At 42.8% G+C, this 933,565-nt stretch overlaps 1 protein-coding gene and 1 non-coding gene across 12 annotated transcripts; one reads left to right on the top strand and one right to left on the bottom strand.

Moving 5' to 3' along the window:
* Positions 1-56,932: 56,932 nt before the first annotated feature.
* LOC137347681 (disabled homolog 2-interacting protein-like) lies at positions 56,933-917,829 on the top strand. 11 transcript variants are annotated; one of them, XM_068012387.1, is made up of 18 exons: positions 56,935-57,216; positions 207,575-207,696; positions 229,761-229,887; positions 617,186-617,289; positions 679,545-679,663; positions 808,811-808,964; positions 822,647-822,745; positions 830,390-830,944; positions 864,867-865,011; positions 872,337-872,481; positions 875,687-875,923; positions 878,274-878,475; positions 881,396-881,577; positions 887,241-888,117; positions 903,722-903,877; positions 907,290-907,492; positions 909,540-909,627; positions 914,062-917,829. In XM_068012387.1, the coding sequence occupies exons 1-18, from the start codon at positions 57,141-57,143 to the stop codon at positions 914,227-914,229; spliced, it is 3,759 nt and encodes a 1,252-aa protein (XP_067868488.1). In that variant the 5' UTR covers positions 56,935-57,140; the 3' UTR covers positions 914,230-917,829. The 11 variants fall into 11 exon arrangements, 10 of the variants coding, with proteins under 10 accessions (XP_067868495.1, XP_067868496.1, XP_067868497.1 ...); XR_010968997.1 differs by lacking the exons at positions 909,540-909,627; positions 914,062-917,829 and adding an exon at positions 895,675-895,702 and having other exon boundaries at positions 56,933-57,216; positions 907,290-907,377; XM_068012389.1 differs by lacking the exon at positions 903,722-903,877 and having other exon boundaries at positions 56,936-57,216.
* trnal-uag (transfer RNA leucine (anticodon UAG)) lies at positions 391,302-391,384 on the bottom strand. Its single transcript has one exon. It is a non-coding gene; the product is annotated as a tRNA-Leu (tRNA).
* Positions 917,830-933,565: the final 15,736 nt, after the last annotated feature.

A 933,565-nucleotide genomic window follows, 5' to 3' on the forward strand; every position in this document is an offset into this window, starting at 1 on the left:
GTGTGAGAAGCAGAGTTAACGTTTCAGAATTAACAATTAACGTTCCAGAGTTAACGTTATATCAGAACTGTTCTGATGAAAGGTCACTGACCTGAAACATTAACTCTGCTTCTCTCTCTACAGATGCTGTCAGACCTGCTGAGTATTTCCAGCATTTCCTATTTTTATTTTAGATTTCCAGCATCTGCAGTATTTTGCTTTTATTTCCTTGAAGTTGATAAGCTCAGACAGTAACCTAGCTGGTAAAGTATGCCTTGTAATTTCCAGTGATATGTTCGTAATAAAATCCAGTCCCTTCACAATACTTGGGAGAGTAGGCAGTAATTCAGGAACAACGACATTTAAATAGCGCCTTTATTACAGTAAAATGTGTCAGGGCATTTCATAGTGTTGGGAGGAAAATGGATGTCGAGCCAGTAATGGAGATATTTTCACGAAATAACCTAACAAAGTGGGAATGCAATGCACAGAAAAGAATTATCCAGCTACTTGAGTGAATTAACATTGAATTGAGGAGTAAACTGTATTGTAAGTAAAGGTACAAGGTTCCATTTACAGATGTTCACTGTTCATACCTGTGGTATGTTTCTTACCAGTCTTAATATTAGCACTATTATGTTAGTTGGTAATGTGATGTCCTTGAGACTTGAATAAGGTTTAGCCAAGTTTAGTAAAAGATGTGAGGCAGAGATTGAGGCAGAAGCAGCAGCTGTTGAACATATTGGAGTCTTTATTCTGTTTTAGTTTCACTTCCCTTGCTAGCATGTTTGTTCTACAGCAGTTCCAAGTGTACACAAAAGACAATGCAATTGCAATTGACTAAAGAGAGACGTAGCATGTTTCAATGGTTTGTTTCTAAAAGTATTAACAATAAACTTAAACATAAGTAGTTCATCTCGTAACATAGTCACTTAAGTATGGTGGGCGTTTTCTCTCATGAGTAGGATATCGTCTGGCATCCAATGTAGTCTCATTTGACTCATGTTCTTCATCTGCGGTGTCGATGTCAGAATTGGATTCAATGCTTGCGGGTGCTGTTTTCAGTGCTTTGAAGAACAATGCATTTCTCGTGATGATTTGTAAACCACGCTTAGCAATGATCATTGATCCTTTTGTGTTGGTCACAACAAATGGTTGGATGTCATAAGGGTTGTTTGTTTTCCAACTTGACCATCATGTTTCACAAGTACTTTAACTCCTCGCTTAAGGGGCATCACTTTAAATTTCATGTTTCACTCTGCATGTACTTTCATTCAATCCTTCTGTTCTCCATTGAATTTGCATACATGTCGATCATTAGCTCCGCAGGGTAGCTCAGATAGATGTGCACATTGGATGTGCAAAGATGAGTGTAGCTAGAGATTTTCCAGTCGTAGAGTGAGGAGTTGCTCTGTAATTACAAAGAAAGTGATATAGTTCATGCTTCCATGATTTGTTCTCTGCTGTAGCTGTATGTATCACTTCTTTCAAAGTTTGCCTAAATCTCTTGACTTCTGCATTAGCTCTTGGCCAATAGGGTATGATTTTCCAATGAGTAAACCCTAGGTAGTTTGTGAATTGACTGAACTCATCGCTATTGAATGGGGGTCCATCGACACTTCTTACCGTTTGAGGGATTCCAAATGAAGCGAAGATCTGGTCAAGCTTTGGGATGACTGCTTTCGTTGAAGTTGACATAACTAATTCCACGAATAGGAATCTGCTGTAATCGTCATTGACAACAAGCAGGTTTTCACCTGTGGGCAAATCTGCAAAGTCATCGCTGACTTCAATCCATGGTCCTGGAGGTAGTTTGGACATCTTGAGAGGATCATGAAGGTTTGACATTGTGGTTGCTTGACATGACAAACACTGATTGATTTTGTGTTCTACCATGCAGTCAATTCCTGGGAACTATACCTTTTTCCCGAAGGAGTTGTTTGGTTTTGACTATTTCCTGATGTCCTTCATATGCTATATCGGCAACACATTCCCTCAATGAGTGTGGAATGACCAAACAGTTGTTGCGTGATACGAGATTTGATGTGGTTGTAATGGTGACCTAATTTCGAACATTGTGAAGACATTGTAGTGCGTGAGCAATTTCGTTTGTAGATGCGTTCTTGATCACATCTTTCGTGTTTCACAATTCTATATCATTCATACATAGTTGCAAAGCTTCATCTTGTTTTGTTGCTGCTTTGATGTTGGCTAGTTTTAGCAACTTTGGCATCGCATTTATACTTAAGTAGTTGAGATGTTGTTCAGCAACTTTTTTCTCACAACAAGTAGGACCAACTGTTGGCAGCAGATGTCGCAAAATGTAGTCCACTGGGTTTGGCTTGCCTGGCTGATACTCAACATGGAACTCATACTCTTGTAGTTTAAGTATCCAATGTTCTTTTCAAGTGAGTGGTTTGCTATGTGGATTGTTGAACAAGCTCACTAGTGGTCTATGATCAATTACTTTAAACTCACTTCCATATAGTAGAGATGAAACTGTAAGATACCCCATGTGATTGAGAGTGCTTCTCTCTCTGTTTGTGAATAACATTGCTCTACAGACGTTAGTGATCTGCTTGCCATTGCAAAGATTGATGTGTTACCTGTTTTATCTTTCTGCGTAAGAACTGCACCTAAGCCAACCAGGCTTGCATCTACAACTAGCTGGGTGGTTTTCTCAGGGTCAAAATAAGCATTTGTGCAACTTGCTGACAAATGTCGTTTGATCTGGTGTACCAGCTGTTTATGTGACTTAGTCCATTCCCAATTGGTGGTCTTTTTTGTCAGATCGCGTAGGGGGGCAGATAGCGTAGCGAGGTCAGGAATGAAGCAACTGCAGTACGTGACAGGTCCTAGAAGATGCCAGACTTCTTGCATTTTGGTAGAAACTGTAGCATTTGCAATGACTTCAACTTTCCATGAATCTGGTGATAGTCCTTCCCCACTGAACACATGACATGATAAAGGGGAGTTGGTGGACGTAGTAAACTTGGATTTTCAGAAGGCTTTTGATAAAGTCCCCCACAGGAGGTTAGTTAGCAAAATTAAAGCACATAGGATAGGAGGTAATATACTGGCATGGATTAAGAATTGGTTAACAGGCAGAAAAGGGAGAGTAGGAATAAATGGGTCATTCTCGCATTGGCAGGCTGTGACTAGTGGGTTATAGCAAGGATCAGTACTTGGGCCCCAGCTGTTCACAATATATATCAATGATTTGGATGTGGGGACCAAATGAATATTTCCAAGTTCGCAGATGACACAAAACTAGGAGGGAATGTGTGTTGTGAGGAAGGTGCAAAGTGGCTTCAAGGGGATTTGGACAGACTTGGTGAGTGGGCAAGAATGTGGCAGATGGAATATAATGTGGAAAAATATGAGGTTATCCATTTTGGTAGGAGGAATAGAGGTGCAGAGTATTTCTTAAATAGTAAGGGATTAGAAAGTGTAAATGTACAAAGGGACCTGGGTGTCCTTATCAATAAGTCACTGAAAGATAACATGCAGGTGCAGCAAGCAATTAAGAAGGCTAATGGTATGTTAGCCTTTATCGCAAGATGATTTGAGTACAGGAGTAGCGAAGTCTTGCTTCAATTGTATAGAACCTTGGTTAGACAGCACCTGGAGTATTGTGTGCAGTTTTGGTCCCCTTACCTTAGGAAGGATATTATTGCCATCGAGTGAGTACAGCGAAGGTTCACCAGGCTTGTTCCTGTGATGGCAGGACTGTCCTATGAAGAGAGATTGGGGAAACCGGGCCTGTATTCTCCAGAGTTTCGAAGAATGAGAAGTGAGGTCATTGAAACCTACAAAATACTTAAAGGGATAGACAGGGTAGATGCAGGCAAGATGTTTCCCCAGGTTGGGGAGTCTAGAACCAGAAGTCACAATTTCAAAATAAGGGGGAAGCCACTTAGGACAGAGATGAGGAGAAATTTCTTTACTCAGAGGGTTGCAAATCTTTGGAATTCTCTACCCCAGAGGGCTGTGGAAGCTCAGTCATTGAGTATGTTTAAAGCAGAGTTTGACAGATTTCTAAATACCAATGACATAAAGGGATATAGGGATAGTGTGGGAAAAAGGCATTGAAGTGGATAATCAACCATGATTGTATTGAATGGCGGAGCAGGCTCGATGGGCTGAATGGCCTACTCCTGCTTCTATGACTGAAGAATTCAATTCTGCTTTCATTGAACAAGTACTTGTCTATTTTCAAGGTGATGTTACATTCACAGAGATGTTGTAAGCATGCATGGAGGCATGTCTCGAGTTCCTTTTCGGTGCAACCACAGATGAGATTGTCATCACTGATGCTTTCAAGTCCTTGAAGTGAAGACTGAATCAAGTGCTGAAATACCTCAGTTGCTGAGCTGACCCCAAAGTTGAGCCTCTTGTATCGAAAAAGACCACTGATTATAGAATACAGTAAGATATCTCAATTGATCTGCAAGCTCGATTTGATGGTAGCCTGCATTGAGGTCAAGTTTAGTGAAGTGTTTAGCACCATTCACTTTCTCTGTGATGTCATCGATTGTCAGTGTCAAGTGTCTTTCTCGTTGTATGGCTTGGTTTGGAGATTCCATATCAACATAGTTTCTAATCTGGTTCTCGCTCTTGGGTTTTTTGACGACCTGTATGGGTGACACCCAAGGGGGAGGCTCATCCCCAACTTTCTCAATCATGTCAAGGTCAAGCAGGCATTGAAATTCCTTCTCTGTCTGTTTCCTGACATGAAATGGTATTCATCGTCATTAATGTGCAACTGGAGGCACATTAAGGTCAACATGCAGCTTGCATGTAACAGCTTTCAGCTTTCTGATACCAGTGAAATGATCAGCGTGCAGTTTGAGAATGTTTTTGTTATGCAAAGGAATCGCATATGTGACTGCAATCATGTGCGGATCTGTTGCTATGTGGAAACTGATAAGCCTGTCACATTCTCCAGAATACAGCTTTCGTTTAGTGCCTTTGAATGAGACTGGTGTTTCCAAAGTTGAGGATTTTCAGCGGTTTGACACTGAAAATTTTTGTATTCCCTGCTTTGCAGAGAATGGGGCAATCCTGAAGTTTGTTGAATGTTTTGTCTCCCATGACATTGACAGATGCTCCTGTGTCTATCAGAACAGCCAATGGTCACAGTCACACGTGGCTGTTTGCTGTGTCAGAAAGAGAACAAATGTTTGTTCAAGGTCATCCACCTCTATGTTAGCTACAGTTTCTCGCCTTGTTGCTGTGGTATGCATGCGTGACACCTTTCTGTTGCTATTGGTCTTAGTAGTTGATTTTGCTGATGAGCGACAGACACGAGAAAAGTGGTTGGGTTTTCCACAGGTTTTACATTTTACCAGTCACAGGACACTTTGTTCAGTTTGGGTAAGCACCACTACAGTGGAAACATTCTTCAGATAAGTCACAACTCTGTTTGTGAGCTGGCTGTTGTTGCTTTGCAGGTGGTTTCCTGGCACATGAGTGATGAACAGTGTTCACAGGAGTTGAACTTGGAGTGTGGTAGTTACCATTTGCAGCCTCAACTTCAGTAGCTGTGGACTCTGAGAGCAATAGTGATCTTTCTAACACCAACAGTTCAGACAGCTTTCTGTCTTTCTCGAGTGCTTTTCAGCATAGTTGACTGCAGAGATTATTTGTGTTTTGATTTCTCGTTCAACATCACCGAAGTCATATTTGGTTGCTAGTTGCCGCAATCATATGCAATATTGGCCAATTGTTTTGTTTGCCTCTTGCTTAGTGTTTTCCTTATGGTGTTTTCCTTGGGCATGAAGTAGGTCATCAGTGCATTTTTTGCTGAGTTGTAATAATTTTGCTCAGGCATAAGTGTCTGAAAGATATCTTCTAATTTTTTACTTCCATAGTGTAGAAGTTAGGCCTTTTTCCTTATGTTGTCTGTGGTTGCAAAACCTACCATTGTGCCATTGAAATGTCGTAGCCACTTTTGCCAACGTGGAGTACAGATTATGGCTCTGAATGCACATCAAAATGTGGTAGATTGGGCATAGACAACGCTATCTTGATTAGCAATGCTGTGATCAAGGATCCAGGATCGCATTCCTTTCAGAGGCAACTTCTCTGCAATGATCCGAGATTAATTTTTTTTTCATTCGATGGTTATTTTGGAGAGATCAGTGTGTGAGTATACACTGTACAAGCCTCCTGTGTGTCACTCTAACACAGTCTGCAACTTAAAATGCTGTCTGTAAAAGTAGACAAAAACTTCTAAAATTTTCATACTCGAAAGCAATGTTTCCTGCTTTTAACCATTTGTTTTCTATCTACCGTATTGCCATTGTGATGTCTCTCGAGACTGGAGTGAGGTTTAGCTGAGTGAAAGGTAGAAGGCACAGACAGACACAGCATGGTACTGAACACAAAAGCTTCTTCTTTATTCCGTTTTAGTTTCACTTTCCCTTTGCTAGTGTGTATGTTCTACAGCAGCTCCAAGTGTTCACAAAGCATAATGCAATTGCAATTTCAAAACACTACAACACTACAGGTAGCATCGTTGTTTCTGAATCAGAAGATTATGGGGGTGAAAGTGATCTTGGCTGGAAGGACCAAATGAACAATAGCGAATCAGCTGCCCGTTTTAACCCTCCCAATTTTTCTTTTCCATTGGATCGCCCAAAACCAGTTTCTCCCTTTGTAGGTTCAAATCCCAAGTACTTATGCTCATAATCTGAACTGTTGGTGGTGGAAATGGATACAATAGTAGCCTTCAAAAAGGAATTGGACAAATACTTGAAGGAGAAAAATATTGCAAGGATACGGGGAAAGAGCTGGGGAGTGGGACTAACTGGATTGCTCTTTGAAAAAGCTGACGCAGACTTGATGAACCAATGGCCTCCTTCCGTGCTGTACTATTCAATTAATCTATGATTCTATGATACACTAGTTCAGTACAGTAGTGCTACTTTGTCAGAGGTGTTTTTCTTTTGCTGAAAAGTTAAATTGAGTCCCTTTCTAACTGTTGCAGCAGTTCAGATGGAAGTTAAAGATTCTATGGAAAGTGGTACTCCTAGTGTTCTGTCCAATATTCCTCCCTCAGCCAACACCATCTAAAACTAATTAAATCACTGAAGAATGTAGCATAGTGCTATAAAAGTACAAGTTTTATTTATTACTCTACACTCAACTGGTAGGTAAAACGAAGACAGAACATTGACTTGCAGTTTTGAGCTCTGTATGTTTGCAAATGGAAATTTCAGTAACTTCCCTAAAAATGTTCTGTTTGTTTGTAGCCTACTAAAATGTTTTGGATATAGTAGTGCAGTTACATGACCAAGTTCTGTGCAAATGTTAATATTTACGTATGATATTTACATGGCCATTTAATTCTTGCATTTACAAATAGTTTCAACTCCTCATAAAACATTGAAACATTTTAAAGTAAACCAAGTTGGAAAATTTAATGATTTCAGAATAATTTGGGATATAGAGAAATAAACACTTGTACAGTTTTGGCTGTATGCAATGTTTAATTAAAACTGATCAGAATTCAGCAGAGTGGGGGTGGTGGAACGAGGAGGTAAACCTTGATTCACACTTAGTGGATCTTAGAACATCTTAGAAATTCCAATTAAAGACATATTTGCTGTCTGCATGGGAATGTACAAGAAGGATACAGTCATGAGGTGACTAAAACTCTGCTCAGTTCTTCAAACATATTTCTTCAGCTAGTCCCTATGCTGCAGTCAAAGTGAGTAAAAGAAAAATTGTGGGTGAGCAATAGGTTGTGATGGCTACCAGAATGCAGAAATGGCTAGAACACAAAGCCACTCCCATCACAGGCCCAGTTTTAACATTCCTTGTTTTTCAAAGGAAAATGGAGCCAGAAAATCTATTAAATTAGTGGTCAGGGCAGCAAATTGGACTTTGTCTTTGATTCTGTTCTGATCCAGGTTAATCCATTTCATAGTTGAGAAATTCATTATGTTTAGTGTTCTAGTTAGCTATTTGATTCAATAGAATTAACATGCAAATCCAATGGTCCTTTGCCACATTAAGTGTCGTAAAAGTGGTTATGTTGTATAGGGCAATTAGTAGCACGAATGTGACCTGAATTAGGACACTTCAAGTTAATTCTTGAATATTCACAGTTTTTCCCATTTGTATTAATCCAATTTGATTAGTCTTGCGACAAGCCACAGCAATGATGCTTTCCACCCACGTATGGTCTGTTTTCCTTTCCAACTTTTTAAAGGTGATTATTCATCTAAGATATGCTTCTCCAATAAAAACCTCTCTTTCAGCCTGTTCCTATATGTATATATATGGGCATGGGCAAGTTGCTAATTAATACCCACCACCTTGATACAATTAACACCCAATTGATATACAATTAACATAACTGCAAGGATGCAATCCCGTAACAGTGAAATAGAGCTCAGCTGAGAAGCAAAAGAAGGGATTGTGTCTTCAAGAGTGTTGAGAATAATTTTCCTATTAAATTGATTGTACTGCTGAAGTATTTTCTGAAATAAAATAAGTAGCACCACATGAATTCTCATGATTACCTTGATTATTAGTGCATGCTGGAACTGAATTGTCCTAAACATATTGGTATTAAGTGCTCTGATACTTACGAAATCCCTATTAGTCAGATGATTAGCTTCTGCAGTGGAAAAAAAAAAGTTATTCTTATTACAGAAACAACCTAGGTATAACAACATTTAAGCAAAAAAGATTTCAGGACTAAAATACTCCATTTTTGTGACAAAAGCATTGGAACAGAGCTCATTAAAATGCACTGCATGAAGAAAATCCAGATTTAAATGCCAGCGAAATCCAAATTCAAACGTGGATTCTCATTCTCTGAATTAAAGATTTAGCATTATGTCGCTAGAGGTTTTCATGGTCTCTCCTGTCATGAAAACGTTTTAATCTGTATAACAAATGTGGGGTGTATATATGAATTTATTATCTTCTTGCACCTGTTATAAGGCTGAATGCTGTTTTCTTCTATTTATTTTTATTTTATTTATTTAGATATACAGCACTGAAATAGGCCCTTCGGCCCACCGAGTCTGTGCCGACCATTAACCACCCATTTATACTAATCCTACACTAATCCCATATTCCTACCACATCCTCACCTGTCTCTATATTCCCCTACCACCTACCTATACTAGTGACAATTTATAATGGCCAATTCACCTATCAACCTGCAAGTCTTTTGGCTGTGGGAGGAAACCGGAGCACCTGGAGGAAACCCACGCAGACACTGGGAGAACTTGCAAACTCCACACAGGCAGTACCCAGAATTGAACCCAGGTCGCTGGAGCTGTGAGGCTGCGGTGCTAACCGCTGCGCCACTGTGCCGCCCACATGTTTATGTTATTTGTTGTATTTCATTATGGGTCAAAGTGGCTGCATCATTTTGTTTTGGAAATGTAATTGACACATTGAGTGTTAAGTTGCATTGAAAATTTTGAGGTGATATATTGTGTTTTTTGGCAGCATTGTTTATGCTACTCTGAAGTGATGTAAGGCATAGTGCTCAACACAAATGAGCATTGTTTCATTGAATTACTTGATTACAGTGTTGAATAAATGTTGGAGGAACCATCACAATTGTATTTCATGAAACGAGCCATCTCAGGATCAACAAACATGAAATAGTTTTATAAACTGCTTTAATGTAACCAGGTTAGTCAAATTCACAGAATCATTGAATTTTATGGCACAGAAACAGACAATTTGGCCCATCACTGGCGTTTTCTCCATCAAAATCACCTAGTCGAATCCCGTTACAACAGGAAAATACTGCAGATGCTGGAAATCTCAAATAAAACCAGAAAATGTTAGAAATACTCAGCAGATCAGGCAGCATCTGTGGAGATCGAAACAAAAAGATCATCTACCTGAAATGTTAACTTTGTTTTGCTCTCCACTGCGTCATCTGCTGAATATTCCAGCATTTTCTGTTTTTATATTAGGCTAATCCCATTCTCCTCTTGGATTCCCATAATATTTAATATTCCTCCTTTTTAAACAACTATATAATTCCCTTTAAAACAAATTTATGGCCTCTGCTTTAACAATGGTGTGTGACCGAGAATTTCAACTTCTAAGCATCCTTTTGTGGAAAGAATGTTTTTCTATTATTAGTTTCAAAATGTATTGCTTCACATTTTTCTACATTGATCTACATCTGTCTATCTTACGCGCACATCTGTTTCATAATGAAGTTTAGATTCAAAAAGCAAATCCTTTCTAACTAGTGAGAGACGGTAGAGGAGAGCTTGGAATGTTAGAGCCTCACACAATTACATGCAATAAACAAAGTTCACCACTGCTCTCAACTTCGAAGTCTGGCATTTTTAAACTCCAACAGAGCAGTCATCTGAGGTTAATGTTTATACCTCTCCTCAAATAATTTAGCTGGTTAAGTGAATGAGTAGCTCAGCAATTATAGACAAGAAAGGTCTTACCTTCAATCTGCAGTTTGTGCCAAATTATCTTATCTCAGCTGGGCTAATGGTGTGGTTGCCACAATTGGCCTAATGTACCTGGGTTGAGAAGATGATTCTTGGTTGTGCTTCAGTGATCTTTTGCTCCTAGCTGGAAGTGCATGCGTGTGAACATTGGGTAAAGATAGGATCAAACTCATCTATAATGTGCCCATAGTATAATAACCTGCTGAAATTCTCTGTCTAGGCTTGAATATGCAGAATGGACTTTTGGGTGAGATATTGCAACTAATGGAACCATAGTCCAGGAAGGAGGCAACACCTTCTAGAGGAAGGTGGGGAGAAAAATATGGATTATTAAAAAGTTGTTTTGTGTATTCTTGTATGTGTGAACTCTGGTGGTCTTGGTGTAGGATTGGTACAAATAGAAGCATCACACTGTGCCTATGTCAATACCTTCTTGAATTGTCTTTATAGCTGATTTGCCAATTTACTTGAACCATTTTCCTACCTTGCCATTAGCTCTGAGACTGGATCCTCCTCAAACTGGCAAATAAAGTTCTAACCAATTCTTACAATAACGTGGACCAATGCCCCATGTTTCCAATTTTTCCACATTTACCAATGTCAAGCAAATTGCTTTTCACTTTGGCATATGCATTCTGTTTGTCAGCAGCACTTTTGTCAGATGTTGAATCGCAATGTATTTACACATCACCTTTAACATCATTGCAAAACTTTTCAATGACACAAAGGATGTGTGAGCAGGGTCAATGGAAATCAGATTTATCTGCCAGACGCAACTGCCTAACCCCAGCACCTAGTGTTTCCGACCCAGACTGTGGATGAGTTTGAAGTAATTTTAAAGGTTTGAACACCTCAGCTGTTTTGAGCAGTATGTGTCCTGATTTCTTGATGATACCACCAAAGGAATTCCCATGAGCTTGTATTAGGTTTTGGAGGTGCCTTTGTGAATGGGACACCCAAACCTCACTGACCTTGAGAACAGTTCGCACTGAGTTGGATCAATGGAATTTAAATGGGTTGTTATTTTGTCGCAGTCTCCAGTAAACACATCTTTATTCTTTACATTTTCAGCAGCAATTGTTTTCAATTTGGTGCTAATTAAATTGGTCATTAACATGCCTGTTACCCTTTCTGCTTTAGTCATCGTTGTTTTAACTTGTAGTCTATTTGTGAGTTCATAGAACTCCTAGTATCATCACCTCATTCCATGACAATATGAAAGGCACAATCCAACATGGTGGCTCCTCCTCAGAGCCCTTTCCTATCCTGAGTGGCGTGAAACAGGGCTGTGTTCTCGCACCCACACTTTTTGGGATTTTCTTCTCCCTGCTGCTTTCACATGCGTTCAAGTCCTCTGAAGAAGGAATTTTCCTCCACACAAGATCAGGGGGCAGGTTGTTCAACCTTGCCCGTCTAAGAGCGAAGTCCAAAGTACGGAAAGTCCTCATCAGGAAACTCCTCTTTGCTGCTTTAACATCTCACACTGAAGAGTGCCTGCAGAGTCTCATCGACAGGTTTGCGGCTGCCTGCAATGAATTTGGCCTAACCATCAGCCTCAAGAAAACAAACATCATGGGGCAGGATGTCAGAAATGCTCCATCCATCAATATTGGCGACCACGCTCTGGAAGTGGTTCAAGAGTTCACCTACCTAGGCTCAACTATCACCAGTAACCTGTCTCTAGATGCAGAAATCAACAAGCGCATGGGAAAGGCTTCCACTGCTATGTCCAGACTGGCCAAGAGAGTGTGGGAAAATGGCGCACTGACACGGAACACAAAAGTCCGAGTGGATCAGGCCTGTGTCCTCAGTACCTTGCTCTATGGCAGCGAGGCCTGGACAACGTATGTCAGCCAAGAGCGACGTCTCAATTCATTCCATCTTCGCTGCCTCCGGAGAATACTTGGCACAGGTGGCAGGACCGTATCTCCAACACAGAAGTCCTCGAGGCGGCCAACATCCCCAGCTTGTACACACTACTGAGTCAGCGGCGCTTGAGATGGCTTGGCCATGTGAGCCGCATGGAAGATGGCAGGATCCCCAAAGACACATTGTACAGCGAGCTCGCCACTAGTATCAGACCCACCGGCCGTCCATGTCTCCGCTATAAAGACGTCTGCAAACGCGACATGAAATCCTGTGACATTGATCACAAGTCGTGGGAGTCAGTTGCCAGCGTTCGCCAGAGCTGGCGGGCAGCCATAAAGATGGGGCTAAAATGTGGCGAGTCGAAGAGACTTAGTAGTTGGCAGGAAAAAAGACAGAGGCGCAAGGGGAGAGCCAACTGTGCAACAGCCCCGACAAACAAATTTCTCTGCAGCACCTGTGGAAAAGCCTGTCACTCTAGAATTGGCCTTTATAGCCACTCCAGGCGCTGCTTCACAAACCACTGACCACCTCCAGGCGCGTATCCATTGTCTCTCGAGATAAGGAGGCCCAAAAGAAAAAGAAGAACTCCTAGTTGATCAATTCACATTAAAATCTCATATACCATTTATATGTCTTAAGGGTGCTTAATTTTGTTTACTTTTTTTAATGTATATATATATAATATATATATATATATATATATATAATATATATATAATATATATATATAATATATATACAGTAGTTGGATATATGTGTAAAAATAGTCTCTGGGTGGCAGTATGAAACCATCAGATTGGTTTTTGATTTCATAGAAATAATCTAGACTGGGCTAGTTTTTCTCTTTGTGGTAAGCGCTTGAACCCTCTGGATGGGTAAAGTGGTTTATTTATGCATATTTATATTTAAATGTGTATGTATAAATATTTATTTTTTGAGAGAGGCAGAAGGGGAGAAACAAGATTTGTCATTGATCCCTAAATAACTTCTATCTCTTGTAGATTTTTGTGGTCACTTTTTCCATTTTACTTTCTAGGTTTTATTAAAGGGCAATCAAACTTGTGAGTGAGAGCAATTTTTGCTGCAGCTAATTTTGCACAACCTGACCTCATGGGCTGAATTTTGCCAGCCTCTTGATGTCGGGCTCATGGCGGGGGGGGCCCGTAAAATACTTGTGGAAGCGGCCCAACACGACCCCCGATGCCAAGAAGGCCCCGCCGCATTTTACCGGCAGCGGCGAGGCCTCAGTGCGGCCCTGGCCTTCATTTAAATATTAAAATTAATTAAGATAAGATGCAAATCAACTTACCTTGTCCTGGCAGCAGTTCCATGCCAATTTTATGGCCGCCAGACACAACTCGCGCGCCTTCGGAACTCTGTGTGGAGTTCCGAGGCGAGACACTAGTGGGGAGGGGGGAGGACTGAAATTATCAGGGCGGCGGGGGTGGGGAAAACCTTTCTTATTGGCTGTGGGGAAGGGCAAAAGTGACGAGGTTCGGGGGTAGGTTCGGGGTGGCAATAAATTTATTGTTTGTCATATTGGCCTATAAAACAACCATTGGAGGGGTTGGGGAAGGGCCTCCAGCTTTTGATTTAAAAAAAAACTTATCAATCATTTCTCTTTAAAAATTCAAATTGTTGCTAAAGGCTTGAAGCCCTTTAAAAAAGGAGCCGGCGCCGCTGGACGTCATTGTCAGGGACGGAGCAGCTGCCCCTCTCCGTCATCAGGGGCGGCCACTCTGCCCCCCTCATAGAGCACTGAAACAGGCCCTTCGCCCACCGAGTCTGTGCCAACCATCAACCACCCATTTATACTAATCCTACATTAATCCCATATTCCCTACCACATCCCCACAATTCTCCTACCACCTACCTACACTAGGGGCAATTTACAATGGCCAATTTACCTGTCAACCTGCAAGTCTTTGGCTGTGGGAGGAAACTAGAGCACCCGACAGAAACCCACACGGTCACAGGGAGAACTTGCAAACTCCACACAGGCAGGACCCAGAACTGAACCCAGGTCGCTGGAGCTGTGAGGCTGCGGTGCTAACCACTGCACCACTGTGTCACCCTGAAGTGCAGCGCTCTAATAAAATTCAGCCATATTAGTGGGGGAGGGGGGTGGGTGGTGACAAGAAGGTGGCAAATATATGCTAGAAAAGCCTGTTTCACTTGCTGCGGGATGAAGGAGCACAGTTTACATTTAGTTGTGTTAGAATCTAGCACACAGGTCAGTTATGACACAATGGCAGAGTGGGACTTTGACCTGCACACACGTGATTCCGCTGTCATCTCAGTGCATTTTCCGGTGGGGGATTTTAATATGTGAAAATACCGTTCCTGACTGTCTCTCCACTACTGGGAGGGAGAGAAATTTTGACAGGCTGCAGCAGTTAAAGGGCTACTGCAGGTGAAATGGTGAGATGCACAGAAGGGGATAGATATAGGGAGAGAGAGTTAGAGCTGCACTTGAACATTGAAAAACCAATGGCAATAAGGGAAGAGCTATCTGGCAGAGGGAGTCTGCAGTGGGCAGGTTGCCATTGTATGCACAGCGGATACTGGATACTGGAAGCAGGTCTATCAATGACATTGGCTTTACTGAGAGGAATGCCACCTCAGTTCTCGAGAAATCTATTGTTACATTCTCAGCCACAAACCATAGAATCTCCTGATACCAAACCGCTGGAAACACTCAACAGCTCAGGTAGCATCTGTGCAGAAAGGTAAAAGGTTAGCGTTTCATGTCTATGATCCATTGTCAGAATTAGAACATGTTACAGATGAACAGCAAGGGTAAAGAGGCTGGGGGGAGAAATTACCACTTATTCAAGAAAAGAAAAAAATTGATCTGTAAAGTGATTAGTTGGGACTCTGGCTATCACTCTTGTATGGTGATTAATATTTGCAACTGTTCTCCCTTAGAGAGGATATTCGAGCTATTACAAATTAGCTAAATGGGTGTTTGAGAATAAAGCAAGGGATTATGAAGGGAGTTATTGTATTATGCAAATGTAGAGCACCTTCATTTTGGAAGAAGTTGATGATATCCTTCCAGACAGCGGGGTCTGAGCCTACCATCCTTCTCTCCTGGACTTCTTCATTGTGAACAGATGATTGATTTCAAACACCTTCTTTACCCCATGTTCCTGGAAGACTCAAACCTTCTTTCCCCCATTTTACTTGCCAGACTTCCGTGCAATTTTCTGTGCGGTGGTTCATTTAAATAGCCGGGCGGGCGGCCCCCCCCCCTCACTGCACCCCCCCCCATCCCCGATCACCTGGAGGTGGTGGGCTGTTCGTCCCTGGCAATGGAATCAGCTGCCTGCGCACAGGTGCTGACACCATTTTTAAAGGGCTGTCGGCCCTACCAGGAAATTTAAATATTTAAAGGTGAAGTGAATAACAATAAATAAATACATTTCTTTTGCCCCTCTCCCACCCCACACAACAATTAAATTAATTATTTGCCCTTTCCTCCCCAAAACACTTACCTTTACCATCCAAAACACTTACCTTTACCATCTGACCTTCCTCCCTCAAAGGGCACAATTTTACAACTCCAACCCTTCCCACCATCCCCGACACCCAAGACATTAATTTGACCCCATTTGCTCCCCCCACCCCACCGCACTGATAAACTTACCTCCTCCCCTGTCCCCACCACCGTGGCGCTTCATTTCCCTGAACGGGGATCCAAAGGCACGGGAATGCTGGCCGCCAGGCCAACGATTGCAGCGGGACATCAGGCGGCAATGTGAGTTTCATTAATTAATACATTTTAATTAATTTAAATATTCAAATTAGGGTCCTGTTGCTGAGCAGCAGGATGGCCACCACGAGGCCTGGCCACAGCTAGTAATATCAGACCGGGCCCTCCCGGCGTCGGGGTGCGTGGCGGCCCTCTCCTGGAGGCATCCTCAGGACCCCGACCCTCCCCCTCCCCCCTCAATGCCATGGAACCCAATGCCTGGGGGAGAACAAAATTCAGCCCCACATCTACACCACCCAAAAACAGGAAAATCTTTGCCTCTGTGTCCAAAATGGGAAAATGTTGCATTTTGCAACAATGGCATCCCTTAACTTAGAGTCATAGAGTTATACAGCACAGAAACAGGCCCTTCGACCCATCGTGTCTGTGCCAGCCATCAAGCACCAACCTCTTCCAATCCCATTTTCTAGCACTTGGCCCATAGCCTTGTGTGCTATGGTGTTTCAAGTGCTCATCTAAATACTTCTTAAATGTTGTGAGGGTTCCTGCTCTACCACCTCTTCAGGCAGCGCGTTCCAGATTCCAACCACCCTCTGGGTGAAAATTTTTTTCCTTAACTCCCCTCTAAACCTCCTGCACCTTACCTTAAATCCATGCCCCCGGTTATTGAACCCTCCACTAAGGGATAAAGTTTCTTCCTATCTAACCTATCAATGCCCCTCATAGTTTTGTATACCTCAGTCAGGTCCCCCCTCAGCCTTCTCTGCTCTGAGGAAAACAACCCTAGCCTTTTCAGTCTCTATTCATAGCTGAAATGCTCCAGCCCAGGAAACATCCTGGTGAATCTCCTCTGCACACTCTCCAGTGCAATCACATCCTTCCTATAATGTGGTGCCCAGAACTGTACACAGTACTCCAGCTGTGGCCTAGCTAGCGTTTTAGACTGCTCCATCATCTTATATTCTGTGTGTCGGCTAATAAAGGCAAGTATCCCATATGCCTTCCTAACCACCTTATCTACCTGTGCTGCTGCCTTCAGTGATCTATGGACAAGTACACCAAGGTCCTTCTGACCCTCTATACTTCCTAGGGTACTACCATCCATTGTATATTCCCTTGCCTTGTTAGTCCTCCCAAAATGCATCACCTCACACTTCTCAGGATTAAATTCCATTTGCCACAGCTCTGCCCATCTTACCAGCCCATCTATATCGTCCTGTAATCTAAAGCTTTCCTCCTCACCATTTACGACACCACCAATTTTCGTGTCATCTGCGAACTTGCTGATCATACCTCCTATATTCACATCTAAATCGTTAATGTACACTCCAAACAGCAAGGGTCCCAGCACCAATCCCTGTGGTGCACCACTGGTCACAGGCTTCCACTCGCAAAAACAACCCTTGGGCATTACCCTCTGCCTCCTGCCACTAAGCCAATTTTGGATCCAATTTGCCAAATTGCCCTGGATCCCATGGGTCTTACCTTCTTAACCAATCTCCCATATGGGACCTTATCAAAAGCCTTACTGAAGTCCATGTAGACTACATCAACTGCTTTACCCTCATCTACACATCTCGTCACCGCCTCAAAAAATTCAATCAAGTTAGTTAGACAAAATCTTCCCCTGACAAAGCCATGCTGACTATCCCTGATAAATCCCTACCTCTCCAAGTGGAGATTAATCCTATCCCTCAGAATTTTTTCCAATGTTAGACTCACCAGCCTGTAATTACCTGGTTTATCCCTGCTACCCTTCTTAAATGATGGTACCACATTCACTGTCCTCCAATCCTCTGGTAGCTCTCCTGCAGCCAGAGAGGATTTGAAAATTTGTGTCAGAGCTCCTGCAATCTCCTCCCTTGCCTCACATAACAGCCTGTGATACATCTCATCTGGGCCTGGGGATTTATCCACTTTTAAGCCTGCTAAAACAGCTAATACTTCCTCCCTTTCAATGCTAATTTGTTCAAGTATATCACAATCCCCCTCCCTGATCTCTATACCTACATCGTCCTTCTCCATAGTGAACACAGATGAAAAGTAATCATTTAAAACCTCATCTATGTCCTCCGCCTCCACACACATATTGCCACTTTGGCCCCTAATGGGCCCCACTCTTTCCCTGCTTATCCTCTTGCCCTTAACATACTTATAAAACGCTTTAGGATTTTCCTTTATCTTGCCCACCAGTGTTTTTTCATGTCCCCTCTTCGCTCTCCTAATTACTTTTTTAAGTACTCCCCTACACTTTCTATACTCCTCTAATGCCGCCACTGTTTTCAGTGCTCTGAATCTGCCATAAGCCTCCTTTTTTCCCTTATCCAATCCTCTATATCCCTTGACATCCAGGGTTCCCTGGACTTGTTGGTCCTACCCTTCACCTTAATGGGTACATGTTGGCTCTGAACTCTCACTATTTCCTCTTTGAATGACTCCCACTGATCTGATGTCGACTTTCCTACAAGTAGCTGCTCCCAGTCCACTTTGGCCAGATTCTGTTTTATCATCTTAAAATCGGCCTTCCCCCCAATTCAGTATCTTTATTTCCAGTCCATCTTTGTCCTTTTCCATAACTGCCTTAAATCTTAGAGTTATGGTCACTATCCCCTAAATGTTCCCCCACTGACACCTCTACCACTTGTCCAGCTTCATTCCCTAGGATTAGGTCCAGTACTGCCCCTTCTCTTGTAGGACTATCTACGTGCTGGCTCAAAAAGCTCTCCTGTATGCATTTTAAGAATTCCGCTCCCTTTAAGCCTTTTGCACTAGTTGATATTGGGGAAGTTGAAATCCCCTACTATTATTACCCTATTATTTTTACACCTCTCTGAGATTTGCCTACATATCTGCTCCTCTATCTCTCCCTGACCGTTTGGCAGCCTGTAGTACACTCCCAGCCAAGTGATTGCCCCCTTTTTGTTTTTAATTTCTACCCATATGGCTTCATTTGAGGAACCTTCTAAGATATCATCCCTCCTTACTGCAGTAATTGACTTCTTGATCAACAGTGCAATGCCACCTCCTCTTTTACCCCCTCCCCTGTCACGCCTGAAGATTCTATACTCTGGAATATTGAGCTGCCAGTCCTTCCCCTCCCTCAACCATGTCTCTGACAGCAATAATATCATAATGCCATGTGTTAATCAATGCCCTCAATTCATCTGCCTTACTAGTAAGACTCCTTGCATTAAAATAGATGCAATCCAGCCTTTCATTTTTCACTTGTACCTTAACAGGTCTATATTTGCTCTGCCTTCCAGACTGACTCATTTTCTCTTCTGTATTTGAATGTGCATCACCCCGTACTGTAACTCCACTCTGTATCCCATCCCCCTGCCAAATTAGTTTAAACCACCAACCCTCCGCTCCCCCAACAGCACTAGCAAACCTCCCAGCAAGGATGTTGGCCCCATTCTGGTTCAGGTGCAACCCATCCAACTGGTACAGGTCCCACCTTTGCCGGAAAGAGACCCAGTGATCCAGGAAACTAAAGCCCTCCCTCCTGCATCATCTCCTCAGCCACGTATTCATCTGCTCTATCCTCCTATTCCTATACTCACTAGCATGTAGCACCTTGATGGACATTCAAAAAAAAATCCTAACCCACCACCCCCGCTGCTTCCCTTGGCAAACTCATAACAGTAGAATAAACAATTCCTCTGCTCCTCCCCCACCCCCTATCCCATCACCCCCCCCCCCCCCACCCAGACCCCAATCCTCTGCGCGTCCCCCGCCCCCACCAATTCCTGGAAATGTTGTTTTTGTATTCTCTGAGCCTTGGCTTCTGCACAATATTTGAATAACATTTGAAAATGTATATCAAATGAGTAAATAATTTGTTGGGGTCGGCAGACAAAACACAGCTAGACTTGAATAAAAGCAAAATACTGCGGATGCTGGAAATCTGAAATAAAAACAAGAAGCTAGACTTGATCTTTGTTAGGGAAATGTGCCCAATTTCCACATTACATCTGATAGCATCTTGCTATAAATAAGTGATTTCAATCTTGAGGGAGTTTAATTAGCTCAGTTTTAGAATGTAAAATGCACGCTCTACAAAAATATTAGACATTTCAGCTAATGAACCTTAAAGAGTTGGCAGCAGATGGAGAAGAAAATCAACATCTGGAGTCACAGTGCATTATTAAATTCTCCAGGTTCAAAAATTCATAGTAGCTAGAATATCAGAAAAGTCGGGCTTAAAATTAACTGTATTATTTGTGAGCTCCTTCACTGTCTGATTACCATGAGATAAAATGTCAGTTATACCATTATTTTGCTAATGTTATGCTAGGCCCCACCTGCCAAGAACAAGACACACTAATTTTGTCATGAACATTGATTTTAAACTGTTACTGGAGTGAAGAAGACTTGTTACACAGATAAGCCGTGGCCGGAAAAGACATTTGCATATTAACAGACAGTGTTTGGAAGGACAAAGCAGCCATTCCCTGACACATTCAACCCACAATGGACTTTTGATCACCAGACGTTGAAGGTGGGGGAGCTCGCATTCCAGGTTGACTGCTAAGATGGCTGAATACACAGACGACTAACCTGCTGGGCAACTTGAGTTTTTTTGAATTTGTACAAACAATTTGGGCAGAAAGTCTGTTTGCTCCTGGACTGAGAAGATCTCTCCTGTCTGCTCCCATCTCTTTCTCACAAGCCTCTGAATCCACTGAAGACACATGTACCCTTAAGAGAGCAAAATCTCCTACAGCGAACAAGGTTTAATAATAATACTGGGCCCCAACGAAAAGCAAGATCTACCTACAATCAAGGATTCAACAGCGAGCTCGAAGAACCGTAACAACAACATTTCAGATATTGCCTCACACTTTTCCACTTTATTTCTTCGGTTTTCTTTCTGTCTCTATTTGCATGTGTGTATCGTGTGTGCATGCTAGCGTGAGCGCGTCATGTATCCATAGGCATTAACCGAATTAGAGTTGAAGTTCAAATTGAAATAAATTTCAACCTCTTTAAACCTAAGAAAACCTGTTTGTGCTGGTTTCTTTGCCTTATAATTGGAACGTGGTGAACAAGGATTCACCAAGGGGGAAGCTTAAAAACACAGTGATTTAAAAATTAAACCCTGTTACGGTAAGACCAGGTGAAGACTGTGAGGACCCCTGGACACCTTTCTCACCTGGTCGTTACAGAAATTTGGGTGCTAGTATCCGGAATTGACCCATAGATAATAGAGAGAAATTGGAAGTGGGAAGCCAAATTGTTCCCAAGCAAAAAAAAAAGCAAGATTTCAATACAGGTTTTCTTGTGGTTGTGTGTGCTTGAATACTAACATGTCTGCATCTCAAGCTGGTAGCTCTCCATGCCAGGATGAAGTAACTTGGGATATGTTAAAAGCACTATCTTTGGAGGAGTTGAGGAAAATGGCTGAGCAGTGTGGGATCACTAAGTGGCAAGGCTATGACATCAGAACTACTAAGACTAGTAGCCAAACATTTTTCCCTTGAATCTGAAGAAGCAGAAATAGGGTTAGAAGCAGACTCCGACAGGGTATTGTTAGCAAAGATACAATTGGAACAGTGGAAATTTGAATTTGAGGAGAGGGAGAGAGAAAGAATATTCCCAACAGAATGCGAGGGTTGAAGCAGCTTGAGTTAACTAGGGTTTGACAGAGTAACCCCAGTGAAAGCAGCGAAAATGGAAGAGCATAATTCAGGGCTGGGTACAAAATTGTTAAAAGTAGCTCAACTAATTCCAACATTCAATGAGGAGGATGTAGAGGTATTTTTTGTGTCCTTTGAGAAACTGGCAAGGCAGTTAAAATGGCCAGCTGAAACCCGGCCTCTTTTATTACAAAGCAAGCTAACTAAAAAAGCCCATGAGGTTTATTCCCTGTTGCCAGATGAGAGTTCATCAAGTTATAAACTGAGCAAAAATGCTATCCTCGGGGCATATGAATCAATATCTGAAGCCTATTGTCAAAAGTTTAGAACCCTCAAGAAGCAAGCCAATCAAATTTATCTGAAGTTTGAAAGAAGTAAGCAGGTGGCTTTTAACCAGTGGCTGAGGGCTCATAAAGTACAGCTCAGCCATGAGAATCTCAGAGAAGTAATTCTGTTAGAGGTGAAGGCTGAGAGGGACCCCTAGACACCTTTCTCATCTGGTCGTAACACTAAATTTTGTATCTATTTTTTGCAAGTTATTTATAATAAGCTATTGAGTAAGTGAAAATAAAAATATAGGCATTGATTTTAACTGAGGGTGGGGTGAAGTTAAAATCTAGCCCATAACGTTTTCCATTGATACTTTATTTCTACTGTGGGGCATGAGTGTCCCCTGAGGAATCTCACTTAGGTTCAGAGCTGTACTCTAGACGTAACAGGAATGAGTGACTCAACACCAAATAATGTGTAAAAACAGTAATTGAGTAATTATTAAGTAATTGTTAAACAATTATTAATGATAAAAAAGGAAAGAAAGATAACTTTATTAAAAAAGGAAAAGACAATAAAACTTATCACACACTGCTATGACCCCAAATTAGTCTGTTCACAACAGCTCCCTAAAATGGTAACGTTCCCCCTTGGTACACCAAGTCTCTGGAAAACTTTGCATGGGGGTGGACTCTCCGGTTACTTAATCTGTCAACGTCCCTTCCTCTGTAGTCTTCAGTGGTTAACTAGTCCACTCCAGCTGCAGCCCCGAATGTTGGATGCTGTGCCCCTTTAAGTCCAATTTCTGGCTCCATTCCAGCTTTACAAGGTTTCCATCCAGACTTTCTCAAAGCAAAGGTCTGACAAATTCAAATTCTTCTCACAGGCACTATAAGGCCAGTCTGTTGGCACATCCTTTGATGGTGTCTCTCACCTGTCATCAATTAGGTTATACTGTCCATCAATTAAACTCCATCTTCTGATACCCCACCATAGTGGATCACCCCATGGGCAAGGTTATCCGTTATCCTGGCTTGTAGTTCAATGGTCAAATATTGTAAGAACTGATTTCTGTTTAAACAAGGAGAAAGCAACTGTTATTTTCTAGAAGAGAAAAACAGTAGTTTAGACAAAACAACAGCTGTGCATGGCCTGGCCTGACCAGCATGAAAACAAAAGGAAGAAGTTCTTCGAAAATACAAGTTCACAATTATTAACATACTATTGATTACATAATTGATTAATTACTTAACTCTGAGCACAATCACACCAAGTTTTAGATCAATGTCTACAAAGTAAGCTTTAAAAATTCAGTACAGGTTTAATAGTTTTTTAAATCAAAAGCAAGGCAGAAGTAAAAAGAGAAAACTTACAAAAAGTAGTGGCTGCAGATCTCAGGCCTACACTACAGGGAAAATTTCATGCAGTTTATAATTTATAAAATAAGCATAACTGATGACAAAGCTCATTGAGCCTCACAGATTATTCATGCTGTGGCAAAGACTGGTAGGATATATTTGTTATAGTTTGGGCTTTCTCTAAGACTTCTGTGTTTGCAACAAAAAGGCAATTACCAAAACCAGGCCAAGTCTTATAGGATCTTGAAACCATGTTGTTATACATGCTGTGTGTGAGTTTGTGAGCCCAGGTTTAACAATTAATCCCTAATTACTGCATATTCAATGGAGATCATGTGAGATTCCCACCACATCCTCCTGTCCGTTTTGAAAGGTAGAAAATACCATGCTGACTCTACAGTGCTTACACCTGAATTTATTTTGTTAGCTTTACCTACAGGTTTACTAAATATACAGAAGACAAATGATACAGCAGGACAGCAAATTCGCACAATACTTTGAGAATAAAAGTAGAATACCTCCAAAGTGCTAAAATATCCTTTTTGGAATGTATTTCTTGGAGAGTCTAGTAAGCAAATTGATTTTTGGGTGAAACAAATTTTTCTCTTGGTAGATTTTCTGTGTATGATATCATTCATGGGTGATAAAAACCTTGGTTCATCTGCAGATTTTGAATCTCCTGTTAGAACTAAAGACTTTTGAAGATATCCCCAGTATTTATCCAATCCAAAGGCCTCAGGAGTTCTACATGTCAATTACACATGATTAGTGACAAATTAGGGGGATTATTGCATAGAAAGTTAATGAGCAGGTGCTTGTATCACTTGGGTTCCAAGTATCCATGAATGCCCTGACCATGTACAATTCAATTTACGCCTACAACCAAACCCCTGTAGCAAGATTTGTTTTCAGATCAATCAACAGGACAACTCATCTCCTGATTTTCATTTCAAAGTGTTATAAGGAAAGATAGCTCCCATTTTAAATGACATTTCAAAACTCTATGAAATAGAATACTGAAATTTTCCTATTTTAACATTTTTTTTTTGGTTTATGTCGTTGCTTCCCCGAATGGTGAATTTTCAAGCTTTTATATTCTGTCAAGGGAACACTTTGGTCCCCACCTCCCAAGAGATGAAGAAAAATTTACGCCCATTAACCTAGGTCATTTTTTTCACATGTCTTAATGCCAGCCAAAAATCATTTTGCCAAAAGCCTTCAGCAGGTCACCTGCTGGTCTCTCAAAGGAGAATAGTCATGACCAGAAGTTATGTACAAAGTTAGTTGTGATGGTGCTGGTACGGACAAGATAACTTCAAAAAGAAATTCTATTAATGTGTGTGATATTTTGCCAGTGGTGGGTTTGCATAATTAAATGTCTGTTGTGATGTATTTAATGCAAATTGAAAAATCTTAGTGGTTGTTTTCATTAACTATTTCCTTTAGTTACAAAATGATGACAGTTCTGAGTTCTAATTTTTCTACAAAAAACTAATCATTAAGGGAATTCTAGTGTGATAAAAGATGATCAAATCAGGGCTTTTTGGGCACATGTGATATTCATGTTTATCAAGATAGTGTATGCAAATACAAGGAATGATGGTGAACAAGGACTTAAAAATGGAGGGAAAAAAACCTTAAAAATATATTTTGCTAAAAGAGCCACAGTCCAATTAATTGAGTTGTGTGATGGAACATATGCAATTATTACTTTGCTAACCATTTTTAGTTGACCCATTGAAAGTTTGAATGTAACTTTGCCCTGTGAGATGTGGCTACACCACTTTTATACTTCTGGCTTAATGAAGATCACATTCAGCACTGCTACTGTTAAAACAATAGGAAATGCATTGTGACAGATATAAATTAGGTTTCCTCTAACCTTTCTCATGCCTGCTATGCTCCATAGTATTAAGATTATCGAAGGAATAACTTGATAAACTATATGTGTTACAACCTCAGTTGAGACCGTTAACTTTAAAACAAGAGATATGAACTCCCCAGATCGATTTAAATAATTACACAAGATTTCACATTTTAACACTTATACTACAACTAAACTAAAAATCAACATTAACTAAACAGTACTTAGTAGGTAGATAATACACTAAATCTGCAGCACCTGTGGAAGAGCCTGTCACTCCAGAATTGGCCTTTATAGCCACTCCAGGCGCTGCTTCACAAACCACTGACCACCTCCAGGCGCGTATCCATTGTCTCTCGAGATAAGGAGGCCCAAAAGAAAAAAAAAGAAAGAAAGAATACACTAAATTACAGAGAAAGGTGTTGCCCCTTAACTTATTAAAATACTTGAAAACCACACACCACATTTTATATGTTACACAGTGTTCTCATCGAATTGTTATCTTTGTGGTTAAAAATCCCAAACTCCTCCTCTAGTCTTTCTCAAAACCAATGTCCTCTTCGCTCACTTCTTCCAAGCACATTCGACCTAGACTTCATTAATAAGGCAGTCTTTGGTGATCCTGTTGGTCTTTTCTCCTCTGCAAACCTCAGCTTTCAAATCAGATTCAAATCTTAGCAGCTTTTCACTGTATCAATGCTCTGAGAGCAGTTGTTTTCTCTCTCTTTCTTCTGAGGTCGCCCCTGGTAGTCTTTGTGTATTCCTTTCTTCCGGAAAGCCTGTTGAATTTAGTCAGAACAGAAGTCAATAGTGATTTACAATGTTCAGAGTCCATAAGTCTGGCCATAACAAAACCACCAGGGCCTTCCTTTGTTTCCAGGTATTAGCAACTGCAACAGAAATTTGCATTTTTAGAGCTCCTGGCTCCCTGTTTATAATCTGAGAGTCAGGGATAGTAAAATCCATTGTGCTTCAGGTGTTACAAGCTTGAATTCTGCTTTCAAAAGGGTCAATAATATGGGTTCCTTGTTTTCATGGTAACCCAGATCCCTGGCTTGTCTTTGGGCAGACCTGGTGTAAGGTCTCCTCTAAATCCTTCTTACACTGCATTAAAGATCACAGTTTTTAAAGCATAATCATACTACAAAGTCCAGCGTTCATTGCATATGTAACATGCAGATTTTGCTCTGTCTAAAGTTGAATTATTTTACTGAACTTTGAAGCTTCATGATGAGAAGATGGTAAATCATTTTCTTTTAAGTCTACAAACTGAGTTACATGATTTCCTGTTCGGATTTGTATGCAATTTTCTTGGTAACGATTGGCTTTTTGCCATCTCTATATAATTGTTATATTTCTTCAAAACTATAATCCATAAAAAGAAAGACTTACATTTATATAGCACTTTAGATGACCACTAGACATCTGAAAGTGCTTTGCAGCTAATGAAATACTCTGGAACTGTAGTCACTGTTATAATGTAGGAAACACAGCAGCCAATTTGCACACAGCAAACTCCCACAAACAGCAAAATGATAATAACCAGATAATCTGAGTTTGTGATGTTGATTGAGGGATACATATTGGCCAGGACACTGGAGAGAACTCCCCTGCTCTTCTTCAAAATAGTGCCATGAGGTATTTTACGTCCACCCGAATAGGCAGATGGGCCCTCAGTTTAACATCTCTTCCAAGAAAGGGAACCCTCGACAGTGCAGTACTCCCTCAGTACTGCACTGGGCTGTTAGTCTTGATCTTTGTGCTCAAACCCTGGAGTGGGACTTGAACCCAAAGGTGAGAGTGCTATCAACAGAGCCATGGCTGACACAATGAACAGTTAAAGATAGATAAATGAGGTGAGATAGCATTGGGTGAGGACTACCTAGTGTTGCAATATTTATTGTTTAGTGTGCAATATATAAAGCCACATGATTGAAAGCAAATCATAGGCCTGTCACTGGATCTGAGTTACTTATGGTCCATTACATGCACACATTACTTTTTAAATCCAGGGAAAAATCTGTAATTTAATCTCCCTCTTTATTGTTTGTGTCACTGTAAACAACAATTTCTATTAAATGTAATTAAAATCTTTCCAGTACTGCATCTACAGCAGTACAGTTTTGATGATGCATGATATTATATACAGTACTCATTTTTATAAAGATGTTTGCTACAGCTGTCTTTTCAATTGCTATTTATATATCAGCATTATATATCTGCACTACTGCAGCATTTTAAGGAGATTGCTACCAAACTCAATGCCATTAATTATTGTACCCACTGGTAACCAAGAGCTGTAATTGTACATGGTGCAACACAACAAATGTCTTGTGTCTAAAATGGAAAATGAAAAAAATAATTCAATATGGCAGTGTGAGAAACAGATAGGAAGGAAGGAAGGAAGGAGGGAGGGAAAGTGAACAGGGGTAGAATGGATGGAGGATAAGGGTGAAGTGAGTGACAGTGGAAGAAGAATATTAGCTAGTACAAAGGAGAAGAGGTAGGTGTAATACTGGGAGTGAGGAGGTGGTCAGAAGAAGATTTGATAATGGGAAGGTGAAGGGGTAAGAAATGCTTCAGGACTGAGGGCAGCATGGAGGAAGGATTAGTGATTGAGGGAGAGGACAGGATGGGAGCCACTGAAAGGTATATTTTCTTGCAACACCCCACTTCAAATTCATCCTACGACTATTGGTAGATTTTTACCCCATCATCCCACCATACTCCCCCATCACCTCCAACAGAAAGGGAAGGAGAAAAAATAGAGAAATTTGAGGATAGAGAGAAAGCAGAAAATAAGTTAGAATGATAGAAACCGAGGAGGAGATAGAGAAACAGAGGAGGAGGTAGAGGAAAACAGTCACATGAAGACAGCTGAGACCTTTTCTCAGTCTTAACTGTTGGAGTTTGACGAGTATGCATATGTTATTTAAATTTTTATGACTGCACATTTTTCTTGTGCACAAATCTTACTTTTGTTGTCACAATGTTTGGGTAATGCTATTTATGCCAACATTATGTAAGCATTGATAATGGGAAAAGCTGTAAAAAGTATGTCAATACTCTCTATAACAGGTAAACTATCCTGCCTGTTATACTAGTTGACCATCTTTCACCCTTGTTGATGGGACGGCGCAAGTCACCAAGATCTCCATGCCATTTTGTTTTACAGAATAATGGCGGTAAGTTCTTTTGAAAGATAATTATGGGGCCAGAGGTGCCTGAATTGGGACGACCCCTGCCTCACCCTGAATTGACAAGTGCTTGCTCATTCCATGTATATGAGACTTGATTATTTAAAATAGCTTGAGTATCTAGTCAAGTGCATCAGTGGGTGGCACAATTCTCTGCTCACTGAAGTTGGCTGAAAATTAAAATTAGTTCTGGTATGTCTATTTATATTTTTACTGTTTCTCTGAAGGTTGCAAAGTGCTTAAGTTTTTTAATTTTACCTCACTATCTTTTGTCCTAGCCTCTGTCTTTGCTTCCATGCTTCACCCTCCTATACCTGGCCGTAGCCTCGCAATCCTCTTCCACAACAGGCCCGTCCCCATTAACGTACCATCACTGAGTTGGCAAGTGGCTGGATTTGATGTGACCCCTTTCATCACACAGAGTGAGGCAGGTGCCTACCTAATGGCAGCAATTGACAGTCCAAGCCAGTCTGATGGTCCAGACCTCATTACCACATTAATTCAGAGCAGTTCACTAAACTAGGCAGGAATTATGCTTGTTCCAAGGAACTAAACCTGTTCAAGTTAAGAGAGGCAATCCAGGGGAATGACAATGAGGAGATTGGCATTGGGAGAGGTTGATTTTTGTGGGGACAGAATACGTCATAAAGATTGCTTTAAAAAAATGCCCATTTTAGAATAGTCTCTAGTGATCCCTTGAAAATTATATGTTTCTCCCATTAGTACTTGAAAATTGCATTGGGAGCTCATTGACATCGTAGGACCCCAATTTAGATGCTATACTGTGGCTCCTTGGCTTTGGCACATATCTGAAGGCCCCAATTAAAATGGCATTGGGTACAACAGTAATTGGAATGGTGCAGTAAGTTCTGAAAACAGGGACAAATATTGGAGCTTGTTCCAATGTTACAGCTTGGAGTATATGGGTGTCAACCTTGGCCTGAGGTAGCACTTCCACCTCCTGAGTCAGAAGATCATGAGTTCAAACTTCACTCCAGAGACTTGAGCACTTAATCTAGGCTAACGCTTCAGTGCAGTACTGAGGGAGTGCTGTACCTTTGAAGGTGCTGCCTTTCAGATGAGATATTAAAACTGTCTTTCTCAGGTGGATGTAAAATATCCCAAGGCACTACTTTCAGAAGAGCAGGGGAGTTCTCCCGATGTCCTGGCTATCATTTATCCCTTAATCAACGTCACTAAAACAGATTATATAGTTATTTATCTCATTGTTGTTTGTGGGATGCTGCTGTGTGAAAATTGAAAAACTCTTCTCCGCTTTGAGTGCATTAGGATATTTTGAGCCTGTGACAAAGCACAAGGCACTTCCATTCACTGAGTAGTAGAGAATGAAAGTCTCCAGGTGGACCTAAAAAGTAACTGGAAGTAGAGAATAGCAATAAAAATGCTTGCCAAAAATTATATTGAGTTGCAAGTTTAGATGATCATGTTTAGAGTAATGTACCATGTTATATTTGTTGTTAAATTACTTAATCAGAATTGTAGTTAATTTCAATACATTTTTTCTTGATGTGTACATCTAGGTTTCCTGAATCTACCGCCCGCCAACCACTGCCCAGCTCCCCAATATATGGATCCAAAGGCCTCTGTGCAGTACCTCAGCCAAGAACTGATCAAGCTCATCCAAATAAGTTGAGCAAATCCAACTGACAGCTATAGCTAGCCCCAGGGCTTCAACACAGGTCCTTCAGCTGGGATTCAGATCTTTAGCTGCTTGAGTTACTGGGCCATGTCATGATTGTTTGTTCATTAATCATTTTTTCAATTCTTTTGAAATAATTATTGAAGGTATTTTTCATAGCATCTTGATTATTTTGTGACAACAATCAAAATCTATTTCCAAGAGCAACATTTGTCATAATTATGCCAAATGATTTTCAGAATAAGGTTTTCAGTACAAGCTGGAATGACTCATTATGATGTGAAAACACTTCCAAAACCTAGCCTTAGGTCAGCAATCTGTCCGCCTGTTTCAATTATTTTTCTTTAGTTCTGTAAAACCCCAAATGCTTTCTAAGAGAATCAAGAGAAAAGTATGCCAGAGGGAAACTGAAGGAAAGAAATGCTCCACCCATATATTAGACATTGTGATATCCCACCGAAAACTAATAACCCTCATTAGGTATAGCTGTCAGGTTCTACTCTGTCATCAAGACTAAAACCTGTTACTATAGCAATGTGAATCAAATAACCTTACTGTGGCTGTTCTGGTCTGCTGTTCAAAGTCTAGACTCTGATTTTTATAGCACTACAATCTTCTGTCCCCATGGTTGCACTGTAAGACTGCCTCTTGAAGTTTATTTTTCCCTGCAAGAAATATCGATCTATTTGAATTCTATTTCGTATCAAGAGAAAAATAAATGATTTGTCAAACTGGATCCACTCTTCTGAACTGAAAATGTTCTGACATGAAAGGAACCTTCTTCAGGTGTGAAATATATAGATCCTGGATGGTTGTGAGTGAATTATAATGCAGTAATATAATTGGATGGGTCATAAGCCTGAGCAGTTTGTGTCTTGTCTTAGCCCTGAGATGGATTATTATCTTTATCCTTTGAATGCCCTCTAATCGAGTAATGAACATGTTGTTTCTTGCAATTTGCTGAAGATAGTTTTTTTCATATTTCTCACACGTCTAATGCATCTTTCTCCTTTGACTTTACTTGCAGTCCTTCATCTATTGATGTTTTTAAATGCATTGGGGTAGATTTTCAACTTGTGACCTAGGCATAAAACTGACATTGTAGACACCCACCCATTATGGAAACTGCTGGATTTTCAGTTCTGTTGATGTCAATGTAACCATTGTTCCTCCAAATCTCTTCCCTTTCTTCCTGCCAAGCTCCCATATCATTGCCCTGAATGCCTTCCCTGCATCATCAGTGTGTTTACAATCAAGATTCATCACGCAGTCTATGACTATCTCTTTTTACAGACTATTAAGACTGTGGAACAGCTTCAGTCTTTCTTTCATTCTACCCAACTTTGCATCTGCTGAAGGTGGATTCTTGATTTACCTTATCTTCCCTCTTTGCATCGGGGGCCTTTTGTTCAGCAGTGTTGTTTTTTTTTAAAGGGGTCAATGTGATACTGATGAGTTATTTCCACAAGATTGTGTTTGGGTTGTTGAGAATAGTTGTTCAATAGTGACATTCCTTGTGTGCAAGAAAATAGCATCAAATTGTGACCTGATTAACGTATTTACCCAATTACCATCAAAGATCATGAAGTATCTATACAGAATTTTCCCTCAGAATGTTGAATGGGTAGGATAGGGTTGATTGTACATGGTGAGTGGATGGGCCAGATGGCTTTTTCATTTTATACTATTGTGTCAGCTGTGGCTTAGTTGGTAGAATTCTTGCCTCTGAGTCAGAAAATTGTGTGTTCATGTGTCATTCCAGACACTTGAGCACAAAAATCTAGGCTGAGACTCCAGTGTAGCACTGTTGGAGATGCTGTCTTTTGGATGAGATGTTAAACTGAGGCTCCATCTGCTCGCTCAGGTGAACGTAAAAGATCGTTTTGGCGTTATTTTGGAAGAAGAGCAGGGGAGCTATCACTGGTCTTCTGAACAATTCCTCAATCAACATCACTAAAACAGATTATCTGGTCATTATCACATTGCTGATTGTGGGAGCTTGCTGTGCACAAATTGGCAGCCGTGGTTCCTACATTACAACAGTGACTACACTTCAAAAGTACTTCGTTGGCTGTCAATATGCTTTGAGGTCATGAAAGGCGCTGTAGAAATTCAAGTCTTTTTTCCCTTTTTTTCCACTAAGGATGCTACAAAAGTCTATATTAATGATAAATTTACATACATTTCAATTTGTCTTTAAGAAATAAAGAATTAAAAATCGAACTAATTAGTTTTCATTCAGCCACCATTAGATAATTACATTTGTTTACTTTCAAGTTACCCTTGAGTAACAACTAATTTGTTTTTGAAATCAAGACTACATTTCCTAATGAATTCTTAATGGTCGAATACTGCATGATCATTTCACTTCAGGAAATGTCAGTCTTTGTTACTAACAACTGGTTATTTTCATTCTTGTATGTTCAGGATAAAACACTTCTGGGACACCTGCAAACTAAAACCCAAGTTGACCCTTTTATTTCAAACCTTGTTATGTATGACAATTGTTAGGATATAAGGAAAGAAAATAAGTCATAAAATGCCACTCATTAATAATAATCTACAAAATTTTTAAATGGCATCAAATGTGATTTAAAGCTACTTTTTCTCTACAATGAGTGAGAGGATCGACCTTTGACTTTACAATGGGCTGTGGTAAAAGAATTGGCGATTATTTGTGGAAAAATTATATTGTCTCCCCTTGCTTGTGTTTTTTTATATAACAGTTTTGAACAGTTTCTGTTTCTTAATCAGCTAATGCAGTGTGATCTTAAACTATTCTTCCAAAATATTGCACTGAAAGTTCATCAAACTGTATGTAGGTCAGCTGATTTTAGTATTAATCCATTCCTTCACCTATTTTCAAATTTGTTATCTATATCTCTACACTTTTCCAGTTAGATTTTTAAAATATGTAACGTATCTTGCAATATTTTAGCAAATTTAATGGAATGGAATTTTAGGGAGAACACAACTTTTTTAACATTAAAAATTTGTATTATTTAAATTTGGATGCACTGCAGAGTGTGTTTTATGTTTAATGAAAACAATTGCAAGTGCATACTGAATGATAGATTGCTTATCAAAAAATTCTCCCTCTTAGATGTCTGGTTGTTTCATTTATTATTTTCTTCTCTTTGGGTAATTGGTTCTTCCACCCAATTTGTGTTGTGTGCAACAAATGCTTTCCTGCTGCAGGGAAAGTTTTCCCTCATTTAATTGGTGTGTGTGTGCATGTGTGTTGATAAATAAATTGCAAATGAAATGCAGTGGGAAAATTATGTTGTCAAATACTTTCCTTTTTAAAGATTTACTGCTAATACCATACGTGTAATTTAGTTAATAGATCTCACCTGGAATCTACTTACTAGTGTTCAATTGTGACAATCAAGGCAAAATTACCTCTGTTGCAACTTGAATCAGTCTATTAGCAAAAAATCAAATCAAAAAGGAATGCCAAATTACCTGGGAGAGAACAAATGTAAGAAGCTGTAGCAATCTTGAAAATGCAAAGTTTAATCTTTGATGAGTAAAATCTCAGTAATTTATAAATTTTGTGAAACTTAGTCTTCATTTAGCTTTTTTAAACTAAGTATTCCCTCGGTACAAAAAAACTGCAGGCAATACTGAGCCATGAGGAATCTTCAGATTATCACCCAGAATGCACCAGATGAAGTCAAATAAATGGCAGCCTCCAGGGTGTTGGGTTATAAACTGGATTTCTCTACTACACACCACTGTGTAGTTCACAACACTTAATAGAGAATATTATTTGTGTGTCAGCTGTTGAAGCATCAAATAATATAATATTGAGTCCAGTTCTAACTTTTCTCCATGGATTTGCAACAAAACAAAGCTCCCTGACACAATATTGGGATGTCAGTTTGAGGTATGGATCCTAGGCTTACAAATGATGCTTAATCCCCATTCATAGACCATCAGCTATAAATCTCAACCAACTGGCACTTTGTGAGCAATCTAATAAATACTTCCGTTGCCATATACCTAACTCTATAAAGTCTCTATCCATTACAAAACACATAAAATGCTTTTCAATGAAGTAAAGCTTTGCAAAATATGCAACATTTACTCCTAAATGATGTTTCATATATATTAGTGGAGTGGAGTCCCGCAGGAGTCTGTGCTGGGGTCTCAACTTTTTACTATTTATATCAATGATTTAGATGAGGGGAGTGATGGCTTGGCAACTAAGTTTGTAGATGACATAAAGATAGGTAGGAAAATATGTTGTGAAGAGGACATAAGAAGGTAGCAGACTGATATAGATAGGTTGAGTGAGTGGTCAAAAATCTGGCAGATGGAGTATAATGTGGGAAAATGTGAAGTTGTTCACTTTGGCAAGAAGAATAAAAAGGCAGAGTATTACTTAAACAGAGAACGACTGCAGAATTCCAGGGTGCAGAGGGATCTAGGTGATCTAGTGCATGAGTCGCAAAAAGTTAGAATGCAGGTACAGCAAGTCATAAAGAAGGCTAATGGAATGCTATCCTTTATTACGAGAGGAATTGAAAATAAAAGTAAGGATATGATGCTTCAGTTATACGGGGCATTGGCAAGACCACATCTCGAATACTGTGTGCAGTTTTGGTCTCCTTATTTAAGGAGGGATGTAAATACGTTGGAGGCGGTTCAGAGGAGGTTTACTAGATTGATACCTCACTGGAGAGGATGCAGAGGAGATTGACCAGGATGTTGCCTGGACTGGAGCATTTCAGCTATGAAGAGAGACTGGATAGGCTAGGGTTGTTTTCCTTAGAGCAGAGATGGCCAAGGAGGGACCTGATTAGGTGTACAAAATTATGAGGGCCGAGATAGGAAGAAACGTTTTCCCTTAGCGGAGGTGTCAATAACCAGGGGGCATAGATTTAAGGTAAGGGGCAGGAGGTTTAGAGGGGATTTGAGGAAAAATGTTTTCACCCAGAGGGTGGTTGGAATCTGGAACACACTGCCTGAAGGGGTGGTAGAGGCAGGAAACCTCTCAACATTTAAGACGTATTTAGATGAGCACTTGAAACGCCATAGCATACAAGGCTATTGGCCAAGTGCTGGAAAATGAGATTAGAATAGATAGGCTTGATGGCTGGCGTGGACACGGTGGGCCGAAGGGCCTGTTTCTGTGCTGTAAAACTCTATGACTCAATTAAAGGATTCAGATGGAAATTGTATCACCTGCTGACTTAGCAGAGAATGATGGGCTAAGGGTGTATGGGAAATAGCTAGATCTGATCTTATTGGCTGGATGGCCTTTTCTTGTATTGTACACAGTTACCTTCTTGTGATTCACTGCACCGGATTTTCAAACCCAGCTGAAAGCGGGAACAGCTGTGAGCATGATTGGAACATCGCATTCTTGGAGGTCGCGCCAGGTCCCACCGCCTCTGGAGCATGATGTTATTTTCAAAGTGCCGCTGGCAGAGGTGGGGGAACAGGTTGGGCGCACGCTTCCAATTTAGTTCCTGTTGAGATCATTAAAGAGCTCATTAACAGGTTTGTCATTCACAGGGAACAATTTTTAAAGGCTGGGTATGGGGAAAATGTCATGTGGGGGGGGGGGAAATGTCATGTGGGGGGGGGAAATGTCATGTGGGGGGGGAGGAATGTCATGTGGGGGGGGAATGTCATGTGGGGGGGGGAAATGTCATGTGGGGGGGGAATGTCATATGTGGGGGGGGAGAAATGTCATGTGGGGGGGGGAGAAATGTCATGTGGGGGGGGAATGTCATGTGGGGGGGATGAAAATGTCATGTGGGGGGGGGGAGGAAAATGTCATGTGGGGGGGGGAATGTCATGATAGGGTTGTGAAGACGTGAGCAGTGTGGAAGGCCATAAGGACCATGCGGGTTGTGGGAAGGGCATTAAATTAATTCCAAGGCAACAGACAAAGCTCAGCTGCTTTTGATGTGTATCAGTGTGGATATTGCTGCAGCTGGAAGAGTTTAATGTCCCAGTGGAGAGTGGCAGGAAACCGGATAGGGAAAAGTGGGGTTCTGCCTGGGGATATGTTCCCATGCCCACGCATGCCTTCCGAGTTCCCTGGTGACTCATTTGTATAGGCAACGGGAAGCCTAGTGATGGCTGCCGCTTGCCTTTAAAGATCACATTCAGTTCCCCATTCCCACCTCCAGAATGCTTCTGGCGACTGGAACTGGGTACCGGACTTGCTTCCAAGCCAATAACTTAGTTTGCATTTAAAAAGAGCTCTTTCTCAGCATTGCTGTTACAGCATGCTGTCGGGACCCGGAAATGCTCCAGTTGTCAGGGTCCCAAACCAAAAATGAGAATCCGGCCCACAGTCTCTAACTTATCTGTTCTTGAAATCTGTTGCAAGATATAATCTGAAGATACTGCTGACCCTGAGGGAAGACTTAATTTGATTCTTTCTTTTCTTCCTGTCCTTTCTTCATACTGGCTAATGTTAGTTGACTCACTGCCTACCTTTCTCCTACAATAAGTAAAACTGAGCATCTGCAGAACGTGGTGTGATGTGGTGAGACTTAATTAGTTCTCAAGATATGGGTGATGCTGGCAAGGCTGTATTTATTGTCCATCCTTAGTTGCCCTCAGATGGTGGTGGTAAGCCTCCTGCTTCGACCACTGGAGTATTTGTGGTGATGCTGCTCTCAGCAGCATTCCCTGGGGACAAGGATTCAAATCCCCTCATGGTACTTGGTAAAATTTAAATTTAATTAATAGAAATCTGCAATTGAAAGCTTGTTTCAGTAATGGTGCCATGGAACTATCATTGATTGTTGTAAAAGAAAACATCTGGTTCACTAATGTCCTTTAGGGAAGGAAGGGCAACAAATGCTGGCTTTGCCAGTGACGCCCACATCCCATTAAAACATTTTTTTTAAAAGTTGTTGTGGCTGAGCCCGTTTCTGGGTAATTTTGACCCTCAAGGAGTTACTATTGAAGGTCTCAAGAATGCTATCATTGAAGGTCAGCTGGAGGTGTCTGGAGATTGTCATTGTCTGGCACTTATGTGACACAAATGTTACTTGACACTTTTCAGCCCCGAGCCTGGATGTTTTCTAGGTCCTACTGTAAGCTGACATGGGCTGCTTCATTATTGGAAGAGTTGTGAAATGGAGGAGCTGTGCATAGACCTGAACATTGAACTTGACAATGATAATCCCCGCCCTGCTCCTGATCTTTTGATGGCAGAACACTGAGGAAGAAGCTGAAGATAGTTGGGCCGAGGAAGCTACTCTGAGGAACTCCTGCAGTGACGTTCTGGGTTGCAATGAAAGATGCCTTCAACAACGACAACCACCTCCCTTTGTGTTCGGTATGACTTCAGCCCCTGGAGGCTTTCCCTCTTAACCCACAAATGATTTCTGTTTTGGTGAAGCTCCCTGGTACCATAATTGTTCAAATGTTTTGTAGAAACATGTTCTGAAACAAAGAGATGCTTTGTGGAAGGAAATAACTACAAAATATAGATTAAATTACAAATTCACATTAACAAAAATCCCTACACATGCTGTATAAACAGAATGAATCACAGATAATGATGAAATACTAGTTTGTCTTCTCATGAGTGAGATTATTAGCTCTACTGTTGTTCCCTGCTGTGTATCCTTTATATAGCTGTGACCTTGACTGTCACCTGTGCATCTGTTTGTAGTTTAATTCATGATTTCATCTGTAAATGTTTTTATTTTACTTTATTCAAAGACTGATTCATTTTTTCAAAAAACTGTAGAAACTGAACTTGAAAGGAGAATTGAACATTAAGTTAAATCTAAAACATATTTATAAGGAAATTGTGGTTCATTATCTTAATGCAGCAGGAATACATGTATATTTTATAATGCTACAGGCAAAGAGTACCTTGAAATTAATTGGAGGCTATGTTTCAAAGAAGTTGTAATACCCTTGACAAGTGAATTAAAAAGCTCCAAAAATAAAAATTTCACTTAAAGGGGATTTAGGAGATAGATAATGAACTGAGAGCTTTCAGCCAAAATAAAATCACCAGGGATATCTTATTGGCAGAGGAAGCCTGTGAATATTCATGAAATTGATCTGTAATAGTATGATTTCTCCATAATCACCATTAAGTCTTATTCTGAGAGAATGGCATGTCAATGTGCTTCTTGTGTTCATCCTCCCAGGTGTTACTCGTTCCGGTGCTAGGGGAATTTATTTTATCCTTTATTTTATTGTTCGAAGAGAGCAGAAGACATTTTGTTTTAACCATCTGCTCCTTTAACACTCTGTAGATGGAGCTATTGTGCGGCATAATCATAATTCAATTAACCAGCTCAGACAAAGGCTGTACTGCAGTGAAAACAGGAGAGTAAAATGTAATGGTTACAATTTAATTTAAATCTAAAAAGTCATTATTTACAAGTGGATTTTGGAATTGTCTTGCATAGTTCCTTTTTGCATCGTGAAACTTTGTAATGTGCTTTACAGAGGGCGCAGTGACACCAAAAGGACATAGGTAAGATGTTTGTGAAAGTGACTGAAAGCGCAGACAAATAAAGAAAAGGTTGCATTTATGTCGCACCTTTCATGACCACGGGATGTCGCAAAGCACTTTACAAAACGGAACCCCTTTTTGGATAGACTATGAAGGTAGTGAGAGTACAGCAAGGAAAAGAGAATTCCATTGTGTAGGAGCCGGGTGGGGTTGGGGGAAAACCCACAGAACTGCAGAGTAACAGTGTGTGCTGGGATGCAGGGCTAGAGAAGGTTGCCAAACAGGGTAGAGTGAGGCCATGGAAAGACTTAAGGGTGATGATTTTAAAATCGATACATGGGAAGGTAGGGTATAGCAGCATATCGGTAAGGAAAACAATGGACCGATATTTGTCTTCCCCTACCCTGCCATCAGTTCATGCTGGCACACTTTGGGAAATTGAAAGTATCGCAAAATTGGAAATTCCTACTTATAATGTAGGACAGCATCTTAATGAAGTAGAAAAGCAGCTATAAATGAAGATGAGTGAAGGCATCTGAGAGCAATGCTGACTTTCATCTGCAAATGTGGACAATAAAAGGGTAATTTTGTTATATTCTGCTTGCGTGTAGAGCTTTACTTTTGACGAGTTTTAACCTCCGCCCCTTTCAGCAGGACCCCTCTGTTTAAGAATCACAGAATATTCCCCAGTCCTATATCCCTGTTTTTGACCTGTGTTTCCACCTGGCAAAAATCCAAACAAGGAGCACATTTTTGCAAAGTGACCCTTTATTCTGATTCTCCACATAAAATACAGACAGTTGCCATGTATATAATACTACACCCAGCACTTAAAATGTCCAGTCACTGAAGTACATTGCTAAATTCGTAACAGTAGAAGCCAACAGATGTCCTGCGGGCAGTGGTATATGTTAAAGCTACTGAAAGGCTAATTTAGGACTGATGCCAAGAACTTGTTCATGCAAAGAATGATAGGAACTTGGAAAAGCTTTGGAATCATTTAACAAAAATGTTGGCTGGATGGAGATGCTGTAATGGAGAACTGTAGACTTTTTTTAGATGAATGAGCTAAGATGGCTGTACTAAGTGTTTGCATGGTAACTTAACTATCACAATAAATACAGCACTATTTTAATTGTTTTATTTAGCTTGGTAAGAGAAGATACTTAAATCCTTATAATTTATTGTATGGTAACACCAGCTGTCCAAAATTGACAAAAGTTATAAATGTAATAAACAAGATTGAGACAAGTCATGTTTTATAGAACAGGAGCTGATCTCCTAATGGTTCAAGTGCTTGGGAGGGGGCTAGGGATTAAATAGTCCCCGTCAATGGCGTCAGCTGCCTGTGTGCAGGTGCTGATGCCATTTTTAAAGGGCTTTGAGCCCTACCATTACATTTAAATATTTAAAGCGCAAGGAAATAAAAATGAAGACATTTCTTCTGTCCCTCTCCCACCCCCAATAACAATTAAATTACTTGCCCTCTCCCCTGCAAAACACTTATCTTGTCCACCTGACCTTTACCTGTCCCCCACCCCAAAATGCATAAACTTTAACCTCAAACCTTCCTACCATCCCCTACACCAATGATGTTATTTGGACCCCGTTCCCTCCTCCTCCCCACCCCCACCGCACTGAGAAACTTACCTCATCCCCCCCTCCCCACAAGTGTTCTGCCTCATTTCCCCGGACAGGCATCCGAAGGCGCGGGAGTGCCGGCCACCAGGCCGAAGATAGGAGCAGAAACCCAGGCGGGACGTAAGTATAATTAATGCATTTATTTATATTTATTTGAATATGCAAGTAAAGGGGTCCCGTTGCCGAGCGGTGGTGTGGGGGGGTGGGCACCATGAAGCCTTGTTACCACCAGCAATATCGGGCCGGGCCCTCCCAGCATTGGGTGCTTGGCGGCCATTTCCTGGAGGCATTTTCCCCCAACCCCCCCACCATGAACCTAGACATCGTGGGGTCTGTAAAATTCAGCCCATTGTGTTGATTTTTAAACACCTTTGATGAGAGATGTGTCAAATATTAAACATGTTACTCTTCACTATTTGAATTCTGTTGCAGTAATGAGATGCTGAATAGACATTAGAAACTTATAATCTTCAACATAGCAAAGCTTGCAAGAACTGCAGTCCATTTTTGTCCAATGATATACCCAGTATTCAAAAGGTAGTTCATGCAAGACTTAAAAAGGTCCTTTTAGTGGCTCCATTGATGCACTGGATTTCTTCTTGGCAGGGATTCAAGTCACTATGAAGGTTAGTTTAACCAATGTGAAGGTTGGTTTGCAATCCGCTCACACTATTATATCAACTGCCTGAGGCATTGCAATATAATCTGTGCAGTATCCTTGTTTTGCTGACATACAGGTTGGCACAGATTCAGCTCTGACTGGTTTGGCTGACAATTGAGACAGCTTGCTGTGTGCACTCCAAGAAAGATTAACAGACATTCAGGATGTCATCTGCAGTAGCCTGACCCAAGTTGATGACTGGCTGCTCTACAAAATCTATTTACACTCATGGTGGTATGTAAATGATGTGAGAATCCCAGTTTACAGCTCTAAAAGTAGTTTTTAATATGGTTTGAAAATTTTGCTTCTGCATGCTGGAAGCACATATCATAAAATTGTGCAACCTGAGCCCATGATTTTCCTCCATTGAAATTAATGTGAAGCGCTTTGAGACACCTGAGGTCATGAAAGGTGCTATATAAATGCAAGTTCCTTCTTTAAAGTGTTATTTTCCAAGTCAGAAATATACTCTTTTTTGCATATGGCAGTTTGAAAGGGAACACTAAATGTTGACATTCAAGGTCGTCATCCATTCCAGGGCCTGGTTAATAAATAATTAATACAAGCTATTGATTTGGGGAAGGATCTTACTCAAGTTATTTATTTGGGGAGGGATCTTAGAGAGCAATGGCTCACAAGATACTCCTTAGTTTGGAGCCTCTCCACATTTGCACATTGGGCTATCCTTTATCTTCTGTTTATCTAACAGGGGTTGCTGTGCCTGTATGAAGCTCTAAGGCAGTTTGCAGGAACACATATTTTATGTGGCACGGTGAAGCCGGGTGGTTGATCCAGGGGTCTATGATCAGAATCCCAAGCATTCGATACAATCTGCCACATTGGTGTGGTAGTTTACATTGACGTACTGCATGGAATGGAACAGATGCTCCCATTATGCAATATACAAGTTTTCTTTAAAATTCTAATTACCATTAAGATTTTTTCAGAGACTGTTTTAATGTGCAATAATTCTTCTGGAGTATCTATATTTAAAAACTCCTCTTAGCAACTGAGGTTTCAAAATACTTCTAAACAAAAATAGCATCTGGCGAGGAAGAAAAATTGGAAAGATTATGCAGATAGGGTTAGGTGAAGTAGGGTTGGAGGAGACTCATGTGGAGCATATACACCAGTTGGGCTAATAGCTTGTTGTTGAGCTGTTAATTCTGTGCATTCTTCCACAACTTGCCTTTAGGTGAGAGTTTTGGTTGCTAACTAGAAGGGGCTCTTGGACTTGATGCATGTCAGGAGCTTAGAGAGCTTCATTAATGGTCAGGTATCAGGTTACTAGGACCCAGTTGTGTTCTTTGATTATTGCTTCTCTCCTGAGAGGTAGTTTCAAGATATGTGTGAGGTCAGGGAGACAGACTGTCCGTGTTGGTTTCAGCACTGCTGTGATGATTCTCATAATGGTTTGCATTTGTATGTCAACAAGACTTGGGGAGGAAGGTGGCACCCTCTACCTTCTGTAAAGCACTAAGCATTACTAATGCCATCAACAAGGTGACCCAACACCGATGACAGCCTTCTGCTCTTGAAAGCAACACACAATGAAATAAATCAGTAAATCTGTAGTAAATGTAACTCTTTAAAGAGCCACTTAAAAATCATTACTGTAGCAAGTGGGTGGATCAACCTTTGATTGCAAAGCAATTCAAACAATCCTTGGAACTGCTGTTAAAATGCATCCGTTTATCAACAAACTAAGGTTATAGGAAATTATACTAATTTACACATGATACTTACATTTTGTTTTGCGCTGCTATTAATAACATGTATAATCGTAATATTACAATGTTAGTAGTGACAGATAAATCAGTTTTCTTTATTGGAAGCCATAGCTGAACTAAATTGTTTGTCTCTATAACACAATTAGCTCCAGCCATAAATTCATACCAACTTATGATGCATTTCCTCTGTCCATTCTGGAACAGATTCAGATGTGGCTCTGGTGAATTGTGTCAACCTTGCTAATCTTCTCGAAAAGCATATTATTTTAACATGGGGAAAAGAACCCTGCACATCATGCACATTTTGTGAAGAAGTGATATTGGAGAGTTTTGAATTGAAACATAAGATGTGAAAGGAATGGTCTCAATGTAGTTTCAATCATTTTCCTCCTGCCTGGTAACTGCTCAGGCTGCCAGCTTGTTTTTATCAGTTAGTGGCTTAGATATTCTAATAAGTCTGATGTCTAAAATAAGATTGAGTGCCCATGGAATCCAAAAAGTTCCAGCACCAAACCTGTGATGAAAGCATACATTAATCATATGAAATTGTGTCTGATATCCTCTTCTGGTTGTGTGCAGTGACTGACAATCCCAAAAATCAAATGTTCTGCTGTAAATAGCACATAATATAAACAAATAAAAGGAAGAAAATATAGAATTTGGTGCCTTGCAGCCCCTTTTTGATTTCAGCATATTTTCCCCTAATTTTTGAATGGGATTTTCTATAGAAGACTAATAAAAGTGCATTTACCAGCAACCCTTACAAACTCCTCAACCATGCAAAAAGCACAATTTCTAATGTATCATTGAAATTTAAACACAAAAGACATTTATTGTACCAGTGCCACTTGTTACGACTGGGTGAGGAAGGGGTCTCAGGCTCCCCTCTTGCCCCTTTCCTGGTTTGGCTGCATCTGGGGTTATTTTTTAAAACACAGTGATTTTAGCTTACTCCCTCAGTGAGCCCTGGCTTACTGCTCTCTAATTGTAATTGCAAATGAACCAATCGGACAGGTTTTCTTGAGTTTAAACAAGAAAGATGTAAGGTTATTAGCCTTATCACTCTAACCCGGTTACAGTTACTAAAATACGCAATGCAACCATGTTCACATGCACACGAGAAGCACACACAAATAGATACAGAGGAGGAGGAAGAATTAGTGGGGGAGGGGGGGTGATTGAAGTAGAATTTGTAATAAATGGAATACAGGTACTGTCTTTTGTCCTTGATGTAATGTCCTTGATTGAAGTGAAAGTCTTGGAGTCCTCATTGGGGTCCGGTGCACAATTTCACACTTGCTTCTCTGGTACCAGAAGGCCGAAGAGGGGCTTTGTCTGTGGTCTTGAAGCATTCGCTGTCACCGGGGGTTTGTTGGGACTTCGTGGAGAGAGACAGACAGAGCGAGAAATCTTCTCCTTGGTGTTTAAATTGCAGTCTATCCTTTCTGTGAGGCACAATTCAAAAAGCCCCAGTCTTGCCAGCAGGTAGGTCATGTGACCATCTCTGTTTGAAACAGCAGTTTCTTAGAAGGTTATTGGATTTCAAAGCTTTCCTTACACACTCGGTGGGGGATGGAGTTCTGGCTCTTACAACCGTCAAAGGATGTTGATCATCACTATTGTCCAGACCAATCTTGTTAATTGAATCAAGGAGCACCCCCATTGTGTCTCCATTCATGTCTCTCAGAATGCAAATGTGCAACCATGTTTTCAGCTGCTTAGATCTGCTTTTTTAAAACAAGTTATTTGCAATGTCCAGTAAAAAGTTTCAAGTAGTGTCCCAGATGACAAAATGAATATGTTTCCATTTGGTAGGTGAGATTTCCGTCACACGTTGTTAGAACCACATTCTGATTTCTTGTCTCTTTCTCAATATTCTTTAGAAATGTAAGTGGAAATGCCAGATAAATCAGAAATAATTCTTAATTTTCAGCAGATACATCAACAGGGCTAATGAGAAACACTGGTAAGAGTTCAGATTAAAGTCATAGAGTCATTTATGGCACAGAAGGAGGCCATAAGGCCCATCAAGTCTATGCCAGCTCTCCACACAACTGTGCAGTCAGTCCCACTCCCTGGCTCAATCCCTGGAAGTCTATTTCTCTCAGGTGGTCATCCAACTTCCTCTTGAAGTCGTTGATCGTCTCCACTTCCACCACCCTTGTGGCAGCAAGTTCCAAGTCATTCACTGTGTAGAAAATGTGCTTCCTCATATTCCCCCTGCATCTTTTGCCCAAAACTTTCAATTGTGTCCCCTAGTCCAAGTATTTGTTAATGGGAACAGTTTTTCCTTGTCTAACTTATCTAAGCCTGTCATAATCTTGTATGCTTCTATTAAATCTCCCGTCAATCTCCTTTTGCTCTAAGGAGAACGAATGCTGCTTTTCCAACCTAACCTTGTAACTAAAGTCCTCCATCCCTGGAAACATTCTGGTAAATCTCCTGTGCACCCTCTCAAGGACCCTCACATCCTTCCTGAAGTGTGGTGACCAGAGCTGGATGCAATACTCCAGATGGGGCTTAAACAGAGCTGTATAAAGGTTCAGCATAACTTCCCTGCTTTTGTAATCAATGCCTCTATTTATGAAGTCCAAGACCTCATATGCTTTACTAACTACTCTCTCAATATGTACTTTCAAAGATCTATACACATGCACCCCTTTAGGACTAGAATTTGTCTGCAAACAAAGATGTCCTAGAATATATAACAAACAATCTTTTGGGTGACAGTAACAATGTTGATTGAGATTGAAGTGTAATAGGCTGCTCAGCATGTCTAGATATTCCAAAGGTACTGCACATGTGTTTTACTCTGTTTAAGGAAATAAAGAAATGCGATTGAGTTCTAATTCCAATTCTGAATCATTGACTGTTTTAGCTGGACCTTTTATAAAAAAAAACTAATTGGAAGAAGTTGGGCTGATAAATGGCAAGTAACATTTGCACCACACAAATGACTAGCAATGACCATCTCCAAAAAAAAGAGAATTCAACCACTCCACTTGACAGTCAATGGCATTACCATTGCTGAATCCCTGATCATCAACATCCTGGGGCTCATCATTTTCCAGAAACTTAACTGAACCAGCCACATAAATATTGTGGCTACAAGAGCAGGTCAGAAGCTGGGAATTCTGCAGCGGTGGTGCCAGAGGACTGGAGAAATACAAATGTTATACCTTTGTTCAAAAAAGTGTGTCAGGATGAGCCAGCAACTACAGGGCAATCCATTTAATCTCAGTGGTGGGAAAGCTTTTAGAAACGATAATTGGGGACAAGTTTAACAGTCACTTGGACAAAAGTGGATTAATTAAAGAACAGATTTGTTAAAGGCAAATTGTGTTTAATAAACTTGATTAAGTTATTTTTGAAGTAACAGAGAGGGTTGATGAGGGTAATGTGGTTGATATGGTGTACATGGACTTCAAAAATACAATTAATAAAATGCCACATAACAGGCGGTCAGCAAAGTTAAAACCCATGCACTAAAAGGCACAATGGCAGCATGGATACAAAGTTAACTGAGTGACAGAAAACAGAGAGTAGTGGTGAATGGTTGCTGTTTAGGACTGGAAGAAGATATATTGTGGGGTTCCCCAGGGGTTGACCACTGCTTTACTTGATGTAAATGACTTAAACTTTGGTGTAGAGGGCACAATTTCAAAATTTGCGGATGACACAAAACTTGGAAGTATTGTGAACTGTGAATTGTAAACTTCAAGAGGACTTAGACAGGCTGGTGGAATGGACAGACAAGTGGCGGATGAAATTTAATGGCGGAAAGTATGAAATGATTCATTTTGCAGGGCTATGGGTAAAAGGTGGGGCGATGGGTCTAGGTGAGTTGCTCTTCCAGAAAACCAGCATGGACACGGTGGGCTGAATGGTCTCTTTCTGTGCTGTAACCATTCTATGATTGTAGTGGTTCAAGAAGGTGGCTCACCACTTTCTTAAGAGCAATTAGGAGTGAGCAATAAATGTTGGCCTTGTCAGTGAAGGCCACATCCATGAACGAATAAAAGACTTTGAGTTTAAAATTATAGGAGCCATACGCAATGTAAAAGTTGGGCTTAAGTGTCAATATCATATTTTTTATATTATATTTATTCAGGTTTTAAACTACATTAACTTTTGCATGAGTCATTTTTTATATAATTGCAATTCTGATTGCTGATTAATACTAGAAACTCATTTTTGTTGCTTTCATAGAATTACTGTTATAATTTAATGAATAGTTTGCTGTAATATTCCCATGGGCTACTCTTAACAAATTTCAATGAAAAAAATTGGAAGGCAAATCTGTTATTTAATAATTCTAAAATCTGTTGGTAATAAAGTGTGCAATTTTTAATTATAACTTCATTATTCCACTTGGATTAACCCCAGTGCTTGTAACCAAAGATCACATTGTAGATTTTTGTGTGACCACTTCCATCAGCAGGAGGTGAGTGCAGCCAGCTTGCCCCGTGTCCCCTGGAAGTGGTCGGAGGCCCAAACCATATTCACAATCAAGTCTCATGTAAATATAAACAAGTGCTGGTTGGCAGCTCGCTAATTGGAAAGATTGGGTAATCTGGCAATCCCTCCGCAAAGCCAAGCTGGTCACAGAAATAAAAGGCAATCCTGGGGAGGGCCTGCTTTTGGGGTCAATTTTTGCATTAATGCTCTTCCTGGCCATAAGCCTTTTGGAGCAGCCTGCAACAGTCACTAAGAAGCTGTTGGTTTGGCAGCTTAATGCCATGTACCAATGGATGGAATGTGTGCAGTGCATGTTCTGCCCATTGGCACTTGAAAATTGCATTGGGGTCGTATTGACATAATAGAACTTCTCCATTTTGGATAGTTTCAGATGCCTGCCTGTTTCTGGTGAGAACCTGAGGCTTCCTGTTATGACCAGGTGAGAAAAAGGTCCACGGTTCCCTTTCAGACTTCACCTGTTCTTAACGTAACAGGGTTTAATTTTAAACACATCGTGTTTTTAGCTCCCCCTTGGTGATTCCTTGTTTACCGCTTTCCAATTATAAGGCAAAGAAGCCAGCACAAGCAGGCTTTCTTAGGTTTACAGAAGAAAAGTTGAAATTTATTAAACTTAAACTCTAATTTAGTTAACACCTTCGGATACACGATGTGCCCCACGTTAGCATGCACACATGCAAATAGAGACAGAAAAGAGCAGAAGAAAAATAAAGTGGAAAAGCGTGAGGCAATATCTGAAGAGTTGTTGTTTTGGTTCTTCAAGCTCACTGTAGAGTCCTTGATTGTAGGTAGATCTTGCTTTTCGTTGGGGCCCAGTATTCTTCTTAAACCTTGTTCACTGTCGGAGACTTTTCTCTCTTGGGGTTCATGTGTCTTCAGTAGATTCAGAGGCTTGTGAGAAAGAGATGGGAGCAGACAGGAGACAGATCTCCTCAGTCCAGGAGCAAACAGACATTCTGCCTTCAAACTCTTTGTGACCAGTTCAGAAGGAAACCCTGGAACAGCCAAGTAGTCATGTGACCAGCTGGTCTAACCAGTCCTGTCCCTTGTGGATTATATCCTCCTTAGCAGGCCCTGGAATGCGCTTCCTCATCTTCGATGTCTGTTAGTATGTAAGTGTTTTTTTCCAGCAACAGCTGATCTGTTTAACAAGTCATTTCCTTGCTCCAACAACAGTTAAAAATCAATGTTCATGACAAAATTGATGTGCCTCATTCTTGGCAGGTGGGGGCCAAGCATGACACTCCCATTTTAGGAGTATCTAATAAAATGGCAATGAAATCGCTGGAATGGCAGTGGAATGGTTCATTAAATGTGGCACTGAAATTTTCATCGCACTGCCACCTTCTTCCTGACTGAAGGTGAAGGTGGAAATCAGCCCCCATATCACTGAAGTCACTTTACTACAATGATCGATACAAGCTCATATGTACATGGAAACATTGAAATTCACATATAGGGCTGAATTTTACCAGCCCCTCGACACCGCGGGTTGCAGCGGGGGGGGTTGGTAAAATTCTGCAGGGAGAGGCCCGCCTCGACCTTGGTGAGGTCCCCTTGCCGCTTGGCCATGGCACCCCAATTACCATATTCAAAACAGTGCTTATCTCAGCAGATTATGCAGCCTGCTGCGCCTTGGTGCACACTTCCGGATTTTATGTTGAATGGGCGGCCGTCATGTGCCGTCCCGTTCCTGAACAGAGGCAGAAGTTTTCGCTACCGAAGGTAAGTTCAGATATTCAGGGGTCTCACTCTACATACTGGAAGGGAGGAGGGAGGGGTGGATATTCAGGGGTCTCACTCTGCAGACGTGTAGGGGGCCATTGCGATTCCGCCCTCCATAATGGTTGGCAGCTCTGTGTCATTCGCTGCCTCTGTCATTGAAGGAGCAATGGCACTCGAGTCACCCCGTATGTGGGAAGTGCGCCAGAGATGGTAAGCATGTGAAGCTTATATGTCTTGCTTCTGCCATCCTCGACTTTTGGTGTGGTCCTTTAAATGCAAAAGTCACTCCACTGTGTAACTGCTCTAACCTCTGGCTACAAGGTTTGTCTTGCACATGTTTGAAAACCAACGCAGGACTGGTGAGGAAATCTGTGTTGTCATGGTTTTTCAACTATTACACATCGATACATGTTCACGAACACTTTGCTTCTGCAGCAGCTGATCATAGTTAGTGGTGTAATATTTCTAGTTGGCAATGCAGCTAGAATATGAATATATTTTCCTGTTTTCTTACAAAGCCCGTTGCAGTTACATGTCTTTTCACATAACAGTTAGCAGAGAAATTAATACAGATTCCAAATGCATATTAGTCTGTGTCTTTTCACAGTCAGATGATTAGAAGCCCGTAGTATGTAAATATTCTTCATTTATGGTTTTATTTTTGTTGTGCATTTGCCTTTTATGGTACATTTAAGTCTCAAGTCCTGGAATATGCAAAATTAAGATTATTCACCCAGCAGTGCGGCACACCTACAAGAAGGAATGTTACACTTGAGTGGAAGAAGAGGATCACAACTTCACAGGACACTGGGACACAGCAGGGTAAGTATGTGGAAGCAAAGTGGGAAGTGCTGGGGAAACTCATCAGGTCAGGCAGCAGCTGTGGAGAGAGAAGCAGAGTTAACTTTCAGGTCTGTGAACTTGGTCAAGTTAACTCTGCTTCTCTCTCCACAGATGCTGCCTGACCTGATGAGTTTCTCCAGAACCTTCTGCTTTGCTGCCAGATTGACAGCAGCCCCACTCTTCAGCAGTCAGGTAAGTATTTCTTTGACCGCTTTAAATAGGCCCCCAGCACCCGCTACACAGCTGACAAAAGGTTCCTCACTGCACCGGATGTCCCGCCTCTCCTCACGTAATATGGGGCAGTAGGTACGGCTCGTCGCAGTGATGCTAATGAGCCCCCATGCATAATATCGTGGGGGCACAGCGGCGGCCGCTGAATGTGGGCACGCCGCTGCGTTCAAAGAGCGCTGCTGCAGAGTGTGGCGCCAAAATAAAATTCAGGCCATAAGGTTTTCAGCTTAAAAGTTGCCACCCAAGTTGATAGGGTTGTTAAGAAGGCGTATGGTGTGTTGGCTTTCATTAACAGGGGGATTGAGCTTAAGAGCCGCGAGGTTATGCTGCAGCTCTATAAGGCCCTGGTTCGACCACACTTGGAATATTGTGTTCAGTTCTGGTCGCCTCATTATAGGAAGGATGTGGAAGCTTTAGAGAGGGTGCAGAGGAGATTTACCAGGATGCCGCCTGGACTGGAGGGCATGTCCTACAAAGAAAGATTGAGGGAGCTAGGGCTTTTCTCATTGGAGCGAAGAAGGATGAGAGGTGACTTGATAGAGGTGTACAAGATGATGAGAGGCATAGATAGAGTGGATAGCCAGAGACTTTTTCCCAGGGAGCATAATTTTAAAGTGATTGGAGAAAGGTTTTGGGGAGATGTCAGAGGTAGGTTCTTTACACAGAGAGTGATGGGTGCGTGGAATGCGCTGCCAGTGGTGGTAGTAGAAGCAGATACATTAGGGACATTTAAGCGACTCTTGGATAGGTACATGGATGATAGTAGAATGAAGGGTATGTAGGTAGTTTGATCTTAGAGTAGGTTAAAGGTTCGGCACAACATCGTGGGTCGAAGGGCCTGTACTGTGCTGTACTGTTCTATGTTCTAAAACTTGAAATTCTAATACTTAACCATTGTGATGTGTTTGTATTTTCAGTAGAATTAATTTACAATGTAAATATTAACAGTAATTATTTAAATTGAACATGGATGAATTTAATTATCAACTTTAGTTCTAGATAATTGATCTCAAAATGTACTACGTAGCATAAGCAATATTGTTTTGATGACATAATTTTGACCTTATGACTAAGCATTCATTTTCCTTGCACCTTATTTGTGAAGTGTTCTGGGACATTACATCAATAGTACTAAATAAATGCAATTCGTGTTTTATGACTTAAGAGAGCACCAAATGTGTTTAGTGATTGAACAGTCTTGAGTTACTAATTTCATCCAGGCTGATGTAGGGAGGCGCTGAGTGGAAGCTAATGGTCTTCCCACCATAGTTTATGAAAATCAGTGACATTCTTGAGCACTAGTGCACTACTAACTCAGAGCAACATTAGCAGAGCCTGCAAGCAGATCATCTGCCTCTTTTCCCTTTGTCACAGCCTGCACGTGGTCTGGGAAACCAGGGAACTAGAGAGATAATAAAAGGATTGCATGCCATCTAAGTGAAGGAAATAAAAAAAAACTATTTTTTTCCCTGAAGCATGTGCAAATGGCATCCTGAATGATTGAAAAGCTGGAGTAAGTACTAAAGCCATCAGTGTGGTGATGGAGCTGAATCATTCTCAGTAGTTAGTTGGTCATTAACCCAGCATGATTTACAAATTTACCATTTCATTGTACATGCTAATTCACTTCCTGCATATTGTCTGAGTCACCTGACTGACCCAGTCAGTTCCTCCAATTAGGTCTTCAGTAATTGTTATTTAAACAAATAGTCAGAAAATCACCAATATTTTTGTTAACTTTGTTAGAAAAAAAGAAATACGTACATAAAATATAGTATAATATGCTGGATGTTGGATAATCCATTGGGTTGACAGCACTCTCGCCTCTGAGTCACAAGGTTCTGGGTTCAAGTGTTGGATGTAAAATTTTTACTTTTATGTTCGGAGCCTTGCTCTGGACTAGTATGGATGGGACACACTCAGATCAGATACAATTTGTTTTCACTAAGCATTGGAGTGATTATTGTAAATAGCATTTCTTGGAAAAGTAACACTTACAATACCCCGAATCTCTGAGTTACCCTTGTGTGGGAGAGGACTTCATTAGCCAGTCACTCTGTGTCATCCTGTCTCTCTGCATCTTCGAGTGATTGACCAAATTACTTCTACCCAACTGCCGTACCTGGGCTGTGCAATCTCCTCCTTTTGAGCTGATTTCTGGCTTTGTTGGAACCTCTGGCATCAATCTTCTTCTTCTTTGGCCTCTTTGTCTCGAGAGACAATGGGTAAGCGCCTGGAGGTGGTCAGTGGTTTGTGAAGCAGCGCCTGGAGTGGCTATAAAGGCCAATTCTAGAGTGACAGACTCTTCCACAGGTGCTGCAGATAAAATTGGTTGTCGGGGCTGTTACACAGTTGGCTCTCCCCTTGCGCTTCTGTTTTTTTTCCTGCCAACTGCTAAGTCTCTTCGACTTGCCACGCTTTAGCAGTATATGCTGATAAGTTATGTAAGATCAGTCGAAAAAGTAGTTTTTCACACATTCAAATCAATCATGTCCATATCTACAGATGCTTCTTGTTAGATTTGGTAGTGTGACCCATATCACAGTTTAATTGAGTTCTATCTTCCATTTATCCTGACCTCGTAGTAGCTGCCCCACATGCAGGGTTACTCATCAATTCAGTTACAACATGACCACAAACATTACATGACAATGATTAGTTTAGCAATCCCATCTACTTGAAACAAGCAGGAACTATGGTTTCTTAAGATTGCAAACATGACCATGATAGTTTAATGATCCCATTTATTTAGAACAAACAGGATGCAGCTTATTTATTCATCAACGGCCACATTTGAAAAAAAAACGCTAACCATCGTCCACAAAGACATGTCAATTTTGAAAGCTTGTTAAACCACTATAGCAGTCTGCCTCTTTTGTGACCTTGCTGTCTCCCCTCTACAAATCATAGAATCATATATGAAGAAGAAACACACTTATACAATTATAAAACTTAAGCAGAAATTAGGCAACAAAGGTTGGGAAGAATGGGTAGTGAGCATTTTGGCTTACACAAGTCCCACTCCAGGGCTTGAACACAAAAATCAACACTGCACTCCAATGCAGTATTGAGGGAGTGCTGCACTGTCGGAGATGTCCTTTCAGATGAGCTGTTAAACCAAGGCCCCATCTGTTCAGGTGGAACCCTGTATTTGCAACAAACACCTGGACAGCACAACATTTTTGAGAGGTAGGGCTGCAATTCAAGTTTAATAATATTTTAATTATATTAAATATCCCTACATCTGTTAATAATGAATAACTCTAGGACAGTTCCACTAATGTAGAATAATAGACAGCAGACAGTGAGTTACAAGGAAATAATTGAATACAGTGAGTCTGTCAAAACAGTTGGAGCAAACCTTCAGTTTGTGTATATCAGCAGAAACCCTTGAGATTTAGTTCCTCGCTTAAAATCTCTGCCAGCAATTTGTCATAAAGAATAACACATATAGTTTCATTAAAATAATCAAAATAGTGTATTTCTTCAAACTAATTTATTTTTATGTCATCAATTTATAAATGGCATTGGTATGCAAGGAGCAAATGACAGCTACTAGGTAGTCTCCATTCATTTTTACATTTTAAAACAATAATAAAGTTACATTTTATACCTTGTACATGTTACGACCAGGTGAGAGAGGTCTAGGGGGTTCCCTCTCAGCCTTTGCCTGGTTTAACCGCAACAGGGTTTAATCTTTAAAAAATGGTGATTTAGCTCCCCCTTAGTGAATCCTTGTTCATCGCTTTCCAATTGTAAGGCAAAGAAGCCAATTCAGACATTTTTTCTTAGATTTTAAACAAGAAAAGTAGAAGTTTATTAATCTTAAACTCTAAACCGGTTACCGACTACGAATATGCAACGTGACCACACTAGCAATGCATATGCGATAAACACACGCAGATAGAGACAGAAAAGTAGAAAAGAATAAAGGGGAAAAGTCTGAGGCAATGGATAGGCTTCTGTTTTACTGTCCTTTGAGTTTGCTGTGAAGTCTTTGGTTGCTGGTCAGACTTGCAATTCATTGGGTCCCGGTGCACGCTTCAACTAGTTTCGAGGTTGGAGTCTTTTCTCTCTTGAGGTTTATGTGTCTTCCGTGGGTCCGGTGGCTTGGGAGAAAGTGAGAGAGAGAGAGAGAGAGGCTTTCTTGCTCCAGCTTCAGTTTCAACAGTCCTCTCCCTTTCTCTGTGGCACAATTCAAAACCCCCCAGGTTGCCCAGTAGGTTAGTCATGTGACTAGCTGGTTTGACCACTTCAGTTTGTGGAATCTGCCATCTTAGAAGTCATCCTGGAATGTGCTTCCTTGCATCGTCAATGTTTGGTGATCAAAATCCATATGGATTAATTGGAGCAGGGAATAGTCCTTTGGCTTCATAAGCAGTGTCTCTTAGTATGCAAATATTTTTCCAGCCAAATGTCTGGTGATTTTTTTAACAAGTCCTTTCTTCACTCCAGCAACAGTTTAAAATAAATGCTCATATGACAAAATTAATATGCCTCATTCATGGCTGGTTCTGCATAACATATACATATAGAATGCACAGACACACATTGAATAGCTTATAACTATTTTAAAGCTAGCAGAGACCCGCAAAACATTTGTGGTCAAATAGCCGACTTAACCAATTCTATCATCCTCATCCACCCCTCCAATGCCATCCCCATTCCATGCCATTCCATCCCTCACATGCCACCCCACTGCTGCAATCCCCTTCCTCCAACTCCTCCCATGCCATTTCCATAACATGCTTCTTCATCCTTCCCATGCCATCCGACACATGCAAAACATTGGCGGTCAAATTAGTATACTTAACCAATTCCAACCCTCCGATGCCATCCCTCCCATGCCATCTCCTCTGATGCCATCCCCATCCCATGCTATTCCATCCTTCCCATGGCATCCCCTCCCGCCCATGCCATTCCCATTCCAAAGCTAAAATTAGCTGTATTATCACTATAATGCTTGCATTTGTGGTGCTTTTGAATTATTAGACAGACATCACTTTGGATACTGTACTTTTTAAACACAAATGACATGCAGTATATGTCATCAGAAACTCTCTCCCCAAAAACCTGTTCAAGCTAGGTCAATTGAAAATTTTAAAACTGTGATAGATGATAGATTTTTGTCAGGGATATGGAACCAAAGCAGGTAAATGGAGTTAAGATACAGATTAGCCACGATCTAACTGTCTATCGGAATAGACTTGAGGGACTGAAAGGCTGACTCCTGTTCCTATGTTCTTGAGTGCCTTTTTTCAGCAGCCAGATTATAAACTGTGGACTGAATTTGGCATGCTATGTGCTGAGAGATAAATACATTGCCACTGCATTTCATGATGCTGACTTGGTTTCCGAATCTATTCTCCTGACATGGTCTTTGTTGCCAGACAAATCCAAGAAAAATCTCGAACAGCACCAGGAGCTCTTCATTGCATTCATCGATCTGACCAAAGCATTTGACTCAGTAAATTGTGAGGCTCTGTGGATTGTGCTCCAAAGATTTCCATGCCAAGATCACAATCCTGCAATTGCTCCATGATGATATGACTACAACTATCTTGAGTCGGAGATCTGGAACAGATGCCTCCAAAATCTGGCGTCAGGCAAGGCTGTCTGATAGTCCCCATACTATTTATAATCTACCTGACAGTGGCTATTCAAAGATCAACTGCCCTCTGGTGTGAGTATTAAATACCGCTATTATATATTGTTAGACTATCTCTAAAGTGCTAGGAACTAATTAGCTAGGAACTAATTGTAATATGTAAGTGTTCCGATGGGGGGGGGGGGGGCACATTCATGGCTGCACTAGAGAGTCATGTGATGTGTAACAGGCCACCAGCCTGAGGTAGTCCTATATCAGAGAACATGGTGGCTGAATGATTAAACAAAGAGCTCAAGCCTTTCCAAGTTTAAAGAGTGATTATTTCTAACTTATGGAAACCAGAAAACAATCAGGAGACATAATAACCGCCTAGATGGAAAACTCCTTAACCTCAGTCGCCTCCATGCCAAAACTAAACTGACCACCATAGACATGCATGATCTAGTTTGTGGATGACTGCAGTGTCATGCCCACTCTGCATCAGATTTGTAAGCCACTCTTGATCGCTTCAATTCTGCATACAAGCGACTCGGCCTGTCCTTGAATGTTGCCAAAAGAAAACTCATATATCGACCCACACCTGGTCAGCCAAATATTCAACCTCCCATATATTTTGAAGGAGAGACTCTGGAATATTGTTGAGCACTTCCCCTAACTTGGCAGCCACCTCTCTCAAAAGGCCGCCATTGATGAGGCGATCCAACACTGGATCTCCAACCGGAGCGCCAACACAGCCTTCTGCAAACTATGGCAGTGAGTGTTTGACACCATGGACCTCCGCAAGTCAACAAAAATCCTAGTGTACAGAGCAGTTGTCATCACCACACTCCTGTACTGCAAAATTTGTTTTTTTCATTTACAGGTTTCTAAATTAAAGCGTATTACCCCTGTAGTAGTACTGCAATGAGAATTTGCATATCATTTCATCAGTGTATCAGGTTTCAGAAACACAAACAGAACATGTCTGGCAGCATCTGTGGAGAGAGGAGTAGAGTTAACGTTTCTGGTCAATGATCTCTCATCCTGATATATTGATGTAGATTTTAACTCACTCAAAACCAATTCACTGACACAGAATTAAAATTGGGCGGTTAACTCAGCATTGATGCTGCCTGATCTGCTGAGTATTTCCAGCATTTTCTGTTCTCATTTCAGATTTCCAGCATCCACTCCAGCTTATGCTTCAGAAACACAACTGGGGGTGCAGGATTCCTGGAAAATATTAAAATGTCAAATGAACCTGCATACAATCCGGCAAACCAGAAGTTGCAAACAGTTCCTCTCCTCCTTGTCACATCGGATCCACCCCTCCCCATCCCTCGCAACCACAGATTGGTTGTTCAGCTTCTCCCTCTGAAACACAACCCACTTTGCCGCATTTCTGTATGGTGGACATTGCTATCAATCAAGCTATGATTGGGTAAGGAGCTGCCGATCAAATCCAGCTCTGCTTGTGAATGGGTAATCTCACTGTCAATCATTCCCCGTCCGCCATTCAGGTTGCGTGGGCAAGGCGGGAGGAGTGTCCCCATTTTGAAGCACGAAGCCAGATGATTTAATTCGAAATGAATAAAAAGCGCGGACTTTGGCAGATGTTAGGAATCGTTTAAAAGTTGGTTTATTTTACCTTGGGGGGGGAAAAAATATAAATTTGGACAAAAAGGCGGTGGTGTTTGGGTGTGGAGCGTGAGGACCGTTAGTCGAAGCGGTGGCGATGTGAGGAGCTAGAGGCGGCGGCTCGGTTGTCTGTCACAGGGCTGAGAGCGACTCGATGGAGGCGATAATAGACGTGGACTCGCTCCTCTACTTTGCGGCCAGTTTGTACCAGGGTTGGCTCCGAGTGTACGGTGAGTTTGTCAGAAAACGAGGAGGATCGAGGATTATTAACACCTGCACTTTCCAGCCGTGAGAATTTTCACAACCGCAAAGTTTCTGCCCACCCAGGAGCTGAAAAAGTGCAGGTGACGGTGCAGTTGCTTCCATTAGTCCTACCCTCACCTCAAAATCGATTAAAACCAAAAAAAAAAAGTTGTGATGCCTCAATGTTGGCGGCTTGGCGATTAGTTTTTGTATATTACGAAATAAAATTGAACGGCGACGTGGATTTGTGCAGCATCGTCCGGAGAACCGGCACCGAACCCTGTTGTAATTTGATTTAAGGTATAGTTTTATTTTGGGGAAGATGTGACATGACTTTCGATCCTGGTATAATATCTCGAAGTGAGTGACTTGTTCCCCACCCGAGCGTGTGAGCTCGTTGGCGCGAGAAGAAGGCACGTGCGGGGCACGCGCAAGGTGTTGATCCGGTGGGAAAGGGCTTGTACAAAAGGTGTGAAACAGGGTGAGGGTGTGAATGTGAATGGTACGCGCAGGATGGAGGTGTGTGAGAAACAGGGTAATATGTGAATAGTACGCATAGGATAAAGGTGTGTGCAAAATGTGTGTGAAACTGTGGAATGTGAATGATACGCGTAGGATAGAGGTGTGTGCAAAATGTGTGTGAAACGGGGTAGAATGTGAATAGTATGCATAGGATAGAGGTGTGCAAAATGTGTGTGAAACAGGGTAGAATGTGAATGGTACGCGTAGGATAGAGGTATGTGCAAAATGTGCGTGATAGAGGGAAGAATGTGAATGGTACGCGTAGGATGGAGGTGTGTGCAAAATGTGTGTGAAACAGGGTAGAATGTGAATAGTACGCGTAGGATAGAGGTGTGTGCAAAATGTGTGTGAAACGGGGTAGAATGTGAATGGTACGCGTAGGATAGAGGTATGTGCGTGATAGAGGGAAGAATGTGAATGGTACGCGTAGGATGGAGGTGTGTGCAAAATGTGTGTGAAACAGGGTAGAATGTGAATGATAGGTGTAGGATGGAGGTGTATGCAAAATGTGTTTGTAACAAGGTAGGATGAGAATGGTATGTGTAGATGTGTACATGCTGGATGTGGCACATGCAAGTACTGACATGGTGGTAAGATGTAAATGGCGCCTGCATGTTGTAAAATAAAACAGGATAAGGTGCATGTGAGTGGGAAAACAAAGTGATGAGAGGGTGCAGCACCTGAAGTTAGCCATGAGCCAAGGTGTGAACACAGTTGGAGATCAGTTAGGGAAGGTGCAATTGTCGATACTGGGTGAAGAACCTGTTGGTACAGATGAAGAATAAGTATAGGTTTCAGGCAGCTTGTTAAGTTATGGAAAATGCGAACAGCATGTGTAGGTGGTGCAAGTGAGTTGTGGGTGTGCTGTTCAACATGCATTCTGGATATAAAGGCATGCATAGACTTTAAAGGACATGTGGACCTGCAGAAAGAGTTTAGTGAGCTAGTTAAGAAATTAGCAAGCAGGACCTCAAAAGTAATAATCTTCAGATTACTCCCAGTACCACGGACAAGTGAGTATAGAATTAGGAGGATAGTGCAGATGAATACGTGGCTGAAAAGATGATGCAGGAGGGACAGCTTTGGATTCCTGGAGAAGGTGGGACCTGTGCAGGCTGGACAGGTTGCACCTGAATAGAGCGGGGACAAATTTCCTTGCGGGGTGATGTGCTGGTGCTATTGGGGAGGGTTTAAACTAACTAACTTGGCAGGGATATGGGAAGTAGGAGATAATACAAGAGAAGAACACCAAGGCACACAGAGAATTGGAAGAGACAGATAGCACTAGAGGAGGAAATAGCAAAGTATTAGGTGGGGTGAGAGTGTTAAATAATACTAGAGAAGGGAGTAGTTTCATATTCGATGGGAGTGGACTGAGAAAGGCAATGGGGAATGCAAAGACAGGATTATAATGCATATGTATAAACACACAAAGTCTGGTGAATAAGGTTGGTGAGCTACAAGCACAGCTAGCAGTATCAGAATGTGATGTAGTGGCAATAATGGAAACGTGGCTTAAAAATGACGAGGACTGGGATATAAATATACAAGGATATAAAGTGTTCAGAAAAGATAGAGAACGAGAAAAGGGTGGTGGGGTGGCAGTCCTGATTAGGGAAGACATTGCATTGCTGGAAAGGGAGGAGGTGCTTGAAGAGGCAAGGAGTGAGCGAGATAGAGGAGCAAATCTGCAGGGAAATCACAGATGTGTAAGAACATGCGGTGATATTGGGGGACTTTAATTACCCAAATATCGATTGGGATCATTTGGAGTGGAGGGGGAGGAATTTCTGACGTGTTCGGGCGAACTTCCTTGATCAGTATGTTCTCAACCCAACTAGAAAAGAGGCATTTCTGGATCTGGTCCTGGGAAATGAGGTGAACAAAGTGGACCAAGTGTCTGTGGGGAGTGCTTGGTTAAGAGTGATCATCGTATCATAGGTTTTAGACTAGTAATGCAGAAAAGCAAGGAACAAAATAAGGTAGAATGTCGAGATTGGAAGAGGGCTAATTTCAACAAGATGAGAAGGGATCTAACCAGGGTAGAATGGAACCAAAGACTGTCAGGAAGAGCTGTATTGGAACGATGGGTTAGTTTTAAGGAAGAGATGCTTCCGGTACAGGCGAGGAACATTCTAACAAGGGTGAAAAGTAGGGGAACCAAGAACAAGGCTGCTTAGTTGGTGAGGGAGATAGAGATGATGCAACAAAAAAGAGGGTGTATGATCCATGTCAGGTGAACTCATTAAGTGAGAACAAGGCCATATACAATAATTTGAGAGGGGAGGTGAAGGGGAAAATAAGACTGGCAAAGAGAGAATATGAAAATAGAATGGCAGTCAACAATGATCTTCCACCATCATGTAAATAGTAAGCAAGTAGTAAGAGGAGGAGTGGGGCCTATTAGGGACAGAGAGTGTAATAAGCTTAGTGGTGCAGGGCAAGCCTAATATACCTTTTGAGTACGTTGTATCAGTGTTCACTAAGGAAATGGAGGCTGACAAAATATTGGTGGAAGCAAAGAGAGTAGAGGCAATGGACAGGGTAAAAATTGAGAGGGGGAGGTACTGAAAAGGCTGGCTATGTTTAGGGTACATAGGTCATGTGGTATGGATGGCATGCATCCCAAGTTGCTAAATGAAGTGGGGATGGAGATGGAGAAGGGCTTGCACTAATCTTCTGTGGATACAGGGGAGGTGCCAGAGGATTGTTGAGTGGCAAATGTGATGTCCTTACTCAAGAAAGGATGTAAGGGCAGTCCTAGCAACTACAGGCTATTTAGTTCAACATCAGTGGTGGGTAAGGTTTTAGAAACAATAATCAGGGAAAGTATCAACGGACACTTGCGGTTCAAGTAATTAAGGATAGCCAACATGGATTTGTAAAAGGCAGATCGTGCTTGACTAATCTAATTGAATTTTTTGATGAAGTAACAGAGAAGGTTGATGACGGGAATGTAGTGGATGTTGTTTATATGAATTTTAAGAAAGCATTTGATAAGGTACCACATAAAAGCCTGGTTACCAAAATTGAGGCTCGTGGAATAGGAGAGTCAGTGTTGAATTGGATACAAAATTGGCTTAAGGATAGAAAACAGCGAGTCGTAGTAAATAGTTGCTTTTCAGACTGGAGGATGGTAGACAGTGGTGTCTCCCAAGGTTCCGTGATAGATCCACTGATTTATTGCTATGTATAAATGACTTGGATCTTGAAATACAGAGTAGAATCTCAAAATTTGCTGATGACACCAAGCTTGGAGGTGCGGCAACAGTAAGGATGATATGAACCATCTGCAACAGGGCATAGATAGGCTGGCAGAATGGGCAGAGAGGTGGCAGATGGAATTAAATACTGACACGTGTGAGGTGATGCATTTTGGCAGAACAATAGGGAGAGGCAATATCTACTTAATGGCACAGTTCTACAGAATGTACAGGAACAATGGGACCTGGGGGTGGATGTACCTAGATCTTTGAAGGTGGCAGGACATATTGAGAGAGTGGTTAGTAAAGCATATGGGATCTTGGGCTTCATAAATACAGGCATTGGTTACAAAAGCAGGGAAGTTATGCTGAACCTTTGTACAACTCTGTTTAAACCCCATCTGGAGTATTGCATCCAGTTCTGGTCACCACACTTAAGGAAGGATTTGAGGATCCTTGAGAGGGTGCAGAAGAGATTTACCAGAATGGTTCCAGGAATGGAGGACTTTAGTTACAAGGTTAGGTTGGAAAAGCTGGGTTTGTTCTCAGAACAAAGGATATTGAGGGGAGATTTAATAGAAGCATACAAGATTGTGACAGGCTTAGATAGGTTAGACGAGGAAAAACTGTTCCCATTAACATATAGTACTCGGACTAGGGGACACAGATTGAAAGTTTTAGGCAAAAGGTGCAGGGGGAATATGAGGAAGCATTTTTTATTGCAGCGGGTGGTAATGACTTGGATGTGGTGGAAGTGGAGGTGATCAGTGACTTGAAGAGGATGTTGGATGACCACCTGAGAGCAATAGACTTCCAGGGATTGAGCTGGGGAGTGGGACTGACTACATAAGCTCTGTGGAGAGCATGGACTCAATGGGTTGAATGGCTTCCTTCTGTACCGCAAATGATTCTATGACTCTATGCATACTAACATGGTGCAGACAGGGTATGGAGAACACTTACAGTTGGGGGAAGAGTCAAATGTAAGCAGTATTGCTTTGTTTTGGAAACCTGTTTTTTTTTTTCTGGACCCTGTTTTGGGTATGATAAATAGCTGATTGCAAAAGATTTTGCACTTGTAGCTAAGGAACATAGACAATCCATATATGTCAATGTTGAATTAGTTTTAGACAGCATATTTCATGTTTGCTAGTCATCAACTACGTCAGCTTCTGTTAGAACATTGGGAAGTTTGGTCAACTGGATAAAGTACTAAAATCAATCAATAGCAGACTAATTGCATGATACCCACTGACGATCTGTTTAGTATAAAATGAAGTCTTGGTAAGGTTCTTGTCATTTTAGTGCTTTAGTAGGTACTCCGTTCTATCTTGTTATACGCAATGTTCTTAATCAGTTGTATATCCTCCCATTCAAGTTTTCTGTTTGCCAATGTTCTCTTTGGTCCTGAAGGTGTTGACCAATTGATGTGTCAAGACTCGTTGTGCAGGCTGTGTCTGAGGAGGGTGGGGGTAACTGCAGCAAAGCTTAATTCTGTTTTCATTCAATGTCCATATTTTAGATAAGATGCTCAAGGAGATCATGAGATACTCTTATATTATGACCTAGATAGAGAAGTCTTCAGAGATATTCATCATGGCTTGGAGAAAAAGGTTGGGTCTTACTAATTTGATCAAAATTTTTGAAGAAGTCGCTAGCTTAGTGGATGAGGTTAGCCCGGTCGATGTCGTCTACGTGGATTTTCAGAAAGCTTTTGTTGAGGTACCTCACAATAGATTGCTGTACAAGATAGTTTAAGTGGGAAGCTGTCACAGGGAACTGAGACTTCATGCTGATAGGCATAGAGTTACGATCAATGACTGTGGATCTGCTTAGAAACCGGTTTCCAGTGGTGTCCCACAGGAATCAGTGTTGGGGCCTTTGCTTTTTACTATCTTTATTAATCCCCTCGGTATCGAGGGAATGATCTGCAGGTCTGTGGGTGATGCAAAGATCTGTGCAAGCGTTAGGATTGTGCAGGAGAATAAACAAATACAAGCAGATCTTGATGTGTTGGAGGAATAGACCCATGTTTGGCAAATAGTATTTAACTTCGACAAGTGCAATATTATGCATGTGGGCAGGATCAATGCTCCATATATAAAAACTGTACAGGGAGCAGAACTGAAACCTGTAATATTACCCCATTTCCAAATTCCAAAATTGCCTAATGTCCCACTTCCAACACTTCATGGCTCTGGTTACCAGACAGGTTTAGGTGAGAGGGAGGAAGGAATGAAATAAAGAAAGAGTTGCATTTATATAGTGCCATTAACAATCTCAGGGCATCCTAAAGTGCTTTACAGCCTATGAAGTACTTTTTAAGTGCAGTCACTGATGAAACTTAGGTAAGATTGTTCATAACTATCGAAAGATTGCATGACCAATTCTGTGACTGTATAACTGAAGCAGATAGGATACAATTCTACAGGACTATAAAATATAAAATAAAACATGTTATTTTGTCCATGGTTAGGGCTCATTTAGAATGCTGTGTCCAGTTTGGAGCCCCTCAACATCCTGGTGGCTAATAATCAAGGCTTTGGAAATGGTTCAGTGGTGGGCGACAAGATTGATTCCCAGTTTAAAACACCTTAGCTATCCAGATAGGCTGGATAACTTTTTATGGGTTTATAGTCTTCAGTGAAGCAAAGACTCGGGGAATTTGATCGAGGTCAGTAAAATAATTAAGGGACTAAATTATATTCACATTGACAAACTATTTCTGTTAGTTTGGGGAGGACCAGGGGTGATGTTTACAAGTTACTAAAGAGTATAACTATGTGTATGTTAAGTGGTTCTTTTCCCAGAGAAGAGCAGACCAATGGAAGAAGTCGTCAGCTTGTACAGTGAGCACTGATTCACTGTATGCCTTCAATGGAGAGCTGGACCAGTTCCTAGCGCGGGTGGAGGTTGCATAATGCAGACGGTAGGTGCCAAGTAATATAACTCATAGTTAATGTGGTCTCTTGGAATAGTTTTGGTTGCCTGAGAGGGGTGTTGAGGACTTTTCAGATTTTTCTTGCAGGAGATTGTATGGGTGCTGTTGGGTAGGGAGTGTCTGAATTGTGATGCATAAGGCACCATGATTGTATGTAGGGGTAGATGGATTCTGTCTTTTCCTGTCTGATAGTTTTGTGTGTGTGTATCGCTTAATAGTGACCAGAAATGAGAATCCGAGCTGATTTTTCTTCACTAGCCGAAGGACCTTCTCCTGTTACGATCACGTGAGGAGGGGTGGAAGGGCTCCCCTCTTTACTATCTCAATGGATTTACTTAATTGAGTGTGTAACTTGTTTACGCACTGTGATCATAAAAGGAGACAATCAGACAGGTTTTCTCCAGTTTAACAGTGAAAGAGGTTAACTTTTCTGTACTTAAATCGATCTTAATAAAATACACTCCAGCTTTCTCAAGCACATGCACACGCATGCATACTAAATAGGTTACAGAGTGGAGAAGGATATATTGGTTTAGAATCCAGAGAAATAAGAGGTATACAGTCTGTGGAGGTGGGTAATTCGGCTGTCTTCAGGCTGAATTCGGTGGTCCTGAGGCTTCTGGTTTGAAAAGGTGGACACTGATTCAGTGGTTCTCCGGGAGACAGCAAATTAACTGAATTCCTTCGGTCTCTGTGTTCTTTCCAGAAAGTCCTCTACTGTGTAGCTGAAGGAGGTTTCTGTGAGTTCTTTCCAGAAAGTTCCCATCCCACAATAACTCCCCCATCAAGCTTAAATAAGTCAGCTCAGTCAGCAGAAAGAGTTCGAAGCTTGCAAGGTTTGAGTGGTTCGTCACCACCAGTTTAACATTCAGGTTTCCAGCCGGTGGATTTAAAAAATCATCCTTCGATCTAGCACATTTTCATGACAATCCCAATTACTACTCTGGGTGGAATCAGCTAAACATATGGACCGGGATCAAACCTGGGTCCTTTCTGGTCTTTATGGCTCAGCCTGTCGCTGTCTAAACTGGCTCAGCCAAAGCATAATTATGGTGCGTTGATTTAATTTTGCAAATCTGTATGTAGCCTAACTGGAAATAGAATCATTATTACATTTCCCTTTCCTTCTATTTTACAGACACTTGATAAATTTTGCAGTGTTGTGCAAAATGCAGAATTCAGTGTGGACCAGAATGAGCAGTTCTTTGTAATAATCAGAATTTAACCATTGTCATTATTCCAATGTTGATTGCTTCCAATGCTACACTTAAATTAGGCAACTAGAGATGGGCAGTAAATGTTGGTTTTGCTAGCAATGTTCTTATCCTGAGAATGGATATTTAAAAACAAAATGTTGATATTAAGTACTGTAATTATGAACTGATGGTTGAAATGGAGTGTCGTGATTATTTATTTGTAAATGCTACCTGGGACTCTGGCTTTATAACAATGTTGAAAAGTCATTCATATCACAAGGTAACTGCTTGTATAGCTTTCTCAATAGAATGAAATGAAACTTTTCACATTGCAGTAGCAGTTCCATCATTCTGAGTGTAACTGTGTGTGGTCAGTAGTTTTCATAACAGCAGCTCACAGAATTGTCACAGTGCAGAAGGAAGACATTTGGCCCATCGTGTCTGCATTGGCTCTCCGAAAGAGCAGTTCCCTCAGTTCCATTCCCTGGCCTTCTCCCCCATAATCCTGCACATTCTTCCTTTTCATATAACTGTCTAATTCCCTTTTGAATGCTTCAATTGAACCTGCCTCCACGATGTTCTCAGGCAGCGCATTCCAGACCTTAACCACTCGCAGCATGAAAAGGTTTTTTCTTATGTCACTTTTGCTTCTCTTACCAAACACTTCAAATCTGTGCCCTCTCGTTCTCGATCCTTTCACAAGTGGGAACAGTTTCTCTCTATCTACTGTATCCAGACCCCTCATGATTTTGGCTACCTCTATCAAATTACCTCTCCGCCTTCTCTTCTGCAAGGAAAACAGTCCTAACTTCTCCACTCTATCTTCATAACTGAAATTTCTCATCCCTGGAACCATTCTTGTGAAACTTTTCTATACTCTCTCCAATGCCCTCATGTCTTTCCTAAAGTGCGGCGCCCAGAACTGGACACAATACTCCAGCTGAGGCCGAACTAGTGTCTTATACAAGTTTGACATAACTTCCTTGCTCTTGTATTCTATGCCCCTATTAATAAAGCCCAGGACACTGTATGTTTTATTGACTGCTCTCTCAACCTGTCCTGCCACTTTCAATGACTTAGGCTCATATATACCCAGGTCCCTCTGTTCCTGCACCCACTTTAGAATTGTACCCTTTTATTCTATATTGTCTCTCCATGTTGTTCCTACCAAAATGAATCACTTCCCATTTTTCTGCATTGAACTTCATCTGCCACCTGTCTGCCCATTCCACCAACTTGTTTGTGTCCTTTTGAAGTTCTGCACTGTCCTCCTCACAGTTCACAATGCTTTCAAGTTTCATATCATCTGCAAACTCCGAAATTGTACCCTGTACACCAAGGTCTAGGTCATTAATATATATTAGGAAAAGCAAGGGTCCCAACACTGATCCCTGGGGAACTCTACTTCAAACCTTCCTCCAGCCCGAAAAACATCCATTAACCACCATTCTTTGTTTTCTGTCACTCAGCCAATTTCGTATCCATGTTGCTACTGTCCCGTTTATTCCAATAGCTACAAGTTTGTCACAAGTCTGTTGTGTAGCACTGTATCAAATGTCTTCTGGAAGTCCATGTACACCATATCAACAGCATTGCCCTCATCAACCCTCTCTGTTATCTCCTCAAAAAAACTCCAGCAAGTTAGTAAAACATGATTTTCCCTTAAGAAATCCATGCTGGCTTTCCTTAATTAACTCGCATTTGTCCATGTGACTATTGATTTTTGTCCTGAATTATTTTTTCTAGAAGTTTTCCCACTACCGAAGTTAAACTGACTGGCCTGTAATTGCTGGGCTTATCTTTACACCCTTTTTTGAATAAGGGTGTAACGTTTGCAATTCTCCAATCCTCTGGCACCACCTCCGAGTCTAAGGAAGACTGAAAAATGATGGCCAGTGCCTCTGCAATTTCCACCCTCACTTGCCTCCGCATCCTTGGATGCATCTTATCTGGTCCTGGTGCTTTATCCACTTTAAGTACAGACAGCCTATCTAATACTTCCTCTTTATCAATTTTAAACCCCTCTAGTGTCTGACTTACCTGCTCTTTCAACATTGCCTGGGTTGCATCTTCTTCCTTGGTAAAGACAGATGCAAAGTGTTCATTTAATACCTCAGCTATGCCCTCTGCCTCCATGTGTAAATCCCCTTTCTGGTCCATAATCAGCCCCACACTTCCTTTTACCGCCCTTTTACTATCTATATGCCTCTAGAAAACTTTGGGATTTCCTTTAATGCTAGCTGCCAGTCTCTTTTCATGCTCTGTCTTTGCTTCTGTTATTTGCTTTTTCACTTCCCCTCTGACCCTTTTATATTCAGCCAGGTTCTCAATAATATTTTCTAGCTGGCATCTGTCATCAGCATACTTTTTCTTCTTCGTCTTAATCTCTACCTCTTTTGTCATCCAGGGAGCTCTGGATTTGTTTGCCCTACTTGTTTCCTTCGAGGTAACATAACTTGACTGTGCCCGAACTATCTCTTCCCTGAAGGTAGCCCATTGTTCGTCTACTGGTTTTCCTGCCAGCTTTTGATTCCAATTTATTCACCCCAGCTCCATTCTTACCCCATTGAAGTTGGCCTTCCCCCAGTTAATTATTCTTACCCTGGATTGCTCTTTGTCCTTTTCCATAGTCAGCCTAAACCTTATGATACAACGATCTCTATCCCCTAAATGCTCTCCTACTGATACTTGATTAACTTGTCACACCTCATTCCGAAGAACCAGGTCTAGCAGTGCCTCCTTTCTCGTTGGACTAGCAACATACTGTTGTAGAAAATTGTCCTTAACATACTCTAGGAAATCTTGCCCCTCACTGCTCTTTACCCTACTATTATCCCAGCCTATGTTTGATAATTAAAGTCCCCCATTATAACTACCCTATAATTTTTGCACCTCTCTGTAATTTCCTTGCAAATTTGTTCCTCCACGTCCTTCCCACTAGTTGGTGGCCTATGGACAACACCAAGCAATGTAACCACACCTTTTTTGTTCCTTAGCTCTGGCCAAATTTATTCTGATCTTGATCCCTCTGGGACATCCTTTTTCTCCAGCACTGCAATGCTCTCCTTAATCAATACTGCCATCCCTCCACCGTTTTTCCCTTTCCTATCTTTCCTGAACACCTTGTATCCAGGAATATTTAACACCCAGTCCTGCCCTTCTTTGAGCCAGGTCTGTGCTACAGCCACAACATCATAATTCCATATGACAATCTGCGCCTGTACCTCACCAGTCTTATTAACCACACTCTGTGCATTCACATACACACACATAAACCCTGATTCAGACTTTATTACTTTCTCCCTTACTCTGACCCCACCTAATAACTTTCTGTTCCCTACCCCGGTGCTATCTATCTCCCAGTATTATGTGCACCTTGGTATTCCTCTCTGATACTTGCTCCTGGTTCTCACACCCCTGACAAGTTACCCGTTTTGCTTTCCTCTAATCTGAGCTCCCTGTCCGGTTCCCAGCCCCCTGATGATTTAGTTTAAACCCTCCCCAACAGCACTTGCAAATCTTCCTGTGAGGATATTCGTCCCAGTTCTGCTAAGATGCAACCCATCCATCTTATACAGATCCCACTTGCCCAGAACTGGACCCAATGTCTAAGAAATCTGATGCCCACCCTCCTACACCAGTTCTCCAGCCACATGTTCAATCGCTCAATTCTCCTATTCCTTTGCTCACTTGCGTGTGGGACTGGGAGTAATCCTGAGATTACTGCTTTTGAGGTCCTACTTTTTAATCTCCTTCCTAGCTCCCTAAAATCTGCTTTCGGGACCTCATCCCCCTTCTTACCTATGTCAACCATGCCGATGATAGAGGACTTGCTAAGGATAATATTTCAGCCACTGCTTCTCTGCTAGTTCAGATTTGTGGGTAAAGACTTACAGAAGACAGATTTATGAATACATAGATCAAGAGTGTAGTATGCAAAATATTTTTATTTTTAATTTGCAGATCTTTTGGTGTCCATTTATAAAGCTTTTTCAGGGAAGGATGTTGAACTGGGATTGAATTGTTGCAGACTATGGAGGGAATTTTAACTTGGTGCTGTGCTGGCAGTGGTGCACAGGGAACCTGAAACAGCATGTTTGTCAGTGGCTTTTTAATGCAGTCGCTGCATTGGCATCTGACTTCTGAGTTTCTGGACCAGTTAGCGCAATGAGGCGTGATGACGACTTGAATTGAGTCTAGTTGAATAGCTGAACTATTTATAGGGGCACCATGAAAATGACAATTGAATTGCCCAGGCGTTTGAACAGGGGAATCCACTGTTGCAGTTTCCTCCTAACGTGCAAGACTACACCTTGTTTAACAGATGTCTCCCTGGAGCTTATGCTGTGGTCTGCAAGGGTCTGCAGGAAGATTCTCTTCCCAGGAAGGATGAAAGTTGCTTCAGAGAATAAGAAGGCAGGAGGTTAGCAGAAGGAATGTAGTGCCACGCTCCTGAATACAGTGCCAGAAGAGGTTTAATGACCTAGTCCCCTTCATTCTTCCTTCCTAAGCCTATTCCAGCACATCAATGCACATTAAGCTTGCCTTGTATGTGCACCCATCCCTTTCTGTCTGCACCTCCTCCTATCCCCATCTGACCTTCCATCATTGACACTCAGCCTTATCTTTAATCTATCCCACACTGACCTTCAACAAATATTGTCCATCCATCCACTCAATACATTCCAATATTCTCAGTCATAGGTCTCTTTACCTCCTTGCAGGAGAAGACAGCACAGAACACCAGGGCAAGGCAGAGATCCAGAGGTGACCCTCCAGCTGTCTCCATCCTGACAGCTGCAGAGGAGTAGGTGCTGGAGATAAGCCAAGTCTTCCCTGGCCTTTGGATATGGAGAGATGGGAGCCTTCTGCCTATCTGCTGATAAAATTAAATATCACACAGCCACATGGCATACAGCATGCACTCATGTTAACTTGATGTCAGCAGCCAGTGAAATTTAATGATGTGCACAATGCTGACTGAATACCTTCTTACCTTGGCAGTTCTAATTCATGTCTTTCAACTCCCACATGCTTGCGCAGGAGGAGAAGGAAGACTCCTTGGAAGAAGATACTTGCTCTGAGGAGGCACCATCACAGGACTTGTGGACTGTGCACCAGCTCAGATAGAAAACTCAGCTATTTGGGTTTTCACATATATCTCACACATCATAAGTGAGCAAGAGCAGGTGATGGAGATGGGGACAGCAGTGGAGAGTTCCTGTCTGAGGACGCAGGGTGTTCCAAGCTCTGCTGTTGACGGAGAATAATTCTGGTGTAGCAGCAAAAAAATGAGATGTTGGCAGGCTTTGCACTCACACTGTGCACGCTTGGAGAGGAATTGGAGTCTGTTTCCACTACGAGTGCCATGACATTGCAGTGCTGTCTATGTCTATGGAAAGTGGCTTCCTGCATGGAGTGTCAAATTAGTGCATACTGGTCCTCATTAATGGCTTGCATGTTCTGAATGTCACCTTAAATAGAACTGATGGGAACCTAGCTTTGGCTTTTGAGCACTCCCCCCACCCCCTCCCCCGCACGTATGTGCTAACCAGTTTATTGTTAGCAAGGAAATGCATGTGGGCCATGAGAAGGAAGGTGGAGAAGAGGACATTGAAATGGGGACTGTGCTCAAAGTGCTTTCACTTTTCACCCAGTATCCCATATGCTGCCTCCTGTTCCAATGGTTGAGTCTATTCCTGTACAGCTGCAGGTGGGGCAGTCTTCGGAGGGGTCTCATGGGATCTAAAACCAGAAGATGTTGACCAAGAGTATCTCGGCAGTCAGAGCAGGGATATGAGCAGCCTTCCTCCACCTCTGCTGAAGCCACAAGAGGTTGTACCATGCAGGAGAAAAAGGAGGTAAAGATTTGCAGTTGTACATGGGTGTTTAATACTACTGGATGGATTTTCACTGCGGCGGCGGGAAACAGAAGTTGGGACCATTTCCGGGTTTCAAACTGGCTCCCGGGTGGGTAAATGGAAATGGGCCCTGAGTTTCACAGAGGCGACCATTTAATGGATATGGAGACGAGTTTGGTGGCCATGCAGGGCGGGAATGGAGGCGAGCCAACTCTAGTGTGGGCCCAATTTAAACTCACTAAGGCAGCCATTACTGTGGCTGCTATTTCACTGCTGTGACTGGATGGTGAAGAAACACAGAAAACTGCATTTCCATGATGTCTCATGATTGCTGGAGGCCTAGAAGCGGGGCAAGGCAGCCCTCATTTTTCAGATGTGGACCTGAAGGTGATGCTGGAGGTCCTCTTCCCGGAGGGTGACCGGAGGAGGCCACCCACGCAGACCAAGCAGGCATGGATGGACATCACTGCCATTGTCAGCGGCAGAGTGTGGTGAGAAGAGCCTGGATCCAGTGCAGGAAAAGGTTCAACGATCTGATATGTTCTGGTGAGATGAGTGCTAACCCCAACCCTCAAACCCTCAGGATAGGCCTCTGGGTATTCCCTGTTTAGGAGAGACACCGTCTGAGGGCACATGCCACTCCTGAACATGGGAGGAGTGTATGCACAGACCAATTATTGACCCCTCAATATGGCTCTGAGCCATAGTGCTGCTGAGGACCTGCCAGCACTGAAACATGCACCTTCCAATGAATTGGCACAGCTCCCATGAGCCATAGAAGACAGCAGTGCCTCATCACACTCTCTTTTGTCCTTGCAGGAGAAATGGGCACATAGTGCCTAAGAGAGGGTCCAAGCAGTTGGAAGGGTACCCTACCTGCAGATCATTGCACCAATGGAGGATAGAGTGATGGAAATAGCCAGGATCTTAGACCACGAGGAAGTTGGCCATGGTGAAATGGGCACTCATGGAGATGGTGATTACAGAGGACAGTGTGCTCATTGAGGGGTTGCATTGCTTTCCACCCCGTCTGATGGCATGCCAAATACTGAGTTGCATTGGGAAACCTCAGCACTGTAGAGGCTTCTCTGTCCACAGCTATCACTTATGATCTCTTGTGTTTCCCACAGGTGCAGACGTCCGGCAAGGATATCTCGCTCTCGCCCTTTCTTTTTTTCTCCCCCCACACCACTGGGCCAAAGATGATCAGCAAAGATCTGAAGAAGCACTGTCTCACCTTTAAAAGCACACTGTCCACCAGCACAGAGACACTCACCTCGGTGGGCCCTCGCATATATTTAAGGTGGCATTGGGTGAGGAGCATGGCACAAGTGTACAGGAGGAGGTGCCAGTGGCAGAGGCTGCTGTGGTCCATTCCCCTCTGAGGAGGGAGAACAGACACAGCTCTACTCAGTTGGGCATAGATGCAGACCCTCAGGAGTCACTGGAAAGAGGCTGTACCTAGACCATATCCGATGTGTTGGCACTTGTCGGAGTTCCCTGAGGCTGTGTGGGGTCATGGGCAGAGAATGGAGGAGTCCATCCAGTTCATGTGTGCAACAATGGCTTAGGGTTATGAGTGCATGAGCACCTCCATGGAGAGAATGGCCCTCATGGAGAGCCATATGCAGCAGCACTTTGCAGGAACTGTGCATTGACATACTTAGGATGCATGCCACACTCCGTTGCCTGTACCATTGAGTGGCGCTGATGGTGCAGAGATGTTTGGAAGGGATACGAGTTGTGTCCCAGATGGTGCTCTCCTCCATCCATCTGGAGGAATGTCAGCCAAGGGCTGAGGATATCTCCCCTCACGGGGCGCCTTTATCAACATCTGCCTCCTTGGTTACTCTGACAGTGGGAGCATCTGTGCAGCAGGGCCAAGAATTGGAGGCTGCCCCTGCAATAATGCAGGTGCAGCAGCCTGTAGAGATGCTCCTGCTGGTACCTCCATAACGAGGATGGCTGCCACGTGCATCTTGGCCGCAAGCCTAGACAAGTGAGCAGGCTGCCACCACCTCTTCTGAGGCTGCAAGGGGAGCACTGTGTAGAAGTGGCTGAGGGCAGAGGCCACTGCATTGCAAGGAGCACTGAGTGGGTCACTGGGGTGTCCTCTTGCTGTAATTGAGCACTGTTTTCGTTTCTGAGCATATGTAAATAATGACACTTGAAGCACACGTGTGAGACTTTTATTGATGGTGGGACAAGAAAAGAGGTATGAAGTGGTGAAGGAGATCAAGGCTTTCTCAACGATGATGGCAACACCTCTGGGCAAATGTGCATCCTTCATTGGCAGTAAGAGTTTACATGTTCCAGGCTGTGTCTTCAATGGAACTGTTAGCTCAGGCACCTCAGTGTGTTCCTAACCATGCCCTTCATCCTAGGTCAAAGGGGCTCAGTTGAAATCTTCCTGAATCAGATGATCCCTGACATCTGTGGCATCTTGACGAGAACTTCGAGCCCTGCCCCGTGTCAGGCTGCCTCCCTGTGTAGCTGGAGAACCTTGGTGTTCTTCATCTTCCCCCTTCCTCTTCCTCCTCCTCCCATGTTTTGTGCCTCTTCTTTCTCCAATGAGCTATCTCCTTCCCGGCCCTCACCATTCTCAAGGACCGCACCTCTCTGGAGGGCCATGCTATGAAGACTGCAGCAGACCATCACAATAAGCGAGAAGCTTGCAGGAGTGTATTGCAGGGTGCCACCCTACTGGTTCAGGGTGTCTGTGACAGGGATGTTTTATTGATTGTAGGACTAGTTTGTGTTGAGGAATGAGATGATCAAGTGGGTTCTGAATGTGGCGCCCAGATGGGTGCATTGCTTCAATTTAACTATATCATTCCAGCATTAGGCCATTCCAGGCAGCAGTGTGTGCCACTGCTGTTGCCCTTGTCGCATCACATTCCTGTTCCTCATGTTGCAGCTCCTCCTCTGAAGAGTTACTCTGCTCAGCACCTTCTTCCCCCTGCAGCTCCAATCCTGACTGCAGCACACCACTATCATTTTTTGAGATCCAGGTTGGTGCATACTAAAGGGTCTTTCCAGGCACTTAAAGCACATCTTCAGCATCTTGATTGCTTGCTCAACGACAGTTCTTGGTGGCCGTGTGTTTTGATTGTATCTCTCCTGTGCTCCATTGTCTGGGGTCCTACCCACCAGCTCCCAAACCCTCCCCAATGGATGGAGCATTAAGTCGCAGCTAATGACTGCATACACAATCTATAGATTCTTGCAGTATATGGCTATTATGACTAATGATGGTTATGCTCCAAGGTCAGTGCTGGAAGGAATATTTGGAATGTTCTAAGTACAATTCTTTTGGCTGGACTGAGGCTGAGGGGAATGAGGTGGGAATGCTCTGTAGTATGCTCAACAAAATGTATGCTGTATGATTGTTGGAAAATACTATAGCATCAGTATGAATCTTCTGAAAGAATGTACACTTTAACAATAAAGGATGTTGCAGTACAAGAGCCTGTTCATGTAGCTGTTGGTGCCAGTTCTTAGTGATGCATGAGCTGTGGTCAATACCCCTTGGAATCCTTGATATTATTGGCTGATGTAAAAATAGAAATCTTAGAAAACTTCTTAGCTGTGGAATATTTGTTGCATATTATCAGATTAGGACTTGCAGTGTCAAATGGTAACGAATATATAGATTTGTAGTGAACAGACTATTTTTGTGCTATCTGTTGAGCAACCTCATAACCTTTGCTGAAACTGTTACTCATGCATTGATTGAAATTCATGACTTCGTTATCTCACTTCATTTCAAGTATAGTTCCTATCTTATCTTGTTAAAGACTTCTAGCCATTCTATTGCAATGATCTGTGCTTGACTGAACTCCCCTCTCTTTTTCCTGTGTTTCTTCCAACACCGCCACTGAGCTGAAATTAAGACTCTGAATAACTTCATACTCATAATTTCATAACCTTAAAACTAAGGATATCCTTACCATTATTTGTTTTTACTTCCTCCTGCAGTGTTCATTATTTATAACTATAGATTTGTCTCATTTCTTGATTTATCATGTCTTCTTTTATACTTAACAATCTTGACGGTATCCTCTACTATTGGGCTTGGTCCTTTCGCCTTTTTCGGCGATGTATTAATTTGTTTTTTAGCTTACATTTATTAATAGAAGCTGTGCTGTTTAACTAATATAGTCACGAACACTTAAAAAAAAAAAACCTCAAGGGTATAAATGCAGGAGGCTTTTGCATATGCACAAAGTAAGCAGCATGAACCCAGCTCGACCGAGTACTGCTTCAACAGAGTACTTAACTTTGGAAATTTAGTGAGTGAGGGAACTCAGTGCAGTGAGGGAGGAGGTGCTGTTCTGGTCTTTTACAAGACAGAGCAATCGGAGTGAGGAGTGGCAGACCGTGAGACCTGGTAAGTGTTTCTAGGTAATAGTCTAGAAAGTAAAGGCATGGCAGGGAACCTCAGCCTTGTGAAATGCACATCCTGTGCCATGTGGGAAACTCTGGATGCTTCATGTGGCCTGGATGACCATATATGCTAGAAGTGTCACCAGCAAGAGCAGCTTGAGCTCTGGGTTTCGGAGCTGGAACATTGACTGGAGTCGCTATGGGGTACCCACAAGGCTGAGAGCTTTGTAGATAGCACATTTCTGGAGCTGGTCAGCCTGCAGCTTAAAAATGTGCAGGCAGAGGGGGAATGGGTGACTGCCAGAAGGACAAGGAGGACCAGGCAGGCAGGGCAGGAACCCCATGAGTGCATCTTGCTCTCCAGCCGGTATTCAGTTCGGGATACTGGTGAGAGTGATGGTTCCTCTGGGGAGGGCAGGCACAGCCAAGTCCAGCTGCATGGGAGTGGGGGAGGATGAAGAGTGGAAGATCAATCATGGTAGGGATTTTGATAGTGAGGGGAACAGACAGGCGCTCTGTGGCTGCAGTTGTGACTCCAGGCTGGTATGTTGTCTCCCTGGTGCCAGGATCAAGGATGTTAGAGTGGCTGCAGGACATTCTGAGGGTGGAGGGTGAACAGCCAGAGATCATGGTTCATATTGGCAACGATGACAAAGGCAGAAAGAGGAGTGAGGGCCTGAAAGCAGAGTTTAGGGAGCCAGGAGAGAGATTTGGACTTCAAAGGTAGTAATCTCTGGATTGCTCCCAGTGCCATGCGCTACTGAGTACAGAAATAGGAAGATACAGCTGATGAATACATGGCTGGAGAGCTGGTGCAGGACCGAGGGCTTGAGATTCTTGAGGCATCGGGACCACTTCTGGGGGAGATGAGACCTGTACAAGCTGGACGGGTTGCACCTCAACAGAGCCTGGGATCAATATCTTCACAGGGGTTTTTGTTTGTGCTGTTGGGAGTGTTTAAACTCGGCAGGGGGATGGGAACCTGAGAGTAAATTCAGAAGGGAGAGAAGAAAAGTTGGAAATGGAAGGCAGAAAATTAGTGAGCATGTTTAGAAGGCAGAGGAAACAAAGTCTGGAAAATAGACAACAGGGGAGTTTGACAGTGCTAAATGGTATATACTTGAAAGTAGAAGTCTAGGGAATAGAAACATAGAAAAATAGGAGCAGGAGTAGGCCATTCGGCCCTTCGAGCCTGATCCGCCATTCAGTACGATCATGGCTGATCATCCAAACTCAGTACCCTGTTCCCGTTTTCTCCCCATATCCCTTGATCCCTTTAGCCCTAAGAACTATATCTAACTCTTGAATATATTTAATGATTTGGCCTCAACTGCTTTCCATGGTAGAGAATTCCACAGATTCACTACTCTCTGGGTGAAGAAATCTCTCCTCATCTTGGTCCTAAATGGCTTACCCCTCATCCTTAGACTGTGACCCCAGGTCGTGGACTCCTCTGTCATTGGGAACATCCTTCCTGCATCTAGTCTGTCCAGTCCTGTTAGAATTTTGTAGGTTTCTATGAGATCCCCTCTCATTCTTCTAAGCTCTAGTGAATACAAGCCTAATCGACCCAATCTCGCTTCATACGTCAGTCCTGCCATCCCAGGAATCAGTCTGGTGAAGCTCCACTGCACTCCCTCCATAGCAAGAACATCCTTCCTCAGATAAGCAGACCAAAACTGCGCACAGTACTCAGTGTGGTCTCACCAAGGCCTTGCATAATTGCAGCACGACATCCCTGCTTCTGTACTCGAATCCTCTCGCTATGAAGGCCGACATACCATTTGCCTTCTTAACTGCCTGCTGCACCTGTATGCTTACTTTCAGCAACTGGTGCACAAGGGCACCCAAGTCTCGCTGCACTTCCCCCTTTCCCAATCTATCGCCATTCAGATAATCTGCCTTCCTAAAACAGATGAGCTGAGAGCACAGATTGACATGTGGGAGTATGGTATTATAGCAATTACTGAGACATGGCTGAAAGAAGGGCAGGAATGGCAGCTCAACATTCCTGATTACAGGGTTTTCAGATGAGATGGGGGGAGAAAGGTGGGGGGTTACAATATTGATTGAAGAAACAGTTACAGCTGTGAGGAGGGATGATATGGTAGAAGAATCATCAAATATGGGTTGAACTGAAGAACAAAAAAGGAGCAATCACACTACTGGGAGTGTACTATAGGCCCCCAAACAATCACAGGAAGATAGAAGAGCAAATATGTAGGCAGATCTCGGGAGTGCAAAAACAATAGGGCAGTAATGGAGGGGGATTTCAACTACCCTAATAACTGGGATTAAATTAGTGTGAAAGACACAGGGGGAGCAGAATTCTTAAAATGCATTCAGGAGAACATTTTTAGCCAGTACGTAGCAAGCCCAACAAGAGAGGGGTAGTTCTTTACTTAGTTCTAGGGAATGAAACTGGGCAGATAGAAGAGATATCAGTTGGGGAGCACTTTTGTGGAAGTGATCATAATTCAGTTAGATTTAGGATAGTTATAGAAAAGGACAAATATAGACCAGGAATAAAAGTTTCTCAATTGGGGGAAAAGCTAATTTTACTAAGCTGAGATATGATTTAGCTAAGTGGATTGGAAGCAGCTACTTGAAGGTAAATCAGTGCCTGATCAGTGGGAGGCATTCAAGGAAGAGATAGCTAGGGTTCAGAGTAAACATGTTCCCTTAAGAAAAAGGGAGGGACTAACACATCCGGAGCCCCAGATGCTAAGGAGCTTAAAGGAAAGCATAAACAAAAAAAAAAACTCATGCCAGGTACCGAGGGCTCAATACTGCAGAAAATCTAGTAGAGTATAAAAAATGTAGGGGTAAAATTAGGAAGGCAAAGAGAGGGCATGAAAAAATATTGGTAAGTAAAATCAAGGGAAACCCAAAGATTTTTTTATAAATACATAAAGAGCAAGAGGATAACTAAAAATATATGGCCTGTTCGGGACCATAAGGGTAAACTGTGTGCGGAGGATGTTGGCATGGTTCTGAATGAATACTTTGCATCTTTATTCACAAATGAAAGGGATAATACAGACATTGCAATCGGGGAGTAGGAGTGTGAAATGTTAGATGAAATAAACATAGAAAGTAAGTTTTAAGGGGTTTGACATTTTTGAAAGTGGACAAATACCCAGGCCTGGATGAAATGTATCCGAGGCTGTTAAGGGAAGCAAGAGAAGAGATAGTGGCGGCTCTGACCATCATTTTCCCATCCTCTCTGGCTACAGGTGCGGTGCCAGAGGACTGGAGGACAACTAATGTTTTACCATTGTTTAAAAAGGGAGAGAAGGATGGACTGATTAATTAAATGCTAGTTAGCCTAACCTCGGTGTTGGGAAAACTGTTGGAAAAATTCTGTGGGGCATGATAAATCTTCATTTAGAAAGCCACAGATTAATCAAAGACAATCAGCATGGATTTGTTAAGGGAAGGTTGTGTCTGACGAGCGGGATTGACCCTGGTTGTTACCACCTCAAAAAAAAAATTGAGGGTAGTGCATTCGACGTGGTCTATATGGATTTTAGCAAGGCTTTTGATAAGGTCCCACATGTCAGACTGGTCACCAAAGTAAGAGCCCATGGGATCCAAGACAAAGTGGCAAGTTGGATCCAAAACTGGCTGAGACAGGAAGAAAAGGGTAATGGTCGATGGGTGTTTTTGTGATTAGCAGGCTGTTTCCATTGGGGTTTTGCAGTGTTCAGTACTAGGTCCCTTGCTTTCTGTTTTCTATATCAATGATTTGGATTTGAATGTAGGGGGTATGAGTAAGAAGTTTGCAGATGATACAAAAATTGGCCATGTGGTTGATAATGAAGAAGACGACTGCAGACTGCAGGAAGATATCAGTGGACTAGGCAGGTAGGTGGAACACTGGAAAATGGAGTTCAAACTGGAGAATTGTGAGGTCATATATTTGGTGAAGGCTAACAAGGCAAGGGAATACACAATAAATGGTAGGGTACTGAAGCGTGTAGAAACAGGGATCTTGGAGTGCATATCCACAGATCCCTGAAGGTGACTGGACATGTAGATAAAGTGGTCAAGAAGGCACATGGGATGCTTGCCTTTATTAGCTGAGGCATAGAATATAAGAGCTGGGAAGTTGTGCTGGAACTGTATAAAACATTAGTTAGGCCACAGCTGGAGTATTGCGTGCAGTTCTGGTCACCACACTACAGGAAAGGTGTGATTGCACTAGAGATGGTGTAGAAGAGATTTATGAGGATGTTGTCTGGACTGGAGAATTTTCATTATGAGGAGAGATTGGATAGGCTAGAGTTGTTTTCTTAGGTCTCTCCTCAGCCCCCTCTGTTCCTAATTGTGTATAAAATTATTCTATCTGGATAGAGCAGATAGGAAGGCCCTATTCCCCCTGGTTGAGGTGTCCATAACCAGTGGGCATAGATTTAGGGTAAGGGGTAGGAGTTTCAGAGGGGATTCGAGGAGAAATATTTTCACCCAGAGGGTGTTGGGGATCTGAAACTCACTGCCTGAGACACAAAAGCTCATAACATTTTAAAAATACTGGGATATGCACTTGAAGTACTGTAACCTACAAGGCTACAGAAAGAGCTGGAAAGTGGGATTAGGCTGGATGGCTACTTGTCAGCTGGCACAGACAAGATGGGATGAATGGCCTCCTTCCGTGCTGTAAATTGCTATGATTTTCTTTGGTAAAGGTATCATTTTTGTTGGAGTTATCAGTGACCTTAGAAGGACCTAATTTCCATCTGGCTAACCTGCTCAAAGAAATTATGTATTATGACTGATCTTCATGTATAAATAAATTCATAATAAGGCTGACAATAAAAGAAAAACGGACATGGAAAATTTAGAGGAAAGTTTTTACATTGGGAATGATAGCAACAATTGCTGTTTAATGCTTGGTATTGTGGATCCTGTGGTATACTGTCTTAATAACTACCTGTAAATGTTAACCATGTATGATAGAAAATCTCTGGAGGAAAAAAAACCCTGTTGGCTTTTATTTATATGAAAACCAGAGCAGATCAGTTGTATATTTCTGTTCCAATTTCAGTGCAGAAATCAAATGGATGTTGTCACAGACACTGAAATGGTTGCTTTAACTTGTAGTAAAGGAATGCATGACAATCTGATACAAAAGCAAAATACTGCAGATGCTGGAAATCTTAAACAAAAACATTTAGGGCGGCACAGTGGCGCAGTGGTTAGCACTACAGCCTCACAGCTCCAGGGACCCGGGTTCGATTCTGGGTACTGCCTGTGTGGAGTTTGCAAGTTCTCCCTGTGTCTGCGTGGGTTTTCTCCGGGTGCTCCGGTTTCCTCCCACAAGCCAAAAGACTTGCAGGTTGGTAGGTAAATTGGCCATTATAAATTGCCCCGAGTATAGGTAGGTGGTAGGGAAATATAGGGACAGGTGGGATGTTTGGTAGGAATATGGGATTAGTGTAGGATTAGTATGAATGGGTGGTTGATGGTCGGCACAGACCCGGTGGGCCGAAGGGCCTGTTTCAGTGCTGTATCTCTAATCTAATCTAATCATGCCTCAATTTTTAAAAATTCTGGACCTTGTTCTCAAATCCCTCCATAGCCTCACCAATGTGTTCCCCCACCCCCAATCTCTAATCTCCTCCAGTCCCACAACTTTCAAATACCTGCACTCCCCTAATTTTGGCTTCTTAAGCAGCCCCAATTTTAATCACTTCCCCATTGGTGGCCGGGCCTTCAGCTGCCAAGGTGCTAAGCTCTGGAATTCCCTCCTTAAACCTCTCCGCCTCTCTTTTCTCCTTCAAGACGCTCCTTAAAACCTACCTCTTAGACCAAGCTTTTGGTCTTCTGCCCTAACATTTCTTTATGTGGCTGAGTGTTGTATTTTGTTTTCTAACTCTCCAGTGAAGCATTTTGGTGCATTTTATTATGTTAAAGGCACAATATAAATACGTTTTTTTGGGTACCATGAGTGCTCTTAAAATGTCAAAATGACGTCAGTGGCATGCATGCACATTTGTGGGGTGAATGGCACTGGATGCCATATTGATGAGGGCATTATTGCATGCATAGGGCTGAATTTTACCAGCCCCTCAATGCCGCGGGTTCCGACTGTGGGGTCGGTAAAATTCAGCAGGGAGAGACCCGCCTCGACCCGCGATGTCATGAAGGGCGTGCCGCATATTACCGGTGGTGAGGGGACCTCATTGCGCACCCCCTGCTGCCTGGCGGCAGGCCCTTCATCTTAATATTCAAATTAACAATAAAAGATGCAAATGAACTTACCTGCAGGCGGCCATCCTACACCGATTTTACAGCTGCTGTTCATACTCTGCATGTCTTTGGAATTCTGTACGGAGTTCCGAGGTGAGAACCTGGTGGGGATGTTGGAGGAATAAAATTTTCAGGGGTGGAGGAGTGGGGAAAACATTTTTCATTGGCTGTAGGGATGGTGGGAAGGGGCTGAAGAGCAAAGAGTGCAAAGTTTGGGGTTTAACTGTTCAGAATGGTGTTTCGGAGGGGGGCGTGGTGGAGAGGGAAATAGATTTATTGTGTGATCATGGGGGGGGCGGACAGGGAGGTTGAAGTGACACTTTTATGAAAGTCTCCAGGGGCTTAAAGCCCTTTAAAAATGGCGCCTGCACAGTGGCGCTGGATGCCGTTGCCAGGGATGCAGCAGCCGCCCCTGATGTCGTAGAGGGGCGGCCTCTTCGCCCCTTCTATTTAAATGACCCCCTGTGCGTGATATCATGGGGGCTCAGGGACGACCCATCTGCACGGAATGCACGCCACCATCCGAGGGCAGCGCCGCAAATTGCGACGTACTTATAAAATTCAGTCCATAGTATGCAGAGCAGGCAGATCATTACATCAATCAGTGTGCAACATTGATTTTGTGTCAGCAGTGCCATTTGGAGCTCAATACTCCCAGCTAATGTCTTCTTTCAACCTCACACAGCCGAACATATTCAGCAGCAAGAAAGACCTTTTTTCCTCCCCGCGCCCCCCCCCCCCCCCCCCACACCCCAACCCCCACCACAAGCACTATTTAAAGGGATTATTGACTACTTGCAGATTAGTTGCTGGTTGATTTTCTGCTACCTGCACAAGTGTTTGCTTTCTATGGCTGTTTAAAGTTTCAGATGTCTGCAGTGAGTGGTGTGGCCAGTGGTGAAAGTGCTTTTGCTAACTTCAAGGCTTCTGCACAAACCAGTTCCTCCTAGACATGGGTGCATTAGCCGACATTCCCCTTACAATACAGCATGACTTGGAGAAGGAACAAAGGCTGCGCAGAGCAGGACAAACTGCTGGAAGATGGAGGAGTAGGGGGGAGAAGGGCTGTCAGCAGGAGGCCATATGGCCAGCAGGGTGTTTAGGGTGCGATTCTCTGACCTGACCCTCAGCAAGGAACAGTGTGTGAGATATCTATACTTCAGCAAGAACATCTTCACTTGAATTCTACCACCTACTACAACTCTGAGCAGGGCAAGGATAGCATCAATATGCCATGGCCACCTTCACAGCCAATGAACTTTTATGTATTTGGAGTTAAGGCCACAATCAGATCAGCCATAATCTTGTTGACTGTATCGGTGCAATTTCCTGCTCCCGCCCTGAACTGGAAAACTTTATCAACTTTGCTTCCAATTTCCATCCTTCTCTCACCTTTACATGGTCCATCTCTGACACTTCCCTTCCCTTCCTCGACTTCTCTGTCTCCATCTCTGGGGATAGGTTGTCTACTAATATCCATTATAAGCCCACCGACTCCCACAGCTACCTGGACTACACTTCTTCACACCCTACCTCCTGTAAGGACTCCATTCCATTCTCCCAGTTTCTGCGTCTCTGACGCATCAGCTCTGATGCCACCTTCCATGACATTGCTTCTGATATGACCTCCTTTTTCCTCAACCGAGGATTCCTCCACCCCCCCCCCCCCCCCCCACTGTTGTTGACAGGGCCCTCAACCATGTCCGGCCCATTTCCTGCACCTCTACCCGTTCCCCTTGTCCTCACTTTCCACCCCATCATCCTCCGCCATTTCCGCCACCTCCAGCGTGATGCCACTACCAAACGCATCTTCCCCTCCCTTCCTCTGTCAGCGTTCCGAAGGGATCGTTCCCTCCGCGACATCCTGGTCCACTCCTCCATTACCCCCACCACCTCGTCCCTGTCCCATGGCACCTTCCCCTGCAATCACAGGAGGTGTAATACCTGCCCATTTACCTCCTCTCTCCTCACTATCCCAGGCCCCAAACACTCCTTTCAGGTGAAGCAGCGATTTACTTGTACTTCTTTCAATGTAGTATACTGTATTCGCTGCTCACAGTGTGTTCTCCTCTACATTGGGGAGACCAAACGCAGACTGGGTGACTGCTTTGTGGAATACCTCCACTGAGTCTGAAAGCATGACCCTGAGCTTCCGGTTGCTTGCCATTTCAACACCCCCGCCCCCCCCCCTGCTCTCATGCTCACATCTCTATCCTGGGCTTGCTGCAGCGTTCCAGTGAACATCAACACAAGCTCGAGGAACAGCATCTCATTTTCCAATTAAGCACACTACAGCTTGCCGGACTGAACATTGAGTTCAATAATTTCAGAGCATGACGGACCCCCCCATTTTACTTTTATTTTTAGTTATTTTTTACATTTTTTACAATTTTTTTTCTTTTGTTCATTTCATTTCATTGTAGTTTGTTCAGTTTGCATACCCACTGTTTTTTTTTCATGTTTGTACTTGCTGCTGCTCAATCTTCAGTTCGTTAACACCCTATCAGTACTAATGCTTTGTCTTTCAACATACCATTAACATATTGTTTGCCTTTGCTCCATGACCTCTTGATCAGCTATGTGGCCTTGTCCAATCTACACCTTCTCCTTTTGTTATCTCTTGCCCCACCCCCAGCTCACTTGCTTATAACCTTTGACATTTCTTATATTTGCTAGTTCCGAAGAAGGGTCACTGACCCGAAACGTTAACTCTGCTTCTCTTTCCACAGATGCTGCCAGACCTGCTGAGTGGTTCCAGCATTTCTTGTTTTTATTTCAGCCATAATCTTGTTGGATGGCAGCGTAAGCTCAAGAGGCCAAATGGCCTACTCCTGCTCCGATTTCATATGTTCTTATGACTCATTTCATGCTGTAGCTAGAGGTATTTGCAGCATGGCTTTGCTTGCGTATGGGAGGTCACTGAAGCCCTCTTAAAAGGGAGTTAATTACAATTCATTCTCTTTTGTCAAAGCAAGTGGAGTGAGCATGTAGCTTCGCTATGATTGCAGGCTTCCCCAAGGTGCAGGGTGCCATTGACCGTTGGCACATCACTTTGCAGGTGCTCTATGTCTACTCTGCCCTATACTGGAACTGAAAAGGACTCCAATCCCTCGATGTCTAGCTGGTGTCCAGGAAATCATGCAGGTCAATGTCTGGTATTCTGGTAACAGTCATTTTGAGCAGTTCACTGTGACAACTGCACTTGAGTCAACAGGGCAAACCAAAGGGTGGCAACTCGGCGACCAGGACTATCCACTGACAACATGGCTGATGACTCCAGTGCGCAACATGCATGCAACAAAAACCATGCTGCCACATGAAATGTGATAGAGCAGACGATTGGTGTGCTGAAACAACACTTCTGCTGCCTGGATAACTCTGGATGAATCCTGCAGGACTCAGCAGAGCAGGTATCAAGATTCATGGTGGTCTGCTGCATGCTGCAGAATCTCGCCACCATGAGGGGTTACCCCTTGCCACCAGTTCTATGTTGAGCAGCTGAAGAGCAGGAGCATAAGAATGTGGAACGGAGGAGCCAATTTAGACAGCTCCTTTCTAACTGGGCTAACCTTTATGAACTCATTCGATTGTGAAAATAGTAACCACAACCCCAATGTCCAATTCACCAACAGTTCCACTCCTTACCATACCTCTGTCACTGATCAGCACAGTGTCTACTTGATGCAATGCAAAAATAAAAGCCACCACAAAATAAAGATTCCAAATCAAACTTACAACTGAAATCATGCCATACAAAAATCAACCAGCCACCCTTGTGTTTTTCCTTTAGTGTCTGTCTTCCCCGTGTCTTGGCCTGTCTTAGTATCCTTTAAAATTCTTACCCCAGTGGCTGCAGCATTGTTGGTGACTTTCAGTGGAGGAGACTGCGGATGGCCTTGGAGGACGACCTTGAACAGCTCTGGCTTAGCAGGTCTAGTTCCGAGATGTGTCATCATTGCATAAGTGGCAGCGTGGACAGCTGACAGGCAACAGCAAGGCACTGGTGGAGTGGGAGGATGACTGTTGACTTCCTGGGATTGGAGAGAGGGTACGTGCTCCCTGGAGCTGCTACCAATCTGCTGAGGCAGCACCTCACCGATCCTATTAATCGATTGGAGGACAGTTTGCTGGACTGCTGTGACACCCTGCAAGCACCTTTGTACACTGTAATACACAGCTGTGATGGCAGCAAGCTGACTTTGCATGAATTCAGTCTGAGCTTCCACAGCGCTTAAACATTTGGAGCAAGCTGGTTGCTGCAGTGGAAGCTGTGGCATTGGCTATCAGATGCTGAACTTTGGCTGGGTTCAGAACTCTGAGAATGGAGTTGGCAACCACTGGAAAGGATGGGCTCCAAGCTCTGCATGAAACCCATACAAAGTTGGTGCTGGACTTCTCCATACGCTTTGACATTGACCACAGGCTTTCTGGCAGGCTTCCCAATGCACCAAGTATTTCATTGTGCATATACATCAGCATTCTTCTGTGGGCTGCACCATTGAAGTGCTCATCTGTGTCCTCTGCAGCAGAAATTGCATGTGACTTCGCCCTCTGGTAGGCTGACACTGGTGCTATCCTTGCCCCCTGCCCTGGCTGGAAGCCACTTGTGCCTGGTGTCTCACCCCATGCAGATTCTTCCTCAATGCTACCCTGTAAATTTATGTACAGTATCAATCTCTGAGCTGGTGGCTGTGAGAGTAAAACCAACTGTCATAACTGTCTTTCTATGCCTCCACAGCCGGGCCAGGTTGCACTTCTTGGGAGAAAGACACATGGGGAAGTTTGTGGTGTGAGGTTGGGGGGTCGGGAATGAAATAGGAGGTACATGCTTATACCATCTGCAGCTTGTAAATCAGAAGAGTGTGGGATGAGGGAGAAGGATGGTATGGGGATACCGTCATCTTCAGTGGTTTCCAGCTCCTGTGTTGTCCATGGTCTCAGCAGTGGGCGTCCCATTTATGGCCAACATGGTCTCCTCCATAGGAGTTAAGACATGCCCGTATGCCTGTCACTCTTTGGTTAGGCTTGTGTCTTACCGTGCCCTGCAAAAGAGAGGGAAGTGTATCTGTGAGTGTTGTGCAATTTGTTTGGGTGATGGCTGTCATAGTTGAACAGTTGGCAGTGTACAAGCTGTGAGATTAGGCTTGCAGCAGTGGTAAGTGTGTGAGTGTGGTGGAGCTTATGAACATCAGTTATGAGTCCTGATTGATCAAGATTGTTGGTAGGTGAGTGAAGGGGCTATGGTAAATTGAGCAGTGTCTGAGGCTAGGAGTGTAGTTGGTAGAATATTGCATTTAGAGATGGTCCTCAGGGCTTGACTCCTATCATTGACCTCTATGGCTATCTGCTCCCACTGCCTTTTGTACATGTGTCTGGAGGGTCTTTTGGGCTGCTGCAAATACATGACCTCTCTACTCCTTTCCACCTTTTACGCCAAGGCCTCTAGTACAGTGTCTGAAACTGCAGGCTCTCTGCTATTTTATGTAATTTTTAATGTTTCCCAGGTCGGGTTCACTTGCTGTATGTCTGCCAGTATCTGCTGTCGCCACAGTGCACCTCCCTTTTAAGAGATGCAGGCTAGCTTTAACTGGTGCTAGCCTCTCGTGATATTTGACCCCTGCTGATGTGTCCAGCCAAGCAACAGCATGGTTAGTGCTGGCTGGACGCTGAAATCATTGAATTGAGCAGGCAGCACAAAGTTGGCTTGCTGCCTGCATTGTAGTCAATAGGTGTGGATTAATTACACAGCGTGATCTTTGCATCCAGTTTTGGGGGCTATGGAATTTAGCCTTTCTATGTTTGAAATTTTTTCATTTATTATACTAACAGGCTTGAACCTATTTAAAATTAACTTCAAAATTGGCTAATGCCTCTTCTAAAATAACAGTTAGGAATTTCTGACAAATAAGACTTTGTATCCATTATCCCAGTGTAATTTCGACGTGCTAGACTTGAAGAGCATTCATCAAATCATTTGAGCTAGGAGCTAATCATTATCTTGCTATGCAAGTGGATTAGGTTTGCTGCAAAAATATTAGTATTAATTTGTTCTTCGGTTCCTAAATTGGGTATGGATGCAATGCTATACTATACTTTGAGGTACCATAAAGTATAATTCATTATTTTGTTCTATAGCATTATAATTTAAAATTACGTGAATAGAATAACTTATATTGGAAGTGACTAAATTAAGAGAGCTGGGAGTTATGAACAAATTGACTGTTCTTTAATGAACCACAATAAAAGCAACATATTTGGTTTCATTAGAAGTATAATTATCTGCATAGTGGGAGTAAGGCAATATGGAAAAATGCTTGACATTTAATGATTTGTGGCTTTGTAGTTAATGATTTATAATGACCACCTTTGGTCAATTGTTTATGGATGTCCCAAATCTTACTACACAATGAAGAAAGACATAACAATTGAGTACACTTAATACATATCACTTCACTCACAAACTGTCAAATGTTGAAGTGAAAAATGATTCCTAATGTCAACACTCAACAGTGATCTTCTAAGTTAATTTTAGTTAAGGTGACCTTTAATTTTCACAAGTCTAGGGAAGGAATAGTTTAAACTATGAACGACTATAACAGTCTGACTTGACTTGAAGAGGCTGTAATTTTTTCAGTACTTTGTTCAATTGTTTTAGTAGATATCCAATCTTGACAGTGACAACAACTTATATAGTGCCTTTAGCTTAATGATTCCCAAGGTGCTTCACAGGAGTGTTATAAAACAAAATTTGACACTAAACCACAATGAAATATATAATCATCATATGATTGAATTTTATATTCAATTTGAGGGAGAGAAGAGTGGGTCGAAGACCAGTATTTTAAACTTAAATAAGGGCAATTATGAGGACGTGAAAGCAGAGCTGGCTAAAGTGAACTGGCAAATCAGGTTAAGGAATAGGTCAGAAGAGATGCAGTGGCAGACATTTAAGGGGATATTTCAGAATATACAGAATAGATGCATTTCAATGAGAAAGAAAAATTCCAAGGGTGGGACCTGCCATCCGTGGTTAACAAACAGTTTAAGATGGTGAATAACTTAAAGAAAAAGCCTATAATTGGGCAAAGATGGGAAGTAGGTCAGAAGATTGGACAGAATATAAAAAACAGCAAAGAAGGGCTAAAAGATTGATAAGGAAGGTAAAATTAGAGTATGAGAGAAAGCTAGCTAGAAATATAAAGACGGATAGTAAGAGTTTCTATAGATATTTTAAAAAGAAGAGTTAACAAAGTGAGCGTTGGTCCTATAAAAAGTGAGTCTGGGGAATTAATAATGGATAATAAGGAGATGGCAGATGAATTGAACAGATATTTTACATCGGTCTTCACTATTGAGGATACAACTAACATCCCAGTATTAGCTGTACGTCAGGAAATAGAAGGGAGGGAGGAACTCAAGAAAACTACAATCACCAGGGAAGTGATACTGAACAAATTGTTGGAGCTGCGGGCTGACAAGTCCCCAGGTCCTGATGAACTTCATCCTAGGGTGTTAAAAGAATTGGCTAGTGAGATAGTTGAGGCGTTGGTTTTGATTTTCCAAAATTCCCTGGATTTGGGGAAGGTTCCTTCAGATTGGAAAATAGCAAATGTAACTCCTTTATTCAAAAAGGGAGAGAGGCCAGTAAGCTTAACATCTGTCTTAGGGAAAATGTTAGAAGCTATTATTAAAGATGTTATAGCAGGGCATTTAGAAAAACTCAAGATTATCGGCAGAGTCAACATGCTTTTGTGAAAGGGAAGTCATGTTTAACGAATTTATTGGAGTTCTTCGAGGAAGTTACATGTGCTGTGGGTAAAGGGGACCCGGTGGATGTATTGTACTTGGATTTCCAGAAGGCACTTGATAAGGTGCCACATCAAAGGTTATTGCAGAAAATAAAAGCTCATGTGGTAGGGGGTAACATGGATGGATAGAAGATTGGCTAGCTAACAGGAAACCGAGTAGGCATAAATGGGTTATTTTCTGGTTGGCAAGATGTAACGAGTGGTGTGCCACAGGGATCTTTGATGGGGCCTCAACTTTTTACAATTTATATGTAAATGACTTAAATGAAGGGACTGAAGATATGGTTGCTAAATTTGCTTTTGACACAGATAGGTAGGGAAGTAACTTGTGAAAAGGACATAAGGAGGCTACAAAGGGATATAGATAGGTTAAGTGAGTGGGCAAAGACCTGGCAAATGGAGTATAATGTGGGACAGTGTGAAATTGTCCACTTTGGCAGGAAGAATAAAAAAGAAGCATATTATCTAAATGGTGAGAGACTGTAGAGCTCTGAAATGCAGAGGGATCTGGGTGTCCTACTGCATGAATCGCAAAAGGTTAGTATGCAGGTACAGCACGTAATTAGGAAAGCGAATAGAATGTTATCACTTATCGCGAGGGGAATTGCATACAAAAGTAGGGAGGTTATGCTTCAGCTATACAGGGCATTGGTGAGACCGCAAGTGGAGTACTGTGTACAGTACTGGTCTCATTTAAGGAAAGATGTAAATGTGTTGGAGGCAGTGCAGAGAAGGTTTACTAGACTAATACCTGGAATGGGTGGGCTGTCTTACGAGGAAAGATTGGACAGGTAGACTTGTATCTGCTGGAATTTAGAAGAGTAAGAGGCAACTTGATTGAAACATAAGATGCTGAGGGGTCTTGACAGGGTGGATGTGGAAAAGATGTTTCCCTTTGTGGGAGAATCTCGAACTAGGGGTCACTGTTTAAAAATAATGGGTTGCCCATTTAAGACAGGGATGAGGAGAAAATTTTTCTGAGGGTTGTGAGTCTTTGGAATTCTCTTCCTCAAAAAGCAGTGGAAGCAGAGTCTTTGAATGTTTTTAAGGCAGAGGTATGTTCTTGATCAGCAAGGGGGTAGAAGGTTATCAGGGGTAGGTGGAAATGTGGAGTGATCAGTTCAGCGATGAACTTATTGAATGGCGGAGCAGGCTCGAAGGGTCGAGTGGTCTACTCCTGCTCCCAATTTGTCTGTTTGTAGGGCCGATGAACAAAAGCTTGGTCAAAGAAGTTAAGCTATAACGAGCTTCTTGGAGGAGGAAAGAGAGAAAGAGAGGTGGAGGGCTTTGGGGAGGGAATTCCAGAGCTTTGGGGCCTTGGCGCCTGAAGGCAGGCCACCAGTGGTGGAGCGATTTAAAAATTGTGGATCCTTGAGAGGCCAGAGGAGCGCAGATATCTCGGAGGATTGTAGGGCTGGAGTGGATTACAGCATTAGAGAGAGGTTAAGCCGTAGAGTGATTTTAAACCAAGGATCAGAATTTTTAAATTGAGGCATTGCTTAACAGGGAGCAGTGTATGTCAGTGAGATTAGGGATGATCGCTGAACGGGACTTAGTGATGGTGTGGGTATTGAGCCAGAAGCTAATCTTGGGTTCAAATATGACACCAAGGTTGCAAACCATCTGGTTCAGCTTCAGACAGTTGCCTGGGAGATGGGTGGAGTCAGTGGCTAGGGAACTGGGTTTGTAGTGGAGACCAAAGACAATGGCTTCAGTCTTCCCAATATTTAATCGGAGGCAATTTCTCCTCTTCCAGTACTTTATACTGTAATAATAGTGTTGGAGAAGCAGTGTGACCATTTTAGAGACAATGGAGGGGTTGAGAGAATTGGTGTTGATGTAGAGCTGGGTGTCATCAGTGTACATGTGGAAATTGATGCTGTGTTTTAGGATGATGTCGCTGATGGGCAGCATGTAGATGAGAAATAGGAGAGGCCCAAGGATAGATGGTTGGGGGACACCAGAGATAATTGTGTGGGAGCAGGTCTGATTACAGAAATTTGTTTAGAATCTAAATTGAAACTTCTCTACAGAGATCCATTTTTGTTTGCATTTGGTTCCTTTTGGCGTTCTGAAGGCTGTTGTGAAGTACAGCCGAGTTATTGATGATGGATACTGAATTTGCTATTTTCCTTATGGATGCCAACTGCTGGCAGCCTGCAGCCAATTTGCTGTGTTCTGAAACTTAGATTCTGCACTCATTTTTTTTTCTGATTTTGGTGAGTCTTAAATAATATTTGAAACTTGATATACTTTTTGAGCTTGTTGCAATGATCTTCCAAGCAGTGTTTAGAATCCATTGTGTTCAAATTAGAAAATCCCATTTTTCCTGGTTAAATAATGTTTTGCAAATTATTTTTTTTATTTGTTCATGGGCCAGCATTTATTGCACGTCCCTACTTGCCCTTGAGAAGGTGGTGGTGAGCTGTTTTCTTGAACCGCTGTAGTCCTTGGGGTGTAGGTACACCAGCCGTGCTGTTGGGAAGGGAGTTCCAGGATTTTGACCCGGCGACAGTGAAGGAACGGTGATCTAGTTCCAAGTTCAGGATGGTGTGTTGCTTGGAAGGGAACTTGCAGGTGGTGATGTTCCATGCATCTGCTGCCCTTGTCCTTCTAGTTGGTAGAGGTTGCAGGATTGTAAGGTGCTGTCTAAGGAGCCTTGGTGAGTTGCTGCAGTGCATTGGTGGCCAAGGGAGTGAATGTTGAAAGTGGTGGATGGGGTGCCAATCAAGCGGGCTGCTTTGTCCTGGATGGTGTCGAGCTTTTTGAGTGTTGGAGCTGCACCCATCCAGACAAGTGGAGAGTATTCCATCACACTCCTGACTTGTGCCTTGTAGATGGTGGACAAGCATTGGGGAGTCAGCAGGTGAGATACTCGCTGCAATATTCCCAGCCTCTGACTTGCTCTTATAGCCACAGTATTTATGTGACTGGTCCAGTTCAGTTTCTGGTCAATGGTAACTCCCAGGATGTCGATAGTGGGGGATCCAGCGACGGTAATGCCATTGAACATCAAAGGGAGATGGTCAGATTTTCTCTCGTTTGAGATGGTCATTGCCTGGCAAATGCTACTTGCCACTTATTAGTCCAAGCCTGGGGAATAAAGGCCCCCTCGACAAATAATATATAAAAGGGACCTGGGATATAAAGGCTTCCATCAAAAAAAAAAGCCTGGATGTTGTCCAGGTCTTTCTGCATCTGGACACTGGCTGCTTCAGTACCTGAGGAGTCGCGAATGGTGCTGAACATTGTGCAATCATCAGCGAACATCCCCACTTCTGACCTTATGATTGAAGGAAGGTCATTGATGAAGCAGCTGAAGATGGTTGGGCCTAGGACACTACGCTGAGGAACTCCTGCAGTGATGTCCTGGGACTGAGATGATTGGGCTCTAATAACCACAAGCCCCACCCTGGGTTTTCCCCCTGATTCCCATTTACTCCAGTTTTGCTAGGGCTCCTTGATGCCATACTCGATCAAGTGCTACCTTGATGTCAAGGGCAGTCACTCTCCCCTCACCTCCTGAGTTCAGCTCTTTTGTCCATGTTTGGACCAAGGCCCTAATGAGGTCAGGAGCTGAGTGGCCCTAGCAGAACCCAAACTGAGTGTCAGTGAGCAGGTTATTGCTGAGCAAGTGCCGCTTGATGGCACTGTCGACAACCCCTTCCATCACTTTGCTGATGATTGAGAGTAGACTGATAGGACGGTAATTGGCTGGGTTGGATTTGTCCTGCTTTTTGTGGATAGACATACTTGGGCAATTTTCCACATTTCCATGTAATTGCTGGTGTTGTAGCTATACTGAAACAGCTTGGCAAGGTCACAGCGTGTTCTGGAGCACAAGTCTTCAGTACTATTGCTGGAATGTTGTCGGGGCCTATAGCCTTTGCGGTATCTAGTGCCTTCAGCCTTTTCTTGATATCAAGTGGAGTGAATTGGATTGGCTGAAGACTGGCATCTGTGATGCTGGGGACCTCAGGAGGAGTCTGAGATGGATCATCCACTCGGCACTTCTGGTTGAAGATGGATGCAAATGTTTCAGCCTTGTCTTTTGCACTGATGTGCTGGGCTCCCCCATCATTGAGGATGGGGCTATTGTGGAGCCTTCTCCTCCAATTAGTTGTTTAATGTTCCACCACCATTCACAACTGGATGTGGCAGGACTGCAGAGCTTAGATCTGATCTGTTGGTTGTGGGATCGCTTAGTCCTGTATCGCATGCTGCTTCCGCTGTTTGGCATGAAAGTAGACCTGTGTTGTAGCTTCACCAGGCTGACAGCTCATTTTTAGGTATGCCTGGTGCTGCTGCTCCTCATTGAACAAGTGTTGAAACCACAAGGCTCCAAACACTTGCACTTGTAACATTGTTGAACCCCTGGCTTGGTGGTAATGGTAGAGTGCCGGGCCATGAGATTACAGATTGTGGTTGAATACAATTCTGCCACTGCTGATGGCCCACAGCCCTTCATGGATGCCCAGTTTTGAGTTGCTAGATCTTGAAACCAAGGCTCCAAACACTTGCACTTGTAATATTGTTGGAAAAAAAACTCTTCAGATCTAAAAGGTCACGAGTACAAAAGTGCTGATGAAATGTGCCCTTCATTGTCCATTAATCATTGTTTGAAGGTATTAAGATATTACCAGGTGCAAAGGAAGATGGTTGTGTTGTTGGAAGTCAATGATCTGAGCTCCAGGACATCACTGCAGGAGTTCCTCAGGGTAGTGTCCTAGGCCCAACCATCTTCAGCTGCTTCATCAATGACCTTCCTTCAATCATAAGGTCAGAAGTGGGGATGTTCGCTGATGATTGCACAATGTTCAGCACCATTCATGACTCAGATGCTGAAGCAGTCTGTGTAGAAATATAGCAAGACTTGGACAATATTCAGGCTTGGGCTGATAAGTGGCAAGTAACATTCGCGCCACACAAGTGCCAGGCAATGACCTTCTCCAACAAGAGAGAATCTAACCATCTCCCCTTGACGTTCAATGGCATTACCATCGCTGAATCCCCCACTATCAACATCCCAGGGGCTACCATTGACTAGAAACTGAACTGGAGTAGCCATATAAATACCGTAGCTACAAGAGCAGGTTAGAGGCTAGAAATCCTGCAGCGAGTAACTCACCGCCTGACTCCCCAAAGCCTGTCCACTATCTACAAGGCACAAGTCAGGAGTGTATTGGAATACTCTCCACTTGCCTGGATGGGTGCAGCTCCAACAACACTCAAGATGCTCAACACCATCCAGGACAAAGCAGCCTGCTTGATTGGCACCCCATCTACAAGCATTCAGTCCCTCCACCACCGATGCACAGTGGCAGCAGTGTGTATCATTTACAAGATGCACTGCAGCAACGCACCAAGGCTCCTTAGACAGCACCTTCCAAAGCGGCGACTTCTACCAACTGGAAGGACAAGGGCAGCAGATGTATGGGAACCACCACCTGCAAGTTCCCCTGCAAGTCACACACCATCCTGACTTGGAACTATATCACCGTTCCTTCACTGTCACTGGGTCAAAATCCTGGAACTCCCTTCCTAACAGCACTGTGGGTCTACCTACCCCACATGGACTGCAGCGGTTCAAGAAAACAGCTCACCACCACCTTCTCGAGGACAATTAGGGATGGACAATAAATGCTGGCCTGGCCAGCAACGCCCACATCCCATGAATGAATAGAAAAATTTACCATGGCAAAATGATATAATCTGAATTAAAGACAGTTGGTAGAGGACAGGCTGTATTAGCACTTTTTCTGCTTGAACAATAAAACTAAGGAAAAGGGGAAACAGTTGCAGAGGATCTCTGATATAATAGTCAATGGACATGTTCTGATTTTTATGCTAGATGTTCTTGGACTCGAGTCCCCCTCTCCCTCCTGAGAGCTGGCCTTGTTTCTCCTACGAACCAGTGTAGCTATACCTGAGAACCACTGCGTCTTTACCTGCACAATATCTAGATAAAGGTTCTCTGATCATTTATACATTTATCACTATAGTCTGGTTTACTGGAATATGTCATGTTCTGCCAAGTAACCTCCTATGGATGGCAGAAGAATATACACTCACACCACAGCTCAGGCTAGAAACCAATCGACAAATTTATGTAACATCTGACAGGTAAGTGAATAATATTCAGTACAAACAACATATTTACAGTAGTTGTACACTTTACTATTGCCTTTGAATTGTCAAAGCAAACAAATGCTTTTATTGAAGTAGTCCTCAAAAAAAAATCTGATCCTTGAAATGTAATCGATCACTTATTTGGCAAAAACCTTTCTTTAGCCCAGTATCTTTAATGGCTTCAGATTGACTATTAATTGGAAGAAAATGATTTTCAAAGATCTTTCAAAATTGTTTGAAGATATTTCAGGAATTTCTCTCATAGCTACATTGGATGTTTTTTCACATAAATGCAGTTGCTACTTACAATAAAGATTAACAGTATTTCTCAGCCTGTCTGTAGTTGACCAAGGTGTTAAGCTTAGGAAATTGAATGGAATAATACTAGAGCAGAAATATACCAGAAAGTTCTTCTTGGGAATAATGCATCTGGTGACCCTGTTCCCATTTTTTTTTTTTAACAGTGCCTAACTTTAACCCCCTGTATACTGTGAACAGCAAGAAAGAATCCGATAAATAATCCATAATGGAGCAAGATGCTCCAGTTTTGTCACAGTCGTGATGACAGGAACACCTAATTTTTTACTGAGTTTAGTTAAACAACCTACTTTTTGAATCTGTTTCATATACCTCGAAGTAGCCAATAATGACGAAAGCATTAATGAGAAATTGCTCAAATATTTTGAACTCCAGCTGTCATTCTGCTTTTTTCCCCCATGTCATTCTAATTTAATAAGGCAAGTACTTGAGGATGGGGGGTGGTGGTGGAGAATCCCTCTTTTTACGAAAAATGGTCGAATACCTGTTTGTCTCTGAAGTGAATGTCTCACTAATGAAATTGCAGTTTCAGAAATTACACATTTCAAAGGTTTGTTTTCTTAATGTTGTTACTAGTTTGTTAACTTTAGAGAGAAAAAATTTTAAGAGTAATTTCACCCTATTTGTCTCTGCTTGGTTCCTAACAGCACAACCAAAAGCAGGAACTTACCATGAATCTGAATTGCAGGTGTGAATCATAACACTTTCCAGATATAAACAATTTATTTCCATGAAGTTATTGTTTGAAGTCATAGAAATCTAAAGAATTTGTTAGAAAACTTAAAGGAATGTGCTAGCTGGAAAATGTTTTTATTTATTTGCTTTTTTTAAGAAAAAAAAATAGCTAAAAATATTGAATTTTCCACAACAGCCATTCATGTTGCTTTTCTACGAGTGCTAATTTACGGGCAATTGTGCATCTTCACAATGGCCAGGATTTTATGGTCAACGGTGGCACTCATCACTGACATTGACTAAATATCCGCACGAACCTACTCTGATTCTGGTGGCGAAAATCGCATTAAAAAGGGCGTTAGAAAGTCACATTTTTGTAGACCTAATTTAGTAAAAAAATTATTTAAAAAAGTTTACGTTTTTAATTTTGATCAGATAATTCATTTTAAGTGTTATTTAAAAAGTCTGAAATCATGCCAAATTGTCTTTATTTTTTAACAAGATTTATCAGTTTTTTAAAAGGCTTCATGTTAAATATTTTAAAAAAATAATCATTTTAACTTTTGAAATGGTGTGGGCCTCCTTATTAGTTATTTGTGAATTGAGAGGAGACCCCTTGCACCTGAAAATACAGGTGTAAAATTTAAAAGTGTAATCAATTAGCCCATATTATCACTGGTTCCTTAATTGATGTTTGAAGTAGCAAATCCTTGGGAATAACATTAGTTGTCCCACCGCAGCCTTTGGATTAGCGCATTGTAATGTGCTCTCTGATGTCCAGTAGTGACAAATGTTGAACGCGTCACTGCTACGGGTGCCACAAAACATTGCCCAGTGAGCTTTGAGCTGTAGGTCCACAGTTATTGAGAGTTGAGTTAAGGATGTTCAATTTATTTCATGTGGAAGGCTTACAGTTGGCAGAGATAATGCCATTAGGCTAGGCTTGTTTCAAATCCAGGTCCTAGAGCTGAAAGACATCATAATGCACTGTGTCAGTCAGTCCTTTTTTTTCCAGCTTACTGCCTTATATTGGTTTTTTGCCACAATCGATTAAAATGAATATTTACTTTAGGTTTATGGTGTGCATTTAAAGTGGCATTGGTTTTCACTGATCCTCCAAAACTGTTTCTGTTCAGTACGCTGGATCATCCTTTCTACTTAGCTACGAATTCTGTCAATATTTTGCTTTGTTGTTTTAGATCACTAGGGCTAGAGGTGTGCAAAGGAAATCTGAAGCGATCCGGAAGTCCGACCCCACCCGACCCGAACCTGACACATGTCGTCGGGGTCAGGTCGGTTGGCAGGCCTTTACATCAGTACATGGGTAAATGCCTGCTACCCGACCTGACCCCGACGGCATGTGTGGGGGTCGGGTCTGGCTTCCAGGTCCAGCATTCGGACTTGGGTCGGGTTTCCTTTTGCACACCTCTAACTAGGTGTCGTGCATAAGGGCACTCAAATTGCACAAGTGTGCTGCTGGATGCTATGGGAAATTTGTTGGCATTGTTCCACCATGATTTATCCATGGGACTACAAGCTTTGATGCCATCCTATTAAGAATGCTAATGCTTTCTTTATATATTTTGTTTTCTTTATATATTTTCTATGCAGATCTAGTTAGGTTACAGTAACTTTCACGAATGATCTCCAAGCTTCAGTCTGCTTTTTGTCCTGATCATTAAGCCGAATCAGATCTAGCACTGAACTCTTCCTGGTTGGACCTGCAATGTACTAATGAAGGAAACCTTCCTGATGCATTAAACACTGGTGAGGTCCCGGAGGACTGGAGAATTGCTAATGTTGTCCCCTTGTTTAAGAAGGGTAGCAGGGATAATCGAGGTAATTATAGACCGGTGAGCCTGACGTCAGTGGTAGGGAAGCTGCTGGAGAAGATACTGAGGGATAGGATCTATTCCCATTTGGAAGAAAATGAGCTTATCAGTGATAGGCAACATGGTTTTGTGCAGGGAAGGTCATGTCTTACCAACTTAATAGAATTCTTTGAGGAAGTGACAAAGTTGATTGATGAGGGAAGGGCTGTAGATGTCATATACATGGACTTCAGTAAGGCGTTTGATAAGGTTCCTCATGGTAGGCTGATGGAGAAAGTGAAGTCGCATGGGGTCCAGGGTGTACTAACTAGATGGATAAAGAACTGGCTGGGCAACAGGAGACAGAGTAGCAGTGGAAGGGAGTTTCTCAAAATGGAGACGTGTGACCAGTGGTGTTCCACAGGGATCCGTGCTGGGACCACTGTTGTTTGTGATATACATAAATGATTTGGAGGAAAGTATAGGTGGTCTGATTAGCAAGTTTGCAGACGACACTAAGATTGGTGGAGTAGCAGATAGTGAAGGGGACTGTCAGAGAATACAGCAGAATATAGATAGATTGGAGAGTTGGGCAGAGAAATGGCAGATGGAGTTCAATCCGGGCAAATGCGAGGTGATGCATTTTGGAAGATCCAATTCAAGAGTGAACTATACAATAAATAGAAAAGTCCTGGGGAAAATTGATGTACAGAGAGATTTGGGTGTTCAGGTCCATTGTTCCCTGAAGGTGGCAACGCAGTTCAATAGAGTGGTCAAGAAGGCATACGGCATGCTTTCCTTCATCGGACGGGGTATTGAGTACAAGAGTTGGCAGGTCATGTTACAGTTGTATAAGACTTTGGTTCGGCCACATTTGGAATACTGCGTGCAGTTCTGGTCGCCACATTACCAAAAGGATGTAGATGCTTTGGAGAGGGTGCAGAGGAGGTTCACCAGGATGTTGCCTGGTATGGAGGGTGCCAGCTATGAAGAGAGGTTGAGTAGATTAGGATTGTTTTCATTAGAAAGATGGAGGTTGAGGGGGCACCTGATTGAGGTGTACAAAATCATGAGATGTATAAACAGGGTGGATAGCAAGAAGCTATTTCCCAGAGTGGGGGATTCAATTACTAGGGGTCACGAGTTCAAAGTGAGAGGGGAAAAGTTTAGGGGGATATGCGTGGAAAGTTCTTTACGCAGAGGGTGGTGGGTGCCTGGAACGCGTTGCCAGCGGAGGTGGTAGATGCGGGCACGATAGCGTCTTTTAAGATGTCTCTAGACAGATACATGAATGGGCAGGAAGCAAAGAGATACAGACCCTTAGAAAATAGGCGACATGTTTAGATAGAGGATCTGGATCGGCGCAGGCTTGGAGGGCCGAAGGGCCTGTTCCTTTGCTGTAATTTTCTTTGCTCTTTGTTCTCGAAGCCCATGCCCCTTTTGACCATAATTTTATATCTTGCCCCAGTCCCCCAGTATTGAGACATTTTACCACTAAGAATAGTGAACAGTGAGGAGGATAGTGAGGGACTTCAAGAGAACATAGACAGTCTGTGGAATGGGCAGACAGGTGGCAAATGAAATTTAGTGCAGAGAAGTGTGAAGTGATGCATTTTGGTCAGAAGAACAAGGAGTGGCAATATAAAATAAAGGATACAATTCTGGATGGGGTGCAGGAACGTAGAGAGCTGGGTTATATGTAAACAAATCATTCAAGGTGGCAGGGTGAGTTGAGAAAGTGGTTAAAAAGGCGTATGGGATCCTGGGCTTCACATAGAGGCATAGAGTACAAAAACGAGGAAGTTATGATGAACCTTTTATAAAACTCTGGTTTGGCCTCAACTGGAGTATTGCATTCTATTCTGGGCACCATGCTTCAGGACTGATCTGAAGGCATTAGAGAGGGTGCGGAAAGGATTTACAAAAATAGTTCCAGAGGTGAGGGACTTTAGTTATGTGGATAGACTGGAGAAGCTGAGGTTGTTCTCCTTTAGAGGAGATTTGACAGAGGTGCTCAAAATCATGTGTGGTATCGACAGAACAGATAGAAATTGCATCTTTAATAAGCCCATTTTTCCTCCTTTTTTCCCTCTGTGTCTTTCCTGACGAAATATTAGCTGGGAATATTTAGTTCCCAGTCTTTTTCTGGATTAAGTCAAGTTTCCTGAAAGGCCACAACATCATGCTTCAATTTAATTAGAGACTTTAGATCTGCAATTTTATTTCTATTGTTTTGTACAATTGCCTTATACTACCATGTTTTTTATTTCACAGTATCATTTTTTTCCCTTAATTTTATTTCCATCAAGCTAATTTCTGTACTATCTGCCCTAAAGTACATGTCTCCAAAACCTTCCAAGCATACTATTTTTAACTGCTCTGCCCTTCCTCTATAATTATTTGTAACAACCTCCCCATAAAATCCATTTCCTCCGGCCTACTAGTTCACAGAATCACAGAATTGTTACAGCACAGAAGGAGGCCATTCAGCCCATCATGTCTGCACTGACTCGCCAAATTAGGAATTCACTTAGTGCCATTCTGCCACCTGCTCCTCGTAACCTTGCACATTTTTCCTTTTCGGATAGATATCTGATTCCCATGTGAATGCCTTGATTGAGCCTGTCTCCACCACGCTGTCTGGCAGTGCATTCCAGATCTTAACCACTCGTTGCGTGAAAAAGTTTTTCCTCATGTCGCCATTGCTTCTTTTGCCAATTGCCTTAAATCGTGCGCTTTCGTTCTTCATCCTTTCACAGTGGGAACAGTTTTTCCCTATCTACTCTGATGAGATGCATCATGATTTTGAATACCTCTATCAAATCTCTTCTCAGGCTTCGCTTCTTCAAGAGCAACAGTCCCAACTTCTCCAGTCTCTCTTCATACCTGAAGATCTTCATCCCCGGAAAAATTCTCGTGAATCTTCTCTGTATTCACTCCAATGCCTTCACATCTTTCCTAAAGTGCAGTGCCCAGAACTGGACACAATACTCCAGTTGAGACCGAATTAGTGTTGTATACAAATTTAACTTAACCTCCTTGCTCTTGTACTCTGTGCCCCTATTAATAAAGCCTAAGATACTGTATGCTATATTCACTGCGCTCTTAACCTGTCCTGCCACCTTCAATAACTTTTGCACAGATACACCCAGGTCCCTCTGCTTATGCACCCCCTTTAGAGTTGTGTCCTTTATTTTAGATTGTCTCTCTGAATCACTTCACACTTGTCCGTTTCGAACTTCATCTGCCAAATGTCCACCTATTCCACCAACTTGTGTATGTCCTTTTGAAGTTCTACACTATCCTCCACACCGTGCACAATGCTTCCTAGTTTTGTATCATCCACAAATGTTAATTCTTTACTACTGTTTGGTTTACTCTGTCTTTAAAGATGTTGATGTTAAACTCCAGAAAGCTTGTTATGGACAGATGATGCTGGAGCCTATCTTTACTCAGTTTCACATTTATTGTACAGAGTAAAAGGATTACAAACATTCCTCACTCAAAAACCTCCACTAGTCTCAGTAAATGTCTGCTTATAAGTGCTCGAGTGTGACCCCAATTAATACCCTCCACCTGCATATAATCAAACAATTGATACACAATTAACAGATTAACCTTCGCCAGCTGCAGGAGAAATGCCACGAACAACAGATGCCCCTCTACGTTGCTTTCATAGATCTCACCAAAGCCTTTGACCTCGTCAGCAGACGTGGTCTCTTCAGACTACGAGCAAAGATCGGATGTCCACCAAAGCTACGAAGTATCATCACCTCATTCCATGACAATATGAAAGACACAATTCAGCTTGGCGGTGCCTCATCAGACCCCTTTCCAATCCTGAGTGGCGTGAAACAGGGCTGTGTAATGCATTTTGGAAGGTCTAATGCAGGTGGGAAGTATACAGTAAATGACAGAACCCTTAGGAGTATTGACAGGCAGAGAGATCTGGGCGTACAGGTCCACCGGTCACTGAAAGTGGCAACGCAGGTGGATAAGGTAGTCAAGAAGGCATACGGCATGCTTGCCTCATCGGTCGGGGCATAGAGTATAAAAATTGGCAAGTTATGCTGCAGCTGTACAGAACTTTAGTTAGGCCACACTTAGAATATTGCGTGCAATTCTGGTCGCCACACTACCAGAAGGACGTGGAGGCTTTGGAGAGGGTACAGAAGAGGTTTACCAGGATGTTGCCTGGTCTGGAGGGCATTAGCTATGAGGAGAGGTTGGATAAACTCAGATTGTTTTCACTGGAACGATGGAGGTGGAGGGGCGACATGATAGAGGTTTACAAAGTTATGAGCGGTATGGACAGAGTGGATAGTCAGAAGCTTTTTCCCAGGGTGGAAGAGTCAGTTACTAGGGGACATAGGTTTAAGGTGAGAGGGGCAAAGTTTAGAGGGGATGTGCGAGGCAAGTTCTTTCCACAGAGGGTGGTGAGTGCCTGGAACTTGCTGCCGGGGGAGGTGGTGGAAGCAGATACGATAGCGACGTTTAAGAGGCATCTTGACAAATACATGAATAGGATGGGAATAGAGGGATACGGTCCCCAGAAGTGCAGAAGGTTTTAGTTTAGGCAGGCATCAAGATCGGTGTAGGCTTGGAGGGCCGAATGGCCTGTTCCTGTGCTGTACTGTTCTTTGTTCTTTATTCTCGCACCTAAACTGTTTGGGATCATCTTCTCACTGTTGCTCTCACATGCATTCGAGTCTTCAGAAGAAGGAATTTTACTCCACACAAGATCAAATGGCAGGTTGTTCAACTTTGCCTGTCTTGGAGTGAAGTCCAAAGTACGGAAAGTCCTCATCAGCGAACTCCTCTTTGCTGACGATGCTGCATTAACATCCCACACAGAAGAGTGTCTGCAGAGATTCATCGACAGGATTGTGGCTGCCTGCAACAAATTTGGCCTAACCATCAGCCTCAAGAAAAACGAGCATCATCCGGACAGGACGTCAGAAATGCTCCATCCATCAATATCGGCGGCTACGCTCTGGAAGTGGTTCAAGAGTTCACCTACCTAGGCCCTACTATCACCAGCAATCTGTGTCTCGATGCAGAAATCAACAAGCGCATGGGAAAGGCGTCCGCTGCTATGTCCAGACTGGCCAAGAGGGTGTGGGAAAATGGCGCACTGACACAGAACACAAAAGTCCGAGTGTTTCAAGCCTGTGTCCTCAGTACCTTGTTCTACGGCAGTGAGGCTTGGACAACGTATGTCAGCCAAGAGCAACATCTCAACTCATTCCATCTTCACTGCCTCCAGAGAATCCTTGGCATCAGGTGGCAGGACCGTATCTCCAATGCAGAAGTCCTCGAGGTGGCCCACATCCCCAGCATATGCACCCTACTGAGCCAGCGGCGCTTGAGATGGCTTGGCCATGTGAGTCGTGTGGAAGATGGCAGGATCCCCTAGGCTGCATTGTACAGCAAGCTCGTCACTGGTATCAGACCCACCAGCCGTCCATGTCTCCGCTTTAAAGACGTCTGCAAACGCAACATGAAGTCCTGTGGCATTGGCCACCAGTCGTGGGAGTCAGTTGCCAGTGATCGCCAGAGCTGGCGGACAGCCATAAAGGATGGGCTAAAATGTGGCGAGTCGAAGAGACTTAGCAGTTGGCAGGAAAAAAGACAGAAGTGCAAGGCGTGAGCCAACTGTGTAACAGCCCCGACAACTAATTTTATCTACAGCACCTGTGGAAGAGTCTGTCACTTTAGAATTGGCCTTTTATAGCCACTCCAGGCTTTGCTCCACAAACCACCGACCACCTCTAGACACTTGCCCATTGTCTCTCGAGAAAAGGGGGCCGAAGAAGAACAGATTAACAGTTGATACTAGTTCAAGTTAGGTGATGTCCATTTCATCCATGCAGCTCACCCCTGCCCCAGAGATCATCTCAATGCCATCGTTATCTGAAATCTTCCCTTCTACACCATCTGTTAGATGACGTATTGATAGAACAAAGAAAATTACAGCACAGGAACAGGCCCTTCGGCCCTCCAAGCCTGTGCCGATCCAGATCCTCTATCTAAACCTGTCGCCTATTTTCTAAGGGTCTGTATCTCTTTGCTTCCTGCCCATTCATGTATCTGTCTAGATACATCTTAAAAGATGCTATCGTGCCCGCGATGTGTCTGATCTGCTTCTCACTATTTGCCTCAGCACTTGTCATTTGTAGTAGTCCTGATTACTGTCGTCAACTTCCTGCTTTTTAATCTAACATCTAACCCATCAGCTATAGCTGATTCTGGGCTGGATTCTACCAGTCCCCCGATTTGGGGGGGGGGGGGGGGTCGTAAAATATCTCTGGGTGAGCGGGTGAGGCCTGTCACGGCCTTCGACGCTGGGAAGTGCCCGCCCCATATTACCGGCGGTGGTCACCAGCACCCCCCCCACTCCCGCGCCCCTTGGTGACGGGGACCTAATTAAAATATGTTAATCAATGTAGCTTCGATGAATAAACACACCTTTTCACGACAGCCATCCCATGCCGATATTCCGGCCAGTTGCCAAATATCCCGCGCTTTTGGATCTCCATTTGGAGATCCAAGGCGGAAGACTGCTGGGGAGGGGGATGGAGTGAAGTTTTCAGGGTTTTGGTGGGTGGAGGGGGTGGTGGTGGGGGACAGGAGAAAACTCTTCCTTTTGTTTGTGTGGATGGTGAGAAGGAGTGGAGGGTCAAAGGAAATAAAGTTCGGGGGGAACATTCAGGATCTGAATAAAAGTTTTTTTTTGGAGGGAGAGGGCAATTTATATATAGATTACTCATTTGGGGGGGGTGGCGGGTTTGGGAGAGGGGATTTAAAGTTGTACTAAAATTTTATTTTTATTTCCCGGAGAATGGGACCTTTAAAATTTAAATCCAACTGAAGGGATTGAAGCTCTTTAAAAATATTGCCTGCGCGGTGGCACGGATGCCGTTGCCAGGGACGGAGTGCCAACCCCTTCTATATCATCGGGGGTGGGCGGTCTGTCCCTTCCGTGTAAATGAGCCATCGCGCACATCTCGTGTGCGCCACGCTGGTTTTGAAGCTTGCTGCCGAGACGGTGCCAAACTATAAAAATTGAGCCCTCTGATTTTTTTGATATTGCGTTATTTTTGTTGGCTTGAGGAGTTTCTGTGCATTCCAAATAATCAGCTTTTTTTCTTTAAAAAAAATTTGCATATGACCTGTCAGAAATATGTCTGGAATAGATTTGCATATAATTAACTGACATAGAATGTAGGATGTGATGGATAGAAAGTGCATACATACATACTGTTTTATATTACTAATGAATCTCTAGTGATTTTGCTTAGTCAGAGTAAATGTTGCTTTATAAAATGATAAGAACACATACCATATAAATAGGAATGTGGATGTGTGTCTGTCAGACTTGCTGGTGGTATTACTGTGCATTCTTCAGATGACTGCTGCAGGAGTACATGCTTCAGATTAAAACCCTTACTTTGACTGTTAATTTAAGAAGTTTGGAGACATTGGGGAACCACTATGTTCTTCGAGATGAGAAGCTGAAACACAGCCATATCAGAAGTAGAAAGCTTAAATTATCCTAACTGTGAGAAACATAGTTTTTAAAAAATGACACCTAGTTTGAAACTATTCAGTTGTTTTAGTTTTTCATTAACTTGCATGTCCATGGTCTGCTGCAACCTTTGAGAAAGTGGAAATTAGGGCAGGTAGGACTAGGCTGAGAGCCAATCACCTGGAAAGAATGATCCAATTAGAAATGGTACAATAACTTTGCCTGTTTGAGTAAAAGTAGTGATTAAGGGTGACTGAGAAACATTACAGAAAGTGTTAAACCAAAGTACTGTAGAATGTGCATAATGACATTTCCTGTAAGCTGTGCTGGCACATCTCCTGTGTTTCTGTTCATGGTGAGCCAGAAGATATGCTATCTATGATTTCTAGCATAGATATATTATGGCCACTGATTTTAAAGTGATTGAATAAGTTTAAGTTGCATTTTTATTGCTTGTATTCTGGGAGTATCAGCAGTATCTAAGGGTTAGAATTGTTTGATTATGTCCAATTTCTCAGAAAATATGTATATCAGTAGCTTGTTTATATATCCATTCAATAATATTTCTTTGGGCTTTTTTTAAGCCAAGAGTAAACAAGGATGGTGGAGAAGGTGATTTAGACAGGCAGGAAGCAATGTAGTAGTACTGGAGACTGGTGGGTTGGGTCCTTGGGTAGTGCTAAGAGGATGATCATGGGTCTGGAAGTACAGGGAGAGGTATTTTAGGAGTCTGGAAATGGAAGCAGTGGGACAGGAATGGCAGAACTACTGTATGAGTGTGCAGGAGTATGCAAGCAGTGAGGATAACTCTTGGATGCAGGAGTGCTGATTGGGGAAGGGGTAAAGACCTGAGAATGGATTTTGGGATCTGGTAGTATTGGAGGGATAGGATCTAGGACTATTGAGGATTCTGGATCTAGCAATGTTTTGGTCGAAGAATCTGGGGAGCAGTACTCAGGGCAACAGTTGGGTGGTGCAGGGTGGATGACAACCAGCATTGATAGTCGGGAGAGACAATAGGAGTTTAAGTTGGGAAAGAGGTCAGATCTGCACAGTAGCATACAAAGCACAGAGATGCAAATCAACAGCTGAGCAAAGCAGACAAGAGTGGAACAAATGGGAGAATGGCACAATTAGGGACAAAAAAGTAGAATTTGAAGTACCAAGTTTAAGCATGATAGCATGAGAAGAAGGTATTACAGGAAGTAAATGTTATGCTTAGAAGGGCATGTAGGATGCAAGACCTTTAATATATGACTGGTGTTGCACATTTGGAGTCCAAACTTATTGTGAAGATCAAGCAAGATGAGAAGATAGTGGATGATTGATTTGCACCAAGAAAGGGGAGAGATAAAAGGGCAGATGAAAGGGCAGAGGGAGCGATGAGGTGGGGAGAGAAGTCAGAAACCGAGGGAGAGAGTAAGGTTGAAGAGGGACTAAGTAGAGGGAGATACATGGGAAATGGAGAGGAACAAGATGTAGTTAAGGGAACAGCGAGGGGGGAGGGAGGGGCCGAAGGGAATGAGAAAGGGAGGAAGAAGGGAAATTTTGATCATTGGGTAGGGGTGGCTGGATTGAGGTTCTGTGTTCATTTGAGGCTTTGTGATATTTTGTCTCCAGTTTTTCTTCATTCTCCTATCGACTTCTCCAAGCTCATCTTGTTAACGGGAGTTTCATAATGGGAGCCTCCTGCTCCCTTGTTCCTATTCCCACTAAACTGCTGACCACACAACTTCCCTTCCAAGTCCTCATGCTGGCTGACATTGTAAATGGTTCCCTCTCCTCCATTTCAGACCTGCTGATATTACCCTTGCCACAAAAACCCACCATTAGTCCCTTTGAACCTTGCAAGCTACTGGACCATCTCCAAACTACCTTTCCTCTCAAAACTCCTTAAACCGTGTTATTGCTTCCTAAATCTGTGTCCATCTTTCCTGTAACACCTTGGTTGAATCTGTTCAATCAGGTTTCCATTGATATGGTCTGGATCAAAACCACAAATAACATCCCGAGATTGTGGTGCATTTCCCCTGTTTGGTTTTTTTTGACTGCTCTGTAGCCTTTGATATGGTTGACTGCATCACCTTTCTCTAGTATCTTTCCTCTGTTGTTCGGTTAGTGGCACTGCCCTAGCTTGGTTCCATTCTTACCTATCCAATCATGGCCAGAGAATCTGCACCACTGGCTTCTGTTCCTGTGCTCATACTGTTACCTCTAGAATTCTCATTAGGTTTTTCCCTTGGCCCCCTCCTAATCTACATACTGCTGCTTAGCAACATCATCTGTTGATATGGGGGCAGCTTCCACTTATACACTGTTCTTGTGACTACTCCACTTTCTCTGTACTGTTAGACTGCCTGCCTGACATCTAGTCTTAGATGAGCCTCAATTTTTTCCTGTTAAATATTGGGATAATCAAAGCCACTGTACCACTTCACCATAAACTCCGTTGCCTTGCTACCAATCCCATCTTGTTCACTGGTCACTGTCTACGGTTGAACCAGACTGTTGTAACCTTGGCATCGTATTTGACACCAAGTTGAGCTTCGTAGTTATAGTAATAGCAGCAGCTACAGTGTATGCGTGAGGAGGTGCAGGTGTTGGTGCCAGAGGATGCGCATGAACATGCTGCCTGGGTGCCTGTATGGGAGCATCAGTTGACTTTGGGAAATGCAGAAATGTGATGAAGTTGGATAGCCCTGTCATGCTTCTGTTACTATTCAGTGGGAAAAGTGATAAAAGTCCTTGGTGCTGCTCAGTAATCAATGCATGTGTGGATAGCAAATCAGTTGATGCTGAAGATGCGAATTTGGAACGAGTTAGAGGCACTACAGTTGAGGGCACAGGTGACCTTGATGGTCACTAAAAATGCCATCCCACGGCAGAGGTTGGCACAGATTCCTTTGCAGCAAATGTTGTGCTCTGCAACTACCTTCATGTTCAACTTGAGTTGTGGAGCTAGTCCCTTTTATTCTTTCATGGGATGTGAGCGTTGCTGGCAAGGCCGGCATTTGTTGCCCATCCCTAACTGTCCTTGAAGATGGTGGTGCGCCACCTTCTCAAACCGCTGTGGTCCATTTGCTGTAGGTACGCCCACAGTGCTGTTAGGAAGGAAGTTGTAGGTTTTTGACCCAGCAACATTGAAGGAACGGCGATATAGTTCCAAGTCAGGATGGTGTGTTCTGTTCTGTGATTGCCAAGTGGCTTATAGGTATTATTGGTAGTTTAATGGCAAATGTAGGTAATCTTGCTCTGGTACCATTTAGCTTTTTGAGCTATCCTTTTTTAGCAACTGATAAACTTTTTGGCTTTTGTTCCCATTTTAAGTGAGTAAGCATAGTGTTGGAAAAACTGGGAAATCGTGGGTTGCTTTTGTGCACGGTAGCTGATCAAGTCCGTAATTCATGATTTTTGACCCTTGCTTGTCCAGTTCCCACTGGTGAAGATGCTTCCACTGGCTGGAATTTCTATCCTATACAGGCACAAATAAAGATGATGGGCTGGATATGAGTAATGTAATGTTAGACCCATTGAGTACTCTATCTATCTATAATTTTTAATTGTGCTGCATTAAGCATTGTTTGTGAAACTGTGGAAACTGCTTGTAGGGTAACAGATGTCTCCTGGCAGTAGCTAATAAGGCAGTAATTCATTCAAGAGATTCGGATGATGCCATAAACCATGTGAAGCGTGAGCAATTTATAAATGTCAGCAGACTTCAAGCTTGATTTATTGCCTTTTGAATTTTTATTACTGTACATTTAGCTGAAAGGTTAGGTTGGAGAAGCTGGTATTGTTCTCCTTGGAGCAAAGAAGGCTAAGGGGAGATCTGAAAGAGGTGTACAAGATTATGACAAGTTTAGGTAAGGTAGTCAAAACAAATCTGTTCTCATTAACCGATGGTACAAGGATTAGGGAACACAGATTTAGGCTATTGGGCAAGAGATACAAGGAGGATGTAAGGAAGAAAATTTTTACATAGCGATGGTAATGATCTGGAACTCGTTGCCTGTGAGGGTGGGGGAAGCGGAGGCAATTAATTTCAAAAGGAAATTGGATAGGCACTTGAGGGAAATAAACTTGCAAGAGAATGGGGATAGAACGGGAAATGTGACTGACTGGATTGGTTTACACAGAGCTGACGAGGACTCAATGGGCTGAATAGCCTTCTGTGTCGTTATACCAATGACATAATGTAGTCTATTTAAACTATTTTAGCAGGTGCTTAGAGTACAGTAGAAATTGTAATGAAGGTGTAAAATGATAAAGGTAATAGCATAGGAGCTAAGGTTTTACACAGATCTGGCACTGTAGTGCAATTTTTTCCCTTTGGTCAAGTGGAAAATACATATATGGCAAAAGCATTTTTTCCTGGGAGATATAGTTAAAAGTTACAGGTAAGTTAATTGTTGTTGTATGATTGCCTTTAAGAATGATGTAACTTCAAGATGCTCATATGCTAATGAGCTAAGTACCAGGACACAGTCATGTGACTTGGAGCCAGAGTCATTCTGCAACTGTCCAACCGTAATGCAGGTTCTGTAAATAGCTCTGTACTGTATAATAGTTCAGCTGTAATAAACCCGTTTGAGATCTTCAACCAACTGGACTCCACGCATCTCATTTATGTTGCATAGACAACATAAAAGAACACATTACAATTGTCTCTACTTCTTACTAGTTAACTTTTCTTCAGTTGACAGGATTATGGTGAACATATGCTCTTGCGTAATCTACCTTAATTCCAATATGCTTAGACAGCACAGTATCGTATCTGGTTATGTGACACCCGGCAGGCATTTACAAGGTAAAGATCATAAGATCATAAGAACTAGGAGCAGGAGTAGGCCGTCCGGCCCCTCGAGCATGCTCCGCCATTCAATAAGATCATGACTGATCTTTTCGTGGACTCAGATCCACTTACCCGCGCTCTCACCGTATCCCTTAATTCCTTTATTGTTCAAAAAGATATCTACCTTAGCTTTAAAAACGTTTACTGAAGAAGCGTCAACTACTTCACTGGGCAAGGAATTCCATAGATTAACAACCCTCTGGGTGAAGAAGTTCCTTCTTAATTCAGTCCTAAATCTGCTCCCTCTAATCTTGAGGCTATGCCCTCTTGTCCTAGCTTCACCTGCCAGTGGAAACATCCTCTCTACTTGTATCTTATCTATTCCCTTCATAATTTTATATGTTTCTATAAGATCCCCCCTCATTCTTCTGAATTCCAATGAATATAATCCCAATCTACTCAGTCTCTCCTCATAAGGCAACCCCCTCAACTCCGGAATCAACGTAGTGAACCTCCTCTGCACCCTCTCCAGTGCCAGTACATCCTTTCTCAAGTAAGGAGACCAAAACTGCACACAGTACTCCAGGTGCGGCCTCACCAGTACCTTATACAGCTGCAACATAACCTCTCTGCTTTTAAACTCAATCCGTTTAGCAATGAAGGACAAAATTCCATTTGCCTTCCTAATTACTTGCTGTACCTGCAGACCAACCTTCTGCGATTCATGCACAAGGGCACCCAGGTCCCTCTGCATAGCAGCATGCTGCAACTTTTTACCATTCAAGTAATAATCCTTTTTACTGTTACTCCTACCGAAATGAGTGACTTCACATTTATTAACATTGTATTCCATCTGCCAGACCTTTGCCCACTCACTCAATGTACCTATGTTCCTCTGCAAAGTTTCACAGTCATCTGCACATTTTGCTCTGCCACTCATCTTAGTGTCATCTGCAAACTTTGACACCCTACACGTGGTCCTCAACTCCAAATCATCTATATAAATTGTAAATAATTGCGGTCCCAACACCGATCCCTGAGGCACACCACTAGTGACTGCCAACCAGAATAGCACTCATTTATCCCCACTCTCTGCTTCCTGTTAATCAACCAATCCTCTATCCATGCTAATACTTTACCCCTAACGCCATGCATCCTTATCTTATGCAGCAGCCTCTTGGGCGGCACCTTGTCGAAGGCCTTTTGGAAATCTAGGTACACCACATCCACTGGGTCCCCATTGTCCACCTTGCTCGTAATGTCATCATAGAATTCCAAAAGATTTGTCAAGCATGACCTGCCCTTCATGAACCCATGCTGCGTCTGCCCAACGGGACAATTTCTATCGAGATGCCCTGCTATTTCTTCCTTGATAATAGACTCAAGCATCTTCCCCACTACAGAGGTTAAGCTATAATTCCCCATCTTTTGTCTACCTCCCTTTTTAAACAGTGGCGTCATATCTGCTGTTTTCCAATCTGCTGGGACTACCCCAGAGTCCAGCGAATTTTGGAAAATTACCGCCAGTGCACCTGCTATTTCTCCCGCCATCTCTTTTAGTACCCTGGGATGCATTCCATCAGGGCCAGGAGACTTATCAATCCTTAACTCCATTAGCTTGCCCAACACTACCTCTTCCGTAATAATGATTGTTTCCAGGTCCTCACCTACGTTCATCTCTTTGTCAATTACTGGCATGTTATTAATGTCCTCCACTGTGAAGACCGATACAAAATACCTGTTCAATGCCTCGGTCATTTCATCATATCCCATAACTAAATTCCCCTTCTCATCCTCGAAAGGACCAACGTTTACTTTAGCCACTCTTTTTCGTTTTATATATTTATAGAAACTTTTGCTATCTGTCTTTATATTCTGTGCTAGTTTTTCTCATGTTCTATCTTACTTTTCTTTATAGCTCTTTTTGTGGCTTTCTGTTGACCTTTTCCCAATCTTCAAGTTTCATGCTGTTTTTGGCCACTTTGTATGCCTTCTCTTTCAATTTGATAGCCTCCCTTATTTCCTTAGACACCCATGGCAGATTACCCCTTTTCTTCCAGTCCTTCCTTTTCACTGGAATATACTTTTGCTGAGCACTTTGAAAAATTGCTTTGAAAGTCCTCCACTGCCCGTCAACTGTCTCACCATAAAATCTTTGTTTCCAGTCTACTTTAGCCAAGTCCTCCCTCATTCTATTGTAGTCCCCCTTGTTCAAGTGCAGGACCCTGGTATTGGATTTTATCTTCACACTCTCCATCTGTATTCTAAATTCAACCATACTGTGATCACTCCTTCCAAGAGGATCCCTATCTATGAGGTCATTAATTATTCCTGTCTCATTACACAGGACTAGATCTAGGATAGCTTGCTCCTTCGTCGGTTCCATTACATATTGTTCAAGAAAACTATCACGGATACACTCAGCGAACTCCTCCTCAAGGCTACCCTGACTGAGCTGGTTCGACCAATCTACATGTAGATTAAAATCCCCCATGATAATTGCCGTACCATTTTTACAGGCATTAGTTATTTCTTTGTTTATTGCCCGCCCCAATGTGATGTTATTATTTGGTGGCCTATAGACTACGCCTATCAATGACTTTTTCTTCTTAGAGTTTCTAATTTCCACCCAAATGGATTCAACCTCATTTTCCATAGAACCTATATCATCTCTCAGCACCGTCCTGATGTCGTCCTTGAATATCAGAGCTACACCACCTCCCTTACCTTCCTGTCTGTCCTTCCGAATAGTCTGGTACCCCTGGATATTTAACTCCCAGTCGTGACCAACCTGTAACTATGTCTCCGTAATGGCTACCAAATCATATTCATTCGCGATGATCTGTGCCGTTAACTCATCAACCTTGTTACGAATGCTACGAGCATTCAGGTAAAGTGCCTTTATGCTAGCTTTCTTACCCTCATGATTTCCAACATCCTTAATAATAACTCCTGAGTTATTCTTCCTTTCTGCTTCTTTCATAGTCTGCCTTGAACTTAAACCCTCCTGCACACATGTTAACCTGCTGCTTACCTTTTTATTTACCATCATATTCCCTGTCGTTTTCCCTTTCCCTTCCCCCCCCCCCGACTCACTAGTTTAAAGTCCTAGAGACCACCCTATTTATCCGTTTCGCTAGAACACTGGTTCCAGATCGGTTCAGGTGGAGACCGTCCCATCGGTACAGATCCCCCCCCGGTTCCAAAACTGATGCCAATGCCGCATGAAATGGAACCCCTCTTTCCCACACCACTCCCTTAGCCACGTGTTTACTTCCCTAATATTCTTATTCCTAAGCCAATTTGCACGTGGCTCGGGCAGTAATCCGGAGATTATGATCCTCGAGGACCTGTTCCTTAATTTCGTTCCTACTGCTTTATAATCCCCAAACAGGTCCTCCATCCTAGCCTTGCCTATGTTGTTAGTCCCAATGTGGACCACAACAACTGGATCCTCCCCCTCCCGCTCCAATGTCCTTTTAAAGGGATTAGTAATAGTTAGTTTGATCCTTTGTCATGTGATTTACTTGACCGAGATTGTTGAGAACATTTGTGGATCATGTTAACTGTCATATTACACTTTAATTCCTTTCCCAAAGATTAAATTGGAATAGTTTTAGCCCTTCAACATTTTCTGATGGAACTTTTCTAATAGTAATAAAGATCAGAGAAACTTCTTAATGTAACAAAGGCAGAATTATCTGAAATAGCCTAAAAATTGCATGTAAAAGATTCAGCATAATGACAAAGAAAATGGTGTATGAAATCTGAATTTGAAGATCTGCTGAAACATAGTTGAATTTTTCTTCAATTTCCCTTAAATACTGTTGCTCTGGTATCATTTGCTGGCAAATGAAGAATAGCCACTGGGGCAAGATAATGGTAGACAGCTACCACTCATACAATGTGATGAATTGTAAAAGTGGATGAATAACGTAAAATGCTTTACCTGTGTTGCCATTCTCAGATGTTGCGCTGCAAATGTCTCTTTAATCCCTGCAGAGACCTGTTCCAGATAAGTCAGTCATTGATGTTTATATTTGTTTTCTCTCCAGTTACCTCCCTCTTGTAAATTAACATAGTTTTTGTTGTGCACATCCTGATTGCAAATTTTAAAAAAATGAAAAAACAGTGGTATGAGCTCGTATCTTCTACAGGATTAGGAAAACTATTTTTTGTTCATAAATTCTGAGAAGATGGAGGTATGCCTTTTTGAACCACTGCTGTCCATGTAGTGATGGGCAGGGAGTCTGTAGTGGTTTGTTAGAACTGAGTGGCTTGGCTTTTTTGGTCACTTCAGAGGGCAGTTAAGAGTCAACAATGTTGGTGTGGACTGAAGTCACAGATAGGCCTAACCAGGTAAGGACAGCAGAATTCCTTCCCTAAAAGACATTATAGTGTCATGCAGGCCCCCACCTGCCAAGAATGAGGCACATAATTTCGCCCCATGGACATTAAACTTAAAATTGTTGCTGGAAAGAAAAGAGGGCCTAACGCAAGGAATTTCCAGGCCCCTGGTCGGAAAGACATTTTTTGTATACTAGCAGACAGCGTTGGAACAAAGGAACCAGTCCCTGCTCCCCCAGTACACAGAAGAAGTGGTCAGACCAGTTTAGTCACATGACTAACTGGCTGTTGGTGTTTTTTGAATTTGAACTTGCCACAGAGAATTTGAACTCAAAGCTGTTTGCTCCTGTACTGAAAAGACACCTCTCCTGTCTGCTCTCATCTCACTCTCTTACCAGCTTCAGAAACCATTGAAGACACATGAACCCCAAGAGAGAAAACTCTGCTACAGTGAACAAGGTTTAAGAAGACCTCTGAGCCCCAACGAAAAGCAAGAATTGCCTACAGGCAAGAACTACCTACAAAAGGACTACAGTGAGCTCGAAGCACAGTAACAAGAAACTCTTCTGATATTGCCTCAAACCTCTCTATTTTTTCTTCTGCTCTTTTCTGTCTCTATTTGCATGTGCGTATTGCATATGCATGCTAGCGTGGGGCGTGGCGTGTATCCATAGGCGTTAACCGGATTAGAGTTTAAGTTTTAATAAATTTCACTTTTCTTTTCTTCGCCTTATAATTGGAAAGCGATGAACAAGGATTCACCAAGGGGGAGCTTTAAACACAATGTGTTTAAAATTAAACCCTGTTACAATAAGACCAGGTGAAGGCTGAGAAAGACCCCTAGACACCTTTTTCACCTGGTCGTATCAATAGTCAATCAGCTGGATTTTTATAGCAATCTGACAGCTCAATGGTCACTTTTGCAGATACCAATTTTTTATTTTCTAAGGTGATTTCAAGCTCTCATACTGCCAAGGTGGATTTGCACTCATGTTCTCTGAATTAGTGGTCTATGCCTCTGGATAACTATTCCAGGAACATAACCACTACACTACTATAATGGGCTGGATTGTAAAATCACCTCCCCTGCCCAGCCGTTGGGAACGTTGGCGGGGGGGTTGGAAGGCAATGAAAACCGGTGTGGCGGAGGCCCAGTGCTGATCTCGGTGCCGTCAAGGCCTTGTGGCTGCCGCGCCCTATTTAAATATGTAAACTAATTTACATACTTGATCGCTGCATCGATCTTCATTCGGGCGGCTGACAGTGCCACGCCTTTGAATCCCCATTCGGGGAAACATGGTGCGACACCTGTGGGGAGGGGGGAGGATGTTTTTTTTTTCTCTGTGCGGTGGGTGGGGGGGTGAGGGGGGTGTGGTAGCTGGGTTAAAACGCTGTAGATTGGGTAGGGGGGGGTGGCAGTGATGGGAAGGGTTAAAGGGCAAAGGTGCCGAACATTGTGGGGGGCAGATCAAATTTTAAATATCTGTATTGCAGGAGGGAAAATGGCAGGAATGTTGTGATTTACCATTGCGAGGTTTGTGGGGGTTGGGGGGTGTGGCGTGTGGGAGAGTGCATGGTACATTTATTTTATTTAGTTTTAGGAAACTTAAACTTACCTGTCCCTTTTAAGTTTTTAAAATGTGCATTGAGGGTTGTAAGCCCGGTGGGCACCGCGGCCATGCAAATGAGCCGCCGTGTTTGAAATCGCGGCGGCTCTGTGATGCGGCGCCTGTGCGTGTGGGCCAAATTTTTTTACATCCACTGCCTGCTTCTGCAGTGGACTCTTAAAATGCAGCCCAATGTCTCTGCAGCCACCTCCAATCTTGTATCTGCTTCCATACCCTTCAGTCTTCTGCTGTTTGAATTTTCAGCAGCTGTGGCCTCTACTCGTTGGAACTACCTCCCTCAACCACTCCGCTTTTCCCTGCATTTTTAAAGACATCTTTTCAATCAAGTTTTTGATCAGCCTTCCTGGTCTTTTTCTCCATGGTTTCTTCTCTGTTTCCAAATTTGGTTCATTGTGATGCACCTTTGCACTTTGTTTTTTACATTCAATGTGCTATTTGGTGCGACATGTAATTGGGGGAAACAAATTGAATGATCATGTAATAATGTGTATTGCAGTTGTAATAGAGTATGCTTCATGTGTTCAAGATTTCCCTGGAACCCAAGAATTTTGTGTACTATGATTGTGCTTCTTTTGATGTACCAAAACTTAGCACAGAATGTAAAATTAAAAAAAAAATGGAATTTGATCCGATGGCCGAACACCAGAGGGCGAGATTTGTTTATCAGAAAAAACAGCAGCATAATTTTCAGCTCCAAGCAACACTGTGTGCCATGTATTGCTATTTATAGGATAATACATTATGGACTATGTTGTTGTCATACAGCACAGTAACCTGGGCTCTGTGATTCTTTGAACTACAATAACAGTTTGTCTAATTTTGATTTTTTTTGCTGGCAGGACAGGATATGTCACGGTAGATGTACAGTCAGGTTTTGGAAATTGGACATGATATGGTTAGAAATGATATTAGAATTAATTTTATTAGCCTATACAAGGTAATACTGTTTTACTCAAAAGTTAATGTTGGAAGGAAGGTTTCCAACATCACACAAACCTAAGAAACTTGAGCAAATGCCACAGATTTCAAAACCTGGAACTGATTGGAGGCAATCTGAACTCTTGTAAAAATGGAGTGCATAGGGTTGTAGCTTGTGCCAGGAAATTCATCATTGTGTATGTGTTACAGGGAGTATCCCAGTCTGGTGGAGTCCCAACAGGAAAGGGGTTAACAATGGTTAGGCAGTAATATCTCTTGAGAAGCATAAAATTCATAATTTGCAGGATGCGGTTTTGATTGTAAAGAAAACTTGGTCATTAGTAAAATGATGGTGTGGGGAGGGGAATAAAGGCTTAAAAATCAAGGTGCATGTAATTATGTTCTAAGTTTTATCAACTGATCAAGATATTGCCATGACTGTTCGACCTTCATTACAGGATTTGGTAGGGGCCTAAATGTTAACTTAAATTTGGCATTTTGATCCAAGGTTATTAAAATCATGATTGATTTAAGAAGAAAAGTGGCCAATAGCCAATACAGGCTGCAACTTTCTCTGGTTTCAGCTAGCTAAAATTAATCCATACAGGCTGATACTCCCTTTCAAATTATGTCAAGAAATTAGTGAAGCCACTATTTTTCATGAAGTATGGCTAACTAAGCCAACACTTGTTTTGCACAACACCTTTCAGGTGTTTTATCAAGTATTTTTGAATCCTTTCCCAGAAACAGTGAATATTTTGAATCTTTGTTATGCTGTTTGGGCTTTTTTCTCACAGTGGGTGGTGGAAGCAAGATAGCAAAGGCCAAGCGAAAGATTTAGGAGGCGAACCGTACTAGATTGCTCACTCATACCTACCAGTGACTTTATGAAACCTGATATTGGGACACAGAACAGGTGCCTGCCTCAGCTTTTAGCTCTACAGTATGTGAAGCATTTAGACATTGGACTTGAAATTCATGGCTGTGACCTGACAGTTATGCCAGAATAGCGCCTGTCAGTACCCTCCAAGTCTGGAGTTTCCTCAGTCATGACAAGGGAACGGCTGGGTGGTCAATATGCTGAGTCAAAAGGAGGCATACTAGTCTTCCACCTCCTTGGTGGCTGAAGTGAAGTCTCAGGGGAGGGGCCATGCTCCCTGACAGTCAAAGCTGACAATAAATAGGCCTCTTTTACAAGGGCTGGGGCTGCTGGGTCTACCAGTGCAGCTGGTCTCTGCCATTTAACCTATTCCCCAGACTATGGTGGGTGCCCAAGATGTACCGATAGTAGTGCGGGTGCTTGCCATAATATGTTAAATAGAGAACGTCCTCTTGGCTGTGCATACTTTGCCAGAGTCAGTAAGTTTAAAAAAAAAATCTTGCTCATGAAACAGAATTAATCTCCAAGACTTTTATTTCCTGTCATGACATTGGCAATTTTAGTCAATATTTAATATAGAAAATGTTAACATTTATAATCTGTATGTAAACAGTAACAATGGCAAAATCCTATCCAAACATGTTAACAGTTCACTGTCACTGTTGATGAAACAATTGAATTACTCAGATGCTTTTTGTGAAAAATAATTGTCATTTTTATTGAAAACTGAAATTTCTAATGTCCAAAATAAATATCATTTGCCTTGAAAAAAGCTTTCAGAATTCAATCTGTTATATTCAAAAGAACTAACCATTGAATTTAATGTCTGCTTTATTTTTATTTCAATCAAAAGCCTTGGGCTTGACTGGTTATTTTATCCTGACAACATTTGGGTAGAGTTTTCACTACATCTGTGCTTTCTGAACATATGCAAGTTGTAGAATTTCCAAGCAAGCAAGCTGTGTATTTTGAACAGTTTGCAGAAAGTTTTGAACAGGCAATCTGAATTAGCATGACCTGACATTCCTACATCCTGTGATAATTTGAAGTTTTATTTGTTTTTTTCCAAAAGATTTTCAAATAAGAGAGATTGAATTCTGAAAGCTTCAAGACAGATATTGATTAGCAATTTCTTTGTAACCCTCAGACAGCAACGACGATCAGCAACACTTGTGATTGTGATGCCCTTTGTTTACAATTGGAAAAGAAAAAAGGGCATTGTATATCCGGAATACATTTTTTTAAAGTTACATGAGAGAAGTTAGTTAAAACATCTTCTGTGGAGAGAGATTGGACAAAGGACATTCCTTTTGGGACATTCTCTAAACAGGTGACCTTCCAGCACTGGGGAAGGAAAATGAGACAGGTGGGCCATGAATGCCATGAAAATCTGTTACCTATATGTCATGTAGACAAAGGCATCCCTCCTTTCCACTAGAGAAGCCATGAAATCTTGGGTGAACATAAAGGTGGCAGAGGTTTGGTAAGAGATCACTGCCCCTTTTTTCTGCATTTTTTTTTTGTCTGGCAATAAATGTTTCCCAGGTGCAAAGCACAGGAAAATCAGCTCTTGTACCACCTTAGAAAGAGCCTGTGCTCCATTTTGAGTTGTCAGTAAATGTTCTTGCCCAGTAGAAATGGAACTGGAAAAACAACTGTCTTGACTTGCTGAACTGCAAGATTATTTTCATTTGGCTGTAGTCACAGCTACTGAGTATTATTAAATTAAATAAATGAAGTTCATTTATTAACTAATAAAATAGTTCAGCCACAATCTGGAACATTTAGCCCTTGAAAAAGTTTCAGCAAATGCTAGTGTTGTTGCAGTAGATTCTGGGTCATTTGAATCACCATGAGAATACTATAACATAAAAATGTCTTGTTCTTGGCCGTTAGCAGCCGACTTGGTCTCTGGTGATACAAATACATATAGAGCGCGATTGCACCACCTCATGTTCTTCATCTGGGAAGAGTGGCACATGCCAGGGGATCTCAGGGACATGTGATTGTGACCATTTTCAAGAAAGGAGACAAATCTGATTGTGGTAATTACAGGGAAGTCTCCCTGCTGTCTGCCAGAGGGAAGATCATTGCAAGGATTCTCCTCAGTCATCTCCTTCCAATGGCCAAAGAATTCCTCCTGGAGTCGTACTGTGGATTTCGCTCACTGAGAGGCACTACAATTATGATCTTCACTGCGTGGCAAATCCAAGAAAAATGTTGGGAGCAGCTTCAATCACTGTACATGGCCTTTTTTGACTTCACAAAAGCCTTTGACTCCATCAATCGTGAGGGTTTATGGCGAGTCCTCCTCAAGTCTGTCTGCCCTTAAATTTGTCACCATGCCTACTACATGCAAACCATAATCCTTACCAATGGTACCACCACTGACCCTATTTCAGTGAAGACTGGCGTCAAACAAGGCTGTGTCATCGCACCAGCTCTCTTCCAATTTCCTCGCTGCAGTTTTGCGCCTCACTTCCAGCAAGCTTCCCACAGAAGTGGAAATAAGAGAAATGATTCAACCTCTGTCGCCTCCACTGCAAAGCAAAGGTCACTGCAGCTTCAGTCATTGAGTTTCAGTATGCGGATGAAGTTTGTGTATGTGCTCACTCAGACTGTGCTCTAAGTCATTGTCGATTCCTTTACTGAAGCAAACGAGAGGAAGGGCCTTACTTTAAGCATCCGGAAAACCAAGGTCCTATTCCAACCCACTCCTGCAGCACATAATCCTCTGTCGATCAGCATTCATAATGAAACCCTAGGAAATGTGGATCATTTTCCATATTGTGGAAGTCTCCTCTCACTGGAAACAAATATACTTGCCGAAATCCATCACTGGCTTCTATGTGCTAGCTCCATTTTTGGTTGACTGAAGAAGAGAGTATTTGAGGACCAGGACCTGAAACCTGTTCCAGGCAGCAATGACCGCTGTGCTACTATATGCTTCGGAGACTCGGACAATCTACAGCAGGCACCTCAAGGCATTGGAGAAATACCACCAATGCTGTTTCTGCCTATCCTTCATATTTGTTGGCAGGATAGGCAGCCTAATGTAAGTATGTTCACCCAAACCAACATCCCGGCATAGAGGTGCTAATTGCCCAAAACCAACTTCGCTGGGCTGACCATGTCACTTGCATGCCTGCAGGGATAGGCACCGACATGTTGCACCATGGACATTTGACAAAATTATTGACTCAGCCGTGGATATGGGGCAGTTAACCTGTATATAATGTGCTTAGCCAATCTAATGCCATCATAACGCAGTGCGATTTAAAACACAGTTCCCCCTTTAAATAAAGTAGTTTAGCGTACAAACATCAATGGAGATCAGCATTAGTTATCTAGCTAGCAAGCAAAATAGTATGCAATGACAATGCAAATTTCTTTTTTTCACAGAATAGAGCTAGCTACATCCTGACATGGAACTATATCACCATTCCTTCACTGTCACTAGGTCAAAAACCCGAAACACACTTCCTAACAGTACTGTGGGTATACCGACACCGCTTGAACTGCAGCAGTTCAAGAAGGTGGTTCACCATCACCTCAAGGGCAATTGGGGATGGGCAACAAATGCTGGCCTTGCCAGTGACACTCGTGTCTCATGAACTAATTTTTAGAAAAGGATGGAAGCAGCAATGGAGCATTCAGGAGGAGGAAATTACAAAAAATAAGATGGGCCAAAATGTTTCCTTCATGTATGAATGGATAAAAAGAGATTCTGCTTGGCTGGTCAGTGGTCTCTAATTCTTGTTTTTTGTTATGGTATTCTTTAGCATGGTATTGTACAGAACTGTAGAGAATTCACTGATGGATTGGTTTTTATAGTCGAGATTCAGCTTTGAAATTTTTCTGGCTAGCATTTTCATCCAGTGCAGCCACTAATATGTTATCATAGAATGATACAGCACAGAAGGAAGCCAATCTAATTAGTCCCACTCCCCTGCTCTTTCCCCATAGCCCTGTATTTTTTTTCATACAAGTACTCATTCAATTCCCTTTTGAATACTATACTATTGAATCTGCTTCCACCACCCTGTGAGGCAGCGCATTCCAGATCACAACAGCTCTCCTGTCTTCTGTGGTTCTTTTGCCAATCACCTTAAATCTTTGTCCTTTGGTTACTGACTGTTCTGCCGCAGAAAGCGGTTTCGCTTTATTTACTCTATCAAAACAATTCATGATTTTGAACACCTATCAAACTCCTCTTAACTTTCTCTGTTTTAAGGAGAACAACCCCAGCTTTTCCAGTTTCTCCACATAACTGAACTCCCTCATCCCTGGTACAATTCTAGTAAATCTCCTCTGTGCTCTCCCTAAAGTTTTGATATTCTTAGTGTGGTGCCCAGAATTGAACAGAGTACTCCAGCTGAGGCCTAACCAGTGTTTTATAAAGGTTTAGCATAACTTGCTTGTTTTGGTACTCTGTGCCTTTATTAATAACGCCAAGAAATCCCATATGCTTTTTTTAAACAGCCTTTGAAACTTGTTTGTCGCCTTCAAATATTTGTGTACTTGCACCCCCCAGGTATCTCTGTTCCTGCATTCACTTTAAAATGGTATCATTTAGTTCATAGTGTCTCTCATTCTTCCCACTAAAATCACTTCACATGTGTTAAATTTCATATGCCATATGTCTGCCCATTTCACCTGTGTCCTCCTAAAGTCTACTGCTGTCATTCACCCGCCCCCAGCATTCTCCTTCTACCTGGACCCCTCTCCCTGGCCACTTAGCCACCCTTGATCTCTTCATTGAAAACTGTCGGCGAGACATTGGTCATCTCAGTTTCTCTGCCCCCCTCACTCACACTAACCTGTCCCCCTCTGAACTTGAGGCACTCCGTTCTCTCAGATATAACCCCCGACATGGTCATCAAACCTGCAGACAAGGGTGGTGCTGTTGTTGTATGGCGTACCGACCTCTACCTTGCAGAAGTTCAACGCCAACTCACAGACACTTCTTCCCACCTCCCTTTGGACCATGACCCCACCACCGAACATCAAGTCACTGACCTAATTTGGAGATCTTCCCCCTACAGCTTCCAACCTCATAGTCCCGCAACCCTGGACAGCCCGCTTCTACCTCCTTCCCAAAATCCACAAACGGGACTGTCCCGGCAGACCCATTGTGTCAGCCTGCTCCTGCCCCACTGAACTTATTTCTTCCTATCTTGACTCTATCTTTTCTCCGCTGGTCCAGTCTCTTCCCACCTACATCCGTGACTCTTCTGAAGCCTTACGTCATTTTGACAATTTCCAGTTTCCTGGTCCCAACCGCCGCCTCTTCACTATGGACGTCCAATCGCTCTACACCTCCATCCCCCACCAGGATGGTTTGAGGGCTCTCCGCTTCTTCCTGGAACAGAGGCCCAACCATTCCCCATTCACCACCACCCTCCTCCGCCTGGCTGAACTTGTTCTCACATTGAACAACTTCTCCTTCATGCACTTCCTTCAAGTAAAAGGTGTTGCTATGGGTACCCGCATGGGTCCTAGTTATGCCTGTCTTTTTGTGGGATATGTCGAGCATTCTTTGTTCCAGTCCTACTCGGGCCCCCTCCCCCAGCTCTTTCTCCGGTACATTGATGACTCTATCGGTGCCGTTTCCTGCTCCCGCCCCGAACTGGAAAACTTTATCAACTTTGCTTCCAATTTCCACCCTTCTTTCACCTTTACATGGTCCATCTCGGACACTTCCCTTCCCTTCCTCGACTTCTCTGTCTCCATCTCTGGGGATAGGTTGTCTACTAATATCCATTATAAGCCTACTGACTCCCACAGCTACCTCGACTACACTTCTTCACACCCTACCTCCTGTAAGGACTCCATTCCATTCTCCCAGTTTCTCCGTCTTCGACGCATCTGCTCTGATGATGTTACCTTCCATGACGGTGCTTCTGGTACGACCTCCTTTTCCCTCAACCGAGGATTCCCCTCCACTGTTCTTGACAGGGCCCTCAACCGTGTCCGGCCCACTTCCTGTACCTCTGCACTTGCTGCTGTTCAATATTCAGTCCATTAATACCTTATCTGTACTAATGCTTTGTCTTTCAACACATCATTAACATATTGTTTGTCTTTGCTCCATGACCTTTTGGCCAGCTATGTGGCCTTGTCCAATCTACACCTCCTTTGTTATCTCTTGCCCCACCCCTACCTCACTTGCTTATAACCAGTGACATGTTTAATATTTGTCAGTTCCGAAGAAGGGTCATTGACCCGAAACGTTAACTCTGCTTCTCTTTCCACAGATGCTGCCAGACCTGCTGAGTGGTTCCAGCATTTCTTGTTTTTATGTCATTATTTACTATATTTCTGAGTTTCATGTCATCTGCAAACTTTGAAATTATGCCTTGTATTTCCAAATCCAGGTCATTAATATGCACTAGTCTATGTAAATTACACTTTTTCAATTTGGAAAACGTCCATCAAAGATGTATAAGATATCAATACCTGAATGGTTAATTTATTGAATTCCGTAAACTTTGTGCAGTACTTCCTTTTATCCACTGGTCTGTTTCCTGATTTCCGGGAATAACCTATTGTCTGTGTTTGTGGCCACAAGCACAGACCTTATGATGTGTTCTCTTAAAGTATGTGTTCTCCGCTTAATTTTTCTTGTAATTTTGTAAGTGTTTTTCTCCACATTAACTGGAATATAGTTAATCAGAAACATGTTCAGTGTTTATGCTGTGGTGGATTTGTCTTCACTTTTGAACTCTGGAGCTTGTAGAGCTGTATGCAGTTGAAAAGCAGTAATGATGGAATGGTTTCGAAGTAAGTACACTCTCCTAATAACACTAGGTATTTTGCATGTTATGGAGTAATGTTACAATGAATTCTGAATAATTAGCATAAAATATAAACAGCACAAAAGCCAAGGAGCAAGGTATTGTGCACTTGGAACCAATAACTGACAGCTTTTTACATGTTGTTCTGCCTGTGCCATGTATCATTTCCAAAGAGGGCAGGCAGGTCACCTAGTTCCAAGACATTGCCAACCTGGCAGATATTCAAGTATGTTTGATTGACTTGGGATAAATTGCCTGCCAACACTCCATCCTTTCCCAGTATCTGCTTGTGCATCCCTGGGCAGCATAGCTGAGATTGTGATTCACTAAGCAAAAAAAATGCAGCTGAAGGATTAGCATTAAAAACACACAATTTACAAAGTACTTTGTTTGAATAATTAAACCTTTTAATAACAGTATGTTTCCCTGAATTTTAGTATTTTTCTTTTCTTGCCTCCAATTTCTCTTGCTGAGGAATGGATCTCCTATAAATTTGTCGATGGATGTGCAAAGTAATCCTGTGACTTTCCATTCTTCTCTGTGAGGCAGCAGTTAACCTCTGCTTGGCAGCTCCTTCAAGTGATGTGATGTGGTTTACCTAAGCAAATTAGAAAACCTGCATCCCCATTACTGCATGTATTTGTGCTCTGGTAGGCAAATTCTCAAAATCATTGCCATTGTCAATGGGTAACTTCATTTCAGCAAAAAAATGACTGTGTTTGGACTGTTTCGTGTTGATTGAGGCAGTTGCTTTATGCAAAATTGATCAGAATGCTTGCTGGTGGTATAACTTAGTGAGTGCTGCAATGGGGTAGAGTAAAAGTTGCTTATGACCTAAATTTGAATTTAAAAATAGGTTGGCAAGGGTCTGTTATCTTATGAGCAAAACTGTCTCTAATACACAATTTTAAAGGATAATCACAGTTTGGAAGTCTGGATGGATGGAAAAATGGAGTATAGCTGATGACCGATGCCCAGTTTGTTATGGCCAACAAAAACAAAAAAGTGCCATGGTAGTTGGTGCTAAACTGCACAAAAATAATTCAGGGTCACCTTGATCAGAAAAAAGAGAAATGTATTTGTTCCGTTGTTGAAATCTCAGTTTAAATAGAAGAATGCAAAAATCATATTTTTAGCTCAGGTCAACTGCTGAACTGTATACTTAATATTATATATAATATATATATTGCTGCTCAACTATATATTTAATTCTGATTGGAAATTAAAAATCTCAAGGTTTAAATGTTCAAGTAAATCTTTAGTTTGGTCGTCTTAGTATTTATGATCAATGCTAGCTACACAAGCTAACGATGCAAACTTTTAAAAATTTGAATTTAGTTTACTTTTGTTTCAGATTTTAAAACTAGGGCGAGTTATTACACACACACACAAGCAAATAATTTGGTACTAATGCCGTAAATTGGTCTTTAAACTGCAGAAATGGTTATGTAAATAAACTAGGATGTTGAAATTCACTGCTCTGCTTAAGTTCCTACAGTCATAGTAAAGTCTTTGGGTAATATTTGACATTTAAACGGCTACTTGAGAGGCATGAAATGATTATCACTGAGTTCCAATTGCCCAGATTTTTGTTGGTAAAAGTGACAAAATCCATAAAACTAACTCACTGAGTGGGAAGCTGAAGTAATCAGCATTCTATTTGTTGCTGATAAAATAAGGAAAAGATGACTAGCTTAACCCCCTGGTTTCTGAAACTGGAAACTATTCCTTTCATAGTCCTATGAGCTATTTTATGTTTCAAGGTTCAATGTTCATTTGCAAGAGTGAGAAAATCTTTTGTAACTAGAGATATATCTTCTAAAACAGAAGGGCGGGATCTGCTCCAGAAGCAGTTTTGCTGTTGGAGGTGGATTGGGTGGAAATTTCTCCTTTGCCCTGACCCCATGATGCCCCAGGAACCTTGACATGAACTTTCTATTTTCTGGGATTGGGGCTTCTGGTGGCATCACTATCACTTTGAATGAGCCTGCCACTGCCACATCAAATGAGCTGGCCACTGCTGAGGAGTGAAATATGGTGATTAGGAGGAAACTGGCATTGGGAGGAAAATTCCTTGCAGTGGCATGTCTTATACCCATTTCCCCTCTGCTGTATTGCCTGACTCTGGTATGTTGTAGGGCAGGATTCTGCAACCTGCTGCTCCAGAGCCGCATGTGGCTCTTTAACATCTCACTTGCAGCTCCCAATCTTTTCCAATTACATATGAACATATGAATTAGGAACAGAAGGAGACCAATGGCCCATCGAGCCTGTTCCGCCATTCAATAAGATCATGGCTGATCTGTTTGTGTTTCGAATTCCACTCTCCTGTTGAACCCCAATGACCTTGCCTAACAAGAGTCTATCTGCCGCCACCTTAAAAGTATTAAATGACCGCGCCTCCACCACTTTCTGAGGCAGAGAGTTCCAAAGTCACACAACCCTCAGAGAAAACATTTCTCCTCATCCATGTCCTAAAAGGGTGACCCCTAATTTTAAAACAGTGCCCCCTAGTTCTGGACTCACCCACAAGAGGAAACATCCTCTCCACATCCACCTTATCTAGACCGTTCAGGATCTTATAAACCTCAATCAAGTCTCCCCTCTCTTCTAAACTCCAATGAAAACAAGCCCAGTCTGTCCAACCTTTCCTCATAAGACAACCCGCTCTTTTTAGGTATTAACCTAGTGAGCCTCCTCTGAATTGCCTCCGACGCATTTACATCCTTCCTTAAATAAGGTGACCAAAACCGCACACAGTATTCAAGATGTGGTCTTGCCAATGCCCCGTATGATTGAAGCATAACGACCTTACTTTTATTTTCAATTCCTGTCTTAATAAAGGATAGCATTCCATTAGTCTTCTTTATTACCTGTTGTACCTGCATACTAACTTTTTCTGACTCCTGCACTAGAACACCTAGATACCTCTGCACTTCGGAATTCTGTAATCGTTCTCTATTTATGTAATAGTCTGCTTTTTTTATTCTTCCTGCCAAAGTGGACAAATTCACATTTTCCCACATTATACTCCATCTGCCAGATTTTTGACCACTCACTCAACCTATCTATATCTGTCTGCAACCTTCTTTTGTCCTCTTCACAGCATACTTACCTACCAATCTTTGTGTCATCTGCAAATTTAGCTACCAAGCCATCGCTCCCCTCATCTAAGTCCAATGATATAAATTGTAAAAAGTTGAGGCCCCAGCATAGACCCCTGCGGGGCTCCACTCGTCACATCCTGCCAGTCAGAAAAGGACCTATTTATGCATACACTCTGTTCCCAGCCAGCCAGCCAATCTTCTATCCATGCTAATGTGTTACCCGCTACACCATGAGCTCCTACTTTGCTCAATAACCTTTTACATGGCACCTTGTTAAAAGCCTTCTGGAAATCCAAGTACTTGGGATATTTGTGGAGCCTTCTCCTCCAGTTAGTAGTTTAATTGTCCACCACCATGACTGGATGTGACAGGACTGCAGAGCAGATCTGATCTATTGGTTGTTGGATTGCTTAGCTCTGTCTGTCACATGCTGCTTCTGCTATTTGGCATGCATATAGTCCTGTGTTGTAGCTTTACCAGGTTGACACCTTTTTGAGTATGCCTGGTGCTGCTCCTGGCATGCCCTCCTGCACTCTTCTTTGAACTAGGGTTGATCCCACAGCTTGATGGTAATGGTAGAGTGAGGCATATGCTGGGCCATGAGGTTACAAATTGTGGTTGAGTACAATTCTTATTTAGCAAACGTGCACAGTGTCTTTTTTGATGAGTTCTAACATTAAAAGAAGTATAAATGGATGGGATCAAGCATTAAGTAAAAGGACTGTCCTTGTACATCAATGATTTTATTTTCAAATCCAGCCAAATTGATGGAATGTAATCTTACATTCTCTGCTTAATGCATTCTATATGAAAAAATCTAAGGCACAAAATTGCAGATAATAAGGTGCAGATTTTTGTCGTCTTGTACACTTATTGGCCGAAGTGGGAATTAAGGAAAAGATTGCTTTGGTAAAGTAGTCAGTACTCCTCTGAAGTTTGGATTCTGGCATTTTGTTGATTTCCTGATTTCTGAAAGGCACAATATGTATAAATTACAAGGTATTTTTTGTGAATGAAATAAATTCAATGCTGCTTTGAAACTTGTGAAGTATTCTATGGGTATTGACCTAAAACAGAAACAAGGATAATCCAAAGTTTATTTTTACTCTTTTTGATTTTTTTTTTATCCTGTGGAAGGAAGCCAGTGAAATTGATTCCCGTAGGTAATGGCACAAGGAGCCAATTTTACTTTAAATTACTATTGTTAAAACTTTAGAACATTCTAGGATAGAACGCATTCCAATTTTGTTCTTCTGGAAGTTACAAACTAAATTTTTCTAGCCTCTTAATGAACTATCAACCTAAGCCTTGGATTGCAATAATACTTACAATTCAGCTTTATATTGTATTTTCAATTCCTCTATTAATTTTCATTTCTGTTCCTTTCTGTTTCTTTGGCTAGGATATGAATGTATATCATAAGTGGATGTTATACTGCCTTTTGTTTACTAGAGTCTGAGATAAGAATATGTGGCATGTCTAGAGGTTTTACAGCATCTTGCACAACATGGTGAAGTGCTAAGTTCATGAAAGAATAAAATAAACTTTCAGGTAGATTTAACTGAAAGTTTATTGTGGACACCTTTATTGGCTTTATGTGGTAAAGGTTGTGAAAGCTTATCCCATCTTTTTATTCATTTTAGATGCAGTTTTTATCTTGTTTAGATTACTTTCTGTTGTCTCTTTGGGGAAGTTTTTAATTTTCACTGCTGGGTGGAAAGCCAGTGGTAGCAAATCAGCTGTTCTTGATGTACGCTGTCCAATTTTTCATTCCATTGGCTACTACCAGTTTTCAGTCCAGTGGTGAAGTTAAGATTTACCTCTATCTCTCTGCAAAGGTTCAATAAAATGGTCTTTTAAACTAAAAATCAGAGTACTGTATATGCAATACAGAAAGTGAAAGAGGCACAGTAAATGATTTGTCAAGTACACCATTCTTCTCCAGTGCCCCTCTACCATCATCCACCTGGGATGGGGCTGCACTTGCCTGGTTTCATTCTTACCTATCTAGTTGTAGCCAGAGAATCGCCGGCAATGACTTTTGTTTCCCCCTCCTGTACATTACTAAGAGCGTCCTCCAAGGATCTGTCCTTGGCCCCCTCCTTATTTCTCATCTACATTCTGCCCCTCACTGAAAACACAGCATTGATTTGCACATGTATGCTGATGACACTCAGCTCTAAATCAACACCACCCCTCTCGATCCCTCCACGAAGTTGTCAAACTGCTTGTCCAACATCCAGTACTGGATGAGCAGAAATTTCTTCCAACTAAATATTGGGAAGTCCGAAACCATTGTCTTTGGTCCTGGCACAAACTCTGCTCCCTAGCCACTGACTCCATTCCTCTCCTGGCAACTGTCTGAGGCTGAACCAGACTGTTCACCATCTTGGTGTCTTATTTGATCCGAGACGAGCATCCGACTAGATATCCACGCCATCACTAAGGCTGCCTATTTCCAACACTGTAACATTGTCTGATTTTCCCTTGACTCAGCTCATCTGCTGCTGAAAAACCCACCCATGCCTTTGTTACCTCTCAACTTGACTATTAGAATGCACTGCTGGCCGACCTCCCATCTCCACCCTCCATAAACTTAAGGTCATCAAAAACTGCTGCCCATGTCCGAACTTGCACTGAGTCAAGTTCATCCGTCATTCCGTGCTTGCTGACCTACATTGGCTCCCAGTTAAGCAACACCTCAGTTTTAAAATTCTCATTGTTGATTTCAGATCATTCCATGGCCTCACACCTCCCTACCTCTGTAACCTCACATAGCACTGCGCTCCTCTGAGATATCTGTGCTTCTCCAATTCTAGCCTCTTGAGCATCCTGAATTTAATCACTGCACCATTGTTGGCTGTGCTTTCAACTGCCAAGGCCCTAAGCTCTAGAATTCCTTCCCTTAACCTCTCAGACTCTCTTCTTGTTTTAAGATGCTCTTTAAAACCTCTCTCTTTGATCAAGCTTTTGATTATCTGCCCTAATATCTCCTTATGTTGCTCGGCATTAAATTTTGTTTGGTCACACTCCTGTGAAGTGCCTTGGAATGCTTTACTATGTTAAAGGTGCTATAAAAATGCAAGTTTTTTGTTTTTTTGTAAATATTATATAATCCATCAATTATTAAACTTGTTTGGAATCAAAAGATGGAAAGAGTGGAGTGAAATATAGGAGGGTGCTTTAAAGTGGTTAGTCTACAGAAATCTGGATCATGCTTTCAGCTAAAATAGAAATGTTTGGACTTTGGTAACCCAATTTACATTTGGGGCAGGATTTTGCCCTTTGGGTCGGGACCCCGATGTCGGGGTCAAACTCCTGTACTGTGTGGGAAGCAGTGATTTTCCCCGAATTGGCCATTAGTGCCCAGAGGGCAGGTTCACCGTCCAGTAGGAGGCCCTCCATCTTGGAAGGCGATGAAGCCTGCAGTGCGAGTAAGAGAGAGAGAGAGAGAGGACACCTCCATTTAAATTTAAAAGTGGAAATGGTAACCAGGCCACCATTGTGAAGGGGAAACCTCTCCACAGGCGGCCTGTGGCTGCAGCTGCCACCGGGCAGGCAGGGAGGGCCTCGAAGCCTGCCTGGAGCGTTCCAGTCGGCCTCTCACAATTGGTCTTTAGCTAGCTTAATTGGCTACCTACCGCTTCCCCTATCGACCCCCATCCTGCCTCCAGGAATATGGCCTGGGGACGGGCTGGTGCCACCGTGCCGGCTGACGGTGGGACTTTTCGCCTTTGCCCTCCTCTGTGCTCACCCCCATATGGGGCTGAAAATCCTGCCCTTGGTATCCCAAAGATAGAGGATAGATTACTCCCTGTGCCATGTGCCAGTGAGGATAGGAATAGGGGGGTAAGGCAAATGAATGCATGGCTGAAGAGCTGGTGTAGGCGGGAGGGCTTCAGCTACTTGGACCATTGGGATCTCTTCTCGTGCAGAAGTGACCTGTACAAGAGAGACGGGTTGCATCTGAACTGGAAGGGGACCAATATCCTTGTGGGGAGGTATGCTAGTACTACGCAGGGGGGTTGAAACTAGTCTGGCGGTGGGGGGGGAACCAAAGTAGTAGTCTCTCTGATGAGATAGTTGAGGCAAATTTTTAGTTTAGAGATACAGCACTGAAACAGGCCCTTCGGCCCACCGAGTCTGTGCCGACCATCAACCACCAATTTATACTAATCCTACACTAATCCCATATTCCTACCACATCCCCACCTGTCCCTATATTTCCCTACCTATACTAGGGGCAATTTATAATGGCCAATTTACCTATCAACCTGCAAGTCTTTGGCATGTGGGAGGAAACCGGAGCACCCGGAGGAAACCCACGCAGACACGGGGAGAACTTGCAAACTCCACACAGGCAGTACCCAGAATTGAACCCGGGTCGCTGGAGCTGTGAGGCTGCGGTGCTAACCACTGCGCCACTGTGCGTAAAGGTTAAAGCAAGCAAGTCCAGTAGGCAGGCCGAGCAGGGGCAGGACAGGGAGTGTGGAAGGTCTGGTATGCTAAACTGCATTTACTTTAATGCAGGTAAGGCAGATGAACTCAGAGCATAGATTGGTACATGGGATTGTGAAATTATATCTTTTACGGAAACGTGGTTGAGGGATGGGCAGGACTGGCAGCTCAGTGTTCCGGGGTACCGATGCTTCCTGTGTAACAGAGGAGGGGGAGTTGCACTATTGATTAGGGAGGTCATAACGGCAATACTGAGAGAGGATATCCCGGGGGGAACGTCCAGTGAGGCCATATGGGTAGAACTTAGAAATAAGAAAGGGTTGATCACTTTGATGGGATTATACTATAGGCCCCCCAATAGTCAGAGGGAATTGGAGGAGCATATATGTAGGGAAATCAGATAGGTGTAGGAATTATAGGGTTGTAATAGTAGGTGATTTTAACTTCCCTAATATTGACTGGGACTGCCTTAGTGCTAAGGCATCAGATGGGGAGGAATTTGTTAAGTGTGTCCAGGATAGTTTTCTGAAGCAGTATGTGAATGGCCCTACTAGAGAAGGGGCTACACTCGACCTCCTCTTAGGAAATGAGACTGGGCACGTGGTTGATGTGTCAGTGGGGGAGCACTTTGGGACCAGTGACCATAACTCTGTTAGCTTCAAGATAGTTATGGAAAAGGATAGGACTGGTCCTCCGGTTGAAGTCCTAAATTGGGGGAAGGCTCATTTCGATGGCATCAAACAGGAACTCTCAAAAGTTGATTGGGAGAGGCTGTTTACAGGTACAGGTCTGGCAAGTGGGAAGCTTTTAAAATTGAGATAGGAAGAGTTCAGGGCTGGCATGTTCCTGTTAGATTGAAGGGCAAGGTTGGCAACTTTAGGGAACCTTGGTTGACAAAGGATATTGAAGGTCTGGTCAGGACAAAGAAGGAGGCATATGTCCGGTATAGGCAGCTGGGATCAAGCGAGTCCCTCGAGGAGTATAGGGGATGTAGGAGTACAATTAAGAAGGAAATTAGGAGGGCGAAAAGGGGCCATGAAATTTTCCTGGCAGATAAGATAAAGGAGAATCCTAAAAGATATGAAGAGTAAAAGGCTAGCTATGGAGAGAGTATGTCCCCTTAAGGATCAGTGTGGTAATCTATGTGTGAAGCCACGGGAAATGGGCGAGGTCTTAAATCAATACTTCTCGTCTGTATTTATCGTGGAGAAGGTCATGGAAGCTAGTGAGTTCAAGGGAGGGAACAGTGATATCCTGGAGTATATCAACATTACAAAAGAGGAGTTGTTGGAGGTTTTGAAGCGCATTAAGGTGGATAAATCCCCAGGGCCTGACCAGGTGTATCCTAGGATGCTATGGGAAGCAAGGGAGGAGATTGCTGGGACCCTGGCAGAGATTTTTGTATCATCGTTAGCCACGGGTGAGGTACCGGGAGACTGGAGGATAGCTGATGTTGTGCCTTTATTTATGAAGGGCAGCAGGGATAAGCCAGGGAACTACAGCCTTACATCAGTGGTGGGAAAGTTATTGGAAGGGATTCTGAAAGACAGGATTTATATGCATTTGGAAAGGCATGGTCTGATTGTGGATAGTCAGCATGGCTTTGTGCATGGGAAATCATGTCTCACGAATTTGATTGAGTTTTTCGAGGAGGTGACCAAGAGGATTGACGGGGGCAGGGCGATGGATGTTGTCTTCATGGACTTTGACAAGGTCTTGCATGGTAGGTTGGTCCGGAAGGTTCGAACACATGGGATCCAGGGTGAGCTAGCCAATTGGTTACAAAATTGGCTTGGTGATGGGAGGCAGAGGGTGGTGGTGGAGGGTTGTTTTTCAGATTGGAGGCCGGTGACCAGTGGTGTGCCGCAGGGATCGGTGCTGGGCCCTCTGTTTGTCATATATATTAATGACTTGGGTGAGAATGTAGTGGGCATGATTAGTAAATTTGCAGTTGGCACCAAAATTGGTGGTATATTGGACAGTGAAGAAGGTTGTCTAAGGTTACAACAGGATATAGATCAACTGGGTAAGTGGGCAAGGGATTGGCAAATGGAATTTAATGCAGACAAGTGTCAAATGATGCATTTTGGGAAGTTAAACCTGGGCAGGACATATACAGTGAATGGCAGGGCCCTGGGGAGTGTTGTTGAGCAGAGAGACCTTGGGGTGCAAGTACATAGTTCCCTGAAAATGGCAACACAGGAAGACAGGGTGGTGAAGAAGACATATGGCATGTTTGTCTTCATCGGACGAGGCATTGAGTACAAGAGTTGGGACGTTACGTTACAATTATACATAATGTTGGTTAGGCTGTACTTGGAGTACTGCGTGCAGTTCTGGTTGCCGCACTACAGGAAAGATGTGATTAAGCTAGAGAGGGTGCAGAAAAGATTCACAAGGATGTTACCTGGTTTGGAGGGCTTGAGTTATAAAGAGAGATTGGGTAGGCTGGGTCTGTTTTCCCTGGAGCAAAGGAGGCTGAGAGGGGACATGATGGAGGTATATAAAATTATGAGAGGCATAGATAGGGTAGATATCCAGAGTCTATTTCCCATGGTGGGGGTGACTAAAACTAGAGGGCATAGATTTAAGGTGAGAGGGAGGAGGTTTAAAGGGGATCAAAGGGGTAAATTTTCCACACCAAGAATAGTGGGTATCTGGAATGAGCTGCCTGAGGAGGTGGTGGAGGCAGGTACAGTAGTGACATTTAAGAGGCATCTGGACAGGTACTTGAATGAGCAAGGCATAGAGGGATATGGAATTAATGCAGGCGGGTGGGATTAGTATAGATAGGCATTATGGTCGGCATGGATGCGGTGGGCCGAAGGGCCTGTTTCTATGCTGTACGACTCTGACTCTATGTAGTACATTTCTACTAGATGGAAGGGAGTACAAGTAATTCACTTTGGTGTGGAATGTTTGGGTCGCTGAACAAAATGTGGGAAGAGTTGAAGGGAAAGAATTGCGTCTGCAAAGCTATATGAAAAAATGCCTGGGGAAAATCAGTGCTTTTTAAAATTCCTTCATGGGTTGTGGGCATTGCTGGCTAGGCCAGCGATTCTTGCCCATCTCTAATTGTCCTTGAGAAGGTGGTGAGCTGCCTTCTTGAACCGCTGCTGTCCACCTGGTGCGGGTACACCCACAGTACTGTTAGGGAGTGAGTTCCAGGGTTTTGATCCAGTGACAGTGAAGGAATGGCGATATAGTTCCATGTCAGGATGGTGTGTGACCTTGGAGGGCAATTTGCAGATGGTGGTGTTCCCAAGCATCTGCTGTCCTTGTCCTTTCAAACACCTTTGGAAGGTGTTGTCAAAGGAGGCATGGTAAATTGCTGCTGCGCATCTTGTATATGGTACACATTGCTGCCACTCTGCGTCGGTGGTGGAGGGAGTGAATGTAGAAGGTGATGAATGGGGTGCTGATCAAGCGGGCTGCTTTGTCCTGGATGGTGTTGAGCTTCCTGGATGTTGTTGGAGCCACACTCATTGAGGTAAGTGGAGAATATTCTATCACACTCCTGACTTGTGCCTTGTGGACAGGCTTCTGGGAGTCGGGAGGTGGGTTACTTGCCATAGAATTCCCAGTCTCTGACCTGATGTTTAAAGAAGAGTCATTGAGGGTGTACAGACAGTTCTACAGGGAGAACTTTATTTTATTATCGAAAAAATTGATAATGTATTGACATAGTGGCATTTTAGATAAATAACTGTGATAAATTGTTTACACTTAACTTCCTCTGAAGATAATTGCCATTTGGAACCCAAGAAGAATAGAATTTTATTAAGGAGTGGAGGAAAGTTTGGTGAGATCAGCTGCTTTCATGTCCTGAATTTGTTAGAAGAATTTGGAGACAGGGATTAGAAATTGGCTAGCCTCAATTTTCAGTTGTGGCTATCTCTTAAAGGGAAACTTCATAAAAGGATTGCTGCAATGGAAATTCTTGGGCAAGTGACCTGTGCCCACATAGGCTGCAGCACACATTGGGGCAGCAGAGCCAGTGCCACTGAGTCTTCAGAATGACAGGGGGATGAAACAGAGACTGTGGAGGGGGCAAACTCTGCACCAATCCCTTTGCTAAATTGGAGCCAGACTCCTCCATGCTCCTTGATTATGACAGGAAGTTGTCCAGCATCTCGGTGTGCATGCCTATTCAGCACTGTCCTGCATGCCACCCCATCGAGGTCCTTATCTGTAGCAGTACTTGGCCGCCACCTCGTCCTCTGGCAAATTAGCCAGATGGAGTTTAATCTGGACAAATGTGAGGTAATGCATTTTGGAAGGTCTAATGCAGGTGGGAGGTATACAGTAAATGGCAGAACCCTTAGGAGTATTGACAGGCAGAGAGATCTGGGCGTATAGGTCCACAGGTCACTGAAAGTGGCAACGCAGGTGGATAAGCTAGTCAAGAAGGCGTACGGCATGCTTGCCTTCATCGGTCGGGGCATAGAGTATAAAAATTGGCAAGTCATGTTGCAGCAGTACAGAACCTTAGTTAGGCCACACTTAGAATATTGTCTGCAATTCTGGTCGCCACACTACCAGAAGGACGTGGAGGCTTTGGAGAGGGTACGGAGGAGGTTTACCAGGATGTTGCCTGGTCTGGAGGGCATTAGCTATGAGGAGAGGTTGGATAAACTCGGATTGTTTTCACTGGAACGATGGAGGTGTAGGGGCGACATGATAGAGGTTTACAAAGTTATGAGCGGCATGGACAGAGTGGATAGTCAGAAGCTTTTTCCCAGGGTGGAAGAGTCAGTTACTAGGGGACATAGGTTTAAGGTGCGAGGGGCAAAGTTTAGAGGGGATGTGCGAGACAAGTTTTTTTTTTTACACAGAGGGTGGTGAGTGCCTGGAACTTGCTGCCAGGGGAGGTGGTGGAAGCAGATGCGATAGTGACGTTTAAGAGACATCTTGACTGATATATGAATAGGATGGGAATAGACGGATATGGGTCCCGGAAGTGCAGAAGGTGTTAGTTTCGGCAGGCATCAAGGTCGGCGCAGGCTTGGAGGGCCAAATGGCCTGTTCCTGTGCTGTACTGTTCTTTGTTCTTTGTTGATCTTTACCCCTGGTCTGACTACATCTCACTCGTGCCTGGTGACTCACCATGTACTAATTCCAATTCTGTACCAGCCTCCAAGTTAAGTGCAGTTCCAGAATCTGAGCTGGTGGCTGAGAGTGTGAGATTAATTGACAGGGCTTCTTCATCAGTGCTGAGCTGTGCTGTTCTCTTTCTTTCTCTTGGGGCTCCTGTGGCTGGGCAGGTCCCAGTTCTTGGATGTCTGAAAGCAGGAACTCTGAAAGGTAAGAGGGGTGTGTTGGGAGTTAAGAGGTCCATGGCCACACCATCAGCTTTTTGCCAATCATGCCAGATAGCAGGATCAGGGTGTGCAGGAGTTGAGAAGGGACGTAAAGCAGGAACATGTTATCTTCAAATGTTCTTACCGCTGTTGCATGCTATGGGGCCCTGTCGCAGCCGGCACCATGATGCAGAGAACCATCTCCTCTGTAGGACTCTGGAGATGCAGGTATGCTTGTCCCATGCCAGTTCTGCTCTTCTCTCTTTATTGTGTGCCACCTTGTCCTGCAAGAGAGAGTGCAGAATGTCAGTGGTTGAATAGCTGGAGGTATTTGGAGGCAGAGAGAGGTGGATGTTAGGCTGGTCGGATTGGTAAGTATGTGAGCTTGAGGTGGAGTATCTGCATATTTGGTGTTAGTTCTGAGTGCCAGGGACTGCTGATGGGTGCGTGATGGGAGTGTGGTGCATTGTGCAGCTTGTGAAGTTGGTGTTGTGATAAGAAGGAAATATCATGTGAAGATGCACTCATTGACCTTGACTGCCCGTGAGAGGTCGTTAGACTTCTTGTGCAACTGCTGCCATTTCCTCTGGTCCAAACTCCAGGAGTTGATCTTCCTGGCCACCTGCACCCACTCTCTTCTGAGGGTGGCCCTTGAAGGTCTCCTTGCTCCCCGCAGAGTCATGGCATCGCTCCTCTTGCCCACCTGTACCACTAATGCTTCTAGTGCCGCATCTGCCACTATGGATCCCTCTGTCTGCCCTGTGCAGTTTCCAAGGATTTCCTTTTCCCTTGCCTTCTGTCACTCGCCCTTGCTTGTGCTCTCACCCACCCCTCCCTCCCTCCCTCTCTGGCTCCCTCTCCCTCTTTCTCTCTCTTCCTCTCAGTGTGTCATGCTGCACCCCCTCCCACCCTTACCCCCCACCCCCCACCTCCCTCAAGCCCAGGTTGCAGAGATGAATTGTAGCAGTACGACTGCTACCCCACCTAGGATCAATGTTGTGATCAGTTCCTATCAGCCATAAGCTTTCTTTATACCAGACCTTAAAAACCCATGAACCTGAGGCTGCAATGTTTGTAGTGTTGCTAGACATTAAATTTGCAGGTCTGATTTATACATTGTTGCATTTTTATATATATCATCTTTAGTGGCAATGTTTGTTTTGACAATGTACTTTACAATCCAAACAAGTTCCAAATATATCAGTTATTCAAATATATAATGGGACGCGTACCCCTTGGGCTACGGGAAATATCTCTTGAGAGTATGCAGAAGAAATTGTCTAATGGGGGGTTTAAGATCCAGTTCAACCAATGAACTATTTTTTCCTCTTTTTTTGTTTACCTCATTTTTTTTTTTATTGTGCGTGTCAAGAAATAAAAAGTTATGATGCTTCCCAGTGGATGTTTGCTCTGCCTGTTGTATTCTCCCCAAATACAAGGGCATGCAGCATGGCGTAGGGATAGGCTGGCTGTTTGTTCTGGGGGAGAGGTCTCTGCACCATCGATCTTTAGTGACCCGCAGCTCACTCTTTGAGTTTCCTAGTGCGGGCCAGCGGTCTACATGGAGGACTTGTCCTCTTCTGAACTACTTGGAGCTGTCAGGATCACCTGAAGCAATGGACCATCTGGGAGGAGGAAACCATCACCCACACTACCTGGCCTTTTGCACAGAGAAGCAAGACAACCCACCGACTGCTGGCACTCTGCTGAGAGTGAGGACCTTCCAGCTGGAGATGGACTTGCAGGGTCTGAAGGAGCAGGATATCAACTGCTCCAGACTGCTGACCATGGGCTCTGGGCCTATGTCTCCAGGCCTTCAAGAACGGAGGAGTGCGTTGTCTGTTCCCATGGGCATTCTGTACACCCCGAGTGGAGTCTGTTTCTTCCTGCCAGGAAACACATGAAGTTGGATGGTTCGTGCTACTATAGGATGTGATGTGGGAGACTTTGAATTTCTTACCTAAATCGGTGAAGTTTGCAGCAGAGTTTTCATACTTTTTATAAAGAAAAAATATAACTCTATTACAGAATCAGAAAATCTACACATCATTTAACATTCCATTAAAGAACTGTATAATTTACATTTTGTGTGCATGATGGTACTAACATTTAAAGGGGTAATATCTTGATGAAAAAAGTTCAATTGACTTGGGTACAAATACAATACAAACCTTAATAGCGCCTTTAATATAAAGAAAAATGTCCCAAGGGACTTCAGAAATCGATGTTGGCAGGGAAAGAAACCATGGAGGGAGAGATTAGTAAGGGATGGTCAAAAAGATGGGTGTTGAGTGTACTTTTAAAGAAACAGAAACTAGTGGACATGAAAAGGAAGTTGGGGAGAGAGCAGTATAAGTGAGATTTCTTCCTTTTGTTTGGGGTCTCACTCCTAACTCTTGTCCCGACAAGAGTTTTGGTCTCCTTACTTAAGAAAGGATGTTGTTGCATTGGAAGCAATTCAGAGAAGGCTTGCTCAACTAATTCCCGGGATGAGAGGCTTATCTTATGAGGAAAGTTTGGACAGGTTGGGTCTATATTCATTGGAGTTTAGAAGGATGACAGGTGATCTTATTGAAACATATAAGATCCTGAGGGGACTTGACAGGATGGATGTTGAAAGGATGTTTCCCCTTGTGAGAGAGACCAAAACTAGGGGGCACAGTTTAAAAATTAGGGGTCTCCCATTTAAGATGGAGATGCGGAGAAACTTGTTCTCTGAGGGTCGTGAGTCTGTGGAACTCTCTTCCCAAGAGAGTGGTGGAGGCAGGATCATTGAATGTTTTAAGGCAGAGGTGGACAGATTCTTGACAAACAAGGGAGTCAAAGGGTATCTGGGGTAGGCAGGAAAGTGGAGTTGAGTCCACAAACAGATCAGCCATGATCTTACAGAATGGTGGAGCAGGCTCGAGGATCTGAATGGCCTACTCCTGCTCTTCGTTTGTATGTATGTCTGTATTACTATAGTAGCAGGATACTTGTTATCGTAATTCAGGAAAACTTTGTTGAAAAATAGTGAGTTATACTTAATAAAATTTAGGCAGTGACTTGACAGCTCTATCGGTTGCACTTTCCAATCGAGTTTTGGTTGCAGTTGATGCGAAGACCCTCTCAGTCTGTCTGCTCTAATGGTTCTTTAGTTCTCCTATCCTGCGCCTGGAAAGATCGCTTGGTGATGGGCCCTCCATCCGCCGTGCCCCTGCCACCCGTTACAATGCTCCATGCCCCCCCCCACACCCGCCACTGGCCTCCTTCCCCACCTTGGGGGCCGATAAAATCCTGGCCCACTATATTTTGTACAATGCTTGAGCATTAAAGGGGTTAAAATATTAAACCTGTATTCTTGTAGTGGTATATGGTTAACTAGTACATCTGAAAAGGGGTACAAAATAAGTATAGGATTGGGAACCGCTGTATTCAGGCATATATGGCAATAGTGTATAATGATACCAAGATGATTCTACAGTAAGTGGCTTCAAGCTTATATTTTTCAGGCTGTTTATTGTATCAAGAAAATGGTAGTTAATTTCCCTGGCCAGCAGCTCCCTTTATTGATCGTATAGTGTAGAGATGTTAAAGGTGTACAACTTGTAATTTTTTTTCGTTTAGCTTGCATGTTAGAATATTGGGTGCTCTTATCATTGACATTTAAAAGGGTTTACTTGGTCTGGTTTACTTTATGGCATGGAGCATATTTAATTCACAGTCAATGATAATCAGGTCAATTCAGCACTGGTGTCATTTTTTTGGGAATATTAATCAACTAACTCAATGGCCATTGATGATTATCAGAATGAGTAAAAGGTATGCAGTTAATCTCCTCCTCTGTCACAATAATAGCTTTCTGGTGACATCTCAAATGCATACTGCGCCCAGTAATACTTGATTAACAGTCATCTATATTTTGAGATGTAATTTAGTACAATTAATTGATGGGGTAAGGTGGATGCATTTTAAGGATGATTGATCTGCATGAGTAACAATGCTGTAAAGAATGATTGTGTGTTCTGAACACAATATGCACATTGCTTCCAATTGGTATTGAACTGATAATGTACCTTTTAAAATATTTTTATCTTCCCTTTTTGTCCTGTGCCTATATTTAAGTCTGATAAAGTTGTAGTATAAATGCATTCTGAGTGTGACCTAGTTGACTTGCCATCTGTGAGAGGGAAAATGGGATTAATGTAGGATTAGTATAAATGGGTGGTTGCTGGTTGGCGTGGACTTGGGCCAAAGGGCCTGTTTCGGTGCTGTATCTCTCTATGCCTCTATGATTCTGTTCCTTTCTACCTTTGCAAGTACTCTGCTGCTTTCTGTTTGATACCCTCCCCCAGCTGCACGTAGAGATGGACAGTGTTTCATTTTTGAAATAAATGCTGAACAAAATGGTGGTGCAGTGGTTAGCACCACAGCCTCACAGCTCCAGCAACCTGGGTTCGGTTCTGGGTACTGCCTGTGCGGAATTTGCAAGTTCTCCCTGTGACCGCGTGGGTTTCCTCTGGGTGCTCTGGTTTCCTCCCACATGCCAAAGGACTTGCGGGTTGATAAGGTAAATTGGCCATTGTAAAAATTGTCCCTAGTGTAGGTAGGTGGTAGGAGAATTGTGGGAAGGTGGAGATGTGAGAGGGAAAAATGGGATTAATGTAGGATTAGTATAAATGGGCGGTTGATGGTCAGCGTGAACTCGATGGGCCAAAGGGCCTGTTTCGGTGCTGTGTCTCTCTATAACTCTAAAATGTATTTTTCTACTTTTTAGTATGGCTGATATTTTCAAAGATAGTTTATTTCTATTGCTTTGTTGTGCCCCCCTGTGGATTTTCATTTATGATAGTATAGTTTATGATACATTTCACAGTTTGGATTGGACATAATTTAAAACAAATATTTTGGCATCAAGTAACAGTTGGGCATCTAGATACCCATAATATGTTTTTTTTAATATTCTAGAAGATCTCCTGTGATCCTGGGTACAGTGATTTATTATGTAGATTTTATTTTTTTTTAAAAAAAGGGTGCTATGCCAAATAGTATTATTAGCATTACTGACTTATTGCATTGGGTGAAGTCCTGGGATGTGGGAGTACTGGAAAAGGAGCCCAGAATCTGACAGTACTGGGTGGGTTCTAGGGGACTAGTAGTATTTTAAGTGAATCCCAGGCTCAGTAAAAACATTGAGGCAGATAAATAGGATCAGTGAGAATTGGGAATCCAGTCTTGGTATTTGTGAGCATTGGAGGAGTGGAGGATCTCAAGATCTGTGGTTTAGAAGGAATCTGAGATAGGGGCGGGGTAGTTCTAATCATTCCAGAGCAGATTCAAGCATTAATGGTTGGTTGAGGGATCTTGAAACACTTGGAGGGATCGATGGCTAACACACTTGTGAAAGGAGAGCCAGGAGAATGGAACCCAAACTGCCTTTGGCTTCTTTTGGACTATCAGGTTCACTGAGTTACCACCCATCATTCGCCTCCTCTGACTGGGTCGTAAATACTTCTTGGATTCTCATGTACCTTCTTCGCCGCCACTGCTTTTCACATTATTAGTGGTTCCTGCCTTCATACTTACTAGCCTTAAAATATCTAAGTTAAATTTTTAACCTGGCGCCTGCGAAGAGTGCTTTTGAAGAAGTTGCGTCCCTGCAGCCTTTGATTTTCTGTCCATTTCAAAAATTAGAGGATGAAAAATCACAGGCTGGGAGTCCACAATTTCCTGATATGCATTCCCAGTGTGCACTGTGTCATGAAGGTGCTTCCATTATTCGTATTTTTTGAGGACTGTGGAAAATACCTGAGGAGATGCAGAACTTGTTTTTTTTGAAAGGGTCACTGTAAGTACACTTAGGACTTTGTTTAAAAACATTTACTGGAAGTCCCATGTCTTAAGCTAAGTAAGCAGCCAGAGCCTGATGGATTATGGAACTGTTTGCATTTAGAGAGGTCACATGTCTGGGTTTATGGCTCAGGACTTTTGCTTTTGGATATTGTTTCGCATTCAGTTGGTGTGTATCCTACTAAGAGAGAAGCCACCCAACTCACCTATGTAGAAAAGTCTTCTGACACTCCAGTGTGATAGCTTAATCCACTGATGCAGTAAAGCTCCCAAAAAACCTGCAAGACTTCCTCTCGACATCTCCTGAATGAACTGCTTCTGAAAAGATCTCCGTGACAACTGCATGTATCTAGTGACACCTGTCTGTGTACCAGGACGCCAGACCGAAAGTCATCTGGAGCATTTCATATCTTATCCTATTTTGCTGCAAGAATTAACAATTATTTGCCCAAAGTATTTTTGTTTTGTAAATTTGATCTCTGCAGAGAAAGCTTCTTTATTTTTTTCTTTAACTGGTGTGTGTATGTGTACGTGTATGTTGAGTTATTTAGAAGGGAATATGTTTCTACTTTCATATTTCAACCTGTGTGTTAATAAGCTTTGCATCTTTACTGAATAGGTCTTGTTTTATAAATTAATAATTTTGTTGTTTATTAAAGAAACCTGGTTGGTGGATTTGTATTCTGAAACGGATAGATAAAAGTAGGTTAAAATATTTTTAAGTACATGTTGGGACTAGAGGGAGACAGTGCACTCCTCCAACCTCGGTCGTAACAACAGGAAGGATGGGAGTAAAAAAATTGTCTCTTATTGCACTATTAATGAGCTTGCCAACTACTGAAGTCCTTTTAAAGTGAGTGGGCAAATGCATGGCAGATGCAGTAAAATGTGGATAAATGTGAGGTCATCCACTTTGGTAGCAAAAACAGGAAGGCAGTTTATTATCTGAGCGGCTATAAACTGAGAGAGGGGCCCATCACGGGATTGGGGATTGGACCCACTCCCCAACCAGGACTGGACACCTTCCAGGGTTGAGATTGAACATCGTCTCCCAAGAGCTCCCACTAACTCAGCTGCAGCCTCCCTTCTGCTTCTGTGGCCTCCTCCAGAGTTAAATTTCACAGCATGCAGGGAACCTGGACTACCAGGTTTCCTGACTGAAACTCCTCCCCACCCCTGCCAACTTATGAAACCTGTCCCTGTCAATATCAGGGCAAAAGAGTCTAAACGAGCAAGTTTAAACAGTAGTAGACTCGCCAACTTTAAGGGCATTTAAGTGGTCATTGGATAGACGTATGGATGAAAATGGAATAGTGTAGGTCAGATGGTTTCACAGGTCGGCGCAACATCGAGGGCCGAAGGGCCTGTACTGCGCTGTAATATTCTAATTCTAATATGCAACGAGACCTGGGTGTTCATGTACACAAGTCGCTGAAGGTAAGCATGCAGGTGCAACAGGCAGTAAAAAAGGCAAATGGTATGTTGGCCTTCATCGCGAGAGGATTCGAGTACAGGAGCAGGGATGTCTTGCTGCAATTATACAGGGCCTTGATGAGGCCGCACCTGGAATATTGTGTGCAGTTTTGGTCTCCTTATCTGAGGAAGGATGTTCTTGCTATAGAGGGAGTGCAGCAAAGGTTTACCAGACTGATTCCTGGGATGGTGGGACTGACATATGAGGAGAGATTGAGTTGGTTAGGATTATATTCGCTGGAGTTCAGAAGAGTGAGGGGGGATCTCATAGAAACCTATAAAATTCTAACAGGACTTGACAGGGTAGATGCAGGAAGAATGTTCCCGATGGTGGGGGAGTCCAGAACCAGGGGTCATAGTCTAAGGATACAGGGTAAACCTTTCAGGACTGAGATGAGGAAAAATTTCTTCACCCAGAGAGTGGTGAGCCTGTGGAATTCGCTACCACAGAAAGCATTTGAGGCCAAAACATTGTATGTTTTCAAGAAAGTGTTAGATATAGCTCTTGGGGCAAAAGGGATCAAAGGCTATGGGGGGAAAGCGGGAACAGATTACTCCGTTGGATGATCAGCCATGATCATAATGAATGATGGAGCAGGCTCAAAGGGCCGAATGGCCTACTCCTGCTCCTATTTTCTATGTTCCTATGTTTCTGAAAGACCTGAGTTTCCATAAAACAAGTAAAAATTATCTCTGATTCAAGCTTGCTTTTTATACTGAACAAGCTTTTATATTAAAAAAAAATCCTTAAACTTCAAACAATTGTTCAGAAGAGATTTCTAACTGAATTTTCTACAAGAGGTTGATATATATAAAAAAATTCTGTTTCCATAAACAATCTTTGTTTTCTTTCTGTCAACCAAAGCAGACTTGCAAGTGCTAATCACAATTAGTCTTGTTTCTCTGAGCAGTTTGTAATGCAAAGAATGCAGGGAAATTCTGCAAACTGCACATGGTCAGAATACATAACTAAGAAAACTGTCCATTTAAAGTCCAGGCTTTCGAGACAGGCAGAGACGTTTAAGTAAACATTTTAATGAAAGTATTACAGGGTGGAAAGAAACCATTGTGGGTAAATTCAATCCTGTTACTTTGAAGTATGTAATTTAAAAAAATTATTTAAAATTTTATTTTGGTAAAAGAAATTTCAGTTACTGAGAAGAACAACATATGTTCTTTTCAAAAGCATTTTGAATTATTTATTTGGTTCACTAACAAACCATGATGGTGAGATGTTTTCATATTTAGATAGGGCTTTGCATTTATAAATAGTTACATTTGTATTTTCAATGTTAATATAAAAAGTGTGACTCAAAATTGTATCACTGAAATTAAGGTTTGTGGATAGGATACAGGTTGTTGCCATGATGGGGTACTCAGGCTTACGTGTCCGCTTAGAAATATGTTGGTCAGATTTTATATGTACTATAAAGCTGGAAAGTAGGAATACACAATTGGAGCATTTCACCGGGGATGATCTGCAGATAGCCACTGGATGCTTCAGGAGTATAGCTATAACAGTGGAAATAAGTGATCGTTGATCTCTGCATTGAGACAGATAGTCCGAATGAGAAAAAGTAAAAGTATCAGACTACAGTGAAACCTGTAAATTAAAGACATTTTATGGACTGGCATCAGCTGTCATTTTTTGCAGGTGTCCTTATTTTGAAAATGATCACTGATGGTATTTTTTTTTAAAGTCACTAGAATGGAGCGCTGTTTATCAAGCATCAATAATGGCAAGCATTCAATCCCAGAGATGAGTGTTCTTTCTGCTACTTTGCTATGTTTCTGTCACTAAACCCGCTGCCTCTGCATGCTGACTGGCATACAATAAACTATGTCCCATGCTTTAAGATATAAAAGGGCTTGAAGGCTGTCTGTAATTAGTGAGATTCTGTGGTTTCAGAGTGCCTCAGGATTATAACTACAAAATTGGAAAGTATGCAAGTTATTAGGGTCACTCAGTAAGTGTTGGTACTTTTGCAGGTGCCCATTTTTTGGGAGAATCCCTCTTATACAAATCTCATGGGAGTTGTAAATAAAGATGTACAATTTTTTAAAAACTTTTTTGGCAAATTAGTGCTAACTTCTTCGAAGGCAACAAATCTTCTAATTTTCAATGAAAGAGTAAGTTTTGTTTGAAGTGGTTGGAGTATTTTCTTCTTTGATCTAATTATGTACTTGAACAGAAACAGGACTGAAGAGAAATATTATGGATTTCTGTAATGCACAAGAATCCTGACATCTGACTTATATGGGTTGTGCTGCCTTCAGGTCATCCTAAAATGTACAGTATTCGCCAAGATAGAATGTAAGTTTTTTTTTGTTTTAGTGCCAGTAACAGAGTAATTTATTTTCTTATCTTAATCCTTAATTTAAAAAAAAAAGTCAAACTACTATGAGAAAATAAAAATATTTTAGCATGGAATCTTGTTCATGTCTGTTCATCCAGAGATGAAAATGCTTTATTTGCACCATTTTGTTAGGCATGAGGAACAATGGCTAGAATTTAAGTGAGTATTTAAACAGTAGATTCACTTTGCAGTCAGGATGCAGTGAGCTGATCCTAGTTGAAAACTTAATTTTAGTAAATATAGATATCAATAAAATTTATGGTGCACCTGTATGTTGTATAATAAATGAAGCAAATTATTTTCATAGAATAGGGTGAAGGGAAAAGTATTAAAGGTTAAGTGGTGGGGGGTAATGTTAAATTTATATAGATTAGCCTCGCTTGGAGTACTATACACAGTTAAGGTCTTTATACTACAAAAAGGATATTGAAGCACTGGAGAAAGTGCTGAAAAGATTTACAAGGATGTTAGCAAGATAGAAATAATGCAATTAACAGGGAAAATTGACAGCCTGGGGCTCTTGTTCTGGAAGAAAAAATACAAAGACGACCTGATTTGAGGCCTTAATATCATGAAGGGGTTTGATAGGGTGTGCCTGTGATAAAAATAAGATAGCTGCTAATAGATCAAATCTAAAGCATTTAGGAGGAATTTCTTTACATAGAGAGTGATGAAAATGTGGAACTTGCTGCCACGTGGAGTGGTTGAAGCAGATACTATTGATGCTGTTAGGGGGTGACTTAATGCTTAGATGAGGGAGAAGAGAATAGGGGGAAAAAGGTGAAAGATGGGGAGCAGTAATTGGAGTGATAGGCGATGTCTGTAGAGTATAAATGCTGGCATAGAACAGTTGGGCCAAGCGACTTGTTTCTGTACTGTAGATTCTGTGTTGTGCTGGAGAATAGAGAAACAAAATTTAAAAATTACTCATTAAAGTGAACTAAGATCCAAACAATGCAACAAAATTGAGAAATCTAGGCTGGATTAATGGTGCTGACTGCTGGTTTAAGGATAAAATAATCTAAACATTACATCTGAATTTAGGAGAGTTGAGAGACCATTGGAATGAAGAATAAGACTATAAAGTGCTATCTGTGTAATTTCAATTTTCCACTTCGTACACATCTGTTTTTTCTTAACTACTTAAATATGTTTTCAGAAAACAGGTTTTATTTTAGATGTTGCATAAATTCACTTCTGGCATTTCTGTATTTGAATGTTACTTAAACATTTGAATGAGCAAGAAGAATTTTCTCATTTATTGCAAAAGCCCTTTCATCACCTCCCCTCTACTCCAAAAACTCTCATCTATATTGCAGACATTTCAAGCAGGCACAGTAAATAAAAAAAGAAATGCTTTATTTTCAGTTGTGGCGACCTGGGTTCAATTCTGGGTACTGCCTGTGTGGAGTTTGCAAGTTCTCCCTGTGTCTGCGTGGGTTTCCTCCCATAGCCCAAAAGACTTGCAGGTTGATAGGTAAGTTGGCCATTATAAATTGCCCCTAGTATAGGTAGGTGGTAGGGGAATATAGGGACAGGTGAGGATGTGGTAGGAATATGGGATTAGTGTAGGATTAGTATAAATGGGTGGTTAATGGTCGGCACAGACTCGGTGGGCCGAAGGGCCTGTTTCAGTGCTGTATCTCTAAATCTAAATCTAAAATCTAAAGGATATGGGCATGTTGACAAGGCCAACATTTATTGCCCTCAAGAAGGTGGTGGTGAGCTGTCTCTTGAACAGCTACAGTCGGTATAGTAAGGTACTGTTAAGTAGGATTTTGACCCGGCGACAATGAAGGAACAGTGATTATATTTCCAGGTCAGCTTGGTGTCTGATTTGGAGGAGAATGTGTATCTGCTGCCCTTGTTCTTCTAGGTGATAAATATTCCGAGTTTGGGAGGTGCTGTTGAAGAATCCTTGGCGAGTTGCTGCAGTGCGTCATGGGGATGGTACACCCTGCAGACACGGTACACTGGTGGTGGATGGAATGAATGTTTAAGGTGGTGGATGGGGTGGCAATCAAGTGGGCTGCTTTGTCTTGGATAGTGTCTAGCTTCTTGAGTGTTATTGGAGCTGCATTCATTCAGATAAGTGGAGAGTAATCAAATCGCATTCTTGACTTGTGCCTTATAGGCTTTGGAGAGTCAGGTGGTGCAATACTCTCCGCAGGATGTGCAGCCACAGACCTGCTCTTGTAGCCGCAGTATTTATGTGGCTGGTCCGTTTAAGCTTCTGGTCAGTGATGCCCCACAGGATGTTGATGGTGGGGGAATTCAATGATGGTAATAACATTGAATGTCAAGGGGAGGTGGTTAGACTTTCTCTTGTTTAGAGATGGTCATTGCCTGGCACTTCCGTGGCGCGAATGGTATTTGCTGCAGATTAGCCCAAGCTTGAATATTGCTGTATGCGAGTACTGACTTGCCTCATTATCGGAGGAGTTGTGGATGTAAGTGAACAATGTATCATCAGTGAACATCCCTACTTCTGACTTTAGTTTGGAGGAAAGGTCATTAATGAAGCAGCTGAAGATAGTTGGGCTTAGGATACTGATGCCTTGGGGCTGAGGTGATTGGCCTCCAGTAACCACAACCATCTTTCTTTTGGCTAGGTATGATTCCAGCCAGTGGTGAGTTTTCCCCCTGATTCCTATTGACTTCAATTTTACTAGTGTTCCTTGATGCCATGCTCAGTCACATGCTGCCTTGATGTCAAGAGCAATCGCTGTCACCTCTGGAACTCAGCTCTTTTGTCCATGTTCAGACCATGGCTGTAATGAGGCTGAATGATTGGCAGAACCAAACTGAGCATTGGTGAACAGGTTATTGATGACTAAATGCCACTTGATAGCACTGTCGTTGAGACCTTCTGTCACTTTACTGATGATTGAGAGTAGGCTGACGGGCTGGTAATTGGTTGGATTGGATCTGTGGACACGAAATACCTGGATAATTTTCCATTTTGTTGGGTAGATGCCAATGTTGCAGCTGTACTGGAATATGCAGGTGTGAATTTTTTTTGTAGCCATCTCTGGATATTGAGGTTACAGGTGAATATGGAAGTTATAAATATACGGGCAAATTATTAGTTTTACATATGGATAGTTGGAAAGCAGTAGGGCTATTAGCATGCGCATTTGCACATAGAAATTGTCAAAATGATACGATATTCCCCAAATTGAAAAAGGAACCACTTGCTCAAAAGTGGACAGTTACAAAGCAGACGTAAATAGTTAAGATAATCAAAACAAACAATATATTCAAATATGGAGCTCCAGCATGGACTCGGTGGGCCGAATGGCCTCCTTTTGTGTCATGAATTACTCTATGACTCTACCCACATGGTTCTCCTGAACTAACATTAATGTTCAGAAGTCCTTTAAGGGTGACATATGTAACCTGTAAGTAATCTAGGACAAGTAACCTTACTTTACAAAGGTGATAATCAAGGCAAATCTGATTCTGCTCCTGAGAGTTCACTGACAGCGGGAATTAGTGAGAGAGGAGCGCAAGAGTTCACTGAGAGCGGGAAACAGAGAGAAAGGTGCGGGGCTAGCTGCCGCCGCCACCAGGCGTTCGGAAGGAAAAATCGAGGTGTGACATCACCGGAAAGTCGATGGGCAATTGGCTGGTGAGTATTTCCTAGTTATCTAAACAAGGAAATAAACTGATGTGTCGTTATTTTTAAGGTAAGGTTTATTACTACTAATGTGTGTTAAGTTTCAGTAGGGTTTTTCAGTTTTAGATAAGGTTTATTAACTTTAGTGATGTTTATTAATTTTAGTGATGTTTATTAATAGTAGTAAGGTTTATTAGTATTGGTAAAGGTTTATTAGCAGTAGCAAGGTTATTAACTAACAGATAAAGGAATAGCAGGGCTGCTCCAACCTCTAGATTGCACATGCTGTGCTATATGGCAACTCCAGGATTCTTTTCGTATCCTGGATAGCCATATGTGCATGAAGTGTTGTCAGTTGCAGCAGCATGAGGTCTGGGTTTTTAAAAAAAATTTGTTCATGGGATGTGGTCATCACTGGCTAGGGCAGCATTTATTGCCCATCCCTAATTGCCCTTGAGAAAGTGGTGGTGAGCCACCTTTTTGAACCGCTGCAGTCCATGTGGGGTAGCTACACCCACAGTGCTGTTAGGAAGGGAGTTCCAGGATTTTGACCCAGCAACAGTGAAGGAACGGCAATACGGTTCCAAATCAGGATGGTGTGTGCCTTGGAGGGGAGCTTGTAGGTGGTGGTGTTCCCATACATCTACTGCCCTTGTCCTTCTAGATGGTAGCAGTCGCGATTTGAAAGGTGCTGTCGAAGGAGCCTTGCTGAGTTGCTGCAGTTCATCTTGTAGATGGTACACATTGCTGCCACTGTGTGGAAGTGAGCAGAAAGGCATGGCCCTATGCTTAATGGGAAATATAGCCAAGTTAGGAATAGTAGCTTTGCTAAGCTTTGATTTTAAGTGGCAGAAACCACAATGAAATAGTTAAAAGTAAAGGCAGAGAGTGTGAGATTGTAAAGACTAGCCGACACTGGTAATTGCAAGGGCATCGGTTCTTTTATGGCCTGATTGTGTGACTCCCTGTGGTTTGAAACAAATGGACTCCTGTGAAACATGCTGTCCATCCCTGTGTGAGTGATGATAAGGAATATAGGGCCCCTCGTATATGATACGACTACTGCTTGGTGTTACTGCAGGCTGCAACTTGATAAAGATAACAGGATCACAGGACTCATGACAATTGTGGGAAGCGAAACCAGAATGTTGTTTCTCATACCTCTGCTTTTGCTAATTATCTTGCTTGTCTGTTTTCTTTTATCTTGCTGATGCAAAACAATATTATGTTAGTAACAAGTATGTATTGAGAATAGAGGGTATTGTTAACCTCAGTAACAAATGTACTCCACGTTATCACCTGGTTGAAATTTAAATTGTACCACACTGATTGGTTAAACAAGGGGATGTAGCATGAATCTTAATGTATAAACAGTAGTATCTGTATCACGAACAACACTTACTCTAGTGGACCAGACAGACTCTGGGTGGAGTCAGTGTCGTTGTATTAGAGTAAGTCAGCCGGCTAAATGCGCAAATAAAGTAATTGATTTTACCTACACATCTGACTCGGTATATTTACTGAACCAGACTGAAGGCAAAAAGAACTTAGATTTACAACTGTGTGTCGGTGGTGAAGGGAGTGAATGTTTGTGGATGGGGTGCCAGTCAAGTGGGCTGCTTTGTTCTGGATGGTGTCAAGCTTCTTGAGTGTTGTTGGAGCTGCAATGATCCAGGTAAGTGGAGAGTATTCCATCACGCACCTGACTTGTGCCTTGTAGATGGTGGACAGGCTTTGGGGAGTCAGGAGATGAGTTACTCGCCGCAGGATTCCTAGCCTCTGACCTACTCTTGTAGCAATGGGCGGCACAGTGGCGCAGTGGTTAGCACCGCAGCCTCACAGCTCCAGCGACCCGGGTTCAATTCTGGGTACTGCCTGTGTGGAGTTTGCAAGTTCTCCCTGTGTCTGCGTGGGTTTTCTCCGGGTGCTCCGGTTTCCTCCCACAAGCCAAAAGACTTGCAGGTTGGTAGGTAAATTGGCCATTATAAATTGCCCCTAGTTATAGGTAGGTGGTAGGGAAATATAGGGACAGGTGGAGATGTGGTAGGAATATGGGATTAGTGTAGGATTAGTATAAAGGGGTGGTTGATGGTCGGCACAGACTCGGTGGGCCGAAGGGCCTGTTTCAGTGCTGTATCTCTTTAAAAAAAAAAATAAATAAAATATGGCTACTGCAGTTCAGTTTCTGGTCAATGGTAACCTCCATGAAGTTGATAGTGGTGGATTCAGCGATTGTAATGCCATTGAATGTCAAGAGCAGATGGTTAGATTCTGTCTTGTTGGAGATGGTCATTGCCCGGCACTTGTGTGGCATGAATGTTACTTGCCACTTATCAGCCCATGCCTGGATATTGTCCAGGTCTTGCTGCATTTCTGCATGGACTGCTTCAGTATCTGATAAGTCGCGAATGGTGCTGAACATTGTGTAATCATCAGCGAACTTCCTCACTTCTGACCTTATGATGGAGAGAAGGTCATTCATGAAGCAGCTGAAGATGTTGGGGCCTAGGCCACCTGAGCAGCAGCTGACGTCACTGCGGTGCATCCGTGAGGTTGAGAGCTTCGTGGGTGGCACGTTTATAATTGTGGTCAGAGAGAGAGGGGTGACCACCAGACAGTCAAGAAGAAACAGGAAGGTAGTGCAGGAGACTCCTGAGTGCATCTCACTCTCCAACAGGTATTCAATTCTGAATACTGAGGAAAGTGATTAGTTCATCTGGGGAGTGCTGCCAAGTAACTCAGCTGTATAGCAGGGCACAAAGAAGACTAGAAGAGCGATAGTGATAGGAGATTTGATAGTCGGGGGAACTGACAGGTGTTTCTGTGGCCGCAGACGTAAATCCAGAATGGTGTGTTGGCTCCATGGTGCCAGGGTCAAGGATATCACTGAGCAGCTGCAGAGCACCCTGAGTAGGGAACAATGAACAGCCAGAAGTCGTGGTTTGCATTGGTACCAATGACATAGGTAGGAAGAGGGTTGTGGTCCTGCAGAAAGAGTTTAGTGAGCTAGGTAAGAAATTAGCAAGCAGGACCCCAAAGTAGTAATCTCCAGATCGCTCCCAGTACCATGCACAAGTGAGTATAGAAATAAGACAGTGCAGGTGAATGCGTGGCTGGAAAGATGATGTGGGAGGGAGGACTTCAGAACTGGTCCCAGTGTCCCAGGAATCTAGAGAAGGTGGGACCTGGATGAGTTGCAACTGAACAGAGCTAGGACAAATTTCTTTGTAGGGCGATTTTGCTAGTGCTATTCAGGAGGGTTTAGACTAATTTGGCAGGGATGTGGGAACTAGGAGGAAATGTCAGAGAAACACTGAGGTGCACAGAATACTGGCAGAGATACATAGCACTAGAGTAGAGAATAGTAAGTTATTAGGTGGGGTCAGAGTAAGGGAGAAAGTAATAAAGTCTAAATCAGGGTTTATGTGCATGTACGTGAATGCACGGAGTGTTGTTAATAAGGTAGGGTGAATGAATCCAGAGCTCCCTGGATGGCAAAAATGGTAGAGATTAAGATAAAGAAGAAAAAGTGTGCTTATGACAGATGCCAGGTAGAGAATACTATTGAGAACCAGGCTGAATATAGAAGCTTCAGAGGGGAAATGGAAAAGCAAAGAGAGAGCATGAACAGAGACTGACAGCTAACAAAAGTGTATCCCAAAGTTTTCTATAGATATATAAATAGTGAAAGGGTGGTAAATGGAAAAGTGGGGCCAATTAAGGACCAACAAGGGGATTTGCGCATGGAGGCAGAGGGCATAGCTGAAGTATTAAATGAATACTTTGCATCTGTCTTTACCAAGGAAGAAGATGCAACCCAGGAAATAGTGAAAGAGGAGGTAAGTCAGACACCAGAAGGGTTTAAAATTGATAAGGAGGAAGTGTTGGGTAGGCTGTCTGTACTTAAAGTGGATAAAGCACCAGGACCAGATGAAATGCGTCCAAAGATACTGAGGGAAGTGAGCTTGGAAATCGTGGAGGCACTGGCCATAATTTTCAGTCTTCTTTAGACTCTGGTGGTGCCAGAAGACTGGAGAATTGCAAACGTTAAACCCTTGTTCAAAAAAGGGTGTAAAGATAAGCCCAGCAACAACATGCCAGTCAGTTTAACTTGGGTGGTGGGGAAACTTCTAGAAAGATTAATACGAGACAAAATTAATCGTCACATGGACAAATGCGGATTAATTAAAGAAAGTCAGCATGGATTCCTGAAGGGAACATCATGTTTAACTAACTTGCTGAGGTTTTTTGAAGAGGTAACAGAGAGCATTGATGAGGGCAATGCAGTTGTTGTGGTATATAAGGATTTCCAAAAGGCGTTTGGTACAGTGCCACACAGCAGATTGTGAGCAAAGTTATAGCTCATGGAATAAACGGGACAGTAGCAACATGGATACAAAATTGGCTGAGTGACAGGAAACAAAGAGTCGTGGCTAATGGATGTTTTTTGGTCTGGAGGAAGGTTTGTAGTGGAGTTCCCCAGATGTCAGTGTTGGGACCCTTGTTTTTCTTTATATATGAGTGACCTAGACCTTGGTGTACAGGGCACAGTTTCAAAGTTTGCGGATGATACGAAACTTAGAAGCATCGTGAACTGTGAGGAGGATAGTGTAAAACTGCAAAAGGACATAGACAGGTTAGTGGAATGGGCGGACAGGTAGCAGATGAAGTTCAATGCCGAGAATTGTGAAGTGATCCATTTTGGTAGGAAGAACATGGAGAGACGATATAAAATAAAGGGTACAATTCTAAACTGGGTGCAGGAGCAGAAGACCTGGGTGTATATGTGCATAAGTCATTAAAGGTTGCAGAACAGGTTGATAGAGTGGTTAGTAACGCATACAGTATCCTGGGCTTTATTAATAGGGACATAGGGTACAAGAGCAAGGAAGTTATGTTGAACTTGTATAAGACACTAGTTCGGCCTCAACTGGAATACTGCGTCCAGTGCTGGGTGCTACACGTTAGGAAGGATGTGAAGGCATTAGAGAGGGTGAAGAAGAGATTCACGAGAATGATTCCAGGGATTAAGAACTTTAGTTATGAAGATAGATTGGAGAAGTTGGGACGGTTTTCCTTGGAGAAGAGAAGGCTGACAAGAGATTTGATAGAGGTATTCAAAATCATGAGGGGTCTGGACAGAGTAGATAGGGAGAAACTGTTCCCACTCGTGAAAGGAGCAAGAATGAGAGGGCTCAGATTTCAAGTAATTGTTAAAAGAACCAAAAGCGACATGAGGAAAAACTTTTTCACACGAGTCATTAAGGTCTGGAATGCACTGCCTAAGAGTGTGGTGGAGGGAGGTTCAATTGAAGCATTCAAAAGGGAATTAGACTGTTGTATGAAAAGTAAGAATGTACAGGGTTATGGGGAGAAGGCGGGGGAGTGGCACTAGGTGAATTGCTCATTCCGAGAGCCAGTGTAGACACGATGGGCCGAATAGCTCCTTCTGTGCTGTAATAATTCTGTGATTTTGTGATTTATGAAATCACCCTGTTCATATTAGTTTGTTTTAAAATAATGAGGTTTTAAAGAAAAGCAAACCATGACTTGACTGCTTCTGTAGTCCAAGCCAGCATACCTCGTGTTTGTACAATTGGTCGATTTGATTTGTGGACTTGCTTTTTACTTTAGAAGCTCTGTGGTGTCCATAAACTCTATAAACTATAGCATTCCCTGGATAGATTTGAACCCTTTTACATGTTATATGGGTTATACTGTACTTTAATTTGAAGAAAGATGACTTTAGTAACCAAAAGCTGAGTCCAAGTGCCTGAATGATTCAACAAGCTGTGCCAATAATTTTGTTACAAACCAAAGATCGATCTCTAGTGTGTAATTAAAAAGTTATGTTATCTGCATTTTGATACTACTCATAAAACTTGAATTGGAAGAAGAAAAACAATTTTCTGTGGGTAATATGAATAGACAGGGCAGTAGGCAGTATTTGGCTGGCTACTGTTTGATGTGCTGTGGGTTTAATCCTTATTTGGTATGCACTGTATATCCTCCATAAATTTAACTATACTAATTAATTTCAAGGATGAGCAATTTACATTTTACTTTGTCAATTTCTCTTCAGAATATAGTGCAGAAGTAAGAGACCAGCTGTGAATAGATTAGCAGTCTTTATAGAGGTATTCCGAGGACTACATGCATTGCTTTGAGGCCTGTATAGCCATATGTGCCAAGTTAACGAGATAGTGGATTGAGTATGAATGCATCTATAGTATACTGTAACACATCTACTTTTGCTTTGTGTGCTAAGAAATCTAAACTCTAGTGTAGCGATAACCAGTTAGAAGCTGAATATATCAGGATGATAGACTAAAGTTTGATGTATACATCAGAACAAAACTGCTTATAATTGGAATAATCATCCAAGGGAAATCTTCTGGGTGAGCAATGTTTGTGCTCAACTACCTTTTGTGAATTTTGGCACAGTGCTAAAGGTAGCTGTGCAGCCTGCTGCTAGTTGTTGCTCCAGTTCCACGGTGAACAGTTGGTTGGCCTATACTTCCAACTGTAACCACTGAGGGGATGTGATATTTGGTAATGTTTTATGTTACGACCGAGGTGGGAGGAGTGTACTGTTAATTCAGTCCCACTTCTCCACAGGACACAACATATATTTAAATTTTCCCACTTACTGAAACAGTCAATCATATACTCTACTTTTCCCCAGAATAAAGCACACCAACAAGGTTACTTTAACAAACAACGAACTTATCAGTTTATGAATAACCAAGTCTTAACCAATAACAAAGCAAACATACATGCGAATTAAAATATTAAAGCCTCTTATTTATACTAGCCCACACACACACACATACATACACAACTGGTTCACCGGGAGAAAAGAAAAAAGGGATTTTTGTTTACAGCTATTACAAAGAAACAAGGAATAAAAAAAACACTTAGACTGAAAAGTAGGTATGGAAGGTGTGCTTTGTTTTGGTGAGGTGTCCCAAAGGCTAATAGGATCTTCCCAGGACAGTTCCTTCCAGGCGATGTTGAAGATCAGTTTGGGTAGGTGTTCAAAAAGATGTAGCTACAGAAGACTTCACATAGGTCTTCCATCAGGTGTGCAGCAATAAAGGTTTCAATTCTCACACATTCGATGGAGAGTTCCTTCAAAGATGCGAGGTTTCTGCAAACATGCAGGATTTCTTCAAATACAGGAGGCAACAGGAAACACACTTGACACAGGATTTTCTTTTTAAGAGAAAGATGGGCTAGCTGGATCTTCTTTTATTCTCCTGGCAGGTCAATAAGCAAACTCCAGCTGCCTGTTTTTAACAGTTCAAAATGGAACTAAAACCTTTCCAGAGGCAAGTCGTGTGACATCTATAAATCCTTGCTTGTCACTTCCTTGCAAATAGCTCTTCAGGTCGAAACACAACCCCCTGTTGGGTTTATTTGCAAACAGGTGTCTTCCAGTAAAACTTGTTTACATTCAGTCCAAACCTTCAGGTAACTTCTTTTAAGAAAAACACCCAAAGTTCAGCTTCTTCCAGATTCCAGCATCCGTGGAATCCTTTTCAGTTTATAAAATATAGATGCTCAAGTTTTAACAAAAATGGAAACCCTCAAACAATTATTAGAGTTACTAAATATTTTAGAGGGTAATGGGGTTTTTTAAAGTACAGTATCATTTCTTTATGGCTGGAGCATGTAATTTCTTTCAAAAATGAGGATGGTGTATTGGCAATTAATTGCACAAGTAGTTTTTAAATATATTGAGGGTGACAATCTTTATTTTTAAAGAAATTCAGAACTGCATCTTTTTCAGGCTAAAAACACTAATTCTTTCCGATCTTTCTTCCCTTGTAACTACAACTCCGACTCTCGCGACCAGTTTCATGGCTCTTCTCTGCACTGCCTCCAGTGTTTGAATGACTCCTTTGATTCTTAAGATGGTGGTGATGGCTCCTGGATCCAAACAATAGTCGAAGAGAACTGAAGAGTATCTATCTCTGCTTGTCCTTGGGTAGCTGCACTCTTAAAAACAAATGTTCTTGACTTTGCTCTGCACAGTTCCAGGAGAGCAGGAACCATTGTATTTAATCATTTCCTTCTATACCTATCCCTAATATTCAGCCTTAATCCCAACCAGATATTTTATCCATCTGTTTTACAAACAGTTCATCAACATTGTTTAAAAGGTTTTTTATAAATTTATTTTGAATGAATTTTTACAAACAATATTAAATTAGAAACTTGAAAGGTTTCACTCCAAGTGTTGAAATCATTTCAATGCATCATATCTTATTTGAAACCATCACGTTAAGTAATACCTCTTTTGATTAAAAAAATATGTATTATGACCATTAATAATTCCTGCAGTTCATAATCTCTAATCTTAACTGGAGTAATATGAAAAAGTGGAATGAACAAAATTTGAAGCAGAAGTTTTTTAACTTCAGTTTGTGTTTTCATATTTCCTTTATTATAGAACAGTTTTTGAGATTTGTTTTATCTAACAAGATTCAAATCAAAACCAAATCCTGATGCTAATTTTTTTTTTTGTTACCAACAGAGTGAAACAGCAGATGATTATGCAGTAAGAGGTTAATTAAAGCAGTTAATTTATTTCATTTTGGCTCACTGAAGCATTCAGATGACACAAACCTTATACGTATTGACAGAGAGAGAATCATCTGAAATTGTAAGAAAGCTGTATGTAGATTTTTATTATGGATATTACCCAGTACATATTGCGTTGCAGTGGAATGGCGTTGGTTTGTGGCTCAGTGAGTTTGAACACAGAATACCATAAGGTCATGAGATGTGTGTTTCTGCCCGATATCCCCCATATAATGAATTTCTAAATTCAGAAGTACAATCATGAACAGAAGCCAGGTATGTGCAGGACTGCTCCCAGAGGAAAAAAATCAATTCTGACCATTCTGCTGTATGTCCTAGTGGTGGAGCAGGGAACCTGCCATTGCTTTAGCCAAATACAGCACATGGAGCTGGTGACATAATAAGAAAAGGGAGTACTATACTGCACAACAGAAACAAAATCTGTTCTAATAAAAATTCCAACCTGCTGGGCAGTTTCCAGAATTTTCTATTTTATTTTGTATTTTATTGTACTTGAATTTTATTTTCTTCCAGTTGTTACCATCTCCTTGTTTGACTGCAACAGGGTTTATTTCTTTTAAACAGTGAATGTGCTCACCAGTTCATTGAGTGGATAACTCTTTATGTGCTATGATCATAAAAGAACCAATCGAACAGGTTTTCTTGAGTTTAAATAAGAAAGAAGTTAGTTTATTGCACCTAAAATCAAAACCCGATCTAGGTAAGAACAATAAACAATGCTTCAACTTTCTCTCTCTCTCTCTCTCTTTCTCTTTCTCTTTCTCTTTCTCTTTCTCTTTCTCTTTTTTTCTCTTTTTTTCTCTTTTTTTCTCTTTTTTTCTCTTTTTTTCTCTTTTTTTCTCTTTTTTTTCTCTTTTTTTTCTCTTTTTCTCTCTCTTCTCTTTTTCTCTCTTTCTCTCTTTCTCTCTTTCTTTCTCTCTTTCTTTCTTTCTTTCTCTCTTTCTCTCTTTCTTTCTCTCTCTCTCTCTTTCTTTCTCTCTTTCTCTCTTTCTCTCTTTCTCTCTTTCTTTCTCTCTCTCTCTCTCTCTCTCTCTCTCTCTCTCTCTCTCTCTCGCACACTCCTTTTCTGGAGCAATTTGTTCAGGTGGCGTTGAGGATTTATCCGGCAGGCTTTTCCAGCGTCTCAGGAGAAATGTGGCGACAGGGAGGTTCAAGCAGGTCTTTCAGGAGGAATGCAGCATCACTTTCTCTATTTCTTACACTTGCTTCTAAGAGCTTCTCAAAGAGATGGAAAAACTATCAGGCTTTTCAAAGAACTGGACTGAAAAGTCAGTTGCGAACCCGCCTCCGCCTGGCCTGGGGATCCCGACTGCATTTTGCGGTCTGAGGCCGGAAGTCCCGCCTAATGGAGCTGCTGACCAGTCAGCGGGCTGGCAGCTCTCAGTCCCAGCAGCGCCACTGGGAACTTTGGCCACAGCTGGGACTGCAACCCAGCTGAAAATGGAAGATGTCGGAGAGTCCCGGAGAATGGGTAAGTTTTTAGGGCCTCGCCGGGGGCATTCGGTCGGGCCCTGGTGAGGCAAGGGTTTTTGACGGAGTGGGGTGGGGGAGGGGGTGTGTTGGGTGTTGTGGGTGGTTGGGGCATTGGGGACAGCCCTCAGTTGGGCACAGGGTGCCTTATCTGGAGGCCCCCCTCCCCCCAGGCCGTTGGAAAGCTGCTTATTTTTAACAGGTGGCTTTTCTCAGGCCTGGGCCACTGGCCAGCCAAGGGTAAAATTCCTGTTGCAGCGGGTGGAGGCCCTTAAGTGGCTGTTAACTGGCCACATCAGGGCCATGATGGCCTGGGTTGGGCAGGCCGTTTTTCGCCGCCACCCTGCGTAAAGTGGCGGTGGAGGCGGGAGTGGGTTGGGAAGGGCCCTCCGAGCCCCCAGGTTCATTTTAAGCCCCCCTGCCACCATCCTACTCTTTGAGGGACGGGGTGCATAAAATTCTGGCCCTAGTTTCATATCACCATTACTGAGACTATCATCGATTGTCTTAAAAACCCATCTGATTCACAAATGTCCTTTAGAGAAGACCTTACCTGGTCTGACCTGCATGTTACTACAGACCCACAACAATGTGGTTGACTACTAACTGCACTCTGAAATGGCCTAGCAAACCACTCCGTTGTCAAGGGCAAATAGGGCAACAAATGCTGGCCTTGCCAGCGAAACCCACATTAAAGAATAAATTACTGCATGTGCACAGTAAATTGTGTATTATTACATAGCAATAGCTCTACACCTATAAAAACTATTCTTGTTAACATCCTATCAAAAAAGAAAATTATGATTTATGTGCAGTTTGAAGCATAATTTATTACTTTATTAATTTTGCCATGATTCGAATATGTCAAATCCTGCTGCAATAGCTTGTCATATTGTCAGTGTTCTCTGTAGTATCTGATGACAATACTGTGAGTTTAAGTAAAATTGAACAATATTTTGTAGTTGAGGGCTTAAGTTTGTTTGTGGATCAGGGTCTAATTGTACTGCAGTATAAATATACAGGAAAATTGTCAAACTAATTGTGCCCTGTATTTTGGCAAGTGGTATAAGGCCATGTCAAGAAGGTAGTTTTATACTGCTTTGATTTTGCAGCAGCTGTATTAGTAGTGCAATTGTTGCAAATTGATTTTTTTTCTGAAAATTCCCAAATGTGTTTTTTGACCATCCTGCCAGCCCTTCTCAGGCATTAAAACCTTGATTTTAACATAACCCTCCAGGCAGAAAAGGGATTGGTTTGGGTGGATTGCCCATTTAACACCCAGCCCTATATTCTCTATTGATTTCAATGGAGAGTGAAATCGGGTGGGATGTAAAACAGGCATCTGACTCAAATCCACCCCTTGCCTACTGGGAAAGTTAGGTTAAAATCATGGCTTTAAAAATTGGCTGGTATTTGGATGTTAGGGTTAATGAAGTTTTATATGTGTGTAAGCTCACATATGCGGGGCTGGGTTTACTTTACCAGAGGGTGATGTGGAGTCAGCAGTATAATAGCACAGCTGGCTCCATATCTTTTCAAGCAACAGTTAGAACATTAAGATGAGAGACTGGTATTACGCAAGTGTAAATTGGCAGAAAGTATAGATGGATCGGTGATGTTTAGCTGAGATAATCACCACCTATTTTTGGGTACAAATCACAACAGTTTTATTTGGGGATTTATAAATCCTATTGTTTTTGTTTCAGGGAGCCTTTTTGTAGAATTATGCTCAGTAAATTAAGAAAGATCACATAAAAGGCTGGTTACAAAAATTGAGGCTCATGCAATAGGAGAGTCAGTGTTGAATTGGATATAAAATTGGCTTAAGGACAGAAAACAGCGAGTCATAGTAAATGGTTACTTTTCAGACTAGAGGATGGGAGACCGTGGTGTCCTCCAAGGTTCCGTGCTGGGACCACTGATTTATTGCTATATATATAAATGACTTGGATCTTGAAATACAAAGTAAAATCTCAAAATTTGTTGTTGACACTAAACTTGGAGCTGCGGCAACGGTAAGGATGATGAACCATCTGCAACAGGACATAGGCTGGCAGAATGGGCAGAGAGGTGGCAGATGGAATTAAATACTGACACGTGTGAGGTGATGCATTTTGGCAGAACAATGGGGAGAGACAATGTATACTTAATGGCACAGTTCTAAAGAATGTACAGGAATAATGGGACCTGGGGGTGCATGTGCATAGATCTTTGAAGTTGGCAGGACATATTGAGAGAGTGGTTAGTAAAGCATATGGGATCTTGGGCTTCATAAATAGAAGCATTGATTACAAAAGCAGGGAAGTTATGCTGACCCTTTATACAGCTCTGTTTAAGCCCCATCTGGAGTGTTGCATCCAGTTCTGGTAACCACACTTCAGGAAAGATGTGAGGATCCTTGAGAGGGTGCTGAGGAGATTTACCACAATGGTTCCGGGGTGGAGGACTTTAGTTACAAGGCAAGGTTAGAAAAGCTGGGTTTGTTCTCCTTAGAACAAAGGATATTGACGGGACATTTAATAGAAGCATACAAGATTATGACAGGCTTAGATAAGTCAAACAAGGAAAAACTGTTCCCATTAACATATAGTACTCAGACTAGGGGACACAGATTGAAAGTTTTGGGCAAAAGGTGCAGGGGGAATATGAGGAAGCACTGTTTTATGCAGCGGGTGGTAATGACTTGGAACTCGCTGTCACAAGGGTTGTGGAAGCGGAGGTGATCAATGACTTTAAGAGGAAGTTGGATGACCACCTGAGAGAAATAGACTTGCAGGAATTGTGCCGGGGAGTGGGACTGACTACATAAGCTCTGTGGAGAGCTGGCATGGACTCAATGGGTTGAATGGCGGCCTCCTGTGCTGCAAATGACTCGATGACTCTATATTGCTCTTGATGTATTCTGATACAAGGATGGTAGTATCTCGATGTATGTTTAATGCATGTTATTTTAAGATTTAGTTATAATTAAATTAGCAGGTTCAACTGGCTGTTTAAAGAATAATTAAAAAGGAGATGTAATTAAATTCTGAACTATTCAGGCATTTTCCTTTGGATCAACTGTATTTAATGGTGCAGAAAAATATATTTTACTTTTGCTAGTCAACAGAAAGTGCTGGAGGAATGATAATCAGGGAAAAAGAACAGTTGTCTTGTTGGCTAAATTGACTTTGCAATCAGTACTTATTTTCAAATCTCAATATTATTTTGTATTAACTGAGTTTTGCTTGATTTTGCCTGGTGCAATAAGGGAGCTATTGCTTGCTGTCACAACTCAAAACAGTATTTCATTTCCTGCAGCGGTGGGCTACATTACATGGTCTGGAATGGGCTCCAACAGAAAACTATAGATTTAGGTTCTTCTACACATAGAACTGGTTTACAGTACGTTTACTAACCCCTGAGGAAAACGCACCATTCTTTTTATGATGCGCTCTAATCATTGTGATTTTCAGGTCTTCCAGAGCATACCAAACATCTTTATAATTTGATAGATATATTGTACAACAGCTTGCTTTAAAACTACTTTGTGCTGAATACATGAAATGTTAGAACTACTTTATAGCTGATATTCAGAATTTTATGCTACTCAGAGAAACTCACCTCTAAGGAGTGTACTGTTAGACAGGTGGTAAGGGGTATGGGTGATTCTCACTGTTCACCTCCCAACTGACCCCAATTGTGTTTTGTTAAAATGATGCTTTAGCCCCTGAGTGTCTTTAAGGTCAAATAAACAGACAAATGACAGGTTTTCCTCAAAGGTTAAAAAAAAAGTTTTTTTTTTAAAAAAACAATTCCTGAAATGATCGCAACCTCACACACACGCATTCATCCACACGTACATAGGAACATAGGAAATAGGAGGAGGAGTAGGCCATTCTGCTACATCATGGCAGATCTTTTACCTCAACACCATTTTATCGCACTATCCCCACATCCCTTGATATCTTTAATATCTAGAAATCTATCAAATTCTGTCTTGAATATACTTAATGACTGAGCCTCCACAGCCCCCATAAGTACAGAATTCTAAAGCTAAACCACCCTCTGAATGAAGAAATTCCTCCTCAATTCAGTCCTAAATGACCTACCTCTTATTCTGAAACTGTGTCCCCTGGTTCTAGCCCCACAGCCAGGTGAAACATCCTTCCTGCATCTACCCTGTAAGAAGTTTGTATGCTTCAGTGAGGTCCCTTCTCATTCATCTAAAATTTAGAGAATATAAGCATAGTCTGTTCAATCTCTCCTCATAGGACAATCCCACCATCCCAGTGATCAGTCTGGTGAACCTTTGTTGCACTCCTTGTATGACAAGTTTATCCTCCCTTAGGGTAAGAGGTAGTTTTAAGTCCCAAGTAAGGTAAATGTTCGTAGTTTACAGAATATTATTGAATCTTCTTGGGAAGAAAAGTCCTCGTTTTAAAAACAAAAGTTGCAGGCCTAATTATTCACTGTCTTGAACTTGGGAAGGTATGATAGAGCTCTAGTGGTTGTAATATAGCCCAAAGCTGGTGGTATGTCATTTGTTAGCTTCACAGATGGTTAGTCTGAAAGTCACTTTGTGATGTCTCTGCTGTGGTGGCAATTCTTAGTCAGCAGGGTTCTTCTCCAAAGGATCATCCTCCGCCATTTCCACCACCACCAAATGCGTCCTCCTTCCCTGTCTGTATTCTGAAGGGATTGTTCCCTCTGCAACACCCTGGTCCACTCCTCCATTACCCCCGACACCTTGTACCCTTCCCACGGCACCTTCCCATGCAATCACAGCAGGTGTAATACCTGCCCTTTTACCTCCTGTCTCCTCACCATCCAAGGTCCCAAACACTCCTTTCAGGTGAAGCAGCGATTTACTTGTACTACTTTCAATTTAGTATATTGTATTCGCTGGAAGGCAGCAGTTACGGGTTATAAGTCCAGCTCAATTGGTGTAGAGATTGGGTGCCACGGGTTGCCTTTGTCGGTGGGAGAGGTCATCGCATCTCACTGGACAGCTACCGCCCGCCTCAGATCGGGCAGCCCCCAGTCAGTAAGGTTCTGTCCCGCCACAGTCCACCTGCTTCAGTGGGTGCTTGGAGCTCAGGGTCATTGCCCGATAAGTGGACTGTAAATAGCCCAACAAAAAAAGGAAAGAAGGTACCAGCCCTTCGTTTTGCAAGCTGGAATGTCAGAACTATGTGTCCTGGCCTGTCGGAAGACCTTACACAAATCAACGATTCTCGGAAGACCGCCATCATTAACAACGAGCTCAGCAGACTCAATGTGGACATTGCAGCACTTCAGGAGACACGCCTCCCTGCGAGCGGATCTCTGAGAGCAAGACTACACCTCCTTCTGGCAGGGTAGGGATCCTGAAGAACCAAGACAGCATGAAGTGGGCTTCGCCATCAGAAACTCTTTGCTCAGCATGATAGAGCCACCCTCAAATGGCTCGGAACGCATACTGTCCATCCGACTGTTCACCGCCTCTGGTCCAGTACACCTACTCAGTATCTATGCTCCAACACTCTGCTCTCCACTTGAAGCTAAAGACCAGTTCTACAAGGAACTCCATAATATCATTAGTAGCATCCCCAATACCGAACACCTGTTCCTGCTGGGGGACTTTAATGCCAGGGTTGGGGCCTACCATGACTCATGGCCCTCCTGCCTTGGGCGCTATGGCATTGGAAGGATGAATGAGAATGGATAGAGACTGCTTGAGTTGTGTACCTATCATAACCTCTGCATCACTAACTCGTTTCACACTAAACCGTGTCACCAGGATTCTTGGAGGCACCCAAGATCACGTCGTTTCACCAGTTGGACCTCATTGTCACAAGGCGAGCCTCTTTAAACAGCATTCAAATCACACGCAGCTTCCACAGTGTGGACTGCGACACCACTCTCTAGTGTGCCGCAAGGTTAGACTCAAACCAAAGAAGCTGCATCACTCCAAGCAGAAGGGCCGCCCGCGCATCAACACTAGCAGAATCTCTCATCCGCAGCTGTTACATAGGTTTCTAAATTCACTTGAAAAAGCCCTTCAAAATACTCCTACAGGGGATGCAGAGACCAAGTGGGCCGACATCAGAGACGCCATTTATGATTCAGCAATGACCACCTATGGCAAACGTGTGAAGCGGAATGTAGACTGGTTTCAATCTCATTTTGAAGAGCTGGAACCTGTCACAGCTGCTACGCGCACTGCACTGCTGAACTACAAGAAAGCCCCCAGCGAGTTAACATCTGTAGCACTTAAAGCAGCCAGAAGCGCTGCACAAAGAACAGCCAGGCACTGTGCAAATGACTACTGGCAACACCTATGCAGTCATATTCAGCTGGCCTGTGACACCGGAAACATCAGAGGAATGTATGATGGCATTAAGAGAGCTTTTGGGCCAACCATCAAGAAGATCGCCCCCCTCAAATCAGGGGACACAATCACTGACCAACGCAAGCAAATGGACCGCTGGGTGGAGCACTACCTAGAACTGTACTCCAGGGAAAATGTTGTCACGGAGACCGCCCTCAATGCAGCCCAGTCTCTGCCAGTCATGGACGAGCTGGACGTACAGCCAACAAAATCAGTACTCAGTGATGCCATTGATTCTCTAGCCAGCGGAAAAGCCCCATGGGAAGGACAGCATTACCCCTGAAATAATCAAGAGTGCCAAGCCTGCTATACTTCCAGCACTCTACGAACTGCTTTTTCTGTGCTGGGATGAGAGAGCAGTACCACAGGACATGCGCGATGCCAATATCATCACCCTCTATAAGAACAAGGGTGACAGCGGTGACTGCACCAACTACCGTGGAATCTCCCTGCTCAGCAGAGTGGGGAAAGTCTTGGCTCAAGTCGCTTTAAACAGGCTCCAGAAGCTGGCTGAGCGCGTCTACCCTGAGGCACAGTGTGGCTTTCGAGCAGAGAGATCCACCATTGACATGCTGTTCTCCCTTCGTCAGATACAGGAGAAATGCTATGAACAACAGATGCCCCTCTATGTTGCTTTCATAGATCTCACCAAAGCCTTTGACCTGGTCAGCAGACGTGGTCTCTTCAGACTACTAGAAAAGATCGGATGTCCACCAAAGCTACTAAGTATCATTACCTCATTCCATGACAATATGAAAGGCACAATTCAGCATAGCGGTGCCTCATCAGACCCCTTTCCCATCCTGAGTTGCGTGAAACAGGGCTGTGTTCTCGCACCTACACTGTTTGGGATCTTCTCTCTGCTGCTCTCCCATGCGTTCAAATCTTGAGAAGAAAGAAATTTTCCTTCACACAAGATCTGGTGGCAGGTTGTTCAACCTTGCCCGTCTAAGAGCGAAGACCAGAGTACGGAAAGTCCTCATCAGGGAACTCCTTTTTGCTGACGATGCTGCATTAACATCCCACACAGAAGAGTGTCTGCAGAGACTCATCGACAGGATTATGGCTGCCTGCAACAAATTTGGCCTAACCATCAGCCTCAAGAAAACGAACATCATGGGATAGGACGTCAGAAATGCTCCATCCATCAATATTGGCGACCACGCTCTGGAAGTGGTTCAAGAGTTCACCTACCTAGGCTCAACTATCACCAGCAACCTGTCTCTCGATGCAGAAATCAACACACGCAAGGGAAAGGCTTCCACTGCGATGTCCAGACTGGCCAAGAGAGTGTGGGAAAATGGCGCACTGACACGGCACACAAAAGTCCGAGTGTATCAAGCCTATGTCCTCCGTACCTTGCTCTACGGCAACGAGGCCTGGACAATGTATGTCAGCCAAGAGCGACGTCTCAATTCATTCCATCTTCGCTGCCGCCGGAGAATCCTTGGCATCAGGTGGCAGGACCGTATCTCCAACACAGAAGTCCTCAAGGCAGCCAACATCCCCAGCATATACACCCTACTGAGCCAGCAGCGCTTGAGATGGCTTGGCCATGTGAGCCGCATGGAAGATGGCAGGATCCCCAAAGACACATTGTACAGCGGACACGCCACTGGTATCAGACCCACCGGCCGTCCTTGTCTCCGCTTTAATGACGTCTGCAAACCCGACATGAAGTCCTGTGACATTGATCACAATTCGTGGGAGTCAGTTGCCAGCAATCGCCTGAGCTGGCGGGCAGCCATAAAGGCGGGGCTGAAGTGTGGCGAGTTGAAGAGACTTAGCAGTTGGCAGGAAAAAAGATAGAAGCGCAAGGGGAGAGCCAACTGTGTAACAGCCCCGGCAACCAATTTTATCTGCAGCACCTGTGGAAGAGTCTGTCACTCTAGAATTGGCCTTTATAGCCACTCCAGGCGCTGCTTCACAAACCATTGACCACCTCCAGGCGCTTACCCATTGTCTCTCGAGACAAGGAGGCCAAAGAAGATTCGCTGCTCACAATGTGGTCTCCTCTGCATTGGGGAGATCGAATGCAGATTGTGTGACCGCTTTGCGGACACCTGCACTCAGTCTGAAAGCATGCTCCTGAGCTTCCAGTTGCTTGCCATTTCAACACCCAATCTCCACCACCCCTTTGCACCCCCACCCCCAGCTCTCATGCTCACATATCTGTCTTTGGCCTGCTGCAGTCTTCTCGTGAACATCATTGTAAGCTTGAGGAACAGCACCTCATCCGATTAGGCACTCTCCAACCTTCCAGATTGAACATTGAGTTCAATAATTTCAGAGCATGACTGGCCCTTATATTTTATTTTGTTTTATCTTTTTTTTACCATGTGCCTGTCTTAAACTGGGTTTTTCATTTTGTGCTTTTGCAAGGGCTGTTCATTATTCTGTCATTAACACTCTCTCTGCGCTAATGTTTTGACTTTCACCACACCATAAGCACACTCCCTTTGCCTTTGCCCCATGACCTCCTTGTCAGTTAATCTCTCCGGCCCTCTGTCCTATCTCACACCGTCCCTTTTGTCCTCCTTCCCCCCCCCCCCCCACCCCCACCACTGCTTTACTTGCAGAAAACCTATTATATTTCTAACCTTTGCCAGTTCTGATGAAAGGTTAACTCTGCTTCTCTTTCCACAGATGCTGCCAGACCTGCTGAGTATTTCCAGAACTTTGTTTTTATTTCAGATTTCCAGCATCTGCAGTATTTTGCTTTTATTTTAGGGTTCTTCTCTTGCCTTGGTGGATCCTTCTGTGACGTTGGCTTGCTTCCCCCCCCTCCACTCCTCCACTCTCTCCAGAGAGCTACCTTTTAATGTAAAAAATCTCTCTCAGTAGCTTCTGTTCGGAGATTTAGTTTAGTTATACAGCACTGAAACAGGCCCTTCGGCCCACCGAGTCTGTGCCGACCATCAACCACCCACTTATACTAATCCTACACTAATCCCATATTCCTACCACATCCCCACCTGTCCCTACATTTCCCTACCACCTACCGATACTAGTAGCAATTTATAATGGCCAATTTACCTACCAACCTGCAAGTCTTTGGCATGTGGGAGGAAACCGGAGCACCCGGAGAAAACCCATGCAGACACAGGGAGAACTTGCAAACTCCACACAGGCAGTACCCAGAATTGAACCCGGGTCGCTGGAGCTGTGAGGCTGCGGTGCTAACCACTGCGCCACTGTGCCGCATGGCCCTTTCCCCTGTTGTGATCATACAATGAGCCAAGAGATGATAACCATGGGCATCGTTTGGTGTTTGAATGGGAATCATTCTCTTATGTTTCTGCTTCACTTTATTCATCTTGCTTTAGCTATGAATCAGACTGTCTCCAGCATCCTCTGTTAATGTCGATCAGAGTCATTAAGATGCAGTAGCTCCTTTCAATTTCAGAGGGGTTCTCCTGAGAGCTCTTTCAGAGGAGGTTAATGAGCCTCTCCCTTGCAGACGAGTTTGTAGATTTCCAGGAGGGATCACATGGCTGTTAATCCATTTTTACTGTGCTATAAGTGTCCATGTTCTTGAGATTTTGTTTAGCAGTTGATTTTTCAAAAAATTCCTAATTCTTCCATTTCATTGTTTATTTTATCATGGCTCCTTCTGTGCATGACAATACCAAGGTTTCAGTTTGAAATCCATTGCTATTGTTTTTCAAGTCGGAAATAATGGATAATTGTTAAGGAGTAAGCTAATCAGGTAGTTTGGATGTTCTATGTTATATGTGCAAAGTCTGAGTCGGTTATAAGTTTTCTGAACTCTGATTAGATATTGCCACTTTGAAATCCTCCCATGGCAGAAATGTTATGTTTGTTTCTAGTTTATATGGTTGTTACTTTATATCAGCAGTGACAGCTATGCCAAAGCATTACATTTCCTTGATACATGACATTGGAAAGATAATGGTCATGAAATTGCAGTTATGTTGATTGAGAAATAAATCTGTAGTTGATTATCAGGCAACATGTTGCACCTGAACCCTCATAATTTCCCTTCTAAATGACTCCCACTGGTCTGATGTAGACTTTCCGATAAGAAGCTGCTCCCAGTTCACTTTGGCGAGATCCTGTTTTAACATATTGAAATCTGCCTTCCCCCAATTCAGTACTCTTACTTCCAGACCCTCTATGTCCTTTTCCTTAACGATCTTAAATCTTCGAGTTATGGTCACTGTCCCGGAAATGATCCCCCACTGCCACTTCTACCACTTGTCTGGTTTCATTCCCTAGGATTAAGTCCAGTACCGCTCCTCCTCTTGTAGGACTCTCTACGTGCTGGCTGAGAAAGCTCTCCTGAATGCACTTGAAGAATTCCACCCCCGTTAAGCTTTTTGCACTAATACTATCTCCTCTAATGTTGGGGAAGTTGAAATCCCCTACTATTATTACCCTATTATTATTGTACCTCTCTGAGATTTGCCTACATATCTGCTCCTCTACCACTGCCATTAACTCTGTTGCCCGTCCTTACTCGCACCAAGTCCTGTTCACCTGTCACCTCTGTGCTTGCTGACCTACATTAGTTCCCAGTCACGCAGTGTCTTGATTTTAAAATATTCATCCTTGTTTTCAAATCCTTCCATGCTCTCGTCTCTCTCGCTCTCACTATTCTCCCCTGGCCCCACCACTCTCCGATATCTGCGCTCATCTACTTCTGGCCTCTTGAGCATCCCCAATTTTAATTGCTTCATCTTGGGGGGGCTGTGTCTAGGTAGTAAGCTCTGGAATTCACTCCCTAAACCTCTTCATCGCTCTACACCTCTCTCTTCCTTTAAGATCCCCCTTAAAAATTACCTGTTTGACCAAGCTTTTGTCCATCTTCCATAATATCACCTTTAAAATGGCTTGGTGTCTTAATTTTTCTTTATAATTCTCCTGTGAAGTGCCTTGGAATGCTTTATTATGTAAAAGGCACTGTATAAATATAAGTTGTTGAGATGCAGAGAAAGGTACTGAAACCTTAAAATCAATGAAATGACATGGGGATCTTGGAGAATTAGGGGCAGAAGATGGATATTCAAGATATGAGATGAGCACAAGCAGGGATATTTTATGCATGAGTGATGCAGGAGAGAAATGAAATCCAAGCAATTATGAAAATTGTGAAAAATGATCAGTACCCCCAAGGGGTAGTTTATTTTTCACAATATAAAGTAAAAGCTTATCCTTTAAAGTGTAAGATGATAATGTACCTGGCAGCCTTGTGTGTATCAGTGGGGAAGGGAGGAAAGTGGCAACTGTCCAAGTCGGAGGTACAATTTGCATTGATAAGGGATAGCTTTTCTAGTTTAGAGTAAATGTTGGGCTGATATTTTGCATTATATGCATGAAGTCAGTCTTTTAATAATACCAATTTGCGTTATAAATCACTTGGGCTGAATTTAATGGAGTCGGTGGGGGTCTTGACACTGGCCCGAAAAGGCGAGGGGCACCTTGCCTTGGCCCTTCAGAGCCCCTCCGGTGCAATTTAATGGCGCTCGGGCACTTAAATGCCCACCTCCGGTGTCCCTGTCCCTTTTAAGGAAGGGGATCCTGCCTCCAAGAGCTGCTGGCCAATCAGAGGGCTGGCAGCTCAGTTTTATGAGCAGCACCACTGGGAGCACTGGCTACTGCCGGTACTACGCCAGGCCTGGGACCAGGCCCATCACTGGAGCCCCAGACCCAAGGTGTGTGTGGCGTGGTCACCGGGGCCAGTCCAGCAGGCCCAGGTGAGGGCGGGGGGTAGTGGTGTTAGTGGAGGGGGTGGCCTTTGCTCCCGGGGCCCTCCGTGGGCCATGGATTGCTCACGGAGGAGGCTCCCACCCAAGCCTTCAGGGAGGTTGCCTTGTTTTACTGGGTGACCTCCCCGCATTGCCACTTTAACGACCTCTGAGCAGGAAGGCCGTCTTCAGCCTTTCCTGCCCCCGACTTTATTGCAGGGTGACGGGACAGCGACAGGCACTCCGCCTCCCACCTTCCGCCGCTAGTCTATTGGCCCCCTCCCCCGCCTGCTTCCTAGCCCATCTACTGGAGGCTCATTAAATTCCACCCGTTGTGTTTTTTTGTAATCAGTTTGTTGAACATGCTTGTATCCTGACTGCCTAGACAGAAACTGCTTGTTCTGAGTTTTTGCATGTGGGGTGTGTTGTGTGCAATGGGGAACGTAATCATCTATCCAAGTTAGGTATCGTATGAAGACATTTTGTGCCACCTGAGTGAGAAGAAATATATGTATAGATTTAAGATCCCATGCATTTTTGTCTGAGGCTATTGAAGCACCATAACTTTTGTTTTAGCTTTGATCTTTATTCACCTGGACACATTGTTAATCCTCGATTATCTACTTGAACGGAAAGCTGAATGGAAAAATGGTTGCAAGTGAGCTGACACTATTGGAGATTCCGAGGTCAGGCAAATTTGTATACGGTGGGTAAGCTCCCGGCAGCAGCAGTGTCATTCATATTGAGCTTGTAGTTATGCAAGAAGGACAGCATTACCCCTGAAAAAATCAAGAGTGCCAAGCCTGCTATACTCTCAGCACTACATGAACTGCTATGCCTGTGCTGGGACGAGGGAGCAGTACCCCAGGACATGCGCGATGCCAACATCATCACCCTCTATAAAAACAAAGGTGACCGCGGTGACTGCAACAACTACCGTGGAATCTCCCTGCTCAGCATAGTGGGGAAAGTCTTTGCTCGAGTCGCTCTGAACAGGCTCCAGAAGCTGGCCGAGCGCGTCTACCCTGAGGCACAGTGTGGCTTTCGTGCAGAGAGATCGACTATTGACATGCTGTTCTCCCTTTGTCAGATACAGGAGAAATGCCGCGAACAACAGATGCCCCTCCCTATACATTGCTTTCATTGATCTCACCAAAGCCTTTGACCTCGTCAGCAGACGTGGTCTCTTCAGACTGCTAGAAAAGATCGGATGTCCACCAAAGCTACTAAGTATCATCACCTCATTCCATGACAATATGAAAGGCACAATTCAACATGGTGGCTCCTCATCAGAGCCCTTTCCTATCCTGAGTGGTGTGAAACAGGGCTGTGTTCTCGCACCCACACTGTTTGGGATTTTCTTCTCCCTGCTGCTTTCACATGCGTTCAAATCCTCTGAAGAAGGAATTTTCCTCCACACAAGATCAGGGGGCAGGTTGTTCAACCTTGCCCGTCTAAGAGCGAAGTCCAAAGTACGGAAAGTCCTCATCAGAGAACTCCTCTTTGCTGACGATGCTGCTTTAACATCTCACACTGAAGAATGCCTGCAGAGTCTCATCGACAGGTTTGCGTCTGCCTGCAATGAATTTGGCCTAACCATCAGCCTCAAGAAAACGAACATCATGGGGCAGGATGTCAGAAATGCTCCATCCATCAATATTGGCGACCACGCTCTGGAAGTGGTTCAAGAGTTCACCTACCTAGGCTCAACTATCACCAGTAACCTGTCTCTAGATGCGGAAATCAACAAGCGCATGGGTAAGGCTTCCACTGCTATGTCCAGACTGGCCAAGAGAGTGTGGGAAAATGGCGCACTGACACGGAACACAAAAGTCCGAGTGTATCAGGCCTGTGTCCTCAGTACCTTGCTCTACGGCAGCGAGGCCTGGACAACGTATGCCAGCCAAGAGCGACGTCTCAATTCATTCCATCTTCGCTGCCTTCGGAGAATACTTGGCATCAGGTGGCAGGACTATATCTCCAACACAGAAGTCCTTGAAGCGGCCAACACCCCCAGCTTATACACACTACTGAGTCAGCGGCGCTTGAGATGGCTTGGCCATGTGAGCCGCATGGAAGATGGCAGGATCCCCAAAGACACATTGTACAGCGAGCTCGCCACTGGTATCAGACCCACCGGCCGTCCATGTCTCCGTTATAAAGACGTCTGCAAACGCGACATGAAATCGTGTGACATTGATCACAAGTCGTGGGAGTCAGTTGCCAGCATTCGCCAGAGCTGGCGGGCAGCCATAAAGACAGGGCTAAATTGTGGCGAGTCGAAGAGACTTAGTAGTTGGCAGGAAAAAAGACAGAGGCGCAAGGGGAGAGCCAACTGTGCAACAGCCCCAACAAACAAATTTCTCTGCAGCACCTGTGGAAGAGCCTGTCACTCCAGAATTGGCCTTTATAGCCACTCCAGGCGCTGCTTCACAAACCACTGACCACCTCCAGGCGCGTATCCATTGTCTCTCGAGATAAGGAGGCCCAAAAGAAGTTATGCAGAAGAAAATTTGTGGGGTGTTGCAGGGTTTAAAGGCCTGTAGCAACTTAAAGAGACAACACATCAAAATCAGAAATTCTTAAAGCTCTTGAAATGATGATACGTGGAAGTTCCACAGAGTGGTTGAGAAGCCTAGATTTGTACCTGAAGCAATGGAAGTGCTTTTAACAGAGGTTAGGCAGAGATGAGGGCTCTTATTTGGAATCCTGCAACAATGTCCAGCAAAAAGAGCAGCTTAGTAGCAATGGTAAAAGACCTGGGCAATCAGTGACAAATCAGCTACCCCAACAGCAACACAGTGCTGCAAAAAGTTTAGCAGTCTTGCCATACCCATCAAAATAAGAGGAACCAGCCACACATTCCAACACTGAACTAAATTAAGCAAGTTTGCATTTTCCAGGGCTGAATTTTGTGGCCTTTTTGAGTCAAAGTTTTAGGAGATGAGATCCCTGTCCCTTTAAAGACCTTGAAGGGATGGGGATCCTGCCTCCGTGAGGACCAGCAGCTCAGCAGTATCGGCAGCGTCATCGGGAACAGTGGCCACTGTCGGTGCTATAGAGGCCTCTGACCCTGGCCCAGTGCTGGAATCCCGGAACAGAGGTAAGTGAAGCGGGGTCACCGATGCCAGTCTGGAAGGCCCTGGCGAGAGTGGGTGGCGGTGGCCGTTCAGTCTGGGGGGAGGGGGGATCACCGGAAGCTGGTGGGGAGGGGGGAGGGGGGAGTTGTTCTGGTGGGGGTCCTCCATGGGCCACATATTGCCCAGGAATGAGGACCACCCCTCCCCACCCCCCGCAGCCAAGTCCAGCCCGCAGGGAGGGTGCCTCATTTTACAAGGTGTCCTCCCTGTGCGGCGGAAGTCCCCCACTCCGCCGCTGGTAAGATTACAGTGGCGGCGGGAAGGGGCCCTTAATTGGAACATTGGCCTACTCCTGCTCCTTTCAGCCCATTGAGCCTGCTCTATTCAATATGATCACGACTGATCATCCACTTCAATGCCTTTTTCACACACTATCCTCATATGCCTTTATATCATTGGTATTTAGAAATCTGTCAATCTCTGCTTTAAACATACTCATTGATTGAGCTTCACAGCCCTTTGGGATAGATAATTCCAAAGATTCACAATCCTCTGAGTAAAGGAATTTCTCCTCCTCTCTGTCCTAAGTGGCTTCCCCCTTATTTTGAAATTATGTCCCCTGGCTCTAGACTCCCCAACCAGGGGAAACATCTTACCTGCATCTACCCTGTCTATCCCTTTAAGTACTTTGTAGGTATCAATGAGATCACCTCTCATTCTTTGAAACTCTAAAGAATACAGGCCCGGTTTCCCCAGTCTGGTGAACCTTCATTGAGCTCCCTCAATGGCAATAATATCCTTCCTAAGGTAAGGGGACCAAAACTGCACACAGTACTCCAGGTGCGGTCTCACCAAGGTTCTCTGCAACTGAAGCAAGACTTCACAACTTCTGTATTCAAATCCTCTTGTGATAAAGGCTAACATACCATTCAGTCTGGGGGGAGGTGGGATCCCCGGAAGGTGGGGAGGGGGGAGTGGGAGTTGTTCTGGTGGGGGTTCTCCGCGGGCCACCTATTACACATGAAGGAGGACCCCCTCACCCAAGTCCAGTCTGCAGTGAGGGTGCCTCCTTTGTGAACAGCTGGGGCTCAAGTGTGGATCCTTGTGGTACCCCACTAGTCACAGCCTGCCAATGCGAGAATGACCCATTTATTCCTACTCTCTGTTTTCTGCCTGTTGACCAATCCTTAATCCATGCCAGTATATTATCTCCTATCCCATGTGCTTTAATTTTGCTAATCAACTTCCTGTGGGAGACTTTATCAAAGTCATCTGAAAATCCAACTATACTACGTCCATCGACTCTCCTTTATCAATTCTGTTAGTAACATCCTCAAAACAAAACTCCAACAGGTTTGTCAAACATAATTTCCCATTCATAAATCCATGTTGACTATGTCCAATCAGCTCATTATTATTCAAGTGTCCAATTATCCCATCCTTTGGAATAGATTCTAACATTTTCTCTGTAAGGCTCACAGGTCTGTAGTTCCCTGTTTTCTCTCTCCCTCCCTTTTTAAATAGTGGGGTGACATTTGCTACATTCCAATCTGCAGGAGCTGTTCCAGAATCTATAGAATTTTGAAAGATGATCACCAATGCATCCACTATCTCCATAGCTACCTCTTTCAACACTCTGGGATGTAGAATATCAGGTCCTGGTGACTTATCACCCTTCAGCCCCATTAATTTCTCTAATGCAACATTCTTATTAATACTAATATTCTTCAATTCCTCATTCTCCCTAGTCCCTTGGATCACTAATTCTGGGATATTTCTTGTATCTTCCTCAGTGAAGACAGACACAAAGTAATAATTTAGCTTCTCTGCCATTTCTCTATTTCCCATTATAAATTCTCTTGACTCTGCCTGTAATGGACTCACATTTGTCAGCCAAACATTTCCTTTTTACGTACCTATAAAAGCTTTTGCAGTCCATTTTTATGTTTTTTACTAGTTTATATTCATATTCTATTCTCCCTACCTTTCAGTTTCTTGGTCCTCCTTTGCTAGATTCTAAAATGGGGCGGCGCAGTGGTTAGCACTGCCGCCTCACAGCTCCAGGGACCCGGGTTCGATTCTGGGTACTGCCTGTGTGGAGTTTGCAAGTTCTCCCTGTGTCTGCGTGGGTTTTCTCCGGGTGCTCCGGTTTCCTCCCACAAGCCAAAAGACTTGCAGGTTGATAGGTAAATTGGCCATTATAAATTGTCACTAGTATAGGTAGGTGGTAGGGAAATATAGGGACAGGTGGGGATGTTTGGTAGGAATATGGGATTAGTGTAGGATTAGTATAAATGGGTGGTTGATGGTCGGCACAGACTCGGTGGGCCGAAGGGCCTGTTTCAGTGCTGTATCTCTAATCTAATCTAATCCTCCCAACCGTCAGGTTTACTACTATTTCTGGCAATTTTATAGACCTTTTCTTTTAATCTTATACAGTCATTAACTTCCTTTGTTATCCTTTACTTTTGGGGTTTTTGTGCCTTGAAGGAATGTATGGTTGCTCTAAACTATGTAATAATTCTTTGAAGACTGTCCATTCTCTATGCACTGTTATACCTTTTAATGTATTTTCCCAATCCACCTCAGCCAGTTTGCCCCTCATGCCATCAAAATTTCTTTTGTTCAAATTTAACACCCTAGCTTCAGATTAAACTACCTCACTTTCAAACATAATGTAAAATTCTATCATATTATGGTCACTCATCCCTAAAGGTTCTTTTACATCAAAATTATTAATTAGCCCTTTCTCAGTACATAATACTGGATCTAAGATAGCCTGTTTTCTAGTCGGTTTCTCAACATACTGTTCTAGAAAACCATCCCTAACACACTTGAGAAACTTGTCCTCCACAGCATTAGTGCTCATTAGGTTTATCCAGTCGATGTGCTGATTGAAGTCACCCATAATTGCTGTATTACCCGTGCTACATGCTTCTTTAATCTCCTGATCAATACCATGCGCCATACTACCACTACTGTTGGGTGGGCTATAAACAACTGCTACCAATGTTTCAGGTCAGTGACCCTTCATCAGAACTGATCAGTTCTGATGAAGGGTCACTGACCTGAAACGTTAACTCGGCTTCTCTCTCCACTGATGCTGCCAGACCTGCTGAGTATTTCCAGCATTTCTTGTTTTTATTTCAGATTTTCAGCATCTAGCTTTTATGCTACCAATGTTTGCTGCCCCTTGCTGTTTCTTGGCTCCACCCAAACAGATTCCACATTTTGTTCTTCCGATCTGAGATCTTCCCTTATTAATGTACTGATCCCATTTCTTATTATCAGCGCAGCGTCACCTCTTTTTTTCCTTTTTTCCTGTCCTTGCTAAATGTCAAATATCCTTGAATATTCAGTTCCCAGTCTTGGTCACCCTGTAGCCACGTTTCCATAATGACAATTCATATCCATTTACTTCTATTTGTGCCTTTAAATCCTCTACCTTGTTGCAAACGCTGCGTGCATTCAGATAGCATGCCCTTAACCTTGTCGTCTTGACATTATTCTGCATTCTAAACCTAGTTGGTGCTTGCCTTTGTTTCGCTTGCTACTTTTCTACCTCCTGTTATCAGCTTTAATTCCTTCCAATTTGAGCTACCCATCAGGTTCCCAGCCCCTGACGAGCTAGTTTAAACCCTCCCCAAAAGCACTGATGAACCTCCCTGTAAGGATATTAGTTCCGGTCCTGTTCAGGTGCAGCCCATCCACCTTGTACAGGTCCCATCTACCCCAGAACTGGTCCCAGTGCCTCAGAAATCTGCTGCCCTCCCTCCTACACCAATTCTCCAGCCATGTGTTCAATTGATCAATCCTTCTATTCCTATGCTCACTAACAAGTGGCACTGGGAATAATCCTGAGATGACTGCTTTTGAGGTCCTGCTTTTTAATTTTCTTCCTAACTCCCTAAAATCTGCTTTCAGGATCTCCTCCCTCTTCCTACCTATGTCATTGGTACCAATGTTGACCATGACCTCTGGCTGTTCACCCTCCCCCAGAAGGATGTCCTGCAGCCACTCCATGACATCCTTGACCGTGGCACCAGGGAGGTAACATACCATCCTGGAGTCATGTTTACTGCCTCAAACACCTGTCTGATCCCCTGACTATTGAATCCCCTATCACTATTGCTCTTCCACTCTTCTCCCTCCTCCCCTCCTGTGCAGCTGAGCCACCAGTGGTGCCATGGACTTTGCTCTGGCTGCGGTCCCCTGATGAGCCATCGCCCTCACCAGTATCCAATATGGAAAACTGATTAGCAAGCAAGATAGACTTGGGACTCCTGCACTGCCTGCCTGGTTCTCTTAGACTGCCTGGCGGTCACCCATTCCCTCTCTGCCTGCATGCTCTTAATTTGTGGTCTGACCACCTCCCTAAATTTGCTATCCACGTAGTCCTCTGCCTCATGGATGCACAACAGTGACTCCAGCCACCGCTTGAGTTCCGAAACCTGGAGCTCAAACTTTTGCAGCCGGTGACACTTCCTGCACATGTGTTCGTCTAGAACACGTGGTGCGACCATGACTTTGCCACATACCGCAAGATGTACATTCCACTAGGCTGAGCCGACCTGCCGTACTGTAACTTTAAAAACTGTCTATTACAAATATAAGCTAGAAACCGAATAACTTAAAAGTTACTAACCAATCAGCTTCTTCCCCATATCGAAGAGAGAAGCAGCTACTAGAGGCTGAATAAAGGTAGAAAAAGAAAGAAAGGAGCCTTTCCCTCACTGAATTCCCTCACGCACTGACTCCCACTTTGTACTCTGTGCACTCAAAATAGCTCTCAGTGCAGACAAATTTATTTTCTCTCTTAATTTATAGTTCTCTTCCTTAGCGAACTCCCTCACTTACCAAACTCCCTTCTTCACACTCTGTGCCCTCTAACAGCACTCAATACAGACTTAAGGGCCTCAATTAGCCTCTGGGTGGGAATGCCTTGGTCAGCCTATCCCGCCTCCAGGAAGATTGGTGGACGATGGGCCCTCCCCGCTGCCTTTCTGCCACTCAGCATGATTTTCCGTGCCCCCTCTCACTCCGCCTCGGGGGGGTCCTGTAATATCTTGACCACAATTACCTCCTCGTGAAGTGCTTCAGTAGCTCAGCATCAATCCCTGTGGTAATGCGGCATGCTTTACATCCACAACTTTCTCCTGCAAGTATTTTCTCAAGCATATTCTTATTTTCACATGTGAAAGCCTCATATAGTATAAAAGTGCTTGGTTTATATACTTTTATTATACTGACATTTGGGCATGACTGTATCTTGTGCTGACTGGACGTCATTCTCACTTTTTGCCGTCTTTCATTTTTCATCAGTAACAATTAGTCAATATCGCATCCATATATGTCTGTCAGGCTCTACCTATCAGTAGTCCTATGTAATTGATATTGAACGGTATACAACAAGCCCTCTGTCAGATTGCAACCATCAGACCTCTGATCTTTTTCATATTGTGAAACGTATGCACTTTTTGCTGGGTCTTCTCATTTGAGACCCTTCCAGGCCTCTGATCTCATGCTGTGCTTGTCATCTCTACTGTATAGTGCTTTACTCTCCTCTGACAGAAAAAAAAATGTTGAGGGTAAAATTGGTAGTCTTTGGTAGTGCAAAATGGGTGATAATGAATTGGCAGCCCGTTTTATGCTGTAACTGATTTTCTTATGCATCTTTACTGTTATTCTTCCAAAGTCTTTACAAAGTATTTCATTGGGGAAGATGCTGAAAATGAAGAGAGTATTATATATTATAACTGTTAAGCTAACTTTTTTCTCTATCCATCTAACAAGAAGTTAAATTGGTTGTGTGAAACAGGTGTGCTATTGCATTTTTCAACCAGACAAGTGTCTTGTAGTGTTTTTCAACCAGAGAAGTGCATCATAATATTGGTTCTTGGATCAAAAAGCCATGAAGTATGAAGGATATATTCATTTTAAATCTCAGCTTTGTGAATTTATTGGAATTGTTTGATTTGCTCGAAGTGCTTGGCTTGCTTGTAATGTGTATTGATTTGTACCTGAAGCACATTGTTTTCACTGAAATTGTATTGATGGGTAATTTTCACAAAGTGAATCATGTATAGTTTACTTTAGATACAAAGCACTTCTTGTGATAGAAACAAAGATATGTAACTAGAATATCTTTTGGGGAATAACATTTAGTGACAGATACTTTACATTGGCTAATTTAAACCCCGATCTTGTCTGTAGGAAGAAGTTCCAATACAGATTTCAAAGAAGTAGAGTTTTAGTGTAACTGTGTATATGCTTCTCACAGTTTACTTATCTGTTCTGTTCAGTCAAAGGACATTTGTCCTCTGCTCAATGCTCTTTAACTGTGCACTAAAGGACTAGATCTTTTCACTTGGTTTCTTACTAAAGTATCCTACCTGAACAGAACATCTCTGTGTCAAAATCTTAACATTCCTGCCTATAGTGCTCACTTCCTGTAGTTTCATATGTGTTTATTGAATGTTACACTTTGTTAATTTGACAGAACAGAGTTTGACTTAGTCACTTTAAATTAGTGGTCCTGCAAATAATAGTGTATGTTATATGGCATAACATCCCTATTATTATAAACCATGAGTAATGCCACAGGAAACCTAGTTTTTTTTTTAATGAACTATTCCAGGCTTTTGTAAAAGTACGAATATATGAATACATTTTTATGTTTGTTCTTTGAAAAGTCATGCCCAGATATTAAAAGTATTGATTAGAATTTAAAAGAATCCAATTCCTATAAATGTTTGTTTTTTGTTGGGTGAAGCATGATGAAACATTCACCAGGTTCTGACTTTCTGGCAATGATGGTATTTAGGTGATGATGCTGCAATTTGTTTACCACTTTATTTCATTTACTTGACTGTAGCAGTTTTTCTATGCCTTCAGAAAAGGAAGCATACAATGATTCATCTTGGGCATTACCTCCACAGATAACAGTGAGCACTCTTCATGCATGCTCCTGGATGCTAAGTGTCACTAGAACCAAAGGGATCATCATAACTAAATCCAACCCTGTCCTCAATTGTAATACGCTTACATGTAATTTCAACAGTTGCTGAATTCCTATGTGGACCACAAACGTTTGCTCCCCGCCCTCGCCCCCATTAGGATCGTGACACTGATCAATGACAGTAGTTGAAATTGCCGCATGTTGAGTTCAAATGTTGAACGACCTTTCTCCTTGGTCAATATCATACCACATGGTTTACACACTGAGCTATCAGAAGGACTTAACTGCAAGCAGTGTTTTTGTGTGATATCAAACTCTAAGCCTAATGAGTTTGTACTATTGCATAATGAAACCCTGCTAACTTAACGTCTCTGGATTGTTATCTTAAACAAATCAATCCTATCAACCCTCTGGTACAATACAAAATGCAATATCACCTAAGATAAATTTAACAGGAATTAAAATATTTTTAGCAGTGATGAAACAGTAATTTTACACTTAGTTCAGTTATCAAGTAAACAATATATTTTGTGGTTCTGTCTCTTTTTTTCTAATGTGTTTGGGTTCTGTAATTTGAGTAATTATAATGAGAAAAAAATACCAGAGGGGCTTGGCTATAATCATTTATGTGGTAGTGCAGGGCATTATGGAATCCACAATGTGTCTCATCATGTCTGGAAAAAATCCAGATGATGTCAAATTAATAATCTCCATTGATTTTGTTTTTCCTACTGCTTTAATTTTGGTCTTTGCAAATTTATAAATATGGAAACACCTCATTGGTTCACCTGAGTGTAAAATGATGCATTTTATTGAGGTTTTATGGGATCAGAAACCTACACAAAATGCTAATGTAAGTGAGACTGTATGAAGCTATGCCTGAGGTATTACTTTTATATAAAAATGTACTTACATTTGTAATTTCTAGTGCAGCATGTTGGCTATCTGCATATCTCTATCTAATTAAAAGTCTTGAATCTAGTGCATGTCATGCCCTTCAATGCATCAAACTTGAAAGTGTCATGCACAAAAATGTCACATGCTGTAAGGCAGAAAATAGTAATTGGCTGCAATGAGGACTTGTTAAGTTACCAATTATTCAGTTGATTAAATTAAAGGTGAACAAATTTAAATGTGTTTTTTTCAGTTGGTAAATACCAATGAACAGCAGAAAATGGAGCAGTTATTTTTTTAAAACAGCTACCAGTTTGGAGTTGTTAGATAACAGGAAGTGACCTCTCAAATCCTGTTTTTAAAATGTATTTGTATTTACTTTTTTGAATTATGGAAAGACTATACAATTATTTGAATTTGGAGTGAAGTTATGAACCTGAACATTTTTTTTAGTACTTTGGTAATTCTGTAGATTTAATCACATTGGTGATTAATTGTAATTGTAGCTGCCACCTCTTGCTAAGTCTCCAGAGGTATAAAGTTATGTTTTGAGAATCTGGTTTTCGCTTCTTCTTTGATTTAGCTGTTAAAATACAACCAATTGTGTTGCATCTATTGAAAAATTAGGTGCAAAATCAGCTACAATAGAATATTTTGAGGACTTAAGCATTTCTTAAAACTGGCCCCCTGCACATTTCCCCCTCTCAAATCATGTTACTCATTCATGTTCAGGATCCTGAGTTTTCAGTGCCAGATTTTATTACCACATTCATATTTGATTAATTGTTGCTGTTCTAATTGTATCAGAATATCAGAGTTAAATACAGATTTATTTGGTAAATGGCCCAGATTTTGCATTCGCAATAGCAGCAAACGTTGAGACGTTCTCTTCTATTGAGAACCAGGAGGGCACCACAACTTTGGTGATTGCAGATGTGCAGAAATCCGGAAGTTGTGATGCACCTCAGTGGGCTCCAGAGGGGAGTATGATGATGGTCCTGCTGGGCTGCTCCTTAAAGCGGCAGGGACCAGTACTCGTGAATTTGAGCTAATCGCCCACAACCTGCACAGATTTTTAGGTGCATTGTGTTAGCTGATAGTGTAAAGTCTGCTGGGGAGTGGATTCTAAGAGGTTTTACTGTATGCCCATCTTATTGCTCATGCTGCCCTTTTGACATCTCTATAGTTTTAGAAGCATTTTTAGTTTGTACTGTTACAACCGAGGCAGGAGGAGTGCACTGCTTTTCTAGTTCCACTTCTCCACAGGTCACCACGTATAGAGTCATAGAGAGATACAGCACCGAAACAGGCCCTTCGGCCTACCGGGTCCGTGCCGACCATCAACCACCCATTTATACTAATCCTACATTAATCCCATTTTTCCCCTCTCACTTCCCCACCTTCCCTCAATTCTCCTACCACTTACCTACACTAGGGGTAATTTTTACAATGGCCAATTTACCTATCAACCCGCAAGTCTTTGGCATGTGGGAGGAAACCGGAGCACCCAGAGGAAACCCACGCATATTTGCATTTTTCCCCAGTTACCGAAACGGTCAATGATAGACTCTATTTTTATCCAAAAAAATAAAATAAACTAACCAGGTTTCTTTAATAACAAAATTATCTGTTTAATATAAAACCAGTCTTAACCAGTAACGAAGCAACACATTAACACACAGATTGAAATATGTAAGATCCCTTTTTACCATTGCCCCTCATACACAAACATACACACACACCGGTTAACCGAAAAAATAGATTTTCTTTTTAGAGCTCTATTAGTAAAAACAAAAACAGGCAAAAAGAATACTTTGGCCAATTACTTGCTAATCCTTGAAGAAAAAAAGATATGGAAAGATGTTGGATCTCCTTTTTTTCAGTTTGGTGTCCCAAATACGCGTAGACGGCTATCACTGGGATCTTCCTAGAGCAGTTCTTTTCAGGTGACGTTGAAGATCAGTTTGGGTAAGCTTTCCAGGAGAAATGCAGCAACAGGGGTTTCAGTCTGTTTCTTATACTTGCTTCTCAAGGCTTCTTAAAGAGATAGAAAAATAGTGCACTCCTCCCACCTAGGTTGTAACAGTACAAATTACTCCACTCTCTTTTTCCCAACAAAAATAATGTTCAAGCCAATTTTAATATTGTGATTAATTTGACAAACCCCGTCAAACAGTTTAATGCAAGATCGGGTTGGCATTTTTAAAAAATGAATGCACTGAGGGTCCCGATTTAAGCAAGGGGGTAGTTTAATGCAACTTCAATGTTGATTCTTTTTTTCTTTGTTTCTTTGTTCCTGCGTTCTGAAGTATTTTGGTATTTCAGATTTGTCTGGGAAATCGGTTATCGATTACCGGTTTACCGATCAGGAGAGAGTCTGTCAGCTCTGGGTGCTCGCAATCTTTGAAGATCGATTATAGACTAGGAACAATCTGCAGATAAATTCCTTCCCCTTTGTTAGAAAATGCATCAAAACCATCTACTGTACTTAATTTGCTGTGGTGCCAAGTTTTGTACCTGCAGGAAGCTATTGATGGTCTGGTCAGATGGATAGAAAAGTGGCAAATGGAATTTAACCTGGAGAAGTCTGAGGTGATGCATTTGGGGAGGTCAAACAAGGCAAAGGAATACACGATTAATGGGAAAGTACTGAGAAGTGTCGAGGAAGTATGGGACCTTGGAGTGAATGTCCACAGATTCATGAAGGTAGCAGGACAGGTTGATGAGGTGGTTAAGCAGGCATATGGAATCCTTTCCTTTATTAGCCGAAATATAGAATATAAGAACAGGGAGATTATGCTGGAAATGTATAACTCATTGGTTAGGCCACAACTTGAGTACTGTGTGCAGTTTTGGTCACCTCATTACAGAAAGATTGTAATTGCACTAGAGAGGGTACAGAGTATATTTACGAGGATGTTGCCAGGACTGGAAAAATGCAGCTATGAGGAAAGATTGGATAGGCTGGGGTTGTTCTCCTTGGAACAGCGAAGGCTGAGGGGAGATCTGATTGAAATGTACAAAATTTTGAGTGGCCTGAATAGAGTGGAGGTGAAGGGCCTATTCACCTTAGCAGAGAGGTCAGTGACAAGGGGGCAAAGATTTAAAGTGATTGGTAGAATAATTAGAAGGGAGATGAGGAAAACCTTTTTCACCCAGAGGGTGGTGGGGGTCTGAAACTCACTCCTGAAAGGGTAGTTGAGACAGAAACCCTCAACTCATTCAAATGGAGTCTGGATATGCACCTCAAGTGCCCTAACCTGCAGGGCTACGGACCAAATGCTGGAAGGTGGGATTAGAATGGGTGAATCATTTTTCGGCTGGCAATGACATGATGGGCCAAGGGGCCTCTTTCTGTGCCTTAAACTTTCTATGATTCTATAACATATAGGGTAGATTTGGAAAACCTTTCTGATAGTTAGGGAATCTAGGACAAGGGAGCTTAGTTATATATATGAAAAAAGCTGCCTTCACGCAAAGGCTGGTGGAAGTTTTCCAAACTGTTCCCCAAATGGAAATTGATGATAGATCAATTGTTAATTGATAGATGGATAGATTTTTGTTAGCCAGAGATATTAAGGGGTATGAGGCAAAGGCAGGTATATGGAGTTAGGTTCCAGATCAGCCATGATCTCATTCAATGGTGGAACAGGCTCGAAGGGATAAATGGCCTACTCCCGTTCCTATGTTCTTATAATTAATACAGATCTATTAATATGTTACATTGGTGTTTTGTAAATGAAATTAAACTGTGACTGCAGGCAACATTAAACACAGCAACTTTTATCAGATACTGTAACTAGAATAAGGTGAACAGCTGATGCTATCTTATTGACCAGGATTTTGCGGTCGCAATAGTGGCGAAAGCTGAGACATTTGTTACTGTTGAGGGTTGGAAGGAAGCTGCAACTGCCAGCAGGGCTGAGTCTGAGTGCAGGGGTTGAAGTAGTGTCCTTGCCCCGGGGTCTCAGTCAGTCTCGGCTCCTGGTCTAACAGCAGCATCAGCTGGTACTTCCGTTCATGTCTGATGGCCTTGCCTTGGCTCTGGATGCTCGGGTCCTGGGCTGATTCTCGTGGCGTTGGGTCTCTCCAAGCCCGATTAGACCAACCTGCTGCTGCCAGGGCTCAAGAGTCCCATCCGGCTGCTTGTCATCTCTCAGATCCCGCAGCTCGATCAGCTCTGCCATAGGGAAAGGGGCGAGAGGTCGGGAGAAGGAGGGAGGGAAAGTTTAAACTCCCTGGGAAAACTGCAAGGGATACTTGGGCTGAAGTTCAGATAAAAGACATGGAAGGTAAAAGAGATTAAAATTAAATGATGCAAAAATCTCACAGGTAAGAAAAAATATAAAATTTTATGTGAAGTCACATAAGCAAAAAAAAAATGTAATTAAGTCGAGCTGGTAAAACTGCAGGCACCAGAGGGGGAAATAAATTGTGAGTCAAGTGAAAAGTTCTGGGCAGTCAAAGTTTGTTAAATATTTAAAAGTATTTGAACGTTCATAAAAGCTTTAAAAAGTGTTTACATATTTAGAATGTGTTTAAAAGTGTTTACATGTATTAAAAATTATTACAAAAGGCTCACCTGCTTTTGACTGACCTCAAGGGATGTGTCTTCAGCTTGTGACATCAATAGGAGGCATGATTTTGGTGGGAATGCGCCAAGCTGCTGGGCCTCGCAGATCCTTTTGCTGTTGGACCATGCTGCAGCAACAAGTTGAAATTCTCATTGCAGCCAACGAACAAGGTAAGTTTCTCAGGGTAGTCAGTTGTGAATGTTGCCGCTTCGCCGCCGACCGCAAAATTAGGGCCATTAAATTGCAGTACAGTTTGATCACATCAAGTTTGTTTCTGAAAATTGTTGACAAAGCTTTCTTTCTGTCAAGGTAGGGATAATATAGATGGCAAGAAATTGGAAATGGATTAAAGGGTGAAGTTAGAATACAACTGAAAAGTCTGTGAAAACTGATTTGCTTTGCACTGATGCTGCAGTTATGGTGCAGATGCAAACTGGGCTTCATGCTTAACGTAAATGACATTACTCTGGATACTTGATTGCAGAAAATTGATTTTGTTGTTGGACAGATAGGGCGGGATTTCCATTCCGGGGTTGGGAATCCAATGTCAGGACCAGTTCCTGGTTCCAACCCCGCATAATTGTTCCTGACATGTCCATCTCAGTTTTTAAAGAGTCAGCCAATTAATGGCCAGGGCGCGGGCTCGCCATTCAATTAAACTTGGCGGGTGACTCCGGAAGCTGGAGGGCCAATGATAGGCCCTCTAGCACAGACACATTGGCAGCTCCATCGGCTGAGGTGGGAGCTGTCGATTTATAATGGAAAGAGGGCACTTCAACATGGAGGTGCCCTCTTAAGAAAAGGTCAGATTTAAAATGGCTACAGTTGCCTGGTCGTGAACATGGAGGCTGCAGCTGTGGCCCGGCAGCTATGACTGGTGCGGACTGGGTTGGGGGGCCCCTTGTAGGACTAATCGTGGCCCCACATGCCCAATCCTGCCATGAGGCTGCCTTGATGCACTGGCAGTGTTTCGGCCTGATGCGCAAAGCCCCATGCCGACTTGAAATCCTGGTCGGTGTGGGAAAGGGGCCTTAATAGGCTCCTTAATTGCCCTCAATTGGCTACCAGCTGTTTGTGGGCGGGTATCCGATTCCAACCCCAACTCGACATCTCTAAAAATGACTCAGGGTCGGGATCGTGGCATCGAGCCAGCACAATGGCCAGCGGTGCAAGATTGTGGGCCCGCCCACCTCTGATCCAGACCCCCACAGCTGACAGAAAATCCTGCCCATAGATTCTGAAATGGATTGAGTTATCAGTACTTTATTTTCTTGAGGAATGAAAATTACAGTTGCAGTTTTGAAAGTTTTTAATTTTTTGACTTGATTTCATTCTTTTCCTTTTAACTTATTAAACAGCCAAGTATCTACTAAATATTATTGTGCTTGATAATCACTTGCAGTTACATTCGATATGATGCCATCTTTATTAATTACTGACTTCTAAGATGGTATAATAATTCAGTGCTTTGAACATGCTTTCCATTGTACTGATACAGAAAATCAATCATGTTCATATTTATGAATTTTTAAAATCAACCAGAACAGTATCTGAGTACTTCATGTAGTGGTCTTAATCTGTTGTACTTGGACAACTCTTACATTTCTGATTTGTGCCATTGTAAAGGTAATTTTTTTTAAATGAATAATCAAACGTTTGTTTGGGGGCACGAAATCTTAATTTGTAGGTTTTGAACTTGTGACTATATCCACAAAAATGTAGAGAGGTACATTCTTGGTTAACATGCTATCCCTGCCACTGTGATGTGAATTTGTTTACCTCAGCTTTGCAAACACTGTTTAAGTATAAGCATCCTTTTGGCTAAGATCAGGTGTAAGTTCAGAGTCCTTCGGGGGTTTTTTGTTTTTGAGGGGATCTCTATGCTGCCTTTGGCATCACACTCCAACACCATTTGAGCTCTCCTGTGATTCGTGAATCTTCATAGTGGCTCAGTTCTAACGCCAACACTGTGAAGTCTCCACGTTCAGCTATGCCTGCAACCAACACTCGAGCTCCAAGGCTAGGGATGCGTAACACCATCAGAAAAACAGTCAAGAAGGTACACTCACCAACCAGGTCGCTTTTGTGAAGCAAATCTTATTTGACTGCTGTACACTTCAAGCCGTAGACATCTTGTGCCTGCAAGATTTTCCCAAGCTGGGGATATTTTGAAGTGGCGTTTAAAAACATCAGGTGATGCCTGAAACTTCTGAAGGCATTCAGGGAGAAAGGAAACCAGGTGCTGCTGTTGATCCTCACTGCTGAGCCTCTGTCCACACTGCCATCACAACAGAATTGCATTGTGACAGTCCATCTGTACAACCCCCATATCCATCTCGTGGCTGTACTCATGTTCCTCGCCAGATATGTTGAAGTGGCTGGGAATAGCACTGAGGTCAAGGATCCTTTCAGGATTGGACCAGCAAGCGGTAGGTCGAGGTGATTTTGAAGGTGGGTGCCAGGGGAACCATCCTCCACCCTCCCTCCGGCTTTGTCATCAGAGGAAGTTGAGGCTACTTAGTATGCCCAGCCCAGCCCAGCCCAGAGTGTGTCACTGGGCACGTGGCTGCCAACTACAGTGCAACCTTTTGCAGAAACTGCAAGCAGGAAGGTCACCAGTTGAAGGACTGCATGGAGAACAAATGTTGTGTGGTGAGGCTGGCCACCTCCTGTAAAGCAATTAGAGAAAACATGACAAGTAGAGCAGCTTTAAAGGAGATTAACATCCCATCCTCCACCAAGGCCCTCAGCGAACAAGAAAAGAGAGGACATGGCGAGTGAAAAAAATGGGAAGGACACTTCAACAAACTGCCAGACAATCACCCCTCAGCCTCACCCAGAGCAGACAGAATCAATGGAAGAGGAGGCAGCAGCTGAACAAGGAGACTGGCAAGTGGTGAAAAGAAAAACCACAAAGAAGAAGACACAAAAGAAGGAAATAGCTGCTATTCAAACGTGGCAAGGAGCAGCTGATGTCCCAAACAGACACCAGCAAATGCTTCTTGTTGGATGAGTAAGAAAGCCGTCACCAACTGAAAAAGCACACAATGTGAAGGAGTTAAAGTGGCAAAGGGCTCCCAGCTCTGAAGCACTGAAGAGCCCAATGCACTCCAGGCCCAGAACGTGGGGAACAATGAAGCACCCAGCACACCCCAGCTCTGGGAATCTGGGAGCAGCAAAGTCCTCGACAAGGAGCAGAGGGGAATGACAGCACCATCTGGGGACAAGCCAAACCTTCCTGGTTACAAGACCCCACCGATGTCACCCAGGTGGAACAATGCTTCCATGGGCGACCAGGACGGTTATCTCAGCCTGGCAACCAGTGCAACAGTTTGCGAATTTTATGGGTGCTGGTCAACTATACACAGTTAAGGTGGGTCTTAAGATTGCTGCTATTAATGTGTAGTGTTAAAGCCGCTACAGTATTTTGACCTGAGGTTACCTTGCCAAGGTCAAAGCTGACCTGTTTCTGAAGGAGTGCAGAATGCACCTGTAGGCAGCGGTTGTAATGGTGGTCTCACGAGCCATTGATCTGACCAGGAGGAAACTATTGCTGTTTCTTCGGCCTGGGTATTCTGCTGCGGGGAGGCAACTTCACCACTGCAGTTGAGGAGGTAATGAGCGGTTGCCGCCTCATAGTAGGCATATTGTACAAAAACGCTGTTCACCAGTTAATCAACACGAAAGACCTGGCTCTAAAAGAACAATCGGCTGGCCATCTTCCTGCAGCTGCTATTCCTGCAGCTCCTATTGCAGCTGCTGCTGGTGTCCAGACTGGTCATTCTAGGCGGTGATTTCAACAGCGTCATCGTGCGGCTGGATGATCCAGCAGGGCTGACAGCAAACTGGACGCTATGTCCAGACACCTGATGCAAGTGGTAAAAGACGCTAAGCTGCACTATGTCTTCAGCAACCTTGCAGACGGAGCACTGTTTAGATGCACACCTGGGCAAGGCCAGATGGGTCTGTCCGTTCCAGGATAGACTTCCTGTTTGTGTCCCAAGCGCTCATGGTCAGACCTACCGATGTCAAGCCCATATTCTTCTCTGACCACTGCCTCCCATTGTCTGACTGTCACCTCCAGGAAGACCAGAGGGTTGACAGGGGGAAGTGGAAGCTGAACGTGGAACTGTTAACTTCAGAAAACATTGAGGAACTCAGAAGGGATTACAAAGGTTGGAGAAGCATGAAACTCCTCCTTGAGTACACAACGCATTGGTGGGAAGCAGCCAAGGCGAATATCAAGAGGTTCTTCATCCTCAAAGGTGTTCAGAAGGCGAGCGAGAGACAGAGGGTAATAATGTCCAGCCTCCAGAAAAGCATGTGGAATCTGCTCTTGCTGCATTCAATGGGGGTTGATGTCAAGGAGGATCTCCAAGAGGTGAAGAGCCAGCACATCTTTCTCTATGTCTCAGAGGCCTCCAAGATCATCTTCCAGTCCAGAGTCCGCTCCGTGGAGCAGGATGACACATGCTCACGTTTCTTCTTCCAAAAGGTACATAGAGAGCTCTGTGATCAGAAGCCTGAAGGAAGAAGATGGCTCGGTAATGTCTTCGCAGCCTGACATACTGGGAACAGTAAATCCTTTTATGCCTATCACAAAGATACGTAGGTACGTAGGAGAGTCTGGACAAACTGCTAACTCTGGACGAGCTAACAAAGGCTGTCGTTCTTCAAAATGAGTAAAACTCCTGGAAGTGATGGTTTATTGGCCGAGTTGTTTCCAACTCTGAGGCTGGATTGCCCAGACCTGCTGGAAGTGTATGACTATGTTTCTGGCCGGCAGCAAATCAGAATCCATGAGGAAAGGCATCATCACCCTCCTCTATAAACAAGGGGAAGAGGGAGGAGATCAGAAATTGGTAGCACATTTAACTGCTTAATGTGGACTACTACAAAATTCTGTCCAAGGTCATCGCCAGTCGGGTCAAGTCTGCTCTGGAGCAGGTGATCCACCTTGATCAGACCTGCACTGTATCTGGCAGGCAGATCTCTGATAGCCTTGTGCAACTCAAGGATACAGTTGCCTACATGCAGGACCAGAAAGTGGATACGTGCCGTGTCAATTTGGACCAGGAGAAGGCTTTTGACAGAATATCGCACACCTACATGATGGACACACTCTCCAAAATGAGGTTTGGGGAGGAAATCCGCAATTGGATCCAGGTGCTCTACACAAATATCAGTAGTGCAGTTTCAATTAATAGGTGGGAATGGGAAAACTTTCCAATCAAACCTTAAAGTCAGGCAAGGCTGTCCTCGCTCCTCTGTCTTGTTTGTCTGTTGGACTCGGCAAAGGGTTTGTTACATCAGGAAGGATGCGGACATAAGAGGGGTGACGATCCCAGGCAGCGGAGGTGCTTGGGTCAAGGTCTCCCTGTACATGGACAATGTCGCCATTTTCTGCTCGGATTCGCTGTCTGTTTGCACACTGAGCATCTGTGACCAGTTTGAACTGGCCTCGGGAGCCAAAGTGGTAAGAGCGAGGCCATGGTCTTGGGAATTAGGCTGACTGATCCTTTTTCCCCTTCCCTGTCGGGTCAGACTACATAACGCTGCTGGGGATATATTATGAAGCTCGCACCAAAAACTGGGAGGAGAGTATAGCCAAGGTCAAACAGAAACTGGGCATGTGGGAGTGACACTCCCTCTCCATTGTGGCTAGGAACCTGGTCATCAGGTGCGAGGTGGTCTCGGTGTCGCTGCACATAGTGCAGGTCTGGCTCATCCCCTGCTACTGTGTCACTGCGGTCACCCAAGCCATCTTCCACCTTATTTGAAGATAAGAAATGGGTCTGCAGGGACATCCTGTACAAATCTCTAGATAAAGTGGGCGGGGCTGGAATGTACCCATTGTTGTCCTTATCCTGATGGCCACCTTTGTGTGCGGCAGCATTAAGCTATGCACATTGGTACGCGAATACTGTCACTACTTGTGGGCGGCGCAGTGGTTAGCACCGCAGCCTCACAGCTCCAGCGACCCGGGTTCGATTCTGGGTACTGCCTGTGTGGAGTTTGCAAGTTCTCCCTGTGTCTGCGTGGGTTTCCTCCGGGTGCTCCGGTTTCCTCCCACAGCCAAAAGACTTGCAGGTTGATAGGTAAATTGGCCATTATAAATTGCCCCTAGTATAGGTAGGTGGGAGGGGAATATAAAGACAGGTGAGGATGTATAGGGACAGGTGAAGATGTGGTAGGAATATGGGATTAGTGTAGGATTAGTATAAATGGGTGGTTAATGGTCGGCACAGACTCGGTGGGCCGAAGGGCCTGTTTCAGTGCTGTATCTCTAAATCTAAATCTACTTGCTGAGATTCTGTCTGTCGCCAGCATTGTGACGGATGGGTCTGGCCATGTTGCTGCAGAATCCTCTATTCAGTTTGACCATGCCATACCACCTGTCCCTTGTGGAGAAGTTTGTGTAGAAAAACACCCTTGACCATAAGTCCATCAGGCAGTGGTCTGCATATAAGGTCCTTGTGGCCCTGCGGGAAAAGGAGATGGTGGATCCTGTCAAATGGTTCCCTGAGCAGTTATTTTGGCAGAATGCCTTATTGCCAGAACTTTCAAACAAGTATGAAGATGTGGCTTGGCTGGTGGTGAGAAGGGCCCTCCCTGTCAGAGTCTTCATGCACACCCGGAGTCTCAGCGCCACGGCACACTAAAGGCCTGCTCAGGTCAGGGGAAAAAACCCGACCTGAACACATCCGCACCTGGCCCGAGTTCCTCCAATTTTTCCTGCGCCTGATCCGACCCAAGCCCGAGCCCGACCCAACCACCAGAATGTTCCCTTTACCTACCTTGCGACTCCGAATCTGCAGGAAGCTGCAGCATGAGTGTGATGACGTCATAGAGATGCTCACTCGCTCACTGCGCAGACTCAGTTTCCCTCCTTGACGTCCTGGACTCCTAGCTCAGCACTTAACAGCAGAGCAAAATGCAATTCTTGCTTTGTGTGTCCGGCCTGGCCTGATCCGACCCAACCCGAGCCCGAAAGCCGGACCCGGAAGAGCGACCTGACCCGAACCCGACACATGTCGTCGTGTCCCATCAGGCTTGGGTCAGGTAGCAGGTCTTTACCGCACACTGTCAAAGAACGAAGAACAGTACAGCACAGGAACAGGCCATTTGGCCCTCCAAGCCTGCGCCGATCTTGATGCCTGCCTAAACTAAAACCTTCTGCACTTCCGGGGACCGTATCCCTCTATTCCCATCCTATTCATGTATTTGTCAAGATGCCTCTTAAACGTCGCTATCGTACCTGCTTCCACCACCTCCCCCGGCAGCAAGTTCCAGGCATTCACCACGCTCTGTGTAAAGAACTTGCCTCACACATCCCCTCTAAACTTTGCCCCTCTCACCTTAAACCTATGTCCCCTAGTAACTGACTCTTCCACCCTGGGGAAAAGCTTCTGATTATCCACTCTGTCCATACCGCTCATAACTTTGTAAACCTCTATCATGTCGCCCTTCCACCTCTGTCGTTCCAGTGAAAACAAACCGAGTTTATCCAACCTCTCCTCATAGCTAATGCCCTCCAGACCAGGCAACATCCTGGTAAACCTCTTCTGTACCCTCTCCAAAGCCTCCACGTCCTTCTGGTAGTGTGGCGACCAGAATTGCATGCAATATTCTAAGTGTGGCCTAACTAAAGTTCTGTACAGCTGCAGCATGACTTGCCAATTTTTATACTCTATGCCCCGACCGATGAAGACAAGCATGCCCTATGCCTTCTTGACTACCTTATCCACCTGCGTTGCCACTTTCAGTGACCTGTGGATCCATACTCCCAGATCTCTCTGCCTGTCAATACTCCTAAGGGTTCTGCCATTTACTGTATACCTCCCACCTGCATTAGACCTTCCAAAATGCATTACCTCACATTTGTCTGGATTAAACTCCATCTGCCATTTCTCCGCCCAAGTCTCCAACCGATCTATATCCTGCTGTATCCTCTGACAATCCTCATCACTATCCGCAACTTCACCCACCTTTGTGTCGTCCGCAAACTTACTAATCAGACCAGCTACATTTTCCTCCAAATCATTTATATATACGACAAACAGCAAAGGTCCCAGCACTGATCCCTGCGGAACACCACTAGTCACATCCCTCCATTCAGAAAAGCACCCTTCCACTGATACCCTCTGTCTTCTATGACAGAGCCAGTTCTGTATCCATCTTGCCAGCTCACCTCTGATCCCGTGTGACTTCACCTTTTGTACCAGTCTGCCATGAGGGACCTTGTCAAAGGCTTTACTGAAGTCCATATAGATAACATCCACTGCCCTTCCTTCATCAATCATCTTCGTCACTTCCTCAAAAAACTCAATCAAATTAGTGAGGCACGACCTCCCTTTCACAAAACCATGCTGCTTCTCGCTAATAAGTTTGTTTGTTTCCAAATGGGAGTAAATCCTGTCCCGAAGAATCCTATCTAATAATTTCCCTACCACTGACGTAAGGCTCACCGGCCTATAATTTCCTGGATTATCCTTGCTACCCTTCTTAAACAAAGGAACAACATTGGCTATTCTCCAGTCCTCTGGGACCTCACCTGTAGCCAATGAGGATGCAAAGATTTCTGTGAAGGCCCCAGCAATTTCTTCCCTTGCCTCCCTCAGTATTCTGGGGTAGATCCCATCAGGCCCCGGGGACTTATCTACCTTAATGCTTTGCAAGACACCCAATACCTCCTCCTTTTCGATAATGACATGACTGAGACTATCTGCACTCCCTTCCCTAGGCTCATCATCCACCAAGTCCTTCTCTTTGGTGAATACTGATGCAAAGTACTCATTTAGTACCTCGCCCATTTCCTCTGGCTCCACACATAGATTCCCATCTCTGTTCTTGAGTGGGCCACCCCTTTCCATAGTTACCCTCTTGCTCTTTTTATACGTATAAAAAAACCGTGGGATTTTCCTTAATCCTGTTTGCCAGTGACTTTTCATGACCCGTTTTAGCCCTCCTGACTCCTTGCTTCAGTTCCTTCCTACTGTCTTTATATTCCTCAAGGGATTCGTCTGTTCCTAGCCTTCCAGCCCTTACGAATGCTTCCTTTTTCTTTTTGACTAGGCTCACAATATCCCGCGTTATCCAAGGTTCCCAAAACTTGCCAAACTCATCCTTCTTCCTCACCGGAACATGCCGGTCCTGGATTCTAATCAACTAACGTTTGAAAGACTCCCACATGTCAGATGTTGATTTACCCTCAAACAGCCGACCCCAATCTAAATTCTTCAGTTCCTGCCTAATATTGTTATAATTAGCCTTCCCCCCCCCCCAATTTAGCACCTTCACCCAAGGACGACTCTTATCCTTATCCACAAGTACCTTAGAACTTATGGAATTATGGTCACTGTTCCTGAAATGCTCCCCTACTGAAACTTCGACCACCTGGCCGAGCTCATTCCCCAATACCAGGTCCAGTACGGCCCCATCCCTAGTTGGACTATATACATATTGTTTCAAGAAGCCCTCCTGGATGCTCCTTACAAATTCTGCCCCATCCAAGCCCCTAGCACTAAGTGAGTCCCAGTCAACACCTATCCGTTAACACCTATTCTGTACTAATGCTTTGTTTTTCAACACACCATTAACATATTGTTTGCCTTTGCTCCATGACCTTTTGGTCAGCTATGTGGCCATGTCCAATTGGCCTTGTCCAACCTTCTCCTCCTTTCTTATCTCTTGCCCCCCCCCCCACCTCACTTGTTTATAACCGGTGACATTTTTAATATTTGTCAGTTCCGAAGAATTGTCACTGACCCGAAACGTTAACTCTGCTTCTCTTTTCACAGATGCTGCCAGACCTGCTGAGTGGTTCCAGCATTTCTTGTTTTTATCCCAGTCAATATAGGGGAAGTTAAAATCACCCACCACTACAACCCTGTTACCTTTACATCTTTCCAAAATCTGTCTACATAGCTGCTCCTCTACCTCCCGCTGGCTGTTGGGAGGCCTGTAGAAAACCCCCAACATCGTGACTGCACCCTTCCTATTCCTGAGCTCCACCCATATTGCCTCGCTGCACGACCCCTCTGAGGTGTCCTCCCGCAGTACAGCTGTGATATTCTCCTTAACAAGTAATGCAACTCCCCCGCCCCTTTTACATCCCCTTCTAGCCCGCCTGAAGCTTCTAAATTCTGGAACATTTAGCTGCAGTTGCAGCAGCTGCAGTGGGGACGAGACCGTCTTTCACTTCCTTTGGAATGTGCATTTGCAAAAAATAGTCTGGAAAGAGATGTAGTGGTTTTTGTCTAGGTTCATCCCGAGCAGCTCCGTAACGCAGGACTCTGCTCTTCGGGCTGTTCCCAGGGTTATCAACTTGGTGAAAGACTCTTTGGTCTGCCCAAAACTTGCTGGTTTTTCAGTGCAAGGAGCTGTCCTCAACTGGGTATTGCAGACTGGCACACCTCAAGGTCCAGGATTACGTGCTGAGGCATGTACTAAAGCTTGGGGCAGCTGCTGCAAAGGCTCAGTGGGGAAAGGCCACAGTCTCAGGCCCTCCTGCCATTGTATATCGAGGGGCTGCAACCTTTGTAAAACCCCTTGGGCTGTATGTGTGACACGAAATGTATATTGTAAATGTAACCTGTAATTGTAAGTGTAGTGAGCACCTCAGAGTGCCACATACTGTATTGAAAGAGATTGAACTGTATTGCATGTTATATAATGTCAAATTTGAGCTGTTATGTAATGTACCTTAACAAATATTATGAATAAAATATATTTTTTGAAAATGAATATTTACATCAAAATCATGCCACTTTTTGCTTAATGTAGAGAATGAATAGAATTAAATTGCTGGTAATTAAAGGGTACGGTTAACAAGTGATTTAATTTTTCCCTTGGTATCGAATAAGCATAGCTGTCAACACTTGCTTGTTACAATGTATAAACAAATTGGCAATTATGATCAGCTCTGGTTGTTTTGTTTCTTAACTGTTGAATGCATTCTTTACAGAATACCAGTAAATAGTACATCCAGTCAGCCAACATGGCCCATTGGGGTCAAGCTAGGATTTGTTTCTCGCCTGACAATTGCTGTAGTTGATAAGAAGATTAGTCTCTGCAGCTGCAGAAGATTTAACAATTTGAATTCTGACTGCTATTAGATCCTGGGTATTGTAAAACAATTGACAGAATGAGGATAGGGGTTTTATGGTCTGTGAAATGAATTTAAGTATTTCTTATTGCCATTTGGACTTTTTTTATTTTACATTTATAAACCATGAGTGAACTAGACAAAAAAGCACTTTAGTAGATTGAATTCTCAAATGTATATTCAATGATGTATGTGTCAAATTAAAGTAGCCTTTTGTGTACATACGGGTGATCAACTTTTTATTTAGGTTTGTATAAAAGTACATTACACCAAAAAAGTCAAAATCCACTACTGAATTATTTCTTAGAATCTTCCATGTTCAATTTTCTGGCTAAAGTCTCTTTTTCTTCCAATTATCCTGCTCTGCTGACTGCGAGGGTTGTTTTACAGTGGCAATAGTATCCACTCTCTAATACCTTTGTCATCCATGGACAGTGAATGTCAGAAGACTATTTTAACTTTGGTGATCATCAAAGCTGAACTTGATCCTGTTCTCGCAGTTGTCTGTCAGAATATGCCATTAGGGGACATGATTTTTTTCTCTGTTATCCTTTGGAATGCACAGGTAAATTATATGTCCCACCATTTCTTCTGGTTAAGGTCAGCTCGCTCTGCTCAGATGAATAATCAAATTTGGGATCTTTCCAGTTCTTTGTGGGTCAGTACCACAATAGATGGCATATGGTGCCATATATATAAACAAGATTTTTGAGAGTTCAACACTAATTATCATCTATGTACCTGGTGATTATACCTATACATTAGTAAACTTTAGGAAATAGTCAAAAGTGTCATCAGTACGCAGTTTAAAATTTTTGTATTTAATATTAACTGATTAACAGTTTTCTTGTCTATTTGAACCAGTTAATGCTGATGATGTCAAAGGTGTTCAATTGTAGGAGTTACAAGGCATTTTAATACATCAGACCAAAATTAAAATCACATGTTGGCAGCCTTCCATCTATGAAATATGATGGACACACAGCAAACAGTCCATTTAGGTGGGTGTCTTCTGTTGGTGCACCTTTGTTGATGGCTGTGTAGGCCAATTCATGAGAGGCAGATTCTGCACAGATTAAAATCAGCACAGTCATTGGGCTGGATTTTACCAAGCTCGCGACGTTGGGCTCTGTGGCGGGGTGGGGGAACCGGTAGATGGTTCCGGCAGAGGTCTGTCACAGAGGCTGACGCTGGAAGGGCCCGGCCTGACCCTCCCAGTGGCGGTGAGGCTCTGTGGCAGCCCCTCTACCACTGGGTGATGGGGTCTGGATTTAAATATTTAAATTACTGACATGCATACATTTAAATCAACTCCCCTTAAATCTTCCGGGCCTGCTGCGATCTTTAGTGTGGTGGCCGGCACTCGTGCACCTTCAGTTCCCCATCTGGGGAAAGCCGGCATGACACTGGTGGGGAGGGGGAGGAGTTAAGATTTTCAGTGCAGGGGTGAGGGAATGGAGTCAAATAAATGTAATGGGTGTAGAGGATGGTGGGAAGGGATGAACTTTAAACTTTGTGCAATCTGTGGGGTGGGGTGGCAGAAGCATCAAGTTTATAAGGTGTTTGGGCGGGGGAAGGACAAATAGTTAATGTAATTGTCATTGGGGGGGTGGAAAGGGGCATTAGAAATTTATTTGATAACTTTTGGTGGGGTGTAGATTTAAAAATGTAAATATACTGGCAGGACTGGCTGTCCTTCAAAAATGGTGCCAGCGCTTGCACACAGGCAGCTGATGCCATTGCTGGGGCGTACAGCCTGCCCTCTGCACAAGATTTGGGGGTGGGTGGGGGGGAGCGGGCTGCCCTGGCTATTTAAATGAGCTGCTGCGCGGGAAATTGCAGTAGCTCTTTGGCGTGTGGCCCGCCATTTTTTGAGCTCGCCACCGCTCTTAAATTTCAGCTTGTTATTTTGTATTTGTGTACATTTATCTCCATCATATTGTTAGGCATGGTAACTCTGAAACAAATCTCCCTCAATATCATGAATTAAAAAAGACAAAAATAAAGTTGATTATAACTCGATACTATTAAAAGACATTGATGTTGCCATCAATACACTGTTTATGCATGTATGCTGGTAGGATTTATATACAATTTACACAAATAAATCAGTTTTAAATTCATGCCAGAATTATTTGCCAATTTTATTCTTCAAATTCCTTTGAACAAATTTTACTATTTTGTATTTACTCAAATTTTTGTCGCAATGATTTTTTTGATTAAATTTTGGCTGTTCATTTCTCAAGAATTACATTATTGAAAGTGCCAATCATGAATCTAGCTAGAATGGGAACCCACAATAGAATATAAACCTCCCTTGTACAAAATTATGTTATCAAGTTTTGTTTTGTAGCAAGTAATATTATGGCAATGTAGGCAATCTAGGTTGTGGGGTTCTAACATACCTACTGCCTGACACTATATGCATTAAAACATCAGGAAAATTAATTTGATAAAAAATAAAGCTGCCAAGGGAATTTTGCATTGTATCAATGGTCAAATATTAATTTTGCACATGCATTGCTATCCTTAGTTCTTTGAAACATTTCATTTAAAAAATGAGGCTGGCTGTATGGCAATAGTCACTTGTGGCTGTTAGGAATCCAGGTCTGGTGTAGATACTTTCTCGAGTTAAATGATGTCATTTGCTCCTGTAGGTGCTTTGAATGTCTTAGTTTTGTGGGAGTTAACTTATACTGCCCTATATCTGCTTGTACAGTAGTTTAACCTGGGGTCTAACCTAAACAAAGTATTCATCTTTTGCATATGTACTGCTTCAATCTCTTCTGAAAGCAGACTGACTAAATGCATGGTAAGACTACAAGGTACGAATCGTCAGTGAGATGAATGTACAGAACAGCCATTAAGATTAGACTTCCTAACTCAATCTGTACAAATTATTTTTGCATAGGAGAATATCAAATCCAGCTCTGCTGTCACCATGCCACAATTGTCATGAATGTCTGTTGTTGCACTTGAGTGTCAGCTGTGGCCCAGGTAGCACTCTTGCCTGAGTCCCACTCCAGAGACTTGAGCACAAAAGTCAAAACTGACACTCCACTGCTGTACTGAAGGAGTACTGCACTGTTGGAGTTGCCATTTTTTTGGATGGAACGTTAATCCAAGGCCTGGTCTGCACTCTCGAATGGATATTAAAAGATTCCATGGCACTGTTTTGAAAAAGAGCAGGGGCGTTATCCCTGGTGTACTGGTCAATATTTTTCAATCAGCGTCACTTAACAAAAATGATTTGATCATCATTATCATTACTGTTTGTGGGAGCTTGCAGTGTGCAAATTGGCTGCTGCATTTCCTACATTATAAGTGACTACACTTCAAAAGTTACTTCATTGGCATAAGGCACATTGGGGTGTCCTGAAGTTTTGAAAGCTGCTATATATTCTTTAGAATAGTGCAAAATAAAGAAAAGTCCATGCTACCCCACAAAGAGGCAGGTCTAATTTGACTGACTGAAACAAGATGACTTCTAAATATCCTTCAGTTTTTCTAATCAATTTGCCTCAATGAAATCCACCGTAGCTGCTTCTTTAACAACATTTTGCAGCCTTTTTGTTTTAAGAAACTTCTGTGCCTGTAGTTTATCTCTTGTTCTTTACAGCCAGAAAAAGAGATCAAAGACTTTCCAATGCAATGGGCTGGATTTTACCAGGCCCACGTTATTACGTTCTGTGACAAGGGGACGGGGTGCCGCAGGATGATTGCGGCAGAGGCCCGCCACAAAGCTTGACTCTGGGAGGGCCTGGCCCGATCCTGCCACTGGCTGTGAGGCTCTGTGGACCCCCTAGCCGCTAGGCAACGGGTCTTCAGTTTCAATATTTAAATTAATGAGATGAATGAATTTAAATGAACTTGCCTTGAATATTCCGGGTCTGCTGCAATCCTCTGTGTGGTGGCTGGCACTGCCGCCAAAGGCCGGCTACCCGACCCGAACCTGACGGTACCCAGTGACACTTGTCGGGTTTGGGTCGGGTTGCATTTCCGGGTCCAGCATTCGGGCTTGGGTCGGGCCAGGTTGGACACGCTCTATCACAGGTAAGTGGCTCCAATGTTAGTTTAATTTTTGGACTGGAAAGGTGGTTTTGTTACGTCGTAGATCAGCGACAAAGTGAAAAATGGAAGGTAAGGTAACTGATGGTCAGATCAGGTCGGTTGGGCGTGGGTTGGGCTCGGGTCGGATGTGGTTCTGTTGGGCTTGGGTCAGGTTCTTTTTTGCAGACCAGATCAAGCCTTTAACTCCCGCACCTTCAATTCCCTGTCTGGGGAAAGCTGACGTGACACTGGGGAGATGGGGAGTTAAGATTTTCAGTGCGGTGAGGTGGCGAAGGGACAGGGTCAATTAAACGTAATGAGTGTAGGGGATGGTGGGAAGGGGTGAACTTTAAAATTTGTGCAGTCTGAGGGGTGGGGGGGGGCAAAGGTCAGATTTAAAAGATGTGTTTTTGGGGGGGCGGGGAAAGGGCAAATACCTAATGTAAATTTTTATTGGAGTGCTGGAAAGGGGTGTTACAATTTTATTTTGTAAATTTTGGGGGGGGGGGTGGTGGTTTCACTTTAAAAATTTAAACTTGCCAGCAGGGTTGGCTGCCCTTTAAAAATGGTGCAGCACCTGCGCACTGGCTGCTGACGCCATTGCCAGTGACGGGGAGGGGGGAGGCAAGCTGCCATTTTTTACGCTCACCGCTGGGAGCGATGGCGGGCTCTTAAAATCCAGCCCAATGGGTGTGAAGTGCTTTTCAATTATCAAGACAGGTTTTACTGCTTGCTTACATTCTATAAGGAAGCAACAACAAAGCTAGCTCATTAGCAACTTAACTATCGCTCAAAAAGGTTGCAAACCCCTTCTTTAACATGTGTGAATGTCTTCTGCTTTTAAACATGTTTTAAGTTCTCCCAATCCCTCCCAAGAAAAATGTTCAGAGGCGTCTGATATATGATGACAGACATGCTCAACAATTGTGGCACATGACAGCAGAACTGGATTTGGATAATAGAGCAGATCTTCATCACTTATCCTATAGGTTATAGTCATGATTTTTAGAGTAGACAACTAAGTGAGAAAAGCACATTCATACTTGTGTGTAAGTTGTGTTCCCACGGAATGAAACTACACCTCATTCTTGTGATTTTATGGTAAGAAAAAGTATATGTTGTGCTTTTGATGAACTTGGTGTGGAAGGTGAAATTACATAAGAGACCCAATAGAGAATGACTTGGCATATGGATTTCAGTGTCACTTTGCTGTTGAAATAGAGGGAAGAGGGGAAATACAACTTTCATTTGCAAATATAAAAACCTCACATTTTTATGAATGTAGCATTGTCCAGGATGGGAAACGATCATTGCAGTCATCTGAGTGGTTGAAACCTTCATTGCCGGCACAAAGAACTGCAACTGTCTTATGTATTTTTGTGTGTCTGCAGACAGTAGAAAAGCATTTGATTGTACCCAGTAGAAATAGCCCCAGATTGCTTAATAGAAGCGATGACTTATAAATTATTGCATGTATTTAGATCAAAAGCAATGCCTTTTTGAATCTGTAACACATCTAATAATTCATTAATTACCAATACACAGAAGAACTTAATAAACTGCATTCCTGGTTGATTGCAATACTACTTCTTAAGAAAGGGCAATTTGATAGTTGTAGTGATTTCTGATTTATGTGGGGGTTGTTAGGCAGCATAGTGCCTGTTACAGACACAATGTGATCTCCTTAGGACCCAAAATATTGGGCAAGAAGAGCGTGCACACTTGGGACCAGAAGAGTGCTGCCTGACATATTTGGCTAAGAACAAATGCGGCATTCTTTACCCACCCTGGAAGCATATTCAAATAAGGGGCCTGACCCCTGCTGCAATATTGGTTTTCCCTGAGGCAGCCAGTATCAGGAAACCAAGCCGAAACATCTCCTATATTTTAGAACAAGGTAAGTACTTACTATCAACATCCTGATTGTCACAACTCACGCACTGACCCCATCCTTTGTCCCTTCTCCACCCCTGATCTTCACCACACTTTCCCCCGACCTACAATGCCTCTACAATCCCCTAGGCCTCAGTTACTCTCTTCCTGGTTCCCAATGTCGTCTCAACATCTGAGGCCCCAACCTCCCTCCTTCCTGATCGCGATCACCCAATCCCCAATATCTCATGCTATGATGAACTCTGTTTCTCTCTCCACAGATGCTGCCTGATCTGCTGTGTATTTTCAGCACTCCCTATTTTTATTCTCAATATCTCCTTCCCTGACCTCTGATATCTCTTGCTTCAAGCCACCTGAGAACTGCAAACCCAACCCCATTACTTACTTGTGAACTGCTGTGCTAGGAGCGACTCAAACTTGCAGCACTTAACTGTCTGGCATCTTCCTGCAGCACTGTCTTCAGTAATGAGGTCTGAGGCCCTACATCTGGGACTCTCTGGACCTCACCATTTGTGCAAATGGTAATTAGCCTGAGTAGGGTTGGGGTGGCTGCCCACAATGGGCACTCCCGAATTTCTCCCCATGTCTTTTTTTTTGGAAAGGAGCAATTTTCATCATCTTTGTTGTGTAACTTTTTACATGCAAAGCTTGACAACATATTCAATTTTATTTTCATATGAATTTTTGGAACAAAATATTCTTATCTCCATTACTCACTCATAAAGTCAAAACAGTTCAATAGATTTAATATTGCAATTCTGTGAAGATGGGATTTCAAGATGGCAGTGAATGACATGTTGGATCACATGCGCATATGCAAAAGAAGTTTCCTTTCTCATCCCAAGCACTGCTTGATCTCCAATTTTTTGCTATCAAGTCAATTCTTGACAGAATACAAGAAAAAGCTTGTGTTTTTTTTTTAGGGATCCCATTTCTCAGCCTTCATCCTATCTGTCGCCTTCTATCTCTGTGTATCTTCCTCTTTCGTGTGTGCTGTCTCTCACTTTCACACAATCTTCCTTGGCTATTTTGTTGATGCAGGTACTGCTATGCTCAGTGCCGCTATGAACTTGCTCTTTATAAACTCCCCACAAAACTCATCACTACTCCAACCTGAATCTGTCTGCAGAATCGTAACATTTTGTCACCTTCCTCAGCTTAAATTCAATTAATCACTGAAACCTGATTTACCTTGTTTTCCCTTTGCAACCTTTACGGTTGCTTTCTCAATAAAATAAATGCTGGTGAGCGGCAGTTGATAATTTATAGACCTGATTATTGTACCCTGTTTTAATTCCTATTAAAATTATAATTTAGGCTAAAATGAAAGCAAATAGGGAACAACTTCATGGCTCCATGGAGAGCCGGCATGGACTCGATGGGTCCAATAGCCTCCTTCTGTGCCGTAAATGACTCTATGACTCTACGAATAACTACTTTTATTTTGAGTTGTCAGGCCAGTTTGCATAGACATGCCCATCTCTTGTAATGTTGAAAATGTACGTACTGTTTTTCAGATGCAAGAGGTCCACTGACACATAGAATATCTTGTGGAAAATCACATTGTGAACGTGCAATATGGAACACCAAATTTTGTGTTGTCACAGATGATCAGTTGCTGATGCTGGATAAAGAGGAGGTATGTGAAAGTTTAATTTTAACAAGACGTATTATGTATATATTGTACACTACAAATAACAATACGTTTGCATTGTTAACTTACCTTGCCATTTGAAATGGGGTCCTTGAGCATTCATTGAGCGAAGATGTTGAGCTATTCAGATCAGGAAGGTCCCAGACTCTATTCTTATTCTGAGGTGAATTAGCTGGTCTTAACTGGAGCATGCTTTGGATACCACTGATTTCTGATCGAAGATTTGGAGATACAAGTCCAACAGACTTCCAGTAACCCCTGTTGAAAGATATATGAATGTGGATGTTGGATGAGGACAACTTCTCACCATAAAGCCCTGTGTAGTTTATTGGAACTGCACACAAACAAAATGGTAAGCCCATTTTATCTTTTTCTTGTCATCACTCCTCTCACAACCTGCACATGCTCAGTACTACACAACACTCCATACCCTGACTGGATTTGAATGAAAACAGTGACTGCAGGTGGGGTGCTGGAGGACCAGTGGTAAAACTGGAACTGCACGTCACTTAGAATCAATATTTTCAGGATAGGAGTAGAGAAAATTGGATGATTAGTACAGAAGGGAGTTTAACATTGCGGCATGCTTACCTATTTTCTAATAAATGTGAAATGAGGCAGAATGTTACATTTACTGCTCCAGAAGTAGAAAAGGTTTATAGTTCAAAAAGGTGAGACCATAATCCTATACAGTGGACCCTATTCCCAGTAAACTGCAGACCACCCAACCTCCCCTCCTGGCTCTCATACTACCTGATACTGCGACCAGGTCTCTTGCTTCGGATGCTGGCCGCCCCCCCATCCCCCACCCCGCCGGCCCCAACCTTCAAATCTGCCATCATCAGTCCCCTCATCAAAACCAAACCTGACCCCTTTGTCCTTGCAACCTACCTGACCATTTCCAACCTCCTTTAGCTCTCATGTCCTTGAATGTGCTGTCACCTCCCAAATGTGTAACAAATTTGCAAGGAAATTTCAGAGGTGCAAAAACTATAGAGTAGTTACAATGGAGAACGTTAATTATCCTAATATAGACTGGGATAATAAAAGTGTAAAGGGCAGGGTGGGAAGAGTTTCTAAAGTCTATTTAGGAGTATTTTCTACATTAGTATGTTTCCAGTCCAGCTAGGAAGGAGGCATTGCAGGATCTGGTTCTGAGGACTGAGGTGTGTAAAATGGATCAAGTGTCAGTCGGGGAACATTTAGGGGACAGTGATCATATCTCATAAGGTTTAAGTTAGCAATGGAAAATGGCAAGGAGCAATCCAGAGTAAAAGTAATTAATCAGGGGAGGATCAATTTCAGTGGGGTGAGAACGGATCTGACACATGTAAATTGGAATCAAAGATTGGCAGGCTAAACTGTAATGGAACAATCTCCTTTAAAGAGGAGATTTATTGGGTACTATTGAGGTTCATTCCCATGACTGGGGAGGATAAGACAAACGAAGCCAGAGCTCCCTGGATGTTGAGAGAGATAGAGAGTAAGATGAAGCAGTAGAAAGGTGCATATGACAGATGTCAGGTTGATAATACAGTTGATAACCAGGCTGAATATAGAAAGTTCAGAGGGGAAGTGAAAAAAGAAATGAGAAGCAAAGAGAGGGTATGAGAAGAGACTGCTGATAAGGGGAAATCCAAAAATCTTCCCTAGGCATATAAGTAGTAAAAGGGTGGTAAAAGGAGGAGTGGGCCAATTACAGACCAAACAGGGGATTTATGCATGGAGGCAGAGGGCATAGCTGAAGTACTAAAAGTACTTTGCATTTGTCTTTACCAAGGAAGAAGATGCTGCCCAAGTCATAGTGAAAGAGGAGGTAGTTGAGACGCTGGATGGGCTAAAAATTGATAGAGGAGGAATTAGAAAAGCTGGCTAAAAGTTGATAAGTCACCACGACTGGATGAGATACATCTGAGGATACTGAGGGAAGGAGGGTAGAAACTATAGAGGCACTGGCTATAATCATCCTTAAATGCAGGGATGGTGCCAGAGGATTGGAGAATTGCAGATGTTACACACTTGTTCAAAAAAGGGTCTAAGGATAAGCCCAGCAACTACAGGCCAGTCCATTTAACCACAGTGATGGGAAAGCTTTTAGAAATGATAATCTGGGACAAAAGTAACAGTTACTTGGACAAATGTGCACTAGTTAAGGGAAAGTCAGCACGGATTTGTTAAGGGCAAATTGTGTTTACATTGATTTGAGTTTTTGGTGAGGTAACAGAGAGGGTTGATGAGGGTGATGTGGTTGATGATGTGTACATGGACTTCCAAAAAGCATTTGATAATGTGTTGCATAACAGACTTGTCAGCAAAGTTGAAGCCCATGGAATGAAAGGGACAGTGGCAGCGTGGATAGGAAGGTGGCTGAGTGTCAGGAAACAGAGTAGTGGGGAGCGATTATTTCTGGGACTGGAGGAAGGTATATCGTCGGGTTCCCCAGGGGTCGGTATCAGGGTCATTGCTTTTCTGGATCTATATTAATGACCTTGACTTGGTTTTACAGAGCACAATTTCAACATTTGCAGATGACACAAAACTTGGAAGTATTGTGAACTGTGAGGAGGATAGTATAGACTTCAAGAGGACGTGGAAAGGCTGGTGGAATGGGTGGACATATGGCAAATGAGATTTAATGCAGAGAAGTGATACATTTTGGTAGGAAGAACAAGGAGAGGCAATATAAAATAAAGGATATAATTTTAAAGGGGGTATATGTGCACAAATCATTGAAGGTGGCAAGGCAGGTTGAGAAAGTGGTTAAAAGCATACGGATCTTGGGTTTTATAGAGGCATAGAGTATAAATGTTATGGTGAACTTTTTATAAAGCACTGGTTCAGCCTCAACTGGAGTATTGTGTCCAATTCTGGATACCACATGTTAGGAAGGATGTGAAAGCTTTTGAGAGGGTGCAAAAAAGATTTACGAGAATGGTTCCAGGGATGAGGGACTTCATTTTCGTGGATAGATTGGAGATGTTCTCCTTGGGCAAGGGAAGGTTGAGAGGAGATTTGATAGAGATGTTGAAAATCATGTGGAGTCTAGACAGAGTAGATAGGTAGAAACCATCCCCATTGGCAGAAGGGACGAGAATCAGAGGATACTGACTTCTGGTGAATGGCAGAAGAACCAATGACAATATGATGGAAAATGTTTTTATGCAGCGAGTGGTTAGGATCTGGAATGCATTGCCAGAGAGTGTGGTGGAGGCAGATTCAATCGTGGCTTTCAAAAGAGAATTGGATAATTACCTGAAGAGAGAAAATTTGCGGGGCTACTGGGGAGTGGGACTAGTTGAGTTACTGTTGCAGAGAATCAGCATGGACACGACGGGTCAAATGGCGGCCTCCTGTACAGTAACCATTCTATGATTCTATAAATTTCTATTCCTTTCTCCCTTGTGTTTATCTAATTTCTCCTTAAATGTTCCTGTTATTTTCCTCAACTTGTACTTGTTGCAGTGAGTTCCACACTCTAATTAATCTCTGGGTAAAGAAGTTTCTCCTGAATTCCCTACGACAGTCTTACAGTTATGGCCCCTAGTTATGCTCTTGGCCCCAAGTGGAAACACCTCTCTATCTACCCTGTCAAACATTTCATAGTCTTTAAGACACCTATAAGCTCATCACTCAGTCTTCCCTTTTCTGGAGAAAAGAGTCCCATCCTGTTCAATCTTTCCTGATGGGTAAAACCTCTCAGTTCTGGTATCTTCCGTGTAAATCCTGTTTGTACTTTCTCCAGTGCCTGTGTTCTTTTTATATTACAGAGGCCAGAACTGTACACAGTTGTATAAGTTTATACGTTGTTTTGACAATCCATGGGGTATATTTTAACTGCAGTCTTGGAACTGTTGGGCAGTGAATTTCTGCTGGTAGGAAATGCAGGTTAGTATGAGGGTTGGGCCCTGTTACTACACCACTGGTGAGCAGCATGCCTTGAATGGGCATCCTGCTGCAGCTTGCTGGCTCTGGGCTGCCGCAGTACTGGGTTGCCTGGATATTGAGCTAGCGAAAGGCAAGTTGATCTGGTGAGGCGGGGTGCCGTGGTGGCAACAGGCCACACTATTCTGCCCACAGCACTCCTCACTTCCTTGCCTCACTAAAATATGTCTTGCTTTTTGGGCCGGCTCTGCTTGACCACCCAGTAAAGCTGGGTGGAGTGTGCACAGTGCACACTCTGCCATTTGTCCCTCAAATTTGCATGTGACTTCCACCTAATTCAGACAGGCAGGATCTGTATGAGAATGAATGAGGTGGTAGCAGAGATTTTAGAGCCAAACTGATCTTTTTGTAATGGGCAGGCAAATTTAAATTCATCCTTTATATCTCTCTTAAAGGTTCCAGAGGATCAACTAGTTTTATATTTTTCTGTAGTCTGTTTTGTCTATATGGTATCCTAAACTACATGACCATTCTTTTGGGAAATAACTCAGCATCTTGGAAAAAAATAAACTTGCAATTAAATTTTAATTTAAAGCCTTTGTGTATATCAGTGTTATGTAGGTATTGCATATATTTCTCATTGGTACTTTGACTTAGGAAGACTTGAACCTTGCTGCACTCAGGTGTAGGTAGCTGACAATCTTAAAGAATAATGAGAACTATAATAATCTGTTTACTCCTATTTTTGTTCATGTCTTATGTTTTTCTTGGTTTATCTTTAATTGCTATAGAACATGTTGAGAAATTTGATGTAAAACTCACTTTCTTACAGATTTCTATCCTCCTAAATATAAGGAAACAACTTTATACAGCTGCATAATTTGCTTTTTGTTTGAAAATCAAGTAGAAATTGTAAACTGGTAGATCAGCAAACACACATATAGATCATAATATATTGTAGCAGCATTTGTTTTCCCTTGTTTCTTTTCTTTTTTTCATTTTGAAATGTTTACAGGACAGTTGTCTCACTGATGGGTTTCATTAAATGAATGCAGAGACAAGATTTTTACCTTAAAGTCAGTCCCATGTGTCATTTAAAAAAAAAAATCCAGATCTCTCATTCACTATGAAATTTATGTTTTTTTCTATTTTGGATCAGAGGATACTGACTTAAGGTAAACATCTTCCATCACATCGCCTTTGGTTCTTTTGCCATTCACCTTAAGTCAGTATCCTCTGATTCTCGACCCTTCTGCCAATGGGAACATTTTCTCCCTATCTATTCTGTCTAGACTCCATGGGCTGCATTTTACCAAGCCCATGGCTTCGGGCTCCATGGCGGGAGGAGTGGGGGTGGGCGAAAGATGGTTGCGACAGAGGCCCGCCATGGAATATATGCTGGGAGGGCCCAGCCCGATCCTCATGGCTGCGAGGCTCCGTGGCGACCTCCCCGCCGCTGGGCGACGGGACCTCAATTTCAATATTTTAATTCATGAGATGAATACATTTAAATGAACTTGCCCACAATCTACTGGCCTGCCGTGATCCTCAGTACAGCGACCGGCATTCATGCGCCTTCAATTCCCCGTCTGGGAAAATCCGGCGTGACGTTGGTGAGGAGAGGGGAGGAGTTCAGATTTCCAGTGCGGGCAAGGGGGAGGGAAATGGGGTCCAATAAACGTATTGGGCTAGATTTTAAGGAGCCCCCCCATGTCGGGATCTGTGGCAGGGGATCTGAAGATAGCTCCGGATGAGGCCCGTCAAGGACATGGATGCCGGCAGGGCCTGACCTGATCCTCCCGACAGCAGCGAGGCACTATGGCAGCCACCCCGCCGTTGGGCGACGGGACCACATCTGCTGCAATCTTTGGCCCGGCGGCCGGCACTTCCACAACTTCAGATCCCTGTCTGGGAAATCAAGGTACAACACTGGTTGGGGGGTGCGTAGGGGGTGGTTTGTAGAGAGAGGTATGTTTATCAGTGCGGCAGTGGTGGGGAGAATGGGGTCAAATTAACGTCATGGATGTCGGGGATGGTGGGAAGGGTTGTAGTTTAACGTTTGTGCGGTTTGGGGGAGGGGGTAACTCAGATGATAACGGTAAGTGTTTTGGGGGAGAAAGGGCAAATAATATAATTGTTATGGGGCAGTGGGAGAGTGGCAACAGAAATGGTTTTTTTTTAATGTAATTAAAACTATCTTTAAATATTTAAATATGTTGGTAGGACTAACAGCCCTTCAAAAATGGCATCAGCGCCTGCGCACAGGCAGCTGATGCCATTGCCGGGGCGGATAGCCCGCCTCCTCAATGTGATTGGTGGGTCGGGGTCGGGGGGACGGCCTGCCCCGGCTATTTGGAATCGCGGCGGCTCTTTGGCGTGCGCGGACCGTCATTTTGAAGTGGCGGTGAGTTTATAAAGTCAGCCCAATGAGTGTAGGGGATGGTGGGAAGGGGTGAACTTGAAACTTTGTGCTGTTTGGAGGTGGGCGGAAGTCAGATTTAAAAGTAAGTGTTTTGGGGGGAATTGGCAAATAGTTAGTGTAATTGTTATTACAATTTTATTTGATAAATTTTGGGTGGGGGGTGGTGATCTTTAAAACTTTAAATATGCCGGCATGGCTGGCTGTCCTTTAAAAATGGTGGCAGTGCCTGTGCACAGGCAGCTGATGTCGTGGCTGGCATCGTACAGCCCGCCCCCTCCATGTGATTGGGGGAGGGGAGGGCCTCCCCGGCTATTTAAATGAGCTGCCGCGTGTGAGAGCAAAGTGGCTCTTCGGTGTGCGGGCCGCCATTTTTTGAGCTCACCGCTGGGAGCAACGGCAGGCTCTTAAAATCCAGCCCTACATGATTTTCATCAAATCTCCTCTCAACCTTCCCTTGTCCGAGGAGACCAGCCTCAGCTTCTCCAATCTATCCATGAAAATGAAGTCCCTCATCCCTGGAACCATTCTCGTAAATCTTTTCTGCCTCCTCTCTAATGCCTTCACTTCACCTTCTTTACTGGTAGTGAGTTGGCATTAATGTCACTCTGTGTAGTTGTTTAGTGATTGTTACTCCTTCATTGCTATGTAATCTGTGATTCAAGGACTGGGGATTTATCAAGTGATGGCCAGTATTTAATTATTCAGTGTTATGAAATATTTGGAGCTGGATTTGGAGATTTCAAGCTTCATTCAGCTGTTGAGGCAATTACTATTCTGGTGAATGCAGGCATACTAGCAGGGACGGAAAAAAATGCTGATGTGACTGCCCTCAGGGAATTGATTAATTAACCCTGGGTAACTGCTCCAAATTGGGCGGCAGGCTCAGTTTTCTTTATAATGATTTAATAATGCTCTCCTTACAATGATACAGTATTACTTCTCAGTAGTGAAAAATATGTGCTTTTAAAATGATTTTCTCACACATTTCCAGTCAAATTTCAGATAAGCAGGAAACTTAAAAGGATACGATCGTTAGAATGTTTTTAGCATACAAAAGCATCAAACCAGGCAACTTCTAGAAATAATATAGCAAATTCTACAGTGCCGTCTGACTATAGGAGGAGAATTTCTGCTACAGGGAAGTTTTCTGTGCAGTTAACTTTGAAACCTGATTGCCATTAGGAACACCAATTATTTTAGCAACTTTCCTCACTCAATTTAAGAGCTATCACTTCTGTTATTTTAAGATCTTTTCCAGATTAATTTAGTCAGCATCCCAGACTGACTGACTGGGACTGATAGCTCACGTCAGCTCAATTCTTTAATCAGAATTTTCAGTTGTGCCTATCTAGGGCAAACAGATAAGATTTGAGGAAGTACATTTTCATCTTTACCAAGATTTGTCATGATCTTTTAGTTGGAATTGGGACTACTTTAATTGTATTCTGAGAGAATGCACAAATGTATTGGAACCCATTGTCAAGTGCTGCATTCTGTGGTTTGCTTTTTATTTGCTCCTTGGAATGTTACTGAAGGGCTGAAATTAAGGTTTTTGTGCTGCATTGCAAACTGCTGTGTAGAAGTGTGCCCTGAAATTTGCACTAGAACTCATTAGAATAATTAGGCATATCTGTTTGTGCCGTTTTGCCTTTCAACAGGGAGCAGCCCAGTGGAGCAAGTATAATTTAGAGTCATAGAGTCATTTGCGGCAGAGGAGGCCATTCAACCCATCGAGTCCCAGCGAGTTCCACGTCATTACCACCTGCTGCGTAAAAAAAGTGCTTCCTCAAATTCCCCCTGCACCTTTTGCCCAAAACTTTCAATCTGTGTCCCCAGTCCGAGTACTATATGTTAATGGGAACAGTTTTTCCTTGTCTAACTTATCTAAGCCTGTCATAATCTTGTATGCTTCTATTAAATCTCCCCTCAGTCCCCTTTGGGGATGTGTGAACTTAAAAGTGAATGCCTGTAAATAGCGACAAATATTTATTTTAATTTTATCGAGCTTCAAAATAAATTTCAGATAAGTGTGTCCCTTGGCCAAGGCTGGAAGAGAAGTGTTAGGCATAAATAAAATGAAAGTAAACCCAATGTCAACTCACAAATCTAATACTGTGAGCAAGAGAATGATTGATACAGCAGTGCCCCCTTGTTTCAGGAATGAATAAATGTACGTGCCACTGCTTAACAAGGGTGTGCTTAATCGGTGAGAGGGGTTGCCAAATTTAGCACCCCTGGGCAATATCTCCAGATGACAGGGCGGCATTATTTATGACTGCAAGTAGTAAGCAGGTTCCTGGGATGAGGAGATTGTCCTATGAGGAGAGATTGAATAAACTAGGCCTATTTGAGTAGACTCTACCCATATTCCCAAGAATTGAGAAGAATGAGGGATGATTTCATTGAAACATATAAGATTCTTAAGGGGCTTTACAGGGTAGATGCTAGGAAGATGATTCCCCTGGCTGGGAAGACTAGAAATAGGGGTCACAGTCTCAGAATAAGAAGTCGACCATTTAGGACTGAGATGAGGAGAAGTTTGTTCACTCAAAGGGTCGTGAATCTTTGGACATCTGTGAATGCTTAGTCATTGAGTATATTCAAGACAGAGGTCGATAGATTTGCGGATATTAAAGGAATCAAGGCATTTGGGGATAATGCGAGAAGGTGGAGTTGAGGTAGAAGATTAACAAAGAACAAAGAACAGTACAGCACAGGAACCGGCCATTCGGCCCTCCAACCCTGCGCCGATTTTAATGCCTGCCTGCATTAGCGATGATAATGGCGGAGCAGGCTCAAAGGGCCAATTGCCCTATTACTCATCCTATCTCTTATGTTCTTTTTACTGTGCATGCTCGCCACAGTACATAAAAGGAGTCTGGCAAAGGAACAATGGCCATGCTATATATCTTGTGAATGGTACAAAGCTTGTTTGCAGTGAAGTGTTGCTTATTCCACATGTACTACCAACTTACATTAAGCCTTAATATAATGTAACAGCTCATTTTTTTTACCTCGTGCATACCCATGTCTTAAGTTGAACTGGAAACTTTGCCACAATCAGATCTTCCAAGGGTTTAACATCTCAAGTCATTTTAAAACCCTATCGTTGCATGATGCCCAGTCACTTGCACCTGGTGGTATGCAGGTGGTATATGTCTGTCATGGTTTAGGTACTCCCTTCAAAATACAACCTCTTGAGATGATTTTTCTCCTGGCTCACCAAGTACAGTTTAGGGGACTAATCTTAACCTGGAAGTGGGCTGTCTCGTTCAATCACCTCTGACATTTCCAAGAAGGTCTGGCAGGATCTGTGGATCATTCTACCTAGCAAAAGTGGTGTAAAAAATTCCCAATATCCTCCTTCTCCAAAAGAAAATTAATTGAGCTCTCAAGATTGACAATTCCACATTTTGAACACAGCAGCTCAGATGCCTGGGACTGAATTAAAATTCCTTTGGGTTCCCGTTATGTCAGGGGAACACCTGTTATGGCCAAGGCGGGAGGAGTGCACTGTTAATTCAGTCCCACTTCTCCACAGGTCACAGCATATCAATAAATTTTCCCACTTACCGTAACAGCCAATTAGATGCTCTATTTGTCCCCAGAATAATGCGCACCAACCAGGTCTCTTTAATCAACAACAAAATTAACCGTTCATTATTGGTTAAGACTTAGCTTTATAATAAAGTAAATCTATATATGAATTGAGATATTGAAGCTCCTATTTTTTCCATAGCTCTCATGCACACGCACATACATCCAAACTGGGGAAAAAAGGGATTTTGATTTACAGCTATTTCATAGGAATAAAAGGAATAAAAAACTTACACTGCCATGGTCTGGAAGGAAGTTCTTCGGTTTGGCGAGGTGTCTCAATGTCGAATAGTTAGATGCCACTTGAAGTTTTTCCAAGCGAAATTGGTGCACAGTCTGTGATGGGTAGGCGTTCAAAGAACTTCAACAGTAGAAGGCTTCACATAGGTCTTCTTTCGGGTTGTAGCAACAGTTGTTAGTTCTCACATTCAATGCAAAAGGCCTTTTTTAAAGATAGAAGATTTCTGCAAATTCAGGTTTTCTTCGAAAATACAGGAGTACCACTTCATACAAGGAGGCTTTTGAAAGTGAGATAGGAAGAGTTTAGGGCCAGCATGTTACTGTTAGATTGAAGGGCAAGGCTGGCAAGTTTAGGGAACCTTGGTTGACGAGGGATATTGAGGGTCTGGTCAGAACAAAGAAGGAGGCATATGTCAGGTATAGGCAGCTGGGATCAAGCGAGTCCCTCGAGGAGTATAAGGGATGTAGGAGTACTCTTAAGAAGGAAATTAGGAGAATGCAAAGGGGCCATGAGATTTCCCTGTCAGATAAGATAAAGGAGAATCCTAAAAGATTCTATAAGTGCATTAGGAGTAAAAGGGTATCTAGGGACAGAGTAGGTTGACTTAAGGATCAGTGTGGTAATCTATGTGTGGAGCCACGGGAAATGGGCGAGGTCTTAAATGAATACTTCTCGTCTGTATTTATCGTGGAGAAGGTCATGGAAGCTAGTGAGTTCAAGGGAGGGAACGGCGATATCCTGGAGCATATCAACATCACAAATGAGGAGGTGTTGGAGGTTTTGAAGCGCATTAAGGTGGATAAATCCCCAGGGCCTGACCAGGTGTATCCTAGGATGCTATGGGAAGCAAGGGGGCCTGGCAGAGATTTTTGTATCATTGTTAGTCACGGGTGAGGTACCGGAAGACTGGAGGATAGCTAATGTTGTGCCTTTATTTAAGAAGGGCAGCAGGGATAAGCCAGGAAACTACAGGCTGGTGAGCCTTACATCAGTGATGGGAAAGTTATTGGAAGGGATTCTGAGAGGCAGGATTTATATGCATTTGGAAAGGCAAGGTCTAATTAGGGATGGTCAGCATGGCTTTATGTGTGGGAAATCATGTCTCACGAATTTGATTGAGTTTTTTGAGGAGGTGACCAAGAGGATTGACGAGGGCAGGGCGATGGACGTTGTCTACATGGACTTTAGCAAGGCCTTTGACAAGGTCCCGCATGGTAGGCTGGTCCGGAAGGTTCGAACACATGGGATCCAAGGGTGAGCTAGCCAATTGGATACAAAATTGGCTCGGTGATAGGAGGCAGAGGGTGGTAGTGGAGGGTTGTTTTTCAGATTGGAGGCCGGTGCCAGTGGTGTGCCGCAGGGATTGCTGCTGGGCCCTCTGTTGTTTGTCATATATATTAATGACTTGGATGAGAATGTAGGGGGCATGATTAGTAAGTTTGCAGATGACACCAAAATTGGTGGTATATTGGACAGTGAAGAAGGTTGTCTAAGGTTACAACAGGATATAGATCAACTGGGAAAGTGGGCAAGGGATTGGTAAATGGAATTTAATGCAGACAGGTGCAAAGTGATGCATTTTGGGAAGTTAAACCAAGGCAGGACATATAAAGTGAATGGCAGGGCGCTGGGGAGTGTTGTTGAGCAGAGAGACCTTGGGGTGCAAGTACATAGTTCCCTGAAAGTGGCAACACAGGTAGACAGGGTGGTGAAGTAGGCGTATGGCATGCTTGCCTTCATCAGCCGAGGCATTGAGTAACAGAGTTGGGAGGTCATGTTACAGTTATACATAACGTTGTTTAGGCTGTACTTGGAGTACTGTGTGCAGTTCTGGTCGCCGCACTGCAGGAAAGATGTGATTAAGCTAGAGAGGGTGCAGAAAAGATTCACAAGGATATTGCCTGGTTTGGAGGGCTTGAGTTATAAAGAGAGGCTGGATAGGCTGGGTTTTCCCTGGAGCAAAGGAGGCCGAGAGGGGACATGACAGGAACAGTAGCAACATTTTAAGAGGCATCTGGACAGGTACTTGAATGAGCAAGGCATAGAGGGATATGGAATTAATGCAGGCAGGTGGGATTAGTATAAATAGGCATTATGGTCAGCATGGATGTGGTGGGCAAGGGCCTGTTTCTATACTGTACGACTTTATGACTCTTGACAAGCTTTTGCTTTTCAAGATCATGGTTTCTTTATAGAGAAGTAATACTTTTCTGTTTTTTCTTCCGATCTCCAGGCAGGTCCAAGTCAAATTCCAATTGCCTGCTTTCGTCCAAACCCACTGGCTTTTAAAGTTCAAAAATGAAACCAAAACCTCCAGAAACAAGTCACATGCCAATTCATAGATTCTCTCTTGTCATACAAAGGGTAGCTCTGAGGTCAATCCCCCTGCGGGTTTCCTTGAAATTACCTGCTTTCTAGTATTTGTTTACTGGTCAAAACAAGGAACCTCTCATTGACCCTGCCTTCCTTCCAAAAGCATCCATAAAGTTCAGCTGTCTCCAGATGTCTCAATGTCCACTGAAATCCTTTTCAGGTTATAAATATATGGAATTGGAGGTTTTAATACAAAAATGGAAATCCTCGTAACACACCAAATTGCATTAATTAATGTAGCTCCTGCCAGAGTCAGGCGACAAGTTTATTCAGCACCAAAACCAACAGTGTTAAAATTGTAGATCAGTGGAAATGGAACGGGAAATGAAGCAGCTCCATTTTTACTGCTCCATGGCCCCTTTCCCGCTTATCAGGAAGGTTTGATCGCCTCTATTAAGCCTGTAATATGTAAACCTCCAAGTTGTTATTTTCTGAATTGCTTATTTGTTAACCTCTGAAGCTAAGTATAATGTTCAAATTTTCTGAATTCTGATCTAAATGTTCAGATTTAGAGTTTGAGCATGCAGTTTGGTCAATGAAAGCTAGATCACCATTGAAGGATTAACCAGGTACGGGGAACCTATTGAAGAGCATTGATTAGCTATTGTGTAATAAGGCACCTTGCAACAAGTACTTGAAATGTTTTGGTCAGCTGTGCTGTGCTTCCCATTTTCCGTTCCAGTGCTATCCATTATAATGCTATTGGGTCTTGTATCCCAGTCTTTATCTTTTCCATTTTATGTTCTAGGAAATTCACTATCCTCTGCAGTTAATTAAAATCTGGATAATGCTTGTATCTTAGGACATTGCAATAATGAATGATACTATATGCTGTGTCTTGCATCTGTGATATAATCTAAAATTTTTACTCCAGCAATTAGATGATTTCATCAATTTGGAAATTGCTCTGATTCTTCTGCTGTGGGAATATCAAAAGTACTTTTCATATTTCACTTGCTGTAGATCAGTACAACAGTTACCAGTATAACCCTAAATGATTTCATTAAATATGTCCTACTTTTTAATGTACATTGCATGTAGACAAATTATACAGTACACTGATCATTATACATTACTATTAAAGGAAAGAACAAAGGTTTTCTTGGATGATCAAAGCGATGAAACAATAAAAGATATGTTACACAATTTAAAACCACCTATAAATTAACATCCATAAACCAGGCAGACAGAAAATATGGGTGGATCTAGCTAGAGGTATATCCTACGGAGGAATTATTAATGGTATACTTGCGTGACTTCTCATTAGGTTATTGGTCTGCTAAGAGTGAAATGTGTAACACATATATTTAAAACAATGAGTTTGTGCACAGATGTGATAGAAGGTACTTCAAGGATTTGTGTGTGTTATAGGCAACCATCAAGTCGGTTGCTGTTTTAAATAAACATCCAGGGATATATGTGGAGGATACAGATGAGGAAGAATATGGTCTCTGCTGACATTATTCTGAAATTGCATTATTTGCTTACAAATACAAATGTGTGTGCCATCATTCCATGAAACAGCAGGTTGTTGCTGCACATTTTTTCACTCGTCTATTATGCAAGTCAAAGGAACGGCATGGTACTCCAATGATGCCTTAATTGGTGAAGACATGGCCAATCTGGAATGAAATACTCAGAGTATGAGGTCCTAAGTTTTATTCCTGACCTAATTCGCAACAGAGGTTCTAACATGGAACTCAAATCTTGGGCTGGAGACATGAAAAATTGTCCAGGGTTCCTGTACCTCATTGCTAGCTCGTGCCCCCTGCTGGAAAGTGTGCTTCTAAATGTAAGCGCTCTCCACTCAGCAGGGATAGGCACCGACATGTTGCACCACAGACATTTGACAAAATTATTGACTCAGCCACGGGCATGGGGGATAAGTAATCTGTATATAAAGTGTTTAGCCAATCTGATGCCATCAAAACACAGTCCGATTTAAAACACATTTCTCCCTATAAGTATAGCTAAGCATGCAAACCTCAATGGAAAGCAGCACAACTGTATTAGTTAGCTAGTAAGCAAAACAGTATGCATTGCCAACACGAATTACTTTTGTTCACAGAATAGAGCAAGCTACACCATGTCATGGGGTGGTACATGGACCTATCGGATGACCTCTGCGGATTCACACTGTCAGGAGTCTAAATTCATCCAATAAACCATGAAACTCGAGGAGAGGATTGTTATTGTGGTTCTTGAAGTGAGGCAGTAGAAAAATCAGCAATAGGAGGACAGACCATTTCTCTCACTGTTGTCACAAGACAAGTTAACCTGTGATGGTCAATGTTTGTGCAACTTCTGCACTTGCTTGTAATATGTGTCTGAAGACAGGGCAGCCAACAAAAGGGCAGTGATCTCCAAATCAGGAGAATTTGATAGGATGGAGCAGATAGTATTTCAGAAGAGTCATGTAAAATAGAAAAGCAGAGTAGGACCAGAAGGGACAGAGAGATTAACAGTAGGTAGCCAAGCCTAGTTTATTCATCTTGATAGGCTGTTAAACTAGGTCCTGGATCCTAATATACAGAAACAACAGAATCTCTCATGGGCAAAATGTCATTTACTCACCAAAGCTAGTGACAAAATTAGATAAGCACAATTACAAATAAAGGGCACCCTTCAGTTCCTTCAATAAAGCAATTCCCTTAATTTCATGTATCTCTTTATCTCAGTCTTTCACTGTTGATTTGATTCAACTCTGGCAAGATAATTATGAACAGAGCTTTTCTGCAAAACTTGAGCTTCTCTTAATGCAGGTACTATTTAGTTTCAAAATGTTTAGTCACTACCTGTAGTATTGTACTCCAGATTAATCAATTTATGTCCAAGTCAAATCTCTCAACCATTAGCAAGGGTGCACTTTTAATGTAATGTAATGCAATGTAATTATGTGCTACAGACAACTTTCAAATGACATTGGCTGCTTAGGTTATCTGCCTTCAAACTGGATAGCAAATGATGCACATTGCAATCTGATCTTTGAAATACTTGTAAAATTTGCCCTTTAATCCAATTCACAGCAAAGAAAAATTAATGACTGTTTCTAACATGGTCATTGAAACATAATAAATTTTTACTATGTCTTCCCCAACAGTTTTTAAAACTGCAAATGTGGCATGGATTTTGTTAAGGAATTGTAGATGGTTCATCATAGATTAAGGTATATTAAAGCTATTTGTTACATTGTATTTACTGACTATTGTATATGGGTCAGCAGCATCTTAGTTATGCCAATATCACTCAGCACCATTACACCGTAGTGTTGTATTCATGAGGAACTTACAGACTTCTTGAGATTCCTTGGATTTTCTTGCCTGTTTTCCCCTCAGTACAAGTTCTGGAACGATATGATTCCAAATGGATAGCAGTGGAATTGCAACATTTATATAGAAGTAAATGTCCAAAAACTTTCAACATGTCACTGAGCTTGTGTCCCAAGTGAAAGTAATGTGTGCCAGAGCATAACCTAGCTGCTAGGTTATTTTAAAACACTAGGTTAAAGGCTTGGAGCAGGAGTGTCCAACCTTTTTGTGTGGGGAGCCGCATTACAATTTTTGTCTTACATGGGGGCTGTTGAGACAGTTTTGTAAAGATAAAGGCATTAAAAATTTGTCTTACTATTAATCAAAACAGCAACAAATGTGCATTTTTGTGAAGAAGCTTTAAATGAGACTGAGTTATTGACTTATTTTCTTGTCACTATGTTGGACACTGGTTTAGTGAGATACCTGGCATTTATTTTGCTTGCACAGGTAGTCATTGTCTGCTTGTACACTTGTTGTAGCGATGCAGAGTATTCTGGATAAATGTCCTTCTGTCAGGAGTGATCTCTCGATCTCTTTCTCTTTCTCTCTGTCTGTGTCTCTCATCCCTCACACTCTCTGCTGCTCCCCCCTCTCTGTGTCATCCCCTGTGTTATATCCTCTCTCTGTTGGTCCGTGCTGTCTCTTGGTAACCCCTCTCCCGCGCTCGCTCTCTCTGTCTCTCTCTCTCTGTCTGTCTCATCCCTCCCATTCTGTGCTGTTCCCCCCTCTCTGTGCTATCCCCTACTCTGTGTCCCCCCAGTGTTATATCCTCTCTCTGTTTGTCTGTGCTCTCTCTCTCTCTCTCTCTCTCTCTCTCTCTCTCTCTCTCTCTCTCTCTCTCTCTCTCTCTCTCTCTCTCTCTCTCTCTCTCTCTCTCTGTCTCTCTCTCTCTCTCTCTCTGTCCCCCTCTCTCTCTCTCTCTCGCTGTCCCCCCCCTCTCTCTCTCTCTCCGTCCTCTCTCTGTCTCTATCTCTCTGTCTTCTCTCTCTCTCTTTGTCCTCTCTCTATCTCTGTCTGTTCTCTCTCTCTCTCTCTCTCTCTTTCCCCCCCTCCCTCTCTCTCTGTGTGAGGTGATGCGTTTTGGCAGAAGGCAATAGGACTAAATGGCACATTTCTAAAGAGTGTGCAGGGACACGGGGTTCATGTGCATAGATCTTTGAAGGTGGCAGGACATATTGAGAGAGTAGTTACCAAAGCAGATGGGAGCTAGGGCTTCATAAATAGAGGTCATAGTCATAGAGAGATACAGCACTGAAACAGGCCCTTCGGCCCACCGAGTCTGTGCCGACCAACAACCACCCATTTATACTAATCCTACATTAATCCCATATTCCCTACCACATCCCCACCATTCTCCTACCACCTACCTACACTCGGGGCAATTTACAATGGCCAATTTACCTATCAACCTGCAAGTCTTTGGCTGTGGGAGGAAACCGGAGCACCCGGCGGAAACCCACCCGGTCACAGAGCGAACTTGCAAACTCCGCACAGGCAGTACGCAGAATCAAACCCAGGTCGCTGGAGCTGTGAGACTGAGGTGCTAACCACTGCGCCACTGTGCCGCCTTGTTGTTGTGCTGCCGGTGTTGAGTACAAAAGCAGGGACGTTCAGCAGAACCTTTATAAAGCTCTGGAGTATGCCACTAGTTCTGGTCATCACACTTTAGGTAGGATGTGAGGGTCCTAGAGGTAGTGCAGAGCAGATTTACCAGAGTAGTTCCAGGGATGGAGGATTTTATCTATAATTAGGTTGGGGAAGCTGGGGTGGTTCTCTTTGGAGCAAAGGAGATTGAGGGATGATGATAGAGGTGTACAAGATTATGACAGGTTAGCTGTTCCCATTAGCTGATGGTATAAAGAATAGGGGACACAGATTGAAGGTTTTGGCCAGTGATGCAAGTGAGGCAGAATCTTTTCATGCAGTGAGTGTTAATGACCTGGAACTTTCTGCTTACAAGGGTGGTGGAAGCAGAGATGATGAATAATTTCAAAAGAAAATTGATCAGTCATTTGAGGGAAATAAACTTGCAGGGCTGCAGAGATAGAGTGGGAGAATGGGACTGATTGGATTGCTCAACAGAGAGCCAGCATGGGCTCGATGTGCCGAATGGCCTACTGTGTTGTAATGACTCAATGGTATTTATCTTGCTATTTGTGGAATCTAGTTGCGTACAATTGGCTGCCATATTTGTCTGCAAAATAATAGTGACTACATTTCAAAAGTATTCAAGTAGCTTTGGAGTTCCTAAAAGGCATTATTATAAATGCACATCTCTCTCTCTCTTAATTTGTGCATATTGGATGCACATATGATTTAAGTTAAGCTGTGATGTGCAGCCTATCGAAGTTCTGTTTTGGCTCACACATGAAGAATGGTTACTTGGATGAGAGTAGCACGTACCCTAAGAGCTAAACGCCCACATAAGTCACTTCATCAGAATAGGAAGAGAGATAACTGGAATTGCAGAAAATTCTCAAATTAAAGCTAGAGCAACAAGGTAAAGGATCGCCCTCTGCTAGATTCTCCCAGAAAAAAAAATTGCCCCACTTTTTAAATCTAAATACTGGGAACTAAGTTTGTGCGTTGTCTTAACTTTAGTTTGAGGCTGTTAAGCACCATTGCAAAAGTAATATGTGTCCTATCTCTGCTTTTGACAGCCATGTAAAAATGATGTTGCAGAGAGAATATTTTATACAACATCTTTATAAATGATGGAGATATATACACCTATGGAGGACGTGTTAGAGTATGTCAGTGAGTGCTGATAATGGAAGAGTTACTGTAATGAGTATTCATGTATTAAAAATAAAGTTTGCTGGTCCTTTAATGGATTTTTCACTGTGAAACATGTTAAAATCCAACTCAATGGCCAAAGATAAAAGAAAATGCTTCTAATGGTTTTCTTCATTTTTTGAACGGTGGCTCAGTCAGTAAGTGAAATGGAAAAGGTTTAATGCAGCTAGATGCTGTCAGCACAAGCATTCTTGGCACTTTTGATCTTACGTAATAGTTTCCATCAGGACAGTGATGTGCTGTCTTCAAAGAGGGCTGCTGCTTCCAGTAAGGGCTTGGGAGCATAGTTCTCTTCTGTCAGTAGGATTTCCCAGCACAGATTTCTATTCTGTAGACAAAAGGTATTTAAACAACTATGAATTATATAAATAAAATTTATATATTTAAACAAAACAGCATGCCAGATAATACATTAATAAAAGTTGGATCCAGAATTGGTGTAAACATATAAAAGTTAGCAATAGAAAAGAAATGTATAACATTAGTTGCACTTCAAAGATGGTCACTGTAAATAGAACATACTGTCTGAAAGGGTAGTTGAGGCAGAAACCCTCAACTCATTCAAAAGAAATCTGGATATGCACCTCATGTACCGTAATCTGCAGGGCTGCTGACTAAATGCTGGAAGGTGGGATTAGAATGGATGGAACGTTTTCCAGCTGACACACGATGGGCCAAGTGGGCTCTTTCTGTGTCGTAAACTTGCTATGATTCTATGATTCTGTGAACCTAAATACATTGCTGCAGTTACCAATTTAATTACTGTACACCTTTAATACAGTCTTTGGGAGTCACATACGCTGTACATAACTCTCCAACTGCCCAGTGATGTATTGAATGACGTATTAAATGATTAAAAGTGGAGCCATGGTACAATATGATCAAAATATTCTAACAGAATCTTTTATAATTTGTGTGTGTGGGGAGTTATTAGTCATTAATACCTTATAAGATGGTGCAGTTTCTGACTATTTTGATTTCAAGCTCTGTGGTTAAGATTAAATCACTGGTATTATTTCCTTAAAAGACCAAGTTGATTCACTTATTTCATTTCATTAGCTGCATTGTTGCTTTGATTTGAAAGACCTGTGTGTGCCATGTAAAGATGTTTGAATGACTAACGCAGAAATGCAAAGCATCCATGCTTTGAGAATGTTGCTTTGTATTTAGTACTATACATCTGTTTACTGTTAATTGGATTGCAGTATTGCTAAGTTGGGATGAGAATCTGTGCATTGAAACAGTGAACTGAAGTAATAGCAGAGAATTCTGAAAATACACAACTAGTCAATCATCATCTTTGGTTTTTAATGTATAGGATGTGCATCTTTCATTAGAACTGAAGACCATTAAATGAAGTGTTTTTGGTACATATGGGGTTAATCGTTTGATTTGAAATTAGACTTTAAAAAGTAGTTGCTTATAGCATGAGAGATCTCAAACAGGCACTGTTTCAGGGTAAATGAAAATTTGAGCAGGAGAGACTGAATTTGCTGTTCAGAAATCAAAGCTACTTGCTCTAAATTCTATGTTGATGGAGGCTAATTAACAGATTGCTTATTTGTATGTTTATCTATGTTGTACTTGCAGTGGTTGCCCATTTTTATGCTTTATTTCACTATTATAAATAGATATTTGAGAATTAATTAAAAAAAAGAGACTTGCTGTCGAAGCTTTTCATCTTGCACTCATCAGGACATATGCAAGAAAGCCAAATTTCAAAGAGAACGACAATTTGTACTGCATGAGAAAAGGGTGCTGATTGGTTGGCAAGTCAACTCTGGTCAAGGCATTGCCATGGAGAATGCACCAGGGAACTACTGTCCCACGTTTTTGTTTAATTCAAAAAAGGCGCAACACCTGGACATGTTCCTTTTGCCTACAAAGGACAGGTCTCTGCGTATGAATAAAATGAATCAAGCCGCACTTGCTTCGCAATAACCCGCTCAGTGACGCTCAGTTTGGGTTCTGCCAGGGCCACTCAGCTCCTGACCTCATTACAGCCTTAGTTCAAACATGGACAAAAGAGCTGAGGTGAGAGTGACTGCCCTTGGCATCAAGGCAGCATTTGACTGAGTATGGCATCAAGGAGCCCTAACCAAACTGGAGTCAATGGAAATTGGAGGAAAACTCTGCTGGTTGGAATCAAGCCTACCACAAAGTAAGATGGTTGTGGTTGTTGGAGGTCAATCATCTTCGCTGCAGGACATCACTGCAGGAGTTCCTCAGGGTAGTGTCCTAGGACCAACCATCTTCAGTTGCTTCATCAATGACCTTCCTTCAATCATAAGGTCAGAAGTGGGGATGTTCGCTGATGATTGCACAATGTTCAGCACCATTAGCGACTTCTCAGATACTGAAGCAGTCCGTGTAGAACTGCAGCAAGATCTGGACAATATCTAGGCTTGGGCTGATAAGTGGTAAGTAACATTCGCGCCACGCAAATGCCAGGCAATAACCATCTCCAACAAGAGAGAATCTAACCATCTCCCCCTGACATTCAACGGAACACTCGAAGCTCAATACCATCCAAGACAGAGCAGCCCACTTGATCGGCACCTCATCCACCAGCTTAAGCATTTGCTCCCTCCACCACCGATGCACAGTGGCAGAAGTGTGCACCATATACAAGATGCACTACAGCAACTCAACATGCGTCCTTCCACAGCACCTTCCAAACCCGTGACCTCTTACACCTAGAAGGACAAGGGCAGCTGACACGTGGGGACACCGCCATCTGCAAGTTCCCCTCCAAGTTGTACGGCATCTTGATTTTGACCTATCGCCGTTCCTTCTCTGTCACTGGGTGAAAATCCTGAAACTCTCTCCCTAACAGTACTGTGGATGTACCTACACCACATCGACTGCAGCGGTTCAAGAAGGCAGCTCACCACCACGTGCTCAAGGGCAGTTAGGGATGGGCAATAAATGCTGACCTAGCCAGCAATGCTCATATCCCAGGAATGAATTTAAAACTAAACTGGAGCTGGGGAAAAAATGAAAACTTCCATGTTTCCCTCTCATTTTAAAGGAGCCAGCATATATTGACATAACTGAACGTAGAGTTAAACCTGTATCAGAAACCACCTATGCCGTAATAATTTTAGAGTTAAACTTTTATATTTCGCCTGCAGATAAAGGAATAATTAAAGACAGCTGTTGTCTGAACATGCTCATGTCTGATATGACACATTGGTTTTGAGCTTCCCTTTAGCTGATGCATCAAATTCAATGACCTTTCTGTAATTAAAATGCATTAGATGTTTGATAGCCTTGACTGCACTAAGTCAGAAAAAGGCCCTGTGGATCCCCATAGTGTTGTAAAAATGTATTGACACAGTTGACTGATGAAGATGATATTCCAATCAAGATGTTTATGGACAGTTATTCTCCTGTGGGTTTGAAGAATCATACAATTTTTTTTCAGATACATCCATTGCTGCTGCAGGAGCGGCGAGCAGAGTCATGTAGGGCAAGGCTACTACGTCGAACTGTTAGTGTTCCTTCTGAAAGCCAGTTTCCTGAATACCAACCAGATATCTCAGTGGAGCATGGTGAGTTGTAGCCATTTTTAATTTGTATCGTACTGAATTTACCTGTTCACAATAGTAGCTGTTCTTCCAATTTAAATTTAATAATGGACCTTTTAGGTAACCTGTACTGATTGTCTTTGTGGAAAAGATATCAAATTCCAATTTCTCTTTCACTGGAATTGTTTGATTTTAAAAAATAGTAGCAATTTGTTAAAAGTTGACTGTATTCTAAGAGGTCAAAATAAATTGGAATAGTAGACTTGTATTAGGGGGTGTGGGGTGGAACCATGGAAATGCTTAAGAATGTCGCTATTTTAACCCAGGCAAGCTTTACATGTCAAGGTTCGAAATTAAATAATATCGGACCACCATCGTATGCAACAGAGCAAAACAGAAACAAATGGTTGTCTGTTGTAAATTGCTGTCAAAGCAACTTTTGGTGCAGTAAAATGATCTTGATTCTTTATTGTGATGAAGTGTTTGCTGAAATCGTGAACAGGTCTTTCTAAATGCAGTTAATAATGAAAATTGATGCCATCACGTTCTGCTCATTTTGAAATGACAGCCAAGTGGATTTTAGTTTCTACTCATTTAGCCTTGAAGAAACTGACAAATAGATGTTTGGTGAAGGGATGGTGTAACTTAAGTGCTTTCTTTGACCTTTTCATATAGTGTGTACAACAAAAAGTCTTTTTCAATTTAAAAAAGATAATGTTGGACCGCTATAGCTTAACTATATTCGTACAGCACAGTGCTTATGACCTTGAACATCATTTTGTTTCTAGCTTATGTACTGCACTTTATATACTTGACTTTTCATGACTATTTGGTGGTATTCAGGTTTTTGGATCAAACATTTTCATCTTTTGCAAGTGTTACGAGCAGCTGAGAAATAGGTCTAGGGTTCCCTTTCAGCCTTCACCTGGTCTTGCTGTAACAGGGTTTTATTTTTAAACTGTGTTTTTAGCTTCCCCTTGGTGAATCCTTGTTCACCACTTTCCAATTATAAGGTAAAGAAACAAGCACAAACGGGCTTTCTTAGGTTTAAAGAAGAAAGGTGAAATTTTATTAAAACTTAACCTTAAACTCTAATTCGGTTGATGCCTATGGATACATGACGCACCCACGTTAGCATGCATATACGAAACACTCATGCAAATAGAGACAGAAAAGAGCAGAAGAAGTAAAGTGGAAAAGTATGAGGTAATATCTGAAGAGTTTTTTTTGTTATGGTTCTTCGAGCTCACTGTATAGTTCTTGATTGTAGGTGGGTCTTGCTTTTTGTTGGGGCCCAATATTCTTCTTAAACCTTGTTCACAGTAGGAGACTTTCCTCTCTCGGAGTTCATGTATCTTCAGTGGGTTTCAGTTCCTTGAGAAAGAGATGGGAACAGACAGGCAGACAGGAGGTCTTCTTCAGTCCAGGAGCATTCTGCTTTCTGCCAGTTCTAACACTGTGCAATTTAAAACTCCCCAAATTGGCCAGCAGGGTAGTCACATGACCGACTGGTATAACCACTTCTGGCTTTGTGTATTGTATTGGAGCAGGGGATAGTTCCTATGTTCCAAGCAGTGTCTGTTAACATGCAAAAATGTCTTTCCAGCCAAAAGGGCCTGGCAACTCCTTGTAACAGGCCTTCTCTTCTTCCCAGCAACAATTTGAAATTTAATGTCCATGTGGCAAAATTAATATGCTTCATTCTTATTTTTTTACCTCATAAATGATTGTTGCTAGTAACAGCTACTATGTTTAAGAGGCCTGTTTGACATTTTATTGTCCATTATTTTAGTGGTGTTATCCAATTTAAAATAACACTGCATTAAAATAGACAAAGATATATCAAATGAACATATTAATGGTTTGTCTAATTCCATTTTTAAGAGTTGTTTGTGTGCTTTGATGCTCAAATACATTGTGCCATGACTGCTAGGATGAAGACTTGCAATTACTAGTCTTCGCATGGTGAATTCCTCACACTTGCACTTTTGGAAATGCTGAGTACAAGAAAAGGCATTCAAGGCTGCCCTTACACACCATCCAGCATTCAGCTAAAAAATTACATTGGCAGAGACCTGGGATCTGGTTCTCCACCTATTCCTCCCTCCCCACCATTTTCCTGCATTCCCACCTGAGTGTGCCGGGTGCCAGCAGCCTTCAATACAATGTTCAAGTGACTACTCCTCACATGCGAACTTAAACTCTGATTATTTTACCAAGGAACATATCATAGTCAAGTTTGACCCTGCCCCTTAGTGTCAAATCATGAGCATCTTTTTCTTCTGTTAGAGGAATTGGTTACGGTGGTTCACATTTATTTTATTCCAAAAAATTGAGAATATAGTAAAGAATCATAGAAATTACAGCACAGGAGGAAGCTATTGAGCCTGTTTTTGCTGGTGCTAGCATTTAAGCTAGAGCAACTGTTTCCAAACTCATTTCCCTGCCTTTTTCCTGGATCTGTTTTATTCCTCCTTTTCCTAATACACATGCAATTTAAGCTAAAATTATGAAATAGCACTTCGGTAAAAAATTTGTCTTCTAATATCTTTGAAATTATTTCTCCTAACATACTCCTTGCTTCTCCTAGTGATCTTCAATCAGTGCCCTTTTTTACCAATCTGCCCGCCAATCAGTGGAGACAATTTTTCACTGGTTATCCTGTCAAACCTGTTAATTCTGAACCCTCCCCACCCCCCCACCCAACCATTCCTGTCTACTGGATTCTCACTTAATCTTCTCTCTTCCTGTGTACTTGCATGAAATGATCTAAAATTAGTGTAGGAACTGTATAAGTAGAGATGGAAGTTTTTTGTTTCATGTCATTGAGCTAATAATCTAAAATTATTGCATCCGGTGCTGACTACTTCATTAAAAAAAAATATTTGTGTCTTAATTGTGTTAAATTATAAATATTTGTTAATTCATCAGCCTTTCATAACCTGCTTGTAGCCTGGGCTGGAATGAATGCATTGAATTAACTTGTTCAAGATGATTGAAATTTTTTTAAGCATGCGTTTAGTGCATTATTACCCTATTCAAGCTTCTCAACTTGGTTCAGTAAATTATTTTTGAGAGCTGGCACTTGCAGTGAGTGCTGGTCAGGAATTCTTAGCCATGAAACCTTGAGGTGGATATTTGTATGCGTTATGCCAGTTTTCCGAGCACAGAACAGGCTCAAAGCATTTTCAGTTAGCAATGGTGTGGTCTGTACCCATGTGTGCAGGTGCTGGTCCCACTACTAAATTTGTAGGGCCCATATTTTAGGTATCCCTGGGAACAACAAAAACTAGTAACCTGCCTGGGGATGTGTGACAGATGTTGGCAGCTCGCCGGTCTAATTTAAGTGACACCTGAGGCTAAATTTTGCTTGGACCTTGGGCCTACCTGTTCTGGTGCAAAGAACAATCCCTGCGCCCAGCTCGTGCCGGTAGGCCAGTGCTATGCAAGTTCAATTTCTATCCTCTTGACTTTCCATCCATTTAAATGAATCGATGAACTATCAGGAGCTGCAGGTCCATGATTTCCTGATCAGGGTTTCGTGCACGTACTGCTCTTTGCTGGGAGGACCTGATCAAGGAATCAGCCCATTGGAATGTAGTGTCTTATTATTCAAGCAATCATGGTGCATTTTGCACCATTAACTTGCTAGAACAACTGAGCTCTACATCTAATTAACTTGTTTTTTGGTGGTATTTGATGAGAACCGAATGTTGGCTAGGACTTCAGGCAAATTCTCTTCTTTGAACCAATACCAAGGGATTTAAAAAATCTACCTGAGCACCTTGGGCCAAACAGCATTCCCTCAGCACTGGACTGGAGTATCAGCCAGGTCTCTGCACTCAATACTTGTCTTGAGCATTGAGCCCACAACCTTTTGACCTAGAGGTGAGAATACTACCAAGCTGAAACTTCACTCTAGTGTGTTAGCTAAAAATAAGTGTTTTTTTAAAAAGCAATGGCTCTAATTTAGTGGTCAGCGGTGAGGTGATGATGCTTGCCGCTGACCTGGAAGAAAGCTTCCCACAAAGATCTAGTGATCTCTGTCTCTTGGATTTCCCCTTTCTGGATATTAATTTGAATCTGGTGCCAATTCAAGGGGATCTCAAGGCGTCCAGCAACAGCGATGTCATCAAGCAGGGTAAGGAGTCACTCATATTGACGTATTCTCAAAAACAATAAACCATTAAGTAACATGCACTGAGGATATGGTAGCATAGTGGTTATGTTACTGGACTAGTAATGCAGAGGCCTGGACTCATGATCCAGAGACATGAGTTTAAACTCCACATTGACAGCTAGGGAATTTAATTTCTGTTTATTAAATGAAGAAAAGTGGAGTTTTATCACATCAGAATTTTATACAGTATGGATTCTCAGCTGGTTTGAATGGTTAATAGCCGTGTTGTTTTCTTTGTCACGTATAACTGCAGCAATCGAATCATAACAGCATAGAAGGAGGCCATTCGGCCCATTGAGCCCATGCCAGCTTTCTGCAGAGCAATCCAAACACTCCCAATCTCTGGCCCAATACTGTAAATTTCTTTCCCTCAAGTGCCCATCCAATTTCCTTTGGAAATCATTCTTCATCTCCACTTCCATCACCCTCAAAGGCAGCGAATTCCAGGTCATTACCACTCACTGTGTAAAAAAAGGTTTTCCTCACCTTCCTCCTGCATCTCTTGCCAGAAGCTTAAATCAGTGTCCCCTAGTCCTTGTGCCATCAGCTAATGGGAATAGCTTTTCTTTGTCTACCCTATCCAAACCTGTCAGAATCTTGTACACCTCTATTAAATCTTCCCTCAATCTCCTTTGCTCCAGGGAAAACAACCCCAACTTCTCCACCCTAACCTTGTAGCTAAAATTCACCATCCCTGGAACCATTTTGGTAAATCTCCTCTGCACTCTCTGAAGGACTCTCACATGCTTCCTAAAGTGTGGTGACCAGAACTGGATGCCGTACTCTAGTTGTGGCCTAATAGCTTTATAAAGATTCAGCATGACCTCCCTGCTTTTGTACTCAATGCTTCTATTTATAAAGCCCTGTAGTTATTCATTGGCTATGAAAAGATTAAAAGGAGTGTGCTCATGAAAATTTTCTGAGCTCAAGTTTGATTTACTTCTTAAGTAAAGTTATAAAGGATAAGTAGCTATCAAAAACTCATGCTTGGGCCTCTCCTGAACTTATGAACAACTTTCCCTATCACAGAGTAGGAACTTTCCTCTATCCTTGACCTTACACCTTCCCCATGCCACTTGGAATAAAATGAAAGTGGCATATCCCCCACTCTACCATTACCATCAAGCCAGGAGACCAACCCTGGTTCAATGAAGAGTGCAGGAGGGCATGCCAGGAGCAGCACCAGGCATACCTCAAAATGAGGTGTCAACCTGGTGAAGCTACAACCCAGGACTACTTGCATGCCAAACTGCGTAAGCAGTATGCGATAGACAGAGCTAAGCCATCCCATAACCAACGGATCAGATCTAAGCTCTGCGGTCCTGCCGCATCCAGCTGTGAATGGTGGTGGACGATTAAACAACTAACTGGAGGAGGTGGCTCCACAAATATCCCCATCCTCAATGATAGGGGAGCCCAGCACATCAGTGCAAAAGATAAGGCTGAAGCATTTGCAACAATCTTCAGCCAGAAGTGCCGAGTTGATGATCTATCTCGGCCTCCTCCTGAAGTCCCCAACATCACAGATGCCAGACTTGAGCCAATTCAATTCACTCTGCGTGATATCAAGAAATGACTGAAGGCACTGGATACTATGGGCCCTGACAATATTCCGGCAATAGTACTGAAGACCTGTGCTCCAGAACTTGCCGCGCCCCTAGCCAAGCTGTTCCAGTACAGCTACAACACTGGCATCGACCCTGCAATGTAGAAAATTGCCCAGATATGTCCTGTACACAAAAAGCAGGACAGGTCCAACCCGGCCAATTACCGCCCCATCAGCCTACTCTCAACCATCAGTAAAGTGATGGAAGGTGTCATCAATAGTGCCATCAAGCGACACTTGCTTAGCAATAAACTGCTCAGTTTGGGTTCCGCCAGGGCCACTCAACTCCTGACCTCATTACAGCCTTGGTTCAAACATGGACAAAAGAGCTGAACTCAAGAAGTGAGGTGAGAGTGACTGCCCTTGACATCAAGGCAGCATTTGACCGAGTATGGCATCAAGGAGCCCTAGCAAAACTGAGGTCAATGAGAATCAGGGGGAAAACCCTCCGCTGGTTGGAGTCATACCTAGCACAAAGGAAGATGGTTGTGGTTGTTGGAGGTCAATCATCTTCGCTGCAGGACATCACTGCAGGAGTTCCTCAGGGTAGTGTCCTAGGCCCAACCATCTTCAGCTGCTTCATCAATGACCTTCCTTCAATCATAAGGTCAGAGGTTGAGATGTTCGCTGATGATTGCACAATGTTCAGCACCATTCGTGACTCCTCAGATACTGAAGCAGTCCGTGTAGAAATGCAGCAAGACCTGGACAATATCCAGGCTTGGGCTGAGAAGTGGCAAGTAACATTCGCGCCACACAAGCGCCAGGCAATGACCATCTCCAATAAGAGAGAATCTAACCATCTCCCCTTGACCCTAATCCCACTAGACTGCTGACCATACAACTTCCTTCCTTGATCCCATGCTAGCGGACGTAAATAGGTTTGATTGAATAACCATTATGGAGATGTGGTTGCAGAGTGACCAAGGTTGGGAACTTAACTATTTTAGGATACTTGACTTTTAGAAGAGTTAGGCAAAGTGGAAAAGGAGGAAGGGTAGCCCTGATAATAAAGGATGGGATAAAAACAATATTGAGAAAGGATCTTGGCTTGGAAAATTAAGATGTGGAACTAGTTTGTATGGAGCTAAGAAATAACAAGGGGCAGAAAGCAATGGTAGGAGTAGATTACAGGCTCCCTAACAGTGGTTGTAGTGACAGGCAGCATATAAATCAGGAAATTAGATGTGCATGTAACAAGGGTAATACAGTGATCATGTGGGACTTTAATTTTCAGATAGACTGGGCTAACCAAATTTGCAGTAATAATGTGAAGGACAAGTTCACCAGAATGCATTCAAGATTGATTTCTAGATCAGTATGCCAAGGAACCAACTAGGGAATAGGCTATTTTAGAGTTAGTATTGTGCAATGCGACAGAGTTAATGAATAACCTTGTAGCAAAAGAGTCTCTAGGGAAGAGTGATAATAGCATAATAGAATTGTATATGGAGTTTGAGAGTGATTTAGTTAAGTCTGAAAGCAGGATCCCAGATTTGAACAAAGCAACTACGTAGGTATATGGGGTGAGTTTGCTAAGGTAGATTGGGACACCAGATTAAAAGATAGGATAGTAAATAAGCAATGGCAAACATTTAAAGTTAATTCATAAATACACAATGAATATATATTACCTCCAGCAGTAAGAACCCCATGGAAAATGGGTCCAAACATGGCTAATGAGAGATGTTAAAGATGGTATTACCTTAAAGGCTTATACTTTTGCCAAAAAGAATGGTAAGCCTGAGGGTTGGGCCAATTTTATTTTTCAGCAAAGGAGGACCAAGAAATTGATAAAGGAAGAGAATAGGAGAGTAAACTAAGGACATAAAAACAGATTAGAAAAAGTCTCTATAGGTATGTAAAAAGGAAGAGATTAGTGAAAGTAAATGTGAGTACTGTAGAGGCAGAGACAGGAGAAACATAGGCTGAATTTTCCTGGCCCATTGGAGGCGGGTTTGTTCGAAATATTGCGTTGGCAAACATCAGGACAGAAGCCCGACGTCTTCACAATGGATCTAGAAGGGCACAGCCGGCATGGTGGGAGGACATTGCGCCTGCAGGCAACGGGCAGGTAATTGAGCTTCTTTAAAAGGCAATTAACTTAAATTTTACAAGGGTTTTTGGATTTTTCCAGACCTGCACATAAACTATGAGGCTTCACAGTCTCGCTCACCACCTCCTGATACTTGGCAAGTGGGAGGTCAGTTCTGGTGAGTATTGGCGATGCTTGGCAGCGAGGGTGGAACAGCACGGGCATTGGTATAGACAAGTGGGACAAAGGAGAAAAGGTACCAGAGTTGCGGGGGCCTACTGCCAGAGTGTTGTATCGACCCTGGCACTCCTCTGGGTGGAAGGAGGCCCTGGATGCTGAGTGAGTCTAGATGGCCTCATTCGCTTGGGTTGCGGTTCCTCCAATGAGGAGGAGCATCAGAGAGGGAGAGAGCTGCAGACAAGGGTAGCTGGGCAGCAGCAACCAGAAGCGCAAAAGGAGCGCCACGCACAGGGGTGGACAAAAGAGAAGGTTATAGAGTGGGCCGCAACCAGCCTTTTGTGTGGACAAGAAGTTACCCAGCAGAGTGTGTCTACAGACCGTGGCTCAGCTGCCTATGGATGTCAGAGCAACAATGATGCCGAAGACGCCACCTCTCCAGGGGAGCGGTCACAGGGCTGTGTGACATGCTGGAGGACAAGCTGAGCCCCATGGGAAGTGGTGACCACCCAATGCCAGTGGCGCTGAATTTCTATGCTTCATGATCATTCCAGGGATCCACTGCAGTTTTTTGTGTGGGATCTCTGTATGTGGTTCATTGCTGCATCAAGGTGGTCACCGATGTCATCTTCAAGAAGGCTGGCCAATACATGTGCTTCTGTACTGATGCAGACAGTCAGGCTGAAAGGGGCAATAGGGTTCCGGGCCATTGCTGGATTCCCCCAGATGCAGGTCATTGACTGCATGCATATGGCCATCAAGGCTCCCACTGACCAGTCTGCAGCCTTCATCAACAGGAAAGGCTTCCATTCACTCAATGTACAACTGATCTGTGATCACGGCAAGCGCTTCCTCCAGGTATGTACACGGTTCCCGGGAAGCAGCCATGAAGCCTACATACTAAGGCAGTCCCAGGTGCCAGACCTTTTTAGACTCCCCCCGTGCACCTTCAAGGATGGATACTGGGTGACCAGGGCTACCCATCCGAAGAAGGGTCACTGACCCGAAACGTTAACTCTGCTTCTCTTTCCACAGATGCTGCCAGACCTGCTGAGTGAATCCAGCATTTCTTGTTTTTGCTACCCATTTAAGACATGGCTACTGACAACTGTGAGGAATGTAAGCGCTGTTGCAGAGGAGGGGTAAAACACATGCCACAACACAACTCGAGTGACCATCGAGCAAGCCATAGGGCTTCTGAAGATGTGACTCAGATGCCTAGACAGATTTGGTGGAGCCCTTTAGCATGCCGTGGCAAGGGTTTTGCGTATCATTATGGTGTGCTGTGCCCTGCACAACCTGTCGCTACAAAGGATGAGAGGAATTGAACAATGAGGATATCCTTGAGCATGATGCTTCCTCCAACGATGAGGGGGAGGAAGATGATCAGGCTGAAGAAGCTGTGGAGCCCCAAGCCCAAGAATGCTTGGGAGTGCTAATATAGGCATGGTTCACATGATCCTTTACTGACATGTGTGCAATACATTAAAGCTTCAGCACTAAGCTGCCACCTCTTGTATTGACCTTACCTTTTACCCGTTCCAGTTAGATAGATTGCTGCGGCATGGGGAGTGCCTCGACCTCCTGTGGTGTGGTCCCACCCATCATGCCAGTCGACGGAGGCAGGCTGCTGGTGAAGTCCAAGCGGCTCCCAAGAAATGCAAGGAGAACTTGATTTGCAACATCAGATATTTAATGGTGGAACAAATATTAGCAAAGCTCCATGGATTCAAAAAAGTAACCCATGAACCCTGATTGCAGCTTGGTGCTCTTGTTAAATCTCTTGTGTGTGCTCCTACGTGGTGCTCCCCTGCGCTTTCAGCTGAGGTGGAGGCAGGCAGCTGATCTCGCAGCTCCGTAGCTTGATATGACCTTGGCCATGGTACTCTGGCTGCCTGAGACCTGGAACCCCGGCACATTGAGGGCCTCCTACACAAGGGCAGGAGTCTCCTCTGTCATTTCTTTGACATATACTGCAGGAAAACTTGAATAAGCAGGGTACCAATGAAAGAAATTATGTGCCCATTCGACAAAAAGGGAAAAAGTCAGCAAAGGACAATTCCTGCTGCATTAAACGCAAATACAGTTTTGGATAATCATTTATTGGTGGTTGTTAGTGATGTTCTTTGCATGATTACATGTTCATTCTGTTACTTTACGTTTTCTGTCATTACATGTGTAACGCCTTGCTTCACCCTCTTTCAATCCTGACTCTCTCTTTCTGCTTATCTTTGGCAGCTGTGTAAGGATCAGTGGAAAATATAAGAAATAGAAAAGTATAACAGTTGTGCACACATAAGTGAAATATGTTTACATGTATCATGGTTGTTAATGTACACTGACTTTGACACATTAAAAAATTAAAATGATTTAATTCCATTTTGGCTGTTTGCCACCTAGATATAAACAGTTCTGAGGAAAGGTTCATACCTGAATGTTCAACAGATGTTTTCTCAACAGATGCTGCCATGACCTGCTGAGTGTCTACAGTGTTTTCTGTTTTTATTGCAAATTTTCAGCATCTGAAATAGCTTGCTTTTTATCTCCAGTGTTATCCTTCTATAATGAAGTTCTATGATGTATTTTCATTTGTCTTTCTTTCAGACTACATTGTGGAATGCACTTATGTTTCACATTTTACCCACATTTTACTCAGTGTTAGCTTAACTAAAACTACAACTTGTCAGTTTGCTTTATAATTACCTACCTTTTTTCACATTAACAAATCTATGTACAAGTTAATCCAGTTATTTTGTTTTAGGTGATGGATGACAGGAGACATTTCTTTGCATCTTTATTAAATCATTCATGTTGCATTTGTTTCCATACAGATCAACCATCTGGATGGTTTTGTCTGTTAATGCTAATGCATTTTGGTGATTGTCAGATTCTTTGCTCTATATATTTCATGAATTGGGGACACTGAATAACAAGATAAATGTACATTTTGAAGGTAATGCATTATTTGGAAGGAAACTTGTTTTAAACTAAATATTCTTGATGTAAAACAGAGCATACTGCAGGTATTTGGAATAACTGGGAAGAAAAATTACTCCCTTTTTGCTTGCTGAGCTCAGTGTTCAGATTTTTCATGGGCTGAATTTTACCGGCAAAGGGCCGAAAGTTTAGTTTAGTTATACAGCACTGAAACAGGCCCTTCGGCCCACCGAGTCTGTGCCGACCATCAACCACCCATTTATACTAATCCTACACTAATTCCATATTCCTACCACATCCCCACCTGTCCCTATATTTCCCTACGACCTACCTATAACTAGGGGCAATTTATAATGGCCAATTTACCTATCAACCTGCAAGTCTTTGGCATGTGGGAGGAAACCGGAGCACTCGGAGAAAACCCACGCAGACACAGGGAGAACTTGCAAACTCCACACAGGCAGCACCCAGAATTGAACCCGGGTCGCTGGAACTGTGAGGCTGCGGTGCTAACCACTGCGCCACTGTGCCGCCCTTTGGTGGGAGGAGTTAGAATAGTGCGATGAAAGGTGTCAGAAGGGAAGCACGACATTTTTACATCGCAACTGGAAATTCTGAAGGGTTGCCGGCATGGCGCTCAAATGTGACGGGAAGGTAATTAAACCTGTTAAAATTGCAGTTAGTTGTCTGTTAAACAGCGATTTTGAATTTTACAAAGAGTGCACGGAGACTATGGGGCTTCCGAGCCTCACCCAAATATAGAGACAGTGGATGAGCAGGAGATCAGCGCTGACTGCAGATGGCAGCTACTGGGAATGCAGGGAGGGTGGAACAGCATGGGTATTGACAGTCAAGAGCAGGGACAAATGTTCCAGCAGAGTGGGGCATACTGCTTGACTGCCATCTCGGAAGTGGCAGTAGTGTGAATAGAGTGGGGGGAGTAAGAGGCCTGGAAACTGAGTGCAGCTATCTGCCGTAGGCCTCATACACACAGGCTTTGAAACCTCCAGTGAGGAGGAGCATCAGAAAGGGAGAGAACTGCAGCTACAGGCAGCAGGTCAGCAGCAACCTGAAGGCCAACAAGAGCTTCAGCCTTGGAGGGGGAACACAGGAGGAGGGCGCGTAACCAGCCTCTTGTATGCAGAAGAGGTTACCTGCTAGAGAGGGTCTACCATCAGAGAATCAGCTTCCTGCAAATGTCGGAGCATCAGTGTCACTGAAAACTGATCCTCTCCAGGGAGACTGTCACAGAGCTGTGTGCCACGATGGAGGACGAGTTGAGACCTATAGGAAGTGGTGGCCGACCAGTGCGTATGACGTTGAAGGTCACCTTGATGCTGAATTTCTACACCTCAGGGTCATTTCCGCGGTCTTCTGGAGTTGCGTGGGATCTCTCAGTCTGCAGCTCATCGCTGCATCAAGTTAATTACCTGTGCCATCTTCAAGAGGGCCAGCCTATACATATCTTTTTGTATCGATCTAAAGACTCAAGCTGAGAGGGCCATAGGGTTTGGGGGCCATCGCTGGATTTCCCCAGGTGCAGGGTGTCATCGACTGCACATATGTGGCAATCCAGCCTTCCATGGACCAGGTAGCAGCCTTCATCGACAGGAAGGGCTTCCACTCGCTCAGTGTACAGCTGGTCTGCAACCACAGCAAATGGTTCCTTCAGATCTGTGTAAGGTTCCCAGGAAGCAGCCACAATGCCTTAATACTAAGGCGGTCCCAGATACCAGACCTTTCAGCTCCCCACTTGTGCTTTCCGGAATGGATACTGGGTGATGATGGCTATTCACTGAAGACATGGATACTGACGGCTGTGAGGAACCCAAGCACTGATGCGGAGGAAATATACAACAGCAGCCATGGGACAATTCGAGTGACTATCAAGCAGGCTATAGGGCTTCTGAAGATGCAAATGAGATGCCTGGATTGATCTCGTGGAGCCCTTCAGTATGCCCCAGCAAGGGTCTTGCACATTGTGGTGGTGTGTTGTGCTCTGCACAACCTGGCACTACAGAGGGGCGAAACTTTGAACAATGAGGATATCGTGGAGTGTGTTGTCTCCTCTGCCAGTGAAGACATGGAGGAAGATGCTGCATGATGAACCCGCCCCAGGGACCACAGGCAAGGCACAATGGGATACACGCAAGGGAGGCTTGCTACAGAAGATCCTTAATGTCAGAGCCATGCAATGCAATAAAGCTACAGCCTTCTGCAGCCCTGTTGCCACTTCCTTTATTGCCCTTACCATTTACCTGTGCACATTAACGCATTGGACTGTGGCATGGGGAATGCATTGACCTTTTGCAGTGTGGTTCTTCCCATCACACCCTTTGAGGGATCCAAGGTATTGCTGAAGGTCCACTGGGCTGCCCGAAATGATGATTCCTCTTGCCCAGGTACAGCTAGGTGCTCTTCTTAAATCACTTAACTGTGCTCCTACGAGATGCTACCCCTGCGTTGTCAGCTGAGATGGAAGCTAACCTTGGCGTCCCATGGCTTTCGATGACCGTGGCGGTTGTCCTCTGGCTGCCTGAGTCCTGGAGGGCCCTGGCATGTTGAGGACTTCCTGCACTAGTGCAGGTGTCACCTCTGTCGTCGCAGCCACTTGAGGCGCTGGTGTTGCCAACAAAGCCTCACAGCTCCAGGGACCCGTGTTCGGTTCTGGGTACTGCCTGTGTGGAGTTTGCAAGTTCTCCCTGTGTCTGCGTGGGTTTTCGCCGGGTGCTCTGGTTTCCTCCCACAGCCAAAGACTTGCAGGTGATAGGTAAATTGGCCATTGTAAATTGCCCCTAGTGTAGGTAGGTGATAGGGAATATGGGATTACTGTAGGGTTAGCATAAATGGGTGGTTGTTGGTCGGCACAGACTGGGTGGGCCGAAGGGCCTGTTTCAGCGCTGTATCTCTAAATAAATAAATTTAAAAAAGGGGCTGAGGAGCCCCAGATGAACCAGGCTGCCACTGCTCTGCCCTTTCCGGGACAGTGTACCTCCCTGCTTACCTAAGGTGGTCAAGGACCTGGCGGTGAGTCCAGGCGACTCGCCCCTCCCCCCCCCCCCCCCCCCCCTCATCCTCCCACTCCCCAACCCTCTTGCCAGCCATTGCTCCACAGAGCATCTTATGTAGCCGCGACGACTGAGGTCGATCCTGCACTTGTGCAAGAGGCCCCCAATATGCCAGCGGCCTCCCAGCCTCCAGCAGCCAGAGGAGAGCTGCTAATGTCATCAAAAGTCATGGGGCAACAAGGTTAGCAGGGCAACATGCATCTCTGGCATCCACTGAATGGCCTGCTGGATATGGCTCTCAGTGAGGGTTGCTAATCTCTCGATGGAGACATGGCAGCGCTCATGGCCTGGATGGACTGTTCCATTGTCCCTGCCAGGGTGCATATAGCCTCTGGAAGCTCTGCCAGATGTTCCTGCATCTCACGCTGCAGCTCCAGCATCTGCTACCTTGCTGACGACGCCAGAGGCACGTCATTAGCCTGAGGCTTGGCATCACTCTGGCCTCCAATAGTCCTCCGTGTATCAGTGGCCTCATCTGTCACAGCCTCAGTCAGCTGCTCGATGTATCTGTGGTGTGCTCACCAGGTTGTGAACCCAAATCTACATGTGAACCGATACCCACCGAAGTGAGTATCTGTGCTGGTGGAGGGTGCAGTGGAATGATGTGATGGTGCACCCTCTGAGGTTCCCTCCTCCTCCCCAGAGGTGGATGGCTCTCCCCCAGTTGCAGCAGCTGTCTGCTCATGTCCTTGACCTGCGTGAGAGAGAAGACTAATTAGAGGGTAATGCACATTCCGTCACTTCTTTCAAATTACTCATACTGTGGAACTCCCTATGACCTGTGCTGGACATAAGAGCACTTTGCCTCATGTTAGCTAGAAACGTTCTGTGTCCATTGAACAGACCACCCACTCTACCCAGGCTCCACTCCCGTCTCACCATCTGCTATGGACCGAGCCGCAAGCTGTCTTCTCCATTGGCGTCAGCATAACCAGACAAGGAACGTAATCATCAGTCTTGACCCTGTTTTTGGCGTTGTGAGCAGTCTTCTCCACAAGCACAGAAATGACCATCGTTAGTCGCCCAACAAAGACATGCACAATGCCTATGCTGGTGACAAGAACACAAGAAGTAGGAGCAGGAGTGGACCATATGGCCTATCGAGTCTGCTGCGCCATTCAATACGATCATGGCTAATCTTAGGCTTCAGCTCCTCTTTTCCTCTTGCTCGTCATATCCCTTGATTCTCTGAGAGACCAAAAAGCTGTCTTTCCCAGGCTTAACTGTATTCAACGATGGAGCATCCACAACCCTCTGGGGTAGAGAATTCCAAAGATTCACCAGCCTTTGAGCGAAGTAATTTCTCCTCATCTCAGTCCTAAATGATCGGCCCGTTATCCTGAGACTGTGCCCCTGTGTTTTAGATACCCCAACCAGCGGAAACAAGTTTTCGTGGTCTACCATATCATCCCCTTCAGAATCTTATATGTTGCAATGAGATCGCCTCTCATTCATCTGGTGGCAGCCTGACTATCCATGATGGTGCCACAGGAATGCCACTTGCATGCAGCCACACCTCTGACTGACTGGTGCCCTTTAATGAAAAGCTGACATGCCAATGATAGGCAATGCTGCTGCCTGGCCATTGCCAGTGTCTGGGTGGGCATGCTCTTTCTACCAATCACACATTTACACCTAATCATTTGTAAAGCAGTAGGGTAAGTATCTTGGTAGAATGCATGAAGTCATATTAACCCACTTGTGGCAATGCAGCCAGGTTCGAGGGACGACCCCGTGGCTACTGACCTCCTCTGCAATCTCGTCCAGACTTGCATCATCTGGCGTACTGGTCTTCTCCTTTCGTCCCTCGGCAAGAGGACCTCCCTCCTTGCCTGAACCGCCTGGAGGAAAACCTGCAGGGAGGCATCAATGAAGAGTGGGGCTACCCTGGATCTCCCTTTAGCCATTTCTTGTGCTGCCTCCTTCTTCAGGGCTTCACTGTGTTGCCTTTGTGGATGGAATTGTCAGTGTGCTGGCAGCCCTTTAAATATGGCACCAGCACTTTTAGCAGCATGGTGTCATACTGCCCGTGCCGTCTGAGTGATCGGCTTCTCCGCCTCCCAGCAGTTAATTGACTGGCTGCCACTGAATTGCATTCTCCAGCATGCTCCCCTGCCAAGCAGCAGCAGCTCCTGCTTCCAGTTCCGGTGGCGGGACTTAGGGCTTTTGGCAAAATTCAGCCCCATGTTTCTTTGAGGTAATTGCTGTCTGTACAATGTTGAACTTAATGATGAGTGGAATGAATGTGCTACTGAGGTAATTTCTGATGGTAATCTCCTGTTGAAATACTGGAACCTGATTTTTTTTTTCTTTTTAAAGAACAGCTTAACAACTGGTTTTAAATGCTATTATTGAACATATTGGCTAAATAAAATCTACAGGAATGAGCACATGTTTTGACACATAATTGATTTTCATGTGTATTTTAATTTTGATTTCATTGAAACTTCATCCTTTATACTTTGGGGCATTTCACCCTCACCAATTATTCATCTCACAATCATCACTCGGTTGTAAATTAGAGAACCAAACCTATTAGTTTTTTAAATCTGTGAGCGATCTTAAAGTTAAATGTCACTGTACGACTTTTTCCCCTTGATATACTGTGCATATATTGGGCAACTTTTCTTACCTCTTAAGCAGGTGCAGTCGTTTCAATTATTGTCAACATAAGGATAAATTCCCTCATGTAGCAATAATGGATATGCAGCTGGATGAGACAGGCGCTCTGGTTTCTTGCAAATGAGTATAATTGCACATACACATGATGTAGCTCATGTACAATGAAACTCCCAAAATTTGGGAGGACATTTATGTATATGCTGGTGCAAATAAGATGGTGTAGGTTGTGCCTTAACTTGTACTGGATCCCTAAGTGTAATGGGCCCCAAGTATATTCACTTGATTAACCCTAAATTTGTGCAGTTTCCATATTATGAACTTTTCTGCTCATAGGTTACAGAGATGGCAACTCACTAATGGTTTTGCATGGAATAATATCGAGTGAAATACAGTCAGTTCCTCTTAATTTGGAATTACTTAATTTGAATTATCTGTTAATTGGAACTGAAATCATGCACAAAAATGCCTCCTGTGCTGTTTTATTAAAATTGCTTAATTTGACCTGCTGCATAATACAAACATTTTTCAGCAAGAATGATTTTGAATTAATTGGAATAGACTTATAAATGGTTTTAAATTATTCAAATATTATAGGGTTTGAATATTGGGCAATATAAACAGAATCAAATTAACATCTTTTACTGTACGGAGTGCTCTATGATGTGGATAGCTGAACATGATCTATTTTTAAAAAAAATTGTTTTGGAGATGTGGGCATCGCTGGCTAGGCCTGCATTTATTGCCCATCCCTAATTGCCCTTGAGGTGGTGAGTTGCCTTCTTGAACTGCTATAGTCCTTGGGGTGTAGCTACACCAACAGTGCTGTTGGGAAGGGAGTTCCAGGATTTTGATCGAGCAACAGTGAAGGAATGGCAATATAATTCAAAATCAGGATGGTGTGTGGCTTGGAGGGGAATTTGCAGGCGGGTAGTGTTCACCTGCATCTGCTGCCCTGATCCTTCTACGTGGTAGAGGTTGCGGGATCTGAAGGTGCTGTCGAAGGAACCTTGGTGAGTTGCTGCCAGTGCATCTTGTAGATAGTACACACTGCTGCCACTGTGCGTCAGTGGTGGAGGGAGTGAATGTTAAAGGTGGTAGTTGGGGTGCCAATTAAGCGGCTGCTTTGTCCTCGATGGTGTTGTGCTTCCTGCGTGTTGTTGCAGCTGCACCCATCCAGGCAGGTGGAGAGTTTTCCATCACACTCCTAACTTGTGCCTTGTAGCTGGTGGAAGGCATTGGGGAGACAGGAGGTGAGTTACTTGCCACAGAATTCCCAGCCTCTGACCTGCTCTTGTAGCCACAATATTTATGTGGTTGATCCAGTTCAGTTTCCAGTCAATGGTGACTGCCAGAATATTGATAATGGGGGATTCAGCGATGGTAATGTCTTTGAACATCAAGGGGAGATGGTTAGATTCCTGCTGTTTGGGATCGTCAGTGCTGGGCACTTGTGTGGCGTGAATGTTTAAAGATATTTGCAAACTATTACATGGACAAACTTTGTGGACTCAATATATGAATATACAATATATTTGGGCAGTGAAAAAGCTCCAATCATTTTATTGTGTAATGGTAGCAAAAAGTATATGCAACTGTTGAAGAACAAGAATTATAGGCATTCATAAACAAGTGGATCGAAATGACACTCGAACTGGTCGCTTTTTATATGGTTCTCAGATATGACTGGATGAAAGTAAAAGTTGACAGTACAATGATCTAAGATGTGATTGGTTGAAATGCTGCAATGTGATTGATGGAAAAGACAGCTGTCTCTGGTTCTGCAGTCAGATCAAGAGACTAACAATATTATAGTACTCCACTATTACACTCAATTGGAAACTTCTAATAAATAACTTGCATTTTAACTGTTTGATGTTGGTTTGAGGCTCGAGCATTGGGAGAATTCCCTTTCAGATAACAGCAATGGATCTTTTACGTTCACCTCAACAATCATGTGACCTCATTTGAAGGTATCATCCAAAGGATATTGCTTCGGACAATGCAGCCGTCCGTCAGTATTACACTTAAGTTTCACGTTCTCTAATCTGTTCAAGGTTTCAAGCGCTGCTTAAAGTCACAACCTGATAAGGATAGGCGGAGCAGGCCCGAAAGAGGAGTTGAGGCCTGGGACAGATCAGCCATGATCTTATTGAATGGCAGGGCAGGCTTGAAGGGCTGAATGGCCTACTCCTGCTCCTATTTCTTATGTTCTTATGTTCTGATTCCCAGACTACCACCCGAACCAAGCTGCACCATTTTTAAAGGCTTAGAGCCCTAAATGACACTTTAAATTTTTAAAGACACAGTGAATTTAAAATTCTTAGCAATAATTTAAAAAAAATTTCCAGCCCCTCTCCCACCCCCACAATAGCATTACATGTCATTCCTGCCCTTCCCTCCCCCCCCGAAATATTTACTTTGAATATATGACCACCTCTTCACCACCGCCCCCCCACAAAGTTCAGAACCTTTTACCTATACCCCGCTCCCATCCCCTGCACTGGTAAATTTACATCTTCCACCTCCCCACATGTGTCGCGCCTCGTTTCCCCAGATGGGGATTTGAAGGCGTGGCAGTGCCAGCTGCCGGAATGACAATCAGAGCGGCACTTGAGAAGGTGACGGGAACTTCATTAACTAAGGTATATAAATTAATTTGAATATCGAAATGACGGGTACGTCGCCGAGTGGTGAGGAGGCCACCATGAGGCCTCGCCTCTGGCATTGAGGTCGGTGGCGGGCCTCATCCGGTGCAATCTTCATGCTCTCACTGTCCCCCCTGCCCCTCCCCCCCCCGCCACAGATCCTGACGCCGAGGCCGCTATAAAATTCAGCCCATTATTTATGAGCTGTACTAGGAATTCAGCTAATGCTTCAGGTTTATCATTGACATTGTCCATTAGATACAAGGTGCTGGATTTTAGTTCCGGGGTCGGGAACCCAACACCTGGAGTAGTTCAGGGTCCCGACCCTGTGCTTCAGTAGCATCGCTCTTGCGACGCGATCTTGGAACGCGTGCCCTAATTGGGCAGATGGTGAGCCTGTCTGGGACCAGTGGCAAAGGCAGGCAGCAGCCATATTGGGGGCTGCCGCTGCCTTACCGTGGAGTGCAGGCAGCTCACGAAAAGGGCCAGGATGGTGACAAGCATGGAAAGTGGCCATGGAGACCAAGTGAAGGTACAGCACTCAACCTGGCGCTAGCTGGCCCCTCAAATTTTATTTCCATTACACTTTCCAATGAAGTTTATTTGGCCATGTGGTGACCCTGACAGCTGTGCACTAACGTGCAGCAGACTGGTCGGGATTGCCAAAATCGTATTGAAAATTGCCTTCCTGAACATCCTGGCACCATAACAAACTCCTTTACAGGCTTAATTGGTCTTAATTGGAGGTGAACGGCTTCCCCTTTCGTTCTGTTCATCTCCCTGCCACCCTGATGTCTGCTTTGCTGTGTTTGCCATTCAAAGCTGTCTAATTATCAAAGCCTACCTTGTCAGTCTCCTGCACTCCCTTCGATTTAAGGTCTGAGGTTATGTGACAAACCTGTCTTCTATCATTGCTGTGGTTTCACACAGATTGTAATTTGTGCCTGTGGTACAAATAGTTCCAGCTAACTAATGAAGCTACTTTTCACATGTACAGAAAATGGCCAAAACAGAATATGTACAAATTGATTGCCACTCAAAGAAAATCAGGCCGTGCTTCACAATCCATTTTGATTGCATAACAATTGCATCATGACATATCATTAGCACTGTTTCAGATTACTTGCATCACTTTACCATTATTCTGCTGAATTATAATAGGGCCCAAGGGGTTAATCCATCATTTTTAATAAGTTGCTTTTGACAGTGAAGTGAATGTGTAGATAATATAGTCATCACAAGTGCTATCACTAGTCTAAGCAACATAAAAATGCATATGCCTCAAAGTTTAATGATTTGTATTGACAAAAAGTCAATATTTACATACTGCTGGTTTTGTGTTTGAGATTTTTGTTCATTAAAAAGAGAATTAATTTTTTTGGTTTTGAACAGGAGCTTATGAGAAACTTGTATATTTATGTTGTAATAAGTTATGTTGGAAAAAAAGATGGATACATTTGGATGGATAAATGGACAATTTTAATATCATTTTGAATATTTCATCTGAATATTCCAGTTTAATTTGAAATATTTTCTCGGCAGCAAACAGCATATCAACTGCATATTAATGCTTAAAATATTTTATTGCCATTTACAATGTGTCAAAGGTAATATTGTTGCCAAGAACTAATTAAAATAATACAAGAAATGCTATTATCATTTTCATAATGTGCCTTTCCTCTATGTTATCAAAATACAGATCAGTGAAGACCCTTGAAAAAATGTCTCAAAAATCGAATAATCGCATGACATTTGACCAATCATGCGAGATTTAAGGCCAATGAAAAGCATGTTGTAATTTGAACTGAAAGGAAATTGGATGAGATATGAAGAACAAGAGGCTAGAAAATGAAAATGGGACAGCATTAGACATTAATAAAAATCAAATTGTCCATTTATTTTTTCTTCCATTTATAAATAAAAAAAATTGTTAATAGACTTGCACTTATATAGTGCATTTCACAATGACCTGACGTCTCAAAGAATGAAGTACTTTTGAAATATAGGGCTGAATTTTACTCAACCCCAAAGAGTGGGATGGTGGCGGGGCGGGTGGTGTAAAATGGAGCGGGAGGCTCTGGGACCCCTTCCCGACCTGCTCCTGCCTCCGGCGGCGGTGAAAAACAGCCCACCTGCCCCAGGCCAATCAAGGCCCTTAAGTGGCCACTTAAGGGCCTTCGCCCGTCTCCACGTGGATTTTATGCATGGCAAGCAGACAGCTCTCGAACATCCTGGGTGGTGGGGGGGGTCCTCATGATCGGGCAAACTGCGCCCGATGGCGGGCCGCACCTGCGACCCCAACAACACCCCCCTTTCCCCCCCAACCGACCACCCCAGCCTTGCTGGGGCACGACCGAACACCCCGCAAGGCAACCAAAACTTACCAGGCTCCCCGGCATCTTTACTTCTAGCTTGGCTGTAGTCCCAGCAGTGGCCACTGCTCCAGGTGGCACTGCTGGATCTAGGAGCTGCGAGCCCGCTGATTGGCCGGCAGCTCCATTAGGCGGGACCTCCTACCTCAAGGGGGTGCAAGCCCCACCTCAGAACAATTGAAGCCCGGGGACCTGCAAAATATGGGTCGGATCCCCAGGTGAGGTGGAAGTGGGTTCGCCACCAACTTTTCAGTCGGTGGCCGGCTTCCGGCCACCTATGGTTAAATCCTGACCATAGTCACTGTTGTAATGTAGGAAAAGCAGCAGCCAATTTGTGCACAGCAAACCCACAGAAACAGCAATGTGATAATGAGCAGATAATCTGTTGATTGAGGGATAAATATTGGCCAGGACACCGGGGATAACTCCTATAACTGCCTTCAATATAGTGCCATGGGATCTTTTATATCCACCTGAGCAGGCAGTTGGGGCCCTGGTTTAACATCTCATTCTAAAGATGGCACCTCAGACAGCGCAGCACTCCCTCAGTACTACACTGGAGTGTTAGCATAGATTTTTGTGCTCAAGCCCTGGAGTGGCAGTTGAACCCAGAACTTCTGTTACGACCATGTGTATAAAGTGTCTAGGGGTCTTTTACTGTCTTCACCTGGTCTTATTGTAACAAGGTTTAATTTTTAAACACACTGTGTTTTGAGCTGCCTCTTGGTGAATCCTTGTTCACCACTTTCCAATTATAAGGCAACAAAATGAGCATAAACAAGCTTTCTTAGGTTTAAAGAAGAAAAGTGAAATTTATTAAACTTAAACTCTAATTCAGTTAATACCAACGGATACACGCTGCGCTCCATGCTAGCATGCATGCCCGATGTGCACATGAAAATAGGGACAGAAAAGAGTAGAAGAAAAATAAAATGGAGAGGTTTGAGGCAATCTCTGAAGGAGGGGTCTTTACTGTGCTTCGAACTCACTGTAGTCCTGTAGGAAGTCATGCTTTTCGTTAGGGCCCAGTATTCTTCTTAAACCTTGTTCACTGCAGGAGACTTTTCTTCTTGGGGTTCATATGTCTTCAATAGTTGAGAGTGAGATGAGAGCAGACAGGAGAGGGGTGTTCTCAGTCCAGGAGCAAACAGCTTTCTGCCTTTCAAACACTCTGTGGCAAGTTTAAAAAAAAAAACAGCCAGTTCGTCTTGTGTCTAAACTGGCCTAACCAGGTCCACTGTGTATTGGAGAAGCGGGTTCTGCGTCCTTTGTTCCAACACTGTCTGCTAGCATGCAAATGTCTTTTCAGTCAGGGGCTTGGCAATTCCTTGTGATAGGCCCTCTATACTTCTCAGCCACAATTTTAAGTTTTAATGTTCATGTGGCGAAATAATGTGTGCCTCAGTCTTGGCAGTGGGGGACTGCATGACACTTATGACTCAGAGGCGAGAGTGCTAACAACTGAGCCACAGCTGACACGCTAGTGCTCAAAGTCAGTTGTATTTCTTTAGTTTAGAGATATGAGATACAGCACTGAAACAGGCCCTTTGGCCCACCGAGTCTGTGCCGACCATCAACCACCCATTTATACTAACCCTACACTAATTCCATATTCCTACCACATCCCCACCTGTCCCTATATTTCCCTACCACCTACCTATACTAGGGGCAATTTATAATGGCCAATTAACCTGTCAACCTGCAAGTCTTTGGCATGTGGGAGGAAACCAGAGCACCCGGAGGAAACCTACGCAGACACAGGGAGAACTTGCAAACTCCACACAGGCAGTACCCAGAATTGAACCCGGGTCGCTGGAGCTGTGAGGCTGCGGTGCTAACCACTGCGCCACTGTGCCGCCCCATTCTGACACAAATTGATGGGCAAAACAGAATATTTTCTGTGAAAATATATTTTTGTACATAAAATTGAATTCAATTAACTATTGAGTTTCTTGTCAAAAAGAGGTTTTACTTCTCGGGATCAATCCTAATTAGTATTGACCTATTTAAATTGATGTATTTTAGACATGTAAATTGAAGATAGCTAATGAATTAGTAAGTCCTAACTCACGGAAATGTTTGTACATCAGTCAGTCAAGAGTGTGTGTGTGTGTACAAATAAATGTATATTATGTATGTGATCCTGTATATTTTTGTGTAGACATACATACGCCTATCTATCAACGGCTGGCTCGGGTATAAAATTACAACCCGACCTGACCACAGCCAACCCGGGCCCGAGTCCATCAATTTTTTTTCATGCCCGACCCAAAAATATCAAACATGTTATTTGTAAAGAAAAAAAAAATCGCATCAAAACGTAGATTAAAAAGAAAACAATACAAAACAAAACCCGACCACAGCCAACCCGACCACAGCCAACCCGAACCCGACCTGACCCGAGCCTGACTGCTGGACACCAAATATAGACCTTACCTGACCTGGCCCGAACCCAACACATTTGGTTGGGTTCGGGTCAGGTAGCCAGGCTTTACTATCTATACATCTATATATGTAGAAAGTAATTCAGTGAAATGATGGTGCAGTGTATGCATTTGTGCGTAGGACTTTTACATCTACACTACAGTGCTACCCTCTTATACGGCCGTTGCATATAAAAGGCAAATGTGTTCACACAAACCTGCCTGCTATAAGGGTTGGGGGCTGTACATGTATATATTTGTATATTTGGTACAGGTACTAAGTGTATGTATATAGTCCTTGTATTGAATCACAAATATTGAATAAAACATACCTAGAGTTCTATTTCCAAATGCTACACATACTTTAGCCACTGGGTGTTGCTGTACATGGGAGGATTGTACAAAAATAATTGATGCGTGACCATAAATGTAAAACATTTATAGAGGCTATGTGAAATCTTCATTTTTTGATTGTTTACTCTTTATCTTTTTTAATTTTCCTTATTTTTCTTATTCTCCTTGACTTCATCTTGCAAATAATTTTTTTCTTAATTCTGTCCACAATTCTTTCTGAATCGTGCTGATTTCTGCTAGATTGTGGTTCCATGGACACTGGCTGCCCCCCAGTACCTTTTCAAACATGAGCCAAACAGCCTATTTGATCAGAAGGGTATTACAGCTGAGCTTGGCACTCAGACGTGATCAGGAGCAGGAATCTGATTTTCCCTTCCCTAACCAAGGGTCACGGAGGCCAGTTATGGTGTGCTTACTGCTGTTTCAACTGAGGTCAGCTATCTCAGCACTGACCAGGAATTAAATGAGATGTTCCAGCTTATATAGTTTAATACTGTACTGGTTCGTTCCTTTTATTCAGTAGACTATTGGGGATTAAATTGTAAGAGCGAATTAATAACAGTCATAAGGAAAACCGCACAAAGCTTCTGGATTTTAAAACATGTAATCAGTAGCTTTCTAATTACATGATAGTGTAAGTATTCTGGATACACAGAGAAAATATAGTTTATTATTTACTTTGATTTCTTGTAAAGGATATTAAATGGCAGCATTAGCACTCCATAAATACCATTTTTTTTTAACCAAGCAAAACTATTATTGTTCGATATTCGAATGTTAAAATAAATATGGTACTATAATGTATAATAGCCTGTACAATGAAACAAAGAGTAATAATTACAACTTGCTTGGATATAAAGGGGCAGAGTTTTCGCTTTGCGCACAATCGGCAATCTGGTGATAAATTGCATTCAAAATTGTGCTATTTTTCAGGACTAATTTTTTGCTTAAGTTTTCACTCAAAACTAATTTGCACATCGCCTAATGTGCAATCTGGTGGCGCTTTAGAATGCAACTTAAAAATATATTCCACAACAAATGGTCCTTGATATATTTGAGTGGTAACTCAGTTTCAGTTACAGTTGAAAATAGGTTTCTCATTTTTAAAAAAACATTTTTTTTATCAAAGTACTTTTAGTTCACCATCTGTGAGTAAACTGATTTTAAATAGCTGAAATGACTTAAAAAACTATACAGAACCAATTATTTTTTGATTAGTATAGAGTAGTCAGTTTCTTAATAATAAATTATGTTTTTTCTGTGTAAAAGCTTTCAAAAGATGCCTATTAGTGTCCTTGTTCCTTTAAAAAAAAAAGGTTGATTTTAAGAGCCTCTTTGAAAGCCCACTGTCATGAAGACCCCTGCCTGCCAAGATGAGGCATATTAATTTTGTCATACGAACATTAATTTTAAACTGTTGCTGGAGTGGAGAGAGAACTTGTTTAAAGAGATCAGCAGTGGCTGGAAAAACATTTGCATACCAAGAGACAGTGGCCGGAATTTTACGCTGCCCCAGCAGGTCGGATGGTGGCGTGGGGGCGGTGTAAAATTGAGTGGCAGGCTCCGGGAGGCCTATCCGTCCCAATTCTGCCTCCGGACAAGTTTACGGAGGTCAGGCGGGGGGTGGGAAACGACCTGCCTGCCCGAGGCCAATCAAGACCCTTAAGTGGCCACTTAAGGGCCCTCACCCACCTCCACGGGTATTTTACCCGTGGCAAGCGGGTGTGCTGGGGACGTGAAAGGCCGCCCAGCGATAGCTGCCGGCCTTCCCGGGTGGGGAGGGGGTGGGGGCATGGCAGTCGGGCACAGGGTGTCTAATTGAGGGCCGCCCCTGCCTCCCAACCCACCCCTGGGATCCAAGACGCCCCCCCTCCCCCCAAACAACCACTCTAGCCTCACCAGGGCACGACTGAACCTCCTGGTGAGGCAACCCAAACTTACCCACTCTCTTGGGTACATGGCGTCGGCTGGGCTGCAGTCCCAACAGTGGCCACCGCTCCCAGTGGCGCTGCTGAGACTGCCGGCTCGCTGATTGGCGGGCAGTTCAATGAGGCGGGACCTCATTGGTGGGTGGAAGTCCCGCCTCGGGCCAGTTAAAACCTGGGGATCCGTAAAATACGGGACGGATCCTGTAAGCTGGGCGCAAGCGGGTTCGTGTCTCTCTCTCTCTCCCTCCTTCTCTCTCTCCCTCCTTCTCTCTCTCTCTCCCTCCTTCTCTCTCTCTCTCTCTCTCTCTCTCTCTCTCTCTCTCTCTCTCTCTCTCTCTCTCTCTCTCTCCTTCTCTCTCTCTCCTTCTCTCTCTCTCCTTCTCTCTCTCTCCTTCTCTCTCTCTCTCTCTCTCCTCTCTCCTCTCTCTCTCCTCTCTCCTTCTCTCCTCTCTCCTTCTCTCTCTCTCCTTCTCTCTCTCTCCTCTCTCTCTCCTTCTCTCTCTCTCCTTCTCTCTCTCTCTCTCCCTCCTTCTCTCCCTCTCTCTCTGTTACTCAAACACAACATATCCCCAGCCCCATGCATAAAAGTGAAACATCATCATTCGTCTAGGTCTGTTGATTTGCTTTATGAACCATTGTTACATCCATAGGAAGCTACATTCCTTTTCTTTGATTACTTCTGGCTCATTTTCCAACAAGATGAAGTGTTGCAGCACAATCATTTGGCTTTTTCTCAGCGTCTACCAAAGCAAGCTTTTAGACATGGTGCAGGCATCCTCTCAGCTAAAGTAACTTCTTTCTATCAGCTTACAAAACATTAGTTTTCTCCATATTTTTTAGTACATCACATTGAAAGTTTCAAATCCGTTTTCAAATTTAATCTCCTAATAGAATGGCAGTAAGAAATCTACATACCACTTTTCTAAACATTAGTAAGGTAAAAGCAAAAACATTACACTTTAATTCAGTGATGAATGTCTAAATATAATGTTAGCCACATTTGCAAGAATTCCTTTATTTCCAAATAAAAGACTAAATCAAGCAGTTATTGCAAGTAGCAACTAACTAGTGCCTGAATGGTGCGAATTGAGAAATCTCAAGAAAGAGTTAAGAATAAAAATCACGACTAATACTCAAGTTTTAAACATTTTACCAAGCTTCTCCAAGTGCTGTAAACCAAGTATAACTACTAATAAATATGCAACAGGGCACAAAAGGGGGCTGCGTCTCCTGAAATAATACCATTCATAGATTTCGGCAAGAATGCACAATGACGTTTAATCAGCTTGTATTGACTAATGGATGCCAGCAAGCTTTCATAACATAACAAGATTGCTCAACTGAAGGGAGTTTATATTGGAATTGAGTGAAGTCTAAGACAAAGTTAACAACATTATATGTTTGCTTAATAGCGTTTCTAATAAAACATAATATTTCTACATAACAATTCTTCAATTGCAAACAATCACTGTTTTCCCATCACTGCTCTCACTTGGTTCCATTCTTATCTATCTAATTGTAAGGGAGTAAACCCTAACAGAAAATCCGGAGCGAAACCCCTATGGCGGTCGTGCATCATCTTTGGCATGTTTCCGTCAGTTCCTGCAGCCATACCGGTGCCAAATGTCGTGCTCTGCACTCCTTTGGACCCCGCTATGAAGGCCGAGAGGTGGGTTTTGGCACTTGGGCCACTCACAACCTCCATTCATTCCGTCCGGGCATGCGCCATGGAGCGGTCACTCCATAGTCGCCTCACAGCGACCAAAACAACATGGAGGGCAGCAGTTACAGGTTATAAGTCCAGCTCAATTGGCGTGGAGATTGGACGCCATGGGTTGCCTTTGTTGGTGGGAGAGGTCATCGCATTTCACTGGACAGCTACCACCCGCCTCAAACCGGGCCGCCCCCAGTCAGAAAGGCTCTGTCCCGTCACAGTCCGCCTGCTTCAATGTGTACTTGGAGCTCAGGGTCATTGCCAGACAAGTGGACTGTAACACCACACTAAACATGGATGATAGTAGAATGAAGGGCAGGTAGGTAGTTTGATCTTGGAGTAGGTTAAAGGTTCGGCACAACATCGTGGGCCGAAGGGCTTGTACTGTGCTGTACTGTTCTATGTTCTAAACAGCACGACAAAAAAAGGGAAGAAGGTACCAGCCCTTCGTTTTGCAAGCTGAAACGTCAGAACTATGTGTCCTGGCCTGTCGGAAGACCTTGCGCAAATCAACGACTCTCAGAAGACCGCCATCATTAACAACGAGCTCAGCAGACTCAATGTGGACATTGCAGCACTTCAGGAAACACGCCTCCCTGCGAGCAGATCTCTAAGAGAGCAACACTACACCTTCTACAGGCTGGGTAGGGATCCTGAAGAACCAAGACAGCATGGAGTGGGCTTCGCCATCAGAAACTCTTTGCTCAGCATGATAGAGCCACCTTCAATGGCTCGGAATGCATACTGTCCATTCGACTGCTCACTGCCTCTGGCCCAGTACAGCTACTCAGCATCTATGCTCTAACACTCTGCTCCCCACCTGAAGTTAAAGACCAGTTCTACGAGGGACTCCATAATATCATTAGTAGCATTCTTAATACCGAACATTTGTTCCTGCTGGGGGACTTTAATGCCAGGGTTCGGGCCGACCATGACTCATGGCCCTCCTGCATTGGGCGCTATGGCATTGGAAGGATGAATGAGAATAGACAGAGACCGCTGGAGTTGTGTACCAATCACAACCTCTGCATCACCAACTCGTTCTTTCATACTAAACCCTGTCACCAGGTTTCATGGAGACCCCCACGATCACGTCGTTGGCACCAGCTGGACCTTATCGTCACAAGGCAAACCTCAATAAACAGTGTCCAAATCACACGCAGCTTCCACAGTGCGGACTGCGACACCGACCACTCCCTGGTGTGCAGCAAAGTTAGACTCAAACCAAAGAAGCTACTTCACTCCAAGCAGAGGGGCCGCACGCGCATCAACGCGAATAGAATTTCTTATCTATAGCTGTTACATAAGTTTCTAAATTCACTTGAAAAAGCCCTTCAAAACACTCCTGCAGGGGATGCAGAGAAGAAGTGGGCCCACATCAGAGACGCCATCTTTGACTCAGCAATGACCACCTTTGGCAAACGTGAGAAGCAGAATGCAGACTGGTTTCAATCTCACTTTGAAGAACTGGAACCTGTCATAGCTGCTACGCGCACTGCACTGTTGAACTACAAGAAAGCCTCCAGCGAGTTAACATCTGTTGCACTTAAAGTAGCCAGAAACGTTGCACAAAGAACAGCCAGGCGCTGTGCAAATGACTACTGTCAACACCTATGCAGTCGTATTTAGCTGGCCTCCGACACCGGAAACATCAGAGGAATGGATGATGGCATTAAGAGAGCTTTTGGGCCAACCATCAAGAAAATCGTCCCCCTCAAGTCTAAATCGGGGGACACAATCACTGACCAACGCAAGCAAATGGACCGCTGGGTGGAGCACTACCGAGAACTGTACTCCAGGGAAAATGTTGTCACTGATTCAGCCCTCATTGCAGCCCAGTCTCAGCCAGTCATGGACGAGCTGGACGAACAGCCAACAAAATCGGAACTCAGTGATGGCATTATTCTCTAGCCAGTGGTAAAGCCCCTGGAAAGGACAGCATTACCTCTGAAATAATCCAGAGTGCCAAGCCTGCTATATTCTCAGCACCCCATGAACTGCTTTGCCTGTGCTGGGATGAGAGAGCAGTACCACAGGACATGCGCGATGCCAATATCATCACCCTCTATAAGAACAAGGGTGACTGCAACAACTACCGTGGAATCTCCCTGCTCAGCATAGTGGGGAAAGTCTTCGCTCGAGTCGTTTTAAGTAGACTCCAGAAGCTGGCTGAGCGTGTCTACCCTAAGGCAGAGTGCGGCTTTCGAGCAGAGAGATCCACCATTGACATGCTGTTCTCCCTTCGCCAGCTAAAAGAGAAATGCTGTGAACAACAGATGCCCCTCTACGTTGCTTTCATAGATCTCACCAAAGCCTTTGACCTCGTCAGCAGACGTGGTCTCTTCAGACTACTGGCAAAGATCGGATGTCCACCAAAGCTACTAAGTATCATCACCTCATTCCATGACAATATGAAAGGCACAATTCAGCATCGGACCCCTTTCCTATCCTGACCGGCATGAAACGGGGCTGTGTTCTCACACCTACACTGTTTGGGATCTTCTTCTCCCTGCTGCTCTCACATGCATTCAAGTCTTCAGAAGAAGGAATTTTCCTCCACACAAGATCAGATGGCATGTCGTTAACCTTGCCCGTCTTAGAGCGAAGACCAAAGTACTGAAAGTCCTCATCAGGGAACTCCTCTTTGCTGACAATGCTGCATTAACATCCCACACAGAAGAGTGTCTGCAGAGATTCATCGATAGGATTGCAGCTGCCTGCAACGATTTTGGCCTAACCATCAGCCTCAAGAAAACGAACTCCATGAGACAGGATGTCAGAAATGCTCCATCCATCAATATCGGCGACCACACTCTGGAAGTGGTTCAAGAGTTCACCTACCTAGGCTCAACTATCATCAGTAACCTGACTCTTGATGCAGAAACCAACAAGCGCATGGGAAAGGCGTCCACTGCTATGTCCAGACTGGCCAAGAGGTTGTGGGAAAATGGCGCACTGACACGAAACACAAAAGTCCGAGTGTTTCAAGCCTATGTCCTCTGTACCTTGTCCTACGGCAGCGAGGCCTGGCCAACGTATGTCAGCCAAGAGCGACTTCTCATTCCATCTTCGTTGCCTCAGGAGAATCCTTGGCATCAGGTGGCAGGACCGTATCTCCAACGCAGAAGTCCTCGAGGCGGCCAACATCCCCAGCTTATGCACCCTACTGAGCCAGCGGCGCTTGAGATGGCTTGGCCATGTGAGCCGCATGGAAGATGGCAGGGTCCCCAAGGACGTATTGTACAGCAAGCTCGTCACTGGTATCAGACTCACCGGCCGTCCATGTCTCAGCTTTAAAGACGTCTGCAAACGCGACATGAAGTCCTGTGACATTGACCACAAGTTGTGGGAGTCAGTTGCCAGTGATCGCCAGAGCTGGCGGACAGCCATAAAGGCGGGGCTAAAGTGTGGCGAGTCGAAGAGACTTAGCAGTTGACAGGAAAAAAGACTGAAGTGCAAGGAGAGAGCCAACTGTGTAACAGCCCCAACAACCAATTTTATCTACAGCACCTGTGGGAGAGTGTGTCACTCCAGAATTGGCCTTTATAGCCACTCCAGGTGCTGCTTCATAAACCACTGACGACCTCTAGGCGCTTACCCATTGTCTCTCGAGACAAGGAGGCCAAAGAAGAGAATCGTAAGCAGAGACGCACTTGCAATGGTTTCTCTCTTATTATTTGTTCCTGGGATGTGGGCGACGCTGGCTAGGCCAACATTTATTGCCCATCCCTAATTGCCCATGGGAAGGTGGTGGTGAGCTGCCTTCTTGAACCGCTGCAGTCTATGTGGGGTAGGTACACCCACAGTGCTGTTAGGAAGGGAGTTCCAGGATTTTGACCAGGTGACAATGAAGGAATGACGATATAGTTTCAAGTCAGGATGATGGATGTTGCAGGTTCCGGGATTTAGATGTTTCAGTAAGAACAGAGAAGATGGTAAAAGAGGGGGGGGGGGGTGTGGCATTGTTAATCAAGGAGAGTATTACGGCGGCAGAAAGGACGTTTGAGGACTCGTCAACTGAGGTAGTATGGGCCGAGGTTAGAAACAGGAGAGGAGAGGTCACCCTGTTGGGAGTTTTCTATAGACCTCCGAATAGTTCCAGAGATGTAGAGGAAAGGATAGCAAAGATGATTCTGGACAGGAGCGAGAGTAACAGGGTAGTTGTTATGGGGGACTTTAACATTCCAGATATTGACTGGAAATACTATAGTTCGAGTACTTTAGATGGGTCAGTTTTTGTCCAGTGTGTGCAGGAGGGTTTTCTGACACAGTATGTAGACAGGCCAACCAGGGGCGATGCCACATTGGATTTGGTACTGGGTAATGAACCCGGCCAGGTGTTAGATTTAGATGTAGGTGAGCACTTTGGTGATAGTGATCACAATTCGGTTAGGTTTACCTTAGCGATGGGCAGGGACAGGTATATACCGCAGGGCAAGAATTATAGCTGGGGGAAAGGAAATTATGATGCAATTAGGCAAGATTTAGGATGCGTAGGATGGGGAAGGAAACTGCAGGGGATGGGCACAATCGAAATGTGGAGCTTATTCAAGGAGCAGCTACTGCGTGTCCTTGATAAGTATGTACCTGTCAGGCAGAGAGGAAGTTGTCGAGTGAGGGAGCCGTGGTTTACTAAAGAAGTTGAAGCGCTTGTCAAGAGGAAGAAGAAGGCTTATGTTAGGATGAGATGTGAAGGCTCAGTTAGGGCGCTTGAGAGTTACAAGCTAGCCAGGAAGGATCTAAAGGGAGAGCTTAGAAGAGCGAGGAGAGGACAGGAGAAGTCATTGGCGGATAGGATCAAGGAAAACCCTAAGGCTTTCTATAGGTATATCAGGAATAAAAGAATGACTAGAGTTAGATTAGGGCCAATCAAGGATAGTAGTGGGAAGTTGTGTGTGGAATCAGAGGAGATAGGGGAAGCGTTAAATGAATATTTTTCGTCAGTATTTACAGTAGAGAAAGAAAATGTTGTCGAGGAGAATACTGAGATACAGACTACTAGGCTAGATGGGATTGAGGTTCACAAGGAGGAGGTGTTAGCAATTTTGGAAAGTGTGAAAATAGATAAGTCCCCTGGGCCAGATGGGATTTATCCTAGGATTCTCTGGGAAGCCAGGGAGGAGATTGCAGAGCCTTTGTCCTTGATCTTTATGTCGTCATTGTCGACAGGAATAGTGCCGGAAGACTGGAGGATAGCAAATGTTGTCCCCTTGTTCAAGAAGGGGAGTAGAGACAGCCCTGGTAATTATAGACCTGTGAGCCTTACTTCGGTTGTGGGTAAAATGTTGGAAAAGGTTATAAGAGATAGGATTTATAATCATCTTGAAAAGAATAAGTTCATTAGCGATAGTCAGCACGGTTTTGTGAAGGGTAGGTCGTGCCTCACAAACCTTATTGAGTTTTTTGAGAAGGTGACCAAACAGGTGGATGAGGGTAAAGCAGTGGATGTGGTGTATATGGATTTCAGTAAGGCGTTTGATAAGGTTCCCCACGGTAGGCTATTGCAGAAAATACGGAAGTATGGGATTGAAGGTGATTTAGTGCTTTGGATCAGAAATTGGCTAGCTGAAAGAAGACAGAGGGTGGTGGTTGATGGCAAATGTTCATCCTGGAGTTTAGTTACTAGTGGTGTACCGCAAGGATCTGTTTTGGGGCCACTGCTGTTTGTCATTTTTATAGATGACCTGGATGAGTGTGTAGAAGGGTGGGTTAGTAAATTTGCGGATGACACGAAGGTCGGTGGAGTTGTGGATAGTGCCGAAGGATGTTGTAGGTTACAGAGGGACATAGATAGGCTGCAGAGCTGGGCTGAGAGATGGCAAATGGAGTTTAATGTGGAAAAGTGTGAGGTGATTCACTTTGGAAGGAGTAACAGGAATGCAGAGTACTGGGCTAATGGGAAGATACTTGGTAGTGTAGATGAGCAGAGAGATCTTGGTGTCCAGGTACATAAATCCCTGAAAGTTGCCACCCAGGTTAATAGGGCTGTTAAGAAGGCATATGGTGTGTTAGCTTTTATTAGTAGGGGGATCGAGTTTCGGAGCCACGAGGTCACGCTGCAGCTGTACAAAACTCTGGTGCGGCCGCACCTGGAGTATTGCGTGCAGTTCTGGTCACCGCATTATAGGAAGGATGTGGAAGCTTTGGAAAGGGTGCAGAGGAGATTTTCTAGGATGTTGCCCGGTATGGAGGGAAGGTCTTACGAGGAAAGGCTGAGGGACTTGAGGTTGTTATCGTTAGAGAGAAGGAGGAGGAGAGGTGACTTAATATAAGATAATCAGAGGGTTAGATAGGGTGGATAGTGAGAGTCTTTTTCCTCGGATGGTGATGGCAAACACGAGGGGACATAGCTTTAAGTTGAGGGGTGATAGATATAGGACAGATGTCAGAGGTAGTTTCTTTACTCAGAGAGTAGTAGGGGCGTGGAACGCCCTGCCTGCAACAGTAGTAGACTTGCCAACTTTAAGGGCATTTAAGTGGTCATTGGATAGACATATGGATGAAAATGGAATAGTGTAGGTCAGATGGTTTCACAGGTCGGCGCAACATCGAGGGCCGAAGGGCCTGTGCTGCGCTGTTATGTTCTATGTGTGGCTTGGAAGGGAACTTGCAGGTGGTGGTGTTCCCATGCATCTGCTGCCCTTGTACTTCTGGATGGTAGAGCTCATGGGTTTGGATGGTGCTCTCTACGGAGCCTTGGTGCGTTGCTGCAGTGCATCTTCTAGATGGTACACACTGCTGCCACTGTGCATCAGTGGTGGAGGGAGTGATTGTTTGTGGATGGGTGCCAATTAAGCGGGTTGCTTTGTCTTGGATGGTGTCGAACTTCTTGAGTGTTGTTGGATCTGCACCCATCCAGGCAAATGGAAAGTATTCCATCACACTCCTGACTTGTGCCTTGTAGATGGTGGACAGGCTTTGGGGAGTCAGGAGGTGAGTTACTTGCTGCGGGTTTCCTAGCCTCTGACCTGCTCTTGTAGCCATGGTATTTATATGGCTATTCCAGTTCAGTTTGTGGTCAATGGTAACCCCCAGGATGTTGATAGTGGGGGATTCAGTGATGGTAATGCCATTGAATGTCATTGGGACATGGTTAGATTATGTCTTGTTGATGTTCATTGCCTGGCACTTATGTAGCGCGAATGTTACTTGCCACTTATCATCCCAAGCCTGGGTATTGTCCAGGTCTTGCTGCATTTTTACACGGACTGCTTCAGTATCTGAGAAGTCGTGAATGGTGCTGAACATTGTGCAATCATCAGCGAATATCCCAACTTCTGACCTTATGATTGAAGGAAGGTCGTTGGTGAAGCAGCTGAAGATGGTTGGGCCTAGGACACTACCCTGAGGAACTCCTGCAGTGATATCCTGGAGCTTAGCTGATTGACCTGCAACAACCACAACCATCTTCCTTTGCACTAGATACGATTCCAACCAGCGGAGAGTTTTCCCCCGATTCCCATTGACCAGTTTTGCTAGCGCTCCTTGATGCCATACTCGGTCAAATGCTGCCTTGATGTCAAGGGCAGTCACTCTCACCTCCCCTCTTGAGTTCAGCTCTTTTGTCCATGTTTGAACCAAGGCTGTAATGATGTCAGGAGCTGAGTGGCCCTGGCGGATCCCAAACTGAGCATCACTGAGCAGGTTATTGCTAGGCAAATGCAGCTTAATAGCACTGTTGAAAATACCTTCCATCACTTTACTGATGATCGAGAATAGACTGATGGGGCGGTAATTGGCTGGTTTGGACTTATCCTGCTTTTTGTGTGCAGGACATACCTGGGCAATTTTCCACATTGCTGAGTAGATGCCAGTGTTGTAGCTGCACTGGAACAGCTTGGCTAGGGGCGCAGCAAGTTCTGGAGCACAGGTCTTCAGTGGTATTGCTGGAATGTTGTCAGGGCCCATAGCCTTTGCAGTATCCGGTGCCTTCAGTGGTTTCATGATATCACGTGGAGTGAATCGAATTGGCTGAAGACTATATCAAATGGCTACAAAGATAGATATTGCCCACCCCCCTGAAGGTGGTGCACTAAATATCAGTGATGTCTGCCTTCCCAGAATGAATTAAAAATATATATATTAAATGTATTAACTATTACACAATACTGAAATATTATATGCACTTTAGACGTTAAAATCTAATTATACAAGATGTACCAGGTCTGATTTTTTCTTTTTGTGGCAACCACTGTTACGACATTACCATTCAAGACAAAGCCCCCAATCAAAATATATGATTCTGATTGCGGTGGGAGCAATGCACTGTCAATTAAGTCCCATCACTCCACAGATTTCCTAAGATATCACTTTAAACTTTCCAAATTCAGGAGAACCATAGCCAAATTGAACCATATATTAACCCCCGAATGAGGCGAACCAAACCAGGTATCTTTAGATCAACAAATTAACTGTTTATTAGAAAAACTAAATTCTTAAGCACTACTGAGATAAAAACATTTTAAAAAATAGGAAAAATTAGAGTCCTTGCAGATTTACGCTTCCCAATGAACAATCCTCTGATTAAAGTCCACTCGCAAATCTTTCAGGGTCCGATTAGGAAAGGAAAACAGTCCGACATCCAAAGCTTCAAACTTCTCTTTCTTCCACCGATGACCACAACAGATCAACAACTTGCAACTGCTTTCAATCGAATCAATCTCGCTTTAAAATTTTGAGGGATGAACAATAGTCACAGTTTAAATTCTTACTTCTGTTTAAATTAACAGAGATCTCTTTTCAGTTCATGCTGGCCCAGATCTGTGTCTGTTCAAACAGTCTTTCTCAACAAAAAGCAAATTTAAAAGTTAATCACAACATTGTATATCGATCCTCAATCTATGAGTGGCTGTATCCAAGACAACCAGGATGCACCTTCTGAAGCTGGCTGGTTATCCCATTCTGTATGGTTGTATCCAACGGCAACCCAAATACACCTTCATGGTAACTCCTGAGGCTTGCTTAAAGTATTACTGATCCTTTGCTGTCTTAAAGACACACCGCATATTCCCCCCCACCCACCAAAAAACAGGATAATGACAACCACAAACAGCTTCTTTAATTGTTATAGTCTTCTTTGCAAGATAAGTTTTCAAAGCTTGGAGTCAACCTACAGGCTAAATTAAGGAAAAATATCAAATCTTATTTTAAGGAACATTGAATCTCTTTGTTAGTAATCTGTATGTTTGTTTGATCCCAAATGATTTAACCTGACACAAAATAGTGAAATGGCATTGCTGTATTTTAGGTTTAATCACCAAATAGTTTTGGAGCTATAGGCCTGGATTTTTCTGCAATAATAATAGCAAGGCTATCTGTGCTCACAATTAACACAAGGTAAATCTGATAGAAACCTCTGGTGTCCACACATGTGCAGTTAAACGTGGAAATCAACCCCAGAGGTCTGGAAGATGTATTGACTTTTAGTCCAAGTGTAACATGTAAATTGGTTAAGCTGCTTTCAGAAAGTACCCAAAATTTGGCCAGACCAAATCCATTATCTCACCAAAGGATCCATTATCTGTTCTGCAAAGGCCCCTCTTTTTTGGACAATGCCATGGAAATCATTGTGGAGGATGTTAGTAGAAGGAAGGAGGCCCATTATCCAGATGATGGACAAAGGGTGTCAAAACAAATGGCATGACAACAGTGTTAAGAGGTATCTGAACAGGTGAATGCATGTAGCATGGTGCCCAAGATGCGGCAGCAATGTCAGAAAAAAAATCAGTGATCTGATCATAGCTGATAAGCCTTCTGTTCATAGGGTTGACTTGGCTGAGATTGCCCATCTTTTCTCACCTAGTGCCTGAGTAGTCAATATTTATCTTATGATTCCTTTCTGTTCCAGTTGTTTTACAACTGAATGGATTCCTTGGTCACCAGAGAGCATTAAGAATTGAGCACTGTAGTCGTGTTTAGGCCTGAAGGGCATTAATGAACCAGTTGGATTTTGTGTCAAAAGGTAGCTTTGATGATCATTTATCTTGGTGGTAAATTGAATTTCACAACTTGCCATGCTGGGATTTGAATTGATGATCTCTGAGTTACAAACTAGTATCATAAATGCAATATCATTGTATCCAGATAGTTCCTTAAGACCTGTTAAAACCATTGCTGTGGGTGAGTGAAACGCTATTTGCTTTTGAATACAAAATCCTGTGAGGTAAACAGCATAAACCATTTTGAGTGAGATGCGCACAATTCATTAAAGGTCACCTCTTCAGCTAAGTTGAAGGTTGGTTGTACTGTTCATCCTTGTTTGGTCCATCTCTGCCTTTTCTTAATTAGCTAATCGGAAGAAGTATCAATACATGAATGCAGATATTCATTTTGGTTTGTGTATAGACATTGTTAAGATGATTATGTTTAAGCTGTTGTATTCCACTATCAAAAGTCATACTTCCCTTTCTGTTGGGTAGAAATGTTTACTGTTCTTGCTGTATATTTTGTTTGTGCATTACTATATTTGCTTTCTAGGGGAAGGAGGAAACCCACTTGCCACAAAAGATGAAGGAGAATATTCAATGTTAATGAAGAACAAAGTAAAAATTGATGCAGCACTTCCCAGCAGATGCATTTTATGTTTATTACATGCTATTAAAAAGGGCATACATTTTACCTTTTTCTTTTGTCTTCCGTTTGACTAAAAATAATTATAGTTAATTGGGGCTTTTCATTAGAACAAAAAAATGTTTGCAGGAGATATGATAGTAATGTTCCAAATTCTGAGAGATTTGAGAAGGTATGTTGGAAAAAAAATAGTTTCACAGGTTTGTTGATAACTAGAGGGCATAAACTTAGATCATCCTAAAGAACAAAGGGAGAGGGCAGAAGGTTGATTTTTTTTTTACGTAGAGGATTGTTTGGATATGAAATATTGTCCTAGAAATGGTGGTGGAAATGGATAAAAAGAAAGTGATTGCTATTTGTAAAAGAAAAACTTTAGAAGGATACAGGGAAAGGACTATAGGAATAGTTGTCAGAGAGTCACCACAAGTATAATGGACCAAATGCACACCTTCTGTGCAGTCAAATGACATGACTATAAGTGTTATTCTCATGAAAATACAGAAATTACATTTAAGCAGCATTATTGCTTCACATGAGTATTATGTAATGTATCATACTTACAAAGTGAGTTACTGGACTCTGGTTCAGTTAACCATGTCACTCGAAATATGGTACTTGTTTTTCAAAAAGATCTCTTGGCTGTGATGTGTATACATGCAAGATCAAAATATGGTAAGTGGAAATTTAGCAGCATACAGTGGCCGAGAAATTGGATTGTGCAGTGTCTGTTTTTCAAGTAGTGTGCAGGGTGAATGTTTTAGGTTCATTGCCTATGCAAATTGGGGTGTAAAACCTATTTCAGGTGCCTTTCTGATATTGTATTGCAAGTGATGTATTGCATATGGGCCATTCATGTTGTGGACAGCAGTCAAATCAGTGGTCTTTAAAGGGACTGCTAGAGGCTGCCAGCAAAAAGCTATGTTAAAAATTATTTACTTGCCTGAATGTAAAGCCAGTAGGAGCAGGAGTGCCCATGTATCTGCTGGCTGATCTTGGTCTTCCTCGCGAATCACTGCCTCTTAGGCACAAATGGCATCGCCAGCATGCTGGTCACTTCTTGATGATGCAAGAAAAACAATTTTAGGTAGTCCTGTTGTCCATGAGTTTTTTTGTAGTGGATTATTGTTGCTGCTTGGTTTGTGCCTGAAGTTGTGTGTGAATCCTGCACTTACTCAAAATTAAAATGCTTTTACACAGTTGACTGGATGTTCCAAGCAAGTCAAACGTCATTCATTAGACTTGCACATACCCATAGACTTTCTATAGGCTTTCGCACAGAAACTTGCTGTCAGCCAAACATCCAAACAGCGCAGCGCCTTCTACAGAGCATCTGGGACCTGTGTGAACAGCGCAAGCAACTGAGTATCTCCTTAACAAATCAGATTGAGGAACCATTAATGAGCATTGCTGAGTCTGAACCAGAAAGTGTAAGTTAAAATAGTGAATTCAATGTCACATCAGGTACAGAAAACAAAATAAAAAGAGGAAAAGAAAGAGAGATTGGTTTAAGAGGGAGCGGTAAAAGAGACAGAAAGGAAAAATACAACATAATGGCTGGAATTTTACGCCACTCCAACGATGGTGGGGGGAGGGGGGGTGGCATAAAATGGAGCGGGAGGCTTTCCTGACCCGCTCTTGCCTCTGCTGTCCTTTACATGGGGGGAGGGGTGGGGGGGAAACGGTCCGCCTGCCCCAGGTCAATCAAGGGCTGTTTAACAGCCACTTAAGGGCCTTTGCTCGCCTCCACACGGATTTTACGTGTGGCAAGCAGGTGTCCTGGAGCCGGGAAAAGCTGCCTGTGAAAACCAGGCAGCTGTGATCGTCCCGAGGTGGGGGAACCTGGATCATTGGGCACAAAGTGCCCGTTGGAGGGTCACCCCCACTACCCCAACCATCCCCAGCACCTAACATGCTCCCCTACCCCCCAACCGACCACCCTTACCTCGCCAGGGCCTGACCAATTACCTCCGGCGAGGCAACCAAAACCTACCTGTCTTCCCGGCTCCCAGGCATCATCTCTTAATGCTGGGCTGCAGTCCCAGCAGTGGCTACCGCTCCTGCTGGTGCTGCTGGGACTAAGAGCTGCCAGCCCGCTGATTGGCCGGCAGCTCAATGAGGCAGGACTTCCTCTCTCAAGCGGATGGAAGTCCTGCCTCGGAACAACTAAAGCCTGGGGATCTGTAAAATATGGAACGGATCCCCAGGCGAGGCAGAAGCGGGTTCGCCACTGGCTTTTACGTCGGAGGCTGGCTCCCGTCTGCCTACCGTAAAATTCCGGACAATGTTTTTTAAACCGCCAACAATAATTAAAAACTGAAGCAATGAAGCTCCACACTTATAAAAGTTAATTTTCAGTGTTAGAGAGGTTGTGTACCAGTAATTATGATTTATTTGCCCTTAAAGGTACTTAGATTGGAATGACTTAACTTTTTGTGGTGAGTTTAATCCATATTTACAATGTCAATAGAGGAACTTCACACCGTTCAATACATTTGAATGGTGAACCAGGCAGTTGCTTATTCTACACAGCTTATGAAGGAGCTGCACATCTTGGACTACAACTTCCGGATTTTCGTCATTATCTGTGCATGTGTGCTTGCTGGAAAGTTCTGTCTGATTTGCATTTAAATAACACTGAGTGTTTTACCACGTCACAGCAAAATATGTCCCAATGTCTTTTGATAAGAAATATCTGTAAAAAAAATAAATTAGTAATTATTCCCAGCTCTGCTAAGAATTCAGACGTTCGTGGTCAAAGCTTCTCATCAGTGTATAAATGCATGATTAAAAACGGTCTGTTATGTTTAGTAATCCCTTTGTGGAATGTGATCAAAGATTTTTAAGTTTTGTGCACTTTTAAGTTTCCCTGCATCAGTTTCCCTCAGAACAGGAAATACGTTTTCTTTTCTGTTCTTTGTTCTTCTTTGCAATGTTATGTTACTGGAGGTCAAATGTTAGCAGCAGGAACTGGAAAATACAACAGATTTATTTTGACAGGAATTTATCGCCAGTAATTAAATACAGTAATTGAAAAACAATTGGGCTATGCTAGATGTTGAAAAACTGAAGACTACATAGCTTTTATCAGATGGATCAAAATAACATTCTTCACTAACAAATTTGGTGGGAATGTCTATCTGATGTATATTAATTTTTTTATACACATTGTATTTTTTTAATGCAGCAGTTGGATCTTAGCAAAATCATCTAGCATGCTATTCTTGTCAGAAATATGTTGCTCCTTGCCAGTGATGCAAAATAAAAGGCTATCATTTTAACTGCTCATTGCAATTAGGTAGCCGAGTAGGAATGCAGGAGCCTCATGAAGTTTGCATATTAGGGTCCTATTATGTTAGTGTGACACTGAAAATATTTTAACGTGGTTCTGTAGGAACCGTAGGAAAGCTGCCATGGTGGTGGCAGGTTGGTAGCTGTCAGGAGGGACAAAGGCTTTCCAACAGGAATGAAAAACTTTCATTTCTGGGGCTTCTGCTATCTTCCCTTTATCAATCTCTACTTTAAAAAATAAGTCCTAGTGTGCACGCCATTAGGACCTGAGTTATTCACCCTAAATTCTGCTAATCTTTTCAGAACCAATTCATTTCCCACAGTTATCTCTATCAGTTGTGCCATATCCTTCTCTAGTACACCACTTTCTCACTTTCATACCATTTATGAAACTGATGCAAAAATTTAAATTTCTGTGCTGTGCTTGTGTCCTGCACAATTAAACTCTCACCTTCATCACTGAATCATTCCACCCTCTGTAAGCATTGTTTTACATTTGTATGCTTATAGAAGCACTTACTGTTTCCATTTGTGTTGCATGATTTTTTTTTTATATTCCCTCTTAGCCCTTCTAGTCTCCCTTTTCATTTTTTTTAGAGATACAGCACTGAAACAGGCCCTTCAGCCCACCGAGTCTGTGCCGACCATTAAACACTCATTTATACTAATCCTACACTAATCCCATATTCCTACCACATCCTCACCTGTCCCTATATTCCCCTACCACCTACCTATACTAGGGGCAATTTATAATGGCCAATTAACCTATCAACCTGCAAGTCTTTGGCATGTGGGAGGAAACCGGAGCACCCGGAGGAAACCCACGCAGACACAGGGAGAACTTGCAAACTCCACACAGGCAGTACCCAGAATTGAACCCGGGTCGCTGGAGCTGTGAGGCTGCGGTGCTAACCACTGCGCCACTGTGCCGCAGTATATTATCTCTCTAATATACTTTATCTCTCTAATATACTTTATAAAATTCTCATGTTTATCTTTAGTTACTTTATTATATGCCTCTTTTTAAAAATTTGTTTACCTTTGATCTCTATTTATTTACAAAACTCTATACTTTAATGCACCCTCTATTTTGCTTCATTGGAATATATTTATTTTGTGATCTATTCATTTCATATCTGATGATTTCCTACTTCCAATTCCTCTGTCAGTTTGCTAACTTTTCATCTTATTTAACTTGGGCTAGATCCATTTTTCTTTCTTAATAAAATTTGCCCTTTTCCAATCCAGCACCCTATCTTTAGTCCCTGCCAGAATAGCAACTTCTATGTTCTAAATAACTGGTGTAAAGAAAAAATGTCATGTGACATCCCACTTCATTCTTTTAGTAATGATTTAGAGGGCCGGATTTTTAAAGCCATTTTGGGGGTGGGAATGGGTGCGGTGCAATTTAAAGATCGTGTTCTCGGAGGTCAGCACTGGGTCCTGCTGCCTTCGGTACACAAAGCCACTTTTAAAGGGATGCCGGGAGGGAGGGAGTGGCAACCTCACACACTTCCAATTAAGTGCCTGTTGAGCTCATCGAGGAGTTCGTTAACAGGCTAATATAATAAAAGCAAAATACTGCAGATGCTGGAAATCTGAAATAAAAACCAAAAATGCTGGAAATACTCAGCAGGTCTGGCAGCATCTGTGGAGAGAGAAGTAGAGTTAACGTTTCAGGTCAGTTCTGATGAAAGGTCATTGAACTGAAACGTTAACTCTGCTATCTCCACAGATGCTGCCAGACCTGCTGAGTATTTCCAGCATTTTTTGTTTTTATTTCATTAACAGGCTTGTCAGCAGCAGTTTACAAGTTTTAAAGGAAGGGAATGTGGAGAATGCCATGTCTGGGTAACAGCAGGGTGGACAAGTCATGAACACTGCAGGGGGCCATGAGAGCTGTGGGAAAGACTGATTAAAATAATGCAGGGGCACAAAATAAAGCTCAGTTGCTCTAAAAGTGCCACTGTGTAGCCATTGCTGGAGCTATAAGTCTTGTTTTTCTGAATGGTGAGTGGCAGGAATGCAGAGAGGGATTTGAGGCTGTGGGCATCACTTGGGCACCTGGGGTTAGCAGGAAAAGGTCTGCTGAATGCACAAAGCTCAGTTGAGGGAGTTCAGATGGGAACACACAGATGGGCGGCACAGTGGCGCAGTGGTTAGCACCGCAGCCTCACAACTCAGTGACCCAGGTTCGGTTCTGGGTATTGCCTGTGTGGAGTTTGCAAGTTCTCCCTGTGCCTGCGTGGGTTTCCGCCGGGTGCTCCGGTTTCCTCCCACAGCCAGCCAAAGACTTGCAGTTGATAGGTAAATTGGCCATTCTAAATTGCCCCTAGTATAGGTAGGTGGTAGGAGAATTGAGGGTAGGTAGGGATGTAAGGGAATATGGGATTAATGTAGGATTAGTATAAATGGGTGGTTGTTGGTTGGCACAGATACGGTGGGCCGAAGGGCCTGTTTCAGTGCTGTATCTCTCTATGATTCTATGAACAGGCTGCTCTAATATTGGATAGAGCAGCCAGGATGCTCTGCAGCAGATGTAACATCTGAGATAGCAGGAGGCCAGAGGTGCATAACAGGGAGCTGCAAGGGGAAGAAGGCACTATGCTAGACACAGGGTCAACCTGCAAATGACAGAGCACCAGTGCTACAGGAGGCTATGTCTATCCATGCAGATGGTCTTGGACCTGTGTGCTCTAATCCACAATGATCTAAGGCCTCCATGGCAGTCCCTTACCTGCAGCCATCAAGGCCACTGTCTCCCTGAATTTCTATGCAACCGGCTCATTCCAGGGATTAGCTGCAGATCTAGGTGTGTATCTCGCAATTGACAGCTCATCATGCCATCAAGCAGGTCATGGATGCCATATTCAGGAGGGTGGGAGACTACATCCACTTTGACCCAGATGGGCCTGTGCAGGCACAGAGGGCTTTGGACTTTGCCGCCATCGATGGATTCCCTCAGGCCCAGAGGGTCATTGATTGCACCCATGTTACCATGAAGGCACCGGCAGACCAGCCAGTCAGATTCCTGAACAGAAAGGACTCCCCCTCATTGACTATCCAGTTGGTCTGTGACCATGGGAAGCAAATCTTGCAGGTCTGCGCCCAGTTCCTGGGCAGCTGTCATGACTCCTTCATCTTGCGAGAGTCTGTGGTGCCGCAGCTCTTCAGGCCCACATTCAGATTCTGTGGGTGGCTGCTGGGGGTTAAGGGTTATCGCCTAAAGAGGCGGCTGCTGACCCCCATTCAAAACCCAGACATGGATGGGGAGAGGCGCCATAATCAGAGCCATCCCCTAAAGTAGACCTGCATTGAACAAACCATTGGCCTCTTGAAGATATGCTTCCATTGCCTTGAGCGGTCGGGTGGTGCCCTCCAGTATGAGCCATATCATGGTCATCTGCTGCACCCTGCAAAACATCACATTGGAAAGAGACCTGGAGATGGATGAGGAGGAGAACCTGGAATGCCACTCCACCTCATAGGAGGACTGGGAGGAGGAAGAGGAAGGGATAGCTCCAGAGGTGGCCGGCACCCAAGCAGCGGAGGAGGCCCAGCCATGCTGTCCCAGACCTTGGGGTGAACTTCATACTGGAATGGCAGCAAGTCCCTCACTAATTCAGCAACGCTTCACTTTATCTCCCAAAGTCCTTGAGGCTGATGACTCCATGACTTACCTTCCAACAGAGCTATTTCATTGCCAGGACCCTTAACTGTGAGGTCGGATTGGCAGCCATGAACATGCTGATGGAGAGTTCCTCCATCCACCATTGTCCAACATGAAAAGACACGGGCACATAACATTCTCAGGGCTCCACGTCCCCACCACCCACCTCATAATGAAACATCTGTCTTCTGAGATGAGACAACAGCAACACATCTATCAGGGTGTGAAATAAAGAAGTTATATTAGGAGGCAAATGAAATTACAGACAGATGTAAATAGACACAGGTGACCCATTAAATGAATTAAACGCCATGGCGCTTTTCTCTCCCTAACACTTCTATGGGGTGCTCCCCTTGTGGCAAAGGATGAGGTGGAGGCAGCCTGCTCCCTACTCTCTTCCACTGGCTGAGATGCCCATGGCTTCCGTACTCATCTTGGAGGTGCCCTTGGGGACTCCTCCACAGGCTGCTGCACCTGCGTCATAGCAGGGGCTGCCACTGACACAGGGCCCTGGCACACCAATAGCTGCTGAGACAGAGGGGGTGAGGGGCCGAAAGATGGGACAGATGCCCCCTGAGAGGTGGTCCCTTTGTCTGCCACTAGGACTGTCTCAGTCCTTTCCTGGCACCCTTAGATGCTGGAAACGGCCACCGATGGGGACGCAGATGGCATCCACTCAGAGCACCTTTGCATCATCAGCGACACTGAGCGGTCAATGCTACAGGCCGTTGCTCCTGCACCCACTCAGAGTGGTGTTGCATTTGGCTCTCCAAGAGGTTGCCCAATCCCTCAATGGAGTTGAATCCCTGAGTCATGACAGAGTACATACACTGCATGGATTCCTCCATTGCATGCCCAAGGTTCCTGAAGGCCTCAGGTAACTCTGACAAACAGGAACTTAACTGCTTCTGGTTCTCCAGGAAGGCCCTCCTTGTCTGTGACACTCGAGGCCTGGAATCTTTGCCCAGCGAAGCATTGCTGTGTCTGTCCTCTGTCTTCCGAGGGAACTGCCCACAGGTAACTTGGTTTCACCCTCCTCCTGCTCACTCATGAGGTTCACCTTTCTACCCTAATCTGTGGCCCAATGGAGGTAAGTGTCTCGCACTGGTGAAAGGTGCTGAGGTATTATGGGACAGTGCAGGTCCATGGACTCCCCCACCCCCAGCTGAGGATGTCTGAACCGATATGGCAGGTACACTTTGGTGCTGCTCTGCAACAGTCCCTGTGGGAGACACAAGGACATGGTGATGAGAACTGGTCCTAATCAACAAGTGCCCAACACTGCCAAACCCTCAGATGGCAGCAGTCTAAGATCCATAGTTTGCATAGGGCAGGAGTATCCTTCATGCCGTTCACCTCAAAGACCCTGTTGCTTATGGCCTCCAGCCTCACCATTCCGCACCGAGTGCCTCGAGGGCACCCTGGCGATCTCCAGTGCTGCCTCCGACACTGCTGTCAGCGTGTGGAGCTGGGCCCGCTCCACCTCCCATTCTGGCAATCACCCGCGTATTATGGGCTTTCTCCTGCTGCAGGATGAGAGGAGATAGATTCATGAGTAGGCAGAGACGTGGGGTGATGTTCCCACCTGAATGTCGCCCCATATGTGAAGGTGGCTGCGTCTCGGTGATGTGACCATTCACTTACTCTGACAATGTGAGGGAGAACTATGAACTTTCTGTGAGGTCAGCTCGTGTGCTTTCTGGTGCTCAGTGGTGCCCAATGAACTGGGTGCTGTTGGCCACTCACCTTAGCAGACCGCAAGAGGTCATTGAACCCTTTTCTGCATTGGACCCAGGTCCTTCTTGTGGGTCCCTGGCTGCTGACCTCCATGGCCACCTCCATCCAGGCTCTCCTGGTCTTGCTGGGCAGCTTTCTCTTTCCTGAGACCATAAAGACCGGCGCTCTCCTTTTTGATACTGCATCAATTAGCACCTCCAGGGAGATATCCGAGAAATGTGCTGCCTGGGGACGCATGCCCAAGTCCAAAGAGGCCCTACAGTTGCTCTGATGCTGCATCACTGAAGGCAACGGCAAGCCCAGTCATGGCTGCCGCTTGCCTTTTGAGTTTGCCCTTAGTGTCCTGTTCCCACCTCCAGTACGCTTCCGGCACCTCCAAATCGGCGCCAGACTCACACCCAGGTCAATTAACTCATTTGCGTGTAAAAATAGCACCGCGGAAATATTCCTCGCAGAGGGTTCCTGATCCCATAATGAAAATTCAGCCCAGATTCTTTAGCCCCAATATTAGTGGGGAGGGAACGAGGCGTGAGATTGTGGGAGGAAGAAATTTGGAAATGCAGCAAGCGCACAGGTCCTGCCGAATTTAATGGGCATTGAAAGGGAGGAGGAATTAGCGGTTTTAGCAGACTTAAAAGTGGATAAATCGCCAGGCTTAGATGAAATGCATCCCAGGCTGTTATGTGAGGCAAGAGAGGAGATTGCAGGGGCTCTGACACAAATTTTCAAATCGTTTCTGGCCACAGGAGAAGTTCCAGAGGATTGGAGGACAGCGAATGTGGTACCATTATTCAAGAAGAGTAGTAGGGATAAACCAGGTAATTACAGACCAGTGAGTCTAACATCAGTAGTAGGGAAACTATTTGAAAAAATTCTGAGGGACAGGAATAATCTCCACTTGGAGAGGTAGTGATTAATCAAAGATAGTCAGCATGGCTTTGAAGGGGGATATCATGTCTAACAAATTTGAGTGAATATTTCGAGGATGTGACTAGATGGGCAGATGAGGATAAAGCAGTTGATGTAGTCTACATAGACTTCAGAAAGGCTTTTGATAAGGTCCCGCATGTGAGATTGGTCAAGAAGATAAGAGCCCATGGGATCCAGGGCAATTTGGCAAATTGGATCCAAAATTGACTTAGTGGCAGGAGGCAGAGGGTGATGGTCAAGGGTTGTTTTTGCGATTGGAAGCCTGCGACCAGTGGTGTACCTCAAGGATCGGTGCTGGGACCCTTGCTGTTTGTAGTGTACATTAATGATTTAGACGTGAATATAGGAGGTATGATCAGTAAGTTCGCAGATGACACGAAAATCGGTGGTGTCGTAAATAGTGAGGAGGAAAGCCTTAGATTACAGGGCGATATAGATGGGCTGGTAAGATGGGCAGAGCAGTAGCAAATGGAATTTAATCCTGAGAAGGGTGAGGTGATGCATTTTGGGAGGGAATATACAATGGATGGTAGGACCCTAGGCAGTACAGAGGGACCTTGGTGTACTTGTCCATATACCACTGAAGGTAGCAGCACAGGTAGATAAGGTGGTTAGGAAGGCATATAATGCCTTTATTAGCTGAGGCATAAGAGCAGGGAGGTTATGATGGAGCTGTATAAAACGCTAGTTAGGCCACAGCTGGAGTACTGTGTACAGTGCTGGTCACCACACTATAGGAAGGATGTAATTGCACTGGAGAGGGTGCAGAAGAGATTGACCAGGATGTTGCCTGGGCTGGAGCATTTCAGTTATGAAGAGAGACTGGATATGCTAGGGTTGTTTTCTTTAGAGCAGAGATGGCCGAGGAGGGACCTGATTGAGGTGTACAAAATTATGAGGGCCGAGATAGGAAGAAACGTTTTCCCTTAGCGGAGGTGTCAGTAACCAGGGGGCATAGATTTAAGGTAAGGGACAGGAGGTTTAGAGGGGATTTGAGGAAAAATGTTTTCACCCAGAGGGTGGTTGGAATCTGGAACACACTGCCTGAAGGGGTGGTAGTGGCAGGAGCCCTCACAACATTTAAGAAGTATTTAGATGAGCACTTGAAACGCCATAGTATACAAGGCTACGGGCCAAGTGCTGGAGAGAGACACAGGGGGCGGGGGAGAGCAAGACACAAAGGGTTGGATTTTATGCAGGAAGCGGGCCTCCCGGTGCCAGGTTGAAAAGACAGGGTCGCTGGGGTGAGTCCGGAAGGCCCCGGTGAGGGGTGGGGGGGGTGGTGTCGGTGGGAGTGTGGGCGTTTGGTCCAGGGAGTGGGGGTTCTGGTTGGGGTCCTCCTTGGGCCACAAACTGCCCATGAAGGAGGGACCCCCCCCAAGCCCTCAGGGAGGGCGACTCGTTTTCCAAGGTGTCCTTTCCACATAGAGGCAACCCCTGTTAATAGTCCACTTAAGGGCCTCAGTTGGCCTCTGGGTGGGAAGGCCATCATTTGTCTATCCTGTCCCTGGGTGAATTGGACCCAGCAATCCTGGCGTTGGGTTCCATGGCTGCCACTCCGATTCTCCTGCACCCCCATCACAAACCCGCTGTTGGGAGGAGAACAAGATCCAGTCCTTGATGTAGCGATATGGAGTACTCTGGATGGATAGATGTCCATCTGTCAGGAGTGATCTTGAGCACTCTCTCGCTCCCCTCCCTCTCCATCCCTTTTACTCCCCTTTCCTTCCCTTCCCTCTCGTTTTCCCCCCCTCTCGTTTTCCCCCCCTCTCGTTTTCCCCCCCTCTCGTTTTCCCCCCCTCTCGTTTTCCCCCCCTCTCGTTTCCCCCCTCTCGTTTCCCCCCCCTCTCGTTCCCCCCTCTCGTTCCCCCCTCTCGTTCCCCCCTCTCGTTCCCCCCTCTCGTTCCCCCCCCTCGTTCCCCCCCCTCGTTCCCCCCCCTCGTTCCCCCCCCCCGTTCCCCCCCCCCGTTCCCCCCCCCCGTTCCCCCCCCCCCGTTCCCCCCCCCGTTCCCCCCCCCCGTTCCCCCCCCCCGTTCCCCCCCCCGTTCCCCCCCCCCTCGTTTCCCCCCCCGTTCCCCCCCTCGTTTCCCCCCCCGTTCCCCCCCTCGTTTCCCCCCCCCTCGTTTCCCCCCCCTCGTTTCCCCCCCCATCGTTTCCCCCCCCCTCGTTTCCCCCCCCCTCGTTTCCCCCCCCCTCGTTTCCCCCCCCCTCGTTTCCCCCCCCCTCGTTTCCCCCCCCCTCGTTTCCCCCCCCCTCGTTTTCCCCCCCCCTCGTTTCCCCCCCCCCTCGTTTCCCCCCCCCTCGTTTCCCCCCCCCCTCGTTTCCCCCCCCCTCGTTTCCCCCCCCCTCGTTTCCCCCCCCCTCGTTTCCCCCCCCCCTCGTTTCCCCCCCCCTCGTTCCCCCCCCCTCGTTTCCCCCCCCCTCGTTTCCCCCCCCCTCGTTTCCCCCCCCCTCGTTTCCCCCCCCTCGTTTCCCCCCCCCTCGTTTCCCCCCCCTCGTTTCCCCCCCTCGTTTCCCCCCCTCGTTTCCCCCCCTCGTTTCCCCCCCCTCATTCCCCCTCCTCTCGCTTCCCCCCTCTCGCTGCCCCCTCTCTCCTTTCCCTCTCTCCTCTCCTTTCCCCCTCCTCTCTTTTCTCCCCTTCTTCCCCCCTCTGTGTCCCCCCTTCCCCCCTCTGTGTCCCCCCCTCTGTGTCCCCCCCTCTGTGTCCCCCCCCCCTCTGTGTCCCCCCCCCCTCTGTGTCCCCCCCCCCTCTGTGTCCCCCCCCCCTCTGTGTCCCCCCCCCCTCTGTGTCCCCCCCCCCTCTGTGTCCCCCCCCCCCTGTGTCCCCCCCCCCTGTGTCCCCCCCCCTGTGTCCCCCCCCCCCGTGTCCCCCCCCCCCGTGTCCCCCCCCCCGTGTCCCCCCCCCCCCGTGTCCCCCCCCCCGTGTCCCCCCCCCCCGTGCCCCCCCCCCCCGTGCCCCCCCCCCCCGTGTCCCCCCCCCCCGTGTCCCCCCCCCCCGTGTCCCCCCCCCCGTGTCCCCCCCCCCGTGTCCCCCCCCCCCTGTGTCCCCCCCCCCTGTGTCCCCCCCCCCTGTGTCCCCCCCCCCTGTGTCCCCCCCCCCCGTGTCCCCCCCCCCCCCGTGTCCCCCCCCCCCCGTGTCCCCCCCCCCCCGTGTCCCCCCCCACTCTGCGTCCCCCCCCACTCTGCGTCCCCCCCCACTCTGCGTCCCCCCCCACTCTGCGTCCCCCCCCACTCTGCGTCCCCCCCCCACTCTGCGTCCCCCCCCCACTCTGCGTCCCCCCCCCACTCTGCGTCCCCCCCCCCACTCTGCGTCCCCCCCCCCACTCTGCGTCCCCCCCCCCACTCTGCGTCCCCCCCCCCACTCTGCGTCCCCCCCCCACTCTGCGTCCCCCCCCCACTCTGCGTCCCCCCCCCCACTCTGCGTCCCCCCCCCACTCTGCGTCCCCCCCCCACTCTGCGTCCCCCCCCCCACTCTGCGTCCCCCCCCCCACTCTGCGTCCCCCCCCCACTCTGCGTCCCCCCCCCACTCTGCGTCCCCCCCCCACTCTGCGTCCCCCCCCACTCTGCGTCCCCCCCCCACTCTGCGTCCCCCCCCCACTCTGCGTCCCCCCCCACTCTGCGTACCCCCCCCACTCTGCGTCCCCCCCCCACTCTGCGTCCCCCCCCCACTCTGCGTCCCCCCCCCACTCTGCGTCCCCCCCCACTCTGCGTTCTCCCCCCCACTCTGCGTTCTCCCCCCCACTCTGCGTTCTCCCCCCCACTCTGCGTCCCCCCCCACTCTGCGTCCCCCCCCACTCTGCGTCCCCCCCCCACTCTGCGTCCCCCCCCCACTCTGCGTCCCCCCCCCACTCTGCGTCCCCCCCCCACTCTGCGTGCCCCCCCCACTCTGCGTCCCCCCCCCACTCTGCGTCCCCCCCCCCACTCTGCGTCCCCCCCCCCACTCTGCGTCCCCCCCATCTCTCTCTCTCTGTCCCCCCCATCTCTCTCTCTGTCCCTTCTCTCTCTCTCTCTCTCTCTCTCTCTCTCTCTCTGTCCCCCCCCTCTCTCTCTCTCTCTCTCTGTCCCCCCCCTCTCTCTCTCTCTCTCTCTCTGTCCCCCCCCTCTCTCTCTCTCTCTCTCTCTCTGTCCCCCCCCCTCTCTCTCTCTCTGTCCCCCCCCCTCTCTCTCTCTCTCTCTCTCTGTCCCCCCCCCTCTCTCTCTCTCTCTCTCTCTCTGTCCCCCCCCTCTCTCTCTCTCTCTCTGTCCCCCTCCCTCTCTCTCTCTCTGTCCCCCCTCTTGGGGTGGCACAGTGGTTTGCACTGCAGCCTCACAGCTCCAGTGACCCGGGTTCGGTTCAGGGTACTGCTTGTGCAGAGTTTGCAAGTTCTCCCTGTGACCGTGTGGGTTTTCTCCGGGTGCTCCGGTTTCCTCCCACAGCCAAACACTTGCAGGTTGATAGGTAAATTGGCCATTGTAAATTGCCCTTAGTGTAGGTAGGTGGTAGGAGAATGGTGGGGATGTGGTAGGGTGGTAATGTAGGATTAGTATAAATGGGTGGTTGTTGGTTGGCACAGACCCAGTGGGCCGAAGGGCCTGTTTCAGTGCTGTATCTCTCTATGACTTTCTGTCCCCCCTCTCTCTCTCTCTTTCTGTTTCCCCCACTGTGTGTGTCTGTGTGTCCCCTACTCTGGCTCCCCTGTCTCTGTGCCGCCTATCTACCACACTCTTTCTCCCTCTGCTTCCCAGGCTGATGTTGGTTTAAAGTGCTGCCTAACTTTTTGTGTGCTACTTCAGCGCTGCTTTGACCTGCGCCTCTGGCTGTCTGCTCTCTACTTCCTTCTCTCCCCTTGGCCTTCCTCTTTCTCTCTCCCCTCCCCTTCCCTCTTTTCCCCCCTCCCCTCTTACCACTTCCCCCCTTGTTCCCCCTTCTCCTTTCCCCACCCTCTTCCCCCTCCCCTTCCAAAGGGGGAAAAAGTATTGAATTTATTGCACTTCTAGCAATGTATGATAATATTTGTGGAGCAGGGACTTATTTTTCATACTGTGTTGTGGCTGGCTTTTGCATTCTTTGCAGTTTGCTATCTGGTTTCTCTAATTTGACTCGTTCTTTAATTGGAATTGTTGCCATCTTTGTGGTACATTTGTATCTCATCCCAATGAAATCTAATTCATATTTTTGTTTTATTGGAGTATTTGCTACGCTTATAAAAGATATATATATATATATATAATCTCACCTTTTGTGCTATGCTCTTGCATAAATCATCATTTACAGTGAGAAAATTAAAAAAAATTACTTTTTCAGTTTTTAGAAAATGTTTCATTAATGCAGATGTCCTTTGTAGTGAGTAGAAATCTCAAAGTTTTTGCTGGCTTAACAAACTGTATTTAACTACTATATACAGAGAAAAATATTTCCAACATGCTGCACTACAATTATACCACATGACTTTTTGAACTGAATTAAAGGGCACACCCTCCCATAAATGTTGTGTTTGCCAGAATAGTAAATAGTTTGAATAAATTTAGATCATGGTTGAAGTGAAAGGTGCAAGAGAAGTCTGATGAGTAAACAAAATATCAGATTTAGACAGCAGTTCTGCTTTAACAATCTAATTTATGGAGGTAAAACTATGAAATATTATTACATCTTTGTTGATTCACAAGTGCAATTTTGTTGGACTGAATTTTGCATCCACTGTATGTTAAGATTGTTGGGCTAAGCTGTACTGGTTTTGTGGCTAATAAAGTGTTTCTCGCTGTCCACTTTTAAGGAAGGCTTCAGGGTGAAGGGAATCAACCTCTTGGATGTTGGTTAGCTATCCATATATTCAAAAAATATTAATTAAAGAAATGCCATCTCTATTTCCAGAGAACATGTGATATTGAGAATAATGTCCCTCTTCCCCTGCAAAAAAAACCCCTGTTTGATGCAGAGGGGTTTTTTTTGCAGGGGAAGAGGGACATTATTCTCAATATCACATGTTCTCTGGAAATAGAGATGGCATTTCTTTAATTAATATTTTTGATGCAGAATCTTAATTTGCAGAATACCATGTCATGACACTGATTTTGCTTCATAAGACTACTTCTCATGAAAAACCAAGTTCCATACCAGTGGTTCAAAATGGGTTCTGGAAACTTTCACAAATGCACAATATATGAAGGTACTTGCTGATGAGTTTTTTCCCTTGCTCCTTCAATTTTCTGCCCTTGGATAACTAAATGTGCCTTCATTCTCTTTTCCCTTGCCCCCTCTCAATTCTTACTTTCTGCTCAGCGTTCACCACTTATAAAGCACTTTGATACATTCCAATATGTGAAGAGCACTATATAAATGCAAGTGGTTGTTATAGACAGTCGCAAAACTAGTCTTCAAAAAAAAATGGTGAATGCTTTCATGTGTCTACAAGTTTAGCAGACTATTAAATAATCTGGCTTGACTAATTTTAACATAACGGGCGGCACAGTGGCGCAGTGGTTAGCACCGCAGCCTCACAGCTCCAGGGACCCGGGTTCAATTCTGGGTACTGCCTGTGCGGAGTTTGCAAGTTCTCCCTGTGACTGCATGGGTTTTCACCGGGTGCTCCGGTTTCCTCCCACCGCCAAAGACTTGCAGGTGATAGGTAAATTGGCCATTGTAAATTGCCCCTAATGTAGGTAGGTGGTAGGAAGTATGGGATTACTGTAGGGTTAGTATAAATGGGTGGTTCTTGGTCGGCACAGACTCGGTGGGCCGATGGGCCTGTTTCAGTGCTGTATCTCTAAATAAAATAAAAATAAAATAACTACTTCATGTACCAAGATTACATCATTGTGGTCACTTCTGAAATTATTTTCAGCAGCAACTTGTTTTTGACTTTAGGAAGTATAATTCACATATGCAGTTTTTTCTCCCTCCTCCTTGTGAAGGCGTATGCAGCCTCACGGTCCTTTAACTGTGTGCCCATTCCTTTATGTAAGCCCCGACAATTGATATTATCAGATCGTATTGGATTGTAAGAGGTATCACTGAGCCTAATCCTAGCTTGGGGATTGAGGCCAATTGTAGGGCTCCACTGATATCAGCAGACTCAGTATAGACCAGGGCACTTTCATCTCTGCTGCTGCAGGCAACTCTTGGTAGACCACTTAAAACACCGTGCCTTCTGCAAGAATGTTAGTTGAGATTACTGCAGGTGATTATTATCTATGATGTTGAGTTGCTATATTATCATATAATAGCTGTTATTGATTTTAAATATTTGTTAGATGCATTTATGTCTGTTTAGAGAAAATTGCCTGAGAATTGGCTACTACCAAAAAAGAAAATACATGGTGCAAAGAGACATCAAAGCAAAGTAGTTTTGCAGTGTATATAGAAGCATTCCTTTTATTTTTAAAAATATGAATCTGATAATATCAATTGTCGTGGCTTACATACAGGGATGGGCACATAGCTGCAGGGCCATATATCCATCTTCATATATAGAAAAAAATCTAAGGATTACTGAAATATTAGAAAACCATTTCTCTGTAATTTACAGAGCACTTGAAAAGGTTAGTATGTGATGGGAAAAAGGTAAAAGAGATTAAGTTGCATATGAAATAGACGAGAGTTGAGAAATCGATTCCCATCTCTATTCTACTTTTTAGACTTGGATACTGTGGAGTAGCCATAAAAGAAAATCATAGTCGATAGTGTAATATGATCAGTTCTTTCTCTCTATATTTTATGTGTCAATCACTGTTTTGGAAATATAACTTGTGTTAACTTATTATCATTATTTCAAGATAAGGTTTCCTGAAAATTTCAATGGAAGGAGTGGCAACAGTACAGAGGAAAGAAGTGATGGCTTTGTACTGAACACCAAAGAAAAACATCTGAATATTGTCTATGACCGATCTGGCTCTGTGATTTTATGTCTTGATCTTTTTGTACTACTTGAGTGCTTTGGTTTCATTCAGCTGATTATAGCTGCATGATCGTTGGTTGAGATTTTCTTCTGCTCTATCGCCCAATTTCAAGTTGTAGAGCAGCAGTTGAGAATAGGAAATCAGATAGGCAGCTCCCATACCTGCCGTCACTTCTAGCAAGTGACATTGCCTATGTGTTTCTAATCGGTAAAGTGATACATGCCCTATTTCCCATCTTCAACACCATAGTAATGGTGGACCGTAGGAACACTTGGGGAGCTGGAGTGAGTTTTAAATTCCAAATGGCAAGCAAAGCCTAATTAAATGCAGGTGCTCGACGCCTATAGCCACTGCCCCCCTCACAGGCAGGCTCCCTGGCAGCGGCAACCCACTGAAAATATGCATGAGGCTGGCCATGGAAAATTCACTGAGGCAGCATTAGGAGCATTATGTGGGCATAAAGCCTGCCTTACCATTGTTCTGGCAGGATTCCCACCAAATCATCACCACTAAAATTGTTAAAATATTGAGAAATATGTTAATAGGCAGAACTAGCACTACTGAACTGATACCTCCTTAGTGTCCTTTAAACAAAAAAGGAAGCGTAGCTTGTTTGAAGCTGCATCTCGTTCTCTGAAACTAAAGTTCATTTCAAAGTTGCTTCTTCAGTCACAAATTTTTCAGCATGTCTAAAACGTAACTGATGTTCATTTCAAACCCCATATGTGCTTTGCAGTGATGTTACAAGTAAGCTTATTGTATTACAAAATACCCAAAGATGATAAACACGCAATTGCTTCAAATTCAATTCAGAGTTTCATTTTTATAATTTCATTTATATATTTCTAAAATATATTAAAATTTTGATTTTAGGTGGAGTAACTTCTTATGAGAATTAACACAATCAAATGTGTATGGGATGCATTCAGTTGAAGTTGATTGTCAGACCTGTTTGTACAAAAAATTAAAAAGTGTGGATGTTCTGCTTGGGGACAGTTATATGTTGATTATCATATATGATCTGTTAGTTTGGATTTTTACCAACTCATTTTCAGAGGCCCATTAATACTAAAAGTTCCTGTTATCTGAATTATATACAAAATGAAAAGCAAGGTTTTTTTTGCTGTGCTTTGCTTGCTTGAAGCCCTTTAGGATACTAATGGAGAATGTATTTATGTGTAGCAATATTCCTTAAGCATGTGCTTATTCTATTAGGTATTCTCCATTTTAAAAGAACGTCCCACTTTTGTCTGAATTAGCTGTTCGTCTGTATGCTATCCCATTGTCAACAGCTTATTCATCTTGTTATGGTGAAAGCAGTAATGTTGTCTGTAAGACGCTAGGCTATTGAATGCAGTCTCTTGAAAAGCCCTTGGTGATTGGCTGTCACGGAGGAATTCAGCTTGTAGAGAATGTGTGAACACCATCTGCTGTAGGGGGTTGCAGCCAGTGTGCAGCTGGCTCTGAAGGCTTTCAGCTGAAGAGACTGCAGCCATTCCTGGTTTAACTTCAGAGTTTCTAAACTTTATCCACTTTTCTCGAGTTTTACCTGTTGAGTACCATTCCTGTTTGCTGTGATCAGTTTATGTGCTGTTACCTGGAATTCTCATCAATGCCCAAGTGAAATTGAAACAGGGAAATTACAAAAGGATGACAACTTGTTACTTTTGGCTTCTGATATGAAGAGGGAAATCCAACATTCTTTTAGGCATCGGTTCAAGCCTAGTTAATCAGCAGTTAAAGGTAGGGTCTTGTTCCAGATAAGTAGCTTTAAATAAAACACGAACAGCTTTCATATTTTGTGAGTATGTGAGAGCAAGTGCTTGCTGCTTCTCCTTGTTTGCTAATTTGTAAAACAGATGTACTGCTTTTCGTACTAACTGATCAGCATGAGGTTCCTTGAGATTCGTTTTTATTTTGCTTCATAAAGTTTGGCTTAATTTCAAATATCTTTTTATTTGCAATCAGTGGAATAATTTTCTTTGTGTTATTGTGTTTCTTTAAGTCCCATGGTGTAATTCTTTTGCAAATCCTGCTCAATTCAAACTAGGAAGTACTGGTTACCGTCTACAACTGCTGCTGCCCTTTCTAAACGTAATCAGGATTAAAGCTATCCTGATTATTTTGTTTTTGTTGTATTGTAGCTTACATGTTGCTTGTCACTCTAAGCACTAAAGTATGTTAAGTTTGTTAGATATATAACTGGTGATGGCATAATTTGCAAGAAGATGAGCAGTCATATTTTTTCTCACCACCCCACTCTCTCCCATCTTCCCTCAGCATCCACAAATGCACATTCAAGAGAGGTTCCTGGACAGCAATCAGGTGCGAGAATCCTGCTGCCTTTTCCCCCACCCCCAACCCTAGCTCATGGTTGCTGAGGCCAATGGAAATGAGCCCTGCTGTCACTCTGGTTAATTCAGCACAGATGAGATTGAACTGGAACCTTCCTAGTTGTATGATTTAGTTGCTTACTGGATAAACTTGCTGAGTTATTAAAGTGTGGGCAATCAGATGTTTGAGGGCTTCACAGTTACGAATATGACTAAGCACCAGTTTTGGTATTTTGTACATACAGAGTAAGCTTTCTAGGTTAGCAAGAGTTTAACTATTTTGAAACAATTATTACCAGGACCTGTGGCAGGTTTAGATATCGACCCAGCTGCAAATGTAAACCTTATTTTGAAAGTATTTCTAATTGTTAAATACAAAAAATATTGGTGACGCACACTGACAACAGAATATATAGTGATTGTAAATTCATTTTGCAATCTTGCTTTTTCATCGTTCTCCATTGATTAGGATGGGAAGACATACTCTGAGGCCTATGCTTGTACCAGTCTACTGGGAGATGTGCAAGAGTGGCCAAGGTTTATAGAACCTCCAGATTTCCCTCCTTTGACTACCCAAATGGCATAGGGACCTGAATGAGAATTGAATGCATAAACCCACATCCTGCCACTCTGTGGTGTTTTAACCTTCTGGCCCTAGAGACTGACTTTTTAATTCTTTTAATTTAATTCTTTTAATTTAATACTTTTTAATTAAAACCTATGCTTATATTCGGTACAGTGCATTTGCCACTTTCATACTTGTAATGATATAAATCAGATCATTTCAAATTTGTTTTCTTATAGTGATTATAATCTTGAGAAGATGTACAGTGGCCAAAATAATGTGTTTTGCATGACTGATCTTATTTGAGTACCTTTATATAAGTACAGGAATATCTTTGCTGAGGGATTGTCTGAAGAAAAACAAGCAATGAGAGGCAATCAAATTAAGATGCATGTAGTTTTAAATTGGTATTCTCAGCATCAAAAGCAATATGAGAATGTGTACATTCAGTTCCGAAGAAGGGTCACTGACCCGAAACGTTAACTCTGCTTCTCTTTCCACAGATGCTGCCAGACCTGCTGAGTGATTCCAGCATTTCTTGTTTTTGTTTGAGAATGTGTACATCTTGATGTATATTAAGTATTGTATAACCTGGTAAAATGTGGCTGGGGGAAAAATATCTACCACATTACCTGCCACCTAATCTTATGTGCAGGTTCAGCATAATAGTCAGCTGTAATATTTTTGATGGGTTGTGTCAGTCCTGTACCTTGGTTCAATCTACTTGTCAGGAAATTAAAAGCGAATTTAAATTGTTTGTTTTGATTCCCCTCCGACTCCCACTTTATCCACTTCCCAATATTTTCCTTTACACACTCAAAGGCTGGGTATTGCACCAGGTATTGGGAGCTATTCAACATCTCACTTATTGTACTTGTGGCTCCAGTGTGTATCAGCAGGCATTTGACTTCATAACCAAGCTCGCTCCTGCCCTCACCCAATTTCCACACACTTGCTCAATTTTTTAATGACTTGGCACATGTTTTATTATTGAAAGAAATAAGAATTAATTAATTGCTACATTTCACTTTCATATTTCATGTTAGTAGTCTGCTCAGTGTTTTGTCTTGCAATCCCCTAATTGAATTATATCTGTTGTGTTATTGTAATTCCTGTCTAGCTCTTCCATTTTCTTAATCACATGGCATTGAGCGATAACCAAAACAGATGCTGTTTGGTTAGGATTGCTCCCACAGATTATTCATCCATTTTACTTTGCTGCTGTTTCCATCTCCTTAGAAGATTTTCCATTCCATCCTTGTTGATAGAATGAAATAACATGGGCTATGGATGACTGTTTGTTTGCTGTCAATGTTATTGCATGATTCTTTTTTATTGGTTCATGGAATATGAGGCAGGTGGCAAAGCCGGCATTTGTTGCCATCCCTAATTGCCCTTGAAAAGGTGGTGGTGAGCCACCTTCTTGAACAGCTGCAGTCCATGTGGTGTAGTTGAGGAGGGAGTTCCAGGATTTTGAACCAGTGACAATGAAGGTACAGTGATGTATTTCCAAGTCAGGATGGTGTGCTGACTTGGAGGGAACTTTGCAGGTGGTGGTGTTCCCTTGTGTTTGCTGCCCTTGTTCTTCTAGGTGGCAGAGCTTGTGGATTTGGTAGGTGCTTTGAAAGGAGCCTTGGTGCGTTGCTGCAGTGCACACTGGTATACACTGTTGCCACTGCACAGGTGATGGAGGGAGTGAATGTTTAAGGTGGACGATGGGGTGCTGAACAAGTGGTCTGCTTTTCCTGGATGGTGTCGAGCTTCTTGAGTGTTGTTGCAGTGATCCAGGCAAGTGGAGAGTATTCCATCTCACTCCTGACTTATGCCTTGTTGTTGGTGGACAGGCTTTAGGGAGTGTCAGGAGGTGAGTTACTCACCACAGGATTCCCAGCCTCCGACCTGCACTTGTAGTCACTGTATTTATATGGCTGGTCCAGTTAACCTTCTGGTCAATGGTAACTCTTCAAGGCGTTGATGGTGGGGGATTCAGCTATGGTAATGCTGTTGAATGCCAAGGCGAGATAGTTAGATTCTCTCTTGTTGGAGATGGTCATTGTCTGGCACTTGTGTGGCACAAATGTTACTTGCCACTTAGCAGCACAAGCCTGAATGTTGTCCAGGTCTTGCTGCATATGGGCACGCACTGCTTTAGTTTCTGAGGAGTCGCAAATGGTACTGAACACTGTGCATTCATCAGCGAACATCTCCACTTCTGACCTTAGGTTGGAGGGAAGATCGTTGATAAAGCAGCTGAAGAAGGTTGGACCTAGGACACTACCCTGAGGAACTCCTGCAGCGATGTCCTGGAGGTGAGATGATTGGTCTCTAACAACCACAACCATCTTCCTTTGTGATAAGTATGAATGCAACCAGTGGAAAGTTTTCCCCCTGATTCCCATTGACTTCAGTTTAGCTAGGGTTCCTTAATGCTGCACCGAGTCAAATGCTGCCTTGATGTCAAAGGTAGTCACTCTGACCTCGCCTCTGAAAATCAACTCTTCTGTCCATGTTTGGACCAAGACCATTGGACTCCTTACCTCAAGGAGTTGAGTGGAACCCAAACTGAGCATTGATGAGCAGGTTATTGCCACTTGATAGCTTTGTCGACGACACCTTTCATTAATTTGCTGGTCGAGAGTAGACTGCTGGGGTGGTAATTGGCCAGCTTGGATTTGTCCTTTTTGTGGATAGGACATACCTGGGCAATTTTTCACATTATTGGGAAGGTGTCTGTGTTGTAGCTGTACTGGAACAGCTTGGCTAGGGGTGTGGCTAGTTCTGGAGCACAAGTCTTCAGTACTACAGCTGGGATGTTGTCAGAGCCTGTAGCTTTTGCTATATACAACGTCTTCAGCCTTTTCTTGCTATCACGTGGAGTGAATTGAATTTCCGCAAGACTGGCAACTGTGGCTCTGAGGACTTCAGGAGGAGGCAGAGTTGGATCATCCACTCGGTGCTTCTGGCTAAAGATGGTTGCAAATGCTTCAACCTTGTCTTTTGCACTGACGTGCTGAGCTCACCCATCATTGAGGATGGGGATGTGTGTGGAGCCACCTCCTCCAGCTAATTGTTTAATTGTCCACCACCATTCATGACAAAATGTGACAGGACTGCAGAGCTTAGATCTGATCCTTTGATTGTGGGATGGCTTAGCTCTGTCAATATCATGCTGCTTCTGCTGTTTAGCATACATGTAGTCCAGTGTTGTAGCTTCACCAGGTCAGAATCTTATTTTGAGGTATGCCTGGTGCTGCACCTGGCTGCACTCCTCATTGAGCTAGGGTTGGTCCCCTGGTTTGATGGTACTGGTAGATTGAGGGATATGCTGGGCTGTGAGGTTACAGATTGTGTTTGAATGCAATTCTGCTGATGCTGCTGGCCCGCAGTGCTTCAGAGATGCCCAGTTTAGAGCTGCTAAATCTGTTGTGAATCTGTCCCATTTAGCACAGTTGTAGTGCCACACAACATGATGAAGGGTGCCCTCAGTGTGAACTTGGGACTTGGTCTCCACAAAGGCCTGTGCGGTGGTCACTCCTACCAATATTGTCAAGGAGAGATGCATCTGTGATAGGTAGATTGGTGAGGACGAGGCCAAATAGGTTTTTCCCTCTTGTTGGTTCTCTTACCACCTGCTACAGGCCCAGTCTGGCAGATATGTCCTTCAGGACTCAGCCAACTGGGTCAGTAGTGGTGCTACCTAGCCACTCTTAGTGATGGACATTGAAGCCCCCACCCAGCATACATTCTGTGTCCTTGCTATCCTCAGTGCTTTTTCCACGTGGTGTTCAACATGGAGGAGCTCTGATTCATCAGCAGAGGAAGGGCAGTGGGTGGTAATCAGCAGGAGATTTTCTTGCCCATGTTCGAACTGATGCCATGAGACTGCATGGAGTCAATATTGAGCACAAGGGTCACTCCCTCCTGACTGTATACCACTGTGCCACACATCTGGTAGGATACAATATACCCAGGTATGGTGATGGAGGAGCCTAGGACATTGGCTGTAAGGTATAATTTCTTGAGTATGACTGTGTCAGGCTGTTGCTTGACTAATCCAAGAGACATCTCTCCCAATTTTGGCCCAAGTTCCTAGATGTTAATGAGGACTTTGCAAGGTTGACTGGGCAGGATATGCCTTTTTCATTTCTGTACCTAGGTGGATGCCAGATGTTCCGTGCGGTTTTATTATTCTTCAACTTTTCTGCAGTGGTTTGATGCAACTGTGGACCTTGCTTTGCCATTTCAGAGGGCAGTTAAGAATCAACCACAAGCTGTGGGTCTGGAGTCACATGTAGGTCAGACCTGGTGAGGATGGCAGATTTCCATTTGTGAAGGACATTAGTGAACTTAGATGGGTTTTTACAACAACTTTGTAGACTAGCTTTTTACTCCAGATTTATGTTTTAATTGAATTTAAATTCTCCCAGCTGCCATGGTGGGATTTGAACTCATGTCTCTGGAGCATTTGTCCAGGCATCTGGATTACTAGTCCAGTAACAGTACCACTATGCTACCATTCCCTTGATTATCGGGAAACAAGATTTAGTAGGTAAGAAAGACTAGTTTGGTCTATTGTTCTGCAAGATGAATAGCACTACTTTCCATGGAACCTTTCCAGCAACTTGGCCAAACTCTGACAATTCTATTCAATTGAAGTAAGAAACGGAGCGGTGGCAAATGGAGTTTAATCCTGAGAAGTGTGAGGTGATGCACGTTGGGAGGTCTAACAAAGCAATGGAATATGCAATGGATGGTAGGACCCTAGGGAGTACAGAGGGTCAGAGGGACCTTGGGGTGCTTGTCCATAGATCACTGAAGGCAGCAGCACGGGCAGATAAGGTGGTGAGGAAGGCTTACGGGATACTTACCTTTATTAGCCAAGGCATAGAATTTAAGAGTCGGGGAATTATGATGGAGCTGTATAAAACACTGGTTAGGCCACAGTTGGAGTACTGTGTACAGTTCTGGTCGCCACACTATAGGAAGGATGTGATTGCTATGGAGAGGGTGCAGAGGAGATTCAACAGGATGTTGCCTGGGCTGGAGCATTTCAGTTATGAAGACCAACTATATAGATTGGGGTTGTTTTCCTTGAAGCGGAGAAGTCTGAGGGGGGAACCTGATTGAGGTATACAAAATTATGAGGGGCATTGATAGGATAGATAGCAAGAAACCTTTTCCCTTAGCGGAGAGGTCAATAACTAGGGGGCATTGATTTAAGGTAATGTGCAGGAGGTTTAGGGGGGATTTGAGGAGGAATTTTTTCACCCAAAGGGTGGTTGGAGTCTGGAACACGCTGCCTGGGGGAGTGGCGGAGGCGGGAACACTCACGACATTCAAGAAATATTTAGATGAGCACTTGAAATGCCATAACATACAAGGCTACGAGCCAAGTGCGGGGAAATGGGATTAGTTAGGACAGGTGCTTGATGGTCGGCGCAGGCTCGTTGGGCTGAAGGGCCTGTTTCTGTGCAGTAAAACTCTATGACTCAGCCTTTGTCAGCATTTGAGCCCAAGCCTCTCATTGATTGCTGACAGTCCAGCTGCATAATCTGAAATAAAAACAAGAAATGCTGGTACCACTCAGCAGGTCTGGCAGCATCTGTGAAAAGAGAAGCAGAGTTGACGTTTCGGGTCAGTGACCCTTCTTTGGAACTGACAAATATTAGAAAAGTCACAGGTTATAAGCAAGTGAGGTGGGGGTGGGGCAAGAGATAACAAAGGAGGTCTAGATTGGACCAGGCCACATAGCTGACCAAAAGGTCACGGAGCAAAGGCAAACAATATTTAATGGTGTGTTGAAAGACAAAGCATTAGTACAGATTAGGTGCTAATATACTGAATATTGAACAGCAGCAAGTGCAAACCTGAAAAAAACAGTGGGTAAGCAAACTGAACAGACTAAGATGAAATGAAATAAATGCAAAAAAAAAATTGTAAAGAATGTAAAAAAAAAAGGAAGAAAATTGACTAAAAATGAAAGCAAAATGGGGGGCTGTCATGCTCTGAAATTATTGAACTCAATGTTCAGTCCGGCAGGCTGCATAATCTGTTGACCATGTGTGGCCTGGCAGCCCACTAATCAGCCTCCCCCAAATTTGAGGAAAGGAAATTCAGACAACTGGCAACCTGGCAGAAATGCAACAACAAACGAGGAAGAGGCTGAGAAGAGAGGCAATGTGATTAAAACAAAATATTAATAGTAGGTATAAATAGAATACTTGATGGTAACAAGTTCAGAACTTCATGAGAAAGGGTGACAATATCAGCTCAGTACTTATTATATTTACAGCACATTGTGATTCATACCCCAAACTCTCCAGGACATCATATAATAGTGTCACATCATTAATTTTCTAAGAATTTAGATATGCATGTAACTAAGAAAATACCAGAAATGTGGAAATGGTTTAATTGTTTCTGTATGTTATCATGATGTGTTTGCACTTATGATTTTATCAGAAATACATCGCATAAAAACGTGTGGTGTACAGGAGAGGTTCGTTATTGTGTGGAAACAGTAAAATCATAGACTTCCTAAATTAAGTGTTTACTATTTGAACATCCAAGCTGTAGTGTCTGTACTGCAATTTAATTTTCATTTTCTTGTATACTTATGGAGTTATATTTGTATTCATTATATTTTATTCAGACAGTATTACACAGCAAACTTTTCATTTCTTTGTATCTTTAAAAAAAAATCCTGTTGGAAGCATTTAATAATAGAAAACAATGGCAGTGATTTACAAACAAATCTCATTGAGAGGCTCAGCTGATATCACAGACTGAGAGAGCAAAATATAAATGTTTATTGCCATTTTGTATGCAAAAAGTGATTAATTTTCCAGGAAGATGGCAGGGATCAACTTCACTTGAAAGAAGGTGTTAGTTATGTTAATATTAGAACTTGTGGAGACCCACAGATTCTTCAGGCAAGAACAACTTGCACACATCTAGCACTTTTAACATAGTGAAACATACAAAAGGGGAATTTGAACACCGAGCTGGAGTTTGGAGGTGATTGAGAGGAGATCAAAACCGAGGATGGAGTTGTGTTTTGAAAAGGCTTTTGAAAGTGAGGGAAAAAAATGTAAGATTATAAGAAGGGGCTTCATGAATATATTGGCTGGGCCACTGATGGTAGAAAAGAGGGGGGATTAGGATTGATTGCACAGAAAACTAGAGTCAGAAGGTTGCACAGTGAGAGCTTGCACATTCTCTAGAAAGATTGAGATGATCATGGATCAAAGAAGATTTTAGAAACAAGGGTGAGGATTTTGAAATGAATGCACTGGAAGATAGGAAGCTGGTGGAGGTCAGTAAGAACAAGACCAATAGATGAGTGATATTAGGTATGGGGTTGGATGTGGTCGCTGAAGTTCTGGATGCTTTTGAGTTCTGTGAGATAGTTTGAGAGTGATGGGAGGATTGTTAGAGAAGTCAAACCTGGAGGTGACAAAGATGCAGATGAGGGTTTCAGTGGCAGTGAAAGTGAGTTAACAACAGAGGACAGTGATATTATGGATATGGAGGTAAGTGCTTTGGGAGGCACAGAATGTGAGGTTTGAAGCTGTCTAGGAATTTGCAGGTCACTAAAGTTTACACTTTTTGGGTTCAGCAAGTGTGTCCAGTAGAAGAAGGGGTCAGTAATATTCCAGTGCAGTGCTGGTGAGGTGGCTAGTTTTTGGGCATTGTGCTGTAGGGATGTGCAATCAGCTGACCTTACACTATAACACAAACTCAGCTCACTAATATATTTTTCTTCACTCATAAAGCACACAAAGGTCAAGTGGCGACAGGGGGATGGAATGATGGGCCAGAGGACAAAGTCTCCAGTGGAGTTTGAACAGAATGGCTTTAAGACTTGTCAGTGTTGATGGGCAGATTGAAAGCGATTACAACATTAGTGATGAGTGGACGGGCGTTCGGCATATTTTGGATGCTGACCTCACATTTGCAGATAAGCTCAGTCTTTAATGGCCAGAGTTCTTAAAAGGCTGCTGTTTGCTCTTAAAACAGTCTTCCTACTGAAGAGGAGTTGAAGTTGTTAGGATAAAAGTCAGATGTGCTTCATTCAGTGAAGCGGCTTTGGAGGTTCTGCAAGGGAGTGTGGTCCTTTTTGGAATTGAGGGCCATCCTCCATTTAATAGCAATGTCAGAGCATCTTGGTTGGAGGTTGTAGTAAGAGTGAGTGCTATTTCACCTGTGAACCAAACCTCAAACAGGCACAGCACAGTCACCTATCTAGATCTGTGGGTTAAAGTCCTGGTCTAGAGACTTGAGCACATAATTTTGGCTGATACTTAAGTACAGTCATTGGAGAGTGCTGCATATTCAAAGGAAACTGGGTGGATGTATAAAAATGTACAATTTGCAGAGGAGTAGGGGAGTTCTTCCCGATGTTCTGGCCAATATTTATCCCTCAACCAACATTACTAAAACAGGTTACCTGATCTTATGCTTCCTTGCTGTTTGTGGGATTTTGCTACGTGCAAATTGGCTGCCATATTTTCTGACCTTGCGTCCTTAATCTGAGGGAAGCCCCGCTGCTGCCAACTTAAGTGCCTAATTGGCATATAATGCAGCAGGTCTTCCCCAGAGGAGGTGACATGGAGCTCTCGCCGGCTCTTCAGCCAGTGGCCTAGACCCCCCGTCCCCCCCCTTGCCTACATAAAATCCCACCAGCCCATGCTTGCAAATTACACAAAATTGGCCAATAATGCTAAATAACATGCTTACATACATAGGGATCGGGATAGGGGAGATCAATGGGCAGAGAGATGGTAAATGGAGTTTAACATATAACTGTGAAGTCAGAAAATTAGGTAAAAGAATATGCATTACATATTATATGGCAATGTGCACTGCATTTTGATAGTAATTAATTGGCTGGAAAGTGCATTGGGGGGTCCCAAGCTCATGAAAGGCACTGTCTTTCCTTATTCCTTTAAATTGGTTCTGGAATTAATAATGCTGTGTCCACTTTCTTAATAAGAAAAAAGCAACTTGAATTTAATTAGCATCTTTTCATGTCCTCAAGACATCCCAAAGTGCTTTACAGCCAATGGTGTAGTGTAAGTGCAAACACAGAAGCCAAATTATGCACAAGATTCCACAATGGCAAATGAATAATGACCAGATAATCTGTCAATCTGCTGGGATACAAGGAAAAGTTTTTGCATTTTTGAATACTGCCATGGAACCTTTTACATCTAGGCAGTTTAGGACTTCAGTTTCGCAACTCGCCTGAAAGATTACTATTAGATTTTCAACTTGTCAGCCATTGAGTTTAAGGAAATTAAAATTGGCAGATTCTATAACACGTGGCAGATCTTCAATGCCAGTTTACACCTGGACTGCAAATTAAAAATCTGCCCCTATATCTCTAACAGTGCAGCATTCCTTCATTAAAGTGTCAGTTTGGATTACGTGCTGAAGTTTATAGTGAGACCCACAAACTTTTGGCTCAGATGAGGGAACAGACACTAGGAATTCATTCAGTTCTCTTTCAAAACCAGCAACAACTTTCTGTCTTGACACCTATGCTGGTAATCTGTTCCACAGTTCTATAACCCTTGTACTAAAAAACAGTTGACTAAAGTTCCTACTTTTTTAACACAACCTTAACTTTAAACTTTGCGATCAGTCCTTGAATGCTTTGCCCAACAGAACGTCCTTGGATTCAAATTCATCATCGATCTCTTGGACTTCTATCATCCAATCCCACTCATCCAAAAAGTTCAAGGAGAGATAATCTTTCCTCATAATTCATCCCTTTCATCCCTCTAATTACAGGAGTAGGTCTCATAGCCATTGTTTGGACTTGCAAAAAATTTATATCCTTGGGAGGCCAAAACTGAACGCAGAACTACAGATGTGATCTCGATTAAACTTCAACATCCACCTATCTTAGACTTATAAGTCACACTCTTATCCATACATTTCAACACTTTATTTGTTTTCTTGAATGCCTGTGAACACCAAACTGATGGTGTTAATGAGGTATCCACCAGAACCCCCAGGTTAACCTGAAATGTTAACTCTGTTCCTCTCTACACAGATCCTGCCAGACCTGCTGAGTATTTCCAGCATTTTCTGTCTTTATCCGCCAGATCTCTTTCCTGCTCTGTTACCTTAAGCACATTGCCATAATAGATGTAATGCATATTCTTTTACCTAATTTTCTGTTATGTGTTAAATGCCATTTACCATCTCTCTGCCCATTGATCTACCCTGTCCAGATCCCTGGCTGAAGAGTCGGCGAGAGCTCCCCATCACCTCCTCTGGGGAAGGCCTGCTGCCAATTAGACACTTTCGTTGGCAGTGGCGGGCCTTCCCTGGGATTAAGGACCCTGGTGACAGAAGTCCAGCCTGCTGAGAGCTGCTGGCCAATCAGAGGCCAGCCCCTCAATTATTGAAGAGCACCACCACAGAGGCAGTGGCTGCTGCTGGTAATACACAATACACCCGCTGGAGGCCTGGGAGCGTCGAGCGATCCAGGCCACAGGTGAATCATGGCAAGAGGGGTTTTGCGGTGTGGGGGAGTCACAGGGGAGGGAGTTGTAGGAGGGTCATCAGGAAGGGCAGGGGATTGGTCCTCAGTCCCCCCCCCCCCGAGGCTGGGTCCCTCGATCAGGCACTGTGCCTTTTAACGAGGGGACCCCCCCCTTCCCCCCCACCATCACGGAGCCGCAAGCACTCTGCATGGGTTTGCTTGGTGTGCCCCCCACATGCTGACAGGCCCGCTCGCTGCTGGGCTAATACCCACTTAAGGGCCTTAATTGGTGGGCGGGGTGGGAAGGCCATCCACGGTCCTTCCCGCTACAGACTTAATTGGGGTGGAGGCAGGAAGGTGGCGGGACTTTGCTTGCAAGTACTTTTTATCTCCCGATTGTATTCACAACATTTTTGTCTATGGTTGCCAATATTAATGGTGCCCCTCATTTAAAACTGGCAGTTTAAATAAGCAATTTGATTTATCTTTCTTTGGAATAAGAAAAATCTCCTTGGGGTACACAATTTTGATAAAATTCATTCAGTTATCAGAGAGTATACAGTTTTGAACAACAAAAGTGTTCGAAGTCATGCATTCACATGGTTTCCAGTAAAGCAAAGTTTATTTGTTATAATTAGTTACAGCAAATGTGCAAAGCTCTGTAACAGTGTGTAGAACTTCTATTTGCAATATAACGATTACAGGGCATTTGTGACTTCTAAAGCTTCTGTTAATTGGACTGTCCATACTGAATGTGTGTTTGGCACACTATTTTTCTATTACATTTTGAAATGGGAACGCCACGGTCAGTTTGAGCACCTCACTACCATTCCAACTAAGAATAACAAATTAGCTAAGACCGAATTTGGATTTTAACTCCTCCTGCCTGGCAGAAATGAGAAGGTGGCAGAGTAAAAATCGCAACACTAGGTTTAATAGGACAGGAGTCTCATTAATGTATTCAAATCTGGTATCTATGATGTCATGACAACCCCAAAACCATTTCAACGTGCTATGGGTGGGATTGGTTTTAAACTGGCAATAAAAAGCAATCAAAAGGGGCACTGCAAGCATTCGGATCATTGGTATCTCATTGCTATAGTGTTTTTTGGATTTCCACAAAAGATTTATTCTGCTTTTCAACAAGCACAGGGCTCAAGATGCATGCCATCCTGGGCACTTCAGTTTAATTGCAGGCAGGGGATGAAGAGGAGCAGCAGCAGCAGCCTTTGCAACCACAAGGAGTGGCAGTCACTCACCATTAAGAAAATATTCCAGTTTGTCTGACTTAAATGCAGAGTGGATGACATCACATTCCGCACATTGATCAGCCATAGTTTTGCCCGCTGAATGGGTAGAAGAGCAGAGGAATCGAACAAATCTTTAAAATCAGTATTGCAGGTCAGCAACACAAGTGTAATTGCTAACCAATCACTGGGATTTATTTCTAGCATTACAGAGTTTAAAAGTAGTGAAGTTATGCTAAACTTGTATAGGAGCCTGCTCACGTAGCACTTGGAGTACTGTGCATTTTTCAGGCCTCCATGCTATATGAAAAAAAAGCACGAGAGAAGTTACAAAAATGATTTACAGGGGTGGTGCCATAACTACGAGAATGCAGCTATTGGGAAAGATGGAATAGGTTGGGGATTTTTCCTTTAGAAAAGGGAAGACATATATAGGAGTCCTGAAAGATGTCTAAAATTATGAATGGGTTTGACAGGGTAGAGGTGGAATGTTTTCATTTGTGAGTGAATCCAAATCTATGGGCCATAAATATAAGATAGTTACGAATAAGTCCAGTAGGGAAATAAGGTGAAAGTTCTTTACTCAGTGTGGTTAGAATGTTGTACTAACTACTATAAGAAGTGGATGAGGCAAGTAGCTTAGATGCTTTCAACAGGAAACTAAGTAAGTACATGAGAAAAAAGGGAATAGAAAGCTATGCTGAAAGGCTGAGATGTGGTAGATGGAATCAGAGGAGACCCGTCTGGAGTATAAACACCAGCATAGACTAGTTTGGCAGAATGGCCTGTTGCTGTAATAAAAACACTCAGCAGGTCTGGCAGCATCTGTTGCGAAAGAAACAGATTTAACGTTTCAGGTCTGTGTGGACATCTGTTGGATTTCCCAGAGGCTGTTCATACTCATGGGTGGATGATGGAGGAGTCCATCTATGCCATGAGTGGTGTCATGTCTCTGGCTTATGATCGCATGACCTCCTCCATTGAGAGAGTGGTGACCCTCATGGAGAGCCACATGCAGAATACCACACAGTGGATGCAGGACATATGCACTGACGTGCATACCATCGCCTCATCCATGAGCTCTGTGGAGTGATTGGTGGACAAGATGGGCCTGAGATGCATGGACCCCTTGCCAGGTGCTCAAACACTCCAGTACAGAGAAGCACAGGTGGGCCTTGAAAGGGTGAATGAGCCGCCATCTAAAGCCCCTAGGGGCTCCTCTGAGGACGCTCGTGGCTTCAGTGGCAGCTCCTCGGCCCCTTTGACGGTGACACCAGTGCTTCATGTTGGCTGCTGCACAGATGTGTTGGGCACCCCCCTGTCACCAGGTGTCAGGGCCCTCAAGGCCTCAGCCACCCCGAGGATGAACGTTACAGTCATCGAATGTACTGGAGCAGAAAGGCAAGCAGCCTGCCTCCACTTCAGCTGCATGTGCCAGGGCAGCACAATGTAGGAGCACCTGAAAGCATTAGCATAAATCCACCTAGTTGCACTTGGGTCCCACCAGGTGATAGTTTATTGCATAATGGCAAAGATTTGGATCAATACGTTAAAGAAAAGGTGATGTTCTGCTTCAGCTAAGGACTTGAGTTCTCATTTCTGCACCATTGGGCTATCACCAGCTGGTGAGCTCTTGAAAAGGCGTTAAGGAGACGTTCTGCACTGCATGAAGGCAGTGGCGAATGTATGCCTTGGCATTATGTCATGACGGGCCAACTGAGATGTAAGGGCATTCAAGGAAAAGGCCAGAAAGGCTGTGTGAGGGAGAGAAGTAAAGCCCTGATATATGCATTTAAGGTGCGCTCAGGAAAAACTTGTCAGTATGAGTAATTTGGATGTCTCGCTGGCACGCATGTTGATGCCTATTGGCTGCCTGGTTGGAGCCCCTTCCGATCTTCCTCAGAGGAGGATGCATGCTCAAGGAGATGCTCATTTTCGAAGACTACTCCCCTCTGGAGTGCCAAGTTGAGCAAAGCACAGCATACCACAACGATACAGAAGACCATCGATGGTGCGTACTGCAGAGCTCTGCCAGATCTATCCAGGCACCGGAAACTCATTTTCAGCAGGCCTATGGCCAACTCAATGGGGCCTACTCAATGGTTGTCTTATAGTTGCGTGGCACCGGTCGCAAATGCCCTCTGCCTCTGTGTTGGGGTGCCGCACAGGTATAAGGAGTTATGTCTCCAGCGTGTAGCCCTTGTCGCACAGTATCCATCCATGGAGTTGTTTGGGTGGCCTGAAAAGCTGAGGCACCTGGGACTGTCTCAGGATGTAAGAGTCATGACAGCTACCCTGGAACCTTGCACACACCTGCAGGATCCGCTGTGCTGTGGTAGCATACTATCCATACGTTCAGCGAGTGGAACCCCTTCCTGTTGATGAAGGCTCCTGGCTGCTCTTGATGACCACATGCGTGTAGTCGATTACCCCTTGCACTTGGGGGAATCCAGCGATAGCTCCGAATCTGACTGCTCTGTCAGCCTGACTGGCCTGATCTGTGTGAATTTGTTTCTATTAACCTGCCCTCTGGTAGAAGGCATCCATTACCAGCTTAATGCAGCGATGGGTCGCTGAGTGGAAGGTTCCACAGATGTCTCCAGAGGATCCCTGGAATGATCCTGAGGTGTAAAAGTTCAGTGTCACCGTGACTGTCACCACCCCAGGCAATGGATGGCCACCACCTCCCAGTGACCTCAAATCCTCCTCCAGCATTGTGCACAGCTTTAACATCACCTGCCTGGACAGCCGCAGTCTTCGCAGACCCTGATGCTGCAACATCGAGATGTAGCATAGCTGGTAGACCCTTCCGGCAGGGTAGTGCCTTCTGTGACCATGAGCCTGCAATCGTGGCCATGTCTGCCCTCCTCTTCCTTATCCCCTTTCACCTTCATGAGCCTGCTACTGCTTTGGGAGTTGTAGCCCTGCTTCCTGTGCCTGCACTTGTCTGTCTTTCTCATCTGCTCTTCAATGGAGGAATCAATATCTGAGTTCACGAGACCCATTGCTAACTGCTGCACTGGTCTGAGAACCTCTTAATCCCCTCGCTCTGCAAGCATGAGGCATGAGTTGTATTTCGTACAGACTCTTCCCATAATCTGCCTCCAATATATGCACCCACTTGGTAGTACCTCCCCCCATGCTTTATTGCCTCTCAGCCTTCCTGATTTGAAACGCTGCTGCTTTCAATGGCTTTCATCTCCAGCCACCACCCACCTGCCGCTGTGCTCTGGCCTCCTTGTGGCTGGAGAGCCTCTGAAGCTTGGTGGATCCCATGTGCCCCCAGTAAAATTTAAAAAGCAAAATAGCAGTCAGTTGGCTTCTCAACAGGCTTAGTTGCATGCCTGCCACTGCTATGCCGCTCTCAACCCTGACTGCCTCTGGAAAAATTGGCCAGTGGTGGGAACACGTTGGGGTTCTGTTCCGACGTGTTCCCACGCCATTTTACTGGCACCCCCACCTATTGCCCCAGCGTCAGTAAAGCTCATTCGAGTCACAGCTTAACACACTGAAATAAAACTCGTCATTGCAGTATGAATCATGTGATACAATAATAATGCAGTATGAACCACAAGTACATTATCACCTTACTTTGAATTATTGGAGTTTGCGGTCCTTTAGAAATGGAATTATTTTGTTTATTGAAGATTTCAGATAAAATGCTAAGAAATGGCCACATTTGTATCTGTTGCAAAAAATAACTTGGGTTGTATTTCAGGATTGAAATCAAATCAGAGTCCACATGACATTGATAACTGCTCAAGTTAATGACATCATGGAGCACTTTCATATGTTAATACTTTGTAATTTTTTTTTAGAGATACAGCACTGAAACAGGCCCTTCGGCCCACCGAGTCTGTGTCGACCATCAACCACCCATTTATACTAATCCTATACTAATTCCATATTCCTACCACATCCCCACCAGTCCCTATATTTCCCTACCACCTACCTATCCTAGGGGTAATTTATAATGGCCAATTTACCTATCAACCTGCAAGTCTTTGGCATGTGGGAGGAAACCCACGCAAACACAGGGAGAACTTGCAAACTCCACACAGGCAGTACCCGGAATTGAACCCGGGTCGCTGGAGCTGTGAGGCTGCGATGCTAACCACTGTGCCACTGTGCCGCCCCAAATTTACATTGATAAATAGATTTACAATTTTCTTAAAATTACTCCAGGAGATGCATCAGTCTGATATGTCCTGAGTTATTCCAAGGAATATAGATTAAAGCTGATTGAATACAGTTTGCTTTATTCTAAAAATATGTTTGAGTTAGTGAAAAAAGTTTCTGTTAAATACCACTCTTACTGAAGTGAAGTTAAATATAGAATAATGGCTAGTTTGGAGTAAGTACAAGGTAGTAATCTACTTAACCGGTTCAGATGACATCATTCTGAGAATAAAAACTGAAATGGTTTTTAATCTTGTGAACCCCGAGATTAGGGTACAGATTTATAATCACTTCCTGGTTTATCATTTTAATTTGTACTGGAGCGTTATTCATGGTTTCATAATGAGCTTTATGTTGATGAAAAAGTGCTGACATTTACAGTAAAGGATTGAGTGTTGGTTAATCAGTGCAAGTTGATTGAGAATGAAATTTGCATTTGTTTGCTGGAAAATGTAATGACTTGTATACATTGTTACAACCACGTGGTGTGACGTGGGTAGTTCCCACTGTTCAACTCCCCACCTGACTGCAACAAGTGTATTTAAATGAAAGTTTAGCCTGTTGGTGTTTTATTTTTCATATAAACGGATAACGACAGTTTTTCTTGTATGCTTTAAAAACAGTCAATTGTTTATTGATCAATATGCTTTATCCCAAAATTGTCACAACTGCATCCATTCATTCGCGCGTGTGTGCACACACGCGCACGCACACACACACAAGAAATAGATGGAGAAGGGAAAAAGGAAGGTGGCTTTCAGTGGGGAGGAAAGTAATTCTTTTGGAAATTAAGTTCTCGATGGATGCAGGCCTGAGATGATTGTCGATTTCTCTCTTGATTGAAGGTTCCGTTGAAGACAGTGGGTTACTGCTAGCTTTCACTGCTGTATAATGTAGATGTAGGATTTTGCAGAAGGGCTGGTGTGCTTTCTGGCTTGGCCGGAACACAGCTTTTTTTTTGCTTTATTCGTTCCTGGGATGTGAGCGTCGCTGGCTAGGCCAGCATTTATTGCCCATGCCTAATTGCCCTTGAGAAGGTGGTGGTGAGCTGTCTTCTTAAACCACTGCAGTCCATGTGGGGTCAGTACACCTACAGTGCTGTTAGGAAGGGAGTTCCAGAATTTTAACCCAGCGACAGTGAAGGAATGGCAATATAGTTCCAAGTCAGGATGGTGTGTTCAGGAGGTGAGTTACTCGCAGCTGGATTCCTAGCCCCCGGCCTGCTATTGTAGTCACAGTATTTATATGCTACTCCAGTTCAGTTTCTGGTCAATGGTAACTCCCAGGGTGTTGATAGTGGAGGATTTAGTGATTGTAATGCCATTGAATGTCAAGGGGAGATGGTTAGATTCTCTCTTGGAGATGGTCATTGCCTGGCACTTGTGTGGCACAAATGCTACTTGCCATTTAGCAGCCCAAGCCTGGATATTGTCCAGGTCTTGCTGGATTTGTACACAGGCTGTTTCAGTATCTCAGGAGTCTCGAACGGTGCTGAACATTGCGCAATCATCAGCCAACATCCCCACTTGATCTTATGATTGAAGGAAGGTCATTGGTGAAGCAGCTGAAGATGGTTGGGCCTAGGACACAAACCCTGAGGAACTCCTGCAGTGATGTCCTGGAGCTTAGATGATTGATCTTCAACAATCACAACCACCTTCCTTTGTGCTAGGTACGACTCCAACCAGTAGAGAGTTTTCCCCCGATTCCCATTGACTCCAGTTTTGCAAGGGCTCCTTGATGCCATACTCTGTCAAATGCTGCCTTGATGTCAAGGGCAGTCACTCTCACCTCACCTCTTGAGCTCAGCTCTTTTGTCCATATTTGAACCAAGGCTGTAATGATGTCTGGCGCTGAGCGACCCTGGCGGAACCCAAACTGAGCATCACTGAGCAGGTTATTGCTAAGCAAGTGCCGCTTGATGGCACTGTCGATGACACCTTCCAACACTTTACTGATCCTATTACTCTTAATGTATTGATAAAACACCTTTGGGTTCACTATGATTTTGCTTGCCAATATCCTTTCATGCCCTCTCTTTGCAAACCTAATGTCCTTTTTGATTTCATCCCTCCACTTTCCGTACTCCTCTCGGCTTTCTGTAGTATTGAGTTCTGGGTGTTGCACATAAGCTTTCCTTTTCTGCCTTATCTTACCCTGTAAGTTCCTTGACATCCATGAGGCTCTAGATTTGGCTGTCTCACCCTTTTCCTTTGTGGGAACTTGTTTACTCTGAACCCCTTGAATCTCCCCTTTGAATGCCTCCCACAGCTCGGACACTGATTTGCTTTCAAGTAGCTGTTTCCAGTCCACTTTCACTAAATCATTCCTCAGTTTAGTAAAATTGGCCTTGCCCCAATTGAGAACTGTAACTCCTGTTTTATCTCTGTCCGTTTCCATAATTATATTAAAACTGACTGAATTATGATCACTACCACCAAAATGCTCTCCCATTGCCACTCCTTCCACCTGCCCATCTTAATTTCCTAAAACTAAGTCTAAAACTGCACCCTCTCTTGTTGGACTTGCTACCGACTGGCCAAAAAAGTTCTCCTGAATGCACCTCAAGAATTCTGCTCCCTCAGTTCCTTTCACACTAAAACTATCCCAGTTAGTATTGGGGTAGTTAAAATTCCCTACTATTGCTGCCCTATTGTTCTTGCACTTCTCAGAGATTTGCTTACATATCTGCTCTTCCCCCTGCCAAACTAGTTTAAACCCTCCCCAACAGCTACAGCAAAACATTCCACAGGGAACTCAGTCCTGGCTCTGTTCAGGTGCAACCCGTCTGGCCTGTACAAGTCCCATCTCCCCTAGAGCTGGTCCCAGTGTCCCAGGAATCTGAAGCCCTCCCTCCTGCACCATCTTTCCAGCATCTGTATTATACTTCTATTTCTATACTCACCTGCACATGGCACTGGGAGTAATCCAGAGTTGACTACTTTTGAGGTCCTGCTTGCTAATTTCTTACCTAGCTGCCCAAATTCTGACTGCAGGACCACATCACTCATTCTGCCTATGTGGTTGGTTCCAATGTGGTGGCTGTTCACCCTCCTCTGCATCCGCTCAGTGACATCTTTGACCCTGGCACCAGGGAGGCAACACACCATCTTGGATTCACGTCTGCGGCCACAGAAATGCCTGTCTGTTCCCCTTACTATTGAATCACCTATCACTGTGGCTCTTCTAGTCTTCCTTGTACCCCTCTGTGCAACTGAGCTACCCCTGGTGCCATGGACATGGCTGTAGCTGCACTCCCCAGGTGAAGCATCACTGTCCTCAGTATTTAGAACTGACTACCTGTTGGAGTGTGACATGCACTCAGGGGTCTCCTGCACTACCTGCCTGATTCTTTTTGACTGCCTGGTGGTCACCCATTCTCTCACTCCTTGCATACTCTTAAGCTGTGGGGTGACCACATCTATAAATATGCTATCCACATAGCTCTCATCCTCATGAATGCACCAGTGTCGCCAGCTGCCGCTGAAGTTCCAAAATTTGGAGCGCAAGCTCCTGCAATTTCTAACACTTCCTGCACAAATGTTTCTCCAGGATACGGGAAGCATCCTGGAGCTCCCAAGTAGCACAGGAGATGCATTCTCGAGGTTGGAGCACCCCTGCCATTTCTTCATTTATTTGTCGACCCTTTGCTACTGCTAAAAAAGAAACCTTACCAGTATTACAAAACCTTAGAATTATTAATAAAATCTTACTATTACTGATAAGTCCTACTAAAAATCAATGCAGTTCACTTGTTACAATAAAGCTTACTCATAAAAGGTAATACTCACTAGTTCCTTATTATTAATACTTAATATTTAACTCGTTTTTAATCTGCCAGTTGTTGAGACGCTATAACCCAGCTGTTTACACACACACCTGAACAGTAGTGTACGAACCCAGCTATTTACAGATATTCCCTCATCAACCAGTCACCTTGCAGCTTTCCTGTGATATCACTGTTCACTTGTTTTTTCAAACTTAGGACTCCTTTCCGCTGCTGTTTCGAAAGGTAAGTGCTGTGGGCCGCGATCCTCCGGCTGTATTCAACTGCTCCCTGCTTTGTGTTCCTCCCGCAGGTGGGCTTCTGTCCCCTGATCTCCTGGAAGGTAAATAGTCTGTGGGACAGGTCTCCCAACTTTGTAACAAGCCCCCAGATGTTAGTATGGAGGACTATGCAGGATCGACAGGGCTGGGTTTGCCGTGGTCGTTTCCAGTGCCTAGGTTGATGCCGGGTGGTCTGTCCGGTTTCATTCATTATTGACATTGTAGCGGTTAGGTACAACTGAATGGCCTAGAAAAGGCCATTTTAGAGGGCATTTACGAGTCAACCACATTGCTGTGGGTCTGGAATCACATGTAAGCCAGACCAGGTAAGGACAGCAGATTCCCTTCCCTAAAGGACATTAGTGAACCAGATGGGTTTTTAGAACAATCAACAACAGTTTCATGGTCACCATTACACTAGCTTTTTAATTCCAGATTTTTATTAATTGGATTCAAATTCCACCTTCTGCCTTGGTGGGATTCAAACCCATGTCCCCAGAACAATACCCTGGGTCTCAGCCCAGGACATGGCTACTTCACACCTTTTTTTGTTTCAGGGAAAGAGATTCAATTTTGAAATGTTTTAGGATAGGTGTAGGATAGGTTCAATTGACATCTCTTAGCTTTGAAGATTTTTCCTTTGTGTTTGTCAGACAGTTTGAATACACAAACGACCAATCCCCTTTTCTCGATGGCCAATTTGGACCATTGTTCACTTTTTAAAATTATTCATTTTTTCAAGATAAAATACGTTTTACATAACTCTTCTGAATTAGTCCATGATTGTTGTATCATCGCACATCCGGTGTGTGTGACAATATTATAACACTTGAAAAATGATACCATATTTACACCAGTAAATATTGCAGTACGTGGTAATTCTGAATAGTGTCATATGTCTAAAGACACTGAGATGTCCTTAGAGATGTGATGGGACACCCTGAAGCATGTGATAAAGTGCTATATCTAAATATGAGTTCTCCTTAAACTTGATCTCATTCCTTAATACAGTAGCTACTTCTTTTGATGTTTGTACCAAGAAAAGAATGTAATATATGTGGAATTCACACTGTAAATATTTTGTTTGCGGTGAGATTTTATATATTATTTAGAGAATTTTCTACAAATATACCAATTGTTACATTTTTGGGTCTTTTCTGCACTTCTTTAGATTTTTTTGGTTTCCTTATTTTAGACTTGACCTCAGGTAATAATCTATCTCCCTACAACATGAAGATTATCTTCACTACCCCTGATATCTAGGTAACAAACAGAAAAAGATTTCTATTCTTATTTTAGCTACTGGAATTTTCCTGAATTTGCATGGGCTCTTTCGTCTATAAAAATCAGCAGAGCATCAGATCAGATCTGGTTTCAGACTTTGACGATCAAATAAATTGACAATAGTAATGTTATTGTCCATAGCTGAACAAATATTTGCAACGATGGTACTATTGTTTTGATTTAATGCTTCATAGATAAATACAAATCTCTTTTTATAACACCTTTCACAACCACAGAACATCCCAAAGCACTTTATAGCCAATGAAGTACATTTGAAGTGTAGACACTGTTGTCAGGTAGGAAACATGGCAGCTAATGTGCACACAGCAATCTCCCACAAACAATATATGATTGAGGCATGGTGCAGGAGGTAGGGCCTCAGAGTCTTGGGGCATTGGCCATGTTCTCGGCAGGAGACACTTACTCAAAAGGGATTCCCAAGTCCCTGCATCTGTGCCCAGCTGCGCATGGCTGTGTCTGTTGTCCACCCTCCAAAGGGGACTGCCAACATCTGCATCTACCTCTGTCACCACCTTCTGCTCACTAATGCCATACTTTTAAGCCGGTGCATGCAAGGACCCACTGATGTGCGTGCATCTGTGCTGGTGGATAGTGTGCTTGAATGATGTGATGGCGCTGGGTCTGCTTTATCGGGCGCTTGAGAGGCCCCCGGTGATGCCGCTGTACTTTTATGCTCCCCCTCCACGACTCACCCTGTGGGAGACATAAGGAGATCATGAGAACTCGCCTGTGACAGGCAGATGTCTCTGCAGTGCTGAGGCTTCCTCCTTCATCTACTATCTCTATCGTTTCACCCTCTCCTCCAGGTATTCCCATATCTCCATCGCCCGCTTGCTCCTGCAGGGCCACACTGGTAATTTCCATTGCTGCCTCCTCCATGGCAGTGAGGTTGGTGAGCTGGGGCACACCACCTCCTGTGTGAGCCCTCTCCCACAAATTATATGCCCTCCTTTTTTGCACTGACGAGAGAGAAGTAAGGCACTGCTGACCTTTCTGACCATTGCTAGCACTTCTTTTAAATAAGAAATTGCATGTATCAGTGCTGCCAGGTCCTCAACAGAGCTGGGGCTCTGGCCATTGCTGCTAGGTCAGTAATTTCCCTGGGTACATAGTTCTTGCATGTTCAGGAGCACCATACACCCTCGCCTGCTCAGCTGGTGTCTGCTGGTGGCCTGCCATCTGGGTGTCACATTGCACAGAGCGGAGAAGGTCATTAAACCTCTTGCGGCATGGTATCCAGTTCCTCCAGCTCTTCAGCTGCTCACTATTGCTGCCACCTCCAGGCAGGCCTGCTTAGTTTGGCTGGGTGGCCTTCTCCTGCCACACTCTGGAAACAAGAGCTCCGTCCTCTCTGTCTGCCTCCAACAGTACATCTAGGGCTCCATTTGTGAAGCATGGGGGAGCCCTGCTGCCCTGGGTGCCAGGCCTCTGCCTCTCCACCAGGTGACCTGAAGCTTGCATGGTGAATGAAAACAGCTGCTACTATAATGGCTGCTGTCATGCCTTTAAATCAGGCCTGAAATTTACAAGTCCCATCTCCACCCTGCGCCCGCTGCCGCTAATTGGCCGCCAAATCTGTCCTCTAGCCAATTAGCAGCAGACATCGGTGAAGATCAAAGGGCGTATGACTACTCCACACCCCCTCCGCCCCGTCGCTATGGGTGCAGGGTCGGGACCCCAGAGGCAAAATCATACCCTATAACTCCCATATGAAGAAAATAAGCAGCATCACAGGACACAGAAGCAGAAGATGAATGGAGATTTTTCCCCAAGATGCTTTATTTTTATAATGATTCTATCAATAACAATCATAACAAAGAAGTTAAACTAATCTATTCAAATAAAAAAAAATCAGAGAACCTTGCTTCTACCATGCCAACTTCTAAAAGAAACGGGAAACACATATGCTTTGGCTGGATTGTTCACTAGCTGCATGTGTCTGTAAGAAAAAGAATTTGCATTTATGCATCTCTTTCATTGTAGCATATTATATGGTGATGATAGGCTCACTAAATTTCTTATTCTTTCATGGAATGTGGGCGTCGCTGGCAAGACCAGCATTTGTTGCCCATCCCTTATTACCCTTGAACTGAGTGGTTTGCTGAGCCATTTCAGAGGGCAGTTAAGAGTCAACCACATTGTTGTGGGCCTGGAGTCACATGTAGGTCAGACCAGGTAAGGACAGCAGATTTCCTTCCCTAAAGGACATTAGTGAACCAGATGGGTTTTTGCGACAATCAATGACAGTTTCATGACACCATTACTGAGACTAGCTTCCAATTCCAGATTTTTATTAATTAATTGAATTTAAATTCCACCAGGTGGCATGGTGGGATTTGAACCTGTGACCCCAGGGCATTAGCCTGGGCCTCTGGATTATTAGTCCAGTGACATTACCACTACACCACCATCTCCCCCATTCAAGAGATGCTATTTGAAGAAGAGCAGGGGAGTTCTGCTGGTGCCTCGGTCAATATTTATCCTCAATCATTACCTCAACTAAAACAGAAATACATTTTCTGGTCATTTATCTCATTGCCATTTTGGAACCTTGCTGTGCCTAAATTGGATTCTGTATTTCCCTGCTTTACAAGTGATTACACTTTGAAAGTATTTCACTGTCTTTGAAATACTTTGAGACATATTGAGGTCATGAAAGGTGCTCTTTAAATGCCAGTTGTTTCGTTCATTAATACACAAGACATTGTCAGAGCTACTGACCTAAGGTAATTTAACAACTTGTGCCTTGCTTTTCTATGATATATTCTTGTTTTTAATCAATTTTTTGGAGACTGAATTGCATGATTCTGTTCATTTTTCCATGAAAATTCTAAATCAGTGGCATGATGATTATGTGTCCTTTTACCTATGCAGTTAATTATCATCTTGTGGACAGTTTTACAGCCCAGTCTGTTCAACAAGATGTAGGAAACATGTACATGTTGAAGGTAGGTGTCTACATTTCAGATGGGGGAGTTACTAGGGTTCGACAGCAGTATGCGTTTGTGTTCTGAGATATAGTATCGCTGAGAAAGTGGCTCTGGAATTTGGTACGACGGGGAGGGAATTTGGCTTTTGGTTGCAGTGGAGATTGGAATGTGGGGTTTGGTTCAATATGGGGTTCTTGGATGCTGTCAGGGAGGAAGGGAGAATCCTGATTATGCAGCATTTTCAGGGTGGAGGTCCTGGGTCTGTCAGCACTACATGGTTCCTGTGGTCTAGCAGGGCAGTGTTGGTAGTAGTTTCAGCAAGAGCTCCTGCTGAAAGGAAAGATTCTCATGTAGAGTTGGGAGCAGGTGGCAGAGTAGTCGCCAATAATGCAGTGCTATGGAATCATGTTCTTGGCAAATCTCCATATTTCTAGTGTGGTCAGTCTACTCCCGAGTCCCAGGATCTGGTAGTACTAGCGGAGCAGTCTTGTTCCTGCTAGAACTAAGGGTAGGTGGGGCAACAATTATTGCATTGACCCATTCCTGTCCTTTCATGCCTTCCCAGAAACAGTTTTGTTGCACAGTTTTTAGCTTTTTGACTGCATTAGCCAACTGTGATCTCAAAGACAATTGACATGTACAGTCTTAGTGCAGAAAAAAAAAGTTTCAGGTGAAACGGAAATGGGTTAGGGTGGCCGTATATGCTCAGTATCCTTGCATTCCTCTTGCATGCATGCATCATGCCTTCCTCTTCAATCCTGTCCCTCCACTATCCCGCTTGCTCTTCCCATCACCCTAAACTCCCCATTTCCTCCTCTCACATCTCCTGATGCACTATCTTGTTCTGTTTATGGCTACGGTCAAAGATGATAGCAACATTCCTGCCAGTGTTTATCTGAAGGAAATTGCACCTCAATAGACAAAAGAACAACAGAGACAGTGAAGGGGCACAAGAGTTGGGTGTCGCAGTGTACATGTGAAAAGTGACCGCAAGTCGTCGTACGATGTAGATAAGAAATAGGGGGCCGAGGACAAATGCTTGAGGATTCTGGAGGTGTGTGTGTATTGACTGAGAAGAGAAACCATTCAAGGAGATGCTCTGGTGATGATTGGATAGGCAAGAGTGGAAGCAAATGAGGGCAATCGCACTGAGCTGAACAAAGGAGGAAAACTGGAGAAGGATAGTGTGGTCGACTGTGTCAGAGACAGCAAAGTGTTTGTGGAGGCATGGTCACAGAGAATCATTTTTGACTTTGGTAGGGCCATTTCAGTGGTATGGCTGAGATGAAAACCTTACTAGAGAGATTCAGATATGGAGCTGTGTGAAAGATGTGCACAGATTTGGAAGGCGACAACACATTCAAGAACTTTGGAGAGGAAAGCTAGGATCCAGATGCTATGGTAATTTGCAAGGATGAAGGGATCATAGGAGGGATATTTGAAGAAGGGTAATAATAGCAGTTTTGTAAGTGAGAGGGTCAGTACCGAAGGAGATAGAACGCCAACTAGCTTGGGGGCCAGGAAGAGAGGTTGGGTGGTCAGCCGTTGAATGTGAATGAGGTAAAGGGAGCAGAAAGTGGCTGTCATGAACAAGACAAGCTTGGATAAGGCATGAAGGGAATTACTAGAGAAAGTTGTAGGTCTAGGGCCGTGGGAAGCATGGGGAAAGGTCTGGTTTGCTGGACAAGGGGAAGTGAAGGGAAGCAGCAGAGGCAGCTGAATGGATAAACTGAACCTTAACGATAAAGAAGTTCATAAGTTCCTTGCACTTTTTCGAGGTAAGGATGGAAGGAGAAGAAGATAGTTGGTAGTGTAGAAATAAAGGGTAGTATAGAAATAAATCTGGCGGTTATCTTTGCTTTCCAGGAAGATCCTGGAGTAGAGTATGGTTTTGGCAGAGGAGAGTGAGGCTCAATAGTGCTTCGTATGTACCAGCCAGATCTGGTAATGGATGAGCCAGCAGAAAAGTAACAAGAGAAAAACATGACTGACATAGCTTGACAACAATGTGCCAGATAGTGTGACTGTGATGAAAAAGGTGACATTAGTGATTTTTTGGGTCTTGGAATCTTGGCAAAGTTTTCACCTTCCTAGTCCAGGGACACTGTAGTCAGTTGTTAACAACCAGGCCCAGACTAAATTCTCCTTGTATTTATGGTTCAGTCTCAAATTTGGTGGTACTTTCATCTACCAACCTATGGAGTAGCTTCTCAGTTTTGTTATGGTGTACAGAAGAGCTTCCTGTCTTTGCTATACAGTGTGAGTGAAAATCTCATTTGTTAGCATTCAGAATTCAATTAAAAGTTGAATTTGCACATAACACAAAGCGAAATCCTCTTGTTTAATAAGAACAGCAAAGTCCATCGACATGTAACGGTCAGATTTAATTAATTCCCTTCCCATTGAGTCCTTTTTAAAATTGCTCGAATATTTCTCAGAAAAGCTGGAGGATGAAAGGCAGATATCACAAGATAGGTTCAAATGAAGAAGACCTTTTAGCTCATTTGAGCTCATCCATGTAAAAATAATCAAACCATCTTCCCATTACAGCATCACAGCATCGAGCTGTTTTTAAGAATCCAATGTCCTGGCCTCAACGTTTCTTCTTAGCGACTGGTACAAGCTGTTGATCATCCTTTGTGGAAATAAATACTTCCTGATGTCCATCCTGAATTTACCTTTCAGAGCCTTGAACATGTATGCTTTGTCCTGCTGCTCTGCAATATAAGAACAGAAGATTTTCCTGGAACTCGCTGCCTGTGGTGGAAGCAGAGACAATCAATGATTTCCAAAGTAAATTGAATGGGCACTTGAAGGAAATAAATCTGCATGGCTAAGGGGATAGAGTGGGGGAATAGAACTGACTGGAATGCTCTACAGAGAGCTGGCATGGACTCGATGGGCCGAATGGCCTCCTCCCTGTGCCCTAAATGACACTATGGTTCTAAACAGCAAGAGTAAGCAATATGGCCCCTCGACCCTGTTCAACTACTCAACAAGATCATGGCTCATCTTCGACCTCAACTCCACTTTCCTGCCCGATCACATTATTCCTTGAATCCCTTAGAGTCCAATAATCCATCGATCTTAGCGACAGAGCATCCACAGCCCTCTGGTGTAGAGAATTCCAAAGACTCTCAGCTGTTTGAATGAAGAAAATTTCTGCTCAGGTGAGTCCCAAATGGCTGACCCCTTATCCTGAGACTTTGACCCCTAGTTCTAGGTTCTCTAGCCAGGGCAAAAAGACTCTTGGTATCTACCTTGTCAACCCCTCTCAGATTCTGGTATGTTTCAATGAAATCACCTCTCATTCTTCTAAACTCTAAAGAGTATAGCCTATTCTACTTAATCTTTTGTCACAGGACAACCCTCTCATCCCAGGAATCAATCCAATGAACCTTTTGTTGTACCCCATCTAGGGCAAGTATATCCTTCCTGAAGTACAAAGACTAAATCTATATACAGTACTCCAGGTGTGGTCACACCAAAGAACTGTACAATTGCACCAAGGCTTCCAAACTCTTGTAGTCCAAACCCCCTTGACAACATACCATTTGCTTTCCTAATTGCCTGCATGGTAACTTTCTGTCTTTCATGTACAAGGACACCCAAATCCCTCTGAGTCCCAACATTTAACAGTTTTTCACTGTTTAAAAAATCTGTTTTTCTATTCTTCCTACAAAAGTGAATAACCTCATATTTTCCTGCAATATGCTCCATCTGCCACCTTCTTGCCCGTCACTTGTCTTTTTCCCATTGCAGACTCTCAGGCCTCCTCAGTTTGCTTTACCACCTAGCTTTGTACTGTTAGCAAACTTGGATACATTACACTCTATCCCTTCATCTAAGTCATTAATATAGATTGTAAACAGCTGAGGTCCCAGCATTGATCCTTGAGGAAGCTGAAAATGACCTATTTATCCCTATTCTGTTTTCTGTCCTTTAACCAATCCTCTGTTCAGGCTAATATATTACCCTCCCCCACCCCATGAGCCCTTATCTTGTTTAACAACATTTTGTGTGGCACCTTATTGAATGCTTTTTGAAAATCCAAATATACTGGCCGGAATTTCACGATGAGGTGGTGGCCCCGCCCAGTGGCTGGAAAGCTGGGGACGAGCCCGCCTCTGCTGGGCCTGGAAGCCAAACTGCTATTTTGCATGGCTCAGGCACTGGGGGACCTTTTGTCTAGGATATAGGCCATCAGGTCCAGGGGATTTGCCAGCTTTTAGTCCCCAACCTGAAAGTATCCTTTGTGGTTTATTTTCTCAATACTGTTAAATGCATTGAAAGACAAGGATATGCGATACTTATCAATTTGACTTAGTTTGAAAGCAGTCTATAAAATTTAATGTATAAATTATAAAACTGGAATGTAATGGAAAAAGTACATAGTTTTGCTGGAATGGAAAGCTACACACTTATTAAAATATCCTAAAGAATTTGACCTTTCAAGCAGATGGGACTTTGTTGCTATAAATACTGAACACAAATCTCAATGTGCTGTGCTGCCGACTGGCTGTTCACACCCATTCACATCCTTAATAAGAAGTGCATCCAGACACATACATTGATATGTAATTTTTTTTTAATTACTCAAATTTTCTTCAGATGATTCTACAACTGCAGTTTCATTAGACGAAGGCCTGTTGAGGACAAAGCGTTAAAGTTTAACTCTTTTAAATTGTTGACTAAAAAGCATGTTGACATTACTCAACATCTGTAAAATGAATAAAAGAAAAAGTTCAGAACGTGCACAGTTTGCAGTCGTCTTCCCAACGCAACAGCTTTGGTTGGAAATAACGGAATACGCATGCACAATATTCAGAAAATGACAGTTTAGCTGCAATTGTGCCCATGGAGGACTGTCCTTTTTATGCATTTAGAGATTTCTGTCTGTGTTTATAAGTTGCATATGCTTTGTTGAACTCCAGCAGACTTGATCTGCAGTGCTTAGTGGCAAAATATGAATCAATTACAGAAGAGGAATAATTAAGAATTTGCCCATTTATTTCAATACAGTTGTCTTTGATTAGTTCCAATTTAGATTTTTTTTTAAAGAAAAAGTATTTGTTTCTGTGCCTAATCATCAGGGAAGAAACATGTTAAGAGTACATGAATTTAAAGGGAAGTTTCTGTTTCTATTTTTTGAAAAAATCTATTGTCTGGGAGAAATCCATTACTGGTTAGGCCAGTATTGACACATTTGCCAATATTTTTATTCATGACTGCCATTGCATGCTCAACCTGCTAGTCTGAATTACTACTTGAATGTGTGGAAGACGCTTAATGGAAAAGTGGAACCCAGAAATTTTAACTGAGGTTGTAAAGGTCTTGAACGTGAATGTAATAAATCCTCTATTTTATAACTCTCCATTGAATAGAGTCCTTGATACTTTCAAATTATAGAATGGGGCATATGAATTGTGACTTATCATGTGACTACTGTTGGATTTTGTCCAACATTTTAAAATCCAGTGTCTTGAGATAGCATTTATTAACAGTGAATGTTGGTCCCTTGGAGGATGTGACTCGGGAGTTAATAGTGGGGAACACAGAAATGGCAGAGATACTCAATCAGTATTTTGCCTCAGTTTTCACAGTGGAGAACACTAGTACCATCCCAATAGTAACAGGTAATGCAGAGGTTATAGAAAGGGAGGAACTTAGAACAATCATCATCACTAGGGAAAAAGTACTGAGCAAACTATTGGGATTGAAGGCAGACAAGTCCCCAGGGCCTGATGGCCTACACCCTAGGGTCTTAAAGGAAGTGGCAGTGGAGATAGTGGTCCATTCGTTATAATATTCCAAAATTTCCTGGATGTGGGGAAGGTTCCATTGGATTGGAAAAATGCTAATATAACACCCTTACTCAAAAAAGGAAGGAGGCAGAAAGTAGGAAACTATACACCAGTTAGTTTAACATCTGTTGTTGGGAAATTGTTAGAATCCATTATTAAGGAAGTAATAACAGGACATTTAGAAAGTCAAAACGCAATCCATCCGAGTCAGCATGGTTTTATGAAGGGTAAATCATGTTTGACTAATTTGCTAGGGTTCTTTGAAGATGTAACAAGTAAAGTGGATAATGGGGATCCTGTAGATGTTGTATATCTGGACTTCCAGAAGGCATTTGATAAGGTGCCGCACAAAAGGTTAATACATAGGGCGGCACAGTGGCGCAGTGGTTAGCATCGCAGCCTCACAGCTCCAGCGACCCGGGTTCAATTCTGGGTACTGCCTGTGTGGAGTTTGCAAGTTCTCCCTGTGTCTGCGTGGGTTTCCTCCGGGTGCTCCGGTTTCCTCCCACATGCCAAAGACTTGCAGGTTGATAGGTAAATTGGCCATTATAAATTGCCCCTAGTATAGGTAGGCGGTAGGGAAATATAGGGACAAGTGGGGATGTGGTAGGAATATGGAATTAGTGTAGGATTAGTATAAAAGGGTGGTTGATGGTCGGCACAGACTCGGTGGGCCGAAGGGCCTGTTTCAGTGCTGTATCTCTAAAATAAAAAAAAACAAGATCAGATCACATGGGTCACCTTCCACGACAGTGCTTCCGATATGTCTTCCTTTTTCCTCAACCGAGGATTCCCCCCCACTGTGGTTGACAGGGCCCTCAACCGTGTCCGTCCAATTTCCCGCACCTCTACCCTCACCCCTTCCCCACCCTCCCACACCCGCGACAGGGTTCCCCTTGTCCTCACTTTCCACCCCACCAGTCTCCAGATCCAAAGGATCATCCTCTGCCACTTCCGCCACATCCAGCGTGATGCCACTACCAAACGCATCTTCCCCTCCCTTCCCCATCAGCATTCCAAAGGTATTGTTCCTTCCGCGACACTCTCGTCCACTCCTCCACTACCTCCACCACCTCGTCCCCATTCCACGGCACCTTCCCCTGCAATCGCAGGAGGTGTAATACCTGCCCATTTACCACCTCCTCTCCTCACTATCCAATGCACCAAACACTCCTTTCAGGTGAAGCAGCGATTTACTTGTACTTCTTTCAATGTAGTATACTGTATTCGCTGCTCACATTGTGGTCTCCTCTACATTGGGGAGACCAAACGCAGATTGAGTGACCGCTTTGCAGAACACCTCAGCTCAGTCCGCAAGCATGACCCCGAGCTTTCGGGTGCTGGCCATTTCAACAGCCCCCCCCTGCTCTCATGCTCACATCTCTGTCCTGGGATTGCTGCAGTGTTCCAACGAACATCAACACAAACTCGAGGAACAGCACCTCATTTACCGATTAGGCACACTACAGCCTGCCGGACTGAACATTGAGTTCAATAATTTCAGAGCATGACGGGTCCACCGTTTTATGCTTAGTTATTTCTTCTTCTTCCCTTTTAATTTTGTTATTTTTTTAGGTTTTTCAGTTTGTTTGTTTCCACTGTGCTTACCCACTGTTTTGGTTTTTAAAATTTTTTTAATGTTTTGCTTGGAGTGCTTTGTGCTTTACAGTCATTCACACCCTCTCTACTAACGCTTTGTCTTTCAGCACACCATTAACACACCGTTCGCCTTTGTTCCATGACCTTCTGGTCAATTATTCTCTGTTACCCTGTCCAATCAACACCTTCAACTTTGTTATCTCTTGCCCCACCCCCACTGTACTTGCTTAAAACCTTTTACATTTCTAATATTTGTCAGTTCTGAAGAAGGGTCTCTGACCTGAAACATTAACTCTGCTTCTCTCTACACAGATGCTGCCAGACCTGCTGAGTATTTCCAGCATTTCTTGTTTTTATTTAAGATCACATGGGGTTAGGGGCAATTTATTAGCTTGGATAGAGGATTGGCTAACCAACAGAAAACAGAGAGTCGGGATAAATGGGTCCTTTTCTGGTTGGCAAGATGTAACTAGTGGGGTGCCAGAGGATTTGGTCATTGGGCCCCAACTATTTACAATCTATATTAATGACTTGGATGCAGGGATAGAAGGTACTATAGCCAAATTTGCCGATGACACTAAAATAGGTGGGATAGTAAGTTGCAATAAAGAAATAAGAAATTTACAAATGAATATGGATAGGTTAGGTGAGCGGGCCAAAATTTGGCAGATGGAGTTTAATGTGGATAAGTGTGAGGTTATCCATTTTGGTCGGAAGAATAGAAAGGCAAATTATTATATAACTGGAGAGAAACTTCAGAATGCTTTGGTGCAGAGGGATCTGGGTGTCCTCGTGCATGAATCGCAGAAAACTAGTATGCAGGTGCAGCAGGTAATAGGAAGGCAAATGGAATTTTGACATTTATTGCTAAAGGAATAGAGTATAAAAGTAGGAAAGTAATAAAACAGTTCCGAGGAAGGGTCACTGACCCGAAACGTTAACTCTGCTTCTCTTTCCACAGATGCTGCCAGACCTGCTGAGTGGTTCCAGCATTTCTTGTTTTTATTTCAGATTTCCAACATCCGCAGTATTTTGCTTTTATAAAAGTAGGAAAGTGTTGCTGCAACTGTACAAGGCATTAGTGAAACTGCACCTGGAGTATTGCATACAGTTTTGGTCCCCTTACTTGAGGAGGGATGTAGTTGCATTGGAGGCAGTTCAGAGGAGGTTCTCGAGATTGATTCCAGAGATGAGGGGTTTGTCTTATGAAGAGAGATTGAGCAGTTTAAGCCTTTACTCTCTAGAGTTTAGAAGAATGAGAGGAGATCTAATTGAGATATATAAGATGATTAAGGGGATTGATAAGGTAGACGTAGAGAGGATGTTTCCTCTTGTGTGGCAATCTAGAACGAGAGGTCATAGTTTTAGGATAAGGGGTAGAAGATTTAAAACAGAGAAGAGGAGAAATTACTTCTCTCAAAGGGTCGTGAGTCTGTGGAATTCACTACCCCAGAGTGCAGTGGATGCTGGGACATTGAGTAAATTTAAGGAGGAGATAGACAGATTTTTAATTAGTAAAGATTTGAAGGGTTATGCAGAACGGGCAGGAAAGTAGAGTTGAGGCCAAGATGAGATCAGCCATGATCTTATTGAATGGCAGAGCAGGCTTGAGGGGCTGAATTGCCTACTCCTGCTCCTAGTTCTTATGTTCTTAACAGTAGATGTACTAATATTGAGATTTCACCATTAATCTACCAAATGCAAGTATTCTTTGTATAATTATTGTCATGCCAACATGCTTTGTTGAAAGATAATTTTCTTTAATCCACTGACTGGTGATCTGAATTTATATTTTTTAAAGAAATTTAAAAAGAAACAGATAAAAAATGGCTTTGCTCGCAGCTTAAGATGGCCACCTAATTTGCAACACTGTATCCTACATTGCAAGGCCTGTGAGGTGGAGACGAAATGCCTGTTCATCCTAGCAAGAACCAAGACCCAGGAAATTTAAGGGAACTGCTTGTTCTTTTTAGCAAGAAGAAATACATTGCTAACCGCCATGCTTGAAACACTGTGTGACTGTCAGGTGACAAGCCCCCCCCCCCCCCCCCCCACCCCACCAATCTGTGGTTTGAAGCTACAGGAGCAAGGAGAAACATCTGGACTCTGACATGTGCAGACCCAAGTGGGGTTCCCTCTCGCTCCATTCCAGCTTGTAAGCTTCAAATCCTGCCTGTTGACTGACCACCTTTGCATACTTCGGCTACAATCAGAAACCCCGTTGGAGGAAATCATCTGCACCCCTGGATCCAAGAGACCCACTGAACCAGTCATCTATCTCTTCAATCTAAAGTCTCAGGACCACCGAATTCAGCTAGAAGCCAGCCGAATCACCAAACCCCACAGACTGTATACCCTTTTTTCACATGGACTCTTAACTCAACCAATCTACCTTTCCCCACTCTTTAACCTATTTGTGTGTGTGTAAACCTCTAGTGTGTGTGAGTGAGTGCAAGTTGGTACATTGTTTATTATTTTCATTAGTTCGCTTTAGGTACAATAAAGTTAACCTCTTTCTTTGTTAAACTCAAGAAAACCTGTCCAGTTGGTTCTTGTTATGATCACAGCAAGTATTCAAACACCTACTGAATTGGCCAGTACATCTACTTTAAGAAAGAATTAAACCTGTTGTGGTCAAACAAGGAGAGGGAAAAGAGGGAGGCCCTTTGACCCCTCCTCACTTGATAGTAACATTATGAAAATATTAATTATTACTGTCCATGCTGTTTCCTTGAAACTTTTACTGTTCTCAACCAGGACTGGAATGTTAGTTACCAGTGGGCTGAAAGAACCATGAATGTGCTATGCACATCTGTAGCTTGCCCTGATTATCCGGGCAATGTGGTATATAGGACAAGACCTGATGGGCTTCCCATGCCCTTTTTGCCACTGGACCTGACCTGCAGGTAGTACAGTAATGAGGAAAACAACATTGGTTTAGACTGTACTGTGCTTAGAGACAGACTGGCTGCCTAGAAAGAGTATTTGGCTCTCTCAAAAAAAGTCGGGGGTGGTGAATGCAGGCTACCAATAATACAGCGATGTGGAACCATTCATGGGGCACTTGGGAAATAGTGCGTGGCGGAGCCGCTGGGCTCATTAACATGGAGGGGGTGGATCACCCACCCCTGATGACATAGATGGGGCGGGCGCTTTGTCCCCGACAACGGCGTCAAGCAGCACCATGCTGGCGCCGACGCCATTTTTAAAGGGCTGCAAGCCCTGACGGGTAATTTAAATTTTTAAAGAGGACTGTATGTTGCATTTAAATTTAAACATGCCATGAATTATTGGAGCCCCTCTTCCACCAACCCCCCGTGACCAAACAAGTTATTTATTTATTTCTCCACCCCCCCAAAAAGCATTTTTGCTGGTCCTCATTTTTCACCCCCAGACTTTAATATCTTTGCCCTTCAACCCCTTCCTACCATCCCCTCAGCCAATAGAAACAGTTTTCCCCGCTTCCTCCCCCCACCCCACTGCCCTGAAAACTTCACTCCTCCCCCTTCCCCACCAGTGTACTGCCTCGGATCTCTGAATGGAAATCCAGTGCGGGACTTCTGGTAACTGGCGGGAATATCGGCGTGGGCCATCCATCATGGAAAGGTAAGTAATTATTCAGTCATTTAAATTTATTTGGATATTGAAATGAAGGTTCTGGCACTGAGCAGCGGGGGGTGGGGTGGCCGCCATGAGCCTTGCCGACGCCGGTAAAATGGGGCGGGGCCTACCTGGCATTGAGGCCTGTGGTGGGCCTCTCCCTGCAGGATTTTCCAAGACTCCCGCCATGACCCCCGATGTTGGGGGCTTGTAAAATTCAGCCCAGTGAGTCTGGCCCTGTTTATCATTCAAAAAAACAATAATTTATAATTAATCTTTAAATTTTGTCCTTGGGAAGGATGGCTAGCCAAATCACATTTTAAGTTTCCAATATATCATTTTTCCATCCTACCCGTTGCCTTTATCGATTGTAGACCTTTAATTTTTCTCACTTTGGTTCTTTTCTGTTGCCTTCCCTTCCTATTCTTTGTAATATGCAGCTATCAATCTTTAACATGCAGAAATGAAATGGTGCATAATCAAGTTCCAAGCCTTATTTGGGCCTAGTGTCAATCTGTACCGCTAAGGAAGGGCTTACATGTTAAATTGTGTAACTTTCTATTTTAACATCAATAAATGTCTGTCACTCTAGTATTGGCCTTTATAGCCACTCCAGGCGCTGCTTCACAAACCACTGACCACCTGCAGGCGCTTACCCATTGTTTCCCAAGACAAGGAGGCCGAAGAAGAAGAAGAGAAGACATGTTAAATTGTGTAACTTTCTATTTTAACATCAATAAATGAAAGCAGTTTTGAAGACATGTCTTGTTACAGGTGGTAAATGTTTAAGACTGTTACAACAGTTCAGTCATTTGATGGAAGGTCATCAACTTTGAAACATTTAATTTGTTTCTCTATCCACAGATGCTACCAGACCTGCTGAGTATTTCCTGCATTTTCTGTTTTTATTTCAGATTTCCAGCGTCTGCAGCACATTGCTTTTGTAGCAACAATTCGGTCGTGTGTGATGCTCAAACAACGGATCAGATTTTTAAAAAATAATTTGCTACATCTTTTTAATCTGTCTCTGCTGTACATAATTTCCTGGATGGCAGTCCTGTTATGAATCTCTTGCCCACCTGCCATTATTTGGAATAAGTTTGTCACTGGGTCAAAATACAGAGCTTGTTATAACTGGAAAGTGGATCTAATGCAGACATTTTCACAGCCTATAATCCAGTGCCTGCTTGAAAGGAGCATTGAGCAACTCTACAGTTGTTCAGGTGTTCAGATCATTAACATAATTTTGGGCCTTCGTGAGTCTAAAGCACAACATGTGCTCAAGCTTAGAGCACAACAGGTTCTTTGGGATTGCAGTGTAAGCATGAAGCTCCTTTGGTGTTGAGCAGACATCAGTGCTTGATAATGCAAGGCACTGCTACCTGATACACATCTACAATAGGGGTGCCAGACATCACATTTTCATCTCCATAATACAGTCTTATTATTCTTAGTTTTTGTGTTTGCACTGGATTATACTTAACTCTCTTAAAAATGTTTTTTTCCCCCTCTGCTGTCTCACCCAAATGGTCATTCTTCAATTTTGAGCTAAGGTGATGAGTGTTAGCAGGCTTTTTGACTGTCGAAAAATGGGGAATACAGTTGAGCCCCAGATGTCGTCCCTAATCTAGACACATCTAAGCCAAATGGAATCCTGCCCCTCCCCCCACTACTGCCTGTCTAGTAATAAATCAGACAGTATTTTTCAGGTTTATTTTAACAATTACGATATTAAGAGTCAATCAAAAGCAAGTGTGACACACATGGGGTAATTTTAACCTGCAAAAACAGGTGAGTTTGGTTTAGGTGGGATGTTTAAAAATCTGAAACAGGGACCCATCCCGCCTGCTTCTGGTCCTATGGAGGCGGAATGAGGGGCAGGTGACCAATCAGGTCTCACGAGGCAGTTTGGTCATTGAAACCTTTTAAGGAGGCTGCATATCTTCATTTTAACAGTGTTTCTATTTTTAATAGGCCTCAGGGTACCCAACAGCTAAATGGAGGTGAGAAGGGCTGGATCCATCAGATATGGCTGTATGTCCAGCTCATCCATGACTGGTAGAGGCTGGGCTGCATTGAGGGCAGTCTCAGTGACAACATTCTCCCTGGAGTACAGTTCTAGGTAGTCCTCAACCCAGCGGTCCATTTGTTTGCGTTGGTCAGTGATTATGTCCCCTGATTTAGATTAGTAACCCCTGATGGGATTACTGTAGGGTTAGTATAAATGGGTGGTTGTTGGTCGGCACAGACTTGGTGGGACGAAGGGCCTGTTTCAGTGCTGTATCTCTAAATGAAAAAATAAAATAAATAAAGTACTTTTACAACACAGCTTATGGAGCAGGAGTCTGTCTGTTTCCTGCACCCCCCACCTCCCCAACATGTCCAATAAGGAAAGCTATAAACACCACTCCCATCCCATCATCGACTGCAGCCGTCATCGGCCCCATCATCTCCAGCCATCCTCCAGTCTCTCCCCGCCCAACCTCCGACTCTGTTTCCTCCCCGCCAATGTCTGACCCTTTCTCTGATCTCTCCCTGATCTCCATCCCCTTTCAGTTTCTCCCAATCCTCCCATCCATTACCATGCTGTACACCCGGGGTTCTCTACCCGCAAAAGCCACTAGACCTACCTGCTCATGGGTTGCAGTCTTTCCTGGAGCATTCCTCATTTGTCAGGCAGGCAAGCTGTTAGTACGGTTGGCTCCCAGGTGGGGAATCTGTTCCATGGCGTTCCGGAAAACACAGATCATCCTTCCCCTGCTCTGAAACCCCAGTAAATGTCAGGGCCATGGTCCAATAAGCAGTTTATATATGTGGTACCGTGAAGTGTGACAGAAGTGGACTCGATGCAAGAATTTTGATTATGTAGATTTCAGAATAAAAAGAAAAATTTAGCATAGTACTAAATAAGGTCTGAAAAAGCTTTGGAAATAAATATTTTGTGTTAAGACCAATAGTAATTAGTTAAACTGTTGTCAGCTTGAAATGTCTTGTTTGAAAAATAACCTAATAAATACAAACCAGATGTTTCCAGTCTTTTAGCTTTTCCACCAAACACATGTTCATTTAATGGCAAGCAGTTGACAACTGCTTTTTAACCATATAAGGAAAACTTGCACAGTTAACAAGCTTACACCAAAAAGAGGACAAGTGCCTTGCTTGTTAAACTCAAAATTGTGGGTTAAAGAAAATAAAATGTAAGGTTGTGTGTCAAAAAGTTCAAGCAAATTTGGGTGGGCTAATATGTTTATAGTTGAAGTCTGGTTGAAAGAGCCAGTAGTAAGACTCTGATCATGTTTATCTTGAGCAACAAAAAAAAAGTGCATGAAGAGCTGAATGTTAAAAATGTTTTCACAGATCCACTAACTGGCTTTGATACTTTTAAGTCTTTCAAAACTGAGTTCCTGTTGCACCAAAGACAATTTATTGTTTCCTCTCCTCTACTGCACTTAATCTCCTCCTGCTAGACCTGGTTGTCTTGGAATCTTTCACCATTTCTTCTGTCAGTTCATTTCAATATGAGGCCACTGTGGGTGAGGTGTCATGTGCTTATAGATTCTTCACCAGGTCTTCCCCTCAATCATTCTACTTTCAGTGCTCACCTTAGAATTTATTGACAACAGGGCAGGCAGTTTATGTCCTGTGGAATGAAACAGATGATAGATTGTGAAAAATTGTACACTGACAACAACTACATGATCAAATAAATCTCACTTACCAGTTTTTCTTATAGGGTAAGTCACCCCACCTTTTGTAAGAGAAAATTTGAGAATGAATGAAGTTTTCCTGTTCATGCCAATGTTAATGAAATGCCAACTAATAAACTTCTAAAAACGAAGCTATTAAGTTTCTATGGAAAAAAGATGCACTTAAAAGTTTCTGGTTAGCAGGTTTGACAAGGAAGGTATAGAGGGAGGAGAAAAATCAGTCTGGGTTCTCATTCCTGACCATAATAAATAAAATTAACAAACTTATTACTATTTATGGTACCTTACTGTGCACCAATTGGCTACCGGCACGCAGTGACTACATTCCAAAAGTAATTTGCTGGCTGTGAATCACTTGTGATGTCCTGAAGGAGTGGCAGTAGCTATATAAATGCAGGTCTTCTATTATTGTGCTTCTAAAAATCCTTTTGCCTCAATTAACATAGGGCTGAATTTTACAGACCCCCCCCAATGTCGGGGTTTATGACGGGGGGGTGCTGGAAAATGCCTCTGGGAGAGGGCTGCCATACACCCCGACTTCAGGAGGGGCCAGCCCGATATTGCCGGCGGCGGAGAGGCCTCGCGGCCACCACCATCCCGCCACTCATCAACGGGACTGCCGCTTAAATATTTAAATAATTTAAATTAATGAATTAATTATGCTTATGTCGCTGCCTTCTGTCCCGCTGCAATCTTCCTGCCACTGGCCAGCACTCCCGCGCTTTCGAATCCCTGTCTGGGGAAACGAGGCGGAATGTGTGTGGGGAGGGTTGAGGAGGTAAGTTTCTCAGTGCGGGGTGGGGTGTAATGGGGTCAAAGTAACATCATTGGTGTAGGGGAGGTGGGAAGGGTTTTAGGTTAAAGTTTATGTCCTTTGTGGGGGGTGGGGGACGGTCAGTTGGACAAGGTATGTGTTTTGGGGGGTAGAGGGCATGTCATTAATTTTATAGTTATTGGGGGCATGGGAGAGGGGTAAAATAAATGTATTTTTCCCAACTACATCTTTAAATATTTAAATACAACGGTAGGGCTCAAAGCCCTTTAAAAATGGCATCAGTGCCTGCGCATAGTGATCGGGGGATGTGGCCTGCCCCGACTATTTAAAGGAGCCGCCGCGCTTAGGATTGTGGCAGCTCCGCGACGTGCGGCCCGCACAGGCAGGCCTCCATTGTATATTGGCGGCGGACTTGTAAAATTCAGCCCATGCAACAGAGCAGCAAAACCTTTTTATTCTTACAACTTCCTCCTCTCATCTGAAGACACTCGGTTCTACGGATGAAGATAGGCTTCAATCCAGTGGCCATTCTTCAGGACTATTCCGTCATGCGTGCCATCATAACCTGTCCTCACCCAGTGTTCACAAACCTGCCTTCCAGTACACCATTGGAAGGTGATCATGATGTTAACATTGGCTGATATTTTCTTACCACATCCATAGATCAAGGTAAAGGCCTGCTCGGGTGTACAATTTAAGCCCGACCCGACCACATCCAACCCAAACCCGACCCTGGTCCGAGTCCTTTGTTTTTTTTCCTGCACCCGATCCGACCCGACTTGACTACCGGAAATTAATGACGCTTGCTCTTATTCTTACTTCCCTTTCCCTCCCTGACCAAAGGCAGCACTGCCACTGTGTTCGAACCGAGCCTGAATGCTGACCCGGAAGAGCGACCCAACCTGACCCGAACCCAACACATGTCGTCGAGTCCCGTCGGGTTCGGGTGGGTAGCCATGCTCTAGGCCAAGGGTGCAGAGGCCAGTGGTAATATCCCTACTGCTGCCTTAGTTCAGAGCTGTGGGCAGACAAGTTCCCGGGTCCTGATGGACTTCATCCTAGGGTCCCGAAAGAAGTTGCTAGTGGGATAGTTGATGCATTGTTATTAATGCATTGAATTTTCCAAAATTCCCTAGATTCGGGGAAGGTTCCATTAGATTGGGACACAGCGAATGTAACTCCTTTGTTCAAAAAGGGAGGGAGACAGAAAGCAGGAAACTACAGGCCAGTTAGCTTACTATCTGTCTTTCGGAAAATGTTAGCTATTATTAAAGATGTAATAGCAGGACAGATAGAAAAATTCAAGGTATAATCAGGCTAAAGGCCTGCTCGGGTGTGCAAATGAAACCCGACCTGAGCCCGACAGAACCACATCCGGCCCGACCTGGCCCGTCCCGAATCCTTTCATTTTTTTCCCACGCCTGACCCGACCCAACCACATCATCAGTGAGAATGGTGATTAAAAACCTCTACCTACCCTTGTGCAACTTAAAAAGTACAAAGAACGTCTTAAAACTATGTACAGCAGCTCGAATGTCATTATTTCAGTCCAGTTTCTAATCCATAAATCCGACCACCGGAACAAAGTTTATTATATTAAAGAGGTTGTGCTCTACCTTGGATGGAATCGCTCGCTGAAGACTAGTGCGGAGTGTTTCCTGCCTTGACGTCCTGGCTGCCACTGTGTCCGACCCGGCCTGACTCGACCCGAGCCTGACTCGACCCGAGCCTGAATACCGGACCTGGAAGAGCGACCCGACCCGAACCTGACCCATGTCGTCAGGTCCCATCGGGTTCGGGTCGGCTAGCCATGTTCTAAATCAGGCAGAGTCAACATGGTTTTGTGAAAGGGAAATCATGTTTAACCAATTTATTGGAGTTTTTTGAAGTAGTAACACGTGCTGTGGATGAAGGGGAACCGGTGGATGTACTGTACTGAGATTTCCAGAAGGCATTTGATCAGGTGCCACATCAAAGGTTAGTGCGGAAAATAAAAGCTCATGGTGTAGGGGTAACATATTGTCATGGATAGAAGATTGGCTAGCTAACATAAACAGAGAGTAGGCATAAATGGGTCATTTTCTGGTTGGCAAGAAGTAACGAGTGGTGTGCTGCAGGGTTCAGTGCTGGGGCCTCAACTTTTTACAATTTATATGAATTATTTGGATGAAGGGACCGAAAGTATGGTTGCTAAATTTGCTGATGACACAAAGATAGGTGGGAAACTAACTTGTGAAGAGGACATAAGGAGGCTAGAAAGGGATGTAAATAGGTTAAGTGAGTGGGCAAAGATCTGGCAAATGAAGTATAATGTGGGCAAATGTGAAATTGTCCATTTTGGCAGGCAGAATAAAAAAGAAGCATATTATCTAAATGGTGCGAGATTGCAGAGCTCTTGGGTGCAGAGGGATCTGGGTGTCCCAGTGCATGAATCGTAAAAGGTTAATATGCAGGTCCAGCAAGTAATTAGGACAACTAATTAGCAAGTAATTAGGACAGACTCGGAGGGCGGAGTTCCAGAGCGGTAAGTATAAAAAACTTACCTCGGGGATTCTCGGAGCAGACTTGGAGGGCGGAGTTCCAAACCGGTAAGTTACCTCGGGTGGGGAAAAAAAACTGAAAAAGTGACGTCACAGGAAAGCTGTGACCTGATTGGCTGGAAGGGAATCTGTACCGAATTTGAAAATAAAACTGATAAAAATTGATGAAAACAGGAATTAACTAATAAGTAGAGTAACTAAACCAGAGGGAGGAGATTACTGTATTTAATTAGCATTTAATATTTATAATAGAAATCTAGCACTAGGGACCATATAGTTAAGTGTATCATAATTTAGTAAGGATTTAATAAGTATTTATTTATTTTATATTAATTAACTAATTAGTGCTAGAAATGATAGCTAGAGGGGTGAAGTGCTTCACCTGTGAGATGTGGGAGGTCCGTTACGCTTCCAGTGTTCCGGGCGACTACATCTGCAGGAAGTGTACCCAGTTGCAGCTCCTCACAGACCGCATGGATCGGTTGGAGCGGCAACTGGATGCACTTAGGAGCATGCAGGTGGCGGAAAGCGTCATAGACAGGAGTTTTAGAGAAGTGGTTACACCCAAGGTGCAGGCAGATAGATGGGTGACCGCTAGAAGGGGCAGGCAATCAGTGCAGGAATCCTCTGTGGCTATCCCCCTCTCTAACAAGTATACCGTTTTGGATACTGTTGGGGGTGTTGGCCTGTCAGGGGAAAACGGCAGCAGCCAGAGCAGTGGCACCATGGCTGGCACTGTTGTTCAGCAGGGAGGGACAAAGCGCAGAAGAGCAATAGTTATAGGGGACTCTATAGTCAGGGGCACAGATAGGCGCTTCCGTGGACGTGAAAGAGACTCCAGGATGGTATGTTGCCTCCCTGGTGCCAGGGTCAAGGATGTCTCTGAACGGACAGGGGGCATTCTGAAGGGGGAGGGTGAACAGCCAGAGGTTCTGGTACACATCGGTACCAATGACATAGGCAGGAAGAGTGATGAGGTCCTGCAGGGAGAGTTTAGGGAGTTAGGTAGTAAGTTTAAAAAAAACAGGACCTCTAGGGTTGTAACCTCTGGATTACTCCCTGTGCTAGTGAGGCTAGAAATAGGAAGATAGTGCAGCTAAACACGTCGCTGAGCAGCTGGTGTAGAAGGGAGGGTTTCTGATATCTGGACCATTGGGCTCTCTTCAGGGACAGATGGGACCTGTACAAGAAGGACGGGTTGCATCTAAACTGGAGGGGCACTAATATCCTGGCTGTGACGTTTGCTAGCGTCACTCGGGAGGGTTTAAACTAGTGTGGCAGGGGGGTGGGAACCAGAGCAGTAGGACAGCTAGTGAAATAAATGAGTAGGACATAGTAAATAAGGCCAGTATGACTAAGAGGAAGAGCAGGCAAGGAGACGTTGCTGAGCACAGCGGGACAGGTGGTCTGAAGTGCATTTGTTTCAATGCGAGAAGTATAACAGGTAAGGCAGATGAACGTAGAGCTTGGATTAGTACTTGGAAATATGATGTTGCTATTACAGAGACTTGGTTGAGGGAAGGGCAGGATTGGCAGCTAAATGTTCCAGGCTTTAGAAGCTTCAGGCAGGATAGTGGGGGAGTTGCATTACTGGTTAAGGAGAATATCACAGCTGTACTGCGGGAGGACACCTCAGAGGGGTCATGCAGCAAGGCAATATGGGTGGAGCTCAGGAATAGGAAGGGTGCAGTCACGATGTTGGGGGTTTACTACAGGCCTCCCAACAGCCAGCGGGAGGTAGAGGAGCAGATATGTGGACAGATTTTGGAAAGATGTAAAGGTAACAGGGTTGTGGTGGTGGGTGATTTTAACTTCCCCTATATTGACTGGGACTCATTTAGTGCTAGGGACTTGAATGGGGCAGAATTTGTGAGGAGCATCCAGGAGGCTTCTTGAAACAATATGTAGATAGTCCAACTAGGGATGGGGCCATTCTGGACCTGGTATTGGGGAATGAGCCCGGCCAGGTGGTCAAAGTTTCAGTGGGGGAGCATTTCGGGAGCGGTGACCACAATTCCATAAGTTTTAAGGTACTTGTGGATAAGGATAAGAGTAGTCCTCGGGTGAAGGTGCTAAATTGGGGGAAGGCTAATTATAACAATATTAGGCAGGAACTGAAGAATTTAGATTGGGGTCGGCTGTTTGAGGGTAAATCAACATCTGACATGTGGGAGTCTTTCAAACGTCAGCTGATTAGAATTCAGGACCAGCATGTTCCGGTGAGGAAGAAAGACAAGTTTGGCAAGTTTCGGGAAGCTTGGATAACACGGGATATTGTGAGCCTAGTCGAAAAGAAAGAGGAAGCATTTGTAAGGGCTGGAAGGCTAGGAACAGATGAAGCACTTGAGGAATATAAAGACAGTAGGAAGGAACTTCAGCAAGGTGTTCGGAGGGCTAAAAGGGGTCATGAAAAGTCATTGGCAAACAGGATTAAGGAAAATCCCAAGGCTTTTTATACATATATAAAGAGCAAGAGGGTAACCAGGGAAAGGTTTGGCCCACTCAAGAACAGAGATGGGAATCTATGTGTGGAGCCAGAGGAAATGGGCGAGGTGCTAAATGAGTACTTTGCATCAATATTCACCAACGAGAAGGACTTGGTGGATGATGAGCCTAGGGAAGGGAGTGCAGATAGTCTCAGTCATCTCATTATCAAAAAGGAGGAGGTGTTGGGTGTCTTGCAAAGCATTAAGGTAGATAAGTCTCCAGAGCCTGATGGGATCTACCCTAGAATACTGAGGGAGGCAAGGGAAGAAATTGCTGGGGCCTTGACAGAAATCTTTGCATCCTCATTGGCTACAGGTGAGGTCCCAGAGGACTGGAGAATAGCCAATGTTGTGCCTTTGTTTAAGAAGGGTGGTCAGGATAATCCAGGAAATTATAGGCCGGTGAGCCTTACGTCAGTGGTAGGGAAACTATTAGAGAGGATTATTCGGGACAGGATTTACTCCCATTTGGAAACAAACGAACTTATTAGTGAGAGACAGCATGGTTTTGTGAAGGGGAGATTGTGTCTTACTAATTTGATTGAGTTTTTTGAGGAAGTGATGAAGATGATTGATGAAGGAAGGGCAGTGGATGTTATCTATATGGACTTCAGTAAAGCCTTTGACAAGGTCCCGCATGGCAGACTGGTACAAAAGGTGAAGTCACACGGGATCAGAGGTGAGCTGGCAAGATGGATACAGAACTGGCTCTGTCATAGAAGACAGAGGGTATCAGTGGATGGGTGTTTTTCTGAATGGAGGGATGTGACTAGTGGTGTTCCGCAGGGATCAGTGCTGGGACCTTTGCTCTTTGTAGTATATATAAATGATTTGGAGGAAAATGTAGCTGGTCTGATTAGTAAGTTTGCGGACGACACAAAGGTTGGTGAAGTTGCGGATAGTGATGAGGATTGTCAGAGGATACAGCAGGATATAGATTGGTTGGAGACTTGGGCGGAGAAATGGCAGATGAAGTTTAATCCGGACAAATGTGAGGTAATGCATTTTGGAAGGTCTAATGCAGGTGGGAGGTATACAGTAAATGGCAGGACCCTTAGGAATATTGACAGGCAGAGAGATCTGGGCGTACAGGTCCACAGGTCACAAAGTGGCAACGCAGGTGGATAAGGTAGTCAAGAAGGCATAGGGCATGCTTGCCTTCATCGGTCGGGGCATAGAGTATAAAAATTGGCAAGTTATGTTGCAGCTGTACAGAACCTTAGTTAGGTCACACTTGGAATATTGCGTGCAATTCTGGTCGCCACACTACCAGAAGGACGTGGAGGCTTTGGAGAGGGTACAGAGGAGGTTTACCAGGATGTTGCCTGGTCTGGAGGGCATTAGCTATGAGGAGAGGTTGGAAAAACTCGGATTGTTTTCACTGGAACGACGGAGGTGGAGGGGCGACATGATAGAAGTTTACAAAATTATGAGCGGCATGGACAGAGTGGATACAGAAGCTTTTTCCCAGGGTGGAAGAGTCAGTTACTAGGGGACATAGGTTTAAGGTGCGAGCGGCAAAGTTTAGAGGGGATGTGCGAGGCAAGTTTTTTACACAGAGGGTGGTGAGTGCCTGGAACTTGCTGCCAGGGGAGGTGGTGGAAGCAGGTACGATAGCGACGTTTAAGAGACATCTTGACAAACACATGAATAGGAATGGAATAGAGGGACATGGGCCCCGGAAGTGCAGAAGGTGTTAGTTTAGGCAGGCATCAAGATCGGCGCAGGCTTGGAGGGCTGAATAGCCTGTTCCTGTGCTGTACTGTTCTTTGTTATTTGTTCTTAATAGAATGTTATTGTTTATTGCGAGGGGAATTGAATACAAAAGTAGAGAGGTTATCCTTCAGTTATACAGGGCATAGGTGATAACACGGGCTGAAATTTATAGTCCCGTCGCCGAGATCGGCAGCGGATGAAAACAATGGTGGTCCGGGGCGTCTGGAGCTGTCGTGATATTCAGTGTGGAGGCTCATTTAAATAGCCAGGGCGACCCGACCCCCATCCCCTTCCCCACATGACATGGAGGGGGTGGGCTGTTTGTCCACGGCAATGGTGTCAGCTGCCTGTGCACAGACGCTGATGCCATTTGTAAAGGACTTCAAGCCCTAACTTTAAATTTACATATTTAAAGAAATATGTAATGAAAAAATTAATTCATTTTGTTCCAACTGGATTGTTTTTAAAAAGAAAATTTCGAATTCTGTGTGTTTAAAAAAAAACTGAGGAAAGGATTTTTCTACTCAGTAAGCACTGACCTGCAAATAGTTGGAATTCCTGCAATGTTCTGAAAGGAAGTTCATAACAACAGTTGAACCTTATGGGTGCTTTGAAAGGAAGTTGAACTTGTACAAGGACAGGAAAGCCAGCAATTTAAAGGAAACCACAGGAATTTGACCTTTCTTCAGAATAGCTTTTGAGTGACGGGGGAGACGCTGTGTTTGGACATGTGACCATGTTCAGGTAGGTTCTTTTTTCACCTTGGACCATTTAAAAAGCCTGTGAATTAGACAAAGGCCAGGCATTTGAAATAGTGCTTTGATTTGACCTGCTTGGAGCAAGGGAGAAAGACCCAGTAAAGTGTTACCGCTCTCTGTAAAGGGAGACTTGCATCTCTTGAAAAGGAATCCTGTATTTGAAAGGTGGCAGATTCCTATTTCCTCCAGTCTCTGAAGAATTACTGCATCCAGAGTGGTTCCTGCTGCCTCCTGTGTTTTTAGGAGATCCTGAAATCTGAAGAAAGCTTCTGCTGCTAGACTGCAGTTTTAAAAACCCAAGCAGATCGGTTGCTGCACCCCTGCTGAAAGACCTGTGTGACGCCTGCTGCCGATAAATTGCCATGAAGGCCTACCCATCACAGACTTCAGAGATTTCTGAACTCAGAGCTCCAAAATATATTTTAACAATCTATCACTGGGCTAGTTCAAAATTTCTTGGCCTATCAGGATTGTTTTTCATGAGAAAGTTTAAATGTATCTTAACTTTCTAATTTTACTGGGACATGCACCTGCTTTAGTTCCACATTGGGTATGCCTGAAAAGACCCCACATTGTTAGTGGTACATTGAGGTAAGCAAGCACTGTTTAATTTTATTAAATTCATTTTGCACCCGAATGAGTTGAGGAGCCATATTTTCAATCGAGCCCTGATATATTTTTGGAATCTGTAATTCATCCCGTTTTTTAAATGCAATCTTTACTTCACAGGGATTTCAGGATTGGCTTATTGTAAAATAATTTGGACCATACTTGTCATATAATCATTTGTAATTTAAATGTGGCATTAAATAGAGTATTTATCCCACAAGCTATGCAGTTCACCTCCGTTGGAGAATACATTTCTTGTTCAGTGTTTAAATAGTGAACATCTATATGTTAAAGGGATTCTCTTCCACCTAGAATGAGAGAATTTTAAACCACAGAATGAGGCCATCATACCCAAATAACTGAGTGAAAAGTTAGCCATTCGGTCACGCAATATAATCTGATAGAAATATCACCAAGTAGTAATCATGTGAAAAAGTGTATATTTATTGTGAGCTGGATGCACTTAAAAGCATATATGTATTTCGTCTTCTTCTTTGGCCTCCTTGTCTCGAGAGACAATGGGTAAGCGCCTGGAGGGGGTCAGTGGTTTGTGAAACAGCGCCTGGAGTAGCTATAAAGGCCAATTCTAGAGTGACAGATTCTTCTACAGATGCTGCAGAAAAATTTGTTTGTCGGGGCTGTTGCACAGTTGGCTCTCCCCTTGCGCCTCTGTCTTTTTTCCTGCCAACTGCTAAGTCTCTTCGACTCGCCACACTTTAGCCCCGTCTTTATGGCTGCCCGCCAGCTCTGGCGATCGCTGGCAACTGACTCCCACGACTTGTGATCAATGTCACAGGACTTCATGTCGCGTTTGCAGACGTCTTTAAAGTGGAGACATGGACGGCCAGTGGGTCTGATACCAGTGGCGAGCTCGCTGTACAATGTGTCTTTGGGGATCCTGCCATCTTCCATGCGGCTCACATGGCCAAGCCATCTCCAGCGCCGCTGACTCAGTAGTGCGTATAAGCTGGGGATGTTGGCCGCCTCGAGGACTTCTGTGTTGGAGATACGGTCCTTCCACCTTTTGCCAAGTATTCTCCGGAGACAGCGAAGATGGAATGAATTGAGACGTCGCTCTTGGCTGACATACGTTGTCCAGGCCTCGCTGCCATAGAGCAAGGTACCGAGGACATAGGCTTGATACACTCGGACTTTTGTGTTCCGTGTCAGTGCGCCATTTTCCCACACTCTCTTGGCCAGTTTGGACATAGCAGTGGAAGCCTTTCCCATGCGCTTGTTGATTTCTGCATCGAGATACAGGTTACTGGTGATAGTTGAGCCCAGGTAGGTGAACTCTTGAACCACTTCCAGAGCGTGGTCGCCGATATTGATGGATGGAGCATTTCTGACGTCCTGTCCCATGATGTTCGTTTTCTTGAGGCTGATGGTTAGGCCAAATTCGTTGCAGGCAGCCGCAAACCTGTCGCTGAGACTCTGCAGACACTCTTCAGTGTGAGATGTTAAAGCAGCATCGTCAGCAAAGAGGAGTTCCCTGATGAGGACGTTCCGTACTTTGGTCTTCGCTCTTAGACGGGCAAGGTTGAACAACCTGCCACATGATCTTGTGTGGAGGAAAATTTCTTCTTCTGAAGACTTGAACGCATGTGAGAGCAGCAGGGAGAAGAAAATCTCAAACAGTGTGGGTGCGAGAACACAGCCCTGTTTCACGCCACTCAGGATAGGAAAGGGGTCTGATGAGGTGCCGCTATGCTGAATTGTGCCTTTCATATTGTCATGGAATGAGATGATGACATTTAGTAGCTTTGGTGGACATCCGATCTTTTCTAGTAGTCTGAAGCGACCACGTCTGCTGACGAGGTCAAAGGCTTTGGTGAGATCAATGAAAGCAATGTAGAGGGGCATCTGTTGTTCGCGGCATTTCTCCTGTATCTGACGAAGGGAGAACAGCATGTCAACGGTCGATCTCTCTGCACGAAAGCCACACTGTGCCTCAGGGTAGATGCGCTCGGCCAGCTTCTGGAGCCTGTTTAAAGCGACTCGAGCAAAGACTTTCCCCACTATGCTGAGCAGGGAGATTCCACGGTAGTTGTTGCAGTCACCGCGGTCACCTTTGTTTTTATAGAGGGTGATGATATTGGCATCGCGCATGTCCTGCGTTACTGCTCCCTCGTCCCAACACAGGCAAAGCAGTTCATGTAGTGCTGAGAGTATAGCAGGCTTGGTACTCTTGATTATTTCAGGGGTAATGCTGTCCTTCCCAGGGGCCTTTCCGCTGGCTAGAGACATAATGGCATAGCTGAGTTCCGATTTTGTTGGCTGTTCGTCCAGCTCATCCATGACTGGTAGAGGCTGGGCTGCATTGAGGGCAGTCTCAGTGACAACATTCTCCCTGGAGTACAGTTCTAGGTAGTGCTCAACCCAGCAGTCCATTTGCTTGCGCTGGTCAGTGATTGTGTCCCCTGATTTAGATTTGTGGGGGGCGATCTTCTTGATGGTTGGCCCAAAAGCTCTCTTAATGCCATCATACACTCCTCTGATGTTTCCAGTGTCTGAGGCCAGCTGAATATGACTGCATAGGTGTTGCCAGTAGTCATTTGCGCAGCGCCTGGCTTTTCTTTGTGCAGTGCTTCTGGCTGCTTTAAGTGCTACGGATGTTAACTCGCTGGGGGCTTTCTTGTAGTTCAACAGTGCAGCGCGCTTAGCGGCTATGACAGGTTCCAGCTCTTCAAAATCAGATTGAAACCAGTCTGCATTCCTCTTCGCACGTTTGCCATAGGTGGTCAAAGCTGACTCATAGATGGCGTCTCTGATGTGGGCCCACTTCTTCTCAGCATCCCCTGTGGGAGTGTTTTGAAGGGCTTTTACAAGTGAATTTAGTAATTTTTGTAACATCTGTGGATGAGAAATTCTGCTCGTGTTGATGCGCGGGTGGCCCTTCTGCTTGGAGTGATGCAGCTTCTTTGGTTTGAGTCGAACCTTGCTGCACACCAGCGAGTGGTCGGTGTCGCAGTCCACACTGTGGAAGCTGCTTGTGATTTGAACACTGTTTAAGGAGGCTCGCCTTGTGACGGTGAGGTCCAGCTGGTGCCAACGACGCGATCTTGGGTGCCTCCATGAAACCTGGTGACAGGGTTTAGTGTGAAAGAATGAGTTGGTGATGCAGAGGTTGTGATAGGTACACAACTCAAGCAGTCTCTGTCCATTCTCATTCATCCTTCCAGCGCCATAGTGCCCTAGGCAGGAGGGCCATGAGTCATGGTCAGCCCCAACCCTGGCATTAAAGTCCCCCAGCAGGAACAGGTGTTCGGTGTTGGGGATGCTACTAATGATATTATGGAGTTCCTTGTAGAACTGGTCTTTAGCTTCAGGTGGGGAGCAGAGTGTTGGAGCATAGATGCTGAGTAGGTGTACTGGACCAGAGGTGGTGAGCAGTCGGATGGACAGTATGCGTTCTGAGCCATTTGAGGGTGGCTCTATCATGCTGAGCAAGAAGTTTCTGATGGCCAAGCCCAATCCATGCTGTCTTGGTTCTTCAGGATCCCTACCCTGCCAGAATAAGGTGTAGTCTTGCTCTGTTAGAGATCCATTTGCAGGGAGGCGTGTCTCCTGAAGTGCTGCAATGTCTACATTGAGTCTACTGAGCTCGTTGTTAATGATGGCGGTCTTCCGAGAATCGTTGATTTGTGTAAGGTCTTCCGACAGGCCAGGACACACAGTTCTGACGTTCCAGCTTGCAAAGCGAAGGGCTGGTACCTTCTTTCCTTTCTTCGTGCTGTTTGGTGCGGTGTTGCAGTCCACTTTTCGGGCAATGACCCTGAGCTCCAAGCACCCATTGAAGCAGGTGGACTGTGGCGGGACAGAACCTTATTGACCGGGGGCTGCCCGGTTTGAGGCGGGCGGCAGCTGTCTAGTGAGGTGCGATGACCTCTCCCACCGACAACGGAAACCTGTGGCGCCCAATCTTTACGCCAATTGAGCTGGACATATAACCTGTAACTGCTGCCTTCCGTGTTGTTTCGGTCGCTGTGAGGCGACTATGGAGTGACCTCTCCATGGCGCATGCCTGGGCGAATGTATGGAGGTTGAGAGTTGCCCAAGCGTCAAAACCCCCCTCTCGGCCTTTCTGGTGGGATCCAAAGGAGTGCAGAGCACGACGTTTGGCACCGGTATGGCTGCAGGAACTGCCGGAAACATGCCAAAGGTGACACATGACTGCCTACCGGGTTCCGCTCCAGATTTTCTGTTAGGGTTTACTTCCTTAGCCTTGGTCTCTCCTGAGACGCCCACAAGGCAGTGGGGCTGTTAGGGCCCCTACACGGGTCGGAGGAGGGGGTGCGAGGAGGAGGGGTGGAGGGAAGGGGGTGCGAGGGGGAGCTGGGAAGGGGGCTGTAAGGGGGTAGGGGGGTGTGCAGGGGGAAGATAGTGGAAGGGGGGAGCTGGGAAGCGGTTGCGAGGGGGTGGGGGAGGGGGGTGCGGGGGGGGTAGGTTAGCTGGGAGAGTGGAGCTGGGAAGGGGAAGGTGGGGGAAAGGGGGTTCAGGTAATAAACATTTCATCAGTTCCCACCATCGACGGCGGGAAAGCTCATCCGTGTCCTCCGGGAGGTGAGCGACAGCCTCGGGCGCCGGCACCAGCAGGAATTTGCCGAGTTCGTCGATGGTGGGGACTGATGAAATGGTTTATCTGTATTGGCAGTCTGGATTTCAGTCAATGCAGAGAGAAACCGCTCAAACTATCAACATTTTTCGCTTTTCTTCTCAACAAAACCAAGCAAGTTTTCAAATAGCATAATGTAATGGTCATTAAGGGAGATCAATGGAAAAGAAAGGGGCTATCAGTTTAACAACAATAGCTATCTGTGTGCTTAATTTAGTTGAACTTGCAATAACCCAAAAAGGTGGTTTATCTGTTTTCATTCTCCGCTCCTTATATATTCTAGGCATTGCTTCATGCTGTGATAACAAATTAATGTACTTAACTGAACTGATATATTTCAAATTAGATTCCTGTTTTTGTTTTCTTTATCCTTATTTTCTCTCCCAATTGCCTCAAGTATCACCTTCAGTTTTGCTGACAGTGCAGGCACTTAATCTTTCACTGAAATACTCAAATTCCAGATGATCAAAAGAAAGAACGTGACTTTCCTATCCACCTACTCCAACACACAGTTAAGCAAAGCAAAACAAATGAACTTATTGCTATATGTGGTTCTAATGTCCAAATATTTGAAATGTCTTTCAGCCACTACCCTGAATGGATAATAACAAGTGATGTAATCCACACTGCCAAATCACAGTTGGCATTTTTTAATTGTTCACTTTATTTTCTGATGCTTATTTATTTTTGTAGATGAACATAAGCGTAATGAAATTTAATAGTAAAATTTTGACTGAGATTTGTAAAACTATTTACATCTTCTTCTCTTCTTTGGCCTCCTTGTCTCGAGAGACAATGGGTAAGCGCTTGGAGGTGGTCAATGGTCTGTGGAGCAGCACCTGGAGTGGCTATAAAGGCCAGTATTAGAGTGACAGACCTTTCCACAGGTGCTGCAGAAGAAATTGTTTGTCGGGGCTGTTACACAGTTGGCTCTCCCCTTGCGCTTCTGTCTTTTTTCCTGCCACTGCGAAGTCTCTTCGACTCGCCACACTTTAGCCCCACCTTTATGGCTGCCCGCCAGCTCTGGCGATCGCTGGCAACTGACTCCCACAACTTGTGATCAATGTTACAGGACATCATGTCGCGTTTGCAGACATCTTTAAAGCGGAGACATGGACAGCCGGTGGGTCTGATAACAGTGGCAAGCCCGCTGTACAATGTGTCTTTGGGGATCCTGCCATCTTCCATGCGGCTCACATGGCCAAACCATCTCAAGCGCCGCTGACTCAATAGTGTGTATAAGCTGGGGATGTTGGCCGCCTCGAGGACTTCTGTGTTGGAGATACGGCCCTGCCACCTGATGCCAAGTATTCTCCGGAGATAGCGAAGATGGAATGAATTGAGACGTCGCTCTTGGCTGACATACATTGTCCAGGCCTCGCTGCCATAGAGCAAGGTACTGAGGACACAGGCTTGATACACTCGGACTTTTGTGTTCCGTGTCAGTGCGCCATTTTCCCACACTCTCTTGGCCAGTCTGGACATAGCAGTGGAAGCCTTTCCCATGCGCTTGTTGATTTCTGCATCGAGATACAGGTTACTGGTGATAGTTGAGCCTAGGTAGGTGAACTCTTGAACCACTTCCAGAGTGTGGTCGCCGATATTGATGGATGGAGCATTTCTGATGTCCTGTCCCATGATGTTCGTTTTCTTGAGGCTGATGGTTAGGCCAAATTCATTGCAGGCAGCCGCAATCCTGTCGATGAGACTCTGCAGACACTCTTCAGTGTGAGATGTTAAAGCAGCATCGTCAGCAAAGAGGAGTTCCCTGATGAGGACTTTCCGTACTTTGGTCTTCGCTCTTAGACGGGCAAGGTTGAACAACCTGCCCCCTGATCTTGTGTGGAGGAAAATTTCTTCTTCTGAAGACTTGAACGTAGAGGGGCATCTGTTGTTCGCGACTATTTACATCATTGTCCAATGAACATACTTGTGTCACAAGTTGGGATTGCAGGGCAGGACACTGGCTTTTAAGACACCAAAGGTAATCACCAATGTAAGGCATGTAGCATTTAGGGGATGTCTATAATGGGATAGGCCTGCCTTTCTTTCAGGTGCCTGGGACTTATTCACCTGGGTCTGAGTGCTGAAAATACCTGCTCTTGGTGACAACTTCTTTGGCGTGTGAGAGAAATGTATAATGGGAACATTCACCCGACTCCTGTACAAATACAGTAACCTGAATTGCATCAGGACAACTCTTGTCATGCAGCAAACATAAAACGGGCCGAGAATTCAACTCCTGTAGAGAAATTTTGAGGGAGCGATATTATGGAAGTTGTAGTTTTAATCCTGTAATCTGTAAAACTACAGTATATTATGAGCAAGGCAGAATAATAACTGTGAGGCTGTGCCCGACGGAGGGCTGCCCCAACTGCCCTCAACACCCCCCCCCGCCTCGCCGGGGCCCGACTGATCGACCCGGCGAGGCCCCAGAAACATACCCGTTCTCCCTTGCTCCCCAACATCTTCATTCTGCAGCTGGGTGTAGTCCCAGCAGTGGCCACAGCTCCTGGTGGCACAGTTGGGACACTGAGCTGCCGGCAGCTCCATTAGGCAGGACTTCCTGCCTCGTTGAGGTGGAAGTTCCGCCTAAGATCGATTAAGGGCCTGGGGACCGTAAAGTCCGGTCTGGATCCCCAGGCCCGGCAGAGGCAGGATCGCCACCGACTTTTCGGTGAGTGGACGTCTCCCCTCCGCCCACCATAAAATTCTGGCCAATGTTTCTGTTGGGGATCTTTATTAAGTACTGTGATGTGACCTTGGAGGTTGCAGCCACAGGCAGGCAGTCAGTCAGGCCTAGACCATGGGATATTTTCCAGTTATTCAGGTGCTGACCACTGGAGACTAAACATTGTAGGGAATGCAGTGCTACACCAACAGCTTTAGCAAGGACTAAAAATCCACCATATGAAGTATGGCGAAGAGAAATGGCAGCCCATGTTACACATTTCCTTACTTTCTCGTCCTATTGATATCAAAGGATAAAATATAACCTCCAAACTGTTATTTGTATTTCAGCTTCATTCCATTTTTCAGCTTCAGTTCATTATTCCAAGATGCTTTGATGGTTTCTTTACAGAAGCATTCCAAACTTATCAGTAATTCAAGAGTTAATTATAGCTATTTGGAAAACAGAGATCTCTGATATTGGAACCTTTTAATATACAGTGATAGGTCCAAGTGCATCCTTTTAATAAAGCTAGTTATAGCTTCAGCTACCTCAGAAAATTTAGCAATATATTCTACAGTTTGGTGAACCAAATCAACTTGAAGCTGTATAACAATTCCTTGAATGAAGCATTCCTCAGAAGAACATTGTAAAGTGTTTTTCTAGTAATATAAATACTGGATAAGGAACTAACTGTATAACGCATAAATGAAGTGTGGACACAAATGCATTTTGAATGAGTTAATTTAATCTCATAATGAGACTGTGAGCAACCTCTATCTCTAAACATTCAATTTACTATCATTCCTATCGGCAGATTAAGGTTGACGAACAAGAATCTATATTGTTTTAGGATTTTTAAAGAAGTGTTTATAGTCATTTAACTATCAGAATAGGAACAATTTCAGTGGACTTGGGGCCTAGACAGCAGAAGGCACGCCACCCAGTAGTGGGGTGAAGGACATTGGGGATGTGCAAGAGACCATAATTGGAGGAATGCAGAATTCTTGGAGGTTTGTTGGGCTAGAGGAAGTTACAGAGTTAGGGGTGAGGCCATAGCCGGATTTGAACATGAGGATGTAAATTTTAAATTTGAGATATTGGTGGACCCAGAGCCAATGAAGATCAGCAAGCACAAGGGTGCTGCGTGAATGGGCCTTGGTCTGAGTTATGATATAGTTACAAGTCTTTTGGATGAGCACAAGTTTATGGAGAGTGCAAGATGGCAGGCTGGCCAGGAAACCATTGGAATAGTCAAATCTGGAGATAACAAAAAAAAACTATGTTTTAGCAGCAGTTGAGCTGAGACAGGGAAGGAGACATTGATATTATGGAGGTGGAAGTAGGCTGTTTTGATGAGGATGTGGGCTTGGGCGTTCAGCTCAGGCATACATATGACCCAGAGGTTGCAAACAGTCTAGTTCAGCTTGAAAGAGTGGCCAGAGAGGGGGATGGAATCAGTTGTTAAGGAACAGAGTTTGTGGTGTGGACCGAAGATCAATATTTTATTTGGAGGAGATTTCTGCTTAGCCAGTACCAGATGCTGGGCAAGGAGTGTGACAACACAAAGGCAGTGGAGGGATCAAGAAAAGTAGTAGTGAGGTAGAACCAGGTGTTGTCAATATACTTGTGGAATCTGATGTGTTTTCACATTGTCACCAAGGAGCAGCATGTAGATGAGATATATTAGGAGGCTGGGGATAGATCCTTGAGGGACTCCAGAGGCAACAGTTAGAGAGGTTCAAACATGGAGGTTGCAGGAAAGATAGATACAGATTTGGGAGGCAACAACACATTCAAGGATTTGGAGGAAAGGGAGGTTGGAGATTGGGTGGTAATTTACAGGGGCTGAGGGTTGGGGTTTTTAATAGAAAGACCAAGAGACCTAAAATTGTTTTCTCTTTTGCTTAATTCATGTTACCACTTTATTGGTACCGTCCTTAAATTTTTGATGCTATAGGTGGAAAGTTCCCTATTTACTAACTGCGATATTCAAAATGCATTACTCTTGGTCCCTCTAGGTGGAATTAGCCTTCTATCTCTAATCTCTTAATTTTATCATCCTGTGGGAAATTCTTGTAGAAATTTCACACCATAAATTGCTCCTTCCATTTTTATGTTTCCAATCTCCTAAGGTGTTGATCACTGTTATTACCATTTATTGTAAGATATTCTTTTGTTTGTCTTTGTTTCTTTTACCAAATTTGAATCCTGTAATGATGGTCGAATTTCTATTCAGAAGGAACTTGTAGAATACAGTAGGCAGATCCCTCCCTTCCAATTGCTCACCCAAAATGAGTGTAATTTTCATTCTAACTTGGCATATTTGAGATCAGTCTGGCCAAAAGACTGTTGGGTTTAGTGTCGGAGTATCATTTCCTCCATTTTAGTAAAGCCCTACTGCAGTCTGAGTCTTGGCATCTTTGCTGATGTAGATTACATTTGTTTTGGACATATCGCACTAAGCAATAATTTTTCCACAATAATTGCAATCTTTTAACCTAACCTTTATATTGCTACCAGCATTGTAAGATTCTAATAGTGTCATGCATACTTCTTGAATCATTTATTTCATAAGCTGTTGCCAAGTTCTTTTAGGCTGAAATAGCTCTGTTGATACAATCACAGGAAAAAGAAAATATGACTGGCATTCCTTTTAAGTGCAAACATTTTGAATTAATCCTGGTAACAAGTAGCTTTTATGAAGTTAATCATACACCATGTTAAACTATGCTGGTTAATCAAAGCATTAAATTGCAGTATAAATGATGCAGAATTTCTGCAGAGTTATGAAATCAGTGGCACAGAATCTTTTGTTTGCCTTGAGGTATATTCACAGTGGAAATTTATCATCTGCAAATGAGATGGAGGTCCAATATAAAGAATTTGAAAAGGCTTTTTAATTCACCAAGTTGATTGCTTTCAGTAGACTTTGCACCATTGCAAAGAATGACAGACAGATGCTCCACATCTCAAAATGAAGATTATTGTTTGCCTATAGTGGAAGAGGAACACTGGTATGTGGATGTGGGAGAAGGGTGCACATCTCCACTGAAAGAAATTGGAAACAAGTTTGTAAGAGTTATGCTGTGAGTCAGTGAAGTAACTGTTTCTTGATGAGTCCCGTGAAGATAAATATATGGTATTTTTCTTCACTAAAATATGCAACTGGCTACTACAAAGAAACCCCTGGAGAGTTCTTGCATTCAGCATGTTTACAAATGTCCTTTTTGCCAGGGTTGCAAAATTCATCCACTTTAAGTGATCTCAGATGAGTGAGAAGATGATCAACTTTTATTGAGTCACTAAATTTTCCAAAGTGCTCAGATTGCGGACATGTGGTTCCCTCAATGGGCTGGATTTTATGCAGGAGTCAGGGCTCGGGGCACCGAGCCGAAAAGACAGAGGGATCCCCACCTTTGCATTTTTTCTGACCCCTCAGAGGATCCTCCGGTCTTTTAGGATCAAAGTTTAGAGGTGGGATCCCTGTTCCTTTAAACATTTAATAGGGAAGGAGATCCCGCCCCCAAGAGCTGCGGGCTAATAACAGGGCCAGCAGCTCAACAATATCAGCAGTGCCACTGGGAGCAGTGGCCACTGCCGGTACTGCAGAGGCAACGGGCTCAGGCCCAGTGTTGCAACCCCGAACCTCTGAGGCGGGGTCACTGGGGCCGGTCTGGAAGGCCTGACGGGGGTGGGGGGGAGGGAGTATGGGCATTTGGTCCAGGGGGAGGGGGGTTCTGGTGGTACAGTAGTTCCTTGGGGGTGGTCCTTTGTGGGTCACGAATTGCCTACAAAGGAGGGACCCCCTGCCCCCCCGAAGCCTGCTGGGAGGGCGCCTCATTTTCCAAGGTGTCCTGCCCGTTGTTAAGATCCCAGCGGTGGTGGGAAGTAAAGCCTGGCTTCCCAACTAGACCCGACTACATGTGTCAGGGTCGGGTCGAAATTCCGAGTCCATCATTTGGGGTCAGGTCGGGCTGGACGTTGCTTCCGGGAAGTTTCGGGATCAGGCTTACCCATGATTCCCCACAACTCCTGCTGCAGGAATAGCCTGCTGCTGGAACAGATGAAGGAGATTCGTGTCGGGTTGGGTTGGGTGCGAAAAAAAATTGAAGGGCTCTGGTTGGGTTTGGGTTGGCTGTGGTCGGGTTGGGTCCAGGTCGGGTTTTAATTTTATACCCGAGCCAGGCTTTAGCAGGAAGAGGCCCATAATTGGCCATCAATAAGCCATTTAAGGGCCTCAGTTGGCCTCTGCGCGGGAAGGCCGATGTTGGCTTATCCCGAACCTCGGGAAGATCAGGTCCAGAAATCCCGGCGTTGGGTTCCGTGGTGGCCACTGCTGCTCCTATTCTCTGCTCCTCCCCCCCCTCACCCAGCTATGGAGCCTAATGTCTGGCTAAGAACATGATCCTGAAGCACTGCTTCTTCCATGTTAAAGTGTGTAATGCTAAGAACTAATGGGACGCATGCATACTGTGGTAGTCTTGCATCCCAGCTCTATTGCAACAGCAAGGCTATGTTCGAGGATGCCTTCTGAATGATAAAGGCTGTCCGTGCCTCCCTGGTTTATTGTTTTTGTACTTAGGACCGTGATGGCTGCAGGGGAGCAATGCAACAAGGATTGTATTAGAACAAGAATTTGGATTGAACAAGCCTTTGAAGGGATTTTTCAGGTGCCTAGGTAGATGGGGGTGCCCTGCAGTATGTTCTAAGAACAGTCTCCTTAATTGTGGTCACCTGTTATGTCCTACACAGTTTTACCCTCGAGAAAGGTCAGGTGTTCAGTAGAATCACTGTGGTACAACTAGAATAACTGGTGATAGCTGCAAAAGTAATTATCAGTAGGTTAATGTAGAAGTCAACAGAGATGCTTTGAGGTTATCAATCTATTGACTGGTCCCAACAGCATATTACACTGAAAGGGTGCACAGAAATTTATGTTGATGAGGATTTTTAGTAATGTTTGGCTATTCTTTACCATGAGAATTTATTTGAAAGTTTTAGATTGGTTTAATTCTGTATTCCATTGTAATCTATATCAGCTAATAGCTGTTACTTAGCAACAAGCTACTTTTTCATGAGAACATAACTGATTAAAGGCAGGCACATGAGCTGGTTTTCATTAATTCTCCCCACTCTCAATTAGTTTTTGTTTCTCTTGCACTGCTCTCTCTAGTATTACTATGTAGTTCGGAGTGCATTCTCAGGGCCCTAACAATGCTGTGACTCTATGCTTGGATTTAATTATGCTATGCTATTTCCTCCTCCATTCCCATGAGACATACTGCACCCTTAATTAGCACCTCACCCTGACATTGAAAACTTAAGAACAGGAGATTGAGAGGAAGAGTTGCAACTCTGAACACAGATATTCGCATCTCTAAATAATGGAGATCGGCATACCAATGCATCAACTCTGTCACTGGGGTGCCGCTAAAATGTTGCCAGATATTATTTACAGAATCGTGTTGAAGATATCAAAACACAAAGTAATGTTTCAGTCCATTGTATTTGTCAGTAAATATACTTTACATTGTTGTTGCTTCTACTTTCCTCTCCCATTAACATTGATCTGCTATGTGTTATTAGTGTGGCAAAAATTAAGTATTTCTGTTCTTATGAGAAATCCTCTCCCTTTGCCACTGTAAAAAGTTATTTTAACTGTTCAAATTTTGCTCCTTTTCAGCTGTACTGCCAGGTAAAACTGGGCAGCTAATGCACGGTGCAGGTTTTGCCTAGTTGTCTCCCAACATAGCAATCGAGATCTTTATATATGTTTTGCACATTAAAAGGTCCTACTGCCTGAAACAGACGAGCACTTGGTAGGCCCCTTTCAAGAAGCCATGGCCGGATTGGGAGTCAGAATGGGGTGGTAGTTTTGTCTCGAGTTTTTGAGGGCTCTACTGCCCCATTTCTGCCTGGTGGAGTCAGTGAAAATCTCCCCTCTTGACAGTTTGCTGCTCAGAATGTTCTGATGACGGATCTACAACTGAAATATTAACTCATCTGTTCTCTCCACAGATAATGACTGATCTTCTGAGTGTTTTCAGCATTTGCTACTTTTGTTTCACAAATCCAGCATTTGCAGCTTTTTGTTTTTTGATTAGATATTTTATTCTATTAAGTATGATCAGCTAGACACCAGTGTAGACAGACGGTTGGAGAGATGTCTATTGAACTTTAATGACAAATGTCTTTGTGTGATCTAACATTTTGTGAATGATTGTTGATCTAATATAGTTATAAAAGATACACTTGTCTAATGTTTCAATGAGTCTTGGAAGGATGTTGAATGATATATCAGAGACTGATCTTAACTTCAGAAAGCAGTCTGTAGTTCAGCTGAATTAGTGATTCTGTAGTAGCATTTTGCCTTTAAGAAGTGAGTAACCATAGTTTGAAGATTAATCTTGAGAAGCAAAATACTTGAAGGGCAAACATTTGCAGGGCGATGGTGAAATGATAGCGGAATGGGACTAATTGGAATAGCTCTTTTAAAGAGCCGGCACAGGCATTATGGGCAAAACTACCTCCTTCAGTGCTGTTTCATTCAGTGATTCTAGCCTAATCTAGTATATGCTTATCTGAATTAGAAGTGTAAAATTGATTGAGAAAAGTGAAAAACCTCATCCTGCCAACAGTTATTGAATAATTTCCAGGTCTGTCTGTTGCTCAAGCTTGTTTGAGTTAATTTTCCAATTCTCAGCCAGACCCGCCTATTTCAACTTGTTTGAGGAATGAGAAGAGGTTAATATTATTTAAGCATATTCCCCATGTTGTAGTACTGAGCAGTACAGACCAAGAAAGTGTCGGTTTGTATCCTTGGCTTGAGCTGATTTAACTGGCTTCAGTCAGGATGGTAGTAGATGGACTATAGTTTGCCTGAGCAACTTTCGAAAAAGAAGGGGGAAAAACTCAGCGGATCCTACTGTTGATCTGTATGGACAGATGTTGGGTGAGGGCAGGATCAGTAATGGAGTACTGCAATCGGCTGATCCAATTTGATTTTTAAAAATAGTTGTATAGAATAAGTACCAATTAAATTGTCAGAGCCTAACAAAACAGATGATTAGCACAGGCTGAATTCGCTTTAGCAAAAGCGAATTTATGTTGCCGTGCAGGACAGCAAAATGTATCATTTAAATATGATTGGTTTATAAACCAATCATCCCAGGTCTCATCATAAAATGATAGTCTGCCTATAAATGCTCACAAATATAATAGTAGGCAGATGCTCAAAGTATTCATTTGTGAAAGAAGACTTTTGACATTTAATGGTTAGGCAATTTACTGGAAATATAATATGTTCTGTGTTTGTATGTAAAAATCTAGAGTAAAACAACATGATTCCTCAATTGGTAAAACATGCAACTTAATATTGAAAAATATGTTGAAAACAGTGGCTAAAAACATTTTAAGATAGTAAGGAACATTTTGAGGCCTGCCTAGCATAAACAGGATGATAGCACCCAGAAAACAATGAGGAATAACTCACTGTCCCATTCCCACCAATGGTATGATAGACCCTGTTTTCTGCAGGAACAACCGTAGGTAGCTGCAATGCCCAGCTGAATCAGGCTCTTTTATTCAAATTGAAGACCTATGATTCAGATTGCCATTTTAGGACAGAACTGGGCAAAGCATGCTCACACTCCACCCAGGATAAGTGGGTGTACAGCCAAAGAGGAGTCCAGCAAATGTTGTCATTAACTTTGAGGCTGGGAGGAACAAACTCAAATAAAACAACCTGTGCTGCTTCTACAACGGACACCCCCTCCAGGACCTACCACCTCTCCATCTCGGAATCATAATATTGGGAGGCCATGAGCTGACGGGCTTCCACAGAGTACTTGTTTTTGTCCCACATTCCATTGGCCTTATGCTGACGAGGCCTGGTCCTTAAAATAGTCAGACCTTCTGTCAGGACTGTTGGGTGATCAGTTTGCTTGGGTGGGGGAGTGGGTGGTAATTTTCCGTATGATGTGTAATTTGAGCAACACGGAAATAAAATAATTAATTTCAAATTCACTGCTTTTTAGTACCAAAATAAAGTGTAACTTTTGCTGGAGCTACTCACTTTGATGGCTATTAATTTTAGCAACATAAATTGAAGGCTTATACAACTTTAAATTTGATTTTGTCTGATACTGTTGTGTTCCCTAATTTGATAAAAAACTACTTACTAAATACATCCAGAAGTGAATACTCTCCATTTAAAAAAAAGTTGTATAATTTTTATTCTCCCCATCATTTGCACAGTGACATTTCCAGCATTGCCATTGGAAAACAGTCATAAGTAGGAGCCCTGACTGATTTCTCCCTCTCTATATATAGCCTTTACTATTACTCTGGTTGAAATGGCCAAACCTAGCATGGATTAAGGATTGAACCTGATCCTCCAGGTCTGTACAACACTAGTAAGCTCATCGAACCAATAGGAGTGCCCAGTTGTGTAACTTTATATGCCATTGGATGAATATGAAATCCACCTTCATGTATATTTTAGTGCCTTTGATTAATATTTTGCAACACTTTGTTTGCCAACCCCATTTCTCTGACACTCACTGTCTACCCATCTCTCATTCTTTTTATGGCTTGGCACTCTCCTGTGTACTTCTGTCTCTTGAGGTTTGCCCTTTTATCATTTATGGCCATCTCATCTTCTTGTCTTCTGTTTAGCTTTTTAGGAATGACTCCTTTTCTGTTGCATTTCATTTATTTCACAGAGTTCTCCAAAGAAAAGCGATGATGTCAATAATCCTAGGTTGAGTTTAATCGATATTGACTTGTAAAGTGACTGCAACACAAGTAGCATCAGCACAGCAAAAGTGGATACCTTACGCCATTTTAAAAGTCAGGCTATATTTAAAAATGGCACACTTTTTATGTCCATATTTTCCATTTTAAATCCCTATGTCAATATTTATAGTGAGTTTAGCCAATGTGAATTTATGATTCAGCAATCTGACTACCTGGTGTTCACAAATCATTCAAAATGCTTTCTGATTTTTTTTCATTTTCCATTTTTCCTCAGTTTAGTAGCTGAAACTCCTCATGTCCAAGATAAGGGTTTAAACAAAATCAAAAGTTTACATTTCACAATCACTTCCACTCTCAAGGAAATGGTAGCATAGTGGTTATGTTACTGGACTAGTAATTCAGATGCCTGGACTAATGACCTGGAGACGTGAGTTCAAATTCTGCCACTGCAGCTAGTGAATTTAAATTTTGTTAATAAATTAATCTGGAATAAAAAGTTAGTATTAGCAATGGTGACCATGTAACTGCTGGATAGTCATAAAATCCTTTCTGGTTCACTAATTTCTTTTTAAAGAAGAAAATCTGCCGTCTTTACCCAGTCTAGCCTATATGTAAGTCCAGACCCAAAACAATGTGATTGACTCTTAACTGTCCTCTGAAATAGCAATCCACTCAGTTAAGAGCAATTAGGGATGCGTAATAAATGCTGACCTTGCCAGTGACACCCATATCCTGTGAATGATTAAAAGCAACAAAAAAAATTATACATTGACTTGTCTTTCATCTCTTTAAATGTTTCATTAAAGTTTCGACTAAGAGGCCTTAGCTTCTCCCAAAAACCGGGTATTAGACATGGTATTTTTTCTCAAAGCTGTTACTCTGTGAACTAAATTTGGATTGTGTAGTCTAAACATGTCCAATGTACCTAATACCCATTTTGCATCAGTACTGTTCAGTCAGCTGTACTAATGGAATACGCTAGCAGTTTCTGCTTAAAGGTTTTTCAAAATTATTTGAATATTGAGTGTTCCTTTTGTAAACAGAGAAGCAGTGTGTATTTTTCTTCAAAGTCAACCTACTGATTACGCACCTGTTGTGGCTTTTTTGTGTTCTGTAAATGTAGAAAGTGCATTAAGCTTGGAGAGAGATAGCATGTTTTCCTCATTGTAATTGTGTTCATTTTTCATAAAAGATCAGATGAATCTTGAAGCACTAGCCTCTAATTATCTCTACTGATTACTGCTAATTTTGCTGACAGTTAGAAATATAAACATTCTACTCGCTAACAGCTGTCAGAGAGAGAGAGGAGTTCAATTTTGAAATCTGTAATTGCTGCCAGTGTTTGTTGCTATTTAATAATTAGAATGTTTACATTTTCTTATGGCTGTGACAAAGACAGAAAGGGGTAATGTTGACTTTGAATAAAATACGCAATATTGGCTTGACCACCCATTAAATACCTCCCCGATTTTCATTTGAAGCACCAAGCCGATAGCGTGCATTTTACACCATTGCCCAAAGTTAAAACTATTCTGTGTGTCTGAGAGAGAGACAAAGATAGTCATATCGCACCAATTGCAATGTTTATAGATAGACCTCAAAAAGTCACAAATCATTGTTGCTAGACATGGAATCCTCCCCACTACCTATGCTGTCAGGCTCATGTCTCCCATTTCAGTAAAAGAAGAATTTCACACTCAGCCACTGTGAATCAATGGCCCTATTGTTAATCATTCTGTGGCATAAGTACATCCATTGTTATAAAACATCAAATTCTCTGACTCACTGTAAACATGCTGTGGGATATGCTACTAGTTGTACAAAACAATGACAGTATCCTCCGGAAAACCTGTTAGAATGTAGTCAGTATAAATTACTTATGGTTGCACAGCCTAAGAGTTTGCAGCTTCTCAATATTTGATGGCTTATTTGCAGCCATTTTAACCTTTTTCACTTCAATATTTGAAGTTAGCTGATTCTTGGCAGAAACAGGGTACCATGAATCTACAATTTACCAGTTACCTGGTCTTTTAGACATATATTCTAATGGCTAAAGAATTTAATCTTTAGTCAAATGCCTCTATAAATTTGTATGGATTTAAAACTGTATGATATCACTGCATTGAAGTACAACTAAGCTACTGAATGCTGACTACAAAAACAAGGTAATATATTGTTCTGTGTAACATAACCAGTATTAGCATTCATTCTGTTCTCATGCAACACTCTTTGCTTATATCATGGCACTTTATTACATAGGATTGTCTCGATTTTTGTTAAAGTAACTATGAAATTCTAAGTATTTGGTGTTTGCATCTATAACAATACAAACTTTTTCAAACTAGCGAAGGATTAGCACCTAAACTCTGTAGATTTAGGTGGAGGTTTGTCTCTTCATGGGGAGAGTATAAACAGGTAAATTGAAACTCCTACCTGTAGGAATTTAACAGCAGCATGATTGAGAGTCTCTTCACTACCAAACGCATCTTCCCCTCCCTTCCCCTGTCGTCGCTACAAAACGCATCTTCCCCTGTCGGCATTCCGAAGGGATCATTCCCTCCGTGATACCCTAGTCCATTCCTCCATTACCCCCACTACCTCATCCCCTTCCCACGGCACCTTCCCTGCAATCGCAGGAGGTGTAATATCTGCCCTTTTACCTCCCCTCTCCTCACTATCCAAGGCCCCAAACACTCCTTTCAGCTGAAGCAGTGATTTACTTGTACTACTTTCAATGTAGTATACTGTATTCGCTGCTCACAATGTGGTCTCCTCTACACTGGGGAGACCAAACCTAGATTGACCGCTTTGCAGAACACCTGCACTCAGTCTGTAAGCATGACCCCAAGCTTCCAGTTTCTGGCCATTTCAACAACCCCCACCTCCCCCTGCTCTCATGCTCACATCTCTGTCCTGGGATTGCTGCAGTGTTCCAGTGAACATCAACGCAAGCTCAAAGAACAGCATCTCATTTACCGATTAGACACGCTACAGCCTGCCGGACTGGATATTGAATTCAATAATTTCAGAGCATGACGGGCCCCCCCTTTTTATGTTTAGTTATTCTTTTTTTCTTTATTTAGTTATTTTAGTTTTTTTTTAAGTTTGGTTAGTTTGTTTCTACTGTGCCTATCCACTGTTTCTGTTTTTACATTTTTTTTTAATGTTTTGCTTGGAGTGCTTTGTGCTTTACAGTCAATTCACACCCTCTCTGTACTAACGCTTTATCTTTCAGCATACCATTAACATACTGTTTGTCTTTGTTCCATGACCTTCTGGTCAGTTATTCTCTGTGACCTTGTCCTATCAACACCTTTACTTTTGTTATCTCTTGCCCCACCCCCGCTTTACTTGCTTAAAACCTTTTACATTTCTAAAATTTGTCAGTTCTGAAGAACGGCCACTGACCTGAAACGTTAACTCTGCTTCTCTTTCCACAGATGCTGCCAGACCTGCTGAGTATTTCCAGCAGTTCTTATTTTTATTTCAGATTTCCAGCATCTGCAGTATTTTGCTTTTATTTATTGATTTAGAGTCTGTCTGGTTTGGTATGAGTTGGCATGATATCTGACTGACTGAAAAAAATGGCAGATATTGTGATGCTCTACAAAGGCGACTGTTCCAGTACTGAGCCAATCTTACGATGTTTCAGTATCATGAAAAAAAGTTAGCTGGGATATCCAGCGTTCACTAGAATGGTTCCAGGAATGACGGATTGCAGTTACATGGGTAGACTGGAGAAGCTGCGATTGTTCTCTTTTAGAGCAGAGGAGGCCAAGAGGAGATTAAAAAGCGGTGTTTGAAATCATGAAGTTAATAAAGAGAAAATGTTTCCAATGGTTGAAGGGTCGCTTTAAGGTGATTGGCAAAAGAAGTAGAGGCAACATGAGGAAAATTTTTTTTTAATGCAGCCAGTCGTTAGGATTTGGAATGCACTGCCTGATAGGATGGTGGTTACAGATTGAATAGAAGCCTTCAAAAGGGAAATGGAGAAATTCCTGAAGGAGAAAAGAATTGTAGGGATATGGGGAAAGAGAGGGGGAATGGGACTAATTGGATTGTTCTTCAAAAGACGGGGCAGAGATTTGAATTGAATGGCCACATTCTGTGCTGTACTATCCTATGATTTAGATTTATGATTCATAGATGTCTTAAATATGTGAAAGCACTCTTGCCCTCGGATTCTCCTTGTTGCCTCAGCAGTGGCCACCTCTCTGTGGCGTTGCTGAGGGTCCAAAAGCGTGGAAGGCCTGCCTGCCATCCTTAATTGGCTACCTCCTCCGCCTGCCGCCTCTTAATTGCCTCCTTCTGAGGGGTAAGTAGATAGGGGGGGGGGGTAGGGGTAAGCCCTACCTCCTGACTAAGTGTGTCGGCTATCTGAAAACCACCCTGACCTCTCGGGACCCCCACTACTTCAGCAAAATTTTGCCCATAATTTCTTTCACATGGTAGCCAGTCTAAATAACAATTATGAATTTGCTAGTTGTTAATGTTAGTTTTAAACTTTTTCATACCCAATGTATTATAGAAACTGGTTGTACCGTCTTGTATGCTAAATTTGAAATGCTTTGAGCTGAGTGTTGCAAGTGTTGTACAAGGAAGTAACTGATGTGAGGAAAAACCAACCAATAAAAAGAGCAATGTTTTTCTTTTATCTTAATGTTGTGATATTGATTTAAGTGCTATAGTATTGTGTTAAGGGGAGTATCTGAAATGGCTGTCCATCGCCAGATACGATATGATGCACAGACCCTTGTAACCTCGAAGCACTTGCTGCAAGCAGCCACAGACAACAATAATATAAAGCACCTTTATTGCTGTGTACAAGTTAGTATCTTCAATAAAATGACCTACCTTTTGGATTCACTGATCTTGTCTGTGTAGTTGGTGTGCACATGTTATAACAGCAAAATCCAACATAGTGGAAGCTGGTGGTTGTTGAAGATACCTAAAGTTTCTGTGAAGACTGGAAAACTGAATCCATTGGCTTGCTACAGAAGCTCTGGAGTGAAGGTTTGCAAGCTCATCAGGTTTGTCTGCAATCCTTGTGGCAGCGTGGAAGTCTGTGTAAGTGACTCTGCGATTATTGTTGGCGCCGAACGCACTACAGGTCCGTAGAGTTGGAACATCGTGTCGAGATTTTACTTAAAGGGAGTGTGGTCTGAATTGAGCTGCGATTACAGTTTGCACCAGAAGCAATCCGTCAAAAGTTGACTCCAAGAGTTGTGCGCTGGGCAGGAGCAACGTTTTCACTGACAGGCCACCGCATTGGGAATTCAGGGGGCAATTGATCTTTCTGAACACAACCAGGCATGATCATCAGTGCGCAGCAACCACCACGCATGTGAGAAAGCTAGAAGATTTTCATAGCCATTTTGCTTCTTCTGAAAGTCTCAAGCAAGCCAAAAAGAAAAAAATAATCAGCTCTGTTACTGACCTTTCTGTCGATCAGGACAGCTAAAAAGTAAAAACAGTTACTTTTTCCCCCTGCCGCCATTACAGAATCATTTCATGCCAAAATCGCTCTTCATGGGTGGGGCTTAAGGATAGCGCGTGGTCCAGGAGGCAGCTGAGCTTTACTTTTTTGCACCAAAATAACCCTTTGTTGGCAGGGCCTAAAGTCAACACGTGGCCTGGGAGATAGCTCTGTTTTTTTTCCTCACTTGGAAATCGCCTTTTGCGGGTGGGACCTCAAGACAGCGCATAATCGCCCTTTATGGACAGGACCTCGAGAGTGTATGAGCCCGGAGCTAGCACCATGCTTACACTGCCTTTCTCCCTCGACAGCTCCGCTAGGCTGTGGCAGCCAGTGGTGTTGCAGGCAGGGATTTTAAAAACAAAAATTGCAGGAAGCTTTTTTTTTACGAAGTGATTTCTGACAATGCAGAGGCCCGCTGACATCATCAGAGTGCGCCAAGCTGCGCACATGCGCAGCTACATCTTGCCAGGACTAAGTGGAGCATGCGCGGGATGATGTCACAGTGCAGTGTCACCGTCATCGCGTATCTGCGTCTGGTCCATCTTGGCGCATGCGTAATACAGCGTCATCGGGTATCCAGCCCCCACCCCCATTCGATTGGAGGAAGAGGCTGAATGGGAGACTTTGAGGCTGGAGCTCCCCCCCCCCCCCCCACCCCTCGTCCCCCTTAGCCACTCGCTCTGGACCTCGCTGCTCCCTTCCACTCCACTCCCCTAGCGGCTGGAGGGGAGAGGGGGAAGCTGGGAGCAAGCGACTGAAGAGCGGGTGCCGAGGAGAAGAGAACAATTGGTCAGGGGAATTAGGGGGAGCAGCGAGGTCTGGAGCGAGCGGCTGGGGGCAGGAAGCAACCAGTGGGGAGGGGGAGAAAGCGAGTTGCCGAGGGGGGGAGAAAGGATGTTGGGGCGGGAGCGAGAGGCTATGTTCGGATGATATCAGTCCTGGTCAGTTATATAATCGAATCACAGTAAAGAATTGGCAGCACATTTTGTACTCTGCCCGATTTCCAATGGAAATGCAATCATAAAATTCCTTTTGCATTTAATAGGATTACTGGAATATTAAATGGATCTGAGGATTACAGTTAGTATCCTATAACTACATAGTAGCATAGTAGCATATTACTCGGCTTCCATCCAACTTAATGTAAGGTTAATTTGCAAGAACGATCTAACCATAAGCATTTCTTGTGATAAATTGAGCAGCGCCATCTTTAATCCTGGCAGCTGCCTGAACGTCGCAGACACTGACTTTCCAGTTGAAGAACCTGCATTTGTGCATGTGCAAGTGCTGTGCCACCTTGTGGTTGCGTTGTCAGCAAACGCAGCCTTTTTTTTTAAACAGCTGCAGTGATTATTTTATCTCGTTCCATAGCAGTAAGTCCGTTTTTTTTGTACTGCCAGTTAAAGGGCCAGACAGTGACCACAGAACTCATCCCTTAAGGACTGTCCACGTTTAAATCTTTATTTCTACAACTGATGCTGCACAACACAAAATGTAACACGGTCATACCAGGTCCGAATGTCCAATGGCACGATGTTGCGTTGGAACTGCGGTCACGTTCAAGTAGTTCAGACCAAGCAGCATGAGCAATCCCATTGCCAACAGGACATGTTCGAAGACACCACCCAAACCAAACATTCCCACTGACAGTCAAGACTGAGACTGTACAATGACCACAAACTGAACTTAACAGTGACCTGGTTGGGGTGTATCATTCGACATCCAATACGCTTTAGAGACTTGTAACTTTATTACTGTATATTTTAAACATTTAATACCTTTTTTCATCACTGTATTGTAAATAGTTCAGATTATTTCATGACACATTTTTAATTTAGAAAAAGGATGTTGTAGTATTGCTTTAAGTGCTGCAGTATTGTTTTAAGGAGCATATCTGAAGCAGCTGTCCATCACCAGACAGGATGTGATGCACAGACCCTTGTGACCTCTAAGCACCTGCTGCAAGCAGCCACAGTAACAACAATGTATAGCACCTTCCCAGTGTTACATAGAAACATAGAAAATAGGAGCAGGAGTAGGCCATTCGGTCCTTCGAGCCTGCTCCGCCATTCATTATGATCATGGCTGATGATCCAACTCAGTAGCCTGTTCCTGCTTTCGCCCCATGCCCTTTTATCCCTTGCGTCCCAAGAGCTATATCTAACTTGAAAACATACAATGTTTTGGCCTCAACTGCTTTCTGTGGTAGCGAATTCCACAGACTCACCACTCTCTGGGTGAAGAGATTTCTCCTCATCTCAGTCCTGAAAGGTTTACCCCGTATCCTTAGACTATGACCCCTGGTTCTGGACTCCCCCACCATCGGGAACATCCTTCCTGCGTCTACCCTGTCAAGTCCTGTTAGAATTTTATAGCTTTCTATGAGATCCCTCCTCACTCTTCTGAACTCCAGCGAATATAATCCTAACCGACTCAATCTCTCCTCATACGTCAGTCCTGCCATCCCAGGAATCAGTCTGGTAAACCTTCGCTGCACTCCCTCTATAACAAGAACATCCTTCCTCAGATAAGGAGACCAAAACTGCACTCAATATTCCAGGTGTGGCCTCACCAAGGCCCTGTATAATTGCAGCAAGACATCCCTGCTCCTGTACTCGAATCCTCTCGCTATGAAGGTCAACGTACCATTTTCCTTTTTTACTGCCTGTTGCACCTGCATGCTTACCTTCAGCGACAGGTGTACAAGAACAAGTTAGTATCTTCAATAAAAGAAACTACCTTTTGGATTCACTGATCTCGTCTGTGTGATTGGTATGTCCTCGTTATAACAGCAAAACGCAACACTTAATTGCTATCTTTAGTTTAAACTTATGTAACATGTATCCTGATCAGTGAACTTGTGGGTATAGCATATGAAGAATTTGTACCTGCGTGTACAACTTTAGAAGATTTGTGTTTTTGTCTGTGCTTATCAGGCGGCTACATAACATTTATGAAAACTATTTAATCTCTCTTTCCCAAGAACTCTCTTGATTTAATAGATACCTTTCATCAGTTAAAATCAATGTTAATCATTCTTTATTCCATTCCTTATCTTTCGCTAGTAAGTACGTTCAATGTACCTTTCATCTTTGGTAATGATAAGCAGTTCTACAACATACCAACTGCAGTTAATCTTTAACTTGAACAAATTATGTGCAAACACAGGACTGCAATGCATAAAATGTGTGTTAGGCTGCATTGTAGTAAATCAGTTCTTAAAAATATAGAGTGATGCTGCTTATATTCCTTACTGTTGATAATTATGATGAAGATGCAATGGTTAAATTCTTGATGCACTTTTTTGTCAGCATTGTCAACACTCTCCACATATTTTAGAAGTAATTCCAGCTATTAAAACATTTATATCCTGATTTGACCTGCAGTCATTCCTCAGTCTGTATTCTGCCATCTGTCCCAAATCAATTCTCTAGAGCCCGTCAGATTGGACATCCTGATTTTGATTGTGTTGTGAGGGGAACTATGTCTTGTTTCAAACTTTAAAATCTCTAAATTATACTTAGTTCATGTGAAACCTTAGCTAGGCTATTTTTCTGGCAATTTAAAACTAAACTCTTGTTAGTTTTTTTTCTGGAATGAATTATTTCCATGGAGGGGTTTGAAAGCAAGGGTGAGAATTGTGAAACTGAGGTATTGCTAAACTGGAAGCCAATGTAAATCAGTGCAGCCAAGGAAGATGGGTGAGTGAGACTTGGACACAGGCAGCAGAATTTTAAATGACCTCAAGTTTGTAGAGGGCAGAATGTGGGAGGCTGGCCAGGAGTGCGTTGGAATAATCAACTCTACAGGCAACAAAGGCATAGATGAAGGTTTCAGCAGCTGATAAGCTGAGGCGGGGTGGAGACGGATGAATAGAGTCATAGAGTTTTACAGCACAGAAACAGGCCCTTCAGCCCAACGAACCTGCGCCGACCATCAAGCACCTGTCCTAACTAATCTCATTTCCCCGCACTTGGCCCGTAGCCTTGTATGTTATGGCATTTCAAGTGCTCATCTAAATATTTCTTGAATGTCGTGAGTGTTCCCGCCTCCGCCACTCCCCCAGGCAGCGTCTTCCAGACTCCAACCACCCTATGGGTGAAAAAATTCCTCCTCAAATTCCCCCTAAACCTCCTGCACATTACCTTAAATCAATGCCCCCTTGTTATTGACCTCTCCGCTAAGGGAATAGGCAGTCTTGATGATGTGTGGTAGGCTGGTCATCTTCAGGTCAAGTATAACACCAAGATTGCGAACAGTCTGGTTCACTCTCAGACAGTTGCCAGGGAGAGGGATGGAGTTGGTGTCAAGAGAACTGAGTTTGTGGTGGAGACTGAAGACGATGGCTTCTGACTTCCCAATATTTAATTGCAGAAAATGTCTGCTAATGCAATACTGGATGTCGGACAAGCAGTCAGACAACTAGAGCTAGATGAGGCATCAAGAGAGATGAAGGAGAGGTAGAACTGGGTATCCGCATACATGTCATTAGAACTAGGAACAGGAGTAGGCAATTCAACCCCTCGAGCCTGCTCCGCCATTCAATACGATAATGGTTGATCTAATCTCAGCCTCAACTCCACTTTCCTGCCCGTTCTCCATTACCCTTCAACCCTTTACTAATTAAAAATCTGTCTATCTCCTCCTTAAATTTACTCAGTGTCCCGGCATCCACCGCACTCTGGGGTAGTGAATTCCACAGACTCACGACCCTTTGAGAGAAGTAATTTCTCCTCATCTCTGTTTTAATTCTGCTACCCCTTATCCTAAAACTATGACCTCTCGTTCTAGATTGCCCCACAAGAGGAAACATCCTCTCTACGTCTACTTTGTCAATCCCCTTAATCATCTTATATACCTCAATTAGATCTCCTCTCATTCTTCTAAACTTCAGAAAGTAAAGGCCTAAACTGCTCAATCTCTCTTCATAAGACAAATCCCTCAACCCTGAAATCAATCTAGTGAACCTCCTCTGACCTGCTTCCAATGCAACTACACCCCTCCTCAAGTAAGGGGACCAAAACTGTACGCAATATTGGCACCCAGTGGAAACTGACAGTGATTTTGGATGATGTCACCGAGAGGCAGTATATAGAAGAGTAAAAAGAACTATGAGGGCCTGGGAGGAGGTTTATTGAGATGATACAAGAGTATTGGGCGGCACAGTGGTTAGCACCGCAGCCTCACAGCTCCAGCGACCCAGGTTCAGTTCTGGGTACTGCCTGTGCGGAGTTTGCAAGTTCTCCCTGTGACCGCGTGGGTTTTCGCCGGGTGCTCCGGTTTCCTCCCACAGCCAAAGACTTACAGATTGATAGGTAAATTGGCCATTATAAATTGCCCCTAGTATAGGTAGGTGGTAGGGGAATTTAGGGAAGGTGGGGATGTGAGAGGGTAATGGGATTAATGTAGGATTAGTATAAATGGGTGGTTGATGGTCGGCACTGACTCGGTGGGCTGAAGGGCCTGTTTCAGTGCCTGTATCTCTAAATAAATAAATATAACCCTCTTGTTAAAATGACAACAAAGGACACATTTGAATGATACATTGCTGAAGTTAGCGAAGCAATATTGAACGAGACTGGATTTCCAAGTGTCACTTCAGTTAATCATATATATTGTTACACATTTCTACTTGAGCTTTGAGGAAAAGGAAGAGTCATTTTTTTCAAACAAAGTGATTCCTGACAACGCAAACGGCCACTGAAGTCAACAGGCTGTGCCAAGGTGCGCACATGTGCAGACGGGTTCCTGCTCTCTGCGCGTGCGCTGTGTTCCGATTTGCCAGGACTGGTTAGTGCATGCGCCGATGACGTCATCGCGTGACGTGTGCATCTTTGGGCAACGCGCCTGTTTGGCCTCTGCGCATGCGCTTTACGCGGACAGCAATGCAGCGCCAATGGGTATTCACGTATGCGTCAAGCTCCGCACGCCCCCCCCCCCCCGCTCTCTCCGGCCGCTCTGCTCCCCCAGCCCGCTCCGCTCACCCCCGGCCCCCCCATCCCTGGCCCGCTCCCCCACCTCCCGTCCCCAGCCCGCTCCGCTGCCCCCCTCCCGTCCCCATCCTCGGCCCGCTCACCCCACCCCCACCCCATCCCCGGCCCGCTCCGTCCCCGGCCCACTCGCCCGCTCACGCTCTCTCTCCCTCCCGCCATTGTGTGCTGCTATGTGTTTAGGTTATGTTGCCTTCGTGTGATTATTTGAGAAGCGCCATCTTTAGTCCTGGCAGCTGCCTGAAGGCGCAGACTGTAACATTTTAGTGGCACATGCTGCATTTGCGCATGTGCCACTGCAGCGCCACCTAGTGGTAGCATTGTCAGCAAACTCAGCATTTTTCAAAAGTAAACTACATTCTGCTGAAACTGAACAGGAAAAGAAGCTTAGCTGAAAATAAAGTCTCACTTATGGTACTAACAGAGGAAAATACCTTTACTGCTTCTGATCAGTTTTGCACATAATGGACTGAATTTTATTTGGATGGCAGTGGCACTAGAAGCGCGTGTCGCTGCCGCAAGAGCAACATGCAGCCGGCTGAATGCTATCACCTAGTGGCTGCCCAATTAATGGCCTGGAGGTGTGCGGCCGGCCAGTTAACAAGCGGGGGCAGGCAACAAGGTGCCGATGGTGGCATCACCTGACTGCAAGTCGGGTACTGGTGCCATCTTTAAATGGCTGCCAACCCTGCTTGCAGCGCTGCCTTGTTGATGAGGATTGCCTCAGCAACAGTGCTGAAGACCCCTCTGGCTGGCCTGAAGACCTCTGTACCCCTGTGGCTAGCCTGAAGACTTCTGCACTCCTGTGGCTGACCTGAAGATTCAACGTGCAGACCAGGAGGCTGCTGCCACCAAAGCAGAGGGAAGACAACGGGTGGCCCCACGGTTTAGCGATGCCTCCCTGCAGTGCAAAGGCGAGTGGTTCTCCTTCCCAAGGGATGGCAAGAAGAGACTGTCCCGCCTGACCAAGTAAACATGGACGGAAATTGCAGAGGAGGTCAGCAGTCATGGGATCACCCCCTGAACAAGGGTGCAGTGCCGAAAAAAGATAAATGACCCCCTTCACTCCGCCAGGGTGCGTCTTCCATACTGCGCTCCCTTTTGCATGTGCCAAATCCGGGAAGCTGCGCTAGATGGGGAGGGAGTGAGCACCTAGGTGGAGGTAAGGGGGTGTGGCAGCAACATATCCTTTCAGATGCATGGCGTCATCTTGCCGACTGTCAGCCATCTGTTTTTGCTCCCCACCATGTCCCTTGAGAGCGGACGTATGGAGGAGGCATTCAGGAGCGCCCCCATCATGGGCAAAAGGCTGTCACCTGCATAAGAGTTGTGCTCGTGTTTGTGGGAAAACAGTGTTGCTCCTTACACTTGCAGGAGAAACAAGCACACAATAACCAGGAATGGGCCAAGACTAGAGGAGGCATCCTAGGCATTCATGCTCTGACGCTTGTGCAGGAGGAGGCCCTGGAACTGGATGGGTCACAGGGTAGCTGAGCAACTGCTGATGGCGAGACAAGACTGTTAACCCAAGAGAATGAGTGAATGAGTGCAGGGGCACAAGGGTGCATCAGGGTGACACATGAGGTAATAGTCCTCATGGCCACCACTGGACATATGGAGCTCCACATCAGACATGGTTCGGATGAGGAGAGGTGAAACCCTGAACCCCCTAAATGCCTGTGGTGTCTCACGGTATTTTTGAAGGATGCTCAGCTGCAGAGACTGGGGGCCATCAATCCATCTCTGAGGAGGAGGAGGGATCCTCAGAGGGTGCACTATCACATGATTCCCCTGCACCCTCCTCCCAGCACAGATACTCTCGCGTCATTGGGTATGCACTTGTGATTAGATTCAGGTCACAAGCTGGTGAGCACAACACAGACGTGCCCAAGTAGCTGATGGAGGCTGTGACCGCTGAGGCCACTGACAGTTGGAGAGCTGTTGGAGGCCAGGCCCATGCTGAGCCCCAGACTATTGACGTGCCTCTGGAGTCGCTGGCAACACTGCTCCTGCTGGAGCTGTGGAGTGAGGTAAGGAAACATCTGATGGAGCTGCCAGAGACTATGCACACCCATGTGCAGACTATGATGGACTCCATTCAGGCATGAATGCTGCCATGTGGCGGGTGTGTGTGTGTGTATGGGTTCCTCCAAGGAGAGATTGGCAACCCTCATGGTGAACCAGATCCAGCAGACCACTCAGTGCATGCTGGAGATCCATGCAGAGCTGCATGGCATTGCCTTGTCCATGAGCTCTATGCAGCATTGCTAGGCGAGAGGAGGACCAGAAACCTGGAGTCACCACCAGGTCCTTGTTTTTCTCAAGTGAGCAGGGAAGTGCAAGTGTGCCTTGCAAGGGAGGAGAAACGGCTTGCTTCTGCTTCTGGGGGCTTCTTTCAGGGTTTTCCAAGTGTGGACAGCGGCTCCTTAGCCCCTCTGCCACTGGCCTCAGCTCCAGTAGCTGTTACTAAGGAGCGTCCCTCAGAATGCCAGGGCCCTCTAGGCCTCAGGCAGCCTGAGGACAGCCAGCAAAGTCATCCCATGCCACAGGAGAACCTGCTCAGCCTGCCTCCACGCCAGCTGCAAGCGCAGGGGTTGCCTTTGTAGGAGCACATGTAAGTGCGCTAAGAGCACCTAAATGTGCTTGGGGTTCACAGGTGTTTAGACTTTGAAAATGTTAAGCCCTTTATGCAATAACGCCAATAAATCTAGGTCACATTTATTGTTGCTAGTCGTCGATGTATTTCTTGCTGCTTTGTCAGATGTCATCTACAGCCTAACTTTCACAATGGGCTGTTCGTGTTGGGGAATTGGGCAGCTCCTCAGCTTTGTCAGTGCGCGGTGTGAAACTGGGCACTGGGCGATGGTGTGTGAGCTAAATGAGTCAACAGCAGGTGTGCATTAAGATAAGTCTTTATTACACTGATCTTGAAAGGGCATCAGGGTCACAAGAAATGCATATTTATGAGATTATCCTGAACCTCGCTTGTGTGACTCTCAATCCCCCTTGCCTCTGGTGCAAGGGGCTCCTCATCCTTGGCTGCCTGCTCAGCAGCCTCCTTCACATCCTCCTCGTCGTATGAGGAGTGGCGATCAACAATGTCCTCATTATAGCTCTTGGGGCAAAAGGGATCAAAGGATATGGGGGGAATGCGGGAACAGGTTACTGAGTTAGATGATCAGCCATGATCATAATGAATGGTGGAGCAGGCTTGGAGGACCGAATGGCCTACTCCTGCTCCTATTTTCTATGTTTCAATGTTTCTATGTTATGCAAGGCCTCCTCCTCCCTCGCGAGCCTAAGTCTGCGCTCACACTGTAGATAGTTGAGCCCAGTAGACACTCTCCCACGGATAGCTTTTCGAGTGGCAGTCTGTTTGCGCTCCCCTCTGTGCACTTCTCTGGTGTGCCCACCCGGAGGCTGGCCCTCTTGCTGCTCCTGCTGTTGGTGCTGTGGACCTGCCAGTGCCTGGCCCTGCCTCCCTCTGCGCCACTCCTCTTCATCACGGGGGTCCATGAAGACTGAGTGGATCAGTCCCATGCCAAGTGGTCCCTCTCCTTCTCTTGTGCTATCTATGCAGTCCACCTCCCCCGAGACTTTTCCCTTGCTGCTCCCTGGGAGAAAGTGCCACTGCCCCTCTGTGTCTCTTGCAGCATGGCACCTTTACATGACCCCACCCATTAGTGATGGCACCCTTACATGACCCCTACCCTTGATGGTGGCAGCCTTAGAGGCCTCCGCCACTGGTCTCCGTTCCTCACTCCCCTTTTCAGAATGGCTGGCAGAGGCAGCACTGAAGCTTTGTCTCGTTGCTGCCACCTTTAACTGGTTGAGGCTCTGAGGCCCATTAATCTCATGCACCACTCATAAAATACAAATTGCATCATAACATTGCAGTCAGTTGCTTTTAAATTAATGTTAATTACCTTCTAAACAAGCTCAACTGATGACCTGCTGCATTGTAGTGAGAAGTCCACCCTCCATCTTTCCCACCACTTGTAAAATTTGGAAGCGATGTCACAACATCGGACTTCCGTGAGAGCGCGTCCCATCTGTACTTTTCGGGACCCCCCCCCCCCCACCCTGCTTTTACAGGTCTGGTAAAATTCTTGCCAATGTTTTTGTTAAGCTTTACACCCAGAGGAAAACATTGCTCTTTGTTTGTAGTGACACTTACTTGGACTTTTAATCACCTGCTCTGCAAACCATTCATACAACAGTGATATAAATTATATGTACACAATGAAGAGATGCCTGTTAGTAAAGATGGAAAAATAAATAGTTTTGGATGTGATGTTGAAAATCTCTAACCAATCGAAGTAGTTATCAATGGAGATGATTATGTATTTGATAAGACTTGAGGACATTTGATTTGAATTTTAGTTTTGTGTAGGTTTTTAGTGAGGACTCATATGGAATATTCTGTGTGGTTTAGGGCATCCTATCTTCAGAAGATCAATCCAGTGACAAAGGTTCAGAGAAGAAGCGCATGCATGATTTTGGTGTTGTGATTCAAAAAACTGAATTTGTTTTCATTTGAAAAAGTTGAAAGGAAATGTAATCCAGGTCTTTGCTGAGGCTGGACAAAGAACTGACAAATATTTATACAAAGTTAACCAGCTTCCAGCAGCACTAGAGTTCAGAAGATATTTTTTCAGAGATCCAGCAGTGGCTATGTTATTTAACTTCAGAAGACAGCTGGATAAATAAAAAATGGGATTGCTGATTAGGAACATAGGAAATAAGAGTAGACCATTCAGCCTTTCGAGCCTGTTCAGTCATTCAGTAAGACCATGGCTGATCTGTATCCCAGCTTCATCCACTCACTTTGGCTCACTATCCTTTACTACCCTTGCCTAGCAAAAATCTACCAATTTAAGATTTAGAATTATTTATTGAGCTGGCATCTACTTTTTGTAGGAGAGAACTCCACATTTCTAGCACTGTTTGCATGAAATAGTGTTCCTAACTTCTCTCCTGAATGGCCTGGCTCTGATTTTAAGGTTATGTCCCCTTGTCCTAGACTCCCCACCAGTGGAAAAAGTTTCTTTCTACCCTATCAATTCTTTTTAACATCCTGAAAACCTCAAACAAATCATCTCTTACTCTTCTATATTTCAGGGCATACAAGTCTAGTTTATGTATTCTAACCTCATAATATAACCTTGGGCATCCTGTTCATATTCTAGCAAATCTGTCCTGTATTCCTCCCAAGGCCAATATATAAATATAGAAAAAGGTTAGCAAATATTCATGAATCACAATGGTTCCTTTGTTGGAAATATTGTATTTATTTGTATGCCAGCTTCCTCAGGTTTTTCCAATTGGGTGTATTAATTTAGGTGGAAACCTCATTTACATGTCTGTCCAGGCGTTCCACCAATCTTCTGCCAAAGTTGCAACAGGTGATCGGGAGAACACCCCGCACACAACCCCCACCCCACCCAACCCAGGAAATTCCTGACATTTGTGTGTACACATACTTTGTGTCTACAAAACCTAATTTCCTGTTATCACATTTGCACCTCCCACCTTCCCAGTCTTTTTATAATTAAGGCAAGTATACTCATTGTGTGTGAAATTGTTCTGTGCCAATTGTGCGAAAAGCACTCATAGCGAATATGCAACCCGTTTTATACTGCACGATTTTCTTTTCCATTGACTTCTATTTATGCCTATTATAAATAACTTCTGAAAGAAGTAGTGGTGTAGGAATTGGATCATGCCTGCATCAGCGCCTAATGAGGCCTACAGTAGCATCGCAGCAGATTGATCCATCAACCTTACTTGCTTACTTTAGCCGAGATGCGGGTGCGAGTCGCAGCCCCAGAGGCAACTGGAGAGCAAAAAGAAGTCGTTTGATTTGGAGCAATGAGTGCATGCATTCCGGTCACCATATTAGACCCTTAGCTGCCCATCTCGCACCTATAAAATGGGTGCAACATAGTATAATCTCTAGGCAATTATCTTGCTTTTCATTGTTGATACATTCACATTAAGAGCTTGGAAAGTTTATTAGACTCTATAGAATCTTCTTATTCTGTGGAAAGTTAACTCAGCCGTTTGAAGATGAGAGGAAATAGTGGAAGGTCTGACCATCATTTTCCAGTCCTCACTGGATACAGGTGTGGTGCTGGAGGATTGGAGAACTGCTAACATTGTACTTCTGTTTAAAAAGGGATCGAGGGATAGACTGAATAATTACAGGCCAGTCAGTCTAACCTCAGTAGTGGGCAAATTACTGGAATCTATTCTGAGAGAAAGGATAAACTGTCACTTAGAAAGGCACAAGTTAATCAAGGATAGTCAGCATGGATTTGTTAAGGGAAGATCAAGTTGATCAAATTTTTTGAAGAACTAACAAAAAAGATAGATGAGGATAGTGCAGTTGATGTAGTCTACATGGATTTTAGCAAGGCTTTTGACAAGGCCCCACATAGCAGGCTGGTTAAAAAAATAAAATCCCATGGGATCCAGGGAAATGCAGCAAGGTGGATACAAAATTGGCTCAGTGGCAGGAAACAAAGGGTAATTATTGACGGGTGTTTTTGCTACTGGAGAGCTGTTTCCAGTGGCATTCCGCAGGGCTCAGTACTGGATCCCCTGCATTTTGTAGTGTATATGAATGATTTGGACATAAATCTAGGGAGCATGATCAAGAAGTTTGCAGACGACGCAAAGATCGGCCATGTGGTAGGTAGCGAAGAGGATAGCTGTAGGCTGCAGGAAGATATTGATCTGGTCAGATGGGCAGAAAAGTGGCAAATGGAATTTAACTTGGAGAAGTGTGATGTAATGCATTTGGGGCGGTCAAACATGGAAAGGGAATACACGATTAATGGGAAAATACTGAGAAGTGTAGAGGAAGTGAATGTCCACACATCCCTGAAGGTAGCAGGACAGGTCGATAAGGTGGTTAAGAAGGCATATGGAATCCTTTATTAGCCGAGGTATAGAATTTAAGAGCAGGGAGGTTATGCTGGAACTGTATAACTTATTGGTTAGGACACAACTTGAGCACTGTGTGCAGTTCTGGTCACCTCATTACTGAAAGGATGTAATTGCACTGGAAAAGGTACAGAGGAGATTTATGAGGATGATGCCAGAATTGGAAAAATGCAGCTATGAGGAAAGATCGGATAGGCTGGGGTTGTTCTCCTTGGAACAGAGAAGGCTGAGGGGAGATCTGATTGAAATGTACAACATTTTGAGTGGCCTGAATAGAGTGGAGGTGAAAGGCCTGTTTACCTTAGCAGAGAGGTCAGTGACTAGAGGGTATAGATTTAAAGTGATTTGTAGAAAGATTAGAGGGAAGCTGAGGAAAATTTTTTCACCCAGAGGAGGCTGGATGTGCACCTCAAGTGCCGTAGTCTGCAGGGCTACGAACCAAATGCTGAAAGGTGGGATTAGTATAGGTGGATCGTTTTTCGGCTGCACAGACACGATGGGCCAAGTGGCCTCTTTCTGTGCCTTAAACTTTCTATGATTCTATGGCCATACAATAGACTCTATATATAAAGGCAGCCAAAGAGTGTAGTATTGTGAGGTGCAGTTTTAATTGGTCTCCTGACAATTTTTATATAGAATGACCTTGAACAGTGAATCAGTGGGGTGTATGTTGATTGACAGACTTTTACCTTCAGCTACCAAATAAAAACAAATATTTTGCATGCCTTTAAAAATAATAAAGGAAAAGCAATAAACTATTCCTAGCTTGTTGAAATCAAGTACTCAAGGCAACCAAATGCATAAGTGGAATGATGCATCTTTTAAAAAAAAATGGGTTTTACTTTAGCCTCAGAGACTACTCCCTGTAGGTGAGTTTTTGATTCCTATCTTCAAGAGAGTGCTTTCATTTGTCCAGCTAAATTTGACGAGGTAAAATTAGTAGTGTCCAGGAATTGAACAGAGAATTCTTTCCACTTTATTTCAAATTACTGGTTTAATTTCCCCCTCTCATGTGATGATCCTTTTTGGAAGGTGACAAAACAATATACTAGACTGTGACTTCGGCTTTAACTGCTAAACAAATTTGTTAAATAATAAAAAGAACAGTAGCAATGACACAACATATATTTTACAGTAATTATTAAACTTAACTATCTCCTCAACTGATCTGAAAATATCAAACACTCATGACTGCGGCAGTAAATTATGTGGCCCAGAGCGATACTCATCCCCCTCTGTTTCAAGATCATTGTCATCACTTCCCTCTGCAAAAAACCTTCCCCGACCCCTCTGTCCTTGAAAATTACTACCCCATCTTCAGTCTCTCTTTCCTTTCCCAAGTTCTTGAATGTGTTCTCAGCTTCACGTTTGAATCTCTTCAATCTGGTTTCAGCCCCTACTACAGCACTGAAATATGCTTAATTAAATCCAAAGTATCCTCTGTAACTGTGACCATGACAAATTGCAGATGATTTTTTCCTCGGCATTGTCTTCACTAGTTGCATTTTCTGCAGTGCCTGGATGTGGCAACTAATTGTTTCCTTGGCCCTTTGCCTGAAGATCTCCTTTCTCTGGCTGCACAACTGTTATGTGAGTCACGGACGTATTATTTTTCTCCCGGATTAAAAACAGTGTATGCCTTTAAGACTGTTAAAAACAGTGCACCTTTAAGGGAAAGTTCTGGAATTTCTAAGGCACAGTGTGCCAGCAGCTGCATTTTTGTTACCCCAGGCAACAGCAGGAGAGAGGTCACATGGTATAATGTTTTCACTTAACTGTAAAACCGGCAAAAACTGGTTGAAACCAGTTGTTTTGAGAGACTTTCAAACAGCATAATGAAGAGAAAGGAGCTGTTTATTCTCGCGCAGCAAAAATTCTACAAGGAGCTACAGGGCCAAGTTAGTTCCCTAAAGAAAGAAGAAAGGCCTTTTTTCAAGAAACCGTTTATATAACTGAAGGAACAGTTGATGCCTACTGCAGCCAAAGAGTTTGAATGCCTGTTAAGAACAGACTACTGCATCAAATTCACATGAAGACTTTGCATGGCTTTTGACTATTTCCACATTAGAATAACTCAATCCATCAGGAACGTAATCTACAAAGACTTATTTATTTATTCTTAAGAAACAGTTAATTTTTAAAAACACCACTTTTTAAAACCAGTTAACTACTATTATTTTTGAGTGTATGTGTATGAATGGGGGAGTTAGATTAAAATAAGAAGTTATAAGGTTTTTAGACATAGGTTTATCTTAAATGTTCAAGATTTAGTTTTTAATAAATAGTTAATTTGTTGCTGTCTAAGGATACCTGGTTTGGTCTATTTTATTCCGGGGGGTTACTACAGTGTTTAATTTGTCTGTTTTCCAATTGGGTATGAAAGCTTAATAATATGCTGCGACCTGTGGAGTGATGGGACTGAATTGACAGTGCATTGCTCCTGCTGCAGTCATAACACCTGTGATGAATTTGGGCAGTCCACGTAATTTCTAGTGGGTGTGAACAATAATCAGGATCTGTTAACTTCTGTGACCAAGTGCTGTGATAACCCCAACTCAACTCTCTGACATGGAAATGTGATTTTGAGGCAAGAATTCCCAGTGTTTGGTGTCATCTCAATCTCAATATTTAAGAAATGCTGTATAAAAACACTGCTATACTTTTGTTTAGAAAATGTGTAATTTAGCTCGCCTATTGAGAGTTTACTTAAGCTTTTCAGATGTTGCTAATAATGGCTGTTACTTAACACCTAGCTGTCTCACTTTACTTATTGCTGAACCAGGTGAGACAGCTAGGGACTGATAGATAACCACTATCTTGGATTCCAGTTCTGATTTTTTGAATCAGAATTTTGTCAACTAAGACCATTCTTCTGACCTATTGCTTACCAGCTCCTTAATCTCCATGCATTTCACACTTTGCACATAATTCCTAAACTGGATTCTGCTTCTGCAAAACCACCTGATTAAGGACCTGATAGCAGTGAGATTACATCATTTCAAAAATGAATTTCAAGATGAAGCTAACATTGAAAATAGGGAAGCTTGTACTGAAAGCAGCAGCATGTTTCTATTTAACTCCACCGTGGTGAGTTTGCTTCCTCTGCATAAAAGATCAAAGTATCCAGCAACTGCTAAGTCCACAGAGAGGGATGAAACATATGGTTGGTGCTGTCTCATGTAATAAATCTGGGGCAAACACATAATGGACCTTGATCCAACGTGAACCTCCAATACAAGCTAAAAATAGTTGTACTGGCAGCGGGAGTAAGGGCACGAAGAGAGAAGAACATCTAGAATTGAAAACAAATGTTCTGAGTGAGTATATAAGCACAAAGAAAGCTGCCAGCATTGAAATTCTGAAATAAAATCAAAAACTCTTACAAATATAGAATAGGTGAATCCACAACAAAAATGGAAGGATAGGTTAATGTTTTGAGTGTACCTTCTCATTAGCAGGGATCTATTTCTTTCCAGTGCTGATCAATTTGCATTTCCGACATTTTCTGTTTTGAGTCGGTATTTGGGATTTTACAGTTCTGTAAACCCAATCACAGCATTTTGTATTGTGTCATTACGAATCTAATGAAAGGTTTCTGTACATTTGACAGTGGCTGAAGAATTTTCATCTACTGACCTGTACCAACACTTGGAAACTAACATCATGGCTTGCGGAAGGGGTGAGATTGTGGTTTTCAGGATATGTGGTAAATCAAACACCCTTGGAATATATTCCAACATATTTGGATGCACAAAGTGAAGCAACTAAAATGAGGCTTATCTGCTAATATTCCTTTTTAGTTTCTTGCTTTCTGTCCTTGCCCCCACCCCCACAAAAAAATTCTCTCTCTTTTACAACTGTATGCTGTTGTTCCTCACTCATTTGAAGTTAAAAGTTCAGGTTAGTTCAGCAGTAGCACTCTTGTTTGAGTCAGAAGGTCGTAGGATCAAGCTGAACTCTAGGAACTTGAGCTCAAAATCTAGGCCTACACTTCAATTTAGTATGGAAGGAATGCTTCATTATATGGGGTAGTGGGGTTAAATTGGTTAGCCCCCCCCAAAAAGATGCAATTAATGTGTGCCTGTTCAGTGGAATGCAGACAGTATGCTAACTTGGTGCTGCCTGCTAATCATAATGATTTCTGTGTGCAGCAAGCGCAATTTTTGTTCTTTGTCGGTTGCACACATCAACTGGGAACCCAATATCATTACTAACTTGCACTATTTAAAGCTAGCCTACACTACTTAAAGCTAGTCTGTATTTCTTAACGGGGAGGTGGCTGGAGCGGGTGCTGTAAGTGTTGCTGATCTGGGAAAGACTGAAGAATGGCTGACCATCAGAGAGAATGGGCATCCAGGTTTTCAAACGCTGCATTGGAGGCCTTGGTGGAGGAGCTAGAAAGGAGGAGAGGTGTCTTGCATCCTCAGGGGTGCAGGAGACCCTCCAGACGCACCATGAGAAGGGAGTGTGGGAACTGATAGCCGCAGAGGTCAGTACCAGGAGTATGGTCCCATAGACCTGGATACAGTGCCACAAAAAGCTTTTCTCAGTCCTGGGCTCACACAGAAAATTACAACATTGTACATTGATAGGAGAAAACATAGAACATAATGCTGGTATTTTGTACTTCATTGCTGCTATTACATGAATAGATGCACCAGTGTTTTAATGCTGCTGCAAACTTGTTATGACTAACAACTAAACATTTTGACAATTGAACGTTCTCACTTAATTGAACATTTGGATATGGAACACTATCATAATGAAATAAAAACAGTCAGCAGGTCAGGCAGTATCTGTGGAGAGATTAGAAACAGTTAACGTTTCAGATCGATGACCTCTCGTCAGAACTTTAACTCTGTTTCTTTCTCCACAGATGCTGTCTGACCTGCTGAATGTTTGCAACATTTTCTGATTTTATTTCAGATTTCCAGCATTTGCAGTATTTTGCTTTTATTATAATAATGGGTTAGTCTTGGAACATTTGTGTTCAGTGTTTTGCCACTTTTTGTTAATGTCATACTAAATGAATTGCAGATCTCAGATTGTATTGTTATGATCAGTTGCCATGGGAATAAATTGAACACATAGTAGATTGAATTTACATGGGGGTTCTCTGGATTGGCAAATTTAACTTTGGCAGAAGAGCCACAGCAACACTTCATTTTTACAGGGTTCTTTTGCCTAACTTTAATGGTAGACGAGTGGGAGAATCCAAGGAGTCTAAGGTCTGTAGAGTACAGACAGAACAGTTGGGATGGAAGCTATGCCAGAGTTTAGGACCTTATACAAGAGGGTGAAGACCACACAATCATCCTCCATTACCTCTCTTCTGTTGACACGTTCCATGGGATTGTCCTTACATGATCCAACTTCTTCATGTAAAACAGATGTCCAGTAATGACCCTGACCGCCTTCATTGCCTTCTCAAGAGTCATCAAGGATCTGGCATCATCTGTGGAGAGAAAAGCAGAGTTAATGATTCAGGTCAATGACCTTTCATCAAAATTGGGAAAAGTTGGAAAAGTAAAAGGTTTTAAGCAGGTGAAGTGGGAAGGGGTGTGAAAAAGAACAAAAGGGAAGGTCTATGATAGGGTTGAAGACAGGAGAGATTAAATGACGAAAAAGTTGGTGGTGCAGGGCCAATGGGAGTGGTAATGGGTTAAGTAAAGAAACAAAAGATCTGTCCAGAGCAGATGCAAATGGCAGAATGATGAACTGCTGCCATCTGAAAGCAAGAACAAGAATAAGACTGAAAAGTGCAAAGAAAAAGAAACAAAATGGGGTCTGGAATTATTAAACTCAATGTTGAGTCGGGAAGGCTGTAAAGTGCCTAATCAAAAGATGAGGTGCTGTTCCTCGAGCTTATATTGAGCTTCGTGGACATTGCAATATGCTGAGGACGGAGTGGTCAGTGTGAGAGCAAGGTTGAGAATTAATATGACAAGCGACCAGTAGCTCGGGGTCATGTTTCGGACTGAACGGATATGTTCCGCAATGGGTGTTGGGAGTGATTCAGGAGTGGACCAGGGTGTTGCAGAGGGAATAGTCCCTTTATAATGCTGAAAGGGGAGGGGAAGATGTGTTTGGTGGTGGCATCACGCTCGAGGTGGCAGAAATGGCAGAGATGATCAATTGAATATGCTCCAACAACTCTTGGTGCCAACATCCCTTCGGATCTTTCTTCCCCTTCACTTCTGTCTTACCCCATCGTTTCTTCTAATCTCACTCCTGGCCTTGTATTCACGATACCTTCTGACCTTCCCCTTTCTGACCCTGAATGATCTGTTCTTCGCAAAGGCCTCAGCTTCATCCCCTTACACTCCCACCTCAATGAATTTCGAGCTCGGCACGACACTGAGCTCTTCCTCCGTCGCCTTTGCCTCTGCACCCACTTCTTTGGCAAGGAGTCATTTCTCCCCCCACAGACCATTTTACCCATCTCCAGTATTCTCCCTCCACCTGGACCCCTCCCTCTAGCCTTTTAGCCTCTCTTGATCTTTCCATTGAGAACTGCCAATGTGACACCAGCTGTATTAGTTTCTCTGCTTTCTTCATTCGCTTTAACCTGTTTCCCTCTAAACTTGTTGCACTCCATCCTCTCAGGTCCCACCATAATCGTCATCAGACCTGCTGACCAGGGTGGTGTGTAGTTGTCTAGTGTACTGACCTCTACCTAGGAGAGGCTGAATGCCAACTCTTTGGCACCTCCCTCTTCCTACCCCACACCCCGTGACCCCAATATCGAAAATCAAGACATTTATCTCCAGGACTGTCACTGACCTCATTTCCTCTGGAGTCTTCCCTCCATGGCCTCCAACCTCATAGTTCCCCAACCTCATACAGCCTGCTTCTACCTCCTTCCCAAGATCACAAAGAGGCCTGCTCTGGTAGACCTGTTGTTTCAGCCTGTTCTTGCCCCACTGAACTGATTTCTTCCTATTTTAACTCAATTTTTTTCTCCCCTTGTCCAGTCTCTTCCCACCTGCATCTATGATTCTTCCAGTGCTCTTTGTCACTTTAACAGTTTCCAGTTTCCTGGCCCTAACAGTCTCCTCTTCAGCATGGATGTTCAGTCTCTCTACATCTCTATCCCTCACCAGGATGGTCTTACAGTTCTTTGATTCTTCCTTGAACGGAGGCCCAACCAGTCTCCATTCACTACCACCCTCATCTCCCTGGCTGAACTTGTTCTCTCATTGAACAATTTCTTCTTTAATTCAACTTACTTCCTCCCAAAAAAAGGTGTTGCTATGGGTACGCACATTGGTCCTAGCTGTGTCTGCCTTTTTGTAGGTTATGTGAAATATTCCTTGTTCCAGTCCTACTGGGGCCCCCTCCCTCACCTCTTTTTCTGGTACATCGATGATTGTATCGGTGCCTCTTCCTGCTGTTGCCCTGAACTGGAAAGCTTCTTCAACTTTGCTTCCAATTTCCACCCTTCTCTCGCCTTCACATGGTCCATCTCCAACTCTTCCCTTCCCGGCTTCAACTTCTGTGTTTCCATTCCTGGGGAGATAGGCTATCAACAAATATTCATTATTGCCTCTGTATTCAATGGATCGTCCTCTGCCATTTCAGTCACCTCCAGTGTGGTGCCACTACCAAACACATCTTCCCTGCCCCTTCCTTTCCAGCATTCTGAACAGACTGTTCCTCAACGACACCCTGAATCATCCTCAACACCCTCCTGTCGCTCCCACTTCACCTTTTCGTGCAAGCACAGAAGATGCAACACTTGCCTGTTTACTTCCTCTCTCCTCACCATCTAAGGCTCCAAACACGCCTTCCAGGTGAAACTGTGATGTATTTGTATTTCTTTCAATTTAGCATACTGTATTCATTGCTCACAACGCAGTCTGCTCTACACTGGGGAGACCAAACATAGATTGGGTGACTGCTTTGCGGAAGACCTCAGTTCAGTCCACAAGCATAACCCTGAGCTACCGGTCGCCTGTCATTTTAATTCTGCACCTTGCTGTCATCCTGACCTCTTTGTCCTCGGCATATTGCAGTGTTCTAATGAAGCTCAACAGAAGCTCAAGGAACGTAAGAAGTAGGAGCAGGAATAGGCCATTTAGCTCCTCGAGCCTGCTCTGCCATTTAATAAGATCATGGCTGATCTTAAAACGGCCTTAACTTCACTTTCCTGCCTTCCCCCATAACCCTTGACTCTCTTTTAGATCAAAGGTCTGTCTAACTCCGTCTTGGATATATTCAATGACCCAGCCTCTACTTTACTCTGGGGAAGAGAATTCCAAAGATTAACAACCCTCTGAGAGAAGAAATTCCTCCTCATCTCCATCTTAAAAGGGAGACCCCTTATTTTGAAACTGTGCCCCCCAGTTCTAGATTCCCCCACGAGGGGAAACATCCTTTCAGCATCTCCCCTGTCAAGCCCCCTCAGAATCTTATATGTTTCAGTAAGATCATCTCGCATTCCTCGAAACTCCAATCGTCTTGGCCTAACCTGCTAAACCTTTCCTCATAAAACAACCCCTTCATCCCAGGAATCAGCCTAGTGAACCTTTTCTGAACAGCTTCCGATGCAAGTATGTCCCTCTTGACTGATCTGATTTCCTGCCAGCCCCTCATAACCCTCAACACCCTTGTAGATCAAAAATCTGTCTAACACAGCCTTGAATGTATTCAATGACCCAGTCTCTACCGCTCTCTGGGGATAAGAATTCCAAAGATTATAAACCCTCTGAGAGAAGAAATTCCTCTTCATCCCCATCTTGAAAGGGAGACCCCTTATTTTAAAACTGTGCCCCCAGTTCTAGATTCCTCCACAAGGGGAAATATCCTCTCAGCATCTACCCTGTCAAGCCTCCTCAGAATCATTTATGTTTTAATAAGATCACCTCTCTAAACTCCAATGAGTATAGACTCAACCTGCTCAAACCTCCCTCATAAGACAACCCCTTCATCCCAGGAATCAGCCTAGTGAACCTTCTTTGAACTGCTTCCAATGAAAGTATAGCCCTCCTTAAGTAAAGAGACCAAAACTATATGTTGTATTCTAGGTGCGGTCTCACCCATGCCCTGTATAGTTGTAGCAAGACTTCCCTACCTTTATACTCCATCCCCCTTACAATAAATGCCAACATTCCATCTGCCTTCCTAATTACTTGCTGTACCTGCATGCTAACCCTTTGTGATTCATGTACAAAGACACCCAGACCCCTCTGTACCTCATTCTGCAGTCTGTCTCCATGTAAATAATATTCTGCTTTACTGTTCTTCCTGCCAAAGTGGACAACCTTACATTTTCCCACATTATATTCCATCTGCCAAATTTTTGTCCACTCACTTAACCCATCTATATCTCTTTGCAGACACTTTGGGCTGAATTTTACCAGCCTCTCAACATCGTGGTGGTGGGGGGGGCCCCGTAAAATACTTGCGTGAGAAGCCAGCCACGACCCACGACGCCGAGAAGGTCCTGCCGCGGTGCGGCCACCCCCGCCACCAAGCGGCGGGGCCTTCATTTAAATATTACAATTAGTTAAATAAACATTCAGATGAACCTACCTGGTCCTGGCGGTCGTCCCATGCCCATATTATGGGCGCCGGCTGCAATTCCGTTCAGAGTTCCGAGGCGACACACTGGTGGGGAGGAGTGCAATTATTGGTGGGGGTGGGCGGGCGCGGGAATAATGCATCTTATGGCTGTGGGGATGGTGGGAAGGGGTTGAAGAGCAAATGTTAAGAGGTTGGGAGGGAAAGTTTGCGTTGGGAATAAAATTCCTTTTGATGATACTGCCCCGAAAACAGACATTGGGGGTGGTGGCATGGGAAAGGGCTTCCAGTGTTTATTTAATTTTTTAAAAACAATGCTACACAATATCACTTTAAATATTAAAATTTTTCCTAAGGGCTTGCAGTCCTTTTAAAATGTCGGTGGCGCCGGGTCGCCGTGGCCGGGGATGCAGTGGCTGCCCCCTCTACGTCATTGGGGACAGCTGGTCTGCTACCTCCATTTAAATGAGCTCCCGCATGTAGTGTCGCGGGGGCTCAGGGACAGCGCATTCGTGCGGGATGCACGCCGCCATCAGAGTGTGCCGCCGTGAACTGCGGCACACTCGTAAAATTCAGCTCTTTGTGTCTTCCTCACAACTTGTTTTCCTACCTATCTTTATATTGTCCACAAATTTGGCTACAATACACTCGGTGCCTTCATGCATGCTACTATATTACTCCCCAACACCATGAGCTGTTATCTTGTGTAGTAGCCTTTTATGTGGCACTTTATTGAATGCCTCCACGCTGCTTGTTACATCCTCAAAGGACTCTAATAAATTTGTCAAACACAATTTCCCTTTCATAAAACCATGTTGACTCTGCCTGATTGCATTATAATTTTCTAAATGTCCTGCTACTGCTACTTTAATAATGGATTTCAGCATTTTCCCAATGACAGATATTAGGCTGACTGCCCTCTAGTTTCCCTTTTCTGTCACCCCACTTTCTTGATTAGAGGTGTTACATTTGTGGTTTTCCAATCTGCTGGGACCTTTCCAGAATCTAGGGAATTTTGGAAGATTACAGCCAATGCATCCACTGTCTCTGCAGCGACTTCCTTTAAGACCCGAGGATGCAGACCATCAGGTTCTGGGGAGTTGTCAGCCTTTAATTCCATTTGTATTCCTATTTTTCTCTAGTGTTAGTGATTGTTTGAAGGTCCTCCCTCCCTTTTACCTCTTGATTTTCTGCTATTTTTGGGATGCTTTTTGTGTCTTCTGCTGTGAAGACAGATACAAAATGCTTGTTTGAAGTCTCTGCCATTTCCTCGTTTCCCATTATTAATTCCCCAGTCTCGTCATCTAAGAGGCTAATGTTTACTTTAGCTGCTCTCTTCCTTTTTCTATACTTGTAGAAGCTTTTACTGTCTGTTTTTATATTTCTTGCTAGTTTACTCTCGTACTCTAATTTCTCCCTTTTTTTAGCCATCCTCTGCTGGTTTCTAAAATTTTCCCAATCTTCTGGCCTATCACTAATCTTTGTAGCATTGTACACCTCTTTCAATTTGATATCATCCTTAAATTCCTTAGTTAGCCATGGATGGTGCATCCTTCTCATAGTCTTTCTTTCTCATTGGAGTAAATCTTAGTTGAAAGTTATGAAGTATCTGCTTAAATGTCTGCCACTGCTTCTCTACTGTCTTACCTTTTAACTTATTTTCCCAGTCTACTTTAGTCAACTCTGTCTTCATACACTTGTATTTAAGTTTAAGACTTTATTTTCAGACCCATACTTCTCACCTTCAAACTGAATGTGAAATTCATCCTGTTATGAACAGTCTTGCCTTGAGGATCCTTTACTATGAGGTCATTTATTAATTATGTCTCATAATACATTACCAGGTTTAAAGTAGCCTGCTCTTGGGTTGGTTCCAGAACATATTGTTCTAAGAAACTGTCCCTAATACATTCTATGAACTCACCCTCCAGGCTACCCTTGCTAATTTGATTAGTCCGATCTATATGATGTCTAAAATTGCCCACGATTATTGCAGTACCTTTCCTACAAGCCCCCTTTATTTCTTGATTTATATTCTATCCTATAGTCTGGCTCTGTTAGGTGGCCTGTAAACTACTCCCACCAGTGAATTCTTTGCTATTTCTTATCTCCACCCAAACTGATTGTACATCTTGATCTACCCAGTGAAAATCATTTCTCAGTACTGTACTGGCCGCATCCTTTATTAACAGAGCTACCCCACCTCCTTTTCCTTTCTTCCTATACTTCCTAAATGTCAAATACCCTTGAATATTTAGTTTCCAGCCATTACCACTCCGTTTGGCCCTGAACCACCAATTCTTTTGCCATTTAATCTCTCCTGTCTTCCACAGACCTTCCCTTTATCCCACCCTCCTCCATTTCTGCTGCTTAAAACTTATTGCATTTTTAACTCTTACCAGTTTTGATGAAAGGTCATTGGCCTGAAACATTAACTCTGTTTCTCTCTCCACAGATGCTGTCTAACCTACTGAGTATTTCCAGCATTTTTTGTTTTTATTTCAGATTCCCAGCACCGGCAGTATTTTGCTTTTGTCATCAAGAAACTTTCCTTGATTCGCTCAACTGCATGTTGGTTATTGGTGACATCCTTTAAAGGTGCAGAATTTGCTTCAATATGTATGCTGCCAACATGCAGTTCTACCTGTCCACCACTTCTCTTAACCTCACAATCACCTCTGTTGTCAGGCTGCCTGTGATAATGTATCGGAATTTGTTCCAAATTAAAGTTAGAAATATAAAAACAATCATTTTTGACTTCTGGCATAAACTCTGGTCTCTTTCCATGGATTCCTTACCTCTCCACAACTACACTTTCAAATTGAATCAAACAATGCAGAACATTGCTGTTCTGTTCAACCCAGAGTTGAACTGAAAACCCCACACCTCATTCATCACCAAGATTCCCAACTTCTCTGTCTACCGCATTTCCCTCTGCTACCCTTACTTCATCCCAACTGTTGTCAAAACCCTTATCCATGCTTTTGTTACCTTAAAACTTGACTTTTGCTATGTCCTCTTTACTGGTCTCCCATCCTTCACTCTCCATAAATTTCAACTTACCCAAAACTCGTCTGCTTGTACCTTGTCACACACTACGTCCTGCTGTCCTATCACTGCTGAACTATGCTGGCTCTCTCCCCTTATAGATTTAGTTTAAATTTTTTATCCTTACCTGCAAATAGATTGCATGGTCTCATTGCACTCTATCTCTGCAGCCTCCTTCAGCTTTGCATCCCCTCTCTCACCCTTTGATTACTTTGACTCTGGCGTTCTGTGTGCCACCCACTCTTCACCCGCCCCCCCCTCCACCTCTTCTCCTGCTGCGCGCCCCCCCCCCCCCACCCCACTCTTCACCCCAGCATTAATGTTACTGTCTTTAGCTCCTTGTCTATACTCTAGAGCTACATCCATAAACGTGCCTGTCGTTATACTCTTTTTTCGGTCTTTAAGGTTATGAAAGGCTTTGATAGGGTAGATTTGGAGAAAATATTTCACCTAGCTATTTCCAACATTAGGGGCATAAATATAAGATAGTCACTAATAAATTGAGTAGGGAATAAGGAGAAACTTAGTTACCCAGAGAGTAGTTAGAATATGGAACTCGCTACCATAAAGAGCGATTGAGGCAAAAATTATAGATGCATTTAAGCGGCAGCTACATAAACACATGAGGGTGGAAGGAACAGAAGGTTATGCTGATAGGATTAGATGAAGTAGGGTGGGAGGAGGCTCATGTGGAGCACTACCACCATCATAGGCATGTTAAGCCAAATGGTCCGTTTCTGTGCTGCACATTCTATGTAATTCTATGTTTACAATCCTTCTTAATGGCCATCTTATTGACCAAGCTTTTGGTCACTTCTCTTGGCTCTCCTAATATGGTTCAACATCTGTTCTTTTTACTTATTTAATAGTTCTGTCCTGTAAAGCACCTCTTCTTTGTTAATGTTAATAGCTAGACAGCTTTAATCATAGAATGGTTACAGCACAAAGGAGGCCACTTGGCCTACTGTGTCCATGCCAGCATTCTGCAAGAGAACATAATCGTGACCAGTAGTCCTTTAAGAGCTGCTAGGGTTAGATAACCCACTGTTTTGAGCTCCGCCTGCTTCCAGCACACGATGCACTATGCAACAGGCATGTTGAGAGATTATATAAATAAGCTGACCTTGCAATATAGCATGAAGTCATCTTAAAGCATTGCAGGCACACTGCCCAAAGAACTGCAGTCTTGCTGCCATTGCACTGGGATCACATTATTGGCCCCATCATGTCTTGTGATAGTGATTTATAGTTAAATTACACTTTGACATTTGGAACCCAAGAAGGCTGAGACAATATGGAACAGATTTTCCCGTTCAACGCCAGGACAGAAAATTGTGAGCAACTTGTGCCTGAATTGCGATGAGCACTTCTGCCTGGTCAAGTTCCTTCTCCAGAATGATAAAGAGAAATATCTTCCTTCATCATTCCTATAGTAGCGCTGGAGTATTATACTGCCTAAAGCTAAATAGAGCACATAATCATAATATGATTCCTTTTTTGAACTATAATTCACAATTACCATTATAAAGTCTTTAGCTGATTATTTTATGTTTACATTTCTTATGACTTTATTTTAGGAAGTTAATTTTTATTAAAATGATTCAGTACATTGATCACATTGATCTAGCACTATGCACTAATGTCTGCACAGTGGTTTACCAAATAGCAAGTGGCAGGCTGCATAACTAAATTTGCACACATTGGAAATGAATATGTGCACATGTCCTTAGGAATTACAACTGTTTAAAGACTTATGTATTACAGACTTGGTCCAAACATGGCAAAAGAGCTGAACTCCAGAGGTGAGGTGAGAGTGACTGCCCTTGACATCAAGGCAGCATTTGACTGAGTTTGGCATCAAGGAGTCCTAGCAAAACTGGAGTCAGTGGGAATCAAGGAAAAAACTCTCCACTGGTTGGAGTCATACCTAGCATAAAGGAAGATGGTTGTGGTTGTTGGAGGTCAATCATCACAGTCCCAGGACATCACTGCAAGAGTTCCTCAGGGTAGTGTCCTAGGCCTAACCATCTTCAGCTGCTTCATCAATGACCTTCCCTCCATCATAAGGTCAGAAGTGGAGATGTTCACTGATGATTGCACAGTGTTGAGCACCATTCACGACTCCACAGATACTGAAGCGGTCTGTGTCCAGATGCAGCATGACCTGTGGCAAGTAACAGTTGCAGCACACAAGAGCCAGCAATTACCATCTCAAACAATAAAGATCTAACCATTTCCCCTTGATGTTCAGTGACATCACTGAATCCCCCACTATCAGCATCCTGGGGTTTGCTATTGACCAGAAAGTAAACTGGACCAGCCACATAAACACTGTAGCTACAAGTGCAGGTCAAAGGATAGAAATTCTGCAGCAAGTAACTCACCTCCTGTCTCCCCTATGCCATCTACAAGGCTCAAGTCAGGAGTGTGATTGCATACTCTGCACTTTCCTGGGTGAGTGCAGCTCCGACAACACTCAAGAAGTTAGACACCATCTAAGACAAAGCAGCCCGCTTGATTGGCACCCCATCCAACACTTTCAACGTTCACTCTCTTCACCACTGGTGCACAGTGACAGCAGTGTGTACCATCTACAAGATGCACTGCAGCAACTCACAAGACTCCTTCAACAGCACCTTCCAAACCCGCGACCTCTACCACCTAGACGGACAAGGGCAGCAGATGCATGGGAACAGCACCAACCGCAATTTCCCCCCCAAACTATACACCATCCTGACTTGGAACTATATCGCCGTTCCTTCACCGTCGCTGGTTCAAAATCCTGGAACTCCTTTCTTAACAGCACTGTTGGTGTACCTACACTCCAAGGACTGCAGCGGTTTAAGAAGGCAGCTCACCACCACCGTCTTCTCAAGGGCAATTAGGAATGGACAATAAGTAGTGGCCTAGCCAGCAACATTCACAACCCATGAACGAATAAAATAAAAAACTCATTTTTTGTCTGTCCGGTCTGTTTTGGTTAGTTTAAGGGGTACGTCTGTTGGGTTGATTTGGTGGGTGGAACCTGGTGCACATGGAGGCACACGGGGTACACATCATTGGAGCGCATGACGCACGTGTGGCTGCCAACGATTGGTGTGTCACTATCCCCATACAAAGATGGAGTCTGTGCGTGTGTGAAGCTGTATGTATTCTCCCTGATGGTTATGAAAGTTGATTATTATTTTTTTTCAAGCTGCGGGGAAATTAGTAAGAAGTTACAGGATTTGTCCTTTCCTCTCTCCTCCCTCCGGTGGTCATATGAACATATGAATTAGGAGCAGGAGTAGGCAACTCGCCCCCTCGAGCCTGCTCCGCCATTCAATGAGTTCATGGCTGAACTGATTACTCAACATTTCCACCTACCCACTATAATCTTCCACCCCCTTGCTTATCAAGAATATATCTACCTCGCCCTTAAAAATATTCAAAGACTCTGCTTCCACTGCCTTTTGAGGAAGAGAATTCCAAAGACTCGCGACCCTCTGAGAGAAAAAATTTCTTCTCATCTCTGTCATAAATGCGTGACCCCTTATTTTTAAACAATGACCCCTAGTTTGAGATTCTCCCACAAGGGGAAACATCCTTTCCACATCCACCCCGTCAAGACCCCTCAGGATCTTATATGTTTCAATCAAGTCGCCTCTTATTCTTCTAAATTCCAGCGGATACAAGCCTAGCCTGACCAATCTTTCCTCATAAGACAGCCCACCCATTCCAGGTATTAGTCTAGTAAACCTTCTCTGTACTGCCTCCAATGCATTTACATCCTTAAATAAGGAGACCAGTACTGTACACAGTACTGCAGATGTGGTCTCACCAATGCCCTGTATAGCTGAAGCATAACCTCCCTACTTTTGTATGCAATTCCCCTCGCGATAAGTGATAACATTCTATTCGCTTTCCTAATTACGTGCTGTACCTACGTACTAATCTTTTGCAGTTCATGCACTAGGACACCCAGATCCCTCTGCATCTCGGAGCTCTGCAATCTCTCACCATTTAGATAATATGCTTTTTTATTCTTCCTGCCAAAGTGGTGGTGTTAATATATGGCAGCTGGGAGATGAGTATGTGCAAGTGTTACCTAGAATCACCTCAGCAATGACTGCCGGCTCGATCAGCAGCCCCGCGCTGGCTGCGGGTCCGTAGCCAGGATTGCAGCGGGACTGACCTGGGACGGTTTCACCCACTCGTTTCCCCCCCCCGCCCCAGCCCGGCATGTTAAGGAGTGAACCTGAAATCCTGTTCTACTTTGTGAGTCAGCGCAGTCTTGTGTTTAGTTCAGGCATAACTGATTCTATTGAATTTAAATTGGATAATTTTCAAAATGTCAATTTGAAGAACTGCTGCTTGCGGGGATGTTGGGGTGGGGTTAGTCAGGGTCAATATGAAAATATGGTGCGATGGGGATGGCATGGGAAGGATGGAATGGCATGGGAGGCGTGGATGAGATGATGGAATTGGTTAAGTATGGCAAAATGGTGGGGACAGTTATTTGATGGAACTTATTATTGTTTCACCTTGTGGGAGAATCTAGAACCAGGGGTCACTGTTTAAAAATAAGGGATCACTCATTTAAGACAGAGATGAGGAGAAATTTTTTCTCTGAGGGTCGTGAGTCTTTGGAACTCTCTTCCTCAAAAGGCGGTGGAAGCAGAGTCTTTGAATATGTTTAAGGCAGAGGTAGATAGATTCTTGATAAGCAAGGGGGTGAAAGGTTATCGGGGGTAGGTGGTAATCTGGAGAACCAGTTCTGCCATGGACTTATTGAATGGCGGAGCAGGCTTGAGGGGGCGAGTGGCCTACTCATGCTCCTAATTCATATGTTCGTAAAAGCTATTCATTGTGCTAAAAATCAAGATTGACTAGATTTGAATAAAAAAAAGTTTTAGGAAAGCTGTCAGTTGAAAACATCAGTTTTGACTTTAAAGACAAAGATGATAGTTTATACTCTCCAGAGTTTCTATACAGTCTAACATGCCACCGTTTAACCTGACTTGGACTCAAGGACGGAGCAGTTATCATAATGTTGCTATGAAGCTTGAATTCTAAACAAGGACTTTGTCATGGAACAAGATTAATAGTTAGGAATAAAAACAAGAAATGCTGGAAATACTCAGCAGGTGTGGCAGCATCTGTGGAGAGAGAAGCAGAGTTAAAGTTTCAGGTCAGTGACCTTTCATCAGAACTGGCAAAGGTTAGAAATGTAATAGGTTTTAAGCAAATAAAGCAAGGGTGGGGCAAGAGATAACAAAAGGCAAGCTGTTGATAGGACAGGGTCGCAGAGAATAACTGACAAGAAGGTCATGGAGCAAAGGCAAACGGTATGTTCATGGTGTGCTGAAAAACAAAGCGTTAGTGCAGAGAGGGTGTTAATGGACAGAAAAATGAACAGCTCTGCCCCAAAGCATAAACATGAAAAAAACAGTGGTTAAAAAAAAAAGATTTTTTTTTCATTTTTTGGATGTATTTCATGTTTATGCTTTGGGCCAGGGCTGTTGATTTTTCTGTCCATTAATACCCTCTCTGCACTAACGCTTTGTCTTTCAGCACACAATTAACATACCGTTTTCCTTTGCTCCATGACCTCCTTGTCAGTTGTTCTCTGTGGTCCTGGCCTATCAACACCTTCCCTTTTGTTATCTCTTGCCCCACCCCTGCTTCATCTGCTTAAACCCTATTACATTTCTAACCTTTGCCTGCTCTGATGAAAGGTCACAGACCTGAAATGTTAACTCTGCTTCTCTCTCCACAGATACTGCCAGACCTGCTGAGTATTTCTAGCATTTCCTGTTTTTATTTCAGATTTCCAGCATCTGCAGTTTTTTGATTTTATTTTAGGAGTTAGGAAGTTATTTTCTTTGATGTTAGATGCTGAAATTTATAACGGGCAGATTTCAAGGAAATAGTTCTATTCCTCGAATAATATTGAGCCCATCAGATATATACTTGCCTTTACAACATAGGAGAAAACAGTTCCTAATTAGACTTTCATATTCTATGTCTATAAACAAGTTACAAGGCCAGATTTGACAACTTGTATTATATCCCTACATCTGTTTTTACATATGGACAGCTTTATGTGGCTTTTTCCAGAGTCAGAAGTTTTTATTCTGTTACAGTCATCGGTGTCGGTGAACGAATAACTAGAAATCCTATATTTAAAGAAGTACTATTGCAATAAAGATGCTGATTTGACCACAGATGTTTTGCGGGTCTTGGCTAGTTAGTAATTATTTTCAAGTGAAACAAGTAGAGACCTGTTTGCTGGGGGAAATGTCTAGTGGATGAAGAATACTACTTGCGCACTAACTAAAGCGATATTTTTAAACAGTACATACTCAGCAAGTGTCAAGTGATTCAATGCCACATTTTGTATTACTGAAGTGGACAAGAGGGTGGCGTAGTGGTTAGCATCGCAGCCTCAGCTCCAGGGACCCGGGTTCAATTCTGGGCACTGCTTGTGCGGAGTTTGCAAGTTCTCCCTGTGACCGTGTGGGTTTTCGCTGGGTGCTCCGGTTTCCTCCCACAGCCAAAGACTTGCAGGTTGGTAGGTAAATTGGCCATTATAAATTGCCCCTAGTGTAGGTAGCTGGTAGGGAATATGGGATTACTGTAGGGTTAGTGTAAATGGGTGGTTGTTGGTCAGCACAGACTTGGTGGGCCGAAGGGCCTGTTTCAGTGCTGTATCTCTAAATAAAATAAAAAAAGATGTTTCTCTAAGTTTTCTGTCTCATTGTGTATTGTTGGGATTTATTTGCTTCTTGTTTTCTCACCAGAATACACTAATGGAGATAAACTTTCACAGTGGTAGATCAACAACTACAACAACTACTTATATTTTTATGGCACCTTTAACATAGAAAACATTCCAGGGGTGCTTCACAGATGTATAATTCACCAAAATTGGACATGGATCTAAAGAAAGAGATATTCGGAGGGGTGACCAAATCATTGTTGAACTTAACAAGTTTTTATGTTCGATCAGGATTAGAATCATGATATGCAGTGAGTTGTTGTGATTTGGAATGCACTGCCTGAAAGGGTAATGGAAGCAGAATAGATGAGGACAATTTTCTTTACATGGCGAATTATGATGATCTGGAATGCACTGCCTAAAATGGTGGAAGCAGATTCATTCAAAAGGGAATTGGATAAATACCTAACCAGTGTTTTATAAAGGTTGAGCATTACTTCCTTACATTGTTAATTTATTTATTTTATTTAGAGATACAGCACTGAAACACGCCCTTCGGCCCACCGTGTCTGTGCCGACCATAAACCACCCATTTATACTAATCCTACACTAATCCCATATTGCTACCACATCCTCACCTGTCCCTATATTCCCCTACCTATACTAGGGGCAATTTATAATGGCCAATTTACCTATCAACCTGCAAGTCTTTGGCATGTGGGAGGAAACCGGAGCACCTGGCAAAAACCCACGCAGACACAGGGAGAACTTGTAAACTCCACACAGGCAGTACCCAGAATTGAACCCGGGTCGCTGGAGCTGTGAGGCTGCTAATCACTGCTAACCACTGCGCCACTGTGCCGCCCAATGACAGCAACCTCGCTGTGAGTAGGGTTTGAACGCACGGAGGGAAACCCCCATGGGATTCTAAGTCCAGCGCTTTAACCACTCAGCCATCACAGCGCTTAACCACTCAGCCATCACAGCACATTTAACTCTCTGGCTTTATTTATGAAGCCAAAGATCCCATATCTTTTTAACAGCCTTCTCAACTTGTCCTGCCACATTTAAAGATTTGAGCGTGTACATCCCTCGGTTTCTCTGTTCGTGCACCCCCTTTAAAATTGAACAATTTAGTTTAAATGCCTCTCCTCATTCTTCCTACCAAAAGAACACTTCTCTGTTTTAAATTTCATCTGCCATGTGTCTGCCAATTTCACCAGTCTATGTTCTCCTGAAGTCTCTTACTATCCTCCTCACTGTTTACCACCTTTCTGACTTTTGCATCATCTGCAAACTTTGAAATTATGCCTTGTATATCCAAGTCCAGGTAATATCTATCAAAAGAGCAAATATAAAATTACAAATTGTAGTTACCATTCTTTAATGCTGTGAGGTTTAATGTCAGACTGATAAAGCAATTGGATTGAGGTTAGATATAACATTTTTAATGCTTTGTCATATAATATGAGCTGCTTTTCGTAATAATTTACCAAAGCTGGGTAATTTCAGCTTTATAGGTGATTACAGGCTTTTAAAACTGGCTAGTCTGACTCATTTCATAATAAACATTTTTATTAAGCTCCTGCTGCAACTGTATCATTATTGAAGACTTAAAATAAAAATGGGCTTCTCTTAGAATCGTTTGGTCAAAGCTGTAGAAATATTATAATAGACCTGCAGCTTTGTTCCTGTGTTGCCAGTACAGAGCAGTACTGTTGCAGCACTTTTTTTTATTCATTCACGGGATGTGGGCATTGCTGGCAAGGCCCGCATTTATTGCCCATCCCCATTTGCCCTTGATAAGATGGTGGTGAGCTCCTTCTTGAACCGCTGCAGTGCATGTGGTGCTCCCATAGTGCTGTTAGGTTGGGAGTTCCAGAATTTTGACCCAGTGACGCTAAAGGAACGGCAATATAGTTCCAAGTCAGGATGTTGTGTGACTTGGAGGTAGTAGCGATCCCATGCACCTGCTTCCCTTGTCCTTCTAGGTAGCAGAGGTCTCAGGTTGGAGAGCTGCTGTTGAAGAAGACTTGGCGAGTTTCTGCAGTGCATCTTGTAGATGGTACACACTGCAGCTATGTTGTGCCAGTAGTGGAGGGAGTGAATGTTTAAGGTGGCGGATGGGGTGCCGTGTGATTGTGTTGAGCTTTGAGTGTTGTCGGAGCTGCACTCATCCAGGCAAGAGTTTGTCCACTCCAGGTTTTTGAATTTAAATTTTTATTCAAGAATAACATTTCCTTTGTGATCAAGGTTACTGGCACTGTTTTATCAGACATCTATCAAACTTGAAAGCCATAAAGTATGGTAACTGAAATTTATAATTTTATATCTCTGGGACTTTTACCTTCACCAGTTGATGCTAACACCTATTATCTAAGTGGTGTGAAGTTTATGTACTATATCATAAGTGAAACAGCTACTATCCTTGATCACTAAGGAGGTGCTCTTGAATAAACTTAATTTAAAATCAAAAGCATACAGTAGAAAAGCATTCACTGGATTCAGTGATTTTAATCTAAATTGAAGGCAGCATGAACAGCTGCATATTGCAATATTCAAATATCTATACTATCGAATGCATTGTTGCTTAGTAACTATGAATTTCAATTCTGACATAGACACCCAATATGTCACTATGAATGTCCTCATCATGTGACTTTTACTACCTTTACAAGTAGCCCAGATAATGCACATCTTTAGCTGACTTGCCCTCAGTGACTCTTATGAAAGTGGGACATCTCAGATCTTGGGCCATGTTTACACTAAGGCCCAGTACTGTAAACCAAGCTCTGTGTGACAAATTGACAAAGGAGGATTGGAGAAACTTGCTCTGGTTACACTGCGTGCTTTATGTGAATCTCCGTTGAAATTATTTTTGTGTTGTAGGCCTCATGTACACACACTGCGTTCTTCTATGTGTGGAAACTATTAGCTGTTTAAAATTCCTAAGTTGAAGCTCAGTGTCTGCAGCAAGTGGAACAAATGGTTTATATATGGGCATCAGTGTCCAGTCTATTGCAGGTGTTTATGATGTATGTCAAACGTCTATTTGCATGACACCATTGTATTGAGGGCTTGGTTTGCATAAGTACTAATTCAACATGCATAGGTTGGGCCAAATGTATTATATTTTGGAGATTAATTGTTAACTAATTCATGGTTCACTTCAATCTCTGATTGATCTTGGTAGTACTCAAGAGTTCACTGTATCATGTTTTCTCCAGGTACCAGTCTAAATAGCATTGTTCAAATGGATTAATAGACAAGTAAGTTGTGAATAACATTGTTTGGAACGATGTATTACTGTGGTCTGGACCAAAGTAGGCAAGTGTCGTGTGGAACTGACTGAACTTTCAGTAAATCTAAGGATAGAATATTCAGAATACAAAGGGTGATAACAAACTAGAGTCTGAGGTTGTTGGGGCATCTGTTTTATTTCATTCCATAGCCATTTTTGTCTTGCTCTGTTTTTTTTATTCGTTCTTGGGATGCAGGCGTCGCTGGTTAGGCCAGCATTTCTTGTCTATCCCTAATTACCATTGAACTGAGTGGCTTGCTAGGCTATTTCAGAAGGCATTTAAGAGTCAACCACACTGCTGTGGGTCTGGAATCACGTGTAGGCCAGACCAGGTGAGAACGGCAGATTTCCTTCCCTAAAGGACAGTAGTGAACCAGATGGGTTTTTGCAACAATTGATAATGGTTTCATGGTCACCATTAGACTAGCTTTTAATTCCAGATACATTAATTGAATTCAGTTTCACCATCTGCCATGGTGGGATTTGAACCCATGTCCCCAGAGCATTAGCCTGGTCCTCTGGATTACTAGTCCAGTGACATTACTGCTATGCCACCAGCTCCCCCACAGCAATACATTTTGAGCTGAAGTTTTAGTTGACCATAGTTAATTGGAATCACTCCACATGGTGATCGGAGTAATGATAAAGCCCGTAATTAGGGTTAGTTTGCTCTGTGAATTTTTTTTTTGCTTAAAGGATTGAAATATTTTAAAATAATTTTGTTGCAAAAATGGTATTTGCATGAAAATCTAAAGCTAAAATTAGCAATATGCATCTTACCAGTATATTGTCTAAGGGAGATCCTATTCAACCATATTTAGATGTTTCTGGAACAAATCTTCTTTGGCCTCCTTATCTCGAGAGACAATGGATAAGCGCCTGGAGGTGGTCAGTGGTTTGTGAAGCAGCGCCTGGAGTGGCTATAAAGGCCAATTCTAGAGTGACAGGCTCTTCCACAGGTGCTGCAAAGAAATTTGTTTGTCGGGGCTGTTACACAGTTGGCTCTCCCCTTGCGCCTCTGTCTTTTTTCCTGCCAACTACTAAGTCTCTTCGACTCGCCACACTTTAGCCCCGTCTTTATGGCTGCCCGCCAGTTCTGGCGAACGCTGGCAACTGACTCCCACGACTTGTGATCAATGTCACAGGATTTCATGTCGCGTTTGCAGACGTCTTTAAAGCGGAGACATGGACGGCCGGTGGGTCTGATACCAGTGGCGAGCTCGCTGTACAATATGTCTTTGGGGATCCTGCTATCTTCCATGCGGCTCACATGGCCAAGCCATCTCAAGCGCCGCTGACTCAGTAGTGTGTATAAGCTGGGGATGTTGGCCACCGCGAGGACATCTGTTGGAGATACGGTCCTGCCACCTGATGCCAAGTATTCTCCGGAGGCAGCGAAGATGGAATGAATTGAGACGTCGCTCTTGGCTGACATACGTTGTCCAGGCCTCGCTGCCATAGAGCAAGGTACTGAGGACACAGGCCTGATATACTCGGACTTTTGTGTTCCGTGTCAGTGTGCCATTTTCCCACACTCTCTTGGCCAGTCTGGACATCGCATGGGAAAGGCTTCCACTGCTCTTGTTGATTTCAGCATCTAGAGACAGGTTACTGGTGATAGTTGAGCATAGGTAGGTGAACTCTTGAACCACTTCCAGAGCGTGGTCGCCAATATTGATGGATGGAGTATTTCTGACGTCCTGCCCCATGATGTTCGTTTTCTTGAGGCTGATGGTTAGGCCAAATTCATTGCAGGCAGCCGCAAACCTGTCGATGAGACTCTGCAGGCACTCTTCCGTGTGAGATGTTAAAGCAGCATCGTCAGCAAAGAGGAGTTCCCTGATGAGGACTTTCCGTACTTTGGACTTCGCTCTTAGACGGGCAAGGTTGAACAACCTGCCCCCTGATCTTGTGTGGAGGAAAATTCCTTCTTCTGAAGACTTGAATGCATGTGAGAGCAGCAGGGAGAAGAAAATCCCAAACAGTGTGGGTGCGAGAACAACGGGCTGGATGACCTCCTTCTGTGCCGTAATTTTTCTGTGGTTCTTCTGAAATAGAAGGGGGCATGGGAAATTGAATGCTGCAAAACACAATTCATTTGACACAATAAACATAAGTCAGATTGGAATTAAAAATGCGACAATATAAATCATGTAGGTGAAAGGGGCAATTACTGATGCTTTGTCTTTGTGTAGTGTATGAGCTGTAGATTTTAATCAGCAATCTTCCGGTAAAATGCTCCTTAGACCTATCAGATGATTCTTCGCACAGTTAATTTACAAATTAATTATAATTTTCTCCTCGCATTAATCAAGTTATTCTCTGTATTTAGCATGATTATGCACTGTTGAAAAACTGTTCATTTGCCAGTGCTTACTGCTATACAAACATTACTATAGTTCTGGAGGAACAGTAACAACTTAACAATGACAACCTATATCTATATTGCACCTTTAAGGTAATAAAATGTCCCAAGGTGCTTCACAAGAGCATTATCAAACAAAATTTGACACCAAGCCATAAGGAGATATTAGGTAATATGACCAAAAGCTTGGTCAAAGAGGTTGGTTTTAAGGAATGTCATAAAGAGGGAAATTAAGGTAGAGAGGCAGGGAGGGTATCCAGAGCCTAGGGCCTAAGCAACTGAAGGCATGGCCACCAATGGTTGAGCAATTAAAATCGAGGATGCTCAAGAGGCCAGAATTAGAGGAGCGCAGATATCTCGAAGGATTGTGGGGCTGGAGGAGGTTACAGAGATAGGGAGGGCCAAGGCCATGGAGGACTTTGAAAACAAGGGTGAGAATATTAAAATCAAGATGTTGCTTGACTGGGAGCCAATATAGGTGAGCGAGCACAGAGGTGATAGGTAAGCGGGACTTGGTGCGAGTTAAGACAAGGACATTAGAGTGTTGGATGACCTCATGTTTACAGAGGGTAGAATGTGGGAGAGCAACCAGGAGTGCATTGGAATAGTCAAGTCTGGAGGTAACGAAGGCACGAATGAGGGTTTCAGCAGCAGGTAAGCTGAGGCAGGGGCGAAGTCAGGTGATGTTGGGGAGATGGTGGCGTACTGGTATTGTCATTGGACTAGTAACCCAGAGACCCAGGATATTGCTCTGTGGACATGAGTTCAAATCCCACCACGGCCGAAGATGGAATTTTAATTCAATTAATAAATCTGGAATTAAAAGCGAGGTCTAATAATGGCCATGAAACCATTGTTGATTGTTGTAAAAACCCATCTGGTTCATCAATGTCCTTTAGGGAAGGAAATCTGCTCTCCTGACCTCGTCTGGCCTATATGTGATTCCAGACTCTCAGCAATGTGGTTGACTCTTAAATACCCTCTGAAATAGCCTAGCAAGCCACTCAGTTGTATCTAACTGCTACGAAGTCAATAAAGAATGAAACTGGATGGACCATCCGGCATCGACCTAGGCACCGGAAACGACAACGGCAAACCCAGCCCTGTCGACCCTGCAAAGTCCTCCTTACTAACATCTGGGGGCTTGTGCCAAAGTTGGGAGAGCTGTCCCACAGACTAGTCAAGCAACAGCCTGACATAGTCATAATCACTGAATCATACCTAACAGACAACGTCCCAGACACCGCATTCACCATCCCCGGGTATGTCCTGTCCCACCTGCAAGACAGATCCAGCAGAGGTGGCAGCACAGTGGTATACAGTTGGGAGGGATTTGCCCTGGGAGTCCTCAGCATTGACTCCGGACCCCATGAAATCTCATGGCATCAAACATGGGCAAGATAACCTCCTGCTGATCACAGTTTCCCCCTCAGCTGATGAACCAGTGCTCCTCCATGTTGAACAGCACTTGGAGGAAACACTGAGGGTGGCAAAGGTATAGAATGTACTCTGGGTGGGAGACTTCAATGTCCATCCCAAGAATGGCTCGGCAGCACCACTACTGACCGAGCTGGCCGAGTCCTAAAGGACATCGCTGCTAGACTGGGTCTGCAGCAGGTGGTGAGGGAACCAACAAAAGGGAAAAATATACTTGATCTCATCCTCACCAGTCTCTCTGCCTCAGATATATCTGCTCATGACAGTATTGGTAGGAGTGACCACCGCAAAGTCCTTGTGGAGACAAAGTCCCGTCTTGTTTTTTATTCGTTCCTGGGATGTGGGTGTTGCTGGCTAAGCCAGCATTTATTGCCTATATCTAGTTGTCCTTGAGAAGGTGGTGGTGAGATGCCTTCTTGAACCGCTGCAGTCCATGTGGGGTGGATATATCTACAGTGCTGTGAGGAAGGGAGTTCCAGGATTTTGACCCAGCAACAATGAAGGAACGGTGATATAGTTCCAAGTCAGGATGGTGTGTGGCTTGGAGGGGAACTTGGAGGTGGTGGTGTTCCCATAGATCTGCTGCCCTTGTCCTTCTAGGCAGTAGAGGTTGCAGGTTTGGAAGATGCTGTCTAAGGAGCCTTGGTGCGTTGCTGCAGTGCATCTTGTAGTTGGTACACACTGCTGCCACTGTGTGCCGATGGTGGAGGGAGTAAATGCTTGTGGATGAGGTGCCAATCAAGCAGGCTGCTTTGTCCTAGATGGTGTCGAGCCTCTTGAATGTTGGAGGTGCACTCATCCAGGCAAGTGGAGAGCATTCCAAAACACTCCTGACTTGTGCCTTGTAGATGGTGGACGGGCTTTGGCAGTCAGGAAGTGAGTTACTCGCCGCAGGATTCCTAGCCTCTGACCTGCTCTTGTAGCCATGGTATTAAATGGCTTCTCCAGTTCAGTTTCAGGTCATTGGTAACCCCCAGGATGTTGATAGTGGGGGATTCAGTGACCGTAATGCATTGAATGTCAAGGGGAGATGGTTAGATTCTCTTTTAGAGTTACATAGCACTGAAACAGGCCCTTCGGCCCACCGTGTCCATGCCGGCCATCAAGCCTATCCGTTCTAATCCCATTTTCCAGCACTTGGCCTGTAGCCTTGTATGCTATGGCATTTTTAGTGCTCATCTAAATACTTCTGAAATGTTGTGAGGGTTCCTGCCTCTACCACCCCTTCAGGCAATGTGTCCCAGATTCCACCCACTCTCTGGGCGAAGGTTTTTTCCTCAAATCTCCTCTAAACCTCCTGCCCATTACCTTAAATCTATGCCCCTGGTTATTGCCACCTCCACTAAGGGAAAAAGTTTTTTCCTATCTACCCTATCTATGCCCCTCATAATTTTGTATACCTCAATCAGGTCCCCCCTCAGCCTTCTCTGCTCTAAGGAAAACAACGGATGGTCATTGCCTGACACTTGTGTGGGGTGAATATTACTTGCCTCTTATCAGCCCAAGCCTGGATATTGTCCAGGTCTTGCTGCATTTCTACATGGACTGCTTCAGTATCTGAGGAGTCACGAATGGTGCTGAACATTGTGCAGTTGTCACCTTCTGTAGTGCAGTTAGGAAAGGGCAGTAAATGCTGGCCTAGCCAGCGACGCCCACATCCCATGAACGAATAAATAAAAAACAAGGTGGAAATAGGCAGTCTTAGTGATGGTGTGAATATGTGGGTAGAAGCTCATCTTGGGGTCAAATGTGACATCAAGGTTGCGAACAGACTGGTTTAATTGCAAACTGTTGTCAGGGAAAGAGATGGAGTTGGTGGGTAGGGAACGTAGATTGGAGCAAGGATCGAAAACAATGGATTCAGTCTTCCCGATGTATAATTGGAGGAAATTTCTGCTCATCCAGCACTGGATGTTGGATAAGCAGTCTGATAATTTAGCAACGGAGGAGTTGAGAGGTGGTGAGGTGGGGTTGGGTATCGTCAGCATATCTGTGGCAACTAATCCTGTGCTTTCAGATAATGTCGGTGAGGGGCAGCATGTAGATAAGAAATAGGAGAGGGCCAAGGATAGGTCCTTTGGAGACACTCTAGAGGTAAGGGTGCTGGAGTAGAAAGAGAAACCATTGCAAGTGATACTCTAGATACAGTTAGATAGATAAGAATGGAACAAGGTGAGAGCAGTCAGATGAAAGTGGTGAGGCATTGGAGGAAGATGATATGGTCCACTGTGTCAGAAGCTGCAGACAGGTCGAGAAGGATGAGAAGGGAAAGTTTACCTTTGTCACAGTCACATAGGATGTAATTTGTGATTTTGATAAGAGCTGTTTCAGTACTTTGGCAGGACAGCAACCTGATTGGAGGGATTCAAATATGGTGTTCCGGGAAAGGTGGGCACTGATTTGGGAGGTGACAACACATTCAAGGACTTTGGAGAGGAAAGGAAGGTTGGAGATGCGATGGTAGTTTGCAAGGATGGTAGGATCAAGGGTTGGTTTTTTGAAGAGAGGGATGATGACGGCAGACTTAAAGGAGAGAGAAACAGTTGAAGAGAACCATTAACAATGTCTGCTAACATGGGGACCAGGAGGAGAAGTTGGGTGGTCAGCAGTTTAGTGGGAATAAGGTCCAGGGAGCAGGAGGTGGGTCTCATTGACAAGATGAACTCAGAGAGGGCATGAGGGTAGATAGGAGAGAAACTAGAGAAAGATGCGAGTTCAGTGATAGGGAAGAATGGAGCATTAGGGGAAGGAGGGCTAGTGGAACGGAGAGACACGACAGAGGCAGCTGATCGGATGGTCTCGATCTTAGTGACAAAGGTCCATGAGCTCCTCACACTTGTTGGAGGTGAGCGTGAAGGGGAGGGGGATATAAGAAGACAGTTTACAGTAGAGAACAGAGATATAAGCATTCATTGATTCAGATTTTCATTAGATTCCTGTTAATGGATTATTGCAATTTGTTTACCACAGATGCTATTTTGTTTTTGTTAGAAATAGTGTATTGTTAATCTGACCTTGCAAATTAATGCTAGCCCCTTGAAGTTTCTCTTTTTAGGGCACCTTTTACCTTTCTTTTCTTTGATCTCCATGTTATTTCTTGATTGAAGTGGGTAGGTTTTGGGCCAGTTGAAGGCCCAATATGAAGCTTAAAACATAGTACCTCAAATACACAAAAGGTTGGGATCATCTTATTAGCGGTAGTTTTCCAAAAAATATGAAAATGCTATCTTTACATTTTACAGTTGTAAGAACAAAAGCATACTTCTATAATTTGAACTATTTTCATAGAATTAGTTTTGGTTTGCATCATAGTTACTAAATAACCAAGAACAAGAGTGAAGGAAAATTGATTGCAGATACAAAATGGTTATTAATCCTGTATTAATATTTTTAAAAATCAGTTATTCATTTAAAATAGCTGTATTTTGTCACGTAACACCATTCCTTTTTATTTCACAGTATGCAAACATATGATACATATATAAAAAAGGAAGACAAATTGGAGATGCAAATGTGAAATGACCATAATGCAGATTTTGTGCTAATGATTGTCTGACTCATACAGAATGTTGTGTGGGTTCATTACTTGTGTACATAAGTTGAAAGTTTTTGCTGATTTTTTACGTTTTAATGGACAGAGATAGTACAGTCCAATGGAACCTGGTGTTAGAATGCAGTGGGAATGGTGCATGAGTCCATTCTTCAGTGGGAGAATTGAAAAGACCAGAGTCTGGTGTCCAATTAGGATGAACCGTTTTTGTTTTAATTTCTTCATTTTTATAAAATTGCATTATTTCCAACTCTGTGCATGTGGCGGCTTGCCTGAAACCGCAGTTCTTAACTACATGACATTTTAGAAAGTTTATAGCCTACTTTGTGTAATGTGAGTAGGATGGACATCCAGTAATCATTGGAAATAGCAGAAATAGATTGAAGAATGGTGGAAAACATAAGGGGCTGAATTTTACCAGTCCCTGAACGTCGAGGGTCGCGGCAGGGGAGGCCCATAAAATACTTGCAGGACTGGCCCGCCACAAACCCTGACGCTGAGAAGGCGTCGCTGCATTTTACCGGCGGCGGCGGCGAGACCTTGGTGCGGCCCATTTAAATATTAAAACTAGTTAAAACAACATGCAAATCAACTTACCTTGTCCCAGCGGCCGTCCCATGCCGATATTATGGCCGCCAAATGGAAGTCCTGCTGGTTGGGAGGGGGGGGGGGGGAGACTCTGGTTGGGAGGGGGGAGGAGTGAAAATTTCAGGACAGGAGTCGGGGGGGAGGGGAGAATTATTGTAATTGGGTGTGGGGATGATGGGAAGGGTTTGAGCGTCAAAAGTTCTGAAGTTAGGGGGAAAGTTCACAAAATGAAAAGGTTTTTTTTAGGAGGATACGTCACTGTAACACACGAGGACTCAGTGGGGGGATTGTGGGAGAGGGGAATCTAAGTTGAAATAAATTGTTCGGCAGGTTCTGGTGAAGCGGCACCTTTAATTATTGAAATGAGATTTGAAGGGCTTGAAGCCTTTTAAAAATGGCGTCAGTGCGGTGGCGCCAGACACCGTTGCAGGGACGGAGCTGCCACCCCTTTTACGTCATTTGGGTCGACTGCTCCGCCTCCTCCATTTACATGAGCCCCGCGCGAAATATCACTGCAGACTGCTGAGATGAGAGCGTGCCGCCACAAAGTGCGGCGCGCTCATTAAATTCAGCCCAAGGAATAAGCAAATTGAAAACATCCAGTAGTTAGCCATTCTGTATACTTAATTTAAAGTATGTTAATTTAAAGCAGTGTCAGCTATGTCAGTTGGTAGCGCTCTTGCCTCAGTAAAGGTTGCGAGTTCAAGTCCCACTCCAGAGCACAGAAATCTAGGCTGGCACTCTAGTGCAGTACTGAGGGAATGCTGTATTGTGGAGGTGCCATCTTTTCAGATGAGATGTTAAACTGAGGGCCCCATCTGCTCTCTCTGGTGGACGTAAAAGATCCCAAGCTACTACTTAGAAGAGCAGGGGAGTTCTCCTCAGTGCCTGAGTGAATATTTATCCTTCCATCAACATCACTAAAACAGATTATCTGGTCATTCTCACATTGTGTTTTTGTGGAGCTTGCTGTGAGCAAATTGGTTGCTGTGTTTCCATGTTTCCTACATTACAACAGTGACGACAACATTTTGGGATATCCTGAGATTATGAAAGGCATAAAATAAATACAAGTCTTTCACTCTTTTAGTTTTATTGGCCACAAAATTTGACTCTGTAGTGGCCATGGTTTCAATGCCACTGGTACCATTTTGGTACCAAAACAGCTTCCATGCTGCATGCGCACACTTCTGGCATGGCTTGAGGTGAACACCACCTTGTTTGAGGGTGTTAGCCTGGGTATTAGGAGTGTGCAGAGTAGGCAGATCATGACATCAGTCAGTGTGTAACGCTGATTTGACGGCAGAGTATTCATGCTCCAACCCTTGCCACTCTGCTTGTTGCTCTGGTCTATCAGCCAGCCAGTTCAGACTGCTGCTACCCTTACTGAGATGGTGAAGTCCACAGTTGGGCCTTCTCGGCCCAGAGCTGCTCAAGGGTGCCCTCCAAGGCCATCTGCAATCTCCCCACTGAAAATCAGAAGCCTTCTGTCAGCCCTATTGCAGCCACTAGGGCAGCCTGAGCACTAAGCCAGGCAAAGACAGCCACAAAACAGGCACTAAGGGAATGCACAAAGGTGATTAGTTGACTTTTGTATGGAATAATGAATAGTTTTTTGGATAAAGTTGGTATGGAATGGTTATTTTGTGGTGGCTTTTATTTCAGCATTGTGGCCAAGAGGGCATTGAATGGAGGCTAGTGGTCCATTTGTAAGGATATGGAATGTAAAGATGTGTTCACTGACCATGACCACACGTGTGAGGACATTGAACTTTTTGTGGTACTGCATCCAGATTCTCTGACCTAGATTGCTAGCATCAACTACCTTAGCTATCTGCTCCCACTGCCTTTATAATGTCTGTCTGGAGGGCCTTCTAGTTCCCTGAGGGAGGAGGATCTCTCTCTTCCTGTCTGACCACCTCATGTGCCAAGGCCTTCAGTGCTGCATCAGAGAATGTAGGGACACACATTGTGGCGCCATTTCCACTCCTCTCTGCTCAGAGGCTCTTCTTGAACCAGTTCCAGCATTTGTTCCAGCCAAAATACCCCTTAAGAGGTGCAGGCTGGCTTTAAGTAGTGCAGGCTTGAATAGTGGTGCTAGCCTTACACCAATGTGGACTCCCTGCTGAGGTGTATATCCACTCGGCGGCGCACTTAGCACTGGGCTGCATGACGCCATCATTGAATTAGCAGGCAGAACGATGCTTGCATGTTGCCTGCATTGCTACGAACAGGTACGGTTTAGTTGCGCATTTCGATCCCTGCCTCTGTCTACCAGCCTAATCCAATTTTTCCCCCCTTGAGTTATGCAGGATTATGGAATATTTCCTTAGAAGATTCTGAGTAAATATATATTTTGAAACCTTTTTTTTTAAAGTGTTGCCTGTTATCAGTCTCAACTTTTTTGGTTTGTAGTAGGAAGTGTTGTATATTTTTTGCATTATCCCTGCATTTGTTTCTTCTGTAAAGTGGTTGTAGATGCAATTTCAAAGGTCAGGAAAATAAGAATAGTCATGAATCCAAAGATGTTCATCTTGGGATGTGTCTGGCATTGTGGCATCAGCAAGTGCATGAAGAATGATTCTTTCCCCGTTACTGGTGACACAGAGACTTCTTGTACATTCATTGCGGTACAATTCACTGCAATCTTTTTGCAGTGGGAGAATGCATTATTAGAAAATATTCACTTTGAACAAATGACTTTTTTGAGAAAAATTAGTTGATCATATTCGAGAAATGTTGGGCAGACCCTTGGCTTCAGGGAAATTATGTCCCTTAATGTATTCAATAGAATAATCTGATTTGGAAAAGAACTGTCAACGTTCGGGTGGGAAGGGGGAAGAGTAGCTTTATCTGGTCGAAAACTGAGCAACACTTTTTGTCTACTTTCCCCATAAATTAATATATTTTTATCTTCATGTTTGAAGTGGGTGGGAATTTCAAAACAAAATAAAAACAAAAAAGATATTTAAAATGCACGTGCTAGCATGCTGTGAAATTAATTTTAAAATAGCTGAGTGATTAGCATTCAGAACTCCAGAGGTTTACTCAGCGCTGTGTATTGCAAAGATTGGTATTCTGAGCCGATTACACCCAGCAGGGTACATGAATTTTGCAAGTAAGTACTGTTCGTATGCATAAGGCAGTAGATGCCTTGGGGATGATTTTGAGTTGCTGATGGGTTTGAATTGCTTTAGGTACAGCTATTTCATCCAGAAAACAACTAATTTCCCATTTAAGACAAGTTAAAATTAAATTCTGTTTGAATTTATTATGTCTTTTATTGTGCCAGTCATTCCTTGTCTGACTACAAATTTCATGCATTAAATTGAAAGTTGTCAATTCTAAGATGCGAAAAGCAAGTATGATTATTTTGCTTAATATAGCAGACTCAAAGTTAATATAAACTAGAGAATGGTTAAAGAAAATGGAGATAGAGATTCAAAGTTATTAAAGTTCAGTGGGCTCTTTAGATTGGAGCCAGAAACAAGAGCAGAATTTTAACATCAGTAAACAAAGTGTGACGAATGCATCAATTAGTTGTTCTTGTGTGCATGAACTATTTTTTCTGTAGTATAATCATAGCATTTTCCTGTAGCCGAAGTATCACACAGCACTGTTGGATTAATCTAATGCTATCAAAGGAAATAAAGTATTTGATAGCATAGTATTTGATATAGGCAATTCCATCTCTGTAGCTGAAGTAAACTGCTGTAACTGCAAATTGTATTTGCTGTAAAACAAGTGAAAATATTTCTCTATGAATATTGCTCATTCAGTTATACTATTGTTCATTAGTTTCTGTGGTTTGAATGACTGTTATTTAAACATATCCGAGTTGGTAATTAGCTGAGAACGATCAGCCAGTCAAACTCACTTGTTGACTTTTGAGGCTGAAATTCCTATTTTTACAATAAATGCCTCTATCTGTTCAGAGCTAATGGACTCATATGGGAATGGCATGAACACACACAGTTGATAAGTGCAATTTCTGAGAATATTATTTCATTGCAGTAACAGAAAATGATGCACCTACAGTAATAATCTTTTAATGCTTTTCAAGCTGCGAATGAGCTATTTGACTGGTAGAAATGCCAGTTTGTTTATCCCACTGCGTAATTGAGCATTGCCAAGTTTTTAGGAGCAGAGAATGACCCTTAAGCATGCCAAGAAGGGAGGTAATGTGTGGGATTGCATCGTGGACATAGTGAATGCTATCTCAACAGCAAGAAAAAAAGCATGGATGCAAGTGATAAAAATCTCTCTATCTAAAAGAACACAAACGTAAGCCTTAAATATTATTGTAAACTACAACAACTTGCATATATATACAGCATCTTTAAAATAATAAAATGTCCCAAGGTGCTTCACTTGGGTAATATAAAACAAAATATGGCAAGCGTATGTAAAGCAACATAACTGTGCATATTATATAAAGTTGTGGTTGTAAAGGATTAATTTAAAAGAGCTGTACACTCAATCATTAAGAATTTACAAAGTAAAATGTTAAGACTAATAGTAGCAAATTTATGCAAATTTAAATTTACCTGCCGTGAAGGGAGGCATGTACTGCAGGAAGCCGTTTTAATGGGCCAGATCATCCTGTCACCATCCCCACAGCCCTTATGTTTAAATAATCAGAGGGTGCATGATAGTCGCACAAAGCACAAGCAACTAACATATAAGAAAACTATTGTCTATCTATTTGGGAGGAAAGGATTTGGAGGAGTGTGTTCTTTTTATTTTATTTGTTCTCATTATGTAGCCAATATTAGCAAGGCCACATTTATTGCCCATCACTAGAGGAAAATTGTTATACAAGGATCTGTCTACAAAAGAATTCTCTCTTTTTCAGACACTTGTTTAATTGTACCTGAAGAATATAGGGCATAAAATGTTTTGTTTGAAAGCCATTGTCATGCAGACCCCCACCTGCCAATAATGAGGCATATTAATTTTGTCATATGAACATTGATTTTAAACTATTGCTGGAGTGAAGAAATGACTTGTTTGAAGATCACCAAACACTGGGCTGGAAGGACATTTGCATTCTAAGAGACGTTTCTTGTGGAGACAAAGGACTATTCCCTGCTCCAATTAACCCAAATAGACTTTGACCACCAGACATTGAAGGTGTAAGGAAGTGCATTCCAGGGTCTGCTGAGACAATATAATCCACAAACGGAGAAGCGGTTAAGCCAGTTAGTCACATGACTGACCTGCTGGCCAACTTGGGTTTTTATTTTGTGCGGCACAGTGGTGCAGTGGTTAGCACCGCAGCCTCACAGCTCCAGGGACCCGGGTTCGATTCCGGGTACTGCCTGTGTGGAGTTTGCAAGTTCTCCCTGTGTCTGCGTGGGTTTTCTCCGGGTGCTCCGGTTTCCTCCCACAAGCCAAAAGACTTGCAGGTTGATGGGTAAATTGGCCATTATAAATTGTCACTAGTATAGGTAGGTGGTAGGGAAATATAGGGACAGGTGGGGATGTTTGGTGGGAATATGGGATTAGTGTAGGATTAGTCTAAATGGGTGGTTGATGTTCGGCACAGACTCGGTGGGCCGAAGGGCCTGTTTCAGTGCTGTATCTCTAATCTAATCAAAAATACAGAAGGCAGTTTTGCAATTGAAGCTGGAACAAGCAAGTTTCTCGCCTGGCTGTTTCTCTCTCTTGCTTTCTTCCAAGCCACCGGACCCACGGAAGACACGTAAACCTCGAGAGAAAAGACTCCGACATCGAAACAAGTTGAAGCGTGAACTGGGCCCCAGCAAACAGCGGAATTTACCGGCAACAAAAGACACCTTTACATAGTCCATCTCCAACACTTCTCTTCCCTTCCTCGACTTCTCTGTCTACGTCTCTAGGGATAGGCTGTCTACTAATATTCATCATAAACCCACCGACTCGCACAGCTACCTCGACTGCACTTCTCCACACCTCCCTGCCTCCTTCCTGCAAGGACTCCATTCCATTCTCCCAGTTTCTCCGTCTCCGATGCATCTACTCTAATGCAACTTTCCACGACAGCGCTTCTGATATGTCTTCCTTTTTCCTCATCCAAGGATTCCCCCCCCACTGTAGTTGACAGGGCCCTCAACCGTGACCAGCCCATTTCCCGCACCTCTACCCTCACGCCTTCCCCTCCCTCCCAGAACTGTGACAGGGTTCCCCTTGTCCTCACTTTCCACCCGACCAGCCTCCACATCCAAAGGATCATCCTCCGCCATTTCCGCCACGTCCAGTGTGATGCCGCCACCAAACACATCTTCCCCTCCCCTCCCCTGTCAGCATTCCGCAGGGATCGTTCCCTCCGTGACGCCTTGGTCCACTCCTCCATTACCCCCAACACCTCGTCCCCTTCCCATGCAATCGCAGGAGGTGTAATACCTGCCCATTCACCTCCTCTGTCCTCACTATCCAAGGCCCAAAACACTCCTTTCAGGTGAAGCAGCGATTTACTTGTACTTCTTTCAATTTAGTATACTGTATTCGCTGCTCACTATGTGGTCTCCTCGACATTGGGGAGACCAAACGCAGATTGGGTGACCGCTTTGCGGAACACCTCCGCTCAGTCCGCAAGCATGACCCTGAACTTCCAGTTGCTGGCCATTTCAACACACCCCCGTGCTCTCATGCCCACATATCTGTCCTGGGATTGCTACAATGTTCCAGTGAACATCAACATAAGCTCAAGAAGCAACATCTCATTTACCGATTAGGCATGCTACAGCTTGCCAGACTGAACATTGAGTTCAATAATTTCGGAGCATGAGGGGCCCCCTTTTTTATTTTCAGCAATTTTTTCTTTTTACTTTTATATTTGTTTAACTTTGTTTCATCATTCAATTTTTACGATGTGCCTACCCACTGCTTTTTTTTGTGATGTTTGTACTTTGGGCCAGGTTCTTCTATTTTTCTGTCAACTAACACCCTCTCTGCACTAATGCTTTGTCTTTCAGCACACCATTAACATACCGTTTGCCTTTGCTCCATGACCTTCTGGTCAGTTATTCTCTGACCTTGTCCTATCAACACCTCTTTGGTTATCTCTTGCCCCACCCCCACTTTATTTGCTTAAAACCTATTACATTTCTAGCCTCTGCCAGTTCTGATGAAGGGTCACTGACCTGAAACGTTAACTCTGCTTCTCTCTCCACAGATGCTGCCAGACCTGCTGAGCATTTCCAGCATTTCTTGTTTTTATCCCAGAAAAGTGCTACCTCTCTGTAAAGGAGACTTGCATCTCCTGAAAAGGAATCCTGCATTTGAAAGGTGGCAGATTCCTGTTGCCCCTGGAATTTCTGCATCCAGTGAGATTTCTGCTGCCTCCTGTGTTCTAAGAAATCCTAAAAGCTGAAGAATTCTTCTACTGTTAGACAGCTTCTTCAAAAACCCCAAACAGACCTGTTTCTACACCCCTGATGGAAGACCTATGTGACGCTTGCTGCAGTTAAATTGCCGTGAACACTTACCTACGACAGACTGTTCATCAACCTCAACTGGAGAGACTTCGAGTAGCATCCAACTATTCGACTCTGGGACACCTCACTGTACCGAAAACATCCGACCAGAACGTGAACCTCAATTTTTTTTTTATTCCTTCTATTCCTAAGAAACAGTTATAATCCAAAACACCCTTTTGGAACCGGTTAATCATTTCTTTTGGAATATGTGTGTGTGTGCTTGAGGGTTAAGGGAATAAGGGTTTTTTCATGTATAGATTTATCTCGTTAGTAGTTAAGACCTATTATTTCTTTTCTAATAAATAGTTAATGTTGTTGTTGTTGTTTAAGGAAACCAGGTTTGGTGTGCTGTATTCTGGGGGAAAAATAGTGTTTAATTTGGCTAGTCGTTGGTAGGTGGGAAATTTTATTTGATATGCTATGACCTGTAGAGTAGTTGGACTGAATTAACAGTGCATTACTCCCGCCTTGGCCGTAACAATATGACCAGGAGGACACCATGCATCGCATTTGCCTAATGAGTTATCAGGACTTCTGTTTTATGTTTACTATTATAGAACAGTTTAGAACTACTTGAATAGCTTAGAATTAAAATATTGACACTACTTGAACTCTATTAATTTGTATATATAATCGAGCAATATTTTTAGTGTTGATAACGATGGAATGGAGTTAGAAAATTATGCTAAGTACATATACTTAAAGGGGAACAATCTGTGGGTGGAACAGACTATGTAAAGTACTATCTTCTACATAGTTTGTACAGAAATAAAGGTTCTTTATTCTTCTTCCTTTAGTGAATTTGCAAATTTTATTCATATGCTGGCAGCTATATCTGGTTTCACAGCCAGAAGAAATTTGTTCACCAGACTGGTATTTGGCTACTATGATTGTCGGGGTATAGATTCAAATTCCTTGCTCCAAATCCACAATGTTAGAGATTTAAACGATCAGTACCATCTGAGAATGGAACTTGTTTAAACTTTTGATTGGAATTTTTTTAACTCTTTGGAATTGTGTTCCGAGAATGCTGTCACATCATTTGTCCTGAATGTGTTTTTGGTCTCTGTCCCGCAAGATGGCTTATTTACTTTTATTTTCTTTCGTGGTCCTTTAAACTTAGAATTGAAACATCACTTCATCCTGGCATAAAACTGCAGCAATTTCTACAAAAATTTAATAAAATAGCATTTTAAATGTCACCAAATATAATTTTGCCATCTGAACCGTTTGGCATCATTGTAAAAAAAAAAAATTTAATATTCCAGCTTATTCTTTCATGGGAAATGAATGTCACTGGCAAGGCCAGCATTTGTTGCCCATCCCTAATTGCCCTTGAGAAGGTGGTGTTGAGCCGCCTTCCTGAACGTCTGCAGTCCATTGGTGTAGGTACACCCACAGTGCTGTGAGGGAGAGAGTTCCAGGTTTTTGACCCGGCGACAGTGAAGGAATGCCGATATATTTCCAAGTCAGGATGATGTGTGACTTGAAGGGGAACATGGAGGTGGTGGTTCCATGTGTCTACTGCCCTTGTCCTTCTAGGGTTTGGAAGGTGCTGTTGAAGTTGCTGCAGTGCATCTAGTATGCGCAAGTGGTGAAGGGAGTGAATGTTTAAGATGGTGGATCGGGTGCCACTCAAGCGGGCTGCTTTGTCCTAGATGGTGTCAAACATCTTGAGTGTTGTTGGAGCTGCACTTATTCAGGCAAGTGGAGGGCATTCTGTCACACTCCTGACTTGAGCCTTGCAGATAGTGGACAGGCTTTGGGGAGTCAAGAGGTGAGTTATTCGCCACAGAATTACCAGCCTCTGACCTGCTCTTTTAGCCACAGTATTTATATAGCTGGTCCAGTTAAGTTTCACGTCAAACGTAACCCCCCAAGATGTTGATGGTGGGGGACTCAGCAATGGTAATGCCATTGAATGTCAAGGCGAGATGGTTAAATTCTCTCTTTTTGGAGATGGTCATTACCTGGCACTTGTGTGGAGTGAATGTTACTTGCCACTTATCAGCCCAAGCCTGAATTTTGTCCTGGTCTTGCTGCATGTGAACACACACTGCTTCAGTATCTGAGGAGTCTTGAATGAGACTGAACACTGTGCAATCATCAGCGAACATCTCACTTCTGACCTTATGATGGAGGGAAGGTCATTGATGAAGCAGTTGAAGATGGTTGGCCTAGGACAGTACCCTGAGGAACTCCTACAGCGATGTCCTGAGGTTTAGATGTTTAGCCTCCACCAACCACAACCATCTTACTTTGTACTAGGTGTGACTCCAACCAGTGGAGAGTTTTCCCCCGATTCCCATTGGCTTGAATTTTGTGAGGGCTTCTTGATGCCACATTTGGTCAAATGCTTCCTTGATGTTAAGGGCAGTCACTCTCACCTCACCTTTGACTTCAGCTCTTTTATCCATGTTTAGACCAAGGCTGTAATGAGATCTGGAATCAAGTGGCCTTGGCAGAACCCAAACTGAGCATTGGTGAGCAGGTCATTTCTGTGTAAGTGCTGCTTGATAGCATTGTCAATGACACTATCCATCACTTTGCTGATGATCCAGAGTAGACTGATGGGATGGTAATTGTCTGGGTTTGATTTGTCCTGATTTTTGTGGATAGGACATACCTGGACAGTTTTCCACATTGTCAGGTAGATGCCAGTGGTGTAGCTATACTGGAACAGCTTGTCTAGGGGCGCGGCTAGTTCTGGAGCACAAGTCTTAAGTTCATAAGTTAATAATCCAATGTGATGTTTTCTTGTGCATGTCATTTTTTGAAGCACAATATATGCTGGATGCTATTATATGATATAAAGACCCAGTGTTATGGTCAAGTGAGGAGGTGTTGAAGGGCTTCTCTCTTTTCTCCTTGATAGATGACAACACGTTTAATTCTTTATTGAAGTGGATGTACTGGCCAATTCAGTTGGTATTTGATTGCTTACTTGCTATAATCATAACCAGAACCAATCGGACAGGTTTTCTTGAGTTAACAAAGAAAGAGGTTAACTTTATTGTACCTAAACAGAACTAGTAAAATAATAAACAATGTACCAACTTTCACTGTCTCACATACACGCTAGAGGTTTACACACACACAAATAGATTACAGAGTGGGGAAAGGTAGATTGGTTGGGTATACAGTCTGTGGCATTTGGTGATTTGGCTAGCTTCTAGCTGAATTCAGTGATCCTGAGCCTTTTAGTTTGAAAAGGTGGATGACTAGTTCAGTGAGTCTCTTGGAGATAGCAATGCGGATAATTTCTTCCAAAAGGGTTTCTGTAGCCGGAGTATGCAAAGATGGTCATTCAACAAGCAGGGTTTGAAAGCTTTCAAGCTGGAACGGAGAGACTCCCACTTAGGGTCTGTTCATGTCAGAGTCCAGTTGCTTCTCATCTGCTGCAGAGAAAACACCAGTTTAAAACCACAGATAGGGAGGGGCTTGTCATATGACAGTCACTCAGTGAGTCAAACTTAGCAGTTTGCTGAAAGAACAGGTAGTTCCTTTAAACTTCCTGGGTCTTGGTCCTTGTTGGGGACATTTCATCTATCTCGTCACAAACATTTCAGTGTAGGATACAGTTTTGCAAACTAAGTGATCATCTTAAGCTGAAAGGTTGACTTTGCTGGCAGCTTGTCTTTTTAAAAATGTCTTTTTTTAAAAAAAAAATATATAAATTCAGATCTCCAGTCACTGGACCAAAGAAAATGATCATTCAACCAAACACATTGGCGTAACACCTCCCCACTACACAAAATGAAATGTGGCAACAGGAACATTTCATTATGGGGTCACAAATTAAAAAGAAACTGTACACACACACTCACTGTCACAGCCATACTCTAGTTTTCTTTTTATCCGGGATGATTCCGTGTTGAGCTAAACCCTGGATAAAGCATCAGCTATCACTTTGTTTTTCCTTACAATGTGGATAATCTTTCGGTGGTAAGATTGCAGAAGCAGGCTGCAATGAAAATGCCTCGCATTATGGGTTTTGAATTTTTCTATAAAGGTCACAGCATTGTGGTCGGTATAGGCTGCAGTCTCTCTATATCAATTTTGGACATCTACCTCAAAATGATTGTGAGCCAGCAACAGTCCCAGGGCTTCCTTCTCCACTGCAGAGTATCTTCTTTGATTGTTTAAAATTTTGGACAAGTACTCAACTGGTCTCTGAATACTTAACTCATCATCTTGGAGCAGGATAGCACTTACCCCTAGGTCACTAGCGTCCACTGCAACTTTAAATGGTTTGTTAAAGTTTGGAGCTGCCAGCACCAATTAGTTGGTTAAGATGGCTTTCAGCCTCTCAAAAGCTGTTTGGCACCTCCCTGACCACACTACCATTTCTTCTTTCTGTAATATGTCTATCAGTGGGGCGGCTATAATGCTGAAGTTTGGGATAAACTTGCGGTAAAACCCACACATCCCCAAGAACAGCATTATTTCCCGTTTGGTCGTGGGCTGGGAAAATCTATCAGTGCCTGTACCTTTGTTTCTCTGGGCAACACTCTCCCTTGACCCACAATATGCCCTAGGTAGGTTAGTTGAGCTTTAGCGAACTCGCTGTTTGCAAGATTTGCCATGAGGTTAGCTGATTGTGACTGTCGGTCTGGTCTAGGAGGTCCCCCCAGGTATTGCTGTACACTAACAGATCATCCAGGTACACCACACAGTTGGGCAGGCCAGCCACTACCTGGTTCATCAGCCTTTGGAAGGTGGCTGATGCATTTCTTAATCCAAAGTGCATCCTCCGGCAATGGAATAAGCTGTCTGGGGTAACAAAAGCCGAGATCTCTTTAGCTCGGGGTGGGGGGCGGGGGGGAGTTAAGGGAACCTTCCAAGTATCCTTTTAACAAGTCTATTTTGGTTATATAGGTGACATTTCCTACTTTATCTATACAGTCTTCCAGGCAGGGAATTGGGTAGGAATTGGCTCTGGTCACTGCATTAATCTTTCTGTAATTAATGCAGAGCCTTGTTGAGTTTGGGCACCAGCACAACTGGGGAACTCCAACTACTTTGACTGGTCTTAATTAGTTTGTGCTCCAACATATACTGAATTTCCTCCCAAACTTGGGTCAGTTTCCTGGGACCTAGGCGATAGGGATTTTGTTTTATGGGGGGGATCTCTCCTACATCCACATCATGTAGGGTTAGGGTTGTACACCCTGCAGATCCCTTTAAACACTGTGAGCAGCCTTGTTAGGTCTCCTCTCTGTTCTGCATTTAAATAGGAGAGTACGGTGTCTAATTTCCCTAACATTTCAGTGTTAGTTAACCGGACATTAGGGGGTTTGATTTGGGAGTTCTCCAGGCCTTCCTCTAACTCGTCCTCACTGCCCCTTTCGCCCTCCTCTTTCCTGACTGCCTGAAAGACATGTACTTGTTTGTCCCCTTCCTGGCTATGATACTGTTGAACATATTGATGTGGCACAGCCTTTACTATTTCCTACGATCTGGGGTGTCAATTATATAATTAACCTTGCTAATTCTCTGAATTACTCTGGACGGGCCACTGAACCAGACTTTGAATGGTTCTCCCTGGACTCTGGGCTGAAATGCTCTGGCCTTGGCATCTTCAGCTGCCTGCCTTTTCATAGCTGTCTGGGAGATTTTTAGGTGTTCCTGAGCCACCGACCAGGCTCTCGAGCTGTTCTCGGAACATGGCAATTTAGACTAACGGGGAAGATTCGTCCCTGGATCCCAAAAATCTCTCCTTGATTAGTTTTAGAGGACCTCTCACATTGTGTCCATAAACTAATCCAATGGGACTAAAGCCAGTGGACTCATTGGGTGAGTCTCTGGTAGCAAACAGAAGAAATCCCAGCCCTTTGTCCCAGTCATGGGGGTACTCATAGCAGTATGCCCTGATCATTGTCTTTAGGGTCTGGTGCTACCACTCTAAAGCCCCTTGTGACTGTGGTTGGTTGGCTGAGGTCTTGAGCTGGGTTATGCCCAGATTACCCATGATCTTTTGAAAAATACTGGACATAAAATTTGTGCTCTGATCTGACTGGCTCTCAGCAGGCAGCCCAAATTGGGTTAGCGGCACAGTGGCGCAGTGGTTAGCACCGCAGCCTCACAGCTCCAGGGACCCGGGTTCGATTCTGGGTACTGCCTGTGCGGAGTTTGCAAGTTCTCCCTGTGTCTGCGTGGGTTTACCCCGGGTGCTCCGGTTTCCTCCCACATCCAAAGACTTGCAGGTTGATAGGTAACTTGGCCGTTGTAAATTGCCCCTAGTGTAGGGAGGTGATAGGGAATATGGGATTACTGTAGGGTTAGTATAAAATGGGTGGTTGTTGGTCGGCACAGACTCAGTGGGCCGAAGGGCCTGTTTCAGTGCTGTATCTCTAAAATAAAAAAAAAAACCATTACCTTGACAGAGATAGTTCTTAGAAGGATAGCCTCTGGAAATTGAATAGCCACATCCATAATGGTGAGAAGATACTGGTAACCCCGTTTTGTTTTCGGCAGGGGTCCCACACATTCTGCCAGCACTCTGCTGAACGGTTCTCCAAAAGACGATATGGGAATTAGGAGTGCAGATTTTATTGCAGGTTGAGGCTTCCCCATAAACTGGCACTTGTGGCAAGTCTTACAGAACTCCACCACATCCTTGTGGAGTTGTGGCTAGTGAAAATGCTGTCTTATGCGGGCTTGGGTTTTTCTGATACCGACAAGTCCAGCCATTGGAATCTCGTGGGCTATTCTCAGTATTTCCCTGCAGTACCTCAGCAACATCACTATCTGGTGAATCACTGTCCACTCTTTGTCTGCAGGTGTTTGAGGAGGTCCCTACTTCCTTATCAGCACCTCATCTTTTAAATAGTAGCACTCTGCTTCAGTTTCAGTTTGGGCAGTCTGTGCTAACTTTTTTAACCCTGGCTCGGCTTGCTGAGCCCTCGACCAAGGAAGACCTGATTAACCCATCCTCTGGATCCTGTAATTTCCCAAAGAAGGTTTCAGATAACCAGACAGTAGTGTCATCTGTCTGCAGTGCCAGTTCACCCTCCTCTGACGGAGCTTGTTTGGCCATGGACCGGGTCACCGCACAGTCAGGACAAATGCGAGGGACCTTTTCCTGTAACTGTTCTGTCTCCCTGACCTCTTTCAGTCTCTCTAAAACCACTGGGGAAGCTACCACCTTTGCCCCCACCAGATCATTACCCAGAAGCAGGTTGACCCTATCCACAGATAAACTAGGGACAATCCCCACAGTTACCGGTCCTAAAACAAGGTCGCACTCCAGGTGCACCCAGTGTAAGGATATGGGCATATACTTTCCTACGATACTGTTTGCTGGCATTCGAGCATTCAGTGCACTCTTTGGGGGAAAAGGTCATGCCTTTTCCCAGCAGAAGGGATTGGGTGGCCCCTATATCCCTAAGTATGACTATTGCCTCACTCGAGGGGTGTGGGGTCACTTTTCCTTTGGACACAAAGTCCTGGTAACTTTCAGGGATTTGGTTAAGTTTTCCCTCACTCTCAGCGGTAAGTTTACTGGGTTTTACTGCCACAGTTAAAGCCACAGCCTAGTCCATCAGGGTTCCTTTTCCTGCACTGTTCTGGTGTACCCTGACTAAACCTATGGGTTTCCCCTGTATCTTCCAGCAGTCAGCTCGAAGGTGACCTGCCTTGTTGCATTGGAAACATACTGCCTTCTGGGCGTCACTCCTTTTCTCAGCACTTTCCTTTTTGGCCGGAGGAGGCCCCCCTGTGTTTCCAGCTCTCCCTTCTCACTCATGGCTGTTCATTCTCCTATCACCCTCACACCTTCTATCCTTTTCAGGTTTTTGGAGGTGACTAGGGAAGGGTTTTCCTTGGGGGAAGGGCTTGTGAATAAGTGTATAACCATCAGCCAAGATTGCTGCCTGCCTGGCTCTTGGAACCTTTTGTTCCTCACATGGTTTCTTATGGAAAAGTGAAGCGAGTTCTTGAATTCCTAGAGAAGGATCACTTCTCTGAGGTTTTCATAAGTGGACTCTATCTTAAATGCCCTTATCCGAGTTGCTTAACCATTTCCAACTCGATATAAGTTTGTTCCAGCTGCTGTCAGAGAGTTCGGAACTTTTGGCGGTACACCTCCTGTACTAACTCATATGCACTCAGGATCACATTTTTAGTCATCTGATAATCTGATGGACTTTCATCAGGTAACAGTGAATAAACTTCATGGGCTTTTCCTGTTAGTTTGCTTTGCAATAACAGTATTCAGCTGTTTTGTGGCCACTTCAACTGTTTTGCAATATTTTCAAAAAAAGAGATAAAAAATGCGTCCACGTCCCCCTCATTGAACTTAGGGATCAACTAGGAGAACTTTAAGAGCTCAGCACCCGATCCTGAGCTAGTGGTAGTTCCCTCACTAACGGTTCCTTCAGAGGGTACATTGGCTCTTCCCCTAGTTAGATCGAGCTGCCTTAACTTCCTTTCCTCCTTCTGGAATCTCTTTTTCCCTATCCTGGAATTCTATTTCTTTCTCCCTTTCCTGAAGCTCTCTCTGCTCTTTCTCCTTCTGGAATTCTAATTCTAGTCTCTCTGTTCTAGTTGTACCTTAGTTAATGTTACTTTGTTTCAAATTCAGTGCCTGTCTCCGGTTCTTCAGTGTCAATTTTAAAATGGTTGGCCACAAATTTTAGGATTTCAGGCTTCCTAGCTTTGGATGGATAGTAATGTCTAACTGTCCAGCTACATTCCTCAACTCTTCAACAGACAGGGCTTTTAACCTGGCCCAAGTTACTTCACTCTGTTCTAAGAAGGTACTGGCCTCGAATGTGGACATTTTAGTACTCTAGCACTGAAAAGAAAACCTGTATTGAAGTTTTTAAATTATTGTTTCATAAGTGTTTTGTTTGGGAGGTCTATGTGCCTTTAAGATCTGTTGCTAATTTCTTTGAACAGTGACTGAATGTTGACATTTGGTGTTTGAAGCATGTAGGCTTCAAGGCAATTTGTATCAAAGCAACAGGAAGATTTTACGGCAGTTTTATGACTCCTGTGGAAAAACTGTTAGTTTCAGTTCTGCAGTGAAACAGAACAGAGAGAGCTGTGAGCTCGCTGGAATTGTGATTTACTGATTTACAGAGGAAAAGACCTATTCTCTCTGAAAATACGCTTTTCATTTCAAGAGAAAAAGTGCTACATTTAAGGTGATGTTTTGATCTGCCTGAAGAGAGAGGAAAAGACCCAGGGAAAAGAGGAGTTGCGACATTCTGTGGAGAAACTCTCTAATCTAATCTAATCTAATCTAATCTAATCTAATCTAAACACTCCTTTGCTGAGTGGAAGCCTGCATTGTTGAAGGTAGTCTCCAGTCTCTGAAAAATCTTTACTTGAAGTGATAGTCCTGTTGCATTTTTTGTATTTTTGGAAGTTCCTGAAATCTCAAGAAAGTTTCTACTGTTAGACTGCTACTTTATAATTTAAATTGACCTGTTGCTACAACCTGTTGCTGAAAGATCTGTGTGACGTCTGCTACAGATGAATTACCTTGAACGCTGACCCACCATAGACTGTTCATTAATTTCACCTGGAGAGACATTGAGTGGCATCTGACTATTCGACTCTGGGACACCTAATCAAATCAGAAAATACTACCAGAAGTTACGACCCAGTTATTTTAGTTTTGCTAAGAAACTGCTGTAAAGACTATATTTCCGTTTTCACTGGTTAACAGTTGGTAATTGAATGTATGTGTGTGCATGAGGTTTAGGAAGATTAAGGAGTTGTAAAATCATTTCATACATATAGATTCATCTCATGATCATTTAAAACTTAGTTTATTAATAAGTAGTTAATTTTGTTGCTGTGGAAAGAAAACTGGTTTGGCGTGCTTTGTTCTGGAGGTATATAAAGTGATTAACTTGGCTGTTTTTCTGGTAGGTGGGAAAATGTACTAATGTGCTGTGACGTGTGGAGTAGTGGGAATGAATTAATAGTGCAATACTCCTGCTTTGGTCATAACAATTGCTAGGGATCAATTTGGTTTCCCGCTTCCAATTTCCTGTTTGTCTTTGGGTTTAATCCCAGACGAGCCCCCAAATTCTTTTGCAGTCAGGTTAGGAGGAGTTGAAGGGATTCCCTCTTTTCCCTCTCCTTGTTAGACCACAACAGGTTTAATTCTTTATTAAAGTGCATGTACTGGCCAATTCAGTAGGTGTTTGATACCTTACTTTGATCATAACAAGAACCAATTGGACATATTTTCTTGAGTTAACAAAGAAAGAGGTTAACTTTATTGCACCTAAACCAAACTAATAAAATAATAAACAACATGCCAACTTACACTCACATGCTAGTGGTTTACACAGACACAAATAGGTTACAGAGTGGGGAAAGGTAGATTGGTTGAGTTCGAGTCCATACAAAAGGGGTAAACATGGCATTTGGTATTTTGGCTGGCTTCTAGCTGAATTCAGTGTTCCTGAGGCTTTTAGTTTGAAGAGGTGGATGACTGGTTCAGTGAGTCCCTTGGAGATAGCAATGCGGATAATTTCCTCCAAAAGGGTTTCTGATTGTAGCCGGAGTATGCAAAGGTGGTCAGTCAACAAGCAGGATTTGAAAGCTTTCAAGCTGGAATGGAGAGGGAGACTCCCACTGAGGGTCTGTTCATGTCAGAGTCCAGTTGCTTCTCATCTGCTGCAGAGAAAACACCCGTTTAAAACCACAGATAGGGAGGGGCTTGTCATATGACAGTCACTCAGTGAGTCAAACTTAGTAGTTAGCAGTACTTCTCTGCGAGCTGAGAGAACAGGTAGTTCCTTTAAACTTCCTGGGTCTTGGTTCTTGCTGGGGACTTAGCAGACATTTCATCTCTCTCCTCACAAGCATTGCAGTGTAGGGTTCAGTGTTGCAAAGTAGATGATCATTTTAGGCTGAAAGGATGATTTTGCTGGCAGCTTGTCTTTTTAAAACTGTCTAAAAAAATATATATATATAAATTCACTGAACCGAAGAAATTATCATTCGACAAAACACATTGGCGCAACACCCAGACAAAGAACAGTACAGCACAGGAACAGGCCATTCGGCCCTCCAAGCCTACACCGATCTTGATGCCTGCTAAACTAAAACCTTCTGCACTTCCGGGGACCGTATCCCTCTATTCCCATCCTATTCATGTATTTGTCAAGATGCCTCTTAAACGTCGCTATCGTACCTGCTTCCACCACATCCCCGGCAGCAAGTTCCAGGCACTCACCACCCTCTGTGGAAAGAACTTGCCTCGCACATCCCCTCTAAACTTTGCCCCTCTCACCTTAAACCTATGTCCCGTAGTAACTGACTCTTCCACCCTGGGAAAAAGCTTCTGACTATCCACTCTGTCCATGCCGCTCATAACTTTGTAAACCTCTATCATGTCGCCCCTCCACCTCCGTCGTTCCAGTGAAAACAGTCCGACTTTATCCAATCTCTCCTCATAGCTACTGCCCTCCAGACCAGGCAACATCTTGGTAAACCTCTTCTGTACCCTCTCCAAAGCCTCCACGTCCTTCTGGTAGTGTGGCGACCAGAATTGCATGCAATATTCTAAGTGTGGCCTAACTAAAGTTCTGTACAGCTGCAACATGACTTGCCAATTTTTATACTCTATGCCCCGATCGATGAAGGCAAGCATGCCTTCTTGACTACCTTATCCACCTGTGTTGCCACTTTCAGTGACCTGTGGACCTGTACGCCCAGATCTCTCTGCCTGTCAATATTCCTAAGGGTTCTGCCATTTACTGTATACTTCCCACCTGCATTAGACCTTCCAAAATGCATTACCTCACATTTGTCCGAATTAAACTCCATCTGCCATTTCTCCGCCCAAGTCGCCAACCAATCTATATCCTGCTGTATCCTCTGACAATCCTCATCACTATCCGCAACTCCTCCAACCTTTGTGTCGTCCACAAACTTACTAATCAGACCAGCTACATTTTCCTCCAAATCATTTATATACTACAAACAGCAAAGGTCCCAGCACTGATCCCTGCGGCACACCACTAGTCACAGCCAAGCACCCTTCCACTGCTACCCGCTGTCTTCTATGACCGAGCCAGTTCTGTATCCATCTTGCCAGCTCACCTCTGATCCCATGTGACTTCACCTTTTGTACCAGTCTGCCATGAGGGACCTTGTCAAAGGCTTTACTGAACTCCATATAGAAAACATCCACTGCCCTTCCTTCATCAATCATCTTCGTCACTTCCTCAAAAAACTCAATCAAATTTGTGAGACACGACCTCCCCTTCACAAAACCATGCTGCCTCTCGCTAATAAGTTCGTTTGTTTCCAAATGGGAGTAAATCCTGTCCCGAATAATCCTCTCTAATAATTTCCCTACCACTGACGTAAGGCTCACTGGCCTAAAATTTCCTGAATTATCCTTGCTACCCTTCTTAAACAAAGGAACAACACTGGCTGTTCTCCAGTCCTCTGGGACCTCACCTGTAGCCAATGAGGACGCAAAGATTTCTGTCAAGGCCCCAGCAATTTCTTCCCTTGCCTCCCTTAGTATTCTGGGGTAGATCCCATCAGGCCCTGGGGACTTATCTACCTTAATGCTTTGCAAGACACCCAACACCACCTCCTTTTTGATAATGAGATGACTGAGACTATCTACACTCCCTTCCCTAGGCTCATCTTCCACCAGGTCCTTCTCTTTGGTGAATACTGATGCAAAGTACTCATTTAGTACCTCACCCATTTCCTCTGGCTCCACACATAGATTCCCTTCTCTGTTCTTGAGTGGGCCAACCCTTTCCCTCGTTACCCTCTTGCTCTTTATATACGTATAAAAAGCCTTGGGATTTTCCTTAATCCTGTTTGCCAATGACTTTTCATGACCCCTTTTAGCCCACCTGACTTCTTGCTTAAGTTCCTTCCTACTGTCTTTATATTCCTCAAGGGATTCGTCTGTTCCTAGCCTTCCAGCCCTTAGGAATGCTTCCTTTTTCTTTTTGACTAGGCTGACAATATCCCGCGTTATCCAAGGTTCCCGAAACTTGCCAAACATATCCTTCTTCCTCACAGGAACATGCCGGTCCTGGATTCTAATCAACTGACGTTTGAAAGAATCCCACATGTCAGATGTTGATTTACCCTCAAACAGCCGCCCCCAATCTAAATTCTTCAGTACCTGCCTAATATTGTTATAATTAGCCTTCCCCCAATTTAGCACCTTCACCCGAGGACTACTCTTATCCTTATCCACAAGTACCTTAAAACTTATGGAATTATGGTCACTGTTCCCGAAATGCGCCCCCAATGAAACTTCGACCACCTGGCCGGGCTCATTCCCCAATACCAGGTCCAGTACGGCCCCATCCCTAGTTGGACTATCTACATATTGTTTCAAGAAGCCCTCCTGGATGCTCCTTACAAATTCTGCCCCATCCAAGCCCCTAGCACTAAGTGAGTCCCAGTCAATATAGGGGAAGTTAAAATCACCCACCAACACAACCCTGTTACCTTTACGTCTTTCCAAAATCTGTCCACATATCTGCTCCTCTACCTTCTGCTGGCTGTTGGGAGGCCTGTAGAAAACCCCCAACATAGTGACTGCACCCTTCCTATTCCTGAGCTCCACCCATATTGCCTCGCTGCATGACCCCTCCGAGGTGTCCTCCCGCAGTACAGCTGTGATATTCTCCTTAACCAGTAATGCAACTCCCCCACTCCTTTTACATCCCCCTCTATCCCGCCTGAAGCTTCTAAATCCTGGAACATTTAGCTGCCAATCCTGTCCTTCCCTCAACCAAGTCTCTGTAATAGCAACAGCATCATAGTTCCAAGTACAAATCCAAGCTCTAAGTTCATCTGCCTTACCTGTTATACTTCTCGCATTGAAACAAATGCACTTCAGACCACTTGTCCCGCTGTGCTCCGCAACATCTCTCTGCCTGCTCTTCCTCTTAGTGTTACTGGCCTTATTTACTAGTTCCCCCTCATTTATTTCACTTGCTGTCCTACTGCTCTGGTTCCTACCCCCCTGCCACACTAGTTTAAACCCTCCCGAGTGACGCTAGCAAACCTCGCAGCCAGGATATTTGTGCCCCTCCTGTTTAGATGCAACCCCTCCTTCTTGTACAGGTCCCATCTGTCCCTGAAGAGAGCCCAATGGTCCAGATATCTGAAACCCTCCCTTCTACACCAGCTGTTCAGCCACGCGTTTAGCTGCACTATCTTCCTATTTCTAGCCTCACTGGCATGTGGCACAGGGAGTAATCCCGAGATTACAACCCTAGAGGTCCTGTCTTTTAACTTTCTACCTAACTCCCTAAACTCCCCCTGCAGGACCTCGTCACTCTTCCTGCCTATGCCGTTGGTACCGATGTGTACCACAACCTCTGGCTGTTCACCCTCCCCCTTCAGAATGTCGCCTGTCCGTTCAGAGACATCCTTGACCCTGGCACCAGGGAGGCAACATACCATCCTGGAGTCTCTTTCACGTCCACAGAAGCGCCTATCTGTGCCCCTGACTATAGAGTCCCCTATAACTATTCTTCTGCGCTTTGTCCCTCCCTGCTGAACAACAGTGCCAGCTGTGGTACCACTGCTCTGGATGCTGCTGTTTTCCCCTGATAGGCCATCCCCCCCAACAGTATCCAAAACAGTATACTTGTTAGAAAGGGGGATAGCCACAGGAGATTCCTGCACTGAGTACCTGCCCCTTCTAGCGGTCACCCATCTATCGCCTGCACCTTGGGTGTAACCACTTCTCTAAAACTCCTGTCTATGACGCTTTCTGCCACCTGCATGCTCCTAAGTGCATCCAGTTGCCGCTCCAACCGATCCATGCGGTCTGTGAGGAGCTGCAACTGGGTACACTTCCTGCAGATGTAGTCGTCCGGAACGCTGGAAGCGTCATGGACCTCCCACATCTCACAGGTGAAGCACTTCACCCCTCTATCTGACATTTCTAGCACTAATTAATAAATTAATTTAAAATAAATACTTATTAAATCCTTACTAAATTGTTATAATTAACTATATGGTCCCTTGTGCTAGATTCCTACTATAAATATTAAATGCTAACTAAATACAGTAATCTCCTCCCTCTGGTTTAGTTACTCTACTTATTAATGAGTTGATTAGGGTTTTAATCAATTTTTATCAATGTTTTATTTTCAAATTCAGTAAAAAAAAAATTCCCTACCAGCCAATCAGGTCACAGCTTTCCTGTGACATCACTTTCAGTTTTTTTTTTACCAGAGGTTAGTTTTTTTTATACTTACCGGTCTGGAATTCCGCCCTCCAAGTCTTCTCCCTGGATGCAGGCCACACAACCCCGAGGTACGTTTTTTATACTTACCGGTCTGCAACTCCGCCCTCCGAGTCTTCTCCCAGTCAACTGTGCTCTTTGGAAGCTTTCGGCTCCCCTCACTCTGAGGACAGGTAGGAAATGAAAGGAGCTCCTCACTCCCTCCTCACCGAACTTCCTCAGTTACCAAACTTCCACTACAGCACTCTAATGCAATCCAAGTCAGCACTCCAATGCAAACAAAGTCAGCACTGTAAGATGGCTCACTTTTATACTGACTGACTCTAGCCCCTGAAAACTGGTTTAAGCCAATTCTCCAATTAACAAAATAAAAGCAAAATACTGCGGATGCTGGAAATCTGAAATAAAAACAAGAAATGCTGGAACCACTCAGCAGGTCTGGCAGCATCTGTGGAAAGAAAAGCAGAGTTAACGTTTCGGGTCAGTGACCCTTCTTCGGAACTGACAAATATTAGAAATGTCACAGGTTATAAGCAAGTGAGGTGGGGGTGGGGCAAGAGATAACAAAGGAGAAGGTGTAGATAGGACAAGGCCACATAGCTGACCAAAAGGTCATGGAGCAAAGGCAAACAATATGTTAATGGTGTGTTGAAAGACAAAGCATTAGTACAGATAAGGTGTTAACGGACTGAATATTGAACAGCAAGTGCAAACATGAAAAAAAACTGTGGGTATGCAAACTGAACAAACTAAGATGAAATGAAATAAATGCGAAAAAAGATTGTAAAAAATAAAAAATAAATAAAAATGAAAGTAAAATGGGGGGCCGTCATGCTCTGAAATTATTGAACTCAATGTTCAGTCCAGCAGGCTGTCGTGTGCTGAATCAGTAAATGAGATGCTGTTCCTCGAGCTTGTGTTGATGTTCACTGGAACACTGCAGCAATCCCAGGACAGAGATGTGAGCATGAGAGCAGGGGGGCGAAGTGTTGAAATGGCAAGCAACCGGAAGCTAAGGGTCCTGATTGCGGAGTGAGCGGAGATGTTCCGCAAAGCGGTCACCCAGTCTGCGCTTGGTCTCCCCAGTGTAGAGGAGACCACATTGTGAGCAGCGAATACAGTATACTACATTGAAAGAAGTACAAGTAAATCGCTGCTTCACCTGAAACGAGTGTTTGGGGCCTGGGATTCATTGAGGAATTCGAAATTCCCTTACGCCCCCACCTCAATGAATTTCGCTCTTGGCATGACGTTGAGCTCTTCTTCCGTCGCCTCCGCCTCCGGGCTCACTTCTTTGACCAGCGGACCCATTCACCCGCCTCCTGCATTCTCCCTCTACCTGGACCCCTCCCCCTGGCCTCCTACCCGCTCTTGATCTCTTCATTGAAAACTGTCGGCGAGACATCGGTTATCTCAATTTCTCTGCGCCCCTCACTCACTCTAACCTGTCCCCCTCTGAACTTGAGGCACTCCGTTCTCTCAGGTCTAACCCCGACATGGTCATCAAACCTGCAGACAAGGGTGGTGCTGTTGTTGTATGGCGTACCGACCTCTACCTTGCAGAAGCTCAACGCCAACTCACAGACACTTCTTCCTACCTCCCTCTGGGCCATGACCCCACCACCGAACATCAGGCCACCGTCCAAAGGACTGTCACTGACCTCATCTGCTCTGGAGATCTTCCCTCTACAGCTTCCAACCTCATAGTCCCGCAACCCTGGACAGCCCGCTTCTACCTCCTTCCCAAAATCCACAAACGGGACTGTCCCGGCAGACCCATTGTGTCAGCCTGCTCCTGCTCCACTGAACTTATTTCTTCCTATCTTGACTCTCTTTTCTCCGCTGGTCCAGTCTCTTCCCACCTATATCCGTGACTCTTCTGACGCCCTACGTCATTTTGACAATTTCCAGTTTCCTGGTCCCAACCGCCTCCTCTTCACTATGGACGTCCAATCGCTCTACACCTCCATCCCCCACCAGGATGGTTTGAGGGCTCTCCGCTTCTTCCTGGAACAAAGGGCCAACCAGTCCCCATCCACCACCACCCACCTCCGCCTGGCTGAACTTGTTCTCACATTGACCAACTTCTCCTTCAACTCCACGCACTTCCTTCAAGCAAAAGGTGTCGCTATGGGTACCCGCATGGGTCCTAGTTATGCCTGTCTTTTTGTGGGATATGTCGAGCATTCTTTGTTCCAGTCCTACTCAGGCCCCCTCCCCCTACTCTTTTTCCGGTACATTGATGACTGTATCGGTGCCGTTTCCTGCTCCCGCCCCGAACTGGAAAACTTTATCAACTTTGCTTCCAATTTCCACCCTTCTCTCACCTTTACATGGTCCATCTCTGACACTTCCCTTCCCTTCCTCGACTTCTTTGTCTCCATCTCTGGGGATAAGTTGTCTACTAATATCCATTATAAGCCCACCGACTCCCACAGCTATCTCGACTACACTTCTTCACACCCTACCTCCTGTAAGGACTCCATTCCATTCTCCCAGTTTCTCCGTCTCCGACGCATCTGCTCTGATGATGCTACCTTCCATGACGGTGCTTCTGATATGACCTTTTTCCTCAACCGAGGATTCCCCCCCACTGTTGTTGACAGGGCTCTCAACCGTGTCCGACCCATTTCCCGCACCGCTGCCCTCAAACCTTCCCCTCCCTCCCAGAACCATGATAGGGTTCCCCTTGTCCTCACTTTCCACCCCATCAGCCTCCATATCCAAAGGATCATCCTCCGCCATTTCCGCCACCTCCAGCGGGATGCCACTACCAAATGCATCTTCCCCTCCCTTCCCCGTCAGCATTCCGAAGGGATCGTTCCCTCCGTGACACCCTGGTCCACTCCTCCATTACCCCCACCACCTCGTCCCCGTCCCATGGCACCTTCCCCTGCAATCGCAGGAGGTGTAATACCTGCTCATTTACCTCCTCTCTCCTCACTATCCCAGGCCCAAACCCTCCTTTCAGGTGAAGCAGCGATTTAATTGTACTTCTTTCAATGTAGTATACTGTATTCGTTGCTCACAATGTGGTCTCCTCTACATTGGGGAGACCAAGTGCAGACTGGGTGACCGCTTTGCGGAACACCTCCGCTCACTCCACAATCAGGACCCTTAGCTTCCGGTTGCTTGCCATTTCAACACTTTCCCCCCCCCCCCCTCCCCTCCTGCTCTCATGCTCACATCTCTGTCCTGGGATTGCTGCAGTGTTCCAGTGAACATCAACACAAGCTCGAGGAACAGCATCTCATCTACCGATTTAGGCACACTACAGCCTGCTGGACTGAACATAGAGTTCAATAATTTCAGAGCATGACAGCCCCCCATTTAACTTTCATTTTTATTTATTCTTTTTTACATTTTTTACAATCTTTTTTTTGCATTTATTTCATTTCATCTTAGTTTGTTCAGTTTGCTTACCCATGGTTTTTTTTTCATGTTTGCACTTGCTGCTGTTCAATATTCAGTCCGTTAACACTTTATCTGTACTAATGCTTTGTCTTTCAACACATCATTAACATATTGTTTGCCTTTGCTCCATGACCTTTTGGCCAGCTATGTGGCCTTGTCCAATCTACACCTTCTCCTTTGTTATCTCTTGCCGCACCCCCACCTCACTTGCTTATAACCTGTGACATTTCTAATATTTGTCAGTTCCGAAGAAGGGTCACTGACCCGAAACGTTAACTCTGCTTCTCTTTCCACAGATGCTGCCAGACCTGCTGAGTGGTTCCAGCATTTCTTGTTTTTATCTCTAATTAACAAGGTACAGCTGCAAGCCGAGCCTGAGTAAACCCTGTTTCAAGCTGGTCTAAAACTCACCTTCTCCAACCCATCAGCAACTGTTCAGTTAATCTGCTAAATAAAAGACAGATTAGATTATAAGATAAATTTAACCCTTAATTATCCTCAGATACCAAATTTCCACTATCGCACTCTAATGCCACCGAAGTCAGACAACAAAATATTTTGCAAGGTTATTTGAATGCAGTGGCATCATCATCTGAATTTTGCAATCAGCGGTGAAGCAAGGGCACTCGCTGCTGACCTCGAAGAAAGCTTCCCACAAAGATCTAGTGATATCTCTGGCACGAATTTCCCCTTTCCTGAAAGCAGTTTAAATCTGGCACCTGTTGAAGGGGATATCTTGGTGTGCAGCAGCGGTGATACCAACAAGCAGGTAGAAAACCAATCAAACTCAAGTATTCATATACAACAAATCAGGAAGTTAAAAGCACTTAAAATACTTGACTTTTAATTTAAATTTTCAGAAAGCGAAATAAATGTATGATTGTATCAAGATAGAAGCTAAACTAAAGACACAGGTTTCTAAAGGAATATTTTTTAATGTTTTTAAAAATATGCAGAATTTTAATAATTTTGGAGAAATTTGACATTCCACAAATAATTAAATTAGCTTTTCAGGGCCAGTAAGGGTGTTTTGACTGTAATAATGACATTTGTGTGCTATTTTAGAAACCCAGTTACATCTCAATTAACAATGTGAGTTTTTCCAGGGTTTTTACAGTGAGATTTTTTCATTAAATCTTGATTGTAATGGAGATTGTAGCTTAGGGAACCTCTACAGTGCACTCTATGGAGGAGTGTAGATTCACTGACAGCAAGTTTTGGATTTCTGCCTTATTCTGCGCATGTCCAAACCCCTGAAGTTGCTCTCTATTTAGTGGAGTAATGGCAGTCAATGCTGACTGTTTCACCAGCATTACCACAGCAAAATCCAGGTGAATATGTTGCAGCTGATCATTTTTAATGATGAATGATCTGTGCTAAAGGATCCTTAATAGGCCTATACACAGATTAAGGAGCAATAGCAGATTTGTAGTGCATACAAGATTATAATTATGGAATTAAATTGACATGATAAATTGCACAAGGATACTTTAATGGGCATCTGAAGTCTTTGATTATACATTTTGATAGCAGATTATTCAAGATGGCTCTTACTTTTTATTATAATATAATATTTTATAATTTGCCTTTTGGGTGAATATCTTGCCATAGGTCTGGTCTATTAGCACTCATTTATACTTGAGTAAATGACAGGAAAAAGTTGAGCCAAAAATATTATTGTCAGCATGTTACATGCTTATTGAATGCATGTGCAGAATAAATAAAATTATGGGTATTTATTGAATCCATCTGTATCTGTTGATATAGTTCACATTTTAAATGTTTTGTTCATATATCTATTTTGTTGAATTACTTGTATTTTGATGGTTCTGATTTTAAATTGGACATCATTCAGAGTGGTTTGGTCTGGAAATAACAATATTGATTTAAAATTGGCAATCAAGTTGTAGTTAGGTATGTATATATACTGCTGCAAAATAAAGATTACTCCAATTCTGTGGCTGAAACTGAAACAACTGCTGCAAAATAAAGATTACTCCAATTCTGTGGCTGAAACTGAAATGATGGGTTAACAAAATGCGCATATATTTACTGAGTGACTAAACACTGTTATGTCCTCCTTTTGAAACTGAAATAATTAATGCCAGAACTACAACACTGCTGTCTCCAAAGTCAGTGCAGTAAGATATGAGTCAGCAATAAATGCAGACTTGTACTTACATAGTCACAGCTTTCCCATATATCTTTGTCATTATCTGTTGCCCAATGAATAAAACAGGTTATTGGCATTCAGCATACATTATTAATTTTCTGTGCTAAAGCTTTCCAAAAAGAGATTCTGTGTTCAGTTATGGGGATGGTAACTCTCGAGGGCAATAATCATTAATGTTGGGCAAACAGCTTGCTGCTTGAATTGTATGCCACGTCTCCTCTACTGACAAATATTCATAACTCTTTAAGTCTACTCTTTTGGAGAAAACAAACCGTTTTTTGTTGTTTGTGAAAATAAAAGTACTTTTTTTTTCACTTTTTGAAAACCTTTTGCAATTTCTGTGGAATCATGTCTGATTAGAATCTTGTTTTTTTTTTGTCTCTACCCTGGTATGAATTTTTTGATCTGCGGATGCCGGCATGTTGTACATTCATCAATGAAATCATTCACCCTCATCTCGGAATCCATTCCTCCTGTATTGTTGGATAACCATTCATCTGCATGATCGTTCTCTGTAGGTGAGTAGATAAAATCACACCAACAACTTGGTTATTTTTGTTTTTCTTGCTGTAAAATACCTTGCATTCATTATTATTGTAAATATAAGCATACTCTCAAATTGTGCTGCTTTATTTGAATAGAATTGCATGACAAATCAATTTGATTCATGATTGGTATATGTTGGAGTACATGAATAGACTCAACAACGAGCACAGAATGCTGCAGTACTGAAAGTGTGTCAGTTGATTTCACGGTCTGACAAATGTCTAACAAAGTTACTACCCAGTACAATTGCAGCTGTTGCTTCACTTGAAGAATAGAAATGCTGTATTGTCCAAAACTGCTGCTTGTTTTGCTACCTTTTTGTATTCTGGCATCCATGATAGTTTATGCTTTTTGACTTGCTACTGTTGTTCTATGGATTCTTTTAACATATGCATATGTAACATTTCTTTACTAAAGATACCACCATTGCTTATATTAAAAACTGGTTATGTAGCAATCATGCAGTGGTGTTGCACAGTTTTCTGTCTTTATGGGTGAAAAGAAACTGGTGACTCATTACTTGCTTATTTGAGTCGCATTGTCCAGTAGTGGAGAGTTAATGTATTGGTGACGTCTGTAACTTTAGCTGGCTGTCACAACTTCTTGTGGGATGACAAAAAATAGAGAATGGGTTTTTAAAGCAAACTGGGAGAAAAAGAGAGATTAAAAGGCTGAAATTACTCTTATTTGTAATTTCAGCAAAAGAGTTAGGTTGAATACAAAACAGGATTTTGATTTTAAGACGTGCCAAACGCGAAAAGGCTTATCCTGCTCCATCCGCAGTCAATATGTAATTATGGCATCATAGATGCCTCTCCCACACAACCTGCTGACCCCCAGCTTTTAGGAAAACTTATGAAAAGCCTACTGATAAATTCTATAGCCCGGATTGTAACTTGGGGCAGGCAGGTGTCCCTTCTAGCCCCACAAAGAAAGTCAAGAAAAAGCCTTGCCTTTTTGGGCCTCTACTGGCCTTGACTCCTCCCTGGTTGGCCTGGCAGGAAAGCCACAATGCTTCTGCATGCATGCCTCCGGTTAATAAAGCCGTTCGGCCTCAATGACATCATCTACATATTTAAATAAGAACCCCAACGTTTGGACATAAGAGCATAAGAAATGGGAGCAGGAGTCGGCCACGAACCTGTTCTGTCATTCAATAAGATTGTGGCTGAACCTCTATATCTACTCCACTTTCTTACCCTATCACCAGATCTCTTGATTCCCTTAGTGCCCAAAAATCTATCAACCTCAGTCTTGAATATACTCATTGACTGAGCAGCCACAGCCTTCTGGGATAGAGAATTTCAAAGATTCAGAGCTCTGAGGGAAGAAATTTCTCTTCGCCTCTGTCCTAAATGTCCGACCCCTTATCGTGAGACTATCACCCCTGATTCTAGACTCTCCGGTGATGGGGAAACAGCTTCTAAGCATCTATCCTGTCAAGCCCTCGAAGAACCTCCCACCCTGAGTTGCTGGCAAGTGTTCCCCTCACCTGCTCAGAAGAACTGTTTAAAATTGGAATCATTGTGGGACATCAGAGGATGGAGTCCTTTGGGTGATTTTAACAGTGTGCCTGAGCGATTTATGCCCCCTGTATGTTTCAATGTCCTTTTTTTTGATAAAGAGAATAAAGGCTATTGCTACAACTTCTTTTAAAAGTGTCTTTTAACCCTGAATTGACTACTTCTCTGGGATTCTATTCTACCTGAGTGCTATTCGAAGCATTTTCTTCCCTAATCTCTAACCTTGTTCGTGTTTTGAGAATTTTGTACATCTTTTATTCCTTTGCAAATTTTTCAAGTCATATACCTTGCTTATTTCAATCTTATACTTTCCATTATTCTAAATATCTGCTTCGTATCCTTACTTTTCTCCGTTTTTAATCTTTTTTCATAATCCTCTAAGGTTGAAATTAAACTGGTCTCTCAAAATTCTTGCTAATGCATCTATAATAAATGTTGTATTTGAGCTGACTCTTTCAATAAAATTATTATTGGAAACAATTTTTACCTGTAGACGTATTTGCATAAGATTTTGAACATGTAAACTGTTTACTTGGAGGAATCAAATAACCTTTAGCAATGGCTTATACCGCATATCTCAAAATGTAGAGTGAAAAAATATAGTTCAGACCTTTTTGTCATCTAGACTTTTTTCATCAATAGGTTAGAAATTACAGTGAGTGATAATAGTGAACAAATGTATAACATTCCCTGTCCACTAATTTAACTGAGAATTTAATGCATTTAAAATGAACAGTTAACATTCCCTATTAGAACTGTGGATAGTGTTCATTTACTGTTACTACTAACACTAATTTCTAGTCTAATGTCTCTTAACATTCTACTAAGTCAATGACATTTTAACCAGCTATTTTTATGATCTAATTTAGTGAAATTCATAAATACAAAATGTTGTTGATTCATCATATCTCTGTCTATCCTCATGCAATTGCTTGCTGTTTCAGTGACTTAAAAATGCTTATTTGAATTTAATTGAGCCTTCATATATAACAGAGGTGTCCAACCTTTTCACGTGGGGGGCCACATTACAATTTTTGTGGGGCTGGTGAGACAATTTCAGAAAGATAAAGGCGCAAAAAATGTATCTTACTATTAATCAAAACAACAACAAATGTGAATTTTTGTGAAGAAGCTTTAACTGAGAAGACTAATTTATTGACTTACTTTCTCTTCACTATGTTGGACACTGATTTAGTGAGATACCTCACTTTTTTGTTGCTTGCACAAGTAGTCAGTGTCTGCCTGCACACTTCTAGTGATGTGGAGTATTCCGGATAGATAGCCATCTGTCAGGAGTGATCTTGATCGCGTGCTCTCCCTCCTCGCTCTCTCTGTGTCTGTCTTTCTTCTCCTCCTGCTCTGTATTGTTCCCACCCCTCTTTGTTCCCCCCATGTGTCATTCCCCCCTCTCTGTGTCCCCTTTATCTTTCTGTCCTCCCCACCCCCCACCCCCCACCGTCCCCCCTCTCTCTGTCTCTCTGTGCCTCCCCCTCTCTCTTTGTGCCTCCCCCTCTCTCTTTGTGCCTCCCCCTCTCTCTTTGTGCCTCCCCCTCTCTCTTTGTGCCTCCCCCTCTCTCTCTGTGCCTCCCCCTCTCTGTGCCTCCCCCTCTCTCTCTGTGCCTCCCCCTCTCTCTCTGTGCCTCCCCCTCTCTCTCCCTCTCTGCCCCCTCTCTCTCTCTGCCCCCTCTCTCTCTCTGTCCTCTATCTCTCTTTCTCTGTGCCCACCCCACCCACCACCCCCCCTTTCTCACTCTGACCATTGATGAGAGCAAGAACAGCAGCTTCTGAAGTTTGGACAGATTCAGGGTTTTACGGTGGGCTTTTAAAAAAAATTGGAACTCGCTGGAAAACCCTGGAGCTATCTTGACAGGTGCTGGGAGCGGGAATAGTGGCTTCCGAACTTTGGACAGATTCAGGGATTTCCGGTGGGTTCCATTTTTTTAAAAAGCCTGCTGGAAAACCCTGAATCTATGCGAAGTTTTGACTGAAGGAATCACAAAACATGTGTGTTACCCTCTCTTATATTTTTGGCATTATGAACTGCAACAGAGGGGGAATTTTAACCTTAAAAAAAACTGGTGGGTTTGGGTTGGGTGGGGGTTTAAAGTCTGAGAAATCTGTTTCCTGACCCAAATCCGCCTCCAACCTGCCCATTTCCGGCTTTAATTGAGGCCAGAAGGTGGTTGGGTGTCCATCCTGCTCCTAGGTGATGGGTTGGAATTTTAAATATGATAATGAGGCTGGAGACTTCATTGTCTTTCAAGTTTTCAACACCTGCTGTTGGCTAGGTTTCCTGAGACATGAACAACCTGTCGACTTCATCAATGAAAATTTGGTGGATCAGGAGATAAGTGCCTTTACACCTACTTCCTGGATTCAGGTGCAGACATGATCGGGCATCCACCCCCCCCACCGACCTTCTGCACGGCCTCCAATCCCACTATGAGGCATCCAACCTCCACCTACTCCCAGGCCCCTGATTCCATCCACCCTCCACATCCCCCACCACCCCCTGCCTCTGAACTCCGAATCCGCCTAAGGCCCCCAACTCCCTTCTAATTGATTGATCTGATCAACCCCCACCCCCCCATCCCTGGGGTGGACCTAACTGCTTCTATGACCTTCAATGATGGACTCTTCGCCTGACCGGACGCCCAGTCTTCAATCAGGCTGGCCTCCATGCAGGAAACCGATTTGGTAAAGTCATGGACACGGGGGTTCCCCATGACTTTCTGACTGACCCCTTCCCTACAGGTCAGGTAAATAAAAATTCCTCACGATATTCTCAAATCTTTTACTAAAAACTTTGAAATTGATTTGTCACTCCAATAAATTAAATTATTGATTAGTTTTTTTTTATCCAACTTGAGCATTTTAGTTACAGAACTCTCCCTTTAGTTTCAAGCTGGTTGTAAACCTGTCATGTGTGACCATAAATTGAAATATTACCAGGCAATTGTTTATGTTTCATAAGGCACAAAGTGCAAACAGTCCTACAATTATACATGTCCTGACTGAAATATTGCCACAGTATTATAAACATTTACATTTTTGGAGTTTTTGCTGCTGCTTCAAACTAAATACAAAAAAAGTAATTGTTTTAACAACAGCAACTTATATTTATATGGCACTTTTAACATATAAAACATCTCAAGGTGCTTCACAGGAGCATTATAAAACAAAATATGATAGTGAGCCACATAAGATATTGGGCCAGATTTTACCTTAGGCAGATGGGAATTCACCACCGACATAAAAGTTGATGGCGAACCCACTTCCGGCTAGCCTGGGGATCCGTCCCATATTGCACGGGTCCCCAGGCTTTAATTGTCCCGAGGCGGGACTTCCACCCACTTGCGGGGGGGGCGGTCCCGCCTCAGTGAGCTGCGGCCAGTCAGCGGGCCGGCAGCTTAGTCTCAGCTGCACCACCGGGAGCGGTGGCCACTGCTGGGACTGCAGTCCAGCCGATGCCATGGAGTTTGGAGACGAGGTAAGTTGGGCTTGCCTCACCAGGGGGATTGATCCATCCCTGGTGAGGCTGGAGTGGTTGTTTGGGGGGAAGGGGGCATCTTGGCTCCCGGGGTGGGTTGGGAGGTGGGGGTGGCCCTCAGTCGGGCACCCTGTGCCCGACTGCCATGGGTCCCCAGCATGCTTGCTTGTCACGGGTAAAATACCTGTGGACCCGGGCGAGGGCCTTTAAGTGGCCGTTAAGTATCCACTTAAGGGCCTTGATTGGCCTTGGGCAGGCGGGCCATTTCCCTCCCTCCCCCCGCCTGACCGCCGTAAAGTTGACCGGAGGCGGGAGCGGGGCGGGTAGGCCTTCCGGAGCCTCCCGCTCAATTTTACGCTGCCCTCATGCCACCATCCGATCTGCTGGGGCGGCGTAAATTCAGCCCATTAGGTCAGATGACCAAAATCTTAGTCAGAGGTAGATTTTAATGAGTGTCTCGAAGGAGGAAAGCGAGGCAGAAAGACGGACAGATGTAGGGAGTGAATTCCAGAGCTTATGGCCTTGACAGCTGAAAATGCAGGCATCAATGGTGGCGTGATTAAAATTGGATTTCTCGAGGCCAGAATTAGATGAGCGCAGATCTCTCAGAGGGTTGTTGCGCTGAAGGAGATTTCAGAGATAGGGAGGGGTAAGGCCATGGAGGGATTTGCAAACTAGGATGAGAATTTTACTATCAATTTTATTAGCAATAAATCTTGACTTGAGAACCAGAGAACAAGTTCCCTCATCTTTAATAATTAAGTTATCTGGAAACCTCTTTACCTTCTGATCTGCCAGAATGTTCTGGAGAGAATCGATGTGTTAATGTTTCAGTTGTGGACACTTTATCAACAACAGAAAAAGGACCAAGCCTGAAACTTTAATCTTTTCTGTTCTGACACTGACTTATCTGCTGAGTGTTTCCAGCATTTTCTGTTTTTGTTTCATATATTCAGTATCTGCAGTTTTTTGCTTTGTGATTAATTTGATCTTGCCTATTTCAATTAGCAGTTTCAGCCAATTCTACTCTATTAACATTGGAATTGTGCTCAGCTGATGCTAGTGGACATGCTTTACCAAAGAGTCAGCATTAGAGTTAATCTGCGGATGGTAGCCCTGCCTCAGCAACCTAATTCTGGGTAAAATGAGGATGTGGAAGCTTGGGACCAGTGTGATTATTTCAATAGTGCTTCTAAGTATGTAATAAATGATCATATTTCCATTGCTGTTATGAATGTATCTGTTAATATTGAAAATAAAGCATGTGATACACTTTGAAACACGATTATTTTCAGCACTTATTGACCTTTTCATTAACTGAAAGTGGTCTTTTCTCATATACACTGCATAAACTTATATTAAAATGAATAGCTTTTTATTTATTTTGGAATGTAAACATCCTTGTGGTCAGACTTAAGAGCAGCATCATCAGTCGAGGGGAACAAACCAATTATCTGCCTTCTCAGCTGTTAAATTATATTGAGAACTGGTACAAAGCCTGTACCATTTTTGTAGCAATCCAGGCAGAAAACAGTTATGCAGGTTGAAATAATGTTTTGCGGCATTAGCAGCGAAGATATCAGTTTCTCTGTCTGCTATCATAATGAAGACATTGGGCATTAAGGGGTTAGCATTTGATACTAATTGCACAAGCAGTTTCATTTTTGGTCTTGCTTCGAAGGGGAGATAAATTTGATGGGTCTTTTGAATTTATAGGGCTGATTCAAATTGTTGGGCAGGAATACTGTCTGCTGCCAAAGAGTTTGCTGTTAGAATGCTGCTGGCCAGCGGCACACCTGTTTCAGCTAGAAAGAGGTAGCTGGCTGGTGGTGAGATGAAGATCCAGTGGCCTGGAGGCCACCCACTAGCGCGAGAAAACTGCAATCTGCAAGTTAGGTCATGGGAGGGAGAGTATTCTGAGGGTTCCCTGGGTAGGCGAGGAGAGCCCAAGGCATTAAAGGAGCATACTTTCCTTGTGGGGCCTTGAGGAACTCCTTGAGGAACTTTCTTGCTCTGTTTTACACTTATCTTCTGTGGCCTCGCTGGTTTCCGCCAGCTTTATCTGGCGACCTTGCCATTGCAGGCACCTCACTCAGGAGCGGGTTAAAATACCATTGGGGACCTATATTTGTCATAGGACCTTTACTGGGGTTTATTAATTGCGGGACCCGCTGAAGGCTAGTGAGTACCTCATCTATCCCCAAAACCAACGGCGTTAAAATCAAAAATTGGGTACCATGTAGAAATGGAGATGCCCCATCTTAACTGTTCCCCCACTCTGCTCCTGCCAATCAGAGAGTGTTACAATTTCCCCTATAAATGCATTGTTGAAAAAAATCATTGGAGTTGGTTCTGCTACTGTGCACTGGCTGTGAAGCCCTAGTGATACTAAATCATTGCTTCTATCTGGCCTTAAGTATTTTTAAAAACTGGTGGTACCTCAGCTCCAAAAATACAGTATTTACAAGACATAAACCCTATTGCAGTTTTACAAGTGCTTATCTTTTGCAAGTGAGAATCTGTTCAATTAATCACAAAGGAGGTGAAATTCTTCTAATAGAAAATGCCAGTTTTCCTCAATTGGAAACCTGCTAATAAAACTACATTCTTAGGAATCTCATGTTTCTAAGCTATTAGTTTCTATAATTTTTTTTAGAGATCATTAATTTTGGAGAAAATCTCCCATTTTTGTAAAGAGAAATTTTACTCATAGTTCAGATTTTCTTGCCTCAGTTATATTTTGACCATGAGCAGTAGAGGTTTTATTCAAATTACTATTTAATCCCAGCTGTTAAAACAATTTTAGCGATTGATTCCTGCCACCGGAGTTGTGAACTCCTACACTTTAATCCTCCTCAGTCTCAAATTGGATGTGAAAAATGGCATTGAAGGAATTGATCTGTACAATGTTTTTCTCAGTTAACATTTCATGGAAAATAATAAGTATAACTACTAAAAAAAAATCCTGTTGCAGTTAGATACAAGAAACAGATGGGGGTTATGGAAGATGGAGCCAGGAAGGAAAATCAAGCAATGTGCTAGGAAATGGAAACCAATCCAAATAAAACTGATAGAAGAATCTGAAAATAAAGAATATGATTATGCCAGTTAATAGAAAATTCAAAAATGAGAGATAAATCTAACATTTTGTGTGTAAGTAATGGAAATTGGATTGAAGATAAGTACATTCCAATGAGGGCATGCAGCCATTTTTCCCTCATAAGAATCTAATAGGCATCCAGTTCTTCAGGAACCACCATTGTTGCTCTTGGCTGACCTCTGGGAGTTGTGCAGGAGTAACTTAAAGGAGACTTTACATCCTATTTGTTCTTCCTTTCCCACTCATTGGAGAGATTCTGACATATGATTGATGCCTCCTATGGTGACATGACTAAAATCAGTAATTCCAGACAATGTGACCATCAACAACAAAAACAAAAAGTGCTGGGAATACTCAGCAGGTCTGGCAGCATCTGTGGAGAGAGAAGCAAAGTTAACCTTTCATCAGAACTGGCAATGATTAGAAATGAATTAGGTTTTAAGCAAGTGAAGGGGAGGGGGAATGGGGGAGAGAACAAAGGGGAAGGTGTTTGATTGGGCAGGAGAGATTAAATAACAAAGCTGTCCTGGGACAAAGATGTGAAAAAATGTGACCATCAAAACTGCATGTTGGCTTTGTGCAATGCAGTAGGCATTTATTTTCTCCTCAGGTGCTTAGTCGTACGTAGACTGCTGGAAAGGTATTAGTTTTGAGTTATACAGAGTGTATTCTGATAAACATTTGAACTTCAATAACATTTAAATTCAGTATCCTTATCTCAAGTGTAAATAATGTTACGCCAAAAGTAGATCAAAAGCATTAGGATGAGAAAATAGTGAATCATAATTGGGGAAGAATAACAGTATTTTCCAAGAACAATTTAATCATGTCTCATTTGGTCCTCTTCAATCTCCAGCTGTTTTCTGATTGCCAAAGTTTCCTTCTCCTTAACCTTTTGGGTTATTTCTGCTTCTTTCCCACTTACATAATTTTTCACCAAGTTCTCAATGATACCATGCCAAATCAATACCATATCCTGCCTGAGGCTTATATTTTTGCTGTCTCCATATCTGCTGCTGCTACCATTACCAAGAGTAAATGTACCTATTTACCCTTATATTGAAAAAAGCTGAAATCATATATTTCAAAATAACCATTAGCAACTCCTGCAAAGATACTTCTAATTCTGGGGCATTTATGCATTCGAGAAGTGTGGCATATTAATGTTTATTTGATTTCAACCCAAATGTTACATATCTGTCCCAATTTAAAATTAATTTTCCTCACTTGTATATGCACAAGGTGGATTGGTAGACCGGATTTTTAGTTCAAAGCAGTCGTGCAGCCATTACAAGAGCAACGCAGTAGATTTTTCTGCACTCTCATTGCCCCATACTAACATAGTACATACATGTATGCATCCAACACCAAGGGGGGAATTTTATGCTCTTCCCCGCGGTGGGTTTGGTGGTTCAGGGTGTCCCTCGTTAAAAGGCACTTAGTGGCTGAACAAAGGACCCAGCATCAGGAAAGGGGGGGGGGCGGAGAATGGGGCCTGCTGAGAGCCACCACCTTTCCTATGCTAGCGACCCCTGTGACCCCCACCCCGCCCTGACCTACCTGTGGCATGGGTCCAGTGCCACGCCTGGGCCTCTGGTAGGTGCTCCACTGGCTGCAGCCACCGTCTCTGCGATGCGCAGCTCAATGGAAGAGCTGCTGGCCTCTGATTGGCCGGCAGCTCTCTAAGGGCGGGTCTTCTGGCGACCGGGTGTTTGATCCTGTGGAATGCCAACCAATGTCCACTTCAGTGCCTGATTGGCACTAGATTTGGCGGACCTTCCGGAGCAGAGGCGATGCAGGGTTCTTGGCGTCACTTTACTGGATGTCGAGAACCCATTCGCAAGCATAAAATCTCGGCCCAATTGCCATATGTTTCTTTGGCCAACAAATTAATGGAAGACTAACTGAGCATGTGATCCTTCACACCTGATTTCCTCTCTGCTCTGCACCCAAGCAATGCTTTACGACCAGGCACTAAAAACACAAATATGCCTTCGAGATTGTCCAATACTTGAATACTGCTCCCATATTTGGCCGGAGGTGGGAGGAATGGAGGGTAGAGGGCTGGAATCTTCCAACAACTAGGGCAGGATAATGAAAGACTTTTCTGATTGTTGAGATCCTCTTGTCTCTGACCTCCAATCTCTCTCTCTCCCTCTTGCAATCTTTCTCACCTCTCTAATTTATCAATGCTACTATGGTTGGTGTTCCTTTGAATTGTATTTCATGTTCCTTTTAAGGTTCTTTAGGTTTTATCTTCTTCTTTGCTTTGTATGTTGAAATTTCATTGGCTGTATAGTCTCTTGCTCTAATTCTAGAATACTACAGCACAGGAGGTCATTAGGCCCATCCAGTCTGTGCTGCCTCATTCAAAGAGCAATTAAGCTAGTCCCACTCCCCAGTTCTTTCCCCATTTTCCTGCCTTTTTTCATCAAATATTTATCCAATTCCTTTTTGAAGGCTACCATTGACTCTGTGTCCATCACCCTGTCAGGTAGTGCATTCCAAATCCTAACCACTGGTGTAGAAGAAAAGTTTTTCCTCATGTCACCTTTTTTTGCCAATCACCTTTAAATCTGTGCTTTCTCTTTATCGACCCTTCAGCCATTGGAAACAATTTGTCTTCGTTTACTCTATCTGAACCCTTCATAATTTTAAATGCCTCTGTCAGATCTTCTCTTAGCTTTCTCTGCTCCAAGGAGAGCAACCTCAGCTTCTCCAGTCTATCCATGTAACTCAATCCCTGGGATCATTCTAGAAAACCTCTTCTATACCTTTCAAAGCTTTCATATTTTCCTAAAGTATCGTGTCCGAGTGGGCAAGATACTCCAGCTGGGGCCAAACTAGTAGTTTATAGGTTTAGCATAACTCCCTGGCTTTTGTACTCAATGCCTCTATTTATAAAGTTCAGGATCCCATATCTGTTATTAACTGCTATGTTGACCTGCCCTGCCACCTTTGAATATTTGTGTACAAACAGTGCCCAGATCTCTCTGTTCTTGCACCCCCTTTAAAATTATACCAGGCTGGAAGTTCTCATCTAACTATTTACTTCTACAGAATCACAGAATTGTTACAGTGCAGAAGGAGGCCATTCAGCCCATTGTGTCTGCTCTCCAAAAGAGCAATTTTTTACAAGTTTTTAAAGCCTAAGTTTGGCATCACCTAATCACTACTCCCTGATTTACCTTATATCTCTTTACCCCTTGAGTCTTGCTGGTGGCCTGCATATAGTATTGGCATTTCCCCATTTAATGAAAACAAACAGTGTTTCCAGGTATTGGGCTTTTTCCATTGTATCTGTTCACCTTTTTAAAAACTGTTTCAATATATATGGTTTATTACTGTTAGTTCTGTTTCTTCTATTTTATTTTTTCACTCTATATATTTCACACAAAAACTTGAAGCATTATCATCCTCATTCATAATATTGTTTTTATTTTCCCTTCACTTATCCCTAAGTCCTGGTAACAGATAAATTTTTTATAATCTTGGTATGTTGTTGATTGCACAGGTTACTGGTCTGTCCACCAGAAATGGAAATCATCTACTTACAATATGGGATTCACTAATTTGCCTGAATAGCTAAAGGATAACGTACATAATTTGGGAAGTACGTGTTTTTTTTTTTTGCTTTCCCATAAACTGCATGTCCCTGTAAAATACTGAAATTTTCACATTTTAAATATTTAAATTGTTTTATCTGTCATGAAACCAAGGCGTATTATATTGATTTATATATTCTGTGGGAGCTGTTCAGCAAACTAAACCCAAATTCTTGACTTGCCCTTCAACCAGTACATCCCCTGTTGCGTGGAATGGCAGACAGACATCTTGACCCCTTCAGCAAGAAACTGGAAAGGGAAATAGGTTTTTACTTTGATTCCAATAATGCATTTCTTGATAGTTGATGTAATGCTCAATGTTTGTGATTGAGTTCTTTTTCAATCAATTTAAGATGCTGGATTCCATCTCCCACATCCAATTTCAGATTAGCAAACGTATTTGAGTGAAGAGTCCAGATTTTGCTGTGAAAATAACTAACTGCACTCACTGTTTATGTGCAATTTGTACAGAAACTTCTGGCGAGTGCACATATACATTTAAATTCTGTCCGAGCTGTGACGTTGTGCGGTAAGCATCCTGAAAATGGCATATTGCATTTTGGCTGCAATATTCAAATTATTGAATGGTGTGAAGTTCCTGTACTGGTGTCGTAGAAACAAACTAAACTCACCAAGAAGGAGTTAAGGATTGTCCATTCCAGTCTAAGTATTATTTTGATGGCATGTCAAGTCTTAATTACTGCCAAATAATCACTCTGGCACTGAAAATTAACTTCTGTAAATGTGGAGTCTCATTCCTTGAGCTTTTAGTTATTGTTGGAGATAGATATGCTTTCTGTCTCTTTTATCTCTCCCTCAATTCAATCTTTTTCTTTCCCTCTCTATTTTGCTTTCTGTACCTGATTTGACTTTGAATTCACTATTTTAATTGATACTTCCTGGTTCAGACTGTGCTGCTCATTAATGTTTCTTCAGTCTGATTGGTTAAGGATACACGGTTGTTTGCCCTGTTCACGTAGGTTCCATATGCCCTGTAGAGGGGCTGTACTTTTTGGATATGTGGCCGATGGCAAGTTGCCATCCAACACTTCATCAAAAGTCTGTGAGCAAGTGCAAGTCTAACAAGCGACTAGCACAGGATGCCCGATTGAGGGCCGCCCCCGCTTCCCCAACCACCCCCAGGACCTGAGACGCCCCCCCTTCCCGCCAAGTGACCATCCTTGCCTCGCGGGGCCACGACCCATCTGCCCGGCGAGGCAAACCAAACTTAACTCAGTCTTGGCTCTGTGTCCTTGGCTGGGATGCAGTCCCAGCAGTGACCAACACTCCCAGTGGCGCTGCTGGGACTGAGAGCTGCTGGCTCGATGATTGTCCGGCAGCTCAATGAGGTGAGACTTCCTCCCTCAAGCTGGTGGAAGTCCCACCTCTGAACATTTAAAACCTCGGGACCCGTAAAATGCGGGTCGGATCCCCAGGCTGGACTTTTACGTCGGAGGCCAGCTCCCGTCTGCCCGTCATAAAATCCAGCCCCTCATTTCAACATTCACCCCGCTTTTCAGTTTTTTCTAATATTTGTAGTTTTTACTCGAAAGTGTTTAAAATCAGTGGAAACATCTTGAGTGGTCAGAATTTGAATGGATTATTTCATAACACAAAAGATTAGATTGCGTCTACCAAAAAGATCAGACTGGCTCTTTTCCTTGATTTAATTAGAAACAATGTTCCGTTGATTGAAAACAACTTATTTGTTTCATTGTGAACATTTTTACATTTGTACAATATTCTTATCTTCCTGGTTATTTATCATAGTATTCTGACATGTTTTCTTATTATTTGGTTATATGTACTTAAGTTTGTCTGGGAACTACTGCATCAAGGTGTTAACAGAATTGTTGTGACAACTAAAGGCTTAAAAGTAAGGAATCTAAAATAGAACCTTTCTAAAATGGTTACTTGAACTTCATGATGTGATTATTAGCTTGAACCTAAGGAGACTTTTGATATAAATACGTCCCTCCGAAGAGTGAAAGAGTTGAGCAGGAGACAAGAGACTGAATTTGATGTGCCAGAAGAAAAATTGTTATTTAACAGAAGACATAAATTTAAAATGAAAAGTTGGACCAATACAGACTTCGGCCTGGAAATTACTGTGTTAAAAAGCAAAGAGGAATGTCATATGAATGCATCAAACTATTGTCTGCTGATAGTGATGGCAGTAATTTCTATACTATTCTTTTTTAATAATATATTCTTCTAATATTTGTTTATGTATTGTGCATCACATTTCTATCTGTGTGCAAATTAAAACATTGGCCGAAAGTCCGATGTCCTGACAACTCTTCCTGATTTTACTATCGGCGGCCGACGTGGAGGGTGGACTTCGCACATCCATAAGGCGGGAAGACAATTAAGGTACTTAAGAGCCCAGTAGATTGTAATTTTATTCCCTAGGTTAACTATTGGCGCATGGGAACCATGGGGCTTCAGGGCCTCGCCTGGTTAAAGGAGGAGACAAGGAGGCGGGAGCTGAGTGTTCGCTTCACTAGGGAGTCATCGGGTGAGGCAGCATCGCTTGGCAGCGAGGGTGGAGGAGAGAATGCATCACGAAACACTGTCAGGAGTGGGATCCAAGGTGCCAGCTCTGCGGACGAGTCACACCAGGTGCCATCATCACAGGTGACAAGCGAGAGAAAGTGGGAGTGGGGTAGTTTGGTGTGAAGGCCTTGCACCCAGAGAGAAGCAACCTGACGTGGGCCTCATTCACTCTGGCTTCGAGATCCCCGTTGAGGAGGAGGAGCACCAGCATGGCCACCACATTGGGGCCCATGGGAGGGCTAGCCTCGGGAACGGGAGGCTGGAGAAGAACACAGAGGAGCATGCCAGTCACCTCCTGTGCGCTGAAGAAGCTACCTTCCAGAGAGAGTCTACCGGCCAAGGCTCAATTACCTGCAGATATCGGAGCAGAGGTGTCTCCAGTAAAGTGTGGCTATTTGACCCGAACACGACCAGACCCTACGCGTGTCAGGCTCAGGCCGGGTCTCTCTTCGGGGCCCAGCATTTGGGCTTGGGTCGGTCTGGAAGTGGACAGTGTTGCCTTGCTCTAGGAAGTAATCTTCAAATGACCATTCAGGACGTCAAGGCGGGAAACATGCAGTTTAGACTCCGCACTCTGCAGTAAAGCCGACCAAACCCGACTACACATCGGGCATATAAAAAAATTAAAGGACTCGGGCCCGGTTCAGGTTCGGGTTGGCTGTTATCGAATCGGGCCTGGATTGGGTTTTAATTTTATATCTGAGCCAGGCTTTAGTGTCCAGGGAGGCCGTCGCTGATCTTTGTGCCTTGATGCAGGGTAAGCGGAGCCCCAAGGGACTTGGTGGGCACCCAATGCCAGTTTCAATGATGGTCATCATGACACTGAACCTCTATGCTACTGGATCATTCCACGGATCCTCTGGAGGTGTGTGTGAAATCTCTTAGTCTGCAGCCCATTTGTGCATCAAAGAGGTCACTAATGCCCTTTTCAGGAGGGCTGACAACTATGTGCGCTTCTGCACTGGTCCAAACAGTCAAGCTGAGAGGACTAAGATTTGGGGCTATTGCTGGATTCCCCCAGGTGCAGGGTGTCATTGACTGGGTGCATATGGCCATCAAGGCTTCCGCAGACCAGCCAGTGGCCTTCATCATGTACAACTGGTCTGCGACCACCGCAAATGGATCCTGCAGGTGTGCACGATTCCCGGGATCCAGCCACAATGCCTATATACTAAGGCAGTCCCAGGTGCCAGACTCTCTCCCCCCACGCGTCTTCAGGAATGGATCCTTGGCGACAAGGCCGCACACTAAGGATGTGGCTACTGACGCTTGTGCGGAACCCACACATGGATGCAGAGGAGAGGTACAACACCTGCCACTGGTCAACCAGAGCGACCATCAAGCAGGCCATTGGGCTTATGGAGATATGACTTGGGTGCCTAGATCGATACCGTGGAGCCCTTCAGTATGCCCAGCCGAGGCTCTCGCGTATCATGGTGATCTGTGCAGTGCACAACCTGGCGCTACAGAGGGGGGAGGTATTGACCAGTGAGCATACTGTGGAGCACGATGCCTCCTCTGATGAGGATGCAGAGGAGGATGCTGCCCAGGCAGTACCAGATGAAGGGCCACAGGCACAGTAGGCAAGGTGCCATAAGATCCGCGCAAGGGAGGCACAAGATGTCCTTGTACATTCACATTTCCTTACCACCTTCTGCAACTGCAGCAATAAAGGCTTACCTTTAAGCAGTCCTGTTGTCGCCTCCTTCCTTCTAACTGTCGTGCCCTGGTGCACATTGCACAGTGGCAAGGTCAAAGCTTTGAGCACTCAGGCCTTGATCCCTAGCTTCCAGCCCCTTGGGAGGAAGAGTTTAAATTAAGTTCCAAAGGGCATCAACAATAGGTCAGAGAAATAGTGAAAGAACATCATTGCTTTATTCCACATGATACCAAACACAACCCTATCCATCTGAAATGTACATGCACCCGTGAACCGCTAAGTGCATCTATGTGCTCTTCTTAAATATTTTCTGCGTGCTCTTACATGGCACTCTCCCTGTGTTCTCAGCTGAAGTGGAGGCAGGCTGCTGACCTTGCACTCTGCTGCCGCCACCCCACCCCCCCCCCCTGTCCTCTGGCTGCCTGAAGCCTGAAGAGCCCTGGCATACTGAGGGCCTCCTGCACAGGTGCAGGGACCACCTCTGTTGGAGATAATGGAAGCACAGGCTTCACTGGCAGATGGGATTTGGAGTTACTGTCCAGACTAGGAGCACCCTGAAAGGAGCCCCCAGATGCGGCAGCCAGCCGCTCCTAACCCCCCCTCCCCCCACGCAACCAACAGAGGCAGTGCAGCACCCAAGGCCTAGATGGACTGCTCCATTGTCTGCACTTGGGTACACAAAGCCTCTGGCATCTCTGCCAGATGTTGCCATACCTCAGGCTGCAGCATTTCCCGTGTTGCTGGCGACACCAGAGGCATGTCATCAGCCTGGGGCTTAGCTTGGGCCTGGTCTCCCACTGTGCTCCAACTGCCAGTGGCCTCGGCTGTCACAGCCTCCGTCAGCTGCTGAGGCAATCTGTGATGTGCTCACCAGGTTGTGTGCCCAAATCTAACAGTGACTGGATACCCAACGACGTCAAGAGTATCCATGCTGGTGGAGGATGCGGGGGAATGATGTGGCGGTTCACCCTCTGAGGCTCCCTCCTCCTCCTCAGATGTGGCCGGTTGTCCTCCAGTCACTCCAGTTCTTGAAAACAGAGACATTGAAAGGTTGGGGTCTGGCTATCGTGACATTTCAATCACCCCTACTCTGCAGCTCCATTGATGTAGTGGCGAACAGATGAACAGCATAGCTTGTTTGCAGCAGATGCTCCCTTGTGCCCCAGAAGATGCTCACTCAGTCTCTGGGGTAGGTGCCCAGTCTTGCCATCAGCTATTAAATGGCCACCTTGCTGCTCTGCCAGCTCCATGGCCGCTTCTGGCTTCGGACTTAAGACATGGAAATAAGGCACTCCACCAGTTTTTGCGATTGGAAGCCTGTGACCAGTGGTGTACCGCAGGGATCGGTGCTGGGACCCTTGCTGTTTGTAGTGTACGTTAATGATTTAGACATGAATATGGGAGATATGATCAGTAAGTTCGCAGATGACGCAAAAATCTATGCGCCGTTCTGACACTTCCCTTTTGATACTTTCAAATGTCACCAACGATAATCATATGATGAAAGGTCACAGACCTGAAATGTTAACTCTGTTTTTCTTTCCTTAGATGCTGCCAGACCGACTGAATATTTTCAGCACTTTTTGTTTTTATTTCAGATTTCCAGCATCTGCAGTATTTTGCTTTTATTATAAATATATTCACTGTTTTCCTGCAAGAGGGGCTCAATTTGTAATTCATAATAGTCTTGAGATTTTTCCACAGGATCTTACAAACATGCCAAAAGACAGGCAGTGCGACACAACATATTAGTCGTCCAATGAACTGTGTCATAAAATAGTCCAGTCCTATTTCTAACCTTGGACAATCTGGGCAATGAAAAATAGAGTAATTTATCCACAGAAAAAAAAGGGAAGTATCAGGTGAGCTGCCCTGGATTATGTCTCCGCACCTCATAATGACTAGCACAGGAACAAAGTAAATAGAAATCCTGAACTTGTCATGTGTCCTCCCTATCATTTATTAAATGGCGTAATTGGAGTGTAAAGAATTGGTAAATATTCCTTTAAAATGGGAAAGGAGGATTAGATAACTACAAAAACACAATCTGGCATGCGGCGGTTTCTGCAGTTTGCTGAGCATTTGTGACTGACCCAAGTTCTTTATAAATAATAAGAAATATAAGTACTATATATGCCAATTTATTTCATTTCATTTGGGGGTGGCAAGTTGCAGATTTTGCTGCAGTGTGTTGAAAATTGGAAACTTAAAAGTTTTTGAATCGCACATTTGCAATTGTGTTTTAATCACACATTTTTGAACATGCTTTGAAAATCTGTCTGTTATTGAAAAATATTCATAAATGTCAGGCCAAAGGTTTAAAGCTCCCTCTGCTGGTTGTTGAGAATTAGCAGCCAAGTAGAACCTAGAAGGTAACCAACCATATCTTTGTAAGCAATGGCATGATGAAAGCCAAAAGAGAAGGGCTATACTATACAGTGCTTTTACCTTCAAAGCTACTGAGGGAGCTAGAAAAATCTTATTAAGCTTCAGCAAAATTTTTGCATCTTGCGAATGGAATTATGAACAGTATATTTTGTTTAAGTAACTGGCTTGCATATTGTCTTGACAATCTCGTAGAGTCATAGAGTTATACAGCAGAGAAACAGGCCCTTCGGCCCATCGTGTCTGTGCCAGCCATCAATCACTTAACTATTCTAATCCCATTTTCCATCACTTGGCCTGTAGCCTTGCATGCTGTGGCGTTTCAAGTGCTCATCTAAATGCTTCTTAAATGTTGTGAGGGTTCCTGCCTCTACCACCCCTTCAGGCAGTGCGTTCCAGATTCCAACCACCCTCTGGGTGAAAACATTTTTCCTCCAATCCCCTCAAAACCTCCTGTCCCTTACCTTATTTCTATGCCCCTTGGTTATTGACCCCTCCGCTAAGGGAAAAAGTTTCTTCCTATCTATGCCCCTCATAATTTTGTATATTTCAATCAGGCCCCCCCTCAGCCTTCTCTGCTCTAAGGAAAACAACCCTAGCCTTTCCAGTCTCTCGTCATAGCTGAAATGCTCTGACATTAAATTTTAGTATTCCTTTACAATATAAATAAGGAAATAAAATGTTGACAATTAGGGTTGCGAATAAAAGCTAAGCCATCTTTAAAATTCCATGTTGAGGTGATGATGATTTATTTAAAATGAATAATACACTAATGAATGAAAACAGACAACTTGGAGGAATGAAAATCAGGCACTGCCCTACCTTTCTTGTTGAATTTGGTAATCTTTTAACAGTTGTAAATTTGACTGCTCTTCCCAGCTGACCTTACTTGAAAAAAAGCAACTGTGTGCAGACATGGCAATAATTTTCATAATGTGCATGAGTTAAGCATTTATCAATGAATAGGTATTAGTCAATAACTTGGAAAATAATTTCTCTGTCAGGGTACTATAAATCAGGTAATTTAAATAGTAAATATTTGAGATTCATTTATTCTATTTTTAATGTTATGAGAGTGCCTTTTTTAAAATATGTTTTTGATGACATATCTAAATTGTGGAGATAGATTCATTGGAAAGCTGAAGATTTCATAGAAGCTGGACTTTGCTTTGTTGTTGACAGTTCTTTGAAAGGACACTGAGATGTTGTTTAAAAACAACCTTGCTGTAAGTCATGTGCTTTAACGTTATAAACAACAGAAACGTTGATGACCTGGGGAAGACATTTACGGAGAAGCCACAGTCAAGGTATGTGGAGGTCAAGAGGTTGAATTGCTGTTTTGGGGTTTCGGATATTGTTTTCAAGTCAGTCGGATTGTGAACTGTTTTGAAGACAATTGGTTTTGCCTGCCAAGGAAAAAGGAACCACCTAGCTCACCTCTTTCTATACCTCTTTGAAGAAACCCTGCAAAGATCCAGTGTAGGAGAGCTAAAATCCCTGGTGCTGCATCTCTCCTGAGAAGCTGAAAAACCTTGCAATTCAAGTGTGCTAGCTGAAACCCCTGATGCCACATTTCTCCTGGAAAGCCTACCATTTTGACTTTGACATCTGCAGAACGAATTGCTTCTGAAAAGATCCCAGTGACCCGTCTTCATATACCTGGACACCAGACAAAAAGGACAACTAACATCCTTCCATATCTTATCTTTTTTCTTCAAGAATTAGCAAGTATTTGGCCAAAGTAATCTTTCTTTGCCTTTTTTTAGTAACACATCTCTGCAGAGAGAATTTCTGTATTTTTTTTGTGTGTGTGTGGGGGGTGGGGGGGGGATTTAAAAAAAGGGAACTTTCATATTTCAATCTGTGTGTTACTGCTTTGCTTAGTTACTGGATAAGTCATGTTTGATGATAAACTGATAATTTTGTTGTTTATTTAAGAAACCTGGTTGGTGGATTTTATTCTGAAATAAAAATAGAGTCTATGATTTGCCGTATTGGTAACTGGGTAAACATTTAAATATATGTTGTGACCTGTGGAGAAGTGTTACTAGAAAAGTCAGTGCACTCCTTCCTCCTCAGTCGTAATAATGTGGCTTGACTACACACTATGTCAACAGACCAGATAATGTAAAACATTAGTGATTTTTAATTTTTGCAATAAGTCGGCCATGAAATTTCCAAAACTGAAACCCCCACAATTTTTTTGATTTTTGGTATTATCTAGATACATAGTACTATAACTATAGACTGTCTTAATTGTAGAATTTTAATAGATATGATTGAAATTGGTGAGAATGTAAATCTTGAGTTTAGGTCCATATGTATGATATTCATTTAAAATTTGATAATATTCAGTGGGGTCTTGTATCTTATATAATTGCACTCAGTGTAAAATACACAATTTGAGAGAGGGCTGGTTCTGATGAAGTTGCCTAAGTAGTATTTGTTAAAGGATATGGCAGAAGGAGAGAATATTAATTAACCTTGAAGCAATGCAGATGCTTACATAAAAATGTCTAAGTGATTGAACAACATCTGAAGTTTTCCAAAAACAACAAAACTTTTACAGACATGCCATTATAGAGGCAGAGAGATAAAACAGAGGAAATATCAGCTCACCCAAAATGGTTGGCACTGGGATCGGTGCCAGGATACAGGCATGCCAGCCAGTATTTCTGGGCCCTGTCCACCTCCGTTCCCAACCTCGGCAGGGCCTGAAAATCCTGTCCCAGGAGTGAGAATGTAATGAATAGGCAGGATGGTAGCAAAGAAGTTTTAAAAGTATAATTTGGCAGCTGCTAGAACTAACACTATAAAATTCAGACTTGCGATCTACTTGTATTTTTATACATTAGTCCATACAAGTGAAAGTACTTAATAAGTGAGTAGTAAACTATTTTTCCTACATCAGTGTACTGTACATTGGGGAATGGTAATATATAGAAGTCACAACACAGATGCAGGCCACTCAACCCAACCAATCGATATCAGCATTTGCCCTCCATGATGAGCAAATAGTTGTAATCTCATTTACCCACTCTGTTCCCACATCCCTTGAACCCCTTTTCCTTCATCCACCTATCCAATCTAAGAACATAAGTACTAGGAGCAGGAGTAGGCTATTTGGCCCCTCGAGCCTGCTCCGCCATTCAATAAGATCTTGACTGATCTGATTTCCTGCCAGCCCCTCATAACCCTCAACGCCCTTGTAGATCAAAAATCTGTCTAACACAGCCTTGAATGTATTCAATGACCCAGTCTCTACCGCTCTCTGGGGATAAAAATTCCAAAGATTATAAACCCTCTGAGAGAGGAAATTCCTCTTCATCCCCATCTTGAAAGGGAGACCCCTTATTTTAAAACTGTGCCCCCAGTTCTAGATTCCTCCACAAGGGGAAATATCCTCTCAGCATCTACCCTGTCAAGCCTCCTCAGAATCATTTATGTTTTAATAAGATCACCTCTCTAAACTCCAATGAGTATAGACTCAACCTGCTCAAACCTCCCTCATAAGACAACCCCTTCATCCCAGGAATCAGCCTAGTGAACCTTCTTTGAACTGCTTCCAATGAAAGTATAGCCCTCCTTAAGTAAAGAGACCAAAACTATATGTTGTATTCTAGGTGCGGTCTCACCCATGCCCTGTACAGTTGTAGCAAGACTTCCCTAATTTTATACTCCATCCCCCTTGCAATAAGTGCCAACATTCCATTTGCCTTCCTAATTACTTGCTGTACCTGCATGCTAACTTTTTGTGATTCATGTACAAGGACACAGAGATCCCTCTGTACCGCAGCATTCTGCAGTCTCTCTCGGTGTAAATAATATTCTGCTTTTCTATTCCGCCTGCCAAAGTGGACAACCTCACATTTTCCCACATTACATTCCATCTGCCAAATTTTTGTCCACTAACTTAACCTATCTATATCTCTTTGCAGACACTTTGTGTCCTCCTCACAACTTGTTTTCCTACCTGTCTTTATATTGTCCACAAATTTGGCTACAATACACTCGGTGCCTTCATCCACGCTACTATATTACCCTCAATGCCATGAGCTCTTATGTGTAGTAACTTTTTATGTGGCACTTTATTGAATGCTTTTCGAAATCCAAATACACTACATCTACTGGTTCCCCTTTATCAACCCTGCTTGTTACATCCTCAAAGAACTCAAATAAATTTGTCAAACACAATTTCCCTTTCATAAAACCATGTTGACTCTGTCTGATTGCATTATAATTTTCTAAATGTCCTGCTACTACTTGTTTAATAATGGATTCTAGAATTTTCCCAATGATATGTTAGGCTAACTGCCCTATAGTTTCCCCTTTCTGTCACCCGCCCCCCCCCCTTTTCTTGATTAGAGGTGTTACATTTGCAGTTTTCCAATCTGCTGGGACCTTTCCAGAATCTAGGCAATTTTGGAAGATTACAACCAATGTATCCACTGTCTCTGCAGCCACTTCCTTTAAGACCCTACGTTGCAGACCATTAGGTTCTGGGGACTTGTCAGCCTTTAATCCCATTTGTATTCCCATTACGTTTTTTCTAGTGATCGTGATTATTTGAAGTTCCTCCCTCCCTTTTGCCTCTTGATTTTCTGCCATTGGGATGCTTTTTGTGTCTTCTACTGTGAAGACAGATCCAAAATACTAACCTGAATGATCAGTTTTTGCCTTAGTCACTAACTCTGGAAGTGAATTCTACAGTCTCACAACTCAGTGTGATGGAAGTTTCTCCTGCCTTCTGTTACAAATCTCTTCCAATTAATCTTGTATTTAGTAATGAAGAACGTATTCTCTTTCTAGTTGGTGTGGGAAGACAGTGTGCCACAAGGATGGGTGCGATAGGCAACTAATCGAAGGAATGTGAGGGCAGGACGGTTGGAGACAGGTGGTCATGTGATGACATCTCCAGGAATATGTCCAACCAGAGTTGGAAACCTATGACCCATCTTTTCATAATTTCAAACATTTCTGTCATATTGCTCCATAATATGCACTGTTCCTTAATATCGGTAGTTCCTCATCCTTCTGAACCTGTGTCGTAACCTTCCTAAGGCCTCAATATTCTTCCTATGGTTTGGTGCCCAACACTGCATATATGTATTTTATATTCTATACCTCTTACGATAAAACCTCAAAATTCATTAGCTTTTTTTTGCAGCCTTATTAACCTGAGGGTGCTATCTTTAATGTCCTGTGACTTCTAAATCTCTCTGCTCTTCCACACTGCTGAGCCTACCTCCACTCAGAGTATGATTACTGCTGCTTTGTATTGTGACCAAAATACATCACCTCACACTTACTGGTATTGAATTCCATCTGCCACTTTCTAGCCCATTTCTCCCATCCTGTGAATATCCCTTTGCAACATCCTTTTGTCTTCTGAAGAATTAACTATTCCTCATACTTTGGTGGTATCTGAAAATTTTGACACCTCTCCCTCTAGGCCTATATTCAAATCATTGATGTACTTAGTGAACAGAAATGGTCCAAGAACTGACCGCTGAGGGGCACCCACTACCCACTTCCAGCCACACTGAAAAATTGCCCTGAACTCCCACTCTTTTTTTTCTCTTTTCTAACTAATTTTTAATTCCGTTTTCTATCCTCCCCCGCATACATATCTTTTATTTTTTCTCTGATAATCTCCCTTGTGGTACTTTGTCAGAAGCTTTTCTAAAGTCCATGTACACTACATCCACTGTATTTCTCCCAGCTACTAAACAATTATGTGAGGTTTGTTAGGCACAATTGTTCCTTTTGAAATTAGTGCTGACTATTACTATCATCTCTATCTGCATGTGTGGTAATTTTATCCTTAATTAAAGACTTTGGAAGAAATTTCTACCACAGATGTTAAGCAAGCTTACCTCTAATTACCTGTAGGTTTTGAAGATTGCAGAAATGATTCAGGGTATGCTGTAATGTTAGAAGCTGAAAGGTTGTGCATATTTACTGCATACTGAAATACATTTTTGTAATCTGGAATGCACAAGTTTATCACTATCACCCAAAAAATGTGGTCAGATTGCCATCAAACTTTTTTTTTAAAAATAGGGAAAATGTTGTACTGTCCCAATGACAATTTTCTAAGTGAGTTTGTGCCATCAAAGCGAGATGAATAGTGGAGTCCATGTGCTTCTCTTGTGGAAGAAAAGGATGCTGAGGGTGACTCACTCCAGGCATTTCTCATGAACTCCTACCAATCAGCTTGATATTGGTATAGGCACAAACCTCAGTCAGTTTATGCAAGCTTTAGCCTGTGCTTTCTGAGATCAGCAAGTAATGGTCTCTCTCCATTCTATTACTTCTGCTCAGGAAAGATCATTTCCTACTGACATCAGCTAGGTAATAATAAAGGCAATTTTCTCAGTCGTGATGGCTTTTCAGCCAAATCACATTTTTAGCATTCTACTCCATGGGTAAAATAATTGACTTGTTGTTCATCTCAGCCACAGAAACAATGATGCAGACAGATGACGAAGAAGCATATAGTACTAGAAAATCTCTGAAATGCATGTTAGTGGACTCTTCTTATGCATTTGCACTGTATCTTTTATTAGAGCCATTAAACAAAACAACTGTTATATGGGTTAAGTCATCGTTTGATCTAATTAATTTATTAATTAAACAGAAGCTGCTGAAATTTTAGATGACAAACAGCAGTCAGAACAAACAATTGATCCTACGTGGAGCAGACTAAGATTTTCCTTTGCATTTCATAGTTGCTCGTTTTGACCGTTTGTTTACTATTCATCTCCAGTTGTTTTCATTTAACTGTTACCTTCTACTCCATCTTGCAAAATTCATGTGTTAATTTAGATTATGGTCATTCATAAAAAAGGCAGGTCCTGGCACACCATTGTGGGAGCATCATCACGATAATAATTACAGTGATTCAACAAAATGGGCCCACCATTTGTCATGGCAGCTGGGACTAGGCAATAAATATGACCTTGCTAGCATCATCCAAGTTCTAAGAACAAATCTATATTATTAAAAATCTTGGCCCAGAAATTTTTGGGTCCCTGATACAGTGGCAGAAGCACAGAGAAATGGGATGCCTGCCAGCATCCTAGGAGACTGACTTCCAATAATTCCAGCATTGGCTAATTTCCACAAAGCTCACGGAGTAAAGATGTAAGAACAAAGAAAATTACAGCACAGGAACAGGCCCTTCGGCCCTCCAAGCCTGCGCCGATCCAGATCCTCTATCTAAACCTGTCGCCTATTTTCTAAGGGTCTGTATCTCTTTGCTTCCTGCCCATTCATGTATCTGTCTAGATACATCTTAAAAGACGCTATCGTGCCCGCGTCTACCACCTCCGCTGGCAACGCGTTCCAGGCACCCACCACCCTCTGCGTAAAGAACTTTACACGCATATCCCCCCTAAACTTTTCCCCTCTCACTTTGAACTCGTGACCCCTAGTAATTGAATCCCCCACTCTGGGAAATAGCTTCTTGCCATCCACCCTGTCTATACCTCTCATGATTTTGTACACCTCAATCAGGTCCCCCCTCAACCTCCGTCTTTCTAATGAAAATAATCCTAATCTACTCAACCTCTCTTCATAGCTAGCGCCCTCCATACCAGGCAACATCCTGGTGAGACCTACTAACAGTCGGCTAGATATGGGGGGGATGGTGGGGGCATGGAGCAAGGGCCTGGTATATAAATGGCTGCATCCATATAAAGTAGTGAGCTGGCTCTGGTAAGAGGGAATGTAGTGACAACAGCAAGAAAAGGAAAAAGGCAAGCATTGAACTTTTCAGAAGCTGATGCTGAAGTTCTATTGTCAGAAATAAGAGAAAGGAGGAACATAACTAGAAAGAAACTGTCAAATGCAGCCTCATGGACTTGTGTGCAGGGAGGTGCATGAGGCTGTGATTGGTATTTCAGTAACCCCAAGGACTCCTTTACAGAAGTTTAGTGATCTCACTGTTGAGCAAGAAATATCTCCTGTCAGCTGATTAACAGGGCAATTTACTGAATCATTGAGAAGCAATGGGTGTTCTCATGGAAATTATAGAAACAGGGCGCCAGGGCGGCACAGTGGCGCAGTGGTTAGCACCGCAGCCTCACAGCTCCAGGGACCCGGGTTCGATTCCGGGTACTGCCTGTGTGGAGTTTGCAAGTTCTCCCTGTGTCTGCGTGTGTTTTCTCCGGGTGCTCCGGTTTCCTCCCACAAGCCAAAAGACTTGCAGGTTGATAGGTAAATTGGCCATTATAAATTGTCACTAGTATAGGTAGGTGGTAGGGAAATATAGGGACAGGTGGGGATGTTTGATAGGAATATGGGATTAGTGTAGGATTAGTATAAATGGGTGGTTGATGTTTGGCACAGACTCGGTGGGCCGAAGGGCCTGTTTCAGTGCTGTATCTCTAAAAAATAAATAAATAAATAAATAAAAATTTACAGCCTGGAAGGAGGCCATTTGGCCCATTGTGTCCGCACCAGCCGACAAGAAGCCTCATCAGACTTTTGAGCTCTTGGTCGTAGCCTTTTAGATTACGGCATTTCAAGTGCATATCCAAACACTTATAAATGTTCTGAGGGTTTCTGCCTGTACCACAGGTAGTGGGTTCCAGATCCCCACCACCCTCTGGGTGAAAACATTTCCCCTCGAATCCCCTCTAAACCTGCTACCACTTGCCCTAAATCTATGCCCCTTGGTTATGGACCCCTCAACCAAGGGGAATAGGGCCTTCCTGTCCACTCTATCTGGACCCCTCATAATTTTATACACTTCAATAAGGTCTCCCCTCAACCTCCTCTGTTCGTAAGAAAAGAACCCTAGCCAATCCAGTCTTTCCTCATAACTAAAATTCTCCAGTCTAGGCAACATCCTTGTAAATCTCCTCTGCATCCTTTCTAGTGCAATCACATCTTTTCTATAGTGCAGTGACCAGAACTACACACAGTGGCCTAACTAGTGTTTTATACAGTTCCAGCATAACCTCCCAGCTCTTATATTCTGTGCCTCGGCTAATAAAGGCAAGTATCCCATGTGCCTTCTTGACCAGCTTATCTACCTGTCCAGCCATCTAGCCCAATATTCAAGCAATGCCATTTGGATTATCACAAGGCACCTTTTTTCTTGCCCCAGAAATCATGTAACTTGGTACCACTAATGTCATTGTCTCACATTGCTTGATTAATCTGGCTTTCCATACTCTACTAGCTTCTTCCTCCAGTTTGTGTATCATGCAAAGCATTGTAGCTTTTACATGCTAGCTTCCTATTTCTCTTTAAATACAGTGCTGTCCAAGGAAGAATGCAGGTGAACGTTTTGTGAACACATCAATTTTTTTTTTCAAATACCTGCATTCAATCCCAAGAAATGGCTTTTAAACAAGTACTCCAGCCTTGAAGAGCAGCTGCTGCAGACTGAGCTTTTTGAATAATGGCACACGTTCACAGGGGTACTTAATGAGAAAGTCACAGCATTTAAGACAGGTGACATGATTCGATCCTAACTCTGATTTACATATGGCTGCCACTGAGAAAGGGGCCCAATTTTGGGATGGAAACCTGGTCATCTTGGCCCCAGGCCTATATTCATGCCCTTGTGGACATGCAATTACTAACATACACCCTCTCCCAACCCAGGAATTTCAGGACCACTGTTTATGATCTCAAATTATTCATCCCAGGATCAAGGCTTCTTCAATTACAGTCATAGAAACATAGAGAATAGGAGAAAGAGTAGGCCATTCGGCCCTTCAAGCCTGTTCTGCCATTCATTATGATCGTGGCTGATTATCCAACTCAATAACCTGTTCCCCCTTTCCCCCCATATCCTTTGATCCCTTTCGCCCCAAGAGCTATATCTCACTCCTTCTTGAAAACATACAATGTTTTGGTCTCAACTCCTTTCTGTGGTAGTGAAATCCATAGGCTCACCACTCTCTGGGTGAAGAAATTTCTCCTCATCTCAGTCCTGAAAGGTTTACTCCGTATCCTTAGACTATGACCCCTGGTTCTGGACTCCCCCACCATCGGGAACATCCTTCCTGCATCTACCTTGTCAAGTCCTGTTAGAATTTTATAGGTTTCTATGAGATCCCCCCTCACTCTTCTGAACTCCAGCGAATATAATCCTAACCAACTCAATCTCTCCTTATACGTCAGTCCCGCCATCCCAGGAATCAGTCTGGTAAACCTTCGCTGCACTCCCTCTATAGCAAGAACACCCTTTCTCAGATAAGGAGACCAAAACTGCACACAATATTGCAGGTATAGGAAATTTTATTTTGTCAGTATATTTACAATTCCAGTTTTATTTCCCTTTTTCTTTTAAGCACTATATTTATTTGTACTCATTTGCAGTATCTTTCATCTATCTATGAATTTTGCATCCCTTCGATGTATGCTATTCCTGCAAATGAAATTGCATGTTTACTGTGACACTTGTATTGAAAAGTTATGAATTTTCTCTTGTACTATTTCGTACATGATTCTAATTATAATGGACGATTAACTGTTTCATACTGTTGTTGTTTGGTAAACGTAGTTGAGTAGATTACTCAACGTCCTGCAATAGGTGTTTGGGAACAATTATAAAATATGCAATCTGGCCAGAAGAGTATCCATTTAAGATCAATAAGTTGCTAAAATTGTTTAGCTATCAAGATGAATAAAAATGATTTGAGGCTCATTAATTCCTATGTACTAAATATTCATCTCAGTGGAGTGGATAATGTATCTTTCACCCCATCAGTAAATCCATCTATCTGTTATAAATAATATCTATCCTATGTTTCATTCTCTCTCTCATGCATGCAGCTGACTGTGAGAGAAACCATTCTTTATGCACCAAGGTTCTCCTACTATAAAGAGCTGGACTTTCAGTCTGGGGTCGGGAACCGGAGGTTGGACCTAGAACTGGATTTTTAAAGGTCCAGGCCAATTAATGGCAAGGAGTGGGCTTGCCATCCAATTAATGACGCCAGCCCGGCTGCCAAGGCTGGAGGTCCAATGGGAGGCCCTCTAGCACTGACACATTGGCAGCCCCCTGGCCTAGGTAGGAGTGCTTCGTGATGCAGAGAGAAAGGGAGCCTCAACAGGGAGGCACCCTCTGAAGAAGCGGTCATTTAAAAAAAAATTAAAACTGCCACGGCTGCCTTGCTGTGACCATGGAGGGGCAACCCCTCCAGGGGACAGCCAGCAGCCGCAGCTGTGGCCCAGCAGCCGTGACTGGTGTAAGTGGGGCGGTCCCTCGTGGGAGAAGTATGGCCCCCCCCCACTTTCCCGCGTGAGCCCGCCATGGTTACCTGGCTGTGGTCCAAGCCAATGTCTCTTGCTCGCATTGCTGACTGGAAATCCCAGTCAGCATGGTTTGGGGCCTTAATAGTCTCCGTAATTGGACCTAATTGCCGACAATCAGCTACCCGCTGCTTGCGGGCCAGTAGTCATTTCAACCCCAACCCGGCCCCTCCAGAAATGGCCCAGGGTCAGGATTGTGGCGTGGAACCGGCACGATGGCCGGCATCGTGAAATTGCGCGCCACCCGCCTCCGATCCCAAACCCGAGCTGCTTTTAAAATCCAGTCCAAGGAGACTGAATAAAAGTAATTTCTCTTGAACAATGTACAATCTTTAACACATGTTGAAGAACTCTATAAAATCCAATGATTCAGTTGGTATACTTTAAGCAGCATAGGTAAAGACTACTGCTAACATGTTTTATACACCATAATCCAGACCATGATCATCAGTAACCTTGGCAAAGCGCATCTAGGGGCAAAAAATGAATGTCAAAAATCATCAAGCTACTTCTGGAGCAAACAGACATGAGATAGTGAACACAGAAAACCATTTTTTAAACATATTTTACTAAACGGTTCAAGAAGACAGCTCACCAACATCTTCTCAAGCGCACTTAGGGATGGACAATAAATGGCAGCAATGCCCAGATCCCATGAATGAAAAAAAATTTAGTGAAGTTCAGTTTGCATTCTCTAAATTGTGATCTTCCTCTGGGTATGCATCTGCTTTTGTCAGAAGTTTGTTATCGGTTTATCATTATTACAAACAATGGACACCTGAAATGAATTTCAATCATTGGTTATATAATTTGTATTTCTAATTTTAAGAACTTGTTTAATGGTTAGCAGGACAAATAAATCTTTAAAAATGATTTAAAAATAGACACAGCTTAGGGCTTGTTAATATTTAGTAAAATTAAACATGTGGCAATCAGTCTTGCGCTTCATGTGCATTGGGAATCCCACTATCTTGTTTTCATAATGCACTTGTCATGCAGACCCCCACCTGCCAAGAATGGGGCACAGTAATTTCGCTACATGCACATTAAACTTCAAATTGTTGCTGGGAAGAAAAGAGGGCCTGTTACAAGGAATTGCCAGGCCCCCAGTTGGAAAAACATTTTTCCATACTAGCAGACAGTGTTGGAACAAAGGAACCATTCCCTGCTCCCAATACACAGAAAAGACGTGGTCAGACAAGTTAAGTCACATGACTAACTGGCTGTTGCAGAGTTTTGAACTGAGTTTTAAATTGGAGAAACAGTGTTTGAAGACGGAAAACTCTTGGCTCCTGGACTGAAGCAGACCTCCTCTCCTCTCTGCTCCCATCTCTTTCTCATGGAACTGAAACCCACTGAAGACACATGAAACCCAAGAGAAAAAAGTCTCCTACAGTGAACAAGGTTTAAGAAGAATACTGCGCCCCAACAAAAAGCAAGATCAACCTACAAAAGGACCCTACATGAGCTCGAAGAACCCTAACAAACTCTTCAGATATTGCCTCAAACCTCTGTTTTTTTCTGTCCCTATCTGCATGTGTGTATTGCGTGGGCGCATCGCATGCCAGTGTGGGCGCGTCGTCTATCCATAGATATTAACCGAATTAGAGTTCAAGTTTAATAAATTTCACTTTTCTTCTTTAAGAAAGCCTGTTTGTGCTTGTTTCTTTGCCTTATAATTGTAACAAGGATTCACAAAGGAGGAGCTCAAAACAGTGTGTTTAAAAATAAAACCCTGTTACAGTAAGACCAGGTGAAGGCTGAGAGGGCCCCTAGACACCTTTCTCATCTGGCCGTAACACAGCTTCTTTGGGAACCTTTCCCCCTTTTATGTAATGCAACATGTACTCTTCATGCAAATATCAGGAGTGATAATTGCTCCATTGTACATTTTCATGTTACTTATAGATGTACAAGCAACCTGGACACTGTGTTTTAATTCTGTTTTTTCTTATATTTTTCATTATGGAATCACCAAAACATGTGACTATTATTAATTAGTTTATTGTTTCTTACCTGGGATAATATAATATTGGAAAGTAAGCTTATTTTTCCTTATTTCATTTTTTCCACCTCTCTTATCTCCAAGAGATTCTTCACCATACCTAGCCCAGAAGAAATGCTTCTGGGCACCTTTGGGAAAAGGTGAAGACCACTAACATAAATTTTAGGGAATATAGGATACTTTACATCACACATCAACTGATTAAAATGAATGCAAAACTAAATGAAGTTAGTTCAAAAACAGAAGTATTATTGGCACCTACCAAATTAATTATGTCTCCAACTTTAAAGTTGAGCACAATTCACTCACAACCTTGCTGTTCAGGAATTATCTAACCACTGTTTTTTGTTAGAATATAAATCACAGCAGCTGCAAAAAAAGCGACACATTTTTACTCTATTCCTGATGGTGGCAGTAATGGAACAGGGAGCTGTGTGATCCTGGTTGTTTCTAAAACTACTTACAGCAAATTTTACAGTTAATTTATCTTGCAGATGTAAATGTGATACCATAAAATTTACAGTTACATCTATTTGCATAATTGTTCAGTGATCATCCTCCACCTGGGATGGAGTAGCTTTAGAGCTGTGTTAAACTGGCAAGTGTGGGATTTGAATTCTGTGTGTGTTAGCATTACTAACTGGTAGTTACAGTTTGGATATCTGTGTTCTATATAACTATGACGAGACAAGTTACTGCATAATTGAAAATATTAATCTTCACCTCTGAGCTATATGCTTAGATATTGGATTACGCCTGAATTAGGACACAATTTGACAAATTGATCTGATGGCCTCATTTGAACAGTATCAATGAACTGCGGGCAACAGTTGTGGCTCCAAAGGCAGCTCATTAGTTGAGGGGAACAGTTTGACTGGCTCACTATCTGGGAGAGGGTACAGGCAATCGGGAAGGAGGTGAACGGTTTTATTGTGGAGCTGAGAGGAGCACTACTGCACCTCTTGGCACCACAATAAGATGAATAAAGATTGTGAAATTGTCTTTTTGGTGGTAGCCTTCAATGGTCTTTTAAGGACTACTGGTGTGGCTGATGATCACTTGAAGAAACTGAACGCAGCATGCACGATGCATCGGTTGTTTGCTGACCAATTTGGCAAAGGGGCATGACACAGATGTTAGGCACATTGTATATACCCGGACGCCTACTAAACAGTCCTAACCAATATGGCAGGTGGTGTAATTTTGGCATGGAATGAATGTACACGTCACCCGTCATAGTGGACTCTTAAGTGCCTGTTAACCAATTTCTAGGCCAGGGGCTCTAGAGTCCTAATAAGAGTGATATGAAACATTCCTCTCTGTGAGCGTTGAGGTTTTTCTGTGAAATTAAGAAATAGCACGCCTTTAGATTTATAATTGACAAGAAAACAAATCTTTAGGCCGTTTTTGTAAAATATGATTTGGACTTTGTTTTTATTTCTTTTTCTCTTCTCTCATTGTCAGCATCCCCACACTCTTTTTGGAACAATCCAGCTCCAAATACCATTAGTGCTGTCTTTTAATCATCAGAGAACGTGTAGGAAAAGCCGCCTTTCTTACTAGTTTTATGATCCTCCTGGTGAGATTGGGAAAGCTGCTTCTTTAGGCTTGGACAACTCCAAGATTATCCTATGCAGACTAAATCGTCATCGTTTCAAATGTAATCTTAACAATCACTCCTCTGAATTTCAAGATAATTGTATTGTTTTTTTCATTACCATGAAATTACTTTAAAAGTAATTTGATGATTTGTGCAAAATTAAATATTGAGGCATTTCTAATTACTGTGGTATCCTTTTAGTAAATGAGTTGCTTCTTTGATATTCAGGATGGTTGCCTTCCATTTTTTCTCTTGTATCCCCTCACGTTGGGGTGCAATGTCATGGGTGCCAGAAAGACCTTTTGTATCTCTCTCAAGTCCACTCATTACATGCAAGCACAAATAATTCCTAATTTTTCCAATGAGTCTATCATAACTGAGCTTGATACTGTCATCAGTCATTGAGCACTTCTGATCACTCTTCAATAAGGAGGTCTTTGGAGAGCAGACAGAAGTAAGAACCTTGACTGATATGTCCATATTCCAAACTGTGAACACAGAAGCCAAATGTACTGCTGCATTCACTAATTCAGCACAGATCAAACCTGGCAACCATTTACTGGCAGAACTATTGAACAGGCTCATAACATGTATTTTTGAAGGGTTTATTACTATTCTTTGGGAGTAATTTTCTGAGTACAAGCTGACAATGGTGATCCTTACTTTTCAGCAGCGCATATCAGAAAATTGTGCTGCACTGCAGGTAATTTTTAATCCATTAGAGTTAATGGAGAAAACTCAAAAAATGCCCCCGTGGATGTTTTTAGTTTTATTTATGGCATGGCAATAATGTTTGATCTGCCTGTATACTTTAGGAAATAGCCAGGTGTGAATTTTAAGAAAGCTGGAAACTGTGTTTTCTAAATTTTTAACAGCCCCATTTATGATTTATGTAACAAAAACACTACAGTCCACTACACTTTACAAGAAAAAGTAGCAACATGGTGTCAGTTTAGATTTTTACACCTCTGCACTTGAAGGTTGTGGCCTCAAGACCCCCTGCAGTGGTTCGGTACATAACCAATGCTGACATTTCATTGTAGTGCTGAATGAATTCTGTGGTGTTGGAGGTACTTCTCTCGGATGAAATGTTAAACTGAGGCTCCATTTGCCTGTGCAAGTGGATAAAAATGATCCTATGGCACTATTTGAAGAAGATCAGGAGTGTTGTCCTGGCCAACGTTTATCCTGTATCCAATACTACCACCAATATAGATTAACTGGTCATTTTATCTCATTTGGTTTCTGTTTGACCATAGGTCTTGTACGTTGTCAAGATGTGAATGATGCTGGAAAGGCACCAATTATTGGTCTTCCTGAGAAATTGGTGATTGGCCTTGTTCTTGAATTGTTGCAGTCCTTATGAGAATGATACTTCCACAATTGTGTTAGGGAATCACAGGATTTTTCCCAGAGCTGATGAAGATGTAGATGTATGTCCCAATCAGGGTAGTGTGTAACTTGGATGAGAATGTGGTGGTATGGTATTCCCATGGAATTGCTCTTTTCATCTTTCTTGGTGGTACAGGACATGGGGCTGGCAAGTGCTGCTAAAAGTAAGCTTGGTGAGATGCTACAATGATTCCTGTAGAGCCCATGTAACAGTACTTAGTGCTCATCAAAAGTAATTAATTAGCTGTGATGCACTTTGAGGTGTCCTGAGAACAAGAAAGGCACCAAGTAAATGAAAGGTATTTCATCAATCTCAAATCAGGTAATACTTCATTGCAAATCACTTTTTGTCATTCTACTTGGTCTTCACCACTGTAGCTTAATTTCCCACATTTCTCCACCCTACTATTTAATTCCTAGGTCCTGTTGTGGCTCTCATTCTGACCTCTATGATCTTCCTGTTGCCAATTAAAGATCCCAATCTCTAACAATCTCTGCCTTGTTTGGCTTTTATTCTTCAGAAGTGTTCAGTGCTGTAGTTTCTTGCCACAGTGCAAACAAAATGTACTCACAATTAATTGGAGAGAATTAAACCAAAGGACCACATGACTATAAATACAAAAATATAAAAACTAGGAGGAAGATATTTAGACAAAATAAATGCAAAGTTGTAAAGTACATTAAAAAAAAAAGAATTTGGATCGATTGATTCAAAGTAATTTGAAAGCACCAGAGTGTTAAGGTGTGAATGATGTAAGAACATAAGAAATAGGAGCAGGAGTAAACAATGCGGTCCCTCGAACCTGCTCTGCATGGTTGATCTTCTGCTTCAACTTCACTTTCCTGCCTGATCCCCATTTGCTTTAATTCCCTGAGAGACCAAATATCTGTCTATCCCAGCCTTAAGTATACTCCATAATGGAGCATCCGCAACCCTCTGGGGTAGAGAATTCCAAAGATTCACAACACTTTCAGTGGAAAGTTTCTCTTCATCTCAGTCTTAAATGATTGACCTCTTATCCTGAGACTATGCCCCTGCGTTCTAGATTTCCCAACCACAGGAAACAACCTCTCAGTGTGTACCCTGTCAAGCCCCTTCATAATCTTGTATGTTTCAATAAGATCACCTCTCATTCTTCTGAACTCCAGAGAGTACAGGCTGAATTTTACACCGCCCCAGCAGGTCGGATGGTGGCGTGAGGGTGGCGTAAAATTGAGCGGGAGGCTCCGGGAGGCCTACCCGCCCCGCTTCCGCCTCTGGTCAAGTTTACGGCATCGGGCGGGGTGTTGGGGAGGAGTGGCCCGCCTGCCTGAGGCCAATCAAGGCCCTTAAGTGGCCATTTAACGGCCACTTAAGGGCCCTCGCTCACCTCCACGGGTATTTTACCCGTGGCAAGCGGGCATGCTGGGGACGTGAAAGGCCGCCCAGTGATGGCTGCCAGCCTTTCCACGCCCCGAGGGGGGGGCCGTGGCAGTCGGGCACAGGGAGCCCAATTGAGGGCCGCCCCCGCCTCCCAACACACCCCCGGGATCCAAAACGCCCCCCCGCCCCCCAAACGACCACTCCAGCCTCACCAGGGAAGGACCGATCCCCCTGGTGAGGCAACCCAGCTTACCTCGTCTCCAAGATCCATTGCATCAGCTGGGCTGCAGTCCCAGCAGTGGCCACCGCTCCCGGGACTGAGAGCTGCCGGCCCGATGATTGGCCAGCAGCTCACTGAGGTGGGACCTGCTCCCTCAAGTGGGTGGAAGTTCCACCTCGGAACAATTCATCGGTGGCAAATTCCCATCCACCTAAGGTAAAATCCAGCTCTATAGGTCCAATTTACTCAGCCTCTAATCATAGAACAAACCTCTCATCCCAGGAACCAATCATGTGAACCTTTGCTGTGCTGCCTTCAGTGCAAATATATCCTTCCTTAAATATGGAAACCAAACAGCACACAGTACTCCAGGTGTGACCTCACCAAATCCCTGTACTTTTGTAGCAAGACTTCATTATTCTTGTACTCTAATCCCCTTGCAATAAAGGCCAACATGCGATTTGCCTTCCTAATTGCTTGCTGCACCTGCATGCTGACTTTCTGTACACCCAAGTCTCTCTGAACATCATCATGTACAAGTCACGCGTCTTTTAAAACATATTCTACTTTACTGTACTTACCAAAGTGAATAACCTCACACTTACCCACATTATACTCCATCTGCCACCTTGTTGCCCATTCACTTAAATTGTCTGTATTTCTTTGCAGCATCTTTGTGTCCTCCTCACAGCTTACATTCCCACCAAACTTTGTACTGTCAGAAAACTTAGATACCTCATATAGATTGTAAATACTGGGGCCCCAGCATTGTTCCTGTGGCACTCCACTAGTTACAACCTGACAACTTAAAAATGCCCCGTTTATCCCTACTCTCAGCTTCCTATCCGTTAACCAATCCTCTATCCATGCTAATAAATTGCCCCCAATTCCATGCACCCTTATCTTGACTCTTGTGTGGCACCTTATCGACTGTCTTTTGGAAATCCAAGTATACTACATCTACTGGTTTCCCTTTATCTACCCTACTAGTAACATTCTCAAAAAAAAACTCATACATTTATCAAACACTATTTCCTTTTCGTAAAGCATGTTGACTTTATCTGGTCATACTATGATTCTCTAAATGCATTGTTAAGACTTCCTTAATAATAGATTCCAGCATTTTCCTGATGACTGATATCAGGCTAACTGGCCTGTAGTTCCCTGTTTTCTCTCTCCCTCCTTTCTTGAATAGTGGTGTTACATTTGCTAATTTATAATCCACTGGGACCATTCCAGAATCTAGGGAATTTTGGAAAATCATAACCAGTGCATCCACTATCTCTGCAGCTATCTCTTTTAGAACCGTAGGATGTAGGCCATCAGGTCCTGGGGAATTATCGGCTTTTAGTCCCTTAAGTTTCTCCAGTACTTATTTTCTGCTGATATTAATTACTTTAAGTTCTGCACTCTCTTATTAGCCCCTTGATTACCCTCTATTTCTGGTATGTAATTAGTGTCTTCTACTGTTTTTTATTTATTTTATTTATTTATTTAATTTAGAGATACAGCACTGAACTAGGCCCTTCGGCCCACCGAGTCTGTGCCGACCAACAACCACCCATTTATACTAACCCTACATTAACCCCATATTCTCTACCACATCCCCACCATTCTCCTACCACCTACCTACACTAGGGGCAATTTATAATGGCCAATTTACCTATCAACCTGCAAGTCTTTGGCATGTGGGAGGAAACCGGAGCACCCAGCGGAAACCCACGAAGACACAGGGAGAACTTGCAAACTCCGCACAGGCAGTACCCAGAACTGAACCCGGGTCGCTGGAGCTGTGAGGTTGCGGTGCTAACCACTGCTATGTTCCAGCCGGTAACTGTAAAAATACCCGCCCTAGATTCATCCACCTGGCCCTTACTTTTGTGGTAACATCAAACACAGACTAATCAAATTACTGCAGCCTATAATAGTCAAAGTGTGCGACAGAATCCTTTTGTTTACATTATAGTGGCCTGTTGGTGTTTTATTAACTGTAGTTGAATCCTGAACGACAAATAACTAAATGGTAAGAAATGCTTCAGAATGACATTTCAGACCCTGATTTATAGGGGACTTTTAAGGTGATTTTGAAAAACATTTTCTCGGCGCAGTGGTTAGCACCGCAGCCTCACAGCTCTAGGGACCCGGGTTCAATTCTGGGTACTGCCTGTGTGGAGTTTGCAAGTTCTCCCTGTGTCTGCGTGGGTTTTCTCCGGGTGCTCCGGTTTCCTCCCACAAGCCAAAAAGACTTGCAGGTTGATAGGTAAATTGGCCATTATAAATTGCCCCTAGTATAGGTAGGTGGTAGGGAAATATAGGGATAGGTGGGGATGTGGTAGGTATATGGGGTTAGTGTAGGATTAGTATGAATGGGTGGTTGATGGTCGGCACAGACTCGGTGGGCCGAAGGGCCTGTTTCAGTGCTGTATCTCTAAAACTAAAACTAAAAAAGTTCTCAACTGTATGCTGCTGTGTCATGGAGAAATACGGTCACATTTTTTTCTCCTCATCAGAGAAACTAGATATAGTGGTTATTGTACTGATAAGATAGATGTTGAAGAGACACGCAAATTCTTGAGAAAACTAACTGGGAAACCACACTTAAAAATAGAACATCAAAGGAAATAAATGGATGTATTTGAGACCATTAGGAAATAAAGTATTTATTTTGTTTAAAGTAGGAAAAATGACGAGACTTAGATTAGCAATGGTTTAACAATATTTTAAATATCTCAAAACTATCAGAAATACTATACGATGCAAAGGAAAAAAGGTCCATACAAATGCAACTGAGGATGGCTCAGAAATGTATCAGAAAAAGTGAGAAAGTAATAGAAATACAAATCAGAGGGCAACAAGAAGAATCCAAAAAATTTACAGATTTGTTAATAGTAGCAGGAAGATCAAAGAACAGTTGGGCCCATTAGAAGATAAATTGAGTAAAACTATTGCAGATAATGAACCCAAAGGAAGGCTGCAGCTGGATTCCATAGTAAATGGGGCTAAGCATTCTGTTTCATGGTGTTGTGCAGATTCGTGAAGAATCAAAACATTCACAAAGCTCTTGAGCTAGATGCGAAGCAGCCTACAGCCATCAGGAATTAAAGGAGAAATTAGTAATATATATAAAAATGACAGACAGGAGATCTACTGGCCCATCCAGCCTGTCCCACACAGTTGGGATGCCTTTTGCATCAATTTTGAAATTTGCTGATTCAGATATGTGTCAGAGAATGAGGATGATACCAATCAGCTGCAATAGGACATAGGCTAGCAGAATGTGTAGAAAAGTGGCAGATGGAACTTAATACAGAGAAATGTGATGTGATGCATTTTGGCAAAAGGAATAGGGAGAAGTAATATAGTCTAAATGGTCCAGTTCTAAAGAGTGTACAGGGACAGAGGGACCTGAGGGTCCGTGGTAGGACATATTGAGAGAGTATTTAGCAAAGCATATGGGATCTTGGGCTTCATAGAGGTATTGAGTACGAAAGCAGGGAAATTATGCTGAACCTTTATAAAGCTCTGGAGTATTGCTTCCAGTTCTGGTCACCACATTTTAGGAAGGGGGTCCTTGAGAGGGTGCAGAAGAGATTTACCAGAATGGTTCCAGGGATGAGGGATTTTAGCTACAAGGTTAGGTTGGAGAAGCTGGGTTTGTTCTCCTTGGAACAAAGGAGATTTGAGGAGAGATCTGATATGGGTATCCAAGATTATGACAGGTTTGGATAAGGTAGACAAAGAAAAGCTGTTCCCAGTAGCTGATGGTACAAGGAATAGGGGACACAGATTTAAGGTTTGTGGCAAGAGATACAGGGGGGATGTGAGGAAGAACTTTTTTATGCAGCGAGTTGTAATGACCTGGAACTCGCTGCCGATAGGGGTGATTTCAAAAGGACGTTTGAAGGAAATAAACCTCCAGGGCTTGGGAATAGAGCCGGCGAATGGGACTGATTGGATTGCTTTACAGAGAGCCGGCATGGACTCGATGGACAAAATGACCTCCTTCTTTGCTGTTATGAGTCTGTGACTCTGGCTTCCCACCCGGAGCCATGATATTTCTTAGGAGCGGCAAAAAAAATCAGATAAAAACTTAGGCAAATTGGGGGGGGTATTAACTGGAAAATTCCTCTCTGACCCCCCTCTTAGGTGATCAGAACTAATCCAAGAGATTGCATTGGCCCAGATTTACTTATGATTACAGGCCAGGTAGCCTAACATCCATAGAGGGAAAAATGCTTGAGGGCGGGAGTACTATAAATGAATATGTAACGTGCACAGGTATCATAGAGAGCAGTTGACATGGCTTTAGTAATAATGTCATGCCATACATACTTGTATTTTTTAAAGAGGTAACTAAGTTAGTGGATAAGGGACAGATGGTCATTAATGGAAAATCCCATGCCTGGGAAAAAGTAAGCGATAGTGTTCCACAGAGATCCATTTTGTTCACAGAATATTTCAATAATTTGGAGCTGGATGTCTATAGTTATATTATTAAATCTGCTAATAACACGGCAAGTATTTGTATAGGCAACCAGTAGAACGGAAACTGATTATCTTCAGAGAGACTTGCAGCATTTACATAGATGGGCTGAAATACAGCATGTCTTAATGGGGATAAATGTAGGAACATATGGAGGAGGCAGTTACAGCAGCCACATATATCACAAAAAGTTTGTATGTTGCAGCTCTATTGGTAGAAACTGTAAAGGAAAATGATTTGAGAGTGATCATTGATCATATTCTGAATCATAATTATAGAAAGAGGCTATTTAGTCTATCGCATCTGTGCTGATTCTAGCTTTTCAATTGGAGTTATCAACTCTTTATCTGTGTTGTCCCTGTATACTTGTATGTTTTTGAAATAATTATCCAATTCACTTCCAAATGGTGTTATAATCTTTGCCTCAATAAGGACGCAATAAAATGTTTTAAGTTCTAAGAATCCTCTGGATCTAATTTCCCATGTAACAATTCACCAACCAGTGGAAAATTCTTTAACTTTTCTCCAAACCTTCTATAATTTGTAAATGCCTTTTAGATTACTACCATAACCTTTTGGTGAGAAATGCTGCAATTTTGAGCTTGCATTCTGCTGCAACTGAGTATAACTTTTGGTATCCTTTCTGTGGCTCAAACTGCTGTCTAACTACCTTACTTTTATATTCATTGCTCCTATATATAAGACACTGAATCTCAATTGGTCTTTTTATGGTCTTTCCTGCTTGAACTTCCATCTAAAGATCTAAATATTTTTACCTCTAGATCTTTGTTGAGAATCTTATAGTTTAGCAAATGGTTCCTTGTCCTGTTCTTTTTTGCCCAACATGTATCATATAACATTCCTTTTCATTGAGCTGTGTGTGTTACCCATCTGCCTACTCTGCTAACCTCTCAATATCATGCTAAAATCTGCTTTCTGCAGAGGATGGTGAATGCATGCAATGGCCTGGCAAGGGAAGCAATAGAAATAATTGAACCAGTAAAATCGAGAGAGATCTGCATAAGTACCGGGTGAAAAACCTGGTAGAAGGGCGAGAGGAATTGTAGAATATAATATTTCCTGAACATTAGGATGAGCCAGAGGAACTGGAATCAACTTTTCTGGTCCAATCATTTTTAAGTTCCTATGTAAATTATTATAAATGGTTATAGGAGCTTCCTTTCTATTATTTGTTTATGCAGAACAGTCAAAATAATGATTGTTCATATAATGGAACAGGTAGCAACTAGTAGAAGACCCTATGCTATTACAGACGTTTTCAGAAATCTTGAATTTCCAAAATTTTATTGTACTCTCGTCAAGATGAGGCATGTTGGGAATTTGGAACTTTTCCCATTTTAGGCACCCAGTATCAGCTTCATGTCATGTCCAGTAAAGACACATCATATTTCTATTTTTAAGATATGGACTCTATTCAAAGTGGGATCTTTAAAATTGACTTTACCTTTTTAAAAAAAGTGAACAATGCTACAAACGATGGCCACCGAAGGTCAGATGAGCTGGCTTGTGTATTCGAACATTGCCTCACTATTTTGAAAGGACAAAAGGATACATTCCAGACTAAGAAGTGTCAATTACACCATCCTGAAACCATCAAGAGACGTTCCTGAATTGATTGGGTTCTTCTGAAACAAAGAAGGTATGAAGTAGCCACAGCATAACAGAATGATACTTATCCATTAAAGGATGGCCATGGATTCCACATCCTGGTCCATTCTGTGGTCACACCAGGGAGAGGGCCATGTGCCAACGAACAAGGACTCTAATTTGATGGATTTTAACCTTAAAAGGCAACCATCTGGAGAGAGAGAGAGAGAGAGAGAGACCACAACAACCTCACAGAAGTAATCCAACCAAGGCCTGTGGAAAGACCCAGCCTAAACAAGAAGTAGTCTGCTGCTGATTCTACACTTCAACCTGGTGCAGCAGAGAACTGAAAGTGATTGCCACCTCCAGTCTGAAATTTTAACCACCAGAAATCTACAACACCTCAACAAGTCGCAACTACAAACAACCCAGGCCTGCAACTTTAAAAGAGACTGTCCTACATAGAAAATTCAACAGGTTACCGTAAACCCCGAACACTTACCATACCTTGAACTCTTACCCTTTACCTTCTATCCATCTTTTCTTGAGAGTGCATGTGAGAGTGAATGTGTGCGAGAGAATGTTGCGAAATTTCAGGAAATGAATATTGTGCAATAAATAGTTAGTCTTCTGTTTTTAGCCTACAAGAAAACCTGTCACTGCCTGTTTATTTGGCAAGTAAAACACTCGAGCTAACTCATCATCATTACACAAAACATGATTGCAGTTAATTGGGAGGTGAACAGTGGAACCACCCGCATCCCTTACCACCGGTTTGTAACAATCAAGCACTCCAAGGTTAGGAATTACACAGCCGGATGCAGACCAAAACTCCCTCTGCTCTGTCCTAATAACATGCTTGAGCCCAATTTTGAAGAGAACCCTGACTGCACATGTGAGATCTTTTTCCAGTTTGCACACATCCCATATCTCTCTGAGATCGCCAGTTAATCCTTAATTAGGGACAGTCTTGTGCTGTTGGTCCATGTCCACTAAAAACTGGAATGAGACAGCTTACACTCATTTCAAATAGGACCTTTGCAACCAACAGACAAAGGAGATGTTGATCCCATCAGTCCTGAGATTAGGATTGACAACAAGAGTTGCTATTTATTGAGACTGCTAGGACTTTCTGTTAGTAACTCCCACCCTCACTTGTTGAGTCCAGAAGGCTGTAAAGTGCCTAATCTGAAAATTGAGATGCTGTTTTTGAGCTTACATTGAGCTTCCCTGGAACACTGCAGCAGGTTGAGGACAGAAATGTGGGCGTGAGGCACTTTACAGCCTTCTGGATTCAACATTGAGTTCAAAGATTTCAGTCCATGACTGCCATTTTGATTTTTTTAACCATGTTCCGATCTTAAACTTGTTTTTCATGTTTTTGCTTTCAGACAGAGCTATTCATTATTCTGCCATTAACAGACTCTCTGGACTAAAGGCCTGTTACCCGACCTGGACCCGACGATGTGTCGGGCTTGGGTCGGGCCGCTCTCCTGGGTCCTGCCTTCGGGCTCGGGTCAGGTCGGGCCAGGTCTGGGTCGGACACACACAGCAAGGTAAGTGTTAACAGTTAAAAACTTACCTGAGCTGTGAGTCTGGGACGTCAAGCAGGGAAACTGGGTTTGCGCAGTGAGCGTGTGAGCATCTCTATGACGTCATCACGCTCATGCTGCAGCTTCCGGCAGATTGGGAGTTGCAAGGTAAGTGGAGGAAACATTGCAGTGGTTGAGTCGGGGTCGGGGCGGATCGGGTTCGGGTCGGGCTTGGGGGGACATCGAGGGACTCAGGCCAGGTCAGGCTCGGGTCTGATGTGGTTCCATCGGGTTCGGGTCGAGTTTTATTTTGTGACTTGAGCAGGCCTTTACTCTAGACAAATGCTTTGTCTTTTACTGCAACTATTACCACTCCCTTTGCCTTTTGTTCTATGTCATCTTTGTCATTTACTCTCTTTTACCCTCCGCCCTATCACAGACCTTTTATTCTTTTTCACCTGCCTCCCCCCTTTCACTTGCTCAAAACCTATTACATTTCCAACCTTTTCCAGTTCTGATGAAAAGTCATCAGCCTAAAATGTTAATTCTGTTTCTATCTCCACAAATGCTGCCAGACCTGCTGAGTATTTCCAGCACTTCCTGTTTTTATTTCCGATTTCCAGCATCTGCAGTATTTTCCTTTTATTTTAGTTATTATTGGGACTTGGGAAGTAACTACCATTAGTGTAATTTATTAAGAATTACTAATTAGAATAGTGCTGTTTGGACAGAGGCTGTGAGTTGTGTGTGAGGGATTTTACTGACTAGGGGAAAGAGATGCTCTTTGTAGTCTTTTCTGCCTTTTCAGCCTCCACGATACAGGGGAAGAAGCTGATTGGCAAGTAACTGGTAAGTTATTCCACTTATTACATTAGCAATAGTTTGTAAAGTTAAGTAATGGCAGGATAGCTTGGCCAAGTGGAATTTGCCTCCTGTGGCATGTGTCCTTGACAAACTCATCTGCAGCAAGTGTCACCGGCTGCAGAAGCTTGAGCTCCGGGTTTCGGAACTTGAGCAGTGGCTGGAGTCACTGTGGTGCATCCGCGAAGCAGAGAACTACATGGATAGCACATTTCAGGAGGTAGTCACCCTGGAGCTTAAGAGAACACAGGCAGAGCGGGACTGGGTGGCGACCAGACAGACAAGAAGGTGGAGGCAATTAGTGCAAGAGTCCCCAGAGGGCATCCCACTTTTTAACTGGTATTCAGTCTGAGTACCGATGGGAGAGAGGGTACCTCTGGAAAGTGCAGCGAGAGTCATGACTAGAACGCCATGGGGAGGCTCAGCTGTGCATGGAGGGAGGAGAAAGGACAAGAGAGCAATAGTGATAGGGGATTCTATAGTTAGGGGAACAAATAAGCGTCTCTGTAGTCGCAGATGTGATTCCAAGATGGTATGTTACCTCCCTGGTGCAAGGGTCATGGATGTCACCAAGTGGCTACAGGGCATTCTGGAGGATGAGGCTGCACAGCCAGAGGTCATGGTTCACATTGGTACCAACGATATAGGAAGAAAGAAGGATGAGTTTAGGGAGTTAGGAAAGACATTAGCAAGCAGGATCTCAAAGGTAGTAATCTCCGGATTACTCCCAAGGCCAGGTGCTAGTGAGTATAGAAATAGGAAAATACACCAGATGAATGTGTGGCTGGAGAGATGGTGCAAGAGGGAGGGCTTCACATTTCTGGGGCAGTGGGATGGTTTCTGGGGAAGGTGGGACCTGTACAAGCCAGATGATCTGCACCCGAACAGAACTGGGACAAATGTCCTTGCAGAAAGGTTTGCTAGTGCTTTCGGGGATGGTTTAAACTAGCATGGCAGAGGGATGGAAACCTGAGCGCAGTCTTAGATAGGACAATTTCAGGGCAGGGAACAGGAGGCAGAGAATTATAGAGTGACTCTGAAAGACAGAAGAAGCAAAGGTTAAAAAGTGTGCAGCACAGGAATTTGGCAGTGTTAAAGGGTATTTATTTAAATGCAAGGAGTATAGTAAATAAAGTCGATGAGCTGAGGGCACAGATACACATGGCAACACGATATCGTTGCTATAATGGAAACTTGGCTTAAAGAGGGGCAAGAATGGCAACTCAACATCCCTGGATATAGAGTTATCAGGTGGGATAGAGAGGGAGATAAAAAAGGAGGGGGTGTAGCATTATTAGTTAAAGAATTAATAACAGCTTTGAGGAGGGATGATATGCTAAATGAATCATCAAATGACGCCATATGGGTGAAGCTCAGAAATAAAAAAAAAAGGGGCAGCCGCACTACTAGGAGTGTACTATAGACCCCCAAATAGTGAGAGGGAGGTAGAAGAATAAATATGTCGGCAAATTTCTGAGTGCAAAAACTATAGAGCAATAATAGTTGGGGATTTCAACTACCCCAATATCAACTGGGATACAAACAGTGTGAAGGACACAGAGGGGTCAAAATTCTTGAACTGCATTCGAGAATATTTTTAGCCAGCTCTTAAGCCCAATGAGAGGGGCGCATTTCTAGATTTAGTCATCGGTAATGAAGCTGGGCAAGTGGAGGAAGTAACAGTGTGCTACTATTTTGGAGATAGTGACCATAATACACTATCTTTTAGCATAATCATGGAAAAGGACAAAGATAAAATAGGAATAAAAGTTCTAAATTGGGAGAAGGTGAATTTTAAGAAACTGAGAGGTGACCTGGCGAAAGTGGACTGGATACAGCTACTTGAAGGAAAATCAGTGGCAAACCAGTGGGAGGCATTCAAAAGCGAGATACTACAGACACAGTGTAGGCATATCCCCACAAAAATGAAAGTGGTACAGCCAAATCTGGAGCCCCTTGGTTATCTCACAGCTTACAGGATAAGTTAAAGCAAAAGAAGAAAGCTTATGACAATCACAAAAATCTTAATACCTTAGAAAGCCTAGGGGAGTATAGAAAGTGCAGGGGTGAAGTAAAAAAGGAAATTATAAAAGCAAAGCAAGGATATGAAAAATTATTGGCAGGTAAAATCAAGGAAAACTCGAAGATGTTTTATGAGTACATTAAGAGCAAGAGGAGAGCTAAGGAAAGGGTAGGGCCTATCGGAGATGTAAACGGGAACTTATGCGTGGATGCAGAAGATGTGGGCAGGGTTCTTAATGAGTTCTTTGTCTCTGTCTTCACAAAGGAGAGGGTTGATGTAGACATTGTAGTTAAAGAGGAGGACTGTGAAATATTAGATACGATAAGCATAACGATAGAGGAAGTACTAGAGGGTCTGACATCCTTGAAAGTGGATAAATCGCTAGGGCCAGTTGGATTGCATCCCAGGTTGTTAAAGGAAGCCAGGGAGGAAATAGCAGATGCGCTGAGGATCATCTTCAAATCCTCACTAGATACAGGCAAGGTACCAAACGATTGGAGAACTGCGAACATTGTACAATTGTTTAAAAAGGGTGCAAGGGATAGGACAAATAGTTATAGGCCGCTCAGTCTGACCTCGGCGGTGGGTAAATTGTTAGAATTTATTCTGAGGAACGGGATAAACTGCCACTTAGAAAGGCACAGATTAATCAGGGATATTCAGCATGGATTTGTCAGGGGAAGGTCACGTCTTACTAACTTAATAGAGTTTTTTGAGGAGGTAACATGAAGGATTGATGAGGGTAGTGTAGTGGATGTGGTCTACATGGATTTTAGTAAGGCATTTGACAAGGTCCCACATGTCAGACTGGTCAGTAAAATGAAAGCCCATGGGATACAGGGGAATGTGGCAGGTTGGATCCAGAATTGGCTCAGAGACAGGAAACAAAGGGAGTAGTTGACAGATGTTTTTGTGAATGGAAAGCTGTTTCCAGTGGCGTTCCACAGCGCTCATTGTTGGGTCCCTTGCTGTTTGTGGTATATATTAATGATTTGGACTTAAATGTGGGAAGCATGTTTGGGAAATTTGCTGATGACACAAAAATTGGCTGTGTAGTTGATAGTGAAGAGGATAGCCGTAGACTGCAGAAAGATATCAATGGTTTGGTTGAGTGGGCGGAAAAGTGGCAAATGGAATTCAATCCAGATAAGTGATGCATTTGGGGCGGGCAAATAGAGCGAGGGAATACACAATACCTGTGCATGTCCACAGGTCCCTGAAGGTGGCAGGACAGGTAGATAGAGTGAAGAAGGCATATGGACTGCTTTCCTTTTTGGCCGAGGTATAGAATGCAAAAGCAGGGATGTAATGCTGGAACTGTATAAAACGCTGGTTAGGCCACAGTTGGAGTATTGCATACAGTTCTGGTGACCACATTACAGAAAGGACATAATTGCTCAGGAGAGAGTGCAGAGGTGATTTATAAGAATATTGCCTGGGCTCGAAAGTTGCAGCTATGAGGAAAGATTGGATAGGCTAGGGCTGTTTTCCTTAGAACAGAGGAGGCTGACGGGTGACTTAATTGAGGTGTACAAAATTATGAGGGGCCTGGATAGAGTAGACAGGAAGGACCTGTTTCCCCTAGCGGAGAGGTCAATTACCAGGGTGCACAGATTTAAGGTGATTGGTAGAAGGATTAGAGGGGACATGAGGAAAACCTCTTTCACCCAGACGGTGGTGGGTGTATGGAATTCATTGCCAGGAACAGTGGTGGAGGCAGAAACCCTCAACACATTTAAAAGTTACCTGGACATGCACCTGAAGTGCTGTAACCAGCAAGGCTATGGACCAGGTGCTGGAAGGTGGGATTAGATTGGGCAGCTAGTTTGTTCGGCCGGGACACGATGGACTGAATGGCCTCCTTCTGTGCTGTAGTTTTTCTATGGTTCTACAAATGTGTCTCCTTTTGGAGTTAAAACATTAAATACATAAACTGTTGAATTTTTTGAGATACCATTTGATAAAAACTTGTTTATTGAGTTTACATCCAATAAAGTGGACAGGTTTATTTAAAGTTTCATAAATAGGTTCCTTTAACTCCCCCAATCACTGTCCTTACTCTCTTTCTTGGCATTACTTTGGTTTGATTTTTATTTTCAGTATTCAGGTAGCGTTTAGATGTTTAGGGCTCTGGACCATCTGCATTCATGCTCTTCAACTATAATCAGCATTGGCATACATTGCCACTTTTCCTTCTCCACCTACAGAACAACAGAATTATGTAGCCACATGATCCTGAGTACCATTTTCTTCATTTAGCTGTTCTCCTCCTCCTTGTTGCTCACAATGTAAGGTACATGAAGAGAACAGATATGTTCCTGCAGTGATAAAAGAAAACACTATTGATGAACAAATCAGAAACACTTGTTTCATTATCTCTGAATACATCTCCCTCAGTATTCTTTCAAAGTCCTTTCACCTGTGGGAATGTGCACTCCTCTCCCCACAACAGCATATGCACTAATTCACCTTTGGAAGAATCAGGCTCACAGCTGTAGATTTCAGAAGCTGCAGCTGAGCTCTTGATTCTACCTCCGATTTCCAATGTGAGGCCCTAAGGTTGATCTCCATTGGGAGAGTGACCGGATATGCTGAAGATAACTAGGATAATTGGAACGTTCTCTGCCTATAGTGCACCTGGACAAGGAGGAGAAGTAACATACGTGCCACAAAAGTGCCAGGCAATGACCATCTCCAACAACAGTGAATCTAAACCATCTCCCCATGCCATTCAATGGCATTGTCTTCACTGAATCCCCACTGTGAACATCTTGGGGGTCACCATTGACCACAAACTGAACAGGAGCAGCCACATAAATACAATGGCGACAAGAACAGATCAGAGACTGGGAATTCTGTGGCGAGTAACCCACCTCCTGACTCCCCAGAGCCTGTCCACCATCTATAAGGCACAAGTCAGGAGTGTGTTGGAATACTCTCCACTTGTCTGGATGGGTGCAGCTCCAACAACACTCGAGAAGCTCGTCACCATCCAGGACCAAGCAGTCCGCTTGATCGGTACCCCATCCACCACCTTAGACATTCATTCCCTCCACCACAAATGCACAGTGGCAACAATGTGTACCATATACAAGACGCACTGCAGCAAATCACCATGCTTCCTTCGACAGCACCTAGCAAATCTGCGATTCCTTCCACCTAGAAGGTCAAGGGCAGCAGATGATTGGGAACACTACCATCTGCACGTTCCCCTCCAAGCTACACACCATCCTGCTTGGAAACATGTTGCTGTTCCTTCACTTTCAGTGAGTCAAAATCTTGGAACTCACTTCTTAACAGCACTGTGGGTTCACCTGCACCAGATGGACTGCAGTGGTTCAAGAAGGCAGCTCACCACTACCTTCTCAAGGGCAATTAGGGATGGGCAACAACTGCTGGTCTTGCCAGTGACGCCCGCATCCCATGAAACGAATAAAAAAAAAATCAAGACCGTAAGATCTGCTGATTACTCTATCCTGATGTTTGCACAGAAAAGAAAAATTATCCAATAATTTGAATGAAGCATTTAGCTGACGGAGCATGGTGAGAATTTAATGCTAAAAATGCAATAGTCCGATAATTTGAATTAAACAACTTTAATACCGGAAGACAAGAAACATATTACAGGCACAAAGCACCAAAGAAAAATAAACAGAAGAGAGAAAACAGAATTTGCTAATAAACTTGTTATAGAAACACAGTTTTAAAAATAACCAGTCAATGCTAGATTTTAGAAGGCATTGGCCCAGATTTTGCAGCGGGTGATGAACAAACTGCATCAGCGGTTGATTACACTTGTGTTTGAAGCTTGTAATTCGGGCTGCAAAGTTCGATAACCCCGAACACTGGCACAGGGGTCGCAATTAACCTGCGCCTGTTGCTTCAGATGCAGGCAGCTCGTCAACTTTGTGCTGCCTGCTCATTACCGTGATTGTAGCATGCAGCCAGCGCTAACCACACTATTGAGCAGCTGCAAACCTCAGCAGGGGACCCAAAATTCTGAGAGGCTAGCATCAGTTAAAACTAGCCTGCTCTACTTAATGCCAGCCTGCCCCTCTTAAAGAGACTGTGCATTGTGGCTGGAGTAGGTGCTGGAAGTCAGTCGACAACTGAATCTGACCTGGGAAATAGCACAGCATGGAAGAGAGAGTACTCAAAGATTTTCTAATACTGCACTGGAGGCCTTGGTTGAGGAGATGCAGTGGAGGAGAGATGAGCTCTATCCACAGGAGGCCCTCCAGACAAACTTTGAAAAGGCAATGGGAACATATAGCCATGGCGGTCAGTGTCAGGAGTCGAGCCCTGAGGATCTGGATGTAGTGCTGCAAAATGCTCAATGACCACTCAGTGGCAGGAAATTGGGATTAGTGTAGGATTAGTATAAATGGGTGGTTAATGGTCGGCGCAGACTCGGTGGGCCGAAGGGCCTGTTTCAGTGCTGTATCTCTAAATCAAATCTAAATCAAATCAAACATTACTTGATCTCTCACTCTCAGCCACCAGCTCAGATGCTGACATTTTGAATACTTTAGAGGATAGCTTAGAGGCGGGGTATGCACCACGTGAGTCACTGGGCACTAGTGGCCTGCAGCCAGGACAGAGGACAAGGGGAGTGTGGATGCCAGCTCCCTGGAGGTCGAGGTTACAAACAAGTTCTGTCGAGGACTCAGATGACTACTTCAATGGCTACAGAAGGCTGATGGATATATGCAATGAAATGCTTGGTGCATTGTGAAGCCTGCCAGAGAGTCTGCGTTGAGTGTCATAGAGCATTGAGGAGTCTGGCACTAACTTTGCACAGGGCTTTCTGCAGAGCTTGGAGCCCATCCTTTCCAGCATAGAAGTGGTGGCCAATTCCAGAACACACTTGTGGACATAATGATGCAGCATCTGATGGCCAATGTCTCAACTTCCTTTGCAACACAAGCAGAAGCCACCTAATGTCTGATTGCTGCAGTGGAAATTCAGACTTCTATTATGCAAGGTCATCTTGCTGCCATGGAAGCTTAGACTTCTGTCATGCAAGCTCAGCTTACAGTCATCATGGCTGTCGATACCAGTGTTTAAAGGGGCTTGCAAGTTGTCACAGCAGTCCAGGAATTTGTCCTCCAGCATGTGGAGCATGAACTTGCTGTCCTCTCTAAGGATGACAGCATTCGTCCATCCATCCCTGCCACTCCATCATTGCCCTTGCTGTTGCCTGGCAGCCAGCCAACCCAGACTGCTGCCACCTATGCTGAGATGGTGCAGTCCACAGCCAGGCTTTCTAGGCCTAGAGCTGCTAGAGGTCATTGTCCAAGGCCATCTGCAGTCTTGCCCACTGAAAGTTAGCAACCTTGCACCAACCATGGGGTAGCACTATGTAGAAGCACTCGAACAGGTAAAGGTACATAGAAGACGGACATTTTTTTTATTCATTCTTGGGATGTGAATGTCATTGACAAGGCCAGCTTTTGTTGCCCATCCCTAATTGCCCTTGAGAAGATGGTGGCAAACCACCTTCTTGAACTGCTGCAGTCCACCTGGTGTAAGTACACCCACAGTGCTGTTAGGGAGGGAGTTCCAGGTTTTGGACCCAGTGACAGTGAAGGAACGGCACCATAGTTCCAAGTCAGGATGGTGAGTGACTTGGAGTGGAACTTGCAGATGGCAGTAGTACTCCCATGCATCTGCTGTCCTTGCCCTTCTAGGTGGAAGAGGTCGCGGGTTTAGAAGGTGTTGCCGAAGCAGCCATGGTGAGTTACTGAAGTGCATCTTGTAAATGATGCACACTGCTGCCACAGTGCACTGGTGGTGGAGGGAGTGAATGTTTAAGGTGGTAGATAGGGTGCCAATCAAGTGGGCTGCTTTGTCCTATATGGTGTCGAGCCTCCTGAGTGGTGTTGGAGCTGCACTCATCCAGGCGAGTGGAGAGTATTCTCTTACGCTCCTGACTTGTGCCTTGTAGATGGTGGACAGGCTTTGGGGAGTCAGGAGATAAGTTACTCGCTGCAGAATTCCCGGCCTCTGACCTAGTCTTGTGGCCCCAGTATTTGTCTGGCTGGTCCAGTTCAGTTTCTGGTCAGTGGTAACCCCCAGGATGTTGATGGTGGAGGTGGAATCAATGATAGCAATGCCATTGAATGTCAAGGGGAGATGGATAGATTCTCTCTTGTTGGAGATGGTCATTGCCTGGCACCTGTGTGGCGCAGTTGCCACTTATGAGCCCAAACCTGAATGTTGTCTAGGGATTGCTGCATGCGGGCATGGACTGTTTCAGTATCTGAGGAGTTGCGAGTAGGACTAAACACTCTGTGATCATCAGCAAACATCCCCACTTCTGACCTTATGTTGAAAGGAAGGCTATTGATGAAGCAGCCGGTGATGGTTGGGCCTAGGACTCTACTCCTGCAGCGATGTCTTGGAGTTCAGATGATTGGCCTCCAACAACCACACCCATCTTACTTTGTGCTAGGTATGACACCAACCATTGCAGAGTTTTCTCCCTGATTCCAATTGACTTCAATTTTGCTTGATGCCACACTCAGGCCTTGATGCCTCACCCCTGGAATTCAGCTCTTTTCTCCATGTTTAGACCAAGGCTGTACTGAGGTCTGGAGCTGAGCGGCCCTGGTGGAACCCAATCTGAGCATCGGTGAGCAGGTTGTTGCTGAGTAAGTGTCCCTGGATAGCACTATCAATGACACCTTCCTACACTTTGCTGATGATTCAGAGTGGACTGGTTGGGTCGTAATTAGCTGGATTGGATTTGTCCAGCTTTTTGTGGACAGGAAATATCTAGGCAATTTTTTATATTGTCGAGTAGATGCCTGTGCTGTAGCTGTACTGCAACAGCTTGGCTAAGGGCGCAGCTAGTTCTGGAGCTCAAGTCTTCAGTACTACAGCTGGGATGTTGTCAGGGCCCATAGTCTTTGCAGTATCCAGTGCCTTCAGCCATTTCTTGATATCACATGGAATGAATCAAAATGGCTGAAGACTGGCATCTATGATGGCGTGGACCTCAGGAAAAGGTCGAGTTGGATCATCCATTGGCACTCTGCCTGAAGATGGTTGCAAATGCATCAGGGTGATTAGTTGACATTTGTATGTAATATGGCATGGTTTAACTTATAACTTTGGTTGGAATGTTTATTTTGTGGTGACTTTTATTTTTGCATTGTGGTCAAGTGAACACTGTGATGGTTAGTGACGGGGTTTGGGACTGTTGTTGAATGGGGAATTGGAGTTTTGTTTACTGGTATCGTAGTCAGATGAGTTGTTCACAGATAGGCTGGCCAGAAGAGGGCTGTCTAGTTTGCCTCCTCCCTTCCTCTTCCTTCTGCTTCTCCTCCTGCTCGGCGTATAGCTGGTGGCAAGGGCTGTTCTCTCATGACAGCGAGGTTGTGCAGCAAACAGCAGACCACCACGAATCTTAACGCACGCTCTGCCGAATACTGCAGGGCTCCTCCAGTGCAGCCCAGGCAGAATAAGCATAGTTTCAGCATGCCAGTGGTCTGCTCTATCACATTTTGTGTGGCAGCATTGCTTTCATTGTATGTATGCTGCCCAAGTGTGAGGGTACTAGGCATTTACCTGCATGATTCCCTGCATATGGCTGCATGCCAGCTGGATGTTGAGGGAGTGGTATCCCTTTTGGTTGCAATATAATCAAAGTTGAAATGCAGTGCCCACAAAGCGACGTGCCTGTGGTCAAAAGTACCCTACACCATGGGGATGCCTGCCTTCCCCGTGAAGATATGTGCTCATTCCACCTGCTGCTCTCTGGCAAGAGAGAATGAAATGTAGTCATCTCTCTTTGAATAGAGTGTCAGTGACCTCCCTCATGCAACAGTTGTCAGCAAACTGTGAGATGCTGCAAATATCTCTAGCTCCAGCCTGGAAGGAGTCTGACACATAAAAGTTCATGGCCATGCCCCTTCAAAGCCATTGGCAATGTGGCAACTTCTTGATTTATGTGTTTAACTGAGCATGTGCTGTCCAATTCATTCTTTAAAAACAGTGAACACTGATAGTGTCCTGATCTGGAAACCTGACTGCTCTGAAGAAAAGCTGGCACATTAAGCATAGGCAGACAGATGATGATGTATGATACAATCTCACCTGTACTGCAGTCATGCTTTTGATCTTGTCATCATTTTATACTGTAATCCATGTTTTACAGTGAGGGAATGTATTCTGATGCTGAATTGCTGAAGCTCTTGATATGAGTTTTTGTGATCAAATAGTTTTGTGTATTCTTCCATGTAAAAGTAAACTGAATATATTTATTCAATGGTAAAAATAGGGCTAATAAGAGTATTCTAATGTTAGCTATAATCATTAGATAGTAATTTAAAATAGTGGGAGAGATGTGAAAGGGGGAGCAAATACAATGGCGCTTATATGAACTTTCTTCAATTAAAAATTATATGTACTGAAGTTATTGATGTTTCTGAAATTGAAAATTTAGAAAATAATAATCCATTTCAAGGGTAGCACCCATTAAGGAGCGTTGGGCTTCCTGATGAAGCTTGCTGGCTCCTGGGAAAATGGTAGGTACTGACTGTAGCAAGCAGAGAATTGTGAAGATAAAATATGGCTCAATGATTTATTTCTGTGTGAAATTTGAAGCTGAGAACATTTTGATGAAGCTGGAAAATAGAATTCAAAGGGTATATTTTGTCTGTGGGTAAAGATAAATGAAAGTTCTTTTAATGAACTGTGGGGTAAATATATTAATACAATAAAAATTAACATTATACATAGCAGGATATAACAATGTTTTATGTAATAACATTGGGCCAGATTTTAGATGATTTGCGTCACTCCGTTGATAGCTTTGCAAATGGCACCTCGTGTTTAACCTCCCCCTGATTTTTATGATGTTTCTGCATTTGCACTTTAATTGCCGAGTAAACTCACCGCAAAGTTACAATTAATAATTAACAGCATAAAAGTACCCTTTTAACAGCGTGATATTGTTAATGACTGCAATTCAAACTCTCTTGCCCAGTAAATGAACAATTATGAGTTCTCAGTCTTATCCCTTCATGTTGTGAATTGTTCCAGGTGATTTTAAAAAGGTCATATTTTAGACTTTGAGTACATTTTGTTTTTTGTTTTTCTTAATCCAATCTTTCTTTCCCTCTATTTCTCTTTCTGTACCTGATTTTACTATAATTCACCTTCCTTTGGAGCTCTTCCTCTGCTTATTTCTCAATCCTTTAATCTTAGTGGTGAAGCAAATACACTATTTGTCCCATTTGTCATGGACATGTAATTATTTTTCTCCTCAGATTAAAAACAGTGTGTGCCTTTAAGACTCTGTTAAAAACAGTGCACCTTTAAGGGAGAGAAATTTCTGGAATATCTAAGGCACGGTGTGCCAGCAGCTGCACTTGTTACCCTAGGCGACAGCAGGAGAGAGAGCTTACATGGTTCAATGTTTTGATTTGACTGTGTGTAAAACAGGCAAAAAGCGGCTGAAACCAGTTAGTTTTGAGAGACTCTCCAGCGAGGCGTGCTACTGAAAAGAGCTGTCTAATTTCTCTCAGCAAAAATTCTACAGGGAGCTACGGGCCGAATTAGTTGCCTAAAAAAGAAAAGCCTTTTTTCAAGAGAGCATTTGTATTGCTGAAGGAACTGTTGATGCCGACTGCAGCCAAAGAGTTGAATGCCTATTAAGAATCGGCTACTGCATCAAATCCACGTGAAGACTTTGAGTGGCCTTTGACTATCTCCACATTAGAATATCTCATCCATCAGGAACGTAACCCAAAAAGACTTGCTTGTTTATTTATTCTTAAGAAGCAGCTAATTTTAAAAATCACCACTTTTAAAACTACTGTTATTTTATAGTGTATGTGTGTGAATGGGGGAGTTAGATTAAAATAAGAAGTTATAAGGTCTTTCTTTAGACATAGGTTTATCTTAATAGTTTTTAAAATTTAGTTTTTTAAAATAAATAGTTAATTTGTTCCTGTCTAAAGATACCTGGTTTGGTCTATTTTATTCCGTGGGTTACTAGAGTTGTTGATTTGGCTGTTTTCTGGTTGGGTGGAAAGCTTTAAATAATATGCTGCGACCTGTGGAGTGATGGGACTGAATTGACAGTGCGTTATTGCCGCCACGGTCGGAACACATTGTTCACCAAGGTCCCAGATGCTCTGTTGCCCTCACAGTGCCGTTATCAACTTGCATTTCCAGCAACATTGTGGGCAACATGTTTTTTAACACTTAAACGTGATCAAACAACCCTGACTAACAGTGCACTTGCCTAATGCCCTGCTCCAGCAAGCTCTGGTCCAATATGTGATGAAATATTTATGATTATTTTCTGTTTAATGTTAGGAAGAAATTCTTTCTAATTATATTGGCCCTTTATAATTTATGAGGCCATGTATACAATGCAGAGAAGTCACTCAAAGGTGCAATAAAATACGAGATGGATTAATACCATTCTTTTCCCATTGACTAACATGCAGAAAGAAAGGAAAATGCATTTTAACCCATACAGCCAGGATGATTTTGATTTGTGTGTTTATGCTCTGATTGTTCAGTTTGAAAAGAAAGTGCTTATAAGAGATCTTCCATAATTGCCCAAACAATTTCTGTTTGGGGGGAAAAATTACTAGTATTAACATCTTGGAATTTGTAAATTCTTTGTGTAACTACACATATTAAACAGGATATGAAATTAAAATATTTTGAAGTTAGTTGGGTTTTCCGAAAATTTGGACTAGCCCAAACCTTGTGTTTATAATGCGCCCTCAATCTCCAAGTTACATCTTGGCCAATAATATGGCTGTAAAAAACAGAATATTCATTACTAAACCAGGGAAGTAGATTTAAATCATAATTTGTTTTTATGGTGCAGATTGGGTCTCAGGAGAGTGACTTAAGTGCACTGCTTTCCCATAGTTATGGCCTAGTAATGCAGCCAGTCTCACTGTAAACTGACTGCAAAGTGAGTCTGGTAATTTGCACATGTATAGGCTGATGGTAACAGTTTAGATTTAGAGATACAGCACTGAAACAGGCCCTTCGGCCCACCGAGTCTGTGCCGACCATTAACCACCCATTTATACTAATCCTACACTAATCCCGTATTCCTCACCTGTCCCTATATTCCTTTACCACCTACCTATACCAGTGATAATTTATAATGGCCAATTCACCTATCAACCTGCAAGTCTTTTGGCTGTGGGAGGAAACCGGAGCACCCGGAGGAAACCCACGCAGACACAGGGAGAACTTGCAAACTCCACACAGGCAGTACCCAGAATTGAACCCGGGTCGCTGGAGCTGTGAGGCTGCGGTGCTAACCACTGCGCCAATGTGCCGCCCTAGTAAAATATGTTGTGAAGAGGACATGAGGCGACAAAGGGGTATAGATAGGTTAAGTGAGTGGGTAATGATCAGGCAAATGGAGTATAATGTGGGAAAATGTGAAATAGTCCATTTTGACAGGAAGAATAAAAAAGAAGCATATTATCTAACTGGTGAGAGATTGCAGAGCTCTGAGATGCAGAGAGTTCTCTGTATCCAAGTGTATGAATCGCAAAAGGTTAGGATGCAGATACAGCACATATTTAGGAAAGTTAATAGAATGTTATCATTTATTGCAAAGGGAATTGAATACAAAAGTAGGGAGGTTATGCTTCAGTTATACAGGGCATTGGTGAGACCATATCTGGAGTACTTGATACAGTATTGGTCTCCTTATTTAAGGAAGGATGTAATTGCTTTGGAAGCAGTTCAGAGAAAGTTTACTAGACTAATAACTGGAATGGGTGGGTTGTCTTGTGAGGAAAAGTTGGACAGGCTTGGCTTGTATCCGCTGGAGTTTAGAAGAGTAAGAGGTGACTTGATTGAACCATATAAGATCCTGAGGGGTCTTGACAGGTTGGATGTGAAAAGGTTGATTCCCTTTGTGGCAGAATCTAGAACTAGGGGTCACTGTTTAAAAATAAGGGGTCGGCCATTTAAGACAGAGATGAGAAATTTTTTCTTTGAGTCTTTAAGTCTTTGAAACTCTCCTCCTCAAAAGGCGGTGGAAGCGGAGTCTTTGAATATTGTTAAGGCAGAGGTAGATAAATTCTTGATAATATTATGCCAATGTGTTTTGTTGAATGATAATTTTCTTTGGTCCACTGGCTGGAGATCTAAATTTGTATTTTTTTAAAGATATTTTTAAAAAGACAAGCTGTCAGCAAAGTCATCTTTTCAGCTTAAGTCATCCTAAAGTCACCCTTTTACCTATTTTGCAAGACCATATCCTATATTGCAAAGGACTGTGATGAGAGAGACGAAATGTCTGCTAATTTCCCAGCAAGAATCAAGACCCAGGAAGTTTGAAGGAACTACCTGTTCTCTCAGAAAGCAGAGAAATACTGCTAACTGCAATGTTTGAATCACTGAGTGACTGTCATGTGACAAGCCCCTCCCTATCTGTGGTTTTAAGCTAATGTTTTCTCAGCAGCAGTGGAGAAGCAACTGGACTCTAACATGGGCAGAACCTGAAAGGGGTGGGGGGGGGGGGGGTGTCCCACTCTCCATTCCAACTTGAAAGCTTTCAAATCCTGTTTGTTGACTGACCACCTTTGCATACTCCAGCTATAATCAGAAACCCCGTTGGAAGAAATCATTTGCATTGCTATCTCCAAGAGACTCACCAAACCAGTCTCTACCTCTTTCAACTAAAAGCCTTAGGACCACTAAATTCAGCTAGAAGCCAGCTGAATCACCAATCTCCACAGACAGTATACTTTTTTTCTATGGACTCCAACTCAACTAATCTACCTTTCTCCACTCTGTAAACTATTTCTGTATGTGTGTAAATCTCTAATGTGCATGTGAGAGTGAAAGTTGGTGCATTGTTTATTATTTTCAGTTTGGTTTAGGTACAATAAAGTTAACTTCTTTCTTTGTTCACTCAAAAATAAATGTCCGATTGTTTCTGGTTATGATCATAGCAAGTAAGTAATAAAACACCTACTGAATTGGCCAGTACATCCACTTTAAGAAAGAATTAAACCTGTTGTGGTCAAACATGGAGAGGGAAAAGAAGGAACTCCTTCGACCCCTCTTCACTTGACTGTAACAATAAGCAAGGGGGTGAAAGGTTATCGAGGATAGGCGGAATGTGGAGTTGAGGTTACATTCAGATCAGCCATGATCTTGTTGAATGGCGGAGCAGGCTCGAGGGGCTGAGTGGTCTATCCTGTTCCTAATTCATATCTTCTTTCTTCTTTTGGCCTCCTTATCTCGAGAGACAATGGATACGCGCCTGGAGGTGGTCAGTGGTTTGTGAAGCAACGCCTGGAGTAGCTATAAAGGCCAATTCTAGAGTGACAGGCTCTTACACAGGTGCTGCAGAGAAATTTGTTTGTCGGGGCTGTTGCACAGTTGGCTCTCCCCTTGCGCCTCTGTCTTTTTTCCTGCCAACTACTAAGTCTCTTCGACTCGCCACATTTTAGCCCCGTCTTTATGGCTGCCCGCCAGCTCTGGCGAACGCTGGCAACTGACTCCCACGACTTGTGATCAATGTCACAGGATTTCATGTCGTGTTTGCAGACGTCTTTAAAGCGGAGACATGGACGGCCGGTGGGTCTGATACCAGTGGCAAGCTTGCTGTACAATATGTCTTTGGGGATCCTGCCATCTTCCATGCGGCTCACATGGCCAAGCCATCTCAAGCGCCGCTGACTCAGTAGTGTGTACAAGCTGGGGTTGTTGGCCGCCTCGAGGACTTCTGTGTTGGAGATACGGTCCTGCCACCTGATGCTAAGTATTCTCCGGAGGCAGCGAAGATGGAATGAATTGAGACGTCACTCTTGGCTGACATACGTTGTCCAGGCCTCGCTGCCATAGAGCAAGGTACTGAGGACACAGGCCTGATACACTCGGACTTTTGTGTTCCGTGTCAGTGCACCATTTTCCCACACTCTCTTGGCCAGTCTGGACATAGCAGTGGAAGCCTTACCCATGCGCTTGTTGATTTCTGCATCGAGAGACAGGTTACTGGTGATAGTTGAGCCTAGGTAAGTGAACTCTTGAACCACTTCCAGAGCGTGGTCGCCAATATTGATGGATGGAGCATTTCTGACGTCCTGCCCCATGATGTTCGTTTTCTTGAGGCTGATGGTTAGGCCAAATTCATTGCAGGCAGCCGCAAACCTGTCGATGAGACGATGCAGGCACTCTTCAGTGTGAGATGTTAAAGCAGCATCGTCAGCAAAGAGGAGTTCCCTGATGAGGACTTTCCTTACTTTGGTCTTTGCTCTTAGACGGGCAAGGTTGAACAACCTGCCATCTGATCTTGTGTGGAGGAAAATTCCTTCTTCAGAAGACTTGAACGCATGTGAAAGCAGCAGGGAGAAGAAAATCCCAAAAAGTGTGGGTGCGAGAACACAGCCCTGTTTCACGCCACTCAGGATAGGAAAGGGCTCTGATGAGGAGCCACCATGTTGAATTGTGCCTTTCATATTGTCATGGAATGAGGTGATGATACTTAGTAGCTTTGGTGGGCATCCAATCTTTTCTAGTGGTCTGAAGAGACCACGTCTGCTGACGAGGTCAAAGGCTTTGGTGAGATCAATGAAGGCAATGTGGAGGGGCATCTGTTTTTCACGGCATTTCTCCTGTATCTGACGAAGGGAGAACAGCATGTCAACGGTCGATCTCTCTGCACGAAAGCCACACTGTGCCTCAGGGTAGACGCGCTCAGCCAGCTTCTGGAGCCTGTTTAGAGCGACTCGAGCAAAGACTTTCCCCACTATGCTGAGCAGGGAGATTCCACGGTAGTTGTTGCAGTCACCGCGGTCACCTTTGTTTTTATAGAGGGTGATGATATTGGCATCGCGCATGTCCTGGGGTACTGCTCCCTCATCCCAGCACAGGCAAAGCAGTTTATGTAGTGCTGAGAGTATAGCAGGCTTGGCACTCTTGATTATTTCAGGGGTAATGCTGTCCTTCCCAGGGGCTTTTCCACTGGCTAGAGAATCAATGGCATCACTGAGTTCCGATTTGGTTGGCTGTATGTCCAGCTCATCCATGACTGGTAGAGGCTGGGCTGCATTGAGGGCAGTCTCAGTGACAGCATTCTCCCTGGAGTACAGTTCTAGGTAGTGCTCAACCCAGCGGTCCATTTGTTTGTGTTGGTCAGTGATTATGTCCCCTGATTTAGATTTGAGGGGGGCGATCTTCTTGATGGTTGGCCCAAGAGCTCTCTTCATGCCACCATACATTCTTCTGATGTTTCCGGTGTCTGAGGCCAGCTGAATATGACTGCATAGGTGTTGCCAGTAGTCGTTTGCGCAGCGCCTGGCTGTTCTTTGTGCAGTGCTTCTGGCTGCTTTAAGTGCTGCGGATGTTAAATCGCTGGGGGCTTTCTTGTAGTTCAACAGTGCAATGCGCTTAGCGGCTATGACAGGTTCCAGCTCTTCATTATGAGATTGAAACCAGTCTGCATTTCTCTTCGCACTTTTGCCATAGGTGGTCAAAGCTGACTCATAGATGGCATCTCTGATGTGGGCCCACTTGGTCTCAGCATCCCCTGTGGGAGTGTTTTGAAGGGCTGTTACAAGTGAATTTAGAAATTTTTGTAACAGCTGTGGGTGAGAAATTCTGCTCGTTTTGATGCGTGGGTGGCCCTTCTGCTTGGAATGATGCAACTTCTTTGGTCTGAGTCTAACCTTGCTGCACACCAGGGAGTGGTCGGTGTCGCAGTCCGCACTGTGGAAGCTGCGTGTGATTTGAACACTGTTTAAGGTGGCTCGCCTTGTGACAATGAGGTCTAGCTAGTGCCAACGACGCGATCTTGGGTGTCTCCATGAAACCTGATGACAGGGTTTAGTGTGAAAGAACGAGTTGGTGATGCAGAGGTTATGATAGGTACACAACTCAAGCAGTCTCTGCCCGTTCTCATTCATCCTTCCAACGCCATAGCGCCCAAGGCAGGAGGGCCATGAGTCATGGTCGGCCCCAACCCTGGCATTAAAGTCCCCCAGCAGGAATAGGTGTTCGGTGTTGGGGATGCTGCTAATGATGTTATGGAGTTCCTCGTAGAACTGATCTTTAGCTTCAGGTGGGGAGCAGAGTGTTGGAGCATAGATGCTGAGTAGGTGTACTGGACCAGAGGTGGTGAGCAGTCGGATGGACAGTATGCATTCCGAGCCATTTGAGGGAGGCTCTGTCATGCTGAGCAAGGAGTTTCTGATGGCGAAGCCCACTCCATGCTGTCTTGGTTCTTCAGGATCCCTGCCTTGCCAGAATAAGGTGTAGTCTTGCTCTGCTAGAGATCCACTTGCGGGGAGGCGAGTCTCCTGAAGTGCTGCAATGTCTGCATTGAGTCTACTGAGCTCGTTGTTAATGATGGCGGTCTTCCGAGAATCGTTGATTTGTGTAAGGTCTTCCGACAGGCCAGGACACATAGTTCTGACGTTCCAGCTTGCAAAGCGAAGGGCTGGTACCTTCTTTCTTTTTTAACATATGTTCGTATGTTAACTAGTATATTTCCAGGAAGTACTGTGATCCCCAGTACATAGAAACATTCAATGTGTATATGTGATGATGTTAGTACTCGGATTTCACGGTCACATTGGAATAGCATGTTTGCTTCCCCCACGAAGACCAGCAACAGTCAGAAAAATCCAGTTTAAAGCAAAACAAATCTTCTGGACCATGGGCCCGAAAACAAAATCTGACCTGTTTAGTGAACAAAGGTGTTGGATTATTTTATAGAAAGGGAAAAAGGTGGTGAAAAATCCTTTACGTTTATAATTGTTCCATCAAAAACAACCACGAAAACCAAGTTCATTGCGAAGCGTTAGATTGGCTCAGTGATGTCAGTCCAGCCTCGGACTCTGAAGGCTGTGGTCCAAATCCCACTCCAATTCTTGAGCACGCATTCTAGGTTGACACTTTACTGTGATATTGAAGGAGTACTACATCTTTCAGATGAGACGTTAAACCAAGTCCTTGTCTGCTGTCTCAGATGGATAAAAAATATGGCAAGACATTATTTGGAGAAGAGCAGAGCAGTTTTCTCAGTGTCTTTTCCAACATTTATCCCTCAATCAACACCACTCGAAACATGAAATTGTGATACATCTCAGTCTGTTTGCTGTGCATATATTGGTTGCCATATTTGCCTCCAAAATAACAGTGGCTACATCGGGGACGGTGGCATAGTGTTAATGTAACTGGATGAGTAATCCAGAGGCTTGGACTAAAGCTCTGGAGACATGATTTCAAATCCCACCACGGCAGCTGGGGGGAATTTAAATTCAATTAATTAATAAATCTGGAATGAAGTGTGAGTCTTGTTAGAACAGGTGAGAAAGGGGTCTAGGGGTTCTCCATCAGCCTTTCCATGGTTTGGCCGTAACAGGGTTTAATTTTCAAACACCGTGTTTTAGCTGCCCTCTCTGTGAGTCCTTGCTCACTGCTCTCTAATTGTAATGGCAAAGAAATCAACCTGACAGGTTTCCTCAGATTTAAACAAGAAAGGTGTACGTTTATTAACCTTAAAACTCTAATTCAGTTAAAACTACTAAAAATACGACACGACCACGCTAGCATGCATACGTGATAAACGCAAATAGAGACAGAGGAAGAGAAAGAATTAAAGGGGAAAAGTTTGAAGCAGTAGCTGGAGTTCAGTTACTGGCTTTGGGTTTTATGTAAAGTCTTTGATTGAAGTTAAGTCTTGCAGTTCTTGTTGGGACCCAGTGCACACTTTCAAACTTGTTTCGCTGGTCTTCGGTCTTGAGGCTTAAGTTACTTCCATGGATCCCTGGAGCTTTGTATGTGAGAGAGAGAGAGACAGGGAGAGACCTTCTCTTTTGTCTTCAAATTGCAGTCTGTTCCCAAAACTGTTCTGTGAGCACAATTCAAGCAACTCCAAAAGTTGGCCAGCAGGTTAGTCATGTGACTAGCTCCTTATTTGGAACAACCTGTCTGGATTTCCCCCAAGCTCATGCAGACACACTCATTGGGGGGAGGGGGCTGTGGGGGCAGTGGAATGCTGGCTCTTACACATTGAACTGTCTCTTGATCAAAAATCCATCTGGCTAATTGAATCAGGGAGGCACTCCCATTGTCTTCTTCAGGCAACTGTCTTTTAAAATGCAAATGTGCAGCCATGTTTTCAACCACTGTTTTTTTAAAACAAGTTATTTCAAGTCCAGTAACAGTTCAAAAATAATGTTCCATATGATGAAATGAATATGTCTCATTTTGGCAGGTGTGGTTTTCGTCACAGTCGCGTTAATAATGCTCATGAAACTACGGGATTGTTGTAAAAACACCTCTGGTTCATTAATGACCTCCAGGGGAGGAAATCTGCCGTCCTTACTTGCTCTGTTTGACACATGACTCCTGATCCACTGTGGTTGACTCTTAATTGCCTTCTGAAATGATGTAGCAAGCCACTCGGTTATATCAAACCACTACAGAAAAAAATACTGTGGGTGTACCTTCATCAAGAGGACTGCAGCGGTCACCACCAGTAAATGCTGGCCTTGCCACAGACGTTCACATCCCAAGAACGAATTTTTAAAAAAACTTCAAAATTACTTCATTGGCTGTAAAGCGTTTTGGAATGTCCTGAATACACAAGGTATTTATTACTAAATTTTGTAGTAGCAATAGTATGAAAATCACGAGGCAATTACATGAATAAGTCGTTGCATAAAATATTAAGTGATTCAGCACCTTAGTTGTGAAACAATGAACCCTTTCAATAGACGTGAAGGTTAATAACTGAGCCCTACAATCAGGAAATCCCTGCTTACAAGCATTTCTCCAGGGAAAGGTGGGAGCCGAAGCTGAAGGTCCAAAGGACATAATGAGAAAAACGTGCACACAAATGGCAATTCTAATCATATTCTGTGTTTAAAATATATCTTTGAACTTTGGGTACTTTGATTTAAGTCCTTAAAGTTACATCAATAGGGGTATTCACTGTAAATATGTTCTTCCTGATGGGAAAGTGATAAATTGCAGACAGAGATTTCTTGAATAAGAGTGCCAGGGGCTTTACAATGGCTTGGAAATGAGGGTAAGACGCACAGAGAAACACTGTTCCCCTCATCATAAAACAATGTTTTTAGCCATTTAATGTGCTCCAAAGTGATTGACATAAAAAATATATAATTTATTTCAGAACTATATCAGACTTCATTTAAATGCTGCAGAGGCATAGCTGATAATTATAGTGGTACCATCATATAATACCAAATGTAAGTTGATCTGTAAATAACATTAAATGACCAGTAACCAAAAGAATGAGTTGAAGCAAAATTATTCATTGCACTACATTAAAGCAGCTTTGTGTAAGAGGCACTTATCATTGTAATAGAAATGACAAGTTGCAGTGTGCATAGTTGTTAAACTCAGGCAGCATTACAAATGGATACTGTGTATTCCATGGTCTGATGAGCAACGGTTGATTTCTCTCCACTAGTTTCTCTGTCAGGACTTTGTTTTTGCCATCAGCTTCACAATTAAATGGCATAGATGAGGTAGACTTTCATCTTTACTGCCTGGGCTTGAAGCGTCATATTGACAGAGTACAGAGAAGAAAATCTGGTGAGTAGGGTTGCACACAGAATCTTTCTTTCCATTTACATTAGTTTAGTTTAGAGATACAGCACTGAAACAGGCCCTTTGGCCCACCGAGTCTGTGCCGACCATCAACCACCCATTTATACTAATCCTACATCCCTACCACATCCCCACCTGTCCCTATCACCTACCTATACTAGGGGCAATTTATAATGGCCAATTTACCTCTCAACCTGCAAGTCTTTGGCATGTGGGAGGAAACCGGAGCACCCGGAGGAAACCCACGCAGACACAGGGAGAACTTGCAAATTGCACACAGGCAGTACCCAGAATTGAACCCGGGTTGCTGGAGCTGTGAGGCTGCGGTGCTAACCACTGCGCTACTGTGCCGCCCGTAAATAATAACTTAGACCGGGAGCAGCCCTGACACAGCCCATGGTCCCGCTCCCCATTACTGACCCCCCTCCCGGCTCTGAGACACATTGAGACCGGGAGCAGCCCTGACACAGTCTATGGTCCCGCTCCCCATTACTGACCCCCTTCCCGGTTCTGAGACACATTGAGACCGGGAGCAGTCCTGATACAGCCCATGGTCCCGCTCCCCATTACTGACCCCCCCGGGTGTGAGACACTGACAGTAATGGGAGGAAAATCTGGTGAGTTCTGGAAGAGGTGTGCAATCCCCACCAAACCTTCCTCTTTGCAGTTCATTCAGACAATGCTTAATGCCTAGGGCCAAGAAGAAAATCTACTTCAATGTAGTTTCATTGCATCCTTAAAAAAAAGTGATTTACCTCGACTATTCTTTGAGCACTGTCATAGCTGGTCACTTCTTTTTCACCCACCTATTCTGTTATCTCCTTTATTCTCACTGTTAATGGCCCATGCCAACTTTCCTACAATAAATATGTTCATAGAAATTAAGGCTAAATTTGAAAAAAATATTTTTGCTTGTTAACACCTCTTTAAAGGCCAATCTAGGACAGCTTGTACAGAATTGCCAAGTAGAAATGGATAAAATAATTGAAAATAAATTTGAATTCCATGTCAGACTTGATGGACAGGATTTTATCCAGTCCTTGGAGACGTGCTGGGAGGCTGGGGGCAGACAAAGTGGTGTGGGATGGCGTTGGGAGATATGCCCGACCTTGTCCTGCCCCCATGCCATTTTGTCCTCAACGTGCACTGTGGCAGAAAGGAGGTCCACTGGGAGGCCAATTAAGCCACTTAAAGGCCGCCTCCCATCTCTGCTGACATTTAGCCAATGTCGGTGGGGCCCACTGCTGCGTGGAGAGACCACCAGGTGTGACCTGACGGCCTCCTAGAAGGCTCGGGGTGGGGTGGTCCCTCCTCTGGGGCAATCCATGGTCCACGGAGGGCCCCCCCTGGTGGCGATGGCCGCACCCACGGCAAGACTGCCCCACTCAACCTCCTCACCAGGGCCTGCCTGACTGGCCTTGGGAACCCTGACCTCACTGACCTTGGTCCCGGAGTCTGTTCCATCTGTGCTGCTCTGGGTCTCCTGCAGTACCAGCAGTAGCCACCGCTCCCAGTGGCGCTGCTGGTACTGCTGAGTTGCCAGCCCTCTGGCTAACAGCTCTTGGATGGGATTTTGTCTGCTTGCCCGCTGTTGAATTTGGCTGGGGATCCGATACAGGACCAAGGCAGGGTTGCCGACTTCCCCTCCCCCCGCCCCCCACCCACCCAACCTTCCAGCCCATCGCCGGGACCCCTGTTGCCGATATAATATTCAGCCTGACGTTACCAAGCTTAATGGAAGGGAATCATAATCAGAAGACTTAACTAGATTGTATAGCACAACAATTTTATAAAAGTTGACGATGAAAAACACAAATCTTTCATCTAATATGCAACTGCTCTGGCTGCTTATATTGCATTCCGTAGAGAGATTATAGAAATAAGACCACTACTGGCATTCATCTGTAGGATCATGCAGTACCTTGTTTGTCAATTTCTATTATTAAAATAAAGTGCAGCAGTTTAAAAAGGTGTAAGGTTCTAGATTTATAACTGCCCAATTTGCCAATACATATATTCAATCAAACCTGCAGTTTTTTTTAATGGAATTTTTACCAGAGCTTGTGCTTTATGATGCCTAAAGTATACCCATCTCCTGAAAAAATTGTATATCATTTTTAACTTCATTAATATGTTCGGTGGTTGTATATTCTTGCCCTCTGACACAATACTGATTTTTCTTCAATGTTGTGCCCTAAAATGCATGGTGTCATGCAAATGGTGTAAATGTGGCAGAGCAACCATTAGTCGTCATCTCTTCTGACCCAGAAGCTAGCCATGATCTCCTGAACTTCTGTCCAAATGAAAGGCCAGATCCATCAGATGAACAACAGATTTCCTGACTAGGTCATTTACATGATTTGTTAGTATGAATGACACCTTTGCAAAATGTGAGAGTGAAAGGCATGGCGTGGCCATACTGGTATTCAGAATAGAAATCATTTTAAAATGACAAATGTGAACTTGTTTGTGTACCTTAATCACTGGGGCAAATATGCAATCAGTAAAGAAACCTCTTTGTAACATAACATCTAGCAGCTGCAGCATGCTTCCTGGTGCCACCATTTATTAAGTAAACTCAATACATTAACTCTCAAGGCAATTTCGTGAATTTGAGACAGGCCTCAAACTGTCTTGCAACTTGAGGAATTGCCCCGGAGCTTGAAAGAAAGTCTTGTTAGACTTGGCAAGTCTAAAAGAAGGTCAAACAATACATTTTCAGTTGAGCAACCCCACTGTAATTATTTTTCTTCAGTATTTGAAAATGGCTGTTGTGCCCATCTTTACAAACAGAAAATTCAGTTTCATAAAATAAGTCTTAAATGTTCTGTGAGACTGCAAGTATTTTACATGATGGTTAAAATAACAAATTCTAAAGCATGTATGAAGAGGTGCCAAATCAAATATGAGTAGAGTAAATGCTATAATATAAAAAATCACGGCCATCTGGCATATACCTAAATCTTTGAAAGATTGTTTATTAAAATATGCTTTAAAGCAGTGGTTTTCAAGCCTAGGGCCTTAAGGTCATCAGATTTCTATATCTTTCATATTTGCTAGATAATCTTCCATGCCATTGCTCATTGTGAGTCAGGTTATATTATTGGAAAGTGTTGTGTGCAAGTGGGGGCGAAACTCAGCTGCATTGAGAATTTGTGTGCATGTCTGTAGATACAAATGTGAATCTCCTATGGCATTGCTCATTGTAAGTCAGATGACTAAAGGAAGTGGAGATGTGGTTGACTCTTAAATGCCCTCTCAAATGGCCTAGCAAGCCACTCAATTCAAGGGTAAAAGAGGGATGGGCAATAAATGCTGGCCAAGCAAGCGACGCCCACATCCCACAAACGAATAGAAAAAAAAAAGATAGTGGAAGGGCTTGCCATAATCTTCCAATCTTCCCTTGATATGGGAGGTGCCAGAGGATTGAGAGTGGCAAATGTGACACCCTTATTCAAGAAAGGCTGTAAGGAAATTCCTAGTAACTACAGGCCGGTCAGTTAATCATCAGTGGTGGGCAAGATTTTAGAAACAACAATCAGGGAAAAATCAGTAGACACTTGAAAAGGTTTGAGTTAATTAAGGAGAGCCAGCACAGATTTGTAAAAGGCAGATTGTGCTTGACTAATCTAGTTGAAGTTTTTGATGAAGTAACAGAGAAGGTTGATGAAGGGAAAGCAATGGTTGTTGTCTTTATGGATTTTAAGAAAGCATTTCACAAAGTACCACATAAAAGACTGATTACCAAAATTGAGGCTCATGGAATCGGAGGATAAAAAAAATTGGCTTACGGACGGAAAACATTGAGTCGTGGTAAATGGTTGTTTTTCAGACTGGAGGAGGTAGACAGTGGTGTTCCCCAAGGTTCAGTGCTAGGACCACAGCTTTTATGATACTTATAAATTAGAATTAGAATTAGAACATTACAGCGCACACTACAGGCCCTTCGGCCCTCGATGTTGCGCCGACCTGTGAAACCATCTGACCTACACTATTCCATTTTCATCCATATGTCTATCCAATGACCACTTAAATGCCCTTAAAGTTGGCGAGTCTACTACTGTTGCAGGCAGGGCGTTCCACACCCCTACTACTCTCTGAGTAAAGAAACTACCTCTAACATCTGTCCTATATCTATCACCCCTCAACTTAAAGCTATGTCCCCTCGTGTTTGCCATCACCATCTCTCACTCTCACTATCCACCCTATCTAACCCTCTGATTATCTTATATGTCTCTATTAAGTCACCTCTCCTCCTCCTTCTCTCCAACGAAAACAACCTCAAGTCCCTCAGCCTTTCCTCGTAAGACCTTCCCTCCATACCAGGCAACATCCTAGTAAATCTCCTCTGCACCCTTTCCATAGCTTCCACGTCCTTCCTATAATGCGGTGACCAGAACTGCACGCAATACTCCAGGTGCGGTCTCACCAGAGTTTTGTACAGCTGCAGCATGACCTCGTGGCTCCGAAACTCGATCCCCCTACTAATAAAAGCTAACACACCATATGCCTTCTTAACAGCCCTATTAACCTGGGTAGCAACCTTCAGGGATTTATGCACCTGGACACCAAGATCTCTCTGTTCATCTACACTACCAAGAATCTTCCCATTAGCCCAGTACTCTGCATTCCTGTTACTCCTTCCAAAGTGAATCACCTCACACTTTTCCGCATTAAACTCCATTTGCCATCTCTCAGCCCAGCTCTGCAGCCTATCTATGTCCCTCTGTACCCTACAACATCCTTCGGCACTATCCACAACTCCACCAACCTTAGTGTCATCCGCAAATTTACTAACCCACCCTTCTACACCCTCTTCCAGGTCATTTATAAAAATGACAAACAGCAGTGGCCCCAAAACAGATCCTTGCGGTACACCACTAGTAACTAAACTCCAGGATGAACATTTGCCATCAACCACCACCCTCTGTCTTCTTTCAGCTAGCCAATTTCTGATCCAAAGCTCTAAATCACCTTCAACCCCATACTTCCGTATTTTCTGCAATAGCCTACCGTGGGGAACCTTATCAAACGCCTTACTGAAATCCATATGCATCACATCCACTGCTTTACCCTCATCCACCTGTTTGGTCACCTTCTCGAAAAACTCAATAAGGTTTGTGAGGCACGACCTACCCGTCACAAAACCGTGCTGACTATCGCTAATGAACTTATTCTTTTCAAGATGATTATAAATCCTGTCTCTTATAACCTTTTCCAACATTTTACCCACAACCGAAGTAAGGCTCACAGGTCTATAATTACCAGGGCTGTCTCTACTCCCCTTCTTGAACAAGGGGACAACATTTGCTATCCTCCAGTCTTCCGGCACTATTCCTGTCGACAATGACGACATAAAGATCAAGGACAAAGGCTCTGCAATCTCCTCCCTAGCTTCCCAGAGAATCCTAGGATAAATCCCATCTGGCCCAGGGGACTTATCTATTTTCACACTTTCCAAAATTGATAACACCTCCTCCTTGTGAACCTCAATCCCATCTAGCCTAGTAGCCTGAATCTCAGTATTCTCCTCGACAACATTTTCTTTCTCTACTGTAAATACTGATGCAAAATATTCATTTAACACTTCCCCTACCTCCTCTGATTCCACACACAACTTCCCACTACTATCCTTGATTGGCCCTAATCTAACTCTAGTCATTCTTTTATTCCTGATATACCTATAGAAAGCCTTAGGGTTTTCCCTGATCCTATCCGCCAACGACTTCTCGTGTCCTCTCCTTGCTCTTCTTAGCTCTCCCTTTTGATCCTTCCTGGCTAGCTTGTAACTCTCAAGCGCCCTAACTGAGCCTTCACGTCTCATCCTAACATAAGCCTTCTTCTTCCTCTTGACAAGCGCTTCAACTTCTTTAGTAAACCACGGCTCCCTCGCTCGACAACTTCCTCCCTGCCTGACAGGTACATACTTATCAAGGACACGCAGTAGCTGCTCCTTGAATAAGCTCCACATTTCGATTGTTCCCATCCCCTGCAGTTTCCTTCCCCATCCTACGCATCCTAAATCTTGCCTAATCACTTCATAATTTCTTTTCCCCCAGCTATAATTTTTGCCCTGCGGTATATACCTGTCCCTGCCCATCGCTAAGGTAAACCTAACCGAATTGTGATCACTATCACCAAAGTGCTTACCTACATCTAAATCTAACACCTGGCCGGGTTCATTACCCAGTACCAAATCCAATGTGGCATGGCCCCTGGTTGGCCTGTCTACATACTGTGTCAGAAAACCCTCCTGCACACCCTGGACAAAAACTGACCCATCTAAAGTACTCGAACTATAGTATCTCCAGTCGATATTTGGAAAGTTAAAGTCCCCCATAACAACTACCCTGTTATTCTCGCCCCTGTCCAGAATCATCTTCGCTATCCTTTCCTCTACATCTCTGGAACTATTTGGAGGTCTATAAAAGACTCCCAACAGGGTGACCTCACCTCTCCTGTTTCTAACCTCGGCCCATACTACCTCAGTAGACGAGTCCTCAAACGTCCTTTCTGTCGCTGTAATACTCTCCTTGATTAACAATGCCACACCCCCCCCTCTTTTACCATCTTCTCTGTTCTTACTGAAACATCTAAATCCCGGAACCTGCAACATCCATTCCTGCCCCTGCTCTACCCATGTCTCAGAAATGGCCACTACATCGAGATCCCAGGTACCAACCCATGCTGCAAGCTCACCCACCTTATTCCGGATGCTCCTGGCGTTGAAGTAGACACACTTTAAACCAGGTTCTTGCTTGCCAGTGCCCTCTTGCGTCCTTGTAACCTTATCCCTGACCTCACTACTCTCAACATCCTGTACACTGGCACTACATTTTAGGTTCCCATTCCCCTGCTGAATTAGTTTAAACCCCCCCGAAGAGCACTAGCAAATCTCCCCCCCCCCCCCCCCCCCCCCCCCCAGGATATTGGTACCCCTCTGGTTCAGGTGAAGACCATCCTGTTTGTCGAGGTCCCACCTACCCCAGAAAGTGCCCCAATTATCCAGGAAACCAAAACCCTCCCTCCTGCACCATCCCTGCAGGATGGCTATGTCATGACTTGGATATTGGAATATAGAATAAATTTTCAAAATTTACTGATGATATCAAACTTGGAGGTGTGGCAGACAATGAGGATGATACCAATCAGTTGCAAATGGATATAGATAGGCTAGCAGAATGGGCAGAGAAATGGTAGATGGAATTTAATAGAGAGAAGTGTGAGGTGATGCAGTTTAGCAGAAGGGATATGGAGAGTCAATATAGACTTAATGGCAAGCATCTTCAACATCCTTGGACGAGAGAAAGGGGAAATAAGCCAGAACTCCTGCTCCTTCTCACACGTGCACTTCCAGTAGTGATAACATGATTGTGTTCAGCAGCAACGGTCCACCTTTGAATATCTCGTAATCAGTGACTATTCTCAATAATTGAATGGTCACTTAGGTAAAGCATTCCTGTGGTTAGTACCACTGGTGTAGCAGGAATGAACACCTTGATGATCACATAATTAACTGCTTAAGAAAAGTAGCAGAAACCTGCTTCCTGCTGGTAGGTATTTTCTTGAAGTTTGGTGGCATGAAGCATCTCTTCAACCAGTCCAAAGTTGCAGTGCTCTTTTCATTTTGTACTGGCTTACACAAGCAAACAGATACTTTACAACTGGTGAACTAATGGAACAGTACCAGGTTTCCAAGTAGATGAGAATATTGATTTTTAAAAAAACTTACCAGAAAGTGGAAACCAACCACAGATCATGGAATCAACATAAACATTTGGATATTTGGAGGATGTTAGCCTTATTATGGAAAGTGCTGCAAATGCCTGGAGAATCAGGCATCTATGGTTGATATTGTATTGATGTAAATGTGGCTTTGCATAACCATTCAGGTTGTAAGGTGGCACTGTATTGCTCACTATTCAACAATTTCCAGTTGGTTTACATGAAATAATACAGCACAAAGTTGCTTCAACAGAATGACAGTGTGAGAATATTATTAAATTATTTTCTGCTATTGTAACTCAAACATTTTAAATTGTAATTTTATACTTTATGAGATTCTTTGAAAGGGGGAAAACAATTTTTTTGTATCTGTACTTTCAAATAGCCATTTGAAAACAAGTTAACCATCTCAAATTTGTAAAAACTTAGTGGAAGAAGTAAAAATCGATACAAGAAGAAACAATTTGTTGAGAATGAATAATTATGTTAGTGGTTTCATTTTTGTGAACGCTTTTCATAACTCACCCTTTCACATACTTGCAAGATCTTCAGTAATCTTTCCATTTTAATAAGTTGTAAGTTGTTGAAAACAATTGTGTGGTATGACAACTGAAAACAAAAATGATATTTCTGTAGTCGCTGCAGCATCAGTCGTTGTTCTGTCACTCTCTTCAATGGGCAACCTGCCTTTAATTCCACAAGCATGTGGCAACTCTTCTGCCTTTTGTTAGGCACTTTGCAATAGTAATATCATACTTGCAACTCGCTGTATGGAATTGGATCATTAGGACTACACATTACAATTAACATTACAAAGAAACATAGAAAAATTATGACACATAAGGAGGTCATTTAGCCTATTCTGTCTGTGCTTGCCGAAAAGCGTTATTCAGCCAAATCCCACCTTTCACCTCTGTGTCTGTAATCACATGGGTTACGGCACCTCAAATACATGCCCAGGTGTTTTTTAAATGTGATGAAGATTTCTGTCTCTACCACACTTTCAGTGAGCTCCAGAACCCCACCATCCTCTCGGTGAAAGAAATTACTCCTCAACTCCCCTCTGATCCTTCCACCAATTACATTAAATCTATGCACCCTGGTTATTGACCTGACTGCTAAAGGAAACAAATCCTTCCTATCCACTCAATCTGGGACCCTCAGAATTTTATACACCTCAATTAAATCTTCCCTCAAGCTCCTCTATTTCAAAGAAAACAACCCCAGTCCATCCAATCTTTCCTCATAGCTAAAATTCTCCATTCCTGGCAACATCCTCGTAAATCTCCTCTGTACCCTCTCTAGTGCGATCACACCCTTCCTGTCATGAGGTGACCAGAACTGCATGCAGGTCTCTAGCTGCAGTCTGAAGTGTATTCTGAACAGTTCTAGCATAACCTCCCTGCACTTATACTCTCTGCCTCGGTCAGTAAAGGAAAGTATCCTGCATAGCTTCTTGACCACCTTATCTACCTGTTCTGCTACCTTCAGGGATCTGTGGACATGTACTCCAAGGTCCCTCTGTTTCTGTATACTTCTCAGAATCCTATCATTTATTGTATTTTCCCATGCCTTGTTCGTCCTCTCTAAATGCATTACCTCGTACTTCTCCAGATTGAATTCCATTTGTCACTTTTCTGCCCATCTGACCAGTCCATTGATATCTTCCTAGAGTCTACAGCTTTCTCTGATAAGAAAGGCATTTTTGAGGGGGCAGTTAGAGGTGCTGTTAAGATCTCTGTAGAAAAGCCTGCAGAATGTGTACCATGACTGGAAGGGTCATTAAGCTCCTTTCTATGAACACCCCCATACTCACGTGACAGCCTGTTGCAATAGGTTCAGCTTCTTTGCAGCCTGTTTATGACACTAGCAGCATGCTTGGACATCATTACCCTAGAATACTCTCCTACTTGTACATTGTGTTCACACCATTGACTCCTTTCAGGTTACCTTCCAGAGATTTTGGCCATCTCAGATCATTGACAAATTGGACTTTCTCTTCCCGTTTGACTGTGAGTAGGTAGTTACCAGCAGGAGTTTTCTGTCATATGGGGAGCATCACAATAGATGCATGAATCCTAGACACTATCCAAAAGGGTTATATTCTCACTTCACATACATATCTTTTAGATTCTATGGGTGATGAAATTAGATCTGCAGGATTCTATCATGAGAGCAATGTTAGTGTTTATTAAAAATTAGTTCAATGCTTCCCTTTACCAGGAGCTGCTGGGGGAGGCCAAGTGAACTTGGTAACCATCGCTGGACCTTCTGGCCTTTACAAAAGACAGACTAGATGTGCTCCCAGTGGTTTAGGTAATGAAAATGGTATTACAATTGGGGGTCATCACCCATCTCCAGTTAACTTTGGTAAGGTCCCAGGCGGGTGCATCTTGCCACTTCAATGGCATTTTGGGGCCATATTTCCTTTTTTTGAGTTGTATCCAACATTTAAAAGAAATTAGTACCTTTCAAGACACATTACATAAAATTTTACAGCACATTCAGCCCAACAGTTCTATGCCAGTGTTAATGCTCCACACAAGCTTCCTCCCAACTTACTTCATCCCGCCCTATTAACATATCTTCCTATTCCTTAAAATAAAAGCAAAATACTGCGGATGCTGGAAATCTGAAATAAAAACAAGAAATGCTGGAAATACTCAGCAGGTCTGGCAGCATCTGTGGAGAGAGAAGCAGAGTTAACGTTTCAGGTCAGTGACCCATCTTCAGAACTGGCAAATATTAGACATGTGAAAGGTTATAAGCAAGTAAAGTGGGGGTGGGGCAAGAGATAACAAAAGGAGAAGGTGTAGATAGGACAAGGTCACAGAATAGCTGACCAGAAGGTCATGGAGTATAACAATATGTTAATGGTGTGTTGAAAGACAAAGCATTAGTACAGATAGGGTGTTAACGGACTGAAAACTGAACAGCAGCAAGTACAAACATGAAAAAAACAGTGGGTAAGCAAACTGAACAAACTAAGATGAAATAAAATATTTTAAAACACAAAAAAAATAAAGAAAAAAGAAAAAATTAACTAAAAATAAAATGGGGGGCCAGTTATGCTCTAAAATTGTTGAACTCAATGTTCAGTCCGGCAGGCTGTAGTGTGCCTAATCGGTAAATGAGATGCTGTTCCTCGAGCATGCGTTGATGTTCACTGGAACACTGCAGCAATCCCAGGACAGAGATGTGAGCATGAGAGCAGGGGGGGTGGGTGTTGAAATGGCCAGCAACCAGAAGCTCAGGGTCATGCTTGCGGACTGAGCGGAGGTATTCCGCAAAGCGGTCACCCAGTCTGCGTTTGGTCTCCCCTGTGTCGAGGAGACCACATTGTGAGCAGCGAATACAGTATACTACATTGAAAGAAGTACAAGTAAATCACTGCTTCACCTGAAAGGAGTGTTTGGGGCCTGGAATAGTGAGGAGAGAGGAGGTAAATGGGCAGGTATTACACCTGCGATTGCAGGGGAAGGTGCCATGGGAAGGAGACGAGGTGGTGGGGGTAATGGAGGTGTGGACCAGGGTGTCACGGAGGGAACGATCCCTTCGGAATGCTGACAGGGAAGGGAAGATGCGTTTGGTAGTGGCATCATGCTGGAGGTGGCAGAAATGGCGGAGGATGATCCTTTGGATATGGAGGCTGATGGGGTGGAAAGTGAGGACAAGGGGAACCCTGTCGCAGTTCAGGGAGGGAGGGGAAGGGGTGAGGGTAGAGGTGCGGGAAATGGACCAGACACGTTTGAGGGCCCTGTCAACCACAGTGGGGGGGGGGAATGCTCAGTTGAGGAAAAAGGAAGACATATCAGAAGCGCTGTCATGGAAGGTAGCATCAGAGCAAATGCATCAGAGACGGAGAAACTGGGAGAATGGAATGGAGTCCTTACAGGAGGCAGGGTGTGAAGAAGTATAGTCGAGGTAGCTGTGGGAGTCGGTGGGCTTATAATGAATATTAGTAGACAGCCTATCCCCAGAGATGGAGACAGAGAAGTCGAGGAAGGGAAGCATCAGAGATGGACCATGTAAAGGTGAGAGAAGGGTGGAAATTAGAAGCAAAGTTGATAAAGTTTTCCAGTTCGGGCGGGAGCAGGAAACAGCACCGATAATGTCATCAATGTACCGGAAAAAGAGTTGGGGGAGGGGGCCTGATTAGGACTGGAACAAAGAATGTTCGACATATCCCACAAAAAGACAAGCATAATTAGGACCCATGCGGGTTCCCATAGTAACACCTTTTACTTGAAGGAAGTGAGTGGAGTTGAAGGAGAGGTTGTTCAATGTGAGAACGAGTTCAACCAGGAGGAGAAGGGTTCTCACATCTCTGTCCTGGGATTGCTGCAGTGTTCCAGTGAACATCAACGCAAGCTCGAGGAACAGCATCGCATTTACTGATTAGGCACACTACAGTCTGCTGGACTGAACATTGAGTTCAATAATTTCAGAGCATGATGGGCCCCCCATTTTACTTTTATTTTTAGTTCTTTTCTCTATTATTTTTTGTGTGTTTATTTTATTTCATCTTTGCTTACCCACTGTTTTTTTCATGTTTGTGCTTGCTGCTGTTCAGTCTTCAGTCAGTTAACACCCTATCTGTACTAATGCTTTGTCTTTCAACACACCATTAACATATTGTTTGCCTTTGCTCCATGACCATCTGGTCAGCTATTCTGTGACCTTGTCCTATCTACACCTTCTCCTTTGTTATCTCTTGCCCCACCCCCGCTTTACTTGCTTATAACCTTTCACATGTCTAATATTTGCCAGTTCTGAAGATGGGTCACTGACCTGAAACATTAACTCTGCTTCTCTCTCCACAGATGCTGCCAGACCTGCTGAGTATTTCCAGCATTTCTTGTTTTTATTTATTTTTATTCCTTTCTCTGTTACCTACCTATCTAGCTTCTCCTCAGTGCACCTATGCTGTGTGCCTCAACCATTTCATGTGGTAGCAAGTTATATATTCTCATCACACTCTAAGTAAAGCGGTTTCCCCTAAATTCCTTATTGGATTTATTAGTGATTCTTACATTTTGTTTTGTGTAATTTGGACATTAGTTTCCAACTTGAAGTCAAAATTAGTCCTCAACCCAACATCACTATGATCCCTGCACATATTCTAAAAATGGATTCTTATTTTTTTTTTTAATTTATTTTTATTTAGAGATACAGCACTGAAACAGGCACTTCGGCCCACCGAGTCTGTGCCGACCAACAACCACCCATTTATACTAACCCTACAGTAGTCCCATATTCCCTACCACCTACCTATACTAGTGCGACCACAACAAGAGCTTTGTCTACAAGTGTGCTTGCTTTCCTGGCAACTATTGTGACTCCTTCATCCTCCACCAGTCCAGGGTGCCTTGGTACTTCACCATCCCCCAAAGTGGGTGGATGAATCCAGGGAGACTAGGGACATCGATTGAAGAGATGGCTACTGCCCCCTCTCCTGACACCTCTACAGGACCCCCAGACAGATGCACAGAGGCAAAACAACCAATGCCACCTGCTTAGCAAGCCGTCTGGTTTCTGAAGTTGCGATTTTGGTGCCTAGATCAGTCAGGGAGTGCCTTCCAATACCCTCCTGCAAGGATCTCAGTCATTTATGGTGGTCTGCTGTGCTGTCCATAACATGGCCCTCCAGAGATGTGTGGACCTTGAGGACGGTGAGACCCTGGAAGGAGACAGTTCATCAGGGGAGAAGCAGGAGGTAAGACAGGAGGAGGAAGAGGGTGCTGAGGGGGATAACACTGAACAAGGTGGCGCCCCAGCTGCATGATGAGGGGCCTCCTCCTGCCACCCTCTGGGAAGAGGATCTCCCTCCTCTCTCTCACAGTCTCCAGCATTAGATCCATTGGGCATTGATGAAGCGAGGGTCTGCCCTGCCACTAGTGCCAGCCCTCCAGCTCCCCTGTGATATTTTGCTTTCCTCGTGCTGTGGAAGGCAAATCTCTCCCTCAGGACAACAAGCAGTCTCAGTGATGGCTGCCGTAGAAGTCGACATGAGCCCCACACTTGATCTGACCCACTGCCGTTTTCAATCCCACTGGCTGTAAGTGGACAGGAAACCTGTCTCCATACCAATTAAGGGCTTACCCGTTGAAAATTGCAATCTGAATCAGCTTCCCAGAGGAGGCAGGTTTCTGACCCAAAACCAGACCTGGTTCCTGTTTCCCACCTCCATTATGAAAATCCAGCCCTTTGAATTTGGCTTCTGGACAAAGATTGAGTTTTCTATGATTTTAGTTTTGCAATACTGCTGATTGAGGATAAAAAGCTTAACTCTCTCAACGTTTTTATGGTAGTTACTGAATTTTTGTCACACAGAAGTCGATTCAGTAGAGAGGTGCCCCTGCTCTCCAGATTTATGAAAGAACTCTGGAATACCAACGTAATATAATCACAGTCCTTAGACCTGTTGCTACATAAATCTGCCTTTGAGTCAATGACTCTTCGAACTTTATTGCTTGTGAGTAATATGGTTCTCTCATTGATGGAAATGAAAATCATATGTCACATACCCCTAGCACAATCAGATAGGGATAAATTATACATACATTATCGCATAGCTGATAGTCAAATCTACATTATTATTTGCTACAAAACTGGCAAGAATGTAATTAATACCATGAAACACAAGAGCACACAGCAAACAGAAAAAGTTGAAAAAAGATTTTCAAATTCTGCTTGTGTCTCATTTGTGTTATACCAATAAGTGCAACTAGCACTCAAGTATCTTGACAGGAGACTTTATGATAGCATAAACAAAACATATGCATTTGGTTGATGAACAGCCTGCCTACCAAAGTTGTTACATTGGTACTTTCCTTGGGGGGGTGGGGGTGCTTGTTGCCGTTATCCTGATCAGTTGCCATACCTGCTGTGGAAGATCGGCAGAAAACTCTAGCTGTTCGGTTTATCCGGGGTTTCCCCTGATTTTCTGCTGAAATTATGCTGGCTGATCAGAGGACTAATTGCACATTTTTGTAATGCAGTATTCATTTATTAAATGATCATTAGTATATTGGGTTTTGGTACTCCTTTCAAGTGTAGGTTAAACTCTGAGGGCTGTCAGGACATTTCATTTGTGGTACTTTTACTTGGAAAGCTGAAGGGGAGCAGAGCTAGAAACAGGCTCCCCCAGTAATTCATATCCCCATGACAATACCTTCAAAATAAACAACTTTTGTACCAGACATATTGTAGTATAAGTGGTACGGACGAAACTGGGTTTCATTTTTCTGTGTTGATTGACTGCCTGGTATAAGTGCCAAATGTTTCTAAATTTCACAATGCCCTTTCAGGTGGGAAATAAGTGATGGTTAAATGATCAAAAGTTGAAATGTAGCTGTCCTTTATCACTCAATTTATTAGAAAAATCTGAATGTGTGAAATATCACTTTGTTTGGATCTTAAATATACTCATTAGGGACTACTGAGGTAGTTACTTAAAGATCTATGTGACAGTAGCAACAACAAAATATAACATATCTTGGAGGAAGCATAGTGAGTTTGAGATGAATTTTCAATCAGTTCAACCTATCACAGATAACACAACCAGCTGCTGCTGTTCCAGCTTCTGAAGAATTGAATTAGCGTATCCTACTAATACTTTAATGACATTACATTTGAGTATTGCTGAAAACAGAGACATTTTGTCGAAGCTTTTCGTCTTGCACTCATCAGGACAATTCGCAAGAATACCATGTAAGGGAAAGCAACAAATTTACACTATATTAGAAGAGAGTGCTGATTGGTTGGCAAGTGGACTCTGATTGGTAGAGGTGTTGCCATGGAGAATGCACCAATTTATGGTGACTGACAGTTAACTGCCAAGCTTGTTTGAAATTTAAACCAGGCAGCTTGACTCTAATTGGTCAAGGCATTGCCCTGAGGAATGAACCATCTGGCTGTCACTTATTTTGTTTAGCTGAAGCAGGCACAATGTGTGTACATGTGTTCTTTCTGTCTGCAAAGAACAGAGCCCTGTGTATTAATATATGTAGCTTCCAGTACGCACAAATGCACCACACTGCGAGCCCGACTGACAATCTTAAATTGGTTGTCAGCGTAATTCTTAGCACACAGGATTTTTTAACAGATGTTGCCCAATTGTGGAATCACGTCTAATGTTGGACACTGTTTTGAGTTTTGCAAGCATGGGCTGGTTGGGTACAGCCTATAACTTGCCCGTTGCCCAATTTAAGATTGTCAATCGGGCTTACAGTGTGGTGCATTTGCACTTAGGAACATAGGAGCAGGAGTAGGCCATTCAGCCCATCGAGCCTGCCCCGCCATTCAATACGATCATGGCTGATCATCCACTTCAATGCCTTTTTCCCACACTATCCTCATATGCCTTTATATCATTGGTATTTAGAAATCTGTCAATCTCTGCTTTAAACATACTCAATGACTGAACTTACACAGCCCTGTGGAGTAGAGAATTCAAAAGATTCACAACCTTCTGATTAAAGAAATTTCTCCTTATCTCTGTCCTAAGTGGTTTCCCCCTTATTTTGAAATTGTGTCCCCTGGTTCTAGACTTCCCAACCAGGGGAAACATCTTAGCTGCATCTACCCTGTCTATCCCTTGAAATATTTTGTAGGTTTCAATGAGATCACCTCTCATTCTTTGAAACTCCAGAGAATAAAGGCCCAGTTTCCCCAATCTCTCTTCATAGGACAGTCCTGCCATCTTAGGAACAAGTCTGGTGAACCTTCGTTACACTCCCTCTGTGGCCGTAATATCCTTCCCAAGGTAAGGGGACTAAAACTGCACACAGTACACCAGATGCGGTCTAACCAAGGTTCTATACAATTGAAGCAAAACTTCACTACTCCTGTACGCAAATCCTCTTGCAATGAAGGCCAACATACCATTTGCCTTCTTAATTGCTTGCTTATTGACAAGAACTCCCAGGTCCCTTTGTACATCTACACTTTCTAATCTCTTACCATTTAAGAAATAGTCTGCATATCTGTTGCTCCTACCAAAATGAATAACCTCACATTTTTCCACATTATATTCCATCTGCCACGTTCTTGCCCACTCACTAAGTCTGTCCAAATCCCCTTGAAGCCGCTTTGCATCTTCCTCACAACACACATTCCCACCTAGTTTTGTGTAATCCGTGAACTTGGAAATATTACATTTAGTCCTCACATCGAAATCTTCGATGTCTATTGTGAACAGCTGGGGCCCAAGCAGTACCCCACTAGTCACAGCCTGCCAGTGCAAGAATGACCCATTTATTCCTACTCTCTGCCTGTTAACCAATCCTTAATCCATGCCAGTATATTACCCCCTAATTTTGCTAACTGACCTCCTGTGGGGGACTTTACCAAAAGCCTTCAGAAAATCCAGGTATACCACGTCCACTGACCCCCCTTTCTCAATTCTGTTAGTAACATCCTCAAAAAACTCCAACAGGTTCGTCAAACATGATTTCCCATTCATAAATCCATGTTGACTATGCCCAATCAGATCATTATTATCCAAGTGTCCATTTATCACATCCTTTAGAATAGATTCCAGCATTTTCCCAAAGACTGATGTAAGGCTATAAGTCTGTAATTCCCTGTTTTCTCTCTCCCTACCTTCTTAAATAGTGGGGTTACATTTGCGACCTTCCAATCTGCAAGAACTGTTCCAGAATCTATAGAATTTTGGAAGATAATCACCAGTGCATCCACTATCTCCATAGCTACCTCTTTCAAAACTCTGGGGTGTAGAATAATAGGTCCTGGGGACTTATCAACTTTCAGCCCCATTCATTTCTCTAATGCAACCTTCTTACGAATACTAATTTCCTTCAATTCCTCATTCCCCCTAATCCCTTGGATCTCTAATTCTGGAAGATTTCTTGTATCTCCATCAGTGAAGACAGACAGAAAGTAATAATTTAGCTTCTCTGCCATTTCTCTATTCCCCCCATTATAAATTCTCCTGACTCTGCCTGTAATGGACCCATATTTGTCTTAGCCAAACGTTTTCTTTTTACGTACCTATTGAAGCTTTTACAGTCTGTTTTTATGTTTTTTGCTAGCTTACGTTCATATTCTATTCTCCCTTTCTTTATCAGTTTCTTCGTCCTCCTTTGCTGTATTCCAAAATCCTCCCAATCCTCAGATTTACTGCTATAACTGGCAACTTTATAGGCCCTTTTTTTCCTTTTAATCTTATACAATCCTTAACTTCCTTTGTTATCCACGGTTGACTGCCTTTACTTTTGGGGTTTTTGTGTCTTGAAGGGATGTACAGTTGCTGCAAACTACATAATATTTCTTTAAAGGCTATCCACTGCCTATGTACTGTAATACCTTTTAATGTTTTTGGCAACCACCTCAGACTATTTGCCCCTTATACCTTAATTTCCTTTGTTCAAATTTCATATCCTGACTTCAGATTAAACTACCTCATTTTCAAACATAATGTAAAATTCTATAATATTATGGTCACTCATCCCTAAAGGTTCTTTTACAACAAGATTACTAATTAGCCCTTTCTTATTACCTAATACTAGATCTAAAATAGCCTGCTCGCTAATCGGTTCCTCAACATACTGCTCTAGAAAACCAGCCCTAACACACTCGAGAATCTTGTCCTCCACAGCATTAACGCTCATTAGGTTGACCCAGTCTACGTGCAGATTGCTGTCACCCATGATTACTGTATTACCCATGCTACATGCTTCTCTAATCTCCTGGTTAATGCCATTCCCCATGCTGGTACCACTGTTTGGTGGCCTATAAACAACTGCTACTAATGTTTGCTACCCTTTGCTGTTTCTTAGCTCCTCCCAAACAGATTCCACATTTTGTTCTTCTCATCTATCCTCCTTTACTAAAGTATGGATCCCATCCCTTATCAGCGCAACTCCACCTCCTTTTCCTTTTTGCCTGTCTTTCCTAAACGTCAAATATCCTTGGATATTCAGTTCCCAGTCTTGGTCACCCTCTAGCCACGTTTCCATAATGGCAATTAAATCATACCCATTTACCTCTATTTGTGCCTTTAAATCATCTACCTTGTTGCGAATGCTGCGTGTATTCAGGTAGAGTGCCCTTAACCTTGTCGTCTTGACATTATTCTGCATTCTAAGCCTAGTTGATGCTTGCCTTTAATAAAAACAAGAAATGCTGGAAATACTCAGCAGGTCTGGCAGCATCTGTGGAAAGAGAAGCAGAGTTAACGTTTCGGGTCAGTGACCCTTCTTCGGAACTGACATATTAAAAATGTCACAGGTTATAAGCAAGTGAGGTGGGGGTGGGGCAAGAGATAACAAAGGAGAAGGTGTAGATAGGACAAGGCCACATAGCTGACCAAAAGGTCATGGAGCAAAGGCAAACAATATGTTAATGGTGTGTTGAAAGACAAAGCATTAGTACAGAATAGGTGTTAACGGACTGAATATTGAACAGCAGCAAGTGCAAACATGAAAAAAAACAGTGGGTAAGCAAACTGAACAAACTAAGATGAAATGAAATAAATGCAAAACAAAAAAAGGTTGTAAAAAATGTAAAAAAGAAAAAACAAAAGACAAAACAACTAAAAATGAAAGTAAAATGGGGGGCTGTCATGCTCTGAAATTATTGAACTCAATGTTCAGTCCGGCAGGCTGTAGTGTGCCTAATTGGTAGCTGAGATGCTGTTCCTCGAGGAACAACGCAAACTTCTGAAACGCAGACCTCAAGCTTCTGCAGCCTGTGACATTTCCTGCAGATGTGTCCATCTGGGACACATGGCGCATTCATGACTTCCCACGTACCACAGGACGTACATTTCACTTGGCTGAGCTGACCTGGCAAGCTGTAACTTTAAAAACATTTTGTTACAATGAGAAGTAGGATTACTTACCAGTTTCTCACCAATCTTTTTCCCCTGTACCAAAGAGAGAGGCAGCTTGCTATTGGAGGCTGAAAAAAGGTAGAAGAAAAAAAGAAAGGAGCCCGTCCCTCACACACACCAAACTCCCGCTTTACACTCAAAGCAGCTCTCAGTGCAGTCAAATTTCTTTTTTTCTTAATTTATACTTCCCCCTCCTTACCAAACTCCCTCACTTACCAAACTCCCTTCTTCACACTCTGTGCCCTCCAGCAGCACTCAGTGCAGACAATCAGCACTGAGTCCCCTGAATTTATACTCTGAAAACAATGCTGTGTCAGCTCTGCTAGAGCTCAGAACCAGTTTAAGCTAGCTACTAATTAACTAGCTACAGCTACTCTGAGTGTCAGTATACTCCTGTTTAAAACTGCAAGAAACCTAACTTACCTCTTATCTGAAAGAGGAATTACAATTAATTGTTAAAGTTAAACAAAACCAAAACTAGTCTTCAGAGATTAACCCTTAAAATTCACTCACTTAACAAACTCCCTTCTTCACACTCAGTATCTCAGTACTGGAAGCTACATATTACGCCTGTTTCAGCTAAACAAAATAAGTGGCAGTCATTCGCTGGTTCATTCCTCAGGGCAATGCCTTGAGTGAAGCTGCCTGGTTTAAATTTCAAACAAAGCTTGGCAGTTAACTGTCAGGCACCATAAATTGGTGCATTCTCCATGGCAATGCCTCTGCCAATTAGAGTCCATTTGTTAACCAATCAGCACTCTCTTCTCATACAATATAAATTGGTTGTTTCCCTTACATTGGTATTCTTTTGAATTGTCCTGATGAGTGCAAGACGCAAAGCTTCGACAAAATGTCTGTTTTCAGCAAAACTCAAGTTCTGTACTACCAAACGACATTACATTTCATAATTTTCCAATGCATATATCTAATGAGCAGCTTCATATCTGATAATATGAGACATCTGGTGCCCATTGGCTATAAATAGGTAGAAAATCTAGCCCAGAATTTGAAGGAGTTGATCAAGTGTTCAGTAAATTCAACTTACATTGGTTATTAAGACTTTTTTTTAAAAAGTTTCCTTCTGGTGTAGAAAGGAACTTTTCTTTCTAAGACATTAATGTAGTCTGGGACTATTATGCAACCTTTAGTAAATATGCTACAGCAGAAATAATAATTACTTTTGAAAACTGTTGCTTAAGTATTTGTAGTATTCATTCCTACTTCTCATAATTATAATTTAGATACATTGGCCTAGATTTCCTGCTCAAGTTACAGTGGTTTCACCCTGCTTTCTGCCATCTCTCCTGGAATTTCACAGCATCATGACCAGGATGTTTAATCATTTTGTCCATACAAGGGCAGGTGTTTTGTAATGGTGTGCAAATGATGATAGTGCCTCATCCAGCATATAATGTTATTTGTGCCATAGCATCACGAGATGAAAGGAATCCCTGACATCAAATGCAATTATGGGTGGCAAAACGCCTTTTAAATTTTAAATGATGAAAAATTCTATGCAGTCAATTGCAGAGTAATTGATTGCATGCGGTTTGGCACCTTTTTAAAAAAAAAACTCTCCATTTTTAGAAAAGTATAACCGGCAGAATGGAGAACATCCTGCAAGCTACACTGCAGTAGATGTCGCTGGACCGATTTTCTGCACATCCATCCTGGAAGACTTCCCAGAAAAGGCTGGAGAAAGTGCTAAAAAAATGAAAACTTACTCTAGCTCAAGAATATCAACCAGAACTAGAAGAGGATTCTTGTGACAAGCAGAATTCCTGTCCTATTTAAAATGCACAGAAAACTCTAGACCACAATACTAGGGTCCAATGTGACATGAATCTGGGCAATCTCAATCCACTTTCTTGTGGGTATTGGCATAAGGCACAAAGCCCCTAATTCAACACTAATTGGCTGCATCACTCAGAGAGACCACAGGATGGTTGGTGTGGAGAATGGAAGAAGTCTTGCTGGTGCAATACGTTGTGCTCTAGTGGGGTTGGGGCTGAGGGACACTGTTGGGCGGAATAGAAGGAGCTTTTTTACTGTACATCTGGCTGTGGCATGTGACAGGGAGTGCTTGATGCTGACAGTACATTCGTGAAGTGGGAACAGTTCCCATTTCTCATCACTAACATTCCTCACCTTGGTCATATGAACTATTTTTAAAAAAAAGTTATGCTGTGTAAATACTTTTTCAAAATATTTTGTGCAACGTGGATGGATTTATGCAGCAAATGAGCTATCTCTTAACAATAATGTAGACCTTGTCAGAAAATTGGAGGCATTGAAATAGTGTAGAGAATGCTGATAAAATTATGACCATATGCTGCTGATTGTGTTCTAATTACAGCACTGTGGGCTGTTTCAATTTAAAAATAATTTTCAAGTAATGTTGTTTGCAGGTGACTGTAATAAACTGATAGCCATAGGAAAACAATTTTGAGCTTCAAAGGAATTTCTCAGCCTGGAGGCAGCAGCCTACAGTGTGTGCAGCACACAGGAGGGCGAAAGGACTCTTAGGAAATATAAGATTTGGCCTTTACCTTTCTTGAATTCCTTCCTGTTCATAAGTCGTCAATGCTGCTGTGGTTAATCTTCTTTCAAATTTATGCTATTTTACTAAACTGAAGCAAAACTTAACCCTCTCAAACATTCCCAAATTGAAATTTTGTGAAAAGTGTAACTGTATGATTCCTGTCTTTGAGAACTGACACTTCCTGAAAATCTTGTTTCCATAGGCAACTGGTCAGCTATTGTACCAAATGTAACTTCCTGTCTTGAATTGGCATTTTACTTATAAGTTTCCATGTAAATCATCGAGTTTTTCAGTCACTTGTGGACATTGAAATGCTTAATTTTCAGCCATAAAATGTAATTGTTCATGCCTGGAACAGTTTGTGTTTTTTTAAACCTGGGAAAAATAAAAGAAAAAAGTCTTTAGTAAAGCAGCTATTTGCAATTAGTGATAATACTGGATATGTTGTAAATCTAATGAACATGTACCTAATTAATTCATATGTATTTTTTCATAACTATTCAATTTTTCCCCCTTGTTAAGATGCATTCAGTTTCACTCCTTTAATAAAAGAAAACTTACTTTCTTATCCAGTGATGAGGGTTTGTGCAACCCTCTGACATTAAAATACACAAACTGCAGCATGTACAGTGAAAAAGGTAGCTGTAAGATAGCTACTTATGGTTTTTTAATATGTCGGTAAGGTTTACCTTACTCACCTTCAGTATTCCCCACAGGCAAAGCAAGCGGCGTAAACTAGTATTGAATACTGAACTTCCTAATTTGCTTATAAAACTTCATTACTCAATGTGAATTTTAGCATGAGAGCTAGAGCATATTCCAAAGTTCAGCTTTAATTCTAGTATGAAATTGGATTCATCTGTTGTCCAGCTGTGAACTTGCCTACTTGACCCGAACTCATCTAATGTTAACTTGATTGGCTCATTTCCTACTGCCTTTAACTTAGTATGGGCCCCATGTATTCTTTGAAAACCTGGAATAGATTCCTACAGAGCAACTACTTGTAAAATACTGTGTTAATGTTTTCGTTTATTTCTTGGTAAACTGTGGTAAAATGGAATTTATGTGATAGTATATTTACATGCAACTTAGCAATAGGATATGAATGTCTGATGTATGTTATTCTTTTGCAACAGTATTGCTGTCACAATGTAAATGGAAGAACTCCAGTTCAGGATTTTATAGAGCTCAACTTTTGTTCTCTGGCCCATAGAATGCTAACAGTATTCAGGTTCCAAATGCAACAAGCTTATCTTTTCAGAGTAGTGCAGAAGTATGACTAACAACAAGCTTGGGCAAGCATGCGCTTCAAAAAAATTGTTATGGAATATTGTTTTGTGCATTAACCCTAATGAAGAACTTTCAGCACTGAGGAGTTTGATTTGTACAGATTGAAGAAATTACTGACAAAGAAATAGATGACAAAATGTCAGTTAACAGCCGAAAAACCTCTGGACGTCCGTCTTATTACTACAGACTGTTGGGCAGGTCACGTCTTCAGAGACAGCGCAGTCGTTCCAGGAGTCGCAACAGGCCAGGCAACAGGGGTAATAAAGATAACAGACTACAGTGCTACAAAATCATAATCTGTCTCATGCTTTGTCTACTTATTTAAAACCATTTTTAATATTATGAATGTGAAATTACAGCCAAAATCTTGCATGCCTCCAGCGATTTGCTTCCCATATTGCATATCTTTTTATTATACTATGTGGAAAAAGCAACATTTAAAAAATGGTCTCTTCAGTCTAATTCACACTTCATGATAAGGCTATACTTTACTGCAGTCTTACCAAAGTGTAAGTTGAAATTTCTTTAATAGTTAAAACATAATTTTATCATAAAATAAGGAAAATATATTAATTCAAATCAATGAAATCTATATTTAACGATGTAAAGAGAAATGATACAAACCTCAGATCTGGATGACTACTTTTTGTTGTGCATCCAGATTGCTGTCTCTTGAGAGGGTTTATGGCATGATGTTACTGTAACCATCATACTTTTTAAATATCAATTGTAGATTTTACCACATTAATTACTTTCCCTGCTTCTGTTTTCTGCTTTATTGTAATGCAAAATTGAAAATGGTCTGAAGGCAATATTAGCTATTATTTAATGGAAACAGTAAGGTAAGTAGAACCTATTGACTTTTTCTCTTATGCAAATATAAATTCTGTAAAAGCTATACAATTGTGACTAAAGCCATAAAAGATGGGATAGAGTACATTGGAGGTTTTGTTGGGTATTTGTTTCTCCAAATCTGTAGTTTTGTTTTATTACAAGTTATACCTTAAACTTGAGCTGTAGAATGTCCATGACTGAGTTCCATAACAAAGCAGCCCCTGATATTTTTGATCACTTTCATGGTGAAACTCGAGTATATTGTGTGATCAAAGATATATTTGACAGGCTTGTGAGGATTTACTATGTATATTACTGGACTAACAGTGACTTGACCAAAGCATGGGTTGCTGCTAAAGACATAACACCTGTCATCTTGTATATGTGTGTGCTGATTTTGTGAAAGCTTGTGACAGCAGACGGTAAAAGTCAGGTCACTAAGACTGTTCTTGCGTGAAGGAGCTGCTGCTGTGGTTAAATCACAATATTGTTTACAGAGGCAATTTTAAAATAAAATGAAGTGCATTTACTCTAAATTGATTTGCAAAGCACATTCACGTGGAACTGAAAGATGAGCATTCTTATAATATCCAAACAAAATTCGCATTACAAATGATAGTGTCAACTAATATTGAATCCTGAATCCTTATTTGTATTTCTAGATAGGGAAAGATTTCCTGGCCCCTTTGTAAATTTAAAGTTCTTTCTGTTTCTATTTTGAAGACAAATTTTGAAGAACTATTTCTCATAAAATGGTACAAGTGCAAACCATCATTTCCGTCATCTAGTTGGATACTGCATCTTTAGAGCAGTGGATTTAAAAACTTTCTGTTTAAGCAACGCACGATAAATATTGACACGCTCCCAGGCTTCCATGTCCTAACTTGCAGCTATGTCAACTATGCAAAGAAAGACTGCACCATCATGCAGAATTTTTTTTTTAATGAGATATACAACAACGGCATTAAGCTCCGCATAAGTGAAGAAATAACAAAAGAAATTAGAATACAAAATCTATGCTTGAGGTATGCCATATGCCTTATACTTAGATGGAGAGAATTCTGCTGGGCTTGGGTGTTAAATTGCATACACATGCCACCAGCCATATTGGAGTAGGACAAACCCACACCTGGAACAGGTGTTAGATTGTTTGCATGTGCAAGTAAGGGGCCTAATATCTGATCAGGTCCTTGCTCCAACGTTGGTTTTCCCTGAGGCAGCCAGTGCTGGGGAAACCAACCCTAAGCACCGCCTACATATTAAAAAAAATAACGGTGAGTTATTTACCAAGTTCAGCATCCTGAACGATGATGCTGCTTGACTCAAGATTCCCAACCTCCAGTGCCTCCTCTCCACCACCCCATAACCCCCGATCTCTCTCCCTTGATGATAGATTGTGACCTCCTTCCTCCCGACTACACTATTCGCGATCTCCTGAACCAACGATTGCACCCCTTATCTCCCCCCACCGCCCCCTGCCCCTCCCCCAGCCCAGTCTCTCCCTTTGAGACCCCATTGCCCCACCAGCCCCACCTCCCCAATCTCCAATTATTTAAATGTGAGCAAGAACTTGCAGTTCTTACCTGTATGTTCTCCTCCTGCAACATTGTTTACAGTCTAATAAGGTCCGAGGCCCAATATCCAGGTCTCTTTGGAGCTCATCATTTGTATACAGTAATTATGTTGCTCCAATTCCAGGCGCTTTTTTGCTCAGAAATATTTTGTGATGTTCAGTTGCACTAATGGAAGGGCATGTTTGAACATAAATAAATATGTTCCAGATGCTGGGGTGTTTCTGCTTGTCAGGAAGTTAAACTTTGCAACGAGTGGTGCTTTGTGTTTACCTAGATGCCGACAATTATTTGATAGATGCCTCCGGATCACAGATAGCAAGTTGCCGAATTTGCAACCAGAGATTTCTGCCCCTTTAGTTCACCTGCTACTGTTGAGCAGTGAGTTTAATCAAGTCACTTTCTTAGCCTTAATCTGTAGTTGGGGAGGTAAAGTAAATTCGATTGTCAGCTTGATTTCTAGCAAATGCATTGTATTGACTAATCACAGAGTGGTGTTGATGATAATCTTATTACCAATTGAAACTCAGGTCATCTCCTGTGAAAAAAAATAAATGGAAAATAAGGAACTGTAATAAATCTCTTAATTTGAATTAGGGGAAAAAAACCTTTGTAAGTGGTTGAGTGAATATGTTGAGACCTACTAACTGTCAAGCTAGCCTAGCAATACAGTGTAGTCCAACTTGCTTCAAATCATTAGCCATTGTTGAATCCATGGAATATTTATCACCAGGCAGTATCAGTAAATTAAGAATAGATCAGCTGTCTGAGGAAAGTCTCGTTTTCACAGTTTCAGACTTGAACATTCATCTTCTAAATTAATTTTTGATGTGTTTTTTTTGACGATCTTATTTAAATTCAAATCTCTGTAACTTGAATTTCATTTTTCTGCATTTTTAAAGAGTACAAGGGTTTTAACTGATAATGATCTGTGGCAGCTGCTATTGGAGCAAGGGTCTTTTATAAGTCTCATTACTTTTTCATGAGATACATTATTATCCCAGCATTTAGTAAATCTACAAGTCTAGTAGGATTTTGTTGTAACAATGTGCATGCCAGCACATAACATATGAATGTGTAGCACGCTTTCAGACAGATTTATTGACATTAAATATTTAAAGTGACTATACATTTCTGGCATTTGTAGTATGCAATGAAATTAATGCTATGAAATAGCACAGGGCCAATTGCTTGGGACCAGCTAATTAGATTAGTATGGAAGTGTGCTCAGCATAATGGAAAATAGAATATATTGGAGACACCACTAGTGTGAAGTGTTCCAGCAGTTTTTTCACCGTCAGTTATGAAAGGCATTCACTTTAATTCAAGAATATCCAGAGCTTTCTGTCATTTTCTATTTATCCTGTTGCTGCATAGTAAGTAGAATCTTAAGTGCCTCCTATAAAGGAATTTTCATAAACCATTTTCTGCTGCTGACCATTAACTCCCATGTGCAATTTATCAATATATTGATTCCCATCTGTATGAATGAATGTTGTGGCTGATGCAGTTACGGGTGCATATCTGTTTTTCTCTCTCCATGACACAGCATGTCTAATCCAACACACTTTGCTGCCTGTGGGCTTAGTTAGCTTAACCTCTCATTTTTTCTAGGAAACATTGAGCTAGATTCTGACCTTCGACCCTGAGTAATCTTTATTGGTACAAGCGAGAAATGTCTAAGTACAGTTGTATCTTGCATGTCTTCTTTGTCTCTGTTGTGGAATAATAGGCTTGATGTAATTGGACTGTTGTAAACTACTCTAATTGCAATTCATCGATGTTTTGAAAAAATATTGTGGCGTGACAGTACTTATCAGATCTAATCATAATTGACCCTATCTAGTTCACTGTGCTGCATTAATTTGTGACAGTTATGAAAATCTACACATTAGACTTTCTATTACTCTCACTGTGCACTCAGATTCAGCAGGTAAGCAAAGTAATCAATGCTGTCGAAATTTGATATTGTGATCATGTAAGTCTATTACTATCAGTTAGCACTGTATATTTGATTATAATGGCAGATGGAAGAATAAAGAAGCAACACCTTTGTTCATATTGGAGATCCATTGTTGAGTTCAGCCTAAAACTTAAAGTTCAAGTTAGTTAAGTTCTTGAGCTTTACAGAGCCACATAGTAACCAGAAGAACAGAGCTATGGTGGAGGCAAAGGTTAATTTGGAAATTGAACAAGGTTGTTCCAGCCACTGGAATTTTAAGCAAGACTGACAATAAGATGGCTGATATTTTCTGACTAAACTTGTGGTCCATTTGGAGATTACTCTGGGGTGTGTTGCAAATGTAGTACAATATTGAACAATGTATGAAAATTTCAGTAAATTACCCTTTTCAGTCATGCCCTGCAGTAGCAGCTTCTCATCTGTATCAGGCTGTGACTTATTCAAAAGCTTTTCTAATGGAAAGAATTCTTAGTAGGTGCAGTGTTGCAGTTCTAAATTTTGCTATTGATTTATGCATTTTGCACATGGGTAGAAAATATTTATTATATGCTGATGCTATAGAACAGCATTCATTACACTTTATATAAAGCATATTATATGTAACAATTATAATATTCATCAAAAATAGATGCCTGAGTAATCTCTTGTGTGATGAAGGCCTGGAAGATGAACTTTAATTTCCTGCTGATGCTTCACATGTACTACATCAAGAAATGGTAAAGCCAAGAAAAACAAATGATGTTCTTTCAGTGTAGTGATAGCATATAACAATGAATATTATTGCCAAACATAACATCTCTGTGTTTAGTATCAGTACTTGCAGTAACTTTATAGTTCTATGCGAACAGATGGAAGAAGAAGCTGCAGAGGTCCAGTAGTGGTAACTCATCTGTCAAGTGTTTCTTGTATTTTCTGTTTTTGTTTGAGATAAAATCCACTTTTAGGTCCCATAGTTCTGCTGAATTCATTATTGGGCGGCACAGTGGCGCAGTGGTTAGCACCGTAGCCTCACAGCTCCAGTGACCCGGGTTCAATTCTGGGTACTGCCTGTGTGGAGTTTGCAAGTTCTCCCTGTGTTTGCGTGGGTTTCCTCCGGGTGCTCCGGTTTCCTCCCACAAGCCAAAGACTTGCAGGTTGATAGGTAAATTGGCCATTAGCAATTGCCCCTAGTATAGGTAGGTGGTAGGGAAATATAGGGACAGGTGGGAATGTGGTAGGAATATGGCATTAGCATAAATGGGTGGTTGATAGTCGGCACAGACTCGGTGGGCCGAAGGGCCTGTTTCAGTGCTGTATCTCTAAACTAAAGTAAACTAAATTATGGAGTTACGGTTAGATGAGTAATGTTTAATGTTTCATGTTTCAGGCATGTATTGTACATTCCACAATGTTGCAGCAGTAAACCTGAAAAACTACATTGCAAGTGGTCCCATGCAAAGTCAATTGTTGGATACACTGAAGTTAGATTTTGTTAATGGGTCCTCTTATTTTATTGATATAGAACTCAGCACAAAAGCAGGACATTCAGCAAAATGTACCTGTCCCAGTGTTCGCTATACAAGTGGAGCTGCCAACTCAAATCCCACTTACCTGCTTTTTTCTCATATGCTTTTATTTTCTTCCTTTTGAAATATTTCCCAATCATTTTTAAATGGTGTTCCAGCAACTTCCTCAATAGTCAGTAATAGTAAAGCAATCCATGTTCTAATAACCCTTCATGTAAAAAAACTCTTCTAAATTTCCTGTTCATTCTTTTCGCGATAATCATGAGTCATATTCTTTTTCCAAGAAATGTAAAGAATCTTTCACTATTTACTCTCTCAAAATATTTTCAGAATTTTGAAAACTCTATTTGATCTAGTGGAAGAAGCACCAGTTTTTCAACTGATTCATTATATTATTCTATTGAATCTTTACTGTATCTTTTCCATGGCTCTAATATCCTTTGCTGACTTTGCTGACGATGCTGCTTTAACATCTCACACTGAAGAATGCCTGCAGAGTCTCATCGACAGGTTTGCGTCTGCCTGCAATGAATTTGGCCTAACCATCAGCCTCAAGAAAACGAACATCATGGGGCAGGATGTCAGAAATGCTCCATCCATCAATATTGGCGACCACGCTCTGGAAGTGGTTCAAGAGTTCACCTACCTAGGCTCAACTATCACCAGTAACCTGTCTCTAGATGCAGAAATCAACAAGCGCATGGGTAAGGCTTCCACTGCTATGTTCAGACTGGCCAAGAGAGTGTGGGAAAATGGCGCACTGACACGGAACACAAAAGTCCGAGTGTATCAGGCCTGTGTCCTCAGTACCTTGCTCTACGGCAGCGAGGCCTGGACAACGTATGCCAGCCAAGAGCGACGTCTCAATTCATTCCATCTTCGCTGCCTTCGGAGAATACTTGGCATCAGGTGGCAGGACTATATCTCCAACACAGAAGTCCTTGAAGCGGCCAACATCCCCAGCTTATACACACTACTGAGTCAGCGGCGCTTGAGATGGCTTGGCCATGTGAGCCGCATGGAAGATGGCAGGATCCCCAAAGACACATTGTACAGCGAGCTCGCCACTGGTATCAGACCCACCGGCCGTCCATGTCTCCGTTATAAAGACGTCTGCAAACGCGACATGAAATCGTGTGACATTGATCACAAGTCGTGGGAGTCAGTTGCCAGCATTCGCCAGAGCTGGCGGGCAGCCATAAAGACAGGGCTAAATTGTGGCGAGTCGAAGAGACTTAGTAGTTGGCAGGAAAAAAGACAGAGGCGCAAGGGGAGAGCCAACTGTGCAACAGCCCCAACAAACAAATTTCTCTGCAGCACCTGTGGAAGAGCCTGTTACTCCAGAATTGGCCTTTATAGCCACTCCAGGCGCTGCTTCACAAACCACTGACCACCTCCAGGCGCGTATCCATTGTCTCTCGAGATAAGGAGGCCCAAAAGAATATCCTTACTATAATGGAATGCCTAGAGTTACACGCAATTGTGATCTAACCAATTCCTGTTACAAATTCAACATAGCTTTCATGCTTTGTTTATGGACTGGATTTTATGGGCCCTTCGGAGATGGTTGGGGTGGGTGGGTGCTATGCCCATTAAGTCGTGGCAGGGGTTGGAGGGCCTGTTGCCACCCCATTGCCAAGCGATTTTCCCGGGTGCGGCATAGGCCGACAATGGCCTTCATGCCCAGAGGCCAATTGAGGCCCTTAATTTTCATAAGGCACATTATCAAAAACTTGAGAAAATCTTGTAGGTGTTTTGAAAATAATTTTTGTTCAAAAAAATTGAGTACCACTCTTTGTTTTAGAAAAAAGACTTTTTGATGCCCAGGTGGGGGGTATAAGTGATCCTGAAAACACAGTCCAGAGATGAAAATGCTATTTTTCAGTGCTCTGTTTTAAATATGCTACTTGAGGTTAGGTGGCATCTGAAACTTGAGATCATATCTAGTAATACAAGCAACAAGGCTTAACAATATTAACTTTTAAAAACACAACTTCCTATGACAAATACTTCATCACAGTAACCTACACAGCAAAACCACTTTGCTGTTTCTTGGTTTAACACTGTTTATACTCTTTTGCTGTAATGGCTTATCCATTCTGTGATAAGAACTTTGACTGTTTACATTGAAAGTCATTTGCATTTTACAGCAGCACAGTAATCTTACTACAGGAACAAAGCACTCCTTATTTTTAATCTTTGAACATCCTACAGCAACCAATATTTATTTTTAAAAGAATGCAGGCAAACCCAGTAGGTAATACTGAGCTTTCTTTATTGCAATGTTTATTGTTGTTTAGTGACTACACAACACAGCCTGTTAATAGAAAGAAATTTGATAGTTTAGTTGTGTTCCCAGACATGCTAGAAATAGGAGCACAAAGGTAAGTTCACTGAAGCTATGTTCTCAGCAGGCAAAGGAGCATGGATTGAAAAATCAACCCTGCTATGACTTGAGCTCGTTTTGAGTACAAAGGGAAAAGTTTAATCCCCAGGATGGGGAGGTGAGGGGGGTGTTAAAAACTTAATAATGAGAAACCTGACACCAACGTGCCCGCTTTCAGTTTTAACGGGGGCTGTTGGGGGGTGGGGACTGCATGACTATTCTACCCTCGAGGCAGATCTGTCATAGAAATATACTAATGAGGCTCTGTGCCTCAATTTTTAGCTGGCTTTAAATTTAATGGTTCCAGACCAGGTTTGTTTGGGGTTTGGGAAACCCGGAAGCTGAACGGAGGCAAGAACGACCAGATCCAACCAGCCAGTGTTTTTCCAGAACTGCTTGTGGTCCACGAGGAGCAGGACTGCTTCCCTGCCACTCAAGCTAACCTGTTTCCCACTCCATGAGATCAGACCCCCATGATCTACCACCCCCCCCCCACCCCATCCCCTGAAAGCTCTAGTCTGCGAATGATCCAAGGCTCCTCCAAACCACTATGCTCCTTCTCCATAAATATCAGGCCCCAATGTTTCATTTTTAAAAATTCATTCTCAGGATATGTGTGTAGGTGACAAGGTCAGCATTTATCACCTTTCCCTAGTTTCCTTGAGAGGTGAGCTGCCTTTTTGAACCATGTAGTCCATGTGATGAAGGTACTGCATAGGACTATTAGGTCGGGATTTTCAGAATTTGAACCAGCAACAATGAAGGAACAACTGCATACATCCAACTCCATTGGAGTGTGAATTTACGTTTGTGTATTACAAAAATAGAGAGAGCTTATGAAATTCCATTTAGAATATGTCAATTTGTCAAATTAAAAGCAAAAGTAAAATGTATGCCGTATTTTATTTTTTAATTCACTAAGAATCGTCCTACATTTGGGATAAATTGGTGAGAGCTGGGATGATTACAGTCTTTTTGCACTTATTTTTAGAATGCTGTAGGACTTGAAAGTGATGTGAGAATGTTGAATGCCACATTCCAGATTACCCCAATTCCTTTGTTATCTCTTGCCCCACCCCCACCTCACTTGCTTATAACCTGTGACTTTTCTAATATTTGTCAGTTCCGATGAAGGGTCACTGACCTGAAACGTTAACTCTGCTTCTCTTTCCACAGATGCTGCCAGACCTGCTGAGTGATTCCAGCATTTCTTGTTTTTATTTCAGATTTCCAGCATCCGCAGTATTTTGCTTTTATTTTAGTGTTTAGTTCACTGCCACTTCTCTTCCAGGAATGCCTACCTTGAAGAAGTTCTGCTCTTCTCTCCTACGGGATTCTTGTTCACCTTCATTGCTTTCTATTTCCCTCCTGGTGTTTGATAAGGTATCTACCAAAACTCGTTTTCACAGCCACATCTCCTTCCTCAGTGACTGTCTCCGGCTCCGACTTATTCCACGTGAATTCCAACTGCAGTTTCACCCATCATGCTTTGAAACCACCCAGGATCACAGGTATCTCCAAGAAGTACAACGTTCCTCGGACTGCTACTCTTGCCGCATCCTGAGATCCACGCTCAGTGCTATGCGCCGCCACATGCACACACTGGACCTCTCTCTCCAGCAGCACCGCCTCATCTTATCTCAAAGCTGTTCTACTCCGCAGTTTCATTTCATCTTACGTCTCATCCGACGCATTAACAAAAAACTTTTTTTCTTCCTTTCAGGTGTTAAGGAACGCAAGCTCCAGCAGCCGATGGGGACTAATGCCCCTCCAGATCCTCCCTCCGCTTCACTTCCCTCTGACCCCACCCCTTCTGATCTGACCCCTTGCCGTGTATTCACTATACCCTCTGACCTTCTCCTTCTCTGATGCTGAGCGTTCTGTACTCAGCAAAGGTCTTAGTTTTATCCCCTTACGCCCCCACCTCAATGAATTTCGCGCTTGGCATGACGTTGAGCTCTTCTTCCGTCGCCTCCGCCTCCGGGCTCACTTCTTTGACCAGGAGTCCTCCCCCCGACCAGCAGACCCATTCACCCGCCTCCAGCATTCTCCCTCTACCTGGACCCCTCCCCCTGGCCTCTTACCCGCTCTTGATCTCTTCATTGAAAACTGTCGGCGAGACATTGGTCGTCTCAATTTCTCTGCCCCCCTCACTCACTCTAGCCTGTCCCCCTCTGAACTTGAGGCACTTCGTTCTCTCAGGTCTAGCCCCGACATGGTCATCAAACTTGCAGACAAGGGTGGTGCTGTTGTCGTATGGCGTACCGAACTCTACCTTGCAGAAGCTCAACGCCAACGCACGGACACTTCTTCCTACCTCCCTCTGGACCATGACCCCACCACCGAACATCAAGCCACCGTCCAAAGGACTGTCACTGACCTCATCTGCTCTGGAGATCTTCCCTCTACAGCTTCCAACCTCATAGTCCCACAACCCCGGACAGCCCGCTTCTACCTCCTTCCCAAAATCCACAAACGGGACTGTCCCGGCAGACCCATTGTGTTAGCCTGCTCCTGCCCCACAACTTATTTCTTCCTATCTAGACTCTATCTTTTCTCCGCTGGTCCAGTCTCTTCCCACCTACATCCGTGACTCTTCTGACGCCCTACGTCATTTTGACAATTTCCAGTTTCCTGGTCTCAACCGCTGCCTCTTCACTATGGACGTCCAATCGCTCTACACCTCCATCCCCCACCAGGATGGTTTGAGGGCTCTCTGCTTCTTCCTGGAACAGAGGCCCAACCAGTCCCCATCCACCACCACCCTCCTCCGCCTGGCTGAACTTGTTCTCACATTAAACAACTTCTCCTTCAACTCCATGCACTTCCTTCAAGTAAAAGGTGTCGCTATGGGTACCCGCATGGGTCCTAGTTATGCCTGTCTTTTTGTGGAATATGTCGAGTATTCTTTGTTCCAGTCCTACTCAGGCCCCCTCCCCCTACTCTTTTTCCGGTACATTGATGACTGTATCGGTGCCGTTTCCTGCTCCCGCCCCGAACTGGAAAACTTTATCAACTTTGCTTCCAATTTCCACCCTTCTCTCACCTTTACATGGTCCATCTCTGACACTTCCCTTCCCTTCCTCGACTTCTCTGTCTCCATCTCTGGGGATAGGTTGTCTACTAATATCCATTATAAGCCCACCGACTCCCACAGCTACCTCGACTACACTTCTTCACACCCTACCTCCTGTAAGGACTCCATTCCATTCTCCCAGTTTCTCTGTCTCCGACGCATCTGCTCTGATGATGCTACCTTCCATGACGGTGCTTCTGATATGACCTTTTTCCTCAACCGAGGATTCCCCCTACTGTGGTTGACAGGGCCCTCAACCGTGTCCGGCCCATTCCCCGCACCTCTACCCTCACCCCTTCCCCTCCCTCCCAGAACCGTGACAGGGTTCCCCTTGTCCTCACTTTTCACCCCACCAGCCTCCATATCCAAAGGATCATCCTCTGCCATTTCCGCCACCTCCAGCGTGATGCCACTACCAGTCGCATCTTCCCCTCCCTTCCCCTGTCAGCATTCCAAAGGGATCGTTCCCTCCGCGACACCCTGGTCCACTCCTCCATTACCCCCACCACCTCGTCCCCGTCCCAGGGCACCTTCCCCTGCAATCGCAGGAGGTGTAATACCTGCCCATTTACTTCCTGTCTCCTCACTATCCCAGGCCCCAAACACTCCTTTCAGGTGAAGCAGCAATTTACTTGTACTTCTTTCAATGTTGTATACTGTATTTGCTGCTCACAGTGTGGTATCCTCTACATTGGGGAGACTAAGCGCAGACTGGGTGACCGCTTTGCGGCACATCTCCGCTCAGTCCGCAAACAGGACCCTGAGCTTCCGGTTGCTTGCCATTTCAACACTCCCCCCTGCTCTCATGCTCACATCTCTGTCCTGGGATTGCTGCAGTGTTCCAGTGAACATCAACGCAAGCTCGAGGAACAGCATCTCATTTACCGATTAGGCATACTACAGCCTGCTGGACTCAACATTGAGTTCAATAATTTCAGAGCATGACAGCCCCCCATTTTACTTTCATCTTTAGTTATTTTTTCTTCCTTTTTTTAAACATTATTTTTTACAATCGTTTTTTTGCATTTATTTCATTTCATCTTTGTTTGTTCAGTTTGCTTACCCACTGTTTTTTTTCAGGTTTGCACTTGCTGCTGTTCAATATTCAGTGTATTTACACTTAATCTGTACTAATGCTTTGTCTTTCAACACACCATTAACATATTGTTTGCCTTTGCACTGTGACCTTTTGGTCAGCTATGTGGCCAGGTCCAATCTAGACCTCCTTTGTTATCTCTTGCCCCACCCCCACCTCACTTGCTTATAACCTGTGACTTTTCTAATATTTGTCAGTTCCGAAGAAGGGTCACTGACCCAAAACATTAACTCTGCTTCTCTTTCCACAGATGCTGCCAGACCTGCTGACTGATTCCAGCATTTCTTGTTTTTACCCCAATTCATTACTGTTCTAACTTAAATGTTATTGTAACGATATACTGCCCTTCCAGTGGGCAGTCTTTTTATTATTTTATGCCCACTGACAAGATATTATGGCCTTGACATTAACCCCAATGGTGAGCAGGAAGGTTCAGGGGTCTGGTGGGAGGTTAAACTGTGAAATGTGAGAAACGTGTCCCTAACCCACTATGCATGTGTCTATTGCTGTTTTTACAGTGGCAGGTTTTGTGGTCCCTGAGGGTCCTGCCATGGAGAGGTAGGACACTTCATTAACAGGACACAGTGTATTGTGGGATCCCGATTTAAGATTTACTTTTGCTGTGCAAGTTTCCCAGGAGTCAGGAAACCTGGCAGTGAAAGGGAGGCAGGAGGTGCCAGCTTCAAAAGTAATCGCTTTTTCCAGCATTCCCTAATTGCCGACCTATCTTTTCTGTCTTCTGATCACTGATGTCTGGCTGCCGCCACCCTACCAATTCCCAATTTCCTCACTTGCCCCCTTGCTGTGAGTGTTGACCTTTCTCACGACCACCGCCACCCCCACACCCCACCCCCCCCAACACCATCCCTTCGGATATTAGGGCTTCAATTACTAAATACATTTAATTCGAGTACAGTGCTGAAGTAAGGACAAGTGTGAGCTCAGCATCCAGGTACTCCCACATCATCCCCATGATGCTCCCAAAATCAACACTAGATAGTAAACAGTCATTCAGATACACAGGTTAGCCCTTGTGAGTTTAAAAAGTAAGTTGCAGCACATTTTAACTTAATCTGCTTGGCTAACTGGCAGTTACTTGGCTGAAGTTCACAAAAACACAAACTTTCCTGCAATGTTCCTTAAACCTCACATACTTTTTTTTTAGAAAAAACAGCCCTCTTAGATGATTCAAAATAAACGGTGTATAATTTTCCATTTATTTACTCTTTTTAAAATATTTTACATACAGTACTGCATAAAATACAAGATATAAATATAAGTTATAAGTTCATTTTTGAACAAAATCTGAATGCATGACTAATGGAAAGCATGATTTGCTATGCATAGTTCCATAATTATTCAGACTATGCATAATTTCAGATGACTAGCTGAACAAATGCAATAGCCACAATAAATCATATCCAAATGGACTATAATGAGTTGAAATATTCCTATAAAATGGAAATGGTGTATCTCTATCGTTGAGACCATATATTTGAGATATTGCTTGAAGGGTTGTCTGTAACACTGGACAGTACTTTAGGACTCATGAACAGAAAACTAGAGCTAGTGTTTTTTTTTAAATTATGGCATATGAGTTACAGTCAACTAAGAATACTTCAACCTCAGTTCAATATGGTTCAAATACTCCAGACCATAATATCTAACTTTAATTTTTAGGTTCATGTAATCTAAAATAGATGTATATCTGGTCTGCCAGAAATACATTTCAAGTTTCATGTGTCAAATTTTATTGGTTCCCTTAATAGACACAAGTTTTTATGGTCATGTAAGTTAAAATTCAGATTCCAGCATTGCTGTGAAAAGAACAATGTTCTAACCAAGTACATTATCCAGTTTACTTCTACTGAACATGTTAAGTCGCTTGTATTCCCAGAAAGCATTGATGGCTAAATGTTTATTGCACTGTGTCATTGTATTGTGGCAATTGTTTGCATCACATTTCTACACTGCAAAACATTGTGACCTAGACCATAACCCGTGACATTTTGTGTTTACTAATCATTTGTTTTATGGTGTAGTAGAAACCATCCAGTAAGATTCTGGTTAAATTACAGTTCTTTCAAAGTTATTGACAGCAACATATGAACAGAAACTTATTGCCATGGTGGCCAATTTTATTTTTTTCCGTTACTGCATCTTATCTATTAGATCTGCAAGTGTGATAAATATTAGTGGCTCACTTAATGAATACAATGTAAGTTTCTCATTGGTCAAGAGTGGAAAGAAGGCACATTGAATAGGGTGGTTTGATGGACCATTATGTTGTTGGGGGAGGTGGGGGAGATGGGGGTGGTGGATGTGGGTTTCCAACTGTGATTCCTCAAGTTGTTCCACCATGAAGATGTGGCTCACAAGGAAAGAGGGAAAATCTGAGGGTGAATGAATGCTCCAAGTTGCTCAGTTTAAGAGCAGTGCTAGACGAAATCTTGGACCATGTTGCCTTTTTTATGGGAAATGATGTATGGCGCACTAAGATTTAAAGGTCAGGTAAGTAAGTTTTTAAAATATATTAAAATGGTAACTTATGTTTCAATAAAGGGACTGTCATGTGAAACATTGTGTAAATTCCTGAAGCATCTTTAAATCATATTCCTCGTTTAGTTCAGGTCCTTTAAAATAAATATTGAAAGAAGAGAACATAATAATTGCATTAAATACCATTCCAAAATTTAATGTTTACTTTTATTGCTTTAACTATGTCTTGTATATAAAAGGTATTTATTCAGTAACATTGTGATGAATTCCATTGTATTGTTTTTTTTTAAGAGATACAGCACTGAAACAGGCCCTTCGGCCCACCGAGTCTGTGCCGACCATCAACCACCCATTTATACTAATCCTACACTAATTCCATATTCCTACCACATCCCCACCTGTCTCTATATTTCCCTACCACCTACCTATACTAGGGGCAATTTATAATGGCCAATTTACCTATCAACCTGCAAGTCTTTGGCATGTGGGAGGAAACCGGAGCACCCGGTTTTAAAGTATTTTTGAGGACTCATTTAAATTGGGTTCATTGGAAGGCTGAAGATTTCATAAATGTTGGACTTTGCTTTGTTGTTGACATTTCACTGAAAAGACGTTGAGATGTTGTTTGAAAACCACCTGTTTTGGAAATCATGTGCTTTAAGCTCAGTAAATCTTGGTGAGCTAGGGAAGATAGTTACAGAGAAATCACATGTCAAGGTTTATAGAGGTCAGGAGGTTGACTTACTGTTTTGGGGTTTGAATTTTGTTTTGAAGACAGTTGGAGATCAACTTGCCAAGGAAAAACCACCCTGCTCACCTCTTTCTCTACCTCTTTGAAGAAACCATGCAAAGATCCAGTGTGGGAGAGCTAAAATCCCTGGTGCTGCATCTCTCCTGAGAAGCTGGAATCTTGATTTTAATCAGATCAATTCTCAACGCCACCCGAAAAGAACTGCTTTAGATAAGATCCCAGTGACTCGTTTCCATATACCTTGACACCAGATCAAAAGGGACAACTGACTTCCTTGTATATCTTCTCTTTTTTCTTCAAGAATTAACAAGTATTTGGCCAAAGTTTTTTTGGGGTTTTTTTGTAACAGACCTCTGCAGAGAGAATTTCTATATTTTTGTGTGTGTGTGTGCCGGGGAGGAATTTTAAAAAGGAACTTTCATATTTCAATGTGCGTGTTAATGCTTTGCCTCGTTACTGGATAAGTCTTGTCAGATAATAAACTGATAATTTTGCTGTTTATTAAAGAAACTTGGTTGGTGTATTTTATTCTGGGATAAAGAGTAGAATATATGATTGACCGTATCGGTAACTGGATAAGCATTTAGATATATGTTGTGACCTGTGAAGAAATGGAGCTAGAAAAGAGAGTGCACTCCTCCCACCTCGGTCGTAACAATTGTCTCTCCAAAGGTAGCTGGTAGCAGAATTAGTGTTGTATATAATTACATACATTTATAAGTTAAAGCTGAAGAGTTCTAAGATGGCAGCTGACTCAAGTTTTTCTAGCTGCTGGGAGATGGATTTTCTTTCAAATTTCCATATTGTATGAATGTTAATTAAGATAGGAAAATGCTATATGAAGGTGTGACCAACTCCCTCCTCTAGATCATTGAACTTGGAAATAGCAGTAACTTATTTCTGCATTATTTTGTGTGCCTTGAATTCACAGTGAGGGTCATGAATTTCAAATACGAATGGTACACTTAAACCTTTGGTTTGGGAGGGCTCTAGAGACAGACAGAGAATAAAAGACTGAACCATAAACCCATGGAAAGCACAGGGATGTCTTGAGTGGAAAGAAACTGAAAACAAGTTAGACTGTTGGTAAGGCCTTTGTCAGGAGCTGAGTGTAGTTTTAACTGTTTAGGCCCTTCACGATAGGCATTGGATCAGAGTTTGTGCTGTTCTGTCCTTCAACAACAACTTATATTTTTATAGCGCTTTTAATGGACAAAAATGTCCCAAGGCGCTTCATGGGTGCCATATGAGGAAATATTAGGTCAGATGACCAAAAGCTTGATCAAAGAGGTAGGTTTTAAGGAGTGTCTTAAAGGAGGAAAGAATTCCAGAGCTTAGGACCTAGGCATGGCAAGTGATGGTAGAGTGATTTAAAATCGGGAATGGTCAAGAGGCCAGAATTAGAGGAGCTTTGAGGATGTGGGGCTGGAGGAGATTACAGAGATAGGAAGGGACAAGGCTGTGGGGGGATTTGGAAACAAGAACGAGAATTTTAAAATCAAGACGTTGCTTGAGTGGGAGCCAGTGTAGGTCAGCGAGCACAGGCGTGATAGATGAATGGGACTTGGTGTGAGTTAGGACAGAGGCAGAAGAGTTTTGAACGATATCAAGTTTACGGAGGGTAGAATGTGGGAGACCAGCCAGGAATGCATTGGAATAGAATGAAGGCTTCAGCAGCAAATGAGTTGAGACATGGGCGGAGTTGAGCGATGTTACGGAGGTGGAAATAGGCAGTCTTGGTGATGGAGTGAAGAATATGTGGTCGGAAGCTCATCTCAGGTTCAAATATGACACCAAGATTGCAAACAGACTGGTTTCATCTCAGGCTGTTGCCAGGGAGAGGGATGGAGTTAGTAGCTAGGGAATAGAGTTTGTAGTGTGGACCAAAAACAATGGCTTCAGTGTTCCCAATAGTCAATTGGAGGAAATTTCTGCTCATCAAGTATTGGATGTCGGATAAGCAGTCTGAAAATTTAGCAACAGTGGAGGAGTTGAGAGAGGTGATGGTGATGTAGAGCTGGGAGTTGTTGGTGTACAGGTAAAAACTAACCCTGTGCTTTCAGATGATGCCACCAAGGGGCAACATGTAGATGAGAAATTGGAGGGGGCCAAGGATAGATGCTTGGGGGACATCAGAGGTAATAGTGTGGAAGAAGGAAGAGAAGCCATTGCAAGTGATACTCTGGCTACAATTAGATAGAAAAGAATGGAACCAAGTGAGAGTAGTCCCAGTCAGCTGGACAACAGTGGAGAAGCATTGGAGGAGGATTGTGTGCTTGACCGTGTCAAAAACTGCAGACAGGTCAAGCAGGATATATGTCACTTATGACTTTGATTAGAGCTGTTTTGGTACTGTGACAGGGGCATAAACCTGATTGGAGGGATTCAAACATGGAGTTCCAGAAAAGATGGGCATGGATTTGGAAGGTGACAACATGTTCAAGGACTTTGGAGAGGAAAGGGAGGTTGGAGATGGGATGGTAGTTTTCAAGGACATTGGGATCAAGGATTGTTCTTTTGAGTAGAGGGATGATGATGGCAGATTTAAAGGAGAGATAGACAACACCTGAATAGAGAGAACTGTTAACACTATCAGCTAACATGGGGACCAGGAGGGGAAGTTGGGTGGTCAGCAGTTTACTAAGAATAGGGTTGAGGGAGCAGGAGGTGGGTCTCATGGACAAGTTGAGCTCAGAGAGGGCACAAGGAGAGATTGGAGAGAAACCAGAGAAAGTTGCGAGTTCAGAGCTCGAGGAGGAGGAGCTTTAGAGGAAGTTTGGCCCGGTGGGCTAGTGGAAAGGAGGAATGCGGCAGAGGCAGCTGATCAGATGGTCTGGAAATTAGTGACAATGAACTCCATGAGCTCCTCGGACATATTATTGGAGGTGAGGGTAGAGGGGACAGAGGAGAGGGTTTAAGATGGTTTGCAGTAGAGAAAATAATCTGGGGGTTATCTTTGCAATCCAGGATAATCCTGAAAAATTAGCAGTTTTAGCAGGACCCGATAGAGTTTACATGGTCCAGCCAGATCTGGCATTGGATGGCTAAACCAGTTGTCTGCCTTATCTTCTCAAGTCTGCATCCCTTGGACTTAAGGAAGTGGAGATGAGGGTCGTACCATGGGAACGTTTAGTGTGAGAAAGAGTAATGGTTTTATTGGGGACTAGGGCATCAAAGATGGAGGTGAGGGTGCAGTTGAGCAAATCAATAGCAGCAGAAATGTTGTCGCGAACAGAGGGCCAAAGGCTAGACAGTTAGGATTTTGACAGTGCAGTTGCAAGTGAATTGGGGGATAGTTCTTTCCAGGGAAAGATACAGAAGGAAGTAGGTTTGGGGCATGGAGCGGGGATGTGTATGGAGAGTGATACAAGGAAGTGATCAGAGATGGCCTTATCTGTGATTGATACAGTGGGACTACATGTGAATATGGATTGGGGAGTTTTCATGGAGTGAGAGATTTAGGACAGTGAACTCAGGAGAGAGAGCACGATGAAATTAGATGGAGTTTGAAATCACTGTGGATAAGAAGTTGCTCAGTGCAGAGTGAAGGAGAAAAGCAGTGAAAATATCTTGGTGAGAAAATTTTTATTGTATCTGGGTGGGCTGTAGAGAATGGTAATTTTGAATGAGAGGTGAGAGGGGTGGAATAAGATAAGATGCTCAAAGGAGGAGAAAGTACTGGAAGAGTAGGGGATCAGGCCAAGGTGTGATCAGGTGATAAGCACCACACTGCCACTGCGACAGTCTTGGCTTCAGCAAATAGATCCAGTTATTCGGAATCTTGAGTCCAGCTTGCATATGGTCCACTGTTCATATCAGCTGCAGGAGCACCACCATTATGTGAGTCTTAAAAGATTACAAGGTCTCTGCAGGTGCATAAATTCGCAGGGCTGCAGTTTTTGGTTGGTAGAGACATCCACTTGGGATATGTAGCAATAAGTATCAGCTCATCAAAATACCCTGAAATTGCATTAAACTGGTAGCAAGTTATATGAAATACTTATACTATTATAACCATATACAAGCATAGTTTATCATATCGAGAATTTTGTCCAAAGCTGTTCTACAAGATGCACTGCAGCAACTCGCCAGGGCTCCTTCAACAATACCTTCCAAACCTGTGACCTCTACCACCTAGGAAGATAAGTGCAACAGGCACATGGGAACACCATGACCTTTATGTTCCCCTCTAAGTCACACACTATCCTGACTTGAAAATATTTTGTTGTTCTTCACTGTCAAAACCCTGAAACTCCCTGCCCGACCGCACTTTGGGTGTAACTAGACAAAAAGGACTGTAGCAGTTCAAGGTGGTGACTCGCCACCATCTTCTTGAGGACAATTATAGACGGGCGATAAATACTGGTCTTGCCAGTGACACTCGCATCCCATTAAAGAACAAAAAAAGTTTGAAAAGACTGTACAACTGGACTTGCCACGCTGAGACCACTACACAAATTGTACCATTAACATTGTCAAGAGGGTCACCAATCATCAAAATTAAGAGCGCTGGTCACTATGAAAGACATTGATAGTGCTATTTCTTGTACTTCAGCAGGCCTTCTTGAAGCACACGACAAAGCTCTGTAACTGCATCACTGCTAATCCTTTGCTGTGCTGTGCTACTTTATTGTACACAATCAAACAAAATCTCTATTGAAATCAGCCAGGCTCCCTGCTGTCACCCTAGGATGGGGCAGCTGCTCGGCAGGCTGCATTCCCACCTGGGACTTAAAATCGAACCACAGCTGTCAGTTACACAAGGATGCTTCATGAACCTAATGTATCATTCAATGAGACTGCAGCCTCATCCATGCCTACTCCAGCAATTTTTTCTGCCACTCTGCATTCCCTCAGGACTGTCCACTGATCATCCTGTCCATTGATCCAGTTAGGAATTAGAGATCTGTGAATCTCATCCTCAGGTTTTTCTCCATCTGATCACTCAGAATGTTGGAGAGATGAGAGCATTTTGTAGATTGGAGCAGAAGTGCTGTATCGCAACAGTCTGAGAATTAATGAGAGATACCTTCACTGTGCTTATTACCTGTACCACTGAAAATTCAGCTGCAGATATCACTGAAGTAGTCATGTGCTCTAGGTAGCCTACAGTTTGGACACCCATTCATCTGTTACTGCTGGTGGACTCCCCTACACTCTGAACCACACCCTTGGAGGGTATTTTGCATTTGGATATTATGATCCCTGTGGATAATCCAGCTCAGAAAGCAATTTTTTTAATAAGCAAGTTCGTTTTTGTGCAAATGGCTTGACATTGCAGTCAACGTTTGCACCATGGTGGCTGTCCCGGCAGCTGGTCCTTACCTTTCATCATCACTTCCACATTTTTTTACATGTGAACCATGACACACCTGATGCAATCTCCTCAAAATCTCTATTTATGCCTTCCGGGATAGGCGTTGCAGCTTTGGTTCTTGGCAAAGCTAGGCAGAGTGTGAGATGATGATTTGCTTGTAGACACTGCTGCAATTTTTGTTCCAGGGCTACATATATCAAAATACTGCTTCCAAAAGCACCTTCAGGCAATCTTTGTATTTCAATATACGTGAGCTTGATTGATTGTATGCCTTTATGTCAGTGACTAAGAAGACAACAAGCATAACAAGAACCAAAGTGGTATTAGCCCTAAGCTGTAAGAAAGCCTCCAGCTTCAACCTCCTTTATTCCTTCCTTAGCACCTCATTGATATTCCTGGCCACTGAAGTCTGGGTAGCCTCGTTAAATGGTGCACACAGCTTATAATGTCGGGTATTCCTTCATTTTACCTCTGTTTTTATTATGTTTCAACTTGTTGTGCAAGTACAAATGTAGCCTTGAGATGTTGGTTGAAGTAACATAGACAGTGACATACAGCCTCCCATCCTGTATGATACTTAATAAATGTGCATCTGCAGCTAGGTCATACAAGGATTTTTTTAAAGCCTTTTTCAAGATTTCTACCTAACTGCAGTTTCAGCTACAGGTTATAAATCGATGCTTTTACTTGTCCAAGGCTGCAGTATGTACATTTATGGTAAATATTCAATGAGCTGTTTCTTGTGGCAGCACTGCACAAAATGAGCTTCTTTAAATGCTTAAGATCTCTGAACAAAATGAATTATAGGCTACGGTGGTTCACTTTGTGATATGCATACTTGAGACAGGTACTTGGCATAGAAAACTGAACTGTAGTTTTACCGTAGCAGCTTTCTTTAAGTTAGTCATTTTCCTGGCTTGTGTCCTGGTCAGCTGGTGCCTGCAAACAGATGAGTCTGTAGCAATCCGCTCCCACGCTTGCTGAACCAGTTGCCTTTGAGGAGTGTTCTCTTCCATCTCATACAGGACAACCCTCCTTTTCCACACTTCATGGATGAGGATTTCCACTTTCTGGTCAGTGAATATAGATATTCTTGCTCTGGTAGCCTACATTTAACATATTGTAGCAGTAACCACTCGCCTGTTCTTGTCTGTGCAGAAGCAGGGGTTTACTTCATGTTTAATCTACCTAAGTGCTCATCAGCAGTTTAATCAATTCTGATGTTGCATTGAGCAGCCTGTTGTGCGTGAAGATGTTTGCAAGATTTTCACTTGGTGCTAAAACTGCAATATTGGGGTCTAATGGCAGGAAGAACTTATCCAAGAACTACACATAGTTAACTTCTGAATTGTATAGCAACAGCAATTTTGGGGCTCTGAGGAGAGACTTTTAAAAAAAAAAGTTGTAAAATAAAATCTCTAGAGATACACTTATCGATAACATGGCAAGGCTGCTGATGAGCTTGAGGTTTTCTGGTTTGATTTAACGTATTACGGGAAAGCAACAGTAGAAAGCAATTGTGTTTAAGAGAAGCAGCGACACAGCTGGGAATGATGAGCAATACTAGAAGAAACAGTCTGATCCAATTTATAGTCAACTGTTTATCCAGTTACATTTTGGTTTCAAAGTGCTTTTCCATTCGTATTGTAAATTTCAAGCCTTGTTTTTGCAGCTGCTAATTCTAGGTTATAAATAAATAGTGCATTTCCCTTCATTGTTCCTTGCTTTATAAGAGTCCCAGGGAGAAGAATTGTCTGTAGCACAGACCAAATTTGAAATACTGAAGTTTAACAATTGTTTGAATAACCCTTCTTTTGCCTTTGATTTAATGTGCATCTTTCTGTACTGTTCAAATGGGGCATACATAACTGGTGAAAATATTGATTGGAAGCCCAAGCTAATTGTAGAGTTCTGTGGCATGATATCCGGCAGCCATAAAGGCGGGGTTATAGTGTGGTGAGTCGAAGAGACTTAGCAGTTGGCAGGAAAAAAGACAGAAGCGCAAGGGGAGAGCCAACTGTGTAACAGCCCCGACAACCAATTTTTTCTGCAACACCTGTGGAAGAGTCTGTTACTCTAGAATTGGCCTTTATAGCCACTCCAGGCGCTGGTCCACAAACCACTGACCACCTCCAGGCGCTTACCCATTGTCTCCCGAGACAAGGAGGCCAAAGAAGATGGCATGATATCCTTTCCAAACTCAAAATAAACTTAAACTTTGGGAGTATGCTCCATTCAGGAAGACTTTATAGTGTAAAAACACTCCGTGTTAAATTTTGACTGAACTAATGTAACCATTCTTTATGTTGCTTACATCTATCAAGAATTTTTCATAATTTTTAAAATTAATTTATCGAAATTGATACTTTTTCAATCATTTATGTAGAGCTGTTTTCCTGCAGCAGCAAACTATTTTAGATCAAAACATTTCCACTCTGTTCTAAATGATAGATTGCAAATTGTCGTAAGGCAGTGATTGTAGTAGGTCTTTTCAAAAATGAGTGCCTTTTAACATGCTGCACACTGCAACAGGAGAGACAGGCTGTGAAGGTTTATAACATAGAGCATTTTTTGCTATGATTTACAGCCACACTGATAGGATTTTGTTATACATTGAATGGGAAGGATTATTATTTATTTTAAAAGAATAACATCAATCTAAGGGACTTGGAACATGTCTTTTCATTTCAAACTGATGCAAAAAAGCTAACAAAGTGGGTTGTGTGATTTCCTGGGTTTACTACCGTACTTGGTACAATACTGCAGACATCTGTGTGGGGTATTGAAAATGTACTGTTTAGTGATGATGCTCTAATCGTTGCTATTTGGGCAAAAGAAGCAACTTGGATGTGAACAGTATTTCAATTGCCCCAAAAGCTTTTCTGCAATTAGAGATAACATTGCCATCATTGAGTGCTATTGGGAAATTGGTTTCACCTAGTAGACACCAATTCCAACCATTGGAGAATAGAACAGTAATATTCTTGGCCATTCTAAAATTGTCATGAAACCTGCAGTTTTGTGTAAATATTATATGACTCTCAACATAGTCATCATATGGGTTTATTGAGTGTAATTAGAGTTATGCCATCATAGTCATGTAATGATTCATACTATAGACATGTTTACAAAACAAATCCATGCAATTTTAAGTTTCAACTTAATCTGGTTTGCAATAACTGCATAATTTTGTACGCCATGAAGGTTCTCAGTTATGAATACTATAAATAGGGGGATGGTAGCATTGTGGTAATGTTAGTGGACGAATAATCCTGACACCCAGACTAATACTCCAGAGACATGAGTTCAAATCCCATCACGACAGCTGGAGGAATTTAAATTAAATTAATTAATAAATCTGGAAGAAAAAGAAAAGTAATGTTCATGAAACTATTGGATTTTGTAAAAATCTATCTGGTTCACCAATGTCCTTCAGGTAAGGAAATCTGCTGTCCTTACCCGATCTGGCCTCCATGTGTCACCAGACCTACAGTAACGTGGTTGACTCTTAACTGCCCTCTGAAATGGCCTCGCAAGATACTCAGTTGTATGACACTACTACAGAAAAGTTGAATAAGAATAAAACCACACGGACCACGCATCATTGACGTAGGCACCAAAAGTGACAAAGCCACACCCTGCCCAGTCGACAGCTCAAAGTCCTCCTCACTGACATATCCGGACTTGTGCCAAAATTGGGAGAGCTGTCCCACAGACTGGTCGAACAACAGCCTGAAAGTCACACTCACCGAACCATAACTTACAGCTGTTGACCCAGACCTTTCTATGTCAATGGCAGAACAGACCCACCAGAGGTGGTGGCACAATGGTTATACAGGCAGGAGGGAGTGGCCCTGGGAATCCTCAACATTGACCCTGGACCCAATACTCATGGCATCAATTCAAACATAGGAACAGAAACCTCCTGCTAATTACCATCTACTGCCCTCCCTGATGAATTAGTGCTGCTCCATGTTGAACTCCACTTGGAAGAAGCACTGAGGGTAGCAAGGTCATAGAATGTACTCTGGGTGGGGAAACTTCAGCATTCATCACCAAGAGTGGCTCGGTAGCACCACTACTGACCGAGCAGGCAGAGATCTGAAGGACATATCTGCCAGACAAAGCCTGTGGCAGGTGATGAGAGAATCAACAAGAAGGAAAAACCTACTTGACAGTGCCCTTTCCAATCTACCTGTCAGCAATGTATCTATCTATGACAGTATTGATGGGAGTGACCACCGCACAGTCCTTGTGGAGACAAAGTCCCACCTTCACACTGAGGACACCCGCCATCGTGTTGTGTGGCACTACCACATACTAAATGGGATAGATTCAGAACAGATCTAGCAATTCAAAACTAGGCATCCATGAAGCACTGTGGGCCAAAGCAGCTGCAGAATTGTATTTAACCACAATCTTCAACCTCACGGCTCAACAGATCCCACATTGCACCATTACCGTCAAGCCAGGGGACAAAGCCTGGTTCAATGAGGAGTGTAGGAGAGCATGCCAGGTGCAGCACCAGGCATACAAAAATGAGAAGCCAACCAGGTGTAACTACAACACAGGACTGACATGCATGCTAAACAGTGAAAGCAGCATGCTATAGACAGAGCTAAGTGGTCTCACAACCAATGGATCAAATGAAAGCTCTACAGTCCTGCCACTCCAGTCGTGAATGGTGGTGGACAGTTAAACACTTAACAGGAGGAGGAGGCTCCACAAACATCCCCATCCTCAATGATGGCAGAGCCGAGCACGTCAGTGCAAAAGACCAGGCTGAAGTATTTTCAACCAATTTCAGCTAGAAGTGCTGAGGGGATGATCCATTTCAGCCTCCTCGTGAGATTCCCAGTATTGCATGCCAGTCTTCAGCAATTCAATTCACTGCACGTGGTATCAAGAAATGGCTGATGGCACTGGATACTGCAAAGGCTATGGGCCCTGACTACATCCTGGCTGTAATACTGAAGACTTGCGCTCCAGAACTGTCCACGCCCCTAGCCAAGCTGTTCCAGGACAGCTACTACACTAACATCTACGGGACAGTGTGGAAAATTGCCCAGGTGTGCCCTGTCTACAAGAAGCAGGACAAATCCAATCCAGCCAGTTACCACCCCATCAGTCTAATCTCAATGATTAGCGAAGTGCTGGAAGGTGTCGTTGACGTGCTATCAAGCAGCACTTATCAATAACATGCTCAGTGGTGCTCTGGTTTCTGCTAGGGCTACTCAACTCCAGACCTCATTACAGCCTTGGTCCAAATATGGACAAAAGAACTGAATTCTAGAGGCGAGGTGAGAGTGACCGCCCTTGACATCAGGGCAGCGTTTGACTGAGTTTGATCAGCACCCCGTTCACTAGCTTAAACATTCCCTCCCTCCACCACCAATGCACAGTGACAGCAGTGCGCACCATCTACAAGATGCACTGCAGCAAAACGCCAAGGCTCCTTCGACAGCAACCTTGAAATCCGCTATCTCTACCCCCTAGAAGAACAAGGGCAGTAGACCCATGAGCACATCGCCACATGCAAGTTGCCCTGCATCCTGACTTGGAATTATATTACCGTTCCTTCACTGTCGCTGTGCCAAAATCCTGGAATCCCCCCACAATAGCACTGTGAGTGTAACTTAACTACATGGACTGCAGCAGTTCAAGCAGGCCGCTCACCACCACCACCTTAAGGGCAGTTAGGGTTGGGCAATAAATGCTGGCCTTGCCAGCGCGCTCGCATCCCATGAACAAATAATAGAAAAATCACCTGAATTGAAAATCATTGTAAGTCAATGATGGAGCAAGCATAGGAGGAAGATTTTTGCTGTCCTGTATAAGTAGTAAAGTTTTGCATGTGTTCTTTATAAGCTGGTTTACAAATTTGTTACACCTACCATAATTTTCCTCCACAAAGCTTGAAGACAGTAAAACACATTTTAATATCTATTGCTACAAAATGCTTATACTTCTGACTGACATCAAAGAATGTAATTACTCAAATCAGACTAAATCTTTGGAAACATGTCAAGCATTTTAGAAGCATAAGCATTTTTTTTAACAGACATTACTCCCTGGAGATAAAAGCATGATTTTGGACTTCTCACATCACTGTGACAGGCTGTGATTTTACAGATTTTTTATGTTTTTGATAGACAACTTACTTTGTCAGCTTTATACTTTGACTTTTTTTCTTTGTCTGACAGGATATTACTTTTTTATGCAAGGAACTGTGTTTCAATTCAGAAATGACTTTGCTTTTGTTTATTTTGACTTCAGCTATCTTTGTTAAATTTAAAGAGGAGCCATCAGTTCATTCTGTAAGCAGATTGCAATCTTATTAGTTTGTATGCAGCCTTGATCACTGGATCTGCGAACAGGAGATCTGTAGGGTCTAAGGAAAGGATTCGCACAATAGTGCAACATTGCAGTGTACTGCAGCATGCAGTTCATTTCAAGTTTACTTGGCAGATGACATGCAATTCTTTACAATGTTTTGACAAGTCACCTTTAATAAAATGAAAACTAAACTGAATGGATCTCCATGTATATCTGAAAGAATGAGCAGTGAGAAAAAAAAAACTGTGTTGTAAGCCATCACAATATAATTGCTTGTCCATCAGTAGCTGAACTATAGTGTGAATCTATAGTGAGACCTGTTTCCACTGCTCTATTAATGTACTTTTGTTCAATTTTCTGTTCTCGAGCTATAGATATTGGGGAGCATTTCATTGTCGCATCTTACAATAGCTATTGCAATTTTTTTTATGTAATTAACTTTTTACTCTATTTTTACTCTGTTGGAATAAATGCAGGAAGTGATATCTATGCTTTGTCCTTTGAAGTGATAGGACATAGACCATTAACCATGAAGGTTAGCACAGTCAAGTCCAATACTGCACCAATGAAATGTGTGTGTACTTTCAGGAAGGGTCACTGGATAATATCCAGGAATGGAAAATAAGTCAAATATATTTTTCATTTCCCAATTTGTGTAATAATGAACGTAATGTAGCTGTCCGCTCCTGCATTGGTTATGATCTGCTAAATCAGCGCAAACTAGGGATTGAGCGCAGGACGTTACTGTTCTTTGTAGACCTATATCAAACTAGGTGAGGTTGCCACTGAGCCAATAGGGAAATGTTGATGCATGAAGAGGTACAGATAGGAATAATAGGATTGCTGAACAGCATAAGAAAGGATGGTTGCCTGTATTTCCAGGTGCTTTTCAGAGATACTACTGTGTATCTCCCCAGAGACATAAAAAGAACACTGGGAAACTAAAAATACTGCTTATCTATGTAATCAAAATGGTTTTTACAGGAGATCAGATAAAGCCATGTGTTATCTAATTGCACACTTACAGGTCAGATCGGAGCATTATTGATGTTGATAGACATTCAGATTTCTGGCAATTTGTGAATCTTTGGGAAAGAAGCTGTTCAATTTCTTCTGCTGTGTTAATTGTGGCAACAGCTTAAGCTTTTCCAAATTAGCACTGTAATTGTATTGCTTTGATCTGAGTGGAGAACAGTATGGCTTTAAAAGGCAGCCCATCATGATCAATGCCTGAACTAACTGAAGCTGTTCTAGCTGTAGTCCCAAAGGACCATAGGCATCTCTCTCCATTAGAAAGAGACAGTTGGTAATGTATAACTTGAGGGGCATCACTCCTCAAGCATGGGGCAAGGTGAGGAGGCAGGCCTCCATGAACTAACTGAAGAAGCTTATAACTTTAAAACAAATCATGCAGCTAAAAATTACATTAGTTTCTGTGCCAAATTTGAAGTTTATTGCCATAAGTTCATTTTTCTATGTTAGCTGTAGTTTTCTGAAAAAAAGCTTTGATTTGGTGTTTCATATGAAGTACTCCTAGCCTTTTAGTGGAGTTTTGCAAGTAGCTTGGAAGCATTACATTTCTGATGGACAGTTTATTTTCACAGTGCAGACATTTAAATGACTCATGTAATTAGGAGAACTGCTTTGTGACAGCATTTTCGTCAATCCCCATGTAGAATAAGTATGTTAATAAATAACTAGTAAAATAAGTCAAGGAAAACAGATTATTGGATAAGATCATCTAACTTGGAGTATATTAGTGTTTAATGGTACACCAAATACAATGAGTAGTCACCTGATAGTGATTTTTTTGATAAATTATGATCTGTCATAAGGGAAATTAGTTTGAGGTAAACTTCTGACAGTTGGAAAATATTTGAGTATCGGTGAACATACTGTTTGTTTTCGTACCCATAAAATTTGTGACTATTCTGTTCTTTGCTTCCTTCACTCTTCTAAACAACTCTTCCCTCTTGTCCAGTAGGCTTCTTTACTGCAGTTCTTTAATCACATCATAGTATTCCAGGTCAAAAAATATAACTTTCACATTCTAGAACTGCGCCAGTTGTATTTTTTCATCGGAATACACATTTGACAACAAAGAGCTGGAATAATTGCAGTGCAAATCTCGATGCAGTCTGTTCTCGCAAATTGCATCCATATCAGGACCACAGAATTGGGCAGCATTGCACTGCTGGTGCCGGCACTGCAGAAGCTCCGAGTCAAGGAAACATGTTATGCCAAAAGAGGACTTTTAATCTATCGGTTAGAAAAATTAATCATTTAAAAACAAGAGACAGAAAGAAACTGATAAAAAGTCACTGCTAGACAGCTAGAAATGGTTTCCACCATTTGCATCTGAATACCTTACACATCAAGGCATCAATGGAGAGATGGATGTCTGATCTAGTCGCCAGTAGAACAATGCCTCATGAATTTGGAATCAGCTAACAGCTTCACTTCTAATAGCAAAACATTAAAAGCCATCTTCGAACATTACCTCTAGGGGGTAAACATTTGCAACAATGAGACCCAAGAGAGATTGAGAATTCCTAGACTTAAATCTAATTAAATTGTAAACAAGGGCACTTGGCAAAAAGACAAGCTTCCAGTGCTAACTAGACAAGACCCTAGTGGGGCTGTGTGTCTGTGTCTCTCTCTCTCTTTGTTCCAGATATACTGCAAGTTTTGAAACCAGTCTGTGCTTGTGGAACATCCAAGTCTACCATTGCTACAGACGGAGATCCCAGGGAAGAAACCACCTCCAGTTCTGTCTCCAAGAAAAACCTGAAACAGGTGCACCAGCCGCAAAGTGCCCTTCTACCAGCCAGGGACTTCAAGATCACAACTTCAGTCAGAAGACAATGGAATTACCAGACCCCACAGACTGTATATTATTTTTATTTGTTCTGGACTCTAATCCAACCCAAACCATTCCTGTCCACTCTGTAATCTATTTGTGTATGTGAGTGAAAGTGTAGCATAGTTTATTATTTTATTTAGATCGGGTTTTTGGTTAAGTACAATAAACTCACCCCTTTCTTGTTTAAACTCAAGAAAACCTATCTGATTGGTTCTTTTATGATCACAACAAAGGTAAAAGTTAAAGCACTCTGAAGTGGTAAGCACATCCATTGTTTAAAAAGGAATAATCCCTGTTGCGGTCAAACAAGGAGAAGGACAAGAGGGGGGCATTGTGACCCCTCCTCACCTAATTGTAACACCCTTCCATTGGTAAATGGTGCGCACAGTGCTTCTGCCCACTTCAGCATGGACAGTACCACCCCATGCTGGGAAGGGCATTAGCATTGCCTTGCATGCACTGGAAGCGTTAGGAGTGCTCAGATTGTGATGCCAATTAGCTGTTACATTTGACTTGATGCATGGTTTTGAAACTTGAACTGCGTCGGTCCAATGAATGCCTGTGCTACTCACTCGCAGCTAAATATGTATGAGGGAGCCCCCCACTAGCGCTATTTAAGAGCCAGCCTTCCAACTTTCAGGTGAGTGCTTTTGACTTAGTTCTGCTTTAGCAAAGTTTGTGGAAGTACTGTGGAATATCTTTGGAGGTGGTGTGATGAGTTGGCATGTCCATACAGAAAGAGCAGAGAATTTGGTCACCATTTCACACCAAGTCTGCAACAGGTATGGTGGCTGTAGTTGCAGTGCTTCTGGGTCTGCAACATGGCAGATAAATGTAGCTGCAGAGAGGGAAAGCTCTATGAAGAGGGAGGAGGAGAAGGGCTCTTCACAGAAGGGCCTACCCACCACAGGTTCTCAGTGAGCACTACTCCTACCTCTACCTCAACCAGGAGCAATGCCTGAGGTGCCAGAAGGTGATGGAGGCCCTATATGCGAGGAGAGGTGATTTCATCATTTTCTTTCTAAACAGCAAGCAGCAAGATGAGAGGACACATAGATTTGCAATCAATTGCATTCACATGGCTGACATGCGGGGCCTGTAGAATGGAGAGAGGTACAGGAACTGCACGGATACCACTAGATTAATGTACATTTGGTGTATGTCCATATACAAGCCATTATGTCGTTGAATGCCTGCTATCCTAGTAGCAGCCATGATACCTTCATCCTGAGCCAGTGTGCTGTTCCCACCATTTTTGGACCATCAACAGCAACCAGAGGGTAGCTGCTCAGAGACAACGCATGGTTGATGGCCTTCACCTCCCGACCACTCAAGGGCAATGAATGTACAATGAAGGTCATGCTGCTACAAGAAACATATGAACATACAAATTAGGAGCAGGAGTAGACCACTCGGCCCTTCGAGCCTGCCCCGCCATTCAATAAGTTCATGGCTGAACTTATTACTCCACATTTCCATCTACCCTCGATAATCCTGCACCCCCTTGCTTATCAAGAATCTATCTACCTCTGTCTTAAAAATATTCAAAGACTCTGCTTCCACCACCTTTTGAGGAGGAGAATTCCAAAGACTCACGACCCTCTGAGAGAAAAAATTTCTCCTCATCTCTGTCTTAAATGGGCATCCCCTTATTTTTAAACCATGACCTCTGGTTCTAGATTCTCCCACAAGGGGAAACATCCTTTCCACATCCACCCGGTCAATTTTGGAAAATTAAAACTAACGCATCAGCTATCTCACTAGCCACTTCTTTTAACACCCTAGGATGAAGTCCATCAAGACCCGGGGACTTGTCAGCCCGCAGCTGCAACTATTTGTTCAGCACCACTTCCCTGCTGATAGTAAATTTTCTTGAGTTCCTCCCTCCTTTCCATTTCCTGACTTACAGCTAATACTGGGATGTTACTTGTATCCTCAATAGTGAAGACCGATGCAAAATACCTGTTCAATTCATCTGCAATCTCCTTATTGTCCATTATTAATTCCCTAAACTCACTTTCCATAAGACCAATGTTCACTTTGTTAACTCATTTCTTTTTTAAAATATCTATAGTAACTATCTGTCTTTATATTTCTAGCTAGCTTTCTCTCGTACTCTAATTTTATCTTCCTTATCAATCTTTTAGTCATTCTTTGCTGTTTTTTATATTCTGCCCAATCTTCTGACCTTCCTCCCATCTTTGTGCAATTATATGCATTTTCTTTAAGTTTGATACTATCTTTAACTGTTTTAGTTAACTACGGTCCCACCCTTGGAATTTTTCTTTCTCGTTGGAATGTATCTATTCTGTGTATTCTGAAATATCTCAAAAGTCATGGAGGAGACCATGGACATCCTCAAGAGTCAGGTCTGCTGCCTGGACCATCCAGGGGGACCCTGATAGTACTTGCCAGTGCATATATCAAAGTTCACGGTGATCTGCTCACAACGTCACTATCATGACGGTGCCGCCATTGCCACCAGGCATCTGGAAGCCATCTTGGGGGCAGGAAGAGGAGACAGAAAGGATTATCCTGGGAGTTCTTCACTCCAAACGGGCTGTCTGGGAGAGTCTACTCAGACTTCCCTTAGAAGGTCATCCGTTCACTACCATGGCTCCACTATTCCCCCACCTTCCATCTGGGATACGCCATCACAGCATCCTCTTGGCCTAGATCCTGCAATAAAAGCCACCTGCAAAAATCTTTCCATGATATCTTTATCCAACAACACATCCGATTAAACAAACGTAAATGAAGCATTCATCCTTATACATTCCCTTAGTGTCCGTCTTGCAGGTGCCTTTGCCTATCCTAGTGTCCCCATGCAGTGTTACCCCAGCGGCTGCAGCATGGCTGATGGAACGCTGTTAACGTCCACTAAAGGAGAGTGCAGATGGCTTTGCAGGATAAACCCGAGTAGCTCTGGGTCTTGAGGCCCGGCTTAGGACTGCACCACCTCGGCATGGACAACAACACTTTGGGCTGGCTGGCTGAGAGGCACCAGCAAGGACACTGATGGAGTGGCAGTTGTGGGAACATGAATGATGTTCTGAGAGAAGACAGCAGGTTTATGATCTACAGAGTCACTAGTACTCCATCAGGGCAGCACCTCAGCAATCTTAATAGTCTGTTGGAGGACAGATTGCTGGACTACTGTGTGAGCCTAAAGTCCCTTTGAACACAGATCTGCAGCCATGATGCCAGCAATCTGAGCCTGCATGGCAGCAAGCATAGATCTCATGGCCTCTGTCTGAGCTTCAACTGCAGCACTGAGACATTGGGTGGTTTCCACCTACGCTGGAGTGGAAGCTGAGACTGTGGCCACCAGACAGTGCATCACAGCTGTGTCTGCAAGTGCTGGAAAAGATGCGCTCCAAGCTGTGCGCAATGCCCTGTGCCACGTTAGAGCTGAGCTGCTCCATGCTCCTTGACAATGATGAGTCTGTCTGGCAGGACTGCCAATGCATCAAGCATCTCAGTGTGCATGCTCATCAACATTGTCCATTGAAGTCCTCATCTTTGTCCCCAGTAGCAGAACTTATGTGCAATCTTGCGCCCAGAGAGCTGATACACAAGCTATCATTACCCCCTGGCTTGGCTTTAACTCACTCATGCCCAGTAACTCACCATGTGCAAATCCTGACTCTACACTTCCCTCTAAAGTTCATGCAGTGCCAGTATCTGAGCTGGTAGCTGCAACTTAGATAAAGTGTCTGTGGTTCTTCATTAGCGGCATATTGTTGCTCTCATCCTTCCTCTTGAGGCTGCTTTGGCTCGGCAGGCAGTGGTTTGTGGTTGTCTGAAAGCAGAAAAACAGTGGGGGATGTTGGGGATGAAGTAAGAACGTTGGGGTGGAAAGCAAGAGGTCATGGTCACACCATCAGCACTTGATGTTCCATAGCAGGTTGAGAGTGAGGTGGGAGTTTTGAAAGGGGCATAAGACAGGAACATACAACTTGGAGCCAGGCTCCAGGAGTTGACTTCTCTTGCCATCTGCTCCGTTCCCTTCAGAGAGTTTTCCCTTGAGGGCCTCCTGGTCTGCCATGGAACCATGGCCCCTCTCATCCTGTCCACCACTAAGGCCTCCAGCACCGCATCTTTGAACCTGAGAGTGCACTCTCTTCCCTGCTCTTCCTGCTGTACTCAACTTTGCCAATTGTAGTACTGGCTGTCAGCACTAGCTTCCTTCTATTGAATGCAGTTCCTCTTGAAGAGGGACAGGCTGGGGGAATGACAGCATCATGGTAATGTTACTGGACTAGTAATCCAGAGGCTTGGACTAATGCTGTGAAGAAATGAGTTCAAATCCACCATGGCAGCTGGGGAATTTAAATTCAATTAATTAATAAAAGAAAAGTCTGGAATAAAATGCTAGTCTTATTAATAATGATCTTGAAACTACTGGATTGGTGTAAAAACGTAAATTTAATTAATAAAAATCTGGAATACCGCTGCTGCAGGTATTTCACCCTCTGTGGCCGGATGGAAAAGGCCCCAAGAACTCTGTCTGGTAAAACCAGGCGGCCTTCTTGTGGGCTGGTGGGGGGGGGGTCCCTCTGATCGGGCACCCTGTGCCTAAGGAGGGCACCCCTGAAGCCCCAACCCCCCCCCCCCCCCCACCCCAACACACAACACTCTTCCCCCCGCCCCCCAGCCGATTGTCCCCGGCGAGGCCCTAAAAACTTACTTGAGTTCCGGGGCCATCCTTCCTCTTGCTTCCAATGGCTGGGTGTGGCCACCGCTCCCAGTGGCGCTGCTGGGACTAAGATCTGCCGGCCTGTGCTGATTGTCCGGCCGCTCCATTAGGCAGGACTTCCTGCCTGAAGCAGGTGGAAGTTCCACCCAAGACCATTTAAGGGTCTGAAGAGCCGAAAATCCTTGCCTGGCTCCCCAGACCCCGCAGAGGCGGGCTCGCCACGAACCTTCTGGCCTATTAGCAGGGCCTCGGGCCCAACGTAAAATTCTGGCCCTTGTCTCAGCAATGGTGGAACTATCATCGATTGTGACAAAAACCCATCTGGTTCACTAATGTCCTTTCAGGGGAGGAAATCTGCCGTCCTTACCCAGTCTGCCCTACATGTGACTCCAGATCCACAGCAGTGTGGCTGACTATTAACTGCCCTCTGAAATGGCCGAGCAAGCCACTCAATTGTATAAAACTACTACAGAAAAGTCAAACATGAATAAAACCAGATGGACCACCTGACATCAACCTAGGCACAGAAATTACAAAGGCACACCCTGCCCAGTCTACCCTGCAAAGTCTTCCTCACCAACATGTGGAGACTTGTGCCAAATTGGGAGAGCTGTCCCACAGACTAGTCAAACAGCAATCTGACATAGTCCTACTCACCGAATCATACCGTACAGCCAATGTCCCAGACTCCTGTGTAATGAAAATCTTTTTATGCCGTCTCGTGCAATATAAATGAGATGAGTGGAGTTCAGTTGATTGAAGATCTCAAACAGGTTTATTAAACAGCAAACAAGTATATGCAGTGCAGAGCTGCCTGTTCAGAGAACTTTCCTCTAGTTGTTACAGTAGCAGAGTGAATCTGGCAAGTAGTCATTTGACTGCATCCTGGCATGTAGCTCATTAGCATACTAAGATCTTAGAGGGACATCACTCTTAAAGGCAATCACACAACATCCCCCCTTCTTTCCAAAGATAAGTAAAAACAAGTAAAATTAGATAACATCAAAATTATTTACACATGGATATAGAGATTATGAAATTTGGAAATATAGAGGCCCAAATGTCCATATATCGTCTTGGTGGTTTGAAGACTCTTGCTAGGGGAATTTACATCTCATCTGTTGCTGTTCTTTCTGAAGTTTCTCACTCTCTGCATTCAGATTCTGTTGGCCCTGCCTTTAGCCTGCTAACATACTCTGTTGCTTTTCTCAAGATGACCACCTTTGAGACCTTATTCTTGGAAAGTTCCGGCACCTCATCTCAAAGAAGCAACAGACAATGCTTCAACTCATTCCTCCTCTGCCTCTTCAGGACATTGTGTGTCCTTTGCCTCTCCTCATCCTCCGCTTCTGAAGGCTTGGGGCTCCAGGTTGAGGACTTGTTGGGGGAAGAGTACTTGGTCTCATGGAGATACCTGTCTGTTCTGGTTTGTTATGGTGCTGGCGGTTCTCCAGAAAGCAGGAGTGAAGGTGCGGCATAGTTGTGCTGTTGCTGGATTTCTAGATTACACCGCTTGATGCTGGCCAAAGTCTGCGAGCGGGTTCCGGTCCTTGGAGATTTCCACTTGGTAATGCTGTCTTGGATAGTTAGGATGTTGAGGTCCTTAGATGCTGGTAGTCCTGCCACTGCTGGTCCACTCATGTCCACTAGGTAGAATGTTTGTGGTTTCCATGCCGACTTGCCATATTTGCATTGCATTGTTAATGTCCCACTGCAAGGGATGGGTGACCTATTGTATGCAGATAACTGTCAGTTGTCAGTTGTATCATTGATTTCCAGCGACTCCAGTACATATCTTTGAGGATTCGGACTGGTTGGATATTTGCACTAGCACCAGTGTCAATATTGGCTTTGAGTGTGTGTTTGTCAGCTTTCTTTGGGCACATGATGTTGATAATGGCGAAAATTTCCAGTTGCTTGACTTCATCGATATGGTGTGTCAGGTTCACAATCTGGAATGCTTGCTCGTCTTCTGACTGAGACTTGCTTCTCTGAGTCTTGTCTCAGGTCTGTTTTTCTGTGGACCTCATGTATAAGCTTGCGTTTACGCAGGTCTCTGGTGCTTTCCTTGCTGCTGCTGCCCTGTTGTCTGTTCGTTTACATCCATCCATGACTTCTGGCTGCGACGTTAGAGCCAGAACTCCTGCATAGGCGGACCCAGTGTCCTTTTGCACAGCATGCCTTGCACAGGTCATGAAATGCAGGACAACTTCGCCATGAGTAGGACCAACCACACTTTACACACAGCTTCCTTGCCCTTTTCGACCTGGTTTTGGCACCGATATTGTTGGTTGCACCTAGTACTTGTAGGTGCTCTTGCCCAGCTACAATGGCTTCGTACTTCCTGCCATTTTCCAGCAGTGCATCGATGCTGTGACCTTTCTTTTTCCTCAAGAGGTCTTTCTGAAATGCTTCAATGGGTGTTGATGTAATCACCAGCTCCATTATTTGGATGAAACTGAAAAGTACAGCTGGTGATACTTTGTTCTCTGATCCTGCTGTCTTCACCGTCCAGAGTGTCCGCGGCCACGGCGTGCAGTAAGTCCATTGAGAAGAAGGAGCAGCGGGACCCTAGGGAAGCCTTGCGAAAAGGTGCCCTGAACACCCAAAAAGCCACGAACTGCTCCTCGGCTGCAACTTCAAAGCGCCCGCGGGAGATGGCTTGGAGAGCATCTGCAGCGCACTGTCGGCAATGCTGGTACCGGCGCCCGAGGATGTCGCTCACCTCCCGAAGGACGCGGACGAGATTTCCAGGCGTCGATGGTGGGAATTGAGGAAATGGCTTATTACCTGCACCCTCTCCCCACCCCCCCACCTTCCACCCCCCTTCCCCTTCCCAGCTCCACTCTCTCAGCTCACTGCACCCCCCTCCCCCCTCATCGCACTAAACAACACGAAAAAAGGAAAGAAGGTACAAGCCCTTCGCTTTGCAAGCTGGAACCTCAGAACTATGTGTCCTGGCCTGTCGGAAGACCTTACACAAATCAACGATTCTCGGAAGACCGCCATCATTAATAACGAGCTCAGTAAACTCAATGTAGACATTGCAGCACTTCAGGAGACACGCCTCCCCGCGAGTGGATCTCTAGCAGAGCAAGACTACACCTCCTTCTGGCAGGGCAGGGATCCTGAATAACCAAGACAGCATGGAGTGGACTTCGCCATCAGAAACTCTTTGCTCAGCATGATAGAGCCTCCCTCAAAGGGCTCGGAACGCATACTGTCCATCCGACTGCTCACCACCTCTGGTCCAGTACACCTACTCAGCATCGATGCTCCAACACTCTGCTCCCCACCTGAAGCTAAAGATCAGTTCTACGAGGAACTCCATAACATCATTAGCAGCATCCCCAACACCGAACACCTATTCCTGCTGGGGGACTTTAATGCCAGGGTTGGGGCCGACCATGACTCATGGCCCTCCTGCTTTGGGCACTATGGCGTTGGAAGGATGAATGAGAACGGGCAGCGACTGCTTGAGTTGTGTACCTATCATAACCTCTGCATCACCAACTCGTTCTTTCACACTAAACCCTGTCACCAGGTTTCATGGAGGCACCCAAGATCGCGTCGTTGGCACCAGCTAGACCTCATCATCACAAGGCGAGCCTCCTTAAACAGTGTTCAAATCACACGCAGTTTCCACAGTGCGGACTGCAACACCGACCACTCCCTGGTGTGCAGCAAGGTTAGACTCAGACCAAAGAAGTTGCATCATTCCAAGCAGAAGGGCCACCCGCGCATCAACACGAGCAGAATTTCTCACCCACAGCTGTTACAAAAATTTCTAAATTCACTTGTAACAGCCCTTCAAAACACTCCCACAGGGGATGCTGAGACCAAGTGGGCCCACATCAGAGACACCATCTATGAGTCAGCTTTGACCACCTACGGCAAAAGTGCGATCAGTCTCATAATGAAGAGCTGGAACCTGTCATAGCCGCTAAGCGCATTGCACTGTTGAACTACAAGAAAGCCCCCAGTGAGTTAACATCCGTAGTACTTAAAGCAGCCAGAAGCACTGCACAAAGAACAGCCAGGCGCTGCGCAAACGACTACTGGCAACACCTATGCAGTCATATTCAGCTGGCCTTAGACACCGGAAACATCAGAGGAATGTACGATGGCATTAAGAGAGCTCTTGGGCCAACCATCAAGAAGATCGCCCCCCTCAAATCTAAATCAGGGGACATAATCACTGACCAACACAAACAAATGGACCGCTGGGTTGAGCACTACCTGGAACTGTACTCCAGGGAGAATGCTGTCACTGAGACTGCCCTCAATGCAGCCCAGCCTCTACCAGTCATGGATGAGCTGGACATACAGCCAACAAAATCGGAACTCAGTGATGCCATTGATTCTCTAGCCAGCGGAAAAACCCCTGGGAAGGACAGCATTACCCCTGAAATAATCAAGAGTGCCAAGCCTGCTATACTCTCAGCACTACATGAACTGCTATGCCTGTGCTGGGATGAGGGAGCAGTATCTCAGGACATGCGCAATGCCAATATCATCACCCTCTATAAAAACAAAGGTGACCGCGGTGACTGCAACAACTACCGTGGAATCTCCCTGCTCAGCATAGTGGGGAAAGTCTTTGCTCGAGTCACTCTAAACAGGCTCCAGAAGCTGGCCGAGCGCGTCTACCCTGAGTCACAGTGTGGCTTTCGTGCAGAGAGATCGACCGTTGACATGCTGTTCTCCCTTCGTCAGATACAGGAGGAATGCCACGAACAACAGATGCCCCTCTACATTGCTTTCATTGATCTCACCAAAGCCTTTGACCTCGTCAGCAGACGTGGTCTCTTCAGACTACTAGAAAAGATTGGATGTCCACCAAAGCTACTAAGTATCATCACCTCATTCCATGACAATATGAAAGGCACAATTCAACATGGTGGCTCCTCATCAGAGCCCTTTCCTATCCTGAGTGGCGTGAAACAGGGCTGTGTTCTCGCACCCACACTTTTTGGGATTTTCTTCTCCCTGCTGCTTTCACATGCATTCAAGTCTTCTGAAGAAGGAATTTTCCTCCACACAAGATCAGGGGGCAGGTTGTTCAACCTTGCCCGTCTAAGAGCGAAGTCCAAAGTACGGAAAGTCCTCATCAGGGAACTCCTCTTTGCTGACGATGCTGCTTTAACATCTCACACTGAAGAGTGCCTGCAGAGTCTCATCAACAGGTTTGCGGCTGCCTGCAATGAATTTGGCCGAACCATCAGCCTCAAGAAAACGAACATCATGGGGCAGGACGTCAGAAATGCTCCATCCATCAATATTGGCGACCACGCTCTGGAAGTGGTTCAAGAGTTCACCTACCTAGGCTCAACTATCACCAGTAATCTGTCTCTAGATGCAGAAATCAACAAGCGCATGGGAAAATGGCGCACTGACACGGAACACAAAAGTCCGAGTGTATCAAGCCTGTGTCCTCAGTACCTTGCTCTATGGCAGCGAGTTCTGGACAACGTATGTCAGCCAAGAGTGACGTCTCAATTCATTCCATCTTCGCTGCCTCCGGAGAATACTTGGCATCAGGTGGCAGGAACATATCTCCAACACAGACGTCCTCGAGGCGGCCAACATCCGCAGCTTATACACACTACTGAGTCTGCGGCGCTTGAGATGGCTTGGTCATGTGAGCCGCATGGAAGATGGCAGGATCCCCAAAGACACATTGTACAGCGGGCTCGCCACTGTTATCAGACCCACCGGCCGTCCATGTCTCCGCTTTAAAGACGTCTGCAAACGCGACATGAAGTCCTGTGACATTGATCACAAGTCGTGGGAGTCAGTTGCCAGCGTTCGCCAGAGCTGGCGGGCAGCCATCAAGGCGGGGCAATAGTTTAGCGAGTCGAAGAGGCTTAGCAGTTGGCAGGAAAAAAGACAGTTGGGAGAGCCAACTGTGTAACAGCCCCGACAAACAAATTTTTCTGCAGCACCTGTGGAAGAGCCTGTCACTCTAGAATTGGCCTTTAAAGCCACTCCAGGCGCTGCTCCACACACCACTGACCACCTCCACGCGCTTACCCATTGTCTCTCGAGATAAGGAGGCCAAAGGAGAATTATTCGGTCTGACAGCTCAGCTGCTGAGAAATCGCATTTGTTGCCCTTGCTCCGGCATCTGTTGATGAACTGGTCTATTGAATCCTGTGGCTGTTGCCTGTAGGGCATCAATTCCAGGCGGTGAATTTGAAAATTCACTCTTAATCGGAGCTGATCTTCCAGCACTTTGCATATTTTAGCGGGATCTTTCTGGTCCTCATCATATAATCCAGAGGTATTGATTCTATGTAATCCCTCATTTCCATTTGAGTTAGAATTTTCACAGCCTGTTTTTCTGGTTCTACAATTATTTGGTCTGTAAAGCATGGTTGAATTCGCTGTTGGAACAGTTTGAACTCAGATAGGACATCCAAGACTTTCCAGTTCATGCTGGAAAAATTGGTATCTATCTTTCTGCTGTTCTTTTGCTTAGAATTTGTTTTAAGAACCTGTTTTATGACTCTGTGCTGTTTCCCATTTTAAAAAAAACTCTTGGCTGCTTTGATTGACAGCAGCAGGTGTTTAGCAGTGCTTATCGAGACTCCAGCCTCTAGTTTGTCTGTTTAGACAGCTGAGCAATAGGCATTTCAAGTGCTTTTTTCAGAGTTTGTTTATGCAGCTGAACAGTAGGTAATTCTTCACGCTTGAGTGGTTTTATGAGTTTTTGTTTAACTCAGGATGAGTGAATGAAAGCCCTTCAGACTGGAGTGATTTGATGGTTTCTTTTTATAGCTGTAGCTGCGAGCTGCGTGAATGATTCCGGTGCTTTTTGCTGATGGGTGTCTCCTGTAATGGCGCCAGCCTGATCAGTCTGGGGGAGACTGAAAACAATTGATCAGCCTGGGATAGGGATTAGGTTTTCCCTGTTTTTTTCTTTTACTGAGCCTTTCAAGAAAATCAACTTTGCTATCACCTCAAAGTTTGATTTTCAACTGGGGTTCCGACAGCACACTGGCTCACCCGCTCACAGTGATTGATTTGCAGCCTGTTGTTCAGCTCTGTCTTCTACAGCTGGAAGTGAGATTTTTTTTTTCTTCCTTGCACTGTTTAGGCCTGTGTTTCTTTTAATTTTCTCTCCTTTAGCTGTAGGTAGTTTTGAACGCTGCTTTCTTGTGGTCTTCAATCTTAGATTTTGTCTTCTCACCATAGCTGCCACCATGTAATGAGAAGCTTTTTATGTTGCCTGGTGCAACATAAATGAGATGTTATGACCGCCCAGGACAAAGCCCCCAATCAAATTATATGATTCGGATCGCAGTGGGAGCAATGCATTGTCAATTCAGTCCCATTGCTCCACAGTTGCATCATATATCTTTAAGCTTTCCAAATCGAAGAAAGCAGCAGCTGAATTGAAACAATCTAGTAACCCCTGAATGAGGTGAAATGAAACCAGGTATCTTTCAATATCAACAAATTAACTATTTATTTTAAAAAACTAAAATCTTAAACACAACTCAGATAAACCAATATCTAAAGACCATATAACTTATTTAAAAATCTAACTCCCGTATTTGTGTACGTATATTCAAACTAACAGTTGTTTGGTTTTTAATTAATTGCCTGAAAAAATACAAAAACAATAAAGTCTTTGCAGATTACGCTTCCGATGAATGGTCTTCTGATGCAACACAGTCAAAGTTCACTTGCAGTTTTCCAAGGTCCGAAGAGAAAAGGGTCCTTCCAGAGATAGGGTTTCAACAGTTCAGTTCGGCAGTTGTAATATTAAACTCTTTTTTACTGCGATGAACACAAATCTGACTTGAAGCTTTTGTTACGACTGACCGCTCCAGTCAAAGCCCCCAATCAAAATATACAATTCTGATTGTGGTGGGAGAAACACATTGATAATTCAATCCTGTCGCTCCACAGATCACCTAACATATCATTTAAAAACTTCCCAAATTAAAGAAAGACCCAGCCAAATTGTACCATCTATTAACCCCCGATTGAGGCTAACCAAAACCAGGTGTCTTTAAATCAACAAATTAACTCTTTAATTAGAAGAACTAAATTCTTAAACACGATGAAGATATAAACAACATTTAAAATAGAAAAAATCAGAGTCCTTGTAAATTTACAGTCCAGTATTGCTTGAAGTCTTCACAGAATGTTGCTTGAAGTCCTTTTTTTTTTAGAATTTTGAGAGATAATAATTAAACAGACTAAAATCCTCTTACTTCAGTTTAAATGGTTGAGAGCTCTTTTTCCAGGTGCTGTCATCACAGCTGTGTACTCTGTCTGAGTGTTCTATTAGAACAAACTGTCTTCAACTAAAAGCCAATTCAAAATTGAATTGTAACAAATGTATCGTTTGCTACTCTCTCCCAGTGGCTATATCTATGGTAACGAGAATGCACCCTTTAAATCACAGTCTCCAAATGGCTGTTTCTAACGGCAACTGAAAAATGCACCTTTCTGTAACTCCTGAGGCTTGCTGGTTCTTAAAGCAATACTGATCCTTGGCAAACCTTAAAGGCGAACCGCATATTCCTGGAAAAAAAAACAACAGGACCATGACCTTTTTAGAAGTTTGAGAGAGAAGTTACCCAGGGTCTAAATTGACTTAGAGAGAGAGCACTCCTTCTTCCTTCACGCGCTGGATCAGTCTGTCAACTGAACCAAACAATATCTCAGAAGCGAAACCAAACAGCAATTCAGAACCTCCTGACCCTCATAAATTGTGACATGTCACTTCTCTGAAACCATCTCCCCCAAGTCACCAAGGTTTCTGTTGTTTACTGAGCTTAAGGCATGTGACTTCCAGTGAAGGTTGTGCTTCAGAACTAGCCGTGCCCTTAGCTAGGCTATTCCAGTACATCCACAACACTGGAATCTACCTGACAAAGTGGAAAATTGCCCAGCTATATCCTGTCCACAAAAGGCAAGACAAATACAGTCCGGCCAATTACCGCTCCATCAGTCTACCCTCAATCATCAGCAAAGTGATGGAAGACCTCGTTGACAGTGCTATCAAGCAGCACTTACTCAGCAACAACCTGCTCACTGATGTTTCATTTCAGTTCTGCCAGGGCCACTCAGCTCCAGACCTCATTACAGGCTTGATCCAAACATAGACAAAAGAGCTGAATTCTCTCTGTGCCTTAAGTGACTCTATGAGGTGAAGTGAGAGTGATTGTGTTTGTCATCAATAAAGCATTAGAGAGAGTATAGCATCAAGGAGTCCTAGCAAAACCGGAGTCAATGGGAATCAGGGGGAAAATTGTCCAGTAGCTGGAGTCATACCTAACACAAGAAAGATGGTTGTGGTCATTGGAAGCCAATCGTCTCAGCCCCAGGACATCTCGCAGGAGTTCCTCAGGGTAGTGTCCTAGCCCGACCATCTTCAGCTGCTGCATCAATGATCTTCCCTCCAACATAAGGGCAGAAGTGGAGATGTTTGCTGATAATTGCATAGTGTTCAGTACCATTTGTAACTCATAATGAAGCGGTCAATGCCCACATGCAGCAAGACCTGGACAACATTCAGGTTTGGGCTGATGAGTGGCAAGTAACATTTACGACACACAGGTGCCAGGCAATGACCATCTCCAATAAGAGAGAATTTGACCATCTTCCCTTGACATTCATTAGCATTACCATTGATGAATTTCCCCCAACGTCAATATCCTGGGGTTACCATTGACCAGAAATTAACTGACCTGCCATATAAATACTGTGGCCACAAGGGCAGGTCAGAGGCTGGGAATTCTACGGCGTAACTCATCTCCTGACTCCTCCAAGCCTGTCCACCATCTACAAAGCACAAGTCAGGAGTGTGATAGAATACTCTCCTCTTGCCTGGATGAGTGCAGCTGCAACAACACTCAAAAAACTTAACACCATTCAGGACAAAGAAGCCTGCTTGATCAGCACCCCATCCACTGCCTCAAACATTCACTCCCTCTACTATCAGTGTACAGTGGCAGCAGTGTGTTCCATCTACAAGATGCACTGCAGCAACTCACCAAGGCTCCTTCGACAGCACCTTCCAAACTTATGACCTCTACCACCTAGAAGATCAAAGGCCGCAGATGGGTGGGAATACCTCCTCCACCTGCAAGTTCCCCTCCAAGTTCCACACCATCCTGACTTGGAACTGTATCGCTTTTCCTTCACTGTCGGGTCAAAATCCTGGAACTCCCTCCCGAACAGCACTGTGGGTGTACTTACACCATATGGACTGCAGCAGTTCCAGAAGGTGGCTCACAACCACCTTCTCAAGGGCAGTTAGGGATGGGCAATAAATGCTGGCCTAGCCAGCGATGCCTACATCCCAAGAAAGAATAAAAAAAGGGTGCCTTTAAGGGCTGCAGACTAGCTGGAACATATGCTCAACATGCATAGTTATAGGCCCCAGGTTTTTTATGAAGCAAATGACCCATTGTCTATTCATGGATCTTTTATGAGATCTTACCTGACACCTGTATCTGAAATAGGTTATCTATTTCAACTCTTTTGATTTTGAAACTTCAGTTACAGTTAGTGGAAATGCTTTCCTTGCCAACCATCTCATCACACGTATCACCATGCAAAATACTTGCATAGGAATGATGACATGAGCTTTAAGTTTGCTTCTGGATTTTAATGTATTACAACTAATTTAGCGCGTGAGTTGCTCTACTTAAATCAACTCCATTAAGAGGTTCCATTTAGCTTTTGTTTACCCAAGCTCTTGTGACAAAGCCCTTCTTTCATAGACTGACATTGCAAGAAGGTTCAAAATTTTCCTTATTAATAATGGACAAAGCTGCACTATAGAACATAGAACATTACAGCGCAGTACAGGCCCTTTGGCCCTCGATGTTCACTTATGAACTCAAATGCCTAGTTGAAATTGAAAAATGATATTCCTGTGCCTGATTTCTTGTCATTTGTTTACTGGATTTAAAACATTTATAAAAAATACAGTATAGTTAAAATTTCCATCCCATCACAAACTATCCTGATACTATTTGCAGTAAGAGTAGCAGTCTGCATTTCAGTTGAATTTTCTCCTTTAGGTTTGAGATTGTGGACATGAGGGAAAAGAGCTCAGGTACTTACTGATTAAGCTGGAGCTTCTGAGCCAAGAGCAACTAGTCTTTTTCACTGCTTGTTCAGAACAAAATCTTTCTTGAATAAGTTCGTAATAGAATTGCAATGTCCATTTGGTACTTCAAATCAGTTGCTCTCAGTACTCTGAAAATGTATGCACACAACATCCTTCCAAAATGCAAATGTTGCATTTATTCATTTAGTGATGTGAACTGTTAATGATACTGAAAAAGTAATTGATAATTCATTGAGAAACTCTGGAGAAATCTTTTTCATCTCCTTGTTAAGGTTAAAGGGAGATGATCTGATTAATATTGCACTCAGACATGACACACCATTATCTTTCTGAGGAGGGAATTAACCCTTCACCACCATTTATTATAAAGTTTAATACTTTATTACAAGAACTTCCTTTAAATTGATTTTGAACCTAGTAATATTTGCAGATGAAAGCTCAGTGAGTTCATTTGACACTTCTTGGACCATTATTTTTGTAGAGGTGCTTTTTGTGAAAAAAGAGGTTACCCCCTTCTCTTAACTTCTAGGTATTTGTTTGTACCTCTGATCTTGTTTACATAATAAACCGGAAAATGGTCATTTATCCTCCCATTAAATTGCAGTCCAAGGCAATGAAACTAAAGTCTTTCCCCCTTGTGTACTTGTAAGAGTTTTACATGAAATGAGCTAGGTGGTCTCAACTCAATCTTGCACTCGTTTTTTTGTCTCTAATTTCCAGTGTAAGTTACTGCTAGGAGGTGGGTGGCATCTGGGCCCGGGATAGGAAATTTGCGTGATTTTTGCCCTTCATAGGTGGAGCACCCCTTTGGATGACTAAGTTAGGTATTTTATTTGCAGGCTGATATCAGAAAGATGTTAAATCATTTACAGCAAGGATTTTATCTCAGTTGAAAATTATTTTGTTTCTACAACAGGTTCAAAGAACAAGCATGAAGGAGAAGCATGTATTTTAGCAATGTTTTAGTCTGGTTGTTTTATGGCTGACTGCAAATTATTTGAAATATACAGTCACATCAATCTAAATACCTTTTTTTTAGAGTAGCATATTTAATTCAGATTTTTTGGCGCATTCCTTTGACTGCTTTCTTGCATGCTAATGTGGCATATGAACTTTAAGTGGTTTGCTATGAAATGCAAAAATGTTAATATTTCATGCTAGGAAGTGAATTTATGAGAGCGACTTGTCAATCTGATCTTTCCTGATTCAGTGACCTTGACAATCCAGTATAATTTTCTACTGTGTTTGCATCATTTTCTGTGTAAATTTGATCTGGCAAACTTTAAATCCAGCTGAATTAGCTTTCAATGAATGTAATCAAATTTTATTCAATCACTATTCTATTTGATTAGTGGAGAATAAATGACCTTGCAGAAAACCGCAGTGTATCTTTCAAATTTCAAAATTATATTTTGTCACATACGTGGCTGAAAAATTTTTATGCAACCAGCAAATACAAAGTAATTGTTCCATCAGTAATTTGCTAATTGTATTAACTGCGAACTAGATTTTCTAACAATTTGTCTTAGAGATGGGCATGGAGGCAGGAGGCAACAAAATGGCAAGGGGTGCTGTTCCTGATGTTCTCTGGGCCCCCGCCATTTTGTCTATGGCGGGGAAGGCCAAAGACAGCCTTCCTGCCCCATGCTAATTGAGGGCCTCTTCCTATCTCCACTTCAATTTTGTGCAGGAATGAGGGGCCCGCCGCTGCATGGAGACGCCACCAGGTCTCACCTGGTGGCCTCCTAACAGAGTCGGTGGTGTCCCTCCTTTGGGCGCAATCCAGGGCCCTGGCCGCCCTCCACCCCTCTGCCAGAAAGACTGCCCCACATTCACTAACCCTCCACCCCCCCTGCCCCCATTATCCCAGAGCCTGACTGGCCCCGGAGACCCCGACCCCACTTACCTGTTCTGGGGTCTGCGACATCCTCAGTACGACAGGGACTCCTTCAGTACAGGCAGTGGCCACTGTTCCCAGTGGCGCTGCTGGTACTGCAGAGCATCTGGCCCTCTGATTGGCCAGCAGCTCTGGAGGCAGAAGCTGGTCCCTTAAAGCGACGGCGTCCCTGACAGCAGGCAGTTAATTGGCTGCCCACCATTAAATAGCAACGGAGGTCTGACAAAGGGCCGAGGTGGGTTCTCCCTCCACCTTCCAGCCCACTGCTGGAACCCCCGTCGCTGTAATAAAATCTGGCCCTTAATGTGAATTTAGCTTACAAGTGAATAACCATAAATGGTTGTGGAATTTTTTTAAAAAGTAAAAATGTTTAGCAATTAAATCTACAATTCTAATTGCGCATGATACTGCATATTGCTTGAGATGATGGATGTTAGGGGGTCTGGCTTTTTAAACCACTAGAGTTATGGTAGAAATCAGAAATTGCTGATGGAGGTTCAGCCCAATATCTTTATTTTAGAGAAACTATTATTGTTAACACAGGAAAAGTAGATGTACTGAGCGTATAAGTAGCTGAGTTTTTTAAACCACTTATCCATATTTTGGTGGTTTTTTGTTATGAAAATAAATTCCGACTTCAAAATTTTCTGTCCGAGGGAATAGTTATCAGTTTAAACTTAAAACTAGGAACTTAATTTTAAGCTAACTCCTATATTTTTGTCTTGGAATTCCAATAACCTAAGTTGATACAAAATCATCCGCTCCCATCAGTGTAGTCAGTGGCATTGCAAAAGAGTAATATTTTCTTTAAGAAACTATGGGACTATGTTTTTTAAATTAAAAATGAAAAGTTGCACGACTCTCAATGTTAGTACTCAGCTAGGGTTAACTTGCTGCGCTGATGGTAGCAAAATTAGGTTCCCAGGTGTTTCAAACAATTTTTTCTGTCTTCCTTTTAATTGTTTTTGCAGCGAGTAATGCCCTGCAGCATTTTCTACATGCCTTCATCAGAAAATAACATATATTCCAAGAATGGCTGAACAGCACTTGCCCAATTCCCCATCATGGAAATTCTCATAAATAAAAAGTACATGAAATATAATGTAAAACCTGAAACAGTACTGCTATTGTAACTGAATTCCAGTTGCCTCAGTTCCTTCAGTTACTATTTTGGATTCACTTTGCTCCTCCAAGCATCAATGGGAAAACAAATGTACGTTTCTGCTGTGCACTAACATCAGCACATTGGGGTACATTTCCCCATGGTGAAGCGTCCCATAAGGAGCAGGTGAAGATCAGGAAATTGGGTCACAGCTGTGCAAGTCTTGATTCATGCCATGCCTGATTTCCCAACAGGCAATTTTGGCAGCGAAAATTAGGCCATATTATTGACTACGTGGGCCATATTGAAATAGGATATTTATGGTTATTAGGTCCCTGGTCTCAATTTCCAACTATAGGTGAGGACTGCCCGCAATGTGCTGCTAGCCACATTGAAGTGGTTGCATTGAGAATCTTGCGGCCTTCAACTCTTCAGGAATGAGAGCAGAGTTGCACACATGTCTCCATTATGGTCAATTCCTCCACTTTTTTTGTCCCCATTTCTTTTAAGAGCTGGTGGATATTCTGGTGCCCAGGCAAATGGCTCTGGGCAAGATTTTTCTGTGTGTGTCTATATAAGTTTGGGGGGAGAAGGGGAGAACTGACATTGCAATTTGGCCCTGGCCAGCTATCTGTGCTGCAGGAACAGGTGAGCCTGCATATCAGTCCAGCTGAACCCCATTTTACCAGATTATCAAAATCAGGGTTATTAAACTTAATAGAATGGTTACAGCACAGAAGGGGCCATTCGGCCTGTCATGTCTGTGCTGGCTCTCTGTGAGAGCAACTCAGCTAGTCACACTCCCCTGCCTTTTCCCCATAGCCCTGCAAACCTTTTCTCTTCAGATAATTATCCAATTCTGAGAGCCAAGATTGAATCTGCCTCCACCACACACTCAGGCATTCCAGATCCTAACCACTCACTGCGTTAAAAAAGTTCCCCTCATGTTGTCTCTGGTTCTTTTTCCAATCACCTTAAATTGGTGCCCTCTGGTTCTCTAATTTTCAGTCAGTGGGATCCTTTTCTCTCTATCTACTCTGTCCAAACCCCTCATGATTTTGAACACCTCTATCAAATCTCCTGTCAACCTTCTCTTCTCAGGAGAATAGCCCCAGCTTCGTCAATCCATCTGGGTAACTGAAGTATTTCATCCCTGGAATCATTCTCATAAATCTTTTCTGTGCCCTCTAATGTCGTCACACCCTTCTTAAAGTGTGGTGTCCAGAATTGGACACAATACTCCAGTTGAGGCTGACTGATTTATCATAACTTCTTTGCTTTTGTACTCTCTGCTTCTATTTATAAATCCCAGGATTCTCCGTGCCTTATTAACCACTTTCTCAACCTATCCTCCCACCTTCAATGATTTGTGCACATATACCCAAGGGTCTCTCAGCTCCCCTCCACCGTCTTTAGAATTGAATCCTTTAGTTTATATTGCCTTTCCTCGATCTTCGTACCAAAATTTATCACTTCTCTGCTTAAATTTCATCCACCACATGTCCGCCCATTCCACCAGCCTGCCTATGTCCTCTTGAGGTCTATTACTATCCTCCTCAGAGTTCACAATACTTCCAAGATTTGTGTCATCTGCAAATTTTGAAATTGTGCCCTGCACACCCAAGTCTAGGTCATTAATATAGATCAAGAAAAGCAGTGATCCTAATACCAACCCCTAGGGAACCCCATCATATACCATTGCCCAGTCTGAAAAGCAACTGTTCACCACTACTTCTCTGTGTCCTGTCACTCAGCCAACTTTGTTTCCATGCTGCTACTGTCCCTTTTATTCCATGGGTTTCAACTTTGCTGACAAGTCTGTTATGTGGCACTCTATCAAATGCCTTTTGGAAGTCCATTTAAACCACATCAAATGCATTACCCTCATCAACCCTCTCTATGACCTCATCATTAACTCAATCTAGTTAAATACAATTTACTCTTAACAAGTCCACGCTGGCTTTCCTTAATTAATCCACACTTGTTCAAGTGACTTAAAATTTTGTCCTGGATTATCATTTCTAAAAGCTTTCCAACCACCAATTAAACTGAATGGCCTGTAGTTGCTGGGCTTATTCTTATACCCTTTTTTGAACAAGGGTGTAATTTTTACAGTTTTCCTGTCCTCTGGCATCACCCCTGTATCTACAGAGGATTGGAAGATTATGGCCAATGCCTCCACAATTTCCACCCTTACTTTCCTCAGTATTCTTATATGCATCTGATCTGGTCCTGGTGACTTATCCACGTTAAGTACAGCCAGCTTTTCTAATACCTCATCTTTATCAATTTTAGCCCATCCAGTGTCTCAACTATCTGCTCCCTCACTACTAGTTTGGCGACATCCTCTTCCTTGGTAAAGACTGATGCAAAGTACTCATTTAGTACTACAGCCATGCCCTCCATCTCTATACATAAATCCCCTTTTTGGTCCTTATTTGGCCCTACTCCTTTTACCACTGTTTTACTATTAAATGCCAATAGAAGACTTTTGAATTCCCTTTTATATTGGCTGCCAGTCTCTTCTCATTTGCTGCTCTTATTTTTTCACTTCCCCTCTGAACTTTCTATATTCAGCCTGGTTCTCACTTGTATTATCAACCTGACATCTGTCATACACACCCTTTTTCTGCTTCATCTTACTCTCTATATCTTTTGTTATCCAGGGAGCTCTGGCTTTGTTTGTCCTACCTTTCCTCCATATGGGAATGTGCCTCAACTGTAGCTAAACTATTTCCTCTCTAAAGACAGCTCATTGTTCCATTACAGTTTTGCCTGCCAATTTACCTGGGCCAGATCTGTTCTCACCCCAATGAAATTGGCCCTCCTTCAATTAATTATTTTTACTCTTTTGTACTTTTGTTCTTCTCCATAATTCACAAACCTTATGATAATATGATCACTGTACCCTAAATGTTCCCTACTGACACTTAATCCACGTGACCCACCTCATTCCCCAGAATCAGATGCAGCAATGCCTCCTTCCTTGTTGGACTGGCAACAAACTGCTGTAGAAAATTCTCCTGAACACACTTTGGAAACTCTTTCCCCCCCCCCCCTGCCCTTTACACTTTTATTATACCAGTCTATATTAGGATAATTAAAGTTCCCAGTTACAAATGCTCCATAGTTTTTGAACCTCTGATATTTCCTTGCAAATTTGTTTCTCTATATCTTTCCCACTATTTAGTATCAGAGCTCGAGATGCTGTTTTTTTGATAGTTTGGAACGCTGTCTGAGGGCGGGTAACATAAAAAAATCAAACATGATTTTTTCTCATTTAGCTCCACCAAAATATTTCAAACAGATTCAATCCTAAAAAAATTTAATTGAGTGATTGAACAGTAGTGCTCTGCGAACAGAATATGGTCTGTACTAACTGGGACAATGCCAGATACAGGCTAGATACTTACATGCACTTAAGCTTGTGCAAGTGTACATTTCACATTAAGACCTGAAAAATTTGTTACTAAAGTTACGACTAAATGGTTTTTGACTTTCTGAATAAATGAGGATATTATTGAGCACTAGTAACTATTCTACACAATGAAAATATAGAGACAAAAGCACTTTAAATGTTGGATTAAAGTTTTTTTTAATTCAACGTACAATTTTTTGGGGCTGAAAGTTTAATTTCCTGCGAAAATATTTATACATGATACTCTGAGATAGTTACTATAACAAATTGAGAAAATTCAGGATAAAGTATCCATTTACGTGTGGATTTTATTTGTTTTATGGATATTTGTTAAGTATTCACCGCTCCTCCCATGCACTGTGTCATTCTTCAGGAGAAGATAGGACCCAGAACTTGAGCACTTACACTTGGGGTGGAATGTCAGTAGAGTACTGAAAAGCCGAGAATTTTCAATTGACCATATTTTATTGCTATTGTTGTTATGACTGATGCAGGAGGAGTGCACTGTCGTTTCTAGTTCCATTTCACAGGTCACAACATATATTTAAATATATTTAAATATATCAGTCAATACAGTCAGTCATAGACTCTATTTTTATTCCACAATAAAATACATCAACCAGGTTTCTTAGATAAACAACAAAATTATCAGTTTATTATAAAACAAGACTTAGCTTCCGGGTGCGGAGAGCACTCTGACCTATCTGAGGATGCCTAGAACCGGGAGCGGATAAATTCAGCACGAGGCTTGGGACCTTCACTTGCCTTCCGGGAGCAGAGAGCAGTTGGACCTGTGTGGGAACGCCTAGAACAGGGAGCGGATAAATTCAGCACGAGGCTCGGGGCCTTCACTTAACTTCCAGGAGCGGAGCACAGTCCAGGCGCGCCAGAGTTTTGAAAAAAGAAGAAAAAAAAGTCAACATTGACATCATAGGAAAGCTGCAAGCTGTTGGTGACTAACTGCTGTTGGGGAATAACTCTAAATAGCTGAGTAAGTAACCAAAGTAAAGAGAAAGATCTACAGTTCTTTTTTCATATTGTAGGGAGTTTTTTGGGGGGGAAATCAAGGTCCATAGTGTAAATAATCTAATTTTTGGGTAACTTAAGGGAGTAAATTAAGGGTAAGTCATGGCAAGGCATCTCGGCAGCATGGAGTGCGCCTCCTGTGAAATTTGGGAAGTCAGGGACACTTCCAGTGTCCAGGGCGCGCACATGTGCAGCCAGTGTCTCCAGCTGCAGCTACTTGAAATCCACGTTTCGGATCTGGAGTGGCGGCTGGAAAATCTGTGGAGCATCCGCGAGGCTGAGATCATCGTGGATAGTAAGTATGGGGAGGTGATCCGCAGGTAAAGACAGCTCAGGCAGAAAGGAAATGGGTGATCGCCAGGCAGAGTAGAAGAACTAGGCAGGTAGTGCAGAAGTCCCCTGGATCCCTCTAACGCTTTGGATACTGTTGGGGGAGATAGCTTCTCAGGGGAATGCAGCAAGAGCCAAGTCTGCGGCACCACGGGTGGCTGAGCTGCACAGGAGGGGAGGAAAAAGGGTGGGAGCGCTATAGTGAAAGGGGATTCTATCGTCAGGGGTACAGATAGACGTTTCTGTGGCCGCAAACCTGACTCCAAGATGGTATGTTGTCTCCCGGGTGCTAGGGTCAAGGATGTCACAGAACGGCTGCAGAACATTCTGAAGTGAACAGTCAGAGGTCGTGGTACACATTGGTACCAATGACATAGGTAGAAAGAGGGATGAGGTCCTGCAACAAGAATTTAGGGAGCTAGGTAGCAGATTAAAAAGCAGGACCTCAAAGGTTGTAATCTCTGGATTACTCCAGGTGCCACATGCTAGTGAGTATAGGAATAGGAGGATAGAGCAGGTGAATGCGTGGCTGAAGGGTGCAGGAGGAAGGGCTTTAGTTTCCTGGATCTCTGGGTCTATTTCTATCGAAGGTCAGACAAAAGGGTTGCACCTGTACCGGAATGGGACCAACATCCTTGCTGGGAGGTTTGCTAGTGTTGTTGGGGGGGAGGAGGGGGGGGCATGGTTTAAACTAATTTGGCTGGGGGATGGGATACAGAGTGGAGGTACAGTAGGGGGTGATGCAAATATAGAAGAGGAACTGAGTCAGTGTGGAAGGCAGAGCAAATATAAACCTGTTAAGGCACAAGCAAATAATGCAAGGCTGGATTGCATCTATTTAACGCAAGGAGTCTTACAAGTAAGGCAGGAGAATTGAGGGCCTTGATTAACACATAGGAGGAATATGATATTATTGCTATCACAGAGACATGGTTGAGGGAAGGGCAAGACTGGCAGCTCAATATTCCAGAGTATAGAATCTTCAGGCGTGACGGGGAGGGTGTAAAAGAGGAGGTGGCATTGCACTGTTGATCAAAGAGTCAATTACTGCAGTAAGGAGGGATGATATCTTAGAAGGTTTCTCAAATGAGGCCATATGGGTAGAACTTAAAAACAAAAAGGGGAAAATCATTTGGCTGTGAGTGTACTACAGGCCGCCAAACAGTCAGGCAGAGATAGAGGAGCAGATATGCAGGCAAATCTCAGAGAGATGTAAAAATAATAGGGTAATAATAGTAGGGGATTTCAACTTCCCCAGTGTCAACTGGGATAGTCTTAGTGCAAAAGGCTTGAAGGGGGCGGAATTCTTAAAGTGCATACAGGAGAGCTCTTTGAGCCAGCACATAGAAACTCCTACAAGAGAAGGTTACTGGACCTAATCCTAGGGAATGAAGCCAGACAAGCGGTAGAAGTGTCAGTGGAGGAGCATTTCGGGGATAGTGACCATAACTGTGTAAGATTTAAGGTAGTTATGAAAAAGGACAAAGAGGGACCGGAAATAAAAGTACTGAATTGGGGGGGAAGGCTGATTTCAATATGATAAAACAGGATCTGGCCAAAGTGGACTGGGAGCAGCTACTTGTAGGAAAGTCTATATCAGACCAGTGAGAGTCATTCAAAAAAGAAATAGTGAGAGTTCAGAGCCAACATGTTCCCATAAAGGTGAAGGGTAGGACCAACAAGTCCAGGGAATCGTGGATGTCAAGGGATATAGAGGATTGGATATGGGAAAAAAGGAGACTTATGGCAGATTCAGAGGGCTGAAAACAGCGCAGACTCTAGAGGAGTATAGAAAGTGTAGGGGAGGTACTTAAAAAAAGTAATTAGGAGAGCGAAGAGGGGACATGAAAAAACACTGGCGGGCAAGAAAAAGGAAAATCCCAAGGATTTTTGTAAGTATATTAAGGGCAAAAGGATAACTAGGGAAAGAGTAGGGCCCATTAGGGACCAAAGTGGCAATGTGTGTGTGGAGCCGGAGGTCATAGGCGAGGTTTTAAATGATTACTTTTCATCTGTGTTCACTATGGAGAAGGACGATGTAGGTGTAGAGATCAGGGAGGGGGATTGTGATATACTTGAACAAATTAGCATTGAAAGGGAGGAAGTATTAGCTGTTTTAGTGGGCTTAAAAGTGGATAAATCCCCAGGCCCAGATGAGATGTATCCCAGGCTGTTATGTGAGGCAAGGGAGGAGATTGCAGGGGCTTTGACACGAATTTTCAAATCCTCTCTGGCCACAGGAGAGGTACCAGAGGATTGGAGGACAGCAAACGTGGTAGCATTATTCAAGAAGGGCAGCAGCGATAAACCAGGTAATTACAGGCCATTGAGTCTAACATCAATGGTTGGGAAACTATTGGAAAAAATTCTGAGGGACAGGATTAATCTCCACTTGGAGAGGCAGGGATTAATCAGGAATAATCAGCATGGCTTTGTTAGGGAGAGATCGTGTCCAACAAACGATTGAATTTTTCAAGGAGGTGACTAGATGTGTAGATGAGGGTAAAGCAGTTGATGTAGTCTACATGTCCTTCAGTAAGGCTTTTGATAAGGTCCTGCATGGGAGATTGGTTAAAAAGGTAAGAGCCCATAGAATCCAGGGCAATTTGACAAATTGGATCCAAAATTGGCATAATGGCAGGAGGCAGAGGGTGATGGTGGAGGGTTGTTTTGCGATTGGAAGTCTGTGACCAATGGTGTACTGCAGGGATCAGTGCTGGGACCCTTGCTGTTTGTAGGTACGTTAATGATTTAGACGTGAATATAGGAGGTATGATCAGTAAGTTCACAGATGACATGAAAATTTGTGGTGTCGTAAATAGTGAGGAGGAAAACCTTAGATTACAGGACGAGATAGATGGGCTGGTAAAATGGGCGGAGCTCTGGCAAATGGAATTTAATCCTGAAAAGTGTGAGGTACTGTATTCTGGGAGGACTAACAAGGCAAGGGAATATACAATGGATGGTAGGACCCTAGGAAGTACAGGTCAGAGAGACCTTGGTGTACTTGTCCATATATCACTGAAGGCAGCAACACAGGTAGATAAGGTGGTTAGGAAGGCATATGGGACACTTGCCTTTATTAGCCGAGGCATAGAATATAAGAGCAGGGAGGTTATGATGGAGCTGTATAAAATGCTAGTTAGGCCACAGCTGGAGTACTGTGTACAGTTCTGGTCACCACACTATAGGAAGGATGTGATTGCACTGGAGAGGGTGCAGAAGATATTCACCAGGATGTTGCCTGGGCTGGAGCGTTTCAGCTATGAAGAGAGACTGGATAGGCTAGGGTTGTTTTCCTTAGAGCAGAGATGGCTGAGGGGGGACGATTGGGTATACAAAATTATGAGCGGCATTGATAGATAGATAGGAAGAAACTTTTTCCCTTAGTGGAAGGGTCAGTAACCAGGGGACATAGATTTAAGCTAAAGGGCAGGAGGAGTTTTGGAGGGGATTTGAGGTTGGAATCTGGAATCCACTGCCTGAAGAGGTGGTAGAGGCAGGAACCCTCACAACATTTAAGAAGTATTTAGATGAGCACTCGAAACATCATAGCATACAAGGCTACGGGCCAAGTGCTAGAAAATGGAATTAGAATATATAGGTGCTTGATGGCCGGCACAGACACAATGGGCCAAAGGGCCTGTTTCTGTGCTGTGTAACTGTACGACTCTATGACTCTAAGACATAACCAGTAACAAAGCAAAGCATTAGCACACATTGAAATATGAAAGTTCCATTTTACCTTAGCCCCTCACACACCTACACACACACACACACCAGTTAATCGAAAAAAAGAGATTTCCTCTTTAGAGCTCCAAGCTCTATTACAAAAAAACAGAAAAAAACTTTGACCAAATACTTGCTAATTCTTGAAGAAAAAAGAGAAGATATGGAAAGATATCAGATGTCTTGTTTGGTTTGGCGGCGCAAATATATATAGACTGCTGTCACTGGGATCTTTCTCTGGGGCAATTCAGTCAGACGGCGTTGAGGGTTTATCCAGCAATTTTTTCCAGCGTCTCAGGAGAACGGTGGCAACTAGGGTTTCAGGCAGGCCTTTCAGGAGGAATGCATTATCAGTTTCTCTTACATTTGCTTCTAAGAGCTTCTCAAAGAGATGGAAAAACTGACAGGCTTTTCAAAGAGAAGGGAAAGGCTGAGTTGGTGTTTTGTCTTTCAGATTGATTTTTAAAACTCCAACTGACTGTCCAAAGCAAAACCAAAAACAGTCTCAAATGTCAAACCTCCTGACCCCTATAAATCTTGACCTGTCACTTCTCTGTAAACATCTTCTCCAAGGCAAAATGCCCCTGCTGGGTAGTTATTTGAAGACAAGTGACTTCCAGTACTTGCTGTTTGCAAACAAGTCCAAAAGACCTTACAGTGACTTTTTTAAAAAAACACAAATTCCAGAACCTATGGAATTTTTTTTCAGTTTTAAAACACAAGTCCTCAAAATTTAACAAAAAATGGAAGTCCTTTTGTGACATTATCTCATCCTTATTTCCAAGTTACACGGACCTGTCACACTGCAGCTCCAGGTTTCCTGCATTTGCATTCACAGTGCCCTCAGGGTAACTTAGACTGAGAATTATAAGGCACAGGTACTGCAAAAATCATCTGAGGCAGGTGGAGGTCTCTGAGGCTGAAGATCCTGGAGAGTTTGACTAATGATTTTAGAATTTTTGTTTTGCCATTCTGCCTATACATATCTGACAGGGTCAGACTACTGGCATATTTTTACCACTTCCACCCCTTATCCATAGTGAGGGTTTCTCAAGAGCTGCGAGACATTCCCTTTGGGTATACTGCAGTATGCTATTATCATGCAGGAGGAGGGTGAGCAATACAGGCTGGAGTAAAGGAGAGTTGGGCAGCTTTTGAGGAGGATACATCCCATCAGATATAATGGGCTCCCCATTGAATATACATGCAGCACAGGTCATATGAGGGCATTACAGAGGAGATGTAATTAGTAGTCTCCTTCACCTTACTGTCAATAGGGCAGCTCTGTCTCCTACTGCATGAAGGATTTATAGCCAAGCTTATCAGCTCGCACTGTTCTCTCTATGGTTATGAAAGTGATGACAGCACTCAACTTTAATGGCACAGACTTGTTTCAGGCAGCCATGGGCAAAATCTGTAATAACAGCCAGGCGGCAAGTATGAGCATGCAATCATCAGGTCACTGACAGCCTTTATAGGACAGCTGGAAAATTCAACACCTTTCGCATCACAGCAAGGCAATAGCAAGGTCGAGCCATCAGGTTTTACACGATTCTGTTTTCCCAAGGTCCAGGGTGTAATTGATTGTACTCATTTTGCTTTGCAAGCTTTCATGCAACAACCCCTCAACTTCCTGCACAGAAGGGCTTCCACTACCATCAATGTACAGATTGGATGTAAATAATATGCAGAGGATCCTATATGGTTTTGACAAATATGCTGGAAGATGGCATAACACATTCATTCTTAAAAATTTGACACTCGACCTTTTGAGCAAAGAAAATGACTTCAGTGGATGGCTTCGAGGTAACAAAGCCCGGCTCCCATGGATAATAATCCTAACAGTGGTCCAAACAGTAACAGTGGACTGCTACAAAGAGGCATTTGTCTTTACAAGAATGGCCATCAAGAATTCCAGCAAGGTCTTAAAGCTACACTTACATTGCCTGGACAGGTCAAGAGTAATTCTACAGTATGCTGCAGATAGTGTGTCATGTATAGTTCTACCTTGGTATCCTTTACTGTTTACAATTTCGTCATACAAAAAGGGCATGGGAGCTTGTATCTGTGTGGATTCCAGGATGACAGTACAGATATTCAGCCACTAACCATCCTTACCTGCTTATACTCTATCTGCTGCTGCAGCGTTCAGCCAGAACTGTGTTTTTAAAGGCCGGACCTAATTTCAATGCACTGCAACAACTTATACCTGTTCTACACAGGATATACTCCAATTGCTATTCCAATGAATATATAAATGACCTGACCTATGAATAACCTGTGTAAATACCTCTCCAGACCACTGGTAAGCACAAAACTTTTTCCCATGTATAAGTGGCAAGACGTACCACATAGAAATTCAGCCACAGTATGTCTACTACAGCAACTACTTGCATTTATATAGTGCCTTTAACATAGTAAAACATCCCAAGGTGCTTCACAGGACCATTATCAAACACAATTTGGTGCTAAGCCACATAAGGAGTAATTGGGGCAGATGATCAAGAACTTGGTCAAAATGGTATGTTTTAAGGAGCATCTTAAAGGAGAAGAGAGAGCCAGAAAGACAGAGTGGTTTAGGGAGAGAGCTCTAGTTCCTAGACTGCTGAAGGCATGGTCGCCAATAATGAAGTGATTAAAGCCAGGGTTGCAGCACGAGATCAGAATTGGAGGAGTGCAGAGATCTCGGAGGGTTGTAAGGCTGGAGGAAGTTTCAGAGATAGGGAGGGGTGAATCCATGGATGGATTTGAAAACCTGGATGAGAATTTTAAAATTGAGGTGTTGCTGGTCTGGGACCCACTGTAGGTCTGCAAACACAGAGGTGATGGGTGAATGAAGAAGGGGCTAGAAAAGGTGCCCCAAACATTGTCTGCTTCACCTACCCTGGCCAGCAGGCTGCAGTTTATGGGGATCCCATCAACACGGTCGTAATTCAATCTCAAAACGAAAGTAAGGGTGACACCGGTCACCAATGGTGCATGGAATGTGCACACCCTCATGGACAACACCCCAGCCAACAGACCTGAGAGAAGAACTGCTCTTGTCAGTAGTGAGTTGGCTAGATACAACGTCCAGATCATCGCCCTCATCTACCTGAAGAGGGTCAACTCAAGGAAATCGGCACAAATTACGCACTCTTTTGGAGTGGCCATGGAAAAGCAGAATGGCGCAAAGCTGGTGTAGGCTTTGCTATCATGAGCCATCTCGTCAGTAAGTTGACTTGCCATCCCAAGGGTGTTAATGATCGTCTGATGGTGCTTAAACTCCCCTTGCACAGCAACAGGCAAGCAACTCTCATCCGTGTGTACGCCCCTATCATGTCCAACCCTGATGAAGTCCACTCCTTGATTGCTACTGTGCCAAAGTCAGACAAGCTAATCATTCTTGGTGACTTCAATGCAAGCATCGGTGCCGATCACCAGGCGTGGGAAGGGGTCATCAGAAAAAAAAGGGTTGGGAGTTGTAACCTCTTGCTGAAAATGTGTGCTGTTACTCACCAACACAGTTTTCTGCCTCCCTAGCTGCAACAAGAAGTCTTGAATGCTCTCCCTTTCCATGCATTGGCATCTAATTGACTGTGTCGTCACCAGGCAGAGGGATAGGCAGGATGTACATGTAACAAAAGCCATGTGCAGTGCTGACTGACCACCACCTTATTTCAAAGCTAAACATCAAGATCCATTTCCCTAGACGTCCCCAGGGCATGAAGGTCCAGCAGCGTTTCAATGTCTCAAGGCTCAAGCAGGCAGTCGTGAAGCAATCACTCTCAGAGAAACTTGAGAGTTGCCTGTGTACAGCGAAAATGGACACTGTCTGCATCAAGAATGACACGGTGACCTTCAGGGATATCGTGTACTCCACTGCTCTTGAAGTCCTTGACCTTACCTCTCGTAAGCATCCAGATTGGTTAAGACAAAAACAATGAGGTGATCCAGAAACTACTGGAGGAGAAACATTGCCTCTGTTGGACTTACATCAGTGACGAGTCATCACTATCCATGCATGATGCCGACTGAAACATCCGCAGGACTGTCCAGTGCAAGCTCAGAGATGCAAGACACTTGGCTGAATCAGAAAGCAGATGAGCTCCAGTCAAATGCCAACCACAAAGACTGGAAGAGATTGTACAATGTTGTGAAATCTGTCTACACGCCCCAGTCTACTGGTTCTTAACCAATCCCCATTGCCAATGGGTCAACACTGCTCACGGAAAAAGCCCAAATTCTAGTAAGTTGGGCAGAGCACTTTATCCACATCCTCAATTGCCCTTCATCCATCAATGAAGAAGCTATCAACAGGCTGCCACAGGTTGTCATCAGCTGTTCCCTTGATGACCCTTCCATGCTCTCAGAACTGACTCCAGTCTAGCAGCAAATCTCTAGGAGCTGATGCTATCTCAGCTGAATTCTGGAGTTCCAAGTCTGGAGGTCAATGCCTGGTCAAGAAACTCATTGAACTGCCTCAGTCTATATGGAAGCAAGGAACTATCCCGCAAGAATACAAAGGTGCCTCCATTGTCCATCTCTACAAGCAGAAAGGAACTCACCAATCTTGCAACAATCACAGAGGAATCTCACTCATCTCCATTGCTGGCAAAATCTGCCAGAATCCTCCTTAACCGCCTAGTACAACATCTCAACCAGGATCTTCTGCCAGAGAGTCCGTGTGGTTTCAGAACAAGTCGAGGAACCATTGATATGGTGTTTGCAGTTAGACAGCTCTCTGAGAAATGCCAAGAACATGGAGCTCTACACCATGTTTGTTAACCTGACCAAGGCCTTCGACACAGTCAGTCATGAGGGCCTTTGGAAGGTTCTGGAGAAATTCGGCAGCCTTGAGAAATTCATCACAATGGTTCGTCAGTTCCATGATGGCATGTTCGCGCATGCCCCAGATAGTGGTGAGTCTTCTGACCCATTCCCAATGCAGTTAATCAGGGCTGCATGCTTGCACCAACCCTCTGTAGTATGTTTTTCTCTGCTATGCTGTCCAATGTTTTCCACATTGGTGTTTCTCGCATCAAAATCAGATATCGCATGGATGGGAAGCTGCTCAATCTGAGACGATTCTGGGCAAAATCCAAGTCTCCAAGGACATACTTCGTGATTTCCTGTTTGCCAACAACTATTGCTGGTTCAGAGCTAGACGTGCAATGTAGCATGGACTTGTTCTCCAATGGGTGCGACAACTTCGGCCTTATCATCAACACAAAGAAAACTGGAGTAATGTACCAGCCTGCTCCAGGAAAGCCTGATCTCGAGTCCAAAGTTTCAGTCCATGACTAGAACCGATCAGCAGCATATAAGTTTACTTACCTCAGCAGCACACTCTCTTGAGCTGTCCATATCGATGACGAGGCACATGCAAGAATTGCCAAAGCAAGTGTAGCCTTTGGCAGAATTCGAACATCAGTCTGGAAATGAAGAGGAGTAAGTCTGCCTGTCAAAGTGAAAGTCTATAGAGCAATAGTCCTGCCACTCTACCCTACTGTGTACCAGCGTCATGCCAAGAAGCTCAACCATTTTCACTTGAGCTGCCTTCAGAAGCTTCCAAAGATCAGATGACAGGACAAAATACCAGATGCTGAGGTGCTCAGCCGAGCAGGCACGTCACACCATATTGAGACAATCACAAATGAGTTAGGCTGGTCATATAGCCAGAATGCCTGACATTCGAGAGAAAATCTTCCATTGAGAGCTCGTGTCTGGGTGCATTCTTATGACACTCAAAGGAAGCACTACAAGGACACTCTGAAGGCTTTGCTTAGGAGTATTGATATCAACTCTGAGTCCTGAGAGAAGCTCATCCAGGATCGCTGCACCTGGCGCAAATAAAAAAGGGTGCGGCCTCCTTTGAAAGCAAGCGCATGTCAGAGGCGGAGAGGAAATCCCAAGCCAGAAGCTTGTCCACAACTCAGTTATCTGTGGTATCCTGCCTATTTGCAGCAGAACCTTCAGAGCGCAGATCAGCCTTAGCAGTCACCTGCATACCTACTGGAACCCTGCCAAATATCCCAGATGATGGACATGTTCATCTTTGCCTCGAAGGACAAGCAACCATAGGTGAATGGGATTTTTGCAAGTTAGGATTAAGACAGAGTTTTGGATGACCTCAAATTTATGGAGGTTGGAAAATGGGAGACTGGCTAGGAACCACTGGAATAGCCAAGTCTAAAGGTAAAAAAGGCCTGGGTGAGGATTTCAGTAGCAGATTAGCTGAAACAGGGGTGTAAACATAAAATGGGTGCCTATTCTGCGCTATACAACAGTGCCCTTTCTGGGTGTTGAAGTGTTGCTTCAGCATGCCTATGATGTGCTCAACAGTAATTCTATTGGTGACATGTACTGTTGCTCTGCTGCTGCATGGGGTTCTTAATTAATGCCATGAAGTAGAGCTGGAAAGGGTAACCCTGGTCTCCCAAAAGCCAATGGGCTGGATTTTATTTTGGCGGCGGGCCAGAAGGTGGGGGGGGGGGCGACCCCACTTCAGCCCTTTATCAGACCCCCAGCCAAATTCAACGGCAGGCAGGGAATTAACTCACCATCGAAGCTGCCATCCCCTTCAAAGGACAAGAGCTGCTGCCAGTCAGAGGGCCGGCAGTCCCAGCAGTGCCACTGGAAGTGGTGGCCACTGCTGGTACTGCACCTGGCCTGGAGCAGCATCGTGGAAACCGCTCTGGGGCCAGGGTCACTGGGACCAGTCAAGCAGGCCCTGGTGCAGGGTGGAGGGTGGGGAGGTCTTGTGGGGGGCAGGGGGTCCTCTATGGACCATGGATTGCCCGTGGACGGTGCCCCCCCCCCGCACCCACTAGGAGGCCACCAGGTCTCATTCGTGGTGTCTTCACGTGGTAACAGGCCCTTCCAATGTTGGCTAACTGCCAGCAGAGGTGGGAGGCGGCCCATAAACTTAAGTTGGCCTCCCAGCAAACTTCCCATCCACCACGGTACTGATGTGGACAAAATGGCATGGGGGCAGCACAACATGGAGCACGGCACCCGTGCTATCCCACACCATTTTGTCTGCCCCCCGCCTTGCCTCTCAACCCATCGCCAAGGACCAGATAAAATCCAACCCAATGATTCATCCTGCCAGGCCCTGCAAAATGTTGCTCTGCTGCAGAGTTAAAGAGCCCTAGCTGCTCCCAGGGAAGCCTCCTTTTAGCATATCTATGGTCATGAGTCACCTGCAGCTGTATAAAGTAGAATCTTTTTCTTTTGTCCTGGAGGCCTAATGGCCATGAATCCCATCAATGATGCCTTAGATAAAGTTCTGTATTCCTTTGAGCTCTTGGAACCTTTCTACTTGGCATCTGTTGCTTGCTTTATGCATTGATGTATAGTCAATGTGCTGATTTAGCAAATGACTTGGAAGGATTCTGTCGCAGACAACCAGAGATTGCCAAACTTTCGCCAAAGTTATGTTGGTTGAGTGGAATAAACCCTGAGGGAATTCACCTTAGTATCTCACATTGAAACCGCAGGTCAACCTGGTTTTCTTGTGGGTATAAATTAGAAGGTTGGTCAAGAAGTTTCTCTGAACGTGGGAGATCTGCTAGTCTCAATAAATGTTCTGCATATTGTGGTGGACGTCTTAAAAACAATAAGGATGACCTCACTTTTCCTGCTGCCTCTATTATGCTTATATTGGTCATCCTGAAATACAGTGAGGTTACCCAGTCAGATATCTCATGAAGTCATAAAGTAATGACATAAGTTAAAATCACAATTTTAAATGTTTTCACTGTGCTATATTTACTAAGCTTAAGTTGGCCATTTTTAAATAATTCTGTAGTTGAGACATGATAATTATAATTCCTTGAGTAAGCTTTGTTGATCTGAAATAGTTTTGTGCGACAGTTCTATTGATTTTTGTTTTAAAATATATGTTCTGAATGCTTGAATAGATCCCACGTGTAGATTATACTGAATAATATTTGTTCTTATGACCCAGGTCTGCAGCAGTGGCTGCTAAGTCATTTCTCATTATTAAAAAAAAAATCAGACTTTTGGCGGGGTTAGTGATGGTTTTAATTTGTAAAGTAAGTTCTATGTAGTCGAAATAAGGATGATGTGTTTGATGTTGAACATACTCTGATGAAAATACAAATCATTGTTGTTACTGGAAGTTTAGTTATTATCCAGATTCCTATTGTTACATTTTCACCAAACAAAATTATGTGAACTTCATAAAAGGAGAACTGTTAAAATTACAATTCATTAACATAAACTACCACTCAGCCAAGTTTCATTCACAGCATACCTACTCTACATATGCCATTAATCATTTAAATGTTTAGCATACTGTCTGGATAGAGCTGAAGAAATTAAATCTGTTAAATCATCTAAATGGATACCAGATTATGGGTTTGGGTTACATTTTATCTCTCAATCAAGTTGGGAGAAGAATAACTATTTTTCTTTTTATATAATACCACATACTTGTACCTCTTGGGCAGGCTTTAGATATTTTATTAGCATTCTCTTTGAGATCATGTTGGCTTTCCTTAGGACGAGCAATTCAATAGATTCTGAGGAGGAACATTTTAGCTTTATTGCTGGAAATGCAGAAGAAATAACATCACCCGGCGCCACCCCTACCTCAGCAATCTACTGATGAATCTTTTATGCGTGTCTCTGTTATATTTAGATTCAACAATGCCAGTGCTCTCATTGCCAGCCTTCCATCCTCTTCCCTCCCTAAACTTGAACTGACACAAAAATCTGCTGCCCATCCCTTATTCTATCCCTCAGCAAATCCCACTCACCCATTTTCCTACTGTCACTAATTTAAATTAACTCCCACTACCCTGTGCTTTAGAATTCTCATGCTCATGTTTAAATCCCTTCATGGCCTTGACCCTCCCTAACTCTGTAACCAGCTGCAGTCCTACAACCCCTATCCCCCAAATTTTTGGTTCCTCCAACTGGACCTTTTGTGCATCTATTTCTTCCTTCGCCCCCACCGTAGGCAGCTGTGCCTTCAGTTGTCTAGGAACTTGCTTCTCTGGAACTTCTCTGAAACTTGCTTTTTAAATCTGTCTTTCCACCCCCATCTCCTCCTTTCAGACTTATTTAAATCCCATATCCTTAACTCTAGTGAAATTGACAGCAAGTTCTGGTGCCCACACATGCAGTTAAACATGAAAATCCAGAGGTTGCTGTTGGTGATTCCCTGCTCCTCTACAGGGTGTACTGTTGAAGTCCTTGCAGATGGAAATCAATTGGAAACCACTAAATTGACATGAACTACCACTTTTTATGCTATTGTTCACGTTGTAAAACCCTCAGAGAAGTTGCGCCTGTATGAGATGTAACAGAGGTTTTAACAGAGTGCTAAGCCATAATTAATTCTGGACAGCCTCTGTGGCTCTGAAAAACTATTTTTATATTTGTGGAATACCAAATTTCTCCATTCCAGGATAAAAATTCCATAGATTTTTAAAATAAAAATTAATCTCTTTTAACGTTTTTTTTGATAGTACAGCTTCTATCTTAATCCTATGTGTATGTCTCAATCTTTATTTTGCTTTCTGTACAATTATAATAAGTAATTTATAAAACCTGCTTGTTACTTCCTGGTGTTCTGCCTGAAAATTCTTCAGTGTGATTGGCTGCTTAGCCGATTTGATGACATTACTTTTGCTGGATGCCAGAGATCCCTTATAGATGGCTCCAGAAAGAAATTAAGGTTGAGAAAGATGAAATCTATGCCACAGAGCTAGCTAAATCTTTGTGGGTAGCTTTCTTCGCAGTCAGCTGCGAGCATGGTCACCATCACTGACGACAAAGTCTGAGCCATTGTGTATTATTTAACTCCAGTAGAGATCACGTTGCAGGTGCAGATGCTGTGAATCGAATACAGTTGCATAGATTTTACACTTGCAGCATCCCAGATTTCATTGTTTTGACAGGGGGTATTGAATTACCTGCCGAGTACATTTGCACAAAGAAAATCAAGAGTTTTACATTAAATACTTATGTTAGTCAGCTGCAAATCCACAAACAGCATTGTCAGGACAAAAACTGAGGGTTAGATTGATCTTTTTTTGCTCTGAACTACTTATAAAGTGAATTATTCTGCACTTGATATTGAGAGTGATGCAGGTGTAAATTTGCACAAAAAAGACTAATGTACTTCATCACTCATTATCATCAGTGTGAACAACATCAGGAAAATTTTGAAATATGTTATTTATAACCTAGTAGTCACCATCATTCCCAGGTAAAACCATTAAAAATTAGAGCTGTAAAATTTCCATCTATTGAAAAATCCAGCTGGCATCTGTTTGCTTGTGAATATGAATCATAAACTTCTCACTACGTGAAACTGCATACTATTTCTGTCACTTGCCCCCACCCCTCCCAAACAAATAAAGAATTCAAATAGCTTTCTCTTGGTGGAAAGGTACTTCAAATGTACCTATGCATTGCAGTGAGATAGTTCTCACTGTTTCTATCATTTGGAGACTGGCAATTAGTACAAATGACTGGGAGAGGGGAGGCACACAGTTAGAGACTGTTCGTGACTTGCATATCTGGTTTTGTTCAACTAAGACTAGGTACAGCTTTTTATTCTCAAACACCAAGGTCAGGTCAAGAACAGTGCATGACAAGTGGAACAAGCTGTAAGATATCCCACCTACAGTGTTGACAGTAATATTTTGAAGAGTATTTAACAAGACAGAAATGACAACTACATAATAAATTGTTTCTTGGCATCAGGGCTTATATAACAGTATTGTTATTGTTTGATTCTTAGTAGGAATACGTGACATCTGTGTACTATATGTTGTAAGTATATATGAAAAGTAACCTTTGTGTCTATATAACTCCATATGCACTTTATTGTTTTTGAAGATTTGCAGTTTTAGCATGGTTTACAGTGACACTTTTATTTACCTTTTTGTTTGGAAGGAATATAAATTCTGACTTACAAATAAAAATTTGCATTAGGGATGATGGATCATATAGCTGATTTGCTCTTTTTAGAAGTGACGACTCTGAAGAATTCTAGAGGTCAATTTTCCTCTCCTGTTTCCACTCAGTACCCAGGCAAAAATAACATACGAACATACAAAGAGGCTAAAGGGGACAGAGACCTATGGTGCTTGGTCACTGTCCTTTTACATTGCCCTGCAATTTCAAGGACTGTTCTGCCTAATTTTTCTTCAGGTACTACATGTGGGCACCCAAGCACAGGAGCATGAGAACATGATGGTGATAGGCCTTGCGCCTGACCTGGTCCAATCAGAGGATCAATGGGGCCAGGCAACAAGGCAAAGAGGACCTTAAAAAGCAAGTACCATCTTTTCCAGCCTCTCCAGAGATCTCTGAATCTGGAGGCCTTCTGGCTGTGATCCAATCCAGTGGCCTTCAACTGTATTTCCTGTATCCTGGGCATGAAAGTGACATGAGCCTGGAAATATATATGGTTTCAAGTTAGGCAAGAGGCAGAACCTAATCAGCACTCTGGCTGAAGGGTGGGAGGAAAATCAGCCTTTGAAAATTGATGGTATCATTTGAGGCCAATTTTTAAAAAGGAAGTGAAGCTGGAGTACTGAAACTAGGGACAATAGTTGATGTTTAGCATGAATAATTAATTTCACTTTTATGGTTGTGAGGCGAAGATTAAACTGCAACAGTTTGAAATATGCACAGAGACTGTATTGTCACAATAGACATGTTTTTTAATAAAAACAAAAAATGCTAGAATTACAACACAGGTCAGGCAGCATCTGTGGAGAGAGAAACAGAGTTAACTTTTCAGGTCGATGATCTTTCATCAGAACCTGCTTTTAATAGTGTTGACTCTAAGGAGTGGCTTGTGACTTTGCTACCTGTTTTACATTATTTCACAGTGAATTGACAACCCTTTTTACACCTCTCCTGATTTTTATTTCCACTGTGTCAAACAGCTAAAAGCTAAAGACATCTGTGCCTTACAGACCAGAACGGTCTCCACTACTTAAATAACATAAGATGTGGCAGTATGTAAACACATCATTGGATTCCTGTTCGGAGTCATCTGATGTTCACCAAGGCAATGTTTGGGGTATTACAGTTGACTGCAGTGTCTCTGGGTTAGGGAACAGGAAATTGGCCAGATTTCCTACTCCTGATCACTATCCAGTCATCTTGCTAGATGTGCACAGGGATGGACCTAGATGAGAACAGGACTGAGCATAGTTGTGATGTGATAACCTCCCCAATTAAATAGTACATACCAAGTTAATGGCTTTGCAGGTAAGGTAGTGGAAAGTGACTGGCACCAATGGATCCCTTTCCCAGTGAAGGAGGGAATCAGTTAAAATCAAGCAAGCTCCCTTATGGGCATGCATTACTTCCTTCCTAATTTTCTTGTAGTCACCATGCCTAGGCGATCCAATTACCACAGATGCCGGACCAGAACAATCTACCCCAATGTCATAATAACAGTTTGAGGTAGAAGATGACCTTCGGTTCATCTACTACACCGATCCACAGTATTCCCTTGGTACATTTCGAATAACTGTAAATCCTATTTGTTGCCAAGAACTCATTAAGGTTTCTTGTTCCACTACTCTTGCTGGTAAACTGTCCATTTATTTACCAATCTTTTTGTAAAAAGATTCCTCCTACATTTTTTATTTTCTTCTGTTGTCCTTAATTATTAAACATGATCCTTTTTGCTTTAATTCTGTACAAGGCAGAAAACCTTTCTTGGATCTGATATTTTATGTCTGTCTTCACAGTAGAAGACACAGATTACATACCAGAAATAGAGGGTAACTTGGGGGCTAATAAGAGTGAGGAACTTAAGGTAATTAATATCAGCAGAGAAAAAGGGATTAAATTACAACAAATCCCCAGGACCTGATGGCCTACATCCTATGGTTCTAAAAGAGGTAGTTAGAGAGATAGTGAAAGCACTGGTTATGATTCCCTTAAGTCTTAACAGTGCACTTAGAAAATCATAGCATGATCAGACAAAGTCAACATGGTTTTACGAAAGGGAAATCGCGTTCAACAAATTTATTAGAGTTTTTTAAGGATGTAACTAGTAGGCTAGATAAAGGGGAACCAGTAGATGTAGTATACAAATAGTCATTTGGTAGTACAGAACTTGAGTATTGCTGAAAATAGAGACATGTTGTTGAAGCTTTTCGTCTTGCACTCATCAGGACAATCTGCAAGAATACCAATGTAAGGGAGAAGAACAACTTTATACTGTATGAGAAGAGAGCGCTGATTGCTTGGCAAGTCAACTCTGATTGGTAGAGGTCATGGAGAATGCACCAGTTTGCAGTGACTGACAGTTAACTGCAAAGCTTTGTTTGAAATTTAAACCAGGCAGCTTGACACTGATTGGTCAAGGCTTTGCCCTGAGGAATGAACCAGTGAATGGCTGTCACTTATTTTGTTTAGTTGAACCAGGCGCAAGGTTTGTACATGTTCTTTCTGTCTGCAAAGAACGACAGAAAAAACATGTACAAGGTTCATTCCTCAGGGCAATGCCTTGACCAATCAGAGTCAAGCTGCCTGGTTTAAATTTCAAGCAAAGCTTGCAGTTAACTGTCAGTCACCGTAAACAGGTGCATTTTCCATGGCAACGCTCTACCAATCAGGGTTCACTTGCCAACCAATCAACACTCTTCTCATACAGTATAAAGTTGTTGTTTTCCCTTACATTGGTAGTAGACTTCGATTTCCAAAAAGCATTTGATTCGGGGTCAAACAAAAGGTTAATACACAAGATAAGGGCTCATGGAGTTGGGGGTAATATATTAGCATGGATAGAGGATTGATTAACAGACAGGTAGCAGAGAGTAACGATAAACAGGGCACTTTCATGTTGGCAGGCTGTCACTAGTGGAGTGCTGCAAGGATCGGTGCTGGGGCCTCAGCTATTTATAATCTATATTAATGACTTAGATGAAGAGAGAGTAATGTATCTAAGTTTGCTGAAGATACAAATCTAGGTGGGAATGTAAACTGTGAGGAGGACACAAAGAGGCTGCAAAGAGATATAGACAGGCTAAGTGAGTGGGCAACAAGGTGGCAGATGGAGTATAAGGTGGGGAAGCGTGAGGTTATTCACATTGGTAGTGAGAATAGAAAAGCAGAGTATTTTTTAAAAGGCGTGAAACTTGTAAATGTTGATGATCAGAGAGACTTGGGTGTACTCAGACAAGGAATACAGAAAGTTAGCACACAGGTACAGTAAGCAATTAGGAAGGCAAATGGCATGTTGGCCTTTTTGCAAGGGGATTAGAGTAAAAGAATAAGGAAGTCTTGCTACAATTATACAGGGCTTTGGTGAGACCACACCTGGAATACTGTGCACAGCTTTGGTCTCCATATCTAAGGAAAGATAAACTTGCCTTGGAGGCAATACAGCGAATGTTCACTAGATTAGTTGCTAGGATGAGAGGGTTGTCCTAGGATGAGAGGTTGAGTAAATTGGGTCTATATTCCCTATAGTTAAGAAGAATGAGAGGTGATCGCATTGAAACATACAAGATTCTGAACAAGCTTGACAGGATAGACACTGAGGGGTTGTTTCTGCTGGCTGGGGAATCTAGAACACGAATACAATCTCAGAATATGGGGCCAATCATTTAGGACTGAGATGAAGAGAAATTACTTCACTCACAGGGTTTTGCAACTTTAGAATTCTCTACCCAGAGGGTAGTGGATGCTCCATTGTTGAATACAGTTAAAGCTGGGATAGACAGATTTTTGGTGTCACAGGAAATCAAGGGAAATGGGGAGTGGGTGGGAACGTGAAATTGAGGTAGAAGATCAGCCATGATCCTATTGATTGGTGGAACTGGCTCAAGGGGCCGTGTGGTCTACTCCTGCTCCTACTTCTTGTGTTGTCCAAAATTTTCAAAAAATGCTTCTATCATGACCCCTCTGTCTTTTTTCAAGAAAGCAAAGATTCACGGTAGTCAATCTTTCCTCATATGTCATTCCTTAGGTTCTGGGATGAACCATGCAGCCCTTTGCTGTACCTCCTCAAAAACTGAATATCGTTTTTTTTTAAATAGGGAGGCCAGAACTGCATGCTGTACTCCAGATATGGTTTCATTAGGGCCAAATATAGTTTTAAAATTAGATATCAGGATTTATTTGTTGTTTATATTTTATACCTCCTGCTCTGTATCCCTCATTTGTTTTTTAACATCCTGACAATATGTGCACATGGTTTTAGAGTCGTAGAATCATAGAGAGATACAGCACCGAAACAGGCCCTTCAGCCCACAAAGTCTGTGCCAACCATCAACCACCCGTTTATACCAATCCTACATTAATCCCTTTTCCCTCTCACATCCCCACAATTCTCCTACCATCTACCTATACGAGGGGCATTTTTTTTCTCCTTTTACAATGGCCAATTTAACCTATCAACCCGCAAGTCTTTGGCATGTGGGAGGAAACCAGAGCAAACCCACATGGTCACAGGGAGAACTTGCAAACTCCACACAGGTAGTACCCAGAACCGAACCTGGGTCACTGGAGCTTTTAATGACCTTTCTACAGTACTTTCCCATTTAGCAGAATCCATGCATCATCCCTCTGCCAAAGCTCATAATCTTACATTTCCTCACATTGAATTGCACTTGCCATTTCTCAGACCAGTAATCAAGCCTGTCAAGATCCTTTTGAATATGTCTTCAAAAGAGGAAGAAAGAAAATTGGATAGCAACAACATTTTTTGAATTACCTTGCCACAAATCATGGTGGGAGGATTAAAATTAAGCATGTGTTTGCAAACTGCCATACTTCATATTGTTAATGTTGCTTAGGGTTGGTGCCACTGTTAGATTTGCAATTACAAAATTAGAATTTTATTTAACTCCCATATCCAATTTTCAGAACTGCTTGTAGATGATAGGAGTCAAAGTGAAGGAGATGTTGGTGCAGTAAAGGAGTGACGGACATCTATGACTTGTAAATATTACTGAAAGCAGTATTTGCTTAATGTGCTAGTGACGTCTTCAGGCAGAACATCAGCACTACACAAATCTTAAATTTAACTAATACTGACAGACTGTAAATAGTGGGCTGGATTCTATAAAGCCCTCAACGTCGGGATCTGTGGTGGGGGCGGGGGGGTGCCGGAAGATGGCCCCGGATGAGGCCTACTCCTGCTCCTATTTTCTATGTTTCTATGAGGCCTATCATGGACCTCGACACCAGCAGGGCCCGGCCTGATATTATCGGTAGCGGCGAAGCCTTGTGGCGGCCCCCTGCCATTCAGCGATGGGACCACCATTTAAATAGTTAATAATTTAAAATACCTGAATAAATGAGTCTCCCGTCGTCTCCTGAAGTCCCGCCGCAATCTTCACCCTGGCGGCCGGCACTACTGCTTCTTCGGATCCCCATCAGGGGGAACAAAGTGCAATACTGGTGGGGAAGGGGGAGGAAGTAAGTTTCTCAGTGCTGGGGGGCGCATCAAATTAGCATCATGGGTGTAGGGGATGGTGTATAGTATGTGTAGGGTTCTCGTTTAAAGTTTGTGCAGTTGTGGGGCAGAAGTTCAGATGGTAACCGTAAGTGTTTTGGGGGGGGAGGGAAAGGGCAAATAATTTATTTAATTCATTAATATTGGGGGAGAGGGGCAAAAGAGATGTATTTATTTAATTTCAATAAATATTTCTTTAAATATTTAAATTTGCCAGTAGCACTCTCAGCCCTTTAAAAATGGCGTCAGCGCCTGCACACAGGCAGCTGACGCCATTGCTGGGGACAGATAGCCCACCCCCTCCATGTGATCGGGGGTGGCCCGCCCCAGCTATTTAAAAGAGCTGCCATGCTTGGAATCTCGGCAGCTCTTTGGCGTGAAGCCCGCCATTTTTCGCGATCTGCCGAAATCAGCGGTAGGCTGATTGAATTCAGCCCAGTATGTCTGATTACAATGTCATCCATCCATTATACATGTGGACAGATATTATAATGGATGGATAATTGCTTTAAAAAATTAAAATATTTTGACCTCACGTGTTAGGGTCTGAAGTTCAGTTAATGGATGATAACTATCTGGTAGTTCAAGATAATAGGGTGAACAAGTGTTGGGTGTTAATTAGTTAATTGTATTCAAGTGTGTATATATAAAGAAGAGCCAGCCAGCACTGGTTGGTGGTATTGTTTGGAGAGCAGAAGTAAGCTCTGAGTAAGCATTAAACAATCTACACCAAAGCATCCTAGTCTCAGCGTCATCTTCACAAACAGGCTTGTAGATTTCTCTATCATTGGAGCAGAGGATGGTTGCCTGAAAATGAAGATTGGAGACTAAGATTTGTTTTCAGACAGGAGATTAGAATTGGAAAGCTGTGTTTGGAGTTTTTTTTTTGAAGAAAGCTGACTGAAACCAAGTATAAGGTGTCGGGATATGATTTTCCACCGCTGTTTTGTGAAGCCGACCCTTACGATCAATGGAAGAATGAAGTTGATATATGGACACAGATTACATCTATACCTAAAAGGAAGCAAGTAATGGCCCTTGTGCTTTCAATTCCCGCCAGAAGTAGGATCGGGGCAAAGTGTTCTCGGAGCTAGATTCTTTAAGTAAGAAAGACGGAAATAAGGCTAAAGAATACAACAATTCTACCTGTTTCAGGTTTGGGGATGACAACATGTTGAAATCACTAAAAAGAGTGCTAACTCCGTGTAAAATAGCAGGCATAAACCATTTTATTAGTACGGATGTAGTATCCAGTGATATACCTTTACTGTTAAGTAAACCATCTATGAGAAAGGCTTGGATGAAATTGGATGGAACATGGTTAGGTGATTGTCAAAGAACAAAGAACAGCACAGGAACAGGCCATTCGGCCCTCCAAGCCTGCGCCAATCTTGATGCCTGCCTAAACTAAAACCTTCTGCACTTCCGGGGACCGTATCCCTCTATTCCCATCCTATTCATGTATTTGTCAAGATGCCTCTTAAACGTCGCTATCGTACCTTCTTCCACCACTTCCCCCGGCAGCAAGTTCCAGGCACTCACCACCCTTTGGGAAATCTGGAGCTTTGCGGTTTACAGAGTCGGGACGTTATTGTGTTCCTTTAGCGAGACCTGAGACCTATCATCTCTGAGTAGGATGTTAAAGAAGTATTAATGACATCTGGGGTTAGGGATTTAAAGGAGAAAAGGCAAATTATTTCAAAACTACATCAACAGTTTGCACATCCATCTTGTCATAGGTTGAAGATTCTGTTAAAAGATGCAGGGGTAATAGGTGATGACTACACTAAACTTATTGAAGATATCAGTGGATAATGGATATTTGTTTTAAAAAATACAGAAGAACGTCATTGCGACCCATAGTGAGTTTCCCATTAGCAAGGGACTTCAATGAAACCGTAGCGATGGACTTGAAGGTATGGGATAAAGAAAAAAACATTTTTATTCTACACTTTATAGATTTGGCAACTCGATTCAGTCTGTCAATGGTAATTTATAGTAAAGACAAAAAAGTAATAGTGGACAAGATAATGGAAAGGTGGATAGGAACTGGACTGGGAGCACCAGCTCGGTTTCTAACTGACAATGGAGGAGAATTTGCCAATAATGAGTTCAGGAGTATGTGTGAAAATATGAATATTGTAACAATGCACACGGCAGCAGAAAGTCCTTTTAGTAATGGGATTTGTGAGAGAAATCATGCCGTGATTGACAAAATGCTCCAAAAAATTTTAGCAGACCAGCCAAATTATAAATTGACTACTGCTATGGCATGGGCAGCACATGTGAAAAACATGCTTAAAATGGTTGGGGGCTACAGCCCCTATCAATTAGTTTATGGCAGGAATCTGAAAATACCTTCGGTAATGTGGTCTTTAAAGGGGACTACAATGAGTTCAATTTTTGCAGAACATTTGAATGCCATGCATGCAGGAAGAAGAGCATTTATTCAGGCGGAGGTTTCAGAAAAAATCTGGAGAACTTTGAGGTATCAGATCAGGCCATCAGAAAAGAATTTTGATACCGGGGATATGGTGTATTACAAAAGAGAAGGGCAGAAAGAATGGAGAAGCCCAGGAAAAGTATAGGCACAGATGGCAAAATGGTGATTTTGCAACATGGCAACCAAACCATTACAGTACATTCCTCACGGCTTATTGGCACTGATTATACATTGACAGAATCTGAACAAATGATGGACACTGATGATGCACCATGTACTTCGCATGCATATATGTCGGACCTTTGCAAGCAACAGATTGTGGTAGATAATGGGCTGACTGAGAATGGACCAAGTGATAGTGAAGATCCAGATAAGGCCATTTATCCCAAAGGTCAACTACCAAAAGTTGGGACTAGAGTGACATATATGCCAGAAGGGACTAGTGAATGGAGGGAAGCCACCATTATAGGAAGGGCAGGATCGGCCACAGGGGAATGCAAACATTGGCTGAATGTGCAAAACAAGGGGCAGGATATCAAACCTATAGATTGGCAGAAGGAAGTGAAAATGTAGAAGGCCAGAAAATGTACTGTAAGTTCAGACAGTGGGACTGAAGATAATTATAGTCCAAGGAAAAGGTCACGAACTTGTGAAAGGAAGTCTGGTTGTAGGAGGGACAGGTTGAGTAGTAGTAGTCCAGAAAGGGATAGGAACTCTGAGTAGGGGATGTGATTTCACTGGAGCAAGTGCCAGAGAGCAGGCGAGGGGCGCCACAAGAAATAGGAGCCCTTATGATAGAGAAGCTCTAGTGGCTACTAACAGGTTAGATGGTAAATTGATAAAGGATGCCAAGCAAAAAGAGCTTGACAGTTGCAGAGAGTTTGGGGTATACACAGAGATGCCAGATAGAGGACAACCGGCATTGTCCCAGAGATGGATCTGCACAGAGAAAGTACTCCCCGATGGTACATATAAATCGTAGGCCAGACTTGTAGCTCAGGGATTTGAGGAACGACTAGGCGACCAGGAAGTTAGAGTAGACTCCCCAATAGCAGGAAAAGCAAGTTTGAGGATTTTCCTAGCCCATTTTAGTGACACACTCATGGGAATGTAAGTCCATTGACATCAAAGCAGCATTTTTGCAAGGGGAGAAATTTCAAAGGGAAGTATTTTTAAAGCCACTAAAAGAAGCCGGAGATGTAGAAGGGAAATTATGGAAGCTAGACACGTGTGTTTATGGGCTAAATGATGCATCCAGGGTGTGGTATTTTTCAGTTAGGTCCGTCCTACTAAAAGCTGGTTGTATTCAACTAAAGGTGGATCCGGCAATGTTTTATTGGTACGATGAAGAAAAGCTAGCCGGCATTTTCTTGATGCATGTGGACGATTTTCTGTGGGGAGTAACTGACGCATTTGAGAAATTTGTGGTAGATAAAGTTCTGCAGGAACTTAAAATTGGAAATCAGCTTCTGGAGCTTTTAAATATATAGGGTTGAATATTAGGCAGACTAAGTTGAGGGTAACCCTAAAGCAACAGTCTTACCTGGAGAATGTTATTAGGATCCCAATAAATCGGGCCAGATCCTCTCAAAAGGAAGACTCTGCAACCAAGGAAGAAGTAGACCAGTTAAGGAGCTTAATCAGGCAGTTGAACTGGTTGTGCACACAAACTAGGCCGGATGCTTGCTATGATGTATTAGAATTGAGCACCATGCTGAAACATGCTACTGTTGGGGAAGTGCTGAAAGCAAATAAGACATTGAAGAGATTGAGTTTTGACAAATGTACACTCAAGTTTCCAGCATTGGGTGACCCAGAAGAGATGAAATTGGTGATTTTTAGTGACACCTCACACACTAATCTACTTGATGGTTATTCGAGCGCAGCAGGATTCAATATATTTTTGGTGGGAAGAAATTATAAATGTTGTCCGTTACCCTTGGAATCGAAGAAAATAAAGAGGATAGTTAAAAGCACCTTAGCTGCTGAGTGCTTAGCACTGATAGAAGTGATAGAAATGGGTATGTATTTATCAAGTATTTTAAATGAACTCTTGTATAAGGGGCAATCGGAGAAGAGTTTTCCTATGGAATGTTACAAAGGTAACCATTCTCTCTGGAACACTCAATTCGACAAAAAGTGTCACGAAAAAGAGGTTGAGGATTGATCTCGCAAGTATAAAAGAAATGTTGGAAAGAAATCTCCAAAATAAAATGGGTTGACGCAAGTCATCAGATGTCGGATTGTTTTACTAAGAGAGGTGCTTGTTCAAAAACATTGTTGGATTTCCTCAAAGATGGTCGTCTTGTGTTATAATTTAGGAAAACGTGGACATTTTTTTTAACGATGAGATCACTTTTTCTTTAAACAAGTTTTTTTAAAAGGGGAGAATATACAGCATGTTAATGGCTGGTGCTGTTGAAAGTTAATGATAAATAATGTAAAGAAAAATGTGTTATTTGTTTTTTATTCTTGTGTGTGTGTATGTGTGTGTATGTATGTGTGTGTGTATGTGTGTGTGTGTGTATGTATGTGTGTGTGTGTGTGTGTGTATGTGTGTGTGTGTGTGTGTGTGTGTATATATATATATATATATATATATATATATAAAATGTGTGTATTTAAAGAAAAAAAGGGAAATCTGTTAGGGTCTGAAGTTCTGTTCATGGATGATAAAACTGGTAGTTCAAGATAGTAGGGTGAAGAGGTGTTGGGTGTTAATTAGTTAATTATATCCAAGTGTGTATTTATAAAGAAGAGCCAGCCAGCACTGGTTAGTGGTGTTTGGAGAGTAGAAGTAAGCTGTGTGACAAGCAATAAACAATCTACACCAAAGCATCCTAGTTTCAGTGTCTTCCTCACAAACAGGCTTGGAGATTTTTCTAACATCACTGCATAAAGTTAGAAAGTATTTATGTTGGATAATACCAAGACATGTTATTTGATTTGTGAAATAGTATTAATTGCAGCTGAAAAATACTGCCAAAAGTTAAATTTAATACCATTTTATTAGGTAGGAAATGTTTAATGCTGGAATTACTTATACATTACAAATTGGAATTTAAAGGGAGAACATCAATTATTAACTTACACCTTTTCCCATTTTGTTTAAATCTCTGTTGAGAATGAAGAATGAAATTTATGAATGTAATTCAGATTTTGCTTTTAAAAATGTATTCTGATTAAATCAAATGTCAAAAATGTGTCTGTAACTGTTTGTTGATTTATTCATAAGGACCACAGGAAAAGATTATGCTGATCTTTGTCTGGAATTCTTCTTTTGGGCAGAGCTTTGTGCAAATATTTCCGCCATTCAACCTTTAATGATTCTGTCTAGATGATAAAATTGGAAATTCCTCTGAAATGTATGTCGTGAATTTGTACAAAATCTTATTACGTAGAATCTTACTAGACAGAAGGACAGGAGGAGACCATTCAGCCTATCATGCCTGTACTGGTTCTTTGAAAGAGCTGTACAATTTAGTTCCACAGGTCAGCTTTTTCCTCCTATTTCAGCAAATTAGTTCTCTTCAAATACATGTCCAGTTGCTTATTGAAAGTCACATGGATCTGATTCCATTACCCTTTCAGGTAGTGCATTCCAGATTTAGCAACCCTCTGTGTGAAATAATTTCTTCTCTAGTTCTTTTGCCAATTATTTTAAATCTATGACCTCTGGTTACCAACCTACTTGCTCTCTCAAAACCCCTAATAATTCTGACTACCTCAATTGGGTCTCCCCTTTCCTTTCTCTACTCTTAAGGAGAACAATCCCAGCTTCTCCACTCTCTCCACATGACTCAAATCCCTCATCCCTAATGTCATCATGGTACACCTCCTCTGTACTCACTCCAAGGCCTTGACATCTTTCTAAAATGCGATGCCCAGAATTGTAGACTATAATCCAGCTGAGGCCTAACCAGTGATTTACAAAGGTTTAGCGTGACTTTATTTTTTGTGAATATTTTGATCAGCTTTGGAGAAATATATTATTGGAACTCTAACAACATCAAGAATTCTAATAGTAAGATATAGGTCAAATGGAGACTGAAGTTTCCTTTCAATTCCCGCAACAATCTTAAAAGAGAACTCAGACTGCACCCTGATGTTTACTTTTTCTTTGCTCCCCTAGCCAAGCTTTCGTGCTGCTGAAATGACTGACGTATTCCAGCAATGTGTAAAAAAAATTGGATAAATCTAACCCAGTCAAATATCTTATTGGCCTCCTCCCAATCATCAGTAAAGTGAGCCATATGTAGTGTCATTAAACGGCATCTACTCACCAATAACCTGGTTATCAGCATTCAAGTTCAGGTTCCACCAGAAGCACCCAGCTCCAGACCTTATCACGGCCTTGATCCAACAACAACAGTAACCTATATAGCACCTTAAATGTAATAAATAGCCTAAGGCACATCACAGGAGCATTATAAAACAAAATATGACACCAAGCCACGTAAGGAGATATAAGGTCAGATGGCCAAAGGCTTGGTCAGGGAGGTAGGTTTTAAGGAGTGTCTTAAAGAAGGAATGTGAGTTGGGAGGCGGACAGGTGTAGGGATGGTATTCCAGAGCTTAGGGCCATGTCAACTGAAGGCACGGCCACCAATGTGGAGTGATTAAAATCAGGTGCACAAGTGGCCAGAATTAAAGGAGCGCAGATATCTCTAAGGGTTGTGGGGCTGGAAGAGGTTACAGAGATGGGGGGAGGCAAAGCCGTTTAGGGATTTGAACACAAGGATGAGATTTTAAAATCAAGACCTTGCTTGACCGGAAGGCAGCGTAGGTCAGTGAGCTTAGGTGATAAGTGAACTAGACATGGTGCTGGTTAAGACATGGGCAACAGAGTTTTGGATGACCTCAAGTTTCTGGAGGGTAGAATGTAGGAGACCAGCCAGGAATGTGTTCGTATACTGAAGTCTTGAGGTGACAAAGGCATGAATGAGGGTTTCAGCAGCAGATGAGCTGAGAGAGAGGCAAGGTTGGGCAATGTCACAGAGGTGGAATTAAGTGCTTTTAGTGATGACATGAATATGAGGTCGGAAATGTATCTCGGGGTCAAATGTGACACCGAGATTGTGAACAGTCTGGTTTAATCTCGACTGTTGCCAGGGAGAGGGATGGAGTTGGTAGCTAGGGAATGAAGTTTGGAGTGGGGACTGAAAACAACGGCTTCAGTCTTCCCAATACTTAATTGGAGGAAACCTGCTCATCCAGTACTGGATGTCGGATAAGCAGTCTGATGATTTGGCAACAATGGAGGAATTGAGAGAATTGGTGGTGAGATAGAGCTGAGTATCATCAGTGTACATATGAAAACCAATGCTACGCTTTGAAATGATGTCACTGAAGGGCAGCATGTCGATTAGAAACAGGAGGGAGCCAAGAATAGATCCTTGGAAGACATCGAAACAACGGTATGGGAGCAGAAAGAAGCCATTGCAAGTGATTCCCGGCTACAATTATTAGATAAATAAGAATGGAACCAGGTGAGAACAGACCCATCCAGCTGGACAACAGTGGACAGGCGTTGGAGGATGGTGTGTTCAAACATGTCACAGGCTGCAGACAGGTCGAGAAGGATGAGGAGGGAAAGTTTACCTTTGTCACAGTCACATAGGATGTCATTTGTGACTGATAAGAGCTGTTTTGGTCTGTGGCGGGATGGAAACCTGATTGGAGAGATTCAAACATGGAACTCCAGGAACAATGGACAAAAATTTGGGAGGCGACAATACATTCAAAGTCTTTAGAGAGGAAAGGGAGGTTGGAAATAGGACGGTAGTTTGCAAGACAGGTGCGTCAAGGGTTGATTTTTGAGGAGAGGGCTGATGACGGCAGATTTAAAGGAGAGAGGGACATCTCTTGAAGACCGCTAAGGAGGTTTGAATGACTGTTAACATTATCAGCTAACATGGGGATGAGGAGGGGAAGTTGGGTGGTCATCAGTTTAGTAGGAATAGGGTTGAGGGTGCAAGAGGTGGATCTCATGGACAAGATGAACATGAGGGGAGATAGGAGAGAAAGTACAGAAAGATGCAAGAAAGGTCCAGATGAGACATGAGCTGAACGCCAGAGAAGAATAGCTGCCCTTGACATCAAGACAGTATTCAACTGAGTATGGCACCAACGAACCTTAGCAAAGCTGCATTCAAGTAGAGTTAAAGGGTAAACCCTCCAGTGGTTGGAGTCATACCTAACACACTAGATGGTTGTGGTTGTCTAGGCCACTTCTCATGGTACCAGAACCTCACTGCAGGAATTATTCAAGGCAGTGCCCTGAGCCCAAACATTAGCTAAGTTCATGAGTGGGACTGTTTACTGACAATTCCAGTGTTAATCTCCATTTGCAGCTCCTCCAACAATGAATCAGTTAGTGCCGGCCTACAGCAGATCTTGGACTGACAAGTGGTAGATAATGACCATCTCCAACAGGAGAGAGTCCAACCATCGCCCACTGATTGTCAGTGCTATCACCATTGTTGAGTCCAGCATTATCAACATCTTGGGCCATTACTGACCAAAAGCTTAACTGAGCTAGTTCCAACAGCATGATGGCCACAAGAGCTGAGCAGATGATGAGCACTCTTCACTTTCCGACCTTGTCATGTAAAGTGTTAATATTCTGTTGCTAATATTACAAATGGTAATTTCGAGGCTCCAGTTTCTGGCATAAAGACCTCAGTAAAACTCGTGGTACAAAATCAAAAAAAATCATATTGTGACTTGCTATAAATTAGTTATTAATGCTTAATTTAGAATATTTAATTGTAACTCCCAAGTGTTGCGTAAAGTATTTTTCCTGAGGACCTACTTTATCCTGAGTGGCTACATTGTTTGATTCAATGTAGCCCATATAACACAGTAAACCTTCAATTGCATATATAGCTTACAATACCTTTATCTTGTCCTGTAACTTATTGAACTTAATAATAGTCGCATAATCAATACACCCTTCCGACAATTGATTTTGGCTAACAATTGATCAAGGACCTTTTGTTAAAATGGAGGATATATTTGTGACAAAACAAAAACTCTGAACAAACACTCAGTTAAGCAGTAACCAGTTAACATTTTTGTCCAGTACTGTTGTTACATACGAAATGTGTTGTCAGAAATATAAAATATGCAGTTAAGAAGTTGATCATCACATGGGCAGCTCAGTGCTGAATTTGAAAGAATTGAAAGTGTTTACAGAGAAGTTGCATTGAGTTTTTTTATAACTCATTGGAGAACCTGCTCTTTGTGCCATAGTGGTCATTGGGTTGTGGACATACTTTACATCATAAAATAATCCAAATATTTATTCCGTTTTAAGCCAAAATGATTTAGAATCTTTTATTTTTAAATTAGTTTTTGGATGGAAGGAATTGCACAAATAATGAATTATGAGATGATGAATTTTAGGAGGTTGACAAATTCACCTGTAACTGCTTCATTTGTAAATTATGATGAAATAGTATTTTAAAATCACACATGAAGCACCTGACGGTTAGAATTTTGATTAGAACTACAATGGTAAGAACTACTTATTGCAAAGAGATATCATTTGTCATTATATATGTTGCCTGCTCACATTTGGGTTTGCTTGTTGCTGTTTTTGGTTGAGTGAATCTTTCTTTCCATATTCCATTCTACTCTTATTCCAAAATCAAACCTCCTTATCATTATAGAGATGGGACTAACAAGAATTCATCCCCAAATGATCTTTATTTCACTATAAAATTTTAAAAATCTACAATCATAGTTTCAATGGAAAGCACCTCAAAACTATCAAAGTAATTGCTAGAATTAAGTTGGAAAACTTACAGCTGCTTCCAATAGTTAATATGTATGCACTAAAATCTTTGGTACCCCTCTTGCCATTATTTACTGTCCTGTAAAGTGATTTCACCCCCGCCACCCACCCCCGGTGGTGTTCCATCAATGTGTTCCAAGACCCAGATATGTCGATACATCGGGCTGGTTGTTTTCAATATTAAATGCAGAGTTGATACATTCTGTAGAAGTTTTTGAGTGTACTCATTCTGTCTTAAGTCAACATTGCTTTGTCAAGATATTTTGCCATATTCTGTTTTTAGCTAGATATAAAGTAACCTTTGGGGTTCTGAAACAAAATAAATGATGCCATTTTCCTTTTAATTACATCACATTTGAATTATGTTATTCTTCTGTAGATCGGATTATATATTTTACTGCATTGTATTTTCCGATCAAAGTTCCCCACTCTACCTCCATTAAATTTATTTGAAAGAAATAGATTGTATGAACAGCTAATAGAGTTCCACTTGTAGATTTTCAAAGTGACTAAATGTCAGTCGTCTACCTCTGTGTCTAAAATGGAATATCGATTGTCAAGATGCCTCTCCATCTTAATGGATGTGCTCTATCTTAAGGTTTGGGTTGATTTTGGATAGCAATAAACAACCCACAACCTCTGTTGTACGGCTACCTGAAACATGTAAGCATTTTTATTACAACATACTGAAAGACCCTACATTGTAAAATATAAAATTGACCTCTCTCTGACCTAATATTAGCCAACCCCACGTATATAAAAATCTAAATTTCGGAGACCTCAGGATTGGCTTCTCCTTCCAATACTGGAAAACCAGGTTTGAATGGTGGCCCACTGTTCAACTATGGAAGAACAATCTCAGCCAGCCCTAATACTCTCCTAAACCAATGGCAAACACCTGAAGTTTTCGGGTGGAAACCTTGACTGATGTTCAAGGTGCTGAGGCCCACTGCAGCAAAACTCTGGATCAACTAATCTGCGTGACTCTGTTGCACACTGCATCTACCAACTGAACCATAAGAAAAGCTGCTTGCTTCGGCTGCTTAATACAGTTGCTTATTGGTACTTTGGGGTCCCTGAATTTATAGTCAGAAGTGCCATGGAGAAAAGTTGAACATTTCTAGGAAAGAGCTCAAGTCTCCCATATGAAAGTGCAAAGTTTCCTTCTTCCAATTCTCCTTCCCTCACACTCCCATTGGACTCTTCCAAGCTTCCTCTTTGGGATTCAGTGTACCTATGCCTTTAGGGACACAAGCCTCTATTGAGATTACTCCAATGACCACATTACATGAGTTGGTTTAATCTCATAAATACAGTCATTAAGTAATTTTCCATTTATTATGGGAAATAGTGGTCTTGTATATAATAGTCAAAGGTGATTTGGTTCTGCCTCAATTTGATCAATTCTGCTAAGTACTTTATATTTGATTTTTTAAATTCAATTATCCATTTACCTATATCATTTTGTTGGTCCAGCAAAAAATGGCAGGAGAACATTTCAACTGTGACAAGTGGATTCCAGTGGCAGACAGGTTTTGTACCTATCTGGGAAAACTTTGTATGTAGGCTATATGGGGTTTTGCTGTAATTTTTTTATGCTCCTGGATATGCCTGGATTTTTGTCATCTACAAGAGCCTCATAGCATATGTACTGCTGCTTTCATCCTGTGTTATATGTTATGTATTATTTACATTTTTTTAAAATTGAGAACTATTTTTCACTCGTGGGATGTGAACATCGCTGCCAAGGCCAGCATTTATTGCCCATCCCTAATTGCCCCTTGATAAGGTGGTGGTGAGCTGCCTTCTTGAACCGCGAGAGTTCATGTGGTGTAAGGAGGGAGTTCCAGGATTTTGACCCAGCAACAGTGAAGGAGCAGCAATATAGTTCCAAGTCAGGATGATGAGTGATTTGGAGGGGAGCTTGCAGGTGTTGGTGTGTGCGTCTGCTGCCTTTGTTCTTCCAGACGGTAGAGGGTTTGGAAGCTGCTGTTGAAGGAGCCTTGGCGAGTTGATGCAGTGCATCTTGTAGATGGTACACACTTCTGTCACTGTGCACCAGTGGTGGAGGGAGTGATGTTTAAGATGGCAGATATGGTGCCAATCAAGTGGGCTGTTCTTTCCTGTACGATGTTGAGCTTTTTCAGTGTTGTTGGAGCTGCACTTATCCAGGCAAGTGGAGATTATTCCATCACACTCCTGACTTGTGCCTTGCAGATGGTGGACAGGCTTTGGGAAGTCAGAAGATGAGTTACTGCAGTTGTAACCACTGTATTTATATGGCTACTCCAGTTAAGTTTCTGGTCAATGGTAACCCCCAGGATGTTGTTGGTAGGAAATTCATCAATGATGATGCTGTTGAATGTCAAGGGGAGGTGGTTAGATTCTCTTTTGTTGGAGCTGGTTATTACCTGGTGTTTGTGTGGTGCACATGTTACTTGCCACATATCAGCCCAAGCCTGAATGTTGTCCAAGCCTTGCTGCATGCGGGCACGGACTGCTTCAGTATATGAGGAAATGTGAATGGTACTGAACACTGTGCAATCATCAGCGAACATCCCTACTTCTAACCTTATGCTAGAGGGAAGGTCATTGATGAAGCAGCTGAAGATGGTTGGGCCTAGCATACCACCATAAGGAACTCCTGAAGTGATGTCCTGGGATTGAGGTGATTGGCCTCCAAAAACCAATACCATCTTCCTTTGTGCTAGGTATGACTCCAACCATTGGACAGTTTTCCCCTAGATACTCATTGACTTCAGTTTTATTAAGTCTCCTTGATGCTGTCAAATGGTGCCTTGATGTCAAGGGCAATTACTCTCACCTCGCCTCTGGAATTCTGTTCTTTTGTACATGTTTGGACCAAGACTGTAATGAGGTCTGGAGCCGAGTGGTCCTGGCAGAATCCAGTGGTTGGAGAGAAATAAACAAATTTCCCAAACACTTTTTCATAAACTCTGTTCTTGTTTAAACAAAGGTATTCACCCTTTTAAAATGATATCCCTCAATCACTGTGTCTATCTGTATAGTAATGGAATTTTCAGGTCTGCGATGTCATCTGTAAGTCTGTGTATCTAACATGCAAATTATATGTTTACACAGTAACTGAATCAAACCTTTTCTTTTCATGTGTGTTACCTTTTTGGGTGCCTTCATTCTTGATGGAATTTAATTTTGACCCAGTGCAAACCTTGACTCTTTCACCAAGATCACCTACTTCCACCTCCATGACATTGCTGCCTTTATCCTTAACCCGTGCCAAACGACTCCATTCACATTTCGTCTCCTGAAGATTTGATTTCTGCAATGCATTGTGCATTGCCTTCCAAGCTGCACCTTACATAAACTTTATCTCATCCACTATTTTACTGGTCATTACCTATCCTTCATATCTTTCAACTGTGTTCTTGCTAACTTCCATTTGCTTCGTTCCATCTTATCTCTGGAAGTATCTTCAACCCTGTGCCACACACACAGCTTCTGTTATTCTGATTCTGGTCTATGCTACCCCCTTTCTCCATTTCACTGTCAGTGACAAAGCTTTTAGCCACACTAGTCATGCATCCTGAAGCACTCTGCCTAACTGCTTCTACCTTGCCACTTTCTTCCCATTTGGTTAGCATGTTCCCTATCACTTCTGGAACCTCCAAGCATGGGCCATTATTCACGTGACAGTAAATGTTGCCCAGCTTTCCTACCAGCTGTTGAACTCACAGTTGAGCCTGATCCTTTCCAAACTTAACCACCAGGAGTCATTGGATAATGGTCAAGAACAGCAGCTTTAGCTGACTTTCTGATAACTAAAGACTAACTCTTGGTCCTGCGGACTCAGACTGTAACATTAGACTTGGGATCTTCTTGGGCTATATGGTTCCGTTACTACATACAATTGCCGATCTTAATTCCATGTGAAGTACTTGATTTGTTGGATTGATATTGAAAATTTTACATTCTAGGCTTCTAGTTAAAATTCTTTGAAAACCAGTCAATCCTGAAATATTAGAAGGAAAGACCTTGCATTTATTTGGCATATTTCATATCCTCAGAATTTCTGTGTTTTGCAATTAATTACTTCTCAGGTGTAGTCACTTTGTTATATAAGCAAATAAGGCAGCTAATTTGTGGAAAGCAAGGTTCCACAGACAACAATGAGTTAAATTACTTTTGGTGATGTTTGAATGATACATGTTTCGCAGGACTTTGAATCCATGTTTTCCAGACTCAAAGGCCAGAGTGCTACCAAACAGCCAAGCTAGCACGGAAACTGGCAGTCCAAATCAAAGTGAAGGAATGTCACAGTGATGCTGTAAGAAATGCTCATCTGAAGTAGGGCTGCTTACACTGGGGCTGAGTAAAGGGAAAGATAGTTGCTGTGAGACATGGAATGTCACCCCTGTGGCATAGGGGATGTGCTTACTACAGAAGGCTGGAGTAAAGGCATATTGGAAAATATGCTCAGTGCATTCATACATAATAGATCAAAATCCACAAGTTCTTATACCACCAGTAAGAAATATCCACAAACGTATTAATGTTTTAAAAATCCAACTGGATTAGTATTCTAAGCAAAGCATAGGCATCGGAAAAATAGAGCAGTGCAGCAATATTAGAAGGTATGTTCATTGCTTACTGCTTCCATACTGAGTTACCTAACCGTGCTTAACCAAGGCCAGTTTCTTCCCCACAGGGAAGCTGGGAAAAAATCAAAAGGAATGTTATTCTCAGAATAACCTCCTTGTAGCTAGATTCAGATGCATTTTAGAAAGGCTTGGAAGCAAATTCCTTTGCACTGTTTCTCAAGGTTAGGCCCTTGGTTAGCGTAAGAAAACTAAAAAGGATTAAGGGAAGAAAAAGAAGTTTTATTCTAGAGACAGTTAGTATTAGTGATAATCATGGACGGACACTTATCAAGTTTGTATGACATTCTTATCTGCTATTTTGACAGAGACATTGATCAAAAAAAATTGAAGATATTAGGTTATTTGATATATTTATTCTCTGAACACAATTTGGGCGGCACAGTGGTTAGCACCGCAGCCTCACAGCTCCAGCGACCTGGTTTCAGTTCTGGGTACTGCCTGTGTGGAGTTTGCAAGTTCTCCCTGTGACCGCGTCGGTTTCCGCCGGGTGCTCCGGTTTCCTCCCACAGCCAAAGACTTGCAGGTTGATAGCTAAATTGGCCATTGTAAATTGCCCCTAGTGTAGGTAGGTGGTAGGAGAATGGTGGGGATGTGGTAGCGAATATGGGGTTAATGTAGGATTAGTATAAATGGGTGGTTGTTGGTCGGCACAGACTCGGTGGGCCTAAGGGCCTGTTTCAGTGCTGTATCTCTAAATAAATAAAATAAATTAAAATGTCAGTGTAGTTCAAGTTGATCTGAGATCACATATCCCTCAGTATTTAGAGTATATACTTCACTGTACCTCCTTCATTTGTATTTGAGAAATATACTAAGCATAAGGTATCTGACTGCATGTTGTCAAAATGATACTGCAGTTCTTTCAGCATATACATTAAATTTAATTCGTACTCAAAATAAATGGCATGCTGTGGTATTTATAAATTATTGTGCTCTTTTATAAACTACAAGGTAGAGTATCTCCTATCTTTCCTTTGCAGCACATTTAAAATGTAGCACAATGTGTGTTTTATGGAAAAATATGATTATTTTGATAGGTGAAGCATTTTTCCAGTAAATACTTTCACAGTGCTGTAGTCTGATCTTCTGTGACACAATACATTTTTCACTTTTATGTTAAGACTACAAGGTGTGCAAATTTTACATAGAGCAACTAAACAAGTGACTCTACAGAAATTCCATCCTTCGTGTTTTGGATTCATCCAGGATTTCAGATGTCTCCAAGATATTCAGCATTTCTTGAACCATTGCTCTTAAAGCATTCTGAGATCCGTGCTCATGCCATGTGCTGCCACATGCACGGATATGACCTGTCTCTTCAGCGGCACTCTATCTCAAAGTTATTCTGTCTGCAGTTCCATTTTATCCTTTGCCTCATCCAGCGCTTTAAGAAAAATCTTCTTTTCTCCTTTTCAGGTGTTAAGGATCGCAATCCATTGAATACCAGTGCCCTTCTGGATCTTTCTTCCCATCACTTTCCTCTGACCTCATCCCTTCTTCCAATCTCACACTGGCTGTATTTTCACTATCCCTTCTGACCTTCCCATTTCTGACCCTCCACGATCAGTCCTCAGCAAAGGCCAGCTTCATCCCCTTACATCACCGCCACCCCCCTGCCGCCCAATGAATTTCAAGTTTGGCACAACACTGATCTGCTGTTTCATCATTTTCGATTCAGTGTCCACTTCTTTAGCCAGCAGTCCTCCCCTGCACATCGGACCCTTTCTCCCGCCTTCAGAATTCTTGTTCCACTTGGACCCCTCGCTCTGGCTTATTACCCTCTCTAGATCTTTTCACTGAGAACTGCCAGCATGACATTGGCTGTCTTAATTTCTCTGCCCCCCCCCCCTTACTCACTCTAACCTAATTCCCTCTGAACTTGCAGCACTTGGTTCTCTCAGGTCCAATCCTAAAATTATCATTAAACCTGCTGAAAGGAGGCTGCTGATGTTTGGCGAGCCAACCCCTACCTAGTGGAGGATGAATGCCACCTCCCTGACATCTCTTGCCTCCCCCTGGGACTGACTCCATCACCGAACATCAAGCCATTGTTTGACTTGGATCTCCTCTGGATCTCTTCCCTCCACAGGCTTCAATCTCAGTCCCCCAACCTGGCACAGCCCACTTCTACTTCTTTTCCAAGATCCACAAACTTCATCTCATCTGGATACTTTCCCTCCATGCCCTCCTAACCATTGTCCTCCGCTTCTACCTTCTTTCCAGGATTCACAAACAGGAATGCCCTGGTAGACCCATTGTTTCAGCTTGTTCTTGCCCCACAGAACTGATTGCCTCCTATCTCAACTTTCTTTTTCTCCGCTTGTCCTGTCTCTTCCCATGTATATCCACAACTTTTTCAAAGCCTTCGCCACTTTAACAGTTTGGTGAGCAAATGACACTTTGTTCATGAGAGATGCTGTTGTTCCTGTATTTTAGAATCCAGAACCTGGTTTCCACAGCCTGCCAAGATGAATAAACTAGTCTTGGTTACCTACCGTTAATCTGTCCGTCCCTTCCTGTCCGACTCTGCTTTTCTGTTTTGCATGACTCTTGTGACGTGCTATCAGCCTCACCCTATAAAAGTCTCCTGATTTGGAGATCACTGCCCTTTTTGTTGGCTGCCCTGTCTTCAGATACATATTACAAACAGGTGGAGAGGTTGCACAAGAGACCATCATGAGTTAAACTGTCTTGTGACAACAGCAGTGTGAGAAATGGTCCATTGACTTTTTGCTGATTTTTCTACTGCCTCACCTCAATGACCACAATAACAATCTCTCCTTGCGTTTCATCGTTTATTGGATGAATTTGCACTCCTGACACAGTGTAAATCCACAGGGGTCATCCGATAAGATCCATCCACCACCCCATGACATGATGTAGCTAACTCTATTCTGTCAACAAAAGTAATTTGCATTGGCATTGCATACTATTTTGCTTGCTATCTTGCTAATACAGTTGTGCTGCTCTCCATTGATGTTGCTAAGCATGCAAACTTTATTTATCGGGGAAAATGTGTTTTAAATTGGACTGTATTTTGATGGTATAAGATTGGCTATACACTTAATATACAGCTTAATTGCCCCATGTCCGTGGCTGAGTCAATAATTTTGTCACATGTCCATGGTGTAACATGTCGGTGCCTATCCCTGTGCCAGCATCACCCATGTCCTGAAAAAAAATTTAAAATTAGGGCAACATTGAATCTATGCTATCAGTACCCTACGGTAGATCCTTGCTGCAAGGGAATTATAGTGTTATCAGTTAAATAAAATAAACATTAAGTTCTAGTTTTGTAATTTTTAGTGGAAATGTATTTAACCGTTGACATTTCACAAAGCTCTGATGGAAAATCCAGTTTAGTTGTAGGGGGGGAAATCAAAAGTCACCCCATTCATTTTTTTGGGTGTGTTTTATCTTTAATTTGTTCTGAGCATACAGTATATTTTTAAAGTTAATGCTTGTGCCTCAGCTTCAGTACTTGTCGTAAAGGTTTGACTCAAATGCTTGTTTCAAAAGGCAATTCAAGCTCCCCTATGCATAGCTCTGAAAATGTACCTCGCCTACTACCTCAGAAGAGCACTCTTCAAAATACAGCAGTCTGTAATTGTGACATTTTCTCTTCCCACACATTACCACCCTTATGGTCTCTCAGTAAAATTACTGAATTAATGCCAAATTTATCAACAGCGCTTTCTGCTCTCCTGTCTAATTGATTGAAATTTCTGAAACTCATTTCACTTAAGACCTTCAACTGGCATTGGAGAGGTCAGAACTTGAACTAGGCTACAGCAGTGAAAATACAATTCTTGAACCAAGGTAGGAGATTTCAGCAAAGACCTTTCCTTGTGACAAGTAGATTTTTTTTTAAATTTGTTGTTCAGTGACAAAAGTTCATACTTAATTTAGATGATTGTTCTCAGCCCTGTGCTTTTTTGAAGTTTAAATGCTTGAATACACATTCTTGAGCAAAAAAAAATTCCCATGATATTGCTGATAACAAGATACCAATTTTAGCCATTTATTAAAGAGTGCCTCTGTGTATTGCAGCTGCAACAGACGTACATTGACATCTGCAGTCCTCCTTCACACACAGCTGTAGCACTGTGGGGAAGTGCCAAGTGAAGGCCAGGCAATTCCCCACGGAAAGGGAGAGTAAACTGAAGGGTGAGTTGTCCAGCATTCACTCTTGTATGCACCTTAACATTTGAATTCAGAGAGGTATTGGGGCCAGGTCATCCAGTCTTGTGGCTTGAGATACTGTACAGAATACAGAAACCAAGAAACAGCAGGGGAGAAAACTACCTTAAAAGGAGAGAGTCTCACCCTTAAATTACCATTATAAGGCCATACCATTGGATGGAAGCAGCATTGCCAGACCTTTGAGAATAAGTTAGTTATGTCTTCCCAGCTTTGCCATGGTTTGGAGTATGAGGAACAAAAGAGGGGAAAATAGTTTTATAGTGGTAGCCTTGACTCAATGATAGCACTCTAACCTCTGAGTGAGAAGATCAAGACCCACTCCAGAGACTTGAGTACATAATCTAGGCTGATACTGCAGTGCAGTACTGTGAGGCAGCACCATCAGAGGAGCCAGCTTTTGGATGACACATTGAACCAAAGTCCCCCACTAACCTCTCAGATGGATGTAAAATAAAATCCCATGGCACTTTGAAATAAAAGCAGGAGAGTTCTCCAGCACGTCCTGGCCAACGTTTATACTTCAACCAACATCGCTAAATCAGATTAACTAGTTCTTATCTTATTGCAGTACGTGGGACCATGCTGTGCTTAAAATGACTACTGCATTTCCATACATTACAACTGTGATTTGATGTCAAAAATATATGTCATTGGCTGTAAAGCACTTTGGGACATCCTGAATTAGTGGAAGACGTTATATAAATGCAAGTGCTTTTTGTATCTTTTATATGATGTCATGCTAGGCCTCCACCTGCCAAGAATGAGGCACATTGATTTTAAACTGTTACTGGAGTGAGGGGAGGACTTGTTGAACAGATCATCCATAGCTGGAAATGACATTTGCATATTAACAGATGGTATTTGGAAGGACAAAGCAGCCATTCCCTGACATTCAACCCACAATGTTGAAGGTGGGGGAGTTCGCATTCCAGGTTGACTGCTAAGATGGCAGAATACACAAATGGACATGGACGGACCAGCTAGTCACGTTACCAACCTGTTGGGCAACCTGAGTTTTTTGAATTTGTACAAACAGTTTGGGCAGGAAGCTGTTTGCTCCTGGACTGAGAAAATCTCTCTCCTGTCTGCTCCCATCTCTTTCTCACAAGCCTCTGAATCCACTGAATACACATGAACCCCAAGAGAGAAAAGTCTCCTACAGCGAACAAGGTTTAATAATAATACTGGGCTCCAACGAAAAGCAAGATCTACCTACAATCAAGGACTCTACAGTGAGCTCGAAGAACCATAACAACAACTCTTCAAATATTACCTCAAACCTTTCCACTTTATTTTACTTCTGCTCTTTTCTGTCTCTATTGGCATGTGTGTATCGCGTATGCATGGGGCACGTCATGTATCCATAGGCGTTAACCGAATTAGAGTTTAAGTTTAATAAATTTCAACTTTACTTCTCTAAACCTAAGAAAGCCTGTTTGTGCTGATTTCTTTGCCTTATAACTGGAAATCAGTGTACGAGGAGTCACATGGTGTGTTTAAAATAAGTCTTACAGTTACAGTAAGACCAGGTGAAGGCTGAAAGGAACCCTGGACGTCTTTCTAATCTGGTTGCAACGATGATTAGTGGAAACTTCCATTTTCAATCAAATCCTGTATATAAGTCTTGCATGCTTTTATGACCTGAAATTCTGAGTTTATGTCCAATGAACTTATACTTTCCTTGTTATCCAATTTTTATAGATAACATTTGATTAATAGAGCTGAGGAAAGAAAATAGACGGTCTTCTATATTCATTTACAGTTTCATGTTATAGCTATTTAAAAATATTACTTCATTAAAATAATGTGTGGGGCAGTTGTACTTATCCAAGCACTGTCTCATGAATCTTTTAACGACCTAAGCCTCCAATGTTAAAATGTTATTCAGAAAGCTTGGTTTGTCCTGTAGATAGCAATTTTGGCAATTGGGCAAGGGATTGAGAGATATTGGAACCATGTATTTCAGCAAGTTTCCTTATGCTCCTGTGGTTTACAAGGCTATTTTTGAATGTCTCTGCTATTATTAATGTGCCTTAAGAGATGTAGACAATATATATTCTGCAGTCCAGTGTAACCTAATTGTCCTTGGAAATATTTCACGTCTCACATGCTTAAAGCCAAATTCTTAACTATACAGCACATTTTGCTACAAAATGTATTGGGCAGCATTTTAAGACTCTGCTGCCGAAATAGGCGGTGGGCGTAAAAAAAAAAATTGCGCCTGCAGGCACGGGGACCATGTCTCTGAGCGGCTGTGATTTCAAACGCAGCGGCTCATTAGCATGGCCGTGGCACCAGCCCCTATCCCTGATCACATGGAGGGGACGGGCGAGCCGACTACGGTATCCGGTGCCAATGTGCAGCCACCAGCGCCTTTTTTAAAGGGCTTGCAGCCCGAAATGAGGTTTTAAATTTTTAAAGGACAAGTTGCTTTAAAGGTTAAAAATGAATTGACAAGTCTTTCCATGCATTCTCCCCGCGCCACCCCCCCCCCCCCCCACACCCATTGGCATATTACAACATTCATACACTTCCTGGCCCACGCCCCTGCCCCCGGACTACATATATTGAAAATTTGACCTCCCGCACACCCCACAAAGTTTGGCACCATTGTCCTTTACCCCTTCCCATCATCCCCCCCACCCCCGACCAATCCGAGGCCTTCTAACTCCGCTCACGCCCTCCCGCACAGAGAAAAAAAACCTCCCCCTCCCCCCCGCTCCCCACAGGTGTCACGTTACGTTTTCCTGAACGGGGATTCGATGGCACGCCACAATAAAGATTGCAATGTGCTGGAAGAATCATTGCAGCCTGCATAGTAAGTAGGCATTAACATATTTTAATGCGGGTCCCGTCGATGAGCGGCCAAGCAGCCACCACGAGACCTCGCCGCCGCTGCCGAGATCAGCATGGGGCCTGCCGCCATCGTGGTCTGTGGCAAGCCTCCTCCGTACCAATCTTCATTGCCCCCCCTACCATCGTTCCCGGTGGCGGAGGGGCTTTAAAATCCAGCCCATTATCTCTGCAAATGAGAACCTTGAAGGCTTGTGATAGACAAAGGAGTTCCTTGTTTTTCAGCGCAAACAAGCTTGATTTGGGGGGCCGTGAAGCAAACACGAATTCTTATCTTGTTTTCTATTTACAGGAATTGCCTTCTTTCCTTCCATTTATTTCTCTTTTTCTGTCTCTATATAGTTTTAATTGTACACTTTCTGCTTGTATTTCCTTTTTACATTTCATAGAGGAGCAGAGAGTTCTGATGTCCTGGCCAACATTCTTCCCTCAACCAACACCACCACAAAAATACTTAACTGATCACTTGTTATTTGGGACTCTTGTGCACATTAAGACAGCTGTGTTTGGCTACATGACGAGATTGACTACATAACAAACTGTTTTGTGAAAGCAATTGTGATTAAGTAGATTGTTTACCAATTACCTTTTTTTTCTAATTTTCTCCTCATTTCTTTCCCTTCTCACCAGAGGTGACACCTGTCTTACTGAGTCTTAGTTCCACAGGTTCTCAGAACCCTTTCCTACATAGAATCATAGAATTGTCTCAAATATTCATTCTTCTCGTGTAAGCGATTGTTGGCAGGCTGATAAATTATGGGGAACATCAGAGCTGAGCCCAGTATGGTCCTTGGCATATTTTCATGCATGTGTATTTTGCCAGTGGGCTGTTGAATAGAGATCAGGGAACTTTGGCTGATGATTTTCACTTCCTAACATAAGGACATTAGGACTAACTGTAGTATCTCTAGCATCATTACAAGTGACTGCACAAATCAGTGGGGCCTTCCTAGTCTGTTGGCTGAGTACCGCAGCACGATGTGCATTACCCACTAAACAGTCACAATTTAAATTCAAATAATAAATTAAAATATGAAAATTTGTTCCAGTTCAAGCTATGATAAACCTGTCTTAAAATAATATTGTGGATTAATATGTTTTCTATGTAGCTGTCTGGTCAGAGTTACCAAAATGGATTTGTGAACATTTTCTTCATAGATTCTCCAATTGAGAGATCTGGCCGGAGACGCAGCATGCCTGGGAGTGCTCCAGAGGATAACCCCACCGTGGAACCACCCACAGCTACACCTTTTCGTGTGACGGTAAAATTACTTAAAATTTAATAACTAAACTAAAGCTCTTTGAATTTATATCACTGGAAATTTAACTTACTTTGTGCTGATTTGCCTCTGTGAGGCCTGGGCAATTTTAACTCCTGGACTTAAATATACTAGGCCCAACTCTTCCAGAATCCAACATCAATTATGCCAGCTTGGTGGGTGGGGTTCAGGAGAATGCAGCCAAGGACCCACTGAAACAGTTCCTGGTCGTAGATAAGTGGTGTTGGGGAGTTGGGATGGGTGGAGCAGAACAGGGCAGCCAACGATCACAATCGAAGGAGGGAAGCCTGGAGCCCTAGTTTTACTTGTGGGGTTCAGAGTACTCCTGCTTTTCCTGGCCCACTGGAAAACCATTTATTTAAAAAAAACTTACCTTTTCTGACCTCTTCCGGCCTACTTCTCCTTCACACTGCTGCTTTTGGCAAGAATGACACCTGATGCCAAACAAAGCTGCCAAGGCTTTAAATGTAGTCAGGGCCTTGCATTGTCAGACCCCAACTTTTGAATTTGAATTTTATTGAGGCCCTATTGGTGTGAGGCCAGCAAAGATCAGGTGAGTAGGTGGCTACAAGGATTTTAATCTCCTGCATGCCCCATTCTCACCAGGTGCAAGGGTTTAAACTCTAGCTTTAATCTTCTTCCTCTAATTCTTGCCCTATTACTGTTTGGTATCTGTGCCACCTCTGTAAAATGCCTTGAGATGTTTACTATATCATATAACCACAAGTTCCTCTTGTTACTTGAAGTTAGTGGCGTAGTGGTTAGCACCGCAGCCTCACAGCTCCAGTGACCCGGGTTCAATTCTAGGTACTGCCTGTGTGGAGTTTGCAAGTTCTCCCTGTGTCTGCGTGGGTTTCCTCCGGGTGCTCCGGTTTCCTCCCACATGCCAAATGACTTGCAGGTTGATAGGTTAATTGGCCATTATAAATTGCCCCCAGTATAGGTAGGTGGTAGGGAAATATATAGGGACAGGTGGGGATGTGGTAGGAATATGGGATTAGTGTAGGATTAGTATAAATGGGTGGTTGATGGTCGGCACAGACTCGGTGGGCGGAAGGGCCTGTTTCAGTGCTGTATCTCTAAACTAAACTAAGCTGATGGATCCAGACTTGCTGCTTGGTACTTAGTGCCAATCTTGTGATTATCCATTGCCTAAACAAGTTGGGCATGACTGGTGGTTTAGTAAAATAAGTCTAGAAAGTGAATAAAGCTGAAAACCCAAGAGCGGCAAAGTCTCAGTGCGATGTTTGTGTATGAAAGGTTCTTTTGTTCCCCAAAGAGAAACCCAACATGTAAAATAATAGGTTCATCTCGACCTGATTGCACAATACAGAATGGTTATGTTTCAGTCACAACAGTGCAGAGTTATAAACTGACACTTACATTTGTAATGTAAAACATTATGAAATTAACATTTTTATCTGAATCAGTGTACAAAGCTGCTGTGTTCCAGAAGCTAATTACAGCAAGATTGAGCAAGGAAGTTATTGACAAATTCCATAATATACAAGTTTGAAAAATATTAATTTTGCAACAGTTTTAATGAATTATTTGGATACACGAAAACTCCTGCTAAGTGTGCCGTAAGAGTAAAGTAGTGAAACTGAGTTTAGAATGTCAGCAAGTCAGCAGACATATTTTGAGAACTGCCTTCTGAGTAAGTGCTTGCAATGACAGGCTGAATTTTATACCTGGTGGTGGTCCCACCTGTGACACCAGTGGCCACGCTGCCGCGATTACATCGCAGGCGGCCATTTAACATAAGGGCGGCCGTCCCCCCCCAATCATGTGGCGGGGGCGGCAATGGCAATGCCATTTACGCTGTCACCTGATGCTGGAGTGGGTGCTGGCGCCGTCTTTAAATAGCTGCCAGCCCTGCATTTGCAGTAGTGTGCTTTTATCAATATCCCCCTGAGGTTTCACTACTGTGTTGTTTAAAAAATCTTTTGTACTCTGCAAGCTATCCCCCTAGCCTCCCCCCCACTCCCCCATCCCATCCCATCCCCCTTCCCAGCCAAACTACCTGTGGAATTTTCCGCACCTCCTCTCCGCCCCATAAACAATCCACTTGCCAAGTTCTCCTTCCCCCTTCACAGACAAACCACTTGCAGAGTTCTCCAACCCATCCATTTCCGCTAGATAACACAGGTAAACTTACTTACCCTCTCGAGGCACCGAGGACTCTTGCCTCGGTGGTGTCAGCTTTTTAAAGACAAGAAACTGAAGGCACGTGAGTGCCGCACGCCCAACACAAGATTGCGAATGCCTGTTAAGATCGCAATGAATGACATTCAAATGTATACTAAATAGTATTTAACAGATGTAAATAATCATGCTGTCGCGTGGGGGAGGAAGTGCCTCCATGACACTTCGCTGCCTCTGACAGAATGGAGAAGTAACATTACAGCGTCGGGTTCTGCGGCAGATGTATCCACGCGGATTCTCCACCCCACCCCCCCCCCCCCCCACCCAACCCCCAGCTGAAATCCTGCCTTCCAGAGGACCATAAAATCCGATCTGACATTAGCAAAAAGAGCTTCAATAGACTTCTACTAGAAATGCTGAATTCATTGCATTTGTTTCAGATTAGATGAACATTGGCTGATCAATAAAGATCAGTTTACATAAAACTCCTATTGATTATGCTACCTTAGAACATAATGACATAACTAACTCACTAAATATAAATCACATCAAAAGTATCCTTTTCTAACCTGACCATGAAACAAACTGGTTTATGTGCACTGAAAACTCCACACTTAGTCCATCACTAGTAAATTGTGTTTTATTAAGGTACTTGGGTGACTTCCACTTTAACAAACGTCAATCACAATGGACATTAGAGGAGATCTAATTTTGATAATTTGACACAAAAATACTTTAAGCAAATGGACCTGACAATGAGGAAGGTGCATGCCAGACATGTAGAATATCCCATGTGTAGAATATCCTAATGTATGCACAATTGGCAAACCTATCATTCTAAAAACCAGTGGGATCCATACAAAGTAAAAACATAAAATGCTGGAAATAGTCAGCAGGTCTGGCAGTATCTGTGGAGAGAGAAACAGAGTTTCACAGATGTCAGCAGACCTGCTGAGTATTGCCAGCATTTTGGCCATTTGCACGCAGATAAGATGCTTGCAGGCTTTTAGTTTACAGCTTCTTATTCAAAGGTTGAAATTGTATTGTTATATCAGTACAGCCTGTTGAATTAACCTAGAGGACTGCTGTGTGCAATCTCCGTGGAGAAGGTAGCTCTAAATCTAAATAACTGTTTAGTTATACCTTAAAAAAAAAACATAGCTCCTCTTTGTCACTAATAACACAATAAAGCAGATACACTGGAGCAATGTCAACCAAATTATCTTCTTGGATCTTTTCTGATCTATAAACCCATCCGGTTCACTAATGTCCTTTAGGGATGTTCTTTCCCGGTCTGGCCGACATGTAATTCCAGGCCCACAGCAATGTGGTTGACTCTTCACTGCCCTCTGGAATGGCCTCGCAAGCCAGTCAGTTATCAAGGGAAATTAGGGATGCCCAACAAATGCTGGCCTTGCCAGCAACACCCACATCACATGAAATAATTTAAAAAAAAACTAGGGGTGATAAATATAAGATACCAATAAATCCAATAGGAAATTCAGGAGAAACATCTTTACCCCAAAGAGTGGTAAGAATGGGGAACTCGCTACCACAATGTGTAGTTGAGGCAAGCAACATAAATGCATTTAAGGGGTTGCTAGATAAACACATGAAGGAGAAAGGAATAGATGGCTAGATGAGGAAGGGTGGGAGGAGGCTCTTGTAGAGCATAGATCAATTGGGCTGAATGGCCTGTTGATGCACTAGAAATGACAAATAATTCTATGTAATTATAGTTACCTCGTTGGTATAAGTGAAGTGTGTTAAATACGCTGCCATATTTTGGTTGGCCAGGTTGTACTCCCTCATGCTGAGTATTTCAGATTATTCTGAAACCTGCAACAGCATTGCACTTATATTGGCGCATACTTCTGGCTTTATCTGTCAATATTACTTAGAATTACATAGAATGTAAAGTACAGAAACAGGCCATTCAGCCTAACCAGTCCATGCTTATGCTCCATTCGAACCTACAACCATCTTTCCTCATCTAACTCTTTATCTAGCTTTGCCTTAAATGCATCTATACTATTCACCTCAACAATACCCTGTGGTAGCGAGTACCACTTTCCGACCACTCTCTGGGTAAAGAAGTTTCTTATAAATTCCCTGTTTGATTTCTTGGGGATTATCTTATATTGATGGCTTCTAGTTTTGCTTTTCCGCATAAGTGGAAACACTCTCTTGTGTCTTCTCTATAAAATACTTTCATAATTTTAGACCTATATAAGGTCACCCTTTTCATGTGAAAAGAGATCCAGCTGTGTAACCTTTCCTGATGGGTATAACCTCACAGTTCTGGTATCATCCTTTTGATATGATAACTAGAACTGCACACACTGCTCCATGTGTTGTCTAAGCAAGGTTCGATACAGGTTTAGCATAACTTCTCTACCTTTTCAATTCTATTTCTCTAGAAATAAACCCTAGTGCTCGTTTTGCTTTTGTTATGGCCGTATTGACCTGCATTGCAACTTTTCGTGATTTGTGTATTTGTACTCCCAGATCTCTTTGCCCCTTATCCCATTTAGATTCTTAATTTCCAAGTAATATGTGACCTCCTTATTTTTCTTACCATAATGTAATACCTCACACTAACTTGGTCAATTATATGCTCAATCTGCAAGTTTATTAATGTTTCCTGCAATTTGTTGCAGTCTGCCTCAGTATTGACTGTTCCACCTGCCCCCCCCACCACCCCGCTCACCCCCCAAATTTGATGATGTATGAAAATTAGAAATTGTAATTTTGATTCCAAAATCTAAGTCGTGAATATAAATCGTGAACAGCTGTAGTCCCAGTACTGATCCTTGTAGGATCCCACTTCCCACCTACTGTGACTCTAAATAGCTACCCTTTACCTATACTCTGCTCTCTGTCTTGGCAGCCATTAAGCTATTCATTGTGCTACTTGTTCCTTGACTCTTCATGCTCCGGCCTTATTCATTAGTTTATTATGTGGTGCCTTATTGATGGCCTTTTGGAAATCTAGATATGCTACATCTACTGCATTACCCTTTTCTACTGTCTCTCTCATTGCTTCACAGAATTCAATGAGGTTGGTCAAGGAAGACTTTCTCTTTTGAAATCGATGCTGACTTTTGATTTCAAGATGTTTTTCTGTTTTTTGCCTTTAGTAGAAATTTCATTATCTTTTGTAGAATGATAGAATAGTACAATGCGGAAGGAGGCCATTCTACCCTTCGAGTCTGCACCAGTTTATTCGAGGAGTAGTAGTTGCATTTCCCTGCTCTCTGCCCATATCCCTGCAATTCTTTTCTCCTTCAAGTATTTATCCAATTCCCTTTTGAAGGCTACTATCGAATCTGTATCCACCACCCTATCAGGGAGTACATTCCAAATCCTAACCACTCATTTCATAATATGATTGGTCTCCAGGTCATCTCTGGTTCTTTTGCCAATCACCTTAAATATATGCCCTCTAGTTATCAAACCTTTATCCATTGGAAATAGTCTCTCATTATTTACTCTATCTGAACCCTGAATGATTTTAAGCACTTCTATCAAATCTCCCCTTAGCCTTCTCTGCTGTAAGAACAAACCCAGCTTTTCCGGTCTACCCATTTAACTGTAGTCCTTCATCCTTGAAACTATTCTAGTAAATGCTAGACATCCCCAGTTATTTTTTGAACTAAAATTGACTCAGTTCTGGAACAGTCTCCTTTATAAAACATCACAATGCTAGCCATTTATCTTTTTCGTTAGTCAGATTACATGCACACTTATTACCAAGCTGGAAAGACACTACATCAAGCTACTGAGAAATTGATACAGCTAGAGTTTCTGTTTACCTGTTTATACTCTCCCCTTGTAGAGATATAGCTGCACCTAAATCTACCACTGGTCTATAGCTCCCTAAACATGTTCTATCTCTTTTCTTAAACGTATAATGTTAACTATCCTCCAATCCTCTGGCACTACACCTTTCTCTAACGAATTATTAGAAAAGTGTACTGGTGCCTCTGCTACCTCCTCTCTAGATTCTTTTAAAATGCATGGATGCAATCCATTCGGACCAAAGGTTTCAGAGTTTATTTAATATTTGTCTTTTTATTTAAATACGGTTATATAATTTCTAATCTCATCTTCTGATGTCGTGTCCACCTGATCCATCCCCATGGTAATTACTAAAGCAAATTCATGATTTAATATTTCTACCATTTCGCTCGCACTGCCTGTGATTTTATCCTGTCTGTCCCAAAATGGCCCGATTTCCATCCTGACTTTCCCTTTATTATTTATGTCCCTGTAGAAAATTTTACTATTTTATTTTATGTTCCTTGATAATTTAATTTCATAGTTCCTCTTTGCCTTCCTAATTATTTTTTTGGCTTTCCTCCTAATCTCTTCTCTCTTGTCATGCTCTCCCCTGCCTTAGTCTATGTCACTTACCCTCAATCTCATTCGTTTGTTCTTGTTTTTTCGTGGACTATATTTTTCCTGGACCCTGTTGAACACTGTTTTAAATGTTTCCCATTGCTGGTTTATATCATTGTTTGCCAATATCGTTGTCCATTTCATTTTCCCAAGTTCTATTTTCAGCCCCTCAAAATCCGCTCATCACTAACCTATTACTCTCATCTTTGTCATGTTTATGACATTCTCCGTTATTATTTTAATATGGCCATTATTACTTATATGTTCTCATGCTTATACTCTTATCTGCTCCAATTCATTCACCATTACTAGATCCTGTAGTGAATCCTCCCATGTTGGGCTTCTTACATATTGAGTTAGAAAGTAGTCCTGTACCTACCTCATTTGGCCAATTACTTTCCAAGTAGTTGAAATCCCCCATGATTATTCTATGTTTCTTTACTTATTTCAATAATTTGTTTGTGTGTTTCTTCGTCCGGCTCCCTTTCACTGTTAAGTGACCTGTGGACTATCCAATTAGCATGTTTGATTCTTTTTTTAATCTCAAGCAATATGAATTTTATTTCTGTCTTACTGCTAGTGTTATGCAGTCATTACAACACAGAAGGAGGCCATTCAGCCCATCAAATCCATGCTGGCTGGCTGTAGAGCAATCCAGTCAGTCCCGTTCCCCCGCTCTATCCCCATGACCCTGTAAATTTATTGTCCACAAGAATCGATCCAACGTTTTTTGAAATTATTGATTGTCTCTGCTTCCATCACCCTCATAGGCAACGAGTTCCAGGATGGCTGTCTCACTTTTTTCTACTGCCATTTTGTTATCTCTATCCAATGGTACTGAGAATGGCTTGAGATAGGGATGGCATGTACGGGAGTGGACGGCATCTGAGGGGTGGTATGGGAAGCATGGGATGGAATGGGGACAGCAAGGGAGGAGATAATGTTACGACTGAGGCAGGAGGAGTGCACTGTTAATTCAGTCCCACTTCTCCACAGGTCACAGCATATCAATAAATTTTTCCCACTTACCAAAACAGCCAATTAGATACTCTATTTGTCCCCAGAATAAAACACACCAACTAGGTTTCTTTATTCAATAACAAACATTAGCTGTTTATTACAAAACCAAGTCTTGACCAATAATGAAGTAAATCCATGTACAAATTTTTTTTCATTCACGGGATGTGGGCGTCGCTGGCCAGGCCAGCATTTATTGCCCATCCCTAATTGCCCTTGAGAAGGTGGTGTTGAGCTGCCTTATGAACCGCTGCAGTCCATTTGGGGTAGGTACACCCACAGTGTTGTTAGGAAGGGAGTTCCAGTATTTTGACCCAGCGACAGTGAAGGAATGGCGATATAGTTCCAAGTCAGGATGGTGTGTGACTTGGAGGGGAACTTGCAGGTGGTGGTGTTCCCATGCATTTTCTGCCCTTGTCCTTCTAGTTGGTAGAGGTTGCGGGTTTGGAAGGTGCTGTCTAACGAGCCTTGGTGCATTGCTGCAGTGCATCTTGTAGATGGTACACACTGCTGCCACTGTGCGTCGGTGGTGGAGGGAGTGAATGTTTGTAGATGGAGTGCCAGTCAAGCGGCTGCTTTGTCCTGGATGGTGACGAGCTTCTTGAGTGTTGTTGGAGCTGCACCCATCCAGGCAAGTGGAGAGTATTCCATCACACTCCTGACTTGTGCCTTGTAGATGGTGGACAGGCTTTGGGGAGTCAGGAGGTGAGTTACTCACTTCAGGATTCATAGCCTCTGACCTGCTGTTGTAGCCACGGTGTTTATATGGCTACTCCAGTTCAGTTTCTGGTCAATGGTAGCCCCTATGATGTTGATAGTGGGGGATTCAGCGTGCCTTTGAATGTCAAGGGGAGATGGTTAGATTCTCTCTTGTTGGAGATGGTCATTGCCTGGCACTTGTGTGGCGCGAATGTTACTTGCCACTTATCAGCCCAAGCCTGGATATTGTCCAGGTCTTGCTGCATTTCTACACGGACTGCTTCAGTTTCTGAGGAGTCATGAATGGTGCTGAACATTATGCAATCGTCAGCGAACATCCCCACTTCTGACCTTATGATTGGAGGAAGGTCATTGATGAAGCAGCTGAAGATGGTTGGGCCTAGGACACTACCCTGAGGAACTCTTGCAGTGATGTCCTGGAGCTGAGATGATTGACCTCCAACAACCACAACCATCTTCCTTTGCGCTAGGTATGACTCTAGCCAGCAAAGGATTTTCCCCTGATTCCTATTGGCCTCAGTTTTGCTAGGGCTCCTTGATGCCATACTCGGTCAAATGCTGCTTTGATGTCAAGGGCAGTCATTCTCACCTCACAAAAGAGTTCAGCTCTTTTGTCCATGTTTGAACCAAGGCTGTAATGAGGTCAGGAGCTGAGTGAATTGATATATTAAAGCTCCTTATTTTCCTTGGCAATCATCCACACGCACATACATCCAAAAACCGGTTAACTGGGGGGAAAGAAAGGATTTTGGTTTACAGCTATTTCTTAGGAATGAAAAGGAATCATAAAAATTTAGTCTGTCATGATCTGGAAGAAAGTTCTTCGGTTTGGTGAGGTGTCCCAAAGTCAAATAGTTGGATGCCACTCAAAGTCTTTCCAGGCGAGGTTGATGAACAGTCTGTGATGGGTAGACGTTCAAAGAACTTCAACAGTAGAAGGCTTCACATAAGGTTTTCCATCAGGTGTGCAGCAACAAGGATCACCTTAGATCTTATAGCAGCAGTATAGCAGTAAAAGGTTTCTTCTAATATTCTGGATTTCTTAAACCCAGGAGGCAACAGGAACCACACTTGATGCAGAGATTCTTCAGAGACAGGAGGCAATAGGAATCTGTCACATTTGAAATACAGGGTTTCTTCCCAAGAGATGCAGGATTCCTTTACAGAGAGGTCAATCCTTTTTCTGGGTCTTCTGATCTCGAGGCAAGTCAAAATCAAATTTCAAATGTATGCTTTTTGTCCAAACCCACTGGCTTTTAAAGTTCAAAACTGAAACCAAAACCCTCCATAAACAAGTCACATGCCCAGTTATAAATTTTTCCTTATCATAACAGAGGGTAGCTCTGAGGTCAACCCCCTGCTGGTTTCCTTGAAATTACCTGCATTCCAATCCTTGTTTGTCAGTTCAGCTTTTGTTGAACTTCCTTTCAAAACATCCATAAAATTCAATTACTTGCAGGTGTCTCATTGTCCACTGAAATCCTTTTTCAGTTTTTAAAAACACAGAATCCTAAGTTTTAATACAAAAAAAATCCTCGTAACAATAACATCTGAGGGGTGGCATGGAGGGAGGGGTGGATAAGATGACGGAATTGCTCTTGTCTGCAAATGTTTTGCAGGTCTCTACTAGTGCATAAATAATATTGTGTAAGCAGCCTGATGCTGTTTCCATCAGAGGTAGCAAAATCAACCATTAGGTGTTTTTGACAGTGCAATGGCTTCAAGCATAAACGAGGCATGGCAGAATGTTTGGCATTACCATTCTCTGGGCAGGCTGTGCTTTCAGAATTGCTGGAATTTTTAGACCTTCCCCTTTGAAGCTTGTAAACCTTGGTGTTTTAGAGCACAGCTGTGGTTTCTGACCAAATGAAGGGGATCCTGGTGAACCTGAAAATTACTGAAGAAACTTGCTGGTATCAGTCATTCTTAAAGTGGTTCTTCTGGTTGTTATAGCAAGCTTATCTAGAAGTTCGTAGAATAATTAGTAAGGAACAGTAAGATTTTGCTCTGTAAGGTCTATCCCAGACAGGCATTGTGGCTTTGTACAAGATCTTAGAGTACTATAAGGCACAGGGAGCACTGCTTGCACCACTTTCATCAATTTTCTACTTTGTGCCTTGTGGATTTTGTGAAGAAGCAGAAACCAAATTTTTGATTTTAACTGGAATGTCTACTCCAATTCTAGGAACTGTTTTCGTGTGGGGGCGGGGGGTGGTTTGGGTCGATGAGAGAGTCACTGAACCTATATCTCTCAAAAAAGGAGAGAGACAAGGGTTTCCGGTCACTCATCCTTTATAGTGCCTTCATCAATAATGCATTGAGTGGCATCATCATGAAGACATTGAACTTGTAGGGCAGAATTTTCCCGTCCCCGTGGTGGAGGGCCAGGAAGTGGGGAGCCGCGTCTGGACAGCTCTCTGCGCATTCCTGCTGCTGGGGAAGTTTGCCAGGGTGAGCAGGAATGTGGAGGTGGGCAGTCGTTTGCATAATGAACGGGCCAATTGGGGTGATTTTCTAGCCTTGCCAGCATTTTTCCAACAGCTGAGAGACCCCTGTGCTCACGGAGGCAGCCAACTTAATGAATGTGGCCTCTCTGCAGCATCTGAGGGGGGGGGGGTGCAGAGGAGCCGGAGGCTACATCTCGCAAATAGGAGGCTGCGGGCATCAAAGGCTGCCCCTGTGGGCTTCCTCCACTCCGATGGGTGGACAGCCGTGCCCCTTTAAAATAATCATTTATTCTTACACCTCCGAGGGTGCCTCCATTTTGAGTTTTATAGATCCCATGTGCAACTAGCTTTGTGTAGTTATGTCTCCAAAACTTACTTTTTGTTTTGTAAGTAGCTATGCTGTACAGAATGCAAAAGCACATTGAATTTTTAAAAATATATTAGTTTATCTTCTGTGCCATTGCATATAAGTTGGAGAATGTAGTTACTCTCTTAGCTTTTTCTGATGATGGTTTTCTCTTGCTAATTGTCTCTGTCTCTCCTACTTCTATCTCTCTTTTTCCTTTCTCTGCTGCGTATGTTTCCTTAAATCTTTTTGCTCTCCTTTCTCTCTTTCTTCTTCCCTTTTGAGAGGTAATCTGGCACGGTGTGGTGGGTGGTATTGGATATTGGATGGTGTGACCGGAGGTGAGGTTTATTGTTTTGGAGAAAGGAACCACAATGGCTGCAGGGTGTGCTTGGGGGTGAGGGTTGAATGGAAAATATGGTCCTTAGCAACATCCTACCCAACGACTTTGTTTCTCATTCACAGTTCACCCCATTCAATTGCTCCTACCATAGCCCGCACCACTTCACCTTCCTACAACACCCTCACTGCTTTTCTATCCATCTTCTTTCTTTTGGGCCTCCTTATCTCGAGAGACAATGGATACGCGCCTGGAGGTGGTCAGTGGTTTGTGAAGCAGCGCCTGGAGTGGCTATAAAGGCCAATTCTGGAGTGACAGGCTCTTCCACAGGTGCTGCAGAGAAATTTGTTTGTTGGGGCTGTTGCACAGTTGGCTCTCCCCTTGCGCCTCTGTCTTTTTTCCTGCCAACTACTAAGTCTCTTCGACTCGCCACAATTTAGCCCTGTCTTTATGGTTGCCCGCCAGCTCTGGCGAATGCTGGCAACTGACTCCCACGACGTGATCAATGTCACACGATTTCATGTCGCGTTTGCAGACGTCTTTATAACGGAGACATGGACGGCCGGTGGGTCTGATACCAGTGGCGAGCTCGCTGTACAATGTGTCTTTGGGGATCCTGCCATCTTCCATGCGGCTCACATGGCCAAGCCATCTCAAGCGCCGCTGACTCAGTAGTGTGTATAAGCTGGGGGTGTTGGCCGCTTCAAGGACTTCTGTGTTGGAGATATAGTCCTGCCACCTGATGCTTTCTATCCATACCTCTTCTCTTTTGAACTATCCATTCAACCCTTGTATCATCCACACCACCAAGTTACGCTGTCACTCCCCTACTCTTAACCCTCGATCCACTCTGCACCACTCTGAGTTACTTCCCCCTGGGGTGAGAGCTGAGAAGCCTCAAATACCTCTGCCCTCAACCAGTTTCCTACACTTCCTTCCCATCTGTTTCCCCCAGAGGTTTAATTTGCCTTCAAGAACGATATTTTAAAAGAATCAAATTAGAATAAGGAAAAATCTCCTTGTTTACTTTCTATCATTTTATTTTCTCTCTGCTTGTGTCTCATTTCTGTCTGACTCACAGGTGTTGGACTTTAAAATCTGCCTCTGTGTATATCAATGATTTGGATAAATGCCAAGAGAGAGTGGTGTTCAAATTTGCACACTTTACCAAAACAGGAGATACTGGGGGAATTCTATTCTGGTGATGGGGGTCTCGACGTCCAGAAAAACCAACGCCAAGATCCCCACGTCAGCTCTTCTTTTGAAGGCCCGCCAAATTTAGTGCCAATCAAACACTTGAGTGGACAGCTGTGGGCCTTCCACAGGATCAAGGACCCCATCGCTGGAAGTCCTACCCTTGCAGAGCTGCTTGCCATTCAGAGTCCGGCACATGCAGGGCCACCACAGAGGAGGTGACTGCTGTTGCAGGTGCACCTACCGGAGGCCGAGGTGCATCACTGGAACCAGGCTCATGTACATCAGGGTTGGCATCGCGGCGATGGGCAGAGGGGTGCCCTCAATGGGCCCCCCTTTCCGATGCAGGATCCCTCGTTCAGGCACAAATCGAAATCGGCAGAAGGCGCAAAAATGGCGGGCCGCATGCCAAAAAGCCGCTGCAATTCCAAACGCGATGGCTCACTTAAATAGCTGGGGCCGGCCGCCCCCCCCCCCCCTCCCCCCTGCCGATCACGTGGAGGGGGCAGGCTGTCCGTCCATGGCAATGCCAGGCGCTGACGCCATTTTTTAAGGGTTGTCAGCCCTACTGGTAAATTTAAATATTTAAAGTGAAATGGCATAAAAAAATTAAATGCCTCTCTTTTGTCCCTCTCCCAACCCAGCCAATAACAATTAAATTATTTGCCCTTCCCCCCCCCACCCTAATACTTGATGTTTACTATCTGACCTTCCCCCGCACCCCCGCCCCAACCCCGACAACTGTACAAAGTTTAAACTATAACCCTTCCCACCATCCGCTACATCTGTGATGTTCATTTGACCCCGGACACTGAGAAACTTAACCTCCCCAGTCCTCACCAGTGTTGCGCCTCGTTTTCCTGGACGGGGATCTGAAGGCGGGGCAGTGATGGCTGCTGGGATGAAGATTGCGGCAGAACTTCAGGAAGCGATGGGAAAGCCATTAATGCAGGTAAGTTAGTTTATTTAAATATTTTAATTATGGTCCCATCGCCGAGCGGCGGGGAGGTTGGCTGCCACGAGGCCTCACCGCCGCCGGCAAATTCAGGACGGGCCCTGCCAACATTGAGGTTCGTGGTGTGCCTCCCCTACCATGGATCCCAACGTCGAGGCCTCTATAAAATTCAGTCCACACTTCTGTCTGTCTTGGAGGAGGTCATGCTGGTATTCTGGCATCTAAAAACATGGAGGGAGCAGAGAAAGGAGAAGCAGCAAGCCTCGCTCAAGCACAGGGCCTTGTCATCCTCATTCATTCTAAAAAGAAAACACACAAAAGCACCACAGACAACATTTTGCAATGCAAACTCTGTGGTGTATACACTTCAATTGTAACTTCACATCCTGGAGATGTTCATCTGCTTTGACCGCTTACAGTCTTTTTACATTTCTTATTTTTAACATTATGTAGTACTTATGTGAACTTTTCATATACAAGACTAACCTAATAGTAATAGTGAATAACAATGTACCTGTAGATCAGCTATGCTATGTACTAGAACAGTTAGCTGGTATGGTAAAACCCCAATATATGCAGATTTTTTTCCAGTTCTACATTTTCTTAAACCCCATATTGTTTATGTTTGTTTTTTTTAATTCAAACTGATTATAATTAGAGTTATGGAAATTCAGCTTGGTCTTTAAATAAACTGAATCTGTAAGTAATCTTGATTCTAAACTTGTATGCTGCACATCTGCTTTCAGCTTCATAAAATTAGATGAAATGTAGCTCATTTGAAATGAATAAAGAGTGACAGTAAATATCATTATAATTATAAGTTTACTGTGCCTAACTCTGGTTACAGTATTTTATAGTGATTTAATTACATTCTCCAAAGGTCGATACAGCATTTTACAGTTTTTTTTTGTAAGAATCAAAAGTTCAATAAAAATTAAATTAAAAAGATAGTTTAATTCAAAGAACAATAGTCAAGGATATCGGTAAATGTGAGCCCTAATTTTTCTGAGGCTCAGCTAGGGGCATGTAGCTGCACTGCTGGCATGCTCAGGGTGGACAAACAGCCACACAACTGATCACTGCAGGCATTGTTATTCACTATTACCATTAGGCTGTGAGTTTGATTTGTGTATGAAAAATTACCATTGCAGGATGTTAGAAATTAGAAATATAAGCTTTGAAAGTATACAAAGCAGATGAACATCTCCAAGATGAGTACAGACAGAACTGAAATGTATGACTAGTGTTAAGACCACTGCTTTAACCAATGACAGGATACAAAATCAGACACCCCTAATTTCTAGTACATTGAATTTAGTGAGTTGCAGTTTGTGGGGCAGAAGGGAGATAACAGTACCAGGAAACTGAACTCTCATTTAAATAGTAAAACTGTACAATGAAGCATCATATTGAATTTCACAACTCTGGGTAAAGCTCTGGCCTCAGCATGTACTGTGCAGAGGATGACGTCTTATCCAAAACGCACTCATTTAAGATGGGGGACTTTCTGATCAGTGGGGATGGTTTTCATGTGGAGCTCAACATGGTTGCAAAATCAGCAGAGCAGCGCCACCGCCCAGCAGTTGGTGCTGGCATGAGGCTTCAGCCATTTTTGAGGTCCAGCATGCTATGGGCTCCCATCTGCAGCTGTCGAGCTGTGGGAAGGTGGGAAATTGTTTGACTCCCATACTGAGCTGGCCAGCATGTTGGGTCTGGAGCAGTCGGTGGAACTGACTCATTGGGGGGGGAACAAGGACCTCAACCAGGCTGACAGCTAGCCTATGTTTACTAGGCTTTTTAAGGACCGCTGGTTAGCTTGTTCAATACCTGGTACAAATTAGCAGAGCTATGTCAGAAGAGACTTCACCGACAGTGAGTGCTTCATTGCAGCAACAGTGAGTAAGCCACATCTCTGTGCCTCTTCAGCATTCTCCGAATAGCCCATTGAGGCAACGGTCACTGCTTTGTTGCGAGCAGCAGCCCCAACTGCTCCATCTTCCTCGTTCATTGACCTTCCTGTCCAGCATGCCAGCTGGAGCTAATCTCGTCAACCTCCTTCTGTCATGCAGATCCCCACCCACCAGTGCCACTTGGATTCTACCAGCAGATCAATAGTCACCATCCCTTTTCACGTTTGCCTTCAAAATATCTGTTTATCATTAGTATGACCCTTTCCATTCATGATCTTACTGTGGGATGATTACACTACCATAGCATTGATGGAATTTTGACACTCAGATGGTGATGCCCTGTCTAGCTATACTTTCCACTACCTGCCCCGCCCAGACTACTATGATGGTGGTGTGGCCATTATCATCATATCACGCCTTGGTCTCTCCCGTCCTCCTCTGAGCAGCTCATCTTCTTGCATTCCTCTCCTATCTCCTTTAAAGTCATTTTTCTACTGTGCACTCAACCTCATCCTAAGTTTCTTAGGAGGAGCCATTGATAATTTCAGCTAACATGAAGACCAGGAAGGGAAGTTAGTGGTCAGTAATTTAGTGGGAATGGGATTAATAGTACAGGAGGTGGGTCTCGTGTACCAGATGAGCTCATAGTGAGGATAAAGGGAGATAGAAGACAATATGGATTCAGGGCGAGGGTAGATGGAAACCCCAGTAATTCCCTTGCTTTCTCCCACCTTGGTCATTCCCTTGGTATCTTTGCTACCTGAAGTCCAAGGTGCATTGACTTGAACACATTAAGCACACAATTTGCTTAGCCATCTAGCGGCAGATCTAACTGGAAAACGTCCAGCACTATTCGGCCCTGCTCTCTCCTGGTAAGACTGTTTACGACTCCAGTATCATTCTTAAACCCCTCTCCTCTGCCCCCTCCAATCCTAACCACCAACAGTGGCGCAGTGGTTAGCCCCGCAGCCTCACAGCTCCAGTGACCCGGGTTCAGTTCTGGGTACTGCCTGTGCGGAGTTTGCAAGTTCTCCCTGTGACCGCGTGGGTTTCTGCTGGGTGCTCCAGTTTCCTCCCACAGCCAAAGACATGCAGGTTGATAGGTAAATTGGCCATTGTAAATTGCCCCTAGTGTAGGTAGGTGGTAGGAGAATGGTGGGGATGTGGTAGGGAATATGGAATTAGTGTAGGATTAGTATAAATGGGTGGTTGATGGTCGGCACAGACTCGGTGGGCCGAAGGGCCTGTTTCAGTGCTGTATCTCTAAATAAATAAAAAATAAATAAACAACTAGTATGATGACCTTATGGACCTCTTTGTCACTAAGATTGAGGCCATCCATTCTGCTGTCTCTTCTGCATCCCTCCTCCTCTTTGTCCACTAAGCCCAAGGTTTCCATCTACCCTCGCCCTGAATCCATATTGTATTCTATCTCCCTTTTATCCCCATTATGAGCTCTTCTGGTACATGAGACCCACCTCCTGTTCTATTAATCCCATTCCCACTAAATTGCTGACCACTAACTTCCCTTCCTGGTCTTCATGTTAGCTAAAATTATCAAGGGCTCCTTCTCCTCAGGTACTGCCTCCCTTCTTTTCAAAACTGCTGTCATCACCACCCTCCTCACAGGAAAACTGCCTCGCACTCATTGTCCTTGCAAACTACTACCCGTGCCCAAGCTCTGTTCCTGTCCAAAATCTGTGAAGGTGTTGGCTCCTCCTGAATCTGCGCCTATCTTTCCAGCAATTCCACGTTTGAATCTCTCCAATCAGATTTTCACAGTAGGACAGACAGAGCACTGAACTGGTCCTAATCATAATCACAAATGGCATGCTTTGTGACCATGGCCATCGTCTACTACACGTTCATCTCCACATCACAAGCCTCCTCCCACACCTCTTCTCCAATGTCTAGCTAAGTGGGATGGCCATTGCTTGGTACCACTCTTGCCTATCTGGTTGTAGCCTGAATATCTCCAGAAATGGCTTCTCTCTAACTTCTCTCTAAGTTTCTATCAGTCATCTGCATGGAATGGAAAAACTACATAGGGGTGTCATTATCATTTGTATCACATATTGTAACACACATTTAGATATATAGTTATTGTCTTCTAATATCTTCATTTCTAAAGATTTTTAAGCAGATAGAATACAGTAGCCTTTGAAATGCATCCTCCTGAAATGATGTGCACTCTAGAAGTTTAATTATTGATGATTCCTACACATATCCTCCCATCTGATTCAACTATATCCCAAATAATCTTCAGATGAACAAAGAGAAAGATTAATAAATATTGGGGCCCAAATCTGTACACATAGGAAAAGGAAAACTCAGACTTCAGAATATTAAAGCATCAAATTGTATTCTAGATGCCAAAGGCTTATTAATTCACAACAGAAGCCTTGACCATTAAAAATAAAGCCTGGCTACCCGACCCGAACCCGACACATGTCGGGTTCGGGTCGGCTCGGGTCTGTATTCTGTGTCCAGCATTCGGGCTGGGGTCGGGTCGAGCTGGACTGTACTGTTTTGTTTCATATTGTTTTCATTTTAATCTATGATTTTTTTTCTGTTTCATTAATATGTTTGATATTTTCGGGTCGAGTCGGGCATTTAAAAAAATTAAAGAAGGACTTGAGCCGGGTTGTCTGTTGTCGGGTGGGACCCGGGTTGGGTTTTAATTTTATACCTGAGCCAAACTTTAGTTAAAAATAGTTATCCTATTAACAGTCAGTCCATTCCAATTAACAATATGTTTAAATTATGCAATGTGAGCTTTATGATTTCAAAACTTAATTCTGAAATGACTTGGCCGATTGTATGTGCTTTGTGACAATGACACATTCATGTGCCTATTTTTATTTTCCAGTCACAATTGTTCAACCCTTAACCTCAAATGGCAAATCATTTCTCATATGGATTTAATCATTTACTTGATATCTAGCAGATTATTATTTAGAGATCTACTGATTAACACTAAACTAGTTAAAATTGGAAGCATTTACTTGTGCTTTATATTACTTTGTCTAGTCTACACAAATAAATCTTTAATAAAAACATGAAATAGTTGAGCATATAACGGTGCATCCATAATGTAGACAGCATGTTCTTTAGGTAATTTGTTTAAACTCCCTCTGCACTCCAAGATTTATTAGCATGACTGAAATTGTGATGTCTGGTGTGCATTTTGGTATAAGCAAAGTCCTGCAGCTACTATGGCTGGGTTGGTAGTCACATCAACTGATGTATTTTGTGATGTTTAAAAGCTCAGTAGCCATTTTTTGTTAAATAATTTATTTTCATAATATCAACCTCTTAACTATAGCTCTCCAAGAAACCACTTTAAAAATCACTGCTGCTTATTGTGCAATGGTTTTAAAATTTGTTTCTCTGCTTTTGATAATTTATAGTGAAAAACTTTGGCTGACCACACTCACTGACACCTGCGGTACAGAAATGAACATGGATTTTAATTTTATTTTATTTTGTTTTTAGTAGGGACAAGAAGATTGTTATCCATTTTAGGATTAATAAAAAGTGTATTGAGCTCATCTTTGTAGCTTATTTTAAAACCATGGAACAAAAATCAAGTCCAGGTCACCTGAATTGTGAGGTGTCAAGTTTCGAGTTTAATACAATAAGACAAGAAATCTAGTAGATTTAAAAGGATGTGAAATAGCATCCAGAGCTAACTGTTTTACATCGAGTCCACAGCACAGAAACAGGCCATTCAGCCCAACTGGTCAATTGCCACCATTTATTCTCCACACAAGTCTCTTCCCACCCCTCTTCATCTCTTATCAGTATACGATTCTATTCCTTCCTCCCTCAAATGCTTATCAAGCTTTCCCAAAAATGCATCTTTGCTATTTGCCTCAATTACCCCATGTGTTAGCATGGTCCACATTCTTACCACTCTTTGGGTAAAGAAGTATTTCCTAAATTCCCTATTGGATTTATTAATGGCTATCTGACATTTATGGCCTCAAGTTTTGGGCTTCCCTGCAAGTGGAAACATTTTCTCCACGTCTTAAAGGTGTCTATTTATCACCCTCCCAAAGAGCTGCTGTCTGTTCCATCTTTCCTGAAATTTCTAAACTCTGAGTTCTGGTGTCAACCTTGTGTATCTTTTTGCACCTTCACCAGTGCTTCTATATCCTTTTTATAATATGGAGACCAGATTCTCTATTGTCATGCATTGTTCTCCAACCAATTGGACAGGCAGCTGATTTGTTCCCAATCCTCTATCAATCTTGCAAGGGGGTGAGAGTGTGTTCAGATTGCCGTTTTGCTGATTTTTGATTTCTGCATCTACGGGCCTTTGCATGACTCTTCTAGCTGAGGCTTTAAACTCAGTTCACTTAATCATGGGTAAGAATCAGCATCATACCACTCCATGGTAAACAACCAGCTGTGGCACTTGATTGTGTTTTACCCTCTTCTTTTCCTTATAATAAATAAAGATAGACCCTTTTACTTGCTCCCAAAAAATCTTTGCGATTTATTGTGTAGGTGTTCCAGTGGTGCAATAGGTCAGTGTACTGAATGGGCAGTAGGACTGCAGTTAAGTCTTGAGGTTCCCCACACAAGTTCCTAATTCCAGTCTGAGAGTGAGAATCTACCTTTATTGGAGACCAGTTTTGATAAGGCCTAGGGGCAGACTGTATTCTAGATCAGAAATGGATGCATGGCATGGTGGACCAAATGTAGGGGTGACAAAAATTTGGAAAATAAAGACCTTGTGAGGAACAAGTTTCTCTGATTTTTGTCAGGTTATCTTTAGTACAAAGGAATAGAACGCTACCATGGGGAGATAGTGACAATGTCACTGAACTAGTAATCTAGAGGCCCAGACTAATGCCCTGGGGACACTGGTGCAAATACCAACAATTAATAAAAATGTGGAATTGAAGGCTAGTCTCAGTAATGGTGAAACTATTACTGATTGTAGTTTTTTAAAAAACCCATCTGGTTCACTAATTTCCTTTAGGGAATGTAATCTGCTGTCCTTACCTGGTCTGGCCTACATGCGACTCCAGACCCACAGCAATGTGGTTGACTCTGAAATGACCCAGCAAGCCACTCAGTTCAAGGGCAATTAGGGATGGGCAACAACGATGCCCACATCCCATGAAAGAATTGAAAAAAAGATTCTTTGCTACATTGCTGATTCACTCTCGGAGAAAATGTTTAATTACTACAATATTCAAATACAACTAAACAGTTACAGAAAATACTAATTCTTTTAATTCCAACTGTTCCACAGATGCCATTCATTCATTTTTATGGACAGGTGCAGGTGTTTTCACAACAATCACTGTCAGTGTTCTGTTAGCATACTACTTAATGCAGTATATTGTTTTTCTAAATGAGTAACTCTTGTGAAGATTGAGCAATACAAGTGATGTGCTGAAATGTGACTGATGTGTGTTTGCTAAGGAGAGTTGGCTCTTTAAAATTAGGCATCATTCTCATTGCAGGTCCTGGAACAACTTTTCTTCTGTAAAATGTTTAATGAAAATGAAATTTTTAAATTGTTCTTCCATTACAAGTCCAAGAATTGTGTGTGTATGTTTATTTTTCATTAACAGGTTCCTAGATCTGTGATTGTCAATACAAACTGATAGCCTCTAATCACTCAGCAGGTCTGGCAGCATCTGTGGAAAGAGAAGCAGAGTTAACGTTTCGGGTCAGCGACCCTTCTTCGGTTCCGAAGAAGGGTCGCTGACCTGAAACGTTAACTCTGCTTCTCTTTCCACAGATGCTGCCAGACCTGCTGAGTGATTCCAGCATTTCTTGTTTTTGTTTCAGATTTCCAGCATCCGCAGTATTTTGCTTTTATTCTGATAGCCTCTAATATATTTAGTCAGTAATGAGATGTAAAATTTTTAACTGAGTTAGAGTCCTAAGGCTCCCTGTCATTACAGCTTGATTATCTGGGCTGGGTGAGCATCTTCAGTTTCTTAGTAATATTGGAAAAAAGTGTTTTGTTGGGAAGGGGGCAGAAAACCTAAAGCTGCTCAGCCGAACCTACTTGAGTGACAACTGTTGTCAAGCTCAGGTAATGTTTAACCAGAAACCTAGCTGAAGAAATATATGTGTAGAGAAGAAATGTGGATTGTTTAAAATTTACATTTTTGAACTTCAGCTGAAATAAAACCCTGACCCCACAGCCACAACAGTTTCAATAATTATAAATACCAGCTGGCCATTGTACTCATGTTTCTGAGTCAGAAGGTTGTGGGTTCCAAAGACCTGAGCTCATAATCTAGACTGACCCTTCAGTACTTAGGGAATGCTACAGTATCAGAGATGTCATCTTTTAGATGAGAGGTTAAATGGAAGCCTCATATGCCTGTTATCCCTCAACCAGCACCAGCACAAACAAACCCACTGGTCATTTTTGTCATTGCTGTTCGTGAGACCTTAATCTGTGTAAGTTGATAGATCTATTTCTTTACAAAATAACTCACTGTACTTCAATAGTAATTAAATGGCATTGATGACATAATTCCAACATTCTGGCCAGGATATACTTTCATGAGCCTGGTATCAAGCTTACCATTAGATATTGCATAAAACTGGAGTAGACTATATTTTATACCAGTGTGCCCATATATTTTATTTTATAAACTTCTTATAATACATTGATTCCTCACCAAGAGGGCAGGTAGGTAATGTGCACCTAGCCCTGTGTCATTGCTGCTTTTTAATGTCTGCTGAGAGGAGTGCAATTAGCAGTCTATAAGGTCAATCACCTTTATGCCCCAGTGGCACAGCTGAGACTGGAGAATTTGTTGTCGAGTGGAGAATTGTGGGCACTTGTAACTTACCTGACTGCAGCAGGGAATATTGGATCAATGCGCTTCTACAACATGTCTACTTCACTATGCAGAGCACATTAACCTCAGCACTGGTTTAATACCTCAGTTAATATTTTTTATCAAATTTATTCATAAAAAATACTTTAACATGAGTGCAGCAACTCAAAATTCCCATAGTATTTGTCTATTGTACAAAAATGTATGGAAGTGATTATACCATTGATAGTTAAGCCAGAGAATCTACTATACTATACCAGTTCCGAAGAAGGGTCACTGACCCGAAACGTTAACTCTGCTTCTCTTTCCACAGATGCTGCCAGACCTGCTGAGTGGTTCCAGCATTTCTTGTTTTTGAATCTACTATACTGTCAGGTTGACCGGTTCTTCTTTAATTAATCTGTAAAGGTTCTTTTCCTATCCAATTTTGCAAAGGTTAACGCTTGCTATCCAATACAGAAATGTACAAATGTGAGTAGTGTCTAAATACTGTAATTAACAGATGCACTTAATTATGTATTATTCCAGTGGTTAACTTCTATTTTTCAATCAGTTTTATTACTTGCTTCATTGGAATGAATCATTTGTCTGCATTGATCCAAATATGAAACAGACACAATCATTTATATTTAAAGTATTACAGACATACACATTAAGAAATACCACCCCATGGGTATGTAGTTTTTTCAGGGTCATTTGCTTTATTGCATTTCCCTGTTAGCTAACACAAACCTGAATCTGTCAAAAGGAATTTGGTAAGAGAGTCACAGTTTACAAATTGAGAGAAAAAGTTAATCAAGAGAGACACACAGAGAGTGATGTTGCTAATGAATATTTTTGAATCTTTTTGTTCATACTTGCCTGAAATTGACCACAGGGCTGGCAGGGGAGTGGGACGAGCTGAGTTGCACTTGCAGAAAGCCAGCACTGACACAACGGATGGAATGGCCTCCTTCTGTGCTGTAACCATTCTATGATTTTATAAGAAACACTAACTTTATAATGAAATGACTGAATATTATGATTACATTGCAATGAGATCTGGAAAATTGCTTTCAATTTACAAAAATTCACTGTCTTGCAAAAGAAAAATTCCTAAACCTCTATACATAAGCATTTTAACATTCAATAACTACATTACTTGCATTGTATAGTTATTCCATTTCACTAGTTAAGTGGAAAAAATTTTATGGAACAATTAATCAAATTCATTTTATGCAAATTAGAATTTAACTGCAAGGGAAAAAAACACTTTCTTCAGTATGGGAATGGGCAGATTTAAAATTGTATTTGTGCTACATTTTATAAAATATACTAATGCAATTGCATGCTTCAAACCTGCTGAGAACAAACCTAAGCCAGCAGTATAACTCTGGTCTAATGATGCCATATCCATCCTCTGGCCAAGGAAAATGGAGTTGTAGTCAGTAGCCTCCAAATTCCTGTTCAGTTTTAATATTGGAGAACTGAATAACGCTAGAAGGATTAAAAATGTATGTTTCTTAGCGGTCTCGTTATGCTGCAAGTGGTGTTAAATAAACTATGGCCTGGAGTTGGCCTCAATTCTCCTGTCCAAATTTGACTTGGATGACTTCACACCCAAATTACAATAAACAGTTTTTGCCAATGTGAAACTGAAACTGCTGCGTGTTAGCACCAACTGTGCAACATGATTGGCCTATTATATTGTCAAATAGATGCAACAGTTCAAAAGTGCACTCCTTTTGAATTTAAATAGTATTTGTTGCAAACAAGTAATGCACAATTTAGATCTGTTAATGACCAGTTTTATGCAAGATTGTCACTGTAGATGGAGAGTGCCATCTAATGGTTAGCTATTTCAATTATCTTTATTTTTTTCTGTAAAAGAGTCGTCTTTTGAAGGAATTATTTTAATGAGGGAGAAAGGGTATAATTTTTCTCTTCAGATTGCTGAGCCCACATTGTCCTGATGTGGTTTACTTTGGCTCTGCATTGTATTTATTTTATAAAAATATAAAGCTAATTTCTGTTGGCGCTGTGCTTGTGCTTATTTCAGTGCAAAGTCATGAACAACTTATGTGCATGACAAATCAGTTTTTTCAGGCTGGTATATTACTAATTATCTGCTGTGCACATACAATACATGAAAGAAAGAACTTGCATTTATATGAGCTCTCACAACCAATTAATTACTTTTGAGAGGCAGTCATTGTGGTCATGTAAGTGAATCTGGCTGCCAATTGTGCAAAGCAAGATCTCAAGTCCAGCAGATGCAATGAATGACTGGTTCATGTGTTTGTTTTTCTAGTGGTGTGGCTAGCACACCAAAATAATTGTCAGTTCTTGGAATAGTGTGTTGGTAACTTTTATGACCAGCCAGACAGTGCCTGAAACAATTCAGCACCCCCTCAGTACTGCACTCAAATGTCAGCCTAGATTTTGGAATGGAGCTTGGATCCAAAATCTTCCGACTCATTGACAAGAGTGCTATGTGCTGAGCCAAACTAACCCTGAAGCCACTTTTTTTTTACCACAACCCTCAATTTCATAACCCCCTCAGTGTTGTCAGACTGTTTATCCAATATAAGTTATGGATGAGACAGAACTTTCTCCAAATAAACATTGGGAAACCAAAGCTATCATATTCAGTTCCTGTCAAAACGTTTGAACCTTTGTTCCTGAATCCACCCTCCTCCTGGAAGTTTACACAGGTTGAACCAGGTGATGTGTCACATCGGTGACTGTTAGGCCTGGAGATGAATTTCAAATCATATCTTATGCATTATTAGGATAACATACATGCACTTTTCCAACATTGCCCATCTTTGGCCCTCTCTCATCCCCTCTGTGATTGAAACAGATATTCACCCTTTCATTAATTCCAGACTCAACTTGTCAAACATGATTGTCACTACCCTCCTGAGTTACTCTCTACACAAAATACAACTTTTCTAAAACTCTACCACCCAGATCCTATCCCACAAAATGTCTCCCTTCATCCCATTCTTCCCAATCTCTACTCACGTCTTTGTTTCCAATGCACCAAACTCACATTCTTCATCCCTATTTAGAAATGCATTACTGTCACCTCACTTCACCCTATCTTTGAAATTTGGCTCTGCAGTAAATGCTGAACCCTAGGAGTAGCAGCAACAATATGGTGAGTGGGAGCAGTACCGAGAGAGAAACTTCCATGAAGAGATCAGTGAAACCTGGGGCCCTTACTGTGCGTAAATAGTAAAAAAAGGTTTCCACTGGTGGGTGAATAGGGAACAAGGGGACAGAGACTAAGGATTGTCACTGCCCATGGGAAGCTATATGCCCTGGTTTTACATGGCATGCTCCAATACTTGGAATGAGATTCAGAAGGCCGAGCACAGGCAGGCAATGGCCCAATGTGGTACTGTGGAGCTGCGAGGTACTGTGGAGCCTCCTGCTGCTCCTGGCTCTACAGAAGAGGAAATAAAAATAACTTTCCCTACTATTTCTTCAGCAGCCTCCAGAGGTCCCTTTAAGGACTGCTGTTTAAGCTGGAGAAACTAGTTGGAACTTCAAGGATTCATGCTCTACGTTGTTTATCATGCATATTGCAGATGGATCTTGGGACAGGCCTAAAGACCCTTCTTTAGCTTTTAAATTGATCCAATGCTGATTTCAGTTTGCCTAAAAACAGCGAGGACAAATATAATGGCAGCTGTGCTGATGGTGCAGGACCTCGTGCCCAGAAATTAGTATACGTTCTGTCTGTTATATGCCCAACAAATGGGCAAAACACATACCATCTTCTAGTCCACTGCATGTACATAACTTTTGCTGAATGTAGCCCATGCCAAGTGCCAGGAATGTAGGATCAGGTCCACCAGTTAGATTGAGTTTGATACCACTAGTTTACATAAAATGTAATGGTCTGAACATATCATTGATTTACAGAGACGCCATCTATGAGTCAGCTTTGACCACCTACGGCAAAAGTGCGAAGAGAAATGCAGACTGGTTTCAATCTCATAATGAAGAGCTGGAACCTGTCATAGCCGCTAAGCGCATTGCACTTTTGAACTACAAGAAAGCCCCCAGCGATTTAACATCCGCAGCACTTAAAGCAGCCAGAAGTACTGCACAAAGAACAGCTAGGCGTTGCGCAAACGACTACTGGCAACACCTATGCAGTCATATTCAGCTGGCCTCAGACACCGGAAACATCAGAGGAATGTATGATGGCATGAAGAGAGCTCTTGGGCCAACCATCAAGAAGATCACCCCCCTCAAATCTAAATCGGGGGACATAATCACTGACCAACGCAAACAGATGGACCGCTGGGTTGAGCACTACCTAGAACTGTACTCCAGGGAGAATGCTGTCACTGAGACTGCCCTCAATGCAGCCCAGCCTCTACCAGTCATGGATGAGCTGGACATACAGCCAACCAAATCGGAACTCAGTGATGCCATTGATTCCCTAGCCAGCGGAAAAGCCCCTGGGAAGGACAGCATTACCCCTGAAATAATCAAGAGTGCCAAGCCTGCTATACTCTCAGCACTACATGAACTGCTATGCCTGTGCTGGGACGAGGGAGCAGTACCCCAGGACATGCGCGATGCCAACATCATCACCCTCTATAAAAACAAAGGTGACCGCGGTGACTGCAACAACTACCGTGGAATCTCCCTGCTCAGCATAGTGGGGAAAGTCTTTGCTCGAGTCGCTCTGAACAGGCTCCAGAAGCTGGCCGAGCGCGTCTACCCTGAGGCACAGTGTGGCTTTCGTGCAGAGAGATCGACTATTGACATGCTGTTCTCCCTTCGTCAGATACAGGAGAAATGCCGTGAACAACAGATGCCCCTCTACATTGCTTTCATTGATCTCACCAAAGCCTTTGACCTCGTCAGCAGACGTGGTCTCTTCAGACTACTAGAAAAGATCGGATGTCCACCAAAGCTACTAAGTATCATCACCTCATTCCATGACAATATGAAAGGCACAATTCAACATGGTGGCTCCTCATCAGAGCCCTTTCCTATCCTGAGTGGTGTGAAACAGGGCTGTGTTCTCGCACCCACACTTTTTGGGATTTTCTTCTCCCTGCTGCTTTCACATGCGTTCAAATCCTCTGAAGAAGGAATTTTCCTCCACACAAGATCAGGGGGCAGGTTGTTCAACCTTGCCCGTCTAAGAGCGAAGTCCAAAGTACGGAAAGTCCTCATCAGAGAACTCCTCTTTGCTGACGATGCTGCTTTAACATCTCACACTGAAGAATGCCTGCAGAGTCTCATCGACAGGTTTGCGTCTGCCTGCAATGAATTTGGCCTAACCATCAGCCTCAAGAAAACGAACATCATGGGGCAGGATGTCAGAAATGCTCCATCCATCAATATTGGCGACCACGCTCTGGAAGTGGTTCAAGAGTTCACCTACCTAGGCTCAACTATCACCAGTAACCTGTCTCTAGATGCAGAAATCAACAAGCGCATGGGAAAGGCTTCCACTGCTATGTTCAGACTGGCCAAGAGAGTGTGGGAAAATGGCGCACTGACACGGAACACAAAAGTCCGGGTGTATCAGGCCTGTGTCCTCAGTACCTTGCTCTACGGCAGCGAGGCCTGGACAACGTATGCCAGCCAAGAGCGACGTCTCAATTCATTCCATCTTCGCTGCCTTCGGAGAATACTTGGCATCAGGTGGCAGGACTATATCTCCAACACAGAAGTCCTTGAAGCGGCCAACATCCCCAGCTTATACACACTACTGAGTCAGCGGCGCTTGAGATGGCTTGGCCATGTGAGCCGCATGGAAGATGGCAGGATCCCCAAAGACACATTGTACAGCGAGCTCGCCACTGGTATCAGACCCACCGGCCGTCCATGTCTCCGTTATAAAGACGTCTGCAAACGCGACATGAAATCGTGTGACATTGATCACAAGTCGTGGGAGTCAGTTGCCAGCATTCGCCAGAGCTGGCGGGCAGCCATAAAGACAGGGCTAAATTGTGGCGAGTCGAAGAGACTTGGTAGTTGGCAGGAAAAAAGACAGAGGCGCAAGGGGAGAGCCAACTGTGCAACAGCCCCAACAAACAAATTTCTCTGCAGCACCTGTGGAAGAGCCTGTCACTCCAGAATTGGCCTTTATAGCCACTCCAGGCGTTGCTTCACAAACCACTGACCACCTCCAGGCGCGTATCCATTGTCTCTCGAGATAAGGAGGCCCAAAAGAAAGAAAAGAAAGAAAGCCCATGCCAAGTGCCAGGAATGTAGGATCAGGTCCACCAGTTAGATTGAGTTTGATACCACTAGTTTACATAAAATGTAATGGTCTGAACATATCATTGATTTACATCAGCTATAAAAATATACATACAGTATATACTTATGAGTTACATCAATTGGACACATGAACACAAAAAATGTTAGGACGCCTGTTGACAAAGTTTGTTGACAAAGTCACTAACTATAGTTGGGTTTGAGTTCACAGAAACATTGGTTGCTTTAGAGTGATGATCATTGATGGCCGCTTTTGAATAAAATTGCCTTCTGCATAAAGAAACAGTTGTCGGGTTCAATTGTGTAAATCTGAGCCCGGGGTGAACATTTCAAGCACTAATTACATGTAAGCGCAGAGATTGTTACATTGCAAGATTTGGGAATTTTATTTTGATAACCTTTGAATATTAATGCTGTTGACATATTCACCCATCTGTGATGAATCTGTGATATTGTATGGTATGTTCTGTTAGCTCCTTAGAGAGGCCAGTACATGAAATAGGTTAATGCCTTTATAAAGTAGCAGACAGAGAAATGTCTGAATGAAGATATAAAATGTGTATCCACCAATATCACCAAGAGTAATTACTAACCTTAAGTAACACTTTAGATTTACAGGCTGCTGAGGTACCTCAGAACTGATTCAGTCATTATTGAAAATGATTGTAGCCAAAGGATGCTATGCTACAAATAAAATACTGACTGCTAATTTGTTCCTACAAGACCAAATGCCACATTTATATTGTGGAGCTACTGCTTTGAGTAGTTCTGCAATGTGCTGAAGCTGCCTGTCCGCTTGGAATCTATGCTGCTTTTATTATACTGTTAATTTATGACCAACAACAGCAATGAAGAAAGGATTGAACAACTTTAGTTGTGGAATAGTCACAATCATGACTTTAATGTTTTGACCCTCTCCAGTGTATGGAGAACATCTGTACTGCCTAACATGGAAAAAATAAATGTCAATGCCATTGCTAAGGCTAGACTACATGTTTGGTAATGTGGAGATGCCGCAACATAACTTCAACAAAAATCAGTTCAAGTATGGATATTAAACAGAGAATGTGATTGAATGGTCAACCTTTACCTAAATTAAGTTGTTGCCTGTAAAGCATATTGACTTGCTTCCATGCAGAAAACACTGCTGGATAAACTGAGAATAAAATTAAAAGGTTCTATTACAGTACATATTGGGAACCAAATAAAGTAAACAAGTTTACAATACTTTAATAATAGCATGTGACATAGCAGGTTAAAGTATCAGGGAATGGTGAACTATACTGGTCAGTTCGATACTGTGATACGTTCCCTCCATTAGATCAACCAGAACCATGTCACTTAGCTTTCATCCACCCTTAATACTGATCAAGAGGCCTGGCAAACTCAACAACAACACAAATCTCAGTGAAAGATTTAGAGACCTATTCAAATCAAAATAACAGATCTGATAGAAATACAGTGGCACATAGCTTACTGAATGGTCTGATTTATAGACTATGGTATTCTGTTTCTCTCTCAAAATATATTTAGGGGTCCCAAAGTATTATTACATATGGATATAAATGAATAACGATCAAACACAATTCAAAAAATCTAAATGATCTATAATTTTATTAATTCTTGATGTAATAATTTTTATTGTCTGTACGAATGTATCATTGAATGAACGGCATTCCAAATTGCCTTCTCATTTATCTGTGCTAATCCTGTGGTATTGGTTACATGATTAGCAGGGATCAATCAGATCCAAGAGTCACATTATAAATAAACAGAGAAAGCGCTCATTATAGGCTACAGAATCTTAAGGCACAGAAGGAGGCCATCTAGCCCATCGTGTTCTTTGAAAAAGCTATAAAACTAATGCCAAAACTACTGCGGTTTCCCCATAGCCCTGCAAATTTTTATTTTCAAGTATGTATCCAATTCCCTTTTGAGAGTTCCTATTGAATCTGCTTCCACAACCAATATAGGCAGTATGTTTTTCATCATAACTCGCTGTGTAAAGAAAATTGACCTCATCTACTTCAGTTTTTTTGCCAATTATCTTAAATCTGTGCCCTCTGGTTACTGACCCATATGCCAGTGGAAACAGTTCTCCTTATTTACTCTATTAAAACCCCTCAAAAATTATTGTTTGGATTAAGAGGCAAGTTAAGTTTTAAACAGGGGTATACAAGCTCTGAGAGTAGCTGTAGCTAGATAATTAGGTAGCTAGTTTAAACTGATTTCTAAGCTCTAGCAAAGCTGACACATCATTGTTTTTAAAGAGTATAAATTCAGGGGACTCTCTGCTGCTCTGAGTGCTGCTGGAATGTACAGAGTGTGAAGAAGGGAATTCGGTAAGGAGGGGAACAGTGGCGCAGTGGTTAGCACCGCAGCCTCACAGCTCCAGGGACCCGGGTTCGATTCTGGGTACTGCCTGTGTGGAGTTTGCAAGTTCTCCGTGTCTGCGTGGGTTTTCCCCGGGTGCTCCGGTTTCCTCCCACAGCCAAAGACTTGCAGGTGATAGGTAAATTGGCCATTGTAAAAATTGCCCCTAGTGTCGGTAGGTGATAGGGAATAAGGGATTACTGTAGGGTTAGTATAAATGGGTGGTTGTTGGTCGGCACAGACTCGGTGGGCCGAAGGGCCTGTTTCAGTACTGTATCTCTAAATAAATAAAATTTATTTAATTTAATTAACACTATATAGATGGCAGGACAGGTGGTGTGTCACGGCTGCAGCATGTGGGAGCTCCTGGATGCCATGCCAATCCATGGCAACCACGTCTGTAATAGGTGTCTGCAGCTTGAGGAGCTTCAGCTCAGAGTCATTGAGCTGGAGGCTGAGCTGCAGACATTGCGATGCAACAGGGAGGGGGAAAGTTACCTGAACACTTTGTTCCAGAAGGCAGTCACACCCCATAGTATAGGGTCGTCTGTTTTGGTCAGTGGTCAGGGACAGGAGGGTGTGACTGTGTGTCAGGCAGGTAAAGGGATCGGAAGGTGGGAGTGGAGGAGCCTCAGCCCTTGCAATTGAGCAACAAGTTCGAGGTTCTAGCAGCTTGTATGGACAAGAGTGAGGGCTGCAGTGCGGATGTGCAGACTGACCATGGCACCACGGTACAAGAAGCCATTCAAGTGGAGGAGCAAAAAGGAAAGCAGTGGTAGTAGGGAACAGTATAGTGAGGAGGATTGACACTGTTCTCTGCAGCAAAGAGCGTGAGTCCAGAAGCCTGCGTTGCCTGCCTGGTGCCAGGGTTTGGGACATCTGCTCAGGGCTGGAGAGGAACTTACAGTGGGAAGGAGAGGATCCATTCGTCGTGGTCCATGTAGGTACCAACGACATAGGCAGGACAAGGAAAGAGGTTCTGCATAGTCAGTATGAGGAGCTAGGCACCAAATTAAGAAGCCGAACCTCAAAGGTAATAATCTCTGGATTATTACCTGAGCTACGTGCAAATTGGAATAAGCCAAATAAGATTAGAGAAATGAAGGCGTGGCTTAAAGACTGGTGTGGTAGAAGGGGGTTCCAGTTCGTGGGACATTGGCACCAGTACTGGGGAAAGTGGGGGCTGTACCGTTGGGATGATCTGCACCTGAACCGTGCTGGGACCAGTGTTCTAGCAAGCCACATAACTAGGTAAGTAGAGAGAGTTTTAAACTAAATACTGGGGGCTAGGGATCAAATTTGGGATGATATGGTAAATCAAAGAGTAGAGGCAAGGCAAGAGAGAAAGGTATTAATATGGGAAAAGGTAAACAGACTGTGACAGGAAGGGACAGTGAGTACAAATCTAAGAATAAATCAGCAGACAAGGCTAGAGGTTACAAAAATAATAAAAAGGACAAAACTAAAGGCTCTGTAGCTGAATGCACTTAGCATTGGAAACAAAAGGGATGAACTGATAGTGCAAATAGAAATAAATAGATACGATCTGATAGCCATTACAGAGACATGGCTGCAGGATGACATGGATTGGGACCTGAATATTAAAGGGTGCATGACATTTAGGAAGAACAGAAAGCTAGGAAAAGGTGGAGGTTGGTTCTGTTAATTAATGATGGTATTAAAACAATAGAGAGGGATGATTTAAGTTCAGGAAACCAGGATGTAGAAATGGTTTGGGTCAAGATGGGAAACAATAAAGGCAAGATGTCACTTGTGGATGTGATGTATAGGCCCCTAACACGGTAAGACGAGGTATAATGGAAGAAATAATGGGTGCCTGTCAGAAAGGTATGGTGATAATCATAGGGGATTTTACATATAGACTGGAAAAATCAGATGGGCAAAGTTCGCCTAGATTAGGAGTTCATAGAATGTTTCGGGATAGTTTTTTAGAACAGCATGTTCTGGAGCCAACCAGAGAGCAGGCTATACTAGACCTGGTACTGTGCAATGAGATAGGATTAATGACCTCATAGTGAAGGCGCCCCTAGGCAGCAGCGATTGTAATATAATTGAATTTTACATTCAGTTTGAGGGAGAGAAGAGTGGGTTTAAGACTAGTATTTTAAACTTAAATAAGGGCAATTATGAGGGCATGAAAGCTGAGCTAGCTAAAGTGAACTGGCAAATTAGTTTAAGGGATAGGTCAATAGATATGCTGTGGCAGACATTTAATGGGATATTTTAGAATATACAGAATAGATACATTCTGGTTAACTAAAAAAGTTAAAGATATCAAACTTAAAGAAAATGCATATAATTGTGCAAAAATGGGTGGCAGGTCAGAAGATTGGACAGAATATAAAAAGCAGCAAAGAATAACTAAAAGATAAAAAAGGAGGGAAAATTAGTGTAGGAGAGAAAGCTGGCTTGAAATATTAAAACATAAAAAAGATATTTAAAAAAGAAGAGCTAACTAAGTGAGCGTTGGTCCTATTGAAAGTGAGTCTGGGGAATTAATAATGAATAATAAGGAGATGGCAGATGAATTGAACATTGATCTTCACTATAGAGGATACAAGTAACATCCCAGAAATAGCTATAAATCAGGAAATGGGAGGGAGGAATTCAAGAAAATTACAATCAGGGAAGTGGTACGAAGCAAATAGTTGGAGCTGCGGACTGACAAGTCCCTAGGTCCTGATGGACTTCATCCTAGGGTCTTAAAAGAAGTGACTATTGAGATATTTGATGCGTTGGTTTTAATTTTCCAAAATCCCCTAGATTTGGGGAAGGTTCCATTAGATTGGAAAATAGCCAATGTAACTCCTTTATGCAAAAAAGGAGGGAGACAGAAAGGAGGAAATTCCAGGCTAGTTAGCTTAACATCTGTTATAAGGAAGCTATTATTAAAGGTGTTATAGCAGGGCACTTAGAGAAATTCAAGGTAATCAGGCAGAGTCAACATGGTTTTGTGAATGGAAAATCATGTTTAACCAATTTATTGGAGTTCTTTGAAGAAGTAACATGTGCTGTGGATAAAGGGGAACCGGTGGATGTACTGTACTTAGATTTCCAGAGGGCATTTGATAAGGTGCCACATCAAAGGTTATTGTGGAAAATAAAAGCTCATGGTGCAGGGGGTAACATATTGGCATGGATAGAAGATTGGCTAGCTAACAGGAAACAGAGAGTAGGCATAAATGGGTCATTTTCTGGTTGACAAGATGTAATGAGTGGTGTGCCACAGAGATCAGTGCTGGGGCCTCAGCTTTTTACAATTTATATAAATGACTTGGATGAAGGGACTGAAGATATGGTTGCTAAATTTGCTGATGACACAAAGGTAAGTAGGAAAGTAAGTTGTGAAGAGGGCATAAGGAGGCTACGAAGGGATATAGATAGGTTAAGTGAGTGGGCAAAGATATGGCAAATGGAGTATACTGTGGGAAAATGTGAAATTGTCCATTTTGGCAGGAAGAATGAAAAAGAAGCATATTATCTAAATGATGAGATTGTAGAGCTCTGAGATGCAGAGGGATCTGGGTGCCCTAGTGCATGAATCACAAAATGTTAGTATGCAGGTACAGCAAGTTATTAGGAAAGCTAATAGAATGTTATCATTTATTGCAAGGGGAATTGAATACAAAAAATAGGGAGGTTATGCTTCAATTATACAGGGCATTGGTGAGACCACATCTGGAGTACTGTGTACAGTATTGGTCGTCTTATTTAAGGAAGGATGTAAATGCGTTGGAAGCAGTTCAGAGAAGGTTTACTAGATTAATACCTGGAATAGGAGTGTTGGCTTCCGAGGAAAGGTTGGACAGGCTAGGCTTGTATCCGCTGGAGTTTAGAAGAATAAGACGACTTGATTAAAAAAGGGGTCTTGACAGGGTGGATGTGGAAAGGATGGTTCCCCTTGTGGGAGAATCTAGAACTAGGGGGGAGGTCACTGTTTAAAAATAAGGGGTCGACCATTTAAGACAGAGATGAGGAGAAATTTTTTCTCTGAGGGTTATGAGTCTTTGGAATTCTCTTCCTCAAAAGGCAGTAGAAGCAGAGTCTTTGAATATTTTTAAGGCAGAGGTAGATATATTCTTGATAAGCATGGGGGTGAAAGGTTATTGGGGGTAAGCGGGAATGTGGAGTTGAGATTACAATCTGGTCAGCCATGAATGGTGGAGTAGGCTCGAGGGACCAAGTAGCCTACTCTTGCTCCGAATTCGTATGTTTGCATGATCTGCTTTATTAAATCTCCCCCTTAACATTCTCTGTTCTAAGGAGGCTGCTCTCGTCTCTTACAAAACTGAAGTCCCTCATCCCTCATATCATTCTGGTAAATCTCAACTGCACCCTTTCCAAGGCCTTGACATCTTTCCTAAAGTGTAATGTTCAGAACTGGGACATAATACTCCAGCTGAAGCCTGACCAGTTATTTATAAAAGTTTAGCATAATTTCCTTGCTTTTGTACTCTACACCTTTGTTAATAAAGCCAAGGATGCCATTTGCTTTTTTTTTTAACAGCATTATCACTTGTTCTGTGACCTTCAAAGTTTTGTATATGTTTCACAATAGAAATTGAAAGTTTAAATTGCAATATTTCTAACTATTTAAAAGTTGTAAATAAAAGTTTAACTAAGTAACTTGTAGTAACTAAACTTAAAATGTTAACTCGGTTGATGGTCTTGGTTTGGTCAATCCCTAAGTCCCTAAAAAAAAAACTTTGCACTTAATTAATGAGCAAGCACAATCTGAGATGTCAGCTGCTAAATCCTGTTCAACCTTTCTAAAACTATATTTTAAAATTTGTTCAGAAGCAGTGCCATGCGATATCACTTAGTATGTACGTTCTAAACAGCGTAATAAGGTGTTCGAATCTCCTGTTTTTCATGTGTGGTCAATATCAGTATATTTTGAAACAAGAAATATTTTGAGTTGTTCCAGTTCGATAATCTTTTATAAGATTATTTAATCCTCTAAAGCACTTTGTGCCTCTCTGCAATTTCAATAACTACAATTTAATTGGTTATAATGCAAAATATTAATTGTAGCAAAACTCTAAGGATCCATTATGATGTGGGTATAGTATTACCTTCACTATTTTCAGAAATTGCAAGCCTGAACTTTGTCATTTTTTTTAGTTATTAGTTTCAGTACATTGCTTAAGATCCTGCCATTTCATACATTCTCTGCCTAATTTGTGGAATTCTATTATATAAAGGAGGTGGGTTATAGTTGCGAGCTATTCACATTACAAACCTAAATCTAGCCACATAGTATAGATCCACTGAACGTGTTCTGTCAGGTACTTTATATATTTGTGGCATGAACAAAATCCCTAAGTGTGATTGAACTGGGTTGAAACAAGCCCAATTTTCCTAACCTTGAAGCAGATACGAAATGCCAAAATTTGTGTTGTCGCATTCATCAAATTCTTTATTAAGGTTAGTTGAATTTTGATTGTGTCTATACAAAGATGTGATAAATTGAGCATAAACTGGTTTTAGGAGTATATATTCTGATCAACACTGTTTAGGTGTGAGCAATTAACATTTATTACACCTCAGAGAAATCGTTAACTTGAAAAATGCGATCTATGGAAGTGGAGAATTATGCAAGTTGGATCCAAAATTGGCTCAGTGACAGGAAACAAAGGGTAGTGGTTGACGGATGTTTTTGTAAATGGAAAGTGGTTTCCAGTGGTGTTCCACAGGGCTCAGTATTGGGTCCCTTACTGTTTGTGGTATATATTAATGATTTGGACTTAAATGTGGGAGACATGATTGGGAAATTTGCAGATGACACAAAAATTGGCCATGTGGTTGATAGCGAGGAAAGTAGTTGTAGACTCCAAAATGATATCATTGGACTGCATTTGGGGAGAGCAAACAAAGCAAGGGAATATACAATAAACAGGAGAATATTGAGAGCTGTAGAAGAAGTGAGAGACTTTGGAGGGCATGTCCACACGTTCCTGAAGGTGGAAGGACAGATAGATAGAGTGATGAAGAAGGCATATGGAATGCTTTTTTTATTGGCTGAGGTATAGAATACAAAAGCAATGATGTAATGCTGGAACTGTTCAAAACGCTGGTTAGGCCACAAGTGGAGTATTGTGTACAGTTCTGGTCACCACATTACAGGAAGGACATAATTGCTCTGGAGAGAGTACAGAGGAGATCTACAAGAATGTTGCCGGGGTTTGAAAGTTGCAGCTATGAGAAAAGATTGGATCAGCTAGGGTTGTTTTCCTGAGAACAGAGGGGGCCGAGGGGTGACTTAATTGAGGTGTACAAAATTATGAGGGGCCTAGAAGGACCTGTTTCCCCTAGTGGAGAGGTCAATTACCAGAGGGCACAGATTTAAGGTGATTGGTGGAAGGATTAGAGGGGATATGAGGAAAAACATTTTCACCCAGAGGGTGGTGGGTGTCTGGAATTCACTGCCAGGATCAGTGGTGGAGGCAGAAACCCTCAACTCTTTTAAAAGGTACCTGGACATACACCTGAAGTGCTATAACCTGTAAGGCTACGGACCAGGTACTGGAAGGCGGGATTAGTTTGGGCAGCTAGTTTTTTTCCAGCCAGTGCAGACACGATGGGCTGAATGGCCTCCTTCTATGCCATAACTTTTCTCTGATTCTGTGAACCCCCAGACTAATTTAATGAATTACACAACAAGATTTCACATTTTAAGACTTTTATTATAACAACTAACCTAAAAGAAATTCCCAATTAACTAAATAATACTTTGTAAATGGCTGATACCCCAAATTATAAATAAAGGTATTTTCTTTATTTATTCAAACACTCGAAAACCTCACACCACACATAAGAACTAGGAGCAGGAGTAGGCCATTCAATACGATAATGGCTGATCTCATCTTGGCCTCAACTACACTTTCCTGCCCGTTCTCCATAACCCTTCAACCCATTTCTAATTAAAAATCTGTCTATCTCCTCCTTAAATTTACCCAATGTCCCAGCATCCACCGCACTCTGGGGTAGTGAATTCCACAGATTCACGGCCCTTTCAGAAGTAATTTCTCCTCATCTCTGTTCTAAATCTGCTACCCCTTATCCTAAAACTATGACCTCTCGTTCTAGATTGCCCCACAAGAGGAAACATCCTCTCTGTGTCTACTCTGTCAATCCTCTTAATCATCTTATATGCCTCAATTAGATCTCCTCTCATTCTTCTGAACTCCAGAGAGTAAAGGTCTAAACTGCTTTATCTCTCTACATAAGACAAGCCCCCCCATCTCTGGAATTAATCCAGTGAACCTCTTCTGAACTGCTTCCAATGCAACTACATCCTTTCTCAAGTAAGGGGGCCAAATCTGTACGCAATACTCCAGGTGCGGTCTCACCAACGCCATGTACAGTTGCAGCAACATTTCCCTACTTTTATACTCTATTCTTTTAGCAATAAATGCCAAAATTCCATTTGCCTTCCTTATCACCTGCTGTACCTTCAAACTAGTTTTCTGCGATTCATGCACGAGGACACCCAGATCCCTCTGCACCGAAGCACTCTGAATTTTCTCTCCATTTAGATAATAATTTGCCTTTCTATTCTTCTGACCAAAATGGATAACCTCACACTTATTCACGTTAAAATCCATCTGCCAAATTTTCATCTATTTATCTAATCTATCCATTTGTAGATTTCTTATTTCTTTATTGCAACTTACTGTCCCACCTATTTTAGTGTCATCTGCAAATTTGGCTACAGTACCTTCTATCCCTGCATCCAAGTCATTTATATAGATTGTAAATAGTTGGGGCCTGAGGACCAAACCCTGTGGCACCCCACTAGTTGCATCTTGCCAACTAGAAAAAGACCCTTTTATCCCGACTCTCTGTTTTCTGTTGGTTAGCCAATCCTCTATCCAAGCTAATAAATTGCCCCTAACCCCATGTGAACTTACCTTGAGTATTAACCTTTTCTGCAGCACCTTATCAAATGCCTTCTGGAAGTCTAGATAAACTACATCTACAGGATCCCCTTTATCCACTTTGCTTGTTACAGCTTCAAAGAACACTGGCAAATTAGTCAAACACGATTTACCCTTCATAAAGCCATGCTGACTCTGATGGATTGCGTTTTGACTTTCTAAATATCCTGTTATTACTTCCTTAATAATGGATTCTAACAATTTCCCAACGATAGATATTAAACTAACTGGTGTATAGTTTCCTACTTTCTACCTCCCTCCCTTTTTGAATAAGGGCATTACATTAGCTTTTTTCCAATCCACTGGAACCTTTCCCGTATCCAGAGAATTTTGGAATATTATAACCAATGGATCCACTATCTCCACTGCCACTTCCTTTAAGACCCTAGGATGTAGGCCATCAGGCCCTGGGGACTTGTCTGCCTTCAACCCCAATAGTTTGCTCAGTACTTTTTCCCTAGTGATGATGATTGTTCTAAGTTCCTCCCTTTCTATATCCTCTGCATTACCTGGTACTATTGGGACGGTACTAGTGTCCTTCACCGTGAAAACTGAAGCAAAATCCTGATTTAGTGTCTCTGCCATTTCTGTGTTCCCTTCTATTAACTCCCCAGTCTCATCTTCCAATGGATCAACATTCACTTTAGCTACTCTCTTCCCTTTTATATACTTATAGAAGCTTTTGCTATCCATTTTTATATTTTGCGCTAGTTTTCTTTCATAATTTACCTTTGCTCTTTTTATTACTTTTTTAGTAACCCTTTGTTGATCTTTAAAGGTTTCCAAATCTTCCAGCCCGCCACTGACCTTTGCAATATGGTTTGCCTTAGTTTTTGTCTTTATATTATCCTTAACTTCCTTGCTTAGCCATGGATGTTTTTTCCCCCTCCAAGAATCTTTCTTCCTCTCTGGAATATATTTTAGTTGGGATAAATTGAATATCTCCTTAAACATCTGCCACTTCTTGTTAACTGTCCTACCTTATAGTCTTCCTGCCCAGTCCACTAGGGCCAAATCTGTCCCCATGTCTATATAATTACCTTTGTTTAACTCCAGAACGCTCGTGTGGGACTCCAGCTTCTCGCCCTCAAACTGAATTTGAAATTCTAGCATGCTATGATCACTTTTCCCTAGAGGATCCTTAACAATGAGATCATTTATTAATCCCTCCTCATTACACAACACCAAATCTAGAATAGCCTGCTCACTGGTTGGTTCCACAACATATTGCTCCAGAAAACAATCTCTAATACATTCAATGAACTCTCCCTCAAGGCTACCCTTGCCAATTTGACTAATCCAGTCTATATGCATATTAAAATCACCCATGATTATTGCCGTACCTTTCTTACATATGTTATATATGTTATACATATGTTATGTTATGTTACACATATTATACAGTCCTTTGCATTTAAAAGTTCAAGCTCCTCCCAGTTGCAATGGGTTGGATCGCCCAGACTTTAAAAAAAAATCATTATTCTCTTCGCTCACTTCTCCTGGACATCTGCGATTTCCAGTCATCCTGTGGGCCCTTTACTCCTCCACAAGCTTCGACTGTCAAAACAGGTTCAAATTTTCACAGATTTACGCTGTATATCGTCAGAGAGTAGGTGTTCTTCCTCTCTCTCGAGCTGCCAGCACTGGGAGTCTTCTCTTACAGCTTACCTTGAGGCCACACCCTTCTGGTTCCCTTCTTTCAGCCTGTTTTGAGGCCACAACTGCTGATTCCTTCTCTTACAGCCTGTTTTCTTTCAGAAAGTCTGTTAAATTTATCTGGATTTAGCAGTCAATAGTTTATTGTTCTGCTCCAAAATGCAGAGACCATAAGTCTGGGTTCACAAAGCCACTCGGGCCTTTCCATTGTCCCCATGTGGTAACACCTCCCTGATTCATTTACAATTTCTCCTTGTTTTACGATCCAAAAGTCTGGGAAGGCAAAACCCATTGCTCTCAGCTGTTAGAACTGTAGTCTCTCTTTATTCAGAAGGCAGTCTTTAATCTGTATTCTCTGTTGTCCTGGTAACCTTTTGCAGAGTGCAAGTGAGGTCAGCTGACCTTCTGGACTCCATCACAATTTTTAAGACATAATCGTTACAAGGTCCAGTGTTCAGAACAAATACTATACCAAATTAGATTGCATAAACTTGTCTTGTAGTCCTTTGAGTTGAAAAGATTGAGGGGTGGATTAATTGAAGTATTTAAGACGATGAAGAGATACAATAGTGTAGAGACAGGGCCAGGGTTTTCAGTTGGCGGTGGAGTTGGGAAGGGGTGCAGGCACGATTTGAAAATCCTGTTCCCGGAGGGTGGCACTGGATCCAACCACCTCTGGAATGCAACACAATTTTCAAAGGGTGGGTGGCAGGTGGGAGAACATTCACCTCCAATTAACAGTCCATTAAGCTACCTGAGGAGCTTTTTAATGGGCCGAGGAGGCCCAGAAGGCAATTTTCAAAGTAGAAATCGCCAAACCCAAACAGTCTGGTGCATGTGTACAGCTGTCAGGTTCAAAGTGGGCAGAAGGTAAATTTTTTTTTGAAGCAGAAGAATTTCAGGAGCTGGGGGATCTTGCGCCAGATCGTGTGCTTTACCTTCCAACTGTTCCGTTTGCCCATTGTGCTTGTTGAGACTGCTGGCCCTCCATTGTGCTTGTTGAGACTGTTGAGCAGCAGACCCCATCATGGCTACCGCCTGCCTCTGCTGCTCGAGCTCTGCACTCATCTCACCCTCTGGTTATGCTCGTCACCACTAATTGGATGCTGAGCTTGCTACCAGCCCAATTAGGGCATCTGCATTTCAAGATAGCGTTGCGTGAGCGACACAGTTGTGGTGCAGGGTTGGCACTCAGAAATTATCCAGGCGTCTGGTTCCTGACCCCAAATTGAAAATCCAGCCCAGGCAAAGTATTTCTTTTGTTGGGAGAATCCCAATGAAGAGGGCATAATCTTAAAATTAGACTTAAGCTAAGAGTGAAATTAAGGAGCACATTTTCACACAAAGCCTGTAGAAATCTGGAACTCGCAACTGCGGATACTCAGTCAGTAGAAATGAGATTGATAGATTTTTGTTAAGTTAGTGTATCGAGGAATATGGAGCAATGGCGAATAAATGGAGTTGAGCTGCAGATCAACTATGATCGAGTCTACTGTTCCTATATTCCTAACTTCCTATCTGCGCTACTAACAGGTGTTTAGGGGAAGTATGCCTAACCAAATTATCATGTGTAAATTGACGTCTATCCAATTTCTGTTTATTTTAAATTTCAAATAATTATTTTTTCATTTCATGGGATGTGGGCGTCGCTGGCAAGGCCAGCATTTGTCACCCAACCCTTATTTCCTTTGAGAAGGTGGTAGTGAGCTGCTTTCTTAATCCGCTGCAGTCCATCTGCTGGAGGTTCACCCACAGTGCCATTAGGGAGGGAGTCCCAGGATTTTGATCCAGCGACAGTGAAGGAACAGCAATATATTTCCAAGTCAGGATGGTGTGTTTCCATGCATCTGCTGCCCTTGTCCTTCTAGGCGAAAGAGGTTGCAGGATTGGAAGGTGCTGTTGAAGGAGCCTTGGTGAGTTGCTGCAGTGCAATTTGTAGATGGTACACACTGCTGCCACTGTGCGTCGGTGATAGAGTGAGTGAACTTTTAAGTTGGTGGATGGGGCGCCAAGTAGATGGTGGTGCTGAGCGTAACCAGGGGAGATTTACAAGAATGTTAGAATCATAGAACATTTAAGGCACAGAAAGAGGCCACTTGGCCCATCGTGCCTGTGCCGGCCAAAAAACGATCCACCCACTTTGATCCCATCTTCCAGCATTTGGTCTGTAGCCCTGCAGATTATGGCACTTAAGGTGCATGTCGAGAGTCCTTTTGAATGAGTTGAGGGTTTCTGCCTCAACTACCCTTTCAGGCAGTGTGTTTCAGACCCCCACCATCCTCTGGGTGAAAAAGGTTTTCCTCATCTCCCCTCTAATTTTTCTACCAATCACTTTAAATCTATGCCCCCTAGTCAGTGACCTCTCTGCTAAGGTGAATAGGCCCTTTACTTCCACGCTATCTAGGCCTCTCAAAATTTTGTACATTTTAATTGGATCTTCCGTCAGCCTCCTCTGTTCCAAGGAGAACAATCCCAAGCTATCCAACCTTTTCTCATAGCTGCACTTTTCCAGTCCTGGCAACATCCTTGTAAATCTCCTCTGTACCCTCTCTTGTGCAATTACATCCTTTCTGTAATGAGATGACCAGAACTGCACTCAGTACTCAAGCTGTGGCCTAACCAATGAGTTATACAGTTCCAGCATAACCTCTCTGCTCTTATATTCCATACCTCGACTAATAAAGGAAAGGATTCCATATACCTTTTTAACCACCTTATCGACCTGCCCTGCTACCTCAGGGATCTGTGGAATTCACTCCAAGGTCCCACACTTCATCAAAACTTCTCAGTATTTTCCCATTAATCGTGTATTCCTTTGCCTTGTTTGACCTCCCCAAATGCATCACCTCACACTTCTCCATTTGCCACTTTTCTGCCCATCTGACCAGAACATCAATATCTTCCTGCAGCCTACAGCTATCCTCCTCACTAGCTACCACATGGCCAATCTTTGTGTCATCCGCAAACTTTTTGATCATGCCCGCTACATTTACGTCCAAATCGTTAATACATACCACAAAAAGCAGGGTACCCGGTACTGAGCCCTGCGGAACACCACTGGAAACAGCCTTCCAGTCGCAAAAACACCCATCAACAATTACCTTTTGTTTCCTGCCGCTGAGCCAATTTTGTATCCACCTTGCTGCATTTCCCTGGATCCCATGGGATTTTATTTTTTTAACCAGTCTGCCATGTGGGGCCTTGTCAAGGGCCTTGTCAAAAGCCTTGCTAAGATCCATGTAGACCACATCAACTGCACTACCCTCCTCTATCTTACTTCTTCAAAAAATTCTATCAAGTTGTTCAAACAAGATCTTCCCTTACCAAATCCACGCTGACTATCCTTGATTAACCTGTGCCTTTCTAAGTGACAGTTTATCCTGCCTCTCAGAATAGATTCCAATAATTTGCCCACAACTGAGGTTAGTCTGACTGGCCTGTAATTATTCAGTCTATCCCTCGCTCCCTTTTTAAACAGAAGTACAACGTTAGCAGTTCTCCAATCCTCCGGCACCACGCCTGTATCCAGTGAGGACTGGAAAATGATGGTCAGACCTTCCGCTATTTCCTCTCTTGTTTCTTTTAACAGCTTGGGGTACATTTCATCCAGCCTTGGTGATTTATCAACTTTCAAGGATGCTAATCCCATTAATACTTCCTATGTTTATCACATCCAATACTTCACACCCCTCTTCCTGAACTACAATATCTGCATCATCCCCCTCTTTTGTGAAGACAGACGCAAAGTATTCATTAAAAACAATACCAACATCTTCCGTCCCTACACATAGGTTACCTTTTTGGTCTTTTATGGGCCCTGCTCTCTCCTTAGTTATCCTCTTAATTTTAATGTATTGATAAAACATCTTTGGGTTCACCTTGAATTTGCTTGCCAATATTCTTTCATGCCCTCTCTTTGCTTTCCTAATTTCTTTTTTGATTTCACCCCTCCACTTTCTATACTGCTCTCGGCTTTCTGTCGTACTGAGTTCTCAGTGTCGGACATAAGCTTTCCTTTTCTGCCTTATCTTACCCTGTAAGCTCCTTAACATCCATGGGGCTCTAGATTTGGCTGTCTCACCCTTTTTCTTTGTGGGAACATGTTGACTCTGAACCCCTTGAATCTCCCCTTTAAATGCCTCCCACTGCTCTGACACTGATTTACCTTCAAGTAGCTGTTTCCAGTCCACTTTCGCTAAATCACTCCTCAGTTTAGTAATTGGGCCTAGCCCCAATTGAGAAGTCTAATTCCTGTTCTATCTCTGTCCTTTTCCATAATTATGTTAAAACTGACTGAATTATGATCACTACCAGCAAAATGCTCTCCACCTGCCACTCCTTCCACCTGTCCAGCTTCATTTCCTAAAACTAAGTCTAAAACTGCACCCTCTCTTGTTGGACTTGCTACATACTGGCCAAGCAAGTTCTCCTGAAGCACCTCAAGAATTCTGCTCCCTCAATTCCTTTCACACTAAAACTGGCCCAGTTAATATTGGGGTAGTTAAAATCCCCTACTACTACTGCCCTATTGTTCTTGCACTTCTCAGAGATTTACCTACATATCTGCTCTTCTATCTCCCTCTGACTGTTTGGGGGTCTATAGCACACTCCCAGCTGTGTGATTGCCCCTTTTTTGTTCCTTAGCTCAATCCATATGGCTCAGGGCAGCACAGTGGTGCAGTGGTTAGCACCGCAGCCTCACAGCTCCAGTGACCTGGGTTCAAATCCGGGTACTGCCTGTGCGGAGTTTGCAAGTTCTCCCTGTGTCTGCGTGGGTTTCCTCCAGGTGCTCCGGTTTCCTCCCACATGCCAAAGACTTGCAGGTTGATAGGTGAATTGGCCATTATAAATTGTCACTAGTATAGGTAGGTGGTAGGGAAATATAGGGACAGGTGGGGATGTGGTAGGAATATGGAATTAGTGTAGGATTAGTACAAATGGGTGGTTGATGGTCGGCACAGACTCGGTGGACCGAAGGACCTGTTTCAGTGCTGTATCTCTAAACATTTGATGAACCTTCCAACATATCATCCTTCCTCACAGCTGTAATAGTTTCTTTGACCAAAACTGCCACTCCCCTTCCTTTCTTATCTCCTTCCCTGTCGCGTCTGAAAACACTGTAACCAGGAACGTTGAGCTGCCATTCCTGTCCCTCCTTACGCCATATTTCTGTAATAGCTATGATATAATACTGCCACGTGTCTATCTGTGCCCTCAGCTCATCTGCTTTATCATTTGTTGCCAGGGCTTGAAAGTTACAGTCATGAGGAAAGATTGGATAGGCTCAGGTTGTTTTCCTTAGAACAGAGGAGGCTCTGGGGTGACTTAATTGAGGTGTACAAAATTATGAGGGGCATCGATAGAGTAGACAGGAAGGACCAGTTTCCCCTAGCGGAGAGGTTAATTACCAGGGGGCACAGATGTAAGGTGATTGGTAGAAGGATTAGAGGGGACATGAGGAAAAACATTTTCACCCAGAGGGTGTTGGGTGTCTGGAATTCACTACCCGATCGGTGGTGGAGGCAGAAACCCTCAACTCATTTACAAGGTACCTGACCTGCACTGAAGTGGTGTAACCTGCAAGGCTACGGACCAGGTGCTGGAAGGTGGAAATAGAGTGGGCGGCTAGTTTTTTCAGCTGGCGCAGACATGATGAGCTGAATGGCCTCTTTCTGTGCTGTAACTTTTCTATGGTTCTGTGGTAACCAAGCTGCTTTGTCCTGGATGGTGTCAAGCTTCCTGAGTGTTGTTGGAGCCACATTCATCCAGGCAAATGGAGAGTATTCCATCACACTCCTGACTTCTGACTTGTGCCTTGTAGCTGGTGGACAGGCTTTGGGGAATTAGGAGGTGGGTTACTCGCCAAAGAATTCCCAGCCTCTGACTTGCTGTTGTAGCCACAGTACTTATGTGGCTGCTCCAGTTCAGTTTCTGGCCAATGATAACCCCCAGGATGTTGATCGTGGGGAATTCAGCAATGGTAATGCCATTGAATGTCAAGGGGAGATGGTTAGATACTCTTTTGTTGGTGGAACTCAAACTGAGCATTGGTGAGCAGGTTATTGCTGTTTAAGTGGTGCTTGATAGCACAGTCAATGACACCTTCAATCACTTTGCTGATGATCAAGAGTAGACTGATGGGATTGTAATTGGTGAAATTGAATTTGACCTTTGTTTTGTGGGGAGGACTTATCTAGGCAATTTTCCACATTGCTGGGTAGATACCAGTGCTTTAGCTGGAACAGCTTGGCAAGGGGTGTGCCCAGTTCTGAACCGCATGTCTTCAGTACTACAACTGGACTGTTATCAGGACCCATAGCCTTTGCAGTATCCAGTGCCTCCAGCCGTTTCTTGATATCATGTGAAGTGAATTGAATTGGATTGGCTATAGACTGGCATTTGTGATGCTGGGACCTCAGGAGGAGGCCGAGATAGATCATCTACTCGGCACTTCTGACTGAAAATGGTTGCAAATGCTTCAGCCTTTCCTTTTGCACTGATGTGCTGGGCTGCTTCATCATTGAGGATGGGATATTTGTGGAACCTCCCCCTCCTGTTAGTTCTTTAATTGTCCACCACCATTCACGACTGGATGTGGCAGGACTATAAGCTTAGATCTGATCCATTGGTTTTGGGATTGCTTAGCTCTGTTTATTGCATGCTGCTTTTGCTGTTAGGCATACAAGCAGTCCTGTGTTGTAGCTTCACCAGGTTGGCATCTCATTTTGAGGTATGCCTGGTGCTGCTCCTGACATGCTATCCTGCACTCTTTATTGAACCTTGGCTTCTATACAGACTCTTTGTTTTAACCAACATTGGCTAATACTTGAAAAAGCAATGTTGTTTTTAAAGATATAAGAACAAAATAAAAGTTTGGGATAAATTGGAATGGCACTTTCAGCAAAGTACATAGTGTCATGGTAAATGTGATTTCATGATTTTGGTTTCCCCCATGTTGCTGAGTTCCTAATTCCAGCCTCCTGTCTGTGGGGGGTACACAGAGCAGTGACCAATTGCAACTTTGTATGGGGCAGAAATACTGGAAGATGACTTATCCTCTGGGCATTCTTACACAGCTCCTAGCGACTAGTTCTTAATGATGTTGTCAGAAGTCTAGGACTAAGTCATCTATCCCCTCTCCTTCTCAGACATATTTGATACAAAATTGGAAAGAGGACAAAAAACACATTTTAACATCAAACAGTTTTGTTCAGACCAAAAGGGGCATTCTTCCAGTTTGATAGAATGAGACTTTGATACATATAGGGCTGAAATCTTGATTTGCTGATGATTTGCAGAGTAAATGATTCTGTAAAGTTAATAAATTTCAAAGCTTTGTAAAAATAGGACCTGTGGGTTTTACATTTTGGGAAGTGTAGTTTCTAAATAACAATTTGCATATGAAACTTGAAACTAATTACCAAGCCTCATGAACAACATAACATACTCTAAAATGCCATAAAACTTGCCATAAAACTTTTGAGATGCAGAGCAAAAGCTATTTTCCAGTTAGAATTTGCATATGCAATTTGGGTCCTAATTAGCATAACTAATATTAGGAAATAGTCTATTGAAGCTTTTATCCACGTGCTCTTCTGGTAAGACTTGATTATTAATATCATCCATTGCTCTCTGACAAGTATTTTACCCTGCTAAACAGAACTATATTGATTCATTACCTGTAATTATAAGCTTTCAATACATTACTTTAAAGTGGAAGATTAGTCATTTGTAATTTTTGGAACAGATGTAACAACATGATTTAAAATTGAATTTACAGTTTTAACAACTTTGGAACCAATCCAGAAATATATCCAAACATAATAATTTGACCATTAAAAAAAAAGTCACCATTTTATAGCATTTATTTGGTGGATAGAGTAGCATAACAGATAAAGTTTATCTATCTCAATGGAGAAACAATTTTGATTTGTAATATCAAAATAAGTAGAACATATTTTCTATATTGATTACCTCTGTGTACTAATAAGTAGCAATGTCCTTAACTAGTTAAGATTTCCTGAACTTTAGTATATGGTTCCAAGCCAGTCACTAAATATATGTACACTCAAAACACCTGTCTGTCCTAAAAGGTAAAATACATAAATAAGTAATGAACAGTGCTATATAAAGATGAATTTAAATTATCACAGAACATTCTCCCTCCTGCAGAGTATGTTGTGCAAGTATGAAGTTGTTAGCATCTCTATAGGTTGTGATAAGCTGCCAAATAGACAGAACGCAGAAGCAAAGGGCAACAGAAGGGTCAAGAACAGTAAGCCGTCATTAGGATTACCAAACTTTTTTTTTCCTCCTTGTGTTGGCTCTCAGCTATATTTGCCTGTGGGCTCTCATACAGGCCAAGTTGCAGTATTTATACTGGTGCTACCCTGGATCTGTATCACTGCCTATCAATGTTAATTTTACTTCCAAGATATATAGTTTTGAAAATATATATTGTCATAATTGTCAAATTTGCATTAGGTGAAACAGTAGTTCAAAGTTCAGCATGGATTTGATCTCCAAGATTTAGATTGTGGTGTTAAAACAGAAAATGCTGGAAATACTCAGCAAGTCTGGCAGCATCTGTAGAGAGAGAAAAAGAGTTCATGGACTGAATTTTCCAGCGGGCATCAGGGCCCTGGCCCTGATGGTGTCCGAGCTCTGTCCACCTATGTACCTTCCCAGAGGTAGATGCCTCTAGGACGCCAGTCCAATTTGGGATGGTGGGTGGGCTGCACAGGCAGGAGGACCAATCGGAGTGCTAAAGACTGTGGGCAGCCAGCAGCCCCAGTGGGAGAGGTGGGCGCTGCTGTTGTAGGTGGGGGACCGTGAGGGCACCTCCAGATGGAGGCATGCTCTGAAAACTTCTAAAATTGTTTAAAAGTATGACTATGGCCGTCAGGCCATCATTGTGGATGGGGAGCCCCTCCAAAGGATGATCTGTAGCCGCAGCTATAGCCCGCTAGTCCCGGGGATGGGGACGATTTAAAAGAGGTGGCGAAGATCCTGGTGGCATCACCTGTTTGTCCCCAAGGGCGCACTTAATTGATCTTAATTAGCTTCCTGCAGGGTAGGTACCCGGTGCTAGTCAGATCCCACTTTCCGGCAAGATTGCTCAGAAGCGGGAACACTTCGGGGAGCCATCCCAACACGAGATTCCCTAACTTTGCTCCGGTCCCACCTCCAAATCTGTCTCCGTGGGACTGGGAAAATTCAGCTCAATGTTACAGGTTGATGACCTTTCGTCAGAAATGGCAGTATTCCTAGTATTTCCTGTTTCTATTCAAGATTTCCAGCATCTGCAGTATTTTGAATTTGAATCATAGTTTTGTTTTGGCAGTACAAAATAAGTAGAACTAGGAGAGCAGCCACTATTCCTTAAAACTTAGTTTTTCACTTGTAAGGAAGTTTTGAAAAGAACAGTGTTTCATAGTAAGGAGATAGGTCAAATTAATGGCTGCTTTAACAGGTTATATTTTAAGTAAGCGGGAGAAGGGTCCATACCTCGGTTTCCCCACATGATGGGCTGAATTTTACTTGCCCCCTGATGTCAGGGGTCGTGGCGGGGCGACCCGATAAATTCTTCCGGGAGAGGCCCACCACGACCCCCAACGGCGAGAAGGCCAGACCACGTTTTACCGGCAGCGGCGAGGCCTCAGTGCAGCGCGGGGCATTCATTTCAATATTAAAATTAAGCTAAATATATGCAAATGGACTTGTCCCAGCGGCCATCCCACACCGATATTCCAGCCATCGGCCGGAACCCACGCACCTTTGGAACTCCGTTCAGAAAAAGAAGTTTCTTATGTTTGTAAAGTACATGAAATGGTCACTGGAGGGGGGGGGGAGGGCTGCTGGTGGTGGGAGAAAGGGCTTTGATTGGTTAATAAAGTTTTAACTTTTAATTTGCCCTCTTTGTCCCTTTAAAAATTAAAATTGCCAGTAAGGGTTGCAGTCCTTTATAAATGGCGCCATCACCTGCGCAGTGGTGAGGCCGCCCCCTCTATGTCATCAGGGGCAGCAACTCCTCCCCCTCCATTTAAATAAGCCCCCTTGCGAAATATCGCAGGGGCTCAGTGACGGCGGATCTGCTCAAGCAGACCACCGAGATCAGAGCGCACCGCTGCGATTTGCGACGCACTCATAAAATTCAGCCCGATAAGTTTGCAACCCCACCTGTGCTACCAGGGAAAGCCCAGGCAGTGGGCTGTTTTTACACACCACCTAACAATTGATTCTGGAGTGTCATTAATAGAAGTTTTGGAACAAGTCAGCAACATTTTTCTTCAGCTGGCAGTAGTGAAAATTAGGGGTGAGAATACCAAAACTTTAAAAATGCCAGCAGTAAATAGTGTGTTAAAATGCCAACTAGAGGACACCAGTTGAGATCCCAAGATTCATTCAGATTTGTGTCAATTCCTGGCTGGGGTGCAAAAGGGAGTTTTTATAGAATGCTTTAGGGAAAAGGAGGAAGAAGTGAAACTGTCAAAAAATATTACAGCTCTGAAACAATTACAAAGCAGCATTCTCAGAGGCTGTGGTGAGGTTGGCAGCCCAAACTACCTATACCCTTGTCTATCAAAAAATGAGTGTGACTATAGGTAGCATATACCAGCAATTTTTCATTTCGAATACACAGTCTGCAAAAATGCAATGACAAAACTTTAATTACAACTTGAATGTTGGAATATAAATAGGTCAGGGCAAAAATAAATTGCCTATCACAACATGGTGAACATCCTATTAAAATCTGTTATGGATAGTTCTTCGACTAAATCACTAGCTGGTGCAGCCTTGACTAGCATACTTCAGTCATTTGTAACAAGGAGAAGTAAAGAAAAGCTGTTCATATAACTAAATAGCTATATTGTGGTATTAAATTGAATTTAATGTTTGATTTAAAAAGATTTAACTGAAATAACAAATGTAATGTTCCTTGGCTATACGGCTTTACCACAACATCTTGGCACAAGGTGAAAACAAATGCTAAAACAGTCATCAATATCAGGAAACTCATCGATAGCATGTCTTTGTGTTCAGTATTACGTCAATAATAGTATAGAATCCAAAACTGTTACTGAAATAATTGGCTTACAAGTATTCAGTATACTTAAATGTACTTGTCTTTATTGCACAATTCTAATAACTATGAAAGGAGACTTAATTTTATTCTTGAGATGTGGATGTTATTGGCAAGGATGGCACTTGTTGCTCACCCCCAGTTGCCTGGTGAAGGTGGTGGTAGGCCTCCTTCTTGAACTGCTCGCAGTTTGATAAAACTGAGCATATGTGAGGCCACTTCAGAGGACAGTCAACCACATTGGTGTGGGACTACAGTCACATAGAGACCAGACTAGGCTTCATGGCCACTTTTACTGATACCAGCTTTTTATTTCCAGATCTTTAAAAAACCTGAATTCAAATTCTCAAACTGCCATGGTGGGATTTGAACTCGTACTCTTTGGATTATTAGTACAGGCTTCTACATTACTACTCTAGTAACACAACATATATGATGTATCTCAGTTCCCACTTTTTACCAATTCTTATGCTTTAAACTACTGCTGAGAGGCAGCTTGGGAAGTCGTTATTTTGATATTTGCCCCACTGTGACATCAAGTTCTATTCCATTATCACACAAATTTTTATTAAAACTTGACTACCAATTCCGTGTCATGTGTGGAACGTCTGACAGTACTATAGTTATTGAAGCATACAGCAAAGCACAGACTGTATATATGTAGGATTTTATTGAAGCTTCTCTTTGAATTAACAAACTTTCTAAAATGCTACCAGTTCTATAGTGTTTCAGAACCATAACTCTAAGCAACTCACAGTTAACTATCTAGACTATATAAGTATAAATCTATGCTCACAAGCCATGGTATCCCATTTCAGGCCATGTTTATACTACAACGACACCTCCGACAATCCAGCACCGCACCGTACTATACTGAAGTATCAGCCAGGATTATGCACTCGGGTCCTGGACTGGAGTTTGAACCCTTAATTGGAATTGAAAGTGAAGGGGCTCCAATTGACCACATTTTAAACACAATCAATTCTGTTAAATGTACGGATATTGTTGCTTGAACTCTCGAAAGAATTAAAATGTAATTCCAAGGACAAGAGCTCTGCGTGTGTGCAGGTGCACATGTGCACAGAGCTATCTCCTGAAATGTTGGACATCCAACTAGGCATTGTGTGTCGGTGGTGAACGGAGTGAATGTTGAAGATGGTGGATGGGGTACCAGTTAAACAGGCTGCTTTGTCCTGGATGGTGTCAAGCTTCTGGACTATTGTTGAGCTGCACCCATCAAGATAAGTGGAGAGTATTCCATCACACTCCTGACTTCTGCCTTGTAGATGGTGGACAGGCATTGGGGAGACAGGAGGTGAGTTACTCGCCACAGAATTCCCAGCCTCTGACCTGCTCTTGTAGCCACAGCATTTATGTGGCTGCTCCAGTTCAGTTTCTGGTCAATGGTAACCCCCAGGATGTTGATAGTGGGGATTCAGCAATGCTAATGCCATTAAACATCAAGGGGAGATGGTTAGATTCTCTCTTGTTTGAGATGGTCATTGCCTGGCACTTGTGTGGCATGAATGTTATTTGCCACTTATCAGCCACAATGTTGTCCAGTCTTGCTGCATATGGACACAGGCTGCTTCAGTATCTGAGGAGTTGCAAATGGTGCTGAACATTGTGCAATCATCAGCAAACATCCCCATTTCTGACCTTATGATGGAGGAAAGGTCATTGATGAAGCAGCTGAAGATGGTTGGGCCTAGGACACTACCCTGAGGAACTCCTGCAGTGATGTCCTGGGATTGAGATGACTTACCTTCAACAACCACAACCATCTTCCTTTATGCTAGGTACGACTAACCAGCAGAGAGATTTCCCCCAATTCCCATTGACTCCAGTTTTGCTAGGGCTCCTTGATATCATATTCAGTCAAATGCTGCCTTGATATCAAGGGCAATTACTTTCACCTCACCTCAGCTCTTTTGTTCATTTTTGGACCAAGGCTGTAATGAGGTCAGGAGCTGAGTGGCTCTGGCGGAATCCAAACTGAGCATCAGTGAGCAGGTCATTGCTGAGCAAGTACCGCTTGATAGCACTGTCAACAACACCTTCCATCACTTTGCTGATGATCGAGAGTAAACTGATAGGGTGGTAATTGGGCAGGTTGGATTTGTCCTGCTTTTTGTGGACAGGACATACCTGGGCAATTTTCCACATTGCCAGATAGATGCCAGTGTTGCAGCTGAGCTGGAACAGCTTGGCTAGGGGCACATCTAGTTCTGGAGAACAAGTCTTCAGTACTATTACCGGAATGTTGTCAGGGCCCATAGCCTTTGCAGTATCCAGCGCCTTCAGCCGTTCCTTGATATCATGTGGAGTGAATCAGATTGGCTGAAGACTGACATCTGTGATGCTGGGGATCTCAGGAGCAGGCCAAGATGGATCATCCACTTGGCACTTCTGGAAGTTGGATGCAAATGCTTCAGCCTCGTCTTTTGCACTGATGTACTGGGCTCCCCCATTGTTGAGGATAGGAATATTTGTGGAGCCTCCTCCTCATGTTAGTTGTTTAATTGTCCACCACCATTCACGACTGGATGTGGCAGGACAGCAGAGATTAGATCTGATCCGTTGGTTGTGGGATCGTTAAGCCCTGTCTATCGCATGCTGCTTCCGCTGTTTGCTGTGAAAGTAGTCCTGCGTCGTAGCTTCACCAGGCTGACACCTTATATTTAGGTATGCCTGCTGTTGCTCCTGGTTTGCCTTTTTGCACTCTTCTTTGAACCAGGGTTCATCCCTTGGCTTGATAATAATGGTTGAGTGGGGGATATGCCGGGCCAATGAGGTTACAGATTGTGGTTGAATACAGTTCTGATGCTGTTGATGGCCCACAGCGCCTCATGGATACTCAGTTTGAGTTGCTACATCTGTTCGAAATCTATCCCATGTAGCATGGTGGTAGTGCCACACAACACGATGGTGGATATCTTCAATGTGAAGACGGGACTTCGTCTCCACAAGGACTGTGCGGTGGTCACTCCTACCAATACTGTCATCAACAGATGCATCTGCGACTGATTGGTGAGGACGAGGTCAAGTAGGTTTTTCCCTCACCACCTGCCGCAGATCCTGTAGCAGCTACGTCCTTTAGGACTTGGCCAGCTCGGTCAGTAGTAGTGCTTCCGAGCCACGCTTGGTGATGGACATTGAAGTCTCCCACCCAGAATACATTCTGTACCGTTGCTACCCTCAGTGCTTCTTCCAATTGGTGTTCGACATGGAGAAAAACTGATTCATCATCCAAGGGGAGGCGGATGCTGTGGCCACGTTCTTTCAATCATCCTCGGATAGTGACAGTGGATTCTGAGGACTGGAGGGTTGCAAATTATTAGAATCAATTCTGACAGATAGGATAAACTGTCACTTAGAAATACACGGATTAATCAGGGATAGCATGGATTTGTTAAGGGAATGTCATGTCTTACCAACGTAATTGAATTTTTTGAGGATTAATGAGAGTAGTGCAGTGGATGTCGTCTACATGGATTTTAGGAAGGCATTTGACAAGGTCCCACAAGACAAACTGGTAAGAAAAGAAAAAGCCAATGGGACACGGGAATGTGGCGAGTTGGATCCAAAATTGGCTCAGTGAAAGGAAACAAAGGATAATGGTCGACGTATGCTTTTGTGAATAGAAAGCGGTTTCCAGTGGCGTTCCACAAGGCTCAGTGTTGGGTTCCTTGCTATTTGTGGTATATATTAATGATTTGGACTTAAATGTGTGAGACATGATTGGGAAATTTGCAGATGACACAAAAATTGGCCGTGTAGTTGCTGGTGAAGAGGATAGCTGTAGACTGCAGAATGATATCAATGGTTTGGTTGAGTGGGCGGAAAAGTGGCAAATGGAATTTAATCCAGAGAAGTGTGAGGTACTGCATTTGGGGAGAGCAAATAAAGTGGGGTATACACAATAATCGGGAGGATATTGAGAGGGGTAGAAGAAGTGTGAGACCTTAGAGTGCATGTCTACAGGTGGAAGGACAGATAGATAGAATGGTGAAGAAGGCATATGGATTGCTTTCCTTTATTGGCTGAGGTATAGAATGCAAAAGCAGGGTGTAATGCTGGAACTGTATAAAATGTTGGTTAGGCCACAGCTGGAGTAATGCATACAGTTCTGGTCACCACATTACAGGAAGGACATAATTGCTCTGGAGAGAGTACAGAGGAGATTTACAAGAATGTTGCCAGCTATGAGGAAAGATTGGATAGGCTCACGTTGTTTTCCTTAGAACAGAGAAGACTCTGGGGTGACTTAATTGAGGTATACAAATTTATGAGGGGTATCGATAGAGTAGACAGGAAGGACCCGTTTCCCCTAGCGGAGAGGTCAATTACCGGGGGCACAGATTTAAGGTGATTGGTAGAAGGATTAGAGGGGACATGAGGAAAAGCTTTTTCACCCAGAGGGTGGTGGGTATCTGAAATTCACTGCCAGGATCGGTGGTGGAAGCAGAAACCCTCAACTCATTTAAAAGGTACCTGACCTGCACTGTAGTGGTGTAACCTGCAAGGCTATGGACCAGGTACTGGAAGGTGGAATTAGAATAGGCAGCTAGTTTTCTCAGCTGGCACAGACACGATGGACTGAATGGCCTCTTCCTGAGCTGTAACTTTTCTATGGATCTATGGTTCTAAATGTTAATCCTCTGTTCAAAAAAGGGGAGAGGGATAAACCCGGTAACTATAGGTAAGCCAGTCAGCTAAATGAGACGGTGAAGAAACTTCTAGAGACTATAATCTGGGGCAAAATTAAGTATCACTTGGAAGAACATGAGTTAATAAATGACAGAAAACACAAATTTGTTAAAGGCAAATCATAACTGACAAACTTGATTGAATTTTTCGAGAAAATCACAGAGGGTTGATAAAGGTAGTGCAGTTGAACATTTGTTTATTAGACTGGAGGGAAGTGTACAGTGGTGTCCCACCAGGAGTTTGTATTAGGGCCACAGCTCTATTTGATTTATGTTAATGACCTGTACGTAAGTATGGGAAGCATAACTTCAAAATTTGCAGATAACACAAAACTTGAAAATTTAGTAAACAAGAGGAAGATAGGACCAAACTTGAGGATGACTGTTGAAATGGGCAGACATGTGACAGATGAAATTTAATGCAGAAAAGTGTGAAGTGGAAGGAAGGAAGAATGAGGGGAAATGGTACAATATTAAAGGGGGTGCAGGAACAGAGAGACCCTGGGGGTTCACATACACATACCATTGAAGGTGACAGGACAAGTTGATAAGGTTGATACAGGATCCTTGGCTCTGTAAAAGTAAGGAAGTTATGCTAAACCTTTATCATTGATTGGTTAGGTCTCAGCTGGAGTATAGTGTCCAGTTCTGGGCACCATACTTTAAGAAGGATGTCAAGGCCTTAGAGACTGTGCAAAGGAGATTTACTAGAATGGTACCATGGATGAGGGTCTTCATTATGGGGAGAGACTGGAGATGCTGGGATTGTTCTGGAAGAGCAGAGAAGGATAGGGGGAAATTTAACAGAAGTGTTCCAAATTATGAAGGGTTTTGATAGAGTTGATAGCAAGAATTTTTTTCCATTGATGGGAGGGTGGCTAACCAGAAGATACAGATTTAAGAGGATTGGTCAAAGAACCAGGAGAAAGAAGATGAGGTGAATTTCTTTTTTACGCAGAAAGTTATGATGTTCTGGAATGCACTAAAGGAAGCACATTCGATAGTAACTTTCAAAAGAGAATTAGACATATACTTGAAAAGGAAAAATTTGCAGGGATACGGGGAAAGATCAAGAGAGTGGGACTAATTGGATAGCTCCTTCAAAGATCTGATACCGGTATGATGGATTGAATGGCCTCCATCTATGCGGTAAGTTTCTATGCTTCTTGAGTTTATTGAACAGAAGAAAAATGATGAAATAGAAGGTATCTTGATATCCCACCTTCCTTTTTGCAAACATATAGATTTTAGTTGAGATATATCCTAGTGGTCTGTAAATGCCATTCTTTTGTCTATTAAACAGATATTCTTTCAAATTCTTTTCAATAATCCACCAAAATAATGAATTCAAAGAGCTGCATGGCATTACATAGAATTTACAATGCAGAAAACAGGACATTTGCCCCTAATTAGTCTATGCCAGGGTTTATACTCTACATGAGTCTCCTCCCAATCTCAATACCTCTATCCATCCTTCTCTCTTATCTCTCTATTCTAGTTTCCCTCATACATGCATCAATGCTTCCCTTAAATGCTCAATACTATCTGCTTCAGCCACTCCATGTGACAGCATTTTCCACATTCTCACCACTCTGTAATGAAATTCCTCCTAAATTTTTTATTTGATCTGTTAGTGGTTATTTTACATTAATTTCCTTTGATCTGGACTCACCCACAATTGGAAGCAGTTTCTCCATATTTACCCTATTGAACTCCTTCATAATTTTAAAGACTTCTTAAGTTTCCTGTTTTAACATGACCTCTCTGCCTTTTGTATTCTATTCTTGTAGAAATGCACCCCCATAACATTTTTCTCATTATTTAATGGCCTTCTCAACTTGTGTTACTACTTTTTGTAATTTATGTATCTGTATTCTCAGATCTCTTTGCTCCTCTACCCCATTTAATTTCTAACCTTCCAAGGAATAAGTGGCCTCGTTATTCTTCCTACAAAAGTGAAGCACCTAACACTTTGCTATATTGAATTCCATTTGCCAGTTATCTGTCCACTCTGCAGATCTATTTATGACTCTGCATTTTGGTGCCACCCACCACATTATTAGCTATACCCCAAATTTGGAATCATTGGCAAATTTTACCTCCAGAACTCCAATTTCTAAGTCCAAATCATTTATTTATATGGTGAACAACACTGTCCTATCACAGTTCCCTGCTGAGCTTTGCTTCCTTTTTTTTGCCAGTTTGAGAAACTTTCCTTAATTTCTAAACTCAGTTTTCTGTTTTGTAGCCATCTTTCAATCCATTCTGCTGACTTCACACGCCTTTGACCTTTGTTAGGAGTCTCTTATGTGGCACCTTATTGAAGGTCTTCTGAAAAACCATGAATAATACATTCACTGCATTGCACTTACTGAATTATTTGAAGAAAGAGTAAACAAGGTTGGTTATATATGACCTTTCTTTTGGAAATTCATGCTTATTTATATATATTTGTTCTCTAGATTTTTTTAATCTAATCTTCAGCAAAGATTATAGTAACTTTCCTACAACTGGTGTTAAGCTAACTGATCTACAGTTCTCTGTCAGTTCTGTTTCCCTTTTTGAAGATAGGAATTACATTTGCTGTGACACTCTTCCTTTTTCTATTGAAGTTTAATGTAGTGATACTAGTGCCTTTGCTGTCTCCTCCCAAATCTCTAAGTATTCATTGGTGATATTCGTCTGGACCCAAGGGTTTGTTCTCCTTTAGTTTGTTTAGTATCTCCTTTTTTAACTGTTACAATATTGCTTTTGACTTTTACTGCTGTCATTTCCTTTTTGGTAGCCTCTTCAGTGAGAACTGATGGAAAGTATTCAGCATTCGTGCTATTTCAGTATCATCTCCTGAGTTTATCACATCTCATATCTAGCTCATCCCATAGTGGCTTTATCGCTATCTTAATTCGCCTTGTTACTATGTGCCTATAATTACCTATATATTTTAATTTTTTTGTGTTTTAATTTCATCTGTCATATTTGCCTCATTGTCTTTTTTTTTAATCTCTTTCCTAAATCCATCATATTGCCTTTTGCCATCCTCTCCTTTGTTGTTTATGTGCTTTGTGTATGTGTACTAATCTATCTTGTAAACATCGCCCATTATTGTTTTACTTCTTTGTCAATAATTTTCTCCAGTTTATCTTCCTTAGCTCCATCCTCGTTCCTTCATAGTTCACTTACTTTTCAATCTATTAATCTATTTTATTATTACTTCTGATAACCTTTCCTGTTTCCTGAGTTTGTTGTCTTTATCTTTTTTTATAGTTTGATCTTTGCTCTTATATTTAATTTACTATTGTATCCACCCAAACCCTCCCCCACTTTTGCTGTTTAAAAAAGAAAAAAGACTTGCATTCACATAGCATCTTTCAGGACCACAGGACATCCCAAAACACTTTACAGCTAATTAAGTACTTTTGAAGTGCAGTCACTGTTGTAGTAGAAAATGTCCTTTCTTTCAATCCTATTTATGCTTTCAGCTAGGACATTGGTCCCAGTCAGATTCAGCTGGAACCTATCCCAGCGGCACAATACTGGTGCCAGTGTCCCATGAACTGAAACCCTTGCTTTCCACACCAGACTTTCCACCATGCAGTCACTTTCTGGATCTGTTCCTCCCTATGCTCATTAGCACATGGCTCGGCTCGAATCTGGAGATTACCACCCTAAAGGTCCTTCCTAATTTAGTTTAGTTTAGAGTTTAGAGATACAGCACTGAAACAGGCCCTTCGGCCCACCGAGTCTGTGCCGACATCAACCACCCATTTATACTAATCCTACACTAATCCCATATTCCTACCACATCCCCATATTTCCCTACCACCTACCTATACTAGGGGCAATTTATAATGGCCAATTTACCTACCAACCTGCAAGTCTTTTGGCAGGAAACCGGAGCACCCGGAGAAAACCCACGCAGACACAGGGAGAACTTGGAAACTCCACACAGTACCCAGAATTGAACCCGGGTCACTGGAGCTGTGAGGCTGTGGTGCTAACCACTGCGTGACAGTGCCGCCCTAGTTCATGGCTCCTGATACTCCATAAGCAGGACTGTTCTTTCTAAGTTGCTGCTTCTGACATGGACCATGACAATTAGTTCTTCTCTATCCCCTTCCAAATTCCTTACGGCCGTTTTAAGATATCCCTTACTCTGGCACCAAATAGGTAATGCACCCTCCTGGACTCACGATCACAGATAGTGTTAATTATTCATCATTTTATTCAGAAATCAGTTCACACTTCACATACCTTATGATTAATTGGGTTTATTAGATAATTCATTGTGAGTTCCTGAAATTCTGTTTATAACATATATAAGACAAAAAGAGCGTGGTTCTTTTGAAAATCGAGTGGCAGATTAAACAGCAGCCAATAATACTACTAAGCTTTAAACTTGAATTCACAATCACTATTTTTCACAAGGAATTTCATAACTGTTCAATGTCAAGTCTAGAATTTAAGCCGGTGAACACTGGACATGTAATGAAATACCTAGCTCTGAAAATATAATACTCTGTTCAATATCTTTGCTATTCTGCTGACACTGTCTGAAGGTAGCTGAATGTTTTAGTAGGCTACCGAGAAGGAAAGAGGTAGTACTAATATACAATATGCTGCACTCAATGTACTGCATAGACCAGTACTGCAACAATCTAAATTATTGGTACACAAAACCTTTTTTAAAAAGTTTCCAAAGATACCTACCAACATACACTTTCATTTATGAAATCTTTCCAGAGCCTGATAATTGCACCAAAAATTGCCTTGTGCACAAAGTGCTCATTTAATTTGATTGCTCCAATATCGTCTGTTAAGTTTAAAAAAAAATAAACCTTAGTAATCATCATATTTTGAAGACACGGCAGTTATAAAAACTGTAAATTTCAAATGCTGGAGCTTCCAAGTAAAGCTAGAAAAATCTCATCAATCGAAAGACCTGTAATTATGTGTTTTCATTATTAAATATTCACCTTTTATAAAACCATCGTCACAGCACATGGACACTGCGCATTTAAGAAGTTTACTCCCGCATGTAACTGGATATCTTTTTCCAGTTTAATGAAATGAAAGGCAACTCAATTTGGTCAAACATTGCGACTAGACGACATTGACTTTATTTCCAAATTTTCAGCAGCATTTAGATTAATAAGCCTGCGTGTTTCAACATTTGTGTGTATGGTTTAAATCGTTATTGTACTCTTAATTTCATGGACAATTTAGCATTTTATCTATTGTTTACTGACGCTTAAAAATGTTGCACTTAACCCCAGATAATGATAGCATCAGAAACATGCCTTAGTCTTCAATTTTAGAAACAAAAAAAAACATTTTTTTTTTAACATTCAGCATTTTAACGCTGAGCTCATTTTTAAAAAATTGACTATGAAGTCATTTAGTTTAGGGTCACTCTCACCGCATACCTGTAACAGAGTTCAGAATATTCAGTGCAATGCATATTTATGCTCGTTTTGCATTACTGTGAGAAACTTATGGTGCATTGAACTGCTACGTGTGAACAGTTTTCTTACGAGATGGAGACTGTATATAAAAGGAGCAGATATTCGTGTCTCAACTAACGCGGAAATTGTTACACGCTGCAGTTTCTAAATGTAATTATAGTGTTTCAAAATGCAGAAAAGTTTCACAGGTACTGAACTGGTAATATGCCTTTGCCATCCTTTCTTACGCACAAGACAGCTACAGTTATTGAGAGCTAATGGTCGCTAAGGCAACCAAGGCAGAGGGAGTGTACAGTGAACGCCGCGCTGCCGCTTCCCGCTGTTCCCAGCCCTGGGATGTGCCGATGTGCAGCGACCTGACGATGTGCGCTGCTCGCAGCAACGGCTGTGCCGGCCATTCGTAGACTTTCATTCGGACGGAAGTGCCTCAATAGTCTCTCCTCTTGTTATTTGCCAACAGGGGTTCCTGAGCCGTCGGCTGAAAGGCTCCATCAAAAGGACAAAGAGCCAGCCCAAGCTCGACAGGAACAGCAGTTTTCGGCACATCTTACCTGGATTTAGGAGTGTGGAGAATGAAAGGTAAAGAGCGTCTCTGATTTTTTTTTCCTCCATATCTTTTACTGCCGGCATCGCACCAATATCTTTGCACTAACAAATGTCTTCTTTGCAACGGACGTATTGCCCAATTACTGGCTTCCTTAGCGATGGTGTAATGATTTTATACAGCTGCCCAGGATTATAACTGCGGAATTGAAAATATTTTTTCCAGCTTAATTGTTCCCACATTTGCTTACTGTGAAACGAGGCATGCCTTTATTGTGTTTATTGGTACTGTTCCCTTGTGATGTGCTTCTTTTCTGGGTTTTGGAAGAAATTAATTATTTAAGCAAGTGGTTTGATTTTTTATAGCTCCACAGTCTGATATTTTTCGGAAGAATAAATAAAACTGGCTGCCAGGTATTGTTCTCTTTCAACACATACGCACATGCTTTTTTTTGACTATCTTACGTTTGACTATTGTAGTTGGGGTTGGGTTGTGCAAAGTGCAGCATTCCGCTAATCTGTTCTGTCTGTACCTTGACCGCGAGTTATTGTGAGAAGAGGTTACTGTGCTACAATGATATCTGAGAGTGAACCGTTTATCAACCGACATTTGTCCCTGCAAATACAGGTATCTGCATAGGTGAGAGAAGAGTTGTTCAGTCTGTCACCTGTCCATGCCCAATGCAACGTTAATTCGCGATTGCTTTTTTGGGGTGGTGCTGCTGAATCTGGCCGTGTCTTCAGCCTACTGTATTAATAGATCTGTTGCAATGAGGTACTTAATGTATTTTCTCCAACACCGTCATAATGAATACTAAGATACTGTCCACATGAGCTGGGTATTATTCAATCTGTAGTGTGGCCACAGTAATTGATGTTCTGCTGTGCCTCTTCACACAGCCGGGACCACACATTCTTGTCTGCCAAGCCATTCTGTCAATTTTGCAATTCGCGATTAAAAGTAGTGATAATTAGCCATCTGTTTCCTTCAAACAGCATATATCATTCCACACTAAAGAAGACATTCAACATCGACATATATTTACTTATTGAGTTGGGGTGGGGTAATTGAAAAATATAAATTTGATATATAGGTCTTTTAATGGTGGGGGAAAAGTGTATATTCTTTGGCATGCACAAAGAATGTGATATAAGTCGCTAATTGATAGAGCTGCTTACCCAATAATTTCCCTTCTCTCATTTTATTCATTAGGATATTGGACTAGGATTGACCATGGAAGCAGTTTGTATCAGTTCTTTAATAGTAGTAAATTGATAGTACAAACTCATGTAAATCACATATAAGTGAAATTGAATTTAATTATTCCCAGTCCAGTCTGCACATGCTCTGTCTGTTAAAATGACAAAAGGAGAAAAGATTGCTGCAATGGCCTTTTGAAAGACACTTTAAATCCATTCTGAATTTGGTGACAGATGTTCCTATTAATTTAACCACAATTATTGTTTACCATGAAGAGAATTTTGGCCCCATGCCTTTTCCATAAACTTAAACTACAATTTAATAAGTCAATAAAATGTGCCTGTATGGCATCAAGGGCTACAGCAATAATACTTCCTCTTATTGCATGTCATTTGTTACATGTCAGTTTTTTCAAACTTTAAAATTGAGTGTACGTGACTCAATTATAATTATTTAACAGTGAAATACCTGGTTACATCCAGTGTCTGTTGGATTTACAAAAGATTGGGAATCCAAAAAGAAAAATTTAGCAATCAAAGTTGTTGAAAAAAGTAAGCCCTTTTGAATATCACACTTGCGTGTGACATTCCTAACTTACTATTCCAAGCACATTCACCAACAAATACTGCATTTATTTGTTTCAATTATCCTCTCCCAAGCCCCATCTTCAAATGCCATCTCCATGCACTAAATGCTTTTTTTGAAATTCAAGCCTAAATAGATGAATTGCTATCCGGATGGAGCCTTCCACAAACTTTCCAGGTGTTTGACATCCATGGATCAAAGGAGATGAAATAGAGATTGTTTTTGATTAGGAGCTTTTGATAAAATGACTTTTTTTATCCTTTAGTTTTCTCCCCTCCTTCAGTGAAGGTACAGACTCGTGCTGGGGTATGTGACCTGTATATGCTCGTCAGCCCTGGTACCACACCCAAGTGACCATTATTTTTGCCTAAAGAGTCACTAATAGACTATTTGACTGTTGAGAGCATGAAAGCTGAGCCTGGTCTGTCCATGCCATGTGTCCTCACAGGCACGTTCCAGCAAGAATCATTGTGTAGCCCCCCGTGGCTGATTTTTCTTTCCCCCCCTCATCAGAGAGACTGAAGTCAGTTGAACTGCCATATTGCCACCTCAGCTAAAAGCAGCTAACTTACCATGGACCAGGAATTAAACCTGAGACCTTCTGGTCTGTATAGTTCAAAAACACACATCCTTTATCAACAGAGTTATTGAGGAGTGAACCTCCTGAAACTACAGCTGATTTTTTGTTTATTTTAATGGTGAGTATTTTCAATAGATAGTACTTTAATTACAAGCTTCTGTTATCAGTTAAGAACATATGAAATAGGAGCAGGAGTAGGTCATTTGGCCCCTCGAACCTGCTGCACCATCCAACAAGATCATGGCTAATGTGATTGTGGTCTTAATTCCAGACACATAAAAGGTCATTGGTTATGAAGGTGACCATGGCCTTGTCGATGCAATACATGCCCTGCTCGGAGGTTGTACTTAAATGTCTACTTTTCAAAATCCTGATTCCTTTATCATTTACTCAATGTCAAATATTCTGATTAAGTGCACTCTCGTGTAAGGCACATCCTGTTAAATGCATAGATTTTCATGACTTCTCATGAGCCCTTCACTCACCTCAGTGTACAGTTTTTGCTTCCTCAGCTCCATTATCTCAGGCAGACAAAATATTTCACATCTTTTACCACAAAGCAATCGGAGTTTATTGCTGCAGACAGGCCTACCCAAAGTGTTGATAAGGCTGAGTGACAGCACATGGTAAGCTCAATCAATCACAGTGTATCTGGACAATTGCTGAGGCCCAAATGGTTACTGATATTGGTTCAAATATAAACCATGTTAAATTCAAGGATGTACAGGGAAACAGAAAAATACCAACACTTTAAGCTACAATTGCTCATTCTGTTCTTCAAGCTCTATTAACTTTGCATGTGAAATACACTTTCTTGTGTTTTTTTCTGTCTAAAGGGCTGAATGTGTTCAGACTAGATGATCTGGCCCATGTGAATCACACTACTGACACTTCTTTCATCTACTGTCACTGATGCTGCTGTTTTAATAGAGCACTTCCATCAGGAGGTAGAGAGAGACAGTTTTCTCAATACTGAACTGACAGTTGCCCTAAATGAACTCAACAACTGACCAGCTTTACCTTAAATCAGTTTTATGGTACTTTGCCTGATCTTTATTTTTTTTAAAGTAAGGAAAGTTAAATCACTCCTGCAGAATAATAGGTCAGCAATTTTAATGAAAGAAAAGCATTGAATATAATATTTAGCATGCAGCATAAAACAAACAAGCCTCACTTTGCAGTTTTGGATGTCATAAGAATCCTGTTGTTTCACAATCTTTGTATGCTTTCACTTAGATTCTATAACAATATTATGCAGCAATGAATACCAGGAGATGCTTCATCACAGCTACTGTGTAGCATTTGGCCATGCTGTATCTATGGCTGTCGGTGCTTGTCCATCTCCAGTCAGAAAGTGCTCATAAACATCTTCAAGTTTCATTGATGAGTAAAGTACTATGCCTGCTAACTGAAGATGGATTCAATCTCCATTTGTTTTTGGAATTTTTGCATACAGTAAGTTAAGACTCTTACATTGGTATGGTTTTTATTTTGTTTACAGTTTTCACAGTCCATCTAGCTCTAGCCTTGCATTTCTAATATAATTCTAATTTCTGAAATTGGTGCAAGACTTAATTATCTTATAGAACAACCAGAAAAATATTACATCATGCTGTGTTGTGAAAAACATACCTCGATTGTTTTTAATGCTGGAGACAAACTAAAATGGTTCTGTTCCACATATTTTCTCAATCATGATTTAGAGTGGCTCAGAACCAGAAAGTTTGTGATGCTGACAAGCGCACCTAAGAATAGAAGCATGGATTGGTTGTTCCTGCTTTACTCCTGAGACAGAAAAAGTTTATCAATAAGTTGGATTTGGTAAACCATCTCTGTTTAGAGAATAGACAACAAGGACAATGAATGTAACAAAGCAACATTGTATGTTAGTATGGTGTAAAAGTGAAGTAAGATAAAAATGATCGATAACTGAATAAAAAAACACAGATGCCAATATTTTTATGCTGTAATTGTTGTATTTTCCAATATGTGATTGATATGGTTTTGTGATTCTAAGTGTATTACTTCTATGTTGTCTTACACTCGGATTTCAGGAAAACATAATGGTGGGTGGGTAAGAGTTTCATACACTTAAACTGGAAAGCACCCAGCATTACAATTTTATATATATTATACTCCTTGGGTTGTGTTTGTAAAGAGAATTTTGAATTAAATAATAAACAATGCCAAGGTAAAGTTCTAGTGCCTGGTTGGAAGTTAATACTGGTGAGAGCAATTTGAGGTGATAAGTTATAAGCATCACACATGAAGCATATCACACCACATTAAAGATTATTGGTTTAAGTTCTTTTCCCATAACTAAGTGATGCTGCACTTAATCTTAACTATCAGCTTGATTTTTTTCCCCCTCCCCCTCCAGCAACTGATTTCTACTCACTGCTTCATGAAAGCAGATGATTTATCAAATCAAATTCATGATCTAATTGAGGCAAGCTTAGTCATAGCCCACCTTTCCTGTCTGCCGGGACTTGGTTTTATCTGTTGTTAATATTTAATTTTGGCTCAGCTTGGTCTTTGCCCAGTCATGGAAGCTGCCTGTCTCTCCCATGTTCATGCTGGGAGACATTTATTCTACATTTTGCCTATGCTTGGAATGGCCATTGGGTCAGGTTTTCACATATTTTGGTTCAAACTATTTAAAGATTTAATGAAAAATATTTGTTGAATCTCTGTTTGAAGGTATTATAGACGGGAGCCCATTTTTTTGATATTTTAATTCTTTAGATTGTTTTAAAATTCTCTCTGAATCAAGGACTTAACCTCCATGCTGTTCAGCAGATTCTAGGGGAAAATAAAGAGTTGCATTTCTAGAACTATAGCTTAACTCCTGCATGCTAGCTTGCCTCATCCATCCGCTGCTGGTTTGATAGGAGGTGCAAGGTCAAATACATTGAAGTCAGTGGAAGAAATTGATTTACCACTAATTAAGCAAGGGAAGTATTTTCCCATTGTGCTAGGTCTTAAAGCTAATCTGTCAATAATGAATACAAGGCAAAAGAGACATTAACCCCAATTCCATTTATACTGAAATGGGCGAATCACATATACTTTAGGTGGAATTTTGTAAATATCCTTGACTTATTTTGCTTTTTCTCAAAATGGCAGTTTTTCTGCCTCTTCTGCAGAAGACTTGCCGACTTCCAGTAAAGCTGGTAAACCATCCAGGAGTCAGTGCTTTTGAAACTTGTACATATTGTCATATAACTTAAAATCTCCTGTTTAATTTCAGATATTTGAATTTTATAGTTTTGTCTCTGCCAAACTCTCCTCTCAGCCAGAAGGCAAGAGGGTGGGATAGTTTGGCCACTGATAGAGTCAGTGCTGTTTCTTCAGCAATTTGACAAGGGGGCTGCTTCAGTGCTGCAGAAGAGACTTTTCCTTTGCTTCTTTTCTGTCCCATGAATTTTGAATACAAGTCAAAGTTTGAATTTTAACTTGAATTTCCCGTCAAAATATAGTGATCTATTGTGTGGATTCTGATTTTGAGTGTAGTAGACCACGATGACTGCAACAACTACCGTGGAATCTCCCTGCTCAGCATAATGGGGAAAGTTTTCGCTCGAGTCGTTTTAAACAGACTCCAGAAGCTGGCTGAGCGTGTCTACCCTGAGGCACAGTGCGGCTTTCGAGCAGAGAGATCCGCCATTGACATGCTGTTCTCCCTTCACCAGCTACAGGAAAAATGCCACGAACAACAGATGCCCCTCTACGTTGCTTTCATAGATCTCACCAAAGCCTTTGACCTCGTCAACTCTCTTCAGACTGCTAGCAAAGATCGGATGTGCACCAAAGCTGTTAAATATCATCACCTCATTCCATGACGATATGAAAGGCACAATTCAGCATAGCGGTGCCTCATCAGACCCCTTTCCTATCCTGAGTGGCGTGACACAGGGCTGTGTTCTCACACCTACACTGTTTGGGATCTTCTCGCTGCTGCTGTCACATGCGTTCAGGTGTTCAGAAGAAGGAATTTTCCTCCACATGAGATCAGATGGCAGGTTGTTCAGCCTTAGAGTGAAGACCAAAGTACAGAAAGTCCTCATCAGGGAACTCCTCTTTGCTGACAATGCTGCATTAACATCCCAGACAGAAGAGTGTCTGCAGAGACTCATCAACAGGATTGCAACTGCCTGCAATGAATTTGGCCTAACCATCAGCCTCAAGAAAACGAACATCATAGGATAGGACGTCAGAAATGCTCCATCCATCAATATCGGCGACCACGCTCTGGAAGTGGTTCAAGAGTTCACCTACCTAGGCTCAACTATCACCTGTCTCTTGATGCAGAAATCAACAGGTGCGTGGGAAAGGCTTCCGCTGCTATGTCCAGACTGGCCAAGAGGGTGTGGGAAAATGGCGCACTGACACAGAACTCAAAAGTTCGAGTGTTTCAAGCCTGTGTCCTTCATACCTTGCTCTATGGCAGCGAGGCCTGGACAACGTATGTCAGCCAAGAGCAACGTCTCAACTCATTCCATCTTCATTGCCTCCGGAGAATCCTTGGCATCAGGTGGCAGGCCCGTATCTCCAACGCAGAAGTCCTCGAGGTGGCCAACACCCCCAGCATATACACCCTACTGAGCCAGCGGCGCTTGAGATGGCTTGGCCATGTGAGCCGCATGGAAGATGGCAGGATCCCCAAGGACACATTGTACAGCGAGCTCATCACTGGTATCAGACCCACCGGCTGTCCATGTCTCCACTTTAAAGACGTCTGCAAACGCGGCATGAAGTCCTGTGACATTGATCACGAGTCGTGGGAGTCAGTTGCCAGTGATCTCCAGCGCTGGCGGACAGCCATAAAGGCGGAGCTAAAGAATGGCGAGTCAAAGAGACTTAGCAGTTGGCAGGAAAAAAGACAGAAGCGCAAGGAGAGAGCCAACTGTGTAACAGCCCCGACATCCAATTTTATCTGCAGCGCCTGTCACTCTAGAATTGGCCTTTATAGCCACTGCAGGCGCTGCTTCACAAACCACTGACCACCTCTGGGCGCTTATATCCATTGTCTCTCAGAACAAGGAGGCCAAAGAAGAAGATATGTTCCTTTTTAGATTTTTATTAATTTCAGTGGGAATGAGACTATTCCCTATTTGCTTAAATATGGTTCCACCTGAAATTCCATTCTGTATTTAAATTGTTTCATGCAAAACTACTCTAATATCACAAACAAATCTTTTTAAAGCACTCCTTACATGTGTGCTTTTCAGTATTGCTGATAGCATAATCTCTGTGCTCTCATTAATTTGAGTATATCATGTCCCACACAAACATTCCTACCACAGTAATGACATAATGGCGAGTTTTTCTGCCAGAGGCAATGGTTCAGTGTAGCGTAAACTTTGTCTATAGTGAGTGAACAAAGAGCTTGTACTTTTCAGTGGTTTCTCTCTGGGATCCCCAATTGCATTCAACCAAGGTCACCTTACCTCAGACAAAAATCTTACCAAAGTCCAGGGTTGGCTCTGCATGTTTAGCATGGGTATTCTTTCAACAAATGTTTTCCTTTAATTCTATTTTAAAAAATCCAAGCCACGCTTAACTATACTTTCTCCTCTTAATTTTGCATAAAAATTAAACAACACTGTTTTATCTGATACAGAATCCAGTCTTCACTTAGTGCTACTAAGCAGAATCAGAGCAGTGAGCACAAACTCTCTACTCACCCCTGTTCTAAAATAATATATCACATCAACCTAGTCAACGTTTGCCTCATCCGTTGACTTCTTTCTATTGCTTGCCAGTAATTGCTGTTAATCTCACACATCTCGATTCTGATGAGTAGAATTGACCAATGATTGATCAACCAGCAGCAAAAGAGAGTCATAAATGGGACAAAAGTTAGGTTACTGACAAGCCCATCTTCATGCTACCTCATGCTTCAAAGTCCTATGCAGTCAACAAAAACTAGTTTTGAAATCCAACAGCAGTCTGTTGTTTGAGGATCCATAGTCTGTCAAATTTAGAAAGAGGTCAGTCCTGTATCCTATGATATCTTTTCATTTCTGCCATATAAAGAAAGAATTTGCATGTGTATGTTATCTTACTATGTCTGAAGGATGTCCCATACCGCTTTACAACCAATTAATTGGTTTTTGAAGTGCAATTGGGAAGATGTTCTCAAAGTGTTTTACATTAAGGAGAACCAAACAATGGATATAAGCAAAAGGGGAAAATGGACAGTGGCGGGTAAGGGATCAGATGTTAAAACTGCTTTCTTATTGCTAAAATCTCTTCCTCTTCACCTCTGCTGCCAAGATCTTAGACCACTTAATCATGCCCTGAGGCTCTGGAAGTCTCCTTGCTTCAAAGAAAGAATAAAAAGAACTAGCATTTTTATATACCATCTTTCACAACCTCAGGACATCCCAGAACGCTATACAGCTGATGAAGTACTTTCAGAGTGTACTCACTGTTGTACTGGAGGGAAACGTTGCAGCCAATTTGCCGACAACAAGGTCCCACAAACAGTAATGAAATAAACGACCAACTTAACTGTTTGAGATGTTCTTTGAGTAATAAATGTTGGGCAGGATAGTGGAAGAACTCCCCTGCTCATCTTCAAATAGTGCTATGGACTCTTCTATATCCACCTGAGAAAAGAGACACAATGTGATTTAACGTCTCATCCAGAAGACTACACCCTCCAACAGTGCAGCACCTCATCAGCATTTCATCTTAATATCAGCCTAGATATGTGCTCAAGTCCTGGGGTGGGGCTTGAGATAGGACTTTCTGATGTAGGGACAGCAGTGTTAACACTGAGCCACGGCTGACATGGTTCAACCCTTCATAAGTTTCAACTTGGTCAAAATGCTACTGCCCACATCCTTACCCAATGTCCCATCACCCCATTCTCTCCAAGTTCCACTCATGCATCTGTTCGAGTTGACTGTCCTTTTCAAATCCCTTCATTGCTTTGCTCCAACCTTCATTATTCATCTCCTTGTGTCTTGCATGTGCTGCTTCTCATTGTTTTCCAATGCTTCCAGTCTATGATTGTTAGCCATTTGTTCAGCTGTTACACACCTGCCCCCAGCTGCTTGCCTAGCTTTGTCCCCATTTTCGCAAAACCTTTCTCTCTGGCTCTGGCCTTTGACCTGTTACTTTTTTTTTACTTTTATCCTCTGGCTTGATGGCCATTGTTTTGTCCTCCTTAATATAAAATCATTTTGAGATATCTTCCTGTATATGGAGATTGCTTCAGAAATGCAAGCTGTTTTACTCGGGCAGCAAATTGTGCAACATGTGGCAATGTAGAAATTAGTTGAAGTTATGATGGGATGTGGTAATTCAACAAATGATTTACCCTAACGTGTAAAACAGAAATTACAGAAATATGTACAACAGATGTTCTGAAGGATTCACATTAAAAACAGTTAGAATAAAAATGCCTGGAGGAGCACCATCCCAGTGGTCCCTCAAGGAAGGCTTCAGCCTCCCCTCCGTCAATCTCAGCCCCTCTGTCGCCACTGCAATGATAGAATCAAGCCCCCATGCCCTGATGGCCTCGCTCTCTATGATGAGATCATACTGACCTTCCCTCGCCACCCCCCCCCCCCCCCTCACCCCACCAACCTCACCGCTCCCAATTGCCTGGTACCATCCCCAAGAACCAGCCAAGCTGTCAACTTGGATGTCGAAGGAGGATGCAATTTTCAATGGCAGTAGAGAGGTCAAGGAGAATGAGGACAGAGAGGCACAGTTCCACATGATATCTTTTGTGACTTGGCCAGTGTGGTCTCAGTGCTGTGGGCAAAGTGGATACCAAAATGGAGGGTGTCAAATCTAGTGAAAGAGGTGGGATCATAATTGCAACAACATGCAGGACAAAGGAAAGGTTGGAGTTTGGCCAGTATTTGGAAAGAATTGTGAATTTCTGAGGGGATTGATGATATTGGCCTTGAAGGAGATGTGTAAAAAGGTAATTACAGTGGAGACCTCTTATGGTCTGCCTTCATTTTCTAGACAGGTTTCTGACTGACGGTTTTAATTAAAAAAGGTAGGAGTAAACAGCACTAAAAATGAAAAGGAAACCGGTCAAAAAATATGAAAACAGCGGAGGCAGTTGAAACCAAATGAGAAATAGAAACCTTTAGAAATATTCCAAAACAATTGTGATGAAATTAACAGCAGGTCAAGGATGTTCAGATAAGATATTGTAAGGAAATCACAGAACCGGTAACACCTACAGCAGTATGTTCAATTGATAGTCACATTAATTCAAGTTTTAAGAGTTTAAAGCACACACTGCAGTGTGGTGTATCCTTGATGAGTGTCATTAACCCTTTGAGTCTCAATACATTGGCATTGCTTGTATTTATTTTTTTCAAAAACTGGACTTCTAAAATAGTACTTATAGGATCCGAGTGTCGCCAGCCGGTTAGCAACTTTCAGGGCTGTAAAAACAAAGCCACTGTACTTCAATGCAGCCCACTGTGCCCCATCTCCACTGCCACAATAATGGCTTTTGGTAAACTACATGTTGTTGTCAACTGGTGAAATTGTTGGTTCAAATAAATTCAAAGAACAAAACAGCTGCTATCTTCTTGCTTTCCTTTCAAGGCGAGGACAAATAAAAAAGACCGATGTGCAATTACTCCATATTTAACCTTGTTACTTTACACAAATTATTTAACTTGGCATTTGCTGTTTCATATTCTTTTCACTTGAAATTAGTGTTGATGAGATTGAATCCCCATTAAGATGGGAATGGGCATTCCAAACTGTAACTACAGTTCCATTCCTGATAGCATAAAACCATAACATGGTGGAATTATCTTTGTGTTTGGTTCCATGGTTCTGACTATATCCAAACCCCTCTTACTGGTATTCATATATAGTTTAATACAGAAGCATATCTACATGAGAATGCATGTCCTTGAGGCAATCTTTTGTTATGAGCCTATTAACACAAATTATTCATTATCAGTGCATTAGTATGTCAGAAGTGATGTTTCATTAAACGTTGTTCTTCAGGCAAATAATTCCACTGGAGTAGGTTACTATTTTGTCTCTATGATTGAGAATTACTAATGCAGATATATTGCTAACAATGAAATTTTTAAAATGCTTTTTTAAAGAAGTGTTTTTTCATGACTTTTCCACTGCTCTAATTACAAAGGACCAGTAAAATGAGACGAGTCTTTTAAGTTTTTATACTTCCACAGTTGATGCTTTGAACAAATTACAAAAGAAGCTATGCAAATCATAGGTCTTTGGCAATAAAGCTGATCTTTTTTGGTAACTAATCAATCTTATTGAAGTCTTTATTTATTTTACCATTGGACAAAAGTGGGTTAATGTAACCTAATTTTATGGTTGAGTTGTGATTTTAATTCTGCATAAATTTTTATAAGTTGGATTTATCCTTCGTGAATTTTTTTATTTTCTATGTAGAATTCAGAACCTATTAGAAGAAATTTTATTCTGTGTAATATAGTTCTTTTTATAAAGTTTTTATGATCTTGTGCAGAAGATACTTTAAGCGTAAACTGCAAATCTAGTCAACTGTATGAAATTCCAATGTGACACATCCTTACAAGCTTGTTATTATTCAGAATTAGCAGGAGCAGTTTCTGTTGCTTCTATTTTATGAGGTTTGACCTAGGATAGTGGAACATTTCATTTGTAGCCATTGCTTACAAATGATACCTGAAGGACAGCTCTGATCAGGGGAATATGTGTAATTTGTTGATGTTAATGAGACAGAAGGGCGAGCTGAATCCACTGCTGTTTTGCCTGCTGGTTATATTTTTCGTTTACATTATAATTTTTGTTAGAATGTCAAATGATTTTTATCCTTGCTTTATGTGAAAAGACATGCCACCTGTTTAACTGCCAGGTTCTTTTAGCAGTTTAATGATACTTGATTTGATACCTGCAAGCTATCGTTAGTGATTCTTATGTGATCATCTTAGTCCAGTCTAAGTGAGAGCCCAAGTGAAAACCTGAAAGGAAACTGAATTGTTCAAATTATTACTTCTTTACAAATACCTGAATTTGGCTCAAATTCATGTAGGTTGCCTTGTCTATTGTTCTTTTGTGGGAGCAATACATTCATACTACAATGTTCTGTAACATAGAATGGTGCAAAGTTGGTTCCTCACCAAGCAAATTCACAGTCTTTGTCCTTCTATCTGATGTAGAACAGAGCAGAGGTCAGGTGCTTCTCACTGTGTGTTGGAGGTGGAGGGGGGTTGGGTGGTGGGGGTTGCAGGGTGTGCAATCTGATTTTATTCCAAATAATCCAGCCAACTGATTTACATCTGCTAGCAGTTTGTGTCAAGAGGGAGAGGAATCAATCCATGGCTACTGCCTGGAGCATAAAATGGAGGAAAAAGTAAATAAAGGCATGCAAATAAAAGTGTGTGCATATATATTTTTTAATGATGACACATGTTCACTGGTCTTGAATATACAATGCTTTGACTCAGGTGAGACTGCTACCACTGAGCCACAGCTCTGGAATTTCCATCCTAAACCTCTACAATTTTCTGGTCTTCCTTTAATACCCTCCTTAAAACTTACCTCTTTGAACGAGCTTTTAGTGACCCTTCATAATATCTCCTCCTTTGGCCCAGTGTTGATTGTTTACTGCTCCTGTGTGATGTGTTGAGACATTTTCCAATGTTAAAATCACATTATAAATGCAAGTAGTTGTTGTTCCCAATGATTTCCTGGTAATGCAGGGAGGGTGGAGGAAGTGGGGGGAGTTTTTTCATGTTCCCTAATAGTTCAGGAAGACAATTTTGGGATGAAATTTTCAGTTTTGACTTTGCAAATACCTCAATTTTTGGATCTCAAAACACACATCCTAAAGAAAATGTATATTCCCTGCTATTGGGTTATCAACTCTAAAATGAATTACAGGAAGATTAATCGCATGCTCAGTTGTTGTGCGAACTTCTAACAACTGGAAGGCCAGCAGGTGAAGAGAGCACACAGGCACAATGCTCTACTTTTCTTCTGGGTTGCTAGCAGCAGTGCCCAGGAGCTTTATCTTCAATTCCTGGAGACTTCTGGACAATTCGGACAGGTTGGTAACTCTATGCTCTAAATCCTGCTGTCGTATCAGTCAACCTCTACCACTTATTTACAGAGATAAACACAGATTGCAGTGACTAAAGCCAACTTCTGTTTGTCAAATTCCCCTCCCACACATCAACTTTCAGCTCTGTTCACTTAAAATGCACCCCCATGTTGGCATAAGAATTTTTTCCTATCATTGTCATAAATTATATTTATGCTGGTAGCCTGAATGAGCAAAAATGACTGAGACGAAACAGTACTGTTTTCTGAGAGTATTACTGAACCGTATTTTCTTCCAGTTTAACAGTAATTTGTGTTAAAGTGTTTGTTATCGATGGACCCGTTAGAGTGGAGTTGTTCAGACTATGTGGACTGCATAGAACATCAGAGACCACACAATTGGCTGGGACTTTTATTTAAATACGAGGGCGGGAACAGAGACGGTGGATGCTTAAACCCGCCCCTCAGGTCGGCGTGTCAGTTTGCCGATGGGAAACCGAAATGCTGAAAGTGTAAAAGGTTCTAAGTATGGGAAGAGGCAACCTGCCCAAAATATTATAAATGGCCAGTTAATGTTGTTAATGAGCTTCTTGTCAGCTTTTTAAGAGCCGGTTTGGAATTTTCTTATTAAGACATGGGATCCAAGCAGGGTCTCAACCACGACAGAGTAGGGAGGAGGAGACGGTAACACAGTGGGGAGTGAGTCAGGATGGCAGGGCAGCAGCAAAAGGCATAATTGAAGAGGGAAGGCTCATGGAAGGTCCTCGTTTACAGGCAACCAGTTGTACAGCAACAGGAAAATTATCTGTAATATCTCTTCACTCTGGACAAGGACATTTTGTGGCGTGGGGTGGGGGGGTGCGACTTTGGGGGATGGACGTCCTTCTTCATACAGGCTTCATGGGTTCATGAGTGTGTGGTTCAGGAAGATTCCACATTCCAATTGAAAGGAAGGACACAACAGGAAATGGGATTAAGCTACTCTTAGATAAGATTGACTAGCGATGAGAGCAACATCTGCAGAATCAGAGACGCACCCCTGGGCAACAGGGGCACGGGCGAGGAACGAGGGAGAGGAAGGCAACAAAGGTAATACCTTCAGCCGAGAGTCTATCACCAAAGGAGAAGCTACCTGAATATGTTGGAGCATCCGTGCCACAGAAGGCTGAGCCTGTCTAGGCAGATGGTTGCTGACTTGTGTGCCCTCGTTGAAGGTCATCTGAGGGTTCACAGAAACAGTAGCTATGGCCATCCCGTGGCTGTAAAAGTCACAGTGGATTTGCACTTTTTTGCAACCGGTTCCTTCCAAGGAGTGGCAGCGGAAATTGGTGTCATCATGCAGGCAGTGGCACATCATTGCTTCACAGAGGTAAGAGATGCTTGGTTCAAGAGGGCAGGGGGTTATATTGAATTCCAGGTGGATAGCAGCACTCGAATTCAAAGAGCAGTGGGATTTGTCTGCTACGCTGGATTCCCTCAGGTGCAGGGGATCATCAGTTACACCCATGTGGCCATCAAGGCCATCACTGACCAGCTAGGGAGATTCCTCAATAGGAAGGGAGTCCACTCCCCAAACATTTAGCTGATATGCGATCACAGCAAGTGCTTTATGTAGGTGTGTACATGCTATCCTGGAAGCTGCTATGACGCCTTGTTCCTTCGGTAATTGCAGGTGCTGGAGCTCTTGAAGGAGCCATCAGAAATCCTTGGATGGCTGTCAACAAATAGGGCTCATCACTTGAAGAGATAGCTGATGACGCCGGTGTGCAACCCTGCACGAAGGCTAAGAGACCCTACAACTGATGCCACCTGAGCACAAGGGTCATCACTGCGCAGGCCACTTTGACCAAACGGATGATGCACTCCAGTACACTCTGTCAAGGGTCTCGCACAATGTGGTGGTTTGCTGCGCTCTCTCTAACATGGCTCTCCAGAGAGGTGTGGTCTTTGAAGAGGGTGAAGCGCTGGAACAGCACAGCTCTTCAGAGGAGGAAGAAGATGAGGAGGAGGCTGAAGGAGAACGAGGACTGTTCCTGTGCTTTGCAGGGATGTCACTGTGGTAGGCTCTGGAGGTGGAGCGCTCCTCAGGATGTCAGGGCCACTCTGATCCAGACACATTTCACCTGAGCGATACTCAGTCTGCAGGACATTTAGAGATGAAATCTCCTTCATCTGAGTAAGAGCAATCATCCGTTAAGAACTAAAGTCAGCAGCCTTCCAGTAGCACAAACCATGCAAGGCTCAATAGTTTTCACTTGACACACTCTTCCCCAACACACTCCTTTGCTTTGCTAACCCTTATTTTCCATTCTCCTGCCTTTTGCCATGATGAAATGGAAACACACAAGTCTGCCTTAGTGTAATCACATGCCTAGTGCTTTATCGCCTCACAGCTTGATATCATTTACAACAGAAACACCCAAGTGACCCACAAAGTGACATCACAGATGCAGAGGCCTCCACTCACAGCCACTCCTTCTAGTTGCTCCCCCTGTGGCTGAGGATGAAGTGGAGGCACACTTCTCGCTAGTACCTGTCTGGGATTGAGAGATGCCTGTGGCGGTCTGCCTCGCGCGGACGTGCCAGATGGAAGGGGAGGGTGTGCATTTCAAAAGGCTGCTGCACTGGCATCACTACAGGGACAGCCTCTATCACAGGGCATAACTCTACAGATGCTTCCTCCGTCAGAGGAGCCATGAGGCGGATGATAATGATGCAGCCCCCGGAGGGGTGGTACACTCATCACCATCTGCCACCTCCTTAGCTCTTGCATGGCGCCTTTGATTGCTAGAAGGAAACACCAGCTGGGGCACAGCTGGCATCCACTCCCATGCTTCGTGGCACTGTTTGCACTACTGACCCATCAATGCAACAGAATGTGGTATGCATTCTGTACATGTCAGTGCGTTGTTCCGGCATCCACTGTGAGTGATGCTGCATATGGCTTTCCCTGAGGTTGGCCACTCTTTCAATGGAGGAGCTCATGTGCTCAAAGCACTGAGACGTTGTGGAGCACATAAGATGAATGGACTCCTTCATTCCCAGGACTCTGCAGTGCCTCAAGTAATTCGGACATATGAACACACATCTCAAGCTGGTTCTGCAGGTAGAACCCCAGTTTCATGACTCCTGAGGCTCTGCATCTCCACCCTGCTGAGCAGGGCTGTGCCTTTCCTTCAAATTCCAAGGGGGTTTGCCTACAGCCTACTCTGCCTCCCACTTATCCCTCTGCTGTGATGTGATCTGCACTTCACCCTGTCCTACTGTTTCTAATACTGTGCAAGGATCCACTGATGTGCGACTATCTGCATTGGTGGAGTGTGCGCAAGAAAGATGTGACAGTGCAGGCTCTGATATTTCCTCCCTCCTCTGACTCCTCCAGAATTTGTTGGCGGTGTGTCAACTCCTCCGTCTTTGCAGCTGGCACTGTGAGAAACCTAAGAGAAGGTGGTCATGAGGAATCAGCACAATCAACAGATGCTGCTTCTGCTTAAAATAATGAGATGACAGCTTATGCATTGACAGCTCGTTACACGGGGAGGATTGCCATGCATGCCCTGAACCTGGAGATGTCTTGAGATCTTTTCACCCTGTCTATGTTAGACTTAAGTTTCTTTGTCTCCAGTGCCCCAATGGCTTGCTACTCTGACCAGATCAAGGGCCAGCTCCTCAAAATGCATTAGTGATGTGAGCTGGGACATCCGGCTATCCAAACGTGCCCTCACCCTCTCCCTGCTAGCGGTCTCCCATTTGGCCCGTGAGATGAAGAAGGATGCAGCTAATCTTCACTGTAGCCTACTGTCCAATAGCGCTTGGATTATGAACTATGCTTATGGGTCGTCAGTGCTGCTGTGCACACATCCCTCCAATGGTCAGGAGAATACCATCTGCCCTCATGATGCCCCTCTCTTTTGCATTCTGGTGACCGCTGACCAGGAGGCATGCCATCTGGATCTATTTTTGGACCCACCTTGCCAGACCTAATCAGGTCATTGAAACATTTCCTGCACTGGACCCAGTTCCTCATCACTGTTCTTCTGCTGCTGCCCTCATGAGCCACCTGCAGCCATGCCTTCTTAGTCTGCCTTGCAGACCTTCTCGTGCTGTTGGCAGAGAATAGGATATTTCTCCCTGATGTCAGGTCCTCCAGCAGCACCTCAAGTGAGCCATCTGAGGAAAGGGGGTCTGCCCTGGCATGGGTCCGTCCCTACCCACTGCCCTCTGCTCAGCTCTTCCTTCCATTATTGAAACAAACGGCAGCCATAGCAATGGCTGCTGCTCGTTCTTTCTGCCGCCGCCTCATGCCTGCCGCTGCTAATTGACTGACGAATGTGACTGAGCCAATTAGGCTATTTTTCAATTGAAATCGCAATGTATATGCGTTGCCGACATGGTACTGGGTCGGGACCCAGAAATGAACATGACATCGGGGTGCCGACCCCGGAATTGAAATCCCGCCCATTGAGTGTAAATCCATGTTCCTGCTACTGTTAATTTTGATGTATCGCAATTTTTGGCAAGGTGGGTCCAAAGGTAGATCCAGATGGCATGCCTCCTGGTCAGCAGTCATCAGAATGCAAAAGAGAGGGGCATCATGAGGGTAGATGGCATTCTTCTGGTCTGATTTAGGATTTATCCACCAATGAGACAATAGTGTCAAAAACAATCCCACATAACTTAAACCAATATTGATCTGCACAACTCATTGTGTAGAGATTTTCTTACTGAGTTATTGGGTAAGCATTGTAAAATGTTAAAGGACAGCTCTGTTCTAATTGATGCTGCACCAACAAAAAGGTCATCACTGGAATTCTATCTGTTCATTTAACACTTAATCAAATTTAATCAAAAATGAGAAGTTTTCGACTTTATCACTGTCAGACATGCACATTCTAAATGTCACTAATTGTTGGAGGAATTAGTTGCAAAAGAGCAAAAAGTAGCTTAACAAGATGGAAATTGTATGAACTCAAACTGAACAAATAAGGCAATGTAAAGTAACAAATAAAAAAAGAAACTAGTATTAATAGCAGGAAGAGAAGATAGGTTAACTCCTGGATGTATTTCTTATGTTTTATCTTCAGTGACCAAAATTTCTGTGTGCAACACATACTGCATATAACAAACAGCTCTGCTTAGTTACAAATTTATAAAATTACAGCATCATAAATTACATGGGTCACATTCTTAAGGTTAGGACAATCATTACAGCTGATCCATTCTGATTCCTGGCTCTGGAGTAAATTCTGCTACAGTGACAAAATCATCTTTTAAAAAAGAGGCCTGATTTTACATCTTGCTCCCAAAGGCTATATTACTGTTTTGGTCAAATAAGATGATGCCTGAGAACCAGAAAAGTGTATTCGTTATGCAAGATACCAGCTGTTGTACAAGAGATGCAAGATGAAGTTCAATGCGAAGAAATGTGAATTGATACATTTTGGTAGAATATAAAATAAAGAGTACAGTTCCAATGGGGTTGCAGGAGCAGAGGGACCTGGTTGTATATGTGCATAAGTCATTGAAGGTGGCAGGACAGGTTGAAAGAGTAGTTAAGCATACAGTATCCTGAGCTTTATGAATAGGGACATAGAGTACAAGAGCAGGGGGTTATGTTGAACTTGTATAAGACACTAGTTCGGCCTCAACTGGAGTATTGCGTCCAATTCTGGGCGCTGCGTTTTAGGAAGGATGTGAAGGTGTTAGAGAGGGTGCAGAAAAGATTCACGCGAATGATTCCAGGGATGAGGAACTTGAGTTAGATAGATTGGAGAAGTTGGGACTGTTTTCCTTGCACAGGAGAGGATGAGAAGAGATTTGATAAAGGTATTCAAAATGATGTTGGGTCTGGACAGAGTAGATAGGGAAAAACTGTTCCCACTCGTGAAAGGATCGAGAATGAGAAGGCACAGGTTGAATGTAATTGGTAAAAGAAGCAAAGGCAATATGAGGAAAATCTTTTTCACACACCATGTGGTTAAGGTCTGGAATGCAGTGCCGGAGAGTGTGATGCAGGCAGGTTCAATTGAGGTATTCAGAAGGGAATTAGACAGTTATATGAAAACGAAGAATATGCAGGGTTATGGGGAGAAGATGGGGGAGTGGCACTAGGCAAAATGTTTGTTAGGAGAGCCAGTGCAGACATGATGGGCTGAATGGCCTCCTTCTGCGCTGTAACAATTCTGTGATAGCTGACCGACTAAAATTATCACTGGCTTCCACAGATTCAGAAGATTGATATCCTACTCTGATCTACTGTATATTTTGCAAATGCTCTCTCCAAGAGTTCCCACGTTACTTCTGGGAGGTGCATACTTTGTAGTAAAGCTTGGCTGATGTATTGATTTTCTTTGACAATAGTTTTGGAAGATATTTATTGATTGGTTACGGTTGCAAGGCTTTAAATTATCCCTGATATCAGTGCATTAGCCAATGTGCCAACTGGAGAGTTGCAGGGAAGTAGCTGCAACTGACGAGATGGCGAGATGTTCCAAGAATAGACGAATGTGTATGCAATGCTTCTAATGCACCCAGTTTTTTTTTTACCTTTTACTCACAGCCTTTCTGCATCCTGTCATCGGCTGAGTAGTATTTTTAAACATCATGTATTATTTGGTCCTGTCCACTTTATACCATTTTACTTCTCACGTTTTTCTTTTATACTCCATATGCCTGTTCTGTCACCACTTCTTAGATTTTCTTTCATTTGTGTTAGGTGAGGTTTCACTCCCATGACACTCCATTTGTAAATTTATTCTTATTGAGCGTTAGATAATCCTCTTAATCTCTTATTGTTTGTTAGGCTATATAATCTTGTAATTGTTTCCCCATCAAGTATTTGGCCATTTTTTGAGAATAAGCCTTACCTATTTTTCCCCTCTGGCCACAGAGTAACTGGGGCAGAGAGAGAGGCAATCAACCTGTATCCTAAGATACAGATATTGGGTGCTAAGAAATGAACAAGGGTGCTGACAACTGGTCCTCTAATTTTTCTTCTACTCAGCACCTCCTGTACAGCAACCGAGGTGAGATTGGGATCTCATCAGTGTGGTAGATTGAGTCTGTGTACTTTTTTAGAATTAGAATTAGAACATTACAGCGCAGTACAGGCCCTACGGCCCTCGATGTTGCGCCGACCTGTGAAACCATCTGACCTACACTATTCCATTTTCATCCATATGTCTATCCAATGACCACTTAAATGCCCTTAAAGTTGGCGAGTCTAGTACTGCTGCAGGCAGGGCGTTCCACGCCCCTACTACTCTCTGAGTAAAGAAACTACCTCTGACATCTGTCCTATATCTATCACCCCTCAACTTAAAGCTATGTCCCCTCGTGTTTGCCATCACCATCCGAGGAAAAAGACTCGTTATCCACCCTATCTAACCCTCTGATTATCTTATATGTCTCTATTAAGTCACCTCTCCTCCTCCTTCTCTCCAACGAAAACAACCTCAAATCCCTCAGCCTTTCCTCGTAAGACCTTCCCTCCATACCAGGCAACATCCTAGTAAATCTCCTCTGCACCCTTTCCATAGCTTCCACATCCTTCCTATAATGCGGTGACCAGAACTGCACGCAATACTCCAGGTGCAGTCTCATCAGAGTTTTGTACAGCTGCAGCATGACCTCATGGCTCCGAAACTCGATCCCCCTACTAATAAAAGCTAACACACCATATGCCTTCTTAACAGCCCTATTAACCTGGGTAGCAACCTTCAGAGATTTATGCACCTGGACACCAAGATCTCTCTGTTCATCTACACTACCAAGAATCTTCCCATTAGCCCAGTACTCTGCATTCCTGTTACTCCTTCCAAAGTGAATCACCTCGCACTTTTCCGCATTAAACTCCATTTGCCATCTCTCAGCCCAGCTCTGCAGCCTATCTATGTCCCTCTGTACCCTACAACATCCTTCGGCACTATCCACAACTCCACCGACCTTCGTGTCATCCGCAAATTTACTAACCCACCCTTCTGCACCCTCTTCCAGGTCATTTATAAAAATGACAAACAGCAGTGGCCCCAAAACAGATCCTTGCGGTACACCACTAGTAACTAAACTCCAGGATGAACATTTGCCATCAACCACCACCCTCTGTCTTCTTTCAGCTAGCCAATTTCTGATCCAAAGTTCTAAATCACCTTCAACCCCATACTTCCGTATTTTCTGCAATAGCCTACCATGGGGAACCTTATCAAACGCCTTACTGAAATCCATATACACCACATCCACTGCTTTACCCTCATCCACCTGTTTGGTCACCTTCTCGAAAAACTCAGTAAGGTTTGTGAGGCGCGACCTACCCATCACAAAACCGTGCAGACTATCGCTAATGAACTTATTCTTTTCAAGATGATTATAAATCATGTCTCTTATAACCTTTTCCAACATTTTACCCACAACCGAAGTAAGGCTCACAGGTCTATAATTACCAGGGCTGTCTCTACTCCCCTTCTTGAACAAGGGGACAACATTTGCTATCCTCCAGTCTTCCGGCACTATTCCTGTCGACAATGACGACATAAAGATCAAGGACAAAGGCTCTGCAATCTCATCCCTAGCTTCCCAGAGAATCCTAGGGTAAATCCCATCTGGCCCAGGGGACTTATCTATTTTCACACTTTCCAAAATTGCTAACACCTCCTCCTTGTGAACCTCAATCCCATCTAGCCTAGTAGTCTGTATCTCAGTATTCTCCTCGACAACATTTTCTTTCTCTCCTGTAAATACTGACGCAAAATATTCATTTAACACTTCCCCTATCTCCTCTGATTCCACACACAACTTCCCACTACTATCCTTGATTGGCCCTAATCTAACTCTAGTCACTTTTATTCCTGATATACCTATAGAAAGCCTTAGGGTTTTCCCTGATCCTATCCGCCAATGACTTCTCGTGTCCTCTCCTTGCTCTTCTTAGCTCTCCCTTTAGATCCTTCCTGGCTAGCTTGTAGCTCTCAAGTGCCCTAACTGAGCCTTCACTTCTCATCCTAACATAAGCCTTCTTCTTCCTCTTGACAAGCGCTTCAACTTCTTTAGTAAACCACGGCTCCCTCGCTCGACAACTTCCTCCCTGCCTCACAGGTACATACTTATCAAGGACACGCAGTAGCTGCTCCTTGAATAAGCTCCACATTTCAATTGTTCCCATCCCCTGCAGTTTCCTTCCCCATCCTACGCATCCTAAATCTTGCCTAATCGCATCATAATTTCCTTTCCCCCAGCTATAATTTTTGCCCTGCGGTATATACCTGTCCCTGCCCATCGCTAAGGTAAACCTAACCGAATTGTGATCACTATCACCAAAGTGCTCACCTACATCTAAATCTAACACCTGGCCGGGTTCATTACCCAGTACCAAATCCAATGTGGCATCGCCCCTGGTTGGCCTGTCTACATACTGTGTCAGAAAACCCTCCTGCACACACTGGACAAAAACTGACCCATCTAAAGTACTCGAACTATAGTATTTCCAGTCGATATTTGGAAAGTTAAAGTCCCCCATAACAACTACCCTGTTACTCTTGCCCCTGTCGAGAATCATCTTCGCTATCCTTTCCTCTACATCTCTGGAACTATTTGGAGGTCTATAAAAGACTCCCAACAGGGTGACCTCACCTCTCCTGTTTCTAACCTCGGCCCATACTACCTCAGTAGACGAGTCCTCAAACGTCCTTTCTGTCACTGTAATACTCTCCTTGATTAACAATGCCACACCCCTTCCCCCCCTCTTTTACCATCTTCTCTGTTCTTACTGAAACATCTAAATCCTGGAACCTGCAACATCCATTCCTGCCCCTGCTCTACCCATGTCTCCGAAATGGCTATTGTAAAAGAAAAAAAAAATTGCCCCTAGTATAGGTAGATGGTAGGAGAATTGTGGGGATGTGAGAGGGAAAAGGGATTAATGTAGGATTAGTATAAATGGGTGGTTGATGGTTGGCACAGACTTTGTGGGCTGAAGGGCCTGTTTTGGTGCTGTATCTCTCTATGACTCTGTAACAGTCACAGTTAGAGGAATTGCCTAGATGGGGAAACAGGATTGAACATTAATATAAGCAATCTCTTTTGGGTAATATTTGTTGTGTTAGTTACACTTTGAAAATTACAATTATATATTCATGTACAGACATAATTACATGGCAGCAGGAGAGAGAAGTGCAAAACATTGTTTTGTTATGAGTTTATTGGGCACAAAATGGGTCAGATTCATTCAATGTCAGAAGAAGTTGGAGAAATGAACATCAGTGCTACTGCTGCTGAGAGGAATGAAAGTAAATCAGATTGATAAAACATTAAACAGAAGTCTGTTTCAATCGATAAATAGTTCAGTATACTTTAATGATCATGTTTAAGAATTATTTTAACATAAATCATGAGCAAGAATCCATTTCTATTACTCAATAGAATATCCACTTCCTTGTTAAAATGAAGTCGGGTTTAAGATTTTAATCAATCTAACTTATTAAATGATAAATTAATATTAAAAGCTACTTATGTATCTTGCGAATTTAATAATTTCAGTTAGATAGAAACATAGAAAATAGTAGCAGGAGTAGGCCATTCGGCCCTTCGAGCCTGCTCTGCCATTTATTATGATCATGGCTGATCATCCAACTCAGTAACCTGTTCCTGCTTTCGTCCCATACCCTTTGATCCCTTTAGACCCAAGAGCTATATCTAACTCCTTGAAAACATACAATGTTTTGGCCTCAACTGCTTTCTGTGGTATCGAATTCCACTGGCTCACCACTCTCTGGATGAAGAAATTTCTCCTCATCTCAGTCCTGAAAGGTTTACCCTGTATCCTGAGACTATGACCCCTGGTTCTGGACTCCCCCACCATCGGGAACATCCTTCCTGCATCTACCCTGTCAAGTCCTGTAAGAATTTTATAGGTTTCTATGAGATCCCCCCTCACTCCTCTGAACTCCAGCGAACATAATCCTAACCAACTCAATCTCTCCTCATCTGTCAGTCCTGCCAGGAATCAGTCTGGTAAGCCTTCGCTGTACTCCCTCTGTAGCAAGAACATCCTTCCTCAGATAAGGAGACCAAAACTGCACACAATATTCCAGGTATGGCCTCACCAAGGCCCTGTATAATTACAGCAAGACATCCCTGCTCCTGTACTTGAATCCTCTCGCTATGAAGGCCAACATACCATTTGCCTTTTTTACCGCCTGTTGCACCTGCATGCTTACCTTCAGCGACTGGTGTACGAGAACACCCAGGTCTCGCTGCATATTCCCCTCTCTCAGTTTATAGCCGTTCAGATAATCTGCCTTCCTGTTTTTGCTACCAAAGTGGATAACCTCACATTTATTCACATTATACTGCATCTGCCATGCATTAGCCCACTCACTCAACTTGTCCAAAATCACCCTGAAGCCTCTCTGCATCCTCCTTACAAATCACCCTCCCACCTAGTTTTGTGTCATCTGCAAATTTGGAGATCTTACATTTAGTTCCCTCATCTAAATCATTAATGTATATTGTGAATAGCTGGGGTCCTAGCACCGATCCCTGCGGTTCGCCACTAGTCACTGCCTGCCATTCGGAAAAAGACCCATTTATCCCTACTCTTTGTTTCCTGTCTGCCAACCAGTTTTCTATCCATCGCAATGCACTGCCCCCAATCCCATGCGCTTTAGTTTTACATACTAATCTCTTATGTGGGACTTCGTCAAAAGCCTTCTGAAAGTCCAAATAAACCACATCAACTGGCTGCCCCTCATCAGCTCTACCAGTTACATCCTCGAAGAATTCCAGTAGATTTGTCAAGCATGATTTCCCTTTCATAAATCCATGCTGACTCTGCCCAATTCTACCACTGTTCTCCAAGTGCTCTGCTATAAAATCTTTGATAATGGACTCTAGAATTTTCCCCACTACCGACGTCAGGCTGACTGGTCTATAATTCCCTGCTTTCTCTCTACCTCCCTTTTTAAATAGTGGGGTTATATTAGCTACCCTCCAATCTGTAGGAACTGTTGCAAAGTCTATAGAATCCTGGAAGATGACCACCAATGCATCCACTATTTCTAGGGCCACTTCCTTAAGTACTCTGTGATGCATACCATCAGGCCCTGGGGATTTATCGGCCTTTAATCCCATCAATTTCCCCAACACCATTTCTCTACTAATACTGATTTCCTTCAGTTCCTCTCTCTCACTAAGCCCTGTGTTTCCCAATTTTTTTGGTATGATATTTGTGTCCTCCATTGTGAAGACAGAACCAAAGTATGCATTTAGTTGGTCAGCCATTTCTTTATTCCCCATAATAAATTCCCCTGTTTCTGACTGTAAGGGACTTACATTTGTCTTCACCAATCTTTTTCTCTTCACATACCTATCGAAACTATTACAGATATAACCATTTTACTATATCCTGGAGTACAGAATCATTCAAATGTTAAGGTTTTTGCATTTTGTTAACCATTTCTAAATTCATTTAAAAATTAAATGGTATATGGGGGATGCACATTTTACCTATATTAACTGGATTATGCCACTGTTTTAATAGATAAATAACAGCACTGAACCAACATATGCATCTGATTGTTCGTTACGCAAACCTTCCATGTACTGTTGATGAAGAATCTGCAGGCAGATTGTTTATTATTATAATGCAGCATCTGCTTTGGTTCAGTGGGTAGCACTCTCCCCTCCGAAGTCAGAATGTTGCGTGTTCTCAAGTCGCATTCTGGAGACTTAAGCACATAATGGAGGCTAGCACTCCATTGCAACACTGAAGGAGTGCTGCACTGTTAGGGATGCCAACTATTGGATAAGATGTTAAATTGAGCCCTTGTCTAACCTCTCAGGTACATGTAAAAGATCCCATGACACTATTTCAAAGAAGAATAGAGAAACGTCCTGGCCAATCTTTATCTTTCAGCCAACATCTAAAAACAAATGGTCTGGGCACTATCATATTGCTGTTTGTGGAAGCTTATTGTGTGCAAATCGGATGCCACATTTTCTACACTATGATATTGGCTGTAAAGTGTTTTGGGATATCCTGAGGTCATGAAAGGCACTGTATAAATGCAAATCTTCCCTTTAAACAAGACATTTTATATATTATGGATACTAGGGCCAGATGTTACTGTGGTGGGAAAGCTGACAGTGATGTTCGTTGGATTTGCCCCTGCACCCTTCAGTTCAAAACATTTTTGCCCACAAGGTTGCTGAAACTGTGAGCTACTAACTGTACTTATTGGCAGTCATTAACACTTATCACATGGTTAAAGGGGTGCTTATGTTTGTAATTACTAGCCCTAAATTTCTGCAGCAGGTTTAATTCTCATCTGGCATGCAAATACAGCAACTTCATGAAGTTCAGTGCATGTCAGTGGCGAGGCGCAGGTTTAATTCTCATCTGGCATGCAAATACAGCAACTTCATGAAGTTCAGTGCATGTCAGTGGCGAGGCAGATATTTTTGTGAAGCTAACAGAGGAGTGCTGCAACTTGAACAGCAACTTCTGGATATTGGCATTTTACTGTCTATCTGCTCTTCACCTGAAGTTGCTGTATCATTTAAACATAAATAACAGTGAGCATCATTAGTTTGCAGATTCAGGTCATTACTGTAGGCCATACATTCCCTGGGCTCAGGCTTGCCCCTTTGTTAGAGTTCAAAGTGTCGGAGGAAAGCTGACTGCTGCAGATTTGAGGTCTGCTGGAGAAGGAGCAACAGTGGCTCACAGCGTTGACCCTTCCATCTGCTGTTCCATAGAACCAGTTTTTGAAGAAATACACTTACCATCTGGTTTGACCACAAATTTGTGCCCAGGACCTGTTTAGACTAGAGGCTCTGAGTAGGCTGTGTGCATGGAACAAGGTGCTTTAGTGGTAGATGCTGCTACATTTGGGCCTCTGTCAAGCAGTGACCTAACAAAAGCAAGATAGGGGAGGCATAGTAACACCACTCTCACCTCACTTTCATATTCAGTGCTTATATAGCCACAACCATTTGTTGCCACCTGCCCTCCGCCATGGAACCCAAAAGGTTCCCAGACAATCCAAAGGACCCCCAATGTTGCTTTTATCTGCAACTTTCATCTTTACTTTGTGCCTGGAGAATAAATGTTTCCAAGACTCAGCAAAAGGAAATCAGCCCTATACAATATGCAAAAAAAGTCATCAGTTGTTTCTGCTTCCACGCTCTCTAGTTTGTAGGGGGTGTAAACCGTGGCGCGGAGTCAACTCCCCCTTGGCCCCTTTATTCCCTTCACCCATTTGATCCTGGCCATCACGTGGGACTAAGTCCTCTTAAATCAGGCTCAGGCTAGGTGTTTGGGATATCGGTTTACAGGAGAGCCACCCTCCACCTAATCCACCGGCTACAGTTAATGACTTAGTACAAAGAGGAGGAAACTCGGTCCTTTCTTCAACTATCAATTTACTTTATTCACGTTGTACAATGTAAGAATAAGGCTTATACACTTGGTTAGACAAAAGCATGCAACTCAAACTGGGTTATACAGTTAATAACAAAGCTAGCTAGAATTGATAAGCACACCCACTAGGTTCCTCTGACCTTTCCCTGACCTAGTCACGGAAAACAAAGGATAATACCTGAAAAAGGGGAGAGCTGATGCTGGCCAGGCGTTCCGTTCTCTCTCTTTTATGTTGTCGCCGCGTTGCTCACGCAGGGTCTTCCACTTTCACGATGGTTGGTCTCCGGAGTTTCTCGCTGGCTCTATGCCCGAGATTCTCTATTCTTATTCTCCTTCTTATCTCTCCAAAACTGAGCTGTCTCTTGCCGGTTGGTTTAAGCCTGCTCACCTCGTTCGTATCTTCTCCTAATTTGCCCAGACCCAAAGACCCCGGTATCACACCGTGTCCAAATAAGGCTCTTTTCCTGTGATCTCTCCTTTGTCTTGTCACATAAATTAATTAGTTCAAACTGGTTTTTACCAGCACAGACCTGTGTCTGAGCTCCAGGTTACTATAGTTCACAAACAATCCAGCAGTTTGTAACAGACTCTATACTTCTTGCAGCCCCTGGCCAACAGGGGAGAAAAGGTACATGCCTTCATTTTAAATCCTTTTGCAGAGTTGATCTGAAAATTATTCAGTGTGGAACTAATACATTGGATTATTTTTGGTGTGCCTGGAATACTAACCTATTTTCTAACTGCCACAGGGCTATGTCTTCTCAATGTAACATACTGTGACATGTGTCACAGCTCATTTTTTCAGGTTGCTGGTGTAAAATAATATATAAAAAGACAATTTTATTGTTTTGGAACAGTATTTATAGAATCAGCTTATTAAAAAAAGAGGTTTCTCAGGGATGTACCATCTGAACTCAGCTGGAGAACTTTGCAAATAGGGAACAGTTGGAGAGTGATAAGATCATTTTAAATCTAGCTTTCAAATCTTCCCGATCTTTCAAACCAACAATTTGCTTTGTCAGCAGTAACTTTATTGCTACTACTGATCCAACAATTTTCTATCCTGAGCCCTTTCCTATCCTGAGTGGTGTGAAACAGGGCTGTGTTCTCGCACCCACACTTTTTGGGATTTTCTTCTCCCTGCTGCTTTCACATGCGTTCAAATCCTCTGAAGAAGGAATTTTCCTCCACACAAGATCAGGGGGCAGGTTGTTCAACCTTGCCCGTCTAAGAGCGAAGTCCAAAGTACGGAAAGTCCTCATCAGAGAACTCCTCTTTGCTGACGATGCTGCTTTAACATCTCACACTGAAGAATGCCTGCAGAGTCTCATCGACAGGTTTGCGTCTGCCTGCAATGAATTTGGCCTAACCATCAGCCTCAAGAAAACGAACATCATGGGGCAGGATGTCAGAAATGCTCCATCCATCAATATTGGCGACCACGCTCTGGAAGTGGTTCAAGAGTTCACCTACCTAGGCTCAACTATCACCAGTAACCTGTCTCTAGATGCAGAAATCAACAAGCGCATGGGTAAGGCTTCCACTGCTATGTTCAGACTGGCCAAGAGAGTGTGGGAAAATGGCGCACTGACACGGAACACAAAAGTCCGAGTGTATCAGGCCTGTGTCCTCAGTACCTTGCTCTACGGCAGCGAGGCCTGGACAACGTATGCCAGCCAAGAGCGACGTCTCAATTCATTCCATCTTCGCTGCCTTCGGAGAATACTTGGCATCAGGTGGCAGGACTATATCTCCAACACAGAAGTCCTTGAAGCGGCCAACATCCCCAGCTTATACACACTACTGAGTCAGCGGCGCTTGAGGTGGCTTGGCCATGTGAGCCGCATGGAAGATGGCAGGATCCCCAAAGACACATTGTACAGCGAGCTCGCCACTGGTATCAGACCCACCGGCCGTCCATGTCTCCGTTATAAAGACGTCTGCAAACGCGACATGAAATCGTGTGACATTGATCACAAGTCGTGGGAGTCAGTTGCCAGCATTCGCCAGAGCTGGCGGGCAGCCATAAAGACAGGGCTAAATTGTGGCGAGTCGAAGAGACTTAGTAGTTGGCAGGAAAAAAGACAGAGGCGCAAGGGGAGAGCCAACTGTGCAACAGCCCCAACAAACAAATTTCTCTGCAGCACCTGTGGAAGAGCCTGTCACTCCAGAATTGGCCTTTATAGCCACTCCAGGCGCTGCTTCACAAACCACTGACCACCTCCAGGCGTGTATCCATTGTCTCTCGAGATAAGGAGGCCCAAAAGAAGACTGATCCAACAATTTTACTTGTACTCCTATGATATTTGAAATAAATATTTTCAGTATCAGCTGTGTGAAATATTTACAAAGCTAATCGTACCTATAATTTACTGAATGCTTTTGTTGCTTTTTAGAATGATCATTACTGCGTTTTAATGTTTGGAAATCAAATGAAACAAATTTGAATGACAACAGTATCGACTTTTTAAAACATAATTTATCTTAAAAGCATAGATGAGAAATGTTAATGTTCTGCTTCATTGTGTATTTTGAATTTGATATATAATGTTAACATTATAGCACTTGATGTAGATCATGTGCCAGCCTCTATGAAATTCTCTAGTTACAAGGTAGGTCATAGCCATGGAATAGTTTACTGGGGATTATTGTAATTCATCTCAGTAGTAGAAGGAACATCCTAAGGAAATTATGCTCTGTAGTTCTTAAAAGTATGTTTTTATAGCACTGTGCATGATGGTGCATTGAGCTTCATCAGCATAATTAATGATGACAGGATTAACCTTTTTCCAGCTAATTCACTAAATCCTCATTAGCAGCATGCAACCAAGTGGATTTATTGGGGTAAATGCATGACTTGTCAAATGTGCAAATTCGCATTAAAATTATTTTAATTCAGGTACTATATATAAATACTACCATAGAGTAAAATAGTTAGTGATGTAATTTATTTAGAAACAACATTACTAAATAGTGCAATATGGTTTAATCTGACCGGCCATTAATATTTCCAAAAATTGGCGAAACTGTATATAGATATTTGAAAGTACATAAATTTAGTTTTCTCAAATACCAATGAACTTGACAATTATTGATCACATTTAACTATTAGATTGTCTTTTTTTTAGTGTTTTAATTAAAAGTTCATACTTCAGTCTGTCTCAAAAGCCCAGAACAGTTGAAGGGAAATCATCTAAAGGAGGCTGACGGACTAATGTAGTATGTACATGGGTACCTAATGATTCCAAAAGGATAAAGGGTAGTTCACACTTCGTTTTTGCTGTTCCCTCCCCAAAGCTGCCAGTCCCTATATCTGCCAATATTACCATACCATGGACATCCCTTAAGCTCCTGGACCCCACAACTCCTATCTCAGTGATCTTAGAACCATTCCCAGGAATTCTACTAGGCAATAGACCAGCTCCCAGTGTTCCCAGTTGGGCCCACCATTCCTCTCAAAGTACTGTAGACTTGGAGGACAGGAATTTTAGGTCCCCTTGGGGGTGGGAACTGAGCCGGTGGGCACATAAATAGTGCCGCCGGCCGGTGTGCCAGTTTCCTATCGCCGTTCCTGCCACCGGTAATTTTCCTCAAGATAGGGAAAGACAGGTGATTTCTGAATGGGGTCAATTAATGTTAATGAGTTCATTGGCAGCTCATTGAGGACCTGTTTGGGATTTTGGCGGGAGCACACAGGTTGCTTACTGGGTCATGAACAGACCAGACACATGGAGCGAGCAACACAGCGGGGAGCCAGTCATGGCTGCACCACAACTTAGGTGGACCCATAAAAGGGAGCATGACTGAGTGGGCACAGCCATTGGCACCTGGGTGTGTAGAGATTGCAGGAAGAGGGTATATTCACACTTGGGCATTGCAGGGGGTCATGACCCTTTTGGCACTGTGGGGGCCATGAGGAGGGGCTTAGGCTTCAGGACATGATTGAGCGTTCAGCTGGGTGCAAGGAAGGCAGCAGCTGGTAATGAGAGCATGATGCTCAGATATTAGGTCTAATGGCAATGAGGATCAACATCCTCTGTAGGGGAGGCAGAGCTCCGGGCATGAGGAGGGTAGAGGAGAAGGTCAATGATCAGGAAGGCAACGAAGGACATACCCTCAGCATAGGATGTACCACCAAGATTGAGCTACCTGGACATGTCAGAGAAGCAGTGCCACAGGAAAACTGCAGCTATGCAGGCAGATGTTGTGCCCTCGTGGCAGAAGACCTCGTAACACTGGTCACCATGCCCTGCCACTGTGGTCTTGAACTTCTCCACCTTTGGCTCATTCCAAAGATCAACTGTGGACCTTGGTGGTGTCTCACAAACAGCCGCGCACCACTGCATCTCGCAAGTCGCAGATGTCCTATTTGAAAAAGCTGGAGTTAACATCCAATTTCAGACCACTGGGGCATCGCAGGCACAGAAGGCAATGGGTTTCACCTCCATCACTGGATTTCCCCCAGGTGCAGGGCATCATCGATTGCACCTATAGACATCAAGACATCGAGTGACTGGCCAGTGAGATTCATCAACAGGAAGGGCCTCTGCTCCCTCAATTGGTCTGCGACCACAAGAGCATCCTGTATGTGAGTGCTCACTTTCCTGGCAGCTGCTATTACTCCCACATCCTCTAACAGTCCAGGGTGTCGCAGCTCTTCATTCCACTCTTCATTCCACCCCCCCCTCCCCAAAATGTACATGGATAGATTCTAGGGGACACGGGATATCCCTTGAAGAGATGGCGCCTCGCTCCTCCACGAAAACCTGAGACAGAAGCATAGAAGTGCTACAATTGAAGCCATCTGCTCATAAGGACCACCATCAAGCAGGCCATCGGGCTTGTGAAGATGCAGTTCCGGTGCCTGGACCAATCAAGTGGTACCCTGCAGTACACTCCTACATGGGTCTCGCGCATTGTGAGTGTGTGCTATGCTCTCCATAACATGGCCCTCCATAAGTGTGTGGATTTTAAAGAGGGTGAGGCACTGGAACAACACAGATCATCGTAGGAAGAGGCAGAGCAGGAGGTGTAAGTGGAGGAGGAAGAAGCAGAACACAGATGTGCCCTGGCTGCACAGGGAGGTGGCTAGGCCTGGCGCAGGGCTCAAGGGTCTTGTCAGGATGCTGTCAATGTTCCAGCTAAGACCTTCTAACCCAGGAGGGCAGAATGGTCTGGAACTCACTTTGAGCTCCTGTGAGGGCATTTTCATTGAAGACACAGCCTTGAATAGATCCACTTTTACTGCCAGTGAATGATGTAGATCTGTACAGAGGTTTCACTGTCCCCCTTCATGGACACTTCAATACCTCTTCCGTCTTTTCCAGTCTTGCCATTAAAGAATGGAAGCTCACATGTCTGGTGTCATGTGTCAATATTTACATTGTCTTCTAAAAGTGAAGAAGTGCACGTTTACAGATGAAACAAACCCCAGCGAATCACTCAGTGCTCTGCCCGATGACCGCGGTGGCCTCCACTCTCAGCCACTTGTACACATTGCTCCCCTTGTGGCATCAGATAAGGAAGGAGGAGGCAGCCTGCTCACTTGTCTCTGCTTGCAGCTGAGATGCCTGTGGCAGTCGCTTTCATCGTGAAGGTGCTTTTTGGGGCACATCCAGAGGCTGCTGTACTGGTGTCAATGCCGGGGCAGCCTCAGTCACTGGGCACTTCTACACAGATGATCCCTCGGTCAGAGGAGTCAAGGAGGCCGATGATAATGGTGCCCATGAGGAGTGACACCCTTATAATCCTCGGTGACTGCCTCACCCCTAGGCTGGTGCTCCAGATGGCTGGAAGGGAGCAGCAGTTGGGGAGCAACTGGCATCCACTCCAAACATCTGTGCACCATCTGTGCCATTGTCTAATCCATGCTACAGAGTGTGGCATGCATTCTGTGCATGTCAGTGGACTGCACCTACATCCGCTCTTGAGTGCTGTGCATATGGCTGTCCATGAGGTTGACCAGTGTCTCAATGGAGGAGCTCATGCGTTCAAAGCCCTGAGCCAAGGTTGCGCACATGACCTGAATGGACTCCTCCATTCTCAGCCCATGGCCCCACACTGTCTCGGACAACTGATATGTGGGAACACATCTGTTAGGCCTTGCACCTGCGCCTAACTGAGCATGGCTATGTCTATCCTCCATCCTCCAAGTGGGATTGCCCACAGCTCCCTCTGCCTCTCTCATCTCCTCTTGCTCACTCATGATGTGCTCTTCGCCTAGTGCCATCCTATCTAGTCATGCGCGAGGACTCACTGATGTGAATGTAGCTGTGCTGGTGGAGGGTAAGCTTGAAAGATGTGACAATGACTCTGCTGGCTCAATTTCCTGTGAGTGACCCGATGCTGGTACAGGAGTCTGGTGTCCCCCTCCACTTCAGAGCCTGTGGAAGACCCAAGAAGATAGCATGAGAACTAGTGTTTGTGAGCAGAAGCCTGTGCAGTGCTGAGGCTTCCCAGTGTAGCAGAGTCTTTGGTATGCTGTTAAGACAGGAGGTGCACTCCACCCCCTTCACCTAGAGGTTGCAATATCTCTCCAATACCCTCTCTGTCAGGAATGCCCATTTTTCCTCCCCAACATGCTCCTGCCGGGCCATCCTAACGATCTTCATGGCTCCCTCGTCCATGGCAGTCATGATGTGGAGATGGGGCACTCCTCCTCCTGTCAGAGCTCTTTTCTCCTGCATGGCCAAAAGAACGAGAGAGAAAAGGCATTGCTGGCCTGTGACCAATGGCTCATTTACATCAGAAGCTACCTGTATCAGTGCTGGCAGTCCTCAATAGTGCTAGGGCTCTGAGCCTTGCTGAAGGATCAGTAAGTGCCCTGGGCACACATTCATCCCATGTTCAGGAGCAGAATGCACCCTCAGGCTTCTCAGCTGGTGTGTCTACTGAAGGTTGAATACCCAGAGGCTGGTCACCAGGTTCTGGCATTGCACTCACCTTGTCAGAGCAAAGGAGGTCATTGAACCTTTCCCAGCACTGGACCTAATTCCTACAGGCCATACTTCTGCTGACAGTCAGGGCCATCTTCAGCCATGCCAGCTTTGTTTTGTAAAAGGCCTTCTCCTTCCACCCCTCAGAAAGAGGATCTCCCTCCTTTCCCTCGCTACCTCCAGAAGAACTTCGAGGTCGGTGCCGGACAGTCGAGGGGCAGCCCTGCCCCAGGTGCCATCCCTTTGCTCTTTGTCCTTAATCCATGATGCTTGCATTTTCTCCAGCAAATGGCACCCACAGTAATGGCTGCTGTGGCATGTTTAAATGGGCCCCCCACTTCAGTCTTGGCCTTGATTCCCGCACCTGCAAATTGGCCACTCAACCCAGCCTTCAGCCAATTAGCAGCCTCCCTCAGCAAAAATCGCAGGCTGTGACGAGTTTCTCCTCCCCCCGGGTTGGGACCCGGAAACGGTCCCGACATCAGTTTCCTGATGCTGAAAGGAAAATCCTGCCCAGAGACTCCATCCCAATATTGTCGGACCCTGAGCCCCCTTTTCCAGTCCACCCAGATCCCAGGGCCACCCCCAATTCTGAAAATGAATATCCACGATAATACTATTTAGCATACAATCCATTCTTAAACTCAAATTTACAGTAACCAGTGTTGGAGATAGTCAACCAGTGGGATTTCCTGGGGTTTATATATAAAGACATAGAATACAAAAGCAAGGAAGTAATGCTAAACTTGTATAAAACACTAGTGTCCTAGGCCCAACCATCTTCAGCTGCTTCATCAATGACCTTCCTTCAATGATAAGGTCAGAAGTGGGGATGTTCGCTGACGATTGCACAATGTTCAGCACCATTCGTGACTCCTCAGATACTGAAGCAGTCCGTGTAGAAATGCAGCAAGACCTGGACAATATCCAGGCTTGGGCTGATAAGTGGCAAGTAACATTCGCGCCACACAAGCGCCAGGCAATGACCATCTCCAACAAGAGAGAATCTAACCATCTCCCCTTGACATTCAATGGCATTACCATCGCTGAATCCCCCACTATCAACATCCTAGGGGCTACCATTGACCAGAAACTGAACTGGAGTAGCCATATAAATACCATGGCTACAAGAGCAGGTTAGAGGCTAGGAATCCTGCAGCGAGTAACTCACCACCTGACTCCCCAAAGCCTGTCCACCATCTACAAGGCACAAGTCAGGAGTGTGATGGAATACTCTCCACTTGCCTGGATGGGTGCAGCTCCAACAACACTGAAGAAGCTCGACACCATCCAGGACAAAGCAGCCTGCTTGCTTGGCACCCCATCCACAGACATTCACTCCCTCCACCGCCGATGCACAGTGGCAGCAGTGTGTACCATCTACAAGATGCATTGCAGCAACGCACCAAGGCTCGTTAGACAGCACCTTCCAAACCCGCGACCTCTACCAATTCGAAGGACAAAGGCAGCAAATGCATGGGAACACTACCACCTGCAAGTTCCCCTCCAAGTCACACACCATCCTGACTTGGAACTATATCGCCCTTCCTTCACTGTCGCTGGGTCAAAATCCTGGAACACCCTTCCTGACAGCACTGTGGGTATACCAACCCCTCATGGACTGCAGCGGTTCAAGAAGGCAGCTCACCACCACCTTCTCAAGGGCAATTAGGGATGGGCAATAAATGCTGGCATGGCCAGCAACGCCCACATCCCATGAATGAATAAAAAAAATGTTCAGCCCCAGCTGGAGTATTGTGTCCAATTCGGAAGGGTATGAAGGCTTTGGAGGGGGTACAGAAGATATTTACTAGAATAGTTCCAGAAATGAGGCATTACAGTTACAACTTGTATAAAACACTCGTGTCCTAGGCCCAACCATCTTCAGCTCCTTCATCAATGACCTTCCTTCAATCATAAGGTCAGAAGTGGGGATGTTCGCTGATGATTGCACAATGTTCAGCACCATTCGTGACTCCTCAGATACTGAAGCAGTAATTTTTGAGAGAGGAAATAAACAGAAATTGTTTCTACTGGTAGGAGGGGCTGTAACCAGCAGAAGTAGATTTAAGATAATTGGCAGAAGAATCAGAACAGAGAGGAGGAGATCTTTGTTTACAAAGTGACTATGATCTGGAATGCACTGTCTGAAAGGGTAGTGGAAGCAGATTCAATAGAAAAAAGTCATTTTCAAAAGATGATTGGATATATACTTAAAAATGACAAACGTGCAGGGCTACGGGTAAAGAGCAGGGGAGCAGGACAAATTGGACATCTCATTCAAAGTGCCAGCATAGTAAGTACAATGCACTAAACGGCTTCCTTCTGTACTTTATGATTGTGTGAAGTACATCTGAGATCTAAAGATAGAGTAAGTGAAGAGAAACTGGTTCCAGTGGCTGAAGAGTTGATAATCAGAGGGCACAGATTTAAGGTGATTGGCAAAAGAACTAGAGACGGCACAAGGAAAGACTTTTTTGCACAACGACTGGTTAAGATTTGGAATGCACTGGCTGATAAGGTGGTGGAAATAAATTCAGCAGTAGCTTTCAAGATGGAATTGAATAATACTTGAAGGAGAAAACAATTGCAGGGATGTGGGCAAAGAGCTGGGGAATGGGAGTATCTGGATTGATGTTCAAAAGAGCTGGTGCAGACTCGGGCCAAATGGCCTCCTTGACGCTGTTCCATTATCTGATTCTAGTGTGTGCACAAATAGTAGTCTTATGATTTTATGTTCTTTTTAAGACCTGGCTTTAGATCCTTATAAGGGTTCTTCAAGAACTTGGCAGTAGATATCAAGCATTCACTTATGAGAAATAATCAATAATCTGTTCCCTCTGGCCTCAGTGTAATATTACTACCAAAAGTCAATATTTCAATGACTTACATGGAAACTACTTGAAATGTAAAACAGACTTTTCTTCTGCACTTATCACCCACCATTTTTCATCATTGACTTTAATAGAGAAGGGGAAGAAAATATGGACTGGTGACCACAGAAGCTAAAATCAACTGCCCAGTCTTTGAATTTAGAATTCAACCCTCGAGTAAAATGAAACAAATAATTCACCAGTGGTAGCATTGGTTCTGAGTGAGATTATATATCCTTTACAAAGGGACAATCTTTGTTCAATTACTGAACGCTTAAGTATTTATTTTCATTTGCTTCAGCATAGGAAAACCGACTGGGATGTGTATCAGGCTTTTTGGAAATGCAGATAAAGAATTTGTAGAGGGACCAATGTAAGAGTCCATCCAGTTTGCTAAAACACAGGGCTGAATGTTACTGGCCCTGAGGTGGTGGGGGGGAGGGGCGGGAGTGGTGGTCAGTAAAATATTGAGCAGCCATGTCAGGATGGATCCCTGACATTGTCATACCGCCAGGAAAGTTGCCCAGCTGTGGGCAGAAGGCGGGCTGGCATGTGGATAGGCTGCCCACTCGGAGGTGGGTATCTGATTTGTATAATTAAGTGCCCTGTTAGGTGTCATTAAGTGAGGCCAGCGGCATTTTGTTGATGGAGCAGCCCCCCCACTGCTTGGGGAGGATGTCACCTTCATGGAGGCAGCCTCCCTGTCGCAGCCTGGGGGGACCATTGGAGCCAGATGCTCCATGGCCTACAGAAGGGCCTATGGATAGGAAAGTCAGCCCCCACGGCCCCAACAATTCCCCCGGAGGAATTTCCCCTCCAATACACAGGGCCTTCCACCTTCAGGCATCACTAATGTTTTACTTAACACGCCTGCGAGACTCGAGGTTTCTTATCTGCCTTAGCAGAGCCCCCCTCTTCCGGTGGCCATGGGAAGGCAATGGAGCTGCTAGCCCTCCGATTGGGCCAACAGCATTAGGAGCCCGCCCTCTTTTAATGCTTGGCAGGCCTGCAGACAGCCAATTAGGAGGCCGCCTCCAGTAAAATCATCAAGCCAGTCCCACTGCTGGCAAGTGAGGATTCAGAACCCGCTTTTCATCCCAACGACAGGGTCCCAAAGCTCACCGTAAAATTCAGCTCGCAGTGTTTGATACAGAAATGGCCAGGAAAAATTGAAGAGATACTGAAAAAGACACCACTTTATTTTCTGAAATCTTTTCACCAAGACTTTGTTCCATCTTAGAGATGTAAATTTTCCCTTTAAAATTATAATTTCCCTTAAAAATTTAAATGAGCTTGTGTGCCATTTCACCTGAGGGCCAAATCCATCTCCCCAAATATCGGATGTTTCTATAACTAAAAATAGACAACTTATTAGTAAGACCAGAGGATAATCTCTTTCAAACTGCTCCCGGATATGCAACTTATCAAGAATTGCAAATCAGCTTTCAAAATCAATTCTGGAAAACCTACTATAATGATGTTTGTGGCTAATGAGTAGAAGCTCATTGTCAGGAAGGCAAAAATAAAATGGCCTACAGAGGGGAACAATCAGCTCTGCTGTTTTTCACTTGCCCGATTAAAAGCACCAGTGGATGCTTTTCTGAGGCTGGTGTAGAGGCATAATGTTGGAAGGCTTCCAGCGTTTCTCTTGGACTCTATGGTAGTTGATCGATGGGTGCTTTGGACATGAAGTAGAGCAGTTTCTTCTCCAAGTCAAAAATAATCATTTAGATTATGGAATGCAGTGTTCAGTCCTTCAATGAACATTTATTACATATCTTCAAACCACTTATTGGCCTGAATTAATGTTTCTGTGGCCTACCCTCTGATGGTAATCTTTCATTTTCTTTCATTTTTAAAGCTATTTTTATAAACAGATTTCAATTTCAGAAAAATACACGATAAATATAAGTAAGCATGACCAGTTGCATGAATAATCGATGCAATGTTTCCATTTATTTAATGCAATTCTAATTGCTAAAATTTAGTATGCTCTGTGGTTTGTAAATGTGAAATTTTCGTTATGATTTGAGATTTTGCTATTTTTTTGGACAGGTTCAGTTATTTGCATGAAAGTAGGTTGGTTAAAATACACATTTGAAACATTTTTAAATTAGTTCAGCCAGACCAAAATTAATGCTTACTGCACATTAAATAATCCAAATATTTAAGAAATGTCAAAAAAACATTTAACTTTGCATGGCCTGTGGTCAAGCATTTCTGCAGTCATGAAACTGTACAGCATGAATAGACTCAGTAGTTCTTTTTTGAGCTATCTTAACATGTGATTGTAACTTTGATAATGCATGGAATTATAAAATAAATATGCAAATAATGTGGAATGCTTAACTATTTTAATTCTAATTATTGAGCTATTTAAAAATGTAAGATTACTTTATTTGTTCATGTGCAGTTCCTCAATTGGTTTTATTTTACTGAATGTAGTGCCATTTGAGGATTTAGTATTTATTACTTACATCTAGAGATCTGGAATTGGCATGATTGAAAATATTTGTGATGCTGTTGTCTACTCATAATAGGTCAGATTACTTTTTATGAGCCTGGAGAATGCTATTTGTCTTCATAGAGTTATTCCCAATGTTTTGCCCACGCTGTAGGTTTTTCTTTAAATCATATGCTGTATTGGCACTGAACCTCAATTTGGTTCAAGACATTGAAGTCTCTATACAGCTTCATAAACTGTACAATGCAATTACGCTTCCATCCGGACTGCAATACTACATAATATTAAACCCCAGATAAAATGTGGTTGCAGCCCAGTGACTAAAAACTAATAATTATCCAGGCAGTCAAAGCAAAAAGTGAAGCAGTTTCATAAATATGCGTTTTAAAAGCTGAGTATGTTTTCCAGATTTAAAATCATTCTGGGGAATGAGCTTAGCCTTAGACGATGGCATGCTAAACAATTTCTCCATGTGGCTTAGTGAAATGCAATTGTTAATAGCACATATGAATTTAATAATTTAAGGTCATACCGACTGGAGATGTTTGGGAAATATTGCAGCCTATAGCACTTGGCTTGAATGTGAGAGCCTGACACAGCCAGGAGAATGAATCTTCTATTTCTAGCTATTTACATGACTAATATCTGTCAACCCTTATATTGGAAATATGATATTTTAACAGTATTTAGTTTTTTCTTCCATTTTCCTGCATTAATGTTTCTAATGGTATTTGTTTTTTTCACTTCAATGTCTCTGCTAACTCTTCAACCACGTGGCATTGTATGGCACTTTATTAAAATACTGGCATGCTCTCCTAATGTTTCTTTAATTGTTGAAGTCTTTCCAGGTTTCAAAGTTATGTTAGAGGTTTCTTTCTAGTTACATTTATTTTGAGTTCAAATATGTATCTCCTAGGACTGGATGAAAAATGGAAACAAGCAGCAGTGCTCTTATTGGTAGGAAAATCCAAAAAACATTTTCCATTGTAATAAAATTCAAACAACAGGAAGAATCTCTCAAAATTGACCGCTGGTTATTGGGATCACAGAAGTACTTCATAGACTCATAAAGAACAGGAGGCCATTCAATCCATTGTGCCTCTTTGGAAGAGCCATCCAACTTGTCCTACTCTCCTACTCTTTCCCCACAACCCTGCACCTTTTTCAATTTCATGTATGTACCAATTCCCTTTTGAAAGTTAGATTTTTATTGAATCTGTTACCAGTACCCTTTCAGACAGTGCATTCCAGGTCATCATAGCTCGCTTTGTAAAACAAAAATTCTCCTCCTCACCCTTCTGATTCTTCTGCCAATTATCTTAAATTTGTTTCCTCTGGTTACTGCCCCTCCCACCAGTAGAAACCATTTCTGTCTATTTGCTCTGTCAAAACCCTCCATAATTGTGAATAACTTTATTAAATCTCCTCTTAATCTTCTCTGCTCGAAGGAGAACTATCCCAGCTTCTCCAGTCTAACTAGGTAACTGTAATCCCTCATCCCTGGAACCATTCTGGTAAATCTCTTCTGTACCCACTCCAAAGCCTTCACACACTTCCTTAAAGTGTGGTGCCCAGAATTGGACACAGCAGAATCACAAGATCGCAGAATTGTTACAGTGCAGAAGGAGGCCATTCGGCCCACTGTGTCTGCACCTGCTCTCCAAAAGAGCAATTCACTCAGTTCCATTCCCCCACCTTCTCCCCGTAACCCTGCACATTCTTCCTTTTCATATACGAGTCTAATTCCCTTTTGAATGCTTCAATTGAACCAGCCTCCACCACAGTCTCTGGCAGTGCAATCCAGAGCTTAACCACTCTCTGCGTGAAAAAGTTTTTCCTCATGTCACTTTTGCTTTTCTTAACCAAATACTTTGAACCTATGCCCTCTCGTTCTCAATTCTTTCATGAGTGGGTAGGCTGTCCAGATCCCTCATGATTTTGAATACCTTTATTAAATCACCTCTCAGCCTTCTCCTCAAGGAAAACAGTCCTAACTTCTCCAGTCTCTCTTAATAACTGAAGTTCCTCATCCCTGGAACCATTCTCGTGAACCTTTTCTGTACTCTCTCCAATGCCCTCACGTCTTTCCTAAAGTGCGGTATCCAGAACTGGACGCAATATCCAGCTGAGGCTTAACTAGTGTCTTATACAAGTTCAACATAACTTCCTTGTTCTTGTACTCTGTGTCCCTATTAATAAAGCCCAGGATACTGTATGCTTTATTAACTGCTCTCTCAACCTGTCCTGCCACCTTCAGTGATGTATACACATATACACCGGGTCCCTCTGCTCTTGCACCCCCTTTAGAATTGTACCCTTTATTTTATATTGTTTCTCCATGTTCTTCCCACCAAAATGAATCACTTCACAATTCTCTGCATTGAACTTCATCTGCCACCTGTCTACCCATTCCACCAACTTGTCTATGTCCTTTTGGAATTCTACACTATCCTCCTCACAGTTCACAATGCTTCCAAGTTTCCTATCATCTGTAAACTTTGAAATTGTGCTCTGTACACCAATTTCAGGAAAAGCAAGGATCCCAACACTGACCCCTGGGGAACTCCACTACAATACTCCAACTGGCATTGAACTAGTGTTTTATATAGGTTTAGCATAGCATCCTGGCTTTCGTATTCTGTGTGTCAGCCTTTATTTATAAAGTCCAGGATCCTATATGGTTATTAACTGCTTTGTTAATCTGTTGTGCCACCTTCAAATTTGGGCACTCGCACTCCCAAGTCTCTCTGCTCTTGCACCCTGTTGAAAATTGTACCATTTACTCCATATTGTCTCTCCAATCTTCCTATCAAGGTTTATCAACTTACACTTTACTGCATTGAATTTCATATGCCATGTGGCCACCCATTGCACTAGCCTGACTAGATCCTCTTAAAGTCTATTACTGTCTTCCTCATTGTTCACTACTCTTCCAGCTTTCCTGTCATCTGTAAATTTTGAAATTGTATGCTGTACTGCTAAGTGCACAGTGGCGTAGCGGTAATACCACTGGACTAGCCCAGTTTAATGCTCTGGGGACACGGGTTCAAATCCCACCATGGCAGCTGGTGGAAGTTAAATTCAATTCTTGTGGAATTAAAAATAGCTAGTCTCAGTAATAGTGACATAAAACCATTGTTATTTGCCATAAAAACCCATCTGGTTCACTATTGGAAATCTGCTGTCTTTACCTGGTCTGACCTACATGTGATATATTTGAAATGGCCTAGCAAGCCACTCAGTTGTACCAAACCGCTAGAAAAAAGTCAAAAAGGAATGAAACCGGACTGACCACCCAGCATTGACCTAGGCACTGGAAATGACAATGGCACTCTGTCGACCCTCCTTACTAACATCTGGGTGCTGGTGCCAAAATTGGGAGAGCTGTCCCACAGACTAGTCAAGCAACAGCCTGACATAGTCATAATCATGGAATCATACATTACAGACACCACCATCATCATTGCAATTAAACAACAAACAGGAGGAAGAGGCTCCACAAATATCCCCATCCTGATGATGGGAGAGCCCAGCACATCAGAGGTGGTGGCATGGTGGTATACAGTTGGAACGGAGTTGCCCTGGGAGTCCTCAACATTAACTCTGGATCCAATGAAGTCTCATGCATCAGGTCAAACAAGAGCATGGAAACCTGCTGATAAACATCTACCGCCACCCCTCCTTCCCCCCGACCCCCCTCCCCACCTCAGCTGATGAATCAGTACTCCTCCATGTTGAACACCACTTGGAAGAAGCACTGTGGCAAGGGCATAGAATGTACTCTGAACTTCAATGTCTATCACCAAGAGTGGATCGGTAGCACCACTACTGGCCAAGTCCTAAAGGACATAGTTGCTAGACTGGGTCTGTGGCAGGTGGTGAAGGAGCCAATAAAAAAGAAAAAATCTTCTTGAGCTTGTCCTCACCAATCTACCTGCTCCAGATGTTGGAGTGACCACCGCACAGTCCTTGTGGAGACGAAGTTCAATCTTTGCATTGAGGATACTGTCCATTGTGTTGTGTGGCGCTACCACCATGCTAAATGGGATAAATTTAGAACAGATCGAGCAACTCAAAACTGGGCATCCATGAGGCGCTGTGGGCCCATCAGCAGCAGCAGAATTGTATTCAACCACAATCTGTAAACTCATGGCCCAGCATATCCCCCACTCTACCATTACCATCAAGCCAGGAGACCAACCCTGGTTCAATGAAGAGTGCAGGAGGGCATGCCAGGAGTAGCACCAGGCATACCTCAAAATGAGGTGTCAACCTGGTAAAGCTACAACATAGGGCTACTTGCATGCCAAACAACAGAAGCAGCATGCGATAGTCAGAGCTGAGCGATCCCACAACCAACGAATCAAATCTAAGCTCTGCAGTCCTGCCACATCCAGTTGTGAATGGTGGTGGACAATTTAACAACTAACAGGAGGAGGGTCCACAATTATCCCCATCCTCAACGATATGGGAGCCCAGCACATCAGTGCAAAAGATAAGGCTGAAGTATTTGCATCCACCTTCAGCCAGAAGTGCTGAGTGGATGATCCATCTCGGCCTCCTACTGAGGCCCCCAGCATCACAGATGCCAGTGTTCAACCAATTTGAATCAATACACATGATATCAAGAAACGGCTGAAGGCATTATATATTGCAAAGGCAATAGTACTGCAGACGTGCTCCAGAACAGGCTGCGCCCCTAGCCAAGCTGTTCCAGTACTGCTACAACACAGGCATCTACCCGGCAATGTGGAAAATTGCTCAGGTATGTCCTGTACACAAAAAGTAGGACAAATCCAACCTGACCAGTTATCGCCCCACCAGGCTACTCTCGATCATCAGGAAAGTGACGGAAGGGGTCGTCAGTAGTGTTACCAAGCGGCACTTGCTCATCAATAACCTGCTAAGTGACGCTCAGTTTGGGTTCTGGCTGCGACCTCATTACAGCCTTGGTCCAAATATGGACAAAAGAGCTGAGCTCCAGTGTAGAGGTGAGAGTGACTGCCCTTGACATCAAGGCTGCATTTGACCGAATGTGAAATCAAGGAGCCCTAGCAAAACTGGAGTCAATGGGAATCGGGGGGGGGGGGGGATCTCTCTGCTGGTTGGAGTCATACCTAGCACAAAGGAAGATGGTTGTGGTTGTTGGAGGTCAATCATCTCAGTCCCAGGACATCACTGCAGGAGTTCCTCAGGGTTGTGTCCTAGGCTGAACCTTCTTTAGCTGCTTCATTAATGACCTTCCCTCCATCATAAGGTCAGAAGTGGGGATGTTCGCTGATGATTGCACAATGTTCAGCACCATTTGCGACTTCTCAGATACTGAAGCAGTCCACATCCATATGTAGCAAGACTTGGAACTTGGACAACATCCAGGCTTGGTCTGATAAGTGGAAAATTACATTTGCGGCACACAAGTGCCAGGCAATGACAATCTCCAACAAGATAGAATCTAACCATCGCCTCTGGCACATCGCTGAATTCCCCCACTATCAACATCCTGGGCGTTATCATTGACCAGAAACTGAACTGGACCAGCCACATAAATACTGTGGCTACAAGAGCAGGTCAGAGGCTAGGAATTCTGTGGCGAGTAACTCACCTCCTGTCTCTTCAATGCCTGTCCACCATCTACAAGGCAGAAGTCAGGAGTGTGATGGAATAATTTCCACTTTCCTGGATGGGTGCAGCTCCAACAAAATTCAAGAAGCTCGACACCATCCAGTTCTGCAAGGGAGTGACTAGGTCTCGGGAGGTCTGCAAAGGGGGCTTGGTCTCAGGTGGTCTGCAAGGGTGGGGGGCTGGGTCTTGGGTGTTCTGCAAAGGGGAGCTTGGTCTCAGGTCGTCTGCAAGGGGGAGGCTGCATTGGTGGGGGGATCTTGGTCTCGGGTGTTTTGCAAGCGGGACACTTGGTTTTGGGTGGCAGTACTGGGTGCCACACCATTGGATGGCAATATCGGGTGGCAATACTGCTGGATGAGAGGGTTCAGTGCCCATACTGCTGGGTGAGAGGGTCGGCTTTCAGCAAGGGTGGGCACTGAGAGCCATTAGCGAGCCTGCTGAGAGAAGTAGCAAAGGGAAAGCTGCCAAGGCAGGTTCGTCTCTGCAAGGACAGCAGTCTGGAGGTTTACTGATCCACCTAGCATGCGTCTCATACACCCTGTCTTTTTGGACCCCCATGGCTTGATGCAGTACCTCTGATGGAGGGAGGGCCAGGAGGAAGCTGCACCTGCCTGTGAAGCTCCACTATGAGAGTGACAGCAACTAGCCATGCCAAGAAGTGCCCACTTGCACCGCAGAGTGTACCGGACTCAACTCAGCTACCTCCAAATGTCTGAGCAGCATTGTCAGCGAAGACTGCGCCTCTCCAGGGAGGCACCAACTCATGCACCCTGCTGTAGGACGAGTCACGACCTATGGGAATTGGTGGTTACCCTATCCCCGTGGCCTTGAAGATCACCGTGGCATTTAACTTTTCCATGTTTGGATCATTCCAAAGATCCACAGGGAACATATGTGGTATCTCCCAGGCAGCAGCCCATCACCACATCGAGGTGACCAATGCCCTGTTCAGGAGGGCCGGCGACTATGTGCGCTACCGGACCGATCCTGACAGGCAGAGAGGGCAATCAGATTTGGGGCCATTGCTGGATTCCCCCAGGTGCAAAATGTGGTAGATTGCACACATGTGGCCATCAAGGCTCCAACGGACCAGCCAGCCATCTTCATCAACAGGAAGGGCTTCCATTTCATCAAGGTTCAATTGGTCTGCGACCACCGAAAGCTTCCTGCAGGTAAGTGCCACCTTCCCGAGAAGCAGCCACAAAGCCCACATACTTAGACAGTTCCACTCACCTTCAGGGATGGATTCTTGAGTACAAGGGCTACCCATTGAAGACATGGCTCCTCACACCTGTGAGAAACCCTTGTAGTGCAGCAGAGGAGAGCTACAACACTTGCTATAGCTGTACCTGAGCAACCATCGAGCAGGCCATTGGGCTACTGCTCATGGGATTCCGATGCTTGGACCAAACCAATGGAGCCCTGCAGTATGCTCCAGCGAACGTCTCGCGTATCGTGGTGGTCTGCTGTGCTCTACACAATCTAGCCCTGCAGAGGGGGGGAGGTCTTACATGACAAGGACATGATTGAATGCCACTCCTTCACCGACGAGGAGGACATGGAGGAGGCTAATGAACAGGAAGCACTGGATGTTGAACCCCTTGCACCAGAGTCCAGGCACATTGAGCAACGGGCCAAGGAGGCAAGCGACACTCATACTTACCAGCTTCCAGCCACCATGATGGCTTCTCAGAGTAAGATCTAAAATGACTGCATTCAATCTGTCGCCTCTTTTCTACTTGTCTTCCATGCCTAGCACCCAGCTAAACCACTATGGTCCATGGGAGACACTCATCAAATGAGGGCTGTGCCGACATTGGCAGCCACTAAGGAGGAAGGGTGAAGTCAGTAGCTCACAATTAAGGCACGATAGATTAATAATTTTCCACAATGAAAGTTAATTTCAAAAACAAAAAATCTTTATTAGACAAAACAAATGGCAAATGTCAAACATCCATGAAACCCCAAGCTTGTCTAGGTGGTTTTCTTTACACGTAACTCCTGCGCTAGCAATTGGGCTGGAGGCAGGCTGCTGATCATGCTGCCTCTTAGCCTGTGATGACTTTGGCGGCTGTCCTCTGGCTCCCTGAGGCCTGGAGGGCCCCGGCTGCCTGAGGGTTTCCTGCACTAGTGCAGGACTGTCCTCTGGTGTTACAGCTACTGGAGCTGCGCTCACTGGCAGAGAGACTAAAGAGCAGCTGTTCACACTCAGATCACCCTGAGGGGAGCCCCCATCTGTGAAGGCCAGCCTCTCTTCCTCCCTTTCAAGGCTCACTTGAACCTCTCTGCTGACCAGAGAAGGACGTAGAGCTGAGAAGACTTCAGGGCCTTGTTCTTCTCTCGCCTTGCCACTGATGCGTTGAGCTCATGGCCAAGGCAATGGTGTGCAGGTCTGTGCACATTTGTGGGATCTGGCTGCCCATGAGGGTCGCCAATCATTTGATGGAGAAAGCCATGTGCTCACATGCCTGAGACCTGGCAGCACTCATGGCATGGATGGATTCCTCCATCATCTGCTCGTGGCTGCACATGGCCTCTGGCATCTCTGCCAGATGTTGCCTTACCCCACTCTGCAATTCCAACATACCCTGTACTGTCGACACCAGGGGTTCGTCATGATCCTGGGGCTCAGCATGGGCCTGGCCACCCACAGTTCTCTGACTGTCAGTGGCCTCGGCAGTCTCAGTCTTGGCCAGCTGCTCAGGTGCGAGTGCGGTGCTTTCACCAGCTTGTGACCCTGATTCTAAAGCTGAGCAGAAGCCCACCGAGGTGAAAGTATCTGCACTGGTGGAAAGTGCTGGAGAGTCATGTGATGGTGGATCGTCTGACTGCTGATCCGTCTCAGAGGTGGAATTATGTCCCTCTTCTACCGGTGTCTCCTGTGAACGCCGAACTGCATGAGAGAGAACATAAACGTGTGGGTTAGGCTGTGCAGATCTCGTCATGCCAACCATACATGATGTGATTCTCCAGAAGTGAGCTGTATGTCGATGGAAGACAATCCTCCCTCTCTTGCGTAGAGACTCCAGTCTCACCATCCAATATTAAGTGGATCCCCACTAGTTCAAGTGCCGCCTCCTCAGCCATGGAGGGAAGCCTGATGTCTGGGATGCCTTCGCCAATCTGTGATGTCTCCTTGCTTTTAGGGCCCTCTTGTCTTGCAAGTGGAAAGAGTGAGATAGTCATACTTCACATAGAGATCAACATGACAATTCTGCTAGTGGCAGCCCCTCATCCCCTACTGGGGTACCCTATACAGCTCATCCTCCCATCAGCTCACGGGAATTAATGGGGGGTGAACTGTGAAAGAAGGTGACCTGTAGCCAAGATGTAACCATGCATCTGTCAGGATAAGGTGATGCCTAACCTCCTATACCGACTCCTTTGTGGTGCCTCCCTCTCCGTGTCTCGCTTCCTCCTGCATGGCCACATGCAATCCCTAAAAAGGAGAGAGATATAGAGCAGTCACTTTAGTTGAAAGAAGGTCATTGATCCTCTTGTGGTACTGCACCCATGTTTGGGGGATGACCCCATGGCTGCTGACATTCTCTGCGATCTCCATCCAGCCTTGCTTGGTCAGGCGGGAGGACCTCTTCTTGCCATCGCTGGGTAAGAGGATCTCCAGCCTTTCCCTTGCAGCCTGGAGGAGAATCTCGAAGGAGGCATCGCTAAACTGTGGGGCCACCTGGTGTCTTCCTTCAGCCATGGTTGCTGCAGGGTCGCATTCAGCTCCTTTCCTTTCAGGCAGCAGAAGGGGTCCCGGGGCAGCAGAGGCAGCAAAACGGGTCCTGGGACAGCAGAGGGCACTCAGGAAGGCACTCTTTCAAACCAGGCAGGAGTGAATGCAGAGCAGGCAGACCTTTAAATATGGTGCCAACACCTGCTCTCGAGTCATCTGATGCCATAATCAGTGCCTCAAATCACGCCTCCATCGCATGATTGGCAGGGCCCGGCACCTCTCTTTATAGTTGGCTGGCTGCCATGTGATCACAGTGGGCTGGCTGCACACGTGATGAGTGGGGACGATGCCCATTTCCAGGTTCACCGCCAGGACCCACAATGAGTGCACTAAATCCAGCCCCGGTATAGACTCTGCAGGCTCAATTTTATCAGTCCTTTGGAGACGGGCTGGGAGGGGGGAGTCTCGTAAAATGGTGGCAGAAGGCGTCAGGGATGGAGCCTGACGTCTGCCTGCTGCTACAGGATATTCTCAATGGCAGGAATGGCAGCAGCCAATTAAACCAATTAATGGCCACTTCCTGCCCCCGCCTGCATTTTACCAGCATTGGAAGGACCACCAGGTAAGCCTTGGCAGCTGCCCATCGGATTCCCATGGAGAGGGGGGAAGGGGTGTCCTTATGGCCACTCCATAGCCCATGGAGGGGGCCCTCAGCGACAATGGCTACCACTGGAGTGTCACACCTCTGATCAATGGGGCCTTCCTGCCTGGTGAGACACTGGGCACGTGACCTGCAGCCAAGGCAGGGACAAGGGTAGCATAGATGCAGCTCCCTGGAGGGTGAGGTTGCACACAAGTTCTGCTGCATAGGACTCAGATGAGCACTTTGATGGGGCAGGCTACAGAAGAAGGCTGGAGGGTATGCATAATGATATACTTGGTGCAATGTCGAGGGGCTGGGAGGGGTCCAGCACCAATTTTGCACAAGGCTTTGCACAGAGCTTGACGCCCATCCTACCCTATCCAGCAAGGAACTGGTGGCCAGCTCTATTCATGTACTTGCAGACCCAACCACGATACAGCATGCGATGGCTGATATCTCAGTTTCCATTGAGCACAAGCAGAACCCACCCAAAGTCTGGGTGTTGCAGTGGAAGCTCAGAAGATTACCATGCAAGGGCAGCTTGCTGCTATGCAAGTTCTAACTGCTGCCATCGTGGCTACACATAAAAAGGGCTTTGCAGGGTGTCAGACCAGTGCAGTAATCTGTCCTCCAACAGATTACTGGAATTGCTGAGGCACCACCCAGGGGAGTGGCAGTGGCTTCATGAAGCACAAGCCTGCTGTCCTCTCTCAGGATGACAGCATTCGTCTTCCCACCCTGCCATTCCACCAGGGCCCTTGCTGTTGCCTGTCAGCTAGCCAGTCCAGACTATTGCGACCCGTGCTGAGATGTCACAGTCCGAAGCCAGGCCTAGGAACAGAGCATCTCGAGGTTGTCCTGCAAGGCCATCTGCAGTCTCCCTCACTACCACCAGTCATGCTGCAGCCACTGGTGTAGCACTGTGTAGAGGTACTAGGACAGACAAAGGCACATGGCAGATAAGCACTAAGAGAATGCACAATGGTGATTAGTTGACATTTGCATGCAATGTGACATGATTTGATTTATAAGTATTTATTTTGTGTTGGCTTTTTATTTTTGAATTGGGCCAATTGATGGTCAGTAACAGAGGAAAAGTAAATGTGGGACTGTTGGTGAGTGGGCATCGGAGTCGGATGAATCATTCGCAGATAGCCCGACCAGAAAGAGACTGTGTTAGTCGCCTCTTCCCTTCCTCTTCCTCCTCCTCCTCTTGCTGCTTTTGCTGTTCCTCAGCTGCTCCATATAGCTGGTGGCAAAGGCTGTGCTTTTATGATGGTGAGATTGTGTGGCATGCAACAGATCATCATAAATCTTGACACCGCTCTACTGGGTACTCCGGTTTCTTCCAGAGTGATCCAGGCAGTGGGAACATTGTTTCAGTGTGCTATTGATGTGCTGTATGGTATTTTGTATGGCAGCATTGCTTTCGTTTTATGCATGCTGCCCATGTGTGCATGGGCGCACCAGAGTCATGAACCACGTTGTCAACAGATAGCCCCTGTTAGCCAGAAGCCACCCTTTGGTTTGTCATGGTAGCCACAGAATGAAAGCATCATGACTGCTGCCAGTATACTGTATGCCAGCATATATGATATGCTGTGTATGGTTGCATAACAGCTGGCCGTTGAAGGAGTGGAATCCCTTTTGGTTGCGGTACATCTCAAGAGTTGACATGCGGTGCCCGCAAAGTGACGTGCGTGCAGTCAGTGGCACCCTGCCCCATGGGGGAAGCCTGCTATCCTTCCACCAGATGCTGTCTGATGAGGGAATGAAATGTAGTCACCTGTCTTGAAATACAGAGCCTCAGTGCAAAGGTGGAAAGCAAACTGCAAGATGTTGCAAGTAATCCCGTACTCCAGTCTGGAAGAAGTCTGATGCATTAAAGTTCATGGCTACAGTCACCTCTACAGCCACTGGCAATGTAGTCCTTGCTGTGATCTGAGGCTGTGGCTATAGAAGGTGGCAGATTTCAGTGAGAGTGCCTTCAGGAGAGCAGGAGAAAAATCATTAAAATCTACTTGATATTATAGGCCTGTTTTAACTGCTTGATAACTTCCAGCATTGATCCTTTCAATACAAGGCTTTTCTTTATAACACAATGATACTTAAAATGTTTAGTTTAGTTTAGTTTAGAGATACAGCACTGAAACAGGCCCTTCAGCCCACCGAGTCTGTGCCGACCATCAACCACCCATTTTATACTAATCCTACACTAATCCCATATTCCTACCACATCCCCACCTGTCCCTATATTTCCCTACCACCTACCTATACTAGGGGCAATTTATAATGGCCAATTAACCTATCAACCTGCAAGTCTTTGGCATGTGGGAGGAAACCGGAGCACCCGGAGGAAACCCACGCAGACACAGGGAGAACTTGCAAACTCCACACAGGCAGTACCCAGAATTGAACCCAGGTGGCTGGAGCTGTGCGGCTGCGGTGCTAACCACTGCGCCACTGAAATGGTTCATTACTGGGGAAAAGTTCAAGTTAAAGATGATTCAACAGATTTTTAACAATTTAATTTTTTTTTAGTATTTTAAATTGCTTTATGTACTGTAATGGTTGTAATGGTGACCGTAAAAGAAAAATAGTGGATGCAAAATGTGCTTTCTTGACTTGATGCTGTTATTTGAAAGTAATTAATTCTAAGTGGTGTGCTTTAAGTCATTTCTCAGCTATGATGAGGCACAATTAATGCAAATCTTCCTTTTTTGTCATAATTGGGTGCTCGTTGATTTTATAATTTTGTAGTCACTGTAGGCTTGGTTAATCAGATACTAGAAGTAACTTAATAATCAAACTATGTGTATGAGAGAGAGAATTTGCTACATTGTTAAAATTCGATTATTTAAATTAAATTACTTTTTTCCTTGCAAGTAAAACCTCTTACAATGCTATTATTCTTCATATAGGCTGTGAAGTCTCTCCAATCATGGATTTCACGGTAATGTCTATTGACTTTTAAAAGTCAGTTCTCAGCATAAACATGGATAATATCACACCCAGACATTGTAGAAATTTATTTGAGACTTTCATATTAATTAACTTGTAATGAACTGATGCGATCTCACGTTCTAATCTAATTTCTTTTAAATATGTTGAAAATATGCAATTTCAAAATCTTCATCTTGCTAGTTTTATTTGGGGTACGTTATAGTCTTTTAAGTATTTTTGTGCAACGTGCTTTATTAGTTGGGTTTTGGCTTGATTGTGAACTTTTGTGATTTTAGAAGGTGAGGAAGCTAGAAAAGTGGGAAATGAAGCATATTCTTGCATCTGGTGTTCACATCAGGCATTCATGATTTTATTCATGGGGTTTATGCTGGTCAGAAACTTAAAAATTCATCTTAACCATAAACCCTTATGCTGCCGTTTTCTGAGGGAAGACATTCCTGATGTTTCAGAACCAATGCCTGTGGCATGCAGCAGAGCCTGATGACAAAGCAAAGCAACAGCATTAGGTTGGAATCACAGCACCTACAATGAGGAGTGCGTTAGGGAGTGACAGTGTGGTGAACTGTCAGCACAACACAAAAGCAAAATACTGCAGCTGCTGGAAATCGGAAATAAAAACAGAAAATGCTGACAATTAGCAGGTCTGGCAGCATCTGGCGAGAGAAAGAGAGTTAACATTACAGGTGTGTGACCTTTCATCAGATTTGGGAAAAGTTAGAAATGTAATAGGTTTTGAGCGTGTGAAAGTGGGAAGGGTGGGAAGAAGAACAAAAGGGAATGTCTGTGATAGGGTGGAGGGCAGGAGAGATTAAATGACAAAAGGTTTCATGCTGCAAGACCAACGGAAGTAGTATCACCCTATCACAGACCTTCCCTTTTGTTCTTCCCACCCTCCACTGGAACACTAAATTGTAATACCTCAGGGGTGTAAGTTTATTTCACATCCTCTGGCATCTGTGTAAGTTTCAAGTCAGTGGGATGGGCAATAATAATGAGTGGAGACAAATTTTTATAAGAGATGGGATATGATTTACACAGACTCCAAGACAAATTGTAACGGCATTTCTCCAGTGGTACTGACTGTCAATCTGGGCTCGACTCGGAACCGAGCCACAAAGGTGGAAGGACGATAGCCATGTCTGAAGATTTGAGCTATATTAGAAAAATGCTGGAGCTAAACCTTCAGTTTGTTTTATTTCTGCTGATACTTCAAAAAAAAAATGAGAAAATGGTTTAGAAATTCTGACCTCAGACCCCTCAGAGGTAACTGACTTGAAGCTTGTTTCAACTGATAGTAGCAGATAAAATGCTTTAAAAATCTGAGTGGTTACCTTCTCTAGTAAGACATTTCAATTGTACAGGAGTAAAAATAATCAGCTTTTTAAATACCTATTTTAAATGTAATTGTACAAGAAAGTATTCTTATTGTTTCATTATTTCTATGTAATTAGCCTTTTCAACAAGGATTTTAGTAATTCAGCCTTAAGCTATGGGTTTCTAATTTTAAATAAATAGACATCTCGGAGTAATAAATATTTCTTTGTTCACTCTTGTATTTCTGATAAATGAAAACAGTAGTGAAGGTGGCTTAGCAATATACCACCACAATCAATAAATTTGAGTAATGTTTTATGTATCTTTGCCTCCATGTGATATTCCAAATGTATGAGTGCCCAGGAATAATTCAAGTAGTAATACTACAATTCTTATAAATAAATGAAAAAAGGTAATGAAGAAAGATTAAATAAAATTAAACATGTAGCTAATTTTCAGAGTGCTGAAAGACCAACAATTTGTTCCAACTAAGAAATTTGTTTCAAATTATCAAAGAACCATTTTCCTGACGGTGAGGAGCTTGCAATGGCAGTCGTCAGGTAATGAGCTATGACAAGTTAGAACAGTGGAAAACAGAAATCACAACGTTAGAACATGTCAAAAAAAAGTAAGATTTGTATCTCCATAAACGTGGAGGTCCCAAATAAGAGACTCTTCGTTGGACGCATTTCCATTTTTGATTATTTTTTTTTACAAAGGAGTGGCAACTGTAATCAATTGTGTGATCATTTAAAGGAATGGCCCTGCTCCTGAATTTCTGATATATGCAGCTGGGTTTTATGTAGTTGCCGCTGAGTGCGGTGGCGGCCGTAAAAGATGGTGGCCCGCATGCACACACGGCTGTCACTTTGCGGAGCCGTCGCGATCGTAAACGTAGGGCTCGTTAACATGCCCGAGGCGGACCGCTCCTCCGATGATATGGAGGGGGTGGTGCGAGCCGTCCCAGGCAACTGCGCCACTGCGCAGGTGCCGTGCCAATTTTAAAGGGCTTAGAACTTTAAATGACAGTTGAAATTTTTAAAGAGACAGTGAATTTAAAGTTAATAAAACTAATTTATAAAATCTTTCCAGGCCCTCTCCCACTACCCCCCCACCCCCCCACAATTGCATTACATGTCATACCTGCCCTCCCCCCCCCCCCCCCAAAAAAAATGACCTCCCCTTCAGAAAGGTCAGAAAAGGTTCAGAACCTTTTACCTTTACCCCTTCCTATCACCCCCTAGACCAATCAGGTAAGTTTGACCTCGCTCCCCTCCCTCCCTCCCCCCCCCCACACTGATAAACTTACCTCCTCCCCCCTCATACATTGGGAAACACTTATAAGTTTGATTAGAACCAGCTGTTTTCCTACACCTGGTAAGGTTGACACATTCATTGTTGGTGTTGTTGAACATGATGCTACTTTTGATCACATTGTGCTGGTATTGTTACAATGGTTACAAGATAACGTACAAGCCTCGTCCACCATCATTGCATTTCAGAAATTACATTTTTAATCAGAAAATCGAGCACATAGCATAGATTTTCCATTCTGTGCTCCTGGGGTGGGGGGGTTGGTGGTGGTGGTGACAAGGCTCCCCATCGCACCACAGCCTCACAAAATCTACCTCATAGTGTACAGAATTGTGCCGGTCCTAATGTTCCATGGATCATATGCTCTTTGTTCCCTGCATTGTCAGATTGAAAAATTGACTCTTTGATCTTGCCTCAATAGATTTTTTTCGTTTGAGTGCAGTGTTAGAAATGATACATGGGTTTTCATGTGTACACTAAAAATTATGGTCAAACCTTTAGAAGAAACTTGTGGGTCCTGAAAATAACTCTATTTATCAGGAGTTCATCTTACTGAGGTCTGAGGTTCTTTACTAATTGATGGCATTTCCAATAGAACTAGGAGAAACATTAGCTACAATGAGAGATTTCTAATAGAATTTGTTGTAACAATGTTCCAATGTATGTTGGGATAGTTGCTTTGCCATATTTTTGAACCAGTTTAATTTTTTAAATTGCTTTCTTTATACCTAAAACAGCAGTGTTTATATTTTATAATGCAGTGCATGAGTCTAGAGAACAGAGCTAATCCTTCAAAGGTAAACCTGATGTTTGGTGATGTTCTATGGTACTTTAATTCATATCTGTCCCATGAATCTGTCAGGAGGATCTGCTTTGAAAACGCCTGATTAACCCAAAGCAAGCATTTAGGTACAGATGAACCACGCACTGGGTCTGAGGTTTCAGATCTAGTGGAACTCAAGTAATAAACTTTTTATGCGCATATGGCAGTTAACTAAGACAATATATATTTGCTTCTGAATAAAAATATTGTTGTGTAATCAAAAGATTTTCAACAATTACAGGCTAATTTAGCAAGGTACAGGGGTTCAAAGTAAGAAAATGAAAAATCGTCTAATCGCTCTTTGCAGGCATATGTCTGTAATAGAGAGATACAGCACTGAAACAGGCCCTTCAGCCCACCGAGTCTGTGCTGACCATCAACCACCCATTTATACTAATCCTACATTAATCCCATATTTCCTACCACATCCCCACCTTCCCTCAATTCTCCTACCACCTACCTACACTAGTGGCAATTTACAATGGCCAATTTACCTATCAACCTGCAAGTCTTTGACTGTGGGAGGAAACCAGAGCACGCAGCGGAAACCCACACGGTCACAGGGAGAACTTGCAAACTCCGCACAGGCAGTACCCTGAACCAAACCTGGGTCGCTGGAGCTGTGAGGCTGTGGTGCTAACCACTGCGCCACTGTTGGCTGATCAAGAAAGGGATTGATGGTAGTCATGTCGGCCAGGCTTCCCCACTTTCAGAGCTGGGCAGGAATTGTGTAAATGCAGTAGACTTGATAACAGATTTTTAAAAGGGAGAAAGAGAAAATTCTATTCAGGTTTTGTACACTGTTTCACTCAGTAAGAGAATAATACAAATGTGACAGGTTTTTTACTGGAATTCTATAATAGTCTGGAGATTAAATTAAATTGAAATGCAATTGAAAAGGAAAGTGTTACTCGAAATAGTGGTCTTACTGGCATGATGAAAGGCAACCACATTATGCAGTATGTGCTTGTAATTTGCTGAGAGGATATTTCCCAGTAGGATAGAGATATTAATCAGTATTAGAACTAAGCTATGTAGAGTATACAGGCAATTCATTTAGCTATTGGCAATGTAAATCATAAGTTGAAATTGAAGATACCACTTCTCAGGAACTACCTAAAGACGCAAGGTTAAGTAAAAAAAAAACTTTCTGTTGATGTTTACAGTATTTGTTACAGAAAACTCTGTAGATTTGTTAGTTCGTAGCTCTCCTGGATTTCTTTACAAAGGTCGTAGCTCAGATTCTATTGCACTATGTACATCCTATATTCTATATCTGTCCCAGTATTGCCTGGGGTACTACCCTTGTGAACTGTTGTGAAGTACTGTTCCCTGCCAGAGGATTGAAAATGTTGTGACAAAGCTTGTCATCTGGTTTCAAATGATCAGTGGGAGAGGTGATTATTTTTACATAAATTCCAATTCAGCATTTGCCCAGAATAATTTATTATGCTGCAGAATGAACACCTTGGCTGAAATTTTCTGGGCCCTTTGACAATGGGCTGGGTAACAGGAAGGCTGGCCAGATGGCATGGGTAGGCAATTCAGGTCGTGGGGGGGGGGGGGGGTTCCTCATGTCTTCCTGCCGCCATGCCATTTTGCCTGTGGTGGGAAAGCTGGCAGATTGTTCGCTTGCTGTGATGCCAAATGAACTGCTTAAAAGTGATCAACTAAGTGCCACTTCCTACCTCCACGTGCATTTTGCCCGCATCGGAGTTGGGGGTGGGGGGGCAGCGTCGCCACTTCGGGGAGAGCACCCAGTGAAAATGTGGTTGCCAGCAAGTTCCGGAGGGGTAGGGGTCCTCCTTTATGGGCACTCCATGGCCCATTGAGGGGCCCCTGCAGCAGTGGCAACCCTCAGCAACAGCGCCACCAGCACTCAGTGAACCCCTCCCCCCACCCCCATCACCATGGCCTGCCTACCTGACTCGGGCGTCCCCCAACCCCCACTTACCTATCTTCGAGGGCGACCAGCCATTGAGGTGCTATCTCTGATGTTGCAGCCTCAGCAACAACCACCGCCATCCTTAAATGGATGGCCACTCCAGCAGCGGCCACTTGGCTGCTGCCAGCAATATGCCTCCCTGGTCCTGCCATTGGCTGAAGCGGGATCACTACCATTTTCAGCTCTGGTGGCGGGACCTCTGGCGCCTCCACAAAATTCAGCCCTTTGAAAGTTTTGATTCAGAAATGTACTTTTAAATAATGTATATTTTAGTAAGAAGCTCTCAGATGTAGCTAAACAGGGTAACCAGATGTAGATTATGTCATTATTCATTAAACATATCACTACCATTGGTTTGGGGAATCTCTGAGCCTTTGAAGGAGATTAAATTAACCTTCACTTTCTAGCTATGAATAGTGAGACATAAAACACACAGACATAGTTAGCCAAGCAGAGGTTTTTGAAAAAGAAGATAGTGGGGCAGTCGAGTAGCAAGCAGGTTGGTGTGCAGAACAGAATGTTCAGAAATGATCTTATTTAAGTCAGGTATTACCACACATTAATGGGAAGTGTGCGTCTTTGTTATTTTATATTATTGAACAACGATAGCTTGTATGTTTGAATTAAGTGAGTTTGATCATAACTGTAGTTCAGTGCCTTCACCTTAGTGTGAAATAAAGCAGCTTATCATTTTGTATCAAGCCTTGTCCAACCAAGTGTTTGGAAAGATTGAAACACCACATGAAAAAGTTGTGAATATCCGTTTCAAGTCACTAAGAGATACTATGGGCTGAAATTTATGGACGCGCCGCAAATTGAAGCGGCGCGCTCCAATCTCGCTGGTCTTCCTGCATGGATGCGCCGTCGTTGTGCCCCCGCGATATTTCGTGCGGAGGCTCATTTAAATAAAGGGGGTGGAATGGCTGCACCCAATGGCTTAGAGGGGGTGGCCACTCAGGCAATGGCGTCCGGCACTGTTGCACAGGCTCCAACGTCATTTTTAAAGGGCTTCAGGCCCTTCAGTCTCATTTTAATAATTAAAGGTGCCGCTTCACCAGAACCTGCCGAATACTTTAATTTCAACTTAGAACCCCCTCTCCCACAGCCCCCACTGAGTCCGCATGTATTACAGTGACATATCCCCCCCAAATAAACCTTTTAATTTCATGAACTTCCCCCCCTAACTTCAGAACCGTTGACCTTCAATCCCTTTCCATCATCCCCACAACCAATTGCAGTAGTTCTCCCCGCACCCCCCGCCCTGAAATTTTCACTTCCCCACCCCTCCCCACCAGTGTCACGCCTTGGAACTCCGAAAGTCAGTCCCATTTCTCCAGGTTCTATGACTTTGTTATGCAAAACAGAAATAACTTACCATACAAAGCATGGCAGTTACCAGTAAATACAACGTAAAATTCAGTTGAAGCAGTTGAGATTGATTCAGTCATAAAAATGTACATCATGTTTAACCAGTAGCCCTTAAGGGGACTTCTGGGAGTCTTTCCCAAGAGGCAGGTTTTTGGGGTTTTTAAATTTTGGGGGGGACCTACTGCTGACACGATCTTGCTCCATGGTTTATGGTTCAGTTTCCAACAATGGATTTCAAAACACTGCTGTTTCTATCAGCACTGAGAAATAATACATGTTGGAATTCTTCAATCACAGATATAACAGAATAGACTACTGAAGGTTTTTATAGTCTCATTACAAATTCAGGTTTGCCATAGCTACCTTCCCAGATTCAGTGGCACTCCTCAATCTCATAAGCAGATCCCATGTCTCTTACTTAGCACAGATGATTCATACTTGATCTACAAGTACAACAGTGTAACTTGGAGGTGAATAATAGTGGGCTGAATTTCATGAGCCATCCAAGTCGGGGGTCATGGTGGGGTGGCCCGGAAAATTCGTCCAGGAGAGGCCCACCACGAGCCCGGACACTGGGAAGGTCCCGCCGCATTTTACCGGCGGCAGCGAGGCCTCGGTATGGCTGCTCTGCCGCCTTCGTTTTAATATACAAATGAGATTAAAATTAAAGAATAATTACCTATCTGGTAGCGATGGCCGTCCCATGCCGGTATTCCAGCCGTTAGCTGGAACTCCCGTGCGTGAGCGTGACGGGAGGGAAACACCAGTTGGGCAACAACTGGCAAACAACTCCATGCTTCGTTGTGCCTTTTGCACCACTGACCAGTCAATGCCACAGACTGCGGCATGCATTTCATGTATGTGAGTGTGCTTTTCTGCATCCATTCTCATGCCGCATATGGCTCTCCATGAGGTTGGCCACCCTGTCAATGGAGGAGCTCATGCACTCAAAGCACTGAGACATTGTGGAGCACATAAGATGAATATACTCTTCCATTCTCATTCCATGACTCTGCAGTGCGTCAGGTAACTCCGACATGTGGGCGCACTTCTCGTGCTGATGCTCTAGGTTGAGCCACCTGTTTCGTGACTGATGAGGTTCTGTATCTTCACCCTCCTGAGTAGGGCTGCACCTTCTTCCAACCTCTGCCTCCCTTGTATCCTCGTGCTGTTCTCTGCTGTGATGTGTGCTTCACCCTGTGGTATTGTCTCTAATCACGTGTGAGTATCTGTGCTGGTGGAGGGTGTGCAAGAAAGATGGGACGGTGCATGCTTAGAGCTGTTTTTCTCCTCTGACTTCTCGAGAACGTGTTGGCATTTTATGGCCTCCTGTCCTTCTGCAGCTGGCCCTATGGGAGACATAACAGAAGATGAGAAATTAGCACAATCAACAAATGTTTCAATACATGAAATAATGAGATGACAGCTCATGCATTGACAGCTCGTTGTGCGGGGAGCATTGCCATGCATGCCCTGAAACTGGAGATGTTGAAATCTTTTCATCCTGTCTTCCTGTCCAAGGTGGACTCCCATTTCTCCATCTCCAGCGCCCCTGTGGCTTGCCATGCTGGCCACATTAAGCCTTATCTCCTCAAAATGTGTCAGTGCCACAAGCTGGGGCATCCCACCATCCAGACGTGTCCTCTTGCTCTCTCTGACGTTCATCTCCCGTTTGACCTGCAAGGCAAAGAAAGATACAGTTAGGGCTATGCCTCTCTCCCTCACTACTTGCCACTTTTCATTCGCATGAGATGTTGTAGTTTACACTACAGCCTCCTGTCCTACAGCACAAGTGTTCTGACCAATGGTTAATAGGTCATTAAGGCTGCTGAGCACACATCAATCCCATGGTTAGGAGACCTCGATGCGCCTTCAAGATGTCTCTGTCTTTTGCACTCTGCTGAGAAGGCATGCCTTCTGGGTCCATCTTTGGATTCACCTTGGCAGACTTAAGCAGATCAAATGTTTCCTGCACTGGACCCAGTTCCTTCTTACCACTCCTCTGGTGCTGACATTATGAGCCACTTCCAGCCATGCTGCCTTGGTGAGCCTTGCAGGTTTTCTGTTGCCACTGCCAAGGAACAGAATGTTTCTCTGTTTAGTCACCAACTCCAGCAGCACCTCCAGCGTGGCATCGGAGAAACGGGTAGCTGCCCTGGCACAGGGGCCCTCCCTGCCCTCTGTTCAGCTCCTCCTTTCATCATGGGGACGAACAGCTACCGCAGCAATGGCTGTCGTTCGCCCTTTAAATCAGGTTTACTGCTGCCTGTGTCCTGCCTCTTTCCGGTGTCCACTGCCACTAATTGGACATTACTCCAGGCCAATTAGCTACTTAACATATTAAAATTGCAACGCATGCATGTTGCTGGCACGGTGCAGGGTCAGGACCCGGAAATAAATGTGATGTTGGAGTCCCGAGCCCGGAATTGAAATCACAGCCCATCAGTGTCCCCTTGCAGCCAGGTGCTGGGCGACACTCAGGATGATCCAGGTGCAATTGTCTTCTCATCCCAAGGCGAAGCTGCAGCCTCTGCTGGCTTCCTCCCTATTCGGCACAACTCAGAGTAGAGATCACACATACATTTGTGACCCTTCCTTTAACCCCAGTGTTGATGCTTCGACATTGCAGCATTAAATTTTTACTGGGTAAATTACTTGATTATATTCTGTTGTTCATTGTTGTTGTTTTCAACATTATTGGAAGCATCAGAATATCCAGTCCTTAGGAAATTAGGAACGTAGAAATATAAGTTAATAAATATGATTATTTATTGGATAATTTCAATTAGATCATGTTTTGCACAGACTGTTATCCCATGAGCTAGGAGATAGTTGGAACTGGAAGAGAGAACATAATTTCATAACCAGTTCGAATATCGTTGTGTTGTCATAGAAACAAAACTCACATGGCATCTGCAGTGCCTAATTTGGACTGAAATTAAAGCTGCTGGCAGGCTTATATAAAAGACTTCTGTGAAAATTACACATTAACAAATATCAAAAAGCATATTTACTGTACACACAGAGCACTCTGGTACTATCATCTGTCTGTTCTGAGTAATGCCAACACTATGATATCATCAATGTTGCAATGCTCAGATATGTAAACACAAGCCAGGTACACCAGGTAATGGATACCATCATCCCTCTTGCTTAAAACTGTATTGGGGACTCTTGTGACAGAGCAAATTGATGTGACAGTGTGAAAGGTATGGCACACACTGAGTTTACAGCTTTGAGTGCCACCTAAAGGAGGCCAGATGCCTATTCCAGGGGAGGAATCAGAGGCAGGTTGCGGTATGTCACTCTTGTGCAATTCTTAGCGCTTTATTATGGAGAAACATCAGCTGAATAATGTTATGTAGGAATGTACATCTGGCTAGTCCCAGTATTGTGTCACTTGAGGCCCCTTCTCAAATTAAAGAGGAGGAAAACATGGTTGTGAAGAATACATTTTTTAACAGCTGCACTGATAGTTATCAGAATAAAGTGAATGAAATTGATCTGCTTTGTTTTTGTTTTGCTACCACTATTCATTATGAATATTTCAAGTTTCACTGTAGGCGTTATTTTCAGGGCAGTGTGGGTAATAAGAGTCATGCTGTTAATTCAGGCCTAGAAATTTGGCCACACAGAAAATGAGCAGGTTAGCTTCCTTTGCTCCTTCCAGAGAAAAGCTTTTGACATCTGTGGAATATTACAGTTTTAGGGACAAGCAAATCTTCATAGAAATCATGGAAATTTACAGCACAGAAGGAGGCCATTCATCCCATCTTGTCTGTGCCAGTTGCCAAGTAGCCATCCAGCCTAATCCCACTTTCCAGCTCTTTCTGTAGCCTTGTAGGTTACGCCACTTCAAGTGCATATCCAAGTACTTTTTAAATGTTATGAGAGTTTCTGCCTCTACTACTCCTTCAGGCAGCGAGTTCCAGATCCCCACCATCTTCATTGAAAAAATCCCCTCTAAACCTCTTAGCTCTTATCCGAAATCTATGCCCCGGTTATGGACCGCTCAATCAAAGGGAATAGCGCCTTCCTATCCACTCTATCTAGACCCCTCATAATTTTATACACTTCAATTAGGTCTCCCCTCAGCCTCCTCTGTTCCAAGAAAACAGCCCTAGCCTATCCAATCTTTCCTCATAACTAAAATTCTCCAGTCCAGGCAACATCCTCGTAAATCTCCACTATAGCGCAGTGACCAGAACTGCGCACAGTGCTCCAGCTGTAGCCTAACTAGTGTTTTTAACAGTTTCAACATAACCTCTTAGCTGTTATATTCTGTGCCTAGGCTAATAAAGGCAAGCATCCCGTATACCTTCTTGACCACCTTATCTACTTGTCCAGCCAGCTTCAGGGATCTGTGGGCATGCACTCCAAATTCCCTCTGTTCCTCTACACTTCTCAGTATCCTACCATTTACTGTGTATTCCCTTGCCTTGTTAACCTTCCCCAAATGCATGACCTCACACTTCTCCAAATTGAACTCCATTTGCCACTGTTCCACCCACCTGACTAGTCCATTGATATCTTCCTGCAATCTACAGCTTTTTTCTTCATTATCAACCACACGGCTAATTTTGTATCATCTGCAAACTTCTTAATCATACCCCCTATGTTCAAGTCCAAATCATTGATATACACCACAAAAATTCCATAAGATCATGGCTGATCTGCTTGTGGACTCAACTCCACTTTCCTGCCTACTCCTGATACCCTTTGACTCCTTTGTTTGTCAAGAATCTGTCCACCTCTACCTTAAAAACATTCAATGACCCTGCCTCCACCACTCTCCAGGCAAGGGAGTTTCACAGACTCTCAACACTCAGAAAAAATTTATCCTCATCTCTGTCCTAAATGGGAGACGCCTTATTTTTAAACAGTGACCCCTAGTTTTAGCCTCTCCCACAAAAGGAAACATCCTTTCCACATGCACCCTGTCAAGTCACCTCAGGATCTTATATCTTACAATCAGATCACCTTTCATCCTTCGAAACTCCAATGAATATAGACCCAACCTGTCCAACCTTTCCTCATAAGATCCTCATCCCAGGATTCAGTCGAGTGAACCTTCTCTGAACTGCTTCCAATGCAACTATATCCTTTCTTAAGTAAGGAAACCAAAACTGTATAAAATACTCTAGATGTTGTCTCAGCAATGTCCTGTACAACTATAGCAAAACTTCTCTACTTTTGTATTCCATTCCCCTTGCAATTAACGACAACATTTCCTTTGCCTTCTTAATCACTTGCTGTACCTGCATACTAACTTTTTGTGTTTTGTGTACTTGGCCACCCAGATTCCTCTGCAATCTCACCATTTAAATAATATATTCCTTTTCTATTTTTCCAGTCAAAGTGGACAAGTTCACACTTTCCCACATTATACTCCATCTGCCTAATCTTTGCCCACTCACTTAATCTACATATATCATTTTGCAGACTCCTTATATCCTCTTCACAACTTACTCTCCAACCTATCTTTGTGTCATCAGCAAATTTAGCAACCATCCATTTTGCCCCTTCATCCAAGTCATTAATATAGATTGTAAATAATTGAGGCTCCAGCACTAATCCCTGTGGCACTCCATTAGTTACAGCTTGCCAACCCAAAAGCAACCCATTTATGCCTACTCTCTGTTTCCTGTTAGCTAACCAATCCTCTATCCATGCTAATGTGTTATCCCCTATACCATGGGCTCTTATTTTGTTTAGTAACCTTTGATGCGGCACCTTATCAAGTGCCTTCTGGAAATCCAAGTAGGCCACATCCACAAGTTCCCCTTTATCCACGTTGCTTGTTACTTACTCAAAGAACTCTAATAAATTAGTCAAACACAATTTCCCTTTCACAAAACCATGTTGACTGTGCCTGATTGCATTGAAATTTTCTAAATGACCTGTTATAATATCCTTAATAATAGATTTCATCATTTTCCCTATGACAGATGTTAAGCTAACTGGTATGTAGATTTCTGTCATCCTCCTTTCTTGAATAGTGGAGTTACATTTGCTATTTTCTAACCTGATAGGACCTTTCCAGAACCTAGGGAATTTTGGAAAATTAAAACCAATGCATCACTATCTCAGCATACACGTCTTTTAAGACCCTAGGATGAAGTCCATCAGGTCCTGTGGACTTGTCAGCTTTTAGTTCTAATAATTTTTCTCAGTACCCTTTCCCTTAAAGGTCTGCTCGAGTCTGCAATTGAAACCCGACCTGAGCTCGACAGAACCACATCCAGCCCGAGTCCTTTGATTTTTCTCCCGTGCTCGATCCAACCTGACCCAACCACCGGAATGAAGTTGATTATGTTAAAGAGGTTGTGCTCTACCTTGGATGGAATTGGTCACTGCAGACTAGTGCGGAGTCTGGATGCACGTTTCCTGCTTTGACGTCCTGGCTGTTCAAATCTGGAAGCTTTTCACTCCCTGACCAAAAGGCAGCATTGTGTCTGACCCAGCCCTACCTGACCCGAGCCCGAATGCCAGACCTGGAAGAGACACCCGACCCGAACCTGACCCATGTCGTCGGGTCTGGTCGGGGTCGGGTAGCAATGCTCTACTTTCCCTGGTAATTGTTTTAAGTTCCTCCCTCCTTTTCAGCTCTTGATTCAGTTATTTCTGGGATGTTATTTGTATCCTCTGCAGTGAAGACAGATGCAAAAAATCTGTTCAATTCCTCTGCCATTTCCTTATTTTCCATAATTAACTCCCCAGATACTCTCTCTAGAGGACCAACACTTACTTTAATTACTATTTTCCTTTTTAAATACCTGTAGAAACTCTTACTATTTGTTTTTATGGGCTGAATTTTATAAGCCCTCCCCCCTCCCCCCCCCCCAACCGACTTCGGGGGCCATGAGGGGGGGGCCCGCCATGGGCCTCGACTTCAGGAAGGCTCCACCCCATTTTACCGGGGGCGGCGAGGCCTCGGGTGGCCCCCACCCCGGCTACTCGGCCAAAAAAAAAACATTAACATATTTAAATAATGTATAATCACTGCATAATTACTTACCTTTTCACGATGTGGAGGGGAGAGGGGAGGAGTGAAATTTTCAGGGCGCGATGGGGGGAGCAGGACAGATTCCTTCAATTGGCTGAGGGGATGGTGGGAAGGGGTTGAAGGGCAAAGGTAACAAAGTTCAGAGGGGAAAATTGGGGATGGGAAATTTTTTTTATCTGTGGAAAAGACAATAAATGGGTCATGGGGGTGGGAGAGGGGCTTCGATCTTTAATTAAAGTTAGAACTTTAAATGTTCCCTCCATTTTGGTTTAGTTATTTAAATTGCCGGTAAGGGCTTGAAGCCCTTTAAAAATGGCGCCGGCACCTGTACGGTGGCGCCGGATGCCGTTGCCGGGGATGGAATGCCCACCCCTCTACGTCATTTGGGGCGGGCAGTCCGCCCCCTCCATGTTAATGAGCCGCCATGCGAAATATCGCGGCAGCTCTGCAGCGTGCGTCACACCGTTCCGGAAGCTAATTTCCTCTCGTACTCTAATTTCTCTCTCATTATTCTTTTTGTCATTCTTTGCTGTTTTTTATATTCTGTCCAATCTTCTGACCTGCCACGACGCTTTGCTGAATTGTACGCTTTTTCTTTCAATTTGATACTATCTTTAACTTCTTTAGTTAGCCACGGATGGTGCGCGCTTCCATTGGAGTCTTTCTTTCTCAATGGAATGTATCTTTGCTGAGTGTTATGAAATATCTCCTTAAATGTCTGCCACTGCATCGCTACTGACCTATCCCTTAACCTAATTTCCCAGTTTACTTTAGCCAGCTCTGTCTTCAAACTCTCATAATTATCCTTATTTAAGTTTAAAACACTCGTCTTAGATCCATACTTCCCACCCTCAAACTGAATGCAAAATTCAATCATGTTGTAATCACTGCTACCTAGGGGCACCTTTACTATGAGGTCATTATTTAATCCTGTCTCATTACATGTTACCAGATCTAGAGTAGCCTTCTCTCTGGTTGGCTCTGGAACATGCTGCTCTAAGAAACTGTCCTGAAAACACTCTATGAACTCATCATCCAGGCTACCTTTGCCAATCTGATTTGTCCAATCTGTATGTAGATTAAAATCACCCATGATTATCACTGTACCTTTCTCCATTATTTCTTCCTGTATACCCCTCCTACAGTGTGGTTCCTATTAGGGGGGCCTATAAACCACTCCCACAAATGACTTCCTACTTTTACTATTTCTTATCTCTACCCAAACTGATTCTACCTCTTGGATTTTTAGAATTAAGGTCACCTCTTGCTAATGTACTAATGCCATCCTCAATTAACAGAGTTACCACTCCACCTTTTCCTAGTTTCCAGTCCTTCCACAATGTCACGTACACTTGAATATTTAGGTCCCAGCCTTTGTCATCTTACAGCCATGTCTCCGTAATAGCTTTCAGATCATACATATTTATTTCTATTTGAGCTATCAATTCATTTGTTTTGTTACAAATGCTACGCGCACTTAAATACAAAGCCTTCATTTCTCTCTTTTTACTATTTACACAACCTCTCACCTTAACTGCTTGCACACTCTTAATTTTGTACATTCTGTACCTTCCTGCCACACTCTTATTGCTACCTTGCTATCTTGCCTTGTCCTCTTTCTTTAATTTAACATGTATTCTCTCACTTGATCCCTTGCCCCCACTATTTAGTTTAAAGCCCTCTCTACTGCCCTAGTTATATAACTTGCCAGAACATTGGCCCCAGCAGGGTTCGGGTGAAGACTGTCCCAACGGTACAGCTCCCGCTTTCCCCAGTTGTGGTGCCAGTGCCCCATGAATGGAAACCCATTTCTCCCACACCAATCGTTGAGCCACACGTTTAACTCTCTAATCGTATTTATCCAATGCCAGTTTGCTCGTGGCTCAGGTAATATCCAGAGATTATTACCTTTGGGGTTCTGCTTTTTAATTTAGCCCAGAGCTGTTCCTACTCCCTATGCAGAACCTCTTTCGTAGTCCTATCTATGTCGCTCGTACCCACATGGACCACAACTGGATCGTCCCCCTCCCACTGCAAGTTCCTCTCCAGCCCAGAGCAGATGTCCCGAACCCTGGCAGCGGGCAGGCAACACAGCCTTCTGGACTCTGGCTCTTGGCTGCAGAGAATTGTGTCTATCCCTCTGACTATACTATCTCCTATAATCACTACATTTCTGTTTACTCCTTCCTGCTTGAATGGCTTCCTGTACCACGGTGCCATGGTCAGTTTGCTCATCCACCCTGCAGCTCTCGCTGCCATCCATACAAGCTGAAAGAACCTCAAACCTGTTGGACAATTACAAGGGCTGAGGCTCCTCCACTTCTGCCTTCTCGATCCCCTTACCTGCCTCACTCACAGTTGCACCCTCCTGTTCCTGACCACTGACCAAATCAGACGACCCCATCCTATGGGGTGTGAGTGCCTTCTGGAACGAAGTGTTCAGATAACTTTCCCCATCCCTGACGCATCGCAGTGTCTTGCTTGGCCTCCAGCTCACTGACTCTGAGCCGTAGCTCCTCGAGCTGCAGACATGTTTGCCGTGGATCACATCGAAATCCACCCACTCCCACATACTGCAGCTGCAACACATCACCTGCCCTGCCATCCTTAATGTGTTTTAATTAACTATTAAATTAATTATTTTGTTAGTTTTTAAATTAATGCTCCACATCACCAACACTTACTGTAACAACTTAAGCTTCGTAATACAATAAGCCTTACTGCTTAAACTAAAAAAAAACAACAGCAGACTCACCAGCTTTTATGTTATTCTATATTCCAGCTTGTTACACACCTTTCCTAAAAGTAGTGAATTAATCTAGCTATTTGCACACAGATCCTTACAGTAGATGCTGATCAATCAACATGTGACTTTGCTGTAACGTCACTGTTTGCTTTTTTTCACTCTTTCTTCAAACCCAGCATGTGCCGATTCCAAGCAGCTAACTGATGTGCTTCTCCGACTCCCAGGTAAGTGTGGGTCTCGAGCCTCAGCCCAATTTATATCCTCCTGCTCCGGTCTGCTTCCACACAGGCCTGCTTCCACACAGGCCTGCCGCCTCTCCGACTCCCAGGCCTACTCCTGCTCCCAGTTCGTATGTAAAAAGCAAGGGACCTAGTACTGAGCCCTATAAAACCCTGCTGGAAACAGCCTTCCAGTCACAAAAACACCCATCAACTATTACCCTGTGCTTCCTGCCTCTGAGCCAGTTTTGGATCCAATTTGCCAGTTTGCCTTGGCTTCCGTGGGCTGGGCTTTTACTTTTGTGACCAGTCTGCCATGTTAGACCTTATCAACTGCTTTGCTAAAGAGCCGCCTTCTTCCGCTGGCTGATAAAAGCTTGTATTTTATTGCTGGTATCTCATTTTTTCACAGTCCATACAATTGTGCATTTGGTTGCTGTGGTGTGAATTGTATGTGTGACATGAACTCTAGTGTAAAGTAGTCAGAATTGAGTGATTGTAAGATCTCTTCATGGTAAACTGATTTTTTAAAACCACATGAATTGTTAATAGGTAAATGTAGAACAGCGCTGAGAGTTAATTGTTGAAACAGAGAATGGCCACATGGTTAACATGTTACTAATAATGTATTCAGAGACAGTAGAGTGTTTTTGTGGGGTCAAGGGCTTTGTTGCTGCGTTGTGAAGGGCAGGCACCTGATGAGCACAGGACAAAGACCACACAGTCACCAGCTGTGGCCATGCTGAAAGTTGCTGATTTTCTTTACCTCTTCACACTGAATGTTACCGAGACATTGAAGGGTTGGATTACACTGGAAAAAAAGCTGACATCAACTGGAGCTTTGAGAGTGGAGCAGCTATTAACTGCAGCGGAAACAGGGCAGTCTGAGTTGATGGCTGGAATGTACTAAGAAGCTTGTGATGTGCCAGATGAACAACTGAAAGGGAATGGAATAAATATAACTGGAATGGCAAGTACATATTTATATTTGTTGTGTGGAAATGGGAACTTTGAGTTGGAATTCCTTAGAGATTATTAGCTGGGTATTTTGTCAAATCAGTTTTTAACTTCGAGTTAATGGTGGTAAGTGAATCAAACATTCAACTTTACAGTGAGCCTGATTTTAATCAAGAGCTGGAAGCCATTCAGCAGCATTCTGAGGCTTTTGTGTAACTAATTCACAAGCAGTTTTTTTTAAAGTGAATTGCAACCCCTTTGGAAATAGAGAGCATTTATAGTGCTGAGGTATACTCGTTCATTGTATTTACTCAGTCTGGACTCGCATTGCTTTGTCTTTCTATTGTGAAGAAGCATATTTAGATTATGGCTTTCGGCCATTTCTCTGAGTGGACAGAATACATTGTGAAAAATGTTAGCTTCGTGTTTCAATCAGGGTCAGATGGTGTAACAGCCTGAGAGTTCATTTTGAATTCTTCTCTCTGTTTTTCCTTTGTAGTGAAGTCTGTTTCCTAATTCAGTAATTCAACAGATTGTAACATTTAGCTTGAAGCAGCTCCTCCTGGAGATTCAAATCCTTTTGTTTACACTTGTTCTGAATTGTGATTCAGCTGAAACAAATTGAAATAATATCTGCAGCATTCTACTGTACTATTCAGGGTAACCATGTAGTTATCGTTATAAATTAAAATTTGCATTTAAGTCCCTTATCTTGAAATACAACATTGCTCAATGTATAGTGCGAGAATAGGGCTTTTAGTTAAGGTGATATCAAATTGAAATGATTTCAGTTCTTCCTCAGCCATTTGTTCCTCTCAGCACTAGATTGAAATCACTTCGAATAGCAGTTCAGTACTGCTATTCACTTGTTTGGTGCCTACTTCAAATTATAGTATCTGAAAGGAGTAATTTATATATCAGTTCAATTGAACACATTCAGTTTTTATAGCCTACATAAATTAGAAATGTTAGGTCTTATACTGTCCAGATCAGACAATCCTGAAAATTCATTTCTGTTCTGTACTGTTAGCTGTTCTTAGCCAAGACACTACAGTTAGTCTCAGTATTGGTGGACTAGGAAGGGGACTGGGGGGTGTTCCTCCTGATCACTTTCCACTGCCTCCATTGAAAAATGTATGTGTGTGGCTGGCAGACTCAGCTGTGATGCTCCCCAAGGTCAAATAGCCTATTAACAGAGGGAAAGTGTGTTTGTTCCATGACAAAATGTTTGTACAATATAGTCAGATTTTTCTCACTGGCTATGTTGAATAAAGGTATTGTTGGTTGCAGGGCTGATCTGTTTGAAACTGGTTTATTCGTGATTTATGTCTTAGTCTGCTTGCATCTAAATATTGTCATTTAATTTTTGTGATCGCTACAGATGACTAAACATGATTGTTGATTCTGCCTGTAAATTTTATGTAGTGTCAAATAAATAAGTGTGAACAACTTACATGAAGCATGTAAACTAGTTTTATTAAGTTTCATTTTAACAAAGTAGTTAGGGTGGGACTGTTCCCACTTGTGGAAGGGTCAAGAACTAGAGGACACTGATTTGGCGTGATTGGCAAAAGAACTAGATGCGGTATGAGGAATAACATTTTTATGCAGCGAGCGGTTAGTATCTGGAATGCACTGCCTGAGTGTGTGGTGAAGGGAGATTCAATTGTGGATTTCAAAAGAGAATTGGATAATTACCTGAAGAGAAAATATTTGCAGGGCTATGTTGAAAAGACAGGGGAGTGGGACTAGCTGAGTTACTCTCGCAGAGAGCTGGCACAGACACAATAGGACGAATGGCCTCCTTCCATGCTGTAACCATTCTATGATACTATTCTAATTTTGTTCTCTTCTGTGTATGTCATAAATTGAAAGTAAGAGAACGAGTAGAAATATTAGCAGTACAAAATGGCAGAAGTCATAATATTTCTCACAAATGCTAGTATACAGAAATTCCAGTTAGTGTATAACATATGTGAACATTAAAGTGTGTGTTATGAAAAAAAGTTAGGAATTAAAAACTTGACAATTCCTTATCATAAACAATTCGATGGTAAACACTGCAATGTGAGCACTTCCACTGACTACACTCACATGGTCTTTTGCTTCCAATATTCAGTTGCTTCCAGTATATGTTACCTGTACAATGCTATCTTCTACTCACACAGCAGGTTGCCTAAGGAAGCATTTTCACAAAGTTCACAGCTGACACAAATATAAAGGGGCTTGGCAGCCAACTGAGCACTTGAATTTTCACCCACAACATTAGGGAAGATATCAAATTTCCTAGACAGCAGATGCTTGAAGGATCTGGAAGCACAACACAGATAGATATCCGGATCATTGTAGAGCATACCATTGGCATCATGGCACAGTATTTCTGAAATGATATTTCAGATGCCAATAGTATGAACTGCAATGATCCTGATATCTGCATGGGTCTTGTATCTGTGCTTGGTTTCAGTCTTTGACTGTTACAAAGATGTCATTAGCCAGGGAGCTATCTCTTCATTTTGCATTCATCTTCAAGCAAGCATTGAAGGAATGTACATATGATTATCTTAAAATGAAAACATTTGGAAACTTTTAATGACCACCCCCATCACGGGGTTGGGGAGGAATTAAAAATTGTACAATGCGACCCCAGACCACCACCATTTTTATGGTGTGGGTTGCTTGGTGTGTCTGTGTTTTGCTGTCAAGGCGGGACACCTGATGCTAAAATTTAAAGCTGTCTCCTACAGTGCAGTCAGGAGCCTGCTTTAAATTTAGCTGGTTGACCGGGTTTCCCAGGGCTTGGGAAACCAGGCAACAAAATGGTGATGGGAACTGCCAGATCAAGCAGCTAAGTGCTTTTTATGGCAATGCTTATGATCCAGGAGGAGCAGATGTGCTCTCCTCGGTTCCTCAAACAAAACTTCTGCTGCCAACCCCTCCCCCAAAAACATGATCTTGAGCCTTCTATCCTGCAATCTCTCCCTCCCAATTGCTGGTCTGAGCATTCCCCCCCCCCCCCCCCCACCCACCCCGGCCTCCTTTGCCCCCTGATCTATCCCGGTTGCTGGGTACTGTCCTTCTGCCAATGAGTTTCCCACCTAACAGCCAGGAAAGAGGGAAAAAAATAATAATGAGGCCCTGCCATTAAATTCGGCAGGGCTCCCACACCAGGGATTTTCGGGCTCCATTCCCCCCGCTCCGCCCCACACTTGCTCTCCCCTGCTCCATCCCTGCCTACACAGTAAATATCGGGGCCACTGTGACTCTTTCCTGATAAGCAGATGTTGATCTGCATAATAAAATGTTGGTGGTTAACACTGACTGAGTAGAACCCCTTTCTTTTCATGTAGTTCATTGCATTGTATTTAGGGGCCTCAACGGCCAAATGTGTTCCATCAGATGACCCCCCATGACCTAGACTGAAGGGAACTGGAGACATATTAGTTGAGGTCATGGCCACTGTGACTGCCATTTACAGTACTGTCTGTATGGTGGAGGCTGGCAGCAAGTCTTTTCCTCAGGTTTGTTTGAGGTTGATACAATTGGGGGGCGGGGGGGTTGGTGGTGGCATAATGTGTGTAGCCATATCACTTCTGATGCCATCTCATATCCCTGACATCCTTTTTTATTCTCTTGCACTAAATCAAATTAAAGCAGTCAGCATAGCTTGCAAAAGGAGTGAACAGTACAGTTTTAATGGATCGATTTCCAACATGTAAGTGCCAGAAGAAAGATCCTGCATTTATATCATGTTACGAGAGTTCATATTTTTTGTTTAGACCTGGGAATCTGTATTTTAAAAACTAAAACAAAAAGATTTCATGGACATTGAAGCATCTGGAGATAGCTGAACTTTATGGATGCTTTTAAAAAAAAAATCAAGGTCAACAATAGGCTTCTGGGTTTGACCAGTAAACAGTACTGGAAACTAGATGATTTCCAGGAAACCAGCAAGGGGTTTTGACTGAAGAGCTACCCTCTGTTGTGACAAGAAAGAATTTATGATTGCCATGGGACTTGCTTGGAAAATCTTAGTTTCACTTTGAACTATTAAAAGAAGCTAGGTTTTGGACTAAAGGCAGGCAGTTGGAATTTGAGATGGATCTGCCAGAAGATAAGAAAAAGAACCAGACAAGTATTACCTCTCTGTAAAGAATCCTTGCTCTTGAAGAGAAAAAGCTTGTATGAAGTGGTACTGTTGCCTCTTGCATTTTTGAAGAAGCCCTGGATATTTGCAGAAACCTTGCATCTTCAAAAGGACTTCTGCATCGAATATGAGAACTGACACCTGTTGCTACACACTTGATGGAAGACCTATGTGAAGCTTCTGCAGTTGAATTTCTTTGAACCCCTACCCAAAATGGACTGTTCATCAAACTCGCCTGGAAAGACTTCAAGTGGCATCTAACTATTCGACTTTGGGACACCTTGCCAAACCAAAGAACTACCTTCCAGATCATTTCAGTCTAAGTTTTTTTTATTTCTTTTATTCCTTTGAAATAGCTGTAAACAAAAATCCCTTTTATCTCCGGTTAACCGGTTTTTAGATGTATGTGCATGAAGGCTAGGAAAATACTACAGGACTTTAATATTTTGATTTGCATATATATTTACTTCATTATTGGTTAAGACTTGGTTTTCATAATAAACGGATAATTTTTTTGTTTATTAAAGAAACCTGATCGGTGTGCTTTATTCTGGGGACAAATAGAGCATCTAATTGGCTGTTTTGGTAAGTGGGAAAATTTATTGATATGTTGTGACCTGTGGAGAAGTGAGACTGAATTAACTGTGCACTTCTCCTGCCTCAGTCGGAACAATCGCACCTTTCAAATCCTAAGTACATTCCAAAGTTTTTACAGCCAATGACTTATTTTGAAGTGTAGTTGCTGTTATGTAAGCAAATGCGGTAGCTGTTTACCTACACCACAGCATAGGGATGCATATGTTTGGATTTACAATCCTCCATGAGGCTAGTCTTAGCTCCACCTTGACCATCGTGGAGAGGAATGGACGATTAATCATAGGGAGATGCAGTACTTCGGGCTGGTTCATGCTAACACCTAGACCATCTTACCCTATCAGTCAGGGAAGTGAATGTCTGCATTCAGTCACATTATTGTGGGAGGGTGCTTAGCAGAGGCACTTCTCCACAAAGAGGCAGTTTAGAGGGACATTTGTGGAGCCTGCTGGCAGTGCATGGGTTGAGAAGCTGGAACAAAAATTTACTCACAACATTAAAGACACTCAGATACCAAACATAAATCTTTTCAAAAGAATGATTATGCTAAAAGTTACAACAAAAATTATATATTTTGTTGAATTTGTGCTCACCAAAATGAGGAATTTTAGTGCTGATAATATCCATCTTCACTTTGTTTGTGTGTCAGTAACAGGAAGAAAATTTTTTTTAATGCTTAACAAAATATGCATTATTATAAAACTCGATTCCAGTGCATCATTTGTTTAACATGCTTGCACTGTGATCATAAATCAGCTTTAAGGTGCCTTGTTTAGTTCATTGTGTGTTTTAGTTTAACAGAAAAATTCAAATACTGCTCAGTAAATTTGAAGTCTATTTTTCACTGAAGTGACTTGGGAAGAGGTAAGACTGGCTGCATTTGGAAGTAGAGTTCTCTTGTGACCAACACAATGCCATGCAATTCCTTTTGTTTTAATTTTTAAAACTGTATACAGTTGTTTTATGTAATGTATATGTACAACACAATTAAAATTACTTCAAGTATTTCATAATCAATAATAATTTATAGCAAGTAAATGTTTCTCTAAAGTAGTTTACAATTTTCCAAAAGTGTAAATGAATAAGTTGAATGCTATTTGGTAAGTATGGAATATGAGCTAACATCCTGAATGCATTTCAACTTGTTGGCAGTTTGCTTTCCGGTATGCTCAAAAATTGCATGCAAACATGAATTCTGTCTTAATTACTCGGATGTAACAATTTCTCCCTCAGGGCTTCTGCTATGTAGATGTTTTTTGCTGTTTTAACAGCCAATTATAAGTGTGTGGAAGGATGAACTTGTACAGTGAACTTAAACATCCCTTGGAAACTTTCCTGGAGTATGAACAAGACTTCTAGCTGAATTATTAATAATTACATTACTGCTGTTGCTTCTGAAAAGTGCCCACAGTGTTACACATTTGCATTGCAGCTACCCAGATATAGACCTTAGTTTTTTTTAATATTTTGGCCATATATGGTGATCGTTGTTTTTGACTTGGTACCTTGAGACTCCCATTTCCTGTTTAAAAAAACTATTACTTCTGTGGAAACACAACAGCAGCGTTTGAAAACTTTCTGAAAGTTTTCTATTACAGTGATTTGTGGAGAAGTCCAGATAGCAATTTAATCCAACATTGTGACCGGTGAGTCTCTTTGGGCCAATTTAAATTTATGATAATGACAGTTATGTTCATATTTCAGCCAAAATGGTGTTTTGTGGGCAGGAAAATGTAATTTTTATTGTAATCAGCTCATTATAAAGAAAAGCCCTGAGATAATCCTGATTTACTCTGTGAACTGGGAGCACATTCCCATTTGATGGCCTGCTGTTACTGGATGTTTAGTTAATTATTTTTGCTTTTTATGTATGAATATGTGCCTGGTGCCTAAGGAGAGGAATGGTTTTTATATGTGTACGATAATTCCAACAAAATAAGAGCTTTTAACACCAGCTCAATTTACAACAAAGAAAAATGACTGCATTTAATGTCCTTACAGCGTATCTAATGCAGAGTAGAAGTGAGACCCATATGAACATGTATTTGTTGAAGTGCCTAAACTCCCCTGGAAACCTGCAGTTACTGTTGGAATTTTTCATTTCAAATCAGGTATTCAATTCCATTTTGGTTGCAATGGGTATATTTTCACTGAGGAATTTGATTGTCAACTGGACAGTGTGGGAGTCCAATTATTTTCTTACTTTGCAGCTGCATTCATTGTAGAGAAGCCTGTGGTAATTTGGGGAAACAATCGGCTGCCAAATCCTTAAATTGTAAAAACATCCTCTGCAGCTAGATCAGTGACCTCAAATTTTCCAGAGTCAGTTACTACATGGATTATAAACAAGATATATTTTTGACTCAGATTGTTTTTGTCATTTTTAAAGTTTGGAAGATTTTTAGAATGTGTCCAAAATAGGAATTCAATTTGTACTGCCTGAAATCTTGTTTCTTTTGTATTTGCACTTGGCAGTAAATTGCTATTACAGTATTGATTGACGATATTCTTTCAATCTAGACGATTGTTTCCCGAGGGAAATACTAAATAGTGCAGAAATGCAAGCTATGTGTTTTAAATAGGCCAAAAGGGCATAACGCAAAGGAACAGCCGTCTCATTATTACTGTTTTAAGCATTTCCTTGCTTAATCAAACAATAATTTTCCTCTTTATCTTTCATGCTATATTGGGTTAAGCACTGGCATTTCATATCAGGGAAATCCAGGCCAGACTTAGGAGATGAACGTTCCCTTTATTTGCTAACTGTGAGGCTCCTGTGTAAAATTCATTTGAGAATTCCCTATCCAGTTTCTACTGGAATTAGGCATACAGTTCAAAATTGCCCCTAATATCATTCACAGGATGGCTGGTGTGGGAAACTGAAAAAAAGCCCCACTGGATGAGTAGGGAGTGCACCTGAGGGTCAAGCTGAGACATGTCCATGCAAACTGGAGGGAGCTTTACACTTCACTTAGCTGTGGCATACATGATCTGGAAATGCTTGTTACTGACACACAAACAAAGTGAAGATGGATATTATCAGCACTAAAATTCCTCATTTTGGTGAGCACAAATTCAACAAAATATATAATTTTTGTTGTAACTTTTAGCATAATCATTCTTTTGAAAAGATTTATGTTTGGTATCTGAGTGTCTTTAATGTTGTGAGTAAATTTTTGTTCCAGCTTCTCAACCCATGCACTGCCAGCAGGCTCCACAAATGTCCCTCTAAACTGCCTCTTTGTGGAGAAGTGCCTCTGCTAAGCACCCTCCCACAATAATGTGGCTGAATGCAGACATTCAATAGAGTGGGAAAGCAATTCTGGACCTTGCTACTCTGTTAATTGCTCGTTAGTAAGTGACAGTGCACTATTCTTGTTTTTTGTATGCATAAGGCTGAGGTAACTAATGGCTTTGAGCCTTCATCATGTTTGAGTATTCCCAATTTCAGGTATTTTAGCAAGTATGGTGATTTTAAAGGCAAAAAAAGGTTTAACCCTGATGGTAATTCCTTTCCAAAAGAAAGATATAAAATGTTCTAATTTGTTTTGATAGTACCAATCCACATGATAGAAAAGCATTTCAGAGTAACATATGTTTTCTAAATGAATAAACGTTGAGGTAGCTGACCTTGTAGTTCACAAGTCAAGGCTAAGTACTCTGGGAATGAGGACAGCTAAGCAAAAGCACCAGTTGTGTAACTGTGGTAAGATGAAAACTCTTACATCTATGATAAAACACGTTTAAAAAAAATGCTGTCCATGTTTTTCACCGAATGATTGTGTTACAATTGCAGATTTCCAAATTATGCGGATATGGTTGAAATGGGATTTTTTGTAGATTTCTTCCTGCTTCCAATTTTTAAAAAAGGTTTGTCTCCTCTTCTTCCTGTCACCACCACCTCCCCTCCTCCCGCAATGCTACACAATGCTCTGAATCCATGAAAATATACAGGCATCCTGCCAACAGTGCTTTAGAACCAGGCAGTGGTGTGTTTGTGACACAAGTTAGAGGAGAAAATAATTCCAGGGATAATTACATAGAATATTAAGTACATTAATCTGAAATGCATTTTATGTAATCGTATCGTTGGCCAAGCGGATTCTCACAGACCATGTCTTGTTTCCTACCATTACTCTCGATGTGTTTAGTTAGCTTCCAGACCAAAATCTAAAGGTCAGTTCCCACACATTTTAGCAAAACCCTGCTGGGACTGGGTTAAATTCTATTTATTTAAATGGTACCTAGTCACATTGGAAGTAGGAGGTATTATTATGTTATATGCAAATCATTTTTTCACTCAACCTATTTTTTTGTTGTTCCTGTTATGACCCAGTGAGGAAGGTGTCCAGGGGTCCCTCTCTGCCTTCACCTGGTCTTACCGTACCAGGGTTTAATTTTTAAAACACTGCTGTTTTGGCTCCCCCTTGGTGAATCCTTGTTCACCGCTTTTCAATTATAAGGCAAAGAAACCAACACAAACAGGTTTTCTTGGGTTTAAAGAAGGAAAGTTGAAATTTATTAAACTTGAACTCTAATTCAGTTGACACCTACGGATACGCCACGCGCCCATGCTAGCATGCATACACGATACATGCAAATAGAGACAGAGAAGAGCAGAAGAAAAATAAAGTGGAAACGTTTGAGGCAATATCTGAAGAGGTTTTGTTGCGGTTCTTCGAGCTCACTGTAGAGTCCTTGATTGTACGTAGATCTTGCTTTTCGTTGGGGCCCGGTATTCTTCTTAAACCTTACTCGCTGTAGGAGACTTTTCTTTCTTGGGGTTCATGTGTCTTCAGTGGATTCAGAGGTTTGTGAGAAAGAGATGGGAGAGGACAGGAGAGATCTTCTCAGTCCAGGAGCAGTCTTTCTCCGTTCAAACTCTCTGTGGCGAGTTCAAAACCCTGGAACAGCCAGTTAATCTTGTGACCAGCTGACCTAACCAGTCCTGGATTGTATCACCTTAGCAGTCTCTGGAATGCTCCTCTTACACACAGTACCTGGTGATCAAGGTCCATTGTGGGTTAACTGTGTCAGGGAATCGTCCTTTGTCCTTCCAAGCACTGTCTGTTAATATGCAAATGCATTTTCCAGTCATGGCTGATCTGTTTAACAAGTCATTTTCTCGCTCCAGCAACAGTTTAAAATCAATGTTCATGAAAAAATTAATGTGCCTCATTCTTGGCAGGTGGGAGCCTAGCATGACATTCCTTATTATTCCACTTTAGCTCCAGTCAGTGCCAACCCCGATGGCAGATAATTCAAATGGATTGGAAACTTACTGTGCAGCAAATCACAAGGGAAGACTGTATAACAAATTGCTCCACTTTATATACCATTAACATGCTAAAATTCTATGTGTAGACTCTGACGTATGACCAAAAATGGTGCTTTATTAAACTTGCACTGAATGTTAATTTCTTCATAACCTTAGAATTTGTAGGAATAATTGAATTTTGAAATCATTATTGAGGAATGGGAGGCCTTCAAAGAGGAGATAGTTCAGGTATGGACTAGACACATTCCCAGGAGGGCCACATGAAGAACATCCACAGCTAGCATTCCCTGGAAGACTCAAGATATAGTGGTTGAAATGAAAAAGTAAAAAGAGGCTTATGATCACTGTTGGATTCAGTGGAGAACCAAGCTGAATATGAAAAGTACAGGGAAGAACTGAAAAGCAAAGTATAGGGGACAATTAAAAAAAAGCAAATAAGGGGTTAAAGAGAGTGTATGAGAATCAAATGGCAGTAACATAACAGCTCTTTTATAAACCTATAAATACTAAAACGGTAGTTAAAGAAAGGGTGGGACCAATTAGGGACCAAAAAGGAGATCTTGTCAAGGCAGAGGACTGAGGTACTGAATGAGTACTTTGCATCTGACCACTAAAGAAGAGGATGCTGCCAATGCCTCAGTAAAGGAGGAGGTGGCAGAGATAGGATAAATATAGTTAAAGAGAAGATAATAAAAAGGTTGGCAGAATTCAAAGTAGAAAAGTCACCAGATCCGGAAAGGATGCATCCTAGATTGCTAAGGGAAATAAGGGTGGAAATTGCAGACCCTCTGGTCGCAATATTCCACTCCTTAGATACGAGAGTGATGCCAGAGGATTGCAGATGTTACAACCCTGTTCAGAAAAGGGGAGAGGAATAAACCAGGTACCTACTAGTCAGCCTAACACCTAACTTTGAGATATTAATTCTCAGCATCACTTGGCAGCTTCACGTGCAGCACTTGTGGCAGAACCTGCCTCTCAAGGATTGGCCTTCACAGCCATCAGCAAAGGTGCAGCAAGAGAAGACACCCCACCTAAAATAAATTATTTGCTGCTTATCCATCATCTTTCGTAGATGGAAGGATACCAACCAATATCTGTCTATGGGAAGCACTGTGAAATCACTTAGAAAATGGTATAAGAACTCCAAATGTAACACCTGCTCTGTAAATACACCCAACTAACTAACATTAGCTCCTTAACAGGATACGTAGAACAGATAACATCTGCTTGGGGTCTCCAGCCATGAGAAAATATTTGGATTGTAAAAGTATGAAACATTTCATAAATGAAAAGGCTGGAAATTTATGTTAGTTTGAGAAAAATAGACAGCTGGTGAAAAGACTGGCCTGGTGACCACCGTAGGAATCATTTCTCCTCTGGAGTGTTGCTGATTACTTGCAGCAGCAGTTTTATTTTGAAATGCTGGCAATTATTTTTGACTATTTTCCATCCTGTTGTTGAAGTTGGCATTAATTAGTTCTCTTGTGTATAAGCCACTTGATTCATTGTTGTTCCACTTTGTATTGGAAACCCCAAACTGCAGTATTCTTGGCTTTTTGACATGTGGATTTGGAGTCCTGATGCCTTGCACCATTGGAACACAGCCATAACGTTCGACACACTGAATTACCAATCTCAGCAGTGCCACATTGTAAAGGCATCAGAGGACAATTAATTTCCTCCACAAAGAACCAAACCATCTCGTACATCTCTTAATAGCAAGCTAAAGAGCATCTCTGGCTCCTTTTTACCACAATCAGGTATATTAACAATTGTACATTGTGGTGTACAAACCTTGAATTATTCATGAGCCTGTAACTTTCATACTACAATAAACCTTGGACTTTGTGTTTTAAAAATAATCATTAACAAGCATGTTATTCCTGCTCCTTTATTATAATACTGAATACTATTGATTTTTAAATGTAATTATACTTTATGTCGTGGATACATTAAGCATTGTTATTGTTTTTAAATGTGTTGACATAAATACAAGTGTATGGCTGCTTAGTGTGAAAATGGCTAGATTGAAATAATAGTGTCTTTTAAAGGACACTATTTTAAATTGGAAGAAAATCTTGAGTGTAATTTAGTCATGTGGCAACTGTTTAATCTGTAGAATTGTTGGACTCTTATGTGGTGGGAATGACATTTGTGGAAGCATCGTTGCAGGGCTAAACTAGTAAGATCACAGCTGACATGTTACTTCCACACAGTGCTCACCTAGGGCTATTGAACAGGTTCCTCTAGTTTGCATTGTAAGAAGTGAAATGTTTTAGAAAATGGCAAATTCGTAGATTATTCATGAATTAAGGATACCATACATTGGTAAGTACACAAGAGCAGCTTTTCTTTGAAAGGAAATGAACAATGTGTTACATTTGATTAACTTATTTGTATTTTTATTGGAGCCAGGAAGGAATGTTCCTTCAAAACAGCATTTTCTCCACTCCCTTTCGCTCAGTAATTACACTGTTACAGAGCAAAGCCCCATTGAGGTTAAAGATAAACTGGTGATATTTTCACAAACTTGGCAATAAAAGGAAACTTTTTGACTCCATAGAGCCACAATTTTGTTCAGTTTAGAGGTCCAGATATTTTAGGTAAAGTGAATGAACTTTTCATTTTTTGTGATATTAATCTTCAGCTACTGTTTCTAAGCTTGCTGCTTGGCATTTCATAATGTACAATTTGGCAAAATTATATATACCTAATGCATTCAGAGTGTTCTGTTCTCTGAAGAGAGAGGTCTAAAGTTGTTATTTATGGAATTCAGAGATTTTTTCTCATTCATTTCAGCACAAAGAGGATAATGGTTTACCCTAGGTGTAGAAGGTTCCATTGAATGCAGCACACATACTTTACATGAGATAAATTGTACTCTATCTTGATACTAACAGTTTGAAGAGTTAGTATTTTATGTATGCAGAATAAAAGCATAAAGAAACCTGTCTATGATGACAACCTTGGGAATTGACTTCAGGTAGTCTTTATGGACACTTAGGCCTAAAAATGTGATAATGCTGTGCCTGTTTTAAAAATAGGCATCCAAGCGTCCAGTGGCGTGTGTGGTGAGTGTGTATGGTGTGCATGAGCACACCATATTGGTGTCAGCATCAAAAATGGCATCCAGGGCCTGTGTCTGAAACAGGTATTACACCTTTTGCATATGCAGATAAGACACCTAACCCCTGTTTGATGCCCCCTTTACCAAATTGATTTCTCCTGAACACAGCCAGCCTGCATCTAGGAAAGCCAGGTCTGCAGCAGTCCTCGAAGGGACAATTGCAAGTTGCCATTGAAAAGGGATTTTATTTTTAGAAATGTCTGAATGAATCATGTTAAAACTAGGGGTCACTGCTGGCTACCGATCACCCCCATGCCCCATCTCTGTTCCCTCCCTCCCTATCACTTATCCACCTCTTCTTGTCAGTCCTCTTCCTCCCAATTGCTTACCAACTTCTTCTTCTCGGACCTTCCCTCCAGATCGCATCCACCTCTTTTCGTCAGTCTCATTGCTCTCGATTGCTTTACCTTCTCTTGCAAGAACTATCTGAAAGCCGCTGCCGATGACGCAACACCTTGAAATTCAAATGTCATTGCAGCTGAACCATCTGGGAATGCCCAGCAGGCGTCTGCAGCTCACTCACCTGATGTAAGTGAGGCCCGAGACCAAATATCGGGTCTTGGGCGAATGCATTTCAGCACAGGAATTGTTCCAATTGCTAGGCCTTAATGTTATTCAAGAACAGGTACAAATTTTTAATTTTATGTTTTCAGCTTCTACCCATCATTTGTTGAATGATGCTCAGTGCCTTTATGTTTGCAGTTAGTACACCTAAGATTTAGCTGGTTGGTGAATTTTCTAAATCAAATTAGTACACCATTTTTGCAAAATTGCTTTCATAGAATCAAAGAATAGTGTAGCACAAAAGGAGGCCATTCAACCCATCGAGTCTGTGCTGGCAAAAGCTGGGGCTCTTCTCATTAAAGAAGAGAAGGTTGAGAGGAGATTTGATAGAGGTGTTCAAAATCATGAGAGGTCTGGACAGAGTGGATAGGGAGAAATGGATCCCATTGGAGGAAGGGTCGAGAACCAGAGGATACCAATTCAAAGTGATTGGCAAAGGAATCAATGGTGTGAGTGGTTAGGATGCACTGCCTGAGAGTATGGTGAAGGCAGATTCAACTGTGGCTTTCAGAAAGGAATTGGATAATGATCTGAGGAGAAATAATTTGCAGTGCTACGGGGAAAAGGCAGGTGAGTGGGACTAGCTGATAGCTCTTACAGAGAGCCAGCATGGACATGATGGGCCAAATGGCTCCTTTTGTGCTGTAATCATTTTATGATTCTATGAAATGGGGTACTTAAGAAGATTGGTAATCCCAATACATTAATCCTTCTGTATTTGATGAACGTGGAATTCACTTCTGAGATATTGTGGAAAGAAAGTAACAACACTGAAAGAAAAAACTGTTCTTGGCACTGTCACACCAACTGCTGCCCAATTATTCTCCCATCTTTCAAGGAAAGTATATCATACATGCAGTTTTAACAGTTGAGGATTGTTGTAGAGGAATATTATCAGATATAGAAAATGATGGATAGATATACAGCCAAACAAATTATATAGTACCCACCAGAACACGTTTTGTTTCTTTTTTAATCAAAGCCATACAGCTCTCTTTCCTTTCCTCTCTCTCTATCTCTTTTTCAAGTAGTTGGGCTAACTCCCTTAGTCTTAAGGATCTAAGATGACTTGTCTAAATAAAGCAGCTGTGTCAGAAGGGGTGACTTCTAGCAGCCTTTCTCTTACAGTGTCAGTGGGTGCCAGGTCTCTGTCTGAAACTGCCTCATAAGCTGGTTTGAAATGCAAATTAATTCTTTTCACCTAAATGATTAAACATCCAAAACCAAAATATTTTTAATTTCTCTTCTGAAAAATTAGTTGGGCTGATCAAAATGGAATGGAATGTACTTGTGTGGCATTTACACATCACATATGTACTTTTGTGGTATCAATACATCACCATTTCATCAATTCGGCACCATTCGCGACTCCTCAGATACTTAAGCAATCCGTGTAGAAATGCAGCAAGACCTGGGCAATATCCAGGCTTGGGCTGATAAGTGGCAAGTAACATTCACGCCACACAAGTGCCAGGCAATGACCATCTCCAATAATAGAGAATCTAACCATCTCCCCTTGACATTCAATGGCATTACCATCGCTGAATCCCCCACTATCAACATCCAAGGGGCTACCATTGATCAGAAACTGAACTGGAGTAGCCGTATAAATATCGTGGCTACAAGAGCAGGTTAGAGGCTAGGAATCCTGCAGCGAGTAACTCACCTCCTAACTCCCCAAAGCTGGCCACCATCTTTAAGGCACAAGTCAGGAGTGTGATGGAATATTCTCCACTTGCCTGGATGGGTGCAGCTCCAACAACACTCAAGAAGCTCGTGCCATCCAGGACAAAGCAGCCTGATTGATTGGCACCCTATCCACAAACATTCTCTCCCTCTGCCACCGACGCACAGTGGCAGCAGTGTGTACCATCTACAAGATGCACTACAGCAACGCACCAAGGCTGCTTTGACAGCACCTTCCAAACCCACGATCTCTACCAACTAGAAGAACAAGGGCAGCAAATGCATGGGTACACCACCACCTGCAAGTTATCCTCCAAGTCACACACCATCCTGACTTAGAACTATATCGCTGTTCCTTCACTGTCGCTGGGTCGAAATCTTGGAACTCCCTTCCTAACAGCACTGTGGGTGTACCTACCTCACATGGACTGCAGCGGTTCAAGAAGGAAGCTCACCGCCACCTTCTCAAGGGCAAGGGATGGGCAATAAATGCTGGCCTGGCCAGCGACGCCCACATCCCATGAATGAATTTTTTGAAAAATGTACCTGTGTCGTATCTATGGGTTGGAATCCTTCCACCTACGAAAGATGATGGACGCAGAGCCATCAATCCATTTAGGTGTGGTGTCTTCTCTTGGTGCGCCTTTGTTGATGACCTTGAAGGCCAATCCTTGAGAGGCAGGTTCTGCCACAAGTGCCGCACGTGAAGCTGCCAAGTGACACTATGAGTTGTTGTTTTCAGCTTTGGTGCCTATTGCCAAGCTGTTGTAGCTACTGGTCATCATGGTAGTGCACACCAATCCACAGGATGTGTCGCCATTTCCCTCTTTCACCAGCTAGTGACTCCCAGGTGCAATATTCGACATTTATGGCCTTCATGTCTCGCTTGCAAGCATCCTTGAAACGGAGCTTTGGGTGTCCCACTTGTCGTTTGTCCCCCCCACCCACCCTTGACTCTGGTCAAGGCATTGCCCTGAGGAATATAAAACAGCAAATGGCTGTCACTTATTTTGTTCAGCTGAAACAAGCGCAATGTTTGTACATATTCTTTCTGTCTCCAAAGAACAGGGCCTTGTGTATTAATACATGTAGCTTCCAGTACACGCAAATGTACCAGACTGCGAGCCATTCTGACCATCTTAATTGGTTGTCAGCATAATTCTTAGCACACTGTGGATTATTTAGCAAATGTTGTTCAATCGCGAAATCACATCTAATGTTGGACACTGTGTTTTGAGTTTTGCCAGCACAGGCTGGTTGGGTACGGCCAATACCTTGCCTGCTGCAAACAGCAGAAGGGACATGTTTGATACGATCCGTCAGTCTTTGGGACAACATTTGCGAAATAATCCACAGTCCCTTGACTAATCAGAGTTAAGCTGCCTGGTTTAAATTTTCAAACAAAGCTTGACAGTCAACTGTCAGTCACTGTAATCTGGTGCATTCTCCATGGCAATGCTTCTACCAATCAGTGTTCAATTGCCAGCCAATTAGCATTCTCTTATGCAGTATAAGTGTTGTTTTCCCTTACGTTGGTTATTCTTGTGGATTGTCTTGATGAGTGCAAGACGAAAAGCTTCGACAACATGTCTCTATTTTCAGCAATACTCATGTTTTGTACTACAAAACGACTATGAATGGAGTCTTTTAAGTATGACCCGAGCAAAGACCTTCCCTGTGATGCTAAGGTGTGAGATGCCCCTGTAGCTGTTGCAGTCTCTCTGTTGCCTTTGTTTTTGTGTAGTGTGATGCTTTTGGTGTCATGTATCTCCTGTGGAAGAGAGCCAACTTTACAGCAGAGAAGGAGAAGGTCATAAAGTTATGACAATAGATGGGACTTTCCGTGCTTGAGCAGATCGGCTGGGATTCCATCCTTCAGTTCGAGCGACCTACGGCCTTCTCGAGTCCAATGATGAGGGTTCTTCAAGTAACTCATCCATGACAGGAAGTTGTGTGAGAGCATCAAGTGCAGATTGGGAGATGTTAGACTCACTGGAATATATGGCACAGCAATGTATCTGCGTAATATCTATATGACACCAGAATATATCTTTGTGATATCTATTCATCTCAGAAATGTGCCACTATGGCACCTATACTTCATCGAAATGTACCTGCTTGATATCTATCCATCATCGGAATGTACCAGTGTGATATCTGTACGTCACAAGAATGTACCTATTTGGTATCTATACGTCACCAGAATAAATGTACCTGTGTGGTATCTGTATGTCACCAGAATGTACTGGTTGAGTGCCCACAGGTTGAAGAATGACTTTAAAGAAGACGTCATCTCTAATTTCTGTATCTGAAGAGATTTCTTATTTCTGTACTACTGACATTTTGTGTGTTTACTTCCACATTCATGACATCTGGACGAGTTATGTAAAATTATTCTTCCTATGCCTTTTCTCAAATTGATTCACACTGCATGATTGTTCTAGCATGACTGTTTCATTACTTTCTTGTTTGAATTAGATACTCTGAAAAAACCTTTTGGAGATGGTTAAATATTAGCTGTGTGTTAAAATTCAAGGAGCTTTCAAGCAGTGATCCTGTGAAAGGTTAGATATGAAGACATATTGTTGGCAATGTAGTACAGGCTGAAGACACTGAACTGAGCAAGTTTTTGTGATGGAAACAGAAAGCAAAAATGTTCTCAAGCAAAGTTAGTTTTATGACATTGGTAATTTGAAATTATTATTGAACAGCTAAAGTTTACTTTTAATTTTAAATGTGATAAGTCAAGCACATCTTTAAAGCTTTGAAGTTGCATTGTGTGAATATTAGTGTAGAAACGTTTTATACTTTGTATAGACTCGACTGTTGTCATAAGAGTTTTTTGAAAGCTTGGAATTCTGTGTGTTTTAAAAGACAGAGAAGGATTTTCTGTGAACATTAAATGCTGAAAAGTGGTGTTTGAAGTGAGTGGGACAGACTGCAAGACACCTGTTCCAAATAACAGCAAGGGAAATGACATGTCACATGACTTATTGTGAAGAGTTTTGGTTTCACTTTTGCATTATGGAGACCAGTGCTGGACAGGCAGGCGGCAGAACAAACTGGCTGGGACCTGTTTTTGCAGACCAGAGAAAAAGACCTGTCCCTGAAAAAGAAGGCTGCCTCTCTTATAAAAAGAAATTCTATATTTGAGGTGGTGGCTGTGGTCTGCCTGGAGAGAGAGAAAAAGACGCCTGGAGAGGAAAAGACCCAGTAAAAGAGGAGTTTCTGCTCTCTGAGGAAAAAGGATCCTATGCTCAGAGAAAGCCCTGCATATTTAAAGGTAGCAGATTCCTGTTGCCTCCAATCTCTGGAAAATCTCTGCCTCAAAAGTGATTCCTGTTGCCTCTTATGTTTTGGGATATCCTGAAAGCTCAAGAAATCTTTTATGCTAGACTGCTATTTCATAACCCAAATAGACCTTTTACTGCATCCTTTGCTGAAAGATCTATGTGATGCCTGCTGCAGATGAAGTGCCGTGAATGCCTACCCATCACAGACTGTTCATCAACCTCGCCTGGAGAGGCTTCGAGTGGCATCTGACTCTGGGACACCTCACCGACCCGGAAATATCCTACCAGAACGTTACAACCTAGTTATTTTATTATTCCTAAGGAACAGTTGGAAACCAAAACATCCTTTTAAAACCAGTTAACCGTTTTTTTAAACATATCTGAGTGTGCATGAGGGTGAGGAAAAATAAGTTTTAAAAGAATCTTTTCACATATAGAGTTATCTCATTATCGTTTAAGACTTAGTTTATTAATAAATAATTAATTTTGTTGTTTAAAGAAACCTGGTTTGGTGTGCTTTATTCTGGGGGACAAATAGAGTGTTTAAGTTGGCTGTGTTCCGGTAGGTGGGAAGCTTTACTAATATGCTATGACCGGTGGAGTACTGGGACTGAATTAACAGTGCATTACCCCCGCCTTGGTCATAACACTGTCCATTAAATTAAAAGCGAATGGCTGCAGACCTCAGATAAAATAGTGGACAAAGGAATTTCAATGCATCATGCAGTAATATTTGTATAGTATAATTTCAGCACCTGTTGATGCAGTGATGCAAGTTAGGTGGCTTTGTTCTCATTTGTTGCAACAGCGTCCAGTTCACTTATCCCATTAAAACTGCACCATCTTAACTTAAAACAAGATGTATTTGGCAAAATATTTTTCATTTGTTTACTTCAAACACACAATCCGATGCCTGTACATTGAAGAATGACTTTCAAGAAACTTAAATTAGTTTCAGATAGGGGTATAGGGTTTGGCCAATAGTTAACCCTCAATCAACATCATAAAAAAACAGATTATCTGGTGTTTATCACTTTGCTGTTTGTGAGAACTTGCTGTGTGCAAATTGACTGCTGCATTTCATACACTACAACTATGACTACACTTCAGAAGTACTTGATTTGCTGTAAAACACTTTGGGACTTCCTGAGGTCGTGAAAGGTGCTATATAAATGCAAATCTTTTCTTTCTTTTGGGAACCTTCTTTCCTATTCATTCAAAGGGCTATGGAGGTTGAGCTGGGAAACTGCTGCAGCCAGCTGGGGTAGGCCATAAATGGCAGGTGAAGTAGCAGGTCCAAAGCGTATTAAAGGTCTTGCACATGTACAATGTCGCAGATGTCATATACTTGGATTCAATATCATATGCTTGAATTTTCAAAAGTCTTTGATAAGACATCACATGGTAGGCTCATGACAAAAGTTAGGACTTAAATCCAATAGGGAAATAAGGAGAAATTTGTTTACTCAGATTGCTGAGAATTTGTTACTCACTACCTCAGGAAGTGGTCGAGGCAAATAGCTTAAGATGTTTTCAGAAGGAAACTGGACGAGTGCATGAGAGAAAAGGGAATAGAGAGAGTGCTAAAAGGCTGAGATGAGGTAGATGGAATGGGAGGAGAGTCATGGAATATAAACACCAGCACAGACTAGTTGGGCCAACTGGCCTGTTTCTGTGTTGTATATTATATATAATTCTGTGTAATGTACATACCTCTCCTGTTAAGTAACTCTAAACATCTTCCTCCTGTCATGTTATTTCTGTTCTGATTTTATAGAGTCATAGAGTTATACAGCACAGAAACAGGCCCTTGGTATCAGTGCCGGCCATCAAGCACCTATCTATTCTAATCCCATTTTCCAGCACTTGGCCCGTAGCCTTGTATGCTCATCTAAATACTTGTTAAATGTTGTGAGGGTTCCTGCCTCTACCACCCCCTCAGGCAGCGCATTCCAGATTCCAACCACCCTCTGGGTGAAAACATTTTTCCTCAAATCCCCTCTAAACCTCCTGTCCCTTACCATAAATCTATGCTCTCTGGTTATTGACAACACCGCTAAGGGAAAAAGTTTCTTCCTATCTACCCTATCTATGCCCCTCATAATTTTGTACACTTCAATCAGGTCACCTGCCCCGCCTTCTCTGCTCTGAGGAAAACAACCCTAGCCTATCCAGTCTCTTCATAGCTGAAATGCTCCAGCCCAAGCAAAATCCTGGTGAATCTCCTCTGCACCCTCTCCAGTGCAATCACATCCTTTCTATAGTGTGGTGACCAGAACTGTACATAGTACTCTAGCTTTTTATACAGCTCCATCATATCCTCCCTGCTCTTGTATACTATGCCTCAGAATTCCATTTGCCACTGCTCTGCCCATTTTAGCAGCCCATCTACATCGTCCTGTAATCTGCTTTCCTCCTCACTATTTACAACACCACCAATTTTCGTGTCATCCGCGAACATACTGATCATACCTCCTGTATTCACGTCTAAATCATTAATATACACTGCAAACAGCAAGGGTCCCTGCACCGATCCCTGCAGTACACCACTGGTCACATGCTTCCAATCGCAAAAACAACCCTCGACCATCACCCTCTGCCTCCTGCCACTAAGCCAATTTTGGATCCAATTTGCCAAATTGCCCTGGATCCTATGGGCTCTTACCTTAGAACATAGAACATTACAGCGCAGTACAGGCCCTTCAGCCCTCGATGTTGCGCAGACCTGTGAAACCATCTGACCTACACTATTCCATTTTCATCCATATGTCTATCCAATGACCACTTAAATGCCCTTAAAGTTGGCGAGTCTACTACTGTTGCAGGCAGGGCGTTCCACGCCCCTACTACTCTCTGTGTAAAGAAACTACCTCTGACATCTGTCCTATATCTATCACCCCTCAACTTAAAGCTATGTCCCCTCGTGTTTGCCATCACCATCCGAGGAAAAAGGCTCTCATTATCCACCCTGTCCAACCCTCTGATTATCTTATATGTCTCTATTAAGTCACCTCTTCTCCTCCTTCTCTCTAACGAAAACAACCTCAAGTCCCTCAGCCTTTCCTCGTAAGACCTTCCCTCCATACCAGGCAACATCCTAGTAAATCTCCTCTGCACCTTTTTCAAAGCTTCCACATCCTTCCTATAATGCGGTGACCAGAACTGCACGCAATACTCCAGGTGCGGCCGCACCAGAGTTCTGTACAGCTGCAGCATGACCTCGTGGCTCCTAAACTCGATCCCCCTACTAATAAAAGCTAACACACCATATGCCTTCTTAACAGCTCTATTAACCTGGGTAGCAACTTTCAGGGATTTATGTACCTGGACACCAAGATCTCTCTGCTCATCTACACTACCAAGAATCTTCCCATTAGCCCAGTATTCTGCAATCCTGTTACTTCTTCCAAAATGAATCACCTCACACTTTTCCGCATTAAACTCCATTTGCCATCTCTCAGCCCAGCTCTGCAGCCTATCTATGTCCCTCTGTAACCTACAACATCCTTCGGCACTATCCACAACTCCACCGACCTTCGTGTCATCCGCAAATTTACTAACCCACCCTTCTACACCCTCATCCAGGTCATTTATAAAAATGACAAACAGCAGTGGCCCTAAAACAGATCCTTGCGGTACACCACTAGAAACTAAACTCCAGGATGAACATTTACCATCAACCACCACCCTCTGTCTTCTTTCAGCTAGCCAATTTCTGATCCAAAGCACTAATTCACCTTCAATCCCATACTTCTGTATTTTCTGCAATAGCCTACCGTGGGGAACTTTATCAAACGCCTTACTGAAATCCATATAGACCACATCCACGGCTTTACCCTCATCCACCTGTTTGGTCACCTTGTCAAAAAACTCAATAAAGTTTGTGAGGCACGACCTACCCTTCACAAAACCGTGCTGACTATCTCTAATGAACTTATTCTTTTCAAGATGATTATAAATCCTATCTCTTATAACCTTTTCCAACATTTTACCCACAACCGAAGTAAGGCTCACAGGTCTATAATTACCAGGGCTGTCTCTACTCCCCTTCTTGAACAAGGGGACAACATTTGCTATCCTCCAGTCTTCCGGCACTATTCCTGTCGACAATGACGACATAAAAATCAAGGACAAAGGCTCTGCAATCTCCTCCCTGGCTTCCCAGAGAATCCTAGGATAAATCCCATCTGGCTCAGGGGACTTATCTATTTTCACACTTTCCAAAATTGCTAACACCTCCTCCTTGTGAACCTCAATCCCATCTAGCCTAGTAGTCTGTATCTCGGTATTCTCCTCGACAACATTTTCTTTCTCCACTGTAAATACTGACGAAAAATATTAATTTAACACTTCCCCTATCTCCTCCGATTCCACACACAACTTCCCACTACTATCCTTGATTGGCCCTAACCTATCTCTAGTCATTCTTTTATTCCTGATATACCTATAGAAAGCCTTAGGGTTTTCTTTGATCCTATCCGCTTCTTAACCAATCTCCTATGTGGGACCTTATCAAAAGCCTTACTGAAGTCCATGTAGACTACATCAGCTGCTTTACCCTCATTTCCACATCTAGTCACCTCCTTGAAAAATTCAATCAAGTTTGTTAAACATAATCTCCCCCTGACAAAGCCGTGCTGACTATCCTTGATTAATCCCTGCCTCTCCAAGTGGAGATTAATCCTGTCCCTCAGAATTTTTTCTAATAGTTTCCCTACCACTGATGTTAGACTCACTGGCCTGTAATTACCTGGTTTATCCCTGCTACCCTTCTTGAATAATGGTACCACATTCGCTGTCCTCCAGTCCTCTGGCATCTCTCCTGTGGCCAGAGAGGATTTGAAAATTTGTGTCAGAGCCCCTGCTATCTCCTCTCTTGCCTCACATAACAACCTGGGATACATCTCATCTGGGCCTGGGGATTTATCCACTTTTAAACCTCTAATACCTCCTCCCTTTCAATGCTAGTTTGTTCAAATATATCACAGTCCCCCTCCCTGATCTCTGCACCTACATCGTTCTTCTCCATAGTGAACACAGATGAAAAGTAATCATTTAAAACCTCACCTACGTCCTCTGGCTCCACACACAGATTGTCACTGTGGTCCCCAATGGGCCCTTCTCTTTCCCTGGTTATCCTTTTGCCCTTAATATACTTATAGAACACTTTGGGATTTTCCGTTATCTTGCCCGCCAGTGTTTTTTCATGCCCCCTCTTCACTCTCCTAATTACTTTTTTAAGTACGCCCCTTACACTTTCTATACTCCTGTAGGGCCTTCGCTGTTTTTAGCGCTCTGAATCTGCCATAAGCCCAATCCCGTATATCCCTTGACTGATGATGTTAGTCTTCAAGTTTTCATGGACCATCTAAAAAAGCTAGCTGTATCTAGTGCATCATAAATCAATCTAACAATGGAAGAGCACAAGAAAAATGCTGGAAAATATTGAATGTTACATTTTTTTCTTTATTTTGGATTATAACAGTCTTGTGTCTCAAATTGCTTATGTTTGGTTACTTGGTATTTGTGTTTAATTGGGTTCCCTAGACTTGTTGGTCCTACCCTTCACCTTTAGGGGAACATGTTGGCCCTGAACTTTCATTATTTCCTTTTTGAATGATTCCCACTGGTCTGATGTAGATTTTCCTACAAGTAGCTGCTCCCAGTCCACTTTGGCCAGCTCCTGTTTTACCATATTGAAATCAGCCTTCCCCCAATTCAGTACCTTTATTTCCATTCCATCTTTGTCCTTTTCCATAACTACCTTAAATCTTAGAGTTATGGTCACTATCCCCGAAATGCTCCCCCACTGACACTTATACCACTTGTCCGGCTTCATTCCTTAGGATTAGGTCCAGTACAGCCCCTTCTGTTAGAGGACTTTCTGCGTGTTGGCTCAAAAAGCTCTCCTGTATGCATTTTAAGAATTACGCCCCCTTAATGCCTTTTGCACTAAGATTAATATTGGGGAAGTTGAAATCCCTTACTATTATTACCCTATTACTTTTACACCTCTCTCAGATTTGCGTACATATCTGCTCCTCTGTCTCTCTGTGACTATTTGGAGGCCTGTAGTACACTCCCAGCCAAATGATTGACCCTTTTTGTTTTTAAGTTCTACCCATATGGTCTCATTTGAGGAACCTTCTAAGATATCATCTCTCCTTACTGCAGTAATTGACTTCTTCATCAACAGTGCAATGCCACCTCCTCTTTTACAACCCCCTTCCACCCACACCCCCCCCCATCACACCTGAAGACTCTATCCCCTGGAATATTGAGCTGTCAGTCCTGCCCTTCCCTCAACTATGTCTCTGTGATAGCAATAATATCATATTCCTATTTGTTAATCAACACCCTCAATTCATCTGCCTTACTTGCAAGACTCTTTGCATTAAATTAGATGCAATCCAACCTTGCATTATTTGCTTGTGTCTTAACAGGTCTGTATTTGCTCTGCCTTCCAGACTGACTTAATTTCTCTTCCATATTTGGCTGTGCATCATCCCCTCCTGTACCTCCACTCTGTATCCCATCCCCCTGCCAAATTAGTTTTAACCTCACGCCCCCAACAGCACAAGCAAACCTCCCAGCAAGGATGTTGGTCCTGTTCCAGTTCAGATGCAACCCGTCCAACTAGTACAGGTCCCACCTTCACGAGAAACAGACCCAGTGATCCAGGAAATTATAGCCCACCCTCCTGCACCATATCTTCAGCCACGCATTCATCTGCTCTGTCCTCCGAATCCTGTACTTACTAGCACGTGGCACTGGGAGTAATCCAGAGATTACAACCTTTGAGGTCCTGCTTTTTCATCTGCTACCATTAATTTTACTATATCTTATCCAACAAAGATAGGTGGCACTGTTGCTTACTCACCGCAGATCTCTATGGTTGCTGTTTATTCTCCCTCCTCTTCCCTCGTCCAGAACACACGTCATGACTCCCTCCCCGAGTCCTTGCTACGGTTAGTCTTCTCCACCCTGCTGCAATATCAGACTAACCTCATCTTCAGGCTGTACTATTTATTTGAAATAATACAGTGACAGCTGAGGAAAGCCTTTTTAGAAATCTGTCCACCGCTCCCCACTCCATCTGAATCCTGACACCTATTCTCGAGGCTGGCTCGGGGTGTGGTTGTATTGGAGGTGAGAGCTGGATCGTGGCAGGGGTATTAATAGTTTTAAAAAAAAATTCCCTTGTGGGAAACCTATATTACTTGAAATGAATAGTCATCTGTATTTTGGATATAATTGACTTTCCCAGTTCACTAATGGTGAAACCATTTTAATAAATAATTTCCCCTCCTTGTGCACCCAACCCGAAGTACCCATCCATACCTTCCCTTCTGCTGCTTGCTTTTTCACCCCTTTGTCGAGCACCCATGACTCCCCGTTCACTGTTTCTGTGTGAAGTACTCTCGCACGCAGCAACACTCCACTGTAATTCTCTCGCAATCTATTTTTGCAACACTCGGATGAGACTGTAAACCAAGGCTGTAAAAAAAATCATATGGCAGTATTCAAAAAAGAGCAGGGGAGTTCTTCTTTCATCCTGACCAGTGTTTATTCCTCAGCCAACACCAGTGAAACAAATTGTCTGTCTTTTATCCCATTGCTGTTTATGGGGCCTGGCTGTATGGAAAGTAGCTGCTATGTTTACATAGATTACAATAGTGCTTACACTTCAATAGTACTTAATTGGTTGTAAATAGCTTTGAGACGCCCTAAAGACGTAAAAGGTGCTATACAAAAGCAAATTACTTTCTTTTTCATTCTTTCACAAATTAAACTTTGTTCAAAGTATTTGTGTTGAATGAACAACATTGACCAGGTCAGAGCTTCCCTTTAGGAATTACTTTTCTTAGATCCAGCCTAAATTTGGGCTGTTAAAAATGGCCAGTTGGGCACAGTTCACAACCCACACAATTGTATTTATTAGTTAGCAACCTATATTTTATTCTCTGAGCACCAACTACTGAATAGCATTTGTGCCACAATATGCAACGCTAATGCTGCAAACAGGTTGGGGTTTATTTGGTGCTGAAAGCAGAGATTTTTTTGAACCTGTGTAAGTCGTCGTCGTCTTCTTTGGCCTCCTTGTCTCGAGAGACAATGGGTAAGCGCCTGGAGGTGGTCAGTGGTTTTATTCATTCATGGGATGTGGGCGACGCTGGCCAGGCCAGCATTTATTGCCCATTCCTAATTGCCCTTGAGAAGGTGGTGGTGAGCTGCCTTCTTGAACCGCTGCAGTCCATTTGGGGTAGGTATACCTACAGTGCTGTTAGGAAGGGAGTTCCAGGATTTTGACCCAGCGACAGTGAGGGAACGGCGATATACTTCCAAGTCAGGATGGTGTGTGACTTGCAGGGGAACTTGCAGGTGGTGGTGTTCCCATGCATTTGCTGCCCTTGTCCTTCTAGGTGGTAGAGGTCGCGGGTTTGGAAGGTGCTGATTAAGGAGCCTTGGTGCATTGCTGCAGTGCATCTTGTAGATGGTACACACTGCTGCCACTGTGCGTCGGTGGTGGAGGGACTGAATGTTTGTTTGTAGTTGGGGTGCCAATCAAGCGGGCTGCTTTGTCCTGGATGGTGTCGAGCTTCTTGAGTGTTGGAGCTGCACCCATCCAGGCAAGTGGAGAGTATTCCATCACACTCCTGACTTGTGCCTTGTAGATGGTGGTCAGGCTTTGGGGGAGTCAGGAGGTGAGTTACTCGCTGCAGGATTCCTAGCCTCTGACCTGCTCTTGTAGCCATGGTATTTATATGTCTACTCCAGTTCAGTTTCTGATCAATGGTAGCCCCTAGGATGTTGATAGTGGGGGATTCAGCGATGGTAATGCTGTTGAATGTCAAGGGGAGATGGTTAGATTCTCTCTTGTTGGAGATGGTCATTGCCTGGCACTTGTGTGGCGCGAATGTTACTTGCCACTTATCAGCCCAAGCCTGGATATTGTCCAGGTCTTGCTGCATTTCTACACGGACTGCTTAATTATCTGAGGAGTCACGAATGGTGCTGAACATTGTGCAAACATCCGCGAACATCCCCATTTCTGATCTTATGATTGAAGGAAGGTTATTGATGAAGCTGCTGAAGATGGTTGGGCCTAGGACACTACCCTGAGGAACTCATGCAGTGATGTCCTGGAGCTCAGATGATTGACCTCCAACAACACAACCATCTTCCTTTGCTCTAGGTATGACTCCAGCCAGCGGAGGGTTTTCCCCCTGATTCCCATTGACCTCAGTTTTGCTAGGGCTCCTTGATACCATACTCGGTCAAATGCTGCCTTGATGTCAAGGGCAGTCACTCTCACCTCACCTCTTGAGTTCAGCCCTTTTGTCCATGTTTGAACCAAGGCTGTAATGAGGTCAGGAGCTGAGTGGCCCTGGCGGAACCCAAACTGAGCGTCACTGAGCAGGTTATTGCTAATGACAGACTCTTCCACAGGTGCTGCAGATAAAATTGGTTGTCGGGGCTGTTACTCAGTTGGCTCTCTCCTTGCGCTTCTGTCTTTGTTCCTGTCAACTGCTAAGTCTCTTCGACTTGCCATTCTTTAGCCCCGCCTTTATGGCTGTCCGCCAGCTCTGGCGATCACTGGCAACTGACTCCCACGACTTGTGATCAATGTCACAGGACTTCATGTCGCGTTTGTTGACGTCTTTAAAGCGGAGACATCGACGGCCGATGGGTCTGATACCAGTGACAAGTTCGCTGTACAATTTTTCCTTGGGGATCCTGCCACCTTCCATGCGGCTCACATGGCCAAGCCATCTCAAGCGCCGCTGGCTCAGTAGGGTGTATATGCTGGGGGTGTTGGCCGCCTCAAGGACTTCTGCGTTGGGGATACGGTCCTGCCACCTGATGCCAAGGATTCTCCGGAGGCAGCGAAGATGGAATGAATTGAGACGTCGATCTTGGCTGACATATGTTGTCCAGGCCTTGCTGCCGTAGAGCAAGGTACTGAGGACGCAGGCTTGATACACTCAGACTTTTGTATTCCGTGTCCGTACGCCATTTTCCCACCCTCTCTTGGCCAGTCTGGACATAGCAGCAAATGCCTTTCCCATGCGCTTGCTTATTTCTGCATTGAGAGACAGGTTACTGGTGATAGTTGAGCCTAGGGTAGGTGAACTCTTGAACCACTTCCAGAGCGTGGTCGCCGATATTGATGGATGGAGCATTTCTGACTTCCTGTCCCATGATGTTCGTTTTCGTGAGGCTGATGGTTAGGCCAAATTCGTTGCAGGCAGCCGCAATCCTGTCGATGAGTCTCTGCAGACACTCTTCTGTGTGGGATGTTAATGCAGCATCGTCAGCAAAGAGGAGTTCCCTGATGAGGACCTTCCATACTTTGGTCTTCGCTGTTGTTCGGGCAAGGTTGAACAACTTGCCCCCTGATCTTGTGTGGAGGAACATTCCTTCTTCTGAAGACTTGAACGCAGGTGAGAGCAGCAGGGAGAAGAAGATCCCAAACAGTGTAGGTGCGAGAACACAGCCCTGTTTCATGCCACTCAGGATAGGGTAGGGGTCTGATGAGGCGCCGCTATGCTGAATTGTGCCTTTCATATTGTCATGAAATGAGATGATGGTACTTAATAGCTTTGGTGGACATCCAATCTTTGCTCGTAGTCTGAAGAGACCACGTCTGCTGACCAGGTCAAAGGCTTTGGTGAGATCAATGAAAGCAATGTAGAGGGGCATCTGTTGTTCGTGGCATTTCTCCTGTAGCTGGCGAAGAGAGAACAGCATGTCAATGGTGGATCTCTCTGCTCGGAGGCCACACAGTGCCTCAGGGTAGACACGCTCAGCCAGCTTCTGGAGCCTGTCTAAAACGACTCGAGCAAAGACTTTCCCCACTATGCTGAGCAGGGAGATTCCACGGTAGTTGTTGCAGTCACCGCGGTCACCCTTGTTCTTATGGAGGGTGATGATATTGGCATCGCGCATGTCCTGTGGTACTGCTCCCTCATCCCAGCACAGGCAAAGCAGTTCGTAGAGTGCTGAAAGTATAGCAGGCTTGGGGTATTTCAGGGGTAATGCTTTCCTTCCCAGGGGAATTTTCCACTGGCTCGAGAATCAGTGGCATCACTGAGTTCCGATTTTGTTGGCTGTTCGTCCAGCTCATCCATGACTGGCAGAGACTGGGCTGCATTGAGGGCGGTCTCGGTGACAACATTTTCCCTGGAGTACAGATCTAGGTAGTGCTCCACCCAGCGGTCCATTTGCTTACGTTGGTCAGTGATTGTGACCCCTGATTTAGATTTGAGGGGGCAATCTTCTTGATGGTTGGCCCAAAAGCTCTCTTAATGCCGTCATACATTCCTCTGATATTTCAGTGTCAGAGGCCAGCTGAATATGACTGCATAGGTGTTGCCAGTAGTCATTTGCACAGTGCCTGGCTGTTCTTTGTGCAGCGCTTCTGGCTGCTTTAAGTGCTACGGATGTTAACTCGCTGGGGGCTTTCTTGTAGTTCAGCAGTGCAATGTGCTTAGCGGCTATGACAGGTTCCAGCTCTTCAATGTGAGATTGAAACCAGTCTGCATTCCGCTTCACACGTTTGCCATAGGTGGTCATTGCTGAGTCATAGATGGCGTCTCTGATGTGGGCCCACTTGGTCCCTGCATCCCCTGTGGGAGTGTTTTGAAGGGCTTTTTCAAGTGAATTTAGAAACTTACGTAACAGATGTGGATGAGAAATTCTGCTCGTGTTGATGCGCGGGCAGCCCTTCTGCTTGGAGCGATGCAGCTTCTTTGGTTTGAGGCTAACCTTGCTGCACACCAGGGAGTGGTCGGTGTCGCAGTCCACACTGGAAGCTGCGTGTGATTTGAACGCTGTTTAAAGAGGCACGCCTTGTGACGATGAGGTCCAGCTGGTGCCAACGACGTGATCTTGGGTGCCTCTAAGAAACCTGGTGACAGGGTTTAGTGTGAAAGAATGAGTTGGTGATGCAGAGGTTATGATAGGTACACAACTCAAGCAGTCTCTGTACATTCTCATTCATCCTTCCAATGCCATTGCGCCCAAGGCAGGAGGGCCATGAGTCATGGTCGGCCCCAACCCTGGCATTAAAGTCCCACAGCAGGAACAGGTGTTCTGTTTTGGGGATGCTACTAATGATATGGAGTTCCTCGTAGAACTGGTCTTTAGCTTCAGGTGGGGAGCAGAGTGTTGGAGCATAGATGCTGAGTAGGTGTACTAGACCAGAGGCGGTGAGCAGTCGGATGGACAGTATGCGTTCCGAGCTATTTGAGAGTGGCTCTATCATGCTGAGCAAAGAGTTTCTGATGGCGAAGCCCACTCCATGCTGTCTTGGTTCTTTAGGATCCCTACCCTGCCAGAAGAAGGTGTAGTCTTGCTCTCTTAGAGATCCGCTCGCAGGGAAGCGTGTCTCCTGAAGTGTTGCAATGTCCACATTGAGTCCACTGTGCTTATTGTTAATGATGGCGGTCTTCCGAGAATCGTTGATTTGTGTAAGGTCTTCCGACAGGCCAGGACACACAGTTCTGACGTTCCAGCTTGCAAAACAAAGGGCTGGTACCTTCTTTCCTTTTTTGGTTGTGCTGTTTGGTGCGGTGTTGCAGTCCACTTGTCAGGCAATGACAGGTCAGGGTCTGCAAAAGCCAGTACCCTTATAAATCCCAATTTATTGCAGGAGCTCAGAATTTTTCTTCAATAAATTCTTATTGTACATATACAGGAGAGAAAAAATAGATTATTGCTGACAGATGTAGGTTAGCACATGTTAACTCCCCAAATAAGGAGTCTTTTCCCTTATCACTGCTCAGTGTAGATGCTGCTTGCACTTGTGTTGGGAATAGTTTTTTTAAATAATTTGAGTTTACTATAACACCTTGCATTTTATGGCACCTTGATCAATAAATATTCCAAAGCATCTCTCAAAAATGAGGAAAAAGGCAGAAAATGATACCAGGCAGGACTTGGAGGTGGTAGCCATAGGGATGGTTGAAGCGGGGTTTTGAAGAAGCTTTTGAAAGCAATGTAAGATTTCACTGTTTTAGAGATTTAGGGAATGGAATCTGAGTTCACTGCCAAGACAACTCCAGTCTCTGTGATCAATTAAGAGGGAGGAGACAGGAACATAACGGCAGACTATGAAGAGCAAAGGATGCAAGCCAACAGGTAGGTTGTAGCAGAGAGGCGGGTAGAAAACAAACCCTGGGGGTGAAAGGGTGTAGGACTAGCCCACTACACCACCCAGCCCTTGAGACAGGATTACTCTTTAATTAATGACTACCTGTGAAAGGCAAATCTAAGCAACCGCATGTAAAAAACAATGCATCAAATTAAGTGGCAGGAATCGTTGGCACAAAATAGACATACCTAATGTTACTTGGAGTCACCCAATATTGACGGAATGTATCTGTCTAAATAGAGCATTGTTAGTTTTAACAAAACATTCAACTTCAGACAACAGTGCTTCCCTTTGTTTTATATGATGCTCTTTGAAATTCTAAGCATATGTGAAGGACAAACCATAAATAGTCAGGTTAAAAGCAAAAAATGGGGTACTGCAGATGCTGGAAATTGGGAACAAAAACAAAATGCTGGAAACACACAGCAGGTCCATCATCATCTGTGGAGAGAACAGACAGGTTAATGTTTTAGATGCAAACGCTTCTTCAGAACTGATTTTGAAGGTGGTTCCATATGCAAAATTTAAACTTGTCTAATCAATTAATTAATGGCCTTGGGAGTCATTTGTACAGTGGCCTGTTTGACACTGATGCAGACACTAGAGGATGAATTTTAACACCCAGGCGGTAAGCCAGAGGGAACTGACTGGCTTCCTGTCCAGCATGGAAAACCTCAGTCAATTTTTATATTCCACCAAGTTGCTGCCTATAACAAAGTGGATCAAGGAGGCAGCTGGCCTGGCTTCAGGTCAAAATCGTGGGGCCCACAAGCCGCTGGGAGGGGGAAGGGATTGGGGTAGTTTTGCAGGTGGTAAGAAGAGAAACCTGAGATAGCAGAGGCCCAGACCTTGTAGGGGGCCAGAGGAGCGCTACTTCCCCTCTTGGTCACAATAAGGAAAGTTTTTGACTAACAGTAGAGTGCTTCTTACTCCCTGCTGCCAATTTTACGGAAGAGGCCGCCAGCTATGTGCACCCCGTTCACCAGGCCTTCAAAATATGATCAGGGTCCCTCAGACCTCAGCCGCCCCAGTAAAGGGTCCAGTTGTGATGACATTGAGCTGGAATGGAGTGGTAAGTTTTCGTCCTTACTATTTTAACTGCATGCCTGCAGAATGGTTTAAAATTCCCCTTTAGGACTTTGGAGTTCGTGCTCCTACTATATTTATTCTAGAATTATTAGACAGCACTCGGGGGTTAGACAAAATTTGTGTCTTTGTGTACGAAGTACTCCCGTAGTTCATATTGTTTTGGTAAAGTTCAGTAAAATAGGAAGGATTTTTATTTACTGTCATGGGTATCATGAAACATAATTGAACAATGAAATATATTCCTCTCTTCCTGACTCTTCAAGTGTTTTATTTATTTTAATCCTCCATTTACTGTTTTCCTTTTCAAACCAGTAATAGGTCAGGGATGGAGGTATAGCTTGTAATATTGTCAGTGTGGATGTAATGGTAGAGGGCCCGAAAGGTTTGAGAAGTATACAAGGTAAATCGACATGCACTACGTATATACTTGCTACTGTTTTTCAACCTTGCTACCAGTTAATTGCACTACCAGTATGAATTATTATAGAATTTTTAAATTCAGTAATTCTGTAACTGTAATCGTATTATTGTCTGAATTTTGAAAGAATATATTATACAGAGCTGCCCATAGAGATTTGTATAAAACTGATGCTAATGCATGTTTCTGAGAAGTGTAACAGAATAAGTGTGTTCCTGGATCACAATTAACACTCATGGAATAAATAGATCTGAAGACCACAATATAATATATTAGCACACTTCACTGGACAGCACAGAACAAGCACGAATTTAGTGCTTCTGGCCCTCAGAATACCTGATTTAATTGTAACGTTGGAATTCTCTTGTGCTTTGTTTTCATTTGGCTGTTTTTGTGCAGTCTAATTTTTGATCCCAATCAGTTTTGTTAATGAGCAGCAAAATTGATCTTGTCAGAATGTTGTTGACTGGAAATGATTACTAAAAGTGGAATGTTATACCGTCAGATTTCCCTGCCTGCAAAGCTAATACAATCAAGTCCCCTCGTAGGCTACTTTACTTCCAGCAGCTTGTTATATGCAGCTCTTGTTGTATGCGTTCTAATGTATTGTAGTTTTCTATTGTTTGCCTCTGGGCTAGCACTGAGAGACATACATCAATTTAATCTTCTTGTTTTAAATCTTTTAATCCTCTTTTCAAGGGAAACACTGACAGTTGTTTGAAATGAACATTAAGGGCTGGGACAGCAGTAATTAGCTTTTATGTTCAGTACAGCTTTCACTTCAAAACAATCAAATAAATAACTTGGGAAGAACGCACAAACACATGAAGAATGATAAACAGTTGTATTGAACCACACCCCTGATTAAGTGTGGAAGGGCATTTTACACAATCAAAATAAACAACTTGAGATAGCAGGATGTTGATGGGAGCAAAGTAAAGATGGAGATTTGGATAGAAAGACCATAATCAAGCAGCAATGTGGTTGCAGAGTTAACTGATGTGACTTAATGTCCTCATTTCTGAACATGTAAAGTTAATGACCACAGGGCTTGTAAGGAGAAGCAAGTGTCCCCTTCCCACAAAGGCAGGAAACCAAATTGAAGAGGAATTATACCTGGGCTTTTCTTGTGCATTAACGAGTGGTTAGGATTCTTTGAGAAATTTTCAATTTTATTGTTGAAACTTTACCTCCCAGAAATTAAATGAATTGGAGAGAGAGCATGATAATCACTGCTCCCTCTAAGCTGTGCGGCCGCGTAGCAGCTTTAAAGTTTCCACAGAGACCGAGCACAAGTCGGCTTCTTTAAGCTACCGTGTATGCGCAGCCGCACAAAATTTAATTACCCGCGCACTTGAATTGGCTGCACACAACAAAAAGAAATTACGTTACGTCAATGATAATCCTGATTAATCAATCTGAGCTAGATGCATACTTAGTGGTTGCCATTGCCTTGTTACGTAATACCTTTCCGTTTTATTTTGTTATACTCAAAAGACAATCCTGTTCAAGTCCCACTTATGCTTGAGAGCCACTGAGATTGCAGTTATCTTAAGCAAATTGTGTATGATCAGCTGAAAGAAGTGGGCTTAGTGGAATGAATGGCCTAGTCTTGTCTCATTATGATCAGTCTTTGCAACAGATCAGGTGCAATTCAGTGATAACAGTAGCATAATAGTAATATTACTGGACTCGTACTGGAATACAAAGCTAGTATCAGTAGTGATGATCAGGAAACTGTCATTAAAAACCCATCTGGTTCACTCAGTAATATAAAACCACTACAGAAAAGTCAAACAAGAATGAAACCGGACAGACAACATGGTATCGACCTAGGCACCGGAACAACAAAAGCACAACCTGCCCAGTCGACCCTGCATATTCCTCCTCACTAACATCTGGGGACCTATGCCAAAATTGGGAGAGCTGTCCCATAAACTGGGCAGGATTTTGCTCTGCCCTTGGAGGTGGGGGTGGGGGAGTTGGTGGTGAGCAGTTGGGCGGGGCAAACAAATTGGTATGGAGCACCGTTCCCAACATGGCCCAGTCCCCCTGTAATTTTTTCCAGAGTGGGGAAGACCAAGGTGGGCCTTCCCACCTCAGGCCTTTTGAGTCCCTTAATTGACCAATTAATGGCCACTTAAGAGCCTTTTTCCTCCTCCATCTGAAGAGGGCAGAGGGACCCACCGCTGTGGGGAGATGCTACCATAAAGCCTGGAAGCCTCCTAGCAGAGTCGGGGAGTTCCTCCTTTGGCAGTAATCCATGGTCCCTGGAGGGCCCCCTTGGCAACAATGCCCCCCCCACCATGCCTCACTAACACCACCCACCCTACTCGTTGCCAGGCCTGCCTGAGTGCCCATGGTGGCCCTGACCCCACCTACCTCTCCTAGCCCCTCTCCAGTCTTCATACTGCAGGGCCTCCTCCGATTGGCTGGCAGCTCTGGAGGTGGGAACTCATTCCTTAAAGGAACAGCGTCCCCAACAGCAGGCAGTTTGTTGCCTGCCCACCGTGAAATAGCAACGGGGGTCTGACGGAGGACTGACATAGGATCTCACCCCCGCCTTCCAGACTGCTGCCGGAACCCCTGTTGCCAGAATAAAATCCGGCCCACAGGTCAAGCAACAGCTTGACATGGTCATACTCACTGAATCATACCTTACAGCCAATGTCCCAGATTCCTCCATCACCATCCCACCAGAGGTGATGGCACAGTGGTATCAGGAGGGAGTGACCCTGGGAGTCCTCAACATTGACCGGACCCCACGAAGCCTCATGGCATCAGGTCAAACATAGGCAAGGAAACCTGCTGATTACCACTTACTGCCCTCCCTCAGCTGATGAATCAATAGTCCTCCATGTTGAACACCACTTGGAAGAAGCACTGAGTGTAGCAAGGGCACAGAATGTACTCTGGGTAGGGGACTTCAATGTCCATCACCAAGAGTGGTCTGGTTGCACCACTACTGATCCAGCTGACCGAGTCCTGAAGGACATATCTGCCAGACTGGATTTGCAGCAGTTGGTGAGAGAACCAACAACAGGAAAACCGACTTGACCTCACCCTCACCAATCTACATGTCGCAGATGCGTCTGTCTATCACCGTATTGGTAGGAGTGACCATTGCATAGGCCTTGTGAAGACAAAGCACTGTATTCACACTGAGGGAACACCTTAGTGTTCTTTGGCATTATCACTGTGTTAAATGGGATAGATGCTTAGCAGATCTAACAGCTCAAAATTGGGCATCCATGTGGCACTGTGGGCTATCAGCAGTAGCGGAATTATATTCAACCACAATCTGTAACCGCCATGCCTGGAAAATCACTCACTCTACCATTACCATCAAGCCAGGGGATCAACCCTGATTGAATGAGGAATGCAGGAGAGCATGCCAGGAGAAGCACCAGGCATACCTAAAAGTGAGGAGCTAATCCGGTGAAGCTACAACACAGGATTACTTGCATGCTAAACAGCAGCAGCAGCATGCAGTAGACCGAGCTGAGCGATCCCACAACCAACAGATCAGAAAAAAGCTCTATAGTCCTGCCACATCCAATTGTGAAAGGTGGTGGACAATTAAACAACCAGCTGGAGGAGGAGGCTCCACCAACATCTCCATTCTCAATGATGGGGGAGCCCAGCACATCAGTGAAAAATGCAAGGTTGAAGCATTTACAACCATCTTCAACCAGAACTGTGGAGTGGATGATCCATCTTGACCTCCATCTGAGATCCCCAGCATCACAAATGCCTGTCTTCGGCCAATTCGATTCAGTCCACATGATATCAAGAAATGGATGAATGCATCAGATGCAGTAACATCTGTGGGCCCTGACAACATCCCGGCTGTACCACTGAAGACTTGTGCTCCAGAACTAGCTGTGTCCCTAGCCAAGCTGTTCCAGTACAGCTACAATACAGGCATCTACAGTGTGGAAAATTGCCCAGGTATGTCCTGTCCACAAAAAGCAGGACAAGTCCAATCCGGCCAATTACTGCCCCATCGCAAATACTACTCTCAATCATCAGCAAAATGATGGAAGGTGTCACTGATAGTGCTATCGAGCGGCATTTCCTCAGCAATAACCTGCTCACCGATGCTCAGTTTGGGTTCCGTCAGGGCCATTCAGCTTCAGACCTCATTACAGCCTTGGTCCAAACAGGGATGAAAGAGCTGAATTCCAGAGGTGAGGTGAGAGTGTCTGTCCTTGACATCTAGGCAGCATTTGACCAAGTGTAGCATCAAGGAGCCCTAGCAAAATTGAAGTCAGTTGGAATCAGGGGGGAAGCTCTCCACTGGTTGATGTGATACCTAGCACAAATGAAGATGGTTGTGGTTGTTAGAGGCCATACACCTCAGCCACAGGACATCGCTGCAGGAATTCCTCAGAGCAGTGGTGTAGGCCTGACCATCTTCAGCTGCTTCATCAATGACCTTCCCTCCATCATAAGGTCAGAAATGGGGATGTTTGCTGATGATTGCACAATGTTCCGTATCATTTGAGACTCCTCAGATACTGATGCAGTACGTGCCAGCATGCAGCAAGACTTGGACAGCATTCAGGGTTTGGACTGATAAGTTCAAGTAACATTCGTGCCACACAAGTGCCAGGCAGTGACCATCTCCAGCAAGAAAGAATCTAACCATCTCCCCTTGACATTCAATGGCATTACCATCACTGAATCCCCCACCATCAACATCCTGGGAGTTACCATTGACCAGAAACTTAACTGGTCTAACCATATAAATACTGTGGCTAGAAGAGCAGGTCAGAGGCTGGGAAATCTGCAGGGAGTAACTCACCTCCTGACTCCTCAAAGCCTGTTCACCATCTACAAGGCACAGTCAGGAATGTGATGGAATACTCACAACTTACCTGGATGAATGCAGCTCTGACAACATTGAAGAAGCTCCACACCATGCAGGAGAAAGCAGCCCCCTTGATCGGCACCCCATGCACAACCTTACACATTCACTCAGTCCGCCATCGGCACACAGTGGCAACAGTGTGTACTATCTACAAAACGTACTGCAGCAACTCACCAAGGCTCCTTCAACAGCACCTTCTAGACCTGCAACCTCTACCAGTTAGAAGAACAAGAGCAGCAGACACATGGGAGCACCACCATCTGCAACATCCCCTCCAAGTCACACACCATCCTAACTTGGAACTATATCCTTCACTGTCATTGAATCAAAATCCTGGACCTCCATCTCTAACAGCATTGTGGGTGTACCTGTACCACGTGGAATGCAACAGTTCAAGAAGGCTGCTCACCCAACACCTTCTCAAAGGCAGTTATGGATGAGCAATAAATGCTGGCCTTGCCAGTGACACCCACATCCCATGAAAGAATAAAAAAGAATTCTTGTTTTCACTGTTTGAAATTATTTATATATATATATAAGTTCAAAGGAGCAGTTAGTGTAAATTATAATTCTTTGCCGCTATCTGATTTTTAAGTTTGATCATGAAGGCAAGACATTTTTTAACGTTCAGTCTTTAGCTTTTCAATACTAGCATTATTGAGTTTTGAATTATGTGAGAAAAGTCATCAACGTTACAAGTAGTAATAGTAGTTGTTGGAGCCAATCCACCAGCAAATGAAAGCAAAAAAGAGCATTTGTCCTACCCTATCTCCTTCTGGTGATATTGGGTCTGCTCTTATGTTTCAAGCATTTTCTATTATTATTTCAAATTTCCATAATTTGCAGTTTTTCTTTTGTTTCCACTGCTGCTCACTCTTCAGCTGGCAGGAGGCTGAGCTGGGATAGTGACAGGCTGTGAAGTCACTTTATTATTGATGCTGTTTTAATTGGATTCCAGCAGACAGACCTTGCTAAATCTGGTTCTTTTATGTCAATGGCAAACTTGTAGAACCTCAATAAACCAAGTCCACGAGCCTTTCACAGGAATAGGGAATCAGATTTAGGGCTGAATTTTATTTGCACGCTGCACATCGCAGCAGCGTGCTTTGAACTCGGCGGCCTTCAGACATGGAAGCGCCGCCACTGAGCCCCCACGATATTTCATGCGGAGGTTCATTTAAATGGAGGGGGAAGAGCGGCCACTGCAATGACGTAGAGGGGGCGGTCGCTCCGTACCCGGCAATGGGGGGTTAACGTTTGTAATTTTAAAAATTGGTTTTTCAGGGGATGGGTTATTTTATTAATTGATAACTCAGTGGTGGGGTGGGGGGGTGGGGTTGGAAAGGGGATTGAAAGTGGTTCTGACATTTTGTTACTTCTGGAATGCGACACCTTTAAAAATTTTATAGAACCTGAAGGGCTTGAAGCCCTTTAAAAATGGCGCCTGCGCAGTGGCACCGGATGCCATTGCCAGGTACGGAGCGACCACCCCTCTACATCATTGGGGACAGCCGCTCTGCCCCCTCCATTTAAATGAGCCCTCTGCCACGACCCCCGACATTGTGGAGCTGGTAAAATTCATCCCTTGGAGTGTAAACACCAGTACCCAGCTCCTGGACACTAGATTCCAAATGGCAACGTCAATATAAAAATGGCAATAATGTCACTTTTTTCTCGTACTGAGGAAGTGTTTAATTAATTTAAATGTTTAAGCACTCCCACTTAAGTTCCAATTTTGCTTTAAAACCCCCAAGATGAAATTCAGCTTGTCATAATGACCCTAACTCTGAGTTTTCTCCCTTCACACCCTCCCCCATCCCTGGGGTTTTCAAGAAGGTTGTTCCAAGCCAGATCATGAACCAGAGACATTAAATTTAATTTAATTACTGTTCGGCATGCAGACTGACTTTTAATTTACAGTTTAAATCCAGTGGAGAGTTGGATGAAGCATTTGTGCAGGTGACATTCAAACCACCTATTTTGCAGTCTTGTACAAAATCTGTGGAGGCAATAGTGGGAGTTTTTATCCAAAACCTGAACTGACTAAGTAACTGCTTACAGTTTATTTTTATATTGAATGCAATTATGCTGGAAATTCTCTAGTTTGAATTTCCTTCATACTTAACTGCTCACAATTAATGTTTGAGCCCTGTGTTCCGTGAATATTATCAATACAAAAGTGACACTGCCACAACGTGCTTCATCAACCTTGACCGAGGCCTTTGTTTTTCTGTTGGAGTGGGTATAGGGCACTTCGAACACTCTGAGGTAGCTTTCGGGTCTGCGAGTCTGAGGTCAATCACTATTCTGCCATTTACAGCTGTCTCCCAGAAACACTTTGCTTTGCTACTTTTCTGTAGGCAAGGAGGAAAGTCTCCATTTTCTTGCCTTACTCCAAAATTGAGAAAAATTGCAACATTGCACAGGAACTACAACTCAAAAAATATTTTATATGAATGGGGCTGTCTTCTCCATCACACTTATTTTTGTGCATGCAATTTTGGGAAGAGGGAAAGATTGAGAGAGAGATTTTGCCCTTAATGTTTCAGAAAGTGATTGCTGCTCTGCAAAAAGCTATGTACTGAATCTAGGATATTGCATTTTGCTGTTTAATGCTGGTACATAGTCCATTGCAGCTTAGCAAAAAAAAAGAATGCTGCTTCTTTGGCTATTTTGGAAGGTAGGAGTTTAAGGAAATAGAAAACAAATCTGTTGCTGATTTTTTAAAAAACCTTTTTACTGAAAACATTAGTATTGATTTAGCTGTACTGGAGACGAATTTTGATGCAGAAGAATAGCTGATCTTCCCTATCTGATTAACTTGTCAGTGGTGCTTGGAAGGTACTCTGTTTTTAATAACAATGAGATGATTGTACTGAAAATGTTGTATACAGAGTAGTTTTGGGTTATAATTTGCAATTGTACTTTTTGTTCCCAAGCAGTTACTTCAGATTTTGTGCATACACTGAGGGTTACAGTAATGTTACTGCAGCAAAATTAAAATGCATCCATTTTATAATTGCATATATTAAATTATTTGAAATAAAGTAATTTGCATACAATCATAAAAGCTTTCTACCTGAAATGTATCTTGTCTTGCACTGTGACTTGTTGGCATCAACAGTAAGTTCTTCAAATTAAACATTCAGACAAAACCTATTGCCAGCTGCCTGTTTATAAAATTATTTATTGAGTTGTAGTAAATACCTATGAGCTGGTGCTTTCAGAATATGACCATGCTTCTTGCTAAAAGATTAATCTTTCCAGCCAAGGGGCATGTGGTTGGATGCATATTCTGAAGTTTTATTTGATCGCCTTTGGGATCAAAGGAGAATTTTGCAGAAGTGGTTTAGTTCATAATAGGTGGGTAAGGACAGGTTTTGATGGGCTGAATGGCCTTTTCTGATTATATGCTTTCTTATAGTCATGAAGTGGCATCACCAACCTAAAGTCAAACTAGAATAGGTCAAGTGCATTACAGAAACACAACATTTAGTCAAAAATGACTGCAAATTGATGTGTAAAGTACTGCATATTCAATAATTGTGTAAATAAGTTGCTATTTTTTTTTAAACTGGTAAATTTATTAACTTACAAAATCGAAATTTGTTTGCTCTCATTGTCTTGTAAATCAAAATTTAACTGTAAAAGCTTACACAGAATTTTGGTTCATGTGCCAAGTATCTTCTGTTCCAATGCATCTGTTTTTATTTATAAGCTTAAATTTTTCAAAACCTTTTATAACACACAGTAAGGGAGCTACAAAGCCTGATGCATCCTGTAGTGTTTCTGAGAAAGACAGCAAAATGGCATGCACTACTATCCTCACCCAAACACATATCCATGCTTTCCAAGTGACACTGGATTGAAAATTAGGGATGGGAAGCCTGGTTGATTTTTTCTCCCCTTCCAATGTCAAAGGTACCACAGCCACTTGTAGTGCATCTAGCATTGCCCAAGCTGAGATCACCACAAGGTGCATTTTTGTGAGACTAGGACCTATTAGGTTAACGGAGCTGACTTTAGCAATGTAAACATAAGGACCGGTGGACGGACACAGCTGTCTTGCAGTCCAAACTGCACAAAAGTGCTGAGTGTAAAAAGTGCCCACAGACCAAAGATCAAACCGGGAATCTTCCTATTCTGTATGACTCAGTTCCACACTGAGCAGTGATTTACCAAATGAGCCAATAGGGCAGCTATTAACGACTAAGTTTCTTGTCACAGCCAACAGGTGGTTTGGGCTGAAAAGTCAGTGAAACGTTAACTCTGTTTCTCTTTTCACAGCTGCTGCCTGACTTGCTGAGTGATTTCTGTTTTTATTTCAGATGGATTGAAATGCTTACCAGAGGATTTTGTTTATGAGTAAACTGTTGAAATGTGCAGCTTGTGTTTTCCTTTGACTAGCAACATTTTCTCTTTGACATTTACACCTGTTTTACAGGTGTAAATTGACTCAGTCAAAGATCTCCATTGCTTCAGCTAGTTTGTCAATATCTGGCTGACGGATTTTAAGTTCTGTGAAATAGGCAAGGTCGTTTGAAGAGGAATGCTGCAAGTTAAATCCGCACCTTACTTTTTCCCATACAGATTCTTTTCTGTCCTACGTGCGGCCTCAGCAACTCCATCTGGGAGTTCCTGCTGGTATTTAAGTTGTTAAATGTTGCAAAGCAGTGCTGCAGATGGTCTTCCCCAAACATTCCCCCACTGTGCAGCCATTGTTGGCCAGCAGGAGGTTATTGCAGTCTGAGTGGATGAGGTGCCCATCAGTGAAACCTTTAACTAAAGTGTCGACCTGTGTAGCATTTATTTACACTACGCATCTTGATGGGGAGCAGGAGTTATTTTATTACAAGGTGGTCCTGTTGTGTGAGTGATTCTTGATAAAGGCTGTTACCCAAACTATTCACATGCTGTGCACTTCAATTGATAACATCGGTAAGTCCATTGGGTGTAATTTCCATGCTGGTTGTTACACTTACCACCAAATGATTGATTTTTCACTCTTTGGGCAGCAGAAATATGGAAATGTCTGTGCTTCCGAGGCCATTTTGAGTGGCTGCATCTGGAGTAAAGAGATTGATCTCACTGCTGGTAAATGTTTATTGGTTTGTTCGCTTTTCCTTTTCCCCATGAAAAGCTAGGATCATAGCTGAAGTTGTAGGTCAGCAAGGACAGGACTCCATTGCCATGTAATGTTGCATTTATATGTTCAACCATGGGTATAATGGGGGATATACTACTACAAGCTATTGAATATACTCCTGGTATTTTTAGAGCCTAAGATATGAATAAAGATCAATGATAGTTTGTGGTTAGTCCTTATCAATATTTTTCACGTATACAATGTTTAATGCTCAGTCATACCTGAATCCCAGTTATCATAATATGTGTATAATCCATCTGTGTATACATTGCCCCATTTCCAATATATACTATGCTTAACCCTTATTCCTTTAAATTCTATATTTTAGGATTATTAATTTTTGCTGATAAAAGTCCCCCAATCTGCTGTCAAAGTCGGGACTACCTTAGGTGAAAGCACAATATTATAAATGCAACATAAAATTGAGAGGGTCCCCATCAATCTGCCATGGAGTAGTCCCAGCTTCTGCTACTACTCCTTTGACCTCCTAGTTCCCCCTGGAGATTATCGCTCCTTCCTCCCTGTTGCTCCGTGATTGCTGAAAATTACTGGCATTTAAATGAGGTATAATTAGAAACCTAGGCCTGAATTGTAATCACACGCTGCCCTCCACGGTGGGCAGCTTTCAACTCGGTGGCCTTGCAATACGGAAGTGTTGCCGAGGAGCCTCCATGATATTATGTGCGGGGGCTCATTTACATGGAGGGGGCAGAGCGACCACCCCCTATGACGTAGAGGGGGCGGCCTCCACGTCCTTGGCAACAGCTTTGAGCGCCACCACGCGGGCGCGACGCCATTTGTAAAGGGCTTTAAGCGCTTAGAATTACTTTTAATCGTTAAAGGTGTAACATTGTTAAATTTCTATTGAAAAAAATGTGGATGGGCCTTCCCCAGCACCCCCAATGGTCATTTCAATACCCTTGCCTTTTTCCCTACCCAAACTTTACCCCCCAAACTTCTAACATTTGACCTGTAACCCCTTCCCACCATCCCCACATCCAATAAAAATTGATTTCCCCGCACCTCCACCCCTCCCTCCCTGAAAATTTTATTCCTCCCCACCAGGTTCTCACCTCGGAACTCCTTGTGGAGTTCCGAAGGTGCACAAGCTGCATTCAGAGTCGGTAAAATCGGTGTGGGAGGTCCGTCACCTGCAGGTAAGTTTATTTGCATCTCATATAGGTTCATTCCAATATGCAGATGAAGGGCCCGCCACCAGGCAGTGGTGGGGGGGCGGGGGGATGCCTGCTGCTGGTAATATGTGGCGGGCCCTTCTCGACGCTGCAGGTTGAGGCGGGCCTCTGCCCCGCAAAATTTTACTGGCCCCTGCGCCATGACCCGTGGCGCGAGGGGCTAGTAAAATTCAGTCTCTAGTAGTAGGGGCAGCTGAGTGACATGGAAGTGGAAAAATGTAGCTGGCTGGAGCACATTGTTAGCTGGAGTCGAGGAAGCTTTCCCTTGCATCCTGCTGTATCATACCCAACCTAGTGTTTGATACTTGCACTGGGTATGAGATATGCAACGTTTTCCATTCTCCAGCAGTAATGTACCTCACCTTGAGTATAAAATTCATTTAAAAAAACATGCACGCAAAAGAAACTGGCAGTAGCTTGTTTTTACTGCATTGGCCAACATGAGAACTTGGCTCATTTATTCTTCTGAGTGAGTGAAATGTAATTACACACTACTTGCTGGAATAGTAATTCGCACCAAAGAAAAATAAAAACAGTCATATGCATGTGTGACTTATCACTTGACAGTTGGCAAAGCGTGTTGAATTAATTTAAGGCTGCATAAGAATGCATGATCATTCTATCCTAGGATAAGCAGAATATCTCAGCGGTAGTGGTGAGTTTTGGGGTTGTTTCATTCATATGAATGACCGTTATAACTCATTTTGTGCCTGTGGCATTCATGAGCTGTTGGTCTTTGTCACTCATTAAATGACGGCAGTAACTCAGTGTCATCAGTGAAATACTGTATCCTATATTTGAACAGCTAATGAAGGGCCATTTTCACAAATTCTCAGCTCTATCATCAATTTTAAAAAGGTGTCAGAAAGTGAAGATTAAAAAACAAAAACTAATATCTTTTATTCAGTGATACACCAACTGTATAAAACCAAATACTGCAATAAGGTTAGAAAAGACTTAGTCAAAAGATTCTGTGAGGCTGTCTCATTGGATTAATTAATTTGGCTGGTTTAGGGACAGTTTATTAAAATTCCTGTTGCACCAATGCATGTGTAATAGGTTGTAATGGGGGGAGTGAAGTGTAAGACAAGTACTCCCCCATTTTATAAAGAAAATATTATCAAAATCTGTTTTGACTTTTTTTTGGAAAAAAGAACTGATAAAGTTGCTCCCAAACTAAGAAACAAGAAGACAGGGATTTAAGACTGGTGTAAGAGCTGTTGCAGAAATGCGGGAACCCCAAAAACCACACTATCAGCAGGATTGTTACTATCTGCCCAGTAGCATGTCGTTCACTCTCAGATAGTTCCAGTTGGGGCTTTCGGACTGGTCTGGTCCCAGCACCAATTACTTACGGTGAAGGTGCTATGCGATGCACAGAATTGCTCCTATTAGTGGTATTCTGCAATGGCCTAGTAAGGAGCAAGGCCTAACTTAAAGCACCAACTGCACGTAAGAACGTTTAGACAGTTCCAAAAAATGTCAAATGAGATTTTTGTAAGAATAATTTTCTATGTAAAGTGAGGGACTACTTTGTACAAGACTTTACTTCCCTTTTAATATCTCATAGTAAGTAGGCTGTTCCATATTATAGAACTGTGTTTAAAGTCATAACACAGACTGACCAAATATTAATGTTTAGGAGGAGGGACAGTCATCTCTTTGATTTGAAAGTATAATCTATTTTATTGTATGTCACTTTGAAAAATAAATGCCGTTCTGTACATTTTGTTACGACCAGGTGAGGAAGGGGTCTCAGGCTCCCCTCATGCCCCTTCTCTGGTTTGGCTGGAACAGGGTTTATCTTTTAAAACACAGTGATTTTAGCTTACCACCTCAGTGTGCCCTTGCTCTCTGCACTCCCATTACAATTACAAATGAACCAATCAGACAGGTTTTCTTAGGTTTAATCAAGAAAGATGTAAGTTTATTAGCCTTATCACTCAAACCCAGTTCAAATTACTAAAATACGCGATGCAGCCACACTTGCATGCATACGAGAGGCACACACATACAATTAGATGCAGAGGGGAAGAAAGAATTGAGAGGATTGAAGTAGAGTTTGTAATAAGTGGAATACAGATACGTTTCTTAGTGTCCTTGCAGTAGTGTCCTTGATTGAAGTGAAAATCTTGGAGTTTTCGCTGAGGCCAGGTACATAATTTCAGGCTTGCTTCTCTGGTACCAGAAGGCCGAATAGAGGCTTTGTCTGTTGTTTTCGTGGTCGTGTGTAAAGTTCTGCAGTCTTGAAGTTTAAGCTGCCGCCATAGTTTCCCTGGGCCTTTGCTGGAGAGGGAGACAGAGAGAGAGAGAGAGAGAGACTTCTGCCAGTCCATTTGCAGTCTGTTTCCTTTCTGTGAGGCATAATTCAAAAGCCCCAGTCTTACCAGCAGGTAGGTCATGTGACCATCTCTTTTTTGAAACAGCAACTTCTTGGAGGGTTGTTGGATTTCAGAGCCGGCCAGATATACTCGGTGGGGTTGGAGTTTTGGCTGTTACAAAGTCAAAGGCTATCGATGTCTTTTAAGCATCACTATTGACTAAACCCATCTCGTTAATTGAATCAGCGAGCACTCCCATTGTCTCTCTATTCAACTGTCTCTTAGCTCGTCCTTGTCTTCTCAGAATGCAAATATGCAACCATGTTTTCAGCTGGTCAGTTCTGCTTTTTTAAACAAGTTATTTGCAATGTCCAATAAAAACGTTTCAAGCAGTGTCCCATATGACGAAATTAATATGTTTCCATCTGGCAGGTGTGATGTCCGTCACAGTTTAAATAAGTTTGGAGTCCATGTTGTTTTTGCTGTTCATAAACCTGAGTCTTACCATTTCCTGTGTTGATGTGACTGATTTTAATTTTTGTACAACCAATGGGGAAAAGGCACTGTTATCTGAGTATATCATATATGCCTTTACCCTCTTATTGGTGCAAAAATCAATAAGGCAACAAAAGCAAGGAAAAAATTCTACTCTGCACAGCTTACTAATTTAAAATTTGTAATTTTTGCTGTACAATATCCGTGCACGTCAACTGTCCATTCTCTCTCTTGACCAAGGTCCTCGTGCTGGCCAACATTCCAGACCTCACTCCGATTGCTTACAATCAGAGGGCATCTCATTCCTATTTAGACAGGGACTGTTTTTTAATGCAATGTTAAACATATTTTTTGTCAATGTGTTGGAGCTGGAGCCAATGTTAGTGACAATAACATTTATTTAAATGCAAAAAAAACCGTACTTGCTGTCACATTTGTGCTGGGATCAGTGCTGTAACTTTAAGAGATACTGAGTTTGTGATTCAAAGTGTGTTTCTATAGCAGTTGTGTATTTGAGTGAATTATAAATATAAATTAGAACTTGCCAAGTTTCTCCCTGTACTGTCAGTGCTTCACAAGAAAGAGATAATTTGTCCATCTTAGCAAATTCATTCAGAAAGAACTTACCATTCTCCCACAATAGATCCATCTGTTTCTTAAATTATTACAAAGTTTTTTTGCCTCATGACCCAACTATAAAGTCCAGTTCACATGTTGATTACTCTTTGTGTGAAGGAAAAATTCCTGATTATTTGTCCTAAATCTGCATTTGGAGAATTTGGGCTCCTGCCTTCTTGTTTTATTGTCATGGTTCAATTCGAAGTAGTGTTCCAAATTTAATCTTTTCTATAATGTGCCTCAAAGTTCTTTCCTATCATAGCTCATTGATCAGTTATGACTTTTCTCTGCATCCTAGTTGTTGCCCTAGATGAGACCAACTAACTCAGAAATAATGATTGAAAATACTAGAAATATACAGCTGTTACTTCTGCATCTGAAATAAAAGTTAAGTTGGCTTAAAGTGTCAGATGTAAGCAATTTGTCAGAGCTAATTCATCAAAATTGAGACCTCCTTGTCCATATGGCACAGTGGCGCAATGGTTAGCACTGCAGCCTCACAGCTCCAGTGACCCAGGTTCGGTTCTGGGTCCTGCCTGTGTGGAGTTTGCAAGTTCTCCCTGTGATCGTGTGGGTTTCCGCCGGGTGCTCTGGTTTCCTCCCACAGCCAAAGACGTGCAGGTTGATAGGTAAATTGGCCATTATAAATTGCCCCGAGTGTAGGTAGGAGAATTGAGGGAAGGTGGGGATGTGGTAGGAAATATGGGATTAATGTAGGATTAGTATAAATGGATGGTTGATGGTTGGTACAGACTCGGTGGGCCGAAGGGCCTGTTTCAGTGCTGTATGACTCTATGACTAAACCACATGCCACATTTACTCACCAAGCCATTTATTGATGTCCTTTAATTCATAGTGCCTTGATTGAAAATCATCAGTCAGGATTAGGACACAGGCTTGATACACTCGGACTTTTGTGTTCCGTCAGTGCGTCATTTTCCCACACTCTCTTGGCCAGTCTGGACATAGCAGTGGAAGCCTTACCCATGCGCTTGTTGATTTCTGCATCTAGAGACAGGTTACTGGTGATAGTTGAGCCTAGGTAGGTGAACTCTTGAACCACTTCCAGAGCGTGGTCGCCGATATTGATGGATGGAGCATTTCTGACGTCCTGCCCCATGATGTTTGTTTTCTTGAGGCCGATGGTTAGGCCAAATTCATTGCAGGCAGCCGCAAACCTGTCGATGAGACTCTTCAGGCACTCTTCAGTGTGAGATGTTAAAGCAGCATCGTCAGCAAAGAGGAGTTCCCTGATGAGGACTTTCCGTACTTTGGACTTCGCTCTTAGACGGGCAAGGTTGAACAACCTGCCCTCTGATCTTGTGTGGAGGAAAATTCCTTCTTCAGAGGATTTGAACGCAGGTGAGAGCAGCAGGGAGAAGAAAATCCCAAAAAGTGTGGGTGCGAGAACACAGCCCTGTTTCACGCCACTCAGGATAGGAAAGGGGTCTGATGAGGAGCCGCCATGTTGAATTGTGCCTTTCATATTGTCATGGAATGAGGTGATGATACTTAGTAGCTTTGGTGGACATCCAATCTTTTCTAGTACTCTGATGAGACCACGTCTGCTGACGAGGTCAAAGGCTTTGGTGAGATCAATGAAAGCAATGTATAGGGAGGGGCATCTGTTGTTCGCGGCATTTCTCCTGTATCTGACAAAGGGAGAACAGCATGTCAACGGTCGATCTCTCTGCACGAAAGCCACACTGTGCCTCAGGATAGATGCGCTCGGCCAGCTTCTGGAGCCTATTTAGAGTGACTCGAGCAAAGACTTTCCCCACTATGCTGAGCAGGGAGATTCCACGGTAGTTGTTGCAGTCACCACGGTCACCTTTGTTTTTATAGAGGGTGATGATATTGGCATCGCGCATGTCCTGAGGTACTGCTCCCTCGTCCCAGCACAGGCATAGCAGTTCATGTAGTGCTGAGAGTATAGCAGGCTTGGCACTCTTGATTATTTCAGGGGTAATGCTGTCCTTCCCAGGGGCTTTTCCGCTGGCTAGAGAATCAATGGCATCACTGAGTTCCGATTTTGTTGGCTGTATGTCCAGCTCATCCATGACTGGTAGAGGCTGGGCTGCATTAAGAGCAGTCTCAGTGACAACATTCTCCCTGGAGTACAGTTCTAGGTAGTGCTCAACCCAGCAGTCCATTTGTTTGCGTTGGTCAGTGATTATGTCCTCAGTACCTTGCTCTATGGCAGCGAGGCCTGGACAACGTATGTCAGCCAAGAGCGACGTCTCAATTCACTCCATCTTCACTGCCTACGGAGAATACTTGGCATCAGGTGGCAGGACCGTATCTCCAACACAGAAGTCCTCGAGGCGGCCAACATCCCCAGCTTGTACACACGACTGAGTCAGTGGCGCTTGAGATGGCTTGGCCATGTGAGCCGCATGGAAGCTGGCAGGATCCCCAAAGACACATTGTACAGCAAGCTCGCCACTGGTATCAGACCCACCGGCCGTCCATGTCTCCGCTTTAAAGACGTCTGCAAACGCGACATGAAGTCCTGTGACATTGATCACAAGTCGTGGGAGTCAGTTGCCAGCATTCGCCAGAGCTGGCGGGCAGCCATAAAGGCGGGGCTAAAGTGTGGCGAGTCGAAGAGACTTAGCAGTTGGCAGGAAAAAAGACAGAGCCGCAAGGGGAGAGCCAACTGTGTAACAGCCCCGACAAGCAAATTTTTCTGCAGCACCTGTGGAAGAGCCTGTCACTCTAGAATTGGCCTTTATACTACTACTCCAGGCGCTGCTCCACACACCACTGACCACCTCCAGGCGCTTACCCATTGTCTCTCGAGATAAGGAGGCCAAAGAAGAGTCAGGATAAAGTATCTTTAAACTCTACCCCCACCACCACCCCCCCCCCCCCCAAATTATTGGTAAAATATTTTAGAATCCATGTACTAATATATCATGGAGTAACTTTCACTTATATGACATATTTAATGTGGCAAAACATCACAAGAATGGGAGCAATTTGGGATGTAGAGCAGGAAATAGAAGAGTTAGGGAGGTAACTAAAGGCCAGACTTAGTGAGGTAAGTTTTAAAAATGGTGGAGTATTGTAAGACATTTATGAAGACCTTGGCCAGATTTAACTATTCTGCTATCAATGTCATATTTTTAAAGTTTAGAAAATGCACTGACAAGCAAAGGCCAGTTAAGTTAATCAAGCACCGTTTCTTTCTGCTTACAGCCTTCACTTGAAACTTTGATAGGGTTCATCTTGAAGTCAAAGTAATATCATGCAGTTTTCAAGCTACAGTTAAAGTGCCCTTGAAGATTTTCGTTAAATGGTTCATTAATCTGAAATCTATTGCTATATTTTCATATATTTGAAGTGGATTTCCGATAATCTGTGTGTAGTTGATTTGACTGAGGAGGGAGCATAATTTGTCACCAGCTGCAAACTGACCCAGTGGACATGATACCATCTTATCAGCTCACTGACTCTTAAGTGGGACTCAATTATAACAATCGATTTAGCTACAAAGGAAGGTTTTGTTATATTCCCGCACCTTTTCTCAATCTGAAATCTTCATCTACCTGCAGACATTTTGAGAGTTTCTGAACTTTGGAGCTTGGTTTATAATTGTTATTAATGGTATCTCCCAGATTGGAGGATGATAGGGATGTGTCTCCGACTGCTAATTTTTTTGGCATATTATGTCCATCTTCAAATCCTGGAATTGTGTATGATCGCCAATTGTTTCTCTCCCTCCCCCCCCCCCCCCACCCCCCACTCTTTTCTCTCTGGCGCGGAACAGTTAATAAATATATTCATTGCTTTAGAATGTCACCTGAATGTCAGAATGTGTAGATTTTGGTATCTACTCATATTAAGTGTATAGGATTCTCCACCGAATTCTATGATAGGATTTTCACATATAACTGAAGTGTGCTGTAGGGCTTGGTCTCATCTGCACAATAGACACTATCAATTTTCAATAAGAGGGAAGATTGGGAATAGTGTCTTTTAAACAATGTTGTCAAATGGAAAATATAGGTATTTTATTCGTTAACATTGACATAAGTTACAGGATCTATGCTGCACTCTCTTTGAGAATGTGTTTTTTGGGACATTTCAATCCAACTGTTTGATGTGTTCAAAGGCCTTACTGTTCATATACAGAATGTTAATCCAATTTTTATGGTAATCTTGTTGAAGCAGATGAATCTTCCTAACCGTATTTATAGCATTCACTCCCTTTGACTGCTGATCTTTGTCTTCAAGAACTTGTAGGTAATTAAAAGCGTAGCATGGTCTGTTAAAGTTTCCATAAGCTATTTATATAGATACTGCAGAAGCTTAATGATGAATTTGCATTTTTATGTTTACATTCTCCCATTTGCATCCATGCTTCCTTTATTAGGAAAGCTATAATCCTCCATACTATCTACTTCTTCCCAGCTGCCATATATATCAGATAGCCTAGCTGCAGATGACTTGTCTGAAAATTGCCCTTAACTTGTTCCAGTTGAGACTGCTAAATTTGGAAAGTTGCACACTCTTATGAACAACTGAGCTGTATAATATGAATGAAGTCTTTTGCCTTTACAGACCTAGGGCACTCCAATCCCATTTCCTTATGTATGTTTAATGTACATTGGCTGGCATTTTTATTTAGTCACTACCCACGCAGGAGCAACAACAATTTGCATTTATACAGCACCTTTAATGTAATAAATCATCCCAAGATGCATAATCGGACAAAAATTGACGCAAAGTCAAAAAGGCGATATTAGGACAGATGATTAAAAGCCCAGTAAGAAGTATGTTTTATGGGACATCTTAAAGGAGGAGAGTTTTGAGGTGGAATTCTCTATCTTAAAGCTTTGACAGCTGAAGGCATGACTGGCAATGGTGGGCAAAGGAAATGGGGGATGCACAAGAGGCCAGAGTTGGAAGAGGTTACAGAAATAGCAGGGCTGAGGCCACGTAGCAATATGAGTAGGAAGATGAGAATTTTAAAACTGAGGTGTTGGTGGACTGGGAGCCAATGTAGGTCAACAAGTACAAGGCATTAGGTGAGTGGGACGTGGTGCAAATTAGGATACGAGAAACAGGATTTTGGATGAGCTCAGATTTGTGGAGGGTGGAAGATGGGAGGTTGACCAGGAGAGCATTGCAATAGTTGAGTCTGGAGGTCACAAAAGCACGGATGAGGGTTTCAGCAGCAGATGGGCTAAGGCAGAGGTGAATGCACCTTGTTGGGGAAGTAGATTTGTGTATATTGCTGGTGTTAAGAACTTTTTTTTCTTCTTTCCTTCCCCATCCATCTTAAATTTTCCTGAGGCATGTTCTATTCCTTTGCTACCATCCTTGCAACAGTCTTCTGTTACCAGTTATGCAGAGCTGAGCAAGCCCAAAACTCTGAACTTGTTGTTCCTTTTGGAGAAGCTTTGGTGCTTTTCCTTCCTGACTGGATGTGAATAGGCAGCCACAATGTAGGGAACTGCATGTGTACAGCTGCATCCTCCCTTTCCCTGATGCAGTTTGTTCAAAAACTATTTAGACTCCATGAACAAGATGACTTGTACTCAAAGATTGCAACATTGAATCATAGTTTGTGAAAATAAAATCTCCAGTCTAATCTTCAAAGTAAAAAAAATTACAGTATTTTTATTTGTAAACTTTTCTGCATTAGTTTGAAGAAAATTGTATCTTGCAATTCCTGTTGTAAAAGCACAAACTGTAAAATCCAATAATGTTGTGAAAGTAATTGTTTCAATGATGGTTGTCTAAATTGACATGCCTTCAAATAGAAAATGCATTATTTGATTTGGCCCTGAAATCTGTATAAAGGATTTTCGTATAAATAAGATTGAAAGCTAGCTAAGGGTAGATGGTTAGATCTATTAGTGTTTTATCGAGAAGATTCTTATTCTTCAGAGAGTTTAAATTGGTCTAGTTTCCTTCCAGGGAAGTGGGGGGATGCAGGGAAGATTAAGGTCAGATTGGCATAGCACACACTGGGAGCTGAACAAATGTTAGCGTTTGCATTGACTTGGACCGCCTGCCTGACTACAGAGAAGCCAATCGAAACCAAGTGCCTGTTAAGCTGTCAGCCGAACTGTTTACTTATAAAATTCAGTTCACTGCAATCGTGTGGAGAAGGTTGAGCTCAAAGGTTGCTAAGGAACTATAGTTTTCCATATAGGCAGGTACAAGCAGTTATCATTCAGACAATTGCTGGAAACCATGGCCTATTACTGTTGGTGCTTAGTTTTGGATTGTAATTATTTGAACCACAGGCAACAGCAACAACAGCCTAATGTTTCTGTAAGTATATTGTGTCTTCCAAGTAAACATCTTTAATGGCAGTACCAGAAATTAAATGACTTTGGTGTTGTGGCCTGTAAGCGGATTTGAAACTGCTATGTATTTCCTGTGATTATATGGGCATACCCAGCTGTTAATAGATATGAAATTTATGAACAGGACATTGTAAGTGTTCTCTAGGGAGTTGAAAAAGGACATGATCAACTACAAATAAGGCATTTTCATTTCTGAAAATGGGTTAGGAAAAGGTGATTGTTGAATCAGTTGTTTTGTGGTTTAGAATAATACTAGCTTAAAGATTGAACAGAAGTTCAAACTTGACTTTTTAATCAACAGAGAATACTTTGAGCTTGTCTGTTCAGGTGATTCTTGTGGATATAGTTCTATTCAGTTGATTTGTTGTGGGGGCAAATGAGACAGGAAGCAGGAACAATTGTTTTTTGCAACACAATTTGTGCCAAATGGCGCCTCATGCACAGAATTATATTAAATTAGGAACTAAAGGAACAATAATGTGTATTTCTTCTGTGAAGATGTTCTGTGTGCAGATGAACTTTTAAAGAATAATACTGGGAAACAATTATACAAACGGAAAACGGCATTTAATCAAGTGTCAGCTGGAATGTAATAGCTTTATTTGGGCGGTAACCTATTTGTTTGCACAAGCACTTTTGAGAAATGACTGGTATTTCATAACACAAAAGGTCAAGACCAGTGTAAATAAAAAGACTCCAGAGATAATGACAGCTCTAGAAATTGAAGGAGTTGATTAGCTTGCACTCTTGTTTGAAGAGCAGGCACGTTTTCACATGTTAAGTAATGACGGTTCTTTGAATACATAATGTAAAAATGGCATTCTATTCTGTATAGCATTGATATATGGTTTTCATGCAATCCATTTAATGTTGGATTAGTAGTATGATTAGTGCTAGGATTGTAGCAATTTGTTTTGACAAGTTTGCTATTACTGCCAATTACAAAACATTAAAACCAGCATAAAAAGACCTGCCCACCAGTTAATTCGCATGAGTATTTTTGTGGGTGGAAAAAAATCATTCCTCGGGGAAATGAGCACCATTGTAATGATAGTGTGCCCATTAGGAGAAATAATCAACATAGTAGGACTGCACAATTAATTAAAATAATCTATGGGTAAGAAAAAGTATAATCACAGTGTGCATGTCTTTGCGTCAACATTTTTTAAAAAAAGCTGTTGCAGCAAACGTTAAAAGAAGCATTATCCCAGCTAGCAATGCATTTTAGTGAAATAGTCTTTTTGAAATTTTCTTTTTTATAAATAGTTTGATAATTGCATAGGTCATGATGTAATACTGTGTCCCCAACTTATGGACAGAAGCGATAACAAAAGGGACATACAATTCTCACCCTTGCAGTATTTGATATATGTATGAAAGTAATTTAAAAGGTCAGCACTTTAATTATAAAAATAAGAACATAAGAAATAGGAGCAGGAGTAGGCCATTTGGCCCCTCAAGCCTGCCCTGCCATTCAATAAGATCCTGGCTGATCTGCCCCAGGCCTCAACTCCTTTTTCATGCCAGCTCCTCATAGCCCTCAACTCCCCAATATTTCAATAATCTATCTATCTCCTCTTTAAATACTTTCAGTGATCTAGCCTCCACAACTCTCTGGGGTAGAGAATTCCAGATACTCACTACCTTCTGAGAGAAGAAATTCCGTCACATTTCAATTTTAAACGAGTGTCCCCTTATTCTGTAACTATGTCCCCTTGTCCGAGATTCCCCATTAGTGGAAACATCTTATAAATTATAAAAATTATAGAATTATTTTTATTGTTTACATTGGGTACCTGCTTCCACAGAAGTGGAACACCACCCTCTAAATTCAGTAGTTCACTGTGAAGCAATGCTGAGACTGAATGAGACATCATAACATTCACAGGCCCACTTTCTCAATATAAGCAGAATTTCTCCTCTTCTAGAAATTGATTTTTTTTTTGTTTCATCAAAGGTTTCATGAGTCTTTTTCATTGTTTTTCTATTAATTACTGTCAATGAAGATTGTGATATAGTGGAAGTAATATAAATATATATAGTATGTATACACTATGGTATTGTCTGTTACTAAAAATGCTTGAATATTACACCTTGTTTTACAGTAAATCATTGCCTTATACCTGAAAGTCTTCAATTTGTTTACACTTTTCACTAAACAGAAGATCCCCATCCAAAAAGACAAACAGTGACCTGCTTTCCAAGCCTCTGGAGTTGTTTCCCTCGAGCCAGTAACAGGGAGATGCACAAAAACACTTGAAAAGCCTTGTATTTGATTTTCCTTTTCTTCTTTTTGAGGAAGTGGTCGGTTGCTGTTGTTGACAGGTGAAACGTGGAACTGAGTACATGAGGAATCATCTTTCTTAAACATGTGTTATACAGCTGTACAGCATAGTACATTTAGAGAAACTGTGGAGGTTTTCCAAATTCTGTTATATACTTTGATATTGAGTTACGTCTAACAGATTTTTCAAGCTTAATTAACTGAGGCAGTTAATTAAAAGAACAAACAGTCTGTTGAATATTGAGTGCCCAAAGCTTGACAAGAGGATAGGAAAGATTTTTTTTCAATCAAGTAATCTAAAGCAGAGACTGCTACTCTTTGTGTTGGGCAAAATGTTGGGTTTTCGGGAGAGAAACATTTCTAAGTCTAAAGTGGATGTAGGCATGATTTTCCATTTAGTGATAACAAAATTATATCAATCACACCACAACTTCAGTAATGATCCTGCATCTCAAACAGCAAATGTAATCACAGCCTCTTTACCTCCATATGCAGTAAATTCCTTCCGGTTATTTCAGTGGTGCTTTCTGTAGACTGGACTTCAAAATATTAACCAAATTGTCTAGAACTTCTGACCAGAACAATTTTATTTGAAAGGAAATGTTGCTTGGATAGGATGCTAGAGGTTTGCATATTGTATGCAAGGGTACATTCAGCATTACTGTGATCCCAGCAGGGAGCCACCATCCAAGAAAACATGGACCAGACATCAAGCTACAACAAGATGGCAGTGATTCTTATGCCCATGCTCTCCTTGGGCACAGCTCCCTGCTGGAATCACTGAATTTACCCTATATAGTGTAGATATGTTCTTATAACAACTTTACTTGTGGATTGAAACCATATTGGAGTTATCTGGTGAGCATTATCTACAATGCTGGCTAATCGGGATCAGCCTTTTCCTGTATTCTGTCATTTTCAATTACAATTACATTTGAAAAATTAGACACAAATCAAGAAATGCAGAAGAATGGAATCTCACTTAGAGTCCTCCTAATTTCCTTTATCTTTCATACAAATTTTCTACCACATCCTATATTGAATCATCATATTCAATATTTAAACATTGTTGGATACTTCACTGGAATTCCAAACTTGAAAAGCTTGGACAATGATTTTTAGAGCTCTTGTGACTGTGTAAGGTCATTACAGCTGAGCCCATTCCTGCCCTCCCTTATTATCCACTCACAGCAGCGATCACCATGACGAGAAGCAAGGAACCGTGGCTGAGCTAATTTTCTTTCCCTAGCCAAGGGACGTTGAGGCCATCTGTTGGTTAACTCAACACCTGTCGAATAGCCTGTCAATAATCATTGCAAAAACCAAGGACCTGTGTTTGAGCATAACATATGCTCCTCAGCCAGACGGCCAAGAGGAAAATATTGGAAGGAAAATCACTGTATCCCTACTGTGCAACCAAGAGTATCCATAATATAATAAAAACAGAAAGTGCTGGAAATACTCAGCAGGTCAGGCAGCATCTGTGGAGAGAGAAACAGAGTTGACATTTCAGGTCAATGACCTTTCAGGTCAATGACCTTTCATCAGCTGACCTTTGTCAGATCTGATGAAAGGTCATCGACCTGAAACGTTAACTCTGTTTCTGTCTCCACAGATGCTGCCTGACATGCTGAGTATTTCCAGCACCTTCTGTTTTTATTTCAGATTTCCAGCATCTGCAGTATTTTGCTCTAGTTCAAGAAAGCTCTATACTTAATGACAAATGAGATAATTTTATGTACATCCGTACTGAACGTTATTGTACAGAAATTGTTTGATTGATTTAAACTGGGCATTCATTATATTTGCTTCAGAACAAATTTTCTAATGAGAGAGACTGCTTTCTGACCTTCCCTTTCTTTGCTTTGTCTTGCAGATCACATCTAATGCCGAGGTTGAAAGAATCACGTTCTCACGAGTCTTTGCTCAGTCCTAGTAGCGCTGTGGAGGCACTGGATCTCAGTATGGAGGAAGAAGTCATGATTAAATCTGTTCACAGCAGTATTCTGGGACAAGATTATTGTTTTGAGGTAAGCAGGGAAGCACCAACAAGCAGTATTTTCACCTACTAGTCGTTAGGTGATTTTAGTATTTGCACGATAATAGCCTGATAGTTTAACTAGTTTTTCAAGTGGGTAATTGAACCAAACATCAAAACACAGCACCTTCAACATAGAAAAACTCAGGGTGTTTTACAGAGAAAATATAAAGGAACATGTGCTGGGCTACATTGAAAGTGTTAGGAGAGCAGATTGAAAGATGGGTTTCAAGTAGGTTTTTGAAGATAGAGTGCTTTAAGGAGAGTGAAACTAAGGTGACTGAAGGCTCTTCCACAAATAGTGGGGCAAAGTGAGGGGTGTTGGAGTTGGGGAAAGATGAACAGAAGGCCAAACTCAAAGGACTTAGAAGGACTGAGCGTTCATGAGGGGCGTAAGGCTAGAGGAGGTTGAGAATGTAGGGTGGTTTAAGGCTATGGAGGGATTTAACGATGAGGACAAGGATTTTGCCTAATAGTCACACAATATGAGTATAATTTTTCCCTCAGTGTAGCAGGCCTCATATTTAGGATGATGGAGTGATAGATTGCACTCATCCCTTTAGAAATTGTGCTAAATAGAGGATGCCTTGTAAGTGATGATGAGTTACAGCAGCTCTTTCATGAGTTTCAAAGACCCATAACTGCAGTTTAGATCTTTCACATAGATCCATAGAAAAATTACAGCACAGAAGGAGGCCATTCAGCCGATCGTGTCTGCGCCAACCAAAAAAACTAACCACCCAATCTAATCCCACCTTCCAGTACCTGGGTGAAAGGAACCCACTGCCACTGCTGAGATGTGTTGCATAGTCAATGAGCAGAGATCTCCTTGTAGAATCTTAAGATTCATTGTGGAACACTGCTGCAAGCCATCAGGTGTCATTTCACACCACTGACTTCTCATTTTTGAACTCCACACATGTGAAGTAACAATCCTATAGTCAGTGAAATTGACATCTGAATTCATTCAAAAGGACATTATCATGGGAGACTGATTTCTAATTACTATTCACTCCTTAATATTTATTTCTGTAAGTTTTTATTGCTGCTGCAAAGAGATCTGTTAAACATTCAACCTTATGAAAGGTAAAGTGTTTCTAGATGTCTTTTCCAAGTAAAATTTTTTGAGATACTTAGAACTCTTAGAACGCTAGAATGGAAAGTCCTTTGCTGTTTTCAAACTACTGGACAGAAATTACTGTTGCCAATATTAACGGATGGGAATTAAATGGTTTCAAGCACCATTCTGCCATGTGCTATTTTACAGAGGCATTTGGGTGAGCTTTTCCAGCAGACAAAGGAGTTAAGCATTCATCCACTGATAGCAGTAACAGTAACTTGTAGATTCACATCTTCTGCTACAGATAACCTGCAAATAATAGTTCTTTTACTTTTTAATGATGATTAGACCTCTTCCACGGCCACCTTCTATGGTGTAAACGTTCTATGATTCTATATTTAATTATAGTGTGAGATAGAGTACCAGCAGTGCAGTTTTGGAAAATTTGGAGTATATGTAATTTGGAGCTTGTGAGGATGAAGAAATTGTTGGAGAAGTCAAACCAGAAGATAACAATGGGTGTGGATGAGGATTTCGGTGATAGTGGAGTTGAGTTAACAAAGCAAGTGATGTTGCAGAGGATGAAATAGGCAGTCTTTGTGATGGATAGGTTAATTGCTTTAAAGGTAAGCTCACTGTCCAACCAGATACAGAAGTTGTGCATTTTCTGATTCAGCTTGAGTGAGCAACCAGGGAAGGAAATAAAGTTAGGGACTAAGGTGCGTAGGTTTTATTGGGAGTTGAACAACATGGCTTTGTTAAGTTGGAGTGAAGGATGTGGTAACTCGAAAGTAGAGCTGGCTATCAACAGCAAAAATATGGAAGCTGATTCCATGCTGACAGAAAATGTCAGCAAAGGGCAGCAGCATGCAGACAAGGAAAGAGAAAGTCTTGTCACTTCCAGGATGCTAATCATTGACAAGACCCACCTCACCAACCCCCACAATACTACTTTCTTTCTCTCTGCATACATTTTTCTTTGTATCACTTTATCTCATCTTAAGAAACATCCCAAAATACTTCTCATATAATGAGCTAATTTGATGTTTAGTTGCATTTGTTAAGTAGGCAATAGGAGGAAGTTCAAGATTTCACCTTGGGTCACTCATGAGGTACCCATACAGGCTTTGTGGTGAAGGTGCTAGTTCCATAATCTTGACTTAATGATGAAAGAACGGTGATATGTGTCCATGACGAGTTTGGTGTATGACTTAGTTGGGAACTTGAATGCGATGGTGTTCCCATGCACCTGCCTCCCTTGTCCTTCTAAGTGGAAGGTGCTGTGCTATGTTTAAGCACCTTAATGTAGAAAAACATCCCATGGTATCTCAGCCTCGTAATCAGACAAAAATGGATGTAAAGACAAAGAAAAAAAATATTGAGGGAGTGAATATTGTCAGTGATTAGAATTCTGAAAGTGACAGGAATTTGTTGTGCAAAGAGAACGGCGAAATCAGATAAGAGGTGACAAGGAGAATTTAAGTGTGAAGTCACCTAGGTTGAGACGTACGGAGACTATATGAAAAAGAGAGGAAATTTCAGCAAGGAAGTTAAGATATTTAGGAACGCAGTAAACAATATGAGCTTTGTTGGGATCACAGAAGGTGCTCAAAGGAGGATAGATTACAAAAGGTTTGTTACGTACTTAATTCCATAATAATATTATTCAGCAGCATTTTTGGTGCTCAAGTTCCCAAGGGCTCCAATGCTTACTGACGGATTTAGATTTTAAATAATTGACAAATGTATTTCATACAGTCTTGGTTTATATCTGTCAAATAAGGAAATAAATTTGGGCTTTTAAAAGTTCAACCAGTCCAGTTGCTAAGAAGTAGTGTCTTATGTACATCACCAGAAATCAGATCACCATCACCAGATATCTTCTCTCTCCTAACCACGATACTGTAACACATTGGGTACCTATCTTCTCTCTTTCCATCTGCCAGGGTTTAGGTACCATATCTATCTATCGTATTGATGTATCATGGATCAGACACACATTCTTTCTGTCTCACTAGAGTGTCATGGATAAGATGCATAACCCTTTTTTTCTCCTGTTCCAATCAACTATCAGGGATAAGACATAAATTCCTTCTCTCTCTTGTTACGTTAGACTTCCAAAAATATGACACCTACTCTAGAAGTCATAACATTTGCTTTCTGTTGCATTTAACTGTGCAGCTAGTGACTCTAGACACATACCACCATGCTTATCATATGCACCCATCACAAGGAAGTCCAGATGCACATTCAATCATTGCAACCACAGACACTGCAGACAACCTGGCGCTCTCTTCCCCACAAGGCGAGCACAAACTGGCCGGTTATCTGATACCATCTTTTATTGTTAAAAGTGAAAGATGTATCCATAAGCAATGGAATGTAGTGGCAAATTGTGAAGAATGGTTTTGATTCCCCATGCTACTGAGCTTCTCTGCCATGTTGCTGTGTGGAATCAGGAATGGAGTGGAGTTCAAGTCTTTCTGCATTGAGGAGGAAGAATGGCCAACTTTTTGCAGCATGCTCTTAGAAGAGACATAGCAGCCTGTTAGTGCAAGCCCATCTGATTGGAATTGGGATTAATTCACAGTAAAACTTTGGATTGAATAATGCTTAGCAGGCAGTAAAATGGTGCATTCAGGCAAAGTGGTAAGATAAGGGGTTAGATGAAGAGGGATGGAAGGAGGCTCCTATGGACCATAAACACCAGCATGCACCTGTTGGGCTGAATGGACTGCTTCTGTGCTGTAAGTACTTTGTAGCAAATACATCATTCTCTTTATTTTTTAACTCAGCATTTCTTCAGCCTGTTGTACCACAGGAGGAAAGGTAAATTGAGGCTAAACCACTGGTGCAAGAATTAAAATCAGAGATGCTTGAGAGGCCAGAATTATAGGAGTGTAGATATCTTGGAGGGTTTTGGGGTTGGAGGAGGTTACAAAGCTATGGAGTGGTGATCCCATAAAGGAAATTAAGAACAAAGATGAGAATTTTAAATTGATGCGTTGTTCACCCAGGAGTCAGTATAGGTCAGTGAGCACAGGGTTGATGGGTGAACAGGACTTTGTATGAGTTAGGACACAGGCAGCAGAGTTTCGGATGGTCTCAACTTTACAGAGATAGAGTGTGGGAGCCCAGCCAGGAGTGAGTTGGAATAGTCAAGTCTAGAGGTAACAAAAGCATGGATGAGGGTTTCAGATGAGCTGTGCCGGGGTAGAATCAGGCAGTGTTACCGCGTTGGAAATAGGAGATCTTCGTGATGGCACAGATATGTGGTTGGAAACTCATCTCGAGTCAGATATGACACCAAGGTTGTGAACACTCTGATCAAGCTCAGACAGTTGCCAGCAGGAGGGATGAAGTCAGTGTCTAGGGAGCTGCATTGTGGCGGGGACCAAAGACAATGGCTTCGATCTGTCTAACGTTTAATTGGACAATTTAGAGACAGTGGAGGGGTCGACAGAGGTGATGGTGAGGTAGAGCTGGGTGTCATCAGTGTACATGTGGAAACTAACATTGTGTTTTCAGATGATGTTGTCGGGCAGCATTTAGATGAGTGGCAAAGGATAGATGCTTGGGGGACACCAGAGATAACGGTGTGGGAGCTGGAAGAGAAACATTTGCAGGTGATTCTCTGGTTACTATTAGATGGTTAAGAATGGAATCAGGCAAGTGCTGTCCTACCCAGCTCGATGATGGTGGAGAGGCGTTGGAGGAGGATAGTGTGGTCAACCATGTAAAAGGCTGCAAACAGGTTGAGAAGAATGAGGAGGAATAGTTTACCATTGTCATAGCCACATTGGATGTCATTCATGACTTTGATGAGAGCTGTTTGGTACTGTGGCAGGGTGGAAGCCTGATTGGAAGGATTCAGACTTGGAGTTCAGGGAAAGATTGATTTGGGAAGCCACAACATGTTCAAGGACTTTGGAGAAAAAAGAAAGATTGGAAATGAAGTGATAGTTTGCAAAAGGGTATGGTCAAGGGTTTGTTTTGAGGAGGGGTGCTGATGGAAGATTTGAAGGAGAGGGGGACAGTACCTGAGGAGAGTAAACCATATTAGCTAGCATGGGAGCCAGGAAGGGAAGTTGGATGGTCAGTAGTTTAGTAGAAATAGGGTTGAGAGAGCAGGAGGTGGGTCTCATGAATGAGATGAGCTCAGAGAGACATAAGAAATAAGAGCAGGAATAGGCCACACAGCATTAAGACCTGTGCTCCAGAATTTGCCGCGCCCCTAGCCAAGCTGTTCCAGTACAGCTACGACGCTGGCATCTACCCGATAATGTAGAAAATTGCCCAGGTATGTCCTGTACACAAAAGCAGGACAAATCCAACCCGGCCAATTATCGCCCCATCAGTCTACTCTCGATCATCAGTATAGTGAAGGATGGTGTCAATGACAGTGCTATCAAACGGCACTTGTTTAGCAATAACCTGTTCAGTGACGTTCAGTTTGGGTTCCGCCAGGGCCACTCAGCTCCTGACCTCATTGCAGCCTTGGTTCAAACATAGACAAAAGAGCTGAACTCAAGAGGTGAGTTGAGAGTGATTGCCCTTGATATCAAGGCAGCATTTGACTGAGTATGGCATCAAGGAGCCCTAGCAAAACTGGAGTCAATTGGGATCAGGGGGAAAACTCTCCACTGATTGGAATCGTTCCTGGCGCAGAGGAAGATTGTTGTGGTTGTTGGAGGTCAAATCATCTCAACTCCAGGACATCACTGCAGGAGTTCCTCAGGGTAGTGTCCTAGGCCCAACCATCTTCAGCTGCTTCATCAATGACCTTCCTTCAATCATAAGGTCAGAAGTGGAGTTTTTCGCTGATGATTGCACAATGTTCAGCACCATTCACGACTCCTCAGATACTGAAGCAGTCCGTGTAGAAATGCAGCAAGACCCGAACAATATCCAGGCTTGGGCTGATAAGTGGCAAGTAACATTCGTGTCACACAAGTGCCAGGCAAAGACCATCTCAAACAAGAGAGAATCTAACCATCTCCCCTTGACATTCAACGGCATTACGATTGCTGAATCCCCCACTATCAACATCCTTGGGTCACCATTGACTAGAAACTGAACTTGAGTAGCCATATAAATACCATGGCTACAAGAGCAGGTCAGAGGCTAGGAATCCTGCAGCAAGTAACTCACCTCCTGACTCCCCAAAGCCTGTCCACCATCTACAAGGCACAAGTCAGGAGTGTGATGGAATACTCTCCACTTGCCTGGATGGGTGCAGCTCCAACAACACTGAAGAAGCTCGACACCATCCAGGACAAAGCAGCCCGCTTTATTGACACCCCGTCAACAAACATTCACTCCTTCCACCACTGACGCACAGTGGCAGCAGTGTGTACCATCTACAAGATGTATTGCAGCAACGCACCAAGGCTACTCAGACAGCACCTTCCAAATCCACGACGTCTACCACCAAGAAGGACAAGGGCAGCAGTTACATGGGAACACCACCTCCTGTAAGTTCCCTTCCAAGCCACACACCATCCTGACTTGGAACTATATTAGTGTTCCTTCACCGTCGCTGGGTCAAAATCCTGGAACTCCCTTCCTAATAGCACTGTTGGTGTACCTACCCCACATGGACTGCAGCGGTTCAAGAAGGCAGCTCACCACCACCTTCTCAAGGGCAATTAGGGATGGGCAATAAATGCTGGCCTGGCCAGCGATGCCCACATTCCATGAAACAAATAATTTTTAAAAGAGAGGAGAGAAACTAGAGAAAAATGCAAGTTCAGGGCTAGGGCAGTGGGGAGCCTTAGAGGAAGTTTGTGGGCTAGGGGAAGGGAGGGAAGTGGAAGAGGCAGCTCATTGGACAATCTCAATCTGATACAAACATATGAACATACGAATTAGGAGCAGGAGTAGGCCACTCAGCCCCTCGAGCCCACTCCACCATTCAATAAGATCATGGCTGATCTGATTGCAACCTCAACTCCACTGATGTCAAAGAAGTGTATGAGCTCTTCACACTTGTTGGAGTTGAAGGTGGAGGAGATGGGAGAGGAGTTTTAGAAGAGGCATTTAATATCCTATTCAATTCAGGAACAATAGCAAAATGAGAAATGAGTTTCTTTGCCTCGTGCTGCTAGTTAGGCTAAACATTATAGAGAGTAATTGTTACATAAAATTCTTTTCTAACTGATGAATATGCTAATAAAAGAGAAAATATCTCATTAAAATGCTTCTTTCTCTTGCTGTTTATGTTTCTCATTACCAAGATGTAATTCTCAACTGATATGTTAAATCTAATCCTTTTTCCATTTTTTCTTCACCGAGAGGCTTTCTGGGAGTGAGCGGTCCAGACTCTGCACGTCTCCAAAGCTGGCAACAATCCCAATCCTCTAAAGCTTTCATGGAGCACAGTTAAAATGTTTTTTTCTTCCAGCACAATTGAATGATTTGATAATATCAGGAGCTCCACCTAGCAGTGGGCTTGTGGTCAGCAACTGATAAAGCAGTCCCACCTGTAGCATGGATTTGAGTGTCAGTCCACCAAAGAGCAGTTCCCTAAATGTGTGATTGGGAAGGCAGTCATGAATAATTTAGTACTAGGCCACAATTATGTGCCCTTAGTTCATTTGAAAAAAGTACTAAACTTGGAAATTTTGTTAACGCATATTTTATCCATATATATGCACATGGGAGATATAATGATCCTTTGCATGTGTTAGTAGACAGGTATTGGAAAGAAGGTTCAACTCAACATCTTTTCAAGAGTTTCTGTCAATACAGTCAGACAATTCAATTTAAATAGTAATAAATTATATTGAAATATGTGTTTAACAGATATATCTCATGCATACCATATTACATTAAAAACAATCTACACTTGGATGTAACCCATAATTCTACAACAATCTAATTTATGTAAATATTTAATACATCTCTCCTCTATTGTCAGTTCCCTCAGACCTGTACCAGCTACCTACTCACACATTCAAAGAATCCTTTTCTTTCCTTCATCCATATATATAGATATAATCACAGTCTCTTACAGTAGACTGAACATCAATGGAAGAAAAATTTTAATTTGTCAGTCTTTTGTTAAAAATGTAAGACACATAATTTACACCAGATCTGGAGCATTTCTTTAGACACTGTTTACTCTGGGTTTTGCAAGATCAATAAATGTACAAATGTTTAATCTAAATAATTTTAGCCCTCCGCACTGAAAATTATTGAGAATTTTTTCTTCTGCTCTTCATAGAAGTGGCTGGATTTTTACGCTCCCACAGGAGCAGGCTGGAGGTGGAGAGGGGGGGGTGTAAAATTGAATGGAGGTGGGAGGGGGCAGTGCTGATCCTGTCGCCTTCCCACCCTCCCTGCAACTTTACAAGCGGCAGGGGAGGTGACAAACAGACCGCCCGTCCCAGGCCAGTTAAGGCCCTTAAGTGGCCAATTAATTGCTACTTAAGGGCCTCCTCCTGCCATCGTTGGTAGCGGCGGATGGGCACTTTGTCAGCTGAGGAGGCCACCCAGTAAAACCTGGCTGGTGGGGGGGCCTTCCTGGTCGGGCACCCTGTGTCCCACAGAGGGACCACCCGCTGGAGCACCTCCCCCCCAACCCCCCTCAAACCTCACCAGGGCCCAGCCAATTGTCCCTTGTAAGACCCCACAGACTTACCTTAATTCCGGGGTCTCCTCCATTGCTGCTTCTCTCACTGGGTGCAGTCCCAGCAGAAGCCACCGTTCCCAGTGGTGCTGCTGGAACTGAGAGCTGCCAACCCTCTGATTGACCGACAGCTCTTGGAGGTGAGGCCTCCTGCCTCAGCGAGGCAGAAGTTCCCGCCCAAGGCCAATTAAGGGCCTGGGCCATGTAAAATTATGGCGTAGCTTCCAGGCCTAGCAGAGGCGGAATTGCCCCCGACATAAAATTCTGGCCAGTGTTTCACAAATATTTATCTTTCCCTCTGGCATGACACTGAGCCATACTGACCAGAAAAGCCTTGGTTTAATCCCTGATTTTTACTGTGTTACCAGCCAGAACAGCATTGGGGGTTGAAAATTAGCTTCAGTGCCATTCGAGATTATTTTTTAATTCGTTCATGGGATGTGGGCGATGCTGGCTCGGCCAGCATTTATTGCCCATCCCTAATTGCCCTTGAGAAGGTGGTAGTGGTGAGCTGCCTTGTTGAACCACTGCAGTCCTTGGGCTATAGGTACACCAACAGTGCTGGTGGTTTGATACAACTGAGTGGCTTGCTAGAGCATTTAAGAGTTTAAGACTGGAGACACACATAGGCCAGACGAGGTAAGTACAGCAGATTTCCTTCCCCGAAGGGCATTAGTGAAACAGATGGGTTTTTACAGCAATTGATAATGGTTTCATGTTTGCCACTAGACTTGCTTTTAATTCCTGCTTTATAAATTGAATTCAAATTTCACTATCTGCTATGGTAGAATTTGAACCCATGCCCCCAGAGTATTAGGCTGGGCTCTGGATTAGTAGTCCAGTGACATTACCACTATACCACCATGTAGCCCTGTTCCTGGTTACTACCTAATAACCTGCCTCCCCCACCCATAGGATTGTGCTTGGCTGTGAGAACTCACTGCCCTTGTGATCTAGTAGCCACCCAAGTCGTTTCTAAGGTGCTGGGAACTGCTGCCATTTATAGACCTTTTTCCTACAGTGAATTTCCACCTTCAAGAGAATAAGAAGCAAGTGGAGAAAATTGTAAGAGGAAATAAAATATTTGCATCTAAATGTTGAATGTTCTTGTGACGTATTTGATTGTAATTCTGATATTCCTTTATACCAGTATCCAATTTTATTTCAGTTTGGGGATACCATGCTTGTTGGTCATTAAAAATGAAACTATTGCACATTAATTACTTTTGGTAGATGTAGTAAATAGCTCCAGGTGAAGCCCAGGCTGTTCCCATTTATTTCCCAGAAACCTTGCTACTATATATAGGAGTCTCTGAGGAGAAGATCTTGCTTTTACGTTTGCAGCTCCTTAATCAAACAGGAAACTGCTTTTCCCCAGTCTTAGTAAAGAAGCGATACTTCTCAATCCACATCAACATGGTTATTTTGAATGCTAAGGCTTTTAATATACTGGATGAAAATTGAGGTCTTGATTTTGGTTGGTGCACCTTATTTTTTTGTAATCAAACTTGTCACTTCTCTTGTGAACCTTGGACACAAGAAGTAGTTACTAACTATTTGTACTGTAGGGTTCTTTCAAAAAAATTGAATAGAGGTAACTTGTACATTTAAAATCAGATGGCAAATAAAAATAGGATAGTGTGATCTAATAAATAAGCCCCGTGTGATTAATAATAAATAGCAATGGGCACTAATTTAGCATTCATACAATCATAGAGTGATTACAGCACAGAAGGAGGCCATTTGGCCCATCATGCCCATGCCAGCACTCTGTTAGTGCAGCTCAGCTAGTCCTACTCCCCCACCCTTTCCCTGTAGCCCTGCAATTTTTTCTCTTCAGGCACTTATCCAATTCCCTTTTGAAAGCCATGATTGAATCTGCCTCCGCCACACTCCTCAGGCAGTGCATTCCAGATCCTAACCACTCGTTACATAAACATGTTTTTCCTCATGTCGCTGTTAGTTCTTTTTGCAAGTAGATGTTTCTCACACTACGCATCCCTATGACAATTAGAGAATTATAAACCATTTTAATGAATGTGTTTGTAGATGCTGTTACACTGGAAAATTATTTTAAAACGTTTTGTAATATTACCATGTTGCTCTAATGGAAGAACTGCGGGAATGTGAGCTTTAACTGGAGGTTAGGGCTATAGTTTGAATGAAAGGCATTTGGTAGAAGTTGCAGACTGGATGTTTTTTTTTTTGCTTCAATATATTCTTCTCTCAATGTGGCCCCACAGAGACCAGCAACCATCTGATACCTCACCCACATATCTCAAAAGACTTCATGATCCAGCCCTTTAATGAGGCAGCCTGAAATTGTGAAACAAAAACAGAAAATGCTGGAAATACACAAGAAGTCAGGCAGCATCAGTGGAGAGAGAAAGAGAGTTGACATTTCAGGTCGTGACCTTCCATCAGGTGCTGTCTGAACTGAGTATTTCCAACATTTTCTGTTTTGTTTCCAATTTCCAGCATCCGCAGTATTTTTCTTTTGTAGCCTGAAATTGTGTTACAAGTGTACAAAGATGATTAAAAGAGGTTTTGAGGGAATTGGACGATAATTAATGGCACTGAGGACAGCATCAATATACTAACAGGGCAAGCGTGATTGGGAAGGAGCAGGTAAGTGGGATTATAGTAGATTATTCCGGCAAAGAACTAGATGTGATGGGCTGTAATTCCTATGATTGACTATTCACAAAGAATATTATGGGCTAATGCAGTAGTGCAAATTAAAACTTGGAATTGATATAACATTTAGAATATTGCAGATGCTCCAGTACAGTCCTGAAGGAGCACTGTACTGGTGGAAGTACTAGGGCCAATTTACAGATCAGGACACACATGTGGTGATTGAATTGATGACACTGCCTGAACGGTAGAGCTGATAGGGATGGGAGCATAGTGGTTATATTACTGGACTAGTAATCTAGACATCAGGACTAATGAGCTGGAGGTATGTTCATATCCCACCATGGTAGCTGGGGACTTTAAATTCAGTTAATTAAATAAATCCAGAATAAAAAGCTAGTATCAGTAATGGTGACCATGTTGTAAAAACCCATCTGGTTCATTAATGTCCTTTAGGGAAGGAAATCTGACATCCTTGCCCAGTTTGGCATACACGTGACTGCAGACCCTCAGCAAATTGGTTGACTCTTAACTGCCCTCTGAAATGGCCTAGCAAACCACTCATTTATATTCAACAAGGTGGCTCACCACCACCTTCTCAAGGGCATTTAGAGATGGGCAGTAAATGATGCCTTGGCAGCAGTACACCACATCCCATGAATAAATACGAGAAAAAAAGCAAGAGGCCCAAATCTTACAAGGTCGGGCCCCACCTGCATAATTTTAGCGAGCTGCCAGCATCCATTGAACGCTGACAGGCAGCTCACCATTCACGAGCTAAGCCAGAGCTTATTAACAAAAATAATGCTGGTTGAAGTTAATTATTAGGATCTCCTGGTATAATGCCAATCAAACATTAAGATTAATTGTTTGATATTGCAGTAAATTCATATAGGAAAATTATAGCTTCTCAAAGTGAGAATTAAGTGAATAGTAGATATATACAACATAAATAATGAAGTGCAGTAATACTTGCTAATATTGAATCCTCCTAAGTCAATCCACTGTTGAAGCTCTCATTAATAGAAAAAAACATGTAAAATAGCCTGGGGCCGACCTTAATTTCTTGCTTACACACTTTTGTTCAGATCCGATTATGCCCATCAGACCAGTTTTATGCATAATTGACTATGGTAATGCATTATAACATTCTGTGTGCATTAATAAGCATCCCAGATTCCCCATGTTACATCCTCCTGTTATGGGAGTGGGTTAATTGCATTCACAGAGTCTACACTCAATCGGACCTTATACTGTTCGTGTTGTTGAGGCCAGTACATGTAAAAAAAAAGGTCTTGCAGGCCGCAGACTAACTGAAATGAAGCCATCAGTTTCCTCCAACTGGTTTGTAGCAACTGCACATTCCCACAATTTGGAGAATGACAAGAATGGACATTGCCTTGATGCCATTCCTGCCATGATCATGCAGCAGTATGGTTGCAAAAGATTTATTGTTCATTATTTTCAACATGCTTTATATGGAGTTATTAAATGCAATCACAATATTGCAGGGATTCGTGGTGCATCATTTATTGTATTTTAACTTGTCAATGTACAGAAGACTATATCTCCCACCTCCATTTTTGTATGACATTTAACAGTATTTTAGTGGAACTGCAGATCATTGAAATATGAATTTCATATTTTTAAATTTAAAATGAAGGCTGGTATATTAATCAGCTAGACATTTTATTTAATTACAGGATGATGGATAGTAAAGGACTTTTTTTCAAATAAAAGTTCCCTACTATCTTTGAAATCAGTCATCTTTTTTTCTCATTTTGAAATGACACATTTAGTATTAGAAATCTACCCGGATACCCAAAGTAACATCTATAAAGTAATATGCTGCACTCTCGAATCTATGGACACTTCCTCCTGAAGGTGTTGATTGCCATCCTTCGATAGCAGTTCCTTCCAGTACTTTGCCCAACCGGCAATTATTCATCTGTAAACATCTGTTTTTTGAACTCAGGCTTCTCTGCTAATCCTGAGCTTGTCCTCACCCAATGTGTACATACACTGCTTTCATCAAGGGTTCCTCAAGGGAGGAATCTTGGCTATTCACTTCCCCAACGAAGGGCTTCTGCAGCCAGCTCTCCTCTCTTCAGTCACCCCTCTCACTGCCCGGGTGAGATCCATTGACTTAGCTACAGAATGAACCTGAAATCCTCATGATTTATATGACACAGGGATGTGGGGAGCTGGGTTGCCTATGATTATTACAGCAGATGAAGATACTGTTTAAAAATTCATAATAGGAGCTTACTGACATGTTATGTGGAAGATAAATTTAAAAAGATTACTGTTAAAATAATGCTGTGAAATTAATTTACCCTCAATACAGGTGACAACTTCAACAGGCAGCAAGTGCTTTTCATGCCGTTCAGTAGCAGAAAGAGATAAGTGGATGGAAAACCTACGACGTGCAGTACAGCCAAATAAGGTAAAAGAACTGATTATAAGGTTCAAAGATATTGCTGCCTTTTAAAGCTCAGTTTTGAGTATCAAATATTTTTTAAATGAGCTTTACACAGTTCAGTGTTCTATACTTAGTAATTTATTTAAAACTGGTTTATGCATTTCCATAAAAGCTATGGAAACAGCTGTAAATATATAATCAGTGACTCAGATAGTTCCCTTCTTCAAGCATGCTGTGGTTCTCCCTATTTCCCTGTTTTCCCTCCTACTTCATTTCCACCGACTCCTGTGAAGTACTCAAGAGATCTTTTACATATGTGAATACTGCCATTGTAATGCAAGTTGTTGCTTCCAGAGGCAAAGCACGGTTGGCAGCAAACATAAATAACCACAGACAGCAGCCTTTTTATGGTGGGGATTCCATTTTGGCTCAGATGGGTTCCTGTAGGGTGATGAGCAGCTAGGAGACTAGAGTTATACTGCTGGTTGTGCCTCACATTATTCTTTTTAACAGAGAAGCTCTACACCTCTTTGTGTATTTGAATTGTCAGGTGACAAATATCTTATATTGGCCCAGATTTTGGGATAATAATGATAACCAAACTGTCAGCTTTCACCATCATTACTCTTCTGAAACTGGCAACAACTTCTGGAATCTGCACATGTACAGTTATTTGTGGAAGTCCAGAGGTTGCTGTCAGTGATTTTACGCTTCCCCAGGGGGTGCGCTGCTGAACTTCCCCCAGAATGTAATCAATTAGAAATCATTGAACTGATGAGCACTTCCACTCTTAACACTTCTAGTCATGCTGTACAAATGCTTGAAAAAGTTACACCTTGGTAAATGAGGTATAACTGGGTTTTTAATGGCATACTAATTTCATAATTACAACTAACCAGCCTCACTGGCCCTGAAAGAGTAATTTTATATTTGTTGAATGTCAAATTTCTCCATTGTAATAAGAAATTTTACATTTTTTAAAAAGTTTGTGAATGATATTTTAGTTTCTACTTTAATCGCATGTGTATATCCCAGTCATTTATTTCACTATCTGTAAAATGTAAAAATAAAAAGTGAAGGAATTTTGTGATTTTTACTTCCTTGTTTTCTGTCTGTGAGAATACTTCAGTGTGATTGGTTGTTCATCCTGCTTGATAACATCATTGTTGCTGGACGTCTGGAGGTTCCCTGGACTTGGTGGCAGATTCAGACTGACATTGGGAATGGGGAAATCCAAGCCAAAGGGTCATAGAGTCATTACTGCATAAAGAGAGGTCATTCAGCCCATCGAATCCTTGTCAGTTCTCTGTAGAACAATCCCGTCTGCCCCATTGCCTCACTCTATCCCCGTAGCCCTGTATGTTTATTTCCCTCAAATGCCTATCCAGTTTCGTTTTGAAATCATTCATCATCTCTGCTTCCACCACCCTCGTAGGTTGAGTGTTCCAGCTTTTTACCATGCACTGCGTAAAAAAGCTCTTCCTCACCTCTCCCCTGTATCTCTTGCCCAGAATCTTAAATCTGTATTCCCTAGTCCTTGTACATAAGCTAATGGGAACTACTTTTCTTTGACTACCTTATCTAAACCTGTCATAATCTTGAACACCTCTATGAGATCTCTCCTCAACCTCCTTTGCTGTAAACTTAACAACCCAAGCTTCTACAACCTAACCTTGTAGCTAAATTCCCTCATCCCTGGAATCATTCTGGTAAATCTCCCCTTCACATCCTTTCTAAAATGTGGTGATCAGAACTGGATGTTGTTATGATCCTGTAGTTTTTTTGGGGGGAAGAATGTGGTGTGCCTTTAAGGCTGAAAAAGGAGCTGTACTGCTTTAAGAACCAGCAAGGTTCAGGAGTTAGAGAAAGTGCATTTTGGTTGCTGTTGGATACAACCATATGGAGAGGGAACCAACCAGCTTCAAAGAATGCATCCTGGTTATCCGGCAGCAGCCATTCAGAGACCAAGAACCGGATATACAATGTTGCAATTGTCTTTTGAACTGGCTTTTTAGTTGAGACAGACTGTTCTAATGAGGACACAGAGAGACAGCTATGTGTTAGCCTCTGAAAGGATAGCTCTTAGACCATTTAAACTAAAGGAAGAGAGTTTAGTCTTTATTCTCTCTCAAAATTCTAAAAAGACAAGCCTAAACAGAGGGAAGGAAGGGAAGTTAGACTGTGACGATCTTTTATCCCTCAAAAATTCTAAAGCCAAATTGATTAATTAAAAAGTGTTTGCAAGTTGTTAATAGTTGAAATTCAATGCTGGAGAAGGAGTAACAATTTCAGCTTCTGAATTAGACTACGGACTGTTCTACTGTTGAACCTTTTTTCCCCCATTGGACAGCTGTGAGGACTTCAAGCAACCTTGGATTGTTCCACACCCAGCAGGAGCGTAAATCTGCAAGGACTCTGATTTTTTCCATTTTAAATGTTGTTTATATCTTAATAGTGTTTAAGAATTTAGTTTTTCTAATTGAACAGTTAATTTGTTGATTTAAAGACACCTGGTTTGGTTAGCCTCATTCAGGGGTTAATAGATGGTACAATTTGGCTGGGTCTTCCTTTAATTTGGAAAGTTTAAAATGATATGTTAGGCGATGCGTGGAGGGACGGGATTGAATTAACAGTGCTTTTCTCCCACCACAATCCGAATCGTATATTTTGATTGGGGGCTTTGATTGGAGCAGTCGGTGGTAACAACGTAATGCTCTAGTTATGGCTTAACAGAGCTTTATAAAAGTTCAGCATAACTTTCTTGCTTTTGTACTCAATACCTCTATTTATGAAGCCCAAGATCCTACTCTCTCAATATGTCCTGCCACCTTCAAAGATCTATGCCCATGAACCCCCAGGTTCCTTTGTCCCAGCACACTCTTTAGAACTGTTGCATTAATTATATATCGCATCTCCCTATCCCTTCTGCCAAAATGCATCACTTCACACTTCTCTGTATTAAATTCCATCTGCAACTTATTCATTCTGCTGCCTGTCTATGTCCTGTTGCAGTTGATTAGTATCATCCTCGCTGTTTACCACACCTCCAAGTTTTGTATCATCAGCAAATTTTGAAATTTTACTTTGTATTCCAGATCCAAGTCATTTATATATATCAAAAATAAGCAGTGGTTCTAGCACTTTGTGGGCCAGATCTTTGTGGGAAACTTTCTTCAAGGTCAGCAGCAAGTGCTGTCGCCATTATGAGAGTGGGGCCAGCGGTGTCATTTGTCTCAGATGATGATGATTCCATCCCAAGTTCAGTAGTTAGAATGTGGCTTTTTGCTATAATGGAGTCTGATGCAAAGTCCCAAGTGGTGTGAGTCAGGTGGGGCTGGATTTTCCTTCTGGGTCGGGAACCTGACATTGGGACAACTTTTGAGTCTTGACTATGCACTGCGTCGGAAGTAGAGCCCTAACGCGATTTTTCAGTGCCAGGCCAATTAATGGCCAGAGGGCGCACTCACCATCAAATTAAGTACGGTGAGCAGGCTCCCGAGGCTGGAAGACCCATACGAGACCTCTGGCAAGGATGCATTGACAGCCTCACCATCTGAGGTGGAAGCTGCCAATGTGTGTAGGAGAGAGAGAGAGAGGGTGCCTCCATCTTGAAAGTTGCCACAGGGCCTAGGCCGTCCTTGTGGAGGGGGAGCCCCACCACAGGGCAGCCTGTGGCCACAGCTGTAGCCATCATGGCGGGGGGCGGGGGAGGTGAGGTGAGGGGTGTTTAACGAACCCACTGGATGGATGGCCGCCCTGGGTCTGCCACCAGGAGGCTGCCTCCTCTCACTGGCTGTGTTTCAGTCATCACAGGCCAACTGCAAAATTTCACTCTGCGTGGGAGAGGGGCTTTGGTAGACCCTTTAATTACCTTTATTGATTAACTGCCACTTGCGGGCAGATAGCCTTCCTGCCCCGAGCCCTACCTTTTCAAAATGGCTTGGGGGCGAAACCGAAGCAGCAAACCGGCACGCTGGTGGGCAGCAGGAAATTCTGGGTCACCGACCTCCAGTCCTCTTCCCTATCAGGCTTCGAAAATCTGGCCCGTGGTCTCACACCTGATGGCTTCATTATGTTCTGGAGTCAGATTAGGGTCTGACTGCTGGTTTATAACTATAAAAACAAAAACCTGTAACTCTGGAAATTTGAAACAAAAGCAGTCAAGGGTGTTTATGGGTTTTTTTTCCTCAATTATACTGGCGTGCTTGCTTTGATGCATGTCCAAAACAACCTCAAGTCCAGGAAAAAGCAGTGGATTGACTGTGCTGTTAAATAGCTTAAATTCAGACAAACGAATAATCAGTCCTGCAAACCACGAGTCACACAACAGGCCATTTGTAGGGGATTATGTCTACCTACATGTAACAATAATCTGCATTTCATTAGTATGTGGTTTTGGATTTCCAAATTGTTTTAATACTATAAAATGAATAAATTTCAATTACATAATGCACAAGTTTCTTTGTACATTCTGGAAGTACTAACAGAACACACTTTACATGTTACATTTGAGGTTTTGGGTCGCATTTAATCAGCATAATAGTGTATTCAGTTCAGTGGCACTGATAAAGCAGCAAAATGCGGATAAGGCAATTATAATAGCACATCAACATAATGCACATTATGTACTGCACTACACAGAACAGAATGTGTGGCCATGATGGTCTTATTGCATTTCCTGAAACAAACTTCATTTGCAGTTGTGAGATGACTGTGTCATCAAAAGGTGATTTAGGTTGCACTTTGCAATTATTATCACTATTGTTGTTAAACCATGATGGAACTCAAAATGAAGAAGTTGCTTAATTATTTGTTTGAAATCCCCTCTGGTTTCTCAATGTAAACTGTGAAAAGCAGATTCCAAATAAACGCAGGCCTACTGCCAAAGAACAGCTTCATAATTTGAATAATTTCCTGAGGCCGCAACATGTAGAACAAACCTGGACTGCAGCATAAAGTGAAGGCATTAGGTATGAGCATAATCAGACGCTCAGCATGTTAAAGTGTACAATGTAATTGGACCAATATGTCCACCCTTCAGGGCTTTATTCCACATATGAACGTCTCTTGCTTTCTTGCAAGCAAAGGTCGAGCTAGTGATGAAATAGACTGTAAACTTGTACAAAGCTATCACTGAAGCCTGGAATTTTTGTTGTCCATTATTACAATGATGGTGTCTAGCAAATAATTTTAAATGACTTAACACCTCTTTTAAAATAGTTTTAAAATATTTTGAGATGACCTCAATTTAAATCTGTTTGTCATCTCTAATAAGTCTTGCGTACATTTTGAGCACAATGAAGAATTCAGCTGCCCTCCCAACAACATGGGACACCCACCATGGCATTATCAGCCCCAATGTTTACATTCCTAAATGATGCCATTCCCCATCATACACTGGCAGTACATACCCTGATCGGTCTCTGCCACTGTTCAGATCAAAAATCATCTTGAATACCATCGCAGAACAGTCCTGCATGTCTTTTTAACCTTTATCCGCTTTAACCACTATTCCAGAGATCCAGCCTTCATCCTGACTTAGCAAATGACCAAGTTTTGACAATACAGAAATTGCAAAATCAAAAGCACAGCATAATTTTGGATTTCAGACTGTAGGATTTTACGTGTGCAGTGATTCTCCTCTGGTACTCACCCAAGTGTCAGTTTATGATGTGTGAGATTTGACAGTTAATGCGATTGTGGTGACCCTGTGTCAATGGGATAGTAATCAGGACCAGGAGTTGTAGTGGAGAGAAATGTATTTTCTTAAAATATAATCCTGAGCTGAGTTTATCCACCATTTGGTGAAATACTGAAAGCAAGTGCTTGATTTGTCTATGTATTGGATAAGGAGCCATAATTTTTCAAAAAATTTATATTATATTGGTATATGCCACAAATTTCCAATTAATATTCTACATTTCATCATTGTACCAGTTCAAGTTGCTGGTTAAATATAGGAGTAATTTTTTGAGTGCATTCCAGAAGCCGGAAACCCTGTTGGGGATCAGCACATTTCATAAAATTGGAGGTAGCAGTTCCACGATATTCCAATATGTGCAGCGGAGGTTTCCCACTCTGTGTGTCCAAAAAGAGTTTACATTTTAGTATAAATTAACTTCATTTGCAGTATGTATTTAAGGTGCATTTATATTATAAAGGTGCACCCGATAACACAGGTATATGATTCTTCTGCCACGGGCTGTACTTGCAGAATAAAACAACTATCTTACCTTGTCCATTCTCTTTGCGAGCTGTCCTCTGATTAATTGGGTCTGCATGTGGTCAGCATCTGATTCTCAGTGGTACAAGGAGGCTGATACAGGATTGCTGTCCTGAAACCCAAGGAATGCCACTGAGAATCAAAATAATGCTTTTCGCAGGAGAACAAGCCTAAATAGAAGTCAGTAGTGCCTGGAGATATTAGTTTAAAAACTATTTTAGCCAATACTTGTTATAATACTTCTCTGTTTCCTCTTTAACACATTAATGGGTTAATTCTTTTTAGTGTGAATAGCAAAATATCATACGATCATGTTAAACGTGTCCGTTGGTATCACCGGCAGTTATTCCTAGGCTATTGGTCTTAAACATAATCTGGGTTGCTTAAGTTATCTGATTTTCTCGCTCCATTCCTCCATTTATTTTTAATCTGTAAGCTTAAAAAATAAATTTAGTGAGACAATTGTTAACTAAAATTAACAAAAATGCTGATTCAACTTTTTATTTGGTGTACCACGGTACAGTATGGTAGTATCATGGTTATGGCATGGGGTTAGTAACCTAGAGATCAAAAGTTCAAATCTCTGTGTAACAAGTTGTAAAATCAAATTGAATTTGTGAGTTACTAGGAAAAATGATCATGTCATAAAAATCCAACTGGCTCTTTAGGGAAGGGGTCCAGCCACCCTACATAGGTGACATTCAGTGCCCTCTGAAGTGGCTTCGCAAGCCATTCATTTTAAGGATGGGAAATAACCATATCCTTGGCAGTCCATATTTGGAGAGTAAGTAATAAGTTGATTTAAAAATAAAATCATACATTAATGCCCCACCGCTTAAAGGTGTTTTGGTAGACACAGCACTGGGTCATGCAAGTCTGATTCCTGAGTTCCTGACTTTAACTACTCTTCTCCAAGGATGTGTTGACTCCAAGCAGGATCCAGGCACCTCCCTCCCTGTCAGTAGATGGGAAATGGTCAACTGCAGGCTGCTATCATGTGCCCCATAGTGAAGGTTGCCCACCTGTCCTCTCAGCTGTAAGTATGCAGTCTGGAGGATTGGGGAAAAAATAAACAGTGATATCTACACAAAATTGCAGTATAAAGGTACGTTTTATTTTCTCTGTTAGGAGTAAATTATACTCTTCATCCAGTCATATGTACATAACCAGATGGTTAATCAAGAAAAGCAAAATCTGAATGGTTCATTTTCTTTTGTGATTAAGCTTAATATCAGTAAATTGCTAATAAAAGTGGGATTTATTTTTAAGTCCCCAAACTGATTATTATTGCAGAGTATGGTGATTCAATAGATGGTTCTCCAGAATTCAGTCTTAACATTACAAAGAAGGAATCCTAAACATGAATAAATTATATTTGTGGCCAACATAAATTATATTAGAGGTTCCAACAGAGTTATTATTATTCCTTTCCTGTGTCATTTTAGGACAACAGTAGACGAGTGGAGAATTTACTCAAACTGTGGATTATTGAAGCCAAGGATCTGCCAGCCAAGAAAAAGTACTTCTGTGAACTCTGCCTCGATGACACACTGTATGCACGGACTACCTGCAAGCTGAAAACAGACAATGTTTTCTGGGGAGAGCACTTTGAGTTCAGTAACCTGCCCGCAGTAAGAAACATTACAGTGCACTTGTACAAAGAGACTGATAAAAAGAAAAAGAAAGATAAGAATAACTACGTGGGTCTGGTGAACATCCCGATAGCTACTGTGTCAGGTCGACAGTTTCTGGAAAAGTGGTATCCTGTGAGCATGCCCAATCCGAGCAAGGGCAAATCAGTGGGTCCAATGATTAGAATCAAAGCTCGCTATCAAAGCATGAGCATTCTTCCAATGGAGCTCTACAAAGAGTTTGCTGAGTACATTACAAATAATTATATGCTGCTGTGCTCAGTGCTGGAGCCTGTGCTGAGTGTTAAGAGTAAAGAGGAGATGGCTTGTGCATTAGTGCACATTCTGCAAAGCACTGGGAAGGCCAAGGTAAGCACTGAGGTTAAATGTTTTCCCTTTTTCAACATTTGATGTCACACTTGAACATATTCTTCTGTTTCAGCAAAAAATTCATGGGAGATGGATATATTTAATATAAAGGGATAAAAATATGCCAGTGGTTTGTGGTCCAGAGCCTATAGGTATGTTTTCAAAAGCTCAGCTGAAAATACTTCATTGTAGACCTATGGACCAGTGAATGCACAAATTGAGATTTAGATTGGAAGGGAAATATATCAATTGTTTATTAATTGCCAATTTAAATCTAAAGGCACATGAAGAGAGCAAAAGAAAATAGAATACGAATAAAGAAAAAGATTAAAATTACAGAAATTTGAAAGATTGGAATTTGGAGGAACAAACAACGCAGGAAAAATCATTCCTTTTATCTTATATTTCAACAGTCATTCAAATACGCGCAAGAAACATTTGCACACTTTGAGAACTATATTGTGTCTCTCTTGGTCTAGATTAAATAACCCTGAAACAGCATTCTTATCCCCATTCAGTAATATTTCTAAGCCATTGGTCTCATGGGCAAAGAAATTTCACCCATTTAAAGCTTCCTGCAGTTTCTCTGATGCTGTAATGGAAGACTATCCAAAGTGTCATCTTAACTCGGTTACAGATTGGACAATTGAAAGGCTCAATTGAAAAGATCAATCTTTTTCATCTACCCACATTGTGGGAATATATGCAGAGATATTATAGATGTTTAGTCACAACTGTAAATCTTTGTGTGCATGTATAGTTCTTTTTTTGTTAATCAGTTTTCCTCACTACCTGTAACACGACGATGGGCCATAATATTTACTGAAATCTAATTTAATGGGGCAGGGAGGTAGGGGGAGACAATGACCTAATTGATGGTCCAGTCCATAGTGCTTCCAGAATGGAACCCCCAGATTCACATTGAACATTGCAGGTATCACTGGAAACTTAGATTTCATTGTATTCAGTGTAGTTTTGAACATTTACTGTATTCCCAGAAACTGCCAGATCAGCCAGCGCATAATTTGAAGGGAGCTAACAGCAAGAACGTAAGGATCAAGTATAAAAATAATTATATCTTGTCAGCCACCAATTATATCACTGGATTTACTATGCACTAATTGATAATAGTAACAATATTACCTGGATCTTTAAGTAATATGAGTGAAATGGATTCCATTTAATGAAGTTATTGATACGACCAGATGAGAAAGAGGTCTAGGGTTCCCTTTCAGCCTTCACCTGGTCTTACTGTAACAGGGTTTTATTTTTAAAGACATTGTTTCTAGCTCCCCTTTGGTGAATCCTTGTTCACCGCTTTCCAATTATAAGGCAAAGAAATGAGCACAAACAGGCTTTCTTAGGTTTAAAGAAGAAAGGTGAAATTTTATTAAACTAACTTAAACTCTAATTCGGTTAACGCCTACAGATGCACGACGCACCCACGCTAGCATGTACACGCAATACACACATGCAGGTAGGGACAGAAAAGAGCAGAAGAAAAATTAAAGTGGAAAGGTTTGAGGCAATATCTGAAGAGTTGTTACGGTTCTTCAAGCTCAATGTAATCCTTGATTGTAGATAGGTCTTGCTTTTCACTGGGGCCCAGTATTCTTCTTAAACCTTGTTCACAGTAGGAGACTTTTCTCTCTTGGGGTTCATGTGTCTGCAGTTTTTTTTGGAGTTCTGTAAGAAAGAGATGGGAGCAGACAGGACAGGAGAGGAGGCCTGCTTCAGTCCAGGAGCATTCAGCTTTCTGCCAGATTTGTAGTTTGTAGAAACGCTGTCTCTACAATTTAAAACTCCCTAAGTTGGCCAGCAGGGTAATCACGTGACCGACTGGTATAACCACTTCTGGCTTTGTGTATTGTATTGCTGCAGGGGATAGCTCCTTTGTTCCCAAACACTGTCTGTTAATATGCAAAAATGTCTTTCCAGCCAGGGGCCTGGCAGTCCCTTGTAACAGGCCTTCTCTTCTTCCCAGCAACAATTTGAAATTTAATGTCCATGGGACGAAATTAATGTGCTTCATTCTTGGCAGATTGCATGACATTACTAATAGTGCTATTGAGAATGATCTGCTCAGCAATGGTGCCAACTATAGATAGATAGACAGTATGGAGAACTGTTTTTTATGGGCGGCGCAGTGGTTAGCACCGCAGCCTCACATCTCCAGGGACCCGGGTTCAATTCTGGGTACTGCCTGTGCAGAGTTTGCAAGTTCTCCCTGTGTCTGCGTGGGTTTTCGCCGGGTACTCCAGTTTCCTCCCACCGCCAAAGACTTGCAGGTGATAGGGAAATTGGCCATTGTAAATTGCCCCTAGTGTAGGTAGGTGGTAGGGAATATGGGATTACTGTAGGTTTAGTATAAATGGGTGGTTCTTGGTCGGCACAGACTCGGTGGGCCGAAGGGCCTATTTCAGTGCTGTATCTCTAAATAAAATAAAATAAATAAAAAATAAAGATGAACAAGTCAATTTGAAAAAGTTATGTCCAGATCCAGTGGAGGAAATTGAAACTCTGGTACACTATATCTCGGTGTTAGTAATTTATCATAGTATTCTGAAGAATCTTCTCAATTCTCTATTAGTTTTAATTATTCAAGGTTTACGGACACCTAGCTATGTGAGAATTATTATTATTGCTGATAAAATATTGTAAAGTTATAGCAGTCTTTTATGGGGAAAGGAGTTCATTGCATTGTATGGTTTCTTACTGAAGGATGATTTGCAGAGTTCCTGAGTTTCATGTGAGTAACCATTCAGATGTTTCAACCTTTCTAACATTTTTCAGTAGTCTCTGCTGTACACATCATTCATGCATTGAATCAATGGCTGAGCTGCTGCCAGAATCCAGCTACTGTAATATGTTTGAGAGTGACCCAGTGATGAGTACCATGTCCCCACTTGTTTTTTTTGGAACTGATCTACATACAAGCATCTGGAAAACAATGAAGAAAGGCCATCTAGTCCATTAAGCCTGCCTCATCCAGACATGATGTAGTCAACCAACTGCACCTGCCCCCTCCCCAATTTCATGAAAACAAACTTGAGCACAAGGCCTAGGCTGACATTTTAATGCAGTACTTACGAAGTGCTGCAAGGGAGGAATGGAGTCCTTTGGATAAAATATTTCATGGTAGTTTCACTTGCCTGCTTGAATAGATGTAAAAGATCCCATGGCACTTCTTTCAAATTTTCCCAACATTTATCGTCAACTAGCGCTACCAAAAACACATTAACTGGTCATTTATCACATTGCTCTTTATGGAACCTTGATTTGCACAAACTGACTGCCCGCTTGCCGACATGTCAATGACTACTCTGAGAAAGAAAATTAATTCATTGGACATTGCGATGTCTTGGGGATAAGATAGGTGCTACATACATGCAAGTTCATTCTTTTTTAGAACGCCTCTGTCTTTTGTGGAATGAATAATTGGTGTGATGTATGATATTCATTCAAACCAGAACTTTGATAATTGTACTGACAAATTTCACTGTGACTGTTGTACCCACTGAAGAATTGAATGAGTTTATAAAACATTCTAAAGCCATTATTAATCTTAACAAAGAAATATGATTCATATGCTATACAATATCTCAGCTAGTTTCCTTTTCTTCCACTCCAAGGGAGTTTGGTGATCATTTAGTTAACAATTACCTATAATATAAATTGAGAACTAAATGGGAGCAATGGGAAGGGGTGGCAAAGAGTGAGCATGTACAACTTGGCTTTAATTACCTCTAAAACCCCTTATTCCCCGGCATATTATAGCACGAACAGCTCGATAGTCTGCATTACCACTGCTCGTTATTTTAAATTTTAAATAGAAAATAGCTGAGACAATGGAGCATTTATTATCAGCCTCTTGGATATATGAAGTAATGAGTGCTTATTGTCATTGGTTGTTCCACTATTACTTGGATATAGATGTAATTGCTCTGTGATCACTCAAATATCATAACTTCCACAGTGGTAAGCAATTTTGTCTTAAACTGCACTGGGGAAAATGTTGACTAATTACAATTTGTACTAAGACAACTGGTATTTAGGTGAATCACTCAGTATTATTCTATATGGTAAGATAATTACTGAAAGTACAGATACACAATTCTAATGGTTTTAATCAAAAGGAAGTTACCTGTATTAAATTAGTTGTTGTATTTCTCATGCCCAGACAGTCTTCTGCATGTTACAAACACAAAGAAGCAGTGCAGTATTTCTGCAATATTTGGCCTTCCGTAACAATATTGCTACATAACTCTGTGCTCGCCTCTTCTAACACTCTATTCAAATCCTTCCAGTCTGTTTCCAACCTGCCCATGATACTGAAGCCAGACCACCATTGTGAAAGTGTGACTTCAACCATGACTTATTGCCCTCTATATTGCTTGATCTCTTTGCTGATTTTTAGACTGTTGATCATTCATTTTTTTTTCTCCACCATCTCTCCTAACGGGTGCATCACCATGGTACTGCACCATCCTGGTTTAATTCCTCTGTCTCCCACTGCAATCACTTCATCTCCTCTAACACTTTTCCTATGACTGGTGTGTCTAGTACTCCATCTTCAGTCCTATTTATCATCTAAATGCTAATGCTTAGTAACCGTATCTATAAATATAGGATAAACAAATATAAGTTCATGATGGCACCCAAATTTATCTATCAACCTCCACAATTGACCTCAAGGCTATCTCAGATCTACCTGACTCTCTGACACTAAAGCCTGGATTAGCCAAAGTTTATTGCAACTCACTGTAGACAAAACCCAGGCTATCCTCTGATTTCTGCAAACACATGCAATCCCCTGGCACCACTTGTGTCAACTTTCTCAGTTTCCCATTCAAACTGGATAAAGTAGTCTACAATGTTTGCACTTGCATTAACACCAAACTAATCTTTATGCGCCACATCTAGTCAGTTTGTAAGACTGCATTTATATGTGAGAAATTTCCCTACCTTTCTCTCTGTCACTGAAATATTAATCTATACCTTTATCACATCATTGATAAATTCTTGAGTGCTCACCTCATCAGCTTACCCTTCACAAGCTTCATAGTTCTAGTCTTTATCTGTGCCTCATTATGTACTCCCATTACCACCTTCCATGTCAAGCTCCAATGACTCTTTGATCTTATCATTCTTGTCCTTGTTTCAAAATCCCTTCATGGCTCAGGCCATGATCACTATCTAAGTGATTTTTTTATTTTTTTTATTTCCAAAATATACTTTATTCATAAAAATCTGTAAAAATTACATTCCCAAACAGTTTCCAAACAGCACCAAAAAATACAAACATTGCAAGGGAGATCAGTTTCCTTCAATACTGTCATGAGTTTCTTCCCAACCCTTCCGTTTCACAATTGTCATGTCAATTACAGTTTTACATTTACAGCAATTCAGAATATTAACGATACAGTTCGAGGGGTTTCCCATGGATCCAGCCCCTCAGTCCAGCTTGGTGGGGGAACCTTACACTGTGGTCTTTCCCCATTGAGCCTTTGCTGCGGCTGCCCCAAGCTTTAGTGCGTCCCTCAGCACATAGTCCTGGACCTTGGAATGTGCCAGTCTGCAACATTCGGTGGTGGACAACTCTTTGCGCTGGAAGACCAGCAAGTTTCGGGCAGACCAAAGGGCGTCTTTCACCGAATTGATAGTCCTCCAGCAGCAGTTGATGTTTGTCTCGGTGTGCGTCCCTGGGAACAGCCCGTAGAGCACAGACTCCTGTGTTACAGAGCTGCTTGGGATGAACCTTGACAAAAACCACTGCATCTCTTTCCACACCTGCTTTGCAAAGGCACATTCCAGGAGGAGGTGGGCGACCGTCTCTTCCCCACCACAGTGATCTCTCCAGTTCTATTTCCCAGCACACATCCTCCACTCCTTTTTATTCCCCACTTCTTTCTCCCCAGTATTTGCTGCTTATCTTTTAGTCATGGTGAATGACTCCTGGCCTGCCCTGGGGTTATCTGCCTAAATCACTCACCATTTCTCTCAATTCTTTCAAAAGCCTCTTTAAAAAAAAACTCTCCTCTTCTGTCATGCATTTAGTCCCCAACCCCCTGCCAATCTCTTTCGTCCCGTCTCAACATCCTCAGATATTTTTCTGATAGTGATCACAATTCGGTTAGCGATGGGCAGGGACAGGTATATACCGCAGGGCAAGAATCATAGCTGGGGGAAAGGAAATTATGATGCGATTAGGCAAGATTTAGGATGCGTAGGATGGGGAAGGAAACTGCAGGGGATGGGAACAATCGAAATGTGGAGCTTATTCAAGGAGCAGCTACTGTGTGTCCTTGATAAGTATGTACCTGTGAGGCAGGGAGGAAGTTGTCGAGCGAGGGAGCTGTGGTTTACTAAAGAAGTTGAAGCGCTTGTCAAGAGGAAGAAGAAGGCTTATGTTAGGATGAGACGTGAAGGCTCAGTTAGGGCGCTTGAGAGCTACAAGCTAGCCAGGAAGGATCTAAAGGGAGAGCTAAGAAGAGCAAGGAGAGGACACGAGAAGTCATTGGCGGATAGGTTCAGGGAAAACCCTAAGGCTTTCTATAGGTATATCAGGAATAAAAGAATGACTAGAGTTAGATTAGGGCCAATCAAGGATAGTAGTGGGAAGTTGTGTGTGGAATCAGAGGAGATAGGGGAAGTGTTAAATGAATATTTTGCATCAGTATTTACAGTAGAGAAAGAAAATGTTGTTGAGAATACTGAGATTCAGGCTACTAGGCTAGATGGGATTGAGGTTCACAAGGAGGAGGTGTTATCAATTTTGGAAAGTGTGAAAATAGATAAGTCCCCTGGGCCAGATGGGATTTATCCTAGGATTCTCTGGGAAGCTAGGGAGGAGATTGCAGAGCCTTTGTCCTTGATCTTTATGTTGTCATTGTCGACAGGAATAGTGCTGGAAGACTGGAGGATAGCAAATGTTGTCCCCTTGTTCAAGAAGGGGAGTAGAGACAGCCCTGGTAATTATAGACCTGTGAGCCTTACTTCGGTTGTGGGTAAAATGTTGGAAAAGGTTATAAGAGACAGTATTTATAATCATCTTGAAAAGAATAAGTTCATTAGAGATAGTCAGCACGGTTTTGTGACGGGTAGGTCGTGCCTCACAAACCTTATTGAGTTTTTCGAGAAGGTGACCAAACAGGTGGATGAGGGTAAAGCAGTGCATGTGGTGTATATGGATTTCAGTAAGGCGTTTGATAAGGTTCCCCACGGTAGGCTATTGCAGAAAATACGGAAGTATGGGGTTGAAGGTGATTTAGAGCTTTGGATCAGAAATTGGCTAGCTGAAAGAAGACAGAGGGTGGTGGTTGATGGCAAATGTTCATCCTGGAGTTTAGTTACTAGTGGTGTACCGCAAGGATCTGTTTTGGGGCCACTGCTGTTTGTCATTTTTATAAATGACCTGGAAGAGGGTGTAGAAGGGTGGGTTAGTAAATTTTCAGATGACACTAAGGTCGGTGGAGTTGTGGATAGTGCCGAAGGATGTTGTAGGGTACAGAGGGACATAGATAGGCTGCAGAGCTGGGCTGAGAGATGGCAAATGGAGTTTAATGCGGAAAAGTGTGAGGTGATTCACTTTGGAAGGAGTAACAGGAATGCAGAGTACTGGGCTAATGGGAAGATTCTTGGTAGTGTAGATGAACAGAGAGATCTTGGTGTCCAGGTGCATAAATCTCTGAAGGTTGCTACCCAGGTTAATAGGGCTGTTAAGAAGGCATATGGTGTGTTAGCTTTTATTAGTAGGGGGATCGAGGTTCGGAGCCACGAGGTCATGCTGCAGCTGTACAAAACTCTGGTGAGACCGCACCTGGAGTATTGCGTGCAGTTCTGGTCACCGCATTATAGGAAGGATGTGGAAGCTATGGAAAGGGTGCAGAGGAGATTTACTAGGATGTTGCCTGGTATGGAGGGAAGGTCTTACGAGGAAAGGCTGAGGGACTTGAGGTTGTTTTCGTTGGAGAGAAGGAGAAGGAGAGGTGACTTAATCGAGACATATAAAATAATCAGAGGGTTAGATAGGGTGGATAGTGAGCGTCTTTTTCCTCGGATGGTGATGGCAAACACGAGGGGACATAGCTTCAAGTTGAGGGGTGATAGATATAGGACAGATGTGAGAGGTAGTTTCTTTACTCAGAGAGTAGTAGGGGCGTGGAACGCCCTGCCTGCAGCAGTAGTAGATTCGCCAACATTAAGGGCATTTAAGTGGTCATTGGATAGACATATGGATGAAAATGGAATAGTGTAGGTCAGATGGTTTCACAGGTCGGCGCAACATCGAGGGCCGAAGGGCCTGTGCTGCGCTGTAATGTTCTAATTCTAATTCTGTGTGAGGTGCAAGATGCAACTAGAAAGAAAATGAAAAGATGATTAAAGTTGTTAAAATTATGAAACAAGTGGGGGGAGAAAGCTAGAAGGAAAGTAACTAATTCAAGAGTATCTCAAGTGGAAGTGATTTAAAAATCAGGAAATAAGCTTAAATAAAAGCAAAATACTGCGGATGCTGGAAATCTGAAATAAAATCAGAAAGTGCTGGAAATACACAACAGGTCGGGTCGCATCTGTGGAGAGAGAAACAGCATTAACATTTCAGGTCTGAGACCTTTCATTGTTCTGATGAAAGGTCACAGACCTGAAACATTAACTCTGTTTCTCTCTCCACAGATGCTGCCAGACCTGCTGAGTATTTACAGCACTTTGTTTTTATTTCAAGAAATCAGCTCCTTGCTCCAAGTTGTCAGGAGTGAAATACACTTTTTTAGGGTAGTATAGAGTCCACTTTTCTTGTTTATTCGTTCATGGGCCAACATTTATTGCCCATCTTTAATTGCCCTTGAGAAGGTGGTGGTGAGCTGCCTTCTTGAACCACTGCAGTCCTTGGGGTTTAGGTACACCCACAGTGCTATTCGGAAGGGAGTTCCAGGATTTTGACCCAGCGACAGTGAAGGAGCGGCGATATTGTTCCAAGTCAATATGGTGTGTGGCTAGAGGGGAACTTGCAGGTGGTGGTGTTCCCATGCATCTGCTGACCTTGTCCTTCTAGGTGGATTAAACTGTTGAAGATAACCACTAATAATAGCTACCTGCTGCATTAACCATTCCAAGTTTTCTTATTGAAAAATTTCGGGATATAAATTCATCTCGAGTATTGGTGCAAATAAGACTGTATCAGAGCGACTGCCCTTTATATAGCGCCTGTTAGTTAAATCTGTTGACTGCAGTGGAACTTAATAAAGAGGGGGGGGGGGACGAGAGAGAGAGAGGAGTGGGGGGAGAAAGATAGAGAGATATCAGGCGCTGTGTATAATGACGACCAATTCAATACTGTGAATTTCTACCCTCATCAGTTTTGTAAAACATTGTGAAATTTACAACTCCCTAACAGTTCCTCGATGTTCAGCCAGGCCTCTTATACTAGAAATCCAAGAGTGACGATATTCCTGTGCTTCCTGACCTACATTGGTTTCTGGTCAAACAACATCTCAATTCTAAAATCCTCAGCCTTGTGTTAAGTTCCCTTCATGGCCTGGCCCCTGACTATCTTTGTGATCTCCTCCAGCCCCACAACTCTGCAAGATATCTGAGCTCATCTAATTTTGGCCTCTTGAGCATGCCCGATTTTAATTGGTGGCCATGGCTTCAGCTGCACTAAGCTCTGGAATTCCCTCCCAAAATCTCTCTGCCTCTCCACTTCTCTTTCCTTCTTTAAGATGCACCTTAAAACCTACCTCTGACCAAGCATTTGGCCATCTGCCCTAATATTGCCTTATCCTCCTCTGTGTCAGATTTTGCTTTATGACATTCCTGTGAAGCGCCTTGCGATGTTTTACTACATTAAAGGTGCTATACAAATACCAGTTGTTGTTGTATCGGTGTACTTCAGAATTCTGTGTGAATTCAAACTGTCCACATTGAACTGTATGGCCAGTTCCTTCTGCCTGTGGGAATTTTACTCTCTCAGACTGTAGAGGTTGAAATGCAGCACTAGCCATCATCTGCTGAACAAGGCTGTTTGAATGTATGCATAAGTCTATGAGAAAGCTCTCGGCTTGCCCTTAGCTACTGCAACAACAAATTATCTGGACCTTTTGTGCTGTTGGCAACCATGAAGCACAATTAGATGAGACATATGTCCTCATTATGGCAACTGCATCTGCTGTTACATCAACTAATGTGAGGTTTTTTTTTTAATTGCTGTGGGGCCTATTCCTTATAGCTAGAGGTTAATGTGCATTGTTTTCCTAGTGGGAAGTGTATGGAGGTATATTGTGCTACTGAAACTTAGAACAGTCTAAGGTGTTCATAGCAGTGACATGGCATCAGGCAGGAAGTCTGTCACAGTTCTTTTCAATAGTAGTACAGGTACAAATAGAATGGCACTTGGAAAAGAATATCGGGCTTGTCCTGCTTCGTGCCAGCTAGTGCAAATTATGATTTCTATTCAAGATTTCAACGAATGGCATTGTGAACAGAACACCTTAATGGAAACATTCCCTTTTTAATGCTGCTCCCCATTGATGCACTTTGTTTTTATTTGTTGAAATGAGACCAATTCTTGCATCTTCTCCCTTATGTGAAAAATTCATTCACTTCTTTCCACTGTGTCGCAAATAGGATTTCATCTCAGAGAAAATATTAGGCGCCATTTGTTCTCTCCAAGGAAACTGAGGCCAGCTCATCCAGAATTCCTCTTGAAGGATAGATGTGTAACAATGAGTAGCTGTAACTGCTGCAATCCAATTGTCCAATAAAAATTTAAAAAACAATAATTTAAGTAAAACTACCTCTGTTCTCACTCATACTGGAGCAGACACACAAGCACACTCTGGCAGATGTAAATACCTGAGAAACTTTTGAAAGTGTAAAGAACAAACTTCCATTTATAAAAAGAAAGCAATTACCTTGGTGAAATTGAGATGCTCGTGACAAACTTTTATCAGCCATTTTCCCAGCATCATCCCATGTGTACACAGATAAGATGTTAGCACTTTTCCACTTCACCTTGACCTTGGCAAAAACAGTTTCTGCATTTCCCCAGTGTTCTCAGTTAACAAGTGTGTCCTTATTGTAAATTCTGTTCCTGACACCTGGAATATCTCCATTATTTTATCACACAAAAAGGAGAATTTCTTCAATGTAAATATATCATAGTTGAACTGAAACTGCCAATAAATTTAAGCCACATAAATGTGATAATTATCAGACCTACAGTACTAACTGAAAATACACAAGCATGTCACCGTTGGATGCTATAGATGATTTAATTTGTACATTCTTGTTTCAGCTACTGATACATTCCCAAGTTCTCTGAAGTTTATCAATTTACTTGAACATTTTTCTTTGAGACTGACTTTTATCCACTCATATGATCACAAGAAAGTGTCCTTTCACCTAGAAGGACTAGGGCAGTAGGCAAATGGGAACACCACCACCTGCAAGTTCCCCTCCAATTCACACTCTATTCCTGACTTGGAAATATATTGTCGTTCCTTGATTGTCAGAAGGTAAAAATCCTGGAACTCCATACCTAATACCACTGTGGCAGTGGGTACACAATACAGACTGCATCAGTTCAAGGCGGTGGCTCACAACTACTTTCTCGAGGACAATTAATGATAGGCAATAAATGCTGGCCTTGCCATTGATGCCCACATCCCATAAATGAATAAAAGTAAGTAGTACTGTGCACCAGAACACATTGAGTTCTGAGCATTTTGATCCATGTTTAAATGTAAGAGTAGAAATTCCAAGGCTTGATTGATGTTGCAGAGCCTCACTGGACGCAGGAGAATCTGAGCTAGAGATTTGTAGTCCTGTCTCTGACAGGTGTTCAGCTGGTGTTTAGCAAGACTGTGTGAGGACAATTTCTGTTCTTATGTTTTGCATTTAACTAAATGTAGTAATGATTCATTTTACTGTTCTAAGCCTGGTCTCGTCCTGGATCTAACAAATAGCTTGCTGATCTTTGGGGATTTTTACCTGAGCTTTGGATTTTATATTTCCTCCTCTTCTATCCTGCCGATGTTTACTTTGGCTGGGATGAAGTTCTTTGAGTTAAGCTGCCCGGCAGTGCCTCACTCAGATGGCTATTATTCATGTGTGAGCCTTAACAGTTTAGTATTTAACAATAACAGCATCAAAGCCTGTTCTGTCCAGATGTCATGCAGACTTCCACAGGGGTCATAAGTGGGATGCTTCTGTTGCAATCTTGGCCAAGATCAACTAAGTTAGCTAAAATCAGGGATTGAACCTAGGACTTCCTGGTCTGTATGGCTCTGCTACTCATCGCATGAGCACACTGAACTAGAACAAAGGGCCTTACATACAAGATTAAATGTAATAGATTTAGAACAGAGAGCAAGAGATACTTTTTTCCATAGAGAGTTGTCAGGTTGTGGAATCACTTCCATGGTTAGTGATTAGGGCAGAAACTATATTAACATTTGATTAAATTGGATGTTTAGAAGTTGAGAAAGGAATATGAGAACAAGACTGGTAAATTTGATTAGGACTGTTTACTCAGTTGGAGGCTAAATGCCAATGTGGACTAGTTGATCTGGATATCCTGTTGGCAGTCTTGATATAATCTTATAAAAAAGTCATAATCTGAAAACATTGACTTAGGATATTGTTCATTGATGATCAGCATGTGTCTCGCAGTGATGAGGTGTAAGTTCGGCCCAATGATTTTATAGTAGATGAGTTCTTGATCTCAGCTATGTTATTATGTCACCAGAGTGAGATGCTAAACAGAGTCCAGAAGGCTTCCCAAAGTATAGGGGGCAAAAATTGCAGTCATCCCATCCTCCACTTGCTAGTTAAGTAATTAAAGAAATTAATTTGTGAACAAATATTTCTACAACCTGCAATATTAGTATAAACTGATTATATTTCCATTTTTATTTGTTAGTTTATAATATAGGCTAAAATGTTGCGAATTACTGCCCAAGTACAAATAGTTCGTACTGCACAACATAGAAATATTATCAAAGGACTAGTAATACATAGATCTTGTTTATTATTTTCAAATATAAATACATTTATTTAGCACCCTGAATTTTGATTGACCTTCTAACATATGACCCTGCTAGCAGCTGTGAGATGCTGAACTGAAAGCTTTAATTAGGTTAGTATGTAACCTAGGGAAAAATGTAATTACAGGTTATCATTCTCCCTCTTCGTGTATTTCATACTGTCACTGCAAAATGTCATGAAATGGTCTATTTTCATATCTTCATAAAAATTATTCATTAATCTGCTTAGTGTGAATCTAGCACTCAGGTTTGGGACATTACATATTATGGGAGGATCAGATAATATGATTTGAATGTCATATGCTCAATTCTATGAGCATTTCATTTTTTACCCCTGTAGCTATTCCGTCTCTGTGCCATAAAAGAATATGTCGTTCATCAGTAATTATGATGTTCATCTAGTCTAGCAACTTATTAAGTGGATTCATAAAATCTTTCATGGAAAGACAGCTGAAAAGATCCTGATAATGAAGAGGAAAGGAGAATATTCATATGCTGTAATGAGTATGTTTAGAAACAGACAAAAATGTGAGTCAGTCAGCGGTGAAGCCAGTTGCTGCTAATTAAGGGAGAGTGAGTATGTCTGCAGGTTTTGAAAGGTAAAAGCTCAATGGAGACACAAGGTTAAAGTATTAATATGGTGTGTGCTCACCCTGCCAGCCCAAATGTTAATTGACTCTGTATTAATCATATGATATCCTGAACAAGGGCAGACGCATACCAATTGGTGTTGAGATATACTATTTTAATAAAAGAAACTACTGCATTATTATTTCTTGTCTTTCAAATCAATGATATGTAACAAATTCATAATTAAAAAATAGAAGTGTGAAAGGCACAATTGTTTCAAACTTTCCTAAACTGCATCATAGAACATGTAGACCGATGACATATACTTTCTTGAACCTAGTATCAACGCCAACTCATTTTTTTAAAAGTGAGCTGTTTCTGCCGAGGATTTTATTTTAGGCCACTGTCAGTGTTGGCATTAATATTAAGCAATATCACAATGCAATAAAATAATCAAGTATTCTCAAGTTTTGTGTAGTTTCACAAATCAAGATCAGTAGTGCAAAATCGTTTCTTTTTGTGTTGTTAATATAGTGGATAAAATGTTAAATGCAACCATTCCCCCTCCAAAAAATATAATAATAGTGGTGCTAATGTTAATGTTATTTCTGTTTCTTTTTTCTGAAAATATCTGCCAAACTTATTGCAGTAACCACATGAAAAGACTTGAGCCTCATCAGGGCAGTTCCCAGCCAAACAATCAAAAAGGCAAATGAAATGTAGCTCTTTAATCACAAGAGGGCTGGAAATACAAAGGGGAGCAAATTATGCTTCAATTGTATAAATCCTATCTGGAACTACTGAGTTCAGTTCTGGGCACCCACATCTCGAGAAGGATGTATTGGCCTTGGAGGCGGTGCACTGCAGGTTCACCAGGCCGATACCAGGACTAAAGAAGTTAAATTATGAGGACAAGTTACATAAACCTGGCTTGTATTCATTCTCTTGAGTATAGAAGATTGAAGGATAATCTAATCAAGATGTTTAAAATGATAATAGGGTTCAATGAGTTGAAATATGATAAAAAGAAACTATTTTTCTGGTGAGAGATTCCAGAACGGGTTATAATCTTAAAATTAAAGCCAGGTCATTCAGGAGTGAAATCAGGAACTGCATCTTCACATAAACAGTAGTAGAAACCTAGTACTTACTCCCACAAAAGGCTGTGGATGCTGGATCAACTGAAATTTTCAAGATAGATTTATGAGATTGATAAATTCTTGTTAGGTAAGGGAATCCAGGGATATGGAGCAAAAGTGTATAAATGGAGCAGAGGTACAGATCAGCCATGATTACATTGAATGGTGGAACAGGCTAGAGGGGCTGAATGGCATACTCCTGCACTGTTTCTAAATAACTCCTTTAATGTAAAGAACAACAAGTAGTGATTCAAGTGGTCTGTCTTATTAAAATGGCTTTTGGTTCTGGTTATCATATTCATTAATCAAATTAGTTGTAAAGAAGCTCCTCGCAGCTACCCCCAGGATTAAGCAAAGATTTGTTTTTTTGCAGACTTGGAGCTGGTATTATGGTGACAAATTTTATTTGGTATTGCCAACTATTGTTTAGTTAATAGGAGTCGACATATACAAATTATATATACATATCAAATGTAACAACATAATTTAGGGGTATATTTCTCTAGTTTCTGATGTGAAAAATCTTTCTTCAGGTATTTGTTTGCTATGAAACCTCAATGCAACTTAGATTTCTCTACTGTTCTTCACCAATAGAAAGATGTCTCACAACACCTTACAGGGTGGAAGAAATATGGTGGACATTGATCAGTATAAAAAAGAGAAGATGGGACAATTAGGGTCGATCACTAGTCCAGTAGAAGAAGTTTGAGAAGACTTTTGATGGTAAAGAGGGAGGTGGCAATGCAGATGGATTGGGAAGGGGTTTGAAGACAGGGAGCTGAAATAGCAACCATTAACGTTGGAGCAAAGGAAGTTGGGAATGAAGTGTAATCCAGTGTGAGAGGAGCAGCAGGCAAGTGGAGCACAGTGGGTATCAGACTGGAGAAAGTCACTGAGGTAGATAGGTTGAGACAAAACGTTGGCGGGATTTGAAAGTGAGGGTAAGGATCTTGTCAAGTTGCTGGAGCATGGAGGCAGTAGAGCTTGGCAAGGATGGAGCTGATAGAAGTGCAGGGGTTTCTGCAGGTGAAAACAAGAGCTGCAAATGTTGCAAATTTTGGAAAACGTAGGGACGCGAGCTAGGAGCACATTCAAGAAGTTGACTCTCGATCTGATAAAGTCAGGACTTGGGGTTTCGGCCATAGGGGGAAATTGGGACAGAGACATGTGATGTTGCAGGTGAAATAGCTTTGGGATTGACAGAGGAGATGGATAGTTAAAGGTAGGTGTCAACAGAGTACACATGAAAGCTGACCCCATGCTTCTGGATATCATGGTGGGGGAAATGTATATAAATGATTAAGGGAACAAAACTGAGGATGGAGCTGTGGGTACAAAGTTAAAATATTAAATTAGTAATGTATTATAATTAAAAAGCTTTCCAGAGCAAATTATTAAAGAAGATAAAGAATTTTTATCAGGATGTTGCTATATGCTAACCTTACAGGAAGCTTGGTCCCTTCAGTCACTACTGTTAACCCCTTCCTGCATAGGTTCCCCAACTTCTCTATAAAATACCTTGGAGCATTTAGTTATATGTGAGGTGCTATAGAAGTATGTTGTTACTGTTGCAGGGTGACTTAGCCAAAGCCCATTTTAGAATACCTTTTTCCAATTAGCCACCTCTCTTGTGGATAAAGCTATAGGTATATAAATAGTAAAAAGGTGGTAAAAGAAGGGGAGGGCCATATAAGGACCTAAAAGGGAATTAACACATGGAGGCAGAGGGCATGGCTGATGTACTAAATGAGTACTTTGCATCTGTCTTTAACAAGGAAGAAAATGCTGCCAGAATAGTAGTGAAAGAGAAGATAGTTGAGACACTGGATGGGTTATAAATTGATAAAGAGAGGTATTAGGTAGATTGTACTTAAAGTTGGTAAGTAACCAGGACCGGATGAGATGCCTCTCAGGATACTGAGGAGGAAGTAAGGATGGAAATTGCGCAGGCACTGTCCATAATCTTCCAATTCTCCTTAGATACCGGGATGGTAGCAGAGGAGTAGAGACTTGCAAATATCACAACTTTGTTCAAAAAGGGTTTAAGGATAAGCCCAGCAACTACAGGCCAGTCAGTTTAACTTCAGTGGTGGGAAACCCATTAGAAACAATAAACAGGGACAAAATTAATAGGCACTTGGACAAATGTGGATTAATTAAGGAACGCCAGCATGGATTTGTTCAGGGAAAATCATACTTAACTAACTTGATTGAGTTTTTTGATGAGGTAACAGAGCAGGTTGATGAGGGCAATACAGTTGATGTGATGTGCATGGACTTCCAAAAAGTGTTTGATAAAGTGCCAAATAGCTGTCTTGTCAGCAAAGTTAGAGCCCATGGAACAAAAAGGACAATGGGAGCACGAGTACATAGTTGCTGAGTGACAGGAAGCAGAGTAGGGGTGAGCGATTGTTTTTTGGACTGGAGGAATGTATATAGTGGGGTCCTCTAGGGGGTGGTACTAGGACCACTGCTTTTCTTGATCTATATTAATGACCTAGACTTGGGTGTACTGGGCGCAATTTCAAAATTTGCAGATGACACAAAACTTGGAAGTATTGTGAACTGTGAGGAGGATAGTGAGAACATAGGCCGTGGAATGGGCGAACACATGGGGCTGAATTTTACTGGCCCCTCGGCAGCATAGGTCGTGGTGTGGGGGCCGGTAAAATGTTGCGGGGAGAGGCCTGCCTCGCCCCATGATGTCGAAACGGGCCCGCCCTATTTTACCGGCGGTGGCGGGACCTCGGTGCAACCCCCACCCCCTGCCGCATGGTGGCAGCACCATAATTAGCATATGGTAATGATTACTTACCTGTGTTGATTATGCAGCCCGCTGCCTCTCCACTGACACTGCCGGATTTTTCGTTGAATGGGCGGCCATCACGTGCTGTCTCTTTCACAATCTGAAAAGCTGGCAGGTCCTCACTCTGCAAAACGGAAAGGAGGGGGGGAAACACAGGGGTCTCTAACTCTGCATTCTGGAAGGGAGTAGGGAGGGAGGTTACGCGAGGGTCTAACTGCATTCTGGGAGGGGGGGGTTACACAGGGGCCTAATGCTGCATCCTGGAAGGGAGGGGGGATACACAGGGGTCTAACTCTGCAATCTTAAAGGGAGGAGGGAGAGGGGGCATATGCAGGGTTCGCACTCTGCATTCTGAAGGGAGGGGGTCTGGGATTACTGGAGGGAAAGCTGTGCTGGCATGAAGGGAGTTACCGTGTACCATCCCTCCATTAACAGTGTACGCTCTGTGTTTGTGAGGGGGTAATGGCACACTAGGCACCCTGGGTGTGGGGAGGTTGCCAGAAAGGGCAGGAGCATTAAGCTTTTTTGGATGATGGGGGCAATCGATTCAGCTGGTCGGATCTTGATGTGGTTATGTTGTGCCACTCTGAGCGTTGGCCAAGATGGGCAATGCCATGGCATGCCACATAGTTGATCCAGGAAGGCAGCTGATGCACCTGTTAACACCAATCCATGCCCTGTTAGGAACCTTCGAATAGGTGCAGGATTCAACTTTATTTATCACATAGAAATAGGTGTGGCTCATCCTACATTGTGTGGTCCTCTGCATGCGAGGATTCGTATGCGCCAGAGGCAATATCAACAGGCAGATGTGATCCACGTAGAGGTCCACAGTCGTGAGCAGCAGCCCCCAAGAGGAGCCCGCCATTACAGTTGCCGTATATCTACAAGCCCCACATGATGTGCCATCAGATGTCAGCGCCAGTGTCAGAGGAGATTGCGCATATAGAGAGGGTGGTGACATGTCTCTGTGCCCTGCTCAAGGCCATGGGCTCCGGTGGACATCCCATGCCTTTGTTCCTCATAGTGGCAGGGGTTCTCAAGCCTGACGCCTCTGCAGCCTTTTAGGGGCCCACCAGAGATCTTTGTGGGATCACACAGTCATCAGTGCACCACTGCATCAGGGAGGTCACCAATGCCCTGCACCGGAGGGCCAGTGAGGATGTCCGCTTCGGGACCGACTCTCACAGCCAGGCCCAAAGGGCCAGTGGTTCTGGCATCATTGCCAGAGAACCATAGATTGTAATGTTCATAGACTGCACTCATGTGGCCATCAGGCCTACTGCCAGGCTACCACCTGCAGACGTCACAATTATATGAACCCTCTCAATCTAGGCGAAGCTGGTATGTGAACACCGCAGATGCTTGCAGCAAATGTGTGACTGCTTCTCAGGCAGCTGCCAATGACACCTGGGTGTTGCGCCAGTCCCGGCTGCCACCGCTGTTCACTGAACTGGCTCAGATGGAGATGAGGGCTATCCTAGACATGGCTCCCAACACCGGTGAGAGACTCCACCACTGCTGCAGAGGAGAGATACAATGCAAGCCACTGAGCTACGTGAGCCACCATCGAGCAGGAGATCAGCATACTGAAAGAGCGCTTCCAATACCTGTATGGATAGGATGATGCCCTGTACTGCGGGCCAAGAAGGCCAGCTCCTTTCTTAGCTGCTCTGCACAACTACGCACCCAATAGGTCTGGCATGATGAGGAGAGACGTCAACAGGATTCCTCCTCGGACTATGAGGTCGCTGAGGACGTACAAGACATATGGGAGGGCAGATGGCATCGAGGCTCTGCATGCAGGGCTAGCAGTGAGCTGGGGACGCACAGCAGTGGCTTATCAGACAAAGGCTGTCTGCTCCAGAGAAACCGACATGAGCTCTGCAAGCCACATATCACCTTCGCTCACCTGCTGAGCACCAGTCCACATCTGCAGCATCCTTGTGTAAACCATTAGAGGCAGCAGCTGACTGAGCCAATGTCCATGTCCCTGCATCCGTGGAGATGCTCGTGATTTGGCTCTTCTGAAGGGCCAACGGTGCAAAGGGATGTGATATTGGCACTACATGCTGGCACACATCATTCACACAGAGAAAAGGACACACATGTTGGTGAGGAACATATAGTGAAAGAAGTATTTACATTGCTGTGACACCCATGCATTCCATTTGTGTCAGTGTAAACCTCTGTAATACCTTTTATGGTGTATTTCAGTCTCATGTCTTGGAATGTGCAAATTTAAGATTCACCCAGGTGCGGCATGCCTACAGGAAGGAATGTTACACTTGAGTGGAAGAAGAGGATTGCAACATCACAGGACACAGCAGGGTAAGTATGTGGCAGCAAAGCAGAAAGTGCTGGGGTCACTCAGCAGATCGGGCAGCATTTGTGGAGAGAGAAGCAGAGTTAACTTTCAGGTCTGTGAACTTAGACAGGTTAACTCTGCTTCTCTCTCTACAGATGCTGCCTGACCTGCTGGATTTCTGCAGCACTTTCTGCTTTGCTGCCAGATTGACAGTAGTCCCCCTCATGACTTTGAACATCTCTATCAAATCTCCTCTCAGCCTACTCTTCTCTAAGGAGAACAGCACCAGCTTCTCTAATCTATCCATGTAACTGAAGTCTTTCGTCCCTGGAACCATTCTCTTCAGTAGTCAGGTAAGTATTCTTTGACAGCTGTCTGGAAGCAGGTGCTGGGGTGCTTAAAATAGGGACCCAGCACCTGCTGCACAACTGTCAAAGGATTCCTCACTATGCCGAATGTCCTGCCTCTCCCCACGTAATATGGGGAGGGCGGCTCGGCGCTGTGATTCTAATGAGCCCCCACGGTGAACGCGGGCACGCTGCCAAATTCAAAGGGCGCCACTGCAGACGTCAAAAATTCAGCCCATAGCATATGAAATTTAATGCAGAGAAGTGTGAAGTGATACATTTTGATAGGAAGAACGAGGAGAGGCAATAAAAATAAAGGATGCGAGCAGAAGGACTTGGTGTGTGTGTGCACAAATCATTGAAGGTGGCAGTGCAGGGTTGAGAAAGGGGTTAATAAGGCATATGAGATCCTGGGCTTTATAAATAGATGCATAGAGTAAAAAGCAAGGAGGTTAAGGTGAACCTTTATAAAACACTGGTTTGGCCTCAATTGGAGTATTGTGTCCAATTCTGGGCATCACACTGTAGGAAGGATATGAAGGCATTAGAGAGGGTGCAGAAAAGATGTACGAGAATGGTTCCAGGGATGAAAGACTTCAGTTACATGGATAGATTAGAGAAGCTGGTGCTGTTCTCCTTAGAGAAGAGTAGGCTAAGAGGATATTTGATAGAGATGTTCAAAGTCATGAAGGGTCTGGACAGATTGGATAGGAAAAAACAGTTTCCGTTGGCGGAGGGGTCGAGAACCATAGAATACTGACTTAAGGTGAATGGCAAAAGAACCAAAGGCTTCATGAGGAAAAACTTCTTTAATCAGTGTATGGTTAGGATCTGGAATGCAATGCCTGAGAGTGTGGTGGAGGCAGATTCAATTCTGACTTTCAGAAATAAATTGGATAACTACCTTAAGAGAAAATATTTGCAGGGCTATGAGGAAAGGGCAGGGAGTGGGACTAGCTGAGTTGCTCTTGCAGAGAGCTGGCACGGACACAAAGGGCCAAATGGCCTCCTTCTGTGCTGTAACTATTCTATGAAACTTACTTGTCTGACAATTTCAGCTGTCATCTACTGGAAGCCTTGTAGTAATGCTTTGAAGCAAGTATCTTAACTGCTGCACAATTCAGCTCCCCAAAGGATTTTATTTGGCATTTTCTTATTCGTTTTAAAAATCTGGCTCTGACTGCCTGAACACACACACATCCTTAGAGAGCAGTCTTGACAGTTGTCAGTGCTTGTGCTGCCTCGTGAATCATGAATCTAAGGCACACAAGATTGAGACAAAGATAGATAAGACTGCTGGTTTCACCGTTGTAGGTCAATCTGTGAAATGCCAGGATTCTTGAAAAGGTTGACGTGTTGGTCACCACTATGGCACTGTTTTACTCGGTACCAATTTAGAGGTTTCAGTGTCGCTGCTTCAGTCTCTAGGAATTTGCTGCCTTTGCCTTGCACTTAATATTCTAGTTATACTCACTTAGTAGCTCCATTCCGAGGAGCCACAGAGCAAAATACATGGAGATCTAGGTTTTCTTATGGCAATGGTTATGGTGACTAAGAAAGTTTAGTATTTAGTAATGGAATACATTTACAAAGAACAAAGAAAATTACAGCACAGGAACAGGCCCTTCGGCCCTCCAAGCCTACGCCGATCCAAATCCTCTATCTAAACCTGTCGCCTATTATCTAAGGGTCTGTATCTCTTTACTTCCTGCCCATTCATGTATCTGTCTAGATACATCTTAAAAGACGCTATCGTGCCCGCGTCTACCACCTCCGCTGGCAATGCGTTCCATGCACCCACCACCCTCTGCGTAAAGAACTTTCCACGCATATCCCCCCTAAACTTTTCCCCTTTCACTTTGAACTCATGTCCCCTTGTAATTGAAACCCCCACTCTGGGAAAAAGCTTCTTGCTATCCACCCTGTCTATACCTCTCATGATTTTGTACACCTCAATCAGGTCCCCCCTCAACCTCCGTCTTTCTAATGAAAATAATCCTAATCTACTCAACCTCTCTTCATAGCTAGCGCCCTCCATACCAGGCAACATCCTGGTGAACCTCCTCTGCACCCTCTCCAAAGCATCTACATCCTTTTGGTAATGTGGCGACCAGAATAACTTATTTTTTTAACTTTTGTCCTCTGCCAACTGAATACGTCAAATATTCAACAGTGTACCTGGATTAATTTGTTGTTTTCCCTCAATATCTTGAAACTTAAATTTACTTTGTATTGAGGCATCAAGCTGTTTTAAGTCTCCTGAGGTACAGGCAAAAGAGGAGGAATGCATTTGGACAGCCTGTTAAAATCACCTGTAGGAATTGTAAATGAATGGCTGAAGAAATCATTCATGAAGGCAGCCCAGCAGCAGTTTTTCTTCCCCCATTGTTGTAAACTAACTTGTTTGTTGTGCAGTGGTCACTAAAGACAATAAATAAACTCAGTCATATTTATTCATGTTACCTATTGCCATTGCATCCAGTCTAATAGCTGAATAATTGGTTATTAGGAACATTTCAAAGACAGCAGGAGAGAAATTTGCTCACATAGTGCCACTTCTAGCAGCACTGCGCAGACACAATTCCCCAGGGACAGGCAGCACCCCATGCCCCGTTAGAAATTAGCAATATATGTATATATCTTCTTGAAATAGATAGAAGATTAGTTAGTGCTGTAAGTTTCATTTTACAGGAAAGTGCTTAAATTTTGCTTCTCCAGAAACAAGCTTGTGGAATGATTATTCTGGAATGATTATTCTGGACTGATGACAGCTGTAGCTAGCCCAGAAAGGGGGCTATGGTCAGGTGAGGCCTCTGCAATAATAGGAGAGCAGCTGGGTAGATAATTAAAACAACGGACCGTGTCTTTCCAGTGCAGTCAGCACATGCGCAAGTTCCACGCATGCGTAGAGTGATGGCTGACGTCACCAGAGCGCAGCAAGAGGAGAGCTGTTCGCGCATGCCAGCCGTCCTGCCCGACCTGGACCGGTACTCGCCACCTGTCATAGTTGCATGTTTTTGCTGTATAACAAGTGTATTATATCCTGTCTTAAACATTGATTAAACTCAACATACCCACCATAATGGTTGCAGTCGATCCTGATTGTTTTAGATGATTGGTAAGAACAGTAAATTGTGCTTAAATTAAATTCTAAAATATCAAAAAATTAGCGAACTTAAAATCACTGCACTGCGCAGAATCAAGGTCAGTCTGCGTAGATACGTGAATTAATTTCTCTCCCAGTATCTCTCAACACTTTTTAAGCTTGTGCCCTGTTCTATGTGCAATAACTAAACTTTTAAATATGAAGGAATTATATAGTAAAAAAATGAATCATATTGTTTTTGTTTTTGCCTCTCATGTTCTTGATTTATTACTTCCCCTTCCTGCTCTGAGAATGTCTGCAACCTAAGAGACATTTTCCTATCAGAACTCCAATATGTCCCACAGATTGCAGACATTTTCATGCGTTCAGTGTTTGAGTCGCACTTGAAATTTGTCTTTATTGGGTTCGTACCATTTCTATCACTTTTGTTTACTATGAAATCTATCAATTGAAATCTTTCAGAAGTAATATTGTAACAGAGGTGTTGATAAATTTGGATCATTTTACTCGCAGAACCAAAACACTGGAAAATGTAATAAATGTAAAGAGCCTAAAAATGCTGTCAACTACTGTCAGATGGGAAAGTGATTGTTATCAAGTGCATAAAGAGGTAGACCATCAGGAAGCTAGCAAACATTTTATCATTAAGTCCCACGTATGATATGCTGAGATTTCCCACCAGAAAATACTGTCCTTGTGTTCCACTGATGATGTCTCAAGTCTGGAGGATTAATGTCATTTGTTAGGGCATAATGAAATGTAAGTCTTAAATTTTATGTTTATGCTGTTGGAAAATATTGTGAACGTGAAATACTTTGGGGCTCTTTTAAAATCTCTATTTCTATAATCAGTAATGTTTGTACTAATTATTTTAGATATGACAAAATATGTTATGAAGCTTTTCTTTTGAGAACAGCAGTATACCTGTATTCATATAGTCCAGGATAAGAAAAGAACATTCAGCCCTTCTAAGCTCATTCCTCCAGTTCTTTTAACTCCCCAACTGTCTTGAAAATGTGCTCTTTTTACTTAAATATTTTTAATTCATTCTTCCCTTCACATACTCCCCTCCCCCACCTTTACCTGCTTCTTCCAAGCACCCCAAGGTTTGTCGGTCCTTGCAAAAAGCACTTTTTCAGTAAAATTGCTGCACCATCAGAACAAGAGATGTGGGGGGGCTTCGACTGCCTAGGGCAGAGGTAACCATATTTATCTGCTAGCCAGTACTTGAGTGCTTGCACAATTTACAAAGAAATTAGTAAAGTGAAAGCAGAAAGCAATTTTGCACTTCTGATGTTTGAAAATATGCCAAAAGGCTGAATTTCCAAAAAATTGACTCTAACAAAACTGCCACTTGTGCCAATCGAGAGTCATCTTTTGTACTTATTTAGTTCCCATTTGCTAGTATAAGAGAATTGCAAGAGCACCCTACAATGGCAATTTCATGTATTTGCGTTGTTACTTTTTTCTTCCATCAGCTTCAGTCACATTGGGCTGGATTTTACCAAGCCCACGATGTTGGGCTCCGTGGCACAGGTAGGGTGGGAAGATTGTTCCAGCAGAGGCCCGCAATGGAGACTGACCCCGGGTGACAGGACCTGGATTTAAATGTTTTAAGTTGCTGACATGCATAAATTTAAATCAACTTATCTAAAATCTTCCGGCCTGCCACAATCTTTGGCGCGGTGGCCGGCACTCCCACGTCTTCAATTCCCCATCCAGGGAAAGCCGGCATGACACTGGTGGGGAGGGGGAGGAATTTAGATTTTCAGTGCGGGGTGGTGACGGTAGAGGCCTGCTTTAGGTCGGGAAACAAAACCTGACCCGAGCCCGACTGAACTACAGTGGACCCGAGCCAGAGTCCCTCTGATTTTGCCCCGAGCCCAACCCAACCCGAACCCGCCACTACTCGACCCGACCGGAGCCCAACCCGACCATCCCTTTACTTACCTTCCTGACATTGATCCTGCAAGAAGCTGCAGAGCATGCGCGATGACGTCATAGTGATGCCAGTCGCTCTACGCAGACTCAGTTTCATCCCAGCTCAGTTAAGTTTTTTAAAAATTGCAGCAGAGCACTTGTGTGGCCGGCCCGACCCGACCGACTCGGCCCGACCTGGACCGAGCTTGAAAGCCAGCCCTGGAAGGTGGGCCCAACCCAACCTGAACCCGACGCATGCCGTTGGGTCACATTGGGTTCAGGTCGGGTAGTAGACCTCTAGGGGACGGGGTCAAATAAACATAATGAGTGTAGGGGATGGTGGAAAGGGGTGAACTTTAAACTTTGTGCAGTCTTTGTGGGGGGGTGGGGGCGCGCTGCGGAACGTCAGATTTTAAAAGGTAAATGTTTTGGGGGGGGGAAGGGCAAATAGTTAATCTAATTGTTATTGGGGGTTGGGAAAGGGGAGTTATAAATATATTGTATAAATTTTGGGGAATACTGCTTTAAAAATTCAAATTGACCAGCAGGGTTGGCTGCTCTTTAAAAATGAAGCCAGCACCTGTGCACAGGCAGCTGACACCATAGCTGGGGACGGACAACATGCCCCTCCACATGATTGGGGGGAGGGAAGCGCAGACCACCCTTGCTATTTAAATGAGCTGCCGCGCGGGAGATCCGGGTGGCCCTTTGGCAGGGCTGCCGATTTCAGCAGCGGGCTTTTAAAAGCTAGCTTATTGTTTTTCTAAGAAAGAAAAAAAAAGATTTCTGAGACATAGCTCTCTGGCCTGTGGGTTTGACATCGCGGTAAGAATAGCAAAAGATGTAAGTCTGAAGTTCAGTTGAGTGGTTTATCAAGACTTGATTTAGACCTGATTCTTGCTTTAAAAATCCTTTGTCAGTTGTTTGGAAAGCTGTAACCAATAACAGTGTAAATTCTGTCAGTGTTTTTCAGTCATAGTGTAGTGGCGTAGTGGTAATGTCACTAGACTAGTAACACAGAGCCCCAAGCTAATGCTGTGGTGACATGGGTTCAGATCTCATCACGACAGATGGTGAAATATGAATTCAATGAATAAATCTGGAATTAAAAAGCTAGTCTAGTGAAATAATTGTCGCTTGTTGTAAAAACCCAAATGGTTCACTAATGTCCTTGAGGGAAGGAAATCTGCCGTCCTTACCTGGTCTGGCATACATGTGACTGCAGACCCACAGCAATGTGGTTGAATCTTAAATGCCTTCTGAAATGGTCTAGCAAGCCACTCAGTTGTATCAAACCACTACAAAGTCTAAGAAAAAGTTGTAAACTGGACGGATCACCCAGCAGCGACCTAGACACCGAAAGCAGCCATGGCAAATCCAGCCCTGACAACCCTGCAAAGTCTTCCTTACTAGCATCTGGGGCTTGTGCCAAAGTTGGGAGAGCTGTCCCACAGACTAGTCAACAACAGCCTGACATAGTCAAACAGAATCATACCTTGCAGACAATGTCCCAGAAACCACCATTACCATCCCTGGGTATGTCCTGTCCCACCGGCAGGACAGACCACCAGAGATGGCGGCACAGTGGTATATAGTCGGGAGGGATTTACCCTGGGGGTCCTCAACATTGACTCTGGCCCCCATGAAGTCTCTTGGCATCAGGTCAGACATGGGCAAGGAAACCTGCTGATTACCACCTACTGCCCTCCCTCGTCTTGTGAATCAGTGCTTCTCCATGTTGAACACCAATTGGAAGAAGCACTGAGGGAAGCAAGGGCACAAAATGTATTCTGGTTGGGGGACCTCAGAGTCCATCACCAAGAGTGGCTCGGTCACACCACTACTGACCGAGCTGGCTGAATCCTAAAGGACATAGCTGCTTGACTGGGTATGCGGCAGGTGGTGAGGGAACTAACAAGAGGGAAAAACCTACTTGACCTCATCCTCACCAATCTACCTGTTGTAGATGCATCTGTCCATGACAGTATTGGTAGGAGTTATCACCACACAGTCCTTGTGGAGAGGAAGTCCTGTCTTCACACTAAGGGCATCCACCATTGTGTTCTGTGGCACTATCACTGTGCTAAATGGGATAGATTTTGAACAGATCTAGCAAATCAAAACTGGGCATACATGAGGCGCTGTGGGCCGTCATCAGCAGCAGAATTGTATTCAACCACAATCTGTAACCTCATGGCCTGGCATATCCCCCACTCTACCATTACTATCAAGCCGGGGGGACCAACCAAAGAGTGCAGGAGGGCATGCCAGGAGCAGCACCAGGCATACCTAAAAATGAGGTGTCAGCCTAGTGAAGCTACAACCCAGGACTACTTGCATGCCAACAGCAGAAGCAACATGTAAAAGACAGGGCTAAACGATCCCACAATCAAGGAATCAGATCTAAGCTCTACAGTCCTGCATATCCAGTCGTGAATGGTGGTGGACAATTAAACATCTAACATGAGGAGGAGGCTCCACAAATATCCCCATCCTCAAAGATGGGGAGGCTAGCACATCAGTGCAAAAGACAAGGCTGAAGCATTTGCATCCACCTCAGCCAAAGGTGTCGAGTGGATGATCAGTCTCAGCTTTCTCCCCAACATCGCAGATGCCAGTCTTCAGCCTATCTAATTCACTCCACGTGATATCAAGAAATGGCTGATGGCACTGGATACTGCAAATACTATGGGCCCTGACAACATACTGGCAATAGTACTGAAGACTTGTGCTCCAGAACTAGCCGCGCCCCTAGCCAAGCTGTTTCAGTACAGCTGCTACACAGGCAATGTGGAAAGTTGCCCAGGTGTATCCTGTGCATAAAAAGCAGGATAAATCCAAGCTGGCAAATTACTGCCCTATCAGTCTACTCCCGATCATCAGCAAAGTGATGGAAGGGGTCATCGACAGTGCTATCAAGCAGCACTTGCTCAGCAATAACCTGCTCACTGACACTCAGTTTGGTCTCCACCAGGGCCACTCAGCTCCTGACCTCATTACAGCCTTGGTCCAAACATGGACAAAAGAGCTGAACTCCAGAGGTAAGGTGAGAGTGACTGCCCTTGACATCAAGGCAGCATTTGACCGAGTGTGGCATCAAGGAGCCCTAGCAAAACTGGAGTCAATGGGAATTGGGGGAATACACTCAGCTGATTGGAGTCATACCTAGTACAGAGGAAGATGGTTGTGGTTGTTGGAGGTCAATCATCTTAGTCCCAGAACATCACTGCAGGAATTCCTCAGGGTAGTGTCCTCGGCACAACTATCTTTGGCTGCTTCATCAATGACCTTCCCTTCATCATAAGGTCATAAGTGGGGATGTTCGCTGATGACTGTACAATGTTCAGCACCATTCGTGACTCCTCAGATACTGAAGCAGCCCATATCCAAATGCAGTAAGATCTGGATAATATGCAGGCTTGGGCTGATAAGCAGTAAGTACCATTCATGCCATGAAGTGCCAGGCAATTACCATAGCAAAAAAGAGAGAATCTAACCATCTCTCCTTGACATTCAGTGGCATTACCATCGCTGAATCCCCCATTAGCAACATCCTGGGGATTACCATTGGCCAGAAACGGAACTGAACCAGCCACCTAAATACTGTGGCTGCAAGAGCAGGTCAGATGCTGGGGAAATCTGCAGTAAGTAACTCACCTCCTTACTCCCCAAAGCCTGTCCATCATCTACAAGGCATAAGTCAGGAGTATGATGGAATACTCACCACTTGCCTGGATGGGTGCAGTTCCAACAACACTCAAGAAGCTCGACACTATCCAGGACACAGCAGCCAGCTTGATTGGCACCCCATCTACAACTTTCAACATTAACTCCCTCCATCACCGATGCACAGTGGCAGCAGTGTGTACCATCTACAAGATGCATTGCAGCAACTCACCAAAGCTCCCTCAGAAGCACCTTCCAAACCAGCGACCTTTACCACCTAGAAGGACAAGGGCACAAGGGCAGCAGATGCATGGGAACACCACCACCTGCAAATTCCTCTCCAAGCCACACACCATCCTGACTTGGAAGTATATCGCAGTTCCTTCACTGTCGCTGGGTCAAAATCCTGGAACTCCCTAACAGCAATGTTGGTGTACCTACACCCCAAGGACTGCAGCAGGTCAAGAAGGCAGCTCACCACCACTTTCTCAAGGGCAATTAGGAATGAGCAATAAATGTTGGCCTAGCCAGCAACGCCCATAGCCCCCGAATGAATGAAAAAAAGGTCAAAGAGGGAAAAAGCTCCTTCAGCTCAAAGGACTTATTAGTTCTAGAGTGGTTGAAGCACTGATTCCCTTCATGATTAAGTCCAAGGAACTCTTGCCAATTCCCATGAGGCAAAATGAACCAAGCTGCACAGAGAAAACCAGCACTCTTAAGCCACTGGCTGCCAGTAGGCTTGCATGATTTCTACTCAATGCATACTTCTAAAAAAAATCATTAATTCTGTTACACGGTTGTTAGTCTCTTAATAAAATCTATGGCTGAATTTTACGCCCCCCCGAAAGGGCCCGCTCCTGCCTCCGCCGCCATTTTACACGGGGCGGCAGCAAAAATCAGCCCGCCCACCCCAGGCCAATCAAAGCCCTTAAGTGGCCGGTTAACGACCTCTTGATTAGGCACCCTGTGCCCGACGGAGGGCCGCCCCCGATGCCCCAACCACCCCAAATGCCCAACACGCCCCTTGTCCCCCCAGTCAACCATCCTTGCCTTGCCGGGGCCCGACTGATCACCCCTGGCAAGGCCCCAAAAATGTACTATTTCCCAGGGCATCCTTCCTGTTGTTGATGCTGGGTTGCAGTCCCAGCAGTGGTCACTACTGATTGGCCAGCAGCTCCATTAGGTGGGACTTCCTGCCTCAATGAGGTGGAAGTCCCGCCTCAGACCAGTTGAAGGCCTGGGGACCGTAAAATGTGGTCCGGATCCCCAGGCAAGGCGGAGGCGGTATCGCCACCTACTTTTCAGTCGGCGGACAGCTCTCGTCCGACGAAAATAAAATTCCGGCCTTTTTCTTTCTTTTAACTTTCTTCCCTTTCCCTGCTTGATCCTTGCTGAATATGGTTCCACAGGTGGATGCAGCCTTTGAGTACCACACTCCAGTGGCCAATTCTTCGCGAGCCTCAGTGGTGGATCATCTGTTTTTCAGATGAGACATTAAACCGACGTCCCAAATGCCCTCCTAGGTGGACATAAAAGATCACGGGCATTATTTCGAAGAACAGAGGAGTTTTCCCTGGTGTCCTGGCCAATATTAATCCCTCAATCAACATCACAAAAACAGTTTACCTCGTCATTATCATATTGCTGTTTGTGAGAGCTTGCTATGCAGAAATTTGCTGCTGTATTTCCTACATTATAACAGTGACTACCCTTCAAAGGCCATAAAATGTTTTGGGACATCATGTCGTCATGAAAGGCGCTATTTATATAAATATATATGTAAGTAAGTAAATAATTTTTTTCACTGCTGAAGTGGTGTACAGGACATTACCTTCTCTTGCAGCAGTGGTGTTAGCTCTGTTTACTGTTTCAGCCCAGCATGTAATCCTGTTAGCAATCTGAAAGGCTCAGGGAAGTTGTTTGAAATGCCACTGTGTAAGTTTAAGCAAAAGAACTATTGTCGTATGTGTGCTAATTTATTTTTAATGGCACCAGGCTTGCTCGTTTGATTTTGGCAGGACAGGCAGTTTGAAAAGCTCTCCACTTGGTGCTTTTCCTTCGCTGACAGATTTATCCCAAATCCAAAGTGAATTTATCTTAAAGAAAGGAAAATATAGTTTACAGAGTTTTGCAGAAATTCAACTGAAATTTTTTTTAACTAATACCATAGAAAGACTTAGAATTACACCCACCTCATGCCTGATCATCTTGTGCTTAAAGAATTATGTGTGCTTTTTGTGTCAAAATTTTTTTCAAGAGAGCCATTAATTTGCTATTACAGAAGCAAAAAAAAACTTCAGATGCTAAAAAGCTGAAAGGTCATCGACCTGAATGTTAATTTTGTTTCTCTCTCCACAGATGCTGCCTGACCTGTTGAGTATTTCCAGCATTTTCTGTTTTATTATTAATTTACTATAATTGTCATCGTAATTTTAAAAAGTTTCATCACTATTGTTTTCAGTAGTTATTTCCAACATGAACTAAACAAGTAAATAAAAATACAAAAGCAAAATACTGCGGATGCTGGAAATCTGAAATAAAAATCCCTGCAAAGTTTTTATTTTTGAATTCATCTTCAGCTCTTTCTCATGCTTTGTTTCCTGCTGAATTTGCAACTTTAACAGGCAGAATAGGATTTTTTTTCTCCTCCTGTGATTATTTAATTAATCAAGGTCTTTCACCTCGTATTGAACTTTCTTACAAATCAGTGATTAACTTGGGTTTCGCATCATTAAAATGTATGATACCACGTAATGTCTGTGTATACCCGTTGTAAGCAAAAGATTGTCAGCAGTGTGATTTCAAAATAAGTTTAATAAAATTTCACATCACAGCAAAGCACAACGCTGCACAATGATGGAACGGTTCAGAATGGAAATTAAGCATGGTGCATAATAACTGAATCTTCTGAAGACCAGGCAAACTCTGGATATTTCCATCATTTCGGAACGATATGAAGATTTGACCTGGCACTAATTAGAGTGATAAGTAATTTAAAAGCTGTATTTGTTAGATCACATTTCTTGGCTTGATAGTAAAACACATTGTGCCCTTTAAAAAGCTGATTGTGCATCCACGTCAAATGGAAAGCATCTGCAGAGTTAACATTGCAATAAAATAATTTTGAAAAAGTAATTGGTATGCTTTGCTAGTCTGTGGTCTCCATACTTCGTTAGTCTCTCCTTTGCTGGAACAGTCTTGTTCACTATTACAGTGTATTTTATTAACTGTAGAAAAGGCATTTGTAGCTCAAATTAATATGAGCACCCGACTCCCAAGTGCAAATATGAATCAGTTCCCAACTCAAATTTGCACGTTACTATGATTCGTCTCTGTTGAGTGAGTTTCACCAGTTCTCAGCTAATTGGTTCACTGACTGGAGTAAAGAAGAGGCATTCTGTCTTGGAGAGGAATAAAGTCTTATAAACCATTTTAATTATCTTGGATATTGCCTGCTGATGCCTAATCATGCAAATATGTTGAATGTCCTAACTGCCTCTTTCCTGCCAGAAGAAACCAAATGATGATGAACTGCACCATTACTAAAATAAATGAGGAGCTTGCTCACAGTAAGATTTCAATCTTCTGATCATATTGCCCACGAACCCAATGGCTTATTTTTGCGGCTGATGTTCTACATGTTGAGTGCAGGTTCTTATAGTTCAACATTATATTTGAGTATTTTGGAAGTCATGAAAAGTTAATGTAATAACTGTCGTACTCATAACAGAGTCTTTAGGTAGAACTTGAAGCTTGGAAATATTTAGTGTTGCTGTTCGTTTCTATTCCAGTAAAGAACAGATACATTTTTGTCAATTTTACATAGCACTAGAATTGTAGTCTCTGGTTTGTTAAGGAGTAAAATACAAGGTAATTTGTTCTGCAGTATCTGTAAAATTAGCATTTCATGCAGATCCACAAAAGTACAAAACCTTTCTTTCAGTAATGTCTGCCTGACAGTCTTCAGTCTTGTTTGGGTGGTAGAATTCTTCTGACAGGCCAACTATACAAAAATTCTAAGAGCTAACTTGTGATTATGGTTCTATCATTAGATAATCTACTTGAGCAAGAATCACAGGAGAAACCTTTGTGATGTTTTGATGATTTTTAGGGCTCTGTGACATAACATATCTTCACCTTCTGTTAATCAGCAGTATTATGCTTTGTTATATCGTGTGCTTCTAAGAATGGAGTGTTTTTTTCAGATAGCTGTCATACAAGGGATAAGTTGCAGATGCCTCCGTCTGATCAGTCAGTTTAAGGACTATGGAACACAAGACGGGAATAAGAACCAGGATAAAATGTTGAATCTTCATTGGAGGAATAAATATCCAAGAGTCTCTGCTAATGGGAGATGTGTTCAGGGGATGGTATATGGAATTTATAACAATACAGTAATTAGTTTAGTCCTAACATCAAAGAACACACAAGCCAAGAATGACAGGAAAAACACAGTTGGATAAATTATGCAAGGCCTCACACTGCTGTCAGAGCCTTTTAAATAGCCAGCATAAATCAGAAAATCACAGGAAATGTGTCAATGATTATCTGATATATGCTAAGTGCCTTGATGTCTATGCCTTGCAATCAAACCAATTAGGAAAGTATGATTTTGACCAGTTATTAATCAATATTTCAGTACTCTTTCTAATTCAGTTTTTATAAATCCAATTATTTTGCCAAATTTGTGGGAATTATTTTTGTTTTCAGATTATTGGTGATATCTCCACTTTCTAAGTCCTATCAGTTTACATGTTCAAAATGATATAACACTGTTGTAACAGATCAATTCTTTTTACTTCCACACTTGTAATAGATACACCTTTGCTCAAATCTTAGTATGCTTTGTATGAATGGTTTAACAATGGAAGAGATTCAAAACAAAGTTGCTGTCTTTAATTAGAAATATTGCAGTATCTGTAATCTTAAGTAAATATAGAATTAGTTAATATATTAGTTGATATTGTGTCTGTCAAACAGCTACTCATTGATTCAGCTCTAAAATTCTCTTTTATAGGATTTCTTGACCGATTTGATGATGTCTGAAGTTGATCGTTGTGGTGACAACGAACATCTAATTTTTCGGGAGAACACCTTAGCGACCAAAGCAATAGAGGAGTATCTGAAGTTGGTTGGCCAGAAATATCTACAGGATGCACTTGGTATGCCAAATGGGAGATTGCAAAGCTGATGCTAGCTAACCAGAGCTGAGACTTGCACACTGTTAATTTCATTTTCTTTTATAACCGTGCCTTTTTCAGTAGCTTAAAGAGAAAACATTGCTGTGTTAAAATCAACAAATTCATGAAATTTCCCTCTTCCAATGAATCTCAACCAGTTAGTCTTCAGGAAAATAGTCTGCAGTTTGCTTGGGCCGCACTGTGCACGTCCACCTTTCTGCTCACTCATTTTTACATAGGCAAAAATGTTGTGAGTAAAGGTAATATAAATCTTAACTTGGATATGGAGGAAGAAAAGATAGAAAAAATACTTTTGCTTTAACATCTGATATATAATCATGGAAGATAAGAACGTGTGGCTGAAGGGAGCAGCTTGTTTCTATTGGAGTTTGTTAATTGAGATACCGCTATTAAATTCTCTCATTTATCAAATTGCTCAATTATTCATTAATACTAATCTGAAATAGCAAGAAAGCCATCTATTTGTACCCCAACCAAAAAAATACAATTGGCATGTCATATCATTATTCATTTACCTTTTTGGTGATATTAAAGTTTATTAGGCATTTTATTTACTTGATTCTGTAAGAACGAGCATTGAAAGCGGTGAATTTCCAGCCTAACAGCTGTAAGTTTAGATTCCAGCCTTGAGTAGCACTTAAGCGTGCTTACTTTTTCCCTACTCCCCAGTGTCATTCTTCAATAATTTTTCACCCCAACTTTAGGTTGCCTTAAACACGTACTATTCACAACTGGAAGAATAAGATCCTTAAGAGCTTTCTGTTTCTCTCACGATTGGATCTACCACTAGAGAATAAACAAAAACCTCCATCTGTTCTCTACAGTTAAGCCTTCCCCTCTGCGGAGGAGTGCTCTACTGCTACTTCATTCGTCCTCACATAGGTTGACCAAGTTTAGGAATTTGAAGTGTGAGGAATCACAGGAATGAGCCTGTATCCTGCCCTTTTATACCACTTTGAACACCTGTCTTATCAACATCGATCCCCCAGGAATTTGCCACGTTCCTAGGAGAACAGCACAATAGATGAGTGCTTGATTTCTGCAAAAAGGAAAAGTTACCTGAACCAGATGTATTGCACAGAGATGCATTTCCTCTTGGTTGATCAGAGTCCTATTTCTAACCTTTACATGCAGTTAGTATTTGATGTATTTGCTGCTTTTACCCAGTTAAATGTAAATACATTGGATGCTGCTTCAGTGTGCTTGAGAGACTCTCGCCTAGAGTTTCCGCTTTACATCCAATTTTGTGGCACTGATTAGATAGGTGTCACTGGAAAATAGAATGGAAGTTTGTAATGATGGTCCTCCACCCATTTTAGAGACTGCCACATTTCTGATGTCATATTTTGCACCCGATAGAAATGTACACCTGAAATGCAGTTGAGGCAGTCATAACATGGTTATATCTTACACATGGCAGCTCAACATCGGCAGCAGAGACCTCCATGTCAGAGGCCCTAAAGGCAGTCTGTACTTCTGTCATAGTTGCTAAAATTGGTGTAGTGCAGTCAAATTGGAAAGTGTACTCATTGAACTTTCTCCATTGATGCAGTTCGAATTGAGTGCACTGGTCCCCTCCTTCTACTACCCCTAAGTAGCTCTCCTTAGGGGTCTTTACTGCTTTTTCAGGCCTTCGCTTCTCTGCTTGTCTTTATTCAACAGTGCTTCCACTGCTGCTTTGGAGAACTTGAGTACTCTGTTCCTCTCCTGCAGGCTTCATAGATATTTTCAATGAAGAAACCTTGCTTCTCTACGTTCAAGCAATTTTGGTGGCTGACTGCCCCTTTAATCTGCTGAAGGCCTTTAAATCCTTCGTCATCACATTAGTTCTCACGCCCATCCCCAATGGGCAAACTCCCAATGAGTGACATTGATCATGCTTGGAGCTCTCTCAAAATATCCAGATTGGGCTAATTCCAGAAACTATTTTGTGGGGGGGGTGTGGTGAGGTCAGCCAACTTCACACTTGGCAGAAATAAACAAACTCCTACTTGGGATTTCACCCAGAAATTCTAAACCACTGTCTTCCATCTGTGCGCACAATTCAAATAAACATTTCTTAAGCCAGCTACAATGTGATTTGAAGCACTATCACACTAAATATACATCACCTTTCAAATCAAATGAACCTAGTAATTGACACATCCTCACAGCTGAAGGATGAATTATGTGATCAGGAACACCAGTCCTTAAGAATTTTTTTTAAAGAGAATTAAAGGAGAAGATAATACACTTATGGGACCATCAAGTTCTTGCCTAGCTTTGGATACTCATTTTCATAAGTTCTAAAAAAAATCCTTCAAAGGGAGCCTTCATGGAGTTCTGTGAATTTTGTAAATGTTCGTCAGAAAACCTGCTCTTGAGCAGATGTTCTAAGATGATGTTATACATGGTGTTTTCTGCAGCCCATCTGCATCCTAAATCTGAATCTCTTTTTGCTGGTCCTGTCCTATACAAGGAGACTTTGCCTGATGTTCACCAAACCCCCTCCCCCACCCCACTGACAATCTCATAGCCAATTGGGTCATTTTATAGCACTTTTTTTTTTTAAACAATGATGATGGAACTGTGGCCTTATATTCCAGTTGGGGCCAGGTGAAATCACAGCAGAACCCAGTTCTACCAGATTTTCACCCCAATTTTTTTAGTTGCAGTCTCAACTGTGCTTACATCCCTGAAGATTAGGACAGCATCTTCACCTTCAGCCACTGGTGGATTTACCGCCCAGTCCACCAAATGAGCATTTGTGTAAATCTCCTCCTCATTTGACCCTGCTCCTCTTCCACTGTTATACTGTTATATCCATTCGTTATATTGCAACAGAACTTCCTGATGACATGAGGACAAGTTCTGCTTAAAGGTTACCTCTTATCATCAAATCTAACAGGGGACCAAAGAATGATTGAGAAACACTGGTAAATATATAGCTATATGTTTATAACATTTAGGAATATGTGCCAATTGGGTATGATCTGCTCCTTTTCTTAGGGAAATCATCCAAAGCCAAACAAACTCCAGAGGTGACTGTGCTTATCCATGGAAATAATTTTGTTTTAAATGTAGAAAGCTGGATTATAAATTGTGGTTCTTGCATCAAGTCATTTATTGCAGGGCACCTTAAATTTTGCACAGGGCATTTCTATAAAGGCCAGAATTTTACGGTCCCCTCCCCCCCCCCCCCCACCTTACTGGGAGTGGGCTGGGAGGCGTGAGCGTGGGGGGCTGGTGTAAGATCGGTTGGGATGGCGGGGGGGTGCTGTGCCTGACGCCTACCTGCCCCCACTGGTATTTTACCAGCGCAAAAGAGCACTTCCCCACCTGTGGAGGCCACCCAATAATACCTGGCAGCCTCCTTGCAGGTTGGGGAGGGTGGCCTTTCTGATCGAGCATTCTGTGCCCCACGGAGGTCCTCCCCCAGCAGCATGGGCCACCCTGCCATCTCGATCGCTGGCCGTCCCTCACCGGGGCCTGGCTATTTGGCCACGGAGAGCCCTGGCCCCACTTACCTTTTCCTCCAGCTCCTTCGCTGGCTGGATCAGGGGGGTGCTACAGTCCCGACGGTGGCCACCATTCCCAGTGACACTGCTGGGACCGAAGAGCTGCCAGCCCTCTGATTGGCCAGCAGCTCTTGGAAGCAGGACAGCCTGCATCAGAGGGGCGGAAGCCATGACTGCAGACAATTAATTGCCTAAGCCATGAGAAATGGCCAGCGGAGGTCGGTTTGCATTGGCTTTCCTGCTGGTGGGCAGAGCCACTACCTCCTTGTGAAATTCTGGCCAAAGATTCAGATAAATGTTCCTAAAGTCTTTCTTAGGACCACACATGTAAAATAAGAAACAAAGCAAAATGTTCATTCTTCATTGGAGGTGAAAGTATTAGAAGTACATTTGATAGTAAAATTTAGGATTCCAAAAATCTTTGGGTTACAATCCTTGTGGTTATGCCATGATCATACCTTCTAGTGCTGACTCTGCCAGAGCTTGCAAGATTAGTGGGAAGGTACCTAATTTTCATGGAGTGGGTGGGGCAGTTGCACTGTGGCACATCCTCAGTGCCCACTTGTCCAGTGGAGCCACGTAATCTACTGTAAGTGGCATGAGGAAAAACTTTTTCACGCGGGGAGTGGTTAAGGTCTGGAATGAACTGCTTGAGAGTGTGGTGGAGGCAGGTTCAATTGAAGCATTTAAAAGGAAATTAGACTCTCTTATGAAAAGGAAAAATGTGCAAGGTTACGGGGAGAAGGCAGGGGTATGGAACTGAGTGAATTGCTCTTTCGGAGAGCCGGTGTGGACATGATGGGCCAAATGGCCTCCTTCTGCACTGTAACAATTCTGTGAATCTGCCTACCTGCTATTGGGAGGGGGGAGGGGGTATTTCTCTGGCCTCCCTGCTAGACCCAACCATGTCCTCTTCAGACCCTTGTATAAGAGGGACACTCAGGATTAAAGAAAAAATGCACTTCAGTTGTCCAGGCCACATGCCTCATCTGAATCATCCTGCTCCCCAGTTAGGACACTTCTACCCATCTGAAGGGGGGCACGCCTCATCTCACTTGCCGTACTGACATCCAGTACTGTGCTTTTTTTTCCAAAAATATACTTTATTCATAAAAATTTGCAAAAATACATTACAAAACAGTTCAAATTTCACATTCCAGAAAGTACAATAGAGATCAGATTTCTTCAATACAGAAAAACATGAAGTGCCTCACAATTGTTGCCATTCCATTTTAAATGCAATGTACATTGGCATGACATAGTAAAAAACATTTTGGTGCATCCAGTACTGTGCTGAGTCGCAACTGAGCTAGGGAAGCTGGAATTCCTCCCCCGCCGCAAAAACACTTGCTTTGTAAGAGGCTGGCAGATGTCCCTTACAGTGGAGGCAACCAACATCTGTGGAACAGTATCACAATAGGAGGCAATGCTTTCAGGCCGGGAGAAATAAATAGCGGCCCAGATTTTGTGCTCCGAGTAGCAGCGAACGCTGAGGCTTTCGCCGCTATTGAGAGCTGGAAGGCACCACAACTTGCAACAACTACAGATACTTAAGAAGTATTTAGATGAAGGCTACGGGCCAAGTGCTGGAAAGTGGGATTAGAATAGGTAGGTGCTTGATGGCCGGCACAGATACGATGGGCCGAAGGGCCTGTTTCTGTACTGTATAACTCTATGTGCTGGAAACTGGAAGTTGCAGGGCACCTCAATGGGCTCCAGAGGAGCGTAAGATGCTGGCCCCACCAGCCCACTCTTTAAAGCAGCAGGGACCAGTACTGCATGTATTTGAGCTAATTACCCACATCTTTCACATAATGTTCTAGTTCTAATTCTAATTCTAATTTTTACATGCCTTGCGTTGGAGCTGATATTAGCAGATGTAAAGCCTGCTGGGGAGTGGATTGGCCAATTAACTTTACAATGAGCAGAAGGATCTCTGCGAGTCTTCGGAGTCTCAGAGGCACAGATTGGTTTTTTTTGGGGTTTGCATGCCATCAGGTTAAGTGTCCGATGCTTCAATGCTTCAGAATATTAATTTTTCACAGAATTAAAACTAATTCAACACTTAAAATTATAAAAGCACATCCAAAATCTTTTTGTTTCTGGCAACTTAAATGTCTTGTAAGACAATTATGATGGTTTCAGTAGCCATCCATTTTAACAGTTTTTTTCTGAGTGGTATCAATTTAGTATTTAGAAAAGAAAATAGCTACATATGTTCCTATCAGTTGCTGAACATATTTTGCGTGTGTCATATGCAATACAATGCTAATATCAGTGATATTGGCAAATGAATGCTTAACAAGATCATATGACGTTCTTCCCTTTTTAACAAGTGGTACTAACCATGAGTTCAAGACAGCGGAAAGAGGAATGTCATACAAAAGTGTTAATCTAGTTATTGGTAATTTTTAGCTTATAGTCCCTTTAAGGACTACCTGTAAAAGATATGTTTTAAAAAGAATGCCTTATTTTCATTCAAAACAAGCCAAACAGAAGACAAGCCACACTATTTCACTCATTCAAAGGTTCGACGGTCATATTGCAAGTTGACTATTTTCAGTGTTCCACAGTTGTCTCTTGTTTATCTGCCATGCATTAAATTTGGATCAGTTAGTGACAATTAAATCATTGCTCAAGCTAATATACTGCAGCTCTCATTCTTCAAAGTTCTCTTCTACAATTCTTGGTAAAGGCATGAAACCAGTGGGGTACTTTCTGGAGAGATGCCCTTCAACAAGTACATCCTATTATTTGAGCTTAGCATATTCATCAATCAAATGAGAAAAGTCACATTTCTTCACACTGGGTCTGGTATCTGTCTCAGTATCTCTCTGGCTCCTCCCCTCAGTGTCTAGGGTCTCTGCCCATTTCTGTCTGTCTCTGTACCTGTCTCCTTCCCTCTTTGTCACTTTCCCCTTCTTCCTCTGTCTCAATACTTAAAAGTTTATAAGTTTTAAAAAGTTTATAAAGTATTTAAACGTTTATAACTGTTTCAAAGTGTTTAAAAGTATTTAAAATTAGAACAGAACACCTGCTTTTGAGCTGAAGACTGATCTCAAAGTGTGTGTCATCAGCTTGTGACATCATTAGGGGGCATGGTCTCGCCAGCAATGCGCCACACTGCTAGGTCTCCTAGATTGTTTCATCAGTGGCTCATGCTGCAGCAAGAGGTGGAAGTTCTCACTGCAGCCAATGAACCAGGTAAGTTAGTATTTCTCGGTCCAGTCAGCAGCAAATGCTGCTGCTTCACCGCAGACTGCAAAATCTGGGTCATTGTGGAATTACAAGTTCATTCAGGTCTACAGGTATTTACTTTCAAGTTATATTTTCCAGAACATCTTTGGTACAGTAACAGCTTGATGGGAAACATCAACACAAAATTATTTGGGGGATATGCTTGCATCAGTGACTGAAAATAAAGTTTGTTTTACATTTTTGCTGTAATTTTGGGAATGTAGGAAATTGTTTTTGTTGCAAATTCACAGTTGTGCTCTGAACTAGTCTTTTGTTCAGGAGATGACAGATTTCTGTGTGCTGCATATTTTTCTCATTATTCCTGTTGCTACCAGTTCAGCTACAGGTTATACCCTACTGGTTAAAACTAAATCCTTAATTACATATTGCGTTTGAGAGCACAATACAATTAATGATTGAAGAAAGTTTGAGAAGGCAGGTTTTTGCTTTTTTTTTTACTGCCTTTAAATAAATGCACCCTTGGTCAAAGTTAGATTACCAAAAATGCAGTCTGGAATTTAACATGCAATTATTTATTACTGTTTTCAACAGGAGAGTTCATCAAGGCTCTCTATGAATCAGATGAGAATTGTGAGGTGGATCCGAACAAATGTTCATCAGGAGACCTTGCTGAGCATCAGAGCAACCTGAAAATGTGCTGTGAGCTGGCATTTTGCAAGATCATTAATTCATACTGGTCAGTTACCTCATTATACTTCAGTAGAGATTTTCATTGATATTTTTCTTTTGCTAGTTGCTTGGGTAAGTTCCTGTTCTTTAGATGTGCCTTTAAATAAAAGCAGAAAATGCATGCAGATTATTCTGTATCTGAAAGAGAAAAGGTAACATTCTGTGTGCTGAAGAAGGTCTGCACCAAAAACATGTCTACTTTTCAGATGTAGACAGAACCAATGGGCATTTCTAGTAGCTTTTGTTTTTGTTTTGGATTTTCACTTCTTAATTTAATTTATTATACTCTTTCAAATGTTAAGCAACAGAGGTGCATTTAGACTGAAATACACTGTATTAACTAGCCTATTTTTATTCACAAACGTCAATTAATCTGTTTAAGCTTTGTTTTGCTGAGAAATATTCTTCAATTTGCATAATCAGCAATCATAGGGATTAAGTAGAATACTTATAATTAGTTTCCATCTGTGCAGTATTCCCTGTTATGTAAGGAAGTATATATTTTAGTTTCTTCCAGGAATATTTCAATAGAACATCCAGCTTTCAACCTGTGTCAGGAGGGGGAAAAAAAATAATTCTGAAAGTCCCATCTGTATGACTCCTGCTAAGGTTCTATTAAACGAGTAGTTATATTGCTTAATAACTGTCAATTACCGGAGCAAATGATTAACACAGGCTTTATATCCATCCTTTATTTTTGTAATATAATCAAAATAACAGACAAATGTGAAACACATGACAGCTACCTTAAACAGCAAAACCAGAAAGAAAAACTTTAAAATTTATTATTTAACCACCTAAATTACTATAGTCCTCCCTGCAGCTTTGATTAATTATTACAGCTCAGTAGCTCATTGCTGTGGTAGGCTGCTGTAGAAATACACTGAGAAACCGTGGGAGTCCAGTTCAGATTTGTAGCATTTGCAGTTTATTTTAATTTTATTATGGGAAAGACACTGTCCAGAAGAATCGAATGGTAGATTTGAAACTTGAAGGCTTTTTGCATCTGTTAGGACATTGCATACTGATACTATGTCTGGAAAGGTTTTCTGTAGGTAAATATCTGGCAGTCATGATTCATAGCTTGCTCCTCCTTTAAATCTTCTGCAGGAGTTCTAACATCCCTTTCATCCTGACATTTTTTAGCAAACCAGTCAAAGGTTAGAACTGTCTCTTTTCATTCTTATAGTAGTTGGACTGTTAAAAATTCATACAAGATTGGGCTTATTTTGCAGTGGATAACTATGATCATATCTCTCCAATACAAGAACATTTTGTTTGAATAGAGATGCATTTTCCCATGTGTAATTAAATTTTGCCCAACATTTATCCCAAACCATTTTCCTCTTTACCTGTCAATCAGTCATGGCAACAGTGGATTATCATCTGAAAATAAGTATAGGTTTTTCTGTATAGCCCTTCATGGAGTTACTGATATAACTTACATGCCCTTAAAATTGCTGCCACTGATCTAATAATTAATATGGTTTTTATTTGCTTAGTGCCTTTATGACAAAACTCCTCAAGGTTCTTTAGAAAGCTGTCTGGGCATTTCTACCTGCAGCATCTGAGCATCCGTCAGTTCATATGTGTCATGACAGACCTATCACAGCCATAACATGCTTTTCATTTATAAATATTAGGGGTCTGTGACATTTTTACATTGTGTACTTTTTATATGCACGCATTTAAATAGAAAAAATAAATGCATAATTGAGGAACACAGCTGCCTTTGGTTAAGGTTTCTAATCTGGGTTGTATTGCAAGACTTACATTAAATCATATATTTTTAAGCCGTTGTTAATCATCAGGATCAACAAACTGCATTTACATGATACCTCGCTCACAAAAATGTGTTTATTCATTACAAACATCAATGAGTAATAATTGAGCCTGTTAATTAATTTGTCAAACTTTTACATTCATATTCTTACACTGCATAAATGTGACCGGAACTATTTTATTTTAACTTTGTAGAACACACAGTTAAACAGTACTAAATATTTGTAAATCACAATCCAATCGAATCTCAATATTAGTGGCAACTTACTTGCAGTGTGGGCTGATATTTGAAAACGCTTTTATACTTACGAAGGGGTCCTGGGGGAATAAGGCTCAAATGGAAACGTGTGACCTTTATATGCTGCTCTCCTTTTATCTGGTACTTCTCACTCCTGATGAAAGACTTGTCAATGCATGATGAGAATGGCCTCCTGTGCTGTAACCATTCTATGATTCTATAATACTGGGGACCCATGATTCCCATTGATAAAAGCAGGAACATCCAGCTCTGTACTTGATCTTTAAAACAGAGACTTAGCACCAGCTGTGACATGCACCAAAAAGTGGGTCCCCAGCATCAACAGTGAAGGTGATGTCTCTTGTATTTATATGTGAGTTACTTTATACTTACTTAACAGGAGTACCTTGCAGTTATCATTGGATGCACATTTCTCACATAAAACTGTTTTTAAACAGCCATTTTTAAAGCTGCTCACAAAAACAGCCCTGTTTACAAGTAAACCCAAGCACTATATATGAATTATTCCCAATTTCAATATTAATCTAATGCTTTTAGTTTAATGTATAACAATATACGGTTAAATATTTATTAAATACATGTATTATGAATCTTGCCAATAATTATCAACATAAAACCAATTGTGCAAATATAGCAATGTAATCTCCTCTGTTAAACTGATTTTGCCTTCTGCCATAAGCTATGATAAACATTGTCTTCATGAATTATAATAACTTTTTAAGTCTCATTTCTTCAGAAAAATGAGAATGAAAAGTACTGACATGATTTATAATGTGGTTTTAGAGGGTAAGCACATTATCATCAGTGCTGTTGTTCATGGAGGGAACAGTCAGACTCCAAATAACATTTACTCAGCAAATAAATTCAGCTTCTTATTGTATAGGATACTACAGGAGCTTCTTTATAATTTGGAAAAGTTGACCGTATATAACAATATTTTTAATCTTTTTCCTTGTTGCATTATTATGATTGACAGCTTGTAACATTTGTATGTCATGTAATAGATGTAAACTTATTTCAAACTGCAGTGGAATTCAGTCATTAAAATCTTAATGCTGCTGTCAGATTAGCGTGGTTATCATAGCTTAAAAAATCTATTTTCTGTTTAAGTATTGACAGTATATATATGGAGAAAAATAATTTCACTTCACTACAACAAATTGCTCAACAGCGTATTTCCACGAGAGCTGAAGGAAGTGTTTGCATCATGGAGACAGGAGTGTAGCAACCGAGGGCGACCTGACATCAGTGAGAGATTAATCAGTGCTTCCCTCTTCCTTCGGTTCCTTTGTCCTGCCATTATGTCCCCTTCTCTCTTCAACCTCCTGCAGGAATACCCAGATGACCGCACGGCACGCACTTTGACTTTAATTGCAAAGGTTACCCAGAACTTAGCTAATTTTGCCAAGTAAGTGTTTTTTTCAAATTAGCTTCAATTTGAATCTTGTGGCTTGTATCACATTAATTGGATCAAAAGCCTTCAGAGTCTTTCTGAAATAAATCTATGAAAAAGAAACAAATGCACACACACACACAGAGGCAGGCAGACGCACACATGTGCACGCACATGCATTCACATGCGCATGCACAAATTTATCCATAGCTGAAGGTCAATCATAAATATTCCTCATCAGATAAGCTCATCCATATATACAGCTGATTCAGTATACCACTCTAAAATTATAAGTTTGTTGCATTTATCCTACTATATTATCCTAGTTCTTTAATCAGAAAAAATAGCCAATTGTACAAAGCAGACAACAGAACAATGATAGAACTTCCTGCTTCAAAATTGAGTGGGACAAATCAAAGGTCAGCTCTTGAGTGTATCTGAACCCACACCAGCAATGAAGTCATACAAGTATGAAGCCAAGCCCAAATGGGTGACACTCTGCTGGAATGAGGTAATGATTCAGATTTCACTTTAGAGTTGAATTTGTAGGAGATTTGTTCCATTACAAAACATTTGGTGTAAACAGAATTCCTGTACTGGCTTCTGAGTGTTACACAATTACATTGTAAAATATTACCAACCCAAAAAATAGTTAAACTTTTGACCTTACTTCATTTTGTATCCTATGTGGTGTGGGGCAGAATGCAAATAGTCCTTGTATTTGCTTTTACTGACCGTTAATAATTTCAATATCTATATGTCTCAATGTGGGACTTTACAAATGGTGCACCACAGGACTATGGGAATTTCTGGGAATTGCTTCCTGCAACTACTCCCCCAAGCTGCTCTTCTACCATTTGTGTCTACCATTAACCTATCATCTTTTCATTGAGTATCAAATTCAGAGCATGGCCCAGAATTGTTAAATTATCCCTTCATTGGCACTTTTACAACAATAATTAACATATTTGCAATGAGTCAAAACAAAGTAAGGAAATCACTGGTAAACAAACCAGAAGAGAACAATGACTGTGCTGTCAAACTGTCAAAGCATTGTACTGGCCAATAAATTGAAAATCTATTGAGCTAGTTTGGCAGGCAGGTTCATCATTTGATAATTGTCATTATTGCCGGAAAACTTCTCTCTATATTGTTTTATGGTAATTCCCTGGTAGAAAATAAAATGACCTTGTGAACTATGATCTCAAGCCCTCTCCCTTCTGTCCCGTCCTTCCCTTCTGCCTCCCCCTCCCTTCTGCCCCACCCTTCCTTTCACACACAAACCCCCCCCGCCCCCCCCACTTCCCTTCAGACCCATTTTTCTCCCCTTCCTGAAGCTTGAGAACTAGGGAATGTCAGCTTCAGCTCTTTGAACTTAAACTGAAGGACTTATTAATGCAAAAAGGCTGCTTCCTGATTTTTTTTTTACTCCACCAGGCTTATCCGACTGGTGTTTCTTCCCATACTGAGTGCAGGAAGACAATTTCAACAACAGATAATTTCAGTTCCCGATAAAACTAACCATACTTAGGGCTGAATTTTATCATGGCGGGGGCGACCGTGCCATAGCCCTTTATTGGAGCCCCAGCCAAATTCAACGGCAGGCAGGTAATTAACTGCCATCCCCTTTAAGGGACAAGATCCCGCCCCAAAAGTTGCTGGCCACAGGGCCAGCAACTCAGCAGTACCAGCAGCGCTACTGGGAATGGTGGCCACTGCTGATACTGCAGGACGCCTGGGACCAGGAGCAGCCATGGAGCCCCAGACTGCAGGTAAGTGAGGCTGTCTCGTCAGGGTCAGTCAGGCAGGCCCCGGTGAGGAGGTGGTGGGGGGGTGGCGGTGTGCGGGTGGGTCGGCACAGGGATGGCCTTTGCCGCCAGGGTTCTCTGTGGCCACAAATTGCGCAAGCAGGAGGGAATACCCCACCGCCTCAGCCCACGAGGAGGCTGCCTGATGTTACTGGACGGCTTCCTCATGGAGGGCCCTCCCGCTGCTGGTTAACTGGCAGCAGTGGCGGGAAGAAGCTGTCACTTAAGGGCCTCAATAGGCCTCTAGTCAGGAAGACCATCCTTGACCTTCCCCATCCTGACAAAATTGAATGGGGTCGAGAAGGTAATGGGCATGCCACCTCCCTGCCCGTCTCTAGAGGGCTGATAAAGTTCAGCTGGAACTGAAGTTCACAAACATTATTCTTAACTGGAACTTTCAACAATCTAATAGGGTACCCAGTCTCTTTGGATTTTAATTATTGTGTCTTTGCTGATATTGAGTTTATTTCATTAAAGATTAGACTTATGTAATGACTTTTGTTGACATTGAGATGTTAGGAACAATTAAAATTTTGACCTTGATGTTTCAAAAACAGGTTTGGTAGCAAGGAAGAATATATGTCTTTCATGAATCAGTTCCTTGAGCATGAATGGACGAACATGCAGCGATTCTTATTGGAAATTTCCAATCCAGAAACCATTTCAAATACAGCAGGATTTGAGGGGTACATTGATCTGGGCCGAGAACTCTCCACCCTACATTCGTTGCTCTGGGAAGTGGTTTCGCAAATGGAGCAGGTGTAGTTTCATACTCTTCACCTAAATTCAATGGATGCTATCTGCTGGATCAGTGCATAGATAACACATCAGTGATTGATAATGGCCATAATGATTAGCTCTACACATTTTTGTCATTAGTTTTGTGTCGTGTATTTGCCTTATATAGATCAAAATATTGGGCTGAATTTTGTGCCCACGGCAGGGCTCCCAGCACTGGACCAGCTGGAGCACCGCCCCCACCCTCCCTGTGCCCCCTGCTATTCTATGGCACTGGGCCAATTCACAGCCCGGTGCTGGGATCCTGCCTCCGAGAGCTGCCAGCCAATCACAGGGCCAGCAGCTCAGTAGTATCGGGAATAGTGGCTACTGTCGGTACTGCAGAGACCTTGGACCCAGGCCTAGACCTCAGGTAAGTGAGGCGGGGTCGCCAGGGCCAATCCTGAAGGCCCCGGCAATTGGGTAGAGGGTGGGCATTGCGTATGGGGGGGTGGGGTGTGTACAGGTAAGTGTTCTGTTTGCTGGCAGGGAGCCTCTGTGGGCCACAGATTGCCTCCCACAGCCAAAGACTTGCAGGTTGATAGGTAAATTGACCATTGTAAATTGCCCCTAGTGTAGGTAGGTGGTAGGGAATATGGGATTACTGTAGGGTTAGTATAAATGGGTGGTTGTTGGTCGGCACAGACTCAGTGGGCCGAAGGGCCTGTTTCAGTGCTGTATCTCTAAATAAATAAATTATCATATAGGTTTAGTCTAAAAGGTCATGTGCCCAAATCAGACAAAATGCCTGGATTCTTGAGGCAATATTGTTGTAGCAGAAGTGGCATAGGTGGTTTACTTGGTCTTGAAATATACGAAAATCATTGTAGTTCGCCTAAGAAACAACCAAAATTCCTGTTGAAATTACTTTTTGCGAGTTGAATATACAAAGTACAATGGGTGTGTTTTCAAATGACTGTTTTGTTTACAAATTCTTCCGTGATACTCCACTTTTATTTTCAACGTGAACCTACTGTATTTTCTAAATCAATGCCCAATTCATTAAAAACAAAAATTGGAGCTGACTTGAAAGATACGGCTTTGTATATGAAAAAGTATTGGCTGAGAGACTTGGTTAAAAGGGCAGGTTAGGCACAAGTTTCATTTGGCAAAGTTCAAAATGTTCTGAAAATATAGGGAGAAATAGATGAGCGTTGAATTGTTTGAAAGGGAGGATGAGTAGATATTGGGAGAGTTGGTATTAATTTTGTATGAGCAAGATCTATGCCAGTTTGTTTGCAGCATGAAGAGTCTATAAATGAGATGCATAGCATGGACGTTACGGACAAAACTGAGAGAGAACTGAAACCCCAGTTCTTTTCCCTTTACTGTCTGTAATCCGTGTGCTTTTGACAAAGACAAAGATTCTTAACCCCTGAGTGTATGGCCAGTTTGAATAACTGACAGCACGCTTTTTATGGGTTTAATTAAAGAGATTATTTTTATACACACGTTCAACTAACACTACATCACTCACTCACTCACCACTCACACATACTCGAGAAAGAAAGCTATTGAAAGGATAGTGCACTTTTACAAATTACAAGCAAAGGAATAGTTCATAAGTCACATGATTTGGCTCATCTTGGGGAAAAGGCATGCATTGCGGGCCTGGTGAAGAAGGCGTTTTCACTCCTGAAGTGTAGTTAGGTGGATCCGTTAGCCGGAGTCATATATCAAAGTCGTTGCAGGATTTTCAGCAGGTCACGAAGTTAGTTGCTTGTAGTCTTATTACTCGGAGGTCAGTTTTCTGTTCTTTTAAGGCAGAATGGTACTGCCTTGTCTGTTTGCTGCCTTTTCCTGTAGTCTGTATTTTTAAAAGATTTTTAAATAGGAGACCAACATGGCTGCCCCACCATGTGACTTCTCATAGTTCCTTTTTCAAATATGGTAGGAGTCTAGGTTGATTAGCCCCATCCTGTTTATTGTTCTAAGACATTCATCCTGAGGAGGGTTAAGACAATCACTGTCTTTGTTTCAGGAGAAATCCACTCAATTCAGGAATGTATCCTTTTGTCCTTTCAGACAGTGAATCAGTTTTTGAATACAAAGGCCAAAGGTCAGCTGACCTTCGGTGGCCATCTTTACAGCCCATGTCCATTTTTAATGTCCATTGTGGTTCATTTAAAACAAAAGGAAAAGTCAGTTCCAGAAGATGCAATGTTGAATATGGTCCATGTTTTAAGTTATGATTAGGACATGCCTGTACTGGGCGTGACAATTGAGAAATAGGTTTGTCTCTAATTGGTTAATGAGGTCGGAATAGGTGAAGGCTAAAAGAGTTATTTAAAAGCTTGGAATGCATAGTAAGTAAATGACTGCTAAAGAGAATGAAAATGAAAGGAAATAGATGCTTTTTGCAGCAGACTCGGTATTAAAATGAGACTGCTTAACGTAAAAGAGGTGAGGTGATAAAGAAGGCAAAAGCTACCTGAATGAAATACATTTCTTCCTCACAACTGTAAAAATTGTAAAAACTGATCCTCTTCAACAGGATGCCAGTTTCAACCAAACTCTCAGAGCAGAGAGTCCTGCTGTAGTTGCATGTTTCCTGAGATGCAACCACCTGCACCTACTCTTAAGTTAAAAAAGAAAGGCACATTTCTTAAATTGTTTCTTTAATTCTCAAGTGAGTAAGAACTTTGAATTCATGGGTTTAGGTGTGGATTTCTATTTCCCCTGCCTGTATGTCCTTTTTCTGTCACCATACATATTTTATTAATGTTACTGAGATTTTAAATGCTGGTACGTATTACATATCTAATGAATTATCCATTACTCAGATCATTCATTCTTACAGGTTTGGCATCATGAACTTCATTCTTTTACATAATACTCATTTCACTAAATCACTTGCGCACATTTGTCTATGGTGAGTGAAAATGAACATTTATTTCTTCAGGCAACTTCAGCAAAGCTTGGCCCCTTGCCTCGCATTTTAAGAGACGTCAACACAGTGCTGACCAACCCAGGAGCTGTACCTGTGCCAACGACCTCTGACCCATGCACCTCAGCACCAAATCCCACCAATAGTAGCATATCCTCAGGACTGCAGAAGATGGTGATAGATAATGAATTTAGTGGGTGAGTAAAAACGTAATCACAAGTTTATTGCAGCTATTATTTTGTACTGTTAATGTCTAGCTGAATATGTGGCATTGAAGTTAATCTCAACTGTTTACCTCAAACTGTTAAAGTTCAGACTGTTAAAGCTCTAAATTGACAGTAATGACATCTGAATTTGTTGCTCTTAAGTTGCTTTTCTGTAGGAAAATGGAAGGGAGGTACTGTATTACAAACTGGTTTCAGATATGGCCTTAGAGGATTTATCTTCTTGATTGTAAAGTTAGCATCCATCACATTATTTTGTGTTAGATTCTCCTGGTAGTAGTTTTTATTTGCTGATAGTGATTCTCCCCATTTTTAAACATTTTAAGATTAATTTTTCTTAAACCTTTAAAATCAGAGCTGATTTAGTGGTCAGTTCTGACACACGCAGTGTTTATTTTAGGTGACATAAACCTGCATCAAGATTACAAGATTGCAAATGTAAATTTTGGTCGAGTTTTAAATATATGTTCAACCAATTGTTTTTTATTCGTTCATGGGATATGAGCATTGCTGGCTAGACCAGCATTTGTTGCCAACCCTAATTGTCCTTGAGAAGGTGGTGGTGAGCTGCCTTCTTGAATCGCTGCAGTCCATGTGGGGTCGGGACACCAACAGCGCTGTTAGGAAGGGAGTTCCATTTTGACCCAGTGACAGTGAAGGAATGGTGATAGGAACTTGCAGGTGGTGGTTTTCCCATGCATCTGCTGCCCTTTTCTAGGTGGTAGAGGTCAGGGGGTTGGAAGGTGCTGTGGAAGGAGCCTTGGTGAGTTGCTGCAGTGCATCTTTTAGGTGGTACACTGCTGCCAGTGTGTGTCGGTTGTGAAGGGAGTCATAGAGAGATGCAGCACTGAAACAGGCCCTTAGGCCCACCGAGTCTGTGCTGACCATCAACCACCCATTTATACTAATGCTACATTAATCCCATATTCCCTACCACATCCCCACCTTCCCTCAATTCTCCTACCACCTACCTACACTAGGGGCAATTTACAATGGCCAATTTACCTATCAACCTGCAAGTCTTTGAGTGAATGTTGAAGGTGGTGGATGGGGTGCCAATCAAGCGGGCTGCTTTGTCCTGGATGGTGTTGAACTTCTTGAGTGTTGTTGGAGCCGCATCCATCCAGACAAGTGGAGAGTATTCCATCACACTCCTGACTTGTGCCTTGTAGATGGTGGGCAGGCTTTGGGGAGACAGGAGGTGACTTACTCGCTGCAGAATTCCTACCTCTGACCAGCTCTTGTAGCCACAGCATTTATGTGGCTGGTCCAGTTCAGTTTCTGGTCAATGGTAACCCGCAGGATGTTGAAGTGGGGGATTCAGCAATCGTAACGCCATTGAATGTCATGGGGAGATGGTTAGATTCTCTCTTGCTGGTGATGGTCATTGCCTGGCACTTATGTGGCGCAAATGTTACTTGCCACTTATCAGCCCAAGCCTGGATATTGTCCAGGTCTTGATGCATCTGGATATGGGCTGCTTCAGTATCTGAGGAGTCGCAAATAGCGCTGAACATTGTGCAATCATCAGCGAACATCCCCACTTCTGACCTTATGACGGAGGGAAGGTCATTGATGAAGAAGTTGAAGTTGGTTGGGATAAGGACAGTACCCTGAGGAACTCCTGCAGTGATGTCCTAGGACTGAGATGATTGACCTCCAACAACCACAACCATTTTCCTTTGTGCTAGGTATGACTCCAACCAGCGGAGAGTTTTCCCCGATTCTCATTGACTCCAGTTTTGCTAGGGCTCCTTGATGCCATGTTCGGTCAAATGCTGCCTTGATGTCAAGGGCAGTCACTCAGCATCTCATCGCTGGAATTCAGCTCTTTTGTCCATGATTGGACCAAAGCTGTAACGAGGTCAGAAGCTGAAAGGCCCTGGCAGAACCCAAACTGAGCATTAGTGAGCTGGTTATTGCTGAGCCCAAGTGCCGCTTGATAGCAATGTCAGTGACCCCTTCCATCACTTTGCTGATGATCGAGAGTAGACTGATGGGGCAATTTTTGGCCAGATTGGATTTGTCCTGCTTTTTGTGGGCAATTTTCCACATTGCTGGTTAGATGCCAGTGTTGTAGCTGTACTGCAACAGCTTGGCTAGGGGTGCGGCTAATTCTGGAACACAAGTTTTCAGTACTATTGCCGGAATGTTGTCAGAGCCCATAGCCTTTGCAGTATCCAGTGCCTTCAGTCACTTCTTGATATCACGTGGAGTGATTCAGATTGGCTGAAGACTGGTGATGCTGAGGGCCTTAGGAGGAGGCTGAGATGGATCATCCACCTGGTACTTCAGGCTGAAGATGGATGCAAATGCTACAGCCTTGTCTTTTGCACTGATGTGCTGGCCTCCCCATCTTTGAGGATGGGGATATTGTGGAGACTCCTCCTCCTGTTAGTTGTTTAATTGTCCACCATTCACGACTGGATGTGGTTGGACTACAGAGCTTAGATCTGATCCATTGGTTGTGGGATCGCTTAGCCCTGTCTATTGCATGCAGATAGTCCTGTGTTGTACCTTCTCCAGGTTGATACCTCATTGAGGTAAGCCTGGTGCTGCTTCTGGCATGCCCTCCTGCACTCTTCATTGAACCAGAGTTGGTCCCCCGGCTTGATGGTAATGGTAGAGTGGGGGAATATACGGGCCATGAGGTTACAGATTGTGGTTGAATACAATTCTGCTGCTGCTAATGGCCCACAGCACCTCGTGGATGCCCAGTTTTGAGTTACTGGCTCTGTTTGAAATCTATCTCATTTAGCACAGTGGTAATGCCACACAACAGGATGGTGGGTATCCTCTATGTGAAGACGGGACATGGTCTCCACAAGGACTATATGGTGGTCGCTCCTACCAGTACTGTCATGGACATATGCACCTGTGACAGGTTGATTGGTGAGGACGAGGTCAAGTAGGTTTTTCCCTCTTGTTGGTTCCCTTACCGCCTGCCGCAGACCAGGCCTGTAGATTACTAGTCCAGTGACATTACTACTACGCCACCATCTCCCCGATTCTTAAAGTATAGTCTAATAATAAATACATAAATACATTCTAGAAATACTCAGCAGGTCTATCAGCATCCTAAAAAAGAATAGACTGGTTAACATTTCAGCTGCAGACCCAGATTTTAACCTGTCATTTTTCTTTTGACATCTGCTGACCTGAGTATTTTCAACATTTGCTGTTTTTCATTTCGGCTTTTTTACACTTGCTGCAACTCAGCCTGCAGCTTCAGCATTTAATCAGCATAGCAAGTGTTTATTGCCTTGCACTCTCCTGACAAGCCAAAGTTATCACTTAATTAAGCGAGAATTCTAAGAGACTTCCCATCATCAGACACCTTTCAAACAAATAGCTTTGCCGAGAAATAATTGTACATCAAGTTCGTGCAACTGTAAACTGAAATCTCAAGGCAAGACACATTTAAATAAAAATGCCTTTCTCAGAGTCAAGTACTTAAAACTTGCATCAAACAAACCTTAGAGAAGTAGACAGTTGGACAGAGAGGAGGAAAACAGGTTTTTTTGCAGGGGGTGGCAACAAACAAACCAAAAGATTTTTTAAAAATTCTGTTACTTAAAAATTAGCCTTTCTCTTTGTTGTTCCGGATTCCGTGGTGGGGTGGGCTGGGGGTGGGGGATGGGGGCGGCGCCTGAAGATAGCTCCGGATGAGGCCCTCAAAGGACCTCAACGCCGTGAGGGCCTGGCCCAATCCTCCCGGCGGCGACAAGAATCCTTGGCAGTCCCTGCCCGCCGCTGAGTGATGGAACCTCAATTAAAATATTCAATCAATAAAATGAATACATTTAAATAGACTTAACTGCGATCTTGAGGGCCCACCACGATGTTCGGCTTGGTGGCAGGCATTCCCGCACCTTCAAATCCCTGTCCGGGGAAACACGGTGCCACACTGGTGGGATGGAGGGAGGAGCTAAGATTTTCAGTGTGGGGTGGGTAAGTGTTTTGGGGGGAGGAGGGCAAATAGTTACTGTAATTGTTATTGAGGGTGGGAAAGGGGCGTTATAAATTTATTCATTTAATTTTGGGGAGTTACGTCCAGCTGAACTAGCTGTCCTTTAAAAATGGCGCCTGCGCACAGGCAGCTAACGCCATTGCCGGTGACTGACAGCCTGCCCCCTCCACATGATTGGTTGGCAGGGTGGGCAGGCCACCCTGGCCATTTAAATGAGCCACTACGCCGGAGATTGCAGCAGCTCTTTGGCGTGCGGCCCGCACAGGCAGGCCCCCATTTTTTGATCGGCGGCAAACTCTTAAAATCTAGCCCAATGAATGAGGTATATTTTCCTCACGCCACTATTGATGGGGGTTGGGGGGGAGGGTGTGGAAATTGCCAAGAGTACACTTGTCTTGACCTTTACGCTAACATTAGAGAATATACAATTATCTGGTTGAGAATTTTTAAAAAACAATTTCTAAGACCTCCTGTGTAGTGGTGGGTGGTATGTGGGGAGGTGGAGCAGGAAGGGCAGCAGGAATAGGAATTTTGACCTTTGGAATATTTCTCCTGGGTTTACAAATCCTGTTAAATGAACTGCGCTTTTTTAAAATATGCTTTAAGTTAATTAAATATTTACCTCTTCACCAAAAGTAGGCTGTAACTTACAATGCCAACATCAAATAAGATGGTATTAAGTCTCCCATGTTTTGATAAGTTTGATGCCTGTATCGTGAAAGCAAATATCTTCAGATTCTCAGCAGTTTTGCCTTTTTTGTATTCTTAAAAACTGATAAGCAAATGGTAATTTAGTAATAATCAATTCATTGTGAGAGCACTAAACCTTTTCGGCTTTATACAATCTGAAATTGATGCATTAAAAATCAAACCTAATCCCTTCCCATCGCTTTTCCCGCAGTGGTTCCTTGAGTTTATCAAGACAGTAACTGGCCTTGGATGACCTCAAAGGAGCACTGCAATTGTCCTCTGTGCACCGTGCGTGTGGGTTAAGGATGCTTCTTGATCCTGATCACTATCCAATGAAAAGTGGACTGTGGGGCACTGGGTGAGGACAGGATCAAGGCTTGGGCACGGTGCCCTTCATGGTTAAATAACCTGTCAACAGCTTAATGGATTAATTGCAGCCGCGCAGCTGAGATGCCAGAGGATGAGCACTCCCCATGGCATCTTACACCACAAAGAGCTTCAGCATCGAAGAGATGAGAACATTTCCCAAAAGAAAAATGAATTAAGCTTCTTTCAATCAACTATGCCTATCAAAAAAATTAAAATCAATTGCAGGAAATAACTAATTTTAAAGGATCACTAGAAATCAGCTATCCTATTTATCCTACACATTTTGAAGACAGCTATGTGAAAATAAAATACATGAAATTATTGATAAAATATCAGTGTATGGTTTTCAATGTACCATTAAAGAGAGAAATTCAGACTGAAAAATGCTTAGCTTTCTTAGGGAATATATAGAAATGTAGTGGAGATAGAGCAGTCATTTTTTGCAAAATTTTATTCCTTTTACTGTTCATTTTTAGAAGCTAAAAATTGACATTTTTAACAAGTTAGGCAAGGTAGGTTAGATGATTAACATAATTGGAAACAATCTTCTTTGTTGAATTTATTTGGTAAGAAACTCCCAATGTTATCTGATTTCTTCCCCTTTCAGTTTATTAGACTGTACAAGGTTACCCTCTCCTACCCCAGAAAACAAGGACTTGTTTTTTGTCACAAGGTCCTCTGCAGTACAGCCGTCCCCTGCTCGCAGCTCAAGCTATTCTGAAGCCAACGAAGCAGAGCAACAAATGCCAAATGGCAATAAAAGTATTTCAATGGTTGACTTGCAAGAGAATCGCAATTTGGACAGTACGCCAAATGCTGCCAATACAGGTGATTCCCTAAATGACAGCCAAGGATCTAGTGGGCATTTACAGGCAATGTGGCCTACAAGAGCACCACAGAATGCAGCACAAAGTGGACCTGGGCCTGGGAATGCAGGCCGAAAGCCTGGACAAACTGCAAGCACCCCTAATGCTGATGGCACACCAGGAAGGCCTCAACTTCTGGCACCATTGTCTTTTCAAAACCCAGTGTATCAGATGGCAGCAGGTATACCGGTTTCACCACGCGGAGTGGCAGACTCAGGATCAGAATGTCACAGCTCTATTAGCTCACACAGCAATAATGAAGAACTGGCAACCAACAAACCCACTTTTCAAAGCCATACAAGCACAGAAGACTTTACCAGGCGTTCTGGGGAATTCACAAGAAGGCAACTTTCCCTAACAGAAAAAATACCCCAGACTTCAGTACCACGTCAGAACAGTGCAGGCCCACAGCGCCGAATAGATCAACCACCACCTACAGCTAGAGGTAGGACACCACCAGCCTTATTATTCAACCCCCCTCAGTATCCAAGACCTTCCAGCGGAGGTATTACACCATCCTCATCAGAATGGCCAATCACTGGCACAAAGTTGCGACAGCAGTCATCATCGTCTAAAGGAGATAGTCCTGAAATGAAACAGCGCACAGTACACAAACAGGTTAGTGGCTCTATCATCAACAACCAATAGATTCTTGAGGAATATAAATGTAAGTTTAGAAATAAGCTGTAGCTGCATGGTACTAACATCTTGAGAAAGGTGAGTTAAAAGATGCAATGAATGAGTAGCCCAGTCGTGCTCATAGTGAAGCATTGTGTTTCCATTAAAAGGACTTTAGACCAAATTACAGCCTTCATTGGCATTCTAAGATATGTGTTATGCTGCAAGACCAAAGATCCTCTGTTAGCTTATGTAAAGGGATATTATGTCAACATTGATTTGTGTACTTTTTCTCAGTCTGTTCATGTATGTTCAGTACGTTTTTGTCAAGAAATATAAGAACATGTTTGAGTTCTGTCTCTTGCTCTCATATATAGTATTTCTGAAAGGGGAGAAGCTAGTAGAGACCTAAATCACCCTGCAAAGTGTACATTTTATATTGTGGATGCATTTATAGCCTAGAATCCTTTGGGCTCCAGTTTGAAAGTTGAGAGTTTGGACAGCTACATATTGATCCAGCAAGCACAGTAACACAAATTGATTGATGTTTGATACATTTTCTATGACTTATCACAGTAAATACATCTATATTTTCTTTAAGTTTAAAGCCACGAAGCACATGTCTTTCATTCTAGTTGTTCCACAGATCTATAACCAGTAAACATGTGACTTGTAAGGTCTTCCATAAAATCCACTTCTGGCCAAACTTTTGGTCACCTCTCCTAAAATCTCCTTTGCTCAGCATCCATTCTTTTTTCTTCCGCCTCTGTAAAGTGCCTTGGGACAGTTTTCTATGATAAATGTGCTCTATAAATGCAAGTTGTTGTCAACCTCCAGCTTTGGTCCTGTATGGGTCCATGGGAATGTTCTGACATAACCATTTGTCGCTATTGGTTTTACTGTTGAGTTGTGGCTTTCAATATGATTATATGAATTAGGGCATTAATGGAACCATTCACCAATGACAAGGAAATGCATATTGGAGCAAATCAGTAGGTTGCAGACCAGTTTAGGTATGTGAGCAGACTGGCCTGTGTGTCAAATATCATAACTGCCATGCATTTGCGATTGGGAAACTCAGAGCATGTTTATAACTTACAGGAGTACTTGTTAAAGGTTACAAATGAAGAGAGTTGATATATCATTAAAGGTTCGCAAACAATGCAAGGTGACTAAAAGGGAGATAAATAGGGTTTCACGTTATACTGCTAGGATTATCAAATATAAAACTACAAGTACTGTATTTTTAAATATTTATTCCTTCATGGGATGTGGGCGTCTCTTGCTAGGACAGCATTTATTGCCCATCTCTAATTGCCCTTGAGAAGGTGGCGGTGAGCAATCTTCCTGAATTGCTGCAGTCCATGTGGTGTAGGTACACTCACAGTGTTGTTAGGAAGGGAGTTCCAGGATTTTGGCCCAGCAACAGTGAAGGCATGGCAGTCACATAAAAGGGAACCCAAAGACCTTCTACCAGCATGTAAGAAATGAGTAGTAAGAGGAGAAGTGGGGCCTATTGGGGACAGAGAGAGTAAATATATGCTTAGAGGCACAGGATAAGGCTGATATACTTAATGAGTACTTTGCATCAGTGTTCACTAAGGAAATGGAGGCTGACAAAATATCAGTAGAAACAGAGAGAGCAGAGGCAATGGACAGGATAAAAATTGAAGGGGGTGGATAAGTGACCTGGTCTGGATGGTTTGCATCCCAGGTTGCTAAAGGAAGTGGGGATGGAGGTAGTGGAAGGGCTTGCCATAATCTTTCAATGTTCCGTGGATACAAGGGAGATGCCAGAGGATTGGAGAGTGGCAAATGTGACCCCGTTATTCCAGAAGGGGTATAAAGGACAGTCCTAGCATCTACAGGCCAGTTAGTTTAACATCAGTGGTGAGTAAGGTTTTAAAAACAATAATCAGGGGAAAAAAATCAAGGGACACTTGGGCTCAAGTTAATTAAGAATAGCCAGCATGGTTTGTAAAATGCAGATCATGCTTGACTAATCTAATTGAATTTTTTGATGAAGTAACAGAGAAGGTTGATGAAGGGAATGTGGTGGATGTTGTTTATATGGATTTTAAGAAAGCATTTCACAAAGTACCACATAAAAGACTGATTACCAAAATTGAGGCTCATGGAATAGGAGAGTCAGTGTCCAATTGGATAAAAAAAAATTGGCTTAAAGACAGAAGACTGTGAGTCGTAGTAATTGGTTGCTTTTTAAACTAGAGGATGGTAGACAGTGGGGTCCCCCAAGGATCAGTGCTGGGACCACCACTTTTTTTTTGCTATATATAAATGACTTGTATCTTGGAATACAGAGTAGAATCTGAAAATTTGTTGACGACACCAAACTTGGAGGTGCGGCAAACAATGAGGATGATATGAACCGCCTGCAACAGGACATAAATAAGCTAGCAGAATGGGCGGATGGAATTTAATACTGACAAGTGTGGGGTGATGCATTTTTGCAGAATGAATAGGGAGAGGCAACATATACTTTATGGCACAGTTCTAAAGAGTGTGCAGGAACAGCGGGACCTGGGGATCTTTGAAGGTAGGACATATTGAGAGAGTGGTTAATAAAGCATATGAGATCTTGAGCTTCATAAATAGAGACATTGATTACAAAAGTTACGCTGAACCTTTATAAACCTTTTGTTAGGCTCCAGCTGGAGTATTACATTCAGTTCTGGTCACCACACTTAAGGAAGGATGTGAGGGTGCAGAGGAGATTTCCCAGAATGGTTCCAGGGATGGAAGATTTTAAGGTTAGGTTGGAAAAGTTGGGTTTGTTCTCCTTAGCAAAGGAGATTGAGGGGAGATTTAATGCAAGTGTACAAGATTATGACAGGCTTAGGTAAGTTAGACAAGGAAAAAACTGTTCCCATTAACAATAGTACTGGGACATAGATTGAAAGTTTGGGGCAAAAGATGAAGGGGGAATATGAGGAAGCACTTTTTTTACACAGCAGGTGGTAATGACCTGGAACTTGCTGCCCACAAGGGTGGTGGAAGCGGAGGCAATCAATTACTTCAAGAGGAAGTTGGATGACCACCTAAGAGCAATAGACTTGCAGGGCTGCGGGGAATCAAGCCGGGGAGTGGTACTGACTGCATAGCTCTGTGGAGAGCCAACATGGACTCGATGGGTCGAATGGCCTCCTCCTGTAAATGACTCTATGAACGTAGATATAGTTCTAAGTCAGCATGGTGTGTGGCAATACCAGGCTTCGGTTCATTCACCTTTCGAGTATTGGATACATATTCATACATAGTGAGGGATATCTAAATTCTAGAGAAGATATAGAATGATTCCTATCCATAGAACAAAGAACAGTACAGCACAGGAACAGGCCATTCGGCCCTCCAAGCCTATGCCGATCTTGATGCCTGCCTAAACTAAAACCTTCTGCACTTCCGGGGACCGTATCCCTCTATTCCCATCCTATTCATGTATTTGTCAAGATGCCTCTTAAACGTCGCTATCGTACCTGCTTCCACCACCTCCCCCGGCAGCAAGTTTCAGGCACGAGCTCAGAGTTAGGATTGTTTGTTTATTTTAGAGAAAAACAGGCTTACAGGGATATGATTGAGCTATAGATTTGTTTTTGCCTGTTACAAGAGATTTCTTGGTTAGGGTTCGGATTAATGGTATACATCTTTGTTATGTCTGGATGGGATGGACTTGATGGTTTTAATTCCTGTCCTTTTTGTATGTTTATAATGTAGGATTTTATCTGCTTTAATGCCTGTTGTCTGATTATCAGAACCCAATAATCTATCCTCTATATTTTCTTTGCAGGCCATTAATATCTAGAATCATTGTGTGATCTGCTTATCACATATTAAATGTTTGTTTCAAAATGTCTCATGTAAATTTCTGTGGGGTACTTAGAACAGATGTATAAATAAACAAATGCAATAATTTGGAATTATAGCAACAAACCTCCCAGCAAAGGGAATTCTTGGAGCCACAATATCTGTAGTGTCCTAACTGACCTGCATCTGAACTTAACCAGTGATCACTACATATCAATTAACCTTAAAGAAACACAGACTTGCACTTGAACAGCAGAATAATATATGGCATAATGTCCTTGCCCTTATAAAATGGCACATCCTGCGACAGTGTGTGCAGTAAAATTGTTCATTACTATCAAGCATTGAGCAATGTTAAACACAGACTGAGAAGAGATATTCAAAACCCGCAACTGGTATGGATTCACTACAATAATATCCAATTCTTTCCTCCCCTGTATTTTGTTCTCTAAGCTAGATCTCTATTATGATGCTGTCCACCAGAGTTAGGATCAGCCCGTGTTCTGTGCATGGTGTTTATTTTCTCTGTCAAGCTATCTGAATGCTACAGTGATATCTGCTCATTCCATCAGTGATGTAACATACTGGTCATAAGCCATTTGACAAAATCTCAATTATTGAGGAGTGATCATTATTCAAGGCACTGGGCATTGCAATAGAGTTATACAGCACAGAAACAGGCCCTTCGGCCCATCATGTCCATACCAGCCATCAAGCACCCAACTATTCTCATCCCTTTTTCCAGCACTTGGCCCATAGCCTTGTATGCTATGGTGTTTCAAGTGCTCATCTAAATACTTGTTAAATGTTGTGAGGGTTCCTGCTTCTACCACCCCTTCAGACAGTGCGTTCCAGATTCGAACCACCCTCTGGGTGAAAATTTTTTTCCTCAAATCCCCTCTAAACCTCCTGCCCCTTACCTTAAATCTATGCCCCCTGGTTATTGACCCCTCCGCTAAGGGAAAAAGTTTCTTCCTATCTAACCTATCAGTGCCCCTCATAATTTTGTTTACCTCAATCATGTCCCCCTTCAGCCTTCTCTGCTCTAAGGAAAACAACCCTAGCCTTTTCAGTCTCTCTTCATAGCTGAAATGCTGCAGCCCAGGCAACATCCTGGTGAATCTCCTCTGCACCCTCTTCAGTGCAGTCACATCCTTCCTATAGTGTGGTGCCCAGAACTGTACACAGTACTCCAGCTGTGGCCTAACTAGTGTTTTATACAGCTCCATCATAACCTCCCTGCTCTTATATTTTATGCCTCGGCTGATAAAGGCAAGTACCCCATATGCCTTCCTAACGACCTTATCTACCTAGATTAGACACTGGCTGTTCACGTCTGGGCCCTGTATTCCAATCCAGCTTAAACTCATTGGATGAAAGTCTCCTCAGTCAGGTCCTCCTTGGAATGAGTTTGTGCAGTCTGGTTCCGAGTTGGCTGGAGTGCACAGCACAATGATGTTTCTGAGGTTAGTGTTGAGGCATATCTCAGAAGCAGGATAGAGAGAGCTTTACTCTGCATTTTAATGTGCTATAGCTGACCTAGGACTGTCGGCACTAACATGCCTTATTACCATTTTTTTAATGATAGCAGAATGAGAAGAAATAATCATCGCTTGAGCTATGTTAAGGATGTGCACTTAGCTGGTAATAGGAACTCCTATGGTACTGAAACCCCTTATGCATATTAGAATTTATTTCCAGCCAGAAGTTCTAGACTTATTCTAAGTAGTAACAGTTTAAATTCTGATTTGTCAAATAACTTAGAAAGATCTCATCATATTCCTTGGAAGAAATAAGATTGAAGAAATTCCAGCATTAATTATTAGGAAAAAAACTCTCACTCCAGATACTTCAATGAACAATAATTTACAAGTTAATTTTTAAAACTTTCAAAATAATCACTTTTGACTGCCCTTAATATACAATCCAAATGCTTGATGGAAATGCCACGAACATCTATAGCACTAGAGTACTGGGGTCCCAATTAGAAGCCCCAACTTCAGATTACTGTGTTGCATATCCCAGCAATGACTCACTGGCTAATCTTAACTGCTTGTACCCAGCATCAACAGGAATTCACTGTCAAATGGAGAAAGAGGCCCCATAATTTCTAAATTCAGCACCTGCTCCTTGGGTAATGTTAAATTGAATCCTGAATCTCTGGTTAATAAACACTTTCACATTCATCTTTACTGTCAACATTAAATGTTCAATCTTGATTTTTCCAGCATCAGTTTATAAGTGAAGGTGTTAAACCTTCTGACAAAGTATAATACAGTTCACCAACTCATGCACCTTCAATCAAATGCATTGTTAGAAAATGACCAATATAATTTATAGTTCAATTAAACAAAAATACATTTTCCTAAAATAATGCCGTTTGTGTTTTGCTTTAATCAGACTCAACATTAAAGCTTTAAAATTTAATTTGTTAAGTAGGAATTATGTTGTATCTCAGAAGCACAGAGACCCACTTGATATAAACCATGAAAACCATAATCTTAATACTGTGCTGATCATGCAGGCAGTTCAAGAATAGGTTACCTGACTGAACATTTGGGTTTCTGCAAGCTTGCTTGTTAAATAGCTAGTAATGTTTTGCCCACTGGCAATTTAGGGTATTAATACAATTTTTAGCATATACCAGAATAAGTCAACTTGTTTCCATAGAGATGGTGTCCTTCTGATGTCACCTGCAGTTCTTCTCTCACGCTGATCTTATGGTCATGACCGCAGGCTAATAATGGTGCCTTGTGCTCAAATACATTTATTGCAAATGATAAATTCAAATGAGATTGAGTCTTTAAACATAGCTTATTTCAAGTAAATGTCTGGTATTTTAAACATAATGGATTAGTGAAGCAAGAAGCTGTTTCAGCTAAGTTTTAAACTAATTTGACTTTATGTACAATATATAATGTAGGAAATAAAACATTTTAATTCTAATAGTGATGAGAAAAAAATGTAAAGTGTAATCCCCAAAATAATCTTAAGTGTTCATCATAGACTTTGCAGCCTCCTAATCAGAAGATGCACCTTATGAACAAATAATATTGTAGAACAATAGTGATCATTAGCCAGCAGAAGTTTTGATTCTAGCAGTATAACTTTTAATTTAATGGCTTTTACTTAAGTGATTAAAAAAAAAGCTGTGCATATATACATAAAATATCCAAGCAAATGCACCTGAGAATGGCTGTTATTGTAATAGTGATGCCACAAACCCACTGGATTTGTTGAGATGACAATCAATCAATCATCACAGTAAGGGCGAACCCAGCATTAATTAAGTACTTTCATCCAATAAGCTTCAGTGAGTACAGGTATCCAGAGGGATATGCTGATCTACATTTAGTCCCCTGTGGGGCCAGCTTATCACCTGGAATCTGAGACAGGTTCCTAGACACAATTGCTAACTTCTCAAAATTCTGATACAAAGAAAGTGAAACCCAGCAAACCAGGAGTCATCCTCAATGAATCATCAAATCCTTATTCTTGGCTGTTCCAAGAACAGTTGAACGGATTGCCTGCCCAGCCCCTTGATCAAGAAGTTGCAAGAGAAGACTAAAACCACTGAAAAGATTAACAGAGATATTTGTTTAAAATGAAGGATAAATATTTAATAAAGGCAAGTCCAGCTCATGATTTTCAAGCAATCCTTCAGTGATCAATAGAAAAGTTATAAATTTGATATAACTGAAAATGCAAGTCTGATCTTATTTATTTCTAACACAGGTTGGTTCTCTGAGTTCAATAAGCATATGTAAGTATTAAATTAATTTAACCAATACAGTACAACCAAAATGTATAATTATTCATAGAACTACATAAATTTCAATGTAATGCAGTTATTAAATTACTTAATATAGTAAATTAAAATATTAATAAGTGGAAACATTTTTCTACCATATTTATAAGCCAGTGTTAAAAAACATAAAACATTGAAATAAAGTCGTAGCATTAAATGGAAATTACATCAGAACTTTTGATTTGTGCTCTCTAGACAGGTGTTCTGTGATTTAACCATTGATGAGGATGGGGTTGTTTGAGATTATTGGTGAGGGTTGATAAAAATAACTATCAATAGTTTGAACAGAGAGTCTGACCAGAATGTAAATATTCAATTCAATTTCTTGAGCATATACTTTGCAAAAATGCTACAGAGAGAATGAAAATAAGAATTTGCCATAGAATCCTCCAAAATAGAAGCCATCCAACTATTGTAATTAGTGGAATTATGTTTATGCAAATGAGATGCAGATGAGCAGAAAAAAGGTGGGACCTTAAATGACGTCCTAAAACTATTATCTGAAAAAATAAATGATAAAGTTTAGGTAATTATTGTCTTTATCTACAGATTATAGTGTTTGATTAGATACCAGATTTGAGTACTTGCCTAATATTTCACCCTCAGGCTTTTAAGAGAATATTTTTGATGTCACACTCAATGTAAGTACAGTATCATTAGAATTCATCTCAAGTGGGTAGTATTGGCATAACACTTATTACATCTGAATGCTTCAAAAAGTATAGAAATATTTTATTTTTGAGAAATAGGAATATAAAGACTCAGTTCTGTTAATGTATATTATAAACAATTTTGTCATTGCTAATGAAAGGAAATATGGCTGTTATTTTGTATTAATTGATTAAGGATCCAACTTGTTATTTCCATCTAAGTCATATAATGAGGAATATATCCAAATATCCCATAATTATGGATGAGCAGAAGGATTGAACCCCTTACACTGTGCAGCATGAAGAAGCCTACTTTGAATATTTCTGTTTTTCTCTGTATATTCGGTTAGTACATAAAGTGTTGAGATAAATTTTTCATTTTAAACAACAATCTGTACAATAAATGTTTTTAATTTTGTCACAGAAATTTTGTAATACTCTCCTAAGCATCACTTGAACTGTTTTGCAACACCAGAGGAGATCAATGGTTTTTAAGTAAGAATTCACTGGGCTGTTTGGGCCCCAAATGATCCTTCAGTTGCTATAAACTGGTATGAATATCTTTGGTTTCACACAGCTACAGAAAATGTATTTTCAAATTTTGTAAGCTTTGTTCTGTGCTAAGCACAGTTCAGCACTTGAAGGGGGCAGATTTATAGAAGTGGTTGGGGATATGGAAGCAGTTCCAATCATGAGGTTACCACAACAGAAAACAAAATGGTATGTTATCAAAAACCGTGTCATGCAAATGCTTCATTATTTTCATTTTCAAGCTTTGAATAAAAGTTCAACAAGAGTTTTAGAGCTCCACTTGCAACCCAATAACTTGCAACTTATCAACACGTTTAATTTGAGAACCAGATTGTGACAGAAAACAAATCGGAGTAAGACTCAGCCTCAATAAACAGCTCATGAATGCATCATAATAAAGTAGAACACATGAATTCTAGTTCTTCAGCTTGCATTGCCATAAATTACACTAGAAATATGTTTTTACTTTAAGTGTTGCAGTTGGTATAATAGATTGAAGTGGAGTATTTTTATTAGAAATCTTTAACTCAAAACTCATTGAAATAAAATAGTTTCCCTAATTCACTAGATTTCCATTATCATCAGTAGATGAGGGCAAGCTTTAATATGATAAATCCCAGGAATTAATACTAGTAAAGTTTGACTGTACTTCTATAGTGGAAGATGTAATATTGGATTTAGAAATTATTCATGATCTCAACAAAATGGCCATACTTTGTAAATGCAGCATTACGGTAACTTGTTGGCCATATGACTGTAGGCCCGAAAGTGGCGAACTATGAGATGTTGAAATAACTGAAGACTGTCTCAACAACAATCCCCTCACTGTAACAATGACCATAATGACTTTCAAGATGAGCAACACAGAAGGAGGTCTACTTTCTTTCCCTGCCGTCCATTTTCCTAAGTATTGAGGAATTATCATACACATTTTAAGTAACAAAATTCAGCAAAGTGCCAGAAATACACAATTGTCAGTACCATCTTTAAAGAAAAAAAGCGGGGTATGGTGTATCAGATAAAGGATACACACCTGAAATACACTGTCCTTTCTCTTCACAGATGCTGGCTGACCTGCTGTGTATGCCACGCATATTCTGATTTTTTTCAGATTTCATGCATTTGCAGTTTTTCCTTTTATTTTCTAGAAAACCTTTCTTTGTGAGAGAGCTGTTTTCCTATTGCTGACCCTTATATGATAAATAATGGTAGTAAAATGAACCACTAACATACAGATGAAGGGAAAATACTTCATATTTACATACAGTCTGTCAGCACGGTAAACAGTTGATTAAACTATTCATCAAGTGTGTCACCAATAGGTCATTGAAAAACATTTTGTTAATCATATTCCAGTCATTCCTCAGCTATTGATTGTGGCTGGTGTCGTGGATAACATTGAATGGTACCATTTTACTATCAAAAATCGCTTATTCAATATTTCAACCACAAGATAATCAAAACACAGATCAGCAGGCAATTTGTGGAACTTTGTAACATTGAAACATGGAGAGTTATTTAATCTAAAGAATATAATAAAGTACATTAGTGTTTTAATTTTTTTAATGATACTGAGATTTTGTGTGACTATTGGTGAGTTTAGCAATTATTCTGTTTATTAAAACATAATTCTGCTTAAAACTGTAGTGCATTGTAATGTTTATTTCATGTTTTTTTTTAAATTATACCATAGCAATATACATTTAGATTACCAGCTATTGATGAAAGTACTGCAGTTTTAATCTTCTATGTTTTCCAGGAGGAGCTGCAATTAAGTCCAATTATTTTTTGCTTAATGCATATCAGTATTCTTGATAAACTGAACTCCATGCTTTTCACCCTAAATATAAAAACACATTCATTCTGGGTTTGTTATTGCTTGTATAGAAAAGTGTCTGCTGAAGTAGTGCTGCATTACATCGAATCTATCTCGCTTGGTCATTTCAGCTGACATGTACTATATTACTTATTCTTCAGGGGAGTTGACTCATGACATGAAGGGACAGTTATTTCAAAAATGTGAATCTCCCATTCAGTATATATTTTCAAGCTTCACGTCAAAATTGTCACATTAAAAGAGCAACTCTTCTTAAAAGGAATATAATGAACTTTGTTTTGTAAGAATGTGGCATGAAATTATTAATATTAGTATTATGGACACACTGTTTGCATAGAATCCAACTTTTTCTCATGGAATGTCATCAAGAAGGAGTACACACTGGACCCTGAAGTTAGGGAAATTGTGCATCACTGACATGGCAAATCCTAGCACCTTTTTGTGCAGAAATTACATAGTATCAAACAATAAGAATATTTCATGGTTAATGCAAAAGAAAACTACTACAGATGCTGGAAATCTGAAGTAAAAACAGAAAATGCTCAGCAGGTCTGGTAGCATCTGCAGAGAGAAGCAGAGTTAACGGTGGAATGTTATTGCAGCGGGTGATGTCCTGATTATATGGGGGAGGCAGTGGTGTAGTGGTAATATCACTACACTGGTAGCCCAGAGCCCAGGCTAATGCTCTGGGGACATGGGTTCAAATCCCACCATGGCAGATGGTGGAATTTGAATTCAGATTAATAAATCTGGAATTAAAAGGCAGTCTAGTGGTGACAATGAAACCATTGTCGATTGTTGTAAAAGCCCAAATGGTTCACTAATGTCCTTTAGGGACAGTAAAATGGTACCATTCTGCCGTCCTTACATTATCTGGCCTACTTGTGATTCTAAACCCACAGCAATGTGGTTGACTCTTAACTGGCCTCTGAAATGGCCTAGCAAGCCACTCAGTTGTATCAAACCCCTACAAAGCCTAAGAAAAGGAATTACAGCCCAAGGCCTGCAGCGGTTCAAGAAGGCAGCTCACCACCACCTTCTCAAGGGCAATTGGGGATGAGCAATAAACGCTGGCCTAGCCAGCAATGCCACATCCCACAATCGAATAAAACAAAATGTGGCTGGCAGCTCTGGAGCCTCAGCAGTGCCAGGTGCTCGCACTGAGGCAGGCCGGAGAACATGAGGACGCCTGAGGTAATGTAATATAAATTATAAAAATTAGGTGGCCGACGGTGGTAGGCCCCACTGATTGGAGAGGAAACCCCTCCAGCAGCAGCATTGGGGCTGCAGGGACGGCACTTGCTGCCAGCCGCTTCGCCCCGGAGCCACTGGCTCCAATGGGCCCCCTCCCCCGGGAAGTTGCTGGGAGTCTACCCCATGTGGTAGAGGAGCTATTCCAACACTGGCAAAATGCCGGCAGCCTCGAAAAATGGCCCTTAATTGAGCCATTAATTCATCAAATTGGCTGCCCACCTCCATTTGGCGGACAGCTGTTCCAACACTCTGCCCACCACTGGGAAACTTCCCCAACAGTGGGACTGTATCGCAGAACTGTCCCAATGCAGCTCCCTGGCACTTTAGCGGCCCACCTGCCTCCTTGCCCATCGCCAGTAAAATCCCGTCCCGCATTTCAGGTTGATGAACTATCAGATCAGTTCTAATGAAAGGTCATTAAACTTAAATGTTAACTCTGGGCAGGATTTTATCCTGCCGTTGGAGATGGGAAGGGAGGCGGTGGCACACAAAATGACAAGGGGTGGTATTGGGCGACGTGCCCAACATGGTCCGGGCCCCCTGCCATGTTGGCTGGGGTGGGAAGGCCAAAGATAGCCTTCCGCCCAGATCCAATTGAGGCCTTTGCTTCCGCCTCCACTCCAATTCTGCTGAAGTCAGAGGGCCCACCCGCTGCGTGGAGATGCAGGGGAGACCTGGTGGCCTCCTAAATGGCTCGGTTGGGAGGGGTGGGGATTTCCTCTGGGGGGTAATTCATGGCCCCTCATCGGTCCCCGTAGATGGCGATGGCCACCCCTCGCCACTACCCTCAACAATCCCCAACCAATACCCCCTCCTCAATGGGCCGTACCTGACTGGCCCAGCAACACCAACCCCACTTATCTGTGTCCCGGGGTCTCTGACATCTTGTTCACTGTTGGCCTCCTGCAGTACCGGCAGTGGCCACCGCTCTGGAGGTGGGCGCTTGTCCCTTAAAGGGACATGTCCCCGATGGTAGGCAGTTAGGTGACTGACTGCAGTGAATTTCCACCAGGGGTCCAATAGAGGGTTGAGGTGGAATCTTCCCCATCCTCCCAGCTTCCAGCCCATCGCTGGAATGAAATTCTGACCTCTGTATCCGTCTTCACAGATGCTGCCAGACCTGCTGAGTAGTTCCAGCATTTTCTCGTTTTATTTAATGGTTGTACATTGTGATCTTTTTGTGATCCTATTTTCTGCTCTTTGGAATTTCCTGGTTCATTCATCACAGACTTTTAACTGAGAGGACAGGTGGAGCAAAGATAAACATCTCCATGGCCTCAAGCAGTGATTTTGGGTTGTCTGGTGGGGGTGCAGAAATGCAAACAACAGCGATGGTATGCTTGACAGCCCCGCACACATTGGTGACTTGTGGAATCTTAGGATGAATGGATACAACACAAATGGCTTCCCAGTTATGTCATGGAATGTAATGGACATGGTTCATAGTTGGGAATAGTACTTGGAGCTTAATATTTAGGTCAAGAATGTGTGTCTCCCAGTTCTACTGAAAATGTTAATAATTTGGCTCTCAGGTTATCTTTGCTGCCACTGAAAATGTAATTCTTTTTTAAAATGTAAATTCATTACAGTACTGCTGGGGCAAGAGCCCAAGTAGTATACTTTAGTACCAATTATTTTATTAAGACAACGGAGCCCGCTTACAGATTAATTCTTATTCAAGATCATTTTATTTCTCAATTCATGTACATAATCCATTCTCCACAATGTAATTTAGTATTGTAGAGACACATTCCACAACACCAAACTTCACTTAATTTAAGTTAGACCATAATTGTAGTTAAGTTTTACTTGCCTTCCTTTACAAGCTGCAATGGGGTAAATGTCAGCCAAGTTGCAGTTTAAATCAGGCTATCATAGCTGCAAAGGATGTTTTCAGCCCTTCACATTCCTTACCCGTTTAGTGAAGTTGCTAAGACTTAATTTTTCTCGTGCTTCCTGCTATGAACTTAAAATTGTGTTTGGGCTCAAGATGGTATTTTTGCTCACTTCTTCCCTGCAGGAAGAAGCCAGGGTCTAGGTTTAGGCCACCCAAACTCCCTCAATAGATAGGAGCCACCTGAAGCAGGTCAGAACAGTGAACATTTGACATTGAATCTCACAGTTGGCAGAACTGCTGAGGTTTCCTCTGGGACAAGATTTAAATCCAACACAGGCGGCGCAGTGGTTAGCACCACAGCCTCATAGCTCCAGCGACCCGGGTTCAGTTCTGGGTACTGCCTGTGTGGGGTTTGCAAGTTCTCCCTGTGACGGCGTGGGTTTCCTCCAGGTGTTCCAGTTTCCTCCCGCATGCCAAAGACTTGCAGGTTGATAGGTAAAATTGGCCATTGTAAAAATTGCCCCTAATGTAGGTAGGTGGTAGGAGAATTGAGGGATGGTAGGGATGTGAGAGGGTAAAATGGGATTAATGTAGGATTAGTATAAATGGGTGGTTGATGGTCAGCACAGAGTTGGTGGGCCGAAGGACATGTTTCAGTGCTGTATCACTCTATGACTACCCAGTAAAGTCAATGTCACCTCTATCTTCTGGCTGTAATGAACCAATGTGAAACAAATTTCTATAATTGCACTGCTTAGTCATGGGTGTGAATCCACAACTCAAAACCTCCATAATGTGCACTAAATTGGTTGTTTCACCTAGGCTGTAAGAGTGACTGTGTGGGAAATGGAAGTGTGATAAAGGTGCAGCATAGAGTGCTGTTAAGAAATTGGGGTAAAGGCATATTGTTGAGACAAAGTAGAGGAAGCTTTACTCTGCAGCAGGTTGTGCTTTCCACGACCTGCTGGCACTAGATGCAAAGTGGAAAAATAACCTATTTCCCAGTCCTAACAGCTCCATTTTGATTAGAATAAAAATCCTTTACCTTAATTCCAACAGTGCTCATATTAAGAAGAAAATCAGCTTTCATGTGCTGCATTTGTCCATTGCTCTCATGTGCAACATGGAAAATGTTACCTGGTGGTTTGCCTCTGCACTTCTCTTTTCGTTTACATTAATTCTTCTTTGCATATTTATTTTGTGCCCATTGCCCACAAAGGAAGAATACGTTTTTTTAAACTAGTTACATCATCCATATTTTTGAATTCATATATGAGGAAAATTGGATTTTAATGTTTTATTGCCAGAGTATACACATAGTGGTGCAGCAGGACAGCATGGTGACTGATAAGATGTTCCCCAAGTATTGAGTCCTCAATATGAACAAAGTCTTGAGAGGCCAAGAGCTTATCACCAGGATGAGAGGAAAAAGCATATCTTGCAGCAATTGTGTTGGAGCATCATTGATGAGATGCCTAGCAGCAGATTTCAAGCTCATAGTCTGGAAAAGCGAATGGTGTTGAATATTAGATAAAGAAAAAAAAGATGAATTAAAGAATAACATTGGTACATGGTACATTCCAGTAAATCCATTTAGCTTATGGTAAAAATGTTGTACACTTACTGAGTGAACTAGTGACATTGAGCCACAGAATGTTTTATTACAATAAAAGAATCTTTGGGAGATTTATAAAGAATCTGGATAAAATCAGTACCTTTTCATGTAACACAAGAGTTGATCTTAAGAAGGCTCCATTGTAAGCATAAAACCCAGTTCACAACGTCTGTATCTCTTCACTTCCTCTGCTTGATCTTTCTTTGTGTAAGATTCAGACACAAAGCTGAGCTTTATCACGCTTTTTTAGGCCCCCTCACCTGCGAATGCCTTGTCCTCAGTGGACCGCACTGCAGCATGGCTGATGAATATGAACATGCAGTTCATAGATGATGAAACAGTGGACCCAAGCTCTAAGCGCAGGGATGATGTCAGACCTAAAGAGGAACTTAGCCAGATAGAGAAGGTAATGACAATTACCAGACAGAATATTCACCTTTTAAAGGTGTTGTTTTTCTATTACACAACATGACTGCTTTTTCTGTTGCATATTAACTCAGACATTAATGATATTTCCAGGTATTTTAATTTTTTGGCTTATGTAACTTCTGGTTTACAGTAGGGCAGTCTGATCATTTAAAGTGATATAATGTTACTGTGTCAGATTATAGAAAACCTATAAAAATGTGGAACAAAATGCTAAAAGCACAGTTATTCATTTCAAATTGGTTGTTTAAAATTCTAATCTGTTTAATGACAATGTGTATGGTCCTTCTCATTTATTTTGCAATCTGTGGTGAATGGGGAATTAGATTGTAACATGAAATTGCATATTTTCATTAATATGTAATAAAGAAAGGCTGTCGTTTTTGCTAGCTTAAAGGAGAAGTTAAGTGTTAATTAGTACCATCACAGATTGCTACTCAGCAATAATGGTCTTCGGCGTCAGTTAAAAAACAGAAAAATTTTCATGAGCTTCCCTTAATTTTAGCCAATCTGTATGGATAGACTGAGGTGATGCCAGGCAGGGGGATTGCCCACAGTACATCTGCTCCAGTGAGCACGAGTCTCCCTTTTCTGGTCTCAGAGGCTGATCCCAACATGGATTTGCTAGAGTCATGGAAAAAATGCGATGTCTTTTGATGGATCTCTGAGAACAACAGGGGAGACGCCTGGAACAAATCAACTGAAACAACTCATCCTGACTGTTGTCATCTCAGTGCTTTTGTAGGAACAGGAGTAGGCCATTGAGCCTCTCCAGTATGCTCTGCCATTCAATTAGATCATGGTTGATCTGTACCTTAACTCTATTTACTTGCCTTTCTACAATTTAAAGTGGATAACCTCACAATTGCCCACATTGAACTTCATCTGGCATAGTTTTACACACTCACTTAGTCTATCTATGCCCCTTTTGGAACTTCCTGCTTCCATCTACACAATTTAATGTGCTTTCCGAACTTCGTGTCATTTTCAACCTTGGTATACAAATCCCTATTCCTTCGCCCAAGTCATTAATATATATTAAAAGGTGACCACTTGTTACACCCTACTCTGTATCCTGCCTCCCATCCAATTACCAACTCATGTTACGCAGTTATCTCCAATTCCGTGACCTTTCAGGACTGAAATCAGGAAACACGTCTTCATGCAAAGGTTGGTAGACATCTGAAACTCTTGTCTGCAAATGGCAGTTGGTGCCAAAACAGTTGCTAATTTTAAATCCGAGATTGGTAGCTTTTTGTTGACCAGAGGTATTAAGGGCTATGGGGCAACGTTGGGTGAAGTTAGGTTGCAGATCATTCATGATCTCATTGAATGGCAGAGCAGACTGGAGAGGCTCAATAGCCTACTCCTGTTCCTATGTTCCTCTGTTCATTTTTGCTAATAATCTCTTTTAGTGGAACCTTATCAAATGCCGTCTGGAAGTTCATTTGGCAGCCTCCACAGACTCTCCTCTATCCAACATGCTAGTGAACTCCTCAAAAATTACAACTAGATCACTCAGACATGAGCTACCCTTCACAAATCCATGCTGACTCTCCCTGATGATAGATTCCAATGGCTTTCCACACAATTGATGTTAAATTGACAGGTCTGTAGTTACCAGGTTGCTCCCTCTTTCCCTTCTTAAATAATGGAGTGATATTTGCAATTTTCCAATCCAAAGGCACAATTCCTGAACCTAGAGAGCATTGTAAAATTATGACTAACTAACCTGCAATTTACTTACCTATTTGTCTTAATACCTGAAGTGGAAACAATCAGGTCCTGGAGAATTGTCTATTTTAGGTTCACTTGTATCGCTGGTATTTTGCCTCTTCTGCTACAGTGAAAGCAGATAAGAAGTACTCATTGAACAAGTCTACCATTTTCTTCTTGTCCATTTTAGTCTTGCCTGCAACTGTTTTTAATGGGTCTACATCCCCCTTTGCCACTGTCTCCTAATAGGTTTACAAAAACATTTGCTGTTAGCTTTCATATCCCTTGTATGTTCTTTTTATATTCCCTTTTTGCACCTCTCATTTCTTTGTTGTTTGGATTTTCACTTTTCCTTAAATTTAGTATGACTTTTAGTTTTATACTGTCTCTTACTTTATTTATTGACCATGATTTCTTAACTACACAAATAGAGCCTTTTAGGGTTCTTTACTGGTTTTGTATGCTACAGAAAACATATTTGAATATTTCCCACCATTTGTACGTTTACCGATTAACAGTTCAACCCAGCTTACTGCAGTAAATTCATTCCTCATCCCTTTATTTAGTTTCTTCACTTTAAAACATTGGTTTGCCATTCTCCCTTAACCATCTCAAACCTATTTGCAAGATGTTCCCTTACAGTCAGAGTGATACCTAATTCTGCTTCATTACTCATCAGTAAATCTGTAGTGTGTCTGAATTGGAGACTGGAAACTTGCTTAGCACTCTTGTAATTGAATATCTCTCCTAAACTAAAATCTGTTTTTTTTTGGTAAACTAATATGGAGACGATACCACACTGTAATGGCAACTACTTCCTTTTAAGCTTTTTTTTTTACCAATCATTTCAAAAAGCTTGCATCAACTGCATATGCTTAAATGGCAAACTGCTGAACTAAATGTTTTATCCACCAACTCAGCTCTTATCTGAACAGTGTCCATTATTGATGCACAGCCTGGTTTACCTGGAGGGGTGAATGATGCATTTTATATTCATTACAAACATTGAAAAGTCGATACTACATAGTCATTAAGCATGTTTGATACAGTGAGCTGAAGCTATCCCCAAAAGCAAGTAGGAATTAAGTAATTTACTTCAGAAGGACTTGAAGCTGGTTCTAATACTGCAGTAAAACAGCATCTATAAAGTGATTCCAGATAGCTCTAAGTTTGCCCGCTAAAGTCACTAACCGATAGTTGCAATGCACTGTGGGGTTGTCTTCCAAGTTTCTCTCAAAGTCACAACCTTTCAAGCAGTAGCAGAATTCACCTTTTTTCTTATATTGTACACACTGTTTGACTTAATTTTTAAAAATTCCCTGATTCTCCTTTAATTCCACGATTTGCAACCTCAGCCTGCACAAATGCATTTAGCACTTATTAATATATAATACTGAAAATAATATAACTGGATTATTTTTAACATATATATTGGAGACATTGTTGAAGATAGTGGCCCCTTATTCTAAATGCAGCGTAGACTAGAAATGTTAATGGGATTGTGGATGAATTATTTGACATGTCAATGTATAAATGATGGACCACAGCAGACATGAACTTACAGGACATTAAAGGTCTAGTTTTTAATGGAAAGAAAAAGTTAGATTTTCCAGCAATATTTTTTAATGAAATTGAAAAATAAACCTCCTCTCTTAAGCTTGCCTTCTTTACACCAGTATCAGCAGGACATTGCCATACTTCAGGATAAACTGAGGGCGTCCAATCGGAAACTGGAGGAGTATGAGGTGCATTTAAAGAACCAAGAGGAACAAGCACAGAAGATGATGCTGGAGTACCAAGCCAGGCTGGAAGAGGGCGAGGAACGACTTCGCAGGCAGCAAGAAGACAAGGATATGCAGATGAAAGGCATTATCAGCAGGTATGCAGCCAACCATCTGTTTTGCCTGAGGTAATTTCTACTGTAGTGCAGTTTTGTAGACAGTGCATAATTCTGAACTAAATGTTGATGTTGACATTGAATCCAATTACCAGTGCATCTCTTCAAGCTCCTACATTGTTTTGATGTTCAAGGATTTTATTGAACAATTAGGCAAATATTTCCTAGGGATTGCGGATCTGGCTACTTTCATGTTGCCATAAAATATTTGAAGATATGTGATCTGAAAGTCACAATAAGCACAATCCTTCAGTTAGGGTGCTGCTGGCAGGGTCTAAATATGCCCAGTTACAGAAGTCAGTTGAGGGCATAGATACCTGTTCCTGCCCTTGCAAACTGATTGAATGCACCTGAATGTTGTGCATTCTATACCTACAAGGATATTTAATCGCTTACAGGCCAGTCTTGGGGAAGCGGTGTGTGGTTATTGACCATTTTTCAGTCTGGATGGAGGGATATAAATCAAGCTCTTTGCTGGTTTGTGTATGTGGAGGGGTGCAGGATGCGTGTCTTATTATTTTAAGGCTAGTTGGGGCAGAGTGGAGTAAATTTTCCTATTGGGTATTATTCGATGTACATTAGTAACACTCACCCAATCATTACTGTGCTGATCCGGCCAGATTTTGAATAGTGTGGACAGGTTCCCAGCCGATATTCACCAGGAGGAGGCACAAAATCATATCTTTAAAGGGGCTGCCTATAAAGGATAATGGCTGAATTTAAAAAGGATGTAGCCACTTAAAGGCAAGTGGCCACATTTGCGAATAAAAATGTTATTAGCAGTCTTTGTAGGAGATGTGATTTAAAGGTTTCAACTTTTGCAGACATGTTTTTGAGTAACAAATGTCTGTCAAAAGCCAGTTAACATTAAATATGAAGGCAGGAACCTGATTCTGTGACCCTGTTTGCCAATCTAGGAAGCCATCCCTATAGGACAGCGCTGCAATTTGCCTGGAAGGAGGTGAAGGAGCTGGTGGTGTCAATTGCAATGCCAGCCCTCTTCTGTATGTTAGCTGCTGGTTTCCTTGCAACAGATAGCAAAGCTTTGCATCTGACTAGCTGTTTTCCTGGAGCCCATGCAGCCATTTCTGCATAGTAATTACGAGGTGGTTGCACCTCTCTGCTTAGTTATTAATTACCAGGTAGTTGCACCATTGCCGGTAAATTTGGCTAAGGTGAGTGAAGTCTTCCTCCAGTACAGCAGGCAGCAGCAGACTCTAAGCAGAAGATTATTGAGGCACAGATTAGAGATCATCGGACTCACCCTTGCCATTCCTCAATTGTTTCACTTCTGGTTACTGTTTTAAACAGGAACTTCCATCAAAATTCAAAAATTTTCTAATATTATACTGTATGTAAGAAGTTACTAAAATAGTCATTAATTACATTTTATAGTTGAATTTTAAAATACTATGACTCTCATTGATTAACTCACTCATATGAGTAGTAGATTAGCAAGGTGCCAGATTTAGATGATCTCAGCCAGGATGGCAGAATGAGGGCTATAATTGGACTGTAGGTTGGGAGGGGGATAACATCATCATCTAGGGTTCTTGCTGTAGATTGTTATCCAGTGGTCCACGTTGGATGAGAGAATGTGTGAATTCTGAGTGATGAGGATTTTGACTTGACTGTAATGGTGCATACTAGCACCCACTGCAAATGTTCACACAAATCATGTCCATGTGAGTGAAATACTGAGGGGAGGATGGCACCTGTGAAGCAGTATCCAAGCACAAATCGTCAGCTGCAAAAGTGGGGCGGGGGGGAGAATTTTTATTTTTGGGCTGCTGTGTTCAGTAACAGCTTCCCCTTGCAATTAAAGTCAAGATTGCTTCAACTTTTTTTTTAAGTTACAAAATTGTTGAATGTTAAGGCTGATTTGGTACCTGATTTACTCAATGTAATGGAATACAGCTCATCAGTTTGTAGTGTCTGATCTCTGATCACTACAGCATTGACTGAGCTTTCAAGTCTGTTTGATCAGTACTACTGAACCTGCTGTGTTACTCATGTTTTCTCCTTATAGATTAATGGCTGTTGAAGATGAGCTGAAGAAAGATCACGCAGAGATGCAGGCAGCAGTAGACTCTAAGCAGAAGATCATTGAGGCACAGGTTAGAGATCATCTGATTCACCCTTTATACGACATAAAAATGGGGTGCGACCCAATAATTAATGCATGAAATATAATATAGAAGACACTAAAATTGCATTGCAAGTTGATCAGCACCTAACAGGGGCGGCACAGTGGCTAGCACCGCAGCCTGACAGCTCCAGTGACCCGGGTTCGATTCTGGGTACTGCCTGTGTGGAGTTTGCAAGTTCTCCCTGTGACCGCGTGGGTTTCTGCCAGGTGCTCCGGTTTCCTCCCACAGCCAAAGACTTGCAGGTTGATAGGTAAATTGGCCATTGTAAATTGCCCCTAGTGTAGATAGGTGATAGGAGAATGGTGGGGATGTGGTAGGGAATATGGGATTAATGTAGGATTAGTATAAAATGGGTGGTTGATGGGCGGCACAGACTCGGTGGGCCGAAGGGCCTGTTTCAGTGCTGTATCTCTAAATAAATAAATAAATGAGTGAGAGAAGGGTTAACATTTCTGGTACAAATCTTCCCCAGAATTCAGATATTGTCGTTTAGTAGTACAGAACTTAAGTATTGCTGAAAATGGAGACATGTTGTCAAAGCTTCTCGTCTTGCACTCATCAGAACAATCGCAAGAATAACCGATGTAAGGGAGTTGTTGTTTTCCCTTACGTCGGTTATTCTTTCGTTTGTCCTGATGAGTGCAAGACAAAAAGCTTCGACAACATGTCTCTGTTTTCAGCAATACTCAAATTCAGAAATTATTGAATAAATTTTGAGCTGTATTCAGAAGCAACAAAAATACTAGGGAAAAGCTCACATTCTGTGATTCGTATAATGCCTTTCATATCCTCAGGATGTTCCAATGTAAAATGGATTACTTCTGAAATGTAGTAATTTTTACATGAATAAATGTGGCAGTCAGTCAGTTTGTGCACAGCAAGGATCCGCAAACATCAAATGAGATAAAATGACCAGACAAACTCTTTTATAGGTGCTGCTAGCTGAGAGTTAATTATTAAGGACATAGGGAGAACTGCCCCTGTTTTTCGAATAATGCATTGGATCTTTTAAATCCATTTGAAGAAGCAAGTCGGTGTCTCATCCAAAAGTGGCCCCTCTGTTAATGCAGCATTCTCTCAGTACTGCAAAGAACTGTTACCATAGATAATGTTCTCAAGTTCTGGTATGGAATTTGACTATAACCTCTGACTCAGAGGCACTTGAATTTGATGATAAATTAATTGATTGCGCATACTTAATTTTGAACTATTTCACTGTTACAATGATAAGCACATATCAGCAGCAGCACAATAATTATTTCAGCAATTGTTTCACTAAGTCAGGCTACTTGTGTCATAAAACTCAATGTTGTCCCTATGATTCAGCTCTCCAGCACTCTTTTCAGCCCCACTGCTTACTCCAGGCTATGTAATAAAGCACAATTTGAACACTATCTTTTTCATTTTATTCTCTCCATATACATTAGTAGACACATTACTGATGCAAACGGATATGTTTTTTTTTCAGTTTCAATTTGTTTGTGGCTTAAACTGACTGTAAAGGATCACCCATTCTTGCTGAGATTTTGTCTGCTTCAGCAGGATGGTGTCCTGGAACATAGTCTGAAGCACAGGAAAAGCTGAGATCCTTGGCTAACCTCACTTTAGCCTGGGAGCTGTAGTACATGCCTCAGTCTCGAGAAACTCAATTTGGTCGTAATATGAGCTGCAGGTAGAAGTATTTGGAATCAAAACCTCCATATTAGTATTTTCTGAGCCTGAAGTGGATTACAGTAAAATCACACTTTATTTACAAAGGCACTGGATCATAGAAACATAGAATACTTACACCACAGGAGATGCCCATTCGGCCCATCGTGTCCATGCCAGCTGTTTGCAAGGGCAATTCAGCTAGGCCCACACCCCTGCAAATTTTGTCTCTTCAGATAATTATCCAATACCCTTTTGAAAGCCATGATTGAATCTACCTCCAAAACACAGTCTCAGGAAGTGCATTTCAGATTCTTACCACACTGCAGAAAACAAAGTTTTTTCTCAGGTCACCTCTGGTTCTTTTGCCAATCACCTTAAATCAGTGACCTCCGGTTCTCGACCCTTCCACCAATGGGAACACTTTCTCCCGATCTACTCTGTCCTGACCCTTATTCATTCTGAACACCTCTATCAAAACTCCTCTCAATCTTCTCTAAGGAGAACAGCCCCAGCTTCGCCAACTTATCCAAGTAACTGAAGTCTCTCATACCTGGAACCATTCTCATGAATCTTTTCTGCATTCTCTCCAATGCCTTTTCACATCCTTCCTAAAGTGTGGCACCCAGAATTGTACACAATACTCCAGTTGAGGCCGAAACAGTGTTTTATAAAGGTTCACCTTAACTTCCTTGCTGTTGTACGCTATACCTCTGTTTGTAAAGCCCAGGATCCCATATGCCTTAATAACCACTTTCTCAACCTGCACTGCCACCTTCAATAATATGTGCACATATACCCCAGGTCCCGCTGCTCCTACACCCCCTTTAGAATTGTATCTTTTATATTGCCTTTCCTCGTTCTTCCTCCCAAAATGTATTAGTTCGCTGCATTGAATATCATCTGTCACATGTCTGCCCATTCCACCAGCTTGAGTCCTCTTGAAGTCTATTTCCTTCTCACAGTTCACAATACTTGCAAGTTATGTGTCATTCGCAAATTTTGAAATTGTGCCCTGTACATCCAAGTCTAGGTCATCAATATATATCAAGAAAAGCAGTGGTCCCTGTATTGATCTCTGGGGAACCCCACTATATACCTTCCTCCAGCCTGAAAAACAACCGTTCACAACTACTCTGTTTCCTGTCACGCAGCCAACTTTGTATCCATGTTGCCACTGCCCCTTTTATTCCATGGGCTTTGACTTTTTTCAAACGCCTTTTGGAAGTCCCTGTACATCATATCAACCACATTACCCTCATCGAGAAAACTCTAGTTAAGCAAGATTTGCCTTAAATCCATGCTGGCTTTAATCCACATTTGTCCTAGATTATTGTTCCTAAAAGCTTTCCCACCAGCAAGGTTAAACACGATGCATTCCATACATCAGACCATGTGTTGTCTTTGTGACTCATGTTACTAGCTCCAACCAGAGATGTTTAATTACATAACTTCACCCTCCCTGCATCAGTTTCCACAGTTTATTATTTACATATTTTCACACAATCTTATTTATGCTAATCAGATTTATTGCAGAGCTTTTATCAGCTTGGTAATAGTTCTTTTGTTCCAAAACCTGTGATTCTGCTGTAATTATTGAACTGATACAGACTGACACTGTAATTGCATTGAATTTTGTCTCCAAATCATCCTGCCACAAAAATTCCTGCAATTGCTCAATTATATGACATAAGCTCCTTATGTTAGATGTAAGTACTTACTCAGTTAATTGGAAGAAATTACCCCCAAAATGTAAATCATTCATGAATTCTTTTCACTGTGCCCGCGTCTCAAGTTATAAGTTAACTCTGTTAAGCAGTAGACTTTGTTGCATAATTAGAGTATATAGTCTCTGTTAATACAAAATTGAGTATGAGGTGGTGCAATGGGTGTGAGCAGCAGAACTGCTCTTGCACAGCTCTTTGTGGGTGGTTACAGATAAACATTGGCAGAGCTCAAAGAGAAGCTTCCTTGAGAGGGAAATAGTACACAGCATTCAGAAAGACAATAGCCAAATGAAATACAGAAGGTGATGTATAAAGAAAAAAAGAAAACCCTCCAAAGGTTAAAGTATGATGATGTCCTTAGCTTTGTGAGTATCTTTCTGAAAAAGATAGTCCCTTTGTGTAATTACAAATTATTTAGCATTTCAGACCTTCCAATTCGGCCTTATCTCACAACAAACACTTAGACCGTTTAATGCTTATGCATGTATATGAGCAGATATAAATTTATCAAACAGAATAAAAACTTTGCAACAGACAAATGTTTATGGGAGCCCAAAACGGCTATGAATCCCCAGCACATTTGGCAACACAGCCTCAGTTTCAGCTCATGGTTGAGTATTTACCCTCGTAAAATTTTCCTTAGGTTGGAAGGTCTGTCAATTTTGGAAAACTTGCAGCAAAGCAGCACAGCTCCTAGCCTTTCCAGGGCTTGATACTGAAACACGCACTTCTCTTTTTGTTGCTTTGAACAGTGGGGCTATTGGGACCTGATGCTAGGCAACGACGCAACATATTCCAATGCCTGGCCTTGAGATGCCACAGAGATTAACTTAATCTATTTAGATTTGACTTGCTGCAGGGCCAGCTTTTGTTCAGACAATTCTTAACATAAGTTAATTGAGAGTCCTTACGCCAAAATCTTTAGTACAATGATACAAGATATGTCATTTTTTAAATTATAATTTTTTGAAAAATTACTGTATCTGCTATGTTTAAACTGAAGGAACGATGTTGTTTTCAACAGGAGAAACGCATTGTCTCACTGGATGCAGCTAATGCCCGATTGATGAGTGCACTGTCACAGTTGAAGGAGCGCTATAGCATGCAAAGCCGCAATGGAATCTCCCCGACCAATCCCACCAAACTGCAGATTACTGAAAACGGGGAATTCAGAAACAGCAGCAACTGCTAATATGGTGATCCATTTCTGCAAAAGGAATTAGCTGATACCAAGAGTGCTTACAACACAAGGTGTGTTAAAGCGCTGGCATTAGCTAGAGCAACACAGAGAAACTTGCGTCCAAATATCTTGTGATTAAATTTGTGTTTTGTTTATAAAAAGTACATTTAAATGGCCACCTGGAGTCACAAAGAAGCATGTTATTAAAAAAAAAAGTAGTAAGCCTTTCAATCAAACATCTTGCACTGGAGTACAATAGAATCCATATAATAAAGAATACTTGAGCGCTGAGTCTCAACTTAAGTGTCCAGTTGGATTTTGATGATGAAATAACCATAACCATAAAGCAGTGCTGAGAAATTGCTTTCCACCAACGCAGGTTCTGTTTGATTACTCCTGGGCCGCTCCACCTTAAGTACTAACTAATATCCTCAACTTCAAATGGGTCCATTGTACAGTCAATTTTCCTTGTAAATGCCTCTCAGTCGAAACTGAAGATGTTTGGTTATTGCTTTATTTCCACCAGAATCGGGTATACAGACCTAATAATAGGCCAGTTTTATACAAGTTACAGTACTCTTTCCCATTGTTATGTATAAATTGACTGATATTTAGCATTTTCCAATTTTGACCTCCCATGTGCTTCAGCGTGCTGTTTATATCCCTGATGGATAACTAAAAGGAAGAATATCTGTCAATTGCTGTTGACAGCTCTCCAACTCAGTGTCTGTATTGCACTTTTACCATGCACATGAAGTTGTCTTTTGGGGGAATAGAATTTTCCTATTTTGAAACCTTTTATAAGAAAATGCTACTTCTTAACAGCTCATGGAAACGTGCGGATTCACGCACAGTCTGCAATCAGGATCATACTACTCAGCATGTCCAACCAGATAAAGCCATCTTCAGTCTTAGAGAAAAACGCTCTGAGGGCTTGAAACCACTACAGTAAAGTTACTAAAGTAATATCAGAGAGTGAGGATTGCACTAGGGGTACTGCAAAGCACAACTTATTTACTGGAGAAAGCTTGTCTACGAAATGATTCTTTGACTCAATAATCAGAAGCGATGCAAAGCACTGCTCATGAATCAAAGTGATGTATGAAAGAAGCAGATGGCAAGCTTGTACTCACTAAGTATGTGAATCACTACTTTTGGATGCATTTGATACATATTTATCTTCTCGGTTATCTTGAGTCTGACTTGATAAGCTGGTATTTTTTCTTGTATGCACCATTTTGTTTTAAACATCCTTTTACCATAAAGGCTTTCCTGCACAAATTAATGGTTTTGGTGCATTTTATCTTCCATATCCTGCTGCTCCCATGGAAACAGATGGACTTGGCCACTGCTGCTTCAAAAAAAAATTCTGATTTTAAAACTAAACCTTTACAACTATACAGTAATAATAGTTATTAAATTTATACCTATGCGTGTTTGTGAGGGTATTTAAAGAAAACCCGAATGTATGACTTACTTCCCAACTTTTATTTTTAAGCGTTAGTCAGTTTTTGCATCTGTACTGTATTAAAATTCTATGTATCTGACATAAACTGTATATAGTTAACATCTGTTTCTGGTACTGCTTGTCTCAAAGTCGCAGCAGAGTGACTGCATCTTTAACTGCTGTTTATGTTGTTAAAAATATGTCTGATAAAAGCCAGTGGTGGTAAATTAAACCACTTTATATAGGCAAACAAAATCACTGTGTGATTGCAATCTGTGGTTCTGTAGTTCTCAAGGCCATTTGTTATACTTATTGACTTTTCAGATTTGCAGCATCTTAAGTTGCATTTGTATTTAGCTACACTGACGTATGACAAGTATCATGACTGCACCAGTGATTTGGCAGAGGACGCCAACCAGCCAGCTCACAATGGTTTCACAGAAAAGGGGAATGGTTCTGTGTACTGATTTAGGCACTGCCATGGAATGCCAGCAGCCTCAAGGGGATACAATATCACAATGTCCTGAAATGCTATGCATTTGCAAAACTAAGATGTAAAACAAGAAGTCAGCTTTTTGAGTGCACTGCTAAACCAGAAAGTCTATTCCTGAGCAATACTCACATAGCTTTATGCATTATTACAATTAAACAATGTCAGCCTTCCATAATTTTTTTTTTAATTTTGTAGGTTTGTATTTTCTTAATTGTAATTTAAAAAGTTTCATCATTTTCATTTTTAAATGCATGTAAAATATTCTGTGGATTTGTAAAAAGCCATGTTTACAATTTGAATTAAACTGCACTTGATAATTTTATTTCTTTTAAAAACTGTGAAAGTTCTTTAAAGTAAATCATTTCGGTTTGTAAAAGCCACTTCATAGCTCTTATAATTTCTCTTCGTTTTAACTCCTGTGCAGTAAACCGAGGTCCATAGACCTTAAGGAGTCTGTCAGGTTCTCTCTTGGGTCTGGGTGTTCTTGAAAACAACTTTCTACAGCTTCTGTAATCATTGACATTCACGTTATTTCTGTTGCTATATATTACTAATAAGATTGTTTTCCTTTGGGTAGACGACACTGTCTTTAGAAGGGAGGATGTATTAACATTTGCAAAAGAATCCCCGAGTGTGCCATTGTTTGCAGGCAGCTCCCCCAAACAAATAAACAAAGTTAGAAAATCACTGACTTGCTGAACTTCTGTGCATTTGAATTGATTTTGAAATGTGACAGTCAGTATCACACCCAAGTACAAGTATCCTTAAAAACAATTTGCTCCACTGTACCAATGTTTTCATCAGAAACTAACCGTGAAAAACCAAAGTACTTAAACAGCGGGTTTTAATTTCTTCTAAAAATAATGGACATATTTAGAGGATTCGGTCAACCTCCTAAAGTGTTTGAACAACTGTGGTAGGAGCTTAAACAACATTAGACTCCAAGATACCAATGGCCTGAGGGTCTGCAGCATTTTCTTTCGCTAGAAGCTTTCCTAAAAAGGTGATACTGTTTAAACTCCTTAAACGGAGCATTATGCCAAAGATTTTGTACTCATTGGCATCTTGAGATACTGAAGGTTTGTTAGTTTCCATTAGCAGATTTAGCCTGAAATGTGTGAACTGCAATTTGTTGAGTTACACCCAGTCTAAAAAAAATTCCCGGAAACCCTACAATTAATTGGACTTGAATGCTATGTGCTATTGGCTCTGTCTGCAATATCGGAGTGGCAAATATACGGCAACAGGTTATTTCAAAAAGTGCTTTAGCCTTAAAAAGCTACAAATTCTATGTCGGACATTGTTTAAACATTCTTTTTCTAAAAATGCGATTGTACTATCACAGACTGTGTGGCCATATGCCCGATGCTTTAATTTGCCACAAACAAATGAGAACTTAAAACAATTCAAATTATTCTCTTTATATCTTTGTCCTTAAATGCTGCTTTTAAGGATGTACCTCCAATTAACTGGTGTCTACTGATACTTGTCCCTGGAAAGCTGTTGTACGTTTTATATCCTTACACTTTTGTAAGTATGTTTTAAGTATTTGCTGGACTCACTTCAGCTTACTTAACCTGTAATAATGTACAGAGAAGTTGGTTGTGTTAAAATATGTGGCTGTGCAATTTATGTACATTTGCAACTAGACTTATTAAAGTTTTATTTAGCTATTTTAACCGATTTGTGTAATGTCATAGCTATAAGCACAGTTTGACATTTGTAACATTATTGCAACGGACACAATCACAAACTTGTGACATTCATTTTTGTTGGGTTTTGTGTAATAAACAATGGGGAAGATCGTAATAGGCTTCAGGAGGACATAGACAGGTTGGTAGAATGGGCGGAGGCAATTCAATGCAGAAAAGTGTAAGATATATTTTGGTAAGAATGAGGAGAGACAATACAAGCTAAATAGTACAATTTTAAAGGGGGGGGGGGTTTGCAAGGAGAATGAGAGGTAGGGTTGTTTGTGGACAAATCCTTGAAGGTGGTATGACAAGTTAATAAAGCATATGGGTTCCTTGTCTTTATAAATAGAGGCATTGAACATTGCTTCTCAAAGTGGCGTTTGCCAAGCCTTTCTGGGGGGAATGGGAGCTGCAAAATAAAATGGAAGTACTTAATGAGCAGGCGCAGCCTTGCATTTGGGTGACATAGCAGCTGGATGCAGACTTGGTGTGAGTCAGGAGGCTGTAGCAGAGTGCGGCCACCACATGTGCTGCACACATTGAGTGACTGCCACACCCAGGTGGATCAGTATGTAGGGAGGAGCAGTGAGAGCGACAAGAAGAGTGTGATATCTGGAAATTCAGCTAAGTAAGTACCTGTTTTCTTAAAAAGCACCATTAAAACACTTTACATGCAGCACTTCAATATTATGAGCATTAAATAGTGTAATCATTTGGATTTGGTTGGTTGGGGGGGGGCGGCAAAGGGTTACGTTGTGTGAAACCTTTATAAAACATAAGTGTGGCCGCCACTAGAGTGTTTAATGCTCGGCACCACACGTTAGGAAGGATGTGAAGGCTTCAGAGAAGGTGCTGAAGAGATTATTGTTACATAGATAGACTAGCAAACCTGGAATTGTTCTGCTTAGAGCCAGGAGTAGATTTGATAACGGCGTTTAAAAATAATGAAGGATTCCGATTGGAAACATTTTCTTCGTTTACTCTATGGCTGAAGTGGGCACAAAGTGGCAAAAAGAAGCAACATAAGGAAAAACGTTTTACGCAACGAATGGTTAGGATTTGATAAGCTGGTAGCTAGATTCAATAGTAACCTTCAAAAGGAAATTGAAGAAATGTTTGAAGGAGAAAACATTTCAGGGATTATGGAGAAAAAGCAGGGAGCAGGACTAACTGGATGTGTTGAATGACCACCTGTGCTGTACTATAATTCTTGAACTTTTTTTTACATTGATGAGTTGTAAATTGTAAACATTATGTCAAAGTTGTAAGTATAAATAATAATGAGTTCTACTCTACCACAAGGATTTTAAAAAAAATCACGTTCTCAATTAAGGTTCGTGATTAGGGGGAAAACCCCAACAAAAAAAATAGTGATTATTTGGAATAAACGCCTAAAGAAGACATCGTCATTCATGGTTAATTGATTGCCTGTCGCCCTCTCTCTTGCTTCTATGTCTCCCTAACTCTGGTTTGGAAAGATCGCATGTAGAATAAGTTGCAATACCAAGGGCGCTTTACTCTGAATAAACAATATACTTTATCTGATCATGCAGTCCTTGATACTGACAGCTGATAATGCTTCACTGATGGCAAAAAAAAGCACAAAAATATACCCAAAAAAAAGAATTTTTATTTTTGTGTCTTTACTGCCTCGGAATGAAGGCATCATTGGTTGCTGCCAGGATGTTAGACATTCACCAACGTGATGTAATGTACACAGTCACACACCAACTGCACATTAGTTGAATGATAGCTCATGTGGTTCCTATAACCGATCCCATTAGCATGGGGGGGGGCCGGCACAGCCACATGCAGTGAGTCAATGGCATCCTGCGCCATCAGGAATCCTGCCATCCTGGCAAAGCCACGTGCCCTCTCATCCTGCTTCTCTCTGTGAAGGAAGAAAAAAAAATATATTTGCCTCTCCTCATGCAAATGGCCCCTCATTGCCCGCTGCATGGATTAGGCAGCGTACTGGTGATGTTGGAACTTCCCTGCTGGAGTCAGGCACATAGACATTCAATGCCACTGGTAGTCTAGTCATCGCCCTGGTGCAAGGCTCCACATCATGTTGAAGGAAGTGGAATAGTTCCATGACCACCTCCTTGTTGCCTCAGGCACTGTTTCTGTGTTCAGTGGAGCTATGAGAGAGCTCATGAAAAACCCATGGTGTGGGTCGCGCCTTCTGCGGCAAACGCTCCTCTTCCTCCCTCTTCCCAGTGCTTCCCCTCTCTACAGCCTGTACTCCATTTCACAGTCATGTTGCAGACGCAGAGGCACTACAACCACAGGCCCCATACCTCTTGTAGAGTTGGAGCACCGGATCTTCTGGGTTCCCTAAATGTAAACAGCAGCTCATCACAAAACCTCCAAAAATGAACCACCGCACTTCAACTAACTTGGCTGCAACAAAAGTCAGTCAAAAGCACTGCATCTGCAAGTTGGATGCCTGGCCCTTTAAATAACGCAGTGGGGAGAAGAGGGTGGGCCCTCCTGTTGCGGAACACAGAATTAGCACAGACGCTCAGTACACATGTACAGACTTGCATTAAAGCCTTAGATTACAGGATGATAAAGATGGGCTGGTAAGATAGGCAGAGCAGTGACAAATGGAATTTAATCCTGAGAAGTATGAGGTGATGCATTTTGGGAGGACTAACGAGGCAAGGGACTAGACAATGGATGGTAGGACCCTAGGAAGTACAGAGGGACCTTGGTGTACTTTTCCATAGATCGCTGAAGGCAGCAGCACAGGTAGATGAGGTGGTTAGGAAGGCATGTGGGATACTTGCCTTTATTAGCCGAGGCATAGAATATAAGAGCAGGGAGGTTATGATGGATCAGTATAAAACACAAGTTAGGCCACAGCTGGTGTACTGTGTACAGTTCTGGGCACCACAATATAGGAAGGATGTGATTGCACTGGAGAGGGTGCAGAGGAGATTCACCAGGATGTTGCCTGGGCTGGAGCATTTCAGCTATGAAGAGAGACTGAAAAGGCTAGGGTTGTTTTCCTTAGAGCAGGGAAGGCTGAGGGGGGAGAATGATTGGGGTTTACAAAATTATGAGAGGTAGTGATAGGAAGAAACTATCTAAACTTTTTCCCTTAGTGGAGGGTTCAATAAGCAGGGGGCATAGATTTAAGGTAAGGGGAAGGAGGTTTAGAGGGGATTGGAGGAAATAATTTTCACTCAGAGGGCGGTTGGAATCTGGAAAGCACTGCCTGAAGAAGTGATAGAGGCAGGAACCCCTCACAACATTTAAGTATTTAGATGAGCACTCGAAATGCCATAGCATACAAGGCTACGGGCCAAGTGCTGGAAAATGGGATTAGAATAGTTAGGTACTTGATGGCCGGCACAGACACGTTGGGCCGAAGGGCCTGTTTCTGTGCTGTATAACTCTATGACTCTATGTAATGTGCATCAAATCAGACCTCTTCTGCTGCCCGTGTACGCAAGGCACACCGGCCCTAGTGCCCTGCCTTTATTCTTCAGGAAGTCTGTAACGCTGACACCAGTGGCACTATGAAGCCGAAGATCATGGACTAAATGTCAGGTTTGATAGTAGTTCTATTTTAGTAAGTATCACAGTTCAGCAATGTTGTAAATGAGAGGCATCGTAAAAGAATAGGAACTGCATTAATACTATATTTGGTAATGGGAAGTTGGAGATGACAGATCCTTTAAGAGCATGTTGTTATCAATTGGCTGAAGCCTCGCCACCAAGTTTCCTCAAACTCCCATCATAGTTTTTGATTCTTTTTTCCAAATCAATAAAATAACTTAACAGCTGAAGACCAGTTTGGTTTTTATAAGAAGTTCCAAAGATCATTGAAGAGCCTAGACCAGTCACAAAAAAGATATTTAAATGGGTAATAATCTTAAACAGACCAGGTGGTCCCCAGTTAGAGTCCCTTAGATCACCCGACCCCAGCCAGGGCTACAACAGCCTCACCATCTCTGGACTAGTGAGGATAAAAAGCTCCTGACCACTGCTTAGAAGTAGCAGTGTTTGGACATCATGACGTGTATGTGCTAACACTCATCTGCACTTTTAAGCAGTGCGCACCCTGGCAATTTTTCTCCAAAAATCACTTCCACTATGTGTCTATCAATCTATCATTTTTAAACATAATGTGCTGAATTTTGCTGGAAAAACAAAGAGTGTTTTGATGATGCACACCCTTTATTAATATAGAAATTGGCCAGCAATTTCATGGGATTAAGAGATACGCTGTGAGTTGCAAATCTCCAGAACATGCTGGTTGATTTATGCCACTCCATTATTTACTTCACCTTTACCCGCCCTGTTATTTTTAAGAACTACCCATTAAACTCACCACAGAAATTTAAGGCCAGAACTGAACAGCGTAAGTACCCTTTTAAGGACTTGATAACTGTTAATGCAATGCCCATCAACCTCTCTGACCCACAAATGGAATAATTTAAGCGGTTCAATCTCATTGCTATGTGTAATCAATTGTTGTTAGAGATTTTAAATGTCAAATAGAATTTTTTTCATACTTTTTTTGGGTTTATGTTTTCTTAATTAAATTTTTCCCCCAGTTTCTCTTTCTGTACCTGATTTATCATTGAGAAGCAGGTTGAATTCAGTCATTTTTCAGATTCTTTCTCAATAAGTCTCATTGGTTAAGGAGATATACCACGGGCCCCACCATTCACTAAAGGTCCCAGATGCCCTGTTGCCATTCCTGTGCCATTATCAGCTCCCACATATAGCAAGTTACAGCACAAAAAAAATGTTTAAAGCTGAAGGGTGCAGGAAAAAGTCAAACAGCAGCTGCCCTGCTCCAGCAAGGTCTGACTCAGTTTCAAAAACAATCAGCAGCAAACACAATGGACAATTCAAGTAAGGAAACTAATGTTTCAGAAGTTCCTGAGTAGTGAATGTGTTGTGGTTTTATATAAAGAAAGAAGTCAGTTCCTTTCAGCAAGTGTGGGCAGTTGCTATGTATCGGACCCAGGTCTCTACATCAGGAGACCTACAAACATGGGAGCCAGTGTGGGAATTGTGAGGTATGGGCCAAGGGAGGTAACTGGAGTATGGAATGTTGGGACAATCATACCGTTTGTGAAGAGGCGAAGAAATAAATCATTGGAGCCACAATATGTACTTTTGCTTGTCTTGTGATAGATGTTATTTTTGAAGGAATATACTGGGGTGAGGGAAGACTCGTGGCTGTATCTCAAAAGTTACTTTTGTTGGCATATGATTATGTAAGATTTTTGTTTAGGGGGGTCAAAACTCATTTTAATCGCATTTTCAAAGAGAAAGGGTTTTATTCAAAATTTTGAATAAAGATTGAAAGAAAGATATAAATTGGAAGGTGAGAAAAACAAAATTAAACACTTGGCCAATGATGACATGAAGATCATAACAGCCGCAAGAAGTAGCATAAAGGTATACTTTGAAAGAAGCAGATTGGCATCTAACCAGACAGCTGAATCTTGCTAAAGTTAACTTTTGCATATTGAGCATTGAAATACAGACCAAACTCTAGACTGTAAAATGCACCACACGTCTGCGGATAACAAATCCAAATCAACTGAATAGTTTCATTAGCATTTTTGCTCAAACATATCCTGAATCTAAGACACTGAAGACTGAAACCAGAGGAGCTACACCCCTGCAGCCTAATTAACGCACACTGTTTACTCCCAGTTTCTGCACCTTCTCCTTAAAAAATAAAACATTGTTTAGAATAACCACTGACTGGGGAATAATTTGCAGATTCCAATGGTCTCTTCCAATCTTTTTCTGATAGTGTCATATGGAATCTGGGTACAGCATTTAAAGCCCTGTCAGAAAAATCCACTTCCAGATTTGACAGATCTTTGAATATTCCACACAAAAGCTGCAAAATTCATCTTGAATGCAACCAAATGGGTTTTTACAGCAAGTTTGCCAATAAGTGGAAGTGATAATTAATGTTGTATAACGCTCACATGATTCAGCACTTCAGAAAACAGTTTCAATTTGATGCTGGGTTTTATAATTGATGTCAGTTTCAGATGTGGAAAAGAAATGGTCTCCTTTTCTGCGAGTTGATGATCAACAATAACGGGGTGGGAAGGGGAGGGAATCCTAATACTGTTATATAGTGATTAGGATAAATCTAAAACCCCGACTGAAATATAGGTCTTTCTTTAGTGAAAACCTTTCAAAAGGATGCATTGTTTCTGCAGCTTGATGTCAGTAACCTGTGAGATTTCCTCCCTGAGTCAAATATTTGAAGTGCATGAATCTCAAACGTTACTGCAAAGTCATTGCTCCACACCATAATTCCTGAGCTGTGATTATATGGTGGTACAGTACAAGCTGAATACATTCATTTTTGTTCAGTGGCCCACTATTCAGCCGCAAATTCCTAAAAGAACTGCAATGGGCGGAAAAGATTTACCTTTCTCTCCCCTTTCACTTTACTTCAGCAATTTTTTTCCCTCTCTGGCTTTTAAATGGTCTTGTGATCCCTGCACCTTTTTATGATGGATAAACCATTCTCATCTCCACCTCCACTATGCCACCCCCTCAAGCTAAAATAATTCTGTAAAACCGTCCACTGTAAGGTTCATTGGAGCAGTGGAGGTTCATTCACCATCTGATTCATCACTGTCTTCCCTTTGCTCAATTTTGTTTTTATAGGTTTGTTCATGGAGTGTGCGTGTTACTGGCAAGGCCAGCATTTATTGCGCATCCCTACTTGCCCTCGAGATGGTGGTGGTGAACCACCTTGAACCGCTGTTAGGGAGGGAATTCCAGGATTTTGACCCAGCGACAGTGAAGGAACAAGTTATACAGATCCAAGTCTAGGTGGTAGAAGTCACCTAGAAGTTTGGGAAGTGCTGGCGATCGAGGCTTGGTGAGCTGCTGCGGTGCATCTTGTACATGGTACACACTGCTGCTACTGGTGGAGAGAATGAATGCTGAAAGTGATGGATGGGGTGCTAATAAAGTGGGCTGCTTTGTCCTGGTTGGTGTCGAGCTTCTTGGGTTGTTGGCACTGCACTTATCCAGGCAAGTTGGGAATATTCCAATCACCCTCCTGACTTGTGCCTTGTGGATGATAGACAGGCTTTGGGGATTCAGGAGGCGAGTTACTCACCACAGAATTCCCAAACTCTGGCCTGCTCTTGTCGCAACGGTATTTAAGTTTCTAGTCAATGGTAACCCACAGGATGTTGATGGAGGAATTCAGCAATGGTAATGCTTTTGAACATCAAGGGGAGACAGTTAGATTCTCTCGTTGCAGATGATTATTGCCTTGCACTTGTGTGGCGCAAATGTTACTTGCCACTTATCAGAAAAAGCCGGAATAATGTCTAGCTCTTGCTGCCTGTGGGCACAGACTGCTTCAGTATCTGAGGAGACCATCAAGGGTATGGTGTAGTCACCATCAAAGCCCTGGCTGCAAGTTGGGCATGATTAGGGGCCAAATATTCCAAGGTATAACATCTTCCAAAAGGAAATTGGGAAAGGAAGGGGGAAGTAACAATACTGATAAAATGCACAATTACAGCAATTGTTTGGTTCATATTCCCTGGAGTTTAGAGGGTTGAGGTGTTTAAAATGAAAAAGGGGTTCAATAGGTTAGATGCAGAGAAACTATTTCCTCTGCTGGGGGAAATCCAGAACATGGGGGTGGGGGGGGGGGGGGGTGGGTGGGCATAATCTTAAAGCTAGACCATTTAGAAGTGAAACCCTTTTACACAGAAAGGGTATTTGAAATTTGGAACTCTCTCCCCTAAAAATAGTTCTGGATATCAGGCAAATTGACATTTTCAACACTGAGATCAATAGGATTTTTATTAGCAAGGTTATTAAGGGACATGAAGCAAAGATGGGTAAATGGAGTTGAGATACACATCATCCATGGTCTAACAGTTTTGAGGGGCTGAATGGTCTACACCTGTTCCTATTGTCCTATCCATGTATGAAGAGGACCAGGGATCACCCGACAGACACTAAGTCTCTACCTTTAGTAGAATAAATCAAACACCATTCAGTTCTCCATTGGACTTGATTTCATATATAAACTGCATCAGTTTAATGCCTCAACCATGAATTTGTACTAAAGAAGAATACAGAGAAACGGGAGTGTTAATCAGGTCTATTGCCAGCATCCCCAGAATTAGCTGAGAGATACTGTACTAGTGGAGCTGAGCACTCTTTGATACCACTCTCCTGGCAGATTCAGCCATAGGAAGGTTGTCTCACCACCTGAAATTCCAAATCAACTGCATGCAGGGCAAATTGTGAAGAGAGAGAAAGACCATCAGGAGCCAGTTAAAAATAATTTATTTATCTAGCATGTGTTAATGCTATCACAGAAGAGTTACTAAATCTGATAATAGAATGAATTTCAATGAATGTAATTAAATGCAATTGTACTCATTCTCCTCATAGCACAATATGTCACTCCAGTCATAAAACTGTATGCCACACGTGTCATAATCAGCAACAGCATGGATGATCTGGGTACATACACAGTATATGTGCATATACACACAACCTATTCTTCAAATCATCAGAGTGATCCCATGAAAAACTAACTAGTTATACAATTACTCAATGTTTGAGAGTTATGATGAGGTATTGTTCTGACTATCTTGCAAAAGCGATCAAAGTCCATTGTTAGGATTGATCAAGGATTATGTATGTTGCCTGAGATATTGTACCAATAACATTACATTTTCAATGTTCCATGACACCTTTGATTTAAACCTTTGTTTTCATTGCTCCTGTCAATTTAACTCATCCAACATTTGCATGTGGAGAAAATCTAAATAATGTTCCCCTCAAAGGGCTTGAAGATCCAGAGCTTAATGAGCTTTCAGCTGTGTTGGTGACTATTGAAGAGGCCATTGGTCTCTGTTCTGTGACTTGAATAGAAAATGATTCCTATTGTTAGACACTGCTGAGCTCACCAGTGCCACTGAACAAACTGAAAACTGCAGACCAAAATAAATTTTTAAAAAATCAAACAAACAGCTTCCTGCTATGAAGTGCCTCTTTAGGCGGAGAGATTAGGTACTCTTCCCCCATGCTGTAACTATATAAATAAAGACAGCACTGTAAGAAAGAACAAAGATAATTACAGCACAGGAACAGGCCCTTCGGCCCTCCAAGCCTGCGCCGATCCAGATCCTCTCTCTAAACATGTCGCCTATTTTCTAAGGTTCTGTATCTCTTTTCTTCCTGCCCATTCATGTATCTGTCTAGATACATCTTAAAAGACTCCATCGTGCCCGCATCTACCACCTCCGCTGGCAATGCGTTCCAGGTGCCCACCACCCTCTGCGTAAAGAACTTTCCACGCATATCCCCCCTAAACTTTTCCCCTTTCACTTTGAACTCGTGTCCTCTAGTAATTGAAACCCCCACTCTGGGAAAAAGCCTCTTGCTATCCACGCTGTCTATACCTCTCATGATTTTGTACACCTCAATCAGGTCCCCCCTCAACCTCCGTCTTTCTAATGAAAATAATCCTAATCTGCTCAACCTCTCTTCATAGCTAGCGCCCTCCATACCAGGCAACATCCTGGTGAACCTCCTCTGCACCCTCTCCAAAGCATCCACATCCTTTTGATAATGTGGCGACCAGAACTGTACGCAGTATTCCAAATGTGGCCGAACCAAAGTCCTATACAACTGTAACATGACCTGCCAACTCTTGTACTCAATGCCCCGTCCGATGAAGGAAAGCATGCCGTATGCCTTCTTGACCACTCTATTTACCTGCGCTGCCACCTTCAGGGAACAGTGGACCTGAACACCCAAATCTCTCTGGACATCAATTTTCCCCAGGACTTTTCCATTTACTGTATAGTTCACTCTTGAATTGGATCTTCCAAAATGCATCACCTCGCATTTGCCCTGATTGAACTCCATCTGCCATTTCTCTGCCCAACTCTCCAATCTATCTATATTCTGCTGTATTCTCTGACAGTCCCCTTCACTATCTGCTACTCCACCAATCTTAGTGTCGTCTGCAAATTTGCTAATCAGTCCACCTATACTTTCCTCCAAATCATTAATGTATATCACAAACAACAGTGGTCCCAGCACGGATCCCTGTGGAACACCACTGGTCACACGTCTCCATTTTGAGAAACTCCCTTCTACTGCTACTCTCTGTCTCCTGTTGCCCAGCCAGTTCTTTATCCATCTAGCTAGTACACCTTGGACCCCAAGCGCCTTCACTTTCTCCATCAGCCTGCCATGGGGAACCTTATCAAACGCCTTACTGAAGTCCATGTATATGACATCGACAGCCCTTCCCTCATCAATCAACTTTGTCACTTCCTCAAAGAATTCTATTAAGTTGGTAAGACATGACCTTCCCTGCACAAAACCATGTTGCCTATCACTGATGAGCCCATTTTCTTCCAAATGGGAATAGATCCTATCCCTCAGTATCTTCTCCAGCAGCTTCCCTACCACTGACGTCAGGCTCACCAGTCTATAATTACCTGGATTATCCCTGCTACCCTTCTTAAACAAGGGGACAACATTAGCAATTCTCCAGTCCTCCGGGACCTCACCCATGTTTAAGGATGCTGCAAAGATATCTGTTAAGGCCCCAGCTATTTCCTCTCTCGCTTCCCTCAGTAACCTGGGATAGATCCCATCCGGACCTGGGGACTTGTCCACCTTAATGCCCTTTAGAATACCCAACACTTCCTCCCTCCTTATGCCGACTTGACCTAGAGTAATCAAACATCTGTTCCTAACCTCAACATCCGTCATGTCCCTCTCCTCGGTGAATACCGATGCAAAGTACTCGTTTAGAATCTCACCCATTTTCTCTGAGTCCAAGCATAACATTCCTCCTTTGTCCTTTAGTGGGCCAATCCTTTCTCTAGTTACCCTCTTTCTCCTTATATATGAATAAAAGGCTTTGGGATTTTCCTTAACCCTGTTTGCTAAAGATATTTCATAACCCCTTTTAGCCCTCTTAATTCCTCGTTTCAGATTGGTCCTACATTCCCGATATTCTTTCAAAGCTTCGTCTTTCATCAGCCGCCTAGACCTTATGTATGCTTCCTTTTTCCTCTTAGCTAGTCTCACAATTTCACCTGTCATCCATGGTTCCCTAATCTTGCCATTTCTATCCCTCATTTTCACAGGAACATGTCTCTCCTGCACGCTAATCAACCTCTCTTTAAAAGCCTCCCACATATCACATGTGGATTTACCTTCAAACAGCTGCTCCCAATCTACATTTCCCAGCTCCTGCCGAATTTTGGTGTAGTTGGCCTTCCCCCAATTTAGCACTCTCCCTTTTGGACCACTCTCGTCTTTGTCCATGAGTATTTTAAAGCTTACGGAATTGTGATCACTATTCCCAAAGTAGTCCCCTACTGAAACTTCAACAACCTGGCCGGGCTCATTCCCCAACACCAGGTCCAGTATGGCCCCTTCCCGAGTTGGACTATTTACATACTGCTCTAGAAAACCCTCCTGGATGCTCCTTACAAATTCTGCTCCATCTGGACCTCTAACACTAAGCGAATCCCAGTCAATGTTGGGAAAATTAAAATCTCCTATCACCACCACCCTGTTGCTCCTACATCTTTCCATAATCTGTTTACATATTTGTACCTCTATCTCACGCTCGCTGTTGGGAGGCCTGTAGTACAGCCCCAACATTGTTACCGCACCCTTCCTATTTCTGAGTTCTGTCCATATTGCCTCACTGCTCGAGTCCTCCATAGTGCCCTCCTTCAGCACAGCTGTGATATCCTCTTTGACCAGTAATGCAACTCCTCCACCCCTTTTACCTCCCTCTCTATCCCGCCTGAAGCATCGATATCCTGGGATATTTAGTTGCCAATCATGCCCTTCCCTCAACCAAGTCTCAGTAATAGCAATAACATCATACTCCCAGGTACTAATCCAAGCCCTAAGTTCATCTGCCTTACCTACTACACTTCTTGCATTAAAACAAATGCACCTCAGACCACCAGTCCCTTTATATTCATCATCTGCTCCCTGCCTGCTCTTCCCCTTAGTCACACTGACTTCATTATCTAGTTCCTTAAAGGCTTTTGTTACTACCTCCTTACTGTCAACTGACCTCAATTGGTTCCCATCCCCCTGCCACATTAGTTTAAACCCTCCCCAACAGCGTTAGCAAAAGCACCTCCAAGGACATTGGTTCCAGTCCGGCCCAGGTGTAGACCGTCCAATTTGTAATAGTCCCACCTCCCCCAGAACCGGTCCCAATGTCCCAAAAATCTGAACCCCTCCTTCCTGCACCATCTCTCAAGCCACGCATTCATCCTGACTATTCTTTCATTTTTACTCTGACTATCACGTGGCACTGGTAGTAATCCTGAGATTACTACCTTTGAGGTCCTACTTTTTAACTTGGCTCCTAACTCCCTAAACTCTGCATGTAGGACCTCATCCCGTTTTTTACCTATATCATTGGTGCCTATGTGCACAATGACAACTGGCTGTTCACCCTCCCCCTTTAGAATGTTCTGCAGCCGATCTGAGACGTCCCTGACCCGTGCACCTGGGAGGCAACATACCATTCGGGAGCCTCGTTTTCGACTGCAGAACCGCCTATCTACTCCCCTTACAATCGAATCCCCTACGACTATAGCCCTTCCACTCTTTTTCCCGCCCTTCGGAACAGCAGAGCCAGCCACGGTGCCATGGACCTGGCTACTGCTGCCTTCCCCTGGTGAGCCATCTCCCTCAACAGTATCCAAAACGGTATACTTGTTTTGGAGGGAGATGACCGCAGGGGACTCCTGCGCTGCCTTCCTGCTCTTTCTCTGCCTTTTGGTCACCCATTCCCTTTCTCCCTCAGCAATCCTAATCTGCGGTGTGACCAATTCACTAAACGTGCTATCCACGACCTCCTCAGCATCGCGCATGCTCCAAAGTGAGTCCATCCGCAGCTCGAGAGCCGTCATGCGGTCTAACAAGAGCTGCAGCTGGACACACTTCCTGCACGTGAAGGAGTCAGGGTCATCAGCCATGTCCCTGAGCTCCCACATTGAGCAAGAGGAGCATGATACGGGTCTGAGATCTCCTGCCATTTTTAATCTTAAGTTTAAACTTAGTTAAATGAAAAAGGAACGAAAAGTTTTTACCAATCACAATAAAACCAGAGAAATCGAAAAAGCCTTACCTTATAAACACCCCACCGAGTCCTTTTTTTTGGTTCGAGGAGGAGGGCGGGTGGGAGACACTACAAGTGTGGTGTCTCGGGTTCAGAAACCGCCCAAATATATAGTGTTTTACTTACCCAGCAGCCCCCTGGCCTCCGCCGAAAAACAAAAGGAAATTAAATTTACTTTCAAACGGACTTTCCCAGCTGCTCACTCGCTCACACGCTGCTCCCGAAAAAGCTGCTGCACTGAAAGGAAAGTTATTTTAAACCGCCCAAATATATAGTGTTTTACTTACCCAGCAGCCCCCTGGCCTCCGCCGAAAAACAAAAGGAAATCAAATTTACTTTCAAACGGACTTTCCCAGCTGCTCACTCGCTCACACGCTGCTCCCGAAAAAGCTGCTGGCACCTTCTAAATAAAATAGATCACAAGTTAGCAAAGTCATGCTCTGCAGTATGTAACAAAAGAAAAACATTGCTGTTGCAGTGAAGTCTAATTTATATTGCATAAATTTGCAATAAATCTCCTATTAAAAGCCCTAATTGTTTCCTAGTTGATGAGAATGATGAGCCATGAATGACAGCCATGAAAAACCTAAGGCTAATAACACCATTTCCTCATTAAACTGCAGCATAATTCATTCCAATGAGAACTGAAGTGTAAATAATGCTGTTTTAACCTTTTGTATCACTGCACTTACTTTGGATTTCTGAAAATAAGCCTATTGGCAGTTTATCGTTTATATACAGAGAATTGAGGACCATGCAGATTCTGTCCAGTGTGTTCAATCCATTGCACTCAGCTAGACGGAGCAGCAGTGGAGGATTTTTGGGAATAGACAAGTGTAAGACAATCTGGGGGAAAAAAACAACGCTGTTCCAAGAGTTCTGGACCAAAAAAAACAGAATTTGTGGAAAAATATACAGGAAAAATAGTGATGAAACAATTTTATAATTAAAAAAAACTTGAAACCAGAGAGAAAATGAACTCAGAATTAACTTCTTTACCCAGAGAGTGGTTAGAAAGTGGAACTTGTTACCACAAGGAATAGTTGAGGCGAATGGTATAGATGCGTTTAATGGGAAATTAGCTAAGTACGGAGAGAGACAGGAATGGAAGGATATGCTGATACAGTTAGGTGAAGTCAGATGGGAGGAGGAGGCTCACGGAGGAACATAAAATGGCCTGATTTTGTGCAATGTATTTCTATAAAATTACCATAAGTGTAGGTGCAGGTTACACTGCATGTTTAACCAGCTTCCAGCATTTCCTCTTCTGGAGACGATTGAAAATAGCAGGGTAGAGACAACAAAGGGTTCGTCAACAGTTGAGCATCTGGTCAAAGAAAGGAGCTTGTAAAGTTACAGTAATAGGAACACAGAAACTGCAGCATACAGACCAAGAAAGCCTTGGGCTCAATTCTTGGTTGTTGCTGATCTTAACCAGTGTGGGTTAGGGAAGCTTGATTGTTAACAATGTCCCCAGATGTATGTGGGCATAATGCTGAGGAGAGTGTCAGCTTGGAGCTCTCTAGGCAGAAACCTCCAGTCTGTTGGCTACAAGTATATTTGCAATAGATGCAACCAGACTGTTCTTACCATAAGATAGGATCTTTAATGTAGAAAAATGTCCTATCTAAATGCAAATGGTTTTTGTTGTTCTTATGACTTTCTGTCGTTATGTGTAAACATTGATTCAGTGGGTAGCACTCTCACCTCTGCAACAGGAGGTTGGGAGTTCAAATCCCATTTCATGGTCGAGTATATAATCCGGGCTCACACTTCAACACACTCATGAATGTGGATGTACTGATGGATTCTGCATTGTCGGAGGTGCCGTCTTTCTGATGAGACATTAAACCGAGGCCCCCTCTTTTCTCAAGAGGATGCAAAAAATTCCACTGAAACCTAATAGTAGGTGATTTTAACTTCCCTAATATTGACTAATATTCCCGAACATAGTCTTAGTGCTAAGGGATCAGATGGCGAAGAATTTGTTAAGTGTGTCCAGGATAGTTTTCTGAAGCAGTATGTGGATGGCCCCACGAGAAAAGGGGCTACACTCGACCTCCTCTTAGGAAATGAGGATGGGCAGGTGGTTGATGTGTCAGTGGGGGAGCACTTTGGGACCAGTGACCATCACTCAATTAGTTTCAAGATAGTTAAGGAAAAGGATAGGACTGGTCCTAAGGTTGAAGTCCTAAATTGGGGGAAGGCTCATTTCGATGACATCAAACAGGGACTCTCAAAAGTTGAATGGGAGAGGCTGTTTACAGGTAAAGGGGCTTCTGGCAAGTGGGAGGCTTTTAAAAATGAGATAGGAAGAGTTCAGGGCCGGCAAGTTCCTGTTAGATGGAAGGGCAAGGCTGGCAAGTTCAGGGAACCTTGGTTGATGAGGGATATTGAGGGTCTGGCCAGGACAAAGAAGGAGGCATATGTCGGGTATAGGCAGCTGGGATTAAGTGAGTCCCTCAAGGAGTATAAGGGATGTAGGACTACACTGAAGAAGGAAATTAGGAGGGCGAAAAGGGGCCATGAGATTTCCCTGGCAGATAAGATAAAGG

This window comes from Heterodontus francisci, chromosome 32 (genome assembly GCF_036365525.1).
Source record: "Heterodontus francisci isolate sHetFra1 chromosome 32, sHetFra1.hap1, whole genome shotgun sequence".
Classification (NCBI taxonomy): Eukaryota; Metazoa; Chordata; class Chondrichthyes; order Heterodontiformes; family Heterodontidae; genus Heterodontus; species Heterodontus francisci.

What these genes read in the sequence shown, in the direction of transcription:
- LOC137347681 (XM_068012387.1), top strand. Translation starts at nt 57,141, where the DNA reads ATGGAGGCGATAATAGACGTGGACTCGCTCCTCTACTTTGCGGCCAGT. An exon ending in CTACACCTTTTCGTGTGACG is followed by an intron (nt 617,290 to 679,544) that starts GTAAAATTACTT and finishes ATTTGCCAACAG; the next exon opens with GGGTTCCTGAGCCGTCGGCT. An exon ending in AACTTAGCTAATTTTGCCAA is followed by an intron (nt 875,924 to 878,273) that starts GTAAGTGTTTTT and finishes TTTCAAAAACAG; the next exon opens with GTTTGGTAGCAAGGAAGAAT.